Source organism: Manis javanica, chromosome 8 (assembly GCF_040802235.1).
Source record: "Manis javanica isolate MJ-LG chromosome 8, MJ_LKY, whole genome shotgun sequence".
NCBI classification, from domain to species: Eukaryota; Metazoa; Chordata; class Mammalia; order Pholidota; family Manidae; genus Manis; species Manis javanica.
This window is the reverse complement of record NC_133163.1, coordinates 28,473,378-29,575,795: the sequence shown is the minus strand read 5'-3', so window position 1 is coordinate 29,575,795 and position 1,102,418 is coordinate 28,473,378. Positions and strand designations below refer to the sequence as shown.

The 1,102,418-nt window shown below is 42.8% G+C and overlaps 4 protein-coding genes, 3 long non-coding RNA genes and 1 other non-coding gene across 32 annotated transcripts; 2 read left to right on the top strand and 6 right to left on the bottom strand.

Moving 5' to 3' along the window:
- The first annotated feature begins 171,744 nt into the window (after nucleotides 1-171,744).
- Nucleotides 171,745-701,920, top strand: RGS6 (regulator of G protein signaling 6). Of its 7 annotated transcripts, none has more exons than XM_036997960.2 (19): nucleotides 171,745-171,934; nucleotides 195,348-195,451; nucleotides 539,496-539,595; nucleotides 611,240-611,290; nucleotides 614,213-614,319; nucleotides 615,609-615,660; nucleotides 621,468-621,532; nucleotides 625,053-625,129; nucleotides 627,533-627,614; nucleotides 629,058-629,132; nucleotides 630,635-630,733; nucleotides 631,497-631,558; nucleotides 643,220-643,330; nucleotides 652,257-652,382; nucleotides 660,065-660,251; nucleotides 674,931-675,020; nucleotides 678,711-678,764; nucleotides 690,551-690,617; nucleotides 698,532-701,920. In XM_036997960.2, exons 2-19 carry the CDS (start codon nucleotides 195,368-195,370, stop codon nucleotides 698,702-698,704), a joined length of 1,662 nt encoding a protein of 553 aa, XP_036853855.2. In that variant the 5' UTR covers nucleotides 171,745-171,934; nucleotides 195,348-195,367; the 3' UTR covers nucleotides 698,705-701,920. The 7 variants fall into 7 exon arrangements, with proteins under 7 accessions (XP_036853855.2, XP_073098285.1, XP_036853820.2 ...); XM_036997925.2 differs by lacking the exon at nucleotides 171,745-171,934 and adding an exon at nucleotides 172,020-172,628; XM_073242184.1 differs by lacking the exons at nucleotides 171,745-171,934; nucleotides 643,220-643,330 and adding an exon at nucleotides 172,018-172,628.
- LOC140843252 (uncharacterized) lies at nucleotides 206,071-256,580 on the bottom strand. The gene is made up of 3 exons (XR_012120860.1): nucleotides 256,080-256,580; nucleotides 226,322-226,488; nucleotides 206,071-206,145 (listed from the first exon to the last, which is right to left on the bottom strand). It is a non-coding gene; the product is annotated as an uncharacterized lncRNA (long non-coding RNA).
- LOC118970414 (U6 spliceosomal RNA) lies at nucleotides 328,494-328,600 on the bottom strand. Its single transcript, XR_005058333.2, has one exon. It is a non-coding gene; the product is annotated as a U6 spliceosomal RNA (small nuclear RNA).
- Nucleotides 610,410-610,988, bottom strand: LOC118968313 (uncharacterized). The gene is made up of 3 exons (XR_005055945.2): nucleotides 610,837-610,988; nucleotides 610,642-610,751; nucleotides 610,410-610,533 (listed from the first exon to the last, which is right to left on the bottom strand). It is a non-coding gene; the product is annotated as an uncharacterized lncRNA (long non-coding RNA).
- A 7,646-nt stretch (nucleotides 701,921-709,566) lies between the features above and the next one.
- LOC118972157 (uncharacterized) lies at nucleotides 709,567-739,106 on the bottom strand. 2 transcript variants are annotated; one of them, XR_005061020.2, is made up of 5 exons: nucleotides 738,839-739,106; nucleotides 717,061-717,147; nucleotides 714,225-714,332; nucleotides 710,887-711,006; nucleotides 709,567-710,239 (listed from the first exon to the last, which is right to left on the bottom strand). It is a non-coding gene; the product is annotated as an uncharacterized lncRNA (long non-coding RNA). The 2 variants fall into 2 exon arrangements; XR_005061006.2 differs by having other exon boundaries at nucleotides 738,927-739,106.
- A 547-nt stretch (nucleotides 739,107-739,653) lies between these two features.
- DPF3 (double PHD fingers 3) lies at nucleotides 739,654-991,555 on the bottom strand. Of its 6 annotated transcripts, none has more exons than XM_036997693.2 (11): nucleotides 991,472-991,555; nucleotides 894,995-895,155; nucleotides 880,710-880,817; nucleotides 859,565-859,692; nucleotides 852,480-852,575; nucleotides 844,562-844,640; nucleotides 824,940-825,077; nucleotides 809,025-809,153; nucleotides 759,655-759,767; nucleotides 750,700-750,781; nucleotides 739,654-750,165 (listed from the first exon to the last, which is right to left on the bottom strand). In XM_036997693.2, the coding sequence occupies exons 1-11, from the start codon at nucleotides 991,501-991,503 to the stop codon at nucleotides 750,095-750,097; spliced, it is 1,137 nt and encodes a 378-aa protein (XP_036853588.1). In that variant the 5' UTR covers nucleotides 991,504-991,555; the 3' UTR covers nucleotides 739,654-750,094. The 6 variants fall into 6 exon arrangements, 5 of the variants coding, with proteins under 5 accessions (XP_036853588.1, XP_036853476.1, XP_036853523.1 ...); XM_036997581.2 differs by lacking the exon at nucleotides 991,472-991,555 and adding an exon at nucleotides 989,739-989,933; XM_036997628.2 differs by lacking the exon at nucleotides 991,472-991,555 and adding an exon at nucleotides 927,246-927,662.
- A 28,904-nt stretch (nucleotides 991,556-1,020,459) lies between these two features.
- On the top strand, nucleotides 1,020,460-1,049,676 carry DCAF4 (DDB1 and CUL4 associated factor 4). 9 transcript variants are annotated; one of them, XM_017676566.3, is made up of 14 exons: nucleotides 1,020,460-1,020,571; nucleotides 1,027,543-1,027,636; nucleotides 1,029,758-1,029,858; nucleotides 1,030,275-1,030,429; nucleotides 1,031,169-1,031,251; nucleotides 1,032,392-1,032,494; nucleotides 1,034,382-1,034,525; nucleotides 1,035,439-1,035,488; nucleotides 1,044,445-1,044,524; nucleotides 1,045,836-1,045,934; nucleotides 1,046,061-1,046,158; nucleotides 1,046,952-1,047,125; nucleotides 1,047,465-1,047,579; nucleotides 1,049,124-1,049,676. In XM_017676566.3, the coding sequence occupies exons 2-14, from the start codon at nucleotides 1,027,551-1,027,553 to the stop codon at nucleotides 1,049,315-1,049,317; spliced, it is 1,482 nt and encodes a 493-aa protein (XP_017532055.3). In that variant the 5' UTR covers nucleotides 1,020,460-1,020,571; nucleotides 1,027,543-1,027,550; the 3' UTR covers nucleotides 1,049,318-1,049,676. The 9 variants fall into 9 exon arrangements, with proteins under 9 accessions (XP_017532055.3, XP_017532056.3, XP_073098275.1 ...); XM_017676567.3 differs by having other exon boundaries at nucleotides 1,029,755-1,029,858; nucleotides 1,045,839-1,045,934; XM_073242174.1 differs by having other exon boundaries at nucleotides 1,029,755-1,029,858; nucleotides 1,047,021-1,047,125.
- A 6,074-nt stretch (nucleotides 1,049,677-1,055,750) lies between these two features.
- ZFYVE1 (zinc finger FYVE-type containing 1) lies at nucleotides 1,055,751-1,101,699 on the bottom strand. 5 transcript variants are annotated; one of them, XM_036996850.2, is made up of 13 exons: nucleotides 1,101,494-1,101,697; nucleotides 1,099,218-1,100,161; nucleotides 1,082,168-1,082,672; nucleotides 1,078,235-1,078,449; nucleotides 1,077,510-1,077,644; nucleotides 1,065,910-1,066,016; nucleotides 1,063,495-1,063,603; nucleotides 1,062,780-1,062,877; nucleotides 1,062,573-1,062,690; nucleotides 1,060,646-1,060,816; nucleotides 1,059,752-1,059,932; nucleotides 1,059,085-1,059,230; nucleotides 1,055,751-1,057,468 (listed from the first exon to the last, which is right to left on the bottom strand). In XM_036996850.2, the coding sequence occupies exons 2-13, from the start codon at nucleotides 1,099,728-1,099,730 to the stop codon at nucleotides 1,057,199-1,057,201; spliced, it is 2,568 nt and encodes an 855-aa protein (XP_036852745.2). In that variant the 5' UTR covers nucleotides 1,099,731-1,100,161; nucleotides 1,101,494-1,101,697; the 3' UTR covers nucleotides 1,055,751-1,057,198. The 5 variants fall into 5 exon arrangements, 4 of the variants coding, with proteins under 4 accessions (XP_036852745.2, XP_036852806.2, XP_017532052.3 ...); XM_036996911.2 differs by having other exon boundaries at nucleotides 1,059,117-1,059,230; nucleotides 1,101,494-1,101,695; XM_017676563.3 differs by lacking the exon at nucleotides 1,077,510-1,077,644 and having other exon boundaries at nucleotides 1,101,494-1,101,699.
- Between the last annotated feature and the right edge of the window lie 719 nt (nucleotides 1,101,700-1,102,418).

Here is a 1,102,418-nt window from a genome sequence, read left to right as displayed (position 1 = left end):
GAGAAATATCGCTAACATCCAAGCATTCTGAAGTCTTGCTTATCCTTCTGAGTTTAGTTTTTATTTTGTCTTACATTTTGTTTGGGGACTTGGGGCAAGCTATTTATTAGAGTTTTGCAACAGAGTTCTTGTTTGAAGCCTTTAAAGACTACTTGTAAAATTCAAACAATAAAATTCATTTTAAACACTCTTTTAAAATGCTTTGGTATTATTGCTTGAGGTTTTCTCATTTGAAAGACCACTTAGTAACTCCCTGTCCTTCTTTCCATCCTAATTTTTTCATCGGGCTCCGTTAACAGTACAGATGATTCTTGGAAGTTTCTGTCCCTTTTAGAATTTTAATAAGCTTTTTTTTATTGTCTGTTCACATGTCCATAGAGAATTCCTAATTGGCCTTCTCTGCTTATGATTTAATATTTGCTGAGCACTTTATAATCAGTTCCCTCTTCACTATCCATGTGTGGATTTTCCATAACACTATCATCATTCCTGAGACCAGCACATCTTTGGGCTGCCTCGACTCTTATCTCCCAACTCTGCATGTTAGCTCTTGTGTGCCCAGGGGATACAGATGCCTGTTCATATTAGGCTGTGCAAAATATAATTAGAAAAGTTAATCTACTGAAAAATACCATAATGCATTCCACAGCCAAATTGAACCAAATTTTAAAATCTACCGCATCACTGTTCCTTTCCAGTGGCGCAGCTAATTGAGAGCTGGTAGTAGATCCCTTTGATTTGTTTCAACAATCCCACAAATTCCAGAATTACATACAATCCAGGGTAAGACAGGATGCCACAAGGTACTCTGATTAGCAAGCTAAAAAGGTCTGTTTAGAACATGATTCTTACCTGTTTGGGGAATTTACACATTATTTCTGAAGGGCTTGAACATGGGTTGGGAGTTCCGGGAGAAGGTAACACTGGCCTACATTGATGGAGGATCTTCATCCATGAACTGACTGGAGGGGCCAGTCAGCTGCACTTCAAATCTGTAGCAGGTGATAAATGGACTGGGTTGGTTTGGACTACTAACCTGTTAGATGGGGATAAAAACATAGTACAAGGGCAAAGGAAATAGGCCCAGCAAGCTTAAACCATTTGCCTCTTAGTTAAATATCCTGAATGGATTCCAGTCTCAGTAAATGTATCAATTCCAGCAATTATCTGGGGCTACTTCCCCAGAATGAACAAAAGTGCAATTAAGGTGCAAGATGGCACACCTTGGTCAGAAACATAATCCTTAAAGACCTGGGCATTGTCAAATATGAGCTGTTACTTTTTTTTAATGATGCCAGAGTAAAGTTAGGTACCTTTTTCCTATTGTCCGTAAGAAATCATTATACTCTGATAAACAAGACTTTTCACTTAGGACTCAAATCTCCATTATGTAGCAGCTGTGTCTTTAGATAAGTTACCTTACCTGTTTGAGCACAGTTTCCTCATCTGGTAAAATATTAACTTCACATACTGTTTTAAGGATTAAATGGGATCATATGTGTAACGTTGGTCACTGGCAAACTGAAGACACAATAAACCTGTCTTCTCTTGTCCTCCGTTACGTTAAGGCCTTCATGTTTCTCTAGGAGAAGCCTGACTCGCTCACAGCAGAGTGGGCTAGGAGAGCCAGGACGACTCCTCTGCTCTGCTTAATATCAGTCAGGTGCTTTTAACCCTTAGCTGCACATTTTAGAGCAGTGATTTCCAAATGAGTTCACATGAGGATCACCTGGAGGTTTGTTAAAACAGGCAGCTGGGCTGCGTTCTGAGGATCTGCAATTTAGCAGGTCTGGGGTGGGAACTTTGTATTTTCTACAAGATCCCAGGTGATGGTTTAGGAGAAGGGCTTCTGAAGAAGGTAGCTAGCAGAGGACAGCCATACCTGCCCTATAGTGGGAGGCACTTAACCATGTTCAGATACTGTAGTGTTATTTTCACAGGTTTGCCGACCACAGAACATGTTGCCGGGGGAGGAAGGCTTAAAGCCTTTAGGTGCTAACAAGCATTTAGGTGCATAAAAGAAAGAACTTTTTTGTTTTTTTACTAAAAAGGTAATTTAGAGCTCCCTTTGCATAGACTTTCTGCAACTTGACTTTTTTAAATTGCTGGGTTACCTGGATGGGACTGGAGTGTCCTCACCACCACTAATGGTATGCAACCAGTTACCAGCTTAGCAAGGAATGACCTTGGTCGCCTTGGGGTCTGACAGTTTGGATGGTGGTACTGCTGAGGAAAGCAGGGTCTGGGGTGGCAGAAGAACCCTTAGCGTAGCCACATGGGTACATAAAGACTGGGAGGCTGGTTGCAGGCCAGGGGGGCGCTGACCACTCATCAACTTCCAACTCCAGCCCAGCCTGCTTACCCGAACCTCCAAGAACCTATCAAACCTCAAGTCACTAGAGAAGAACATTTCTCAACCCCTCATACCCACCCCAAACTGTTAAGAAATCTTTCCCTAAATCCCATGCTGCAGAGCAGCCCATCCCCTCTGCTGCTGTGTGGAGAGAAGAAAGGGTTGCTATCCTCTTTGTCTCTTAGCTAAGCCGCAAACATGTGCAGGCACTGCAGACTTTTCCCAAATCAGTATAACCTCGGTTTTATTCCCACTGCTCTGGCCTCTCCTTTCCACAGATCTGCCTCTCCCAGGCCTGCCAGCATTGCACAACCTTGATTCTTTGTCAGATTAGCCCTTCAGCCTCCACCCTTGCAAATTCAACATCTCCTCCTGTCTTGCCTTTGCACATCTGAGTCATCACAGCTGAGCCCCAGGAGAGCTTTCCTCTTCCCCTTCTTTCATTATGCCTCTCATTTCACCCTCTCAGCACCCCTCCCTTCAGTCCTGTGCACGTGCACATCTCAAATTTCCTTCCATTTCTTAGTCTAAGTGAGCACATCTCATCATGCCTCTTAAACAGCTCTTCTGCCAGGCACAGTCCTGCCTTTAAACATGCAGCTGCTTTTAGCCTTCAACTTGTACCTCTCATGATCCATTTTCAACCTGAATGATCTTACAGACCTAATACCCTAAGCTTTGGGTACCTTATTCTGTATCTTTAAATAAATGCTTTCCCTTAAGTGATCTCATCACGTGTTCTGGGGATGCATCTATCATTCCTTTTCCTTAATCAAAGGGCCTCGTTCTTTTAAAAGGACTGATCACCCTACACATTTTTTAGATCTTGTTAGTACACCTGACTCTAACAAGTCCACCAAGGCACACTTCTATGCATTTCTGTAATTCAACACATAAGAAAAGCATCACAAAATGGCTAACCAATAAAATCCAGCTCCCTTTGCAAAAGTATCATCGGTTTGGGAGGGTATGGGTTTCTAGTTCAGACCTGATAGCTCTACTTCCAGTTGTCTTACAAAGTCCCAGCTCATTGCACGTGCATCTAAGTGGCCTGGTAGGTAAACATTTGAGTTGGTGTACTCTGGATCCCACTGCCAAGTCCAAGGGAGCTATTTCTTTTGCTAACCCCAGCCCCCCAGTCGCCCTTAACACACACTCATTCATATACATGCACACACACACACACATGTACACTGTGTTCCTGGGAGTGAAAATACATTTAATAAAGAGGAGTTTTATTCTATCTCAAATAGCAAACTAGAAGTGACTAATAAGGTGGCTTAGAGGTGGTCCTTTAGTGACATCTTGGTGAAGAGGTAGGATGGATTTGTAACTGACCTAATAATTTTTCTGAAGAGCTTAGGCGTATTTGAACACAGTTACTTCTCTTAAGCAGCTTAAACATTGCTCTGCAATCTTAAGACAATGAATGTGCTTAGCAAACTCTTGCGTTTTCATTGGTACAAAGGTAAACTCAGCCTGATGTAGGCACATCTCAAATTAGTGAGGCTGTGCCGATTAAAACATGCACCGTTAACTGCAGTCTAGCTTAGTATTGAAGATTCCAGCTAGAGTAAGAGCAAGGACTTCATTTACAGGCACTGGGAGCAAGCCATTCTACCCCAAGAAAGAAAAGACATGGTGTGGGGTAGGAGATTTAGTAAGGGGTACAGACTTACTGATCATCATGTCTAAGTATTTGACACACGGTGGTGTGAAGGAGAAACCAGCCTTGATCTCTATGGTTCTTGAGGCAAACTGGGACCAGTAATTATGAGTTGCAGAAAACATTTTCAAGGCAGTTGATCAATGGTGATTGGATGGTTTCCTAGCTTGAAACCAAGAACTAGGAGTTAGAACAGGAACCACTTAGTGAAGATGCTGCCCTTTGCCTTTTCTAGTGGATTCTAGTTTTCTTTAAATAAACTTGGGGTCATAAGTCACAGACTCAAGATGGAAAGGGACCTTTAAAGTTATATGATTCTACCTCCCAGCCCAGAATTTAATCTCTTCTTCATTGTTTAACCACTAGTTTGGCCACCTGGGTTTGAGTACACCTGGTAATGAGAACACACAACTTTTTGTTTTGACAGCACGTTTTATCTTTCTACTTCTCAAATCATTTATTTTCTTTAGGGAAAATCCATTTCCCTTTAATTGTTATAACTTCTTCCATTCCTTTAAATTATACAAATATAAATTTCTCTTTGCAAGTGATAACCATCAGTATGTTGGAAAATAGTTGGAGAGTATCAGTCAAGTCTTCCCGGTATTAATTCTTCCCCAGGACAAAAACTCCCCTTTCTCTCAACTTTACCTCATTTGCCATGCATTCCAACCCCTTCCCCACAATAATATAATCATACATAATGTGACTAGTGATACAGTTGTTTTACACGTGTTAGGCGACTATAAGTCCTCACAATAGTTCTGTGGGTGCTATTACTATCCCCATTTTACAAAACAAAAACTGAGGCCTACAGAAGACAAATAATTTGAAGTAAAATACCTGGTGAATGGTAGAGCTAGGATTCAAACCCAGGCCTTCAATTCCAGAGCCAATATTTAATCTGTACTCTGAATGATACGGGTCCTATTCTATAAATCTCTTTCATGGCTTAGTCGCATGGATCCTTGTTGACAGGACCGAGACAGTGAGCATCATGGACACTAGGTTGAAATGGAGTGGGGTTGAGAGCCAGGGAAAATAACTAATAGCACATCTGAAGGCCAGAGGACTAGGAGGGAACCACATTTTGGGGGACCCTTAATAAGAGGGGGCCTTGAAGTGCTTCAGTTTCTCCCTCATACAATATAGCTGTTCTTCCTGTAAATTTCAATTCAAGAAAATATCTTCCCTGTTCAATCCCAGGCCAAATCTGGAGATCAAAGAGGCATTGAGGAGCCCAAGCATTACAATGGTTCCTAGACATCAGGGCCACCTGGAGAGTGGTTTAATTTCCTATGATTTTTCTCTAGGCTCAGAGGTTTGGCATTAGTAAGTATTAAGAGGTCTAGGGTGGGAACATGGAATCTTCACTGAACTCAGCACCCCAAGTGTTCATGATGTGGATGGATCCTGAGCCAGTGTCTTTGAGAAACCCCACCCTAAGCTTTCAAAAGTTCTTGGACATCAATTCTGAACCAGGGAGCAGACAGTTAAGGCAAGGTGTTACAGGTAAAGATGTTGACTGGCTTGCGATACCTGGATACTACCCTGCTTTTCAATAGATGGAGAATGACTGGCTGAGCCCGGCTGGCTGGGATGGGTTCTCTATGAGAGAAGGGTAGAGTTACCTTTGATCAATCTTTACCCAGTGGCTGATGATTCTTACCCTACACTCAAGTTTTCCTTTTTTGAACCAAGAAACATTTGCTTAGGGGAAGCCAGGTAAAATCTTTGATTCAAAATCAATTTCTAAATATTGTACATAATACACTTTGCCCCTAAGGATAAACTGCAACAATATTTATTTTCCATTCTGGTCTCATCAGACCTCATTACTGCTGTTGCTGTAATATCCCACAACCAGGTCTGTGTCCTTACCAGTAAGCAGGTAGGAGTCACGGATTTCAAATTTGGTCCCTGTTTTCAGCAAATGAAAGGCAAAGAGGAGATTCCCAGTTTATACTACGAAGCCCGTCTATCAGAAACTGTGCCCAAGGTCTTTGCAGTCTGCTTGCTGAAGGACAGAGAGGATCAAAACAGGCCCAGCTCCAAAGGGTAAGGTCCAGAAAAGCCCAGACGCCTCCTGAGGGGACAGCAGAAGACTGGGCTCACTGGGGTCTCTTCCCCTCTCTCCAGTCTCAGAGCCTCTCCATGTGCTCTTTCCATCAGAGTTGTTGGGCTTCTAACATGGTACTCAAGTCTCCAAGAGATCAAGGTAGAAGCTTCCAGTTTTCTTAAAATCTAGGTTCAGAAATGGCATAGTGTCATTTCCTCATGTTTTGTTAAGTCCAGAGTCAGAGGGGAAACAGACACCCCAACTTTCACAGAGAGGCTTGTCAAAGAATTTACACCCTCTTAATCTATAGCCAGCCTCTCCTCTTTGGGTCCCCAGCCGATCACGGTCGTTCTCTTCCCACAGACTCCCAGATCCTTCATCAAGACTAGAATACCAGGTTCCAGTTCAAGATAGCAATGTAGGAGGATCCTGAACCCCCAGTTCTCCCTGGACACAGTGAATCTACAGCTACACACAGAACAATTCCATCTGAAAACAAACTAGCTGAGCAACTACTGCACATGGAGCAAATGAGAGAAAGCCCTCACTGATGTGGGAAGGAAAGGCTGAAACACAGCCTCTCCATAAACCCCATCCCCAGCATGGGGGCCCACAATGAGGAGGGAATTCACAAACTTGATCTTCTCCCTGAGAAGTAAAAAGTTTGAACCTCACATCTGGTATCCCCTTTAAGATCTACACCTGAGATGAGCCCTAAAACATCTAGCTTTGAAAGCCAGTGGGGCTTTTATCCATAAGACCCACAAAGCTGTAGCTGAGAAAGTTTCTGAAGCGCTCATGCTCCCCACTGCAAGGCCCAGCACAGAGATAGCTGACTGAAAAATGACCAGACTTTGTGTGAAAGAGGCTTATTTTCTTACCTTAAAGTGTTGACCTAAAGAGCAGGCATCTAACACACATCTAGGGGCCTACTGAAAGACTCCCCAAACACAGGCCAGTGGGCACCACCATCTTTGCCTTCTCCCTCTAGCTCACTGCTGTCTCCCAAAAAGTAGTTTGTACCTTCATCTGGAACCCCAATTTTTTTGCTGCTGCCCAAGGGATACCTCCAGATGACCTGGTTCTGGTGGCCAGTGGGGCTTGTGTGCACAGGTCCACAGGACTGTAACAAATGGAATAAAAGTTCTTAACCAGCCACCACCAGTAGGACACAGAAGAGAGGCAAAAAACAGAGTATCCAATCTTTCTCTGAAAGATGCCCTATTAGCTTGTATTCATAGCTGTGGCCTGAGGGACAGGATTCTAAAAGAAACCCACATATCTAGGTGTTGACTGTAATCTCCACAGAGACCTCAGAATATGGGCACTATCTTCACTTTCTTCCACTGCCACACTCCAGAGCACTGGTATCTCTCAAAGGGAAGCCTGTATACATGTCTGGTGCCCAGTTTTTATGTTTGGTGCCCTCCTTTTGTGTCTGCTGCTGAAGGGACACCTTTTGATCACCTGGCTGGCTCTGGTGGTGAGCAGGACTTGTGTTCATGAGTGCAGCAAGATGTTAACAAAGACACAGTTCTCAACTGGCTGCCACCCCAGGGATCAGTGCAGAGGGAACAGAGAGAAATGCCTATCTTCCAGTCTTCCCCCGAGAAAGGTCCCACAAGACTGTATGTATTTGAATATTTTAAAAGTTGCTGCCTGAGGGTCTGGCTTCCAACCATTGTGAATCTAAATGATGACTGATATCCTCTCCTTTGGGACACTGACAGGTCTTGGCTCACCCTCAGCTACTGGGAGCCATGAAAAATATGGTAGGCTGCTTGGACAATCACAAAGATTTGAAAGAAAACTAAGAGCCAAGGCAGGGTGAACATTAAGCTTCATCTCCTAGATGAGGCCACTCCTGCAGACTGAGAGAGTGGCTCTTTTATCTAATTCATAGAAACTAACACAGAGGCCAACAAAATGAAGAAGCAAAGGAATTACATTCCAAAAGAAAGGGCAAGATAAAACCTCAGAAAAAGACTTTAATCAAATGGAGATAAGTGATTTATATGATAAAGAATTTAAAAAATGGTCATAGAACTTGGGAGAAGAATGGATGAACAAAATGAGAATTTCAACAAAGAGATAGATAACAAGAAAGTACCAAATGGAAGTCACAGAGCTGAAGAATACAATAACAGCTGAAAAATACAACAGAAGGATTCAGCATCAGACTAGATGAAGCAGAAGAAAGCATCAGTGAACCTGAAGACACTGCAGTGGAAACTCACCCAGTCAGAGTAGCAAAAAGATAAAAGAATGGGACAGTGAGAATAGCTAAAGGGACTATGGGACAACAGCAAGCAGACTAACATTCCCATTACAGGGATCCCAGAAAAAGAGATAAAAGGGCAGAAAACTTATTTGAAGACATAATGGCTGAAAACTTCCTTAACCTGGGAAGGAAATACACATACAGAGGCAGGATATCCAGAGAGTTCCAAATAAGATGAACCCAAGGAGATCCATATCAAAACACATTATAATTAAAATGTCAGAACTTAAAGAAAAGGAGAGAAATTCAAAAGCAGCAAGAATAAAACAACTTGCTATGCACAAGGGAATCCCCATAAGACTATGAGCAGATTTTTCTGCAGAATTTCACAAGTCAGAAGAGAGTGGCATGATATTTTGAAAGTGTTGAAAGGAAAAAGACCCTGCCCACCAAGAATACTCTACCTGCCAAAACTGTCCTTTAGAACTGAAGGAGGGATAAACATTTCCAGACAAGCAAAAGCTAAAGAGGTCATCATCACTACACTGCCCTTTTAAGAAATGTAAAAGGTCCTTTAAGCTAAAACAAAGAGTACTAATTCATAACAGGAAAACATGAAAGTATAATCTCAGGGGTACAGGTAAATACACAGTAAATTCAGAATAATCTAGTCTTGTAAAGGTAGTGGATTAATCACTTGTAAAGCTAGTATGAAGGTTAAAAGATAAAAGCAGTGTAAAAATAGCTACAGTTATTAAGGGATATACAAGATAGAAAGATGAAAAATGTGACATCGAAAACATAAAATGTTGGTATTGGGAAGTAAAAATGTAAAGTTTTGGAATGTGTTCAAACTTTGCTATCAGCTTAAAATAGGCTGTTGTAAATATAAGCTGCCATATAAAAGCCTCATGGTAACCACAAAGCAACAAGCATATAATAGATACACAAAAGATATTTTTTAAAAAAGGAATCTAAGCATACCACTACAGAAAATCATCAAATCATAAAGGAAGAGAAGAAGAGAATAAGAAAGGAACAGAGGAATTATGAAACAGTCAGAAAACAATGAATAAAATGGCAATAAGTACATACCTACCAATAATTATTTCAAATGTAAATGGACTATTTTCTCCCATCAAAACATATAGAGTGGCTGAATGGATTTAAAAAAAAAGACCCATCTATATGCTGTCTACAAGAGACTCAGTTAGATATGAGATTGAAAGTAAAGGGATGGAAAAGGTACTCTAGGCAAATGGAAACCAACAGAAAGCTGGGGTAACTTATATCAGAGAATAGACTTTATTAGTGACAAAGACTAATAAAAGAAAGAAGGACATTACATTATGATAAAGCAGTATATAACATTTGTATATATTTATGCACATAACATAGGAGCACCTAAATATATAGAGCAAATATTTACAGATGTAAAGGAAGAAATAGACAGCAATACAATAAGAGTAGGGGACTTTAATACCCTACTTACATCAATGGATAAATCATCTAGACAGAAAATCAATAAAGAAAAACTGGACTGAAATAGCACATTAGACCAGATGGAGCTAACAGTACATATAGACAATTCCATCCAAAAGCTAGAGAATACACATTCTTCTCATATGCACCTGGAACATTCTCCAGGACAGATCTTATGTTAGGCCACAAAACAAGCCTTAAGAAATTTAAGAGAATTGAAATCATATCAAGAATCTTTTCAACCAAAATTATAAGAGAGTAGAAATTTCAAGAAGAAAACAGGAAAAAAATCAAATATATGGTGATTAAACAATCAATGGGCAATGAATGGGTCAAAGAAGAAAATCAAGAGAAAAATCAAAAAAATAATTTGAGACAAGTGAAAATGGGAATACAACATACCAAAATTTTGGGATGTTGAAAAAGCAGTTCATAGCAAGCAAATGCCTACCCAAAGAAACAGAAAAATCTCAAACAACCTGTGTTTACACCTGAAGCAACTAGGAAAAGAATAATGAATGAAGGCTAAAGTTAGTAGGAGGAAGGAAATATCAAGTATCAGAGTAGAAATAAGTGCAGTAGAGACTAAAACACAATAGACCTGTCTCTTTGAAAATGTAAACAAAATTGACAAATTTTCCACTAGACTTCACCAAGAAAAAGTAAAGGGGGCTCAAAAATCGAAAGAGATGTTACAACTGATACCACAGAAATATAAAGGTTAAGAGGTTACTGTGATCAATTACATATGCCAACAAATTGGACAACTTAGAAGAAATGGATAAATTCCTAGAATCATACAATCTACAAAGACTGAGTCATGAAGAAATGAACAGACTGATTCTTATTGATTCCAGTAAGGAGATTACCAGTAAGGAGATCAATAATCACAAACCTCCAAACAAACAAAAGTCCAGAACCAGAGGGCATCATAACTGGTAAATTCTACCAAACAAAGAATACCAATCCTTTTCAAACACTCCCTAAAAATAGAAAAGGGGATGCTTTCAAATTCATTTTACAAGGCCAACATTACCCTTATACCAAAACCAGACAAGAATGCCATAAGAAAAGAAAATCACAGGTTAATACCCCTGATGAACATAAGTACAAATTCCTCAACAAAATATTAGCAAATCAAATTCAACAACACATTGAAAGGATCAACAACCACAATCAGGTGAAATTTATTCTAGGGATGCAAGGATAGTTCAACACCCACAAATCAATATAATATACCACATTTAAAAAATCAAGAATAAAAATCATATGATCATTTCAATAGATGCTGAAACAGCATTTGACAAAATTCAACATCCATTTATGATAGACACTCTCAACATGGTGGGCATAGGGGAACATACCTCAATATAAAAAGGCCATATTGATAAGCCAACAGCTAACTCATACTCAATGGTGAGAAGCTGGAAGAGGACAAAAATGCCTGATCTCATTATAGTATTGGAGATCATAGTTAGAGGAGCAATTAGGCAAGAAAAATAAATAAAAAGCATCCAAATCAGAAAGGAAAAGTAAAACTGTCACTATTTGCAGATGACATATTATGTATAGAAAATGCTTAAGACTCCACCAAACAACTGTTAAAACTAATACATGAATTCTGCAATGTGGAAACCTCCTGCCAAAAACACATAAAAGAATAAAATACAGCAAATACAACTAAACTTGAACATTACCTGAAGACTGCAGAACAGACCACCTACACCTGAGGAGGAAGAGAAAACCACACAGAAAAGGGTAAAGTGGCAGAATCAAGACTGAGCAGGATTCAAGCCCTCCCTCCAACCCAGCCTTCAGGAGGCAGGAGGAGGAATGGAGTGGGGAGGGAGTAGGAGCCCAGGAGCACTGCACACCTGGCCCTGGCGATCTGCTCCAGCAGCACAAGCCCATATTACATTGGGTTCTGGTGATTAGTGGGGTTGGACACCAAGGACAGGTAGAACAATCTGGGAGGCTGAGACTCCAGCCATTGTGGAGGACAGCCATGCTCTGCCAGTCCTGAGACCCAAATCAGAGGTGGCAGACTTGCCAGTAGTGGGAGGGTACCAGAGGGGCAAGGTTGGATGGAACTCTCTCCTCAGAAGAAAGGGCACAAGGAGGATACCTCCCTAACCCTTCATTGGCTCAAGAAATCAGGAGGTCTCAGGAGACCCAGATGCTCCATCCCCCTTGATGGCAATGTAGCCCCAAGGGTCCTCCATGCACCTGCTGCCAGGAACCAACCCATTCAGCAGCAATGTCAGACTTTGCTGCCTGGCAGGCAGAGGAAGGCTCTCTCAGCTTCCTTGGCTCCATTTCAGACCAACCAAGGAGGTGTCTACAGCAACCAACCCCAAGAGCCCCTCCTTCCCTGTGGGTGTCCAAACCTGGGGCTGCACATTCTGCTCAGGCAGAGCCACACAGCAACCTGCCCACCCCATTATCCCTGCAGCCCCACCATTGCTTCAGGCCAGGCAGAGGGTGGCACCACCCACAGCCAGCTCAACAGAGACTCCTGAGATGATCACAAAGGCAGGGGCTGAAGCAAAAAGCCAGAACAGGCAGAAAGACATGTCTCTCACTGCATGCCAACAGCTGGGGCCCCCACAAAATAGAATCAGGCACTAGAGAGTAAAGAATCTTGAGCTTCTGGGTACCATAGCATGCCTTCTTCATAAAGCAATTACTCTATAGACTGGGAAGCAGAGCAGAACCATCTAATACAAAGGAAGAAACACAGAAACCCTGACAAAAAATATGGAGGAGGAAGAAGTAGGAAGAAAAGTACCTTGAGATTGTGTTTGAAATAGAGTAATCAGCAATTTAAGGTAGACTATTATATAGTAAAAAACCTATCCTTGAACCTTTGGTAACCACAGAACTAAAGCCTACAATAAATATACACAGAACACTCCACTCAAGAGCAGCAGCATACACATTTTTCTCAAGTGTACATGGAACATTCTCCCAAAAAGATTACATACTAGGCCACAAGAAGAGCCTCAGTAAATTTTATTGGCCCACTTCTGCTGCACCACTCTGCTACATGAGCCTCAATAAATTTTAAAAGATTAAAATTCTATCAAGCAGGTTCTCAGATCACAATGGTACACCACTAGAAATAAATTACACAAAGAAAACAAAAAAAGTCTACAAACACATGGATGCTAAACAACATGCTTCTAAATAATCAATGGATCAATTAACAAATTAAAACAGAAATCAAGCAATACATGGAGACCAATGAAAACAAAAACACAACAGCCCAAAATCTGTGGGAGGCGGCAAAGGCAGTTGAGGAAAGTACAAGGCAATACAGGCCTACCTCAAAAAACAAGATCAATCCAAAATAGATAGTTAAAATCATAATTAAAGAAACTAGAAAAAGAAGAAATGTAGCCCAATGTTAGTAGAGGGAGAGACATCATAAAGATCAGAGCAGAAATAAATAAAGTAGAGTAAATAAAATAGAAAAAAAAAATCAATGAAGTCAGGGGCTGGTTCTTTGATAAAATAAACAAAATAGATAAACCCCTAACCAGACTTATCAACAAAAAAGAGAACATACACACATAAACAGAATCAGAAACAAAGAAGGAATAATCGCAATGGATACCACAGAAATACAAAGATTAGAGAATACTAGGCAAAATTATATTCCCATACCATACATTGGACAACATAGAAGAAATGGACAACTTCCTAGAAAAATACAACCAGGAAGAAACAAAATCTGAACAAACTACCAGCAATGAAATAAAATGTGTAATAAAAAAACTCCCCTAAAACAAAAAGCCAGGTCCAGAGTGTTTCACATCAGAATTCTACCAAACATTTAGTAAAGGCCTAACACCAATCCTTCTTAAAATTTTCCAAAAAGAAGAAGAGGAGGCAATATTTCCAAACTCATTCTGAGGCCGGCATCACTCTAATACCAAAACCAGGCAAAGACCACAAAAAAGGAAATCACAGACCAATATACCTGATGAACACAGATACAAAAATACTGGACAAAATATTAGCAAACTGAATCCAATAATACATCAAAAATATCATCAATCATGACCAAGTGGGATTTATTCCATGGATACAAGGATGGTCCAATATTTATCAATCAATCAATGTCATGTACCACATTAACAAAAAGAAGGATCAAACTACATGAGCACCTCAATAGATGTTGAAAAAGCATTTGACAAAATTCAACATCCATTTATAATAAAAACTCTCAACAAAATGGGTACAGAGGGTATGTGCCTCAACATAATAAAGGCCATATAAGACAAACCAACCCATAACCAACATTGTACTATAGTGAAAGATGAAAAATTTTCATCTAAAATCAGGAACAAGACAAAGAAACCCATTCTCACCACTTTTATTCAGCATAGCACTGGAAGTCCTAGCCACAGCAATCAGAAAAGACAAAAAAATAAAAGGCATCCAGAATGGTAAGGAAGAAGTTAAACTCACTATTTGCAGATGACATGATATTATACATAGAAAACCCTAAAGAATCCACCAAAAAACTACTAAACTAATAATTGAATTCAGACAAGTTGCAGGATACAAAATTAATACACAGAAATCTGTTGCATTCCTGTATGCTAACAACGAACTAGCAGAAAGAGAAAACAGTATGAAGTTTCCTCAAAAACTTAACAACAAAATTACCATCTATTTACCAGCAGTTCTATTTCTGGGTATTTATCTGAGGGCAATGAAAACACTAACAATGGGAAGTTATCTGTACCCCCATGTTCTCTGCAGCATTATTTAAAATAGCAAAGACATGGATGTAACCTAAGTGTCCACTTATTGATAAATGGATAAAGAAATTCTGGTGTGTGTACATATATATATATATATATATATATATATATATATATATATATATATGTGTACACACACACATACATACAATGGAATATTATTCAGCCATAAAAAAGAAGGAAATATTGCCATTTATAACGACATCAGTGGACATTGAGGGCATTCTGCTGAGTGAAATAAGAGAGGGAAACAAATTCTTTATGATCTCATTTATATGTGGAATCTTTAAAAAAAATTGAGTTCACAGATACAGAGAACAGATTGCTAGTTGCTGGGGGTGGGGGCATGTGAAATGGGTGCAGTTGGCCAAAAAGGTACAAACTTCCAGTTACCAGATAAATAAGTCCTGGAGATGTAATGTACAGCATGGTGACTAACAATAAAAATAAAAAGCTGTTTAAACCTTGGGGAAAGTTGACAAAACTAAAATCTACAAGACTAAAGGAGAAAGCATCCTCCTTATTACATTCTAAAACTCAGAAAGGCAGAATTTTCAACACTGGGGGTAAGAGATGAAGTCGATTACAAGCTGGAGGGCCTTTCACTGGAGGATTGCACACTTCCTTCACAGGTGCTGGGCTCACACTAGTCAAGCCCTGCTGAGTTCTCCAATTTAGGCTGATACTAATGCCGGTTGACTCTTAGTAGGATGAATTTTGTTACTGAAGGTTGAGATAGCAGGATGTGGTCTCAAATCATTCGACAGCTCTTCCACTTGTCAAAACTAATGGCCCTGATTGAAGAAAGTATGGGCTTTAGTTAATAATGCATCCATATTGTTTCCTTAGCTACAATAAATGTACCGCAATAATTGAAGATGGCAACAACAGGGGAAGCTGGGTGAGGGGTATATGGGACCTCTCTGGACTATCTTTGCAATTTTTCTGCAAATCAAAACTATTCTAAAGTAAAAGTTTATTATAAAAAACTAAGCAAAAAACAAAGCAAACAACCCCCCCCTCTGCCCCCACCACAGATAAAAGCCCACATCCTGATGGTTCTGAGACAATATATGGAGATAAAAACGATTCTTGAATCCCCATTTACCTAAAAATTCAATTCCAGCTGGATTGTGTATTTAAATGAAGCTCTAAAGATTCTGGACTGTCACATGGAAGAACACCTTTACAATAGAGGCAGATGTTTCTTTAATAGAATTGTAAAGGACTGAACCCCATTAAAATTAAGAACCTCTATTCATCAAAAGACAGAGTAAGAGAATATATGTAAAACATATCTCCAACAATGGGATCCTGTCCAGAACATACAACTAACTACAAATATACATTCTACAGATCAACAAGCCGGACAACCCAATAGAAAAATGGCCAAAGATCTGAAAAGGAATTTCACTAAGGAAGATATCTACAAGACCAATGAATACTGGCACTCAACATCACCAGTAATGAGGAAAATGTATTTTTATTACTACCTTGGTCTGAGTGCCATGGTATACCATCAGAAGAGATGGGCAGAGAACAAAGACATTGACTCTCACCCCAGCTCCTCTCCCACTAATACCAAAAGTGTCTGCCCCTAACAAAGGTTGGCAATTGTTTTGGGACCTGAGAGGGCCCCCAGTCCTAAAGGATGGAGGAAGAGCTGGCTCCCTAGGCCCTCACCTCATTCCTGAGAGCACAGGTTTTATTGTATATTTTGGGCAGCCCTTACAACCTCTGAAAGAGCACGTATGGGCTACCAGAAGGACAGTCAGGAAATAGCTGGTGGAAAGTGTTCAGGAAGCCCCAGCCACCAGGATGCATGTGGGCCCCAAGGCAGGGAGCCAGTGGCCAGAGCTCTAGGGAAAGTCCCTTAGCTGCCTTCTGTGACAGCTGCTCTTCTGTTGCCAGGGAAGTAATGTGCCAGAATTCCAGTGTGTGGGCCCATGACACCCTCTGCCTGCTGTCTAGGGGTATGGGAGGCAGCCTGGCTGCCCGGCCTTCTGTGCCTTGAGCCCAAGTGAGTTAATGTGGGAGATCTGTCAGCTTAATCTCCTAAACATCTCCCTCCTGTGAGCCTTGTGCTCCACAGCACGCCTGCCAGCTGGGCCCAAATCCTTAATTTGCCAGGAAATGGCCACAAGGAACAGCGGCAAATAGAATCAAGGAAAACCCTCAGCTAGGGCTCAGTGATCATCTCCTGGCGTCACTGTGACCCTTTAAGATGCTCTTGGAGGAGGAAGAGACATCTACATCCTCGATACGTAAATGCTTCTCAGCTTTCCAGTTGCATCCAGTCAGTTCACAGCTTCTAAGCTTCCTTAATGGGGGAGTGGGGGTGCCAGGAACTACTGCCCCAAGTTAGGGACAGCATCCATAGGTCCAGCTGTGGGGACTTCCACAACCCTCCCCTTTGATTGGCTGCTCTGTAACATAGTAGGGAAAAGGGGGTCCAAATGGGGTAATCAGATACGGGCTAAACATAGTTCCCCTTTTCTCAGAGGCAAGAAGAGAATAATCACTAAGTTCTCCCTTGAGGCAAAAGGAAATAGTTGCAATCCATCTAGCTGAGGCAGCTAAGTACACAAAAGCGGTGGGTCTTCAGTATTATAACCAGTGGAATGTTTGTAACCTGCCAAAATTGCCCTCTGTGGAGGGGAAACTCCAGTACTAGAAGATCCTTTTATACTTAAACCAAAAATTGCCTCCTTCCAACTGCTGCCTAAGAGTAACAAGAGGTACAGGTTCTCAAGCACGTATAGTGTTTCTTGCACTCTGCTAAGCGCCTCACTGCTGCTGCCCTGCCCTGGGGTGAGGGCTCTGGAGCTCAGTTGCACCGGCATCCCCGCTTACAACGGAGGCGGCTGAGGCTCCGTGGACTCCCTCAGCTGGGTTCGGACACAGGCTTGTGGGATTCCGGGGCCCTGGACAGTGTACCTCTCAGCCTTCTGGGCTGGTTCTAGCCTCTGAAACCCCAAAGTGTCACTGCCCTTTCCCCCAGGCCTCTCCACATCCCTGTCTTTTCTCTAGATCCAAACATCCTTGGCCTTCTCATTGACACTTAGGAGCCCTGGCCTCAGTCCCACCCCGTGCTGGTCACGCGTGTGCCTGGGTTCCCTTCAAAGGGCCTTAGGCAGAAGGGGACACAATATCCCAGCCCTGGTGGCAGCCTCTCCAATTCTTTCTTCAATAGCCCTCACCATGCGGCCCAAGATTCCCCTGGAGTCTTTGCCTTTCTGTCTCACAGGAGCTCACAGCAGCTCCCCCACCTGAAACTTCTTCACACCTATTTTCAAGTATTCCTTCTGCATTCAAAACTTTACCTCAATTAAGCTTCACCCTGTGAGATCTGACTTTTTCAGTCTGTTGAACATTCTTAACAATGCTGATTATGTCACTTGCACAAAGTGTGTCCTACCTGAAGGTGATTGGCACGCCTCCTGGAGGACGGCAGGACGGGATGACAATGCTGACGGCTGAGGACAGGGCCTGTGGCCACTACACTCCACCCCCCAGACTGGGATCCGTCATTTTTAAACAAGGCTCCTTGGGAAGCCTCCTTCCGCCGGTTGTGGGGCCACCACTGAATCCAACGCCGTACTCACCCTTCCAGGTGCCCTGATCGCCACCGCCTTCTCCTGGCCCTTCAGGCTCCAGGCTCTCGTACCTGCGCAAGCACCTAAGACGGACTTGAATCCGGTCGGCAAACACTGTCAGTGTCCACCCCGCAGCATTAGGCTGTCCACGTTTTCTGTGGCATCCGGTAAGAGCTGGGAGTTGTAGGGCTAAGCCCCCACGGAGAAGGGCAGGGGGCTGCCCAGGGCTCAGGGTAAGGGGTTCTCCAGGAGGGTGAACGCGGACGCGCCTCCCAAGGCCTGGTGCAGAGCCAGGAGCGCTCATCTCGGGGGTTTCCAGCCCCTTCCCGGCAGATCCGTGGAGGCCCTGCGCGGGAGTTGCAGAGAAGTCCCACTTTTCAGCCCAAGGGGGGGAGCCGCGGGCTTCGGCGTGGAATGGGAGTGAGCAGAGGCTGCCTCTGCTCCTTTCCTCTATACATTTTGGTAAGAGGCATTTCGCCCCGAGGTTTTGCTCTAATTGGGTTCAGCCCTCTTTGGAAATGATATTAGCATGGCACAAGGGCAGGGTGCCTGACTTTAAGAATAATCTTAAAAATCAGACAGCAGATAGTTGCCTAAGGAGTTGATTAGCTTCATTACCATAAGGTGCTTCTTATAGACCATTCACGCAGGCCCTTGGAAACGGGGGTTTCCTCTAGCGCTTTTCCACGTGTCCACCGGTGAGCAATTCAGAGGCCAAAGGAAAGGGGCAAACATTTACCTTCCTGGAGAGGGAAAGGATAGTCTACTGAAAAAGAACAGGAAACGATGGTAAATTCCCTCTGAAAGTATCTGAGTAAAAAGATCTTTAAAAGACAAAAGCTGTATTTCCACCAGCTTATTAGGAACACAGCTACTGTGGAAAGATGGGTTGACAAGCAAGACATAGGTAATGAATTTGGAAGGAAAGTCGCTTAAGTAACTATTTTCTGGGCTCCCAGCTCCATCGGGGAAGAGCCTGCAAGCCCTGGGAAGGGTTACCACGCTTCTGAGTACCAGCCTCAGTGCCAACAGCAGGCTGCTGGCTCCCTCTGCTGGCGGCTTCTGAGTTTTGCCTTCAAGCGAAGGATTGCTGAGCCAGAGGAAAATCTGAAGGCAAAAAAGTTTGGCTCAGTACCTGGGGCTCCCCCAGGGCGAAAATAGCTCCTGTTTTAAGTCTGAGCATGACCCACAGCGCTGAGCTAACGGGTGGGGTGAAGAAGAGGCCTAAAAGCAACGGGCTGCTCAGAGTACTGAACAAATGGTGAAGACATTGCCTCAACCTGGAAGACGTTTAGAGGGAAGGGAACCTATGTTGAAGGCTCCGCGTTGTTTTCTGCCCGGAATCTCCATTTCCTTCTCCTCAGACTGATGGCGAAAATTCCCACTACCTATAACTTCCCTCCACCAATACCTGAGAGTTCCTTGGGAGCCCGAGCCAGTCTGGCAAGATCTAGGATTGGGGATGGAGATGAAATGCTTGAACTCAGGGACGAACTGCAGGGCACTGGTTTCTTCCACAAAGGGATCTGCAAAGTACCCAGATGTTTTCCCCTAATGGAGATTCCAGAAGGTTCAAGGTTGTTTGTGGGGAAGGCCCCAGTGTCCACCCGTTCTCAGACCGTGAGCTCCCCTCACTTCAAGATTGGGAAGACAGAAGAGAATAGTGTTAGGATTCACCAAACTTACTTATTTAGTGGATTATGATCTTACTGAACAAAACAGTGTGTATGAAATGTCATATTGATTTGCTTTCTTCTTGCTCCACATCTGGCTAATCTGATCTAATCTGGCTAGATTAAAAGGGAATTCTACCTTGGTAGTTATCAAGGCCTTTGCCTGCTCCCCCAGGGTCCTGTAAATGTCTTGCAGGTCCTTCCGGTCACCACATCCTGGTTTGATGTGCTCCTTGTTCTCAGCTGCAGAGCCAGGGCATGGAGGTCTCTGCCCAAGCTGAGGCCCCTGCCACCCCAGCTGTGTTCAAGCAAGTGTTCCCTTCTGAGGTCCTGTGCCATCTCTGGGACACTGTGCTCAGAACTCGGGAACCCCTGTCCCATTCCTGGATTGGAGGAAGCTCCCAGAATCTCATTCTAGTCTTCCTGCTTTTCCACGCAGGAAAATCTCATTTTAGCCTTTCCTGCTTTGGCCCAGCACAGCCTGAGCCAGGTGTACCCTGAAGAAGAAAGGCCCTCACTCACAGCACCATTCTTAAGCCTGAACAAGAGGGGGGCCATACTCTATACTGTATATGTATATGTTACATAGGGCTCACAAATCCTGTGCACATATACAATGTGTGAGAGGACACCTAGGTCACTCAGGATGCGTCCGCTAGTGCTGGCAACAATGCCACTTGTAACCGTAAACACTCTTCACTAAAACCCATCAGGCCTCAGAGAAATGCCTTTGTCATTTGTTCTCTGGCTTCAAAACAAAAGGTGGTTGTGACAGGCTGGCTTGAAGTTTGATGGCAGTTGGATACCACTGTGAAATGTGGACAGGATTTGAGCATTGGGAGTGCCTAGGGTGGAAAGAAGGCAAATTAACTTGTCAAATACTTCCTCTTAGCATCAAACGAATAGCTCTGTGCACAACAAAAGGTTGTTTCTCAAAAGGGCAACGTCTCCATTTTCTTGCTTTTCTTTGTGTTCCAGTTCATGGGTCCAATACTGTGATATTAACAACAGGTGTATATGGTGGCTGAGGAACATTTTGTAATATTAAACAACTCACATTGCTCTTAAATGTGTGTAAGGGTCTAGAAGTACCATGTCTGAAGTGAGATGCCAATTCATTATTATTTTTACATTTATGGTGGTTTACATTTTTGATAAGTAGGCATTAAAACTGTGTGTCCTTGGGATACAGTTCCCTTTTTTCCAGATCCTTGAAATGATCCAGGATGATGATAAAAAATAGAAAATATGCATGTTGCTCAGAAAAAGAAAAAAAGCTGAAAAGAGAAAAGAATAGAAAACCTTCAGAAAAATGGACTGCTTAAAGTTTTAAAAGCTTGGAACAATGAAAGTGAGCAGGTCTGCATGGCAAAATACACTCATGGCATCATCAAAACTGACAGGAGACTGGACAGCCAGCCAATGGCCAAGGTATTCAATAAAAACAAGGAAACAGGTGTCAATATTATATGCCAATATTCAGCCAAATATAAGGACACATTTAATGGCACCAACAGTGCAATATTTACAGAAAATAATGGATAATTTTTAAGCTTAATAGAAATGATTTTGAAATTTGATGCTAGAATGGCTGAATTATGCAGTTTGGATAAAAAATGAAGGAATCCCCCTCTCTAGGATGGAGAATCCAAAATGAGATTATTTATGAGTAATCAAGTGAGAAAAGAAATCACATATATATAATATATCCAATCTAACTAGACTGTGCTAGGGAGGGATAACAGTCATGCTGAATAACTAACACTTACTACACATACCATTCAATGAAGAAAACAAAGAAATTGAAGTTAATCAATGTTTTAAATTGACTTACAAATATTCTAAAAGATAATATTCTTGTTCTAAGTGAAGAACTAAAAAGAGTTTTAATTCTAAGCATTGATTTATAGCAGAGGTCCACAAAGGTTTTATATAAAAGGCTAGATAGTAAATATTTTAGTCTTTGCAAGCTGGACTCTGCCTTCCACCCTTCTAGCTCTTTCAGGCATAAAGCACACGTTCTGGGATAACACTGTGGTCAGCCTCGCTCAGATGGAAAATTAGGAAATGCTGAAAGAGGTCACAGGATCCCCAGCCCAGGATGCCTGGCAGGGTTCCTGTTTACATTGTGCTATGTTAAGGGGTTCAATCATAATTTCCGAACATCCTGTTTACCATCTGCCACTGGCAGAACAATAGTGGACATGATTATGGTGCATTATATTTAATAATGTCTTTTTAATGCTGCATATTTTCTTTATGAATATTTTACGATCTTTATCATTTTACTGGGGTCCAACGTCTTCTAAGGGATCCCAGCTACCTGACCAACCAAATGGAGTCTTTACGTTGTACATTCGGTGTGGAAGAATTTCCTAGTTCTTTTACATTTTCATTTTCTTTCTGTGGTCCAACCCATCACCTTTCTATTTCTAGAGAAAGAAACATGAATAGAAGAAGAAGAAAGCTCTTACAACTTCAGAGGGGTTTCCACCCCAGCACAGCATGCCTACATCCTAAAAGGCAGACAGCAGCGTTACAAGTAAAACTAAATGGTCGAGACTCTATTTTACTGTATGTTCATAAACGGTTTTGTTATTTCTCAAATAACACACACAAAGTCTCCTCTGAAGCTACGGAAGGGAGAATGTGTGTGTGTGTGTGTGTGTGTGTGTGTGTGTGTGTGTGTGTGTGTGTTTTCCATTTTTATTTTTCTAAATGTACCAGTGGCTGGCGTGGGCTAGGATTGGATAAGGAACTTTAGAGAAAAAAAAGTGGAAACCACTCATCTCTTGAAGTTTGCCTGCTGGTCTCCTAGCAACTGGTTTCTTGTTTGAGGCATAATTGAGATGTGTGGGGACTCAGAACACTGTGAAGGGACACATATTCACTTTCCCTCTGGATAATGAAGTTGCTTGTAATTAATATGAATGCTCCATGTAAGCAGCAGTGAAGGAAAGGGGGAGAGTTTTCAGAACAAGCTCTTTTGACTTGGTGGGTCTGCTGCTGTGGCCAGAGAAGCAGGGGTGTGGGAGGGGTGGTGGTGGCCTGAGCTGCTCATTCAGCCTCCCCAGTGCTCACAGGCCACGCAGGCTCGCAGCACGAGGTGGCTGGGTGAGGAGAGTGAGGCTGCGGGTGAACGTGCACGGAGGCATTCACTGTCAGGTGGTGCAAGCGTGGATTCTGCCCCTGCAGGAGCCTGAGATCGAATCCCTCTTTACATCAGCATCCCACTTACCTCACCCGTGTCACCTGCTGGAGGGGACATGTCCCACATCAGGACAGCATTTACTACTGAGACTGCCCAGTAACCAGATCACTTGGGTATTAAAGAAACAACGGGAATAGAGGGGTGTGTGTGTGTGTGTGTGTGTGTGTGTGTGTCTGGAATAGGGGGTGGGGATGAAATCTCTCAATCGGAAATATTTCACTCAAACATTTTTCATTTACTTGAAGGCCATGTGAAAGCCAAAACTGAACCATAATGCTTTGCTTAAATTTTTCTCAGCAGTCTTTGCTTAAAGTAAAATCTTTTCATACCCCATTTCTAAAGCCACGCACCCCCCCTTCAAGCAGGGGGATGACCCAGGACTGTGAGAAGCAGCAGGGGCTGTCCAGCCCTACTGCTCAGTATGTGTGCCCTGTCCCAGCAGACACACGGGAGTTCAGCTGTCTGACACTTGTCGCCCACTGGGTGCAGATCCTCAGTAGAGGGCCATGTGAGTGGCCAAGATGTAGTAACGAGGGCTTGCTGTCAATATTTATAGAACTGAAGGGTCCACTGAGGAAAAATACAGCAGAGTTAGGGAAGAGAGAGTGTGAGCACATTTGGCGGGGGGTTAGCAAAAGGCATAGGCAAACCCGTGAAGCTGAGTTCTGCTTCTGGGGAGGATGTAGTAGGTCATGGCAGACCAGCTTGCCACTAACAAAACGCAGAAAAAACTGGATAAATTATAAAAGTCATGTTTTTAATGGCATCAGAGAGTTGAGCAAACTGCAAGGACAAATGCACTAAAATTTCAGAGCAGGGAGAACTCTCCAGAGGTGAGAGGACAGTTGGTTGCCCTGCATCTCTGCTGCATCATTTTCTGATTCTAGGCTGGGCTGAGGACCAGAGGTTGGGTCCCTCTGAGGCCACCTGCCAGGGAGGGAGTGGAGAACTCAGTAGAACTCTTAGTGGTCCTATGGGGTTAGACTGCTCAAAGCAGGGATTTTAGGAGTTTCAAACACATGCCTAGCTCCCTCACAAAAAAAAATTTGCTGACACTGAGGTTGTGTGGGTGGCTAAAGAGTAAGGTGGCACATTTTAAAAAGGCAAAATGAAAAATCCTATGGTCTGGAGGTGCTGAAGAAACTAAAATGGTTGGGTAGAAGTGGACTGAAAACAAGAAGGCATGAGAGAAAAGCTGGAGGGATAGTGATTGATTGACACTGAGGTTCCACAGGACCTTTTTACCTGGGGTCACTTATTCATTCTCGAAGCTACTAAAGCCTAGGAATCCAGGCTTGCTAAGAATCTAAGCCTGCTGCTGAGAGCTTAGTTGCAATAAACGAGGGGGACACATTTGAAGACTAGATGGACCTCAAACAGATGGCTGGGCTCCCTCCCAGGATATGCACCACATTGTGAATCTGTGTGAGGTGGGGTGCTAAAAGCCTAAGAGGAAGAGCTCTAGAGGGGCAGAGCTGAACCTCCTGCAATCTTTCAGGGTGAGGGAGACAAAGATCTGCCAGGCCCTAATTGAAAACTCTGCAGAGTCAAACCCTAGGAACAGGAATAAGCTGGAGGTAGACCAAGTCTTACCAAAAGTCACTAAGATTGTATCCAAGCCATGATTCAGCTCAATCTCTGATGACAAGTTTCCTGCCTGGTGCTTAGCAAAGAGGAAAAATAACGTATCTGGAGTCTTTACAGTTCTTCTAACAAAATGCTTGACATACAATAAAAAGTTATTAAATATGTGAAGAGCAAGATTTCTTTTACTTAGACAACTAAGTAAAAAAATTAGAAAATGAAACAAACCCCAAATAGACAAAAGAGATGACAGAGTAGAGAATTTCACCTGACATTTGGAATAGAATCTATAAAAAGAATAATAAAATGGCCATTATAGAACTGAAAAATACAATATTTAAAAATGAGAATGCAACAAATGGGTCTAATGGCAGATTGTGAATATAATTTAACTAAGTAGTTGGAGCAAGGTCATTAGAGAATATTTAAAACAAATTTTACAGAGAAATATATGGGAAAAATGGTAACTGTGTGACATGTGGGGTAATCGGCATCTCAGAAGAGCAGAGGGAGGGAATGGACAGAAGCAATAAAGACATTATGACTGAAAATTTTGCCAAACTGATGAAAGACATCATCCCCCAGATCAGAAAGCTCAGCGAACTCCAAGTAAGATAAATACAAATTTTTGGAGCCCTTCTGTACTGTTTTTAGATCCTCAACTGACTGTGATAAGAAATAAGGGCTTAGACTTAGAGGAATAGAAATATTTATTCAGGGGAATCAACCACCTTTGGTTAGAAAGCTTTGACATCTTCCACAAACTCTCTCTGATGACTGCCCTCTTCCCAAGGCAGCTGTGTACCAAAATCTTGCATTGGGACCTCCCTGCTTTGTTCTTGCTGTTCTCACTGCTTGGAATGCTCCCTGGTATCTCCCCATTGAATCTCTGCTTATCCTTCAAGGCCTGTTGGCAGGGGCTGCTCCTCATGCCTGGGCAGAGGGGAGGCACTTCTCTTACATTCAATGCACCAGGAGGGCATAGTATTGCAGAAACATCTCTGGTCCCTCTCCCCTCTTCCTGGTCATATCTCCTTATGGAAGGAGGCATGATTTATTTGACCAGAGAGTTAGGGAGATCAGATGCTCCTCCCCTACAGACCTCTCTGCTTGGTGAGGCTGACATGGTGAGCTGCCTCCCACAGGTGGCCTTCCCTTCTCTTCTGCAGTCAGCCTGTGCGAGGCAGTCCATGATCTCGCCTGCCACTGACCGAGTCTGCCCTACTCACCCGGTTTTCTTATGAATTCCTTATGTGTTCCTGAGGTCTAGACTATAAGAGAAATGTGAGGAAGATTTTTTTTTGCCTGGAGGCCTAAGACTCATTCTTTAATCCAGTTTTACAGGCAGTACTTCACTCCCTATTCTATTTATTAATTGGTTCAAACTCCAAAGGGTTAAGAATGAGGTTTATTATCACCCTTAAAACCCCACTAAGATACATCTCAAAAGTTACATCTTCCTGTAAGCCTTACTCATCTCTTTCAAGCCAAATAAACTTCTCCCTTTATTGCTCTGAAGCAGTTTATTATAGCACCATATTGTGTGTTAATTATTTCTTAATCTACAAGCCTTTCTCACTAGACTCAGTTCTTTGAGGCAGATACCATTTCAGGTTTGTAATCTGGCTTCAGATTTGTTTTATTTCCTCATATCAGCTGACACAGGATCCCCCATATCCCAGGTATTCAATATTTGTACAAGAAAGGGACTTTGGAATTTCACTATAAGAGAGTCACTCATGTGAGCAACTAATCCTTTGCTGTGCAGCCATTGTCAATGTCAGGTTCACCACTAGTAATTCAGAGTAACCGGGAATGGGCTGTTTTAATTAACTCTTACATGACAAAATGTTCATTTCTAAATGTCCATGTTTTAAAAAATTGTACTTTTCTGAATGAAACTTTTCCACACATATATAAACATATAATATTTATTATATGTACTTCCCTGCTCTTTGAAAGAGAATATCTTGAGCACAGTCTAATCGTTCAGGGTCTCAGGAGCATGACGCAGGACAGAAATCTTTTTCTATAGAACAATAAGCCCCCAAGTGGCTGTTGGGATATGTTTCTTTGTGTCTGCATTGAATAATTGCTGCGATTTTCAGGCTTAGGGGTTTCTGTCTTCTCCCTTTCCATTATCTAACACTCATCCCCTCTGGCAGGGGCTGATCTCCATTGGTGAGCTACTTCTAGCCTTACAGTGGTTAGGACGTCGTATAGCCAGCACTATCATAACGATGAGTTTAAAAAGAGTGAAAATATTTTAAGCAAGAAACTCTTCTAAAGAGGCAGGAGCCTGGCTTAGTGCAGAGACATCGTGACAGTCACATGGTCTACTCTGCTGGCTGGTTTCTGTGCCTGTCACCCTCATGCCTGCATCTGGTGCTGGGAGCTGGGAGGTGTGGCAAGGAGCACAAGACAGTGAACACCCTAGCTCTGAGGAGGTCTGATTTCCTAAAGAAATAACAAGCATGGGGGAGGAAAAGCAGGGAGGGTGAAAAGACAGCTGTTGAAACCACTTTCAGGAGAAAAATTGGATTTGTTGTGCTTTATTTATTGATGAGCTCACACTCAGCAGTGACTCTGAATTAATTTACTTTAAACATCTGAAGTACCGCAGTACTGCACAACAATATAGTCTGGTGCCATGAACTGAGCAATCAGCCTTCCCAGACTGAGCCAGTTTAGGAATGAAAATAGAGCCTCTAGGGAATTTGACACAGAAGGAATTTGGTGTGTTTTATAAAGCAACACAGTTTCTAACGGCACTTCTTACTAACTACTAGGGAAACGAAATATCAGATTTGGAATCACTTAGGAAGTTTTAGCCAACATCAAATATATCCAGATGTTGACTACACTCCCAAATTGGATTACATGTATTTCAGGAGAGATCTGGGGAGGCAGTTCTTATCAACTGTGTTGCACACAAAGCAGGAAAAGTAAGGGAAGAATGGGTAAGAATTTATTCCATATTCCATCCTTACATTTATATTAAAAAGGTTTTCTGTTGCATATAAAACTGTTATTATAGTTTTCTTTGGAGTTTTTTCATGATTTATTGGCAGGTCAGCTTGGTGTGGTTATATTTATTTGAGAGAAATTGCTCTTGGTGTCCTATAAAGGACCTCTTTTGAGTTTCTTTCAATTATGTAAATATAAAAAACATAGGCCTCATTAGTCTAGAATTAAGGATAATAAGATTCTAGACTTTTTCAAAGGTCCTAGATAAAGCTACCTATCTTATGGTGTGTGCAGAAATTGTACACATCTCTAGTTACAAATTCAAACCAAGCATCTGAATTGTCTTTTTTCAACTACCATTAAAAAAGGTAAATTTTGAAAATCTGTATCACAATGCTCATAGGCCTGTGTCCCCAGAAACACAATATTGCTAGTGCTCAGCATCCCCTCTTGTGGACAAACAAGATTATCCGCTGGATGATTCTAGGCAGCCTCTGCAGGTTGCCTGGCAACTGGCCATCAGGACCAGTGGCACTCCCTCCCCCAGGGCAAGGGACTGCACGCAGTCCGACTTTCCACTTGGTCTCCAGGCACTACCAACACTCGTCTGCAAACTCCCCAGACAGCGGAAGTTTATGCAGACTATTTTCTCCTGTTTGTGAGGCTGCTCCCTGGTCACCAGAGAAAAATGCAGAGAAGCAGACAGAAGTTTCCACATGGAGCACAGGGCAAAGTGTATCCTCTGGTGCCTTGACTCCTGACCTTAACCTTGGGACAATGACAGCTTGGGGTGGGGGTGTTCCCTGTCTCTGGCTAAATTTCTGCTTGTAAGTGTACCCAAAAAGTCTACTTTGTAGCTACACCACATCACATATAGGTTGTTCCTTCATCCGCATTCCTTAAGCTACTCATACAGCTCTTCTGCTTACAGCCCTTCTGAAAGAGTTGAAGGGGTCAGGAGGTTGTACTGAGTCTGGGAGAGATGGCTCCTGGGGTCACTGGCAGGCCACCTGGCTGAGCTGGAATTGTCAGTGACCGTGTGGTCAGAGACTTATGCCCTTGGACTGCAGGAGCCATAGAATAGTGACTCAAAGCTAAAAGAAAGGTAATGGAAGACAAGGCTGCCCATAATTTGATTCTACTGCTTTTCTGGAAGTTCTTTTGAGCTCTAAGGATAAGAAGAGACAAAAGAGGCCTTTCCTAGGCCACCGTCAGAGTGGCTGAGTCATCCTAACCACTTAGATCTGAAATCTATTAATATGCAATGTAGCAACAGGGTCATTTTGTGGAAAATCAACCATCGACGTGTGAGTGGGGCTCCCTCCTCATTGCTCCCATTAGCCAGAGGAGCCTTGAGAAGTATGTGCATTTGCAGGACATGCAGGCACTGCCCAGGGGAGTGAAGAGGGACCAGGGAGCAGGCAATGGAGCAGGGGGGTCAGTGCGAGATCCCCTGCCGCTGAGTGAATTGTCTAGAACCCATCCAGCTCTTGAGTTGGATGCTGGGGAAATTAGGTCTACACATCTGCACAAAGGAGACTTCCCTGAGGCCTGAATATAATGTGGAATTCTTCTGACATCGTTGTGGCCATTTGAGATCATTTTGTAATTTTGTAATTATTATGTGATAATCCTGGGCATCGTGAGGAACTCTCAGAAAAACACTCTGGACTCAGAGTCGGCCGGATGAGGTCATTAACATAGAGACTTCCAAGTAGAAAACATCCCTAATTTTATTCCATGAGTGATGGGTGGGGGAGTATCTTGAGAGGTGGGATAATGATTTTAGCTGATGTATACCTGGCTTCAAGGGCAAAGATGGATATAAGGGGCCAGTAGGAGCCTATGTATCTGGCAACAATGGAAAGAAAGGGGGTGAGAGCAGGGGGAGAGCAAAGAGAGGGAAGATCTAAGCCTGAGTCCCGTAAGACAACATGGCTGTTGCTGCAGAAGCAGACTGACTGGCTACCCAATCCTTATCTGTGGAAAGGAGAGACAAGCAGATTTCTGAAGTCTGGGCTGCTGTGGGCTCTTGGATCCCCTTTCCTTCCTGGGCCAGGGGCCTAAGAGGTAGGTTCCTGAGGGGCTGTATCCGTCTCTGTGCTGACCCTGGAACAAGCGGCTCCCTCGCCTGGCGACCTCTCTTGGCCAATCTTCGGGCCAAGAACAGAGAAGACAGAGGCCACGGGAGCTGTTGTGGGTGTGGGGGAGGTGGCTGGTGAGAATCGTGCCATAGGCACATTGCAAGTGGGGTTTCTGGGCTGGATAACCTTGCGTCTGGCCATCATCTAGGGACTTTTGGTTTCTTAAGCTCATGTCTTGCTTCTTATTCTTGCTCCCAGAATGTGTGTCATAGCTGGAGTGATCTTCATGATGGACAAGGGCTGGCTTACACTGGGAAAAGTGTGATGACAAGATGGGCTTTGCTACCCTGGGAAATGACAACAACCGTGACAAGGACAGCAGTAATCTCCAACGCAGAACCAGTGCTCTGGATGTGAGCCCTGTTCTAAGAACTGTGCACATATTAACACGTTTATCTTCACATTTGCTCCATGGAGTAGATTACCTCTACTACACAGATGAGGAAACTTAGGCACAAAGCAGTAAATTAACCAGCCCCGGTCAGTGCAGCCAGTGAGAGGACTTAGGTGTCCAGTAGAAGCCTCTGGGTTACATGAATGGACAGACGTGGAAGGACACACAGACTGTCACACAGACTAGAGATTATAATCACATGCTGCTTCCCTAGCTTACCTCTGCTGGTCATCAGAAAGGCTGGGGCAATGAGCAGTGTGGTGTGGTATTAAAGTAAACTATGGAGTTACATGGCCTGAGTTCAAATCTTGGCTCTACCACTTACTAGTTTGTCCACAGCAAGATACTTAGGCCAAGCCTCAGCTTCCTCATCCTTAAAAAGCAGATGGTTATACTAGTACCCATGTCATAGGTTGTTATCAGTATTAAATGAGATACTGTGTCAATTTTAAATGCAGGGCTGGGTATTTGGAAGCCCTTAGCAAATGGTGGCCATCACTCATGCAGCTGGAGCTCTAACCCATACATTGTATCACTATATTATATCCATACATCCACACATATCCAGGAAGGAGGAAGACAGAAAGGACAAAAAAGTGCTCTTCCTGTTTAAATGAGCCCTTCACAAAGTCCAACATAGCTTTCCTGCTTGCATCTCATAGGCCAGAACTTGGTCAGATGGCCACTCTAGCCACAAAGGAAGCTGGAAAATACCTGGTATTCCTGAACTGAGTTTCTGGCTCCAAGGAGGAGGGGATAATGGAAGATGAGATAGACAACAAGCAATGTCTGCCACACTTCTCAGGCACATGGACAACTTGAGAAGAAAATTAATCATGGAGGTGGCTGGCACATTTGATACTAAGTTTGTGGCAGAATCTTCTAGTTTCTTACTCAATCAATGCCTGTTCTCCCCAGCTCCCTTTCTACAGGATTCCCATTTGCGGGGAGGGGAATGTAGTTTTGAAAAAAGGGTATTTTCTTCACTTCCCTGGCATAAAATGGCGCCAAGTGACCTACTTCTGATCTATGAGCCATTGACCAATGTCTTGCTCAATATTTGGGAAACCCTTTGCTTCCTAAAGGCCCTTTCCTTTCCTCTTTTTACTGCCTAAAATGTAGACTTGATGGCTGAGCCTGAAGCACCACCTTGAGCCCAAAGGGAAGAGCCATACATAGAGGACACTTCAGTCCTGATATCCTAGAGCTTCTCTGCCAATGTTGGCCTCCATGCACCTGGACTTCTTGTGTGAGAAAAAAATCCCCAAACCTTAAGTGTTTAAACCACCACTGGTTGGCTTTCCATTCTAGGCAGATCATAATACTCTGAAACATATTGTCTGGAAAGAACCAGTCATTGTCAATGCTGTCCTTGGGACCAGAACCACCACCTGTGGACACCAAGGCACAAATCCATGCCGTCTGCTGCTGTTCTGCCATTACTGGGTGCAGGGAAAATACAAGCCTGCGATGCAAAAATTTGCAAGCTACAGAGGGATTGATGGGATTAAATGGATTCTTTTCATAGGGAGGGCTTGATTCCTGGGAGATAAAAGAAAGGGGTGAGGGATGAGGGCAACACAGGGGACAAGGGCTGTAGGGAGAAAGATCATGTGCTGTCTCTCTCACTCCTCTGCCTTTCACCGGGTTCTTTTGCAGTCTCTGTCATTCACACCCCAACCCTCTCTAGCTGCCATTCTCCCAGTACAAAATTCCTGTCACTTTCTTAAGCACAGTTTAGCAATCCTTCATCCCTCATCCCATTTTTATAAACTGATTAAGTTGCTGTAATACACAAAGTGCCAAATATACCAGGTCTCCACTCATATTTACACAATAAACTAGGAGTGATACCAGTTCACTTTTCATTGTTTCTAAACAAAAACAATGAAAAGACACTAAAATGTCAACGATGTAAATACCAGGCCATTAGAGAACTTACTGGAAGAAAAGATCTCAATTGTAAGAGAACCAAAGAGATAAAGTGTGTTACAGACTGAATGTTTGTGTCTTCCCTGCCCCCATGAATTCATATGTTGAAGCCCTACCCTCCAATATGATGGTAACAGGAGGTGAGGCCTTCAGAAGGTGCTTTGATATAGCTGAGATCCTGGGTGTAGAGTTCCTTTATTGGGATTAGTGCCCTTGTAAGAAGAGCTCAGGGAGTTTGCTGGGCTCCATGTACGGACACACGCAAGCAGGACACATCTGCAAGCTAGGAAGCAGGCCTCACCAGAGCTCAACCCTGCTGGCACCTTGGTCTTGATGTCCAGCCTCTAGAACTGGAAGAAATAAATGTCTGTTGTTTAATCCACCCAGTTATGGTATTTTGTTATATCCCCAAGCTGACTAGGACAAATGAATTGGAATAAACTTCAGAAACTTTAAAGTTCCCCTACCTGAACATATACAAGACTGGAACAAATGGAAAGATAAAATGTTTCTGATAAGAAAAGTCAAATATTAAAGATGTCAGTTTTAGCTAAGATAGTTTATGCCATGGTCCTGGTTAAAAAAGAAATATGAACTGGATATTACTGAGACATGGGAAAGCTGGTGATGAAGTTCATATGGAAAAATAGATGGATAATAGAATAAGCTATCTCTGTCCAGTCCCCAAGAGAAAATGGAAGAGGGCAGAAACACAAACAAAAGGATCCTGATAAGGCTTGGCCTGCAAGTGACTCACATCCTCTGTTCTTCATTCAACTGGCAAGAATGATGTCACCTGGCCAGACCTAGTTACTGGAGACTGGGAACATAGCCGCCTCCCAGTAGCGATGAGACAGGGAAGTGACAGGGGGCAGCCCCTGTCCAGTTAGAGTAGGATACAGCCACATGGACAAGGACAAAACCTTGCTGAGGCTTCAGGAATGTAGAGGAAAATAGGGTGCTTGTGGTTGAAACAATGCATAGGGAAATTCTACCCAAAACTCAATGATATGGCACAGTTTGCTGACCACAGTCATGTAGGCATATGAGTTTAAAATAAAAGTGACTTTTAATGTGATTAGTGAAAACAGAGCTAGCATTCTGGAGCAAACCTATGGACAACAGATAGCTGATCTTCTTCACCGATGAAACAGGCATTGAAACCCCTAGACCCGAGCCCATAAGCGGCAGCCTTGCCTGTCCTGGTGTGTGCTGGGAGTTCTGTACTTTCTCTGAGTAAAAATCTTTTCTCCTGCTTGCCTACCTTGAGCATTTGCAAAGTTCATTCTTCAACTCCGCAAACAAGAAGACTGGCATCATCTTGTGACACTATACTCTGGTAGGGGAATACACTGACTGATTTATTTCTTACAATTAGACTGGAGGCTTATTATCATGCCTACTTTGGAGATCTCTCTGAGCCTTAGAGAGGCTAGGGAACTTCCCAAATTTGCAATAACTGTCAGAGCTTGGACTCAAACCAGGTCTGTTGCAGCAGTGAATCCAAAGCCTAAGCTCTTTTCTCCACAGCAGGTTAAATTGTAGAGCTGGAAGGGGATTAGAGGTTACTGAGTTGTACCCTAGACTGTAAAATGCATGTAGGCTTCTCCTGGAGTATCCACTCAATTACACATGTTTCTTGCCCGACCAATGGCTGATTCTCCTCTGGATGGCAAACTGAGGTCCCAGCCTTTGAGTGATGTGCCTGAGGTCCCCTCCTAGTCGATGACAGAACTGGGATGTGCCTCTGTCATCTTACCCACTCTGTCTTCTGGGCCATACTGTCATGATTCCCTTCTCTGCCACATATGAACTTATTCCATTCTATCACACCGTCCTGTTGGAAGGTATGTTCTTTATTCTTCACTATGAAGTCAGCCCTGACTCAGGCAGGCACCGTGCAGTTTTACAGGCAGCAATAACTTCACAAAGAAGTCTGGCTCCTCATCTGAGGTCCTTCACTCACTTCTGAAGTTTGACCAGCTACACTTCCTTCTTGATGGCCCCAGTTCAAGACATGAACAAAATTCTTTCTGGCTTTCCTCCCTCCCTGAATTCAGTTTGGAAATTGTGCTTGCACCCCAAACACACCTGGATACAGTTTCTTCTCAGCTGGTTCTCTCCAAATGTGGGCTCTATTAAATTGTCTTCCCTTGCACTCCTAATCTGAGGCCAGACCCACCCTTGGATTGATTCCAAATACCTCTGTCTAATAATAACCCTTGCTGAATCTGGCACTGATCCAGCTCTGTCCCCAGACATCTGCCTTGGGTCACATCTGCTCCAGCCCACCAGGATCCCAATTGTATTTCCGTGCACTGTTTGGTCTCCTACCAGTAAACTTCTTACCTATTGCTAATTTGCAGTGGCAAAGCATGCACACACACATGCACACACACGCTTACCATTTATATGGGTTTGTACTGACTTGCACCTATAGATAGATACATTTATTACACCTGCAGAACCCAAGGGTTATTCATCACAGCAGCCTGGAAAACCCAGCTTTACTTTTCTTGTGGCTGACTTCATTTTGCCTCTTGGGAGTGATTCTCCTAGGTGACAGGAGGGACTAGGATTGATATCAGTCATTTAGATGCAAGAACCAAACCAAAACAACTCATAACCTGAGGCTCTGGGCAACTCTAATTAAAACCTCTTTAATGAGAATTTTCAGAAGCAGTGATTAGCTGGCGAACAAACCCCTATTTAAGGTGTCCTCCTGAGCAGGAAAATTTTTGTCTGAATAAGCCAACATCCTTTAAGTTTTGTGTGGATGAAAAAATGTCATAACATAAAAGACAAGTGAATAACAATAGTTAGCAGCTCATATATTCATTTGCCATAGAAGATAATAGTTTTATTACAAGTAATATTACATGATGTCCTGAGTCTATGGAGTTGGACATGGGCTATATAATTGTCACTGTTTATCTGCATTCACCTTTGTGTCTTCAAGTCTTACTTTACAGAAAAAGAATGGAAAGCCAAATAATGACAATGTAATTGGGCCAGAAAGGACTCTTGATAAACCAGCAATGAACATTAAGTCCTGTTTTCCAGGCTCACATCCTTGAGCTAAATCCAGAAAACAGATGGTGGGGCTGAAAGGACTCATCCCTGCTAAAGACTTGAGCTCTCTTTCCACCTAAGGAAACTGGGTGCCAAACAGGAACCTTGAGGCCAAATTCAAATCTTTTAGTTTCTCTCTGTTCATGTCCTAAGTCTCCTGATTATCCCAGGAAGGAAAGCAAAGTCAGGTGTTGTTGCTGAAAGGTGCTGAAAGGAAGTTGGAGTGTGAAATTCATCCAAAGTGAGCTGACAGGGCAGACCTTCTGTGGTGAGTAGAGAAGATGGAAGAGGGTGAAATCAAAGGCAGGTACTGGGCAGTGACTGGGACAAGGTGGCCGTGCCAACGAACCGCCATTTCTCTGGAGGCCGCCTCAGGGCTACCGCTCAGGATGCAAAGGAAGGAGAAGAGGAGGAGGAGCAGGATGCCTGAGGGTTCTTGCATGTGTCTTCGGACCAGAAGCTGAAGAGGGAAAGCCCATGTGTGTGGGGCCAGCTTGGAAAGCAGCAGCCCGGGTCCGGAGAGCGCAATGAAGATGTGCTCTATTGGGTGTCCTGGAGACAGATGCAGGCAAGAGGCAGAGGGAATTGCGACAGTAAGAAGAGACACCCTGGTTGCAATAACATAGTGGGTGGGCAGGTCTTTAATAAGGACCATGTGGTTGTATTTCCAGAAGCTCCCTGGACCATCAAGTGCAGTGGGGTGATGTTTTTCATTTCTATCACTGCCCTTGGTCCCTACCTTCCTGCTAGCATCTGTCAGACTTTGTTCTCAGGCGGGAGCTGTCAGAGTGAAGGGCAAAGGGCCAAGTAAAAATCTACACATTTCTTGGGCTTTGAATTTCCAAAGGCACTTTTACATTTCTAATTGGGAGAAAAGCCAACTTTTGAGGGCCAAAGCCAAAGTTTGTGCTGTTTGCAATAGGCCTGGGAAGGACACTTAACGCTGTAAAGGCTGATTCTCCTGCTCGGAGCTTGACGGAGGGTCTACTGGCTGCGGAGAGTTGGGGAGGAAGATGGCAGCCCAGGTGGTCTTGTGCTCTTTCTCTATCCCTCTTCTCTGGGGGCTGAGTGTGGCTGGTGGACTCCTTCACCTTTAGGACTCTAGGAGAGAGGACGTGTGTCCTGCTATCCACCCAACTCCCTGAGGGCCTTGCACATAGGCTGGGCTAGTGGCAGCGCAGGGTGGGACTTGATGCTGGCCAGCCCTGACGGCGCTTCAGCACACAGACGAGGGCAGGCAGCTCACAAGTCAGGTTTGTTAGGTAGGAGAGAAAGCAGTGGACTCACAGCTAGCAACAGAAATGGGAATGATAAGGTGCCTAAATATGTTCGTCTCTGTAGGAGTCTGAGTGTAGAGCATAAAAGATGGAAACATTTTGGGGATGTACAGTTTCCAGCTCACCTCTCCTCCTGAATCAGGAATTCCATTAAGTTTATCGTTCATTTGTTTGTTAGTTTGCTTGGTTATTATTTCAATCATCCACTTGTTTTTAGCACCTACTATAATTCTAGAGTTTAAATCTTGTGTTAGCCACCAAACCAGCTCTAACCCACTCTAAGGAATGTCCCCTTGTTCCATCCTGGGAAGTAGTGATCCGATCGGAGTTGCCCTGTCTAGGCCTTTCATTGTTCAGGCACTCTGATCATACTTTCAGCTAGAAAGGTAACATTTTTAGAAATTTTAAACCATGGAACAAGGAGCTTTGTATGATCATTTCGCAGAGAAGGGAAAGACATTTTATCTCTCTTTAGTGTTGTCTACATCTATGCAGTTATTTTACTTAAGAAATGTTGTACAGCACCTAATTTTCCGAAGTCAAAGTCACTTAAACTCTTACCTTTCTAGATGGTGATTATTTAAACTTCTTCATGGACCTCAATGTCACAAGGGCTCAGAGAAAAGTTCCAATTTCCTTTTAACTTCAGGCCCCTTGACCTAATATTATTATTCTTGGTCCCAAGCCTTTGAGAAAATAAGATGATGGCTATATTCCAAGTATTTCTGAAGGATAAAGACTCCATAAATGCTGGAAACTCAGTAAGTGAGCCATAGAAATTTAAGTGATCCAGGAACAAAAGTGTAACTGTTCCCGGAGGCTGTCAGAAACTGCTTTCTTCAAGCTCTTTATTCTTAGGGTTCTCTAGGGGAAGGACGGGTGGTAAGCAGATTTATGGGCCATACCTTGGATGGATAATCAACCTAAACATTTCCATTGGATGGATAATCAACCTAAACATTTCCATTAACATAGCAGTAGACACAGCAGACGTCCTGCCTCCTGTGTTTAGAATACAATGCAAGGATATTTTCTGCCCATTCCCAAAGAGGACTTTGTATTTTCAAATACCTATCTCCTTACAGTAAAGAGAAAGAGAAGTAACTCAGGTACTTTCCCTGTGATGGTACATAGATGTTTGGTTACCGTTGTGACTGAAGCAACAGTAATGAAACCAAGCGTTTAGTCCATACTTACTCTTATGTTAGTTAGCTTCAGTGTCTGACCAGCTATCCTCCTAATGCAACTTGCAAATGCCTAACAGTGGTCATGACTACTGAATGAGAAGTACAGATGGCTCAGTGCACATCCATCACCCCAGTGGGGAAGTAATGCCAAGTGCATGCTGGCAGCTTATTCTAAGCAGCGACAAATGGCTTCCTTTCTGGTTGTGTTGAAAGCCGAAGGTTTTACTTAGTATAAAAAGATGCTATTTAAATTATTGTTTGCTTTTGCTCTGATGTGAGAAGAGAAAAAAAAGTGTGGATTGCAAAGACCCTTTTCCTGCTGAGATGAAAGTGAGAAGGATAGGCTGCAAACTGAGAGGGCATCTGTGGTCTCTGTTAGCCACAGATCCTGGGGTAGCCAAGAGACACCTTCATTCCATTACAGGGACGATGCTGATTCAAAGAGGAAGCGCAAGAGCCTCCAAGGTCATGGGCTTTCTCTGAGAGGAAAGAAGAGCCAACGAAGGAAGCCACAAAGAGATGGCAGGGGAACCCAGAAAGAATGAGTCTGTCAATAGCAATTTTCCATTGGCTTTTGTTATGCACAAGACAATTAGGTGACATCTAAGGCTGAGTCCTTCAAGGGCAGTCAAAAACAACACAGCTTTTTCCAGGATCTGCAGAAGGTTCACAGATTAACTGGGTCAGTGTCTCATTTGCAACTCAGCTGGAGAAGGAGGCCTTTGCCCTTCAGATATCACTTGGCAGGTTGTTCTCTGGGCTTTGAGGAATTCACAAAGACAATGGATAAGTTTAAGAGTGATGTTCAGAGGATAGTTTGTCAGCTGAGGTAGAACCTCTCTGGGGAAACTGAGCCTCATCCTGAGCAGGTCCATGCACTTGATTTTGGTTTGTGTGTTCAGAGCACGTGCCCAAGGAACTAACTCACATTAAGAAACCCCTAAGAGGCAGATGCTAAAGTCTAAGCGACAGTTCATTATTTTACAGCACGAAATGTAACAGTGGCATACTGTGTCAACTGGTAGGCATGTTGGCTCCGTGGAGGAATGGCAAACTCAAATGCCTATGAGACCAGGCAAGTACAGGGGAGGCATGGGGATTATGCTGAACCTATTTCCCTTCTAAAATACACAGCCAGTATGATCCCCAACCAATTGTAGCTGTGTTGCTTGCTGTTCAGGGTTTGGTGAGTTCAGAGCTTCTGATTTTTCAGAAGTTGGGATCCAGATTTATAGGAGAAATTTCTTGACTTGTAAATATTAGCAACTAATTTTAAAATGTTTAAAAATCACTGCACAAGTCAACAATGCCTACACACTCATCATTTGAAACCACTAATTAACTTAGTGGTTTGTAAGTCAACTCAAACTACGGCTTTGAGAGCCAGTTTCAGGACAAAGGACTTAGTTGGCTGACCTCAATGATTAGTTTTATCAAACTGTAAAAGCCTGCTGCAGCTCTTTCCATCCTGCATGCACACATCTGCCAGGAAGGGCTGAATTCTCCTCTGGTCCAGATACACATCACATTTGCCCCAGTTTTACAGGTTTCATTAAAACCACCAATCCTCTGCCAGCAATACTCTCTTCATTTACATTGTAGCATTTGCCAGTCAAGGCTCTAATTTTCTATACATCTTCCACAACTGCCTTCTCAGGACTAGTTAGAGTTCACCAATCCCTTGCTTTTCCCTGAGGACTCAGAAGCATTTTGTCTGTGTGGATATAAAATCTTATCCATTAGGAATTGATTTTTCTTGTTTAATTCTTCCAAGGACAATTACAATATTAATAATACTCATTCATTCAGCATGATTCAACAAGTGTTTATTGAGCTGGACATTAGGGACACACCAAACAAGACAGAAGGCAAGGAGCTTACGTTCTAATCATTGCCAACACTCATCAAGCTCCTTCTGAGCATCAGACTCTGTGGGAGGCATTTTTTGTAATTATCTCATTTGCTATTCAGGCCAACTCTACAAAGCCAGTGTCATCATTATTTCTGTTTTATGGTTAAGAAAACTGCAGCTAATCAAGATCAAATGACCCCACCTTCACTTTCCGCAGAGACACCAGGGGTCCCCAGCTGTCAACCTCAGCGTCTAACTGGGTGATGATGACTCAGCTCCCACCCATGCAATGGTGTTTTGGGAATGGATTTGATGGATGGTAAGTGGCTGGTTTTTTGGAAATTCCACATATGTGTTAAAGATCTTTCCAATTCAAGAGTTATTAATGATTACTAAAAGAGATGCCATTTACTGAGTGCTTACTCTGTGCTAGGCTCCATGCTAAGTATTTTACATGTACAATCTAATTAAATCCTCAAAGCTATTATATGAAGTAGGGATTACTGCCCCCTTTCACTGATGAAGAAACCAGAACCCGGAGAAGTCAGTAACCTCTCTGGAGTTACACAGAAGGTCACTGCACATCCTAGGGGCCACTGACACTGCAGGACACGGAGTCAGGTGGCACATGATCTGGTCAGTTGTTCACAGTTAATGTGTGGTAGTGTGGAGAACCGACTCAAAGCAAGGAGACTGGGTCATAGGTGAAGGAACTGGTGGAGGGGAAAGAAAGTGCCGAGGAAGGATTGGAAAGAAAGCCCCAAAGGAAGGTGGGATTCCACCATCAACCTCTGCAACATTATAATGCTGTCTGTGGTCAATCCTACCCACTGGAAGAGCCTGGCTCAGTGAATAACTGGTCTCAAAGACAAGCAGCTGGTAGCTCACCTATACGATCGTCAGTCTCTTGCTCAACTGTTGGATTTGCTCAGCTTCCTTAATCTGACCGATCTGGAAACAGAATTGACTTCCTTGACCAGGTATTTTGACGTTGTGTGGACAAGGCAGAATAAATGATCAGCTCTAAGATCCAGAAGTCTAAGTAGAGATATGATTAAGAAGAGACAGAATGTTTTGTAGATCATGAGGCTTTCCCTGTTTATGGTTTATCCTAGTGTCCTAGCTGAGTTTGAGAAAGGAAACATCTTCCTAAGGTTTAAAAATAAACAAATAAGTAGGATACATCAAAAGCCATAAAGGAAGAGTCACTGGAGAATAGCCAAATGGGATTGTTATCAAGGTATGGCAGCCTTCCTGAGCAACCTGCCAAATCCACAGCACGTCAAAATGGGTTACAAATGGAACAAGGAGTCTTGGAATTCTAGAATATTAGATCTAGAAGGGGCCTTAGGGACCAGGCCATCTCCCTTATTTTACAAATGAGAAAAAGACTTAAGAGCTAGAGAGACAGAATGGCTTATCAAAGGTCACATAGCCAAGGATGGAGGAATATTAGGATGAAAGCTTCCTGAAGATTTAGTGCTAGGCCAGAGTAACATTTCTTCTGTCCTTACAGGCTATTTGGGCATGTGTGGGGGCTTTAAAATAGTTGATTTATTCATGCTACAAATTCAAAAACCTAGTTTCTCTTTAAACATTAACATCCAATTTATGTCTTAGATTTTTATTTATCAAACAGCCCTATTTAACTCTGTAAATAAAGTTTTTAAAAATCCAATCAACATTATTTATAAAGGTTACACATTTTATTTTCATTTTTAAAGGCTTTTAAATGTCTGAACTAATAAACAACTTTCTCAAGTACTTAAATATCACTAACACATGTCATAAACCTGGTAGAATTATCTATGACTCCATCCCCTGGGTGAAGTTACCATCGCAAGAACTGAGGCTGCTGACGGAGGGCCATGAAGGGTTTGGCTGTGACCAGCAATCTAGAGCTGCAGGCATTCAGGGGGGTTGTCCTAGGATACACACTACATCTTCAACCCTTTAAAAACTGTTGCTCTGGTAGGATGATCTCCCAGCTCAGTTTCTGTGGTTTGAGATGATACCTGCTTTCTTTTGACTGCATCTTCCTTCCCTCCCTCTGTGCTAAGTGTGCTTTGCCACTTGCTTGGGTTCTGCTAGTCTATTTATTGCCTTATTGTGTTCTGAAGCTTTTCCCCTTATTCTTGTTGCCCAGGCCACAACTCTTATAGATACTAACACGGCATCTGTTTGGATTCTATACGGCTCTCTCAGAGCTTTGTCTGGTTCTGTGGTCCTTAGTGTGATGATACCAGAGGTCTTTCCATTGCATAGCTTGCTCCTTCAGCATGGCCGTCAGCCTCTGGGCAGGACCTGGAAGTGGCTGGTGACTACAACCCTCTCTTTCAGAAAAAGAAAATGAACAAACCCAAGTGCTAACTGCTGTGCAGACATCTGAGGCTGGGCTCAGTTCTCCCCTGGGAACTAATCTCCCAATTGCATACAGACAATATTATTGTGGCAGTGTTCTCATGTGGAAGAGATTTCAATAAAAAGTTTTTTAAGATAATGAAAGTGAATAAAAAGCTTTTTAAGATTTTGGTGTCTCTTAATACCATATGTGAATATAAAACTGGAGGGTATGTTTGGGTGGTCAAAGAATTAAGAAAATAAAAATAAAATAGTTATGTGGCATGCTCAAATTTTACTTTGGAAGATTCTAGGACCTCCAAGTGATCGCGAATCACACTTCAGAGAAGCAAAAGCTCAGATAAATAGGAAGCCCTAATGGCTGTGGTCAGAAATAACCTACTCTATGTATTAAGATGTAGTAAACAGAAAAAAACAAGCAACAGTTTCAAAAATGAGTCCCAAATCAAAACTTAATTTGAAATACAGGTGTCAGTTTGCATTTGAGCTGCTTCTTTACGAGCCTACCCCCCTGGCCATGGGGCAACTGGAGATGGGTGATTAAGCAAGGCTTAGTGGTTCTCTTGCACAATACTATGTTAACCTGAACTTATTTTATGCGCATTTGATGTGTGTACACATGTGTGTACATATATGTGTTACATCTTTCAGCTTAAAAAAGAATTAAACAGAAGTTTTTTTAGCTACTTTGCTTATGTACAAAACTGTTTGGCTGAGCTTGACAAAATTTCTGAGCATGTGCAGCAGATGTAAATTTCTGCTACTGTGGTAAAACCCAGCCTGTAGATGGGGTTGGTTTAGCCATCAGTATTTGGCCCACATGGAGCTTTAAAAAAGAGAACCAACATGTAGCTAGTAGGAAGGTAGCATATAAATATCTGGATTCCTTAGCATTAGGAATACAGAGCTGCACAACCAGTATTCCCATGTGGTGACAATGCTCTCCCCACTAGATGGGGCTTGTACTCTCCAGTCCTTCCCAGTCCCCTTATTCCCTATCTCTACTTGACACTGAGTGTTGCTGTTGATCACCATATTCACCCTGTTATTTTTCTTACAGGAGCATTCAGAAGAAGTAGCATACTTCTATCAAAAATGGAAAAGTAAAAGACCAAGGGAGTTGTGTGTTTCAAGAAATAAAAGGGAGAGCATATTTCTTGGTGAAAATAAATGCTATTTCTATATTTCTAACATGTGGAGGTTTCTTAAACACAGACAGCTTTGTGCATTGACTTGGCCCCTGCGTTGCCTCTTGGCACGTGACCATGCAACCCCTGGGCAAACCGTGCTTGGGAATGGATCCTTATGGTTTGCCTTCCTGACATAATGAGTGTCAATGTGCTATTACCTACTGAAACACTCATGGCATGGAGGTGGGGGAGCCTTTGCCCCCCTTTGGAGCTCCTATTTCTTATACTCTCCAAGTATACTCCCTGTACTCTTAGGGTGAGCCTTTCTTTCTTGCAAAACTTTCAAGCCAGTCACACTAGCCCCACTTCACACAAACATAATTGCCTTCACTGGTACCTTTTCCTTTTCAATCTCCTTTGAAATAATTGGGTTATTGCAGTAGAAGTGTTCCTGGCGATGAGAGACTTAAAAGCTAATAATAGAGATATGTAACACAGACGACTCAGCACTCCCTTAGGAAATTACCATGGAAAGTAGTTTAAAGGGGAAGATATTAAAACCAAGATAATGTTGAATGAGATTGAAAAGGAAACACTGTAATTGGGGAGGGGAAGAAAAGTAGTTAGAGGGATTCCTTGGTTTTAAAATTCATTCTATTAGAGGATATTGTCAGTTTAGAGTAGGCCCTACTCAGCCTTTGATTAAAAGGTTGGAGGAAGAAATGAATATAGTGTTAGGGATCACTCATTTCAAAGGGAAAGAGGGGTAAATGTTTTCTTGCAGTGATAGAAATTGTGCTGAAAAAGAGGCACATCTTTCAGACAATTAATCTGCTCTACCTCAATTAAAGGTCTGGAGAAGCATGAAAACATAAAAGTGCCAGGGAGTCACTATGCTCACATCCTCTCTTTCAAATACGAGACTTTTTTATGTAGTAGCCGCCTTCCAAAACCAGTGCAATGGACAGAGAGGAGTAACTTTGAGACGCAGCCCAAAACAGTCTTATTGGCTCCCCACCCCAGGTCCTGGCCAGATCTGCTCTGTGCAGCTCCTTTTTCTGACTCTTAGGTGAGATGTAGGGCCGTCCCCAGGTTGTCTTGGTCACTCTAAGATAAGGAAAAGTCTTCTGGTAACCTCGAGTCACAAAGTCAGTCCATCTCAGCCATCAGGGCATTTGGCTCCGTAGATCATCAAAACTCCAACTACATTTAGCTTTAGAGGTTCTTGCCTTCTTTAACTCAGGCCTGCTCCAGGACAAGGCTGTCTGTGGATTCTTCAAGATTTCCCAGTCCAGCACTAACACTACTCCTGCCCACCCTCCTCCCTCAGTTTGCTAACCACAGTGGCTGATCATTCCAGGGTAAAGCAGGAAGGAAGGGAGGACAGTTAAGACGCCAGAAGACGTCTTACCTGACATGGCTGGCATCAGGGCTGGGATTAAAATAAACTTAAGTCACCCCCCAAATTAGTAATCAAGATAAATAATATCTTATTGCAAATTTTTAAAGAACCAAAAAGAATGTAAAAATCCCTGATGAACACAATGCCAAGATTTTAAGTAAATATGGGATAAGCTGAAATTCATTAAAAAGTTTTTTCAAACAGTCACTTAGACAAGAGACATTGTCAAACACAGCAATTCTCTCAACTGAAAATGAAACAAGCAAAGAAGCTGATTTTGAAAATATTATTGAAGAGTTTATGGCCATTAAAACCAGAAAATTAAAATGATAGTAAATCTGTTTGGGGTATAAACATTTAAATTTAAAATAAGGTGTTTTCAGTGCACTGGACAGTTTTTCGACTACACTAATATGCTCAGTGTTAAAATAAAAATTAACTATTAAAAAGACACAGTAAAAATGTATATAGAGGACAGACATCTTTCCTTTCACCTCAGGCTCTGATAGGACTTGGCATAGCACTGTTAACAATCACAACTTTATTTAAAATTTTAATACTTTGTTCATTATGGTTGTTTTAATCTTAATTTTGATTTTTAAAAATATTGTATCAAAATATTACTGATCTTGATTATTGAATTTTTTGGCGTCCCCTTAAATTTTGTGCGCACCTAAAGTGCCTCACTACCCTGGCCCTGATCCCAGCCCTGGCCGACACTGAAGGTGGGCTAGGCAGGTATTTAAAGGTGACTGTCACCTACATGGATTCCTTGCTGTAGGGGCACATACCCTGTGTCTGCATTCTTATGACTCCTCCCTCAGCGTTTGGACACCCCACAGGACACTTCTACCCCACTATGCACTCCTGGGCAGGGTCTAAGCCACAGCTGAGTGACTGTCAGGTGAACACAAGCTTTGCCTCGGACACCCCTTAGTGGCGTGCAGTTTCACCCCAGCCGTGCCCTGTCCTTGCTGCCACCACTTCATACTTTTCAGATTTTTCAGGTGTATGTCACTGTATGCTCCAGGGATTCACACAAAGCTTCTAAAGTGGCACCTTGAAGCCCCTCTCACTAATCCTGAAGTGAAGGAAAGGTAGCTGCCCCTTACGGCCATGGGGCAAATTCCTCTGATCCTGTTTTCAGTCTGCAACAACTTCCTCCATCCTCCAAATTCTTTAGTCTGAAAAGTGGCTGTCAGTTGAGGGTTCCAAAATGTTTTGTCTTTTAATAACAGCTTTACTGAGATTTAATGATATAGTTTGCATATATATGCTTCACCCATTTAAAGTGTACAATTCAATGACTTTTAGTGTATTCATAGAGTTGTGTAACCATCACCACACTCAATTTTAGAATATTTTTATCAGCTCCCAAGGATATCTCATACCCATTAGCATTCATTCTCCATATCTTCCAGTAGCACCCCCAGCACTAGAAAAGCACTAATCTATTTTCTGTGTCTATGGGTTTGCCTATTTGGGACATTTCATATAAATGGAATCACACAATAGGAGGTCTTTTGTGGTTGGCTTCATATACTTACCATGATGTATCATTGTTTCTGAACAATATTAAATCTACTGGTACATGAAAATGGAAAGTCTAACCATTTATTCAGGTCTTCTTTTAATTTCTTTAAACAATATTTTATAGTTTTAAGAGTATAAGCTTTACATTCCTTTTGTGAACTTTATTCCCAAGTATTTTATTCTTCTTAATGTTATTATAAATGAAATGAAAATTATAGTCTTTATTTTATTTTTGAATCATTCAAGGCAAATGTATAGAAATGTAATTGACTTTTATAATTGCTCTTGTAGCCTGCAAACTTGCTGAGCACATTTACTAATTCAAATGGTTTTTTAGTGGATTGCTTCAAGTTTTCTATACACAAGATCATGTCATCTGCAAATAGAGATCGTTTTACTTCTTCCTTTCCAGTCTGGATTCCTTTTATTTATTTTCTTGCCTAATTGCTCTGGTTACAACCTCTGGTTCAATGCTGAACAGAAGTGACCAGACAGGACATCTTTGTTTTGTTCCTCCCCTCAGGTGAAAAATACTCAGTTTTTCACCCTGAAGTGAGATGGTAGCAGTTGGTTTTTCACAGATGCCATTTTTCAGGTTAAGGAAGTTCCCTTCTAGTCCCAGTTTGTTAATTAAGTTTATTATGGAATGTTTTAAAATAGAGTCAAATTTTTATTCTACATCTATTGAGATGATCGGTGGTTTTTTCCATTTCTGATATGTTGCACAACATCAACTGATTTTTGTATATCAGTTGAGTGATTGATTTTGGGGTATTAAACTGACCTTGCTTTCCTGGGATAAATCACACTTGGTCATGTTGTAATATCCCTTGTCTGTGCTGCTAGATTGGTTTGGTAGTATTTCCTTGAGGATTTTTGTGTTCATATTTATAAGACATATTGGTGCAGTCTTCTTTTCTTGTGAGGTGTTTGACTGGTTTTGTTTTTAGGTTATTCTGGACTTGCAGCATGGATGGGGAAGGAGTTTCTCCTTTTCTATCTGTTTGGAAGAGCTTGAGAAGACTGATATTAATTCTTCCTTAATGTTTGGTAGAATTTTCTTTATGGGTAGTTTTTTGATAACTAATTCAATCTCTTTACTTGTTATTTGTCTATTCAGATTTTCTGTTTCTTCTTGAGTGAATTTTGTGTCTTTCTAAAATTTTTTCTGTTTTTATCTATGCTATCTAATTTGTTGGTATATTATTATTAATAATATTCTCTTATAATTCTTTTTGCCTTTATTTGGTTGGTAAGTAATATTCCCTCTTCATTCCCAAGTTTAGTAATTTGAGCCTCCTTTTTTTTTGCTCTGATGCTAGTCTTAGTTAACGGTTTGCAACTTCGTTGATCACTTTTAAAAAATCAAATTTTGGGTTTGTTGATTTTACTTACTGATTTTCTATTCTCTATGTCATTCATTTCCACTCTAATCTTTATCATCTCCTTCCTTCTGTTTACTCTGCATTTAGTTGCTCTTCTTTTTCCATTGTCTTCAGGAGGTTGAGTGATTGACTTGAGGTCTTTCTTTTTAAAAAGTTTATCTCTATTCCTCAAGGGAGGAACAACCTAAGACAGGCACAGTCACAGTGGGGCCATCAGGTGAGAAATTGGGGAACAACAGTGGTGAAGCTTAGAACCTCACCACCCCCTGTGTTGAGAGAAATCTTCTGCATCCGTGGATGTTTTATTGCCCTTGTCTAGCTCGGATTAGCACATAGTCTACAGGCACACACCTGATCATCTACAATTGCTCTCTTACAACACTAAACTATGTTTTCTACCTTTATCTTGCATCTACCTACCACTTCAGCAGTTTATTAAAAATAAAAATAATAATAATAATAAAGGGAGAAATGTGGGATCCACATATAAATCAAGTATAAAAATCAAATGAATATTCATATTTGACCTGATTGTTTATAGCTCATAATGCGTGATCAAAACCAAAAGTTTCTGTGATGACTGCCCTTGTACTGTTCACCATGTAAGAATGTATTCACTATGTAAGAATTCGTTCACCATGTAAGAACTTGTTCGTTATGCTTCAGAAGATTGGAGACTGATGAGAACTAGGCTTGAGATGGATTAATGATTGTGCATTGAGCATTGACCCCCCTATACAGAATTTTATTGTTGTTAACAACCATTTGATCAATAAATATGAGATGCCCTCTCAAAAAAAAAAAAGTTTATCTCTAGAACTGTTTGAGATGTACATAAAAATTGAGCAGTACAGACAGGTCTCAAATTCTCCCACCCCAGTTTTCCTTATTATTAACATTTTACATTAGTATGGCTCCTTTGTTACAATTGATGACCCAATATTGATACATTATTATTAACTAGGGTCCTTGACTTATTTAGATCTTTCATTTTTTTTACCTAATGTCTTTATTAATTTTAATTTTTATTAAAAGATTTGTAAAGAAGACTATCTTTTTAAGCAGTTTTAGGTTCACAACAGAATTAAGAGGAAGATAAAAAATTTCCCATATTCCACTTCCTCCCACACATGCCTAGCCTTCCCCATAATCAACATCCCTCACAAGAGCAGTGCATTTCTTGGAACTGAGGAACCTACACTGACACGTTGTAATTACCAAAGTCATAGTATACCTTAGGGTTCACTCTTGGTGCTGTACATTCTATGGGTTTGGACAAATGTATAATGACATGTGCCTATCATTATAGTCTCAAACAGAATAATTTCATTGTCCCCCAAATCCTATTCATCCCTCTCCCTGACGCCCAGTCCTTAGCAATCACTGATCCTTTTACTGTTTCCATAGTTTTGCCTCTTCCAGAATGTCATAAAGTTGGAATCATAGAGTATGTAGCCTTTCAGCTTGGCTTGTTTCTCTTAGAAATATGCACTTAAGTTCCTTCCATGCCTTTTCATGGCTTGATGGCCCATTTCTTTCTAATGTTGAGTAATACTCCAAAGCCTGGATGTACCATAGTTTTTATCCTTTCACCTGAAGGATGTCTTGGTTGCTTCCAAGTTTTGGCAATTATGAATAATATTGCTATATGTATCTGTAAGGTTTTTGTGTGAACATAAATTTTTATCTTCTTTGGGTAAATACCAGGGAGTGCAATTGCTGGATCACATGGTAAGAATATGTTTAGTTTTGTAAGAAATGGCCAAACTATATTATTTTGCATTTTTATCAGCAATGAATAAGAGTCCCTGTTGCTGCACAGCCTCACTAACATTTGGTAGTGTTGGTGTTCCGGATTTTGGCCATTCTAATAAGTATGTAGTGGTATCTTATTATTCTTTTAATTTGCATTTCCCTGATGATATATTATGTGGACCACCTTTTCATATGCTTTTTTGCCATCTGTGTATCTTCTTTGGTGAGGTGTCTGTTAAGGTCTTTGACCCACTTTTTTTTATTTAAAGAATCATTGATATACAATCTTATGAAAGTTTCACATGAGGAACATTGGGGTTTCAACACTGATTCATATTATCAAGTAACCCCCATCACAGTCACTGTCCACCAGTGTAATAGATGCTATAGTCAATACTTGCCTTCTCCGTGCTGTACTGCCTTCACCATGACCTACCCATATTGTGTGTGATAATTAAAATGCCCCTTAATCCCCTTCTCCCTCCCTCTGAACCCACCCTCCCCAAATCATTTCCTGTGGTAACCGTTAGTCCCTTCTTGGAGTCTCTGAGTCTGCAGCTGTTTTGTTCCTTCAGTTTTGCTTTGTTCTTATACTCCACAGATGAGTGAAATCATTTGGTACTTGTCTTTCTCTGCCTGGCTTATTTCACTGAGCATAATACCCTCTAGCTCCATCCATTGTTGCAAATAGGCAAATGGTAGCATTTATTTCCTTCTTATGGCTGAGTAATATTCCATTGTGTATATGTACCACATCTTTATCCATTTATCTAATGATAGACTCTTAGGTTGCTTCCATATCTTGGTTATTGTAAATAGTGCTGTGGTAAACGTAAGGGTGCATATGTCTTTTTGAATCATGGATCTTGTTTTCTTCAGGTAAATTCCTAGAGGGGAATTCCTGGGTCAAATGGTATTTCTATTTTTGGCTTTTTGAGGAACTTCCATATTGCTTTCCACAATGGTTGAACTAATTTACATTCCCACCAATAGTGGAAGGGTTCCCCTTTGCCGGCATCCTCACCAGCATTTGTTGTTTCTTGTCTTTTGGATGTTGGCCATCCTAACTGGTGTTAGATGATATCTCATTGTGGTTTAATTTGCATTTCCCTGATAATTAGCTATGTGGAGCATTTTTTCATGTGCCTGTTTGCCATCTGAATTTCTTCTTTGGAAAAGTGTCTGTTCAGCTCCTCTGCCCATTTTTCAAGTGGGTTATTTGTTTTTTGGGTGTTGAGGTGCATGAATTCTTTATATATTTTGGATGTTAATCCATTATTGGGTAAGCTGTTTATGGATATAATATCCCATACTGTAGGATGCCTTTTTGTCCTACTAACGGTGTCCTTTGCTGTAGAGAAGCTTTTTAGTTTGATGTAGTTTCATTTGTTCATTTTTGCTTTTGTTTCCCTTGCCTAAGGAGATGTGTTCAGGAAAAAGCTGCTCATGTTTATATTCAGGAGGTTTTTGCCTGTGTTTTCTTCTAAGAGTTTTATGGTTTCATGACTTACATTCAGGTCTTTGATCCATTTCAAGTTTATTTTTGTGTATGGGGTTAGACAGTAATCCAGTTTCATTCTTTTACATGTAGCTGTCCATTTTTTCCAACACCAGTTGTTGAAGAGGCTGTCATTTCCCCATTCTGTATCTATGGCTCCTTTATTGTATATTAATTGGCCATTTATATGTGGGTTTATATCTGGGCTCTCTATTCTGTTCTGTTGATCTATGCCAATACCAAACTGTTTTAATTACTGTGGCTTTGTAGTAGAGCTTGAAGTCAGGCAGCATAATCCCCCAGCTTTGTTATTCCTTCTCAGGATTGCTTTGGCTAGTCAGGGTCTTTTGTAGTCCCATATGAATTCTAAACTATTTTTCTACTTCCTTGAAGAATGCTGTTTATATTTTGATGGGATTGCATTGAATCTGTAAGTTGCTTTGGGCAGAATGGCCGTTTTAACAATATTAATTCTTCCTAAACATGAGCACAGGATGTATTTGCATTTATTGGTGTCTTCTTTAATTTCTCTCATGAATGTCTTGTAGTTTTCAGGGTACAGATATTTCACCTTCTTGATTAGGTTTATTCCTAGTTATTTTATTCTTTTTGATGCAAGAGTAAATGGAATTGTTTTCCTGATTTCTCTTTCTGCTATTCATTGTTAGTATATAGGAATGCAACAGATTTCTGTGTATTAATTTTGTGTCCTACAACTTTGTTGAATTCAGTTATTAGTTCTAGTAGTTTTTGGGTGAATTCTGTAGGGTTTTTTTAAAATGTATAATACCACATCATCTGCAAACAGGGACAGTTTGACTTCTTCCTTGCCAATCTGGATGCCTTTTATTTCTTTGTGTTGTCTGATTGCCATGGTGAGGACCTCCAGTATTATGTTGAATAAAAGTGGGGAGAGTTGCCATCCTTGTCTTGTTCCCAATCTTAGAGGAAAAGCTTTCAGCTTTTCGCTGTTAAGTATGATGTTGGCTGGTGGGTTTGTCATATATGGCCTTTATTATGTCGAGGTACTTGCCCTGTATACCCATTTTGTTGAGAGTTTTTATCATGAATGGTTGTTGAATTTTGTCAAATGCTTGTTCAGCATCTATTGAGATGATCATGTGACTTTTTTCCTTCTTTTTGTTGATGTGGCGGATGATGTTGATGGATTTTCAAATATTGTACCATCCTTATATCCCTGGAATAAATCTCACTTGGTCATGATGGATGATCTTTTTGATGTATTTTTGGATTCAGTTTGCTAATATTTTGTTGAGTATTTTTGCATCTATGTTCATCAGGGACACTGGTCTGTGATTTTCTTTTTTCTGGTGTCTTTGTCTGTTTTTGGTATTAGAGGGATGCTGACCTCATAGAATGAGTTTGGAAGTATTCTCTCCACTTCTCCCTTTTGCAAAACTCTAAGGAGGATGGGTATTGTTCTTTTCTCCATGTTTGATAAAATTCAGCAGTGAAGCCATCTGCTACAGGGGTTTTGTTCTTAGGTAGTTTTTTGATTACCAATTCAACTTCATTGCTGGCAATTGGTCTGTTCTGATTTTCTGTTTCTTCTTGGGTCAGTTTTGGAAGGCTGTATTTTTCTAAAAAGTTGTGCATTTCTTCTAGGTCATCCAATTTGTTAGCATATAATTTTTCATAGTATTCTCTAATTATTCTTTGTATTTCTGTGGTACCTGTAGTGACTTTTCCTTTATTTAGGATTCTATTTATGAGTGTACACTCTTTTTTTCTTGGTAAATCTCAGTAGTGTTTATCTATTTTGTGCATTTTCTCAAAAAAACAGCTCCTGGTTTCATTATTCTTTCTATTGTTATGTTCTTCTTAATTTTATTTATTTATGCTCTGATATTTATTATGTCCCTCCTTCTACTGACTTTGGGCCTCTTTTGTTCTTCTTATTCTAGTTTCATTAATTGTGAGTTCATTTAGGATTATTTTTCTTTCTTGAGGTAATCCTGTATTGATATATACTTTCCTCTTAGAACTGCCTTTACTGTGTCCCACAGAAGTTGGGGTGTTGAGCTGCTGTTTTCATTTGTCTCCATATATTGCTTGATCTCTGTTTTTATTTGGTCATTGAGCCATCGATTATTTAGGAGCATGTTGTTAAGCCTCCATGTGTTTGTGAGCCTTTTTATTTTCTTTGCACAATTTATTTCTTGTTTCATACTTTTGTGGTCTGAAAAGCTGGTTGGTACAATTTCAATCTTTCTGAATTTACTGAGGCTCTTTTTGTGTCCTATTCTGGAAAATGTTCCATGTGCACTTGAGAAGAATGTGTCTCTTGCTGCTTTTGGGTGGAGTGGTCTGTAGATGTCTGTTAGGTCCATCTGTTTTAATGTGTTGTTCTGTGCCTCTGTTTCCTTACTTATTTTCTGTCTGGTTGAGTGAGTGGTGTGTTGAAGTCTCCTATAATGAATGCATTGCATTCTATTTCCCTGTTTAATTCTGTTAGCATTTGTTTCACATATTTCAGTACTCCTATGTTGGGTGCATAGATATTTATAATGGTTATATCTTCTTGTTGGACTGACCCTTTATCATTATGTAATTTCCTTCTTTTTCTCCTGTTACTTTCTTTGTTTTAAAGTCTATTTTGTCTGATACAAGTACTAAAACTCCTGCTTTTTCTCCCTGTTATTTGCATGAAATATTTTTTTCCATCCCTTCATTTTTAGTCTGTTTATGTTCTTGGGTTTGAAGTGAGTCTCTTGTAGGCAGCGTATAGATGGGTCTTGCTTTTTTTATCTATTCTGTAACTCTATGTCTTTTGATTGGTATATTCAATCTCTTTACAGTTAGGGTGATTATCAATAGATATGTACTTATTGCCATTGCAGGCTTTAGATTCGTGGTTACCAAGGGTTCAAGGCTAGCTTCTTTATTATCTAACAGTCTAACTTAATTCACTCACTGTGCTATTTCAAACACAATCTAAAGGTTCTTTTTTATCTCCTTTCCTTTTCTTCCTCCTACACTCTTTATATGTTAGGTGTCATATTCTGTACTCTTTGTTTATCCCTTGAGCGACTTTGTGGGTAGTTGATTTACTTTTGCATTTGCTTAGTAATTAATTGATCTACTTCCTTTACTGTGGTTTTATTTTCTCTGGTGACAGCTATTTAGCCTTAGGAGCACTTCCATCTAGAGCAGTCCCTTTAAAATATAGTGTAGAAATGGTTTGTGAGAGGTAAATTCCCTCAACTTTTGCCTATCTGGAAACTGTTTAATCCCTTCTTCAAATTTAAATGATAATCTTGCTGGGTAGACTATTCTTGGTTGGAGGCCCTTCTGTTTCATTGCACTGAATATATCATGCCTTCCCTTCTGGCCTGTAAGGTTTCTGCTGAGAAGTCTGCTGATAGCCTGATGGGCTTTCCTTTATAAGTGATCCTTTTTCTCTCTCTGGCTGCTTTTAATACTCTCTCCTTGCTCTTCATCTTTGCCATTTTAATTATTATATGTCTTGGTGTTGTCTTTCTAGGGTCCTTTTTGTTGGGAGATCTGTGCACTTTCATGACCTGAAAGACTATTTCCTTCTCCATTTTGGGGGACTTTTCAGCAATTATTCCTCAAAGAGACTTTCTATCCCTTTTCCTCTCTTCTTCTTCTGATACCCCTATAATGTAAATATTGTTCCTTTTGGATTGGTTGCACAGTTCTTTTATTATTCTTTCATTCCTAGAGATCCTTTTTTCTCTCTGTTCCTTAGCTTCTTTGTTTTCCTGTTCTCTAATTTCTATTTCATTTACCCTCTCCTCTCCCTCATCTAATCTACTTTTAAATCCCTCCATTGTATGTTTCATTTCAGATACTATATTTTTCAAAGCTTCTTTCTCTTTCTTGAAGCCCTCCCTGAAATATTGGTATTTTTCTGTAGCTCTGTGAGCATGTTTATTGTGTTTATTTTGAAATCTTTATCAAGAAGATTGATGATTTCAGTTTCACTTAGCCCTCTTTCTGATGTCTGTTGAATTCTTGTTTGTACAAATTTTTTTGCCATTTCATTTTTCTATTGATTCTTATGGAATAAAACCTTTGTGTAGGCAGCACCCTCTAGTGCCCAAAAGCTCTATTCTCTGGAGCTGCTGAGCTCCTGGAGCAATAGAGAGGGTCACAGGTGAGTGGTACCTGCACCTGCCAGGAGGAAAGAGCTCCTTCCTTCTTTCTGGCTGCAGTGTCTGCCACCACTGCCAGGTCCAGTGGGCTGAGAGCACAGGGAGTACCCTCTGCATTACATCCCTGTAGCTGCCATAGGCAGTGCCAACCTCCAGCTGGCCTGGAGTGATGGCAGGGGCAGCACGTGTGTGGACCGGTGCCTGCAGGAGGAAGGAGTGGCAGTGGGGGACTTTGGAGCTGTGTTGCCAGACAGGGGTATGGAGCATCTGAATCTCCTGAGAATTCCTAATATGCTGGGCCGAGTGTGCCAGAACAATTTTGTCCACCTGTCCGTTCTCCTGAGCAGCAGGCTCTGTGTAATCTTTGACCCTTCAGTGCCCCTCTCACTGTTGGGCAGTCTTTCAACATGCCTGCCTTTCTTTTGCCCAGGGGGGCCAGTTGTGGTTACCTGTTCTCCACAGGTGGCTGGAATCTCAGTCTCTCTGAGTATTCTGCCTGTCTTAGCTTTCCAACCCCACTAATCTCCAGAGCACCACGTAATATGGGTTTGTGCTCCTGGAGCAGATCTCTAGGGGTGGGTGTTTATCAGTCCTGGGCTTATACTCTCTCCCCACTCCATTTCTCTTTCTCCTGCCTATGAGCTAGGGTTGGGGGAGGGCATGGGTCCCACCAGATCGCAATTTTGCTACTTTATCCTTTTCTGTGAGGTCTTCTCTTTTCTCCACATGTAGGCAGTCTGTTGTGCAGTCTTCAGGTCGCTCTTTCAGGATTAGTTATATTTTCTGTATTTTCATGTTATATGTGGTTTTGGGACGAGGTTTCTGTCTCACTTCTCATGCCGCCCTCTTTTTCCCCCTCCTTTGGCCCACTTTTTAATTGGGTACTTTGTTTTCCTATTGTTGAGTTTTAAAAGTTCTTTATATATTTTGGATAATATTCCTTTATCAGATGTATCTTTTGCAGGTATTTTCTCCCACTCTGTGGCTTGTCTTCTCATTCTCTTGGCCTTATGTTCTTTCTATATACTAGAATCCCATCTAGGACACCATCTTATATTTGTCATGTCTCCTTGGCCTCCCTTGGCTATGACAGTTTCTCAGGCATTCCTTGTTTTCAATGAAATTGACAGTTTTGAGGAGTACTGATCAGATATATTGTTGGATGCTTCTTTATTGGAACTTGTTTGATATTTTTCTCAAAATTACACTGGGGCTGAGCTTTTAGGAGGAAAATCACAGTGGTAAAGTGTCATTTTTATTATGTCATATTTATAGTATATACTATCAACATGATTATGACTGTTGATGTTGACCACCTGGCTGAACCAATGTTTGTCAGGTTTCTCCATTGTAAAATTACTTCTGTTCATCTCCTTTCCACCACACTTGGAAAAGTGGTTATTATGTGCAGCCCACCTTATGAAATGTGAAGTTGTGCACCTCCTCCTTTGGAGTGGAATATCTACATGATTTATTTGTAATTTTTAATATAGATTTGTCATTAATAATTTATTCAATAATGTTCTTGTATAAGAAGGACTCATATATTCTTTTTTGTTTAATTTTATTTATTTATGAATTATTAATTATTTTTTTCTTATTCTTTCCTCTTTCTTATTGTAGGTGTTTCAAACTATGGAATTCCCTTTCAGCACTACTTAACTCCACTCTGTAAGTACAAAACTGTGTTTTAACCAACTCCTGAGTGAGTCTTTTAGAGTGACTATTTGCTAGCTTTATGTCTTGGGGCTGAGCCTAAACTGAAACTCAGTGCCATTTTAATATCCCGGTACACTTAATTACAAGGTTCTTTGGCACTGTACCAACAAACTTCTCTTTTATGAGATCCACAATAGATTTGCATTTATTTCATATTTCTCTGATATTAAGCGAGGTCCTAGGGTGAGAAGCATCATGAGGTTGGGGATTGCCACAGCAGGAAGTTAGATTTCTAATATTCACAATGATTACTTTTAGTTTAATTTAGGTATACCCTTGGGCTAGTAGCACAGCTGCAATGATAAATTAAGAAGAGTAAACAGACATAGCTCCCCTAGATTATCTGGTTAATTTAGACAAACATGTGAGTTTATATGTGGAGGAAGTTTGGAGAGAGGGGAAGAGGAATGAAGAGATGGAGATGGTAAATATTTGCAATAGTGGAGGTCTGGCACATTCCAGAAAGGAGCCCAGACAACAACCAAAGAGCAAAACTCTCAGGAATTCACAGGGACTTCAGGAATATGATAGTTTAAAAAGGTCTTATTGGCAAAAAAACAGAAAAGGAGCTTCTTTAAAATAGGATTATCCTGGTCCACTTCCTTGTTTCCTGGTTCTGAAATTAACTGAAGTTGGCCTTTGGCTCTTTAAAAAGGATTCCCACCTGGGGAAGTTGGTCTCCTCCAGGGGAAGATACTGACTTTGTGGCTTCTCAGGGTTGTGATACTGTCATAATAGCCCTGGTTGCTCTATAATTTGCTGTGTAACCTTGGACAAGCCCCTTAATCTCTCTGAGCCTTATGTTCCTTATCTAGAAAATGATTGGAATGGACTGTATAAAATGGTATCTAGGGTCTCTTACAGTTCTAACCTTCTATGTTAGATTTCCAGGCTGGTTTTAAACCATCTTCCATTATGGGCTAAAATAGCTGAGCCCAAAAAATAAGTCTTCCAAGAGCCAAAGACTATCTTTAGTTAATTTCAGAGCTAAGAAACAAGGAAGTAGACTGGGATAATCCTGTTTCAAATAAACTACTTCTTGGTTTTGTGCCAATAACAAAATTTAAGCTATCATATATACCCCAAGAGAAACAAAGTATTAATCTGGTATTTTTCTCATTCAATTTTTTTTCTCTCCTGATCCATGCACTTCTTCCCTTTGGTTATCCAAATACCAAAATCTCCCTGAAACTATAAACTGGGATGGAATCGAAAAAGACATGATGCTTCCCATACATATATGTTTAATTAGATAGCATGACTGTTTTAATTAGAGAGGGAAGACCCGTGCAAGCCCAGCACAAGAAACAGTTCTTGAGGGCATGCCCAGTTATATGTTCATCCAGGCCATTTCCAGTCAAGGAAATATAGTTAACAACGAAATAGGAGCAAAGCAAATCCATTTGTGCCCATTTGCATTCTCTTTACAGGGCAATGCCTAATTCTGCAAGCAATGATAAAAAATTGCAACAAAAAGATGTTGTGGTTCAGTTGGTAAATAGCACACTCCAGTTGTTTTCAATATGCAAAGGCTGGGGTAGGGAATCAAATATTATTAGGTTGCAAGAGCCTCATTTGGCAAAAGCTCAGTGTAGTTTTCATCTGTGCTGTACCTGGGTCTCTTGAAACCCACTGAAATACATTATCTGCCTAAAACAAATTAGAGAATGTTACCAGGGCACAAAGCTGGGGGTAAAAAGAAAAGAGAAATAATATCAGAGATAAGGCCAGCAATCTAGTTTGTGCCAGAGAAGACCTACAGTTAGGAGTTTCTCAAGGGTGACAGTACAGTGAGAAGAGCACTGGGTTTGGAGTCAAAGGCCTGGGCTCCCAGCCTGACTCCATCCTCAGAACCTGAGTCTCCTCAACTGCAGCAAAGAGCTACAGCCAATACTGACCTCACGTGATTGTTGTGAAAGCCCAAACAAGATTTGTTAACGTGCTTTGAAAACAGCAGCAACTCATGTTGGCCTTTGTTGTGTAGAGGCCATTGCTCCTTGGAAACAGAAATGCATTTCAAATAAGCAGGGATTGTTGTGAAGGGGGGCTGTGTGTGAAGATGGTGAGGGCTTTGGGGATGTTTACCCCATCCTTTCCCCAGCTGTCTCTCCCTGCAGAGGAAGACTTGTAAGCAGTGAGGCAGGGTCCCTTGGGGAATTGCTACAGGGAGGTCAGGGGAACCAGCCTTGGGGAACTCAGGTCGGGGTTGGTTGAGGGGAGGTGCTAGCATACCACAGTGGCTCAAGGAATGGCTGTAGCCCACCTGCTGAGGACCAGCTCACCCCTTCTTTCTAGGCAGAACATGTGCTTAACTTAAGTGGACTATTAAGTCTTCCCTCTCTGAAGAGTTTAAGTAAACATCCCAAAGAACTGTAGAGTCAGAAGTCTAGAAGTTGTTATTTCTTCGAGTTAACTCATTTCTTTCTGCGATCTGATGGTCTTGCTCTTCAGGCTTCCAGAGGGCTTAACTCCTCTCTGCCTCATTGCCCTTCATCTTCCTCCTGCTTCAGGGCTGTCCTTTGGCTTTGCACATAGACACACACACACACACACACACACACACACACACACACACACACTCTCCACCACACACACACACACACACACACACACACTCTCCACTGCCGCTCCCGTCTTCCCTCTCTGGCAGTCTTCCAACCCTCCTAGAGCTCTTCATTCTTTCTCACATAATAAGAAGTTCTGACCCCATATTCTGTGTCTTGCACACTTTGGCCACTTGGTTCCATAAGATGCTAATGGAGGTTTTCCTTGGCTGACTCCAAATGGTATGTGGTAGGTGGGAGCAGCAGAGGGGTAAACTGGTTAGGGAAAGAAAATGTAGATGTAGAATATAATGTGGTTTTCTACTCTGGTTTAGGTTAGGTGCCCCACCAGCCAAAGATGGCTTGAGTTTTCTCCTAAATAAAACTACAAGGAAATACACCTGGTGTGTTTCCAAACAAAAGTATGGAAAATTTTGTCTCCTGTGTGTGTGTGTGTGTGGGTATAAGAAAGGGAAGGAGAGAGCGAAGATCAATCTTAAACTTATTTTATTTTTAAGTAGGATAATTTTAAAATTTAACTTTTAAATTTTCAACTGGGAGTGTGGATAGATGGTTAAACAAAACATTTAAAGTATTAGCTTTAATGTCCACATGACAATGAGGGACATTTGGAACAAATGGAAGTAGTGAAAATGACAGCAGACTTGGAGGGCCTTGAGGCTGTGTAATGAATCTCCATAATGAAGGGCAAAGACAGCACCACCAGATCTGTAACAGGTGGATCACGTGCCTCACTGGAAAGTTCTTGACCTTGCCCAAACAGAGTTGGCAAATCACCACATTGTCACCCACACATCATTTAAAATGGAGCAAACCAAGCACAATAAAATGTCAAATTCATTAATGACTTTAGTCCAATCAAAAGAAAATGTGTTGACTTTAGTCTCTCAGTCAGAGTTCAGGTATGTCTTTGAACATGTTAAAGTGCAACATTTCAGACTGGCTATCTCCTCTTGAGCCTTAACACGTTCAGTCAGATCCATGACACAGGTCTCCACAAAGTTTTCTCCTATCAGGTGATTCTGAAACTTTGAATTTTTATTTGCTTTCCATTGTATTATTTCTAACCCAGACACCTTTCTTATTAGCCACAAGAATTTCTGGCACTCATTCAAAAATGTGTCACTGATTTTAAATGTCACTGTAATAGCAGTTCCTTATTGATCATTTTATTGCACATGAATTTTATCATATAAAAGTTTATGCTCATTTGCATCTCTACAGTTATAAAGCCCAGGTTTAAAATAAGCATCTAATCTACATTCTAACTTTTAAAATTGCCCATAGCTCATCTGTTATGGTTTTGGAAGTACTATCTTCTTTTTATTGTACTTGTATGCTCTCACAGCTAGGAGAAGGTGCTCATTAAAATTTTCAGGCAAAGAATTAAACTGTTGTTTGTCTTTGTGGGGAAAACTTAAGACCTTGTGGCAAACGTGAAAACATAAATGGGTGAATGGTTTTTATTGTGGACCTTGATAGAAAGTGACTCACAAGGTTGCCTTTTACCGCACATATTCCTTTCAGGACAGTACATTCTCATTCAACACAAAGGCAAAAGTAAATATTTTTAATTGCATCTGATTTGATCACAAATAAGAATGAAGTTTGAAAGTTTGATAAAGGCCATGGATTGTGAGGACCATGAATCATTTAAGACTGTTTACCTGCATCCAAAATCATGTTAATGTTGGTAAAATAAAGAACAACACTGATAGTCATCTTTTATTATGGGAAAAGCCACTTACTGAATATTTCCTGAGCTAGTTAAAGAACTGGATAGAGACTCCTTCTGAACACCATGTGACGTGAGGAACTTGACCTTTTAAGAAAGACACATTTGTTGACTTTGTATCCACTGAGTTTCAGGACCCTGAAAACATTGTGCTGTATGCCTCTTAGGAATAATTCTGACATCTCTCAGTAGTTACTGTGATGTGCAGTTAAGCTGTAAAGAAAAAAAAAAGCTGCAGCCCTCGTAGTTATGTAAATCTGTATTTATAAATATTATGACACAAAGACAGAGAAGAGAAATTGCATGCTCCCTCTGTCTTTTCCATACTTAGGTGAGCAGGTCACATGATGCTCACTTCCTCCTGGTGATGCAGTGGGAGGAGTTCTCATTGACCCAGGAGTTCTTTGCAAAGTGCTCTGTATAGTCTTTTTGGCTCAGTTCCCAGTTTATATGGTGGGTATGTAATAAACGTTTGCTGTTGAATGTTGTTCAGCTGCTGTGTTCTGTGGGCTTTCCCATTCCGGGTGCTGGGCCCTCATTCCAGCTTCTGAAAAGTGTTCTTTTCTTCGTAGCCCTCACTTTGACTTTGCTGGTTTTGAGCACCTGGTATTTTTAGTCTTTGGCACACCTCTTTTTCCTGGGTTTCCAATATATGGCCTTTTAAACAGTCTCTAGGCTTCCTGCGGGATTGTTTGCTTGTTTTTTTAAAATCTTGTCTTATAATGCTTCCTTTGCATTTTTTCCCCTAACTAGTGTCCACATAGTGTCAAATTTCCCTTCTCTAACATTGGATACCTATGCAGTAGGTAGCCCTGGTTTTCTCTCTCCCTGTGGGTAGTGGGTGAGGGAAGGGTTGGGGTTAAAAAGAGAGAACTAACATTTGTTATATATACAGTAAAGACTTTATATGTGATTTTATGCAATCCTTACAAATGCTTACACACAAGATTATTTATAATAACAGGCAATATTTATTGAGCATTTACCACCTTACTAAAGACCCACTTTTTGCTAAGTGATTTGTGTGTGCTATATTATTTGATTCTCATGACAATTCTGTGGGGTAAATTATATTATTCCCACCATTTTAAATGTAAGAAAGCTGAGATTCAGAGAGGCAAGTGACCTGTCCAAGGTCACAAAGCTAGGATTGGTGGAAGTGGGCTTCATACTCAGGCCCAAGCCTTGATACTCAAACATCTGGTTAATAGGTGCCACAGCTGGAGTTCATAACCAGGTCAACCTGGCTATGATGGCCATGTTCCTTCCACTACAGCACCCCTGTCCTCCTTGCCATCACTCGCTATTAAATTCAACTCCAGAGTCTGTAATTTAATAGTCTCACGATTGCTGGCCTGTGATGAAAAGGTAATATCCTTGTATTGCCTCTAGAGCTATTTAAATCCATGATATGGCTTAATAACTGCAGGCATAAATGGGTATCAAAAGAGATAGTAAAATGATTTGGTTTATATTGAATTTTGAATGATTTGCAATAGGCTAAATGATATTGAGAGGCTATTTTTGTACAGGGTACAGAAGTTCACCAGCCCTGTTTTAGCCTGACCACATTCCATTGGCTAATGTTAGCCACATTTGTGAAAGAGAGAAATTGAGCTTATAGAGGATTCCAATTCATTCATTCATGTATTTTCTCATTCATTCATTCAACAGATATATTTATTGAGTTCCTACAGTGTTGCCGGCATGGTTGTAGGTAACGTGGTTATGAACTGAGTAGATGGAGGAAGCTCTTGTCTTCTTGGATTGTACTCTAAGGGTAAGGAGAGGCATTGGAAGGCAAGCCAGAGCTTACCTTCTGATGCGTGTTTTCAAAGGATCACTCTGGCTGCTGGAGGGCAAGACTGGAAGGAGGCAGAAAAAAATGGAAGGATTTTGTAGTGGTCTGAGTGAGAAATTATGGATGATCAAGCATGACGGAAGTGGAAGGATGAGAGGAAGCTGAGGTCAGGATACATTTTGAAGGCACAGCCAATGGGATTTTGCCTACAGATGACTTGTGGGAAATAAGAGACAGAGAGGAAGATGGTTCCTAGTTTTAGGCTGGGCAATTGGATGAATGGAAATGCTATTTACCATGTAGGGGAGCTCTGTGAGGCTGCAGATTTGTTTTGAATATTTTGCTTGACATAACCTAACAAGTGCATTTCCTGGCAGCCTGGCAGGGACGGGTGTGAGGCCCAGGGGTAAAGGCCCAGCAGCTGACTTCCTCACCCCACCCCTGGCCATTCAAGAGGCAGAGAAACTGGGAACAGAGCTAAGGTTTCCTGCCTCTTGCGCTTGGCAGGGGTTGACCCCATGTCACACAGACCTGAAGGAAACACATGTGGTTTCCCTGACGTGCCTTCCTGAGAGGTACCTGACCCCCCAGAGCTCCTCACACTTCCACAGAAGGAATTTTCAAGATAGAGCGTGTGGCTCCCAGGGCTCCAGAAAGGGGCTCAGTGGTCAGCTGGAAGAGGGCTTAATCAACTGATAACATGCTACATTATTCAATTTCTCTCTCTCCATCCCCTTTCCTAAATCTGTGGTATAATACTGATAGTAAATACTTTTTATAACGTACTGTTTCTACGTCTTATGCCTTAGCACAACCTTCCATTTCCAACCCTGCTGTACAACTTTATTTTTCAGTGGGTATTGTGTATACTACATGGAGGTAGATTTTGCTTGGTGAAGCAATCTGATAATCTTTTTATTGTAATAGATAAATTAAGCTGTTTACATTAGTTGATGTGACAGACATGTTCATTTTCAGTTCTATCATTTTAATTTATATAGTTTCCTGAATTTAGAGAAGGCTTTTTAGTTAACCCTATGGTCTTTTTTCTCAGTGTTGGTTCTCTGTGCAGTACTTCTGATTTTTAGAAAGGTTTCTATTACTGTTTTGTTAATAAATAATAATTCATAATGTAATTTCCTTTAATTATTAGTCCTTTGTTTCTTTAGAAAATACCTGTTAATTCCTTAGTAAGAGAAGTGATTAAGTTAATATGCTTATTTTTATTTCCCCTCCCCTTCTTTTCCTCCTTCACTTGATTTTTGGCAATGTTATCTTTCTGAGCATTTCTTTTGAACGATTATGTATGATATTTATACTTGGCTTGTTAATTTACATTTTAAGTAATATCTCTGGCTCCCATTTTTACAGATGAGATCGTTTATGAACTTATTCAACCCCTTAACATCTTTCTCCCCTTTTCTCCGACTTTGTATTATACAGTTTTTACATTGCCAAGAATAACATTTTCCCTGACACAGGGTGTGACAGTTCAATATGCAAATGTAAGATTGAGGGAAGCTCTTGAACTTTACCTTTAAATGTTCTTTTTCATTGTCTTGGTTTTCTCTTCTTTCAATGAAAGGCGTATCAGGTTTCTTTCATGTGTTCTCTCTCTCACTCTCTTCTCTAATTCTCTTTACGTATTCCTTTGTGGCCATTTCGTTTTAGTCTTTGTTTTTATTTCTATCTTCTGTATCCTTTGTGTTTTTCTGAAACGCCTGTGTTCCCTGTGCTCCTTCCAGATTTTGTCTTTTTCCCCCCTTTGATATTTTCTGAGTTTTTACTAGCTCAAGTTTTGTCTCCTCCTGTTTGCTGTCTCTTCCTTTATTTCCTACAATTCCTTTGTAGAAGCAATTACTTCATCAGGTCATTTTAATTCTTAGCAAAATTGCTGCTCTTGATTTCCATCCATTTTGTTGTAATATTTTTCTTAGAGCAATTACATCTGTTGGTAAGTTTTACTGCTCCTTTCTACTTTTTTTTCTTATGGCATCTTTGTATCAATATTGAGCAGTTTTTTTATGATTACTCACTTCTGAGTGAAAGGTATTTTTGCAGAAGCTATTTGCAGGAGTTCCTTTAGGACAGGGCAGCAAGCAACTTTTAAGGCTTCATAATTCAAAGGTTTTCCACTCTCTGCTGCCTCAGAGACGGCACTCTGTAAATACGGCTCATCTGGCGATGCTGTGTGAAGTCCATCCCCACTGCTTCTCAGATGCAAGCCAACCCCAGGAGGTTACCTGTCGCCATCTCTGCTCACTTTAATTTTCATACTTGTGTTGTAAATAAGAGACACAGTGTTGCACTTTGGGTGAGCCCAACACTTTCAGGAAGAGTATTTTATGTCATTTTTAAAGATATGACACCACTGAACCCTCTTATAATCCTCTATATTTCTGGTCTTCGCTTTCTACCCTATTTTCTACCCTGCTTTGGGGCATCTTTCAGCATATTTTGAAGGCTACAAATAATATCTATCGCAATTGTGGGTTTAAAAAATTTTTTTCTTTATTGTTTCTGTATAATTTCCTGAAGAAGGGAAAAGAGACTGATTTGCATACCTTGCTTATATCAGAAGTTCTGAAGAATGACCTTTCTAAAATAAAAACCAGACCCTGTCATTCCCAGCTTAAAGTTCCTTGGTGGCTTCCTACTTGATAAAATGCAATAAGTCTTGTGCAATGGTCTGGCCTCTGTTTGGCTCTCTGACCTCATCTTAAATCTCTCTCGTGCACACCATGCTCCAGCCACACTGTCTTCCCTGGGGCGCTTAGAACAAGCCAGCTTCTTGCTTGCCAGAGAGCCTTGTCCATTAAACACTCCCTTTGCCTGCCCCCTCTGGCCTCAGCTTTTATTAGATTATCAGCTCCTTCTCATTTCATAGGTCTGGGCTTAAATAACACATTTCGAGAGATGCCTTCCCTAGCCATCCAATTCTAGCCCCTTGTTTGAAGGGTAGTAGAACATGCCCACAAATATCCCACTTTGGCATACTGATTATTGTGAGTATAGGTACTTGAAAACCAGAAAATACAGGGAGAGGCTTTCTCTGAACTACCCTGTCTGCCTAAAGAGAGAATCTCAAAAGGAACTTACTGGTCATAAATCCCTTCCAGGGAGTTTCGCAGACCAGAGAAGACGGACTCATCCATTAAGAGGAGACAGACATCGACACCACACCCAGACAAGCTTTGTCACAGACAGTTGTTCCTCATCTGTTCTAAGGGCCCATACATCTTCCCTAAAAGCCATCTAATTTCCCCTATGAAGTCCACATCCCTCTCCTTTTTCCCTATTAAGATGGTATTTAATCTTTGTTAAAAATACTCTTGTTTTACCAGGTATCTCCCACATATACATGAGCTGCACCTGATAATAAACTTGTTTGTTTTTCTCTTGTTAATCTGTCTTTTATTACAGGGGTCTCAGTCAAGATCTCAGATGGGTAAAGGGAAAACTATTTTTGCTCCCCTGCACTTGCTTCTTCCGCAGTACTTCACACATATTGAAATTGTCTCTTTCCCTTCTCCCTTTCTGTCTCCCCTTCCTTTCCTCCTCTTCCCTCCCTTCTTTTCCTTCTCTTCCCCTCTTCCCTCTCTTTCTCTCTTTCTTTTTCTTTCTATAGGCTTTAGGAGCACAGTGAAGAAACTGTTAACTATCTTGTTTTCTCTTTACCTTGTGCTCCTCACACAGTGCCTGTTGTCAACATGTGCTTAATAGGCATTTCTTAAGAGAATGAACACATTAATAAATGAAGACTTTTCCCTGTTATTCACTAGATTATCTTAAAGTGCAAAGGCCTCAGCAATTAACATGTAGAATCATCTCACATTTGCAAATAAAAATTATGAGGAAATGCACTGTGGAGCAGAGGTATCAGGGCTGTGAGAAGAGGGGCTGGGCTGCAGCTGTACATCTGTGGTTAGTGATTCCGCAGGCAGCCCTGGAGGGGAGGAAGGCATGGGGCCACTCTGACTTCCAGGTGGTGAAAAGTCAGAAGCAGAAGGTCTGGTTTGTTTCTGTATCAATGTGGAGGCTGCTATGGAAACAGAAGCTGGTTCTAGAAACTCAGAAAGGCAAGGGTATCCTCATCACTTCTTCTTAATATTTACTTAATCACTCATATAGTACATGTTACTTGTTTCTCATAGAAATCTTGAATGATAGATTTAATCATCCCCATTTTACCATGAAGGAACCAAGGCCCTGAGATTGAACAGTTATTGCTCAAAGTAACATCACTATTTTTGAGGAACCTCCATACTGCTTTCCAAACAGAATGGAGGTTCCTCAAAATGCTCAAAATAGACTTACCATTTGACCCAGGAATTCCACTCCTAGGAGTTTACCCTAAGAATGCAGCACTCAAGTTTGAAAAAGACAGATGCAGCCCTATGTTTATCGCAGCACTATTTACAATAGCCAATAATTGGAAGCAACCTAAGTGTCCATCAGCAGATGAATGGATAAAGAAGATGTGGTACATATACACAATGGAATATTACTCAGCCATGAGAAGAAAACAAATCCTACCATTTGCAACAACATGGATGGAGCTAGAGGGTATTATGCTCAGTGAAATAAGCCAAGCAGAGAAAGGGAAATACCAAATGATTTCACTCATCTGTGGAGTATAAGAACAAAGGAAAAACTGAAGGAACAAAACAGCAGCAGAATCACAGAACCCAAGAATGGACTAACAGGTACCAAAGGGAAAGGGACTGGGGAGGATGGGTGGGTAGGGAGGGATAAGGGGGTGGAGAAGAAAAGGGGTATTATGATTAGCATGCATAATGGGAGGGTGGGAGAAAGGGGAGGGCTGTACAAGACAGAGAAGACAAGTAGTGATTCTACAACATTTTGCTATGCTGATGGACAATGACTGTAAAGGGGTTTATAGGGGGGACCTGGTATAGGGGAGAGCCTAGTAAACATAATATTCTTCATGTAAGTGTAGATTAATGATAACAAAAAGAAAAACTCCCTGATAGGATAAAACTAACTGTAAATCAACAATTAATGAATGCATTAAATATCCTTAATTTTGATCATTTAAAGGGTGTCAGATGATCAGCTATGGAAGTATGTTTTTCTGATAATATTCCTTTCTCTTAAAAAAAAAAGCAGTTCCTGTGTGGTGATCTCCAATAAGTTCTTCACAATGGTATAAAGGGCATATCAAAGTGTGGACAAAGGGTTTGTTTGTGTTTATACAGAGGATCAAAGCCTAATTTGGCTACTCAGAAAATGAATTAAGATATGATATGAAGAAGAACTTCCAACATCAACATTCTCTGGAAGAGTCATTCCAGAAGATGATCATCAAAAAACTTCAACAAAGATCCTGGCACTGTTGCAGTTGTAGCTGCATTCATCCCACCGGTTCCTGGACTTGCCATTGGAATGAAGCAGGAGATATCTAAGCTGGCCTATGCATACAGTAAAACAACAAATTAGACTGGATCTATACTGTCGGAACTCAACCAAGAATTAGGAGAAGCGCAAGTTGCAGTGCTCCAAAATCTTGCGACTATAGACTATCTACTGTTAAAAGAACATATGGGATGTGAGCAGTTCCCAGGAATGTGTTGTTTTAATTTGTCTGATTTTTCTCAAACTATTCAATTTCAGTTAGACAATATCCATCATATCACTGATAAGTTTTCACAAATGCCTAAGGTGCCTAACTGGTTTTCTTGGTTTCACTGGATATGGCTGGTAATTGTAGGTCTGCTTTGGTTGTGTAGCTGTATTCCTATTATGTTAATGTGTGTACACAATTTAATTAGTAGTTTAAAACCTATACATGCTTATGTTACTCTACAAGAAGATATGTCAAAGAAATAATCAATCTTCCCATGTTTTCTTCCGTCTGCTACTTCTATAGCTTCTCTTCTTCCTTCCTAATTACAACCCTTTAGTAGAATTCGTGCCTCATATCGAAATTACCAAGTATCATAATTCTTGCAAGTGGTAAAGATACCTCAAGACAAATGCTGGGCATAGAAGCCACAGGGCATAAATCTGCAAAGAAGTAAAAAGCTAACCTTTTCAAACAATATTGCTTCTCTCTCACTTACCAACTTTACCTCTCCCTGTATGGCCCTGGAAGATGACTGGTTAGCCAGAGACGGGTAAGATTCCTCAAGGGAGGAACAACCTAAGACAGGCACAGTCACAGGGGGGCCATCAGGTGAGAAATTGGGGATCAACAGAGGGGAGGCTTAGAACCTCACCCCCCCTGTTTTGAGAGAAATTTCCTGCATCCGTGGATGTTTTATTGCCCTTGTCTAGCTTGGATTAACACATAGTCTACAGGCACACACCTGATCATCTACATTTGCTCTCTTACAACACTAAACTATGTTTTCTACCTTTATCTTGCATCTACCTACCACTTTAGGATTTTATTTAAAAAAATAATAATAATAAGGGAGAAATGTGGGATTCACATATAAATCAAGTATAAAAATCAAATGAATATTCATATTTGACCTGATTGTTTATAGTTCATAATGCGTGATCAAAACCGAAAGTTTCTGTGATGACTGCCCTTGCACTGTTCACCATGTAAGAACTTATTCACTATGTAAGAATTTGTTCACCATGTAAGAACTTCATCATCGCTTCAGATGATTGGAGACTGTTGAGAATTAGGCTTGGGGTTGATTAATGATTGTGCATTGAGACCCTTATACAGAATTTTATTGTTGTTAACAACCATTTGATCAATAAATATGAGAGATGTCCTCTCAAAAAAAAAAAAGTAACACGACTATTTCCTTAACAAAAGCCTACTGAATATTTTCTAGGGACTAGAAAGTGAAGGCTATTTCAAATATGAACTATCTAATGACAAAGCCCATGCTTTTTTCCCTCTTGAAAAAAGTGCCAATTTTAACAATAAATAGAGTGCTGCTACAAACCTGCAGGAAGAATCCCAGTAACCCCCCCAAAATTGGCAAAGGGCATGAACAGGCTAGTTCCCAAAAAATTAATACAGGTGAATTTAAAGGACATGAATGGGTGTAAAATTTTAAGGACATCACAATACAAGGATGACAAAGAACAAGCAATGTCATAGTTACTGGGGATCTGGAGACTAGTGCATCCTCTGCAGAGAGCAACTTGGCAGGACCTGTGAGGACCAGAGGCGCATATTCCCTTTGGCCCAGAAATTCCACTCTAGGATTTTATCATATATATGAGATAATATTCATGTGTATATATGATTATCTACATACACTATATATAAAAATATATTACATATAAATAGATGTATTTATACACACATACATACACACAAAGATGTATTTAAAGACACTCACTTTCATCTTGTTGGTAAAAGCAAATGACCAGATACAACCCAAATGGGCTTCAGTTGGGGACTTATTAAATAAATAAAATCAAAATAAAATCAAAAGAAATTTACAAAGCCCACACTGAACTACTGGATGATTTTACCCTTCAATAATGATGAGGACACCCAGTGAAGACTGATAGCACCTTATAGAGAGATGTTGAGGTTTTTAATTTATGTATGTATGTATGTATGTATGCATTTATTTTTTATTTTGGTATCATTAATATACAATTATTACATGAGCAATATTGTGGTTACTAGATTCCCCCATTATCAAGTCCCCACCACATACCCCACCCATTACAGTCACTGTCTATCAGCATAGTAAGATGCTGTAGAGTCACTACTTGTCTTCTCAGTGCTGTACTGCCTTCCCCGTGCCCCCCTACATTATGTGTGCTAATTGTAATGCCCCTTATTCCTCTTCTCCCTCCCTCCCCACCCACACTCCCCACTCCCTTTCCCTTTGGCAACTGTTAGTCCATTCTTTGGTTCTGTGGAGTTTTGTACTACTTAGAGATCACTTGCAAATAGACTTTATTTTGAGCTTTTAAGCAACCCTGAGAAGCAGACAGAGCACTTGTTATTCCTTCCTGTAGATGGACAAGGAAACAGAGGCTCTGGAGTGGTAAGTTGTCCTGTAAGTAGTGAGAAATAACAGACCTGGAATGCAGCTTTTTGAACTCTTTGGGCTTCATGATGCCTGGTATTTAGAAAAGGCATGTGTGCAGGGGATGACCACTTTCTCTCGGAGAAGGGACAAGACCAAGAAATTATTTTTCTAGTTGATGTAAAGAGAGCCCTTGTGGGGTAGAGTCGTGGCTTCAGCTAGTTGAATGGTGCCTGTCCTGGTGAAGCCTGTCCTCCTCCCCCTACCTGGGGAGCAGACAGATCTGACCACTGCACTGCATGTCCAAACTAAAGGCAATGCTTTTTGACACACACCCTCTAATGTGAAACTCACCCCTTTGGATATCCACAGAGGCTCACATCTGACTTTTCTAGCTCAAGACCAAACAGAAGGAGAAAAGGGAAACAAAGCTGAACCAACCCGACAGGTGAGGAAGCCATGTGTTTTCAGGCCTCAGAGCACCAGAATCATGCCCCATTTTCCTCTGGGGGAGGGTTTCTGATCCTGGGTGCCTGGTGGATCCAACTAGGAGAAATGATACTTTGGAGCTGGTGAATGCTGGCACATGAAAACCAGTTCTGAACTTCTCAGGAATTTCATGAATCAGAGGTTGAATACACCTCCTATTAAAAATTAATTATACAAAAGTATAATTAACTAAATTATGTGAAAACCAAAACTCATCATGCCCTAATGCTTTTACTCCTATCTATATTCTTAGGTTATTCACATCTATTGTATATGTGTGGTGGAAATACTATATAATGGTATGTAACTTCTCATCTCTTCCCAACTCTATGCTTAGTGATGGTGCATTGCTAGTTTAAAGCTTACCACGATGGAAGTATTTACATCATGGAAATTGGCAAATAGTACAATTAGGGCTTGATCTATTGTCATTTTGATAGTCTAGACTTAAGAAAACGATAGAAAAAATGTCAGCAATGGAGATTAAACCTAAAAGTATCTCTTGTTTTTAACCATTACTTTGTGAATAACACAAAATGTTGAGGAAATATTCCTCCAGCATTCAAATTTTTTATCTGATTAAACAAAGAAGTTACTCATGTTATTGACAATCAAGTAAAATTCTGGCATACTTCTTTTTTTTTTGTATCATTAATGTACAAGTACTTGAACAACATTATGGTTACTAGACTCCCCCTATTATCAAATCCCCACCCCCACATCCTCTGGCATATTTTTATATGTTTCCTTTTCATTTGCCTTATTAACATAAATAAAAATACCAACCAACATTCATGTCCAAACAACACTCATTTGTCAATTCCAACCATATGTTAACTATGAACACAAGAGTTCACTAAAAATCTAAGAAAGCATTCCATGAGAATCAATTGGCAATAAAGAGTATGTTTTATTTTGATATACAAATTATGTGCTTTCTATTTAAACAAATTAAATTTATTTCACTAAAATTTATAATAAGCTTATGTAGACATATGTATACACATTGTTTTCTTCTGGAGAACTGGTTGTCAAATGTTACCACTATACCACTTCTGTCAGGCAGCTTTAAAAATCACTACTGCTTAGAAAAGAATCATCAGCAAGATGGTGGGGCAGGAGATACCAGCTTTCCATTCCTCCCCCATCCCCCATGTAAAACAAGTAGACAGCCTTCGTGAATAAAAATAGCCCTGGGAGGGCTCAAGTACAATTAAGAACCTACAGCAACTTAGCAGGACATCAACCACAACCAAGACAAGGGAGAACAACTGTGCAGGAAGGATTGCTGGGGAGATCTGCATAGCTAAGACAGCTGCTCAGGGCTCGGTACAAAGAAGGGTGGGGGCTGCCAGTACCTGTGGGGGCCACCGTGTTTCCGAGGGGCCTGCTCTGGTGTGGGCCCCAGCAGCCTTTACCACTGAAGATCTCAACAGCCCTGAAACAGCCACAGGCTCCCTGCACCTCTCTCCTCAGATGGGCCCATAATGTTGGTTGGCATGGACCCAGAGGGCTACTCCACAGAGGACACCTATACCTGACTATGTAATCAACAGTCATCACTGCTGTAGACACCCTGGAGAGGGAGATAATGCTCTGCCCATGCACCAAGAATGAGCTGCTGTTGTGCCATTCCAGGATTGGGGCTGACATACCCCCACCCAACCCTGCATGCACTGGACCCAAGAGCCATGGCTGCCCTGTGTGCACCTGAGCTTCAGTCACCAGAACCACTGTTTCAGACCCTGGCTCTGTGGCCCCTCTGTGAGCACCTGCACTGAGGAATCTAGTGCCACCACTGTAGCAGGTGTATCTGCATCCTGGATCCTGGAGCCACAGTCACTCTGCTTGCACCCATGCTGCCACACCAGCTCTGTAGCCACTCTGTGAGTACTTGTGCCTATGACTCTGGGCCACCAACTCAATGGACACATCTGCATCCTGGCCTGCATTATGTCCAAATACATCCACACCTATAGAGCTCAGGACACTGGCTCTACAAAGAAGATGTATAAATAGCCAACAGGCACGTGTAAAGAAGCTCAGTATCACATATCACAGGAAAATGCAAATCAAAGCCAAACTGAGGTGTCACCTCACACTGTTAGAATGGCTACTATCAAAAAGTCAAAAGATAACAAGTGTTAGTAAGGACGTGGAGAAAAGAGAACCCTGTACACTGTTGGTGGGAACATAAATTGGTACAGCCACTATGGAAAACAGTATGGAGGTTCTTCAAAAAATTAAAAATAGAACTACCATTTGATCCAACAATCCCATATCTGGGTATATTTCCAAAGGAAATGAAATCACTGTCTGCACTCCCATGTCTGCTACAGAATTCTTCACAGTAGCCAAGATAACATGGAAACAATCTAAGTGTTCATTAACAGATGAATTGATAAGGAAAAACGTGTTAACTGTCTGTCTGTCTGTCTGTCTGTCTATCTATCTATCTATCTATCTATCTATCTATCTATCTATCTATCTATCTATCTATCTATCTATCTATCTATCTACCTACCTACCTACCTACCTACCTACCTACCTACCTACCTATCTATCTATCTATCTATCTATCTATCTATCTATCTATCTATCTACCTACCTACCTACCTACCTACCTACCTACCTACCCACCTATAGTAGAATGTTATTTATCCCTACAGGAGAGGGAAATCCTGCCATGTATGACAACATGGATGAACCTGAAGGACATTATGCTAAGTGAAATAAACCAGGCAGAGAAAGACAAATGCTGCATGATCTCACTTTGTGTTAAATCCAAAAAGTAAACTGAATTCATAGTAGCAGAATAGAATGGTCTTACCAGGGGCTGGGAGTTGGGGGAAAAGAGGAGATGTTTATCAAAGGGTAAAATTTTCACTTACAAGATGACTAAGCTCTGGATAGGTGTCCTAATGTATGGCATAAACACTATAGTTAAAAATAAATTATATACTTGAGAGTAGATCTCAAATGTCCTCACGAAGGAAAAAAGGTAATTATGTAAGGGGATGGATATGCAATTTAAGTTTTGTGGTAAGCATGTCACAATGTATATGTATATTAAAACATATTGCACACCTTAAATATGTGCAGTTTTTCATTTGTCAAACCTCACTAAAGCTAAGAAAAAAAATCACTAATACCTAGATCCTGTCCCCAAAGTTTCAAAATTTCAAAAAACTGTTTTGACACCATAATTACATCAGCCTCAGGTGAGTTTAATGTGCAGCTAAGGCTGAGAACTATTGCTCCAGGTATTTTCAAAATTGAATTCCAGCAAGTCTAGGTTGGGCCATTGGACCAGGACTGGCTTCAGAGGAGATGTGAATCTTCTTCCCAGACCCAGAGGACTACAGGGAAGCTTTATCCCTTGAGCTGCAGCTGGCCCAACTTTAAGCAATGCAAGTCCCTTGCCCTCAAAAAGATTCCAGCTAAGGCAGGGAGTGAAGCTTAGTATAAATGAAGTGTGATGAATAACACAGAGCTTACAGAACTAAACTCCAGATTATGGAAAGAGGAAGAAAGTATGAAGATACATTTGTCACAGGTGACTAGTTATGTATGTACTGGCAATAACATACTATACAAGATCTTATTGAAGGAGGCCAGAACTAGCCCAGGGCCAAACTTAGAGAGGTTACACTTCTAAATTAATAAAACATGTTAAGCTACACACACACACACACACACACACACACACACACACGATAGCTGAGTGTCAGAGGCAGAAATACAGATATTAGATATTTTAAGGAGAATGTCTGCTCAAATTAGTAGTTTCATCTTTCTCATGAAGAGTCTCTTATTTTTTCCCCTTTGGTTTTAAATCATTCTTCTTTTCTACTCTGTTTTTTCCTATCAATTTCTTTCTTTGATCTTATATGACATCTTACTCATTCTTATTGAAAAGAATCAGAGTAAATGCCATGTTCTTCCCAAGTCTCCATAGGGCTGGCACAGAGGCTGGCCTATTACTCCAGGTTGAGGTTCTTGGAAAGGTAGGAAACTAGAGCTAGAGATTGCAGGGAAATGAAAGGAAAAGAAAGTGGTTAAAATGTTGGAGAATGCCAACCTCTTTTAATCAAACTCAGGTGAAATCTAGAGAGATCAGCACCAAAGATAGGTGGAGGGGTGGCAAAAATAGTCTCCTTTTCTGACTCACAAGTCTCAGCTGCGTTGATATAGGGAGACAAGCAGAAAATGTAGAGCAGTCTGGGTTGTTCTATAATAATCCTCCATCTTCTGTAATACACTTAGACTGACTTGTGTACATTAGATATTTTTTAAGAGATGAGGACTAGAACAAGAAATTGGAAAGAGCGAAAACTTGACGCTTGGGCCTGAAGCTACTTATTCCCCATGTTAATCTCTTCTTCCTTATTAATGTGCCCACCATTTCTTAACTAGGCCAATCATTGCCTAGAGGAAAACGCTCTCTGTGGTTTGTGGAGGCTTCACGGTCGAGTTCTGAAAACAAGAAGTAAGTGACAAGGTTCTGTGAGGTTTAGGAAGTGTCCTTTAAGAGAGGTATACATTCTTTGCCTCTTCCTCCGTCTTGTTGGATGGAATGAAGACAAAAACTAGAAAGTCTGCAACAATCTTGGACCATTGAGGACAATGAAGAGCAAGAGGGAAGAAGCCAGGGTTTCAATTCCTGGTAAGATGGAGCAGACACTACACCTTGTCTCTCCAATTGAATGCAGCTGTAAAACCTGTACAGAATACTTGGAACTGATATTTGAGGACTGTGGGGAAGTCGGCCAGGATCCTCACTGAACTTAAACCACCTGATGATGTAACTGGCCTGCTGCTGGGCTGCCGCTTCCACACCTGTAGGCAATAAGCTATTATTGTGCTATGTAGAGAGCTCGGCCCAGTGCTCTGGGTGGAGGCAGAGATGCTAGTGCTCGACTTACCGCCGGAGAACAAGCTGGGTAATAAACCCTGTCACCCCAAGAACGTTTTGCTGTCAGTTCTTTTGGTAACACTGAATCCATAGTGAACTTGCCCTGCGCTGAAACCCATTGGCAAGACAAGGATTCTAAAAAGTAAATGATAGCAGGAAGATTGGGGAAGAACACCAGAATTCAAAGAATCATCAAATCAGTGATCTATTTCCCCCGTTTTTAACTGCACTAGCCCCAGCCTGAACTCAGGGCCATCTGGAATGGGGAAGTAGGCACCAAGGCATGGACACAGGGGCTTCAGAAAACCCTCTAGCTCTGGCTTGAAGAGTGGGAAAGGGGATTCCTAACATTGAGAAATTCCCCATTTTTTAAATTTTCTCCATTCTCTTGCACCCTAGCCTCAAGGCAATCCTGTGATGGTGGTCCCAACAGCAGGGAGACTGGCAGCAGTGGGACCTGCAGATAAATAAAACTGAATGAGGGAAACTTTCCTCTTCATCAAAGGGGCTGAGGTACCAAGAGTGCAAGGTAAACCTCTCTTTTGTTTTGTCTCTGTCTTTCCACCACTTGGTCTCTGTTACAGGTGCAGTTGTAGGAAATGGGCAGCAGTGAAGAATAACAAAGTCCCATTTTTATGGCCAGAGGACTATAAAGAGGAATTCCAAGCAATCAGAAAGTACCAGAAATATCACAGAGAGGGGAGAGATTGGGTAAGAAACATCAGAAAACTCCTGGGTTCATCCTCAAGTTGTGCATATGTGGACATGACCCTACATAGTATACAATAGACTTGAGAAATGAACTACTAAACAGGCCACCACCTAAGTCCCAGACTGGCCGCTGGGTGGCACACATGACTAAGAGATATGAATAACACAGAAAAGCTTTGAAAACAGAACTGTCACTGGCATTACATTCTACAGAAGGCTAGTCAGAACTTGATGCCTGAATCCAAACAGGTCTATATCTTGTCAAAACAAAAACATTAGTGTTCTGTATGGGATTTAAACAAGTCTTGGAGTCTCATAATATTCAAAATGTCCAGTATACCATACAAAATTATTTACCTATTCACCAGAAAACCTTCAGTTTGCATAAAAAACAATCAACAGACCCCAAAGCCAAAATGACATAAATGTTGAGATGACCTGCTAAAGGCTTAAAGTAGCTGTTACAAATTGCATCAGGAAGTAAGAGTAAACATTCTTTTAATAAATGGAAAGATAGAAAGGCTCAGCAAATAAACAGATGATATAAGGAAAAACATGGAACTTTTAGAACTAAAACCCACAAGTGAAAAAATTTTGCTGGATGGATTCAACAGCAGAATGGAGATGAGAAAAGTAAGAGTTAATGAACTTGCAGAGAGAGCAATAAAAATTATCCAATATAAATTACAGAGGGAAAAAGATTGGGTGAAAATTAACAGAGCCTCAAGGACCTACCTAGGGGACCACAAGCTTCCACAGTGTCCCAGAACATTAGGAGAAAGTGTGGTGCAGAAAAAAATACTGGAAGAAATAATGGCTGAAAACTTCCCAAATTTCTCTGAAGACATAAATCTACAGACTCAAGAAGCCCAGAAAACCTAAAACAAGATAAACCAAAGAAATTTATGTCCAAATACATCTTAATCAAACTGCTGAGAACTAAAGACAAAGGAAAAATATCTTAAATGCAGTTGGAGAAAAACAACACATTTCTTTAGTGGGAAACAAATCAAGTGACTATGTTTTTTCATCAGAAACCACAGGAAGAAGTGGAAGACATTTTAAAGTGCTGAAAGAAAATAACTCAGAATTGTATTCCTGGGGTAAACTAAACTTGTCTATGAGGTTGTCTCATTTTTATACTTTGGGTTTGGTTTGTTAATATTTTGCTTAATATTCCCCCCATCTTTGTTCATGAGAAAGATTGGCTTATAATTTTCCTTTCTCATATTTTCCTTGTTGTATTTTGGTTTCAATTTTATATTAGCCTTAAAACATAAATAGGGGAGTGTTCTCTCTCTTCCCATACTTGGTAGCAGCCCACACAACATTATTATTTTATTTGTATTTAAATTTTTTTGGTAGAACTAGCTAGGAAGCTATCTGGGACTCAAGTTTTCTTTGGGAGATTTTTAAAAAGTTGATTAAATTTCTTTAATGGTTTTAGGACACATTTACTATTCATTCTTGAGTCTGTTTAGTAAGTTAAATTTTTCTAATTATTTGCTCATCTCATCTAAACTTATAAATGTATTGGTACAAAGCTGTAATATCTCATTATCTTATTAATGACTACATCATTTGGAGTATGTTCCCCTTTTCATTCCTAATATTGTTTATTTTGCCTCTTAGTTCTTTTCTTAAGATTCTTTCCAGAGATTTATTTTTAATTTTATGAGTTTTCCAGAAATCAGCTTTGGGTTTTGAGTGTCTATGTTTGCTACTTCATCAACATTTGCCTTCATCTTTATTATTTTCTACCCAACTCTGAATGACTATGAACAAATGAAGATGAGGTAAACTTAGATTCCGATTCTGATATACACACCTGATCGTGACACTTGACTGCTCATATCCTTCTAATGGCTTGTCATGGTTCTCAGATTAAAGACCAGATTTTTTACCTGTCCCTGTAAGAGTTAGCTCCTGCTTACCTTCCCAGCCTCATTTTGAATTAGTGTCTCCCTTGGTCTGCCTCATTCACACTGCTCATCTCCAAGATTTTCTAATACATATAGTTTCTCCTTTGAGAATATAACATATACTAGACCCTAGGCCTGAAACTCTTTCCCCTGCCTTTGCCTCATTATCTTTTAAGTCTCAAACATTACCTCCTCCAGGAAGCCTTCTCTGATGTTCCTTGGTTAGATTCTCCAGCCTTACATGATCATCATAATCTCCAACACTTACCATGTTGGAACTGCTTGCTGGAAGTATGTCTTCTATTGCAGACTTCAAACTCAATTATTAGCCAGGAATGGGACACTGTCTTATTCAGAATGGGGTCCCTATTGCTTAACAAAGGGCTTGACACACACCAGCCCTACAGTAAATATGTTTCAACTGTTGGCTTAAGTCCCAGAAGTAAAACTGGCATCTCTGTGACATAGTTCCCTCTCTAGGCCCCTGGCCTCTGAGAATGTGGAATGTCTTAAGGACACTTTATGCATTTTATTGGGCTCAGATCCAGGACTTAATTCACCATCTGAAAATTAGGTTAGCATTCTCCTGGGACCAACTCTCAGGAGATGAAATTTCTGGGACTTTTTGCTTTATAAAAGTTAGAGAGGCATTTTTTTCTGGTGTTTTGACCTCATAGATTCCAGCCCCATCTGGAAGCTACAAATGCAAAGTCATGTCTATTTATGAGGAACAAAATGGCCAAAGCTGTGAAATAATCTTTTTCAGATTCCAAATAAATTTGTTTTAATCAATGAGAAGAGGGCATAAGCAACATTATTTATACAGAGATTGGTTTAAAGTATGAAATGGATACCAACAAATCCCCAAGACCTCAAAGTATTTCATTGATGCTGCCTTAAATTTTCCCTGTAATATGTGTTTATTTTGGATAAGAGCAATTGCCTTTTTTAAAATGCAAATATCACCAGAGGTTGAAGGGACAGAGCTAAAGGCAATAGCATGGGGAGCAGCTTGTAGTGTTCATTTTTTAATTTCTCTTACAATTTTGTGTGAATTAGTAAATCGTATCCTTCCCAAACTGACAGACAGGTTGAGAACAGGTTCCATGAAGAGGAAAAGAGAGAGAAGAGACAAGAGAAGGAGCCACTGCCAGGGTGATTCTTCTTGGGAATGGGACGGCAAGCCTTGAGACCCAGGTAAGGAGGAGATACCATAGAACCCCAGGGAAGGAGGAAGGTCCTGCGCAGGCAGGCAGGAAGGCTTCATAAAGAAATTGCATCTTGTTCATGTTTCCAGGGATTTAATATTTTTTCATTCAGCTTTGCTTAATGTACATACCTCTCTCCTATCTCTATTAATTTGAAATAAGGGTTTTTTGAAAAGATAGTTTTGGAATATAATGGCCATAGTATATCACATATTTAAAGTGTACAACTAAATACATTTGATATACAAATAAACCTGTGAGACTATCACCACAATCAAGATAAATGAACACATCCACCACTGCCAAAAGTTTCTTTATGCCTTGTTGTAAATCCTTCTTCCCACCCCTTCCCACTCTAGACAACTTCTGATCTGCTTTTTATTACTACAGATTAGTTTACATTTTCTTGAATTTTTAATAAATGGTATTGTGCTGTATGTATTCCTTTCACTTGGCATGATTATTTTGAGATTCATCTATGTATTAATAGTTCATTAGTTTTTTACTCCACTGTATAGACATGCCACAATTTGTTTATTCATTTACCTGCTGATGTACATGTGGATTATTTCCAGTTTTTGGCTATTACAGATAAGGCTGCTAGGAACATTCATGTATGAACCTATCAACCTCTGTGTAGACATATTTGTAGGTTTTTTTGGGTAAATATCAAAGACTAGAATGGTTGGGTCATATGGTAAGTGTATTTTGACTTTTGAAGAAACTGCCAAACTGTTTTCCAAAAAGTGGCTATACCATTTTACATTCCCACCAGCAGCATATGAGGGTTCTGGTTTCTCTGCATCCTTGCCAACACTGGGTGTGGTCAGACTTTTCAATAACTGTGTAGTGGTATTTCCTTGTGGTTTCAATCTAGATTTCCCTAATAACTGAAGAAGCCGAGCATCTTTTCATGTGTTTGCCATCTGCTTACCTTTTTTGGTGATGTGTCTATTCAAATCCTTGCCCATTTCAAAAAGAATTGGGTGGTTTCCTTATTTTTTTTGTGTTTTGAGAGTTCTTTATATATCTTGGACATAAGCTCATTATCAAATATATGCTTAGCAAATATTTTTCCTTAGTCATTCAGTAATTTTTTTTAAGTATTATATCTAAGAGATCTTTGTCTAACTTAATGTCACAAAGATTTTTCTATTTTTATTCTAGAAATTTTATGGGTTTAGTTTTTGTATTTGGGTCTGTGATCCACTGAGTACTTTTTTTTAAATTTTGGTATCATTAATATACAATCACATGAGCAACATTGTGGTTACCAGATTCCCCCAATTATCAAGTCCCCACTACATACCCCATTACAGTCACTGTCCATCAGTGTAGTAAGATGCTATAGAGTCACTACTTGTCTTCTCTATGATATACTGCTTTCCATGTGCACCTCCCCACTACATTATGTGTGCTAATCATAATGCCCCTTATTCCCCTTCTCCCTCCTTTCCCACCCCAGTCCCTTTCCCTTTAGCAACTGTTAGTCCATTCTTGGGTTCTGTGAGTCTGCTGCTATTTTGTTCCTCTAGTTTTTGCTTTGTTCTTATGCTCCACAGATGAGTGAAATCATTTGGTACTTGTCTTTTTCTGCCTAATTTCAGTGAGCATAGTACGCACTAGCTCCATCCATGTTGTTGCAAATGGTAGGATTTGTTTTCTTATGGCTGAATAATGCTCCATTGTGTATATGTACTACATCTTCTTTATCCATTCATCTACTGATGGACACTAAGGTTGCTTCCATTTCTTGGCTATTGTAAATAGTGCTGCAATAAACATAGGGGTGCATATGTCTTTTTGAAACTGGGAAACTGCATTCTTAGGGTAAATTTCAAGTAGTGGAATTCCTGGGTCAAATGGTATTTCTGTTTTTAGTTCTTTGAGGAACCTCCATACTGCTTTCCACAGCGGTTGAACGAATTTACATTCCCACAAGCAATGTAGGAGGGTTCCCCTTTCTCTGCATCCTTGTCAGCATTTGTTGTTCCTATTCTTTTCTATGTTGGCCATCCTAACTGGCATGAGATGATATCTCATCATGGTTTTAATTTGCATTTTCCTTATAATTAGCGGTGTGGAGCATCTTCCCATGTGCCTGTTGGCCATCTGAATTTCATCTTTGGAGAATTGTCTGTTCATATCCTCCGCCCATTTTTTAATAGGGTTATTTGCTTTTTGGGTGTTAAGGTATGTGAGTTCTTTATACACTGAGTTAATTTTTATATTTTTATTAGATAGGAGGTCTATATTTTGGTTTATGAATATCCAGTAGTTTCAGCACCATTTGTTGGAAAGACTATCATTCTCCTCTGAATTGTCTTGGCAATGGCCAAAACACAGTTGCACATATGTGTGGACCTATTTCTGGACTCTATTCTGTTCCATTATTTTTTTTTTTAATTTTCATGCCGAAAAAGTATTATCTTGATCATTATAGCTTTACAATAAGTCTCAAAATCAGTAGTGTTAGCTTTTCAAATTTGTCCTTTTCAAAGTTATTTTTGGCTAGTCAAGGTCATTTGCATTTCCATGTAAAGTTTAAAATCCTCTTATGAATTTCTACAAAAACCCATTGGAATTTGAATAGGGATTGCATTACCTCTATCCAACAATTTGGGGAACTAATTTGGATTCCTTTCATTTCTTATTCTTCCCTTGCTGCTATGATTAGGACCTCCAGTACAATGTTGAATAGAACTGGTAAGAGCAGACATCCCGGTCTGGTTCTGGATTTCAGGGAAAAAAACCTTCAGTCTTTCACCATTAGGTATGATGTTAGCAGTAAGTTTTTCTAGAATCACTAATACAAAGTTGAGAAAGTTCACTTCTATTTCCAGTTTGCTGAAGGTTTTTTTAAAAACAGGAATGGATGTTAGGCTTTGTCAATGCTTTTACTACATTTATTAAAATGATCATGTGGTTTTTCTTTTTAAATAACTTCTGAAAATGTTAACAGGGTGAATCACATTGGTTGATTTTCCAATGTTAAACCAATCTTGTATTCATGGGATGAATTCTATATGGTTGTAATATATTTCACTTTTTATATATTGTTGGATTCAGTTTGATAAAATTTTGTTCAGAATATTTATATGTATGTTCATGAGGGATTTTGATCTGTAATTTTATTGATCTGTCTGGGTTTTGGTTTAGAGTAATACAGACCTCATAGAGTAAGTGGTGATATATACTTTCCTCTTCAAATTTATGGAAGAGTTTATATAGAATCCATAGTATTTCTTCCTTAAATATTTGGAGCTCATTAGTGAAGTCACTTGAACCTGGAGTTACTTTGACTTTTTGCTTAAAAACCTTCCCAAAAATTCTTTTTTAGATATAAAGCTATGCAGTTCGTCTTTCTTTCTGAGTAAATTTGGTATCAAAGTTATCACATTTATTATCATAAAGTTATTCATCATGCTTCCTTATTATTTGTTTAGTATCTGTAGAACGTATAATGAAGTAGCCACTCTCATTTTGATATTGGTAATTTATGTTTCCTTTTCCTGATCAGTCTGCCTACTGATTTATCAACTTCATTGACCATCTCTTTGGATTAGCTTTTTGTTTTACTGATTTTCTCTATGGGGTTTCTGTTATCTATTGTACAGATTTTTTGCTTTAGCCTTTATTGTTTCACCTTTGCTTTTTTCCCCTAGTTTAAGGTAGAAACTGAGGTCATGGGTGTGATACCTTTATTCTTTTGTAATTTAGACACTTAAAGTTATAAATTTCCCCCACAGAAATGCTTTTGTGGCAATCCCCAAATTTGGATATGTTATATTTTCATTTTTGTTCAGTTCAAAATACTTTTTAGTTTCCATTTTGATTTCTTTCTCTAGTTCATAAGTTGTTTAATTTTCAAATAGTTGGAGTTTTTCCAGAGATCTTGGTAATTTAATTCTACTGCTGTCAGAGAACATTCTTTACATGATTTGAATCCTTTAAAATTTATTGAGGTTTTATGACCCAGAATTTGGTCTATAATGGTAAATTTTCCTTGTGCACTTGAAAGGGATGTGAATTCTGCTATTGTTAGGTGGAGGGTCAACTAAGTGAGGTTGGTTGATTCTGTTGTTCAAGACTTTTCTGTATTTGTTGATTTTTTATCTATATCCTATCAGTTATTGAGAAAGAGGCATTAAAATCTCTGACTATAGTTGTGGAATTGTCTATTTCTCCTTGAAGCTGTACCAATTTTTATTTCATGTATTTTGAGAGTCTGCTACTTGAAGCATAAATCCTTACATATGGAAGTTCAGTTTTGGTCATTTTATTTCCTTCATGTGTCTACCTAATGTTTTGAACATACAGCATAGAATGTAGTTGTAGTAACTGTTTTTAATGTTCTTGTTGGCTAATTCTTACATCTGTGTCAGTTTTGATTAATTATTCTTATTATGGATCATACATCTGTTTTTTTCAGATACCTGGTAATTTATGATTGGATGTTAGACATTGTGAATATCATATTTGGTGTGGGATATTTTTGTCTTCCTAAAAATATTTCTGAACTTAGTTTTAAAATACAACTAAATTACTTGGGAACAGTTTGATTCTTTAAGGTTTTACCTTTAATAATTTTTTAGGTGGTTTCAATGACCCCAAAACCCTTCTGGGTAGTCAATCCATTTTCTTGTGAATTATGAGGTTTTCCACTCTTCTAATTCTTCAGGTGGGTTCTTTCCTTGGTCTTCATCTGAGGTGATTTTCTCACATAAATGTGATGACCGGTACAGTGTTAAGTTCTCAAGGCAGATACTCTGCAGATCCCCAGGGTTCTCTGGGCAGCTGTCTGTCTCCTTTTTGGTGCTCTGTCCTGGCAGGTCTTGTGCTTTAGTTTCCACCAGGCTCTCATCTCCATCCTCTCCAATCAGGAGTCTGCTAGGCTTGGCTTAGGTTTCCCATTCCTGCACCACAGCATCAAAACTCTTTCAGGAGAGTAAGCTGGGGTAAATAAATGTAAGGCTCACTGGCTCTTGGGATGACTATCCTTCATTTTCTGATGTACAGTGCTTCGCATATCATTATTTCTTATATTTTTGTCCACTTTCAGTTGTTTTGGACTGCAGGATTATTCCAGTCCCTATTACTCTATCTGGTCTGGAAATGAAAGTCCAAAGTATTCTTTTTTGTTTTTTACCTATAGAATTAGTTCATCATACTTACCTCCTCACTGGGTTTCCAGAGAACAGACTGGTCACAATCAAGTTTAATCATAAGGAGGTTCCTACACATAATTACCTCAAGACCTCAACTTCTTCATTGTCAAACCTTGGATTTTTGATTGAGGTTAACTTTTAGAGCCACAAAATGGATTTCCCCACAGGGCAGGGAAATTTTTTATTTAAAGGGGATTTTGAAGTTGTCAGGGTTATTCTGCAGATTTGAAGTAGGAGCAATTCTCTTTTTTTCCTTTAAATCTCTTAAATCATGATAATCAACATGACTCAAGAGTTTCTTAAATGCACACTCCATTTTCTTTTTTTCCTATAAGATGCAAATCTCTTAACAAATATAGCAATCAATATGCAAACTAGGATCACAGTCAAAGCCCTCTGCCCCCACCATGCCCCATAATTCTCAGCACTGCTTCTGGGCCTGCTTTGTTTCTCTGGCAGACTAATCTGTCTTGTACATGTTTTTCCTCTTTCCCCCTATTATCTGTGTTCATCTCTCTCTCCTCATTCTTTCTGTTCCTCTTTCAATTTCTCTTTTTCACTCTATTGGAACACAAGACATGTGCCTTTTATTCCTAGAATTATTGCTATGTTCATAAAACACTAAGTCACTTTAACATCCATCAACTTTTAACAAAACAGTAATAAGGGTTAAACTAGTTGTCACCTCTCTAACTGATGGGAATGCTGGTGATAGATAGTGGAGCATGCAGGCAGACTTCTCAAGATTAACAGATTTCACTTGTTTCATCCTGTCACGTAGGCTGTCTCTTATTAAGTGCCTACTGGGGTAGAGGCATGTGTAAGGTGCTACACTGGGAGAAATTTGGAGTGGGCTGGGGAGAGGAAAGAGCTACCAAGGGCAAGGAACCCCCAGGCAGTTTACAATCTTATACTGTCACTCTTTTAAATGCAGATCCTGCTTTGGGCTCTTGGAAGAGTAGCTGGGGTCCATTATAATTGGACTGTATTCATTACAAAGAAGGTGCTTTTGTGTGTTTGTGTATATGTTCAATGACCTGGCATATTTAGATTTAAGCACTAAGAATGTTTTGAATTTTTAGCCCAGTCCTATTGGTACCCATTTTCACAGAGACAATGACTCAGACTGCCCCAGATGGGCACAGGATAAACAGCTTTGCCTGGCTTTCACAATATTGCCATTTTTATCAGTCTTTTCTTTAAACTGTAATGGAGTCAGAATACATGGGTTAGTATTTTAAACCTGGGCAAGATAGGAACCTCTAAGCCTCTGTTTCTTCATCTGTTACATGAAAATACTCTACCTCCACATAGGGTTAGTGTGGGAATTAAACATGATGTTGCATGTAAAGCATTTGGTTCAGTGCCTGGCATATGGTAAGTTCTCAATTGTTGTCAGCTACTATCATTATTCATTATCTAGTAACTACTAATTGAGCACCTGCTATGTACAAAGCACTTAATTTGGTTCTGAGATAATCTAGTGAAAAAGCTGTCATCTCTGCACTACAATCTAGAGCAAGGAAAGCAAATTGTTTCCATGAATGTCTAGAGGTAGATATTTTAGGCTTTGTGGGACATAGAGTATCTCTCACAACTACCCAACCTTGCTGTTATAGCTTGAAAGTAGCCATGTACAGAACAAACAAGAGGATATGGCTGTGTTCCAAAAGTTTAGTAGTTTGCCAGCCCATCTGGAAGACAGATTCTCATAGGCCATTACAATACAGTGTGAAAAGTGCTATGAAAGAGGATGTGGGGGATTATCCAGACCCCTGCTATTCAAAATACATCCTCATACCAGCAGCATTGACATAACCATAGAATTTGTTAGAAATCTAGAATTTCATATCTTACCCCAGAACTGCTGAATCAGTCTGCATTTAATAAGAGAAGCTCTGGAAGGGGGTCACTTCATAGAAGGAACATCCAGTTTGAAAGCTGAAGGACAAGTAGGGGATTTGAGATGTATGGCCCGGAGGACATCTTTCAGGCAGAAAGAAGAGTAAGTACAAAGACCTGGAGGCAAGAGAAAGCATATTTGAGGAACTGAAGAAGTTGGGGCCTCATCTGCATTATTAAGATGTTTACAGCACTCTAGGTTAGAAGAGATTTAAGCAACATAACAGTCATATGCAGTGACTTGATTTTGTTCAGATCCTGTTTTGAAGAAACCAATAATAAAAAGACATTTCTGAGACAATTGAACATTTGAATATAGAGAGGGGGCCAATACCATTGGTTGTGGAAATGTTCTTGTGTTTTTATAGGAAAATGTCTCTATTTAGTAGAGATGACACTTGGAAAGATGGAGAGGTGAAGAGACCTGATGACAGGAATTGGTTTGCAAAAAAGAAAGAGATAAAAAGGGATGGATGAAGCAAATGGAGCAAAAAGTGAATAATTGTTGAATCAGGGGGATGGGCACATGGGGTTTATTACATTATTCTCTTTTGTGTACTTTTGAAAACTTTCATAATAAAAAGTTAAAAAAGAATTTTGGACTTCGTCAAATCTCTTATCTTTGCTTTTATGTGAAGTTCAGTTCATGATTAAACTATCCCAAGAGCTAAGCACAAAGCAATATTTTCCTTCTTTGAAGACAATCCAGAAGCCCTTGACAGAAGGTCACTTGAGCCCAGAGGATCTACATGCATTTTCTTTTATTGGAAAGAGCAGAGAAACAATGCTTTGTGGAAATATTATTCCATTTCTTGAAGCAGATGCATCTGAGTCTGGGGACATGAGCCTCTCCCAGAGGCAACACAGACCCCCACCCAGAGGGCCTCCTGTGGTTCAGGCATAGCCAAGCCTATGCTTGATAGGAACAAATTGCAATGGACACAAGAATGTGCACATTGTGCTCCTGGGCTTAAAATCATGCATACACAATAGTAGCTTTGCTTGGTGAGGATTATAGATTTTTCAATGAGGGATATTTACTGCATATCTGAGAGGATAAATAATAAGGATGTGAGGATGACTAAAAGGGGAGGATTTAGGAGCCACCATTTATCAGCCTTGGGAAAGTTACTAGGTCTTTTCAGGTCTTATTTCATCATTTGTAAAATTATTTCACTTACTCAACTGGGTTGCTGAGGAGATGTTATGAAATAATTTGTATAAGGACTTGGTCTCACTGGGAGTTGTAAGGAGTGATTGATAAATGTTAGTTACATTTTTTTCTGGGTTGGACTTCTTATTTTCTTCTATTTCTTATGTGGTTTATAAATTTTATTTTTGACCGTCAAATTTTACTGCACCTCCTGGTACTGTCTTCATCTCTAATCCAAAAAATAGTCCTTTAGCATGTGCCTTTTAACCCGAATCTTCTTCTTGCATGGAATGGTGATGTGATTCCCACAGGTACAGCAGCCATCTTGCCATCATGAGGATTATCCTACAACCTAAGGGTGTCAGGGCAGAAAGATAGAAGGAACCTGGGTCCTTGATGGCAATGTGGGACTATACAAGGGTTGGACTATCCACAGGATCTCACCTTTGAAGAACACACATTCTAGAATTTAAAACACCAATTGTCTCTAAAAATACGAAAGAAATAAAGTAAGTGTAGGTAAAGAAGTATGGCAGAATACTGATAAATGATGGATCTGGAGAATGGACATATAGATTCACTTTTTCTCTATACTTTGTGTGTGTGTGTACATGTATGTAAATTTTCATAATAAAAAGTTAAAAGAAATTTGAACTTCAAAAAAATCCCCAACTGGATTATCATGTGATACTCCATGTCATAATTAAGCTCTTTCAAGAGCAAAACACAGCAACTTCCTGTTGGCACTTTTCACTGGCCTCATCCCTATACTCCAGGCCTGTCTTCATATTTCTGCCGTGCTGCTGCCCCCTGCTGGCCCCTGCCATGCGTGTGCCCAAGCTTAGCATTCTACCACCATGTCAGAGGGGCTTGGATTGAAGGTTCTCAGGGAGAGGTCTGTCCTTTGGTTTCAGATGATGTTTAATAAGTGAATGTCTCTTCTAGTCCAAAATCTTTACTGCCTGCTTTTTAAAAAGCACCATGGACTCTCAAAAATGGTATGTGGGGAGATATAAGAGACATGACACCCAGCCTTTGAGATTCATGTTGTGAGGATGAGGATACATAAATATCTTCCTGCAGCTGATGCCTTCCCTTTTATTTTCACCCTTCCAATGTCTTCAGTTCTCTACTCATGGACATGTTCTGGGATATGTTTCTTAAATCCCATCCTTCCTGTTTTAATTTAATCTTAGGTTTCCTGGGTGTGATGCTGATAAAATATTTGAAAACAGAATGAACTTAAGATGGACTAGGGAGAGGTAAAGGGCTGGATGCCGGCTGCTTCACCAAGGAAAGATGGAATCACTTCTGTGGTCCCAGATCAGAACAGAAATCATACTACTAGGCTCTTTGATTGGCAAGAGGCTGAAGAAGCTGCAATATCTTTTCAAGTTCAGAAAAAAATGAACAGATTCACATCCTCCTTTCTTAATGTTATTGAGGTTGTGGAAACTGCCTTGTAGGAAAGAACTTTTTTCTATATGCAACTCCTTAGATTCCCCATGGCTTCTGGGTAACTAAAGCAGGGCTTTGCAAAGGTTGTAGCTTCCATGTCCATTCATTCAGGAATAGAAAGAATTGTTTTGTTATTGATGGCAGATGGACAGGCAGTAAATTGTCTCATTCCTGTACTCATGGAAGTGGGGGATGTATATAAAAGACAGAGGGAAGTTTTAGAGATGATCTAATTCATTATTCTCATTTTATGGACATGGAAACTGTGGGCCATGTGACATGGGGTGTTTTACCATACATCCTATTGCTAAGTCAGTGATAGGCAGGCACTGGAGCTCAGATATCCTTTCAAGTGCACTTGAAACATTTACCAGGTTAGATCATACCCTGGATCATAAAAGAAATCTCATATTTAAAAGAATTTAATTCACACAAGTATGTTCTTTAATCATAATAGAATTAAAATATAAATCAATAACAAAAAGATAATAAGAGAATCCCTAAACACTTGAAAAATCAAACAACACACTTCTAAATAATCCATGCCTGAAAGAATAAGTCTCAAAGTAGAAAATATTTTGGCCTGAATGAAAATTAGAATGTAACATATTATAATCCGTGAAATGCCACTAATGCGGTGCTTAGAGGGAAATTTATAGCATTAAATGCTTAGGTTGGAAAATAGATGTTTCAGATTAATTATGTCAAGTTCCACCTTAAGGAACTAGAAAAAAAAGAGCAAAACAAACCCAAGGCAAGCAAAAGGAAGGAAATAAAGACAAAAGTAGAATTTAATGGAATTAAAAACAGAAAAAAAAAAGAGAAAAACTTAAGTTTGTTTTTGGAAAAGACTAATAATATTGACAAACTTCTATTAAGTCTGCCAAAGGGAAAAAAAAAGAGAGAGAGGAACCAAGTCATCCTTGTTTGCCCAGGACTTTCCAGTTTTAGCACTGAGAATCCTGCATCTCAGGAATCCTCCTGTCTTGAGCAAGCTGGGATAGTTGGTTGCCCTACCACAAATTACCCAGGGATGAAAAAGGAGGTTTCACAATAGACCCTCCAAAGATAAGAAGAAAATACTAAAAACAATTCTACACATATAAACTCAACCAACTCAGTTGAAATGGACTAGTTCCTTGAAACCCAAATTACCAAGACACACCCGAGATGAAATGGACAACCTGAATAGACTCACAAATACTAAAGAAATTGAATTCACAGTTCACAACCTTCTGTAAAAGAAATCTCCAGGCATAGATGATTTCACCAGCAAATTCTACCAATCATTTAAAGAAAATATGACACCAATTATACACATTTCCCAAAAAAAGATTAGGAAGGGACAGTTTCCAGTTTGTATGATTACTTAATTACTCTCAAACCAAAACCAGAAAAGAGATAAGAAAACCACAGACCAATATATATAGGTCTAAAAATTCCCAATAATAGCAAACTGAATCCGGTATCCAGTCACCCATCCCCCCATCTACCTACCTATCTATCTCACCATGACCAAGTGGATTATTCTGGCAATGCAAAAGACTGGCTCTACTTTCAAGTAACAATCAATGTAATCCACCATATCAACAATCTAAAGAATAAAAACTACATGATACTACTAATTGTTACAGAAAAAACTTTTGGACAAAAAGCAACATTCAATCATGACAAAAATTTTTGTTGAACTATAAATGGAACCTGATAAAAAGCATTATCAATCTGATAAAAAGCATCTACAAATATACAGCCGACACCATATTTAATGGTGAAAGAATGAATATATTTTATCTAAGATCAGGAACAAGACTGGTTTGTCCACTCTCCTCACTTCTATTCAACACTGTACTGAAGTCCTAACTAGTGCAATAAGGTAAAGGGGAAAAAAAGCACATATATTGCAAAGGAAGAAATAAAACTGTCCCTATTCACAGATAACATAATTAGGAAAATTCCAAGTAATCTACAAAATCAAAACTAAAAACCCTCCTAGTGAGCTCAGTGACACAGCAGGACACAAGGTTAATTCACAGTATCAGCTACATTTTACATACAAGCAATGAACAAATGTAAATGAAAATTTAATACAAATATGGTAGCCCCTGTCCCCTAAAAAAGAAAGAAGTAATGTATAAATCTAGCACAAATATAACAAAACATTTAAGAGTTCTGTATGCTGAAAACTACAAAATTCTTGAAAGAAATCAAATTTAACCTAAAAAAGTTCAGATACCTACTTTGTTCATGGGTGGAATTCTCAACATAGTAAGAATGTCAGTTCTCCCCAAACTAATATACAAATATAACTCCAATACAAAATCTAGAGGAACTTTTTGTAGATGTGAACACACTTATTCTGAAACTTACATGGAATTGTTAAGCAGAAAAATAGGTATGAGTGAGATGAAAAGCAAGTAAGGTCCACCAAGAACTCAAGGAGTTAATCAGATAAACTCAGAGAGCCAGAGATAACTCAAAGGATTAATTAAATAAAGCCACAGGGACCAAGAGTGACTAGAAAGGCAGAGACACTCACTCTCCAAATAAGAAACCTCAGAGTACAAGTACTTCCCAGATGACAAAAATTCCCCAGATAAAAAATATCAGAGCACAGCCCATGTGTTCAATCTTCCAATCAGATAAGCACCCAAGGCCAAAGAATGTCAATCAAAGACTTCTCTGCCTTGCCAGAAAATCCATAAAAGAAGCTTCACAGTAACCAGTTTGCCTGTCTAACCTTAAACAGCCTTGTCTGTCTGTCACAGAGTATAATAAAATTTTGCTTTCTTGTCTTTGCTTTCACTCTGACATCCCTGCATCTCTGAATTGATTTTCTCCCCAGCAGAATGGCAGAGGAGCTAGAATAGCCAAGACAATTTTGAAAAAAAAAATTTGAGGAATCACAATATACAATTTTAAGATTTACTATGCAACTTCAGAGCTACAGAAATCAAGACAATGCGGTATTGGTGAGGGACAAACTATAGATAAATGAGCCAGATGATAGATCAAAAATAGACCAAAAATAGACAAATATGACCAATTGATTTTTGACAGAGATTCAAAAGCAACTCAATAAAGAATTATTTTTTCAACAAGTACTAGTGGAACAACTAGCTATCTTTGTAAAAAAAGCAACCTAAACTTCACACCTACAAAATTTAACTCAGATCATAGATATAACTGTAAAACATAAAACTGTATAAATTTGACAGGAAAACAGGAGAAAATCTTCATGATCTGGGTTAGGCAAAGAGTTCTTAGATATGACACCAAAAGCATGATTCATAATAGAAAATAGGTAAGTTAGACTATAGCAAAATTAAAAATTTTGCTCTAATAAAGATATTGTTAGAAGAATGAACATACATATTATACACTTGGAGAGAATATTTTTAAATCATATATCAAAGGTCTTGTGTGCAGCATGTATGAGAAACTCTTAATACTTAACAGGAAGAACAGGATTGATTCAACAATCCCACTACTTGGTACATACCCTAGGGAAATAAAAACTTTTGTTCATGCAGCTCAACTGCGAATCTACCCACTGGAAACAACCCAAATGTACATGTAAAGATGAATAAATAAAAAACTGTGATCCATCCATATAACAGAATTTTACTCAGCACTGGAAAGGACTGATCTATTGATACATGCAACAACCTGGATATTCTTACAGGATTAGGCTAAATTAAAGGTGCCACTCTAAAAAAGTCCTACACTGCACTATTGCATTTATTTGACATTCTTGAAAAAACTAAAGTATAGTGACAGAGAACAGATTAAGAATGGTGTGAAGGTGTGATTACAAAGATAACAGGAGGCACTCTTTTGGATGACAGAACTGTTCTGTATCCTGATGGTGATGGTAGTTACAGAAATCAATACACGTGTTAAAATCTATAGTACTTTAACTTAAAAATAACATTGGAATCTTTAATAAAAGCAGACATTTACTTTTCTGAAATAATTTCTGAAAAACCCTAAGAATCAGTGATTGGACTGAATGACCCCTTAAGATTCTTCTAACTCTGATTTTTATCAAGCAGTTCTTTTGGAAAAGACTAAGGTCAGATTCCACTATAATTAATTGGTTCCAATATGTAATTTTGGATCAAAATCCAAGCTCAAATACTGGGAAGATTATAGGATAGTAGAAAAGAAAGTGTTTTTTTTTTTTTTAGATCATTGAAACAGTCACTTTCTTTAATGTGTGAGGCAAGAAGATAAGTGGAAAAAGGGTAAGGGGTCATTTTAACCTTATTAGAATGTATTTGCATTTCCGTCAGGTACTGTTTTGACCACAGTGGCTTAAACACAACAGGGACCCAACCTTCTATTTTTCTGCTCCTTCATCCTTAGCATATAACCTACATTCTTAAGGTCACCTCATGAACAATAGCAATGCATCTCCACGATGTTTACTTTCCAAGAGAAGAAAGATAAAGGGGAGGATTTGCAAAAGGGTACACTTCCCAGCTGAGTCAAAAACCCTTTTAAGGAGTTTTCTTTGGAGTTCCATGTATACTTCTTCTCATTGGCCAGACCTTAGGAACATGGCTATTCCAATCTGCAAAGGAGGTCAGGAACTGTTTCTTTTAGCTGGCCCATATCCAGAATACAATCAGGGATTTTTTACTAAGAAAGGAGGGAGAACATGTTGGGTATTCAACTAGCTGTCTCTACTCCAGTGTGGCAATAGTTTCACCTGTGGGAGAGAGTTAATTTGATTTCATGAAGAATGATGGGCAAAAGGGCAGCTTGCAATAGCCCAGAGAAGAATTTGTTTTTCAGGGGGATTATCTGGTTGAATAAGATGTGAAGAACAAATCAGCCTCAGTTAAAATCTCTTTGCCAGGAGGATTGTCAGTCTGACCAAGAGAAAATCCTCTTCCATTGATCAGGATTTTAGAATAAATAGTATCTTCTGTTCCTTTCAGGAATAATAACAAGTTATAATTCTATGTTGAACTACTTGTTGCTTGACTTGGGGACCAATGTGGTGGACTTCAGCCTAACAGATGAGAAGGGAATGTCCAGGGGTTGGTGCTAAAGGCTGGGTTGTTCAGGGTTCACACACACTGGGATGAGCAGAAGATTCCAGCAGCCCTTCCACTGACCCATTTCCCTGGAACCTGGAAATTCTCTGTTATTTCCTCCCAATTGTGGACATTTGGCTGGCCTTAGACAGGGAGGGACACATACAAAGTTTGTTTTCAAATTTCTCATTTTCAGCACTGCTCTTTGCTACCTTCAAGGATACCCTCCTAGGGTGTATGTTAATGCTATCCCTGGAAAAAAATGTTTCTTACTGTCTTGCTCTTTTCTCCTCCCCAGCTATGCCTCTTCTTTCCAGCTGTGCCCTTAGTTCCAGTCTTTCCCTCCTACTACATTGCTGTGAGGGCCCTTATGTGGTTGGGAGTTCTGAAAATACGTATGTGTGTTAGTGTTCTCCAAAGAAACGGAACCAATAGGATACAGCTCTCTCTCTCTCTCTCACACTCACATAACAGGAATTGACTCATGTAATTATGGAGGCCAAGAAATCCCATGATCTGCCACCTGGAAGCTGGAGAACAAGAAAAGTCAGCAGTATAATTCAGTCCAAGTCTGAAGAACTGAGAACCAGGAACCCTGATGTCCGAGGGCAGGAGATGAAATCCCAGCTTAGGCGGAGAGCAAACTCGCCCCTCCTCCCCCACTTTTCATTCTGCTCAGTAGACTTGATGATGCCCACCTGCACCAGTGAGAATGCTGTTCTTTATTCAACCTACCAATTCAAATGCTAATCTCTTCCAGAAGTATCCTCTTAGACACACCTAGAAATAATGTTTTACCAGATATCTGGGCATCCCTTAGCTCTATCAAATTGAATTAAAATTCACCATCATGACCTTCATCCATTTGGCTTTTGAGCATAGCCATAGGAGGCACTGAGAGCCAGAACTCTGAATGAATTTGAGGGTCTCTAAAGTGATAAAACAACAACAATAATAAGGAAATATGCAGATTTTCAGCCAATTCTAAACATAACCACCTAGATCCTGTAGCAGTCACTGTGAATTTCTGGCCCACATCCCCTCACTCTTGCCACTAAACCATGTGCCACCAGATTTCTCTTTGGCAGCACTTAACATTTCTTTGCCTGAGAACCCTCTCTTGCTGCTGAAGCCTACTTTGTTGCTTACATGGCTGGCCAGAAGCCAGGGAATTAATGGTCCCTGGGAGTAGCCCTCAGCCAACGATTTATAGGAAGTGGCGAATAAATGCCCCTTGTGTGGGGCAACTCTGAGGCATGGTGGAAAAATTGAAGTTCCTATGGCCAGGATCCTCACCTGACTGTAAACTACTTGATGATGTAACTGGTCTACTGCTAGGCTTCTGCTTCCACACCCTTTGGCAATGAGCCATTACTGACTGAGCCACTATATAAAGAGCTCTGCCCAGGGCTCTGGGTGGAGGCAGAAATGGGGGTGGGTTACAGGCCTGTAGGCTGCTGGATGCAGATCGGATTCTAGAGCTTGACCTACCACTGGGAGAATAAAACCAGGTATAAATCCTTTTACTCCAAGAACATTCTGTTATTATTTCTCCATTCTCACCAAATCCATAGTGAACTTGCCCAGGGCTGAAATCTTCAGGCAAGACAGACATGCACTGTACATGAGATGCCAGAGTCTAAACCCAATGAGGAGAAGCTTCAAGCATGCACAGTTGTAGTTGTCTTGATTACAAACTCTTACCTGCTATACTGGTGGTCTTTTCAGCTCCCAAAGAAATTACTTATCTTGGAGTTCTTGTTTTAGGGTCTGCATCTGAGGGAAGCCAAACTAAAACAGGTCCCAACTGAGAGTACTATGAGAAACAGCACAGAAGAGATATCACTCATTTCATGCATGTGTTTTTGGAGTGTTGTGTCTCCCATTAATAATTTAGCTATTATTGCTTCATATCAATTCTAACAAATTTAGATTATTTTCTAAACTCAGAATAGATTAGCAGTAAAACAAAATTAGGAGGGACTGGTTTTATGCTAAAGGAAGGCATAGAAAAACTAAAAAGTGAATGAATGAAAGGGAAGAGCAAAACTGATTAAAAAAATAAGCAAACATAATTATTGGTATCCATAGTCAATGGGGGCCATTTAACTTAGGACAGACATCTCTGCACTTCAGGTGGCCCCAGGGGATCAGTGTTTATGGACTTACAGATGAAATGGTTCTAATTTCTCAATCCTTTCTCTTGCCCTGATGCAATAATCCATTGCCCACTGCTGTTGGCCAGGTACAGACTCTTCCTACTTCTTGCTTGGATTATTGCAGCAGCCACTCACCTGGTCTCTTTGGCCTCAGGCTCACCTCTCCTTAATTTGTCCCTGCTGTTGTTGCCAGAGAGATCATTTAAAAATGTAAACCAAATTATGCTTAAAATCCTTCAGTAGCAGTATTTCCCAACCACAGAATGTCCCAGATATTTTTTATACCCTAAAAAATGTATGCCTTCAAAGTTTTTGCCCTTAGAGTAGTTTTCAATTTCCTATTTCAGTTTCTATTTTTCCAAATTTGAAATATGAATTTTAGAATTACTTAAGTATTCCTACCTGTTAAAGCTGAAGTCTTTGCTTCCCTCTGAGTGGGCGTGCACAGCGGTTAAGAGAAGGGGAGAAGGAAAGCTCACTTGAAGCAATTACTCAGCTGGGACACCTGGGGACCATTGATCTGCACAATGGTTGGGGTTTTAGCTGTTAGACTATTTTAAGTTGTTTGTATTTTTGGTCACATATTTTAAATTTTGTACCAATAGGGGACTAATGGCTAAAGATGGGACTCATTTAGGTACTTATGTTGAAATGCAACAAACAAGTGAAAAACATAAAAAGAATGTTCTCTAAATTTCTTCAAGATGATTTCATCAGGTCTGGAAGCTACAGTTGTATAACAACACTTCTTATATAGTATGTCAAGTTATCTCTGATACTTTTGACTGTTGTATTCATTTGGGTGTCGGGTTTGCTGGGTATAAAGACCATTAATACCTATGAAGTGTTATTTGCTTAGAAGGAACTGGGAACAAGTAGCCTGAAGTCCTTTTCTAATTTCATCATTTAGAAACAAACACAAATGTTTCAAAAATAAACCAGTTGCTTTTTTTTTTTCCCTAGCAAAGGCAAGCATTCCAGCATTAGGTCATGAAAAGAGTTTTAATCTATTTTTACTACTGTCACATGTAGTCAGAATTATTCTATATTAGGTGTGTTCAATCTCAAAACACACCCACAATACAAGATGTTAATGTTAAAAGTAGTGGTCAAAAAAAAAAACCATGCCTTTTCTTACATAATCAATAAAGTAAATTAAGGAGGCATGTATTGCTCATACATGGAACAGAGGAAATTTGTCTTTGAAAGTATCATTAAAGATTTGTTAAAAGGTGAAACTTGTAATATACTCTATAATATACTAATCTAAAAATATTTTTAACTCAAATATATTTATCATATACCACATATAATTGACATTAGATTCTTTAAATCCTTTAAGAATGTCACAAGCTTATATATTATATCTCTTTGAGAGGCATTCAAAAGTCATATTTTGAACCTTAAGCATGACTCACTGGCCTCTCTGAGTCTTGATCCACGTTACTGCCATTCACCAACACACACCACCTTTGGGCTATCCCCAACTACAGGACGTTCCCCTAAACATGTTCTCAGACTGAGTTTTTGCATGTGTTTCTTTCTGCCTGGAATATTTCCCATCATAGTCACTATTTCTGAACCAAAGCATTTCTTAATCCTTGATATCAATTTCTCCCTAAACTTTTTCTTTTCTGAAAGTTAAGGAGAGTTAGATGTTACTTTCTGTGTTCCCAAACCTATTTTATAATCTACTAAATTATAAGGAGGTTAGTTAACTAGTTCCTTAGCTCTCTGTCTCTCCCACTAGACTGAATTCTTTGCAGGGAGAGGGGAAGTTTCTGTCTTATGTTTGTATTCCTTTGGCGTAGTGCTCGCAACAAAAATGGGCTTCCGATAAATGTTTAAAATGATGTTCCGTAAGTGGCCTCCATCAAAAAAATACTTAATTATATTCTCTATATTTTGTTTAAAAAGATGGAAAGTATAAAATGTATTTTGAAAAGGTTACCATCTCAAGTGACTAAAACACATGAAAATGTGGATGCTTAAAAGGGTACCCTCTTCAATCTTCACGGTGCCTCACTTCCTGCAAAACTGAGTCCCTAAGGGATTTGTGCTTGGCTCAGAATTGCCCACTTGTTTTCTCCTGAGTTCCACCTACCTGTGAGTGTGACCCAGGGTGGCCCTTGCATCCCGTCAGTGATGGGGATCATCACTGACTTTTGGTTACCTTTGAGAAGGCCCCATTGCTGGAGTTAATAAAGTAAAGGGAGAAAAGGACAGAAGAGCCTGGCTATTACTGCCATAAGATGTTATTTTAGTGCCTCGTAAGGAAAGAGCCCCTTGGAGAAATGAGTCTGTGTCTGTGAGCTACAGGTTACATTTAATTTTGCTTTGGAGAAATCCTGAGAAAAGCTGAAGGGAAGCAGTGGTTTGTTCTTTTTCTGGCACAGGAATCAAGAGGAGTGAATGCTTTGTGTTCCTAATAAATCAGAACTGGTGGGTCTGCTGGGTCTCTTCTAATCTGAGGAATGTCGGAAAATCTCTAAGTATTCTGAAGAGGTGCCCTAAACTTTTTGGAATCTCATTTGAGCAAAACTCAAGTGATGGGGAAATAAAAAGTCTGGTCTTAAAAGTCTACCTTCTCTTTTCCATGTGAAAGGGCACTAATGCTTTCTAGCAATTTCACCCCAACACTTCCCTAGAGAAAAGGATGAGGGTTAAGTGGGTCATTTTTAATGCCTTCCAAGAGAATATAATTATTTAACTCATCTCCAGGTGATGTGGCTGAAAGGGGCACAAACAAAGCAATTTGGTAGAGCGTAAATGGGCCAATAAAATAATTTTAGTCAAAAATGAGTGCTTCTTGGTCATTGATTTTTCCTGTATTTAATCATTTTGGCAGACTGGGGGGGAGGTTTTGCAATCATTAATGCATTTTTTTTTGGCATTTTTATCTCTCCACCTTGATTTTTTTAAGTGAGGTAAGTTTTAGTCCCCTTATTTTTTTGGTACTTTAAATTTGGAATTCATTTTTGGATAATTACAGCAGCTCTGCACTGTGATAATGAAAAATTGGGAACATCCTAAGGCTTAGCAAAAGAAAATTAGTTCAAATAACCTCCATGACCAACAATAGGTGGATTGTTTAAATAAACGACAGTATGTTTCAAAGGAGTACGAAAATCCCCTGTTCTCCCTCCAAATCAGCTATTTATCAAGACTCAGACCTAAGGGTTTATAGATACATAACCCACACTTGTAGAAAGACATGCAGACACACACAGGAAAAATCTGGAAGATGTCTAGCTTGGTGATTACTTCTGACTGGCAGACTCACGTGGGGATTTTTTATACTTGCCCTTGGTTTATTTATATTTTTTTCTTTTTAATGAACATCCATGGCTTTTTTAGTAAGAAAAAGAATTTGAGAAATTTTCCTAATAAACTTAGAATGATCTGGAATTTTCATGCTCTGGGGATGTGGTGGAGGCTTGCAGTCGCTGACGTCATCATCATCATGTTATTTGAGGCCGTAGTGCCCTTGGCTGGAGGGCTGCCTCTCTCAGCGTCCCCTGTAGCTCGAGGGGCCTTGAGACTGGGTTCTGACCTTAGCAAAAGGGCTGTGTGATCCTTCCAGAACACCTGCCTAAAAGAGGTGGAGTGTTCCCTTGCCCTTCCCATCTTCTGTCCTGATGCTTAAACTTGGCTATGATGCCTGACTTTGGATATGAAGGCTGACCCTCCAACAGTTCAGGCCTGGGACAAAGTGACTGAAAATGAAACAATAGGGGAAGAAGCAGCAAAGCTCTTTCATCAAAACAAGAAAATATTTAGAAAAACAGACAAGAATTTGTAGAAGCTGCAAAATCACTCCAGAGGCACTAGAACTTAAAAAAAAAAAGTCAGCGACTGGGGATATTTATGTAACAGGATGAAGATAGGTGCCAAGTGGGAGTTTATTCTTGTATTGGTTGGAACTGATACACTAGCTTTACAGCTGAAAACAAAACCTCAAGTTTTCCCACTTGTGAGTGCAGAGAATGGCCAGTTTTGGGGGATGGTTACTGTTTTGCCAATGGATTTCAGCCCTTGACAAGTTCACTATGGATTCAATGAGACTGAAAATGACGATGGAACATTACTGGAGTGAAAGGGTTTATATCCAACCTTATTCCCACAGTGGCAGGTCAATCACTAGAATCCTTTTCACACAGTGCGCGTCTGCATGCAGTAAGCTGCTCTCTGCCTCTGGGCCTCTCTGCCCCCACAGCCATCTCAGTCTCTGTCCTGGGTGCTGCCACCACTCTGGTCTCTGCTTTCCCACAGCTATGCAGCCTTGCAGCCATGCCCCCGTGACCCCTGGAGCACTGGGCAGCTCTTCATAAAGAGTCAATAGCAACATATTACACACACTTGTGTAGTGAGTGAGTCAACCAGGGCCAGGTGAGGATCCTGGCCACAGGAACCTTTCCTTTATCCACAGTCACATTCCAAAATGACTTGCTCAGTGGCAACCCTTTTAGCAGGGCTCACACCACCACCACCTCCAGCCTCCCAGTACCCCTCCCAAGCCATTCAAAACCCCCATGCCAGCTCCCAGGATGGGACTTTGAGGGAATGAAATGGTTTCTTAAGTAGGAGAACATTATGAAGAGCAGCTATGTCTCCTCTTTCTTTGGCCCCTCATGGGGATGGGGAGTAAGCTCCAAGACAAGTAGAAGGAACTGGGCCTGGAGAGATTCATTTGTACAACTTGGGAGTGGCTTCAAGAAGGGGAGGCTGCCATCTTGTCTTCTTGTTGGGACTGGAGCAAAAGCCCTGGGAGACGTGCTGAGGAGGGATGACCAGACAAGGTGGGAACACAGACCATCGCTTTTAGTTTTGCATCCCTAGAAGGACAGCGAAAAGATTCCACTTGTGCCTGTGTGTCCCAGGATTATGGACCTTCACAAATGAAGGAGGTGGGGATGAGGTTCACAGCAAGGAGCAAAGAGCCTGGGCTGCCCCAGGAATGGCTTGGACTGCCTCTGAGGGTCATCCTGAGATGGGGGCACTCCTCTTGAGGGACGCCAGACACTTTGAGAAACAGTGTGTGACATCTGTGAAGGCTGTTGAGACCATCACCCACCCATATCCAGACCACAGAAAATGGCTGGAAAACTGATGCTAATAAACCATGGAAAGGCCAGAGGGAAGAACAGAGGAAAGAAGGAGGGGGTGTGTCAGGGTGCGCTGCCCACGCTCCCATCACACTCCATCTGTCCTGGGCTTGGTGGGCGTGGGGGATGGGGAGCTTTGAATCGAATTTGAAATGGGAAGTTTCAAATAAACAGTACTGAAATTTAGGGACTAAAATGAGATGACTGATAGCTGAAAGTAATTGATGAGCTATGGACTTAAACTGAAAGGTCATTCAGGAAGCTTGCTCCTCCGTGGAGCAAGGGTGTCCCACAGAGTGGGGCAGGGAGCAGGTGTGGGAAAAGTAGACCCAGTTAGTGTTTACACTCCAATGTGGGATTCCCCTTGGTAAACTAATTATATTCCTTTTAAAAAAATTGTCCGGTTGGCCACACTGTTTCAAACCAAATGGTGTGCCAGCCTGAAGGCTTAATGGCATGGGAAGTAGTCTCAGGGTATAAGTATGGAAGAAAGTTCTATCAAGCCATTTTGTGGTATGCTGTGTTAGATACGTTTCATGACCCACTTCTGATCCTCTTGGTCTTACCTGTCCCAGGGACCTTTGACCTCTGCTCTAGCAAACATTTTGTTGAGAACTCAGCCACCTTTAGGAAGGCACAGTTCCATAACCCCTTGGCCTTTTGCTCTTCTACACTGCTGCCCTGGGCATCACTGTTGGTGGGGAGCCACGATTCTGCTTTGAGATCTGCTGGGGTGCCAAGGCATGACCCAAAAGTGTGGGGGTTCATGACCTGTTGGGGGGACCTCCCACCAGAGAGAGATGGAACCTGCAGATATGTTCTCTTTCATCCAGGGACAGGTAGCCTTGAGCTGCAGTTCCCAGCTCCCCTCTGGAGGTGAGCATTTGAAATTGAGCAGCCAGTCATTCCTGACCAAAGGAGCCGGTCCTTTCCTGCCTCACCCCTCTCTCCTCACTCCTACTTCCCGGGGATTGTACTCTTTAATAAGGAGGAGCACATAAGCCTTTGCCTCGGGCTCTGCTTCTGGGGAACTCAGCTGGGACATATGTGCAAACCCGTCTTGATTTTCAAAGTACTGCTTCTTTGGTTTCTGTGCCAGATTTGACTTGAAAATTGGCTTCAATGTCATGTTCGCAGGCTGAAGATGCACCAGCTAGAGGCAAGCAAGCAAGTTCCCTCTGCCTTACCCCCAGTGCCTGCTTGTCTGCCAGCAGACAGCAGCATTGGGAATACTGTCAGACCCAACCCCAGTGTCACTACCAGCACTGGACCATGAGTCCAGGGATCCTTTCCCAAGGGAAGGAAGGAACACCATTCTTCACTTTGTAAATGGAGTTAGGTTGAAATAACAGACATTGGAGAAACAAGACTACTTTGTAGACACTGTTGCTATAGTCACTGCTGAGACAAAAGCTGAACCTGACAAGCTTTCCCAACAAAGGAAAATGACTTATCCTTCAATGTGTTAAGTTAAAAGGAAAATATCCATTTTGAAAGAGAGAAAACCTGTTCCAGCTGCAGAATGTTTGCTAATGAAATGAGGAAAAACCTTTGGCCAAAATCCCCCAAACCACTTGATGAGTACATCAAGACTCAACACAATGTAGTTTACCAAAGGAATAAGCTGCTAAACTCTAGGCTGAGATCTTTGGAGTTACCCAGCCAATTCCTTTTGCAAGCATGCAAGGACCAATCCTATATGACATAAGATCTACTGATCTTCAGCTTTATTTTTTTCATTCAACTATTTTTCCCTTTGCAGTTAGGCTAAAGAAAGCTGAGGAGAGTCAGGATAACAATGACATAAGGCTGATTCACGTCCAGTGTGGGAGGAAAATAGAATGGAAGAGTGAGTAAGGTAAGCTGACAGACACCCTTGCCTCCCTAGAAGATGTCCAAGGCTGTTCAGGAGCAGGGAGAGGGGCTGTTTGCAGATGGCCCTGGAGCACTCTCTGGGAAATCTAAGATGTAGTTAAGTAGTTGTTGCTAAAGTATTTGGGAGCCTGAGAATCCACCCAGAGTGAGGGGGCTTCAGTGGGCTTGTGCCGTGTGTGATAATGCCTTGGTGTCCAGGAAGCTCAGCAATGTCACAAGTCCCTAGAAGGAATGATTCCAAAGGCTTGGGGCTTAGTTGCTGTCAGTGCCCAGTTCCTGCAGCCCCTAGAGGCCCTGGCACAGAACACCCAGAGGGAGGACACTTGTAGGCAGTGATGCCAACCCGTGCCCCAGGAAGCAGCTGCCAGGGTCCTCCCCCAGTGTGTGCGCAGGGTGCCAGGACTGTCCACACCACCACCCAGCCAAGCACAGCACTTGAGAAGTGAGTCTTATTAGGCAGCCTGGGGCCTCGCACCCTGGGCCACTCTGTCAGGAGGATGCAGTTTATGCTTGTTCCTCTGTGGGGTGCTGGAGGTCGTATGCCGGTCCCCCTGGGAGGAGGGGAAATGGCAGTAGTGAGGTGGGTACGCTGAAGAAGTCAAGTCAGCCGCTGACCGATTCTGCCTAGGCCTTCCCCAGCCTGGGCTGCCAGAACGGAGCCTCTGCTGAGATCTATCCCCACAGACCGCGTCTCTTACGGGATGAGGAGCTATTTGGTGAGTTCAGGGTAGTTTGAATGGTTGAAGCAGACCCCACACTCCCAAAACAGTAACTAGCGTAAGAAAAGAGGGGAAAATCCCTAAACAGAGCATTTCCCCCCAGAATCTTCCACATTCCAAAATGGAGGCCAACAGAGGCTACAGATGTGTGGTTGACAGAAGTCAAACTGCCTCCGAAAGACACCCGGTCCCTTTTTGGCCGGTCCCTGAACGACGTCCCCGTTCTTTCCTCCCGTCTTCATCCTTGGTGACTCTGCTGCCTCCTTCAGACCATACTTTGCCTTCCGGGGTCTGGTCTTCAGCTCTTTGCCGTGGTTTTTTCCTCTTTTGAGAGCTGTCCCAAGAAGCTCACTCCCCAGATGGCGCCTCTGGGTCTCCTCGGCACCACCTCTACCCCCGCCCCTCTGCGGCCCCTCCCACGGGGCCCCGCCTGCGGCCCGGGCGGCACCGGCTTCTCAGGACCCGGGCGTGCCCCCTGGTCGCCCCTCCCGCACCTGTCGCGGCGCCGTCAGGCTCGCTGGGTTCCTTCTCCCCTTCCCTCCTGCTGTCCCACGTCTGCCGCCCTGACCCAGGTCTCCCTCTGCCCACACCTGGGCGCTGCGTCGGGGGACCTGGCCGGCAGCACCCTTTCCTCTCCAGCCCATTCCACGTCTCGCTGCTGGGTGACGATTGCGGGAGCATCTTTCACTGCGTCCCGTCGCCCACCGGCAGCCAAACCTCCGGCTCTTTCCGGGCCCACGGGGGGTGGAGGGGGTGGCGCAAAGCAGCGGGGAGGGGCGGGAGCCGCGCGGCAGGCAGGACCCCCGACAGCTCGCGGGGAGGGGGCGGGGCGCGGCCGTGGGCAGCCGCCCAGCAGGGCTCCGGCTCCGGCTCCAGCGGAGGTTTATTCGGTTCTAATTACAAGTGAACACAATACCACCCCCACTCCTTAGCCACTAACTCATGTTACTCTCACTAAGAGGAGCTTAAAAATGAGCAGTTTTCCACACTTCCGCCCACGAGATCGGATAAAAGAAGAATCGATTCTGTGACTCAAGGCTTCCTTCTCCCACTGACAATCCCACCCTCTCGTTGGTGGTGCACAAAAGTTCCCAGGAAGTTTGCTTGATCTGTGTGGCGTGGCTGGATTCTCTGATCAGGAAGGAGAGGGAAATGATTCCTTTTCTCTCCTAGCTCAATACAGCTGACCCTTGCACAATGTGGGGGTTAGGGGTGACAACCCTCAAGCAATTGAAAATCTGCCTGTAACTTTTGACTTCTCCATAACTTAATTACTGCTAGCCTACTGTTGACTGGAAGCCTTACTGGTAACAGAAATAGTTGATTAACACGTATTTTGTATATGAATTATATACTGTATTCTTACAATAAAGTAAGATAAAGAAAAAAATGTATTTTTGCAAATTGCCACAAATCTTAAAAACGTTTTCAATATATTTACTGAAAAAAATCTGTGTGTAAGTGGACTTAGGCAGTTCAAACCCATTTTGTTCAATGGTCAACTGTGCAATGCTTTCTTTTCCCCCTCAGGGACCTAACCTTGCCTTAAGGGGTGCTTACAGGCTGCTATGTCTACCTGGGGTCTCTGACCTTTTCTGCTATGTGGACGTCCCAGGGCTTTTTTGGTGTTAAAGGGAGTTTTTAATTTAATGCTGCAATTGGCCAAAACCTAGCAAATTGACAAGATATTATGTGTAAATACAGGAAGCAGATCCCCAAACCTAATATAAATGAATTTTTTAAAAATTCAGTGGTTTGTTTTATCCTGGCCATAGCTCTCTTTAGGGGTATTGATTTGGAATTCTGTTTCTCAGAGTCCCACCAACCCTTTGCTTCTGTGTCTGTCCTCTGCCATTTAGTCAGATGTATTTAGCATATTTGTTTTTCTAGTTATTTTCCACTACATGGTCCACTGTCTTTGCTGCCCTACACAGAAACCTTGTCTGGGTTCTCAATCCCGCAGTATGCTGAGCCAGAGCCTTATAAAAAGGGAGAAGGAACTCACAGAGACTGGAGCTCCTAAGCTGGAAGACCTCACAGGGGTAAAGCTCAACTGTGGATTTATGGGAGAAAATTATTTTCATTCCCCCTGTTTGAAGGCACAAAATGAAAGTACATGGAGATATAACAGGTAATTCTGAAATTTGCTTTATTCTAAAGTGAAAGATTTGACTGGAAACAAGAAGAAGCCATAAAGACGAATTCAGAGCATAGGCATTGAACAAAGACAGAACTGGCTCTGTTGTGTGACTTAAGGGGACTGACTTGACCTTTCTGAATTTTGTAGTCTCATCTATATGGTAGGCGAGGTAACTCCTTATAGTGCTGTAAAAATTGAGTGATAGGTGCTTAGCATGGAGCTTGACATACAGTAGCAGACAAACTCATGAACCCCTGCACCTAAAAGGGAGGCCAACAACTGGACAGCACTATTTTTTTCTTCTTTCCTGCCTCCTTCACTTCTTTCCTTCTTTCTGCCTTCCTTTTAATTTAAAGTATGTGTGTTAGGCAGAAAGAAAGACATGAGCAAGGTGGAGACAGAATAAAGTCAGTGAAGTCCACTAAAAGGGACTCCCACTGTCAGTGACACAAAGTGTTAACCAGTTAAAACCAGAGAGCCAGAAAGGACTCACAGAGTTAATTAATTAGTTGAAGTTTCAAAGGCCAGGGTGACTAGGAATGTCCAGCTATTCCCCCAGATGAGAAACAATTCCCCAGATAAAGAAAAGTAGCAGAGCACAAACACTCCTCAGATAAAGAAAAACATCAGGGCACAGCCCATGTCTTCATTGTACCAATCAGATCAGGCCTTCAAGGCCAAAGATTGTCTATCAGGGATGTCTCAGCCCTGCCCAAAACCCCATAGCCCCACAGAAAGCAGTCAGGGCCTGCCCGTCTACCCTCAGGCAGGCCTACTCTGTGATGCCAGAGTGAGAAGTGAGTCTGGCTGTGATCAAACTTACTTTGCTTTCTTGACTTTGTTTTCACTCTGACTTCCCTGCACCTCCAAATTGAATTCCTTCCCAACATGTATAACATAAAATACACCATTTTATCCATTTTTAAGTGTACCATTTAATGGCATTAAGTACATTCACATCACTATCTATCTCCAGAATGTTTTCATCATCTCAAACAAACTCTGTGCCCGTTAAACAGTAACTCCCTATTCCTTTCTCTGGCAACCGCTATTCTACTTTCTGTCTCTATGAATTTGACTATTCTAGGTACCTCAAATTAGTGGAATCATACAGTGTTTGTCCTTTTGTGTCTGGCTTATTTCACTGAGCATAATGGCATCAAGGGTCATCCATGTTTTAGCATGTGACAGAATTTCCTTCCTTTTTATGGCTAGTATTCTGTTGTATGGATATATCACATTCTATGTATCCATTTGTCTACTGACGGACATTTGGGTTGTTTACCGCTTTTGGCTATTGTGAATAAGGCTACCGTGATGTATGAATACTGGTTTGAGCTCCTGCTTTCTGAATAGCACTTGTAAATAATGTGGTTTGTTATACAAAATTATTCAAAACTTGGAAATAGGTGAAAGGGACTACTGGGTGTCCTTTCAGTGCAGTGCTGGGTGCTGTTTAACATACATCCTGCATCGGGATGATCTGATTTTCCAGGGATGTTTCCCTTTGTTTGACTTCCTATTTATGATTTTTATCTTAAAACTCTGTTCTGGTGTAACACAGGAAAACTGAATTAAATCACTGGGTTTAAAATTCAGCACTAACATTGACTTGAAAATGAACTCAAATAGCCCCCAAAACCTTGTAACCATTAGTTACATTAGGTTGTACCTAATGTACATAATGTACAAAACCATTAGGTGGCAGGTTTTTTTGGTTCTGTTTTCTGAGTGTCAGGATCAGAGAAAACACAGAAAGTTGACTTTACAGAACCCAAGACATCCTGTCCCAGGGTGCTGAGGAGGAACCGGTAAGAAAAACAAAACACCATTGAATTGTCATAAGAATGTCCCCTTGGACCCTGCTTGGACCCCCTGCTTGAACACCCCAGCCTTTTACCCCACGATTTCCCCTTCAAAAGTCCTAACTGCTTGTGCTACAGGGGCACAGTGGTCCTCTAAGGCAGAAGGCTGCCACTTCTTCATTTGCTGCAAATTAATAAACTATTCCTTTCCTTTCCTCAAAACCTTGTCATTAAGTTTTGTGATTTGACTGTGGTGACAAGAGCCAGTTTTTGGTATCAAGGGTAGAGGTTAGTGTGTAGAAAACCAGTAGCCTTACAAATGATTCTTGTGAAATTGCAATGCATGTGATTTCTGCCCAGGATGGAAGAAAGTTAATCTAAAGGTTACTGTTAATGCCTTGTAGGGTATTTTAAGTGTAACAGAAGCAGTGAGAGAAGTAGAAAATTCGTATAGTTTTAACAAGGATGTTTTGGCTTCTTGGTCTGTCTTGTTCTACTTCCCAGAGTCTGCCACAGTGTTTGTTTTGTGGGCTTGCTTATCACTTCATCCACCAGATGTTTCCCCTAAATTGCCCTCTTTTAGGTCATGGTTGGTCCGAGGTAAAGCAGCCAGGAAACCCTTGTTTGTGTGCTTCTTCTAGTACCAGGCTCTTACCAGAGCCTTTTACCTCCTAGAGAGGCTGAATTTGAGGCAGTCTTCCTCCTTCAGGGGCATTGACACTTTAAGCTTCCTGTCACCTGAGTAAGCTTAGAATGAGGAAAAAATTTCAGGTTTTATAAATCAATACAGAACTTCAATTCTGTGTTGAATTGAATTGAACTCAGTTCAATTCAAGAATACAGCAAATATTTACTAAGCACCTATAGTACAGTTTTTATTTTATGTTATTTTTGAAATGCTGTCTTCACCTAGCACTGAGACTCTGGTTAAAGGCTGTCAGTTCCCCTTTTTGAGCAGCTAAGTCCACATGCCAACCACTTCCCTAAGGGGTTCTCAGACTCCAGTGCTCTGTGTATGCCACCCTAATGACCCTAAGGCCAGGTACTGGACAACCAGGGACAGCCCCTATGCCCTGGAGTCTGTAAAGTTACTCAAGTTGGCCAGTCCACAGGAAGTCTGGGAAACCTAACTAAGCCTACCCCACTTGCCAGACAAAGGCTGCCCCCTCCAGCTCCAGCTCGCTGCCACCTTGTCCCCTGTGTGACCTCTAACAAAGAGTTCTGCCTTTCCTCTCTCCCAGTGTCACTGTGTTGTGCCTCACCATGGAAGGAACCTTTCAGCCTTATAAAACCACACTGACTATGAATCAGGGACTCCACTGTGTTGTGATGGAATGTGAATGAAGGCGAGATGGTCTCTACTCTCGAGGAGTTTACAGTCCAGCAGGAGGAACAAGTCCCTATGCTAAGAGGCAAGAAGAAAGCACAACATCTTAAAGCTCAAGAGCAGGGGTTGGGGTTCTGAGGGTACAAATGCCCCACCTGGGGGAGGGTGTTTCCAGGCTAGAGGCTGTTCCAGTCTCCCACATGGCTTTGGGGGCCAATAACCCTTATCCCTAGTTGAGGTCTTCATTTCTCATGGAGAGTCCTGCACTTTCTCTGGACAGTTTAGACGTATTTCCCTATCTAGTTGATTTTATGACTTAAGTTTGTATATTATTTTAGTTTGGCAATATGCAAGATGTGGGGGAGAAGATCATGAGCAGGGAGGAAGGGTCAAGTTGATTTGATAGGCTGGGTTTTTATACCCAGCCCTTCCTTGCTTCAGGAAAGCAACCTCATCTCTTTGGAGCCAAGACATGCTTTGTTCCTCTCAACCAGACAATAAGGTCTATCCTTCTTCAGTAGTACATCTGTCAACTTCTCATCAAGCCTGTTTTCCACCTTTGCATGCCCATTTGTCACAGCTAAGAACCTATGTCTGGATTCACTCCCTTTTGCATAGTCCTAACAGAATTCAATTCCCCAGGGCCAGAACTGGGGACTGGATGTGGTGGGTTGGTGCCTAGGCACAGAGGTAAGGGGGCCCTGCTCTCAGCATGGTTCAAGTGCAGGCCAGCACCCGAGAGCCAGGTCTCCTTACATTCAGTTGCTTGGATGCCTCCCTTCCTCCCCCTGGTCCTGGCCCCCATTCCAATCCTGTGGAAGGTGATGGCACCTGCTACCTGAGAAACTTTCTCTCTGACACAATTTTCCCCTCAATACAACCTTCCCCTGGGCTCACACAGCTTCCACCCATCCCTCCTTAGCTCCTGTTGGCCATTCTTCCAACTCACCTTGGAGAGAGATAATTCTGCTTATATTGCAAACAAATTGTTGTAAAACAACACTCAATGAAACAAAACATTTCCACTCCACTCACATAACTAAGTTATTTTTTATTTCATAAAGTTGCCAAACTAACTCAGTATATGCTAAAGACATGTGACACTAATTTCTAGAATGCATCAACAAGGAGATATTACAACCTCCTCTGGATTTTAGAAATCAGAAGGATTCTTCACTTTACTTCTTACAAAGGCAAGTTCCAAAGGAGGTGGTTCGCCCTGTGTTCAGAGCACAAGTGGCAGGAAGAGGGCAAAGCATGTGGGAACTCAGGGTGGTTCTCCTTGGACTTCACGAGGGCTCCCTGAGGGGTCAGTGATTGTACCTGGGAACCTGGAGGGGGTGTGAAAAGGAAAAAAGATTGAGGCTGTGGGAGGGTTTTAAACATAAACAAGGGCTGCAAAATTAATAATACTGCACATTCATTTGAACGTGGGAGAGTTCAAAGGCTGTTCTTATGGGGTATTAGCAGTTCTTACCAGGGCCATCTAGTTTCATAGAAGACCTTTCCTTTTGGCTTTGGTTTTTACACAACTAGCATCTCTCTTTGGCCATGGAAGAGAAAGCATGTTTAATAGTGCATAAAATTCCTTCATTCTTCCCTCCCTCCCTTTCTTTCTCCCTTTGTCCCTCCTTCCCACCCCTCCTTCCTTCCTATTTCTTTCCTTCCTTCCCTCCTTTCTTCTCTCTTTCTCATTCTCTGCCTTTTATTTTCTTCAGAAATGCATGGAATCATACATTCAAGGGAAATTGACCACCTTTTTCCTTGCTAGTCATTAGAAAACAATTAGCTCTCAAATTTGGACTGTTTAGATTGAAGTGAATATGGTTTAAGCTATGTTGACATGATGCTAGTGAATTATGCTTAAATATGGCCTTCCTTGAATATCCAAGGTAAAGTAGCTCCACTGTCAATCATACTTCTCACTATCTGAGACTTCTTTTTCTGTGTAACAGTTGATTGTTTGTCTCTCCCACTAGATTAAGCTCACTGAGGGCAGTGGCTTTGCCATGCATAAGGATCCTCAGTTAATATCATTGTGCACATCACATAGTGGGCAATTAATTGTTTAAATGAATCAAAGAACAACTGTGTACATGAGTTCTAATAATGAGTAATCTAAATAAGTAGGTAATAGTTTGAATTCTTTCATTTAGTAATCATTCTATCCAAGATATGTTTGGAGACATGCCAGGCAGTGTAGTAGGCACTGAGGATAAGGCAGTGAGCAAATCCAACATGACCCCCACCTTCGTGGAGCTTAGAGTCAAGTAGAAAATACAAGCAATTAACAAGTAACTTCAGTGTACTGCACTTTTTTTAAGGTAGAACTACAGTTTTGTTTGTTTATTTGCTTTGTAGGAAAACAACTGAGGTATGACATGAAGGCTGCTGTGTACAGCTTGACAAATTCTTGAAAGAAACCCAGGGCTTCTGGTGAAGCATATCCATTAGAGGTTGTTTTTTCCTGCATTTAACAGAATCTTGACAATGGAAGCTTAACCGAATTGGGATTCATTTTTCCTTATATAAAAACAGGCTGGCCAGGCAGTCTAAGGCTGCTGCAGTGACTCCCTGATCCATCCAGTATTTCAGGATCTTTCTATTATCCTGCTCTGCCATCCCAAGCATCAGACTTCACTCCTCAAGGTTATGGAAGGCCTGTTCCATCTCAGGACTCATATTTGCTTCCCATTCACTAAGAAGGAAAGGGAAGTGACAAGGTGGCAAGGGAAGCACCTATATTGGGAAATTAAAATCTTCATTGAAGCACCATGAAACTTCCCAATCTGTGTCATCTGGTCATCCTCAGATGCAAGGAGGTGGGGAACTATAGCTTTTTAAATCTGGGATAAAGGCTATCCCAGGGTGGGTGAGGTTAGCAAATGCTACTCCATTATAAAATCAGATTTCCATTAGTAAGGAAAATGGGGAGAATAAATACTGTGTAAATAACTAGCTACTACTGAGGACTTGTTTCCCCCCAGACTCGTTTAGCTGAACTGTGCCAGCCTGGCTGTGGGTTAGTGACTGGACTCAAGAATGTGGTGAGTCACATGGAAGAGCACATGTTCAGGATGCTGAGGTTTCAGCTGGCAAGAGCAATAGACTTGAGCACCAGGAACAAAAGTGGTGACAATAGGGGCAACAGACTTGAGCACCAGCCCGAGGATGCATCTATCAGTTTGGTGATAGCAGCAACCGGGATTCCTAAGCAATCAAGATCTCGTATATGTTATAGTAAACAGAGAACAGGTTAGGCTGCTCTTTTAAGTGAGATCCCACAACACTGAGTCTTGCACATGATGTGAATTTATTTCCCTCATAGGTAACATTCCTGAGGGGAGCTGCACAAGGCTATTTGAGCAGTTCTGTCATTCTCAATCTGTGGCTTCCGTCTCAGGACAAGGAAGCTGCTCCAGTTTTCTTTATCTCTCAGCCCAAAGGAAGGAGAAAAGGGTGAGAGATGTAGATATCAATTCTTTGAAAATCAAGGGCTGGAGATGGCATACACATCACTTCTGCTCATATCCCACTGGCCAAAATGTAGTTTAATGTGAATACCTGGATGCAAGAGATGCTGGGAAATGCAGTCTTTAACCAGTCAGTGTGTACCCCACTAAAACTGTATCACTATGTAAGAAGAGGAGAATGGATCATAGAAGACAGCAACAATCTCTCATACTTGGGAATTCTTCTAACCCCAAGGGGTTATCCCAATTCCACTAGCATTTCAAGAATGTCCAGATCCAGCCTTCTGTACATTAGTAAGATTTGGAGTCTATATGAGGATGAAGATTCCAGAAAGAAAAGCAGACTTTCTATAAAATAGGAGGATGAGAGCTCAAGTATTGAACTACTGGATCAGATTGAACTACTGGAAACTACAGAAAAGCTGTTCTTGGTACTCCATTCTGTGAAGTGCAGCTCCAAGTTGCAACAGTAAAATGTGATGATTAATAAAAGGAACTATCTTACCTGGATACTCCAGAAAACAGAACCTGAAGTAAGGATTAAGATGTTAACTCTCTTTTAGCGAAGCAGGAAGAATAAAGGAAAAAGAAAAAACCAGCAAGGTGGATGGGAAGTGATGTAACACAATGTATTACCACACTAGTCACCACTTCACAACAAGCTACGAGGAGACAGGGACACGGCAGGCTCTTTGGTAGATGTATACATTCAACGTGAACTTCTCCTGAAACAGCTGCAAGGAGAAACTACAGCCTGGAGTAGCTAACAGGTGACAAACAGGAGGGGGAATTTATCTGTCTTGCTTCCCCCCATTTCCTAATTCTCATTGATCTGGGTTCAAACCGCAGGAAGCAAGGTCTCCCTGCCTTCCTGCTGGCCCCTCAGTAGCTGCTCAGATTGGCCAGATTCCATGCTCTGCAATTGGATCACACCACCCCATAAATGGAGGGGTAACTTGTCACAGGCGGGACACCAATCAAGAGATTAAAAAGGAAGTTGTCAAAGGAATCTGAGAAAATGCACAAGTTTCTGTCCTAAAGACACATACTCTATGATGTGACCATAAATGTTCAAAAAAGACCTACTCTGGTCTAAAGGGTCAGCTAACCTGCCTCAATATATCTGCTCTATTTGGCTGCCAAAGAACTAAAAAATGTACAGCCTTAGACTTATTCCTAAGAGTTCCTGCATTACTGAAAACAATGACAACACTTTAATGTAACACCTCCCAGATAAAAGTACCAACTTAGAGTTTTTGATGTACATTGTCTCTTGGCTACAGCATTGTTTTCTTCTTATGCAAGTTGAGTGTCGAGCATGGTGCATGAGATACCAAAGATGCATTATGTTGTCACTGCCCCACATTAAGAAATAAAAATACAAACAAATGAACATTGTAACACAGCCTGTGCCAAGGGCCGAGTGAGTGATACAGAATTCAGTATAGGTATGATCACCAGGGTTTGGGGAAAAATGGTCAGACTTGATCTGGGCCTTAAGAGAAAGGTGGATTCAGTATGTTTGGAGTGGGAGGGCATTCTGGGTTGGTGGCAAGGCACAGACAGAGATCTGGTTGTGGAAAAGCTTATGGTAAACAGCAACAGAAGAAGAGAACGATGAATATCTATCTTTGTCTAGAGAAGGAAGGAGTAAAAAATATAGCTGTAAAGATAGGTTGGCTCTTAAATTGTGGACAATCTTAAAAACTAAGATACGGAGTTTGGATTTTTTCCTAAAGCAAGGTAGAGTCAGCAGAGGGATTTTAGTGCTCAGAGAATGGGAAGCTGGAGGGACAGTATTGGATGAATGGGGGAAGGGGAGTTGGAAAAAGTCCCATTGTGGAAACTGTCCCTTAAAAAGGACATTTAATGGAATAGGCCACACTTACGTAGTCAGCAAGGGGACTGGTAAGTGGGGCAGCATGTCAAAGGGGAAAGGTGCTGAAAGGAGGGCAATGAAAACAGTTTTTATATGTTGTCATTTTGTCAGGTTTCTGCTCTGAGCTGACTAAAGATTTGCTCAGCCTGATTCATGTTGAGTCCTTTTTGTGCTCTGGAGGAGGCAAAATCAGCCTAGGAGAGGTCTGCCATGAAGAACTACAATAAGCACTGCAAGTCTGGTTTTATGCCTCTAAGATAATTCTCTCTCTCTCTCTCTCTCTCTCTCTCTCTCTCTCTCTCTCTCTCTCTCACTCACTCATATACAGAGAGAGAGAGAGAGAGAGAGAGAGAGAGAAAGAAAGAAAGAGAACTTGTCTAGAGTCTGCCTGCACTTCAGGCTTCCTTTTAACCCTTCATAATTCTATGGAACCTGATTCCTATTAGATCAACTGTCAGATATTCTTTGGTGAGCATAAGGCCTTTAAAAGGTGATTTTCCAGTTTATTCCATTTCTAACCATGTACCTGCTGCTAATCCTTAGCCATTAATTCCAGGGCTATCTGCGGATTTTCCTCTGGATGTTTTATACATGTTACAACTTCTTTTTCAAAATCATTTGTGATGTTTCCCCTGTAGTAACTTACCCTTCTAGAAAGTCTTTAGCTGCTGCCTACACACCATATGAGTCACAACAGAAATTGATTTGGAGCTAGTAAACCCTTTAGGAATAAAACTGTAGTTAAGTGAAAAAGGTTTAGTTCAGGAGCAACTAAGGAGGATTTGATTCAGACTGGGATTAAAAACAACAAAGATATTTTATAAATAAAAATTTCCTGACTGATTCAAGGTGGTGGCATGAGAGGTGAGACAGAGAACTCATCCCAAAACTATATATAACACGAAAATATAGTTAATACAATTAATCCTAAAACAGCAACAGAAAAGAAGGATGTACCACACCACATACAACTGGAGAACACAGCAGACCTCATGAAACAGGATAATGTACCAAAGCCTTGATCTAGCAGGACCCAAGCCCTACCCAAGTTGAGTGTCGAGCATGGTGCATCAGAGATACCAAAGATGCATTATGTTGCACACAGCTCACCAGTGGATGGAAGAGAAACAAAGTGGGGAGGGGCTGGAAGCCTAGGACTGCAGAACACCCAGCCCTGGAGATCTGCTTTGGGAGCACAGACATACATTGCATGGTGCTCTGGAGATTAGAGGAGTTGAAAAACTAAGACAGGCAAAATACTTGGAGAGACTCAGATTCCAGCCATTTGTGGAGGACAGGGATCCACATCCAACTGCTCTGGGACAAAGGAAAGGCAGGTAGTCTGAGAGGCTTCCTAGCAGCAAGAGGGCTGCTGAAGGGGGTGGGGTTTGCACAGAGCTTGCTGTGTGGGAGAAGGGATAGGTAGACAAGGTTGACTGGGTGGTTCTACCCAGCAGGTTGGGAACTTTCAGGAGCTTCAGGTGCTCCATTCCCCTGGCTGGCTACTCAGCTCCGACACCCCCTCTGTGATATGCGGGCTGCTGTGTCTTCCTCCTCGCCTGCCAGCACCAGTTCACAAACTGGCAGTCCCTGCCCTGGTGTCAGGCCAGCCAGAAGGAGGCCCCACCTATGGCAGCTACAGATACAAAGCACAGAGGCTTATCCCTGTGTGCTTGGCCCACTGGTTCTGACACCGGAGACAGGCACTGAAGCCAGGAAGCAAGAAACAGCTCTTTCTTCCCCCCAGACACCAGTGCTGCTCCTCTGTGACCCCCAACATCACTCCAGGGGCTGAGCAGCTCCAGAGACTAGAGTTTCTGGACACTAGAGGGTACCACATACAAATATGAAAAGTCAAAGGAACCTGGTTGAGACCAGAATCTCACAAGCCCCAGAAAAAGGACCAAGTGAAACTGAACCCACCAATCTTCCTGAAAGAGAGTTCAAAATAAAAATCATAAACATGTTCATGGAGGTACAGAAAAATATTCAAGAACTCAGGGATGAATTTAGGATGGAGATTCAATCATTAAGAAATTCTATATCTGAAATAAAACATACAATGGAGGGATTTAAAAGCAGATTAGATGTAGTAGAAGAGATGGTAAATGGAATAAAAATTAGAAAAGAGGAATACAAAAAAGCTGAGGCACGGAGAGAAAAAGGGTCTATAGTAATGAAAGAATATTGAGAGAACTGTGTGACCAATCCAAATGGAACAGTATTTGCATTATAGGGGTACCAGAAGAAGAAGAAAAGAGAAAAAGGGATAGAAAGTGTCTTTGAGGGGATAATTGCTGAAAACTTCCCAAGTCTGGGGAAGGAGATATTCTCTCAGGCCATGGAGGTGCAAAGATCTCCCAACACAAGGGACCCAAAGAAAACAACACAAATACATATGATAATTAAAACGGGAAAGATCAAGGATAAGGAAAGACTTTGAAAAGCACCTAGAGAGAGAAAAAAGATCACATATGAAGAAAAAACCCATCAGGCTATCACCAGACTTCTCAACAGAAACCTTACAGGCCAGAAGGGAGTGAGCAAAAGCTGAGAGAATTTACCTCCCACAAACCACCTCTACAGGGCATTTTGGAGGGGCTGCTATAGATGGAAGTATTCCTAAGACTAATTAGCTGTCACCAGGGGAAATAAAACCACAGTAAAGAAAGTAGAAACGATTACTTACTAAACAGATGCAAAATCAAATCAACTACTCCCAAAGTCAATCAAAGGATAGACAAAGAGTACAGAATATGATATATAAAGAAGATAGCAATAAATGAAAACACATCCTGTGCTCATGGATAGGAAGAATTAATATTGTCAAAATGGCCATCCTTCTAAGGATGACCCAGGAAGAAACAGAAAATCTGAATAGACCAATTATCAGCAAGGAAATTGAATTAGTAATAAGAAAATTACCTTAATATGCAATCTACAGATTCAATGCAATCCCTATCAACATACCAACAGCATTCTTCAACAAACTAGAGCAAATCATTTTAAAACTCATATGGAATCAGAAAAGATCCTGAATAGCCAAAGAAATCCTGAGAAGGAAGAATAAAGCAGGGGGGATTACTCTCCCTGCCTTCAAACTCTACTACAAAGCCACAGTAATCAAGACAATTTGGTACTGGCACAAGAACAGACCCATAGACCAATGGAACAGACTAGAGAGCCCAGATATAAACCCAAGCATATATGGTCAATTAATATACAATAAAGGAGCCATGGATATACAATGGGGAAATGACAGCTTCTTCAACAACTGGTGTTGGCAAAACTGGACAGCTACATGCAAGAGAATGAAACTGGATTATTGTCTAACCCCATACACAAAAGTAAACTCAAAATGGATCAAAGAGCTGAATGTAAGTCATGAAACCATAAAAGTCTTAGAAGAAAACATAGGCAAAAATCTCTTGAGTACAAACATGAGCAACTTTTTCCTGAATGCATCTCCTTGGGCAAGGGAAAGAAAATTAAAAATGAACAAATGACTAACTACATCAAGCTAAAAAGCTTCTGTACAGCAAAGGACACCGTCAGCAGAACAAAGAGGCATCCTACAGTATGGAAGAATATATTTGTAGATGATGTATCTGACAAGGGGTTAACAACCAAAATATAAAAAGAACTCACACACCTCAACACCCAAAAAGCAAATAACCCTATTAAAAAATAGGTAGAGTATATGAACAGACAATTCTCCAAAGAAGAAATTCAGATGGCCAACAGGCACATAAAAAGATGCTCCACATCACTAATTATCAGAGAAATGCAAATTAAAACCACAATGAGATATCACCTCACACCAGTTAGGATGGCCAACATAGAAAAGACTAGGAATAACAAATGCTGGTGAGGATGTGGAGAAAGGGGAACGCTCCTACATTGCTGGTGGAAATATAAACTAGTTCAACCATGGTGGAAAGCAATATGGAGGTTCCTCAACAAACTAAAAATAGAAATACCACTTGACCCAGGAATTCCACTCCTAGGAATTTACCCAAAGAATTCAAGTTCTCAGATTCAAAAAGACATATGCACCCCTGTGTTTATCACAGCACTGTTTACAATAGCCAAGATATGGAAGCAACCTAAGTGTTCATCAATAGATGAATGGATAAAGAAGAGGTGGTACATATACACAATGTAATACTATTCAGCCATAAGAAAGAAACAAATCCTACCATTTGTAACAACAGGGATGGAGCTAGGGGGTATTATGCTCAGTGAAATAAGTCAAGCAGAGAAGGACAAATACCAAATGATTTCCCTCATTTGTGGAGTATAACAATAAAGCACAACTGAAGGAACAAAACAGCAGCAGACTCACAGATTCCCAGAAGGGACTAGTGGTTATGGAAGGGTAGGGGTGGGTGTGCGCAGGTGGGGATGGAGGGAGAAGGGGATTGTGGGGTATCATGATTGGAGCACATGGTGTTTGAGAGGTCACGGGGAAGACAGTGTAGCTCAGAGGAGACAAATAGGGACTCTGGCATCTTATTACACTGATGGACAGTGACTGCAATGGGGTATGGGGAGGGACTCAATAATAAAGGTGAATGTTATAAGCACATTGTTTTTCTTGTGAAACCTTCATAAGAGTGTATATCAATGATACCTTAATAAAAAAATTAATAAAATAAAAATATGAAAAATATTTCCTTTACATATTAAATCTATATGTTTTGAGAAAATCCTTTGTAATCAGTAGGACTTCTGGAAAAATAAAGTGTTAGAAAACTGTTTCAGACTTAAGGGGTCATTTCCTTCAGTTTTATTTGATGTCTGGAGGAGAGGGGCAATCTGGATCTGGAAAGAAAAGAAAACTCCAAGGTTGTTAGGACAATTTGCCAGAACCAGAGAAGTTCACTTACTTTTTCACATTTGCCTAATGCAGTTCACAGAATGCCCTCATTTGTAAGATTTGTACCCAGATCTCCTGTAGGTCAATGAATCAGTCCTTGATCTGGTTACAAATATTACCATATAAGTTATCCCAGGGACAGGAATTCAAGGGCTCAACTGGGTGGTTCTCATCTGGTACTTCTCATATAATTGATATCCACTGGGTCTGCAATCGTCCGAAGGTTCAACTGGGCTGGATGTCCAAGATGGCTCATCACATGGCTGGCAGCTGATGCTACATTGTTGGCTGACAAGTGTGGCTACACATGGCCTCAACAGCAGGGTGGTCTTCGAGTGGTCAGACTTCTTACACAGCAGCTGGTTTCCCCCTCAGAGCAAATGTCCCAGCAAAACCAGGTAGAAGCTGTATGGCCATTTCCAACGAAGCCTCATAAGTCACATGATGACTGTACTTGTTGAAGCAGTGATAGGCTCACCTACACTCAAGGGGAGGAGGCAGAGACCCCATTCTTGATGAGAGGAGTATCAGATAATTCACAGCCTTTGAAAAACAAAACAAACTGCTACAGTCTTATGCAGCCAGCTTTAAGGTTGTTCTGAGCACCTTTCTAGGGACTCTTATTAAGTTCATGTCTGACTCCATCAGCATCCTCATATCCTCTTACTAGACTGTCTTCTCCAGCTTCCTGCAACACCTTCTTGTCATATTTTCTTCCCTTTCTTTCTCTCTACTTGGACAAATCACCTTAGGTATCTCATCCTACTTTTTAAACACTTTCTAGCTGATTTGATTCTAATCAGTTAATGGATTCCTAACTTGCATGTAGAATGTCTGTCATAAGATTTTGTTTTTATATTTATTACAAAGCAGAGATTTTAATACAATAGCTTATTCTTTGACTATCTTTGCTATGACTACAGTACACCAGTATCTAATTATAATATACTGACATAATCATTTCAGTGAAGAGTCTGTTTTTCATCTTAACTGCATCTAAATCCTCTCTATTTCAAACAATACAATGAAATTCCTTCACAGCAAACAACTATGGACCATCCTTTGGAAACAATTGTACAGGGTTGGGCCCACATTAGAAACAGAAAGCTACTGGGAGCGGACTGAATGCCTGAAATTGTGTGTTCTCGAACATCTTCAAGCAATTAGCCAGCAATAAGTCTAATAAAAATAGATTCTTCCCAGCTTTAAAAATAAATTGACAATAATCTTCAGCCAGATGGGTACAGCTTCCTACAATCACCTTAAATTTTCCTTCCTTGGTCAGTCTGAGAGGTATGCTCATACTAGCTGCTTAATAATGAATGAACTAAGGTTGGCAGGATGGACCCCTACTTGACTAAGGATCCAAGAGTGGTTTCTTCTCCTGTAGAAAGGGATTCTGAAAATGGATGTTGTCAGTGAAGAGCAAATGTCAAAGTATAACCCAAGCATTTCACACTGAGTGCTTCCAAGGGCATGGACTTTGATTTGCAAACTATTTAAACTGTTACCCAGAACAAAAATAAGTGCTAAATTTAGAAGAACCAGTGTGTAACAAACATGGCAGTAGGGTTAGTCAATAAACTATGAATGCTTTCTTAGGAATTAAATGTACTTTATATTAGACAATGGATTATTAGGGACTTACAAATATAATATGGCTTCTAGAATACAATGGTATTTTATGGCTTTTCATGATGAGTTTGTATGAATGTTTTGCATGCTGTTTTGTTATATAAGACAATAATAAAGTGCTCTACATACAGATGAACAAGCAACTGAAGCCAGCCTCATGGGATAGCAGTGTTCTTCCCAAGGGTGTTTGTTATATTGTTCATAATTTACTTTAAAACACTTCTTCATAGACACTGTAAAATCTGTATTAGTTGATTTTTATCTATACTTCCAAAGAAGTTAGTTAGTATTTGGAATACTCTAATCAGAAATTATACACCAAAGGGATAGTTAATTAACATTTGAAAGTTGTAAATAAAGTCTATACTCCAGAGACCTTGGTAGTAGAGAGACTTCAGCAATCATTATCTTTGATCTACACTTGAGGCTCTGATGAATAGAGGGGACATTAGATAGAATACTGTGACTGATGCAATGAGTGGTCTTCAAATGTGTGGACTTGCTAGAAATACTGTTTGGCCACTCCCACCTTTATATAACAGAATATAAGGATCTGGCAGTGCCAATACCTTGTCTCTAGGATTTTTTTTTTTTTCTTTTTTTTTTTTTTTGTTTGTTTTTTTTGAGAGGGCATCTCTCATATTTATTGATCAAATGGTTGTTAACAACAATAAAATTCAGTATAGGGGGGTCAATGCTCAATGTACAATCATTAATCCATCTCAAGCCTAATTCTCGTCAGTCTCCAATCTTCTGAAGCATAACGAACAAGTTCTTACATGGTGAACGAATTCTTACAGAGTGAATAAATTCTTACATGGTGAACAGTACAAGGGCAGTCATCACAGAAACTTTCGGTTTTGATCATGCAATATGACCTATAAACCATCAGGTCAAATATGAATATTCATTTGATTTTTGTACTTGATTTATATGTTGATCCCACATTTCTCCTATTATTATTATTATTTTTATTTTTAATAAAATGCTGAAGTGGTAGGTAGATGCAAGATAAAGGTAGAAAACATAGTTTAGTGCTGTAAGAAGGCAAATGTAGATGATCAGATGATCAGGTGTGTGCCTATGGACTAAGTATTAATCCAGGCTAGACAAGGGCAGCAAGACATCCACGGATGCAGAAGATTTCTCTCAAAGCAGGGGGGGTGAGGTTCTGAGCCTCACCTCTGTTGATCCCCAAATTCTCACCTGATGGCCCCCCTGCGACTGTGCCTGTCTTAGGTTGTTCCTCCCTTGAGGAATCTTACCCGTCTCTGGCTAACCAGTCATCTTCCGGGGCCATACAGGGAAATGTAAAGTTGGTAAGTGAGAGAGAAGCCATATTGTTTGCAAAGGTTAGCTTTTTACTTCTTTGCAGATTTATGCCCTGTGGCTTCTATGCCCAGCACTTGTCTCGAGGTATCTTTACCACCTGGAGGAATTATGATACTCGGTAAATTCGATATGAGGCACGAATTCTATTTAAAGTTTGTAATTAGGAAGGAAGAAGAAAAGCTATAGATGTAGCATATGAAGGAAACTTGGGAGGATTGATTATTTCTTTGACATATCTTCTTGTATAGTACCTTAAGTATGTATAGGTTTTAAACTACTAACTAATTTGCACACACATATTGACATAATAGGAATACGGTGACATAAACAAAGCAAATCTATAATTACCAGCCATCTCCAGTGAAGCCAAGAAAACCATTTAGGCACCCTAGGCATTTGTGAAAATTTATCTATGATATGATGGATATTTTCCAACTGTACTTGAACCATCAGACAAATTAAAGCAGCCCATTTCTGGGATCTGTTCACATCCCATATGTTCTTTTAACCATAGATAGTCTATAGTCATGAGATTTTGGGGTGCTACAACTTGCACCCCTCCCAACTCCTGGTTGAGTTCCAACAGTACAGATCCAGTCAAATTCGTTGTCTCACTGTATGCACATGCCAGCCTAGACATCTCCCTCCTCCTTCTTATGGCAAGTCCAGGAGATGGTGGGCTGGATGCAGCCACAACCGCAGCATCGTCCGGATCCCTGTGGAGGCTTTTTGATGATCATCCCCCGGCACGAGTCCTCCAGAGAGTGCTGATGCCGGAAGCTCCTCCTCATATCGTATCTTAGTTCATTTTCTGGGTATCCAAGCTAGGCCTTGATCTTCTGCGTAGAAACAAACAGACCCTTTGCCCACACTTTGACATGCCCTCTATACCACTGTGCAGAACTCATTGGAGGTCAGCACACAGTAACTGCTTTTTTTTTTTTTTTTTTTTTTAATTAAGAGAAAGGAATATTATCAGAAAAGAGTACCTCCATAGCTGATCATCTGACACCCTTTAAGTGATCAACATTAAGGATATTTAAAGCATGCGTTGATCTTTGATTTACCAATAGTTTTATCCTGTTAAGGAGTAATCCCCCTTTTCTTTCTTTCTTTCTTTTTTTTTTTTTTTAAATTTTTAATCTACACTTACCTGAAGAATACTATGTTTACTATGCTCTCCCCTATATCAGGCCCCCCCTAACAACCACATTACGGTTACTGTCCATCAGCTTAGCAAAATGTTGTAGAGTCACTACTTGTCCTCTCTGTGTTGTGCAGCCCACCCTCCCCTTTCTCCCTCCCCCCCATGCATGCTAATCTTAATACCCCCCTTCTTCTTCCCCCCCCTTATCCCTCCCTGCCCACCCATCCTCCCCAGTTCCTTTCCCTTTGGTACCTGTTAGTCCATTTTTGGGTTCTGTAATTCTGCTGCTGTTTTGTTCCTTCAGTTTTTCCTTTGTTCCTATACTCCTCAGATGAGTGAAATCATTTGGTATTTCTCTTTCTCCGCTTGGCTTATTTCACTGAGCATAATACTCTCCAGCTCCATCCATGTTGCTGCAAATGGTTGGATTTTTCCACTTCTTATGGCTGAGTAGTATTCCATTGTGTATATGTACCACATCTTCTTTATCCATTCATCTACAGATGGACATTTAGGTTGCTTCCAATTCTTGGCTATTGTAAATAGTGCTGCGATAAACATAGGAGTGCATCTGTCTTTCTCAAACTTGATTGCTGCGTTCTTAGGGTAAATTCCTAGGAGTGGAATTCCTGGGTCAAATGGTAGGTCTGTTTTGAGCATTTTGATGCACCTCCATACTGCTTTCCACAATGGTTGAACTAATTTACATTCCCACCAGCAGTGTAGGAGGGTTCCCCTTTCTCCACAGCCTCGCCAACATTTGTTGTTGTTTGTCTTTTGGATGGCAGCTATCCTTACTGGTGTGAGGTGATACCTCATTGTAGTTTTAATTTGCATTTCTCTGATAATTAGCGATGTGGAGCATCTTTTCATGTGTCTCTTGGCCATCTGTATTTCTTTTTTGGAGAACTTTCTGTTCAGTTCCTCTGCCCATTTTTTAATTGGGTTATTTGTTTTTTGTTTGTTGAGGCGTGTGAGCTCTTTATATATTCTGGACGTCAAGCCTTTATGAGATCTGTCATTTTCAAATATATTCTCCCATACTGTAGGGTTCCTTTTTGTTCTATTGATGGTGTCTTTCGCTGTACAGAAGCTTTTCAGCTTAATGTAGTCCCACTTGCTCATTTTTGCTGTTGTTTTCCTTGCCCGGGGAGATATGTTCAAGAAGAGATCACTCATGTTTATGTCTAAGAGGTTTTTGCCTATGTTTTTTTCCAAGAGTTTAATGGTTTCATGCCTTACATTCAGGTCTTTGATCCATTTTGAGTTTACCTTTGTATATGGGGTTAGACAATGGTCCAGTTTCATTCTCCTACATGTAGCTGTCCAGTTTTGCCAGCACCATCTGTTGAAGAGACTGTCATTTTGCCATTGTATGTCCATGGCTCCTTTATCAAATATTAATTGACCATATATGTTTGGGTTAATTTCTGGGGTCTCTAATCTGTTCCACTGGTCTGTGGCTCTGTTCTTGTGCCAGTACCAAATTGTCTTGATTACTATGGCTTTGTAGTAGAGCTTGAAGTTGGGGAGTGAGATCCCCCCTACTTTATTCTTCTTTTTCAGGATTGCTTTGGCTATTCGGGGTCTTTGGTGTTTCCATATGAATTTTTGAATTATTTGTTCCAATTCATTGAAGAATGTTGCTGGTAATTTGAGAGGGATTGCATCAAATTTGTATATTGCTTTCGGCAGGATGGCCATTTTGACGATATTAATTCTTCCTAGCCATGAGCATGGGATGAGTTTCCATTTATTAGTGTCCCCTTTAATTTCTCTTAAGAGTGACTTGTAGTTTTCAGAGTATAAGTCTTTCACTTCCTTGGTTAGGTTTATTCCTAGGTATTTTATTCTTTTTGATGCAATGGTGAATGGAATTGTTTTCCTGATTTCTCTTTCTATTGATTCGTTGTTAGTGTATAGGAAAGCTACAGATTTCTGTGTGTTGATTTTGTATCCTGCAACTTTGCTGTATTCCGATATCAGTTCTAGTAGTTTTGGAGTGGAGTCTTTAGGGTTTTTTATGTACAGTATCATATCATCTGCAAATAGTGACAGTTTAACTTCTTCTTTACCAATCTGGATTCCTTGTATTTCTTTCTTTTGTCTGATTGCCGTGGCTAGGACCTCCAGTACTATGTTAAATAACAGTGGGGAGAGTGGGCATCCCTGTCTGGTTCCCGATCTCAGTGGAAATGCTTTCAGCTTCTCGCTGTTCAGTATAATGCTGGCTGTGGGTTTATCATATATGGCCTTTATTATGTTGAGGTACTTGCCCTCTATTCCCATTTTGCTGAGAGTTTTTATCATGAATGGATGTTGAATTTTGTCAAATGCTTTTTCAGCATCTATGGAGATGATCATGTGGTTTTTGTCTTTCTTTTTGTTGATGTGGTGGATGATGTTGATGGATTTTCGAATGTTGTACCATCCTTGCATCCCTGGGATGAACCCCACTTGGTCATGGTGTATGATCCTTTTGATATACTGTTGAATTCTGTTTGCTAATATTTTATTGAGTATTTTTGCATCTACGTTCATCAGGGATATTGGTCTGTAATTTTCTTTTTTGGTGGGGTCTTTGCCTGGTTTTGGTATTAGGGTGATGTTGGCTTCATAGAATGAGTTTGGGAGTATTCCCTCTTCTTCTATTTTGTGGAACACTTTAAGGAGAATGGGTATTATGTCTTCTCTGTGTGTCTGATAAAATTCCGAGGTAAATCCGTCCGGCCCCGGGGTTTTGTTCTTGGGTAGTTTTTTGATTACTGTTTCAATTTCTTTGCTTGTAATTGGTTTGTTTAACTTTTGTGTTTCTTCCTTGGTCAGTCTTGGGAGGTTGTATTTTTCTAGGAAGTTGTCCATTTCTTCTAGGTTTTCCAGCTTGTTGGCATATAGGTTTTCATAGTAGTCTTTAATAATTCTTTGTATTTCTGTGGAGTCTGTCGTGATTTTTCCATTCTCATTTCTGATTATGTTGATTTGTGTTGACTCTCTTTTTCTCTTAATAAGTTGGGCTAGAGGCTTAGCTATTTTGTTTATTTTCTCAAAGAACCAGCTCTTGGTTTCGTTGATTTTTGCTATTGTTTTATTCTTCTCAATTTTGTTTATTTCTTCTCTGATCTTTATTATGTCCCTCCTTCTGCTGACTTTAGGCCTCATTTGTTCTTCTTTTTCCAGTTTTAATAATTGTGATGTTAGACTATTCATTTGGGATTGTTCTTCCTTCTTCAAGTGTGCCTGGATTGCTATATACTTTCCTCTTAAGACTGCTTTCGCTGCATCCCACAGAAGTTGGGGCTTAGTGTTGTTGTTGTCATTTGTTTCTATATATTCCTTGATCTCTATTTTGATTTGTTCATTGATCCATTGATTATTTAGTAGCATGTTGTTAAGCCTCCATGTGTTTGTGAGCCTTTTTGTTTTCTTTGTAGAATTTATTTCTACTTTCATACCTTTGTGGTCTGAAAAATTGGTTGGTAGAATTTCAATACTGTGGAATTTACTGAGGCTCTTTTTGTGAGCTAGTATGTGGTCTATTCTGGAGAATGTTCCATGTGCACTTGAGAAGAATGTATATCCTGTTGCTTTTGGATGTAAAGTTCTATAGATGTCTATTAGGTCCATCTGTTCTAGTGTGTTGTTCAGTGCCTGTGTGTCTTTACTTATTTTCTGCCCGGTGGATCTATCCTTTGGGGTGAGTGGTGTGTTGAAGTCTCCTACAATGAATGCATTGCAGTCTATTTCCCTCTTTAGTTCTGTTAGTATTTGCTTCACATATGCTGGTGCTCCTGTATTGGGTGCATATATATTTAGAATGGTTATATCCTCTTGTTGGACTAAGCCCTTTATCATTATGTAGTGGCCTTCTTTATCTCTTGTTACTTTCTTTGTTTTGAAGTCTATTTTGTCTGATATTAGTACTGCAACCCCTGCTTTCTTCTCACTGTTGTTTGCCTGAAATATGTTTTTCCATCCCTTGACTTTTAGTCTATGCTTATCTTTGGGTTTAAGGTGAGTTTCTTGTAAGCAGCATATAGATGGGTCTTGCTTTTTTATCCATTCTATTACTCTATGTCTTTTGATTGGTGCATTAAGTCCATTTACATTTAGGGTGACTATTGAAAGATATGTACTTATTGCCATTGCAGGCTTTAGATTCGTGGTTACCAAAGGTTCAAGGTTAGCTTCTTTAATATCTTACTGCCTAACTTAGCTCGCTTATTGAGCTGTTATATACACTGTCTGGAGAGTCTTTTCTTCTCTCCCTTCTTATTCCTCCTCCTCCCTTCTTCATATGTTGTGTGTTTTGTTCTGTGCTCTTTTTAGGGGTGCTCCCATCTAGAGCAGTCCCTGTAGGATGCCCTGTAGAGGTGGTTTGTGGGAAGCAAATTCCCTCAGCTTTTGCTTATCTGGGAATTGTTTGATCCCACCATCATATTTAAATGATAGTCGTGCTGGATACAGTATCCTTGGTTCAAGGCCCTTCTGTTTCATTGCATTAAGTATATCATGCCATTCTCTTCTGGCCTGTAGGGTTTCTGTTGAGAAGTCTGATGTTAGCCTGATTGGTTTTCCTTTATAGGTGACCTTTTTCTCTCTAGCTGCCTTTAAAACTCTTTCCTTGTCCTTGATCCTTGCCATTTTAATTATTATGTGTCTTGGTGTTGTCCTCCTTGGATCCTTTCTGTTGGGGGTTCTGTATAATTCCATGGTCTGTTCGATTATTTCCTCCCCCAGTTTGGGGAAGTTTTCAGCAATTATTTCTTCAAAGACACTTTCTATCCCTTTTCCTCTTTCTTCCTCTTCTGGTATCCCTATAATACGAATGTTTTTCCTTTTGTATTGGTCACATATTTCTCTTAGTGTTGTTTCATTCCTGGAGATCCTTTTATCTCTCTCTATGTCAGCTTCTATACGTTCCTGTTCTCTGGCTTCTATTCCTTCAATGGCCTCTTGCATCTTATCCATTCTGCTTATAAATCCTTCCAGGGATTGTTTCACTTCTGTGATCTCTTTCCTGACATCTGTGATCTCCTTCCGGACTTCATCCCACTGCTCTTGCATTTTTCTCTGCATCTCATCCCACTGCTCTTGCATTTTTCTCTGCATCTCATCCCATTGCTCTTGCATTTTTTTCTGCATCTCTGTCAGCATGTTCATGATTTTTATTTGGAATTCTTTTTCAGGAGGACTAGTTAGGTCTGTCTCCTTCTCAGGTGTTGTCTCTGTGATCTTTGTCTGCCTGTAGTTTTGCCTTTTCATGGTGATAGAGATAGTCTGCAGAGCTGGTACAAGTGACCGCTGGAAGAGCTTCCCTTCTTGTTGGTTTGTAGCCTTTTCCTGGGAGAATAGCGACCTCTAGTGGCTTGTGCTGGGCAGCTGTGCGCAGACAGGGCTTCTGCTTCCTGCCCAGTTGCTTTGGGGTTTATCTCCACTGTTGCTGTGGGCTTGGCCTGGCTGGGGCTGTTCCTCCAAAATGGTGGAGCCCCGTTAGAGGGGGAGCAGCCAGGAGACTATTTATCTCCGTAAGGGGCCTCTGTGCTCCCTGCTGCCCAGGGGGTTAGAGTGCCCAGAGATCCCCAGATTCCCTGCTTCTGGTCTAAGTGACCTGTCCTGCCCCTTTAAGATTTCCAAAAAGCACTCTCCAAACCAAAACAACAACAGCAACAATGAGAGAGGGAACAGAAAGGAAAAAAAAAGAAAAAACACGCGATTTTTTTTTTTTTTTCCTCAGGTGCCGGTCCCAGGCACCCGCGCACTGGTCCTGCTGCCCTGTCTCCCTAGCACCAGGGTCCCTGTCCTTTCAAGGCTTCCAAAAAGCACCCACCCACCGGTCCCGCAGGGAAGGAATGCTCAATATTCTTGGTCCTCAGGCACTGGTCCCACGCACCCGCTCACCAGTCCCGCCGCCCTGCCTCCCTAGCACCGGGGTCCCTGTCCCTTCAAGGCTTCCAAAAAGCACTTGGCAAAAAGAGAGAAAAAAAAAGGGGAAAAACGCGCGATTTCTTCCGTCCTCAGGTGCTGGTCTCAGGCACCCACCCACCGGTCCCACAGGGAAAAATGCGGGATATTCTTTGTCCTCAGGTGCCGGTCCCAGGCACCCGCTCACCAGTCCCGCCGCCCTGCCTCCCTAGCTCCGGGGTCCCTGTCCCTTTTAGGCTTCCAAAAAGCACTCGCAGAAAAGAGAAAAAAAAAAGGGGAAAAACGCGCGATTTCCTCTGTCCTCAAGTGCCGGTCTCAGGCACCCGCCCACCGGTCCCGCAGGGAAAAACGGGGGATATTCTTTGTCCTCAGGCGCCGGTCCCAGCCACCCGCTCGTCTGGATGTTGTCCTGTGTCCTGTGGTCTCTATTTTAGGAAGATTTTTCTTTGTTATATTTTCATAGCTCTATGTGTTTTTGGGAGGAGATTTCCACTGCTCTACTCACGCCGCCATCTTGGCTCCCCGTCTCTAGGATTTTGATTCCAGACTTACCTTATGCTCAGATGATGACTGGAGAATTTTTGCAACTCTGTTTTGACTTGGCAGGTGAACAGGTGAACCTGATGCTAGAATATTCTCTTTAAGTTAAGTTTCCATGAACGATACTATCCCAGTACCCAGGAGGACAGAAAGCTGGGACTTCCTCAAGTTCATGGAATAGTGTGTATGGCTCTTTTTGTGTTTATATTGTTAAAGTAACTTCTCAAGCAAATTAATTGCAAACATATATCAAAGGTATTTTTCAAAGTTACTCCAGTGGAGAGGCTTATGAATGCACTGATTTAAATATTTCTTACTTGATACATTTTGTAGTAAAAACAGTTGTTTTGATAATCACTATTAGACTGGTGTTTAATATTTGCTGTTCCTTGCATAATTAAAAATAATTAAAAAATACATGTGAATGTTTAGACATTCTGAGAGACTGGTCATGGGGTTACTAAACAACTCCTAAGGTTGACAGTAGATGTGTTAGTCAAGGTCTTGGTAGAAAGCAAATGGCTCACTCAAAATGGGTAATGTGAAGACATTTAGGTAGGGACTGTTTGTGGTATGTGCAGAGTCTGGGGACAGTAACAATGGGAAGTACAGTGCCCAGGGCTGGCAACAGTGGGGAGCCATTGCTACTTCTATGCTTGAAGGTGCAAGGGAAGGAAGCCGGTGCTAGTCCCAAAGAAAGGGGCTACCCAGGAGGTGGTATCTGCAAGGAGCAGAGGCCTTTGGTGAATGGGTAGAGCTAACCCGTGGCACAGGAAGAAAACCAGGGCGGGTACACATTCAGCCTCACTCTCCTCTTGCCCTTTGCCCTCCAGTCTCCTGCTGGTGCTTCTCAATGGCCAAACTCACCCCAAACTGGAAGGTCAGGGAGCCCAGGACTGCTGTCCACACAGGCTAGCTGCCAGGGCTCAGGAGGGTGGGGGAAGGTGTGGAGCGGAGCTGGAGGGGCAAACAGAAGATCCAGCAAGACAAATTTTCTAGAAAGGACTCTTGAGCTTATTGAAGTCTATTCATCAGAAAATAGCTTATGTTATTTATCTGGAACGGTAATTACCTCTCCAAAGGAGCAGGATCACATCAGACCTCAAAGTTCAGGGACAATTTTCTTTTTCAGCACACATAGAAAAATTGATCTGACCTGGCTTTTATTATAAATCACCACCAGCTAGGAGGCCCACTGCTTCATCTACCTATAAGTAGTGGCAGCTATTAGGAAGAGATTATTTTCTTGATACCTCATACACAAGAAGGGTTAGATTGAATTAGGTAAATTCTCTACATCTCTGTACTCCACATCCTGTTCTTTTCCCTCATATACTTACTGCCATTCATTATTATATATTTATTAGTCTGTTGATTTGTTTATTGTCTCTATGCCACTGCATTCAATGACTACAGTGCATGAAGACCAAGTGCTGTGTCTTTTTACACTACCTACTAAGGTGCCAGGCACACAGTAGGTGCTTAGTAATGATTTACTGTGTGATGGAATGTATGAATACTCTGGTTATCTGCCAGCATGAATGGCAGCATTAGTAAAGTAGAAAGAGTATTTGCTTTGGAATAAGGAAGAATTAGGCTTGAATCTTGGCACTACTTACATTTGAGAGGCTTTAGCAAATTGTTTAATCTCTCAAAGCTGCAATTTCCTCCTCTGTTGTATGGTGATTATAACATTTACTTACCTTGTTGTTAAAGTTTGAATCAGATGCACTGCTAAGTGCCTAGCAGGGCTGGTGATGGGAAGGAAGACAGTTGAGAGGACTGCTGGTCTCATCCACCTATTGTTAGGTTTTGTAAAAGAATGTTTACAAGGGAGGACTCCTTTCAATGAGTAAAGCTCATTTAAAAAATCTTTTTCCTTGAAGGAATAACCAGGGGCTTAGCATAAAATATAAAGGGTTTATCCTTTTTGAAGGTTATTGACATTTCTCTTTTAAGTGATCATTGGTCACTTGCATTTAGTACAATCTGGTCGAAATGTACAGCTGAATCTGAAGGCTTTAGGATCTGAGACAGGGTGTCCTGTGGAATTGGCATGGCAATAGAGATGCTCCTAAACATATGTAGGCACAGTTTTATTAATTGCAACATATTTTAAATGCATTAGGAAAATTTGTCCTATGATGAATTCTCTTCTAAAGCTAAGAATGACTCCAATATTATTTTTAAAAATCCAGTTTCCTTGAAGTAATGCTGGTGTGGGAAAACCTACATGCTGGTGATATCCTCTGGTCTGGCTTTCTGAGCACTTATCAGTAAAGCACCACTTCCCCCAACCATTTTTTAAAATGGCCTTTAAAGAAAATTTAAAACCACATACTTGATTATAGAAAAAATAATATAGATAAGCAAAACCAATTTAAAAAATTTAAAACCCACCCAGAATCCAAATTTTCAAGAACTAATTTGTACTTACCCTTTCTTTTACAGGCTTCACTAAGAAAATTGCTCATCAGAGCCTTTTTTCTCCCTGGAGTATTGCTGGGGTCTGGAGGCTGCCATTGAGGTTTTGAGGTGATGCGAAGAGCAAAGAAGGAGGTGGGAGTCATCATGGATGGTGCTCAAAAGAAGCCACTTTATTCTGCATAAAGCTGTACTTTTTATACTGCTATACTGCTAGTTCATGGTTACGTAAGTATTGAAGACACGCATGCATGTGGCCTTCATGGCCAGGTCTCTGGCCTTCAAGGCCTTTATCTAGCTCCTTGCTCATGGGTTCAACACGCTGTGCTTTCAAGGTTTCTCAAGGCCAGACATCCAGGGTGAAGCACTGGACACCTGTCCTTATAAAACAATAGGGAAAGTAGCCTGGGGGGCCTTCCCTGCATCCCACCCCTTTCTATAGGACAGCAGTCATCTGCTTCTTCCTTGCACACAAAGCAGAGCCATGTGCTCAGAGCCCACAGAAACAATATAAAGGACAACAACAGACAAGGAGGTCACATGATCCAGCAGCCACAATTGTTAGGAACCACCGCCAAGTGGGACCAAGCTGTGACCAGAACGTAGACAGGGGATCTTAGGAAAGTCTTGTGTCTGAGACACTTCATCATTTATTTTCTGAAGCATGGCTTGTATTTGCTGCTGGTGGTCTGGGATATAAACACAGCAGTCAACGTGCAGTAAAGCAGTCCCTTGTGCAGCTGTGAGTATATCCAGAGCCATTCTGTTTTGTAAAATCACCTTTTGCATTTGGGTAACTTCATCTAGCAATAGGGCTAGTGAGAACCTTGTTATATTCAAGGCATGAGCAACATGCTGTGCCAGGGCTTCTATTTGTAATTCTACATCTAAAGTGCCAGCTTCTGTAAGGAAAATATCCAGGGTGTAAAACCACCATGCTGTCCATTTGGGATGATGCCAATGGGCATATACAGCATCCCAATTATGCGTCGGCCACGACAGGGTTTGTAGTATCTGTCCTGCTATGTATGGGTGGCCCCAAGAACAATGGCCTTTCCAATTTGCAGGGAGATAGGACCAGCCATATTCCCCACATATCCAAATGTTTTCTCCCAGCAGGGGGTTGGTTGGCACAGTGCCCACATGGGTGCAGCCATCTCACCAGTGCTTAGGGATACAATTAACACTGACATAGGCACACAGTTCTCCCAGTAACCAGCCAACCATACGATTGGGTATGGAAACCTGCTGTTTAATGCACAGCTGAGCTATGGTTGCAAGGTTACAGGTATACTAGACATCCATCCCTGCCCATTTTACACTGTACCCTCCCAGGCGGAAGTGTGTGTTAGTTGTCGGATCAATTGCTCAGTGGCATGCCGTTTTGCTTCACCTTCAGCATCACTGTGATTCCATGCTCAAAGGCGTTCCCACGCAAACAGGTTGGCAGGAGCAATTTTCCATGGCAGTCTGGCAGTGATTTCTGTAGGCAGTTCCATACACACCCAGCAATGGGAGACCTTATCTACCTGGGCAAAAGTATGGGCCCATGACACCATACTATTGCTCTCTATCAACCTGGGTGGAAAGACAGAGTAGACAAAGCCACCCTCAATGGCATGTCCCAGTTCTCTGGGAAGATACAGGCAACCTTGCCATCTTGTGACAAAACAGGCTGCCAGGGTGATTTTCCTGGTCTGTGATACCAGCACCTGAGACCACAGCACCTGAAGACACTGGCAGAGTATCAGGTTCAGCCTTCAACAGAAAGTGTGGTATTAGCCACACCTGCACGATCAAAGTCCCCACCAATATGTTGCCCTCTCTGGCAAGGAAGCAGTCAATTTAAAAGGCCTCTGTCCTATCCATGGTGTAATGTGCAGCTCATGGGTCAGCCCCTCCCCCCATACCTCATACAATGCGACCCATGGATGTCCTTTGAATACTAAGGTCCATGGCCACGTCCACTCCTCTGTGTGGCCAGGAGACAGTGTACATGGGGCAGGAAGGAGCAATGTTTCTTCCAGCAACTGTGGCTGCAACTCACTGGGACCTTGTTTTAAATATTTCAAGATGTATGGGTGAGCCACCAGCATCCTTTCTATGGGACTTTCCCCAGTTTTCCTTGGTTGCTCATTCAGCAAGCGTACTGCTACAGGTAAATGCTCCACCCACTGTGTCCATCCTAAATGTTGCGACCTGTCCTTTAACAGCCCGGTATACCTTTCTATCATTCCAGCTGCCTGGGGTTGTTACGGCACATGTAATTGCCATACAGTGTCCTGCTGTTGAGCCCACTCTTGTATCTCCTGCCCTGTAAAATGGCTCCCTCAGTCACTGTTGACCATTAGTGGATGCCCATAACTGGCACATAAGTGCTCCAAGGCCTGTTTAGTAGTGTGTTGGGTAGCCTGGGCCATGGGATGGGCAAAACCCAATCCTGTAGCCATGTCCACTGCTGTGAGCGCATATTTACATCCCTGATTACTGGGCAAGGGCCCTGTGTAATCTACTTGCCACACCTGTAAGGGTTCTGTTGGGCGGAGGAGCTGTCCCTCTTGCATGGGTACCCAAGGAAGATGCGGGTAAAAGCAAGTACTTTGAGCACATACTTGCACTGCTTGTTTTGCTTCAGCAAATGTTAGCAGAATGTGCCATCTCTGGCCAACTTTCCACATGGTTCTAGGGCCTACATGCCCTAGCGTCTTATGCAACCATGGTCCCATGTCCATAGGGGGAGCTCCAAAGCTTAAGAGCCCTGGCCAGGGAGTCGGCCACAACATTCCCAGGGCTTAATGCTGGGCAATGTCCTGAGATGTGATATATCTTTCCACATCGTTTGTCCCCACGGTGGACAATGGCCCATTTCCCAGTCCTGTGCTGCCCACAAGGCAACTAGATAGTAAGGCCACAAGACACAGCCCACTGTCAGTACAGACGGTTATCTGACCTGATTCCCTAGTCAAAACAAGCCACACCACCCATAATTCAGCCAATTGACTGCATTGCCCCACCCCAGACTCATACCAGAACTCCTCCTGCAAGGGCTGAATGGCAATGGCCACCATGTCGGTGGATGGCCCTCTGCGGATTCATGTGTATACCAGGCCTCTGCTGGTGGCATCTCTGTCTCCTTCTCATAGGGGCTTACTGTTGACACTTCCACACTAAGTAAGGTGCATGTGGGTTTGACCACAAAAGTTAATGGTCCCAGGACTTGCTGCAAGAATCTTTTGGAGAATCTAGCCCGTTGTTCTAAATAGGCTCCCTACTTGGTCAGGGTGAGTGTTGGGGCAACCTCAGTTCAGGGAGCTGTAGCCCAGGCTCACACCCACCCCTCAATCGGGAGGGCAGTAATAACCTGTACTGCTGTATTCCCATGATCCCTTCAGTAGCCAGTAAGGCAGCATACACTGCTGCCAGCGGTTTTTCCAACAGTGAATAGTGAATCTCTGCTCCCTTCCACAACTGAGACCAAAACCCTACTGGAACTTTGCAGGCACTGTGCTTCTGCCCTAATCCCCACCCATATCCATCTGTGCTGGCAGACACCGTCAGCAGGAACGGTGTGGAGGGGTCAGTGACTTGCAGTGTCTGGGCCTGAGCCACTGCTCTTTTTGTCTCAGCAAAAGCCCTTTCCACCTCTGGTGTCCAGTCTCACATGCTTCCCCTCACATTATAAGGTGATGCAGCGGTTTCAACAGTGTGGCTAAGTGAGGGATAAACGTTCTGCAATACCCCAACAAACCCACATATGTTTGTATCTGCTTAACAGTTTCTGGGCAGGGGTACTGTTGTATTTTATCAATCACTGCTTCAGGTCACACTTTTGTCTTACTCGACCAGACAACACCCAAGAACTTGACAGGATAACCAGGTCCCCGCACCTTGTCTTTGTTGATGGCCCATCCCCACCACTGAAGGGCCCTGGTGCAAACTGCAAGCCACAGCTTCCAGATCTGGAAGAGAATCAGAAGTCCACATTATACCATCTATATAATGGAACACTTGAATCGAGTGCCGATCAGACCAGGTGGTCAGGTCACTAGCCACCAAGCCATGACACAAAAGTAGGACTGTGCAAGTATTCTTGTGAGAGGACCACAAATGTCCGTTGGTGGCCCTCCCATGTGAAGGTGAACTGATCCTGGCTTTCCTGTGCAATGTCAATGGAAAAGAAGGCATTAGCCAAGTCCAACACAAAGTAGTAAGTCCCCAAAGTCATAGTCAGTTTATCCATCAGGTCAGTAGTGTTCGGTACTGCAGCATGCAGCAGGGGAGTCACTTTGTTTAGTTCCCAATAGTCCACTGTCATTCTCCAAGTGCCATTCAGCTTCTTCACAGGCCACACAGGTGGATTAAAAGGGCTGTATGCTGGGTGGATTATGTGCACTTCCTCCAGCCATAGGATGGTTTGGCTGATTTCCTCCTGTCCACCGGGCAGCTGGTATTGTTTAATGTTCAATATATGGGTGGCTTGTGGCAACACCAAAGGTGTGTGATGGGGATGACCTTACCACACTGTTTTCACAACATGCATTTGCAACCGAAACTCCCCCAGAGCCATTTGCAACATTAGACCCTGCAGTACATCCACCCCTAGAATGTATTCCACTATCAGAGATACATAAACTGCATATTGATACGGGGGCAAGCATCCAATTCCCAAAGTCAGAGTTACTCGTCGCACCTGCACTGTTTGCCCACCATACCCCTCTATGACTGCAGAGGGGCCCCAGAACCTATTCGAGTTGCCGTAAAGGAGAATTGAGTCAGCACCTGTATCCACCAGTGCAGCAGATAACCTTCAGGAATATCCACACCACTCACCCAGCCGATTCCCAGTGGGCCAGAGGAACTAGGGACTCTAGCGTCTCCAATGCCATCCATATAGCCTCTGGGGTTGGCTGCACGGACTCCCAATTATCCATTGCCACCCAAGTGGTCAAGTACATTACCACCAGGTACCAAACAGAGGATGAGGGCCACATCTCCTCCACCCACCCCTCCACCTCCAGGGAAGCTGAAGGACCATTGCTCTCATGACCACCTACCTCATCCTGCTCACAGCACCAAGTGTTGGGGTCTGAGGGTTGCCATTGAGGTTTTGGGGTGACATGAGCAAAGAAGGAGGCAAGAGTCATCATGGAGGGTACTCAAAACAAGCCACTTTATTTTGCATAAAGCTGTACTTTTTATACTGCTATAGTACTAGTTCGTGGTTACGTAAGTATTGAAGACGCGCATGCATGTGGCCTTCATGGCCAGGTGTCTGGCCTTCAAGGCCCTTATCTAGCTCCTTACTTATGGGTACAACATGCTGTGTTTTCAAGGTTTCTCAAGGCCAGGCATATGTGGGATGAAGCAGCGGACAGCTGTCCTTATAGAACAGTAGGGAAAGTTGGAGGGGTGGGGGCCTTTCCTACAAGTATCAGTAGGGTGTCACCAGTTTCAAGGAGTATTCTTATAAGCTGGATCCCTTTTATAAATTTCCCCCACTTTCTACTCTAAGAAAATACTGTTCAGAACCTATGATTGTCTCTCTAACATTGATTTTACCTCCTCCACAATAAGTAATAACTATGTTCTTTAGGTGGAATTGACCCACTCCTCAATTTTAGCGATGGACACTAGGTTGTATGAGCCAATCCTGGTAATCCCATTTCCTCTTGCTGAAGTGATTGGCTCAAGCAACACAGGCCTAAAGCAATTGATATGTGCTGTTCCTTTAGGCACAGTGATTGACTCATAGGTGATACAATCAACTTGAGACTTTTGCTGGCAATTTGTGATACAAAACTTTCTCTCCTGGATGTGGACGATAGATATGAAATCTGGAACTTCCATAGCCATTTAGCCTCCATTAAGAAAGCCAGCTACAATCCAACCTTTAGCTCTTGGATTTACTGATTGCCTTACAATAGTGTCCATTCTACTAATCAGTCTATCTGCTGAGGTTTTTAAAACCTCAACAGTTATGGTGATATCCCAGATATGTAATTCATTCCTTTCCAGTTCTTGTTTTACAACTATCTGTTTCTGTTTCAGAAATAAATAAAATCTATTTCTTTGGATATACGTTTTCTTTGGTGGAGTTTATTATCTTTCTTTTGAGATGTTGGCATTCTCCAGATGTTGGTGGCCTTTTATTCTTAGTATATCTTTGCAGTTGATATTCCCTGCTATATTGCTTACTGCATCTGCTTACACATTACATCTGGAAAGAGGAGAGAAGCAGCTTTGGGACTTCTATATTGCTCTGCTTCCGGGGAGCATGAGAGATGGGCAGAATGTATTCAGTGGAGTACCTCAATGATTGGTCTTCTGTGCTTGAATGTTCCCCTGTCCTCTGGGTACCTCCAGGTACTCCCAACTCCCCTCTCAACTCACCCTGGGTCCCTGGCTTCTGCCACTTCTAGGTGTGGAGCATATTGATTTCACTTCTGCTTTTTTATCAATCATCTTGGCTATGAGCTACTGCACATGTCCCGGGATGCCATTTTCCAATTCTATTTCCTCTGCTAGATGGAAGTCTCTCAGAGATTTTTTATAGGTTCAAAACAGGGAATGACTCTGCTATCTTGAAACTAGAATTATGATTATTCTCGGTGTGCTTATCTATGTTCTCTTTGGGTGATTACAAATTTAATGAGGGCAAAGACTATATCTTAGTTATATTTGGTTCCCTCCTTTCCCGATCATGGAGAATACTGACAACTGTGTCTATCAGCTGCACAGTACATATTTCTCAGAGTGAGTAGAACTGATAAAGATGATTTGAGCTAGTCTAGTGGTCCATACATTTCTAAACTCATGGCTTCCCCCAATCAATTCAGGGATTAACTACCTATATCAAGAGCATGGCCTTTAAAGTCAGATTGCCTTGATTTCAAGTTCTGATTGCTCCAAACCATTTGTGTGACTATCAGGAGCTACTTGGCTTCTCTTGGCCTCAGTTTTCATCTCTGAAATCTATAAATCATATAAAGTATTCATATAATGCCAGTACATGGTAAAAATGTGATAATGTTTAACACAATTATTAACATTGTTGTTTCCAATTTGACTTACAGTTAATTGAATCAATAAATTCTTGCCTGCATGCCAATGGACATGGGTTACATATTGTCTTTCTTTGTCCCAATCATATATGTGCATTTTAACAAAGAGCTTTTAGAGACAATATGCTCTGTTCAGATGCCAAAGGAATGGCTCCAGTGGTTGAAAGCCCAGGCCAACTGTAAGGTGAGAGTTGTATGACTTCTTCAAGGTTGCTTGGGTCCATCTCCATTTCCACCTCCACCTCCTTGGTTCTCTGGTTGGTCTTGGTCACAGAAGCTGTTGATTGCCCACACAACAGCTATTCCTCCTTGCAATGGAAATCTAATTTTGTCCAGTTATTGGTTATGTGATTGCTTTAGGGGATTGAATAATACCAGTTTCCATGCCAGTGATTGGTTGAGAAATGGCTGTGTAATACAATTCTAGCCAATGAAGTGCAAGGAAAGCTTTTTTGCAAGGCTTTTGGAGAAGAAAACTTTCTCTTAAAAGGCAAACAGCTATGAAATCTTCTGTCTTCCAGCTTTGGGTGTTGGTATGTGAAGTGATGCTTGAGGTCGCTGCAGTCATCTTTCTATCCTAATGTGTCAGGCTTGAGATGAGAGTCAATATTGTGAGGAGACAAGAATGACATTGCCGAGCAACTGAAAACAACCTGCTTCAGGACATTTTGCTGCATGGTAGATCAGATCCCTTTACTGTTTGAACCATTTAGAGTTCAGTTTCTTTTACTTTCATCAAAAACATCTAAATTATTCAACTATGGGACATGAATAGCCTATTTCCTCCTCTAAGATATTCTTTCTTACTCAGAGAGAAGCAGGGTGTTGAAAAACATGAACTGATCTACTTATTTTGCAGAAAACAATTACCAAAGGCTTTGGCAACTCACTATTATTTTCATAGTCACTTGAGTGACATCAGATCTTATTAGGCTTAAAGAAAAAGCAAAACCCTTTGTTCCTCTCAGATGTGGAATCTTGGGTTCCTCGAAGAGAGACTTGGTTATGTCTCAGGCATTTATTTCATCAGGAAGTTTTAAAAAGTCTAAGTTCTCACATACAGTAGTTTTCTTTTGAGGTGTGTTCCCCGGATAGGTGTAAGACTGTTTGGAAATATAAGATTCAGATAGAGAAAAATTCTTTTCTTAGGGATAGAGAGGTGAACTCTTGTAACTGCAGCTTCCGGCCAAGTCAATATAGTTAGCGAAATAGAACAGATGTGGTTTCTGGACCATATTAAGACAAAGGAAATAAATCAAATATATAAACTTATTTGCCTTTTGAAAGTAACAGATTGCGTGGTATTTATTTAAAGGCAGATCAATCCCTCTCCCAGACTAAATGAGGAAGAGATTAATTGAAATCTTAATGAAACATAAAATTGGGCATTGGCAATCTTGCCTGCAACCATTGTAGATTGACAAATAATGCAGCCAGTTTGTTTACCTTATTGTAATGAGCCCTGGGGAGGCGATGTGTCTGATTCCTAATCTGGGAATCAAATCGTTACTCCTTAGTTTCTGTTGATAGACTGATTTCCTGACTCACTGGATAAACCAGGTACATCTTCAGTCTCCTGTGTTTCTACCTACGGAAGATACAATGACATTGGTCTAGACATGGCAGGGTTAATTAAGTCCCACACTATGTTGAAAAGAACTCCAGGGACCTGGAATGCAGGAAGACCTGTCCCTGCTATAGCAGTGCTCCCTTTAAAACTGTAGAAGAGGAATGATGCCTTTTTTTGAAGAAAGCACATGTTACCACCATCCTCCCCTCTTTACACATTCAGCCATCTTTAAAGTTATATGACTCATTTTCCTAACTGGTTGAGCTCCTTAAAGTCACCCTTCCCTTATGAATCCCCTTATCTCCCTTTTCCTGACATAGTGCTGTGGACATAGTTGGTGTTCTATAAATCCTAGTTGGCTTACTATTGAGGTCAGCCTGTCCTCTAATCCACTTTGAAAGGTTGGGTTCATTATGAGTGAGGCTCTAGATAAAGATCACTGGGGATTAACAGATGGTCCTACTTGTGTCTAACACCCAGTTTGCTGGGGCTAGAAAGAAGGTGGGTCTCCCACTTGATGAGAGCAATTCCTGAGAGATCCTGGAGTTAGTCAGACATGTCAAAACATCAGACAGTGAGTCTGAATGGTGCTGATTGTGAGGAAGAGACCAAGTGGAGGGTGAGAGCCCAGAGCCAGAGGAGCAAATTAGCAAGTGGAGTTTGCACTCTTTTCTTGGGACCCTTTGTTACCCTTAGAATGGTGGTCTGACTTCTGAACATAGAGAGGGTATTATTGCCAATCCATTTATACATACACGAAATGTTAAGAAATCTTCCTTCTACCCTAAAAAATTAGGTAAGAAAAAAAAGTTCTCTTTCTACAAACTTGGAATCAAGTATGAAAGGCTGAAACTTCACACACATATCTTCTCCACAGGAGGAGAGCCTGTAACAAGAGAATTGAGGCAGAGGAACCATAACATTCAGGAGGCAAAGGCAGAGAGACTGAGTTTCAGTGATGTTTGAACCCCTGAGTCCCTTGGAAACCAGCTCTACCAATTTACCTTCCATTTACAGGGACCAATAGATTTTGATTTTTTGTGTAAGCCAGTTTGAGTCAGATTTCCTCTCTTTAGCAACCAACATTTGATACCTAGTTTACTAATTTTTAGCTACTTCCAATTCCAGCTAAACTAACCTTAGTCTTGTCCAGTGTTTGGATGGAACTCAACTTTCCAATATCATGAATTTTTCTTGGATTTATACTTTGCCTAATACTTGTCTTTTATCCTTGGGCTTTTAACAATGACAGTGTGTTCTGGATATCATTATCCTTCTTCCTACCATCCCTTCATATTGTAATTTCAGCTATTCCAGCACAGTTTTTCCTCAGGCTGCTTTGGTATCACATGAGATGCTCATTGAAAATATAGATGCCTGAACCATGAAGGTCTGACCATCTGCATTTTTAAAATGCTCCCAGGTGGAGCATTAAGTTTTGCACTAAAGTTTGAAAACCAGAGTCCTACATACCCTCATCTTTGTTTGCTTTCTGCTCTCCTCCCCAAACCCTTGATCAGTTTCTTTCCCCTTCCATGGATAGAAGGTGAATGAGAAGCAGTAGAGCTCATGGACTTCCCATTGGCCAGTGTGACCCTGAGCTTTTCATCATTCACTTAGCTGGGGAAATTCTCCCACATGAAAGATCTCAAAACCCAGCTTTTTGCCCTTTGGAAATCTGAACTTATATTTTCTGACAAAGTACATTGTCATGTAGTCTTGTGTATTTTTTGCAGTTGTGGTTTTTGAAAGGGACATAAAATTCTTGCAACTCAACCTAAATCAGAAATTGAAAAATATGTATTTAAATGAAACATAACAAGATATTTAAATATCTTCCTTTTTCATCCCCCCTCTATGAGAGGCAAGAGAGGGCTGAGGCTGCCTGCCCTCTCTTCTGGAAGGCAAGCCCATTTATTGTGGTTTGTATGACAAAGTCATACCAGGGTCTTTAAGCAAAGATATCCAATCATTTCTTAAGTTTGATGGGACTGTTGATGATTGTGATGCATGAGGGGTCAAGGAAAAGTTATGGAACTGGCACAGAAGCCAACTTTGAAGTGCAAGCCTTTCCCATGACCTGTGCCCCCAAAATAGTAGCTCCCTGCCTGTGACCATCTGCAGCCTTGATCTTACCCTGCCTCAAATATGTGGCATGTGGAAGCTGGCCCAGCTGTCACAGAGCAAGCAGATTAATTTCCTAGTGTTTACAGACTTCTCTTGAACTTCTGCATATCCTCACAGTAATCACTGTTTAAAAACACCCAATAAAATTCAAGAATGTGCCAATAATAGCTCCCTCATCACAGGCTGGGCTGGATTTCCAAAGTACCAGATGCTGAATGCTGCTCCTCCAGAAAAGGCGGCAAGCAGGGTACCAGTGGGGACCTGCTAGGGACCCTGCTTTCACCCTGCCTCCAAGGCCCACCTCACTCCAAACCCCAGGACTGGGCTGCTGCAGGTCAGGGAGAGAAGACTGTGGGCAGAGTGAATGAGGAAGGAAATCGCACCACTTATACCAACTTAAATAAACTTCTTTTGCCTTGAAGTTCTTGCCACCTGTCTCCCCATTCCTGTCTCCCATCTCTCCCTCCAACTCCAGCCCCTCATGGAGACAGATTCCTTAGAGTTTCAGGTAGAAACCTTTGAGTTGCCTCCCTTGACACCATTAATTCTCCCTCTCTGCCCTTTCTTCCCTGAATCTCCTCCACAATGCAAGTGAGCATTGAGATATTTGTGTGCATTGGGATGCTAAAAAGATACACTTTTAACTTCCTGAGGAAAATGACACATGAGCTCTTCCATTTAAATGAAGAAATTGAGAAGGGCACCATGGGACCCTTCCTTTGGAAGATTTAGGGACCCTTCCTTCAGAAGATCTAGGCAGAAGTCAGACCAGTTTATGATGAAAAGCTTAATACTAATGTAATCCCAGTACTTCAGGGGAATTCAGGAAAAGAGAAAACGGTCTATTGCATACAGAACATTCCACATCCAAAGGACTAAAGGGAGGACAGTGAGGGATGAGAAACCAGGACATCTTCAGAGCCAGGTTGAGACAGAGGAAGTGCTGTAGTCAGATGTGGTAACAGTTTCCTATTTCTTGGGAAGGATTTCTGCAAGAAAAGGAGGCCTGGGTCCTCCAGGGGATTCATGTTCATATCCTTCAACAACTACTGAGTGTCTCGTCTGTGCCAGGCACGATACCGGATGTGGGGGGTACAAGGCAGACAGACGTGGCTCCTGCCTTCTTGGAGCTACTGTCTGGGCAGTAATTCTTAAATAAATGTGCAAAGGAGGTAGAGGTAAGTGCTGCTAAGGGGAGGTCTGTTGGGCTATGAGAAGCAATTTGAGAGAGGATTTGACCTGGCATGAGGGGTCAGGAGAAGCTTTCCTAAAAAAAGTGGTGACTGGACTGAGATCTAATGATGAGTATGAATTAGGTAGATAAAGAAGGAAATGTTTTGGCTGGGACCCTGGGGAGAGCTGATGGGCAGAAGGCACTGGAGTAAGGACGGTGGATTGGAGTAGGGAGAGTGAAGGGAGAGGGTGAGGCTGGAGTGTACTAGAGTCCAGATCAAGGAGTATCTTGCCTGTAGACCATGTTGAGGATTCTAGTCCTTATCATACAAGCAATGGGAAGCCACTGAATCATTTTAATTGGTGGTGGTGGTGGTCATGGTAGTCGTGGGGGATATGTTCAGATTTGTGCTGGAAAAGATTATTCTGGCTACAGTGTGGTTGGGGGAAGGAGGGAGTAGTTTCAAGGTAGAAAGAGCAGGCAGGAGGCCTTGTAGTCACCCAGGCAAGAAGAAATTATGGTAGCTTGGGCTAAGTTGGTGGCAGTGATGGGAGAGAGATTTAAGAGGTGCAATCCACAGGGCTTTGGTGTGTGCCTCCTTATCACCTTCCAGCTTCCTGAAGTATAAATCCGACAGGAGCCTGAGGGTAGCATGCCCACCGGTGCAGGAGAGAGAGCAGGTCAGAGTTAAATGACATTTATCTGAGCAAACGGCACTGGTATTGGATCCCAAGGAGCATTTTCCAGCCCTCCCGCATTCAGGATGAGCAGACACTGAAAATGAAGTGCGAGGGAAGGAAGCAGGCGCACAGGTTATTTTTAGCAAGCTATTGGAAATAGCCAACATTCTAATTTGAATCCTTCTCATTAAAACCCAGAGCCTAACCCCACACAGTTCTTGTTTCTAATGTCTGCAAACTTCTCTTTTCCCAGATAATTAACAATAGGCCCCACAAAAGTCTTCTGGCATTTCTGCAAAAACTTAGGAAACATTAGGTTTGACATCATCCTCACATTTGCCAAGACAGCGAAAAACCCTAGCCAGCAAAACTGCAAGTGTGATGAAGCAGAGCAATGAGGGCAGCACAGAAGGACCAATCTTTTCAGGATGGCTTCTGGTGAGAGTTTCCAAGCTTGGAGTTTTCCATCGTCTTTGAAGCCGGAGTAGCAGCGAGTGGACACTGACTGAGGGCCTGCCGTGGTGATGTAGGTAGGGTTTACTTCTCTTTCTTTTCTACCTTTCCTCCCTGCCCTCAAGTGGTTCCTGGAGTTAAAATCATGTTTTAAATATTTCCATTTAACAACAGCAAAAACATTATGGATTCAGTAAGTTAAAATTGTACAGAACAGTCAGTGTCTAAATTACTGTTGAGCTGACCGTATGTCAGCGTTCCAGGCCCTTCACAGGCCTGACTGGGGCATGTTATTTAGCTATGGGTCTTGATTGCCTTGCCTGAGACATGAGGGGGTATGGTTCTAGCTCAGCATTTCTCTCCAGCTCCCGTCATGTGGGTTAGCACTTTTGTAACGTTTGCCATGTTGACTTTTTACTGATATTATCACTTTCTTATTTCCTCTAAATTGACTCATTTGCTTACTTAACTACTTTTTAGAAAATATTCTTGGCCACAATATATATGAAACCATGGGACTGATATGATAATGAGTTTTTTTCCAACATATACAAATAAGCACAGAATTAAAATTAAAAAATATATAAAATTAAATTAAAAATATACATATGTGTACATATATATAAAATCAAAGTACATTCTGCCATGGTGACATGTAGACCCCACTGTGGGACACTGTACAAACTGATTTCTAAGCTCTCTTGCAGTGTTAACATATTATTGCTCACATGTGGCCTTACTTCCTATGGCTTCCTAAAATAAGGGCTCAAGTTTGGCCGAATCAATGTCCTTGTTGCTGTTCCATTCATCTAAAATCAATAATTTACGAAGGAAAGAGAAACCCTGATCTAAGTAAGAAAGAACAAATTGAGAAAGCACATGATTGGGTAGACAAGCTACCCTTGACCAGTAGGCCAAGAAAATCCCTAGGTTGGCAGTTGCTGGGTGAAGATCAAGTGTAAGGAGTCGAGGTGTTGATTGGTCATTCATGGGCTATTTTTTTTTTCTTGAAAAATAGGGTTACCCATTACCTGGGCAAATGGTTTTGAACAAATTTCTGAGTGACCCTTGGGGTTCTTCATCCTCATCTAACAGAGAAGACAAGATCTGGTTTGAACATTATTGGTGAGAAATCATTATTTGCTGTAGAAATGCATTTGTTCACTTATTTGCAATGCATGATGTGTTAACCATACTTTGCTCTGGATTTATAAAGACCATTAAGACACTCCTGCCTTCTAGGAGCTCAAGTTTTGCAGGAGACACAGTAAATAGGCAAACATGATAGGGCATGATAGGTTCCAATGCAGAAGTAATGTACAGGGGAGGGAGTGTCAGATTTACTGGATCAGACAAAGCTTCTCAGGGGATGTAACTTGATTATAAGCTAGGTGTTAATTTATATGCCAGTGTTGAATGGGTGGTGTAAGACAGAATGCACTCCCAGAGAGAATAAAAAGAGCTATAAGATTATCTGTATATTCAGAAAACTGAATGCAATTTATTAGGGGTAGAACATGTAGTTATTTATCTGTGTGTGTGAGAGAGAGAGACAGAGAGAGAGAGGTTGGACTTCTCTATTCAAGAAGGAGCTGTTGAAGACTTTTAAGCAAGGGCCTGATACCTTCAGAACTGTGTCCTAGAAAGTGCACTCAGGCAGCTTGGTGGTGGATAATCGGGTAGGGAGGAGGGGTTGCAAAACTACAGGCAATGCCGTGAGTTAAAACATTCTTACAAGGGTCCAGGTTGAAGGGCCCCCACCAGTAAGATGGCAAACTTCCGGCTTCTCTTCGGGGGTCCTCCTTTCCCGCCGGCGCCTCCTGAAGCCCAATCACCTCTCGCCCCTCTCCCAATCCCAGCACCTAGCCAACAGCCACCAGCCCCATAGAAGTAACACCACAATCACCCCATGCCCCTTCCTATATAACCCAGCACCTTTCCCTAATAAAGCGGAATTCTCCGGTGAATTGCTGCTGTGTGTCGCTCCTTTCCTTTCACAGGTGAAAGACGATGAGAGCAGCAGTGGGTAAAGTACCAGGGGACAGATTTAGAGGTATGAAAAAGGATGTGATTATGGAGAGTGCCAGATGTCTAGGCAGATGCTAAGATTCCAGAGGGGGTGATTGGGTAGTAGTGCCATTTTCAGAGTGGGAATCCAAGAGGAGAGATGCAATTTGGTAAGAAACATGAATTTGTTTTGGAACTGTATTCCTTGAGGCATGCATCGCAAAGTGACCACATATGAAGCAATGGCACCTGAGATCTTCTCTCAGCTCTGTTGGTGTGACCTTGTTTGACTTTCCAACTTCTCTGAGTCTCATCTCTTTGTCCTGAAAATGTATTGCCTGCCCTGGCTTTATTTGAGCTCTCAAAGAGAAGAAATATGTAAAAGCGCTCTGTAAATGTCTTCACAAATGTAAATATTTATGGCTCCAGGGATGGGCAAGGTGTAAAAAGCAGAGTCATCAGCACATTTAGCTTATAAATAGGCAGAGTGTGTGGCTGCTTTGCATTGTGACAGAGCATCCAGCAGAGATTTCTCTGAGAAATTGCCCATATCACTGCCCATCCTCTGACCAAGATGGCTTCATTCCTATGAGACTGAAAGGTACTACTTTGCTCTGCAACACTCCAACTCATAATACCTCACACCTCTTTATTTTTTCTAAATCTTATTAAATTGCTTCTCCACTCTCACTTGCCAGGGTGGGCAAAACATCCATCTTCAGTCAAAACTGGGATTCCCATTGGATCATATGAATGTCCTATTTTCCATTGGAGAAATAAGTGGGGTTCAGGATGCGTAGGTAGGCTAGAAATCTTACACAGGTAGCCCACCTGTGCATGGACAGGGTGTACTAACTGTTCTACACTTAGGAAACATAACACCTGTTAATTCAGACCCAGGTCTTTGAGATCTGATGCCCAAAGAGCAGAGAAGTGAGCCTGGGGTACGGGTCAGTCTGCACCATGGTCAGCCTACCCAAGACAGTGCAGCACCATTTTCTCCCAATCAAAACACTGAGGATCTGCTTTTGGCTGCTGGTGTTCACAGCCTGCTGTAGAAAAATCATGTCCTTCTAACTGAGGGGAGTTGGGATGTCAGCAGTGTGGGGAGGGCCAAGATGGAAGGAAACCCCCAAACCGAACAACCGAGAGTGGAGGCTGGTGAGGAGGGCTGAGTTGAGTGTACATGATAGAGCCTCAGTTTTTCTGTAGACAGAGAGGTATGAAATAAAGATTTTTTTCAGAGAAAGAGGTCAGAATGGAGAGAAATGGGAATAAGAAAGCATTCTGAGTTAATTGAAAAGAGCTCAAAATCTGTCTTATAATTTTTTCTTGCAAACTGAGAAAAGATCAGCTTGGGGTAACCAATCTTAGAACAAATATTTCTGCTTAGGGTATTTTAAATGCTAACTCACCTCCTAGAGCAGAGTCTCTGGAATGGAGTGCATGTACTGCTGGTGGTCTGTGAGATGGTGGTTGGAGCTAAGCTGTGAATATTCTTCTAGTTTAGTAGTTGCATACTTAATTTATGGCCATCATTATTTTTGGCAAGTCATTGTAGTTTTCTACTTAAGGCAGTGGCATGACATTTTCTTTTAAAACAAATTTGTTTAAGAAACAATGTGAGCTGACTTAAAGCTCATTGCATGGGCTTCCCTCTCATGAAGATTATGCTCTAAAAATGCAAATAATCTACAGAGAGGGTCCTATCTTAACATATTAGAAGCAGATTTCTTAATGATCCACTTCCATGCTGACTAGGACATGTCTGGGGGAGGTGGGAGCACATACCTAGAGCAGTGGCTGGCAAGTGACTGAATTCAAATGACCTGAAGGTTTAATTTTTATGTGGCGATGAGCACTCCTTGAGGGTAAGTTGAGGCATTGTGACATTTTTTTGTATGTAGACCCTATAATCCCGAGGACGGTGCTCTGCACATACGCAGGAGCTCATTAAACAGTTTTAAATGAAAGAACACATGCTGTGAAAGTTGGACAATATTTTACATTTATACTTGCAAATGAATAAGAAAGCACAGGTTTGGAAACAGAAAGAACTGAGATCACTTCCCATTTCTGCCCTTTACTGGCTGTGTCCCTTTGGATAAGATACTGAACTTCTCTGATCTCATCCAGCAAACGGAGTTAATCACTGGTGTGCTGGTAAATGTTTTACAACTGGCTTTCCAGGAAGGAGAAAATCTCTACTTTGTAGCACTTGCTAATTTCTGTGGTAAAATATTCCCATCAAGCTAACAACCATGTAACAGCTAGCTTGCAAAATTCCCGCAAATCTAAAAATCAGCTCTCTTAAGCACCAGATTCAGCTCGCTGCTGGAGGTAATGATACCAATCTCCTAGGGGTGTCAACCATTCTGGGAGCACTTACTACCTACTAAGCACTGTGCTTGGACAAATCTCATTTAGTTCTCTTAACAATGCTTTGAGGTTGATACTATTATTATCCCTATTTTAGGAAGAATGGTTGTAGAGATTAAGGAATTTGTGTATGTGTAGAGAAAATGAAAGTTCCTATCAGTTTCTCACCTGATCTGGTCGGCTTGCTCACTAACATGTCTGGGCAATTGTTACTACTGACTCTATGAAGAGCTCTGCCCAGTGCTCTGTGCTGCTTGGCTGCAGGAGAGCAGAGGCTGGAGTGGTGGCAGCGCTGAGGACAGAGACTGAGACAGATGCAGAGGCAGAGAAGCCCAGAGGCAGAGACCTGCTTGCTGCATGCAGACTTGCTCTGAGGCGTTTGGGATTCTAGCACTTGAACTGCTGCCATAGGAATAAAGTTGGGTATAAACTTTTTCACCCCAAGAACATTCCATTGTCATTATTTGGACTCACCGAATCAAGAGTGAACTTGCCAGGGGCTGAAACCTGCTGGCAAGACACCTATCCAGCAGTCGTTCCCCTCTCTATGAGATGCTGGGAAGTCCAGGGACTTGTGAAGGGAGGATGGCCATGTAACCCACCCGTTCTGACCAGTCAGACTTAAGGGGAAGTGTGCTAAAGGGCTTCCAGGAGCAATTTTGTTGCTGAGACATGCAAGCACAGACAGAGACATACAAGAATAAGTTCCATATTTTCCTGCCTACTTTCTGACATTGTCATTTGAAGAAGACAGATTTGGAGTCTAACTAGGTGGAGAACCAAGATGTACCTACCTACCTATTTCTTGTTAAGCAAAATAAAGAAATACTCGATTGTTTAAAGCTCATTAGTCAGGTATCCTGCAATTTGCAGCTCAAATCACCTTATACCAATCATTAAAATGGATTATCAAAATTTACCTGCTAGAATTTAACTGTTGGTACTCATGGTTACCAAAAACCAACTGTGTCGGTAAGAAAGCTTTCTGCCTGATTCCTACTGGCTTAATATAGTGAAGTTAATTACCTCTTGTAACAGGAAGCACAGGGTCAGGGCAGGCTTCAGGTGGCATGCACACCCTGGCTTTGCTTCTAAGACATGCTCCTACTCAGCTCTTCCCTGTGGGTGGCTTCGGACCTCAGGCCCGCTGACAGCCAAGTTCTAGGCACCATGTCCCAACAAGACAATGCCCAGTGGAAGAGGAACTGTCCATTCCTGTGTCTCTCCGGGGAAGTGAGACAAGCTTCTTTGTTGGCTGTGGTTCATTTCCCATCCTTTCCTAAGTCAGTCCCTGGTGATAGGGACAAGCTTGCTATAATCCTCTTGGGCTACATTTGGGATGGAATGGATTTAGAGGAACCTACAGCAAGGAACAATTCCAAGGGTCACTTTTCTTATCTTTCCCTTTGGGGATCTTTCATGGATCCTGGTGACCTTGTTTTCTAGTTAGAATCTCTGGGAGCCCTAATTAACCATGATTTTTTCCCTTCTAGTTTGGCTTTGAACCTTAACTCACTGAGGTCTCTCCTGGCTGACAAGTGTTTCTTTCATTTTACCAATTGGTTTTTCTTAAAAGAATTGGATCCTTTTGGTTCTGGGTTCTTAATCCATCCCCACCCCAACCACCCCACCTAATTATAAAAAAGGTACTCTTTTTTTAAAAACAGCATGATAACAATTTCTTCCCAGAAAGAAAAATCTATACACATTACTGTTTTCATGGTTAAAATGTTTTACTTCTATTTGTTCTTCTGCTTAAGCACATTTCTACACTCACAAAGATAACAGGCACCACCCCTTTAAAAGGAGATATCGGTCAGATTTTTAAATTGATACAAAGCTACTTAGGAATAAGAGCAATTAAATGTAAAATGACTTTTATCTGGGGGAAAACTTTAAGACCCAACTTGGAGGAGAAAACTAGTAGAGGAGAGAAACTTGGGTGCCAGGTAAACCATTTCTTCATTTGATGGAATCCTGCCCTTCCATTACCCTGCTTGGCTCCTTTGCCTGTATTCATGTGTAGCAGATTAACCACCAAAGACTTGTTTTATGCCTGTTTTTCTGTGCTGTTAATTAGAGATATGCCTGTGAAAGCTCTGGGTGAATTTTGAGGCAGCAGTATCTGTTTCCACAATTTTTGTAAGACTTCCCAGGGTCCTATTTCCTCCCTTCCACCATCCTAATAGGACCCCGGGTCCACCCCACCCCATACAGCCTGTGTTACTGGGGGACTCTGATGCCACACCCAGCCTCAGGAGTGTGGCAGGAGCAGGCTAACCAGGGTGAATGTCAGGTTTTGGGTAGCATGCAACGGCAGTCTCATTCTCTGTCTCCCTGGTATGTGCATGTGCAGTAGGGTGCTGCTTACTCTACGAAGGCCAAGCAGAGATGCTGAAAAGAGGACAAAGAGCAGATGGAAAGAAATAGAATCAAGCCATGCCTCTGGGCCTTCCAGCAACATGAGCCAAGACACCTCTTTATGTTTGAGTTTTCCATTAGCAGCAAACTGAAAGGCCTCACAGACAGTATGGCTTATGCCATTTGTGTTTATAGGCTGAAGAGGAGGGTGCCCTCAAGAATTTTAGTAAATAGGACTTTTGTGTTTTATAAGCCTAGGTTCCTCAAGGCAAATAAGTTTTAATGCCCAAGAAAGTAAGGGGGAGAGGGGAGGGAAGAAATACTTTGTGTTTCAAGGGCTGGACAGAAAATTAGCTTGATTTCAAGTGAATTGTTGCGGGCCTGGGAGACAATGATGCTTTAGGAATTCTCCAGGGGCTGAGCCTGTACCCATCTGGATGCAGCACCCCTGAGGTGTGAGGTCTCTGAGGGGATTGGTTGAGCCAGCGCCCGAAATAATTGGGCAGTTAGGGCTTAGAAGCCTTGAGTCAGGAGGCCTGCCTGTATCTTAGTGCAGGACAAAGGGTGAAGACTGGTGATCCCAGTCACCCTGTTTGTTAAAATGTAGCTTCCCAGGGCACACACCAAAGTCACTGAATCAGAGCTCCTGCGTGCACAGCCTGCGTAAGGCATTTAGAGAAGCAGCCCAGCTAATTTTTAGGCAAGTGCCATTTGAGAACCCTTGCCCTGGAGCATGCAGAGGGTCATGCCGAGGAAGCACGGTTCAGCCGTTCCCAGCCAAGCAGGAGAATGGTGGACACAGGTGGCGAGAAAGCCCAGGGTCAGGTACTGGCAGATCCAGAAATAGGATGTCAGAGGTTATCACTCTGGGCCATACACCCATGGGTCAGGCTGCCTTAAGATCCTAGGACAGGATGGATCTTAAAATAGTTTAGAGTTAATTACCAGTGCTTCTGGTGTTAGGATCACCTTAGTGTGGCCAATGACCTTAGACACTTCTCCTAAATCATTGCATTGTTGTGGATAAAATGAGAGTTCCTGTGGCCAGGATTCTCACCTGGCCCTGGTTGACTAGCTCACTGCACACCTGTGGGCAATACATGGCTGTTAACTCTATATAAAGAGCTCTGCCCAGTGCTCTGGGCATGACATGGTGGCAGGGCTGCAAGGCTGCAGGAGAGCAGAGGCCTGAGTAGTGGCAGTGCGGAGGATAGAGGCCCACAGGATGGCTATGCAGGCAGAGGGGCCCAGAGGCAGAGACCAGCTTGCTGCATGCAGACTCGCTCTGAGTGAATGGGATTCTAGTGACTGACCTGCCACCTGGAAATAAAGTTGGGTATAACCCTTTCACCCCAAAGAGCGTTTTGCTGTCAATTTTTTTTGGTCACATTGAATCCATAACGAACTTGCCTGGGGCTGAAACCCATTCGCAAGACAATTGTCCTGCCAGCTTTGATGGTGTGGGGATGTGGGGTGATGGGCAAACAGGCCCTGATACCATCAGAGCTCCCTGGGGTCACATGGCCCTTGCCATGGAGGTCATCACAGAGAGGGTGCTGGGTTGATACACACACTGTCTCCTCCTGCTTCAGCTTTTTAAAGTATATACATACAGCAGTCTTGTAGGGAAAAGACTTTTACCACCACTGTTCACAACTGAAGACAGAAGTACTGAAATACTAGCCTTGTCCAAGGGCCTAGCGGCAGGGAGCCTGGGGAGATGGGAGCCGCAGTAGCTTCTGCCTGGGACCCTGGGAGCCCTCAGGGTTAGTAGAAGTCATGGCCTGGTTGGCAGACTCCCATGTGGCCCAGCTGCTCTCTCATCATTATTTTAGTCCCGAGTGTTCTCCAGCTAAAAAAACAGCACATACCAAACAATAGCAAAAACTTTGAAAAGTGCCTTTAGGAAGAACACAAGGCTGGAACTGGGAGAACCAAGTTCTGTTGCAGCTGTAATCCTTGGGGACTCCATGATTCTATCTGGGCCTCTCTCCTCATCTGCAGAATGAGTAGCAGAAACTCACTGGAAACATGATCATCTAGGACTCCTCACATCAGCATTGGTGCTTTCTTATCAATTTAAGCCTCTCTAACATAAGGCCAACTTGGAGAAATGCTTTAATTTGTACCTTTTATGGTGGTTCTTAGATTTTTCAGCTTGAGTTGATTAATTTAGAAAACATTTCTCATGTTTAGCAACACGGTGAAATTAAAGGATGAAGCTGCTCTCACCTTTTACAGGCTTGTTTCCACTTGCTACATTTTCAGTTGCTAAACCTGATCTTTTGAAAGGAGTAGCTAATTGAGGTCTTCTCTTAATTTTGTCTCATTTTAGAGGCCTCCCAACAGAAAGAAAATGTGTAGTTTATTGGGATGAGATCTAATTGCTGAAATTCTTTACTTTTTAATTGTGAAGAAAGAAATACAGAGATCTAGTTTACTCCAAAATAATTTTGTGTTTCCATTTGACTTGACACAGTTGTTTAAAAAGTTTCCAACTTAAAAATACTCCTACAGTATAAATATTTATGTGTGTATATTTTTTTAAACCTCGATCTTTTTCCATTACATAAAATAGTTTTCATTCCTGGTATGCAGAAATTCTTTTAAACAACCTATTGTCCTCAAAACTAAGCGCTCCAATAATTTCATTGGGGGTTAGTTTTTAATCATCGTTTTAGTCAATTCTTCTTCTTTTTAGGGGTAAGATGATTTTACTTCAGTCTAAGATACATACTTAAATGAAAAGCAAATATATTATAAGCAGGAATTGAGTTAGTATGATACAGGTTTGTTTGAAACCCACCTGAGGTAAAGAACAGCTATGGTTTCTAAGCAGTTGCATTTAAGGTTTTTAAATTCTTCTCTTCTTGATTAGAAAATAATTTTTCTTTTCCCCAGAAAGTGATGCTCCCAGCGAAATCACACATGACCCATCCTAGCACTGGGGTAGGTAGGAGAGAGACAAAGGCCCGTTTCCTTTGGGGTTATGCACCTGGCAAGGCTTGGGAGACTCCAGATGAGCAGTAGATTCTGTCTTCTGTGGCTTCAGTCCTCCTGAGTTGCTCCCAACTTCTCCACGATGTATATAATCTCAGCCTTGGAAGAGGATAAGGAAGAGGGTTTGTTTTTCCCTTGGCTTGTTCAGACTTTTGCAGGGTAAGTGCATGTGAGCACCAGGGCAGGCCCTCTCTGCTTCCTCTCTACAGCAGGAGTCCCTCAAAGTCTAGGGTATATCACCCCACCTGAATTACTGAGAGAGCTGGGTACGTTGCTGAGTTTCAGCACCCACTGCCAGACTTTCTAATTCAACAGACCTTTGAGGAACCTGCATTTTAACCTGCATGTGTATGTGCTAGTTAAGTTTAATGGGCAGATAAACAGTAGTTCGTTAATATTTGAAATACCTAGTGAGGAATGCCTATTCCAGTAGATAGGGAATTCATAGTGGCTCTCACCTAAAGCCCGTGTATGTGTGTGTGTGTTGGTGGGGGCGAGGGTGCTTACTAGAAGCATCTTTAATTGTTTTTATCTTCCATCAACACCAGAGGATTTGTTAATTAGCATAACACGTATTAGAAATGCCTTTTTCATTAGTGAAATGAGTGAGGTTCAAGATATGTAGATTGGTTAGAAATACCACACTGGTAGTCTACCCTTGCATAAATTGGGTGTACTAATCATTCTAGACTCAGGCAATCTGATGACACCTGTTAATTTGGGCCCAGGTCTTTGAGATCCAATGCCCAAAGGGCAGAGGAGAAGTGAGCCTGGGGTACCAGACAATCTGCACCGTGGCCAGCCTACCCAAGACAGTGCAGCAATGTTGTTTCCAGACGAAAACACAGAGGATATGCTTTTGGCTGCTGGTGTTCACGGTCTGCTGTAGAATAATCATGTCCCTTCTAACTGAGGAGAGTTGTGATGTCAGCAGTATGGGGAGGGCCAAGATGGAAGGAAACCCCAAAACTAAACAACTGAGGGTGAGGGCTGGTAAGGAGGGCTGAGTCAGGTGTACATGATAGAGCTGGGGTTCCTCTGCAGAGAGAGGATTAAGAAATAAAGACTTTATCAGAAAAAGAGGTCAGAATGGAGAGAAATGGCAATAAGAAAGCATTTTGAGTTAACTGGAAAGAGCTCAAAATCTGTCTTATAATTCTTTCTTGCAAATGGAGAAAAGATCAACTTGGGGCAACAACCTTGAAAGTGGCATTCCTGGTTAGGGTATTTTAAATGCTAATTACCTGCTCATGTGTATATTAAATCTAATGGACACACTTACATTTCGCTGAAATGCAGGTTAAAATCCATAAGTTCCTGATGCTCCCGCTGGCTGCCCCATAAGGGGGACTAGAACAGTGATTATCAATGGAAAGGGAAGGCCTATGGGCCTGTATCTTGCTATCTGTGTGTGCATGTGTATGTGTGTGAGTATGTGTGATTACCACAAGTTACATGCTTGGAAGATTCTCCCAAACTTTTTGAACCTGTTTTGCACTTCATAAACACTGTCTCTACTGCAGAAAAATCTCTAAGTTTAAATTAATTCTTTAAATCCCACCTGTGTCTCCAGCCCTGATCTCTCCCCTACTGTACTGAAATGAACATCCTGGGAGACATGTCAAACCAGCACGGCTCCAGCCCCGGTCTCCAGCATGCCTGCTCTTTGCCATTGTTCTTCACCGTGGTAAATGACATTATTGTTTTTGCAGGTTTTTAAGGTTGGAGTCATCCTTGACCCCTGTCTTTCTCTCACAATCCCCATTCAATCTGTCAGGTTATCAGTTAAATTATATACTGAACTCAAACATTTCTCACTACTCCAGTCACTCTAACCCAAGAAGCAGCAGCACTGTCTCTTGCCTGGCTGGATTGCTACAGTAGCCTTAATCCGTGTACCTCCTCCCTCATAGTCTGGTCTAGACACAGCATCTAGAACTTCGATAATAAGTATGATTGTGTTATCTTCCTACTCAAGATGCTCAGTAGCTTTCCACTGTACTTAAAATGACCGCTGACATTGTTTATGGACAACAAGCTCTGGCATGACCTGAACCCCAGGTATTTCTCTGAATTTATCTCCTTCTACTTTTTCCCCATGTATATTCTGCTGTTTTTTGAACATGTCAGGTTCGTTCTCACCTCAGAACCTTTGAAGAAGCTGTTGCTTCTGTCTTGGACAGGTTCACCTTAGATATCTGTGGGGTTTGCTCATCCTCTTCAAGTCTCTGCTCAGATATCACCTTATCAGAAAGGCCTGTAAACCTCTGCTCTAAAATCATATTATCCATCTTCATCTTTCTTTTATGACATTTATTATTTTCTGATGATATATTTATTTGACTTTCTTTTTTTCTCACTACAATATAAACTATATGAAGATATGCTCTTTTGCTTTTGTTTTGTTCATGATATAGTCCTAGCATCTAAACAGTGCCTGATATATAGTAAGAACTCAATTAATAAACTCTGCAAGCCATCCTAACCAGATGAGCTAAAGCCCTTTGAGGAATAAATCACAAAAGCCTTGGTACTTTCAAAATATTCCCTGAACTTAAAATTTCAAAAATCTTTTTGGAATAATTTTAGACATACAGAAAAGTTGCAATGATAATACAGAGTTTTCCCATATGCCCTTCATCCTGCTTCCCCTAACGTTAACATTTTACATAATCATTGCACTTTTGTCAAAGCTAAGAAATTAACACAGTTGCAGTACCATTAAATGAAGTACAGACTTCATTTGGATATCATCAGTTTTTCCACTAATGTCCCTTTTGTGTTCTGGATCCAATCCAGAATACTCCATTGCATTTATTCACCGTATCTCATTAGTCCCCTCCAATCTGTGTCAGTTTCTCAGTCTCCCTTTGTCTGACAAAGAGGCCTTGACAGTTTTGAACAGTACTGGTCAGGTATTTTGTAGAATGTACCATGCTCTTTTTATTTGCTTGCTTCACAATCAATATGATAGGAAGCGAGTTCCTGACCCCACTGTCAGTGGATGTGAGGACTAAGGAGATCAGGAGAGTAGGAATTAAGAGCTAAGGATCCCTTTTCCAGAAGCCCTCAGAAGATTTTCCATCACATCTCAATGATCATAACTCTACAACATGGCCACAGAAATGGAACTACCATGAGAAGCCTAGTCTGGTGGAAGTGGAACTGAGTTCTCTTCTCTGAGCCATGGCTGCCAGAAGAGGGAGATGCCAGCAAAGAAGGAGGAGGAAGTAGAGAGGAGTCAGAGATGAGGACAGAGTATGAGATGGGTTTGGAAGGCAACAAAGAGTATCTGTTACAGAGCTTTACAGATGTTCTGGGTATCAGTAGGGTTCAAATGGGTCATGGCCTCCTAGACTAGCATATCAGAAGCACGATACTTATCAAAGATGACTGGTATGAATAAGCAAATTGTGTTATATCTGTACAATGCAACATTACTTGGCAATAAAAATTAATAGACTGCTGATTCTCACAAGTGAATCTCAAAGGCATTATGCCAAATAAGCCTGGCACAAATGACTGTGTACTATATGATTTCACTTATGTATATGATATTCTGGAAAAGGAAAAACCGTACAGACAGAAAACTGCCCAGTGGGGTGGAGGGAGGGAAAGATGAATAAAGGAAGTTTTGGGGGTGATGAAAATGTTCTAAAGATTAAAAAGAAAACTACTGTTAAGTCGTGGGTGATGGTGTGAAAAGGAAAAAAAAGAACCTTGAAGAAAAGTTCATTTTGAGCATAGGGTGCAATTCTGGTGTCTTGAGAAACAATATCATCTGCCTAGGCTTTGGTTTGGGCAAATGGCACACATTTCATTTCTCGGTTCTTTAGCATATCAATGAGGACTTGGTAACCACAAGACTCCGAAGAGGGCTGAGAATACCCTGTGAGCTGAGCACTGGTTCTTAAATTCCTGCAAAAGGCTTTAAGTGGATTTTAAGTGGCTTAAAATATGGTTCTACCTGAAAAGAAAACTCCATGTTTTACAGAGGGTATAATGTGTTCACCTTCAGTGTTTTTGTCTTTTGGGGGCTACCTGTGGTCTTCTGTGACTGGGAGGGACGTTTGAAAGGGTTTGTGACTGACAGCTTTTACCTCAGTAAAGGATCTTTCATGTTGAAGTACAACCCTGACTACTTGCCATGCTCCTAATAACCAAACATACCTACAACTGATTATGATAAACTGGGGGAATGCCAGAAGTGGAGGTTGTAAAGAATAGATATTTTTGGTTGGGGAGATCTATCCAATGTTTCAAGTTGTCCCACGTGAGCAGTTGCTGTGACAATTCTGACCGTAAGATCCTGGAGAGTGGTGCCTGAAGTAGTGTCTAAAAGGTGATCTGAAGGGCAAGCTTGGTCCAAACAATTGGTGTGAATAAAATCCTCTGGTTATTTGGGGGCTGGTGTAGGTTTTTTAAAACCTGTTATTGTAAATTTTCTCCTGTGTCTATTGGTTGTACATATACATATCCTTGCGTCCTGATTATTAAGCACTGGGACTTTGTAAACATGCATTCCACTCTGACATAACCTTACTTCCAAGTTTCAAAACATTACTATTCCAGCACCTTGCTATAAACACATCCATTCCCAGACATGATTTTCAAAACCACAGATTAAGTGCTGTCATCATACTAGAAAGAGGAAAAACCCACTTGTGATCAGTTTGCCTGCCATAAACCCCCCTGAGAAGGGGATTATTCAGTTAGTAGTAACAGAAATGTTGGGTATTCTATAAAGGAAGCATCCCACAGGTTGTGGGCCCATCACAAATTGTCAGAGGAGGTCATCTAGAGGATGTGACTGTCATTTGACCCAAGAGCTGGACCCAGGCAGTCAGAAGCTCCTCATCTCCCCTCCCTCCACTTGTCCTTGGAATGTTCTGCCCACTGCTCCCACACTAGGAGCCATTTCAAGGAGGCAGCCTTGAGGAGTACTGTGTTGTTGAGACAGCCTTGTTTGGATATAGGACTGAACACCATTAAGGCCTCTGTATAAACTTTAAAGATTCTGGCAAATACAGATCTACTCATCTTGTGGCTGCCCCAAACAAGCCTTGTGTGCAAGTAAGTATCTTGCTTATTAAAATTGCAGGCTACCCATCTATCCGCCTCTTTCTTTGGTCTCTCTCCTTGCCTTCTTTGTATGAGGGCCAGTTTGTGAACCAACACAAATTTTTGCTTAAAAGCAAATTTCCAGATCCCATCACTACAAATTTCAACTCAACAGGTCTGAGGTTGGCCCAAATATCTTTATTGCTAAGTTTCAGTAAGTACCTCAGGTGATACAGATGCTGTGGCCTTTGTGCCACCCTATGAGAAAGACCTTTTTCTAAACTATCTAATCAGAAAATTAATTTTCTTTTGGAATTTAATAGGAGGAAAAAGTCACCCAGAATCTTTTTCCTTTCACTGCCAAAGGGCAAAGAAAACAACACTTAACTCGCAAAAAAGAAAAAGTCTGCACTGAAGAGTGAGGAAAAGAAAATGACAGTGTTTGAGGGAAAGCAGCATCAGCTGTCAAGTGTCACAAATTCACAGCCCTGGGAAGTAGGCCACATGGTACCCAACTGAATACCCTCCAAATCCATGGCCCAAAACACATGTACCAAATGTGTTGACACTATGTTTTCCCACCTTCACCAGCCAAGCAGTTATTGGAACTAAACTGCCAACTCATTTTCATTCTTCTGTTTAATTTGTCAGCCAGTTACTCCACAATTAATTCTATTACATACTTTCCTGAAACTTCTCATTTGATAATCAAAAGATGTGGGATATTACCTATAAATGTATTTCATTATATGCTTTACATGAATTTTGGAAAAGATCCTTGTATGCAGCATGCCCTTAATAAATAATTGCTGAGTGAATGACTGAAATGTTGGGATGAATCACATTTTTTTTTGAGAGGGCATCTCTCATATTTATTGATCAAATGGTTGTTAACAACAGTAAAATTCAGTATAGGGGGTCAATGCTCAATGTACAATCATTAATCCATCTCAAGCCTAACTCTCGTCAGTCTCCAATCTTCTGAAGCATAACGAACAAGTTCTTACATGGTGAACGAATTCTTACATAGTGAATAAATTCTTACATGGTGAACAGTACAAGGGCATTCATCACAGAAAATTTCGGTTTTGATCACGCATTATGAACTATAAACAATCAGGTCAAATATGAATATTCATTTGATTTTTATACTTGATTTATATGTTGATCCCACATTTCTCCCTTTATTATTATTATTATTTTTATTTTTAATAAAATGCTGAAGTGGTAGGTAGATGCAAGATAAAGGTAGAAAACATAGTTTAGTGTTGTAGGAGAGCAATTGTAGATGATCAGGTGTGTGCCTGTAGACTATGTGTTAATCCAAGCTAGACAAGGGCAATAAACCATCCACGGATGCAAAAGATTTCTCTCAAAGCAGGGGGGGTGAGGTTCTGAGCCTCACCTCTGTTGATCCCCAATTTCTCACCTGATGGCCTCCCTGCGACTGTGCCTGTCTTAGGTTGTTCCTCCCCTGAGGAATCTTACCCGTCTCTGGCTAACCAGTCATCTTCCGGGGGCCATACAGGGAAATGTAAAGTTGGTAAGTGAGAGAGAAGCCATACTGTTTGAAAAGGTTAGCTTTTTACTTCTTTGCAGATTTATGCCCTGTGGCTTCTATGCCCAGCACTTGTCTCGAGGTATCTTTACCACCTGGAGGAATTATGATACTCGATAACTTCGATATGAGGCATGAATTCTATTTAAGGGTTGTAATTAGGAAGGAAGAAGAAAAGCTATAGAGGTAGCATATGGAAGAAAACATGGGAGGATTGATTATTTCTTTGACATATCTTCTTGTAGACTACCTTAAGTATGTATAGGTTTTAAACTACTAACTAACTTGTACACACATATTAACATAAAAGGAATACGGTGACATAAACAAAGCAAATCTATAATTACCATGCATCTCCAGTGAAGCCAAGAAAACCATTTAGGCACCCTAGGCATTTGTGAAAATTTGTCTGTGATATGATGGATATTGTCCACTGTACTTGAACAGTCTGAGAAAAATCAGACAAATTAAAGCAGCCCATTTCTGGGATCTGTTCACCTCCCATATGTCCTTTTAACCGTAGATAGTCTATAATCATAAGATTTTGGAGTGCTACACCTTGCACCACTCCCAACTCCTGGTTGAGTTCCAACAGTACAGATCCGGTCAAATTCGTTGCTCACTGTATGCACATGCCAGCCTAGACATCTCCCTCCTCATTCCAATGGCAAGTCCAGGAAACAGTGGGGTGGACGCAGCCACGACTGCAGCATCGCCCGGATTCCTGTGGAAGCTTTTTGATGATCATCCCCTGGCACGAGTCCTCCAGAGAGTGCTGATGCTGGAAGCTCCTCCTCATATCGTATCTTAGTTCATTTTCTGGGTATCCAAGCTAGGCCTTGATCTTCTGCATACAAACAAACAGACCCTTTGCCCACACTTTGACATGCCCTCTATACCACTGTGCAGAACTCATTGGAGGTCAGCACAAAGGGACTGCTTTTTTTTTTTATTAAGAGAAAGGAATATTATCAGAAAAGAGTACCTCCATAGCTGATCATCTGACACCCTTTAAGTGATCAACATTAAGGATATTTAAAGCATGCATTGATCTTTGATTTACCAATAGTTTTATCCTATCAAGGAGTAATCCCCCTTTTCTTTCTTTCTTTCTTTCTTTCTTTTTTTTTTAATCTTTAATCTACACTTACATGAAGAGTACTATGTTTACTATGCTCTCCCCTATATCAGGTCCCCCCTAACAACCACATTACGGTTACTGTCCATCAGCTTAGCAAAATGTTGTAGAATCCCTACTTGTCCTCTCTGTGTTCTGCAGCCCACCCTCCCCTTTCTCCCTCCCCCCATGCATGCTAATCTGAATACCCCCCTTCTTCTTCCCCCCCCTTATCCCTCCCTGCCCACCCATCCTTCCCAGTTCCTTTCCCTTTGGTACCTGTTAGTCCATTTTTGGGTTCTGTAATTCCGCTGCTGTTTTGTTCCTTCAGTTTTTCCTTTGTTCTATACTCCTCAGATGAGTGAAATCATTTGGTATTTCTCTTTCTCCGCTTGGCTTATTTCACTGAGCATAATACTCTCCAGCTCCATCCATGTTGCTGCAAATGGTTGGATTTTTCCACTTCTTATGGCTGAGTAGTATTCCATTGTGTGTATGTACCACATCTTCTTTATCCATTCATCTACCGATGGACATTTAGGTTGCTTCCAATTCTTGGCTATTGTAAATAGTGCTGCGATAAACATAGGGGTGCATCTGTCTTTCTCAAACTTGATTGCTTATCTATTTTGTTTATTCTCTCAAAGAACCAGCTCTTGGTTTCGTTGATTTTTGCTATTGTTTTATTCTTCTCAATTTTGTTTGTTTCTTCTCTGATCTTTATTATGTCCCTCCTTCTGCTGACTTTAGGCCTCATTTGTTCTTCTTTTTCCAGTTTCGATAATTGTGATGTTAGACTATTCATTTGGGATTGTTCTTCCTTCTTCAAGTGTGCCTGGATTGCTATATACTTTCCTCTTAAGACTGCTTTCGCTGCGCCCCACAGAAGTTGGGGCTTAGTGTTGTTGTTGTCATTTGTTTCTATATATTCCTTGATCTCTATTTTGATTTGTTCATTGATCCATTGATTATTTAGTAGCATGTCGTTAAGCCTCCATGTGTTTGTGAACCTTTTTGTTTTCTTTGTAGAATTTATTTCTAGTTTTATACCTTTGTGGTCTGAAAAATTGGTTGGTAGAATTTCAATATTTTGGAATTTACTGAGGCTCTTTTTGTGAGCTAGTATGTGGTCTATTCTGGAGAATGTTCCATGTGCACTTGAGAAGAATGTATATCCTGTTGCTTTTGGATGTAGAGTTCTATAGATGTCTATTAGGTCCATCTGTTCTAGTGTGTTGTTCAGTGCCTGTGTGTCCTTACTTATTTTCTGCCCTGTAGATCTATCCTTTGGGGTGAGTGGTGTGTTGAAGTCTCCTACAATGAATGCATTGCAGTCTATTTCCCTCTTTAGTTCTGTTAGTATTTGCTTCACATATGCTGGTGCTCCTGTATTGGGTGCATATATATTTAGAATGGTTATATCCTCTTGTTGGACTGAGCCTTTTATCATTATATAGTATCCTTCTTTATCTCTTGTTACTTTCTTTGTTTTGAAGTTTATTTTGTCTGATATGAGTACTGCAACCCCTGCTTTCTTCTCACTGTTGTTTGCCTGAAATATGTTTTTCCATTCCTTGACTTTTAGTCTATGCTTGTCTTTGGGTTTAAGGTGAGTTTCTTGTAAGCAGCATATAGATGGGTCTTGCTTTTTTATCCATTCTATTACTCTGTGTCTTTTGATTGGTGCATTAAGTCCATTTACATTTAGGGTGACTATTGAGAGATATGTACTTATTGCCATTGCAGGCTTTAGATTCGTGGTTACCAAAGGTTCAAGGTTAGCTTCTTTAGTATCTTACTGCCTAACTTAGCTCGCTTATTGAGCTGTTATATACACTGTGTGGAGATTCTTTTCTTCTCTCTGTTCTTATTCCTCCTCCTCCATTCTTCATATGTTGTGTGTTTTGTTCTGTGCTCTTTTTAGGAGTGCTCCCATCTAGAGCAGTCCCTGTAGGATGCCCTGTAGGGGTGTTGTGTGGGAAGCAAAATCCCTCAGCTTTTGCTTGTCTGGGAATTGTTTAATCCCGCCATCATATTTAAATGAAAGTCATGCTGGATACAGTATCCTTGGTTCAAGGCCCTTCTGTTTCATTGCATTAAGTATATCATGCCATTCTCTTCTGGCCTGTAGGGTTTCTGTCAAGAAGTCTGATGTTAGCCTGATGGGTTTTCCTTTATAGGTGACCTTTTTCTCTCTAGCTGCCTTTAAAACTCTTTCCTTGTCCTTGATCCTTGCCATTTTAATTACTATGTGTCTTGGTGTTGTCCTCCTTGGATCCTTTCTGTTGGGGGTTCTGTGTAATTCCATGGTCTGTTCGATTATTTCCTCCCCCAGTTTGGGGAAGTTTTCAGCAATTATTTCTTCAAAGAGACTTTCTATCCCTTTTCCTCTTTCTTCTTCTTCTGGTACCCCTATAATACGAATATTATTCCTTTTGGTTTGGTCACATAGTTCTCTTAGTGTTGTTTCATTCCTGGAGATCCTTTTATCTCTCTCTATGTCAGCTTCTATACGTTCCTGCTCTCTGGCTTCTATTCCTTCAATGGCCTCTTGCATCTTATCCATTCTGCTTATAAATCCTTCCAGGGATTGTTTCACTTCTGTGATCTCCTTCCTGACATCTGTGATCTCCCTCCGGACTTCATCCCATTGCTCTTGCATTTTTCTCTGCATCTCATCCCATTGCTCGTGCATTTTTCTCTGCATCTCTGTCAGCATGTTCATGATTTTTATTTTGAATTCTTTTTCAGGAGGACTGTTTAGGTCTGTCTCCTTCTCAGGTGTTGTCTCTGTGATCTTTGTCTGCCTGTAGTTTTGCCTTTTCATGGTGATAGAGATAGTTTGCAGACCTGGTCGAGTGACTGCTGCAAGAGCTTCCCTTCTTGTTGGTTTGTGGCCTTCCTCTCCTGGGAGAATATCGACCTCTAGTGGCTTATGCTTGTCAGCTGTGTGCAGACAGGGCTTCTGCTACCTGCCCGTTTGCTATGGAGTTTATCTCCGCTGTTGCTGTGGGCGTGGCCTGGCTGGGGCTGCTCCTCCAAAGTGGTGGAGCCCCTTTGGAGGGGGAGTGGCCGGGAGGCTATTTTTCTCTGTAAGGGGCCTCTGTGCTCCCTGTTGCCCAGGGGGTTAGAGTGCCCAGAGATCCCCAGATTCCCTGCCTCTGGTCTAAGTGTCCTGTCCTGCCCCTTTAAGACTTCCAAAAAGCACTCACCAAACCAAAACAACAACAGCAACAATGAGAGAGGGAACAGAAAAAAAAAAAAAAAAAAGGAAAAAACACTCGATTTTTTTTTTTTCCCTCAGGCGCCAGTCCCAGGCACCCTTTCACTGGTCCTGCTGCCCTGCCTCCCTAGCACTGGGGTCCCTGTCCCTTCAAGGCTTCCAAAAAGCACCCGTCCACCGGTCCCACAGGGAAAAATGCACGATATTCTTTGTCTTCAGGCGCTGGTCCCAGGCATCCGCTCACCGGTCCTGCTGCTCTGCCTCCCTAGCACCGGGGTCCCTGTCCCTTCAAGGCTTCCAAAAAGCACCCGTCCACCAGTCCCACAGGGAAAAACGCACGATATTCTTTGTCTTCAGGCGCCGGTCCCAGGCATCTGCTCACCGGTCCTGCTGCTCTGCCTCCCTAGCACCGGGGTCCCTGTCCCTTTAAGGCTTCCAAAAAGCACTCGCCAAAAAGAGAAAAGAAAAGGGGAAAAACGCGCGATTTCCTCCGTCCTCAGGCGCCAGTCTCAGGCACCCGCCCACCGGTCCCATAGGGAAAAACGCACAATCTTTGTCCTCAGGCGCCAGTCCCAGGCACTGCTCACCAGTCCCGCCACCCTGCCTCCCTAGCAACGGGGTCCCTGTCCCTTTAAGGCTTCCAAAAAGCACTCGCCAAAAAGAGAAAAAAAAAGGGGAAAAGCGCGCGATTTCCTCCATCCTCAGGCGCCGGTCTCAGGCACCCACCCTCTGGTCCCATAGGGAAAAACACGCAGTAATCTTTGTCCTCAGGCGCCGGTCCCAGGCACCCTGTCACCGGTCCCACTGCCCTGCCTCCCTAGCAACGGGGTCCCTGTCCCTTTAAGTCTTCCAAAAAGCACTTGCCAAAACAAGAAAAAAAAAAAAACAGGGAGAAACGCGCGATTTCCTCCGTCCTCAGGCGCCGGTCTCAGACACCCGCCCACCGGTCCATAGGGAAAAACGCAGGATCTTTGTCCTCAGGCGCCAGTCCCAGGCACCGCTCACCAGTCCCGCCACCCTGCCTCCCTAGCAACGGGGTCCCTGTCCCTTTAAGGCTTCCAAAAAGCACTAGCCAAAAAACAAAAACAAAAAAAAACCGCTCCGGTTTCTTTCCACCCGCGGGGGCCGGGGGGAGGGGTGCTCGGGTCCTGCTGGGCTGGGGCTTGTATCTTACCCCCTTTGCAAGGTGCTGGGTTCTTGCATGTGTGGATGTGGTCCGGATGTTGTCCTGTGTCCTCTGGTCTCTCTTTCAGGAAGAGTTTTGTTTGTTATATTTTCATAGCTCTATGTGTTTTTGGGAGGAGATTTCCACTGCTCTACTCATGCCGCCATCTTGGCTCCACCTCCCTGAATCATATTTTTATATACATTCACAAAATAGTAGATCAGAAAATTGTATCTTCAGTACCACTAGCAGTGAGCTGATTCTTAAAGGAAACCCATGGTAAACACTTTTGAAAACTGAAGATTTTTTTGGGGTGGGAATAAGGGAATAAGGAGATCAATTATACCTTAATGCATCTTTCTTTAACCTTTTACTTTGAAATCATTTTAAATTACAAAAAAGTTGCAAAAATAGTTCAAAGAGCTCCCTTAGACCTTTGCGTTGTCAAGATTTCTGAACCACCTGAGAGTAAGTTGCAGATGTGACATCCCTTTATCCCTTCATCAGTCAGTGTGAATTTCTAAAGACAAGGAAATTCTCCTAAATAACCATGGTACAATCTCAACATCAGGAAAATAATATTGATCCAATTTAATCCACAGAATCCATCGAAATTGCACCGATTATTGCCATTAATGCCAATTATAGGTGTTGGGTCTCATTCAAGATCATTTGTTTTATTCAATTATCTCATCTCTTCTGTGTCTTTCAATCTGGAACAGTCTTTACTTTCATAGCCTTGACATTTTGAAGAGTACAGGCTAGTTACTTGAATTGCCCTCAGTTTGCACATGTCTAACATTTCCTCATTTATGCATAAGAAGGACTGCTGCATTCTTCTCAGTACATTATATCAGGAGGCCATACAGGTTGATTTTTCCCATAACTAGTTTTTATTTACACAAACTTTTGCCAGTTGATTATGATGGTACCTTCCAAGTTCTGCAGCTGTAATGTTAATTAAAAGTATGCTTTGCTTGTTAATCAATAACTAATGATATGTTTATGAGAATTAATGAGTATTTTTGGGGGCATACTTTGAGACTATATATATATATATATATCCTGGTCCTCATCAAACTTTTAGCCACGAATTTTAGCATCCACTGATGATTCTGTCCTGAATCAATTATTAATGATGATAGTTACAAAATGGTGATTTTCTAATTCTATCTTTGTTTCTTTATCTATTAGTTTCATTCTACTAGAAGAACTTTTCCTTTCTCCTTTTTCTTTCTATCAGCATGAACTCATTGATTCCTGTTTTACTCAAAGGTTGCAATGTGTTGCTGTCATTATTTTAGTGTTTAAATTGTCCTAGATTTGGCCAGTGGGAACTGCTTCAAGCTAGCTCCTATATTCTTTTGACATATCTCCATAATTCTTTAAGTACTCTCTTATTTTCTTGCAAAAGAAATTGTTCCAGTTTCACCCACTATACCTTGGAGCCATAGGTCCTTTTGGTAGAGAATGGTACTTGAAAACAAAAGTCTGAGTGGTAGGTGTATTTACTGCTACTGAGGTGCTATTGCTTTTAAGCTTCCTCAGTGGACAGAGTTAGCAAATATATCAATGTATATACAAACATACACATGTACCTATATTTTCCTGTATGTATTAAAAATCTTTTCATGCCATCAGCTCTAATTTCAAGCCATATCACTCAGTTTATTCTAATAGTTCCCCCTCCTGTACCTGTAATTCCCTTTCCAACATTAAAAAAACTGTCTCTCAATATCCTTAATGTATTCACTTATTTGCTCAATTCCTCAGAATGTAAACTAATTTCTTGGCCATGCCAGCAAAAAATGTGGCCAATTTCTATTAAGTTAGTTATTTTTATCATTATGTGTATATATATATATATATATATATATATATATATATATATATATATATATATATATATATATATGTATGTATATACAAATTTCAACTCAACAGGTTATATTTTTGTTTCAACTCAACATTATATATTTATCTTTATAAATATATAATTATACTAAAATTATATTCATAAAAATTATGTACATGTAATTATTAAAATACATGTAGCTGTGTTGTGTATGATATATATACACAAATGTGTGCATGTGTAATCAAATATATTATGTGAACATATTATGAAATAAAATATTTTCTCTCTATATAAGAAATATATATAACAGAACTTCCATATAAAACATAAAATATATTAATATATGTAAATACATTAAAAAATGGATGTCATAAACATGTTTTCCAGGTTTATGGAGATATTACTGACATAGAACAAAAAGTTTAAAGTGTATTATGTGATGGTTTGGTATATTGTATATACTGCAAAATGATTACTATAATAAAGTTAATTAACACTTCCATCCCCTCACATAATTTCCTTTTTTTGTGGATAACATTTAAGATTTACCCTGTTAATGGCTTTCAAGCATATAATACAGCGTCATTAAATATGGTCACCATGCTGTGCATTAGATTCCCAGAACTTATGTATCTTATAAGTAGATTTGCACCCTTTGACCAACATCTCATTTATCCCTTCTCCTGGCAACTACCATTCTCCTTTCTATTTCTGTGAATTTGGCTTTTTTAGATCCCACATATAAGTGAAAACATACACTATTTGTCTTTGACATTTCACTTAGCACAATGCCATCAAGGTCCATCTACATTGTCACAAGTGGCAAGATTTCCTTTTTATTGGCTGAATAATATTCCACTGCATATATATACACCAGAATTTCTTTATCCATTCATCAGTTGATAGACATTTCAGCTGCATCCATGTCTTGGCTATTGTAAATAATGCTGCAACAAACATGGGGGTACAGATATCTTGTTAAGTTTGTGTTTTCATTTCCCTTGGATAAATACCCAGAAGTGGAATTGCTGGGTCATGTAGTTCTATTTTTAATTTTTTGAGGAATCTCCATACTATTTTCCATAGTGGACGCACTAATTTACATTCCTACCAACAGTGCACAATGGTTCCCTTTCTCCACATCCTCACAAACACTTGTTATTTCTTCTCTTTTTGAAAATAGCCATTCTAGCAATAGTAAGGTGTCATCTCATTGTGGCTTTCATTTGTATTTCCCTGATGATTACTGGTATTAAGCATGTAACTTTTCATGATCTTGTTGGCCATCTGCATAACTTCTTTGGAAAAAGGTCTATTCAGATCCTCTGCCTATTTAAAATCAGCTTTTTATTTGTTATTACATTGTAGGTTGTAGGTTTTCTTCCAAGTTTTGGTGGCACGTCTTCTGTGTGTGGATTCAGCCCACCGTAATACATGTATCTGCTTGTATACTGTCCCCATTGGGCCAGAAGGCCTGAGGGCAGGGATTGGTCTTTCATCCATTTCTAGTGTTTAGCAGAAGGTCTAACAGAAGGCAGGTGCTAATTTTGGTTGGAAGAATGAATCCATTCATTATCCAAGACAGAATGGTGAAAAAAGAGAATAGGGAAAGAGACCTTAAATGTCAATTTTTGGACCTACCTGGATGAAGAGAGACCAGGGCATCAATCCTCAGAAGACTTCAGGTATTTTATTTCAAGTTTGTTTGTTTGTTTCTGGTGACACAATAAAATTCGAGAATAACTTTTGAATTTTTTCTTGATATCAGTAACATTGATCCTGCACACCAATCCCATGGTTACCACCAGCACCAACAATCTTTTTGTATTCCTACGAGCAGCTTCCTGAATCATTCGTTAACCAAACATCAAATTTCAAAGCTCCCACATTTAAAGAATGCTGTGTGTTTCAAGTGACTCTTTCACACTTTCTTACTTTTTTTCTTCCTTCCCCAAGAAAATAGTGGTTAATTTTTCTTTAAAGTTCTTTTGTGATGTTCCAGATAAGATTAATCATAAAATACTCCAGAACACAGCAGGTGGTGTAAATGTTGAATCAATAAAAATGAGGAGGTTAGAAACAGTATCCCTGACGAACGTGGTGGCTTGTTTTAATTTAGAGGGCGCCAGCTACACGTCAGCGAGAGATTAAAAAGCTACCGGGCAAATCACTCCAGACCAGGAATCCCTAAGACAACCCTGACTCCTCTAAAGTTTCCAGAAGCAGTCAGCTCTCAGTCCTGACGGCAGGAGGCAACGCACCGCCGGGCCAGTCTGCCAATTTTCTCGGCGGCAGCTGAAGTGCCAGGAATTCTTGGTGTTCCGTTCCTCGGGCACAACGCCGTCTGCACTTCTCGCCGCGTTGGGAGCAGGTGAGCCTGCGGCAGCGCCCTGGGGACGCGCGCAGGTGCCTCGGCCCCGCCCCGCCCTCGCCCCGCCCTCGCCGCGCCGCCCGGCCTGCCGGGGCCCAGGTGCCGGAGCCCAGGTGCGCGCGGCGCGGGGCTGCAGCGGCGCTCCACACCCGACAGCGGGCGCCGCTGCGGCGGTTCGCGTGCGCCGGAGCTGAGCGGCTTCGCGAGTTGGGGCAGCTCCTGCGCTCAGCCCTTCTCTGCGGCGGGAGCTCCCACCGGGCGCCGCGTTCCCACGGCCGCAGGAGCGGGGGGCGTCGAGGGAGCGGACTGACCTCCGCGGAACCCCCGGCCTGGGGCGCTCAGGGAAGGGCGAGAGCCAGGGAGCGCGGAGACCGGGGCCCGCCCCGAGCGCGCTGGAGGCACCCGAGCGCCCCGCGCCCTGGCACCATGCGACCCGCCGCGCCTCCCCGCCAGCCCCGAGCTTCGCCCTGCGCTCCCTGAGCCCCCGCGCCCGCCACCACGGAAACTCGTAAAGAGGAGGCGAGACGTTGGAGAGCAGCGGGAGACGGACCCAGACGTCCCCTCCGCCCCTAAGAGGCTGCGGGTCCCTCGTTCCCTGGGCTTCTCAAGCTTTATCATGAACCTGGCGCAAGCTCGGCTTTAGGAGAAATTCAGAAGCCGGAGGGGGAGTCCATGCAGTTCTTTGGTTGCTAAGGTAATTATAGTTGTAACAAAAATGGGCAAGAAACAAAGGGGGAAAAGATATTTTAAAACGGTGTTTCCCACCCCCACCCCCCACGTCACCCCATTCATTCATACATGTTGATTTCATTTCATCTTTTGGGTGCGGATGCTTGTCCACTTCAGATGCGTGACAGGTGTCGGTGTGCGTGTGCAGGTTGGGACTGTAGAGGCACGAGCTTACATAAGTGCTTAGGCAAGCTGGCGTGTGGACTTGTGTGGGATGGGTACAGGTCTGCATGTAAATCGTGTTCCCGGGTTTCTGGTGTGAAGCGCTCACCGACTGCACTAGCGAGCACAGGGTACGTACGTACCTTTAGTACTTCCCGTCTTCCGATTCTGTGATCGCAGGTAGGGCAGCTTTCCCTCAAAAGCAGACGTTCATTAACTTTTTCTCTCAGTAAGCTCACCCGTTTGTGGTTTGGAAAAGAAGAAAGTGCCTGGTGAGATGTGGAGGGCAGGGCAAGGTGTGGGTGGGGGTCTGTTTGGGAACTGCAGCAGGAAACGGGAACGGTAGGTGCTCCCTCTGAGGGAGTGACAGCTAAGCTGGTTGAGTGAGGAGACGGTGTTTACAGTCACTGTCAGGCTACGTAAAAAGTAGCCAGTGAGACAAGGAAAGTGACCCAGAAAATTTAATTTTGCTCAGAATGAAAGATACTGTAATTTTTTTAAATTAATGGAGTAGAACGTTATTTCTTTCTCGTTGAGAGGAGTTGCATTTCTATGCTATTAATTGAAGATATTTTGACTCTTGTTGGCTTGGAATTGTTTCCTCAGCATTTACCAATGCATAGAAGCTGTATCTGCAGGTAGTTACTAATCAATACCTTTTAGTAGCCCCAAAGCAAAACTGCAAAAATAAGCAGTATTAAGTGAAAACCTAACATTGGACCCTTTGCTACAGCAGAGGGGAATGAGAAGTGAAAGAATGAACATGGAGCTTCCAGGTATGCGGATGGAGTTGAGGCTGAGCTGTTAAGTTTGTGTGTGTTCTGTCAGAAAGTGTTAGGCTGAAAGGAAACTTAGTTTTAGCTTAATATGTTAACAGGAAGGCTTTTGTACATCATTTTTCATAGGCAGATGTGTAGTTATAAGGGGTGGGAACTGGGGGTTGGTGAGAAACTTGCCTGAGTTGCACATCCTTTTATGTTATTTATTCTTCTTACTAATTTACTACCTTTACAGTGGGTGGGATTGCCCTGTGAAAGAAAGTAAAGAACTCAGGGCAATTTGGAGATACACCTTTGTAAGATATATAAGTATAAATAATAAATACTTATTTATCCCCTCCCATAATTTGTCCTTTCTTGAAAGTGTGTGTAAATTCTACAAATGTCAGCTATTGTGAAGTATTTTGATAAAGTAGGTTGTCATTGATGTTTCCTTCTCCGTAATCATTAATTGCTTCTTTACTTCCCTGTCTTCTTTAAGAGACTTCAATTACCATTCACTGAATTTATATTGCTGAGAGTTTCAGTAAAACAATGCTAATTTTTCTTCAAGTGACAAATTTGTCTTATCAAGTGAAACACTACAACAGCAGTTTTGTGGCAGAAATATCTTTCAATGAGACAGTCCTTTTATTTATCTATTTTCAATTTGTGGAATAACATAACCAACATGATATTTTTTTAAATGAGCAAACTCTTCTTGAGAAAGAAAACAAATTTTAATGATATTTAGGACAATGAAATTTGCCAGCAGTTTTGGATTTCTTATTTTCCACAGGAATGAAATTTTATGGGAAAGTCAAATCATTCTGTTTATTTCTCTGGTATTCTCCCATATATTTTATCCCCTGAACTCCTGAGATTCTCCAGGAATTGCTTAACATTCTGTTTTCTGCCAGGGGTTAAACATCAGGAATATAAGAGTACAGAGCTATGTGTCACAGTAATGTTTTTCAAAAGAGATGTTCTCATATCTCAGTACTGGGATACATTTTTCCTTTAGCTTCACAGTCAGCTTGTTTTAATTTGTAGTGCTTTGAACCTAGGAAAGCATTTAACCTCTTCATTTTTAGTGCCAGCTGGAAGGAATATATTTACTGAGTTTCATCTTCATTGTAACATATGGCATGATATAAATAATTACTACACACAGACACTATCTTGCTGTAGAGAGAGAAATAGAATAACAAACCTTCCTGTTGACTGATATGGATGCAACACTTCATAAACAAGCTTCACTTTTTTCTTGATTACAAAAGTAATATATAACAATTGGGAAAAATTCAGGAAAATACAAAGAAAAAATCATTTGTAATTCTCCCATGGCAATGGCAAGTGAACCACAACTGACATTTCTGCATACTGTATATTCTTCCAGATTTTATTCTGATCACATTATTCATTTTTATCCTTCTCCCCTCCCCTTCAAATTCTCAAGTCTTGTAAATGAAACTTGGAGATGGATTAAAGATTTGGGAAATTACTGTTAGTTTACTGGGTGGTTTCGACAGATCAGATTTAAACTTACGTTGTGGTCCTTATTTTCAAAGAGAGTAGTTTCTCCATTTTTCTGCTGTATTTGAAAACCAAGAGTTGCACTAGGGGTTGGTAATAAATACTTGGGGCTCCCCATTAATTTAGAGATTAAAGCATCAGAGGAGAAATAGGACACTGGCCATAGGGGGCAGCAGTAGATGGGTGAGGAGGCCTGAATTCTGGTTTTAATTCCTCCACCAACAATTCATGGGCCTTTGGCCTACGAGCTTCTATTTCCTGGAAGGACAAATGACACTTTTTAGATTTACCTCAAAAAGTTAACATGTTTCTTATTTGGACATTTGATGAGGATGATCTTTGAAGCTGGCTTTTTCAAACACAGGCAGCTGGGGGTAAAGCCCGGTTTCTGACTCAGTATGTTTGGGGAGGGGCCTGAGCGTTTACATTTCTAAGTCCCTGGATGATGCTGACTCTGCTAGTCTGGGGACCACACTGGGAACTAGATGGTGAACTGCTGGAGGCAGAGGCCCTGTTTCACTTTACTTTGCAGTCATCCGCCCAGTGCTCAGCAACATACCTACCAGGATGTGCTCAGTGAGCATTGGTTGAATTCATTGGTGTCCTCCATGGGGGCAAAACTTTCTCAAGTAGTTAAGATAAAAGAGATAATCATCTAGAATTTGAAACCATTAAGTCTGTAATAAGAATAATAATCAGTCATGACACCCAGTTCTTCAGACTGCAAGGAGAGAAAAAATGCTTTAAAAGTAGGAAGTAAAATGAACATTAAACTTAATGAGTTACGGTAAATAACTCAGAGTACCTGCTTGAGCTGTTAGAACCACAAAGCCTGTCAAATGCTTCCCTATTGCCTTCCTGAGACCTGTTAAGAGACCTCTTCCCAGAAAAGGGGAGGGAGAGCCACTATTAATTACCCCAACTACCAAAGCAGCAGGTAAAGCAAGCAATGGCCTAACCCCCTGACTCCCCACAAAAGGTAGGATAGTACTCATTGGAGCGTCTTGCCCCCATATTATGACTGAGGAAACAAAGACGTAAAGGAAGAAATTAAGCTGTGTAAGTCCATGAAACTGATCAGTGGCAGCACCCGGTATCAGATCTGCCTGACACCAAAGGGTGTTCTTTACCACCTCCCTCTTCTGATACAGAGTGAGGGCATTTGGTAGCCAGGAGCTTCCAGGCGGATGGAATACCACAGTTAGAAGATTCAGTCATCCTTGTGTGACTCTTTTGTGACTAGAAAATTAATCCTTTCCTCTACTTAGGTGTTAAAACATAGGGTACAGATGACACCCATTTGTATGTATGGAAACTTAAGAAAATGTGTAAATTTTTGAATAGGAACAAAATAGATGCTCACACAACTGAGGCCATTCAACTGAGCTGTGGCAGAGACTAGCCATCATGACTTTCCTAAATACTACAGTAAATCTGTAAAAGGAAAAAGCCACCTCTGAGTTTTTGCATGGAGTTCTCCTATTCATGAGTACCTGTCCTACCCAAGAGGCTAGTTCCTTGCCTGAGGGACGCACACCTTAAAGCCTCCTGAGATGATGGTGGCCTGCACGTGTGTGAACTTGGTGGCACCTGTGTTAGACTCCCTGAGATCTGGACAGCCCTGAGCCCAGACAGAGGGCTGAAATGGGTGGTTCTTCAAGTAGCACAACAGCATGTATAAACCCTATTAATTGTGTTTCTGAACCTCAATTTCCTCATCTGTTAAACAGGAATAAAAAATATGCCCCTGGGGTATGTGTGGCTGTGAGGATAAAACCGGGTCCTGAATGGTCTGCTGAGCAGAGAGACAGAGTAGTTCAGAAAGGTGGACCCCATCACAGCACGCTATTTTCTATTAATTTTGATGATGAGTTGTTTGCAACCCTGGGAGTTTCCTGGGTGTAATCTGACACCAGCCTCCATCCTCTGAGGGCAAGGAGAGGCGGAAGAAAGAGGTAGGCTGCTCCTGATTGGTAGGTGGCAGGTTTAATAAGCAGGGGAACTGACCTACGAGGTTTGTTTTGGGTGACTGCAAGAAGATTTCTAGCCTGCCTGCCAGCCAAATCTTAAAGTTATATAGAGGCCTTATTGGAGTTAGGCACATGTCCAGTCCCAATAGTCTCACAACACTTTATTCTTTCAAGACAACTTTCTTGAAAATGGCTCTCACTGTGAGAAGGGTGGACAGAGTCCATTCCAAGAACAGGGGAGGGGCTGAGGAGCCTCTGACTGCCCAGGGCCAGCTGGAGGTCATGTCAGCTGAAGGTCACATCCTCTTGATGACCTCCTCCAATATGAGTGTGTTGGGAAATAGTATTTTAGGGTAATGGCTCCGCCTTTTCTTCTGTTCCTGATGACTTGCTATATCTGCATAGCACTTGAGTGACTCCTAAATGGAGTTCCTATGGAGAATCCTGCTCCATACTTCTAACATTGGGTTTGGGGAGACTTATAGAAAGCAAGTGGCCCAGACACTAAGTGGACAGGGGAGAGTAGGAAAGATCTTCCTTTATGGTAGCCAAAGATGTATCTGTTTCCTGAAGGCCATTAATCACCAGCAGGAAGAGAAGTGAAAATGGGCTGTGGCTGCACCGAGAGATCAGCATTTGTAGACCAAAGGCTCTTTGTATCAGATTGTGACCCACACCAGAAGCAAGGCCATGTGTTATTTTTTTCTCAATACCCCTGGTATCTCTTACGGAGCCTAGCACAGCATAGGTGTTTAGTAAATGTTTGTTGAGTTATTGACTTGCAGAGTGACAGCTCTGGGTGGATGGAAATGGAAGGAAGGATGGACTAGTATTGGTGCAGGTACATGGGCTGTTCCAAGTGTGGGTATGTGGACTGGGGCCACACAGGCATTTGGACTGGTGCAAATCATTATAACCCCTATTCTTTTCATTTGCTTGATTTTGGCTGTCTAAACCAGATATCGATTTCTTAAACAAAAAGTTTCCCAGCCTACAAAGCTATGAATCTATCATATAGCAGTAGACTGACCTCTCAAAATTACCATCAGCACTGTAGATCAGCATTTGTAGATCAAAGCCCTTTAACAGGAATTAGGTGGTGGTACTCCCGTTGTACAGATGAGGAAGCCGAAGCTGCCCTAGGTCAGATAGCTGCTGAGTGGAGAAACCAAGATTTAAACTCAGATCTTATCTGACCCCAAAGTACCAAGTCTCTTTGATATATCACAAAATGGATGATAAATAGGGGCCCTACCCTTGACATCACTTCAGTTGTCTTGGGGAGATGTTAGAGATAAATAGAAATGTAACAATAAAGGATAAGTGGCAGTTTAGGAAAAGAATGCATGGAATTTTAAAAATTAGTTTAGTAGTAAATAAATGACAAAGACAATGTATTTCAGTTCAGAGAGAGAATATTGTATAATCAAATCTGGAAGAGACAGGCTTTGGGAAATAGGTAGAAATTTCACAGTTGAAGAGAGGGATACAACAAGCTTTTCAGATGAGAGTTGTTGATAAATAGTTAAACCAATTATTGTTTGCTTTCAGAATAAGAACCAATTTTTCTTGGAACATGGGCCCTCTGATCCATTTTTTTTATCACGCCCTTATTCCTCCCTTCCCACCCATCCTCCCCAGTCCCTTTCCCTTTGGTAACTGTTAGTCCATTCTTGGGTTCTGTGATTCTGCTGCTGCTGTTTTGTTCCTTTAGTTTTTCTTTGTTCTTATACTCCACATATGAGTGAAATCATTTTTTGACATGGTCAGAGAGAGACATGGGTGTTAAATAACAACTTCCTTTTTTCTAAAATCAAAATAGCTGCCCATGTGTGATGATAAATGGCATCTAGCTCTGGAGCCCAGGGCTGGGAAGGCATTAGGGACAGGTAAGGACTGTGTTAAAGAAAAGGGTATGTGCTGCTCAGAAACCCCTGTTGCCACCATTTTTAATTAGGAAATATTATATAAATCTATGCTGCCCAATCCAAACCAAACAGTTGTTTGAGCTGGCTGTGTTTCTTTCTTTTTTTTTTTTTTTCTGTTTGTGACCTCTCTAGAAGAAAAACAACTTAAAGATGTCCAGTGTATTTTTCCCTTAAGCTGTGATGTAAGTGCTACTATGTTCAGATTCTAAACCAGGCAGGAAGATGCCATTATATTATTTTGCTGACCATACATCCTCAAACAGAGACTGATTCAGCAGCTGGTCAAAATAGAAAGAATGCATTCATAGAAAATAAATTTATTGATTATATTTTACATTTTCTTTTTTAGGGGAAGGCACTTTAACTTTCAGAGTGGCAGGTTGTTTAGGGGCTTGACTGCTGGTTTCTGCCTGTAGCCATGGGTATGTGACATAAGACAAAGTATCTTAACACTATTGATCTGCATTCTCCCTGGGTGAAGAATAGGGCTGAGAAACTGTGATTGCTTTGAGGGCATTACTGAAAGAGAGAGTGTTACTGGAAATTTCTAGTTTATCAACTCTTAGTGGGGGTGGTGGGTGTGGGAGGGGAGGGAAGGGGGTTCCTACACCAGGTCACAGTGGGTCTAAAGTTGCCACTGTTATTCCCTGCTTCTTGCCTTGCTCGTCTATATTAGCAGTAAGTACACTACTGAAGGCCCTTTTCTAGATGATGATTAATCAGATATGGCTCCAGTTTTTAAGTTTAAAATTCTGTGTGTGGGGGTGGGGAAGATAGAGAAATAGAATGTGGTAAGACAGGCACAAATAAGTGGAAAAGGGGAGAGATTATTTCCCACTGAGAGATTTCACTGAAGAGGTTGAGTGAATGAATTGGACATGGGAGGACCAATGGGGTTTGGGGCCTACAGTGATGGGGGCAGGGGACAGAGAGGGCAAGGGCATGCCTGAGACATTTCAGTGTGAGTAAAAAGATAGACGTGACAAAGAGTACAAAGGATTTTAATTCTGAGAGTTAGGTTCTTGGAAACGTTTTAGGCATGAGAAATCTGTGTTGATGAACTTAAAACTTAAGGGGAAAAAGGAAAAGGGGAAATCTAGGTTGTAAACAAAACTGTTTAATAAATATTTAGGTTTACTGAAAGTAAAGTGAGAAAGCAAAGTAGATTTTGAGTGACATTTTCCTCACCTTGTGTTGGTAACAGAGTGTGTGCCACAGTGAATTTCTAGTTACTTCTTACTATCTTCCAGGAGATATTTCCCTGCAGTGAAATGCTTGGAAGTAGTTTTGCTTTTCTGCTGGTAATGTACAATTCCCATGCAAATGGCCATTTCCCCCCACTGTGTCAGGCTCTGTCTAAATATTCGATGACTTTTAGACTTCCAGACTCAGAGGTTGACCACTGTCTCCTGGATATTCCTGTGGCTCAAGGGAAAAGAGGATAAATCTTGGATAAACTTTATTTAACTTGCTTGGCACGACTGATTGGAAAGTTCTCAGATATCTCACCCCAATGCATAGGGTATTTAGCTTCATGCCAAAGCATATGCTGTCAATTCCAGGTTTTTGTTTCTTTGGCTTCCTTTAGCTTTCAGAAGCTTCTTGGCAAAAACCACTTCCCCTGCCTGCTGTCTGCCTTACAGCCCTCTTCCCCTACTTAAAAAAAATCTATTTCTACTAATCTTATATTTTCTACTAATCTTATATTTTCTAGGTATCCTTAACAGAAATAACCAGTTGGCTATCAGAAGCATATCTGGAAGTAGATTAGTCTAAGCTAAACTTTGCTTAATGGAAATTCTTTGTTGGAGAAGATTTCTTGTGGTTGAGATTGGACATGTTGTTAGTTATATAAAGATAAACAGTGATTGATGGGTCTAGAAATGAAAATTGGGACCAGTCTGTTGAGGGATTGAATGCCACGTATATATGATGATGGTAAGGATGATAATGGAGATTCAGGGCTTTCTTGGATTTAGACAAAAAACAGAACAACTAATCTAAGGCAAAATTCAAACAACTCAGGCATTTATCTCACTCATATATCTGGGAATTCAGGAATGGCTGGATCCAGGGACTTAAATGATACTGTCAGTACTCTGACTTGATACCTCATCATTTTGACTTCCTCTTTCTGTGACACTAGAGAAAAAGAAGATGGTCACTAATATCCCTACCCTTATATTCTTCTGATGCAGTCCCTTACAGGAAAGGGTACTTCTTTTTTTCCAGTGTTCTTATCCCAGACTCTGGGAAGTACCCTGCCTGGTGCTGATTAGAGTCACATGTCTACCTTCATCCAATCAGTGTGTCCAATGATACAACGTACTCTAGCCAGAATAGTTCACAGGCTCATCTCCCCTAGCAGAATAAACACATTTGATAGCAAAAAAATATATAGGACAACCAAAAACAGTACCTCAATTTTCTAAACTGGCTGAAGGACTTTGCATTATGTTTGCTGGCTAGTGGAAAGTTACGAAGAGTGAATGCAGACTACTTCAACTGCTCTTTGAGAGTTCTGAGATACTGTATAAAACTTGGGAAACTTATGTTGTCCAAAAGAAACCTTTTGGATAACATGAAACATTCTTTCACTTCTATGTTTCTAATTTGATTCACTTCTACAAGGTGAGTGTATATAGTGGGGACAGATACAGCCTCTGGCCTTTCCACCATCCCCATAAACATATCCCTGCAATTATATTACTTTTGCATCACTGTACCTGAGGTGGTTCAAGTGCCACCTTGGGAACCAGAGGTACTATATCCATGCCCCAGGATATTTTCCCAATTCATTTTTAAGCATACAGTTCTATTATATAATATACTTACAGAAAAGTACACAAATCATTGCTCAGTGAACTTTCAAATAGTAAATACATCCATGGTATCACTCCCTCATCAAGAAATAGAATATTACCATTCCCCCAGAAACTATGTCATGCATCCTCTCAGTGACTACACATCCCTCTTTCCCCTGTGGTATATACTTCCTGATTTCTAACACCATCCATTCTCATTTTTGAAACACCAGAAATATATATGGAATGATACATATATGTATATGCCCCTTTCTTTGTGGCTTCTTAGGCAAAACATTAAGAGAGTCATCAATGTTCTAATGTATAGCAGTGGTCTGTTGATTTTTATTGCTGTATAGTAATCCACTTGTAAGCAATCCACTTCACAGATTCTTTACTCATCTTTTGTTGGTGGGCATTTGGGACATTTCTAGTTTAGAGCTGCTGTAAGCTTTTTTGTATGTAGTTTTTTGCTGTTCATGTGCATGCATTTTGGTTTGGCATACCCAAGACTGGATTATTGAGACATGGGGTATAAATGTTTGACTTTAATAGGTCCTTACGGAGAGTTTTCTTAAGTGGTTATACCAGTTTATACTCCTGTCATCCATTTGTAAGTGTTTCAGTTTCTCTACATACTTGCAACCACTTGGGATTATTAAATTTTTGAGTGTTAGCCATTAGAGGAGTGTATGGTGATGTCTCAGTGTGGTTTCATTTGCTCTAGTGACTAATAATGTTGGGCCTTTTTAATGTTTCTTTGTCACTTTCACTTAATTTTCTGTAGTCCCTATTAAAGTTTATTGCCGGTTTTTCAGTTGGATTGCCTTTTTTTTTATTGATTTATAGTTTTTCTTTTTTTAAAACAAATAATGAATACAAATATTTTTGCCAATCATATGAATTTAAAATATCTTCCTATTGTGTAGCTTGCCATTTGACTCTCTTTGAAAGTAAGATATCTTACTTGTAATGTAATCCAATTTATCCATCTCTTCCTTTGTGTTAATTAATTTCTCTGCCTGCATAAGAAATGTTTGCCTACCCTAACTAAGGTCATGAAGCTGTGCTCCCATATTAATATATAGAAGCCCTTTTTTTTTGCTTTTTATCTTTAGTTAAAAATCCACCTCAGGTTGATTTTTGTCTATGGTATAAGAAAGAGGTCCAGGGTTATTTTATTGTCCATTTGTATATCCAGTTAACTCCACATTACTTTTTTGGTAAGTGTCTTTCTGCTGCTCTGTAATGTCACCTTCACTATAAATCAGGTGATAATTTATATGTGGGTCTTGCTCTGCTTTCTAGCCCCTTCCATGGTTCTATTTGCTTATTCTTATACTGATACCACCCTATTGTAATGAATATAGCTTAATAAAAAGTCTTGATATCAGCAGTGTATGTCCTCCAGCTTTGTTCTTTTTTAAGAATAATTTGGTTATTCTTAACTACTTGCATTATTGTATAAATTTTAAAATATCTTTTGATGGGATTTTGATTGGGACTGCTTTAAATCTGTTGCCCAATCTGGGAGTACATTAATGTCTTTAGAATGTTGACCATTTCAGTTCATTGATGTGGTATATCCCTTCATTTATTTTGATCTTTCATTTGTTAGTGTTTTGTATCTCTCTGTGTTGTAAAGGTTTTACACATCTTCCTTTAGATATATTCCTAGTATTTGAAGTTATTTGATGCTATTATAAATGACATCTTTTAAAAGCAGCATTTTCTATGTTATTTGTTATGGGCATGTGGAAATACAATTGACTTTTATATATTGACCTTGTATCCAGTTACTTTAATAGCACTATTAATTTTAATAGTTCTGTGTAGATTATTATGAATTTTCCATGTACAAAGTCAAATGACCTGCAAAACAGTTTTTTCTTTTCTCCTTCCAACTATTATTTTTTATTTCTTTTTCTTGTCTGTTGCACAGGCTAAAACCTCTAATACAACGGTGAGTGGAAATGATCATAGCAGGCATCCTTATTTTTTTAAGTGTCATTGATATACAATCTTATATTTCTTTCAAATATACAACAGAGTGGTTCAACAGTTACCCATATTTTTAAATCCTCACCCCCGCTAGTGGGGTTGCTATCTGTCCATAGGAAGATGTTGCAGAATCATTGGCTATATTCTCCATGCTCTATGACTATCCCCGTGGCCAACTTATATTATGATTGAGAATTTTTGTCAGGCATTCTTGTCTTATTCTTCTCTTGTTTGGAAAGTTTTCAAAGTGTGACTATGAAATATTATGGTGGTTGTGTTTTGTAAATATCCTTTATCAGATTAAGTTCCCTTATACTCAAAATTGCTGAATATTTTCATGACTGGATGTTGAATTTGACTAAATGCTTAAGCAATGGTTGTATGGAAAATCAGGCTCATCTTAGCAATTCCCTTTTTTTGAGCATCTTGGTCCTTTATGTCCTCATTGCCTTAGGAGTTCTCTTTTTTGAATTCTATCCAGCTTTTCTAGTTGTTTTTGAGTGTTCTGTTATAGGTTTGACCCTCATTGTAGGAAGTGGTACATTCTAATTGTACTATTTTTGTCCCCCATGTACATAATATTAGAAAACTGAAACAAACAAACCTTCAGAAACCTATTCAGTTGTTATTTCTTTGATCTGTATTGCTTCCGCCTGATGGGCTTAATGAATAGATCTTTCCTTTGTGACGTCTTGCTATCTTCAGAAGAGAAAAACCTACTATTGCTGCTCCAACTGTATACATTATGGAGTCATAGAGGAGATGCCCAGTGTAAGGGCAGAAAGATAGTGATTTTACCTGCTCTTAAAAAAAAAAGAAGTATATTGGGATTTTATTTTCTAACCCAAGGAATAAAACTGACATTCTTTAAAAAAGCCAATAGGAGTGCTTTTCTGCTTGGGTCCCCTGGGAAAATGTCATCTTCTTTATCTCTTAGTCATCCCTTTCTTGTGTAAAAAATTGGGAAAGCTTCTCTGTCATTCCAACTTCTCCTCTAGCAGTTGTACAGTCCTTATCATGTGAAATAAGAGAACAATGAAATGTTGCTTCTGCAGTCTCTCCAGTCAGTAGTATCAGATACTCTAATGTTAGAACCCATACTTACAGAATGTAAGTCCTCTCATGTGGGAGGAAAGGCCTTTGGGACCTGAAGACCTAAGTTTAGTGCTGGGTTTATTAGTAGCCAGCAAGATGACATTAGAATATAACTTGATCTCCCAAGCCTGTGTTTCATCCTCTGTAAAATTAAGTGGTTGGGCTTGTTCTGGGAACAGAAATTTTGTTATGGAAGGGATCAAATAGGAAATATTTTGAGTTTTGTAGGCCATGTGGTCTCTGTTGTAAATACTCAGCTCTGCTGTCATAGCACAAAAATAGCCATAGACAATGGCAAATAAAATGGTATACATTTATAAAACTGTATTTGTGGACACAGAAACTTTATTTTTATACAATTTCCTTATGTCATAAAGTGTTCTTCTTTTAACTCTTTCAACTATCTAAAAATGTTATAATTATTCTTAGCTCACAGATCATGCAAAAGCAGGCAGCAGGCTAGATTTGTGTCATGGGTGCTAGTTTGCCAACCTTTGAACCAGTTGATTGACAAGGGCTATTCGAGATCTGTATGTTAGACATTGATATGCTAATCTTTTCAAAAATATTTTTTTCTGTCCCATGAACATTTTTCAAAAGTCTTTTGTTCTTTCTCTTAGATCAATGAAGGATAATAAAATAAAATATTTAATTTTCCCTTTATTTCTTTTCTGATGCTTGCTCTTTCTTTTTGTAGATACAAGTTTCTGACTTATATAATTTTCTTTCTGCTTGAAGACCTTTGAGCATTTCTTGCAGGGCAAGTCCCCTAGTGATGAACGTACTCAATATTTTTTGTCTGAGTAAGCTTATTTTTCCTTCACTTTTGAAAGATAATTTCACTAGATGTAGAATTCTTCATTCGTGTTTTTTTCTACAACATTTTAAGTATTTTAATTCCATTCTCTTGCTTGCATGATTTCTGATGAGCAGCCCTCTGTAATTCTTATCTTTGGTCTATAGGTAAGGTGTTTTGTTCCTATGGTTTGTCTCAAGATTTTCTCCTTGTCTTTGATTTTCTTAAGTTCGAATATGACATGTGTAGGTATAGTGGTTTTTTAAAAAAGTTGTTTATCCCAATTGGTGTTTTCTGATCTTTCTGGATCTGTGGTTGGTGCATGTTAGTACCTTTGAAAAGTTCTATGCCATTATTCTTTCAGATATTTCTTCTGCTGCTCTTTATTCTCCTCCTGATATTCCAATTACACATGTATGTTATACCTTCCAATATTGTATCATAGTTCTTGGATGTTCCAATTTTTTAAAACATTCACTTTCTCTTTTTTTTCAGTTGGGGAAACTTTCTATTGACCTCCAAGCTCACTGATTCTTTCCTTGGCCATTTTGAGTCTACCAGTGAAACCATCAAAGGCATTTTTCATTTGTTATGGTATTTTTGACTTTATAGCATTTCTTTTGGAAACTTTTTTCCTTTAAAGGAATTTCTCCCTGCTTTCACTGCCATCTGCTTTTTCTAGCAGAACCTTTAACATATCTGATTACAGTTATTTTAAATTTCCTGATAATTTCAACATCTGTGTCATATCTGAGTCTGGTTCTGATGATTGTTTGTCTCTTCAGTTTTTTCTTGCCTTTCAACATGCATTGTAATTTTTTGTTGGAAGCCGACATGATGTATCAAGTAGTAGGAACTTGAAGTAACTACAGCTTCAGGTGGGGTTTCATGTAATCTGACTAGGAGCCGAGCTGTATTTAATGTTTGCTGTAGCTATAGATGCCAGAAGCTTCAAATTCCCCCCATGTTCTTATTTTTGTCTCCTCTCTTGACTTGAAGTTTCCCTAAGTACTCCTCAGAGAGTTTGTTTCTTAGAGGTGTTTGAGTTGTAATTCACTGTTATTATACTGGAGCCCCAGTGGTATGGTGGGTTAGGGTGTGAGGAAGAATACTGTATCACCTTCCAACTAAGAGCAAAAGTGGAGCGACTTTTCTTTAGTAAATGCAATGACACTTCCCTCGTTGCATTAGGAGGAAAGGCACAGAACATGGTTGTTTGCAAGAGGAGGTGTGTCTTGCTTGAAGGTTTCAGCCCCAGGCAAATCCAGTATGGATTCAGTGAGACTAAGAAATGACAGTAGAACGTTCTTGGGGTAAAAGTGTTTATACCTGGCTTTATTTTCTCTGTGGTAGGTTGAGCACTAGAATCACATCTGCATCCAGCAGTCTGCAAGTCCATAAACACCTCTGTTTCTGCCTCCACCCAAAGCACTAGGTGGAGCTTTTTATATAGTGACTCAGCCAAAAATAGCTCATTGCCAGCAGGTGTGGAAGCAGTAGCCTAGCAGTAGGCCAATTACATCATCAAGTAGTTTAGGGTCAGGTGAGATCCTGGCCTTAGGCACTTCCATTTCCCCACAGTGTCTCAAGATGAGGGACTTGCCTTCTGCTGGCTTCCATTTCTTCCATGAATTTTGAAATGAGTCCATCAACTGAGATATTGTATGAAGTTTGAACAAAGAGAAGACATGAGAAAGTTAATTCACAAAGGGAGAGAGCATACTTGGTAGGGAAACAATTTAGATTTGGTGGGCATTGTTGACTGAATAAAGTTTGTGCTTGTGAACTGAAAATGCAGGTAGTCTGCCGATTATGTGATTTCTTCCCCATCCCCACACCAACTTGGATGTGAGCTTGTATATTTGGATGTTGTATGGATATTGTGTGGTGGCTATTCTGGTTCCATTAATGTTGGATTATGCTAGGAAATGTGACACAGAAAGGGGGAGGTGAGGGAGTTGAGGATATCTGCAAGGGAGTGATTATGGGTCATTAAAATGATGGAGCCAGTGAGAGAAGAAAGTGAAGGCAGAGTGAGGAGTAGTAATGAGTAGTAAAAACCTTGTGGGTTCAAATGGATTGAATATCTAAGTAAGTTTGAGGAATATCTGCAGTGAAAGTAGAATAAATGAGCTGGAAAGAGGGAGGGAAAACAGAGGGGGGGTGCCTGCACTGGGACTTGAGGTGGGTTAGTCACCAGTTATGATGGGATTCAGCATGTGGCTACCTGAGACATGGCTGAAGAGGAGGGATGGAGGGAAAAGGTTCAGGTGAAGCAGTAAAAGAATGGAGAAACCAGCTTTTTAAATAGATCTTTGACTCTCATGTTCAAGTCACTGAGATTGCTGAAGGAGTAAGGATGGAGGAGAAAACCTCTGAGAACTAGAAGCCAGAGTGTTTAGGAAATGAAAAGTCTTTACAGGAGGATAGGAAACAGTAGTGAGGATGGGTGGAAAGTGGCATAGCCAGATAGTCTGAGTGCCTGGAGAGCAGAGATTTGTGTAGGAAGACAGGAGGGAAATTGTTCAAAGCAGCAATGAAAAACCCAGAGGAAGCTCACCTTCCTTCCTGGTCTTCAGATATATGACAACTGGGCTCCAAGGGAGGGGATGTCCTTGGGGGAAACCAGGTTTCCACTAAGGTTACAGAAGGTCAAAGTTCAGAGATAAGGTAGAAGGGCATAATGCCTGTACTGTTTACAGAATAAATCTCCCAAAGGCAGGAAGAGTTGCTGGTGCATTGGTAGGATCTGGGAGTGTCCAGAGCAAGGTGGAGTTCACATCCCTGGTAAGAGGAATGCCTGGGTGAACCTGAACTTGCAACAGTCAGTTGCCATAGTTGGACTGTGAGGCATACATATCACTTGGCCAAACACATCCTGTTATGTGAGGAGCTTTCTACTTCTACCTCCTAAATTAATTACTTAGGACTTTTGCTTATTATAGGGAATGCAAAAATATTTTTCCTTATAAGAAACTTTGGTAGATTAGTTTAAATGCCAGGATTGTAATTATTTATATGTCTTAAGGTAGAATTGGTATGGGGAAGTCAAATTCACTGATAATTGGGACAGGAACCCAAATTAGTTGAGGATATACCATGTACCAGTTGTACTATGTACCATAATTACCTACTACTAAGTATGGCATATATAGTATATAGGTGCTAAATATTTTATATGTAAGTATATACTTAAATTTTGTATATTTATAAAATTTTGTTTGAAATATTTTAAGTGATTCCACTGGAGACCAAGATTGACATGTTGGAAAGTTAGTGGGCAGTCCTGGCTTTGAATTTTAATTTCTTGGCTGATAATCTTTTTTAATTTGGACAAGTTACCTATGTTCTGGAGCCTTGATTTTTCTCATCTGTAGAGTGGGATAATAACATCCCCCTGTTAGAGTTGCTGCGAAGCCTTGCCCGGGTAATTCTAATGAGCAGGCAAGGCTGAGAACCACTGATTTTGTTCCACTTTATAGATGAGGAAACCAAGGCTTGGAGAGTCTAAGCATAGCGATAGGTTGCTCAGGGTCACACAGCACTAAGTGGTATAGCCAGGAGTGAGAGCCAGTTATTTGATTCCCGGACCCTGGCTTTATGCACTACAGCGAATTTCTGCCTAAATTCAAGGGTAATTAAAGAAGCCCCACCTCAGCCAGGCTGCCCAGGCAGTAGGCAGCGTGGGACAGGATGAAGGGATTGGTGAAGAGCAGGCAGGCACCAGGGAATCAGGCCAGTGGGCCCCAAACCTGACTGTGCTTCCAAACCACCTGGGGAATGCTTCAGTGATAAATCTCCAGGGACCACCCTAGGCCTACTGGATCAGAACTTCTGGAGTGTGGGAACCAAGAATATGTCTCTTTAGAATCACCCACAGGTGATTCTGAGGCTGCTAGTCTGGGTCAGATCCTTAGACCAGCTTTTGGGAGGCCCCAAAATGATCAAGTGATTACATCCCAGTAAAATACTGGGTGCCTGGCATTGCCACCAGACTTGGCCTAGTGGTTGAACTCTGTCACTTTTCTTTAAGATCTTTGGTGCATTGCCTGAAACAGGCTCTTGATCTGTCACTGAGCACCTGAACTTTAGGATCCTCTGTGCAGGACATGTCAAATCGGCAGATTCTGCTCTAACAGTTTTTTGTTCTTTAGAGCTGTTGTTCTTCATTCTCCCCCCTTGAGGTTCCTGCCCACTCAGTCAGATTAGAGCTATATAAACAAGCTTGTACTACTGAGCTAGTACACATCTTGTAAATTTTTTTTTTCCTGAGATGCTTGACATCGCTGATGTCAGAAAAGAATCCATTGCGTATTAATGGACTGAGGCAAACAATATGAATTTGATAAAATACGGAGGAGAGGAAATAACAGCAACAGAAATTTCTATTTGGCAGCATAAATATTCTGACTATATTATAGTCGGGGTTTGATTACATCTCCTGCAAGATATTTCCCTGAACAGGGTTCTGAGGGCTAGGCACTAAGAGTGGCTGGCGTGACATCTGAGGCTTTTGGCTGCACGTGACGATGAGTTTAGGGGCACTGTAGTGTAACTGTAGTGGTCTGTCTCTTCGTCATGCATCAGGATCACCTGAGAGGGTTGTTAAACTGCTGATGGTGGTATCTCAGAAGCTGTGAGTCAGAACACCTGGGGAGGACGAAGGGTTTCTTCAGTGATCTGTTGCTGATGGCCTAGGAATTTCATGGAGCCAAACACTGGACAAAAACAAGACTGCTGGTCAGTTGCTACATTCATTCTGTGCAAGGGAATGTGCATGCCTTATTTTATTCCTTCTTTAAAAGCAACCCTGCAAGGTAAAGGGTTCTCATCTTCCAGGTGAAGAGCTGGAAGTTTAGGGAGGGAGAGCCAATTGCTGAAGGCCTCACAAAGGCCTTGGTGTGGCCATTGCTGAGATGTGATTCTTGGAGCCCCTTCCGTATCCACGTCATTGAGGTCTTTCCTACCTGCTCAGCTTAGCACTGTTGTCTGCTGGACCCTAGACTTTGCTTGCTCCAGAGAGGCTGGCATTACAAGGAAAGCAGCTGGCATTTGTTGTAACTGCAAGTTACAAATGCAATGTAAGTCTGGAGTAAATTGCAGTCCCAACTTTAAAAAAGATATACTAATCAGAGTTTGAGTCACAGATGCTCAATTGTTCTGCTATTCACTATACTTTCCACCTCCCACATATTCCTTCTTACCCAAATTGCTCATGGATTCCAAATTGGATTCCTGAGTTCGGGGCTGGCCCCTATCAATAAATCCTGGGGAAAATCTTCATGTGTGATTCAATACATATAAACAAAGTCTTTTTTGGTGTTAAGAGTCTTCTTTGTTGGGGAGTTTTACTATCTTGTTATTGTAAGAATGTTCCAGAGGGAATACGCTACATCTTGGTGAAATCTTATCAGTTCTATCATACATTCAGAAATGTTTGAGTATCTGCTATGTGTCAGACCCTGTTCCAGGTACCAGGAGTAGAGGGGTGAACCCCATTGACAAAGACTACACCCAGGCAGAATAGGCTTTCCAATGGAAGAGATTCCTGATAAACAAGTAAACAAAATCATATGAATTGAGATTCACGCAAGTCTCCATTCTTTCACTCTTCACACTTGGCTGTCTCCCACTTAATCTCTTTGAGATGACATCATCTTCACGGTTTTTTCTATTGGGCATCTACCACTCCTGGGCCTTCAGGTGTCCATGCCTGTGTTGTCACCAAGGCTGGAATGGCCTCTTTTACCTCTACCAGACTCCTTTTCATCCTTCTGCCTTGATCTCAGTTTCTGCTTCCTCTGCTCTGTGCTCATAACTGAACACCCACACATTACAGTGTCCCACTTTCATGGACATGTCTGTCACCCCTCCTACACTCAAACTTCTGTGTGAGTATCTGTGTCGGACATAACCTTTGTTATCTCCAAGCCCTAGCATGGAGCCTTCTGAGTGGAGGCTCCTGGTTTGTACCCAGAACAGATGTTAAATCCCACTGCACCTGGTGGTGGGTGCTGGTATTGCAGGAATTGCTCCAAGGGATGCTGAGTCTGGGAACAGATGCAGTTCTGTAGTTCTTTGGGTTCAGCATGAGCACTATCATGCATAGACGAGATGGGCTAGGATATAGGCAGAGATGACAGAAGAAAAGTGGTGGGGAACATTCCAGTGAGTCTTTGAAGGGAAGTTAGAAATTTGAAATTCTGAGGTTCTAGGTCAGACCTGGAAGAAATCATTTTATAGCTATTGTCCATTTGGGGTCCAGAGAAGCTGTGGCTTAACCTGATTCCAACAGCTAGTTAGTTTCAGAACCAGACCTCCCAGTTCAGGAAGATTTCCACTATGCTGGGACTGTGATTTGTGACAGATAAGGAAAGAGGTTCAGAGAGATGAAGCAACTTGTGCCAGATCACACTGCTAGTAAGTGGTGGAGCCTGGATTCAGACATAGATCTATCTGATGAGAGAAGCCAGGCTTGTATCTACTAAGATACCTTTCCTCTTCTTGGAGACTGTGAAATGCATGATCTTAACACATTTTCTGTTTCCCTCTTTTGTTCATTTTATGCCATGTAGGAAAGAATATTATGAACGTGTTTTCTTTCTATTGCAATGTAGTTGTATGTTTTCAGAAAAACATTCACATTCTTCAAATATTAGAATAAGTATATATAAATAACATAAAGAAGGTTTTGTTTTTCTCTGCCACTAAATTAAAAATACTCCTATTTCATCTTATTGTACTTTATTTAAAGATAAACATTTTATAATATATTGTCAAGAGTGAAAATCTAGTCCTTTAATTTCATGAACCCCAGCTTAATAGTCAATGAATTTAATTAGAACATCCTTACCTAGGCAGATTTCACATCCAGTTCTCTCTAACATCTATTGACATACAGACTAGAAAGTTGTATCACTATTTTAGAAATGATTCTTTCTAGACAGAAGAGAGAAATAACTTGTCTGAGTTTCAAAATGAGTTGCTAGAGGAACCAAAAATAGAAGCTCTTCTACTACATACTAGACTCACAAAAATTCCTAACAGAGATTATCTGCATGCACTTAGCAGACTGAAGTCCAGATCCTGGAACATCAGTCCATTTTAACACACAGAAGTGTTTCTGTTGGGGGTGACCAGGGAAAGGTGAGGGGAGGGCTGACACGACTGTTTCTAGGTCATTTTCAACCTTGCTGTGATAACACACTTTTCTAGGTGGAAGATAATATGCTCATTAAAGTGAAAGTGTTCATTTTAAAATAAAGCAATAGAAACTCCAAATGTCTCTGTTACATAGATAATGAGCATACATAAATGGACTCAATTTTGGTTTTTCATGCTCTGTCATATTCTATATCAAGGCAAAGGAGTAGGCAAGTAAATAGCCGTTTAAAAATTAAACAGTGTGTTGTTCATTTAAATTTAAGAACTACTGATTAGAATAATAATCAGTGTTTCCATGTAGTACTGTATTCATAGGAATACTCATATTACAGTGGGTAGAGATAATAGAGTGATACTCTTTCTCTCTCCACATAATCTAACTTTTAAGATGCATCTTTATTCATAAAAGATGACAAAAGCAAGTGACATTATTCAGATGGGATATTTTAGACATTTAAATTCTTTCCATAAATTTCTGTTTCTTCTTCATTTTCTGCCCAAATTTGTTTTTATGAAATGACCTTTGATACCAACTTATTTTATAATAAAATGTTTCCTGAGTTTTTATTTTAAATTGAAATGGCCTTTTCTGTCAAATATGGTATTTATAAAAGTTTCTTTGATGAAAAGTCTTTGAATTTTCTGCAAATAACCCAGGCAGGCTCTTAGATTAGGGATAACATTTGTATAGGACTTTTATGGCTTTATATGATACTTTTGCACTCACTTTACTTGACCCTTACCTGTGAGTACTTGGTAGAATTCACATTTCCTGATAAGAGCAATGTAGAGGAAGGGGCCTTGCCCTGATTCTGGGTACATAGGCAGGCTTTCAATGTGTTCAGTTTAAAAGGAAATTAACAAAGGGAACCCAACAGGTTATTTAACTGGCTTGAGGTCACCTAGCAAAACAGTGTCACCCCAAGAATTGAACTTCTTTACTCAAACATTCCATATGTTATCATTGTCCAACTGTTATCTTTTCAGGCTTTTTAAAATGCCGAATTAAAAATATTCTTTTTTTCTTAATTGAGGTAAAATTCACATAACAAAAGTAACCATTTTAAAGCCTACATTTCATTGGCATTTAGTACATTCACAGTGTTGTGAAGCCGTCACCTCTACCTAGTTCAGAAATGTTTTCATCACCCCCAAATGAGACCACATGTCTATTCAGCAGTCACCCCGTTCCCTCCTCCCCCTGGTCACTGGTAACTGCCGATCTGTTTTCTGTCTCTGTAGATTTACCTACTCTTGATGTTTCATATAAATGGAATCATACAACATATGACTGTCTTTGCCTGTTTGACCTTCTATAACAGAATACCTTAGACTGGGGAGCTTGTAATGAAGGAAATTTATTTCTCCCAGTTCTGGAGGCTGGGAAGTCCAAGATCAAGGCTTGGGCAGATTTGGTGTCTGGGAAGAGCCTGTTTCCTGATTCTTCACAGTGATGGTTTCCTTCCCACCTGCGTCCTTATGTGGCCGAAGGGAGCTCTCTGGGATCTCTTTCATAAGGGTGCTAATCACCTTCCAAAGGCTCTACTTCCTAATACCATCACAGTGGGGGCTAGAATTTTTGAAGGCCATTAACACTCAGTCCATTACCGTGACCTTTGTGTCCGACTTTTTTCACTTAGTATAATGTTTTTGAAGTCAGTCTGTATTGTAGCAGGTATCAGGACTTATACTTTTTATGGCTGAATTTCACTTCATTATAGGGATAGGCCATATTTGGTTTATCTGTTCACCAGTTGATGGATATTGTGCTGCTTCTATTGTTTGGCTGTTGTGAATAGTGCTGCTGTGAACATTTGTGTTCAAGTTTTTTTTTTTCACTTCTTTTGGGTATATACTTAGGAATGGAAATTTCAGGTTGTATGGTAATTCTATTTTTAACTTTTTGAGGAACCACCACACTGCTTTCTATAGTGATCGAACTATTTGACATTCCTACCAACAATGAGCAGGATTCCGATTTTCCCTTATCCTTACCAATGCTTGTTATTTGAGTTTTAAGAAAATTAAAAAATATTATAACCATCCTAGTGGATATAAAATGGGATCTCCTTGTGGTTTTGATTTGCATTTCCCTGAAAAAAAAAAAAAGCAGATTTTAATACATAGAATTGATCAGAAAGTGAGTTTTGGTAAATAAGGCAAAATCAACTTCAAAATGATGGGCTTTATCTGTCTTCAGAAGATTATTTAAGATCAACATATGCTCACCCCTAGGGTGATTCTGGGCTGACAATAAAGAACATGCTGCTTTGGGAATAGAAGAATGTAGTATACAACAAGACCTCAATCATCCTTTAAATTAAAAAAATACTTTAAATTAATGAGGAAAAATAAGAAGTTATATCTTGTTTTCATGCCACTTGCCTCAAGATATGTAGTTCTTTACATTACAAAGCTTTCTTTTTATCATTTTCTCATGTCTTAATGGTCTATTCATTTATTTTTACAGCGTAAGTGAAGACATCCAGGATGGCTCAGGGATCTGGGGACCAAAGAGCAGTGGGAATTGCTGATGCAGAGGAGAGTTCTCCAAACATGATCGTCTACCGCAAAGTAAGGCTTCTGGTTAAACGCTAAGGATCCTGGTGGTGTGTGTGTGTGTGTGTGTATGTGTGCGTGCGCTGTGTAGGGGTGACTGAATAGTTGACAGCTTGACAAATGTTTTCTGCCTAAACTGCCTTGACTGATAAATGAATATTGTTTTCTTCTCATATCTTCTGATTCTCCAATTCTAAAATTCAAGGAAGTTAAGTTTTGTCATACATGGTATTGAACACTTGAAAAATATTATGCGATTTAGTTTTCTTTAAACCTAAAGATTGCTTAAGCAATGCAGGTGGAGATGCATTCCTTTGATGTAGAGGCCTTAGTGTCACATTTATCAGTCAAATGTGTTTTGACCACAGGATGTACAAGACCGGGTCTAGATGCTCTAGGGGATTCAGAGGTATGTGTGTATTAGATACAGACATATGATGTAAAGGAACATAAGATGTAAACAAATAACTGTAATAGAGTTTGTTAATTTCCAAAAGAGAAGTAAAAGTAGAGTGTCATATAATCTTAGGCGAGGGGACAATTACTTCAGCCTCAGAGGACATGGGCAGCAGTCGTCTTTGAGCTCAGTTTTAAAGGATGGGTAGGATTGGTTTCTGTGGAAAGCCGGAAGGAAGAGCAGCATTCCAGGTGGTGAGATGCTTTCAGCAAAGGCAAAGAGTTGGAGAAAGTGAGCAGCAACCAGGACGAGCTATCTTGGACATAGGATGAATTACAAGAAATAAATGGAGGTAAGCTTTTGGGAAAAGAGTCTGGTTGGAGCCAGATTTTAGAATGCTGAATCATCGGCAATTTAATCATGAAAAACTTTTGTGCCAGGAGTTGTAAAATCAACACCTCCTTGGGAGAATAAGTCTTGCCTCAGTGTGCCAAATGCATTGTTAGGACATTGCATAGGGAGAGTGGAGGCCGTAGGGGGTACATTTCTGTATCTGTGAGAAAGGTAAGGAGGACATTAATCTAGCAGGGGAGGTAGACCTCAGAATTGAATGGGACTGAGCAGAGGAATTAAAGAATCTGAATTTAAAATGACTTGGAAACTAAATGAATATAGGATTAGGTGGTGAGTAGAGAATCAAAGGTGACCAGGTTTTTGACCTTGGGTTATTAAAGGACATTGGTGCTAGTCATTCAAATAGGCACATTTAGAATAATACATTTTAAAGGAAAGAAATACGACACATAAATTTTGTTCATGCACATGTTGCATTTGAGGAAATAACTGCTTCCCAATATATACCTTTTAAAAGTTTGCATGTTTGTGAAAATTTAACCTATACTGCCTATTAATAAGGAAAGTCAGTTAATATTCATTTATTTCACTAAATATTTGAATTGTCTGCTGGGTGCTATGTATTCTAAAAGACTGTGTTTGATCTCTGTTCATCATATGGGCAATATTGAACTAGATATTCATGGGTGCCCAGTATGGTGAATTTTCTCAAATAGAACTCAAGCTCATCTTGTTTTAGTATCAAATTCCTTAATCCTTTGCTTTGCAAGAGACTACTTAGATAACCCATCTCTAACAGAGATGCTTATTAAGTTATAGTAAAGGAAAAGTAGGTTAATGGGGCTAACCAATTAGTGAGTCATACGGAATACTAGAAAGATATTTATTCATCATTACCTTCTTAAACCCCCCAAACTGGGAGACCCTATGCCAGGTTTGTAGGAACATGGACTTCAGAGTCAGACTTGGGTTAAAGCTGCAACACTACCCAGTGGTATTACTTTGAGTCCGTTATTTAACTTTTGTGAGCTTTGGTTTCTCCATTTATAAAAGGAAAAAAAAAAGGTAGGGGGTAGGCTATACCTTGTGGGGTTATTGTGAAGATTCATTTAGGTAAAGTACATAAAGTGTCTTGCATCCTGCTTGGCATGGAGGTGGTCCATAATGAATGCTGCTTTTGCTTTTATGTTTAGGTCTTATAAAGGCATGACACTGAGAGAGGAAATAAATTATAAAATATGTAAATGTTAGTGCCATTAATAAATGAGCTAGTGTACATTCTTACAGTGAGTTGCCTTTTTAAGACCCAGGAAAACAGTTCAAATATTTTTGTATTACTTAGGAGACTGGAAATCAATGGATTATTGAAGGTTGATAGGAAATGTAAAAGTCATGCAAGTCAAACACCTTTCAATGAGAATGCTTGGTATTATGTTGAAAGGAAAAATTTAACAATTTTGTGGGAACTTGATTTTTACTTTTTAGGTGGTAAAAGGGAACTTATTTTTTTTTTTGGTTTAATTTATAAACAAAGTTATAGATTGCTGTAGTTCTTTAGAAAGATAACCACTAATCATTGGTGTTTGTGCTATAAATATATCTTGCTTCCTGATGACAGATTTGTGTGTTGGGTATAGGTGTGTTCATGTCATTTGCAATATTAGTTAAATACTGTAAAAGGGACATGACATCTGTTCAATCTGTTAGAGAGAAAGAAGGGACACTTATTACTCAGCATAGGTCCAAGACCTGGAATCATTTAAACCTAGTTAATTTGACTAACTTAAGCCATGTTTGTGTTTAAACAATAGGTCTCTACTCCTAGTGCTATAGATTGACTGTTGGCTTTGACCAAGACTTACCTACCTACTGCAGTACACTATCCTCAAGGTGTCCGTAAAGATCGAATCTTGTCACCAAGGACAATTCAAAACATTTTCAATGGAAGTCCTCTGGTATAATGATTTTTTTCAAGGTTATAGCTATAAAACCAAACCTTTTCTTAGAGATCTACAACAAAAATTTATATTAAAAAGTGTGTGATTAGTGCTTTCATTTTTATTTTCTTTCTCTTGTTTGTTGTTCCTTGTGTCAGAACTTTTCATTGTGAAATTTTTGCTTGGACTGCGTTGTGTTGATTCAGATGCTGATATTTAAAAAGTCAAATGGAGTTTTTGAGTGAGCTTCCCAGTAATAAGTGGGATGATTTTGTCTGTAATGGTGTTATGACTTTTATGTGCCATTTGGGATGGTAACCTTCCAGCGTATGAGTAACGATGGGTGGGTTTCTTAAGCCCACACTTTTCAGTATACTCTTCGTTTTCTTTTCATGTTTTCCATGTCATTAACTGTGAGAAGCTGTACTTTCCCAAGGTATGATTTATTTATTGAACTTGAACCGACTTTCTAATTTAGTTTTTCATCCCTCATATTCACATTTTGGATTGGAGGTGTGTATGAAAAATGTATTGGTCACATTAAGAATCTATTTAAAAGAGAACTTTAATTATTCATTAAGTCGCCAAGACCTGATAACTTTTTTTATACTCCTGGATTCAAAACATCCTGGGTCATTGAATTACCCAACATAGTGATGATATTTGAACCTAGCTGTACTTCAGATGATTTAGGAGTGCTTTATAAAAATGCTGATGCTCAAAGAATCCCTTCCAACCTGCAAGATGTTTTTATTTAAGAAGTCTGAACAGGGGTCCTAATAATCTGAGTTTTGGAATGTTCTCAGGAGAATCTGATGCCCAGCTAAATTTGAAATGCAGGTTTTTAGCATCTTTTACAATGGCCAGGTACATAATGTGTGGCAAAACAGTGGGGAAGTTGATGTTTTGAAGTGAGTTTTGACTTCCTAATTGTTTACACATCTCTCAAGATGTAGAAGAACCAGTTTCCTGTCATAGAATTAGAATTAAGGGATTTTAGTTCCTTCATCTCAGAAATTATCTAGTCAATATCCTCCTTATAGATAAGAAAACTAAGGTATGGAGAAGATACATAACTTGCATAAAGCAAGTCACAATTTCCCAGTGAAACTGTGACTGTTTCCAGACAACCTGGCTGCCCAGCAGTGTCCCCTCTGCTGCCATGTTATCAGTCACAAACGGCCATTACCATATTGCTGGGGCTTACCAGACATTCGTTACATTATATCAGTGAATATACTGTGTAGGAGACCATTGGTTTTCATGCTTATTCTTGGAGCTTTGAATAATGGTGACTTTGAACATTTGTAATGCCAAGCTTCATTCTGTTTGCTGGAGCATTGGTTGCAAAGAGCTACAAATTTCCAGCTGTACTGGTTATTTGATTTGATAGAACTCAGGACAATTAGATGGTAGGTGGACAGATAAAACTGTAGCTTATGTTGGCCCAGACTTGGGTCAGAGGCAATACAGTGTGGTAGAAATTGCCAAACGGGGACCAGAGAGCTCTGCATATCTGGCCCCGGCTCTCACACTTGCTGTTTTTGTTCTCTGGATAGGCAATTTCATTATCCTGGCTCTATTTCTTATTTCATCTTCTTCCTTTCCTCTTTCTTTTCCTCCTTCCTTCCCAATGATGAAATACTTCTGATACAAAAATAATAAATTTACAATGAAAAAGAATATATTCGTGTCCATGCAAATTAGCAAGATGCATGATACAATGAACCCCATGTACTCACCATCAGCTTCACGAGTACAGTATTACTTTGGCTTCATTTCCTCTTTTGTAAAGTGAGGGGAACGGGCTAGATAATGTACACATACCTTTCTGCAATGATTTCAAAGTTTCATTCTGTAACTTTTTGATCTCTCAGAGGTCATACACTTTCCTGATGTCAAAACAATGTTGTGAGACTATAGGCATGTTTAAGGATCTTCTGAACTTTTCTTGAAATATTTTAAACCAGTCCTACGTAACCTAATTGGACTGAGATAAAACCTAATGTAGTCAGGCATCAGACAAATAATTTTAATTGTAAATGATTTAACATTTACAAGTTAACTTGGTGGTGACCCGTTTCTTTGGCTCACTAATAACGTTTAAGACATTTGTACAGTTATCATTGTGTAGTCCTGATTGTGTGTCACACAGATAGCAAAAACAGTGTTTAAACAGCAGCACTGGAAATTATCGGTAATATGTAATGAGGATGAATTCTGTGTTTCAGAGAAAGGAGAAAGAGCCACTGTTATTGCATATCAAAGGAGTTGCTAAGTAGCCTTATGATTGTTGGCTTTCTTAACCCATTAGTTTCTAGTTATTCACTCCTTCACTACAGGAATGTAGGTTTTGCCTTTGTGTGGCTCTGACACCCCAACATCTCTTTCCCTAGTGATTTGGGTCCTTTGAAGTCCTGGGCAGAAGTTTGTTTAGGCATACTTCCAGAAAGTAAATGCAGCACTATTTTAGTTACACAGGCAGTGGTATGCAGCAAGAAGGGGAAAATCCTAGCCTGGAAGAGGCAAGTCTGGTGAGAAAGCTGGGAATATGGCATTGTTTTGGAAATCATAGATGACAGTTGCAGAGTCCAGCACAGCTAAGAGTCAGGGAACCTCCAGATCCTGTTGGCCAAGGTGTATGAGGATTAGAAACTATTTAATAAGCAAATATGTATGCAGTATCATTTGGTCCGTGGGGCAGAGATGGGTACCTCAACAATGGCAATATATAACTGGTGAGACAAGCTGAGGGCTCTGGGACAAGGTACAAGGGTCGTGAGGTCCATAGCAGGAGAGAGGATGGTGGTTTTATGGAAAGCATCCAGAGGATTGGGCACCTGCATTAATTCCTGAAGCATGATTGGAACTGATGTGGCAGAGAAGGGGAGAAAAAGTGGAGGAGGCAGAGGAACTTCCATTTGCAAAGGGACAGAATTGTGGTGTCATAAATTAAGTGGAAACTTTAAGTGGCTATTTTCGTGGAGCTAGGTTTCTATGCTGAAGGGATGAAGCTGGATAGGGAGATTGAAGCCAAGTCTTATACATGAAGATCTTATACATCATGCCAAACATTGGACAGTATATCTTCCTTTTGCATCTCCATGCCCCTGCCCCATGCCTCTCCGTGCTGCTCTCCATCCCAGAGGGAAGGTAGACTACATCTACAGGGCTCCTGTGATCTCTGCATTTCAATTGAATTTGGTCAATAGAAGCCTGGGAAGAGATGAGAGGGAAAAAGAGAAGTAAAGTCAGGTTATTTCTTTCCCTGGATCCTATTTTGTAAAGTCTTGCACTGGCTGTGTCCCTTGACTGAATGGAGGTCATTGCTCCTCTCAAGGCAGCCTGCTCTGCATCTCTGGGCCCTGATACCCTTTTCCTCTATCCATCTTTTCATCGTCTGGGTGGTTCCAGCTTCTATTAGTCATCTATTGCTGCATAAAAAATTACCCCACAACTCAATAGCTTAAACTCAACATTTATTATGTCACAGTTTCTGTGGGCCAGTAATCCAAGTGCAGATTTGGTGGGTCCCCAGTTCGCGTTCTCTTATGAGGCCATAGTCAACATATTGGCTGGGATTGCAGTTTCATCTGAAGGTCCAAATGGGGAAAGGACCACTTCTAAGCTCACTCATGTGGTTATTGGCTGGATTTTGTTCTTCAAGTGCTATTGAAATTATGGTCTTGCCTCCTCATTGGCTGTTGGCTAGAAACACTCTCTGTTCCTTGCCACATGCGTCCCTCCATGGAGCAGCTCACAGCATGGCAGCTTGTTTCATCAGAGCAAGCAAGGAAGAAGAGGCAGAGAAGGGGACTAGCAGTAGGAGTCTCACTGTTTCATAGCCTAATGTTGGACATAACATCCCATCCCTTTTGTTAGAAGCAAATCACAAGTTCCACCACCAGGTGATGGTGTTTATGCAAGGGCAGAAGTACCTGGAAGTAGAGATTCTTGTGAGTCACTTTAGAAGCCATGTATCCCAAGTTCTGCATCCACAGGTTGGAGGTTCTTGGGTGTTCTCTTACCATTCCCCTATACTCTGCCACCTCTTTATATTTGGCACCTTGTGAGATAAACCTTGAATTGTGCTATGTGTGCCATTTATTTACTGATAAGGTTCTGACTCATTCAGGTATTATCCCCAAAGCAAAGGGAAGTCATTGAGACCCTGTTTTACTTCATAAGGAAACTGTCCACCAAAGGACCTGAAATGGGGAAGTCCCATGTTCAATGTGGAGGATGTAAGAGAAATGGTAGCATTACCAGCAGAAGAATAGTTTGGCAGTTTTACTGGAATTCAGATGAAGAAAATGTGATGTGAAAATCAGCAGCAGTGGTATGTGGATGAATGGATGTGTTGGAGAGATGTTTAGGAGTAGGATTTGGTGACTGATGAGATGGAATGGATTTAAAAGTAATGAGGAGGAATGGGGAGGGATCTTTCTACTTGGTTACACCTGGCAATTGTCAGAAAGTTTCCTGGGACCAACAAAGTTTTGAACCAAATAACTGTAGAACTGGATTTCCTGCCCCTCTCCTGCTTGTAGGTAGATAAATCAAGAGTGTCATGGAAAAAGGTGCCTAACTGGACCAGGATGTCTGGGTATTGTGGCTGTTCCACCAGTTCACTTGTGGCCACACACAACTGTTTCCTGCATTTTGTTGTGTCCAGTTCTGCCAGTTGTGTCCAGTGAGGCTGGGTGTCTCCAAAGTACTTCCTATGCTAACATTCTAGGGCTTTCACAATCTAAAATAAGGACATCTATATTTTATTATCTGTCTATTCTTCCATAGCCTTGTTTGCTTTTCCATTTTCTTTAAAAAGTTAGCCCAAGTGAAACTTTAAAATCAGGTAAGTCAGTATGTTTGAAAAGAAATGCTTTTTGGTTTTGAACATTCAGGGCTTTCATTCTTTTCATTCTTTCATTTTTTTAAACATTAAGTAAAATTCCCAAGTACTAACTTCAGCAAGTGTTCTGGGTAACGAATTTAATTGTTCCATCTGCATTTGAAGATTCTGTTCATTAAATATTTTGAAGGTATTTTATTGCCTTAGGAAAAAACTGTTCTGTTTTCCTTTTCCCTTAGGATTAGACCTGCCAGAGGAAAAGCTCCCCATCACATTATCTTGGCTGGCAGGAGACAGGAGTGTGGGCACGTCCCAGGCCAGTGGTATCAGTGTCCACAGATGAAAGGGATGGTATTTTTAGTGTGGAGAAAAGCTCAGTGTGGTTTAGTATGATGTGTTTCCATGAGTGTAACTTTCTAATTTGAAAAGCCTGTGCTGTGTTTAAGTCATCATTGCACTTTTCTAAGTTTTTTTCCCCCATTTCATTTCAAAGAGTCTAACATTTTACATTCTGGCAGATAGTTTATTACTCTAACTATTGACCATCCCTCGTAGTATCCTTATGCTATGGAGAATTTGAATGACCATAGAGTAAATACCCCATTCTCAGGATTTTGAACAAGAAAAACTAAAAGCTAAGAGATCTCTATGAAAGGAAAATACAAAGTGTTAAGAATCATGGGGGGATAGGAGAATCATTTTTTTTTTTAAAAAAAAAAAACTCTATGAGCTTCCCAGTAAAAATCAAAACTGAAAATGGACACATCTTTTGGTTAACATTCCACTTCTAAAAATTTACTGCAATAAGGGAATGGAAAATATGCAAAGATACAGATATAACTATAGACATATATCCACTCCAAAAGAATATTCATATCTCTGTGGTGAATAGTATCCAAAGATGTAAATAAGTCAAATATTTGTAGAAGAAGAATCAGTTAAATAATTTTATTGGGATAGGATTCATATTTGGGATGGTCCCATAGTCAGATTACTGGCTTTTGTTCTGGCAGATCAAATAACTGCCTTGAAAGCAAGATGGTCGCTGACATCCTGGGATATGGTCAGAATGTTTATTCTTCATTTTTAACATCTTACAAGGCTTTAATCATTTTTGTCTTGTAAAAATTTTTGTTTTATTTGATAAATATAATGGCAATGCAGATTGACTAAAAATTATTATTTCCATTGCTCTTTATTATTTTCTACATCTCTGTGCTTACCTCTGGGATCCTTTTCTTTTGTCCAAAGAACTACCTTTAGTACTTTTTTCAGTGCAGGGCGGCTGGTGCAAGATTAAGGAAGAAAATAATCATTTATTGGCTACCCACTGTATACCAGATACTGCCCTGGATTTTGTTCATATGCCGAATCACTGAAGCTCAGAGTAGCTTGTTAGGTAGGAGGTGGGCACCCTGCATTACACTTAAGGACCAGGAGGAGTCAGTAACTGGTATTGGGGTTTGAATCTAGATTTACTTTAGTCCAAAGTCTGTGATTTTTTTAAGAACAGAGAATTTGAAGTATGTGTAAAAAGAACAACAAAAGAGCTCTCAGGGCTGTTTGTTATTAATTATGGGAAAGTTGGTGTGGACAGCATGGGCTTGCCAAGGAGGAAGAAATCTGAAGAGAAAATGACTTGAATTGCATCTTTATGAAAGGGTATGATTTGGTCCAGTAGAAAGAGAGCCAAGAAATGATTTTAGGTGATAGGAGTTGTATGAGGAGAGGTGTGGTGATCAGAAAACAAAACATGTATTTAGGAGGTAGCATATTTTATAATACTAAATTTAGGACATATACGTGATATAATAATAGCCGTATTCTTCATATGGAGATCCTGAAACAAGAAAATTAGAATAGTTTTAGTACTGAAAGTTGCATGGTAAAACATTGTAAAGCTGAACTTTCTGCCAACTGATTTTCTTTCTTCCCTTCCTTTTAAAAAAATCATTGTTTTTCCATTTTAAAAGAAAATTCAACTTCAAAAAAATCAAGGCGTGAACTATAGAAAAAAAAATCTCAAATATTCCTACCATACAACTATGACTACAGGTAACATTTTGTCTGTTTTTTTGATTTGTATCAACAGTATACACATATACATATATATATATGTATAATATTAATCTAGTGGGTAATCATAGTGTATGCACTAATTTGTGTTGCCCTCCCATATCCTAAACATCAGTCTGTGCCAGAATCATAATCATAGTTTTAAACATGACATTATATTCTCAGTAAATAACATACCATAGTTTAATTATTCTCTTACTTATCATTAATAGCAAAATTTAGAATTCCTAAGTCAAAAACACAACCTGTATTATAACTCCTGAAATATATTGTTTTCTAGAAGGTCAGTATTGGTTTCTGCATATGTAGACTGAGCTTCCTTGAGTTTTTCTCAAAGCTTATTGAACTACAGAAACAGATTGCGGGGGTTTCTAATAATTAGGGGATTTCTAATAATTAGGGTTTTCTTTCCTCTCTTTTCTACACCAGACCCCCCTTTTAATGGCTGACTGGGTTTGCAATACCACCTTCATCTTGACAGCCTCAATGCTGGGGCATTCAGAAATTTTCAACTTGGAACTTTTCCAAGTCATTTGCTATTTTATTCTCTATTTGTTTTTCTTAAGCAACTAACTCAATAAGAATAACTTTTCAACCTCTTTCCACTCCCCACAGCATTTTTCCTGACTGCACCACCTCTGCCTACAGTTTAACCATGGGGTTGCTTCTTAAGTTTTCAAGCTAAATACAAAAGCACAGTTCTGAGAAGCAGCCAAGTTCTGCAGCCAAGTTTGAAGAATAAAACTTTAAAACAGCTCTTCTGTCACACACTTGAGAGGGGAGGCAGGCTTTGCTATAAATAAGTCACATTCCATTTCTATCTGCTGCTTTGCAGTCCTCCTGGCTAATGCTTTTTGTATATGACTACACTGTTCTTTACCTGCCCACTCACCTCTCTCAACCTTCCATATTGTGTCTCATTTTATTTATATGTCAGTACTTCTGAAGTGGTGGGACCCAGCTTGAGAGAGGAGTAGAACTTCCTTTTCGTTCTTCAGGGTTAGATGCAATAATATGAAGTGGCTGTCTTCTTAGATACTACACTTCTCTCTTAAACACTTTTAGAAGCTGTTGTATTGGTTTCACATTGCTGCTGTAACAAATTACCATAACATTAGCAGCTTAAAACAAAACCAGTCCATTCTCTTACCATTCTAGAGGTCAGAAGTCTAAAATGATTTGACAGGGTTATATTCCTAATGGAGCCTCAAGGGGACAATCCACTTCCTTCCTTTTCTTAGAAGCTGCCCACATTCCTTTACTCATGACCCTGCATCACTGACTTCTGCTGCTGTCATCATACCTCTTTCTCTGGCCCTACTTTCTTGCCTCCCTCTTGTAGGAACCTGTGATTCCAAAGAGCCCACCCCGATGACCCAGGATGAGCTCCCCATCTCAAAATCCTTAACTTAATCACACTTGCAAAGTCTCTTTTGCTAAGCAAGGCAGCATATGCACGCTTTTGGGGATTAGGATGTGGATATATTTGAGGGAGAAGGCATTGTTCTGCCTATACACTGTCTATCTTAGAAAAGGGAAGGAAAGATAATTGGGAATTACATCTGTTTTTCATAGCTTGGGAGGGGATGTGCTGAAGGGTTGGTTTACCTTTCAGTGTTTGGAATGGTGGATGTATGGCAATCTAAATTTAGTCTGGGTTGCCTGTTTACATTGGCTAAAATCCATTTGAGGGTAGAAAAGGGGAGCCTTTGGTGACTGGCAGTGAAGATCGGTAAGTGTTTTAGTTAAAGACCTTCCTTCCCTCCTTACTGAGTGCCCATATTAGGTCCTGCTTGGGATACAAACAAGCCATTGCCACTGGGGGGAAATGACCAAGCAGATGCATTCAAAATAAATAAAGGAAAACCCCCTTTATTATAGCCCCATATACTGTGCATTCCTTATAGAACTGTTTGCCTTGTTTTATTTTAGAATATATAAAAAGTATGGTTCTGAACAATACAATTAATAAACACTTTGCTCATGAGTATAATAGATGACCATGACCTTACACTTTCCTTAAGCAATAAGAGAGTACTGGCAAAATGCACTCCCCTTATCCTGTGAGGAAAGTGCCAATCTATTGTTGACCCTCCTGTGGCCTCTTTCTACCACTTTTCATGTTCTGGTGAGGAGTTGTGGCACCTAATTGCCATCAAAAAGTGCACAAGTGATAGTGTTGGCAGTAAAACTGCCAAGAAAGAACTTGACCTGGATGTTGAAATGACTTTGGGCAGATGAACCCCTCTAAGGAGCTAGTCAAGGAAAAAGATGATAAAACCTAACTGTCAGTGAGGGATTGAAGTGAGTTTTTTTCTTCCTGAAAGGAATTATTAATATCATGAACTTCACTGCCTTCTTGGAAAGGAGAGGCAGTAGTTGAAAAAAGTCTCCTGTGGCTGATGATATGTCACAACTTTAGGACAGTAGTCAGTAAACTACTTGCCCTTGGACCTAAACCGTGCCCATGCCAGTTTTTCTGTAGCACACATTTTGAAATGGTTAGAAAAGTTTTTTTAAAAAAACATTATTCCATGACATGTGAAATTATGTGAAATTCAAATTTCAGTGTTCATAAATCAAGCGTTTATGAAAACACAGCCATGCTCTTCATTTCTGAGTTGTCTATGGCTACCATGGAGGAGTTGAGTGGCTGTGACAGAGATGGACCACATGACCAGCAAAGCCTAAAATATTTACTGACTGATCCTTTGCAGAGAAGTTTGCAGCCTTTGCTTTTAGGGGTTTGGAAGACTGAAAAATCATCTGCAGACATCCTCGTTTGGAAAATATTTCCATAGGAACCAAGACCCAGTGGTTCTGCATAGTGCTGACTCATTTCTAGGAACCCACAGAGAGGCCAACAGGAGAATGGGTATACAAGATAACTCAGAAACCAGTGTACATTCATATGCTATAAATAACACACAAGTCCTGTCATTCACTCCTTGAATAGTATGTTTCCTTTATGGAGGGCTCACAGAGTGTATTCCAGTACATTACTGGAGAGCTTTTGTTTGTTTGGTGGCTTGTTTCTTAAATGACAAAGAGCATATGATCTTTGGAAATGTTGGGCTGCATGTTCTGAAATACCAGGTGGGATAAGTGCCAACTACTTCCATTCCAGATGCAATGTCCAAATGGCTCTCATTTTTCCAGGACCCGCATTTTTCAGGCCATGGGCCAGTGTTTGCTCAGGCTGACAGCACCTCTGAAAGATCATGGTTGCTATTGCCTGTGAGGAAAGGGGATTACAGTGGGAGAAATGGGAAGATGCTGTTCAAGGGTACAAACTTTCTGTTTTAAGATATTGGGCTCTGAGGATCTAATGTACAGCATGGTGACTTTAGTTAATAATACTATATTACATACTTGAAATTTGCTAAGAGAATAGACCTTAAGCTTTCTCACCACCTACACACACACACACAAAGGTAACTATGTGAGATGATGGATGTGTTAATTAACTTTATTGTGGCAATGATTTCACAATGTATGCATATCTCAAATCCTATTGGACACTTTAAATATATACAGTTGTATTTGTCAGTTATACCTCAACAACTCTGGAAAAAAATATGCACTTCTATTTTATAGTTCCTTTCAGCACTCCATATCCTTCATACCATGTCTGTGAAACACTGTGAAATAAATATGTTTGTGAGATACTATTTATCTCTATTTTGTGATTGAGGAAACTGCGGTTCAGAGAGGTTAACAGTCTTGTTTAGTGTCATTCAGCCTTTAGTGGCAAAACCGGACCTTCTGACCTGGGGTCTGATGTCCTGCACAGTACTTTCCATGACTTCTCTATGAGGCAGGGTTGGACCTTCCACCGTAAGCCATGCCATTCAAACCGATCCTGGCAGAGGACTGTGCTATAGTCTAAGCACTTGGTATTTAGATTCACCCTAATGGTAGTCATCAACCCCCTCCAAAGACCAATTCCACATTCTAGGTATTTTCTGGTATTACTTTAAAATTGTGACTGTGATTGAGTACAATGTACTGCTGTACTTCTTTCTTTTCCTTATTAACACATCTGTTGTTTGTATTTTAGCCTGAAACAAAGCAAAACCAAAAATGGATTCCCATTTATGTTCCTCTTAGCACATGGCTCTAAATGAGGAAGGGTATAATGCATGTGTCCTGCTCAGAAAAAGGCTGAAAATTTGTAGAAAAATGCATTTTCAAAGAAGGTTTGTGTATTTTGGGACAGTCATTAATCACAATTGCTGCTTACAGATGCATAAATTATTAAAACAGCTCAGATTAAGCAAAATTTAAATACTGGAGAAGATTGTTCTTGAGCACATTTAACCAGCCCAGTCTCTGCCCATTCTTTCTCAGCCTTCATCACTGGAGTAGCCCTCTCTGCCCACCCTATGAATCCTTGATCCCCTTCTCTTCTGCATGGTCTCTGGGGGCAAAGTCCAGTGCTCTGTACACTGATTTGGGGATTCCCCAAATTGCTATCCCCTCTCCAAACTTGAAATGTCCATGTCCAGCTGCCAAAAGGACATCTCTGTTTGAATCCTCCTCAGGCTTAGCAAAAAGAAATCACTCCTGTTTGCCCTTCTGCAACAGTTCTCCCTCTGGAATTCAGTGGTTGGTATAGCATCATTCACCCCGTTAACATCTGAGTAAAATCCCCAAACTGATTCTCCTTGATAAGAATCCTCACTCACCTCTCTGTCATGTGTGAGATAAATTGCAGAATTTCCAGAATCTCCCACCTAGTCTTAGCTCATTTCCATGTCAGTAGGTGTTTACCACTGCAAAACCTCAATCTGGGGAAAGGGGTGGAGAGGAAAATGGCCATTCTCTCCTCCCCTCTGTTGCTAGTACATAATTGGTCTGGTGTCTGCCAGTCACCAAGGAACACCAATGGAGTTCCGCCCAGAAGGCGAGGGTGGGAAGTAGGGGTTAAAGCATGAGCTGGAGCTGGAGGAGATGGTCAGGGTTTAGCCACAAATTTGAGCAAGCTCTGAGCAATAAAAAATGGTTTCTCCCAGCCTGTCTTTTCCCTTGACTTATTTCAGTTTCACTGGTTTTATAGTAGATTCACCCTGGCTGGGAAGACCCTTCCCTCTGGAGCTACACCACATAAATATTTTTATTTTTTTATCTGTTACAGTTTGTGTTCATCTCCTTATGATATTATAAATGCTTGGCACTAAGTAGTCAGTAAATAAACATTTGGTGGACAGACCTGTTGATGAAGCATCCCTGAAATATATCCTGTTATCTTTCCCAGGTGAGGTTTGGTGCCACATGACTTCTGCTTACACTGAGTAGATGCTGTAACTGAATCTTTGGTGTGAAGATTTCTAATGTCTCTCTAAGCTTTACAAACTTATCTTAGGAAGTATTGAGCTTGGCTGCTGTCCACATCATGTAACAATTCTGCTATCACATTTCCCTCCTTGCTTGCTTGCTTCCCTCTCCCCCTGTTTTTCACATTCTTATCTGTGAGAGAAAATGAGAAGAAATGAAGGCAAGGATACACACCCATGTCTCTTACCAATTAAAAACATTTTTCCATCTTGTTTTACTATTAGAGTACTTGTCTTCTTTCTATGTTGCAATTAAAACAGCTTTTTTCCTTTTTAGTTTCTTTCTTAAGTTTTTTTTCTTAATGTATAAATGGCTCATGCTTGCTATTAAAAATCAGAAATTATAAATAAACACAAAGAAGAAAGTAAATGTGGAATACCTTCATTCAGAGAGTTATAATAAACATTTAAAGTACCTACTTCCATGCTTTTTTTTCTATGTACATATTTTAACAAAAATGGAGACCTACCCAACTTACTATTGGGAAACTTCTTTTCACTTAATAGATTCAGAACTTTTCCCATGATAGTAAATATTCTTCTAAACCAAGGGTTGGCAAACTTCTTCAATAAAGGGTCAGATAGTAAATCTTTCAGACTTTATGGGGCATTCTGTTTCTGTTTCAACTACTTAACTGCTGTGGTAGTGCAAAAGCAGTCCTAGACAATGTGTAAGTGAATGAACGTGGCTATGTTCCAATAAAACTTTATTTACAAAAACAAGCAGTGGACCAAGTTTGGCCTGTAGGCTGAGCATTAATTTGCTTGAGCTTGCTCCATTTTTAATGCCTTTACAGTATTCTATTTTATCAATATATCATGATTTACTTAACCATTAAGAATAATATAGCTAATGTTTGAAGCCCTACATTTTTTCTATTTATGTTCTCACTTTTTGGCTCATACCCTGTGATGTATAGGTATCATTCTTTCTATTTAACAGATGGGGAAACTCAGATAAAGAACAGGTAGGTAATTTGCCAAAGGCTAGATGGTAAGTAGAAAAGACAAAACTTAAATTTGTTTGATTTTTAGAGGCCATGCTCTTAACCACTCATTATATTTTTATGCACATTGGTGGTTATTTCCTTAGGATAAATTCCTAGAATAACAAATGCATTTTAAGCTTTTGATCTGTGTTGCCAGGTTGACATGTGTGGCCAAGTCATATTTCTTGGGTGGTATGTAACAGGGCTGTGTTGCTAACACTCTTGTGATAAACCTATGTGATAACACCTATGTGATAAAACTTCATTGTTTTAGATCACATTAAAAATGGTAAATGCAGATGAACATTTATCTTATATATATTTCTCAACCATATTTCTTCTTGGGTGAATTTCTCATTCATGTCCTTTCCTCATTATTTTATGATAGCATTTGTCTTTTCTGTTGATTCGTTGGAGCATTTCACATAAGGAACTGCTTTTGTGTTTAAGTTGATGTTGCATTACTTGTTATGAAAATGGCCCATTTACTTTAAAGAGCTGTTGTCTTTACAATTGAACAGAAGTAAACAGAAAAGTATTTGGTTTTAACATAATAGCACTAGTCAGACTTCTGGAATTAAAAAAACAAAAATCCTGTATGGTAAGAGAGAACTTATTTCTTGTGGGGAACTTCTCCCTTCAGTTTCCATCTCTTAAGTTGCTAGGATTTGTGTTCTTTAATTGGAACAACTGCTTTGCAGTGGCCATGGTAACACATCTTAGCTGCCGTGAATAGCACACACCTTGACAAAATATATATTTTTTGAGAATAGCTTTTAGATGGAATTTATTACCTACTGTGTTCATGGAGAATCTAGATGAATTAATTGGTGCTAGACTCATAGTTGTATAATAAGAACAGTAATAAAAATAGTGAAATTAACAGTTACTATCTACTAATTGCTTACTCTATTCCAGTTATAATGCAAAATGCTTTATATTATTTCATTTGATTTTCACAATAATCTGAGGTCTTAGATACTGTTATCCCTATTTTATACATGAAGAAACTGAGTCCCCAAAAAGTTAAGTGGCTTCCCCTGGGCCGTACAAATGGTAAGCTTGGCTTGACTCTGATGCTCTACGGTTTGAGTCTTACAGGCTGGTTACAGAAATACATTAGGATACATGCTTACTTAAACAGTGTTAGCATGTGTGGCAAATATGATCGATACTTGAACAACACACGAATCTGAACTACATGGGTCAACTTATAAGCAGATTTTTTTCAATTAATTTGTTGGAAAAGTTTTTTGAGATATGCAACAATTTGAAAAAGCATTTTCTTTAGTTGGCTTTATTGTAAGAAAATGTTATATACGACATATAACATACAGAATATGTGTTGTTTATATTATTATTAAGACTTCCAGTCTATGGTAGGCTAGTAGTAGTTAAGTTTTTGGAAGTCAAAAGTTACATGTGGATTTTTGACTGTGCAAAGGGTTGGTGCCCCTAACCTCCATGTTGTTCAAGGGTCAACTGTATCTTGATTGTCAAAGCTGGAGTCAGCATTACTGGACCCCCAAGACAGCACTAGGATCAGTGGGCTACAGCAAGTCTGACCCAGAATTCAGAATCTATATTCTCATAAAGATCAGAGTTATGATGCTTTATTAGATTCAAAAAGCCCAAAAAATAGCTGCCCCAGTATATTCTATCTTGGGCTTCTCTTGAGAACCATCAAATCTGAAGAGGGTCTCTGATGGGGAAAAGGTGGAGTTGTAAGGCATCCTAGGCACTAGGATAGGAGAACCACTTTTTTCTTCCAACTTTATTAAAGTGTAATTGACAAATAAATTTGTATGTATGTGTGTGTGTGTATACATGGACATTGTGAATATATGCTACAGTAAAGCTAATAAACACATTTATCACCTCACATAGTTACTTTTTTTGTGATGAGAATGCTTAAGATCTACTCTCTTAGGAAATTTCACATGTATAATACAGTATTATTAATTATAGTCGCCATGCTGTACATTAGGTCTCCAGAACTTATTCATCTTATAACAGAAAGTTTGTACTCTTTGATGAGTATCTCCTCATTTTCCCCACCCTCCCAACTCCTGGCAACCACCATTCTACAATTTGGTTCTATGAATTCAACATTTTTGTTTTTTGAATTCCACATAAGTGATACTGTACAGTATTTGTCTTTTTCTGTCTGGTTTATTTCACTTAGCATAATGTCCTCCATGTTCATACATGTCATGGAAATGACAATATTTCCTTCTTTTTTTAAGGTGAATAAGATCTGTTATGTATCCATTATCTATGTCTGTGTGTACACACACCACATTTTCTTTATCCATTCATCCAGTGATGGGTACTTAGTTGTTTCCATGTCTTGTCTTTTGTAAATAATGTTACAGTGAACATGGAGATATCCTGTTGAGATACTGATTTCATTGCTTTGGATATGTACCCAGCAGTGGAATGGTGTTTCTATTTGTAATTTTTTGAGGAACCTCCATATTGTTTCCTTATTGGCTGCACCAGTTTACATTCTTACAGTGAGTGCACAAGGGCTCCCTTCTTGCACATTTTCACCAGTAGTTGTTATTTCTTATCATTTTGATAGTATCCAATTTCATGGTTATGAGGGGATACGTCATTGTGGTTTTGATGTATTTCCTTGATGATCACTGATGTTGAATACCTTTTCCTGTGCCTGTTGGCCATTTTCATGTCTTGCTTGGAAAAATTTCTATTTAGGTCTTCTGCCCATTTTTAAATGGGCTTATTATTATTTTTGCTATTGAGTTATAAATTCCTTATATATTTTAGATATTAGGCCCATATAAGATATAGTTTTTGAATGATTGCTCCTATTCTGTAAGTTGCCTTTTCAATTTGTTGATTATTTCCTTTTCTGGGCAGAATGTTTTCAGTTTATTATAGTCGCACTTGTGTATTTTTGTTTTTGTTGACTGTGCTTTTGGTGTCATATACAAAAAGCCATTGTCCAGTATCAAAAAGCATTTTTACCTGTTTTACAGTTTCTAGGAGTTTTATAGTTTCAGTTCTTACATTTAAGTCTTTAATCCATTTCCAGTCAATGTTTTGTGAATGGTGTGAGATAGGGATCCAGTTTCATTATTTGGATATAGATTCCAGTTTCCCAAACACCATTTATTGTAGAGATTATCCTTTCCCTATTTTGTGTTCTGTTACATCCTTCAGTTTTGTTAGTATTTACTTAATATGGTCATGTGCTCAATGTTGGGTGCATGTGTATTTACAATTGCTATATCCTCTTGATGTATCGGTTGTAATATCCCCTCTTTCATTTCTCATTCTACTTATTTGAGTCCTCTTTTTTTTTCTTAGCCTAGCTAAAGCTTTGTCAAGAACTTTTTGAAAACTCAGGTTTTATTTATCTTTTCTATTGTTTCCTAGTCTCTATTATTAATTAAATTAATTAATTTCTACTCTGATCTTTATCATTTCCTTTCTTATGCTAATTTTGGGGCTAGGTCTTCTTTATCTATTTCCTTTAGGCATAAAATTAAGTTGTTTATTTGAAATCATTCCTGTTTCTTAGTGTCAGCATTTATGGCTATAATCTTACCTCTTAGAATTGCTTTTGCTGCAGCCCATAGATTTTGGCATGTTGTATTTCTATTTTTGGTTGTTTCAAGATATTTTTTAAATTTCCTTTTTGGTTTCTTTTGTGACCCGCCGGTCATTCAGAAGTGTGTTGTTTAATTTCCACATGTTTGTGAATTTTCCAGCTTTCTTCCTGTTATTGGTTTCTATTTTCATACTATTATGATTGGAATATTCTCTTGATATGATTTTAATCTTTTTAAGTGTTCTAAAACCTGTTTGTAACCTAACATATGATCAATCATGGATAATGTTTTGTGTGCACATGAGAAGAATGTATATTCTGGTGTTGTTGGGTGGAATGTTTTCTATATATTTTTAGGTCTCTTTGTTCTACTTTGTAGTTTAGGTTCAATGTTTCCTTATTGGTTTTCTGTCTGGATTATCTATCCAGACATTGTTGAGTACTGAAGTCAGTCTTCTACTATTTTCATATTGTTGTCTATTACACCCTTCAGTTTTGTTAGTATTTACTTAATATAATCATGTGCTCAATGTTGGGTGCATGTGTATTTACAATTGTTATATCCTCTTGATGTATTAACCCCTTTATCATTGTAACAATTACTGTCCTTATCTCTTGTTAGTTTTTGACTTAAAGTCTGTTTTGTCTGATGTAAGTACAGCCATTCCCACTCCCTTTTGGTTTCCGTTTTCATGGAATATCTTTTTTCATCCTTTCATTTTCAGGCTATGTGTGTCTCTAAAGCTGAAGTGACTCTCTGGTAGGCAGGATATAGCTGGATCATTTGTTTTGTTTTTAAAATTCATCAAGCATTCTGTCTTTTGACTGGAGAATTTAATCCACTTATATTTAAAGTAGTAATTGATAGTACAGACTGCTGTTGCCATCTTGTAATTGTTTTCTGTCTGTTTCATTGTTCCCTGTTCTTTTCTTCCTCTTTTGCTGTTTTCCTTTGTGATATGATGATTTTCTATGAAGGTATATTTAAGTTTCTTTCTTTTTATATTTTGTGTATCTATTATTTTTGCCTTGAGATTACCAAAACACTTATGTAAAATATAGTTATAACAGTATTTTAAGGTGATAACTTGGATTGTATATAAAAACTCTACCCTTTTGCTCCCGTGCCTCCACACCTACCCCCATTTTTTGTTTTTGGTATCACAGTTTACATCTTTTTGTATCAGGTATCTAGTAACAAATTATTGTGTCTATACTTATTTTAAATATTTATTTATTTTAATCTTTACATTAGAGTTAAGTGATTTACATACCATTTTCACAGTATTATTCTGAATTTGACTATATACCTCCCTTTACCAGTGAATTATATACTTTCACATGTTTTATGTTATTAATTAACATCCTTTCATTTTTCAGAATTGTCTTCAGCATTTCTTGTCAGGTATATCTAGTGGTGATAAACTCTCTCAGCTTTTGTTTGTCTGGGAAAGTCTTTATCTTTCATTTCTGAAGGACAGCTTTCCTGGGTAAAGTATTCTTGTTGATAGATTTTTTTTCCAGAACTTTGAAATATTATCTTATTCTCTTGCCCTGCAATGTTTCTGCTGAGTCCAGTTGTAGCCTTATGAGGGTTCCCTTGTATGTGATGAATTTATTTCTATTGCTAACTTTCAAAATTCTCTCTTTGTCTCTGCTCTTGATAGTTTTATTATAATGTGTTTCAGTGAAATTATCTTGGGTTGAATCTGATTAGGGACCTAAGATCTTCATGTACCTGGATGTCCATATCTCTCCATGGATTTTGGAAGTGTCCAGCCATTATTAGAGGAACTAGTTTATTGGCCACCTAAATTGCTCCTAGGTGCTTACCAATTTACATTCAAAACTCCTTTTCCTGCCAATTAAGGGCTCTACTAACAGATCCCAAACTATAATTATTTTAGTCTTCTATTACATGACTCGACATTATATTGCCAATTTTCTGGGAAAATCGACCTGATCCAAACACAGCTTGTGAATTCTCTCTCCTGTGTTCAACCTGTTCCACCTACTTAGAATGTCTTCAGTTTCTTTGCCCCAACCCCATGTCTCCATCTGTTAGAATCTGGCCCTCTCACAATACTGTGGTCAAATTCTACATAAGAATCAATTCCTGATTTTTACAGAAAAAAGGGACTTCTCTCCCTCTGTTTGATTTTTATGACATTTATATTCCTTTCAAATCAATTATAACCTACTTATTTGTAGGATAGCTTTTGTGTATGTCTTCTCCCTCCAGCTCCATTGGAAAGCCCTTGATAATTGGGATCTAAATCATTTTTATATTCCCTTTAGGACTTGCATGTCCCTTGAACATAGTAATTTTCCATAGACAAAAGATGACATGCCTTAGTCCTCTACATAGGGATCCTGACTCTGGAAGAAAGGAAACTTTCATTTAGAGCTTTGTTATGGGATGAACCATGTTCCTCCGAAAGCCATATGTTGAAGTTGAAGTCCTCACTCCCTTTACCTCATATTGTGACCTTATTTGGAAATAGCCATTGAAGATAAAATTAGCTAAGATGAGGTCATACTCGAATAAGTTGGGCACCGAATCCAATATGACTAGTATCCTTATAAAAAGGGAAATGTGTTCCCTGTATGGCCCCAGAAGATGACTGGTTAGCCAGAGACGGGTAAGATTCCTCAAGGGAGGAACAACCTAAGACAGGCACAGTCGCAGGGGGGCCATCAGGTGAGAAATTGGGGATCAACAGAGGTGAGGCTTAGAACCCCCCCCCCTGTTCTGAGAGAAATCTGCTATATCCATGGGTGTTTTATTGCCCTTGTCTAGCTTGGATTAACACATAGTCTATAGGCAAATACCTGACCATCTACATTTGCTCTCTTACAACACTAAACTATGTTTTCTACCTTTATCTTGCATCTACCTACCACTTTAGCATTTTATTAAAAATAATAATAATAAAGAGAGAAATGTGGTATCCACATATAAATCAAGTATAAAAATAAAATGAATATTCATATTTGACCTGATTGTTTATAGTTCATAATGCATGATCAAAACTGAAAGTTTCTGTGGTGACTGCCCTTGTACTATTCACCATGTAACTTATTCACTATGGAAGAATTTGTTCTCCATGTAAGAACTTGTTCGTTATGCTTCAGAAGATTGGAGACTGACGAAAATTAGGCCTGGGGTGGATTAATGATTATACATTGAGCACTGAGTCCCCTATACAGAATTTTATTGTTGTTAACAACCATTTGATCAATAAATAGGAGAGATGCCCTCACAAAAAAAAAAAAAAAAAAGTACACACTTCCAATTGTAAAATAAATAAGTAACCGGGATGTAATGTATAGCATAAGGAATATAGTCAAAATATTGTAACAACTTGGTATGGTGATAGCTGGTAGCTAGAATTATCATGTATATAAATGTTCAATCACCGTGTTGTACACCTGAAACTAATGTAATACTGTGTGTCAACTACCCTTCAATAAAAAATAATTATCTAAAAAAAAAATGGCTGAGAGTTTAATATAAATAATTTGTCAGTGGAAAAAAAAAAGGGGAAATGTGGGCACAGACACACACAGGAAGAACACTGTGTGATTGGAGTTATGCTGCCACAAGCCAAAGAACTCCCAGAAGCCAGGAAAATAGCCTAGAAGCAGAGCCTTCCCTAGAGCATCTGGGGGAAACGTGACCCTGCAGACATCTTGCTCTCAGACTTCTGGCCTCCAGAACTGTGAGACAGTACAGTTTTGTTGTTTAAGCCACTCAGTTGGTGATACTTTGTTACGGCAACCCCAGGAAACTAATATCAGCCTGGTGTTTTCACTATCCTCAGAACAAATAAGATGGTGTGTTTTAGACAATCCTTTTCTAGGTGAAACTGAGGGCTTAAGTGGGGTGGGCTGATAACAAAGTAACCAGAGCCTTCTCTGTTATCTATACCCCTGGTTCTTGGCTTTAGCCCCAGAGTTCTTACAGCCTTCTGGACATCTTTAACCCCAGAAACTCAGGCTTTCACCTCTAAACCTCTTCCTTCCTCAAAAGCCCATCACAGTTATTGTTACCATATTCCTCTCAGTCCCTCTGGCTAAAGCCTTCTGTGATCCCTCTCTTTCCTCATTCCCAATTCTTACAAAATCTAGCTTTCTGCCTTCTTTTGAAAAACAGGAAGATCTGGCAACATCAGACCCTCATTACTGCATGGCAACAACTGGCCAGACAAAGGGGCTGCCCCTTAACACAGACACATTCTCAGTCCTGCCCTGATAGCCCATGCCTGGGCCTTGTCCACACTGGAGACTGGAACACTGGCAGGGTGAGATGAGAACGGGGCCCCTCCCTCACAGGGATGTGAGTGCAGAGCTTCGGATCCTGGGCTCCAAGTCAAACCTGCGGTGGTTTGCATCCTGCTTTGTCACCTGCTGGCTGGGGGGCAGCTGAAGAAGGTTCCTTAGTCTCACTGGGACTCTGTTCACCCATCTGTAAATGAGATGATAATGGCACTCACCTCATCAAGGCATGGAGAGAATTAAATGATGTAATGCACATCAAGAGATTAGAACCTGGCATATAGCAGGTGCTTCATAAATGTTTACTTGTATTGTTATATATTCAAGAAAATCTCATCAGCATTTATCCAAACTGCCTTATTCTTTCATAAAGGGCCTAGTTACTCTGTTTTCCTTTTTCCCCCCATCCCCCACCATTCACACACATTAGGAAAATGGCAGTTTATACACACAGACTCAGGTCTGGCCTGGCAGGGAATTTGGAGCAAAGCTCCTGGGATCTAACTTGGCTGAGCTCCTGGGCCTCTCCTGGCTGTCGAGTCCACTGTGCATACCTGCCTTCTATGTTGTTTAGGTTCCAGTGACCAAGGGCGCAGCTTGGTGACTGGCCCCAAGGGCCTCCAGAGTCGCTGTGGAGCGCCTCTGATTAGGTACACTGTTGGGCACCTAGGTATTTATCCTGGAGGCAAGAAAGGCTGCTGGGAATCGCTGCTTAATGTGAAGTGCAGGCGGCAAGTCTGGGGATAGTTGAAAGCATGTTCCCTATGATTTGAGGCATTGGCAAAGTCCAGACACAGGGAGGGGCCCCTCCCCAGCCCAGTGTTTCCACTGTGTTCCCCTCACAGGGCCACTCCTAATTAGGCATAGCTGACTCATTCAGCTGATATTAGTTGACTGAGTTCTCATAATCAATAGGGATTTATTAAGCAATTTGTAAGTGTTTGATGCAGTACTAGGCATTGATAATTAATTAGATGGTGGGTAAGTCATAGTCCTGCCTGTAAGGAGTTTATAGTGTGATTGCTGGGAGAGAATGGTGAGTCCACAGTAGTGATGGAGCTGGGGGGCCACAGACGTGGGGGGCCACAGATGTAGGCATCTTGTCCTGACTCAGCCTGAGGTTGGGACTGGGGGCAACCAGGGGTTCATCACAACTCTTCTATGGATCTGATGTCCTTCTAGGATTGTGCTTGTCAGGACAAGGATCATGACAGTCTTCTTCCTGCTCTGTGTCCAGTGCTAGCCCAGTGGTTGGTATATGGTAGAAGTTCAATAAACATTTGATGAGTAAGTGAATTAAATGATATCTCAGCTGAGAATTAAATCATGAAGCGTTAGCCAGAAGGAAAGTGTATGTGTGTGTGGTGGCGGGGGAGGTGGGGAGAGGAAGGTGGCAGCAGGAAGTAAAATGGTGAGAAAGGACATGGGGAGGAAGTGAATTATGGGAGGGGCACTTGGGGGTGACAAACACTGTCCTGGGAACTGCTGGCTCATAAGGTGGGGGCATGGAGCCGTTTGGGGAGGCTTGGGGGAGGCTGATGGTGAGAATAACATGGAATTATTAAAGGTTTTAAACAGAGAAAAGACTGATTAGATTTGATATGCATGTTATAAGGTTCAGGAAATGGTTTGTGAAAACAGAGTGGAAGCAGGGAGGCCAATTTGTTGGCCTCTGCAGCAGTTCTTGATTAAAGATGTGGGTGGTTAGACAAATGACTGACAACCGAGGTGCAATGTGGATAGATTCAAAAGCAGCCAGGGATGTAGAGTTTTCGGGACTAGTCTGTCGTTTATGGAGAAGGAAGGAAAGATGTCTGAATGATCCCACGCCTCTGGCGATTGCTAGTGTCACTCACTTAATGCAGTAAGTAACAAGAAGAAGAGCAGGGGGGGAGATAACACCACACGCGGACATGTTGAGTTTGAGTTGCCTGTGGGACGGCTGGTGGGCAGTTGCTTACATTAGTCTTAACCTCATGAGAATGAACTGGCTTGAGATATAGACCCTCGTTAGTATATAAGGTGAGAGTTTTAAAACCTAGAGTCCATAGATAAAATTCAGAAGGCCCATGAACCTCAGAAGTTATATTGACGTTTAAATGTATGTGCCTTGTTCTGGAGAGTTAGCTTTGTATCAACTTTTTCAAATGTCTTTGTCCCCAAATAAGTCAACCCTTGATCTATATGGTTATTGAAGCTTGAAGGAGAGGTGAGGTTTCTCAGAGTGAGAAGAGAGAAGAGCTGATGAATGTGCTCTGGAACCATCAACATTTCAGGGACGGGGGGTTCTGTGCTGTCAGGGGTGATGGTGGGAATGTGGGAGATGCCTGAACACCTTAGCTTTCCTGTTTATAAAGCACTGTCACAGACATTGTCATTTCACATCTCAGTGATTCACGTGGGTACTTACCACTTGGCTCTGCGTCGAGAGGTCAGTACGAGACACAGTAACTTGGCCATAAATTTTAAACAAGAAGGGATTTAATACAGAGAATTAGGTGCTTACACAGCTACTGGAAGCATGAGCCTCAGGGAAAGATTTCCAGAGCAAAATATAGAAGCCAGGTCAGAGTGCACCCCTGCAGTTGCCACGCTGGCACTGGGAAGCTGGGATCAGAAAGCCACTCTGGCTGTGGCCACTGCCACAACTGCTTCTCCACCCTCAGAAAGCTGGAGAAGGGCGCTGGCATACTGCTGTAGTCAAAACCTCATGTTTCCATGACCTTTCTGGAGAGCAGTGAATAGTCAAGAAGGAGCCAGAAGATAGCCCCTATGTTACTTCCACCTTCTTGAACTCCTTGCATGAATGCATCTGATTAGTGGAATCTGCTTAACCCCTGCACGCCTAGATTCAGGGAAGTCTGGAAAATATTGTTAGCTATTCCACCTCCACACCTGAAAGGAAAGTGAAATGGATGTAAGAGAAGGGGTCTTTTTTTCCTAAGGGGCCAGAGAGTAAATGTTTTATCTTCATGGGTGAGGTGGTCTCTATCTATTAATACTGCTCAGTTTTACTGTTGTAGCACAAGAGCAGCCCTACAAAGGATGTAAATGAATGAGCATGGTTGTGTTCCAGTAAATCTTTATTTATAAAAATGGCTGGAGGGCTGGGTTTGGCCTGTGGCTATAGTTTGCCCACGCACAAGGCAAGCAAGTCAGTTTGAATACTTGCCATTGCTTCTTTTTATTGATGAGGAAACTAAAACCAGGGAGATTCAGGGCCATTTAATCAGTGCAAGTGAGAACACTCCCTGGTTACTTTGGTTTCAGAGTTCATGCTGTTTTCAGCAAACCAGATACTGAGCCCCTCCTCCCTCTGGGAGACTTATGGTCTCAAGGAGGAGATAAAATGTGTGTGCCTCATTGTTACAGACCATGGGAAATGCCCCAAGAATGGTGCAAAATGCTTCTGCATACAAGGCATTTTTGACAGGAGAAATCGGGATAAGCTTCATTGTGGAAATAGTTGGAGGTAGGTATTGAAGAAAGGTATAAATTTAATAGGTGGGGATGGTTGGTGAAGGAGGTAGGGTTCAAGAGAGCATTTCAAGTGGGCAGGCAACTTCAAGGCAAGTTTAGCAAAACAGCTAAGAATCCAAACTCATCAGAACACTGTGACCTTCTGGTGCTTTAGCAGAGAAAGGAACGATTATGGAGAACCTGAGATATTGGGATTAGGAATCTGAGCTTTGAAAAGTGGAGGCCCTGGCATTCTTTGAACAGGGCTGTGATACACATATTACTTCAGGAAGAATTATTTGATATTGTGATGCAGAATTTTTTGAATCAGAAGATATGGCTGATAAGAATCCACGTGGGAAGTTATTGCAATATCTTTGTATGAGGATGTCTAGGAAATGGCAGAGATAAAGGACATCTTGATACACTCAGAGGTCTTGGGAACTGGTAAATGTAGGTGGAGGCTTTGATAGTGAGAAATGAGAATAACAAAACATGGAAAGTTAGGAGTAGAAGCTAGTTTTTGTAGGGAAGGTGGTAGGTTCCATCCTGAATATAAGGTACTAAGGGGAAGAAACTAATACAGAGCAGGTGATTGGAAATGTCGGCTCGATCTTCAAGAGGGAGGTGGTGGGGAGTTGTTGCTTGCAGCTGGATGGAGAGCCACTGAAGAGCTCAGACCTCTGAGGGCATGTGGGTGGTGAAGGGTGCCCAGTGCAGAAACCAAGGGGCTGAGGTGGGGATAGGAAAATGGAGCAGGAGGGGTGGGTGGATGCCAGAATGGTGTTGTCAGGGGAGTCAGGAAAGGAGCTGTGCCCAGAAAAAGAGTGGGCAGTAGTGTTGCATGCCACAGGGAAGTCAAGGATCATTGATGAAAGGCCACTGGGTGTGGTGATCCCACAGTGGTGATGGGAGATCACTGAGAGAGCTGTCCAGCATATGGTGAGTACGTGGGGGCACAGGCTGTGGGCTGTTCTCTTGAGGAGTTTGATATTGAAAGAGTGAGAAGATGGTAGATGGACATTTCTGTTTGTTTTAAGGTGGGTTAATTCCTCAGGGCCTAAATACCACAAATGACTTAACTTGTCAGAATATACAGTATCCTGATGTCTCCCCCTCCCCCACCAGCCCTTCCTAAAGAAAAAGTGGCTGAAAGAGGAACATCATCTACTTCTCTCTTCATTTCAGGATTCCTTTTGCAGTCAGTTTTTTTGTGCCTGACACGATTATGGTTTTGGCTCTGCCAGTGGCCTCTCCTGGCAACCAGTGAGGTGATACCAAATGTGTGCAGTTGTTAAGCAACTGCTTCCAGCCGTTGTGGCTTCTGCTAAATTGGGAACACATATTAGTCCCCATCTAAGTCTTCATTCAGTGGGGAAAAAATACATCTCTGACTTGGAATTTCAGATGGTATACAAATGTGGAACATAAAATGAGTGTGTTGATGATTTTTGTCTTACCTCACAGGATTCCTTCAAAATCCTCTAGAGAATTGCTGTGAAAATGTAGTTCTCTCTCTAGGGTCCTTTCTAGAAAAAAGGAGGCATGTCCAAGCCCCACAAGGAACTGGGTATTTTACATCAGTGCTTTCCATGAGAATAAACAAAGATGGAACACAAACTGCAGCAACAAAACAAACTCCAGCGTTTCAGATGGGAATGATTTTCAGTCTAAATTAAAGTCACGTAACTTTTAGGTCCTTGAACACCTTGGTCTGCAGCTTCTGCTACATCATCGGCTTAGTCTCAAATGGGTTATGAAATGAATGCAGGAAGAGGGATCTTCGATTCATGTTTTTCCCTCTGTGGAATTTGGTTCCTCGCTCTCATATATAGTTGTTGAACTATGTTATGTTAAATGGCTCTATGCTGTGTTTCTCTTTATTCTCTTTTAAAAAAATAAATATTTATTTCTCTTTGTATGTATCCATTATGTTTTATTTATTGAAGCTCTTTATAGTATTCTTCCACATTTGTATAGAACTTCAGTATTGAGAGTGTTTAGATATCCATTCATCTCACCTGAGCTTACAACAATCTGTGAGGTAGGCAGTGTATCACCACTGAACTCATATTGCAGATAAAGGGACTGAGATTCATAATGGTTAATTAATTAGACTAGGGTCACACAGTTTGCAGGCAGCAGGTTCAAGGCTGAAGCTCAAGTTTCCCAGTGCCAAATTCATTATTTTTTCCATTATGTGCTGGGTGGCATTTTTGACGCTAGTGTTTTCTTCCATGGAATGTATAAAAGCACTTCAGTGTATAAGCTTTGTATAATCGTAAGTTGGTCTCTGGAGAGTACATTGATTGTGGAGGGCCAGAGCAGAAACCACAGATTTTAAAAGACAGTTCCTCTTATTGGAGGTTTGGCCTTTATTGAATGGAGGGCTCTTGTTAAGAGAAGATACACATTGAGATAAGAGGCTTGCCAATCTTTCATAAAATGGAAATGTCTAGGCTCCTTGGGGAGAACTAATGATGGTGACTATGGAGAAGTTTGCAGATGTGAAGTACTTGATAAACTCTGGAGGGGTGGGCAGCAACTGTGTGTTTCTTGCCTCTGTTACCTTCCGGACACCACTGCCTTTGTACAGTCTTGTTTTTATAAATAAGCCTGTTTGGCCTCTCTTTTAGAAACAGCTTCATTTTCTGGCTTCGTGGTGGTTTTCTGCGCGCGTATGCTTGCACTTCAGGTAAATTGAACACTTGTAATGCTGCAAAGCTGAATTTAGTGATGTTGCCCATATCTTAGCCCTCAAGTAGTCTTTAAATATTCTTAACCCTGGGAGCTGGCCCAAGAAATTGCTTATTTTCTCTGTACCCCTCAGCATATAAATCCTGAATTACTGCTGACCAAAGATGCATAAAGTACAAATCAATAAGTGTTTTGTTTCTGTATTTTAGGGAATGAGATAATGAGTGAAAGAAAACCTCTCGATGAGGGCTTAAAAACATTGTCATTGTTCTATGGATTGATAGAGCTGTGGCTACTATTTTACTCATGTATGGACCACCAGGTCATCACACTGCACTAAAAGGATATTTTTATATAGCTTTATTGGGATATAACTCACACACCAACAATTCACCCATTTAAGGTATAAATTCAATTGTTTTTGATATGTTACATTATTTCTTTTTTAAAACCATGGTAAAACATATTTAACATACAATTTGTCCTTTTAAACATTTTGAACATACAATTCACTGGCATTAGTTACATTCACAATTTTGTTCAACCATCACCACTATTTCCCAAATGTCTTCATCGCCTCAAGTGGAAACTGTGGATCTGTTAAACAATGACTCCAACTGAAAGGATTTTTTAATATGCTTTGCTTGCTACCTCCAGGTGAATGCAAGGCCTTTGAGGAAGATTTTGGTTATTTTATTCTTTTAGGGGAAGTTCCGTATGGTGTGTGGCATAGGTAAGGTTCCCTCAAGGAGCAGCAGCCTCTGAGATTAGCATGCAGGACATACCTGGGGTGTCTTTCAGGCTCAACATTCGAGGGGCAGGGAAGAAGGCAGGATTGGGCAGAAGCATGTTTCCATCATAAGGCCTCATCCTGCCTGGAGGGAACTAGGAGCTGGGGACTCAAGTCAGGGCAAAAAGGAAGGGTCTTTATACCTTATTCTCCAGTCATAGGCTGCAGCAGTCCCAGGAAGGTACGTGAGCTTGAACTTTCTTCACCGAAGGACAATTGGGAGAGAGTTGACACATGAAGGGTATGAACCTGAAGCATCCTCAGCAGCTGGGGGGTGAAATCTTCATCAGTGGTTCCCAGATGTTGCAGCCTATGAAATCACCAGAGCATCCTCAGAAATGTCATTCCTGGTTTAACTGATACGGAGTGAGAAATGGGCATCAGGAGTTATAAAAGCTCCCCAGGTGGTTCTAGTGACAACAGTTTGCAGACACCTACTTTCACTCCTGAGGTGGCATCAGCACAGTGGGCAGCCCTGTGGGAAGTGCCTGAATTTGGGAGTCAAGAGAATTTGCACATGGCTCAGCTGTCTGCTAGCTCTGTGGGTTCTTTTTTATGTTCTGCTGATAGGACTTTGCTACTAGACTTTTACAAATAGGAATGGACATGCACTTGGGTGAGTGGAGGGCACTTATACATCAATACAAAAACAGTGAACACTTCCAAGAAAATTTGGCAAAAAGCAGGAATGCATAATTCACAAGGAAGTTCAAAGGATTTAAGGCTTTGAAAATCTGTTATTTTAATATATTGTCTTAATTGTCTTTCACATCTGAAGAAATGAAAATTAAGACTATTTGTTTGTAGTACTCAGTAATGTTGAAGGTGGTAGCTGTGGAGACATTTTTATACTCTTGGCATGGGTCTACATTGGTATAACATGGTGGAACATGCAGCAATACGCATAAAAATTCTTAGAAGGTGAATGTCTTTTGACATAGAAAATTCTTGAAGTTTATCTTGAGGAAATTACAGAGAGCTGTATGAATATGTGTGCATAAAAAATAATGGCTAAGACTTGTTGACAATGGTGGAAATTGGGAGCAGCATAAATGCTCATTAATAGGGTATAGTTAAATAAGTTATGGTACATACATAGTCTGGGACTATATAGTCATTAAGAATAATAATGGAGCTGCACATATGTTAACAGTGAAAGATAGCCCCCATGTACTTTTAAATGAGAGGAGCAGTTAACAAAACAGCACAAGCCTATTTTTGCATTAAAATCATATTTGCATTGAAAAATGCCTGTAAGAAAAATAACAGATGTTAGCAGTACTTTTTCCCTGAGTAAAGGAATTTCAGGTGAATTTTACTTTCCATCCCACATCTGTCTGTAATATTTAGACCTGGAAAAACATTACCCATACACTAGTTTTTATGTATTAATTTTATATTCAAGAAAAATATAAAGCTATTTCCAAAATATGATAGTTCCTAGATTACATATATACATACATAAATATGCATATATTACATAGGTGTGAGTATGCATGTCTCCGCCTTCCTCTTCAGCAGCCTGAAAGGGGAGCAGTCTATGATCCAGTAGCAGTTATCCCTAGAGTTTGGGGCTGTGGGTGATTTTTATTTTCTTTCTTATGTTTATTTATATTTACAGATTTTCATAATGGCATTATATCACTTTCATAATGAGTGATAAAATAGCAGCTTTTAATATTTCAGTATGCTTACCTGACCTAGTTTTCTATCCACTCTTTAAACAGCGCTTGCATCTATTTCATGTGAAGGGTCCTTTGGTTAGCATTTCTTCCTCCATCTTTCTTCCTGCCTTATTTAAATAATCACTCTTAAGTGTTGAATAGTTGCATGCCTTACAAAATTAGGGGCATTTGTGATGACTCATATTGTTATCAAGCTGTGCATTTTGACTTTATTCATCATTTTTTTCCCCTAAAGTAAAGTTTGACCTTTAGATGAGACATTTGCAAGCATAGTATCCATTGTCTTTCATTATGCTTTTGCTTCATCTATTAAATGGTAATGTGTCCCACAAAAGTATTGATATTAAATTAAGTCATTCCATACTTGCTCTTAGGAAGAGCTTTGAGGTTATCAAATTTACTAGGCCGGTAGGATATGTAAAAAGAGAAATGCATGGAAAGCTTCTGACAGGCCAAGGCTCTTCCAGGTATCTGACAAATTTCAGTCATCCTTTTAGGCCCTAAATTAAACATTACCTCCTCTGTCACACCACCTCGACTCCCGAATGTAAGCTGATGCTGACATCTCAGCCTATTTATTATAGCCCCTATGCAGTGTTCTGGTAGTTGTTGATGGCTATTGTTCTGTTAGACCTCCAGTTAGGAAATGGTGTAAATATCCACCAAGGTGGCCCTGATGGTCCTTACCTCCTGGTATGCATGCCCTTGACAAAAAGATTATAAGAGAAAAGGGGAAGTGGTGATGTGTTATTAAAGATTAAGTTATAGAAGTCCATCTGGGTCTCTTTTCTTTTAAATCACTCACTCTGTGAAAACCAGTAGACATATTGTAGAGACAATCAAGCAATGTACGGAGAGAGGCTCATGTGGCAACAGCTAAAAAAAAAAGCAGAGGCTGCTGCAGCCAGAAGAATGAGCTTAGAAGCAGGTCCTCCCCTTGCTGAGCCTTCTGAAGTCAGAGGCCCTACCATCAGCTTGACTGCAACCTGGTGAGAGACCCTGAGCCAAAACCAGCCATCTAAACACCTCTTGATTTCCGATGCTCAGAAATGTGAGGCTAAGTAAGTGTTTGCTGTTTTAGGTGAGAATTTTTGGGGTGACTTATTATGCAGCAGTAGGTAACTAATTAGATTTGATATTAGAAGGGGGTACTGATGTAACAAAGAACTAAAATGTGGGAGTGACTTTGAAACGAGGCAGTGCACAGTGGAAAAGCTGTAAGGATTTTGAGCAAAATCTTTAGCAAAAGCTTAAAGTGCCTTAACTATGTTGTTTACAAAAGTTTGGACTTTGTGGAGGCTGCCAGTGAAGGCTTAAAGGGAAATGAGGAAAATTGTATTGAAAACTGGAAAAGACAGCATCTTTCTTTGTAATGTACTACATGTGGCAAAATATTTAGCAATACTGTCACCTGCAGTAATGGGGAAAGTAGAGCAGGGTGATACAGTCATGGAAATTTCTAAACAATGTTGAAAGCACCTTCTATTTTTTTCCTTATTTTTGTTTATAGTAAAATTGCAAGGAGAGATATATTGAGAGTAGAACTGGTAAACAAAAAGAGTCAGGACTTGCTGTGTCTGAAGATTCCCAGCCTCTCCAGATGACACGAGATGCTGAAATTAAGAAATGGCTTCTGAGCAAAGATCAAATCCAGGGTACTTAAAAGAAAACAAGTTCTAACCATGAAGCCAAGAGTTTTGGTAAAATCTTTCCCTAAGATCTCAAAAGTCAAAGATGATGTCACAAGCTACTGTGCAGTCAGCCAAAAGGCCCTCTAAAGAGGTCAACTTTTGCCTCATAGAGCCTCTCAATCAAATGAGAGGGCTCCTTGGAAACTCACGGACATTGTGCCTCAGCAAAAGCCTGGGTGAGGAAAGGCCCATTGTAAAGAGACTTGTGGGCATGGCTTTTGTCTAATGGAATGAAGCCTTAAATGATTCATAGGAGACCCTCAGTTTTTAAGAATGTTGTACTTGAAGATACACCATCAGCTTGAAATGAAAGGGACAGAGTACAAAATGAAATGAGGCCTTTGGACCCACATGTATCAGCAAGTAGGAAGTCTGAGGAAACTACTCAGCTTTGCAAGCACTTGTTACCATTCATAAAAATGGAAGGATGACCAAGAGACCAAAACTAAGGGTCCAGAGAGTGGTGTTAAGAGCCATAGAGAAGTATTCCCAACTTGAGACCTAATCAAGGAACTTGAACATTGACTTGGTAGTATTTCAGAATTGCCAACCCTACATGCTTCCAATTTCCCTCTTTGTGAGCAGGGGTATTTATGGGAGTTCTCCCCTGCATGTCCCACCACTGTGTGTTGAGTGTATGGGGACAGAAAGTTGTCAGTTTAGTTGCACATGTCTACAGATTGAGAGGAAACATACTTAGGGAATGCTATGGCAGGGACTACCCCCAAGGAGCCTTATTTGTACCTAGCCCTGATTTGGATGGTGAGAGTCTGGGCTTGGAGCTGATGCTGTGATTGGATGAGACTTTTAGGTACGGTGGGAAGGGTTAGTGTACAGTACATTAGGAGAGAGGTGAACCATTGGTTGCTAGAGAGTGGACTGTGGTAGGCAGCCCCCAACACAGCTCCCAGTGATCCCCAACTCTTGGCATTGAGTTGTTTATCCCATCCCCTTCTCACATTGTATAGGGTTGGTCTTTGTGAGCAATAGCAGACGTGATGGTGTGTTACTTTGACATTAGTTTATTAAAGACTAGCTGCTATTTGGGGCATACTCTGGCTCTGTTGGATCACTCACTATGGGGGAGGCCAGCTGCCATATGTTGAGGATGTTCAGGCACCTTGTGGAGAGGCCCACATGGTGAGGAAATTCTAGCCTGTAAGCTGTGTGAGTGAGCTTTTAAATAAGTGTGCCCTCCAGCTCCAGTTAAGGCTTCAGATTGTTGGAGCTCCAGCTGACAACAGGGCTGGAACTTGTAGAGACTGCTAACCTTAGAAAGACTTGCTTGCAAGATTGGTTCTTGACTGGCTCTGGGCACATGGATTTAGGGAGGATTTTTACCATTCTTTAATTAATGATGAGTAATTTACTATGCCTGATCTATGCAAACAATATTATTTATGGTGAATACTGGCTTCTCTCTAAAAGTCTGGAATTTTAATATGTGCTAGGCAGAAGGTACATGTATGATCAGCCCCAGTAAAAAACGTGGACACCAAGTCTCTGATGAGCTTCACAAACTGATTTCACAAATTGTTGTCACAATATGTTGCTGGAATGAAACCTGTCCTGTGATTCCCCAGGGAGAAGACTCTTGGAAGCTTGTGCCTGGTCTCCTACGGACTTCACTCCATGCACCTTTTCCCCTCACTCATTTTTTGCTTGATATTCTTTTGCTATACATCAAAGCCACAAGTAATACCGTATGTGAGTCCTGTGGCTCCTCTTAGTGATCACTGAACCTGGGGGTGTTCTTAGGGACACCCCCCCAACACAGAGACTCAGAGCAAGAACCACCTACTCAGAAACTCAGATAACAATTATCTGTTATTTTCAGCCACTGAGTTAGGTGAATTTGTGTTTTTCCACAGCAATAGACAACTAATACAGGAAGCCAGTCATTTCTCTCTAGCACTTAGGTTAGCATCTGAAACATAGGTGTTAAAGAAATATTTGTTGAGTGAATTTATACTTCTGCCTTTGAGGAATTTTAGAGTCCATCTGGTTTCTTTGCAGGAGAAATCTAAATATCAGCTTCATATTCTGAAGCAGGCTTACCTTCCCTTTCTTTTGTCTGGAAGAAAGTCCCAGTGGCAGCAGCCTGCATTATAGTTGTCGGATTCCCCCATCGCCCCTTTTGGGTGAGAGTTGTATGTACAGGAAGTAAAGTGTGACCACTGCTGCTTCTCTGTTACTCATTTCTTTTTAGGTCCCTTGATTTTTTTCTCTTCTTCTCTCTTCTATGCCTTAGGGTTGATGGTTATTCTTACCATTGGAATAAAACCTTCTTCCTGATGAAAAATTAATTATTGAGTGTTTCAGGGCCTTATAAGATATTAATATTTCTCTATTGAGTCTTGCCTCTTATTCTAGCAAATGAGCCTTGACAGAAGTTTGGACAAATTAACTTTTTTATTTTACATTGTCTCCTCCTCTGCACCCTAGCTTGAAATAGACTTCTATACAAAGAGAACAACCATGCAGGCTAAGATGACTTTCATGTGGGAGAAAATCCCAAAATATATAGTAGAAGTAGACTTCTTTGGATTATTTACAGTTTCTTAAGTATTTTCATCAAAGGGTGTGTGTGAGTACTCATGATTCTTATGGAATATCTTTTGCTAGTTTTCAGAAAATTTTCCCTCACTTCAACTCTCCTTTGGTATTTGCAGATAACTGTGATTTCTGATAATCTTTTCCTGATAATTTCCAAGAGATCTAATAAGAGCTCTCTCATTTGACCTTCTTTCCATTTTATTCAAAAAATTTCCTTCTTTTATCAAAAAATCAACTAGCCATTTTTCAAAGGGTCAGCTCTCTAGCCTCTCCTGCTTTAATAACATTTCTTCTATTATTTGGCTTTTTATTCTTGTATTTTGTATTTTCTTGGATGCCCAGGCTTCTCTGTCACTAAATAGAACAACACCCTTTTCCTTAAGCTTGCTTTCTTATGGAGCTATACTTGTATGTATTTCTTTTATTTTCCCACCAAGCCTCTTAAAATTAGTGCCCTCTGCTGGTTGCCTCAACTTCCTCATCACCCACCCACTGCTTAACACTTAAAATCCACTGCATTACCCTTTTCCAATGTGCAATTCCCTTTCAAGGTCTTTTAATAACCAAGCCTATCAACCTTTCACTTCCCACCCACAAACAGATTGTTTACCTTACCGAGATCGTTCTTATTGTTGTTACTTTCTTCGAAACTTTTTCTTCTTTATTTGATTTTGAACACATTTGTCTTGTTTCTCCTCCTGTCTTTTTTTTTTTTTGCTGTATTTCTGATTATTGACTAATGAGCCAATCAAATAAGACTTCCCCAAGCTGGGAGAAATCTGTTTCTGGAATGAATGGTCCATTGACAAAAGGTCCATTCCCTTCTCAGAATTTTTCATTCCCAGGAACTCAGTTGTTCACCCAGAGTATGAGACCGTTACATCTGAATGTGCTGTCAATTGGCAGTCTAGTTTATTCCATTTGGATATGACTATGGAATTCTACATGCCAAGCCCCAGATTTCTAACTGAAACCAAAGTTTTCATTTTTCCTTCCCTTAAACAGCTCCTTCTCAGGACCTATTTTTGTCTGATTTTAAGATTGGGATCACCTTTAGTCCTCCTCTTCTACTCTCTAATCCAAACAATCCTCAATCCTATCAGAACTACTTATGTAATATTTCTTCTATTTGATATCTTTCTATTTCCAATACCACTATTACTGTCTTTGTCTCCAGTCCTACATTCAATCTTATATGCTTGGGCTTCATGATTCTTTCAAAAGTGAAATTGTCACTTCATCGTGACATCATTTGAAAATCATCAGTGACTGTTTCCTGACAAATACAGGGAAAATGTCTCCCTCCCTGTCCTCCACTGTGTACACTGTACGCTCTTAGCTGCCCTGACTTTCCTGCCTCAAATTAGGCTGTGTGAGTGGCATCCAGCTTTGCAGCCAATTTGGGAGATCAAACAAAAAACCAGGAGTTTGGAGGAAATTAATATTTGCTAAGAAACATACATGCGTGTCATTTCTGCCTGTTGAAGTCATCCCTGCTTTTGAGCCTCATCTCAACTTTGCAGTTTTTTTCCCTAAAGGCTTTCATGTTTTCCCAGTAACAGCACCTAGTTTATGTAATACAGCACCTGGATTATGTAGTACATTTCCAGTACTCTGATGACACACTAAGTTTATGGTATATTGGTAATCAAGGTCTGTATATGATGATCCATTAGGATATGAAAATAAGATAATTAGAATTGCTCTTTATTTTTTAATTTTTTAAATACTGATTTTTTTCTGGTGGTAAAATATGTAACATTAAACATACCATTTTAACCATTTTTAAGTGTACAGTTATGTGACATTCATATTCATATTGTTGTACAACCATAATAACCATCCTCCATCTCCAGAACTTTTTATCATCCCTGACTGAAATTCTTACCCATTAAACACAAACTTTTCAAACTTCTCTTTTTATGAAAATTTTAAATGTATATAAGGTTAGAGAGTATATGTATTTTCAAAATAACTAGTCATGTATTGGAAACACATGCTTAAATATATATATTTATTTATTTTATTAAGGTGTCATTGATACACAATCTTATGAAGGTTTCACAAGAGCAACAATGTGGTTACTATATTCACTCATATTATCAAGTCTCCCTTCCCCACCCTATTGCTGTCACTGTCCATCAGCACAGTAAGATGCTACAGTCACTACTTGTCTTCTCTGTGCTATACTGCCTTCCCTACGCCCCCACTACATTATGTGTGGTAATCATAATACCCCTCAATCCCCTTCTCCTTCCCTTCCCACCTGTTCTCCCCACCCTCTTTCCCTTTAGTAACTGCTACTCCCTTCTTGGAGTCTGTTAGTCTGCTGCTGTTTTGGTCCTTCAGTTTTTTCTTTGTTGTTACACTCCACCAATGAGTGAAATCATTTGATACTTGTCTTTTCTGCCTGGCTTATTTCACTGAGCATAATACCCTCTAGCTCCATTTATGTTGTTTCAAATGGTAGGATTTGTTTTCTTCTTATGGCTGAATAATATTCCACTGTGTATATATACCACATCTCTACCCATTCATCTACTGATGAACACTCAGGTTGCTTTCATACCTTGGCTATTGTGAATAGTGCTGTGATAAACATAGGGGTATATATGGCTTTTTGAATCAGGGATTTGTTTTCTTTGGGTAAATTTCTAGGAGTGGAATTCCTGGGACAAATGGTATTTCTATTTTTAGTTTTTTGAGGAACTTCCATATTGCTTTCCACAATGGTTGAACTAATTTACATTCCCATCAACAGTGTAGGTTCCCCTTTCTTGGCATCCTCGCCAGCATTTGTTGTTCTTAGTCTTTTCAATGCTGGCCATCCCAACTGGTGTGAGGTGGTATCTCTTTGTGGTTTTAATTTGCATTTCTCTGATTATTAGTGATGTGGAGCATCTTTTCATGTGTCTGTTGGCCATCTGAATTTCTTCTTTGGAGAAGTGTTTGTTCAGGTCCTCTGCCCATTTTTTAATTGGGTTATTTGCTCTTTGGGTGTTGAGGTGTGTGAGTTCTTTATATGTTTTGGATGTTAACTCTTTTGTCAGATATGTCATTTATGAATATATTCTCCCATACTGTAGGATGCCTTTTTGTCCTTTGCTGTACAGAAACTTTTTAGTTTGATGTAGTCCCATTTGTTCATTTTTGCTTTTGTTTCTCTTGCCTGAGGAGATGTGTTCAGGAAAAAGTTGCTCATGTTTATATTCAAGAGATTTTTGCCTATGTTTTCTTCTAAGAGTTTTATGGTTTCATGACTTACATTCAGGTCTTTAATTCATTTTGAGTTTACTTTTATGTATGGAATTAGACAATAATCCAGTTTCATTCTCTTGCTTGTAGCTGTCCAGTTTTGCCAACACCAGCTGTTGAAGAGGTTGTCATTTCTCCATTGTGTATCCATGGCTGCTTTATTGTATATTAATTTGCCATATATGTCTGGGTTTGTATCTGGGCTTTCTATTCTGTTCCATTGATCTATGGGTCTGTTCTTATGCTAAATTGTCTTGATTACTGTGGTTTTGTAGTAGAACTTGAAGTTGGGGAGCATAATCCCTCCAGCTTTATTCTTCCTTATCTGGATTGTTTTTTGCTTTGGTTATTGAGGGTCTTCTTTGGTTTCATATGAATTTTAGGACTATTTGTTCTAACTTGTTGAAGAATGCTGTTGGTATTTTGAAATCAATTGACTCTGTAGATCGCTTTAGGCAGGATGGCCATTTTGACAATATTAATTCTTCCTACCCATGAGCACAGGATGTATTTCTATTTATTGGTGTCTTTTTTAATCTCTCTCATGAGTTTCTTATACTTTTTAGGGTATAGGTTTTTCACCTCCTTGGTTACGTTTATTCCTAGGTGTTTTATTCTTTTTGATGCAATTGTAAATAGAATTGTTTTCTTGATTTCTCTTTCTGCTAGTTCATCATTAGTATATATGAACATGCTTAAATTTTTAAGTGACTGGGAAACATAATAAAAAAATTTGAAGTCCACTAACAGTTACGTATCTCTAGGCATTTTGTAAATAGCATTTGATATTGATTTTGGATACAAGTGATTTAGCTGACACCTGTTTTTTAATTGATTACTAGATAAAAAAATTAATTTAGACAAGCAAAAGCTAATAAATTCAAATCACCTGTAATATCACAATTTCCAGGTAACTATTATTAAATTTTCATTGTATATTCCTTTCTACCAGTTTTCTGTAATACAGACAAGATTTACTTTTTTTTTTTTGAGAGGGCATTTCTCATATTTATTGATCAAATGGTTGTTAACAACAATAAAATTCTGTATAGGGGAGTCAATGCACAATCATTAATCCATCTCAAGCCTAATTCTCGTCAGTCTCCAATCTTCTGAAGCATAACGAACAAGTTCTTACATGGTGAACGAATTCTTACATAGTGAATAAGTTCTTACATGGTGAACAGTACAAGGGCAGTCATCACAGAAACTTTCGGTTTTGATCACGCATTATGAACTATAAACAATCAGGTCAAATATGAATATTCATTTGATTTTTATACTTGATTTATATGTGGATCCCACATTTCTCCCTTTATTATTATTATTACTTTTATTTTTAATAAAATGTTGAAGTGGTAGGTAGATGCAAGATAAAGGTAGAAAACATGGTTTAGTGTTGTAAGAGCACAATTGTAGATGATCAGGTGTGTGCCTGTAGACTATGTGTTAATCCAAGCTAGACAAGGGCAATAAAACATCCACAGATGCAGAAGATTTCTCTCAAAACAGGGGGGGTGAGGTTCTAAGCTTCACCACTGTTGATCCCCAATTTCTCACCTGATGGCCCCCCTGCAACTGTGCCTGTCTTAGGTTGTTCCTCCCTTGAGGAATCTTACCTGTCTCTAGCTAACCAGTCATCTTCTGGGGCCATACAGGGAGATGTAAAGTTGGTAAGTGAGAGAGAAGCCATATTGTTTGAAAAGGTTAGCTTTTTACTTCTTTGTAGATTTATGCCCTGTGGCTTCTATGCCCAGCATTTGTCTCAAGGTATCTTTACCACTTGGAGGAATTATGATACTCGGTAAATTCAATATGAGGCATGAATTCTATTTAAGGGTTGTAATTAGGAAGGAAGAAGAAAAGCTATAGAGGTAGCATATGGAAGAAAACATGGGAGGATTGATTATTTCTTTGACATATCTTCTTGTAGAGTAACTTAAGCATGTATAGGTTTTAAACTACTAACTAAATTACGCACACATATTAACATAATAGGAATACAGTTACATAAACAAAGCAGATCTATAATTACCAGCCATCTCCAGTGAAGCCAAGAAAACCAGTTAGGCACCCTAGGCATTTGTGAAAATTTGTCTATGATATGATGGATATTGTCCAACTGTACTTGAACAGTCTGAGAGAAATCAGACAAATTAAAGCAACCCATTTCTGGGAACTGTTCACATCCCATATGCTCTTTTAACCGTAGATAGTCTGTAGTTGTAAGATTTTGGAGTGCTACAACTTGCACTTCTCCTAATTCTTGGTTGAGTTCCAACAGTATAGATCCAGTCAAATTTGTTGTTTTACTGTATGCACAGGCCAGCTTAGATATCTCCTTCTTCATTCCAATGGCAAGTCCAGGAAATGGTGGGATGGATGCAGCTACAACTGCAGCATTGTCTGGATCTTCGTGGAGGTTTTTTGATGATCATCTTCTGATATGAGTCTTCCAGAGAGTGCTGATGTTGGAAGTTCTTCTTCATATAGTATCTTATTTCATTTTCTGGGTTGCCAAATTAGGCTTTGATCTTCTGTATAAAAACAAACAGACCCTTTGCCCACACTTTGATATGCCCTTCATACCATTGTGTAGAACTCATTGGAGGTCACCATACAGGAACTGCTTTTTTTTTTTTATTAAGAGAAAGGAATATTATCAGAAAAGTGTACCTCCATAGCCAATCATCTGACACCCTTTAAGTGATCAAAATTAAGGATATTTAAAGCATGCATTAATCTTTGATTTACCATTAGTTTTATCCTATCAAGGAGTAATCCCCCTTTTCTTTCTTTCTTTTTTTTTTTTAATCTTTAATCTACACTTACATGAAGAATACTATGTTTACTAGGCTCTCCCCTATACCAGGTCCCCCCTATAAAACACATTACAGTCACTGTCCATCAGCATAGCAAAATGTTGTAGAATCACTACTTGTCCTCTCTGTGTTGTACAGCCCTCCCCTTGCTCCCTCCCCCCATGCATGCTAATCTTAATGCCCCCTTTCTTCTTCCCCCCCCTTATCCCTCCCTGCCCACCCATCCTCCCCAGTCCCTTTCCGTTTGGTACCTGTTAGTCCATTTTTGGGTTCTGTAATTCTGCTGCTGTTTTGTTCCTTCAGTTTTTCCTTTGTTCTTATACTTCTCAGATGAGTGAAATCATTTGGTATTTCTCTTTCTCCGCTTGACTTATTTCACTGAGCATAATACCCTCCAGCTCCATCCATGTTGCTGCAAATGGTAGGATTTCCCTCTTCTTATGGCTGAGTAGTATTCCATTGTGTATATGTACCACATCTTCTTTATCCATTCATCTACTGATGGACATTTAGGTTGCTTCCAATTCTTGGCTATTGTAAATAGTGCTGCAGTAAACATAGGGGTGCATCTGTCTTTCTCAAACTTGATTGCTGCATTCTTAGGGTAAATTCCTAGGAGTGGAATTCCTGGGTCAAATGGTAGGTCTGTTTTGAGCATTTTGATGAACCTCCATACTGCTTTCCACAATGGTTGAACTAATTTACATTCCCACCAGCAGTGTAGGAGGGTTCCCCTTTCTCCACAGCCTCGCCAACATTTGTTATTGTTTGCCTTTTGGATGGCAGCCATCCTTACTGGTGTGAGGTGATACCTCATGGTAGTTTTAATTTGCATTTCTCTGATAATTAGCGATGTGGAGCATCTTTTCATGGGTCTGTTGGCCATCTGTATTTCTTTTTTGGAGAACTGTCTGTTCAGTTCCTCTGCCCATTTTTTCATTGGATTATTTGATTTTTGTTTGTTGGGGCATGTGAGCTCTTTATATATTTTGGATGTCAAGCCTTTATCAGATCTGTCATTTACAAATATATTCTCCCATACTGTAGGGTTCCTTTTTGTTCTATTGATGGTGTCTTTCACTGTACAGAAGCTTTTCAGCTTAATATAGTCCCACTTGTTAATTTTTGCTGTTGTTTTCCTTGCCCGGGGAGATATGTTCAAGAAGAGGTCACTCATGTTTATGTCTAAGAGGTTTTTGTCTATGTTTTTTTCCAAGAGTTTAATGGTTTCATGACTTACATTCAGGTCTTTGATCCATTTTGAATTTACTTTTGTATATGGGGTTAGACAATGGTCCAGTTTCATTCTCCTACATGTAGCTGTCCAGTTTTGCCAGCACCGTCTGTTGAAGAGACTGTCATTTTGCCATTGTATGTCTATGGCTCCTTTATCAAATATTAATTGACCATATATGTTTGGATTAATGTCTGGAGTCTCTAGTCTGTTCCACTGGTCTGTGGCTGTGTTCTTGTGCCAGTACCAAATTGTCTTGATTACTATGGCTATATAGTAGAGCTTGAAGTTGGGGAGTGAGATGCCCCCTACTTTATTCTTCTTTCTCAGGATTGCTTTGGCTATTCAGGGTCTTTGGTGTTTCCATATGAATTTTTGAATTATTTGTTCCAGTTCATTGAAGAATGTTGCTGGTAGTTTCATAGGGATTGCATCAAATCTGTATATTGCTTTGGGCAGGATGGCCATTTTGACGATATTGGTTCTTCCTAGCCACGAGCATGGGATGAGTTTCCATCTGTTAGTGTCCCCTTTAATTTCTCTTAAGAGTGACTTGTAGTTTTCAGGGTATAGGTCTTTCACTTCTTTGGTTAGGTTTATTCCTAGGTATTTTATTCTTTTTGATGCAATTGTGAATGGAATTGTTTTCCTGATTTCTCTTTCTATTGCTTCATTGTTAGTGTATAGGAAGGCTACAGATTTCTGTGTGTTAATTTTGTATCCTGCAACTTTGCTGTATTCCGATATCAGTTCTAGTAGTTTTGGAGTGGAGTCTTTAGGGTTTTTTATGTACAATATCATATCATCTGCAAATAGTAACAGTTTAACTTCTTCTTTACCAAACTGCATTCCTTGTATTTCTTTGTTTTGTCTGATTGCCGTGGCTAGGCCCTCCAGTACTATGTTAAATAACAGTGGGGAGAGTGGGCATCCCTGTCTAGTTCCCAATCTCAGAGAAAAAGCTTTCAGCTTCTCACTGTTCAGTATAATGTTGGCTGTGGGTTTATCATATATGGCCTTTATTATGTTGAGGTACTTGCCCTCTATTCCCATTTTGCTGAGAGTTTTTATCATGAATGGATGTTGAATTTTGTCAAATGCTTTTTCAGCATCTATGGAGATGATCATGTGGTTTTTGTCTTTCTTTTTGTTGATGTGGTGGATGATGTTGATGGATTTTCGAATGTTGTACCATCCTTGCATCCCTGGGATGAACCCCACTTGGTCATGGTGTATGATCCTTTTCATATACTGTTGAATTCTGTTTGCTAATATTTTATTGAGTATTTTTGCATCTACATTCATCAGGGATATTGGTCTGTAATTTTCTTTTTTGGTGGGGTCTTTGCCTGGTTTTGGTATTAGGGTGATGTTGGCTTCATAGAATGAGTTTGGAATATTCCCTCCTCTTCTATTTTTTGAAAAACTTTAAGGAGAATGGGTATTATGTCTTCTCTGTGTGTCTGATAAAATTCCGAGGTAAATCCGTCCGGCCCGGTTGCTTTGTTCTTGTGTAGTTTTTTGATTACCGTTTCAGTTTCTTTGCTCGTAATTGGTTTGTTTAACTTTTGTGTTTCTTCCTTGGTCAGTCTTGGGAGGTTGTATTTTTCTAGGAAGTTGTCCATTTCTTCTAGGTTTTCCAGCTTGTTGGCATATATGTTTTCATTGTAGTCTTTAATAATTCTTTGTATTTCTGTGGAGTCTGTCATGATTTTTCCATTCTCATTTCTGATTCTGTTGATTTGTGTTGATTCTCTTTTTCTCTTAATAAGTTTGGCTAGTGGCTTATCTGTTTGGCTATTTTCTCAAAGAACCAGCTCTTGGTTTTGTTGATTTTTGCTATTGTTTTATTCTTCTCAATTTTGTTTATTTCTTCTCTGATCTTTATTATGTCCTTCCTTCTGCTGACTTTAAGCCTCATTTGTTCTTCTTTTTCCAGTTTCGATAATTGTGATGTTAGACTATTCATTTGGGATTGTTCTTCCTTCTTCAAGTGTGCCTGGATCGCTATATACTTTCCTCTTAGGACTGCTTTCGCTGCATCCCACAGAAGTTGGGGCTTTGTGTTACTGTTGTCATTTGTTTCTATATATTCCTTGATCTCTATTTTAATTTGTTCGTTGATCCATTGATTATTTAGGTGTATGTCGTTAAGTCTCCATGTGTTTGTGAGCCTTTTTGTTTTCTTTGTAGAATTTATTTCTAGTTTTATACCTTTGTGGTCTGAAAAATTGATTGGTAGTATTTCAATATTTTGGATTTTGCTGAGGCTCTTTTTGTGGGCTAGTATGTGGTCTATTCTGGAGAATGTTCCATGTGCACTTGAGAAGAATGTATATCCTGTTGCTTTTGGATGTAGAGTTCTATAGATGTCTATTAGGTCCATCTGTTCTAGTGTGTTGTTCAGTGCCTCTGTGTCCTTACTTATTTTCTGCCCAGTGGATCTATCCTTTGGGGTGAGTGGTGTGTTGAAGTCTCCTAAAATGAATGCATTGCAGTCTATTTCCCTCTTTAGTTCTGTTATATTTGTTTCACATATGCTGGTGCTCCTGTGTTGGGTGCATATATATTTAGAATGGTTATATCCTCTTGTTGGACTGAGCCCTTTATCATTATGTAGTGTCCTTCTTTATCTCTTGTTACTTTCTTTGTTTTGAAGTCTATTTTGTCTGATATTAGTACTGCAACCCCTGCTTTCTTCTCACTGTTGTTTGCCTGAAATATGTTTTTCCATCCCTTGACTTTTAGTCTGTGCATGTCTTTGGGTTTGAGGTGTTTCTTGTAAGCAGCATATAGATGGGTCTTGCTTTTTATCCATTCTATTACTCTGTGTCTTTCGATTGGCGCATTAAGTCCATTTACATTTCGGGTGACATTTGAGAGATATGTACTTATTGCCATTGCAGGCTTTAGATTCGTGGTTACCAAAGGTTCAAGGTTAGCTTCTTTAGCATCTTACTGCCTAACTTAGCTCACTTATTGAGCTGTTATATACACTGTCTGGAGATTCTTTTCTTCTCTCCCTTCTTATTCCTCCTCCTCCATTCTTCATGTGTTGTGTGTTTTGTTCTGTGCTCTTTTTAGGAGTGCTCCCATCTAGAGCAGTCCCTGTAAGATGCCCTGTAGAGGTGGTTTGTGGGAAGCAAATTCCCTCAGCTTTTGCTTGTCTGGGAATTGTTTAATCCCGCCATCATATTTAAATGATAGTCGTGCTGGATACAGTATCCTTGGTTCAAGGCCCTTCTTTTTCTTTGCATTAAATATATCTTGCCATTCTCTTCTGGCCTGTAGGGTTTCTGTCAAGAAGTCTGATGTTAGCCTGATGGGTTTTCCTTTATAGGTGACCTTTTTCTCTCTAGCTGCCTTTAAAACTCTTTCCTTGTCCTTGATCTTTGCCATTTTAATTATTATGTGTCTTGGTGTTGTCCTCCTTGGATCCTTTCTGTTGGGGTTCTGTGTATTTCTGTGGTCTGTTCGATTATTTCCTCTCCCAGTTTGGGGAAGTTTTCAGCAATTATTTCTTCCAAGATACTTTCCGTCCCTTTTCTCTCTCTTCTTCCTTTGGTACCCCTATAATACAGATATTATTCCTTTTGGATTGGTCACATAGTTCTCTTAGTGTTGTTTTGTTCCTGGAGATCCTTTTATCTCTATGTCAGCTTCTATATGTTCCTGTTCTCTGGTTTCTATTCCTTCAATGGCCTCTTGCATCTTATCCATTCTGCTTATAAATCCTTCCAGGGATTGTTTCACTTCTGTGATCTCCTTCCTGACATCTGTGATCTCCCTCCGGACTTCATCCCATTGCTCTTGCATTTTTCTCTGCATCTCCGTCAGCATGTTCATGATTTTTATTTTGAATTCTTTTTCAGGAAGATTGGTTAGGTCTGTCTCCTTCTCAGGTGTTGTCTCTGTGATCTTTGTCTGCCTGTAGTTTTGCTTTTTCATGGTCATAGAGATATTTTGCAGAGCTGGTAGGAGTGACAGCTGAAAGAGCTTTCCTTATTGTTGGTTTGTGGTCTTCCTCTCCTGAGAGAATAGTGACCTTTAGTGGCTTGTGCTTGGCAGCTGTGCGCAGACAGGGCTTCTGCTTCCTGCCTGGTTGCTATGGAGTTTATCTGCTGTCGCTGTGGGCGTGACCTGGCTCGGGCTGCTCCTCCAAAATGGTGGAGCCCCGTTGGAGGGGGAGCGGCCGGGAGGCTGTTTATCTCTGTAAGGGACCTCTGTGCTCCCTGCTGCCCAGGGGGTTAGAGTGCCCAGAGATCCCCAGATTCCCTGCCTCTGGGCTGAGTGTCCTGTCCTGCCCCTTTAAGACTTCCAAAAAGCACTCTCCAAACCAAAGCAACACCAGCAACAACAAAAGAAAAAAAAAAAAAGGAAAAATGCGCGATTTTCTTTGTCCTCAGGCACTGGTCTCAGGCATCCGCTCACCGGTCCTGCTGCCCTGTTTCCCTAGTATCCAGGGCCCCACACATGTACTGTGTCTGTGCTTTGGTCTGGATGGCTGGGGCTGGGTGTTCAGCAGTCCTGGGCTCCCTCTCCCTCCCTGCTGACTCCTCTCCACCCGCCGGGAGCTGGGGGGAGGGGTGCTTGAGTCCCGCCGGGCCAGGGCTTGTATCTTACCCCCTTCGTGAGGCGCTGAGTTCTCACAGGTGTGGATGTGGTCTGGATGTTGTCCTGTGTCCTCTGGTCTCTATTTTAGGAAGAGTTGTCTTTGTTATATTTTCATAGATAAATGTGGTTTTGGGAGGAGATTTCTGCTGCTCTACTCATGCCGCCATCTTGGCTCCCCCTCCAAGATTTACTTTTAAAAAAGGAAGATCATATTATATTCATCAGTTTCGCAAATTTTGTATCTTGCTCTTTGCACTTTGAAAAATGTCATTAACAGTCCTTTAGATACTGAACATTCTTTCCCCTTGTATTTTAATCTTTATTTTATGAAGACACAAAATTCATGTATTTGGATACCTTGTTTTTCTGTGCTGTTGGAATTACAGGTTTTTCCAGTTTTTTTTAACCTCTTTTTTGTCTCTTTCTGAGGCAACTTTGTGTGAAGAGCTTCAACCAGAATTTGAATTGTACCTCAACCACTTACTAGTGATGTGACTTTCGGCAAGTTGTGAACCTCTGTATGCTTCATTTTCCTTCACCTGTAAATTGGGGATAAAAAAATCCACACTGCTGGGTTGCTGTGAGGATTAAATGAGTTAATATGTGGAAAATACCTCAGAGTCCTGGACATAGAGTGAGCAAACAATAAACTTTAGCAATGATTTCTAGTGTACACCCCTTGTCAAGTCAGCCAAGTTAATCATCAAATAGCTCCTGAAAGATAAAGTATGGTTATATTCTTTAATAAGATGAATTAATACTAATGACTCAATTTTATCAGTTCTACAATCTAGGAACCATGAACACAGCAATCTCAACTTGTGGCAGCCTATGGAGACAGCATCTAACTTACAGATTTGAAAGCTTAATTGGAGTCCTTTTGAAGGCAGATTCATACAGTGACAAATGAGGGAGAAATTAGGTCTTGTTAGAAGGCATTTGTCCTTTGTTTTGTGAACAATGTAGTTAGTTTACCACACACCTGACGAGGGCAGGGATGTGTCTGTTTTATTTTGCCATTTGTGTTCCAGGCCACCACTTGGCCATAGCAGACAATAAATATTCATGAACAAACAGGTCTATGCTTTGTTGAATGTACTGTAATGTATGTTGTAAATATAATGAAGCCTTTGTATGATGAACTGACAATTGACAATGGAATTCTTGTCTGCAGAGTGGGATGGGGTCTATCAGGCTCAGCTCCTGATTATTATTGGATTTGAGTGTTAGTAGATTGAGAAATAATGGAGGCAGCTATTGCTCCTAGCGAGTGCCTCCCTCTATGTTGATCAGGTTCTCTGATTCCTCTGCCATTCCCTCCTGTGTGCTCTGTCCTTATTGCAGCTGCTAGATCTGATCTCACTGTGAAAATAGTGTTTCCTTTCTGCCGACTCATGGGGTTCAGTGTTTGATTAACAAGTTTCCTATTTTCTGAGCAAAATACCTAGGTAAAGCCCCCTTGGATGATACAAGGACCTGTAATAATATATGGCCACCCTGTGAGCCTTGTGTTGAATGACACACCTTTTGTAAGGGCATGTTGTCATTTATAATGCTGGCACCAGCATCCACTCCTTGGGCATCCTCAGTGAACTGTTGATTCCCGTACTGGATAATATTGACAGTCATGAGAGGAATGACTTTAGTTGCTGCTGCTGAATTTAAAAAAAAAACACCAGACTAACAATATAAATGAATTTTACTCTCTTCAAAGTAATGACCTTGGGATAGATGTAATCCTTTGATGCTTCCATTCATGTTGCTATTGCCCCAAACATTTCTGGAATTCTTTTTAAGTTGCCTTCAGAGCCTATGGCACATTCTTTTGAATATTTTCAAGTTTGACAAATATTCAATCTTTTTGGAGGCTTTGATTTTTTGGAAACAGGGAAGAGTCATTGGCATCAAGTCCAGCAGCTGAGGTTGAGTACCATTCTGTTCAATGGAGGATTTTAGACTTCTTGTATTTATGTCATGAGACATATATGTTTGTCTCAAACATTCCTTTTTAAAATGAGGTTTCAAATTATAAAATATTTCAATCCTATAGACCAGTATGGAGCACTAAATGACAGGTATATTTCCAGTACTGATGTCAACAGATGCTAACATTTTTCTGTATTTGCTGGCAGCTTTCTCTCCTCTCCCATTCCTTCTTCAAAAAAAAAAGTGTTATAGGTATTCCTAAATCCTCCCCTGTCCCCATACCATTTCCATCCCTGCCTCTATAGTCACACCTCTAAGAAGTTTGCTAACCTTTATTCCCAGGTGTGTTTATGCCTTTTGGAGGAAATGTTTTAAAATTTATACCAATTGTATTCTACTGTACATACCCTTCTGATGTTTTTGATGTTTACCTATGTTGATTTGTTTGAATTGCTCTATAGTATTCCAGTATATGAATAAATCAGTTTATTCATCCCTCACCTAAGAAAAGGTTAAGATACTTCCACATTTTTGCTGTTACAAACAGTGCTTCAGGTAAACATCTGTGTGCATATCTGCTTAGGAATATGTGCTTGAGCTTATCTAAAGCAAGTATCTAGAGGAGAAATTGCTAGGTTCTAGAATATGCACATCTTTCATGTAGAGGATGTTTGCAAGAGGCTTTCCAAAGCAGTTGTCATTCCCCTTAGCAGTCCCTGTTTACCCATATCCTTTTGATTGATCAGATTTTTAATTTTTGCCTATCCAACTGTCATGGAATTGTATCTCATCATTTTAATTTACATTTCTCTGCTTACTGTGATTGAGTATCTCTTCATCTGGTTAGTGGTCATATGACTTTCTTTTGTAAATTGCCCATTCATGTCCTTTGCCAATTTTTCTGCTGCCATTGGCCTTTTTATTAATGATTTATAAAAATCCCTTATATTCTCAATATTCTTTGTCAGTTTGATGGACTACAAATATCTTCTCCTAGTCTATGGCTTATGTTGTCACTTTTTTATGATGTTATTATTCAGCGGAAGTGCTAAATCTTAATACAGTCATATTTATCAATTTCTCCTTTATGGTATATGCTTTTCTGTGTCTTGTTTTAGAAATCCTGCTCTATCTCAAGGTCATAAAAATAATTTCCCATGCATTCTTTTAAAAATTTCGAAATACATTGTTTTACAGTGCCCTAGAATTGATCTTAGTAGAATTACGTATATACTATGACACTGGAATCTTCTTAATTCTTTTCCATGTGGATGTCCAGTTGTCTCAGCTCCATATACTGAATCTTTTCACCACCGTCATACCCCCCATTCCGTATTTATGTGGCTGTATTCTGTGGTCTTCTGTTCTTTGACAGTGTTGGGCATGTCTGCTGTGCTTCAGCCCCTATTCCTTATGCTTACTCTCGGTTTAGAAGTCTGGGTTGTTAAGTTCAGGATTGTTTTGGTTACACCAGGCTCTTTACACTTTCAAATATATTTCAGGAATGTGGAAGCCTTTCTTTGTTTTTGCAGGAATTACTCACAAGTTTTATAGATATATTCTGAAAATTTGCCTTCTTATTATCATAAGTCTTTTCATTCACACAGATGGTATAGTCATGTTTATCTTTTTACATCTTTCAATAGAATTTCATAAATTCTGCTATATTTTTCTTACAGATCTTGGTTAAATACTTGGTATTCCAAAGTATCCTATAATCTGTATTGTTGTTGTTAATGGCATATTTCAGTTACCTTTTCCTATCGTAGCTGGTATATAGGAACATAATTTGTTTTTGTCTATCTTGCTCAATTCTCATTCATTTTCATGGTTTATCTATTAATTCTCTTGCATGTACTTTGCTGGCAGTTATATAATATTTTGATAATGATAGATATTTTTTTCCAAGTTGTGTGAGTAAAGGAAAATGGTTTCTCTACTCATAACACTTCTGATACCAACTGTGTGGGTTTCCCCCACATTTCGGTCCTCCAGTTTTCTGTGGACACAAACTAGGTGTCCTACAATTTAGTTCAATTCTGGTATTAATTACCTGGAGTTAGCACAGACCCCTTCAGTTAAAGGCCTCAGTCCCATAAGACCACCCCTACTTCAGACTCCAGTCACAAGTCCAGGTCTCCCATACTCCTATTGATGAGCTATAAATCAGGGGTTCTTATGAACCCTTCCTCAGGTTTAATACTTTGCTACAAGGGCTCACAGAACTCAGAAAAGTGCTTTACGTACCATTACTGGTTATTATAAAGAATACAACTAAGTAACAGCCACATGGAAGAGATGCGCAGGGCAAGGTAAGGGGGAGAAGATACACGGAGCTTCCATGCCCTACGCAGGCACACCACCCCCCTGGCACCACCTGTGTTCACCAACCCAGACGTTCTCTGAACCCAGAGAACTTCTTCATAGAGTATTTTATAGCAGTTCCACCACATAGGCATGATTGAGTAAATCATTGACCTTTGGTGATTGCACTCAATCTCCAGCCCTGTCTCCTTCCTTGTAGGAACCAAACTCATCTCTCTAGAGTCACCTCATTAGCATCAACTCAGCTTTAGTTGAAAGAGGTTTATGATGAATAACAAAAGGTACTCCTCTCATCTCTATTGCTCAGGGAGTAACAGGGTTTTAGGAGATCTGTTCTAGGAACCAGACAAAAACCAAATATGTATTTTTTTTCTATGATATCATAATATCCTGATGACTTTCACTGATTTTTCTTACAATAACTTCCACCATACCAGCTATTTTTATAAATAAAGTTTTATTGAAGCACAACTATGCCCATATTGTCTCTGGCTCATTTTGCCTTACTTACAGTGGCACAGTTGACTAGTTTGGACAGGGACCTGTCCAAACCCTGAAGTATTTGCTATCAGGCCCTTTGCAAAATGTTTCTCAACCCTCTCAACACAGTGCTGAACAGAGGAAGTGATAGGAACTGTTTCATTCCTGTCTTTAAAAGGAGAGCTTGTAATGTTGTGCCATTAAGATTAATGCTGCCTGTAGGTTCATGTACCCTTTCCTGGATTAAGAAAATGTCCTGTTTTTAGACTTTAAGCAGTGTTTCTTGTTTATTTAAAAATTTCATGAATGAATGTTGAATTTATCAAATGTGTTTTAGCATATGAGAAGGTTCATTTTTCTCTCAAACATAATTATATACTCTTTTCCATTACTCTATTATTTCTAGTTCTTGGGGCTAGAATCCTCCTGTTTAATATGTCTTTACAACCTGTGAGCTTGGTGGGCCTGATTTTTTTATAGGAATTGTCTGTAGCATTGGTTGTAGGAGTTGTGCTCTTTTTTCCAATGGCCATCATTGACCCAGAATCAATTTTTGTTAATTTCTCAGGTTGGGCATTTCTGGACCATACAGGTAGCCTAAATTTGCATTGCCGGTGTTCAGGAGGCTGAGGTTTGGGGTTTAAATTTCTCAGGGAGTTTTTTGTTCTCTCCCGAAATCTCTCCCTGTGGTCGCAGCTCCTTGAGGGTCCTCGCTGGGGGCAGCAGCTTCCTAGCTTGGGAAGGCCCCCCAGACATTGCCTCTTGTCCCTCTGTGCTAACTGGAATCTTAACTACTTCCCCTGGATCAGTACTTGCTTTATTCCTTCCTCCTCCCCATGACCTCTCTCACCCCCAGGGGCAGCTGGCCAGGCAATTCATCTGCTTCCTTTTGGTTTTTGGTTGCTGCTTTGTTTCTGGCACCTGGTCATTTTCCCTTCTTTATTCCAGGTTCAGCTTATGCATTTAAAAAATATCATATCTGCTATTTCCAGGTACTTATATCAGGAGTCGTGATGAATGTGTTGTCTTGGCTCATGACCTTGCTGGAATGAGAGGCTGCCCCCAAAAAACAATTTCAGTATTCAAAATACAAAAACAAAATAAAACCCAGTAAAACAAAAAGCAAAACTTGAAATTTAGGTCTCAATTAAAAGAACTAACCAGGAGTCAGGCAACACACAAAGTCCTCTGATATTAGCTCATGTAATTCTTACAAAGACCCCCTAACTCTTTTTAAATGGAGAAGTTAAGTAACGGGCCTGGCAGTTTGTCAGGGGAGAGTCAGGCAAGGGACTCAGCTTTATTGGGCATTCCCCACTCTTAAATGGCCTCAACAGTGGTAATACCTGGTATTAAGTGTGCCCCTTCTCAAGGCGACTACTGTAAAGGTCAACACTATTTTCTGTCTAGCATTCCTGATATATTTACACAATTGTCTCAACTGGTAAGTCTAGAATAAAATCGTGATTGTGTCTGTCTGAAAATTTGCAATTTTGGGTGGATTCTAATGAATGAAATATCTGAAAACCAGTTGTCCAGGGGTTTTCAACAGTTGAAAAACAAGCATGGGTATACTTCTGAACACAATAGAGCCCCGGGGAATTAATAGGGATTCATTGTTTTCCATGTTGGCAAGCTTTCAGAGAAATGTGTCTTCCCAGGTTTACTAAGACATGTTTTAAAAACATACTGTCATGAATGTGGTTTCTGGAAGGCCACAGAGAAGTGGGTTTTTATATCCCCTCTTGGTTGTTTATTCATACTCTGAAATCAAGACTTTTATAAATACAGAGTAGTGGTCATTATGTTTTGTTACTGGGGGCTTGCAGATGGCTAACATTTTAATCTCCGTTAATGGCTTGGGGTTGGACTCCAGGGTGCTTCACCGTGGCTTACCCTTGTTCATGATCTAATTTAGCAGTGTCTTACTTTGAGTTGAAGACAGCCTTGGGAATTTTTGCCCAGCACTTGTAAGAGCATTCCTGAACACTGCACATTTACCTGGTGCTGCCTGAGAGGAGGTGCTTGCACAGTCATGGCTTCTCTGAGCCCTAACCTATTATCTGGGAGTAGTTGAGACGTGGTAGAACTTCTATTCTACCAGCAGCATAGAGCTGTATCCATTTGTTGTGTTAATGACTTTGCCAGGAATTTTCTCAGTGCACAGTAGGCATACTTTCTGGAGGAGCTGATCTTGCAATCTGTTTATCTAGAGCAGCCAATTAGGAATCTGCTAATTAGCTTGATGTTTGGTCTCCCCACTAAGTGAGTTCTTATGAATTCTGCCAGAATGTGGGTTTCCAGATGATCTGACAGGGGAAAGGGAAGGACTGGGCCAAGGGGCCATTGTAGGTCAGTTTCTTATAGTCAAGAATTCACTCAGCTCAGTCACCTTCCTTTTCAGTTGCCATTCTTTCCCTTTTCTTCCCTCTTTCATAGCTGTTAACTTGTCCCAGGATGAATTAGTTTTGCCTTCCTTTTCTGTTTTCAGTATTGGCACTTGGAAATGCCTATGACTTACACGGTCTGCTGTGTGGCCTCCCCAAGGGCAGATCTCACCTCTATTCCTCGCCTTAAAGGAGGCATAAAATTAACCAATCTCTAGAACGCTGGCTGTTTGGTTAATTATTCTTCCTCTTCCTAGTGACTAAGTATGACTTCTCCAAGGTTCAGCACCTCCCAACCTTTCACAGTTTTTCGAGATATTCACCAATAAATGCTAATATTTGTTGAATGTGTTTTATATGCCAGTCACTTTTGAAAACAGCTAGTATTTATTGAGCATCTACTGTGTGCCAAGCACTGTTTTAGCCAGTTCAGATGTGGAGCAAAACAAAAGAAGGCTGTCCTTCTAAGAGCACATGTCCTATTGGGCAGGCAGCCAGACAATAAAACCCATAGTAAAGAAACCTAGACTGTGTCTGGTAGTTACATGTGCTCTGAAGAAGAAATAGAATGGGGAGAGACAGTGCACAGAGTGGCTGGCCAGGGGTGATGTGGGGACGTTTGGGAAGAACAGAGTCTCCAAGGAAATGAAGGAAGGAGCCCAGCTTGCTTCTTCTGGGTCTTGCCAGCTCAGAGCCTGTGATATGACCCCCCCTCTTCCCCCTCCTGGTCTCTCTAATGGCACCTCTTTCTCCTAGAGCCCAGGACTGAACCCTGACTGGTCTGTTCTCTTTCCTTATCCAATCATCAAACCTCTTCAGCTTTCCTTTGACGTATGTGTGGCAGTAAAACCTTCATTTCCACTGTCTTTGTGGAAAGGAAACAACTGCCTGGCCGAGGGCTCTGCTATTCCATTTCAGATGTACTGTAACAGCCTCCAAATGGTCTCTCTCAGCTGCTCGCCTGTCCTTTCTCACTGAGCCATCACCACCGTAATGCCAGAACTTGTAAGCCATCGTTTGAGTGTTTCCTTTGTGCCTGGCATGGGATCCCCACAAGAACTTCATAACCTGTTTTGCAGATGAAGAAACTACTTTCTAAAAGTTGCTCACTTATTCAGGAGGTGGTTATACCAGGATTTGAACTCAGGTCTGGCTGAATCCACAGGTCTCTCTCCTAGCCAGGAGCCCAAGTGGCCTTTACTCTGCTGCTATATATGATCAAGACCCTGCTTTGATCTCTAAAACCTTTAACTCAGAATTCTTTTGTGCTTCCCATCAGCTGTGGGGTAAAGTCCAAAGGTTTTGGAAGAGCTTTCAAAGCTTTTCAGAACTGAGCCATGCTCCACCTGTCACTGGTTTTCTATCTCAGTACACTCCATGTGACACACACAAATGTGTACACAAATATAAATGTGTCAAACACAGCTGTACCTATGCTCACAAGGCGGGCGCTTTTTCATTCTCTCTTCTTAAACTCACTCTGTCTTCATGCCCCAGCTCAGACCCCACCTCATCTTTTACTTGCATCTGTGTCCATCTTTCCCTCCAGCCTCCAGTTAGAAGGGGTGTCCTGCCTGTTTTAGGCCAGTTTAGACTTCAGTGGATGCACTGGGCCATTCTCTGAACACCTGCAGATCTCTTACTCTTGTTCACCAACTTGCCATTCCCATGATTTCTGTAATACTTTTTCACATGTGATCCTAAGATACTGAGAAAACTTATACATCTGAAATAACATAACTTTTCTAAGCAAGGGTCTTTGGAGGTATATACTCTTTTCACCTAAGCTTCTCAGAACTCAAAATACATTTGGAGGAGCTCCCTTTTCTAAATTGCCTTCCAGCTACCCAAGAAAGCCAATTTCCTTCTTTAATAGCTGCGACTCACTTTTGAATTCATGATGACATGAACCTAGTTTAGTCACCCGTCTGAGTCATCGGTAGGAACTCCATTTAAAATTTGACTATTTCCCTAAATCAAATCCATCCTCAAGGGATTAAAACTAGATACTCACTAGAATGTGCCATAGGAAATTCTGAAATAAGAGTTCTGAAAATGTTTATTTAAAATGTCAGGGAATGAACCTGGAAGAAAGGCAGGACTGGAATGTTCCTTGTATTTCTTATTCCAATGTCCCTCACTGATCTGTTTCTTCGTGGAGGGAAAGGGGGAAAAGGGAAGTGTGGAGAGGAAAGGGGACACTTCAGGGCAGTGTGAGTCATGGGAAGCAGTTAAAACTTACAAAAAAAAAAAAAGAAAAAAAAGAAAATGCACAGCATTCCCTCCCAAGTCCAAGCCTTCCTCTGGGGAGGACTGGGCAGGAAATTTTGTTTTGGAAATGGAGTGAGACCTGGTCTGGTGCCATTGGAAAGATGGGTGATAGAAGCAGGAGGAATAAGGTGGGGAGGCCTAGGTACCCTCACACAAAGGAATGCCGTTTATTTGCAGATAATTCTCCTGAGATAATGAGTGGAATTTTATAGACAGGAGGTTGGAAAGCAGAGCATCTGGTCCAAGTTAGATCAGGATCTTGGTTTTTACTCTTCTAGCTCCGTGCAGCTGCACTACTCAACAGCTGTCTCGACAATGAGCTCACTGAGAGCTGCTGCTGAATTTTGTTCTGATTTGTATATCCAGCACTTAGCACTTGACTAGACCTAGTAAGGACCCAGTCAATATTTGCTGAGTAAATAAATAAAATTGGTTGTTGGAACAGGTCGAGAGGCTAATTCCGCACTGTTGTTTCTGGTAGCGGCCACTAGGTGGTGCCTTCATAAGAGCAGGAGTAAATGAGATCTTGACTCTTCAGAGGAAAACTTAAGAGAAGCCTGAAGTCTTACCCAGAACCCTCACTGGAGCGCATGCCCTCCAGCAATTCAGCACACTTTCTTATTCCTAATGTTGAATGTGCATTCAACAGAATTCAGGTATGTGGCTAGCACTGACTTTCATTAGTTGGGTCAGTTTCATGGGTGGCCGACAAGAATCCTCCAGTTTTTCATTTATGGCTACAGTTTGAGATGTGAAGCCAGTTCTACCCAAGGCATGCACGCTGTGCACGCTGTGAAGCAGGTCCCTGTTGTTCCTGATTATCCCGTTCTCCAAGAGATCATGTACTCCTATTGGTTCTGTATTTTCTCTGAAATTCTTCCTCCAAATCATTTATGGCTTCATAGCCGGCTCTGGCAGCCTATGGGTTGAAGTGTTGGGTACCCCTGCATATTTTAAGGGCTTTGCTTCTTGATGAGAACCTGCTCTGTGCTTGTGGTTTATATGTTGAAATTCTCAAAACAGCCCCATGAGATGGGCATGCGCGAGACAACCACTCAGCAGGTAACTTAGGCAGCTTTCCCAGAGTGACACAGCTTGTCAGTACAAGAGAAGATTCAAACCCAGGGCCGTCTGCCCACAAGATCTGCCGTGATCTCCATTACATTTTACATAGAGGACAGTTTAATGTATCTACATTAATGAGATCCAGAGACAATAACGATATAACAAAATTCGGCAGCATCTTGCAGAGGGAGTATAGCCCACCCTCATTGTGAACAGATACGCTCAGCTCTTGTCAGCTTTCAGACAGTTCCAAAGGAATACTCAGCCTGAGGCTCCTTTGTGCCCAAAAACCTAGTAAAAGGTTCTGGAGATTCAATTGGCAAGAGCTGGGGAGAGAGGTGCTGAGTGAGACTGTGCGTGTCTGTGTGTGGGGTGTGTGTGGGTGTGTGTGAGAGAGAGAGAGAGAAAGTTATTAAATCCTATGAACACCTAGAAAGCTATCACTTTTGCCAGGACTGGACTTGGGCAAAGCAACAAGGTGGATGGACTTTACCTTGATCCTCTGCCCCAACAGGGCCAATTCCGTGTCTGAGCCCCTCCTTCAAAACTCACCTGTCCTGTGTCTCGCTGTCTCATGTTTCTGCTCTGTGATGAGTTGCAGTGAATCAAGCAGAACTAGTCAAATAAATAGACCAACACAATGCACTTGCTAAATAGCATTTCTTTGGGAGAAAATGTTTTAACTCAGTTCTAACATACCTACAGACATGGGAGATGTTAATGTTGAGACTACTGGGAATGGCCTGCAGGGGAGGATGAAGGAACTGAAAAGCCGCCTGGTGATGGGGCTGTGGGAGGGAGGATTGCGGAAAAGGGATGGGAGGGTCTGGGGTCTGGAGTGTCTCTTGGAGCTTCTTATTTCAGACCTTACTCTCTGCCTTTCCATAGGGGCAGTCCTGATCAGCCTGCACTTTATGGTCTGAAACGTCTTTTGAGCTTTTCAGAAACTTTTCAAGTGATAACATTGATGATTCATATTTTTGAATAGTTAATGTGCTAGGAACTGGGCATTATTTCCATAATCCTCAGAGGACCTCATGGGGTAGAGACTGGTGTTCTTTCTTCCCACCCTCCTTTCAAAAAATGAAATGGAGGTTCAGGAGGGCCATCAGCCAGTTAATGGCAAAGCCAAAGTTCAAAGCCAGGACTGTATGGTTATAAAGCTATGCTCTTAACTGCTATAGTATGCTGTGAGAATAAAGGGGCAAACCTTAACATAAAAGCAAAATTATCAGTAATCTAGAAAAAAAATCATTCATTCATTCAACAGTGACTGTCCTAGACGCTGTGTAGTAGGTATTGGGGATACAGAATGACCGACAAACCAGACTGCAGGGAGTTTACCTGCAGAGAATAAGAGAACAGAAGTTCCCACAAGGTAAAAACCTGATTGTTCTGTAGTCACAGTAAGAAGCAGCTACCAGAACCAATTTTAAATCTGGTCACTTGGTCAATAATAACTGGCCGTTGTGAAAGCTGGTTTTAAAACCCACCAGTGTCAGCCCCTCACCTCTGAAAGCCACCCAGTCAGGGACGAAATCTCTCCAGAAAGCCTGCCTCTGAGTGCCAGCCAGTCAACACCAGCCTTACCTGAGCACCCACCTGATGTCAGCCCACATTTGCCTCTGGACGTCCACCAGTCACAGAACTCCACGCTTTCCAGAGCCCTCCAGAAGATCAGCCATCTGTTCTGTTTGGAGAGACCTTCTAGCCAGCATAGCTTTTCCTTATGGCAGTGAGCAATAAATTAGCCCTGTGGTTCGATTTCAGATACTGAGTGATGTCCTCACTGTCCTTTGACAAAACAAGCAAGTATACTCCTGTCAGGTAGTATCTGGCTACAGAGAAAATAGCACAAGAAAGAGGCTGGAGAAGGACAGGCAGGGGCCTGTTTTAGGCAGGAGGCCCAGCCTATTTGGTGGATGTTTGTGAAGAGACTGGAATGACTTGAGAACTAGAGCTTCCAGAAAGAGGAAAGAGGCATCAGGTAGGAGAGGAGGCTTGTGTATATGGGGAAAGAGTAGATGAGGCTGGAGAGGAAATAGGTGGAGGCTGGCTCTCCAGGGCCTTGCGGGTTTGGGTTTTGCTCCAAATGTGGTGGAAAGGCATAAAACTACCCAGGAATGGACCATGTTCCCTGCTTTAAAAACGATGTGCCCATGCTTGCAAGTACTCACATACACATATGCACACATTTTGAAGTGAGGTTCAAAGGTCCTTCAGGACTGTAACAGTGTTTATGCCTTTGAGCATGGGAGTCAGCATGCCCTCCATGGCACGGTGCTGCGCTAGCCCACCCTCTCCCACTGGGAGTCCCGTGAATGAGGTGGCTTCACGACCACAGCTATAGCCCAGGGGGAGGTGATCAGCGAGTTAAAAGCATGGGTCTGAGAGTTTGTTCACTTCATTATAAAGCTGCTCTATTGTCTCAGGTCCATCATTTGGGAAGCTAGGGTTAGATAGGACCCCAAACTATTGTGATACCTGCCAAGTTTGTGATGGTCAACTCCTAAATATCTCAGCCAGTTGTTTTTCTCACTCTTTACATGTAAAGCTCAATTTCTGTTTCTCAGTCACGATTTATCCTGATCACCATTCTTATAAATGGGGATAGATACCAGTCAAAAAACTGAAATACATTCCATTTTTATTCTTCTTATACAGTTCCTTCAGTGAGATCACCTGACCATCTTCTGTTGAGAGTGTTTTTTTTCACACAGGATTGAAATTGCTTTAGGATATGAATGCCGTAAATGCTCAGTTTGAGTTTGGGGACCACTGTCATACTGGATGACTGCGTGTTTGTGCTGCTGGCTCTTGCTGACATTGACATGGGATTTACAGTGTAATGACAAGGCCAGCCTAGCAGTTTTGTGTGGGTGGGTAAGCTGCTTTGTAATTCCTGGCTGCTTTATTCTTCCAGAAACATAAACTCAAATTTGGCTGGAAGTCATTCTCCTTTTCATCAGTCCCAACTACTAAACCCATCAGCTCCACCTCCAGTCTTGGACACTTGGGGATGTGTTTTGCTTATTCACATATGAGTTGTAGCCTGGTTCGGTGACAGTCCCTCCCTAAACTGGCAGTTGTTTGCAAAATTCCTTAGTGTCGTTACATTGAGCAGCAAGAAATAAAACAACAAGCAAGGAACTAGTGGAGCTCAGAGGTTAGCCCTTTTTCATTCTTCTCTCTTAGCTAATATACCATATAGTTATCTCTGGAAGGTGAATGTATTTAAACATACTGAATTCTGTGGAGAGTGACTTTTATGTTTGTCATAATTATAGTACTACTAATGCTATACTTAAAAGTGCAGTTAGTAATTCTTTAGAGAAACATCCTCATAATATGGTTTCAAAGGATGCACATCCTTCTGAAACATGTTGCTAACACAGTGTTGTCGTCTTAGTTTTTAAATTAGCTTAGAGAGACCACATGCTGAGCTGAGTCTGAACACCATTGTACTGTGTCTGTGGCGGGTAGTGATGCAGTGTGGGAGCTAAAGGATCTGGAGAACCCTCAGTCCTTGTTTGGCTTTGTGACTCTGGGGAATTTCTCAGGACATATAGTTGAAGAAATCAACATGAGTTGACTTTGTTGCTTTTCGTTGTCTAGTGAATCAAACAACTGAAATCTTTTTGAAGCCCTTCAGATAGATCTTCATATTGGATCAAGTTATAATTGAAATATGGCATAAATGGCTGAATCACATTGGCTATTTTCTAGCATAGTACTGACTCTTATTGTTTGGGTTCCATTGATAAATTAGGCAGGATTGTATTTTGTTAAGAACTTCCTATCAAGAGTAGTAAATAGGACCTGGGTAACATGTGTTGAATATGAACTCTGCTTGTAAGTCACAGTGCACTTATAAATGCCATCAAGTGTCACCTCTAGCAGGCACCACTTTTTCATGATCCCTTTTGCAGTGGCCAATATCTGGGTCCCTATCATGGAGGCCTACGGAATAGTTTCAAATGTAGCAGCAACTGTATAATCTGTGACATCCAAGGACTAAGGACTATAGGGGTCACACTAAAGACAGCATATAACTGTGGCCTTGCTGATTACTGACACACACTCATCTTGTCACTTGGCCATGTAAGAAAATTGTAGCCATTACTGAATTTTGATGTATCAGGCTGTGTTCTCTGAATGTGATTCAGCATCTGAGTTTCTTGGTCATGGAGCTGTCAAGACCACCTGATGCTCCGTAATAGGAACTACTGTGAAATTCCCTGAGGCTTCTTCTGCTGGATTTCTAAAGTTATGTCCTTCAGAAACAGAGAAGCCTTTGCACAGCCTACATCTAGCACCCATGAGTGGTCTTCTTTGCTGCAGGAGCAGAAACTGAATCACACTGCGGATGTGGTGGGAGATGTGTTTCCTGGTTCCTTCTAACTAGCAGTATCATATGATAAGCTTCAGGGCAATGCTCCATGGAAGTGACCCCCACCTTCATGTGACAAAAAGCATGCCTCTCCATTTGGATAGAGGGAGGGAATTAGATAAGAAAAGAATGATGTTTTTGGGCCTCAAGATGGGTAGAAGAAGGTCAAGTGTTTTATTCTGTCTGTGATGAGCACCAACTCATTATAGAACTGAAAGTGAGTGATGGCTATCATATATAAACTAGGGTCTTATGTTGAAGTCTAAGTGGTGATGGAATTTGGGCTTTTTCTTTGAGGAGAACAGCAGTCTGCTCTCTAAGACAGAGCAGGAATCTGAATTCCAGGCAAAATATTCAGCTTTTTCTATTCCTTTAATTCTTCATCCTGTCTGTTGCTCCCTATCATTCTAGAGGGGGTTAAGAGATAAGGATTTCTAAGGTCTTTGCATTGTCTGGGAAGAAGTAGAAATATCAATCAATATTAGTCTTTGGTAAGTTAAGGACACAAGTTGTAATTGCTAGAATAACTCCCCTAAAATAATAGTTAAAGAGCATATAACTTCCATGCAAACAGATTAGAAGAAAGTGATTAAAAATAAACCAGTGGCAAAGAAAGAAGAAGAAAATTAGAGCATTGGAACAAAAGCACTGCATATGGTGGTAGATATAACCCCAAATATTTCAGTAATTCTATTACAAAATGGACTAATTGTTTTTCAATTAAAAGACAAAGACTGTCAGATGGATTTTCACAAACTTTCATGAGACATATTTAAAAGACAAGGAAATAAAAGTTTGAAAAATAAAAAAATGGAAAAATATATCATGCAAATACTAGCCAAAGAAAAGCTGACGTAGCTTGATTGACATCCATCATATCATCAACATAGTTGATTATGGTGTGGGTTTATGCTTTATGTTGTGTTTTCATAATCAGAGTTTCTAATAGTTGGAAAACAATGATCAAATTTTATAATTACTAGGAAACATTTCATAATTGCAGCTTACTTCTTTTTCTTTTTGGTAAAGATGTAGATTTTTTACTGCATCTGAAGAGGACTTTCAACCATTATATAAACTGTACCAGTGTGTAAGATAAGTGGGACATAAATACTTTGTTTAAGCCATTGTAATTTAATTGGAAACATCTTGTGTTAACAATATCATTATCTGGGTGGTAGAAAGGGTGGGAAGATGGCAGTAGAAATCAAGTTCCCTGGGGAACAGGCTCTACAGCCAAAAGTGGAGTCATTTTTTCCTGACCAGTGACTGAGCTTATTTCTGAGTAAAACAGGTCAATGATGTTCTCTAAATAAAGCAAGATTTAATTGGATTATTTGTAGCTGATATGGATTCTGGGGTCTCAGTAGCACTAGGTATTGAACTGGGAATCTAGAAAAGAGAAGAAATAAGACCTTTTGCAACAGAAAATTTCTAGGGCTTGAGATTAATTACACAGGATACAAGATGCACAGCGTTAGGTTTTATATTTGTGGATAAGCATAAATTTATAATCAAAAGATTAAAACATTGGCCAAATAGCTCCCATTTTTCAGGGAGCAAGTTCATGTGAAGTGATAATCTCTTCTTTCTGGAAAACTTTTAGTATGCAAGTACTAAACAATAGAGTTCATTTCTGAACTTTTAAATTGCAACCTCCACACTCTTTAATGAATGTTATTTTATTCATTAGAGACAATCTATGAATGCATGTTGTTTAAAAAACAAACATGTATGAAAATTCCCCACATACCCATCAAAATATAATCATTAGCATTTCAGTGTGTGTACTTTTAGGCTTATTTCTAGGAATAAGATGTTTATAGAGTAGAGGTATATTCATAGAATATGTACTTTTTATTGTATGCTTTTATACTATTTGATGTAATTATCATTTTCCCCATAAAGTGGAAACACTATATCAGTCTAGATACTATGGTAACATAAGTCCTCAAATTTTAGTGACTTAACACAGCAAAGATTTATTTTTTACTTACATAATACATCTCATTTGAATTCAGGGTCCCTGCTGACACTGATGGAGGCTCTCTTTAGACATAAGCCCTCACAATCACCAAAGCAGAAGAGAACTTGGTCACTCTTACACCAATTTTTAAAGTCTTCTTCCAAGAAGAGAAGATCACTTGCTTACATTTCACTGGGCAAGGCAGGTCACACGGCCCTGCTAACTTTAAAGAAGGTGGGCAAGTGTAATCCTACTATGTGTCTAAGAGGAACAGAACTGGAATATTTGGAAACAGCTCTAGTGACTACCCTAGATGGCCATTGAAAACACTTTTTAAAACGGTTGGGATAATTTTTCAGTGAACACCTGTGCCATAGTTCACAGAGTTAGCTTTCCACTTAGGTTTCCAATTCCAGTACTTTATTGATAATGCTGAAATGAACATTTTGGTATAGTCACCATGGTATTCTGCCCCCATTTTTTGGTACTTACACTAATATTTACATATTACAGACTAGATTAAGTTCCCTCTTATATAGTGTAATGGCTTGCTGTATGTCTACTTTGTAGCTATGTCTATTTTAATTTCTGCCACCACACATTAAGTTCATATAGGGACCATACCTCTTTTTTCAGTGCTTTGTCCTCTAAATGGAACATTATAAGTACTAAATATACATTGATGAAAGAATGAATAAATTGTGAGGGGGAAGATCTTTATCAGAGGATAAAAGGGTAAAGCTATTAGTAAGGATTTTCTGTAGTATATTGCCAAATTGCTTTCCAGAAGATCAATTCACTACCTTCTGCTATCATTAGTTATTTTTCTTTGCTAAATGGAAAGGCAGAATAAATAGTTTCTCAGTATCTCTTCAGCATTTTAGTTGGCATGTCTTTGATTACCAATAAGATTATTTTTCATGATTTTTAAAATTATGATAAAAAACACATAACACAAAATTTACATCTTAATGATTTTCAAGTGTTCAATACAATAAATAGTGTTAACTCTATGTACATTGTTGTGCAGTGATCTCTAGAAATTTCTTCTCTTTGAGATCAAAACTCTATACCCATTGAGTCCTTTATATCCTTCCCCAAGCCCCTGGGAACCACCATTCCACTTTCTTTTTCTAAGAGTTTAACTATTTTGGATACCCCATATAATAGAATCATTCATTATTTGTCTTTTTATGCCTGGCCTTTTCAGTTATGTGATGTCCTCAAGGGTCATCATATTATAGCATATGCCAGTACTTCTTTCTTCAGGCTGAATAATATTCCATTGTATGTATATTTCACATTTTCTTTATCCATTCTCCCATTGATAGACACTGAATTTGTACTCTTGGCTAATGCGAATAATCCTGTAATGAATAAGGGAGTACAGATTCTCTTCAAGATCATATTTTCTATTTCTTTGGAAATATATTCAAAATATATGGAAGTGTGATTGCTGGATCATATGCTAATTCTATTTTTAATTTTTTGAGGAGTTTCTGTACTGTTTTCCATAGCAACTGCAATGTTTTTACATTCCTACCAACAGTGAACAAGGCTTCTGATTTCTTCACATTTTTGCCAACACTTGTTATTTTCATTTTCTTGGATAGTACTATCCTAATGGGTGTGGGGTGATATCTCATTGTGATTTTGATTTGCATTTCCATGATGATCAGTGATGCTGAGCATCTTTTCATATTTGTTGGCTATTTGTATATCTTTTTGGAAAAATGTCTGTTCAAGTCCTTTGCCCATTTTGTAATCATGTTATTTGTTTCTCTTGTTGTTGAGTTTAAGGAATTCTTTATATATTCTGGATATTAACCTCTTATCAGATACATGGTTTGCAAATGTTTTCTCCCATTTTGTAGGTTGCCTTTTTGACTCTGTTGATTATTTCCTTGGCTGCACAGAACTTTTTAAACTTGATGTAGTCCTATTTATCTACTTTATCTTTTATGGTCTGTCATATCCAAAAAATTACTGTCAAATCTAATGTCATGGAGCTTTCCCTATTTTTCTTCTAGGGGTTTTATAATTTCAGGTCTTACATTTAGGCATTTAATCCACTTTGAGTTAATTATTGTATATTGTGTAAGGTAAGGGTCCAACTTTACTCTTTTGCATGTGGGTATCCAGTTTTCCCAGCACTGCTAGTTGAAGAGGCTGTTCTTTTCTCATCATGGAACCCTTGCTGAAAATCATTTGACCATTTACCTGAAGGTTTATTTCTAGCCTCTCTATTGTGTTATATTGGTCTATATGTCTGACTTATGATAGTACCATATTATTTTGATTATTCTAGCTTTGTTTTAAAACCAGGATGTATGAGGCCTCCAGCTTTGTTTTTCTTTCTTAAGAGTATTTCGGCTATTTCAGGTCTTTTGATAGTCCACATGAATTTTAGAATTGTTTTTTTCTGTATTTGCAAAAATTGCCATTGGGCTTTTGGTAGGGATTGCTTTGAATCAATAGATAACTTTGGATAAACATTTAAACAATATTAAGTCTTCCAATTCATGTACACAGGATGTCTTCTCATTACTTGTATCATCTTTAATTTTGTCAGCAATGTTTCATAGATTTCAGTGTGTAAGTTTTTGTTTTTGATGCTATTGTAAGTTGGGTCATCCTAATTTCCTTTTCAGATAGTTCATTGTTAGTGTTTAGAAGCACAAGTGATTTTTACATGTTGATTTTGTATCCTGCAAATTTGCTTAATTTATTTGAATGGTTTTTTTATGTGTGTATGGAAGTTTTAGTTTTCTATATCATGTCATCTCTGAAGAGAGATAATTTTACCTTTTTCCTTTCCAATTTGAGACTCATGCATTTTTTTTCTTGCCTAATTGCTCTGGCTAGGATTTCCAGTACTGTGTTGAATAGAAGTTTTGAAATTGGGTATCCTTGGCTTGTTCCTGTACTTAGAGGAAAAGCTTTCAGTTTTTCATTGTTGAGTATGTTATTTCTGAGCTTGTCATATATGACCTTCATTATGTTGAGGTAATTTTCTCCTATTACTAGTTTCTTGTGCATTTTACCATGAAAGAATGTTGAATACAAAAACCTTTTCTGTATTAATTAAAATGATCATGGGGTTTTGTTTTTATCTTTCATTCTGTTAATGTGGTATGCCACACTGACTGATTTTCATATGTTGAACCATCCTTGCATTCCAGAAACAATCCCACTTGGTCATGGTGTATAATCCTCTTAATGTGCTGTTGAATTCTGTTTGCTAGTATTTTGTTGAGGATTTTTCATTACTATTTAATACAGGCATCAGTCTGTTGTTCTTTTTTCTTGTAGTATCTTTATCTGGTTTTGATATAAGAGTAATACTGGCCTAATAAATGAATTTGGAAGTGTGCTGCTCTCTTTAATTATTTGGAAGAATTTGGGAATGATTGTATAAATTTTTCTTTTAAATGGTTGGTAGAATTCTCAAGTGAAACCATCTGGACCTGAAATTTTCTTCCCTGGGAGGTATTTGATTACTGATTCAACCTCCTTACTAGTTAAATGTCAGTTCATATTTTTTATTCCTTCATGATTCAGTTTTGGCAGGTCATATGTGCCTAGGAATTTATCCATTTCTTTGAGGTTATCCAACTTGTTGGTGTAAAATTGTTCATAGTAGTCCCTTCTGATCCTTTTTACTTTTGTAGCATCTGAAATAATGTCTTCTAGTCCATTTCTAATTTTTATTATTTCAGCCTTCACTCTTTTTTCTTATTTTCTTTAAGGTTTGTCTAATTTGTTGGGCTTTCAAATAACCAACTCTTACTTTTGTCAATTTATTCTATTTATTTCTCTACTCTTTGTTTCATTTATTTCTACTGTAGTCTTTATTTCCTTCAGTTGCTAACTTGGGATTTAGTTTGTTGTTTTCTAGCTCCTTGAAGTGTAAAGTTAGGTTGTTGACTTGAGATCTTCCCTTTTTTAATGTAGGCATTATCTGTCATTAACTTGCCTCTTATTACTTCTTCTGCTGCATCCTGTAAGTTTTGGTATGTTGTGTTTTCCTTTTCATTTGTCTTAAGATATTTTCTAATTTTATTTTGACCACTTGCTGTTCAAGAGTGTGTTGTTTAATTTCCACATATTTGTTAATTTTCTTATATTCCTTTGGTTATTGATTTCTAGTTTCCTACTATTGTGATCAGAAAAGATACTTGATATGATTTCAACCTTCTTAAATATGTTAATACTTGATTGTGACCTAACATGATCTATCTTGGAGTATGTTTCATGTGTGCTTATTCCACTGTTGTTGGGTGGCTTGTTCTGTATATATCCAATTATGTCCTATTGATCTACAGTATTGTTCAAGTCTTCTATTTCCTTATCTATCTTTTGTTTGGTTTTATCCATTACTGAAAGTGTAATACTGAAATCTATTGTTGTGTTACTGTCTATTTCTCCTTTATAAATCCACCAATATTTGCTTTTGTATTGGGTGTTTTTATGTTAGGCTCATAAATCTTTATAATTATTATATCTTCTGGTGAATGAAAGCTTTTATCATTATACAATGTCCTTTTTTGTTTCTTGTGACAGTTTTTGACATTATGTATATTTTGTCTGATATGAGTATGACCACTGCTGCTCTCATACCATTTGCACAGAATATCTTTTTTTATCATTTCACTTTCAGCCTATATGCTTCTTTACATCTAAGGTGAGTCTCTTATAGACAGAATATAGTTGGATCTTGTTTTCTTTATCAATTCAGGCATTTTATGTCTTTTGATTAGGGTGTTTAATCCAATTATATTTAAAGTAATTATTAATAAGGGAAAGACTTACTTTTGCCATTTGTTCATTATTTTCTGCATGTCTTATAGCTGTTTTGTCCCTGTTTTCCTGTCTTTCTCTCTCTCTCTTTTTTTTTTTTTGTACTGACATGCTTTGTTTGCTTACTTTCTTTTGTGTATCTTTTATAGATATTTCCTTTGTGGTGACCATAGGAACTATATAAAATGCCTTATAATTATAGCAAGCTTTTCTTAACTGATAATAATTTAACTTCTAGTGCATAAAAAAACCTCTACTCCTTTACTTCCCCACTCAGTTCATGTTATCCATGTCAAAAGTTACACCTTTTTTGTTGTGTATCCATTAACTCAGTTTGATAGTTCTTTTTTATGCTTCCACCTTTTAAATTCTATTTAAATTATTTTGAATTCCATTCTGTTTTTAATTCTTATAAATGACTTACACACCACCATTACAGAATTATAAGATTCTGTATTTGTTCATATATTTACCTTCTTCAGAGAGCTTTATATTTTTGCATGTTTCAAGTTGCTGTCTAGCATGTTTTCATTTCAACTTGGAGGACATTCTTTAGCATTTATTGTAAAACAGGCCTACTGGGGATGAACTACCTCAGTTTTTATCTGGGAAAATCTTTATTTCTCCTTTATTTTGAACAACAGTTTTGCCAGCTATGGTATTCTTGGTTGGTAATATATTTCTTTCAACACTTTGAATATATCATCCCACTCTCTTCTGGCTTATAATGTTTCTGCTGAGAAATCTGCTTATAATCTTATTCCTTGTACATGATGAGTCACTCCTCTCTTGCTGTTTTCAAGATTCTCTCTTTGCCTTTGACTTTTGACAGTTTGATATAATATGTCTTGCTGTGGGCTCTTTAGGCACATTCTGGTAGTAGTCTGTTGAGTTTCTTGAATTTTGATGTCTTATTTCCTTCCTAGTTTGGAAAGTTTTTGGCCATTATTTCTTCATATAAGCTCTCTGCCCCCTCTTTTCCTCTGGAACTCCTGTAATGTGTATATTGGTTCACTGACATGCTTTGTTTTATAAGTCCCTTAAGCTCCCTTCACTTTTCTTTATTTTTTTTTTCTTTTTGCTCCTCTGACTGGATAATTACAAATGACCTGTCTTCCAGTATATTTATCCTTTTTTGTGTTAGAAAGTCTGTTGTTGAACTCCTGTAATGAAATTTTCAATTTAGTTACTGTATTCTTTAGCTCCCGAATTTGTTTGCTTCTTTTTTAATATGTTCTATGTCTTTGTTGATATTCTCATCTGTTCATTCATCATTTTTCTGATTTTCTCTGGTTGTCTGTTGGTGTTCTCTTTTAGCTTGTTGAGCCTCATTAATATGGTAATTTGGAATTCTTTTTCTGGTCACTAATAGATCTCCATTTCTTTAGGGTCAGTTTTAGAAATTTACTTTGCTGTATTAGTCGAGCCATGTTCCTTGTTTCTTCCTATCTCTTGTTATTTTTGCTGATATTTGATCATTAAAAAAGAAAAAAAAAAACCAGTCACTTCTCCTAGTCTTAATAGACTGGCTTCATAGGAGGGGAAGACAATCACCAGTCAGCCTGCCTAGAGAATCTGGAGACTTCTCCAACCTTTTCTGAGGGTGCACATTTTCTGGGCTTGTTTGTATTTCCCAATTGAGAGGTTTGCTGATTTCTTTTTGCCCAGCTCATTATCTCTTCCTCCCTCTGGTGTTCCTCTGCAGTACTGCAGCTTTTTTGGTGCAACAGCAAGCCAACAAGCTCTTCTTTGTTCTCAGTGGCCTCCAGGCATCCTAATTAAGCCAGTTCCTCATCCGGCTCGGAGTCAGGCCCTCAGGCAGCCCCCAGAATGTTGAATGTATATTTTACTCCTCACTTTCCCTCCTGAGGGAGAAACTACAAGTTGGGCATTTTTTCCTGATGACACTAAGCTGTGCTAGGTAAAGCCTGTCAAGAGAGAAATGCAATGGCTTTTCTTACACCCATTTGAATGAAGCTGTTCTTGGCTTTGTGTTTGCCTGGGCTACTGTGACTTTTTAACTAGTTTCTGGAGTTTGTGATCATAAAGGCCTTTTGGATCTTTGATAAGTGTGTGTCTCTGTGGGAGAACAGTATCTGAGGCTTCTTATTATGTCATCTTGCTGATGTCACCTCCCAAGAAGATCAGATTTTATACTTATCCGTTTAGGGCATTGGAAAGGCCATTATATTGGGAGTCAGGAGATAAGGGTCCATCTGTTTCCGTAACTAACATTAGAACTACTGCTATCCTGTAAAAAATTAAAATGGTGCCAGAATAGAGATTATAACAGCATATTGTTGAAACTATAAAATCTGAAGGACTTTATTATCTTCTGCATACTGTCAGTGTTTTAATAGTAAATAAAATTCCTTTAGTGATTTAGTATTTTCCTAATTCTAAACCTAATGAATGCATGTAGTTACAAATATGTACATTCATTGCAGTAATATATATTATGCATATATTACTATAAGCATTCATTAGGCTCATTAGGAAATTACTCTGTAAAAATCATCTCTAACCCATTCAACCTGCATTATAAAGGTAGTTACTATTTTGAGTATTTTTTTTCATTTTGTATATATCTGTATAATGCATTCAAAATTATATGTCTTAATGTTTTTATACAGTTATGTTCACTCTCTGATCACCAGACTTTACATAAAGAACTATTTTTTCATGTTAAGCATTTAGCAATTTTTCAGTAGCTATGTTTTGTTCTAAAATATGGCTGTACCATTACCTTTGTTAATCATATAACCATATCTCATATTTTTGTTTTGGGAACTTATTATACATATGGGACCATAGACATCTTTGTAGAAATATATTTTTTATGCTTTTAAAATATGTTATTTCCTTTAAATAGATTACTGGAAATGAAACTCTTAGGTCAAAGAAGGATGTGACATGGATGATTTTAGACTTTTCCCTGCCATTTGCCAATTGCTTTTGAACAAAGTATGGCAGTATGTGTTACATTGCTCTTTTTTCTCATGAGTATTTAAATTTTTTTGGCTAAATTGTTAGTAAAAATTAGATTGCATTTTATTTATATTTTTTTGATGATTACCAAGACTGAGCTAGTTTTCCCTTTATATATTAATTGTTCTGCTTTTGAGGCTTGTTTATTCTTATCCCCCTTGCCTTTTTTTCTATTTTTTCTACTTTTGTCTGTTGGGATATATGAAACATTTTCCTTTTGGTTAGTTTTAGTGTGTTAAAGGCATTATTATTTTCTTAGCTTTGTGGTAAATATTTTCTTCTAATTTATGGAATATATAGCTTTTAATTTTATCTAATGTTCTGGTACATTGAACCTTTTATTTAATCAAATTTATGCAACTTTCTTTTGGGGATTTTTTTTTTCTTTGCAATTGTGCCCATAGTCATGTCCCAACCAAATATTATATAAATCTCCATAAGGTTTTCTTTTAATTTTTTTATATATGTACAAGTTTCTGACCAATACCCTTTTCCTCAAAGAACTTCTTTTGACATTTTTTGCAGTACAGGTCTGCTGGCAATGAATTCCCTCAATTTCTACTTGTTTCTAATGTTTTGGTGTCTGCTTTTACTTTTGGAAAATTCTTAATCAATATTACTTCAAATATTTCTTTGCTTCATTTGCTCTTTCTTCCCCTCCTTATATTCCAGTTAAACTTATATTATACCTTTGAAATTTCTCCATAGATCTTCTTTCTTCTCTCTGTTCTTCTTTCCCTTCTTTCCTCCTCTGTTCTTCTCTCCATCTTTCTCTTAGCATTTTCATTTGGGAAGTGACTGTTGACCTATTTTCATGCTTACTGATTCTTTCCAGCCAGCTCTGTTGTTTACACTTTGTATTTTGGACTCAAGCCATACCATCTTAATTTTTTATTCTTCATTTTGCATCTTATTATGAAGCAGGGCAAATATCCCTTGTTAACTCTTCCTTTAAATCTTCTATTCTCAACAACATATTAGTCCAGATGAATACAGTCAGTAGTATGGTCTCATAAATCCATTCTTCCCTCAAGCAATCCCAGTGGGCTTTTGGCAAGAGTTGTATTAAGCCTACAAATTAATATGGGAATAATTTTCATGGCATTAATAAGTCAGTCTATAAAAATGAATTTCTAAAAAAACTTTATTTTAGAACACTTTCAGATTTATAGAAAAGTTGTGAAGATAGTACAAGGAATTTCTACTCCACACCCAGTTTCTCTTTTACTGATATATTAGTATATACATCTGTCCCAACTAATGAACCAAAATCAAAACATTATTACTAACTAAAGCCCATACCTTATTCTGATTTCCTCAGTTATACCTCAGTGTCCTTTTTAAGTTCCAGTATTCTGTCCAGGATAGCACATTACATTTAGCAAGTCATGTCTTCTTAGGCCCCTTGTGGCAGTGACAGTTTCTGAGACATTCTTTGTTTTTGATGATCTTGACAATTTTGAAGTACTGCTCAGATATTTTGCAGAATGTCCCTCAACTGGGCTTTGTCTGATGTTTTTCTCATGAAAAGACTATGGTTATGAGTTTTGGTGAGGGAAGACCACAGAGGCAAAGTACCATTTTCATCACATTGTATCAAGTGTGCATACAATTAGCATGATTTATCACTGTTCGTGTTAAACTTGATGCCCTGGCTATGATGGTGCTTGTCTGGTTTCTCCACTGTAAGGATAGTCTTTTACCCCCCTTTTTATACTGACTTCTTTGGAAAGAAGTCACTATGTGCAGCCTACACTTAAAGGAGTGGGGAGTTATATTTCCTCTCTGTGAGCAACTAGAATTCTGCACCAGAGATTTGTCTCTTCTCCCTCATTTGTTTATTTATTTAATCATTTATTAATGTCACAGTGGACTCATGAATATTTATTTTAGACTTTGGGTTATAATCAAATACCATTTTATTTGTTGCTCCAGTTGTTCCAACTTTGGCCATTGGAGTTCCTTCAGTTGACCTCTGTGTCCCTTTGACAAATCCTTATCATTGTGTGTTTGCTGAGCACTCCTTTATTTTCCCACATTACAAGATGTTCATGCTCTTCTCATATGTTTTCTGCCCAGCCCTGGAATCGACCATTTCTCCAAGGAATTTTGGCTCCTTTTATTGGAGAATGGTTTTAGAAACTAAGATCTGGGTGCTGGGTGTTCTTTTACCTTTTGAAATTAAATTTAAGAGAAACTTGAAACTTTGGAGAAATTTTCTTTGCCAGATGAGTTTATTGCAAGTTCAACATATTTATCCAATTTCCCAGGGGCATAACAGGCCAGTAGTTACTGTGCCAGACATTATGTAGTGCAGAGAGTAGGAAGTGAGATATTTTAGTGGGTTTCTGGAAGTGCATGTTCTAGTTTGTGTATTGTCGGGAAGGGAGCATGGGTGGGTGGGAGAAATAAACAGATGATTTTTATGAAAGATAAGCAGTAGGTAAAAGTGTAAAATGGTAGACAATGAGTTGGGATTGGTGCTCCTGAGGCAGTAGTCACTGGGAAAGGTCATCCAAAAGGGCCGTTCTGAGTCACTTGGATAATGCAAAAGTGGTAGTTCTTAAGATCAGGGGGATGATTCTTCCCAGTAGAAGGAACAATGAAGGCAAAGGAAAGAATTTGACATGTTGGAGGAACAGAAAGAAGACCACTGGAGAATCAGCTGGAGTATAGTGATTGAACAGGAGGATGGAGGGAGAGGAAATCAGAGATATAGATGGGGCCAGGGTGGTGGTGCTGGTCACCACCAGGGTAGAAGCAGGTAGAAAACAATGTTATGGAATACCATCCCTGGGGTTCTGTCCACCTTAACTGTCCCTTCAGACTTTGCCCCCCTCTCCCAAATCCTGATAGTCTTTACTTTCAGTTCCTTGGGAGTATTTTGGCCCTTGTCCACTACTTCAGTCCTGGACCAGGAGGCTTGCTTTGGGAAGTAGCTCTGTATTAAAAAAGGATCATGGTTCTGGGTTCAGAAAATTCTGGATTTGAATTGTATGGGATCTTGGGGGAATTTGCTTAACTTCTCAGAATCCCTTTTTTCTTAGAACCTTGCAGGAAACTTAGGTGGTTTACAGGTGGTATAGGTAGAGTTCTTTGGAGTTACACAATGTGTGTGCCATATTGTAGTCAAAGTTTAATTGTATACCATGAGAAGTTTCTGGGACAAAGTGTGAACAGTTGAATCATAACTAATTATGTGTAACTGAGGGTTATATACTCTCACATATTATCACAAACTGTTAAACAGACACAGTGATTCCGTTTAAATTTAGGAATTTCCCTTGTAGGAGCTGCTACTCAGTGCTGACTTTCCACCGAACCTCCTGCCAGCTTCCACTGCTTCTCTCTGGTCTTCTATTTAGTGTCTAGACCTGCTTCTGGGTTGTCTCACCTGCCTGCCTTCTATAATCTGCTACGGAGCTGCCTGTGCAGAATGTCAGCTAGGGTCAGTCTGACTCTTGGGCTCCCCACGAGCGTGTGTGCTGTTTGTGATTCTCCATGTGCCCACCGAGCATTTAATGAGGTCAGAGTCTTCACTGGAAGCTGGGGGCAGGCGTCACATAGAGGGGCATAGTCCTTATGGCTGGGCCTCCCTTCTTTCCCTTTCCCACTGTGTATCAGGAGCAAAATCAGCTCCTCTCCATCTTTCTGAGTCAGTCCTTTCAAGGCCCTATCTGATCATCAGACTGGCTAGCAAGACATTTCTTCCAAACAAATAGATTAAATCTCTCTAAGAGGAAATACTGTGATTAACATTTTTGTCCATATTTTTTTTTCCTGAACTTGTCTTCCATGTTTCTGGAGTGACTGCTCAAGTGTCATCTCCAAGGGGAGGCCTTTTCTGACCCTCCTACCCAAACCGTCCTTCTCTCCACCAATCACTCCAATCTTCTTACCTGGCTTTGTTTTCCTTCATGGTGTTGATCATTACCTGATGTTAGTTTACGGGTGTGTTCATTGCCCTGTGAAGCAAGGACTTTGTCTCATTCACACTGTCTCCCCAGGGTCTGTGGCAGGGCCACGCACTGTAGGTCTCTATAAATAAATAGCCAAATGCCTATTATTTGACAGTCCATTGTACTAGGCCTGTGGAACATAGAGATGAGTTCAACCATCAGATAGTTCATGATTTAGTATAGAAAATGAGACAGACACATGTGTGCAATAGATGCTATGGTAGGAGTGTGTACCACAGGCATCCCAAGAATGGCTAATTTGGTATGCCTGAATGTAATGGAAGTCTTTCTCTAGGGAAAAACTTACGGACTGAGTTGAAGGAAGTCCAGGATGTCAGTGGAGGAATGTATTGTGGATGCAGAGTGCCACCTGACAGAGCCATGGAAGTGAGGCATGAAATTTATCTCCCTGCACCTAAGGCAGAGTCATCTGCAGCCATCCTGAGCAACTCATGGTCCTCCAACATTAACAAATAAGAAAAGTTGACTACGTAATAACACCTGTGTTTGCTGAGTCTATGGTCCTCTGATATTGTTAGATGAACTGATGGCTGAAAAATGTACAAGGACTAATACTCAAATAGTTACCTCTTCTTTTCAGTGATGCTTTCTACACATAATACCAGCTCTAGGAGTAACTCGAGGAGGCAGCTGTTTGCATGACATTATCGTGTTTACTAAGAGCTGCCACTGCCCCAGGGTAATATTCTATTTTGGCAGAGTCTGGCATCTGGAATTCCTTCCTATGCTTTGGATTGCTAATCCACAGAAGTCCATGATTAAACTGTGTTGTTTCTGGAAAGAGTAATGGAATAACAGGAATGGCTATTTAGTGAGTACTGACTATGCCAGGTCCTCCACTAAGCCTTCATGTGCCTTCTTTTGTTTGATTCTCACAACAAACTTGAGAGACATCATCCCCCTTTTGCACATGAAGTCACTGAAGGTCAGACAACTAATAAGTGGAGCTGCTGATGAATCCTATCTATTCCAGCTACTAACACCTGTTAACTGTATCACACAGACACACTTTACAGGTTAGTTAGCCAGCCGAGTGGCTGCTGTGGGAATGGGGCAAGAGAGAGGTAACTAATAACTGAGGACACACAGCAGAGAAAGGTTCATTTCTTATAGCAGTGTGTCTGGAGTTCCTTGAGGTAATGAATGCCCAACAGATGTGGCAGCTATAATGATTAGTAGGCTTCCAAATGTGACATTTGACCTTTGCCTTTCCATCATGGTGTGAGTTTGCAGTCTTTGGATGGGGACATTGCCTCATGTGTATAAATTTACCCAACCACTTAGTTAAGCCAACACAATGGTACCTGGATGAGGATCTCACGTTCTCCTGAATCAGGAATTAGGCAAAGTGAGTCAAACGCAAGAAAATGTTGATTCAGCTTTTTCCATGTAGTTATACTTTGATTATCATAGCTTGGCCTAGGGTAAATGATTAGCTAAATGATCACCCATCTTTAAATATTTTCACCTGAACAGAGTTGCCAAATGCATTTTAAACCTGATTTTCTGTCAAACTACATTTTTTTTCTCAGTTTATTCGGGGATTATCTGAATTACTGAGGCCCTTACCCCACTTTCTAGGTATCCCGAATCCTGTAGTCTTTTCTTTGCCGACGGTGAGCCGGTACTACCTCTTTCTCATACTCTTCTAGTGAAAAGCACCTTTTTCCCTGGGCATTTTCTGTCTCTCCCTGCAGTGCAACAGAAGAGAGAGAAATCATGCGGCACTATGAAATAGAGGACTTTTCTGGGCTGATTTTGCTTTTCAGTCAGAATGGAGATTTATGGTCACACTGTTTTTCCATTGATATTTTCAAGTTTTCAGGCAATCAGAGAACTTATCAGTGGGTCTCAGAGGTAAGATGGGGTTAGCCTGCCCTCAATACAGGCTGCCCTTTGTTATAGGGACACTTGGCCTTTTTTATTTATCCCCCCTCAAGCAGAGGAAATAGAGATATAAAATTGTTTCCTCAGTCTCTAAAATAACAGGCCAAACCCTCATCATTCCTATTTTACTTGCTAAACTTTTCAATTTCATCAACAATACATGGCAGTTGTAGAATTTTTTTAAAAAATAAAGAAGAGCTAAAAGATAAATGAATAAAAACCTCCAATCCCACCACCTAGGGATATGGTCCAACTCCATCTTTTGAATTCTATGCTGCTACTGCATTCATTGTTGCCTTTTAATTAAGTATTGAAAGATTAATATTGCTTTTATTGTTATGGTGATCTGTAAATAGTTGCCCTGAATTAATTCACAGACAGTTGAAATTATGGCCATCATAGAAACCCAGGGTTTTATTTTCTCAATTGGAAAGCAGAAAGGAAAAAAGAGATGTAACAGTGAAAAATTTTTTCTAAGTATCTGTTTGTGTTGGGTAGTTCTAATTTCAAGACAGAGAAAAGATTTCAACTCCTGTCTTCCTGATCCATTCTTAGAAATAAGTAGAATTGTTTTCCCAGGAAAACTTTGGAAAACCCCAAGTACAGAGGTTCTGTGATAGCATGGGGAACATGGACATGGGAAATGGCAAGTTGAAGGATTTTAATTTGGAAACTGCCACCTTGTGGAACACAGAATAGCTGACTGAGGCATTGGCCCCAGGCTTTACTTGTCCTTAATAAAGGCATTAGGTTCGAAATGAAGGAGGGACTTCAGACCGTAGGTCAGGAGATTGGGAAAATTCACCAAATGGTGTTAAGGCTCTTATGATGCCAAACTTTATGTGTACAGCTTCCCTATGGCAGAAACCGAGCTCATCATTTGAAAATGCCCTAAGATCCCACGAGTAGAAAGTGAAGAAGTGAGAGAGTCGGGAGCAGTCAGGTGGAAACAAGCCAATGAGTTTAGCTATGTCACCCCCACATACCACACAGAGTGGCTGGCTGTGACATTTGCAGCTAGGACCCTGTTAGTGACCTTAGTTAAATGCAGTTGGAGTTTTGTCTCTGAGATTTGTCCTTTGGCAGTCATCTGCCTCATTTGAGTAATGAGTTTCTGTTGTTAAAACTCTGAAGGGGAAATCTGTTAACCCATCCCTACCCTTCTGACAGGAAATAACTAGCAATTTTACCTACCATGCATAGTTTCTAAGGAAGTTTTTTTTGAAGATTTTCTGTATTAAATAAAACATTTTTAAAGAAGTGGAAAATGTAGCAAGCAAGAACACACACAAAAATGACACTAAAAAAATGTGTATAGTTGAACTGTAGGCCTGTCCAAAATTGATCAGCTAGATGATCTTAATGGTAAAGACATGTTTATTCTGTCAACCAGAAAAAACAAAGGCAATTAGGAATTCCTGGAAAAAGAAAAGTTTGCAAAAGAAACCCCAATTTAACTATTTACTTTATGAAGAAAGCTGAAATGTGACAAAATTCTGTGTAATTGATATATAAGAAAAAAGAATATATTTGAACTTGATGTTTAGAATTGGTACAGTAACAAAGGGTTATATCTGCTTTAACTGATCTACTCTCACTATCTGGCTGTGCACTAAATAAAAAATATTTACCTAATTGTCATATTATACACATTTTATTAGCTTCAATTTTCAGAATTAACCTATATGGTAGGCAAGAAAGATAAATTATATATACTGAACAAAATGGAAATGCTGTAAAGTTTAACATTGTGAAATAATGATGTAATGATAAAATGTAAGACATAGAAGGGGCTAGAAAGAGGAGTGAAGCACAAGGGCCTATATTTTCTCCCCCCTCATAATGGACGTTTGAACAGAAGACTTTAATCTTGAAAAATAGTGAAATAGAGACTTAGGTATATAATCATGTGATAAAGCAACCAATTAAGATTATATATTAGAAGGAAACAAAAGGGAAAGGAAATATAGCCTAAAATCTTTCTCCGTCATAATAGGGAATCAATATAAATTGCTTAAAGTTACTGAGGTTTATAGGAGCAAGGCGAGCTCATACTTTTCACTCTATGTCCTTGTTTAATTTCTGTTTTGTAATATCCATGTGCATCTTTTGAAATTAAACAACCAGAGGTGAATGCATGATCTATAAGAAACTGTGATAAGCAATTACAGTAGCAAAACTTCATTAAATTTCCCCATTAGAAGACACAGCATCCCAAATGCAATAAAAAAAAGCCCAATCTGCCTCTGTGTTGTTGACAAGAAAACCACCTGAATAAAATGGCACCAAGTTTGACCAGAAGTAGGCAGGCACAGTTTCTAGGCAGGTGCAAGCAAAATGCAGGCAGAGCTGGTAATATTAGCCCGGGACAATTTCAAGGCAAAAAGCATGCAGTGCGCAAGAAGGGGATATTTTGTAACGGTAAAAGTTACAGTCCACCCAGAAATGACTATGTCATGGATCTTCACACATGCGAGACTGGCAGGGCAATTAGTAAAACAAAAACCATTAGGAGATGAATTAAAGAATAAGGTAAGAGACTGTTAGCAGACAGAAAATTAGAATAACAATTAAATGGCTTAATTTAACCTACAAAAATAGAATATACCTTTAAAAAGTCTACATTTCCAAAGGAATCTCGAAAGGCAGGGTATTGGGGTGGGAAGTGTGGAAGGGTGCAGGCAGTTTGTCCTTTCAGTCACTTTCTAATGTAAGGAGTGAAAAGTTTTATTTTGGTGACATTTTCTCCTCGGCAAATTCTATAAAATTGAAACCTTTGAGATAAAGGTATTATCAGGAGATACTGTCATGATTTTTAGTCTCAGAGCTGTAAATTCTTCTTTTATCACTAAGTCACTGAGAAGTAAGACTGCTGATTTTCCCACCTCAGCAGAACAGAGTGACCCAACCAAAAGAAAACAATTCTATTGACCTTCATTCTTCTGCATCCAATCCTTATGCCCTTCCTGCTTCTACAGATTCTAGTCAAGGTAGACATTTTAGTGGCATGGCTGGTTTCCCGTAATGGAAGCTATGGTTGAGAGCAAAAGGAGATCCTCTGGGCACACGTGCCAATGTCAGGAGGAGGCAGGCAGGAGACTGAGGCAGATGGGCTCTGAGCACCAGGAAAGGCTTTTCTAGCACTAGAGACTTAGAAATTTCTATCTAGGCCAGAAGAGCACTTTTTTTTTCTAGTCTTCCTGGTCTATACCTTTTAAACAAATAGCATGTAACCTTATTACAATCCTTGGACAATTTTTAGATATTCTTAGTACATTCAGTACTTACTGTGGAACTTTTAATATTCTGTATTATCAAAAACCTTTAAAGGAATTTATTAATGGACTATCAGAATGAACATATATGGTAGCAGTTCCTTACCTTCAACCCCACCCTCCCAACTGTTCTTAACATTCCTGCAATCAGTACAGGTGAATGCAGTCAGTGAGCAACCGCTGCCCATGTCTGGCTGCAGTGAAGGGAAGGCTCATTCTGGATGGACTTGATACCAGATAGTATGCAAGGCTTATTCTAATGCATGGACTGAAAGCAGGGCAGATCAGTGATCAGAACCACACCTGTGCTGGTGTCTTAGGGTAGTTGGGTGAGGGGGATAAAGAGGCACAAAATCTCAATCATAATGTAAGTTGGTCACAGGAATGGAAGTACAGCATCAAGACTACAGTCAATGGTTCTCTAACATCTTTCTGTATTGACAGATAGTAACTGCATTACTTGGGGTGAGGATTTAATAATGTAACTGTTGGATTACTGTGTTGTATACTTGAAACCAACCTGATATTGTATATCAACTATACCTCAACAAAAAAAATTATTTTAAAGAATTGTAAGATTTAATGTTCCAAGAAACCGAAAGAAAGCAAACAAAACAATCATCTCTTGTTTATAAAGTAATAAATATACAGTTTTTCCATTTTTTAGAAAAAGAAAAAAGATCTCAAGGAACTACATTCCCCAGTGTGAAGAGTGTTCCTTACAGGATTTTTTTATGCCATTATTTGAATGCAATAATTTGAATTCAAACATCAGGAGAGCTAAGGAGAGGAGTACTTTTAAGTGATTAAAACTATATTGTTGCTTTTGTTTAAAAATCGCTATCAGGTTTTATAGCTAAGAAAGCTGAGACATTTTTGCAGTACATTAACTCTTAAAAGACCACAAGTCTATCTTTTCAAACTTACTGATAAAGTCAAGTGGATACAATTTCACACCCCCAGAGCTTCTTTCAGTGTGTCTGATGTCCAGGACAAAGCATATGTTTATTCAGATTTTTATCCCAATTACAAAACAGCATTTCTGCCAAGTGTGGTTCAGGCATTTCTGGACTCAGAATGGCCCAGAGAGCTTGTTAACAACACAGCTTCCTGGCCCTCCACACCCCCCAGTTTCTGATTCAGTAGGTGTGGGGTGATACTTTGGAATTTTAGCATGGTCTCCAGGAAGTTTGTAGGCATCTTGAAAGTCTGCGTACCACTGCTAGGGCCATTCTGTTTCTGCAGGCAAACCTAGTTTTCTGTTTTCATTTTGTGTCATACGAAGTAGGAGTTCAAGAATGTATTTTTTTGTAAAACTGAAACACTGTCTTCAAATTAATAAGAGCCTTGTTGTATAGGAGAAATACTTCAAAATTCCTCTATGAAATTGATCTTTAAAAGACCTGCTGACTCAAATGCTAAACAAATCTGTCCTCTGTCTGACTACTGCCTGTCAGAATTGCTGACCTACACTGATGTATTCCAGTGCGTCCTGAAAGTCAAAACATATTTATTTCCCAAAGTTTCTAATGGAAAAGAACCAAGCCTGTCACTTGGTCTTAAAAGGAAGAAATTGAGATACAACAAAATGGTTCAGATACATTTTACATTGCAAGAGTAGAGGGAAGAAGAGAATAAAAATTTCCATAACTGCTGTCAGTTATCTTTTGGGTGAGAGTATTGTAAGATAAATAATCCTTCCCTCCCCCAGCAACAATAAATGTTAGATATAGCCATCATGCCTTATGATTCCGGTTCTGTGAGTGATTAACTTGCAACAATTTTTATAGAATTATGAAGAATATAACCCTTAAAAAACTGGGAATTATTATATTAGAAATTGGATTTTTTGTTGTTGTTGTTATTGTTATTATTTGGGAGATTCTTTCCCCTTCCTTCCTAACAATTCTCAGCTAGCTACATCAGAGCCATCGTTGGCTGGCCAGGTGAAGGGCCGCTGTGCTCCAAGATGACAGTTCTGAACCTCAGCCTAACAACTTTGAGATTCTTGCTTCTAAGATGAGGTGGAACATAGAAGATGGAATGATTCTAGCTTATTAGTATTTCACTTTAATTAGAATCATTGAAAGTCCTGTGAATTTCCTTCTCACTGGTATTGGGTTCTGTTGTCTTTACTGGTAGAGTTTTCTTTTTCCTTCCATTCTTTGGAACTATAATGCACAGAATTAGAATAATTATACTTCTTGGTTCATGACATACCACCAACTGTCCATGCATGGCCATCTTTTATTTTCCTTTTTAAAAAAATAAACACGTTGTCTAATCCAAGAATCAGAACATTATTTATTTGTTACATCCATCTCTATAATTCTCCTATATCTTATTCCTTTACCTCCCTAATCCTCTGCCGTCAGAGGTAGCCGCTATTCTGAACCTTGTTCTTTTGGCTTTCCCCCTCTTCATCTACATGAACACTTACGTGATGCATCGTTTCATTTTGCCTGGCTTTGAGCTTTACGAAGAGGTATCATCCCTGGTTTATGGTCTCCTGAGACTTGCCTTGTTGCTTACCATTGTGTTACTGAGGTTCATCCATGATGTAACTGTCGTGTAACATTTTGTTTTGTGATTATAATGCAATTCATCTGTAAATTATAGTGTGATTTATACTACGATTTATCCATCCTGTCATTGAGTATATAGAGCATTTCTAGTTTTTGCTTCTGTGATAGGGATGCTATTGGTACATATGTGCTGAGGTTTCCCTTGTGTGTTTATGTAAAGATAGAGCAGCAATCCTGGTGATGACTCTCCCTCTCCACTGAAAAAAAGAACTTTTAATGTCCTACCCAGATCCACCTCATTCCTGTACACCTTCCAGTAGGCTTCATTGTGAACATGCTCCTGGGTGTGATTCGTTCCATAGGTTTGTAATCAAGAGCAAATGTTTTCTTCTAAACTTGAGTGTGAAAGTTTAATTTACTGCTGGGTTTTGATTATTTGGGACACTCTGAGTTGCACGGGAGAGAATACCAGACCAAGTGAGCAAATGGAGGGAATGTATCCCGGATAAGGGCCTCAGGGACTACTGGGCAGTCAAAGCAGTCCATGTCTAGTCATGTCTAGTTGAGTGTGTCTGTGGCCAATTTGGGAGGCATGTAGTAACTTTATGTATCTGGATTTTTGTATAGTAAAAGTGTTGAGCTTTATCTATGTATAAATAACTTTCTCTGGTATGCCTATCCCCAGAGATAACCAAAGATAAGGCTAAAAAGATTTACTTGCCTGCCGTGGGCTCAGAACTCTTTATTTTGATTTTGATTTTGAGATAGATTGATTTTCTGAGAAAGCCATTCATACAGAATTTTTAAATTAAAAACTGAACTTGCAAAAAATATCATATGTATTATATTCTTGTTATTTGGCCCTAAAAACAATGGCTTTAGTTGATATTGACTCCTGTGCAGCTTTAAAATAATTATTTCTCAACTCTTGTACAAATGGGTGGAAGTATTTCTGTGTATGTTTTAAAAACTTACATTCAGTGTGTGTTCTTCCCCTCCAAATTAGGACTTTACCATGAAATCTGGACCTTTGGCCTATGTATTTTAAATTATGTTCATATTATATTTATACTATGTGTGCCACCATCTGTAATACAGCTGTGTGTGATTTTAAATTTCTATTCCATTTGTGAGAAGATGGTAGCTTGTCAAGAACACAGCATGATGAGGTTTGTATCCATATTTTGCCATGAAAACCTTATAATTACTCTCAATAATTACATATTCTTTTCATGTTATAACTGCAATGCCATTTATATGTGTTGGCATTGTCATATATGTTCTTTGTATGCAAAGAAAGTCCTCTTAAGAATGTTTCCTGCTGTAGGCAGATCTCTGTCTGTGCTGTGTGACATGCCAAGGTGTATTCCAGTTTGTAGCTGCTTCAAGAAGTGTCATAGGCTCTGTGCTTACCCTCTTGCTTGGTTCCCGTCTGGGTATTTCCCAGTGCATTTACTCCAGGAGAGCCACTGGTTCTGGTGGCTGCATGTGAAGTGTATCAATCTGTTCATGCTGTTTCCTATTAGAATACTCACTGCTGAGCTGCTCCACAGAAGTTTTGCTTCACTCTCACCTCTCTCCACCTTGAGTGTTCTCATTTAACTCATCATCGAACTAGCAGACCTGAATTGCAGGGACTTCTTGAATGACTTCAGAAGGGCTCATTTCAAGGACCTTTGGAGGCTCATTTTGTGCTTCTACTAAATGCTCATGGGTGTTACAAAGTTCACTGCTCATGAAAATCCCTGTCACCTCTGCTCTCTCCAGTTCTCAGTGTGTTTAGAAGGCTAGAATCCCACCTGGCTGGGCAGTTAATGCTGACCTAGCTTCACATACTCTCTCCAAGTCTCTTGAAGGGTATGCTGTCCTCTTCACTGGGTTCTGCTTCAAGATCAGACCATCTCTGAATGCCCAGAGGCAAGAATGATATCTATGAGTGGCTGTCATTAAATCTGTCTGATGACAATGTGTGCTTCTCTTGGTATATGATGCTGGTTTATCAAGCTGTCATTTCATGACTTTTTTTGTCTGTCATCTTCCATGTGAGTATTTGCAGAGCACAGTCGTTGACTTGTAAAAGGTGTGGCTGTAATCAGTCCAGTTTCCTGAGGTGTGCTGAGGCTTCAAACAAGGATCGTAAACACTTGGAATACCCATCTTCAGAAAATTGTCTTTGAAGTTGATGCCGTGAAACAGCTGCCAACTGAGCATACATTTTGGTGTTGTTTTTTTTTTACTGGGAGTATATGCTCATCCTCACTCTCTTTCCAGTGTTCCCTGGTGCTAAATATTTTGAGAGCTGGTTAGAGGTGTGAGGTCCTTCTTTGGTTGTGCAATGATGATGACAAAACTCTAAAAATCACATGGTTATTCATCATGAAAAGCATCTTTTTTTGCATCTATTAACTCATTTATTCTTTATGACAGCCTGTATGAGGTAGATATAAAACATGGGCTTTGTTTTGTTTTCAGCGGTGTTATTTAAAAGTAATCATAACACTTGAGAATGGAAAACTGAATGAGTGAGCACCCGGTCTATTTCTCTCACTTTGCAGATGAAGAAACTGAATTCCAGAGAGATTAAGTAGCTTGTTTATGCTCTGCTAGCTAGTTCCTGGCCCTAATATTGTTTCCCAGACTAACGATGGTTTTATGGATTAAAAGCACATTGTTTGAGACCTTATTCTCATATTTTTGACTGTATCTTAGTTTAATTATCTAACATTTCTGGGCCTCATTGTCTTTGTCTGCAAAATGGATTATTATGATCTGTAGAATGAATTGTTGCATTAAACTTCACCTGAGAAAGCAACCCAATGCCGAACATCAAATAAGTGGTTAATTTATGTTAACAGTTCACAACTGAATTTGTTTTCAAAACTCCTTTCTCAGGGGCTTTCAGAACAGAGCAGGATGGCAATTTTTCAGCTTTTATAATACCTCTGCTTAGAAGCCTTGTATGTATGCATCTGTTCATCATTTGAAATTCTAATGAAATTTAGAAGAATTTACCTGAGAAGAGCACAGACATTGTTTGGGAGAGGCTGATGAAAACTTGTGATGTGTTGGTTCGTTCCGAAGCTGAATGAAGTCTTTTTTTCTTATGTGTCACTCTCATTTAACTGTGATGTACCCTAGCACTTAAAATGAGTTGCCATATTGTTTTAAACCTGGTACTGTATTTTGAACCCATGCTTCAGAGAACAGTTCATGTTTCCTTACCACCCAGTCAAGGCATGTGTTACCTCTTGTTATGGACTGAATGTTGGTGTCCCTCCCTTTAGCCCGCTAGCTGCCAAATTGATATGTGGAAACTCTAACCCCCGATGTGATGGTCTTTGGCAGGGAGGATGAGAGGGAAATAGAGAATACAGCTGAGCACAGAGGAAGGGCTGTGTAAGGGCTCAACAAGAAGGTGGCCATCTGCAAGCCAGGAGGATAGCTCTCATCAGAAACCAAATGCTGCCAGACCTTGACCTGGACTTTCCAGCCTCCAGAAATATAAGAAAATGACTTTCTGTTGTTTAAGTCACCCAGTGTATAATATGGCTGCTCAAGACACCTCTGCTGAAATGTTGTTCAGTCATTTACTTCCTTGTTTGCCTAAATTACACACTCTAAGTAGGTCTCCCTGGTGGAGGAAGCATGACTGTTCAGATGCATCGAGAATTTTCTATCATTTACTTGTCTATCCACTGATGTCCTGTGCAGAAATGAGACACTTCACCAGGCCTCAAGGGGTATCAGCCATTCAACCCACTTCCATTAGGTCTTTGATGATTTATAATCTCCTCTTACATGAGTCAGGAGGTTGGGCACTTGTTGGTGTGAATTATAGGTCTGTGTGTATTATAAAGCTTTGATAGCTTTGTAATAAAGTTATTTTGTCTGGTATATATATATAAGCATTTATTCTTTTATTCTTCATTCCTAGAATTGCTTATGATCTTTTCTTTATATTTAGCATTCCTGCCCCCCAACCTTTTTTTTTTTTTGAAACCATGTTCCGTTTGCTTTCATGTAACCTGAGCTAGAACAGACTGGAATATTGCAGCTATTCCCCCACTTTCATCCTATCAGTCATGTCTGTCCTTGTGAAAAGTACTTAGTCTGTCATATACAAATCTCTGCACAGACACCAACACTTTTTTAGCTATTCATTAATCTTATCTTGTTCCTTTGGCTTCTGGATCATCTTTAGCTTAATTTGAAATCATCAGAGTTCAGAGCTTGTTTTTAATCCAAATAGACAGGGTACAGCTACACCTGGATTGTAGCCAAGAAAGATCTTACATCAAGTATCTATAAAATTAGAAGCATCATCAAGCAAGCATCAGCAGAATTTTGTTTACTGGTGTTTTATTTTCAAATACATTTTATGTATTGGTGATGGAAGCTTTTGGTTGCTATTGTGAAACTCCTAGGAAATACAACATTGTTTTAGTTTGCTTTTTATTTTTGAAACATGAATTCTCTCATTCTTTTTTCCAGGGATTTTGCCACCAGGAGTTGGGGCTATCCACTGAAGGCCGTTTGTCTGTTTAAACATGTGACAGGGTAGAATGCATGTGGAAAACAGAAAGGTCCTTACCTGCTATTATGTAAAGTTCTTATTCAAGGCTGTGTGGGGGAATGTAGCACTCATAACAGCTGCAAATATTCTGGCACGATGGTAGGGTTTCACCTCCCCTCCTCCTTTGAAGTAGGGAGGAGCCATGTGACTGCTTTGGCCAATGAACAAAGTACTGGGGGCTTAAAGAACTGGTACACGATCTGCCACATTCTGTCCCATTGCCATAGTGATTGTGAAGGTGAGTGTTAAGATGGAGAGTCTGTTTCTCTGGGTCCTTAATAGACTATGATAAACTGAATTGTAACCAATCTGTATTAGAGATGTATCTAAAGCAATATTCTTTTGTTGGCATTTTGTTGTGATTAGGAACTGTGATTTGGCATACCTGGTATAACCTAACCTATTCTGACTATCACAAGGGGTTGAAGAAGCAACCTCATACTAGGGAGCTTGCGGTCCAGTTGGGTAGAGAACATGCACTTGCATATGAAGAAAGAACCAGGCACTTCACTGTTCCCCTTATTTAGTCACATTTATTTCTGATAAAAAGAGGAGCTGATCCATAAGACTGAGCTTCTGGGCATATTCCTAAGACCCTAATTTCAACTGGGAAAAATAGCTTTTCTTTCATGAGACTTTCAGGTCACTACTGATCAGAACATCTATGCAGATTATTAAGATTTGCTGTTAATTAGCCAGGGATGTGTGGTATCTTTAATCAGAAACTGGGGGTAAGACTACCAATTATGAATTAACTCTCTGATGTTCTATCTTATTATCTACTTCTGAAACAGAATGAAAGTCTTTAAAACAATACAGATTTGCTTTGATGGTATTTATTAGTCAAAATTTTACTTTATCTTTTTGGTATGGGGGGGACAGCCTGCCTATTTTAAAAGTCTATTTCAAATCATAGCTAATATTAGTTAAATTGTTAATTCATTCATTGCTCGTGTTGGTAATTCATTCAGCCAGCATTTATTAGGCATCTGGTGTGAACCAGGCCCAGCTCTAGATGCTGTGGGCACAGCGAGCAAAGAGACAGAGTCTCTAACTTGAAGACTCTTACATTTTGGTGAAAGAGTTGGGTAGTAAACAAGTAAACAAATAAAGATACAAAATGACATCAATGAAGGAGTGCTAAGAAGAGAGATAAGAAAGAAAATGGCAAGTGGCCTGATTTTAGATAGGGTGGTCAGGAAAGGCCTCTCTGAGCAGGTGATAATTGAATAAGAAGTTAAAGGAAGTGAGAGGAAAAAGCCATGTGAATACCCCACTGGAGAAGAACATTTCAAGCCACAGAAATAGCAACTATGAAGACCCCCAAGGCAAGAGCACCCCAGGATGTTTGGAGAACAGCAAGGAAGCTAGTGAGGTGGGAGAGGGGTAAGCAAGGGAGAAACTGTGAACAGATAAAGCCAAAAAGGTGGTCAGCAGCCAGATAATGAGGGCCTTCAGGACTTTTCCTGTATCAGATGGGAAGCCAGCAGGGTTTTGAATGCAGAAGAGCCATGATCTGCTTTATGTCTTAAATGGATGACCCCAAAGTAGTCTGTAGAGGGTAAGAGAACAAATGGGAAGACAGGTTAGGAGGCTGATACACGAGTCCAGGTGGGAGATAACGGGGCTTGGATGCAGTTGGTAAGTGGTGGTTGTAAGAAGTGGTTGCATTCAGGATATATTTTGAAATTTTTGTTGTTAAGATTTGCTAACTGAATGTGGACTTTGGTCTGAGCATCTTGCTGAATACTGATGCCATTTTCTTAGATGAAGAAAGTGTTTCAGATGATGTTACCTATTCAAGAGAAGGTGACCCCTGCATATATGAGCCTGGAGTTCGGGGGAGAGGTTAGTGCTGGAGGAATAAGGTTGGGTGTTCAATTGGTAAGTGGATTTAAATGCATGAGATTGGGTGAGATTCCTGATGGAGGGAGTGTAGTGGGCCAAGGGGCAATGCCTGAGGGCCAAGTCCTGCGGTGCTCCTAACATACCCAGGTTGATTTGCTGAAGAGGAACTGGTAAAGGGGATTCAATGGGAATAGCCATGGAGGACAGGAGGTCAGGCAAGTGAGGAGTCTCCAAGCTACAAGAAGAGAGTGCCGAGAATGAGGGGGGAGTGAGGAACCATGGGGATGCCACCAAGAGGTTGAAGACCTCAACCTCAGTCTTGAACACTGAATGTAGCAGCTCGAGATCGTGGTGATGTTGAAAACCAGTGTCAGCAGTCGGGTCAGGGCAAAAGCCTGGTTGGGATTAGTTCAAGTGAGAATGAGAGATGAGGAAACAGAGACAGGATACTTAGTTCTTGACGGACTGTGTTATTATGGTGGCATGGGGAGAATAGCTATATAGGATATGAGGTCAGAAATAGCTTATTTTTTTTAAGAGTTATTATAACATGTTTGAAAACTGATGGGACTTATCAGAGATAAAGGATTTGATAGAAAGATCTCCTAAAGTAGGCCAGAGGGGATGCAATCCAGTGTATTCAGTGGTGGATTGACCATGTTAGCTGGAGCTAAGGCATGGCATGTTCGAGATTTATACAGACACATGTAGGTGAGTATACAGTTATGGGAAGATGCTGTGTTATCTTTTGTTTGCTCCTGTTTTCCAAGAAAAATAAGAATCAAGATCATTAGATGAGTGTGAGGAGGGGGTAGAATTATCAAATGGTTTTCCAGCAATAGAAGTATAAGCTGGCCAGGAAAATGGAGTGGGAGTGTTGAGCAGGGCTGAAAGCTGTTTGAGATTAGTGCCTTGTCTTGAAAGCAAAACCAGCCAGTATAGCTGCTTATTTTCTCTAGATTGGGCCAGTTTCTCAGCTGTATGGAGAGAATCCAAGAATAATTGTATTTAATCAGGGTTGTAGTTTTGCCAACTGAATAATATGGAAGCAGAGAGGGGCAGAAATGGATCAGGGACAAATGCAAGGGAGTGATTATTGTGTAGCACGGTGGGCCAGGATGGATAATAAGGAAGGTGAAGCCATGAGGTGGGTGATTGACCTCGAAGAGGTGGTCTAGTCATGGATTCCCTGACATCAAATGGTCAAAGTTGGGGCACCAGAGGGAATGAGTTGGAAATAAAAAGTTGGCAGCTTTCCTCAAGCTTAAATCTCAGGAAGAGACCTTTTAAAAATTATTTCCTTTTTGCTAGGGGAAAAATGTGTTTTTCAAATATGACTTCAACTCATGTCATACCAGGATATTCACCCTGATATTCTTGAGCAAGTCATCAGAATTAGACACTGTTTCTGTGTCTTCATCCATAAAAGGAGATGAGAGAGAAAGCAGAACTGAATACTTAGTGGTTGTTAGATTCAGCTAAATTTCACTGCTTTAAGCAGTTTAACTGACAAGCTAGAGTTGGAAGGATATCATTTGAGTTGGGCCTCCAACCCTCACATAAGAAGATAAAATTGGAAGATAAGATCTTAGTTGGCACAACAAAAGAAGCTTTGGTGTGTCACAAATGAGAGATCATTGGATAGATGTCATCTATTTGGTTGTGAAATAACAGCACACAAAAAAATCTCCCTCCCATAGACTTGTCATGTGTATTTATCTTGTGAAGGAAGCATCAGTGAATGAAAAAATTTGCTTTGGAAATATAAAAATGTCCTCATCAAAGACAGTAAAATTGTAAAATGTGTTATGTATGTAAATATATTTAATATCACAGGTGAATCTTGTCCTTATTTTTAGGGCATTACTAATATCTAGGGCATTATTGGCTAGAACTATTACAATAGATTCATTTCATATTTATTGAAAATCTACTGTAAGCATTCTCACATACTCTGTGTTCTTAGGGGAAATTTTTCCAATGATTAACATATGTTGTGTAGAAGGAGAGCCTTCTGGATTGAAACTGAAATAAGATAATTGCCACTTTTATTAAATATCCAGCTGGCACACTTTGAAAATATTATCTCAGCATCTAGCACTGGTTTTATTTCGGCTTCCAACTTGCCTATTCTATTTTTTGAGGGGAGATCAGGTTATAAATTTCACTTTTCTCTACATTACTGGTTTTTATAAAATAGTTTACATGTCAAGATTTGCCCATCTGTTGGGGTCTTTATCCCAAAACTATTGGCAACAAGTATTTATTGAAATAATTTTAGATTGATTCCTACAGTGATATATGTTCTGGGTGTGAACCAATGTTGTACAAGATCTTAAGTCTTAATACAGCCTTGGTTTAATTTGGTAGAGTTAGGATGAGGTTCACTCATGACCTATCCTTGACTTACCAATAAAATTTCTCTCTTTCAAAATGATCTTTCTATTGCCACACTCTTCTTGTCCTTAAAACAACAAACTCTCAAAGGGCACTGAGATCATCAGGATGTTTATTTTCAAACTTTTGATGGAGCCTTCCCTCAACACTGAGGGTTTTCAAATGACCATTTTAAAAGAGCAGGGAGAGAGAACCAAGATGGCGGTGTGAGTAGAGCAGTGGAAATTTCCTCCCAAAACCATATATATTTTTGAAACTACAACAAATACAACTAATCCTAAAAGAGACCAGAAGACACAGGACAGCAGCCAAACTACATCCACACCCATGAGAACCCAGCACCTTGCGAAGGGGGTAAGATACAAGCCGCAGCCCAGTGGGACCTGAGCACCCCTCACCCCAGCTCCCAGCGGGAGGAGATGAGTCGGAGCTGGGAGGGAGAGGGAGCCCAGGACTGCTGAACACCAAGCCCCAGCCATCCGCACTGGAGCGCAGACACACAGTGTGTGTGTGGGGTGCTGGAAACTAGGAAACAGGACAGTAAGACCTGTGAGCAAGTCCCCGCAGCCGGCGCCCCTGGGACAAAGAAAAACGAGTGCTTTTTGAAAGTCTTAAAGGGACAGGGACCCCACAGCTGGATGGAAGTACCCCAGGACACCTAGCCCAGCAGCTGGGAATCCCAGGGAACTCTGGGCACCTGAACCCCTGCAGTGCAGCTCGGAAGCCCCCCACTGCAATAAACAGCCTCCCACCTGTTCCGCCTCCGATGCGGCTCCGCCATATTGGAGAATCAGCCTGAGGCAGGCCACACCCAAAGCAACTGCAGAGCTAAATAAACTCCATAGTGGCTGGGCAAGATCAGAAGCCCAGTCTGCACACAGCTGCCCAACACAAGCCACTAGAAGCCACTGTTCTCCCAGGAGAGGAAGGCCACAAACTGGCAAGAAGGGACTTTCTCTTACCCAACACATGCACCAGCTCCCCACAAATATATCTATCACCATGAAAAGGCAGAAGAAATTGATACAGACCAAGATCACAGAGGCAAACCCTGAGAAGGAGATAGACCTAACCAGTCTTCCTGAAAAAGAATTAAAAATAAAGCCCATAACCATGCTGATGGAGCTGCAGAGAAATATGCAAGAGCTAAGGGATGATGTCTGGAAGGACATTACAGAAATGAAACAATCTCTGGAAGGATTTATAAACAGAATGGATAAGATGCAAGAGGCCATTGATGGAATAGAAATCAGAGAACAGGAATGCATAGAAGCTGATGCAGAGAGAGATAAAAGGATCTCCAGGAATGAAACAATATTAAGAGAACTGTGTGACCAATCCAAAAGGAACAATATCCTCATTATAGGGGTACCAGAAGAAGAAGAGAGAGAAAAAGGGATAGGAAGTGTATTTGAAGAAATAATTGCTGAAAACTTCCCCAAACTGGGGGAGGAAATAATCGATCAGACCATGGAAGTGTACAGAACTCCCAAAAGAAAGGACCCAAGGAGGACAACACCAAGACACATAATAATTAAAATGGCAAAGATCAAGGACAAGGACAGAGTTTTAAAGGCAGCTAGAGAGAGGAAAAAGGTCACCTACAAAGGAAAACCCATCAGGCTATTATCAGACTTCTCAACAGAAACCTTACAGGCCAGAAGAGAATGGCATGATATATTTAATGCAATGAAAGAGAAGGGCCTTGAACCAAGAATACTGTATCCAGCATGACTATCATTTAAATATGAAAGAGGGATTAAACAATCCCAGACAAGCAAAAGTTGAGGGAATTTGCCTCCCACAAACCACCTCTACAGGGTATTTTAGATTGACTGCTCTAGATGGAAGCACTCCTAAGACTAAATAGATGTCACCAGAGAAAATAAAATCACAGCAAAGAAAGCAGACCAACCAAATACTAACTAAAGGCAAAAAATAAAATCAACTACCCACAAAAGCAGTTAAAGGAAGCACAAAAGAGCATAGAACAAGACAACCAACATATAAAGAACGGAGGTGGAGGAATAAGAAGGGAGAAAAATAAAAAATGACCAGACAGTGTTTAAAATAGCTCAGCAAGTGAGTTAAGTTAGAAAGTAAGATACTAAAGAAGCTAACCTTGAACCTTTGGCAACCACGAATCTAAAGCCTGCAATGGCAATAAGTACATATCTTTCAATAATCACCCTAAATGTAAATGGATGGAATGCACCAATCAAAAGACACAGAATAATAGAATGGATAAAAAAGCAAGACCCATTTCTATGCTGCTTACAAGAGACTCGCCTCAAACCCAAAGACTATAGGAACAAAGAAAGACTGAAGGAACAAAACAGCAGCAGAATCATAGAACCTAAGACTGGACTAACAGTTACCAAAGGGAAAGGGACTGGGGAGAAAGGGAGGGAAGGGAGGGATAAGGGTGGGGAAAAAGAAAGGGGGCATTATGATTAGCATATATAATGTGGTGGGGGGTGCATAGGGAGGGCTGTGCAACACAGAGAAGACAAGTAGTGATTCTACAGCATCTTACTATGCTGATGGACAGTACTGTTAATGGGGTTTGTGGGGGGGATTTGGTGAAGGGGGGACCCTAGTAAACATAATATTCTTCATATAATTGTAGATTAATGACAACAAAATAAATTAATTAATTAAAAAATAAAAATAAAAATAAAATAAAATAAAAGAGCAGGGAGTGGAAGGCACTTGTGCATCACATTGCTTTTGAGAGTGGTCCTCGTGCTTTAATCTGTCCCTACCTGTTGACTGATATGTTAACTGTCTGTTTATTTTATGGACCGAGGTCAGAGAGTACACTGTAAATTTTTAGGAGCATGTCTTCTTTCTGTGCATGTGAGGTTTGAAAGTCCTCCATACCCTGCACAGGCATCTCAGAAAGAGCAAAGGTGGTACTGCCTGATGTGACCCCTTGATTGCTACCTTTGAAGTACTTTAAATCTCTGGAGGTGTGTCATGTGACTGTGGGCAGGGAACAGGTCGCTGTTTTACCATTGCTGTCTCTCCAGATGCTTTGATAATCAAAGACAGATAACAGTTTAGCAAAACCCTGAATGGGATCAAAATTTTTCTAAAGGTCTTGAGCATTTTAATAAATGGCTCTGTATGTTACTACTTCAAGCTCAGCAACTGGCAATTTGGGTTTCACTGGGATTGTGTTTTCTTTAAACACACAAGATAATGGCACTCTCATAAGAATTACAGTTTATTTATATATATTTTATTTTCATCTTGTCAAAAAAATTTTTTTAGCTGGTTTCAAGCTAACTTGGCATTCACCTCTTTTCAAGGAGTGGCAGGAAATAGCTCTGCCCAGAGGATGCCTGGTGGCTGTCCTCTCACAAGCCAAATTAGGTCAGTGTTACTTTGTCCTCAGGTAACAAAAATAAAACACCAACTGAGTAATGACTTGGGACTTTACTTAGGTACTTAATTTCCTGAAAAAAAAAACAGTCTTTGAACAATTCTACTACTGAATGATTCTATTTTCTCCTCTGCTCTCAGGGCTCTTAGACTTTTGTATTACAAAAGACCACACTCACGGGTTAGTCAAGAATGAAAGAAATTTGGATCCGCAGTCCCTTGCTCAAAACCTTTGAGACAGATGTGTTTTGGAATTTAAGATTTTGGGGGGGGCTTAGTGGGGTTTGCTGTGGCACTTGCTAATCAAACATACTAGGATATCTGTGGTGAAACATGAATAGATTCACATGAAGTGGGATAAAGAATACAATCATACCAGTTCAGGTAAGGCTTTGCCTCCTCTTGAGTTTTGGCATCAAATGTGAAAAGCCAGATGACCAACCGACCAAATAATAAAACTTTGTTTTGAAGCTTTTGAAATTTGAACCTGCAGCTAGATGCAGGCCTGTCCTTGCTTTTCTCTGGATTATATCTGCTGTATGTCGTAGTGTATTTGTAAAGAAATTAAGTCTTATTATATACTCTAATACTTTGCTGTTCCAAGTGTGGTCCAGAGCCAGCAGCACCAGCATTGCCTGGGAGCTTCCTAGAAATGCAGAATCACGGGCTCCACCCCAGAAGTGCTGAATCATAATGTGAGTTTTGATAAATGCCCAGCTGATTTGTGTTTACTTTAAAGATCAAGAACTGCTGGTCTGGTATTGGATTGGATTTAATTTAGAGTTCAAGTCTGGCAGGGCAAGGCTCATGTGAGAATATTTTAGCTTTTGAAACTCTTGGAGAATGAAGTTTTCTGTGTCTCCCCTTCTCTGCAGCACCGGCCCAGATGACCCTAACAGGGACATTTACATTCCATATTTCCTTCCTCCCTCCCTCCCTTCCTTCCTCTTTGTGTCTTTCTCTCTCTCCCTGTCTTTCTTTCTCTTCCTTAAAAAAAAAAAATCAATGTGAAAACATTTGACTTTTAACTGGATCATTTAGCCCATTTATTATATTTGTTGTAATTCTTGGTGCATTTGGACTTCTTTTATTTTGTACTTTCTATTCGGCCTTTTTCTCCTCTCTTTTTTGTTTTTTTCTGGATTAATAATTTTGTTTTCATTCTATTCTTTCCTCTGCTAGTTTGTTACATATTCTATTTCTATCGTTTAGCAGTAATCCTAGAAATTTTAGTATATATACTTTACTTACAAAAGTCTAAGTTTAGTCAATCTCTTTTCTTCCTCCCAAATAATATCTTAGAACATTGTAACTCCCATTACTCTCTCATGTGCCATATGTTGTTGTTAGTGTGTATTTAATCTATTAAAAATATTAATTGGATAAGATATTATTTTAAAGAGGGTGTTTATATTTATCCATACATTTGCCACATTCTTTGCTTACTGACTTTTGTATTTCAGGCCTATCTAGGATCACAATTCTGTAGACTTCCCTTAAATGAGGGTCTCTTGGTGACAAACTCTTTCAGTTTTTGTCTGAAAATGTCTATATTTTACTCTTATTCTAACCTATTGTTAAATTTATCCGTTTTGTTATTTCAATGTTTTTTATTTCTAGAAACTAATTTTTTAATGCTTAATATTTGCTCAGTTGTCTTTTTTTTGTGAAGCAACATTGTTTATTCAATAAGAGGGAAATGGCACTTACACAATTCATTTCTCAAAGGGCACACAATGCTATTGGCAGTATGTATTGGCAGCTTAATTAAGAAGTTGATGTTTAAAAAAAGCTGGCACATTTTCAATTCAGATGGACACTACTCAAGACAAAGGCATGTCTGTTGCTAGCTCATACATAGTGAAATGTGTCACAGACACTACATAAAATGTCTAGTGTCTACTGTCATACTAGTGTCTTAACACTGGAAAAATCCAGAGTTACACTTATTCCCAGATCAGAAATAGTTTTTTGGAAAAATTGTATAGGTCATTCAATGTATGGAACATAGAGGACAGCATAATAAATACTGAAATAGCCAAATTTTCATAAAGCTGCAGTCTCTTCTGCTCCTTCCTTGCCCTTTCTTGGGTCCATGAACAATACCCTCAAATTTAATCCAAACCTGCCACTTCTCCATGCTAATAACTCACGCAGAATGGCAGGCCCCCAGAGCATGGAGGGTAGAGGCCTATAGAGACAACTGAAATAAGTCACCTCCCAGTCCCCAAGGAATGTACAAACACAATATATTTTTCCAACAGACAAGCTCCACCTAAGGGGGAAAAAAAAGAATTTAATTTAATTAACTCCAACTATAGTGTGTTAATACCTCTCCAGTCTACTTAATATTTATGGAGTCAATAAAATAGATCTTACCTATCAGAAGTCCAAAAGAAAATGGAGTTAAGAAGTCCTGAGTTGCCCACATTAGATTTTTTTTTTTGCTTTATTTTGTATTAAAGGGACTTAAAATACTTACAGAATATACTTTCCCATTCATTTCCTGTCGTAGGGACACAATTAAGAGCAGCAGCAAAAAAAAAAAAAAGGTACCCTGAAACTAGCTGTAAATCCATTGAAGGTAGGGACCACATCTTCCCTTTTGTCTCCCTCATTTTCCCTTCCCTATTTGAGCAGTGATTCACACATAGTAGGTACTTAATTAAGTTGAAAAGTCAAGGCATGGTTCAATTCACATTAATTTGGAGGAACTGCATTGATTTAAGGAGTAGCAGAGACAAAAGGATTGGTTCAGTCTTCTCTGAGTCCTGGCTAGTGAGGCACACTGTTCTTCGCTGAAGCTTGCATAACATTGGCATGATTAACTGCTGGCCACTGCAGCATTCTTTATGTCTTGATTTGTTTTCATTTTTGCTGATGGTAACAAGTTGATTCTCCAATGGTTGTCTTTCCAACAGGAAAATGAAAGATGATTTGAAGCACGTATTCAGTCTACCCATATCCTACAGACTTTATTTACATTTTCCATAATTTTCAATCAGAAGGGTCCATTCCAACTTTAGATTGATTATAACACCAGAGCACATGTGGATCTCCTCCAAAGGGGTGAAGTTCAAGTTGTTTTCCCACAGCAAAGGAGGACTTGCTTATCTAGACAACTCACTTGCTAAAGTTCCTAGTGAACACCTTATATCAGACATGGAAGCCACCACAGGCTGAGGCTCTGGGGCTCCTCTTGCATGTGGAGACAAGGAAGTTTCAATATAAATGTTGTGAATCTGTGATGTAGGTCCACTGCTGCCTGCTCACACTTGCAGTGCCTCTAGTGCAACATCTGGAGCACCAGTACCCCTGTAATCAGTCCTCACAAGTTTGGGTGGAGGGTGGTATATTCCCATTTCTCAATCCCTGCAAAGTTGGGCAGAGTCCGGCTCACATTCCCTCTGAGTCTATTCCAAAAAGATGTGCAGCGCTGACCTGGGATTACACACTGCCAGCGTGGACCAAGGGCCTGGGCCCGGGGTTTGGGGAGCATGCACCACCTCTCAGGTCGAGCCTAGCTTCCTTCTTGAACCTTCCCACGCCCAGGCCTGGAACTTTGTCACTCTGGCCCACACATGGGGTGGGGACCTTCAGCGCCAGCAAGAGCACGGCTCTTACAGAGGATGAGGTCCAGGCACTTCTAGCAGCAGGAGCCCATCACGGTGCCAGGTGCCACGCTTGCATCAAGTGCCTCGGTTGTCATATTTTTTTTTATTCTTATCTGGGTATCATTAATATATAATCACGTGAGCAACATTGTGGTTACTAGATTCCCCCCATTATCAAGTCCCCACCACATACCCTATTAAAGTCACTGTCCATCAGTGTAGTAAGATGCTATAGAGTCACTACTTGCCTTCTCTGTGCTATACTGCCTTCCCCATGTGCCCCCCCACCCCCTTACATTATGTGTGCTAATCATAATGCCCCTTATTCCCCTTCTCACCCCCCCAGTTCCTTTCCCTTTGGTAACTGGTAGTCCATTCTTGGCTTCTCTGAGTCTTCTGCTGTTTGGTTCCTTCAGTTTTTCTTTGTTCTTATGCTCCAAAGATGAGTGAAATCATTTGATACTTGTCTTTCTCTGCCTGGCTTATTTCACTGAGCATAATACCCTCTAGCTCCATCCATGTTGTTGCAAATAGTAGGATTTGTTTTCTTCTTATGGCTGAATAATATTCCATTGTGTATATGTACCACATCTTCTTTATCCATTCATCTACTGATGGACACTTAGGTTGCTTCCATTTCTTGGCTATTGTAAATAGTGCTGTGATAAACATACAGGTGCATATGTCTTTTTCAAACTGGGCTCCTGCATTCTTAGGGTAAATCCTGGGTCAAATGGTATTTCTATTTTCAGTTTTTTGAGGAACCTCTGTACTGAATTCAGCAAAGTTGCGGGATACAAAATTAATACACAGAAATCTGTTGCAGTCCTATACACTAATGATGAACTAGCAGAAAGAGAAATCAGGAAAACGATTCCATTCACAATTGCATCAAAAAGAATAAAATACCTAGGAATAAACCTAACCAAGGAAGTGAAAGACCTATACCCTGAAAACTAAGAGACACTCTTAAGAGAAATTAAAGAAGACACTAATAAATGGAAATTCATCCCATGCTCTTGGCTAGGAAGAATTAATATTGTCAAAATGGCCATCCTGCCTAAAGCCATCTACAGATTCAATGCAATCCCTATCAAAATACCTACAGCATTCTTCAATAAACTAGAGCAAATAGTTCTAAAACTCCTATGGAATGACAGAAGACCTTGAATAGCCAAAGCAATCCTGAGAAGGAAGAATAAAACAGGGGGAATTACACTCCCTGACATCAACTTCTACTACAAAGCCACAGTTATCAAGACAATTTGGTAATGGCACAAGAACAGACCCATAGACCAGTGGAACAGAATAGAGAGCCCAATATAAACCCAAGCATATATGGTCAATTAATATATGATAAAGGAGCCATGGATATACAATGGGGAAACAGCAGCCTCTTGAACAGCTGGTGTTGGCAAAACTCAACAGCTACATGTACGAGAATGAAACTGGATTATTGCATCCAAATTATATGAAGAGCTCACGCACATCCACAAACAAAAAGCAAATAACCCAATTAAAAAATGGGCAGAGGAGCTGAAAAGACACTTCTCCGAAGAAGAAATTGAGATGGCCAACAGGCACATGAAAAGATGCTCCACATTGCTAATCGTCAGAGAAATGCAAATTAAAACCACAATGAGATATCACCTCACACCAGTTAGGATGGCCAACATCCAAAAAACAAACAACAACAAATGTTGGCGAGGATGTGGAGAAAGGGGAACCCTCCTACACTCCTACACTACACCAGCAGTGTAGGAGGGTTCCCCTTTCTATGCGTCCTTGCCAACATTTGTTGTTTGTCTGGATGTTGGCCATCCTAATTGGCATGAGGTGATATCTCATTGTGGTTTTAATTTGCATTTCCCTGAAAATTAATGATGTGGAGCATCTTTCCATGTTTCTGTTGGCATTCTTAATTTCTTTTTTGGAGAAGTGTCTGTTTTGGAGAAGCAAATAGGGTTATTTGCTTTTTGGGTGTTGAGGCATGGAAATTCTTTATATATTTTGGATGTTAACCCTTTGTTGGATATGTGATTTACAGATATATTCTCCCATACTGTAGGATGCCTTTTTGTTCTGCTGATAGTGTCCTTTGCTCTATAGAAGCTTTTTAGCATGATGTAGTCCCATTTGTTTCCCTTGCCCAAGGGGATGCATTCAGGAAAAACTTGCTCATGTTTCTATTCAAGAGATTTTTGCCTATGTTTTCTTATAAGAGTTTTATGGTTTCATGACTTACATTCAGGTCTTTGATCCATTTTGAGTTTACTTGTGTGTATGGTGTTAGACCATAATCCAGTTTCATTCTCTTGCACATAGCTGTCCAGTTTTGCCAACACCAGTTATTGAAGAGGCTGTCATTTTCCCATTGTATATACATGGCTCCTTTATCATATATTAATTGACCATATATGCTTGGGTTTATATCAGGGCTCTCTAGTCTGTTCCATTGGTCTACTGTGCTGTTCTTGTGCCAGTACCAAATTGTCTTGATTACTGTGGCTTTGTAGTAGAGCTTGAAGTCGGGGAGCATAACCCCTCCAGCTTTATTCTTCCTTCTCAGGATTGCTTTGGCTATTCAAGGTCTTCTCTGGTTTCATATGAATTTTAGAACTATTTGCTCTAATTCATTGAAGAATGCTGCTGATATTTTGATAGGGATTGAATTAAATCTGTGGATGGCTTTAGGCAGGATAGCCATTTTGACAATATTAATTATTCCTATCCATGAGCATGGAATGTGTTTCCATTTACTGGTATCTTCTTTAATTTCTCTCATGAGGGTCTTGTAGTTATTAGAGTATAGGTCTTTCACTTCCTTGGTTAGGTTTATTCCTAGGTATTTTATTCTTTTTGATGCAATTGTGAATAGAATTGTTTTCCTGATTTCTCTTTCTGCTAGTTCATCTTTAGTGTATAGGAATGCAACAGATTTCTGTGTATTATTTTTGTATCCTGCAACTTTGCTAAATTCAGATATTAGATCTAGTAGTTTTGAAGTGGATTCTTTAGGGATTTTTATGTACAATATCATATCATCTGCAATCAGGGACCATTTGACTTCTTCCTTGCTAATCTGGATGCCTTTCATTTCTTTGTGTTGTCTGATTGCCATGGCTAGGACCTCCAGGAACTTGGTTGAATAAAAATGGGGAGAGTGGGCATCCTTGTCTTGTTCCCAATCTTAAAAGAAAAGCTTTCAGCTTCTCGCTATTAAGTATGATGTTGGCTGTGGGTTTGTCATATATGGCCTTTATTATGTTGAGGTACTTGCCCTCTATACCCATCTTGTTGAGAGTTTTTATCATGAATGGATGTTGAATTTTGCCGAATGCTTTTCCAGCATCCATGGAGATGATCATGTGGTTTTTGTCCTTCTCTTTGTTGATGTGGTAGATGTTGTTGATGGATTTTCTAATGTTGTATCATCCTTGCATCCCTGGAATAAATCCTACTTGATCATGATAGGTGATCTTTTTATCTATTTCTGAATTTGGTTTGCTAACATTTTGTTGAGTATTTTTTCATCTATGTTCATCAGGGATATTGGCCTGTAATTTTCTTTTTCTGTGGTGTCTTTGCCTAGTTTTGGTATTAGAGTGATGCTGGCCTCATAGAATGCATTTGAAAGTATTCCCTCCTTTCCTACTTTTTGGAAAACTTTAAGGAGGATGAGTATTAGATCTTCACTAAATGTTTGATAAAATTCAGCAGTGAAATCATCTGGTCCACGCATTTTGTTCTTAGGTAGTTTTTTGATTACCAGCTCAATTGCGTTGCTGGTAATTGGTCTGTTCAGATTTTCTGTTTCTTTGTGGGTCAGCCATGGAAGGTTATATTTTTCTTTGAAGTTGTCCATTTCTTCTAGGTTATTCAGTTTGTTAGCATATAATTTTTTGTAGTATTCTCTCAGAATTCTTTATATTTCTGTGGTGTTGGTAATGATTTTTCCTTTCTCATTTCTGATTCTGTTTATGTGTGTAGACTCTCTTTTTTTCTTGATAAGTCTGGCTAGGGGTTTATCTATTTTATTTATTTTCTCAAAGAACCAGCTCCTGCTCTCAGTTGTCTTTTATAATAGCATTTTTCCAGACTATATTGTCAAATTTCTTACTGCTTAAACATATGAAATACACTATTTTAATTTCTGAATTTAACAATTCCAGTATCTGAAATCTTTGTGAGTCTGATTCTGCTGGTTTTTTCTCATTGTTTCTGATTTCCTAGCTTTGTGTGTGTGAATTAATCAATTTGCCGATTCATTGTAAGCTGTGAGATACTCGTTTTTCTTATAACTTTGTGATATACTTTCAGATCTAGGTTACAGATGAATTCCTCCAGAAAAGATTTAAGGTTATTTCTGCTGTGTGCCTGAAGTATTACCGATAATGACCCTTCACATTAAGTGTTCTGCTTCAGGATTTTTGGGGACCCTGCTTGTTGTATGAATTATGTTGAAAACTTGGATGAGTTTTGGTTTGCTTTAATGAACTCTTAGGGTTGGTTTTTGTTTTTTTTTTTCATTCCTTTCACAGCCAAAGTTTGAAATGGGCAAGTTTCCTTGCATTCAGCTAAAACATAGCTGAATGTGTTATTCATGGTGGTACTGAGGAGGCTCTCTTCTACATGTCAGCACACCCCTTTGTAAAGGGAGCCCAAGCTGGATTTCAGCAACTTCCCTGTTTGCTGTGGTCTTGCCTGCTGTGCTTTAAACCAAAGCTCTCATGGCTCTGGAGTTAGGTGACCTCAAGGTAAGCCAGCTTCAGTGCTTAGCTTCCTTCCCAGGAATCACACTCTGATGTGTGTGTGTGTGTGTGTGTGTGTGTGTGTGTGTGTGTGTGTGTGTGTGTGTGTGAATATAGGTATATATATGGAACTATATGTGTATGTAGATATGTATATATGAATACATGTCTATATGTGTGTGTATATGCATATATATGTATATATATATATAAAGAGCAGGTAAATGTAAAAAGCATTTTAAAGAGAAAATGGTTTCAAAGTGATTGATGGGCAGTATAATTATTTTCTGGTAGTGCTATTGTAACCCATCAGCCCATATTTGCACATCTACTCCTTTAATCCAAGCCCCCTCCCCTTTCTGTGGGGAAGTAAACATAGGTCTGGGAAGCTTGATGTGTTTTAAATTGGAGGCAGAAACTCTTTTCTGAGAAAGCAGTGGTTTACAATCCTTTCAGGTAATCACCAGTCCTCAATTAGCAACTTAATGTATCTTTTACAGATTAAGTTAATTTCAAGTAGATGTTAATTTTCATGTCAAAATATATTAAGCAGCATCACAGTAAAGTTTAGCTTTATAATCATTACAGCAATACGGCATTGTGCTGTGGTTCTCAGATCCGGCTGCACATTGGACCTACCTGGGGAGCTTTACAAATCCTGCTGCCTGGGAATCATCCCCCAAAACTCTGGTGCCTCTGATCTGGGTGCAGCCTGGGACATCAGGAATTCTAAAAGCTCCCCAAGTACTTCTAATGTACAGACAAGGTGGAGTACTCGATAGTAGTTAATAAGATGGGTGCTGCATTCAGACTAACTGGGTTCACATCCTGGCTCTGTCGCTCACTAGATGTGTGACCTTAGGCAAGCTTCATAAAGTCAACATGGCATTTTCTTCATGTTGCTCAATTTCTTCATCTGTAAAATGGGGATGATAATGATAATGGTATCTACATCTCAAAGCATTGTTGTGAGGATATAATCAGTAAACATATGTAAAGTGCTTACAGTAGTGGCTGGCACAAAATGAACATTTGTTGTTGCTATTTTAAATAAACTACTGCTAAAAATTATTACTGCTATTGGATCTTTTCTATCTCAAAAGCATTTGGGGGCTAAGAATGTAAATCAAATCAAATTTTGCATCATACCAATCTAACTTTGGTGACTGGTTGGTTTTGTTTAATTTTTTATTCCATAGTTTTATTTAAACAGTCCTAATCACCCTCTAAACTTAGGCAGTATGTGCTGGAATTATTTAAGATTTCTGTTCCCAAGAGACTGCAGAAATTAAATCAAGATATTTGCAGAGAAAAGACTGACAGCTTATAGGTAGACTAGAGAAAGGGCTCCCCTCCATAACCAAGAGGAAAACATGCAATGGAGGGTATTTCCTTAAGCTGGAAATTAGCACTTTCCCCACAGTACAACATAAGTCATTATTGATGAAAATACTTAAAATTTATGAGGAAATCTTCATTGACATAGATTGCTTGTTTTTTCGGAAGCTGTACCAGTATAGAGCCTATTTTTCTCAGGCTCTAATTGCTTGATTCTTTATTCCCAATATCTTCTCAATTGCTTCTATCCTATATCATGTACAGGAGGGTCTAAATGTTTTGGGTGCTTGGTTTTATGCTTTTATTTCTCTCTCAAGTGGAGAGTAAAACAGTCATCAACAGAGGTTGCATTTGTAAATCATATTGTGTTCTTGTTGAATTATTTGATAATTTCAGAGAAACCTTATTCCTATTTTTGATTCATCTTCAACTGGCAATGCCCCTTATTTCAGGCCCTGTATTTACCTTCTGTTCTTACTGATGTAGAAAAAAACTCTTAAGTGAACTATCTTTTTGGAGAAATATTTTAGTAAAGTGAAGGATCGTTGGTAATGTAAATAATCTTTTGTTCAGGTTTTTCTGGAGAATTCAGCCATGTTCCTTTAAGCTTTTACCTCCTGACTGTGTCGTCACTTATTTTTTTGTTTTACTTTATTTTATGGGTAAAGCCATGTGCAAATCTAATATCTGATTATCTATCTCAGTCTGACCTCTCTAATTAGATATCATTGTCATTAAGAGAATTAGCTACTTTTTCCACAGAATTTAAAAGTAAACCAGGATTTTTGAGACCATTCTACTGAGAGCATTCATGAAATACTATTTAATTTCTTTATGAAAAGTCAGTTTCATTAAATCATAAATTTATTTATTTATTCATTATCTGTGTGCTTAACATGATAATATGATAAAGCCTTGCTCTTAAGGATTTTATAGTCTAGGCAAAAAATATGTGTGTACACACAAACACACCCCATGTCTGAAGATACGAATAGACTTAAGATGAAGGTGGAATACAAATGGACCTCCTTTACATTTTGTCTTTCCCATAATCTAGTCCATCTTTTCTTTCCCACAAAGTTAACGGATTACTTTTTCTTATAAACATAGTAGATGTTCACTGTAAAAGAGAGATTAAGAAAGATTTATAAAGGAAAGAGAAAATTACCTGTGATCCCCTCACCTAGCAGTAATAACTATTGTTAACTTTTGTTACTTACTCACATAAATTTTTCTGTGAATTCACAGGCTGACATTATTTTCTGCAGATGTTTGCTCTGTGCAGTGTAGGCTGCTATGGTCGTTCCAATCCCGTGCCAGCACATAAGGATGAGCTCCTACCATTTCTAAGTCCTGGGTACCTTGGGTTGTTCCAGGCAGCTGTGCACATGGGCTGACTGGACTATGCTGCGACTGTTATCAATTGTCTTTATTCCTTTAACAGAAGTTAGTGGGAAGAACAAGAAGTCAGTGATACCCAGTAGTTCTCCCCAACACATGGCTCAAGTTAACTTTGATGCATTTCCTAAATTCTTACTCAAATTCTAAGACCTTTTGCTTTTTGGAGGAAAACATTCTCCCAAACTCCTACCTAGACCTTTCCTCCAAGAGGTCCTGGCTAGGTCATGTGTGAATTTATCTCTGTCTTTCCAGAATTTGCCTTTTGTGTCTTTGTTTTATAATGCCATTCCTGGAAGGAGAACAGACCCCTGTCAGAGCAATGTGGGGTGATGGTTCACCCAACAACCTCCACAGGCATCTCAGCCCTGCATGGTTAGATTCCCATTCTGTCCTTCTCTCCACATGGAAAGAAGAATATTCTGTGGGCACACCTTTTTCTGTTCTTGTTTTATCTTCCTCACTCTAACATTATTACTAAGCTTATTAGTTTTATTTTCCCATTTGTTAATCTAAGTTCTTTTCATCTCCCTTATTCAGTAGAGTTTCAGTCTGAATTTCTCCTCTGGTCGGTACTGACCATTCCACAGCAGTGGGTCATGTTATACTTGATGCTTTGGTCTGTTCACCTTTTGTCTTTTTATGGACATTTTTCTATGTTGTTTGTAACCATATCAAAATAGTTTTTAACAGTTACCTAACATTTCACCGTATGATGTCCCATTATATATATCATCAACTTGTTTGTGTAACATATTAGTTATTTTTCAGTTTTTCAATATTCTAACACTATGATGAATGTCCTTTTACTTGAGACTTATTCTAGATGGATGCTTGCTGGATTAAAAGATATGTACATGTAACATATGTATATATTATATATATGGACAGATAGATGTCCACAGAAGCATTGTACCAGTTCACATTCCTCTAAACAGGGCTTTACAATTTCCTTTTCCCAGAGCCTTGCCAGCACTGGTTATTTACAGTCCTTTCAAGTTTGTAATTAAGATAAATAAAAATATACTTATATTGATTTCTAATTGTTTACTGGTGAAGATGAAAATCTTTCAGTATCTTTCTTAGACTTTTGCGTATGGATTTCCTTTTCATATTTTTGCTCATTGTTCCATTGCATTTTTTATTGATTCATAATGACCCTGTACATAGTAAGAATATTAATATTTGTCTATTTTACACAGTTCAAATATTCTCCACAGTTTTCCATTCATTGTTTAACTTTATTTTAGTTTTTTCTTCCATCTGAAATGCTAAATTTCACATAATCCTATCTTTCAGTCTTTTTCTTTATTGTTTTGATATTTTGATGGTGTGTATAGAAAGCCCCTTCCTACCCCAAAGTTATGAAACTACTTGAAAATGATGTTAAAATGGCATTTTAAATATTTACTAAATGCTCTTGCATAATTTGGTCTGTGCTGAAGCAGCCAAGTCTCCCTTTAATCTGCCTGTCTTTACCTACGTCTGTTTCTTACTGTTGTGACCACAGCAGGGTACATAGTTATATCTACATGTAAAGCCACAGACATACAACAAACATACTTGTTACTCTTCTTTAAAATTTCTTTCAGCCTTTTCTTGAATGCTTATTCTTTTAAATGAGTGTTAAACATTTTGTTTTTCAAGAAAGATCCCATTGGTATTTGTATTTTAGCTAACTCATGGGAGAATCAGCACCTTTATAGTATTAGTCTTCCAATCTAAACTAGCATGTTGGCATTGTTTGACTTTATGCTGTGAAGCTTTTTCAAATTCTTAGTGGTAGGATCAAAATTCCCACATATCCCTGCACTAGGCGTCCTCTCTCCTAGAGCCCTCTGATGGCTCCTCCAGCTCCCAGTGTCCCAACTTGGCTTCACACCCAGACTTCCCTTCATTATTCTGGATCCATGTCTCCAACTTCACCTACCCATAGTGGTTGTGGCTTATGTCTTTGATTTTATCTCATTTTACCTTTTATTATAGCCATTCTTTTAAGTTTTGTTTTCTATTTTTTCCTTCTAAACTTTCACTGGATTTATCAGAATTTGTAAGTCTCCTTTTCCCCTAGTGATTTGTTAATTCAATGAAATACTTCTGTTTTGTCAATCCTCGTCTTCCTGTTTTTAATAACTATATCAAACTATATTTTGCCACTGATAAATCAAAATTAAGAACATCTTAGATAGCCTTCCCCAACTAACATGTTTACTACAATGCTCCAAATTCACACCATTCCCAGAATGAGGGAGGGCATGTAGAAGGCTTTTGTGTCCTTATTTTATTCCCTTGAAAATTCTGGGGCTATTTGACTTAATTTAGAATTTTAGTGTTTAAGATGCTATTTTTAAAAGTATTTTAAATATTTTTGCAGCATACCTCTATTATTTGAAGAATCAAAGCTTTTTAAACATATCACTAGTCCCATTTATATTTTCCACTTTGACTTAACTACATTATCATATATTTAACCTATTTTCATAAAAAGGACTGCTCAGCACTAATACTTACATTATCTTCCATTTAACACCTTTGCTTTTGTTTAATTTTTATTTGATTGGGGTGCTTTCTTGGAACCCAATGTTAGTATACTTTCTCGAATTTAATTGCAAAAATACCTTTTTTCCTTCAAATCTGTCCTTCAGCTGTGTGGTCTTGGATTGCAGTTCTTTTCCTTCACAGGTGTGTAAACACTGTTTCCTTGTCATCTGTCATCCAGTGTTGTAGATGAGAAGTCTGATGTTGGATGAATTATTTTTCCTTTTTAAGTTATTTGCTCTGTCTCTATGGAAGGCTGCAGAATTTTCCCCTTTATCCTTGAAGAAATTTCTCCAGACTATGTCCAGATGTCTTTTTTACTAAGCCTTCCCCAGATATATGAGCCTTTGTATTCTGAAAATGCAAGTCTGTCTGCAACTCAGTAAAGCTTTTCAGTCTGAAAGCCGAAGTTATAAAATCAGTGAGCTTTCTGCTACTTAAATCACTGCCCCACCTACTTACCTTATATTTGTTCATCACATTGTTCTCCCCCCCCCCAGAAAAAACAACAACAGGAAGTATGAAAACACTGTATTAAGTTTTCATTTAGCCCAGGCAAGAGTTAACTGTAAACCATTGGTCATGTTTGTTTCTACTCTTTTTTTTAAAGTGTATTATATTTTGAAATATTGGAGTTATAGCCATTCAATCATTTCTTATTAATACTTAGACAGTTGTTTGCAAATAGGAGGATAATGAAATACAAGGGATGCCAGAAGCAGCAGAAAGAAATCTTAGGGGGAAATAAGCATATTTTACAGTGTCATAGGACTTGAATCCTGGATGTCAGTGTTGTTTTATAAATGCCTGTGATGCACAGAGCTGCAGGAGAGTTGTATCAGGAGGTGTTGGCTGCAAGTTACAGAAGGCCCCACTCAAACTCGCTCAAGAGGAAAGAAATGGATTCTTTGCAATAACAAGGGCTACTCAGCTTTGCCTCAGTCCAGGACCCATGTGGTCACACTGTGGGTACAGCAATCCCAGGGGAACTCACACCTGGGTACACAGTCTAGACATAACAATGTCCTCAAGAATGAGAAACACCATTTGCCTTTCATGTTCTTATTTAAGAGTGAAGAAATCTTTCCCAGAGTCCTAGAAAACTTGCCTGTTGGGTCTCGATAGCCAGAATTCACTGACATGTTGAAACCGATCCATGGTAAGAAAGAATAGAATGATGCCCGTGACTGGCACAGACCCCTGGTTCCCAGCAGAGATGATTTGACCCCTGGGGGACATTTGGTCATGTCTGGAGATACCTGGTTATCACAGTTGGGGCACATTATTGGAACCTAGAGATGGAATCCAGAGATGCTTTCAAACACCTTACGGTGCCCAGACAGCTCCCACAATAATTATCCAACCCAAAATGTCAGTGGTGCTGAGATTGAGAAACCCTGACGGACAAATGTGAATTTCATCCTTCAGAGCTGAGCATAGGGATCACGAGGGGATGCGTGATGCGTGGATGTTGTAGAGACCACTAAGAGAGCTACAACCAGCTCATTCTCAAGAAGCTAGTCTCCTGAGCTGCTCAGAAAGGGCAGCACAGAGTTGTGGGTTTTAGACTATTACTAAAAATTAGCTGACCATGTTGAATTTCATGCTAGTCTCTGATTCATTCCCAGTCTTCTTTGCCAAACTTTCTGCTAATGCTATTTCTAGTGAATTTAAGCATGGACTTTTATCAAAAGAAATCTGAGAGCCTGTGTGTTGCTTGACTAAGAACCAGAAGTGCCTCATAGGGAGCAGGGACTGAATTAGACAAGAGTGCCTATAGGTCTTGTACTCTTGGACCAGCACAGACAGTAAAGCAGGGAGCTCATTCCAGATAGTGAACAGACAAGTTCACTGGTTGATTCTAAGCCTCAGGGTTGAGAATTGCCAGAAATTCTCATTCCCCAAAATGGCAAGAGTCATGTGATGAAATTCCACCTTGCCTAGGCCTTGTCATTTTTTCCTCCTAAAAACAAAGCAGTTCTGGAATTGGCAATATACTAGAACATTCTGGATTAAGCAGTTAAGGGCTTCTGCAAGTCCTAGCTTGACCATTCAACTTTGAGAAGTTGTTCGACTGTTTTCTGCTTTGGTTATGTCATCTGTAAAATAAAGAAACTGAATTAGAGGATGGCACAGGTCCTGTGATTCCCCTTGCCTCATATTAAAACATAGGTCCTCTTCTCAATTCAAGAGAATGCATGGTTTTGATGGTAGCTGCAGTGAGCATTTGTGCATGCTTTGATTGTTTTTCACAATCAATGGAAAGTGCACCAGGTGAAATCTCTCAAGCCTGCATATATCTGGTCAAAGCTCATTTATTGATTTTTCTGCTGAGACTTGCACATATATAAAAACAAAGAGACCAAAGTTAATTTCCACCAGCTCAGTGGATAGTGTTGTGGCTGCCTGTCTCCCTGATGCTGAAGTTCTTCTCAAATAATAAACTAAACAGTAAAATCTTTACAATATTTGACTAGGTGGAAAGCCTTTGTGGAAGGACCATATGTTTATATACATGATGTTTTCTCAAATCCCTCGGCCACCCCTCTGATTTGTTTTCAGGGGAAATCTGCTATATAAGGAGGCCACCATCCTGAGCAATATTATCTTCACTGTCAGTGTGGATGTATGCTGATTAGCTATAATGTGCTTTATTTGGAATAACTTTCTTCTCACCGAACACAGTGCAGATGCCATGTATGTAGAATGACAGAGAGTAATTATCTTTGCAACAGTAAGGCATGAGGGTAAAGGATCAGGAACACAAAAGTAAAAGGGATAAACATTTTTCTAGTGCCTTCTGCACACAGCCATTTAGATATTTTATTTTCATCATATTAGGTCATTATTCTTACCTTAATTTATGTGTAAGGCAACTGTTGCCTAGAGGGGTGAAGTAATTTGCCCAGCATCTCTTGGCATTACTTGGTTAAACCAATAAACAGCCCAACCCAGGGCTGTCTGGCTCACACAGTTTGGCCTCAGTCTCGAAGCACTGTGCATCTGGGCCCACATATGTGATGGGGTCCCTATCCAGAAGCTCTCCTGATCCGTCATTTTCTTCAGCAAACACAGATTGTTTTTAAGGGTGCAGAAGTTGGGACTGTACTTCATAGGAAGAGAACAAGCATCAGAAAGGCTAATGTGACCGACTCTAGCATGTTCTCTTTGCTGCAGCTCACAATAAATGAGAAAAGTCTGCCTTCCTTGGGCTAGCTCATATTGGTCTTGTTTACCTTCTCTTCTTGCTTTTCATGATGCCAAGACTGTGGTGTTTATTTCTGACTTTTCCCTTGCAGACATTCCGAAATCATTCTTTCTTTTTCAGTCTCAGGAATACAATACACTGAATGATTCCTGTCTTAGGAGAAACTCAAGCTGTGTGAGCAGCCAGAAGAGCAACAGGGCTACCCAGTCTGCCTCCCACTCTGGGCTGCTAAGATGCTGTGGGAGATGGAGCAGTTTTCCCAGTGTCCTGGCTCTCAGAGACCTTTGCTGGAGGACACCTGTGCCCTCCCTTGATCTAAGGGCATTAGACTTTTCCTCCTTAATGTCTGGCTTTGTTATTTTTAATTTATGACAACCTAGTTGTTGGGTTCTTCTCTTTGCATTCATGTCTGACCCCAGCCCTCCAAAAGAAGAGGTAGAGACATTTTATTTTAGGCTGGACTTTTCTATTTTGTAACCTTGACAGTGCTCCCAGCAGTGCTGTGCTTGCTGCTAAGGCCTTCTACCTTTCTTCTTTGCTCCTACACCTTCTCTTTTCACCTTGCCACACTTCATCAGAGCATATTGATTTCTCCCCTCAAAACATCCACACCCAAAACACTGACCAGGAGATTTATGGGGTTTGTTTCAAGTTATGCTCTGACATTATCTGAAGTTAACCAGTTCTTGGCAATTATACGGCAAAAAAAAATCTTGTGAACTGGTTCTCAAAAGCATGGAATAATAAATATAAGATTCCTAACTGGAGGTTAAAAATAAGTTTCCCTTTTGATTCAGTTTCTGATCACTCAGCTGAATAGTGTCTGAATAATTGTAGCTAATGAACAAGTCTCCCAAACAGTTAATTGTCCTGACCACGAAATATCTAAGCCCATTTTCCCTCAAGTGCGTATTGCCTTGTGTTTGTAGGCTCACACTTATACAACAGTGAACTAGGAAGACTTGGGATAATTTTTGCTCTGAGCACTTTTGCCTCTTTTATCCCATAAGATGAAATACACTTTAAAAATATGGAGTACAATGGAATTTAACAAAGTAGTGAAACTTGAATAAACATGGATAAATCTTAGTAATGACTGAGTGAAAAAGAAAGTTCCAGAAAAGCACGAGTATGATCATCTTTTTTATAAAATTTAGAAACATACAAATTTCAACAATACCTCCCCCCCACTTTTTTTTTTTAAAGGAAATGGGGCAAAACTTAGGATAGTGTTTATGGCATTGGGTAGGGTGAGCACATCAGTAAATACTGCTAATATAATTTCTGGCTTAGGTCACAAGTTCATGGCTCTTCATTAATGTTATTAAAATTAATTTTTTCAAAGGCCTACAGTTGGACCAATGACTACAGTTTCTTCTGATTATGAACAATCAGTTCTGGTCATCCAAGATCTTTTGAAATACGTCACATGGATGAGCTCAGCCATTCCAAACCAGGGAATTGTTAAGTTTCTGCTGTTGTCTCTGTATTTATATCTATGATCTTTAGGGAGCTGTTAAAAATCGTTCAGGCGCTTTAAGATGGTAAGGAGGACTTTATTCAAGGGGGGTTACTCTAATGGAGATTTGTAATAGGGAGAGATATTGGGTTCAACTGAATCCAGCAAGAGCAAGTAGGATTTATAGCTGAGGAGCAGAGTCAGGGTTGAGGGTCAGGGGATGGAAAATCAGGGGGAAACCTTAGGACTAAGAAGGATTCTTGTTAAGCCAGTTCAACAGGATTCTTGCTGAAGACAGGACAGGGCAGTAAGACTATCAAAGCTGGGAAATGAGTTTGATCAGGTATCAAGTTAGATCAGACACCAAGGGTGAGGTATTTTTGCTAAATTGTCTCAGCAGGGTTCTTGCTCAAAATTGGAATAAGCAGGTCAAGGACTGAACCCAAGGTTGAGGCTTCCTCAAAAAGAGGACTTAGAGGAGGCCAATTCAGGTTTGGTCAAAGAGGGAACTTTATCAGAGCAAACAGGCCTTTAGCTGGTAATGGCAGAAATAAAGGTCATGGGGCCAGGTGGGAATGGACAATCCAGCAGATAGGGGCCTGGGAGGAAGGGTTTGTGCTTTGGGCTGGGCAAAAAAACAAGACCAGTGTCTTTTTGAATCACCCCTTTTCTCTGCATGTATGATCAGACTTAGTTTCTAAAAATAAAGGCCAATTTCCCTGCCCCTCTGTGTTGCCAGCAGCCTGAGCTGCCTTTGGTGGCAGAGTCTTGACTGCATGGCATGCTTTGCTCATCATGATCTTTGGGGCACATGTTTTGTTCATAAGAAATAAATGTGGATGCCAATCATTTGAATCAAGGATGAAGCTGCCAGCTGTGTTGCATTCCTGTTTTCCATTATCACATGAATGTGTTTTTGAGTGACCAGCTCCTTGATTCTGCAGGCTCTCTCGCCTGCTCCAATTGCCAGCTGAGAGGTTGTCTCAGGTCAACATTCACCACATATCACTGCATTTCTATTAAGGCTCCTGCTCTCTTTGGTGAAACAGAAATGGGACTTCATCTGAAATGATTCACTGAAATGCTACGAAGGGGAAGGGAACCATCTCACCTACAGTTTTGTCTGGTCCACAGAGTTTCTCTGCTCCCTCCATGCTCCCACCTCACGCCTTCCCAGCCCATTTCTGTGCTCAGCCAGAATGATCTTTAGAAAGCTTAAATTAGACCAGATCATTCTCTTGCTTAGAAACTCCCCAGTGGTTTCCCATTGCCCTTAGAATAACGTCCACATTTTTATCACATGTGTGTGAGCCCACCAAGATCTGGCCCCTGCCACTTGTTCTCTCTGCCTAGTTTAATCCTGCTCCAGATCTCTGCAAAACTGTCCTACCCCCACCATTCCCAGAGGGCTTTCTCTGGCCCCACCGCAAAGGACCGTATCTCACTGCACCTTTATGTTATCTTCATTGCATTTACTGCTCTCTGAAATTATTCTAGTCATGTGTGTGTTTATGACTGTACCAATTAGGATTCATTTTCACAAGGAAAATAGGAATCCTGATTGGTTCACCACTGAATTCCTGGTACATAGAAAGCATTCAAGTAGTGAAACAATTGAAGATTGAAACTCACTCACTCACTGTCTTGCCAATGGGTTTCAGCCCCAGGCAAGTTTGCTATGGATTCAAAGTAACCAAAGAAATGACAGTGGAATGTTCTTGGGGTGAAAGGGTTATACCCAACTTTATTTCTAGGTGGCAGGTCAGTCACTAGAATCCCATTCACTCAGAGCGAGTCTGCAGGCAGCAAGCTGGTCTCTGCCTCTGGGCCCCTCTGCCTGCACAGCCATCCCACACAGCCAGCCTCTGCACAGCCGTCCTGCACAGCTGTCCTCGGGCGTCTGTCCTCTGCTCTGCTCTCCTGCAGCCTTGCAGCTGTGCCACCGTGTCACGCCCAGAGCACTGGGTGGAGCTCTTTATATAGAGTCACCAGCAATGTATTGCCTACAGGTGTGCAGTGACCTAGTCAAACAGGGCCAGGTGAGAATTCTGGCCACAGGAACTCTCATTTTATCCACACTCACTCATTCACTGCTATGTATGTTTATCATATACATGACCAAATTAGATCACTTTCACTGAGAAAAAAAATTGCTGTTTTTCTGGAATAATATTACAAAGGATGGAAAAAAAGTGCACACAGCCAGAATGAGAGTAATGCTGGGACCTGCTAGTGTACCTCTAAATAACTATTGTTAAAAGAATTAGGCCAACATCAGGTGATCTGAGTTAATATTCCTACACATTGTATATTAGTTTCCTGATGATCAAAACTAGGTTAATTAGCCTTCACTGTTGTAGATGTGAAAATTATCTGCTTTTTACAATTTGTTTTTTGTTAGCTAAGAAGTCACTTTTGAATTTAGAAAGTTTCCTGATCTTTTGATGGAAATGGTTTAGTAGGAAAAAAATATTAACTAGAATCAGATAATTCAATCATTTTATGTATTTTTTGTATGCTAATACGTTCTCCATTCCTTTGAGGGACAACTCGATGGCAGAAAGCAGTGAGGAGTACGAGTGGCCTCCTTTCTCCCAGCCTCCTGCCCTGGCCAGGTCATTTCTTGTTTGTCACCAGCTCACAGCTCAGCTTGGACGGTCTTCAGGTTTCCACCAGGACAGTCCTTCCTTCCCACTTCCCCAGTTGCCATCCACAGTAGGGCACTAATTCCAAGTGGGCTGATGGGAGGGAGATTGGAAATAGCTTTATAGTTAACTGAAACTTTTATGAGGCATGTTTAAGATGTTAGGAAAATACAACATATCCAATTTTATTAACAATTAAAGTTCTTTAAAGAACTTAGTTTCTAAAACTAACTCTCTGGGACCCTCATTAAATCAAAGCTTACACAGATTTAGGAACAAATGAATGAGTAAATGACCGTGGTAGTCATTTAGTTTATAGCAATCAACCTGGGGTCAGATAACATGAATGAGTTCCAGGTGGAGAAAAGAAGAGACGAGAGGTGATCCATGTTGGTTGTCTGTACTTGGCTCTATCCTGGGTGTTTGTACATCTCATCTCATTTCATCCTCAGGTCTCTATAAGGCAAATATTACGTGTTCCATTTAACAGTTATACAAAGAGAGGCTCAGTGGCTTGATGCAACTTGTTCTTAGTGGCCCGGCTAAGGTAGGCACCTGAATTTGCTGGCAATATCCATCCCTGATCTATTGCAGCATACATTCTCTGGCTCCATTAAAACTGAACTTTGTTTATTATTAGTTTTCTCGCGTGTGGGAGGGGAATGAGAATGCTGCATTACCCATCTCCCAAGGTGTTTTAAAAATCAAAGGAACTGTGAAACAACTTTGAAAATTATGTGGAGCTCTACAAACATTATTAGAGAATTAACAGCTCGGTTTTATTAGTAATAAAAGCCAGAACCCATGTTTCTGCTATAGTTCCTTCTCCTTTTCCTCTCTTCCCATTTGTTCCTTGAGCTCCTCACCTCTGATTCATCTCTTCCCTCCATAGTGAAAACCTTGCCTTCTGTCAGTTTAAGGCTGCCCAGCAGGAGGGCTGAGATTCGACAGTGCGCCTGCCCGCTCTCCTCCTGTTCGGCCTTCCACCCACTGTCCTAGGGCTTGGACTCTCCCCTCTCTCGAGACCATTACTTCTTTACACGCACACTCGGAGCCTTTGCCCAAGTCAGGAGAAACGCATCCCTCCCTCTGAGGGGTGATTTCATGAGCACAGGGCAGGCCCATGTCCTTGCTCAGTCAAGTGTGGGTTCAGCACCCCTCGGCCACGGACGCTGCTCTGTGAGGTCATGACAGACCTCCCACTGGCAAAAGCCAATAGATGCTTTTCAAATGTCATATCACTCAGGTTCTTTTTGGCATGTGGCCTTGTCCCCTCATCGACCCCACCCGCCCTCAGCAGTGCTGACACCGAGTCCCCCGACTCTCCCCCCGAAGACCTGCGGTTCCGTATGACCACCTTCATAAGCTCTTCCTCCTCTGGTGTCTCTTAGTTCCATCTGTCCTGAGCCCTCTTTCTTTTTACTCACACCGGAAAAGAAAAAAAATTCTTTTAAAAGTTTTCAGTAATGGCTAGACATAAAATCTGAATTCCTTTGAATTTCTTATGGCTTCTTTATAGTTCCTTTATACTGTGGTTCCTTGTTGGTAAAGTTAATTGTTTTTTATACGCAGCTCCCCTTTAAATGAGCCAATCCATGCAAGGGCCAGTGAAAAGGCAGGTCTTCCTAGAGAAGGTCGAAGGGAACGTAGGGCAGTTCCCACAGGGTTCCCTTTTTGGAGACCTCGAGCCTAATGTAGTTGGTGGCATGGAGCATGAGGCAGGCCAGCTTGGCCTTGTGGATGTCTTTCATCAGTGCCCCTGAAGCCTATGTAGGATTGGCTCATGCTTCCAGTGTCACGCTCTGTGGAAGTCCTCCATCCTCCCCAAGAGTCCTCATTTCCAGGGGCCTTACTTCGTCCCAGTCATCTGGGCACAGGAGTCCTGCTCCAGTGATTGGCATTAATTACACAGACCCCCCCCAGTGGAGCATTTGTGCGTGTGGTGGGCTGCACTAAAGACGGGAGAGGGAGTGACACAAGGGTTTGTCATGCAGCAGGGCAGGAACATCAGCATGAGTTTTAACAGAACCCCCAGCCACCCTGCCGCAAGGAGGGACGTTCCCCTGGCTGCTTCCCCAGAGGCTGCTCTGCCCTCATCGTCTCCTCTCATTCAGAGCCCGGGGGCCAGTCCCCCTTGTGTATCGGCCCTGCCCCTAGCTTACGCCTCTGCTGTAGGCGGAGAGGCTTGGGCGAATCTCTCCCTAAGAAGAGCCCTGGTCACTGCTGAAGGCACACTTTCCCCAGTTCACATGAGGAGGGCGGTAGGTGCCCTTAGCTTTTGAAGGGGTGCTGTGGAGTGAGGGCACCTTGACTTCGCCTCCCTGGTCCCTGCTTAAATAAGGAGCCACAGGAGCTGAGCTCCAGGCTTCTTTCTGGTTCTACATTTCTATGACGTTCACCTCATCTGAGGTTGGCATTAATGCCTTTCACTGAAGGGAGGGAAGAGATGAATCAGAGGAGAGGAGCTCAAAGAACAAATGGAAAGAGAGGAAAAGAAGTCCCTTTTCAATATCCTGGAATCCACATAGTCCACCCATATCAGCAGTGGAATCTTTTTTTACTTTAAAAAGAACAAATAGTTTGGCTGCACTTGCATATGAAAACGGCCTAAGCAAACAGGACAGAGAAGCTGCAAGGAAGCCGCTGGAGAGGGGAAAGAGGCCACAGCCGCCACTGGGCAGTGTGCCCCAGGCCCCTGTTCTCAGGTGCGCTCACTTCATGGGGACAAGGTCATGTCTGACTGCTGTCCAGCTTCTACAAAGGCGCACCTGAGCCATCTGATATTTGAGGGAAATGCAGCAATCTAGGGAAAGTATTAACTTACTATTCCCTACATTTCTTCTATAGGTCAGATGATGGAAAACCAGCGCACTTGGACCATAGTATCTTAGCTTCTTATAGGAAGGCCTTTACTAAGCAGAGTAGTTTGTTATAGCTTATGCCTTTCTGAAGAAGGATTGCTGTAAGAAAGGCTTTGTTTTTGTGTTGTTTACATTACATTTTATGTTTTTAAAATAGTCTTTTTATTTTATAACAGTTTTATATTTACAGAAAACTGTGAAGATAGTTCAGAGTTCTCATGTACCTTGCATCCAGTTTCCCCTATAATTAATATCTTTCTTAGAAAAATACATTTGGTATAATTAATTAACCAATATTGACATATTATTATCAACTGAAGTCCATATTCTTTTCACTGTCCCTCATTTTTTTCTCTCACGTCCTTTTTCTAATCCAGGATCCCATCCAGATAACCGTATCATGCTGAGCTCTCATGTCTCCGTGTCTGCTTAGGTTCCTTTTGTCTGTGACAGTTTCTCAGACTTCCCTTGTCTTTTTATTATGAAATACTCTAGGCATTCAGAAAATGTGTGCGTGTGTGTGTATGTGTGTGTGTGTGTGTGTGTATGTGTAGGGAAGAGAACCACCGTTCAGCCTTAGAAGCAGAACATTACAGATATAGTTGAAGCCCCATGCATACCCTTTTTGATCCCATTCTCTTTCCCTTTCTAAAGAGAACCAACATCTTAAATTTGGTGTTGTTGCCTATGTGTGCTTTGAAACAACTATATGTAGTGTTGATTTGCATATTTTAAAATGATATGTATGTTATCCTGTAAGCTGACTTCTGTAGTTTTCTTTTCTCCACATAACATGTTTTGATCTACATTGTTGCAATTTATTTGTTTTAACTTTCTAAATCAGATTCTGTTGTATGAATCCACTCTCCTGTTGGTGGACACTTAGGTTTTCTCCTTTGATTGTTTCCATGATCATGGGAAAACAGTGCTGAGCACACATGCTCTCCACATCACTTTATGCACATGTACATAAACACCAATTGAGCACCTAAAATGGGTCAGAAACAGGGCCAGCCTTTAGAAATAAACAGAACAGAAATAATCCCTCCCTTCTCATGGGGTTTACAATCTATTTGAGATGAAAGACATTTACAAAGTGATTACAGATACAGTATGTATTATATGGATGTATTATACAAATAGAGAGCAATACATTGTGTTGTGTGCCATGAAAAAAAGATAAAGGCTATTGAGAGACAGTGAACCATAAACATTTCTTGTATCACAAATTACTAAAAGAATTCCCTGTCTGGTGAAAGCTACTCTCCTATTGAATTTACATGCTTCCTTTCACCTAACAGTGGAAGCAGTGTAAAGCAAAAGGTTTCTCTTTTTGCCTTAGCTACCAGGAGTCTCACTCTCACATCTAAATATAGTACCCTGCTGCAAGTGTCCAGCTCATCCCAGTTGCCTTTATATATATTTATATTTTGGCTTTATAAATATATATTTATATTTATATATATGTATTTATATTTTGGCTGTATAAATGAACTGTTTTCTTTTGTTTTTATATGCCTTGTTCTGCCTACCAAATTATTTTAGGAGTAACTAAGGTATAAATCTTAGAGGGAAGACATGATATTGATAAACTGTTGGTCACCCTCATTTTAGATTTTCAGAGATGGACAAACAGCCTTCCTTTTCCTGGGGCTTCGGCTGTTTGTATAGGGGTCTTGCTGCACTGGCATGCTTGCTTGATTTCAATATGAAGTCTCCAAATTAATTTGTTATCCATCAAGAGGTAATTTATTCCCTAAATACTTCACTTAGATGATGGTTCTTTTTAATCACCACCAACACACACACAAACAATTCCATTGGGCTCAGCTGCTATCTTTAGAAACATTTATCTTGCCTTAACTACCCTCCTTTTAAACACATCTAGTTTTCTGTGACACTGTTTACTTTTATTATGCCTTAATTATGGGAGTCTGATAACTATGGAGGAATAGAGAGACAATAAATAGGGTTTTGTGGGTGATTAAATGCTAAAGCCAAAGCTGAGATGTTTGATAACCACAACAGTTGTTTCTACGAGTATATTCCAAAGGCAGGAATATTACTGCTATTTTACAACAAGCAACCACCAAAAAAAAGCCTCCCACAAATCACTCTGATACTTCTTTTAACTGCTTTTGGAAGTCTAATGCTCTTTCATCTGATGTTTTTTTGATTGTCAGTCTGAGTAGTTCACTCTTTATGGCAGAATGCTATTTAAAGGACAAGTTCTTAGTATGAATATGTCACTTATCTAAGTGAATGGTTAAAGTGGGTAAAATGTACCTCATCATCAACTATGTGGACCATAGCATAGTCTGAAGAAAAATTAAATTTGGGCAGCCAAAATTGAACTCAGTTGTACAAAAGCTTCTTAGGTGTTAATGAATAATTTAGCACTATCAAACAGAAATGCATTTGGCTGCAGGTAATAAAAAACTGAATCAATGGTGATTTTAACAAGTTGGGTTTATTTTTTTAACATGACAAATCTAGAGGTAAATTGTTTCTAGGCTTTATTTAGCTGTTTGGTAGTGCTGTCAGAGATCTAGATTCTTTTGTGCTTTCTGCTCTGCTCTTCTTTATGTGTTAGGGTTCATCCTTATGCTTATTGCCTCATGGCTGCAAAATTGCTGCTGCTGTGGCTGCAGGCATCATGTCCATATTCTAGGAGAGAGATGGGAAATGGTAGTGCTGGCCATAGCTTTCTCTCTTTATCAAGATGGCAAAAGTTTCATCAGGACTCCCCAACAGACTTACTCTTAATTCTAAATAGCTATAAATAGTGTCATATGGCTGAACCAGTTTAAAGGAAAGTTCAGAAAATTGGAAACTTAGCTAAGACATTAAACTTTTGAAGAACAGAGGACATGAAGAAACACAGAGAATGGATGTTTACAGGGCAACTGATTGCCAATCATCAGCCTACCAAAGATGGGACACAAGAGTTTTTCTACTAAGCATTAAATATAAAAATGGATGCCACCAAAATGAAAATAAAAAACCATGGCATTTCTAATGTCACACCAGTTCCATAATAAAATGGGAAGATGAGGAATGCTGGCCTACTTCCTGTGTCAATGTATTTGATTGTGGACTTTCCTTCATAAAGGATGTTGGTGGAGACAAGCTAATCTTGCTTTGTTTCTGAAGATTTCCTTTTTTTTCCAGCTAAAAAGTGAACCTTGAAGAAAATTAAGAAATAGACATAGACATGTGAAATGAAGCTTGTCAACTCTGTATATAGTCTCAGAAAATGTGTACTTTTATATTATCATATTCAGGTGATCACTAGGGAAATGGGGTGGGAGCTAATTAATAACTACATTCAATTAAAAAAACCTAAATTGGGCCATAAATTTCAGTCTCAAGACTCTTTTTTCATTTCAGGTTTTCCTTCTGTTGGGATCTGTCTTCTGGTCACATCTTTCTGTGTAATTAGTTGCCATTTGGCGGGTTGATTGGACCCAGCTGGGTGGTCTTCACTGAGGCCTCTCATGTTCTCACTTTCAAAAGGCAGCTGGGACTAGAGTCTTCTGAAAAGTTGGCTGAGCTGGATGTTCAAGATGGCTCATCCTGTGGCTGCAGCTGATCTCAGCTTGGGCTCCTGCATGGGGCCTCTCCATGTGGTCTCAGCCTCCCAAGGCTGCTGGCTGGGTTCTGAAGCTGAAGATTCTAACACATCAAGGCAGATGTTCCAAAGTCTCTTTCTGCACAGCCTTGGAAGTCATGCAGCATCCACCTTCTGTTGCTTATGCAGGCCAGCCCGGAGGTGGGCAGGAGGCATGGGCCAGTGGACCACCTTTGGAAATAAACTGTCACAATCTCCTTCCTCTCCTTTCTGTGGGGATTCAAGGGCCTCAGAAGCCAGTCAGAAAGAGAAGAAAAGGGTGAAGATGCTGCTTCATGTAGCAAGTAATGGGCCCAGGATGACCAGTGTTACCACCCTAGTACCCGAGCGTGTCCTCCTGTTGACATTTTGAAGCATGACAATGGTAGCTGTGAGTTGACATCTTTAATCTTACACCTTTAAAATTTTCCCTTTCAGAGCAAAAGAAGTAAATATCAACTTAAGAATTCCTTTTGATATTAACAGTTGTAAACAAAACACAAAATAAGAGACAACCCTAAGCTCATATCTACACCAACCCTGAACTTTCTGTGCAATTTCTATTCTTCATATGCAGATATCTCCTCTTGTGTTAGAGGCCAAGCAGAGAACACTCTGTTTCAAGATGAGACCAGAGTTGATTTTACTAACAGCATTGTGTTTCTTTGTGCCAAGACTATAGGGACACAGTTAAATACATCTGCATGTATCACAGGCACTTTAAATCATTCTCATTACATTATTTTTTGGTGGCTTTTTGTAGGACTGAATGGCACCAACAGAGCAAGGTTTAGGAATCTTAAGGAATCCTCAGAGGTTCCTGTCTCGCTGAGACACAGGAAGGCCGTAATTAGCAAACAAACCAAGAATGAAGAGGTGGAAAAGAGGGTGGGTATCTTTGCAGCTATGAACTATCAGCTTTCACCACTCCACGCCGTGGCCAGGGTTGCTGCCTGGAACATCCTTCCTCCCCCTTCTCGGGCTGGCAGACTCCTACTCACCTCCAGATGCAGCCCAGCTGGTGGCTTCTGCAGGAAGGCACCTCAGCTCCCCAGACAGGGGGCTCCATAGCCATGGCCCCTGTTTCTGTCATCTTGTCTATGGGTAGCCAACTTCCTCACTGGATTGTGGCTCCTTTGGGCAGGGGCCACCTCTTAGCCTGGTGCCATCAGCAAGCAGAACATAGTGTTCAGAGGTTCAGGAGTGTTTGAAAGCAGAATCCATAGTCACATACACCAGTGCAGCTGTTCGTGGCCATTGACTGCACACACTCAGACACAGGCGTCTGGTTCTGGGGAGTGTTCCCGTTGTTCCTTATCCGAAGTGCTAGCTCATGACATGAATAGGAGGACACATAGATGGCTTTGCCGAAGTCCCATCTGTAGGGGTGGTGGTGTTCAGCAGTCCACTCTGAAGAAAGTTAAATTTGGGGCAGGGGATCTTGATTTTTTAAGTTTTCAATGTAATTGACCCTGAGAAGCCACAACCGTTTTGGGTGTGAATATAAGAGGATAATTAGTAGTAAAATACTTGTGGCGTCAGGGATTTAATATCTTTAATCCTAATCATGTCTTTGATTCTTTTTCTCTGAAGCACACTGCTTGCAGTACAAAGCTTCTAAATGCTTTTAACTGGTTCTGGGTCATTTTCCCTTCCCTCTCCTCCAGCTTCTTCTCTTCCTTCTCTGTCTCTTCCCCATCTTTTTTCTCTTTCCTCTCTTTTTTCTTTATCTCTATGAAAATATTGAGTGCTAATGCTGTAGAGAAAAATATAATAGCTTCTGCTCACAGAAGACTAAGTTTAATGGAGGCAGGTAAACATGAGAAAAAAATCGCTTTTTAAAAACTTCACACTGTAGTGTATCATTTTTCATCAGTTATATGCTCAAGAATACAAACAGGAAATAGGATTCCTAATGTTAGCAAAACTATAATGAAATGGGTCCTCCAATATTATTGGTTTTTGAAAATATTTTAAAATTAGAGAATATATAGTTTTCATATTTTTCAGAGCACAAATCAAACTGATGAACTTCAAATGTGTTTTCACTTAAAATATGTAAGTCCACCAAGTTATAGGCATATTTTAATATTGCCTCTGTGAGAAAGTTCCTGAAGAGAAAACAGAGCACCTAAGGGACAACTTTTGCAGGAATCCTGGACCAAGGTAATATGCTCTGAATGTCCAGGGACAATTGTGTTCCTCCAGATTTTCTACAGGTGATGCTGTAGACAGCAAGGAAACAACACGGGGTGGATGAGGTGCAAAGCTAAGAGTAGACAGAGCGAGTTGCTTGGAAAATGAGATGCAAATGGATACTTATACATAAGAAACATCTATATTTTTGTTAAAAATTATCTGACAACATGTAACCAAAGCCATCACAGTGCCCATTCCCTTTGATCTAGTAATGCAGCTTCTGGTGATCTAATTTTAGGAAATATGGAAAAATCCATATGCATGGAAATTATTCATTTTAGTGCTATTTATAATAGCCAAAAATAGGGAATGCTCTGCATGTCCCTCAGTAGAGGCATGCTAAAGTAAATTAAAAACATTTCCTTGGTGGAGTGTTACATAGCAATTAAATGATGATCTTGAATACTGTGCAGTAATTGGAAAAATGCTCAAATAATTGAAAAGTATGATAACAATTGTACACTGTGACCACAACTATGTAAACATGCATAGGAGAAAAAGAAAGATGGGCAGGAAATACAGCTATATGTTTATAATGGTTGTAAGATGATTATTTAATTATTATATTAAGCCTGATTGTATGATGAATTTGCCATTTCTTTATGAGAATGACATGAACTTAAACATTTAATAATAACATTGTGATAAGCCTAGGATAAAGGCACTTGCAGTGGCCTCAGCATGATATGCACACAGAATCAGCAGATGCCTCACCTGGGAGATTGTGCACAGTTGAGTCAGGTGAAGGGTATGGCATGAACCAGGGGTCCAGGAGATGGATGCAAAAGGGGTGCAGAGGTGGGCTAAGGTCAGACATTGGTGGCCCTACTGATTTGAGCTTTGATATGGCATTTGTGTTCTGCACTTCTGAATCCCATCCTGTCATAGCTAGCTTGGCAAGGGAAATAGAGATCTGTTTTCTCTTTCTTTGATGACCCATTCTTCCACTTGAGTGGTTATGTGGGTCTGGGGTTTCTATCCATACAGCTGTTGATGTGGTAGTAAAGAGTCAAGCCACATGTGTGATCATAGCTCTGCCACTGGGTTTATGAGGAGCTCTCCTTCACTCTCTTCTATCGTTTTGGCCCAGATTATTTTTCTTTGGACTCATCCCTTTTTTTCTAATGATAGTAGTGGTAATCATTGTAGCAGTCATGGCTAACTTTGCTGAACACTCATAGTATCAAATGTTATAGTAAACACTTTCAAACTTAGGGAGAAAATATTTATTAGTCTTCCTATTTTATAGATGGATGCATGGAGGCTGAGACAGGTTAAATAATTTACTCTAGATTATACAACTAGTTAGTGGCAGAAATCAATTAACTTTTAAGAGTATATTCATTATTTTTAAAGTACCTTTATTGGCTAATAGTTGGCAATCTAACATCAGTCGTTCAATCATTTTTTTTCCCCTAGAAGTCTACATGTTTATGAAATCCCAAGGCCTGAGAAATCTTGGATTCTTTTCTGAACCCAAACCTGAGGGCCCATGATTTGATAGTGGAACAGAATAATTAAAAGTGAATGTTCCAAAAGATTTAGATGACGAGATTTTCGTAATTTCAGAAGAAGAACCAAAGATTGGCTTGCTGCTCAGAGTTGAACACTGTGTACAAAATATCCTAGGAAGAATTTGAATGCTGCATTAGTTAAGATTTAGGAAATAGTCCTTTCATAGCTCTCCTACAATCTTACCTGGCTGTCAGTAAGCTAGGCCCCTTCACAACTGCATTAAGTCATCCCAGTGCCATCCTTTCCCACTAGGAATCATCTCTAACAATACATCCAAACTGCTATATGTGGATAGCTGAGTGTCAAATGTGGCATGCACTGTACTGAAGTAAGGAAAAGTAAAAACCTTAGCACTTTGAAATGAATTAATTTGAAATGATTTTAAAGTTTTTTTGGAAAATTCATTTCTCATTTATACACCTTAATACATTCTTTTGCACTTTTAGCTGAGTTCTTGCAAACACAGGAGGAAAACAACTTTCATTGTGTCTCCTCTCCCAGTCATGGCAATTACCAGGCTAACTTCTAACCCCTTCTTATTCTCTTGAATTTATATATATTCGTACATATAACAACTTAGGGAAAAACAAAATAGTCGAGGAAAACTTTTCCCTTAAGTCAAAAAATTACAGAAAATCGTAAGTATATTGTACCCATTGAGGAAAGAACATCAAATTGTGAAAAAAAGTAATTTCCTTTTCAGATTGAAGTGTACAGGCCTGGGCTTGCTCCCATGGAAGAGACAGGGATCCCATGAGTGTGCTGGAAACATGCAAGGCCACTTGAAGCCTCACCCAGATACGGCACATCATCGCTTTCACCATAGTCCACTGGTCAAAGCAAGTCATTAAGACCAGCCAAATTCAAGGATGGAGAAGCATTTTCCCTAGGAGTGGAAGAGCGGGGCCATTTTTACAATCTATCAAAGGAGTGACTTTGTCATAAGTTATTAATACAGTTCAGTGAATCAATATAAGCCAAGTGCTTAGAAGAATGCCTAGCACATAGTAATTGCTAGTTATTTATTTGTTTATAGTTATTATAATTAATAATAATCATATACTTTTAGTTAATAAATAATTTAAATAATTAAAATTATATAATCTAATAAGAATTAGTATTATTTCTGATCATTTCCCCAGGAGTGTATTGAGTATTCTTTAATCTTACTTCTGTTTTATGTTTTAAAATGATGCAGGAGAAACAGCGATGTTTCAGGCCCTAAAAATGGTGTTGATGGGCTGATGTTCTCTGCCACCAGAGGCAAAGACATGAATGAGGTGGGGGGATGTTTCTGTTGCCCCCCACAGGCCTCTCCAGGTGGTGCTGTGGGGGATTTCCAGCTATCCTGTGTGTTTGTGCTTTTTCCTTTCATCTCTGCCAAAACCAATGCCCGTCCTTCATCCTTACCATTGTAGCGTTTACCAAATATGCGTTCTATTTCCCTTTTAAAGGAAAGTAGCCTTGTGAACATAGGTGTGCATGGAGTTATATTTTTTTTATAATGATACTTAAATATGTACAAACATAAAGCTCTATGTAAGTAATTATACTTGCTGATAGCTCTTATACATCTATAAAATTTTTTTAAACCCTTAAAGTGAAATTTTAACAGAACACATTTTTTAAAGGGCAAGAAAAACAGAATTTCAAAATAACAGCTTTAACCTAACACAACAGATGTTATTTTTACTAAAATGACATCCTGACTCAAAACTACCATGGCCTTTGATGCCTCGGTTTTCACAGCTTTCTCTGTTAAAGATGACTGCAAACCCTTCCATTTTGCAGTGCGCAGTGACATTATTTGACCTTTGTTTGGCAAGAAAGCATCAGTTAGATATAAATTCCATCTCTGTCCACTTTATGTTATCCTATAATAATTAGCATGGCGCTACAGGTTGTCTACTTGATTTTAAACATAAATATGAACCCCGAAGTCACCTGGCAGTGCTTGATTATAAGGTGGTGATATAATTTAGAGCCTTTCAAATTTTAATGTGCAGATGAATCACCTGAGAATCTGGCAAAATGTAGACTGTTAAGTGGGACTGTGTTGGGGCCCAGGTTCTGCATTTCAAACAAGTTCTCAAGTTCATGCTCATGCTGTTGGCCCAGGGACCACTTTGAGTACAAAGGTTTGATTATACCTCAGTGAATATTTTTTTAGGTTATTATTTAAACAAAATGACAAGCATTTGTCATTAGAAAACTCACATGTCTATGGGATATGCCCATGGTCCTCACTCTAAGAATAACTGCACTCAAACATAAAAGGCAGCTAGGTTATTAGAATATTATACCGGCCCTGCAGGAATCAAATCTGGACACTAAGTAAGAAGCTGCTGCATTAAATGTCAGGCATCAGCCAGTAATACAGGAGGAAATGAAGACTGTATGAGGCCTTTTCTGGACATTCCAGATATAACTCATAGATGACCCCTCTACAGCTGAAACGGTCCAACTGCATTTCTGCCTCTAATAAATGAAGTCTCTCTCTTTTTACCCAAGCAAAAATTTCTTTGTGCCTGTCTTATATCACTACTCACATTTTGCCTGGTCTTAGAGTTAAAAATGTGATGGAGCATTCTTTTTCAATGTTAATGTCCTGAGGGCAAGGATTATGTTATGTTCTATTCATTTTTGTACTTTCACAGCAGGCATATAAACGGTTGTGGAATTGAATTTATTACCTCGATAAATCTTGTGAGTATCCTTGCTATTTGCATAACCAAGATCTGATTTTCTTAAAATTCTAGGATTTTGCTCTCTTGTTTATATTTCAGGACACTTGCTATTTTATTTCTTACTTCTGTTTTCTTTTTCCTTCCAGGAAATAGTCCTAAAACGTAAATGACTCAAGCTCAGTGTCTGATATTTGAACTTACACCGTATTTTTACTCTTGACTCTTAAGTGCACTTTGCTTTTTATTTTGGTCTGAGGATAAATTTTGAGAGGATAAATGCTTATAAATATTTCGTTGATAATTTGTGGGACCAGGATTTATCTTTAAATAGTCCCCTACCAGTCTTTTGGAGAAAAGTTCGGGCAGAAGAGGCACTAGAATGACTTTGTCTTTAGTGAGAAAGTGGAAGAGTATAGAGAGACACGCAGGTGTAGGCTTCGTGCATGAAATATCATTCCTTTGAGGAGAAACAAAACTGTGCCCAACCTTATGAATAAACTATTATATGTTGTCTTCAACATGGGCTTCAAGTACATTCCAACTCTCCTTTTGATTGGGAAACTCTCTGATGATGATAGGGAGAAAAAACTCCAGAGGTCACAATGGGATACCTATTATAAGTTGTGTGTCATATCACAAAGACCAGGTATGTACTGTATGATTTATTTGTAAAGTAATCTTCTCATGGTATTGGCAAGATTTTTTTCCCTAGTTCTATCTGCCAGTCTGTCTATTTCCACTGACCTACTCCACCTGTCTGTCTGTCTATCTGTCTGTCTATCTATCTATCTATCTATCTATCTATCTATCTATCTATCTAATCATTCATTTAACCTTTTTAATGAAAAATAAAACAGACTCACAACACACATGCACACACACACACAAAACAAGTATAGCTTAATGCAAAGATTCTTGACGTGTGTTCTCTAGATCAGCAGTGCCAGCATTGTCTTAGAACTTGCTAGAAATACAAATGTTTAAGCTTCCCTGGAGACATTAAATTATAAACTGTGGAGGGAGGGCATTTGTCTTAACAGACCCCACCACCACCACCACCACCGCCCAAGGATTCCCATGCATGAGTCAAAGATCTATTGGCTTAGTGAATTATTATAAAATGTGTATTTTGTAACTGCCTCTTACATGAAGAAATAGAACTTCACCAGTCACTTCAGAAGCCCCTCCATGTGCTCCCTCCCAGCCACAACTTCTTCCTCATGAAAAATGCACAATAATTGCTTCCTTTTCTTTATAGTTTTATTACCAAATTACACATCCCTAGATAATATAGTTTAGTCTTTTCAATTGATATTAGCTTATTGTCTTTCAATCTAATTTACCCCCACTGTTGCTCTGTTTGTCATACAATGTATATGTTGAAGAACCTAGATTGTTTGGCCTGTTGCAGTTTCCCAGAGCATAGATTCTGCTGACTGCGTACTCATGGAGCAGTACGTGTATCCCTCTGCTTTTCCTGCATGTTGACTGCTGGATAGAGAGGCCTCATCAGATCCAAGCTTGATCCTTTTGCCAAGCCTATAGGTGGTACTGAGTTCTTTCATGAGGAGCCATAGGATGCCTAGTTTTATTGTTCTTTGATTTAGCAACCATAGGTGTTCAATGCCTGAATCTATAGGAGTTCTATATTGGCAATATTCTGTCATTTCATTTTCATTCAGTAGCTGGAATAGTTTATATAGAATAAATTTATATCACTATATGGCTATCCAGTGATATATTCCTACATGAAAAGCAGATTAAATGCTCATTTTTACTTTTATTTACCTAGTTTTGAAGATGGCAGATTGCTTCCCCATTATGTTCAGAAGGTGACCAATTATTATTTTTTTAAATAATAATGAACTACTAGGTTTAAGTATACTGGGAGAGTATCAAAAAATGGCCAACCATAAAGCTCGAATTTTCCCATTCTTTGGCCAGTGGGAGGCTTTTCAACTTGATTCCTGATTCCTTTTGATACAACCTCATACTCAGTCTTTCCTTTTTTTGTTTCAGTCTCATCTTGCATATTTTTTGCCCCAGATTGAGAATCAACCATTTCTCCAAGAGACGTCTCTCTCTTTTAATGGGAAAATAATAAATGAAACCACAGGCTAGACACACAGGGTGCTGGCTTTGTCCTTTTTTTTTTTTTTTTTTTTTAAAATACGGAACACTTCACGAATTTGCGTATCATCCTTGCGCAGGGGCCATGCTAATCTTCTCTGTATCGTTCCAATTTTAGTATATGTGCTGCCGAAGCGAGCACTGGCTTTGTCCTTTTTTTCCCACATCTTTTCCATGACAGAGCTGGGAAATACTTCTATCTGCAAATCTTCTTCTAGAACTATATATAGATACAATGAAATTTTACATATTATAATTAAGTATGTGTATAAATATATGTAAAGTTAACATACTTCATAAATTTCTCCTGATATTTACAGCTCAGGACTACAGATAGGGTTTTTGTTTAACCTCTTCTATATGGCATCTGTATCTCCTTTCTTCCACACTAAGAATCTTGTTTCTCAAGGATTTAGGAGATGCTAGATTAGAATATTCCATAATTATTCATTTGCTCTATTTGCTATTACACATGCAATATTATTACTACCACCAACAATTATGATTACTAAAAAGAGTTCAACGTTTTCTGTGCATATGCTATTTCCATTTTCCCTTAATACTTACGGTTATACCTAATCTGTTTTATCAGACAATAGTTATTACATGCTATACTCTCTTCCATTTAATAGTCCTTTAAATGTTAATGCTTAATTTTATAGACTTAATGTTTACCACCATCTCATTTGTTTGTCTGAAACTCCTTCCCTAATAGATTCCTTAGGAAGGGTTAGGTTTGGTTTTGCTGGATATAAAATCCTTGGCTTGTATTTTTTTTCCTGGTACCTTAAATATGTTACTCAGTTTTCTTCTGGCATAAAACATGGTCTATATTGGCCTATGTTATAAAATTCTGATGATAATTTAATTTTTAAGTCATATTCTCTTTGTGTTTAGGAGCTCAAAGAGATTTTTATTTTTCTTTAAAGTCTTGAAATTTTACTATCATTTTACTAACCAACTCAGAACTCCCTAGTTGTTAAAATGATTATAGAACTTTGGACTCTAGAACTTGAGAGATATAGTATTTTTGGAGCTGGGACAAGAAATCATAAATGTAATTATGATAAATAAGGAAAAGAACTGTCTTTAAAATAGATAATGGAGTGTAATTCAGAGATCAATAAATGTCTGCTATTTGTCTTGCCCAATTACAGAGCAAAATAAGGATGATGATAATACAAAGAAGTAAATGTGATCTGAAACAGGAGTAGGCTAATCAACACAGTTTCATCTCCTTTTCAGGACATATAGTTTATTTATTTCTTCATAAAGTGAAGTAATTTATATAGTTCCCTACAATGAACAGACACTCTCTTAGGTGCTTTACGAATAGGTTGACCCTTGCCTGTCTGGCACACCTCACAATGCTATCATATATCAAAATCACACACAGAGGGTCTGAGATAATATGGTGAAGGAAAGTGAGAGAGAAGTTACTTCGAGACTTAGACCTCAAGCCTGTGCTTCCTTGACTCCTAGTCCAAGATTCCTTCTACCACAACATTCTAGCTGATCACTAAAGTATTAGCAAGAAGCATTTTTTTAGGCAGAAAGAAAACTCCTGATGTGCAATGGATGCTATTTTTTTCAAGAATATTGTGAATTCTCCTTTCTTAAAAATGAGTGTTGCAGCTGTCACTGTTGAGTTGATTTGTTCAGACTCACATATACTATTCACTGAGAGACTTTCTGCATTCTAGAGCTCATCGGCTGCTTTTGCATCCATGTTCTTATTTAAACCTCACCACCTGGCAAAGTATTATCATCATCCCTAGTCTACACACTAGAAGACTTAACACAACTTAAAGTTTGCTGCCCCAAATTACCCTGCTAATAAACTAGATAGATGGAAACAGATTATCTCTTATTTTTAAAGTGTTCTGGGCAACAGATAATAGCCTCTAGTCTTCAATGTGGACACACAGTCTGTGTGCTCCGTTACCCTTCCCTTGGCCCCACTGCACACATGTGCATGCGTGTGCACACACGTAAAGGAGAGGAGGGAAGTACCCTGGTTGATTATCTTGGAAGGAAGCCTGTTCCATTTAATCGGTCTTGTAGAGGGAGGCAGCCACTTGTATTTTCTTGCCTTTTCCCTTTCTGTATTCCTCCCTATTTAACAATTCATTGAGAATCAGTGTACTTCCAGTGTGTCTTCCTTACTCATGCCAATATGCATATCCTGGTACCATATTCTAGGTACAATTTCTATGTGAACTCTTTAGAACCTGTTGCTTTAATGTCCAGAGCTATAGAATAGGCAATAACTAAAACCAGAAATGTTTAGGGCACAGAAACTTTTTGTCTGATCCTTTATAGCCACTGGCCCAGAAAATCATCACAAGGACCCTGTGAGGCTGTAAGGCAGGACCGCCTGCACTTGGCCAGGCCTTCGTCTTTTCAAGTGCTAGTTGTGTCCACCAGCTTCCTCACTTGTCTCCTTGTTTTGATCTTTACCTTTCTGAAATCCACTGAGCATGCTAAGTAACTCAAGCCCTAAACTTCTTTTGCTAGGTCCTGTCTAGCTCACATTGATGAGTTCTCACTGCTCCCCAGATCCAATCGGAATGCCTGCCTAGCTTTCAAGACTCTAATCTTGTCCTCCCTGAGCTCTGGGCGGAGCGCCTACATTTATAATGGTCTGTAATCCTTCTCGTCCTTCCACTTGCCTCTCTCTGCCCCCCTTTTGCTTATACTGAGTAACATTTTCTTTTCCAGAGTTACTGTAAAAAGAAATCGATTCTTTTAGCTAAAGTAAATTACATCCAATTCTCCTTACATGGAAAAAAGGCACTAACATGCTGACAGATACCATCTCGGGATTGGATGGATGTTCTTGCTGTTTTCCTTCCAGCATGATTAGAAACAAGTTTAACTGGTGAATGTCCAATCCATATGGAGGGCAAGTGGGAACTAATGCTAAATTCATATACCTCCAAGTAGAACTCACAGTGTTTCTATATAATTTGCCACTTATAAATTATAAATCTCAGACTCACCTACAAAGATAGGAAGGGTCATATACTCTGTCCACATTTCTCTTTAAAGTACAGTTTGACAGAGCCATATAAACATGTGAAAAGGCCTATGAAAATTTCTAGAATATAGTAGGACCTTAAAAATTCCAATTGCCATTATATATTATTCATGACACCGTCAGTGATGTTTTGACAAAATGCCTTCTCCTGACAGAGCTTACAACCTCCAGATCAAGAGACCTGGGGAGGAACACATTTGTGTGTGTGTGGCCAGCAGCATTGATTGGGTGTGTGTAGCTCAAGGGAGCTCCAAATAGCCATTTAGCATGGACCCAAACAGGGAGACTCAGAGGAGCATTCAGACCATTTGCAAATAATGGCACGCCCATAAAAGCTGACTGACCTGGCACCTTCAAGTAGTGATCTCGTAGTCAGTCCACATCCAGAATGTTTCTTAATTCAAAATATTAAAGAAGCTGAATGGGTCATTCTCTACTGCCAATTTCTCGGTTTTGCCTTCCTCCTTGGCCACTGTGCTGTTTGTCTCTTTGTTATAATCCTTCTGAGAGACCAGAATCCACAAGCAGTGCTCTGGGTCTTAGGGAAATATGGCTGTAAAATGTACGAGGTTTGTTCCAATGGTACTTGTCTCACTGGGCAGATGGTGGCATTTACCATGTTGATCGGCAAGGAGCGTTTGCATTCCCAGGCACAGATGGGTTGGGAGGCCCTTCCAGCAGCAAAACATCCACCCCTGCAACACACCACGGCAGCCAGCTAGCCGCTCCTGTTTCCTTCCGGTAGCACTTGTGCTTGTGTTTCCTTCTGGTTGCCCATGGTGATGGTCATGAGAATCTGTCCTGATGCATGCCCCCTGTGAGGCTGTCAAGGCTTCAAGGGCAGGAACCTGGCTTCTGCTCCAGGGATAAAGAGGTTCTGCACTATGTTCAAGGTCACCAAGCAGCTGAGTGGCAGTGACACAGGATTTTAAGCCTCATTCATGAATCTCTAGAGACCAGGCTCTTAATTAGAAGACCTGCCATGTCATAGAAATCATAATGGTCCTCTGAGGGCAGAATAATGGGTGTGAAATAGTCCATCATCCCATGATAATTGCAGTTGTAATTGTTTATTGGGTTCTTACAAACTGCATTAATCATTTTATAGACATTATTTCAGTTAATCCTTCCAACAGTCCTATGCATAGATAATACGTGATGAAGAAACTGAGGTTCACAGAAGTTAAGAGACCAGCCAGATCACACAACTAGTGAGTAACTCCAACTTTAACCCAGATTGGTCTGATTCCAAAGCCCTGGTCTTGTCTACTGTGCTTGAGTACTACTGGCATAAACAGGTCTTGGACATCCAGAAACTGCAGACTGGGAGTCGTTTATCTGTGTGTCTCTGGCACTTTACTGAAGCCCAAGCCCTGTAGATCATTTGTGTTACCTTGAACATAAGAAAACACACAAAGATATGAGCATATTTTTAAACATACATATGACTTGTCATTCACCTGAATCAAATTGTAAGAAATAATGCTATGTGTTGTCCCACTTGTCATTTGCAGTCAGGGGGGGCACTCGGGAAGGACTGTTAAAAACAATGAGCTATAGCCTCTCTCAAGCCCCTGAAACCAGCCACTTCTCATGAGGATCCTGGGAAGGGCGTGACTCTGCCAAGTCCACCCCACCAAGAGGCTCATTATGGCGGTGGGGAGGGGGGCAATGGGTGAAATGTTGCCTTCTTTCAGTGTACCCTGGGTTTTTATACATATCCTTACTTGATCAACCTCAGAGGCTGATTAACCAAGCATTTGGCATTATTATTCCCTTTTTCTTCACATAGGAAGGAACTGAATCTCAAGGGTGGTTAGATTGACAAAGAGAGGATCTGAACTAGGCACTTCTGTTTTCTGATCTAATGTACTTCCTGTTAGAATAATTGCTTTCCAGCTGTGGAGGTGCCTCAGAAGCTATGACAAGTGGGACAGGGGCCTCAAAAATGATATCGGGCCTCAGATGGGACAGATCCACTTGCTTCTGATTGATTCATAGGGATGTGCATGCAGTTTTGTTTCATAAAGGGTTCTGACATTCTAACAGGTTTCTGTTGCTGTGCAACAAACCACTACCCAAACCTAGTTGGTCATTGTGCATGCCTGTGTGGGTTGGTGGGGTCTGGCCAGGCTGCTGTTCTTCAGACCACAGCAGTGGGCTAGCTCTCTTATTGCAGGTGTGGGTCAGCTGGAATGGTTCTGCTCCATAGTCCTCTGATCCTCTTTGGACCAGTGGTATGGCTAGGGCATGGTTTTTACCTCTTCTTCCAGACTGAGGCTTGGAACTGGGACACCATCAATTCCAAAGCAAGCCACATGGCCAAGCCCTAGGTCAAGGAGTGGGGCAGTACACTGCTCATTATGAGGCTGTGTCAAGGGCATGGCTGCAGAGGGGGGGAAGAGTTAGGCCAATAATGCAGCCTACCACAACTAATTTAAAAAATTTTAATATCACTACATTGTTTACATTTGAAAGCAATTAAAGGCCTTTAAGCTGCATGTATCTGTAGGGTTTACCAGAAATAGCTGTATAAGTAAAGGACAGGAGATTTGCACCAGGAGAGAATCAGGCCGGAGGAATGTTGCTTGTGAGTGGCTGCCAGCTTGGGTTGTGGTCAATACTCTCATCTTTTAATTGCTTGCTCAGGTTTAGTATGTGTAAGAGAGACAGAGACGAGATACAAACATCCCTCTGCCTACCAACTTATCAGCTTCCAGCCTTGTTTTTACCTGAATGCTTTCCCTTCCCCCCATCCCTGCTATTCCCCAGCATACATATCAGGTTGGTCTATAGATCCGGGTTCTCTCTGCCACCACCTCCTTGGTCGTCGGTGTCAGCCTCACTGCTGAGCTCTAAACCTTCATCTGCTGAAAGTCATTCTTAGGTGGTTTGTACCTTCTGACCCTAGGCTGACTAATTTGCCTTCATAAACTGTCAGATTCTGCTAAGGTCATTTAATTGTGTCTTCTTTGTAATGCGGTTCAAGAAAAATGGATAAGAGGCCAAACAATGAGAAATCTGCCCTGGAACACAACATGCCAGCTGTGTTCCATTTCATCATTGAAAAAGTGGTGCAGGAGTTACCAAGTAGAATATTTATTAAAATGGACCTCCAGGAGGAATTTGTAAAGATAAATGCAAACTATTTAAATGCATGGAATTATAGTAACACAATAAAGATTAATTCTGGAGGACTGAGGCAGATGGACTCTCCCCATCTTAGTTACTGCTGATTTTTCTAAAAAGTTTAATTACTTGAGTGACAGTCACTGAACGTCTGCGTGGGAGGGTGATTACCTTATGGGACATGTGGTCATGACAAAGGGCAACATGCAAATCATCAGGTGATACAGAAAGCCATGCATCCAGTTTGTTTAGTCAGAATCAGTTTCAGTGATGTTTAAAAAGGTGGGAAGAATCAAAACCATAGGCACTATATAAGTATGACCACTTTATCTGATTTAGCAAGTCATTTTCTAATTATTTGCAGTAAAAGCTGTGTTTCTGTATGACAAACTCCATCTCCTTCTAGTAAGATTCTGTCCACCTGGGTCTCAGTTATGTAGCAATCTCATCATTGTGGACCCTGTCTCAGAATACAGAAGGATGTGGAAAGGCCATCAAATCATCAACCCTTGTGTCTCTGTCAGGGTTTGATCAGAGAAGCAGAGCTGGTAGGACTTACCTGGATTTCACTTATGCAGTTGTGGGATCTGGTTGAACAGTCAATGGAAGGTCGTAGCATCTGTGACTGCTGCTGGGGCCCTAAGGTCAGCAGGTGGTCATGAGGAGGAAAGATGGACTGGAAGTCTTGAGAGTAAGTGAGAGTCATAAGGATGGACTGGAACCCACACTGGTCTCCTGCTGCCTTCAAGCAACTTTCACAACAGGGACAACCTCCAGGAGAAGCTGGCTGACCTTCTTCATGGAATGAAGCATGCACCTGGCCAGGAGTCAGAGAAGGTGAAGGAGGAGTTTTGGGAAGGGATGGACAGGTCCATTTGCTGCCTCTCAACAACTAGGTGACCAGAAGATAAATGATAACCACAGAGTTGCAAGAGCACCAGACACCCTGCGCTGATTCTCCAATGCAGAAAGAAAGACTATAGCTGCTGTTTTGCCTCCTTCTTTCAAATGCCTCCTGTGGTCCATGCTAACCCAGAACTGTGCAGGAGAGGGAAGTCTGGGAAACAGTTTCAGTAATGCGATAGGAATCTACCATATTTAGTTGCACTAAACCCATTTGTCGCATGCGGCCCACCAGACTGGAATAATCCCTGTTGGTTCACCATTTTGTAAGGGCCACTCTTTACCTGGTTTGCCCAATTAGGGTACTGGGTTCTTACATGAAAACATCATTTCTGCATTGCCTGCTGAGGATCTGCTTACCTGATGGGAATCTTTTAACTCCTGAATTTGTAATGACATCAAAAGGATTATTGGAGAATAACCAGTAATACAGAGTAGCACACTCCTCTGATAGTCATATCTGAGTTGGCAATACATAAATATAAACAGGTATGAATATTATACACACATTTGTGCTACAAATAACATATAGATAGTGTTGTAAACATGGTCTGCCCATGACACCAGACAGTCCTCATCGGTGAAACTCAGGAGCAAGAGTAGCTTAATGGGTTAACAAATGTTGATGGAGCACCTACTGTGTTCAGGTTGGTGCTAAAGGCACAGGGGATACACCAGTTAGAAGACAGTGTCAGCCCTCTGGGGCTTCCATTCCATTCCTGGGGTCTCAGCCAAGGCACTGTGGGCCTTTGGAGCTTTGTAGTGGAGGATTGTTCGGCGCACCACAGAATGTTCAACACCTTGCAGGTGTCTTCCTCTAGATGCCAGTAGTCCTCCTTTATTCCTATCCTAGTTGAAATAACCAAAAATATCTATAGACATTGCCAAGTGTACTCTGGGGGATAAAATTGCCTCTAGTTGAGAACCCCTATTTCAGGGGGAAAGATGGATAATAAATACCACTGAGAAACTTTTAGGCATGATTAAGAGCATAAAAGACAACATGGTTACCTGACCACGTTCAGCGTAGTTGAGATCCTGTGGAACACTGGCACTGGATTTGAGATGCAAGCTGCCCTTCAGAGATCTGAGGCAAAACACTTCAAGCAGAAGGAAGAGCCAGCACCCAGGCCCTGGGTGGGGACAAGTTGGGGACATTGCAGCGTTGAAATGCCAGGGTGATTAGAGCACCCATAAATAAGGGGTGAGAATGGGGTGGGCCTTGACTTGGGGGCTTTGTTACAGAGGTCATGGTACAGTCTTCATTTAGCCCTGGCTACTCTGGGATATCATGGGAGAGATTTGATCAGGGGAGTGATGTAATCTGGTTTATTCTTTAAAAGGACTATGCTGGCCACTGTGTAGTGGATGGACAAATACCTCATTGTCCTGCAGTGTCAGACACTCTGCTCCTGCAGGGATCCCTGATAACAACCTGAAGCCCTGCTGTTTCCATCTGATAAGACTGATCAGCTAATAGTGGAGAGTTCTGAGTATCTGTGTCTGCCAACGATTGAAATTGGACTTGAAGATATGACACTTTCATCACTGATGTTTCTTAAATGCTGGCTACTTCTGTCTCTGGTCTTTCTATGTACACATTAAATATCCTTGCTACAAGTCCTGGGCCCCTACCTCACCCCCAACCCCAACCCTTTTAAAAACAGGCCTTCTGCAGCCTTTGGTGAACAACCACTTCTCCCTAAGGCTGTAATCCATTGATATTGAGTTTGAGTGAAATATGAAAGCCTCCCACCTGATTACTGCCCATAATATTCTTTTCCTTTTGATCAAAAGCCTTTACTCTGTTTTTTTTTTCTCTCCATCTATGCCCCTCCCTCACTCTCACACACACCCCATACCTTTACAAGGTTTTGCTCTTTACTGGTTTTATGCCCATTTACACTTGAATTACACAAGCATGAGCTTCATGCTCTTTGTTCATAGAGGAGGCACACTGTTTTCCCTGCAAAATTGTTTGCTTTCATTTTGGACATCATTTGCATTCACCTGGTTGTCTGTGTAGAAGGAGAAAAGGAGATGGCAAGAAGAGCCCTACTATAGGCAGTGGCAAGATCTGGCACCAGATGGCCTGTGAGCAGGACCGTACACCCACCCAGGATTGAAAAACATCTTCCTGAGGTCACAACAAGGTCAGTCACCCCAGACACCATCCCTAAGTCATCTGGAGGCATTTTTTTGTGTGACAGGCCAGCATGGCAGTGGATTTCCTAATACTCATAAGACATGGAGAAAGAATTAACTTCTTCTTAGCACAGTCTATTTAGCAATGCAGAAAAATGTTACAGTTTTTAGTTACTCTTTAATTAGAAATGATAAAAAAAAATTAGGGGTGGTTTTGGTGCCTTAAGAGTTATTTGGAGGAAAAAATTTAATCATGCAGAATGCTTTTCTAAAGGTTACTCCTCCAAATTTTATTATTTGGCATAGGTTCCAGTAGAAACTTCCAAAAGATGTTAATCCATTCCTTTGCTTTGATGCATGTTTTCTTGATGGATAATATCTATTTTTATGTTATGTTGTAAGGTTTCCAGGACACATAAAAATTGGAGGATATATGGTCAATGCAAACTAATTCTAAAGAGTAATGAGATTGATTCTGAGAGGTGGCGGAAAGAATACAGATTTCTTTGCTCAGTTTTCCTCAGTGAATGTAAAAAGGATGGGGAGCTCATGAAGGAGACATCTGAGTGGAGGAATAACTAAATAAGGTCAGACTGAGCTTTAGAACACAATGCTGGCTAGCAGTTGCTTTAGATCCCAGGCCAAATCTAGCACTGCCAGCACTTAGGAAGCATTTTTTGTTAGGTATTACTGGGCTTTGACAGGAAATCATACCACAGTTGTCCTAAAAGAAATTCAGCAATCATTTTATCCCACGAGCCCTTTGTGCTTGAGGTAGTTTGTGGGAGGCAAGATTTACAAAATTGACCGTGTATTTGAAAGGGCATTGAGGCAGGTAAGCTTGTGAATGAATGTTCCGTCGTTGTCCTTTACATTCTGCTCTTGCTGGAAACAACCTGAATTTTCACTTGGTTTAAAAATTCAGGAAAATAACAGTCATACATACTCTCAAATCAAATTCAGCCAGTATTGATTTTAGCCTCGCATGAGCAAGGGCTATTCTTGGCGCTATACATGAATCAAAGGAGGGAGAGAAGAAAAGGGTCTCTGGCTTTTGAGATTTAGGAGTGAGGATTTAGATACATGGACAAGTACAGGGGTTGCTGCTCACATGGGTAGCATATGTGTGCTAATGGATATGCAAACACATCCAGTGGGTTTAGGAAAGCTTCCAGATGTGTGCAGATTTCAATTTGGTTTAAAAACAAAGGATGGGACTTTAGCAGATGAGGTCAACAAGAATATTCTGGGAGCAGAAAGAGCTTGGGCAAGGTTGCAGAGCTGGACATTGCCTGTTTTGCTGTGTGAGAACAATGGATTCCTTTGATTGGAGCAGTGATTAGAGTGGAAATATTGGAGGTGGTGGTCTTTGAGAAACATCCAAACTGACTTGAAGATCAGTTGTATAGGTCTTGTTGATGGATCTATATTGTATTTTCTATGCAATGCAGGATCCATTAGAATGATTTGAATAGGAGAATGGAAAATTTAGAGGACATTAATAGATATAAACCATGAAATGTTTTCCTTGAAACCATTAAGGAATCAGATTCTTAGAGCTAAAGGGGACATTAGAGATTATCTATTGAGGTGGTTTTCAAATATTGTGTAGAAACCTTCCTTCAAATGACATCTTACACAAATGCTTCATCCATAAAACAGATGGCAGAGCAGTTCCAGTGGAAACATGATGGGCAGAGTCTTGCATTTGCTGTTTTCTCCTCTCTTTTCTCCTGTAGCAATCCCCAGGGTACCTGCATAGAAAGCTTATAGCACGGGACAACCGGCCATTTTAAAAACCAAGTCACTCAAAAGAAATGAAAACACATGTCTACAAAAAGACATGCATGATAATGGTACTTGCTGATTTATAATAGCTGACATCTGGACCCAGCCCAAATGTCTGTCAGCAGGGGGATAAACAAACTGCGGTGTCCTTACGTGATGGAGTACCACTCAGCAGTGAAAGGCATGCCCTCCAGATACACGTAACAACGTTGATGAATCCCAGAAACATTAAGTGAAAGAAGCATAACACAAGAGTACATCTTCTCTGATTCCATTTATATGAATCCAGGAACTTGTCAAAACAACCTATTGGGAAAGAAATCAGAAAGTGGGGGGCAGGGTGGAGGATGGACTCAGAGGGGGACAAGAGAACTCTCTGGAGTGTTGAAATCTTCTGCATCTTGTTTTGCATGATGGTTTCATTTGTGTTTTCAATTGTCACAACTCATCAAACAGAACACCAAAATGTATGCATTTTACTGTATGTTCATCATGCCTTAATTCATACAAGCAGATTGTCAAAGGTCCCTGGAAAGCTGTGCAGTTCCCGTAGCCAGTTATGAGAAAGACTAGCGGCTGGCACTTAGGTTTTCTAGATTTCTGGTCCAGTGTTTTTCACTGTATCTCCCTCCCTTAGAGTCATGCAACTGCTTCACCAACATAACATCAAGGCTGACTCACCACCACCCCCAGCTACCCCCAACTAGCTCAAAAATTTCACTGTTGCTGAGAAATATTAACTTGACAGCACTGTAGAGTTTCTGACTCAGTTTTTTTTTTTAATTTTTCTGTGATGAAACCAGAACTGGTGAACATAGCCACACTTTCCTTATACCATGCTTCATCTTTATTGCCAGCCTATTGATAAACAGCAGTCTATTCCATAGCCATGGTGGGCTTGTGTGACTTAGGATGAGAATGGAGCAGGGGAGAAGGCATTGGTGGCTTCCATTGTAAACCTGTCTACACTGGTGGAGTGTCAACTGTCAAGGCACACCTGCCATTGGACAGTCTAGAGGCCCCCCCACACAGGGGTGCCATTCAGCCCCATCAGTGGTTACCCCCAGAGTACCACATGCTGCTATGCTATTTGGCCTGTATGCTGAGAGCATCGTTTTAGAAGAAGGTGGGAGGTGTGGGAGTTGGTTACTACCTTCTTGCTCACTGAAGCAATGGATGCAGGGCAGCACCCATGAATTGCTGACTGCTCTCCAAGAGGGTCTATCTTTCTTACCCTCCTGAGCCTTTGGCTGGCGTGTGCTGGGTTCCAATGCCCATTCAGAGTGTCACACATGTTCATGTCAGGCTCTCTCACTCTGCTGAGAACTTCTCAAGGACTGTACTTCATCATCTTTACGTTCTCAGTACCCACAGTAGTGCCTTAGTCTGGAAAGATGGATCTTAGCAGGGAGCTATTTTTGCCCCCATCATCCCAGGAGACATTTGTCTGGACATTTTTTTGGTTGCCAAAAACCTGGGGCAAAATGTTAGGGCAGAGCAAGCCTTCAGCTGACAAAGCAGAGCACCCAGCGCGGTCGCCCGCAGCCTGCCAACTGAGGACTTATGTGCCTGCCACTCTTGCAGGGACAGAAACCCTCCAGAAGGAGTATCGTTTCTCATAATACACTGAATGTGGGCAGCATCCATGCAGCGCCTTGCACTAAAGCTCTTTGGCACCGGTGGAGTTGGACCCCGCTAGGTCTGTATGTGGCGCAGAGTCAGTCCCCAGTGCACGATCCAGCAGACCTAGCTCAAGATAACTGTCACCGACACTGACGAATAGCGCTTCTGCACTCTCTCCACTGCTCCCCTCTAGGTGTCACTTCTGCCAAAGTTTCCGGTGAAAGCAAAACAGCGCCAATAGGTAGCAGTCAATGGCTTTGCTAATCATAATTCTCCACGGCACAGAATAAATAGGTCTCCACAACAAGAAAATTATGCAGCCTCCAATGTCAATAGTGCCAAGGTTGAGAAGCCCTAATCTAGAATATAGTCTATCGGACAGAAGAAGATAGGCCAGCCACCATCACGGAATCACTGCTCACCCCGGGCCCGGGCCTGACTCCCATATGACTGGCCTCTCAGCTTCTGTTATTGTTTCTGATTCCCTGGGCATCAGAGTAAGACTGTTCAAGATTTGGGGATGGGAGTGTGTCTGACCCCTTAGCTGCCACTAGCCACATGGCAATAACCTTTTGCCAGAGTTTGAACTAGTCCATCTCTTAAGCCAATGTTGCCTTGATGTAGTTTTAGATCCCTATAACCAGAATAATAGGGGCCCTTGGCAAAAATCATGCAGATCTGCCTGCTCTGCTCTTAAGGGGTCTGTCGGGGTGGAACATGAACTCAGATTAAATTTACTTGCCCAAAGCCTCACAGCTGGTGTGACTTGGAGCCACAGTGAAATCCAGTTTGTCAGAAGACCTCCAAAGCTACCATTTGTCTGTACACATGGTTTCCTTTTGGGCTTTCTTGAATTTCATTAACATTAAATGTCTCCACCTCTCCCTAGTAAAACGGATTTCCTTTTGTCACAGATTCTCTAGGAACCTTGGTTCAGTACTTATTTAGCCTCTTGAATAAGCGCAGGACCTCACCTTTCTTGTTAAGCTCCATTGTCTGTGTCTGCGTCTGGATCAGGCTGACACTCAGGGCTCTAGTTTATCTTCCTGTTCATTCTGTGCCCTTGATAAGAATCTTGCTTTTGTTTAAGTCAGAAACTGAAATTTAGAAAAAAATGGAGAATGAAAAGAAAAACCAAATATTTTCTAGTTAGGATATTAATTATGTGAGTGCAAGGCACTTATAATTCTCTTATCTTTAAAATGATAAACAAGATTGCCTTCTATATCTTAAAATGTATGATCATAGGGTTAGTTTTTTAAATTCTAACCTATCCATCTTTCTTCATTTAAATCTTCAGTGTGGGAATTAAGAAAGAAAAATTGTTCTAAGAAAAGGCAAATTATGAAATACAGTTTTAAACTCTGAGTGTGGATTGGGAAGCTATTTCTTACTTCTCTAAAAGTACTAGCTTCCCAGACAGTTTCTGCCTCAGTTTCCACATGTTTTAATGAGAGGACCAAAAACAGAACATAATCATACATGACATGATCATGTTAAGAGTATGATTGGTGCTTTGGAAACCTGGTGTGATAACAATCAAACTTAAAATCAGGTAAATTAGAAGTCATCTTTTGTTTTTGGGATGAAAAGTATTTTTAATGCTGAAAGATTTACTAAGAGGTTTCCTTAAAATTACAGACCCAATTTTGAATTTGAAGCAATGCGGTTTTCAAAAATCCAACCTGCACAAAACCTTTCACAAGCACCTTATGTAAAGCAAAGGTGGTGTGTCTTTACTGAGAAATAAATCTTTCTCAAAGCTCAAAGACTTGGTTGGAAGTGCCCTCTTCTCGACTCCGCAGCAGATGACCCCAGTCCCTCAACTGCTTTCAAGGACTGACTGTATCCCAAACTGGCCAGAGCTTGATTTCTTTGGATAATGACTGAAATGACCCCAAAATATCAATAAGTAACAAAACATAAAGAGTCACAGTATCCGGCATAGGCAGCAGCCACTTAAAACTTCCCCTTCAACAGCTGGCTGAAGCACTAATTAAGATCTGAAATGGGAGCTGTGGGACACATGCTTTGCCGTCTCGTACAGTATGAGCATGGAACTGAGTTCTTTCACTTACTGTAAAATAATAATAGCAGGCGTTTAATCTCTTTGCTGATACAGTCTTCTTTGCTCTATTACGTTTTTTATTCCATGTGAGGCTTCAATATTAGTTACAAAAACGTCATTGTGTTTGCAGCTTTTTTTTTCATAAGTTTCCTCTTATAAACTCCCAGGGATCTCATCAATTTAACCTGCTCTGTACAGTTCTCAGCAAACCACTACAGGCAAAGGTAGGCTTAATCAGAGTTTCTCTTAATAATGAACACAATACACAGGAAGGCATAGCAACGAAGGAGCCTGTGATTCTAGGCAGACTTATTATATGAAAATCTATATTTAAACTAAGGGCTTTGCAGTAGGATTCTTAACTATATGAGAAAAATCACCATAGGATGCCTCTAAATAGCAAGTGTGTCCTAGGCATTTGAAATGAACCTTAATCTGTAAACTGTTTATCCTAGGTTTTAAGCTATTCATTGGTGGTGGAAAAAAATCTGGATTCTTTGAGACAGAAATAGAAAAAACACATTTGCAGTAACTGGCCATTACTGTAGCTTACAGAAAGACACAAAGGTAATTGTCTTTGATACAATTTTTTGCATTGTAAATTCTTTATCTTTCCTTAATAACTTTAACTATGGAAAAAGCCCTTTTTCTTGCTCAGTTTGTGTAAAAGTGGAAGAGTTCTGTGACAGATGGTGGGAATTAAGGACTGAATTCAGATGGAAGCTTTGTACCCCATGCTCCCACCCACAAGCCCTTATCCAATACTAAGTAGTGGAAAGGCCAAAAGTAAGACAAAATAATGTGGCAAGAGAAAGGGACAGCTCCAGGGACAAGAATAAGGCTGTCCTGTATAATGTACAGACACCAGTTGACATTTTCCAAAGATTTTCATTTTCAGAGGTTCTCTTTTACTAGTCAACAAAAATAAAATATGTAAACTCCCTCCAGACAGTAAGGGCTTGTAATAAAATTGGAAAGCATGGCAACCTTTCCTTCCCCATCTCCTGAGAGGGAAGAGCTTGTTGACACCTCGAGGCTGAGTCATTCATAACACCTGAGGAAAGCTAATGTTGCTGCGCTTCAAAGGGAGGTATCAAGGAGGATTGCACTGCCAATCAGGTGCTGGATAGAACTTTTCCAGTCTGCAGTAACTGGGTGGGTGGTTGTCTTGCCAATGGGTTTCAGCCCTGGGCAAGTTCGCTATGGATTCAATCAGACCGAAAAATAACAATGGAATGTTCTTGAGGTGAAAGGGTTTATATCCAACTTTATTCCCACGGTGGCAGGTCAATCACTAGAATCCCAGTCTCTGCCTTTGGGCCTCTCTGCCCCCACAGCCATCTTAATTTCTGTCCTTGGTGCTGCCACCACTCCAGTCTCTGCTCTACTGCAGCCGTGTAGCCCTGTCGCTGAGAACACTGGGTGGAGCTCTTTATATAGAGTCAATAATAACGTATAGCCCACACATGTAGGAAGGTAGCCGACCAGGGCCAAGTGAGAATCCTGGCCATAGAAATCTTTACTTTATCCACAGTGCTGTCTGCCCACCTTATGTTGCCTCAATAGTGCTATAAAAATGCTGAATCACCAGTTTTACATATCAGTCTTGGGGTCTCAGATTTGCTAGGGTTACCTCCTTACCTTTCCCCACACCCCCAGGGCTAACCCCACCCCCTTTAAAGTATAATAGGTAACCCTCTGCCCAACAAATACAATGAACAAATAGGACCCAGCTACTTATATACTACTCTGAGAAGTTTGGGCTGAGAATCTTTCTTTCTTTCTTAGTTTCCCCTTCAGAAACCTAAGTCCTCATTTTCCTCACATGTTCATGTGTCTGCTATTAGTGGAGATTTGAGGCAGATGTTCCAGAGAAGGGCTACCTGTTGGAGCCGGCTGACCTAGCAGGGCCCACAGGGCAGAGAAGTGGCCATGCCCTCTGGCAGCTCCATCCAGTGAGGGGCGTGGGGCTGCAGCTGCACGGGGACTTCCTGCCTGCAGCCACCTGCTTCAGAACATGGGAACGTGTGCGATGAGATTTGCTGTGTCCTCCCATAGTTGCTTTGTGTCTCCCTAGGGTTCACCTGCTCACACAGTGCCTTTGGTAAAGGTGTGGCACTCCTTTTCTGCAAAGGAGACCTGATGATGACTTTAAGTCCTGCTGGTTAGTCCTTAGGCATCCTGGGCATGTGTCTCCTGTAACTGGTCACCTGATACCTTTGAATTCCTTCAAGCTTTTGGGTGGGGGCTATTTAGGTAGTTCTTACTAAGAAAATAGAAGGCACATGAGTTCTCTGTTTTGCACGTAGTGATCTTTAAATCAGGGCCTTAGAAATGGCTGCTGTTTGGAGCCGATTCCATGAGGCTGATTTGATTAGGGGAACCTTCATCCTGGCTGGTCGGATGCAGCTTAATTCATAAGGAAAGTGAGGTTTTTATTTGCTTGTCTTTCAAATGACCAATGTATAAAATACCCCCACTACTCCATTTAAACCTTAATTCCTGACTACACCCCATCACCTCCCATCTTGTCTCAGCTACAGCTCAACTCACAGTGGCTTACAGGGGGAGGCTTGAGTCTGGGGATGCATGTGGATTTTGTATTACTTGGGAGAGAAAAAGATGAATGCTTAAATTGTTTTTAGGTTTTATTAAAAAGTTCCCAATTCAAAAAAGCAGTGTTAAAATGGTCTTATCAAAATATCCTATGTCTTTGCATATTGTTTTATTTTTTTATGCTTAAAATTTTTTATTAAGGTATCATTGATATACACTCCTATGAAGGTTTCACAAGAAAAATAAAGTGGTTACTACATTCACCCATATTTTTGTGTCCTCCCCACATACTCCATTGCAGTCAATGTCCATCAGTGTAGTAACATGCCATAGAGTTACTACTTGTCTTCTCTGTGCTTCACTGTCTTCCCTGTGACCTCCCCCACACTGTGTGTACTAATCATAATACCCTTCAATCCCCTTCTCCCTCCCACCCCACCTGCCCTCCCCCATACCTCCCCTTTGGTAGCCACTAGTCCCCTCTTGGATTCTATGAGTCTGCTGCTGTTTTGTTTCTTTAGTTTTGCTTCATTGTTATACTCCACAAATGAGGGAAATCATTGGTATTTGTCTTTCTCTGCCTGAGTTATTTCACTGTCCGTAATACCCTCTAGCTCATCCATGTTGTTGCAAATGGTAGGATTTGTTTCTTTCTTATGGCTGAATAGTATTCCATTGTGTATATATACCACCTCTTCTTTATTAATTCATCTACTGATGGACACTTAGGTTGCTTCCGTATTTTGGCTTTTGTAAATAGTGCTGCAATAAACATAGGGGTGCATATGTCTTCTTGAAACTGGGAACTTGTTTTTTTTGGGTAAATTCCTAGGAGTGGAATTCTTAGGTCAAATGGTATTTCTGTTTTTAGTTTTTTGAGTAACCTCCATATTGCTTTCCACAGTGGTTGAACTCGTTTTACATTCCTACTATCAGTGTAGGAGGGTTCCCCTTTCTCCACATCCTCGCCAGCATTTATTGTTCCTAGTCTTTTCAGTGTTGGCCCTCCTAACTGGTGTGAGGTGGTATCTCATTGTGGTTTTAATTTGCATTTCTCTGATAATGAGTGATGTGAAGCATTTTTTCATGTGCCTATTGGACATCTGAATTTCTTCTTTGGGAATTGTCTGTTCATATCTTCCACCTATTTTTTAATCAGATTATTTGATTTTTGGGTGTTGAGGTGAGTAAGTTCTTTATATATTTTGGATGTTAATGCCTTGTCAGATATGTCATTTACAAATATATTCTCCCTTATTGTAGGGTGTCTTTTTATTCTGCTGATAGTGTCCTTTGCTGTACAGAAGCATTTTAGCTTGATGTAGTTCCATTTGTTCATTTTTGCTTTTGTTTACCTTGCTAGAGGAGATGTGTTCAGGAAAAAGTTACTCAAGTTTACATTCAAGAGATTTTGCCTGTGTTTTCTTCTAAGAGTTTTATGGTTTCATGACTTACATTCAGGTCTTTGATCCATTTCAAGTTTACTTTTGTGTATGGGGTTAGACAGTAATCCAGTTTCATTCTTCTGCATGTTGCTGGCCAGTTTTGTCAACACCAGTTGTTGAAGAGGCTGTCATTTCCCCAGTGTATATCCATGGCTCCCTTATCATATATTAATTGACCATATATACTTGGGTTTATATTTGGGCTATCTAGTCTGTTCCACTGGTCTATGGGTCGGTTTCTGTGCCAGTACCAAATTGTGTTGATTACTGTGGCTTTGTAGTAGAGCTTGAAGTCGGGGAGCATAATACCCCCTGCTTTATTCTTCCTTCTCAGGATTGCTTTGGTTATTCAGGGTATTTATGGTTCCATATGAACTCTAGAATGATTTGCTTTAGTTCATTGAAGAATGTTGTTGGTATTTTGATAGGAATTGCATTGAAACTGTAGATTGCTTTAGGCATGATGGCCATTTTGACAATATTAATTCTTCCTATCCATGAGCAAGGGATGTGTTTCCATTTATTGGTGTCTTCCTTAATTTCTCTCATGAGTGTCTTGTAGTTTTCAGGGTATAGGTTTTTCACTTCCTTGGTTAGGTTTATTCCTAGGTATTTTATTCTTTTTGATGCAATTGTGAATGGAATTGTTTTCCTGATTTCTCTTTCTGCTAGTTCATCATTATTGTATAGGAATGCAACAGATTTCTGTGTATTAATTTTGTATCCCACAACTTTACTGAATTCAGATACTAGATGTTTTAGAGTGGATTCTTTAGGGTTTTTTGTGTATAATATCATGTCATCTGCAAACAGGGACAGTTTAAATTCTTCCTAGCCAATCTGGATACCTTTTATTTCTTTGTGTCGTCTGATTGCTCTGGCTAGGACCTCCAGAACTGTGTTGAATAAAAGTGGTGAGAGTGGGAATCTTTGTCTTGTTCCTGATCTTAAAGGAAAAGCTTTCAGCTTCTCGCTGTTAAGTATGATGTTGGCTGTGGGTTTGTCATATATGACCTTTATTATGTTGAGTTACTTGCCCCCTGTACCTATCTTGTTGAGAGGTTTTATCGTGAATAGATGTTGAATTTTGTCAAATGCTTTTCCAGAATCTATGGAGATGATCATGTGGTATTTGCCCTTCTTTTTGTTCATGTGGTGGATAATGTTGATTTACTTTATATTATTGTACCATCCTTGCATCCCTGGAATAAATCCTACTTGATCATAATGGATGATCTTTTGGATGTATTTTAGAATTTTGTTTGCTAATATTTTGTTGAGTATTTTTTCATCTATGTTCATCAGGGATATTGGTCTGTAATTTTCTTTTTTTGTGGTGTCTTTGCCTGGTTTTTGGTATTAGAGTGATGCTGGCCTTATAGAATAAGTTTGGAAGTATTCCCTCCTCTTATACTTTTTGGAAAACTTTAAGGTGGATGGGTATTAGGTCTTCACTAAGTGTTTGATAAAATTCTGCGTTGAAGCCATCTGGTCCAGGAGTTTTGTTCTTAGGTAGTTCTTTGATTACCAATTCAATTTCACTGCTAGTAATGTGTCTGTTCAGATTTTCTGTTTCTTCTTAGGTCAGCCTTGGAAGATTGTATTTTTCTAGAAAGTTGTTGTCCATTTCTTCTAGGTTATCCAGTTTATTAGCATGTAATTTTTCATAATATTCTCTAATAATTCTTTGTATTTCTATGGTGTCCATAGTGATTTTTCTTTTCTTATTTCTGATTCTGTTTATGTATGGAGACTGTTTTTTTCTGGCTAGGGGTTTATCTATTTTGTTTATTTTCTCCAAGAACCAGCTCCTGCTTTCATTGATTCTTTCTATTGTTTTATTCTTCTCAATTGTATTGATTTCTGGTCTTATCTTTGTTATGTCCCTCCTTCTACTGACTTTGGGTCTCATTTGTTCTTCTCTCTCTAGTTTCATTAATTGTGAGTTTAGGCTGTTCATATGGGATTGTTCTTCTTTCCTGAGGTAGGCCTGTATTGCAATGTACTTTCCTCTTAGCACGGCCTTTGCTGCATCTCACAGATTTTGCAGTGTTGAGTCATTGTTGTCATTTGTCTCCGTATATTGCTTGATTTCTGTTTTTATTTGGTCATTGATGCACTGATTATTTAGGAGCATGTTGTTAAGCCTCCATGTGTTTGTGAGCTTTTTCATTTTCTTTGCATGATTTATTTCTAGTTTCATACCTTTGTGGTCTGAGAAGCTGCTTGGTACAATTTCAATCTTTTCGAATTTACTGAGACTCTTTTTGTGGCCTAGTATATATCTATTCTTGAAAATGTTCCATGTGCTCTTGAGAGGATTGTGCATCCTGCTGATTTTGGGTGCAGTGTTCTGTAGATGTCTGTTAGATCCAACTGTTCTAATGTGTTGTTCAGTGCTGTGTCTCCTTACTTATTTTCTGTCTGGTTGATCTGTCCTTTGGAGTGAGTGGTATGTTGACGTTTCCTAAAATGAATGCATTGCATTCTATGCCCCTTTTAATTCTGTTAGTATTGTTAGTGTTTGTCTCACATATGTAGGTGCTCCTGTGTTGGATGCATACGTATTTATAATGGTTATGCCTTCTTGTTGGACTGACCCCTTTATCATTATGTAATGTCCTTCTTTGTCTCTTGTGACTTTCTTTGCTTTGATGTCTATTTTGTCTGATACAAGTACTGCAATGCCTCCTTTTTTCTCCCTATTAGTTGCATGAAATATCTTTTTCCATCCCTTCACTTTTAGTCTTTGTATGTCTTTGAGTTTGAAGTGAGTCTCTTGTAGGCAGCATATAGACGGGTCTGGTTTTTTTTATCCATTCAGTGACTCTATGTATTTTGATTGGTACATTCAGACCATTTACATTTAGGGTAATTATCAATAGGTATTTACTTATTGCCATTGCAGGCTTTAGATTCATTGTTACCAAAGGTTCAAGGGTAACTTCCTTACTATCTAACAGTCTAATTTAACTCAGGATGCTATTACAAACACAATCTAAAGGTTCTTTTTTTTCCATCCTTTCTCTTCCTCCTCCATTCTTCATATATTATGTATCATGTTCTGTATTCTTTGTCTATCCCTTGACTGACTTTGTCAGTAGTTGATTTGATTTTGCATCTGCATAGTAATTAATTGTTTTTCTTTCTTTACTGTAGTTTTATTTCCTCTGGTGACAGCTATTTAGCCTTAGGAACACTTCCCTCTATAGCAGTACCTCCAAAATATACTATAGAGATGATTTGTGGGAGGTAAATTTTCTCAACTTTTGCTTATCTGGATATTGTTTAATTCCTCCTTCAAATTTAATGATAATCTTGCCAGATATTCTTGGTTCAAGGCCCTTCTACTTCATTGCATTAAATACATCATGACATTCCCTTCTGGCCTGTAAGGTTTCTGCTGAGAAGTCTGACGATAGCCTGATGTGTTTTCCTTTGTATGTGATCTTTTTTCTCTCTCTGGCTGCTTTTAGTATTCTGTCTTTATCCTTGATCTTTGCCTTTTTGATTATTATATGTCTTTGTGTTGTCTTCCTTGGGTCCCTTGTGTTGGGAGATCTGTGCACCTCCATGGCCTGAGAGACTATCTCCTTCCCCAGACTGGGGAAGTTTCCAGCAATTACCTCCTCAAAGACACTTTCTATCCCTTTTTCTCTCTCTTCTTCTGGTTCCCCTATAATGCAAAATTGTTCTGTTTGGATTAGTCACACAGTTCTCCCAATATTCTTTCATTCCTAGAGATCCTTTTTTCTCTCTGTGCCTCAGCTTCTTTGTATTACTCTTCTCTAATCTCTGTTCCATTTATTGTCTCCTTTACTACATCTAATCTGCTTTTAAATCCCTCCATTATATGTTTCATTTCTGATATTATATTTCTTAATGGTTGAATCTCACTCCTGAATTATTCCCTGAGTTCTTGAATATTTTATGTACCTCCATGAACATGTTTATGATTTTTATTTTGAAATCTCTTTCAGGAAGATTGTTAAATTCAGTTTCACTTCACCCTCCCTCTAGTGTTTGTAGGATTTGGGTTTGAACCAGGTTCCTTTTACATTTCATACGTGTATGTGGTGCCCTCTTGTGCCCAGAAGCTCTACACTCTGAACCTGCTCAGCCCCTGGAGTGATGTCGGGGTTTGCAGGGAAGTGGTGCTGGTGCATTGGGGGAGCAAAGAGCTGTTTCCTGCTACCCAGCTGCTGTACCTTTCCCCACTGCCAGAACCAGTGAGCCAAGCACACAGGTTTAAGCCTCTATGCTTTGCATTTGTCACTGCTATAGGCCCGGCCTCTATCTGCCTGGCCTGATGTGAGGGCAGGGGCTGCTGGTTTACAAGCTTGTCCCAGCCGGGAGGAAGGTGCAGCAGGCTGCATATCATGGTGGGGGGCCTCAGAGCTGCCTAGTCAGTCAGGGGGATGGAGCACCTGAAGCTCCTGAAAGTTCCCAACCTGCTTGGCAAAGTGTGCCCAGACAATTTTGTCCTCCTGTCCTTTCTCCTGGGCAGCAAGCTTTGTGCAATCCTTGCCCCTTTAGCAGCCCTCTTGCTGTTAAGAAGTCTCTCAGACTGCCCACCTTTCTTTTGTCCCAGAACAGCCAGATGTGGATCCCTGTTTTCCACAAGCATCTGAAATCTCAGTCTCTCTAAGTATTCCACCTGTCTTAGCTTTCCAACTCCACTTATCTCCAGAGCACTATACAATGTAGGTTTGTGCTCCCAGAGTAGACCTCCAGGGCTCGGGGTTCAGCAGTCCTAGGCTTCCACCCAATCCCCACTCTGTTTCTCTTCCTCCCCACAGTGAGCTGGGGTGGGGGCATGGCTTGTGTCCCACTGGATCACAGCTTTGGTATGTTACCCTGTTCCATGAGGTCTGTTATTTTTTCCAGGTGTATGTAGTCTGGCACAGCCTTCTTTCCTTCTGCTCTTTCAGGATTAGTTGTATTAACTATATATTTGTATTATATGTGGTCTTGGGCAGAGGCTTCTGTCTCACCTCTCACACCACCAATTTTTTTAATTTTTTAATTTTGACATTAATGTACAGTTACTTGAACAATATTATGGTTACTAGACTCCCCCCATTATCAAGTCCCCCCCCCACATACCCCATTACAGTCACTGTCCATCAGTCACACTAACATTTTTAATCTCTTTTGCATATTCTTATTTTAAGAGACTGTCATGAACTTTAGGGACTTCCCAGGTAAGGGTCTTGAAAATATGATTTAAAAGTGAAGTGATTGGGAAAGTGATAAAAATAGAAAAAAATACTTTGGACATAATGTCACCAACCTATTAAGCCATTGTGAGGTTGGTGGGCAAAAATAGAAAAATTATATTAAAAAATGTAGGAATTGTTCCCTTTACTTTGAAAGTAGTATCTAAAGGAGCATTTTGTTTACCACACTAAATATTTATCATTATTTTTTCAATTATGAGTTCTATATCACCTAAATACAGCCTGTATACATTTTAGTATTTAATTGTTTGATTGTTTCTTGAACTGATTTAAAACCAAGTAATGGATTCTTAAGCTGGGTTTCATTACTTTGGGAAATAATAATGTTTTCTAGTAGAACATATTTTCTAGGTTTAAAAATGTAAGGTAATGAAAAAAATAACATTCACTTAAAATTTCAGCATAGTTCTAGTACAGGACACAATTAATCAGAACTTTAAGAAAAGAAAATGAAGCTTTTAATTTTGAGGAATTATAGACTTCCATATATTTTTAAGTAATAATACAAAGAGACCCTGTATCTCTTTTTACCCTGTTCTCCTCCCCACCCTATGGTAACATATTAGAAAACTATAGCACATACATACAGTCATACTAACCAGGTTATTGGCATGATGCAGTCAAGATATGGAAGAGTTCCATTAATACAAGTCTCCTTTGAGCTGCCCTTTTATAGCCACACTCCTTCCTCCTGACCTCTGGTGACTACTAATTTATTCTGTGTCTATTAGTTGTCATTTCAAGAATGGACTCATACTGTACATAACCTTTTTGGAGATTCTTTTTTTCCCCTCAGCATGTTGCCTCATGATTCATCCACATTGTTGCATAGATCAATAGTTCGTTCCTTTGTATTGTTGAATAGTATTCCATGGTGTGGATGTACCACAGTTTATTTAACCATTCACCTATTGAAGGATGTATGGGTTGTTTCCATTTTTTCTGCCTATTACACAAAAGCAGAACTTTTTAAAAACACAGTTATAGAGATGCTTGTGACTGTGTCTTATCCCAGAGTATTCATTGGGCTGAGGAGAGTAAGATGAAAAGCTTAGAGTCATTTAGGACCAAAAGAAATGTGAACTATGATAGTCTAGCTTAAAGTAATTTGATTTCACAAACATAGTTTATGATGTTTAATCAGACTTAACATTATTATTGTCAAATGTTCATCATTAGAATTTGCAAATGTTCTTTTGTGCCAAAGTTTTCATTTTCTGTTCTCAACCTAAATGATTACTTAATGCATGGTATAAATATTTGCTTTTATTAAGAATTTCTCTCATATCTCACTGTGTTTCTGGCAATGTAATAGCACATGATTGTGTTGATTTTTTTGCTGCCAAGCTCAATTGTTGGATGTTTTAAAAACACTAAATACCCTTATGCACTTGGAGTCTCTGATGAAGTGGTTTTATTAAATAAACATTCTATTATGAACAGAAGTGCCAGCCCAGGCACAATCCATGAAGTGTACAGCTTATTGATGAATGGCAGATAATCAGTTGAGGGATGCTCAGAAACATGTGTTTATGTTGGTAGGAAGTAGAAGAGCCTGCTTCCCTTCAGATCCCACAAAGTATGTGTGTACATCTGCTTATGCTCCATATTAACTCTGGCAGGGACAGCAAAGCAGAATAACTGACAGCTTATTTGTCCAGCAGATGCTCCTAGAAATGGCCATTTATGAGTGTTGCTTTTAATATGATTCACAGTATTTCTCTAGGCAAACACATCTTATAATTGACAGTAAAATGTCCCCTTCTTAGTAATGTTTTACTAAAAGGTATAAACTTAAAAAAAATTTTCTGCTTTAAACTCATAATAATCTTTTGGAAATATTGTTAGCCCCCTTTGGGCTGTATCTTACAGCTCGGGAAATTGAAATACAGAGACCAGGTTGGTCTGGAAAACTTCATGGAGGAAGAGAAAGGAATCTTGCTTGCCCTAGAATGTAGGGAACCTAAAGAAAAAAATAGTCTGGAGGGTAAAACTTGACAGCTTTGTTAAAGAAAGAAAAAAGCAAATGAGATGATTAGGCTGGAAACTCCGTGGAGATAAGAATTCTTTCATCTGAGTTCTCAGTTCCTAGTGCAAGTCTAGTCCAGTGGAAGGGTGCAATAAATATTTGTTTAATGCATAAACATATGGATGAACAAGCAAACTGAAATGATTTTTGATGTTGTTGTTACTAAGCTTTCTCAAACTGTTCCCACACAGCTTACCCTAATTGTGTTGTTTGTATTAAGCAGCTATGGCTGTATAACAAACTGTTCCAAAACTTAGTGTCTTACGACAAGTTCTGAGTGGGGGGGGTCACTGGTTCCTCTGGACATCTCTTCTCCTGGTTAGTCTTGACATCTCTCTTGTAGTTAGATAGCTGCTGGGCCTGGAGTTTCTGGAAATTTCACTTGGATAGAGGGATCGCAGACCCTTTTCCTCCATGTGGTCTAAGGGCCTTTATGTGGCCTTTCCAGCAAAGTAACTGAACTTCTAACACAGCGGCTTAGGGCTCTCAAAAAGTACAAAAGTGAAAGCCTCGAGGCTTTTCAAAGCGTAAGCCTGGAACCGTCACTGTGCTACTTCCTCCATTTTCTGTTAGTTAGGCAGTCATGGGGGCCAGCCCAGGTTTAAACGGAGAAGAAATAAACTCCACCTCTTGATGGTGTTCCACTGTGGATTCCAACAATTCTCCAACACCAGCTGGGTGTCCTACAATTCAGTTCAGTTTGTTTCTGACACTGACAACCTGCAGTTAGCACACATCCCACAGGTTAAGGCTCAGTCCCATAAGACTGCCCCCAACTTCAGATGTCAGCCACAAGTAGGGTATTTCCAAGTGATCCACACTTCTGCCCAGCTGACCGCAAATTTAAGGGCTCCCCCAACCCCATCTCGGTTATCACCATTCACTAGAATGATTCACAGGACTCAGGAAAGTGCTATATTTATGATTATAGTTTATTATAAAGGATACAAATGAACAACCAGAGAAAGAGGCACATGGGGTGAGGGCAGAAGGATGCTGAGTGCAGGAACCTCTGTGCCCTTGAAGTGGGGGAGTACCACCCTCCTGGTACACCAGTGTGTTCACAGGAAGCTCTCCAACCTTCACTGTTCAAGAGTGTTTATGGAGGCTCCTTGCATAGGCATGATTGAGTGATTCATTGACCACTGGCTGTTGAGCTCAATCTCCAGCCCGCCTCCCTTCATCAGGGGTAAGGGGGTGGGGACTAAGGGTCTAACCCTGTAATCATATGTCTGGCCAGCCCCTCTCTTGAAATTCTCTAAGGATCCACTTTAACTCTCAGCAACAGCATAAGCTCAGATATAGTCCAAAGGGCTTCATTATAAATAACAAAACACTCCTATCATTCAAATTCCAAGAGTTTTTGAAACTCTATGCCAGGAACTGAAATTGGGGACAGAGACAAAATATATTTTTTATTGTACTACAGGGGTGATGATAAAGAATTTGTGGCTACCTTTAATCCACCACACCAGTCCTCCAGAAACTCAGGATAACCTGTGACCTTATGCATAGTGGATGGAATTTTAAAACTGACTGTTTACCTAACCTTTTCTTGGAAAATGACTCTCCATGTGTATTCCCATTGCCATTAGAGCAAACTCCTAGCAAGCTGATGCTATATCTAATGGGCACATACCAGACTCATAAATGGATTTATCAGAGAAAACTTTGGAATTAATGTAATGTATGTGGGGGGTCAAAAACAGTGACAGGCAAGTCCCCTTGACAGGCCTCCGTGCTGAAGCCTGGTCCCCAGTCACGGCTCCTTCAGCAGCTCCTTCCTTGATGCCTACATCCCTCCTGCCTGCAGGGTTCTTCCTTGAGGAGCTCAAACTATTCTAGTTCCACTAAACTTAATTATTTCCACCATGGCCCTCCTCACCCTTGTATTCCTTCATCCAAGCCTGACTCAGACCTAGTGTTTGCCCATTTATTTTCTTTGGCCCATAGGCTCGTGTACTGGGCCAGATTCCTAGCCCCTCCCCATCTTATTCTGGCTTCCCATGTTTTTCTTTTTTTTTTTGGTCCATTTTTGCTGAAAAGCTATTTTAGGGTTTAACTGTGGCTTTTTGGCATCACTGTCTCACTGGGCCCAGCTGGGAGGTTCCTCTGGGATCTCTTGCTGGAGTCTTCTCTTTTTAGGATTTCCTAGCCTACATTAGCAACATAAAGAAATTCATCACTTTGTCCTGGGAACAACTGCATTATCTCCATTCAGATATTTAAAATCCTTAATGCTATGCACCTAGAATTTTATTTCGTAAAGGATAGTTTCTGATAAGCCGGTAGCAACTCATACCGTGAAATTCCATGTGCCCCATTGGGTTCAACAGTAATCTTTATGAGATAATTTTATCTCCTCTCTGGCTGTGTAACTAAAATCCACAGGTGAAAAAAAACTTGTATCCCTCCTACATCCCAGAGATACCTTGGAGTTTGGCCTCAGGCAGCAGTCAACTAACAGTGCCTTGAAGATAATTCTCTAGGGAGTTAATTAGGATGGACTGAATAATTTAATGGGCAATTTGGTTAAGTTAAATAGAGAAGAGAATTTCTGGTGTCCGGGTTGAAGCATCTCCTCCATTATTTCAGCTCTTGCCTCTACTTTCTTAATAAACATTAAAGAAAAGTAGACCTGTTTTATAGATTTGATACTACTAATTAATTTTGGTGCTTACTATATAGGCTCACCATTGGTCTGAGCTCCATGGAAATTTGAGGTGTGATTTATAAAGTAAGTTTGTAAAATGTACAGTAAAATCCTAGGCAGTCTTTGTAGGGGATGGCCTTTGTCTTCCCCCATGTCTGAATGCAGAATAGGGAAGCACCCTCTTGAGAACAACTGGTGCTGTCCTTGGAAGTTATCTGCCCACAAAAACATATCTTGTCCTCGAAAACAAGCCAAGACGCTTCATGCTGAAAACAGGGAGACCTTGGGGACGTGTGAAAACACCGTCCTTGCTTACTGGGCAGATCCTAAGAAATCAACAAGATGTTCTGGCCTGTTCCCCCTGAGTAGAGAAAGATACATATAGCATTTGGCTGAGGTCTGAGAAAGGCAGTATAAAAATAAAGGAGCTGTGCCACATCTGGGCTGCTGCAGCCATTGTCTGTCTGTCTGTGTTGTCTGTGTTTTTTGTTCACTCCCATTTCACCCGAGCAAGCAGCTTGCTACAGTCTTCAAGATCTATCTCAGAAGTCACCATCTCCTAGAAGTCTGACCAGGACTATTCTTCAGGATTGGTCATTCTCTCATCTATACCCCACATAACTTTTTACATAGCTATATTACAACTCTTCAGACATCATTTTTTAGTTATTTGTTTATCAACCCATCATACCTATTGGACCTGAGCAACTTGATGGGAACTGTTGGCTTTGTTCATTTATCCAGTGGCCTAAACAACTGATATGTGTCAGGCACTGTATTTGGTCCTAGTATTTCAAAGAATGAAGGCAGTCCTCATTTTGTGCATATTCTCTATGTTTGTTGCATGTGTCAATCATTTTTGCAACTGCATTTCCACTTCACACTCTCTTTGTCCTATGGACAGTTAAGAAATTCAACCATTTTGAAAAATTATTTGACTATGATTATGGTTAAATGTTCTCTAAGCTTTGCTAACACATCTCCAGCCAAAGGTTTAAAAGCTAGATGTGTTTTGTTTGTAATATTTTTCTATCAGACATGACCTGCACTGTCAGCTTCTGACAGACTCTTTTAGGCCAACCACTTAGTTTCATTGATCTTAGTATCTTTGGCAATGTTTTAGTCATCGAGAATATTCAGTCAAAAGGTGTTTGACATTGGACTAAAGGAAATGTGCTCCACTCACCATTATTTCCCTGTGGCTTATTTTCAAAGTCATATTTCTGTGGTGTTTATTTAAAATGTGATTGACTTTAAATGCACTGGGGTGGCTTCCCCTTAGAAGGAACCTGGAAGACCAAAGAGATGTGGCAGAAGCCAATATAACATGTTCACTTCTTACTTAGTAGTGATAGTACTACTTACCTATTCCTGCATCACCCTGAATATTCTTTTTCAACCCTTTGAGTGGTTGCATTTCTTTCATCTGAGTTTCAAGATTTCTGGTGGTATTTCTCCATCATACCCTTTACCTACCCTATCTTGCTCTTCGGTATGTCCAACATTTTCATTGCTTTCCTCTCTAATCTGCTGTTTTATGTTTTATAGATTTTGAGATGTACTCTAGTTACTCAGCTTCTATCTTGAGTTTCGATCTAGGTACCCTTTGTATACATGAGAAGGGGACCCCAGAAAGAGTACATTGAGGCTTCAGCAGGAAAATCAGTAAATCAGCTGACCATGCTGAACAGTGAATTCTCATAATTCTCCCTTCTTCTCTCCTTGAGAGCATTTATTAGGTTTTCCATCTCCCAGGCTTGCAATAATCCCCTTCTGCTTAAAAGTCCATGCCTTACACCTATGTCTTTTCACATTCAGAGCATGGCAAAATACTGTGCATTAGGCTACCCCAGAGTTTGATTGGATGGACATTACTGATACTGCCCATTCCTCCACTATCAGATAGGTCCACCAATTTATGTGGCTCTTCTACCTTCTCTATCTTCTGCCATGAGATAAGCTTTTCTATGTATGGTTAACAGTCCACTCATCTCTTGAAGTGGGGATACACACTTACATGATTGGTGGCTAAATCATATTGCTGCTTTCTGGAGAACATCATTCATATTCAGTCTGTCTTTCTGTACTTACCAGTAATGTTATGGTCTAGACTTCAGGGAAATGAGTTTCTCCATGGCAGATCATAATGCTCTTTCCCAGCATCAACTTAGCATCTTTTTCAATACAGAACTCTAGGCAACCACTTTTAATTGATTGAAGTTGTCATTCAAAATGAAGTCTATTTGGCCTCCCTAGCAGCTAGACTTCTCTTAGTAGATTATTTCCCTACACTGGTTTCCTAAGCACCTCTATCAACCCCCTTGAGCTTAACATTTATCCTGCTGCCATGATTTTTCTTCCATTGTCAGCTTGGACTGGATTAGCTATTTATTGAACCTGGTTGATGATTTCCTCCTGCACCCAGTTACTTCTGAATGCATTGGCCATCTCTAAGAGGATAGGTATCCTACCTGCCTTGCTCCTTCTGTGCCCTGCTTCCTCTAAGGCTTTTGTCTCTGGCTGACCCATAATTTTCTTCTCATATGTGGTGGCCACTGACCCATCCATTAGACATGGTACTAACACCTCCTTTTACTAAAGACCACATAATTGCTTGGAATTGATAGTCTAATACTTAACAACGTAAGGCTTCAGAGCTAATCCAACAGAGGCATTTCAATTTCCCCTGGTTCTGTGTGCACAAACATAGTCATTAATCAGATCTCTGAGCACAGAAATTGAAGCAGGAATGTGCTTCACACATTCCTGCTTCACACATTAAATGTGCATTTAATATGCTTCCCACATGTGTTTAAAATACTTTAATTTTTTGCCTATGTTTCTTATACACAGGCAATGGTTGAGTTCCTATCTTATCCCTTGAATTTGCCAACCACCAGGGTAGGATCAACATCTTATAGTTCTATTTATGGCATTTAACACAATGGCACAAAAACCTTGCTCTTAAGTATTTCTTTTTATGATAAGCTTCTTGTTATTTTGGTGTCTTGAGGACCTCCTGGCCTGTGGAGCAGGACATTCACTTGGTTCTAGACCTTCCACAGGCTCTAAATAGATGCTACATGCACCTCAATTTTCTCAGCTGTGAAATGTAAGGATGGATTTGAGTAATTGTCAAGCTTCCTTCCAACTCCAAACTTCTGTGAGTTCCCCTTTCCCCTGCCCTGTGTCCTCCACTTTTGGACATGTCTTTTCTATTTAGTATTACAAATTTGTGCCCACTCTAAAAGCTGTTTATAGCATGAGAAAGGAGTGAGAAATAGTTAACAAAAATGTATTCTGAGCAGCCTAATACTTTTTTTCCTGCCAAACTTCTCTTTTCCTCCTCTTCCCCCGAGATTTTTTTGGGGGGTGGGTGGATGGGTGGGTGGCTGAAGCGATACTGATATTCCAGAGGAGTGGAGAATGCAGGATTGCAAGGGTTCATAGCAGATGGTTATATGGTGCCATTTTAGGAGGGTTATTAAAATAACAAGTCTATTTTCCTGAATAGTAGGATGTCTTAAGTATTTAGGCTTCAACTTACTGTTGAAATAGAAATGGAGGAGGAGAAGGAATCAAGGAAACACCTTGTTAGAACATTTTTGCATAATTTCAATTTTCTGATCGTTCCTAAGTGTCTTAATTTGGACAGTGGTGTATACTTGAGATTGAATGCAAGGAAATTTGTTGCACTATTTTTCCAGCAGTTATCATGTCCCTTTTCTAAATCATGCTTTGCTGGTGCTGCCTCTTACCTTGCCTGAGTGACTGGGTCTGCCCATGTCGTAGATGCAGTGGACTGACACAACCTTTCTCCCAAGGAATTATATCTTACTCTAGATGGATGGAATTCATGCTCTCCCTATCCCTCAAATGAGAGGCACTCTCTATATTGATAACTAGGAAGAAGGAACTGACCTTGTATCTCCAATACATAGTTTATAGTAGGTGTTCAATGAAATATTTTTTTAAGCCTAGGAGAACTGAGGTATGAGGAAGTAAATTTATTAAGCTTCTTTAGCAAAGCAGTCTTTGAACTTTTTTTGCTCTTTTCATTGGAATATGCTGTCCATCAAATTGTCCCTTCAGTAGGTTATCATCAAATGTTCAGTTACACTAATGTAACTGTTTTCCTTGAATGCCAGCTTGAGAAACTACTCCCCAGAAAGATACTATCTCGTGTAATTTCTAAGCTAAATAGAAAGAGGGTACCGTAGACTGTCACTTCTCTCATCTTGACATTCCAGCCTTGCTTCAGTACCCTTTTGTCTATCCAGCCCACCCTGCATACTTTTCAACAAAGGAAAGTCACTTTGTTGTAGCTCATGGACATTGGTGGCGAGGAGCATGCTGGAACTTTAGAAGATCCTCACATTCTCAAACACTGCACACTGAGGTACAAACACTGGATGTTTGTTAGATTTCCTCACTGGTTTCATTCACATTTGTGCTAGGGCCTTACATAAATTATTTTGTAAAATCCTTTCTATAGCCCTATATGGTAGGTATTAACACTATTAGGAAGCACTACATGTAAAGGTTACACGCTAGAGGTAGAAGACACAAATGTGGAATCTTCCAATGCCAAGAACCTACTAGATACTCTGAATGAGAAGAAAACTTATGATACTGACAACCAGAATGCAAGTGTAAAATTGACCAAGACCTCTGCAGAGATGGAGAAGTTCGATGCCTTTCCAGCAGCATCACAAAAATACACATCACGAGGACATGGAGGGGGGTAGGAATAATGTCCCCATCACCCTTCCTATGGTAGAAGTATATTTGCATCCTCCCTGGAAACATACTTCACTGCAGTGGGCTTTCAGTTGTGTTTTTCTTTCTTGGAGGGAAATTCTCTCTATCTCAGAATCTGAAATGTCTGGATTCTCCATCTCACTGCCCCCTGGCAGCTAGAACAAGGGTATGTTACTTAGTCTCAGCCAACTGGTGCTCTTACTCAGGACTTCAGACCTGGTAAGTGTCGTGGAGACCTAGGGGCACTTGAGACAAGTTTAAGGCGGCTGTGTTGATGGGCAGGGAGAGAAGCAGGCTGGAGTCCAGTGGGCTGATGCTGCTGTGGGTGACGCGCCTCACTCAGCTATTCTCGGGGCAGCCACCCTCTGTTTCTGCCTGGCTTACTAACGCTTCTGTCAATTCTCTGTTCTTCAGTATTCTTCCAACACATTCCCTTTCTTTTTAAGATAGGCAGACAGAACTTCTGTTGCTTCCAACTAACGACCCTATATGATTCAGTCACTTAATATTGTGTGGCTGTGCTTAGTCACCTGGCATTTACCTTCTTCTCAGACAATTTGGAGACATCTATGGCCCTATGACTCACTATTCATTTAACTTTCATGGTGAAGACTTGGTCCATGTGAGAAAGTATGATTATTTTGACTTGAGTTTAATAAGAAGTAAACAAAGAAAAAGAAATACTGTTGGCGCTGAGCATTAAAATATAAAGAAACAAAGCTGTTGATAGTCAGAGTTCCAGCTAAGCTCTAAAGGTTGGTTGGTTTATGTTTTCTGCCTATTCATTCAACACTGAGAACAAGGGAAACCAATGGCAAGGAGAAAATACAACATGAAAGAGGATAAAAATGTTGAATTAAGTATTGGAACCCAGAGCACTTGAGTCTTTAACATTCATTATGAGAGTATTTCACATTTCTCAGGTGAATTTTTTTCTATCACTTGGTATTCTGTGCCTGTACTTGCACACTTAAATAATAATTTAAAAATCACATGAAAAGTGGTCAGACTTTTTTGACCATTTGACTCTCGGTTATTTCAATTCAATGAGACTTGTTAAGGAAATCATTTAGAGTTGCAAATGCCACCAAGTCATTCAAAGTAAATTTAGAAATTCTCTCACCAATTGCAAGTTAAAAAGGTCCTGACATTTCTTGATGGAATCGGCCTTTATGATCATTTACCAGTGACCATCCACCTCCATACTAAGCTGCACCCTCTGGAGTCGGCCTAGTCTTTGTACAAGGTGGAGAGATGCCTCAGTGGTACCAGAAGTCATAACCAGATTCCCTAGAAGCAAATATGACTTACACTTAGCTGGGGTGCTGGCCAAGATCTTTTGTAGGTACAAAAAGAACTCTACCCCTATTACTATTTCAGTTTTTATACATCAAGTCTTTCTACTTGAAAAAAGCCTTATAGTTATTTTAATCAGTGGTTTCTCACCAAAACCCTGGGTGTTACATGACTGGCACCTTTCTCTAAGAAAATTGAGGTTAGTGAGATGGAATTGACACAGGATATAATTGGTGGTGAGCTGGGGACAGCATCAGAGTGAGGGTGGAGAACTTATTGCATAGCCCAGCAAGCCATGCTGTTTCCTCCATTTTTAGAGACCTAGGTGGGGTGGAGAGAAGGAGCTAGTGACTGTGACTACTATAGGTGAAAAGGGCAGAGATGATTTCCCAAAGCATCACTGGAAACGTTAACAGAAGACTGTTACAAAGTTAAAGCAAGATTTCTCAAAACCCACACCTGCAGAAAAGCGCTGTAGATACATTAGCCAGCATGTAGCCAGTGTCTGAGAAGGTCACATCTGGATTTGCCCCTTTCCATAATGGCTGTTTATGCTGTCTTCTTGTCTCAACCTGAGAGTTTTCACCTGGGCTTCTGAGCAGGCTGGACCTTGACTCTGGGGAGAGGAGTTATCCAGGCACAGAATGTTGAGGCTCTTTGCAGTGGCCTGCTGGCAGACCTGACTCCATCTTTCATTCACAGACATAGACTTGGTCCCCAGCTGCTGTCCTTTGCCTTGAGAGATTATTTGACCATTCTAACTCTTTCTGTGTAAACTGTGCAGTGGTCCTTGTCAAGACCTAACAAACTCTATTTGAACATCACTTTGCCATTTACTATTGTGTGCAGATAGTAAGTTCTGTGAGGGCAAAGACCGTCGTCTATTTACATCTTCAGCAGGCATCCAGAGACTTGGGTATATTCTGAGTCTGTATACTGATTAAAACCTTCACCTGGAACCTCTAGGGACATTATCTTACTCAGTAGATGATATCATTGGCACAGAGAGGGAACAACACCCAACTAAAGATGCTGACACACATTTTTAGTGCCCTAGCCTCATTTTGCTGACTCATCTGTGACTCAGGAACTTCTTATAGATTCATCACCCTGAGGATTGACTTTAGAAATACGGCTCTCTAACTCCCCCAGGGTTCTCTCTGTCCTCTGCATCCTGCATTGGAGCCGCTGCATGTGTCAGGCTGTCCTGTTGCCGATGTTTCTCAATCCTCTCTCTGGTCAGTGGCCTCAGTGTCCCTAGAGGGGCAACTGAGCCCTGTAGGGGCAACTAGGAATTTCCACCCCTCTTTTTAAGAGTTGATTCTTTAGGCAGTATCTTGAGCTCTCTAAAGCTGCAGAGAGACAGGAATCTTAGGAAAATCTCTCAGAGGTCATCCTGCTGGTTGTCCTTGAGCTTGTCCTCCACTAGACAGTGTGGCAGAAGACAAGGCCATTCAAAGTTCGTGATTTCTCATCTTCTTCGGAGGTATTCTTCCTTGGTGTACATTCAAGAGCCCATCACTTTTTGTTGACTGTGTCCCCAGCTGGGTTCCTCCACCAGGTGGCATCAGTCCTGAATACATCTTTTTATAGTCCTGCACAGAACCTTGGGACTCATGGCAAACTGTGGCACCAGAAATAGCTTCAGGTACCCATATTCCATATGGTTCCTTATCAAATGATCTTCCTAGAGTATGCATTTTACTATTTTTTTTAAAAATCCCCCAAAGGGTCTAGGACCATGCTGGATCCTTAAAAAGTACTTCTTAACAATGGGGCCTCCATTGAGTATATATTGAAGTAACTCTTTCTCCTCCAGTGTCCCTCTCTTGATCCTACTATTAACTTCCCCACTTTGGGGAGACACTCAGTCAGGACTCTGAGAGAGAAGAATTGGTATATTTAGTAGTCATCAGAAAGTTACTGTTATAGTGCTGAGTTTTTAAAAACCTGTTAATTGTACTAGCTTAAGGCTAAATTACATGTTCCTCTCTTCATATGGTGATGATGATGATTTTATAAATGCTGGTTGGATAGCACTGTAATTAGTGGGCATCAGCTTCTATTTTGGTAACAATTTATTCTTATACCACATTTAAGATGTTTTTCTTTCCTGTGGTCATAAAGAGGTAAAAAAAAAAAAGACATCCTTTTTAATAAGGCATCCCAAGCAGTCTAAGTACCTATGAATAATAAATGAAAAACTTTTCAGTGATTAAAATAAATACACTGATGCAGTCCCCATCTGCGTCACTGTTTCGTTAGCCTGTATGAAAATCACTCAGAGGAAGTCCCAGGGGTCTCTGAGATCACTTCCATCTGTTTTACGCATTTCTTTGATGTAAATCAGAGGGAATCAAGGGCAAGAGCCTTCCTGCTGGTTTGAGAAGAGGGGCTCTTTCTTCCAGCGGAGGCATCAGCCAACTGCTGATGGTCAGGTCTGGCCCTAGGGTCCAGCTCTTCATATACTAGTCTTTGTGGTAGTGGTCACATGATATAACCCCGTCCACATTGGGTTCTCTCAAGAATCAGTTTACATGTAATGTTCAAGAATGGCTCAGTTGTTTTTTTTTTTACATGGGTGAGGCTGATTTAGTAACAGTGGAGAGCAGGTACTAGGCAAATGGTTTGAGGGGTCCTTTGTGTTGCAAGGGAGGATCATAAACTGAGGAACCTTGAAGGTGGTCTCTCCAAAATAAAAGCCAAACAGAATCTCAGATGGATGCTAAACAATATTAATGGATATCTCTTATAGGAATCCTCCTTTCCCATTTCTCAGGCATACAGCAAACCTCTTACTCTCATGAGTGGCCATGCTGTAATAAATAGGTTGGTAGTAAGAAAATAGTTCTCATAGGTATGTGGGGATATGGAGGATAGGTTGGTAGTAAGAAAATAGCTCTCATAGGTATGTGGGGATAAGGAGAGGGAAGCCCGGATAAAGAAGAAAATTTTCTTCTAGCTCTACTTCCTCTTTCCTACCCTACATTTGCCTTTTATTTGATTGGTTGTTGATTAAATAACATTAATTTCTGTTGCAGAATTGTACGTAAGAGACCACTGGCCTTTTGTTTCGAGTTGGGAATGAAAACTTATGAGCATTGCCGGTCATCAGTTCTAAAATTACACATTTACCAACATGATTAATAGCATTGGGGGTGCAATTAATGTCAAGGTGAAAGCAATGAACCAGCCCTTCAGCAAACTGGAAAGTGGTTTCTGGGCTAAGACAGTGTTCATTTAACCTTTCATAGTCCATTCTCCTGTCAGAAGATGGCTTTAAGGTCCAATGTCTAATATCTTCAGCTTTTTGTTCTAAATTTCTAACTTATTTAGAACTCTTTTAATTGGTCATATTATTCATTTTCTGTCAGCACTGTCTATGCAGGAAAGATAGTGCTTAATAAAAATATCTGTTTAATGTCAATAGTTACTACCATCAGATTTGCCCTGAGTTAACATTAGATTAATAAGTGGCATCTCAGTCATAGGACTTTCAGGGATGTGAGGTAAAGAAGACTGAAGAAACTGAAGGAACAACTGGATTCATCTTTGGAGAATTTCAGAATCATCAATGAGACATTGGAAAAACTGGGAAAATTATTTCTGAATCTTGAGCCAGTGGTGCCCCATGGTCAGACCATTTGGCCGTTATGTGTTTAGAGAGCCAATCATGCTTCTTGATGTGAAAATTTTACCCTCAAAAATTAGAGAAAAATTACAACCATAGTACCTTGGTCTCAAATGCGTGAATTCCTGAGACCACTGTCTTGCCATTTGTCTCTATTTGGTGTTGTTTTCAACTAGGGCCCACCTCATAAAGGTTGGGCTCACAAAGGTTGGGAGTCATAACTGACAAATAAGTTAAACCATTAGGCCCTTGCAGAGTTACATCTTCTGCTTTAAAGCCCATTTCTCCCAACAGACTCTGCTACACCCAAAGAGAACATTCTCTTTCAAGAACTCATGGATTAACAGTTGGAAGATGGTCATGATTTTGAGTCTCAAGGTTCTACTTTTTCTCTTCTAAACCTTTTATGATGTGAGAAACCTTTGGAATGACTTGAAATAGCATTCTTCATTCTTTCATAATTTATTGAAAATCTATTTGGGACAAGCTGTTGTGCTAGATTCAAAGATAGAGGAGAAATGGTTCATTCACTCAGCAAATATTTGTTGTGCACCCACTATGTGGCTAAGGACTAGGAACAGAGTGGAGAGCCAAAGAAGACCCCATTCCTGCCCTCTTGGGGTTGAGTCTGGTAGAAGAGATACGTATAAATCAGAAATCACACATATAAGTGTAAAATTGCAACTGTAGTGTGTGATATGAGATGTAAAATAGAGGAATTGCACCATCTGGGAGAAAAGAGCATCCGTGAAGAAGTGATATTTAAGGGAAGACTGAAGGACAAGGAGAAATTAACTCAGGTGGAGTTATGTTATATTGCAGGTAGAGGCCGCAGCTGTGCCGATGTTCTGTGGTGAGGGAGAGAACAACACAATTCAAAGCATAGGGTTGGAGTCCAGAGAGCAAGGGGGGTTCCAGGGTAAGATGATCTCAAGTGGCAGGTGGACTGGACCCTGCAGGACCTTGTAAATATAACCACCTTTAAGGTCTGGGACTTTTAATCTAAGAAGGGTGGGGAATCAGTGAAGGGTTTTCTGCAGGAAAAGTGAAGGGAACACATGTGGTTTTCAAAGATCACTCTAGTGCCATTGGAGTGGAGTGGCAGCAAGTTCAGTCAGAGCACTACTCCATCCGTGTGAAAGGTGACAGTAACCCAGGTGGACATCATGGAGAAGGGAGCCGTGAATAGATTCCAGACATGTGGAAGAGGCAAAATCACCAGAACCTTGTATTGAATATGGTTTGGGGGAAGGGTGTTAGCATGTCTCCTAGGTTTCTACCTTGTTTAGTAGGATGAATAGCAGTACCATTTGCTGAGGTAGAAAGCTGGGATAAAAAAAGATTTGGGGGGAAAGCTGACTTTTACTTAGGACATGTTGAATTTGAACTGTTGGGTTGTGTCATAAAGTAAGCTTCTGTTACATAGTCTTAAAAAAATGAATGGATTTTAGAAAGGTCAAGATGGCTGGGGGTGGAGTGTTCCAGTTATCTAATCATAACAAACATCCAACAGCTGTGGATTAAAAACATTACTTTTGCACATGAGTTTGTAACTTTGGTAATGGTCAGTGTGGGTAGCTGGTCTCTGCTCTACTCAGTGTCAGCTGGGGGCTGGAATCATCAGAAAACTTGCTCACGCCCTGTATGGCAGTTGATGCTGGCTGCTGCCTGGAACCTTAGCTGGGGCTGTGGCCAAAACACCTACACATGGCCTTTCCACATCGCTGCTGGGCTTCTTCAGAGCTTGGTTGGCTGGGTTCCAAGGTGCATATCACAAGCATAGCGTGGGAGCCAGGCCAGGGTTCTGTCACCTTCTATGGCAAGCCTCTGAAGTCATCAGCGCCACTTCTGCTTGTAAGCGAGTGCCTAGGCCAGGCCATCGTCAAGACGAGAGGAATGAGAGTCCGCCTTCTGATGGGAGGAGTATTGAGAAGTTTGCGAGCATGCTTTAAAACCACCACATGAGGTAAGAGGCTAGGAGAAGAAAGCAAAGAACACTCTAGATGGAAGGGACAGGTGGAAGCTGGAAAGTAGAAATCATATTCAATAGATATGCCATTGACTGAATTAGAGAATACATGGATGGTCATGAATAGTGGGAAATATAGGTTAAAAGAAAGTTGTTTTACAAAACAAAATGAACAAAGTAACAGTAGACTCATAGACACTGAGAAATGACTGGTGGTTACCATGGGGGAGGGTTGGGGTGGTGGGTGGGTGGGTGGAGAGGGTGAGGGGAATAAAGGGGCAGAAAAATTCTCAATCATAATATAATTGGTCATGGGGCTAGTAGTACAGCATGGCAAATATAGCCAATGATTCTGTAACATCTTCCTATGTGGACAGACAGTAACTTCACTGGTGCAGGTGAGGATTTAGTAATATGGGTAACTGTTGAACCACTGTGTTGTATACTTGAAACCAATCTAAGATTATATATTAATGATACTTCAATAAGAAAAAAAAGACATGAAAATAAAGTTGTTTTTTGAACCATGAAACAAGTTGTCAAGAAGAATGCATGTTTTTAGCTTTATTAAATAAAAATCAAAAGTAGAGGTAACCATTCTGTGATTGACATGGTTCAGGAATAATTCTACTTGATGACTCATGCCAGTTTTCTAGTTCTGGTGTACAAATTTTGGATCATTTGTCTCCAAATTTAAATTGCACCCATGCTCAACTCTCTTTGCGTGGGCTTTGGGCTTTGTCTTATGTCAGTTGGAAATCTGAGTCAAAAAAGCATGCTGGGAGCTTCCATCAGGAGACATTCCTTATCCCTGAGTGGATTAACTTCAGCAATCTTGGTCTTTCTGTTCCTGATTGTGGCTTCAAGTTCCTCCCCTCTCATCCTTGGACTAACTCAAAAGGACTATATCAGGATATGTATAGTGGGTTGAATAATTGTCCTCCCAAACTCATTTCTACCTGGAACCTGAGAATGTTACATTATTTGGAAACACGATCTTTTCAGATTTAATTAGTTAAGGATCTCAAGATGAAATCATCCTGGGTTTAAGGTGGGCCCTAAACCCAGTAACTGCATCCCCATGTGAAAAGGAGAGCTCACAGAGACAGAGGGAGAGGGCCAGGTGAAGATGCAAAGGCAGAGATGGGAATCATGCATCTTATACCAAGGATTGCCAGGGGCCGCCGGCAACGAGAAGAGGTGAGGAAGGATTCTGCGCCCCCTACCCCCCGACCAGAGCCTGAGTATGACCTTGTCAGCACCTTGATTTCAGACTTCTGGCCTCCAGAACTGAGAGAATAAAATTTTTTCTATACCACCCAGTTTATGGCGAATTGTAATGGCAGTGCTGGGAAACTAGTATAAGGAGTTAGAGCCAGGTGTAGAAAAAACGGGTGTCGGTTTGCCAAATGCCAAACAATTTTTAGTCTATTGATTAACTGTATATCATCTATATCACTTCTACCTTCAGGAAACCAGAGAGTCCAGAATATTTCTTTTCCTATTGTAGTGGCTCAGTATATTAGACTGGGCAAGAAGAAAGAGGACTAAACGGTGGCTCCACAGAGTGTTCTCCTATAACTCTGGGCTGGTCCTTTCAACTACCCTGATGGATGCTCACACAAAGGGAAATGGTCAAATGAAGACTCACACGTGTAACCTGCCTAACAGGGTTCATTCGGTGCAGGAGGTGTTGCTGCCATGCACCAAAGGAGGGAACCTCGCACTTTATAAATACAGAAGAAAGCCAGGCTTCCTATGGCAGTGGGAGATTTTTAATGAAGTAAAGGAGACAGAAGAAATCTCCCAATGGAGAATGAAGTGTACCAAAGACAGATTTTGCACGTAATTACTTTCTCAGACCTTCTTGACATTATCAGCAGGACTGGTGTTTTGATGAAAAAAGTTTAATTAAAACTTAATTTTTTTAAGTGGAAAATATTCAGCATGGTGACAGGAGGATTGAAATCAGGGCACTGTGTAATTTTAACTGCCTTCAGGAGATGCACTCCACAAAGACCAGTATAGGGAAGAAGTTGCCTTGGGGACAAAATCACTGGTGAGTGGCCACACTGAATCCCCAACATCCACAGGAGAGTCGGCAGCTGTGTACTTGGGTGGGGTTTTTCCCAATCTTGTGGGTGATGGATGTGAACTGAGGTTCCAGTGTTGGGCATTGCTGCCCAAATTGAGGTGGTGGATCTGTTCTGGAGTATACAGTCAGGGCACACATGGGTTACACATTGTAGGAAGAATGTTGATTTTTTTAAAAATAAAGTTCATTCCCCAAAAAAGGGAAACCGCAAAGTTTTTAAGTGCTCTGTGGATTTGTTCTATCAGAATCATCTGGCTCTTATTCATTAAATTTTTTAGAACCTGTTTATTTCTAGTAAACGTTCCCAGGGGATTCTGGGAGGCAGGAGTGGGAACTGCAGGTTTGTAGTGAAAGGAGCACAGAACTAGAAAACAAGTCAATACGGGCCATGCCCTTTACTTCTTCTGTAGATTTGAGCTGATTGCTCAGCTTCCTCCATCAAAATATGCTTACCTGATGAGGTTTTGTGATACTCAAAGGTACCGTTGGTAAAGTGGCTGAGCATAGTAAGGGATCTAAAAATGATAAAACTATATAAGAAGAGTTAAATCAGGCTTCTTGCTAAATTGAGAGAGATAAGGCAGCTTTCTTCAAATATTTAAAGGGCAGTGTGTGGACGAGATCACCAAAATTTGTTATGACCTCTGGAGATCAGACTCAGGCCCGCCAGGTAAAAGTCACAGGGAGACAAATTCAATGCAATTAAAAGTGGGACTTTGTAACGAATGGTCTAGGAGTGACATTGGCTTACTTCAGAGGACAGTACCTTCCAAATCACTGGAGCAATTATAGCAGCTGCCACATTGGAGTAGCTGCTGGGTGACAACCTGGAATCAGCTCTGTGACAGGGTTTCTGGCATCCTATGAAGTGGTGGTCAGCATATTGTTGTTTTGTAAACTATCAACCCTTGTTTGAAGGAAGCTTTAGCAGAGAGTGTATACAAACAAGGCATATGAGCAGGGATGCCCTCTCAGAGGAACATTATTGCCACTCTCACCCCAAGCCTTTCAGAAAGGAATGGGGGCATATTTCAGTTTCTCTAATGACTGGGAACTATGAGCGTTTTAGGGGTGGGACCTAGAGCTGTAAAATGTGCTGCAATGAATGGGCCAGTCCCAGACAGTGAGAAATTATCCCACCCCGAAAGCCAATAGAGTTCTGCTGAGAAATCCTGCACCTTGTTGAAGCTCAGATGGCCCCTGAATCAGCCCCTACAGGTTCTTTTAGGAGCATAGTTTGAAAACCTCTGATGTAGGATGGGCTGTTTACTGGTCTGCTCAGCCTTCCACCCCTGCACTCCTGGTGACCAGTAAGCAGAGCATTGGGAAGAAGGTGGACTGGGCCATTCATGCAGAGCAGAGTGAAAAGACAACGGTGCGAAGTGAAGGTGTTTACCTCCTTTTCACTGGGCACCGTATTTGGATGAATGCTGACCCATCTTTGAGAAGCACGGTTAACTTGTTTTTCCAGTCTGTCCCTCTTGTTATCAGTGAGACACTGGGGGACCGTTTAATGGAAATAAGGGTAGTAGTTTGTGTTCACACAGTTCCTGCATGGTGCTAAACAGGCTGGATGGGGACCAGATGTCTGACTTTGGCCTTGGCTTCAGGTGCCAGCCAACTGGCATGAGAACAATTTGTAATTAATTTACTGTTAGTCCTGGCTAGTTCAAGTTTCCAAACCTTCCTTTCTAACTGGGTAAATGATACTAGGTGTTCCTTCTGCACACTGTGTTTTATTTTATTTCTTGCAGATGCCTGTTTCTAACCATTAGGTAGTTTTCTCTGATTGCTGTTTTCCCAATAAGTGGGAAGACCCCACATTCTGTCCCCGCTGGCATCCCTGGTGAGGCTGGCTGTCACAAGGGGACCTTGATGAGTCATAGGGCATGACTGTGGTACCAACCAGCAGGCTAAGAAAGGCACTTTCCAGGGTGCTCTCCGCACCTAGGAGAGGCAGTACACTGTTGGTAGTGGGCAGGAACAGAAGCCCTGAAAGGATTTGGCCCTGTACAGAAAGGTGATCCAAAATGCAGTAACTATTTCTACCATTACGTGGTTCTCTCTGCAGGCGTCATTGTTGGCTTTCTGGAAAGCCAGTAAACAAAGCAGAGAAACAAATGATTCCCTCCAGAGTGCAGGGGCTCCCTCACCCACACAGTCCTCCTGGCTGTCACTTTGAATCACACCTCCAGTTTTCTGGAACTGGAATGATTGTCTCCCGTTAGCTCAGGTCTTGCAGTGATGCCAGATCCAACCTATGACATTGCCTGAACAGCAGGGCACTCTGTGCCTCCTGGCTGAGTTTAGCTCTGGGGAGTGGAACAGTGGTCCAGGCAAACAGGCCATTTCCTTCCTAGCATTCTTTAGACCCCTCAGGGCTTGTCAGCTGGAATCAAAGACTTGCCAGCACTAAAGAGGATCTTAGAGGTCAGCTAATTCACCCTTCCACCCAGGATATGCCTTCCAGAACTAACCACCCACATTGCAGATTAGTAATATTGTATGTGGTTACTCAGTGCATTTGTGTCATTTCAAGACCTATTCCCAGGGTGTCATGAAATCCACAGTAGTGAGCTGAGCTATGATGAAGATTTACTCTGGTTTCTAATGTTGATTATTGGTGGTTTGGATGCCTTAAGTTTATCATGGGTCTTTGATTACCAGTTATGATTCACTACAAGCCATTTTTTGAATGTAACATGAAGCTCTGACTCACAATAGTGCAGTGCCAAATTCCCAACAATGGCAATTTCCCCTTCTAATATCAAGCTGTTTGAATCATCACGTCTACTGAGGCGGTAGGGAACCACTTTATCGTCTTTCTTTCATTTAAGTATTATTTTCCAGTGTCATTACCTATCTAGGTGCAGCCCTGTGTCACGCTGGGACCTCAGCTCCATGCCAGCGAGGAAACGAGTTTCAGCTGGGAAAGGGCCAAGCGTTGTTCTCAGACTGAACTGGAACAGGTCTCACCTGGGGACCTGTAAAAAATGCTGCTGCTTGGGTCGCACTTCTGGTACTTCTGATAGAATTGGTGTAGTGGGGGCTTCAGCCATGTTATAGCCTCCATGAGTAATTCCGTTATGCAGGCAGGGTTGCAAACCAGTGGCTAGAGGGACTGGACTTGGAGAAAGGCAATCCAAACAGTGGTGGCCAAGGGGGTAAAAAAAGGAGCTGTGACATGTGATTGCATTTTCACCCTCAAGGTGAAATTGGGCTGTAGCCAAGGTTTCAGGGGGTGTGTTTATCATTAGGTTGATGAGTGTACTGGGACAGGGTGGGGCTACCAAGGGTTAGATTGATGGCAAGGACTGGCAGACTGACAGTACTCCAGAAAGCAGGATGGGATCTACAGTTCCAGAAGGAAAAGCTCAAATAAGGAATTAGACAAAGGGTCAGTTTTCTGAGCTGTGTCCACAAGCTGTGGTTAAGAGGCTGCTGCCCAATTGCCATGCCCACATTGGGCTTGTCACTCTCAGGGACCCCACGGTGACTCCTGCACCTACCTTCTGGCTGGGTGATGGGGCTCCTCCTTTATTTCCAAGCTGAAGGCTGAGCCTGCGGGGAAATGAAGACTGGAGTCCTCATGTCACTCAAGACTGAGACGTCAGAGATGACAGGCTTGAATCAGGGGAGGTCTTAGAATGTCACAGTGATCAGAGCAACCATTAGGACCAGATAGAAAGGTCAAAGATACTCTTTGTGGTTTCTTGTGAAAGTAATTCATCTCCCAAACCAGGCTGATAACACCTTTCAGCTCTCATAGAGGAACTGTTGAACTAGATAATGTCTCTAAAGGTCTCTCTGGATTCGTTAGGAAAAAGGTTCAAAAGGTATTTGACCACTATGCACAGTAAGGAAAGAAGATGCCATTTAACTACATCCTGCACCGTGGCAATCAGCATTCACCCCAGAGTGGACTCCTCGCAACTGGAGGGTGAGTGATCAGTGTGAGAAGCCTGGGTACCTGCCCAGTGGAAACGGGTGCGGCTCAGGATCTGCGGCACTGGAAGTCCCAGCATCCTTTGGTCCCCAGCTGTCTAATCTGTCACTCACTGGAAACTGGGGAAAGCTTTCATGTAGAAAATCCTGCTTCTTGTCCCTTACAGCACAGGGGTGTGTAGGTATGGAACTTCCTTCTTGTCTCGGAGATGAGCTCCACAATGCTCTTCATGTGCGCTGCTTTGACAGGATGTTTCTTGTTCTGTGGCTTATAAATGACAAGATAGTTTCAGGACCACTTGGGAGAAATTTGAGCTTTTTCCTCGAGACAGTGGGGAGCTCCTGGAGGTGTTTGGATAGGCGGGCAACATGCTGAAAAATATTTTAAGAACATGCCCTTGGCCGACATGTGTAGGTGAGGGATAATAATATGTAACCCCTGGCTTGTTCTGAAGAGTAAATGAAATGATATAAGTGAACATGAAGATGTGGGACCACCGATTCCTTTAGCCACTCCTTTGCTTCCTCTGAGGCCTGGTGCCCCAAAGGACATAATTTTGCTTGGCCAGTGTATGAGTTTGTTAGGGCTGCCATACCAAAGTACCCAAGACTCTGGTTCAAACAGCAGACATTTATTTCCTCACCGTTCTGGAGGCTGGAAGTCCAAGATCAAGGTGTTGGCAGGGTTGGGTCTTCTGAGGGCCCTGAGGGGAAGATCTGCTTCAGGCCCCTCCCCTTGGCTTGTGGAGGACGGACTTCTCATTGTCTTGTGTGTGTGTGTGTGTGTGTGTGTGTGTGTGTGTGTGTGTGTGTGTGTGTGTGTGTGTGTCCAAATTCCCTCTTTTTATGAGGACATCAGTCCTATTGGATTAGGGCCCACCCCAATGACCTCATTTTAATTGAATTACCTCTATAAGGACCCTATCCCCAAATGTGGTCACATTCAGAGGCACTGGGGAGTTAGGGATTCAATGTACGAATTTTAGGGGGACACATTTCAGTTCATAACAACCAGTCTTTTTAGAGACTTTCTCTTTTAGGGCCTTATACTTAAGCAATTACTTGCTATTTTAAGGAGTATTTCAAGACACAACAACCCCCTCCTCCACTCACCATCTGCCCAAAATTAAGTTAATCATTTCTTGGTACCTGTTATCTCATCACTAGAGTGACTTGGTTGAATAAAGCAGTATTTTAAGATAATTTCTGTAAACATGCATTCCTTTTACTTGAGAGAAGTGATAATAGCAGCCAATGAACTACTGGATGAATTTGTTTACCAAATTAGGAACATGTACTAATGTATGATAGCTTGTTAGGGAACTTCCCTAAGATGTGTGACACAGTACAGAATATTTAGAATATCCCATATAGCTTTGTGGAAATAGCAGGGGCTCCAGAACCAGTCTGCCTGGGCTCAGCTCTGCCCCTTTCTCTCCATGTGACCTTAGGCAAGTTATTTAATCTCTGATTTTTTTTTCAACTGAATAATGAGCATAATAGTAATGCTTGCCTCATGTGGCTGCTGTTCAGAAGATATATGAGCTAGTACATATAAGTGTCTTGTTTATAGTCAGCTTTCAAAAAATGTTAGTTGTTATTATTACATCACTGTTGATGTTACAATGTATTATGAATTAAAAAGCACATCCCTATTGGTTTTTTTCTTTGCCCTTAAAACAATCCATGGAGTAAGTGTGATCAGTCTGCTTTACAAATGAAGAGGCTGAGACTTTATGACATTAGGTTAACCATCCCAGGGAGTAAGGCAGTGTGTGCCTCAATTCTATGTCACCATTGAAAATGCCTGTTAGGAAAGAAATGGAGCTCCAAAATAAAGGGCTTTTCCTCAGGATGGTGAGCCCAGAGTGTGAACTACCGTAGCATGGCCTCAGGGCAGAACAAGGGTGTGCGCACCTAGGAGTGAGCATGCTGAGAAGAGAAGCTGTGGGAGCGGCAAAAGCTGGGTGAGGAGAGCTGCCATGAACTCTGCCTCTTCGCCAATGTATCCGTGTTGTGATACAGGCCAGGCGGCTGCACTTTGAACCCCTTGTGGCTATCTGATGCTCAAGGCAATCTGGATGTGATGCCCTCCTGTACCAGATTCGGGGAATGCTGTTGCCTTGGCTTTCCCAGTCCTAGGCTGGCTCTGCCGGGTTGTCCTAGGTTTTACAATGTTGCCAGTGCTCAACATAGAGCCTGTGATTTTTTTCTAGGACTTCCAATGACACACTCGGCACACTGAGCTGAAAAAGTTCCTCCCTGTTCTCCAAAGTGTGATCCTCCCCAGGGTCCTCATTGCATCCTCAAGCATGGGCACCAAAGATAAAGGGGGGAAAGCACTATGCTCTTGGGGAGAAGGCAGGGCTGGAGGGAGACACCATGAACACGACCCTGTATTGCCAACTTGGAACTTTGCAAATGTCTGTGAAGTTGAGCAGTTTTGCAAATTCCAAAATTTTAAATGTAAAGTGCTTTATGAAATTATTTTTATCATATTGAAGTATAGTTCTTTATGCATGTGTCTTTTGTCCATTAGATTATGAGCCAATCCATGGGTGAGCATTAAAACCTACTTAGCTTTGTACCAGAATTCAATAATCCTTGGGAAATAGTAGCTGTTCAGTAAATGGTAAATGTTGTTCAATTGAATCAACAGCTTAGATAGAATCAAAACCACCTCCCTGAGCAACTGGAAATGTCTATATCATGCCTTGAAGCACGTTGAGTTCAGGTTTAAGAGTAGAAGTTTTAACAAACCCAGTGTGCTTTGATAAAGGCAGAATTATAGATATTTATTTTTCCCCTCATCATCAAAGCACCCTGTGAAATTGGAAGCTAATAAATATATTAAAAAGTCATTAAATACCTGGGAGAGAACTACTGTTTGGTTTACAAGTAATTCCTGTTGTTTGATTGCCTCTGACAAGAATGGATGAAGGTGGTGTCAGGAGGAGAAAGACTCAGTACTATTGAATTATGTACCTTGACCACTACTATAGACTGATTTGTGTTTCCCAAAATTCATCTGCTGAAGCCCTGACGGCCAACACCTCAGAATGTGACTGTGTGTAGTGATAAGGCCTTTAAAGAGGTGTTTAGGTTAGGCTGGGCCCCAATTCAATCTGACTGGGAGGAAATTTGGGCACAGAGAGTGACACCAGGGGTGTGTGAGCACCAAGGTAAGGCCTTGTGGGGATGCAGCGGGCAGGCAGCTGTCTGCGAGCCAAGGAAAGAGGCCCGAAGAGAGACCAAACCTGCCAACATTTTGACCTTGGGCTTCTAGCCTCTAGAACTCTGAGAAAATTAAGGTCTGCTATTTAGACCCCCCAGTGTATGGGATTTTGTTATGGCAGGCCCAGCAAACTCACACAACCACCTACTTTTCAGCATTTACAGGATCCAAGGATTAGAGAACCGAACCGCAAATGAGGAGGGGATCATAATGGATGCGGACTTTTCTTGTTTCACATAAATATTTCAAGGACTGTAAAACAATCTGTATGAATTTTGCTCACATCTCTCAATTCTGATCCCAGAGCTAGTCTTGGAGGAGGCCAATGGTATCTTCTGCATGGGTGTCATGGACAATGGAGCTCAAAACAGACACCATGGTGAAGTCATTATTGAAATATTCTGTTCCCCTGAGGTTTCTACTCACTGTTCTGGGCCCTCCTCTGCCAACCTTGGCAGTTAGCAAACCTACAGGAGTTCTGAGTAACGAGGCCTTGACATAGAATTTTGTTTATGTCCAGCCTTGCTTGAATTAAACTGTTTGGCCAAATTTACCACCTAGAGTGCTGGATAATGGATGAGAAAAACTAAATGTGAATTCTTTCTTCTACTACACAATAGTACTTCTGTTTTCGTTGTTTCCCTCTTGTTTTTAAGCTGTATGGGCAACCCACGGGAAGTGAGAGCTTCTATCCAGGGTATTTGATTTCACATCATTTCATCTCTTTTGTTCTTCCTTTCATCTAGAGCTGTGTTTTTATCTGACACTCAAGGGCAAGATTAATAGCAGAACAGAATGCTGCTATGAAATTTGAGTGACATGAATTCTTTATCAGAATTTCAAGAATCAAAACTTTGTCTATGATATAGCCCATAATTGGCACTTGTATGCACTTGACATTGCTCATTTATTTTAACTAGCATGAAATGCCTAATTAGTGTAGCAGAAGGGGAAAAAAACTTCTATATGGGAAAAAAGAAGTGATTGCTCTTCTGTTAGCCATCCAAGGAAAGGATTGGATTTATTTCCATTCTTTATTTAGGAAGATACATTTAATGGGCTTTTGGGAATGTAAAGGGAGTGGACCCTGGCCCACCTTTGCTTCCCTCTGAATCATCTGGAGGGAAATATCATCATAGAGACCATGCTGAATTACTCAGCACAGTGAGGTCAGACGAATTTTGTGAGTTCTGGGAAGTGGAGAGAAGAGGAGTGAGAGGTGACATGAATGAAGGGTCTGGAAGACATGGCATCTGGAGCAGAGGACTGAGGGGCTCAGCCAGGAGATGGTCCCTAAGGCAGGGGATCGGGCTGCAGGAATCTATAGGACAGTGATGCCTGGTATCATGGAGCTTGGCCCTTTTGTAACCTCTCCCCAATATACTCCCCAAAACCTTCATAGAAGACTACATTCTAGCAACCTGTTTGTGGAAAATTAAAATTCTAAAGGTTTCCGCATTAGAGTTAGTATGACGTGGCAAGAGAGAATTACTACAGGAGATGAAATGCAAATGAGATTCAGTGTGACCAACAAATCAAAGTCAATAGTTGACAGAGTGTACACCCAGCAGAAATCCACCGAAATTCTGAGGAGGGCATTGCATTCCCCCAACTATGTGAGATTAGTAAGGGTTTGTTTTGAGCCATTAAAAATATATGCATTAATAGTAACACCTAGAAAGCTGGAGATCTTGGGGGAAACCTTGGCCAGAGACATTTGGGTTTAAACAAAACTGCAGTTTGTAGAAGCTTTGAAATCACTAGTGTGAGGATAAGGAAAAAGAATGTTTCTGTTCAAGTATCATTTCAGACATGAACTATTAATCTCTCCTGGGGGAATGAAAGGACGAAGGCATGCAAAATGAGAAGTAATAAGATGAAAACATGCCATGTGTTGGTGGTTAGTCACCTAAGAAGGTTTTAGGAGAGAGAAAGAAAGAAAAAAAAAAAGGACCTGTACTAGCCAGCAGGCTGATTGTTAAGCCTGCACTCTCCCAGAGTCTGCAGCCTGCCTTCTAGTTTATAGCACTTTGTATTCTTTTATGCAAGGAGATTTTCTTATGAGAGCAAAGGAGAGCCCAGGAGAGGGTAGGTGTTCTCTGCTTCAAGGCACCAGGTTTAGAACTGTACTGCTCTGCGGTGGTAAAAAGAAAATGAAGTCTTTGATTTGCAGGGTGTTTGTTTTGCTGTATCAGGTACAACTCAGATGGACTATTTCATCTCTGAATGCTCACGGTGGTGCCCGCCTGACCAGGCAAAGGCAAGGATGCAGAGAGGAAGTGGGAGGGGACAGCAGGGAGAGAGCAGCCCTGGCTCATGGTGGGAGACCTTCTCTGCGCCAGACATCTTAAGCGAATCATCACAGAATCCGCAACACAATCCTTTGAGAGAGCGGTGATTTTCCATTCTACAGATGAGGGGCCTGAACTTCAGGATGACTGAGCAAGTAGCCTGTAGCTGTGAAGTGGCAGTTATGTGACTCAAAAGCACATGTGTTCTTTTGTCAGAATTAGGAAATCTCCTGACTTCTCCCTCCCTCCCTGCCCTATCTATCTTGAGGTGAATGGTGATAACACTGAAGGAGTAGAGGTACATTTTGAATAATGGCTTACTTAAATTTGTAGCCATATTTTATTCTAAAATTTTAAGAAAGGTAACGTGTTTCAGTTGTTGTTGTTTTTTAACAGGCCTGAGAAAGTGGTGTACAACTGACTGTTGTCATTTGTTTTCTCTTTGTACATTCTGGGTAAATTTTTAAGTCTCTAAATAGGACATGGTGTCAAGCAACTAACTAGATCTGGGGGGGACCAGGAAGGTGGGAGCTTTTTATAGGTCCTACTCCTCTGTCTAAGTTCACTTACTTCATTGGTAGCTCGACTTCAATCCTTCCTCAGTACATTCTAACAAGGGGCTGGGAATAGAAAAGCCAAGAAGCCAGGGCTCTCACTTTGGATTGCTCACCCAATCTAGAAATGAGTCAGACCCCGGCAAGGAAAAAAATCATATACCAAGCATGTGCTACAGCCTGGAAATGCAAGGAAGGCCTTCAACCTGACATCAGAGAAGGACATTGACCCAACAGGTAGATTCACTTATGGGGACTGAAGTGTGAGAAGGAGGAATAAAGAAAGCAGTCCAGCAACTGTGTCATTATGGGGACAGACGATGTGCAGTAGTTTTTTAAATATAGCTTCACTCATAATGAGCAGGGTGGTCTCCCACCACCTCGGCAGCAAGTAGCTACACCTTACAGCCAGTTGCTTTCTGTGAGTTCACAATTTAAAAGAATGTGGCTGGGTTACTTTGGGTCCCTGCTTTCATTGGCTATGGCCTGGTGGTTGGTTCTGGCAAAATGTACCACATGGATTTTTATAGCTTGCTTTGTGCACGGGCATCTTTCCACCCAAACAACATGTTTACAAATGCCAGCTCTTCGTTTTCTGAAAAGACGGCTGAAAAGAGCAGCTGCACCGGGACGCACCGTGTGCGGGAGGGCCGGGCAGCTGCCCCCAGTCCTGGCTCTCCTCGGTGATGCTCTTGTGTAGCATCCTTCCTCATTGTGCCTGGCTCTCCAGCACTCCGTGATCCAAGCCGGACTGAGATGCTGCTATTTGGGTAATTAAAACCCTTTCAGGAAATTCCTGCTATGCTTCATGTAATAATGCCCTGATATAAATTCGTCACACTTTCTAGAAAACCCCTTTTTACAAGCTCCCTGTTTTACTGAGTTTATCAACACTCCTTAGGGAACATCCTAAGAGGTCCTATAAGTAATCAGCAATAACTGATCTGAATGTTTTAAAATGTGCCTTTCCAGTGTAAGTCCCTTCAAACCACCCCTCCTTCTATCCCCTTCTATCTTTTGAGAGACAGACAGACAGCAAGACAGATCCCTCTCCCACATACCTTACTAGATTTTAACTACTGGTTTGATAAGTCCCTCTTCTCTGCTACTTCCATGATCTTCAAATTATCTGCCTCCAAAATCCCCACTTCTGTTGTAGATCTGTTTCTTTTACTGCATGCTTAACCTTAAAAAACACAAAGGTAAGTAGAAAGTAAAGGGCTTCCAATTATTTATTGTATCTGTGAGCTCCTTTCTCTATGTATTTATTTTCCTGGTATTAATCCAGAATACAGACCAGCAAATTTATGTGGAAGAGAGAATAGTCTATTAGGCTGTTTCACACACAGATTCTCAATTCAGGAATTTTCTGGATGGGGAAGATCTCATTATATGGTGACAAGATCCAACCAAGTATCTTACTGAAGCCTGTCTGTGATGACTTCAGAAATGATCAGAGATAGAGGGAAGTTTGAGAAATCTAAGAAAGGAAGCATAGGAGTCCTTCATAAGGTTTGAGGTAAAAAAAAGTGATTGGTAGGAGTGGTTCCATCTCACAAGTTGAAAAGCCGTAAGGAGAAAAATGCCCTTTTCTATAGGTCTGTTGAATTCAACAGATGTAACACAGCTGGTGGAGGGCAGTGACCGTCCTCCAGACGCCCACTGTTCTGTTTTCTTCCTCTTTGCATGTTCTCAGTTTATTGTGAATGTTCTCTTTACCTAATTTTTGGTGGTGATTTTTGAGTATTGGAAGCTGGATGAATTTAATCCTTGTTAATTCATTTGTTCATCAAATGATTTTGTGTGTGTTTACCAGGTACTCTTCTAAATGTTGGGCACTGCTTTAGATTCAGTAGCTTAATTTATTTCATTCCTTACCAGCCCACTTGCACATTTCAAAAGAGTAAGTCATTTTTAAAGGGAGAATTTTTTAAGTGGTATTTTTAAGGGAGCTTTTTTTTTTTTAAGGGAAAATACCCATTTATTTATTAGGTGTAGTGGCCCAAAGGAAAAGATAATAATGTACCCCATGGCCCCCTCGCTGCATTCCCAGCTGGGTGGGGCTGGGAGCAGATGCTGCATGAGTGTTACCTGCTGGTAAGACTTGGCTCTGTGGACCCTTAGTTTCTGCTGCTTGTTCTTAGAGGGGAAGTTCAGAGTTGTCAGGTCAATGTTGAAGCATCACTGAAAAAGAAAGGGGTGAACCACAATACTTCCTCCTCCCCACCACAGTTCGAGTTCCTTGGGAAGGCACACCCCTGCCCCCATACCTAAGGTCTCCCTCACCGGTGAGGTCAGAAAGGCTAGCTCCCTGAAAGGTCCCGTTCTTGCAAAGCCAGTGCCCCAGAACTAGGGGGACGCCTGTTTTATTGGCTTAGTAATCTTATCTTAGTTAGAAATACAAGGTGAGGTTCTAAAAATCAAAATATTTTCTTGGACACATTATATTATTTGACACAGACTGGTCTCAAATCAAAATCTATTGAACATTGAAGCTAGTTTTCTTAATTAATAAAAATAAAGCATGGACACAGCAACCAAACTAAAATAATTCAAGAGATTATACAAGCAAAATGGAATTGTCCTTCTCTCTCCCAAATCTGTGTGTCGTCTAACAGGTAACACCTGTTAAGAGTTTCTTATTAGTCAAAGTGATTTTTGTACATGCACAATTTTATATGTGTATATATACATGTTTATGTGCCTATTTGTACTTGTCAACCAAACAGATTTGCTAAGTGTGTTAACTATTTCTGCACAACAAATTATCACAAACACAGAAGCTTAAAACAGCCCATCTTTATTATCTGACAGTATCTGTAGGACAGGAATCTGGGCCTGGCTTAACTCAGCCATCTGCTTCAGGGGTTCTCACAAACTATTGTCGAGGACTGGGGTTCAGTCTGAAAGTTCAAGTAGGAAAGGGGCCATGTGTAAGCTTATTTGTACGGTTGTTCTCAGTATTCAGCTCCTTTAGAGCTACTGGACCTCAGGTCCCAGGTGGCTGCAGGCCACAGCCCCTCAGTTCCTTGCTAAACGGGCCTCCTCAGTCTGACAATTTCCCTCATCAAAGCCAGCGAAGAAGAGAGTCTGCCAGCAAGACAGGAGTTACGTGTCTATGTTATGTCATCACAGAGCGACAGTCCCATCACCTCTGTCATATTTGATTGGTTGGAAGCAAGTCTCAGGCCCTGCCTACACTCAAGGGGATGGAGTGACACAGGCACATAAATACTAAGAGGTGGGGATCACTGGGTGCCCCCCTAGACTCTGTTTTCTGCACTGTCAGAACATTGTATATTAATATGGTCTGTACTTTACCTAACAGAACTCTGCAGAGGGAAATTTGCTGTATACCAGATACTACCTTTGATCTCCTTGTTTACCTTTCTTTATCCTATCCATGATTATAACTAGCTAAACTTTAGGGCATTTCAGTGATAAAACACTGAAATTAATTATTCTAGAAATTTAATTAATAGCCAACATGAAATAGAACCATTTGTGTATCATGGGTAAATGAAAACATTATCACCAGGAGAAATGGATCAGAATATACAAAACACAGTAGCTAATATTAACTAGCTGGGGGTGATAGAATAATGAACAGCCGGTACCGCGGGGGTGTTACTCTATTATTCAATTACTCTGGCCCTGTTGGAGCTTCTGCCTGGAAGGCCCTGGCTGTACGTGGTGTTAAGGCAGTAGTGGGGAGATTTCTGGTGGGGATCCTGGGGAAGAGGTCTAAGTAGTGGTGATAGAGGACTCAGGAAGCCCAGGGTAGTTACTATTTAATAACCATTAAAAACATATTTTAATAACAATAGTCAGATTAGCTATACCAGCACATACTGTATGAATATCAGCTCTCTTATTTACAGCTAATAATAATAGCTAATATATAATATTTGTAATGTACAGAAAGAAGTAGCCAATATTTCCTGTGCTGTGTCTGAGCTCTAGTAGAGGGGCTAGCACTCCATGTGATTTATAGCTTTTTATATAAAGAGCCAGAAGTTGATGAGACAATTTATTCAAAAATATTTATTGAGTACCTGCTATGTGCCAGGTCCTGTTCTCATTGCTGGGGATATGCGAGTGAACCAAACAAAGAAGAAACAAAGGCATGGTTTGAACTACAGTGCTTAATTTCCATAATATAAATATGTCCAGCAATCACTTTCACCCTAAGCTTCCGAAGACATTAACTCGTTGGAAGCATCATGGCATTTACCTGTTGGTCCCTATTCTAAGCAGTGAAGTCCAGATGCCCAATCCTGACTACGGGATATGCAAGATGTTAGGGAGTTGTCCATCATTGCACAGAGAGCTCCCTGGAGCTTTGCAAATTGTCTCAGGTTTTCCACTACCTTGTTTGGAAATTAGAGTATGAGGTTCTCCCCTCAATGATTGAAGATACCGTTACTGGTCTAAGCTGCTACTGTTATGGTTTTATCAGATTTTTAAAGTAATTTGCCTCCCCTCTTAATATTATGGGGCTGGATCAAAATAGAAACAGAAGACCAAATACCACATGGCCAAATAGTTCAAAGATATAAATCAAGCCAACAAAATATACAAATGTATTCTATCCTTCACCCTTGAAAAATGTGCCTTTAGAAGGACCTGCAGGCCAGATTTGAATTGAGAATTCTCAGATGCTTTCAAGGCCCATGACAGTGCAGGGTAGGCTGCAGGCATGAGCTCCTGGCCTGCCACCCACTTTCCTTCATTTTCTACCCCTGCCCCATCCTTCATTGAAATGCCAGGCTCACATTCATGGGACCCAGCCTGGACTCCAAGGCGCCACCCGCAGGCCCTCAGACAGCTGCTCTTTGGTCCCCCCTGACCTGGGAGCATGGACTCTGGAGAAGCTCCGTCAGGCCCGGGAATGAACACGGGATCCTGCTGGCAGGGTCTGTGGCCCAGGAACTGTGTTGTGAGATACAGTAGCCACATTCAGCCCTGGAGCACTGGTTGAGATGTGCTGTCATTGTAAAGCACACACTGGATTTTGAAAATATGAAAAGTAAAGAACATAAAATATCTCACTAACATTTTTATATTGATTATATGTTGAAATGATAATATCTTGCATATATTGGTTAAATAAAATATTAAAATTAATTTTACCTGTTTCTTTTTTACTTTCTAATGTAGCTATTAACAATTTTAAAATTTCATATGTAACTCACATTTGTGGCTTCCCTAGCATTTCTGTTGGCCAGTGCTGGTCGGAAGGAGGAAACGGGTCTGTTAGGGCACATTCCCTTGGTACCTCCAGCTCCTTGCCCTGTGAAGAGTAAGAGCCAGAGCAGAGCTCCCTAAAGCAGGGAGTCCCAGGGAGGCGCCCCTCTTGCCCCAGAATGGTTTTACTTTAAGGAGGTGTTAGTAATTAATTTGCTCTTCGGTGACCTCCAAAAATCTCTCTCCCCTTTGCTCACTGGTAGTTTTACCTGAGGCAAGAAGATAGCCTCCCACCCCATCCCACCCCACCCCACCACTGCACATCACAACCACTTTGGGAATCAGTATATACCAGTCACAGGAAGTGAAACTATTATATAATTAATGATTACCTTTTGAGAAGCTGTTATTCTTTGAATAAGACAGAATTGAATCACTAAGTAATTTTTTTGCAGGTACTGAGCCTCTGCCCTTCCTCTACCATTAGTTTGGAGAACACATTTATCTTTCTAAACTGGTTCTCCTAATACAATGACAACGCAAGGATCAGGCATACCTTTTTAGATTTAAGGAGTGAACATTTTGCTGTATATGCTAGGGATTAACATAAACTCTGTGGATTATTACACAGATACTTCCTAAGAGGAAAATTTACTTATTCAATCTCTAGAGAAGGTAAACTTTGGACAGTCCCTTATGATTTGTTTAAGAAATTCATGTTTATGGTATATTGCTCTAGGACAGCTGTAAGGATTTACAGTGACTGCTTTAGACCCTGGCTTTAGAGTTTCAACAGAAACAATGGCTTATTTAGTGGGGTGTGCCTCTTGCTCCTGAATAAATTTGATTTAAGCTTACAAGGAAGAAGAGTTAATGATTTAAACATTTGAAATCTTTTTAGTTATTGTGTCCTTTCTTATTGTGGTAGAGAGTACCTAACTATTATTAAAACCGTATTCCTCAACACATAGCTAGACTGCATCACTCAGCCTCTCTTGCCGTTGGTGTGGCCATGTGACTGAGACTGGCCGATGGGATGTTGGTGGAACTGATGTATTCCTGCCCACACAGTCACTGGTGCTTTCTGCTCTTCTCTCTCTGACTATGAATGTAGTGTATCCAGAAGAGAGACTTAGAATTCGCATTTTAATAAGATCGCCAGTTCTACCTATGCACATTAACATTTGAGAAACACTGCCCGGGGAGATGACAGAGCCATTAGATGGAAGGAGCGTGGGTCCCTGCCTTGTGGCTTAGAGGAGGGCTGCCCCCACGAGCAATAATCTTATATTGGTAGATGTGTAGAAATCAAATTTTGTTAGTTTTAAGCCACTAAGATTTGGGGGTGGTTTATTATAGCTGTTAGCCCTCCCTGGCTAACATACTCACAAGTATTTAGAGAACTTTGTAATGTACCTGTAATGTATCCCCTTCTTACTAACAGGCTTTGCCCACCAAAATGTTCTTATTGTACCTCCATTATCCAAATCATTGAATAAAACCCAAGGTAGACCTTATAAATGATACTACTGAAATCTTTTGGATACTTTTTAGAAATCACCAAACTTACAAAACATTGGCAAATTTGCATTAGCTCTACCTATATTTTGTAAATTTTCTTCCTCTCCCATCTTTCCATCCTTTTTTTTCCCAACTACCTCCTTTACTTCTTAGTAAAGTTTAAGGTTTAAAGTTTAAAGTTTAAGGTTTGAAGTTTAAAGTTTAAAATTAAGTTTAAGTGTAAATTGTTCTTGCTTCCATGGATGGGTGAGGAGGTCACTCATTCACAAAATCTCCAGGGAGCTGAAATATAAGGAGACGCAGAGGCAAGCATATACATTTTCATTTTTCTTAACTTTATTGTCTTACTTGCATTTAACTATCTTTTTATATCTTTATGCCAATATTGATTTCTATAGGTTAATTATATGAGTTAAAATGATAAAATATATCTTTTTGTTATCACAGGGTTACAAATATTTATATATTCACCTGTTCATTTATCATTCATTTCTGGTATAGAGAATAATCCCAAGAATAATCTGTTACACCTGTGACAGGTACAGAAAAGTCCTCAAAGATCAGCCTCTGTGGTATTAAGAGATTTACTGATTTTTTTCCCCTGTATATCTGGAGATGCAAGGTATTCACAAAATGGATGAGTACTGGATGTGTGTATATGTATCTGAGTGTATTTGTGTAGCTGTCTGTATTAGATTGAGCAGAGCCAATATTTAAAACCTTCATCAGAATTTCATTTATACATTTTTAATTAAGAAATCTAGGTAATTTTTGCTTTCTGGCTTACATTATACATAGAACTAAATTGTTAAAGTACCAGCATGTCTAAGCCTCATGGTTTTCCTTATTAGACACATGTACATGCACACATATGTATGCACAAATATATGTGCATGGGTGTATGTACATACACCCATGCACACACATATATGCTAAAAAGAAAAAAGACAAAAGGCTTTGTCTGCGTACACATGCATGAACACACAATCCCTTCAATTTCTCTTATTTTTCTTTTAGCCAGTCATGTAGAGAAGAATGACAGTTTGCATTTGTTGCAAAAATTCAAGCAGAAGAATGTAATATACAAGAACCATCAGCCTATGGTAGTCAAAAGAAGATTCTTTGAAGCTTTTTGCAGTTGGTCTACACAAGCAGTAGACCAGTGTTTCCCCACGTGGGGGTCCATCAAGATGTTGAAGAGATTAGGTGCCACTTGATAGCGGTTTCATCAAATTTTAGCTTTCTCTCATTTCTCACCTAAAATACCTTGGGGATGAAATGTGCTAACATTTTTTTTTTGAGAGGTGATGATTCTCTAAAGCAGGAGGAAAAGGAAACCTGTGTTCTTCTGGTTTCTATTGTAAGGCTTCATAGCCTCACAGCACATCTTGCCTTGACTGTTTTTATCATCAGTGGCAGAGGAGAGGAAATCCTAAGTAACAACCACAAAATGTGGGTTCAGTTGGCCCGACCTTTCATTTTGAAATCTGAGTCATTAACAAGTGCTTTATGTACATTTTCTTACATAATCCTCATGACAACCCTATGAGATGGATACTATTTTTATGCCATTTTGCAGAGGACAACACAGGCATAGAGAGGGTAAGTGATCCGTCCAGCCTCTCTTAGGATTCTACCCCCAGGTTGTCTGGCTCTTAATCCCATTTTTCTCCTGTGGAGTTCATCGGCTTGCCTTTGACTCATGGTTGTTGCCTGAGGCTTTGCATTTTGTGATTCAGGATCTGGCTAACTCATTTGAACTGGGATGTTTCTCAAAGATTCAGACTGCTCAGGGATATGAAAATGGCTGACAGGCAGGGTGGTGCTTCCAAGGAAATCAATTTCATTCCCTTCCTAATGGGCTGTGCTATGCAAAAATCAAGAACTGTGATGATTTAAAATGCATTTGAACTCTTTTAGATTTCCATAGAACCTCACTCAGCACTCCTTTCAAGATGATGTCATAGTTCTGTGTAAGCTAGCAATGACTTCCAGGGGAGGGAGCCAAGGTATTTTACAAATGTTATCTTATTCTTACAGCACCCTTGAGGCTCAGTAAGTGAATTAGTTAGTTAGGGGGACTATAAAAATTAGGTTGTGGTTTTGAAAGTTTGTTTTTATACCACTGAGAGCTCACACACTTAAATGCACATACTGTCTATATAACACACATACATATATGCAACAGTTTCATGAGACACTGGCAGTTATATGCTATACCTCAGTGTATTGCAGTCTGTCCTTTCTTTTCCACTAAGAAGAATGCTCTTTGTGACCTGCAAAGCTGACTTCATGACCTTTAAATGGAATATAACCTGCAGTTTGAAAAACACCAAAGGGACTCCCCAGCATTATGGATATAACTCAGCTGGTGCCCTGCTGACTCTCCTCTGATATTTTGTAACTAATACTATTTGTGACTTTAAAACTTCATCTTTTTAGGTACACAAAAAGTTAGCAGTTTGGCATTAGATCTAGCCCTGGGTCCTAGAATCCCTTTCACATGCTTGGTGGATATATTGAGTACCGGCTGTGTGCCAGGCACTGGCATTCTAGTGGTGACTCAAGCGAAGTCACCCCACTTTAAGACCTCACTCTCTAGTTGGGGGAGCCAGGGGAAATATCTGTCAGGTGGTGGTAAGTGCTTCTGAAGAAAAATAAAGCAAGCTGCACTCTGGTGCCATCTCGGCAGAGAGCTCTTTCCCAGCCCTTCCCAGCTCTTCTCTTAGGGCAATTTATCTTCTGCCTCAATGTGGGGCAGTTTGGGCCTCCTAGGGGACATTTGGCAATATTTATTGGCACAACTGGAAGAGGGGGGTGCCACTGTTACCTACCAGTGGGTAGGGACTGGCATGCCGCTAACATCCTACAATGTGCAGGACAGTACCTCACAGCAAAAGAATGTTGGTCCCCAAATGCCCCTAGTGCCCAAGCAGAGAGACCTTGCTCTAAAGCCACAGTCGGGGTCCAGTGAGAAGGCAAATTCCTTTCCTCTTGGGTCCCTTGTTCTGGCCCAGGAGAGCCTATGCCAGAGCCTGTCTCAGTGACAGAATTATTACCTGTAGAGCTCCAGGGTTATCGGCACCAGGGTGCTGCCTTCATGCTGCCACTTGCCAGATCCTCACCAGTGACACACACGTTCAGGGAGACAGCCATCATGACATTATACATTTTTCCATTCTTCTCCATTAACCTTGTGCCTTGTGTGGGTGGCAGACATTTCAAGAGGAGCGAACCATCTGGCTTTGAGCCTGTCTAGTGAATTTTATTTAAAAATACTCCATGACACAGAGGTTCTTAGGATCCAAATAACCAAATGGCACCTTCCTGCCCACTCTCCTCCACGTAACAGTCAAATAAAAGCATCCTATTTATATGGCTGTGGCTGCAAAAGATGAAAGACTCACTTCTTGGTCAAAAGCACTCCATACTCCTCCCTTTGTATCCTGTTAATAATTGGACCTCCGCTGCTAGAATTTCCCACCCACAAAGTGAATGGAGAGGATTTCAGGCCACCTGTAAGAGGAAATACCATTTTAGATTTCTAGGGCCACAGCCTCTAATGCTCTGTGAGGAACACACTAGCAGGCCCCTTTCCTGTGCTGAGAGTGCAGGGGACAAGGGCCAGCACTGTGGCTTTTCCCTTGATGCACTTCAGCCCCATGTGCTCCTGATTGAGGCAAGTCCACCCAGGATTTAACCAGTGTGGCGCAGAACCAAATGTCCTCCTGGTCTCCCGCAATTCTTGGAAATAGTCTCTGAGCCTCCCAGCTCTAAGTTTCAGAAGCTCCAGGATGTTTTCAGAAGTAAACTTAAGAAGGTTCTCAGAATGAACTCCCTAAAATATCCCCTGCAATTCAACTTTTAGGGGTCCTCAGAAATACCATTTCCATCTCAGTATGTAGCCAAGCCTGTAGTGGACCTGGACAGGGTATATGGACATTTCCTAAGGCTCATATCCTGGTCCTCACCTCTCCTGCAGGCAGGAGCCTCAGCAGCTACCCCAAAATCAGGAGGGACTTCGTACCTGGATACATCTTTAGCTAACACACTGACCCGTCAGAACTAGGCAACCATGCAGAGGTAGGGCTGTGATTTGGAGAATCATGGTGATGTCAGGAGGTGGCAGTTTTGGTGGCTGGTAGCCCACACTGAGGTCCTCCTGCAAATGAGTCTACCAACCACTTTTCTCACTGGGCAGGAAATGGAAAGTGATGCAGGACATTCAATTGTTGTATAGAAAGGAAAGGGGTCAGGAGTGTTCCCTGGGTCTTTAGATCCCTGGCAGGTCTGTTTTCTGGGAGACACAGAAAACAGTGCCCGGGAGCTGGCCCACACGCCGTTGGAGGGACTGGACTGTGTGTGTGTCACAGAATGGCTGTGCACAAAGCAGAACTTTTTGTTAGTGCAATTATTACATGTTTTCCTGGCAACATCTCTGCTTTGACCAGAGTCTCTCCCCTGCCCCAAATCATCCTTGCCATTCCCTGGAGACTTCTCGCATTCTGTTTGCCATTTTCATACCACACATCTGGAACTCTTATTTTATTTAAAAACACAGTTAAATAGAAGCATCCTATTTATACAGCTGTGGCTCCAAACCAAGATGAAAGACTCACTTCTTTTTCAAAAGCACAGGAAAGAGGAGCAGAAGAAGGCAAGAGAGGGTATGTGTCGACAGACGGTTACCTTTAGAATTTTCAGTTAGTTATACTTAGGCTTCATGGCCTCTCTGCCAATAACCAACTTTTATTTTTCACCAGAGGCAAAGTAGCATGGTTGTAACCTATTGTATCTGTAATGACTTGCTTTATTCATTTATTCAACAAAACTTTATTGAGTGGCCACTGTGGTCTAGGCATGGGGCTGGGCTGGCCCTGTGGGGAATGCAAAGATGAAATAAGACCCATTCCTTCTCTCAAGCAAGTTTGAGTGGAATGGACAGAACAAGCTATCGGCTAAGCAAACGGTAAACGATGCTGGAAGATGGAACAAGGCTCTGCAGTGTCAGATGAGTGCTCCAGGTGGTGACTAGGGTTCCTCGAGGGTGGGAACTGTGCTGAGGGGTCCCTGGGGTGCCAGTGCAGCATCTGGCAGCTGGTTTGTGCTTCCTAAGTGTCAACCAAACTGCTGGAGTAGTGCTGCAGAGGGTTGGCGGGGCTTTCTAGAATGATCCAAGGAGGGTAAGGGAGTTGAGGAGACTGGTGTAAAAAGATGGGCAGTGCTGGTCCCCACTTTTCTTTCATCTGATAATGAATGAGCTCAGCCATGGGATTGGATGACTGTGTCTGTATCTTGATGCCGTAAAGTATCTCTAAGAGACACTGTTCCTTGTTCCCCAGGTTACTGCAAGGTTCCTCCTCCTCCCCATCTCAGAACTAATTAGAAGTCACATGGATCCTGTGGTGGGAGCTCTCAGTTGAAAACAGAGGCCATAAATTCCAAAGGGCATATCTCATGTGGAGCCCCAAGTCTCTGTGCAGATTCTTCCAGTCCACACCTTGGCTAGAGTTTGTTTGGTGTCCCATAACAGCAAGGTGAATCATTTGTTTTCAGGCAATTGGTTGGGTAGTGGGGAAGTATGCATTTTGGAGCCATATTTGAAGAGCTCAGTAATGTGAAGTATTGTGCCTTCTCCCACCCGCCATGGAGAGATGACTCAGGGTGCACTTCCTCGTGCACTTTGGGGGACTCTGCAAGGAGGGGAGAATGGCATTCTACTCCTTAACTTAGGTTTGCTGAGGGTAGGGCCTGCAGACCTGCTCTGTGCCTTCAGAGCAAGGGATAAAGGCTACAGAAACAGGTCCCACCAAAGGGGAGAGGATCCCAGTCAGCACACAGCCAGTCTCTAAACATTTATATACCTCATTTTGTCATGTAGGATCCTGCACATAGTTCTGACCTAATAAAAGCTAAGAGCTCCCAGTCATAAAAATAATCAGAAAGTTATAAAACAGAGATCTGACCCATGCCCATTTCTTGGAAAAATAAGATGCTACTTTGAGACATGAAAATAGACAGGTGAACCCTAGTATTGGAACAAATTATTCCAAATATTGCAAACAAAGACCTTTTTTTTCCTGTTATGCAAATTTATCTCCTTTGCTTCTCTTCTACAGCTGAAATATATGCATAATCCGCATCTGAGCACTCACCCCAGGTGAGGTGGGCCTGCTGGGATCCCTCAACTCCAGCTGCCATGGTTAAGGCAGGCTATCAGGCTGGATCTCATGTTTCAACGATTTCTACCCAGCCATCCTGGGGCTCAGTTTGTAATAGTTCCTGGCACAGGGGGGGCCTAGTGTTGATTGAGCTAGTAGATATTCCCAGCAGTTATAGGATGCAGTACTGGTGGTTAGCAGTAACGCATCACACAGCCCCTTGCACAGACGGGATAGGCAAGCGTTCTCTAAGCACCTACTATATATAGCACATGTCTCTGGTCACAAAGGGAGCAGAGCATACTCAGGCAAATATTTGCACTGACCTCGGCCAGCACCAGTTTTGTGTGACTGGCTTGCCAATGGGTTTCAGCCCCACGCAAGTTCACTAAGGATTCAATGAGACTGAGGAATGACAATGGAATGTTCTTGGGGTGAAAGGGTTATACCCAACTTTATTCCCATGGTGGCAGCTCTGTCACTAGAATTCCGTCTACTCAGAGCAAGTCTGCATGCAGCAAGCCGGTCTCTGCCTCTGGGCCTCTCTGCCCCCGCAGCCGTCAGAGTCTCTCTCTGTGCTCGGTGCTGCCATCATTCCAGGCTCTGCTCTCCTGCAGCCGTGCAGCTATACCACCATGAGGCCCAGAGCCCTGGGTGGAGCTCCTTATATAGACTCACTAGCAACATATTGCCCACACATGTGTAGTGACCTAGCCTACCAGCGACAGGTGAAAATCCTGGTCACAGGAACCTTCACTTTATTCACAATGACCTAGATGTTTTCCTCCCTCACTGTGCTGTTAACTCCATATTTAAAGAGATTATACTTTTAGGTTGTTTTTGAATTGAATCCTCTAGTATAATTTGTGAATTGAATCCTCTAGTATTTTCAAAGTTTGGTGTCTGAACCAGCGGGATGGACATCAACTGTAATTTGTTAGAAATGTGCATTATCAACCCCACCTCAGACCTACTGAATCAAACATTCTGGGGGCAGGGCCAGCAATCAGTGTTTAATAAGCCCACCAAATGATTGTAGTATACATTTAAGTTTGGGAACCGTCACTCTATGAGGATCAATAGCACTTCAACATCACTGTCAGAAGAACACAGTTTTAATCTGTTTGTTCTGATGGGTCAGGCTTCTCTGCATTGGTTCTCCTGTAGATCGTCTCTGTTGAAATTATTTGCATCTTCAGAATTAGAGATGCAAAACAAATGGGAGATTAAGGAGGAGATTTGGGTTTTTACTGGTGAGAGAATTATAAGTCAACTTAATTTCTTCTTCATTATTCATGTGGTGACTAAAACTGCCAAGAGCTGCTGCACAATCTGTTGAGACTTCAGTGTATTTATTACACCTCTGCTTACATTTGAGCCACCATGTGGAGTATAGACCTTAAGTAACAGATGTGTCCCCAAGTAAATGAAATCTTGGCACCAAAACTCTTGAGTTGGACTAGACAAAGACTCCTCTGCATTTAGCAATGGATGTTGGAATTGAGTGTAAGAGATGATCCATCAATGTTTAATTGAATAGAATGGATATGGTTGTTGAGTGGCTTACTCCAAACTTTATAAAAGGCAGATTGACAGCAACTTTGATCTTAGCCTTTATGATGCATAGCCTTTTTTACTTCTTTTAAGAAAATCTCAGCCTTAGGTCATTATGGACTCAACTAGCTATCATGGGAGATTCTATCTCAGAAATGCCCCAAAGTCTATTTTTCTGAGGTATATTTAGGTTCATCATCAATTTTTAAATTGCAAACTCACTCCATCTTTTTAATAGCCAAGATAGCCAGACTGTTAAAAAGTCCCTGTCTTATAATTCTCTACCTCTCTTTGTATTCAGGTGCTACTTCTGGAAGGACTGGCTAGAGGATGGAAACCTGACATTGTAACGAATCTCTTCAGTGTCTCTACAGTGTTGATTTAATTAAAAATACTCTGTCCCCACTTAATAATAATTCACATCTTAGAAAGCCTTTGGGACTTCTTGTTTAGTTCATTGTGGGAAATGGGATTTCCCATCCTTGACCTTCATGACTAGGTGTGTAGTAGATGAAATAACTTGTAAATTATTTAATAAAATAACAGGGTAAGTAACGCTCTGTTACCTGATGTTCTGATCCAGGCCCTTCTAATTGCTGTGCAGACAGTATTCAAAGCCAAATCCTCCCTGATCATAAGGTGCTGATAGGATACTCATTTTTGCCATCATTCAGAGCTCTGCAAGAGAGAAAATTGCTTTTTACTTAAATGTGTCTGCCTTTGAAGAATAAAAAGCTGAATTGGCACTGCTGGGATTTGAGCCTCCAGGTGTAGGGATTTGGGAAGCCTATGGATGCCATACAATGTGGCTGATTTCCTCACTATAATATACGATATACTGATCTGCCATTGTATGGAGTGAAGACCTCTTCAACCAGATTTGGAAGATGGGTATTTCTTGAAAATATCTCAATGATGTGATAAAATGGTACTTTCTAACCTTGAACACAAGCAAGCAGCTTGTTTGGTAGTCCTACTAACAATACCAGGCTGTTTGGGTTTTTTTTCTGGACAGCATCTGAGTGTCTTTTATGGGCCTAACACAGGGTGTAAGGGTAGCTTACATTACAGTTAATTTGAGTTACCAACAATTTGTCTTTATTACACAAAAATACGGTGGTGGCAATAGGATGATTGTCAGTGATGAATGTATGTATACTCACACATTACTAAGTGACCACTTTACTACAAAAAAAGGAAAGAAAATTACTGAGATTTGCTACTTTCTGCTCTTTATTACAGATTATGGTCCAGTTGGATTTTTGCAACAATTCAGAAATGCAGATTGCTCTTTCCATAAGTACCACATTTAAGTTTTTTCCTTATGTTTTTCTGTAGAAAATGTACAGCTTTTATTTTTCTATTAAGTCCAAAAAAAAACAGGGTTACAAATGCTACGTCAGTACTGGAGGTTCAACCCAGCAGCGCCATGGCTTTTTAATTCACTGAGAGCGAGAAGGTGGGTGGGGTGTTTTGAGAAACTGCCAATGAGAATATCCATCCACATGAAAAGTCCAGTGGAAACTTGGTCCTGATGAGAGGAACTTAAAATATGACCATGTTTCTCAAAGAATTGAGGAATAAATCAAGGAAGTACACATACTATTTTAGATAAGGTCAGCAATTTTCTAGGGTGTAAGAGGGAAAAATTCATCCTGGGGAAATCTGCCAATGATTAGTTTCAGTTAAAGGTTAGAATGGGAAAGATGTAGCAGGACCTCACAAAACATATTTTGAAGCACTTTAGTAAAACATCTAGTGGTGTTTTCACTGATGAGTTTTTTATACTGTTTCTTGTTCAGGATATTTATTAAGTGATAGAATAATGTACAGTGTCCATACACTTCCCATGGCCCACCCTAAGTTCTTCAACCACGTGGTAAGTTCTCCAAAACATTTGATGGAGACCATGCAGGTCAAATGTAGATGTTTCTGTGGCTGTGGATTTGGAAATACATTCTTCCTGGCCTTCAGATATGCTATCAATTACAGGTTCAAAAAATCCTCTTCTATTTGATCTAATAGGATAGTCTTACTTTATGTCACCCTAAAATGAGGTCAAGCTAAGTTCTGCAAGTTATCAAGTATTCAATAACAGTTCTCCATTTCTGCAGAGACAAAGAAAACCTGGCTTAGGTAATTGCATTGTGGTGCTCAAACCTGGCTGAATTGCTTCTGTCCCTGCAAACCTCTCTTCTATCTTTTATATTTACAACCCCAAATCTCTCCTGAATGTAGATCCAAAACCCAGTATAGCCTCTTGTATAATTTGTATGATTAATGGGCTCTGGGTTTAACCAGTTCCTTGTACTGTAGGCCTATAAATTATCATAATAATATAGGCATAATTGCAGGTACATTTTTATATCTGTCTGGTTCTGCAATAGTTTTATCATTCATTCACTAAGAACAGTTATTAATCTTCAACCCCAAGGCAGGACATACAGTTCCAATTTAGTATATAAATAGTACATCAATTTACAATAGGATGGGGAGACAGTGTGGCTTAGAAGACATACGTAATACACTAAACCTAGAAACAGGGAGAGGGCGTGCAGCAAGTGGGTAAAATAATTGTAGAGAAGTTACAAAACAAAAGAAATACCAAATGGGATCACATCTGAAATGAAACGTGAGAAAGGAATTCTCTTTCCTTCTGTGAATCAGCTGCTTCTCCCTGCCTGTGTGCGCCTTGGGGATCAAGTGTGTATGGTAAGCATTGGAAATGAAAGCTGTTCATCTTGGAAGATACGTTTGCTTGTGTTGACTCAACTCTGAGTAACAGAGTAACTCTACATGATCAATGTACAAAAACCTGATGATATGCCATTTAGGAGATTTTTTTTAAATTAGCAATCTACACATTTGAAGAATTTCCTGCCAGTCGGCACCCCCTGAAGTCCTGTAGCACATTAGAATCAGAGGTTTGCTTTTGATAGGAATTTTCTAACTAAAAGCAAATTTATTGTCTGTACACCTGGTCTCTACATAGCCCAGTCTTACACAGTCTCTCAGGCATTTGTCAAATATTTCTCTTTCAAGAAACTTCTTATGGGCAGGAGCTAGACCACATTCACCTTTATATTTTATAGCATTCTTTGCAAATATTTGTGAATAAGTGAATGGCACAGTTTACAGAGAGTCTGTCAGGCCTACCAATACCTTCTTTAAGATATTTAGTAAAGCAATAAAATTACTGGCATTTAGTGATGATCTGATCATATAACAGAAGTATTTTACATATACACAATCATATACAAAACAACCCAATCCAATAAACCACTTACAGGAAACCATTAAAATGATACCGTTGTTGCTAGTTCCTGAGTTTACAGTTAATTTATGCTGGCCCCTGAACACACGTGCACTCATTATGTAATGGCTACAAGTAAACTGTGACCATTTCTATTCCTATACAGATATTCCAGGCCAAGAACTGCTTTTTTTGAAATAGAGGCAAGAGAGGAGGACTTGGACATAGTCCTTTATGTGGTTAGTCTTGGGTTTCTCATAGAATAGATACAAAAATGTCAAATGTGCTTTTCTGTCATTTGGCAAAGTTTATTATTTGCCCAAGAACAAGAAGATAACATATTTTTCTCTTACTGGCGCAAAGTACTACTTACACAAATGTATAATCTGTTCGACATATTTATATGTATATTCCTATCAGAGTGTTTCTGTAAATGACATGCTTCATTTTGTGACAGGTCTAATCCCATTTAAATACCTCATAGAAAACTCTTGATAACCACAATGATTATATCCATGTGCTCTCAACAGCACGCTTATTTCAGTCAGCATGTAATACCGCAAAATAACAATACTGCAAATGAAGGCTGGGATGTGGTTCAGTAGTGTATAGTGGGAATTATTTGGACTGGACTGTGTAGTAGGTTCCTATTAAAAGCAAACCTCTGATTCTAATGTTACAGTAACTATGGAGTGTGCAAACTGGCAGGAAATACATTGAATGTATAGACTGCTAATAAAAAAAATCCCTAAATGGTATAGTATTAGGTCTTTGTACAGTGATCTTCTAGAATATTTACCCAGAGTTGAGCCAACAAAAGCAAACATATCTTTCTTGAAAGAAATCGCACTAATTATAGATACTAAAAATTAGCATTTGTACACAATTTTCTGATGTATTTATCACTTTTCAAACATTATATCACTGATCCTCAGAACAATCCTTTGATTGTTCCTCAGATTGATCCTCAGATACACAATAGTGAGTATCATTATTGTCTCTTATATAAATGAAGGAATGGGTCTCCAAGAGGTGGCTGCTCATTAGTCCAGTCCAAATAATTCCCACTATACACTACTGAACAACATCCCAGCCTTCATTTGCAGTATTGTTATTTTGCGGTATTACACACTAACTGAAATAAGTGTGCTCTTGAGAGCACATGGATGTAATCATTGTGGTTATCAAGAGCTTTCTGTGAGGCATTTAGATGGGATTAGACCTGTCACAAAATGAAGCATGTCATTTACAGAAACACTCAGATAGGAATATACATATAAATATGTCGAACAGATTATACATTTGTGTAAGTAGTACTTTGCACCAGTAAGAGAAAAATATGTATCTTCTTGTTCTTGGGCAAATAATAAACTTTAAGGGGGGTTGTCAGTGATTTGAGTTCTGTTCTTTTGACTCCAAAGCCATGCCTAGAGATGTTTGTCAACTCACTACCCTTGCTTTTTCACAGACCAAAGCAGATGTCACCATCTGAACCCATTTCTCTTTCAGTGAACCAGATGGAGCCCCAGACTTCTTCTCAGTGTAGACAAAATCTGTCTGCTCCCCTGACTTCCTGAGGGTATTTTGCTGGGCATTAGTGCAGAAGAAATGGAGCTGGAGTTTGCATAAGAAATCTATAGTATGTCACCAAGTGAATGTGAGCCCATAGGTTGCCCTTAGTTGAAGGAGGTAGATTTCATGTAAAAGATGTGTTTTTAGCTTCTTCAGGAATTCTGGTCTGCCTCTTGGGGAAGGAAGAGGTCTTCTGCTACACATCTACTGACTTTATTTCTTACTTCACAAGACCTTTACTCTAAATGGCCAACTTGGAGTGTGCTGAGGTGACCTATTATTGTCTGGGAAATAAAAACATTCCGGATGATTGACACCTTTTATTGGGGATAGTTTGACCTGATTCTAACTCTCCCTCTCTGCCTGCCAAGGAAGATGATTACCAATGGGTCTTACTGCAAACCTCTTTTTATTTCATCTACCTTGTTTTCCTACTTTCTTGCAAAAATAGCAGACGTTTCCAAGTGCCTAGCTACAACAGCAAAAAGTGCTGTTTAAGTAGATGCTGAATACGTGTGTCCCAGCTTCAATGAGTCAGTGAAAGCAGTTGTGAGATCTGATTGCATGAATGCACGGGAATAATGTTTGTCTCTGGGGCAACAGAACCCCTTCTGAGCCCTTGAGAGGGCTGTGTTCAGATGTAGAAAGGCTGATGTAATAATCACACACGTTCAGGTGGAAGGGTCAGTTTCTCCCTGGAAGGAAAGTGTCAGAAAATGGCCATTTGGATTTTCTGCTTTGCAGTCGCAGTAAATGCCTCCAGAAACAGAGAATGAACAGGAAAGCCCTCAAAAGCTCTAAAAGACTTGGAACTTGTAAAGCCATTATTGTTGGTTTATGGTCTTTATTTGTCTAGCAAAGGTCCTGGCTTATTCAAATATATGTATTGATTTTGAAAAATACACAATTGACATTAAGAAACTCGATCCTAAACAAATGAAAATTGCCTTACAGAATACTGCTGAATATGTCCTGAATACATTGGGAAACCGCACTGCTGCACACAATTATAACGCAAAACTTGGTTGACAAGAAGTGACATTTTTTCAGAAACGTCTGTATTGTGGCTACAAATGTTTTGTGCTGACTCTACAACCCCTAAGAGCTCAGGGAACATGGGTGGTATATTATTAGTTCTGCCATAAAAACATGGCTTGTTTCCTTAGATTAGATTCCTTCAAAGTTGGCAGTGGACTTGAGGGCCTACATATGCGCAGATCAGCAGCCTCTTCCTGCTTGGTAATAGGCAAAGAAGCAACCAACTGGCTAGAAATTTCTGTCTGAGGTAAATTCAGCATCAGAAAGGACTTCCTGGTTTTAAACAACCACTAATGATATCTTAAAACAAAAAGTAGAGACTTTTCAAAGCTTCTCCCTCTTCCCTCCCTTCTATCCCCTCCAGTTATCCTTTCTTTAGAGGTTCCCACTCTATAAAATGGGGAAAATAACAACATGTTTGATCCTCATTTTTAACAGATTCCATATTCATGAATTCACTCCTCACTAAAGTCTGTATGTAGCCCCCAAGTCAATAATCGTGGGGCTCTGGTGGTCATTTGCAGACATGCCACATGCGTGTTCCTTGTTGAAGTTGAACCAGACCCTCAGTCTGCTTGTTTAGCTCTCATATTGTAAACAAGTATCCTCTTTTTCCTACTATTTGGCACCACTTTGTTTGCATTTCTGTGCTTTTCCTTGGTGCTTTTGCTGTTAAAATAGCCCCCAAGCATGGTGCTTAAGTGCTGTCTAGTGTTTCTAAGTGCAAGAAGGCTGTGATGTGCCTTACAGAGAAAATACATATGTTAGACAAGGTCGTAGGCATAAGCTATGGTGCTGTTGGCTCTGAGGTCAATGTTAGTGAACCAGCAGTGTATATTAAATAATGTCTTTAAACAAAAACACATGTAAAATAAACTCTGTGCTGATGGGTTGATGAAAATATTGCAACCAGAGATTTGCAGGAACTTAACCTTGTATTTCTTCTAGGAACAATAGTTCAGTATTAGCTGATTTACTCTTCATGGCAACTTTATAGAACATAACTAGTACAAGTAACAAGGCTTGTCTGTACATACCTCTTGTGGTTGTCGCAAGGACACAGGAGATAATCCCTGTAAGATGCGTAGTGCCAGCACGGTGCACCGTGACTGCTAGCATCTGTCATGATTGCCGTCGTCATTGTAAGTTAGAACTTGGGAAAAGAAAAAATTACCCAAAAGTCCACTATTTTATCTCAGTACCTGACTTCATTTTGAGTATTCCTTTTGGTCTTTGTTTCTCCATATTCACATTTTCATAAAACTGTATTAAAATGCATATAATTTCAAATAATGCTTTCTACTTACCGTTCTGTCATGTGCTTCATTCTCTCAAGGCACAGCCTTCATTTTCCTGGTCTCATTGAGTGAAAGTGTTGATAACTTTCTTTCCTGAGATGATGTTATAAGAGCAGTTCTTTTCCAGTATGAGGCTGATGAATCTCCCATGATCCTGACAAGCTTTAAAGTTCTGTGATTAATTGTAAAAAAAAAAAAAAAAAGATCTCAGCAATAGAGAGTAGACTCTTACAAAGCAGAGACATTTATTATGCGGTCTTTTTATTTCCCGTGGAAAACTGTATGTTTGAAGCCAGGAGGTCTGGCGGAACAAGGTGCTGAGAGGGTGCAAAGAAGAGTAACTCTAATCTTACTGAGTCATGGTCTAATAGAGTGGTTGGCAAACTTTTTCTGTAAATGACCAGAGAGCAAATACATTAGACTTCATGGGCCATGTAGTTTCTGTTTCAACTATGGCTAGAAAGTAGCCACAGGTAATACTTAAACAAATTAATGTGGCTGTGCCCCAATACAACTTTATTTACAATTAAGGTACGATTCAGACAGAATGAAGATGCCAGAATGGGCAGGGCCTTCATTACTGTGCTCCTTCCACAAAACTTCTAGGATATGTCAGGCCTTGTGCTGGTCACTAGTTAACACCAGCAGGAATCACAAAACAAGATCTTCCATGTCTTAGGAAGTTGACAGTTTGTAGGGGAAGAGAGAGGTCTTGATGCATCAGCATATAAATTAATGTATAATTACTCATGTTGATAAATTCCATAAAGAAAGAGACTAGTATGTAATAAGACTGTATATAAGAGATTCAGACAGTTTAGAGAAGGAACTATACCTTGAGGCTGCCACTAGGGCCTCAATCAATGTGAAATAAGTGATTTTCATTACCATGTACTTAATGATGTGCACACCTTGAAGTAAGTAAATGCTAGCTCTTAACAGATTTTCAGTGGTCAATTGGTCATTTTCAATGGTCAAGGCAAAAGAGAGGCTTTCAACTTTGAACTCATAATCCCACAGATGACCCCTCAACTTAGACCTGTGGTAATAATAATCATGCCATCTGGATTTGTATTATAGAACTCAGATTTTTGGGGAGGGGGATCCTTTTTTACATAACATCCTTTCTTATTATGATTTTGCTTGCCAGCTCCTCATTGGCTGACTTGGAGCTGAATTTATTAGTGTTGATCACTCCCTTAGTATTTTATTTTTTTGTATTATTAGTCTTTGTAGGGAGAAATGAATAGTGTGTGTTTGAGAAATGCATGAGATTCAGGGCCATCCTTAGCCTTGGGCATCTTTTTGTTAATTCAGACATAAGCCAGGGTCCACATATGCAATTACTACAGGAGTTGTAGTATCTCATGCATGAAAATGCATACTCACATGTCTTAACAGTCTGGACCCCTTTAGTTCTATCCCTAAAAATGTTCTCTTCCTTTCCAAACTCTCACTTTCTTTCCCAACCAATCCTTAAGGGCTTTCTTGATCTCCTTTACTCAGTCAACCTGTGTATCCTTTCTGTTGCAGAGAGGCATCCATGGGTGCGCCCCTCACCACCCTTGCTGGCTCATCACCCCAGGTGTGTCTAGGCTTCCTGGGCCTCTTTCCATAGGGATAGAAGTCCACAGAATTCTCTGAAATGGGCAGTTGTTCTGTCTCTCTGGTAAATAAAATGCTCTCCTTCATTACACGTGACTGACAGTTTCAGTGTTCAATCACTCTTATTTCTACAGGGGAGAGAACTGTTTTCCCATGGTTTGGTTCTGCAGATCAAGTGGGGAAGGAGAGAGACAGCGTCTTGGAACTGTGTGCATGGCAGACGGTGGGAGACAGCTCTTGCTTGAGGGCTGGCATTATGTCCATTCCTGAGATTACCTGAGCTGATGGCTGAGGAAGAGGCCCCTGAGCAACTACCCAACAGCAGCTGCTCAGCAACTCTAACACTTCAAGGGCAGCAGAGGGTCATGGGGCTAATACCCCAGATCTTAACTCTCCACAGCTACACTGGGACAGGACCTGGGCACCTGGATGGGTCTTCCTGGCATGAGAGCCCAGAGAGTTCTAGAAGCATGTGGAAGAAAATCTAGGTGCAGTGTGGGGGCTGAGAACTTAAGATACATGGTGCATTACTGTTAATGTGACCCCAGCTTTCTAACAGGTTGTGCAACCCATCAAATAATGGATCATATTGTTAACATGCAGAAATTACTGATTATATATGTTTTATAGCTGTTCAATCCTTACACTCATCCTTTTGAAATCTCCATAAATCCTTACGGTTTTTAATGTAGGTTGTCCCATATAGTAATTTGTCAAACCATTACTGGGTATCAGGTAGAAGTAGATTTCTTTCTCCTTACTAGCAAAATGTTTATTTTCACAATGGGTTTGTTATCCTTTGCTCATTTTCCATGGAAAGTCTTCCTTACTACTGTATTTTAAAAGTTATCTCATCAGTATTACTCCAAGTGAATTTCATCGTATCTTTTAAAGTAGGGGAGGGAGGACTAATCATGTGACTCCCTTGCTCAAAACCTTCCGTGGCTCCCAAAGGTGTTAGGATTAACGGGACTGGGGTTAGGGTGAGAAATGTAAGAAAATGCCAAAGTCAGTAATCAAGGTAAAAAATACTTAATGCACATTTTCTAAAAATCTAATAGGCAAAGTATGGCTCACATGTGTATTAGTAATGAGGTCCTGACTCACATTCTCCACATCTCTTAGAGGCAAGGCCATCATGGGGCTCATTGCACCTCCCTGCCTCCCAAGTTAAACTGTACTCACACTGACCTTTGTGGCCACTTTCCTTCCTGGAATCCATGATGCTTCCTCCCTGCCCTTACCTGGGTTATCTCTTTCTGAAATTCTCTGTGGGTTGGCCCCTGTGCATCCTTCAGAACTTAACCCAGTGTCCCCTCTCAGGGTCAGGTTCCTCTGCTATTTGTCCTCATGGAACATGAGTGCTGTGGGGAAAATAGAAGTTCCTGTGGCCAGGATCCTCACCTGACCCTAAACTATTTGATGATGTTATTGTCCTGCTGCAAGGCTAATGCTTCCAAACCCATTGGCAATGAACTATTATTAACTGATTCAGTATATAAAGAGCTCTGCGCAGTGCTCTGAGTGGAGGCAGAGACGTAGGTGGATCCAGACCTGCAGACTTCTGGGTGCAGATGTGATTCTAGTGTTCAACCTACTGTCAAGTGAGAATAAAGTCACATATAAACATTTTTGCCCCAAGAACGTTCCATTGTCATTTCTTGGTCTCACCTAATCCATAGTGAACTTGCCCAGAGCTGAAACCCTCAGGCAAGACAAGTGCCCATCCTTGAGGGCATTTGGTAAGTAGATGTGCATTGAGTTGTTTTATTAACATCTAACTCTCCAGTTTATTTAAAGTTCCATGAGAGTCCCACTGACTTTGTTCATAACTCTCATAAGACAGTGGCTCACAAATCAATGATTAAAGAATAATTAATAGATGTTTATCTAATGGACTTCTGGTGTAACTACATGATACTGGATCTGGAGAGTTGAAATCTGGAGGCTTATTTTCCTGGTGGTGGTGCATGTCACAATACCACCCAGTTCACATTTCTGGAGTTCTTTCCCATCTAAAAGTAACTCTAGCAGATAGATTAGGTTGTGTCATTGTCTCTGTTTATCACTGTCTCAGAGAAATCCATTAGAGGAGGGAATAAGATGGTAAAAAGAAAAATGAAACCATCACTCTACAGATGAGAAAAATGAATCTGAGAGGTTAACTGACTTGTCCAGGAGTCTGTAAAATAGCAAGAACTCATTGCTTGGGGTTACGATTCCAAGCTTCATACTCCTTCTGCTCCCCTGAACTCACTTATCAGGAGAAGGGGCTTGAGGAGATTCACCTTTGTCTTTCCAGCAAAGGACAAAGGACATTAGAAACTTTTTCTCAGCACTAATGTCTTGCCAGTTTCTATAACTTCCTTCCTGTTAATCCCTTAAAACATCCAATTTACACATCTCTGCTCTTAGAGACTGTTTGGCATAAGCTTCACAGTGAATAAAAGGCAATAAAATAAATAAATAAAAGGTGTCTCCTGATAGAACATAATTTGCATTCTCTTGTCTACTCTCTCAGGTTTACTTTATCCCCTTTACCATGAGACACTTAATTGGAACTGGCTTTCTTATTAGTCTTCAAGTTAAACTGGCTTCCACTGAGATGCTATCCCCTCTTAGACTTGTTCACTTGACTGACCTTCACAGAAGTTAAGCACAAATTGAAGTATTTTTCAGTGTAAGGACTCAACACCAGTGCTGAATCACTCCATGTGGCCACAATGAAGCCCTTAGCTGCCACTTGTATTTCTGCCTGAATTCTTCTGTAGTGAAATGTCATATTCGGAAAATATCCCAATAGTAGTGATCACTCCTTCTATTGGGAGGCCACATCCTTTCCCTGAGAGATAATGTGGGCCTCAAAAAGGGTTGGGTGCTACCTCAGTGGTTCTCTATTCATTCATTCATTCAGCAAATATTTACTGAGCATCTGCTATGTACTAGACATTTTTAGACTCTAGGGATACATGGTGAACAGCTCAAAGATCCCTGTCCTCTTGGAGTTTATGTTCTCCTAAGGGAAACAGTTCATGAATAAGTAACCAAATAATTTTTATTTCCAGTACAAGTGCTATGGAGAAAAATTAATTGGGAAGAATATAGATCATGTTTGGTGATAGAAGGTAACAGGCAGGGTGGTGGCCACATGAAGGTCTGGGGAAAAGGACGTTAAAGTGCCTGTAGAGTTCTAAGTACAGAGTAAGGTGGATTGTCCAACAATGAGCAAGAGGGCACTGTGGCTGGAAGGCATGGGAGGAGGGGTAGAAGGTCAGGAAGTGAGACCAGAGAGGTGAGCAGTGGCCAAAGAAGGAGGGTTGTTATGAAGATTGTGATCTATTATGGAAGGCCACTGGGGGGACTTGAGCACGGGAGGGACATGAGCTGATACAGGTTTTAAAGAGACCATTCTGGCTACTGTGTATAATGAAGAATGGGTTCTAGTGGGACAAGGCAGGAGTGGGGCAGGGCAATCCAGTGAGAAGCTACTGGAATAATTCAAGTAGAAGATGAAGGTGACTTGGAATGGAGTGTTAGCAGTGGAGGTGATGAGAGGAGGTCAGATCCTTGTGTGTTTTGAAGGTAGCATTCATTCACAACTGCTGTTGGGCCAGATGTGGGCTATGAAAGAAAGAGATACGTCAAGCATCACTCAGTATTTCATGTACAGATATTTACTGAACACCTATTATGGGCCAGCCATTGTTCTATGTGTTTGGATATACCAGTAAGCAAAATAATCAAACATTTCCACCCTTGTTGAGATTACATTCTAGCAGGGGAAAGGCAGAAACAGAGAAAAAAATCTAAAAACCAAGAAATTATGTTGCATATTTAGAAGATGATATATGTGGTGGTAGGAAGAAAAAAATAGAGCAGAGGAGGGATACTAGTTACATTTTTAACTAGGGTGGTCAGAGCAGATCTGCTTAAGAAGTCACCCAGGTTATTGGTCTGAGTAATTCAATAGATGATGGTGCTATCTAAAGAGATGACTAAAATGAGTAAAGAAATGAAACTAGAGGAAGGACCAGGTTGGAGGTTAGGGTGGTATAAACAAGTGGTCATTGTCTTTAATTGTTGAGCCTGAGTTGACTTCTGTGCAGATATCAAATAGGGAATTAGATATTCAAATCTGGGCCCCAGGGAGAGGTCAGAGCTACAGATAGAAAATTCAGTCATCAGAGTCTGGATGCTTTTTAAAAAAGCCTGGGACGAGATAAAATCTCCAGGAGCACGAGTGCAGGGATAGAAAAGAGGACCAAGGACGACTGGGTCTGCCAAGGCCAGGAAGGAAGAGGGGAATCAGCAATGAAGACCCAAGAGGAGCCGCTGGGAAGGCAGAAGAAAGATGAGAAGGATGCAAAAAGATGGGGGGAAGTTGAGCTGAAGAGGGAGCGAGCAATCAACCGTGTCCAAGGCATCAAGTAAGATGGTACACGGGTCAGGGAACATGAACATGATCTTTCTTGCCGGCTGCTTCCTGGGCAGCAAATCAAAGCATCCCCTTTTAACTGCAGTGGGCTGAGTCACAAAAAGTTGCACTCTCACTGGGGGCCCCTGAAACACCAGGGCTGAGCCCTTTGTGTTGGCCGGTGTGGATGTGGTTAATTTAAGAATAAATGTTAATTCTCCAAGGCAGGGCAGCTGGTACAGATCATGGGGGACTCTGAATGCCATGCACAAGTGTGGACTTAAATGTATAGGCAGTGAGACTTAGGTAGGGTTTTTAAGCTGGGGAGTGACACATCATAGCCTGTTTCATTTCATGTAGGTATTTTGGGGGGCAGAAAGGAGGATGGGTTGGAGAGAGGAGAAGGAGGCGTGGTAGGAGGACTATTTCAGTAGCTGAAGCCTGAGATGGGGAGGCCCTGCACGAGAAGAGAAACAGAGAGAATGTAAAGGGGAGGGTAGAGAAGAGACACGGAGAATGTAGATGTGACGGCATTTGGTAAGTGACTGGCAGTGGATATTGAGAGAGGAAAGGTTGACGACAGCTCTTGGGTTTCTCTCTTGTGTGACTTGAGAGATAGAGCCTACTGTGGATTTTTGTTGGGAGATCAAGAGGAGGGGCTCCCAGATTAACTAGCGTATGGATTAATTATTAAGACACAGCAGGGACCCGGGAGCTCCCCTCCTCACTAACTAGTTAGCTGGTAATTAGGCGGTGGCTGATTAATGTTACTGCCTGCCCCTGGGGGGTGGGAGGGGAGGTGCTGAGCCATCCCCAATGCTGCTGTGGCTGTGAAGGAACAGGGACACAGAGTCTCTGCCATTATATGACATCCTCTCTGTTCCTTCCAGAAGCCCCACTCTGCAGGGGTAGCCTTGACATCAGATTTTCTCCCCACGACTCTTCAGATGCTCTTTGCCTAACAGAGAAAAAGCAGGGAAAGGAAAAAATATGTATACCACTAAGTTATTATTCTCAGTAGTGATGTTTTGCAAAAATGTCACGGCAACATTCCTCTTCAAGTACTTGGGATTTGATTTTCATGCATTTTTCAAGTGCACATCAAAATGTATTTTTCTACATTGGAACCATGACTTGAGTCATACTTCCCCCATCCTGGGCCTCTGTCCTCCTGGGAACTGCCTGTCCTAATATGAAATGAAAGTTTCCCAAAATTGATGTGGCAGCTTAAGGCTAAGTGTTGGGGAGAAACCTGAAGCTGAATTTGGTAAATGCTTCTGAAATCTATAAATACCCCAGACCACCTAAGTCACTTTAATTCACGAAGTACATTCTGACCTCCTGTGGGAGCATTGGGAGAGTTAAAGCAAGTGTTGTTTAATTCAAAGAAATGTTCTAAATGCCCCTTTCTCACCCCCGAAATTCCAAACATTCTGATTGTTTAGTTCAAATACCCATGTTGGAGTGCTTGTCTCAGACTTCATTAAAAAAGCTGTCTTGGGCGGGAGTCTTGCATCTACAAGGTTCCACGTCCTGTGATGGACACTCAGGCAGAACATTTCGTAAACACAAGAGGAAGGGCCTGGCGGATCAGTGAGTAAAGAGCAGAAAGTGCAAGGGGGCCACATATGCATACATGCTGGTCATCTACTGCTGAATTTCAGGGTGTTCCTTTGTTTCTCTGAGAGAATGTGACACTATCCTGGCCAATGACAGGGAGAAAGGAGGGAAATTCATTTGTAAATGGCATGTATACCTTAAGGGAAGGCCCAGCGGTGGAATGGTGATATTTTTGGGGTTGTAGCCGTTAATGACATTTTTGCTTTGCAAGCAGTGATTCCAGCACAGCTGAACACATTGTCCATTGCAGTTTCCTAATGCAGTTGACTATTACTGGGTTTGTATTTAATTTTTACATTTATTTTGGTTTCAGAATTGCATGCAAACTATCAGCAAAAGCACTTGGTATTGAGCCGTGTTAGTTTTACACATAAACTTATTTAATGTTGCAATAAAAGTAACCGAAAACAATGTTGAAGTTACAGGAGATTTCCTCTAGCCTTTAAAAGGAGTCTGTCTATACATTATTCAGGGGTGTTGTACACACTGACTTCCTGTCACATTTGCATTTGAGTTAGGAGAGACTTGGCATAAGAGAATTCCAGTGGCATGAGCTCTTTGGCTGCCAGAGTGGATGACTCAGAAGGAACCTGATGAGGAAGATGTGATATGCTCTTCCTTTGGAATCCTATAGACTCCCACAGGTGATTCTAGAATCTCAGCAGTAATTCCAACTATTTTGCAAACTTGAGAATCTAATCCTTTCTAAGATGTTATGATATGTGTTAAGGTCCAAGTAGTGTAAAGGTGTATCTTTTGTTCAATCTGATGTAACATGTTTAATATGAAATCAACAAACTATGTAGCCTATGGACCAAATGTGGCCCATAGACTGTTTTGTTAATCAAGTTTTATCAAAACTTAGCCACAGCCATTTGTTTACAGACTGGCTATGGCTGCCTTCGCACTCTGACATCACAGTCCAATAGCTGTGGTAGAGACCGGATGGCCCACATAGCTTAAAATCTTTACTATCTGGCAGAGCCCTGGTGTATGTCTTCTAAATACAATCATTTTCACACCAGGCTTTCAGCTTGTGTACATTATCTGATTCTCTAAAGTGACTTAATAAGTCTCTTCTAATTTCACAGTTAGGAAATTCTAGATGGTTGTTGCTTTCTGTAAGATTCTTTGATTTCTCTGTGAGGGAATCTAGTCTATTCTCAACATCAATTGCCACTTGCTTAAAATAGTTAGGAACTTGGAGGCTGACGAGATGCTGCTTTAATCACTGGCCCCCATCGGTGGAGCTGGCCTGAGGCTGAGCTTGGGATCAGAAGACTCTGTTTTCCTCCGCCAGCCCTCCCTCTCTGAGTCTCCTGCCTTCACCAAGTCTTTCTCTCATCCTCTTTTGGACATAGTGCTTTTTGACTCTTTGTCTCTCAGCCACCTCAAAAGAGGCTCTGATTCCTCACTTTTATCTCCATTTAAATTCTTTAGTCTGTCCACTCCTAATTTCCTCCAAGGGTGTTTGTACTTGAAGTTTTTCTCTCCAGTTTGGAAATAAGAAGCTTTGACTTCCCTTAAAGATTTGACTGACTTAGAAATGCTGGGAAGAATGGAGAGGATGGAGGTAGTACAAGAAAGAGTGGAGCACAGGGACCTCCCTGAAAACGGCACAAGTCCTCCTTGGTGACTGTGTGGCTCAGTGCATCTACTCCTGAGCTCACTGTGAAGATCAGAGTCTATGCCTCCCTCACCACAAAAGCCCAAAATCTTCAGGGCAATACCAGACTTGTAAAAAAAGAATTTCTTAGTGTGGTGGACTTATTTAGAAACTACCTAAGACTGACACAAAAAGCAAAAGACTCAGATGCTATTTGGGACCCTTGACTAGAGAAGACTTCCTTCTTAGGCACAGCTAGGGAAATCTTCAGAGGACTAGGGAAGTGTGGTAGATTTTAGGGACAGTTTCTAAAAAGAAATGTTTACTGCTGAATGTACATTGCTGAAAAAAATTGTTGGAAGTAACCAACGTAATGTTAGTAAGACGGTAGAACTGTCTTAGGCAATGTGGGTCATTTCTGATCACACCCAGCATTGCCCACCCCCTGAGGATCAGGTCAGCCACAGTGAGCACCACTGGCTTGTAGAACAACTTAAGAGCTGGCACATTGGTACAATTTAACAATAGCTAAAAATATAGGCAGATTTGGGTTTAAATTGAAATCAGATATCCACCTCTTCTATAACAGGTATAGCTGAGATGTGTTTAGCGCCCACACACTTCTAGTCTCTCTTGTTTTGAAGTGTGTCTATTTATATGAATTAGGGACTACTAACTACATTTATGAAGCAAGGCATCATCACCAACAGGAGAGTAATAACGTGCAACTCACTGACGATGAGGTGAGAAGGAGAGGAAGGGGGTCTCACCCCCACTGCACTATTAGAGCAGGGGCTGACTAAGTTAGCTGGAATACAAAACCTCTTTGCAAGACGGGTGTCCAAGCAGAGGAAGAGCACATGGAGTGTATTTCAATGAAGTTCCCCTTGCCTCCCAGATTCTCCAGTCTGCCTGCACACAGTACGTCTGCAAGAGGGCCTCTCTCTGGATCTGAGAAGCTCAACTCTTATCCATTCTATAGGACTTTATTTCAGAGACTTTGGGAGGAACTTATACAACCAGTCTGTGCCCTGTGTGTCACTGAGCATTTTAAAACAACTGACTCTCCCAGTTCTGTAGCCAAACTCAGAATCAATGAGGCCATTGCCTCCCCCTGGAGAGGCAGCAGGACCAGTGTCCAGGTGTCCCTGCATAGAGTCCTGCCTTCAGCTTTGCTGCAGGCTGGAAATGTCATTGCTCCATAGGCACTGGGGATGCAGACCCCTGGGAGGAAGGAAAGGGGGAGAGCAGGCATGTATGTTAGCAGGGGTAGCAGATGGAAGCAGGTATGGCTGCGATTGCCTACTTCTGCTTAAATGGCAAGTCCGCCCCATGATATGGAGTCAGAGAACATATAGAATCGATCCTGTTTGTTTAGAAAAAGTGGACTCTTGGGACATATCTCTATGTATTGGCTCTAGTGTAATATATACTAGGTACAAAGGCACAAATACACATTTGAATGAATGAATAAATTAATGGATTAAGACCTCAGACTCTGAGGACAGGCACAACTGGGTTTAAATCCCAGCTTTGCTGGTTAAACGCTCCTCTATACTGCTGCATAACAAACTAGCCTTAAATTTAGCAGTTCAAGTTATTATCTCTCACTTTCTGTGAGCAAGGGCAAGCAATCTGGGCATGGCTACTCTGGGTACCTCTGGTGCTGCGTTTCTCCCAAGGATGCAGTTAATCTCAAAGCTGGGCTGGCAGAAGACCTGTTCCCAGCCTTACTCCTGCGGCTGCTGGCCGGCCTCAGAGCCTCAGAGGCTGTTGCCCAGGTATGTCAGCTCCTTCCCCCTGGGCTTCAGTGGTGGGCTGTTCACTCCGTAGCCACTGGCTGCCCCCAGAAAGCATCTCAAGACAGAAGCTACAGTGTTTCTTTTCTTTTTTTTTTTTTTTTTTGTGGAGATACATATGACATAAGATTGGCTATTTAACCATTTTTAAGTATACAATTCAGTGGCATTAAATACATCACAATACTGTGCAGCTACCACCACTGTCTCTTTCCCAAGCTTTTCCTTCACCCCCCACCCCCCAAACAGAAACTCCACACTACAGTGTTTTTACAACCTATACCATCACTTCTGTTCTAGTCCTTGGAAACAGGCCACTAAGTCCAGCCCACATTCACGGGGAGACACTCACACAGGGTGAGAATACCAGGACGGTAGGCATCCCTGGGGGCCATCCTAGAGGCTGTCTGCCATGGAAGCTGTGTAATGTTAGATGGGCTGCTTACCCGCCTTGAGCCTCAGTTCCATGCTTTGTAAAACAGGGATGATATCTACCTCGTAGAACTATGCTCATTTCCAAGGGGAACACCAACAGACTTCCTATGTGAGATAAAGTGCATGCCCTGAGCCACAATGTCTGATTACTCTGGATCCCAGACGGTGCCTTCCTACACAGCTTGTTGATTCTCCGTGATGGATCAGTGACTGTCACAACTTTGGACCCCTGACAGTATAAGCAGGTAGAGAACAGAAGCAGAGATAGGACCACGGAGATTCAGAATACAATCCCTAAATATTCATAGAATAATCTTTATGCAAAGCAGACCTTCCTCTAAAGAGGCAGCCTGCACTGAAAAATGCTTAGTTCATAGGTTCTCATGTACAACCCCTGGGAATTGGTTCATCCCCTCCCTGGGTCACTCATATTCACCACCAGATACTATCCTTGTTTCCATTATGATTTATTCTCTTTCTTCCATGCAAATTCCCAAACATCTTTCTAATGCATCTCCTCTCTTTTCTGGGTCCTGTGCAGTGAATATGAAACAGTCGGTTTCCCTGGAGCTCTTTGCATGGGATTATGCACTGAGCAAGCAGGCTGTTTTTAAAACTATTCTTTAAAAATTTCCAAAGTGCCAATATATATTTCTGTTCTTGTCCTCTCTCACAGGTCAGTCCTAAGCAGGTCAAGGTTTCATTCTCCTTCTGTAGTCTTATAGAAAACCATGAATTTAGATCCATACCTGATCAGCTGAAAATTAATTCAGATGATGGTACTTTGCAGTCAAAGAAGTGAATTAGTAATCTGTACAAAGGTTTCCAGTGATAATATTTTGTAAAGACTATTAAAAACATTTGAAATAAAAATATTTTACTAGCTAATGCTCAAAATCCAAAAATAATTTTTGAACAGCATTTTCCAAGGTATATTAGATGGAATGAAATGTGATTGGTTTCTTACTGACCAAACTTGATCATTTCTGGGGTTGATGACAATCTGGCAAAATAGTCATAGACTGTTTGCTGCTGGGAGTGTAAATTGGACTTATCTCGAGGGAGGCAATTTAATAGTTTCTATCAGAATTTAAAGTGTATGTACCCTTTGATCCAGAAATTCTACTTTTAGAATTAAACTTGCGCATCTACATACAAATCATCCATGAACATGTACAAAAGGATATATATATACATACACACACACACACAAGGAGTTTTATTGTAGTACTGTTTGCAATAAGGAAAAATTAGAAACAACTCAAATATATTCTTCAGAAGCAGACCAGGTAAATGAATTACAGTGTTGTCTCTGTTTTGGAGTACTATACAGCAGGTAAAATAGTGAAGCTGATATGTATGCCTGCACATGAAAGGATGGACATAGTGTTTTGTTACCTGGGTGAAGGAATTCATAGAGCAGTACTTCAATATGATCCTTTCTATAGGAATTATATATATATATATATATATATATATATATATATATATATATATGTATCATGACATATGATACATATTATTTGAATATGTATGTGAAGTCATATATGTGGTATGTCATATTATCTATACCCCCAAAGATTTGCTTGGGAAGATACCAAACTGTTAATAGTGGTTATTTTTTCTCTCGAGAAAGGAATATAATTTTCTAAGGGATGGAGGGTTGCTTCCTACTTTATGTACTTGCATATTATTTGAATCTTTTATAATCAGCATACATTGCTTTTATAACTTTCATGAAACAATTTAAAAATTACCTTTTAAACTTATTACATAAGTCACATATATTTGTTTTTAAGCAAAGAACAAAAATAATCCCTGCACCTAGATACAATTACCATTAATCTTCCATATCTTTTTCATACATGTGTTTTTTAAATGTAATTATGTCATATAGACTCTTTTGTAAGCTACTTATTTTATTTCAAAATATATGATAAATGTGATTATTCCCTAAGGAGTTATATAATAAACACATTTATATGCCACTAGATAATTAATTATAATATAACTAGTAGTAATAATATTATGGTTTTTAGGTACATGAGAGTGCTGGAAGCTAGGAATTAGAAATGGGCCAAGGTAAACTTTTAATGCAAGAGCCTGTCACCTGGTTCCTTGCCTTCAGTCTTGTCTATCCCTACATCTACACTGTCCACAGTCTATTCCTATGCTCTATCAGTGTCTTGAATAAAATCTTCCATGGTCACCCATTGTCCTCAAGACAAAATTTTACCTTCCTTATATGGGTTTCAAGGTCTCCTTTTGCGGCTCAAGGTCATCCTCCCGCACATCTTTGGTCAACACCTTTACCTCCAGTTCTGCCCTTCTCCACCTCACCTGCCTTACTCCTGGCCCTCCTTCTGGTTTCAGCTTCCATTTAACCACTCCTCTGATTCCCATGGCATCCTATGCTTACCCTCAGTCCTGGGCATCTGTTTTTGCCACCCAATAGGCACTTTCTCTTCTCTTGACAAGATAGTTCATGTGGAGCAAGGTTATTAAGCAATCTCTTCTTCAGACTCCTCACCAGGTAACAGGATAATAATAGCGTCCACCTCCTGGGATGGTTCACTGGAGGAAGTGAATGAGGACTCCTCAGTGCTTGGACATGCCTGTGCGTCTGTGGCTGCAGCTGCTCTTAGTGAAACCACTCCTCTTTTACTCAGTCCATTTGGTTTGGTTCAGATTAGTTCCCTTCTGCTTTACAAATAGATTCTGATTAACTGAGCTGATCAGTTAATCTCCTCCTCCTAGATTGTGGGACTGGTTCCAGAAGAAGCATATAACCCAACTGGAGCCAATGAGAGTCACTGTGAAAACTTCACATTTTGCGGGAGAGAAACTCTCCCTTTTTTCTCTCAGCTTGAACATAATGTATGCCAGGCTTATTGCTGCTGTAGCCGAGAGGTTACAAGTGGGGGCCCCTCTGAGCGTGGGGCCAACACAGAAGCAAGCAGAGCAACGAGGCATAAATAATGTCCTGGTGACACAGCCCCCGTTCGTGAAGCTTTGCTTGGCCTGCTCTTCCCTCAACTCTTCAGTCATTTGAGCCAAAATATTCCCTTTTTTGTGTGAGTCCCTTGGTTTGGATTTTCTGTTACTTGTGACCTAAAGTTCCAAGATATGTATCCCATATCTAACCAACATCATGTCTCAGGGTCACACTCTCCTCATTGGATTTTAAGCCGTGAAGAAAAGACTCAGGTCATATTCACCTTTGTATCGCCAGCTCCCAATGCAGTGCTTGAGAATATTGGATGCTAATTATTCATTCACTAAATAAAATACTCCAGAAGCTACCTTAAGGGTTTCAATATTACCTGTTCAATGCTGCTAGCTGATCCAGGCCTGAAATTCTGCTGATTCTATCAGGAAGACATAAAAGGATAGGGAGGAGAAATTAACATTATTGAATCCCTATTAGAAGGTAAATAATGTATACAAAGCATTATATTATATCATTTAATCAAGACATCTATTTGCTCTTCCACCTGCTTTCGCATGATAGAGGAGTGATTGTATCTTTCAATGAAATAAGATGAAATAATGAAATAATGACCTGTGAGTGGTTTTTATCTATCAGTGAAAAAGTTTTATCTATCAGTGAGATAAGAACAAAATATGAGCTATCTTTGGACATTTAATAAGAAAAATGAAAAGCAGATAGAAATCACACAAGTCCCATTTTAAAAGGAGCAAGCAATCATTAGCGTCTTTTGAGTTCAAGATGATAGATTTTGTAGATTATTACTATTGTTTTTTGAAAGGAGTGGTTTTCATTGAAATATGCCATTTCGATTGTGGAACATTTCAATTCAGAATCCCCTAAGATTCAGAAAGTGAGGTGCTTGTACCCAGCCCCTTAATTAGCTGAGGGAAGTGGTAGGGTTGTCTATGTACAGGCCAACTTGAAGGTCACAGGAAGCCCCCTCCCCTCTTCAGGTGGCCAGTTCATTGTCCCCTAGTTGTTGGCATCCAGTTTGGGGACAGGTGGCCAGGAGAGAGACACTGAACATCCTTCACTCCAGAAAGTTCCTGTGTTGACTCTCCCTGACTTCTCTTGCTCAGGGAACATGCAGGAGTGAGAACACCTAAGTTACAACGCTTGTCCTCCATCTATGGGCAGTTTATACTTTTTGGTTAGTTTTTCAGAGCATAAGAATGAAGATGATAGTGTGGCCCAGCTCTTCCTTGTGTAATTACTCTTCGTAAAGCAATCTATTGGAGTATATTGACCAAGTAAATCAAGTTATTAATCATTGAGTTATCTGTATAATAATTCTTACAAATTACTGAAGTTGACTATTGCTGTATTTATTCAGTAAATATTTAAAGAGCATCTCTCTGTGGACCAAAATCCATGGAATACAAAGATACCACGGATACGGTAGATATCTTGTCTGCAACATGCTAATATTCAAGTTGAGTTGTTCTTGAATCACTTTTTTTCCTTAACAGTGGGAATTTTGATGGATGGAGAAACTCATCTAGACACGTGTTGAAGAATGTGGTTGGCCTGCATGTGGGCCAAGGATTAACAGTTAGTGAGAACCACAGGAAAAGTGAGCTCGCTGTTCTTAGGCCCGAAGAAGCGAGTTTTTCAGAAAAGGATGGGAAATGGCACAGTACCTGCAGTGCCTTTTTGCTCACTGTCAGAAGGGTGAGTTCCCGGAGTCTTCTAAATCAGATTGCTTGTAACTTTCTCACACAGGTTTGGGTTCCACAAACCTTAATTTCATCCTCAAATTTGCCCTAAGTTTAACAGCTGCTTGTGTCTAATCAGTGAAGGACATGATACCATATTGCAACTACTTTTAGGTGGAAAATCTTTGAGGGAAATCATTTTTATGTCATGTAAAAAAAAGAGGAGTTTTTAATTTTGAGTGACTTCAACTCTGGCAAATCAAAGTGACTTTGCCACTTCAGGTCTTTGTCCTGATAACAGATTCAATCTGATTTTCACTCTGTCTCGGTGAGAATGATCTTAGGGGAGAAGGCACTTTCAGTCAATGCCTCCTGTGATCTAGAAAACAAGACTAACTTTAGCAGTAGAATGTCCCCTCAGGATTGATCCACCTGGTCTTCTGGAAGGAGGGTCTTTTCCTTTCTCCATCCTGTTTTGTCATGATTCTCCAGGTACTCCCTATTAGAATTCTTCTTAAACTATTGATTAGCCCTCCCTGCCAGTTTGATTTTAACTTTCTACCATCTTATAAAGGGTAGCTTCTAAACACATGTTCTTTGGTTGATAAAGGATAATAAACCTTTATAAGTATGTAATCATATTGCCCATTAATATACTTAATGACAAAATATCATTTGAAGAGGGCCCTGTGTCACATTCTCCATCCCCTGTCAAAATCAGAACCCTTTCTTCTACCTTTTGCTTTTAAATAGGGGGAAGCCAAAATTCCTAAGAAAATGTTTACCATTTATATCCAAGAAATTGAGACAAATGTATGTGAATGGTGGAGTATACTGACTCTAATCTTGGCTACCGCCTGGACTTATTCAGCAGCGACATCAAGAGACAAATATTGGGGGGTTTTCCAAGGGCAAGAAAGATAAGAGGAAAACCTGGATATTGAGGCAGAAGCCAAGGGTAGTGTTTCAAGTTGAAGGATGTGGCCAAAAGTGTCATGTACTTCTAAAACATCACAAATAAAGAGAACTGAACCATAGAGCTTTGATTTAGAAACTTCAAAGTTATTAGTGACCTTTATAAGCATTGTTTTAGGGAGTTATGGGTATTGAAGTCAAAGTGATTAGTTTAGAGGTGAGTGGAAGATAAAGAAAAGGAAATTGAGATGTAGATACAGATGCTTCCTTCAGACCAGTCATTAAGAGAACAGTAAGACAGTAGCTGAAGGAAAACAGTGAAAGGAGGACTAGGAGAGACTTAATTTTAAATGGCATATATTTGAACAGGTTTAAAAGCTGATGGGAAGGTTTCAATTAGCAGGGAGAGGAGGCCAATTGAGATGACACAATCCAATAGGTGCGGTTAAATTCCTGAGATCCACAATGACCCCAAACCCAAGAATCATCTTAGAATAGACCTGAGATACAGTCACCTGGAAAAGAGCCTTTTTGCAGATGGCCTCTGAACTTAGCAAGTCCGAGGTTCACCAACCTGGCATGAAGTTTGAAAAGAAGAGGAGGGTGAGTTACCATATGCTCCTTCCTTGACTCTAAGTCAGAGTAAAGCTAGATGTGCATCTAGCCTTTGAAAATTAGGAAAGGAGCAGATAGCAAGGATGTATAAAATTAAAGAAAAAAACCTCAAAAATTAAAAAAAAAAACATGGCGACTAAGTTAATTACAGGAGAATCTTGCTTTGCCATTACCTGAGAGGAGAGGATGGTCAGGCATCTAGGTTTTATCTCAAGATGGACTTGCAAATATTGAAAGCTGTCACCAAAGAAACTAATGTGAAACCAGCACATTGGCTGAGGAAGACTGCCTGCAGCCATAGATGTAGGTGTGCCTGGGAAAGGCCGGAATTTTAAAGATACAGTAGAAACAGCACTGACCAATGAACAGTGCCCTTCTGACACCTCAATTATCTACCATTCTCTTTGTGTCCATTTTGAGGGCTCGTCACCAGCCCTCTAAGGTGTGAGTCAGTGGGCCATGTTCTGGGGGCGTGGCAATGCTATTTATGCTAAATACCCATGGTTAGCTGTCTAATCTTATAGGTATATTGATAGCTTAACCGAATCAAAGACTCACTTCAGCCAAGTTGACCTTGCTAATTGCCTGTGTTGGCAGGTCAACAATTTCATCAGAGAGCAGGGTTCCTGGGGGAGTGGAGGCAGACCGCGTTATGATTTGTGTGGGGCCACGAAGGTAGTGTTTTTGTTGGTGGGATCTGTGAATAGATGCTGTGGGTAGCTGACTATGGTTGAGATTTTTCACAAATTGGCAGGCATGTTACATTTGGAAATTCTTCAGGGAAACATCAGAGATTTAATAAATCATGACAGTTGTGTGTTCTTGCTTTCTATGACATCTCTCCCCTTTTATGCTTATCAGTGTTTCCCAGTGTGTGTTTGTCACTGTTCTTAATTTTGGAAGATACAAGAAAAGCCCCAAATTAACACATCTAGGAGTGATTCTCTAGTCCTTTTGTTGGACACAAACTCATAATATAACTGCTTTTGTAGACTTAGGCGATAGTAAAAGAATTCAACTTTCCTGACAGTGGGGTAGGCCACGTTCAGATGGGTGTCAGTGTCCTGACACCAAGAGGGGAACAGAAGCATCTTCCCGACTCATTTACATCCTTTTCTGAGTGGAGAGAGAACACCCAAAATCAGGACCACACTCAGGCACTCAACCATTTATCCTTTTGAAAGCCCCACCTATCAGGCCTGTAGACTGATTGTATTTCATTACACAGGAAAGGAGTAAAGTGGGAAGGGGTGGAGAGGAGATCAAAACTGGTGAGCCCAGCATTCCCCTGGTTTATTTTATAGTTTCTTGTGTTAATCATAGAGGCTTGTTTGTTAGGCCTGTGGCTAACTACGTCACTTCTCCGGGGGAGGCCGTTTTGCCAGTGTCTCTGGGCTGATTTCCTAGTTCTAACAACATTCCTCCTGTGCATCCCCACCTTGGAAGCAATGAAGTGGGAGAAAGGCTACTCAAGACTTTGTATAAGCACCCCTTTGATATTTGCCTCTTTGATGAGCTTCTGAGATGGGTCAGTAGAGATGCCCTGAAGCCACCCTGGATGAGGTTAAGTCCCATACTCTCCTCTTTCCCACGTCAGACTGCTCTCTGGTTTGCTGGCCACCCAGGCTGGCCGGAGCATCCTCCCCGACAACCATCACCACCTAATGGGAAGCAGGCCCTTCTTCCCAAAGACATTTGCATCATCAAACTCTCATCAGCAACATCTCGAGATGCAATATGTAAGGGCTGACATATTTGTATCAAAACTGTGGTACATTGACAGCTGCAGTTGCCTAAAGTCTAGATGGCAAACAGTTCCAAGTAGGTGACAGTTTATTTCTAAACATCAGGGGGTTTTGGTTTAAATGGAAATTTTTCTTAACAACTGACAATATCAAACTTCACCCAAGCCCTGTGCTTCTGGAAACCAGTGGCAATTAAGAAATGTCCTGTCCTTTGTGTTCTGGGAAACAACTTACTACAGAGTCACCTTCCCTGTATAACCCAAATAAGACTCACAGATGACCTCCTTGTTTACCTATAACAAGGCCAGACACAGACCCTCCAAAATCCCATTCTTTGTCTCAGAAATGATTAGGTAGCTGTGCCCCATTGACCAATTTGGACAAAATGCCTGCAAATCTGTCTTGACCAAATTTTAAGCCCAGAGGCCTCTGCTCACCCTGCAATTAAGCAAGCATTGGAACACAGCACAATCCCTCCTCAATGGCCCTTCCTGGGACCTACTGGCTGCAGAGAAAACCTTTCCTGCTTAACTGTCAGATCATGCCACCAGCTCACTCCCCACACCTGGCTTCCCATAGCTTTGGTTATTCCTCTCTATTAAAAAAGAAGCCCTTTTTGCCTGACCTATGATCAGAGAGAGGTTTATAGATCTTACGATCAGAGCACTGTCCCTATTGCACTAATTCCCCTCCCCTTTTGAAATAGTCTTTTTTAATAAAGTCTCACTTTATCCAAGGCCAGACTTGTTTTTATTTAACGTTGCTCTCTTCTTTTATTACTTAATACTGAGTGTATTGAACATGACTTTTTCTTGGGGACTTGGCCTCCTCCTTGAGACTCAGCCATGGCATTGTGCTGAAGAGGTAGTTGTCAAAGGTAGGGCTGATTCTGGGTGGGATGTTGGCTCACCTGGCACTAACACCGGGGCTGATTTATTTCTGGCATAGAGCAGCTACTTTCCTTTCATGTATTTTTGAGTTTCATTGAGCTTATTTGGGTAGGGCATAACAGGGGCCTTTCTCTAGGCCAGAAAATAAACAAACTTTAAAAAACACTCATAGAGTTTACACTTTCCATCACCCACACACACCCACACACACATACACATTTAACTCTTGTCACTAATTTCAAAATATAAGTTTGTATTTTAGATGTGTATACATGTTTGTATGTATATGTATATATGTGTATATATATATATGTATATATGACCATATATATATTAAGACTCATATTTAGAACTTTGCTGCAAGAATCAGATGTGAGCCAACTTTCAGAAAGGCTATTGAAATACAATACAGGCTTCTGGCTGCCATCTTATTTTTACTTTTGACACATGCAAGTGTTAGAAAAAAAAATTAGCAATTAATCGTGTAATCATTTAATTGTATCTATAATATCTGGAAGAACATGTAGGTATAGTCCTTTATCAGAAAAGGGGCTAAGAAATAAGGGTAAGGGTAGAAGAAAACCATCCTGCCATGAGCCTTTGAGGGCAATGTGTTACTGAAATTATTCCCATTTTACAGGTGAGAAAAGATGGTGTTTGAGAAACTGTGATTTGTATGAAGTCACCTGACTCACAAGAGGCAGAGCCAGGAGGGGACTAAGTTTTGCTGTTTCCTAGTCTAGGCTCTCACCAGTACACCACTCTCTAGTGAGTTCCAGGTAACAAAGACCTAAGAAGAATTCCAGTTTTGCTGTTATTCACTTCCTTGTCAGACTGCAACATATTGCCTCCTCTGCTGTTTTCCACACCATGGCCGCATCCACTCTTCTCATCTTCCTTTTCCAGTCTGCCTTGTTTTTCAAGTGGGTATGAGCTCATTCCTGACTTCCAGTCAGCCAGAGGCATGATCTCCATTCTGTCCGTTATCTCTCTGTGGCTGTGTCTCTCTCTGCTGCTTGGGGGCGGAGGGGTGGGGGGGACTGCTGTTTTGCTGCCAGCGGTGGGGACAGAAAAAGAAAGAAAACTTGTGTTTCTCTCTTGACTTCCCAGATCTTCTGAAGATCTTCCTGAGGTTCTGGAAGACAGAAAGTATCCTAGATAACTGAAATAGTTTTGTATTCCACTCAATACCCATTCTGTCATCAAAAGATCTCATGACAAACAGTGGACATAAGCATACATATGCTTTACCTTATGCAGTGGAACCAAATTCTCTTTTGAGAATTACATGGAGTACAAATTCAGTTTGTTCCACAGAGGTAGCATTTTCATTTCAGAGACTCAAAACCTCCCTTGGTATAGCACATGCCTTACCAAGAGCAGGGTACAGACTTTAGGCTTGCCAACCTCTTTGGACGCTGTCCAATGTTTTAGCTGTCAGATCCTCCTCTCTCTTAATTCAAAGATGTCATGTATATTATGAAGCGAAAACAGATGTATTCAAAGTATGCAGGCTTTGCCATTTGTCCATATTCCTCCCAATAGTTACTGTGGGGACAACAAAACAAATGTGAAACATAGTGCCAATACAAGGAGTTATCAATCTTGTTATTGAGGAGAGAAAAGAATCTGCCATATAGGGTACGTTTCTTTGCAGACTTTTAAGTGTGAAATGTACTAAGATATTTAAAGACCATTTCATTAACACATAAAGGAAAATATGAACACGTGCACATTAAATTGCAGGTCTCACAATTTTGGTGCTAAGGAAACAGTAATTAAAGTAAGTTCAAATGATACTTGCTGACTGGGAACAGATAAATTGCAATAAATTGAACCTTTAGAAATAATATGGAAGAGGATAATCAGGCTCAAACCCTCCCCTGCCACACACGCCCCACACACCTTTTCTCTCTGGTTGTTGATTATCTCTTGCTATTTCTTATACTTTCCTCTTTATATGCCTTTCTTGACACATAATTTTTACATTGGGCAATGTGGTCACAATTCTTTTTGGTAATTATGTAGACAGAGAATATATTTGTTTTGGGAGGGAAGAAACATTTATTTTTCATATGCAGGAAAGAAAGAACTTCGTAGTCAAGATAACCACGACCTTCCTTCAGCAATGAAAAAATAGGCATAGTGAGGGTGTGAGTGTGAGTCTCATTTTACAGTCATGCTTCTTCTACTAATGACCTTGAAGGAAAATGATAAAGCTGTTGGTTTAGGGCTGGCAGTAGCCCCTGTCCTCTAACAGCTTAAAGATGTAGAAAATCAAGGTACCCGCTGAAGGCTAAATGAGGTAAACCCACACACAATGGATGCCATTAGCCATCTCTGGTGGGGAAGTAACAAATTTTCAATCAGGGCATGGTTGAAGAGTTTGATAACACCCAGAACTCCAATCAAGGTGATATGGAACCCATCCTGAGAAAGCAGAACTGCCTGCGGGTTGCATTTAAGTGTAAAAACCTCATCAGTTGTATTCCCATAGGAGGCTGTGTAGATAGAAGGTGATGTCAGCTTGCAGCTGGATAACACTCAGTGCGCTGAGATTACCGGCCTAAGAATCTCCTGAGGTACCTGCGAAGTTGCAGATTCTGGGGCTTCATCGCACAAACATTGAAAATTGGGGGTATGCTTAAAGAATCTGCATGTTCTTTGTATTCAATTGAATTTAAAAAAATTTTTTTCTTTAATTAAAAAAAATGGATTCGTCTGTAAGAATATAAATATGATTAAAAGAAAAGTAAGTCTTACCTGACCCTTTGTTTCTTCTGTTCTGAGGTAGCCAGGTGAGCACCCTTACACCCCCATTCTCCACACTGTTCAATCAAATATACATATGGTTATTACAGGGTGGTGGGGTTTTTTTTTTATTTTTGCCTTTGTTTTTATAAACTGGGTCATATTATACATATTGTTTTAAAGTTTATATTTATCAAGTCATAGTGGAAAACTCTCCAGGTTTTAAAAAATGTATGTATATATATGTGTGTATACATACACACACACACACACACACACATACACACACATATAGATTGTGTCAGTTTACTTGGAAATGCAGCTCAGAATGAATGGTAAACTCCATGTAAGGCTAAATACTGTTACAATAATTAATAGATACCATAAGAGAAAGTTGAAAGAAACTTTGAAGTTATATGTATACATATATATATATATATTTAACACACACACACATATATATACACACACACACATATATATATATATATATATTATTTTGAATTGTTGTATAATTTTCCATCATATAGATATATTAAGATATATTCAAGCACTTCCCCATCAGTGAACATTCAGGTATTTTCCTAATATTGTGTGTTTTATTTTGTTGTCATTACAAGCAGTGCTTTTATTTGGGGGGAATAGGTTTTCAGAAATGCTATTTCTGTGGCAAAATCTATATTGATTCTTACTTTTATAAATACTGCAATATTACTTTCCTAAAAGCTTGAGGCAAATTGTCATTCTGCTAATTATGTTCTATAAAGTCATCATGAATCCTGAAGTAGTGAATAGTAAGTCATTAGAGGAAATACAGGGTTAGGTTAGGTTCCTATGTGCTTCTGGTCCCAACATTTTGTCAACCAGTCAATAACATACCCTTCTTTTCTGTGTGTTTCTCTTTAAAGACAGCTTATTTATTATATATTGTTTATTTATTAATACTGAACTCACAGCTAACAACACTATACCTCAGTCCTAGATAAAGTTTATCTAAGACATATTTTCTCTGAAAGCACAGACTTCTTGTGCTTAGAACCATTTGGCAACACCTCAGCATTATGCTTGGTGGCTATTCAAAACAGCAAAATCACTAAAAAATGCACAAAACATGCACTAAATATATGGCAAAAAGGATACTTCATTGCAGTATAACAGCTGAAAAAGGAAGCAGAAGATCACCGTGTTTGACCTCAGGGGAAATGTGCACACTGAATGAATCAAACTTTCCCCCATTCTGCACATGTCCACAAATGACTGTGAAAGCACTGCACATATTGATTTGGGGGTTACAAATAAATTTCGATGAGTATATGAATTTGTAGGTACAGAATCCGCAAATAATAAGGATTGACTATTCCTACCAGCAATGTGTTTGTGATGCTCATTATCCTTCATCTGCACCCACTGTTATAATTTTTTAAATATTTATGAAGTTTCTGTGGGAAAAAAAATTCTCGTTGCTAACACCTGCTGAGGTTGAGTGTATTTTCTTGCATTTTTTGTACATTTGAGTGCAGTCTGTGACCACTTACCTATTCATATACTTTGCCCTTTTTCCTATTAAGTGGCTTATTTTTCTCATCAATTTGCAGTGCCTCATATATTAGAGATGCCAATAACACATGACAACATTTATCATCTGTCAGGCAGATTTCTACTCTATTGCTTGGTCTTATTTTTAATTTGAATATCTTTACCATATTATTAAATAATGAAATACATCTCTCTTTATTTTGTGACTTAAAGTTTGTCTTGCAATATCTCCAAGATTACCTAAACTTCAAATTTTTTATTCTGATATTTGTATGATATAATTTACATTTAAATCTTGAATTAACATTGCATCATTGAGATCAAACAGACCATGGAACAGGAAATAGAAACCTGGTAAGCCATACGTGGGAAGTACTCAAGCAAGCACTGTGCAGGAAAAGGAATACCTTACCTCAAAGACATGATCTCTATGTCTGCATGGTAGGTGGTCTCTTTAATCAGCTCAAACCCCAGGTTGCAAACATTACAGACAAATTCAAATGGCATAATTAATAACAAATATATTCACTCACCTCACTGGAAAATCCAAGGTAGAGTGAGTTTTCAGGTCTGTTTGATCTGGTAGTTCAATGATATTTCAAAGACCCAGTTTCTTTCTATTTGTGCTCAGCCGTTTTCAGTGTCTGCTTTAACCTAAAGTTGGTTTTCCTCACATTCATAATGTTGGTATTTACCAACAGCAAAAATGAGGCCTATGTTCTTTCTCGTTCATGCACAGTGGCTGTGGTGGACATTTCTCTATTTTGGTGGTTGTGGCAGAGTTTCTAGGATATAGAAACAAGTAGCATTGGCGTCAGTGGGCATCAATACCAGTGTGTGATGTAGTTAAGTGTTGTTTCCTACTGAGTTGTTTCTGAATCAGCAGCATCCAAGGCTGGGCCCCAGACCTTCCCAGACATTCTATGAGCTACCTAAAATCCTTTATTAATCTCTTTCTACTTAGCCTGGTTAAAGTAGATTCTGTTTTTGCAACTAAGAATAGTAATTGGTGCTAGAAGTGTTTTCACATAACAGACTGTCAAGGAAATGGGAATCTGGGATTAGTTATTTAATCTAGGTGGGTTTGAAAACACGTGGAGTGAAGCATTTTCTTAAACATTGGCTGTGGTGTATTGGAGTAAAGTGCCTCTTAAATGAGGAGGTTTGGTCGACTCAAGTGGCTGCTTCCACATAATATTTTAAAGAAATGTGGTAGCATTTCTATATATAATTGTGCTACAGAGCTTAAAGAAAGAAGAGGAAAACAGGCTCAAGGTTTTCAGTTCTTGCTTCAAGGTAGGCTCATAAAATAAGGGAATTTCTATGCCTTCCTAAAAGAGTTATCATCTCCTATAGCCATGGGGTCGAGAAGCTGAGCATCAGACATATGCTCTGATCCTATAGCTTGTTGAATTACAATATAGGTTGAAATTACAGACTTGCTAGGTTCCTTAAGTGAAAGTTAAAGCATGGAAAGAAAAGACTGGGAACCTGAGAACTGAAATGGAGACATTTAGGAGGATTCAAATGGCTCATAGCTCACTCATATCTGAAGACCCTGTGAGAAGATGCTGATTCCTCATTTCCTACTCCTATGACCCCCTCATTGCTTCCATTTGTCTATCTGAAATCATATCCCAGTATGTCACAAAGAGCTAGTCATAAAGCCATACCTTGGAAGAAAAATATTTCTTCTACTATTACTGCTACTTTTGCAATTTTTTGCATGCCAAAAAAATTACAAGATTTTGAAATTTATATCTATAAAAATCTGCATATTGTTCTCCATTACACACCTTAATTTTCTTCCTAACTAACAGGAACATCGGTTTTTGTAATGACTCAACTAAAATGCCAGGTTTCCCAAAGTTCCTAGCATCTAGGGATGGCCATGTGATATAGCCAGTAAGACATAAGTGTGTAAGTCTGCTGATTTTTTCCAAAATGGTGCTCTTCCTTCTTGTAATTTTCTCCTTTTTGCTATCTGGACATGGTAATAATTTATGGAACTATAGAAGTCGTCGTCTTGCATCCATGAGGAAAAGGCCAGTAGAATTTCTAAGATCTGACCATTTTAAGCCCCTGAACAAGGCAGTGGTTACCTACTACCTTTCTTCTTATTACTTAATGGGGAATAGGGTTGGGAAAGGAGAAATCTAATCAACTTAAATCATTGTTTAGTTGTATTTGTTTTTATATTCAGCAAAACAAAATTATGAACAGGTAATGTGGCAGATGGATAGCACCTATTTCTCCCTCAGAAAAGTAAAAATCCCTGAGCTTCACTGATTGGGCCAGTTTTGATCCCATAACAACCCTGTATCCAATGACTTTGGCAAGAAAAATGTTGTGTTCATTGGTTTAGGCCAGTAAGGACCCTCCCTTGTAGCTGGGGTCAATCCTGTCAAGCCTACTTGTTTGCCTTTCTCTGACTGACTTAGGTCACTTAGCATAATCCCTCTAGGTTCATCCATTGTTGCAAATGGAGAGATTTCATTCTTTTTCATAGCCGAGTAATATGTAAAGTAATTATTGATAGGTTATGTACTTCCTGCCATTTTGTTCATTGTTTTCTGGTTGGTTTTGTAGTTCTCTATTCCTTTCTTCTCTTAGTCTCTTTCCCTGTAGATTAATGGTTTTCTTTATAGTGTTATGTTTGGGTTCCTTTCTGTTTATTTTTTGTGTATTTGTTGCAGGTTTTTGGGTGTACATCTAAAACTCATAGGATATTGTGTGTTGATTATACTTCAATTTAGAAAAAAAAGTTTGTTTGCAGTTCCTTGGGGGAGAAGTGCTAACAGGAAAAAGAAAGGGAGGTTTGGATATGAAGTAGGCAGTTAACACGCCATTAAATTGTATTACTAATCACTCTTATTCAGCTTTCATGAACAGTGAATAAGCTGCTAGTTAGATTTGACTCCCATGTAATTAAGTGATAGGCACTACTGATGTAAGCCTTGTGGTCTGATTGCCAGTTTAGTTAATACATTTACATTCGAGATCTCATGAATCAGCATCTCTGAGCTTGTTGCTGTGAATCCTCCATCCCTACCTCCAAGGTATGGATCTGGTCTGCTTGTAACAAATTAGGTCCTGAGTCTGGGAGGCTGAGGACCAGATCCCAGGGAATTCTCCCAGACCCGGGAATTCTCCAGGTGAATGGCAGCTTTTGAGCCATGCTCACATCTAGTCCACTCGCCCTCTGGGGATCTCCCTCTGCTACCCTCCTTAGCATCTACTTGAACCCTTGAAACTGTCGTGGGTGCCACTAGTGTTACATTTTCTTTATGAAAGACTTCAGCAGTAACATTTGCCTCATCTTAAGGAGGACCAGATACTGTGTAGGGTGGGATAAATCCAATTCATATCCTCATAGAATCAACATGATCCAGAACCTTCACCACATAAAATACAATCACTGTAATCAGTTACAATTCAGTTTAAGAGTTCTGTGACAGATAAAACCAGGACTACACCAATCACAGAAATGTAGGGTGAAGTTGCAAAAAAAATAGAAGATTGATTGATTCTGTAACCTTCATGCCACCAAGTGCCCAGGCAAAAAATCTGGGCTATAGGTAACTGGCTAATACTTACTGAGTATAATAAAATATATATCTGACTAATAGAGATCTTATCAATAATCAATAGGATGAAGAATATTCTGGACTGGAAGAGAGCGGCCCTAATTGCAAACTTCGTTTACTATGGGTAAATAGTAACAAGTAACTGTGCATAAATCACCACAGTGGAATGATCTTCATGCTTCCCATCAGTTCCAAAGCTGCTGAGTACTCATTAAAGTTAAATATTTCCTGAGCTGTTTTATTTACCTCATTAATTTACTTAAAAAGGCTTTTCTTCATATTACAAAGTCCAACTTGATTGTGGTTTTTTGAACAAATTATAACAAATTCTGTTTTTGTGGAATCCAAATTAATGAGGTTTAACTGCATCCTCATTAAAACTCCTTAAAATTCTATAAAGGCTTTCCTTCAAGAGTTCAGATTTATTGATGAAATTTTCTCATTAGTCTTTACGATGAGCTTGAGAAACAAATGATCAGCCTATCAATCCTAAAAAGGAAAACTCTGAGTTATCTTCCTAGTTTTTACTATAGAAGGCAACAACAGAGAAGCATAGAAACCTAGCCTTCTGGTTTTAATGTCTTGCAGATAACTCACTCTCTTAAAGAGATTCTTGTAATGATTTAAAACCAAACTGTAACGTAGCAGCAATGCTCAATTAGCAGATTCATTAGCTAGGTCTTGATCACACCTCTGATTGTCACCTCTAATAGACTGAAGTAAAGCGTTCCTTCATTACAGTCATTAGTCCTCATCAGTGATAAGAAGGAATCTGTTTGTGTTCAGTTTCTAATGAGTGTTTTAAGTGGTGTCTCTGCTTAGCACACGTATTGGTTGTGGTTCAGGGTGGTGTGACCCATTTAAAAGTCATTCAAGCAGATATAACCGGGGAAGTTTGACTAGAACAACTGAGACAAGGTGACGCCACCCCATCTAGTAATAGGAAAGGACAGTTTAGAAGGCAAGATCTTTCAGAGTCATGAAGGAAGGTGGTTTACACCAGAGAGAAAGGGTAATTGCTACAGCCCATCTAGAAGGGGGAGTTTGCAATGGAAGGAAGGATTTTATTAGGCCGCTTTTATGCTACATGTGGTAGGAAGACTGCCTGCTTCAGAACCATTTGGGAAGCTTGTAAAAAAAAATCATCTCTTGTAAAAAAAAAGCTTGTAAAAAATGTTACTATTAGGATATTGTACCCTGGGGATGGGGGCCACCAGGAATCCATGCAATCAGTAAGCACTGCAAATTACTCCTGGGCTCATTAAAGTTTGAGAACCACCCCGGAAGATGCCCATGAGAAGAGACAGAAGCAAATTAGATGCACCAAAGGCATCAGAGCATTTTGTAATACAGTTTTGGGGAAACATTCAAATTGTATTTATTATTGATATTTTTGCCCTAAACAACTGAGCTTAATTGTTAAGGGGGACAGGGGTTCAATTTGCAAGAGATAATAAGAGAATGGATTGTTTTTTTGTCCTTTAGAGGTTTGGGGTTTTCTTTTCCTGCTCTGTGTTTAGTTATGTATATTTGAATTGGCTGCATAAAATAATTTTGTTGTTTTAATTATACATTTAGAAACATGGATGTGCTTCTATGATTAACAATCACAATATAGGTAGGTCACAGGGAAGGCTGTACAGCATGGAGAAGACAAGTAATCACTCTATAGCATCTTACTACGCTGATAGACAGTGGTTGCAGTGGGAGGGTGAGGACTTGATAATATGGGTGAATGTTGAAACCACAATGTTGTTTATGTGAAACCTTCATAAGATGGTATATCGATACTTTCATAAAAAGAAAAGAAACATGGATACGCTTATATTTTTTCTAGTTTACCCTTTGGGAATAGATGAAAGGCATGGATTCTGATTTTCATAAATCGTAAATTATAAAGTTTTGTATATAATTTCTGGAGTAATTCATAGATCTCCCCCAACATGATCCATAGATCCCAGATTAAGAGCCCCGGACCTAAGCCTAAATCATCCATCAGCTGCTCTCATAAACTCAGGCGGCTATACACACAGCTATAGCAGGGAGGAAAAGGGCATGGTTTGCATGGAACAAATGAATGACAGAAAGCCTGAGGAAGTCAACATCCCTCAAGGCCTTCAACTCTGTCAGAATTGCCACAGAAACATTTGCTTTCCCACATGAATATTACAGGTTTACCTATCTTGGATGGCAAGTCCCAGATTTCCCCCTCTTTGCATATTAAGGAATGGTGGGAAGCATAATTAAAGGCAAATTCAATGCATTTAGTACTCCACTAATAGCATTAGGCCCCTGGTTAGGTTTAGCTTCATTATTTATATTTTGCTACAATAAATGAAGATGCTGTTTTCTAGCATTTAGATTTTGCTATCTCAAGAGTTTAGTCTAGGGATATGTGAATCAGATTCTTAAACAACTGTTTACTTTGGAAAAAAGAATAATCAAATCTCCAAACACCTAATTACTACCCAAAACACCTACTATTAGTAATTCAGAGTGTTTAGTATAAATTCTATACTTTTTCCGAAAACAGAATCATACTATACTTAGTATAATTAAATCTGATTTCTTCACTTAATATATCTTAAATATTCATATTAATAAATACATCAATTTTATCATGTTTACTGGCAGCTGGTATTTTATAGTATTATAAAGATATACTTTATTAACTAAGTGCCCATTAATGGATGATTAGTCTCAGCCCATAAATACGCTTTTTAAATATTTTTCTGTGTTTATCGTCACTAACATTTGGGATTTTTGCTGCTGTTGTGGCTAGTTTTGAAGTCTCTGAAGAAATAAGTGCTTTGTAGAACCCAATTTTCTTGCTTAAAAGAAAATTCAGAGTAAAGGGTGTTTGGATGTTATTTTCACTTTATTCTGAAAAAAAGCAAACAACTAAGAATAAATAAAAATCCAAATCTATAACCAGTGCCCAACCCAATCATGAAAGTAATCAGCCTCAGTCTCTGAAATTTTAAAGGAAAAAAACTGAAAATGCCACCAAAGTCATTTATAATTAGGCATTTAGTAGTTCCTAAAGCAAGTTATAAATTGGTCTTCAAAAACAGTTTTAAAGGAAAGGCTGTTTTAATTGGTTATGTCCTTGTTTAGTAAATTAATTCAGATAGTAAAGTTTTAGAATTTAGATGTCATATCAATGTGTACCAGACCAGAATATGATTTCTTCTGTCTTCTAATTAGCTAAATCATGGCATATAACTGAATGGGTCTGTGTGGATCTCTGGGAGAAAAGGGAAACTTTTCTATTAGCTATGGCTTGATATCATGTTTGGGGGCCACAGAGCTGCCACTTATATCATATAAGCCCTGCAGAGTCTTGCTACTCAAAGTGTGGTCCACAGACCAATGGTGTTGGCATCACCTGGGAAAACTTGTGAGGTGGTTGAACTGAGTCCAACCTCATGTCTCCTGAACTAGCATAAACATCTTAGCAATATCCTCAAGTGATTTCTATATAATTTAAAGTTGAGGAGCACTGCTGGAGAAGACACTAAATAAATGGGATCAACCAAATATATATATATATATTTACAGCCTCCATCTACTGCTCCCCACTAGATGTATAGCATTTCTTTCAAAGGAATTGATACATACAGTGGTGTTTGTAAAGTGACTTAAAATATGACAATGTTGTGTGTGCCTTAATATTAGAATGCATATGTTGAATCAAATTGACATAATTTCCATATAGTGAATCTTATCTCTCATTTTACTTTCATAATGAAATTACATGTTTCCAGATTAAGAAATATATCCCTGTATAATATTAGAATGAAGAAAAGAGCCAGTTAAGGTGCCCATCATGCCCTTGGTATTTTGGATGATGGTGTCTTAAAGGCTTTAGAGCCTCTTCCCAGTACCAGCAAACTACGATTCAACAAACAATTCATAAGCACCTATGGTGAGGCAGGCACTTCACTGGGGAGGAGGGAAAAACAATTCATGCACCAATAATCATAAAAACCTAAGTATCCTGGGATTAGAGGGGCACCTAATTTTGTACGAGGTTGCCAGGAAAGCTTAACAGTGGAAAGAACATTTGAACTGAATCTTGCCGGATAAGTAGGATTCTCCCAGGAGGAAAGAACACACCGAGGAACTGTAAGAATGCATATAAACATACAAAGGTAGGTTGCCATGTTCATGTTTTTATCCTCTTGTTAGTAGGGAGCCCCTGGAGGATTTTAATCAGAAGTGTGACATGTTAAGATTTGTATTTGAGAAAGACAATTGTGGTATTCAGCAGAAATAGAGCGAGGCGAAGTCAGAGTAGGGAGACAGACGAGGAAGTTGTGGCAACAATGTGCAGATAGAAGATGAGCTTGAATGAGGCAGTGAAGGTGGCAGTAATAGAGGCAGGACTGAGTTCAGAGAGATGCTAGAACAATTGACAGGATTAGGGATGGAGCAAAGAGATGGGATAGGCAGAGTTAAAAGACAAGAAGGACTAAAGATTCTAGCTATGCTAATTTAGTGGCTATTGGTGCCATTAAATTAAGAAGGAAATAAAAGATGTTTTCCTACCTTTTCCACTTTTCTTTTCTAATTGCTCCTTGTTTGCATTTCTCCTTCCACATGAGATCATTGTAGATACATTTGTAGGAAGTAACAGAGAGATCCATGTACCCTTAACCCCATATCGCCCAATGGTAACATCTTGCAAAATGGTAGTAAAAAGAAGCCCTTCTAAAGTTTATATGAGCAGTTTTGATTTAAAACATCCATACTTTATTGCTGATTTTTAAATAGCCACTTCCCTGATCTCTCCCACCCCCTCCCCATCCAATGGCTGTAAGTACCACCCCCTATCCTCATTCTCCCCTGTTCAAGCAGATTTTGACCCTGAAATAGAATCATGTTCCTGGTGGTCATTAGATGCCTAGTATGCATCTGGTTTCCCCAAGGCGAGGGTTCTCCATGGTGGGCTGGTGCCCCCACAGACTCACCCTCTGGTGTCTGCTTGTAGAGACCGCAGCCTCAGTGTGCTCTTTGCCATACTGTCAATCATGTGACGTGTTAGGGCTTTGATTCTGGCCCCAGCTCTCCCCAGATTACTGGCGGACTCTCTTAGGGTCCTTGTGCCATATTTCTGGAAAATCTATTCCTATGGTATTCAGGACTTTACTATATAAGTAACAGGTGCACAAACCAAATTAACTTAAGAAACAACTGTCTTGGCTCACTGAACTGGGAAGGCCAGGCATAGAGCTCCCTCAGAGAGTCCTAGGACTCCCACAATATGATCAAGGCGCTCCTTCCTTTATGCCCATGTGTTGACCTTATGCTCTTGATGGTGTAGTTTCTATGGCCATTGGTGGATCTGCACTCATGTCTTTTCAGCTCAAAGTGATGCCTGAGGAATAAGATTTGTCCCTCCACTATCAATGCACAACTCTCCATTTGCTCAATTTACATCCACATTTACATGCCAATCCCATGGACCAATCGATCACGTTAGGGGCATGTAGTATATTATATGGAGGACTCAACCTACAAGGTTTATTGTCTGATGGTCCTAGGTTTGGGGTATCATGTTGGCAGTCATGAGAGATCCAAACGAAAAAGAAGTAATGATTCTTCCAAAGGAGGGATAAGGCTGGACTGGGCAAACAACTGATGTCCAGTTTAGTTCCACTTGGATCTGGCATCTTCTCTTGTGGTAAGGAGAGAGGGAATGTCATGTGGCACTTATGGCTATCCCTTCTGAGGATTATGGTCAGTGTTGAGAGAAAAAGACAAGGAGGACTGCAAGCAGACAGACATTTACATGTGTGAGGGTGGAACCTGAAGAATGCAGATCTCATAGCTTTATTGTGTTTGTGAAATAGATAACGAAGTCGCTCGCTGAAATGAAGTAGCTTGAAGAGCTAGTTGAGGGTTTGAGGAATGAGAGATGTACTTGACCAGGGACAATAAAATGAAATGCTAAGAAATCCTGGAGACCCAACTAAAATTGGAAACTCCGTCAGTCAGGGTTCTCCAGAGAAACAGAACCAGTAGGATGGGTGTATATGTAAATGTGTATGTGTGTGTGTATATATATATGTGTGTGTATTCACATACATACCCCCCACACACACACACAGATTGATTTCAAAGAATTCAAAGAATTGGCTTACACAATTGTGGATGCTGGCAAGTCCAAAATCTGTAGGTTAGACCTATAAAATGGAAATTCTGAGACAGAAACAGATGCTATACTATAGGCTTGAGGCAGAATTTCATCTTCCTCAGGGAAACCTCATTTTTTGCTTTCAAGGCCTTCCCGCTGATTGTTTGAGGCTCACTGACATTAGTTAGAATAACCTTTACTTAAGTCAACTGATTATAGATGTTAACCACATCTACAAAATAACTTCACAGCAACACCCAGGTTAGTGTTTGATTAAATAATTGGATACTGTAACCTAGCCAAGTTGACACATAAAACTATGTGTCACAGAAACTACAAACTGTATGGACCAATTTGCATGATATCTGATTTTTCTTTCCTCTTCAGTTCAGCCAAGCTAAGTACCTAGCATAAAAGAGCAGAGAACTTGAACTGTTAAGCTGATACAAGATTGAGGGAAATTTCAGGGTGTGGACACTGGAGCAGATGACAGGGAACTGCTGTTGAAGAATGAGTGAGTGGCATCCCTTCGGGTTGAGGCTGGCCTGAGAAGTTAGTTCCCCAGCTGTAAAGTGGCAATAATAAAAATATCAACCACATTGGTTAAAATATATAATACATGAAAAGTACTTATGTTGAACATGAAACTAAGTACCACATTAATTTTGGATCATTAACATTCTTGTGGTTTCATTTAGCTGTCAAAGGATCAACAGTTTCCATAGAGTCAAAGGGTAGATTTAGTGGCAGCAAGAGGATGAGGTAAGTGTGGTATGTTGGAGCTTATTTATTCGTTCATCTACCAATTATATAATAAACACCATTTATGAGCCAGGCACTACTTTACGTGCTATTGATACAGTGGTCTGAACAGAAGTCTCTGCCCTCATATGGCTTATTCTTTTGTGGGGAAGAGGCATCAGCTAATAAGCAAATAGCTTCAACAAGCAAAGCAGTGACCAATCCAATGGCAAAAGTGCTGTGAAGAAAAAGTAGAATTAGGCAGCAGGGCTGAGGTGGGATGATAGAGTCATAAGCAAAATCTGATAAAGTGATTTTTAAATTGGAACCTGAAGGAAAGAAGGGAGAGAGTGCTCCAGGGAAAGAAGGTGGTGTGTGCGAAGGTCCTGAGGCAGGAGCCTGTTCCACCCTGTAAGGAAGAGAGTGGTAGGAGATGAACTCAGGTAAATGGTGAAGGGCCAGATCAAGTTGGGGGTGCTAAGTCATTATGAATTCTCTGGAGTTCACTCTGAGTGAGACAGGAAACTAATGGAGAATTTTGAGCAGAGAAGTGACATGATCTGAATTGCCTTCTATAAGGGTCATTTCAGAGGCTCTGTGAAGAGTGGACAGTAGGAGGACAAGGGTAGAAGGAGTCCAGTTAAAAAGATCTTAATCTAAGCAAGAAGAATTTGTGATTTGAAGCATTACTTGGTCTTAACCAAGCCAGGATATGGCCATTGGGTTGCATTACTAAGGTGGCCTGTTAGCAAAGATAAAGGTTGTCCAGGACCTTTGAATGTCAGTTCTGGAGGGATCTTCTATGGTGACATGGTATTTGTTCAAGATGGGGGCAAGATGAGCTGGGGTGGGGAAAGGACAGTGGTCTAGGTTCTGAAGTCCTTCATGAATGAGGGGGTATGACTAAGAAGGTGGTAGAGAGTAGCTATAGAAGGGTAAAGAGGGTAGGTCTAGCTGGATGTCAGTTAGGCTCTTGAGGCTCCTGCCTCAGGGCCTTTGCACTCACTACTTTCATTCCCTGGAATATTCTCTGCCTTTTCCCTTCAGCTTTCCATTTAAATAGATGGGAAAACTGTTGGTCAGGAGATAGGATATATAATAACTAAGAGAACTGCCTTGATTCTGACTCTCTGTCACCTGGAATATGGGAGAATGAGCTCCTTCCACTTGAGAGGTCTGACATGGAAGCAGTGTCCTCAGGGAAGAAGCAGGTCTGGGTTGAGGCCAGAAGGTCAAGGGACTATCCTGGAAAAGGCGTAAGAATGCTGGTGGCTTTACTGACCATGGAGCAAGAGTTTCAGCAGGCACAGTGGGGATAATTTTGTCTGAGGGAAGTCAGTAGAGGAATAAACCAAAAAGGGAGGAAGTAATGAGAGGACTAGAAGGCACAGTGCTGGAACAGAAGCTGAGGATACCAGATAGTGGGATAGCCTGGCAAGACTGAGACTGGTACAGCCTAGACACTTCCTGGGGCACCAAACACAGCACGGGTGTCCATGTGGGCTTAAGTGATCTTGAAGGGGGTGGTGCGAAGAGTGATTAAGTAGCCATTAGGACACTTAACCCTCGAATGAGCTGTGGCCTGGAAGGGTGTGAAGGTCTAAATCCAAACCAGGTAGCTAGTAGAGACCAGCCAAAGGGACCTTTATCCACGGCAGTCAAATTCTTTATCCAGGGCCCCAATCTCTCCATTTTCATCGCCAGCATCTTTGCCCTTACGTTTGCAGAGAAGTGGGGTTCCTCTCAGAAGGTGTCTATGCAATAAAGTGGACAACTATTTGGAAGAAATATAGGGAACTGAGGCTCAAGCATTTTGGGGGGCTGACCTACATAAGGTTTACTTTCCTCTTGACCTTGGGCGTATAGGATTCTCTGGCTATCAAATTCTGCCTCGGTACTTACTCCCCTCAGGATAGCCTGCAGGCATTTCGCTAATGGGTACGTCATTTATGGAATGCAAGGCTTGTAGACTTTAAAAACTGTAAGTGTGGAAACTGCATTAAAAATGAATTGATATCAGCACCTTCTACAACTTTGGCATGCAAAATGCCACTTACATTTAAATCCTCTTCGAAGGATCTGGGTTGAATCTTGTGTAATTGTGTTGGTGGGGCCGTAGAAGGGAGTTTATTTTCCTCCGTTCTTGTCCCCACCACAACAAAGAATTGAAAGACAGACACAGTAGTGAAGCAGAGAAAAAGTTTCATTTGAATACACTCCAAGGGAGTGGGCCAGAGTCAATGTAGATAAAGGCACATTTACTTGAATAAAGCAGAAAAGTAGGAAAAACAGGGAGGAAAGGGAAGCTCATTGAACTGCCCCTCAGCCTAAGGGTATAATCCCTTCCTGACTCCTGAAGCCAGTGTCATCGGCATCCAGGGTCTGCTTGAATGGTGTGGGAACTAAGTCCCTACCACCCCAGGATTTGGGGGAACCGCAGAGCATGGATGGAGTGAGATTATGTTCTGAGAACTTTCCAAAGGCAAAGAAAAGAGATTTTCAGGCAGACTGCTAAGGAGCATGATCATACGGCTGCAGTCTTGTCTGGGTCACCCAGGTGCCAGGAACTCACAAGCCCAAATCAGAGCTCTCAGCAGCCCCTCCTTATTTATCTGAATAGGACAGAGACAGTGACACGCTCAAAGAAAGGTGAGTGTGGGCAACCTCAGAGAGGAGGCACGCTTAAGGATGTAGGGTCAGGGGTTTTATAGGGCTCTTTTGGGTAAGGGTCAGCATAAGGCATGATGTATGCAGGTGATTCATAATTCCTTTGAAATTTTATCTTAAGAATAGGGTTATTTGGGTGACTGTGTTGATTTGGGACTTCAGCATTCTTTGTCCACATAGGTTTATTTATACTTTGGATAGCTGTCTCCTGCCCTGGTTACAAAGTTACTTGATTAAGGGCTGGAGGAAGAGGAAAAAACAGCATATAGGTTAAGTTAAAGAATAAACTGGGCCTTTTAACAGGCTAAAGTAAATTTTTACAATGGCAAGAACTAATTGATACACTGAAGACACAGGCTGTGCTCAGATACTTTTCTTTATCGGGTATACACAGACATTCTGTTACTCCTGGCCTTTGGAGCTTCAACTGATTAACTCATTAACTCAAGTGAGTCTTTTCTGGCTCCCTAATTGTACCTGGTTAACTCTTTTGAGTCCCTTTTAGTGGGCTCCACTGGCCTTATTCTCCCTTTACCTGCTCATATCTGTTTTTCTACGTAACATTTTCAATTTGCACAATGCTTATAATTCCATTTTCTGTAACTGTTCTTCAGTGTGTGTTTGGCAGGACTGGTTATATATTAACCTTCAGAGTGAGTGGAAGAACAGCATGATGCCTGCCTCTGTGGTTCACAGTTAGCTGGAAGGGAGAAGGTCAAAGGCTTGCATGAGACAGACAGATCCAGGTGATTGGGGGGTGCCATGGTGCTTTCTGCCAATGACATGAGCATCAGCTGAACAGAGTTCTGTTAAGGGCAAGCCCTGTGTCCAAGCCCATGGTTTTTCATGGCGATGGTAAAGCTCACAGTGGCTAAGAAGTCTTTCCTGAGTTTCATGGTACAGGGGTACAACCACAACGCTCAGGGGCGGCAACTATACCTAGGGTTGGTTAAAAGGATGCAGAGGCATGGTTGTAGCATGCTTGACAGCAAAGTTCACTGTCCAGAGGGGCTGTGACCTTAATACTCATAGTGTTATGTAGTTTATGTCTTTTACTGAGCACCTACTATGCTCCATGTTCTGATAAGCACTTAGCACGCATTACTTTTAATTTTCCCAATCACTCCATTTTGCACTTTGAGGAAGGCAATAAGTTAAGACAGACTGAACCCCTGACAGGACCCCACACAATGACTGCATGTCAGAGGGATAACCATTTTCTGAAATCTGGATCTCAACTGTGTAGGTTCAAAATTCTTATTAGTATAACCAGAAGTGATTGGGTGTGTAGTGATTGACACATACACTATCCTGACTCATAAGGGACTGATGTATAGCAACAAGAATTCCAGCCAGTTATTCTACAGTGAGAAAGAAAACAATCCTGTGAAACAGATACATGTCTGATCAGGGCATTCTTTGAAGGCAAGTTTATATGAGAACACCATTTAGGACAGTCAGGTTACTTATGAGCATGAAGCAGTGCAGGCTGGATGGGGAAGGAGATCTTATGGACTGGGTCCCAGACCGTGAGAGTCAAGGTTCCAACATCGCCTTGCCTGCTGTGAGGCTGGATGCCACAGTGTGGGAGACACCACCAGTCCCAGCCTCTCAGTCTCTGCTTGCAGTACTCTGACACTGACAGTCACCCAACTGGACTGATTTATCCCTTCTTTAGATATCTTAATGCTAGACTTTCAAGTTGTCTTACTTTGAAACTTAAGTTTTCTCTGTGATGTCTTTGCATATCAGTTTCAGTCCATTCTTTTTGTCTTTTGGCTGTAAGCTCTTCAGGGAAATCTTACTGTTTCATTTCATATTTGGGGGTAAGGGTGAAAGGAAGGGAGAGACACTGTATTGTCAACCCCACCTCCTCCCCAAGGGAGGATACTGTTCTCCCTGTTTTATAGTTGAGGGAACTAGGTTACACCACTTGGGTTTTTGTCTGAGCTCCCATTGCCATCTGATATAATATTCATTTACTTGTGTGTTTTTTGTTGATTTCTCCTGTTAGAATGTCAGCTTTGCAAGAGCAGGATCTTTATTTTATTCACCACTGTATTCCCAGCACCTGGAATAGTATGTGGCATGATGTAGGTGCAGGCAGGCAGAATAAGGACATGTTAGATGGATGAGTGGTCAGACACTCATCCCAGGTCTGTCTGGCTCTAAAGATGCTGAACCACACGGCAACCTCTGTTTGATGAGGTGATGGAGGGCAGGGAAATCTGAGCCAAAATGAAAGTCAAGTAAAAACTCAGCGCATGTTCTGAGGAGACCTATATTCCTGCCTCTTCTTAAAGGTCCAGCCTGGCCTGATGGAGACTAGAGCTGGTGACACACAGTGACAGGGGAATGTTGAAGGCCTCTCTCCAGTATGATTGAAATCAACTTTAATGCCAAAGAAGGAAATAATTGTCTTGCTTTTAATATTTTTATAGATGATATCTGGAACCAGAGGAGTCATTTATAATTTCTACTGCCTTTATCATTTTTATTTCAAGTATTTACATCTACAGTACCACATCCAAAAGTAACAACATTTACCTGAAACTTGGACATTAATATTTAAGAGAAAATAAATTAGCTCATTGTAGCTTTTTTGCAACCAACCCCAAACCCAGAATGTGATTACATGGTTCCAGTATAGTCTGCTAATTTACTAGTTGTTAATAAATGGTTGAGGGAAATATGTATTATTCTGAATATTTTATTCTGTCAATAACCTACAAGCTTTTAACTTATGTGTCCAGTATTACATATCAGATGTGTCTTTGATACAGAAATACATTATGTTGAAGAAATTGTCCTATATTTTTTGTATTATCAAGTAGAATTATTTTCTCTAAATCTTAAGGCCATTAAAATAATATCTTGTTCCAAGTCAAATGGAGTTACTTACTGCCACAGAGTTTTGTAACTTCTTCAATAATTAAAGAAAGCAAGCAAGATTTATAGACAATGCAATTTTCATGATGCATTGAAAAAATACGTTTCAGCATTACAGCAGCTATGTTTATCATCACTTTCATTGTCTTAGTATCTTAAAATTGTCTGGCAAAATGATAGAGAAAGGTCAGGACCTACCCAACATTTTATTACAGTAATTTTCAGACAGGAAATCTGAAGGAATCACACAGTGAGTACCTGTGTACCTGCCACTTATATTTTATAACTAACATTTTGCTATATTTACTTTATCACTGTGTTTACATCTATCCATTGCTCTATCTTATTTTTGATACATTTTAAAACAAGTTGCAGAAATTAGTACACTTTATCACTAACTACATATTGTTAACAAGAGTTCAATATTTGTAGTTTTTTTAAGATAAAATTTACATTCAGTGGCATACATGAATTAAAAATTTTCCATTCAGTGGGTTTTGACAAATGCATACTAAAGCTAATTGCATACAGGCAACCAATGTTCTGATTTTTCTCATGGCTTAGAGTAGCCTCTTCCAGAACTTTATACAGTCCTAGAATCTTGTGGTATATACTATTTGGGTTAAGCACATATAGTATGAGCTATTTTGCATAAGCCTTTCACTCAACATATTTCTGAGATTCATTATTTTTTTACATATATCAACAATCAGTACCTTTTTTAGTACTGAGTAGTATTCCTTTGCATGGGCATATCACTATTTGTTTATTCCCTTGTTGATGGCAACAAAGGCTGTCTCAGTTTGGGGCTATTATGAATAAAGCTGCTATGAATATTCTTGTACAAGTCTTTTTATAGGTATATGGTTTGTGCATAGTTTTGAAACCCCTAGAATATGTAGCCTAGCACAAGGTCTCTACATAGTAGATAATTAACTAATGTTTTTTGGCCTGGCACAAAACTCAGATGATATGTTGGGTTTTACAGTGTACCGGACACTTTTCTTCTGTTTCATATGAGCTTCATTACTATCTGGTAAAGAGACAAAGGCAGTCCACAAAATGCAAACTGAGACATTAAGGTGCTTGCTGATTAACTGTCAGAATAAGCTAGAACCTAGGTTTCCAGACTCCTAGTCCAGTGCTCTTTTTTGTGTGTGTGTAATTATAATACTTTGCCTTTATTTCAACTCTCCCCCATCCCACCAACACACACACACACACAGAACTGTTGTTAACTGTTACAAACTCATTATTTTCTTTCCCTTTCTTAATTCATGGAAGGGCAGAGAGGCAAGGGTAACTAGAGGAAAACTCTGCCAGACATTCACACTATGAAGAGCTTACTATGTGCCAGGTACTGGGGCTACAAAAACTGATGCCTTATTTACTCTCAAGAATTTCACAACTGTTTTCACTTAGGAGGTGATAAGTCACACAAAACTGTATCCCCAATGATGGGCATTCAACAGTGGTAGAAAATGGCATAAAACAATGCACAGAAGTGATTTCTCCAATGCTATTTTCAGGCTTCAGTGATTCCCAAGTAGGCACTTGAGAAACACAACCACTGAAGTGAACTAGTCCAGTGGTCTTTTGACTGCTATCAGATTACCAAACTGAAGGTGTTTCTGCTTCACATTTTACTCATCTTACCCAAGCCTTTGCTCTGCCCTGTGGTTATGACCTTTAATGGTTTATAATTTGTACTTGGTTAAAAAAAAAAAGGCCTGATGGCTATTATAAATTAAGCTCCTAGTCACCAGAACTTATGGACTTTTTTCTTTTCTGCATTCCCTGCTTACCCACTGCTAGGCCTTACTGTGAGGGTAGGGGGTGTTGAGAAGTGGCCTAAGCCAATCTGGTGGTTCTTGCCAGGGGCTGTCAGTTACCTCCAATGAGAAGGTCAGCCATGATGACCCAAAGCCTCTCTTTCTCTGCCGTCTCTCCACTAGCAGGTCTGTGACAATGAAACCTCAGACCTAATACTACAAAACACAGAAACATTTATTAGCAAGCAAATTCAAAAGCACTCATATTACCTGTTCTGTAAACTTGAGGAGTCCTCTCTCTGACATTTTAGGCACTCTAATGAGCACCTCTTTGGAACAGTGGTCTGACAGCAGGATCAGATAGCTTCCTATTCAGGACAGAGGATGGGTGAAGTTCTAGATCTCAGCCCTTCTCTGAAAATGTTAGGTTATTAGGCTAGCCAAGCCCAACACCCCATCCCACAAACCTTGAGGCTTCTAGCCAATTCGTGCATTCCTCATATCCTTCCTTTCACCACTGGGAAATGGCTTCTAATATTCCTTTATGCTAATCAATGAACTTGCAGTGCAGATTCAGATGGAGTGTTTGAAGCTTTTGTGAAAACCACCTCTTGAAGTGTGAACCCCGATTGGGATCTTTCAAACGCTTGCTTGCTGACACCACTGTCTATAGATTCCTGCTTATTATACTTCCTATGTTACTAATAACTACCAGAGTGGCTTAACATGAGTCCACACACACATAAAGCTCAATACTGATGCTAAAGAATTTCCTTGTAAGACACAGATCATGTTGGGGAGGTACAAGAGTCCACGCATCCTCCTCCCACTCCCAACCTGACCCCCATCCCTGCCAGAATGTCCCTGTAATGCTGGCATCTCTGCAGGAATCTTGAGTTTCTGGTTTGAGGTGTTAAAATATAAAACTCAACTTTTGTAATAATGTAAGTTTTAAATACATTATTGGCTTTATTCAAGTGATCCATGAGTTGGGGGGTATCCTATCTAGCAGATAGAAAGGAGCTTGTGAAGCTAAACAAATGGGAGAGTTTTATAGGCAGAAAGGAGCAGGACAAGGAAGTTACTAGCCAACCATGGATTGTTTCAGGCAAGGTCACCTTCCTTTTGGGGAAAGAAGGAGTCTATCAGGACGATAACCTTGCTGGTGTTGACCAGGTAATTCCAGACTGACTGATTAAGATTACATTTCTGGGACAGACTGAATCTGCAATCAGGTTAGGTATTAAGTCTCAGTTTGATGATGTGGGCTTAGCACAAGTGACTCCATATGGGGCCTGTTTTCTCTTTTTAACAAAGGGCACCTTTTATATTAGTATGATTTTCTGCCTCTACATTTAGTATAGTTGGAGCTGGAGCTGATACTAATCTATCTCATTTCCTTCCCCCCTCACTGACAGCACACCAGTGAGTAGTCAAGTCAACTGTGAGTTAACCAGTGGCAGGATTTGTAGAAATTCACTCCTGGGGGATTTTTAAATGCCAGTCTAATGTTTAAATGAAGCTCTGATTATGCTTCTCAGCTATCAGAAGTGACTTTCATTTGGATAGAGAGCAGAAACTGAGCTGTAGTGTAATGCTTTCAAGTGACTCTTTAGGCAATTAAAGTGCCACTTGTTTTGTAACTATTGCTGTTAATTAAGTTTACAACCTCATTGTTAGCTCCTAGTTCTGCTATTGTTATTAATTGTGTCAATATAAATGTATACTGGTAGGTAGTTCCTCAAGGAATAATTTAAGTTGTATATTAAAATTAGAAACAATAAATATTTAAGTTTCCTTGTCAATATAGTAAGAGTTCAGCAATTTTATTTCCAACACTTTCTGCATTTGAGAGGTTGCATGATGGTTTGAGAGTTGGTCTTATAAATGCATTTCCTTTCCTTAATAAAGTGTTATCTTTGTGGGTTGCAGCATAAGTGTCTATAACATTTAACTATGTGGTTTCATAGTTCTATGTTTAACCCATTCAATAATAACTTGCAGCTAATTCCAACAATTAAAATTATGCCTTTATGAGGAAAGGAAAAGTAAATACCTGGCATAGGATTCTGTGTTCAATGGGACATATATCAAACATAACTTAAATCACACAGTTTGATGATTTTATTTTAACCCTTAACATTTTATTTAACTATCCTTCATTATTGGACATTTAAGTTTATAATATTTGTCCTTGTAAAAATAAATTGTGGTGAGCAGCTCTTTATATAAACATTTGATAGTATCCCTAATTATCTTCTTACATGCCTACAAATGCAATTATTTTCCTAACAGTATGTACCTTTTAAGGCTTTTGATAACATATTTAAAAATTGCTTTCCAAGGAATAGTACCAATTTCCAGTCCACTAGAAGAATTTCACAGTGCCTGAGCCACAACAGCTGTACCAATTAATATATCTTATAAGCTAATAATAATATTCATCTGTTAACTTAATAATTTTTGAGTTCAGAAACTTGATGAGTGAAATAATGCTGGAATATCAATAATGACCCATTTTCAAAAATTTATTTGCCCTGTTTTCCGGGAAAAGTTTCCTCTTCCAACTTGGGTACAATGATTGCATCCTGCAAATTAACTAACAATAAATGGATTAGCAGCAGAAAAGACAAATCTTATTTACACATGCATCTAGGAGATGTGCAGTAATGAGTAAGTCACTGAATAGCCGGAGATAAAAGCTTATATACCAACTTAACACAGGGCAGGAATGTGGGGGTGGCAGATGTTAGGCCTTCAGTGGGAAAATATAGAAGGGTCTGTTGGGCATTTTGATGCTAATGTCAGTGAGCAATCTGTCTTCTGGGAGCTGAATCTGCTGGAAACTCCCTTGGAGGGAGGTTAATGGCAGCTGTATTTTCAGGAAGCTCTGCTTTAGTTAGATAAAGGAACTTCAGAATAAATTTCTTTCTATATCTTCTCTAGCACAAATGTTTTTCACTTTAAAATCATCTTTCTACCAACACTGTGGGTCTGAATCGGTCCCACACCTTCCATCTTTTTTAAAATATCACAAATAATTGAGCTCAATGACAAATGTATTTTCTATCATGAATGATGCTGAGAATTAGTAATAATGGTGTTTTCTGCCATTTTTAACAAGGAAAAATTACCAGTGAGGGATGATACGGAAGAATAAAAGGGGAAAAAAAAGAAAGTTCCTCAGAATAATTTTTATCACAGTATGAATATATTTGCTTGGGGCTGACAACCACTTTTAGAGAAAAATTAGGCATAAATGAACTCTCATGAGTTGGGGGTCAGGAAGGGATAGTAGTTGTGACTTTCAAAGCATTTTTAATATGCCCCTCTGAAGTAGGGTAGAGACAGGGGACAAGCATCATGATTAACTTTTCTTGCCTCTGATGAACAATGCTAAGACATAAACAGTTCTTAAATGTAAGAACAGGAGGCTAAGATTCTATTTTTAAAACCAGGGAGTTAGGAGATTAAGATTTCTAAGATATTTTTTAGTAATTAGACAATAACTTACCCTATCTTAAGGCAGGACAAGCAGTCTTAACTGATATGTTCCCAGTACTTGAGGGAAACCACTATCTTGGAGAGGAACCAGATCTATAAATTCCTTGTGTTAAGTTTATCTTACAGAATTATCTAGAGGACTGACTGTGGATCGTGACATAATGTCTCCCACTAGAGAGAGGCATCATGAGACCACAAGTGAAGCTTATGCCCAACAACCCGCACCCCAACCCCTTTGCCCCATTCTTGAAAGCCTTAAAAGACAGAACCCTAAGCCCTTAAGTGCACCTCCTCTCTGAGGTTGCCCTCACTCCCCTTTCTTTGAGTGTGTACTTTTTAAATGAAGCCTTCTCACAGCTCAACTTCCTGCATTTTGTCTCTGTGCTCTTCCAGTGATAAGTGTCTTTGTTACTTTACTATTTCATTCTATTTTCCAGGCTTAAGTATAAGTCTTCACTCTATCTGTTCTACTTTAGAGAAGTAGGAAAGGGCTACTTTCCTACTGAGATCTCTGATTTATGCATGCTTGCAAGTTCCCATCACCTGGGCGTGACCTGGACAGGACTGCAGCTGTACAATCATGCTCTTTAGTAGCCTGCCCCAAAATATCCTTTCTTTGCCTTTAGGAAGTTCTCAGAACATAATCTCACTCCATCCAGTGCTCCACAGCTACCCAAATCCTAGGGTGGTAGGGGCTTAATTCTTATGCCGTGCAGATTCAAGCAGACACTAGATGTCAGGTGACCTTGGCTTTAGGAGTTGGCAAGGGACCTACCTGCCCTATGCTGAGCAGGGAGTTCAATAAGCTTCCCTCTCCTCCCTCTGTTCTCTCTTGCTCTCTACAGCCTGTACTGCTGCAGCCATTCTCTGCACTCATCCAAACTGCTTGAGAATTATTTCTTGTTCAGAGCCAAGAACCCTCCCCTGTTCAGGTTGAAGTTTCACCTAGTGCACAGGGAGAGACCTCCCCAGACACAGCTGCCTGGCGGCTACACCTTGACACAGTATTACTTGGAGTTCATTTATTTCAAGTTGCAGTCATGGATATATTTAAAACTTCTGAGTTACACTGCTTGGAATAAGTAGTCATAAATATCAAAGATGAAAAATTAGATTGATTTCTCCTTATTTAATATTCACCTAGGAAACAGCTGTTCTACAGATATTATTCAAGCAAATCTCAGTTCCTTGAATCTTAACTTTTGCAGCCACCCTTGATTTGAACATCTCCTAACAGCTTTGTGGATAATGCAGTGTGAGAGACATAATTGAAAGGCATGACAAAGTGAGAAAATGGGTTACATACCTCAAAACAAGGGTTCATTATACATGAAAATGTGATTCATTTTGGGTTCCCCATTGCATACTTGTCACATATATTCATTGCCTGTCAACTCTTTCCTGATCTTTTTGCAAGTCCTAAAGGTATAAATCACTTGAGTTGGAGAATATTTCCAATTCAACCAAACTCTTTTCCTTCTTTTTGATTTGCTATGAAAGCTATTATCATTGTTTGCAGTCATCACCTTGTTTCCTTTTATTTGGTGAAGGGGGCATTTAAACAGTTCCTCTAGGAAACATACCTGGTATCTGGTGTCACTGATTCGGCTCTTCTGTCTGGGACAAAGCAACTTTTAAGTTCTAGAGCTATGGGGAAGTTCTAAAGGGACTGTAATTCACTCCATTAGAGAACTGCAGCCTGGGAGCTCAGGGTCCAGAAATGCTGCTCCCCAAAGGCTTGTCAGAGCTTCAGTTTGAATTTTAGTCCTCAATATTTTTGTTGGCCTGAATCAGTGATTCTAATTATATGTAGAAGATAGAAAGAGCAGGTATAGTTAGTGAGTTGGAAAAATCACTGTCTGCCCTAGGAACAGCTCAACATTTAGAACCAACCTAAGACTCTGAAGGCCCCAGTTATTCCCTAGGAAATACTGACAACTCAATAGCCATAGCTCAGGGAGCAAAACAGAGCTAGAATGCCAGACAAGAAAGGTCATTAATAAAATCACCAGATTTCCCAGCCACCATGTGTGCTTTTGTTTATTACTTGTCTAATTTTTATTTTTAAATTTTGGAGATAATGCAGTTTCAGACTTTCATTACTTTCACATGACAATCCTACCTATCTCCCTCTAAGCACATAACCCACACTTATTACTTCACTGAGAAATGCTACAAGAGGATAACCACTCCCACTGATTTATGATCCTCTCTATTCCTTAACCTGTGCTTCCACCTTTCCCTGTCTCAAGGAGAAAGGAACTGGCTGCCCTTGATTTCTTAGTGCCATCCCTTGGACCTCCACTCAGAAGTTGTTCCAAAAACAGTCACTACTCCACAGCCCCCGATCACTACAGCCACTTGCTCCTTCCCTCACACCTGCAAGCCCATCAGTCACCAAGTAACTGAAGGGAAATAGATGGAGGGAGAGCTGGCTGGGGCCTAGAGCAAACTCTCCATCCCTTACACTCCCCCCTCCCATGCCCAAGCCTTTGGTAGTGAACTAAGATGAGCCCATGAGCACTATCAGCCCCAGGGGGAGGCAATAATGGGGTGCACAGTGTGTGGAAACTTGTAAAGAACTGATAAAACTGACTGAAAGTTGATTTGCTTTTTATTATCACCATGTCCCAGCAATTATGAATGATGTCAATGATATAATATTCCTTTCCAGAAATGCATCTGTTGGTCTAAATTCCAAGCCATTGCTGCAGTGGTTGCTGAGTCTTAATAATAATAATATTAAAGGAGCCCTTTATGACTGATTCTTTAAGAACTATAGTATTCTATTTGAAAGTTAATTTGGAGAACTCCCAGTTATGCATTTTGACTTGCTACACAGGTGGACTCAGTTACACACAATCAAATGTATGATGGCTAATTTTATATATTAATTTGAGTGGCCACGGAGGGCCCAGATGGAACATTATTTCTGGGTGTGTCTCTCGGAGTGTTTCCAGATGAGATTAGCATTTGAATGAGTGGGTCAGGAAAGCAGGTTGGTCTTTCCCAACAAGGGCAGGTATCATCCAAGCTGTTGAGGGCCTAAATAGAACAAAAAGCAGAGGAAGATGGAATTCACCCCCTTTTTTCTGCCTTACAGCCTGAGCTGCAGCATCTCATCTCATCTTCTCCTGCCCTCAGACTAGGATTTACACCATGGGCTGCCCTGTTTCCCAGCCCCCAAAATTCTTCATAATAAGTCTATCTTTCTATCTATCTCTGTTCTGTTTCTCTGGAGAACCCTAACTAATACAACATGTAAGTTCATAAGGATTAGGATCATGTGAGGTTGCTTCCAGCAGTCTTGTGTGTCCTAGTTTGTGACACTACATATTCCTGTGTTTAAAAGTAGACTCAAAATAAGCCATGCTAACACAAAAATTATAAGGATAAAGAAGCAAGGCTTATCTCACTGCCATTCTTTAGGCAAATCTTTCTCTGAACCTTGTGGAGTTTATTGCTTTGGACGTGTCTTGTTTAAGTGCCTTTAAAAGAATACATTATCGGGATTAAAAATTATTAATCCATTACTTTTGCCCTCTTTTTTGTATTGTAATAACTACTGGCCTAATTATTGTTATAAAATTTAAGTATTTTTTATGTTTTCATTTTTTCTGGCCTTTATAATTTCTTGTTTTATTTTAAGACCATTTCTGAAGATAATTTTTTGTATAGAAGAGGGAAGTCTTCAATGACCCCCTCTGGGTGCAGCCCTGCCCCCTCCATGCTCTCCCCACTCCTTTCTTCCCATTCCTGTGCTTCTATAGATGCCTAGAAAAACTTTGCTTCTTCTGTGGAGACTTACCTTGATTACTCTGTCTCCTTTCTTCCTTCTCTGAATTCCTCTAACAGGTTATAGTACCCACAAGAGACAGCATGTATCTGCCTATGCCAGCTTTCTTTCTAATTTTTTTTCTGAAATAGAATGTAAGCTCCCTGAGAGTCTGAGTTATGCCTCATATTTACTCCTTCGTGTCCCTAAGCACACTTGGTGGAAGTATCTTGAATTGAATCACGAGGTACATGCCCAGTAGTACCAGATCAAATCCTTTCAGAGCAACTCCTCTACCCTTAAGAACTTCATTGCTCTCTCTCTCACAACTTTATATGGTTATTTCCTATCAGATTTTTCTGAAACTGATCTCAGTGACCAAATGCAAATGCTTGTCATCAAGGAAACAGAACTTGCTTCTGACATTCATTTCAAAAGCACGTAGGGAGAAGGGATGGATATCAATAGCCGCAGTTAGTTTCTGACTTTACCCCCCAAAAGAGGTACCTTCACAACATTGAAGGGATGCCAGCAGACTCTCAGCTATGTCAGTGAAAGCCTTCTTTGTGTCCCCCTCTCTTAGACTAGCAGTTCCTGGAGTACGATCCAGGGACCTCCAGGAGTCCCAGAGACCTTTCAGGGGTTCCATGAGGTCAAATGACTTTCATGACGTTGGCCGGACATTATTTGCCTTTTTCATTCCCCTCTCACAGTGTGTGCTGGAGTTTTCCAGATGCCACATGATACATGACAGCATAATAGATTAAGTATGGAAGCCGAATAGATAGCCCAGTTATGGTCCATTAAGGCAACTAGTGAAGAGATTCACAAAGAACAGTAAAACAGCACCAGTCTTCGCACTATATGTTTTGTTTGGGTAAGCATACTTATCATTCATAAGAGTATTATATTTGTTAACATGGAACAGGTTTATTGTTAACTTTTAACAAATAAATAAATATACATTTAATTCCTCAGTTTTAATCTTAAATAGAGCAAATAGCACTGGATACGACCTACACAAACAATGCTTCTTGGGGCCCTCCATAGGAATGTAAAGACCAAAATGTTTGAGAACTACTGTCTTAGGTTTTGTATTTTAAGAAATCTATTTTTTTAAATTTTGTCCTTGGTTGCTTACCTTCAAATCAATTTATTGTAACTGAATCAAGCAGAAAGCTTAATTAGCTCTTATGTTAATTCTTTGGACTTGCTACTCAAAGCCTGGCCTTTGGACCATTGGCATCTATGAGAAGTTTAGAATCTCTGGGTCCAGACCTAGATCTACTGAGTCAAAATCTGCATTTTAGCAGAATCGCTGGTGTCTTGCCAATGGGTTTCAGCCCTGGGCAAGTTCGCTATGGATTCAATGTGACCAAAGAAATTGACTACAAAACGTTCTTTGGGGTGAAAGAGTTTATTACCCGGCTTGTTCTCCGGGTGGTAGGTTGAGCACTAACATCTCTGCCTCCACCCAGAGCACTGGGCCGAGCTCTCTGTATAGCAGAATAATAGCTTATTGCCTAAAGGTGTGGAAGCGGTAGCCTAGCAACAGGCCAGTGACAGCATCAGGTGGTTTAAGTTCAATGAGGATTCTGGCCATAGGAACCCCAACTTCCTCCCAGCAGGGTGATTTTAAAGCACAACTCAAGTGTTAGGATCACTGCTCAACTTTGCCTTCCTGAACATGCTGGGATCTTTTCCCAGCTTCTCCCTGTCATGTTGATGAACTCTCTTTTCCTTTGATTTTCTTTTGGTCAGATTTTAAGTTGTGACTGAGCAATTGTATCCTGGTAAAACCTAGCTCCTAATGAAACTTGATGAAGGACTGGCTGGTCTGATATTTATATTCATTCTGCAATGTAAATGGAATGATCCGTTTGTAATTGCATTTTTTATGCCCTTTCTGGAATAGAGGGGTGGGTGTAGCTGACACATGAAGTCAAGTGAGGAGAAAGGGATAAACAGTTGTCAAAAAGTCCCCGTGTTTCCATCTGTTTCATGAACCTCACAACCTCTTCCATAAATTCTCCTTATAGATATTCTCCTAGAATCCCTCCACCTTGAATTTATAAAAAAAAAAGACTTTGCTTTTACATGTCAATCCAGAAATCAAAAAATCACAAGTAATATGAAAACACTGACAAGATTTTTCCAAAGAAAAACAGTCCAGTGTATCTGGTGTGGTATGACTATGATAATAAAAGAAATTCCCAGGACCTGAGAAGGCAGGGAAAACATTCAGGCCTTCAAAATTAAACTGTCTCATTTATTTGATCTCTGCGAAGTAATAGTTACTGATAAAGGCCCAGTAGGTTTGACCTGGGATGCACATTAGAATTACCTACTGGCTTATAAAATAAAATACACATGTCTGGGCAATTGAATCAGAATCTGATGGGAGCCAGGCACCATTCCTATATTTGGTGAGGTGATTTTGATGCATAATGAGGATTAAGAACTGATGACAATCAAAAGTGAGTAGATACCAAACAAAGATCATAGTTTTCAGGTGTATGGATCCTTTCATTTATTCATTTAGCCTTCATCCAGGGCTAGGGTCTGCCCAGAAATTTAAATTGAAGTCCTGTTTAATAAGTAAGTATTTTATGACCTTACAAGTTGATTGTTAGCCCAGTGGGAACCTGTTGGAGGTGGGGAGAACAATGCTCACTCCTCAGTTATACTTTACTCCCTGGATGAGCAATATCACGGGAATGAACACTCCACATTGAACTGGAAGGAATGTGCTGGGTTAGTTTTTAAACTACAAGATGGATTTACCTGTGTTTCTTTGGTCCAGTGATACCAACTCATGGGCCAGAGATCTCTGCAGGGCTAAGGAGGTGATGCAAGTAATGTAAATCTCTACAAACACCAGGCATTATCTGTAAAAACTAAACAAGTATAATATGGTTCACTCACACATGTCAGACACTCAAATGTATGTGTGGACTTGACAGGAAAAGATAAAAATTATTTAAAAGCATTATGGAACACATGATTCCTTTTGCTAAATTAGTTGAGAATTATTTCATAAATATCAACTATGTACTAAGTCCCTGGAATATAGTATTGAACAAGACAGCCCCAAGCCACAGAGGCACAATGATTAACAGAAGATTGCCATCTTATGAATTTAGTGCCGATCCTATTACATCTATCTGTGGTGTAAATTTAGGTGTCTGTAATTCTAGAAAGAAAATGCCTTTAAAGCCAGCATGTCTGCTTCCAACTCCCTGTTAGTCTGTACAAATGTGCTCAAATGTTAATTAGCAGTCGCAGGAGAGAAGTGCTGTCATTCATAACTGTCTCAAAATTACCTTTACATATAATAAACAATGGCTTCCAACTGTTGAATGTGAGGGTTTTAGCCAAATTCATTTTCTCAGTGTCTAGTTATTCACAGTCGAGCAACAGTCATGCGGGGAGAGAGGGGGGCAATCCTCAAAATGCACTGAGATGAAAAGATGGAAAACACTGGTGCAGTCTGATCACCGCGTTTTGTAGAGGACTGAGGCTCAGAGAGAGACGACGGCTTGCCTACATCCACAGTCTGTTAACTGTTGGTCCTGGGTTTTTTCACAGTACAGGGCTGTCTCTAAGTCACCAGCGTGGCTTCTTAATGTCCTCTGAAAGCCGTTGTGCTGCCCCCCCGAACCTGCGCACACGGTAGGGACGGTCAGCCATGTTACTGTTCCTTCTCTCTTAAGAGCATTACACGTCCCTGCACATAGTCAGGTGACTCACAGCGCCTCCTTCTGGTGGGGAGCTCACATCTCTATTCAACCGTGTGAGGCAGACCCTGTGGCTTTCTTTGGCCAATAAAATGTGAGCCAAAACGATAGACCTATGCACAGCGGTGTTTAAGCTTTAAGAGCCATGTGGGAGTCAGCCGTGCTGCTTTCTCTCCGCCGTGAGAGTGGCATATTGTAACGGGATATTCCGTCAGCCTGTGAAGAAGATCCAAATCAGAGCCACAGACGGCCCACAGCTGACATGTAATGTGAATGAGAAATAAATCTTTGTTTTAGTAAGACCCTGTGATTAGGAGGGTGTTTGTTCTGCGGTATAACCTGATAAAAGCTAATATGGTAGGCCAGAGATCTGCAAACATTTTCTTACATGTTATTGAATGTTTTAGGCTTGTGGATCACATCCAGTCTGTCACAACAATTCAAATTTAAGCAGCCATAGACAATACATAAACAAATGGGTATAGCTACGTTCTCATACAACTCCATTTACAAATACAAGTATCTGGCCCTGGGGGCTGTAGTTTGCCCACTCCTGCAGTAGGATTTTACTTCTCTGCCTTCTTGAAATTGGATGTGGCCAGGGAAGTTGGGTGTGACCCTTGCTTTTGCTAGTGGCATATAAGCCACATTAAGGACGAGGGCAAGGTGGTGGTCACTTTGTCAGCCTGAGACTTGAGAGAGAATGTGAGAAAGCTGAACACCAGCCAACCCATGATGGATATGTAGCATAACTAAGAAATGAACCACATTGTTTTAAAGCACTGAGATTTGTGGGGTGTCTGTTACCATAGCATAACCTAGCCTATCTTTATGCATAGAGGTCTACCTGACAGTGTGTTTTAGGGAAGCCTGCTCACTGCCATCCTAGTGGACCCCACGTGGCATTCTGTGTTATGGACTTCTTTATAGTGTTTCGGTTTGTTGGTCATAATGATAAAATTTATTGGGATGATGTTTCGGTTGTGGTAGCCGTGTGGGGGGTGGGGGGTGGTTGTTCTATTGAACCAACACAACTGCAGATATTTTACAAAGAGATCAATTAATGAATTCTTAAATATTTCGAAAGTATGAAATCATCTGAAATGATTTTTACAGTCAATTTGCTGTGGATAAAATCTATTAGCAGCTAGAGTCACAAGGCTGTTCTTTGAAAAAGTGCACATCGGATTGCCATGCTACCCAGATTTTCCCTGGTACATAAAGGCTAATTACCAAACTCTTGCCTAGTGATGAAAGCATGAGTTCAGTGAAGTCATCACATTATATAACCAGAAGCAGCCTTTCTTCAACACTGTTGGGTCCAGGCCTATTGTGTTACCGTCTGCTTGAACCTGCGGTTTATTTCCTCCTTCCCTTTCCTGTGTGGAGCCCTTCCTGCTTCTGGCCTTGCATGTGTGAAAGCTGTTCTTTCCACAGTCCCTGTCCCTCTCCTAGGTCTGGATAATTGCTTCTCTGTGTGATGTTGACCAGCAGGCTTAAATTATTGTCCTATTTGAGCTTGCCAGACATCCCTCTGCACCTGCTCTCTGATCTGCACTGTTATTTGTGGAAAATTCCTAATTTTCAAGGGGGTTTCTGCTTCCCTGCTTTATGCCCAAGGGAGAACAAATCAGAAGTAGCAATTCCTCTGTGTCTCAAACAACAACTAGATGAAACTCCAAACAAAAAGTAACATCCCTTTACCGCCCAGAGAGCATCCAGGCCCTGTGTCGCTCGCACTGCCAGTGGGTCTGGGCTTATGGGCACCATGATGGCAGCTCATGCTTCCTGGACAATCCCGTAGCATCACCTACATTAGTCTTGTATTTTTGTTTATAGTGAAGGGTAACAGACCAGCATTTTAATCATATTACCTTAGCTGAGGTACAGTGAGGCCAGATGCAGATCAAGAGAGACAATGGACAGAGGTTTACACTTGGTTACATTGCCTGGAGAAAACACTGCAGGGCATATGGGGCACTCCTGGGAATCACCAGGCCATCACCATGCAGAGCAGGCAAGCCCGTTTATGGCACTTTCCACAGGAAGGAAAGGGGGAGGTAGGGCAAGCAGGTTTGGGGGTGGCTGGTTTAAAGAATCTCAGCAGACTCTGGGACAAAGGGGTCATCCTTGGTTGTCTGACCTGCCCCAGGGCAATTAGTTTGCTTGCTCAGTGGGAGAGAGGCCCAAAGTGTGAGACCCCCACGGGGGAGGCAGACGAGGGGTGTGGGCTCAACTGAAGGGCTCAAGAGGGAGAACCAACTAGTCTTTAGCCAGGGCCTCAAAACTGGGTCAATACAACACAGAAAAACTGTAGTTTAAGGAAGACACCAAGATGCTGGGACCTTTTACCTTTCACAGTTTTCCCATAAACTGAAGTCTTGTTACATCTAGTAAGAGTGAAGTTAGTGGGGTATTACACTGAAGTCTGTGTTTAGACAGAGGTTCTGAATTTGTGTCCTCACTGGGTCCGAGATGGACTGAGTCGCATGGATACCTCCAGCAGGCTAAGAATGGAGCACTAACTTTCTTTATTCAGTTGATATTTTTCTGTGGAGACTTTGAAAAAGCTAATTTTCTATTACTAACAATTGCTTTACTTTTTTTCTTTATGTTCAAAAACACTGTCATATACACTATATGTGAAAGACCATTTTTGCTTATTTGGAAAACTTTTATTTCCTTTTCACATTTTTCTACCCTTCTTTATGAAATAGAATCATTTGCACACATTCACTAGGGATAGAACTAAGTAATAACTTACAAGGGAAGGCTTACTCAAATATGTATATCTTTTCCCTGACTTTCATGTCAGTAAAATATTTCCCCTTTTTGGTAGATTGCCTTGAAATTTTCTTTTGTGATTTTAGAAATATACATCCTTTCACATATTGAATGCTTTAAAATGGAAATAGTAAACTACTAGTTTCTGGTAAGCAGTATTATGCTTTGTTTTATGCAGTCTTAGAATTTCATTTGAACATTAATAACTACAGGCAGCCATCACCTTACTGGGCTTGGGACTGGGGCACGGCCTGTAGCAATACTCTGTAACATGCACATGTGCACACCCCTAAAACATGTCACAGAGATGGGATAGCAAAACAAAACGAGGGCTTTTTAAAACTTTTCAGATGAAGACACTTCCTACTTCAGTGGGAGTTTTGTCCGTGATGTTAGACGTTGCTGTGGAAACCAGAATTGGAGGGCACTATATTACTTATTTGTTCTAGTCATGTTGTAATGTCCCTCAGATTATCACTCAGGCGATTACTAGATTGACAGTATGTCTTGAAAAGGAGTAGTTTTGGGACCATGTTCTATGGAACTCTAAGATTCTTCAAAACTGCTTTAGAATTTTCTCTAAACATTTATATCACATTAAAACAGGCTCAATAACAAGACAATGGCTGGGGACCCCTGAGACTCAGCCTCCCTGGAGGAGAGAGTGGAGGGGGTCAGGCTGTCTTTACAACAACTCTGCTGCAGGAAGGGCAGCCCACCCAGGGCCACCCACAAGGCTCCCTCCCAATGATCTCCCAGCCACAGAGCGCTGGAGTTTTTAGAATAAAGAGTTCTACTGCTTGAAAGGTTTAGAAACCACTGCTCTAGTGTTGTTTATGAGTAAAGAAACTAAGAATAAGAACAATACTGAATTTGAACAACTAATTCCTTAAGACCTGGGAACATCCTGTGCTCTTATGCAGTTTTAATTTAATCCAAATACATTGGAACCACACTGTAATTCAATTGTAGGTGAAGAACAGAGTTTTGTACTCCACCTGTTCATTTTGGAGCACTCTAAGGATTTGGTGGCAGAAAAATCCAAAGGACTTCTTTGTGCTCTTTCATCCATACAGCTGCCCCCTAGCCCCAGATTTTAGAGACAGCATCGCACTGACAGCCTGACCAGACATGGTACAGGAAACACAACTTCATCGTCATAAGGCTCATTTGAACTGTGTTCATGTAGCATGTCCACATGTTATATTTGACCAGATTCTATAGCCTGATTTTTACACTGGAGTTCCAGGTCAGCCCATTAATTTCTTGTTGCTGTTGACACAATAGATTTTAATGCCTTCAGAAGGGACGTGCTGCATACAGTGCGCACCGCAGGGGCCCTCATTTGTATTGTGATCACGTTGTGTTCTGGGAGCTGTTTCCCTTCACAATGTAGTAGCTTTTGCCAAGGCCCTCTGCAGCTCCTACAGTATCCAAGTCTGGATTGCATTGGAGTTTGAGACCCCTGCTATGTGACTGCATTGTTCTGAATAGCCACTAGAGCTTTCGACTTGGAAGAGATAGGTTGCGTCTTCACACTTTCTGATTCAAGGGTTGATATCAAGTGAGTTAACCTTGTGGAGACTCAGTTTACTTGTCAAATGGTACCAGTAATGTCTGTTTTCCAAGGTTGTGAAGATCATTTATACCCTGCTTTGTTCTACAGAGGATTTAACATGGACCTATAGATTTGTGTAAAATATAGCAAGATGTCATAAATTAAAACTAGATGAGAAAGGAAAAGGGTGGGGGAAGTATAAAATGGGGCCAAGAGATTGTATCTTCTGTCCAGATCTGTATGTTCACTAGGAGTGAGCCACAAATTTGCTTCTGTGCTCTCTGAGCCAAGGAGAAAATGGAAGCATGATCATTTTCCTTCATCGCAGTATCCATGAGATCAAGAACAAACTAGAACTGAGAAAAAATATTCCTCTTCCAAAATCCTTAACTGAAGAAGACCACTGTCAAGGGTCTGCTTAAAGAAGATACTCCCTAATGCAACCAGCAATATCTGCTACAGGAGAAACCACACTTTGGCAGCCCACTGATGTCAGCATTTGTAGGGGTTTTGCTTTGTTTGGCTTGATGTTTTAAAATTTTCAGCCAACATTTTTAAAAAGCAGTAGATTTCACAATAAACTAATTTAAAATTTTTCTTTAAAAAATTGGATAATCAGATAACATCAGAAATCTGTGTCCAGTTGGTCAGCACTGAGTAGCAGCTGTGCTTTTTTTAAATGTAGCATGTGATTTCAGATTTGCCACAGTCCCCACCATTCTTTACTGCCTTGCTTCTTACACTACCTGCTTGGTAACTTAAGTATTTGATTTAGTGACTTATTCTGTAATATCCTTTTTGTAGACTCAGCAATATATTCTATCTTTGAAAGGATTGAGAATATATGGGAAAAGGCTGGAACACTATACAACACTGTACTACAACAGAAGTGTAGAATATTGTTGTTGGTTTCTGAAATCAGGTCATTGAAGGTTAAAAAAAAATGCTCGATGAACAAGGGTTTGAACAGCTAATTAAAACAGCCCCAACAAAGTCATAAGTCTCCCAAGATACTCTGCTCCTAGCAAGTAGCTTACCCAGAGTATATGTTCAACTGCTCTTTAATCAAATAAAGATTTAAGAATATTCCTCTTAAGTATTCACATAGCTATGTATTTTAATCAGAAAACAGTATTATAGCAAAGCCATGTTTTATGTATCCCTTTACATGTATAAAGTATGATTGTTATGCTCTTTTGCATGGTAATAATAGTTACTATATTAGAGTGGAATCTCTGTAAGTTTGGTGTTTTAGTCAGGGTCTACTTCTGGCTTCTAGACTCATAGTGTTAGAGTAAGATGTTTTCAGCACTGAGTTGGTAATTTTCCGGAAACATAATTTGAAGTGAGGATGTAGAATGGAATTCTTTTTTAATTATAAGAAGAAATTAGTACTACAAAGTTGAAAATAAGTGATAATTACAGAATGATCTAAAATGCAGTGTGATTCATGGGTATGGAGTATTTAATAAAAGATGTCAAAATCAATCTAGTGACTATCAGTCCCATCACAGCTCTAGCCTCCATTAGAGACAACCAGTGACTCATCAGGGGATTGCCAACAGTCATCTCAGTAAAGAGTTGTGGGCTTTGAAAAGAGTACTGGAACATTGCCATAGAGAGAGGGGAGAAGTACCAAGAGAGGGGCTCTACTCTAGAGGTTGGGGTCATGGCAACAATGGAAGATAGGTATCTCACTCCCCAGGTGGATGTCTGCTGAGCTGCCTCCAGCCCTCTAGAGTAAAGCCCAGTGAAGAAAGAGGGGCATGTGAATATAGGGATAGGGCCCTGCTTCCCACATAAAGAATTTGGTAGGTGGGAAGTTGCTAAAGCAGCCTGTGAAAAGGAAGGAGGCTAGGAGAGAAGCAGTGACGAGCTCAACTTCCAGCCTGTGGCAGAGGATGCATATGTCCTCCTTGATTCAAACAACACTGGAAAGGTAGAGAGTGTGAGCAGTTATTGCTAGTTCCTTGCCCGGTAGGTGGCCTTTTGGGGAGGTGACCTAGACAGTAGTGAAGTGCGGGGTGGGGGGGATTACAAAAGGCCAGTCAAATGGTTGTTTCATCATGGAGGGCGTGGAGAGTTCCAGGCAGAGCCTGCAAACACACCCCATGAAGCTTCTACTATGTGACTGCTTGCTTCACACAGACGACTTTGAGAGCCAAGAGGGAACCACAAACAGCACATGCCCATGTAAGAGGCCATTCAGCCCCCTCCACTGATCCACTGCTCCTTGTGTTGACCCCAGAGGAGGGAACAAGCAGCAGGGTGATGGCAGGGAGCAGTGAGCAAAAGAGAAGGCCATGGGCCCCTCCCCATTACAGGTCACACAAGATGGGACAGGAAGCCTCTCTATAGAAGTTTTGATATGAGATTACTAGAACTTTAATAAATGAATAAATCTTAGTTTCCACAAACAAGACCATTCTCCTTAGTGGAAGTGATTGAAAAACTGTGGGGTCTTCCTGAAATGCTATCCAGCCACAGGGAAGGGAGATCCAATGAAACATGCCAAAGACAATGAAGAGAGAAAAATGAAACCATATCCTTAAACTTCCACCATTGAAGAAACCAGTTATCAACCCTATGGAACACTGATGACATTCTAATTATTTGATGAGAGTCTAATATGAATACTTTCATATAGGGAGGCCTCTTCTCTTATCATCTTAGTATCTTGTAACCAGTTTTCCTTGTAACCAGTTTTTTGGAGCTGTTTCTTGTTCAGAATTGAAGTCTTACAGCAAAAAAGTCAATATCATATTCTCCTAAGCTTTACTTGAAAATAGTTTCTCTTAAAGTTGAATTAGAACAAATTGTCTGTTAATTCAGTGCCAAAGGTAAACCAATTCTAGAGAAGATTTTTGAATTGTGATACATAATCATTAAAAATCATATTTTGGTTTTGATCTTCAGTCATGGTGATTTCAAATGAGGTTATTAGATCACTGTAGCTTTTTAAGAAAATATAAAAAAATCAACCTAAACGACCTTGGATTGGTTCCTTTTTTGTGTTAGAGTCACTGGTGCCTTGTAGCATTTCCAGTTTTTGGAAGACAGGCTTTAGTTTACTGTTTATCCTCAGCATGGTTTTTCCCTGTGAGGGGTTGTAGCTCTGGGAGGAAGGGGCTTCCTCAACTGGGGCAAGTTCTTCATGAATTTGATCAGACAGAAGGAAAACAAGGCCAAGAGATTGGAAGGAAAGGGTTTAGTCTCACGGCTCAGTCTCTCCCTCACTCTGAACCCTGGCTGCTCAGCTCTCTCACCCCCACAGTGCTTTGGTCCAAACCCTGGCTGCCCAGATTTTGCCACCAGCTCCACCAGGGCACCCCCTCTCACTCACCTCCCAAGCTCTGTCTCCCTAGCCACAATATGCTTTACTTCCCCCCACCCCTTGCCCTGGGAGCAACTCTGTGAGAGGGTCCCTGGTGACTGGTGGGTGCCCTCCAAGTTACATACAGGAACTCAGGAGAGGACAGCCACTCCACCCCTCCCCAGGGCCAGTGCTACTGTGACTGACTAGCAGCTTTGCCACTAGTAAACATCCCGTTGATGTGCAAACAGGCTCTTATATGTATATACAATAGGTACTATCAAGGCCAGGTGGGAATCCTGGTTGAAAACTTCCATTGTCCTCACAGGCGTGTTGGTGTTAGAGAATGCAGGATTGAGGGTGATCCTCAGAATGGGACAAATGTCAAGTTGGCTCCTTGAGAAACTTCACAGAGAGTGTATTAGGGAAATTACTAAGGCTGCCATACAAAATGCCACAGACTGGGTGTCTTAAATGGCAGAAATCTATTTTCTCACAGTTTGAGAGATTGAAAGTCTACAGTCGAGGTGCTGTTAAGATTGGATTCTGGTGAGATATCCCTTCCTGGCTTGTATGTGGCCACCCTTTCTCTGTGTCTTCCTATGGCCCCTTCTCTGTGCAAGGAAAGGGAGAAAGGTAGGGAGAGAGTGAGAGAGAAGGACATAGAAAGAGCACACAAGGCAGCTCTGATGTCTCCTCCTCTCCTGAGAAGGACACCATTCCTGTTGGATTAGGGCTTTGCCCTATGACCTTGTTTAACCTTAATTACTTCCCTAAAGGCCCTATCTCCAAATACAGCCCTAACTCCAAATATAATCACATTGAGGCTTCAACATATGCTTATCCTTGCATGGGGTGGGGATATTTGCTGACAGCCTGGACTCCTGTGGTTATGGGTTGGCAACCCCAGCAGGTAGGAGACAACCAGCTCTCAAAAAGAGATGATTCTGGGCAAATTAAACTAAGACATTCCACAGTCTTCCCCTTCTAAGTTTCTAAGATAAGACAGTTTTTTGTATGTTGTAACTTCCATAATTTTAAAATTGATGTTCAGAACAGGTTCAGATTAGTTCATCTTATCATATTCTAAGAGATTCTATTTTAAGGCCATTAGAATCTTTTGGAAAGCCAGTTGTTATCATGTTGACCTTTGCAAGTGTCTCTCTGCAGAGCTTTCAGATTACATCGCCTTGTTGCTGTTGGCAGATTTGGCTCCAGCCTCTTTGCTACCTGCTGGCTGCCTGCAGGACGGCCTTCATCTCTGCCCTGCACCTCCAAGCTCTCCCTTCTCTGCTGCCTTATGCATACCTGATGCAGCCCCTCTCATGTGGGGCTTTGACCCCTCCTCTGAAATTCTTGGGGTTGCATGTTTCTGCCTTCAGAAAGGCCACACTGTACATATACTGTGTAGAGACACTTCTAGCAGGGGCTGGGACAGCACCCAGAAATCTAGCTCATTAACATTTCTGCAGTTCATGCTAGGTGGCAATAAAGAAGATCTAATAGCCTTACATCAGTTCAGGTCAGATTTGGCCAACAAATAAATTATAGTAGATTTGTTTTCAGGGCTCTTTGTATTTCATATTTGTAAACAAGGGATCCTGGAGCTATACTTGATGGAATGTGGTAGGTGCTCATGAATACTTCTCTTGAAATCTCAGTAGTTCTGACTACTGAGTCTCTATAAAATTTAAAATTTTAAAAACATTGTAACTAAAGCACTTAAAGCAGCCCTTTCCAGTGTCAAAGTATAGCAGTGTATCTGTGTGGGTAGTAACAATAAAGAATAGACTTTGTGCCAATGTCTTCACTTTGAGAGTTTCCTGGTGGGCACAGAGTTAGAAATTTAAAGTTTTTATTTATTTGTTTCTTCAAAGTACAACTTACTCTTCAGGAGAAAAGAAAGCACATTCTCCAAAAACGGCCATTGCCAAGTAAAATGGGGTCAACATGAAACCTGCTCATAAATCTCCATTTCAACCCTTGTGACATTTTCACAGAAGGATTCTCCATATCTTTTGTCTTTGAGCACAGAAATTAGACAGCACTCTTACCAAGAGTGAAAAAAATTCAAGCATCCAAAAATAAATTCATTTACTACTTGGGACCATGAAGTGCAAGAGAGTTTTCAGGTTTACTTGGTCTCTCGCCGGGAGATGCATGAGGCAGAACCAATTCTGGGTTCAATAATGTTCCAGCCACAGCTGTGTCACCCATTTACCATCATCATGTCTCAGTTATTCCATCTGTCAGCTTGAAGAGTCTTTGATGTTTTTCAACATATCATGTTTTCTAGAACTTTTCAATGCTATATTCTGGTGCTTGGCAACTGTCATGAATTGACGTACCTCTCCCTTATGCCTGCTGGGAGGGGGCTGGGAGAAGAGCTTAGAGAATGTGGAAAACCAGATGATCACATACATGTTGCCATCAGTATAGAATGGAATTAGGGGCGACTGTCTTACTGGATTTCTGAAATTTACTTTTCAGATACTCTCTATGAGGACTTTAGGGTTAGCCAAGTGCATGTGAAATGTCCTACTCTAAAAGCACTGTGGGATTGGTTAAATTAGTAGTATTTAAAAAAAGTAGTTGATTAAGATGGTGGCATAGAACTCAGCATCCTGGCATAAGGGAGGCATCAGAAAACTGACCAGCCAAGGAGCTCTGATAGCAGAGCAGCATTTCAGGTCCAAGAGCATTAACCCCATGTCCCCCCGCTTCATGGGAATCTGCCGCCCGGTCCAGTCATAGGCCAGGTGGTTTCAAATGGAGCATTTCCAGGCAGGTGCTGGCCAGGGAACTGCAGGGCAGGGAGACAAGACCTCTCGGAACTGCCTGCCTACTCAAAGCCTCCCTTTCCTGTTTGATCCAGCCCTGGTTTTTTCCTTCCTATCACTTTCCCAACTACTTCAGCCCATATTGGCCTTTTCCTTCTCAGAATTTCAGTCACATCACTTTGGGAAAGGGTGAAAAGAGGGGAGTGCATTTCTTCATACTTGCTGTTCTGCTTGTCTATGCTATATAACAAACTACCCCAAATTGGAGTGGCTTAAAGCAGTAAATAGTTTATTGTGTATCCCCTGATTTTATGGGCCGGGAATTCTGGCAAACCTCAGCTGGAAGATTCTTTTGCTCCTTTTGGCATCAATCAAGGCCACTCAGGGGTTTGGGCTGGCAGATGGGTGATGTGTCAGACCCTAGGCAGTCTCACTCACATTCCAGCCTTGGGAGGGATGGCTGGAGGACACGCCCAGCCAGAATGGATGCTGGAGCACCTACACCTACATGTGGTGGTCTCAGACTTTGTGCGTGGCTCCTGGCTTCCCCAAGAGTGAGCATTTCAAGGGAAAGGAAGTAGAAGCGACAGGTCTCCTAAAGAGTCACTTCTGCCATATTCTCATGGCCAAGCAGTTGTAAATCCTTCCAGTTTTCAGGGAAGAGACCTAGACCTCACCTCTTAACGCATTGAGTGGCAGAGCTGGCCACCATCTTTGACCGACCACCCTTGCCTTCTCTGTGTCCCAACCTTCTTCAGTAGTGTGCCACTTTCCTCAAATTAGATGGTCTCATAGAGTTTTTATTTATGACAGAATTCAAGAAATATTCACTGAAATGAAAATAGTTGCAAGACACAGGTCCCCCCTGACCACTTTTTCAGAGATGTCAGGGCTTTTTTAGAACAATGTGGGTTACCTCTTCTAATCTCACAGCTTGGGGCTCAAACTAAGCTGGCCAGTCATTTCTGGATTTCCTCCCAAGTATGGCAGGTTGGGGATTGTAAGGCACTGCTCCTTCTATCCAGAGCTCACCCAGGGTAAGACTGAGCCAGGCAGCAGTTCCCACGTCTGGTGGAGTGAAGGCTTGTTTATCCCCCAGGTCATAACGCCTTAGGCCAGGGGCCAGCAAGCTGGCCAAATCTGGTCTGCCTCCTGTTTTTATTTAACCCATGATCTGATCGGGTGCTGATGTGACAAGGGAGAAAGATGCAAACTAATAAGAGCATTAGCAACAAATACATCTTTTTGTCTTTCTGACTTCATGGAGCAAATAAAGTCAGAGAAGAAATTACTTGAACAGGTAGAATGAAAGGCTTCTGTTGTTCCCTGAATATCCCTCACACTCAGACCTCTCAGCCTTGGATCATTGTATGTTAGTGATTCTTAATATAAGCAAAATGAAGTACTTTTGTCCCTATACCCAATGAATTTCTGTCCTGAAGTAAAGAATATGATTATTTTTGTCATTATCTTAGTTTTCAGAGCCACCAATGATTCAGTGATGTACATATTCAAACACTCATATAACACACATGCGAACATTTAACAGAAGGATCTGACTTAACTTTCAGGAGTGGTAGTTTCTTCAATTCTACATATGTTTTTTAAATACATTTTCTACATTGAAATTTGATGACATTAAGGCTTATCTTGTAAACAGATATTCTCATGTCCAGGACACTTTAGGAGATGCTTTTTTGAAATAGCCTACTCCAGTTCCCCAGGAGCACACCTTTCCAGAACACCACAGGTCCCTTGGTAACTATAGCATAAGAATGACGAGCTCATACCTGAATGGAGTTTTTTCCTCAGGTGTGGTGTTAGAAGTTTTCTGTTCTCCTCTTCCCCTCTTATATCCTGTTTTTTTTTTCTTTTAAGTTCCATAGCAATTTTTAAAAACCTCCCCGCACAGTTTGATAGACAATGAACTTTTTCTCATGGGTGGTTTCCACCTGAGGAAAATGAAACAGCACACCCGTGATATTTTCCTTATTTCCTCCCACTCTCCATTACAAATCAGTGAAAAGGAGACTGCATCCATGTGCTTAGCACCAGCTCTGGGGCGTATGACTGCTCAGCCACTCCCACCCAAAATAGGATTTCATTCACCAGTTACTGTAAGTGACTTGTGACTTCTAATAGACTTTGCAGCAGTGATTCACTTACCCGTGGCTCCGGGAAAGAGGGACTGTAGGTGATGAAGGATGGTTGGGAGAAGGGAGATACGTAGGTAGAACAGCTGTGGCAGAATCCATCCCTGCCTCCCCACATGCTCACACAAAGCCATAGCAACCCGTAATGTTCTGTGCTTTATGCCAGGAAAGATGCCACCTTGCATGTTATCCTGGTTGAATCTCACAACAATTCTGTAAAGTAAATCAACATTATGGGATTCAGAGGGGGAACATGAAGCACAGAGAAGTCAAGTGACTTGCCCAGTGATACAGATCTGGTCATTAGACCTGATCTTCCCACCAAAACATGCTCCTTCAGCCTTTTTCATTTCAGGAAGTGGCAGTGCCATCTTTCCAGATGCTCATGTTTAACACTTTCATATGATTCTAGTTCTCCTGTATCCTTCTTTTAGTCTAGCACTGAATCCCTGCTGGCCTCACTTTTAAAATAGACCCAGAATCTATCACCTCTGCCCCTCCCACCCTATTCCAAGCGCCCACCATCTCTCTCCTGAACCACTGTGATATTCTTGGCCTCCCTGCTTCTGCCCTTGCTCCCCAAAGTCAATTCCCAACACAGGCAGATAAATCAGGCCAGGCTCTTGACTGGAGTCTAATTCCAAATGAAAGTAGAAATTTACACGGGGGCTCCCATCTGCCACCTCACGCTCATTATCACCCTGACTTGATCTGCCATTGTTGCCCATGCTCGTTCACTCTGCTTCAGTCGCACTGGCTTCCTTGCTGTCTTCTTGCTACTCCCTCTGCCTGGAATACTCTCATCCCAGAGAACTGCGTGATTTACTCTCTAACCTTCATATCTTTACTGAAATGATACCTTTTTAATGATTTTCCTGTGTAAAAACCTTTCTCACTCGCTCCTGCCACACCCAGAACTCCGTATTTCCTATCCTTGCTTTATATTTTTCCATAGCACTATTCATAATCTGACATGTTATGTATTTTACTCATTTGTTTATTAATTGTCTCTTACTAGAAGAAGGTAAGCCCCATTAGGGTGTGACATCTGCCTATGATGTTCAGTGCTGGATCCCTAGTGCCTTTCACACTGCCTGGCTCATAGTAGGTCCTCAATAAATTTAATGAGTGAGTGAATGAATTTTTCAACCTGAAGACTTAAAATACAAGTATCTCCGCACTTACCATTCCCACCATGCTGCTGTTTAATTTTTATATGACTACATTGATGGAAAACAACTCATTTCAGAAAATACAGGCCTATCTTGTTTTATTACACTTTGCTTTATTGAGCATCACAAATATCATATTTTTACGAATTGAAGATTTGTGGCAACCCCGCATTAAGCAAGCCCATTGGTGCCATTTTTCCAAGAGCATTTACCCACCTTGTATCTCTGTGCCATATTTTCGGTAATTCTCATTGTCTTGCCAATGGGTTTCAGCCCCAGGTGAGTTCGCTATGGATTCAGTATGACCAAAGAAAATGACAGCAAAACATTCTTGGGGTGAAAGGGTTATACCTAACTTTATTTCCAGGTGGCAGGTCAGTCACTAAAATCCCATTCACTCAGAGCAAGTCTGCATGTAGCAAGCCGGTCTCTGCCTTTGGGCCCCTCTGTCCACGCAACCATCCTCTGGGCCTCTCTGCACAGTCATCCTGCACAGCTGTCCTCTGGGCCTCTGTCCTCGGCACTGCCACCGCTCCAGCCTCTGCTCTGCTCTCCTGCAGCCTTGCAGCCCTGCCACTGTGTTGTGCCCAGAGCACTGGGAAGAGCTCTTTTTATACAGTCAACAGCCATGTATTTCCCACAGGTGTGCAGTGAGTCAACCACAGCCAGATGAGAATCCTGACCACAGGAACTCTCATTTTATCCACACCCCACCCCTCCAGGATTCTCCCCTCTCAATCTCTGTGCGCTCAGTCCTCTGCAATGGTCCCTGTGCAAGGAAATGTGAACATTATTCTCCAGCCTCTCCAGCAAAAAGTCTTGCAGACACGTGGGCCGGTCTCATGGCTCTGTCTGACCTCCGCCTCTTTGATCTTAATGGCTGGAACTGCTGCTCTGGCTTCAGCTGTTGCCATAGCTCCAGTAAGATCCTATTTGGCTTCCTGTCTAATTTCCTTCCATCTACTCCTGCCCACATCAAATCAACCCACATCTGGGTCCTCGTAACCCTCACGAGGCCCCTCAAATTCCTCCTGTGAGTAACAGGTCTTACTTCTTTCTGGGTTCTCATTTCTTCAGCTACTGTACATGTCACCTTGCATTTTGTAATTCCTGCCTCAAGGCGGGCTGCACTATCAGAGAAGACAGCTTTCCCATCTCTGATCCTGACAGAACAATTCTATCCACCCCTAAGTCCCACAGGCACCGGCTCAGCCTGAGTGTAGGGGTGGACCATAGAGTGCTCCAGGACCTGGGGAGGGGGCTGTTCCTCTCCTTAGGGAACTTTCAGTTGCTGGGCCTTTATTTTCTTTATAACCACTGGGCATGCTTTCAGTAGAGGAGGGGCCAGTGCCTCCAGTACCAGCCCTTCATCCTTCCCCAGCTCCTCCATTTCTGGGGCTGATGGCACCTTTCTCTCCACTGCCCCAAGTGTCTCCTATGCTACAGTGCCTCGCACCAATGCCAGCTCAGTCTTCAGAAGGTCTCTTACCTTCAGCTCAATGCTGCACAGCTGACCTTCTCGTGCCACCTCCGCCTGCGCTTCCCTCAGGAGTTTGTCTTTTTCCTTGATGGCCTCTTCCTCCTTCAGAACACCTGGCAGCACTGCCGTCTCATCTCCAATGGCACCTCACTGCCGGTGCTCTCGTGCTGCCTCCTCCCACATCAAGGCCATCTCCTTCCTCAGGGAACCCACAGAAGTTTGCAGTTCATGTTCTAGTGCTGCCATTTCTTGGGTCTCCTCTGTAGACTTTTAATACTGTGAGAAGCAGCCAACCCACAGTCCCTGCTGCCTTACGGGCACTCTGCTTCTCAAAGGATCTGCTTACTATACCAAGGGCCACCCCTACTGCCTCAGGCATCACCTCCACTTGCCTCCAGTCCTGGGGTGGGGACCAGTCCTCTGGGAGGTAAGCCACCTCAGACCACATACCCACTGGGGGACAATCCACTGTCTCCCCATTCACAGGGGCAGCCCGCTGAAGCACCTCTCCAATAAGGGCAGCCTGTCTTTTTCCTTGGTCAACAGTGAACCCTGCCAACTACGCCAGTTGTCTTGCCAATGGGTTTCAGCCCCAGGTAAGTTCACTATGGATTCAGTGTGACCAAAGAACATGACAGCAAAACGTTCTTGGGGTGCAAGGGTTATACCCAACTTTATTTCCAGGTGGCAGGTCAGTCACTAAAATCCCATTCACTCAGAGCAAGTCTGCACGCAGCAAGCCGGTCTTTGCCTCTGGGCCCCTCTGTCCACACAGCCATCCCACACAGCCATCTTCCAGGTCTCTCTGCACTATCGTCCCACACAGCCTTAAATCTGGGCCTCTGTCCTCTGCACTGCCACCACTCCAGCCTCTGCTCTGCTCACCTGCAGCCTTGTAGCCCTGCCACCGTGTTGTGCCCAGAGCACTGGGCGGAGCTCTTCTTATACAGTCAACAGCCATGTATTGCCCACAGGTGTGCAGTGAGCTAGTCAACCAGGGCCAGGTGAGAATCCTGGCCACAGGAACTCTCATTTTTTCCACACTCATAATACTTCCAACTTTTTCACTATTATTATATTTGTTACAGTGATCTATGATCAGTGATCCCTGATGTTACTATTGTACATACATTGTTTTGGGTGCCATGAACCATGCATATTAAGATGGCAAACTTAATTAGTAAATGTTGTGTGTATTCTTACTGCTCCACCAGCCAGGCATTCCCCCATCTCTCTTCCTTTCCTCGAGCCCCTCTTATCCCTGAGACACAGCAATACTGAAATCAGGCCAATTAATAACCCTACAACAGCATCTAATTGTTCAAGTGGAAGGAGAATTGCATGTCTCTCACTTTAAATCAGAAGCTAGAAGTGATTAAGCTTAGTGAGGAAGGCATGGCAAAAGCTGAGATGAGCCAAAATCCAGGCCTCTGGCACCAAACAGTTAGCGAGTTGTGAATGCAAAGGAAAAGTTATTGAAGGAAATTAAAAGTGCTACTCCAGGGAATACATGAATGATAAGAAAGCAAAACACCTTACTGCTGATACAGAGAGGGTTGTCTGGACAGAAGATCAAACCAGCCACAGCATCCTCTTAAATCAAAGCCTGATCCAGAGCAAAGTCCTAACTCTCTTCAGTTCTATGAAGGCTGAGAGGTAAAGAAGCTGTGGAAGAGAAGTCTGAAGCTAGCAGAGGTTGGCTTATGAGGTTGAAGGAAAGAAACCATCTCCATAACAGAAAAGTGCAGGTGAAGCAGCAAGAGCTAATGTAGAAGCTGCAGCAAGTTATCCAAGAGACAAAGGTAAGATCATTAATGCAGGTGGCTACACTAAACAACAGGTTTTTAATGTAATCAAAACACCCTTCTATTGGAAGAAGAAGCCATCCAGGACTTCCATAGCTAGAGAGAAGTCAATGCTGGGCTTCAAAGCTTCAAAAGACAGGCTGACTCTCTTGTTAGGGGCTAATGCAGCTGGTGACTTCAAGTTGAAGCCAATAGTCACTGATCATTCTGAAAATCCTAAAATCCTTAAGAATTAAGCTAACTCTACTCTGCCTGTGCTCTATAAATGGAACAACAAAGCCTGGATGACTGCACATCTGTTTATAACATGGTTTACTGAATATTTTAAGCCCATTGCTGATATCTACCACTCAGAAAGAAGATTCCTTTCAAACTATTACTGCTCATTGACAATGCACCTGGTCACCCATGAGCTCTGATGGAGATGTACAACAAAATTAATGTTGTTTTCATATCTGCTAACACAATATCCATTCTCTAGCCCTTGGCTCAAGGAGTAATTTTGACTTTCAAGTCTTAGTATTTAAGAAATACATTTCATAAGGCTATAGCTGTCATAGGGAATGATTCCTCTGATGGATCTGGGCAGAGCAGATTAAAAACCTTCTGGAAAGGATTCACCATTCTAGATGCCATCAAGAATGTTTGTGATTCATGGGAAGAGGTCAAAATATCAACATTCACAGGAGTCTCAAAAAGCTGATTCCAACCCTCCTGGATGACTTTGAGGGGCTCAAGAGTTCAATGGAGGAAGTCACTCCAGATGTGGTAGAAATAGGAAGAGAACTAGAATTCGAAGGGGAGCCTAAAGACCTAGATGAAATGCTGCATCTCATGATAAAACGTTAACACATGAGAAGTTGCTTCTTATGGATGAGCAAAGAAAGTGGTTTCTTGAGATGGAATCTCTCCTGGTCAAGGTGTTGTGAAGATTGTTGAAATGATAACAGGATTTAAAATATTACATAAGCTTAGGTGATAAAGTAGTGGCAGGGTTTGAGAGGATGGACTCCAATTTTGAAAGAAGTTCTCCTGTGGGTAAAATGCTATCAAACAGCATCACATGCTACAGAGAAATTTTTCGGGAAAGGAAGAATCAATCAATGTGGCAAGCTTCATTGTTGTCTTATTTTAAGAAATTACCAGTCACCCCAGCCTTCAGCAAGCCTGATCAATCAGTGCCATCAACATCAAGGCAAGACCCTCCACCAGCAATATGATAACAACTTGTTAAAAGCTCAGATGGTGACTATCATTTCCTAGTAATAAAGTATTTTTAATTAAAGGAATATACATTGTTTTTTAGATACAATGCTATTGCACACTTAATAGTGTGATATGTAATCAGTAACACAATATTACAGTATTGAGTAAACATAACTTTTTTTATTGAAGTATCATTGATATACAACTTTATGAAGGTTTCACATGAGCAACATAGTGGTTACAACAGTCACCCTTATTATCAAGACCCCCTCACCCCATTGCAGTCACTGTCCATCAGCATAGTAAGATGCTATAGAGTCACTACTTGTCTTCTCTGTGCTATACTGCCTTCCCCATGAACCTCCTACATTATATGTGCTCATCATAATGCCCCTTAATCCACCTTCTCCCTCCCTCCCCACCCACCCTCCCCAAACCTTTCCCTTTGGTAACCGCTAGGCCCTCTTGGAGTCTGTGAGTCTGCTGCTGTTTTGTTCCTTCAGTTTTGCTTTGCTGTTATACTCCACAAATGAGTGAAATCATTTGGTATTTGTCTTTCTCCACCTGGCTTATTTCACTGAGCATAATACCCTCTAGCTCCATCTATGTTGATGCAAATGGTAGGATTTCTTTTCTTTTTATGGCTGAATAATATTCCATTGTGTATATGTAACCACATCTTATTTATCCATTCATCTACAGATGAACACTTAGGTTGCTTCCATATCTTGGCTCTTGTAAATAGTGCCACAGTAAACATAGGGGTGCATATGTCTTTTTGAATCAGGGATCTTGTTTTCTTCAGGTAAATTATTAGGACTAGAATTACTGGGTCAAATGGTATTTCTATTTTTAGTTTTTGAGGAACCTCCATATTGCTTTCCACAATGGTTGAACTAATTTACATTCCCACCAGCAGTGTAGGAGGGTTCCCCTTTCCCAGCATCCTCGCCAGCATTTGTTTTTCCTTGTCATTTGAATGTTCATCCTAACTGGTGTGAGGTGATATCTCATTGTGGTTTTAATTTGCATTTCCCTGATGATTAGCGATGTGGAGCATCTTTTCATGTGCCTATTGGCCATCTGGATTTCTTCTTTGGAGAAGTGTCTATTCAGATCCTCCACCCATTTTTTAATTGGGTTATTTGCTTTTTGGGTATTGAGGTGTGTGAGTTCTTTATATATTTTGTATGTTAACCCCTTATCAGATGTGTTACTAGAGTAAACATAACTTTTATATGCACTGGGAAACTAAAAAATTCCTTGGGCTTTCTTGTGAAATTCACTTTATGTTGGTGGTCTAGGGCCAAACCCACAACACATCCAAGGTGTGCCTATAGCTGGAGAACATGTGTGCAGGAGAAGAAATTGGCCCCTGACTTCTGAGATCCGCTTAGACTTGGATATGCTATAAGTACAGAGGCTGATTTCATGATATAAAATTGTCTGTGTGTCTCAGAGGATGGGTATCTGAGATATGGGTGACCTTGGCTATGGATGTCATCTCTTTAGTCTGCAGCTTTCCTGTCTATAAAATATGGAAGTTGATAGACAATCATTATACCCTTCTTTCCACATCAAAAATGATATCATTTGGTCCATTGAGTTAAATAAAACAGCAACCTGCTTAGTTTGGGTTGCCTCCTAGATATGCATCAAAGGCTTAAACTCTCTGAAAACCAGAACTAAGTTTTCTTTGTCTTGATTCTTTTTTCTCACAGTCAATGTGCGCTACTGGCTCAACTAAAGACAAAATTGCATTGAGTGCTGAGCTCCCATCAGTTTGAAGTCTGTTGTTTGATATACTAGTTCTAAGAAAATAGTCCGTGTTGCCAGTATCAGAGGCCACTACCTCTCTGTGCCATGTTGTTGCATTATCCAGTCACCACAGTCCACAGACACTTCTGTTTGGTAAAATTAACTTCACACAGAGATCAACATTATATAGGATATCAAGGAATATTAGAAATCTTCATGCTGGAGATCTTAGGATGCTGTGGATTGGTGTGTGGTTCCAAGTTCAAAAGCATCTTGAATGAAGGGATGAGTGTTAAGATATCAGCTTGGCTTGATCAACATCGATAGGCTATTTCTTATGTGTAAGATTAGAGGAAAGTGTATATAGGAGAAGAAACACATTTCAGTGTCCTAAATCCACAGCCTCAAAAAGTTAAGATATTTGAGATGATGAAAAATGTTTTAAATCTTGAAGGACCTCTAATGACTGTGTTCCTGCTCCCTAAGATTTTTAATGAAAAGAAATTCAGGACAGATGTGTTTTAATATCACAGTCACCACATTTTCATGAGAAGTGGTTGATTTTGCTTCAAGTATGAGATTTTGAATAATGTATGTTATTTTTATAGATGATATTATTTAATAGGACAGAATATTTTCTTTCTCCAGAGGAGGACTTCCCTCATTTTCTTTTTCCAGAGGAGGATGTCCTTCATTTTATAGAGAAAATATACATTAAAAAGAGCTCAAGCTTGATCACTTTCTCTCTTTCTCTGTCCCTTACTTTTTCCCTTCCTCTTCCACCCCCAACACATTTTATCTTGATGAAGTGCCCTATGCTTTTGGTTTAATACATCAAATACAGACTTAGTCCCTAGTATGTAAACCATTCTGTAAGGATATTTAAGGGTAATAAGATAGAAGTGTATATATGTCCTGCCTTCAGGAAGTTTACATTTTGAAGGGAGGAAGAAGAAAAAGCAAAAATTCATACCAGTGTAACACACATGTCAAAAATGACCTAAGTGAGATGCTGTGCAAGGAGAACCATTTGGCAGGATCCCCTAAAGATTTCCTGGAGGAGGCGTTAGAAGAGGAGACCTCAGCAAACAGGGTCTATTCAGATCAGTTTCTTTTATGATGCATGCTTCTCTTTGCATTCAAAATGTTCTCATTTGTAAGATACCAGCTCATGTGCAACTTTCTGGCCCTTTGCCATCATCTAAAATGGGGTTCATGCCCACAGTGTCAGTCTGTGGACAAGAATGAGACTGGGTAACAGCCAGAACAAATGGAGTCTTCCAGGACAGGGAGAAAAACAGAGAGGAAATGAAATGGCATAATCCCAGGAACTGCCAAAGGGAAGGGGTAGGAGAGAGGGCACCTGGCAAAGACTACATGATGTGTTGTTTGTTGTCAACTGTCCAGCCTTTCAGATGTCACTGGAGGACAGTGCCACAATTAACATGCAGCCAGACACACACAATGACTGCACATCTTGGCTTGGTGTTGGCGGCAATAGTTGAGTCTTAAACAAAAGCAGTTTCAGTTGCAGATCTTGTGCCAGGCTTTCAGAGAAAGAGAATAAATTAGGCAGCTGTGACAAGCTGTTTGGCTGTAGCAATAGTTTGGACTTCCAATACTGCCTGTCAACCAGACCTTAAAATATATCTTCATTTGTAGCTGGGCAGTTGGAGAAGATGAATTAAAGGCTGTGATTTTTCCCTTTTGTGCACACCTAACCCCAACACTTGTTCTGCCACATAAACTCTTCAATACACCAAAAATTAGGTAGAATCCCTTTCTTTTATTTATGTGCTGTATACATATTTGAGAACTGCAAAAAGACATAGGGCATTCTCTTTAGGCATGCATTTCAATTCTACAAACATTTATTGACACCTACTGTATGCCAAGCATTATGCCTATTGATGGATACAAAAGCTGTTGGCTGGAAAACCCACACCTTTTATTCATGTTGTTAACAGTGCAAGAGAAATAGCATCAACAATGTGTTTAGGAGGTCAGGGGAAGGAGAGGTTGTGCTTTTGTATCCATCACCCTTGTTGCCATTATAGCTATGACCAGGTTCACATGTAGTCAATAGTCAAAAGTGCTGGCTGGAGATTGGTGCCACTCCTTCCACATAAAAGCACAGCATTTTAATGTGTGATATATTTGTAGAGTCTGTCCAACTTTGTGTTACTTTTCTATGGCTGCTATAACAAATTACCACAAACGTAGTGGCTCAAAACAACACAAGTTTATTATCTTACAGTTCTGGAAGTCAAAAGTCTGACATGGGTCTCACTGCATTAAGATCAAGGTATTGCCAGAGTTTGTTCCTTCTGGAGGCTTAGGGAGAACCTGTTTTCTTGCCTTTTCCAGCTTCTAGAGGCTGCCCACATTCCTTGGCTCATGGTCCCCTTCCCTGTTCAAAGCCAGCAATGGACAGTGAGTCTTCCTGTGGCATCACTCTGATCTTTTTTTTGCCTCCTTCCACTTTTAAGGGCTTTTGTGGATTCCCCTGGGCTTTCTGGATAACCCAGGATGCTCTTGCCCTTTTAAGCACAGCTGATTAGCATCATAATTCCAGCTACAACTTTAAATCCCCTTTGCCATGTGACCTAACATATTCACAGGTTCCAGGGATTAGGATGTGGACACAGTCTGGGGAGAGGAGTAATAGTCTCCCTACCAAACTCTCATCCAGCCTCCAAAACCGCTGACTCTGGTCAATTGGATCAGATTAGGGGTGTGCACTCTGGGCTCAGGAGAGAGGAGGGTTACCTCATCCTTGCCAAGAGTGACCTCCTTTCACCAGACGCAGTGCATCAAGGTCACTCATTCAAGGGGAAAAGGATGGCAGCATGTTATATGGAAACAGCAGTTGCCTGGTGAACAAGAGCCTCGGGTTTTAGTTTCTCTTCTATAAGCAAACCACCAAAGGACGAGGTAAGTTGTTGGACCTCTTGGCTTCCATCTCATCCTCTATAAAACGAAGGTGGTGGATTAGATATTCTCAAGTTCCCTGACAATTTCTAGCTTTCCATGGTTCTTTAGTAGTAAAAATGTACTGAAGGCAGAGAACAGCTGATGTAATGAAAATGTACTGCCATCATTACATCAAAATGCTGGAGTAGTGTTCAAAATGTTATCTATGTACCACTCAGCGTCTGTACCCCTTTCACTCCCTCCTGATCCAGCCCCATCATCCTGACTCTGGTGACTGTAATGCACAGTGTCCACTCCCAGTCCTTTCAACTCTAAACTGGAAAATCATGCCGAAGAGTAACGGCAGTGAAGTAAGTGAATTAGAGATAAAATCGTCACTTTACATTTGAGAGATGGCTTTAAGAAGGTTGACTTGGAGATGTGTGAGGTCATATATAATTGAAAGCGAGCTTTCTACAGTGACTTGAGAAGGTTGACTCAGCCTTTCAAAGCTTGCATTATGGCTAAGAAACCCGAGTCTTAAAAGAAATTATACATATGTGGGTCATTAGACAACCTCCTCCCTCACTACCTTTTTTCCTTTAATCAAAGAGCTATACATATGCAAGTAACTGGATCACCTCTTCATCTCTCCTTTTTTCCCTTTAATCATTACTGAGAGGAAAGTTTCCTGCTAGGCATTAAATTGGGTCAACAGCTAACACAGCATGAGCATAGACAGCAGAGACAGCAAGTGGTATAGACACAGGAGATAAACGACACTGTGCAGCCGCTATTGATAAGCTGTTGAAGAGTGCAAGGGCCCTATTAAGATTTAAAGTAATAAAAGATGAGAGGAGATATGGTTACTAGCAGCTGATAAACATTCCTGCCTTATGAAGGTGTTAGCTTCACTTACTGGTGTGGATAAGCTCTCACGGTACCCTTCATCCTCAGAGCAGGCCTAAAGAACACCTAGGAAACGTCCCCTTGGTAGTTGCTCAGAGAATAGCTTTGGGTGGCTGTAGGTAGGCCTGAAAACATTAACTGTAGCAGGCACATGGAGTTGCACCCATTTGCCAAAGCTGTCATTGATTCAGCTTAAGAAGAAGGTGTCAAAAAGACATCCTTGACCCTGCTATGTACAGAGAGAAATGGAATTTCATCAGGAGTATATATGGAAATGTGCCAAGCTGCAAAAGGACAGGTATTCTCTGCTCAAGTGTGTAGACAGTTTGGAACCACTTATTGTTCCTGAACAGCGATGTTTCCCCACCATGCAACAGTATTAATATTGGACCAGGGCAGTCCACACAGTTGGTGGGAGTGTCCATGTTGTTCCTGGACACCTGAGGGAAGGGGAACATTCCTTCCCATGCTGTACGCAGTTAGAGTGTATTAGACAAACCTGCAGTGGCCAAGAGAATGGGTTAGGAGTGGCATTGGCACCCATCCACACTGGGTCCAAAACTAGGAAGAAGGATCATGCTCTACTTGAATCTATTAGGTCAGTCCTGATTCATCTCAGCACCCACCAGTGTGACTGGCACCTGTCGATTGGCTCTCAAACCAAGGCCCCATCAGTGCTGCATACAAGTCTTGGAGATTCTGTTTCCCACTATCGGTGGGAAAACATGACCACATGATTAGGGCAGCTCAACCCCCCACCACTGGCATTACTCCAGACTTTCCACTGCCTCCAAGAGTAAACCCAAAGGCCACAGGAATTTGTTCTCTTCAGGTCCAAGGCTTACATGGTCGACAAAATAGTGGCCCTCAATGATGTCCATGTCCAAATGCAGAGAAACCTGTGTATGTATGTGTGTGTGTGTGTGTGTGTGTGTATACACACACACGTATTAACATATATTTATGTATATTACCTTACATGGCAAAAGGGACTTGCATATGTCAGTAAGTTAAGGATCTTGAGAGGGAGATGACTCCAGATTATCTGCGTGGGCCTGAGATAACCAATAAGATGGCAGGAGGGTCAGAGTCAGAGGAGTTGCAATAACAGAAATAGGCCAGAGTGATGCCACTGCTGGCTTTGAAGAAGGAACAGGCCACAAACCAAAGAATGCAGGCATCCTCTAAAAGCTGGAAAAAGCAAGGAAAGGAATTTTTGCCTAGAACCTCCAGAATGGACACGCTAGCCTTGCCACCCATTTTTTGACTTCTGACCTCCAAAACTGTTAAGAGAATAAATCTGTTACTTGAAGCCACTAAATTTGTGCTGATTTGTTACAGCAGCAGTAGGAAATAATGCAGCTTGCTTTGTTCTCTGCCTCCGAATAACCAGTTTATGGGTTAATTAACAGGAACACATTCATTTCCCTCAACAGACTGCTTACCCTCGCCCACAGCTGAAGCTTACCACCAGGTTCCAACAAATGCCACAAAGTACGGTAGCATCAATGTGGGCAGGTCAGCTAAGCTGCTGCAGTATTTTGCTTTCATTTATAATTAACAAAGTGTTTGTCCTGTGTGATGGTTCTGTTTAGAAGGTCAGATTCCTGCTTCCTCTATTCTGATTTTCTAAACCTGTCTTTGATGAGCACGTATTAATTTAGACAATATAAAAGTTTATAATTAAATTTGTAATTTAAATTACTAAATTCATAATTAGAATTAGAATTAAATATTTTGATAATATAAATACAAAAATGACAATATAATTTAAAAATTTAAAGGAAAGAAGAGATCTTGTCATTTCTCTAGTGCCCTAATCTGTGTTACCTAATCATTAATGAGAATGTCCTGTAAATGAAAGCAGTTAATTGCCTGATATACCAGGAACAATGGCCAAGAATGTCTCTTGCCTGTAGATCTTCAGATCATCATGAGTTTAATAAGTGCAGTATAGTAGGCAGAATTCTAAGCCTACAACAGTGTACTTGCCCTGCATAATCTCTGGGTCTGTGAATACGATGGGTTTTACTGCTATGAATAGGTGCATTATATAGCACAGACTTTATGACAGGGATATTATTTGGGTGGGTTTGCCTAATCACCTGAACCCTTTAAAATCAGAGAGTTTTCTCTGGCTTGTAGCAAAAGAGGAAATCAGTTTTGAAACAGGAGTGGATTTTTTGGGCCATTGATAGATGTATAAGATATATTGGTGAAGCTACTGCTCCACTTCTGCCATCAAAATTCCACACATGAAGGTCTCTTGTGGCCCATTCTAGTAAAAAAAACCCATAGGCAGGGAATTCTGGGAAATATAGTTGAGCCTACCAAGTTGACATATTACAAAGTCACTAGAGTCTCTAAAGAGAAATTATGTCTTGAGTTAGGGGAGACGGGAGCCAGCAGCAATCTTAATTGATGGCCCCAGAAGCAGACCTCTAAAGGGCTAAAGGACCTTTGATGATGAGAGAGTAGGTTCTTGGACAGCAGTGCAAGTAAAGGTGCTATAGTGACAGTGTGTTGATTCAGATCTGTCTATCTATCTAGGGAGATTTGTTATAAGGAAGTGGCTCATCAAGTTATGGAGTCTGAAAGTCCCAAGATCTGCAGTGTGAGTCAGCGAGCAATCCCAGGCAAGCCAGTGGGGGTAGTTCCAGATTGGTGGCTGGCAGGCTCAAGACCCAGGAGCAGCCAGTGTTTCAGCTCAAGTCAGAAGGCAGGAAAACAACCAGCATCCTACCTCATAGGCCATCAGGCAGGAGGAATTTCTTCTTATTCAGGGTATGGTTAGTCATTTTGTTCTATATGGGCCTCCAGCTGATTGGATGAAGCCCACCACAGTAGAGAGAACAATCTACTTTATTCAGTCTATCAATTTAAATGTTAAACCCCTCCAAAAACACCCTCACAGGAATACTCAGAGTATTTTTTGACCAAATATCTGAGTACACCATGGCCCAACCAAGTTGAAATTAATCTCACATCATATATGAAGAATATGTGCATTTCAGTCAAGGCTCAGCTTTGCCATACTGGCCAGCCTTTGAGAATCTCAGGCTTTTCACATGTGATGTGGGATGATACACTTACTTCCCAAAATAACTGTGAAAAAAAACTGCTAATGTGTGCTCCCCAAACATAGTGAACAGCAACTGTATGCCAGGCACTGTTCCTCCCACTGCAGACACAGTAATAGAGAGACCATGTCCTTGCTCTCATGGTGCTTACAGTGTAGTAAGAAGAAACAGAGAAAAGCAAATGAGTTATTTATTTAATTGCTCAATGACCCAGATCATAGAAGTTATGTATTCACTTGCATCTTGAGAAGTAGTTATTTCCCTTTTACAAATGCTGAAACAGAAGTTGCTTGCCCAAGACCTCTCTTCTACCAAGTGTCAAAGGTGAGACTCGCCCAGGTCTTCTGACTCCATGCCCCACACTATTTACGTAGTCAAGCTCTCTTCTGACAGAAAATATAATGAGCCTACATTTCTCATATGCTTATAAAACCTAATAGAGTCACATCAGCTGATGCAGACAGATGGTTATGACTTAAAATACTAAGAAAACCTATTTAGACAGATGTTTACTTGATGACAGGAAGTATAAACATGACCCTAATTAATGGACTTGCTGAAAGTTATTGTTCACTGTTAATACAGCGATAGTTATTAGTGTACGAATGCAGATAGTAAGGCATATGTAGCCAGCCAAAAAAGTGAAATGTTAAACATAATTCTTAGGCAAGAGAAACAACTGGGAACTAGCCATATTTGTTTCATGAATTTAAGTGCTATTGAGTTTCTACTACTGTAGTGATAAATGCAATAAAGAAAATAAAGGGGGTGGTAGGACCAACTGACTAGGTAGGAGGCCTCTTTATTCAAGTTGGTCAGGCGAGACTCCTGTGAGGAGGTGACTTTTGAGACAAGCCCAGGGAGGCAGATATGCAAAATCTGGAGGAAGTCCATTGTAGGAGAGGGAATGTAAGTTCCAAGGCCTGAGGTAAAAGAATGAGTTTGGTGTGCATGAGGAACAGAATGAAGAGAGGCTAGAGATCTGTGAGCAAGGGGGTTATGGTAGCCCATGCGTCTGGAAAGGTAGAGAAGAGCCAGACCCTGCAAGGCCTAGTAGATTCAAATGCTATGCAAAGTGCAGGGGGAGCCACTGGAAGATTTTAAGCAGAACTGAAATGATCCCATCTGTATTTTAAAAAGTCAGTGTGGCAGCTATAAAGGTATCATCACTTAGAGGGAGCTTGTAGACATCTAGCTCTTCATGGATCTAGCTCTTGCCATGGGCAGGATGAGGACAAGCGGGGAACTTGTGGAATACCAGTAAGAGTGAAGAACTGCTAGGATCCTGGCTGTGGTGTAGATCTTTGAGTTGTGTACAAGAGATGTAAATGGTGGCAGTACAGTCCCCTGTTTGTCACTTCTCTCCATCACATACTGACCTTCGTATGACCTCTTCCGCAATTTGGTAACTGGATACCAACAGACTAGCATCAGTTAGTTTTCAGGGTACTGTGACAGATAGTCAATGGGTTACCCTTTCAGGTGCTAGTGTTCATTAAACCATTTGAAATGCCAGAACTGTCCAAAAGCCCTTAATGTGTGATGCTAACAGAGTCAGGATTTCCCAGTCTGTAGCATGCCACCTGAAGAGGGGTTTGAAGACAGGATGGGACATGTAGGCAGTGATGTCCTCCTGCTCTGCCCATGCCTATGCTACCCCTGACTTAAGACATGAGGCAAATTTCTCTTTAGCTGGTATATCTTTAGCAGAAATATTATATATGTATAATTTTTTTAAGTCAAAAATTGTCCTTGAAAAGGTACCAGAAAATCAACTCTTACTTTTAAGACTCTTCTATTATTCTGGTGTCTTGGCTTCTTAAGTAACACCACAATACTGAGAATCATTCCATAATACTATTGAGTGAAAGGAACCCACTGTAGAAAATAGACTTTCTAGTTGACCAGCTGTAGCCTCTACTACTAGGGTAGGTTGGCTAGAGGGCTGCCCCAAGGATAATGAGCAGGGAAGAAGGTCATATTAGTTTAGCTGGGGTGGAAGAGGAGCAACTCCAGTGGTTGGGCCAGAGTCTGACAAGTCTAAGTGGAAAGATGAAATGGCAGGCTGGTGGGAAGTCAGAGTTACAATCTGGAGAGATGGCACCGTGTGTGCAGTTGAAGGGGCAAGTCTAACATATGATGGTAGATGGCAGTAAGGGTTGCAGGCCAAAGAGATTTAGGGAAGGAAGTGAGGAGTGGGGCAAGGCTGGGCATTTTAAGTAGCATAGGCAAGAGGGTCTGGCAGAAGGATGGCTCCTTGGAGGTGGAGCGCCAGTGTGCTTTCGTCACAGTTTCTCATCCTGCCAGGAATGTCTTAAGAGAGTTTTTAAAGGGAGATGTTTTCCCTGGTTTTCCTCACTCTGCATATCTAAATCTTGACTCAAAGAAGTAGGTAAGGTGCCTTAGCCCAGGTATTTATAAATGCCAATATCTAGGGACAGTCCTTGAAGTGGTAATGCTATGAAGATAGCATAGGGCTTGGATGAAATGAGGGTTATAGCCAGTGGATATACAATAAACTAGAGGGTTATACAGTGGTTTCTGATATCAGTCTTTAAACTCCCCTGTCAAGACTTGGTCTTAACCCTTAATCAACAGCTCTGGGAATCATTTTTAGTCTGGGGTGTATCTTCATTTCTTTACCTCCTTTACTGTCTCGTGATTGCTTTCTGCCACTTGCCGGGAAAGTAATGGCTGATTCTAGATCTCTTAACCTGCATCTCTGTTTTCACTGGCTCCCATGTTCTCTCTATTTTGTTACTGTGGTGTTGAAAGCTTGTTGTCAGGATGAGCCCTTTATTGTTTCGCACCCAATCTGTTGATGAATTGCTCATTTCACAGAAGCATGAATGCCATTTTGCTTCCTGGGTGACACAGCTAAATAGTTCCCCCCAACCCTACTCAGCAGAAACTCCCCAGGATATTATTGTTTAATTTCTCAGTGCCCAATATCATCTCATTGCTCATATTATACTTTGACTTGCATCCAGGTAAATAGTTATTTCTTCCTTTTTACAAAAGCTGGAACAGAAGTCATTTGCCCACAACTTCCCTGCTACCGAATGTCAAAAGCAAGACTCGGCCCAGGTCTTCTGACTCCACATCTGGCATCTTTGTGCAGCCAAAGCCTTCTACCAACAGAAAGTATGAGCCTGCAGTTTTCACATGCTTACAAAACTTAAGTGGAGTACGTTAATGTCATGTGGACGGATGGCTATGACTTTATATACTAAGAAAACCTACTTAGGCAGATGTTTAGTTGACGACAAGTGTAAACATGACCCTAATTGCAAGTTATTTGTTGCTCCTTGTCAGAACCATTGTTTTTCCTGTCACTCCTCAGACTGTATTAAAAAAAAATTAACCATGAAGAAAATTGGCATTTAATAACACATTTATTCTTTGCCATCAAACCAAACAGAACTGTTCATTCAAAAAAGAATTAGCTTTTCATTTTGGTGTGGGAAATCACAAATAAGAAAAAGAGAACTGAGAAATTGGAGGAAGATCAATCTCTCATAAAACAAAATGAGAAAGTAGGAGAAATGACTCCTTGCAAAGAATTCTGCAGCCCCATAAAGGCTAAGACTGGGCTGATCTCAGAGTCTAAGAGCCACACCAACATGCCACAGAAACCCTATTTATTGCTTGGGCTGATTCTCAAGACAACAGCATTCCCGCATCCCCTCCCTGGTCCAGCCCTCTATGAAATAAGCCCCAACTTCTCAGACAGTTCTCACTCTGCCCTCCCCATTCCCAAGTGACTCCAGAAGGCCTTTAGCTTCGAACCTAGCAAGTGGTGAGTTTCCTTTGGGGCTCCCACGGGCCCTCTGACTCCCCAGCCCTGTTGCTTCTTACAGCTTCAGTTCCAGGTACTTTGGAAGCTCCTTTAAATGGATGCTTGCTGAGCAAACCTCTTTATTGAGCCTCCGACTTTAAAAGTCCCAGGACTCCCAGGATCCCCTCCCCTGGCTGCCACCTTTGAGGGCTGACCTGCTGATGCACCCGTGTGGCTTCTGTTGCTGCAAAAGCAAAGGGGAAAACTGGCATATGGCAGGAGGAAATGTGCTGAGTTAGAAATTGGTCCTCTTAGAGGTTCAAAAAGGAAATGTGCAATTTGCACCCATCTTAGCAGACCCTTGTACTAGTTAATTACAAGCAACTACTCCCACCAGTGAAACCTTCAAGGTGGGGTTGAACTGTTTGCATCTGGGGAGCAAAGGGGAGAAAGGTTTGAATCTGAGTTCTTCAAATACGGAAGGTTCTTTCATTCTGCAGACTGGGGAGCTAGCATTCAAGGCAGAAGATATGGAAGAGCAGTTGGGGAGAATTGCCCTCCTATTTCTGTCTCTCCCTGGGTGTCCACCACAGCTGCCAGCTCTCCCCCTCTTCTTTCCTGCATGTGCTCGAGCCACACTCTCGCCATCCCGCCTGCCCTGGCCAGATCCTTCCAATTTGTCTCCCAGGCTCCAATTTTCAACTCCTCAATCCCCTCATTATTAAGTTCCAGCTCTTCAGCTGGCATCCCTCTGTGACTTCCCTGGGCCAGTCTCCACCCCTGTGTCCTTCCCTGAGTGTGGCAGGCAAGTCACAGGGACCATGCTTATCTCCCACATACCTGGTTCCCAGACCGCCTTTTCAGACAGACTGCCCTTCCTGTCCTCCTCACCTAAGGACCTTCTGCTAATTCTTCATGGCCATGTTCAATTCACTTCCTTCACTCCCTGGTACAAGTTAATTGTTCTTTATCTAATGCCACTGAAGGACTGAAGTACTCCTCTTATTCCAGCACTGTAACACGCTTTTGTTCTGCTTTATATTACAGTAGCTTGTATGGCTTTTCTCCCCAGCGCCTTTAAGGTTTTCAAGAATTTGGTCTGTGTCTTACTCATCTCTCTAACCTGACAGTACCTAATAGAGTTCTTTGTTTAAACCCAGTGTTGACAAGTGTTTGCTGAACTGAGGACAGCAGGCCAGGCTTCCTGAGGAGCTGGAAAGACATAGCTAGAAAGATGGTGTGGACAAGCTTTCTTAAAGATGCCCAGGCAAGGCTGACTAAAATCTTGTCCTGAGAAAGATTTGCTCTAGGGCCTCTTCACCTCACCATAGCAGATTTGGAAAAAAGGTCAGTGCTGAGGTCATCAGCAATACTTACTGAGTAACATGGGTACAGGGCCAAATATCAAGCACAAGAGAAAGTTGTCAACAGCAAGAGTAGAGGCCTTTTTTCTCTTTAGGAGCTGATCGTTTTCCAATGATTTTTACCTAAGGCCCCAACATGCATTCTATTGTTAACTCTGAAATAGTTGTACATGAATGTCCAGCCATATATGTGTATACTTACACACACACACACACACACACACACACACACTGGTATGTATATATACACATGAGTGTGTATATATAATATATATGTTCCAATTATATATAATATATATTGTATATACACATTATATATGCATATATTTATTCCAGTGTGTTTTTCAAAATCCGTGTTCCATAGCACATTCTAGAGGAAGCTAAGTCTGAGGCATGAGCATGGTAACCTGACTGAACCCCCTGCTACAGAGCAGCGTGGTTCAGACCATCCCGAACAAAAGGGGCTCTGGGTGGAGATCCTCAGACCATGACATGTGCAGCCTGCTGTCCCCAGGTTATTGGATTTCTCTGACAGTATGAATAAATTTCATCCCTACTAAGACTTACAGCATTGTATTCAGTTTAGTAAATTTTCATTTGAGTCACAAACACAGATTTGGCATCCCTGTATAGTCACCTCCGACTGTCGTCTGGTCTGCTCGTCTCTCTTCTGGCACAGGGACTGGAACCTGTGTCTCAGATGTCACAACACTTCACTTCCCCTGAGCACATGCACAGAAGAGGCGTGACAGCCACATCTCCCGCTGCCGGGGTAGTGGAGAAGTGGAGAGGCTGGGCCAAGAGAATGAACGCTGAGCCAAGGCAAGTGGGACTAAAACCGGCAGAGGAATCCCATATACATAGAATTATCCCTGTCTGTATATTAGAGGGAAAGGAGTTGGTCCTGGTAATGAAACAAACCTTTCTTTTCGCAGCTATGTTAAGTTTACTTACGTTTTCCCCATCAGACTGTTTTAACACTGCCCTCTACAGGCTATTTCCAAAACTACAGGATTGAGGCGGACCTTCTTGCCTCTCACTGCTTGTTTAGGAATTCCTTCTAACCAAAAGCTTTGTTTATGTAAGCAATATGTTACTGACTTGTAGCTTCTTAAGAACATAAAAGTGAAGTCTCCTATCCCACTGGAAGGAGGGACTCACTCTTGTAAGAGATCTCTTTGTAAAGTCCACTAGGATGTGAAAGTCTCCCCATCTCCTGAACTGGGCAGAGAGGCCCCAAACTGTCCTTGAAGACGTGGTACAGGAACCTAGACATGGGCTGATGGGTTAAGAATATTGTAGCATTTTCTGAACACATCACTTTGCTGATAGTTCTTAGCCTCATATGAAATGCTCCTCTCATCCTTGGATCATACTGGTTTTTCTCTGGTGAAACTTTAATTGTAGTTATTCTGCATCTGTCAGAACTTCATCTCTTTTAATTCATCCTTTGCAAAAACAAAATCACTCTGAGCTTTTTGGTTTCTTTTACCTCCCTTAAAAGGAACTCCAAACAAAAACCTCCATGTTATTACAGGTGTTTTCATACTAGATATTCTCATCAGAATGCCCTGTCCATGTATTTTGGTTCATTCTAATCCACTATCATGTAACAAGCTCACAAAAATTGTTCTCATCCCCACTTATTATTCACTATCCCACTGCATGTTGAAGATTACTGAGGCAGTGCAAAAAAACAGGAGAGCAACAGATGAGGTCTATGTATAAATGGAGTTAGCACACAGCATTCCTCAATTTTGAGTGGGGCAGGGCTTTGAAAGTTGCTTCTCATGGGCTAGAGCTTTGCTTTTGTTCTCTCTCCCCACCCCTTGAATAGAAACAGAATTACCAATATTCTTATAACCAGTAACTCGGATTTATCCTGCCAGAGAACACACTGCTCAGTCTATTGGGAGAAAATGAACCCCTGTAAGATTCTAGCATTGCATGTGTTTATAAGCAAATGTTGACCAAGTGGCCCAAGTACCTTTTCAGTTCCAACACTTGAGTTGTATATTGTGCACCCAGTGATAGTTTCATTTCCTTATAGGAGTACAGGACAAAGAAAATGAATATCAGGCCTGGACTAAGGCAAGGGGAAGCGAAATTTTTCTGTAAAGGCCTGGATAATAAATATTTTCAGCTTGTAGGCCATATGGTCTCTGTTGTACCTACCCAACTCTACTGTTATAGTGCAAAAGCAGCCACAGACAGTAGGAAACACATGGGCGTGGCTATGTTCCAATAAGTTTACTTACAGAAATAGGTGGCAGCCTGGATTTGGCCCACAAGCCCTTGTTTGCCAACCCCTGGGCTCAGCTATTGCAGGGCCTCTATTGATAGATGTGCAAGCTGGGCCCAGCCAAGGGGGCCAAGTGAACCTGAAATCCAACCCATGCTCTGCTTCTCTCCACCTCCTTCCACAAGGGACTCTGTGGTTTGTACAAAGGTACTGTCTGCTCCTAGGCTGTGTCAAGCCAGAAGGAGCACCTTTCCTAATGTATTAGTTAGGGTTCTACAGAGAAACAGAACCAACAGAATGTGTATAAACAGAAAGAGATTTATTATAAGGAATTGGTTCACATAGTTATAGAGGCTGGCAAGTCCCAAGATCTGCAGTATTAGGCAGCAATCGGAGACCCAAAAGAGCTAGTGTATAGTTCCCATCCATGTCCAAAAGCCTAACAACCAGGGGAGCTGATGTTTCAGTCCCACTCTGAAGGCTGGCAGGCCTGAAACCTAGAAGGAACCAACGTTTTGGTTTGAGTCTTAAGGTAGGAAAAATTCCCTCTTACAGGGCTGTCAGCCTTTTTGGTCTAGCAAGCCTTCAACTGATTGGATGAGGCCCACCCACATGAGGAAGAGCAATCTGCTTTACTCAGTCTACTGACTCAAATGTTAATCTCATCCAGAAAAACCCTCCCAGTCCCTTCAAGAATAATGCTTGACCAGATATCTGAGCACTTCAGAGCCCAGTCAAGCTGACACATAAAATTAACCATTATAATTAATTTACAAAAGGGTGCCAAATGGGGTAACAGTAGTGCTGAGTACTGTGCATTCTTTGGTGGGCTTTATTTCAAAAGTAGGATCTCACTATGTCTGTTTTAGCATTCACCTCACTCTTTATAGACACAAACACCTTTCAGACAGTAAATGGGTGGGTGCCATCATCATCTTCATCAGTCTTTCTATTCTATAACTTAATATAAATGGAATCATATCCCATCCAGTCTTCTGTGTCTGGCTTTTTTCACTTACCATGATATCTTCGGGATCCATCCATGTCCTAGCATATGTCAATAGTTCGTTCCTTTTCATGAGTAGTTGTAGCTCGGGAGAAAGGGGATTCCCCTCCCAGAACAACTTCCCCTATGAATCCGGTGAAACCAAAGTAAGGCAAGGGGAAAGGCAGGTTAAGAGAAGCTGCTTTTATTGCTCACAGCTTGCTCGAATTCCTTAGCCAGGCCCGGCTCCATTCCCTCTGGCCACAGGGCACGCCCTCCTTCCCCCATCTGCCCCTTCTGGAAGGAACTCCATGGGCGGAAGCGTAGTGACTGACTGATACCAGACCAATTAGGCACCCAAAATGGAGGCGGGGAGAGAATGGCTGTTTCTCTCCACCCCTTGCCCTAGATCTACCATTACCATGTAAATGGACTAAGGTTAGGCAGGAGCATCTGGAAATTCTGCCATTTACCCTACAGTAGTGTTCTATTGTTATGAATGAATGTGCTACAGTTTATCCATCCCCCTGGTGATAGACATCTAGAATAGTTCTAATATTTGGCCAGTATGAAAGGCTGCTATCAAAATTCTTGTGTGAGGCTTTTTGTGGACATATGTTTTCAATTTTCATGGATAGATACCAAAGAATAGAATTAGTAGAAGAGGGAATAATAGGGAAGATGAGTCCCTAGGAGAGTCATAGGGGAGATGTATACTGATCTGTAAAAGAGTTTTCCAAGATGACTGTCCATTTTACACTGTCACTGGCAATATAGGAGCCTTCTAGCCAATGCTTGATACTACCAGCCTCTCAAATCTTAGCCATTTTAGTGGGTGTATAATAGTATCTCATTGTAGTTTTGTATTTGTATTTTCCTGTAACTAATGTTTTTGATAGCCTTTCAAGTGTTTATTGACCATTCATCTATCTTCCATGAAATGTCTGTTCTATTTCTCAGTCTTTAAAAAAATTGTGTTGTTTTTTTTTTATTACTATATTGCTGGAGTTCTGGATACAAGTTCTTTGTTAGATAGAGATCTGGCAAATATTTTCTCCCAATCTGTGGTTTGCTTATTTTATTGAAGGTGTCTTTTGATGAGCAGTTCTACATTTCTGAAGTTCAATTTAGGGATATGTTTCTTTTATGGTTATTGCTTTCTGTGTTTTAAGAAATATTGCCTTCCTTAAAGGCACAAGGTATTCTTATATTTTCTTCTAGAAGATTTATATTTTCAACTTACACATTTATGTCTATAATCCACCTTGAATTAATTTTTATGGATGATATGAGGTAGAATTCAGAGTTCTTTTCTTTTTCCACATGGGTATCTAGTCATTCCAGCACCATTTATTGAAAAGACCTTTTTCCATTGAATTGCTTTGATGCCCTTGTTGAAATGGATTTGACCACATATGTTTGGGTATACTTTTGGCTTTTCAATTTTATACCATTGTTCAATATTTCATTATCCTTATATCAATACCACACACTTAATTTCTGTAACCTTACTTAATTTATAACATTAGTAAATTTTTGAAATAAGGTAGACTAAATCCTCCAACTTTGCTCTTCTATTTCAGAAATGTTTTGTCTAATATGGGCCCTTTCTCTTCCATATACATTTTAGATCAAGTTTATCAAGCCAGTCACATCCTCCAATAGGAACCAGGGTATACCTCATCCTTTTAATACTACAAAGTGTGTTTTCTACAGCTCTAGCTGATTCACTCTACTCTGGAATGCAGCCCTCTGTGGGCCTGTATACCATGAGGATATATGATGAATAAATTGCTTTCTATCTCATTTGTCTGGTGTCAGGCATTGTGTATTCAGCTATCTCCTATAATTTGGGGCAGGGGATCCCTCCCTTACTCACTGGGTGAATAGGAGGTGATTAAAACAATTCCACATTAGTACATACAGCTATACCCTATTCTTTTTAACAGCTCCAAAGAATTCCATAGTATTAATACAAACTAATTTATTTATGTTGCTCTCTATTGGTGGACATTTCATTTCTACTCTTTGATCTCACAGCAATGTTCTAGTGAATTTCCTTGAATGAAAGGCATCTCACATCTAAAGGGAGTAAATTCCTGGAAGTTGAAGTATGGATCAAAGACTGTACACATTTCAAATTGTGATAAACTTGCCAAATTATTCTCTATAGAATATATACTGATTTAGACTCCCATAGGCCATGTCTGAGAACCTATTCTCTATATCCTTGTCAACCAGAATGCTATCAACTTTCTGATCTTGGTCAAGATGCTAGGTGAGAAATGTCAAGTCACTGTACTTTTAGTTTGCATTCTTCTTATTAAAAGTGGAGGTGTCTTTTCATATACTTAAGGTCTTTTTCTTATTGATTTGAGAAAGCTCTTCCTGCATTAAGTAAATTAGCCCTTTTTCTATAATATGGAATTGAAAACTTGTCCTTTATCATTTGACTTAGCTGATAGTAGGTTTTACTGTCCAGATTTTTATTTCATCTTACATTGTCAAATTCATCCTCTTAAATGGATTTTGGTTTTTGGTTACACACAGAGAAGCCTTCCCAATACTGTGGTTCTACAAATTCTGAAACTTTAGTCCAGATTATAATGGTGTAGTGATTACATTTAAATCTTTGATTCATTTGGAAGCTATACAAGATAAAGATCAAGACAAGATGTAGGACAAGATAAAGATCCAAAAGTTTTCTTTTTCGGTTGACTGCTTGAGAATAATCCATCTTTCTCTGCTAACATGCAGTGTCACCTTTATCAAATAGCAAAAGAGTGTTTCTGATCTGTGGTCTGTTCCATGGATCTGTCTTTTCACGTACTAATACAAAAGTGTTTTGATTGTTATATATTTAAAATATGTTTTAATATCTATTGTGACCTACATTTGTCTTCTTTTTCTTATTCTTATTTTGTTTTCCATGTGAACTTTAGAATCATCTTGACTACAACTCCATGAAAATATTATATTGCTATTTTTGTTGAGATTGTTCTAAATTTATGCACTAAGGAAAATCAAATCTTTAAGATGCTGAGTTTTCCAGTTAAAGGATCCTATATGCATTTCAATTCTTTACAGGTTTTTATACCTCTGAACAGTGTTTTAAAGTTTAGTTTATACAGATCTTGAGCATTTACCATTTATTCCTAGGTGTTTATATAGTAGTGCTTCCTTCCTTTGAGATTTTTCAACTAGTTATAATTTACAAATATTAAGGCTGTTGATTTCTGGATATGAGCTTCCCCAGCCATCTAATTGAATTTGTTATTATTTATAATAGTTTTCCTGGTATATAGCAAGATCTCTAAATAATAATGATTTTATATCCTTGTTCCCAATTTTTATAGTCCCTACTTCTTTCCCTATCTGTTTTGGGCTGGCCTTCAAGATAATGGTGAAGGATATTTTTACCTTATTCTTGACTTTAACTTCCATGGTTTTCCCACACCAAATATTAACCAAGTATACATGTGCTCCAGGTACCAGGATGTAGCAAATCTAGCCATCACTCAAGACTCAAGTCAAATCTACCTTCTGCCAGAACCCCTTTTGATCGTCTCAAGTGGAAGTTGTCTTTGTCTCCTCTGAACTTCATATATTCCTCCCCTGTGACCCTTTCTCCCTTTTATCCTGTTTTACAGTCATTTGTGTCCTTGTCTTATATGTTCCCCTAAAATTCTGTAAGCTCAGGGAAGGCAGTTTTCAGCTAACCATCCAGTCATGCTCAGAATTCTGCCTTGCATACAGCAAGGGCTCAACATTGTGCTGCTCAATTAATTGTTAATTAATATGAAAATCTGCTTGAATGAACTTTAAGTAAACATCTGCTCAAATAAAATCAGGATTCTCATACAGAGCACTTAGCCATGAGAAATAAATATAAACCCAGCTGACAGAAACACACATACACATACTAATACTCAGCACTAGCCAAAAAGGGATGGGGGGTGGGGTGCAACATCTACTTTTAAGTTATTATAGAGGGAATGAAATAGAAAGGAAAAAAGCTGCTGGCAGCTGGAGAGTATGGAATTTTTGAACCTTGAGCAGTTCTCTAAATCTAGATGAGATGATATAAATCATCAAGTCATTTCATGCCTTTTGAGTTGAACCTCAGAATCCTTTTCTCTACAAAGCATCCCTCACTAGAGGTAATGAAGTGAGTGACCCTTAGCATCAGTGTTTGGCTTCTTTGTCATGTGCAGTTGGTTTTATCTGGTGTGAAATGTCTTCTGGACTTTAAGTTCCTATTTTTAGCTTCTCTGTGTATCGTGTGGCATCCACTTTCACCCCCAACCCCCTCACACCCGTGATTTACCCACACACTCTTTGCACATCCACATAAAAACATGGAATGCTGAACCAAGGATGTTTCAGGAGGACTGTTGTCAGCCTGCTGGCACCTCCCTGCCAACATCCTTGGGGGCCTGAGTGAGGGTGGGCAAAGGGAGGTGGGTATGAGAGCTTGAATTTCCTGATTCCTCAGGTTATAAGTCATAGTAGGAGGAAAGTGTATGGAGGCCATGATCTGGGCCCTAAAACCTGCCACACTGGCTGGCACATATTTGGCCCTGGATAAATGGCTGTCCAATGAATGAATGACTAAGTGGGTCAGTGAATATCAAGTGAATACTCTTGAGTGTCAACCACAGATGGATCATGAACTGACTTTCACTATAGGCTTTACTAATTTTTCAATATAATGGAAGTTGGCAGCGTATATGTTTGCACTTGGTTTAGAAAAGTTCCTTAAAGTGGTATTCGTGCAATATTGTGAACTTTGGGTTGTTTACTCAATAAATATGATTATTAATTCATGCATTTGAAAGAACACATGCATTGAAAGCAACAGCAAATCCTTTTAAGCTTTGTGCTCTGTTGAAGAGGCCATTTCTTTCATGTTCAGGTAAAATCACTGGTGCTGATGGCAATAGACCTGGTCTGTCAAATCTCCAGTCATAGCCTATGGAGGAGACAGCCCACAACAAGCCACCTGTATTGTCGTTTCTGTGATTGGCCAACTGATACCATCAGTATTTAACTCAAAGAATGGCTTTATGTTTGGAGTCATTGTCTGGGTGTCATGACCGTTAGTTTGTCCCAGTCTTTATCTTTCAGCACTGTCATCATTCCTTCCTCTGTTCCTTTGCCCCCAGCACTGGTATAAACTGAGTTTTGTGGGTGCGCACTGCCTGTGGCAGTTCTATGTGAGGACAGCTCCATCCCTCCTGGCTCCTGGTCCTCTCCTCTCAGCCAGCTCTTCACGGCACGCTGGCCATCCATTATTGAAGACCCAGTGGCCCCTTCTCCACCCTAGTTCCCGCAGCCCTTGTGCACCGCTGAGCAGAGACAGGTGCAGGACCTAGTGGGGGGCCATCGCTGCTGCTCCAAGGCTGCCAGGGCGCCCTTCTCTCCCTGGCTGCCAGAGAGGACGCTGGGCACCACAGACCCACAGCAGCTGAGCAGCCAGGATTAGGGAGGGTCCGATCCTCTCCTCTGTCCTCTAGGAAGTAAAAGGTTAGACTGTTCATTTTCAGAGACCCACATGGGTATAAAGTACTGAACTTTGTCTTTCTGGAATGGGCTGAATCTAGGCTCTTGACCTTTACTCCAACACATCGGCTGCCCATTCGTTAGACTGGTTTTCTTTGCATTCTGTCTGGTCAGGATGAAGGAGACTAATGTGTGTTGTTAGCTTAGTTACTGGGGACAAGCAGGAGAGGAAAAGAAACTGACTTTTTCCGCTGTTGCCATCTTATACAAACAAGTTTTGACAAGATACAATTGGGTAGAATAATTTCCATGGAGCGCCCTTTCTGAAGCAGATTCTCTGCTTGAGGATTCTGCAGAGCAGGCTAGAACCACCCCCTGGGACCTTCTACCTTCACATTTGTATGCATAATTTACACACACGATGGCCTTCCACACATCCACAGCCAGCTGTCCCCTGAGGCTTCGTATGACACAGGCCGCTGCTTTAGGGAATGTCAGCAACCCAGACCCTTCCAGGCATGCGTTTGACTCTGATTCCTCCTGAGATGGTAGATTTCATGTTTGGGAATTCACGTGGACCAGGGTAATGTTGGCAAAAGACAATCAGATGCGTACTTCCCAGTTCCCAAAAGTTAACACAGGTATTCTTCTGGACAGGATAAGGAAACAGGGCCCTACTGTGTCCCAGGAACCCAGAAACCTTGTTTTAGGATTATTCTCGAAAGTGAGGCAGTGGTTTGTATGGTCACTCTAGCTAAGAGAAGGGAAGACTGTCTTTTTAGTCCTAATCTCCTGCGAAGGACAATGCACCTAAAGCTTTTCACGCCTTGATCACAATCATATCACAAAAGAAACAGCCCTTTGCTTGACAAAATATTTTAATGAAAGCAAAACAGAGACCAAGAGCCTCATGTACTACTGGTCCTGCCTATTTCACATCTTCAAAGGCCTTTAATAATCTCCATTATGTGACGATGTGATTTTTATCACACAACCTCAGACTCTTACATTTTTAAAATAATTCACCAGCAAGAGCCAATGTCAGAACTAAATGCTAATAAGATTTGGTCTGGGAGACTAACATGGTAAGATTATTAATGTTTAATGCACTCACATCAAAGTGGGATAATCCTGCTACTGAAGGTCAAGAAAGCCTTTTTAAAAAAAAAACAGAGGAAAACATTATCATAGCTGTTCTATTTTTCTTACTCAAATGAATTGAGCATAAACTTATTATAGCCAATCCCAGGGTAGCCATTTCCTGGTGATCTGGCAAATTCCCCATGTATTATTCACATGGTTTGTGCCTTTTCTCTTCCTCTTTGTTTTCTAATGATAATGATGAAAAGCATCTCTGGGATACACTGCATCTTCTCAGCACTCCTGTCCTTGTCATTCCAAAAGACTACTGTTGGGTTTTATCACAATGGTTGATAAACACAGCTAATTTGCATAAAAAATTGTGGTTTGGTTTTAGAGCTGTGGTCGTGGACGGGATCACCTCCGATGGGAAAAGGAAGAATGACCTTCAGGGACACTGTTGGAAACTGCAAAGAATTCTGCTCCCAGTTCCCTTGCTAAACCAAAAGATTACAAGGGTCAAGATCAATTTCATTTACTTTGGGTGGCGTTTAGAAGAGGCCCCAGCAGAAAACTCCAGTGCTAGGGTTTCCAGTCATTGAAAAAAGAAGCACTGTGTTTGGGTGCTGTGTGATGCTCACCAAAGGGCACCAGCTCCTGGCGGCAACCTGGAGTCACGTTTGCTCATGTTTGAAAGGACCCCCCCACCCCTGCAAGTGTTTCTGGTGGGGGTGCATTCTGGTTTCAGTATTAAGCTTCTCCATAATCTGGCTGGTAAATTTTTTTGTGGTACCCAGCTTTAATTTTCCCTGGAAAGTATTGTTCCATCTCTTTGAGATAAGTGCAGCCATGGAAAACTCTGGAATAAATTCTTGTGCCTTTCTATTATCACTCATTATTTTGCCAGGAAACATTAGTGAAGAAAGCTATAAAGTGGCCAATTAAGTGCTCATGTTTTTTTGTTTTGTTTTTACCTTTCCATTTTTCTGTGTTTTAGTGAGAGAAGAATCTGTCTAAGCTGAGAGGGCCAAATCCTGATTTTAGCTCTGCCCACTAACTTAATGTATTTCTGTAAAGATCTGACTCTTTCTAGGAATTAACTTCTTCATTTGTCAAATGGAGCTAATAATATCTGCCCACTGATCTGCTGGCTAATGTGGATAGCTGGTAGATAATGGATCAAGTAAAATCACAGGTTTGGAAGTGTTTGCAAAATTCTAAAATGTTTAGATAGTGTTTCCTCATGTGAATTACACCCCTACTGCAGAAAGTCAGTTATGAAGATTGAATGTCAAAAGGCTTAGAAGAGACCCTGACACATAAATAGCACCTATAGATGGCAGCTGGGAGACCAAGCAGTGGGGTTTACCACCAATCCCTTCCATAACCCTCTTCTCATATGGAGCAAAGGAACCCAACCAGCCTTAAAGGTCACTTCAGTGCTAATATTCTTCGGCTTTGGGGACTTTGCTTTTCTGGAACCTCACATTCCTGCTTTCCAAACATTTGCAGAGTTAGCTGTACTACTGAAGTACATCAGGCATCAACACGGAATGACCTTGGAGCTGGAATGACCTTGGAGCTCTAGCAACTTGAGTTTGAATTCTAGGTCCGCCTCTTGCTTGCTGGGTGTGGTCCTGGGCAGCCTTCCGGAGTTTCTTCATCTAGGAATGGTTAGACCTTCTCCCTCGCAGGGCAGTTAAGGTTTGAAATGACACAAATGTCACAGTCAGGAGAGGCTGCATAAATGAAAATGCAGGGTTTGTTGTTCAAACCCTACTAAGAATGTCCGGATGACAACAGCACAGCGTTAAACCAAACACAGGCCTTCTGTGCACAGGATCATGGGCAGTTGTGCGGGACACGCCCTTGAGGATGGCCCTGGCCAGTTCCTGGACCTTGGCAGCCTGCCTGTCTGCTAGGTACTCCGTGAAGACGGCTTGCTTTTCTATCTTTTCCTCTTTTCTTTTCTCTCTTCTCTCCTTTCTAGCTATATATCCCTAGGAAGAGTTGGTTTTACTTTTTTTTTTTTTTTGAGAGGGCATCTCTCATATTTATTGATCAAATAGTTGTTAACAACAATAAAATTCTGCATAGGGGACTCAATGCACAATCATTAATCAGCCCCAAGCCTAACTCTAAACAGTCTCCAATCTTCTGAAGCATAACAAACAAGTTCTTACATGGTCAACAAGTTCTTACATGGTGAATAAGTTCTTACATGGTAAACAGTGCAAGGGCAGTCATCACAGAAACTTTTGGTTTTGATCACGCATTATGAACTATAAACAATCAAGTCAGATATGATTATTCATTTGATTTTTATACTTGATTTATATGTGAATCCCACATTTTTCCCTTATTTTTTTTTTAAATAAAATGCTGAAGTGGTAGGTAGATGCAAGATAAAGATAGAAAGCATAATTTAGTGCTGTAAGAGGGCAAATGTAGATGATCAGGTCTGTGCGTATAGACTAAGTATTAATCCAGGCTAGACAAGGGCAGCAAAACATCCACGGATGCAGAAGATTTCTCTCAAAACAGGGGGGGTGAGGTTCTGAGCCTCACCTCTGTTGATCCCCAATTTCTCACCTGATGGCCCCCTGCGACTGTGCCTGTCTTAGGTTGTTCCTCCCTTGAGGAATCTTAGAGTTGGTTTTACTCTTAAACCTCCTTCTGTAATTTCTCTCACAAGCCTTTTAGGATGACTCCCTCTGGTGATTAAACTGCTTCTTCCCTTTTGTCTCGAAATCAGGGCGTGGCGGGCAGGGTGGGTTGAAACGATGGAGAAGGTAACTTGAGGCAAAGAAACAAGAACAAAGAAAAATGAAGACATTAGGACAAAATAAAATTCTGCACTTACTAAGGATATCATTTTGCTTCTGTGTGTCTAAGTATAGTTGAGGCACATCAGTTATAAAGTCGCCTCATACATTTCCTTCCCCAATGGCCAGCCATTTCGATGAAATGAAATCACCAAACATTTTCTGAGGGCTTGGCTCTCTTGTCTCTGAACTTTATAATTAACAAAGTATTTTGTTATGTATTATTTTATTCAGAATTCGCAGTATGCTACTCATATCTTCCTTTTTAGAGGAGACAAAGTGATCTTCCATAGTTTCTCTGTCAGTTGGGAATGTTTCTCCAAATAGCAGAAAATCAGAATTACTTTGTATTTGAGGAGAAGTCCTCCTAACAAAAGGTTTGGAAGCAAACTGCTGCCCCAGGGGTGGGGCACCTCATCGGTGTCCTGGTTCCTTTATACTGTTCTCCTGGCCCTTCCTTCAAGGCCACAGGGTCGTTGCTTTGGCTCAAGGCTTCATAACCATGGTCAAGAGAAGAAGACAGGTGATCTGTCAGTATCATCCATATTGTTTTCTTTGCTCATGAAAGTTATACCTTCTCAGGCATCTTCTGGCTTGCAGACTTTTGCTTATGTTTCATTGGTCAGAACTATATCCCCTGGAAGTGCTTAGTTATATAAAAACGCTGAGAAAGAGGATGTTTAGCTTTTCCAGCCTTTATATTGGTAGTGAGAGGGAAGGGTGTTGAGACACTTCTGAGTGAATCATACAACAGTTGTAGGCCATTGTGACAGCAAGTGATAGGGACAGAGACTGAACATGAGTCGTCCCATCCTTAGTTTAGTGATTTTGCCACTCTATCATACTGCTCTTCCTTTAAAATATGTTCAGCACTATCCAACTTGGCCACTTACTGCTGGCAGAAGACAGAAGTCACTCCACATTATGGAAATTTAAAAACAGGAATACATTTGCTGTGCCTTGCCTTGAGGCTCCTTAGAGAACCTTCTCCAAGTTATGTAAAACTGAGAGATAGATGGCCTATAGAATTTATTGCTCACATGAGAATGCTGTGTATTTGAAGTTTCACAGAACTAGTAAAATATTTGGAACCAATAACAGAAATCGTGTGAAATATGACTTTAGGTTCAAAGCCCTCCCAGGTTTAGGTTGCTTCTCCCCCGACCCTACTTCAAGGCAGAATTGATTTGTTTTCTCATAGGAACTATTTACATATGAAGATCATATTTGGATGCTCTTGGTAATTTATTACACACACTTCCCTAAAGCAAGACTGGAGTCATAAATACACACAAATATCAGCTTGAGAAATTAGAAACAAAAGTCAAGATGGAATATCTCCACTGTAATCACAACATGCAGTTACCACAGCAGAAAAGCGGAGCTGGTAAGTCAGTCCAAGGTAGAGAAATAACAGAAGCTGGAAATGTAAATATGCTTCTGTTGGAGATACATGAAATAACATTATCATCAGCTTCTTCCTTTTTAGCTAGGAAATGTGTGTGAGGAATTTGTGTTGTGTTTTCTTTAAATGCTCCCAGCAGTAAATTGGAAGTATAGCACCTGGTAAATGTTTAGTCAGTAGTTGAAATATTGAATAAATCATGAAATCTGTGTAAGGTGAACTGAATAATAGCTGCCCTGGAGAGAATTGTAATTCAGTGTTGATAAAATAAATCTCCTTGCATTTTTTTGGAGAATATTTTATTTTCAGCAAGAGGGGGGGAATTGATACACCTAAGTTAATTAAGATTTTTGATGTATTGGAATGCTACTGAACCTAGCAGAAATGTTTAAGAACTAGCATTTATGAGCTAGGCACCAGGTTAGGCAATTTATAAGCTTTAGGTTATTAAATTCTCACCCAGTTCTGCACAGCTCTTAGCTCTGTTTTTATAAATGCATAACCAATACCCTGAGGGGCGTGTAAATAATCCAAGGCCACAGCTAGGAAGGAGTAAAATTCTTTCACCATTTACTCATAAACCTAATTTCTTCACAGGCAGTGTGGCAGACCCATCAGTTTGGCTCACTTAGACCTTGTCACAGCTCCTTCGATCTTGTCTAGCTCCACCACAGAGGCCAGAAACCTCCAATTACCAGCCTTCCTGTGGCATGGCTTGGGGTAGTGCTGCCCAGTGATGTATAGAACTCCCTGAGGAGAGCTTCCCTCCTCCCAGACACATAAAGCCTCTTTGCCTTGTGCCCTGTGTTGTTCCTCATTTTCCTTCCTGAAAAGACGGTTCACTCACTAGGCATCCAGCCACCACTCCTGACCGTGAGACGGGAAGTTACACCGTCAGGAAGCTCAGTTCCTTGATGACATTCTTGACAGCTGCACTAGCCCTAGACTACCTGATGTTAGATTCCTTGTTATACAAGGAAAATAATAACCTTTTATTGTATTCAGGAGGCCATTGTTTGGTGCTCTGTTTTCCTGCCCACCTCCCCATCCCCCATAGCCACGGAGATAGCCAAATCAGTAAACCTGCATTTCTAAAACTAGCCATCTGGTGGACAGTGACTGTAATGGGGTTTGTTGGGGGAACTTGGTGAAGGGGGGAGCCTAGGAAATATAATGTTCTTCATGTAATTGTAGATTAATGAAAAAAAAAAACTAGCCATCTGGTAGCTCCCAGGGTATACATTGTTGCTTAGGTATAGATAACTGAGAAATGTTTTTTATACACACACACACACACACACACACACACACACACACATATATATACATATACATATACACATACATATCAATATATATTCAATGTTTCTTTTAGAACTAGAATATATATTCAATGTTGCTCAAAGAATTTAGAATGGGTTCTCATGCTGGCTATAGCTCTTATTGATTATATGATCTTGAGCTAGTTAGCTAAACTTGTGAAATAAGTCTCAGGTTCCTCATGCACTGTTGTGGATAATAATAGTCTCACCTCCTCATAGGGATTGTTGGGGGAGGTGGCATTTGGCACTGGATTGGGCACATAATAAGCACTTGGTGGTATTATTGTTGCTAATTTTAACAATAATAGAATTATTGAGGACTTACAGATTGAGGGAACATTTATAAAATATATAATAATCAAGGTAAAAAAAGTGCTCTAATTTTCTCTCTCTGGATTCATCTATCATGGTTGCATTCTAATTTAATCTAACAGTAGTATCCTTCCAGAATTAAATCAATTTTTCTTAAAGGTCCATGATTTTTCATCCTAGAGAAGCTTCTTTGGGGCTTTTAGAATTGTGAAAATATGTCTGTTTGCCCTTTCTCTTTCTATTGTCAAAAGCCTTAGCTACTTTACCTAATAATTCTAGCCCACTGCTTCCTGACACTCTTAGGGACTCTAAGTTCAATACTTGATTTGATTTCTTTTCACTCCATTCCCCTGTATCATGTTGACTTACAAACAAGCTATTCTAAATGCTAAACTAGTAAAAAGACCTACATGAGTCTGCTATAAACTTTAGTGCACTTTAAATTTTAAGGTGTCATTAGGAAGAAAGCTCTTATTTTCATCTTGTAAATCATAAAACAGAAAAAGAAGAGTGAAAGCGTAAATTCCATTTTCAATAAAACTTGGAGATTCTATATTCATGAACCACAATATATGATGTAGGGTCAGCTAAATGTAATAGAGCAGTTTAGAAAGAACCAAGAGATAACAACTGTAACCAGGCTGTAGATTTTGACAAAGTAAGCAGAAAATACCTTCAAAGTTGGCACTCCAGAGAAGACATACCCTAAAGGATAAAACCAACAACTCTTAGAAAAATATCAAGTGTTACAAAGCCAGAAGCAGAAGCATCCTTGGACCATACCTGACACCACAAAGAAGCAGATGAAGCTGAAAACAGAAAAGCACAATTATGCTATGTCTGCAGGAAGCAGTCAGTTAATAAGGCTTTGCTAAAGCCTGTTGACTGAGAAAAGCAATAGCTAAAGTGACTCATAAACACAGCAAGCTTTTGTAGTTAGACTTAGTACAATTGGGGCAAATTTTTACCAACTCCCTACAACATCCTGCCTCCTACCACACATAAACTTCTTCCAAGTATCTGGATCAAGAAGAATTCTCCACATTCACTGAAGAGTAACAACAAAAAAGCCAACCAGCACAAGATATCATGACATACAGCATGATACCACAGAGATACTGCAGTAGAAAAGGGGTAAAAGAACTGGAAAATACATGATAAATGCAGAACACTCACTACTGATGGTTCTAACAGACAAATAAAAAATTATTGACCGTGAGCTCAAATAAATTAAAGAAATCACCAAAGAGCTCAAATCAGAGGTCACAGTTGATAGGAAATTACAGGAAAAGAAATACAAATGATACAGCTCACCAAAGAAGTGAAAGGAGGAAAATCAAACATATAAAGATGGTTTTGAGGCAGCACAAAGTAAAGTAAACACTGCTGAAAATAGAATAGGAGATCTGAAGGATAGGATTATCAGAGCAAATAAGGTAAAATACAAATAACAGTTTAAAAGAATTAGAGATGAAATGATAGATTTGGGTGATTAAGAAGATCTCACAGATACATAGTAAAATATCTCTGAAGAAGAGAACTAAACAAATGGAACACAAAGAAACAAAGATATAATGACATATAACTTTCAAAAATTAAAGATTATTTGATTTCATAGATTAAAGGGGTCCACCATGTTCCAGGAAAATTTTCTAAAAAGTCATCAGAGCCATCCTATATTTTAGGAGTATTAATAAACTTTCGAAATAAGAAATTATCATTTGGTCAACCAGCAGGAGTGTCAAGTAGCCTATATGGACAAAAATTTTCTAAAGTCAGGCAGCCTAAGGCTTCCTTACAAAACACTCAAAGATGGCAGAGTTAACTTCTATGAAGCCCTCAATGAGAGAAGAAAAGTGTGTGGCCTAAGAATTTTATGCACAGCCAAACTGTCACTAAAAGTAAAGGCAACAGATAGAATTTGTCCAATATTTAAGAGCCCAGAGAAGATAGTTCCCATGAATCATTTTTCTAAAAAATATTAAAGGAACTAGCTAACTAAGAGATGAAGGAGAAACCCTGGTAAAAGAACTTCCAGTGAACACTGAACCCATTTAGCTTTTAGATTAAATCTAAAATAAATATGGACACCTTGGCTACCTAAAAAAGTATGTTATAAGCTTTAAATGTATATAAATATTGTAACTAATGTAATATTAAGGATAGAGAAAGTAGAGGGTGGTTTGTATTGATTTTTTATCATTTATAGCTGAAAATCAAAGGACCTTATTTTAAAATGATAAAACAAGTAAGTGATATATAAGTGTATTTAAATATACAAAGGTAAAGGTAAAAATTGTAATGTTATATATATATGTATTAGTTTTACATATATACTATACAATCATATATTACATGTTTTTAATGACATTCAGGTGATATAAGGAAGAGGAAATGGAGAAGAACAAATTTTATTGTTCATAGTGAGATGTTAAATGTCAGTGTTTCAAGAAACAAAAAATTTAAAGTTTAGTTATAAAGGTGATCATTGGAAGAATTAATCATAGTAAAAACTTGCCCAAATTGTATTAGAAGCACACACAAAAACAAAACAAAGAAAATATAGACTGAAGAATATAAGATGTGGAAAAAGTAAAGCAATAGAACATAAAACATGACAAAATATTGTGAATTAAAAACAAGTTAAAATTAATAGATACAAGTGGGCTAAACTCACATATGAAAAGAAAAAGCTTCTAAAACCTTAACTTTATGCTATATACCAGACATATACCTAAAGCAAAATGACTCAGAAACTTGAAAATAAAAAAGGATTAACAAAGGAAAATCATCAAACTCCAAGAAAAAGGAAAGCAGAGGCCATGATCTTAAGTATAAAACAAGGTTGCATTTAAAGCAAAAAACACTAAGCAAAAAAAATTAAGTACTTTGTATAATAAGGTGTGTCTTCCACAATGACCTAGTAGTCATAAATATTTCTGCACCAACCAGTGCACATGAAAAGTCAGTAAGCAAAAGCTACAGCAACTATGAGGGAAAAATAGAAACATTTTTGTTAAGGACACTTAACAGATGAAATGGACCAGAAAAAGCAATGATATACCTGACTGAAATAACATAATCAGCAAAGTTATATGCATCAAACTCTATCCCTAAAAGCTGAGAATAAGTGTTTTTAGATATCCATAGAACATTTCCAAAACTAGCTTTAAGACTGACCTGGAAAACCTAAATAAACTTCCAAATCAGACATGTTACAGACACTGTCCTCTAATCACTCTGGGTAAAAAAGAATCAATCCGAAATTACAGAATATTTAAAATATTAAAGTACAGGAAATTTAGTTTAAAATACTGAAATTTGAAATGACCGATAGTGGTTATAACCACACCACACATCCTATAGGATCAGCTAACATAGTTGCTCAACAGAAATTCATTCTGAAGTACTTACATTGATGAGCAGAAAGGAAAGGGATCAATGCATTGTCTTCCATTCATGAAGCTAAAAACAGGAAAAGTGAAATTAACCTAAGGAAGACATTAATGATAATAAAAGCAGCAAACAATAAATCAGTAAAAGAAACACTAATATACTTTTCAGTTGGTTCTTTGGGGAAAAAACAAATACATATCAGTAAATAAACCAAGATAGATACAAATAAATGATTTCTTAGGAAAATATAAATTACCAAGCATGACCTCCAATAGAAAAAAATGATTAAGCTAATTAACAAAGAAGAAATGCAGTACATGGATAAAAAGCAAACCTCTCTAAAGAAAGTGCCAGGCCAGAATGTTTCACAGATTTCTAAGGCTAAATCTCTAAAGGAAAGATAGGTCCAATATTATTTCAGTTCTTTCTGAGCATATAAAAGATAAGGCTTCTAAATTCTTCTTACTGAAGCTAGCATACATCAACCATATCCCCATAAAGAGAGCAGAAAAAAGCAATGACTAATATTGGTCATGAATAATAATGCAAAAATTCCTAATTAAAATACTAGGTTTCTAAAAATAATAAAAATAAACAGCTTACAAAGACAGAATTCACTATGACCAAATTGGATTTATTCTTAAAAGTGTAAGAATGTTTAAAAATTCAGAACTTCTTAATTTGATTAATATTGTCAAAATTAAGAATCATTTTTATCATCTCTATAGATAACTAAAGTGGCCCTTAATAAAAAATAATCTCCATTCCTGATGGAAAACTCAATGAAATGATACTTCATTACACACACACACACACACACACACTCACACATACTTGGTGACATGTATCCCCACAGCTACTAATACACTTACTGGAGAAAAAGTAACAACAGTACCATTAATGTCAGCTATAAGAAAATACACTTTAACGTATTAGCTAATATTACTCTGGAGATCCTAGCCAGCCCAAGTAAGAGAGAGAGAAAGAAGCATAGCAATTAGAACCATAGTAAAAATTACCATTACATGCAGATGATATGATTATATGCTGTACAACACAAAGAATCAAATGAAAAAATTATAAACAAAAAAAGGCATTCATTGAGGTGATGAGTACAAAATACTACTAATAACCTTCCATATGCAACCAGAAATTGTTTAGAAAATGTAACCGAGAAGATCCCATTAACAATAGAAATAAATTTAACAAGAAATGTGCCAAAGTTATACAAATAAAACTTTTTAATGCTACTGAGGAACATAAAAGATGATTTAAACAAATGGAAAGGAACATATTGTTTAACATAAAGTCATCTTATCTAAACTATAAATGTAATGCAATGTAATCAAACACCAGTAGGTATTCTTAGAAGTAGACAGGATGATTGTAAACTCAAATAAGCACAAATAAGCAAGCATAGCCTGAAAAATTCTGACAAAGAAAATTAAGAAAGAGGACTGGCCCCATCAGATATTAAAATATATTGTAAAGTTATGGAAGTTAGGTAGGTAAATGATAGATAGATAGATGATAGGGAAAGAGATAGAGGTATATACAGATACACTACCATATCTGAATAGCCAGAAGACTCAATGGAAGAGTATTTAGAAATAGACCAGACTACATATGATAAATTTAGTGTTATGTATGAGTGGAAAGAAAGATAGTCTGTTCAAAATTGCTATAAAAATATTTGGATACCTCTTTGGGAAAAAAATTATTCCATTCTCAAAAAAAACAAACTAAACAAAACCTGGATTCCATCCTCAAAACTTACATCAAAATAAATACAAGAGATTTAAATATAAAAAACAAACATGAAGACACTAGAAAAAAATTGAAAATATTTATGAGCTGAGATGAAGACCTTTCTACTTTTGACATGCAAAAGCCATAAGCTGAGGAGGGCGGAGCCAAGATGGCGGCGTGAGTAGAGCAGCGGAAATCTCCTCCCAAAACCACATATGTCTATGAAAATATAACAAAGACAACTCTTCCTAGAATAAAGACCAGAGGACACAGGACAACATCCAGACCACATCCACACCTGCGAGAAACCAGCGCCTCGCAAAGGGGGAGAGGAAGGCCACAAACCAACAAGAAGGGAAGTTCTTCCAGCCGTCACTCGTCCTAGCTCTGCAAACTATTCCTATCACCATGAAAAGACAAAATTACAGGCAAACCAAGATCACAGAGACACCAGAGAAGGAGACAGACCTAACCAGTCTTCCTGACAAAGAATTCAAACTAAAAATCATAAACATGCTGACAGAGATGCAGAGAAATATGCAAGAGAAATGGGATGAAGTCTGGAGGGAGATCACAGATGCCAGAAAGGAGATTACAGAAATGAAACAAACTCTGGAAGGATTTATAAGCAGAATGGATACGATGCAAGAGGCCATTGATGGAATTGAAACCAGAGAACAGGAACGCATAGAAGCTGACATAAAGAGAGATAAAAGGATCTCCAGGAAGAGAACAACACTAAGAGAACTGTGTGACCAATCCAAAAGGAACAATATTTGTATTATAGGGGTACCAGAAGAAGAAGAGAGAGGAAAAGGGATGGAAAGTATCTTGGAAGAAATAATTGCTGAAAACATCCCCAAACTGGGGGAGGAAATAATCGAATAGACCACAGAAATACACAGAACCCCCAACAGAAAGGATCCAAGGGGGACAACACCAAGACACATAATAATTAAAATGGCAAAGATCAAGGACAAAGAAAGAGTTTTAAAGGCAGCTAGAGAGAAAACAGTCACCTATAAAGGAAAACCCATCAGGCTAACATCAGACTTCTCGACAGAAACCCTACAGGCCAGAAGAGAATGGCATGATATATTTAATGCAATGAAACAGAAAGGCCTTGAACCAAGGATACTGTATCCAGCATGATTATCATTAAAATATGATGGCAGGATTAACCAATTCCCAGACAAGCAAAAGCTGAGGGAATTTGCTTCCCACAAACCACCTCTACAGGGCATCCTACAGGGACTGCTCTAGATGGGAGCACTCCTAGAAAGAGCACAGAACAAAACACCCAACATATGAAGAATGGAGGAGGAGGAATAAGAAGGGAGAGAAGAAAAGAATCTCCAGACAGTGTATATAACAGCTCAATAAGTGAGCTAAGTTAGGCAGTAAGATACTAAAGAGGCTAACCTTGAACCTTTGGTAACCACGAATTTAAAGCCTGCAATGGCAATAAGTACATGTCTCTCAATAGTCACCCTAAATGTAAATGAACTTTATGCACAAATCAAAAGACACAGAGTAATAGAATGGATAAAAAAGCAAGACCCATCTATATGCTGCTTACAAGAAACTCACCTCAAACCCAAAGACATGTACAGACTAAAAGTCAAGGGATGGAAAAACATATTTCAGGCAAACAACAGTGAGAAGAAAGCAGGGGTTGCAGTACTAATATCAGACAAAATAGACTTCAAAACAAAGAAAGTAACAAGAGACAAAGAAGGACACTACATAATGATAAAGGACTCAGTCCAACAAGAGGATATAACCATTCTAAATATATATGCACCCAACACAGGAGCACTAGCATATGTGAAACAAATACTAACAGAACTAAAGAGGGAAATAGACTGCAATGCATTCATTTTAGGAGACTTCAACACACCGCTCACCCCAAAGGATAGATCCACTGGGCAGAAAATAAATAAGGACATGGAAGCACTGAACAACACAGTAGAGCACATGGACCTAATAGATATCTATAGAACTCTACATCCAAAAGCAACAGGATATACATTCTTCTCAAGTGCACATGGAACATTCTCCAGAATAGACCACATACTAGCCCACAAAAAGAGCCTCAGCAAAATCCAAAATATTGAAATTCTACCAACCAATTTTTCAGACCACAAAGGTATAAAAGTAGAAATAAATTCTACAAAGAAAACAAAAAGGCTCACAAACCCATGAAAGCTTGACAACATGCACCTAAATAATCAATGGATCAATGAACAAATTAAAATAGAGATCAAGGAATATATAGAAACAAATGACAACAGTAACATAAAGCCCCAACTTCTGTGGGATGCAGCGAAAGCAGTCTTAAGAGGAAAGTATATAGCGATCCAGGCACACTTGAAGGAAGAACAATACCAAATGAATAGTCTAACATCACAATTATCGAAATTGGAAAAAGAAGAACAAATGAGGCCTAAAGTCAGCAGAAGGAGGGACATAATAAAGATCAGAGAAGAAATAAACAAAATTGAGAAGAATAAAACAATAGCAAAAATCAATGACACCAAGAGCTGGTTCTTTGAGAAAATAACCAAACAGATAAGCCTCTAGCCAAACTTATTAAGAGAAAAAGAGAATCAACACAAATCAACAGAATCAGAAATGAGAATGGAAAAATCACGACAGACTCCACAGAAATACAAAGAATTATTAAAGACTACTATGAAAACCTATATGCCAACAAGCTGGAAAACCTAGAAGAAATGGACAACTTCCTAGAAAAATACAACCTTCCAAGACTGACCAAGGAAGAAACACAAAATCTAAACAAACCAATTACGAGCAAAGAAATTGAACAGTAATCAAAAAACTACCCAAGAACAAAGCACCCGGGCCGGATGGATTTACCTCGGAATTTTATCAGACACACAGAGAAGACATAATACCTATTCTCCTTAAAGTTTTCCAAAAAATAGAAGAGGAGGGAATACTCCCAAACTCATTCTATGAAGCCAACATCACCCTAATACCAAAACCAGGCAAAGACCCCACCAAAAAAGAAAATTACAGACCAATATCCCTGATGAATGTAGATGCAAAAATACTCAATAAAAAATTAGCAAACCGAATTCAAAAGTATATCAAAAAGGATCATACACTATGACCAAGAGGGATTCATCCCAGGGATGCAAGGATGGTACAACATTCGAAAATCCACCAACACCATCCACCACATCAACAAAAAGAAAGACAAAAACCACATGATCATCTCCATAGATGCTGAAAAAGCATTTGACAAAATTCAACATCATTCATGATAAAAACTCTCAGCAAAATGGGAATAGAGGGCAAGTACCTCAACATAATAAAGGCCATATATGATAAACCCACAGCCAACATTATACTGAACAGCGAGAAGCTGAAAGCTTTTCCTCTGAGATCGGGAACTAGACAGGGATGCCCACTCTCCCCACTGCTATTTAACATAGTACTGGAGGTCCTAGCCATGGCAATCAGACAAAACAAAGAAATACAAGGAATCCAGATTGGTAAAGAAGAAGTTAAACTGTCACTATTTGCAGATGACATGATATTGTACACAAAAAGCCCTAAAGACTCCACCCCAAAACTACTAGAACTGATATCGGAATACAGCAAAGTTGCAGGATACAAAATTAATACACAGAAATCTGTAGCTTTCCTATACACTAACAATGAACCAATAGAAAGAGAAATCAGGAAAACAATTCCATTCACAATTGCATCAAAAAGAATAAAATACCTAGGAATAAATCTAACCAAAGAAGTGAAACACCTATACTCTGAAAACTACAAGTCACTCTTAAGAGAAATTAAAGGGGACACTAACAGATGGAAATTCATCCCATGCTCATGGCTAGGAAGAATCAACATCGTCAAAATGGCCATCCTGCCTAAAGCAATATATAGATTTGATGCAATCCCTATCAAATTACCAGCAACATTCTTCAATGAACTGGAACAAATAATTCAAAAATTCATATGGAAACACCAAATACCCCGAATAGCCAAAGCAATCCTGAGAAAGAAGAACAAAGTAGGGGGGATCTCACTCCCCAACTTTAAGCTCTACTACAAAGCCATAGTAATCAAGACAATTTGGTACTGGCACAAGAATAGAGCCACAGACCAGTGGAACAGACTAGAAACTCCAGACATTAACCCAAAAATATGTGGTCAATTAATATTTGATAAAGGAGCCATGGATATACAATGGAGAAATGAAAGTCTCTTCAACAGATGATGCTGGCAAAACTAGACAGCTACATGTAGGAGAATGAAACTGGGCCATTATCTAACCCCATATACAAAAGTAAATTCAAAATGGATCAAAGACCTGAATGTAAGTCATGAAACCATTAAACTCATGGAAAAAAACATAGGCAAAAGCCTCTTAGACATAAACATGAGTGACCTCTTCTTGAACATATCTCCCAGGCAAGGAAAACAACAGCAAAAATGAACAAGTGGGACTATATTAAGCTGAAAAGCTTCTGTACAGCAAAAGACACCATCAATAGAACAAAAAGGAACCCTACAGTATGGGAGGATATATTTGTAAATGACAGATCCGATAAGGCTTGACGTCCAAAATATATAAAGAGCTCACACGCCTCAACAAACAAAAATCAAATAATCCAATTAAAAAATGGGCAGAGGAACTAAACAGACAGTTCTCCAAAAAAGAAATACAGATGACCAACAGACACATGAAAAGATGCTCCACATCACTAATTATCAGAGAAATGCAAATTAAAACTACAATGAGGTATCACCTCACACCAGTAAGGATGGCTGCCATCCAAAAGACAAACAACAACAAAGGTTGGCTAGGCTGTGGAGAAAGGGGAACCCTCCTACACTGCTGGTGGGAATGTAAATTAGTTCAACCATTGTGGAAAGCAGTATGGAGGTTCATCAAAATGCTCAAACAGACTTACCGTTTGACCCAGGAATTCCACTCCTAGGAATTTACCCTAAGAACGCAGCCATCAAGTTTGAGAAAGACAGATGCACCCCTATGTTTATCGCAGCACTATTTACAATAGCCAAGAATTGGAAGCAAGCTAAATGTCCATCAGTAGATGGAATGCTACTCAACCATAAGAAGAGGGCAAATCCTACCATTTGCAGCAACATGGATGGAGCTGGAGAGTATTATGCTCAGTGAAATAAGCCAAGCGGAGAAAGAGAAATATCAAATGATTTCACTCATCTGTGGAGTGTAAGAACAAAGGAAAAACTGAAGGAACAAAACAGCAGCGGAATCACAGAACCCAAGAATGGACTAACAGGTACCAAAGGGAAAGGGACTGGGGAGGATGGGTGGGTAGGGAGGGATAAGGTGGGGGGAAGAAGAAGAGGGGTATTAAGATTAGCATGCATGGGGGGGTGGGAAAAAGGGAAGGGCTGTACAACACAGAGAAGACAAGTAGTGATTCTACAACATTTTGCTATGCTGATGGACAGTGACAGTAAAGGGGTTTAGAGGGGGGGACCTGGTATAGGGGAGAGCCTAGTAAACATAACATTCTTCATGTAAGTGTAGATTAAAGATAACAAAAAAAAAAAGAAAGAAAGAAAGAAAAGGGGGATTACTCCCTGATAGGATAAAACTAACTGTAAATCAATGATTAATGCATGCTTTAAATATCCTTAATTTTGATCACTTAAAGGGTGTCAGATGATTGGCTATGGAGGTACACTTTTCTGATAATATTCCTTTCTCTTAAAAAAAAGCAGTTCCTGGGTGGTGACCTCCAATGAGTTCTACACAATGGTATAAAGGGCATATCAAAGTGTGGGCAAAGGGTCGGGTCTGTTTGTGTTTATACAGAGGATCAAAGCCTAATTTGGCTACCCAGAAAATGAGCTAAGATACGATATGAAGAAGAACTTCCAACATCAGCACTCTCTGGAAGAGTCATATCAGAAGATGATCATCAAAAAACCTCAACAAAGATCCAGGCAATGCTGCAGTTGCAGCTGCATTCATCCCACCGGTTCCTGGACTTACCATTGGAATGAAAAAGGAAATATCTAAGCTGGCCTGTGCATACAGTAAAACAACAAATTTGAATCTATACTGTTGAAACTCAACCAAGAATTAGGAGAAGTGCAAGTTGTAGCGCTCCAAAATCTTACAACTACAGACTATCTACTGTTAAAAGAACATATGGGATGTGAACAGTTCCCAGGAATGGGTTGTTTTAATTTGTCTGATTTCTCTCAGACTGTTGAAGTACAGTTGGACAATATCCATCATATCATAGACAAATTTTCACAAATGCCTAGGGTGCCTAACTGGTTTTCTTGGCTTCACTGGAGATGGCTGGTAATTATAGATCTGCTTTGGTTATGTAACTGTATTCATATTATGTCAATGTGTGTACAATTTAATTAGTAGTTTAAAACCTGTACATGCTTAAGTTACTCTACAAGAAGATATGTCAAAGAAATATTCAATCTTCCCATGTTTTCTTCCATCTGCTACCTCTATAGTTTTTCTCTTCCTTCCTAATTACAACCCTTAAATAGAATTCGTGCCTCATATCAAATTCACCGACTATCATAATTCTTCCAAGTGGTAAAGATACCTCAAGACAAATGCTGGGCATAGAAGCCACAGGGCATAAATCTACAAAGAAGTAAAAAGCTAACCTTTTCAAACAATATGGCTTCTCTCTCACTTACCAACTTTACATCTGCCTGTATGGCCCTGGAAGATGACAGGTTAGCCAGAGACAGGTAAGATTCCTCAAGGGAGGAACAACCTAAGACAGGCACAGTCACAGGGGGGCCATCAGGTGAGAAATTGGGGATCAACAGAGGTGAGGCTTAGAACCTCACCCCCCCACCCTGTTTTGAGGGAAATCTCCTGCATCCGTGGATGTTTTATTGCCCTTGTCTAGCTTGGATTAACACATAGTCTACAGGCACACACCTGATCATCTACATTAGCTCTCTTACAACACTAAACTATGTTTTCTACCTTTATCTTGCATCTACCTACCACTTCAGCATTTTAGTAAAAATAATAATAATAATAATAATAATAAAGGGAGAAATGTGGGATTCACATATAAATCAAGTATAAAAATCAAACGAATATTCATATTTGACCTGATTGTTTATAGTTCATAATGCGTGATCAAAACCGAAAGTTTTTGTGATGACTGCCCTTGCACTGTTCACCATGTAAGAACTTATTCACTGTGTAAGAATTCGTTCACCATGTAAGAACTTGTTTGTTATGCTTCAGAAGATTGGAGACTGACGAGAATTAGGGTTGGAGTGGATTAATGATTGTGCATTGAGCATTGACTCCCCTATACAGAATTTTATTGTTGTTAACAACCATTTGATCAATAAATATGAGAGATGCCCTCTCAAAAAATAAATAAAATTAAATAAAAATAAAATTTAAAAAAGCCATAAGCTGAAATATTAATAAATTCTATCTACTATAAAAAAGTCAGCATTGCATAAAGTACATAACATAGAAAAATAATTTGCAAAGGACTTTTCTTACTATATTAAAAATGGTAGTTAACAATTCAGTACTGTATACTTAAAAACTTGAGATCTCATGTTAAAGTGTTCTTACTACACATACCCACACAAACACACACTAAAAAGGAGCAGGAGGAAACTTTTGGATATGTTTATTACCTTGATTATGATGACGGTGATGATTTCATAAGTGTACACCTATCTCCAAACTCACCAAATTGTACATGTTAAATATGTCTAATTTTTGGTATATCAAATATACCTCAATAAAACTGGCTTTTAAAAACAATAAAATTAAAAAGGGCAATGAATATAAGTAGGGACTTCCCAAAAAGAAATACTCAGGATGCAAATAGTTGAAACATGCCTAATCTCACTCAAAATGAGTGAGTTGTACAGTTAGTTTACTGAGAGATACTGATTTTCATAAAGCCTAAAAGATTTCATATTGACAAGGACCAAAAAGTTTAAGTACACATTGTTGGTGACACTTCAGGGAAATATGGTATCCTTGTAGATTTTTGGAGGGACTATGGCTTATCACAGTGTTTATTATCACATGTAATGTGCATGTATCTTCTGATTCAAAAGTTCCACTTATAGGAATTTAATCTACATTGCAGTTGTATGTACTTGCACTTGTATGAAATGATGTATGTTTAAGAATATTCACTGCCACATTGTACAAGCAAAAGATTATAAACTGAATGGCAATCAATACAGACTCATTACTAAGATCTGGTCAACCTATCTGAAGGAATCCTATGGCCTTTAAGGATATGATCTCTTTGTGAACGAAGTGCTAACAGTACAGTATGGGAAGGCTACCATTACCGTGAAATAATGATGATGGTAATAATGATTATTATGTATAAATTATATGCTTGTATATGAATAGAAGAAAACTGACATTATTCACATGAACCTGATAACAGTGGATGGTGCCTCTCGATGGGAATTTCAGAGCCTGGGTAGACTTACTTTTTAATGTGCCCCTTTTTTATCTGTTAAATTTTTTATCATGTATATGTGTTACCTATTCAAAAAGTTAATCCATTTTGAATTAATATAGATCCCAATTCAGATCTTGTGCCTGCTATTGCCAGTGTTGTGACCTTGAGCAAACTGCCCCCCAGTTTCCATCTCTGTGGAGCCTACGGGCTGTGCCCAGAGCTACATGAGATAATCATGGAGAAGCAGCCAGCACAGTGCCCGGCAATCCCAGGGAACTGCCTAGCAAATGTCGTCCACCTCTTTCCCCCAAGAACTAAAGTAAGTTTCATATAATTATTGCCATTTGATAAGGTGCGTAATTATGCTTTGCTGTGTTTTTAATTTTCTTTGTAATATGTGAATGACTTAAGCACCCGGCTTCCTTAGGCTTCCTTAGGCTCTCCTAAGAGGGAGTGCAGTAAACATCATCAGTCAGGCATACTTCTTTCTCTGTTGCAAAAGTAACACTTTTTATTTTAAGAACCAAGTCTAGGTGTTAACCAGTCCTTGGCACAGCTAGGATGAGATTAAAAGGACTAAAGCTGCCAAAGCACAATTACGTCCTGGCCTTGGATTTCCCACACCTGGGTTCAAACCTGTCTCCGTCAGTCCTGAGTACCGCCAAGCCTCCGTTTATCACTGGGTATTTTTATTACTACTCCGCCCTTCCAAAGCATCACTTTGACATGGGAATAACTATACCCCACAGAGGAGCTGTCTGGATTAAATCCAGTCAATCTAGAAAAGCACTCAATATATACTAGGTACTCAAAACAAATATTTTGGGGAGGGTATTAAGCACCTACTATGTACAAGGAACAAGAAATGATCGTTACCTTCAAAGTCCTTACAAATTAGTAGAAAGATGAAACAGTGAATCAAATAATGAGACCACCAGCCACTTAGTGGTATAAAGTGAGGAGGGAGAGCGCGTCTAAGAGTGATCCCAGGTGAACCAGCAGCCACGCTCAGTGTAGACAGAACACCAAGTTGGAGAAAAAGCAGCATTGTGAGGGCCAGTCCTACACACGTCACACAAGCAAGTGCTCTAAGGGCTGTTGGGAACAAGAGGAAAATGGGTGAGACTTAAGAAGTAACAGAAAGCAGAGACATGTTCAACTTTTCTACTCTCACACAATACATTAAAATCTTACCTGACTGAGAAAAATGTGAGCTCTACACTACACTCACACACATACATTTACTTATTCTTTTAGGTGTTGGAGTTCTTTAATGGAAGTTCTCTTGCTTGCTCACTCTTTCCCTTATAGGCACACTCACATGCACACCCCCACACCACACACAAACATGCACACACCTACAGGCGTAAGCATGCACGCATGCACACATACACACACTCTATGTTGCTCCCTACCATTCATGGTAGGTGAGATCTTGGTGAGGAACAATGAACCAAGTAAAACCTCCCACCATCCCCCGCGCCAGGACTCTAGGGCCCTGGCACTCCAGGCAGCCCAGGCGGCGTGCCAGCAGATGGTGCCTGTTCAGAAGGAATGTTTGTGGAAAACACAGGGGTAACTCCCAAGTGGATGCTTTTCTAAGTAGGCTTAAACTGGCATTAGATATTCAGAAGGTCCTTGTCAGAATTCTTTACATGGAAGGCAAATATCAACTAATAAGCCGCACACATTTTTTTTTCATTTTAGGAAAAGAAGAGGGTCCTGGGGTTATGGGACTCAGGAGAGGTTCATTAAATGTCACTAGCAAGTTGGCAAAAGTTATGGTTTGGAAGCACTTTTTGGAAAGAGCAGACCAAGTGGGGCATCTAAGTGAGCAATCTTGGAAGGCAGGTGGGGACCACCAAGAGGGGAGTGGGCACCTGCAGCACAAAGGAGGGACTGCCAAGCTGAGAAGGAAGGGACATACAGGACTGACCCCAAATGGGGTTTTAAGAACTGCTCTGGGAGGATGTCCCGGGCAGTCTATCTTCTCACCGCTTTCACTGCACAACTCATGGCCCTTCTCTACACAGTGAACTCTGAGGTCCAAGGCCCCTGCATCAGACTTCCCCAGGGATTAAAGACTCCTGCTCAGTGAACTGTCTGTACACCTTGACAGCATCACACACATATTTGTGTTCTCCACAGCACCAGACACAGCAGACGTGCAGCAAATGCTAGTAAAGGACTGATGTAGGCGCACATGTTTCTCTAGCATCAGGACCCTGGATGGAAGTTGCCACTGGGATTCCAATCCAGGACGAGAGTTTTAAACCTTCCTTTCCACTTCTCCCTGCAGTTCTCAGTCAATGAATACACTAAATGCATGTATTAAATGTCCACCATGTGTAACACACAGCTGGTGGGTGTGAGGGTGGCCTGCAGAAGGAGGGACATGTCTGCAAAAAGCAAGCCCTTCTCATCTTCCCTCAGCGAGTCTGTGATGTGGGTGCTCCCCGTTGCACCTCTCCACTGTAAAGAGTAGGCTGCAAATATGAGACAAGTACCTGAGAGCCTGTGTGAGCGCTCACGAGCTGGGGAAAACAGGGCGCCCCAGAAGGAAGAATACCTTCTTAGCATATTTTTCTCTCCTGTATACCAGGGAAGTTGTTGGCAAGTTGAAGAACCAAGGCTTTTGCCACATTCATCTGAGTTTGACTCATCTGCACGGCATTAACTTTTCATATATCTCAGCTAAGTGGGATTTTGAAGTCTGTGTTACTGACAGGATATTTAATTTCAGATCCAGAGAGCTCATAGCTAAAATTAATATTGCACGCTTGTCAGAACGAATTCCAAACCTCTCACAGCAGCCGTGCATGGGACCTAGAGTCTCCTGGCCAGATGGAGGGGACGGGGGTTCCATCTCAGCTTTCAACTGAACACCCGCAGGGATTTTTTTTTTTTTTTCTGAGATGACCTCCTTAAAGTTTTTGCTGTGTCCCTTGGTCCCAGACAAAAGGAGAGTTTCTGTCAGTCTGTACTTTCTCCAAAGCCTGGGGGTCTGCAGGGTGCCTTGAAGCAGGGTTTGCTCTGCCACCAATTAATGAATTTCTCATAGACAAATCAGACAGGGCTGCTGGTCCAGGCAAGCAAGAGCTTTGAGCTGAGACAATCTGGAGGGTCAGTCTGCAGAGAGACATGATCAAGGCAGTCAAGAGGGTCAGGATTCTGCTAGACACAAAGAGAAGGGCTGCCTGGCTGAAAGCAGAGGTCAGGAAGACTCAAGAAAGGGGGTAGGGGTCCACCTGTGTAACTCGGGAGGGGAAATGTGTTCCCAGCCTGGGCCAAATACACCTTTGAAGCCAAAATCAAAGAGAGAAATGAAGTGGGAAAAACCTGTTTATTGCTTACAGCAGTTGTCTACTTCTGCTCGCCCATGTCCCTCACCACCCTGCTGTGAAGACCCCACCAAATCTCTCTGATACAAGTGCATGCTTGCTCCCCATCTCCCTGTAATCACCGATTGATATGGAGATGCACTAAGGCCAGGTGAGAGATTCTGGAAATACTGTGATTTTGCCCACAACCTGTTACATTTTCCATAGTACCTGCCCTGGCTTACTGTGCCAAAGCGCCACCAGGCTTAAAAACATCCTGTTGTTTAAAAAGATTGAGCTGTTTGCCCATCGAGTTAGAAGACTTTCCTTACCAATGGTAGCAGTTTGTCAGAAAAAGTGACCTGGCATTCAGATTTCAAAGCATTCTGGGAAAAAAACAGGAGGCCAACAGGCTGTATTAAGGGGTCTGCTTACAACCTCTGCTTTGCAAGGTGGGGCTACCCACAAAGCTGTTGTTATAGAAGGTTGAATAGAATGAACCTTGTAGAAGATTGTCCAGCAAGGACACCCTACAAGCTGCATGTCTACTTGGTGCTGGGAAGAGGCTGCCCAACCTGGGGCTTCAACGTTCCTTTCAGAACAAGACTCCAAGGTCAAGTGTGTACTGCCCTCTTTGTGGTTCTCATTTTCTCTCTCTCCTTTCTTCCCACTCTTGCTTCCTGCTCTTCTTTCCCTGCTCCTGGGCACTTTCTTGGGAGCAGAGCGCAAGTGCTATCTACCTCGCGCTGGCCTTGAAGACCTCTAAGGCTGTTCACCCCAGGCAGAGGAGAGAAAGGGAAGGTGTGTCCAATTTATTATTGTAACGTATGCACAATTTTGTTTTTCTCCATGGCCTATCCAGATGAATGCTGCTTTCATAGTTCGTGTTTGCAATGTTTTATTCCTTAGGAAAAAAAAAATCCGTTTACAGATATGAAATATTCCCATTAGCTCATCTCTGTAGCATTCCTCGACAATGCAAAGAGTTAAATGATGCATGAAATCACCTGTCAGCCCACGTTAGACAGGACTGTGTTTACATACCCAGAGGTGGCCTGTGAATTACTTGACCAAAGGGACTCAGCTCCCAGTCTGGATAGACATGGTTCAGCCCAAGTTACTTTGGAGGCGCCATTTGCAGCCCCGAGATTCCACTTGGCTGAGGAAACTGACAGACTCTGTGGGCCGATACCAGCACCAGGTCTCCTTGAGAACAACTTGAACTACCCTACCAGCTCCAGATGGCTCGCAAACCACAGTGGGGTTTTGCAGAGTCCTCAAGGCTCTGCCAAAGAAGAGAGAGTTGGTGGTATTTCAGTCCAGGCGGCAGGTTTGTCCTCATGCTGTGAACTCAAGGGTTATTGCTGGGGTTGTAGAGAGTCCATTTAATAGCACCCCAGGTCCCAGCTGAACTTGGAACCAATGAGAGAAGAAGAATGAGGCAGATGAGAATTAAAATATCACCTTTATTTCTGGTCGACCTGCAGGGGAACATAGGGGATGGTGCCACCGGACCTCCTGATTTGGACCCAGGATGGAGGTGCACATCCTCACCCATAAGCCTCACCGTGTGGGGCAGGATCCGGGTCCCGTTCACCCTGCAGCAGGGAGCAGAGATGAGCCATGCTTTCTACAGGCACCAGGCTCCTGAGAAGCAGCAGCCAGGAGCCAGTTCCATGACCCATACTCACCTTGCAGCTGAGACTCTCCCCTCTCCTGGCAAGGTGAAGGTGGGAGCTGCGGGAGAGACAGGGGCACCTCAGCAGGGGCTGGGGGGCAGTGGAGGCCTTCCTCAGGGAAAACAGCATTCCATGTATGTCCTAAGGAGACAAGACAAGCTGTATGTTTGGAGGATAGTCTGTAAGAGATGGACAGGATTTTAGAAGCCTTAGAAATCCTTTCACTGCAGAAGGAAACTGAAGCATGGAGGTGCTAGGGCTCTCCTGGGGTGCCACAGTTGATTAGGGGCAAGGCTGAGTTCTGTGTGGCACTTTGTAGCTTAGCCCCCCACCCCCACCCCATGGTATGAGGAACACCTGGCCCATGGCACAGCAGAGGGCTTTTCACACCAGGCCTCACCAGGGGGGCCACTCCACCTCTTGGTCCATGGGGCACTCCACCCCATCTCATGGCTCACGCCCAGTCCCACCCCCACCTCATCGATCCCCCTTGGGAATAGGACATGCTTAAAAGGTGCCCCATAACTTGACCAATATTTGTAGCAACCGATAATTTAGAAAAATATTTTAATATCATGAAATTGAGTCAAATAAAGGTCTTTGCTGAAGCTTTGTCCCTGAGCTTTTCTGACTCTAAGCAGAGAGTTGGGAACACAGCCGAGCCCTGCCTGAGTCACAGAGCAGGACGGCCTGCTCGGAGAGAGGCCCAGACGGGAGGAGGCCTCACTGGTGTGTCATTGGCAGAATGTATTGCCTCCCAGCCAGATGGGGTTCATTGTCAGGCCTGCTTCTGCAAATGCCCAGGACTCTAGGACTCTAGGTAGTTCTTTGGCTTCTGGATGTCCTCTGGATACTGTCCCCACTGCTGTATTTACCTCATTGACAATTTCTAGTGCTGAAACTGTGTATCTCCCACACACTCACTGCATCCCAGATTTGTGCACTGTCTTTTCTTCAGCTGGTGTTGGGCTTAAGCTCCGAAGTGCTTCGATGTAGGCGCAGCAGAGCACCTACACCACATGCTAGAGACAGCGGGTCAGGGCCATTCCCAATGTGTTCCTTGAAAGCCAGAGCCTTTGCCATCCTCAAGGGCTCTCGTTCCCTCCCTGACACAGGAGCAACTGCTATCTAAATGCCTCCTGGCTGAGGCTTATTTCCAGCTCTGCAAGGTAACAAGTGCACACACACTTCAGACTGCGGAGCCCATCACAGCTCTGCGTCCCAGAATGACCTATATATCGGCCAAGGCTGTTTACCTGTCAGGAGCTATGATCAGATGGAAGTTTTCTCTCTCTCTGCTACACATGCATGATCACCAGGGCAGGCTGTGCAGTTTCTCTCCATCTTGCCAATCCCCTCCCTAAAAGCCTCCATCTCCTGATTTCCCAGGCTCTTCAATATCGTAGGAGAATGTCTGGAGACAGCATGAAATTGGGGTCCAAAAGGAGACCCCTTGGCACAAAAAGGACCTTTTAGAGGGAGCACACCCATATTTTCGATGATTCTGTCCTTCCCCATAGAGTTCAGTGCTGGAAAGCCCCCAAGCCATGCCAGAACCCCACCTCCCTGAGGGCTCATGCGGAACCCCACCTCCCTCCTGGAGGGAATTGGGCTCGGAGGCTGGACAGGTACAGCCCCTCCCAGCTCTTCAAAGAGCTTGAATCTGCCTCATTTGAACCCTGCACTAACCTGCGGAGGAGGCAGGACATGTGGCCCAGAGGTTAGGGGGCCACCCTTCCTCCCTGCTCCTTCCTTACTGCTCCACCCCTTCCCCGTGGAAGCATCACCCACCTTGAAGGCGGGAAGGAAGTGGAGTGCTGATGTGGATTGGCCTGAAATGCCTAGAAACCCAAAGACCGCCCCCTGAGGCACTTGGATTTCAGAGAAATGAGGGACGTCTCCTTAAATGTTTTTTGCAAAAATATGTTCCATGATGGAGCCCATCCGATTCATTCATGAGGAGACAGACCCTCAGAGAGGCGGGGATTCCTTGTGACAAAAGCAAAGTAAGAACCACATGCAGAGAGCCACTCTGAGGGTTTTTGGAAATGCGCTTCACCCCACCCCATCCAGCATCCCCCTCCCTCCTGACCAGTCCACTCCTCTAGGGTCTGGCCATCTCAGGCTTGCCCTGGCTCTGGAGGGGCCTTTTCATCCCTCTTCCACCCACACCCCTTCCCTCCTGCAGCCCCTCACCCGAGCTTTCCCACCTTAGAATTCAAGCCTCAGGTCCACACCTCCTCCCACCCCCACCTCCTGTTGTTCCCAGTCCTCTAGGTGGTCCTGTTCTCTGGGCACCCTGGTGAGAGTCAGCTCATCTGATGGACTAAAGCAGTCTAGGGAGGATTAGGCTGATGGGTTAACAAGGGTCTCTTCCAAGATGGATTGCTTTAGGTTTTAAGATGCAAAAATGACTTCTAGGGACTGGGCCTTAGCTTCTAAGAAGTGCTGCTGGAGCTGGGCAGTCGCAGATCCCGAATCTCTATATAGAAAGGGCCAAGGGCTGCCGTCCTTTCTTGGAAGCTGAATTTGCAGAGCAAGTACACTTCTTACTTGAACTGTGGTTTTATTTACATTGATAGATATTCAGAAGAAGGGACTGATCACTGCCTTGCCAGCCTCTACCCCTGACTCCGAAAGCTTCCACAAGGTCTCTGTTACTTGCATTTCCGCTCACTACAGTCTGTGGATGCCCTCTTAAGTCTGGTGCTAGAAGAGAACTTGATATTCCTAAGTGTGGCCTCATCAGTACAGATAAGGGCCCTATCACCTCCCTCATTAAAGGCACTGTGTTTCTGTTGATGCATTCTAAGTCCAAATTAACTTCTTTTGCTCCCATATTATATTGTAGGTTTCCACTTGACTCACATGCAAATATCTTATATTTGAGCCTCTAAATCGTTTATCTCTCAAACTGTTTGTGTGGTGTTCTACCTATGTATCTATGCCCTAAGTATAGGAGTTTATATATAACCCTTATTACAGATAGTTTTAGGACAAACTGAGGAACACCTCTAACTGTGCATGGCACTCCTCACACCTGACTCTGGAAAATCATGTCTTTCCGATGCTCCTGGTTTTGCATCTGGTTTATGGATCTGGTATTCATGCCCCGCCCTAATGTTGGACATAGTCTTGGCTTTCAGAAAGGCAAAGCTTTGCATATAGTATGTTGTGTGGCTCTCTGGAAATCAGGCAGTATACAAGATGTCAAATTAGTCAGTTTGGCACATGGAACACTGTTTAATCTGGAAATAGTCCTCATCTCCTGAGAGAGAGAGAGAGAAAGAGGGAGTGTGTGTGTGTGTGTGTTTAAGGAGAGGGAGTGGAGGTGGGGAAGAGCATGGGAGGGAGGGGTCATGAGAAGAAGTCCTCTTCATCACCTGTTGAACAGAAAGAGTTGGAAAAATTAATTTCCTTTATCTGTAAAGTCATGAGGAGTGTACTAGTTTTCTAGAGCTGCTCTAACACAGTATTACAGACTTGGTGGCCTAAACAACATAAATTTATTGTCTCAAAAGTTCTGGAGCCTGGAAGTCCAGGATCAAGGTGTCAACAGGGTCAGTTCTTTCTGAGACCATGAGGGAAGGACCTGTTCCAGGCCTCTCTCCTTGGCTTGGTGCTGACTGTTTCCTCCCTGTCTCTTCACGTCATCTTCCCTTTACATGCCTCGGTCCAAATATCCCCTTTATGTAAGAATACAGATTGGATTAGGGCCAACTACTGACCTCATTTTAATATGATTACCTCTGCAAAGACTCTGTGTCCAAATCAGGTCACATTCTGGGCACTGGGGGTGAGGACAGCAATGTGTATGGGCAGACACAATTCAGCCCATACAAAGGGGCTCATGCATTGGAATAAGAATATCACCAATCCAGTAGGGAACTCCTGGGAAGTGGGTAGAACCAGGTTATAGAAGTCAGACCTGAAACATGTGAACTTGCTAATGTTAAGTCAACCCTGGAAACAGTCCCCACCCCACCCCAGTGGTTTACCTCGTAAACACCCCTCTTAAGCCCTGCGGAAAGCCTTTCTGCCTAGGAGGAGGGCAAAAGCACATTTCCTCCCAAATTGTTGTGATTAGTGTTTCAAATCCAGAACTTCTGGAATTGGCATCCCTCCTCTCTACCTCCTGGTTCCTTACAGCCCCTTGACCCACAGGGAGAGAAAGGAGAAGGTCCTTTTAGTTAGAGAAGGGGTACCAGGTGTTCTACTGATGAGGAAATACTCAGAAAGTTCTCAAATCCCTCCCCCTAGGGGCAGGTGCTGTGGGAAGCCAAGGAAACAGGGTTTCTGTTGAGGCTTCAGGAATGTAGGCAAATCACAGGTGCTTGGGTGCTTGGGATTGCAACAATGTAACAATATATCCCCCCTCCCTACTACACCAGGACTCAGTGGTATGGAACAGCTTGTTGATCATAGTCATGGAAGTCCATTAGTTTACAATATGGTATCTGGGTTACCTTTACAGAAATGGATTAAAATATAACTAGCATCCTGAATACACCTATAGTGACCTAATAGTTCCCACTGCAACAGTTCCTGGGTGCTGACTGCCCCCTAGCATTGTAGTAAATATATAAAAGGCATGGCCCTGCTGTACTAGGGCTCAGACCTTTGGAGATCACTCTCCTCTAAGACGACCAGTGTGAAATGAACCTCCACCCTCCAAGAATTCCAAGTGCCATTTGGTTCTTATGTCAGCAATCCAGTCCGGGTTTTCCCATTTTCCGTAACACTACATAAAACCTTTGTCTTGTTCCTCACAGTCACTGTGTGAGTAGACAGTGACATCTCCACTTAAACTTGAAAAGTTATAACTGGCAAGCTGCAGGTGTCCTCCCCACCCCTCCTGTCTCCCCTATTGAGTGGGGGTGCTGAGCCCCTAGTGGTTCATAGGTCCAGCCTCACTGACTGTAGGCTTTACCTGACATTTATTTGGCCTCCTGTTGCAAAAAAGCTGCAGGGAGACTGCAAAAATAAGTGGCTATAAAAGTTGCTTAATCTGGGTGATTAATAGAAGTCATTGGCAGATGACCCTGCCAGTCTCCCAAGGAGCTTGCCATGTTTATTTTCAGATACTGTATTTATCCCACAGGTTTTCAGTATGCAGTTGGCAGTCCATCAAATGCTTCCCAGAGTTGCTCAGTAGCCTTCTTAGTCAGATTAAAATCAGAATGAAATTAGAATTATACATTCTGTATTTAATCTCATTTTTGGGGAAATTTTAAAAAAATTTTTCTTTTACTCTGTGATTTCAGAAACAGGAGGCACAAGACTTGGAAAGAAAAAACACGTTTTCCTAGGTTTGCAAAGCTTGTCCTGCCTCCAGGCAGGTGTGGGCCTCCCCTGGCAAGGTGCTACCTGTGGGCAGAAAAGTCCTGCTGTTTTTCCCACCATCTGGTGGGAATTGGGATATAAGGCAGTAAAAATAAGGCTGCTCTGGGGAACTCAGGGTTAATGCAGATCTTGGTTAATGAAATAATCATTTTTTGCACAGTTGAAAACCTATGCAACATGGGGCCCATTCAGCGGGAAGTGGCTTGAGTGACACCTGTTTGGGAAGCGTGGCTCTCCCATTGCAGCTGCCATTCTCTGAGGTTTCATCAGGGAACTACACAGAAGGGCCGATCACCTTCACCTGAAGGAAGTGGTAGGGGCTTCTGTGGTTACTCATGTGCTTCAGATAGGGGAAAAAATTTAAATCTATTTTGGAGGGGATATTACCATTTACTGAGAGTGACTACCTTTGTGCTGGGCACTGTGTATGCTAAGAGCTTTTGCCTACATTCTCATTTAAATTTTAGAAATAAGCTGCTATTCTTTAAAATTAATAAATGTAGTTCATGGATAGCTATTTAATCCTTCAGTGGCTGAATTAAAGGGAGCAAACAGCCAATTCAGAAAGACCAGTGGGACCTCATGCCTCCTTCCTGGTAAGGAGAGATGCAGGGGGCATTTTGGGGGGCAGGGATGCAATGAGGGGAAGGGCCACACTCTGCAGGTGAAACAGCAGCCTCGGCAATCAGCTACAGACCAGGAAGGGTACTCGGGCACCACTTAGAAATGTGTTCTGGAAACCAGCTGACCCCAGGCTGGCATGTTCAAAAGCAGCATTAGTTATCAGCAGAAAAGGTCAGAGACATGAATCCAAAACAGAATGCTGGCTGCATCCCTCTGGCATCACAAGGTGGGGTTGTCCTGGGCGAGGAGACAGGGGTCACCTGAAGTCAGTGGTGTCACATCACCTTCCTCTTACAGCCTCCTTGGGGACTGTTCCTTTCTTCTGAAGCTCATCTAAAATCCTTACGGGGTCTCCCCACCAAGGGTGAGTGCTGAGGAGGGGACCTTCCTGGCCGGCTTCCCAGCACCCAACATACAGTTTCAGTTATGCTTGGGATAAGTGATGACTTGGCCTTCAGGGCTGTTCAGCCTGATTTTGCCTGTATGCAGCTGGGAGAGGCGGGAAGGACCCACACTGTGATTTGTCTCAGTGGCCCTGCCCCCAGGGGTGACCTGCGCTCACTGGAGCAGTGTGGGACATCAGCATGAACAGCAGTGTAACCAAAGAAGCTGACACCCTGGGAAGAGAAAATGACAGGAGCTGGGGTGGTGGGGCTGCCATCTGAGGGAGCTGGACAGGTCGGAGGGCCGAGGGGCACTGTGCCACAGCCAGCGGGGAGAGGTGGGCAGGCTGGCCCTCAGGATGCAGGGGGGCACCATCGCCAACTCCAGAGAGATGCTTACCACCAAGAAATGGTGCCAGCTTGGCTTCTTCTGAACTTGGGCTGTAGGTGGTTCTGAGCAAAGCAGACAAGGGCGCCAGGGGTGCCCAGTGAGCTGGGAAGACACCCCAAAGCTGAGCGGGCCATCTGCAGGCACCTCTGTGGGAAGAGGTGTGCATAGTGAAAGGGGAGGGGTGTGGGGATGTCCGGACCTCAGATGCAGACCCACTTTTTCTTGTTGACCCTTTAAGGCTCCTTGAGGCTTTCTGGCTTTTCCAATTGCTGAGGAAATTCATTTTCACCCTCTGTGTTCCATCATTCTGCTCCCAGAAACTCCAGGAGACTGTGAAGGGATCTGTCACTGCCCTGAAATACCTTGTCAGGGATGGCTATCTCCTCTCTTCTCTATTGCCATCAATGCCACCGGACTACAGGGGGCCAGGGATGCTGCAGAGATGAGAACTGTCTCTCCCCTCCAGAAAGTGACCTTTCAGAGGAAAAGAAGCAGAACTTCAGTAATAGAATGGAATGAGCCCCCAGTGGGGGCATATGGGGCTCATAGTTGGGACAGAGGGAGAAACACTTTACTCTGGTTCTTGCTTCACATCCTTGGAATGGTAAAAGGGAGTGAAAAAAAGATAAATATTCATAATACATATGTGTGCACACACCGGAAATGTCAAGGGGTATCTCCTAAAGGGGAAGCTTTAGGGCAGGGCCCGGAAGTGTAGTGAGGATATGGGCGGGTTTGCAGTGGGTGGATGAAATGCAAGACAGAAAGCAGGGATTGGGACCAGAAACAGAAAAGGTTTGGGGACTTGATGCTGGAAAGGTGATATGATGCCAATAACAGAGGACTGTGAATTCCATAATAGGAAACTTGGCATTTACTTTGTATCACTAGGGAGCCACAGCAAGTTTCAGAGGAGGCAATAATTTATATAAATTATTCCCAGCCCTAAAATTCTCTCCAGTTGCCCATTTAGCTGTTCAGTTTGGAGTAGGGGGAGGTGTTGAGGAAGAGTCAGAAAGGGAGTGAGCTGGAAAGGGTGAGTGATTCCAGAATCCAGGATACCCCAGGGGGAGCAGAGAGTGGGCTAGGTCTCCTGTTCCTTGCTCCTTCCCAGGAGGAAAATTTTGTAGCAATGTTCCAGGACATTGGATGGGCCAGTTTTTCTTTGTAAACAAAGGTATTGAGCTCTCTCTAGCAGTAAGAGGGAGGTGATATACATGTTAAAACTAGAATATTTCTGTAGAAACTTAATATAAAAGACCTCACATTCAAACTCAGGCAGTCTGCTCCAGATCTGGCTCTGACCTAATAATTTGGGCTCTGCTGCCATGTGGTATTCCCTGTACCTTTCTCCCAGGTGGGCTAGGTTGAAGAATGTGGCAAGGTAAAATTTGACATGGGAAATAAAAAAGGCTATTTGTCTTTCCCTGAGTAGACTGTGGTGTTGGAGTTAATTCATGGGCTATGGTGACCCATTTGGGGAACTCTGAACCCCCCATCTAATTGGTCCCAGGTAGACCAAAATCTGAAGCAATTACTTTGGGTTATAGATGGACATCTTCCCTGTCATCATCCCTGCCATCTCTCCCTAGCAGACTGCCCCAGTTCCTGGTTGACCATTGGTTTGGCTGTTAAGCTATTCAGATGGAACAGAGAGCAGTGGAATGTAGGGAAATCCACCCGCTTCCTCCTCCGGAGGAGAAAGTACTGCTGTGTTTTGCAAACAATGCAGAATACTGATTTTCCAAACATGTCCACATGAGTAGGGGGTCACTATATGTACTAGTTTTCTATTGCTGATGTAATACACTACCACAAGTTTGATGGCCTCACACAATATAAACTTATTATCTCACATGAATCTGAAGGCTCTAGGGGACAGTGTGTTCCCTTGCCTTTTCCAGCTTTTAGAGGTCACCCACATTCCTTGGCTTGTGGCTCCTCCCTCTATCCTCAAAACCAGCAAGTTCCCATCTCTATGACACTTTTTCTGTGGTCACTCTAACTGACCGCAGCTGGGAGAAGTCCTCATCTTCCAAGGAGTCTTGTGATTAGATTGAGCCCATCTAGATAACCCAGGATAATCGCCACCCTTCTCAAAGTCCTTAACCTTAATCGTTAATCCTTGACATGAGCATGTGGACATCTTTTGGCCGGGGGGACGTTTTCTTGCCTTCCATACTGTGTGTTATGCTTATAAGCATAGGATGTGGCCGCATCTTCTGCGTCTTTCTCACCCAGCTAGAGCCTTGGTGACCCAAGGCCTGCCCGGGAGCCACCCTGGCAGCTGGTGCAGTGATCCAGGGAGCCAGATCTGGAGCAGACTGCCTGAGTTTGATGCCACCAATCTCATTATTCAATAGTCTCATTTGGCCTTGAACAATTGACACGTGTTTATCTGTAAAAGGAGGGATGGGATGAGAAACAGATGACACTCAAATGAGGGTAATTTGAAGAGATTATAAAATAAAGGGATTTTAGGTCCTCTGACGTTGAGAGAATGTTTCATTGCTAAGTGTCCATTTTTCTCATTTGCATTGTAGCTGCTGGCCTTCTGTAGGCAGAGATTCCTTATTCCAGAGCTTGCCCAAAGGACCTGCTCTGGTCATATTTCCAAGTAAACAATAGATTCTTATACAAGAGGGATGCTGCCCTCTAAGATCTAGCTATTCCAGCCAAGCTCAGGAAAGTCGTTTCCCCTGAAGTATTATCAACAAACCACTGTGTTTGTTCATTGACCTAGAACATCATTCTTGCCTGCTTTTCTCTCAAATTAAATGGGGAAAAATGTTTTATGTAAAAGTAATTTATAAAGCACTGCATATGGTAATATTAAAACCATAAAAATGAGCATCCAGGAGACAAAACAAATGACACTGCTTCATCCTTCTGCCCTGGCACTGCTCCTAGGTAATGTCAGGCATGATACATTGGGGAATAGGCTCCCAGCTCAGCTGGTACTTGGGGGCCTGTGGAGCACCTGCTTCAACATTGTTGCTAAGGCTCATGGAATCTTGAGGTTTCCATTTAACCCATTTCTAAAGCAGAATAATCTTAAAAATGTAAAGACTATGTTTACTTTAAATTGTAGGTATCATCATCCCTAAGATCCAAATATATTGAAATAGCATCCCAGTCAGGCTGGAACCCAATATAAAATTCTTTCAGAATATAGCACTCAAGGTATGGAAGCAAACTAAGTGTGCATTGAATGAATGGTTAAAGATGTGGTGTATGTATATGTACACAGGAATACTAGTCAGTCATAAAAAGAATGAAATGTTGCCATTTGTAACGACTTGGATGGACATAGAAGGTATTACACTAAGTGAAATAAGTCAGAGAAAGAGAATCACTTACATGTAGAATGTAAAAAACAAAACAAACAAATAAACACAACAAAGCAGAAATAGACTCATAGATATAGAGAACAAACTGATAGTCACCAGAGGGGGAGGTAAGGGGGCTGGACAAAATAGGTGAAGGGATTAAAAGGCACAATCTTCCAGTTATAAAATAAACAAGACATAGGGATATAATGTACAGCATAAGGAATATATTGTGCCAATAACATTGTGACAACTTTGTATGGTGACAGATGTAACTAGACATGTGTAACCATTTCATTATGTATATAAATATCCCATCACTATATTGTATGTTTGAAACACATTGTATCACAATTGTTCTTCAATAAAAAAGGAGATTATAGCACTCATGTCATTCATTCACTCATTTACTGATGCATTCATTCAGTAATTATGTATTGAGCACCTACTGTTTAATCCTACTCCTAGGATTAAATGGTGAGCAAAACAGTATGGGAGATGCAAGTACAAATTAGCAATAATTGACTGAAAATTCAGAAAAGACTGAAGGTCCTATAAGAGCTTATAGCAGAATAAGAACTGAGAAACCATAGACCAATTTTAAGCAGGGTTGTTAAATGATCAAATTGTTCCTTTAAGAGTATCACACAGACTGCAGTGTGGAGAACAAATCGGCGAGGACCTGGCCCTCCAACATCCTTTATGAATGTTCTGTTATACAGGGTCTTTGTGGCAGTGTCATTTGGTTAACCCGACCCCGTTTCCATTCTCTACTTCCCATGCTTTCATGCAGTGTAGAAGCTGGAAAAGCTAAACACTGTCTTCGCAGCTTCCTTTGCAATTTACATGTAACCTGTGACCCTGTTCCAGCCATGAGACTAAAGCGGAGATCTCTTAGGATCTTCTGGGAAGGAACATGCTTTTCCAGATAAAAGGAACAAATACAGCTCTACTTTCCCTGCCACTTTTCTTTAATGAAGAAGTGACCCTGATAGATGGGGCAACTATTGGGCCACCATAAGGGGAAGGCCGACATGGTGATGCCTAGAGCTGAGAACCTGCAATAATGCCAGAGCCACCCACTAACAGATTGCTTGTTAGGTTAAAAAAATAATCCCCCACATTTGGAGGCTGGATTTTTTATTTTACTTTCTATCAAAAGCATTTTAGACTGATACACTGATTCAAAAGTAAGTTTAACTGGAAACAAATTAGCAGGCATTTCAACCATTGTGACCACTAGCCCAAAAAAATCTCCGAATTCCTCTCCTGCTATTGAAATCACAGTCTTTTGAATGAGATGGTGGGAAAGGGAGGGAGGCTTGATGGCTCCCCTTCCAAGGACCCCTGAAAGGTGTTACTTAGTGCTTCCCCGTCCTGCTTCTTTGGACCCCATACTTGGCTCCACTGTCCCCAACAGATCCTTAACTGTGAGCCTACTCCCTGAATCTTTCTGAAAGTGATTATGAAATTTATATATGAAGTGAGACAGATTCTTTTACCTACTTTTGTAATGGAAAAAATTAAAACAGTGCCTAGCAGGTGCTCAGTACATGTCTCTAAACCAATAAGTGAAGCTGAGTCTGTTTTAAAGTTGAGAATAACATTGTGCTGTGTTTTTAAAAATAAAAATGAAAAACCGCCTGATCTTATGGAACACATATGGGACAGAGCATGCTCAGTGAAGCTGGCACATTCTGGGTTCAGAAATATGATTATCATTTGTCAGCTCTGATTCTTGCCTCTGGGCTAAGATGGTTCCAAGGAGTCATTTTCAGTCATTCACGGAAACCAAAACAGAAGGGGTCTTTAATGAAAGATAGGAGCTCAAGTGACGGTCATTAGTAAGTAGCTAGAAATAGGCAATTGATGGCAAAGTTAAGCTGAAACGCTTCAATAAAGATCCTCATTGCCTGAGGCATACTCTGCCTTTGCTGAAGTTGTATTATTTTTTTTTTAATAATGGCAACAAAGTTTGCCTATTCTTCAAGTTTTTTAATCTTCCCCTGAGGAAAAATTAAAGGAGTTAAACAAATAGTTAATTGGATAATTAAGTTTCACAAAAAACGAATGTTGGCTTTGTCCTTTCTGGTAGGAATGCTGTCTGTATAAGCAGAGAAGGGCAGGCATGGGCTCTGGTCCGCAAGGAGCAGTGTCAGGGGCTTCTTTAGATTATGTTTCTGTCTGGCTTCTGATGCCATTTGTCCATAATTACTTCCCAAAACATCAAAACTCCCTGGTCCTGCTCAGCACCCTTCCCTCATCTTGCACCTCTTAGCACAGGGAAGCGTTCTGCATGGATCCACCTGGCAGACGGACAACACGGAGAATGAGAACCCAGAGGCCTGATTGCCTGTCCTGTCCTCTCCTTGCAGATACAGCTTTGGATTTGTCAAATCAGAAAAGTCTGTCATGTGTTATAATTAGAAATCTTTCTTTAGCAACCAGGCCAATCACTGTAGAGAGGAGGAAAGTGAAGTCCAGAGACGATAGGAAGTTGTCCAAGGTCAACACAGCAAGTCAGTGAAGCTGAGGGTGGCATCTCTCTTGGGCCTCTGACAGTGTCCTTCCTACTGTCCTGCTGCAGCTTCAGTTTATAAAAAGAGGACCACTTCTTACACCCCATGGCTATTGCCATGAATTATACCTACTGTGTCATAATATTCCTCATTTTAAAGAAAACCTTCCTGTTATATAATGGTTTCCCATTTTCCTGCTACTTGGAAGAATGTTTTACCTGTATGTCAACACTGAGCTTTGAGGTCCTTGGAGAAGGATATTTTGGTCGTTGGGACCCATCCAGGCAGAACCAGCCAAGTGGTTTCCCTGCATCGTTTGGCTGTCAGATAAGGGCCACCTGCTTGTTGATTGGCACGGGAAACAGATCCAGCGTGCTCCCTGCATGCTCCCTGATGGCACAGGCCTTCATATTAAAGGATGTCGGGGAATTGGTGTTGCTCCTCTTTAGGAACAAGAGGTGTCTAAAGTTAAATGGGACTGAACAATCAAGAAAATGTAAGTGTATCCCTTCCTATTTCCCCATTCCCAACCAAGAGCTGTGATGTACCAGCAGAAGATAAATCCAACGAAGCCATGGGACAAAGAGAGAGAATGCTAAGCAGTGAGATGGCAGCAGGCATTGGGCCAAACAAATCCTGAGATGGGTGATAATTTATAACAGATAACAAATCTGTTTATCTGATTTATTTATTCTGTTTCCTTGTGTACCTCCTTAGGACTGAGCTAAACCTACCCTTCATTGCAAACAGTACTAAGTGCCATGCATTTAAAAAGCATGTCAGCAGGTTCTATTTGAGGATAAATAGAGGAATCTTAGATCTGATAGCAGAGCTTGGGCACTGGAGTCAGTGAGAATGAGTAAGAATCCTGGCTTTGCCATTTACTAGTCCTGTGTCTTCGGATAAATCACTTAACTTTCTTTTCTGAGCCTCAATTTCAACATCTCTATTAGGTAATTTTTTAAACTGATAAATAAATAATTAAAATATTGAGAATGGTATTGATCATAATGTGGATTTTCTGAAAATGTTTGTCATTATAATTTATATAAGCTCCTGGGAGCCCACTTTTGATTGTTTGGTAGCTCTGTACTCAGCATTTCTCCAGAAACCATAACAAAAACCTTCAGAGACAGCATTACTGGCTGATGTTGTTCTGGACAGTGCTCCAGAATCAAACTCAGCTATCACAAATTTGCCTAGAACAACAATAGAATGGATCATGGAGGAATATAGACCTTAAGAATTTTTAAGTATATAGTGGATGTTGCAGGTGGAATTTCTGCGTTCTTCAAAAGAGTTGCATTCTAGGATACTCCACCTCTAAGATCCATTGATTCTTATTACCAAGCATTTATTGTGGCTTCAGCAGTTTTTGATAAATGTAATTCTTTTTCAGAGCCCTGTTATAGCAGTCAGCACAATTTTGCTGCATAGAAAACTACTCCAAACTCAGTGGCATTCAATAATAAGTGTTTGATTCTCATTAATGAGTCTGCAGGTCAGCTGGAGTTTGACTGATCTAGCTATGGGTTGGGTCTCTCTTGCTCCAGTTGTCTCATCCCTTCCTTGGAACCACAACTACCCAAGGTGAGAGGGCAAGAGAAGAGGGTAGCCATCATTGAGAGTCTGTGCTCACATCAAGTTCAGTATCATCCCTTTAGCCAGGCAAGTCACATGGCCACACTCAGAGGTCAAAGGGCAGACTCTCTGTCCACCATGAGGCCAGATCACGGACTTGGGTGTATATTACCTTTCAGAGGAGACAAGCACCAGGAATGATGAAATGTCCTTCTACACCAATGATGTAACTTGTTATTGGAATGTAATGCCCTCTCTGGTCTGTTAAGGGGATTGTCATTTTGTTTCCTATAACCTCTGATGAGTGGTATACCTCTTGGTACACTGTGAGTCAACATAAGAATATAGGTCTTCCTCTTTAATAAATAAGCCCTTTAGGATTCAATAGTTGGATGAAGTTACTAAGCAGAGCAGAGGAGAAAGGAATCATGGGGATTTCCTCTGCACGGTGCCTCTTTAAATCAAGCTCATATCAGCAGAGACTGGAAGTTATTACCAGCTAATGACAAGTCAAGGATCTCACTTAATTGAAATATTGGCTTTCCTCCAATTCCCAATGATTTCCAGGAATCCCATAGAAAACAGCAATGTAACTGATACTTCTGGTTTCAGATAGCACACTAGATCAGAAGCATAGATTACTCCAAAAATATGATTTTTATTTCGAGGAATAACTGTCTTTGACTATTGTGGGGAAGTTGGGGTTCCTATGGCCAGGATCCTCACTGAATTTAATTCACCTGATGATGTAACTAGCCTGTTGCTACCTTTAGGCAATAAGCTATTATTGCACTATATAGAGAGCTTGGCCCAGTGCTCTGGGCGGAGGCAGAGATGATAGTGCTCGACCTACTGCCAGAGAACAAGCCGGGTAATAAACCCTTTCACCCCAAAGAATGTTTTGCTGTCAATTTCTTTGGTCACACTGAATCCATAGTGAACTTGCCCAGGGCTGAAACCCATTGGCAAGACAACTATCAATAAGTAATACTAAAATTAAATTCTTAGGTTTAGTTTAGAGAACAGAAGGGGGACAGTAGCTAAGATTATTAACATGAATGTGATGAAAATCCTTCTCACACTGTCATTTAACAGAATGCAGATCTTCACAAATGGCCCTTTTACCGAGCATGATATATTCATCCACTGCTTGAGGCACCGGGAGCTTAGGATTCTTTCTCACTATCAGCACTTCTCAGAGAAGCCCAGAAATTTCCAGGAAAGAATGTCTTCTCTGCTTGGCCATTTTTCTGAGAATCTTACTGGGAGGCAGAGCAGCCCAGGAGGGGTTAGAAGTCTGAGCTCTGGAGTCTGCAGCTGGGTTCAAACTTGGATCCATGACTGGGCAGCTGTGTGACCTTGGGGAGGTTATGTAACCTCTGTGGTGGTCATCGATGCTGCTCACAGATGGTCAGTTACCCTCTCCGCCTGGCATCCAGAAGACTGAACCCCCTGACTCCTTTGCGGTTGGATAGTTGCATGTGACAAGTTCTGGCCAAAGAATTGTGAGCAAATGTGTTACATGAACTTATGGAATATAACACTGAGTAGTCAGTGTGAGATTTTCCAGAAATCTCTCTTGTCACTCTGGCAAGTGACCATCAACATACAAGACAGTGGCTGCTCCATAAGCCTGGGTCCCAGAATAGCTACAGTGACCAGAGTGGCCCTGTTGACCTGCAATAAACTTGAACTTGTAAAATGAGAGAGAAATAAACTTGGTTGTACTAAGCGACTGAGATTTCGAGGGTTATTTGTTACCACAACTTAACCTAGTCTACCCTGATTGATATACCTCACTAAATCTTAGTTTCTGTATCTGAAAAATGAGGATAATAGTGGATAATAGCTTATGAAGTCACCATGAAGATTAAATGGGATAATATTTGTACAATACTTAGAATGATACTCAGCATATAAAAATTCTTAACATGTTTTGGCTCTTGTATAGTATTATTATTGAGTTATGCCATATCAAAACTTTGTCTCTTAACAAGTTATCTGTTTCTCTCAAACAAGTTGTTAATCATGTGACTTTGAGAAACCAACCTTAAATTGCAATACTAGTATGTTGAACCAAATGAGTTGCAGCTTTAAATTTCTAGGCTTTAAAAAATTATGTGAAAAAAAATTATGTGAATCTATTACAGAAGCACTCAGAGAATCCATCTGGTGTTTCATAGATACTCAATTGCTTAGGGGAACAAAATGTGTGATAAAATTAAACATTATTTCCTGCCTTTTTCCATTACTGCTCCATGCAACTCCCCAAACAAAAAAATCTATGGCCTTGTTAAAGATTGTTCTGTATCCTATTCTGAAGATTTCTGCCCAGGAAATTACATGTGGCTTGCAAATTTTTAGCTACAGATTGGTTTCCCAGTTTAGGCACCTGCATTGTCAATCTTCCGTCTCCTTCTCTGTTCTGTTTTCAATATATGTACATAGTATCCTGTTCCATCAGTAAGATTTCACCTGGCTCCAGGCCACATCCCACCATGTTCTTTCTCCCAATAATGTGGTCTTCCTTCATTCAAAGAGAGAGGATCCTGTCCTTGGTTCACTTCAGTCCTGGTTCAGGGTGACTCCCCTCACACCACTGGTCCCACCACAGAGACCCATCCTCCAACTTCTTTAGAGCAGAACTTTCCATGTCTTCATATACAGTCTTATCTTAATCCCACATGACTCAGGCTGGGTCCTCTGATCCCAAAGGCAGCCCTCCCTGTACTTCCTAACAGCAGTATGGTACCATATTAGGCCGAACTATAGGAAATTGCCATTTGGGGGGATGGAATATGGCAGTTTCCTCTGGGTCAACCTATATATAAACCCAGATTTGGAAAGAGGAGGAATTTCATCACGTACAGAAAGAATTACGTGTTGGATTTCTTCAGGAATCCTAAGTATTTTCCCCTCCTTACCTTGTTGAACTAGGTGTTTGTTCTTATAGACCATGCTTTGTGCTCTTGTGTATAATCAATCCTCTGACCTCCACACCCCCAGCACCTAGTCTATTGCAGACTATGTTTATTGGCTGACTAAGGAGGTGGGGGCTTTTCCTGATAGGTACTGTTGGCAATTTGTACAAGTGCCATTTACTATCACTTTGCAGAAGAAGATGACATTTCTTCCCTTTATCCTCTTTCAGATTGAGGACATCATTACAAAGATGCAAGATGACAAGACAGGAGGTGTGCCCATCAGAACAGTCAAGAGCTTCCTCTCCAAAATCCCCAGTGTTGTCACAGGTAAAGGTTCTCCTTATAAGGTATTGGTGGCAACGGAAAAAGGCTTCTGAAGAGTTGTATAGCCTCAGTTGTGCCCAGGGAGGTGTCTAGGAATTTGTGAATAGTAAAGATGATGTTCAGTGTGCTTCCTAATTAAAGCAGAGTTCTAGTCCTGGTTTCCAGGAAGAAAGTACTCTTTACCAATCATTAAGAATGGCCTTACACTGACCAGCCCTTAAGTATCGGTTGAGACTTCTGGAAGGGAGCAATCTCATTAATAAGCTGGCTAGCCCATCAGCAGCTTGGCCTATGGGATGTACACAAGCACAGAAATACTAAAATTACTTCTGTTTTAAACAAGATTTTTGTAAGATGTATGTCTTAGATTCAATTTCTGCAAATGCTTTTATTTTAAGTATTTTAACTCACTATACTTGAACTCCTGAAAGAGGTGCTTTTAAAATATTTTTGTGCATTTCTACTTTGGGGTTTTGTGTGTTTTATGTGCTCAAACATTTCTTTAAAAATTAATCATGAAATTACCAAACACATGGATATCGTTTCAAAAATAATAAAATAGGTCGCATGTACCTACCAACCTTGCTTCACAATAACTTCGCATCGGTGTCCTAGAGCCGCTTATGGGCCCACTGGTTGGCATCTTCCTCCACGTCTCCCAGAGGTAACCACCATCTACTTCTATAACAATCAATTTGTTGCTTTTCTGCATAGTTTTTCCACATAGACATGTATCCCTTACTATCTAAACAAAAAAACAAGTACATTAAGATAAAAATTTAGGTGATCCTCTCATTATCAAAATCTGCCTATTTGCTGCCCAAATCTTGAGAACCAAAAGGACTCATTTTCTATCATATATCAATAGAATAGCTAATATTAAAAAAAAAAACAATGATAATACCAAGTGCTGGTGAAGCTATGGAGCAACTGGAACTCTCACACATTGTTGGTAGGAAAGAAAAATGATGTATCTTCTCTAGAAATTCCTTATAAAGTTAAGCATATGCTTAACCTATGACTCAGCAATCCCACCCCTAGCTATGTATCCAAGGGAAACAAAAACTTGCATTCAGACAAAAACATATAAGTATTTTAACAATTTTATTTGTAATCTCCAAAGACTGGAACCAACACAAATATCCTTTAGAGGGTGAATGAATAAACAAACTACTGTAGACCCTTATTCAGCAAGAAAAGGGAGTGAACTCTCAATACATGTACCAAAGTCATTTTTCTGAATGAAAGAAGCCAGTCTCAAAAGGTTGCATACTATATGATTCCATTTATATGAGATTCAAAAAAAACTAAAGTGATGGAGAAACAGATTGGTGGTTGTCAGGGACTGGGAGTTGGGGGAGAGTATGACTGTAAAGGAATTGTATGAGGGAATTTTATAAGGTTATGACAGGATTATTCTGTGTCCTGATTGTGGTAGTGGTGGTGACATGAATTTATACACAGGTCAAAATTCGTAGAGCAGCACACCAAAAAAAAGAAAAAGGGTTAATATGACTGTGTGTTACCATAAAATATAAATACACTCATTTGAGGTTCCCCTAAGTGTCCCAAATCATTATTCAGTCTGTCACTATTTGAACTCAGGTACCAAACAGATCTGGATAACAAAGGATGCTTGTGTCATTAATGTGCTCTGATTTTGAAATTTATGTAAGTGGAATTATACTACAATATTGGCTTTGATGTGTTATATTTTTTAAATACATTTCTGAATTTTTGCTTCTTAAAGTGTGGTTTAAGATTTTTCACATCCATTTTCATGGGCAAGATTGATCTGTTGTTTTTCTTACTTACCCTTCTCACTGGTTTGGGTTTCAGATTTATGCTAGACTCAGAAGATGAACCTTGAGTGTCTCTTTTTTGGGTAGCAGTGTGTTGTTCTGTGAAAATATTTTTCTCTTTAATCTAGCTTACAGGTGTTTAATATCAATTATGTGATTTTTTTATTTCTAGAAGTTCCATCTGGTTCTCTTTCCAATGTTTGGTCATTCATTCATCAAATTTTGGGGGGACATTTACTATTTTCTAAGTGTTGTTGGGCACTGGGGATTCAGAAGTAAATAAATACATCAAACTTTCTCCTGTCATGGAATTCAGATTTTAGTGGAGGAGGCAACAAAATCAATAAGAAAAATATGCAGAATATTAGAGAGTAATAAAGCCCAAAGAGAAAAAGTATGAAATGGGGATAGGAGTTTTGCAATTTTGGAATGGGTAGCCAAGGAAGAGTTTTCTGCACAGGTGACATTTGAGTAAAGATGGGAAGATGATTGAATCATGTGGCTATTGAGGGAAAGAGCATCTCAGAGAGCAAGTGTGAAGTGTCCAAGGTAGGCATGTTCTGGCAAGTTGAGGAACTCAGAAGAGGAAGCCAGTGTAAAATGAAAAAAAGAAAGGATAACACAGAAGAAAACTAATGGAGAACTAGATAATCTAGCCTCTTGGCTATTATAGGGCCACTGGAGGACTTTGAGCATCAGGTAACATGCTCTGACTTATGTTTCAACAAGATCACTGCATTGCATTCTGGATTCTCCAGGGAGTGGGGAGGTTAAGTGCCAGATATGAGGCTGTTGCGAAAACGGTGACTAATACTAGGCTATCAGCATTGGAGAAGTGTGAAGTGGTCAGCTTCCAATTCAAGTTTGAATAGGCAGTATTTGGAGATAGATCAGAAGTAGAATATGACTGAAAGAAATCTATGATGACTCCATGCTTTTGGGCTTGAACAACTGAAAGAATGGAACTGCCGCTGATTTCAGTGAGGAGACTGTCAACGGAGCAGTGTGGTGGGGTGGCGGTGGGGGCGTGTTTGCTTAGCTGAAGTTTAAGAAATCAAAACATCCCATTTAGACATGTTAAGTTTTAGGGACCTGTTAGACATTCACTTGGAGATAACAAGTGGACACTTGGGTATGTGGGTCTATATTTTAAGAGGAGCCTGAACTGGAGACATAAATTATTGGCATAGAAAGGATATTTAAAGCCATGGGATTAAGAAGTTCACCGAGGGAATAAATATAAATAGAAAATAGAATCAAAGCCCTGAAACTTGGAATACTCAATATACTCTCTCTATATCTATGCTAATATACAGAAGTTATGGAGGTTGTGGAGACAAGAAGAAATCAGAAAAAAAAAACTGAGGAGTAGCAGCTAGAGATGAGGAAGAAAATCAGAAGAATGTGGTTTCTTGGAAGCCAGATTTTCTAGAAAGTGTTTCAAGGAAGAGTGGAGTGATTTACTATGTCAAATGCTGCTTATAATTAAGTAAGATAAGGACAGAGAATCAACCATTGAATTTAGCAACATCAAATTCATTACTGACCTTGATAAATACACATTTCATGGAGCATTGAAGGCAAAAAGCCTTTTTGGAGTGGATTCAAGTCAAAAAGGGAGGAAGTGATTTGAAGTAGTGAGTATAATGTTTGAAGGAGTTTCCTCAGAAGGAAGAGATGCAGTAGTATCTAGAGGGGTAAATGGGGTCTGTGAATATAGGTTTTTAAATAATATGAAAGTGACAGTATATGATGATGGGAATGATTCAATAAAGAGGGGAAAATGGTACAGGAGATAGAGTGAACATTCAAGAAGTAATATCAATGAGAAGGTAAGAGATAGAATTTAATGCATCTCTTAAATTCTAGCTCCAGCTATGAACGTATACAGTTCATTCATATGAATAAATAGGAAAAATTCATAGGAAGAGGAAGGGAGGCACAGAGGTACAAATAAGCATGTAGACATGGTGGGAGCTTATAAATTCTATTTCTTGGTAATGTGGGAAGGAAAGAGTGTAGAGATATTAAAGTTTTGAGGAGAGATTAGAAGCTATGAAATAGTCATATAGTAGAGTAAAGAGGTTGACTGGACTAGGGAAATAGAGTTTTGACTGCTAGATGTCATTAAGGATCCTCTTGAGATTATTAATATATCTGAATTTAAAGAGAGGCAATTCTTTCTGCAGCCATATTTAGCTCTCTGGATTTGGGCATGTATCAAGTAGAAAGTTGGACTTAATGAAGGCTCTAGCAAGTGAAAGTATGATAGATCAAGAGAGGCAAGAGAGCAACTGAAGTGATTGACCATTAAATTTTAGCTGAGTAAGGAGGAAAGTGAGAACATGAGATAGGTGAGAAACAGCAAAGAGTAGTGATGACAGTAAATTGTAGGTCCAGTGGTGAAGGAATCTTGGAATTGGAGGTGAGAGTAAGAGAGCTGGAAACATAGAAGGTGGCAATTGGATAGTGGAATGTTTGAAATTGAGATTATAGCAGAGTTGCAATATATTGGTGGTGACAAGATGACAGAGAGAATAAGTGACTGAGATAGGATTGTAGGTCAAGATGATTGGAAAAGAGGAAGTCAGTGAATGAAAGGCCATGATTTTTGAAGACTGTTCTACCTGTATATTGAAATCACTACTGGGGAGTATTGGAGAGGTGGTTATGAGTCTGTGGTTAAAATCTTTATGGACTGAGAAGCAGAGACCCAGGGATCAGTAAATGACTTTCACAACAAGGAGTAAAGGAGCTTTAATCTGATGTCATGGGAGTCAAAGCTGTTCTTTAGATAAGAGGGATGGTACAAAGACAGTCTGAAAGAAACTGTAAGAAACTGTGTGCTATCATAGAATGAACAAAAAAGGAATCATGAGTTTTTCTTGATTATTTTTAGAGCAGTTCTCTGAGGATGTGTATCAATTATCTATTGCTGCATAACCAGCCTCCACAAACCATAATGATATTTTATGTCTCACAGTCATGATTCCATGAATTGGTATTTCAGGCAGTGCTGCTGGTCTCCCCCATGAGGCTCTAGTCATCTGATGGTTAGTTCAGGCTAACAGGTCTACAATGGCCTCGTTCACTTATTTGGCAATGGTGCTCACTGGGGCTTCAGCTCTCCTCATGCCACCCTGTGTTCTCCTTCATCCCCCTAGAGGGTTCTACTGGGCTTCTTCAAAGCCTGATGATCTCAGAGTCCAGACGGAGAGAAGATGGAAAGGGCATGGCTTCCTAAGGCCAAAGCCTCAGAACTCACACAATGTCAAGTTCATCACAGTCTGTTCTTCAGAGCAAATCACAAGACCAGCCTAGACTGAAGAGGCTGGAGAAACCAGCTGCACCCCCTGGTATAGGAGTGATAACATCACATCAACATGGGAATACGTGATTCATTGGAAGCCATTATTATAATGACCTACCACATGAAATAATTTAGAACAAGGCCTTACATATGAGCTGAAAATGGAAGAAGGTCATTCCAGATGGAGAAAATTGAATTTCATAGGCTCAAATGCACGAAAAGTACACCAGAGTGGTTGGAGTTTAAAATCCATTTATGTGTCTATGTGTTTGAGAAAGGAGAACATTGGCACAACAGCCATGGGAATTATGAGGATATGAGACTTAACCTTAGTAATAGATTATAAAGGAACTTTGACTTGTATGTAGACTTTCTCCCAAAGGCAATGGGCTATTATCAGAGGTTTTAAATAGGTAGAAAACCACATCAATGTGTTGGAAGTGGATGAAAGATGGAGCAGGAAGAGATAGGGATTGTGGAGACTAGTTAGGGAATCTTCAGATGAGGGAGTCTAAGTGGCTAAGGAGGGGGGAAAAATTAATAACAAGGGCAGCATCAACTTACACCACAGCTATAGAACCATACCCACTTGATCTTCACAGAAATCCTATAAAATAGGAACTGTTATTGTCTCCATTTTATAATTGAGGAAACTGCAAATTCAAGAGCCTAAGTGGCTTTTCTAAGCTAGTCCGTGGCAGGACCTCTGTCTTCTGGGTGCGCTGTGGAAGGATGGAAACAGCTGGACTCAAGATGTCAGAGGGAAGTGTAGGTAGGCTACAGGATTGATGGGACTTGGTGACTAGGTGTGGGGCATAGGATCCATCAAAACTGGATCCAAGCTAACATGATGGGTTGATACATTTATCTTTTCTTTTCTGAAACCCCACAAAATTCATAATATGGAAATTTTTGAAAGATGTAATTCCCAAGTTGGAGGCCATTATTATAATGATCTACCCTGGAAAGTAAACATCCTTGGATTAAATGTCCTTGAGAAGACAATCTAACACAAAAGGCAATCAATGCCTCACTCTCAAGATGTGCTGATAGGTGAGAGACCCATGGAAAATTGTTCCCCAACAGAAGAGACAATAACAACCAAATTAGGGATCTGAAAAGCAAATGGGTGAGTGGTAACTGACAATATCCCTGAGACAGCCTAACCAACACTAGTCAGTGGGGAAAGCTAAGCAACAACTCTATATGACAGAGTCCACAAAAGGGTCAGACACTAGTCAAATCAGCAGACTATTCTCTCTAGTTTGACATTGTGCCAAAATACTCACCTTCTGCTTAACCACTAACCAATCCTAAACTAATCACTGTGTCTACTGCCCAGTGGCATAAGGACCCACACTGCCAGCACAGCTCAGGCTGGAGTTGAAGTGGCTCCTAACACCAGTCAAACTCCAGGACAGAAGATAAATCTCATGCTCAACCTATTCAAGTTATCAGGCATAGCATTCAGCCTGTACCTGCTGTGCCACAAGGAACAGTTAATATTGGAACACTGAAATTCATTTGGCAATGCCAGCCAACACACCACTTCAGTCTGCCCCAGTGGGTACTCAGCAGCCAAAGTCTGAACAGAATTCAGCTATCATGTTGTCAGATGCAGCCACAACCATAGCCAATCCCATGAGCAGTATGTTCAGCCCCACAACCAGAGTGCTAGCACCAACATAGCATCCCCAAGCTCTTCACCCCACCACCTTCTTTAGAGGTGATATTGCAGGAAATCGTTGTTTCACCCTTCTAAAATTGCTGGTACTAGAGTGAAGAGCTACATACAGAGCAAATCTAGATTGCTGAGACCTTTGGGTACCAAACCGAGATGGATATCCACGAATATATGGCTGCTCTGTTTCTGTGCCAGTGGAGACATGTCTACAGAATAATAATCAGCTTTCTCCTGCCTGGCAGCCTCCGTTAGTCTTTCATGTCCCATCACAACACCCTTTAAAACATTTCAAGAGTTGTATCACCAACATTGGAGCTTTCCCTCCACAAGCAACAGCTGAGAATAGCTTTTCTCTTCTGTATCAGGACCCCATTTCCTAAGATTAAAAGGTAAAGATTACAAATGATGGGCATAATGAGATTGGTTTAACCAACATACCTTTCTGTCTCTTGCACTACTGCACAGTGACAATTCATACCTACATATGACCTATCACCTGAGCAAGCAGTGATTTCAGTAGGAGAAGGCAAGAAGATAGAGACAAATTGCATGATAATGAGAGTTCCCTGGTAAAAGCTGACAAGTGTAAGATTCCTCCCAAAGGCTATATGGAGAAGACCATGACAGGTATGTCCCAGTGCATCTAAGACTCCATCATTAACAGAAGCTCTAGAATGCTACTGACCACCACTTTCAGCAGCACATTGAAAATCAAAGATAAGAATAACATTAATCTGCAGGAAGTAGCCCTGCTGGAAGGCCCATCTTTGTGCTGTGTCCAGCTACTACACTCAGTTGAAAATCTCACCAATTTATCCAAATCATCCCAAAGGTACAAAAGAGAAGCAACTGTAGGTGACCTACACCAAATAAATAAGATAATACACATAAATATGCAGATGTATATGTTTATAATAGATCAGATGAGTGAGAAACTCTAAACTGAAGGCTTCAGAGTATAACACTGAATTAGAGAAAAATATAGAGCTGGGGAACATGGATATGAGAAAAAGGATTTGTAAGGTAAGAGAGTAGAGTAAGGGGAAAATATAAGAAGAGCAGACCATTGAAATAAGGAAAGTCTCTAAAACTCAGAGGTGACCTCAAAGAGATCCCTGAAACCCAGAGTTGAGTGGATGTTACTTCTTCCAAATAAGTCCCTTTGAAGCAGGCTTTGTGGTGCATTTGTTTACAACCTTCATATGTTGGTGCCTGTTCATTGGAATCAGTGACCCAAGAGGCAGTAGGAATTTCTTGATGTTCTATCTTACAAATTAAAACAATCTGGTGAATTCGTGTAGGACCCACACAGAGCCTAGACAGAAAGTACCTATTTGGATAGTGCATGCTGAAAATGAAACCTTTTCTCTCTTTGTTTTCTAGCCTTTAAATATCAAATCTAACCTTTTTGGTTAGATCTTTATTAATAAATATTTAATAAAAATAAATGTAATAAATAAATACATTTAATAATGAATAAATAAATCTTTATTGATCTAAACCCATATTGGATAAAGACAGTGATTTTACCGAAAATAAAGACTTGAGGAAAAGTTTTAGTTTTAGGAGAGAAGACAAGGGTCAGTCTCGTTCATGTTGGCTGGAGGTTTTGAAAAGATATTTAGATGGTACTGTCCAGGAGACAGTTGGAGGTAAGGGACTGAAGTTCTGCAGAACATCTTCTATGAGATATAGATTTGAAAGTCATCATATCCCAAGTGAGAAGGGATTCCAGGGACATGACTGGGTTCATCTGTAAGCTGCATACTCGTCTGTCCCCTTACTAGCCAGAGATAACCTACCCCCATATTCTATGATTTTGAGTTTGAAATTTCCTTGCTGATATCAGGAAATTATCTTCACCTGTCAGATAGGAACTCATAGGTGAATTCATAGATGTTGGTAGGATAAAGAGAGTGAAGTGACATGGTCATTGGTTCACCTGTGGGTTAGACATGCTGGGTTTGGGAAGGCCAGCCCAGGAAGGGAACATACCAAGATAGGGAATGGACATATTTAGGAGATAAGACACAAAAGATAACCATTAGAACACAATCCGTCCCTCAGAAGTGAAACATGCGTCTTAGCAAATCAATGACCCTGGGGAACATAGATGGAGAATTGAAGAGAGAGGAAGAAGTACGGAAGAAAGGATAACCCAACATTAGATCAAAAGCCAGGTCTCATTGGCTTTTGCAGGGGAAGGCTCATTCATAAGAAATGAAAATCCATGCCAACCCATCTCACCTTCCAGAGGCTTGGGATTTCTGAGCAAGGGGCCCACAGAAAGGGCATCTTACCACTCCCTCTTCAAGACAGCATATAAGCCTCCTTTGGTCCTCCTCTTTGAATAGTAAGTCTGTAACAAAGATGGTAAGGTTTTGAGTTTCTAACTTCTAGCCTGCCAGCCCTATCAACTCCCCACTTACCCTGCGTGAGATAGACATGTCCTGGGCCGATGCCTGCCAAGTCCAGGAAACCAGCCAGATTGCACAGCCTTGCCTAGCTGTCATAGACAGTTATTCCAGAATAATTCCCCAGCACCTAATAATTCTCACTTATTCTAGCAAACAAGACAACTGACTCCTAAGACAGGATGCAATGAGCTCAAAAATCACACAGCTTGTTAGAGACTAAACCAAGATAGAATCTGGATTCCTTGCTATCTTTGCAATGCTGTTTCCATTACTTTGAGGAAAAAATTATAGACTCTTGAATTGGAACAGTTCGGATGTCTGATGCATGCTCCCTGAATGTGAGAATCACTTGGGTAGCTTTTTAAAGTGCAGATCCCAGGGCATCCCCATGGGCCTGGGCTCTATTTTCAGCATCTGCCCATGTTATGTAATACAGTCTGTCTGAATCTGGGAATCAGCGCCGCCACCACATTCCTGCCAAGTGCTCTCCAGCCTATGCTTCAGTCACCCTCCATAGCAAGTGTCCTCATCTCTCAGTCCACCTTCAGAAGCTTCTTCCTTATAATGAATTGATACTTACCCGCCTCCCCATAGCCTCAGTCCATTAGTCTCAATTCTACGTCTTTCTCACAAAGAATAGAGAAATGCATTTGATTAAAAGTACGCCCACCTAACTATTCCTTATGAATTTCTATTATACAAATGATTTTCAGATTATATGTTAGGCATATACATGCATTTTTATTCTGCTTATCTCAACACATGTTTTCATGTGTATGTTCCTGTCTCTTTTCATAGTCCACAAATCTGTTTTTCATGGGTTTATGTTGACACAAACATTTAAGAGTATTTGCCTTTTGGCTCCTTGACTGTACAGTTTGGGTGAAAGTCTAGGGCTATAAAATGCTTCAGTGACTTGATCTTGTAAATATGTGACCCTCTTTAGGCCGCAGTTTCCTCATCTGAGTTAAACAGTATCTGTGGTCCATTCTAGCGCTGACCTTCTGTGGTTCTTCACAGTATGTGTATAAAAGGCCTGTCTGATGGTACTGCTTTCCACTTAGTCCTTGAGAGGTTCTGACTGAATCTACCCCTGGATCACTCCAGGCCATCAATAGTCTCTTAAACTGTGATGCTTCCAGATGAGAAAAATAGACAATCCAGTTAGGAAACCCGAGAGTTTTCCAAAATAAGTCAATGTTCATGATCTCTCTTACTCGCCTTCTGTTTCTGTACAAGTGAGAGAAAAAGAAACTTAACAAAATTATTCAAGATAGAGATCATTTTTTGGGTGCCTGTATAGGCTGAATAGTGGCCCCCCCAAAATATCAGGCCCTAATTCTTGAAACCTGTAAATGTTATCATATAATGGTAAAGGGTCTTTGCAAATGTGGTTAAGTTAAACATCTTGAGATAAGGAGATTACCCCCAGATTACATGGGTGGGCCCCACATGCGATAACATGTATCCTTATAAAAGAGAGTCAGAGAAAGATTTGACAGAGACTGAAGAGGAAAAGACCATGCAACTACAGAGGCAGAGAGCAGCGTGATCTGACCACAATCCGAGGACTGGCAGTAGCCATCAGAAGCCTCCTGAGAGCCCCCGAAGGGAGTGCGGCCCTGCTGACACCTTGATTTCCACCAGTGAGACTAGTTTCATATTTCTGGCCTCCAGAACTGTGATGGGATAAACCTGTGCTGTTTTAAGTTTGTGGTGATTTGTTATAACAGCTACTGAGAACTGAGACAGTGCCAAAACCACACTAAACACATTTTAGCATGAAGAAAATGACAGAGTAAGTGATATCTTAGAAAATTGATATGTTATTTGTTGACAAAGAAATAGGTACCAGATTATAAATAGTTGTCTCTCAAAGTTTTAGTAGAAAATTATAAATTGTAATATTAATTCTGGAAGCAATTGCAGTGACATGTACCTATAAGGTACAATTACTCAATGACTAGTCAGCTTGAATTGCTTAATAATGCTATGACACAAAGTTTATTTGTCCAGGTCTCAGTGTAGTTTAATATAACTTTTTTATATTACTCCTATATTTGTGATGAATTAAATTAAATCAATTACTAATATATAAATATGATTTACTTTTAATTAGCATGCTAGAATTTATGCATATATATGTGTTACTGCTTTTAAACAGTCACCTTGAGAAGTGGCATATTTATTTCATGAATGTTACCATTGCTTTATTTTCAGAATTTCTATCTGATAAGAACTTTTGAAGCTTCTAGAATTTATTTAAATATCCTCAACAGAATCAAAGCAAAGCCATAAATCCATATATGTACACATGTGCACACACATACATGTATATATTGTCAAAATTGATTTTGAGTTTTCTTCTTTGGGGAACAGAGGACTAGCCTACTCAGACCAATTATCTGACTGAGGATAACCGTAAGACCTCAGGCAGGGAAGACAGGGGCACTAATCAACTTGATGTCATTAGAGAATTAAGAAGAGAATGAAGAATTACTGGGCCAAGATTTATGACAATATGAAAATCCGTAGGTAGAATTCTGACTTTGGGGTATTTCTGCCTTAGGGACATTTAACATCCAAAGAGGCAACTGCAAAGCTGAGCATTGTTTTTCATAATATAATTGGATGAGGATAAATAAAATTGTAGTGTGAAGACCCTTGAAGATGGGGAACCTGATAAGCTCACCATTCATTGGATTGAGACTCTGAAATGCTAAAAGTGAGATGAAAATATTCAACCCTCATGCAGACTGAAGGCTAGATTCCAATAATTGAGATAATCCAGAAAAATCTAAGTTCCTGACTTTGGTAAAAAGTGATCCCAGATTGTTAGTGCCCCTGGGCACTTGAAGGAAGCACGTAACTTTATTTTAGTCCTCAAACTATTTCTACCAATGACTTCCCCCGTATAAAGTCAGTGCACAGTCAAAGATAACCAGGCCCGTAAGGAGACAAGTTAACATGATTGAGAACTAGTAGAAACAACAGATGAAGGAGACAAACTCAAAGGAGCTCCAGATATTAAAATTACCAGACACTAACTTTAAAATAACTGTCATGACTATGTTCAAAGAGATAGAGGACAAAAAGGAAAATTTTAGCTAAAAAAAATCTTTGAAAAGAAATTCAGAACATTTATTTAATGGAAATTCTAGAAGGAGATAAACTTAATCACCAAGATTAAGAACACAGTGCCTGGATTTAATTGCCTATTAAATGTGGCTGAAAAGAGAATTATTGTAGTGGAAGATTTTAAAAGTCCAGAATAAAAACAGAGTAAACAGAATGAAAATTTGAGAAAAAATGTTAAAATATTGAGAATATATGAGGAGGTTAAATAAGTGTTTACTGAAGGCTTATAGGAAGATGAGAGAGGGTATGCGGCAGAAGCAATATTGGAAGAAAAATTAATTGAACCTGAGGTAGGGCAGGGACATGGGACAAGCATCATGATTAACTTTTCCTGCTTATAATTAAAAATGCTGCAATATAACTAGTATAATAAGAAAAGGAAGAACTCTATCTAAAGGCTAAGATTCCATTTTAAAAACCAGATAGTTAGGAGATAAAATTCCTAACATACTCTTTGGTAATCAGCCAACAACCTATCTTAAGGCAGGGCAAGCAGTCCTAACTGGTATGTTCCCAGTGCTTATGGGTAACCGCTCTCTTGGAGAATAGGGTCAGTAAGTTTGTTTCTCTTACAGATCAGTAAATTTATCTTACAGAGTTATCTAGAGGCCTGACTGTGGATGGTGATACAATGTGTCTCACTGGAGACAGACATCATGATACCACATGACAAGCCTACATGCCCCTGGCCCTTTGCCCCATTCTTGAAAGCCTTGAAACACAGAATCCTAAGCCTTTGAGTGAACCTCATCTCTGAGGTGGCCCACTCTCCCCTTTCTTTGAGTGTTTACTTTTTGCCTTAATAAAGACTTCTTACTGCTCAACTTACTGCTTTTTGTCTCTGTGCTCTTCCAGTGGTAAGCCTCTTTGTTACTTAGATATTTCAATCTATTTTCCAGACTTAGCACAAGTCTTCACTCCATCTCTGCTCTACTCCAGACAAGTAGGGAAAGGCAACTGAAAGCTCTGATTTGGGCTTGCAAGTTCCCATTGCCTGGGTGACCCGGACAGGAGTGCAGCTGTATGATCATGTTCTCTCGTAGCCTACCTGAAAATCTCCTTTCTTTACCTTTGGGAAGTTCTCAGAATATAATCTCACCCCATCCGGTGCTCTGCAACTCCCCCAAATCCTGGGATGGTAGGGGTTTAATTCCCATGCTGTGCAGATTCAAGTGGACACTGAATGCCAGGTGAGCCTGGCTTTAGGAGTTGGCAAGGGATTTGTCCCACACCAAGCAGGAGTTCAATGAGCTTCCCTTTCCTTCCTCTGCTCTTGCTTGCGCTGTACTCCCTGCATGGCTGCTGCCATTCCATTCTACTCTTGGGTAATGGATTCCTTCCTTTCTACACTCATCCAACCTGCTGGAGAATTCTTTCTTCTTCTGAGTCAAGAATGCTCCCCCAGGCAGGTTGAGGTCTCACCTAGTGCACAGGGAGAGACCTCCCCAGGCACAGCTGCCCAACAATAAAACTCTTTCCAAAACTAATAAAAGACACCAGCCCACAATGTCAGGAAGCCAAACAGTCCACAAGCAGAAAAATCTACACCTAGATACAGCAGGGGAAAATTACAGAAAACTAAAAATGAAGATAAAACTTGTAAAACCAGCAAGATAAAAAAAAAAGACAGATCTAACTTCAAAAAAGCAACAATTAGACCAACAGCTAGTTTTTTTTTTTGAGTGAGTAACAGTGAAAGCTGCAAGATAGCTGAAAGCAAATAATTGTCATCCTAAACTTTGGTACATAGCAAAATATCCTTCTGGAAACAGATTTAATAGCTTAGATGAAACGCAAACATTCTTTAAAACACAAATTACCAAAGATGACATATGAAGAATTTTTCAAATTGAATAGAACTATACCTGTTTGGAAGAATTTAATCCATAGTTAAAAATTTCCCCACAAACAAAACTGTAGTCCTAATTGGCTTCCTAGGTAAATTCTATAAAGATTTAAAGGAAGAAACAATATCAGTTCTACACTAAGAAGGTAAGAATGCTTCCCAGCTCATTTTATGAGGCTAAGATTATCCTGATACCAGAAGCAGACCAAAATGTTACAATAAAGCTATAGTACAAGAAAATAATTGTAAAGTTTTAAAACAAAGCATTAGAAAAATGAATTAAGTAATACATCTACATCAGACATCTGTAAACTTTCTATAAAGGCCAGATGGCAAATACTTTAGGCTTTATGAGCCATACAGTTTCAGTTGCAGGTTTTCAACTCTGCCATTGTAATGCAAAAGCAGCCATAGATAGTGTAGGTAAATGAGCCAGTTTGGCTGTGTTCTTACTCACGGAATTTACAAAAATAGGTGGCAGGCCAGAGTTTGCCTACCCTTGCCTTAGATTTATGTCAGAAACAATATATTAAGCAAAAGAAGGCAAATGCAGAAGGTATGTATTATATGATTCCATTTACATAAAATTCAAGAAATGAACTATGGAATGCTAGTGTTGAAAGGTATATAATAGGTGATAAAAGGGCAAGAAAATTATGGAAGTGACTACTATTTACCTCCCAGGGGCTAAGAATGGTATTGTGATTGGGACAACACATTCAAGAAACTCCTGGAGCCTTAGAAGAAAATTTTAAACCTTTTATGGTAACATAAATGTTTTTCTTAAATTATTCAAACTGTGTGTGTGTGTGTGTGTGTGTGTGTGTGTGTGTGTGTGTGTGATCTTACACAGTCAAAATAATAGTTTTCTTTTCTTATTATAAAAAGTAATTTGAAGTTACTTTGGTGAATAAGGTCTGAGAAATGCTCATTGCTAATGCAAGGTGCCAATTTTTAAATAAGGTATGACTCTGAATAAGGGAAGCTGGTTTTCTTGGTGTCCTTATAAACTGGCTCATATGTTCATTTCCAAAGAGGATTTCAAAAAAAGCATTTGTAGCACATCCAATACTGATTAAAATGAGAGTAGCCTCTGAGGGGCCACCTCTGAAAAAGACAGTGCTTAATTAAATATTGACTGTGCATGTTTGCCTTAACAAACATAACCCAACTATAACACATTTCCTTTAAAAGTATGCATTCTTACTTTCTTCTTCTGAAGCTCATTTTAATAATAACATCCTGAAACCCTGTCAAGTTAGAATTGTAAAAGCAGAAGGCATAACTCTGATATTCTTGGCCTTTAGGCCATTAAAAGCTTACTCTAAATGTGACATTAATTCATCTTTTTCACATTTTTCCTTGTTTGATTTTCTTCCTTTATGCTAAGTGGAATGAAAGAAAGAAAAGACAGCTCATTACTCACAGTGAAACTATGCCACACAACCCTCTATTTGGTCCTCTAAAATTTCTTTTTGAACATATCTATAAAAGAGTGAGACCAAAGAAGAGAGTGAAGTCCACATTTATTGTAACTGACCCAGGGTAACTGAGTCTTGTTGAAGGAAAGAATCAGGAATGTACCGTGGGCAACATGCCCTGTAACAAGAGGTGGTGACTTAGCAACAAGGCCTATTGATTTCATTGCATCAACCTGGTAGTACAGAATTCTACACACTAAAATGGCTCGATGTGTTGCTGGTAGGAAGACTCTAGCAAAATCTAGGAAAAGACTCTAGCAAAATGTCCTGTTCTGCTGAAGACAATGGTACCAGATAAAGATTGAATTAATAGAAACACAAACCATATTTACTGAAATATTAAACTTATGGCATGTGTTATATATAAAAAAATTTTTAAGCCAAATTTAGAAGTTGTCATTGTGTCTTTTTTTCCCTCTTAAAAATATTCACTTTAATAAGGCATGTTTTGCAAAAATAAAGCCTCATTCTAGATCCAAGAACAATTTCACTGGCTCAGGATTTTCTACAGAGTTCTACCCTGTGTACATCTCAGGTAATATGCCAGAGAGCATTATATACCATGACAACTAATGATGACAGCAACATTTGTGGAGCTTATTGTAGCTAACATCCGTGGCTATCAATATTGTCTAAAGCATTCCCCCCTTTATGCTGATATATACATATGTAAGTAGACCATTGTGGTAGAAGGTACATTGGAGAATCCAAAGGGGGTGCTCTCCAGAGTCTTTGTTTATAGGTTTTCCTAAACAACGCTTCCTAAATCCAGTGTTTCTTCCCTCTAAACCAGCTGGTGATTATTGGGGTATCACAGGAAAAGGCACGTTCAAACCTCTCCCTAAGTTTTTGCCAAGCTGTTGAACCCATAGTTCAGTCCTGCTTCTGCCACCAGAAAGGAAAATATGGAAACATACATGGCAAGGACTTCTCTGTGTTTGTGGATATTGTGTACTAAAAATGATGTTCTGCTTCTTGAAGCTGAGATGCTGGCTGGGGCAGCCCATACCAACAGGCAGATAAGGACCGTAGTGTGGTGCGATGCTCAAGGAGAAAGCTATGGAACACTGAGCCTCCAGGACCCCTGTGGGCCTGTAAGGCTCTCTGTGGAGACTGAAGAAGAGGTAGAGAAAAAAGAAATAAAGGAGAAGAACTCACGCTGTTCCACTGCAAGACCTTCTGGACAGGGCTGATAGAAGGAGAAGAAATAAGAGTTAAATTGGGATTTCAGTTTTAAACGAACTAATTGCAAGTAACCAGAAAGCTGAAGGTCTCCCCAAGACGTCATTAAACAAGGGCAAAAGAGGTTTGACTTCAGGTTTGACAGTAGCGGGAAGGGCAAAGTAACATCCTTTCACATTTGTGCCCCATTCTGTTCATGTTGTTCAATAAACTGGATGTAATATTTAGTAACAAAAGGAATCTGGGACTTCTGTTTCTGGCCAAATGGCCAAGTAGATGTCAGAACACTGAATTGATGAGAAAGTAAAGGAAAAGTTCAGAGGATATAAACTGGAAAGTGAGAATCCAGAGAAGTTCATTAGCATCAGATCAGCCATTTCTCAGAAGACATCTGTCAGTCCTAGGAAGCCCAGAGCCTGGAACTCAAGAGCTCATGCAAGTAGTTGTCAAGAAACAAAGTTGACTGAGGAGATAGTTACTTCATAGACTCCTGAGAAGCAATGCCATCACTGGGTGAACAAGGGGGAAAACAGCCTCAGAAAGGGAGAATGAGGAAATGATCATTTTAGCTTGCTTATTACTGGAGTAAAAAGAGGGAGGAAAAGAAATCTCCCTAGATTATTCCTAATTTCAAATTCTAAGTCTCCTCTTACTGGTATGTCTCATCAAATTCCATATGGACCAAAACAGCCAAACAAAAAATATAAAATTTCTCCATGTCAGTACTGCCCCCAAGTACATGGCACATCTCTTCTTTGGAGGAACACGCTTTAAATATGGCCCTCAAAAATTCTCAGAAAAATCACTAGAAATGTAAGAAAACAAGCCAACCTAAGTGAAAGTTACTAGAAAGCACAAATGGCAGAATCCAAGCCATAAAACCTGGTTGTTGGAATCATATACACATATAGGATAATTATTAGGTCAGAACACATGAAATTGCCATTTTTGTATGTCAAAACTGGTCAATATATGTAATTTCATGTAGTTAATCCAGTATTTTTAAAGAAATGAGATTATATTGGAAGTATCTTGAAGGACTGAACTGAGGATCATGTACTCTCAAAAAGGGTGAGAAACTTCAATAAAAAGCCAAATGGAATCTCTACAAATAAAAAATATAATAATTGAAATTAGAAACCCTTATAGAAATGTTAAACAGCAGATTTGGCACAGCTAAAAAGAGAAAGGGCAAATTAGAATACAGAGCAGATACAAGTTTCCAGAATGTGGTATAGGAAGGCAAAAATAAACCACATGAATGAGAGGTTAAAAGACTTGTTGAAAAGAGTGAGAAATTCTAATGCCTACTTTTGAGCAGGAGATAATTGAATGGGAAGAATAACTCATATACCCATTTTTTCTGTTATTTCCTTCTTGATTTAAAGATGTATTAGTTGACAATTTCCCTGAATGAATTAGAATCAACAATCCTCAGATTCCAAAAGTCAAATTCCAAGCAGAATAAATGGAAAAAAACATCTGTATCTAGTTATAGTGAAATCGAATTGCAGAAACACACAAAAAGGACAAAAAGAAAGAGTTTCCAAACAACTAAAGAGAAAAGGCAGATTGCTTATCTAAAAAATGACTTGCAGGAGACTTCTTGTATTTGAAAAAGAAAACTACAGGGTAATGTAATAAAATCTTCAAAGTGTTTAAAGAAAATAACAACCAATTTAAAGTTCTACATGTAATTAAATTATCTTTCAACAAGGGTAGAATTACCATATTAAAAATGAAGCAAACGTATTATTAATATACATTTACCAAAGGAATTTCTATAGGATATATTTCAGGAAGAAGGAAAATTATCCCAAGAAAATCTGAGATGCAAAAGAGAATGGTAAGTAAGGAATATAGTAAAGATGTGTTAATATAAACAAACATGGAGTATCGAAAGCAAAACCTATAATCTCTATTATGAGAAAGTAATGAAAAAATTACTTCTAAATAATGGAAAATAAAAGCATGCACGCTGATAGCGGTTTGATCAGTTAACATGTATAAAGGCCCTGTATTGTGTAAAACAGAAACAAAGTTACTTAGTAGTTCTAGATGGCCCTGTCCAATATGGTAGTCTCTCCTCACATACAGCTTTTTACATCAAAATTAAAGTTAAATAAAATACAAAAAATGCATTTCCTTGGTTGTACTAGTTTCATTCCAAGCACCTGTGTACTGGTTAGGATAGAAATAGAATGTTCCTATAAGTGCAGAATGTCTATTAGATGGCACTGCTATAGACATTGATACTCATGTGTATATTAGTTCCCTTTTGCTGCTGTAATGAATTACCACAAAGAGTGGCTAAATTAACACAAATGTATTCTTACAGTTCCAAGGGTCAGAAGTCTGAAATGGGTTATATGGGGCTAAAATTAAGGTATTAGCAGGGCTGTGTTCCTTCTGGAGGTCCTAAGGAAGAATGTGTTTCTTGCCTTTTCCAGCTTCTAGAGGCTGCCCATATTCCTTGGCTCATGATTTTCTTCTCTCTTCAAATCCAGCAACACCCAGCTGAGCTTTCTTAGACTGCATGACTCTAACACTGAGCCTCCTGCATCCTGCTTCCACATTAAGGAACCTTTTTAAGTACGTTGGGCCCACCCAGTTTATCCAGTAGAGTCTCCCTCATCTCAAGGTACTTAGAATTCACACAGAACATCTGTTATTTGTTAAGCAAGTAATAGACCATAAAACAAATCTCAATAAATTTCAAAGATTTGGTTTGCAGACCATATTCTCTTACAGAAATGCAATTAACCTGGCAATACTAATAAGTAATAAATAAGATTGGAAATTTAAAGCATATTTATAAGTAACTCAGAAGAGAAGAAATTATAATAGAAATTAATAAATACTTAAAACTGAAATATAATAAAAGCACTACATATCAAAACTTGTAGGATCTGGATAAAGAGGTACATAGAGGGAAATGAGTAACTGAAAACAAATGAGCTATGATTCCAATTTGAGAAGTATAAAAAAATGGATAAATCCACAGAAAGTAGACAGATAATTAAAGATAAGAGGATAAATTAATAAACCAGAAAAAGCAGATCAAAATGACCTAAATCATCTTTGAAAATAATAACAAAAAAAATTGACAAACCTTAGGCAAGATCAATTGAGAGAGACAGAGAGCTGTATATCAGAACAAATAATTATCAGAATGAAAATAAGATACAACCACAGATGCAGAAGAGATTAAAAGATTATCAGAGTATATATTAAACAACTTTATGCCAAAAACAGCATTTCTGTGAAATGAGCACATTTCTAGAAAAATCTAAAATTACTAAAAATTACTCCAGGAAAATTTTTATATATATTCCTATTCTTTTAATGAATAGCTTAAAATATCCCCACAAATACAATCCCTACCCCAGCTGTTACATGCAAGTTCTACGAACATTCAAGAAATAAGTTCAATGATACACAAACTCTTAGAAACAATAGAAAATAGATCATTCCTCACCTCATTATATGAGATTAATTCAAACTTGATATCCAACTAGACAGTGCCAGTATGACAAAGGGAAATGATAGCCCAATTTCTTTCATGAATATAGATGAAAAAAATCCCAAACAAAATAATAGAAAACTCAATCTAGAAACATTGGGAAAAAAGAAAAAGATCATGGCTCTTATCAGGCAAATAAAATAGAAACTCAGAGAGGGACTACCTCTTGTAGAGAGCAAGAAGTGCTGAGGGGTGGAGGCACATGGGATTGCAAAGGCACTGGTATTACTTTCTTGTTTTACCAGGTAGTGGGTACATGAGTGGTCATTTGATTGTCAGTACATATTTAGCACCAGCATTGTTTAGAATTGCATGATGATATCTACACTTTAATACATCTATATTTTATACTATACGTGTGTGTGTATGCATGTGTGTGTGTATAGACATGTATTAGTATTAGTTTCAGGTATACACCATACTATTTGTATATATTATGAAATGATCACCACAATTTAAGTCTAGTTAACATCCATCACCACACATAGTTATAAACTTTTTTGCTTTTGATGAAAACTTTTAAGATCTACTTTCTTGACAACTTTCAAATATGCAATATGGTATTATTAACCATAGTCCCCATGCTATACATTACATCCCATGACTTATGCATTTGTAACTGGAAGTTTGTACCTTTGATCCCCTTTACCCATTTCAGTAACCTGCTACCTACATCCTCTGACTACAACCATCCATCTGTTCTCTGTGTCTATGAATTGGGATCTTTGGTGCTTTTCTTCCTTTTTTTTTCATATTCCACATATAAGAGAGATCATACATTTGCCTTTCTCTCTCTGACTTATTTCACTTAGCATAATGCCTTCAAAGTCCATACATGTTGTTAGAAATGGCACAATTTTCTTCCTTTTTATGGCTGAATAATATTCCATTGTGTATGCATGCCACACTGTCTTTATCCATTCATGCATCGATGGACACTCCTTTTATGTATATGTTGATGCTGTATTTCACAATGAAGTTTTTTTCAGTTTACAGCTGCATATATGTATACACTGTAATTATACCATATAAAAATTAAGTGTACATGTGGATGAACAGGTGTAGATATGTGTGGTTAGATGAGAGACAGTGACCGGGATGGAGGTTTTAAAGAAATATGACAGTTAATCATGAGATGACCATTTACTTTCAGAAGATGAATTTGACTCTGCTGTGCTTTTGGCTTATACCCTGGCTCACAAATCTAACTTTAGGCTTTCAGGAGGCAGGAGACCACTGAAAACACTTCAAGCTTTTGTACTTTCAAACAGGCTGACTTTGGATGTTGTGTGTTTCCCCCACACTGTCAAGATTCTGTAAACAAACCTGAAACATGATCCATCTGACTGCTCCCTAAGTTATTATCCAATTATCACCTATTCTGCTTATTAACAGCAACAGACGGTATTCCTGCCATGGAGGTGACACCTTCCCTTGATGGGTCACATGTCCTGCTCTAAGCAAAATGGTGAAGGATAAAAGTAGAGAACTTGATCTTCAGTACGCATTCTCTCCCATAATTCTTCTGTTTTACCTTTCCCAAAGAAGGTCATTTATCCTTCGGTGGGGAAGCAGGGGTAGGGCTGTGGGAGCCGTCCACCCCAAATGTAGTATGAAGGATGGGGCAGCTGGGATGAGAATTTTAAAATAATAATAAAACTGAATATGAATAAAAGACATTGTGCTTTATGTTCTCCCCATGCAGTTCTAAATAATGTTAATGGTAAACTACTCCGTCTCCTCCCAAAATTATTTGTTGGTCTGAGTTCTTAATTGCTACATGTAAGCTTCAAATTAACGGGTTTTAATTACCCACCCTTAATAACCTCGTATTGTATGTGGAAGTTAACTCAGAGGACTGGAAGTTATGGGGACTCCCCAACACACTTAGCAGCATTTACCCCTTTTGAGAGTTAAGTGCATACAGTTGCAATTAGGCACAGTTCATGTCTCAAACCTCTATGGCACTATTTAAATCATAGGCTAAAATAAACACCAATAGCAGGGTGATGGTAAAGATAAAGAAACAGAACTAAGTTATTTCAATTCTGTCATCTGGTATGACCACTTGAAGTATGTATTGGTATTTTAATTTTGTATTTAAAATTGAAAAAGTGAAAACCAAAAGGTGTAATGTTTTGTTTGGTAAGTTTCAGTTCATGCATGAAATACTTATTGAGTTTTAGAAATAGCTTTAAAAATGAAATGTATTCTTTTTGAGACCATGTTTTGCTTTTCAAAGTCAAAATAAATCAAGAAAATAACACATTATGTTACTGAGTGGGACAATTTAGTGGTTACCTGAATTGTGCCTTTTGCAGGTGTTTCCATTTTATTTATGTTCACTTATCAGTAAGGAGAGGGTGTTAAAATGATCTGTCTCAGGGGTCAGATACATAAAAATAGCCTGGAATTCTCTTTTCCTGTCAGCTCCCCATGATATCAGTAGGAAATCTAGAGCTAAAGGCAAGAGGAAGAGGAGCCTTATAACTGGAGGGGACATGGTTTGGATATTTTTAAGAGGATCTTCAGCCTCCACATACTTCCTTAAACTTGGGGTCTGCCTGAGAACAAACCTTGCTTACCTTTTAGTTATATGGCCATCCTTTTCCATAAACCAAACGATTCAAGTCTCCAAGGTTTTGTCAAAAATATTTTTAAAGCTTGGGTATTGTACACATTACACCCAAAATTATATTCTTGCAGCCATTTCAATATCTTTTTAAATATTTAGATGTTTTATTTAAAATACACAAGAGAGGGTGGCTACTTTTGCAATGTTCTTTTGGGACAACACGAGGAAGAAAAGTTTCTGAAGACTGTGCTGTAAAACAGTGTTAGCAGACAGGGTGCACATTTTGGGGAGGCTTCAGTGGTTGGTAGCCAAGTTTCCTCAGTGTTTCTTGTGAAAGAATTCTTGAGAAGAAACTTCAGGCAATTGGGATGTATTCCTTAAATCACACAGTAAGGAGTGGTGTTCTTGGGAGTTTGCGCCTGGTTAACCAACACTTCATATATGTTTTCTTATTTAATACTCCAAACAATGAAGTGAAGCATAGTTACGTGGGCCCTTTTGATGAAGGTGAAGCTGGGGATCAGGAAGCATGGACTGAAAATGGTGCTGAGATTTTCACCCAGTGGGCCACAGGCTTCCCCTCACCTCCTCCCTCCTGTGCTTCGGGCTTTGATCTTCAACATAAAGCAGAACAAAGAATTCCAGTGGGACAAGTGGGGAAGATAGAACATTTCCTGAATTGCCCTTTAATTTGTAAACATGGCTTAAATCTATTTGCAGTCTATTTTAGTCATGAATGAGGGTGGGAAAAAGCTGTCATAAGCTGACCTTTCACTTTGCTGCTGAGAAGCTCCTCTAGAAGGTTCTGAAAGAGAACTCATTCTTGTCCGGGACCTTGCCAAACCTTAGGAACTTTCTACTCTTGGATAAGTGTTTCCACTCCTAAGAGAGTTGTCCCTGGGGTTTTCTCACTCAGAGTCCCAGGTGTGTGCGGGGAGTAGGTGGGAGGAAGATGGGCATCCTGGGCAGCAGGAGCTGCCTGCCTTCTGTTTTTAGTCCTGGAGCTTAAGGCATCCTCATTTTTTTGGTCTCACTTCCTCTATCTGAAAGTATTTGCAGAAGCTTATCTGATGGCAGCCTATTTTTAAAGTAAGTAATATTTGGGGTGTTTCGCTGAGCATTGGGTACATTTGTACATGAGCAAAGTCAGTGAGCTAAGAGCCAGTGCAATACAGAGCAGGTCTGTGCCCAGATGCCCGGGTCTGCCTCCTATTGGGTATCTGACTGTGTGGCCCTGCTTCTTCTCTAAAGGGGCACAAAGGGAACTGCCTGAATGCAGTTTTTAAGTAGAGTATGTGAGAAAATGTCCCCCGAGCCCAGTACAAAGTGCTTACTAAGAGCTGCTTCCTCAGTCACTGTCAGAAGCTCCATCCTTGCAGGAGGGCAGCGGGGCCGCCCATATCTCCTCATAGGGAAGCCTCCCTCACAGCCCAGGAGCTTGGCATCTAGGGTGCTCCTGACCCAGGTTAAATATGTCTCCAGCTCCACATGTTCTCCACCCACTGCCCCCTCCTCTGCACATATTTTTAATGAGAAAAGAACTGAAATTTTGTCTCAAAATTACCTACTATAAAATCCTACACTCCAGAGTGACTCTTCATTTCTGACATAGTTTTTGAATCTCACTACATCCTGGCCCGCTTGAGGCAATGTCTTTGCAAACAGCAGATACCAGGGAACTTAGCCCACTTCTGACCACTGACAAACCAGAGGAAGGGAACTGGTTTTAAGTCCTCAAACAGGCCTACCATCTACCGTGCCAACTACAGGTTGCCATCAAGACCACTATCTCCCAATCCAGCCTCTGGCTGGGTGGTGGCAGTGGCATCTCATGGGTGAGGAATCCTATGCCCAGCAGGTCACAGGGCACAGCCAGGGTTCGAGCCCAGGTCTGTCTGATCCCTAGCTCATGCTTTCTTCACCACACCATCCTATTTTATGTTTTATTTTTTACATCCCTATAAATAAAGCATATGATTAAATAATTTAAAGTAAGTGTGGCATTGCCTTTCTACTTATGAAGATAGGAAAAATAGCAAACTTTCCATTTATCTGAAACTCTTAAATTAATAAAAACAACTATGGTGACAGAAAACAAACCAGTGGTTGCCTGAGGCTGAGGGTGGTGGTGGGAAGAAAATAAGCTGCCAAGGGGCACCCGGGAACTTGTTCAGTTTTGAGAACTGTTTATCTTAATTGTCATGGTTATATGATTGTATATAGTTACCAACATTCATCAAATTAAACTGAAAATAGTAACTACACAATATCTTTATGCATATATGTGTCTATACACTTTTATAATTTTTGTCATTTTTAATTTTTAATATTCTACCTCATTTTTAATTGAAGTATAGTTGACATTGTATTAGCTTCCGGTGTACAACATAGTGACTCAATGTTTATAAACATTACAAAATGATCACAATAAATGTAGTCACCATACAGAATTATTACATAGTATGGACTATATTCCCCATGCTATACTTCCATCCCTGTGACTTACTCATTTTATAACTGGAAGCCTATATCTACCAATCCCCTTCACCCATTTCACCCATCCCACCCCCTCCTCCCTTCTGGCAACCACGAGTTTGTTCTCTCTTTTATGAGTCTGTTTCTGGGTTTGTGTTTGTTCATTTGTTTTGTTTTATCCATTCTTCTATCAATGGACACTTAGGTTGCTTCCATATCTTGACTATTGTAATAATGTTGCAATGAACATAAGGGTGCATATGTCTTTCTAAATTAGTGTTTTTGTTTTCTTTGGGTAAATTCCCAGAAGCAGAATTACTGGGTTATATGGTATTTCTATTTTTAAATTTTTTAAGAACCTACATACTGTCTTCCATAGTGGCTGCACCATTTTGCATTCTCACCAACAATGCACAGACTTCCTTTTTTCTCCATAGCCTCATCAACACTTGTTATTTCTTATTTTTTGATATTAGCCCTTTGACAGGTGGGAGGTGGTATCTCATTGGGGTTTTGATTTGCATTTCCCTGATGATGAGTGATGTTAGCACCTTTTAATGTGTCTGTTGACCTTCTCTCTGTCTTTTTTGGATACTTTTATAATTTTTTTAAACAAAAAGAAAATACATATATAACACTCCTTTCTACCCTCTCTCCCCCAAATGAGGGAGGGAATAAAGAAACAGGTCTGGTCAATGGAACCTGTAAGGAAAAGGAACAGTTAAAGATGGCATGTTAGTTTTCTAGGAGCTGCCGTTAACAAAATGCCACAGACTGGGTGGCTCAAATAGCGGGAATTTATTTTCTCACACTTCTGGAGGCTGTAAGTCTGAGCTAGAATTGGTTTCTTCTGAAGTCTCTGTCCTGGACATACAGATGGCCATACTCTCCCTGTGTCTTCACATGGTCTCCTTCTGTGTATTTGTTTCCAAATTTCCTCTTCTTATAAAAACACTAGTTATAGTGGATTGGGGCCCACCCCGATGACCTCATTCTAACTGAATCACCTCTTCAAAGACCGTATCTCGAAACACAGTTACATTCTGAGGTACTGGGTTTGGGACTTCAACACATGAATTTGGCAGAAAGAAGACACAGTTCAGACCATAATAGATGGGGAGTGGTGTCTGAGGGCCTTTATTTACTAATTTACATAGGTTGGTGATATTTGAGTTTTTACCAGGAGCATACATTTATAACCTAAAGAATATAACTGGGGGAAACATACATACATATTTTTTCTTTCCAGACAAAGCAGAGATGATCTGCAGACCCAAATATGTGCTGATGAGATCATCAGTGCTCCTCATGGTTTCCATGATTTACCATTTGTAACCTGTGTCTGTTACCTTTCACGTTGATGCATAGAGTACAGCCTCACACACAGCTGTGCAAGAATTACAGCTTATTCTTCTGGAACTGAACTGTCTTTCTGTAAAGAGTCCCCCTTTTCTCAGAGTTGCATCTGAGTCTGTGGGGGAATGGTGTATATGTCTTAGGCAGGGGAAGTGGGCAGTTGTTCTGGACCTTGGTCAGAGCATGTCATCATTTCTTCATGATGGCAGCCCTGAGACGGCCTTCTGGCCTTCTGTCTACATGTGTCATTGCTGCATCCTCCTTGTCCTGACCCAAAGGCCTCTTCAGTTTTGACTCTGGTGCTGGACTCCCTGGGTTTAAATCCCAACTCTACTCATTACTGGCTGTATGTTTCCTGGCCATTTTACCTAACCTGTGTGTGCCTCAGTTTCCTCATCTATAAGTTAGAGCAAGCAATAGTAATAGTGCCGACTTCACAGGATTATAAATTAACTCATTTAATGAGTTGATATATAAAAATATTTAAAATAGTATCTACCCTCTGGTAAGAGGTATATTCTGTAAACGGTTCCTATTATCAGTATGAGTGGTAGCCTTGTTTTGGTTATTTTGTGTGCTCCATTGGTGCTTTTTTGGAAGCACATAAAATACTCTATTTGCCCCTCTCAGCTGTGAGAAATGCTGCTGGGAGTCTCAGGTCCATCTGCCAGACACATTATTTCTGCTCCTAACCGTGCTGGGAATGCTGATTGTGGGGCCGGGTGCAAAGATGTGGGATCTTCCAGACTCCCTGTGTTTCCCTTGAAGGTGGAGGGGTGCAACTGTCTGCGTCCCGGATGTTCTATCAACTGTGCTGCCTGTCTCCGGGCCCCTCGGGCTGCCTGGCCCCACAGCTTTCTTTCTTCCTCTCCTTTGCCACTGTTCTTTGCATGGACCGCTTTGCCTGGGCGGCCCTCAGAGCATGCGTGGGCTTTCAAGGCTCAGATGCACAGGATGACTCCTGGTCAGCTGGGTCCCTCACCCCAGAAGCAGTGAGATCTCCCTAGCTGCTCTCTGGGTAACCAAACTGTGGTACAGTACCATCACTTGAATTAACTTACCAGGACATTCAGAGAATGTTATAAAAATAAATAAATAAAAACCCCTCCAATGTCTGGGAGTGAGACTATCACTTGTGCCCCGTCACCAGATCCTCAGGGTCTGACACATAGTTCAGGGAATATTTGGAAATTGTCAGGAGCAGTGACATCCTCAGTGGTATAACTGTTTACTTCCAAGCTCTGCCAATAATTATGGCTGGTTAGTTTGTTTTTTCACTCATTGAGACACAACCTGGTTTTTAAGACTCAGGGAGGAAAAAAAAAACCCTGCAATAAAACTGTTTGGATAGCTTATATTCAACGTTGAATGCTGTGTGTAAATTAATGAAATTGAAGTCTACCCATGTGAGTAAAAATCTTGGAGCCACATTAATTAAATGAGTCTATTGAGTTAATTTTCATAGGTTCTTCTGATTCAATCACACATCCCCAAATTAACAATAAAAGTCAAATTAGAATTTAAAGTTCAGATCCAAGGAGAGTACATGCCAAACAAACACACTTGTGGAGTTAAGACTCAACAACAGATGGTAGGAACAGCAAAGTGTAGGAAAACTGCAAAAACAAAATCTTCAAAAAAATAAATGGGTCCTTAAAAGAGATGAATACCAAATAAAACAGAATGTGAAGAGCCATAGTTCTTAGCAGAAAGTGAAGCCTTTTGCATCAGCTTTAGTCTGAAATACAAACAGTCCCAAGTATGGACGTGATGCAAATAGTTAATGGAGAGAAGAAGGAACACATTGGGACAGTTATGCAAAGTTCTCATTATAAACCATAATTTTCATGTGAAATGAAATTTATGGGATGCTTTCACACATAAAAAATATGTTACACTCATATTTAAAATGTTTGAGTGGGTAATGTTCAGAGGTAAAGTGTTTTGAGGGAGAAAATGTTTGAGGTAAGTTGAAGATAAGTAGTAATTTCATAAATTTAGCTGTTATGTTAGTCTTCCCAAAGGTCATAGTATTTGTCTAGTCAAAACCATTTCCATTGCTGTCAGAAAGGGTAAACCTTAGAATCATAATAAATCAGAGTTTAAAGAGTTTGTGATCTTCTGGTCCCACTGACTCATTTTATAAGCAGGGAAGTAGAGACTCAGAGAAGTTGGTTCAATGAGGTCTCCAAGTCTCATGGAATCAAAAACTAAAAACCAGGTATCCTGGCTCTTACTCCAGAGCTGAGAGGTAGAGACTGACTCTTGGGGGTAGCTGGTTACTTCCTTTTGGGGCCATGTATAAACATTGATCTTCTAGAACCTTCCAGACTTCATGTGCCAGGGTTGTGTCCAGAGCTTAGGAGGGTGTTGTCCTGGGTTGGAAGCAGAGGTGGTGAAATTCAAACATGCCTTGGCAAATGCAAACACATGGATAAATCAACTAAAATCAGGGCAGAAAACTTTTCTTACATAAATTGTCATTGGAAAGGATAGTGAAAACCTCACCATAATTCATGAATGTGTTCATTGTTTTTTCTCTTTCACAGACACTCACTAATTTATTCTGAAGGTGCTGATACATTTCCAGATTCTACTTTTACTTTAAAGAAATTTAGACTTCAAGAGAAAAAAAGTTGAACACTGCATTGTGATTGCTTTAATACTTAAGAATATTAGCTGTCATGACTTTGAAAATTCATTAGCAAAAGTTGGCTATGGAAAGGGAAATCTGTCTAGTTCACAACAGCATCCATCTTACATGAGTTAGTAATTCCCGATGTCTTGTTAGAGAAAAACGCAGCACCTCACTCTGCTGTCAGGATTGACTTCCCCTACAGCGGCTGATCCCGACGGAGCTCCAGGCCTGGCTGGGCGCCAAGCCTTGGCTTCCTTCGCATCTCATCCCCTCAGTCATTTCCTGCTGCTCCTCTCCTGTCTTCTTCATCTGTCCAGCATCTTTTATTTATTCATTTATTCCACTGATATTTCTTGTGCCAAGAAGAAAAGTTAATTGTGTGCCAAGCAAGGTACTGGATGGGGGATTGGGAGGGGGTGCAATGGAAAGTAAAAATAGACAGCCCTCTCTGCCCTCCCAGGGCTTAGAATCCAATGAAGGAAAGAAACATTAGACAAGAAATCCCATAAATAAATGAACGGTCATGTGTGCAGTGGTGCCCAGAGGAGAGGTACACAGTGATATAAGAAATCACCATAGGGGAATTTATCTAGGCTGATATCTGAGCTGAGCTATGAAAGACGAGTTGGTGCTAGCCAGGTAAAGATGGCTGAAAAGAGAGAGACATGCAGAGGTGACAGCATATGCAAAAATCCCTGTTGTGGGCAAGAACGTGGCAGATTCATGTGACTGAAAGATGATCATGGGGGCAGGGGCAGAGAGAAGGCAGAGGAACATGGTATAGTGTGAAGCTCAAGGGCTGATAGGAGCAGTCAGAAACCTTTGAAGGTTTAACAGGAGGATTGTGCGATCAGATATGAATTTGGAAAGGTCATGCAGGGTTCAATCAGAGAAGCAGAACCACTAGGATATCACATTGTGTACATGTGTATGAATATCATTATAAGTATAGATGTGAATACATGTACTTAGTACAGGGACCAGATGTTATGCAATTGTGGGTGCTAGCTACGCAGTCTCTGTGAGGCTGCTGTCTTCACATCTGATCTCTGATCAAGTGTACACTTTCTGGGGATACAGCCTCTCCATTTGGCATGCCAGTTGTACTAGAGAGAAAAACTGGAATTCCCAGATGAGCTGCCAGCAGGCAGAAGTTGGGAAGCAGCAGCTAATAACATTACAAGTCCATTTGGCAGCTTTGCATGCTTCCACCATCACAATTAAAGCAACTGGAGGGAAAAGAAACCCTCTTAATGGCCAGATCAAATAAAGAGCTTCAGACTTCTGAAAACAATAACAAACCCTAAAGATTCATCAGTGGAACAAAGTGTCTGATGTCATCTCATCTTTAATTTGTCTGCTTGGATAGATGGAGTGACTGCCTGTCTTCTATGTGAAGATCTCCAAGCCACACACAAGAAGTTCTGGCAAACGTTGGCCACCACTTTTCTCAGAGTGTTGGGGAACCAGTACCAAGCCTGTGGCAAGATGCTCTGTGATATGAGATGGGATTTGAGAGAAAGGATATTTTGGTGATTGGGTAGCTCAGTGGTCCTTCATCCTGACTGTGCTTTAGGAGCACCTACAGAGCCTGACATACTCCCCAGGTCCATGCTCCCCAGGGCTTGAGGAGGGGCCAGGCATCACTAGCTGGCAAAGCTCCCCAGGTGATTCTAATGTGCAGCCGAGGCCAAGGGTCTAGTCTAATCCTCCTGCTTCCCGATGATGCAACTAAGTCATGGAGAAGTTAGGTGTGTTGACCTTGTCAGTGCACACAAGGAATAGAACTCAAGTCTCCTAACTCAAACTCATTACTTTCCACTGGCTATTCTGCCATATATATCCCCTGTAGAAAATAAGAACAAACAAATTAAAACGGCTTTCTCTGTTATATCCTGAGAATGTGATGCTTTTGAAAATATATGTTATTTCTTGAAGACAGGTAGTAAAACTGACAATCAGTCATTCACTAAAGTCATGCATCTAAAGCATGAGAACACGTCTGACCCCACAGTCTTAACTCTTCCTGGCAATCTCAGTCTATTAGTTTACCGCATCCATAGCATGGGAAAAGGAAGGAAAAGAGACAAGTCTTAGGAATACATTGTTCAGTGGAATGCATTTTGGAATGATTCTAGGAATTACAGGAGAACCCTAATAGCCAAAAATTAGGTCTCCTAAAAAATGGATTTGTCTTAACTAGCATACAGTCACCTACATGCTCAGTCTAAAATCAAGCCAGGAGCCTCTGAGACAGTCTGCCTTAAAAAGAAAGACAATAATGAGAAAAAAAATGATGAACAGGATTAAGAAAACTTTTGCAAATAAGTGAAGCAACATTCAACGTACCATCTGTCCTTTTAATTATTGTTAATTATTTATTTTTAAAGAAACAAAATCAAATTATTGGACATTTTCAATAACATAATATGCAGATATCTATTTTTACTATCTCCTTACTTTGTTTTTTTTTAATTTAAAGAAAAATTGCCACATTGTTTCTATAAAAACCATACTTGCTCACTTTTAAGAATTTAAGAGTTGCATAAAAATACAAAGGAAAAAGTATAATAATCTTACAAATCTCATCATCCAAATATAACAATGTTAAGCATTAAGTAGACATCAAATTAGACTCTTTAAAAGAATATGTTTGTGTATGTGAGTGTGTGTGTGTGTGTGTGTATATATATATATATATATGTACATACACACATATATATATACACACTCTTATACTGAGAGAGGGAGAGAAGCTGGCTTACTGGTGTTGGGTCCGTGCAATCGACCTCCAAATAACTGGGAGATGCGTGGATGCAAAAGTAAGCGTGTTTATTGGGTAGCCAGCATGCTGGGGTCTCACACTCGCAGATGGAGACCCCAAAGTAAAAGTTCATTCTTCTTTTATACATAGTAATGGGGTCGTGTGCAGAGCGGGCCATGCGCAGACCAGGCCATGCACAGACCGGCCCCAGATATGACCTGACACTCACCACAACCAACCCGCTCACCAACCACTTGGACCGGTTTCCTCCAGGTGGAGTGACACTTCAGACTGCCGGGTGGGCGAGCCGTCCACCTTCCACTGGCCGGGAGCATCCAGCCAGCCCTGGCAACTGTGTTGGCCAAACCTTTGCAACTCTTGCAGCTTCTTCCCGATGTGACCCGTCTTCCACAAAATGAAGTCACTTATAAAATGGAGCAGCTTCTGTCAAGACTCTTTAGTCAGGACTCCTCACTGGCTAGAGAGACAAATGATAAAATTAGAATCATACTCTACTGCTCTTTTTTACAAAAATATGTGTTCAGATCAAATAGCTCAATTTTACTTATATATAGAAGTAAAAGAACCTGAAGTAATACTGAAAGACTTCTGAACTTCATATAAGTGTGTCTTTACTACCTAATATAGTGTTTCCTTAAAGATGCCTTAACATAAGAGATTATAAAACTCACTGGTGGCATAATATTTTTATTAATTACCTGGTTCAGTTTTAAATCACATCAATTGACTCCCTGCTAAGAGAAAAGATTACTAACACTTCTTCCCATTTCTCCATGGACCTCCTCCCAATTTTTATAGTCCATTTCCTTTCATTCAATGTGTTTATTGAGGGGCTACTTCATACAAGGCATTTCTGAAGTGCTGGTCCTATAACAGTAAAGCTGTAGACAGAGCAAAATTCTCATTCATCATGATTCTTGCATTTTAATAGAAAAATTAATTACAATGTTGCTATTGTGCTGCTTCTGTTCACTAACCAAGAGCCTCACAATTACTCAGTACTGTTTCTACATTTGAATTCATTCCATGCATATATATACAGAAGTAGAGAAGTCTGGCGGACTATAGAGATAACCAGACACACTTGATGAAAATGAGATGAGACTATAAATTCACTTCCATCATTTAAAGTCAGCCCCATCCTTTACTTAGCTTCTTACTTTCATTTCTCCCCACATCCCTCTTCTCTTCAGCCTCTTTAGAAGAAAGAAAAGATTCCCTTCCAGATTCACAGGGAGAGTTTTCCCATGTTTGCTTTCGAGGAACAAGGATGGCCTGGGGGCAGTTACAGACTGAGACTTTTTCCACTGCTTCTCTGCATAATTCTGTTGACTGCCAGTTTTGCAAGTCCGTGGCATTAGTTTGTTAGGATTCTTTCCCTTTTTAGTTGCTGCTAATAAAATTTTTCCTCGTTCTCAATATTTTGTAATAATTCTTCATTTTATTAAGTATCATTAAGTTAGAGAAATGTTATGATGAGTCTTTGCTAACTTCCCTTAAAATCTAATTCTTTACTTTACTATTATGAACCATCAGATGTTTCCTGGCGTAGGGGTAAAAAGATATGTTAACTAAATTTCTTTGTCTGCTTCTTGTCAGATCAGTTCCTAAAGAACAACTTCTATTCTGTCTCTTTTAAGCTTTCCTGGCCCTGTCCTGCTCTCAGGAAGGGCTTCAAAGCAGATGGGAGAATCTTTGGTAACTGGCTTCATTCACAAGACTCAGTGTTGCAACACACTCCATCATTTGTGAGAGTAACACAACTACCTTGTTACTAGGAATAAAGAACAAACTTGACAGATGATTTTATATATGTGAGATGTTACCTAATGAGAGGCTGCGGAATGAGGAGAGTTGGAGTAGGTGACCTCCTGGGTCCCTTACATCCTTGAGATTCTATGGAAATTTGGGATTTCCAAATGATTCTAATGAGAAAGAAAAGGAAAAGTATCTAAATAAACCAGAGAGCTACTTAGGAAGCTTCCTGAAGAGCTCAAACATTAGAGGGGTGCATGTAACAATGGAAGGAAGGTAAAGAGAAATAAAGTATCCAAAGCTGAAAGAGTATAGTATTCAGATAGGCTGGTGACCAAGAAGGTCGGAGATTCGTGACACCCCCTGAGGTCAACAACCACCACAACAAAAGACAGGCCTGGGGTGACAAGAAAGGTGAGTGAAGGTCTCAGAGGAAACCGATTGCTCACTCATGATATTTGGGGATATTTTAGTAAAGAGACTTTTAAAAAGTATGTGGAGGGTATAGAGAAAGTAGAGATAGATGGACCAAGTCAGAAGCTGGTGAGAGAATTGTTTGGGCAAGGACACAAGACAAGCAGCGGCTTTTAGAGGTGGACCCAGCCAACCCATGGAATCCATGGAGAGCGAGCTGACCCCACTGTCTCTGTCTCTCACCTCCCTCTGTGTGCTTCCTTCCACTGGCCGAAGCCAACCAGAAACCAGAGGGCAGAGGGAGCCGCTGATCCGGTCCATCCGGGGTAGCTTCTCCGGGCTTAGCTCAGGGTGGAGAAAGGCGGTGTTTCTAGAGGGACAAATAGAAAATACCCATCCAGAAGGACAAAGAGGGGATAGAAGTACTTACTACTTTGAGGGTGAGTCGGTACAGTACTTGACAATCGGAAAGCAGAGGAATTCAGTATCTACTTCTCGTTTACCCTTCCTAGCAAAGACCATGGTTTAACTGGAAAGTAACAAACAAACAGGGCTAAAGGCAAAACAAAGCCCCAAATGGTCAAGAGAGTAACCCAGTTCTTAACTACTCTAAACCAGCTCGGTCTGCAAACCTATATGAATTTTATCTAAGAGTGCTGAAAAAATATAGATTTATTTCCAGAGAGGGTCAAAATAGTATATTACTGAACATATGATAAAATTACTGAAATTAAAAGACCTGAGATGTTAAAGATCTCAGGAATCTTAACTTTAGCAAGACACTCGGTGGCACTTCTCACAGTGCAGTTGGGAATGCTGCTGGAGAAGTGCTGGGGTACAGTGAGGTGGACCTGCCCCGGGCAAGCAGTCATGCTCAGGAGCGTTCATCAGCAGTGATGCTTAAGGCATAGGGGAGGGGACACAGGGTCCTCTCGGACTCACTCCAGTTCACGTTTCTGTGAAGGACTTGGATGAAGCTAGGAGGTGTAGTCATGTCCGAGTTATGACCAATTCAAAACTGGATATGCAAAGCAAATCTGAGAAACTCCCTTAAGAAACCTCCTGAGGGGACATCCAGGCTGGATGGCAAAGTATTGCCCCAAACTTGAGGGAAAATGTTTGATAAAGTTGGTCTAATGTCCTCTGGATGGACTCAGAGTGAGAGTGTGCCTTCTGCGTCGGACTAGCCCTGCCTCTGAGCTCCGGAGTCTGGCTCCTGCAAACGGCCCTTCACCGCACAGGGAAGCCCCTGTTGGCAGGCGCTCTGCTGCCACCCAGAATTCTGTGCGAGTTTCTCCAGGAACACGGAGTGCCTCCAGCCGCCCTCCGAGCCACGGCACTCTCTGTGGCCCCAGGGGGCGAGGTTGACAAATAGGCCACGTGACAGAATGTGAAATATCTCAACTGCGGACCAAATTAAATGAAATGTTTTATGATGGAGTTAAATGGTCCAAAGAGCTAGTTTTTGTCTATCCAACTGAATGAAATGCTACGTGATGGAGCAGTATGGTGTTTAGAGCCAGTTTGTCCATTATATGTCTAAAGATGGGCCAGAAGGAAGGCCGAAAGAGTGACAGGGCTTCCCTGCGGTTCCTGCCACAGGTGCAACTATAGTGTCTAAATTAAGAGATGCGGCAATCCTCTTACATCCTGACCTAGCGAGAGAACATCAGAAGTGCTGTCCAAAGGGCAAGGCATCCGTTGTAAGAGCACAGGGACAAATCTCACCAGGAGAGTGAGTGACCAGGAGGGCGAAGAGACCCGAAAATCCACCCACATAAAGAGCAGTGGAAGGAACTAAGGACCCACCGAGGGGAAACCTGGAAAGGATTTGCAGGATGTCCAAGAGGATAGAACTAGTGAGATGAGGTCACAGGGAAGCTGGCTTTAAGATCAGTGTAAGGAAAAACATCCTGGACAATCAGACATTCCAACACAGAATGGGGTCACTATGGTGTGACACACTGGTGTGAGGAGAGCTAGATGACACCTGTCAGAGAGGCAGGAGGTTATGCCTGCAAGGACTTTCCCTACTTCCCACTCTCTTCCTTCCTCAGCCTGTAAACCATGAGGGACCATGGAGGTAGCACGGAAAAGAGGGAAGAAGACCTTTTCACAATATTTTCACCCCTCCTTTGCCCCAGAAAGTGACTGGCCCATGTGCTCTTAGCAGCATAGCAAACTGACCCCAAATGACCACTAAATAGTAATTCTAATCCCTTACATTTGTTTAGCTATTGAAACCTCAGAAAGGATATTAACAAGGAAAGGAGTGAAGAACTCACATCCAGAACAACCGGGCCCAGAGTCAGGCTCCACTAGTGGCTAACTGGGTCCCCTGGGGTGGTCACCAAAGCCTTAGCCTCCTTCCTGGTGAAGAATGCTGCCCACCTCAGTTGGTTGTTGAGAGCTTAGGCACAGTGACACAGACAATATTTGCTTAGGTGTATGTGTTTGAACGGTGGCCACCCCTAATCCATGCAGCCTCAAATCATCACACATCAGCTCATTTAAGCTCCTGGTGATCACGGTTTCAGGGAAGCAGAAACCTTACCATTTACTTTGGGTCTCCTTGCCTGCCCCCTTCCATGAAGGATTCACTGCCAGGGACTTCCTTCGGTGATAGGATTTAACTGTCGGCGTTGTGAAATATAATCAGCTGTCACGTTCAACTGGCCACGGCTTTGTACCTCCCTTCAAGAGTCAGAATGCCGCCTCAGTGTCTCAGGACTGCTGTTTTCTTGACACAAATGGCCCCTCTTCTCTTCAAGGAGTCCTCGGGTTGCTGAAATGTCCAGATCCAAATTTTAATCTGACTGTACACAGTAAATGGGAAGGTGGGGAAATCAAAGGGACTGTTTAAATGTTATCCAGGGGCCCAGGGGTAAGGCCTTTGACTGTAAAAGAAAATGCTGCTTAAGAAACATCAGCTAAGCACTTTCTGGGCCTGTCTGCATGTTCATTCTGTGAAAACAAGGCAGAGGCAGTCGTGTGTGGCTGTAGTGATGGGGCCTGGAAATGCCCAGAGGCTGGCAATTGTTTATGGGGGAGAGTATAGGCTTGGATGCAGGGGGAGGGGTGCTAATTTGCTTCACTGTCTCTCAGATTTATCCTAAAGATGGAAAAAGCCCCAACTACAGTGACAGGTTCCAATCCTGTGCTTTCTGTGAGTTTGACAATGACTGCTATTTCCTCGTAGCTGATGTTCAACTTTATAGGTGTGCTCATCTGAGTACTTTGGGGCCAAGACTCACAAACCACCCAGCCCAGGAGGGCTCAGTTGGTTGCAGTTAACAGGCTCAGGGACACCAGCCTCCTTAGGACTTTATTCAATCAGAACACAAAATAAGTGATTTTTTTTCTCTCTCTCTGGCTGCTTTTAATACTCTGTCCTTGTCCTTGATCTTTTCCATTTTAATTATTATATTGTATATATTGTATTATATAATCTTGGTGTTGTCTTCATTGAGTCCCTTGTGTTGGGAGATCTGTGCACTTCCATGGTCTGAGAGACTATCTCCCTCCCCAGATTGGAGAAGTTTTCAGCAATTTCTTCAAAGACACTTTCTATCCCTTTTTCTCTGTTCTTCTTCTGGTACCCCTATAATGAAAATATTGTTCCATTTAGATTAGTCACACAGTTCTATTAATATTCTTTCATTCCTAGAGATCCTTTTTTCTCTCTCTCTGCCTCAGATTCTTTGTATTCCTGTTATCTAATTTCTATTCCATTTACTGTCTCTCCCACCTCATCTAATCTGCTTTTAAATTCCTCCATTGTTCATTTCATTTCAGTCACTGTATTTTTACGGTGTCTATCTCCCTGCTGAATTCATCCCTTCACTTTTGACTATTTTTCTGTAGCTCCGTTAGCATGCTGATGACTTTTATTTTGAATTCTTTTTCAGGAAGACTGGTGAATTCAGTCTCATTGAGCCCTCTTTCTGGTGTTTGGGATTTGGGATTAAACAAGGTGAGGGATTTGGGATTAAACAAGGGTCTTTTGCCTTTTCATAGTCCTAGAGCGATGGGAGTGGTCGCAGGTGAGTGGCATGGGTGTCTGCCAAGAGGACAAAGCCCTTTCCTGCTTTCCTGTCACAGTGCCTGTCTCCACTGATAGGGCCAGTTAGCCATGCACAAGGAGCGACCTCTGGGTTAATCCCCTAAACTGCCGTGGGTGGGGCAGCCCTCAGGATGGCCCAGGGTGATGGCAGGGGTCACAGGTGAGTGGCACCAGTGTCTGCCAGTAGGACAAAGTTCTTTCCTACTTTCCGACTTCAGTGCCTGTCTCCACTCTCAGGGCCAGTTAGCTGCACAGGGATAATCCTCTGTGCTAAACTGTTTAGCTGCTGTAGGTGGGCTGCCCTCTGGCTGGTCTGCAGCAATAGCACAGACAGCAGGTTTGCACGCAGATACTGGTGGGGAGGAAGAAGTGGCAGGCTGCTTATTACCATGAGAGGCCTTGGGGTTGTGTTGCCAACCAGGAGGATGGAGCTCCTGAAGCTCCTGAAAGTTCCCAACTGGCTGGGCTGAGTGTGCCGAGACGATTTTGTCCACCTCTTCCTTCTCCTAAACCCTTGCCCCTTTAACAACTCTCCCACTGTTGAGAAGCCTTTCAAAGCGCCTGCCTTTCTTTTGTCCCAGGGCAGCCAGTGTGGGAACCTGTTTGCAGTCTTAGTCTCTGACCTCAGTTTTTAGCCCCTCTAATCTCCAGAGCATCATGCAATGTGGGTCTGTGCTCCTGGAGTAGATTTCTAGGGCTGGGTATTCAGCAGTCCTGGGCTTCCACTCCCTCCCTACCCTGATTCTCTTCTTCCTGCCCGTGAGCTGGAGTCGGGGAAGTGCTCGGGTCCTGCCAGGTGTGGCCTTTTTACTTTACCCTTTACTGTGAGATGTTCACTTCTCCCAGATGTAGACTGACTGGTGCATGCTTACTTCTGGTCACTCTTGTAGGAATATTTGTATTTGCTGTATTTTCATAATATATGTGGTTTTGGGAGGAGATTTCTGCCTCACTTCTCATGCCACCATCTTTTTTTCCTGTCTCTTGAATGACATTTTTATAGAACTAGGAATTTAGTTTCTTGGAGTAGCTAATAAATTGATTTGACATCATGGAAATGACATACTACCTCAGAATCACATACAGTGTCACAGTCTAATGATAAAGGACAGAAAAGGGAATATTAGGTAATTGATACTTTTCTGCTAAATGAAGTCATGGCAGGCTGAACAAACAGAGTGATTTGGAATGGATAAGAATGAGCCATTCCAGGCTTCCTACCCCAGAGCATCAAACCTGGTTTACCTTGCTAACAGATGTCTCCTTTGGGTTCCATCTTGGTGCACACCAACTTAGCAGAAAATGCAAAGTGACTCTTATTTTAATGGAAAAAAAGTTTGTTTTTAAGTTTTTAAGTCATGGATCTCAGGGTACACTTGGATTGATTCAGTAAAAAGTAGTACATTACTTTAAAACAGAAGTGAAGAAAGACTCTAGGAAGGAGGTCCATCTTGTTCAGAGTCCAAAGAATGAAGTCAAAAATGAAATGTGTAAATTAGTCTTTTTGCCTCTGTTATTTATGACCTCAAAAATGGCAACTGCATATGGTTTGACATAAGAAACACAATAGTGGCAATTTAGTTTCAGCACAAGATTGGTCACAAGAATCAAAGCTTCTTAATTTGAATTTCACTCATCTGTATCTTCATATTCATTGGTGCATTCAATTGTTGTATAAGAATTAGGAGCATATTCCCAGTTTTATGTTTGTAACATTGCACTTAAAACTAATGTGAAGCATTAGTGGAACACCAGGAGAATGTGTTCTTTAACAGAGCTCTATACGCAGTACTCGATTTTGAGAAACTCTGGTCTGATATTCCTAACCCGTGCAGACCCCAAGCCCTGGCAGCAAACTTTAAGGCTGGTGTCCTTTTCTTCCTGTCACCTGATCACAGTCCAAATGGGAAAAGTTTTGCAAATAAGCCAGTGGCTGAGTATAAAGCCTAAAACTCATGAAGTATCAGATTTGTAAGTGAAATTGATTCTCTTAACTTTAATTCCTCAAAATGTTTCCAGTTCATTATATGAGGCCCCCTTCTTCCCCCAAAAAAGTTAAGTTTAAGTCATTCTGTTCAGAATCTGAGGACTTTGGGTGGAACTCCACAATTACTGTAGGAAGGAGCAGTGGCGTCCGTGTAACCCAGGTCAGCAGGCAGCTGAGCCTGCACGAGGAGGGAGGCACAGCTCTCTGAGTGCCCTGAGCCAGCTAGAGAGTATGGTGGAGCGTATGGGCTTTGACAGCAGGCACCATCGGTTCAGACGCCTCCTGTGACATCAGCTCTGCAGCTTTCTTAACTTCTCAGTGCCTCAACCACAAAATGGGTCTAACAATCACGTGAGCACCTCCATAGTGGGGTGCAGATTATAAAACGTTTAAAGCAGCGTCTAGCACATGGTAAGCGTACAGTGCACGTTAGCTGCTTCTACCATTACTTCCACTATGACTATTTATACTACAACTATCGCCGCTGCTGCATGGGAGGGCACCAGAACTTAACCCTCCAGGCACCCGTCAGCCTTGCTCCCTGAGTGTCACATCTGCATTGAAGGGAAGAATGGATTTTGCTCAGCTAGTGTTCTCATTTCGGGAATGCTCCTTGCCAGCTGAACTGTGTGATAAGCACCAGGCTTTGAAAAAGAAAGAAATATCTATTGAGACATTGGGAATGTCGTCGTCATTGTCCAGCCTTCCTGTCTGTGGAGAGAGCTGCCAGCCAGTTAGCCTGGGAGTGTTCTGTCCTTCATTTCCTTCATTTATTTACTCACTGCATTCCTTCACTCGACAGCGGGTTAGTGCATCTGAGAGAAGGCAGAGCTGAGTCTGCAAAGGTGGCTTGGCATTAGGCTGGGAAGGGACAGAAAGCCAGGCTGAGGATCTTGGATTTATTTATTTTTCCCCAGACAAGAGGGAGCCTGGATTTGGAGACAAGAAATGCTTATAGACCCTCTGGCATTCCATATTAACAGTGCAACTACAGATAACTTACTTGTGGAGAAGCAGGATAACTGGGTGTAGAGCATGGACTCTAGAGCTGGCTCTGGGTTCAAATCCAGGTTCTGCCCCTCATTGGCCAGATGATCTTGGGCGAATTACTTAGCAAATCTGTACCTCAGCTTCTTCACCAACAAAATACACATGAAATACACATAGAAGGGTACCTCACAGAGTTATTACGAGGCTTACCTAAGTTCATCTGTGTAAAGCATTTGGAATGGTGCCTGGCACATCATCAGAGCTATGTAGGTGTTAATTATTATTATTTTTCATCTCTCTGGAGCTCAGTTTCCACATCTGGAACAAGAAACAATTGGGCTGCATAGTTTCACACCCTTTTGTACTCAGGTTTGTTGGCAGGTCTGAGGCTGTGCTCTCGGCTTATCACTGCAGTGGTTTATGGGGTAGCTTAGGGGAAGTATGAAATCTTGGTGGCAGAAAACAGGTTAGGCCATTCTGTCCCTTTCCCCTCCATGCAGAAATTAAAGCAGGGTCAGAAAAATAGGAAAATGTGGTTTTGTGTTTGTTTTTTATTTTTCTGGAATAACGGTGCTGCAGGACACTGACTGAGTGGGCCCAAGAGTAGGGAGGCACAGCCAGACCTCCCTGTGTGGAAGGTGACTTGGAGCACATTTTTTCTGCCGGGTTGTTCTTTCTCACCTCTCTTCATCTCTTCTCCTGTCTCCTTCTGTCCTTGAATCCCAGCAGATAAAAGCACAAATCTGCTGAGAGGGTGCACGTCACAAGTGGTCAGGTGAATTACAGCCGTCACACCATATAGATAAGAAGCAAGGCTGGCGCCCGGGCTGGCCTGAGAGGGGATGGGAGGACGCTCACCATTATCAAAGTGTGCAATTTAGCAAATGGCCGGTGGCAGGCTGCAATGATAGCAAGGTAATCTGTTTTCATGCACTCAAGGCTTTTGCCAAACAAAGGTTCACCCTGAAGATGGAAAGCTGGAGCCCGCTCCAGGAACAGCCGGTGTTGGACTGCACTTCCCAGCCTGCTGCAGAGGATGCCAATACAACTAACCAGAGACGTGAGCAGCCACAGGGATAAACACAAGGGGATTTTTCTTTTCTTACCATGAAAGAAAGATACTGCTGATTGGCAAGCAGTCCAGATGTGTTTGTACTGTAATTAGTAGCAATAAGAATACCGTTCAAAGCTAGCATTTATTGAGAGTTTGCTTTGCATTGGGTACTTTTCCATACACATTACTTTTTTTTTCTTGGTGTCCAGGCAGGTGAGGCAGGTGGAGCCAAAGGGATCAGCCAGTTTAGGGGTTGCTAAGTGAGGGATTGGCAGAAGGCCCAAGGGGACACTAAAATGATGCCTTTCACAGGGCAGCCCATAGAAAGTTACTAGAGGTTCCATTATCTAATGACTTTGGGAAGCTAGAAACCGAGGCTCCAGCAGGTAAGTGCCCTCTCACCTTAGACACCCAACAAAGAAGTGGGGCCATGGATATTCCCACCCTGGCCTGAATTCAAGTCTCTCTGACTCCCAGAGAGGCATTTTATCCTCAAAGCATCCATAGAAAGTGGCTGCTGACATTAGAATCACCATGTAGGTGAGGCAACAGATGCACAGAGAAGCTCCATAACTTCCTCAGGTTCACACAGCTTGGCAGAGCCAAGGTATGAACTTGGGCAGTCTGACTCTAGATTCCAAGCCCTAACCATTCTGCAGACCTGCCTGTGCTACAGGAGAGAGACAGTGTGGGGACAGCAGAAACCAAGCCCTGTCAGCTGAACATCAGAGTATTTGAGTCAAGTCCAGATCTTTTACGCAAAATATATGTATGTGTACATGTGATTGTTAATTCAATTAGCTATCTTCTGGGTTCCTGCCATAAGCTGACCACTGGTCTGGACCTGGTGGGATGGATGAATCTGATAAAAATCATGGCCCTGGAGATGCAACTGGTACAAAAATCTCCAGGTACCATAGCAGAAGAGTGAAAGTGGTAGATGCTAGAAGAGAAATATAATGTGAGACAGATTCCTAAAGGACAGGTAGATGTTTGTACCTGTTATCAGAGGATCAGGGAAGGTTTCTCTGAGGGTGTGGCCCTTTTCCATGGGGACTTGAAATAGGAGTAAAATGTGGAAATGGAGGGGAGCAGAGGTAGAATCTTGCAGGCAAGGGGAAGTTGAGCAAAAAAAGAACAAATACCAAAAAAGGTTTGGTTCACGGTGCAATAAATGGTCCAATTTGGCCACCCTGTCGTATGAGACACAGAGATGGCCTGGAATCCCAGGAAAGTTGTCACTGGTGGGCAGAGTTGTGCGGTGAGGGGGTTGGGGGGGAAGGAGGGTGTTTAGCAGAATCAGAATAGATTCAGAAGGCAACTTAGCTAAACCTCTCAATTTACCAAAGACAAATCCAAGACTTTAGGATAAGTGACTTGCACAATGCAACAATGAGTAACAGAACTAAGTCTCACAGTAGGACTTGCCCCAAATTTTCTTTGTACTCCTCCCTTAGTGCAGACATGGGTGAGAAGGATCTCACAGTGCCAGAAAAGCTTTACTTTTTTATAACCTGTTCTCTATGAGGGTCTCCAAATACTTAGCCTTTGTTTGCAATTAAGTTTTTGGAGTTAGTTTTAACCAAATACTAGCTCTGTCTGCAGGCAAGGATAAGCTACCACTATACAGTGGGAGAAGCTGAGGATTAGGGGATAGAAGGTTTGCTACAGACACTTTGAAGAGAAGCTGGAACTCTGATCTCCAACCTCCTAAATTCTGGAACTGCTGGCTTAACTACATTTCTCTAATAACCAGCCATCATTGCTGAATAATTTACAAGGCCTGGTATAATACAGTTCCTGCTTGCTTCAGCCAATTTTGCTTCCTTGCCTACTATCCTTTAATAAACCTAAAACTTTGCTTTCCTGCCCACTCATTTTTTTCCCTTTTTATCTTTAAAACTGCTACAATTAACATGTTAACTTAATCCTTGTAAACTGAAAGTCTGAAACACTTTTAAACTCATGAAAAACCTTCACAAGTGAGTTTAGCTGTAACCAGAGGTTTGCCTTGACCTTCCTTATTTGCCTCTGGAAAATGCAATAAAATGACATCAAACAGACTTCAGATCTCTCTACCTCTATAATTAAGAAATTAAGCAGTTACTCAGAACACCAGCGATTATCAGTTGAAAAGAAATAAGAAATTAATATCACAATCCTGGATCCTGGAATTTTTTTTCTAACTGGAGACACTTCCTGTGGAAGCTTTGTGGCTTTCCGGAGCAACAGCACCCCTCTGTGGTGATCTTGTGCATTGCAGCCCAGGAGTGATTGAAAACTCGGGAGGAAGGCATGCTGACTCGGAGCCTCTAATTCACCCCTACATAACTTCTGCTTAAACCATCAGGCTGTTACTGCCAAAAAGATGAGTGCAGTTAAGTTTTATTGTACTTACATTCTGTCTTAAAACTTAGGATCTCTTTTTCCCTGAAAAACCAGAAAAAGGACCATAAGCAGCATGGGTAGGTCGAAATAATTTCCAGAGTTTGAAAGTGTGGAGTGAGTGTAGGGGATGGAATTGGAGAGAGGGGTGAGCTGGCAGGCTGGAGGGAAGATCAGTACAGACAGGAGTAGAAGGATGGGCTGAGAGATGGAGTAGAGGGAGGACAGGTGAGATTTACCTGGTAATAAAAATTATAGGAAATGCAATCATTTGTGTTTTAAAGTAAATCAAATGCTGCCTAGAAATGTCTTGCACCCAGAACAGAGAAGAAAGTCAGAATCATCAAAATCCAGAGCTCCCAGCTAGAGCCCCATGCCTTTGGCCACTCCCTCCCTGCCTCAAACCAACACACCATACTCGCTTGAGAAACAGGGTAGTTTCTCCCATGAGCTGAATGTGTGGGGTGCTCCTCCAGAGGCCTCTCGGACTACCTTGTCCTGGCCTCTGAGCAGCCATGATAGAGACGGACAAGCACTGAACTTGAAGCCCCAAGACTGGGCTGTATTCCCAATGTCATGGGCTACCAAGGGGAGAAGGTATTCAGATTCATCTAGTATTTAGATTCATCCTAAATCTCTGTGAACAGCACACCCCCAATTGCCTGCACCCTGCCTACAGCCCCCTCCACCTCCCCCCTTGGAGGCCTCTCCACCACTTAACTTGTCACATGCCACAGAGAAGAGGGGCTCCAGTTTCCTTATCTGAAAAGTGGGAATAATACCCCTGCTGACCTCAAGGAGTTGTTCCCAGGGTCAAATAGAATATAAAGATGGAATCCCTTTATCATTGTAACTGCAATATGCAGCTTTATATCTGATATGTAATATAAATATATAATAATATAAAGATGCATAATATCTTTGTTATATATTATAATAAAGGGGAGAGATAATCTAGTAATTTCCTGTCTACACCCAAATCTAGAGAAATGAGAAGTCTGAAATGGACCTATGGAAAGGTGGCCCTGGGCCTGGCGTTGAGTGGGAAAGAGAAGGCAGTCTCCCTTTTTTCAGCAGAGCTCGGGTCCAGCTCAGTATACCTGCCCAGGAGACGGGGAGTGCCCTGTGTACTCAAGAGCGAGTGCCCCTCTGAGGGTGGGGTGGGGTCACACTCGAGGAGTATCAAAGGGACAAGTGAACTGGCATCATACACGGGGGAATTTGCCATTCAGTGGGTGTGGGAGGTCAAATCTAAGTGGACTCACTTACTAAGAATATGAAGAGGCCCGAGAAGGCCGTGTGAAGACTGCGGCAGATATTGGAATGATGCATCGGCAAGCCAAGGAAGGCCAGGGCTGGCCAGGGCCCCACCAGAAGCCAGGAGAGAGGCATGGAATGGACCCTGCTCTGCCAACACTTTGATTTAGAGCTTCTGGCTTCCAGAGGTGGTCCTTCAATGGTGTTTTAAATGAGGAATACAGGTTTGGAAAGAATTTTTTAGGAAATTTTACCATCAAGACAAGATCACGAAATAGGCAGAAATTTGTCCTGTTTATAGGGCTTTTTTTTTCCATCCATATTTCCTCCATGTAGAAATAAGAAATTAATATCACAATCCTGGATCCCTTTAACGTTGTAACTGCACATGCTTGATGGCCTCAGGCTGGCTTTCTCCTCTCAAAAGTGAATCGCTGGCCCTAATTCTAAGATATGAGATGAGAGGAATAACTGTTAGCAGTTTATGCATTCCAAAATCACTTATCACACAAGTTATAAAAGTCATAAGTCAGGGTCCCTGCCCGCCCTCCCCAGCAATTCGTAGACTAGTTGAAAGCTTCATTCCACCCATTCATTCATTCAGTGCTATACCAGGGTATGTCGAGCAGACCCTCTCCCTGTGCTCATGTGGCTTCCAGTCTCCTAGGGACATTTACTCAGACAATGAAGCCATACAGGTGACATTTCAGGCGTGAGTTGGTTCCAGTATATGGAAATGGGAAGGTCCTCTTGTGTTGACACCTACTTGGGGGTTTACTGGCACTCTGCCTGTACCTAGACAAACTCATGTCTCCTCTCCCAGGGTAATGAGGGCAGGCCAAGCATCCAGTTCTGTTCCAGTCTTTGCTAGAATGTTCCAAGTGTTGTGGGATGAGTGAGTCCTTTGTGCTTCTTGCAGGGCACCTAATTTGGGGGTGAGTTTTCTGGGGATTTATTGTTTCACTTCAAAAGCAAGATCTGGAATAGAAAGAAGTAAAGTGTAGCAAGTAAATAATCAGAGGCTTGTTCACTTAAGGTTGGCAAACTGAGAACATTGTGACTTTTCTTGAGTTGATGAGGCCCAGTCACAGGGCCGTAACCCTGAGATGCTCTTACCTTGTTTATGGGCCTTTCTCAATAAAAACCCTCAAGGGAAGGGTAATTCTTCCCTTGCTGGGATTCTTTAATTCAGAAAGATCCAAAAAAGAGTCCTAGGGGATGCATAATATCTGCATTTAATTTACTAATGGGACGAAAAGTTATATCATTGATGATTGTCCCTTTTGACTTGATGTGGAACCAATGCTGATAATATGTTTTTTATTGTCATTTCAAGCCTGCTCATTCACAGACACTCACATGGCTGTTTCCTCAGCCTCGTCGTGTATATACACAGTTCACTCATTTGAAATGCTCTGAGATCCAGCTATTAAACCTTAGGAACACTTTCATCTATAGCAGTCCCTCCAAGATACACTGTAGAGATGGTTTGTGGGAGGTAAATTCTCTCAGCTTTTGCTTATCTGGAAATTGTTTAATCCCTCCTTCAAATTTAAATGATAATCTTTCCAAATAAAGTAATTTTGGTTCCAGGCCCTTCTGCTTCATGGCATTAAATACATCATGCCACTCCCTTCTGGCCTGTAAGGTTTCTGCTGAGAAGTCTGATGATAGCCTGATGGGCTTTCCTTTGTATGTGATTTTATTTCTCTCTCTGGCTGCTTTTAATAGTCTGTCCTTATCCTTGATCTTTGCCATTTTAATTACTATATGTCTTAGTGTTGTCTCCTTGGGTCCCTTGTGTTGGGAGATCTGTGGATCTCCATGGCCTGAGAGACTATCTCCTTCCCCAGATTGGGAAAGTTTTCAGCAATTACCTCCTCAAAGACACTTTCTATCCCTTTTTCTCTCTCTTCTTTTCTGGTACCCCTATAATGCGAATATTGTTCCGTTTGGATAGATCACACATTTCTCTCAATATTCTTTCATTCTTGGAGATCCTTTTTTCTCTCTGTGCCTCAGCTTCTTTGTATTCCTCTTCTCTAATTTCTGTTTCATTTATCGTCTCCTCCACCATGTCTAATCTGCTTTTAAAACCTTCCTTTGTATGTTTCATTTCTGATACTGTGTTCCATAATGATTGGATCTCCGAACGGAATTCATTCCCGAGTTCTTGAATATTTTTCTGTAACTCCATGAGCATGTTAATGATTTTTATTTTGAAATCTCTTTCAGGAAGATTCATGAGGTCGATTTCATTTGAATCTTTCTCCGGTGTTGTGTCCATAATTTTGCTTTGAACGAGGTTCCTTTGATGTCTCATATTTGTATGTGTCGCCCTCTAGTGCCCAGAAGCTCTATTCTCTGGAGCTGCTCAGCCCCTGGAGCAATGTTGGGGGTCACAGGGGAGCAGTGTTGGTACCCTGTTGTGTGAGGTTTATTCTTTTCTCCAGGTATATGCAGTCTGGTGCAGCCATCTTTCCTATTGCTCTTCAGGATTAATTGTATTAATTATATTTTTATATTATATGAGATTTTAGGAGGAAGCCTCTGTCTCACCTCTCACGCCACCATCTTTAATCCAATTGACAATGCTTTTGAAATTTTAAAAAGTGAAATAGGGAAAGGGAATCCGGAGAGCAGGGTTGGTGCAAGCTTGCTGTATTAATAGTGTGGTCAGAGGAGCCTCACTCAGAAGCTTTGAGCAAAGATCTGAAGGCAGTTGGGAGTTAGCACCATGTGGGTACTTGGGGGAGAAGCTGAGTGAGCTGGGGGGCTGGGGATGCCAGTTGATGTGGAGTCGAGTGAGCCACTGTAAGGACTTTGAGCAGATTTGACTTAACCGGCATTTGTAAAGGCTCTATCTGCCACGTGGAGAACCCACCATAGAAAGGCAAGAATGTAAGCAGGGAGACCAGTTAGGCGTCAGGGAGGAAGTTGGTGGCCCAGCCCTGGGCAGGAGCAGTGGAGGTGGTGAGAAGCACTGGGTCTGGGACATATTCCATGTTTGGAAGGTAGAGTTGAACAGATTTCCTGACAGATTGAATGTGAAGTGTGAGAGGAAGAGAGGATTCGAGTGTCACTCTGAAGTTGGGGGCTGAGCAGCTATAAGGATACAGTTGCCTTTAGCTGAGATGGCAAGGACCACGAATCTGGTATGGAAATGGGGCAGGAGTCCATCTTTGTGCTGTCAGGCAGCTGGTCTTTATGGGTTGTAAAGGTCCATTTATTGCACTCATATTTAGTGAGTAGTTACTGTGTGGTGGACACTTAGCTCGGTGAGGGGAACTTAGAGATGGGAAAGATGCAATGCATTTTTACAGGTGGCTTACGTATTGTGAGAGGAACAGATACCTGGACAGGCAACAGCAGTTCAGCATGACAAGCAGTTTGATAGAGATGCATATGTGTGGGCTGTGGGACTCTACTCTCTGGAGCTGCTCAGCCCCTGGAGCAATGTTGGGGGTCACAGGGGAGTGGTGTTGGTACCCTGTTCTGTGAGGTTTATTCTTTTCTCCAGGTGTATGCAGTCTGGCGCAGCCATCTTTCCTTATGGGGGAGTGGGTGTGGGCAGTAACATCTGAGCAGGGCCCTAAAGGAGGAGTTGGAGATAGGCAGGCCATGAGTGGTGAGCAAAGGAGCAGCATGTGCAGAGGTCCAGGGAGAGGCTGGGGGCATCAACTTGACCTTTCATATGCCTTGTTAAGAGTCCCGGAATTCATTAAAATGATGTCCCCTTCTCCCACTTGGCTGGAGCGTTGGAATTTATTTGGAGGAGGTGCCATTTCCTAAGAGAATCTAAATGTTTATGTTTTTGTACTACCTTTAAACATCATTCTATTGTAATTTCAAAATTCTGGTGCCCTATTGCAAAACTCCAGATACCCTACTCAGTTCTGACTCCTCCTGGAATCTCCAGGCAATTTACTGATAGGAAAAGTAAGATGTTTGAGTTTGAAGGTTATGAAGTAGAGGTCAGGGAACTGAGAAGCCAATATATTCAGTGCATCCTCCACATGGATAATGATGGCACCAGGATAAGGGCAGGATTTGGGCTGCAGAAGATTGTGATCCAGGCGCCAAGTCTTCATGAATGAGGAGGCGTTAACAAAAACAGAAATGACAGGCCAGAAGAGGAGTAGAGAGGAACCTCATAGAACATACACACCTCCAATAATGAGAAATTTTTACAAGAGGAAAAGAAGAAACATCATGAAAGGCAGCCGAGAGCAAGGCCAACATCTGCTTTCCCTCTTCACCTAAAATCAGATGGTAGAATGCGGGCAGTGGCACAAGGGCAAAGGGCAGTGAGTAAAGACCAAGAGGTAAAGGGATCCTCCTGAGCTTAGGTAAAGGCTACCTAGGGACTTTTTTCACCAATGGAGCCAAAGAACTGATGTTCCAAATGTGTGCATGGGGGATGCTAAGGGAAGGGGAAGCTCAAGGCAGCATGGAGAGAGACAGAAATAATGGGGCTTGGATTTACCCCCTGACTAAAGATGCAGGGGAATTAGCTGGACTTGACATTCTAAAAGCTCAAGCTACAGGTACTCTCTCATATTCATATTTGTGGGATGGATGGATAAATGGAAAAATGGGAGGATTGTTTCTCTCTGGAGGATTCAACCTCACCTGGAGTTGCAGTGTTTCCAAGAGAACTCTAGCAGTATTTGTTAGCTCCCAGGCCCTCACCACATGTTGGGTAGTAGAGGTCTGGCCGCTTGAACATCCTCAGCTCTGGCTGGATCAATCCATTACTGGGGTGTGCAGACATTCCCTGCAGAGTTCCCTCTCCATGGTCAAGTATTTCCTGTTGTCCTGTTATGATGGCTCCTGGAGCTGCCAATTAAAGTCCATGTAGCCTTTGAAGTGCATGCTTACTGCAGCAAGTAGGAAACAGATCTTATCTCTGATTTGAAAGTGGAAAACCTGATGGGAAAAGCGTGTGCCACTTTCAGCCCCTTAGAAATAAGGATGGTATTGGTATTGGTAAAAAGGAGTCCACTCTTTCCAAACTTTGTCCTAGATCACTGGTGGCCAACTTGACTAGGGTTTTTTCAAATGCAGGTGGCTGGGCCCCACTTCTGGAGTTTGATTCCACAAGACTCGGGTGGGCCTGAGAATGTGCATTTCTAACAAGTTCCCAGGTGATACAGAAGCTGCTGGGACCACACTTTGAGAAACACCACCCTGCGTGGTTTAAATTAGGCTCTCTTAACTTCATGAGTGGCATTGAAGGCCCCAGGTACATCCTTGAGAAATGAAAGGGAGTCAGTGATTGGTTAAAACCTTCTGTTGGGGTTACTGGCTGGTTTTTGAAAATCAGCCTGTTCCTGCTGAGGAGTTTGGAGAAGTGTGTAAAGGAGAATACAGGAATGGCTCAGGATGAGAGGGAGGTGGAAGCTGGCCCTGAGAGAGAGACTGGAGATGAGGGTGGTGGGGCATTAGAGGACAGTTATCGGGACTCGGATGTGTGTTTTTAGAGATGGTGTTACCATGTGCTCATCTTGCTTCTTGGTGTACACAGAGGCATGGGGCACAGGTAGCCCACAGAGGCCTTGTCCATATGGGTTACACAACCCATAATAAGAATTAAGAAAGATTAGAGCAGTGTTAAAAGGCAAATGTCCATGCAACCTAAAGAAAATCCAAAATACATATAATTCTAAAACTTCATGAAGGGGATCCAAGGACCTAGACAACATTTCTTTAAAGTAGCCTTTTCCCTTCTCCCATATTCTCCTCTCACATGCGCTGGCTCTTCTGTACCATCTCTTCTCCACCATTTCCACCCTAAACAAAACCTAAAACCCTTCCAGTCGTTCCTTAAGCTTGTGTCTGTTTTTTCCCTTCTGCTGTCTTCCCGGTTCATATTCTGACGGGGTCAGACCGGAATCCTCATCAGCAGGCAGGGGTGGGAAAGACAGCAAAGGCACGGGCTCACTTGAGTTTTCTGCACAGACCTTGGTGTGTGCACCCCAAGCACAGCCTCCGGCTGGGACACCCTACCCCTTACTCAGCAAAACTACACCCCCCCCCTCTGAGGTACACAGCCCTTCCCTCTCAGCCCCAGCATGGGTCTGGCACCTGCAAAACTGCCATCATCACTTTCTCAAATCACTCTGAAGGCTAGGAGTTTTTTATTTTGAGGGGGGTGCTTTGTTTGTTTTTTGTTTTTTTGCTGGCCAGAGTGTGAGTGTGTGATTAAGCATCTTTGTGAGGTAGAGTCACTTACTCTGTGATCTTCTACCTCATTTGTTTCATCTTGTCTCCCCATATGCTGCTTACTCATGGGTATTCTTTCTAGGACAAGAACCACAGCTTTAAACCCTTACAGGAGCTAGTGTCTACAGTCTGCAGGTCCCAGAAAATAGTATCCAATCAAAAGACCCCGGTTCTTTGTTCTGCCCTGCTTAATTCTCACTCTGCTAGTCATTCTCTTCTACCTGATTATCAGGGAGAAGCCCTAGTGACAGCTTGAATGCTGTGTATACAAGTGTTGCGTCGTGCATGCCACAAACATGTATTCAGCACTTAGCCTACATATTGCTACTGGGTACTGTAGAAAGGAATTAGGGGAGAAAGCCCATGTGTGTTAGGGTCTTGCAGTCCAGTTGGAAAGAATGGAAACAACAAAGCCAGGTGTTAGGATTTTCATGAAGAGAAAGTGCCTGCTCTTTGCAGGAGCTAAAATCTTCAGAAGGGACTGTGAACCATCTGCTCCAGAGTCACCCCAGGGATTGTGAGAAAAATGCAGGTTTCAGGGCTTATCACATGCCTTCTGAGGATGGGGCCCCCAAACCTGCAGTATTAACCATCACCAAGTTGTTTTTGCCCTTTATGTTCAATACCATTGCTTCTCCACTGTGTGAGAGAAGGTACAAGAAGGCGCTGGGCTGGAGAGACTGTTGTTACCATGATTCTGAATTTTTAATTTATATCACCTCCTCCCTCCATCGGGATTTAAGCAGCTCTACTCCCCTGAATTCTTGCTAGGCTTGATTATTGTATCTGTCCCTCCCATTTCTATTTGATCCTTGACTCCTGAATGCTGGTTTGTCTATGACCTTCTGCTCTGGTTTTTATCACTGTTTTCTGTATTTCTCCATTTTCTGTAGTTTTGCATTATCTGTTCTGACTCTGGTTTGCTCTTGAATGTGGCCTTAGCAATCCTGGAGCTCTCTTCTCGCTTTGCATCCTGGGTGAGCAGCCTGCTCTGTGTAATCATTACAAGACAACAAAAAAGTAACATTCATGTGCCCTTGCTAGGACAACCCAGAATCTGGAGAGGGGTTCTGTGGGATAGGGTCTTTCATGGAAATGGTAGTCATTGAAGAAATCCCCCTTGATGTCCTCTATGGGATGTGGGCGCTGGGCATTCCAAGTGGAGGGAGCCACGAGAACAAAGGCTTGAGGGCAAGAAATCCCAGATCCACTGAAGAACTAGCAGTGTCTAGTCAGGGGCTGACGTGGTGTATGAAGCTGCAGAGGTGGAGTGAGGTCATGTCATGGGGCAGCATGAATGACTTGCTAAGCAATTGGCATCTGTATTCTTTGTAATTAATTCGGCTCTTAATATAGTCAAGATACTTGGGTTAAGAAATGTGGCACAAGTTACTATACCTCCCCGAAAAGACTACAAACTCCTTGAGAGCAGAAGCTTCACTTTGCTTCAGTCCGAATTAATCTCTCTGTAGTCTAGCATTCCCAATGTGACATTTCTTACGTACTGTATAGTATTATAAAGAGCTTTGTTTTAGCTCTTTGAATTCCATAGTATCACCTTCCAAAGTTCCTGTCACTCACTGCCAGGCCACCAAGTCATAGGTGTAAGGACGGCTGTGTAGGCAAACGTCTGCCTGCTTCTCCAAATGGCAGTCCGAGAAATCTTTCTGCTTTCCTTCCCTGAAAACCTAACCCTGACCTTGGCCTGGGGATTTTCTTGTTCTGAGCTTTGGGAAAGAGAAAGCACAGAGGACATTTGTCATTTGTTTTGTCTCATCGGCATCTGATTGCTTTACTTTAATTATAAAATTCCCAGCTATTAGTGTCGCTGGGGACAGAGACCACTCCCAGCTATGGAAGATGGAAATGCTACATATTCTCTTGCCCAACTCCAGGGACAGCCAGGACAAAGAATGTAATCAGATGTGCCCCGGCCAGACTTTGATTCAGAAGCCAGAGTTTTCAAGGACAGAAGCCCTTTCTCCTCTCACCAGAGTAATGTCTTCATACCTTCCTGGGGCGAAGACATGTCCCAAGCAATGGGCAGCTCTGAGCTACTTTCGTGGCTACAGTGCATAAGGAAAAAAAACAGTGGAGAAGATAAGACATCCAGGAGTAAAGCTAGTGAAAAGGAGACCTGGCATCATTTGCCTTAACCAGATGGCTGTCAGAAGCCCGATCTGTATTAGTCTGTGTCCGAAAACACTATTCCTTCCTTAGTACAGTGACTTTACAGTGCATCCCTGATAATCCCCCTGGGTCCTTGTTCCTGTCCACCCCACCTTCCCAGGTGGACAGAACAGAACAAGAGTCATCTCACCCTGGTGAAAGCACCTCTGCTTCCATGGAGGGCCGATGAGTGAGAGCTGTGACCCTGGGAAATAAGCTAGGTGCGACCTCTGCTGGGGTTCTGGTCACTGTTTGCTTAAACTTTCTGTGACCCCAGGACCATACTTCCAGGAATAGCCACTTGATGCAAAGGAAATATTTAGCCACATCCTAGAATTGCAACCTAACATACCGGCAGCCAGTATGTCACTCTAGAAAGGGAGGGTCTTTCACCATTCTGAGCAGGACGATGAATAATCAGTCCCCGGTGATCACCATCTGATATAATGGAAGTTTTAGGTTATAAGTGATTGTCTCATTCTTTTATTTCACTGTGCACTTGCCGCTTGACCACACATAGCTTGACTGCCAAAGGAGCTGTTTTATAAGGTTGAGACTGAGTCAGATATGGTAGGTGGTTTCTGTGATGCAAAGAACTTACCACACTCTGCCTGTTTTCCGATGACCCATCCCCAGTAATGCTTATGAACAGATCCTAGGTTAAAACTAGAAATAACTTCCCTTTCCTAGGCAGCTGCCATGTTTCTTGGTTTGGTAAGGCTAGTCCAGGAAGCCAAGGAAAGCCTGCCTATACAAGTCTTGTAGGCAAGAGAACATCTTAAGTGGGATTTAGAGGAAGCTTGTATAAAATGATCGCCTCTAGCTTCCAAGTTCTGGCTTTGTTTGCCTCCTGATTGCACCCGCACTGCTCATCAACCCTTCCCTGGAATCACACAAAGTGATTGACTCTAAGCAATGACTCGGGAACCTCTCTCTGCCTCACTTTCTTCATCTGCAAAATGGGGATAATGACAGCCCCTGCTTCCTCAGGTTTGTATGCGTATAAATGAGTTAATACATGTAAAGTGCTTGGAATAGTGCCTGGCATCTAGTAAGCACAATATAAATGTTTGCTGATATGGTGTCCCATGATTCTGTGGCTTTTAATATGCTTCTCTCTCATCCTGAAATGCCATCCCCTTTCCTAGCTAATTCCAAGGTGTTCTTTCAGGTTCAGTTCAAGCACTGCTCCTCCAGCAAAGTGTTCCTGGTGGGTGTGATGTGGGTGCCCTTTTCCATACTCCCATTTTCCTGGAAATCTACCAGAGCACTCACTTCTCTGAAGGACAGTTGTTTGCTTACCTGTCCATCTTCCCCTGAGGTTGGGAGCCCCTTGAGCATAAGAACAAAATTGTATTGTGTTTTGTACCCCGCAGTTAACTTAATCCTAGGACATAGAAGGCTCTCATGTTGAATGAGTGGATGAAACAATCCTCAAGCCCATTAAGTTCACATGTTCACTAACTTGCTCAATCACTCCTTCATTCATTCAAAAAACAGATCTATTGAGCACCTAGGATGTACCAAGTATTTTTTACAAGTGCTTTTTGATGCTTCTGCAATTTCTGCAGCAGCCCTTGCATCCAGCTAGCACAAAGAGAGAGAGTAGATTTTGAGCTATATTACTCATAGCCTGTCTTTACCAGGAGAAATTTTGGAGACCAAAAGTCTTACTGATAACTGAGTGAGTTATTTCTCTCCAGTTCAAAGCCCCATTTTAGACTACAGACTTCACAGCTGGGCTCAGACAGTCCTACATGCCACAGCCTATCTGATTAGTAACTTTCAGCTAAAATAGGCATTAAAGAAAATGTTCTGCCAAAAGAATTGCTTGAATCCTTTTTGAATCTGTTGCCACAATGCTTCTGAAGCTTTTTACGGTACCTTCTCAGGTTTATTTCCTCAATATGGATTCTAAGTGTTGCCAGTTCTGCTTTGAAAACACTTCCCTGCTATCCTAGATGTAGGGACCTTTCCATTGCAGTAGCCATTAGCCCTCCCTGGCAGTCTGCTGTCACTGACCCAAGCATGCATTTTTTTCTTCCCTCCTTTTCTTCCCCATTTTTGGCTGAAGCACACTGTTGCCCAGAATTATAGACTATTTCCTAACTTCTCTTATAGCTAAGTGTGGCCATTGACTGAGTTCTGGCCAAATATATGTGTATTACTTTCCTATTGTAGCTACAACAAATTACCACAAATTTAGTGGCTTACAACAATGCAATACAAATTAATTATAATCCTGGAAATCAGAAGTCTGAAATGGGTGTTACAGGGCTAAAATCAAGGTCATGGCAGAACTACATTCCCCTGGAGACTCTAAGGCAGAATTGGTTTCCTTGCTTTTTCCAGCTTCTAGAAGTTGCCTGCATTCCTTGGTTCATGGTCCTTTCCTCTATCTTCAAAGCCAGCAGCTAGCTAGCGCTGCTCCCCACCCCACTTCCCTCCCCACATCTCCCTTCCTCCCCCCTCCCCACGTCCCTCTCTCTCACACACATACCCCTACTCTGCTTGTCATCACATCTTCTCTCTCTGACACTTCTAATTCTCTCTTATAAAGACCCTTGTGACTGCATTTGTCCTACCTGATAATCCAAAATAATCTCTCCATCTTGAGGGCCTTAATTTAATTGCATCTGCAAAGTCCCTTTTGCCGTATAAAATAGATATTTACAGTCCTGGGGATTTTAGGACATAGACATCTTTAGGAGGCCATTATTCCATGCGTCACAATGTGTGAGTATGCGACTTCAGACAAAGTGCCTTAGGGAGATGTCTCAACTGGGAAAGACAATCTTTAGCTCTTCTGTTTGTCCTTCCTCCTCATGCCTGGAACTGGGGTTTTGTCTCTGCTGCATCAGACATTTTGAACCATAAAGTGACCTTGGGGGTGGAAGCCAAGCCCTAAGAGGGGAAGAGAAACATTACAGCATGGATTTCTGAGGACCCCATGGAGCCACCTCCAGACTTCATTTACCAAATATACTGGGTGTATTGTATCTTGTTTAAGCTACTGTTAATGGGTTTTTTCATTTTTCTGGAATGTGCAGCTAAACCTAATCGCAATCCTTCAAAACTATATGCAACTCTTTTTTTTTTTTTTTTTTAGTATTCTGGACATTTTTTTTGGTATTGTTAATGTACAATTACTTGAACAACATTATGGTTACTAGACTCTCCCTATTATCAAGTCTCCCCCACATACCCCATTACAGTCACTGTCCATCAGCATAGTAAGATGCTATAGAATCATTATTTGTCTTCTCTGTATATACTGCCTTTCCCATGTCCCCCCTGCCCACATTATGTGTGCTAATCCTAATGCCCCAATTTCCCCCTTATCCCTCCCTTCCCACCCATCCTCCCCAGTCCCTTTCACACAACTCTTTTCTTAATAAACTCCAAGTCTGGGTTACTCAATCTACACCCCCCTCCACACCCCCGTCAGCATGGATATGGCCATTGCTAAGAAAGTGTTTTAGGAAAATGGACAGTGTTTTTATCATGTATTGATCAGACACCAGCTTTTAGGTCTGCTTGTCAGCTAAACCATACAACTTCATTATTAATCTGGGCTTTTAACATTCTTTTAGAGCCCTGACCATACTGGACTACAATTTCACCAGGATAATCAGAGTGTGCAGGAATGAGCTACTGACAGATCAAGTTCTAGTCCTGAATAACTGGAAATAAGTCCATGTGTTGACCCCTTCTTCTTTAACAAACATAGATAATCTGCAGTAGCAAAAAGCAAGAAAACTTTCCACAGTGAGGATCTGGCCTGTTTTACTATCAAGATTCAGAAGTAACCCTAAGAAGTATCAACTTCATCAAAATGAACATCTAGAAGAAAAAACAGCATAGTTATAAGCTACACTCAAATGCAAATCATTGATTTTAGCCAACATTCCTTAAAATATTCATCAGATGTTTATTGAAAATCTGTAATATGCCCTCTGCAGTGAGTCAGGGAGGCTGAGCTGGGGGTGGAGGCGGGGTGGGGGTGGGAGGGGACTCTGTCCTTAAGGACCCCTATATGCACAGGTGGAGAAATAGGCCAAGAAATGAGTGCAACAGACCTTCTTGTTTTGTTTTATTGTTTCCAGGACTCATAAGCTAAAATCTGTGATCACTTAGGGGAACTATGCTCTACTAGGGCTTCCATATACAGCTCTCTCCCCATTCATTATTTGGCTCCAGTTGTATTCTCTCTATTAATTGTAGCATTATCTTTAATATTAACTGCCCCAAATCGAATCCACTGTGGAAGTAGCCAGCGCTTGGGGCATGGGCGATGATGAGGAAATGGGACTGGAAAGAACACACTCAGATGGGTTTTGTATTTACTCTGTCCTGTTCCTAGTTACAGGGTTTCTCCTTTGGGAATATTCTCAGCATCATCTGAACAAAAGCCAGTTTCTCTCTATCTGGAGATGATCGGTAGGAAATGAGGACCGTCCGTCAGAAGGATGTCTGGCTCCTGATGACCTTCCACCCTTCCACTCCAGAGTCTTCTAACATGGGTGGATCTGGAGCTTGACGCTGCCTCACAGGCTGAGTGGCTGTGTCTGCTCCAAAGCCGAGTTCCCACAGCAGGGCACTGCTTGGCGCAAGCCATCTCCAGAGTCGCACAAGATGTTTTCAGGGAGTCTGCTGTAATTTAATGATAGAAAAGGCAGAGAACAAGTTTAAACTTGCCATAAATCAGAAGAGGACACAAATTCCTTAGATGTCCCGTTGGCTTGGTCACTGGGCAGAGCCGTCAGGGGCTATAAATTGTGGTAAGTTGATTTTTTCCCTGAACGGAGACATGAGCAGGAAAAGGGAGATGGTACGAACAGCAGGTTCCAGGAGGGCCTGGCAGAGGGTCCAATGTTTGAGCTCATTTTTCTTGCCGTCTCCTGAGGGAGGCAATGGAGAGCCGTGCTCGCAGGATAAGTCACAGAAATGAGAAGTCCAGGCATTCAGGGTGGTGGAAGGCGCTCCAGATCGAGGACTGACTTGGGTCTCCCGCCAGCTGTGCCACATCCAAGGCCAGGGCTTGGTTCCAGCGCCTCTCCTTTCATCTACATTTTCTCCTTGTGTGACTTGTCCAGCCTCACTGTTCGAGATGTGTTCCTACACACAGTGGTTCTCAGATAGTAGCCCCAGCCTGCTCTCCCTCAAGAATGCAGATTATGTCCAGTGGCCCATTTGACACCTACATTTGGATGGCTGCTCTCTGTCTCTCTCTCTTTTTCTCTGTCTCTCTCTCCCCCTCAGATCATTGAGATTTGGCCTATGCTCAGTATTACTTAGGTTTCTGACAGATAAAAGCAGTTCTTTCCTCAAAATTTGTCCTGGGCCTAAGCTTCTCTTTGTCATTTTTCAGGATTTTAGAGTAAGGGACATATTACAGAAACAATTAGATGTCTATGAAATATGAGTGAGTGTGTGTGTGAGGGTATTGTGAGTGTGTGAGAGTGTGTGTGTGAGCGTTGTGTGTGTATGCGAGGTTGTATGTTGCAGGTGTGTATGGAGTGGGTGTGAATGTGAGTGTATGTGAGCTTGAGGGTGTGGCTCTGCCTCGGCATGGGTGTGGAGGGCCATGGACGGCTGTGCATGCAGAATCTGTGCTGACGGGACAGGCAGTCTCTGGGCCCATGGTGAGCAGTGGGGGTGGGGAGGGCAGCCTGTCTATCAGGAGGTGAGGGAGAGCTGGACTGAGAGACTCAGCAGGTGGAGAAGAGGAAGCAGCCCTGCAGGCCTCAGGGATTCTCCCCCCTCCCCTCAGGGCCCCCCTACATGTGGCCATATTATTCATCTGAGAACCTGGCCTGCAAAAAAGGCAGGTGTGATGATCTGAATTGTAGACTCAAAGCCCCCCTCGGTCTCAAGTGGCTGGCTCCATTTTTCTCTCGAGCTCTGCAGAGCCAGGCCCTGATCCCTTATCTAAGTACAGAAGAAGGAAAGGAGTCAGGGACTTGAGGAGGAAGAGGGGGGCAGTGTGGTAGGTGCCCCCGAGCAATGAGCAGCATCCTGCTGCCTCCTGGCTACCAGGAGCCCTCGCCCGCCCTCAGTAGGTCAGGACACATGGGTCTCTGACCAGCTCCTGTCACTCCTGCCACTGCTTCTGGCTGGTCATTGTCAATTTCCACCCGCAGACAGCCCAGCTCTCTGCCCTTGGCATTCAGGGCTGTCAATCCAGATGGGATCAAGGGGCAGGGGTACTAGGGAAGCAAGAAGGCAGTGGACCCAGAGAAGCCCAAAGGGGAAGGCCCTACCCTGAAAGATGGGGAGTTGGGGAATCAATGGGGGTGCCCCCATCCTGCAGAGAGCCTTCTGGCTTTAATGGGGCCTCAGTGAAGGCAGCTGGGTTTCAGGGCTGCAGCCTGACCCACCAGTTCATCACCTGCCTGAGGCTCACTGCAGGCAGGGTTCACAGCCATGCTGGCAGCGGCCATGAGGCCCAGGCTGAGAAGAGGGATGGAGGGGAAGGCCGGCTACCTAATGCTGGGAAAACGTGCGGTCGTTCCTCAGCAACTCTGCCATCATTTCTCTTTAGCTCTTAAGCCTGGTTCTCTTCCTGAGTCCTGCCTGAATCTCAGCCCCTGGTGTCTGGCTCAGTGCCTTGCACACAGTGCTCTGCTGGAGAGTCCTGGTGACTTCTGCCCTTCTGGGACTCTCTCCCCTCTCACAGGGACCTGCTGTTCTGCCCCCCTTGACCTCAGTGTAAACGTCAGATGTCACATGATGCCTTTAGTGTGGTTGCTCCAGATCATTTGCTATGCACTGGAGGACACAGGGCTGAACGTTTTACAAGTTATTGTCCTCATGTCTACCCACTCATACTTGATGTTATCATATCTTGTAGGAACTAAAGCTTAGAAAGGGCAAAACACATTCCTAAGGTCGCAGAGCTGGTGGGAGGAGGAACGCGGATTCACATCTTGGAGTCGTGGACGCCGCATCCTCTGTTTCCCTCTGATCCTCCTCAGCACCTCCTTCTCTGTGAACCTTTTCCTGATGCTCAGTCAGCTGGAATTACACACTCCCATCTGTGGCCCCAATGCACCCCACACGTTCTCCAGTCAGAGCCCTTACAGCACACTTTTTGTTTAAAGACAGAGCCATCTTATTCATCACTGCAGGTAAATGAGTGAAATGTTGCAGTCATGATAACAGCAGTAATAATAATGATAAAGTCAGTCCTACCTGATCATTTGCTATATGCTGGAGGACACAGGGCTGAACCTTTTACAAGCTATTGTCCTCATGTCTACCCACTCAGACTTGATTTTATCATATTTTGTAGGAACTAAAGCTGAGAAAGGGCAAAACACATCCCTAAGGTCACAGAGCTGGTGGGAGGAGGAACGCAGATTCACACCCAGGCCGCGCCTCCTGCCTGTTCCTGCGGGAGATGCCTTGTGCTGCCGCTGGGTAGAGAGGGAGAGACCTCAGAGTACCTTGTGAGTCTCCTGATGTTTTGCCTTAAAAACTGGACATTGATCTAAAAGTAAATCTTCTACTGATAGACCCCAGACGGTGGGCTCCTCTCTCCAAATGAGGTGGGGAACTTGAAAGAGCCATGCCAGAACAAGCAACCTAGGCCTGGGAAGGATGGGGGAAAGGGCATGATTCCAAGTTAGGGAATCTTTGCCCAGGAGATCAGCTCCCGATTCCAGTGTGGGCAGATGGAGGGTGTGTGTACTGGCTGCAGGAGAAAAGTGATGGATGGTGTGCCACTCAGTGTCTTTCTCCATTTCCCCATTTCAATACTCAGAATCTGAGGTAGGTGCTCTGATGGCCCCATCTTGCAGGTGGGTAAACTGGGCCTCCAAGTGATTGCATAAATTATCCAAGGTGATGTGCTACACCACAGAGCCAGGACTTGAACCCAGGTGTGCCCTGGTGACAGAGGCTTAATTCGTTCCACCTAGCTAGAGCTTCTTCTCTGACAAAGGCTCCGGGGGTCTGAGCTCAAATAACTGAAACGCCAGTAAAATCTTTGCCCAAGCCCCCGTGTGTCCCGGACTCTGCCTGAAACCTGGCTGTGCACGCCTCGCCCATTCCAGGATGATGGCGCATGCTCAGCATACTTGCAGACCTTAAGCCTTACAGCATGCTGTGGAAGCGTGGCAGCTCTTGACTCTCTCCTGCTTCCCTCAAGAAAGCCTTGGCCCACATGTTAATTTAAATATAAAGTGTTCATGAACCAAGTTTCAGATTCAAATTTGCACAAAGGAGATGACCATTAGACGCACTGGAAGCCAATAAAGCCCCTGATGCCTTCCAGCTACTGAGTCCCCTCCAGCCCTCCCGGGACATTCAGCAGCCCTCAGAACATTTATAATGCTATCTGATGGGTGCCACTGGACGCCTGGCATTAACTCACTTCTCCCCCAAAGCCACACATCTGCTTGTTTTTCATATCTGTCTTTGTATTGAGGGGAAGGCAGTCATCAATGGCAGCCACCCTCGGGGTACAGAGGCCACACCCACAGGGCCACAATCATCCATTCCCCTGCCCGGAGGCCCAATCAAGGTAGCTACAATCAGCCTTCCCTCTTAATAAACTGATTGTTGAGCTAAATCCAAGCACTCTCCACCTCGCCCTGGACGCTTTTGATTGACAAAACTAATCTCTCCTCCACCCCCATGTCTGCCGTTGTCCACATCCTCTTGCAAATCATGTACTCGGCTGCTGACGATTAGATATAAGACTTGGGATTCGGACGCAGGAGGGTTATGAGGTTGTGAATCAATCGTGGGGCTTGGGTGAGATAAACGGGGGTGGGGGGGGCGCATCTCAGACACCTCGCCACAACCCTCAGTGTCTCCAGATTGATTTATGAGTTGGTAATAACCTCTCTTGGTTTCCTGCCCCCTATGACATTTCATAACGCACAGGGAAGCTTTAAATTTCAGAGAAAGAGGAAGCGCAGGGTGTGAGCAGGCCAGGCTGGGACTGGAGGGGAGAAGGCTCACCAGGAGTCTCCCTGAGCTGGTCTTTCCTGTATCTTTCCTGCTGTGTGGGCCTTGGGTCCCTGAGGGGTGTGGTTGCCACAGGCCCATGGAAGCCAACAAACTGATGTGCCTGGCGTAGTGGAAAACCCCAGGGAGGTGGCCCTGGCAGACCCTGGTTTAGAACTAGGTAGGCCATGGTGCTCGGGTATCACTGGTTTCAAAATTATATTTGATGTGTCTGGATTAATTCCTCCAGCTTGCTCAAAACTAAGTCAGACTGTGCAGAAGCCTACCAATTAAGAAGGGAGAATCATACACTGAATCAAAGTGCATCAGAAGTTGTTTTGAACTGCAGTCCGGAAGCTAGTGGAGCAAGCAGCAGGGACAGGTGGAGGTGAGAAGCAGGTGGAGTCTGTGAGCCCCAAAGAGAGCTGAGCTTTCCCTTTCCTTCTCCTGACTGTCCATCAGGTGACAGCCAGCTTGCACAAGAAAAGGAGATGGCTTTGAACTGCTGACAAATAATTTTTAAAGCATTCATTTGTTGAGATTTCTTTTTACAAAAAAAGATGTGACTCTTGAAAGATAACAATGTTGATAATCAAAAAACCCAAACTTTTCATCTAAAGCAGTGGTTGCAAAATGCACATGCAAGGGTGGAGCTGACTTGTGACGATGTTTTCATGGGCCACAAAAAATTGAAACTTTTAAAATGTAGTGAATATGTACATATGAATTGTATGTATTATATGATGTATATTTGAATGTAACTACTGATCCATAAGCATTTATTAAACTGCAATTCCATGCCAGGTCCTTGGTTGGTTAGAACTGTGTAACAGAGCCCAGCTTTCTCAGAGCTACAATTTAGCGAGTGTTATATGTTGAACTGTGCTTTCCCAAAAATTCATATGTTGAAGTTCCAACCTTCAATACCTCAGAATGTGGCCTTATTGAGACATAGGGTCATTGCAGATGTAATTAGTCAAGATGAACTAGTGAGGGTGGTCCTTAATACAATGTGACTGTATCCTTATAAAAAGGGGAAATTGGGCACAGAGGCGTGCACATGGGGAGAATGCCAGGTGAAGTGGAAGCAGAGATCTGGGTGATGTTTCTACAAGCCAAGGAACACCAAAGACTGCCAGCAACCGCCCTAAGCAAGGGGAAAGGCATGAATGGAGTCTCCCTCACTGCGCTTAGCTGAACCAACCTCATGACACCTTGATCTCAGACTTCTGGCCTGTAGAGCTATGAGACAATAAATTTCTGTGGTGTAAGGCACTCAGTTTGTGTGAAAACTAATAGTAACCCCCAGAAACTAATAGAGAGGGGAAGCCAGATGCTAATCAAACAATCACATTGTGGATGTCTAATTGCAAAAAGAGATAAGTGCTCCAAAGAGGAGGGACCCCATTATCTGCAAGTGAAAAGCCAAAGGACCCTGACCTGGTTTGGGGAGCAGTGAACACTTTCCCGAGGCAGTTAGGCCCAGAGGACATGCAGGAGTCAGCTAGAGGCGGAGTGGACACAGGGGAGAGGTTACAGCCCAGGGAACAGCATATGCAAAGGTCCTGCAATGGGATGGAGCGTGGTGCATTCTGGGAGGTGAGGTCATCCACGTGGCAGAAGAGGAGAGAAGGGAGGGAGAAGAGAAGGTAGAGATGATCAGGGATCAGAGCACACAGAACCAGAATGATGCTCACTTTGTTATGTACACCTGCATTATGGGGTGGGGGTCGGGGGAGAGTTGGGGGTGGGGGACCACCAGTTTTGCTTTCCATCCTCCCTTCCAAGAAATCTACATCCGGAGGAGCAGGGCCAGAAAAGCTGCCAGGCAGGGGTCACACTCCCTCAATGAAGCCCTGGCAGGCTCCTAAAGTTTGCCTACTGCAACTCCTTCATTTTCCTCTTCTCTCCACCAAGCTATCCATCAGCCGATTCCCTCCTAGAAGCATCAGAAGACAGTTTGAAATTCTCTAAGGCCTAAAATGAAAAAGCACCAAATAACTCAAGAATTCCAAGCTGTTTCCCCCAGCCATGCAGATGACTTGATTAGGTGTTTGGCTCCAACACAAGGCCCCTGAAACACATATTCCAGCAGTAGCTGCTGTGCATTAATGCTTATTCTGTAGCAGGCAGCGTGCCAGCACTGCACATACAGCATTTCCTTTGTCCCTCAGCGCCTATATGTCAGGTCCTATAATTGTCCTCATTTTCATATGAGGAGATGAAGGCACAGGCACAGGTAGAGGCCCTGATAAAAAAACTGCCCATTTCAGCAAATCCATGGGCCAGGGTTTGTATATGTGATCTTATTTTATCTTCTAGGTAGGCAGTATTTCCCCCAGTTGACCCACGAAGAAGTGGAGTTTGAGGTAGGTGCTAGTTAAGGGACCTGCCCAGGGTCACAGTCTGTGAGTGCCAGAGCATGAGTTGAACTCAGGTGTGTCTGACTTCATAAACACTACGCTTTATTGCTTCATATGCTTGGTAAGTAAGCACATACCTGTTATATTTGTCATACTTTTCCTTGGAAAAACTCAAGCCCATGGACCAAACAATAGTCCTCAAAAATGCCATGAGACTTTTCATCACACCCGTTCTTCCACCTGTATTTCCTTCTGTCTTACTGCCAGCCATCCATTGTGCACACCTTCTTAGCCCAGTTTAACATTTCTCATGAGGTAAGCTTTTTCTGCTAGCTAACTGTTGCATTTTTTTAATTGTATTTTTTTTAAACTAAGGCATAAAAGATCTAAAACTGCAAAGACTGCCCTATTTGGAGAGTCCTTCAGTCCACCTGCAAAATGGAGATACTAGGAATCTATTTACATCATAGGATTATTATATAGGATCATTCCCAAATGTGCAGTATAGAAAGTGCTTATTAAATTTTTAGCTCAACAGCTAATAATAGTAGTAATTATTATTATCATTAAATTAATATCTCTGCTTCAGGAAAAGAAATGAGTACAGAATATCACTTCTCCAATCATTCTTCTATATACTATTTGGAAAGTTATTCAGAGATTAAGAGGGGTAGAATGGTATAGTGGAAATAATATTTGGCATGAGATTGCCTCTATTCCAAACTTGGTTCTAATAGGTACTACTATTAAGCCTCTCTGGGCCTAATCTTTGAAATGGGTATAATAGTTATTATATTTTACCTAATTATTGTCAAGATGTTTTGTGAAAACACGGTCAAGTGTCTTCTGTGGCCTGATATGCAATGGGCATTCGGGAATACCAATCTCCCTTCATGAACATTGGCTTGCATGTGACATCTACGTGACAAGGTGGCATCAGCTGCCCTCCCCATGCATAGGCGCAGAAGAGACCTGGCAGGTGTGAGAGAATCCAGTGGGGTCTGAGCCACACTTTGACTGAGGGGTACCATGAGCTCACTCACTGCAGACACCACCTCATCTTGTGCTGGGTTCCAGTCACAGTTTCCTCAAATGAAAGTGTTTTTCACTGTGAGGACTGATAAGTCAGATATATAAGATTCCAAGTTTCAGGTAACTTGAAATTTGCAAGTGACTGGAACCAGGCTTTTAGCAAGTTTGCATAATCTAATATGGGCTCAGATTATTACAATACTTTGGGAAGAACAGGAGAAGGGTTTCATAGTAGAATCTCCTGGCATTCTGACTTATTTGGGAGGAAGCTCCAGATGTCCCTAAAACTTTGGAGGAGCTTGACACACCTGAAGATAAAGCTCAGAATAGAGCCCTTTCATCATAAGGGTCTCCCCTAAACCAGAAAGAGATCTCGCTAGAATACTGAAGGATCTTACTCAAATCCAGTTTATACTCATCTACAGTTAGAACAACTGGGAAGTCACCAGGTCTCACTCTGTGTGAGTAAGTAAGTTAGCAACCATGGGGGAGGTGTGCAGGTGGTCCTCCTTAGTCCAGGACCGTGGTGAGTGGCCCCATTAGAGTCCACAAAAGGCCACACCGAGGCTCTGGGGCCGGCCAGGTGGCAGAGAGAGGGACCAGCTTAAGGCCCATGAGTGAACCTCCCACTCTACCCTCCACAGGAAGAAGATAGCTGTGGAGGCCTGCCTTCACTCCTCTGCCCTTTCCCTGGGAAGCAGAAAGTGCCCAGGCCTGGGGCAGGAGGAGGCTGTTCGAAGTTCCCGTGCCCTCTCCAGGTTGTGTCTGCAACCTGATTCTCCATACTCTCTCCACTTTCATCTCACGGGCCAATTCTCCCCTCTCTCTTTGAAATGAAAAGTACTTTTCTCAGTGCATAAGCAGTATATTAATGTTCTATGAACTCCAAATAATAACAAAACATAAAGAATAGAAATCTGCCATGATTTGATCCTCCTTTCTCCCCAAGAGAACCTAAAGTTAACAATTTAAAGGTATTTCCAGAACCTTTCTTCTCCATACTTGTATGTACTATACATATGTCATTAATTGAACACAAAAATAAATACACATATTCTATTATAAAAATGTCATTTTATGATATACACCATTCTCGATATGCTTTGTTTAATATAGCAGGTGTTCAATGAGATTTATTGTATAGATGAGCCATAATTAATTTATTCAATCCCTACTGCAGAACTTTCACATTTGTGTCCAAACACCCTTCCAATAAGCATAATTATACATAAAAGATATAATTGAAATACAAACATGTAACAAAGATAAGAACAAGCATACTGCATATAGAAACATACTAACAAGCCACTCCTGCTGTGGAGAAGTGTTTCCGGTGCCCTCTTTCATATTTCATGGATATCCCTGCAATATAGTTGATAAAATAACCTCAGAAAGAAAACTTTCAGCCAAGCATTTCAGGACCTTTGGAAATAAAGGATGGATATCCTGCATTTGTTCCTAATGTTCTTATGTTGGCTTTAAGTCCTTGGCAGGGCAGCTTGACTAAGAAAAGAACCAGAACCAGAATCCAATAGTGGTAACAAAAGGCAACAATTGTGGATAGAAAAATAATCTGCATCAAATTCATCTTAGAACAGGAAGGACTAAGTGAACAGAGGAAGAAAGGAAAGACAAGAGAGAAGAAAACTGCTTCCTCCTGACGGTGATTTGGACTATTGTTGCCTGATTCTATAGTGCAGTAATTGTCAGTCTCTTAAAGGACATACTATTAGGACAGATTTCCCTTCCTTGTTCCTGGAGCTAAGCATGTAACCGTTTCCTTCCTGCCACATTCCTGGAAGAGTGTGAGGAGGCGGGGAACACCCCAGGCCGGGGAGAATGGGACTGTGCCCGCCCCGTGGCACTGCCGTGCCTGCTGCCCCAAGCCGTGCCCGCAGCGTGGGGAGGCCGCGGTGGCTGGAGCCGCTGCAGACAGAGCGCGGGGCCCACGACAGCCCACGGCGCAGCTCGGCCTCCCCGGGGCTTGAAGACAGTCACGCCAGTCCCCAGACGAAGACACTAACCGTCATGCGGGCTCCACCGGGGAAAAGAAACCCAGGTCTGTGGTCCCCGCGGTGCTAGCGGAAATGGAAAGGGCATTTGTGGCTTTCCCTCCTTTCCCAAAAAAGTGCTCAAATGCAGTCCTACTGCTCTGTGAACACTAACTGGGGCCTGAGGGCCTGGGGAGAACAATTAAGCCAGACACTGAGCGCACAAAGCCAAAAAGGGGTAAAAACCCAGACAATGGGGCTGAAGGCCGGCTGGGTGGAGGGGGGAGCGGATGTAATGATAGCAAGGAAGGAGTTTCAATGTGAACGAATACTAATTAGTGACATGGATATTAATGATGACAGTAATTAACAGGGGAAAGGAAGGGCTGTCATTGTCCCAGGGTGAGTAATCAATCTTGGCAGGTGATAAATAATGGTTCAGCAAGCTCAGCAGAAAGATAATCCGCCTGCCCCGGGGAGAGCTGTTGCTGATGCGGGAAACCTCTCCGTTTCCAGGCAACCCACAAAAGAGAACTATTTTTCTTTTGAGGGGAAAACAGGTTAGAGTCTCTCCCCCACCCCCAGCTTGGGATTACAGTCCTTATTTGATTTCTGCTTTGTTCTTCCTTTCCTAGGACAAATGTTGAACTTGTATAATTTGGAGGAAATGGACACACACACACACCAGCACACACAGACATACAGTCCTTTCTCTCAAAGAATGTGAATGAATAGGAGGGTTTTGATCCAAAGTTTAGTTCAGAGATGCCATCCAGGAGCAAGAGTGGGGAGAAGCTTAGAAGTCTTTCTTTTGAGGTTGAAATGTTGGGAACACGTGGGGCCCTGTCAGCAGAGCACAGAAAGAGTAGGATGCGGCCCTGACAGTTTGCCGTGCGGGGTTCACACGCCTTCCAGAAAGCCGGAGAGGAACAAAATGTCCGGGCACTCGGAACTGTCCTGGTCTCACTTCTGGTGACCAGTCACATTTCTGAGAAACTTAGTTCCTGGAACAAGGCAATACCCATTAAACCCCTCTGCTGGCTCTCCTGGCTTTCGGGGGGAATCCATCCTGGGAGGGCTCTTAGCAGACCCTCTCCACACACCAAGCCTCAGACCCATGGCAGGACTCAGACATCTGGAAATGATGCCCTTTTCAGGCTATTTTCCATCAAACATTCCATCCTGAGCTGACAGAGCCCCCTTCAAAGAACACTGGTTTTAAGAGAGATCTCTGAGTAACAAAGGTGAATTAACCAGAAGTTCAGAACCTTCCAGAAAATTGGACTGCTCTGCTCCCGTGTCAACTGTGCTGCCCTAAGAACTCTGGTTCTAGGTGCCACATTTTCAAAGGGAGGCAAACAGAAAGAACATATTCAAAGAATTATGACCAAAACAGTGAGGGACGCAGGCATGTTTCACCTGGAGAGGAAATCTCAGGGACACTGATAGTGCGTTGATGGACTGCTTCTAGAGTAAGAGGTCTGGGTTTGTTTTTCTGTCTTCAGAGGGCAAAACTAAGGCCAAAGAGAGGCATATAGAGGGGGATGAAGTTCTGTTCAGAGAAATCAAAGATGAGTTAACTGGAACAGGCTGACTGGGGGAATTTGTGAATTCCTAAGTACTAAAGTTTTTCTAAATGGAGATCAGAGTACCTCTTGGGTATAGTGGATAGGGCTCCTGTGTTGGCTAAGATAGAAGTAGATAAGCTGTAAAAGTTCCTTCTGATTCTATAGCATCTTACTATGCTGATGGACAGTGACTGTAATGGGGTATGTGGTGGGGACTTGATAATGGGGTGAATCTAGCAACCACAATGTTGCTCATGGACTTGTATATGAATGATACCAAAATGAAAATAATAAATTAATTAGTTAATTTAAAAAAAAGTCCCTTCTGACTCCTAAGATTTTATCTCAGTTAAGGTCATACTAAATGCCGAAACAGATAAATCCCAAATGTCTGAAGCTGTAACACAATAAACTTTATTTTTCAGTCAGGTCAGAACCAAAATGGGCATCAACTTTCATGGTTGTTCAGGATCCCAGGCTCCTTCCAAGTTGGGCTCCTCCTCCCCTGGGTTCTTAGAGTCCTGTCATTTCAAGCAGCAAATGGGGAACGAAAGGGTATAGAGGTGTGGAGGGTCACAAGGGAGTTTTATGGTCTGGGTTTGGGAGTGACATATGTCATTTCCACTCACATTCCATTGTCAGAACTCAGTCCACACCCAACTGCAGAAGAGCCTGGAAATGTTATCTCACTCTAGCCCAGGGCATAGGGAAAGCCATTTTGGTGAGCCCATGGAAGTTTCTGCCAAAGAAACGGACATTTTTATTTAAGATGCATCCATGTCAGAAACAAGTAGAAAATTTTTCTCAGGCACCTGTGAGCTCACCTGTATTGCTCAGACCTTGTCAGTTAGGGTGGGGAGCTGGAGAGGCATCTTCCCTCAGGTGTCCTGCGGACAGGTATGCCAGAACTTCACCGAGCCCTGCCTTGAGGAAGTAAGTCATCGAAATCTGCACACTCAGGAAGTCCCCTACAGATGCTCCCTAAAAATGTGGACCGGAAATCAACGTGAGTCACCAGAAGTGAACACTTTGGAAAAGAATGGGATTGTAGCTATAGAAGCATACTGCTGGATGAAAAGGTTTGGCTAGGATAGAAAATCGGCAGTATTAGCCAACTCTCCCAGTGTGTGCTAATTGGAATTAAGAGATTCTTAAATAAAACATGTTTCTTCTGCTACAGGGTTGAACTCCATGAAGTTTTCAGTTCCAATTGTTTTATCATTTCAGGTACTGACATTGTGCAGTGGCTTATGAAGAACCTTTCCATCGAGGACCCAGGTATGTGATCCTTAGCCCTGACTTTATCCCCCATGGTATCGTAAACATCCCATAACCAAGTCCCAAACTAGATCCTCCTACCCACCTGAGAACTGAGCTTGTAAATGTGAATTCCAAGATGTGGAATCACTTTATTTATAAATAAAATTAATTTATTTTCTCTGTGGAATATCTACCTAAAATTTAAATCTCCCTTTGAGGAAACGAGCAACTATTTAGAATGCCAAAGAGCCCAATACAATAACGTGTGAAATGAGATGAATTCTCGTTAGCCGCAGCAATTAAAGATAAGTTGTAGTGCTGTCACTGAACAGCCTTCTAGAGCCAGCTCTTAAAATTAGATTGCCTGATCCACAATTAAGATGTTTAATTATTTGCTAAGACTCCTTCTGTTTTCTGCTTCTGCAAGAAGTGAAGGAATGAGTTTTTTCAACTTTAATTCTGCATTTCAATTAGGAAAACCTTATCCAAAAACAACAACAAAACTCTGGCCAATAAAACAGTTTCCAAATCTGTCCTCCTACCAAAAAATAAGTAGTAAAATTTATTTCCACACTATAATTAGAAAATGAGGAGTTTCAGAGAAATGAAAATTCTAGATAAGTATTATCTTTGTTGTTAGTTGATACTTTTCTAAATTTATTATGCACTCCCTGTCTTAACTGACTATTCATGAAGCTTGAAGGTCATATTTATAAATATCCACTAATGTATTCTAATTTTCTGGGGATTCAACCTATTTGCCCCAGATTAAATGGCCTCCAATTGCTATGCTTTCTAAACATTTTTTTCCAGTGCCCTTTCTAGGTGTCTAACCTTCAGCTGTGATTTCTTGCTGGGATCACTATATAAACTTGGGATCCTGTATTTTAATCTGATGCTCCTGATATACCATTGACTATGATCAATACAATTTACATAGAGTTCAATTAAATATAGTTGCCAGAGATGTGAGTGCCAGAAAAGCAGGTCATTAATGGAAGTGACACTAGCCTTTTTCACCATCATGATTAATGGCTGCTCTCAAGACTAGTGAAAATTCTTAATTCTAGTAAGGTTCTTAATCCACAGGGGAAAACTATGAATGCCAAGCCTTTTATGGAAAGAACTGAAATCCACCACCCTACTGTTTCCCTTATGCAGCCTAGACTTCTGATGGTCCACTTGTAAAAACTGGATTGAGCAAGTCTCTACCAATTTAGTTACACGTACTTAGAGTCAACTTTTCTTGTGATTATGCTGCTGAACTAAGGAACACCTTTCTTCATGGTGGTCTTTTCCCTTCCAAGAGCACTGTTCCCTTCACCCTTCTAAAATAATCATTGTATCTCTGACATGTATTTTATTATTGTTGTCACTAGGAGTAAGTTGTTGTATTCTGAGAACACTGAGCCAGCTGGTGGTAGGAGAATAGGCTTCAGGAATCCTCTGACCCTGATATGAGAAGCTTCTTTGAAAGGTCTCAAATGAGAAAGGTCATATCTATGAAGGTCTATTCCATGGTGCCCTTGGGAGGACAGCAAGGTACTGGGGCCTGTTTGGGCTTCGGAGAAGTGGTTTTGCAAGGAAATAAGAACAATTCACCAGCTGGGACTAGAAGAGCAGAAATGAGGCAGAGGCCCTGGGAAGCTGGGTGTATCCAGCATTTGCTCCTCCCTCCCTTCTGCCCTCCCATCTGCCACATTTCTAAGCAAAACCTCAAAGAATGTTGTAAGAATTCTAGCTCCTGTATATATTGACAAAATGAAAGCACCTTCTTATTGGGTTTTGTTCTTCCTTCCCTGGGAAAGGAATAGCTGCAGGTGATGAAACCTCTTTTTTGCTGGACCCATGACTCTTGAAGCATACAGACTTTAAAAAGCAAACTGGTCATCACTAAGCAAATAAAATACAAATCCATTCATTCCGATTCTACCAGTGGCAAATATATGTTTCTTCCAAAAACAGATAGGTAGTTCTAAACAAGCAACATGAATTACATACAGCATCTTGAAAAGTTTGCAAATAAAGCCAAAACAAGTCACTTTAAAAAATTCAGAGCTTATTAAGTTAATTATTCCTAGAGACTCCTTATGCAATAATTTCCACATCCAAAAATTAGTTTTTACCAGTTAGCATCCTTTTCTATTTGTGACAGATTGTCATACATGATAGAACCATTTAGATTTCTTATTATTTCTTAGCTCTACTCCAAATAAATGTAAACTCTTAACTGCTTTACATGAATCTATCTATAGCCGATGCCAAGTAACAAAAACAACAGGTTGGTAGTGGTAAAAGTATCAATGTTTCCATCAGGTTGGCCTCCCTTGGCCACGGATCACGGCACTGCCCTTCCTCCAGTTGTCTAAGAAAGGGCTGTTTTTACTCTGTCCACAAGAGAACGGTGATGCCCTCCTTATCACTGGTGGTACTGTCAGATCAGGGAATGCAATATGAGTCCAAGATCTTTATGGGCAGTGAAGCTGCCTGCTCATTGCTGGAGATGATTAAAATGATGAAACTAAAAATATCAATCAGCGCTGCCAACACTTACTGAGCACTCACCTGCCCCAGACCCTGCAAAGCCTTTTTACATGAAACGTCCCAGTTAAGTGCAGATTTATCTGTGCCAACACCCATGCTCTTAACTGTGAAGCTAGACTTCCTTCTAGAAGTTGTGGAGAGTGTGAAGCAACGTCAGACTCTCAGAACTTAGATCCAAAGGCGTCCCAGATGCGTGGCGGCCCTTCTCAACCTCTGGTGTCTCCCAACAGCCCAATACAGTCATATCATTAAGTTATCAATCAAGCAGTCATGCAGTTATCTGGGAGTGATGGCAGCTGACTTCCGGTTGCCTGTGGCTCTCCCTGTTCACATTTCAGCCACATAGCCCTGCATTAGCTCCCTAATCACTTCTCTCTCTATGCCGTGTCCTTGCAGTTGAAGCAATACACTTGGGAAGCCTTATAGCTGCCCAGGGCTACATCTTTCCAATCTCAGACCACGTTCTTACCATGAAGGATGATGGCACCTTTTATCGTTTCCAGGTAGGCCTGCCAGATCTTCCTCCTGAAGAATGTTTCCTTTTCTTCATCATATGATCTCAGATTAGGACTACCTAAAAAACTGAGGGTATTTAAGGGAGCAACCCTTATCTCCCACCAGCACCGGGAAAATGAAGCCAACTTATCCGGGCCACTTGTTGCTCCACTTGAATAATTGTAAAATGCCCTCATGGAGAACCTACTACTGTGGGGGCATTTTACACACACATCTGATGTCTCCCCATTTATTCTGAAGAACAAATTTTGGGGTCATTAATATCTCCCATTTTACAGATGAGAAACCTAAGGTGCTCAGAGATTTAATGCGGCATTTAGTAAATCTAGGAGGCAGACTTGATCTGACTCTAGGTCAGCCTTGATTTCCATCAAAGTTCTTGATCTTTCTATTATATCAGGCTGCCTTCCTGGTGTGAAGTTCCTATTGGTTCCTACTAACCTTTCCCACCCATTTTCCATTCCTTTCCTCAGACCCTGTCCTAGAAGGAATTGGAGCAGAGGATAAGTGGTGGTGTCAAGGGCAAAACCAAAGGGTTTGGGATTGGAGCTTTTCAGACAAAGAGGACAAAGGATGTCTCAGTCTGCTTGGGCTTCTGTAACAAAATCCCATAGACTGAGTGTTTAAACAACAGAATTTATCTCTCACAGTTCTGTAGGCTGGAAGTCCAAGATCAAGGGGCCAGCAGGGCTTGGTTGTGGGGAGAGCTGTCTTCCTGGCTTTCAGACAGCCCTTTACTTCTCACTGTGGACTCACATGGTAGAGAGAGAAAGAGACTGAGCTCTCTGCTGTTGCCTCTCATAAAGATGCTAATCCTATCAGATGTGGGCCCCACCCTTATGACCTCATTTACCCTTAGTTACTTCCTTACTCCAAGTACAGCCATTCTGGGGATTAGAGCTTCAATGTATTAATTTTACAGAGCCGTAGTTCAGCCCATAGAAAAAGATTAAAGGAACTTGGAGCTTATGTACCCAGAAAACCATGCCATTCTGACTTTTATATTAGATTTCTGTTGTCCTGGGATAAAAAATTTTTGCTCTATAAACCAGCATTTCTCATTTTCATATTTATTTTCCTTACCTTGGATTTCATTTTTTAATACCTAGGTTAAAATGTTGACTAGCCTCAGGTGTATTAAGAACAGGAGGTAGTTGAGGTGTGGTGTCAGCACAAAGGAGATGGGGGCGGAGACTGTCACAGGGAGAGGTCTTCACTGGGGGTGAGAGGGCAAGTGCCAGCATGCCTGAGACCTGATACATGTGCTCTTTTGCAGGCCCCATACTTCTGGCCTTCAAACTGCTGGGAGCCTGAAAACACTGACTATGGTGAGCCGTGGAGCCAGGCCCACAGTTAGCGTTAATCTTGGGAGTGTGGACAACAAATGCTTGGTGTCTGGGTGACCAGTGCATGGGGAGAAGGGGTCTTTACTCTGCCTAGTCCTTTTTCATATAGTTGATATGTAATAAACTGCCTGTTCCACATAATGAAGAAAAGCAGAGCACACTGCAAGATGCAGCCCTTGGGGGGGAACAGAGAAAGGGGAGAAAAGCTCTCTTAAGGGTGGCTGATATGTTCATTCCATGAGGCAGTGGGGAACTAGGATGGTGACTGCTGACCACACCTTCCTGGGGTGGATTTCAGGGAGGGCTGGATCGAGGGGCCACCTCCCCCAACTCTTTCTAACTTTACAGACTTATTTATAATTCATTGGTGGCTTTGATAATCAGCAGTTAGGTGAAGAGAGACAGACCAGGGAGGGGAGTACTGAAGTTAGCCTGGGCTAGGAAAATAAAGAGTGGGTAAAGTTGTGGGCTGGGCAAGCAAGGAGTTAACTTCTATCCAGACAGAGAGCTTAGACTCTTACCATATCCTCCCCATGGAGACTTTTTAATATTGCTATGTGACAACCCTCTAAAAAAGTGTTATTCTCTCTATACTCCACATAAAGACCCTGAGGCCCAGAAAAGCCACCTCCTTACTGACTTACTGTCACCCTGTATTCTGCTTGTCTGTAAACCCAGCTGATTGTAAGCTCCATGAGGGCAGGGACTGGTCCACTTTGTTCATTCTCATAGCCCCCAGTGCACAGTGCACACCTGAGGCATAGCTGGCACTCAGTAAATATCTGCTGGTGGTTCTGGTTCTTTATTAAAGGTAATTAACAGACACTTAGTAGAGGCAGCAGAATTTGAACTCAGATCTCCAAGGCCCATTCTCCTGCCTTGGTCTGCCCCTCTGCACAGAGTCCTCATCACTGACAGCTGCTGGGGCAGTCCACGGGGCCCTCCTTGGGAGTGGGACACTCCGTGAGCCTCTCCCTAGGCTTTGTGTAGGATTGCGTGCACAGGAAGGCAGAGGCAGCCGCAGGGCACAGGAGGGAGGTGTGCAGGTGGGCGGTGTTCAGGGAAACATGTCCAGGAGAACTTGTGATGAGCTACACCCTCTGGATTACCCGGTGGAAGGAGGGGAAACCAGCAGTTAGGAGCAGAGCTGAGGATGGAATGCCAACCAGTCATTGCCTAAAAAAGCTACCATCATTCTCTTTCCAAGTCTGGAGAACAGCCCTTATGCAGAGGGCAGGGCTCTCTGATGTCGCATCAGCTCTCTGCAGGCACCACTGCAGGTCCCTCTGGAGCTGCCCCGTGCCCTCAATGATGTGATAAGCGAATCCAGCAAGGCTTCTGGCTCAGGACCACAGCTGCATTTCACTGCTCATAAAACAAGTACTTCTGGGGCTGAAATACTGCACACAAAAGCCCGGCTTGGAATTTGAATAATCGTAGCTCAGTTCCATGCTGCAGCCATGTGCCCTTGTGAATGTGAAAGCAATATTCTTCCAGACAATGGAGAGGGAGGGAGGATGGCGGGGCCAGTTAACTAGGCCCAAGTAAGATTTAAATATTTACTCGACTATAAACCCATGAAGCTTAGGCCATCGTACACTGAGTACAGCAGGGCATTATTTCCCTTTCTCTTCAGGTTTTCTCCACTTCATAATTTTAGTTGTGCAGCATGAATAGTGATAAAATTAATAATTTATATCAGACACTCTTTAAAACAAAATTGTTTTGAATTCCTATGCCTCAATTTTGGCAAATCAGATGGAAAAGTCAAGGTGCAGGCTGCAAAAGTATTCATCAGCATTTCCAAAGCAGTTTAGTTAGTATTTGCCAAGAAAACTCAGCAAAGTGGCTCCAGGATCAACTGGCTGCATTAGCTGTGTGATCTTGTCAAGGGAGTTAACTTCTCACAGGTCCTCTCTGACCTTCCATCCTTCTCATTCTATTGTTTGCCTACCATTCGTCTATCGTCTCTTCTGGATAGCATGGCACATGTGTCTCAGAAACCATATTTTCAAACCAAAATAACAATAATAGTAATAGTACTTGTCTCTTAGTCAATGTTAACTCCTTACTGTATCATTACTACTAAGTGGTGGTTAATATTATTCCTACTAAGGTAAAATTTGATATTATTATTCCTTCGGTGGCCCTCTTGCTAGAAAAGATGTGAAACTGAAGCTTAAAGTTCAGAAATAGGTGGACTGAGGAAGAAGCAGAAACTTTTCATTCAACAAACTTTTACTGATTGCCTATCTGTGTCAACCTTTATGTCACAGATCTGAGTCAGTCAGTCTTGGCCTCCACAGAGCTCAGGCTGCCGGGGGGCAGCATGATGGGGGTGAGCAGAGACTGGTGAGGAGTCGGATCTGAGTATTCAAAGATTTCATGTTGATGAAGAATGATTAAAAGTTTGGGTAGCCTGCATAGTCAAGGAGAGACATTTAGAATTCAGCTGCCCTAAGAGCCACCGGCGGTCCCCAACAGTGGGGAAAGACCTGGAAAAGTTCCCTCATCTATAAAATGAGGATAATAACAGAACCCACCTCGGAGGGTTATTATGAGGATGAAGTACATGATCTCTCGGAAAGTGTCTATAATGATACATGACACTCAGGAAGCTCCATGTCAGTGGTAGCTGCTATTATAGTGATCCTCCTATACCTGCAACAGTGCCTGGCACATAAGAGGCACTAAATAAAAATTTTAATGGGTAACTGAATGAGTAAATGGGGCAGTGAATGTCGTGGTGGAAAGAGCTCTGAACTAGACCTCAATTGTCATTCCACCTCCACCACTAACTAGCGCCTGGGTAAATCACATCACCTCTCTGGGCCATTAATTTTCCCATATGTCAGTGAGCGGCTCTGAACTTGATGGTCACCAAAGTTAATTCCAGCATTAAAATATCACTCTTCTACCAAGTAATTAAGGGTATGAAGAAAATAGAGAAATTCATGTTTTACATGTTCTCTAGTTGAAGAAATTTAGGTAAACGGTGTCACTAGTAAAGATAGAAAATTTGTCAAAGGAGTCAGGTTTTTAAGTATATTGAAATAGGATAAGTTCAACATTTTTAAAAGGTCTAATTGCACATATAATATGTGAATCCATTCACTTAGTAAAACTTTTTAATGTTTTCTGTTTTTATTCTCTTTTATTTTATGGTAAGGTGTGGTGAGCTTGAGGTGGCAGTGGGTCATCCAAGCAGGTTGCCAGTGAGGTGGGCATGCCAGGTATGGGTATGAGAGCAAGGAGACAAAGATTTTTCAGTGAGAAATTATATACCCAAGAGAATCCAACATCTGAGTTAAAACAGGTCACCCAGATACCCCTGTAGGACTGACTGTTGTGGCCAGTAGGCATGTGGTTGGTTAGACATTAGAGCAAGTACTGTGAAGGCACCATGGCGGTGCGGACAAGCTGCAGGGAAGCTCTGTGCCCAGAAGAGGTCCATGCCACAGCTGTGTCCTCCCTCTCTAGTGTGATGAACAGACTCCCTAATAGGTGACATTGGCCACTGGGGAAGCAGGCTGAGAGGATGTGACCATGTGACTTGCGGTCCGTGGCAATGGTACCAGCTTTGCATTCCAAACAACCTGACTGGCCCATTTTGACCCAGGTGGGTTGGAAGTTTCTCAGGATGATTTGGCCTAAATGAAGCCCATAGTTCAAATCTGGGTTACACTTTCCTGGGCTTTGTGTTTGACCAATACGAAATACTGCCTGAGGCAGCAGCTGCCACCTTCACTGGCCTGTACTGCTCCAGGGTCATTGAGACCAGGCCTCCTGGAGCCGGCAACATGCCAAGGTTCCTCTTCAGGTTGCCCCCAATTCCACAGGCTGCCTAACAGTGGTCTAAGAGACTGAAGGAGGCACCTTGTGATAGGGCAGACACCCCTTTATCAGACATAAGGAAGAGTGCATCTGCCTGGTTCACTGGAAAAGTTAATAAGTGGAGAATCCTAAAAAAAAAGTGGTACATACTTTAATCACTTCATATTAATGAAAGAAACATTCATTTGACAGCTTTTTGAGATCAGGCCAAAGATTCTCTTTGCTTATGCATTCTAATAATTTGAGTTTCTTTCTTAAATAAGCCACACTCAAAATAAACCATCCAGTTTTGGCATCTTTAAAGTGCATCAAGAATTTAAAAACACTTTGAAGCAATCTGTATGTTGACCCCTTTCAGATTTTTATTATTTTTTCCCATTTTATCTTACCTGTACCAGACTCATTAGCAATTGTCTCAGCCAACTCTCTTTAAACAAGTTGTTCCAAATCATTCAACTGGGTCTTCATAGAAACAACTCTCTTTTCACATTAACTTCATCAGTGCATGTAATATTTAGTGAACTCACATTATTAAAATTACTGGTGTGCCCTAATGGATCTGTGGCATCTTGCTGCACTGATGGACAGTGACTGCATTGGGGTATGGGTGGGGACTTGATAATATGGGTAAATGTAGTAACCATATTGCTTTTTCATATGAATCCTTCATAAAAGTCTATATCATACCTTAATTTAAAAAAATTTTTAATAATAAAATAAATAAATAAATAAATAAAAATAGAATTACTGGTGTGCCTGGCATAAGCAGATTTGAGAACAAATACAACTGGCTCTAATACATATACACCTCAACTGGTGTGAGCAGAAGTGTGGGCATACCAGACAAGGCTGCTGGCCACAGGTTTCCAGCATATCATAGGCTGCCATCAACAAATTTTTCAGACCACGTGAAGGAGGTTGGTTAATCCAGCCAAGAGCTGACTTAATCTCCTAGTGTAATTAGGTTGTCAGACAACAGGTCAGCCCCAGGTCCTCTCTGACCTTCCCGCCTGCTCATTTTGTTGGTCACATACCATTCATCTGTTGTCTCTCCGGGATAGTTCCACACAGCACTGGGAAAAGAGGGAGATACTGAAGAGGCAGAGGTAGGCAGAAAAGGGATGAAGGCCACGTGTAAGAAAGAATGCCCTGGCGACTGAGGCTAAGAGCCCTTTCTTAGCACGTAACGAGGCCCAAACTGTCTTCCCTTTCCGCTGTCCACTCACTCCACCTGGCAGGCCAGGCCCGGGTGCAAGGTGCAGGGGTCCGAGTGTCCTCAAGTCTCTGGCCCTGAAGAGCCTCAGCCTAGAGCAGAGGGCAGCCTAGTAAACCCACAGTTACAGGGCACTGCAATTAAGTTCCATGGTTGAAGATGGTAGATGCTATCCGGAACACAGCTGAGTCTTCAGAAATTCATAGGAATCCAGATAAACAGAGGGAAAGAAGAAAGAAAAGGGAAAGGCTTTCCATGCAGGGGACACACCCAGAAAGGTGGGGAGCTGAAAGGGGTGGGTAGCCTCACATGCCTGAGGGAGGGAGGGAAAAGGCTGGCCAGATATACAGAGATTGGGTCTTAGGGAACCAAACATGCCACCCTATGAAGCCACCCTGTGACCTTTCTTCTGAGGTCACCAAGGAGTCGATGCAGGGAGTTTAGGCATGAGGGCAGGTCCTATTTGTGAAAGATCACCCTGATGGAGGAAGTCTGGGGTGAAACCAAGTGAGGAGGATGAAAGGGAGTTGTCAGAGCTGGAAGATGGGGTCCTTGTCTGATCCTAACCTGCAGAAAGAGTCCTAGAGGTCAGGTGCCATGACTTCCATATGTAAACAACGCAGTGCTGGGCACCTAGAAAGGACTGGCTGGCTGGATGAGTGGATGGACAAATGGATGGATGGATTTAGGATTGCACCACAGGGCTATTTTGTACATGTTGTAATTTCTCTTCTTCCCTCAGCCATCTACCTCTGTAAGAGGACAATGCAGAATAAAGCCAGGCTGGAATTGGCAGATTATGAAGCGGTAAGTCTGATTATTTTCCAGGATAGGTGTGGGAGGAGAGCAAAAACATACCTGCAGCTCTGTGTCAGCTTCTGTTTCTCCTTTTTTCTCTCCCTGACCCCTTTCAGACAGTGGAAAGGAGGAAATCTCTTCTGTTTCTCCTCCTTTTTCTCAGACCCTTAGCACTGCAATAAAAGTGCATGTTTATAAAGAACTCTCAAAACTCAGCAAGAAGAAAACAAACAACTCAATTTAAAAACGGGCCAAGGACTTGAACAGACACGTCACCAAACAGGACATAAGGATGACAAATAAGCACATGAAAAGATGTTCAATACCATTAGCTGTTAGGGAAAAACTGAGTAAATCCACCATGAGATACCTCTATACACCTATTTGAGTGGCTAAAATCTGAAAGTACTGATAGTGCCAAGTGGGAAGGCAGAATGGCACAACCACTGTGGAAAAGGGTTTGGCAATTTCTTATGGAATTAAACATATACTTACCTTATAACCAAGCAATCCCACACCCACATACATTCCTTAGAGAAATCATAACTTATGCCCCCACAAAACTTGTCCATAGCAGCTTTATTTGTGATAACAGAAAGCTCAGGATAACCCAAGTGCACTTTTAACAGGTAGACGGTTTAACAAAGTGTGGTACGTCCATACAATGGACTAGCATCTGCACTGAAAAGGAGCAAGCTACTGATACACACAACCATTAGATGAGCATCAAGGACATTATCTTGAGTGGAAGAAGCCAGACTCAAGATGACAAACTGCACGATTCCACTTAGGTGACATTCTTATAAATACAAAACCATTATGAGGGAAAAATAGATCAGTGGTTGCCAGAAGTTATGAGTGGAGGTAGGATGTGGCTATGAAGAGATAGCATAGGGATTTTTTGAGGATGATGGAATACTCTATATTCTCATTCTGATGGTGGTTCCACAAATCTGATCTGTACATGTGTCAAAATTCTTTGAGCTGCACATCAAAAGGGGGGTAGGCAAATGTACAAAATTTATTTAATTTACCATATGATAATTTTTAAATCTACTATATGATAATTTTTTAATTGCATTATTATGTCCAAGTCCCTTGTACTTGGCAGTAGATGCAGAATTTAAGGACCAAATTCAGTACAGAAGATATATGTCCTATGAAGTATATACTTTCCCAGCTTTCCTCTTCTTCCACCTTCTTTCACAAGATTTGAATCCTTGCAAAAATTAGAGGCCCTACCACACTCATATCCACTCCCACTGAACAGATCCAAAGCACAGAGAACTTGAAGACTCACAGATAATTTTTTTAAATATTATAAATTGTAGGTTGCAGACTCTTTCCACCAAACCAAACTTCAAGGGTCACAGAGAAACTGAGAGATTGATCATATTTTCACATACCCTCCAGAGGAGGCATTACTGAGCCATGAAATGACTGAAGGGGCAACTGCTCAGAGGAGGGACAACATTAAGGGAGTGAAGAATCCTTCCCCAGATACCCCAGCATTGACAGTACCTTCAAATGTCCCTCCCACATGGGCAGCCTCAATCTTCCAACACAAGCATGAGGCCCACTTCAGCAGGTCTTCTCATTCTTGAGTACCTGTGCTCAAGCCGACCAACCCAACGGAGACTCTGCTCCCCTCTCCACAGCCCAGGGACAATGTGCATGCCCCTGAAGAGCAGGACCAGTGCATGGCCCTCCACCCTGCTGACCCCACTGGCATCACAGGCTTGTGAATGGGGCAGAACAGTCCTGTAGGAGGTGGGGCAAGAGTGTTCCTGGCCTCGGTATCTGGCTAAAGACCAGTGGGAGCCCTTAAACATAAATATGTTGGAACATTATGAGCTTCCCAAACCAACCCTAGCATGGCCGTCCCATGGGGCTGAGATCCTGGGCACCCCGTCCTGCCCCATCTGCCCTCTTATGTGCCAGCAGTACCCCTCTTTCAGAAGACTGCTATCTTACTCCACGCACCCCATGCAAGGCACTTTAACTTCAACAGGACTACATCCCTCCCCCAACACACCCTCCAGAAAGGACCGACTGCAGAAGCATGTGGTCCCTCCATCCTGTTTCTCTTTTTCCCATATTTTCCATGTTTTAGAAAAGGTCCTAAACAGAAATAAGATGGCATCAGCTCTGATGTATTTTACTCAGTTTTCTTTGGTCTTGCCATATAATACTCTGCTTTGGTATTTGTAAAGGATATGGCATTAAGATGTTCTTTCAGGTAGAAGTTCCGTCTAAGAGTGGTTAGAAACTGAAAAAGCACTCTGTTTTCAAAATTCAGTAGTTGCATTCATTTTTCTGATGACTTATTCTCTTTGTAAAAACAAAAATCAGCAAAGACGGGAGAGAAAATAACCTGCAGTCCTTTTCCCCTAAGCTTTTTTCTGTGCATACGTTTTTTTCTTTACAAAAAAAACTTGAATTATACCACATTATTATGTAAGCTGCTTCTTTCCCCAATCATATACTCTAAATATGTTGGGAATCTCTACATGTCAGCAATACTAATCTACATTACCATTTTTAATGGCTGCCTAGTATTCCACAGTATAACTGGGTCATAATTTATATAACTACTCTCCAGTTGACTGGCATTTAGATATTACCAGTGGGAGAATAGAAGAGACCTTTTTTTGAGGTATTTATACACCAAGCCTTGGTAACAATTGAGTTTACATGTATTGATCTTCAACTGAAGCTCTTTTATATTAATAATCCAGCAATGAGGATAATCAATTCCTGTTGGCATGAGTTCTATGAAAATACATGGCATAATGTGGGCTCTTGCCTTTGCATTCTGTCAGAATTAGGCAGATCATTAAGGGATCTGTCAAATGCCCCTCCTCATTGTCCTAAGGTGCCACAAGGTAAGTCTACAAACCTAGAGAAAAGGCTTCTCCTTTCTTCTTCTAAGAGCAACTCTGAATAACTTTTCTCTTTTCCTGTTTTGGGGCTTTCTTTTCATGAATATCACAAACGTAGACACTCCCTTGTTTCCCACTTTTGAATCCAGACCTTCAAAGGGATTAATGCCAGGTCCTCTGCATCCTCCTTTCCAGCCACCTTGCCAGCCCCCTGCTTCCTGGAAAATGAGTCCTGAGAAATCCTTTCTTGGTTTTGCTCTCTGCAATGTCCAATAGGTTGCAAAGACCTCCTTCTCCCTTCCCCAGATCCTGCATGAATAGCCACAAACCATTCTCCCTGTCTTCAGTGGCCTTTATGACAAATGCTGTGCGAGTTGTGTTCCTGTAAAACACTCAAGAAAAGAGGAATCAGTGAGCCACAGAGACTTCAGGCTTAATGGGTGTGTAAATGAATATTAATAGTTCTGTTCTGTACAGCAGGGTCTGGTGCAAAGTCAAATTGCATTCATATTCAGTGGATTTAAAGTAGGGCCCTGCTATTTTGTTGGGAGTAACCAAAATAGATGGCTGCCTTGTAGAAAGCATAGGTGGTGGTGTGCAAACTTACAATGATTAATGCCTTCTTGTTGATTTCCATTTCTCATTAGGAAAACTTAGCAAGACTCCAGAGGGCCTTTGCAAGGAAGTGGGAATTCATCTTTATGCAAGCAGAGGCACAAGTCAAGTAGGTGAACTTAACAGACACCCTTGAAAAGAGAAAAAGGCTCTCTGGAATTTGGAGGTTGTGTAAGTGGAATTACCGAAGTGGGTTCCAGTCTACAGCCAGCCAGCTGTGGTTAGATACTGTCATCTCTCATGAAGGCAACTGAGTAGAAATCAAAGTCAGGATAGATAAGTTTTATCTTTGTAACCAAGGCACACTAAGGTAATTTCAAAAGCATGTGTTCCAGGGGGCAATGGGGTTCCTTCCAAATGTAGAACTCTACTTAAAGGAAGATCTGTCCATTTCCCTAAGAGATTTCCAATTATTCTGTGCTCAGAGGTTGAACAACATCAGACCCACTTTACCTGCAGGTCTGGAGATACTGTCTTCATAGGGAAACGTACTGGAGTTTCAGGAAGCCAATAAGTAGCCCCTCCCCACAATCTCCCAGAGGAGGGGTTCAGAACCAATCAAAAGTAAGGCACACAGAAGCCTGCCATTTGGAGTCCAAAATGTCAGATTATTACTGACAATAGCTAGATCATAGGGCATGACTGTGGACCTGGGACCACAGATCTTTACCCTGGAACTAAACTCACCCATCCTGAGCAGACCTGGATATCTGTCGGATCCCCCTGCTACACCCCTGTTGCCAGGGCAGAGTTGATCCCTGTAAGTTTACTGCATGCAGAGAACAGATGTCCTGAGAACAGGCTGGCCCAGACAGGACCCCAGAACGACTGACCCGAGCTTCCTCAATGTCTTCTTTCAAATCTGCCAATAAGTAAAATCACTCTTCCTCCCCTGGAGGACAAGATGAAAGGAGAAAAGTTGGAATGTTTTTCCCTTTTTTCCCCTCCCAGGGAATATAGTGGAAATTCCTTCTTCTCTTAAGAAACATGAGAAGTGGGCAGTAAATGTCCCCCAACCCACAAACAGTTGCCAACCAGACCCTTTTAATTCTGGTAAATGGAGCTGCTCAGGTAGAGTTCTCTTAGCCTTTCCAGCGATGGTCTCTGATGCAGAAGAAAGTCTTAACAGAAGAAATTGGACAGAGGAGAGGTGGGAAAGGGATGCTGAGCTGGGGGGAGGCAGGACCCCTCCTCTGGGCCCACCTGTACCTGAGCAGACCCTCACAGTCCATGGGCAGGGTTGCAGCCCACGGCCTAGGGCTGGGCCTCACACTGTGTGGGTGGACTCTGATCACAGGTATGGTCAGAGTCAGAAAATGACATGAGACCACCGGGTCCAGGGGTGTGCACGGCGCCACTGATCACACCCTCCTTCTGCAGCTTCAGCCCCCACCCCCCACTGCTCCTGGGATGCTACACACCTGCCCACCACACTGGTGCTCCAGGCAGCTGGAGGAGCCCTGGTCCCAGAGGAAGGAGAAAGCAGGCGGGCAGGAGAGTAGGTGAGAAGGTGGCAGAATTGAGGCTATGTACTCAGAAGCCGCTGGGAAGCCAAGAGGAGTGCTAATTTGTAATTTCAGGATCACACAGCATCACACGGTATAAAAGGACAGAAATTGTCACTTTGTACATATATGGTATTTCTCGATTAACTTTTTTGATTAACTCTGTGATTGCATTATAATTGTGGGCCATTTAAGTACACAGTAATTATCACAAAAATCACGGGGTGATTATAGTTTATTTCAGTCCAGTAAACTAAAATGCTCCCAAGAGAGCCAAGAACCAGAAGCTACACGGTAATTAATCTGAGTTCCTTTTTACATAGAGAATATGAAGTAATATGGGCTTCTTTTTAAAAAGCTTCTTCTTATCTATGTTCCTCATCAGAACATAAAGCATCTGTCTTTGTCACCTGTAATTTCCCCCTCGCAGTTTGTGCCTCCCCCAGCTGAGGCCAGTGATATTTGTGTTCTGGATCACGTCACACATGAGGGCTATTACTCTGCTTTTAGAAAGCATTTAAGTGACTTTTATAACATGTAATTGCAGCATTTTGAAAGCATTTCTACTGATTGTGAATCTAAAGCAAACTTTTAAGTTTGAGGATAAAACTTTACAAGCCTATGGTTATATTCCTTCCTATAATTTAATAGGTAGAATCCCCTTTGATGGGGGACTTGTCAGTGAGTAAGTCCATTCTTAATAATGTAAATCTTAATCATTCAAACCGACAGTGCATATTTGTTCCCTCAATGTTCATTCCACATGCACAGTCATGTGCGATCTAACCTAAAATAAGTTCTCTTATCATGCATGGACTTCTTGAGGTTTCCTTACGGGAATTGTCCCCCCAGACGTTAGAGCTCTGTAGAGAGCAGGGACCACATGGTGCCAATAGCCCTTGTGTGTTAACTAACACTCCTAGAAACAGGAGCAGAGAACTGGCACAAGGGCCAAGGAGGGAAAACAGAAGACAACAGCCTCTGATTTGCTTTCTTAACTCTTTCAGGATTGATCGGAAAAAGGACAAGACAGAAAGGAAAATTCTGGATAGTCAAGAACGGGCCTTTTGGGATGTCCACAGGCCAGTGGTAAGAAAACTCTGCTTGGTTCTCCAAGTTCTTTATTTTTAATTTTCCCTCTCTTCACTTGAAAGAAAAGACTGTCTTTAGCCACCAGGTGTCTCATTCTTAAGAAAATTGCTAAGCTTTGTGAAATTGGTTTGCCATTCAGTCAGTATAATCTCAGCAGATTTTCTGGATGTCAGTTTCACCTTTTAAAAATTACCCACCCATGAAAATACAGAACTGGAAAAGGGAAGTTGTGAGAATTCCACCTGGGGACCTTTGGGCCCCAGAAGTTTACAGCCCCACACTAAGTAATTTCCATTTCGAGTCTCATTCAACTTCAAGTCTTAGAATACTCTGTCTCCAGTGCAGCTGGTTCTCATTACACACGGTCGTTCTGTTCTGTTCTGCAAAGTGGTCCCCAACGCTGAATTAGCGAATGCTGAACCATTATCCTGGGAGACAAACAGGGTGAGCCCCTGCAGCCTCCAGTCACAGTATTTTCATCAACTGATCGACACATAACCTTGTTTAAAGCGTGTTTCTGTTTAAAGACACCTTTTTAAAATAACTGTTGATTCATTAACATTGAGTTCACAACCAACAGCACTGCAGCTCATGGGTGAGGGTAGCTTATCTACCACATCTCTCTGCTCCTCAAGGCAGATCACAACCTTCTTGCACTTAGGAACACAGCACAGCACTTCAGCACTACGCATGGGCTCCTTTTTAAACAGCAACATTACCAACAAAAAAGCATAGAAATGTGAAAAACCTGGTGCTGAGTAGACTGTGAAAAGGGCACTGGTTAATAGCAAGAGATGAAACAAGAAGACAGGGTACTGGTTGGTTCAGCCTTGCTGGGAACATGCACATCAGGCAACTCAAAATTTTTGCTGTTCTGTGCACATCCACAAAGGACCATGAATGTACTATAAGTATTGATTTGGGGGTTGCAGATAAATTCTAGCAAGAAGGCAAATAATGGGTTTGATTGTATTTCTAATTTCATATTATTAAAACAAACCTTGCATTTTCCTCAAGAAATGTAACTAAAATGGATAAATGGTCCGCCTTCCTTAAGGCTGATTAAAAACAAAACCAAAGTAACAATTCCCCAACCTGGCCCTGGAGTGTTTCTAGATGCTTAGGTATGTGAAATAAAAAAGCTTATAGCTAAAGTGATCTTGCCATTTTGAACAAGTTTATTCTTATAAACTGCACACTACACCCTCTACACATCATCCTTAGCTAGTATGAGGTAAGCCTTTATGCTTCGTTTGAGAACTCTGTCTGGAAGAACACATGTTAACAGGAAACATCTTTGTAGAAAGAATTGTAAATGGCAAAAGGGAGATCATCACGTAATGGGAAAGATAGAGACTGGTTCTGATGGTGTCACGTGAGTCAAACTGGAAGGTGTGATTTTCACTTAGTAATTTATACGATGCTTTTTTTTTTTCTCAGCCAGGCTGTGTGAACACAACAGAAATGGATATCAGAAAATGTCGTCGCTTGAAGAACCCGCAAAAGGTTAAAAAGGTCTGCTGGTGTGGCTGAATTAAAAATCTTTGATGCAAATAGCCTTTCCATTTCTGGAAGTATTCAAACAGTAATTTGCTGTTTGTTAATCCTACCCCATTTCATCCTTTGAAACTATTTCATTCATTCATTCTACAAATATTTGTGGAGTGGCTGATGTGCCCTTGGTGCTGTTCTTGCTGCTGAAATTCAGAGGCAAGTCCTCACGAAGCCCACAGCCTGGCTGCGTGAAACCAGACAACAGGCAACAGTCGGGGCGGCTGCGCTGGGCAAGTTCAGGCGGTTTCAAGAACGCCAGGAGGGAACGCAGGCTGTGGGCTTCCCAGGGGCTCCCAGAGCAGGCCCACTGTGCTGTGGCTGTAGGCAGGAGGCTGGCAGGAAAGGAAACTAAAAGAACAAAAAGTATCAAAACCCCACAGGTGAAGACAAGCTTGGAACTTTGAAAGTCTTTTCCAGTACAGCTCAATGGATATAGCCCAGCCTCCGATCACCATCTTGCCCACCCATGAATCGTGCTTCATTGTCCTGGAAGTGGCAGTGGCCATGGCAAACCCAAGGGCACCACTCAGTCTGCCCCACAGTGGGTATGTCCCACCCGCACATCGGTGCCCAGGACATAGCATAGGAGAACATGTCATATTCAGTAGTATTAGCTTCTCAGATCTACTTATATATTTTATTCTTCACTGAGATAATGATGCCCACGTGTTTTACTTTATCATGTTAGTCTTAAAAATATCTTCATTTAATATTTAAAGGCCCCCTAATTCATCCAGAATTTCATGAAGCCCATATCGACCCTATCTGAGCCCTTCTTGATTTTACAGACTTCACCTATTACATTGCATACCCTCCAGGGTTTTGTTTCTTTTTCAAAGCAATTATCTTTAATCTGTCTCTAACACAAGCAACAGCTTAAAAAGCAGCCATAGCTGTGGGCATGTGGAGAAACTGAGGCCAGGAAACTAGCTTACAAGGAAAAATTCTGAACCCCTGCCATCGCAGTATTGTACCAGATGGGCATGTCGTCTGCTGACCAACAGAAAATCTAAAGGGGATCCTTTGTACTTAATCTTCAGCCCTTGTTCACCCCAGAATCCCCTAGGGCATTTGATAGAAGTGCAGATTCCCAAACCCCACTCACAAAGATTCTGATTCAGTAGGTCTGGGGTGGCGCTCAGCAATGTGCCTCCTCTCCAAGTACGCCCGGCTGATCCCCTGCAGGTGGCCAATGGACTGTGTTTGGAGAGACACATACAAGGAGACTGTTTCAGCTCAGTAAAAGGGAGGATTTTCTAACAGTGGGAACCCAAAGATGGAAGGAGGTACCTCCAGAGGCAGAGTTCCGATCATTGGGGAAAATTCAAGCAGAGGCTGGTCGCTTAATGTAGGGATGTCACAGAGGGGATTGGGGGCAACGGATGGGCACTTGAACTACCTGGCCCCTAAGGCCCCCTTCAGCTCTGAGGGTGTGTGATTGTATGTTCTTGCTTCCTCTCTAGTCAGTGTATGGCGTGACTGAAGAGTCCCAGTCGCAAAGTCCTGTGCACGTACCCAGTCAGCCAATCAGGAAAACCATAAAAGAGGACATCCGGAAACAGGTGAATGAATTGACTGCTACACTCACAGGGATGTGGCCAGTGTGGAAACGCTTTGAATATTCACCTCTGAAGGTTGAGTGTGCTTTGAGGTCCTCCAAACCAGAGTGGAACCCAGCTGTGGATGACTGGAACTTTTGAGTCTGTGTGAATGGCCCATGGAAGCTTGAGAGGAAAAATTCTGGAGTTCCCCCAGCAGTTATTAGAGAGGGACATAAATGAGTTATCCCAGTGCCGGGGGGGAGCGAACGCTGCAGTGGGGTTTTCCTGGGAGCTACAGGAGGGGAGGGACTGACATCCTAGGGTCCTTAAAGTTGGAACGCACTTCCAGAGTAAGCCAGCTCAGGATCACCAACGTTGTTGCCGTGATTCAGAAGGAGAGTTTACAAATAAAGAAAGCCATTTCAGCATTGCTTAATGAATTACTAAATAAATTATTACATTTCAGCATTATTTAGTTAATGCCATTTCAGCCTTATTAGGTCCAAAATTATCTTCCTTCATGAAGAGGAGTTAATTGGTCAACTCAGGTCAGCAGACTGTGGCTAATTACATTCTCCTGTCTGGGGTTTACTGGTAATGAAGTAACTTTAGGGTCTACTCTTTACATTATGGTTTCCTGGTACCTGGGGGTGAGGGGCACTGAAAGGAGGTGTTTGGATCTTGGTGGGAATACAGGATTTGGATTGCTGGGTGAAGGGGAAATTTTTTTTTAGTTTTTGGAAATTATTTTAGGTCTTAACACTGCTGTTCTGTCTTTCCCCAGATAACATTCTTGAATGCACAGATTGACAGACACTGTTTAAAAATGTCCAAAGTGGCTGAAAGGTATGTTTCTCCTCAATAACAGTACTGCTTTCTTCTAATTTAACAAAGAGAAATGTTATGGGGTTATAGCTAACAAGTGGGGACCATGCCAAGAGGCAGACCATAGTCATTTCTTAAACGGATGGGTGGAAAAACCACAGGCCCCCTGTGAGTACAGCTAAGATAGCAGCCCTCCCTTGAGTGATGACAAGAAATGTTCTGTTGCTAAAGCTTTTCACAGGGTGGCCATGGGACCTTGTCAATCAAGGAAGAATGTCCTTAAAAGCTACAGAATGCACTTTTGCCTTCAGCCTCTTGATTAATTCAGATGGAATTGCTCCCTTTTCGGCTATAAAACGCCCAGATTCACTTTATGGGGAGAAAAGAAATTATGTGTGTCCTTTGAGGGGTGGCCCGTGCAAATAGGTGGGGACAGGGCCATTGGAGGCGTTCCACCTCCACACACCATCAACCACGGAACTACATCACATCAGCTGTAAAGGAACTATTTGGCACCTCCAGCCTGGCTTCTACTGGAGCGTGTGTGTACAATCTGCACCAGGGGCTGGCTCCACTCCAACTCCTTTAACTCGTGGGAGACTCAATTTTGTCACCTAAATGGTCTGTTTGGGGAACTCTCAGGGAAGAGGGGAGGCCGCCTAGGGAATCTGCATGGAATAAATCTGATCAGGCAGACCCCAAATGGAATGTTTATTCATCCATATGCCACTATTAAACAAATGACCAATATCTGAAGGATCGAGGGCTTATGCCGGGTCTTAGGGTTTATTGGAGATCAGAGTAAAGTGGGTCCTGTAAGCCCAGCTCACACAGGGGGTTGGCTGTGTGTTCAACCTGTGAGCCTTTCCCTGCTGGCCCCTGGATTGATCCACATTTTCCTTCTAAATAAATAACTACACATTGAGGCTAAGAAAATCTCACTCCCCATTCCAAAACCTGAATTAACCTCTGCCTGCAAGGGGCCAAGGACATTCCTGGATTTGGGCTTACGTCTCTGATAGCATCTGGTGTCTATTCCAGAACTTCTCAGTAGCACACTGCTGACATCCTGGCCCCAATACTTCCTTGTTCTGGGAGGCTGTGCTGTGCATGACAGGGTATTAGCAGCGCCCCAACCTCAACCTACTAGATGCCCCCATCTCACAGTTGTGAAGACCAAAAAATGTCTCCTGACATGGCCAAATGTCCCCTAGGATGGGGCAAAATCTACCCACTGTGAATCCCTGACATTCCTGTTTTGCCTAACACAAATGCTTCAGCAGGTGGCAGTATCTGGAGCTTTTACACGTAGGCACCAGTTGTTCTGAGTGGCAGTCTCAGATGACTCTGCAGGCTATCACAGGGTGGTGCTTCCGGAATACTAGCCTCCAAAATTGCCTACCAGGCCCCACTGTGGTTGCTTTCGCCCCAGAAGAGTGCCCATGCGTGAAGCAGCTGGGATGACCTCAGCTCCATCCGTGCCACAGGCTGTGGGCACCTCTGAGCATCTTCTTCTGTGAAAGGGGTGGGGAATGGCTGGCCTGGTTAACTGTGGGGTCAGTGTCTGGCCTTCAAAGGGCACCTGAGAGTTTGCAATCCTGGGAGAGCCTGTGTGGGGGAGCATCTCTCCTTGGGTCTAGTAGTTCAGCCGGGCGGTTTTGAGCATGGTAATACGGGTAGGGGTGGGGGGCCAAGAATGGAGATTCCCAAACTCCAGCTCTTGAGACTGGGACCTAGTGGTTCCAGGTGGATCCTCAGAGCCTGCATTTTAAATAACCTGCAAGTGAACTGAGCAGGTCTCAGGATTTGGGGAAGCCATTGTCCAGCACTCAGCCTGACCTGAGAGCTCACATCAGAAGGGACACCCAGCTTTGTTCTCCCTTTGGTAGGAGGGGAAAGAGCCTGAACTAGGCAGCCTGAGGGAAGCAGACACTGACACCGGGTGGGTGTGCTGAGCCAGGGAGGAGGAGGGGAGCCTAGTAGGGCCTATTGTTTGTTTGTCTACATGCTGTCAGGGAGGGGCCCACCTGGTCCCCTCTAATTATGCTGGAGAGGCTGCTCCTATAGAAGAGATTATTCCAACCAGCACTCCTCACTCCGCCCAGCAGACTGGATTTTATTCCCAGCAGCAATAACTGGCAACTTCTCAATATGACACAAGGGTTTTTCATTAGCCACCAGGAAACTCCCAGATAGAGAAGCCGAGGGAGAGGAGCGGGTGTTAGGGGGAGATAAAGCAGCCTGGAGCCTTGGTCTGTCAGCAGCTCTGCAAGGGAGGGGACAGGGAGGTGGCACTGGCAGCTGGCCCTGGGTGCAACTGCTCTGCTCACCAGAGGTGACAGCTGAGCTCCCAGGTGGGTGCACCCAGCCCCATGCCAGATCCGGTTTCCCTGGATGATGACTGTAATTCCCGGGTGATGGTGGTAATTAGCCAGAAGCCATCAGCAAAGGATCTCAGCCCCTGAGTGCATGTCCACATCACTTTCCTGATGTGGCACTGATGGGAAGACTCAAGAGGGCTGACAATTGTGAAAGTCCAGCTCTGAAAAGGCAAGAGTGAGATTTGGGTCAAAGGATGCAGCCAGACCCAGCTGGGATGAGTAAGGAAACCTTGTGAACTCAGTGGGCAGAACAGGACACTTCAGGGAGGGGTGTGGAGCCAGCCAGCAGTCAGGGTTTGGACCCTGCCTCTGCCATTTTCTAACTGTGAGCTGGGGGAAGTTGCGTCCTGTCTCTGTGCCTCTGTTCCACCTCTTTAAAAGGGGGAGAGCGGGAGAACTCGGTAGAATCAGTTACAGGTAAACAATTTCATCCACCGTATGGGCTTGGTTCAGTCCTTGGCACTTACTACACGCAGAGTGACTGGAAACAAGTATTACTTGCCAGGGTGTTGCTGCCTGGTGCTTGGGAAAGGAGCAGCATTCAAGTGCAAGGAACAAAAAGAACTGGTTGTTGGGTGTTCAGGGGAACAAAGGGCAAGCCAAGGAGTGATGTCAAACGCCCAAGTTCCTTAGCCTTGATCCTGCCATCCTGCAGAGGGTAGCCTGGGAGTAATGCAATTCTTCCCACCCTCTCTGCTGCAGTCTGCGGCCTGTGTGTCTCCTCTTGGCTGCCTCCTAGGGCACCCAGGTCTGGTGCCTTTGAGGAAAGAGGGGCTGTATGTGCAGAGGATGGCTCTTCTGCACACATTTTCTCAGGTCATCCTGGTTTCAATCATTCTGTTCCATTGTCCCCATGAGCAGTTAAATGTCCCTGAAATGCCAACATCATGGCAACCAAATTACATTTCCTAGGCTGCCTTTTGCACCTGAAAGCAGTACACAAGCTTGTCTGAGATGTTGCCCAATTTTTGCTTCAGAAAATGTGGTCCCTGCACACATAAATGAATTTTCCAGATAAATAACATTTAACACACCTTAAGCTTTTTATTTTAACTATTTTAAATGAGAATCTTTCTTAAATATGGTTCATGCACCTGCCTTCTTAGAGAAAGGACACTACATTCCAGCTGATACTTCTGGGTGACTTTCATACAGTATACACATATATATATTTTGCTTTAAACCTGTCAGTGATCAGGGTCTTCTGAAAGTGCCACAAACTGCTTTCCTTTATCTAAATGGCCCCAGACCCTTATGCTCTTTGAGTCTCTGTTTCTGCTTTTCAGTTGTTGGCTTGTTTTTTTTGTTTGTTTCCTGGTCAACATACTTGTCTCCAGCGGCCCCTTCTCCCCTCTAACCAACCCCCAGTTCCCATCTGTAGCAGACCAGGTCTGTCGGTTAGGTGTTGCTGAGCAGCTTAGTGGCTTCAAACATCGGGCATTTACTGCTGTTCACATGGCCCTGTGCGCACTGGCCCTGGTGGGCTCACCTCACATCTGTGTGCAGCTGTGGGCTGTGATCTCAGCTAGCTCTCTCACATTTGGCTTCAGCTGGTTTAGGATGACCTCCACTGGGACACTGGGTCTCTGTCACATGGCCTCTCAACCTTGCAGGCTGGTTTGACTGTTCACATGGGGAAAGTGGGATTCCAAGAGAGAGAACAGAAACCTGCAGAGCCTCTTGAGGTTTGGAACTAGCATTCTGTCATCACTTCTGCTGCATTTTATTGGCTAAAGCATGTCCCAAGCCCAGACCAGATTCCAGGGCTGTGAAATAGACTTCATTTTTTTGGAAATTAGTCATGCCACACCAGGGTATCAAATAACCAAGTTCCTTAGCCTTGATCCTAAAGCAAGAGTAAAGAGTCTTCTCCAAGAGGTGTACTCTCCCAATAACAGACAATGAACCTTAAAAAGGCAGGGGGTTTTTTCATTGTAGACTCTGCTCAGAGGACCCTTTGCCCCTTATCTCACGTATGTTCCCTCAATAACTGAAGTTGCCAAATCAATGAGGTCTTAACTCTTGTGAGAATCCCCAAGGGAGCCTCTTCTTTATTCACCCAAGCCTTACAGTACTTGACAAACCAACTCTCAGAATGCAAAACTCCACACATGTTACATCCACTGTCTGGGAAGTCCCTGTGTAGTGCTGGTTTCCCTGGAGACTTCTCCCGACCCATAGGCACTGAGCTGTGCCCAGTAGCTGCAGGAATCGCAGCACGCTGCCCTGCCATGAGAGAGTGAGTTGTATCATTTTGTGTCTGCTCATGTACGTGGCTTGTCCTTACCCTATCCCAGGGAGCTATTGTGCATCGCTGCTAACTGCTGCACTGATTTGTTGCCATCACCTTTCTTGCCCATCTCCAAATCACTCCTGCTTCTCCCTGAAATTGGATGTTGGTTCCTCTTCTGCCTCCTGACCCTCCATGATCATGAAATGTAATTAATGAAGTAAGACCATCAAGAACTCAATACCCTAAAGGTCTATTGAAAACCTGCTAGCGTGATGGAAGTCCATGAATTTGAAGTCTAATGATAGAACATTAGATCATTTCCTTTACTGGGAGAGGAAAAAAGGGGGTCAAAAAGGTCATTACAACTTTACTTTTATAAGATTCTGGTCACCGTGGGGTTCTTGCTTCTCCTTTCTTCCTGCCCACCTTATGACAGAAAAGAAAAGCTCAAGGTGATGTTATTACCAGGGTGATTGTATCCAGATGAAGATCTAGAAGGGCTGAGATACCTGGCCTGGTATATGCTCTTGCTTCTGAGAGCTTCACCTGCACATCCATTCACTCATCCTGAGCTTCTTTATCAAAGAGATTTTTTCTTGGTGACCTGCAATTACAGAGTTCTTTCTTTATATACCCTCTCTTTCCCACCTTCTCCAATGTGAAAAAAAAATAGGTTAATTCATCAGTAGATTAATGGGAACCAAACTTGCCTTTTCCCCCTCTGCAGTACTGCTCTGCTTCTCATTCCGGTTTCTGATCAGATCCTCATCCCGTCATTTCCCTTTAGCAGGTCATAGCTTAGAAACTGCACATACCATGGGGTGCAGACATACTCTCCTATTCATTCCTTTTCACATTCAGATTTCCTTCCTTTATGGAGCCCCTGATTTCCTAATGAGTGTTTTAGCACACTGTATTGTATTTCTAAAGTAGGGATGATGGTCACCGTCCCATAATGCCTTAAACCCAAGCCTTATTCTCCCGTAGCTAAGAGCCATCCCTCTCCATCCATTTTCCCTGAACCCAACCACATCTCTTCTCCCATTTGCTCTGGGGATCCAATCCCATATGTGTCCTCCACTCTGCAGATTACTTCCCAGGCAGCTCTCAACCCAGGGAGGACAGCATCTCTTCTTCCTCCAACTCACCTGTCATAATTCTTTTGGCTACTTTCTATACAATTTACAGCAAAATCATGGGGTTTTTTGGTAGTGGGAGAGAGGTGAAATCTAAAATTTATCTCAGGTTTCTCTCAAGTGGTTGGAGTAAAGGTTTTCTAAATTCTCTTTTCTTCCTCTCCGGGTTGATCAAAAGTAGAACCTAATTAGCAATCTAATTTGGGAAGGTTCTGTATTAATAACCCCCATTATATATATAATTAACTCCCCTTATATATTATATGACATATAATTACATATATATACATATTATATTATATATGTGTGTGTATAGGTAATAACCTGTAACAGGTTAATGTAGTTAGAGGCTGTAATTTTGCTATTAGCTCAGGGATAGCATCATCCTGGGATCTAGAGAGCTGATCACTACTTCACGACACTAGAAGGTACCGAGTAATGTGACTGAATGACTGACCCCAGACTTTAACCCCTGGCAGCCATATAGCAAAGGTTTGCCCCTTACTATAAGGGCATGGAAAGAAGAATGTAGGCAAACCATCCAGCTCCATACCTCCATGCAAGAACCAGTTCAAAACACCCAGTGATGGTGGGCAGCACATTTACTAATGGTTGGTACATCAGTATCATCTACTGATGGGAGAATTTGTCATTTGAATATAACAAAACTGTATACTAATCAGAGGGAGGCAGGGATAGAGAACAGTATGTTAAAACTGCTTGATGAGAAATAATGTTTCTGATGGACCTCCTCTGGGTTTCCCATATGTACCTTATTGTTCCCATCTCCTCCTGTACTAGCCAGCTCAGGTTGCCATAACCGAATACCACAGACCGGTGGTGTAAGCAACAGACATTTATTTTCTCATGGTTCTGGAAGCTGCAAGCCCATGATCCAGGTGCCAGCAGGGCTAGTTTCTGGGGAGACTTCTCTTGCAGATGGCCACCTTCCTGGCCTCTGTTGGAGATGTGTCCTCACCTGGCCTGCCCTCTGCACTCACAGAGGAGAGTTCCTATGTCTCTTCCTCTTCTTAGAAGGGCAGTTCTGTCCATTAGGTCTCTACCCTTATCACCTCAACCTTAATTGTCTCCTTAAAGGTCCCATTTCCAAAATGAGTCAATTGGGAGTTAGAACTTCAGCATATAAGATCAGGGGGCACACGTTCTATCTGTAGCACCTGCCAGTAATGCTTTTGTGCCACTCGCCCCCAACTACCGGTGGACCATTGTTGCTCATGTGCTAATATGTACCAGCTGCCTACAGCACTTTCCATGCCTCTCCTTTGTTCTCCCTCTGTGCTTTACCTGTCCTAACTCAAGGCTTTCTATAGTCTTTGATATTGAACTTGGACCCAAATCATACTTTGCATCAACCATTGGTACCTTCCTCCTTGCCAGCCTGGCCCTGTCATTGTCTTTGTGTATCCCGAGCAGACTGCTGTAGTCTGTGTATTGTTCCAGGGAAAAGGAAACCTCTCTGGCTAGTGCTGCAAAGGACTGCCTCGATGAACTTACCTACACATTCCCATCACCTTTGTTGTTTTTTCAACTGTATTGGTTTGGTTTCAGGCACTAGAACTCCAAACTTGAACCCAGTTCAGCTGAAAGGAGCATATACCGGCTCACAGAATACAAGGAGGGGCTGTGGGGTTAACTCTGGGAAGGGCAGCAATGCCACTAAGCTCAAGAAGAGCTGGAGCCAGGCCTCAAACGCATCCAAGACTCCTTCTCCATTTCTGGTCCTGCTGCATCCTCTTTCAGCACAGACATGTGTTAGGAAGCATGGCTGCCTCTGGCCCCTGAACTTTGTAGCTTTATACTTTCTATTGCTGAAACCAAAGAGGATATTAACCCATCTTGGGTCAGGTGTGCATTCCCAGACAAATCAACATGGCCAGGAGCAGGACCTGTTTAAGTACTTGGCAGCTCCTGAAGTAGCCCTGGGTATATATTGGAGAGCAATTCCCAGGAGGTGGGTAGAACCAAGCAGAAACCCAGAGACGTCCTTGTGCTAGTGCACCCATTTCAGGGGATTTCTCACCATCCAGGATCCCTGTCTGCTTCACTCAGACCCCAAGAGACACAGCACCTGGGTCAACACAACCAATAGTGGGCACTGTCTTCCTAGACGGTGCTTCTGTCGCCCTTTGTGCCTCCTTTCACACCTAAGAAGTGGCATTAGATAGCCTTGAAGCAGACCCAAAGGCCTTCACTCTCTGCACTATGCTCAAATCTGATCCCATGTAGCCAGCCCCTTGTTGTTTTGCTCTTTATTCCACCTTGGAAGCTCTAACTCCCAAGCTTAAGGCACCCCCAGGCCAGAAGAGAAAGACAGGGAGCAAGGAAAAGGCAAGCAGCCTTTGCTTTCACTCCACCCCTGGTGCAATCTCTTTCCAGTTTGATGATGTTGAGAAGCACAAGAGAAGAGGAGGCCATCCTCCATCTCTTCCTGGTGTGGGGTATTCTTCCCCTCCTCTCAGCCCTCTGCCATACCTTGTGGGGTGAACCCTCTCTGCCACTCTTTCTGGGAAGGATCAACACCCACAAGAAGCTAGGAGAACAGTTAAGGCAACAGACTGCTAAGAGCCCAAGTCACCCAGAGGAACTTCCAGGACAGGGCACTTTGCTGTCTGCTGTCTTTTCCAAGCAGTGATGATGGAGAACAGCACACACGAGGGAGCACAGGGTCGTGAGCAGAGTTTACTTGCATAGATTGTAACAATGGCTGTGACATAAAATATTCTAGTGTCATTCATAAGGATTCCATGCAGGCCTTCCGCCCACCTTTTATCTACTGCCACACTCTCCTCCCGGTGATGTTATTCTCTGCCTTCTGCACAAATTCCTCTTCAGTTACATCTGTGAAAGACAGGACGGTGGTCCCTCAAAGTTCTCTGTGTCCTAATCTCCAGCACCTGTGAATACAGATGGTTACATGACACATGGAGATTAAGGCTGCGGGTAGAATTAAGGTTACTAATCAGTTGACCTTTACACTGGGGGATTAGCCTGGGTCATCTGAGTAAGCCCAGCATAACCAGGAGAGTCCTTACATGTAGAAGAGGGCGGTGGAAGAGTCGGCGTCAGAGTGAGGTGAGGTGAGAACTGCTCAGCCAGGTGCTCCTGGGCCTGGAGCTGGGAGGGGGCCCGTGAGCGAAGCAATGCGGGCAGCCTCCAGAGGGTGGAAAAGGCAAGGAAATGGATTCTCCCTAGAGCCTCCAGAAGGAACGCCTCAATTTTAGCCCAATGGGACCCGTTTCAGACCTCTGACCCTACAAACTGGAAGATGATACATTTGTGTTGTCTTAAGCCACGAAGTATGTGGCCGTTTGCACAGTAGGCTTTAGAAACTAACACACCATCCAACCCCTTTCTCTTAGAATCTCAAAAAAGATCAAACTGTACATTCTCTTCCTTTTTAAAATACCTGCATTTCAAAGACTTTTGCTGATCCTGCTGTAGCCCCGAGACATGTTTGTCTAATTTGGATGGTTTAGTACGTCTTACGTCTACCAATGAAATAGCAACATTCAAAATACACAGTCCCATACAATTCCTGTCTCCTTTCCAAAGCCTCTAACCAACTGTATGTAACCAGACCTCAACAAAACCTTTCCTCTTCCAGTGCAATGATTGCCCTGCTGACCAGTACTGCCCATTACTGGCACTGGTGACTGGGCGGTGATCCCACTGACCTGCGCTCTGGTACCTTGGCGCAGACTGTCAGACATTTCTGCAGGAAGTTCTCAGCCCTCTCTTCGTGCGTTCCTCCGTGTATATCCCTGCCGCCTGCCTGGACCCTGCTCTGAGCAGGCACAGTGCGGGGTTAGGTCACAGGAGCACCTTCATTCACACTAATGCCTATTACATAGTCATATCTTGTGCAAATTTTCTGGTTACAAAATCTCTCCCTCGGCTCTCAACCACTTCTCTTGAACTAACATCACCATTAAATCTCACCACCTTTCCTCCACCCACTCCCCTGAAGATATCCCCAAATTTCTCCAGAAAAGATGTGGCTGTGAGCCTCTGTTTCATGACAGCTTAAGTTCTCACAGCTGCTCTCTGGCCTTTTGAGAGTCTGCTGCCTTAGGCAGCTCCCGGGCAGCTTCATTGCCTTTCCTGCAGTAATAGGCAGCTGACTGGATTCTCAGCCTCTCCTGAGTCTCCCCTGTTCTCCCCTCATCCCAGAAGCTCATTCCAGGGTCCATCTGGGGACTCGTGCATTCGACCTGGCCTGGCTGGTTGGACTGCCTTCCCGGGTTGGAGGTCTGGCCATGTGAAAGGTCTAATAAAACAGGCTGGAGAGGGAGCTGCTAAAACCACCAGCCTGTCTCACAGAAATCTGAGGAAGGGTAAGGAAGGGAGTGGAGGAAATTTTGTTTTTCCATTCCTATGTTTTATTTCCCAGAAACCATTTCTGGTTAAAAAACAAATTCCTTAGAGCCCGCTTGCTTGTTCATTCTCACCTAAGATGCTGCAAAGCTCTTAGTGGCGACATCTTACCCAGGCAAGATGTGTACCCTGTAGATTTGTAGGACAGTGTGCCTCCACTGCACAAGGTGGTGTCAGTCATACGTCTCACACTTGCTAGGATTTGGAAGTTTCTCTTGAAATGCTTTCCCAGTTTTTATCAAATGGTCCTAGTGCTCAACAAAGCTGTTATGTAACATATGGTGAACTTGACAAAGATTCGCTGAAAATGGCTCACCCAAGAACTAGAACCAAGGTTTTCCAACTTGGGCCAAAGCTACCTCTACCCCACTGGGTGCCAGTCCACACTGGGGACAGTGATGGGGCTTGAGGTGATAGGAAATCTGTATCTATGTTCAAAACCAAAAGTATCACAAGCTCTTCCATTTTGATTTGATTTAAAAATGGCATATATCGTGAGCCCCTCAGAAAACTGAGGTATGAGATGGGGTCTTTCTCACACTTTGTCGTGCTTATGAATCTCCTGGAGAATTTTATTAAAATCCAGGTCCTGACTCAGTAGGTCTGGGATGGGGCCTGAGATTCTGCATTGTGTCTAAAAGCGATAATCAAGAACAGCTATGAAAACATATAATTTAGAAATACACAGGTGAATGCTAAAAGGAGCAGAAAGGTGGAAAGTAGACACCTCTGTGAAGAGGGCTGGGAGGAAGAAGAATATTGCCATTGCTTTTTTTTAATCAACTTTTTTATTAGTTTCACATGTACAACACAGTGGTCCAACAGTTACACATATTATTAAATCCTCACCTTCTCTAGTGCAGTTACTATCTGTCAACACAGAAAGATGTTACACAATCATTGACTATATTCTCCATTTGCATGGGAAATCATTTAGTACTATTTCATTGTTTTAACTGTCTACATATATTTTGATAAACATGAAGATTTCATTTTAAAACATTATATGGCCACAGAAACAACAACTAGGAAAACTAAGTTACTCTGTGGAAAAATGCTTATAATGGGTTAACTTCTGTTGGTCGGCCGGGACTTTCAGTCTCTATAATAAGGAAGTCGTCCAGCTGGGAATGCTGGGCTGGCAGCCTGGAGCAACTGTCATGTCCTTGGTGTGCCCCAGCTTCTTGAGATCTGGGTCTATGTGAAAGAGCAACCGACAAGCAGCTTCCGAGCGATGGATCAGTAAGGCTAGCATGACCAGGGAGGGATGCACCAAGGTTCAGTGAAGAGTTATATGGGAAAAAGATATAAAATGCATATAGAAACTGTGCCTGCAGTCATGCAAAACTGGTAGGTTCATCATGAGAAGGGAACAAGGACAAATGAAAGTAACTCAATTTGTGAGAAGTGGAAGTGAAGGTAATTTTTTTCCCTTTAACTTGGAATTATATGAAGACTGATGTAATGCTTGTGTAAAACAGAATACAAGTTTTGAGAGGAAATCAGTGGCATTCTTTGCTCTGCTTCCCTCCTGCAGCTTAATTGCTTACACGGAACAGTATGTGGAATATGATCCTTTGATCACACCAGCTGAGCCATCCAATCCCTGGATCAGTGACGATATCGCTTTATGGGACATAGAAATGAGGTAAAAAAAAAAAAGAAAGAAAGAAAAGATCTAATGTTTGAGAGTGGGAGAGATGTGGTAAAAAAGTCATGAGATTGTGACATTATGTGATTCCTTCTTTTAATCTGACTCTTTTTATTGCTAGAAGAGATACCCCTCAAGTTACCACCCGATCGCATTCTGCTTACTCGTGGTTTCACCTCCTCCTAGCTTTGGTTTGTACCAAACTTTGTGGCTTCCTCCTGACCTCTCTGATAACAGAGATAGCCCCTCACATTTCCTTGTTCTGATTGCTGGAGGGCTGGAGGGAAAGAATCTGTTGGCCAATTTGGTTGTGGGTTTTTTTAACTATTATACAGCAGCAGCAGTAATTATAATAGCCGGCCCTTATTCAGTACTGGCCGCCTAGCAACTGTCTTACATGGAATCCCCATGACAAATAAGCACTGTTTTTCTCACCATTGAACAGATAAGGAAACTGAGGCACTGAGGAGTTAATGAACTTGCTCAAGGCCACACAGTGAGCAGGTGGCAGAATTAGAATGAAGGCTGTGGGCTCCAAAGCTGTGGTTTTCTCCACTGTGCACCTGTGGAAGGTCTGGCAGTGGTGATTCCATCCAGCAGCTCCTTCCCTGTGCAGGAAGCTAGTGTGTTTACCAAATAGCTGAGGAACTGGAGCCCAGAGGGACTTGGGCCACTTTCAGACTTAGAGACACACAGACACATCTGGTGTGCTGTACCTTTTGTACCTCTGCCCCTCAGCAGGAAGACTTATTTCTTTTTTCATTTCCCTATATCTCTCTCATTTGCTTTCACTCATGCTGTTTTTGTGGCTTCTTTTTTGAAATGGAAAATTGTATACAAGTAATAAGAGTCATAGATAGTTATTATAAAAGGTCCAAATTATTCAGACATGCATAATGAAGAAAATTCTCTCTTCCTCCAACCCAATCTCATTTTCCAGAAAGAACCTTTGTTTATAGTCTAATGCCGTGGTTCCCAAACTGCTCTAGGTCACTCTGGCCACTGCAGGGAATCATAGGGTTACCAAGGATATTCTGAATCTTTGAGGGAAACACAGTGATGTTTGACTTGTATCAGATAGTGCATAGTCTACTAACTTAAGGTGGTTCACTCTTTTCAACATTAGATCATATTAATGATATCATGTTCGCAAATCTTGGTTTTCAGGGCAGTTCCTACGATAAAAAGCAAATAGTATGCATGAAATGAAGGAGGTGGGGTCCAATCTGATTCCAAAGTTTGATAAGATGTGCAGTGCCCAAGTGGCACACATTGTGGTTGAAAGAAGTAAATATATTATTTCTTCTGTAAATTTATATGTATTTTATAGGTACTAAGTTTTTAGAATATAAATATGTATGAAGTCCTTTGGACCTGACTAATAAACAAAGCTGTTAGGTATTTTGGGGGGGTGTCTTGAACTCAGAAAGTTTGGGAACCTTTGATTTAGTGTCTATCTTTTTAGATTTTTATGTATATACATTGTCACATTCTTTTGCATAAATGGGTTCATTATATGTACATTGTCCCATAATTTTTTAAAGTAACAATGAATCACAGCATTCTTTAGATGTAAACATCTATAAATCCACTTTATCCTTTTTAATAACTACATCATGTCTTCTTGCATGAGTGTAACGTAATTTACTTAACCAATTCCCAAGTCATTAATATTTAAGTATATCCTTTTTTTTTTTTTTGCTCGTATGAACAATGATGCAAGGAACATCCTCATACATAAGCCCAGTTATTTCTTTAGGATAGATTTCCAGAGGGCAGCATACATATTTTAATTTTAGTTCATGTGGCCAGATTTCTCTTGAGCAAAATGACAACAGTTTTTTTTTAATGCCCACAATCTATTTTTTGCAAATTGATACATGAAAATAAAAATCTCATTTAAATTTTCATTTCTTTGTTAATTTATTTGCGAATCCCTTCTCACGATTATTAGATATTCATTTTTCTTTTTGACTTGACTATTCTTGTGTTCTTTGCTGATTTTTCTAGGGGTGTGTTTTCTTTGGACACTGGGTTCTAAAACAATCATATTTACTTGGATCATCTATTTTATCTTTTTCCTGATATTTCATGTTTCCTCAATCTCATTCTTCCTCCTTGTTTCTTTTTCTCTTCCCTGACTCTTGCTTTATTAGTAAAGTTTGTAGTAGCTTTTGTTACCCTTGTTCCTCTTCTAGCCATCTACTCTTAAATGTTTTAACTAAAAATCACATTAATTCATACCAATAATAATGCAGTCTATAAAGTAAAAAGTAGATTTCTCTTTACCTCCTCCAAATCCCATTCTTCCCCATAGGTGTGTTAACCTGATATATTTTAAACCAACATTTGGGACTTATATTTCTCTGTCAACATTTAAAGAAAAACAATTTGTAGATTAGTATCTTCTTTCAAATATTTCTGACATGCCCTAGGTTGTCCCTTCTAATTTGATCCATAAACTCAAATTTATCTGTAACTCAGTATCTTTTATTTTAAATTGCTGCTACTCTTTTTCTGTCCTATCCTCTCTTTCCAGGAAATCCTTTGTAGGAATTCCAGGCTTCTGGGAGAAAACAGCCATATCTCTTATCTTTTCTCTGTTATAATTTCCATCTCTTCATATTTCTATTCTATACCCAAGGATAGAATTCCTTGAATTACTTTTCAGAGTCACCACTTTAGTTTCCAGTGGTGTCCCTTCTGTGACTCTGTACTCTAATGAGTTTTTCTTTTCCAACTGAGTGTTGGGAGGGGTGGCTGACAGTCATGCTTTTCATTTCCAAGAATTCTTAATATTTCTTGGACTTCTTGTTATAGTAGCCTGCTCTGTTCTTTTGATACTTATCCTCTTGAATACCCCTGACAGTGTGCTACAGACTATTTTTTAATATTTCCCCTCTATTTCTGATGCTAAGTGTGTTTCATTGGGGGTCATTTATTAGAGAATCATTGTTTCATTACTACAATCTCTGTCCAGAACAGATGAGTCTTTTCATATACCCAACAATTTGGGTAACTGCTGTTTTTCATAAATGAAGGTCTTGGCTTTTGACCCTGGCCATACATTAGAACCACCTGGAATAATTTATTAAAAACAAAAACTCCCACTCCCCTCCCTAGGATGATTAAGTTACAATTTCTGGCAGTAGGGCACTGGTATATTTTTTAAATCTCTCCAAGTGATTCTAAAGTGCAGCCCTGATCCAGATGTGCTGAAGCATAGCTGGTGAGGACTCCCTCAGTGATTGTGTGGGTTAGTGGTTCTCAAAACTCGGGATACATGTGAATCACCTGGGATGCTCATTAAAGATGCAGATGCCCCCAGGGGGTTCTGGATATCTGGATTTCTAACAAGCACTCCAGGCAAGTGAGCCTTTGCACACGGACAGGAATCATCTCTAGGCTGAAGCAGGACGTTGGCACTGCCTGTGCTTCTCCTAAGGAAGCTTCCTAACCACTGCCAGCATTTGAGCGAGTAGGAAGGTCATCCTGGGAGAAGAAACAGGACCTCACAGCTTCTCTTCATTTTCACTTGTACCTAAATAACTCGACTCTGCTTCAAGGTGGACAGAACGCTGCAGGTGTCTTAGGTTAGGCATTGCGATTAGAGTACGAGCCTGGGCATTAAGAGCAGAACCAGAGCACTAGTTGTAGGAGCAGGTAGCGCCTGCTGGGGAACAAGTGCTGACAGGTTGTGATAAACCAGTGGCCAGGTGACCACCATTCTCTCAAATGATCACATGCTTCTTTGCTCACTTTCAAGAAAGGAGGAGGAAATCCCCATGTCCATGATGCATGAAATCCATGCACTTGTCTCTCCTCCTTTCCCAAATACCAATTAAACAACCAAAAAAATAGTCCTTTCTCCACCTACCCTCCTTCCAACCTATACTTTTGAGTGCTTGCTATGTGCCAGACATAGGTCTAGGTACTACATTTTAAGTCTTATTTAGAAAGGGAATCAGGGAAAGGATGTGGTATAGAACAGCTAGACAAGTGGGATGGCCACTACAGATTGAGTGGTCACAGAAGACCTTTCTGAGAAATATTCTCGGTAGAGCCATTAACCAGATAGTGGATGTAACAAAAGAATCATGGCATTGCCAGCAGAACTGTGGCTCAATTCACTTTCTCCACATGATTTAGGTTTAACTTTCTCTCTCTGTTGGACAACAGGTGCATAAGCAGAGCTACAAGGAACCTGGCTCAGCCTGGTTGCCATAAGCACCCGCTCCCAGCCAGCCTGACCTGCTAGAGGCAGAGACTGCCCCCGAGATGCCCTGCCCAGAAAATTTGATAGAACTATTAATCCAAGTTATTAGTCAAATGCCTTCCTTGTAGTAGTCAGTCTCCAAAATGGCGCCATCCTCCCTCTTTGTAGGCATGGACCACTTCTTACCTCAAGAGAGGACACCTCCCTCCCTTTTCATCTGTGCTGGGCTTGGTGCCTTGTTTGACCAGTAGAGTGTGATGGAAGTCACATTGTGAGAACACATCACAAAGCAGCCCTGTGGCTTCTACCTTGGTCATTTAAAACATTTGCCCCTGAGATATTCCTTCTTGAAGCCCGTTGGCCATGCTGTGAGAAGCCTGAGCCACTGGAGAAGCCATGAGGTCGACAGTCTCAGCTGAGCTCCTGGTTACAACAGCATCAACTGCCATATGATGAGCCTTCTAGGCTGTACAGCCCAGTTGAGCCTTCAGGTGACCCCACCCCCAGCCGCCATTTAACCACAACTACTTGAAAGACTCTTAGTGAAAAGAGTCCCAGCTGAGCCCAGTCAACCTTGGGATAGTGAGACAGAACAATAAATCACTGTTTTAAGCCACTGAGTTTGGGGATGGTTTGTTATACAGAAGTGCATACCTAGACTACTCCCCTTTGGAGTCTTTCAAGACCCTCAGATTGTTCTTGGGACATCAAAGAAAATTACAATTATTCCTTCAGCCTTGGCCCTAAAATGGCGTCCTTGGATATTTTCTCTTTAAGGAGCTCTCCCTTGTTTCATAGTTTTTCTAGTAACTCAAAAGCCTTTTGAAGATAGCTTTCATGTTTCCCCAGATCTTAGTTTAGACATCAAATGAAGACTATATAATGGACAGCAAGGTAGTGGGAAAAAGAGAAAAGGCTTCAGGGACAGGCAGACTTGCATTCCAGTTCCAGCCATTTATCAACTGTGTGACTTTAGACAATCTGACCTCTTCCGAGCTCTGGAAATTTAAAGACAAATATCTACTTCCCTGGCTTATATTGAAATTAAAAAGGACCACTGGAAAGAAAACTTCAGAAATGAATGTTTTTATAGACAGCTCCTTCCTCTGAATCTGCCTTTTTTGTTCTCAATTTGGGAGATTTCCTCCATGCTCTTTAGTTGGGAGATGAGCTGGCATGAAAGATGGACTCCCTTGGAGAGCTGCCTGTCTCTGCTCTCCGTTGGCTTGGACTCCCCAGTGGGAGGCGGGAATTTGGTGAGAATAGCTGGGCACAGAAGACAAATAAGAGTTAGAAAAAAGCATGCAGTTAGCAATTAGAAAATGCTGTCAGGATAAGGACACATCACCCACATCACTATACACATTTTCTTATTGATTTCCTCTTAGGGTTGAACCCTTGCTGAGTGAAAAGCACTATGGTGAATACAAAGTCACATTAGACATGGTCTCTGCCTGCAAAGAGCTCACAAGATAACTGGAGAGACAATATAAACACTTAAAAAGCTAAATGATGATCCAACCTATGATTAAATGTCACAAGGAAGCATTTCTATACAACGATGGAAATAAAGGGGCTGGAAAATGGAAATAATGGGGCTAGGAGTTCCATAGGCCAAGGGAAAGTTACTCTACCGATCACCTGGAAATGAATGTCTAGAGATATTTTAATTTTCAGGATTATTTTATAATCACAGAGACCATTCAGTGGCAGCAACATGTTCAGATCTGATCTGGAACCTTAAAGGGGATAATGCTGGGAAACACCCAGGTGATACAGGAAACACATAAAGAGAAGTTGTATCCAAGGAGCTTTTAATAGAATAGATCCCTATGGCCAAATGTACTAGAAAAATAGGAGCAGATGTAAAGTATCCAGGTGTAGAAACAGGGATTGTGAATAATGGATAGTTGAGGGAATCCAGATGTACTAGAAAGTCACCCAGAAATTCATATCCTCCCCAGAACCTCATAATGGGATTTGATTTGAAAATAGGGCTGCTGCAGATGCAGGCAGTTAAGATGAGGTCATCCTAGAGTAGGTGACTTCCTAATGCAATAGGATGGTACCTTTGTAAAAAGAGAACTCGGAGACAAGACCCATGCGGAGTGAACACCGTGTGAGGACAGCCCCAAGGAGGATGCCTGTGTCTGCAGAGGCAGACATCTGAGTGCTGCATCTGCATCTGTAAGCCATCCAATGCCAAGTGCTGCCAGCAATGCCAGGAGCTGAGGGACAGGCACACAGCAGATGCACCCCGAGAGCCTGCCGAGGGAGCATGGCCCTGCCAGCACCTTGATGTCGGACTCGTGGTCCGCAGAACTGTGAGATAATAAATACCTTCCATTTCAGCCACTCGGTTTATTCTTTCCTTGTTACGGCCACCCTAGGAAACTGCTGCACCAGGGTGTCCAGTTCCCCAGACCTCCTTCTTTCTGCTGCAGGCTGACCTTGCAGCCTTTTGGATGTCCCTGCCTTTGGCTAGGACTCTGTTTCTGCATCTAATGTGGCATCCCAAGCTTTGTGGCCCACCCCAAAAAGGCCCTCCTCCCCTGACACCACTGAGGACCCTAGCACAATGTCTGTGGGCTCACCACTTGAGTGCCAGAAAGTGGTGACACTGGCGGTGGTTAGGCATCCATGCAGCAGTCTCTGTCAAAGACTGAGCAACTTCCCACACCTGGCTGGCTGGGCACAGCCTTTGACTGGGGTGCAGCTCACCGCCCCTGCAGAGGCCTGCAACCTGTCCTGGCAGAGAGCCGATGGTTGAGCCCATTCCAGGTCACAGCATGGGACCTGGCAGAAAGAGACGATATCCCACAGCTCCATAGGGCTTATATTTGCTGCTGGCCCCAACCCCAGGAGGATTTCTCCATAAACAGTACTTTTTTTGTCTCCTGGAAAAGCTATTGAGTTTGATTTTTGTTCTGTGGCTTGAGTTTGAGAGAACCCAGGGTCTTCCTTCTTGTCCCATTGTAAAAAGCCCAGCCCAGAACTTTGAAAGAGATCAATTCCCCATGTCTGAGCTCGTGGGCTTTGTCTTCCACCATGGCCCTCTTGGGCTAAGCCTGGAGATGCACAGTTGTGTACAAGAACCTCCCAATCCCCAAGCACAGAGTCTCAGAATTAAAAGCTCCTGCTGCCGCTGATTATGTCTAGCAGTGCAGAAATAGAAGAGTTGTGTTTGAATCACTTGAGTCCAGATCTACGCTTTCCACTAGTCCCATGTGGCCACTTAAATTTAAACTATAGTTATTTAAAACTAAATCAATTAAAAATCCAGCTTCTCAGTCACACTAGCCACATTTCAAGTGCTCGGTAGCCATATATGGTCAGTGGCTGCTATATTGGGGGGCACAATATAGAACACTTCCATCATCACAGGAAGTTCTGCTGGGCAGCACTGGTCTAGAGCTCTTTGTTCTTCCAAACCTTTCAATACATGTGCCCTCTCCCCCTTAAGTAAGTGTAATTCTCTAAAATAAACATTGAGAACACATCAGCTCCATAAAGAGAGGAAACATGGTTGTATTCACTTAATGTCTTTTAGAAATAATAAAAAGGCGGGGAGGGAGGTGCGGGAGAAGCATTGTTAAGCCAGTGCATCTCAGAGTTTAGTGTGCACTTGAATCATCCAGGGATCTTGTTACACAGTGTGCTCTGATTCCACGCATCTGCAGTGGGGCCTGAGATGCACCACTGGGCCATAGACGGCTCCCTGAGTGCGAGATGACAGCATGTGGCTTGTGAACTAGGACCCTATTGCTGCCCAAAGGGCCAAAGGAATCAATACAGCAAGTGACCTGTAAGTGGAAGGACAGAAGCTGAAGGAAATACTTCTGTCTTCCAACACCAAGAGAATAAGGCCCACCCCCACTGTGGTCTGAGGAGGGCCATAAGACTGGGGAGTAGAGCTCAGAACTGCCCTCTGCAGCCATGCAGCCTGCACCTGCGTCTTGAGTCCCTCGCTTCCTAGTGTGTCCTTGGGCAGAGTATCAGCAGGCCTCAGTTTCTCTATCTGTGAAATGGGAACATGCCAGTGCATTTTTCACAAAGTAGTTGTGAGGACTCGGAGTTAACGGATATAAAATGCCTGGAACATTGGCTAGGAATTGAACACGCTCTGAAGGTGGTTGTTAAATCAGGAAATGAATGCAACACTGTGCTTCTAAACAGGAGCGATTTATCCTGGATGGGATGATGCATTTCGGACCACTTGTACCTCACTTGGGTCTAACCAGGATACTGTTTCTCCCCTGTGAATTGAGGAAGGGGTGAAAGATAGGGACAACGTCTTTGATGACAGGGTGAATCCACAAGGCATCCTCAGTTTTATTTCATTTTTTTTAAGTGAAGAAAAGGAGTCAGTAGTTGGGCCTCTAACCGAAGGAATGATTGAGGAAACCAAATAAATGGAGTTGTTGTATTTCCTTTGGACAGCAGCCACTTGGCAGGCATCCTGGTGACCCTCGCCTAAATGTTGCCCCTTTCAACTGCTCTCTTTCAAGAGACTTTTTGCTATTGGCTGGTAGAGTTGTGCAGAGGTCTGCATTTGGAGTTCATGCAGGTTGTACAGAATCTCTCACTTGAATTGGAGGCATTTCCCTTCGGCATGTGGCAGCAAAGTAGATCTGGGTTGCTGGAGAGACTGTGACACAGGGTTTTGCCTGGTATTGATTGTTTGTCAAACCTTTGTTCCCCCAAAAGCAAAGAGCCCAGCCAGCAGCGGGTAAAGAGATGGGGCTTCTCTTTCGACGAAATATTGAAGGACCAAGTGGGGCGGGACCAGTTCCTACGATTCCTGGAGTCCGAATTCAGTTCAGAAAACCTCAGGTAAATCTCTCAAAAGTTTGCAGTGTGTGAGGAATTTGCATAATCAGTCTTTCTCTCTCTGCCTCCCTTTCTCAATAAAATGTTATGGTTCAAACTCAAATTGCAGCTTATCTGGCTACAGTTGAAGTGGGGAAGAACAAACTTTATATGTAGCATATATGTATGGTTATTTGCTATAACCATATTAGAACCTGCCAAAACCAGCATTTTTTGTCTTTAAGTCCAAATGGCACTTGTTCAAGTGATTGGGAGTGTCTCTAATAAATAAGTCATTGGTCAAATGGATTGGATGACACCACCCATTCACTAAAACCATGGAATTGTGGAATTTCAGAGCAGAAAAGCAGCTCAGAGACCCTCTCCTTCAAAAATTCCCATCCTGGGGTCCTGAACACTTGGCAGACTAACCAGAAGAAAAAGGGCTGAGTGGGCTCATTGCAGAATTTCAAAAAGCCAAAGTGAAGGTCATTTGATAACTAGAGACATAACTGTAAATGCTAACTAAAACCTGTTCTTCCTTTTGGTGGGGGGTGGGGAGGAGAGGATTCTGTCAATTCCATGTCCAAGTTGATACTCTGGTCCCCTACTGCCAAGGGGGGATATCTGGTTCTTTCTATTGGTCTGTAACTCATCAAGGTGAGAGAAAATGTATTAAAATATTAATAATTACTGTTCAGGAGAAGAAAACAATAAAACTTTCAAAACATGAGGTCCACTGAGAGAAAGGAAAGGGAAGATATGAAAAGGGAAAATGTCTATGGTCATGAAATATTTGGGAACTTGTGGTTTATTCAGGCTTTCATTGTAACAGATGTAGAATCAGAGGCCTATGGAAAAAGTTACTAATCTAAGACCCCTGAGTGACCTTAGCAAACTGGTGACTTCTCAGTGAGTCAGATGGAAATCTCAGTTGTCTTTTAAATACTAAGTTATAACGTATATATATATATATATGAAACTTACAACTTGGCACAAGGTTCCCTTTTATATACTAATTCTTATCTTCCAATGGCATTTTTTCAGAAAGAGAAGTTTTATTAATTTTTTTAATGTTTTTTAACTTTAAAAAGTCAGAGCATATACTGTGGGCAAAGGACTGACCCCCACTGTTAATGTGCAAAGTCCATTTTATTTATTTGGAGTCAGAGACCATGTAAGTCCATATATCAATCAAGGGATATTTATTATACACCTATGTTGCATCAAGCCCCACAAGACTCTGCTGAGGGATGCAAGAAAGTCAAGATGTATCTTTCCCTGCAATGACCCTGTAGGTCCTTGAGGAAAAAACACAAACAACTATTAAATCATTACATGAATATAAATGAGTATATACTCCAAGAACCATTTTGGAAGTGTTTTAAAAGAGGAGAGATGAATGTAAGCTGGAGTAGACAAGTCATAACTGGACTGTGAAGAATATACAGGATACCAGTAAATGAAAAAGAGGGAGGACGGCAGGTCCTGAGGACTCAGAGCTGAACATGTGTTCCCCCTTGGCTAGGGCAGCCATGTGTGGCCACTAAGCTGGAAGATCCTTTGAGCAAAGGTGTGGCAGTGGGACTGTCCTACACCATAAAGCTCTGGGAGCGCAGGTAGATGCCAATTAGCTGTATGTATTGATGCCTTTCTAGGCAGCCATGTGGCTATTGTAAAACAGATAAGGCTGAATACCTGATTTCAGGTTATGACGCAAGAGTTCTTTCCTTATGCTGAGGCGTTATTCTAAACACAGTTCCCAGTCAAGGATCTGTAATAATAGAAGGCTTGACTTCTAAAACTCTTTACTGGGATGGTGTTCAGGCCAGCCGGCCAGACTGTGCTAAGGGTCCTGCTTGGGAAGCCGTGCCTACTGTAGCCAGCATGATGCACCCAGGCGGCCCCTCTGAGCAGCGTCTTCAGCCCTGGGTCCCACCCCAAGACTGATCCCTATGAACCACCCCTATGAGTCCTTCTCATCTCTGTCCCCTGTGGGTCCCCAGAGTGGAGTGGTATAGAGGCCTCCTTTAAAGGACTATTTCTCAGCCCATGAGTGGCCTTATGACCCTCTGCCACCTGCATTGTGACAGAGACTTTGAAGAATGACCACAGGGTCCCGGTCATCTTAAGAGGCCAAGGAGTGGGAGCATCTGCTGGCTCAGCACCACCTGACCCAGTCTGAATGTAGCCAGAGTCACATATCAGTGCAGAGTGGATTCACGAAATATGCATTACACTTAAGGCCAGAAGTGTGTCCCTGGCAGGTGTTCAGGACCTCATCCTGCCATTACCTCTTGTACCTGTGCCAGCTTCTTCCTCCTGTGTCAGGAGGGGTCCATGTTGGGGGAGAGTGTGTGTGAGGGTGCTGGGAACTAATCCACACCCCCAGCATGAACCCATAAATTCAGACTTGAGGAGGGTCCACTCTGATCTATGGCAGGAGAGAGGATAAAGAAAACAGAACAGCCAGAGATAAAAAGTATAGCCCAAGAGCTTTTAAAATCCTTTTTCTGGAGGCCCAAATTTCACTTTTATGATATTCAGCATAATTGGATATATGGGGGGAGGTTGGTTTTAAATCACAAGACTTAAGGACTCTTTGTTCACCCATGACCAGGAAGTCTCTTCACCTTCGTTTGTATTCATCCCTTGGGCCACAGATATTGGCTTAGCACCCACTGTGGCCTAGGTCCCGAGCACTCAGAACTGAGTATAGTTTACCCCGTGTCCGCAGCAGCCACGTGTGTCCTGCAGATGCACCTCCACTGTGGTCCCCGTGCACAATGCCCCTAGTGCTGTGCAATGTAGCACAGTTCAAGGGTCCTGTCAGTTTGCTGTGTTGGCCACACTGGGGTCGTCCCTTCTCCCCAGATCGGTGAAGAGCCCCGGCAACTGAGATTGGAGCATGGGAGGGCAAGGAAAAGGGAGAGTGACCGAAACAGTGCAGAGGGCCTCCCCACTTTGGTCTCTCTCTGCTCCTTTTTATCTCTCAAGCAAAAGGGGTACTTAGGTCAAAATGTTATGATCTTTTGCTCAGCACCTGGAGAGCCAGGGAAGTAGCCAAGTGGTTGGGTTTACATCAGAGCTTCAGAATGCAGAACAGAGGAGCCCCAAAGAAATAGATATATGGCTCTCACAACAGCAGAGCCTCACCCCGATCCTTTAAGGAAAGATGTCTGTGATACAATGTAAGTAGAAGTCCCCTTTGATCAACTTTTTTCTGGGTGAGCCTATGAGATGAGGGAGGGGAATTACCTCAAGGGTTTAGTAGGGGCAGGGCCAGCACATTCTGTGCAGACAGCACGGGGTGTGATTGCTCACTCTCTGTGGCACCCTGAGCCGAGCCCAGGGGCTCCATCCGGATGGGGTGGGCCTTTAGAATGCACGTGGCTTCCCATCCACGAGGTGGGGGGTCGCCCGGTTCTGAAGCAGAGAATTCCAGTGAGTCACCTGACTTCATCCTCGCTTCTCTGTACATTTTCCCAAAACGGTAACAGGAGCAGCCCCTTGCCACTCTGACCCCCTCTATTTCCCCCACACAAATCTTTGTCCTTCTGTCTCAACACCCTGCCGCATGGCAGGGCGTGAGTTAAAAATCAAAACCTACAGCAGAGCGTCCTCCCCCGTACATTTTTTATGAGCTGTAACGTCCCCTGAGAGAACGTGGTTGTTCTTCTAACCTGCAGATTGATTATCCTAGTTCCACACAGCGTCAGCTGAAGGGAGGCGCAATTAAAGGGCGCACAGGGGAGTAGCCAGGCTTGCCCGGAGAGCTCCCATCTCCGACGGCTGCCCGGAGTCCTAAGATGACCTCGGAAGGTGCACTTGGCCCCCAGCGGGATTTACCGCTAACCAAACACAGGAGTAATCGGAACAGAGGTGACACAGTGCAGTGACAAGCATTTCAGCCGCTGCCCGGTGAACATCACAGCCACGGCGGTACTAGTGCGGTTGCTCGTGCAGAAAGCGGAGGGTTTCAGCCCAACCAGAGACCAAGTCGGGTTGAATCCGCCGTTTCTGAGACTGTTGGCCAGCAGAGGGCACAGAAGCCCTTCCTTCTGCGTGGAGTTTGCTGTTTGTCTGGAAATGAACTAAAAGCTAGATTTTCCTAACCCTTGAAAATCCTAGTTTATGAAACGATAGGCAAGCTGGGAACTGAGGAGCTGCCCAGACCTCCTGGCAGGATGCAGAAGGACAGACTGCTGCATGGTTTCCCCTGTTCCACCCAGCCTTGAGAAAGCCCCACTCCCTGTCATCGCCCTGGTCCTGAGAGAGAGGAAGCCCCCGGGGCAGCCCCAGACGGCCTTAAGTCTGTCCACTGCTGCCCGGCCCAGGGGCATCTGAGTCCAGGCGCCCACCCGCCAGGGCTGGTTTCTGCCTGCGTTCCTCAGCCGCGGACATGGATCACATGCCGGCACACGGCAGCCTCCGCACGCTCTGACAACTCCAGCGAAGCGGGACAGATGGTCTCCCCCGATACCAGCGAGTCCTTGAGGCCTGCCAGTCATGACAGCCCTTCTGCTGCCGGCCATGGAGGCTTAGTGCAGGACGAGTGGGTTTGACGCTGCCCTGGCGTCTTCCTCCCTGCCGGCGTCCTCGAGGAGCGCTACCTGCAGGTTTCTGATAAGAGCGGAAGCTGCGCAAGCCTCAGTGGGCCCCCCCCCACCACCACCACCACCACCACCGTCCGCTGAAGATATGCAGAGGGGAGCGCCTGCGGCTCTTCCAAGGGGAGTGTGGCCGGACGGCTCAGGCCTGTGAGCTTGCAGATGGCAACACAAACCAGAGCCTGTTCTGAATTTAAAACTGACACAAAGGTTTTATGAAGCTGGTGATGGTAAACACATATGAGATGTCAGCATGTTGTTGTGACAGCATCTTCGCTGCCACCTCAGAGAGATAAGGCAGGTCATCTTCAAGGCAGGCGGAAGGCTGAGAGGGTTCCCGTGTGTGCCAGGAGAGAATGCTTCTGTCAAGGGAATGTCACACTGCCTCCACCTCCCCGCCCTCCTCTGCCTCCTGCCTGGTGTTTCTTCTCATGCTTTTTTTTTTTATTCTTGGTTCTATCTGACAAAGTGAAGCTTTTAATGCTCTATGTAAAAGTTTATTAAATTTGATTCTGAAGTTTCCATTTCCATCCGCTCCAGACCTTTTCTCTGCCCAGCCGAGTGATGTGCATTAATGTGGCTCCCAAATCATTCTGGCAAGGAGACCCAGAGGCTTCAGGAGCCACAGGGAACCTGCAGGGCTCAGAAGCCGCCAGCTCCTCAGGGACCCAGAGCTTCAGAGCTCCTCCTCAGCGCAGCCTGGAACAAGGGACAAAAATGACAGAGGGTGACACCCCACGTGACATTGATTGAGGGGGCAGGAATTCCCCTGGGAGTCGTCCTTTTGTGCGAGGAATTGCGGGTCTGGCAGGCTTGGGGAGGATGCTCCCCAGAGAAGCTGCTTGCAGCCCAGGGTCTCAGCCCAGAGGCGACTGCCTGAGAAGGGCTGTTTTCCCGGCTGCCCCTGCCTGCATGTGGCTGCAGAAGACCCTCCACCTTAGTCTTTGGTGAGTGGCCCATCAGCACTCCTGCCAGTCCTTTGAAAACCAGTACTAGTTTCTTTCTTAAGAGCTGGGTTTCCCAAATTTCACCTGCCCATCAAACACTGCCCTCCAGGCACAGACAGCCTCCAGGAACTGTCGTCTTCAGAGGACCAGCCTCACCTGTTACCGTTCCAGCCACCTCCTTCACCTCACGGCAGACCAACGGGGTGGGACAGAGAAGGAATCTAGGGAACAGGCCGGGGGAAACGGAGGAGACCCACTCCTTGGCTGAGTTTCGGGGGTTCCCGTGAACAGCTGAGCGCATGAACATGGCCTTTCCTACTCTCCCATGCCCTCCTGGCTCCAGGCAAAGAACCATTCACTCTCCTCCTTTCCCCACTAGCCGTTGGCGCTAGACCTGGGGCAGAAAGGAAGAGGGCTGGCGTTGAGGGGCAAGTGATGCCCGTGTGAAGAGTCCCTTGGAGCCTCTGCCCAGGCCACCCAGAGAGAAACCCAGTATTGAACCTGTGGCCACCACCCGGACCCCTCCATAGCTCCCACCCACAGGACCTGGAGGCATTTCAGAGGTACCCCTGGATGGGGTCTTCTTCACAGAGCCCTCCACCCACTTCGTACCCATTTTACAGATGAGCGAGGAGATGCCTAGAGAAGCACACCATGTCAAGACGGCCGCACAGCCAGGATGAGGACTGAACTGTGCTTCCTGATCTCCTGGTTAAGGAAGGTCATTATAGCTCCTTCCCTGCCTCTCGCTTTTCAAGACCAACGAGGAAACTGAGGGAACTGTGAGGGTTTTTTTGTTTCGTTTTTTTTAAGATCATTAGAATCCCAAATCCCACACACATCAGTCTTCCTCTCCTCAAGGAAATGGAGCCGCAATTACCTCAGTTGGCCACTTAGTGGCGCCTTTGGGCCATACACTCGGCTTCAAAGACTTGTCTAACCAGCAACAGAAAAACATGCTTAACCTTTTAAAAAACAAAAACAAGTACATCTCACTTTGGGTAAAATTTGGTGGCAGATTGAATGCACTTCCCACCATGTCATGGTTCAGCTTCTCTTGTCTCTTCTTTCATTGACTGGAGAACATGTGATCCCAGGGGCTAGGGGAACCACAGGTGTCGCTTCCCCGTATCTCCTGGATTTGTTCACAGGGCACAAACTGTGCCACCCAGACCTGGGTCCTGCTGAAGGCCCTCCTCGGGGCTGCCTTGGAAGCCATCCTCACGGCCTGGGGGGCTGTTGTCCAAGCTCCAGCCCCGGTTGCTGCGGCTCTCAGCAGAAAAGAGCTCACACCGCTCTCCCAGCGGCCGTGGACATGCTGACGCAGAGGCTTCCGTGAGAGGCGAATAAGCAAGTGAGCAGGAGATTTTTCTCTCCAGCGCTCCCTGGAGAATCTTCTGGCAGAGTGTCTCCCCATGAATACCCCTTCAGCTTTGTTCCAAATGAGCTCATCTTCAGTCCAACACCCGTTTATTGGGTGCCCACTGTATGCCACGCTCCACGCCCGGCACCGATGTTGCAAACCAACTGTCTCCTTCCCTATCTCTAACGTGAATAGCTGGTCCTTCCAGCTCAAATATCCTTTATGATCCCAAGATTCTATCTGCTTCTGGGATCTTCCTTCATTCTGATGCCTCCAACTGATCCCAACCAGATAAGACAAAGGAATTCACAGTGTCTGTGTCATGGCATCTATGTAGAGCAGTGGTTCTCAACTAGGGTTGATTTTTTACCTCCAACAGGACATTTGGTAATGTCCGGAAAGATTTTTTATTGCCACAGCTTGGGGAGGGGAGGCCACTGGTATCTTGTAGGTAAAGACCAAGGTTGCCCCTAGACATCCTACAATGTACAGGGCAGTCCTCCTGCCCCGCAAAGACTTAACAAGCCCCAAATAGAAATAGTGCTGAGGATAAAGGGAAATCAATCTCTTTTTGGCGACCTGAAGCACAGTGGCCTTCTAATGTGCACTTCTTTCCACCTTCTGCATTTTCAGCAGTCCCTAGGGTCTTTGTTACCTGGGTAGTGGCAACAGGGAGGTCTGGGGGCTGCAGTAGAATGAGTTTCATGTCATGTCACTTCTAGAACATCCAGCAGAGTCCAGATGCCGAGCCCCCTGGAGCTGACTATCTTTATGCTTCCACTTCAGGTTCTGGTTGGCTGTCCAGGATCTCAAGAAGCAACCCCTACAGGATGTGGCCAAGAGGGTGGAAGAAATCTGGCAAGAGTTTCTGGCTCCAGGGGCCCCGAGTGCAATCAACCTGGATTCTCACAGCTATGAGATAACCAGTCAAAACATCAAAGACGGAGGGAGATACACATTTGAAGATGCCCAGGTTTGTTTATTTATTTACTCAAAAAGTTCTGTTGAAAGCTATTCATTCATGCACTCCACCACCCTGCTCTAACACGAGTCCAAGGCCTTGTGTGTGGTTAGACTTTCAGGTTGTATTATTTATAAGGCCAAAACCATTCCAGGTAGGTGCATAATAAAATTCTAGGGAGATTGTTTTCCTAGATTACACAGAAATAGAAATTTACAGATCTATGGATCTTTCGCAGGAACATCTCAAAACTTTTTTACAAAATCTGAAGTCCTGGAAACCATGACACAACATCAGCAAAGTGAGTGGAGTGAGCTGGCAGGGTCATGAATCAAGCCCACATCTAACTGCAAAGCCCGTACAGCCACCACCCTACACTGCCTCCACAGAGATTCCCAACTACGTGGTTACTGTTTGGGGAGCACCTCATATTCCAGGCCCTGTGCTATGAGATGAGATGCCACAAAGAACAGCAAAAGCCCCTGCCCTCGAGGAGGTTACAGGCTAGTGGGGGAGAAAGACAGTAGGTGGGCAGTCTTGCCAATGGGAGAAGTGCCTCAAAGGGGTGAACTCAAGGGTTTGAGGAAGCCCACACAACCTGAAAGGCACAATTTGAGGCACAGATGCTGATGGGGCTGATGAAACAGAAGCCACATAAGCCACCCTACACGGCAAGCTTTTCCTTGAGGGCTGGGAGGTGCCATTTCTAAAGATAAACATCAGGTCAGTTTCTCACTTCCTGACCTCTAACTTTTATTCCTCCTACCATCCTACACCCAGCAACAGGGCTTAAGGCTTCACTCTTGTCTCCTCAGCCCTCTTCATTGCTCTCACCTGTGGGGTCCCCGATAGAGAATTTGGGCCATACGCCCGCCCACAGACGTTATCTAATTTCGGAAACTCAGAGGCACGAATGCAAATAACGTCATGAGAACAGAACCAGTGTTCCTTGCCATCCCGATCTGCCTCGTTATTTGCTCAGAACATCAGAATGGGAACCCAGCAGGCTCAGCACCATACCTGTATTTTCTCTCCCATCGTCATGAGCTCCACTGAATGCCTGTGCCGGACAGATTCGGTTCTATAGAGTGCCATGTCTTTGTTTTATAAAATTGCAAGTCCGTCACCCTTTGCAGCCTCAAAGTAAAATATTTGGGTCATGAGAAGTCTTTTTTTCTGATCGATTTTTGTATGTATGTGTGTGTATATATGCTCCCAAGAACATACTGACATCTAGTTTTTGAGGAGAGTGATGGAGGAGCTCCATGGTGCAGGAGAAGCTCCTGGGTTGAATCATCTGAAACACAATAATCCATTATCCATGAAATATAAGAAAAGGGACACTGGTCAGAAGCATGCTGTACCCAGCCCAGCACTATCGCATGAAGCATGACGTTAGGAAGGATTCTTTTCATCTTTTATTATGTGTAAAATTGGAAAGAGTCAAACAGCAAACCTTATGGACCCTCATCCAGCCTCAGCAATCATCAACACAAGACTGATCTCCTTTTATCTGTGTCCTACCACTTTAAACCTACCATTGGCTATTTTAAAGCAAATCCAAGACATTCTATCATTTCATCTATAACATTACCATAATACCATTATCACACCTTAACAAGCTAGCAATAATCCCTTAATATTATCCAATGTCAAGCAAGTGTTCAAACCTATGGTAATCCCATAAATGCCTTTTCTTAATCTTATTTAAAATCAGAGTATAAATAAGGCCCACACACTGCAGATTGACTTGTCTTTTGAGTTCCTTTTAATCTACACTTTCCCATGCCCCTCCCCATCCCCTTGCCATTTATTTGATGAAGAAATCGGATTCTTTGTCCACAGCCTGGATTTTTCTGATTGCAGCCCTGTAGTGCTATTTAACATGTTTTTCTACCACCTGTATTTCCTATAATCAGTAGTTTGATTTAGACACTTAATTGGATTTACTTTTGAATATTGTGGACAAAACTACCTCATCAAATGTGTTGTGCCCACTTTTCAGAGCCACGTAATATCTAGTTGTCTCTTTTTGTGATTTTTAGCAGCTGTTGATGTTCATTGCATAGATCCATTAGTTCATTAGGGATTACAAAATGGTGATGTTCTAATTCTACCATTCTTTCTTCATTATTAGCTGAAATACAAATGATTATATACATCTACTATTTGATTATCTAGTAATACAATTCACATAGGAAAGATAGGGTGAGTGAATCTTTCCCTTTATTGGCCAGTTTTCAAAATGAGTGGTTTACTATCATTTTCCAATGGTGATCAGTTAGGGTTTTTTGTTTTGTCTTTAGTATCTCTGCTTAAACATATTTGATGTGTTTTATTAAATTTTGTTTATTATTTTTATTGATCCTTTTGTCCTCTCTGGCCAGTTGGCTCCTTCTGACATGACCCTCATAGTCTTTGATGTCATCTAAATAGCAAAGAAGCCAAGATGTTCCAAACCCTTCTGCAGACCTGGAATCAGTTAATTCTCCAAGAATCCCTGATTCCTCTTAGTGGAAAATGGTTTTTAGAGAACAAAATGAGGGGCACTTAGAGGTGCTCATTGTTCCTGGGTTGATTATTGTTTCCAAGCATTTTCTATGGACAGAGCTAAGAAATGGGTGGTGGTTGTTTGTAATAAAAATACGTTATGAGTTCATACTGATATTTTCTACTCAAATTGAAAACTACAGGAGTTTTTGTTTAATCTCTTCTTTCTTATATCATACTTCCTATCTCTACATTGAGAATCTTGGTTCTCAAGCATGTCACAAATGAGACATTAGCGCTTCATATCATTACTCATTTATCCTGCATTACCACAGAGCAGTCTCAAAGCCACAGTGCCAACAACAGCAGCAATGGTGTGATTATCACCTGGCTTTTTAATTACTGTATAGTATTCCATTGTGTGGAAGCACCATAGTTACTGTGGTCCCTTAATAAGATAAGATAAATATTTACTATTTTATTTTCCTAATGTTGGTAATATTCTTTTTTATGCTTCTGTGTTTGACATGTCAACCAGTCCTCTTTTCTTGACATTTGTTGTTTCTAATTCAACAAAGATATGATGGGAAATCTTAGGAAGTCAGCAGGTCATTCCTTGACAAGTTTCTGAATAGACAGCCTGCATTAGTACAGTGCTCTGCCACTTTTCAGATGTGGAAAAGTGGAAAGAGTCAAACAACAAACAAAAGCTGTTAATCTTTGCTCCAATGGCGGAGGTGGTAGCATTGTGTGCCTGTATCACAACACTGCACCAAGTTTCCTGATATTAATCCTTGATTGGAGGGCATTTCCCGGTACTTTTCAGGTACTTGCAAATGCATTCTATCTCATTCTTGAGGTAAACTGGACATGAAGATACTCAGAACATCTCTAATCTCGTCATTATATGTTAGGATTGGTCTCCTACAAATTCAATAACACAGTCTTCCTAAACCAGTTTCCCTTTTCAGCCCATTCCCTTTTGTTTCTTAAGTGTGTTTTCCACCGTAAATATACATAGTGCTTCTAACTAGCAGTGTGACCTTGGACAGGTTACTGAGACTCCCTGAGTCTTCCTTTCATCATCTGCAGAACAGAGATACACTGGCATCTATGCATAGGGATGGAAAGGGGTCAAGGTTAAATGAAGCATGCCAATAGTAAAAGTGTCTGGCCCACAGTAAGATAGAAGAAATATGTACTATTTTATTTTCCTAATGTCATCAGTAGTCTTTTATTATCACCCAAATAGGGTGATTCTGTAGCCTGCCTTTTACACAATGGGTTGGTTAAAAAAACTAAACTTTTTCCAAAAAAAGCCAGATAATATAAATTTTAGGCTTTGTGGGTCATATGGTCTATGCCATTTGTACTCAATCCTGCCATATAAAAACAGCTATGCTGTAACAAGGTAACAATGTAAACAACGTAAGTGAGTGGGCGTGGCTGTGTTCCCAAAACCTTTATTTATGGACACTGAAAGTTCAGTTTCATATAATTTTCCAAGACATATGATTCTTTCAATTTTTTTTCAGCCATTTAAAAATGTAAAAAATCCATTCGTACCTTACAGGACATCAAGAAATAAACAGTGGGTCAGATTTGAGCCATGGGCTGTAGTTGAGACCCCTGTGCTGAACAATATATCATGAAAACCATTGAAAAGTTTCAAGAAAAACAGAAAGAAGAAAGAGGGTTGGGAGTGGTTACTCTTCTGTTTACATGAAAGAGTAGATCAGAGGAGACTCAGTCTTGGTGCAGTAATAGCAGCACCCCAGTGTGCAAAGGTTTCTGCATCAGGGTTGAATGTTGCAGAGTGAAGTGAGAAGTCAGCCAGTAGCATGATACAGTGATACTGACACTGCCTTACCCTTCCTGGCCAGCACCACTGCCTGCACCAGCTACACAGGTGTGACTCAGAAGTTTCCAGGTAAGGAAAGATGGTCAAAATCCCCAGCAGCTCATGAGCACCCAAAACTTGTGCTCAGATCTCCCTACTTGCTGGCCAAGAGTCTGTTGTTCAGATCACACTGCTCCTGGATTGTTAATGCTGAGGGCTCGGTTGTCATTCTGAAACTTGGAGAAACAGGTGGCTCCTGACCTGCATATACTTTGTCTAAGATTGTACATATACGTCCTTTAATCTGGCTCTGTGTGTGCCCAGCTGCAAAGTGGGAATGGTGGGCCCTAAGCCTTTTGGAAACCCCTCTCCCCACCATAATTGTGATCAGGAGCTCTGGACAGCTTCCTCAGCTGGTCACAATGGTTCTCACGAGCCCCCCACAGTGGTCAGAATGCCAACAGCAGGGTGAGTGTGTGCCCTACCATTTGGGGTCCGTAGCTGGAGTGAAGGCTCGGCCAGGTTTATGGATTCATTTGAAATGGGGACTGGGAATGGGGTGCAGATGCTCTGTGAGGATTTTGTTTTTTATTTGACATCATTGTTAGAGCAAAGGTAATTGCCTGTGTTTGCTTCCTGTGGAAATATTTCACCAAACACCCTGTCAGCATGGGCCCAGCATTTGCACTTGTGTTTTGCTGGTCCAGTTGGCTTTTTTGAAAATTTGGGCCAAGACCAAATCTTCCATAAAGGTCTGTGGGCTGTGACCGTAGCCCTCAGCTGTTTGCTGTGTTGTTCCAATTTCATAGATTCTGCCTCATGAGGACAGAAAAAAAAGAAAAATGGGCTTGATTTTTATTTTTTTAAAGATTCGGTTCTTCAGGCTAGTGATTGAATTCTCTGCCCTCAACCATGGGGCATCAGAGGACCTGCACCCACTTGCTATGTGGTCTCAGACAAGGATCTTGACCTTCTGGGTCTTGGTTTTCTTGGCTGTATAATGGGGGTAATGTCTTCTCTACAGCCCTTTAAGGATTGCTGAGAAACCAGACGAGCTAAAAATCCTGAAAATTCTTTGAATGAGTAAAACATGCTATATATTCATACTCGTGAATTTCCAAAAATTAATGGCTTCAGTGTTCTGGAGGTCTCAGGGGGCAGGGTGGAAATGCAGAAAAAGAGTACAGGGTCCAAGTTTGGGGGTCTTAAGGCCATCCTAAGGAATTTGAACTTTTCTCACCCTGAAGACAGAAGGGAAGCATGGAAGGCTTTGACTAGAAGAGCATGAATCAGAAGTTGGTGGTGGGCAGAGAGAGCTGGAGCCAAGAGAGGGCTGGATCTCAGGGGTATGCAGTCGAAAGCTTTGCTGGTGGGTTTTGGAAGAAAGAATGAAACCACAGGATTGGAAACCTAAGTCTTCCTCCTAGGGCATTCACCTCCTTCCAGAGTCTCCACAGGCTGTAGGAGGGAGATGGGGTGCAGTAGCTGCCTGGCTTCAATTTAAAAGTCTCAGAGTATCCAAAGATGTTCCAAGAACTATATCACTGGGTCTTTTCAATCACCTGTCCATCTCTCCATCCATCCATTTATGCACATTCATTTTCCTATTCCAGCTGGGAGACCTGAACCTGGGTTATGAAGTTCTATACTGAGGGAAATTGCAAAGGAAATAGGAGGCCTAGGTGGTATTTTGACATTAGGCAGAGCTTGTTTAAGAGCACATCATTCTTTACAAACAAAACAAAACAGGCCCAAGAAAACACTTTGTTGAAATTGGATTGACAGTTGAATTGGGCAGACCAACTTGTTGGCTTTGGTCCCTTTAGGTTCCCAAGTAGACTTCCCAGCTGGCCAGGCCCCACTGCTTTCCTGACCTGCAGTAGCTGCTGAGATGCCCCACCTTACCCAACGCCTGTAGTGTCAGCCTTCCAGAGCACTTCTGGATTCGGAAGTTCTTTGATGGGAGTGTGGGAATTTAGCCTTCTTTAACTTTTATAAGTCCCTTCGATACCAAAGTACTGCTCTGCATATGGTTGATTGAGGTTTAAAAAAATTTCCTTGACAACTCAGTACAGAATTGTGACACTCTCAGCTGTACCTATTACAAAAAATAAGGGCGATTTCTCCCTTGGCTTTCCACTTTGCAAAATCTTGCCAAACAACCTTGGGGAGTACATATAGTAAGTGATCAATAAATACCAGTTAAATTAAATTTCTACAATATGCCAAATTCAGCAAAACTTAATATCCACTAAGCCCAGATGTTCTAGGCTCTGGGAATATAGAGATACATAGGAGGGTCCCTTCCCTTAAGCAGACCTCAATCTCAGTTACTAAAACCCTAGTTGGCTATCGTCCATGCACAGAATGATGGAAGGGCAACCTCAAAGGCCAAATGAGGTCAGGGTGATGAAGTAAATGAGAAATATACCAGCAAGGCTACACCCACCTTGAGTAGACAAGAAGCCTCTAGTCAAAAGTTTCTATTACTACCTAAAAGATAATTAAGACAAGGCTTCCAACATGTTTTGTTTTAACAGCCAGCACCTCCTGTAGTACACATTTATGATTGTCCCAGATTACTCAGAGTAGAGGTCCTCCTCGCCTGGTGAAAGCTGTTAATCTTTGCTCCAGTGGTGGAGGTGGTAGCATTGTGTGCCTGTATCACAACACTGCACCAAGTTTCCTGATATTAATCCTTGATTGGAGGGCATTTCCTGGTAGACTTCCCATGCCAGACATATTTTACTAAAGAATGCCACAGCACTGCTTGCTCCAGGAATTACTCATTTTATTCTGTGGGTGGTTTTATTTTAGGGAGATGAATAGCAGAGGGGGGGATGCATTCTGAAAAGAACAAATCAGTTGTTTGTGATCTGGTTCTGTGTGTTACCACGCAGACTAGTAGTTCCTGGAGAGAAGGCGTCAGAGAACTACATTCCAACATGTCTTTGTTGATGCTTCAGAGCACAGATACTTGCACCAAACCCCGTGACTTTGAAGAGGAAAAGGGAACCACTTGTCTAAGTTAATACCCATGGTATTTGGGTAGGTAAAAGGCAATATGCAAAGCTATCTTTGAAGCTACTCTTATCTAAGAATAGAGGCTAAACAACATCAAATTACTGTGCCCTTTGGCCAGTTAAATTGAACGTATTTATACAGATGCTTTGTGGGGTAAAGGCAATTTACTCAAAGATAATTTACTCTGACACTCTCTTATGACTTGAATGCTGCATTACATGGAAAAAGGGGCCCCCATGTCCTACTTAGAAGGACAAAGGAATTCAAATGGGGCCTTCTCCTTTAAGATCCACATGATCCTAGGATGATCATCCAAAGCTATATCCATGAAGACACAAGCTACTATCTTTCCCTCAGGGGGCTGTCCACATTCCTCTTCTGTATTTGTTAAGCAGATGCTGAGCTGGGATCCACATCAATTCCTTAGCACCATGCTGTCCTACCTCTGTCCTCCTGCAGGGCCCACATTGAAACAAATGCTAACTTTCCCCGGATTTCAGCTAACCACGCCTAAGGTCTGAGGACCTTAGGGTTAAGATAGTCAAGAGTCTCTTGAAAGGTGAGACTTGGGTATCTTCTGGGTGACTTTCTTGACTTCCCGAGGACTCCAGTCAGCGCCCAGGGCTGTGCCAGTTCGGAGCCTTCCTGCTGGTATGGAAAGCACTTTTAAGGTGAGAAACCAGAGCCTATGTCCGCCTGGGGGACTCAGCCATTACCATCACTGACAACAGTGGTAGTGAATGTTTTCTGAAAGGAAATGGGGGGCAGCTCCACCTACTACCGTCATGACTCAGATTAGGACTTGAGAGGATGCACCTAACGTTTCTGCTGGCCACACTTTGAAGGCTTGACTTGTCTCAGTCATGCAGCACTGACTCCCCCAAAACCCCAACTTAAGGACAATGAAAAGCAGCATGTTGCAAGGAAAGAGCATGTGCTTTGGGGTCACACATTTCTAGGTTCAGATCCTGGCTCTGTACCTGAGCAAGTCCCTTAAACTTTTTGAGTTTCAGCATCCTCTTCTGTAAAATGGGGTTGTTTAAACTTAGACCCCAATTCAGAGCAAACAACAGCACCAACTAAAATAACACAGCTGGGCTCTGTCTCACCTTTCCTCCTATCCCAGGCAACTTTCAGTCTTTGGTCTCATCCCCGTGTCACCCCTGGCAAGCACGGTCACAACACGAACGCTGGTTATTATTACTCTACATGCACATCGTTTTGTAGTGCCTTCACTTATGCTTCCTCATTTTCTTGTGTAACAGGCAGAAATAGAGAGCTGAGCAAGGGCAGTCAGGACCCGAATCCCAGACTCTGGCTCCCAGCCCAGCTCCCCTGCCACCACCCCCACACAGCAACATCACATTCTGCCTCCCAGCCTCACCTTCCTCCAAGGGACCCATGGCTCCCAAGTCCGGATGTTGTTCCAGGAAGCATGGACATGGAGGGCGGAGATGAGGCACATACATCTGCAAAAAGGAAGATAGGACACTTGAAAATCTCAAGAAGGGCTCTTGGCAGATGTGCAATGCACCAAATGAGTGGTTTCCCGCTCCAGGTGGACGTCCTAAAGCTGGGAAATGAGATCTTAGCTGTTTCAGGAACCCACAGCAAAGAGAAGAACATATGGGTGTCCTTAAGCAGCTCAGCTGCTCCAGCTTGCTTAGGGCCCAAGGCCCCAGGCATTTGTCTGATTACCTTCCCCAATGCTTGTGAGGGTCACTGTGTTTTGTCTAAAAATAAAGGAGATTTCCAAATGAGGACTGTCACAGCAAAACATTGATTTTTAGCAGGTGTAGTTTGGAGACAGCTTGCACTGCTCGCCCCCTCCAGCTCCCACACCCACATGTGTCTCAGACTCTCCTGATTCCAGTTATTTCTGCTTCTACCTTAGCATCCCAGGAAAACCCAGTTCCCCATCCCAGGGCCAGGCCCAAGAAGGGAAATGAGGGTGGAGTGTTATCAGGGTGCCATCCTGTTCTGTAACTGTCAACCACTACAGGTGTGGATCACACCTCACTGAGAAGTGTGGCTGCAAAATTCAGTATGATTTGGGACGCTAGAGCACCAGTTTCTCGACCCATGGAGAAGCTTCCTCACCCTCATCTGTCAGGAAGGTAGCTGTGGACCCTGGTAGTTCTGCTTGTTCATCATCAACCCATTCATCTCTTTTCAGAAAGAGAGGGAAGTAGGGAAGGAAAAGGGGAGGGAGAGAGAGATAAGACTAGAAAAGACAAGGAAAAGCAAAGCCGGGAAGAGAAAAACAGACTTCTTTTTCTCTAGCCCCTTGGGAATCCTCCCAGTGGGGGCTCACTGGTTTTACCGGTGGCTCTCTTGCTCTTTGCAGATTCTGGATATACATTTCCCTTAAGACTGGTTGTCTGCAGCACAGGGGAAACAAACCAGAACCTCTCATAAATCAGTAGAGGTCACTGCCAAGAGCTTTGTACACTTGCTGTCCCTGGCAGTGATAAACTCATTGCATTTGGGAACTAGCCAAAGACCCTGAGTCCTATCTTAATTCTCATTCCCAGAAAAACCTCAGAGCTCTGTTCACCCACCCCCTGTTTACTGTCTTTGTGTTTCTTAGACAAAGCTGGCAAGGAGGAAGGAACAGAGTTCCATAACTGGGTACATCAAAGGCTCCAGTTCTTTGCTTGGGGGAGGAGAGGAGTCGTGGATCTGTGGACTGTGGGAAAGGAGGGCCCGGCCAGAGGGGCATGAAGTCCCGGGCCCTGCAGGGGGCATGTGCGATCCACAGAGGTTATTGGTCCCGTTTTCCTCACACTTGTGCCTCACATCTGCTGTTTCTGCTTTGGTGGTTGGTCCTCATAGGGGGATGTGAGACCGGCCAAGGGCCAGAATGGAGTTGGCGGAATAAGATATCCTCAGGCAGCCCACCTCCGCAGGTCGTATACTCACTCCCTACTTTCTCCCACATGCCCCACGCTGGTTCTGGCTCTGGAGTTGCCATATGATATGGAGAGGATGACGGTGGGGCCCAAACTGCTCCTCTGACCCACACCAACCTCCAGTGAGTGGCCCACCACTGCCTGCTGTTCCTTCCTCTGCTCCCACATTGGCCTTCTTGCTCTGGTTGACCAGATATCCAGTGGCAAGACCAGATGTTTCCTTACATTCTCTGTATGGATGTCTCACTTCCATGAAAGTGAGAAATGCATTTCCCTCTGCCCAGATCTTCCTACTTTGAGGATGAGGATCCTGCTGGTTGATGGACAACCATTCACCACCTCTGGCAGGGTAGCTCATCCATGTACACCTATTCACAGCCCTTAGCTCAAATATGCCCCCATATTTATAAAGCAGGGTGCAACCCTACCAATGGGAATGGGCCCACTGCAAGGAGCCAAGCAAAATTAAATAATTGCTTAAATCTGAGACTGCTTTGATAGTAGAAGTCTATCACCCTGGTGCATCAATCTTGGCCTTATTAGACAAGATCTTACTGAATCTAAGCATTATGACAGCAGGAACCTCTTCTGTCTTGTTCAGGCTATAATCTCAATGCCTGACACAGGGCCTGGCACCTAGTAGATGCTCAATAAATATTTTGCTGAATATTTTTGTGATTAAATATTTAGACATCTGTTTTATCCTGCTCTTCAACTGACAATTTCTTTATTTTAATGGACCATGTTTTTCTTGCCCACAATGTGGCCAGAGGAATTAGCTGGCTCAGGAGTGAAATTTGCTGCCAAGGCCAGCAGGGCTAGGCGAGGAGACATTTCCTTACTGCTCTTGGGGCAGCAGGAGGGTATTTTTTAAGAAACACCTAGGGATTCAGATTCTTCTGAGAAGTCAGAAGGAGCAGCAGGAACCTGTTGCCCTGCAGAGGGGTTTGGAGAGGTTGTAGGCATAAGGGACAGGCCTCTCTGGATGACTCAGGAGCCACCTGGCTCTGCTGGCCAGACAGAAGTGATGCCTGAGACAAGGAGGTAAAAGAGAGTCATTTTCCTTCTGGGCTAACATTTGTGCCTAAGGTTTAAGTGCAGAGCAACTTAAAGAGACAAAGATGAGTGTGAGAACCAACAATGTGCTTCAGCCTGGGGCCCGGGCCACTGGGGAGGAGCCAGGAGGCCCCCATCATCGTTCTTTTGAGCTGAATGTGATCCCCACGATTCTTCCATACAGAGAGCAGGAATTGATCTGATCATAAACCAAAACAAGTTTCAAGCCTGCACACTTGCTGAATGTTAAAACTCAGAGAAGCCCTTCTGTGAACCCAGAAACAATGTAATTTCCATGAACATTTGACCCAGTGCTGGACACTAAACAACACACACACATGCACACACATACACACACACACACATGAGATAAAAACATATTGTTCCCACCCTCAAAGGACTTAAATTAGAATGAACTGGATTTTGGTCTGAAATTTGAAGGAAAACACTTTGGCATGTTCTCACTGAGTTTATTAAATTAGAACACATATGGATTATCCAAGGAGATTTCAGATCCAAGCCATTCTTTAATCCTCTTGGCTCCTTGAGGAAGTCCATTCCCATTAGGTGGGTTATAAATATTAGTTGGCCATTCTCATTAGGGGGCATCACAGGAAGAATGAAGCTGGTGCCCAAATAGGTCTGCCTGTGGCCCAGCTAAAGATGGCATGGAGAGGGATCCGCATGTGGCCAAGGTGTTCTTACTTTCTGCCTTCATTTCCTTTATGTGGGAAGGGAGAGGATCTTGGCAAGCCCTTGTCATTACCCCATACTCCTCTGGGGTCCAGCAGCAGTCCAGCCAGGTATCTCTAAAAAGTGCTCCCCAGCTAAGGGAAGGTCTCTGCCTTCCCCTCTCATCCTCTCCCCTGGAAAGCATGCACTGGAGAAAGAGGTCCTTAAGGACCAGTCCTGCCTCTCAGCTGACCATTCTCTCCCGACTGACCAGCTCTCCATTCCCCTTAGAATCTGGGCCCTTGTCCAGCTTCATGCAATGAACAAAGAGTGTACATCAAGGAAGATACTTCCTCTACCAGGCCAGCCTCAACAATTGTGTCCTCCCTACCCTCCCTCCTAACAGGTCCTCTCTTGGGACAGCCAAACTTCCCTGTGCAACTGAGCTACATTCCATTTCAAATGATTAAGAACACTTTTTCAATCAACAAGCTCCCTCTCTTACTGAACCAAGCTTTCCCTGCTCTTAGTGAGGACAGATCTGTCAGAAAGAGCTCATGAGCCTGTAAGAATTAGCTGGAAGTCAAGGGTGGAAGTCATTGCCAAGGCCAAAATGTAAAGTTCTCTAGGACCCAGGAGGAGAGAGGGCACCACACCACAGCATCCACCTCTCCTGGAGGTAAGCCTCAGGTCTGGCATATTTGCCCACATGCCCCACGATCTGCTTGCCAAGGACACCCTTCTCGAATGAGATGGTGGCCCTGATGTGCTCAACTGGCCCAACTGCATTATTGCATGGGAAGGGTTTTTCTCCCTTTAAACTTTTTATTTTGAGATACTTCTAGATTCACATGCAATTGGAAGAAATAATACAGAGATGTACCATTTACCCAGTGTCCCTTAATGGTAACATCTGCAAAACTATAGTACAATATTCAGCCATGGTATTGACATTCTACATCCACTGAGTTTTTCAGATTTCCCAGTTTTACTTGTACCCATGTGTGTATTTAGTTCTATACCACTCTACCACATGTGTAAGATGCATCAAGATAGAGGGCTATGCCATCACCACAAGAATCCTTCCTAATGTCCTTTTTATTATTATACTGGTTTTAAGTGTACAACATGGTGATTCAACAATTATATACATTGCTAAAAGCTCACCATAATAAGTGTAGTTACCAACTGTCACCATACATGGATATCACAATATCATTGACGATGTTTCCTATGCTGTACTTTTCATCACTGTGACTTACTTACTTTATAATTGGAAGTTTGTACCTCTTTATCCCCTTCATCTATTTTTCCCATCCTCCCTCCCCCTCCCCTATGGCAACCACCAGTTTGGTCTATGTATTAGAGTCTATTTCTGGTTTGATTCATTTGTTTTGTTTTTTAGATTCTACATATAAGTGTAATTATATGGTATTTTTCTTTCTCTGACTTATTTCACTTAGCATAACACCCTCTAGGTCCAACCATGTTGTCACAAATGACAAGACTTCATTGTTTTTGGCTGAGTAATATTCCACTGTGTGTTTATCCATTCATCTGTCAATGGACACTTTGGTTGCTTCCATGTCTTGGCTATTGTAAATAATGCTGGAATAAACACAGAGGTGCATAAATCTTTCCAAATTAGTGGTTTTGTTTTCTTTGGGTAAACTCCCAGAAGTGTAATTACTGGGTCATAATAGTTCTATTTTTAATTTTTTGAGGAACCTCCATACTGTTTTCCATAGTGGCTGCACCAACTTACATTCCCACCAACAGTGCATGACAGTTCCCTTTTCTCCACATCCTCACCAACATTATTTCTTATCTTTTTGATACTAGGCATTCTGACTGATGTGAAGTGATATTTTATTGTGGTTTTGATCTGCATGTCCCTCATGATCAGTGACATTGAACACCTCACCATGTGTCTGCTGGCAATCTGTATGTCTTTGGAAAAATGTCTATTCAGGTCCTCTGCCCATTTTTTAATTGGATTATTTGTGGGGTGTTTTGGTGTTGAGTTGTATGAGTTCTTTATATATTTTGTACATTAGCCCCTTGTTGTATATACCATTTGCAAATATATTCTCCCTTTCGGTAGGTTGCCTTTCTGTTTTGTTGATGGTTTTCTTTGCTGTGAACAAGCTTTCTAGTTTGATGTAGTCCTTCCTGTTGTCTTTTATAACCTAACCTCCCTCCCTTTCTCTCTCCTATCCCTAACCCCTGGCAGCCACTAATAGGCTGTCTGTTTCTATAATTTGTCATTTCAAGAATGTTATATAAATGGAATCGCACAGTGGGTAACCTTCTGAAGGTTGTCTTTTTCACTCATAACAATCCCATTTCCCTTGAGGTTCTTCCAAATAAGCGGTTGCATGTATCAGTAGTTTGTTCTTCCTATTGCTGTGCCTGTGGTTTTAATTATTAAGCAATACTGCATCCCAACATGGCACCAAGGCCCAATTACAAAGCCTTTGGGGCATGATCCTCAGGATCTTTTACTCTGAGAGAGAAAATGTGCTTTGTTTGGTGTTTCTGAGTGGGAAACAGAACAAAACAAACATGTAGTATGATGCTAGATACATACAAGCATACCTTGGTTTGTTCCTCTCCTAAAACAGTAGCCATTTGGGTTGTAATCTTCTTTAGTTCTGTGTGACGGTTCTTATGTCTTCCTGCCTCTTTCCTTTCCAGGAACACATCTACAAGCTAATGAAGAGTGACAGCTATGCCCGCTTCCTCCGGTCAAATGCTTACCAGGACTTGCTGCTGGCCAAGAAGAAGGTATCCTTGGGAGGGGCAGGCTTGCCTTTCTTAGCACTATTGACCCTTGCCTGCTGCTTGCTGCTGGTGTGAGAAGAGAATATCATTCCTTGGGTTTTATTTATTTTCTCTTTTTTTCTTTCCCTTCTCTATCTGTTTCCACTCTAATGGAAAACAGGGTTGTCACCACCCCAGCCCACCCACAAGGTCCAGGGTGTGGCTTCCTACTCCATGTCCCCATTGCCTCCACAGGGGGGAGTGTGACCCAATACTAAGGCCACAGTGGCTCAGCACAAGAGATGGCAGTGACACCAGGGAATCCCGTAGGAAACCAGAGCAAGCCCCTCACTGCAAAGTCCAGGTCCCGCACCACTGATGCTCCCTCCCTGACCAGCTCAGAGATGAGTATGAGATTGGGGCAGCCCCCTTACCGGATAGTAACCCTTACAGGTTCCATGGGGGCAGTCTGGCACCTGAGATCTTCCTGGGATTGTTCCATCCTTGACATCCCCTACTGCCCCTCACCCAGCCCACAGTGTTTCCCTTTTCTTTTAACCAAGAAGTAACCGCATCCTAGCCCCTTCTCCTCCTCCACTTAGAATTATATCATGGTTCCTGCAGCCCTTAGTGTCTGGATCTGAGGGCCCAGAGACCCTCAGCATGCAGGCGATGAGGGGTGACTGAGACCAGAATGAACTCGGCTGGATTTCTGAGAAGAGGGAAGGAAGAGCCGAGAGGGGGGGTCTGGGAGGGGGGAGGCAGCTGAGATGGCTTGTGATTCTAGCATGCCTGCATGCCCTCTGCACTTTTCAGCTCTGAGCTGAGGCCCCTGTATGCTTAAGGGTGGCTCTCCTAACACCAGATCCCACAGCTCCCATGCCACACCACCTAGGAACATGTGCATCCCTTTCTTTGTTCCCCATCAGCCTCCCAACCCCAGTCCCTAAGCATGTTTGTCCATCAACACGCTCTGTCAGGCTTCTCTTCCAGCCACACAGCCCTTCTCTCTGTGTGCTGTCAACCTCATGAGCCCGGATTCTGTCTGCATATCTGGTTGGTACCGTGTAACTCCAGAGTCTAGAAGAGCTTTTATATCCCACTCTCCTGCCCTTGGGTAGCCCTAAGACCATCCCTGATGGTCTGAGAAAGAGAAAAGACTCCTGGACCACCCACATTGTCAGAACTCTAGCTTTCTTCTTGCCTGAACACCTGCCCTCAGGTGTCAATGCTACGATGGAAAATGTGAAGCCTGGCCTCTTGCCAGCTCCCCTGCAGACAGATGAAGATGGCAGGGCTCTGATGGAGAGGGCCGATACCCCTGCAAAGTCTTGGAGGCCCATTTTTTCAAGAAAAGTTATAGAGACTTTTGGTGTCTACAGCCTAGATCTCATGCGAGAAGGACAAAGGAAGTGTTCCTTTTTCACTGTGGCTCAGGCCGCTGAGCTGATCACAATTTGGGGAAAATTCTAAGGCTCTGGTAATCTAAGTAATCCGTCTCTGTCTACATACCCAGATGCCCTGCAGGTTTGAGCACCAAGGGAAGGCATCCCCCAGCTCAGGGAATGGGGCTGAGATATTGGTGCCTGCAAGGCCGCCCATAAGAGCAATACTTCTCAAAGGTCACTCGTGAGGGGGGAACCAATGGCCTTCCTGTGAAATGTGACAAATGAAATTCAGGAGAATTAGCCTTCCAGCCCCCAAAGTAAGCTCCTGCAGATGCCAGCACCCTTTCAATATCCAGCAGTTGTTTCCAAAAACAGTGACCAAAACTACTTTTTCTTCCATTTCTCCCTGAGAGTCTCCAGGTGTGGATTTGTAACTCAGCACTTTCAGGTAGGCCTAGAGAATATTCTGATTTCAGCGTTGGGCTTACCATGGGATATATATATGCAGCTCATAAAGGTATGTGAGAGTTACAAGCTCCAGCTAAGAGAGGAGATAGGAATCCACCTCACTTCTCTGCTGAGAAAGGCCCCTAATGGAATGGGGAGGCACAGCTTTCTGATCCTTCATCCCTAATTCATCCTCCTATCCTAATAATTTCAAAGCTAATGTTAGTCACTGACAAACCAGGTCCTCGAAGGGTAGGTATTGAGGCAAGCTGGGTATTGAGGGCTCCTCCGGGACCATTAAGTACCAGTGATGGTGATTTTCCAGGGCAGCTCAGAGGGCCCGTGCAAGGCAGAAGAACCCAAATGAGTTGGGCTGATGGCTACCCTCTGTGAACAGCAGCTCAGTAGCCAAAGGACAGGATGCCAGCTGCAGGGCCTACAACCAGCCTGACTAGAGCCAGCTGTGTGCTGCCCAAGCTGCCACTGGATGGAAGCTGAGCCCTTCCATCCCCAGAGTGGAGGCTGGGTATGGTGCCCAGGGCCAAGCGTGGAGCCTTCAGTTCCTTGTGTGAGGAGAAAGACCAGCCTGGCTCTGCTGTGGCATATTGACTGTATTATATTTTCCTTCTGCAATGTCCTGTCTTCTGGCAGCCAGCTGAGATGATGCGCATGACTGCCAGGGAAGGCCCCTGACCTTGTCCACACAGACAGTGGCCACCCTTTGCCTGCCCCCTCCGCTTTCAGCACATCCTGCAGGCTCACGGACATCTGGCTGCTTCCTCAGCTCCCTAGTGTCCTTTATCTGCTGGGGGGTGGGGGGTGTGTGCACGTGTGTGTCCATGTGAGGGTGTGTGCTCTCCGAATTTCCCAGTCTCTGGCGCAGGACCCTGGAACAGGACTGCAGGATAAACCAGCAGGTATTTGGGGTATAATCTTCTCCTGAAGGCCCTTGGGAAAGCAGGAAACCTGGGGAGAGGGTCAGGTGCGCACCACGTCCTCTCCTCTGGGAGTAGTGAGTGGCAAGGCCTTGGGGACAGTCAAGGGCTTTCTGCCTCTTGCCCCTGCCAGAGGACCCTCAGCTAAGGTTTCCCGGAGTAGTCCAGAGCCTCTGTAGCCTGCTGTGAGTAGACATTGGAAAGGGTCACTTGCCTCAGTACTCAGGGAGCATTTTCTGTTCCAGGCACTCCTTCTGAGGCCCAAGAACCTTTGTCATTGCAAAGGACTTGGCTAGGCCCTCCACAAGCACAGAATGAGGATCATTAGGGAGCCATTAGGAAGTCACACAAGTTAGCGAACTTCTGGCTACCTCTGGGACTCCTAGAGGAGTCGATGACCCACCTGGCCCATGACCACTTCCTGACATCTCATCATCATGTCCCCAACACACACACACACACACATACGCACACACACACACATACGCACACATGCACACACAGCCCTCAGAGCGAGTCTGTTCTACCCCCACTCGGGGCCACAGATGGCTGCCTGTGGCCTCCAAGACACAAGGGCCAGGGGCTCCGGCACATGGACATGGGCAGTCGAAAGCAGTGAGGAGGCAGCTCAGAAGAACTGCCGTGGGCTCTGGGCAAAGCCGCCATGGCCCCTACGCTTAGCTCTGAGGCATGAGCAGTGGCCCCTCACCAGCTCCCACCCCTCTCCTCAGCCCCGGCAGGCAGTGCGTGTCTTGGGCTTCTGTCCCCACCTCTCCCACTGACTCACACAGCACTGGCTGCTTCTCTTCGCCCTTTTTTCCCCCACTGTTTGCTTTCGTTCTTGTTCATTAGCTGCCGCTGCTGCTGTTTGAAAACCACATGTAAGCTGAAGATTTTTTTTTTCTGTATTTTTCTCCCTACCTTTTTTTTTTTTCCCCCTAAAGCCAGAAAGTGAGCAAGGTCGTAGAACTTCCTTAGAAAAGTTCACTCGCAGTGTGGTAAGTTCAGCTGGTTTTCTTCCCTCAACGTTTCTTTTGGTTTTTCGTTTTGTTTTGTTTTCTTCAGTTGTTCTTATTGTCTTTACCTCTGGGGTGGGAGGGAGTCCAGTGCTTTCCCCCTCAACACACCCTTTTTCTTTTGTGAGTGTCTGCGGCTTCTCTTCTAGGGACGGTTTTGCAAAAGACCAAGCGGCCCTCTGCAGAAGGTGCACACACAACCGCCCAGCCTTGGGCCTCATGTTTGACCTTCTGTTCAGGGCTGCCGGGAGGAAGGAACCTGGTGGCCTGGGAGCTGCGTGGTTGGTGCATCTTCTGCGGCAGCCCAGGGAGGAGGCCACCAAACTGTACCATAAAACAAATTGGCTCAGAACCATAGCTCCTCAAAAAATCAATCCAAATTTCCCTCCGTGAACTCTGACAATCACACGCAGGCATGGATCGCGAGCTGGTGCTGCTGTGTAGACGGCTTTTGCGTGTGCAGAAGGCGGCTGTGCTGTGTGAGCTCTGGTGACACGGGCTGGCTGGCGTGTGTTGGTGGCCTCTGCATGAGTTCCAATGTCCCTGACAGCCCCCATCAGCCCCATTTGCATAGCATGACCGGGAGAGGAGGCAGTAGCCAAGGGGTGGAGGGAGAAACAAGTCCCTGCACTGTCCCAGTATCCCCAGGCCTTGATTCTGATACAAGGAGTGAAGGCGGGCCACAGGTAGGGAAGTGTGGCCTTATGCCCACACACACGCAGCTGAGAGGGTAGTAGACACCACATAGTGGCGTCTAGGAGGGCCCACAGTAACAGGGGAGAATGCTGAATGAGCAGGTCTCCCCCGAGGAGACGGGGGAGATGCGGTGGTCTGTACAACAGTACAGACCACCGCATCTCCCCTTTTCAGGCCATCTCTCCAGAATCTGAGCCAGGGCTGGGTGCACAGGACATACTCAATCCCTCGCATTCACTTACTTGTCAAAAGCAAGTGCTGAGTTCATGGGGCTCAGCCTGCACTGTTAATATCAAACCAGAGGGAACCAAGACGGCAGCGGGCAGCAGGGATCCCGCTCAAGGAACTGGCCACGGGTCCCTTCCCAGTGGAAACCCACTGATGTGGACTTGCCTTCCCCTCCCTCTGTACAAGAGGAAAGTCCTTGTCAGCCTGACTACTGTGTGATTAGTATCTTTATTTCATCCTTTTACCATAAATTCTAAGGATTCTGGGTTGACAGCAACCTAGTCATTTACTTGTCATAGCTGGATGCATTTTAACAGAATTTAAACATTATTTTGAATTTGCTAGATGTAAACATCACAGTATCTCTGGTAGGCGGCAATTAGAATATGGGTGCTCTTCCCTTCCCTTCTTTGGTCTTCTCTCTTTCTGTGGTCTTTTCCCATGAGACTTCAGAGCATGCAGACTGCCAGGCCCACTCAGCCCCTGTCTGTCTGCACGGCTGGTTTGCGTGGCCATGTGGCTTCACCCACCAAGAAGGTGCCACAGGCTGTCACAGGCAAGGGAGTTCTTGCACCCCCAGTGGCCCTAGAGAGAGTGGTGAGAACCCATCCTGGGTGCTGTGGGGAGAGGATGTTTAGGAGAGAATATTTAGGGATTTTATTGACAAGCGCAGAGTGGGAGGCATGTTGGACTGTCAGGTTCAAACTTCAGGGAAGCTGAACTCCACAGCCCCATGGAGGCCTTCAGGATGACAGTGTGGGCTGAGGGTGTGAGGGAGGAACCCTCGTATCAGACAAAATTCCAAACATCTCCCGACTGCTTTACATGAGAGGTGGGTATGGGAGAAGGCAAGAATGATCTTAGTGAAGATCCGTGAAGAGCATCTATCGATGTGTCTTCAGCCCAGAAGTGGTGTTCATTCAGTGGTTCTCCACCATCTATTAACAAAACCTTTGGAACAAGAAAGCACCAAACACCTTCCAAGCATCTCGTGTGCATGTGGGAGAACTTAGAGATGTTTTGAGGGCCAGCTGAAAGTGAAAATCCTCCCAAGCTCCTGAGACTTTCAGGATTTATATGATAAAAGGCCCAAACTTAAAAAAAAAAATTCCCTGCTGTTTTTTATGAAGACTAATGGGTGGTGCATTCTGATTTTTTTGGTTCCAGTGGTGGAGATGGAGATGGATTTGCATTGATCTATCCATGCTCCTGTAGTCTTGCGGTAATACCACATCCCCCCAGGATGTGGCTGAGTCTGAGGAAATAGCCTGGGGCCATAGAATAGTGGCAACTCTCAGAGCAGTTGAGGCAGAAAGCCAAGAACTTGGGCTCAACAGCCCAGTATTCTAATCAAACAAAATTAACCAACCCACCTACGTGCCTTGCAAGTTAATAGCCATTTTCTGGATATGATATATGTAAAGGACCTGATTACTCTAAAAGAAGGTCTACATGAATATTTCACTTGCTACATACTACAAACTAGAAAAACTTAATGAAAGGTTAGCTCTGTAGCATTCTCAGGGTGCTGGAGAATATGTATACAAGGCCTCTCCCAGTCATGGAACTACACGGCAATGGACAAATGGAAAAATGGAGTGAAGCCGGGCAGCTCATGGACTAAAGACATGAGGCCAGCTTCCATTTAGGATTGAATTGGTGGCAGAAATGTCTGTCCAGGTGGCTGGTTAACTCAGTCAGCTAGCTTCTTATGAAGACAGAATCTGAATCCAAAATTTCCCTCATGCCAGTATCCTTTCTTTTCTTGATAAAGGATGACTATTTGCCAAGTTTCACGGTGTGTCATGACAAGGAGGGATTATCTGTTGAAAGCCACAGGTGCACCCTTGTACATAAGGTCCTAGGACACAGTTTAATGTGGCTCCTGGAAGCTGCTGGAGCCTTGCTGGTTAAGATGCAGAAGGGACTTTGCAATCCCCAATAGAGGATTTGTGTAGCTTCTCCTTCCAATGGAAGTTTCATTCTGAATCACCCAGAATTTAATATACAAACCAAATGTCTGGGGATATGCTGTGCCAAGCATTGTGTGGTTTGGCGGAATGGAGGCACAGAGCCTGCATAAAGCCCTGCTTATTTGACAGGGAAGGCCCAGATTCAGAAGTAAATATAACAAATTCCAGGGCATGGTGCAACCAGCCCATATTGCACCTTTATTTAAAACAGACAGCAGGACTTTCTTTGAAGGGCCCAGCCCCACAGGTGTCCAGCTGACCAAGCAAAGCACAGGTGAACCCCTACTTGACCCTCAACTGTATACATGGTGGCCCTGGTCCCAGGAGTACCAGCCTAAGAGCTTAACACATAAGAGCTTCTCAAGCTGAGGGGCCAGACATGGCCTCAAGTCAGATGAATAGACCAACCCCTCCCTAGTCCTGTCCGGGAGGGAGCATCCTTGCACAGTGGCTGTAAAGTTGGAAAGCCACAGTAGCAAACATCTGGCTTCTCACCGGGGGTTCCCTTTGCCTCGTCTTCCATCTCCTCTTCAGATTCTTTGGTGGGAAGCCCCAGGCATTACTGTCTACAGGGAGGAGGGGGCTCCTCCTCTCAGTGCCGACCAGCCTGCCGTCCTCCTGGTGCTGCGGTTGGCAGGTGACAGTGAGGACATGAGGGGGACACGAGCTGAAGGCCCCACTGTGCCGCTGCTCTCTCAGGAATGCTCACTGCTTCAGGCCTACCACAGGCGGCAGGACCTCGTGGGCTGACTGGCCGAGAGGGAGCATGGGAGGGGGCCGGGGGGCAGCCAGGGGGGCAACGGGCCTTTAGCTAGGGCTCACCAGCAGCAGTTTGGGTGTTTTTTTGGCTGGTGGCTGAAGCCGTCTCATGAGAACTCCAACCTGGAGAGGGGAAGCTAGAACACGTCCTCAACTCCTCGTGCACATTTCTATGGAAAGGCCATGGGGACAACACACTTGAGGCGGGAGGAATGGCAGCCCCGGGCACGCTGGCTTCAGCCTTCCTGGACACCTGTGACTGGGAGCTCAGTGGACGCCTTCGCTGCCCTCTTAAGAGCTTCATCATTTGTAGCCCTGAACCCCAAAAATGGGAAATGGGGCTGTTGGTGCCTAAGCAAGCACTAGAGGCCACAGAGGAGAGTGGAGATGCAGACCAGGCATCCATCCACTTCCTAAGAGGACCTGGCAGTTGAGCTTTGTCAAGGTGCTCCTTGGAATTGAAAATGCAAGGGCCGGAGCTGAGGGAGCCTTAGCACGCGCCGAGTGGCATCCGCATGACAGTCTGCCCAGCCTGCTGGGGAATGCCTCGGGAAAGCCAGGCAACCAGGATGCTCTGGGAGCAGCTGTCACCCACTCTCCCTGCCTTCTCCCTTCCCCTCACTTTCCTTCCTCTCTGGCCAAAAGCCAAGGAAGAGCCAGTGAGAGCTAGAAGCCCACAGCTCACTTCACATCCTCTCCAGGCAGCCCTGCAGCACAGAGCCCCCAGCTCCAGGCACAGGTGCTGCACCCAAGGTGGAAAGCTGCAGCTCCCGGTGAGCAAGGTGGAGGGCAGCCACCAGGGCACTCAGCCTGGGCAGCAGGAGCAGTTCCTGGCCCCAGGAGGTGGCTTCCTCCTCCCCCTCGGCGTGTCGGGGGCAACAGCCGTGCACTCTCCTGGAATGTTCTCAGTACCTAGACTCAGCAGAGGCCCCAGAGGGCCTGACCTCAGTCAAAAAAGTCCTTTCAGGCTTCCAGCGAGGGACTATTGGGCTAAAAATCCACACCGGGTCAGCTTTGATTGCAACAGTCCTTGAGCCCCTTTGGGACCACTGGATCCCAGACTGTAGTGCCAGCCTCTCCCATCTCAGAGCCCTGACATCCAGCAGGAGTGAAACCCTGGTCTGTCTAGAGATGGAGGTGGACTTCCTTGATAGTATTTGGGGAGGAAAGATGAAAGCCTGCCTCTCTTCTCCTAGGACTCTGTGAAACTCTCAGCAGCGCCTGGGCAGAGTGGCTCCGGCTTCCAGCCTCAGCTTACTGGCTATGGGAGCTCGGGCAGATCACCTGCCCTGTCTGCACCCTGGTTTTCTCCTAAGTACAATAGCTTCAACTAAATAATCTGTATGGATTTTTCCAGCTGGGAGTGGGTCCGTGCTTTTCTCTATCCAAAGGTTTCTGAATTGTGCTAATCATCTCTCAGTGATGAGAAGCTCCCTTCCTGATTGGGAAATGGCTGCCAGCCGTCGAGGCCAGGAACTAAACCAGGGATAGCATTGAAAGGGGTGTATATTTGAAAACCCTGGGCAAGGATGTGAGAATAAAGCACCTGCAGAACCAAGAGTGTGGCAGGCATGCTCTGTTGCTCAGGCTTCACTCAGACAATGTGACCTCTGGAGGGCAGGAAGGGATGGGTCACAAGGAACAGAGTCAGTCCTGCCCAGCTCTGCAGTCCCCACCCTTCTGGGAGAGAAGCCCGGCTGGCCATGCATTAGGAGGTGGGGGTGGGTCAGCTGGGCAGAAGATGGGGCTCCCGTGTGGGTGCTGGTACCTCACCTCATGCATTGTGGGGCATGGGAAGGAATGGATCGTGAGCATTTGGGGACCTCAGCACTGCTGCACTGCTCACCTGCTACCACACTGTCTGCTTCCCTGAGGAATTCTGGGCTGGCTTGCCCTGGTCCTCTCTTAGAGATGGGCAAACAAAGGCTGTGCAAGTCGGTTCTCCTGGTGACCGTCATGGTAGGCTGTCTTCTCTGGTCTCTCTCCATCTTGGCTCCAAGGGAAGTTTGAAAAAGCATATTTAATATTACAATTTTGTAGCTTCCTGGAAAATGAAAATGGAAAAGTCTGTTTCTATAAACAAACTATAAATTGTAGGACAACTGAATCAGCTTGGCTGGTAGGATACAGAGCAGACACAGTTGTAAAGTGATTCTCTATGGGAGGGGATGGGGGGTCGTTTGGAATGGGGTGGAAAGTGAGATCTTTACTTATCAAAAAGGGTCAGAGGTTGTCATTTTTGAGAAAACTTGGCCCTCAACCCTGCCACTTCTCTTGGAAGAAGGAAGCCCCAGCTGCTGCAGCTGATGGTTCAACCTGTCAGCCCACAGCAGCCAAAAACCCTCTCCCCACGGAGCTCCCCACAAGCCCAGCAGTGACTCAGCCTCCCCACACATGGGGTGAGCAAGGCTCTGCAAAGCTGCTCCGGCCCTCCCTCTCCCCCAAACAGGCCCTCTGTTGCCTTCCCCAGACCCTAGTGTGCCGAGCAGTCAAGTGAAAATCAAGCTCCTCTGAGGCAGAAAGGCACAGCTGTGTGTTTACAGCCGCTGATTCAGATCCAAATCTCATACCCTGCCAGTCTTCCACAAGGCAGGCTGGGGGCAAACTGCGTATGTATGTGCCAGGCAGGAATCTATTTTGGGAGGTGACCTGCAGCCCTTTGCCATAACAGAACCTTCCTCCCACCCCCTACTCAGAAAGGATGTCCTTCTAGAAGGAGCTCTCACTTTAGAAGTGGCTGATGGGGTTGTGGGCTTCTCAGTTGTACAGACTCCTGGTGCCTGGCTCCAGGCAGCCGCACAACAACAGTCATGGGCTTCCTTCTGTCCGGTGAGACCAGAAGGTGAGAGTGACTGCAGGGCCCTCAGCAGGATGAACAGTGGGAAGTGCAGACCTCTCAGGGGACAGGGAACCCACTTCTGCAAAGAACAGAATCTGCCTCAGTTCTGCCAGGGGGATGAAGGAGCAGGAGAGAGAAACCTCCTCTCTTTTTGTCAGGCTTTGGAATAGCAGGAGCATAGGATGGGAACAAAGCTGCATGTCAAGGTCAGGCAGAAGAGACCCAGCTCTGCCTGTGTCTGCACTGGAGACATAACAGTCAAAGCACTCAAGGTCTAAGGCCTCCAGGGCCTCAAAGTAAGACTGTCATGGAGTTCCCCCAAAATGAGCTACTGGTGAAAACAACTAGGAAGGCTTCCCTTTTATCAAGTAACACGTGAGTATCTTTGCTTGGAGCTGAGTTTGGGAAACTCAGCATTCTGGAAGGGGGACAGGATATAAATCCTTACAAAGGAACAGTCTGTAAAATGTTGCTGTAAGGCAGAATGCTAAATGGGACACTGCCACGGAGCTGAGAAGAGCTCAGAACAGTGGGGATTTCAGTCTGGTGATGTTACCTGAAGGCCAGTGAAAGGCCCTTCTGCAGCTCCCTAGCAGATGGGAAGGTGGGGCAAGGGTGGGAGTGTACAGCCACCCCGGCAGTGACAGGGCCCAACTGCCGGCGTTTCCTCCTCTCTCCCGCATCACAGTCAGATCACTGGGACCTGAGCAGTGGCGCCAGGGCCCCAAACAGGCATGGCCCTCCCTGGTGTGATGTTTAGCAGGAACTTTCCATACCCTCAGCCTAGCTCTTTGTAGAAGAAAGACCATCATAACTACACCCCCTGCTCCAAAGAATATTTATTTCTGGACTGTTATTAGTGCAATAAGTTGAAAATAATATCCATTTGTGTCCTCTCTCCTCCTCTCTACCTCTGCTTTCTCTGTGTTTGTCCAAAATTAGGTAAGAAATTCACAGGGTCTGAATGGCTGATAAGAGGACAAATGCACAGAGCTATGCCAACTGGAAAGGCAGTTTCTGGTCGTGGGCCACGGGTCTGGCCACGGCTCTGTCCTGCCAGCATCCTTTTTGATGAATTGGATGCTGATCGCATTAAAAAATCCAAACGTGGAAGGTATTGTTCTTTTGGTTGGTGATGGAATTACATTTGAAACATATCTCCTTCAGGTGAGATGATGGGTCAACAACAGCTAGATAAGTTAAAATTTTTTTTAAAAAATTCACCTCACCACTACAGGAGGGCATTTGTAGCCTTCACTGTAATTCAAGTAAACAAAATTTCTGGGATTTTAGTTGACTGTAAACTTAATATAAGCAACAGCAGGATGCAGTCCACTATATTCTGTGTTGCTCGAGACCATCTTGACTCTTGGTTCTGAGCCCTCACAATCTAAAGAAAATTCAGAGGAGAATAACTGGGGTCTGTGGAAGCTGTATCAATTGAGGCTGAAGTAGATAAAGATTTTGTGTAGCCCCTAAGGAGACTAGGTAACTCTCATGAGATGTATTCATATATGTCCTCCAAAGTGAGTGGACATTTCTGCAGAGCTCTGGACAAAGCTAGAAAAAATCAGTAGGCGATATGGGAAGAGTCACTCTACTGAAGATTACTCCAAGAGCAGCAACTTCCCAGCAATAGAATATGTTACTTCAAGGGCCAATGAGCTCCCTGGAAACGTTCAGGAGCTGAATGGCCAAGGATATTGTAGAGCAGTTTTCTGCATTGAATTCCATCATCTCTTCTAACTGGGATCCTCTAATGCCTTAAATATTTGTTAAATGGATCCTACTGCATTTTATTCTGTGGTTGAGAAGTAAACAGTGGAAAAGGAGAATGGATTATACGGAGGGAGTTTGCTGAGACTGGAGGAGAAGGACCAAGAGCCAGATTAGCCCACGACTTGAGGGAGGAAAAGCCAGGTGATGACACAAAGCAGGAGAAGTGACAAGGGCTGGAATTACTTGCCCGCCGCAGGCCAGCCTTGCTTTTGTTTCATTGGGGTTTTTTTAAGCCACTTGCCACTGCAGCTGAGCTCTGGGCAACAGGGCCCCTCCCTGAATGCCTGAAAGGAGGTCCATGAGCAGAGGACACAGGCGCCCGCTGACACAGGGAGGCTGAACACAGCCAGGGTGGGCATGTGTGGGAGCCACCCTGGCTCTGCACTGGAGAAAGCTTGGTCTTCATCATTCCCACCCAAAAAGGATGTTTTGTTGAGAGCAGACAAGATGATAATAATAATAATAATGCCGGTTGCCTTTTACCCAAACCCAGTTGCAGATTCCAGATAGGCAAGCTGGCCCCAAAATTGTCTCCACCTGGCCAGGCACAGAACATGCCCCCAGTGCCCACAGACTGAGGAGAACCACCCCTCCTGGGCACCTCTTTCAGGACCTGCCTGGAGGACTTACCTTCAGCCCAAATCGGGGGAACAGAAGGGCTCTCTTGTCACGTTCTTTCCAGCTGTCCTGGGGACCAACCCGATTGTAAATGACACTCCCCCCTCTCTCGGACTTCGCGTAGGATTGTATAATTATGATGATTACAGCTTCCTCTCCTCATCTTTTGCTTTCAAATTCTTTGAGGCATCTCATTAAACATGGCGATACCGGTAAAGTCAGCAAAGTTTTAATAAGACGGTTTTTAAAGCTAAAGAAAACCCAGTCAGAGTTGATTGTTACTATATTGCCTTAGACAGTCCTTAAAACTCTGTCATACATGATTGGTGCCTGGATATAAGAGGTAGGGGAGAGAGTGGCCTGGGGAGACAGAGGCACCCATACTTCTCCACAGAGTTGGAGAACTGTTTGACACCATGCCCGTGGCCTTTCTCATCTGCACCAAGAGTTCATTTCTTATCTGAACCCCCGCGCCTGATGGGAAAAGACAGACCGTCAAGCAGGAAAGAGGGCCTGGCCTTTACATCATAGCAGATAAAACTGAGAAATGGAGACAGAGCAGCCACCACAAAGCTCTATTCAACCCTGTAATCTGCAGCAAAAGGAGAAGGGAAATTCTGATGGATTCTCAATCATGGGTGATACTGGCAGGTTCCAGGGCATCCATAATTCTAAATATGAAGGAGTCGACTGTTACCACTTGTGAGTGATCATGATCCAGCGGTCGTATGCTTGATGGCGGTTTCCTTGGTAATGACACAGCTTCAGAGCCCATCACTTGCTAGCCCTCGAGCGTCGTTTTCCTGAATCATTTCTAGATCTGTAGCATGTTGTGGGAAGGCTTGCCCGGAAGGCATGTGGGTGGGGTGATGGCCATGGGAGCCCCCAGCCTGTCTCCTTCCTTCCCATGCTCCCCAGGGCTACGCCGATGGCTGCACAGCCAGGTCCATCTTGCCCCACCAGGCACGTGCTTTGCGAGGCTCCTTGTGGCTGACCACCCTGCTCAGGGCAGACTGCCCCTCACCCTGTAGTAGCCAGGTGCTCCCATCCACGGTGTGACTAAGAAGCACCAGCCACCCAGGGTTAAGTGCTGTTGAAAACCTGGGAGCAGTATTTCTTCCAACTGCGCTCCTCTCCCCCACTGACGATGATCTGCCCGCTTTGCCCCCGAGAATAACATCCCTTCAGTGGCCACCAGAATGTAGAGAAGTGGACTAAGTTAGGGATGGGCAGCCCCAGTTGAATCCTGTTTCTCCACCTGATATTGATAATAGACTCCAGGCAAGTCATTCACTTGCCACATGGGTATAGGAAGCCTCTGGCCCTGCACAGGGTGAGCATTCACACTAAATGAGGCCATAACAGCAGTGGCTGCCGTCTCCCAGGGACACACAGCATTATACTGTGGGTGTCCACGCCATGCTGAGCTTGGCCTGAGAAGGTCTTTAATCCTACTCCAGCTCTACCACTTTCCTAGGTGGCTTGGGCAGCTCTCCTAAGCCTCGGTTTTCTCATCTGTAAAAGGGAGATGAGAGTAAATGATTAAGTGGAAAAAATACATAAAGCACTTAGCATAGTATCGGTAGTATATGTGCTCAAGTCTAACTCTTCATATTATTATTTTCATTATTACAATACTTGCAGCCATGTTTAGCTCTTATTACCTTAATTAATTCCTGACAATATTGTGAGAGGTAGGTATCCTTGTATTTATTTTGTACTTCAGGATGAGTATGTGGGTATCTCATATATGACAATGTGTACAAAGTACATGTATTCATTACAGTGGCCAGCTCATAGAATTACTCAGTAAATGACAGCTATTATTATTGGCTTATTTTTACAATCCACTCAGAGAGCTAGTTTCTCTGCTTCCCCTGGGAATGGAGAGACTGTGTGGCCCAGCAGGCCAGCTTCTGCCCTGTGGCCAGCTTCTCAGGATCCCCAAGCACTGCCTAGGAAGCTGGGAGCTGTGCAGGGCTGGGAGGTGGGGAGAGCTGGTACGTGGGTAACATACGCTGCTGACCTGAACATCTTGCATGTTTGCCAAGATCTGGCATTTGCCGCCTTCCAGAGGTGCAGGTCCCTAAGGCAGCTCCTGCCTTCAGACCCAAATCAAGACTAGTTCTCCCCATAATAAGAGTATGGAATCCAATCCTCCACACGAAACCCTTCCTTCCCAGAAACTCTCCCCTCAGCTGGCTGCCTACCTGGGGCCACCCTGAGCACCCCAACCTCACCAAGTCCAGTTGCTCCATCTGCCAGATCACAAAGGCTTCCTTTTCTTTAACCATATACCACAGAGTGAGGTTCTTGAAGAAATCAGAAGCAAGTGGCAGGGGATGCTTTGAAATCCCTCTAAAACAGACCCCTGGGGTTCATGCCTCTACTGCCTGTAGTATTGGCAGAAACAGAAACAGGGAGACCATTTCCACTGACATGAATGGCTTTTTTCCTGAGGAGAATTCAGGTTCTATACATATATATCTTAAGGTAAATGCTCTCTGTTTTCAGTGTTTGTCAGATTGGCATCGTAGGAGCCAGATGTAAAGCTCTACAGCCAATCACATGACTGCTTATGCACCTTGCATGAGATGCTTATATAAATGCCTGGGGTGTAGCATGCTCATGAACGTGTGCACGGCTGTATACACAGGTGCATGTGCTGCCTGCCCAATAAATACCCCTGTGTTCAGTGTATGGTACGCTGGTAACATACGCTGCTGACCTGAGTGTACCTCTCTGTGCATGGATTGCATGCCTGCTGCAGCTGTGTGTGTGTGTCTGGGCAGGGGTGCCCCTAAAGCCACAGGTCTTCATGGTTTCAGCTGGATAAGTTATTCTTCACTTCCCTTCCTAAAAATACAATTGCCTAGTGCTGCTGGCGCAGAGTCAGAATGGCCGCTGCATTTCACCCCCGAGGTGGCTTCCTTCCAGCAGTGGGTGAGTGATCCCGGCGTCCGCACTCTCTAACCTTCTTTGGGATACTTCTGCAAGGAAGGTGCTCCAAAATCTGGAAGAGATGTTCTGTTTGTCCATGGCCTTGCCTCTGCCCGACACTCCTGTTCTCATACCCTTCTGTGGACAGTCAGCAGCACCCATTTTTTGATGTCCCTATTTTTTCTGCCCATTTTTTTGCACCCGTAGTTTTTCCTTCCTCAGAAACAAGGAGCCAAGGGGTCCAGAAACAATGCTGAGATGAGTCCCTTGTCCCAGAAGTAGTGTTCAAATACTGTCTTAAGGTACTGATCCTGTGACTCACTTCTCCTGGGCCCCTAGCAGAACAGGACAGAATACCCACCACCTTTGAAGATGGCCTTAAATCCAATGGTGGCATCACTAGGCTCTGTCTCCCAGTCACAGGAGATATAATAACCCTTCCTCTGTGGCCGAGGGCCAAGTCCAGCAGGAAACTTGAAACACTCACATTTCTAAATATCAGAACACCACGGGAGAAGAAGGCTAGGCAACCACCCATCCTCTATTCCACAGGGACCAAAAGCATGGCAGCAACATGTGAAAAGGGTCTCTAGGGAAGTAAGAAGACTCCATAGCTAGGCATTCCACCAACCCAAGTTTCTATCTAGAGAGCTCCTGAAAATGCTGCTTAGCCTGTCCCCTGCTACACTCTTTTGGGTTAGAAAGACATGTGTGCTCAATGGCTGCTGAGCTGCATTCCTGATGGTAGGGAGGAGAGAGAAATGAGCCGGCCATTTTTGCTATGTGTCCAAATGGACACAGACATTCATGGACATGGAAAGATTATTCTTTGCATGGTCAGCATACTGACTGCCTGTGCCCTCTAGGCTCTGCCCTGCCAGCTGGCTTAACCATGAACCCGAACCCACAGACATGTTTTTAGGTGGACATGTTTGCAAGACATGAGACGTCTCCTTAGGAGGATGGAGTTCGAGTCCTCTTGGCTACTCAGGAGAATCACAAATGATTCCTCCTGCCATCTCATCCACTAAAGTTCAGTGGCACTCTCCCCTGTAGCCATGGTCACTCAAACTCCCTAGTTGGAAAAAAGTAGCATCAAGTTGTTGCCAATAGCAAACCCAGCCATGTCCTTGTCTCCTTGAGTCTTCTGACCTTTGCCTCATTTGGAGTGAACTGGAGCTGATATCCCAAAGTATATTTGAGGAAGAGAAGGATGAAGTAGGCATTGCCCGGGCTGCAGGAAGGCATGCTACTGTGGGGCCACGCGAATGGAATGCCCACCTCCACCCCACTCTTGAGTCCACCAAGAACTTCCTGCAAGCTGAGTGTAGAAAGACACCAGAGCTGTTCAGTCCGACTTGGAGGAAGAAGAGATGAAAGATCTGGTAGTAAAAATGGGGCATTTCCCCTGCATAGAATAAACAGCCCAAGGAAAATGTAGTTGCACAACTTGGAAAGGAAGCTGGGGAGTCTGTCTGGGCATTGTGCCATCCGTGAAGGGCACAGCTGCTGTCCCCTTGTCACTCCAGGCATGCCTGCCTAGTTCCAAATTTGTCCATGGAACCGTGGAGGAAGGTCTCCACCACCCATGAAAATGAAAAGGTGAGACTAGCCTTTGCAAAGAGCCCCATAAGTGATGAGCACGATGAGGGGCAGGAGTCAGAGTGCCAGGAGCATCACTCACAGCGGCTCCCCGCCTGGCTGGGACAGCCCAAGTTCGGCACTTGGTTCTAATTGGAATGAGTTCCGCCTGCCTTTCCTTAGAAAGGTAAATAACGCACCTGCTTCTCTTCTTCCTGGGATGGTTGCTATGGTGATCCCAGAGGCATCAGCGCCAGGAACACAGGGCCAGAACAGAAGTGGTGGCTTCATCTGGCCTGTCAAGCAAGTGCACTTTAAACCAATGTGCATCAAGCAGGAGTCACCTGCACCCCAGCTCAGTGCTGTAGCCAAAATCCCACTTTGCCAGGCTTGCCACCTGAAAGGTGGCACCCTCTCTGAGTCCCAAATATGATGAGGGAGAGCAGAAATGCCTGAGATGGTCTCGAGCATACCCAAGGGCTGTAGCTTCTTTGTCAGTGAGGTTGAGAAAATCGCCCTGTGCTGCCCGTATAGGTCGCCCAGTGTGGGTGGGCCTGGAGGAGGCTTTAGTCTCAAGTGTTTCCATCTGCTTCCTTGAGAGTGATGGCCATGTACAGAGTAGGTGTAGGGGTCATGAAGACTGACCCACTCAGCTCTGCCACTGACTAGTGTATGCTCTCAGGCCTGTGAGATAGGACTTCCAGAAGATGTGACAACTGCGAGATTCCATAGACCCAGTTTTTACACAGCAAAACCTGGGTGTTTTAAACGACGTACATAAGATGGTGAGCTGTCTCAAAAGAATCCGTGATTTTTGTTATGATCATATTCCTTTTTTTAAAAGACAGGTTTAAATACATATAAATGTCTATTAATTCTTCAGCCAGTAAAGATTTTTTTATTAATTCAATTTTCACCTACTTCTTTGTTATTGTTTTTTTTTTAAATTGGGGTGTTGTTTTATGTTTGTGATATCTTATTTTTCTTAAGTTCAATAAAGAGAATATTTGAAAGCCAAATAAAATGCCCTTCAGCTCCTGAGGGAGATCAGAAAGCTTGGTAAGGACCCAGGAGTATCCAGACCCCAGGAGTAGATCGTGCCACAGGGCCCCTGCCCCCAACTCCTGAACAGTGAGAAAGCCAGAAACGTCCTCTCCTTGTCCCTGTGCTGCCGTGACTGAGCTCTGTTGTGTATTAGCAATATGTCATCTTGGCTAGTCCTGTCGTATGGTTTTCCCATTGCATCGCCCATGTTGCCTCACCAAGTTCAATAGAAGGTGAGCTGCTGTGACATGAGATAAGAGATGGAGAGTTGAAACATTTTTTGAGACTATTCTGTTAGGTATGGACTTCCTTACTGTACTCTTCCAGAGTTTCTCAGACTCTTAAACCATCCCAAGCAAATGGCACTCTCTCCATAATTTTAAACATCACTGAGAAAGGAAATGCCATGGAATTCCTTCTACTCCCTTTGTAAATCATTCCTTTTTTGCTTTGCTCAATGCAGAAGGGGCACCCGGGACACCAACTCCCAGGAAAGCCACCCGATGAAGTTAGGCAGCTCCTTGACTTCTCCCCCTCTTGCTAAACCTAAGCCAGGACACTTGCCCTTCCACCTGGCTCCCGGGCGTCCCCAGCCTGTGATTCCACACATACTCATCACAGACTTGAACATCATCGACTCATAGGTGACCTTCAGTCTCCTTGAGAAGACAGCTCATTTCTGGGGCCTCCCACTTCTTGCCTGCTGAAGTCACTTGGTGAGCCTTATTCAGCAAAACACCATTTTTCATTAGCAGGAATTTTAAAAAGCCTGTATGTCACAACAAGGGCATCAGTTTGGAGGCTACAATTACAAGTTCTAGATTGCCCAGCAGAGGAAGCTGGGTTCTCCTGTAAGAGTGGGAAGCACTGAATTTAATCCACAGGCAAAGATGTTGAGACAGCAACTGGAAAAGACTAAGGAGAGGGAAATTTCAACACAGAGATGTGATAGCCGGGATTTTTTTTCTAATCAATTTTTCTTTTGAAGTATAATATCATATAGCAAAATGAGCAGATCTGAAATGCATGATTCAGTGAATCTGACAGATGTATGCACCAGTGTAACCCATACCCCATCACCCTACAAAGTCCCCTTGTGCCCCTTTCCAGTCAGTTCCACCCCTTTCCCCCCAGAGGCAACCACAGTTGATTTCTAGCCCTATAGTCATGGGGATTTGACTTGGTGTACTTGAGATCTGTAACTTTGGTCTTAGATTATCCGGGCAGATCAGCAGGAGAATTTCATCGCCAGCTCAGATGTCTTTACTCACTTAGACTTGAAATGGGTCCTGCCTGAGCCCCTAATGCTTGGCTCTGCTGCCCTCAATGTCATCTGACCCCCAGGGCTGCTCTCTGAGCCACAGCCCTTCTCCCAGCCAGAGGTTAGCATCAGTCCTCAGGTAAGTAAATGACGAAAGCTCTTAGTAACCCGGATTGTGCATGCTTTGTTGACTAATATCTGGAAGTGCAGCACACAGAGCCACAGCATGTCAAACAGCATGTTGATTTTTCTTAAAGCACTTCACAAAAGGGAACTGTTCCTTTTGTGCATTTCCTTTTAGAAACAAAGGATTCCATGACCACCTTCTTCCAGGCTTCTAGTCATCGAGATGGCCACAGAGCTGAAATGATTAGTCGGGTGGAGGGTAGAGATTGAATGTGTGGATGTCTGTGAACCTGGCACTGAGCCCATGGTCCATGAAATTGAAGGATCCCAAATTCTATTGGACTAAACTTTTCCAAATGTCCCCAAGGTGAAAAGCGTTTTGTCTGTATGCAGAGCTTTGCTGTCTCTGGAATGTACCTTCTGCAGCTCAGTTTTTAACCACTGTATATTTTTTCACTTCGACAAAGGCTGCCTGCTAATAGCATTTTCAACCACCTTCAGCTGCTTTGCTCAGCTCTGCCAAGGCCTCAGGCCGAGCTGGCTGCAGTTTCCTGGCACCATGATCCGTTCCCAACTGACCAGCACTGAGGAGCATCACCCATTCGCACCCTGAAAAAATGGCTTCCCTGAAACTGTGCAAGATGTCAGGCAGAGGCAGAATTATCATTCCCCTTTCTAAGTGTTTCCTACAGAATCATCCATGCTGGAGGCAGGGAGGGGGGTGAAGAGAGGGAGGAAAGAGCCCTAGAGGATGCAGAGTGGGAGCTCTCCTCTCTCCGGGCAGATCAGGTAGCTCAGGAGCTCCCAGCAAGCCCCTAGCATCAGAGACCTTGGGGCAGCTCATCTCTCAACACAGGTAGCCTTTGCTGTCAGATTTCACTTTGATCCCTGAAAATTACAGGAGCCTCAGCTCTTCAGAAAGGAGGCAGCTGCTGAGCCAGTGTGATTGCAGGATTTCTTCCCAAAGCCTGAGGCCAGGCATCTAGCCATGCCTGCTTCCTGCATGAATAACCACCTTCCAGCCCCACTGGGGAGGTCACTGCATAGCAGACAGATTGTAGCTGGGCTGAGCTGCCCCGCAAGCTGACCCGAACCCTCACGACCTCCTTGAGCAGCAGTACTGGCATTTGGTAAATGCATGAGCAGCAGGAGTAGCAGGGAGAGGGAGAGAAAAATGGCAAAGAGCACCACCTGGATTTGAGAGGTTGGGAACAACCTCGGGTTGTGTTCTGTAGGCTGGTCAGCTGCACACACCCCCACCTTGTCGGTAAATCCTGGAATATGGAAGCAGTGTGGGAGGGAGAGGAAGGCGTTGATGGGCTGGCCACAGGTCCTCCCAGTCAGAGTTGTGAGGCTGAGAGCTCCAGGATTTAGGCAGGAAGAGATTAATTAGCGCCTCAAAGCCAAGCCCAGCCCCTTCTATAGAAAACAGGGAGGGATGGAGAATGGGGAGCCTCAGGGCCAAATTCACCTAAAACAAATAATCACACACCCCTCCAGAAATAGAATCCCCAACCTCCCTCAGACCACAGCCGCCTCTCCAGCTGAAATGACCTTACTAATGAGGAAGACGCTGTAATGAGGGTTGGACTGCCTGGTAAACCTCACCTTCTTTGTCTCTGGCCTTGTAACATATGCACTGGCAACTGACTGTTATTCAGAAGCTTTATTGATTGTTTTTCACATCTGCCAGCTAAATCAGAGACTCACATGCCCTGTATGGCAAACCCATGACATATATATTCGGTGACACAATGTGTAATTTGTGACCCTGGTGGAAGAGGGATGGAAGGGGGGACAGGACCAGTATTTAGCACAATGCGTCCATGCTTTTTGCAGAGCAAAGATGGACCTGGGAAAGGGGGGCGGGGAGGCTTTGTGCTCTCAAACCAGGAGGCCCCTAGACTCATCAGCTCCACATTTCCCCAGAGAGGACCTCACACATGCAACCCACGCTCCCTGCCTTCAGGCCTGCATGAAGAAGGCACCATCCCAGGTGAACCAACTGGATGACAAATGCCTAGAGCTCCATTTAAGAAAGGGCAGTCAAGGAGAGTACTGGCTGTGTGTGTGCTTTAGAATCCGGGGCTGGAGGGAATCTTTGAAGGTCACCCCGTGCCGTGCCGCTAGGAGCTGTTGTTGTACCTAACCCACTCTACCCAGAGGAGTAGCCAGCCTGCTTTTAGTGATTTGCAAAGACTGGCACTGTAACCCACTAGGATTAAAGAAAAAATCTGATTAAAAAATCCTTAGCCTAGTATAAATGTGTCCTGCTGCAGGCTAAGTTGAGTGTATTTGAAGATTCAGATAAGGTTGCTGATGGGGAGATTCTGCATGTGTGTGTGTGTGTGTGTGTGTGTGTAAGATAGGGGAGAAAAATGAAAAGGTTTGTCTCACTCGTGAAAATGAGGAGTGCAAGAAAGTGAACATGGCGAAAAATGAGAGAAAAAGAGCAAGGGGAGGTAACAGCAGCTCGCAAGGGCAATTTCATTTCTGGACAAGTTCCCATCCAGGCCATCGGAATTCTCAACATCAAGCTGGCCTGTTCCTCCCTGGAGAGCTAAGCCCGAGGACGTTGCATTCAGCAAACGCACAGCCATGTTGTTCAGTCATTAGATACCCCCATCATCCATCAATTCATCAATCAGCAGGCTTATATTGAGTTACCCTACCAGGCTTCACAAACCTGATCAATTGTTTTTAATTATATCCAGCTTACACACAGCCAAGCCCAGTAAACAAGATGAGGCCTCCCACCCCACTTGGAAATGAGCATGAGGAATTGGTCCCCCTTACAATCTCATGCTACCGAACACCACAGCCCATGCCGACAAGCGATCATGTGGCGCCCCTCGAATATGGTGATGGTCCCGCTGACCTGCCGTCAATAACAGGATGAGCTTTGAGTGTCTCCTCAGATGCAGTGATCAGTCCGCTTGGGTCCAGCCACACCCTCCTCTATACCCCTGTCCGGGGCTATGGATTTCTGAAGAGGGCGAGCAAGAAACAGGCGCAGTCAAGGGCACTAAGCAGAGCGACCAAGGCTCGCTCATCCCCATCCCTCCTCTTGGTGCCCAGTCCCACGCTGGAGGCTCCACAGCCACCTTCTCCTGAGCATGTGAACAGCTGGCCTCTCTCAGGACCTCTGTGCTTCATGCACCAGGCCTCACGCTCCAGTCTTTTTTTTTATTTTCAAGAATTGCTACATGGGTTATCAGTGAAGCACTTGTAGCCCTCCAGACGTGGAGTCATCAAACTAAGCCCCTGGGTACCACAGATGGGGAGCCAAGAACGCAGGAGGTGGCACGGCATGCTGCCCTGGCTCCACCAGTGGTCCCTGTCACCAGCCTGGTTTTGAGCATTTACTCCATGCTTTCAGAGACCCAGAGCTGGTCATCAGGAGGACCCAAAGCCCGTGCATCTCTCCCAGGGAGAACTTGCTCCTGCATTTCAAACAGGATTCCTAGGTCTTGTGCATTCTTAAGGCTAGTTAATTCATTAATTTCTGACCACCCAGATCCTTAGCTGTCATCTGACACCACCCTCCCTGTTCTTTGACTACACCCCAATCCGCCTTTACTTTCTTACCTCGATAAAATCGAGTTCAGGCACCAAGAGACACTCTACCTAAGAGCTGAAATGCCTGGTTTGGTTAGGGTAAGTAAAATTCCCACATCCCAAAAGAATACCAGCAGCACACCTCTCTCTAACATGCCCCGGAGTCCTGGTGGGTCCCACTGTCCACAGTTAAGGCTCCCAACCCCAAAGATCAATGGAATCAATTAGCTAAATCATTTGGCCTCCATGGCTCATGCAATTAATTCACCTGTCTGGTTCTCTGTCTTTGTCCCTACCTGTCGCGTGTGTGCACCTGTGTGTGCCAACTCTGTGGTCTGTCTCTGCAGGGAAAGTCACTGGCGGGCAAGCGCCTCACCGGCCTGATGCAGTCCTCCTGACCGTTCCCACTGCAGGGCCAGAGCCCGGGCCCAAGGACCACACGGGCAGGCGGCGGCGCTCCACATCCGCGGACAGAGTTTCCTTACGGGGAGATCTGGTCACTGTGAAAGAGAAAGAATGAGGGCATCAACGGGCCACAGTGGGGAGACTCGGTGGGTGAACGGGGAGACCAGAAAGGAGTCCACAGAGCCTGGGGTCAGCCAGGTAGAGGCCCCTGTTTACAACCCTCTGTTCCTGGTACAGTCATGCGCTGGCACCCCACTCTCTGAGAGGTCCCTGTTCCTAACTTGTTCAGGGGGAACACCTTATGGAGCTCCTGTTGTGACTGTCACTTGAGATCACATCCTGACCATCATCAGCCCTCCCACTGTCTGGGGAATCACGCCTTCCAGCCAACACAAGAGGGCCCAGCTTGCCCTGAGCACGTCCAGTATTGTGCCCACCTGCCCACCATCTCAGTGGCGGCCCCCCAGCACCCACCAGAGTTACAGCCACTGTGTCCCAGCCACCTCCTGCTTCCTCCCATCTCTGCGGCCCCCCAGGTGTGACAGGCCTGCACTGGGTGCTGACCTCACGCAGCATGTCCCAACCCTGGCAACAGCGCTGAGCACCTTGGGGATCACGTCACCTCGAGCTCATGAAGCCCCTTGGAGGCCAGCTTTCAGAGGGGTCTCCCCAGGCCCAGCAGCTGCCCTTGGGTCCTGTCAGATGTCTCAGAGGTCCAACACCAGAGGAAGCACTACGGTAGATGAAAGAGCTCATGATTTGGTGGCTAGGGAGGTTCCAACCATCTTTTTAAAATTTATTATCTTGTCATTTATTCTGTTTCTTCCCTTTCTCCTTGGTTTGTTCCCTCGTGCTTTGCTCAAAATAAACACGGCCATGAACTCAGGGGCCATTGGGATCCTCCCCTCAGGCGGCCCCAGGTGGCAGCTGGGAGAGTTACCAGCCCTGGGGGCAGCTGGCAGCCCCCACATGTGGCATCTGCAGGCATGGCCAGGGCCAGGGCTGGTCCGGGGCCCAGTTGCGTCTGAAGCTTGGGTGGAATGTGCTACAGAGGGACTAGACCAGGGCCATATGGTTCTCTGACAACCCAGCAAAAGGTACCCCGCTAAACAATGCCTGTCGTAAGGGGAAAAGCAGACACAGCAAAACCTGCCAGGACCTGCAAAAGCTCCACGTGTCCCTTCATGTGTGCATGTCCCTGTCATCTGCCGACTTGGCTGTGAGGCGATGTGTGTGGCGTGACGAGCCAGGTGCCCGAGGCACGCATGGTGCTCAGCAAATGGTAGCTATTACTCCCACTGTCGTCGTTGTGACTCCCGCAAGCCCTCGGACACAGTGGGATCAGGCAACATGTTCTTCGATTCAGACCCTCGTGCCCCCACCTGCTATGGCTGTCCTCCTTTCATCTATTTTTGACCATAGATGAAAAATCTCCCTTGGGAGTATATAAACAGAAAACTTAGAATAAAAAAGCGATCACTGGTTTTTCTTTACTCATGTAGGCAAAGTCACCAGCCAGTGACCAGAGGCCCATGAGCTGGTTTGCAGACCTTGCCTCCTGGGTGCTCCCCCATGACCACGTTTCTGCCCCCTGCCCCCGCGCCCTGCCGTGTGTCTGCCTCCCTGTCCCTCAGGGCACCGTCCTTCTGTCCCTGCCAGCAGGGCCACCGAGGGCATTGGAGTCTCGGCTGTGGTTGCACCTTCCTGGGTTCTTGACCACGCCTCGGTTTCTCCCGGTGGCAGTAGTTGCTTCTCTGCCAGGTACAGTGGAAATGAGTGCGATGACAGATGTTGAGAGTTCTCAGGTTACCTCCAAAGGTGGCAATACAGACCCATGTTCTCACTGGGCACTCTCATACCCCCATGCCACACAACCTTGGCAGAGCCTGGCACTTGGCAGGCACTCCATAATGACCTGATGAATAAATGAATGAAACAAAGCCCTGTCAATGTTATGGGGTCTGTTGACACCTCTCCTCGTTCCACCCTTAGTTAGCCCCTTGCATTTCACACAGACCTCCTGTTTAAGTACCAATTACAGTCCAAGTTCCTCTGCACCCAACTTTGCCCAAAGGAAGCTCCTCCCTGCCAGAGGCCCCCAGGCAGTGCTGACATCAGCACAGGGTATGTGGACAAAGGAAGTTCCAGGACGTCAGGTGCCTCTATGCCCTCAGTTGCCCAGGACAAGAGCCTGGCTGCCTCCTGTCCTTCCCCATGGGCTGTGGACAGGGCAGGGCTGTTCCCCTCACCCCCTGGCTGCTGCTCCTGAGACTTTGCCCCACCCTGGAGATCCCCAGGGGGCCTGCCAAAGGTCAGATGGACAGTAGCCCTTAGATGGAGCAGGCTACAGGCTTCCAAACACCTCTGGGGATATCCAGAGGGGAGGGCAGGCCAGCAAGCTCAATAGAGGTAAGGGCACTCCAGATGCATTCAGACCCAAGCAGTAAACCCCCTCCTCATGCCTCCCATCCAGGCATGCTCGGCCCTGTGATCAACACCACGTGCTTCCCAGTAGATGAAGCCAAGCAACAGATGTGGACCAGGATTGCTCCTCCCACGTTGGCCAGTCCAAGGTCAATCTACTGTGCAGACTTTAGAATGCAAGTACATTTGGAAAATCTGGTCTTGGTCGGTTCCTTACTGGCCTGGTCTACGCAGCCAAAACTTCTAGCCAGATTAGAGTTTTGAAGGCAATTCTATAGCAAAGCAGGTTCCTCTGCCTCCAGAAGCCTCCTTACCTCCCTTGACTAGACAGCCTCTGGACCTGGAACTCTTCCCACTGAGGGCTCATATCATGTGGGCAGCCCCATGACCAAAGCATTCAGGCAGCCTTAGAAGCGACCCCCACAACCTAATTAGCTCAGACACACAGGCACCAGACATTGGGCATCTGATTGAAATAACCTTTGCCTACGTGGGAAGAGTAAAACTTGTAGGTGGGCACATGTAAATGCTCAGCAGCAGCCAGAGAGCCTGGTCCAAGCAGCAGGAGCTCGCTGAGCTGGGGAGAGAGCTCCAAAAGGTGATGCTGTGTTCTGCTGGAAAGGTGTTGCTCTATGCTAGGAACACTGCAGGACCCAGCCTGCCAGTGCAGTCAGCTGGGTCACACTCCAGGCCCACTGCTACTGAAGGATCAGATACAGGCCAGGGTCCCAGAGGGACCTCTCACAATGCTGAGTTGTTGCACGGACCAGGGAACACATGGGGACACACTCCAGGAGCTTTTCCCCTGGCAAGATTGCTGGTGTGTTCAAACTACCTCACCAACAGGACACTAAACCAGGAGTCCGCCACTTGTCTGGCCCTTTTGTTGGTTGTATAAGTTGATGTTTTTCCTGAATTCACCCCACCCATTTGCTCCAAATGCATGGGCTTCAAAAGCCACCACTAAGAAGCCTTCTGGAAGCTGGAAAGGATTGAGGGCTATTGGCCTTGAGCCTTGCAGAATTTTTTGGAGGGAAGTGTCCCAGCAAGGGCCAGGAGCTGGAAAGAACTGGGATCAATAGGAAAAGGTAATGTGCCACCAGCCTCGATGGGGGCCAGCCAGGTATGCAGCAAGGACCATGTGTGGTACAGTCATATAGCGGCCAAATGAATCCCAGATAATCCACCATGGAACTCTCTGAGGAGAGTTCTATACTCATACAATAATTGCACTGGCAGAGGCCAGCAGTCTACTCATTAGGACCACCCAGTGAAAAGGCTTCCCCTCCGCATGACCCATGGGCCATAACGTAGCAAAGTAGCAAATGTAGCAATAAGGGGCTCAGGGCCATAAAGGGACATGGTTGAATGACCCAGCCTTGGCCCTCTCCTCAGCCCCAGTAAGGGCTCAGAGCCAGCTAACCTGGGAGGAGGCCCTGCTCCTGCCAAAACGCCTGGTCCACATTCTATGCTCACTCACTGCATGATCACGGACACATCGGAATGGCCTCTTCATAGTGCATGTGGTTCTCATTAGTTTATTTTTCTGGAATTTGGGGATTGGACCCCAGAACCAAACATGCTGGTACAGTCTAAAAATAAATGACTTGAACCCACTATTAACCAGCTAACTCTGTGTGGCTCCTTGATTGGGGGTTTCTTGGGCAGGATTTACTGCTAGGATAAAAGAAGGCACTTTCCCTTCCCACTCCCCATCCAGCCCCATTATAGCGCGCGCGCACACACACACACACACACACACACACACACACACACAGTCTCTGTTGCCCTCTCATGCCCAAGCACGGTGCTGAACAGCTTAGGGAAGCCAGCTCTCTGGACTGTGGTACTCATCCAGGTAGGAGGTTGAGACAGTGGTGTCACCAGAAGGCTGAAGCCCCTAACTCTACCAGCAACTCCTTGGCTGGGTGGTCTCTATGGTCCCTTATCATGCTCAGTCATAATATCCAGGGGTATTGAACATCAGCCTTGGCCAGACAACATTCTGAGATGCTCTTAAATTAAATCCCAGGATTGAAGTCTGCTGCATACAGATGGTGCTCCTATGGGGAGGCTTGGTTTCCTGACCGACAATCTCATCTCCCACTAACACCAAAGCAGCAGGACTCTGAGAGCCTGGAAGTCAGGCTAAAAAAAGGGAGGAAAGGATGAGGCGAAAAGGAGCCACGGTACCGTAACACCTCTAGTAATGACAAGATTGGCACCTAGAAGCTCGCTTCAGTGGCAGAAATTTTGCTCCTGAAAGTAGAAATGATCTGAGAGGCACGGGGATGGGTCTTTAGTCACAGCTGCATGGGCGCCAGCTTGTTCCCCAACCCCTGGGCCATCTCCCAGAGCAGGACTTCCTGCCCACAGGTTCATCCAGAGAGAGGTCACACCTGCCACCGCACCTCAGTTTTCAGGTCTCAGCATACCCTGCTGTCGAGTCCTAGCCCACCAGAAAAGAGTCGTGCATCCCTGTCCTCCGGGATCATGGCCATCTGGCTTATTTCCAGAATCTTCATTTAGGAAGCTGTCACTCGGTGGGCATACGGTCCTGTTGATCCCCAAGAGCCAGGATCTGCTCCAAGCCCAGGGAGGGCATGGGGATTTGGGGCTGCTGGTTATAACACTAAGAGTCATGACTCCCCAAAATGTCAGATCCACCCCAAATGCTTCTTCTCTTCCCACACCCTTTTGGGGACTTGCGGCACGAAGGGCATGGGGCTGCCCTTTCCTTTGGTGCTCATTAGTCCCATCCTCTGAGGGGCCATCAGGATCTCTGATAAGTGTCTTCTACCCTCAGGCTTTCACTGGGAAGTGGTGGCCTCCAAACTGTGGCTTGGAGAAGAATGCAGGAGGCTGTTTGAGGGTCATGTCCCCACGGGGCCAGAGCTCTGCCAGCGTGTTTTCCCTCAGGCTGCCTTCACGAGAAGAGGCGCTGCGTGAACTCCCGGCTCCCCTCCCTAGGGATGCGGCCGTGTCCCTTTCCCTGCACATGGCCAGTCAGCACCCACCCAGACCCTGTACATCTAGGGGCAGGTCTCCCTGGCCAAGGAGAGGCTGCAGGGACTGGCTTGCTTTAAAAGGGCTTGGGATGAGAGATGGAGCATCGGCAGAACTCTGTCTTGGGCTCCTGCCCCTGTAAAGCACAGGATTAGTCCCCACCGTGCCTCGGCACCAGGCTGGCCAGGTCTGGCTTATTTCATGGGCAAATAAGTATGAGCACTAGTTCCTCATTTGCAAGACAGGGATAAGAATTTTGAAATCTTATGGTTGCTGTGAATTAATACAGAGGGCTTAGCCTGTGCCTGGCACATAGTAAGTGCTCACACAACAGGTGCTGGAATTAGCTATTGCTGCACCTGAAAGAGGCACTAAGAGGTGAATGCATTTGCAAATCCCCAACAGGCAGCTTTCCCAGCAGCAGGCACCAGGGCACCAGCCCTTCTGCCAGCCCAAGGCTAAGGATTTTGTTTATCTATGCAGGCAGCAGTTCTCTGTCTGTGACAAGCCCCTTGCTCCCTCCTTACCAACTAGGGCCTGGTTCCCTCTCTGTGTGCGAGTTATCAGTAATCCTGTGTTAGGCCTCAGTACATAACAGAGCAGAAGGCTGGGGGACTCCTTCCTCAGACCCTGGATGAAAAACAGAAGAACTTTGAGCTCCTCCTAGATTCCCATCCATCTGGCAGGCCTCAGAGGCTGCTTCACTGGGACTTGGGTTCTGAGCCCTTGCTCAGAAACACTGCACTTCAGACCAGTGACTCAGACCTCAAACCTAGGGTAAGTGGCTGGGCAAAGCCTTCCTCCAAGAATGTTGGCCATGCCCACTGACGCACATGTACCTCCATGGTACACAAATGAAATCTATTTTTCTTCTTTCCCTTATTGCATCACAGAAAGACAGTTTTTGAGTTGGGGAGGATAAGAGAAATCAAGGAAAGAAAGCTTAAAAGTGAGAAGAGGCCTCGGAAATCTCTTCTTGCTGCCCCGCCCCACGACCACACCCTCAGTAGAGATTCAGTAAATATTACTACTAAATATGAGAGGGACTGTGGAGATTGTCTGGTCCAATAGTGAGTATGCATGTGCATGTGTGTGTGTGTGTGTGTGTGTGTTTTACATTTTTTGTTTGTTGAGGTGTAATTTACATACAGTAAAATCATCCTTTTTAGTTACTTAGGTAATTTATGTTATGAATTTTGACCAACTTATACAGCGATATAACCACCACCAAAACTCAGGATACAGAGTAACTCTATCACCCCAAAAAGTCCCTACATGCCCCTTTATGGCTAATCCCCTTTCCCCACCCACCTTTCCTGGAAGGTATTGATCTGTTTTCTGACCCTGTATTTCTGCCTTTCCCAGAAAGCCTCATAAAAGGAATCCCATAGCAGGTGGCCTTTGAGTCTGCTTCTCCCGGCACCATGTACATTGTTGTGTGCATCAGTCATACATTCCTCAATGTTTTGTTTTTATGCATAAAGAAACTGAGGCACAGAAGAGGAATGCAGAAAGGGGGCTAGGGAGTGGGGCCTGGAGTGCAGGAGCCCACTCCCACCCCTCCCTCAGGCCCATTGGCACAGCTTCTTCAGGAAAAAAGTCATCTTTTTAACCCTTCAAATCCATGAACCCCTGTTTGAGCAAGCACAGGCTCACAGAACTGCACACTGAAGAGAAGGCGTGATTCCTCATCTCCTAGAAACTGTGTGCTTGGAAACAAAGGAAAGCAATGTCAGAGTGAGTGAGGCACTGTTTGTTCAGTTAGCAAGGAGTGTTTTGCAGAACCCTCCCAGGAGCTCCAGGGTTCTCCACGCCCTCTCCAAGCAGATGAACACGGAATAACAAAATGATAGAAGCCACCTAGAAGCAAACTGCTGAGACAGACCCCAGGGACACAGGGATCTAGGGTAGCATGGTGCAACCTTGAAACCCAGGCCTGGTGGAGGAGACAACTTGGGGTTTCTCTAAGCTAGAGACCTCAAAATCAGAAGTTCCAAATAACTGGAGCATTTGAAGCATCATTATGAACTCATGAATTTAAATATATTTGGTATATTCCAATCCATCCCATTTATTATCCTTATTGACGTCCAAAGCATCCCCTTTTTGGCCAATGGGAGCCTCTTCAAGGTGGCTCTTGAGTCTTTTAGACATGACCTTGCTGTTCTTCAACAGCTTTGTCCCTATCTGGTGTGATAAAATAATCCAGAATCATTTTATACATTTCCTGTCTCTTACCTAAATCCCAAATGAGTGAAAAATCTAATGAATGCTTTGCTATAAAATCAGGGGGTCTTTTGATAGACATTGTCTGTGGAAACTGAGTCTCCCAGGCCTCCAGACTATCAGAATTGAAAATTCCTTTAACAATCACTTAACACAGAGCCTTCATTCTACAGAATAGGAAACAGAGGCCCGGATATATCAAATGACTTAAATGTGGTCACACAGGGGTATGGCAGGGCAAAGGTTAAAGACTGAATCTCCTGAGTCCTGACTCCTTGTGCTTCCCACCATCCTCCTTGCCTTACGCATCCTTGACCTCCTGTAGTCAGACCCTTCCAAATGTCCCAACGATTCCACTCTTAGGTATGTACCCAGGAGAAATGAAAACATGGTCATACAAAAATTTGGACACTAATGTTCATAGCAGCATAATTCATAATAAGCAAAACATGGAAATAATCCACTTGGTTTGTCAACTCATGAATACATGAATACATAAATAAAATATGAGATAGCCATACAGTAGCATATTATTTGGCTGTAAAGAGGAATGAAGTATTGATACATAGTACAATGTGGATGAGCCTTGAAAACATGGTAGGTGAAAGAAGCCAGTCACAAAAGACTATATATTATATGATTCCACTGAACTGGAATGTCCAGAAAAGGGGAATCCTACGGATAGGAAGTAGATCAGTGATTGCCTGGGGCTGGGGGTCGGAGGCAGTCACTGTGAATGGCATGGGGTTTCTGTTAGGACTGATGAAAATGTTCTAAAATTGATCGTGGTGATTTTTGTACAACTCTGTGAATTCACTAAAAACCATTGACTTGTGTACTTTAAGTGAGTGAATTGTTTGGTATATGAGTCATATTCCAGTAAAGCTACAGAGAGAAAGAAGGAAGGAAGAAGAGAGGGAGAGGAAGGAGGAGAAGGAGAGAAAGAAAAGGAGGCAGGGAGGGAGGGAGCGAGGGAGGGAGGGACTAGGGAAAAATCTGAGCCTGCTTTTCTAAGCCAAGAAGAGAAAAGGGCAGCCCCCTGGAGGCAGTGAGTGAAGGCAGCCACAGAGGACTTTGAAATCCTGCTTTGCATCACAGGCAGGGTAAGCGGGCACCAGGTCATCCCAGAGCCAGCAGTCCATTTTAGCCCAATCTGCCTGCTCTCAGAATTCAAGCCCTTGAGCCTCCCTTGTAAGGAATTAATTAAATTAGGTGGATTAGTGATCTTCAGGGTAAGGGATCCACTCACCACTCTCTCCTGCATGAGCCCTGTTTCCCAGATCTTCAAGCCCCAAGAACATTTGGGCTATGAGAGAAAATGCCCTGGGTGGAACCAGAAGACTCTGATTCTAGCCCTGGATCTGCCACCATTAGCAGTATGGCCTTAGGCAGCTCATGGTAGCCCAGCCCATATGGGGCAAATGTTTAAAGTAAAGAGTGCCAAGACCTACCTGAGGTTCCAAATCAGGAGGTTTGAGAAAGACTCCAGGAATTTCCATTTTTAAGAAGTAATTCTACCTACACAGCAAAGGAAACCATCAACAAAATGAAAAGACAACCTATAGAATGGCAGTAGATATTTGCAAATCATATATCTGATAAAGGGTTAATACCCAAAATATATAAAGAACTCATACAATTCAATAACAAAATAATAATAATCCAACAAAAAATGCACAAGGAAACTAAATGCAATTCTTTTTCCAAAACGTACGATTCCTATCCAACTCATTTCCAACCAAAGAAGCTCACCTCCATTCCTCCAGCATAAAAGTCTGTGTGCTTCAGTCTGGCTGCACCCAGAATTCTCCTAAACCAACCCCAACCCCTGCCACTGGCTCTCTGCTTGCCACCTTTACAAAGCAACCAATCCTGGGCTTCCCCTCCTAGGACGGTCCCTCACTTAGGGGTTAAGGACCCTCCGTGTACACGTGCACGTGCACACACACACACACACACACATGTGCACACACATACATATCCATCCACATGACGATGAGTGAATCTACTGAGCAGTTAAATGCATCTATTCATGCAAGACCTTGCCAGAGTGAACTCACAGAGCCAGTAGATGAATGCATCAAGTCAGAAACAAAGGAAAACACTGGGATGAAACCAAAAGATAAATTACAAATTGGATCAGTGGCTCTTCCTCTCACTGTGCTGTGAAGGCCTGTTATTAACTGTCTGGACTTGCCCAGTGGCTGGCAACACCCACACACACAAGCACGCATACCACATCCATAAGGGCCTTCTCTGGCCAGCAGCAAGCAAGGGTGACCTTGACACTTCTCACTCCTAAGCCTTTAGCGCTGATTCGTGACTGCACCCAGGAGTCTGGGCTTTGGGCAGGAAAAAAGATCTTTCTCTTTGGCTGTCCCACATGGTACCAGCTGGTGAGCCCACAGAATTCCTGCCAGCTCACTTACTCAGTGTTCTGTGCCGTTCCCCAGTCCCTGCTACCCCTCCGCCCGCTCTGCTACCCAGCATCTTGTTGTGGCAGTATAGGAATGACCAGCCAGCAACTGGCCCCACAGAGGAAGGAGGAACTGGCAGAAGGCAGGAGGGAATCTTCCCCAAAGAAGATGGGTGGGAATGAGGCAGGATCTGTGGCTGATCTCATAAATAACCCAGGAGGCAGTTCTTCCAGAAGGTGTGTCCTGGGGAATCTAAGTCTATACATATTCATTTGGATTGGCCATGAGACAGGGGTTGTGCTTGCTGTTCAGCTTATGGAGTTGGGTAAAAGTGGTCCTTGTCCTCGAGGACCATACCTTCTAGTAGAAGATGCAGACATATAACCAACCAATTGGGACACAAGGCAGAGGGGCACAGGAACAAATCAAATGCACAGAGCGAGGGGCAGCAAATTTTACCTAGGAGGAAATGAGGAAAGAAATGACATGAAAATCACGGACCTGCGGGAAGTGGGGCATGGACCCCATGACTGGAGCGTGCAGAGCATGGAGGCCTGGAATAGGTGTGAAGGACAAAGAAAGGTCAGAGCTAGAGACCAGAGAGAGATGTCATAATGGCTCAAACCAGGGAAGAGCCTGGCAGTGAGGATGGAGATTGAAGACAGACTCCTGAGATGCTGTGGCAGAAAATAAAGCCCTTGGTGTCTCGGTGAGTACGGGCATTGGAAAGGGAGAGGCAGTGTTGAATATTTCAGAGGATTCAGATCAAGCTAGAGTAATGGTGTGGGGTCCACAGACCTAACATATGATCCACAAGGGCATGCGGACAGAGCAGGTAAGCTAGGAGCAGTGCTCCTGGGAGTGACGGCGGTGAACGAGGTGGAATAACGGCAGTGGTGTTCAGAAAGGGCGTGTCCCAGTTTATTATTTCAGAGATGGAGCAATTTTGAGGCATCCAGGGTACGGCTGAACTGGAGAGGAGCAGGCAGGTCAGAGAGGAGGAGGTAAGCCCATCACAGTGGGGACCAAGGTCACTTGGAATGACAGCAGGAGGTGGAGTCCAGGAAGAGCCTAGCAGTTGGGACTAGAGTCCTTGTCCTAGGGGAATACGAAAACACAGAGGTCCCTACACGAGAGCCCTGAGGATGAGAAGAGGATGGAGTGACAAACTGATACTGCTTCAGGAGGAAAAAGCCTCCTGGACAGGGTTCACAGGTCAGTGGCCTGAAGGCAGCAGTGAGGGGGAAGGGCACGGCGCGCCTGCCTCCAGCGTCATGCAGCTTGCCCTCAGAAGTACAGCAGGGACCAGCCTTTCTCCACCACCTCCAACACTTCTGGAAATAAAAGCCAGTCCCATTTGGAAGCCAAGGCGATGTGGGATGCTCCGCATGGAGTGGCCCCCAGGCTGGGTGACTTCTGCTCTCAGGCCCCGTTCCCATCGCCCTGCTCCTCTCTGGCAACACATCCTGGGACAGCTCGAGGCTCCCCAGCCAGGTCCCCAAGAGCCAACTGCTGGGACTGCCTTGCAGGCAGACACTCCGGTGCAGACATCCCTTTGACTGTTCAGTCATTAGACCCTGCAACAGAATTCAGAGTGAGGTGCCTCCCATCACATTTCAGCCTCTGTGAACATGGTTGAGGAAAGATTCTCCTTCATTTGCAATTCTCCTGTCAGCGTTTGCTTTCCTTTCCACACAAACAACACAAATTTTATTCTCTTGGGTTTTCTATTTAGGGCATTTCCCCTAGGTCCTATAAAATCAGTTTAGCTATGTCTCTGCTTGGCATGTAAAGATGGGTACCTATACCCATGGGCTCAACACATATGGCTTCACAAAAACCAAGCGGGACTGTGCTATTCTTCTCCCCAAAAAGTGCACACACAGTCTTCACTGCATCACATCATCCTCTAATCTGTAATAGAAATAAAATAAAGATGATAAAAATTTATAGCAAAAGGAACCAGGTCTCCGACACCATAATGTCATTCCTTTAATGCATTATTAAAGCAGCAGACAGCTGAGGACACATCTGTAATTTCATGAAATACTTTCTGCACCTTGAAGCATAAGCCCTTTTGTTTGCCTGAGCCCTTTGGGACAGCACTGTTTGCAGGAATGTCATCAGAATGAGTATCTGTAACAATACGGTTCTGCGACACAGTGCTGCCCTTAGAGCCAGGCTGTGACCCCATGTGGACAGACTGGAAGGGCGAGAATCTGACCTCCTCTTGCTCACTGTCAATCCAGGCTTCTCAGCATGAAGGATCCAACCGCCTTTTTCCAGTGTGCCTAACCTGCTGTCCACTATTCCTTGGGAAGAATTAATGATTTTCAGAGGAGACCTGAAATTGAGCAAATTTCATTAGTAATATTAATTTATACCAAACTCTAAATCTAGGCCCTGGTTTGAGAGCCTAAGGCTCTGAGATACCTTATGCCTTTCAGGTGAAAGAAATGCATGGGCTATGGGACAGCACTGACCTCTGTTCAGAGAACTCCCTTTTATTTCTGGAACCACTGGTGTCATCTGAAGAGTGAGGCTGCTGGGAGAGGGTCCCCAGGCTCATGAGGCTGAACCCCCATTTTGTTCATTGAAGTCACCTTCATGAATATCTGCACTGAAGTTCCCCACAGGGGGATGTAACAGGCAAGGTTTATTTGATATGAACAGTGGAGCCCTAAACTGTCTTAAACTCAGAAGTGATACCATTACTAGCAATAATTCTCTCTTGCCCACAATTCTGTGTTCATGTCCATATGAACTCTGTATCTATATGAATATTTTCTGAGCAAGTACATCAAAAGTTTAAAATGTCATCTGCTAAGTGTAGTCTATGATGCCTAAATTCTGGACATCTAAGCAAAATCTCTAAAGCAGAAGAGAGTTCTCTGCATTTAAATGTGGCCGGGATTCTGCATTCCAACAGCATTCACCAGGTCTCAGTGCTTACCTCTTTGCTTTGTCTCTCCCACCTTTCCTGCCTTAATAGCTGACACCTTTTTACCCCACTCTGCAAAGCACCTGCATTTTACTGCTGCTCTGTTTCTTACATGACAGGGCAATGGCTGACATGTCACCGGGAAACATCAAGAGGAGTGTAATTTGAAGAAAGCTGGGTTAGGTTGCCTATATATGTAATTTATGTAATAAAAATACATCCACGGAGAAGTGTTTTCATGCCACACACCGGTCTGAACAATGACACAAGAGCTCCAGGTACATGTGCCATCTGAGTGCCACCTACCTCTGAAGGCTAAAAGGTGACTTATACTTCCTCGTGTCCTTGGAAGGAGCCCAGTGCAGCCACCATTGGTGAAAGCCATTTCCTCATGTCACTGAGCTGCTATTTCCAGATGTGAGGGACACAGGAATAGCTCAGAGTAGTGGCACTCTAACCCAGGCCATCAGCCCCAGTAACAGACAGACATTGCTTTCCAAACCCCACGTCTAGTTTTAAGTAGAGGAATAAGTTGGAGTGTGTCACTTTCAAGCGAAGCGCAGAGGCTGTATGAGTGGCCTGGGAATTCACACAAGATAAAAGCCTCTCTTCTGCCTACAGCACCTAGAATTCGTGACCCCTGGACTGCTTCGGTCATTACCACGAAGGGCTCATGTTTGCGACAGCTCATACCTGGATTCCACCTCAGGGCTTGTCGGCTTTTCTCTTCAACCCAGACACAAATAACTGATCTACCTGTTCTGACCATTAGAACTTAATTTCCCTCATTTGAGAGAGCCTCATTTTACTAATTTGGAAAAGGAAATTCTCTGCACTTTCTTTGGCTTCAAAAGACCGTCACTACCTTCTGGGACATGCCCACATCCTCCTCCTCCCATGACTTGCCTCCATGGATGATATTCCACAGACCCCCACCTCCTAAGGCCTTGGAGTCAACCCCTAGTGCTCCCCTTCCTTCATCCTCCAGCCTTGCCAGACACTGAATCCAGTCCATTCTGCTTCATGCCATTCTTACTGTAGCCTCTGCATTAGCTGAGGTCCAGAGCTTAACCTCGACTGCGTGCTATTGCCAGACAAAGCCTCCAGCACTATCAAGATATATCAACATCCTGTTCATAACATCTCAATGGCTCCCTATTGCTATCAGAATTCACTCAGTTCAATTCCACAAATGTGTGTTACGCCTTCATGATGTGCCAGGCTAGTGTTGAGGATACAAAAGCGAATGAGACAGAGTCTGCACCCTTAAAGTGTTTGCAGGCATCAGTCAGTGGGACAGACACATGAATATGGCTCCATGTGAAAAGTGCTAAAGTGAAAGGAATATAAACTATTTAAAAATTCTTGGGGCCAGAGGTTGGAAGAAACTACAGAAGACTGGTGACATTTGGGTAGAGGTTTACAGAGTAAGTGGGTGTTTGTCGAGTGGACACTGAGGAAAGGGACATGGAACAGGGATCTTCCAGGGAAAGGAGATGACTTGGGCAAAGGCCTGGAATTATGGAAGCCCCTGAGTGGTTCCAGGCCCCTGAATGGGTAATCATTGTCCCTGGTCATCACTGTCACATGCCACAGGTACCGTCTTTAGCAGAAGATCATCAAAATTAGTCAGAATGCAGTGTTCTGTCCTGGTTGCTACTGTAGGTGAGAAGCCAATTATTTGTATAACAAACCCAGTTCAAAATGTACCACCACCCTTCCTGCAGACCTACTAAGGGTTTATGGAAGGGCAGGAAGCAGGGGAAATGTCCAGCCCTGATACCAGCCACTAAAGGAAAGCCTCTGGGCCAGTCTTCAGTGGCATCTCTCTTGGGATGAGGCTTTCCCATGCCCTAGGATAGCAGTATCCAGGGACACTAACCAGCCCCACCAATATCCTGGAGACTCATCCCAAAGAACTCCTTAGAAAGAGCATTGTCCCCAACCACCAAGTACTTAAATCTCAGTGCATAAATGAGACCACTGCAGAGCGAGTGGGCTTGGCAGCATATAGCGAAGTGTCTACCTGCAGGTCACAGTAATAAGGGAGCTCAGACAGTAAAAGTCAGAGTAGTGTGGACTGGAGTCATTGGGGACGGGCTGCAGGAGTAGATCGATCGGTGGGGCATGAGCTGAACCATGGAGGCTGGGTGGGGTTTGGACAATAAGAAAGAGGGACAAAGAACAACCTGGGGGAATACTGTCAGCCAATGCATGAGTCAGGACATCTAGCCACTTAGAATTGGGAGATAACTGGATGCTCATCCATCCTAATTCTTAGCTGCCACAAGAACCCTCCTACAATGACCCCAATCCCCCAGGCTCTTAACTGGGTGCTGTTGGGCAAGATAAAATAATTGGATGGAGAGACTGCACGCAAACACAAATCCTCTCTCTGCTGCCTCTCCTGACTCTCCTGATAGGGACACCTTTCTCCAAGAAGCCAGTATCCTAAATCTTAACATGTCTTTCCTTGAGGCTCAAGGAACAACCCTTCCCCTGACCCTGTATCTCAGCAAAAATGTCATCCCGACCCAGGGTGAGAGCTTTGCCCTGCAGGAGAGAAGCAATCATCCTCTATCCCCGGCATCCATATTCATGGGAATTGTTCATGCTCTGACCTGTAGCCCGTGTGGAATGTCAGCCTGGGAACCAGGATGATGGTCCCCAGAAGTGCACTTCAGGAATTAGCCCACAGCCATCTGCCTCTCCTCCAAGTAACTCGGGCCCTGGGAGGAATAAACAGCTGTTGTCATTGCAGTCCTAGAGAAGCATGAAATAGAGCAAGGAGGAAGGTAGGAGGCACCTTTCAGAGCTAAGGCTGCTCCTGAGAGTGTTTGAAGGTTATTAGTGTGGCTATAATCAGGCCATTAGCCAAATGCAGGTGGAGAATAAAGTGGTTTCGAAATTGCTTTCCAGAGAAAGCAGAGCCTGTGTTGGTATAATCTATGTATATGATCTCTTTCAAGTAGCTCTTCAGCTTCCTAAATAACAAAAGAGCTAGGACTCAAGTCCCCAGCTAACCACACACAGTCAGAACTATCCACGTCCCTGCCCTCAAAGGGCATCAGTGGCTGCCAACCACAGCCCTGCCCTCTGCCTGTGCCACCGGCCTGCATGAGCAAAGGCAGGCCATGAAGCCGTTCTCATACTCCCAGTCAACGTTCAGAGACCCAGTCGGCTCAAAAATACTTCTTCGTAGTTCACAGGCAATGGCATTGGTCTGCAGCCCTGTGTGGGCAGCATCCAGTGCCCAGTGCCCAGTGTGGCCATCCCATCCCCTTCAGGCTTCCCAGAGGGACTCAACAGCAGTCTCATTTCTAGGGGTAATTGAATGAGAGATGAGAGAGGCTCTTGATGAGAGAGGGGTCCTCGGAGTGCCCTGTAGATGAAGCCTCCACCCCAGCCCCTTCCGAGCCACTTGGCAGATGCAGGCCTCCTTCTCATGAGGCTGCAGAAGGACAGAGAGGGGTCCCACCTGCTCCTCCTTGAAGTTCCTTGTCTTCGTTCATGACCCCCCCATCCATCCACCTCCCCAAGCCTAAGTTCTAGTCTTGCTCTTTCTCTCATCCCCTTTCATAACCAATCAGTTACAAATTCTGTATTTCTAGTTCTTCAGCCCAACCACTCTCTACTCCACTTCCACTGCTTTGTTTCTGGCTCCCACTGCAGCAGTCTAACTGGGCCCTCCAAGTGCTATTCTGTTCCTCTCCAACCCATTCATGCTGCAGCCAGAATTATTTCCCAGAAATCTCAGATCTGATCCTCTAATGTCTCAGATCAGCCCTTCCACAGCTCTCTCGGGATGGTGTCCAAATGCCTGCCTACCTGACCCCTTCCTGCGGCTGTGAGCCTGTGCTGCGGCCACACTGGAGCGGTGCACTGTGTCCCAGTGGGTCTGCTTTCTCCCACTTGCAGCCTCTGCACGTGCTGCTGCCTCTGCCTCCTTTCCCATCTCCTCCCTGCTCTACTAAACCCTATCCTGCTGCAGAGCTCGGCTTAGGTTGTCTCCTCTGCAGGAGCCTTCTCTGATGATGCTTTCCCCCAGGATTGCAATGAGGGCTTATTGCTGTGGGTTGCCTGTATGTCTGTCTCCCTGTCCTGTGGGAGGGAGAGTCTTTCAAGGCAAGAACGCTGTGTAGTCAAATTTTATCTTCCATGCCTATTTACAACCCATAAAATTTAAAAAACCTTTCCCAAGTATTAAATGGTTGAATTCATGAAAGAACAAACAAAATAATGGAGGAGGTTCCACAGCACCCAAGTGACCCAATGAGTCAATGGCTTGGGTTGAGTGTAATCGGGGATTAAAATGGCCGAATCACACATGCAAATCCCACATGCGGACCTAAGAAACTTTCGAATGGAATATCTTCAGTTTCACCTCAGAGTTTCCTCTACACTTTTGACTGGTGTACTCACTCCTCTTAGACCCATCCAATCAAAGACATTGACTCTTGGTTCTGTGCGTCTAACTACTGACCCAAAGAACATCTGGCATTCACCCCATAGCATAGCCTGACTAGGTGCTGGATGAATGACTTGGCTATAATGCAGAAGCAAGGAGCATAATCACAGCCTCCATCCCATGGGAACTTCGAAGTGCTGGATTGTGCTTTTCAACCCTGCATTGGGTAAAATAACCTTTGACAAATTCATCCACTTTCTTCAGAGTGGTTGGTGCAAGGACTCAGCCTTCTGAGCTGGTGTTTACTGGTTTCATGCACAAGTGCAGGGAGGCCAATTGAATTACAGCCTGACTCACAGAGTAGAAACTTCTCCATCTGTCTCAGCCTTCTTCTCGGGCCAGTTTGTCTGTCAGTCCTCCTTCGTGCCCCTGACCTCCCCAGGTTTCTTACACAAGTTGGCAGATGTGTTAGATGCAATGCTGGCAAAATGACATACAGATGGTCACCCATATGGTGCCAGTTTGGATCTGACTCCTGGAGAAAATTTTGGAAGCCCACACAGCTATGAAAGACACCCGCCAGCTTCCTTCACTGGGTCCAAAGCTGACTGCTCATGGGGACACAGGTGGGAAGCAGGTGTTCCACATAAACGGATCACCCTCTGCTAATCACCACCTATCAAGCTAGTGGTGCAGGAGAAAACAAAAGGAGAAAGACTCATCATCCAAGAAGTGAAATGAACTGGATGCCAAGGAGTCAAGGGATGGGTCTGTATTCCCATAGTATAAAGGTCATATTTCAGGCAGGCTTTGCTTCAGAGCATGCCAGAAACTTGGAGACAGAGGGTGTGGGGACTTCAGATTTAATTCCAGTTGATGTAATACCTGGAGATGTTCAATCTAATAAATTCAGTCTAATACTGGAGATGTTCAATCTAATAAATTCAGTCTAATAAGAATCCACAGCAGCCAAAGAACAGATTCATTCAGCCTATCATTCAATATTTATTGAACACCTACTATGTATCAGGCATTTATTGGACACCTACCATGCACCAGGCCTTGTTCTGGGTTCTGGAGACAGAATGGTGAACAATTTCCATAAGGACCGTCCTTTTTAGAGACTTATATTTCAGCTGTGGAAAGACAGGAAGACAAATAAGGAAATGTCAGATAGTAATAAATGCTATGTAAAAAGGTAAAATAGTGTGATCTGATCAAAAAGAACTGGGTAGCTACTTGAGATGGGTGACTAAGGGAGTCCTGTCTGAAAGCTGGCTTTTGAAGCTATAATCTGAATGACAAGGAGGAACCAGGTAACCACACAGTCATCAAGAGACTGGCTAGTGCAAAGGCCCACAGGGCGACAGACTGATGCTCAAAGGCGGTGGAATGGCAGTATCCTGACAATGGACAATCCGGCAGAGAAGGTGTTCCCCTGGGAGTTCTCAGAGCTACTTGGGGAAGACTTGTTTGTGAGTTGATGTACAGGGCTCTCCAGGGACTCTCATAAATGTTGCTGAGGGGGCTTGCATCTGTGAGTACATGTAGAACATGCCCTAGGGATTCCCAGAAAAACCTGGAAGGAACTATCATTCATGCTCACAGGAGACATTCCTGGGGACTCCCACTAGTTTGTTGTGAGTGTATGTGATGCAGTCCTGAGCTCAAAATATTCAGCAGGGGTGGGGGACCCAGTCTGCATAATCAGTTTGAGGCAAGATCCATGTGACTTTCTTTTTACCCACAGGCCTGGGGGCCATTTTATATTCATTTTGGTTACTGAGAACTGCATTCCTTCCCCTCTCCTGAAGGACAAACTCATTATTTAAGTCTGGCAATTCTTTTGTTGAGGTTACTATCAAACTTGATCACCCTGGAGCCATTTTGACCTGTCTAGAGACCTTGCATATCACTATTGTGCTCCATTAGGCAACAAAGTGACAATTTAACTCTCAGAAGGCAAGCTTTTGCCCCTTCTTTTTTGGGAACCCCTGAGTGTTGCTCCCTTGCTATTTACAGAAAGAAGTGGGAGCTTTCATGAACAGGTTGGCCTACATGAGGGCAAGGAGTATGTGCCGTCCCTGGGGTCCAGGGTGCCCCACCAAGCCAGTGCCCCAGTTTCTGCCAGCACGTTTCTCTTCTCCCCTGACTCCAATACTGAACACTTCCACCTACTGCAACTTCTTTGCAGAGTTGAGATATGAGTTTAGAAACCCATTTGAGAACAAAAGATATAAACAATTCACAGAGGATGAAAAATAAATGACTCCTAAACACTTGGAAAGATGTCCAGCCATACGAATAATTTAAAAAATGCAGCTTAAAACCAGTTACCATTTCCAGCCATTAAATTAGCAATTTTTTTTTTCATATAGGAATATTCAGCGCTGACAACAGTGGTAAAAAAAGGGGTTTTTATCTTCTACCAGTGGCACTTTAAATCAGTACAAACTTTTTGAGAAGCAATTTGGCAGTGTATATCAAAAGCCCTTTACATGTTTCATCCTTTGATCTTATTCTGCTTCTAGGAATATATCTTAAGGAACAAACCAGATTTCTATGAGAGGGAAGGCACTGGAATGTTATTAGAGCAATCACAAAATGAAAGTGGAAATATAAATGTCCTAAAACAGAACAACAAAAAAAAGACCTATTAAATAAATAATGATATTCATGTATGGCAGAATATTAACAAATTTTAAATAACATGATTTCAAATAAAGTAATTATATGAAGAATTGCTTACAAAATTAGATGGGGGAAGCATAGAATTCCAGAACACATAGGACAGAAGACCTGACTCAAGATGAAAAACAATTCTACAACTAAATATGATGATAACCCAATTAAAAAGTAGGCAAAAGATTTGGAGGCCCTTTACTAAAAGAAGATATGCAAGTGGCCAATAAGCACATGAAAAAGATGATCAACATCAATAGTTATCAAAGAAGTGCAGATTAAATCAATGAGCACTACACACACACTAGAATGTCTAAAATTAAGTATTACAAAGCTGTGGAGCAACTGGAACTCTCATTTTTTCCTGGTGGGAGCTTAAAATAGTCCAACAACTTTGGAGAACAGTTTGGCAAGTTCTCATGACATTGAACATACCCAGCATAGCCACATAACCCAGCAATCCCACTCCTAGGTATTTAACCAAGAGAAAAAGCAGTACCACATAAAATAATTGAGTCTAAGTATTCATAATCACTTCATCAAAACTGGTAACAGCCAAATGTTCACCAATAGGTGAGTAAATAAAAAATGTGACATCTAGAGATAATGGAAGAGTACTCATCAGTAAAAGGAACAAACTATTGATGTATACAATAATCTGTAAGAATGGCAAAAGCATTAAACCAAGAGAAAGAAGCTAAAGACAAAAGTGTTTATACTACATGTTCCATTTATATGAAATCCTAGAACAGGAGCTACTTGGGTCTAGGTGACAAAGGAGATGTAAGGATTACTGGGAAGGGGCACAAAGGAACTTTTTAAAGATGGAAATGTTCTATATCTTGACTGTGATGCATTTGTTAAAAATTCAATGAACTGTCCACTTAAAAGGGGTGCATTTTATTTTATCTCAATAAAGTCTTTTTTTAATGTTATACAAACTTCCAGTAAAAGATGGCACATTGACTACATGCTTCTCTCTCCAAGAGCCCAGTAAATGAAAGCAAAGAAAAAAGAGCAAGTAGGGAGCCCAATTTCAAAAGATATGGGCAAGTTGGAATCCAATGGAGGAGCGGGAACTGACCCAGAAATGTGATGGGCCCCTCTACCTAAATCACATTCACTGGTTGAACTGGCCAAAAGAAGAAGGCTGGGGACTCGGAAACACCACTGTGAATAAGGGCAGGAGTGAAGCAAAAGGGTTTCTGTTGAAGAATATTTTTAATATCTGCAGGTGGAATAGTCTGTTCTCATACCCCATCATGCTACACAAAAAGTAATCAAATGCCCCCTTAAAAACACCACCCCCAATAAACATCAGTGTGTTCTACTCTGAAACACACACACACAGAGATATAGACACAGCAATAAAAAAAACAAAAGAAAGTTATGGGAACCCTCCAAGATAGTGAATCAAAATTTTTAAAAAGGAAAAGATAAAGAAATCAAAGTTTAATCCAGAAACTCCATATCCAAATATTAGGATTCGAGGGAAAACAGAAAACATGGAGAAGAAATTATCAAAGAAATAATACAAGAAAATTTTCCAGAGTTGAAGGTCATGTGCCTACTGACCAAGAGGACCTCAAATGCCTACCACCATGTCTAAGAAACAATCTATACTTAGCATGTTATTGTGAAATTTCAAAATACTGTGGATGAAAATAAAATCCTGAAAGGTTCTAGGGAAGCTTATAAGTTATCTGCAAGAGAATCAGAATCAGGCTGGCCTCAGATATCTCAAACGTAACGCAGGTGATGATTTCAATGTTCTGAGAGTAAATTACCCTGAACCTATTATTCTACACCTCACAGAAGTAACAATTGAGCATTACGGTAAAATATTCAAGGGCTAAAAACATTTATCTTCTTCACACCAAATTACTTGATGTATGATAACCAAACAGAAACCTAGAGGAAGGAAAACCTGGAATCCATGAAAAAGAGGAACTAAGCCAGTAATAGTGTGAGAGAAGTATCAGCTGAGATGATGCAGCAGGCTCAGGGCAGTCAATCTAGATTGGAGCAGGACAGAGGCCCTGGAGGACAGTCTCTGGAAAACAATTTGCTGGATTACCTCACTGGATGGAAAAACTGGGGTGAAATAGAGAATATGATAAAGACAAAGAAAATAGACAACAAAAACCTAGGCAAAACAAAGCTTTTCAAGCAGTAAACATGCCCTTGGAGCACTGCTTGGCTCTGACATAGCCACAGCGGCATAAACACTGTTTATTGATTCCATACTTTCCAGATGAACCTATAGGAAAGATGGGAAAATGTAATTGTTGTGGAACACCATGTAAATGTTGGCAAAGTACTGTAGATAGAAGTGAATCTATGGAATATAGGGAGGAGACCTGAAAAGGGTCTCAGGGTAAGGGACAGTTGTTAATATCCTTCCTGTAGAAAGTGATCAAAATAACTGTGTAGAGTTGACAGAACAAGATTTAAAAAATACAGATTTGTTGCTTATAGTGAAAAGTAAACCAACAGAATATTAATCACTGTGGAGGAGACAGGGACAGAGAAGCCACATCATGAGAGCAGGAAGTCTAGCAGATAATGTCTAACATTGATAAGCAGGAAATAGTGGTAGACCTGTGTCAACTGGAGATACAGGCTGATATAACCCTAAGAAGAAAATACTAGAAGGGCTAAAGCAGCTGCCTCTGGGGATCAGGACTGGGGATGGGAGGAGGTAGACAACAAGACTGATTTTCATCCTAAACCCTTCAATACTTGCCATTTTCATTTAACCATGTGCACATATTATTTCACTAACATTTTTTTAAACATTTAAAAGAACTGTACATAGTACATAGTTGCCAATATCATAAAGCATAAACAAATAAATTCACAGAGATTGGCAGTTTTATGAGGCTATTTAACCTCTTCTATATACTCTTCCTTTTTTCCAAATTCCCTACAATAAACATCTTATTTTTATAAACAGAAAAAGCAAATGTTATATCAAGAATCAAAATGATGTTTAGGAACAAGTTTTAAATTACACTGAAATGAATTGAAGGAAACAAAGTTGAATATAAAGATGAATTCAATTATTTAAAACAGTATTCATGAAAGTAGATTTAAGAAAATACTAACAGTAATTATCTTGGTGGTAGAATTACAGGTGATTTTTTCATCTTATAATATACACTTTATTCCAATATTTTTTTTTCATAATAAGCATATTAAACCAAGTTTGGCCAGAGAACTAAATTTGATCTCTACATTGGCTCCAGACCAAAATAATTATATAGTGCCTCTGTGTGTTGCTGAAACCTAGAAGCCTTCCATGAATACCTGTGGCATTAAGGGAACTAAATGTAAATGAGGTTCTCTGGTGACTGCTTCTAACTGAGCACTGGGCTTCAGACACTCACTCAGCATTCACCTAGTGCCACTGTGTCCTGTGACCTTGCCAGTGCTGGAAGTGGAGGGTGCCAGCAGATTCACCTTGCTGTGTGGCAGACCAGTTCACAGAAGAAAATAAACACCCACATGTGAAAACAGACAGAAAATGTTCCCAGACCTACAGCAAATGGATTCACTAACCTGAAGGGATGCGTATCCTGTCTAGGCCAGCCCCACCTTGGAAATCCTTGGTGGAATCCTACGGCGGCCTATCCTCTCCCCTCCTGCTTCTCCTCCCATTTCCTCAATGCCCACTTTTCCCTTCTGCCACCTAAAACCAACAGAGGGTCTGGGAAGCAGTCTCACTCCTCCTTCCCAGCCCCAGGAGGTGGGAGTCCTCCAATTGTCCCAGACAAGGATGAACAGCAACGAACATCAGGACTCTTTACCATCCAACTGCATTTGACTCCAGGAGGGCTACTTAATCAGTCTCCCCTTACAGAAGCAGAGAAGCCAAAAAAAAGAAGAAAAATTGTACTCTGAGCTCTCTCTGCAAATGCTTTCCAAGGGAAGGCTGAGAAGTTTACCAGGATGTTCTCCAGCCAAGTGACTCCACAAGCCTTTCTGATGATCCCAGCCAAACGTATTGGTTCCCAAGAAACCGTCAACAAGAAGTGCATGGCATGGATGTGGATGCACAGTGGTCTGTATTTCAAGCATCAGAAGTTCCTTGGCTGTCCTTATCTCCACTTGCAATTGCATCAGGACCAAAGTAAATATATCAGATGTTAAATTCAAAGTTTCATCTGAGGCACCGTGATACAATAGATAGGACATTCCAACTTGATACCAGAAGATGCAAATTTTAAAGGTAAGACCCAAAAATTGTTACAGAACTCAAACTTCTCACCTACATCTACAATGAGGATATAAAATGGTCTGGATTTTAGAGATTAAGGGCAAAGAATTGTAAGGAAGATTTCTTTGGAAAAAAAATTATTGACATGCTTCAAGCCTCATCCCTCCCAAGAAGGAGAGTGAAACGTGCCTGTCCCTCTTCTCAAACCTAGTGAAAGGGGCTTCAGGGGGACCATTCAGAAGGCTTTGTATGTGTCCCCTGTGATAGTGTGTGTCTGGGCAGGGACATCTGAGCATTTCCACTGGACATATGTGAGCCAGTAATGCAAGAGAGAGTAGGTGTGGTCACATTAAGCCCTGCCCAAGAGGGGCCTCCTTGAGAGCTGTGAACAGCCCTTAGCAGGGAGAGGCTGAAATGATTTCCAGCTCCTATGAGCCGTGGGAGGAGTGCAAAGATGAGCAGGAGGAGATGGACCACTGTGGACAGGAGAGCACGGGGGAGGGCCCCAGAGATGGGGCACCTCCTCCAGACACAACCACACCTAAGAAAGACATCAGCCTTCCCCACTGCAGGTCAAGTAAGAGCCTCCCTGGCCATCTCTTCTCTCCCCTGCCTCCTCCAACTCAAAAGAAACCCTAACTCTGATCGAGGAGCTAGTGGAAGAGGAACTGAGAAAGAAAGAAGAAACCCACTGCCCCCACCCCCCACTGGCCACAGGCTTCCTGCTGGGCAGCCCAATTCCTGGGTGAACCAGTGTCTGCTGACTGTAGGACTTTTTATTATTTAAGAGGGAGCAGAAAAGTCATGAAACTACATGAGTGTTCACCCAGGGAGGAGAGAACTTTCCTCCATGAACACATTTGAAAAGGAGGATGGAAATGAAAATAGCATTGCTTTATACTTACATCTCAGGGGTCTTGGTTGTTCATAGTCCTTATTATTCCCTCTGCCATGGAACCCACTGCTTCTCCAAAACCAAAGAGTGCCCCTCCTGAGAGATGAACGCAGACCAATCCTTTATAAAGAGCTCTAGCCCAGCTAATGAAAATATTCAAAGGGACAGAAGAGGAGATCCCAGAGAAAGTGGGGAGCCTCATGAATGCAGGAAGCCCTGTAAAGGAAGGAGTAAGGCCAGCCATTTAAGCAGTCACTACTGTTCTCAGGATCTGGATATTCTTCAGTATCGAAACAGAAGGTCCAGAAAGTTCCACCAACTCTATCAGCCGCACCAGAAGGAAATAACCCTGGGAGAATTATGATTCATGGGGACAAAGAAAGAAATAATGAAACTAATGTCTTGGTGAGCACTTTACATGTGCCAGTAACTTTTACACATGTCATCTCATTTATTTTTGCCACTGTCATGCAAGATTATACTATTATCCCCATTTTGCAGAGGAGACACTGGGACTTGTAGAAGTTAAGTAATTTGATCTTGGTCATTGTTTGTAGAGCCCATCCCCTTTCCACCATACCAGGCTGCCTCTCTATACTGTTAAATATTTAGATAGTGACTCTAACAGGCAATGTCATATGAGGGGCTAAGGGATGCTTTGTTGATGACTCTAAGAGTGATGCCAGAAAACCAGCACAGGAAGACAGTGTGCTAGGTGGGCCAAGCTCCAATATCCAGGCCCTTCTAAGGGACTCCTTCCCATAGCCCTTTGCTGAAAGAAGCAAATCTTCAACCTCACGACCCTCATCCCCAACCCCTGTGTTGATTGATCTAAGGGTTCACAGCTTGTCTATGGCCCAGAGGCCTATGAAGGGATCTTTTATTAGTCAGGGTTCCCCTGAGAAACAGAACAATAGGACATTATATAACAGGAAGTGGAAGAGTGGGGAGGATTTATTATAAGAAACTGGCTATGTGATTATGGAGGCCAAGAAGTCCGGAGATCTGTGACAAGCTGGAGAGCCAGTGTGCTGTTCTAGTCTGAGTCCAAAGGCCTGAGACTCAGGAGAGCTGACGGCATAGTTTAGTCCAAAGGCAGGAAAAGACCATTGTCTTGGCTCAAAAAACCAGGCAAAGTTCCTTACTCAGCCTTTTTATTCTATTCAGGTCTTCAACTGACTGGATGGGGCCCACCCGCATCAGGGAGGACAATCTGCTTTACTCAGTCTACCAATTCAAATGCTAATCTCACCCAAAACACCCTTCCAGACACCTTCCTACTATTTGACCAGATGTCTGGGCACCTCACAGCTCTGTCAGGTCGACACGTAAGATTAGTCATCACATATCTGGGACAAAATCTCTACACAAACAAGGACTGGGGATTAACCAGACCAATTGGATTCCCTCCAGTACAGGGCAAGACTCAGGACACATCTGTGAGAGTAGAAGCCAAATGGGACACGGAGAAGCCATTGTGCAGATGCAAGAGAGCCAAAACTAGAGGAAGAAATCCTGAGATGGGGAAAGAGGTCTGCAGCAGAGGGGGGCTGGCGATTAGCTGTGGCAGGACCAGCAAGAGTGGAAATGGGAGTTCAGCTCCAAAACAGCAGAAGAGCAAGAATTCTTAATGCTGAGGAGGGACCAGGCTATCTGATCATAAAAGCCAAGAAAAGCCTTTCAGTTGCTGAGCTATATTCCAATATACAGGAGACCTGGTGTTTGAGATCTTCTTGCTTTCCCATGAGATACCCTTCTTACTTTAAAACAAGTGTTGGCATACTATGGCCCATGGGTCAGATCTGCCAGCCACCTGTTTTGTTTTGGGGTTTTTTTGTACATAAAGTTTTACTGCAATACAGCCACACCCACTGTATTACAGTACTGTCTGTGGCTGCTTTCACACCACAATGACAAAGTTGAGTCATTGTGACAGAGGCCAAATAACCCATAAAGCCTGAAATATTTATTATCTGGATCTTTACAGAATAAAGTTGCCTGCAGGTAACATTTATTATTGAACCCTTTCTGTATGCCAGACACTGTTTTCAATGATTTATTTGCAAAATCTCACTTTGCTCTCAACAAAGCCCCTGTGAGATTAATCCAGTCTTCTCATTCCCTGAACTTTACAGATGAGGAAACGAAGGCTTAGAAAGGTTAAGTAACAGTTTGCTCCAGGTCATCCTAAAGGACGATTGAAACCCAATAGCCTGATTGTAGAGTCTATTCTTTTAACTTCGGAAGCTATGCTGTTATCCTGACATTGTTTATTCTGTGTCTTCACAATAAACACCTTGTAAGAATACAAGCATTTTTATGCCAGAAACATATATTTTTTTAAAGATGATTCTAAAAGGATTTTTTTTTTTAACATTTTTACCCAGAGTAATATCCAAAAACCATTTGCCATGGTGTGGAGTGTGTATGTTGGGCTGACCCACCAGGCTGTGATTGTAGCAGGTGACTTGATGACACTCCAGCCCCCAGGATCTGGGCAGAGCCGTGCAGAGGGTAGTAGGTAATCATGGGGATGATGTCTCGGAGGATGTGATCACTGGTAGGAACATCATGGCCAGTAAATGATCTTCTACTGTATTGAGAAGAGCCCAGGGGCCACTCTTTGCAATCAGGAGTCTAACACAGACACGCTGGGAAGGTATTAGATTTTCTGTCATCACCACCACCAAAAAAAAGAGCCAGCTACTAAGACCAAATCAGAGCAGGAAAGAGTTAGGAAATTCATGAGTCATTCTTGCTTTCTGCTTCCCCTCACAAAGTATAACAGTCTAGGACTTGATTATTGCTTTAATGAGGGCAAGCACGGGTGACATCAAAATATTTTACAGCTGCTGTGGCACAGGCACCCATCAGTCAGGAGAGATGCTGGGCCATATCAATGTGACAGGGTCTTGGAGAGCCCCTGGGCAGCTGGGGTTAACCCTTTAGGGCCTGGGTAGTATGGAGGTAGGAAAGTGTCCTAGGAGAGGAACCAAGGAGGTTGGGCTGGGACATTAGGAAGAGGTGGGGACAGCAGCCATTTATCACCCAGATAGAAGTGTTTTCTATTTTGACACACAATACAGCCAGCCCTGTGCATCCTAGCTGAACATCAGCTCAGAGCAGAAATATTCATAGACCCTGACCCTTAAGATCACTTTGATTAGTGTTTGCCAAGCATACCACATGAATCACCTGAGATGCTACTTAAAATTGCAACTTTCTAGGCCTCATTCCTAGAAGAGCTGGAAGTCTGTGTTTTTACATCTACCCTGTAACATTATAATCTGACACATTCAGAAGGCAGTAAGTAATCTAATGCAGTGCTTCCCAAACACCTCTGGTGACAAGAAACAAATTACTGACCCACTCCACCTCTTCTGAATCAGAATTTCTGGGAGAGGGGCCCAGGAAGCTGAGTCACCCAGGGAGTGTGGGGGCACTCAGTGCACCCCCTCATTCTATAATAAAGGAATGGGTTGGTGATGGAGGTGGGACCAGAACCCAAATCTCCCAACTCCCTGGAATGTTAGTCTGTCTCCCCATACGCCCCCAAAAGATAGTGTGTGTTTATTAACCATCTCTTAATCCTTTAAACAGTGTAGGATTTTGTGAGGTACGTATTTTGACTCTTACTTTACAAAGGAGCTCAAAACTTGTAAAGTGACTTATCCAGCATCCAACATCTCAGATTTGGTAGAGCAAAGAATCAGAGCAGGGTTCCCCCACCCCAAGTGCAGGCCTCCATTTCCTCTGCCACCACCCCACCTCTCCAACAGGAAGTCTGCTGTGATTCAAACACACTGCAAGAAGCAAATCCATTTCCCCTTAGTTACCGACTACAGAAAGCCTAGGTCAAACTGTCCCCTTGGGCAAACTGCACAGTTCTTTAGTCAGCTGGTTGTTTCCCCCAGCCTTCTAGAATGATCTTAACAAGTTCTATTTATAGTTGACCCAGAGAGCACCAATTCTCTCCTTCGACTCCTGAGGCCCCTATCTTTAGGCTATCACAGCTCTGATATTCTGAGTGTGGGCAGAGTGGGGATTAGAAAACTTTTTGCTGGTTACCCAAAACCCTTGATAATATCACACCATCTTTCACCAGCTGCACTAAGAGGAAACCACTTCCTCCCTCTCCTGAACTGCTGCATATTTAAAAGTTAATTGCCCAAACCTCAGTTCTGTTGAATTAATTGCCTCTTCAGCTGACGTTTCCTGGTCTGGCCTATATTGGGAATAATAAGGGAAGTAAGGCAAGGGACTTCTCAACCAAAGGACCCCCTCACACTATGGGTCCCACCACAGTGTCTTCTGAAAACCTTTCCCTCGGGCTCAGCCTCTGCCTTAAATCCTTCCAGTGTGTCCACGCTCCTTTCTTGGTCAGTAGCCATGCATGAAAGCCATCCAGAAATAGTGACTGAGTTGCCCTTAAGAGCCAGATTTTCATAGTCTTTGCTAAGCATGGTATCTTCCATAAATGATTCATGGGGGGACTCTAAGTATATTTTATTTTCTAATAACCATCTCTCTCTGCCAGTCCATTATAGATGAACTAAGATACGGAAGAGTGGTGAACCCTTATGAAAGATTACTTCCTGCGTGCCCAAAATGACCATACTGACCTTAGCAATATTAATCCCTGGCCCAGCTTTGCTGGATATGTCATACACATCCTCAGGTCACTGGAACTATGGTTCAGTGTATTTTTCTATCTGTATTATGCAACCCGTGTATATGATTTAATCGTAAGTGTGAATGTGTAGATGCAAATCACAACCTTTGGATACTAGAATTAAAAGATGGCAAAAACTGTCCAAAGGTCATCTAATCCATGCCCCTATATCTCCACAGGCATGCCTAAATCATTACAAACAAACTCATATGCAACTTCATGTGTTAAAAAAATTTTAATCCCTGGAAGTAGATGGCAAACCTTTTTCTGTAATCTGTTTTGTTGTTTATCAGGTCTCATAAAGACCCTCACACCGTTCTGATGGATTTCCTCCTTTTTCTTTAGTACGGATGGAGAATAGCCCACTGAGTGAATAGGCTGATTTACCATCAGTAAATTATGAGATGGGGCCTGTGTTTACACTTCCATTCTCCATCAAGGCATCTGTTTATTTAATTGATGGCCTCTGCCTTCTTTAAAGGTTACTCTGATATTTAGCAGGGTGTTGGGAGAGGCTGAGAAGTGATAAATTACACCTGAATGTACTCTTTTCCATCATCACCACCATCACACAATTGCAAACCCTTACAGTCCCAACTCCATCCATCCCATGCTGCTTAGGTGTCTTACCTCCATGGAAAGTCTCCAATGAACCAATAATTACTAAACCTAATGATCTCTTCTTGGTTCATATATGGCTTGAACTTTTCAAAATATTCGTGTGAGGACCATTTGAAGGAGCCAGGGTTAGATAGCCTAGAGAAGAGACGCAGGGGACCAGCATACTGGGTTCAAGGATATGATTTGCTGGGATGCCCCTTTCTTCATTTTTCAATTGTGCTATAACAATTGTAGAGCCTTGAAACAACACTGATTTATTATCTTTAGCTCTTGGGGGCCTGAGGTTCTAACATCAAGATGTCAGCTGGGCTGTATTCTTTTTGGAAGGTGTAGGGGAAAATCCACTGTCTTGCCTTTTCCGCTTTCCAGAAGCTGCCCCCATTCCTTGACCCATGGCTCCTTCCTCCATCCTCAAAGACTCATCCTCAAAGTTTGGCTGGGCCTTTCTCACATCGCATCACCCTGAAGCTGACTCTTCTGCCTCCTTTTTCTAAATAAGGACCCTTGTGATTATGATGAACCCATCTATATAATCCAGATTAATCTGCCTATTTTAAGGACAGCTGATTAGCAACCTTGATTCCATCTGCAATCTTTATTCCCCTTTGTCATGTAACATAACATATTCTGAGGACAAGGACTTGGACATCTCTGGGGTGCCATGATTCTGCCTGCTGCAGCCCATAACTGGTAGGGTTAGGGACAATGGATTGAAGTTACTGAAAGTCTATTTTCAGTCCAATCCAAAAGTTCAAGAAATAAAGAGCTTTTTAATAGTCAGAACTGCCTAAAGGTGGAATTGCCTTCTTTCAAAGATACTGAATCCCCAGTTCCTACAGGGTTTCAAGCACAGGTCAAAAGGCCATTTCATCCTAAATAAGTGGTTACCACATGCCAAGCACTCTGCTAATACTTGTCATCCCTTATATCACTTAATCTTCTCAAGAGTCCTGCCAACTACAAGTTATTATTTCAGAGAAGATAAATCTGATGCTCAGAGAGACTTGGGTTAGAATTCCTGTTCTGCCTGGTATTAGTGGCATGACCTTAGTTACTTAGTCTCATCAATTCTAGGAACCCTGTCTGTAAAATGGGTAGAATAATAGAACCCACTTCAAGGGATAGTTGTGAGGATTCAATGTGACAATAATACCATCTAACTCATTAGTCTGTTGACTCTTGGATGAAATATGCTTAGCCCAGCATCTGTCTCACTGTAAAGATTCAGTAGTCACACTATAATTCAGCACCTTATATTTAGTAGGAGATAGTATACTCCTTGGGTATCTGCCCAGCACCTGAAAGCTTTTCCCAGTCAGGCTATGGGCCTCAGGCAGCCATATTTCTCCTCTGTGTCCCTGACCTCGTGGCCATGGCTGATTGGACCAGTGGCAATCACCTCACTCAAGCCAAGCCAATAGATGTTCTCTCCCAGGAATCAGAAATCAGATCCCTGACAGACACTTGACTCAGGCTCTGAAGGTCACTTTCCTGGCCTTGATGATGTTCACCATGCATACCAAGGAACTGAGAAAAATCAGTCTCAAGAGAGGATTAAAGCAGTTGCCCAGAAAGGAGCTGAAAAAAGAGATGGAGGAACCGAACAGCTGTTCACACCCTCCTTTCCCTCCCCTGCTGACTCTACCCCAGTGCCACCTATGTGTTCTCAAGACACCCCTGTGTCCCAACATGTCTCTTTGTCTCAATTTAGTGGCCTTGAGTTGCTATCTGTTGTTTACAACCAAAGAGCCTTAATGCACAGGTATTCACAAACATTTGCAGACTACTAGGCCGCTCTCTTTGTTCATCCATTGGGGGCATATTGGTGCAGAGGGGTTAGGTGGCTCACACACTGAGCCTGTGGCAGAGCCAGGAGCAGAACCTAGAACCTCCTGGTTGCGGGGGTTCAACTCTGCCCTCCACCATTTGGCTGTCTCCAAATCCATTTCTTCAGCTCCAGTTCCTAGGGTTTGAGAAACTAACATGACTGGAAGTGGGGAGGAGCTGGGGACTGGGAAGGGTCCCGGGATTTGGAAGGCATTCAAAGGAAATTTCACACTGGGAGACCAAAAACACATTCAAGAGGCTAATTTTGATGCAGGATCTGGGAATCTTCCAACAGCACCTGGGTCTGCCTGGATGATGTCGGGAAAGAGAGGAGCCAGGCATTCATTTGCATATATGCAAATGAGGCCTGCCACAGCTGTCCAGAAGCCACCTCTGCTAGGAGCAGCCAGCTCAGCCACTGGAGCTGCTTTCATCTGTCTACTCAGCCTCGGAAGAAAGAAAGACAGGCTTGCCAGAGCTTCCCACCAAGCCCACAAGGACACAGAGTCATCCCAACCCTCAGAAGCAGGAGGAGCAAAAAGCTAAAACCGCCAGAGTAGGAAACTGGGGCCTCCCTCCTGCCTTCCCCCCACCCCCACCTGCAGCCGGTCTCCCTGTTGGGCAAGAGCTAAAAGCCAAATCGGTGATTCAGGATTCTAGCAACAGGGCTGTGGGGTGGGCTTCCCCATGTGCCAACAGGAGAGCTGCACCCTTCCTGGGGCACCCACATCTCCCTTTCCCCGGTCCTCAAAAGCAACCAGGCCATTCCTTCTCTGCAAGGCCTTCTCTTCCTTGGCTGAGCCCAAGGAAAGAAGAGACCAGACAATTGGCCTGGGGGTTGGGAAGCCTGACCTGAATTCTCTACCTCCTTGGCCAAGTCTCAGCCTCCATTTCCCTTTCTGTAAATTTGAGGGAAAGGGGCAGGGAGCTTAGAATTCATGTTTTAGCCAAGAAACTCCTTCCCCAGCAGCATCTTAGATAGACCCGCAAACAGTAACAGCTGTACTGCCCTGGTGGCCGCAGAACCGCGGGGATAAGGGGACAGCCAGCCCCTCCCCCCACTTGTTCCTCTTGGGGAGCTCCTGAGCCGTATCAGAGCACACTTTGAAAACCATGGGTTTGCTGGTCCCTAAGGCCCCTTCCTGCTGCCAGAGACTGCTATTTCAAAGCGAGTAATGGCCATCTTACAAGAGGAAGAGGAAGAGATGGTGGTGCTGAGGGCGCTTACAAGGATTTTAAGTAACAGCAGACCTGAGACCAGCAGGCAAACCCTGTGGGTAAGCGCACACTCTGCCCTCCAGTGCATGTTCGTGGAACTGCCCTCAGGAACGTCCTGGTGGAGGCCCTCAGCTTCCCGCCACAGCTGCCCTGGCCCCACGGCCTTGGGAGGCGTCCTGAGCCCAGCCAGCTCCCCTAGGAGGACTCCCCCTTCTCTGTCTCTCCCTCTCTCTCTCAATTTGTCACTGCCTTCAATCTCTCCCCCTACTCTCCCCACCTCCCACTTGCCCAGCCCAGCCCAGTCCATCCCTGGGAAAGTTCTTGAACAATACCTGCAGAAGGGGATCAGGTATCCTGGGGGGAGCTGGCCCCCACGAAAACACAGATGGTTAATCCCTGGACAATTCTGGGCTTCCCTTCCTTCCTCCCTCCTCCCCTGGTCCTCTCTTTTCCCACTCCTGGGCCAGCCCCCCGCATCCCTGCTCTTCTGACAGACATCCTTTTCAGAAGAAAAGGTGATTTGCCCTGGATGGCAGTTAACTAGTTGTGGGACCCGGTGAGTCCTTCTCCCTCTCTAGGGCTCAGTTTCCTATCTGGAAAATGAAGGTGCATTGACAAGGGGTGCTTAAGCTTTGGGGGTGTGACAGATCCCTTTGGGAATCTAAGGAAAGCCAGACAGACACACACACACACACACACATGATTTTATAGACAAGTTGGAAGCCCATCCATGGACTAGAGAAAGGCTCTCCAGGGGTTCTGTCCACACTGGAGTTCTGAGGCTTGGACCCTGGGCCCAGCAACTCCACACCACGCTAGCTGCACCACCTCAGTGTCCGGGCTGGAGACCCCAAAGGGCGTCCCAGGGTTAAGCTAGACCAAGCACCCACCTGCACTGGCCATTCCAGCTTCCTAGCCTCTTCTAACTCCTCCCCACCCCTGGCAGGGGCTCTGCTCCCCACTATGCCCATCTTTAGCCCTCCCCAAGCCTGCTGCAGCTGCATGAGAGAAATGACACGGAAGACGGGAGAGGAGAGAAGGAGGACTGGGTTCCTCCGTATGCAGGGCAGAGCAAAGGGGCCGTGGCCTCTGGCCCCTCCCTCTCACCCCCAGACCCTCTAGGCGTGTGCAGCACACCTGCCCACACACCCCTGGCATCTGGCCTGACCCAGCGGGTCTGTGACCTGTCGCCATCGGCAGGTTTCACTTGGAGCAACAGGATGTTGGTCTGCAAGCCCAGGCCTCTCTCACCCCTCCTCAAACCCAGGCTGCCCAGAACAGTCCACAGCACCAGTTCACCATGCTGCTACTCAGCAAGCTGAGGCGCTCTCCTTTGCAAGTTCCCAGCTTTGCTCCCTCACAGGCGGCTTTCCAGGTTGGATCCCAGTCCCAGGCGGTCCTGCCTCAGCTCCTAAAACTCCTGTCCACACTGACCAGCCTGGACTACTAGCCACATTTTTCTGTATCCACACATGTGCCTGGAATAATCCCTCTCCTTCCTCCTCCCATCACCTATGTCCAAATTAGCTGAAATACTACCTCCTCTTGGAAGTCTTCCTAGCTTTCTATCCATTTGGAAGTCCTCTCCCCACCCCCTATCTCTCCTGGCACATAATCTGACAGCTCCTGAGGCCTTTGCCATGCTCCTCTCATTTCTGTGGATAAACCTGACCATGTAAAACCATACAACTATTTAGTGGGCACTAATCGTATGCCAGGTATAGGGCCAAAAGCTTTACCTCCATTGTCTTCCTACAAATAAATGCAAGATATGAGGTAGATGTAATTATCTCCATTTAGAGACAAAGAGGCAAAGCCACAGCTTTCTGACTCCCAAGCCATGTCCTTTCCCCGGCCCTACCACACTGCCTAAGTTTCTTAAGGGAACTTACATCTTGAGGGCAGGATCTTCTTCACCTTTCCTCCTAGTTGGAAGCTATTGCCACGTCTGTCATTAAAAGGTGGGAGAGAGGGTGGTAGGAGAGAGAGAGAGAGAGGAAGAGCCACAGGCACAGGCACCAGACACATGTGACTGATATTCACCGTCACAGCAACTCTACAAAGTGGGTGTCATGACCCTATTGTACAGATGCTGCAATTGAGGCTCGTGGAGGTCACGTAACATGCTCACTGACAGTCACTGCGAGGGCAGTGCTGGCCTTCCTTCCAAGCATTCTCAGGCCCCAAAGCCCCTTCCACCAACCCCTCCTGGTTGCACTGAGACAGGGATGCACTTTCCTGGTGCCCACCTCCAGCCAACAAATGGGTCCCCAAGTGTTAGAGACCTATGACTTGTATTTTCTTACCGACTTCCATTATATAATTGCAACTGTATTCCCAGGGTAATAATTTGGTCTTAAGCCATAATTAAAAGCATACAGAAGTACAGTGTATATTTTTTAAATGGCATAACTAGAGGAAAGTTAATTATTTTATGATACAACAAAAATACAGCAAAAAGATCACCCCAGAAGCTGCATTCCACCCCACTCCAGAGTTAGATCTAGTTGGAGGACAATGGCCTTGATTCTTGCCTAGTCCTTTAAAAGCAAAGGGCAGTTGTAAACCACCAGTTTTAACCATGTACTTGTAGGTGCTTTTTATCAATGACTTTAGCCTGTCGTTGTTTGTTTAGGGACTAATCTAATAATGTATTTTTTTCAGGGTCCTTCATGAACTCTTTAAGAAGAAAGCTGGTCTTTTTGCCCTAGAGAAGCATGGAGCTCATTTTCATAGTTTCTTTTTTCTCTAAGTGCAGAGTGGATTTCCTTTAAGAGGAACAGACAGTGGCCCATTTAATACAGACCCTGTTAATAATGCAGATGGACTTGAAAGAGTCGGGTTTTAAGAGGGCCATAGAGAGAGACGGGTAAGGCCCGGCCACCCAGTTCTCCCCATCCAATAGAGCTGCCTTCCCCCTACAGAGTCCAGGACCCAAGGCAGGAGATCTGAATTTACCAGGACCTTGCCCCTAAAAGACCTATGTATGTGAGGCAAACTGGGCTCCACACCCCACCCCACTGTATTTCCTCTGATTTGTTCATTCATTCATTCACTCATTCATTTGCATATCCATCCATCTAGCCACCCATTCACTCACTGAACATGAACTAGGGCAATTAGATTCAACAGTGAACAAGACATAATCTGTACCCTCCAAGAGCTCAGTCTGATGGGGGAGGCCAGCAAGAAAGCTGACAAATGGGGCAGAGAGTGCCAGGTGCTGTAAGAGAGATCTACACCAACAAAGGTGGGGGCTCTGCGGAGGGAGCAGCTGCTCCCTGGGCAAGTCAGAAAAGGCTCCACAAGGAGAGAAATCTGAGTGGAGCCTCAAAAGCGTTTGTAGATGGACAGACTACGAGTGTGAGAGGGTGGGAGCATGGAGGATGCTGTTATTCTAGATAGAACACAATTCAAACATAATGACAAAAGAGAATGGAAGGTTGGAGAAGCTCTGAGCAGATGTGGGAAATGAGGATTTTAAGAAACCATCTAAAAAAGGATTCAGACTAAGCTTTAAAGAGCTGAGACTAACTTAGGAGCTATCTATCCCTTGGGAGGATGCACGGAGGGTGGGAGAGGGAATAAAGGTGACAAGTATCCAAGTGCACACATCAAACTGGCAGGAATGTTTCTGGAAGACCCCAGGCTCATCTCTCCCACGGTAAGGACTCTGAGAGCTTCCTCAGGAGCCCTCAACTTCAGAAGGTCCTCTGTACAGTCATGATGGCAACTAGAGTTCCCTGGGAGAGTTTGCCCTAAATCTGGGAGGCAGTCTGTGTCCTAGCGCCCAAGACACAAGTTCCAAGCCCCCCAGAACAAAGGGGCCTTTGTTCACATTGCCTGCTCCACTTGGAAAGCCTACTCCCAAATTCCGAATTACCGCTATTGAACTCCTACACATCCCTCAAGTTTCTGCTCCAATACACCTAGCCTGTCTGAATATGTCCTCCCCCACTGCATACATTCAGGACATACATCTGTCATTCCATCCTGAATTAAAGTCACTTGTACATGTATTAGTCCTTTCAGCTGGCCCGCTGTTCTAATGTTGCTACTGAGCTCTGTGTATCTTCCAAGTTTTCAGCCCATAGTAGATGGTTAAGTTTCGATCATCAAAAATGGCTTAGATGACCTGTCTGAGCATCTCTGTGGACACAAAGGACCCAGAGGCATGAGAGGAGCATAAAGGAAAGACAACTGAGCATCTGGACCCCTGTTGGGCCCTCCTCAGTGCCCACAGCCCCCAGGGAGGCCCACTGGAATTGTGTTTTCCCTCTGTTTGGGGTTGTGCCTGTGTTTAGTCCCCAGAGGGCCTAGCATTATTTTCCTCAAGGTTTCAAGGGGGTTGAAGAGCGTTTCATATTTCTCTGTTTGGCAAATAGTCTGTCCCCTGCCTCCTCTTGCAGGAATCAGGAATCCCAGAAATTAAAGCTAGAGGGACTCAGGTTTCTTTCTGAGGAGGGGCTGTGCCAGCAGATGCCAGTTGAGCTGGGAAATCCAGTCAGGAGGTGTGGGGTGCAGGGCACCAGCCTCGGGTTTTCTCTGAGGGGGTGGAAGTGAAGGAAGGAATGGCCCTGGATAAAAAGCCTCAGGATTCAGAGGGCAGGCTGGGTTCCCTGCCCAGGGCAGACTCCTCTCTTTCCAAGCCAAGTCTGGCCAGCGGCAGCCATCCGCTCCCTCCTGTGGGCATATTTCCCCTTGGGTGGAAGGGAGAGAGTAGATGACAGAGCTTTCTGCTGGCGAGGGGGCAGGAGGAGCCAGTCCCAGCTGAGAGAGGTAGGCCGGGCCCAGATGCCAGCAGACGGGGAGCAGGAGTGGGTGGAGGCCTGGGAATGAGCTGGGCGCCGGAACAGAGGCTCGGAGATGGCAGGCGGGCGCTGTGTGAGGAGCAGAGCTGACACCTGAATCTCCGCTTCACCCCCTGGAGGATGCTTTAATGAGGCGCACAGCTGTAATCTCACAGAACGAGCATTAACAATGCTAATTACCTAAAGTTTAGCCTGAACATTCTCAACCCACCTGCCTTGGGAAGAGGCTGTTGTCCTGGCCCTGCTAAAGCACCGACAGGCTGAGGCTCATGACAGAGGAGGTGATAGCAGGCCCCACGGCAGGCCCAGGTTGGGGGTGGGGGCAGGAATGGGAAGGGAGGGTATAAGTGTGCAGGCTGCAGAGACACCCCCCACTTTCAAAAGAGGGGGAAGTGGAACATCCTGCTCATGCCACAGGTGTTCCTCTGCTCTGCTTAAGAGAAACCCAAGGGAGAAGCCCCGATGGAGGCCAGGCCCCTTTTGAGAAAGCTGGGCACAGGCCCTTGTCCATTTATACCTGGCAGAGAGTACTGGGCCCAGGATGGCCTCCCATCAGTACACTGCCTTCTGCAGCCTCAAGGGATACCCTTGTGTCCCTGCTACCAGGTATCCCAAAAGATGCTTTCAGATTGTTGTGGTTTTGGTATTTTTTAAGCAGTAGAACCTGCAATGTAGGAGACAATGGAATCAGAGATGTGCTGGGCAATGGGTCTTAGGCACCTTCTTTCCACCCCTGCCCACCCCACCCAGATCTCTGGGCATCCCCCAGGTCCTTTCCAGAAGTCTGGGCCCTGGAAAACCAGTGGTGTTACAGAATACCCCAGAGGGCCTCTGACTTAGATGAACTCCAAGGCTGCAGGACAGGATGGTGCTGGGGCACAGATCTGCCTGGCCGGGTGGGCTCTTACCCAAACCTGCCTGCATTAAGGGCAGGCTTTATAGAAACTGGAGACTGTCAAATCCACCCCAGTGGGGTAGCCCAAAATTTGGACCTTCTGGCTCCTCTCTAAGCATTCTTTCTGCTCCCCTAGAAGGGGAACCCACATTTTTCCTTAGACTCTCCCATTGGTCCCTTCTTAGCCCTCACCATTTATGCTTTTTCCTCTCCCTAAAGAAAGAACAAAGGAAATAGTTTCTGCTCTACGTTTGCCTGAACATAAACCTGGTCCCTCCAATTTTCCCCTCCTTCACTACCCCTGTGACTCCCAGGAACACCATCAGGTTCCCGTCTGTTTGAAAACTTCCCCAGGCCTGGCCCACCGTGTGCATCTATTGCCTCCTGCAAAGCCTTCTCTCTGCAACTGGTGGCGTGAGACTGGTCTACAAAGCTAGGTTCCCTGGAGTGAAGTGGAAGCATCACAGCCCTCCGTGCAGATGAAAGGCCTATTTGTGGGTATTTGTGCGATCTTCTGCCCGGACTTTGTCACAAGTCTAAGTCCCCCACTGCTGGAATGGGCAGTTCAAGGCAGCCAGTGGAGCCCCCACCAAGCCTACTCTGGGTGAAGGCCCTGCCTTCCTGCTCTGGCCCCCGGATGGGGCTATCACTCCCTCTTTAGAGACGGCTCAACAACCTGCCGGATGGCCCAGGTCTGCAGCAACAATCAGTGGTTTCTCTGCTAGAAATGCCCCCACATACTGTGCTTCAGAAAGGACAGGCTGAAGGCACACAGTGACTTACTGAAGAGTGCTGGAGCACTTACTCAGCAGAGGGACCCAAAGTGACCTAGTGTTTCCCCACCGCGCCACGTGCACCTACATCTTACCGAAAAGCACAAGTAGATTCCGGCTAAAGGCGCATCAATTGACGGAGACCAGAAGTTCCCGCTTGTGTTCTACCTCCCCAGATTTCCCCCTGGACACCATCCATATGTTGTGTTATTACCTGTCTGGTTTGTAAGCCCTCAAGGGGTGGGGCCTGTTCTTCTCTGCTGTTTCTCCAGTGCCTAATGCATAGAAGAGGCTTCACTTACTTATCTCATATTTGTTCTGGGAAGACGGACTCCTGGCTTGCAGCCCCAGGAAACCACTCCCTGCGTGTTCTGGGAGCCCTTCTGCTCCTTTAAGGTAGTTGCTAAGCAGGCTGGGACTCTCAGGGCAGCTGTGTCTCCTGTGAAGCCTCCTGCCCCTTGCCCAGAGCAGCCATCTCTCTGCCTTTTATGGAAGGCGGTTTCTGACCCTAGAGGGAAGGAGCAGTGACTCAGCGGGCTTCTAGATGGCTCTGAGCCTGAGGTGTCTCTTTCCCCAACCTCAGCTGTGAGTCATCTCTGAATTATCAACCTCCCTCCCCCAGAAGTTCCAGGGGGCTCTCTTCAGAATGGCATCCTCTCAGAGGGGTCTTCTCAGATGAAGCTCTTGGTGGCGCTGCCTGCTGTCCCCATGCAAGCTGCTGGGACCGAGGCTTCCCCAGAGCTGGTGTATGATAGGGTCAGAATTATGTCACCAGGAGCCACTGAGACCTGGAATGTGTTGCCCCTGGAGTCTCCTTGCAAACATGTGAGCCCTGGAGTTTCTCTGGAGCCCGACACACACGCATGTGTGTACACACACACACTCACACACCTGTGCTCCCACACATGTCCTACCACTGCACACCCCGGTGTGGAAGTGCTCTGCTCCCACAGGATCCATACATTTGCAACTCATTTTCTAAAGATTGGTGGGGGGAGGGCCGGAATAACCAAAAACTCCCAAGAGTTTTAAAACCTTTTATTTGTTTACACATTCTTTAAACTGCAGACAAAAAGGATTTGCTACACAGGTTATCAACACTGCTAACCAACCACAGAACAAGATACTAACCACAGCAAAGAGGGGACAGGGCCTGCCACTCAGTCTTTGTGAATGTGCAAGGGGGCTGGGATGTCCAGGGGCCCCCAAGATGGAGGCAGCTTTATGCCCAGAGGGCACTGGCTCCAGGTCCTGACCTCTCCATGGCCCCCCTCCCAGAACCTGGTCAGGACAAGAGCAGGAAATGGGAGGAGGCCTGGTGCCCTGGGCGGTCCTTCCAGCCAGCCCTCTAATGCAGCGGTTACCTCTGCCTCCAGGCAAGTCCTGGCCAGTGAGTCCAAATCAGGATATGGGCTCTTTCAATTCTGGAGATCCTCCTGGAGATGGTCACATTACGCCAGCTCCCTAGGAAGTCACAGAACCTGCTGTCCCCTTAGAATGGTGGGAGATGTGGTATGGCCTCACCTCCAATACTGAAACACGAGAGATTGGGATACAGCCCTTAGGGCAGAAAGAGCACAGCACTTTTCACAGAGCCACAGAAGAGTGGGAACTTGACACACAGGAGATAGAAGCATCCCCAGAAGACAGCAGGGTGGCACGCACACACCTGCAGACAGACTGCAATCACATCACACACCTGAAGGGTGGGGCGGGGGCTGGGGGCTTTTGTTGTCCGCTGCTGTGGTTGCTTCTAGATGAGCCAATGGCAATCTCTTCTTCAGACCATGACACGAAACTTTCTAAGTCTGTAGACTTTCTCTCTAACCTCATGAAAGCGGTATCACTCTCAGTCCTGTACACTGTCCAAAGTACCCAAGCAGCTCCAGGCCAAGACTCTAAGTTGTCCAGTCAGTGGGCAGCAATGTGGTATTGAAACCCAAGGGCCGATGGGGAGAGAGTCCAAGGAAGCGTGAACGAAAGACCCTCCCTAGCAGGCATTTCTACACTGAAAGTCAACTCTCATGGCCATTCGTTTATGACTAAGAGTTTCATAAAATATTGGGGTTAGGAGAGTAAAAGAGACAGGAAAGCATTTTGTAACAATAGGGATATGCTATTGAAATGGCTTTCCTCTCATGTGCCCACACCTGGCAGAAAGTAACCCCAGGTTTGCATCCTCTCTGCAGGTCTGGAGATAATAAATGGAGACACAGCAATAGGAGATCATTTCTAGGGTCCCTATTTCAACTGCAACCCAAAGCAATCTGGGGACAGTGAATTCCTGAAGCTGTGAGGCATGAAGGTCTATCTATCCGTCAGCTGGAACAGGACAGTGAAGCCTAAACTAACCCCTTCCCAGACCCCTTGCACTCTGACTGAACCAAAGGACTTCCATGCCCTTCAAAGAATCTTCACAGGCATGAGCTTCCTCATGCAGCACTGGGATAGGCATCTCCTTCTAGGGGACCTCTTCATCCTTTCCACCCCAAGGGCCAGAGCCCACCCCAAGGAACCCTCACCAAAGCCACCAGAACCAGCCTTCACCTGAGAAGCACAGTGGGCTTTGGGCAACTAGGTAAGAAAACCAATTTCTTTTGCCTTTCTGGTGGAGAAATTCTGTTTCTTGGATTGCAGAAGAGAATGTTCTCAAAACTGGAGTTTAAAATTGCCTTCAGCCTGAACATGTTTGGAAATTGGGGAGCAGACCTAGTTGAGGACTGGCTGTGTGCTGACCCTCTGTGTGATGTGGCCCGACGAGGCTCTCCTCTAGGTCTCCACTTCCTGATTGGTGCAGCAGGTCAGCACCAGGCTGGGAAGGAAGCTGAGCAGGCTGTTCTCAACCGAGGACATAGTCGAGTTGGGGTAGGAGGGGGGGCCCTCAGAGCTCAGCCCACTGCAGAGCCCTTTGGCCTTGAGTCCATCCCTCACGGAGACTGGGGGGCCTGTGAGCTCAGGGTCCAAGGCTGCCAGTCTGGCCTGGATGGGATCCAAGTCAGATGGCCTCTTCCCTCTCCCCTCCACCAGCACAGGAGACCAGTAACAATAGGGATATGCTATTGAAATGGCTTTCCTCTCATGTGCCCACACCTGGCAGAAAGTAACCCCAGGTTTGCATCCTCTCTGCAGGTCTGGAAATAGGTCACTCAAAGGAGGCTGGGTTCAAAAGGACCTCACCCACAGGCTTTCAAATGGATGGTGGATCAAACCCCAGAATGCATTTCGGGTTCTCAAGCACTTTAAAACCAGACTCACAAGCAAGCGTCATAAAAGCTTGTGTCCCTGAATCTCTCCAGAGGTCACCCAAATTCTGCTGTCCTGTGCTGTCCAGGGACCTTCAGAGCCTTCCCTGGGGCTTCCCCTACAGAAAAGGCAAGGGCTGCTTTAGGCAGCCCTGAGCCGACACCCACCCATGGGTAGACACATGACTTTCCCCAAGCCCAGGCATTTAGCTTGAAAGCAAACTTGGTGAGGTTTCTTCAGGGAGTAACTCAAAGCTGAAATCTGGCTGCGACAAGTGCAGAGAAAAAAGGGGATGGAACAAATGCTGTCAACACAGACAACAGGGAGACGACAAAGCGTGAAGCCAGAATCTGACAAGCACAGGGCAGAGGGTGGGCACAAGAGGCTTCCTGGTGTATTGACATTGGGCTTCTGGCCACACAACCCCGTGCCAGAAACACACACGAGGCCGAGTCAGGCTGGCTGGAGTCTCTGTGGTAGTCCACCCAGTCTGAGCATGAGGCCCCCATCCAACCATGCCCATTTTTCTAGTGGGGACTGAACAAGACCATTGTGTGGGTCACTTTCCACCTCTGATCAGGCCCTGCCAATTGCACCTCCCTGCTCACTACCCTGGAGTCCACAAGCAGCTTTTGGGGACAGCCTCAGTTCCCTTTGGCTGCTTGACCCGTTACAACCCAGGTGCCTTCATTGTCTCACTGACGTTCATGTTAAGGATGGTCAGCTTCCAAGGGCAGCCAGTACCTGCAAAAATGGATAAAACCAAGTAGGCTGAGGTCCACTGTGTTCTTCCCTCCAACTTCAGAGGGTGGAAATAACTGGATGATTTAGCTTGGTCATCTTCTGTCAGTGAAAATACATGACCATAAATAGACCTAAATACACATACACTTTCCTGATGGCATGCTACCTGATGTATGATCAAAATGTCTTGGGAGAGTGTAATTATAGGGCTGAATAGCAGCTTGAAGTCCGGGTCAGGATACGGTTTATTTTTTCAACTCCTACAGGACCTAGTGCATCGCCCTTCTGGTCAGTGCCCTGCCACATGTTTCAGCCAGCCTGCCCAGCAATCCTCTGTGGCTGGCAAGAAATGTGTTCATGTTCCTTCAGAGGAAAATTGCCCAGAGTGGGCAAACAGCACAGATGAGTGGGGGACAACTAGGATGGATCCTCTTCCCGGCCAGAGGCACAAAGACTGCCTAAGCATCTGACCATTTACTGCCACAGCGTGACTTCTCTGCTTTTCTCAATGCCATGTGGACCAAATGCATGGGTAAGCCAGGGCTACGCTATCTCCAGCCGCATGCTTCCCACCCACTCTGCTCTGAGATAACCGTTCCCTATTTTCATGCTCTCCCTTACATATTATCTAGCAGTGTTTCTTACCTTTTTATCTAGTGCCTAATTTAGGCCTCTTCAACTACATGTTGCAAATGTGCAGGGGGTATATTTTATTTTTCTTTTGGGCCACTGCTTCTACCCACCACCATGCCACCCTTCAGCATCCCGCATGGCAGGAGGGAGGCGAGGGGAAGGTGCGGGACAGAGCAGGCAGGCTAAGCAAGAGAACCATGGTCTCAGGTGGGGAATAAACAGGTGAGAGCAAAGTCAGTAAAAACCACAGCCCCGATTCTAGCTATAAAATCTTTGCATCCATTTGACAGAAAGCAGAGTCAAGACTTTCTTTTTTCCAGATCTCCAACTAGTGCCAAAAGTCTTTCCCAGAGAAACAGAAGTGAGTGAGGGGGAGAGAGGAAAGGGTCCTTCCAGCCAACGGTCCTCCAAGCACAAGGCTCCCTCCACAACTTGCTGTGGCTGGACAGGGCTGGAGGCTGGGGAATGGGCCTGGAGGACCTCAGGGAAAGGCCCCCTGGTGATGGGCAAGTTCTCCCTCCCGTCCTGGAGCAAAACATAAGGTTCACTTTAAGCAAGCGGTGTGTGTGTGTCCCTGTTTTCATCATTAATTTTAATAACAATGATAGAAATAATAGGGCTGCAGAGACACAAGCAAAGGGATGCAGTGAGTGAAAACAGAACCCAGAGAGGCTGCTGAGGGAAAGTACAGGTCCAGGATTCACGGGCCTCCCGCGTTCCTACAGGGACTGCTTACTCACCTTCCCTTCCCACCACAGTAGTATTATTCATTTGCCTGACTGGGTTAGTGCCACCCTGAATGGCCACTTTGCTCACTGCCTGGGCTAGAGGTCATTATTAGTATTTATACCTCTGTTCCAGAGGGTTCTGGCTGCCCGCCAGTCCTGGTTCCTGCCTTCCTCTGGCCTGCCTGGGAAATGTCACCATCAGCACAAATACTTTCTTCTCTTGGGGCCAAAGAGGGGAAACCCTGGAATGGCCCTCTTTCAAGGCACTGGAGCAAAGAGAGGGAGCTGAAAACAAAGGAACGGTGACCAAGGGGCATTGCTGTGCCCTCTGACCTATTTCACCTGCTCCCAGTGCCCCACAGCCCCATGGGGCCTGGGAGAGTGACCTCAGGTCTCAGCTGTCTGCAGGGACACAGCCAGGGCCCACGCAGACCCAGAGAGCCTTTCCTGGGAACCCGCCCACTTCCAGCCTTTCCCCCCACACCTGTTCCTTCTGGAAAACCGACTGGACAGGGAGGGGCCGAGGTCCGGACCCCTCTCCTCACAGGTTACTTGAGGTGCTTCCTCTGGGCCTCTCCCCGCAGCAGCTCATGCTGGAGGCACGGAGAGGGGGCTGTGCAGCCAAGCCTCCCTGGAAGCAGCTGCCGAGGTGCTCAAAAGCAGCGCCCACTCCCCTCTGGGGGCTCTGTTCAACCTCCCACACGCACCCAACAGCTGGCACTGACATCTTCCACTCCGCGCCCCCCCCACCACCGCCCCCTTGTCTCCCTCTCGGAACAATGACCTCACCTGTCCCCTCACACAGGGTCTCCAGCCTTCTTAGGAAGGGATCCGGCTTCCCAGAGTCAAAGACCTTCCTCTAGTCACCGCAAAGGCCAAACCAATCCCCCTTCTGATGCTTCTACACCCAGGATTGCTGGCCCCCCCAGAGAACCACACAGACCTCCAAGCCCTGGGGCTGTTCGGCCAGGAGCAGGGAACTCCAATCACAGACCACCGCAGGGCCCACCTCCAGCCGCCCATAAGTCAGAAACCAGTAGGGCCGGGGGCTTCGAGGGGGAGACTGGCAGGCCTGAGGCAAATTAAAGCATCTGTTGCTTCCTACCATCTTCCCCAACCCTCACCTGGAATCCAGGTGAACTTGGATGATCTAGGAACCAAAACCTATGCAGGTGGGAATAAGACTTCAAAAAGTGGAACACGCCAAGAGAGGAAGAGGAACCCCATCCACTTGCTGGGTGGTGGGGAGACAGGACCAGCCAGGGTCCCCCTTTCTTGACCCCCTCAGCAACTGACATCCTGAGCTTATGAAAGGGGAGGCCTCCTGATCTGTCCCCTAGGTAGCAGGGCCCAGAAACTATCCCCTCCTCAAGGCTGCAGGCCATGATCTAGCCCATCCTCTGCTGCCATCTCCCTCCCCGCCAACCTCTCCCACCCCGTCCAGGCCAGGAGGGACCTCAACATCCCTCTCGGTAAGTTAGGACCCTTCTCTCATGGGAGTAGGAAATCCACTGGGATCCAGCCTCACAGCTCCAGCTGGGTGAGGGACCCCTCGACCAACAGGGAGCTGGAGGCCAGCGGGCCTGGCTTGGTGTCCAGAACCGGGTAAAGGTTTGGCCTTCTTTTTTTTTTTTTTCAGGATCACAGGCCTGAGAAAATATGTGTTACAATAACTCTTCCTTTCCACCCCACGCTCCCTGGTATTTAGCTTCAGGACTTCTTCCCAAGTGAAAATCAGGGTCATGGCCCCCTCCTCAAGGACCTCCCCCCTCCTCTCTCTGACCCTCCCCACCCCTTTCTCCAAGCCTGCACCTCTCCAGCTGTGCCCTGCTCCCAAAAGGAGCCAGGTGCGGCATGTCTGGGCATCTTCCCTGGGAGGTGAGCATGGTTCTGGCCTGGGCAGCCACCATTTCCCTTGGGTTGTGGCACAGCCACGCCCTGAGGAAGGGCCTGTGCTGGCAGCCCAGGAGGGCCTGGGTGACAGGGATGCATGAAGGAGTGGGCTGCTGTCCCTGCTCTTGCAAAAACCCACTGAGAACCTGCTTAGGGGCAGGGAAGGGCACCCTCAGGGCTCCCCACCCCTGACACAGGATTCAAGGAGGAAACTAGGGGCCCCTTTTCTTTAAGTCCCAAAGCCTGAGGTTTCCAGTGATCTTTCTTCAAGAGCATAGGTCTGTCCCCTCAGCTTGCCCCAACAGGAAAAGTAGTAATAATCATCTCATTTTTTCCTCCTTAAAATATCTGAACTTTTTAAGGGTTGGGCCAAAAGGAATCTTGCAGTGTTCAAAGCACAGAGACGAAAATGCACCGTGTCACTCTTCAGGGTATCATGAAACCATCACTGTGAAACCCAAACCCTCTGCCTCTCTTAAAACCTGTTACCCCCCAGAAGGAATCTGGCCTCCCTCCCTCTCACCCACAGCTCTTCCAGCTACTCAGACATCTGAGCTGAGCCTGGGGCAGCAGCTGCCCTCTGGCCTGCCTCTGCTCCTCCCTGGCCTCGGGGGGCATGAACAGGAGCAGCGGCCCCTGGCTCCTGCCTTAGGGGCTATGAGTCAATGGAGGGTTGAGAAGGAAAGCCAGAATGTAAATCTAGTGGGGTCCTTGTTTCTATTTCCTCACAAGGTTGCCTGCACTGGATTTGCCGCAGGCTCAAAAAGCAGTGTTTCAAAAATAACTACAGGAAACAGAGGGTTTCAGCTTCCGGCTTGGATCCTGCTGCCTCACCTCCTCTCTGGTTGGCTGGAGCCACGACATCAACACAGGGTGGAGCTGCTAAAGGCACCCTGGCTGTCCAGGGATTTGCGCTGGGAGACAATAGCATCATCATTCCCTCAACTTGGTGGCCTCTGTACACAATGACATGATGTGGGAGCCTTCATCATGCTAGACCCTATGCCAGAATCTTCATCAGCATTACCCGCAATCCCTGAAACAGTCCTGCTGGATGAGCCCACCTGATACATGTGAAAAATGAGGCTCAGAGAGGTTAAATCATTTGTCTAAGATCAACCAGCTAGCCAGGAGTAGAGCTGGGCTTTAAACCAAAGCATTTAAGTGACTATTACACTGAACTGAATTGTAACTCTCTCCAGAAGGTAGCTCCTCATCCTAGGCTGCATTCATCTTGCAGAAGGGAGTATCTTTAGTATCTTTATTCGGAAGTTCCACAGCCCCAGATAAATCCCTCACCTCCCACCAATGGAGACCTATGCACAGTAATGGTTTCCTTGTCTCCTCTTTGGCCTGGAGGCCCTGACCACAGGCAGCCCGGCCCTTAAAACATAAACTCCCTTTGGCCAAAACAGAGGTTCTAAGAAGGTGTCTAACCAGCTAACTCACAAAAAAGGAGTCACAGAAATCACTCGGGTCCCTCCCTGACAAGCCCTGCTCTTCAGTAGTTATTTACGCAACATTTCACATCTTAGGACTACCAATGTCACTGTGGGACAGACAGGGCAAGTATTATTACTTCCATTTCACCAGTGGGCAAACTGAGGTTCAGAGATGGTAAAAGACTTGCCCAAGGTCACACAGCTACTCAATGGCAGAGGCAAAACTAAAACCCTGATCAACCATGTGTACTATGGTTTTAGCTCATTCTCTGGGGCTCCAATTTGAAGTTTGCCATCACCTTCCTTTCTCAATACAGAAGGCAATCAAATGGAGGCCTTTGCTTGCAGTACCCTGACCGTGCCAGCCCACAAGCCACCTTTGCTGTCCCTACTTTCTAGATGGGGAACACTGGGATCTCCAGAGAGGAAGGAGTTGGGCCTATCCTGTTGGGAATGAACTGGGAAGGGAACTCTGGGCCTTCCTACAATTCCTTCTAGTGCCCTGAGCACCCCACCAGGCAGCAGCTCACAGCACCCTTCTTGGTCTGCGACCCTCAATCCCTTCCTCACAGCTTCTGGGGGCAGCAGGCATGGCTGGAGATGGAACAGGGCCACCCCAACACCTATGTTGAGGTGGGCAACAGACTTGCACACCCTCTAAAGAGTGTGTCAAGTATAAGGGCCACAGGTTTTGGTTTCAGATTTGCTTTTATAACTTTTAAGCCACTGTGGCACTTGGGAACATATTGGTAACATTCTTTCTAAAATTAAGTCAAAATGATTTGCAAAACCAATAATTGGCCTTTGGAGACACCCCACTTGGGGTTTTGTGGGAGGAGAGAGAGTCAAAGCAATCGGGAGAGGAAACAGCCCCTCTGATGTGACCCTGCCAGGTAAACAGATAACGTTCTAACAAAGCAGCTTCCCAAACCTTCCCTGGACTCCAGAATTCAGAACAGGCTCACGAATCAGCAAAGGGAAGGAAATATCTTACAAGGAAGATGAAAATCCCATCTGGACAGGACCCTTTAAATGAGATCATCATGTATGCATGTAACTCATTTCAAGGCCACAGGCCCCTGCAGGAGAATGACCCCCATCTCCTGCCACGGGTCACCCTGCAAAGGACGCGGGAAGACCAGCACCGCTTGGCCCCACGCCAGGCTGCCCGGGGTCCACTGGCCAAGTGCAATTAGCTGGGGAGGAGGGCTCTTGCCAAGCCTTGGAGCGAACACAGCAGATGGGCAGTAGTGGCCCAACTAGCCCGAGTCTCTGTGTCTCCAGAGGCTTCTTCAGGAGCTGAAGGGCTAAAAATAACCTCAGCCTTTGTTGTAAGCAGCCGGACCACAGAGATGGAGCTGATTTCAGGGAAGCCGAGCATGCGCGAGGGTCCCACTCGCCGAGACCTGCCCTTTGGGCAAATGATTTTTCCAGAAGTGTCAGTTATTGTGCTGCTGTTAAACACTGCTGCTGAGATTCAAAGGTGCCCATCCACTCCAGCCCGCGGGGCTGACTTCCAACCCAGACTTCTCAGAATCTGAGCCTCCTTTTTCTTCTTCTCAAGACATTTTCTTTTTTGAAAATAAGAGTCCAGCACATACTGGGTTGCTTAGGAGACAAGAGCAGCCCTCCAGCCGAGGGCTCTGCGTTCTTGCCACCTTGATCATAAATAATCACATCACCCCAATTATATGTTCTGGGAACAATCATCTCTCCCCCATCCTAAAATTTCCAGAGTTGGGTCTCAGTAGACAATGGCAAATGTAGACTGTGCGGAAGGAAGACATCACATGGGAAAGGGAGTTCATTGTGCCTCACCAATACTGAAAAGGTTCTCAACTACAGTCCTTTGCACCAGCATTCGGATTCTTGACCAGGCAGCCTTCACTCCCCTTCCTGGCTATACAGTCCCACCAGGGAGAGCTCCAGACCTGAGCTGGTTGGGAGACGGTCTCAGCCTCTTCTGCCACCATAGGCTGTGGCTTGTCTCACCACAAGGAGGCCCGTCTGTAAGGTCAAGGAACCTCACCGCCTGCTCCCTTGTAAAGTCACTCCAAATGGATAGCAAATACTGACTGGCCACGGCAGGGCCTTAGAATTATCCTCACAATGTTCTTCCCACCCCTCAGTGCCTCTGCTTCCCTCCCTGGCCCCATCAAGAGACTACCCTGGCTGTGGATATCCCTGGGGCCACCTGCTGGGGGCCCAGAAAGCAGCTCTTCCTCTTCACAGAAACCAAAAAACAGGAAGGATTTTCATCATCAAGATGGTCTGCAGGCTCTGAGTCTAGAAGTTTCCAGAGAGGCTTGTGATAAATAACAACTTCTCCACAGCCCTGTTCCTCTGCTGAGTTCAGGATAAAGAGCCTAAGCTGGAGGCAGGAGGCTGTGTGAAGGTTTCTTAGAACACAATAGATAGAAAACACCAAGCTACACATAAATGATTCACAAGTGGTCACAAAATGGCTCCCCTTAAAATGGGAGTCGCTGAGGGGGCTGCAGGGAAAGGGTAAATATAAGAGGGGTGCCACAGGGCCAGGCCTGGGGTTGTTCTTCAAAAGTGCAAGATCCTCTGGTAGAGACAAGGAGGGTCTGGCTAAAGAACCGAGACCTGTGTGGAGGAGGCAGACACCTTGCCTTCTTTATTCCTCATGTCCCCACCCTCTGTGACCACCGGTTTTCCTTACAGTTGGTCTGTCGGATATGTGGGAGTGGGGGCTCAATCTGGTTTGAAGTGGGCTCTGCTTCAGCCTCTTCAGCAGCAAGTCACATTCTGTGACCTGAGCCCTTAGGCTTGGCAGCCAAAGGCTGAGGCTTTTTCTTTGAGTAGTTCCCAGCATAAATGGCAGCTCCAGCTTCCTGTAAGGAACAAGATGGTTTACTAGCAGGCCCCTCTCACCCCTCAAGCCCCACCCCTTGGCCCTAACTTCTTGGAAGCCCTATTTTCTTTTGACTTTCACAGTTCAGAGACACATCTCAGTCCTGAAAACGTGCTGCAGTCTCTGGCTCAGCAGAGAGTAAGTGCTGCTCAGAAAACACTACGTGCACAGAGCTGATCAGCTGAACTGCTATAAAGACCCTGACTCCTTGACTGCGCCTCTTAACCAGCACCACCAGGCCCAGGCCAGTCCTCCTGGAAGCTTACACCTCCCCACCAGCTCAGCCGTATGTCCTGGAGATGTTTCCTTGGCCCTCAAGCTGAAACTTCAGCTGTCTGAACTGTGCCTCAGTCTCCTCCTCCATAAAATGGTAGTGGTCATACCTACCTTGTAGGGTTGTGGTGATTAAACGAGATAAGACATGTAAAGTCCTTAGCACAAGGACTGCACCGTGGTGGTGGCTCAATAAAATGGGAGTAGTAGCTGCTGTTACTGTCAACCTCATCACCATTACCTTCTGGGGGCTCAGCCACCGGGGGATTTAAGCAGTACATGTGATAGCCACGGTCACAGTCATCACAGAAGAGCAGCTGGTCCTGGTGGGATACAGAGTAGGTAGAGAGGAGAAGAGAGAGATTGAGTTATTTAGGGCCAATATCTGCCCTCACCTACTCTTCCAGCCTTGTCTCCACAGACCAACATCCCTAGATGCCCCTGTTCAGGCCCCACTTAGAATCCTCACTGTCCCCTGACTGTGCCTTGTGCTTTGCCCACACCTGGAAATTCCACCTCTGCCTCTCCCACTATGAAAATCCTATCCCCACTTTAGGGTTCTACTCAAATCATACTTCCTCCAAGAAGCCTTCTTGACTACCACCTCACGTCTGAGCTTAGGGGGATTCCTTATTCTTCTGACCTCCTGTAGCCAATAACTCTGCTTCCATAAGGGCAGAAAACTAATTTTATGCATTTCTGTATTCCCCAGGATAATTGCCTGGTACATAGAAAGTACTTTAAATGTTTGAAAATTTTCACTGAATGCCTCTTAACTTCACTCTTTCCATCTGTGAAATGGGCAACAACTATAATAGAGGTAATACCCATGACACCTCACAACTTTTTTAGGGTTTCATTATGCAAATGTAGAGAAATGCAAGCGATGTTCATTCACTTCAGCTCCAGCTCCGAAAAGCCTCCTCAGGGACTAGAGGCTGGAGCCCAGGAGAGAGTAGGACCCTCCAGCGGTGTGGTTAACTTCAAAAAACACAGTGTGCACCTTTGGTCCTGCAGTTCCCTCTCCCTGGAGGCTCGCCCAGTCCCCACCCCTTCTCTTCTGGAACATTTCCTACCCACCCTTCAAGTCTTCAAAATCTCCTCTTCTAAAAGATTTCATGAATCTACCTCAAATGGAAGTTTTCTTTCCCCTTTTACATCCCTAAAGTATTTTCACATACTTGTGACATTTAACTGAATTTTCCTTTATGCTACAAAGCCTGCTATGTGGTAGACATCTACACACAATTGTATTCTTGAATAGTCCATTTGGAATGTGCCTCCTTTGTCTACTCCTTTATGAACTGTAAGGCTCATGGAGAAGAACCCTGTCTCATCTCCACACCTCCCTCAGAACTTCCTTACACATAGTGGCTACTCAGTGTTTGTGATCTGGTCCCCATTCTCCAGGTTCAACCCTCTTCCATTCAGTGATCATGACCTGCTTGGGTAGCTTATAAGATGTTTGCAAAATTAGGTTTTGTATCAGATTTTACCCTAGCTCCCACCACTGTGGAGATCCTGGGAAAGGTAAATAGAGAAGCTGGAAACCCCAGTGAGTGAACAGTAAGGCAGGAGAGGTCATGAAAGACCTTTTTTAAAAAAATCATGCTTACACCTTTCACTGAGGCAATGAGAAGCTTTTGAAGAGTTAGTAATGGAGGAGTTACATGATCAGATTTGCACTTTAGAAAGACTTCATGAGCTGCTGCATAAGAATAGATACCCTGGTGGAAAGAAGTTGGTTCTAGAGTCCAGAAGACCATTTAGGAGGCTACAATAGCCACCCAGGTAAGAAATGATGGTGGATTGAACTAGGGTTGTGGCATGGGAGAAAGAAAAGTGTCTTGTTCCCATTTAAGAGTTACTGATTTGATGTGGAGCATGACAAGGAAGAAATCAAGAATGTCTCCTAGGTTGTGGCTTGGTCAGAAAGCCAGATACTTGAGCTACCCATTGAGACAGGTGCAGATCCATGGAAGGCAGAAGGAACCTCAGCTATTAGACATGTACAGCCCACCCAGTGGGGATGCCCTGGAGCTGGATATCAGGAGAGAGGCCTGGGCATGAGATATGGGTTTGGGAGTCATTGGGGATTAGATAGGAATAAGAGAGGGAGCCCACAGTATATGAGAGCAAATAGTCTTGAACTTGTGCTCAGGGAGGTATGTCCATGAACTCCTTGAAATTATGTACACAACTCTGTGTATAGGTGCAAATGCACATTTTTTCCGAGTAAAGAGTAAACGCAAAACTCTCAGGGAATCTTCTGAAAAATCAAGGACTCAAAAAAGATTACTGAGAAGAGGGATAAGAATAGACCCTTGGGGAACACCAACTTTAAGGGACAGGCAGTGATAAAAGAGAATAAGAAGCAGCAACAAAGAGGTAGGATGAAAACCAGGACAGTATGGTTTGCCCCAAAAAAGTTACACCATTATTGTTTGAGCTGAAATAAACTATATGACAATATAATTTAAAAATAATATAGGGAGAAATTAGGATGGGGACAGAAGTAGGGAGACTTATCAGAAATAGTACTACTAATGTCTTAAAAACATCGATAATTCCTACTACAGTGCTGACACAAGAAATACAAGAAGGTAGAATACCCTGGATTGCACTTTTCCAAGGGAAACCAAGCATCTGTGGTTTATGTGCAGTTTTCAGAGGCTGGTCATTGTCTAGCACCATATTCCTCTTCTTTTCCATCTGCTTTTCAGGATAATTGCCTGTCACAACAACGAAGAACCCTCCAGCTCATGGTAGCCCCCATGAAAAGCACAATTTAAGGACCTCTTACTTCCAAGGATCCAAGACTCAGGATCCACCTACAGCTACATTTCCAGCAGAATGGTAATCTCATTCTGGGGAGTGGAGGGTAAATCCCTGACTATGGACGAGGAATGCTATTGCTCAAGCATCCTCACTCCTTGATCCCTTTTCTAAGGCTCTGCCAAGTCAACAGAAAACCTACTTGGCTATTAACCTATTAACACTGCTTGTAAAGACCAGAATCAACCCAAATGCCCATCACTAAGGGACTGGTTGAATAAACTAATGAAGAACTATACAGCTATAGAAAGGAATAATTATGTCTATATATTATTGTGGAATAATCTCCAGAATATTCAATGAAAAGACAAGGTGAAGAAAACATGTATATATTACTATTTTCTAAGAAAATGCATCCATTTTCCTGTAGATTCATGTATACACACATGTACTTATATTTAGACAAAATAGAAAGATAAACAATAATTTGTTTTTCAGATGGTAACCTATAAGTAGAGTGGGGGAATAGTGTTACAGGTAGGGATAGAAGCTAGATTTCTTTGAACATACAGTTTATTTTATGTATTTGATTCTGGAACCAGTATATATTTTTTATGGTAATAGTGGAATTGATATCCTGAGATATTCGTCTATATCAAATAAGTGATTATGTTGGTATTGAGAAGCAAGAATTTTTACGTGATTGAAAGAAAATACAGCTATACGATCAATGAGGTTAACTACAAACTATAATTAGCCCTTGGTATGAACTGGAAATATCAGTATAAATTCATTTGATCTTTAAAATGAGCAAAACATATTTTTTAGCTCTGCCCATTAAAAATGCCCCAAAATGATGACTCATACAGTAAAAATTAGCACCCTCAGCACCCATATTATGTTCTCTAAAGACAATTGCCCACTAAAAGGAACCAGCAGTCCTCAGAGAAATGGCTGACTCAAGGTCTGGAACATGAAATGTGTAAGTATCTTTACATATTGGAAAGCAGGGAAACTATCAGATATGACTGGGATCATGTCAAAAGGACTCTGGATCCAAACTGATTATGCTCTCACTGGCCAAAGATGGGATGATTTTAATTTAATTAATTAATAGATTGAAACAAATATATTTAAATAAAGACACTATTTTTTTTTAAACTTCGTCACCTTTGGAAGATGCTAGGGAAATATTCCATTATTTTTTTATTTATTATTTTGAAATAATTTTAGTTCTAGAGAAAGTTGCAAAAATGGCACAGAGAGTTTCTGAACACACTTTACTCAGCTGCCTTTAATGTTAACTTCTTACATTACCATAGTACAACCATGAAAAGCAGAAGATTACCATGAGCAAGATACTACTGACTCATAGGCAGAACTCATTTGGATTTTACCAGTTTTCTCATTTACAACATCCCTTCTCTTAGGATCCAATCCAGGATCCCACATTGCACTTAGTTGTCATGTTTTCTTAGTGTCGTGAATCTGTGACAGTTCCTCAGCTTCTTTGCCTTTCATGACCTTGACACTTGAAGAATCCAGGCCAGTGATTTTGTAGAATGTCACTCAATATGTGTTTGTCTGACTTTTTTTCATAAGAAGGTCAGGGGTATGCATTTTTGGCAAGAATACTAAATACAAAAGAGATGTTGTGCCCTCCTCAGTGCAAGATATCAGGGGGCACTGACATCAGTATGTCTTGTACACTGGTAATGTTACTGTGATCATATAGTTAAGGTAGTATCTGCCAGTTTTTCCACTGTAAAGTTATGATTTTTCCCTTTGTAATATATTAGTAAGTAATCTGGTAGGGGAGATACTTTGAAACTATGCAAATATTCTGTTTCTCACCATAATTTTGCTAATTTTAGAGCAGTTGATAGTTCTTGCTTATACCAACCATAACTGTTATATCTGCCTATTGATGATTTCCCTCTTCCCTCTTCATTTATTAATTAGAGTTTTGCTCTGCATGGATATTTATTTTGTTTTTTGGGTTATAATCCAATACAATCATTATTTACTTTGTTGCTCAAATTATCCCAGATTGGGCCATTAAGAGTTGCCTCGAGTTGGTTTCTGCATCCTTTTGACATGCCCTATCAACTTTTGAGCACTTCCTTACTTTCTAGTACCACAGGATGTGCCAGGCTTCTCTTATACTTTCCCAGCTCCAGCCCTGGCATCAGCCATTTCTCTAAGGATCCTTGGTTCCTTTTATTGGAGAATGGTACTTAGAAACCAATATCTAGGTGCTATGAGTCCTCATTATTTCAGAGTTGTCATTGTTTTTAGTCCTTAGCTGACAGTGTTAGGAAATAAATGTATATGTAGGTACACATGCACATGTCTGTACTTATTTCTGTACCTATCCATATGTGTGTATACATATAGCTATAGATATATAATATATAAGCATATATACATATACATACAATATATTATATTAAAAACTATAAATTCATACTGATATCCCCTATTCCAACCCACCACCACAAGGTTCAGTCTAACCTTTCCCTTTTATTTGATTATTTTTTTCTGACATTGAGAAACCTGGCTCTCATTATTCACAATATATTGTTATTAGCTCAGATCTGTATATACATAAAATCGATTCAAAATGACCAGCTCACATGCCTGTGAGAAAAAAATTACTATCTAGAGTACAATTTTTGTATAGCTAATTCTGTCTTTAGCCTTAAAATACAGTTAAATTCTGCTTTCCAAAGTTACTTAGGTTAGCTCTTTCCTTCCCCATCCATCAGTATGGTTATGTTAATGTTATCTTTTGATATTATAATGAGGTTCATTTGCTCCTGTTCATATCCCATTTTTTATCCCCCTCTCCCACATCCTGGTTGATTTCCAATATTTATCTGTAGTAGGGTATGTAAAATGACACATTGGTTCTCAGAGTCAGAGCTACACAAAAAGGCATTCTCAGAAGAGTCCCCCACTCCCTTATCTCTACTACCCCACACCCATTCTTTCTACCCTATTCCCACTCACTCCATGGGTAACTAATCTCTTTGGTTTATTATCCTTCCTGTATTTCTTTTACCAAAGTAAACATGTATATTTTCTGTGCCTTCCTTAAAAGAATGGCTGTATACTGTAAATATAAATATTGCTTTTACTTTGCTTCTTTCATTTAACAATATTCCCTAAAATTCACTTATATTAATCTGCCTCCTTTTTGTTTTTTATAGCTACATACTACTCCACTGTGTGGTTGTGTCATCATTTATTCAACCATTCTTATATGTATGAGCACTTAGGTCATTTCTAATATTTTACAGTTACAAGTACAGTGTGACCTACAAGGACATTGTGCAAATGTACTTTCATAGTGTTGTGGGTAGATTTCATCTTTAGGGTAGATTCTGATAGCTGAGATTGCTGAGTCAAAAGCTAATTGCTGAATTTCCCTCCAGAAGGATTGTAGCACTTTGTGTTCACAGTGACAGTGTATGAGGGTGCCAGTTTTCTCACAACTTCATCAACAGAATATATTGCCCAACTTTTTTTTCCTATTTTATAGGTAAGAAATGGTATCTCAGTTTTAATTTGAATTTCTTTAATTATGAATGTTTTGAATTTTTTTTAATGCTTAGAGGCCATTTTCTTATCTTTTGTGAACTGTCTTTCATGTATTTTCCCCATTTTCTATCAGGTTTCTGGTCCCTTGTCCCTCAAATTCTAAGAGGTCTTTATATATTAGGGGTATTCATCTTTTAATAGTTATATAGCTGTAAATATTTTCTCCCAGTTTGTCACTTGTGTTTTTACTTTATCATGTTTTTGAGTATCCAAGTTATGGGTCAAATTTGTTGATGTTTTCTTTTATTGCTTCTGGATTTTAAGTCACAGAAAATCTTTCCTTATATTTAGATTAAAGAGGAATTCACCCATCTTTTCTTCTAGTATTAATATGATTTCATTTCATATATTTAGATCTCCAGAAAATTTGGAGGCTGTTCTCATGCATTATGTGACATATAGACCTAATTCTATCTTTTCACAAATGGTTTACCCTATTATTCCAGGACTATTCATGAAAATGTCTATCTTTGAGCTAGTAATTTTAGATGCAACCTTTATCCTATTCTAAATGTCCATATGGAGTTGGGTTAATTTATAGGTTTCCTGTTCTACTCCTTAGGCCTATTTGTCTATACTGTTTTATTATAAAGGCTTTATAGTATATTTTAACCTCTGGCAAAGCTAGTCTCCTCTCAAAATTTTTGTTTTTCAGTGTTTTCTTCACTATTATTGCCTGTTTATTTTTCCATATGAACTTTAGTGTAACTTATCTAGTTCCATAAAAGAGCTTATTCATGTTTTTATTGGGCTTGAATTAAATTTATAAATTAACTTAGGAAAAACTGATATCTTTATAATATTGAGTCATTCTCTCCAATGTTACACAATGTCTCTCCACATTCTCAAATCAACTTCTGAGTCTTTTCAAAGTGTTTTTTAAATTTTCTTCATATAGGATTTATATATTTACTATACTTATTTCCAAGTATTTCTTCTTTGTTGCTTTATAGATAGGGTTTTTCTACTACTGTGTCCTCCAACTGGTTATTATTTGTGTATATGAAGGCTATTAGTTTTTATATGGTAACATTTTATCCTGCTACCTTCAATGTTTGAGTTAGCTTTATCAATGATTCTCCAGCTTCCAGATAGATTATAGTTTATGAAACAGAGAAAGTTTTACTACTTTATTACTATTCTTATCCCTCCAGTTGATTCCTCTTGTCTAGTTGCATTAGCTAATATCTCTAGAATAATATTGAATAGTAGTAGAGATAGTGTGCATCCTCCTGGTCTTACTAGAAATCCCAATAGTTTCCCTATTAAGTAAGATAATGGCTTTAGTTCTAAGGTATGAAGAGTTTATCATGTTAAGAAAGTATCCCACAATTCCTATTTTTTTGGGAGTTTTTATCATGAACAGCTGTTGAAACCACCATGTTATTTTGAAAACTGATAAATAAAGGGAAAGAATCAAGCACTTATCTCCCTTTTCTATATAATCTATACCCAAAGGTAATCAAACATGAGGTTGGAAAAGTTCCTGTTTGCAGAATTACTCCAGCTAATAAACAAAGAAGAAATTACAAAGTAAGAATATCACAATTTTGTAACCTCTAATGAAATAGTCAGTCTAGTCAGATCATTGATAAAAGATGATCAAGCATTCATTAGCAAATGAACATTTGCAGATCATCAAACATCTGCGAAGAGACACCAGGCAATACACTATTGATGAAAGTTTACATCATGATTTATGAAGTGGTCTGGCCAAATATATGAGTATATATGTACGTGTGTATGTGTGTGTGTATGTATGTATGTATGTGTGTGTGTGTGTGTGTGTGAATGTATATATGTTTTATATTAGAGGGAGACAAAAAGAGAGAAAGACTGAATCTGATCAAGGTTCTGGCTCTAAGCACCAACTTATAATAAAATATGAGAGAGAAAATGTCAACCACCACCACAGGGATGCAGTTAGTAAAAATGCAGTCCTAGGAAACTCTGTTGAACAAATTAACCCTGGTCTACTCAACAAAAATTCAAGGGGAAAAAAAGAGCAAAATGGAGGGAAAACCTATATTAAAAGAAACTTGAAAGACATAAATTAATTCCACTGTCTGGGCCTTCCCAGGATCCCAATTCAAATATATAAGCTGTAAAAAAAAGTGCACGTAAGACAATTAAGTCAACATTTATGACAATTGAGGCAATAGGAATGTAGACTGGATGTTTGATTATATTAAAGAATTACTTTTTTTAAGCTATGTTAATATTAATTTATTTTTGTTAAAAAGTAAGCCCTTATCTTTTTTAGATACTTGTGAAATATTTACAGATGAAATGATACCATGACAGGGACTATGTGGAAAGAGGTGGCAGTATTTATGAAACAAGATGATTGGACATGTAGTGATCATTGTTAAAGTGGTGTGGCCTATATCATTTCCATTATTTTCTCTACCTTTGTATATGTTTGAAATTATCTGTGCCAGAAAGTGTCATTTTTTAAATTCCTCATTTATTAAACTGAACAGTTAGACCAAATGAGATTGCACATTCCAAAGCGTGATGTGAACAGTTGCATGCATCCCAACCACCCACAGGCGGCACCACTATCTGTCACTGAGCCTTCAGGGGCAGATGGTCAACAAGGTGGCTTCTGGTCGTCCCCTCACGCACCTCTCTCCACTGACACAGGTCCCTGTTGGACAAAGGTCCCATGGATTCTGGGGGCAAAGGGCAAGCGGGAGGTCCTGACTGACACTGTCCCCAGTAGTCCAGTGACAAGAGTCCTGCCTTCCTTTCCACCCTTCAAAGGACTCCCAGCTCCTTGGATGTCTGCCTCCTATGAAGGAAGCCCCAAACTCACATCATTCTCTGAGGTCCCACAAAGGATGCAGGATTTGCACTCTATGCACTGCCACTTGTAGGTCTTGACGGCTTCAGTCATGTTCAGGGTGAACTGCAGGCAGGTTGGGTGACCTAGAGGAAGCAGGAATGGTAGCATTAGGGTCAGAGGGTCTGACATGTCCTCCCTCAACACCACTAACCAAAGACACATGTATGCCCACACTGGAGGGAGGGCAGAGTAGCACAGGCTGGAAAACAAATTAGGGACCTGTATGGGCTGCCGCCCCCTCCCCAACCCCCACTCTTCAACACCATCCATCAGATTGAGCTCCAAAGAGGAAAATGAACACTAGCTCTTTTCCTGGGGAGAGATGCCATCCAAGTCCCCTTGTCCAGAGCTGAAACCAACTGATGAGGAGAGAAAGCGGTGATCAGAGAGGAACAGAGAGGAAACGGCAGCCCGCACAGAGCAAGACGGCACCACGTGGGTTACCAGCATGGCCTCCCAAGCCCCAGCACTGACTGTGGCAGGAGTGACACCCAAGGACTGCTTGGAGCTGGGCCTTCTGAAGTGCAGAGTTGTTTACACTGCCTCAAAGCACAGGGGAGGAGGTCGGAGGGAGAGTGTGTGTGAGGTCCCCAGGGACAGAGCTCAGGGACAGTGTTAGGCACCACAGCGGTACTTAAGTGCCCATGCCCAGGCTTGGGGGACCGGCAGAGGTCCACGCCCTGCACAAGAACAGGAACTGTAAGGGGAAGTGGCCTGGCAGGGCAGGCCAGGAAGTGCAGCCTAGCAAAGGACCCACAATGGTCAGGTCTACCCTAAATGGACAGGGAGCTGGTCCTAACTCTTTCTTCCATCCCACGTACAACGTTAGCCAAGCTAGCAAGATCAGGGAAGGTGCATTAAGCTGTGGCCTTAGAGCACACCGCCCCAGGGGACCAACACCCAAGGCCTGGCCTGCACAGCCAGACTCTGTTCTCAGCCCCAGCTCACCCAAGAGAGAGAAGCCAGCAGTAAGAGGGCAGCTATGAGCCCCAGAACATGGAGACCCTTGACCTTCTATTTGGCAGGGAAGGGAAGCTTGGATGATGTTCCCAGGTTTCCCAGTGCTGTGAACCAGACAGGAATCTGCCCAGAGCACTCAGGGCAGAGCCCTTACTGACTCTCACAGAAGAACTGACAGCTTTGCCTACTGCTGGGGTCCACCCTTCCCCAGGGCTCCAACTCTGCCACCCCCGGCAGATGGTGCCTTGTGCTGCCTATGGCATGTGAGGGGTCATGTGCTGCTAAGGAAGGATACTATAAATGGTGGGGCAGTGGGGCAGGGGGTGATGGTGGGGGTGGGGGTGGGGGCTGTCAATCGAGGTTATTTCTACCAACCTAGGGCCCTCTACTGTTGGTCAGAACTCCACAGGTACCACCACCCCTTGGCCAAACCACATCCCAGTAGAAAGCCCTATTTGCTCCCTCCCAAATATTCAGAGTACTGGTTATACCACAGTCACTTGGGGAAATCCTGTCTATTCAGTCAACATAAGGATCCTTCAAATTTGAGGCTCCACAAATCTAAGTCACACTGAGCTATCCCTGAGAGAGTGAGGGGATGGAAATGACTTGGGGCTGGGGTGAGGGAGTGGGAGACACTTAGCAAATAGCAGGTGGAAGCATTAAGGAAAGAGCCAACCAAAAGCTTTTCAAGGACTTCTTAGGTGCCACCCAACTTACAGACTCCCACAGCTCTTAACTAATAACCCTCTCAAAGCAGTCACCACGACAGTGACCCCAAAGAGAAAGAAGTCTTCCATGAAAAGCCTGGATGGACACCCAGCTGGCATTCTTGAAAGCATCTGTGTAAGAAGAACACTGGTCAGCGTTGTTCCATATTCCAATCTCTCAGAGAGAATAAAGGGATGGGAGTAAAAGAGAAAGCACCAGTTTGAGATTCTGAGTGATACGGGCCATAGATACTCATATTATTAAGACAGGGTGTCCTTGGGAAGATCAAAGATGAGTTCATGGAGCAGATACCTATATAGGCAAGCTGACTTTGCCCAGTTCTGTGGCCTTAGGCCACAAGCAGCCAGCTTACAGTAATTGTTCATAAACTTAACAGGCATTTATTGAGAACAGCTAGGTTAGCCATTGTATTAAACAGAAAAGATACAGTGGGGAGCCAGACACCCTATACTCCTCCAGTCCAAGAGAACTCAAATCAATAAACTACATGCCTATTGATTTACTTATAATCGTGTGATAGGTGCCGTAAACAAAAATCATAATTGGCACAGGAGAACCAAATCAAACCACAGGAGCACCTAAGCCAGTCAGAGATATCAAGGAGACCCTCCCTGAGAACGATCTTGAAGCTGATACCCGGCAGATGAGGAGTGAGCTGGGTGGGTAAGGGAGACGGTTCCGAGGGGCGACAAGAGCACATGTGGAGGCTCCGCAGCAGAGGGAAAGGCCAGTGAGCAGAGGCTTCACAGACACCAGGAGAAGGGCAAGGAACAGCTGGGAGGTAGCTGGAGCCAGAGTACATGGGCACATGCAGCCCTCACTGAAGGATCTGGGGCTATAACACCATTAAAGGGTTTCAAACAAGGCAGTGACAGGATCATGTTGTGTTTTAAAGGAGCATTCTTGAGCATGAGGGGTCTCTGGGGTGATGAAGCAGTCTGTACCTTAATCATGGTGGTGGTCACATACATGATAAGACTACACCTAAGCACATGTGTGTGTATGCATATAAAACCAATAAAATATGTGTTAAAGTGGTGTGGCCTATATCATTTCCATTATTTTCTCTACCTTTGTATATGTTTGAAATTGTACCAGAAAGTGTCATTTTTTAAATTCCTCATTTATTAAACTTAAGAGTTAGACCAAATGAGTTTGCACATTCCAAAGCATGGTGTGAGCAGTTGCATGCATCCCATCAATTGCATTGATGTCAATTGCCTGGTTTTGATAGTGTATTCTAGTTAGGTAAGCAGTGACCAGTGGGGGAAACTGGGTGAAGAGTACAAGGGACCTCCCTGTAATATATTGTGTAATTTTCTATGAAGCTATAATTATTCAAAATGAAAAGTTACAATGAGCTTTTTAAATAAGGGCAACACAAATCAAAATTTAAATCATCAAAAAAGAAGTAGGAAGGAAGGAAGGAAGGAAGGAAGGAAGGAAGGAAGGAAGGAAGGAAGGAAGGAAGGAAGGAAGGAAGGAAGGAAGGAAGGAAGGAAGAAGGTGCTAAGCAAAGAATTTGTTGGTGGGTAGAGGAATGTAGAGATACAAAAATTGTTGCCAGGAAACTAGTTAGGAGACTAAGGCAACTACCAGGAAAAAGACAAGATAAGAGGTTTCAAAAATGTTAAAGATATAGTTTATAGGACTTGACTGTTGTTTGAGTGCTGGGAGTGTGGGAAAGAGAGATGACGAGACATATTCTCAAGTTTCTGACCTAGAAACTAGGTGGGTTGCAGTGGAACTTGCTCAGACTAGGAAGACTATACAAAGCATAGGGAGACCAAATGGAGGTGGAGGACCATCCACTCTGTTTTGAGCATGTCGAATTTGGGAGACTCCTTGTCGAAATGCCAAGTGGGTAATCAAATGTATGGGTTTAAAGCCAAAAACAGAAGTATAGACTAGACATATAAATATAGGAGTTTTTGCCTAAAAGGGGGATATTTAAACTATGAGAATTGATTAATTTGGAAAAAGGGGGAAAGATTAGAGAAGAGAGAGAAAGATCTAGGACTGCGCTTTGAAGAAAGATGAAAAGAAACAAGAGAAGAAACTGAGTAGACTGGCTGGACAGGTTAAGAGGCAAACCCGACAAGTAAGGAGTCACAGCAGCCAGAAGATTTCAAGGAGAGGTGGGCAGCTGTGCTGACTGCCATAGGTTCTTAAGTCTGTCATTGCTCAGTAAAGACCCCGAGTGAGGGAGTGTTGACAGATGAGAGCAAAAGCTGCTCTACTAATAATAACACCCTTCAAGAGTGTCATCTTCCCTAGGAAGCATGGTCAGCACATTCCAGAGTGTGGCATGGCACTCGGAAACCAAATGTGTGTCTGGAGCTGCCTCCGTGGGTGGGGATGGTGGCTGAGATGTGGGCACCCGGGAGCCAACAACACTCCACAAACATTTAGGGAGAGCCAGTTCTAAGTTCAAGTTCTCTTAGTCCTCTGTGCCGAGCTCAGAGGGCAAGCTGGGAGATGGCTTTCGACCAGGGAACAGTAACAAGTGGATTTGGGAAATTCCAGTTGGAAGTCTCTGAAAAAAAATCCCATGGGCTTTCTCTGTGTCCCTGTCTTGAGAAAGTCATCAGCCTCCCCCTGCAAAGACCTACAATCCCTAAGGAAGGGGGCACAGCTTCCTTCCCCCATGAAATGCAGGACTAAGATTAGCCTCAGCACTGGCTGCAGAGCTCCTTCGGCTCCACCTCAGACATCACTGAAGTGTAAGAGGAAAGAAGGCAATGTAACTTCTCATCTGGGGAAGGTGAGGCACAAAAAATGAGATCGCCCATGTGGCCATTAGCAGGTGCAAAAAATTGTGCCCAGAATGAACACTCCTGTCTGTGCCACCATAACAGGTCAGCTGTCTGTTGCCTACCTCCAAATACTGGAGTAGTCATTAGCCAGATAAAAACTGTTAAGAATAAGACTTCTCACCTACCACAGAAATGACTGCAATAATGCATACTGTTGAACAAAAGGAAAAGGGCCTCAGGAAATTGCTAGAAGCCCATTTCTAAGTTTTATGCCAGAACTCCTTATTTTTGCCCAAAACTAATTCCTAAAATCCTTGGAATTCCTAAATTAGAGATAGTCCTTCCAATTCAAGGGTGGTAGGAAAACAGAGGCAAATTTCTGTAAAGCAATTTCCTTATGGTAAAGCTTCCTGTCTTTATCTCTTTTGTAAAGTTGACCATCATTCTCTACTATACTTGCTGGAAATTTAGATTTTACATATCTCTAGTTTTCTTAGAGCAAAGAATACCTATATTGCTATTTAAATAACCCAGTGGAGTCAAAAGGAAACAACCCTTCCCAGGCCCTCCTGGGTGAGATGATTCAACAGGACATTTATAAGAGTCCAATTAACAAAGTGAATTTAGAAAGCGGTGTAGTGTGCATGATTCATCCCAGTCAGATCATTAAAAACCAAGTCCTTCCTGAGTGTTCCTACAAATTTGTTCTATTTGGAAGGTTCGGTAAGTCTTCTGCCCATTTATTTAACTGGTCCTGTTGTGACCTGGTGTGAAGAGGCATTCTTAACCTAGTTCCAACTCCTTCCAAAACTGACCTCAGTCCTCCCTAAAAACTGAAACAGGAAATGTAGCCATGGCCACCATGTATGGGAGACCTAGCTTCTGGACTGACAATAGGAATTTGGCTTCAGGGTGCTGTATCAGCAGAAGGGAAGAAAGGGGAGACCAGCAGAGCATGAGAAGCTTCTCAGAAAAGACTGTCCCTGAGGCTGGTGTGAATGACACTGCAGTCCACTGAGCTCAGTGACAAAGAGAAGGCAGGCATCTGAAAGCAGAGACTACTCGAAGGATACATCTCATGTCTCTTCAGAACCCGTGTGCATAGATGCTGAGAATGTTCCAGGGACAGCAAACAGGATTTTGTGGTATTTGAGTGATGAGGCACACATATAAGCATCCAGGCAAAACCAGCACTAGTTTCATATTCATAGCTGCTTGCTTCCACACATGCTCATACACAACTACCCCTACACATGGCTATTTCCAACCTTTCAGGGATAGAAACATCTGAATATACCTTGGTGATTAAGTTCATATTATAATTGTGACTTCAGTTAACGTGGAATTTATTAACCAATCAGTGTCACTCTATAGATATTCAGCACTGTTCGAGAAACACAATTCATTTTCAACAAACCCTGGGCAAAAAAAAATATGCAAACTGCTATGACATGTGTCTCTTACATTACGGTCCTTATTAAAAGAGTTTTTTATTTCATTATTGCCAATATTTAATTTGGACTAGGCTAAGTCACATCACTGATTACATTAAAGCTCCAGGGGGGAGGAAAAAATATTATCTTGCTAGGTACATGCTGAAAACATAAATAAAACAATTACAAATAACTACAGAACTAGCATAGTCTATTATTTATTCATTGTGAAATTACAAGCATCTAATTATATTTTATTACCTTATTTATCAATGAAAACTAATTTCTCATAAAAGAAGAGCCTAGACTCCCATGGTTCTTAGGCAAGTAAGTGCAAAACTCAGATGAGCTCCTTGGTCTGACACCTGGTTTACAGAAATTATATAAAATACATAGGATCAAACCCAATCTGAAATAGCACCAAAAATACTTCTCCATGGACATTCATTAGGAAATAATTTGGTTCAAATTTCTAACAGTTCTCTATAATCACACACACATAAAATTTCTAATATTTACATACTACAAAGACATATTAAGAAGCTTTAGCTAAAGAATTTATGCAAAGTGCAATTGAATCTGAATCACCCATGCTAAAGAGTAATTTGAGGAGAAAAATATTACTAGCTCGCTTTGGGAAGCCATCTCATTCAATCAGATCCATTCATTCTCATTTCTTCTCTCCCCTCCTCTGTCTCTGTCTGTCTTTGCCTCTTTCGCTCTCCCTCCCCCACTCCTTTCCTCTCTTTCTCTTCCTCTTTATACCCACCTCCACTTTGAGACCCAGCTTATCAGGTGGAAGGAATGAGGCTCTGAGTCACTATCTGTAAAAGGATGAATGAAGTCTGAGCAATCCAGAATTCAACCTCTCTACACATATATTATGACAAGTATGTTAGGCAGGCACTGCTTCTGCACACAGATTATTTTTCAAGCCCTGCTTTGTACACCTCCTGCCATGATCTGCAGGCTTACCGCTCATCTGTCCCAGGTGTTACTGCTGGAATGCTAAGATAGATATCTGCAAATCAGTAGCCACAGTGGCACTCCAGAGACACCTGCATGGCTCCCTTTTATTCCTCATCATTTTTAATGTACTTCAAAGAGGACAAAGAAGACAAATACAGCAGAAAGTATAAAGACCAAACAAACAAAACCACATGAAAATTAAATGACGGTGTGAACCATAGCTATGTTTTGCTTGAGCAAAACACTTTACTGCTCAGTAAGTGCAGCTTGTCTTAGAGGTCTGCTCATCCTCCCTAAAAGCTGTCAAACTGTAGGGCACCCAGTCACCAAGTGGAGGCAAACCATGAGATTATCATACTGATCATTATTATCAAGAACCATCTAAAGTATATTCATGCAAGACCATTAGGGTCACTTTTAATGTGCTAAACAGCTAAGGGCTCATGGTACCATCCCAAATGGCCCTAGAAATACTCAAAGTTTTCATGGTCAAGTAATGGTCCAAGATAAGAGTCTCATCTATAAACCTGAGAGCACTGTGGGTGATCCTTTTCAAGTGAAATCATGTCATGGGACAGCCTCGACCTGGATTTGTAGAACTGACTTGACTAGCCCAGGTTGGGGCAAAGGCACAGCACTAGGAAGATGTCAAGAACCACAGAAATGATTCCAGAACCCCTAATTAGTCACTGTAGCTGAGGACCAAGGATAATTTGTTCATTTACTTATTCTTTTCAATATTATTTGTTGAATAAATAAATGTGGCAGGTGCTCTCCTAGACAGAAAAACCAAAGTCTGCCCTCATGGAGCAAGTACCACAGTTTGAGATACACTGCCATATCTGAGTCTCTTGGACAAGTCACTTTGCTTCTCTGGGCATTAGTTTTCCTATATATTAAATGAAAGGATAGGAATCTGCTATCCATGAAATTATGGCTCTGGCCACGCCATCCACAGCAGTATTTTTAGAGATGCTATTGATTCCAAATTGCCCATGTGGTTGGTGAGATAAACAAGCTTTCTAAAGTTTGCCAGCTAAAACTCAAAGTAAAAAAAAAACTAAGAAGGAAACTGAAATAAGCAGTTAGCACTGCTAGAATTGGTGTCAACTTTTCCACTGGACTAGCCCAGTCCCAGTACAATCCCAAGACAAATGCAAAAGAAATCTAGAAACTTAAAGCACTTCTCATCAACCACGCCACCCACCCCATGCAGTGAGTTGGGCCTGTACAGATGGGTTGTCAGTGACAACAAGGCAGACGGAGACCACAGGTAAGGCTCCATCCACACGCATATTAGATCTGTATTGAGCTGGTTGTGTGACAACGGGCACATATTGCCAGGCAAGGGAGGAGAAGAGGGTCACCAACAAGAGCCATGCAGGTTGACCCACCTTTTAAATGTGTAGTTGGCATTACACATTGTAGGCTACCATCTGCCAAAGTGAGGGTTGGCCCAAAGCAGTGTGTGGAGGCCAGCCCGAATCACTGTCCAGAGCCCAACATCAATATCAGCCATGAATCCCTGACACTGGCTGTTCACTTCAGGCCTCTCAGGACATCCAAAACATCCAGCTAGGGTTCCTGAATACAGGCTTTTGAGTTTCCTTTAGAAAAGTGAGCCTAAAAAAGAAATGTTGCTCAGATTGGAGACCCTGTTATCCCTGTGCTTCCTTCTGTCATGAGGGGTTTTATGGTGTAACTGATGGGTAGCTGATAGAAAAAAGCATTGATTAGTCAACACTTGATTGCCTGGGATCCTCCAACTGCTGATCTTCCATGACTTAGATGATTCATCAGTGGCTAAGTTCTTGAGTTGTTTGAGGACCTTTGAGATGGTCCTATTTTTTTCTTTCAAAATATTTCAGAGTTATACCAAGTCAGAAGAAAATTTAGTTTATTGCTTTTCTTTCCTTTCCTATGTGAGATTCGGATGCAATCATAGAAGTGCCTAGAAGTAAAAGACAGACATTACACTTGGACACTTTGTTTCACATTTTATTTTTTAAATCCCTTTTAGTCTAATTTTGAGGGGATTTCTGACTTTGTGGTTTACTTGATTGTGATTAGGTTCTTAAGAAAAATAATTTACTTTGACCAAATCCACAGAGTACCTACTAACTGCCAGGACCTGTACTAAGTGTTGAAGTTTCAAAGATGAGTGAGATGTGGATACTGCCTTGAGGATCTCAGGTTTAGGAGATGGGACAGGCAGCCTCTAAGATGCCCACCAGTGATCCCCATCTTCTGGTGTTCATAAGCTTGTGTAATTCTCTCCCCTTGAGTGTAGGTTGGACTTACTGATTCACCTCTACCAAGCAGAATATGACAGAAGTGATGGGAATGTCACTCCTAATATTAAATTATAAAAAGACTGTAGCTTTCATCCTCAGTACTCTCCCTTATGTTTTCTTGTGTACTTGTACTAAGGGAAGCCAGTTGCTGTGCTATGAGATACCCTGAGGAGTGGCCCATATGGCAACAAATGAAGGAAGGCCTCAGTCTAACATCCTGGGAGGTAAGGAATCCTGCCAAAAGCCATCTAAATCAGCTTGGAAATGGATCCTATCCCACTCAAGCCTTCAGATGAGAACACAGCCCTGAATTACAACTTGATGGCAACTTCATGAGAGATCTTGATCCAGAGGCACTTAGCTAGACCACACCTGGATTCCCAACTCACAGAAACTATGAGATAATACATGTTTATTGTTTTACACTTTTACATTTTAGAGTAATTTGTTAAACAACAACAGAACTATTATAGGTTATATATTTTTAAATAACTATACTACAATGTAATAAGTGTTATAATAGAGGAATGAATAAAGTGCTTACAGATGAAGAAGCAATTAACAGTGAGGGGCCTCAGAAGGCCACTGAAAGGAAGCAGCATTTGAACTCGGCCTTGAAGGATGAACAGGAGTTTTCAAAGTGAAAAAAGAGGAAAGAGTATTAAAGGGAGAGGGAATAGCAGGAAATTTATTTGGTTGCATGGTCCACTCAGGCAAAGCAGAATAGCACAAAGAAAACAGGGAATAGGAAAATGACAGAAGAGGATGTTAGAAAGGTAAGGAGAAAGATTGTCAAGGGCCCCCTTTACAGTCATGAAGATCTGAATTTGACTCTGCAAACAGTGAAGAATCCTCAGGGTTTTTAAAGCAGAGAATTTGACTTGCTTGTACTCATGCTTTAGAGAGATGACTCTGGTGGTATGGCAGAGGGTGGATACAGTGATGTCTGGGGAAGAATGACCAGGTACAACATCCATCTATTTGATGACTGTATTGAGCACTTAAGTGAGGCACTAGGCAATGAGTAACACAGACAAATACCTTTGTGGAGTTTAAGTTCAAGTGGGGGCGCTATTCCAAGACCAACCTGGTAAGAGTGGGGATAAACATAGGAAACAATTGAGAGGTAGAACTGGTCAGCAAGACATGATGCCTGCCTGGACATGGGTGTGGACAAGAGGGAGGAGTTGAAAATAACACCAAGATTCCTAGGTTGGACCACAGAGTAAACGATAAAACTGTTGGCTGAGATGAAGGGGCTTGCAGAAAGTAATAACAGATTCAGTTTTGGCACATGGCATTTGTTGTACAGATGAAACATTCAGTGGAGATGTCAAGGAGTCAGTAAGAAAGTATGGATCTCTATCCAGGAGAGAGGACGCCCAGACCAAAGATACAGATTTAGAAATTACCAGGTGTGGGTGGTTGATGAAGCCTTGGCACTTGGTGAGATGCTCAGGGAGAGACCACAGAGTGAAAAATAAAAAAGGCCTTGCTGGAGGGAGGGAGAAGGATAACCTTTGGAACTGAAAGCATTAAAAGGCACCAAGAAAATAATTCAGTGAGAAAGGCAGAGGCAAAAGGTGGTCACAAAAGGAGAAGGAGAACTTGGAAAGAGCCCTTCATTGCATCCAGGGAAAAACGAAGGACGGCCACCACCATCAAGTAAGAACTGAAGATAATGTGTCACCCTGCAGGCCACTGGTGCTTACAGCTGAATAAAGGCGTCTCCGGGAAGAGCGAGCCCCCAGGACTCCCTGGATGACTGGATGCTTTCGGTGTTGTAAAAGGAAGACTTCACAAGCAGATTATCTCACAACATGCTTTTCCTTCCACAGGTTTTGCCCATCAAGCTCAAGCTTAGAAACATCACATAAAATAGTCTTAGGAATACTGTCTTTATCTGATTCCAATCATTGATAGAAGGGGTCACTTTTTGATGTAAGTTCCATGGCCAAAGCTAAGCCCTACCAGCATCAGTTTCCATCCTTGCCCCAGGAGATGCACCAAGTCTCTGGGAACCAGTTCTCTCCTTCTGACTTGAATTGGAGCTCTCCAGTCCCAGGTGTCAGAGCCCTGCCTGCAAGGCTGGAGCAGGTCCTGGTGGAGGCTCCTGCCACAGCTCCAGAGTCTAATCAGGTCGCCCTGCATACTCTCTAGGGGCACCCAGATCCAGGAGGGATGCACTGGGAAACTGACAGAACGGCAAGGCAGGAGGGGGACGACCGCCAGGCAGCAAAGCTGGTGGCTGTGGTGCTGTCTAGAAATGCCCACAGATTCTTTCATCCTCCTCTTTTCAAGAGGTGGAGGCTAATCCGCAATGGTTGAATGTGAGCTGGACTTAATGACTTGTTTTAACAAATACAGTAAAGGGGAAGTAATGACATGCAACTTTGGAGACAAAGTTGTTGTGGTCTCTGAGACCAAAAGGCACTCAGAGACCAAAATCACTTTTTTTTTTTTTTTACAGGTGTCTATGTTTATTATTATGTAGAAGGGTGACTGTTCACTGTCCACATTCAAACTCTCCCCAACTCCAAGGGAAAGCCCCCCAGTCACCACTGTCAACAGCTCGAGGCGTAGCAGGCCCGGTTTCCTCCTGCGGGGCTCTGCACGGCTGGCCGGATCAGCATGCCACAGGCCCAGGGATGCTGAGGCGCCAGGCCAAAATCACTTATGATTTCTCTTTCTCTCTCTCTTTTCACTTGTTCTGGAAGAAATCAACTGCTGTGTTATGAGCTGCCCTTTGGAAAGGCCCACATGGCAAGTAGCTGAGAGGGGCCTCTTGCCAGCAAAGAACTGAATCCCTCAGTCCAATGGCCCAAGATGAAGTAAGGCCTATCAACACATGTGAGTGAGACTGGAAGTGACTCTCTCAACCCAAGTCAGGCCTGGAGATGACTACAGCCCCACCCAACGTCTTGATGACCACCTCCTAAGAGAACATGCACCAAAACTACCCAGCTAAGCCATTCCCAGATTCCTGACCCTCAGAAACAATAAGGTAATAAATCTATGTTGTCCTTAACTGCTGAGTTTGGGGTTATCTTGTTGCACAGCAATAGATAACTAATACAGTGTTGAAGGAAGAACAGTAAGGGATCTGGTGGGAAGGCTCTAGAAAACATTTGACAGGACTCCTACTTAGGCAGATCCTGGCACTGGGCTGAACAATGAAGGAGAAAGTGGGGTTTAGGATTTTTGTCTCACCTCCATAGAGGGCTGTTACTTTCCAAATGAACCCTATTTCAAAGAGCTAATAGTGGGAACTAAGGTAATTTAAACAATAGTGTGGGGACAACTAAATAAGGAAATGACTAGGTGCGAAACCCCACAGAGCAACAAGAGTGCATCCGCGCTTCCTGGGCCCAACCTGTTTGCACAGGGTGAGGCAGAGGGGACCCTTCCCACCAGAGAAGCTGCCGGCTTTGGCCTCTGGCCTGCCTTCTACTCCCCATCTCACCCTTACCCTCTTCCACCCTCCTGCCACCTTCCTAAAACTAACTCTCACCTTCAACAAGCTTTCTACTTAGCTTTCCTGGAACAAGTCCTCTGTAATAGGAAGTCAGGGACTTCCTGGAAGTTGAACAAACCAATATGAGCAGAGCAACAACCTGCAGCCAATATTTTGGCCCAATGCTTGGCTATCTCAATGATAATTACTCAAAACGTTTTCAAGAGAGCACCTTTCCATTCATTGGTTTTTTTCATTCCCCATAATAATCCTGTGAGGTAGGTAGGGCAGATATGAGTATGCCTGATTTCCTGAGGCTCAGAATGGCTCAGGCAGTCAGCCAGTAGTGTAGCCAGGACCAGGATCCATGTCTTCTCACTCTAGTACTGTTCCCACTTCACTACCCTCAGATTCCTGACCCTCAGAAACAATAAGGTAATAAATCTATGTTGTCCTTAACTGCACTTCAGTCCGTTCTCCTGCCATCATGTTCCAAGATGGCCAACCCCAAGGTAGCGTACCAACTTCAGTGCAGCTCCCTACATTAAGCTGTTAAACATAACAATTTTCCCTCTTTTTCATAAGAATTTTGCTAAGGCACATTAATGGAGGTTACTGAATTTCTCTGTGCCTCAATTTACTCAATTTGTACCACACAAAGGTAGACCAGCTGTCCCCTAAGGCATTTTTGGACCTCAACCTCTTGTGAAATCTCTCAGGAAGCTGGACTTGCTCACATGAGGCAGGGCATCAAGTCCTCACCATCTGTCAGTGACCAATCCTAGAAAACCCTGGGGAGGAATAGCCCAAGAGTGAGCCAGTCCAGCCCATATAAAGGGGCCCAGGAGGCTGTTAGAAGTAGGTCAACAGCCTCTGGGGGCATTATTGGGCTTCAACTCCTGAGAATCTCAACAGCAGTTCCCTGACCTCATTGGTCACAGCTCCTCTCTGGACACTGGGGTAGGGAGGTGGCATTATTTCCCTTTCCCCCATCACCATTCCACTCAGTTTTGCTGGGCCAACTGTTCAGTATGGAACTGGTTATCTAGGTCCTCCCTAGAGCAAGCCTGAATGGACTGCGCATCACCAAAACTCCTGGTGGAGCCTCTGAGAGGGGTACAGAAGACATCTGGTATCCAAAGCTGATTTCACAGCAGTCCCAGACATTTGCATTACACTGTCATTCAAGATAGGACAGGAATGTTCCCTACTTACCTTATTTAGAAGAGGAACAAAAGAGCAGGCAGACAAGAACCCCTTTATTCACTCCCAGACTGTACCACAATCAAGACTCCCACAATCTATACCCCGACCACCCCGAGGCCCCAACCAAGGTTCACCCCTTCATTTAATCCTTGTCCCTCTTCACCCCCCAATTCTCTCAAGTCACTAATTCACTTTCCAAGTTGTAATGGCAGGAGGATGAAAAATGAGGATGATGATGATGGCAACAGCTTCCCCGGAAGCTTCTCACCTAGGCTCCTTGAGTCTCTGGGGTCCCTGATGTCCTTCAAAACCCTCAACAAGAAGGAAACAAAAATCACGCTGAAACACCACTGCTGAAAGGAGAAACACCCTTGGGCTCCACGAAGTATATCAAACCCCACCACCATCTGGCCTTGTATTAACTCAGCTTTTGCTTCCAAAGTGCAGCGAAAGGGCACCACCAGCTCTGTGCTTGTCCTGCATCTTTGGTTACTCAGTCAACTCACAGATCATTTTCCACCAGCCACATTCTCATCTTAGATTAATCTGACTTTTCCTGACAATCAATCAAATATTTATCCAACAAATTCATGAATGAGAATTGATCTCGTTGTGTACTTTGAAAGCTAGGAGAGTTGATTTTACATGGGCTCTATTTTTTCCCTCTGGATAAATTTGAAAGTTGAGATAGTACAAGAGAAAGCAAATCAATGGCTATTTCCAGTTACCAGCATCTGTCTTCAGATTTAATAGAAATGATGCCCTAAGACATTTTATTCAGTACAAAAACACCCGTCAATACAAAGTAATGCAGAAAGATAGCCTTTCTGGTAGATTGTAAATGTAAGACGGAGCGTCACAACTGTTGGAAGATGCACAAAGCCCTTCTGGATAAGTAGTGATCAACTCCATTCCATAATTTGGGAAATGAAGGCACCATGAATCTTTAAAATGGCTCTAGCTCACCTAGAATAGGAATGCATCATCAGAAATCTGACCTCCCCTCAGAGATAGCTGAACATGTGGCACATATCCACTGTTCCCTCCCATATTCATGGCAGACATCACCAATCAACTCAACATTTTCTTCCAGTTCTCACAGCTGAGACTGCTGGATCCTTCTCAACACAGCACTCCAAGCAGCCATTACCAGTGTGCAAACAAGTTTGCATACAAGAAGAAACTTAGTTGCTACCTCTGCACGGAAGCTATTAAGCTTCATAGGTCAAAGCCTCATGTGAGAATTAGGGATTCAAACCTTTCACATTTCAATCAGACACTGAACTCCTGTTTCCCTATTGTGAGTCAGAGGCCCTATCAAAACAACTAGGACAGCAGACAGAATGGTGGCCTTATTCTGTGGCTGGACTAACAGACTGTATCCCTACAGTCACATACTTCTGTTTTCACAGAAAATAATCTGAAGACCTTCTCTGAAAAGGGATTTTTTAAAATAGTGGTTACTACTTTTCCTACATCATCAGTTATGAAGTACCAGCCCACCCTTCAGTAATTCCTATGTCTCTCATCACCCACAGCAGGAAGTAAGCTCCTTAGTGTTCCAAGCCTCTTTGCTGTCTGGTCACAACTGCCTTTAGATGCATCTTCTTTGATGACCACCGGCCCAACCACCACCACGCTCCATGCCACAGTCACACAGAGAAGTACTCACCACATTCCTCCCTCCTCTTTGTGTACCAAAAGACCTGCTCTTCTCGTACTTCACACTGTTGCACACAAAGGGCTCTCTGTCCTCTCTCTCAACTCCCATTCACAGCCAAACCCGTCTACACTCCACTATATAAAGTGTGGTCCATAGACCAGCAGGATGAGCATCAGCTGGGATCTAGTGAGAAACACCCACCCTGAAAGCTGGGTGACTCATGTGCTCAGTGAGCACTGAGATACACTGCCTCCAATTCCCTCCCTCCTATTCTGGGATCCCACTCAGTCTTCATGTTCTCCAACACGATTTCCCACCCCCTCTCCACCAAATAGACTCATCGAATGAGTGAATCTGTCAATTCATACAAGAATAAGAGAATCAATAAAACACCACTTCTACATTTTGCCTGCCTTTGGAACTTCTATTCATCTTTCAACACCAGACTGAACAGCCCCACTTCTGGAAAGACCTTTCAGCTCTCTCCAGTGCAGACAAGGAAACCAGAGTGCTAAGAGGCTGGAGTAACTGCCTGACCACACCCAACGTGTGCTCCCAGTGTGCCACCTTTGAAAGGTCAGGAGCAGAACCCCATGGCTGGAAGGGGTATGGCCAGGCTTAGGTTGCTTGTGGACAACGCCCTGCATGGGCTGGTCTACATCAGGTTCTCTTGTTCAGGTCCTTAAGCATGGTGTGTACTTCACCTAGTCTCTCCATCCCCCCGTAGACTGTCTGCTCTCTTCCTTCACCACCCTGCCAGGCAACCCTATCTTTAACCTTCCTTGCTTTGAGGGGAGTTATTCCTTCTCCTTTGGAGAACAAGGACCTCAGAGAGGAAATACCAGTCGCAGGTCTTCCCAGTTCCACAGGCCAAAATGCCATTCTGATGACCCAGTGGCTTTCCAGCTTTGGAGTAAGTGAGAATCACAAGGTGAGATGTCTTAAACATGCACATCCTGAGACAGGGGGTCCTTGGGCCACACTTGGGGACCCTCTGCCTCCCAGGCCCTCTCTGAGGCTACGGCATATCGCAAGCTGTGCAGTGACGCAGGCATGTGAGACAGCAGACACATTCGCCAGCTACTCTGACCTCAAGTCCACCTTGGTCAGTGAGGGCTCAAAAACCTTTCCTGCACACCTCATCCTTTTATTGTGAGGATATGTGTGACTGCTTTATTAAACTGGAAAACAATTTTTTTAAAAAAAGCAAAGTTTTACCACTCTTCTGATTTGTTTTGGTACCAAGAAACAAACCTCTATTCTCATTCCCAGAAATTCTATATTTCTTTCAATCTCAAAGCCTCCTACCAACACACTCTTAAGTGGTTCAGACAGTCCTGTGACTGCTGGATGCAAAGGACATCAATTCATACTGGCCAGTGTCCAGGCATAAGCTGTCTTCCTGGTGCAGTTCTGTTTGCCAGTGACCAAGGGGACTCATGCATCAGCGGGACTTAGTTCCCTCAGCAGCTCGAGATGGGCAATGTACACTCCATCCCCAAGATGAGGACTTTAAGACGATGAAGCACTTAAAACATTTCCTTTGTATCAACAGAAACAAACACAAATGCCCATCGCAGTGTTCATGGGACTGATCGGAGAGGGGAAGGAAAGATCTAAGGTATTGTTTCCATTGTGTCAACATGCACCATTTAATATATCTGCAACCTAATTAAAGTACACTCACTAAACGATAAGTGAATAAAACAGCCCCAGAACAAGCATTGTTTTTTGACATTTTCTATTTTAGTGTCTAGAGGCATATACCTGAGCCAAAATCAGAAGGGGACAGCTAGTAATAGCCAGCTTGACCCTAACTTACTGAGGATACTATCAATTCTTTCATCTCACAGGAAGCGCCAACCCACTGACCTCTCCGCTACTCATCACATACCACCTTCCTGTCATTACCCCATTTCCACAGACCTCTGCATATACCTGCTTACCCCTTTCTCCCTCCTTCCCTACTCACCCCAACTCCAGTCCAACCTTCCACCTACTCTGTGCCTGTACCAAGCAGAGAAAAACACACCAGTGTGCTGGCCATCTCCACTGAAATGATTCCACAAATCTTGGTGGTACCCCCATATTTCCCTGGTTAACCATCCTCCCGTGCCTCTCCATCTACTCAAATCTCCCATAGCTCACATCCCTTACTTACAGTCTCCTTATTCAGTTGAAAAAAAAAAAGGTAACAAGTAATCAGAATAAAACCATCACATCTTTTCTGTGTACATCTACCCACCCCCGCACCTGTGCCCCTATACTTGTTGCTGTCCTAATGCCAGGCACAAACCCTCCTAGTCCCATCCAAAATGGTCCCCAGTGTACCTGGACCCCCGCCTCTCACACTGCGCGGAGAACCTTGTTCCTGTTATCATTCCCTTCAGCATCATGCGTTTCCCTCTCTCTAGTCAGCCATTCTGCCGGCATATGAATATGCTGTAAGAGCTCCCATCTTTCAAAGAGACCTTCCTGCCTGGACATCTCCCTCCACTGAAGGCCCAATTCATGCTCTTCTTTCAGCACAATGTCCTAAAAGAACTAGCACTCTCCATGTGCCTCTCCTCACTCTCTCCTCTGCACCCTCCCTGTCCTCTCCCACCTCCCTGGCTGCCCCCTCTCAGTCTCTTGAGCTCGATCCTCCTCTTCTCTTACTCCAGACTCTTCATTCCATCTGGTTAGACTCACTTCCTTTAAGTATCATCTGTACACCTGTATCTTCCAAACTGGTATCCCCAGCAGGGACTTCTCCCTGGGTTCCAGGCCATGGGTCCCGTTGCTACTGTGGCTCGAAACCCAAGGGAGAGAAAGGGAGAAAGATCCAAGATGGCAAAGGGTCACTGTGGGAAAGTTCCCATCTCAGGTGTGGGGCCCCAGGGCCAGGAGGGGAGCCTGCAGTGGGGGGGCGCTCATATCTTCCTGGGGGCAGGAGGTGGGACTCACAGCAAGCAGAAAACTAGCTGGTGGCACCGGCTTTCAGAGCTGCCAGCGTGCACTTGGGACCACGAATGGGTAAAGAGGTCATCACAGGTTCTGGAACTGTGAGAACAGAAGGAGAGACAAAGTGAGGAGAGGGAGAATTCACAGATCTGGGGGAAGGACAGTCCAGTAGGGGACAAAGGAGACAAAGAGATGGGAGACAAAGGTGAAAGAAGCTAGAAGGAATGAATATAAGGGCCAGAAAAGAGATGGTGGTCCTTGGTTACTCAGGAGACACTACCAGAATTCTGGGTGAATTCCTAAAAAGATGGAGAAACTCAATTCTCTGGGTCTTCCCTGGAAGAGTATTAGTATTATCACTACTCAGCTACAATATATCGAGGGGCTTCCCAGGTGCAGGCACTTTGAACGTACTTGTTCACTGTATTCCTAAAACAACCTGTAACCAGGTGTGACTGCCCCTGTTTTACAGAAGCAGAAGCTCAGAGCAGTAAAGTAATGTGGTCACAGTGACCTAACGACAGGGTGGCAGAGGCAGGATGCAGTCCTACATCTTAGCCCAACATCCATGCAGGTAATGGCCAGACCACTCAGCCTCAGGAAGCTGGCCCTGGGGTAAGACCCTTCCTCCTGCCACCAGGAGGCTGACGGCCCAGTGAGCAGCCCTCCTGGGAGCACTGGGCCTTGTGACCACTTGGTGGCTCCCCAGAGGGCTGCCTACCTGCATGAGGTCCTGCTTTCCTCTCCACCACCAGCCACCCTCTGTCCACAGTCCAGGCTGCCCTTGGGGGGAGCCTGAGGACTCCGCAGGAGCAGGAGAAGCTGGGAAAACTGCTCACCCCAGTCCTCAAGGCTAATCTAGGACCTGGGACTAAAGGCACTCCCAAATTATCCCAGGGCAGTCCAAGGCCACCTCCTAACCCTGCCCTCAGAGCTAAAGGTGAGGTATTGGGAGGGCTTAAGAGGCAAAGAAGTTCTTTGGGTCCCTGAAGCCAAAAGGGGAGAAACAGAGTTTGGCCGGAGGGGCGGTTGGAGGAGGAGGCCCAGCGAGGAAGAGAGCATTCAACTGGGAGTCCAGAGCCTCAGGCCTGAGCAGCCCACGGAGCTCTGAGACTGGGGTAGTGACTCCCTGTGTGTCTGTTCTTCCTCCTCCGATCAGCTTGAGGCCCCTTCTTGGCACCCAACAGCATAGCCCAGGGGCACTTGAGGCCAATGCAGCCTAATCTGGAAGGCCCAGCCCGTGGGACAATGGAGCTTGACCTCTGGAAGGCCAGAGCTGGGAGAGACTGTGATTCTCCATAGGCATGCGCCCCGCAGATGCCCCAGACCCACAGAGAAGATGCCTGGTCTAACCCAAACCCAGCCGGTTCTCCATCTGCCTCTTCAATCAAGAAACAGGTGGATTGAGCTGGGAGTTCTGGGAGTCACAGGTGTGGGTGGACAAGGTCAGAGGTGGCAACTGCCTCCAAGACATGATCAGCAATGGGTGCCAGGGAGGATATGAATGGCCATCTCCCCTCCACGGACCCCTGTAATAGTGCTGAAACTTCTGCCTCTGAAACAACCCAAGTGGCTCCAAAGCATGACTCCCAAAAAGTCAGTTAAAATGCAAACCAGTTTGTTGGGCAGGACAGCACTGCAATGGGTTCCTCACTCAGTCCATTAGGCAACTCGGACAGCACCAGTGACCCTGGACCTCTGATCCCAGTCCTCTAGATGCACAAGGACACTGAGCGCCCAGAAGGTGAAGTGACTTGCCAGAGCCACGGGCCAAGGTGGCAGCAGTGCTGGGACACTCGCCCAGCAACCCAGGTCCTCCCACACTGGGGCCTGGCTCCGCCGAGTACGGCCCAAATCATCTGGAACCTTGGAGTCCTGCTCCCAGGCCGGCTCCTCCTCCTCCTGATCAGCCAGCACCATGAACACGAGTCCCTGGGTGCTCACCGGCTGACTCAGAAGGGTGAATGCACATCACAACCCTGGGTCCAGAATGCCCCTGGGTCCACTCTGGCCCCAGCTCCCTTTTCCACAGCTGCCTGGGAGGGAAAAGATTCCAGAAGGGACAGCTCTAAGGGTTTTCACAGAATAGACATCCTTGTAAGAAACATTCTTCTGTTTGGACAATGGGGGTAAAGCAGGAAGACATGGGTATGGAAGAAAAGGGTAATTCTTTTAATGGCACATTCTCATCAAAATGGCAACCTGGACCTTTCAAGATAATATGAGTAATACCAGGTTGGATTCCTTATTTACAAGGTGGAGACTGGATTTCTTGAGAAGCAGGTCAACCAAGGATGCCTGAGACCTTAAAATGAGGTGATGAGAGGCAAAGAAGTCCCAGAAAGGAAAAGTGCCCTGCCCGCTCCCCTCCTGACAGGCTCCCAGCCTCCCGTGGTCCTAGGAGCTACCCAACACAGGAAAGCCAGCCAGAGCTGCTCCCCTGCTGGAAACCTGGATCCGTTAACATACTGGCTAAGCTCACAGTGCTGACCAGTCAGTGGGTAACAGGACACCCAGCCAGGACGGATATCCCAGGAGCCAGCAAGATTCTTGTTACCACAGCAAAAGTAAGGTTTCCAAAGGAGGTTGGAAGAGAACAAACAGAAGCCCAGAGCTCTTGGTTTAAGGAAGGAGAGGATATGAGAGGGTCCCCTTTCCCAGGCAAAGTTCAAAATGGGAAAAAAAGGCACAGCCTTTGAAGTCAAACAGAACTGTGTACTTCCCTGGTTTCAGGCAGGTCACTACTTAACCTTTCTCTACCTCAGTTCACTCGCTGTAAAATGAGTCCAACATCCCAGGACTGTTAAAGGAGGCGATGTGGTTAGAGAACCTATGATAATGTGCAGTTGGAGGTCAATGAGCCTGGTTTCTCTTCTCTCCAGTAGAATACAAAGCCAGCCACACCTGCTCCAAAGGAAAAGCCCAAGGGGAAACTCTCCAGGTGAGCCCAGGAATGAGGCACAGAGGCCTTCCAGGGAGGAGGGTGGCAGCCCCGGAGGCGACAAGCTCACTCACTTGGCCAACCGTCCTTAATTTCCCTCTTCACATTTTGGGAGCCCTAGAGTGCTCTTCCCCCAAATGAGGCATGCAGCAGAAATGAGCTGTGATTAGCCCAGCAGAGAGACCAGAAGTACGAGAGCAGGAGAGAATGAGCTGTAGACAGTTTCCTGGAGTTAATGGAGAGGAAGCCCGGAGGGCAAGTTGCTGCCTCTGAAGATCCCTCTCCCCGAACCAATCACCAGGCAGGGACCTCTTTCAAAGCTGACCTTCTCAACCTCTGCAGGGCAAAACCAACTCTCAGGGCTGCTTGTGGTAGACCTAAGGTGCCATTAGAGGAAGGCCCCAGGTGTTTTCTGTGGGGCTCACAGCGAAATTTCAAGCGTGAAATTTCTGTAGTTGATGCGTGAAACAGACACAGCACATTGCACAGGACACAGTGAACACTGGGCCCAGAATCCTGGCTGTAACAGATCTACAGCAACGTTACAGTCTGCAGGCAGATGAAGGAAAAAGGAATTTGGAAGGGTTTGGTGAGAAAGTGCTATACAAGACCCAGAAGCTGCGTAAATGTTTTGGGTTTGGGGGAAAGGAGTGGATCCAGAGGCTGGCATCCAATTGTTCTTCCTTGTTTCAGAGGGACTGTGGAGGTTATTATATCACGGGTTTCAATTCTGTGCTGTCAGATAACCTTTTCAGTCCATGTCTGCCATGTTGAGCCAGGCCAAAGCCAAGACAATTGTCCCTGAACATTACAGGCAAGTAACAAGCAACGGCAAAGGCACGATATAAATATCAAAAAGAAGATCTGGAGTCTGGCCTGGGTCCCGCCACTTCCGGGTAGCTTTGGCCAAGGTGCTCAGCCCACCGGCTCAGTGGGACGGTAACCCATTAGGACCCCGAGAGCGTGGTGGCTACTGTTAAGCATGTCAGGAAGTGCCGACCATTCACAACCCAAATTCCTCACACACACCTATGCCTCTCAGCCTTAGGGACCAGCGAGGACAGCAAGATGAAGTGAAGCGAGATGAGCGTGGGAGATGGAAATGGCAGTGAGGAGTCAGATTGCTATCTCAGGACTTCTGGATTCCTGCCCACCAATCCAGCTCAGGGTATCCAGGCAGTGGTGCTGAAAGGAGCTTCTGCAACCAAACAAAGGCAAAGGCCAGAATCTGAGACTACTTTCCTCCATTTTCCTTAACCACATGCAGGACTTACCAGTCTAAAGAATACTTTTTCAAATAAACCCTTTCTCCAATTTGACTAGGAGGACAAGCATAGATTTTGATCACAAATTTCAACTGGTCTCTCAGATACAAAGCTCTCTGGGGCCAACCAGCCTCTCAGGATATCCTATATTCCTCCCCAAATGCATCACAAACCAGGAGGTAGTATAATAGCAATTTCTCTGGCTTCAAGACAATCCTTGGGGGAAATGGCCACAGAATCATTTGATACTAAGCAAGATGAACATGCCATGAGTTGGACAAATGTCACATAGAAGATGGGATATACTGGAGTTCTGTTACAAGGCATTTAAAAGGAACCCCGATCACTTCTTTTCCCCACAAAGGCCAGGATCCCACAATTACAACAGGGTCAGAAGCTAACAGGAAGAGTATATGCACCCAAATCTGTGCGGTTCCACTGCCTTCACATAAAAAACCTAAACAGCACATTCGTCCTGCTCAAGAACCCAGGACACCCGCACCTTCCTACTGTTCTGTCCTTTCCCCTTTGCTGTGGGTCACAGCCACCACCATGGACGCCATCCACATTCGTATGCCTTCTCCCCACAACCCGGGATCTCCCCAACTCCAGTCAGGCTCACCTCTGCTCTGGCTTCCAATCTACCCTGCTGCTCACGCCTCTTGAGATTTGCTCAGGTATCTCCCACTGCTGCTTCCAGTGAACTGCTTCCCTTTTGCCCACCCCAACTCTGTTCGTCTTTCCACCGAGACCTCCCCCACTGCTCCAGTCTGCACTGATAACCCCTCTGCTAAGCCTGCCTGGCACTCTCATTTTACATCAACTTGGCATTTAATTATAAGTGGTCCTGGCTTGAATAATATGCTACCCACCCGTCTCTCCTCACAAACAGAAAATATGTTTATACAGTGGAATCTTAGAGCCAGAAAATCCTTGATTGGAAAAGCTAGGCTTTACCAGCTGGGACTACCACCTTTGTCAACTCAACCTCCCCGAGCCCCCATTTCCGTTTCTGTGAAATAGGAATAGTAATCATAGCTTGAAAGGCCGCTATTGGTCTTTAACAAGCTAACACCGTAAGACTATTGGTGACTAGCACACAGAAAGTATCCCCCAAAGTTTCACTTTCTCATTGTTTCTTGTTTATGACCTGCAAAATCTAGTGCAGTATTTCAACATGGAGGCACTCAATAAATGTTTCATTAATTGATCAGTAGGATAAAGCTAACCAATAACTGGAGAGTCACTATGCAAAGTCTATGGCCAAAACATACTGCTCTACTTTTCAATAATGGATGAAAGGTTGATACCTAAAGAGGGAAAATGACCTACTTTAATGAAAGAAGTTTTCAGGATTACAAACTGCCAGTATCTTTGAACCCATACCTCAGCCAGGCAGAAATTTTAGCCTAAAAGTACATTCTAACAATTCATCACCAATTCTTACACAAATTATCTCCATCCCAACCTCCTTTATATGTCTGGTCCACGGAAGGTTGACTTCTCACACTAAATACAGTACAATCCTTGTTACTTCCTTAAGGCAAACCAAGAACAAAAATATTCAGTAGTTCTTTTCTTAGTTATTGAGGAAGAATCATGATCACTGCTTTTCCCAAGCAGGTTTGTCTTATGTATATAAATATAAAATGAAAATTAACTTGGTCTTTTAGTAAAACCTTTCTTCTCCTACTAAGTTGGGGAGAAGGAAGTAGACGAGCATATTAGTGAGGCTGTGTCACCAAAATCAGGCTGAGAATAATATCCAGGTCCTATGAGCAATTACAAAATCCATGCACCACAGATGGTGCTAGACAAGGTGGAATCCACTGAGACAAGAACTGGCGTGGAACTTGGAGGTAGTTTTTGGCAGAACCATATTCCCTTTGTGGCCTTGTGGCCTTACTGTCCTCTTCAGTTGCTTCTCACTGTCCCTTTTCCACATAGTGTTTCTCTGCAGGAAAACGTCTCTGGTCACTGCATTCACTTTCCAGTCGGTGTGTCATACTACCAAAACAATTGAAGTCCCACATGGGCCTGAGACATTGCTTCGGGATGAGTAGGAACAAGCCTAGAAATGTAATTTTAGTTAATGACCATAACACACATTCATGAGACTAATGTTCCCCATGCCTCCCCACTCCCTGGTTGGGAGTTAGACATGAACTCCTTCAGTTAACCCAGCTACAATTCAAGGCACTACAGAGCGAGATGGACCCTAAGAGGTCATTTAGCCCACACCCCTAACTCCACGCAGGAGAAATGTTTGGCTGTCAGTGAGCTCCATACCAGCCTCAATAGTCAAAATTCCTTTATGTTGAAAGAACTGTCAGTTTGTTCTAAGCCCCAAGTGCTTCTCCTGTCCTCTCTGGACACCAAAAGCAACTAGTCAGTGTCTTTTCCCCACTGATGCACTAAATGACAAAAAGTGACCCCTAATTCTCTTCAAGTTAAACAACCCCAGACCCTTCACCCTCTTTTAAAAGGACTTACTGGTAATCCCTTAACTATTGATTATTTCTGTACTTTTTGCCTTTTCCAGTTATTTTCAGCTAATTTGAACATGGTGGTATCAGACGTTAAACAGGTAGAAAGTATATCCCAGCCCACGCACATTATTCCCAATATAACTCAGCCTGGAACCATACTTACTTAAAAATAAACAATATACTACTCTTTCAGCTAGTGTTCCACTAAGACTTCCAGAACCATCTCAGCTATGATTATGGCTTGCCAGGTGGTCACTAATAGCACAGTCACCCTATCAGTTAGGCCAGTGCTCAACCACTGATGACCACTGTTACCACCTCTCAACAAAGCATTTCCTATTCTCTGGTTAAATGCCTTAACCAGAAAACCAAGGGATTGTGCTGCGCACATCACATTTACATAAACTATAAAACCCAGGATTTGCTAACTCTTGATCTGAAGAATCTTTCTCCTTCTAGTCTACGCCTAAACACTGACATCTGGGTGACCTCAGGTGTGATCACAGCGTGGAGCTTAGAGCAAGTGGAGCAGACGTATATCAGTCCCAACCCCTGACCCTTTAAAGGAAACTTGGAAGTAACTTGAGAAATTTAGCAGTCAGCTCCACTGAAAGGTGCCCTGTGATTTAAAAAGCTGGTGATCCTCTGAAATAGAGTATCCTCTCCCAATGGCTGAAGAGCATCTCTTCAATAAATTTTGGTGTGCTTGCTGACACGTAGCATGACTAGCCCAGAGGCCTCCCTTCAGGATCATCCCATATGCAATTCATAGGAAGGTTTTAATTAAGTAGTAGCTCTAGTATCAGGAATCTTCACCACCACCCAAGGAGGTAAATTATTTACCAGTTGTTTCGGGATTTAAGGTAAAGAGTTGGCAGAAGTGTTCCAATTCTGAATATGACCCAAGCATCCAAGTTCTTAGGAAGAAATGCATCTCAGCAACATCCCCAGCACCTCCTAAGTAACAATTTCAGGAGCCATGGCCATTGAATAATCAGTGGTTATCAGAAAGAGACCACTGCTTTAACTGCAACCACTCTACACCTCCCAAGTTGGGCTCCACTAACTATTCCTTATCATTTATCTCATGCAAGTGGAACTTTGTCTGTCTTCACTTAGCCCATAGGAACTATTTGCATGAATTCAACTACTTTAAACTGCCATTTTTCATATTTAGGTTGCTAAAGATGAATGACATTGGTCATCATGCCTCAGAGTCACTACTACGTATGGCTAGCACATAGACAGGCGGGATTATTTATAGATACTTTTGGTTAAGCATTGTACTATTATATTTTGGACTCAGCACCAAAACTAAACATCTGTTAGATAGCTTTCTAAAATCTTGGTGGAATTTCTTGGCTCTGAAACATTTTTGCATACAGGCCTCAATATAGCTTATATACTGATTACAAAATGTACCTAGTGATGTGAACTTCTCTTTCCTTAGTCCTGAGGTTTAGAAAATGCCTTAATTACCTCTACCACCACCCTCAATTTAACAATATAATACTATTTCTAAATCAGGGAGCAGCAAACTATGGCCCAAGTACCAAATCTGGCCAGCCATTTATATTTGTAAATAAAGTTTTATTGGCTTATAGCCATGCCCATTCACTTATATATGGCTGCCCTCATGCTATAATCCCGAAGGTGCACAGTTGTAACAGACATCTGGCCTGCAAAGTCTGAAATATTTGCTAACTGGGGCTTTACAGGAAAAGTTTGCAGACCCTGTTATAAATCATAAGGGAAACAGACAGCTTATTCAGAGTAACCTTTTCCCAACCCAACAAAAGAAAATGAAACAAGAAAACAACCCTGACCAAGTGTGTAGTTTTTGCATACTATTTTGCATAAAATCTGGTGTCTCCTGGTGTCCTCTGAAATGAAGATGCCTATAAAATGTAAAAATACTTAAAAGACAAATTTAAATAACAAAACTTGTTGTGACATATATATAATATATATATAACACATTTTTATTTAAACTTGTTTATTAAGTATTTTACATGTTAAATGCATCTTTTTACATCTTATATGCATCTTATTTCAAAAGACATTTTGTAAGATAAAATTATTTTTAATCAAAAGAAGTTCTGAATTTACTGATTTGGTGATACAATACAATGAACTGTGTTCTAGTCACATGGAGTGATTTGGTGGAGTTCTTAGAAAAGTGAAGGATAAAAGGAGTGTGGTATTCAAACCACCTCTACAGGGCATCTTACAGGGACTGCTCTAGATGGGAGCACTCCTAAAAAGAGCACAGAACAAAACACCCAACATATGAAGAATGGAGGAGGAGGAATAAGAAGGGAGAGAAGAAAAGAATCTCCAGACAGGGTATATAACAGATCAATAAGCGAGCTAAGTTAGGCAGTAAGATAAAGAAGCTAACCTTGAACCTTTGGTAAACACGAATCTAAAGCCTGCAATGGCAATAAGTACATATCTCTCAATAGTCACCCTAAATGTAAATGGACTGAATGCACCAAAGACAGAGTAATAGAATGGATAAAAAAGCAAGACCCATCTATATGCTGCTTACAAGAAACTCACCTTAAACCCAAAGATAAGCATAGACTAAAAGTCAAGGGATGGAAAAACATATTTCAGGCAAACAACAGTGAGAAGAAAGCAGGGGTTGCAGTACTAATATCAGACAAAATAGACTTCAAAACAAAGAAAGTAACAAGAGATAAAGAAGGACACTACATAATGATAAAGGGCTCAATCCAACAAGAGGATATAACCATTCTAAATATATATGCACCCAACAGAGGAGCACCAGCATTTGTGAAACAAATACTAGCAGAACTAAAGAGGGAAATAGACTGCAATGCATTCATTTTAGGAGACTTCAACACACCACTCACCCCAAAGGATAGATCCACTGGGCAGAAAATAAGTAAGGACACACAGGCACTGAACAACACAATAGAACAGATGGATCTAATAGACATCTGTAGAACTCTACATCCAAAAGCAACAGGATATACATTCTTCTCAAGTGCACATGGAACATTCTCCAGAATAGACCACATACTAGCTCACAAAAAGAGCCTCAGTAAATTCCAAAATATTGAAATTCTACCAACCAATTTTTCAGACCACAAAGGTATAAAAGTAAAATAAATTCTACAAAGAAAACAAAAAGGCTCACAAACACATGGAGGCTTAACAACATGCTTCTAAATAATCAATGGATCAATGAACAAATCAAAATAGAGATCAAGGAATATATAGAAACAAATGACAACAACAACACAAAGCCCAACTTCTGTGGGATGCAGCGAAAGCAGTCTTAAGAGGAAAGTATATAGCGATCCAGGCACACCTGAAGAAGGAAGAACAATCCCAAATGAATAGTCTAACATCACAACTATTGAAATTGGAAAAAGAAGAACAAATGAGGCCTAAAGTCAGCAGAAGGAGGGACATAATAAAGATCAGAGAAGAAATAAACAAAATTGAGAAGAATAAAACAATAGCAAAAATCAACGAAACCAAGAGCTGGTTCTTTGAGAAAATAAACAAAATAGATAAGCCTCTAGCCAAACTTATTAAGAGAAAAAGAGAATCAACGCAAATCAACATAATCAGAAATGAGAATGGAAAAATCACAACAGACTCCACAGAAATACAAAGAATTATTAGAGAATACTATGAAAACCTATACACTAACAAGCTAGAAAACCTAGAAGAAATGGACAACTTCCTAGAAAAATACAACCTCCCAAGACTGACCAAGAGAGAAACACAAAAATAAAACAAACCAATTACGAGCAAAGAAATTGAAACAGTAATCAAAAAACTACCCAAGAACAAAACCCCTGGGCCGGACAGATTTCCCTCAGAATTTTATCAGACACACAGAGAAGACATAATACCCATTCTCCTTAAAGTGTTCCACAAAATAGAAGAGGAGGGAATACTCCCAAACTCATTCTATGAAGCCAACATCACCCTAATACCAAAACCAGGCAAAGACCCCACCAAAAAAGAAAATTACAGACCAATATCCCTGATGAATGTAGATGCAAAAATACTCAATAAAATATTAGCAAACAGAATTCAACAGTATATCAAAAGGATCATACACCATGACCAAGTGGGATTCATCCCAGGGATGCAAGGATGGTACAACATTCGAAAATCCATCAACATCATCCACCACATCAACAAAAAGAAAGACAAAAACCACATGATCATCTCCATAGATGCTGAAAAAGCATTTGACAAAATTCAACATCCATTCATGATAAAAACTCTCAGCAAAATGGGAATAGAGGGCAAGTACCTCAACATAATAAAGGCCATATATGATAAACCCACAGCCAACATTATACTGAACAGTGAGAAGCTGAAAGCATTTCCTCTGAGATCAGGAACCAGACAGGGATGCCCACTCTCCCCACTATTATTTAACATAGTACTGGAGGTCCTAGCCACGGCAATAAGACAAAACAAAGAAATACAAGGAATCCAGATTGGTAAAGAAGAAGTTAAACTGTCACTATTTGCAGATGATATGATACTGTACATAAAAAACCCTAAAGACTCCACTCCAAAACTACTAGAACTGATATCGGAATACAGCAAAGTTGCAGGATACAAAATTAACACAGAAATCTGTAGCTTTCCTATACACTAACAATGAATCAATAGAAAGAGAAATCAGGAAAACAATTCCATTCACAATTGCATCAAAAAGAATAAAATACTTAGGAATAAACCTAACCAAAGAAGTGAAAGACTTATACTCTGAAAACTACAAGTCACTCTTAAGAGAAATTAAAGGGGACACTAACAAATGGAAACTCATCCCATGCTCATGGCTAGGAAGAATTAATATCGTCAAAATGGCCATCCTGCCCAAAGCAATATACAGATTTGATGCAATCCCTCTCAAATTACCAGCAACATTCTTCAATGAATTGGAACAAATAATTCAAAAATTCATATGGAAACACCAAAGACCCCGAATAGCCAAAGCAATCCTGAAAAAGAAGAATAAAGTAGGGAGGATCTCACTCCCCAACTTCAAGCTCTACTACAAAGCCATAGTAATCAAGACAATTTGGTACTGGCACAAGAACAGAGCCACAGACCAGTGAAACAGATTAGAGACTCCAGAAATTAACCCAAACATATACGGTCAATTAATATTTGATAAAGGAGCCATGGAAATACAATGGCAAAATGACAGTCTCTTCAATAGATGGTGCTGGCAAAACTGGACAGCTACATGTAGGAGAATGAAACTGGACCATTGCCTAACCCCACATACAAAAGTAAACTCAAAATGGATCAAAGACCTGAATGTAAGTCATGAAACCATTAAACTCTTGGAAAAAAACATTGGCAAAAACCTCTTAGACATAAACATGAGTGACCTTTTCTTGAACATATCTCCCCGGGCAAGGAAAACAACAGCAAAAATGAGCAAGTGGGACTACATTAAGCTGAAAAGCTTCTGTACAGCGAAAGACACCATCAATAGAACAAAAAGGAACCCTACAGTATGGGAGAATATATTTGAAAATGACAGATCCAATAAAGGCTTAACGTCCAGAATATATAAAGAGCTCACACACCTCAACAAACAAAAAACAAATAACCCAATTAAAAAATGGGCAGAGGAACTGAACAGACAGTTCTCTAAAAAAGAAATACAGATGGCCAAGAGACACATGAAAAGATGCTCCACATCGCTAATTATCAGAGAAATGCAAATTAAAACTACAATGAGGTATCACCTCACACCAGTAAGGATAGCTGCCATCCAAAAGACAAACAACAAATGTTGGCGAGGCTGTGGAGAAAGGGGAACCCTCCTACACTGCTGCTGGTGGGAATGTAAATTAGTTTAACCATTGTGGAAAGCAGTATGGAGGTTCATCAAAATGCTCAAAATAGACCTACCATTTGACCCAGGAATTCCACTCCTAGGAATTTACCCTAAGAACACAGCAATCAAGTTTGAGAAAGACAGATGTACTCCTTTGTTTATCGCAGCACTATTTACAACAGCCAAGAATTGGAAGCAACCTAAATGTCCATCGGTAGATGAATGGATAAAGAAGATGTGGTACATATACACAATGGAATACTACTCAGCCATAAGAAGAGGGAAAATCCTACCATTTGCAGCAACATGGATGGAGCTGGAGAGTATTATGCTCAGTGAAATAAGCCAAGCGGAGAAAGAGAAATACCAAATGATTTCACTCATCTGAGGAGTATAGGAACAAAGGAAAAACTGAAGGAACAAAATAGCAGCGGAATTACAGAACCCAAAAATGGACTAACAGGTACCAAAGGGAAAGGAACTGGGGAGGATGGGTGGGCAGGGAGGGATAAGGGGGGGGAAGAAGAAAGGGGGTATTAAGATTAGCATGCATGGGGGGGAGGGAGAAAGGGGAGGGAGGGCTGTACAACACAGAGAGGACAAGTAGTGATTCTACAACATTTTGCTATGCTGATGGACAGTGACTGTAATGTGGTTTTTAGGGGAGAACCTGGTATAGGGGAGAGCATAGTAAACATAGTATTCTTCATGTAAGTGTAGATTAAAGATTAAAAAAATAAAAAGAAAGAAAGAAAAGGGGGATTACTCCTTGATAGGATAAAACTGTTGGTAAATCAAAGATTAACGCATGCTTTAAATATCCTTAATGTTGATCACTTAAAGGGTGTCAGATGATCAGCTATGGAGGTACTCTTTTCTGATATTCCTTTCTTTTAATAAAAATAAAAATAAATAAATAAAAATAATTAAAAGAATAAAAAATAAAAAAGCAGTTCCTGTGTGCTGACCTCCAATGAGTTCTGCACAGTGGTATAGAGGGCATGTCAAAGTGTGGGCAAAGGGTCTGTTTGTTTTTATGCAAAAGATCAAGGCCTAGCTTGGATACCCAGAAAATGAACTAAGATAAGATATGAGGAGGAGCCTCCGGCATTAGCACTCTCTGGAGGACTCGTGCCGGGGGATGACCACCAAAAAGCCTCCACAGGGATCCGGGCGATGCTGCGGTTGTGGCTGCGTCCACCTCACCGTTTCCTGGACTTGCCATTGGAATGAGGAGGGAGATGTCTAGGCTGGCATGTGCATACAGTGAGACAACGAATTTGACCGGATCTGTACTGTTGGAACTCAACCAGGAGTTGGGATGGGTGCACGTTGTAGCACTTCAAAATCTTACGACTATAGACTATCTGCGGTTAAAAGAACATATGGGATGTGAACAGATCCCAGAAATGGGTTGCTTTAATTTGTCTGATTTCTCTCAGACTGTTCAAGTACAGTTGGACAATATCCATCATATCATAGACAAATTTTCACAAATGCCTAGGGTGCCTAAATGGTTTTCTTGGTTTCACTGGAGATGGCTGGTAATTACAGATTTGCTTTGTTTATGTCACCGTATTCCTATTATGTTAATATGTGTGCACAAGTTAGTTAATAGTTTAAAACCTATGCATGCTTAAGGTACCCTACAAGATGATATGTCAAAGAAATAATCAATCCTCCCATGTTTTCTTCCATATGCTACCTCTATAGCTTTTCTTCTTCCTTCCTAATTACAACCCTTAAATAGAATTCGTGCCTCATATTGAATTTACCGAGTATCATAATTCCTCCAGGTGGTAAAGATACCTCGAGACAAGTGCTGGGCATAGAAGCCACAGGGCATAAATCTGCAAAGAAGTAAAAAGCTAACCTTTTCAAACAATATGGCTTCTCTCTCTCTTACCAACTTTACATTTCCCTGTATGGCCCCAGAAGATGACTGGTTAGCCAGAGACAGGTAAGATTCCTCAAGAGAGGAACAACCTAAGACAGGCACAGTTGCAGGGGGGCCATCAGGTGAGAAATTGGGGAACAACAGTGGTGAAGCTTAGAACCTCACCCCCCCGTTTTGAGAGAAAGCTTCTGCATCCATGGATGTTTTATTGCCCTTGTCTAGCTCGGATTAGCACATAGTCTACAGGCCCAGACATGATCATCTACAATTGCTCTCTTACAACACTAAACTATGTTTTCTACCTTTATCTTGCATCTACCTACCACTTCAGCATTTTATTAAAAATAAAAATAATATTAATAATAAAGGGAGAAATGTGGGATCCACATATAAATCAAGTATAAAAATCAAACGAATATTCATATTTGACCTGATTGTTTATAGTTCATAATGCGTGATCAAAACCGAATGTTTCTGTGATGAATGCCCTTGTACTATTCACCATGTAAGAACTTATTCACTATGTAAGAATTCGTTCACCATGTAAGAACTTGTTCGTTATGGTTCAGAAGTCATGGAGTCTGATGAGAATTAGGCTTGAGATGGATTAATGATTGTACATTGAGCATTGACCCCTCTATACTGAATTTTATTGTTGTTAACAACCATTTGATCAATAAATATGAGAGATGCACTCTCAAATATATATACATATATATATATATATATATATATATATATATATGTTGGATTTTGTCAAAGCTTTTTTTTTTGCTTCTATTGAGATAATCATATGGTTTTTCATTTTTATTTTGTTAATGTGATAACTTCTAATCTTCATAATGTTGACTGCTTTTTAAATGTTAAACCAACCTTGCATTCCTGGGATAAATCTGCCTTGGTCATTAAAAAAAAAAAAAAGGAGTATGGTATTAATAGATGACTGATCGGCAGTAAGAATAAAGTGAAATAAAAAAAACATATTCCTAAACTGTACAACTCAGAGTTTGAAAGGGAAGCTCTTTCATTTACATGCAGAGGGAAGGGACAGATAGGGGGATGTTTTCTACTAGAACCACATTCTAAATTACAACCTTGCTCAATAATGGCCTAGCTCCATTCAGAGACCAGCCCAGGGACCTATTCCCAGCATTTAACAATTCTAAGTCAGGATAAACTAGACACACCCACAGATTAAGTCAAGGATCCACAGTTACAAAGGAGTTTGATCAAAGCATTCCAACCTCAACTTCAATGCCACCCAGGTTGGGGAAAGCTATCCCAAAGCCATTAGACAGTGTCTGGTACATGCTCACGTTTGGTTTAGTCTACACGAAGTTGATCTTTGATGTTTGTTTTTAATTTACTACCAACATTTTTAAATGGGGAGACATTACCAGAATTTTTTAGTTTTTGGCCACTCTTGAAAAACCTGGGACCTGGGAATCCGAGGCCCACATTCTAGTAGGCAACAGCCCTTGAGTTAGGAGTGGCTGCCCCATTCACAGCACAGGTGTTCTCTGGCTCTAAACATTCCCTTCCACTCCCTGTGTCTCCCTGTGTCCTGAAGCTGAGCCTCAAGGGCTATGCCCCATCTCCCTGGCCCCATTAGTTTTCTTACCCCTGGCCTGCTTCCCCCACTGAGGATATCGGCTCTGCAAGCATCTGAATTTCAATCCCAAAGCTTATAACCCCTTTACATTAACTAGTATGTTTCTAAATAGGAAAGTGATTTCTTTTTCTTTCTCATTCTCTGGCTCATGTATACACTTTTCCCCCACCTTGTTCAGTGAACACCTACAGACCTAAAGCACACGTACGCTTTGCCATCAACTTTCCATCAGTCATTTGAAAAAGGCAGTCCCTGCCCTTGTGGCCTGTCATTAAACACATTTGATTCCACTGGCTTTCCTCTATCCTTAGCTATTTACACTGATACTACAGCTCCACACCAGACATCTTATCACTATAAGCAGACCAAAGAAAGCCTTAGTTGTGACATAAGGACACACTTCAGGTAGAGATGTCTGTCCATCAGAATCAAGGTACCCTCTTCTAGGATATAAATTAGAAAGAAGATTTCAGGTGCAACTTCTTCCCTCCTAAAAAGATATTTAGTCCCCTATGTGACCTCTGAAGTGTGTCTGGTGTATCAAATTTAAGCCATTGTGCGAAATGGGTGATGTGTAATAAATGGGCAAAATTTCCTTTTAATTCCAGGTGTCTATCAACAGATAAATGGATAAACGAAGTGTGGTGCATACATACAAGGAAATACTACTCAGCCTCAAAAAGGAAATTCTGACACATGCTACAATGTGGATGAACCTTGAGGACGTGCTAGTGAAATAAGCCAGACATAAAAGGATAAGTACTATATGATTCTACTTAAATGAGAGACTTCAAATAGTCAAATTCATAGACAGAAAGTAGAATAGTGGTTACTAGGGGCTGAGGGAAGAGAGAATGAGGACTTAGTGCTTAATGGCTACAGAGTTTCAACTGGAGAAGATGAAAAGGTTCTAATGTGATAGTTGTACAACCACCTTGTGAATGTACTTAATGCCACTGAACATTAAAATGGTAAATTTTATATAATGTATGTTTTACCACAATAAAAAGGGGGAAAAAGCCTAAGGAGGGCATATGGGGTGGGGGATGGGGGGAATATTTATAATATTTACTGCTAGAAAAACTTAAGAACTCCATAATGAATGGCACAATGTGACGTTCATTCTAAATGAAGATAGAGCACACTAGCGTCACTGGTACACATTCCATGTCCACCTGGCCCTAGAGTGGGCTGGCATTCTCAGCGGACAAGACCTGGCCTGAAAGGCTGGTCTGGTTCCATCTGACCTAGAGAAACCAGGAGAACAGCATCTACCTCCACACAATGGGAAGCTTATCATAGGGGTTCCAGTTTACAAGCTGTACCAACTGGCAGCTTGGGGAGGCCATACCAAGAGCACTCTTCAGACAATGGAAACATTAGCCTCTCAGCATTTTCAAGCATGCACTACATCTTGCATTCTCATGCAAAACTATTCTGGGCACCAGTGTGACACTAACACTGCATAGGTACCTTAAGTCTATACACACAACCAGGCTCTCCATAAATGTTTTGGCCATGGGGAGGGTGATGATGGCTGCGGTGATGGTGGGTGGGTGACAGCATCAATCCTGGGCAATGCTCATTCCCAAGCCACCACCCGTCAGCCAACTCAGGGTTCTCAACTGTACCTCCAAAGAAAACAACAGGGTTCAACAAATCTCGGGCATACTAATGGGCAGAATCCTTTCAGGAGTTCCTTTTACAGGACAGTATGAAAGTCAAACTTGTGTAGGATGAGGCTGACAAAGCAAATTTTACAGAAATGCTATAGGAGCATTGGAAACAGACTTTTATTTAACAGAAACTTACACAAACTTGATACAAACCCTACAGTAGGCAAAGCTTTATCACAATTCTACAAGTTACAACTTGTGGGAGCTGGCTGGAGAGTGAATTATTATTATAATTACTTGCATTTTGAAAAGTGGCATTTTCTATCAGAAAACGTCATAGAAAAGGTCTACAAAATGACACAGAGATGATGCTCCTGGTGATCTCCCCCCTGGAACTGCCCCTGAACGAGAAACCTGAAAGGGCTAGCAGGAAGTCTGCATTCATCCTATCTCCCCTTTCAAAGGCCACAGAGAGATTCTCAGGCTCAGACCATTTCAGTAACACTGTCACTCAAGGACTTATTACTGACACGAATATTCAGCATTAGACTATATATTTATTATGACTGCTTACAAGTGCCGGAAACTCAAGGGCATGGATATGTACAAGCCCTGGAATAGAACCTGGTGGCCAGCCAGTCAACCTGGCTCCTTCACTAAGCTACAGGCGCAAGTTAAATTCCATTTCATAGGCCATAACTTTCACATCCACCAACACGGCCACAGGACATATTAGGACACGTGTCATTCTCGTTTGCCCCCACCAGCAACTGAACCTGAGGTTTCTATTTATCAGGTTGGCCTTACTTGCCCTTGGGAACACTCAGGATCTCAGGCCCCCAAAGCCAGCTCAGCAGAAGCCTCCCTTTACAAGTCTCCTCTAGGAATTATTAGGTGACCAAATTAGTATCATCTCAGCTGAGCCTTATTTTCTGTTACCTATTTTCTCTTCCTTCACTGCATAATTTAAACAAAGTTGTGTTCAAATCTGTTGAAACTTGTGGAGATATATTTAATCAATAGATGGAATTCCTTTCTGAACTAGGCCTCATCAGACATGATAACCAGGAGGCAGGCCGCTTCTTGGCCATATGGGACTTGCCTGAAACGAGGAGGAGAGGCGTTTTTTGGGAAGAGATAGGGGTCGGTGCTCAGAGAGACGGCTGATAGCCTTTGGGGCTAATTTATTTCAGTCGAGTCTTAAAACATAGTCATTTAACATCACCAACATTTTCAATAGATGTTTGAAGAAGAGAAACAAAAAAGTGAACACTCCTCACCACATCCAACTTGTAGAAATAAAAATACCTAAAGCACATACATGAATGGCTTTTTAAAAAGCCTGAGAGCAGAGTTGATCTTTATTGTCTTATTAAAAATGTGGGATATTTTTCCTTAAGAGTTATTATGTGGTCTTTACATTAAGTACTCTTTTGATTTCACGTCTTCACAAAATTGCTTTTAACTTTTGAAGTAGAAGGTACTTTAAACAAAAATACTGTGCCATGTAAGCACTTTTTTCTTTCAAATATTGAAATAAATAAAATAGTTCACTCTTTTTTTTTTCTTTTGTCAGTTTGTTTGTGTTCAGTTATTTCTATTGTAGAGCAATTCCAGTCTGACCTGGGTACTTTCTCACAGACACGTAAAGAAAATGTAATGAAGAATTTTAAAAAGGAGAAAAATATCTTCTTATTGCACAAACTTAGACCATTCCCGAGACTTCTCTGAGCTGAGCTGAGTTGCACTGGAGGCTTTTCCACAATCCAGGCTCCTGTGTTGGCTGAAACACACACGCAGGAGGGGGCCGGGCAAGGGAAGAGGAAGAGGAGAAGGAGGAGGAGGAGGTGCAAATCGCCGAGATTTCTTTTCACCTTCTTCAGAAATGGCTTGCTTGAAGGATGCCGAGGTCCCCAGGTCATAGAGTTGACTGCAGAGGGAAAGGCAACAAAAGATAAAACAAAGAACAACAGCACAGGAAAACTACCTAAAAAGGAAAGACTAAAATTAAGGGGGCAGTGGAAATGAAATAAGTTGAAAATAAAAAAAAGAAAGAAAGAAAGAAAGAAAACAGCCAACTAAGGCCACTCTTAGGAGGCCGTGGCTATGTGCAGTGAGACCTGTGCCTTGAACATCAGCCGCAAGAAATCAGCCAGGAATAGGGCAGTCAATTGCTCCTGGACAACTGAATGACACAAGAAACAGGACACAGCGGGATTTTCAATTCCTAGGGGGTCCAGTAGGCAAAACTGGGTGTTGGCAAAACCTTGTTTTTGTCCTCCACTGGGAAACTATACAAGCTGAATCTTTTCATACCCCAGAAGGACCATTATGATGCAACGATGCAACCTATCTGCCTGTCGCTTAAGTAGAGATCACTAGTTCTATGGTGTAGGACCTACTGTAGTCACGGAAAATTCCAATGGATACCCCATTTGGCCTAAGGCCTAAAGGACACATCCTAACCCCCAACACTGCTCCAAGTGCTTCCAGGGTGTCAAAATTACTTGTAGAGCTATCAAGCCAAGGGATCCATTCCAGTCCTCAACTAGCCCGGTGACCCCAAGTGTCAGCCTTGGAACCTGGTGGCTTTTCAAGTCCAGTGGGTCCCTTAGCCTGGATGGATACCAGGCATGGACTCTGCTTCTGAAATGAAATCTGCTAACTTACTGTAATCTTTGGAATGGAGTAGTGGGCACAAGGGAGTAAGTAATAAAACCAAGTATTGTCAGTCCAGAAGCAGTTCCTGAGGGCAGAGATGGGTACCCAGCCCAGCTGAGTGACTAGAAAAGGAAAGGAAGGGGGAAGGGCCCAACTGGAAAATGACCAAGTCATAGAAAACAAAGCTCAAAATCAAATGAGAGGCTGAGGCTCTTCCAAGCTGAAACTCTCCTCTTCATTTCTCATCACCTCCTTGTAGTACCCATGGCGTTACTCTTTGGTCAAGGGTACAGGGCTAGTACAGTTACACTTCCAACACTGAGACTCTATTTTTCCATTTCTGTTTTCAAAGGGAGGCTGAGAAGGGCTTCATTTCCTCCCCCCATCCACCAGAAATCTTTCTGTCCTTCTCCCAGTGCCCCTGACCCCACTGTTCAGATGTCACCTGCTACTCTTTTAGTGAGTCTGTCTCTTAACCATACCCTTTTGCAATTTTTATTTCCTAAAATACCCATTTTGACACCCCTAACATGCACGCATGTGCACACATGCACACTTATCTCCTTTTGCCCCATTTAAGCCATCTGAAAATAGCTGGTTGGTTACCAACTTTGGGCCCCTAACATACATTTTCTCTTTCATTTCCTCTGGCTGGACCAACTTTAGGCCAATGGCTGTGCCCTCTGTCTTCTGCTCTCAGTCTCCTTCAAGGAGGCCACTGCCTCATCCCTCCGCAAATCTTCAGTCTGCCCTCATCCCTGGGCTGGCATCCTCATTCTCCATCCTTCACCCCTCAAACCACCTCACTGCCTCCTGGATCTCATCTGCCCCCTTGGACTTGACCAGTAGGTGCTATATCCAGGTATGACTTCTCCCACCTTTCTGTCAACAATATTTATAGAGCATCCACTTTATGGAACGAGACACTAAATTCTTCTACTAATTAGCTCAGAAATATTGCTCAGCTCTCAGTTTATTTCAACAAATAATTATGGCACAATGATGTGGGGCACTGTCCAAGGGACATGAATGATACCATCTTTGCCCTCAAGGAACACACCACCTGTTTCCTGAGAAAGACTGTAATCACAATACACTGTGATAGGCACTCTGTTAGTGACATGAACAAAATCCTACCTAATATTTTTAAGTATGTTTTCACACCATGATTTTGCCATTTTACATGGCTCAGGGTGTGGTTCCCAACCATGCCTTTTGTTCAGCTCTAGCTTTATTCTCTATGACAAAAGACATTCTGGCCTGCAGATTAAATCCCAAGCCAATGTAGATCTCTTGACTTGGATCTGGATGTCTCTGTTGATCTGGATGGGTTCCTCCAAGAAAATCTCCCTGACTTCTGCGATCCACAGCAAAAATAATTACATATCACCCCATAATGTTCTTACATGTTTTTAACTACTTGTTAGTATCTAGTCTGCTCAACTAGCTTGCAGATAAATCCATTGGACTATAAATCCATTGGCCCCAAGTTTAATTTCATCCAATCCTTCACAGGGCTGAGCAGTCATATGCATACTGTTGTCACTCTGTCCCTCATTGCCAACTAAACAAAGGCATATATGAATGAAAGTATTATCACACAGGTCTATAAACATACTAGCCTGAACCTAAGAAATGGGACAAATCAATCATGTACTCCCAATACAATGCACTGAGGTGGAGGAAACATCATTTTTGTGGTATTCTTACCAAAAATGCATAACCTGAGTTTAATCATTAGGAATTAACACACAAATCTAAAAGGAAGGACCTTCTATGACATGGCGAGCTGGTATTCTTCATAAGTATCAAGGTTATGAAAGACAAAGACAGACTGTAGAACTAACTGCTACAGATTATGGGACTTTAGACGACAACATGCAACACATGATCCTGGACTGTATACTGGACAAGAGGGACTTCAGTGAAACAACTGACAAAAGTTGAATAAGACCTGCAGATTGTAGTACTGCATCAACGTTAACATCCTAATTGTGATCATTGTACAGTGGTCATTGGAAGAATCTAGGTATACGAGAATTCTTTGTGTTATCTGTACGTTTTTTATCAGTCTGAAAGTATTTCAAAATTTAAAAAAAAAGTCTTAGTCATTGTTTGAGGGCCAGTATTGAGATACTCTGAAAACCAAATGGCCAATGCTTTTCAGCTAATAATTCAGTTCTGACAGGGATCTTCCATCATTCTCAGCTACTTTGTACATCAGCCAAGCAGAATGATTTTTCCTAGACTGTTATTTTGAGTAAAAGGTCAGAAGTCACTTTTATTAAGCATAACTGTATCTAATTCAACAGTTCATGTTAGAAGCACTTGAGCATGTGTGACGTGTTCACTGCCCACCACCTTCCCAGCGCCACCCGCTCCACCCCAAAGCACCAGTGTTTGGAAGCTCCTTGGGGAAGTTCACGAGGACTTCACTGACCAGGGCTCCAACCTGACCACAAGTTTGGTTTGGGTTCGTTTCTACAACATTGAATACATCCTCTCAATCCAATGAGGTCTTGAATGAAAGACCTCAAAGCCTTTTGTTGATTTTATGCCAGAAATCTTCAACAGGTGATCTATTATAAAGTCAGTGTGAACTGAGGAAAGAGTATTAAAAGAACCAGACATGATTTACTGACACTTCAGACTAGTCATCTAATCTCATCAAATCTGTTTCCTCATCAGCAAAATGGGGACAAATAATGTCTATTCTACTTCATAGAGCTGGTTTAACAATCACCAAGTGATAACACCAGTTTATATGTTATGAGAGCTAAGAAATGTCCCTAATTAAGGATAGATGAACTGAGGCAGAGATTCACACAGGAACTGAGTCCAGAACACAGAACTTCAAATTTTTTACTCTAGGTTTCTACTCACTAGATCAAAAATGCCTCACTCAGACAATATACAACACAATTAACTTCACTTCCAAAGGCTAAACAAAATTCCCTGTGGAAAAATCCCTAAATACATGAAACTGCTCAAACTTTAAGTACAAGTTCAAGATCATATTCATCAGATGTAACAGGAGGCATATTGGGATAACATTAATTAATTTTATTCCACCATGAAGTGAGAACCTCCAAACAGCCTTTAGTTCTCTCCCAGAGTAATGATCTTGTGTTCCCTAAAGAGCTATATAAAGGCAATACCAGGCCGCAGCCCATTAGGTGCACAGAGAGATGCAAAGTAAGCAGAAGACGCAAAGGGATACAACTGATGTGAACATCATATCTTTACTAAATACTTTTCTCTAAAATAGCAGTACCAAATTGCATTACTGACTTTAAAGTACCTTTAAAAAATCAAAGGCATATTTTTTATTCCCCATGTTACAGTAATTAGAGGATCGGATCTCTACATAGTCTCAGTAACAGAACTAAAGGATTAGATTATTCTGGATAGGAAAAAAACATCAGACAGAGACCCACAATAATCACCTTTACATCAGCACTTGCCCCCAGGGGATTTGAATGTTGTAAAAAATTTAGAAAGTTGTGTATCTTTGGTTCTCCTATCTTTGGGCTAGGACTCAGAAAATGCCACTTAGGTGACATTTCTGAAGCATTTTGGGTGGTGCTTTACTGAACTGAGGACAAAGGAAACTAATCTGCTCATTTTCATCTTGACTCTTACCTTCTTTGAAAATTTGAGTAGAGATGCTTATTTAGCAGAAACAACAAAAACTATAGATGTGTTGACTGCTCACATGGCTCTTGCAATTCCTAAGGTCCCAAAAAAGGAGACCTTTGCTCCTAACAGGCACCAGGAGGGAATACCTAGAAGCGATGTTTTAGAAGACAAGCTCCCTATCATATTCTGCACAGAATTTTAATTGGAATTCTCTCTTGAAGGATCTAATTGCTTATACTTCAGTTGAAATTGCTCTAAAGGTTACCTTTTAAAGCTATATTCACTACAAACATGCCTCTCTTCAACTAGACCTAAGATACAGGAAGAGAGATCTCAATACAGAGATAATGATATAGATAAAGAACTTCCACTCTTTGACTGAGTACTAGTTGAGAGGAGCACAGCCACAACTGTAGCCCAAGGAGGCATTATGCTTCCAGACAAGTTGAAAGTACTGTGAGCAACAGTAGCAGCTGTTGGATAGGGCTCTAAAGGAAAGGGTGGAGAGGTTCAACCAGTTAGCAAGAAAGTCGGAGATAAAGTTCTCCCAGAATATGGAGGCACCAAAGTATATATATATATATACTCCTTCCACATATAGGAACATTGAAGGGGCAGCATAGAACAGTGGTAAAGAGTACAGGTCCTTGAGTCTGGCTGGAGATCAAAACCTGGATCCTTATTACTATGAGGCCTTTGTACATTTCTTAACCTTATTAGTAAGTAAGTCTCATATTCCCTATCTGTAAACTGGGGATAAAAAGTATCTACCTCATGGGGTAGTCATGAGGATTGAAGAACTATTTCAGGGAAAAGTGCTCAGAACAATGCCTGGCACATAAATGTTGGCCACTGTTATGTCCAGAAAGGAGGATAAATATACACATCAAAGCATATGGAAACCCAGAAAGCCAGCTCCCTCCTCCTATGCCTCCGAGTGTCCTTCCTTCACCTGAAGATGTTTATCTCCAAAGCAATATCCATCCCACTCTCTCATCCTTAACTCACTTAACCTTCCTGGGTTGATCTTTCTCAATTGAAAAGGGAAAGATTTGAAGTCGATCATCTTCAAAGTCCCTTCCAGTTCTTTTTTTTCTTTGGTAAAGGATGTAAATCCTGAGCCTGTTGCAAAATACTTTATGCAAGGTGAGATGAGCTCTGGTAATGCTAAGATGTAAGGTGACTGTGCTCCTGTTGGCCACACCGACTGAGAAAGAGGAGGACATCTACTTCCCCCAACAGGAGAAACTGAAGATCAAGCTGTACTGTACTAGGAAAAATTATATAAGCAATAGTCATCCTCAGAGAAATCTTTCCATGGGAGTTTGCCTTGTTTAGACATTTCTTCCTTCTTGGTTCCCCTTCTGAACCCCAAGCTAGACTCTGAAATGAGACAGCTTTTTATAGTTCAATTACATGGACTTAAAAAATTCTTCAAGTTCAAAGGCAAAAGATGCCATTGAGATTTTCAGGAGTACAAACAACTACCCAGATTTCAAATGATAGTATAGTTTGGTTGGACATATTTTTATTAACATGGAAGCTCACATTTCATCAATGAGGTTAAGTCACAAAGCTATGAACCCAATAGTGGAGTCAAGGTAAGAGAACACATGAAGCAAAGAGATGGCGTGTGAGAGCGAAAGCAGGTCTTCTCCCCTTGGCAGAAACCAACTAGAACCAACAATACTGGCTTTTTCACACATGTGAACATGCAGGGAAATTACAGTATTGGAGGTTTACACTGTGTTTCCTAGGAACAGGGCCACATACAGTCAGGGCGGAACACCCCAAAGCGGACAAAGGAAAAGTGTCTTTCTCGCAGCTGAGGACAAATGCCCGGGCAAGCACCTACTCATTTCAAGCTGGGGAAGCAGAAGCCCTTTCTGTGTCAGGCTACCAGTGAAGCACAGAGACCATTTGTGGGTTTCCTTGCGTGGTCCTTGCTTTTGTTCAGTTAGTGTGCTATTTTAATGAGGTCTAATTCATAAGGATCTGCAAAGGCTGGATTGTCAAAATAGATCTTCCCAGATGCTTATAAGCAACTTGTTGCCTGGGCAGCCACTCAGATTTCCCAACCCAAACTACATGGCAGTGCCCATGTCTCTGGACCTGTGCTCTCATGGAGGCCAGAGACCCTAACCACAGTTAGTGGGAGTTCAGGACCTTCAGATCAGCCTGGTTAAGTGCCGTGCCTAATCAGAGATCTTCTGTAATTGGGACTTACCCCTTGGGACCTGGAGTAAGGTACACCACCCCAGACATACAGCACCCCCATGTGTAGGCACCCCCTCACTCCTACCCAATTACAGCGGCCAGCTCCAACCTCAGCTCCCTGGACTCCGCCTCCAGGTGCAGCCAAGGGAGACAGAGTTAGCCAAGCACCTCCCCAGCCATTTTCTCTCATAGTTGAAGCCAGAGCCAGAAGCTCATCACCCTCCCATGGTCCAAGCCAGCCTAGGTTCCCACACTAGGCCAGGCCCACACGGGTGCACATGCAACACACAGACAGCACAGCGCTGGGTGGAAAATGCTCCAGCAGCCGCTCCCGCTCTAATAAGGTTGTCTGAACCCAGAAAAGCAAAAGACAAGCTGAGGGGCAAAAGGAAAGAAAGAAAGAGAAAAAAAAAAAGCAAAACAAAACAACAAGTATGATGGTTTTGCCCTCATTGTAAGACAGGTCAGCCAAGACATACCTTTGGACTAGGACTGCACGCTGCTCGTCCTTGGGGCTGCTGACAAGGTGGGTGGTCTTCTCCGGCACCCCAGGGGCCTTGAGCAAATATGGCTTTGGTTTATTTCAGGAGGTGCTATTGGAAACATAAAACAAAGTGCCTGGAGGGCACTATAAAAAATATAGAAGAAAAAACACAGGAGACTTGATCATCCAAATGGGAATTTATGTTTGTAAACAGGGGCGAGGGGGAGGGAAATATACTGTGAGGCATCATTGTTTCTTCCACGAGCGTGGCCTCAGGTGGCTTTGTCACTGCTGAGTCCATGACTTTCCGCTTGTATTCCACTCCTGCCTTTGGAAATTGCTCTTTGCCGGGAGGAAAGTGAGGGTAAACCAGCAACAACAGAAAGGAGGCTGTGCTGACGGAGGAGGAGCCCAGGAGGCACGGCTGGCGGGCCCCAGGTGCTGCAGGGAGGCCACACGCCCGCGGCCCTACTGCTCAGGAACTGCTGACATTTTCTTGCAAGCAAGGAAGATGGAAAGGTCAGGGAGAAGTGGGGAGGGGGCCTGCCATGCGGAGCCATGACTCCACGGGGTACAGAAAGTGCAATCATCTCCCATTGAGGAAATCCTCCCGACGGGGTCTTGAATCAATCCTCCCCCCAGCTTTCTTCCAAACAGATTATTACTTCAATTTCTTTGATTTCCCTTCTCTCGCTCTCAGAATAACAGATCCATTCCTAATAATAGCTAGAATATATAAATAATAATTTTTTAATGTTGTTGGTTCACTGTTTCCAAACCCAAAGTTCCACCTCTCTTCATTTTGCCCATAAATAGGAAAACTGAGGAAGTCAACTCTGCTCATGTCAAAAAGATGCCCTCCCCCAAAAAAAGAGCTACTCTGCCTAACTTGCCATCTCTATGGAAAATAAATAGTGCATCACGATGCCATCTCTCTGAAGGGCTGCAATTCTGCTCTCTTGTCCTGCTTTGTTTCAGCAGCTTGTGCTTCTGTTGTACGTACCCAAAAGAGAGGGGAAGGGGGGAGGGATGCTTGGATGGTGGAAGGAAAAAGCAAGGACGAAGGGAAAACCTAAGGTGGTCTTTCATTAAAAAAAAAATACATCAGAACCAGAATAATAACCAAAGTCAGAGGGTGATGGCTAATTGCCCAGAGAGTCTGTTCCGTGGGTTTAGCAAGTGCCCTTTTTATCTGTTGTGGGTGAACCCCGGCCACTGCGGCGTCCTCGGCAGGAGCGAGGCTCTTCCAAATCGTCCTCATCAAAGCCATGGAAAGTTGAGGTGTCACTTTCCGACGTGGAACCGAATAAGTCCTCCGTGGTGCGTGCTGCGGCCGCTGCCTCCTTCTCCTTCCTGCCTTCTCCTCCCAAATGAGCTGACATGTATGATGAATATATCAGCACATGGGTTAAGCAACAGACAGCATTATTAATATTCTTATTACATTATTACAGTGTTATTAATAATAGTAACATCATGAACCATTTCACACCACAAGGGATTGATTGAGTACATCACCTGCCGAGAGGGATTTGGTGTAACAGGACAATGCCAGCATTTCCAGGGAAAAGGATTCCTCCCTCTCTGAAAAGGCATCATCTCTACCATAATGGACACGTCCACAGCTCTGACAGTGCAAGATTCAACCTCGATCTTTCCTTCTTCTCTTCCGAATGCACACATACACATGCACGCTCACTCAACCCCGCCCCAGAGAGTGAGTTTCCTCGGTGGTTTTTAAGCCTGGTTGATATTGCTTTGGTGTTTTCAGTTGGTGTTTCTTTTAACAATGTTTGTCCTTCACTTTGACAGTCAGTTTTACAACGGTATTACTGTCAGATACCCCGTTCAAAGTGGTTAAGCCTCCATCCATTTTATTTTTATTTTTACCCATTTCTAATCCCATTCTTTCAGGACCCTTTCAATTCTGCGATTACACCATGGAGTTCACCTGCACTGAAAGTGAGAAGAAGTTGGAAAGTCTGAGAAGTGGCAGGGTAATAAAAGAGTCTTTTGTGTTCTTTAACCACTGGAGGAAGTTTCTGTGATCTGCACCCATGAACATGCACATGCACATATCCACATGTGTGCACATGCATCCAGCTGCTAAACATGCCCAGGTCTCAGTTACTCAAGAAAGTCCAGAGTTGTCAAATCTAACTCAAAGCACTAGAAAGTGGGAAATAGGGTTTTAAAAAACCTAATAAAATGCAGTATTCTGAAATCTATAAAACTCACATTTAAATTTTTTACCTTCTAAATGGGCCCCAGGACTGCCCCCAAAGGAGGTCACAATATACCACTTCTGGTGCCAATTTCAGGGATTTCACTCTCTCCCCAGGATACAGAGGCAGTGGGGAAGGGAAAAACAACTCTTCCAAGCACCACACTCTTCCTTGGAAAGACACCAGGGAGGCCTTAGAGAAGAATTCGCCCACCTGCCTTAACAAGCATGTCCCATGGGCTACTGCCACCTGTTTATTCCCAAGGTATCAACTATTTCGGGAACATCAGAGTCAGACCTTGACTAAATAACCACCAAAATTAATCCTTGGCAAAGGCAATGGGAACAGCTAGGTTGGTCACATAGCAGACAGATCCTGGGAAGAAAAAGCTGAGTAAAGACCGTGAAGAGAGAGGCTTTGGCAAGAAAATACCAACTGCCCACTTCTGGTCCCCCATGGATCAGATTCAAGTACCCCATCTTTTGTAGGAAAGGAAGGAGGGAAATTACAGCAGTTTGCAATGCGAATTCCAAAGCTGCCCTCCTTAGCGCACCCCAAACCCACAAACCCACAGCCATCAATACATTCTGCCTAGAATATCACACCACCAGGTGATTTCGCTTCTGGCAGTAGAAATTTTGTCTGATCGCTCACTTTTAAAAAACATTGAATTGAATTCCATTTGTTTTCACTTACTTTAAGTACTTCTGAAATAATTTGTTTTCTCTTAAATATCTAAAACTCAAGAGTCTACTATCACACGGACCCTCTCTTCTAAGCTAGCACCAGCAGAGTAAAAAGTTCAATAATAAGTATCATATTTGGAAAATAAATGAGCTGACAGTATTGCACAGACAGGCCACCCCATCAGGTCCTTAAGAGTTAAACGTTGAGGGTTATGTGCAATGAAAACCACAGTCCTTTTCCAAGTACTTATTTGCTATTCAAGTCAGTCTTGAACCCTAAGCAACCCCAAAACCAAATACAAAATGATGGAAGTTAAGGTTTGTAGACAAAGCAAGGGGAGAACTGAGTTGCTACAGCAAACCCAGGTGTGGCCACCTCAGTCCTTCTCTTGGGACTGGGAGTAGAAGAGACACTGGGTAGAAATGTGGAGAACAGCACCTCCCCTCAGTGCTGCAACCGACACCCAACGGAACCATATTTCACCACCTAGTCAGCTCATGAATCTGGAATCTTCCCTCTTCTCTGCCTTGCCCTTTGACCTAGCTATCACATAAAACAATATGAAAAATAGGTAACACTGACCAACCACAACCAGCCAAAAATAAATGGTTTGGTTAAAACTGAAAAAGCAAAGCAGTGTGAGCACAACTTGAAGATCTGAACTCATTTTAAGAATGAAAGAACAAGACCAAAACAAGACCTTTTTTCTGTCATTTCAGTCTTTAGAGAGGTTAAAGATGAAAATGTACAACATGCCAAGTCAATTCCAGATGGGCTCTAAGAACACCTGCCCTTTTGCCTCCTTGATCTCTCAAGTCTCTTCCATCTGTTCCATATGAGAAAATGGGATGAGTGGCCATGGAGGTGGTATTTATGCAGCTACCCGGGCGCCCAAGGGTCTCTGACTCTCACCGTTCAAGCTGGGGCTGCTCTCCCTGTATTCATGTTTCCGTACTCTTCCATGTCGCCCCAAGCACTTCCATAGAACAAATGTACCTTTGTGTTACATGCGCATCACTGGATATAAGGAAGCACGCTGCCTGTGTGTCCAGGTGCTGCCACCCTATCTCACTGGCGTCCATAACAACAGACACAAAGAAATATCCACCTCATGGAGAGGCTAGAAATAAGCCAAAAATTTCTCCTTTTCTTTTTCCCTGGATCCCAGAGCATAAATTTTAGTTCTTCACACTCAGAGAAGTAAAAGATCAAAGGATCTGAAAACTCTTCTCAACTCAAAATCATCACCACCTGACCCTTAACCCCAACACAAGATGGCAGAGAAATGCAAGTGGAGTAACTCCTGGTCTACAAGCGCAGATGCAAAAAGGGGCCACACTCACCAGAACGTCCGCAGTCTGCACAGGACACCAGCTCTTCGGGCCGCCCGCTCTTCTTGTTCATGTTAGAGCCTCCCAAGCAGAAGTCACAGTAGTTATTGGGGATAACTGTCCCATCCGGTCCTTTCTGGGCTGTAGGAACATTTTTTAAAAACCCAATTTTAGGCTGAGATGAGTTTTCACAGTGTGGCAGAATCTGCTCCAGAAAGAATATGAGGTCTAGAATCTGTGGTTTTGTTACAACCAAGTGTCTTAATTAGGCCAAATATTCTTTTTGATCCTTTTCTGTTCAGTAGCATTAATGCCTCGTAAGCCACCCAGAGCTTAGTTTAGTTTTTGCAGTATTCCCCACCTCTGTGTTTCTATAGAAACCACCATGCTTCTCTGGTAGCCTCCCCAGATGAGCAAGGCATCCAGAAGGTCTACTAGTCCGGGGAACTTCCCTCATGCCTGCCCAACCAGCCCAGCCCTTGGGACCAAGGCTCCAAACAGCAGGTGGCAACTACAAACAGTGGTGTGACTAGAGAGAAAGAAGTGGTCAATGCCTAGGCCTTGCCCTGGGAAAGATGCTCTTGTCTACCTGTCCCTGAAAAGGAAAACACAGAAGCACTGATGGGTGGCCAGTCTCAGAAGGACACTGCAGATGCCCCTGGGGACTCTGAGCACACAGGTGTCCACTCTTATTCAGCCTCATCTCCCTGAAGTCCAGACTTGCTGGTGATGAAGGCAGCCAGGACTAGGTAATCAGCAGACGCCAAGTGCCTAATCAGAACTGGACACTTTAGTACTGCCAGAGACACCAGAGGTGGTTTAATGGTTGAGTTAGTGAGCATGTCTTGAGGCTTAAGGCCTTCATAAGCCACCCATAAAGTCTCTATACTTTATACTATACACCCATGGAAGTCTTTAAACACAGGCAAAGGAAAATCTTGGGACATGATCTAAAAACAAATCCTTGTGAGAACAGCCTATGTCCTCAAGCACGAAAATCACCCTCAGTTCCTAGGGACTGGCTGAAAGCCTTGGACAGGTTCTTTGTATGGGGAGAAATGTCTCAATTTTCTGTCTTTCAATCCTTACTGTGGACATTTCTTCGTCACATTAACACTCCCTACTGTGACTAAGAAGAAAAGTTTGTTTATGGGATCAGCCAGAACCACCCAGGTATCTTTCTTCTCATTTTACCCAATATCTGTGGCTATCTTTCATTATTCACTGGCTAACACTAATCACGGTCCCATAGGGTACAAATCTGTAAAAGGAAGCAGATGTGTGAGCAGAAATACCATCCAGACAGTAATTGATAAATGGATTCACCCATTTTAATATAATTCCCTCTGGCCTTCACTTCCTCCATGCCTCTGCTTTGCCTCCAGGAATAGAAAACGTTACCTGGAGAAGGCAGAAGATAAAAGCTTGCAGAATTACATTAGAGAGGGTTAAGGCATTTATAAGTTACTATTTGGATTGTTTAATCAGTTTCTAAGGCATTGATTTTCATCTTCAGAGAGGCAGACATCTCTCTGCAAAAAAAGTGTAGTCTGTTAGGGCACACAGAGGAGCTGGCCACACCCTGTGGTCTGTTGAGGGTGGGTTTTTCTTCATCAGTCACTGCATCTCAAAGACATCTATCTGCATGTCAAACAATGGTTTTGCAACTGACCTCCAAAAGCCAATACATCTGCAAAAATTTCACTCTGCCTATAAAATTTTCATTGCCCAAATCCAGAAGGCAGTCTCCTTCCTCCTTCTTTCTCAATTGCCATGTTCACCATTTTTGGAAAGCTCTTAAGAAAATCCAGGCATGTCTATGAAGCAGATAAACTCAGGGTTTCCTCATTAAGCAACTATCACGGAAAACAATCAAAAGATAAACAGAAAGAAGTAGTGTATATTAAATTCAGGGGCTGAGTGTAAGCCAAAACTAAGTTTCATGACTGACTGAACAAGACATAAAATGTGGAGATGCCAATCACAGCTTAGGTAGCTTTCTGCATGGAAAGCTGTTCACTTAGGGACTTCCTATTAGGTCAGATTTTCTCCCCTTTCACAAATCCTTATGCAACCAAAGAATCTGGTGTCCTCCAACACACACTGCATCCCTTGTGATTTATGAGTATGAAGTAGATCTAGAGCATAAGAACTTCCAGGTAACCCTTTACAGTTTTTACCACCAACAGACCATTGGTAGTGTGCCAATCATGGAATCAGGGATTCCAATACTGCAAAACAGAAAATTTAGAAATGATCTAGTAGAGCAAAGCAGACAGTGATGAAGAAATTGATCCCACGTAAAAAAAACCAAAGAAGCAGAATGTTCATCTAATGAAGAGACAGTTCTGAGGAGACTGAATCAAAGCAGGCTCCCCACATACATTAATGTTCATTGTTGCCCGTAATAAGCACTCAGCCAAGGGGGTGAAGAAGGTGCTAACATCCCAGTTATAGGCCCTGGTGTGTGCGGCTGTGACATGGTGTGGGGGTGGGAAGTACCTTTATAGTCTAGCAATGACCCAGTGCAAAAAGTGACAGTAAACAGTTATGCTTTTTTGGCAGCAAAATCCTTTTTCCTTTAGTTCCTACTCTTTCCTCACAATGCGAGCTCAAAGCTTCCTTCCATTTGGTAAAAAGGAGTGAGACAGTCTAATCAATAGCTTTTGTGTCTGGTTCTCTTATATTTTTTGGTAGTTAGGATTGGTTTCAGGGCGAGGGTGAGAGTCAATTCCCCAGCCAGAAATGACCAGGCCTTGGGGAGAACAGTCTGTTGACATCACGCTTATGACCCATCTCTTGTCTATACATGTATATACCCGCCTCCACTCCCCATATGAGGCGGTCTATTCCTTCAGGCTGGGGACCATGTGTAACTCATCACTGAAACACCTTCATGCCCTGCACACAGGAAATGGTTAACAGCAGCATGTGGGAAGAATGGCACAGAAAAGCATGGCAGAGATGTGAGTAGACAGCCCAGTGACTCCGCTGGGACCTCCCCCTGGGGGAACAGAGCACTGTATTTGCTTCCCCTGTGACAGAGTCGTCCATTGCTCCAACTATTGTGCACTGCCTGTTTTGTTTCCCCAGCTCTCAGAGAGAAGAGCTGGTCCATGTCCAAACGGGTCGGCCAGTCATCTGGCCTGGTACCACGTCTGGCTGCCACAGTGCACAAGAGTGGGTGGCTGAGGGCCCTGGACTGCTGGAATAACACTGCCCCCCACCGTGGTAGGTGAGGCACCGTCCTGTACGCAAACATGCATGGAAAGCATAAGACTATGATTCCTCGTATCTTGAGTGGGACACCAGTTTGCTCCTACCAGCTTCCCTCTTACTCAACTACTTTTTGAAAAGAAAAAGACACAGACATTTATTTCACTACAAAACTGAAATGGATCTAACACTGGATGCTTTACATATGTTATTTCATTGATTCTCACAAAGTAGGGATTATCTGACGCATGAAGTAACTGAAACCCAAAGAAATGAAGAGGCTGGTTCCGGGCCCCAGTTACAAAGAAGAGCGGGATTCACCCCAGGGTTGCCTGCGTCTCAGAGACTCGCAGCCGATAATCACATCTCTCCGCCCACTGGAAAGTCCAGAGCAAACACTTTCTGGACATACCTTGCATACAAAATATTTCATAAATCTCCTTGGAGTCAACTTGATTCACCCAACACATTATTTGAAAGCCCAAAGAGATAAAATTATTGAGATTGACCTGATAAAAGCAGAAATTCCCTTTGAACTTAAATTTAATGTCCCAAACACAGTAATCCATCCCGGGTAATCCCGTTTATTGTCATATACTCTGTGAAAACACTCCACCAGAGAATTCCAGAGGCTCATGAAGGAATTTTTTTTAAGTAAAGCTTATATATGGCTATCCTGGCCTATGGCCTGACCTAGCCATGAGCAATTTCCTGGTACCGTGTATGAGATCATTACAAAAAGGATTTTACTATAAATAGGAAGCTTGCCCAGACCTTGCAAGTAGGATTTAAATAGAGGTTCTGCTTCTGCTTATGGGAAATTGAGTCCCACTTTACAGAACCAGATGACGGGAGGGCAAAGACCCAAGCAGCATCTCGATGGCAGTGTCCATGATGATGGATTTTGTTTTCTGTTGATTAATGCTCATGGGCTGAGATCATGTAAGAGATATAAGGAAGCTGCCGAGAAAATGAAATGGGCCTTAAGAGTTTAGGAACTTACCTGGGGGAGATAACTAAAAAGTTCAAAGGAAAAAAAAAATGGAAATCAGGAACAAAGTTTACGAAGAAAAGCAAAAATGAATAAATGAGTAACAGAATGTGGAAGGGAGCATTCAAATAAACCAAGAGGAAAAGCCAAGATCCAATTGTCTCACTCAGGAAAGGGTGAGCAGTCATTCTCAAAAGGTATTAGTTTACTATATGAGATTTTTTTTCCTTCCGTCAAGCCCAGTTGTATGCAAACAAGTCCCCAAACCTTCCATAAGCTACCACCCACACAGGGCCATCTTTCTCCCTTTCAGCCTGATCTCCGCTGCAGTATGTCTGCCACTCATGTAAAGAATAAGTGGCAGGAACAGCCTGACCATGAGCAACAGTCCCTCATCTGGTTCTGCCAAGACCAGAGCTGTCACCCAGTGTCCCAGGGAAACAGGAAGCCAGCCAGAAGCTTAGGCTCCTCCATGGCACATCCACAGAAGTGTAACTTCACATCCTGAGCAGATGCTGAGACCGCCTGCCAGGGCCTGGTGTGCACAAGCACGCGGCCATCTCCACGCCCACCCCCGGCCCCAGCCCCACAGCTGGGTTTCCAGGGCCTGCTCGTCAGGGTGGGCAGCCCTCAGGGAGCTTGCGAGCAATGAGAAGAGCCCTCAGGAGGAGCAGGGCCTCTCCTGGCCCCTCTCCCTCACTCCCCCACCACCCTCCACGGCTGACAGTTCTTGTCCCTCCACAGGTCTGACCTGTTTCTATGGCAACGAGAATCCTGGCTCCGGCAGCCTCTGGTCTTGCCACCTGTTATTACTTCATCTCTCAAGTGTAAAGCATCCTAGCCTGGTGCCACTTGGCTGTGCAGAGCGCATCTTCAGAGGATGGAGTAAGGAAAAGGCAAGAGGAAAAGAGGGAAAGCAGGAAGGCGGCCCAGGCTGGCCACACAGGGCACACTGGACAGGCCAGGGGAGAGAGTCTGGGACGGAGGGTGAGGTGGGAGGCTGTGAGCCAATGTGCCTTCCCTGCAGAATCAGCACGCAGGCCTCAGCTGGAGGCCACCGCCACATCCTGCTACCTTCTACGGGGCCTTTAATGAGGGATGTGGGCGGGGGAGGGGAGGCAGGCAGGAGGCTGGGGAGAGAAGGCAGCTGTGCAGAGAGCTGTGCAGGGCCAGGAGGAAGGGAGCAAGGAGAGGGTTAAAGTGGCCAGAGAAAGACTGTGGGGAAGACTGGACCAGAGGGCAAACAGAGCCTCAAAGCCTGGATAAATGGCCTTAATTCTCATGCTCTTGCTCACCCGACTCTTTACGTGTTTACCCATATAAATTATCCCCAAGGCCTGACACCTTTTTTCATTGCCTCCCTAGAACTGATGTAAAAATAAATCTGCAGATCCAAGGAATAAAAATGTTGGGATTCCTTTCAGGCTGGTTCTTCTTGGCCACTGAATAGCAACTCAGGCCCCACCCCAGGGCTCCAGAAGAAAGACAAATTATGGCTTTCTCCCTGAATGTGGAAAGGCAGGGGGGTGGGGAGCCCAGTGGGAAACACATTGCAGGACACTTAGGCCATCAGAGTCCGTAGAGAACTCACTCCTCCTCAGGGGCCATTTTGCCACTAGCACTGAGGACAATATGAACGCATGATAAGGATTAAGGATTAAGTGCAGGAGCTGCTAAAGTACTGATATTAGTCCTCCTGGAGAAGGGCAGACTGAGGACTGATTTAGTAAGTCCTCAAGCTTATGGATGGGCCTAAATCACCACACTCCATATGGTTAACAACAGCATGAGACAGAATGAGCTGAAACGGCGGGACAGGCTACCAGGAAGCTGGACATGAAGGCCGTTAAGCAGTCAAAGGCACAGCAGGAGGAGCAGGAAGCTTTTCCAGGACCCGGGGTTGTGTGGGCACACACCCATCTAGAGGCAAGAGAATATGCTAGATGACATCTTGAGGTCCCTTTTAGGCCTATTATTCAAGGATTATAATAAGGTGAAAGAAAAGAGACAAGCGAGGTTTTCCAAACCCCAAGGAATGCAGTCTTTCTTCACTGTTTTATATTTGTGTACATGTCTCTTTCCCCAGTAGCCGTGAGCTCCCTGAGGGCAGGAGCAGTGTCTTTAATCTCTGACTCCCCTGCAAGAGGCACTGTGATTGACACAGAGCTGACAATAAATACTTAATGAAAGGATCTTCACAGGGGATTTTTGGAGAAAAAATTAATCAGGCAAAGGAAGTCACAGACTAGGAACTGAGTGGATGTCTAGTGTCCCCCGAGTCCTGAGTGACCACTCTAAGGCATTGCCAGCATCCGAAGAAGCTATGGGGAGCCCACTGGAGAGAATAAGCCTTGGGGAAGCCAGTGGACCCCCCTCCCTTGGGAATCCTTTCCCTTGGGCATTTCCTAGAAAACCAGGATGGAAGGAGAGAAAACCACCCCCAGACTCAGTTGGCCAAGAGCTGCCATGTTCAGCTTCTCGCCAGAGGCCCTGCAAGCAGCCAGTGAGAAAACAGGCCCTGTTATACTATGTGTCTAGGTGGCCGTAGAATCTTCATAAAAATTTAAAGTGTGGGGTCAGTCACCCCTCTCTTCCTTAAGTCTACCTTGTTTTCTTCTACGTTTATGGACTAAAAAACTCAGACCGTTAGTCACATAACTTAGGAATCTTCACCCCTAAACACTGTGATGTAAAGACAGAAAACACATGTCTGCTCACACTGATGTCTCCACCTTGATGGACATATTTGGTTACTGTTACCATCTGCCAGGAATTTGGACACCACATCACGAGTTCTGGGGCACAACAGTGATATGACCTGTCAGTAATGTCCTTTGTGCTCCAGACTTAGGCTGGCAACAGCGGGCCTGGTGTTGACACTTCAGGAAAAACAAGGAAAAGATCAAGCAAAGCTATTCCTTTTCTCAGTGCTGACTTGGGAAAGTACAAAGAGATATTTCACTTTTCCAGTAGAAGGTCATGTGGGTCAGTTCATGCCCTGGCATAGCAACTTGTTATTGCCACCAAATGAGTCAGTTGAGAGGGAAAACATTTAATTTGAGAGTAACTATGTCAACAGGGCTCTGAATGAAGTGGTGTCGTTCCCCTTAGAGAATTGCAAGACATCTCAATGCTTTAGAACAGGATAAGCCTCGTCTGTTCAAGTTGTCAGGATATTATTATTGTGATATTGGAATGCAGCAAGCCCCCTTACTGTCTTGCTCAGCCTTGCCCTTCTCTACCTCTCCTCACCACCACTCCACAGGACTCAGATATATCAACCCCATCAATCCATGGTGGACCAGCATTTTCTATGTCCTTCAGACTGAAAAACTACCTAGGAAAAGGTAAAGGATGAGCCTCAAGCATCAGGCCCAAGGATAAGGAGAAAGTCAAGAGAACACAGAGCTGAGGAGCAGCCCAGCCAGGGATGAGAGCCCAGGTGGGGGAAATACCCAGAAACCAAGCCAGGAAGCAGGTGCTTAGAGCCATGGAGATGTTTGCTGTCGGTAGAACAGAGCCAAAGAAAAGAATTAAAACCAAATTTGTCCCCTAGATTTAATAGTGCAAAACCTGATTCCTGCCCAGTTACCTGACTCGGTGAATTCAAAGGCAAAAAGAATTAAAAGGAAATAGATTGAACATTGGTCTTCAAAAGCTGGATTTCTCTAAGGCAGTGGTTCTCTTGGAAGCTTGTTAAAAATGTGAATTTTAGGCCTCCACCCCAGACCTACTGAATCCAAAATTCTGGGGTCAGATCTGCCAGTCTACATTTTAAGAAACAGGTGATTCTGATGTGCTCAAGCTTGAGAACCACAGCTCCACATGACAGTCATATCACATTGGGTCACACACATTTTCCGTTAATACTGTGTCTCATATGAGTTGACTTAATCTTCTCCTAACTCTCTGAGAGAGATGCATTAATGTTATGATTTTACACAGGTGATATCTGAGGCATGAGGAAGCTAAAAGTAGCTTGTCTAAGGTCACGTGTTAGTAAGTGGCTATGTTGGCTCTGCACCCAGGCAGTATGGCCCTTAGCTGGCCCACCTGATAGCCCCTTACCATGGGCACATACAAACCCACACCTGAGAGAAGTCAAGTCAGAGTGGTCAGCTTGCCCTGGAGGCCAGGGCTTCAAATTTGAGTGCTGTACCAACAAATCACTTAGGGAGCTCATTACAGTTCAGATTAGGATTCATAGGTCCAGGTAGAGCCTGAGATTCCATATTTCTTACAGGTTCCCCTGCAGGCTAGCCAACTGTCCAGGTTTGCCTGGCACTGAGGGGTTTCCAGGGCACAGGACTTTCAGTCTAAAGCTGAGAATGTCCTGGATACATCTGGATGAGTGGGTCACCTGACTTCCAGGTGCTATTGACGTGCTGACCACACTTTGAGAATCAAAAATACTGGCCCTCAAGGTGAAGAGCTCGGATTGTACTCAAATGTGATAGAAGGTTGAGAGTGAGGCATGGTATAATCTATTTTTTACTTTACAAAGACCACTTGGGCCGCTCCATGGAGAACAAACTGTAGGAGGTAAAAATAGAGGCTGAGAGACCAATGAAGAAACTGCAGTGATTCAAGCAAGAGCCAGTGGAGAGAAGCCTCACCAGATAATGACCCTATCAACACTTTTATCTTGGGCTTCCAGTCTCCACAGCTGTAAGAAACAAATTTCTACTGTTTAAGCCACCCCGTTGATGGTATTTTGTTATGGCAGCTCAAGCTAAGAGAATGCCCATCAAAACATTTATTTCTTTAGAAAAGCTGCTATGCAACATGATGCATTTGACATTGGCCTGTAGGTGAAAATTAAGGGACATCAGTAGGACCATGACAAAGATCCCAGGCTTAGATTGGGACCCATCAATTGAGGCTCCAATGTTCTGACATAATTGAATGGTACCCAACTTAAGGACATTCAAATCTCAGTTTCCCACCTTACTAACTGTGTGACTTTGGACAAGTTACTCAACCTTTCTGAGCCTCAAATTTCCTCATCTGTAAAATGAGAGTAATAGCAGGTGCCCATGAACTTGTGAACATTACATGAGATGATGCGTGTAAAGTGCCTGGCACCTAGTAGGTGTTTTGTCATATCTATTCCCCTTCTTCTCCTATGTAAAATAATTTTATGTCTGATAAGGCAGGAAAAGAATCAAAGGCCTAAATAAGTAAGCTTTCCCAAGAAGTGACCCATGACTGGAGAATTCAGATTTCTGCTCCATGAATAGGGGCACATCACTTGGTGTCCTGGTGTCCTCTAAGGAACAGAGCCCCTTCCTTACAGGGCTCTGGTGAGGAATGAATGAGGTACAGGTGGCTCACCAAGCACAGGGTCTGGCATTCAAGGAATATCAGCCAGTGTTAGTGTCATCATCACTGCTCAAGATATGGAATCTTCAATACTGAACAATCTAGGTAATTAGGTCAAAAATGTGAGAGAAATAAAAGAGGCTCACAGAGAGGCAGGTGGCCCATGAATATCCTGGAGAAATGCATCGGTAGATTCAAGGACGCCACACTTGGCTAGATCCGGCTCCACAGCCTCTTCCCACTGGGTTTCATGCACCCATTTCATTTCCCCCATTAAATTGGAAGTTCTCCTCAGGCTGAGACCATCGTATGTCTTTTGGAGGCCCAATTACACTCAGCCCCACAAGTGGGCACATGCACTGTAAGTGCTCCAAATACTCATGTTTAGCCTGCCTAGAGGATCTGGTGTTCTGTATCTGAGATTTAGCAAAGGATGTGCCAAGGCCAGGTCAGGCTCTGACAGTTACGCCTGATGCCAAGGAGACCCCTGTAGACAGTCAGCTTCCCAGGATCACTCAGCCACAGACAGGCTCTGACTCAGATTAGCCATCTGTGGTCACAGACATGCTCTGTCGGTCCGGATGGCACAGAGATGGGGCATCAGCACTCACAATGTGCAGGCCTGGTGCCGTGTCATCTCACTGAAGAGCCACACAACCCCATGAGGTCAGTACAATCACTCTCTCCCTTTCAGTGATGAGCAACAAAGGAACAAAGGAGCTGACCCACGTTTACACAGATAGAAGGCAGCAGAGCGGCCGCGTCACAGCTCAGCCCCTGGCCTGGCCAATCCCAGTGCCATTCTCTCAGCCACTCAGTCCAAAGCGTGGCTGACCCCCGGGTCCAGAAAACTAACTCCAAGCATACCTTCAAGGCCAGAGCGACCCTTCAGCTTCTTCTTTGCCTTAGTATCTGTAAACCGTTTAGTTAAATAATAATTTATCTAAATACCACCTGTTGTTAGTTTCCAAATTTGCTCGACAGGAAGTGAGCAGCAGCTCACTTTTCCAGACAGAGCCCTGTATCTGAATGTTCCTCTCTCTCCTCTTTCACCAAGCCTGAATTTCCCTTCTCGAGGCTGGGTTAAGCGGTGAGTTGTATGGGCTTTGTGGCTTTTCAGGCACCTCTCAGAGTAATTCAAAATTCCTAAGCTTGTAGCAAAAGGAATTTTCACTCTCTCTTTAAAAGTTGTATTCGTTGTCCCTGAGCCGTATGTTAGAGGACAGAGATGTCAGAGGACTAACATCTGTTAGATCTTTCCCATCAGTGTGGCAATGACATAATATGCTTCTTTTAGATAATTTGCACATTATCAGACTAATTTTCAGATTATCTAATCAGCCCACATCACCCTTAATCAACTCGGCTCTCCTCTTCCAGTTCTGTGGAGTACAACATGCCCTCCAAAGGGGCCCTAGGGTGAGGCCCTTCCCTCTCTGGACAGATACTGAAAGCCTAGCTGCGTTCCAGGCACACTGCCACCATACAGAAGACCGAGACCTCCCAGGACCCAACTTCCATTCCATTGGCCTGAGAAACTGGCTTGAAATAAATTCTACAGATCCATATTTTAAAAACCATTTCCCTCTTAGGAGTTCCAAGTATGTTAGAGCATTTTATATTCATTTATGCTATTAAATAAAAGAGATGTACCATATAGCAATTAATAACATTCCAAACAGGTTTCTTTAGACATCATTTGTTCTTGCCTGCTAGTAATTGCTACTGTGGCTCTCCTTCTCCACAGGCTGACCACCACATCGCCTGGCATAGGAGATGCTTCCATCTGTGGCTCCTGTACACATCTCCACCATTCTAGCACTACCCAGCTACTACCAACTGTCTGAACGCACCATGCTATTTCATACCTCCTTGCCTCTGTAAACACAGTTCCCTCCCCCTGGGGGGGCCTCTCCCTCCTGGGAAATTCCTCCTCAGTCTTGAAGGGCTACCTTGAATGTCACATCCTCAGTGAAGCCTTTGCAAATCTCCTAATGCAGGGGTTTGCAAGCTTTTATGTGCATCATGATGCCCTGGGGGGGTTTTGAAAACACAGATTGCTAGCCCCCACCCTCAAAATCTCTGTTTCAGGTAGTCCAGTGGAGCTGAGAATCTGCATTTCCAGCAAGATCCCAGCTGACGCTGAAGGCACACCTGGAGCACCACAGCCCTAACGGTGGAAAGGGCGCTGTGCCCACAAGTTCCTTGCTCCTTCACTGTCCTATACACACTCCCACTCAAGACTGTGAGCTCCTCAAGGGCAGGGGCTGAGACACTATTCAATACATGGTTACTAAACCAATAATGGATGGATGGATGGATGTAAGGGCACATGGACAGATGAATGTTTTACACAGACTGTATTCACTAGCTTTTCTACCTGGGGCCAGGACCTCATAAATGGCCACACCCACCCCATCCCTAAGAATCTACCTTGAAAACATCACCTATAATAGAGTCCCACTGTACAGAGAAGGTAAAAAGAAATTCAAGAGTTTTGGTATTGTGAACCTGTGTCAAAGGAGTTCTGAGTTCTAATCCAAGGCTTTTTCTGCTACCTTGGTCCGATGGACTGTTTTCCAAGGTGGCATTAAGGAGTCCTTCTGAGTGACACCTCTCAGCATCCTAACCTGCCCAAGCCCTGTTATTCATATACGTGTAGCCTCTCTGTATATGCATCTGTACACACGCACAGGCGGGCACACACACGTGGTGATTTCACGTGCAGAAAGTAGATGAAGGCGGTAAGAGAAGTGAGTCCAGCCTCACCCATGGAGGGAAGGGCAGAAGGGAGGACCCCATCAGAAAAGTATCATCTCCCAAGCGGGAGTGGTTGGGCTCCAAGCATCCCAGGGGCTGCCTGCTGTTGAGGCAGAGAGGCAAGGGCACGAACCTACAGAAGAGACAGGAAGCAGACACTGGGAGGAAAGGAGACCAGGAGAGGAACAAAGGCGAGAGAGCAGCTGGGCAGGGCAGGGCAGGAGGACGGAGGAGTGGCAGTCAGTCGCTGAGCTGGCAGCGCGGGTGGCCCGGGGCTAGGGGAAGGTCACTGCTGGCTCCGGCACTCCACTCAGCCCTTTCAGCAGCAGCAGGCACAGGGATGAGCAATGGGCTTCGCCCGGAGATACAGCTGGGGGGGATGCAGCAAGAGACAGCAGGAGGGCCAAAGTCAAAAGGTCCCTGCTGCTGCAGGTGGTGCAAGCGCAGATGCCCGTGACACTGATGCCCGTGACACTGAAAACCACAGAGTGCGTAGGACTATTCTTCCAACAGGCCTGTCTGTGCTCACAAGCAGCTTGGGTCACCTTGCAGCACTGCTGACCGATAGGTCAGCATTCCCACTTCACTGGCATCCACAACTTTTCCTAGGGGAACGGCAGAGTAGCCTCTTGGATGAAACCGTCCTGCCTCCCTCCCCCACTCCCAAAGCCTTGCCAAGGGAGGGTCGCAAAGCCGGGACCTTAGGAGGCTGCAGAGCTGTCACATTCAATTCACCACACAGCCCCAGCGGCTTCGAGGGGCAGGACGGACAGGGGCCCACCCCCACCGCAAATGGTGCGAGCAGCTAATGACCTGGTATTAATGATGCTGGCAATTAGCGCTCAGGAGAAAATGGTCAGAGGGCCCTTACCAGGGGAACATGGGAAGGAACACACATCCAGAGCAGCTGACAGATTGGTGGCATGTGTGTGCAAAGAACTAGGCAGAGCTGCTGTCTCTTGGATTTGTCCAGAGAAATTAGGGAAGGAAGGAAGGAAGGGATGGCTTCTATGGACTCCAACTGCCTTTCTGCTGCACCCTCCCCACGAGCAAAACTGGAGTTAATCAGAGTCCTCAGAGGCATTGTGAGGAGCTGTCACAGAAAAGGTGTTTGTGAGTATTCCAGAACTTTCCTCATTGTAAGGAGGCCTCCCATGAACCCGGGTACAGATATTCTTTTCTGTGCAGTTTAAACCCCTTGGATAGTCAGATGATCTCTTTTGAAGAATCCAATTTCTCATCAGCAGGATGAGAGGAAAAGAGGGGTGTTAAGTGAGCATGCTCACTGGCAAACCCAGAGAGAACAAGCAGCCAGAGACTTCTTAGGGACGTGTCTCCATCTAAGAGGAGGAAAGACTGCTTACTTCCTTAGCAACATGCCCTGGCCACATGTGAGAATGTGAGAAGGCAGAGACAACCACCTATGAGAGCGTGTGAGGAGAACCCGGAGGATGGAGAAAACTATGCCAATGCCCATCTCAGAAATCAACCGCCAGCGGGGGAGAGGCCCACAGGAGTAGCTAAGGAGGAGAGCACCTGGATCCACTTGGGGCCTGCAGTACACCTGGGCCCACAAGGACCCTTCCTCTGCTGTTGGCATCACAATGCACACACACTGAGGAGCTACACACATGATAGAAGCACCCCAAGCCCTATAGCCCCTCCACGCAGGAACACAAGGGCCTGGCATTTGAGAAGAGATATAAAGGAGATAAGTCAGCACTGGGGGAGTAAGAAATAATACCAAGCTCATAAATAGTTTAGAGAGAGCAACCACTGCAAATAAATACTTTCCAGATAGCAACCCGAATCAAAGGAGATCTCTCTCAGCCTCCTCGAGGCAGGAGATGATAGCTATACACTGGCTAACTTAGATCAGAGATGGGACAGGAGGAAAGACAGAAACGCGAACACTGGCTGCCTTGGGCGCAGGTCAATCTATTTTCCTTTCTGAAAGACAAGGGTGATGGGACGAAGGGAACCTCTCCTCAGAGAGAAGACGGAGACTTTAGTGTTATAGCTCCTCAAAAGCTGGCCAGGGTTCATGAGCAAAGCTCTGTCAGACACCTCCTTGCCCTGCTCTCAGATTCTGTCCACAGGACAATAGTGGGTAAGAAAATAAGGGTCTGTCCCATGAAAGGCTGGAACTCTAAAAGTGAGTAAGAACCCAAATTCTTATAGGTTGATTCGTATCCCCACCAAAATTGATATGTTAAACCCTAACCCCCAGTACCTCAGAATGTGACTCTATTTAGATGCAGGGCCTTTAAAGAGATGATTAAAGAGGGAAACTTAAAGTGACGCTGTTAGGGTGGGTCCTAATCTAACGAGACTGGTGTCCTAAGAGGAGGAAATGTGGACATCCAAAAAGACAGCAGAGGTACACACGCCCAGCGGGATGGCCGTATGAACACGAAGCAGGTTCAGGAGAGAGAGCTCTGAGGAACCCGCCCCTGATGGCACATTCATCATGGACTTCCAGCCTCTAGAACTGTGAGAACACTAACTTCTTCTCTTTAAACCACCCAGACTTTGGTGTTTTGTTATGGCAGCCCAAGCAAACAATACAGGAGGTGACGTTACTAAGGGAAGCGGGGTGGAAGTGAGGTGAAAACATACGTTGATCCAAAGAAAGGTCTTAGCCAACGTGTGTGATTATTTCAAATATTTGGTGAAGGCAGCCAGCCAACGTCAGCTGACTGAGCTGACTGACTGGAATGCACGGTAGTCACCCTCAAATCCTATAGTGTGAATAGTTATAAAGGTCTGAGCCCCTTCATTACAATGGATTGTTCGATTTAAGAAACCTACCACAAAATCTTGCACACAAAACTAAAAATTCGTGGCGTGTCCACAATTATTCTTCACCTAATAATCTTAGAATGACCCACCTCATGAAGCAAGCTCTAGGGATTGCACCACCCCACCCCATGGTGAACTGCTGGCAGGCCCAGCAACCACAGTGAGCGTCACAGAGGGAAGTCGAGTGGTAAGTGCTGGGCCCTTGTGGCTCCCCAGTTCATAACTGGAAGAACAGAAACGGAGGCGCACACCGTCAGAATCAGCTTGAGTCCTCAGAGTGCAGCATCCCAGAGGACAGAGCGCCCAGACCGCATGTGCCTGCTGCGTGCTCAAGCGCAGAGCAGGCAGGATCCAGGGCAGTGTTTCCAAGGCAGGAGAGCCCTGGACTAAGACTGCAACCCCGTTACAGTCAAGACAATAGATCAAGAGTATTGTACACCTCTTGGTCGCTGAGGCGATATTCTGCATTTGTGCCAGAATCGACACACCCAGGTCCCCACCCAGCTCCGGTCAGCAGCTGCAAAAGGAACTTCTGGAGCTGAGGGGGCGGAGCAGCAGGTCCGTCCTATGACAAGGCCAGGTAGGGATGTTTCCCCTCTGCGCCAACACTCACTTCCCTTCCTCTGGGTGCAGAGCTAGGTGTGCCCCTGGCCTGGCTCATACTGCACTTGGGGCTTGGCCAACACACAGGGGCAGCTGGGGCTGGCTTGAAAGAACCGAGTCACCACAGGCCCTTGAGGCCAGCCAGCCAGAGCCCCCGGCAGACCTAAGAGGTGTGGTGCCGCCAGCCAGGCCCACCCTCTTCATCACTGCCCCCACCCAACAGCTGAACTCACGTCTGTGGTTCTCGTTTCTGTGGTTCGGCGGGGATCGGGTCTCCTGGTCCTGGGCCTCATCCCCCTCCTCGCTGGCCAGGTGCGTGTGAGCGTAGTGGTAACTGAGTCCCGGCCGGTTCTTGTAGCGCTTGCCACAGACTGAAGAAGAAAAGAAGGAAGGAAGGTAAAACATATGTCAACAACCTCTGCAGCCAGGCAGCAAACCCGTCTGTCCACCCCAGAGCTGGGTTTCTCTTAAAAAGCCTCTCCCATCCCAACACTCCGTCTCCCACTGACAGAACACCCCTGTAACCACGTGGGCTAAGGTAAAGAAAAGCCATAAAGGTACAGGATAGAAGTTGAGCCATTTCCTAGCTGTGAGGCCCTGAGCAAGTCACTCACCTCTCTGTGCCTCAACTTCTTCAGAGGGAAAACGAGAATAATTGTATGTACTTAGCTCATAAGGTTATTTTGATGAGTTAACCTCTGTGCAAAGAAAGTGCTGGGCACATGATGATCACTGTAACTGGGAAGTCAAAGGGCACTGAAAGTTTATTCAGTCCAACACCCCACGGCAGAGACAGGTAAGCAGGGCTGAGTGATCTGCCTGGGAATACACGGCTATCGTGGCAGAGCCGCCAGAACCACATCTCCTGGGTCCCATGCAATACTCCTGCCACTACCCCGTGGTTGACTGTATGAAGTACAAAACTTTATCTGGATGAAATTTTTGATGTAACAACTAGTGACTTTGTGCCAGAAAAACAATTTCCAATTCCACTATGAAAACCGTGAAGCTGAGGCATCCTTGGTACATGTGGCTACTCAGAGCTTGTGCCTTGATGTCCCAGGAAGCCTCTGATACCCAAGATGGCCAAAAATATGTCCTCACAAGCACTACCTCTCAAATGGACAGTATTAGACTAAGGTGACAAGCAACATAAATATGGCTTCTTAGACCCAAGAGGAAGAAAGGGACAGGTCCGTTCATTGGCTGCTCAGTACCTGAGAAGCAGTCTAGCTACATGGTTAAGACTAGATCACCATCCTTCACCTTCCCCCCACACAAAGCCCAACATCTCAGCCCCTAGAGGGATGGCACTGCTGGTAGCAGAAGCCTCGAGGGTCTTCCAGTAAAAACCCTGTGCCAACTCTCTCGTCTCATCGGCACTGCTCCCCCGCACAGCGAACCCCGCCTGATCTGTGGAGCACAGGAGGTTACAAGCTTTAAGAGGTCCTTCTTCATATGACTGGGTAAAAGCAATGAGCACAAATGCTTTGGAAAGAGCACAGACTTCATCATCAGATGTGGGTTCAAATCCCCATTCCTGGTGCCAAAGGTGGCCAGCTGTGCAACCTTGCTAGCATGAAGAAGACCTGTCACTCAGCCACCTTACCCAATTCCCTTATTATTTCTGGTAGGGTTTCTCTTCTTACTAGATTTTCTTAGGCTTTTTTAGGTATTACAACTACTGGCAAAAAACAGATAATGTGATCTCCTTTCTCATATTTATACAAACTCTTTTATCTTCTGAGCTTACTTCCATCTATAAAAATTGTCACGATAACATTTAAAAATAGCAAAGGCAAGCTTTTCCTATGTCAATGAAGTTGGATTTAGTGTTTCACTGATTAAAATGATACATATGGCTAATTTTTTATTTTTATCAAATTTAAGTAGTTATACTCTTATGTCTGTTTTATGGTTTTATTGTAAGAGAACTTTATCAATTGCCCTTTCAGCATCCACTAATACATGACTCTACTTTGTTGATACAGTGAATTATGTTGATTTCCTAATGTTTCCTATTATTGAACCATTCTTGCCTTCCTAGAATGCACTCCATTTGGTCAGTGTATTGTCCATTTGATATACTGCCACTTTTTATTTTCTAATCTTGCATTTTGTGTCTATCTATACTCATACTTGAGATAGATCTATAATTTTTGGCCCATCTTCTATCACATTTCAATTTTATGGTTATGTTGATTTTTAAAAATGAATTGAGTTTTGCTATGTGAACTTGGACAAGACACGTAATGTCTCTGTGCCTTTTTTCTTATCTGAAAATGATGATAGAATTGCTTACCTTGAAAGTTTATAAATAATATTTGTAAAGTATCTCACTCAGCACCCAGTACATAATAGATTCCTAATAAATGGTAGTGAGAGGTGAAGGTTTCAGCTTGGTCTGCCACATCTTAAGAGCTGAACCCTCCTGCAAAGGGTACTGTAACCCTTACATCATAAACGGAATCTGGAAACTGGTTGGAATTTCTTAGTAAGGTGAGAGTCTGACATTCAAGTTGGTGACCTAGTGACTATAAATTCAAGTCCTACAATTAGCTACTTACATCCTCCTCAATCCCCGTGCCCCAAATCCCTCTTTGTTGTATAAATCACAAAAACATAAAAAGGCACCGCACATCTCAACTGCATTTAACCCAGGAAGTGGGACCTAAGAGGCCCTTGATTCACACTCCAGGCCTACTCGTGGCTTTTCTCCTTAACCCTTTCAGTGATATGAGGTCAATAAACAGCAAATTATGGGGGCATTGGACACAGAGCCATTTAGTCACCAGGCATCCTGTTGGTGAGGAACAAATGTTTATCAAAAATCAGGATAATAGTATAATGTAAGGATAATAATTAGGCACATGAGGCCTCAGTGCCTCAGCAGGTCTACAAACTCCATAGCATTTCATTTGAGCCATTTTATTCCCATCAGTCACTGTCTTCCTTATTCACAGAATTTCAGGATCTTAATAGTCAAGTGGTCTAACTATCAAACTGTTTTATTCCCAGGAACATTCTAGATGCCTGCCCTGGGACAGCTCCAGGGATGGAGAACTCGCCACCCCTTTGAGAAGGCATTTCTTCTTTGTTCTCCCTCAATGACAGTTAATGTCTGCACGGGAGGATCTCTCCTAAAGACAGTTTGCTATTGATTTTGTCTTGGCATCAACAACTGCACCTCCTATGTTGCTAGGCACATATTACACCTTCACATATATTCATTGAATAGCTGATGAATGAAAACAGAAACTTTTTGTGGGAAAGCCAGGAGATGGAGGAGGGGTAAGTATATATAATCTGATCCATCTATCCACATCAATCTCATATTGATGGTTCTTAAAACCTACAAAAGCAAGCCCAAGCAAAAAGCTTCCCATATCTCCTTCCCCAACACCATAGAGAGTATTTATTTTTAGAGCAAATTCTTTTGCTAGAAAAGAGTCTCAAATAGGCCCCAGACCAGCACCACCAGCACTACATGGGAAACTGGTAAAGAAGCAAATTTTTGGCCTCCCCCCACCCAGACCTACTGAATCAGAAGCTCAGCGGGTGGGACCTGGCGATCTGTGTTTTAACAAGCCCTGCACATAATTCTGAGGCACACTACAGTTTAAGAACCACTCTGCTAGAAGACTGAATGTATTTAGGCTTGACTCTGCCCACCCGTAATCACCTACCCTTTTGGAAGGATGCAGGTGGCGGCAGGAGCAGTGGGGGGCAGCCCTGAGACCTGTGTTCAGTTATGAGAAGAAACAGAACCAGACAGCACATGGGGGTTCTAGAAGCCAGACCCCTCGGGCATGGTCCCTCTATGCAGAGCTCTCTGGATGGAGCTTCGTTTTTCACCACCTGCTTATACCATGTTACTCCTTTATCACCAGGTCTTCAAGAAAACATTAAATACCTAATGTGTGCCCAGCCCATGGCACCAGAAGGACAGAGATAAATGAGCCCCAGTCCCCTCCCCTCCAGGAGTTCACCATCTAGCAGAGGAGTCGCACGATAAGCGAGGAGGGTAGTGGGGAAAAGGCACTGGGTGAGCATGTGCTCTGCAAAGAGGGGGGCCCGCTCACGGGCTTGAGTGGGGGGATGGCGCCCCAGAGGAGGGGGATGAGCTTTAGCTCGTGAGATAGCAGGACGTCATCAGGAGACAAAGGCAGCAAGGACACTGAGGTATCAAAGCACATTCCGCCCAGTACCTTCAGGAAAGTGCAGGAAATTCAGTAGAGCCAGTGTGGGGTGGGGGGTGGCCTTGAGGAGACTAACAAGAGAGGAAGCTGGCAGGATGTGACAGTGGGGAGCCAGGGGAGGACTGTAGCCTCAGGACCAACTTAATCAGATTTACATTTTTAAAATACCACTAAGACTAAAGCACAGAAGATGGATTTGAAGATGGCAAGAGGCTACTTTAATTTTCTATGTGTGAACAATGAGGACTTCAATATGGGAAAGGGGTTAAAGAGAGAGAAACTGGTGGAAAGGGGTGGGCATAAGCAGCAAAGAGGAGCCTAGAGAATCTAACACTAACCTGGCCTTCCTGTCCATGCACTGTCCAGCCGCCCACCTCCCCAAACTCACTCAACACCATATTCTGCCACCTTCTTGGCCCTCCTGCCTCCTGCCTTTTTAAATGTGTTTCTTTCCACCACAGAGCCTTTGCACAAGCTTCTCCTTTGCCTACAATGTACCCCAACCCCAGTTTGCCTGATTTAATGCTTCATCATCCTTTAGATCTTGGTTCAAATGCCCTTCCCCAGGGAAATCTTTCCAATCAATATTAGGACCTTGGCTTGTTACTGGAGCTAATCATGTACAGTATGTGCCTCTCCCATGACAGCAGGTGTGGCAGGCTCTGTGCATCTACACACTGTTGCACCCCCAGGATCCACCTTGGGGTCTGACTTGTGGTTGGCGCTCGATGTAGCAAAGGGACACAACAGAACACCCAGGCTTCTGACCTGGGTGACTGGGTAGAAGGTTATGGGAGGAAAATAAGATTTAAGGAGAAAAGAGGATGAATTCAGTGTGTGGTTGGCTTACACACCTAGAGCTTGGGAAAGAGAGATGGATTTTGGAGTCAGCAGGGTGGCAATGGGAGTTAAGGGTATGGAGAGAAGGAGAGATTGTGGAGAGAGAGAAGAAAGGTGTGGGCACAGAGTGTATCTTAGGAGTCTGCTGAGAAAAGAGACACTGTTTTTTTTAAAGGTGGTCAAGAAAGACTCACAGAGGAGTGACCAATATAATCCAGAGGAACAGGTTTCCAGATGACAGTAACAATGATCCCACCAGGCACAACCACCGCTACCAGCTACTGAGTGTGCACCACACGCCAGGCCTATTCAAGTGCCTCTAGTAAATCTACTCACAGCAACCCACGTCCCCATTTTACAGATGAGTAGACTTGGGAACAGAGGCAGAGCCAGGATCATGTCAGATGCCTAAGAGTCAAGAAGGGTGGGGACTGAAAGGAGACCACTGGCTTTGGCAACTAGGAATTCACCTTAGTGAGAAGGGAATTTGTGACCTCCTGGAGGATGAGACAAGACTACAGAGGCCAGGATGCTCCTGGAAACGAGGAAATGGTACAGGGCCAGTGGACCACTCCTTCCAGCACGGCACCACCAGGGAGGCTGCTCGGCAGGCACTGCACAGACAAGGAGGGTGAGTAGAGCTTGTTCTCTGCAGAGTAGATCCTTGACAAGCAGGCGCATAGGCTAAAGGGAAGGAGGCAGGAGGGAGGGGAGTTGGAAAGGCAGGGTTAGGAGGGACTGGAGATAATGGAGCAAAATGACCCCAAAACAAAGCTTCTGACCCAAGCACCAGTCCTTCGAGTGACTTCGAATCCAGGGGACAAGAGATTTCTAAGATTCATTTTGGTTGAATTGCATCTGGATCAGACTATTTTTAGATGGAAAGAGATGCCTTGGAAATCCTGCTTTGACAGGCTTGGAAGAAAAGGAAAATCCAATACTACTGAATCATATCTCCCTGCCACTCTGAACATTTATGGGCCAGCTTCATGGGCATGCAGACGGGGTGCCTTGCCTACAAGGGCCCCACACTTGATCTAATGCTTTGCTATCACCATCTTGAAATTCTTACTACTTATTGAACAAAGGGGCCCTCATTTTAATTTTGTAGCAGACCCCATAAATTATACATCCAGTCCTAGAAACCTACTGGAGCTAAGGATGGAGATCTGGGCCCAAGTTCCTCTAAACAACCAATCTAATAGCCCTGATAGCTTCAGAGCTGCCAGAGTGAACACAAACACAGGACCCCACTAGCCCTTGTCAGGAGAAAAATTCCCTTCTGAGGTACCCTGCAAGCCTGGCAGTTAATCCAGCAGTAGTGGTCTTTATAGTGCCACGTACTGCTCTGGCCCTAGTTCTAGGTTGGCCCTGCCTTGAGAGAGGCAGAATCAGTAGTGGGTAAGCACGTGGCTGGATCTGAACTGTCTAGATTCAAATCTGGGCCCAGTCTGCTACTGACTGTGTGATTTTGAGTGAGTTGCTAAACCTCTCTGTGCCTCAGCATCCTCTCTGGAAAGCATGGGTGATCATGACAGCCCATCTACCTCACAGCTGAGAGGTCACATGAGAGAATACATTTAAAACAGGGCCTGGCTCAATGTAAGTCTCAGCCACTGTCAGCTGTTATTAGCCTCACTACTATCAAAGTGGATCAGCAAAGGGAATAAACCCAAAAGGGTTGCAGGGGGAGGAACCTCTGAAGTTCTGGGGTGGTGGAGCTATAAGAAAAAGAGGGTGGGGAAAGATACATTCTGAAAATAAAAGTATCAGAACCATCTGCTATCCTTTTATCACGTCAGCACTCTCACTCTGGAATTATCTGTCGTGCAGAATCAGACTGAGCCCCAAGACTGCTGAAGCACTCAGCGAGGGCTGTGCCCCCATCCTCCCACTCCAATCTCCTTCCCCAGGGCAAGCTCCTCTGCATCATGCAGCTCTAAAACCATCACCCCTGGGACCAGCCAACCCCGCCTGTGCACAACCTACGGTTCTTCTGTTCACCTTGGCAAGCATGCACCTGGATTTTGTGTTCCTGGCACAGCACAAGTGGAGAGGAAGGGCTGTGACAGTAAGGAGGGTCCAGCTTGCCTTCCTCTCTCTCCTTCCCCCCGGGGAGGACCCATCTGTCAAGCTGCAGGAATAGTGCTTTCCCACTTCCCAATCCAGAGCTGGACTCTCCAGGCAGGACCTCCCGTCTGGAGTCAGGAATAGCTTCAGCGTGGCCCCCAAATATTTAGAGTATGCCCCCAACTCCAACTCTACCCCACTCACTCCCTCTGTGAGGATCAGGGGGAAGAGGGAAAGGAGGAAGGACGGAGGGAGAAAGAGGGGGAGGAGGGAGAATCAGGGGCAGTTTGTGTGAACAAAGCCGGCTGCAGCAGACAGCAGAATCCTTCCTGCCGGGGAGAGGCGGCCGCCTTCCCCACTGATAACTTAATGACTCTGGCACATTTTCATCAGCCCAACTTGGAGTACGCAGTGGGTATCTGAGCCAGTGGTTTCCAAGAGACTGAAAGCAGCAACTGAAAGCAATTACGGGATGAGCGTCCAGGAGACAAAGCCTGGGCCTTGGGAGTCACCAGGCACATCTCATTCCCAGCTCTGCCCCATGGCACTTCCACACAACCCTGAGGAGGCTACTTACCTCTCTCTGCAGCTCCACTTCCTCATCTGTAAAATCAACCCAGCAGCGCCTGTCACCTGTCAATGCCCCCAACTCATCATACTTACAGACTATCAGGCAGGCATGCATTCCTACATTGAACTGCACAGCTCACAAAATAAAGATTATCACCCCCATTTTACAGATGAGGAAACTGAGCCTGAGAGCAATGAAGCATCTCCCTAAAAAGCAGAGCCAGAATTTGAACTCAGGTCTGTCCAACTTCAAAGCTCACAACCAAAAGGTGCCCTGGTTATTCTCATTTGCCACCCACTCTTGCCCTCTGTGTCTGGTAGAATTTGGCCAGCAGGGAGCAAAGGCAGAACAGAGGGGAGAAGAGGGAAGATGGGACCTGTGCCCTGCTCGCCTCTGCCTGGGCGGCCTGCTGGAGCAGGGACTACGCCCTCCGCAGCTCCAGCCCTCCTGGAACCACGTCTCCCTGCAACTCGGGACTCGGGGTGGGGAGGCTACCCCTCTCCTTTGTTGGCACCTTTATCCCACCCACACCTCCATAATCACGCCATCATCAAATTCTCTTCCATTCAGCCCTTCTGCGTCGAATTGTGTGTACTGCTGGGCCCGGGACAAACACAAAAGGAGGCCATTTTGACAGGAGATCATGCCCTACCAGGCTGGTTCGGAGATGTTTGGGGCTCCCCACACCTTCCTGACTACTGCCCATCTTCTCACTGCAGAACCCTGTGAGTGAGGGAGGAACACCTACAACCAATCCCCTGGCTGAGGAGAGACCCTAGGCAAGAAACCCCTTGCCCTGACTCAGCATGGGATAAATGCAGGGATAATTCAACCGGTCGCTGGCTCAGATTTGTGTACTCAGGGTGGAGTGTTAGTCCCTACGCCTATTTTAAACCCCCAAGCTGTTCTCAAGAACCAGTGATAGTTCCACCAAGCTCAAATGATGAGTGGTTACTTCAAAATTAATCCAACCCTGAAACGTTTAGGCACCAGGAAGCTCCTCTTGAGCCAGTCCAGATGGGCTTCCCCTCCCTCACCCTGGGGGCCAGCAGTATGGGTGGCCCTTTGCAGGCTGAGGGTCTGGCCATGGCTCTCAGACTAAGCAGCTAGACACCCATGGACAAATCCCACCCCTTTCTGGGCCTTGGTTTCCCCATGTGTAAAACATGGTGGCTGGCATAAGAAAAAAAAGATCCTACCATTTGCAACAACATGGATGGAGCTAGAGGGTATTATGCTCAGTGAAATAAGCCAGGCGGAGAAAGACAAGTACCAAATGATTTCACTCATATGTGGAGTATAAGAACAAAGGAAAACTGAAGGAGCAAAATAGCAGCAGAATCACAGAACCCAAGAATGGACTAATAGTTACCAAAGGGAAAGGGACTGGGAAGGATGGGAGGGAAGGGAGGGACAAGGGCCGGGAAAAAGAAAGGGGGCATTACGATTAGCATGTAGAGTGTGTGGGGGGCACGGGGAGGGCTGTGCAACACAGAGAAGACAAGTAGTGATTCTACAGCAGCTTACTACGCTGATAGACAGTGACTGTGAAGGGGTATGTGGGGGTTGACTTGGTGAAGGGGAGAGCCTAGTAAACATAATGTTCTTCATGTAATTGTAGATTAATGATACCAAAATAAAAATTAAAAAAAAAAATATATATATATATATATATAAAAAAAAACACATGGTGGCTGGATCAGATGATCTCTAAGTCCATCTATTCTAGGACTTCACAAATCTCTGTTTTCTCTAGATCCCCTGAGTCCTGTGTGCCTCCTAAAGCAATTATCCCCTCAACTGGGATAGAAAAATGAGGTAGGCTCCCAGCCACGGATCCACCCAGGGGCTGCCCACACCCCTCCCCCGGCTCTACCGAGCCAGGTCTGCAGCTGCCTTCTCGTGGTTTCATTTCTTCTTCCAGGCTACCCTTGATGCTTTTTTTAAACCGAATTCTTCTGGATAGATGCACAGAGGGCTGGAAAAGATGTGGGACGTAACATCCTGATTTTTCAAAGCCACATTGCTCAGGGCCTGGCACTGACCCACGTATTAGGAACGAGCCCAGAGCCAGGATCTATCAAATGTCATGATCCATGAGTCCTGGGTTTTCATCAAGGGAGTGCATTCTGCTTATTTTAGGAATTGCTATATGTGAGTGTGACTCTGGTTTTGAAAAAATAGGAAGAACAGAGATAAACAACAAGTCTTTCACTTCAAAATACTATATAACCTGAATCTAGATACCAGGAGGGAAATGCAGAAACTCCACAAACCACAGCATTAAATGTGTTAGTGGGGCTCCTACCTTCCCTACTGAGAAGCAGGTTAACACAGTTCGAGTGAACTCCGGAGGCCACCTTCCTCAGTCATTAAATGGGCAAATTATATGACCTTAGTCAAATTAATTAATCTCTTCAAGCCTCAGTTTCCTTGTCTGTTAAATGGGAATAATAATAGCTCATACCTCACAGGGGTTTTTTCATGAGAATTGCAAGTTCATCCTTATAAAGTACTGAGCACCGTGCCCAGCACACAACAAATGTTGAACAAACACTAACTCTTTCTGATAATTCATTTACTTTTATCAGATGACTTCCCTGGTCCCTGACAATTCCAGCAGCCCATCCACAGAACACAACCAAAGACCCAATTTAGGTGTAAAATAAGTACTCTTTCCTGACTGGGTATAAAAACAAGAGCATTTACTGAGCACATCAGGCAGTGAGCTAACCATTTCTCCACACAGTCTCATTTAACCCACTTGCAAAACTCTCAGGTTAATCTTACTGTTGTCACGTGACAGAAAAAGAAACCAAGGCTCAGAGAGGTTTTGTGATTTGCCCAAGGTCATGGCTAGGAAGTGACACAGAGAAGATTCAAACCCTGGGCTTCCGACTCAAGAACCATCTTCTTCTAACCATCTTATTAGAGATGGCCACTTTAACGACTTATTCTAGTGAATCTGATATCAGCATGTCCTTAATTAAAGAGTAAAATTTTTCTTTGTTTAATCCTACTTTAAAAGTAATTTAAACAATAAATATAATTGTCAACATTTCTGGGGAAGTTAAACCAAAAAGGTGAAAAACCAGGCATATTGCTGTGAAGTGTAGCAACCGCCAAACATGTGGTAATGTGACCAATTGCTCTCTCTCTCAGGATCTGAGTGAACGTCTGACATAGCGCCACCTCAGATGCAGAGCAGGCTTCACCTGTGAGTCCCAACCTGTCCAACCTGTTTCGTGTGTCCCACGGACCCTTCCCTGAGGTAGGCCCCCATCTGCCTACAATACCGCTCTAAGTTCCTCACACCCTTCGGGGGAAAAAATGTCTCCGTTTGCCTCTGTTAGACATTTCTGCCCGGGTGTCCTTTTATTTCCACCTATGAATGTACCCAAATGTCATCACTCCCTACAATTACTTCCTTCTCTAGAATACTGCAGTTAGGCCCCCTCACACCTCCATGGCCCAGGCTCAGGACTTCGAGGGTCATCGCTGCCACCTCCCTCTCACTTGTACCGCCTGTCCCCTGCCAGGGTTCTGTGGGTTTTCCCTTCATAAGGTCTTTCTTGCTGGCCCCATCCACTCTGTTCCTGCTGTCACATCCATCCAGATTTCCTGTCTTCTAGTGGCCTGGTAAAGGTTCCTCTCAGCCATCAAGCTTCAGATGCTCTCCCCTGAACACCTAATCTTACACATTATCTCTCCCAAGATGTCTCCAGGATATAATGGCCCACCACTGACTAGGTGAGGCAATCTCCAAGCAACTCAGCCGGGCATTCCCAGCGTCCTTCTCCTTGTCCGACTCTGTGCCCCAAGTCTTCCTACCCCAACACTGCTTTAGCCAAGCTTCCATTCGGCATGTGCATCCCAATGCACCAACATTCTGGGAGCAAGCACTGTGCTCGCTCTGAGATGCAAGATGGATTTAACATGGTCCCTGCCTTCAGAAGGCTCACAGTCCAGCCTGACAGATGGACTGACAGACACTGTTATCATCCAATAGGAGAGGTAGCCTATGCAAAGGTCTGTGTAAGGTAAAGCAGATTCCAGGAAGAGGTGAGTGACTGAGGTGGGAGGGGAGAGACGACAGGGAGATCACAGGGGAAGGACGGAGAGACTGCTGACTGGGATGAAATCCAGGCTCTGCCACTTATTCACTGTGTGGCCTCAGGAAAGTTAATTAACCTCTCTTCTCCCCAGTTTCCTTAACTATAGAATGGAGAGGATGAGACCATCTAACTCAGGGCACTTTTGTGAGTGTTAAAGAACTAATATAGGTGAAAACCATAGAATGTTCCAGGCCCATAATGTAAGTCAACAAACTTTGGCCATTACTATCACTACCTGCCCCCCAACTCCACACATACCCCTTTATCCCTGGAGACAGAAATGAATTCAATACACACTCCCTGAGGACCTGCTCAGCATCCTAGGGAAGCACCCTCTGAAACACCAGCCCCACCCCCTGGCCGCTCTCTCCCCTGAATACCTGTAGGGCTCACTGCCCACACACTGAAACACCCTTGGATGCTGTGCGCTCTCCTCACATGAGGTCAGCCTTACCTTTCCAACTCTACTGGAGACAGAGGAAATAAGGAGAAGGCACAGGTGGAGGGAAACATTAAGCACATACCGTGTGCAAACATTTTTAAATACATGATCACCTATCGCTTCCCCAACCACATTCCATCCCCACCGCACACTGAGGACACGGAGATGCCCAGCGGCAAAATGATTCTCTCAGCAAGTCCCAGATAGCAAGCTAACAAGCAGCAGAGCCACAGTTCTACCTCAGCCTTCTCACTGCTGAGTCAGAGCACACTCTTCCTCACCCGGCATTCTCCCCCTGGGCAGCAGTCACCTTTCTGCCTACTTCCCTTAGCCCCACCATGCCTTGAAGTAAGAGAAATCAAAGGCTGTGCACCAGGCCCTTTGACCTCTCAATTCTGCTTCCAGGAAATAACACAAGCATCATGCAAAGACAGAGCTATAATACTGTTTTGAATAGTGAACAAATTTTAAACCATCCTAAACATCCAAAAAGTACAACACTGATTGAGCAAACTGGGCATGTCCATATAATGGAACACCGCAGAGCCCAAAATGTCAGCATAAAAATGTCTTTATTGACATGAAACGATGTTCCTCATGTATTGTTGAATGTGGGGATGTGCTAAAATTGTATGTTTCATTTAAGGAGTGTGTGTGTAGGTGTGGAGAGAGACAAAGACAGAGGACCCTAAAATAGTATAGAAGACAAAATGTACACTATCTCTAAGGAGTAAGATTATAGGTGATATTTATTTTCCCCTTTATGCTTATCTGTGATTTCTGATTTTTCTGCAGTGAACATATACTATTTCCATAGAAAAAAATTATTTTAAAAAGTAAAAAGAGCCTCCACAAATGTTAATATCTACCCTGTTATTGTTGTCATCCACATCATAATAGGAATTACTTGACACCAAGTTTGCACTAAGTAATAGCTAGCTGAGAACAATGTTCTCAGTGGATGACAAAATAATTCAGGCGAAGGTTTGGGTGGTCAGTCGGCAAGATTCTAGAGAGCGCTAGATGGTCAGGGCCGGAAGCAGGGTGGGCAGCGGGAGCAAAGGAGGAAGGGGAAGTCGGTGCGAATATCAAAGAGTACTGTGGCCTCTCTCCAGCTTCCCTCTGGCCAGCCCTAATGGGCCCTCTGCAACCTGTGTCCACAGCAGGATGGCATTCAAATATTTAAACAGACCCAGCTTTGCCATAACAAATGCACTCAGTCTCCAGGGATCAATCCCATGCCACAGGCCCTGCTCCATATATCAAGTTTCTGGGGCACGGAGCCTTTCCCACCCTCCCCCACCGCACCCCATGCAAGGACCTGCAAGATAACAGCACAGACAACTGAGTGATGAGCCCAGCTTCCCTTCAGCAACAAGGGCAGCCAGTCTGAAGGCCGCGTTATTGGCTTTTCCACTGCAGCTCAAAGCTAAAAGTATATGAACCTTAGAGAATGCAGGGCCTTAATGCCCTCAAAACAAATTCTTTTTAATAAGACTGCAAGAGCCATCTGGTTCTCCCTGTGCTCTCAGGTATTGGGGAATCCGGAGTAACTTTAAGGAGGTTCAAGTCCAAGCAGATCTTCTGGGACTGCCTTGGGTGCAAGTTGTGTCTGCCCCATATGCCAATCCACCCGCCCCACAGCCATGCACAGTGGGGTTCCTCTGATACCCCACAGTCCGACCTCTTACCGCTGGGGTGCAGAGCCTCACTGTTAAGCCACTGTCTGGGAAGAAAGGAGCCCATGGTGTGGGGAAAGGGTGCTAATCAGGAGGCCTAGAGATTCAAGGAGCCACCTTACTGACAAGTGAGTAGAGTAGTGCCACAGCCACGGCAGGACAGAAACAGGACTAGACCCCCAGACTGCCTGCTTTCAGCCCTGTACCCTTCTCCCTCCAATATGCCACCACCAAGAAAAGCAGGAAGCCCCTCCACCGCATTCAGACACTGCCCCAACCGGACATAGTTGTACCCCCGCTCCCCCTGCTGGGCTTCTAGAAGAGATGCCACACTTTGGAATGACGTTTTCAATCACAGGCCACACAATTGAAAATGCATGTCTGTGGGGTGAAGGTGGTGGAGAACAAAGTCCTTACCAATGGGGATTGAGTTGGGAGGACCGACTCCTGATGTGGGAATACAGGAGATGACTCAGAGGTGAGCCATGCTCCTAAGAGGGCTTCAATCACATCTGTTTGCCTTTTGTCACTAAGCCACCCTAATCACCCAGTTTGGAGTGGGCGTGGGGGTGATTTTAATAGACTTACATTCAAATGGCTCAAAATTACAAAAGCTATTCCATTCTATTTCAATTACAATTATTACCTGACTCCACCTTGCCTGACCCTAGAAGCCATCTGGTGACAGTGGACATGGCTTCACCTCACAAAGAAGATATGGGTGGTCATTAATTCACTTTTAAAACATGTTTTTCCCTCAACTCTCAGGAGAAACAAACTCCAGGATAGGAGGGCATATTTAAATAGCAGCTTAGGTAGAGATGTCCTGGAGTGTTATCAGCTCCAGCGTTAGAGAAACCAGAATTCATATCCCAGCTTTAGCATGAATCAGCTGTGTGACCTTGAACAAGTCCCTTCACCTCTCTGAGCCTGTTTGTTCACAGATCATTGAGGTCAACTGCCCCTGCCTCTCAACGTTATTGTGAGGATTCAGATGATTATGAAAATGCTTAACATAGCACTCAGCACGTGTAAGCACGGTTAGCAGGAGCTACCACATTATCAGGAAAAACTGGAAATAAAAGACAAGTGCTGGTGAGGATGTGGAGAAATCGGACCCCTGTGTGCTGTTGGGAGGAATGCAAAATGGTGCAGCTGCAGTGTAAAACAGTACAAAGGGTCCTCAAAATATTAAAACTGGCACTACCGTATGATCCAGCAATCCAACTTCTGGGTAGTTTATCCAAAAGAACTGAAATCAGGATTCAAAGAAATATTAGAAATACTAGCACTCCCATGTTCACTGCAGAACAAGTCACAACAGCCAAAATGTGGAAACAACCTAAGTGTCCAATAGCAGATGAATCAATAAAGAAAATGTGGTGTACACATATAATGGAATACTATTCATCCTTTAAAAAGAAAGGATTCTCCAATATGCAATAACATGGATAAACCTTGAGGACATTATGCTACGTGAAATGAGTCAGTCACAGAAAGACAAATACTGCATGATTCCACTTATATGAGGTCATCTAAAATAGTCAAATTCATGGCACCAAAGAGTAGAATGGTGGTTGCCAGTGGGGGAGAAAGGTAATTGCTTACCAATGGCATAAAGTTTCAGTCAAGCAAGATGAATAAGCTTTAGAGATCTGCTGTACCACACTGCATACACCTATATTCAAAAATATATTTTGTATACTTAAAAATTTGCTAAGAGGGAAATCTCACATTAAATGCTCTCCCCACAGTAAAATAAACTTAAAATGAAAGTTAATTTTTTTTTTTTCAATTTTAAGAAAACTGGAATGAAATTTAACTACTGGGCCAAAAAAAAATAAAACAACCACTTCACCAGTCCCTTCCCTGGTGCCCAGCTGCAGGGCAAATGGGTGTTTTGCTCCTCCCTAAATGGCTAAGGCTTCGAGACAATGTGTTCATCTCTGAACATCACCCCATCACCACCATCTTCCTTCCTGCCACTCCTTGAACAAAGGAAATGGAAAAGTGGGTGTGTCTCATCAGGAGTCTGCTTCAATGATGCTCACAGAAAATGCAGGACTGGGGGCAGTTAGGAGAAGAAGTAAACTCTTGAAATGATTTTAAACATCCCAGTAGCCCAAACCCAGCAATTCTTTTCATGTGTCTATCTTTAATTATCCTAACACCTATAAAAGGGGGCTAATGATACTGTAAGGATTTAAAGCTATTAAGTAAATTAAAGTCAAGTGCCGGATTGCTGAGTTTTATAAGGGATTGTTGAGCCTGTATCAATGCCGAAAGCACTGGAAAGGAAAGATTCTGAGAAAACCAACTAAAACGGTGAATCAAGCCAATGGCCCTGGGCCTGGAGAATTCCTGGAGACTCTTGAACTTCCAGATGCAGAAAGCTGGGGATAATAAAAGGGCGGAGCACCAGAAGCCTCTGAATTTGAATGAAGTTAAAAAATGTCATTCTCAAAAGTCAATATTGATGAGGCATCCTCTGAGGAGCTCTCAGAAAATGTAGGCTCCTGGGCCTGCTCCCAGGGGTTCTGAAGCAGGAAGTCTGGTGTGAAGCCCAGGAATCTGCATTTTTATAAGCACCTGGCTTGTCTCCACACAGGTGGCCCAAGTCCACATGTTGGCAAACATGGGTGGCCTTTCCCACAGTTACATTCAGTCGCTTTTGTTTGTGGGTTATGAATACTTCTCCTTCAGTGAGAGATCAGAAAAGAAGCAACAGAACTTTAAGCCTGGAAAACTTTCAGGATAATTAATAGAGATTGGTTACTTGCTGGAAAATGAAGTATTCATCTACACATGCCATGGACTGGTAAAAATAAATTATGTTCAGTTGATTTAATATTTCTCTGAGATGGAATAAATTCAATGGCTGAGTGAAAGGCAACAGGCTGACTATCTATCACCTGAGGTTAGCAGTTAAGATAATATTTCAACCACCCATCTTGACAGGGAATCTTAGACCAAGAACATAATAGGACAACTAAATCTAGGAATATATACCAGGAAGGGTTAAATATAATCCCATCTGCAAGATGCTACTACTGCTCTCCATAAACCCAGGAAGAGGTGGTGGGGTCCAAGGTAGCCTAATATATCCAGAAATAACTTGAAAGATAGAGTGGAGATGATGCAAATCAAACCTTAGACACAAAAATGGCAGGGACTGTGAATCTGTAGAGAATGCAATGTAACTATTGGGCAATGTCTTTAAAATTTGCCTTTATTGAATCTTGTATATTGAAGTCACATATTATTGTATCTCTTTATTGAGACTCAATAGGGCCAAATGCAGAGTGATTTATGGAAGAAGGAATAATCAAATGCATAAGCAGAAAGAGCACACACCTGGAGAGGAATTAGCACAGGGTCAGGACAGGCACTGCGTGGGAAGCAGCTGAGACGGGGCACAGTGCACTGAGATGGCCAAATACTTCTATTCTCTACTGACGCAAGCTGTGTTAGCAGCCAAGGTATGAAAGAAACAAGGAAATATGTCTATTATTCTTTGAGCCACTTGGCCTTGGTGCTACTTCCAGTGGGACTCCTGAACTTAAATGTAAACTGGGAGGGAAGGCCTCCAGAATAGACAAAATGCTCATGTGCCTATTTTGGGGGGAAACGATGCACAAAAGGTAAAGGGCTTGTAGGAGAGAAAAATTTCAGCTCCTATTAAGAAGAAACAATCATTCAAAGCATATTTGGAATCATGGAAGAAAGGGCAGCTTCCGGTAATGCCATCATCCCTGGGGACATTCAAGGAAGTGACCAGACACTTCTCTACTTAGGAAGCATTAGAGATTATTAAAAGCATTACTCGCTCAGTTCGGGGGTGGGGAGTGGGCCTCATGACCTCTCCAAAGGTCATTCCTATCCCAAAGGATCACATGTCTGAAGGGCACCAGCCAAAAATAAAGTCTATTAATCTCTGAGCTGCCCACACAATTTCCTAAGAGAGCAAGAAGAGAGAGGGCAATTTACGGTGGACTTTGCTCTGCTGAGGAAGGAAAGGGAGGCAGCACCCTTGGGGGCAGGGCCAAGGAATAGGCTGCTGAGACGTCCAGGAAGTCAACATCAGGCCCATAACTAGGCCTCCCAAGCACCATAGAGTAAACAAGAGGGAAACAGACCTGTGCAGAGGGGCCAGGAAACAGAAACAGCACTGACGGCTCCTAAGCACAGCCACAGGATTTGGGGGAGAGGATGTGATGCGAGCACCCTGCACAGAAAGCAGGAAGCCGCGCCAGAGAGGGAGCCCCCTGAAGGCCCTCCATGGAGGTGCCATGGAAGGAGGCGGACGTGAGACAAAAGAGCAAAGAGAGGTGCTTCAAGGTGGGTGGAGAAGGGCACACAGGGTGTGTCTGATAATATATGGGATTATTAGTGGCTGAGAATTAAATGAAAACTGGAGAGAAAGAGCACAAAGTCCCACTATCTGTGGTAGCAGAACATCCCATAAGGAAAATAAAGCTTGTAAAAGAGGAATTGAATGTCAATACCCCAGTTCCCATGCAGCTATTGGCATTCCTGAGAGCTGGGCTGCTACAGCCAGGCACAACTGGAAAGCCTGCCCCATGGGGGTCTGAAGAACCCTTCACAACCCAGAACCAGTCTCCAGAGAGCTAGCATACCCAGGCTTTTATGCATTAAAACAAAACTGAACCCATCCAGGAAGCCAGACCCAGGCCGAAGCAGGTACCTCCTGATATTGCCAAGAGACAGCAGACCCCATGCCCTGCTTGGGATGGAGATGTTACCTGCAGGAGTTGTCTCAGGAATGTCATCTGCATGGTGTATTAAGCAGCCAAATGGGGGTCATGGAGTTTGAGTTCTTCTAGCAAAATGTTCTCCAACCAGCTGTCACCCCACCGGGCATAGAACAACTTTTTGAAATCAAAAGAGGCCAGTGAAGAAGGAGGAAAACAGCACCATCCCTGATGTACTTCCTGTGCCCCATCTTCCCTGTTCTCTCCTGCTCTCACGGAGGCTGCAGACACTGGCGAGATGGGCAGGGCACCAGGAGGGACCACCATGCAGGGCCCTGCCCTGCCCACTGCAGCAGCCCCTTTCTGCCCACGGTAGAGCTCTGCATCCTCAGAGAGAAGACTGGAAGGGAATATGGTCAGGGAGTACGGCTTGGAGCGCTGCTCTTGTCATGGGATGAGCAGACGGTGCCTGAGATACAGTGAGAAGACACTGCAGGGAGGACTTTAAACCTACCACCCAACGCCCTGGTAGGAACGACAAAAGCCCTCTTGAGCTGACAGCCACGCCTCAGCAAGCTGCAGGTTTCTGGAGGTTCTTTCACCGCCACTGCTCCCTGCTGCTCTCTCCCTCAGCCCCTCCCCAGTTCTGTCTGCAGACCCTAAACCCAGGGGCCAGGCAGACACTTTTCCAAAAGATACTTCTGAAGTGAGCAAGAAAGGCTGGAGATGGATCAGGGGCCATTTATTAAACTAAGTCATTGTCAGAGAAAGATTCATAACTTGCCCTACCTAGGACAGGGGAGAAGAGAGAGAGAAGGAAATCGGAGAGAAACAAACGAAAAGCCATAGAGCCAAGTGCCTTTGTGGGAGGATTTTGAGTTATGCTTTTGTTTGTGACTCTGAAATAAAGAAAGAAATAGAGGATGAATCTTAAGAAGACAGAGTGAAAGAAAAAGAGCCAGAGGAAAGGCATGAAGGAGGGCACTGCCTGAGGGAGGAGCACGGCCTCAAAGGTAGGGAGGCCTTCCTGGCTGGCTTCTCCCTCGTGCAGAAGCCCCCGGGGCCAGAGCAGCGGAGGAACTGGTAACAGGTGAGGGGCGGGCATGCCAGCTGGGGGTGCAAGGCCTGAGAAGAGGAGCCAGTGAGCCTGCGGGGTGCTGGCGGCCAGGGCAGCACAGGGAAGGGGGACAGGTACAGGGCAGGAAGGCGGCGTCTGCCCATACTTACTGTCACAGACGTAAGGTTTGTCGTGGTCTTCCTGCGAGGCGGCGTCATGCCTCCTCCGGCCACCTGCAGAGCCTCGTGCCTGGGGAGACATGGGGGTATGGGATGCTTGTTACTATGACAATCACTACAGCCCTCAGCACCTCGCCACACCTCCTCATTCAACCTTCATCACGACATGTAGACCAATAGCAACCCCATTTTACAGGCCAGCAAACTGAGGCCCAGAGAGGTTAGGTAACTGGCCCTAAATCACTCAGGTACTCACCTGTATGATCTTATTAAATCTGTCTGCACAGCTTGAAGAGAGAAGCACTACTATTAAGTCCATTTTACAGAATAGGAGGGTAAGGCAACTGAGGGGATAAGTAGCTTGCCCTGCATCACTCAGACTACGGGCAGAGCCAGAACGTTAACTCAGGACAGTGTGGCTGCAAAGTCTGTAGCTACCAAATTCTCATACTCCACTGGAGCCACTTTTCCAACTCCTTGTTCTTCTGGCTTCACTGACACCACAGGTAGATGCCCACCCCACCCTCCTCAGCCGGCCACAGGATGGGTATGTTGGGAGCAAGCAGTGAGCTGCAGGCATCACCCCGCACCTGCATTTGTGTCGTCCCACTCAGGCCTCTCACGATCCAGCCAGGCCTGGCACCCGGGCCCAGGGCATGAGCCCTGGGATGTAGGGAGCTGCCTCTCCCCTGCCTGGCATCCTCCACATGGGTGAGCTCCCACTAAGCCCTCCCAGTATGGTCTGTCTGCCTCTTGATACCCACCTAAGGTCACCACCAGAGGAGCCTCTCCACAAAGGGTCGGCATAACCTGGGGTGGGGCTGCAATGGGCTCGACCTCCAAGGGGAGAAGAGACGAGGAGGGAGCTGCTGCTCTGCAGCCTTGGACAGTGGCTCCAAGAACACGGCAAGGCTTATTCTTAAACCTCTGAGAGGCCCACACTGGTCGTGTGGGTATGCCCTAGCCGCCTCCGGGTTGCTCGCCGGGCAGGAGCAGCTGTGAACGCCCCTCCAGGGAAAGGGCCTTCTGGGCTGTGTGGGGGCAGACAGGGCGGTGCAGCAGAGAAGGAAAACACTGCAGCAACCTGGAGTGTGGGGGAAATGGGGCAGTCCTAGGGGCCTGGCCTGGAAAAGTGGCCCTGGAGTCCAAGGATCGAAGGCCTACGATGCCCACACACACATGCACACGGTCACTGGAGCTGCACAGGGGAAAGGCCTCTACCCCAGCCCTGGGAGGCTCACACACACACTCACAATCAACACCACCTGCCAGGCTACTACCTCCACCACCTCCTCAGCTTGTCTCTCCCAAACGAATTAGAGAATTCCTCCTCCTCCACCTTCCCTCCCTGGCACCACTCTGCCTCTCTGCCGCCCCGCCCCCACCCCTGCACACGCGACAGCCAGCAGCCCCCTCCCCTGGCCCTCATTACTCAGAGGTGACCCAGAGAGGGAGCTGTGAGGTGCTGGCAGTCACCCTGAGGCACCGGCAAGCCTCCCGCCTGCCCAGAGCGGAGTGTGGTCACCCCCAGCTGCCCTCGGCCCCCAGGGTAAAGCCAAGGACAGCCTGAAGCGTGCAGCCCGCATCCCTGTGACAGCCACCTCAGAGCAGGGAAGCAAGTCGGGGAGGGGCTCTGAGAGACTACAACACTGAGCGGAGGAGACAGTAAGGCTTCCATTTCCCTCTGCAGGCTGACCAGCAGGGCCACAGCACTCCCACACTCTCCCTGTACCTCGGTTTCCTCAACTGCAAAATCAGGGTCCTGGCCTGTGGGCAGGTAGGGACATGCACGGATTCTTCTGCGGCAGCAGTGCTGAGTCCCCTGTCATATCTCAAGCTTGGAAACTCAGATTCCTACTTGCTTGCTCAAATGTCACCTCCTCAGAGAAGCCTTCCCTGACCACCTTATGTCCATTCAGACCCTCCCTCTCGTTCTCTTCCCCTGCCCTGCTTTACGTATCATCCCGGCACTTAGCCTTGTCTGACTTTGTATTACATGTACATTGTTACACTGGTTGGTTTTCTGTCTGCCCCACACGAGGGTGTACAACATGTCTATTTGGGCCACCGCTGGTCTCAGGACCTGGCCCATTAAGAAACACTTAATAAACATTTGCTGAATCAACACATCAGTCAGTCAGTGAGGGAGCTTATCACCTCTGGTGGTTCTCCTTCCTTCTCTGCACCCAAGTGCTATCATTCCTTCCTGCAAAGGCCATCTTAGGCTTTGCATTTCCCTTCTACTGCACACTGCCATCCAGGAGTTCATCAAATGACCCCTGAACTGCTCAAAGCCAGCAGCTGGGGCTCCACCTCTGCAGTTCCCTACCCGATCCATCCTGCATGACTCCCAGACCAACCAGACTAGAGGAGAAGGACAGAACCCTCGGTCATTCATTCACCCACAGCCATCTAAAACCCACCGACACCGCCAGTGGCCACCTACTGTCAGCATTAGGTTCACCTCATGTTCTTGTTTTGTCCAATGAAAATATCTTTTTTTCACTGAACCCTGTCATAGGCCAGCCTCGCCTCTGTCCATCCCCATCAGATCCATGGTTCAGCCCCACTAACATCCCACCCTCTCACAAATCTTCCTCTTGACACACTGAAGAGTTAGAAGAGCACCAGCTTTAAAACCAGACAGACAGGTTTAAACACCAGCTATGTGTCTTTGGCCAAGTGATTTCTCTGAGCTTAAGTTTTCTCAGCTCTAAAATGGGCACAGCAACACCTTTACTGCATTTGTGGAGAGAGTTAGAGCAAAGGGTGTGCAAAACCACAGGGGACAGTGATAGGTCTACAGGAAGTGCTCAATAAAGTATTTCACCTCCTTGCCCAAGTTGATCTCTCTCTTCTCTGAACTCTTACTGCATTTGTCTAGTGCACAGGCACAGTCAGAAGCCTGCGGCTTTCTAATTGTATTGTGGCTATTGGCATTTTCTCCTCAGTTTAATTGCAAGGTCCCTGAGAGCAAGGATGACATTTCATACTTTCTTATGAACCCTTCAATACTTAGCACTATACTGGGCTCATAGTACCCAAGCTCTTTTGCATATATTAGTTCAGTTAATACCTACAATACACTACACATTAGAGCCAATAACATTATTCCATTTGGGCCTTGATGAGACAGGTTCTGAGAGAGTTCATGACCTATTCAGTCCCAGAGTCAGTAAGGAGGAGCGAGAACTAGGATTCCAGACTGCTAAAGAAAACTTTAGAGCTGACTATCCATAAGAAACGGCTCCCTCTCTGAAAACAACTGCCCACCGCACTCCACTACTTCCTACTCCACTGCCCATTCAGAAACTGGAGGGCCATGACTGCCGTGATTGTACCACATGGCCCTGCCCTACTGGCCACAGCTGATTGGCTGGCTCAGGAGTAGACACCTGATCTAAGCTGGGCCAATCAGAGTCTACCTCCAAGGGACTTGGAAGTGACCCTAGTTAGTACAGGCCCCTTGAACCTGGGACCCATAAATTCAGGAACTAGACCCCATGTGCACAGAAAAACAGGAAAGGCAGTCTTTCAGGAGAAAATAGAGGGGGAAGTAGAGGCCAGAAAGCTGCCTAGGTTCCTTACTCTTTCCTAAATCTAACTCTCTGCCATTTTCTTACCCTTCCTGAGGTTTGAAACTTCAGATTGCTCAAATTTGGGAAAATGGACCAGCAACTTTTCAAATTCTTCCCGTTTTCACTTAAGCTGTTGAGTTTCTTGCAATTAAAAGACCCTCAACTAGGACAGGCTCAGAGAGCTAGTTCCTCTAAACCAGTTTTTCTCATATAGCAGTTCAGGGATCCTTGAGGGTCCCTAAGACCTTTTCAGGGAGTCTGCAATGTCAAAACTCTTTTTATAATAGTACTAAAATGTCATTTGAATTTTACATGCTTATTCTCTCACAAGTGCACAGTGGAGGTTTCCAGAGGCTACCTGATGTGATGATGTCATCACTCCATGTGCTCACACATTTATAAGTTTAACATTTTTGGGCTTTAATTTCTTATGGAACAAGTATCACTAGTTATAACCCACCAGAGCAGTAGCTCTTGGGGGCTCTCAGCAATACTTAAGCAAAGAATTTCTGAGATCGAAAAAACCTGAGAACCACTACTCTACACCTGTACAATTTTAAGTGTGGTCCTCGGAACAGCAGCCCTGGCATTACCTGGAAGCTTATTAACCAGGTAAAGTCTCAGTCCCCATCCTCTACTTACTGCATCAGGATTTGTCCTTTAACCAGACCACCAGGTACTTCATATGCATATTAAAGGTTGAGAAGCACCACACTATACCACAGTGCATCAATAAATACCTACTGATTGATTGACTGATCAAATATACTCACATGGATGACTTACAGGAATTTTACGTATTTTAAAGAGCTTGAATTTCTTGGGCTAAAGGTACCATAAACACAATTAATAATTGTTGGGTCTGAATTTCCCTCACTCCACAGGGAGTCTCCATTGTCAACACTCTGAGAGTTGTTCCCTTTGCTTGCATCCTCTTAATAATATCTAGCCTTTATTAAGCACTCAAATTGGCTGTGTATTATTACTCCCATTTTAATAATGAAGAAACTGAGGCCTACTTATATATTTTGGTTTGGGTCACAGAGGTTATATAATTCACCCAAAATCTAGTAAGTGGTGGAGCTGGGATTTGAACTCATAGTTCAAAAAAGGCAGAGGCTATTCTTATAATCACTACCTTAGCCCTAGCTTCCTCGGTAGGCACACACAAAGCACCTGGGGGTCTTGTTAAAGTGCAGTTTCTAATTCAGTCCATCTAGGGACCTGTCTGGTCGGGGGTCCTGCATGTCCAACAAGTTCCTGGGCGATACTAATGCTATAGACCAAGGACCACATGAGGTGAGACAGCCTCTCAGTCCTGACAGTAGAAATGGGAGCATTGCTCTCTAGAAACCAGCAGCAGCTTGAATAGGCCACTTCAAAGGGCATCTTAACTGGCAGTGTGGGTGAAGCAGCCTCACACACTCAAGCTCATCACACCCTCCCAGGCCACCCCTGGCTCCCACCATGGGGGACACACCCACAGTGTCACTGCACAACTTGGAACCATTCAACTGCACCATGGCCAGCATCAAGGAGGCCCAGAGCTAGCCTAGGTCCCATCCAACTCCCTAACTATGTTCAGGCCTTCTTTCACCTCCCACAAAGTTGAAATGTAACTTTCCTTTTTTTCCATCATTCAATCATTCATTCAACAAACTGGTCATTGACCACATGAAGGGCACTGGGCCAGGTATGACTTCGTAGAAAAGGCAGAAACCTGGCTTCAAAGCATAGACCTGATGTTCAAATCCTGGCTTCTCTTTTACTAGGTTGGATCAACTTGGGCGAGTTATTTAATACCAGCTTACAGGAATAGGAATGGAAGAAGTAGGGCTGGCCAACAGGTCACTTTAAATTTTCAAGTAGCCACATTTTTAAAAAGGAGTAAAAACAGGTACAATTAATTTTAGTAATATATTTAACCCAATATATTCAAACTATTATCATTTCAATATACAATCAATATAAAAATACTAATGAGATGCTCACTCTTTTCACACTGTCTTCAAAATCTGGTGTGTCTCTTACATTTACAGCACATTTCATTTGAACTAGCAACATTCAACTGCTGAACAGCCACATGCAGACAAGGGCTGCCATAAAGGAGAGTGCAGAAATAGAGACCCCAGTATAAACTACATAGTCGTCACTGTCTACATGGTGGCTCTTACTGTAAGGAGCCTCATCACACTGTCAAGTGTAGACATTACTGGGGTGCCCAGCAAGTATAAATGGCTGCTACCTCTGTTGTTGGTGTTCTTAGAGAAAAAACACCAATTCACATCCACCGACTGGGGGTTCAGTTGTCTATATGTAGGTTGGGAGTGGAGAAGATATGAAGAGGACCATTCTCCACAATCTACTTGAGTAAATTTGGTTTAGGCTAAGGGAGCCCCGTAGGCACACAACCCTTTGAGTTAACACAAGGCCCAGAAATTCCACGTCCTGAAGCATCCTTTAATAATGGAACTGGATATTCATTATGTTGGAGCTCCCAGTGAAGTCATGAGTCTAGGCAAGTTCGTCAGTGGCTGCTACAACAACTGGATAAAAGCTTGATGGGGTACTTCATAAGGAGACATCAGGCTGACAGCCCCAAATCCTGTGATCAGCTTTCACCAGTGAAAGCAGAAAAACTGGACAACAGAGGTCCCCTGACATGGCACAATAAGCACACATCACCACCTAGGAAGATTCTTCTTCTACCAAATAAAAGGTTTCCATACAGACATAAATACCCTGAGTCAAACCAAATCTCTCTCATCAAACCACAAGTTTTCAGGAAATAAAGAGGATACAGGGACACATTAAATGCTACCAGCCCACCCAATCTAGAATGTGAGAAATCCTCTAAGATGAACTGCCCAAGTGCTTCAACAAATAAATGGCATCGAGAAAAAAAAATACATTGTGTGGTAGGATATAGCACAGAGAAGGTATGCTTTAGAATACAAGAGGCTTAAGTTTCAAATAAACCACCTGTAAAAAGGCATTTTTGAGAAAATCTGGGGGAAATGATCAGAGACTGGATATAGATATTAGACTAGTTGTTATTTTTATTGGTAGGATGATGATATCTGTTAGAGATATACATTGGGGTATGTGCAGGTTAAATAATAAAATGTCCAGGACTTGTATTCACATATTCCCCAAAATTTAAATATACAAACCAACAAAAAGCGGGAGTAAAGAAGAGAGAAAACAAGATAATGAAAACACTGACCCTTGCTGAAGCTGGGTGGCCACTATATGAGGTGCGCAGCCTCAGAGGGCTGCCCTGCCCTGCCTGAGGCCCCCGCCCGTCAGCAGGTCGGAGCATCTTAGGTCAGCGTGGGCAGAACCAGTCACGTAGGCACTGCTTATGACATAGCTTCCCAGGTCCCACCCCCGTCCTCCTAAGCCAGACCTCCTGGGAATGGGTCCTGGGAACCTGCATTTTGATAGGCTCTCCTGCTGATTCTGACATACACAAGGCCCAAGAAACAGGGGAATAGAGAGGCGCACTACAGCCACCACTGGATCCAAACCCACAGAGCACCCAGGACTGGCTTCTTATCTGGGGGAGAGGTGAAGGCCCTGCCTAGAGCCTGCCGGAGCCAGATGGAAAGCAGCATTGGCCTGCGGAGGCCCCTCTTCACCACTTGCTGTCAGACGCCCTGGCAGACCCGTGAAGATGACCACCCAAAGCCCACTTGGGCTTGAACATGAGGACCCTGGGCAGCAACCTGAATGCCTGGGAGCAAGCCCCCAGACTTGGCTCCCTCCCCTCAAGGACCACTCTTCTACCATGGATTTCCCCTCTAACATTCCCCAGGCTTCTGGCCTTTTCTGCCACATTCCAGGACCACAAGCCTCCGGAGCCCCTGCTTTGCCCACTCAGGGACCTCTGGCTGTGGCCCCATGCTTTCCCAGCATGACCCTGCTCTCTGCCTAGAGACATGCACCCCAAAGCAGGTGTCCGGACCTTGTCATTCTGGGGCTGCCCCAGGGACAGGAAACTTTCAGCCTTCTTTTACAACCAAGTAATGGGGACAACATTCATATTCTCCTCATTCCCCACCCTCACCTGAACCCCACCCCAACCTTCCCCAGACCCTCAGTGTCCCCTCCAGGCACTGTCTGCTGCCTCTTCCTCTTGCCAGCCCTAAACTTGCAGGCTATCACCTGGGACCAGGGCTCTTCTGGAGTTTTCCTTTGTGGGTATTCTGGAAGGAAGACCATGGATATGATCTCTACTGGTTGCAGTGGGACTTAGAACCTGAGGGCCAGATTTTTTTCCCAGCCTCGGCCTCCCTGGTCTCTTCCCCCCTCACGCAGCCCCAGCTTACCCGCCCTCTGGTCCTGTTCTTTCGCTTGGGAACATCCTCTTCTAAATCCTCTTCTTCATTTCCTTCTTCTACATTTTCATCATTTTCCAGAACCCTCTGAAATGACAATAAATAGAAGGGTTGAGAGATAAAATTCAAAGGAAAAAATCATCAGGGGGTAATTTGGGGGGTGTTTGTTTTGTTGTTGTGTTTTAGCAAAGTGAAGATGCTCCCCCCTCCTTGGGAAGGAGCATCCCCGAGAAGCTGCCCGGAGTCTGAGCTCTCGGTGATACCAGCTCCTCTTAAATCCTGGGTTCCTTCCAACCAGGTCCAACCAGAACACTGAACATTTCCTTTTTTTTTTTCTTTGTTGTGCCCAAGAAGAATTTTCTAAACAGATAGTGCTCTGGTAGGGGCACTCTTCTATGTGGACCCAAGATGGTCTGCCAAAATTTACTTTCCTTAATGTAATTTTTCCTGTTATTCTGAAACCCTGCCCTTTTGATGAAAACAAGTTAACTTCTTGTTCATCTGACCAGAATTTGACATTAATGTGTTGTTCATAATCATTCTTTTCCCAAGGAAGATGAATTTTCATGATAGCACATTACTTGTAATGGAGCTTAAAGATCATAAATTTAATTATCTCTCTCCAATAGCCCCATGAGTCACACTGCAGCAGAGAATCCAATTTCCATTTTACAGGTGAATAAACTGAGGCTGAAAACTCTCTTGGCTACCCAAGGTCACACAGCAAACCCATGGCCAACGCGGTCAGGTTAAGCAGCTCAGTTTCCCATTCATTTCTCAGCCCTGTGTCTCAAGATTCTAAGGTGTATTATGGCAGACCCTTCCTGTAGGGACCTGAGCACTTCACTCCCTGTAGGGGAGGGGAGGAAGGGTAAGGTGTGTAGCTCACTGTTGAAGGGAGAGAGAGAAGATTATGGCAGAGGACAGAGCCCCAGGAGTGGGAGTGGGCATGGGGTCCTGGGGGCTTCTTCATGTGCTCAGTGTGCGACACTGGGTGAGTCATCGTCTCTTCATGCCTCAGTATCCCCAGTTATAAAATAAGAATTCACTCATTTATTCAAACAACAAACACTGGTCTAGGGCTGACTACACAGCAGGTGCTGTGCTAGATAAGCCACAAAATGGCTGCAGTTCTGGCCCCAAATGGTCTGTATAGTGAAGGGAGGACAGGTTTACACAGCAAACACAGCCATAGAATTACAACTGCTGTAAAAACAGCGACAGGCAAGTCTGAGCTGCTCAGAGAGGCCATTAGAGGGAATTATACTAATCTTACCTGAGGAAGTGACCTAAGGGGGTTCACATATAAAGGATAAGCAAAGACTTAACTTTGGGAATGGGGACTGAAGGGGGCAGGAAGGGCAAGTATTCTAGGCAGAGGGAACAGCATAAGCAAACTCCCTGAGGCGGGGAGAAGAACACGGCTTGTCCAGGGAGCAGAAAGAGGCCATCACAAGCAGAGCCAGAGGCCCAGTGGGGAGACTGACATAGCTGAGGCTAGCAGGGTGGGCAAGCACCATGTTGTCTATACAGGACAACAGCATCCACACATCCTTGTGTGATCACACAGCCGACAAAAAGGCACAGAAAGCAGCGCACATGGCACTGACACGGGGTATCGCCAGCACTGTTCCTGCGGCCTCCGGCCTGTCCGAGGACCAAGTTTCCAGGACCTTCTCCCACTGTTCCTGTCTTCTCTGTTCTAACCACAGGGGTTGGGATGCTGCTGCTTACCAAACCCCACAAAGAAGTCAAGCTAGCCAAATTCTTCCCTGGCTTCTCTACTGGCTTATTTGGAAGCCATCCGCTGACAGCACCTGTGGGTGTCTGGGCCAGCCACAGCCATCTACCAGAGACGTAGCATTGTCTGCTGGACGGCCCTCTGGCCTGCAGCAGGAAACACCAGCCCAGGTCCACAGCAAGCCTCCTGGCCTCCCTGCACCTTGGCTCCCTGAACCGCAGGCGCAAGCATGAATAAGAGTCAGTCAGGACGATGACAAGTCCCCTGCGCTCAGCCTTTGCTGAATAGACAGAGGGCAGTATGAAGTGCTGTAACTATAGCTGTTGTTTGCTGCTGTTTGTACAGCCATCTTGCAAACCGTCTGGGTCTTGAAGTCATTTAATGATAATAAGTTCCAAGTGCCTTGAATTAAAGGTCATTGCCTCCGGCATCTCAGTACAACTCTGGCTCCACTCTCGCGTTTTCATTACCTGCAGTACGGACTCCTGGCTGAGGGCGAAGGGCTGGTGAGACCTCGTGGCCTCAAGGTCCAGGGATAGACTCAAAACTCCCTTCCTCCTCCCATCAGCTTCCCTGTGCTCTAGAACCTCTGGTCTGTGCTCCAGGCTGCAGATGTGACAGCGGCCACCCGGGTGTGTTTGCATTTCCTGTGACATGGCCCTGACACTAAAAGCCTCTCTACAAAACTTGGCAGGAGCCAAGAGTCCTAACAAACAAAGCTTGTATGCAGGGCTCGGGGAGCAGAGGGGGCATCCTCGATTAGGGATGGAGGGCAGGGGTGTCTAGCTAGAGATGCAGCTGGTCCCTCAGTAACATACTTGCACTCCCTGTCCAAGGACATTATCTGGAAAATAAACACATTTTAAAATAACTTTTCTCCCTGTAACTCTAAACAGCCTTTATGGTGATGATAACAGTGGTTTGTGGCTGCATTTGAAAAAAAAAAAAAAAAAAGGAATTCTTTTTTAAAGACTCCATTATCTCTGTCCTGGAACATTGCAAAAATCTCCACACTCTTCTCCCTCCTCCCACTGCTGGCCCTGCATCCAGCCTCCTCTCCCTGAAGCAGCCAGAGAGATCTTCATGAAACACAAAATCTTCCAAACAGTGTCCTTCTTCATTTCCCATGAAATAAGGTGCCACTTCCATGTACTCAGAGGCCGGTGGTCTGGCCCTGCCCAGCCCGACAACTCCATCCTGGGCCCTTCTCTCCCTGACACCATGTCCTAGCCTTCTGTCCTTTTTTTTTTTTTTTCTATTGAGGTATAACTGACATACAATATCTTATTAGTTTCAGGTACACAACATGGTGATTGCATATTCATACACACTGTAAGATGGTTACCACAATAAATCATGTCACCATCTGTCACCTTACAAAATTAATACAATGGCATTGACTATATTCCCCATGCTATACATTCCATCCCCCTAACTTATGTTCATACTTCTTAATCCCCTTCATCCATTTTGCCCCCCTCAATCCTCTTTCCCTCTGGAAATCAACAATCTGTTCTCTGTATCTTTGAGTGTGGGTTTTGTTTTATTTTGTTTTTGAGATTACACATTTAAGTGAAATCATACAGTATTTGTCTTTCGCTGTCTGACTTATTTCACTTAGCATAATACCCTCAAGGTCCATCCATGTTGTTGCAAATGATAAGATTTTGTTCTTTTGTAGGGCTGAGTAATATTCCATTGTGTATGTTACCACACCTTCTTTATCCATCCATCAATGGACACTTAGATAGTTTCCACATTTGGGCTACTGTAAATGATGCTACAATGAACACAGTGGTACATATATCTTTTCAAATCAATGCTTTTGTTTTCTTTTGGTAGGTACATAGTAATGGAATTGCTGGATCATACAGTAGCTCTATTTTTAATTTTTTGAGGAGCTGCCATACTGCTTTCCACAGTGGCTACACCAACTTAACATTCCCACCACCATCATAGAAGGGTTTCCTTTTTTCCATATCCTCACCAACACTTGTTATTTCTTGTCTTTTGGACAGTGGCCATTCTTAGAGATGTGAGGTGATATCTCTGTGGTTTTGATTTGCGTTTCTCTGATGACTAGCGATGTGGAGCATCTTTTCATGTGTCTGTTGGCCACTTGTATGTCTTCTTTGGAAATATGTCTATTCAAGTCCTCTGCCTATTTTATCTGACTGATGTTATTATTGAGTTGTATGAGTTCTTGATCTATGTCTTTCAACACTCTGAGCTCAGGCCTAGCTCGAGGCCTGAAAGCACACTGTTTCTTTGCCTAGAAAGCTCTCCCTGGGATCCTTACTTGGCTGGCCCCTTCTCATCCCACAGGACTGAGGTTAAAAACCTTGTCTCCTTTAAGATACTACCTAGAATCTGTCTGTCCTTTTATACTGAATCTTCATGCCCTGTTCTTTTCATGACATTTATCCTGAAATGCAATTATTTTCTTCTTTGTTTACTTACTTTCTGTGCATCACACTAGAATATAAGTATGAGCAGACACAACAGCTCTCTCTTGGCTTGTCTTCCCAGAACTGAGCACAGTGCCCGCCCAGAGGAGGCACTCAATAAGCTTTGGTCAAATGAATGGATGAAAAAATTAACAGAAATAGTCCATTTACTACACATGTACTTTATTTTAATAAAGCAAACAAAAACATGCCAACTCATATGGCTTATGGTCCTGGTTTTGGCTTCTAGCACAGCGGATGGCAGAGCCCTGTTCTTCACAGAGCAGACATTCAGTTTACACTGGGGATGATGGTGATGATGACGATTCAACAGTGACAACCCACATACTGGCCCAGTGCTACCAGAGAAGAGCATGAACCTACCACCAGCTTCAAAGGCAAAGCGCTACGGGTCTCTAGGGCAAGGCTTCTGGGCCATGGTTCTGTCCCACTCACTGATTCACTGAAACCACAATAATGAGCAACACAGAGTGACAGACTTGACTTCAAATATCTGAAAATCCAAAAACTAGGAGAAAGGGAGTAATACATACATAGAAGAAAAAACCTTAAAGAAGAAAGTGCCAGGTGCCTGAGGTGTCAGCAACAAGAAGAGATCCCTCTACCGAGCTTGGTGGGGGGCAAGCAGATCGAGAAAGGCTTCACGGGTCAGGTGGTACTAGGGCAGAGCCTAATAGGAGAGTGGAATTTGTACTCATGGAGATGGAAGAAGAGGTGCACCAGAGAAGGGGCACAGGGCGAGCAAAGGCAGGGAGGGAAGAAGCTGAAGAAGAGAGGGAGAAACAGAGTAGTGGGAAATGAGCCTGAAAACTAGATTCAGAGCAGAGAGGGGAGGCCCAGGGTCACATCATTTTGGATTTATTTAGTAGGAAACAAGTGTTTTAGCTAAGTTTTGAAACAAGATAGTGACACAAGCAGAATTTTATTTCAGGATGAAAGGTCAGTCCGCAGGGTAGGACACACTCAGGAGGGAAAGGACTGGCGACAGGGCAACGCACAGCAACTGTTTACTCATGCATCCATTCAGCAGATATGGACTGTGCATCTACTATGTACCAGGCACTGTTTGGGTGCTTGAGATATCAGTGAACAAGACAAAGACTCCTGCCTTTGAGGAGTTTCTATTCCACTAGAGGAAAACAGAAAATAAACAATAATGTGGTATATCAGTAAATCACAAAGCATGATAGATGGTGATAAAAGCTATGGGAAAAAGAGAAAGGAAAGGAAAGCAGAGTGAGAGAATCTGGGGGGCAGAGAGCACAGGCTGCAGCATCACATACGGTGGTCAGGGTCGGCTTCCTAAGGAAGAGACAGGCACAGAAAGCTGAAGAAGGTGAGGGTGGGAGCCAAGGAGATGCCTGGGGAGAGGACTCTGCAGGCGGAGGAGGCAGCCAGCACAAAGCCCAGAGCACGAGTGCGCCTGATGGGTCTGAGAAGCTGAGGAAGGTTGTAGGCCTGGAGCAGAGGGAGCACGGAAAAGAGGAAGCCGCTGAGTCAGGGAAGGCAGAGGGCCTTGACTCTTACTCTGGAGAGCAGGAGCCACTGCAGGGTTTTGAGCAGAAGAAAACAGGATCTGACTTAATATTTTAAAGGCTTATGTTCAGCCATTAGCAGGGAACCATTTAGCAAGCCATTGCCAACAATTCATACGAGAGATGAGGACGGCCTGGATCAGGGCGGTAGCGGCAGACATGGTAAACAAAAAGGGCTATGCTCTGGATTTATGTTGTGGGCAATCAACAGGAGTCCTGGCGAATTGGATGTTGGGTGCAAGACAAAGACAGGAGTGCAAGCTGGCTCCAAGGTGTGTCAGACATACAAAGGTTACAGTTAGTAAGAACTAGTAGTAGGGCTGTAGCTCTGAGAAGCGGAGGCAGGGACAACTAGAAGCCATGTTGTTCCATGGAAAAGATGTGACCAAATGTCTGAACACAGGAAGAACAGAGAAGGAGGCCAGATGCACTGATTCATTCAATGTCTTTACTGAGACGTGACTCTGCTGGGTGCACGCAAGGCTCCAAGGGTACTCTGGTGAACAGCATGGTCCCCGACTCAATGGACCTCACAGACTGGAGGTACTTATGAAGCAAATCAAAAATTTAACTGCTATAATTTAATTATGTTAGCAAATTAATATGAAAATATTAAATTGGATATGAAATTAATAAATATGTAATGTTATATAATATGTATTAACAAAATATAAATCTTAACTGTAATTATTCAATTACATTTAGTTATTCATACTATTGTTCAATATTTTTATTAATTAATATTATTACAATACTCTGTCCCAACCATTGTATTTAACAATGGGGATTCAAGACAAGTCAATCAGGAATGGTCTTGAATTTGCACCATTATAGTCCTGCATGGTGACAGCCTTATTGATGCTATGAACAGAGGATGGTGAACCAACAGGGACAGGAGCCACAAACCCTGCCTGAGGGTGACTTCTAAAGTAGCCTCGGGGGAAAGGATGGTTGGGGTGAGGAAGCGGGTGAGGCGAAGCAGACAACCCCACGCCTTCCAGCCTGAACTGGGGACTGCCTGCTTTGGGCGAGTGAGGATTCCATCTGCTTTGCTCACCATCATGTCCCCAGGACCTAGCACAGTACCTGGCACACAGCATGCTCAAAAAATACGCCTTGATGATGATGATGGATGAACAGAGAGATCAAAGAAAAGGAGCACAGCCTTTTGGGGGCAGGATAAATCAGAAAAGAATTTGCAAGTTTCCCGCAACAGTGCTACGGGGCAGTTTGAGACCCCGCCCTGGCCCTTAGGAGGGCCCAAGCGGTGCGAGAGTCCTGGAGACACCATGACCATATCCGGTGGCATCCCCCACGGCAGGCACAAAATACCTGTATTTCCTGGATGCTTTCCTCTTCTCTGGCATCCACCTTCTTCTCTACACCCTCACCGCGGAGCAAGGCTTCCAGGGTGGTGCTTTCAGAGGTGAACCCGTCCTTCTTCAGGGGCAGCTCCACTTCTAAAAAACAAGGACGGAAAAGCAAGGTCAGGCCCTAGACCCAGGAGGGCAGGAAGGGCATAAAAACGCAGACGGCCTGCGCTCGCTCCTCCATCTGCAGCGAGAACACTGGGGTTGGGTCCAGCTTATCCATTTCCAGTTCTCAACCCCAGAGATCAGCTCCAGCCCTGCCTGCATCCCAGAGACGGCAGAGGCAGGGCAGAAAGGGCGCCAGACGGACATGGGGGCAGAAGGCCTGGGTCTCAGGCCTACACTGCCATTCTCTGGCCCTGTGGCTTTGAGCAAGACACTCCAGGACCCCAGAGCCCTTTTCTGCACCTACAAAGTGAGGGTCACAATGCCCAGTGCCCCACAGGGCCGTTTTGTGAGCACAAACATGTCCCTTTACATTAAAGGGCTTTGCAAGCTCTGAGCAGTATACCAATGTTGGCCTCAAGTCTTCCTGCCCTCTCCTTCTACCCCAGCCCTTGTCTGGCAACTCCACGACCTCTCCTTGGCCATACTGGCTGCCCAGCCCCAGTTCACTCCATGAAAAGCTATTTCAACCTTGGAGAGGCTATACCCACCCACTCACCAGGGAGGCAAAGGCCTCTGAAGCCAAGGGAAGGGAAAAAGGGAACAGACTGCGAGCTCTCCCAGGAGTAGGCAGAGGGGTCTTTACCACTGCTGGTCCTGGAGGGACAGAGGCTGCTGTTTGCAAGAACCCCAACGGAGGGCCACAGCAGAGCCCCGAGGAAACCTGTGGCCTGGGCCAGGGGAGTCCTGCCTCTGTGAACTCCTGGGTGAGAGAAAGACCCAAGGCAAGGAACACAGAGCCCAGCCCCGCTCTCCTTCCTCCCTCATCTTCCTGCTCTGCCCTCCCACTGGCCAAGGCAAGGGAGCCTCATGGTGAGCACACTGCGGTCAGCTTCCTGGGCACAGGGCAGTGTAAAGGACAAAAAGTGGATCTAGGAGAGCAAATGGAACATAACCAGTGCAATCAAGCCCTGATTCACTGGGATTTACTCCAACTCAAATGGACCTCTATGTACCCCTTCCATCACCACCCTAACCAGATGTGGGGTAAGCAGTCCACAAGGAAGGGCAGTCCAGTGTCCCATTAAAACTAAAGAAGCGCACACCCATGCATGACCAGCCTCCAGGAGATAGCGGGAAGGAAAAACAGTATCTAAAATCCCTGGAGACACAGGTCTTTAGGATTTTTCTTATCAAAACAAGCAAAGCAGAGGACCCACCTCCACAAAGAAGCACTACCAACAAACCAAGCCTCTCTGAACTCTTCCAGCCATCTATTCATTCACAAATTTACTGAGCACCTACATGACATCCTCTGTGCTGCCACTAGACACACAGGAGATGAACCAGAGACAGTCCAGGCCTTCAGGTGGTTTGCAATCTAGAATCAAAGAATAAACGCTAAATACAAAATCAATAAGCAATTACAAAGCATCCTAAATGCAGAGGAGAAACCAACAGAGTGAAATGTAAAGGAAGAATATAGTGGGGTTCTACTTTAGGTCAGGGGCTTAGAGGAGGCCTATGTGATGAAACTACACTTAAGCTTAGCATCAACAAAATAGTCAACTGTCCGCTTCAATGAGGTCAGAGCAGGTACCTCCAGAGTCAGCTCCCATGACACCTCACTCTTTCTCCTGATCACAGAAGGCTTCCAAACATCTAATCTAAAACAATTAAAGCAGGTTGTCTCATGTCCTGCCCTCCATCAAGAGAGAACAGCTGGTCACCATCCCTCAAACTTATAATAATCATATATATATATCTGAAGCTCCTGTTTCAGTATTGCACTTAGCCTTCTCAACACTAAGTAAACCCTTTACCCTTTCTCTAGAACTGCACGGCACTTTAAAGCTGAAAAAGGCCTTACAGATCATCTGCTTTAATATTTCCTCTTACAAGTGGGTCACCTAAGGCTCAGAGATGTTAAGTAACTTCACCGAAAGCCACACAGCAGAACAAGAATGCAGCCAAATGATCTTTTCCAGACACTGCTAAGATCATGACAAGAGCCCCACTTGTTGCATTCTTATTAGGAATTTGCAGGCCCAGGCTGAACCCCCATAAGCGCTGATATGTTTGTGTACAGGCTTGGCACAGAGTAACACTCAAAATGTGACGACTGTTACTGCAGTGTATCGCTTAATCCCCACTGCCACCCAAAAGGCAAGTTCAGTTACTAGCTCATTACACAGATAAAGATGCTACAACTTAGGGAGGTCTAGACCTTGCTTAATATCATACAGCTGGGGAGGGATAAGTCCAGCCTTGACCCCAATCTGCCTCCAGAACCCTTTCACCTAATCTCAGGGTTGTACAGACTTCACCTTGCCTCTCTTTGGTTCCCTTGAAAAGTCCTTTTCCAAACCTTTGCACATTGTCACTGCAGTTCTAGACTGTCTCCAGAGTTTTCATATTTCAAGATGAAAGGCTGATCTTTGCTGAAGCTGAGGCAGGTCCGTGTCACAGCTCTAGACTCCGCTGTATGTGAACAGCCGTAAGCAGCGAGCACCCTTCTGCAAAGGACTGACCCCACACAGAACTTCCCATCAGCTGTGCACTTCCCCTCCTGCTCTTATTCCTTCCTCCTGCTAAATATAGTCCTTCATCCTCCTTTCCCATAATTCAATCTACTCTTCTGGTCCTCTGCTCCCTTGCCAGATGGGCACCGTAGAAGAATCAAGAAGGAAATGAAAATGACATGGGGACAGTGTAATGGCCCCCTACATGCGAAGAGCTCCAAGGGACCTCCAACAGAGTTCAGACCCCAACCCCTTAACAAGGAAAGCGGAGCGCACAAGGGTAAGGAGACTTTCCCAGGGTCACAGAGAAAGGGAGTGGCATCATTCTTACCTAATTACCAAAACATTTCGTTGGCTCATAGAAGTTCTGCCTCCAGACAGTCCTGGAGTCAAGCCCTAGGCTTGCCATGTTCAGGCACCACAAGTTTGTTTCTTAAACGTAAGTCTCTGTTTCCTTATGTGTTAAATGGGGACAATCACAGTTTTATTTCATAGGGTTAGTGTGAGAACTAAACACAGTAATACACTGCATAAAGAAACTCTGAAAAGATCCACCAGAAAATGAGTGTGTGAAACAGTGGGAAATGAGCTTCTAAACTTTAATTTTATTTTATTTTTCTATTCCAAACCTCTGTATGATCAAAAGTGGATCATATATACAAAAGAACCTGGGATGTTCTAGGTGCCCTATAAATGCTACATGCTGTTACTATCAAAGTTTGAATAATTTTTATTTTAATGGTACAGTAGAGCTATCCAATAGAAATATAATGCAAGCCACCTACATAATTTTAAGCTTTCCAGTGGCCACATTTTTAAAATAAAAAGCAACAGGTGCAATTAGTTTTATTAGCATATTTTCTCTAACCTAATACATCCAAGACATTATCATTTCAACATATATAAAATCAATTGAACCAATATAAAAACATAAATCAGTATTTTACATTTGTTATTAGCATCAAGTCTTCAAAATCTGGTGGGTATTTTACACTTAGAGCACATCTCAATTCAGATTAGCAGCATTTCAAGTGTTCCATAGCCACATGTGACTAGTGGTTACTGTCTTAGCACAGGTTTTTAGCATCATTTACTATCAGTTCGCTTCACAAAAAATGGAAGGACTTCAATACGGTTTTTAATGTTGCCTACTGAACACCCAGTTGAATGCCATTCCAGGACAGCATTCTAGCTGACCCCTGGCAAACCCTGGCTCCAAAGCATTATGGGTAAGTCTGGCAAGGTCAGAGTGACAGGCTAACCAGTGCCCTCCCAACAAACCAGCAGACAGTACATTCTCTGGCTTCTGACACAGGAGGCCCCAGAATGAAGGGAAAAATAGGCTAACAGGTCCAAGTTCTTACACAATGTATGTCCTAGACACACTCCCTATTGAGTCCTTAGGGATGTCATCGATTGTTTTATTCTAATACATCTCATCTGGACATAGGATTTAGTAATTCTTTATAAGCATATGCATTTTGACCCTCCCACAAATTTGGGGACCACATAAAATGACAGGAGCCATCAAACATTTAACATTAAAAGAAAATGGCCCAAAACACACACATAATTCATCTTTAAATTAGCCTGATTTTATACACAGGGATATAAACCCACGGATCGTTACTCTCTCCAGAGCGGCAGCAGCTGTCACCCAAGCCAGCCGCCTCCCTAGGCCCCTGTAAGCAGCTCTGCCTCCACTTCTAATTGGGAACAGAGATACTCCTTGGGTGACTTCCAGCACGATCCATCACACCAGAGACAGCTTCTGTGCAAACCGAAGCAAATCGGTTTCCAAATAAGAAAAAACCTCTTAGACAAACAAGGATTGAAGCATACAGAGTCTTTAAAAAAAAGAAAAGAAGAGAGAAAAAGCACAAATACAGAAGAAAAAAAATGCCAGTGAAGAGCAATGGCTTCTCTCCAGAGCTGTGAACAGGGCAGCCATCCTCTGCAGTGAAGATCAAAGCCACAGGCTTTTGACACAGGTGCCCCAAGACTGCCACCCAACACACCGAAGGCAAGGTTTCCACTGGGCTGCTAGAACCACTGAGCTCATTAACAGGATGCAGGAGAGATGAGCCTGAAAGTGCAACAGGGGAGCACACTGAGTAATTAAATCCCAGGTCATTTAAAAATGCAAACGCCTGGATGTCACAGACTCATGGAGGCTCTTACTCCCTGTGCTTTTTGGCTCAGGGTAGAGGACTGGGACCCTGCAAGTCATATATGGATTATAATAAAATATGCCACATACAAAACAGATTAAGACAGTTCTTCTTTGGGGAAATACACAAAGAGAGGAGCTGTCTGTTAGCTGTCGAGTTTGCAACAGATACTATCTTTCCGGAGGCTGTGCTCTGCCAACAGAGAGACTGCCCCAAGGGAAATCGTGGTGAAACACCCCGACAACGCACATCCATCCGTCCATCCATCACGGGCCCTCTCCGACGCAGGGGGCTGGAGACGGAGTTACGGCACGACCGACGGGGAGGGAGAAATCCCACAGACAATGGCAAACAATCCTCCTGCCACATCATGAGTGCTCAGAGCTCTGGTTTCTTACCTGCCTCTACATTTTCCTTACAAATACAAATGTGCAATCCCCTCTTCTGGGCACTTATTATTTCGAGGAGCTAAGCTCATGGTATTTCCTTGGATTTATACACCAACTTACGCCAAGGAGCAAGGAGCTTAAGAATCATTATTTCATTTATCCCATCACTCGCTCAGACTTATGGGAGGGAGAAAGAGGGATATTGTTCTCTCTCACCCCACAGGGGAAGAGACTGGGGGGACCAAAGCCCTGATTTCCTGAGATGGTGACAGGCCCAGGAATCCATCTGCTCATTCCTCAGGGGTGCCATTTTCCTGGCTGCACTTGACTCTCTGTTTTGTGATTCATAATGCTCAAAATAGATGAGGTTCACATTGAGGAACCCTCACCCAGGCTGTGCCCTGCCGGCCCTTGTTACTGCTTGTGTCAGAATGCCAGGATATCCACACAAGAGGACTCATCATTCCCCCATATGCTCTCTCACCACTCTCCTGCTCTCTGCTGTGCCCACTACCCACCCCTAAGTGGACACACCTGGTGGACCCCCAGAAGCAGCACCCAGAGGTCAGCATCACAGATAAACATCTTCTACCCAAAACATTAACACCCACACTGTCAAAGGAAGCTCGCCCCTGGGCTGACCAGCAGCCCAAGTCAGTATAGCTTAGCAGGATGGTGAGGGAGGAGGGAAGGATGGCAGGAATGGTGGTGAAAGAATTCAGGGTAATACAGATAATCAGAGTGAGAGAGGGTGAAATCTCAGTACCGGTACCCTGACCCACACTGGACCTCGATCTCCTCATTTGTAAGACCAGGGAAGCAAAGATCACTTCCTGGTGTTGCTGTGGGGCCCAAAGACAGCAGACAGAGATGCTTAGACAAGGGGTGCTCAGCCTTACAGTGGAAGCCCCCTTCTCTTCACCCCCTAATGTCTCCTTCTCCTCACCCGGCTCAGTGAACTCCTCACCTCCTGATTCTCTTAGACCAGCACAAGCAGTGAGGCCCAGCTTCCCCAGCCTGGGCCAGGGCCCAGGAAGCACAGAAGTGAAGAGGTTGAGTCTGGAGCAGCGAAGAGGAGAGAGCAGGCCGAGAATGAAACACCACCCAGGGTCAAGGGGGGTGGGGTGCGCTGACACCTAGGGAAGGACACTTCAGGCAAAGGAGCCAGCAGTGCAAAAGTCCTGAACCCAGGGCTCGCCTGCCTGGAGCTCGGTGAGCAGGGAAAAGTAGGAGACCAGTTCAGAGAGTTACAGGGGCCTTGGAGGGCAGCACAAGAAGGCTGGCTCCTATTCTGAGTGTGATCAGAGGCCACTGGAGGTTTTGAGCAAAGAGTGACATGATGATGCCTATGTTTTAACAGGATTATTCTGAAAGTACCTGAAAGGGGATGAGGACAGAAGTGGGGAGACCAGTTAGGAGCTACTACAATATGTTTCGAGCCCCACCAATAAGCCTGGTGCTCAGGAGAAGACCGTGCATGACAGACAAGCCCCGTCTCCATGGCACTTACATCCACAGGGGGCAGTACTCCCTGGGGTGTGGTCCCCGGCACTGAGCATCCCCACACGGTAAACTGGTGTAGAGGCCAGGTACAGAAGTCAGGTGCCCAGTCCTAAGGACACACAGGTACAAAAGCAAGTCCACAGAAGCGGGTAGACCAGCCAAGGACAAGGGCAGGAGAAAAGATCCAGCCAGATGGGCCTGGCCTGGCACACCACGGATAACAGGTGTTTGTAAAAGCAGGGAAGAAGCCTTCCAAGTTGATCTCTGTGTCCTGGGCAATGGATGCAGAGGCCTGAGTTCTGAGAAACAAGAGGGTGAGCTTATACAAGATGTGGTTCTGGTAAAGGCAGACCCCACAGCCAGGAGCCAGGGCTTCTCTCCTCAGTATTGACTTGGGCCTTTTAAAAGACTCAAAGGCAATGTGTTCCCATTCCAGGCCAGACAGCACCCACTCTTCTGACTGGACAGTGGGCTGCCTGCAAGGAGTGCACGGCGGGCACTGGAACAGAAAAGCGTTAGCCAGGCTCCCTCAGCCGGCCCAGCAGGGCAGCTCAGAGGTGGCCTCATGGCACCTCCTCACACTTGCCAAGTCCTGCACTCCATCTGCCCACATGACTCTCACAACAACCCTGGGAGGACAGCAGAGAAGCTGCCATGATCTGTATTTTACAGGCAAACAATGGAGGCCAGAGTGGTTAGGTAATTGCCCCAAATCACACAGCCAGTGGGTAGAGGCATCTGAACTTGAACCCAGGCCTTGTGATCTGATTGGTGCCTTTTCTCCTACAGAGCACAGCTGTGCGGCACAGTGAAGGCCCCTACAACATAAAAACAAAGAAAGGCAAGACGGCAAAACTGGGACAGACCCCAAGGCCAAGCTAGGAGCTGGATGGGAAAGCTTCTCCCCTCTGCTCAGTCTCCATCTGTGACTCCAGGCTGATGAAAGACAAGCCTTGTTCTCCAAGCTTGAGATAAAACACCAGGCATCTTTCTTTCCTTCACCCCTTTAATAAAGCTTTACTGTCTACCTACTATGTGTTAAGCCTCCTGCTGAGCACTGGGGATACAGACGAAGAAACAGGCAGGCCCCAGCCCTCGAAGTGGGCACCTTCCAGTGGGAGGAGAGGCAAGTGAACAGGTAATGGTGCAATGGGGAGATTCCTCTGTCTCTAGATGTGGCTCTGCAAGCTCTGCCTGCAAAACACGGCCAAGGAGGCTCTGCAGCAGCTGTGCATGCCGCCTGCCCACTCCCAGCTGAGCCCACTTCCTCTGCCCACCCGAGCTCCCAGAGCCCTGCGACTGCCAGCCGTGCCCAGGAGTCTCAAGCTGAGGGCCCCAGATGGGCTCCTTCCCCCAGGCTGCAGGGACAGCCAAAGGAGCACATAGACAAGCCGGCCTGGAGGGCCTGCCCACCTCTCAGTGTACCTCCTCATGGGCCAAGAAGAACTAAGAAGCTACCGCTGCAGGCCTTCAGGATGGATGGCTGCAGGCTCTGACACTGCAGGAAAGAGATAAATGACTGGTCATTTCCCCCTGATGCACTTGAAGGCATCCATTCTCCCAGCTGTACCAAGCTCAGGCATCCCCCGCACCGAGAGAGATAAGCACTGACAGATGCAGGGGGGAGTGGTGGAGCGGCCTCCCCCTCGAAGGACACAGCCAGACTCCTCTGCGGGCCGGGAGAAGGTCACGATGTCCACTGGCTCACACCTGGCGGGGGCTCCTCGGGTCCCTCCCTTCACCTCCCCCACCCCCACTGTGCATCCCTGTGAGGAGCACCCCGAGGGAGGGCGGGGGCAGAGGGAGCAGCTGACAGGCTCATCAATCCCAGGTTACATGCTTGGCACATCGGTGTCCCTTAAGTTGTTCCCGGACTGGGAGGGTGCTGGAGGAGTCAGGCGGGGGCAGGGACTGTTTTGAGGAGAAGAGAAATCATACCAAACATCAGAGAGCAAATGGTGGGAGAAGCCTGGAGACTATTAAAATGTGGGCCATGTACAAAAGCAGTAGGGAACTAATTAAGATGCAGGATTTTCAAAAGCTGGGGAAGTTGGCCGCAGCCTGCTCCCATCTGTACAGTTCTGGCAGTTCTGCACAGCAGGGACAGCACCCAAGCCCTGCTCTGTGAGGGTCCCTGTGGTTTGCCCTTGGCCGTCTGCAGCACCCTCAGCTTGAGGGCACCTAGGCTACCACCCCTGCAGGGTTCCTGCCCTACTCTTCATGTTCTCCCAACAATGTGTGATGGGGCGGTGATTACCCTGGTCATTCACCCCTGGTCATTCAGAAGCTGCCAAAAGAAAAAGAGAGAGAGAGAGAACCAGAACCTTATTTCTAGCTACCCTCCCTCCCATTTCCCTTGGAATCTGGCAAGGGTACTAAAGTGCTGTGTTGCTCCCCAAGCATCCGGAGCAGAAGGGATTTACAAGGGCTCAGGTATATTCCAGGAGTAAAGTCAGTGTCCGCTGTAAAAGGCCTGTTGGTCTGGGAACACCAGGATGAATGCATGTGCTGGTCCTGGAGCAACATGGTGCCACATAGGGCTCTTTCCTAGCCTTCCTCACTGACATCCTCTGGGAAATTAACTTCCTAATTTGGTGCTGCAGCTTCTTCACCTCTAAAATAAAGATAAAATCTGCTCTAGACCTCAATAGCCAAAAGGTCTGGGGTTAGAAGATGCTACATTGACCTAAGCAGACTGTGTGCACATTTAATCCAAAGGGACACAAGGAAAAGTTTGTTCCAATTGTCTTTCTTTTCTTCATTCAATAAAAAGTGAAGTTAAAGGCCTTTTTTTTACTCATTTGGCTTTTGCCCAGCATCTGCCCTGCATCAGGGTCTTCCGGTGGATATTTACTATCCACCTTTCCTTCCCACCAGCATGGCTCCCCTTTGCAAGGACAGAGCTCCATTCTCGGCGAAAAGGTCCAGGAGAGGCCCCTCTCTGGCACCGGGCCCCTGCCCAAGTCTTCATGTTGCATGAGCTGTGATGGCTGCGCCGTGAAACACCTTGCGTTTGCCTCTGCAGCCGAGAGCAAGCTGCAGAGAACACTGAGCCCCACTGTCAGCAGAGAGAAATAATGTGTGTGTGTTGTCCTTCAGATGCCCAGGCAAGTAGGAGGTTGCAAGATGTTTATTCAAGACTGATTGGAGGGGTGATGTTAGGCGTGAGAAACACATAGGTCCAGGGACACTGAGAATGCTTTCAAATGCCAAGAGCTCTCCCCCAGGGCTCAGCCCCATCCCACCCCCACACAGATGCATTTTTATTTTCAACAAGTAGTAGGAAACATGGCATACGCACAGTGAGGGAGATGGGATGAGGGCAGCAGGACTGGGGAGTACTCCATCAGTGCGTCATTTAGTCCAGAACAAATGAGTTAACAGCGGTCACCAGCCGGCACCCCGCTCACTCCCCATGCCATAATGCTGGCTCAGCCCAGGTGATCTCTGCACTCTGGGGGACTGAACCAGAAGTGCGTGGCTGTGCAGCCCTGTCCTCAGACCCTCTTCAAGGTCCTTCAACATTCCTGAATCACCCCTACACATGGCACTCTGGCTCTGACCTGGTCTCTTGACAGAGCTCTCATCTCTGCAGACCCGGAGTTAAGGGTAATGTAATCCACATTACGCGCTGGCCTGCTGCTGGACTGACCATTGGCTGGACTCAGGCAGAGACACAAAGGAAGATGGAAGGGATAAACTGGGTGTCAGCTTGATAAACTGCTTGTCTATCTCCTCTCCTCATTACCCATGGAAGGGTCTGACATGGAAGGAAACTCTTGCCTTGAGACAATTCTGCTCCAGGCCAGTGCCCACCCGCCAACCCCACCATCTCTCACAAATCAGTGGAGCCCAAGGGAGGCTCCAAGTGTCACAGACACAACTACATTCATGGAGCCTGTCAAGAGGAGTTCCCTGCAGCAGGAGGCTGGGAGGGAACAGAGGACAGAATGGCATCACAAGGGCCGAGTGGTGGAGAGGTGCCAAGGGTTGGTTGGCTGATTCATTGGTTTCCTTTCGACATAAACTCAGTCTTCTAGTGTCCATAAATTTAAAGGGATTCTGCCCATGATGGACAAATTGATTACTGATTTTCAGCAAGGTTTGCCCAAAGAGGGTTATACATAATGTTTACACAAAACTTACAATTTGCTTTTTTTTTCCATTTAACAATGTATCTTGGACATCTTTCCATTTTTTTCTATTCATTCCTTTAAAAAACAAAATGGTACCCCAATTTAGGGATGTACTATGTATATAGCTAGTTCCCTATCAGTGGGCCTCCTGGCTGTTTTCCATACTTTGTTGTTTGTAGAAGCAATGCCACAATGGTCAACCTTATACATTGTGGGAATTTATTTACTTACAGGATAAACTCCTAGCAGCAGAATTTCCAGGTCAGGTGGCATGTACTTTTCAAATACTGATAGATACTATGCATTGACCTTCAAAAAGGTTATCCCCAATTCCACTGCAGTTGGGAAGAGAGAAGAGATGCCTAGCCTCTCCCACCGTATCTTTTTCCTTCAACTACTTCTCTATCCCTGAGAAGGTGGACCTCCATCCACCCAGCTCACTGCCCTGACCTGCTAGATATTGGCAGCAAGTTCCTCAGGGACTCTGACCAATGACCCTCCATGACTCACAGTCAAAATTATCAATGAACAAACCGAGTTCCCTATGAACCCAAATCACATGGGAGGGAAAAAAAAAGACAATCATTTAAAAATATTGTCCATGTCAACTCTGTGCTGTAGGAGGACATAGCCCAGGAAAGGGAAAAGGTCCTCCCAGCTGGAAATGGTACATTTCATAAATGACAAGGGCAGAGCCATGGAAAGGTGGGCAGGCTGTGCCTGCATGGAGACAGCTGCCAAAGGGACACAAAGAGGCTGAGACACAGTGTGTGCTCTGCTAACCCACCAGAAGGGACATCATTTTGTAAATGCCCACTCAGAGGGGGCCTCTTCTACTTTTGCACAAAGGGGCCAGATGGGCTAGCTGAGGCCCTGGATGAAGATCCTTTTCTGAAATTTTGGCTTGTGTAAAAAATTCAAATGCAAATGTGGGTTGCCTCCAGGAAGAGCAGCGCTGCTGCTTTGTGTTCTCTAGGTGGACCCTGACGCTTTGAGGTCTGAGGCTGTGGCTCCTTATCACCAATTCTCAGGCACTCCGCAGGCATCTCTATTCAGAATCTGCGGTCACAGGCTGATGTGACGGCACAGCCTGAGCGCCAGGCCTGGCCCGGTGGTGCAGACTCAGAACAGGATCTGGAAACGACACTCAGCTCAAGGCTTTCCATTTTTTGTTTTTGTTTTTAGTAGGCACGGTAGTAGGCCTGATTACCCAAAGAGAAGGGACAAGTTCATCTGAGAAGGAGCTCTTTCATTTGAAAAGTTATTTATTCCAGGCCCAGCTATCTATTGTTTCTCAGCACCTGGATGCCAGCCCAGAGCAATGAGCCTGCATCAGGGGAGCCCAATTTAGTTGGGATCTTTTGCCAATTTGAGATTACGGCTACACCTCTCAGGGCCCATTCTCACCAAGGCTGGGGCCAGTCTTTCCAAAAAGGGTGCCTCCACAGGACCCTGGCTGTCTCAGGGGACGGGCCTTTACGAACCTGAGACCTGGAACAGGCACTGTGGCCTTGGCCCCCAACATAAGGGCAGAGGCCAGGGCAATCTTTCAAATAATCTCATATAGGGGCTACCACAAACCAGCAGCCCCAGGGCTCTTCCTTTTCCCTCCCCCACATGTCATGGCAGGCCTAAGGATGGGGCATGTCCAAAGCCAGCTGTCACCCAGGCTGCTCCACCATTAGCCTCTGGGAGACAAGTAAGGCCAGTAAGTGTCTGCCTAGAGGACCAAACAGTCTTAAGTAGCTTCTTCTCAGTCCCACCAGCAGTGAGACTATCAGTTCTCAGATTAAAAGCAGTATAGTAAACCTTCCTTGGCTCTGTCATGGCCTCATTTCCCTGACCTATAAAATAGAACTACTCCACCTCTACCCACCTCCCTTCCTTCCGTCTCTGTCTCCCAGGGCTATAGCAAGGACCAAAGGAAGTGATACAAATGAAAATGCTTTGTAAACTGCAGTGTACTGTTCAGGCACTGGTTATGGTGATGATGATTCAATAAGAGTGCCCCATCCCCTGCGTGGCAGTGACTGGTGGGGTGGACATAAACCAAGCCAGCTAATCAGTCCTTCCTAGGCCTTTTCTGCTAACGAAGGGGACTACCTTTCTGCCGGGTGTGGTGAGTGCTGAGTCTGGGTGAGTGCTAAGTCTGGTGGCCACCCTGCCTGCCCCATGAGGAGAAGAGTGCTAGAGGTGGAAAGAGAGACACAGAACCCTCACTACAGCATTTGAGCCCCTGGATGTAGCTATGCCTAAAGCTAGTATACTCTGGGATTTACTGTTACACAAACCAACTTCCCTTTTTTTGCTTAGGCTGGTTTGATTCGAACATCGACATTTCTGACTGAAGGAATTCCAACTATTGCTTGGTGCACTTTAATAATTAATATGTATTAGTAATAATGCAAAGTTTTTAAGGAAAAAAGCCTTATTAAAGTTTCTAAAAATATTGAACAGAGAAATCAAGCAACCTGGATTCTCTGCAGTTTTCCACAGGAACTGCTATGTGACTTTGGGAAACCTATCTAACCTCTCTGGACCTCAATAAAATGAGGAATTGGAGTTCATGATGTCAGAGGTATACTGCAGAGTTAAATGTCTTTGATTCTATGAAAGATAACCCAATTAGTCTGATATGAAGTTTTCTTAATAAAGACTTTTCATATAAATGAAGAATTAAGATTTAAAAAAAAAAGACTAACAATTTTAAATTAGCATATTTACAATAAACTAGTATAGTGAATTTATAATAAAAACTTTTAAAATAAAAAATTACACAAGAGGTGTCCACAAACACATGTGAAATATTTGCTGCACCACTGGTTAAATTGGAAAAAATTGAAATAAAAATTGGGAACAGCCTGGCTAAATAAGTTGTGGTACATTTGTACAATGGAATATTGTGTAATTGTAATCAAGGAATGAGGAAACTCTATATTGATATGAGCAATGCCTGAGGCACATTTTTAAATGGGAAGGTAGCTGTGCTGTGTAAAAAGAGGTAGCGAAGGTCATATAGATGTAATTCCTGATGTGTGCACAGACTACCTCGATGAAACTCAAAAAACTGGTATCATTCATTGCCTCGTTGGAGACTTGACCTTATTTTTCACTATACAATGTATCCTTTTTATCTTTGGAATATCAAAACATGTGGCATATTACCTATTCAAATTTTCTTAAGATATTTAATTGAAAGAGTAAGAAAAGGCAAATACAAACATACCTCATTTTATTGCATTTTGCTTTATTTCACTTCCCACATATCTCATTTTTTATAAATTGAAGGTTTGTGGCAACCCTGCAGCGAGCAAGTCTATCAGCACAATTCTTCCAATAGCATCACTCACTCATGTCTCTGTGTCACATTTTTGTAATTCTCACAATATTTCAAACTTTTCATTATTATTACATTTCTTATGGTGATCCATGATCAGTGATCTCTGATGTTACTATTATAATTGCTTTGGGGCACCACCAACTGCACCCATTATAAGATGGCAAACTTAATAAATGTTGTGTGTGTTATGACTGTTCCACTGACAGGCATTCCCCTCTCTCTCCTAGGGCCTCCATGTTCCCTGAGACACAATATGGAAATCAGGCCACTTAATAAACCCACAATGGCCTGTAAGTGTTCAAATGAAAGGAAGACTCTCACATCTTTCCCTTTAAGTCAAAAGCTACAAATGAGATTAAGCTTTGAAAGGAAGGCATGTCAAAAAGCCAAGATAGGGGAGAAGCCAAGATGGCAGCATGAGTAGTTCAGCAGAAATCTCCTCCCAAAAACATACATATTTTTGAAAATACAACAAATGCACTATTCCTAAAAGAAAGGTCAGTGGATACAGTACAACAGCCAGGCTGCATCTACCTCTGCGAGAACTCAGCATCACACGAAGGGGGTAAAAGGAAAGTATATAGGAATCCAGGCATATTTAAAGAAGGAAGAACAATCCCAAATGAAGAATCTAATGTCACAATTATCGAAATTGGAAAAAGAAGAACAAATGAGGCCTAAGGTCAGCAGACGGGGGGACATAGTAAAGACCAGAAAAGAAATAAATAAAATTGAGAAGAATAAAACAATAGAAAAAAAATCAATGAGACCAAGAGCTGGTTCTTTGAGAAAATTAACAAAATAGATAAGCCTCTAGCCAGACTTTTTAAGAGAAAAAGAGACTCAACACACATCAACAGAATCAGAAATGAGAAAGGAAAAATCATGACGGACCACACAGAAATACAAAGAATTATTAGGGAATACTATGAAAACCTATATGCTAACAAGCTGGAAAACCTAGGAGAAATGGACAACTTCCTAGAAAAATACAACCTTCTAAGACTGATCCAGAAAGAAACAGAAAATCTAAATAGACCAATTACCAGCAATGAAATTGAAGCAGTAATCAAAAAACTACCCAAGAACAAAATCCCCGGGCCAGATGAATTTACCTCAGAATTTTATCAGACATACAGAGAAGACATAATACCCATTCTCCTTAAAGTTTTCCAAAAAATAGAAGAGGAGGGAATACTCCCAAACTCATTCTATGAAGCCAACATCGCCCTAATACCAAAACCAGGCAAAGACCCCACCAAAAAAGAAAACTACAGACCAATATCCCTGATGAACATAGATGCAAAAATACTCAACAAAATATTAACAAACTGAATTCAAAAATACGTCAAAAGGATCATACACCATGACCAACTGGGATTCATCCCAGGAATGCAAGGATGATACAACATCCGAAAATCCATCAACATCATCCACCATATCAACAAAAGGACAAAAACCACATGATCATCTTCATAGATGCTGAAAAAGCATTCGACAAAATTCAACATCCATTCATGATAAAATCTCTCAACAAAATGGGCATAGAGGGCAAGTACCTCAACATAATAAAGGCCATATATGACAAACCTACAGCCAACATCATATTTAACAGCGAGAAGCGGAAAGCTTTTCCTTTAAGACTGGGAACAAGACAGGGATGCTCACTCCCCCACTGTTATTCAATATAGTACTGGAGGTCCTAGCCATGGCAATTAGACAAAACAAAGAAATACAAGAAATCCAGATTGGTAAAGAGGAAGTCAAACTGTCACTATTTGCAGATGACATGATATTGTACATAAAAAAACCCTAAAGACACCATTCCAAAACTACTAGAACTAATACCTGAATTCAGCAAAGTTGCAGGATACAAAATTAATACACAGAAATCTGTTGCTTTCCTATACACTAACAATGAACTAACAGAAAGAGAAATCAGGAAACCAATTCCATTCACAATTGCATCAAAAAGAATAAAATACCTAGGAAAAAACCTAACCTAGGAAGTAAAGGACCTATACCCTGAAAACTACAAGACACTCTTAAGAGAAATTAAAGAGGACAATAACAAATGGAAACTCATCCCATACTCTTGGCTAGGAAGAATTAATATTGTCAAAATGGCCATCCTACCTAAAGCAATCTACAGATTCAATGCAATGCCTATCAAAATACCAACAACATTCTTCAACGAACTGGAACAAATAGTTTTAAAATTCATATGGAACTTCAAAAGACCCCGAATAGCCAAAGCAATCCTGAGAAAGAAGAATAAAGCAGGGGGCATCTCACTCCCCAACTTAAAGCTCTACTACAAAGCCACAGTAATCAAGATAATTTGGTACTAGCACAAGAACAGAGCCATAGACCAGTAGAACAGTATAGAGAGTCCAGATATTAACCCAAACATATATGGTCAATTAATATATGATAAAGGAGCCATGGACATACAATGGGGAAATGACAACATCTTCAACAGCTGGTGTTGGCAAAACTGGACAGCTACATGTACGAGAATGAAACTGGATCACTGTCTAACCCCATACACAAAAGTAAATTCAAAATGGGTCAAAGACCTGAATGTAAGTCGTGAAGCCATAAAACTCTTGGAAAAAAACATAGGCAAAAATCTCATGGACATAAACATGAGTGACTTCTTCATGAACATATCTCCCTGGGCAAGGAAAACAAAAGCAAAAATAAATAAGTGGGACTATATCAAGCTGAAAAGCTTCTGTACAGCAAAGGACACCATCAATAGAACAAAAAGATAACCTACAGTATGGGAGAATATATTCGTAAATGACAGATCTGATAAAGGCTTGACATCCAAAATATATAAAGAGCTCACACACCTCAACAAACAAAAAACAAATAATCCAATTAAAAAATGGGCAGAGAAGATGAGCAAACAGTTCTCCAAAGAAGAAATTCAGATGGCCAATAGACACATGAAAAGATGCTCCACACCACTAGTCATCAGAGAAATGCAAATGCAAATTAAAACCACAATGAGATATCACCTCACACCAGTAAGGATGGCTACCATCCAAAAGACAAGCAATAACAAATGTTGGCGAGGTTGCGGAGAAAGGGGAACCCCCCTACACTGCTGGTGGGAATGTAAATTAGTTCAACCATTGTGGAAAGCAGTATGGAGGTTCCTCAAAAAACTCAAAATAGACATACCATTTTACCCAGGAATACCACTCCTAGGAATTCACCCCAAGAATGCAGCAGCCCAGTTTGAAAAAGACAGATGCACCCCTATGTTTATCGCAGCACTATTTACAATAGCCAAGAAATGGAAGCAACCTAAGTGTCCATCAGTAGATGAATGGTTAAAGAAGATGTGGTACATATACACAATGGAATATTATTCAGCCATAAGAAGAAAACAAATCCTACCATTTGCAACAACATGGATGGAGCTAGAGGTTATTATGCTCCGTGAAATAAGCCAAGCAGAGAAAGACAAGTACCAAATGATTTCACTCATATGTGGAGTATAAGAACAAAGCAAAACTGAAGGAATAAAACAGCAGCAGAATCACAGAACCCAATAATGGACTAACAGTTACCAAAGGGAAAGGGACTGGGGAGGATGGTAGGGAAGGGAGGGATAAGGGCAGGAAGAAGAAAGGGGGTATTACGATTAGCATGTATAATGTGGGGGGTAGGAATGGGGAGGGCTGTGCAACATAGAGAAGACAAGTAGTGATTCTACAACATCTTACTACGCTGATGGATGGGGGGACCCTAGTAAACATATTGTTCCTCATGTAACTGTAGATTAATGATAACAAAATAAAAATAAGTAAGTAAATATATAAATAAATAATATTACTGCTCGCTGACAATACACCTTGTCACCAAGAGCTCTGATGGGGATGTACAATGAGATTAATATTGTTTTTATGCCTGCCAATACAGTGGCTCGTGGGTCAAGAAGTAATTTCAGCTTTCAAGCATTATTATTTAAGAAACACTTTTTGTAAGGCTATAGCAGCCATAGATAGTGATTCATCTGCTGGATCTGGCAAAGCAAATTGAAAACCTTCTGGAAAGGAGTCACCATTCCAGATGTCATTAAGAACATTTGTGATTCATGGGAAGAGGTCAAAATATCAACATTAACAGGAGTTTGGAAGAAGTCAATTCCAACCCTCACAGAGTTCAAATCTTCAGTGGAGGAAGTAACTGCAGATTGGTAGGAAATAGCAAGAGAACTAGAATTCGAAGGGGAGCCTGAAGTCGTGACTACATTGCTACAATCTCTTGATAAAACTTTACAGATGAGAAGTTGCTTCTTATGGATAAGCAAAGAAAGTGGTTTCTTGAGATGGAATCTACTCCTGGTGAAGATGCTGTGCAGATTGTTGAAATGACAACAAAGGATTTAGAATATTACATAACCTTAGGTGATAAAGCAGTAGCAGAGTTTGAGAGAACTAACTCCAACTTTGAAAGTTCTACTGTGGGTAAAATGCTATCAAATGCCCTCACATGCTACAGAGAAATCACCCATCAAAGAAAGAGTCCATCAATGACACAAACTTCATTATTGTCTTATTTTAAGAAACTGCCGCAGCTACCCTCAACCTTCAGCAACCACCACCCTTATCAGTCAGCAGGCATCAACACGGAGGCAAAACCCTCCACCAGCAAAAAGATAATGACTTGCTGAAGGATCAGATAATGGTCAGCATTTTTTGCAATAACATATTTTTAAATTAAGACAGGTACATTGTTTTTTCAGACAGAATGCTACTCCACACTTAAGAGATGACAATATAGGCTAAACATAACATTTATATGCACTGGGAAACTGAAAAATTCACTTGACTTGCTTTATTGCAGTATCACCTTTGGTGCGGTGGTCTGGAACTGAACCCACAGCATCTCTGAGGTCTGCCTGTACTAGACATGTGACTTGTCTGATCAGCACAATGAACCTCCAAGTATCGCTGTGCCCATTTACAGATGGGGAAATAAACCCAGAGGGCTCATGAACTCCAACAGGTAGACACATCCAGCTAGAGACAGACACTGGAATAACGCCTTTCCTCAGAGTCCACACAGTCAACCTGACATACGCTCACGCTTTCACTATAGCACCCGTGGAAAAACTCTGAATGGGCTAAAATTAAACCGATCCAGGTAAGGATCAGACCAGGGATTACCTCCTCACTCATCCATGCCACTTGTAAGAGACCAGGACTAGTAGATCTAGAACAAGGAAGGAGGGAGCTCCCACCTCCAAAATAAAGTATTCATATTGACAGTTGTTCATGTTTAATAAAGAATGTAGATGATACAGAGTCGTGCCATGCCAACTTGTGGTTCAGCCACCTGGGAATCTTCAAATCAAGTGTTCCTCAATTTCACTGTGCATTCTATGGAGGCAGTCCTGAGAATTTGATAAAATGCATATTCTGACTCAGCAGATTTGGAGTGAGGCCCAAGATTCTACATCTCTACCGAGCTCCCAGGTGATGTCTATGCTGCTGGTCAAGATCACACACTATGTGTGTGGTTCTAGAACCACACTAACCAATATGGGCACCGCTAACCGCATGTGGCAACAGAGCACTTGAAATGTGGCTAGTCCACGGTGATACGTGCTGAACTTGTAAAATGCACACTGGAATTTTAAAAAATACAAAAAAAAAGGAACATAAATACCTCATTTATAATTTTTATATTGATTATATGCTGAAGTTATGTTATTGATGTGAGGTTAAATAGAATCCATTACTACAATTAATTTTACGTCTTTTTCCTATTTGCAATTTAGGAATATAAAGTGACACATGGCTTGCATTCTATTTCTATTGAATTATACTGCTCTGGGAGACTAGGCCCTCTTACAACCTGCATCTCAGGGACGTTGGAAAAACCTCAGCCATTACCCTGTAGTGTTTACGAGGGTCTGCAAATTGTTCAAGGCCATTTGCGAACTTGGATGGAGCACACTGAAAAATCTAGCCCTACATACCCCTAACAAATAAAACTTCTACACAAGGGAAATCTGTTTCTTAAAGAGAACAATCAAAGCAGGCTTTACCATAGAACTGTGAGAGAAAGCATCCCAAACAGCTGTAAGTAGAGATTTTGCAGAGAAAAAGCAGCCTAAGGAGTCAGCATGGAAAGGCAGGAGTGAGGTAACGTTGCCAGGCAGCCAGCCTCGGCCGGGTCTGTATGTCTGGAGGCAACAAGAGGGACATGCCAGCTCTGCCTTTGCTCCACTTAACAGCACTGCTCGCACCACCCTGAATCATGTCCAGCCCTGGCACCCCTAAAACCAGATATTTCTAAGAAGCTGAGGATGCAGGGCAATTACCTGGCCTTGCTGCAGCCCAGTCACAGGTCTGAAGATGGCTATCTGATTGGAAGTGTACTAACAGGTCAGGAGTCAAGAACACTAACCAATCCTCCTGCACAGCCACAAAGCAATCGGCATCACTTAAAGGCTAAATCTGAATTCAAACTCTTCCATTTCAATGCCCATAATGGGTCCTATTTTAGGGACTGGACCTCTTCGTGTAAGATTCCCCAGAAGTTCAAGTCTGGAAGGAAGGGGAGAGGGTACACACTGCACTCTCCTTAGAAACACACAACCCAGAACAGGAAGGTGTCACATGACCCAGAACTTCTGCAGCTCCTTCAGCTCTGTTGGGAAACTGATTCACCTTGGCCTCTTCCCACCCTATGCTCCTGCTTTACTCCCATGGGGGTGGCAAGAGGGAGACAAAACAGGGAGAGACACAAGACACCAAGGAGAGACGCTTGTGCTTAAACATGAGGGTGGGCACAGAGGCTCACCCTCCTGGAAAACTCAGCCCTATGGACAAAGAAGCAAAGCAACCTCGCCCAGGCCAGCCCAGCCTGCCCCACCTCTCCCAGCATGAGCTCAGCCACGCTCCAGGGTCACTGACCAGGTTTGATTTCCAGCAGCCGCAGCTTTGGCTCCTCAGGTGGGTGCAATCGTCTCTTCTTGCGCCAGCAGCGGGCAGGGTATGTGTACAGCTGGCCCGGGGCAAGGCCTGTAGACAGAGACAGTGTAAAGGTTAAAGGACCAGGCTGGAAGCAGCCTTGGAAAGCACCGTTTAACCCTCTCATTCACACTATGAGAGAACTGGGTCAAGGTCACACAACTGGTTGATGATGGAGCTGAGGCAGAATCTAGGTCATCTGACCCCAGGACCCTTGCTGTGTCTGCTCCACCATGCTGTCTCAGTAAGCACATGCCATCACCACTACCCAGACCAGTTCTGCTCTCCAGGTCTTGGGAGATCACAGGGACCTTTCCAGACTCAACCTCACTACAGTGTTCCCAAGGCAGTGGATCTCCAGTTACTGCCCACTGACTGCCCCTCTGTCCAGGTCTAGGTTAAGCAGGTTCCCTTGAGGTGGAGCAGAAGTCAGTCTGCCTACCTATGGACAGCCTGGATTAGGAAGCCTTTCAAGGAAACAGGATCAGAGAACCAAATCTCCTACCTATTGGCTTCTTGCAACCACTTTAGCTTCTGGCAGCTCACTGAAGTTTATGGAAGTCCTGTGTAACCTCCATCAGAATATAAGCCTGTTCTGGTGGTCATTCTCCATGGCCTGCAGAGCTAGCATACCTAATACAGCCCTGCCCACCTGCCTGGGCCTTGCAGAAATAAATGGGCAGGAGTCCAAAGGCTGGGCCGATATACCAACCCCACTGGCTCCCAACCAGAACCTCCATTTAGATTTGGCCCTTGGTACCTATGTTTCCCACCAGCATCACCTGTCATGCCCAACACCCTGGTGAGCCTTTGCTCATCAGCTAACACTCCTGTGGTTCCTGTGGCACACAGTGTGGCAGCCCGAGGCCTTGGAGGAACATGGACACCCCACACCAGACCCTGGTCTATTCCCAGAGAAAAGGGCACAGGGTGAGGGCTAAGGGGAGGGGGAGAAGGGCTTAAGACTGGTTAGGTGATTTGCAGATGAAATAGACTGCTTGATACATCCCAGAATAAGCCAGAAAGCCAACCAACCCACCCAAATTCCCCCCGAGAGCTGCGCCTTTAGAAGAATCAGACTAAACATCTGCTGAATAAATGAGTGAATGAATGAACAAATGATTATGTTCCAACTTCACTTTAATCAAAGTAACAACTCAGTCTTCTGTAGTTAAGTGGCATGTGACAGCTGTCAGAGGCAGACATCCTCTCCTGAGGTCACTTCCTAGACCTAGAACCACAGGGTTCAGAACATCAGGACCCTATTCCCATCTGCTGTCTGCCATTTGGGGGGGTGCCTCTAAAAAATTAAGAAGAAAGTTGACTTCATATTTTGCCTTTTGCAGAGAAACCTACAAAAATTTCATTGCTATATATCCATTCACCCATTTTTCATTTTTACTAGTCATCTCGACCCATTAATTGAATTGAGTCCAAAGCAGAGGCAACTATTCTAGCACTAAAGAAACAAAAAATTTTTGAATTCTCTTTATGTGCTAAGTTTCATTTTTTAATCACACAACTGCTTCCAAGGCTGCCATGTTGTGAACAAGTTGGAGGACCCTATCCCTCCCTTTGATTCTTAGAAATCATTAAGGGTGATGGAGCCTAGAGGCCCCAGAGAAATCTCTGCTGTTATGAGCAAAGGACTTATTATGTCCAAGATTCAAACTAATACTTGATTTTGTTGGTAACTTCATGGACTTCTGCGCAGTAGGAGGATCCTGCAGCTGAGCTCCCTCAGCTCTGAGGACCAGACTTGTGGCTGATTTGTAGAAGACCAAATAAATCAGATAAAATAAGATTGCTCCTCCTCCCATGGGAAGTCCAGTTTTGACCTCTCTTTGAGAGAAGGAGACTTCTGGTGTGGTTCACTCCAGGACCATGTCATCTCTGACCCCAAAAATTCCTAAATGGATGTACTGATTCTGAGTCCCTTCCCAAAGTTTGGGCTGGTATTCCCCAGAATCCCAGAGACGGCCAGGGACAAGGGCTCACCCACTACTCCACATCCCACAACCTGGTCCCACCAATTCCCATTCATCTTGGGTCAGTGATTCTTCATCCAGGCTGACAACCAAACATCACCTGGAGAACTTCTTAATAACACCAATACCTAAAACTCATGCCAAACCTACCTAATCTGAAGGAAGGTGGGTGGGAGAATTGGACAACCATTTTTTAAGACCTTTATAAATTGTTTCAATGTCTGAGAACCTCTGGATGTCTAAGCATCATCTGGTTAGAGTTCTACTTCATCTGCCTGAATGTTCTCTCTGATGGGCCAAGACTGGTTTAAGGCCTTACCTGTAGGATCCCAGGTCCCCTGTGTTTCCTCAAAGATGTTGCCATTAACTGCCTGCTTATTAGTCTCCCCTACTGGTTTTATAAGATCCAAGATAGCAGGAACCACATCCACCTCTAGTATCTCCAAGGCTTAGCACAGTGCCCAGCAGGCACATACAAAAATAAGTATCAAGGCTTCAACCAGAATTGAATCAGACTCAGAAATGAGGTGAATGACCACTGGCCCTACTTCTCCTGGCTCCACATCCAAACCATCCAAACCTATCTCTATCCCCCAGGTGGGCTCAGAAGTGATCCCAGAGCCCACCCACCCACCCCAAGATGGCAGTCTCCATGCCTTAGGCTCCATCTTGCCCTGCAGGCTGCTCCACGGTATTCCCAACCCGACCAAAAGCCAGTAGGTGAGAAGGACAGGCCTACCCCAGCACTCTCAAAAGGTTTAAGTGACAAGACTTCCAAACCATCAACATTCGTCCGGGTCCTACACCCTCCCTGTGACTGTGGTCACTGCACTTGCTGGTCAGCAGCCCTGAGGCAGCCTCAGGCCATGCAGCCTATAGCTGTAGGCCCACTGTCTCTCCTGGGAGAATCAACTTTAGTAAGTAGTTTAAGTGTCCAGAAGAGGAGACTGTTGTTATTTCATTCTCTAACTTTCTCTGATGGACTGAAGAAGCCCCACAGCACAGAGGAAGAGCACACGAGTCCTCACAGCACCACGCCCTGTCACCTCGGAAGTATCGCCACACCTTTCTGAGCCTGTCTCCTTACCCGTAAGAGTGTCAATAATATCTACTTAAAGGGACTGTTGGAGGGATTAGCTTATATTCAACAAGAAGCTCTTTAAAACCATGAAGCCTTGTATATATGTTAGTTATTAATTATCATGAGTTAGCTGTTTAGATGAGTCTGGACTCGATGGCCACGTGGCATGACAAGGCCCCCCCCCAACCCCACATGCCCCTGCTGTTCATTGCTGCTTTCACCACGAGGATGGACACAGGCCTCCCTTTGATGCCTGCTTTGACTCTACCTCATCTCAAAAAGCAAGCGGCCCCAAGAACTCTGCCAGGGGTGCGCCCCCCCCTTCCTTGCCCTCCTTCTAGGCTGACAGGCACCAGCGTGCCTCTAAAAGGCCGATGCATTCGGCCCTGGAGCTCCACTTACAGAAGGACGAGCAGAGCCCCGCGAGAGTTATGTTGTTTATCTCATTAGAGCAGGAGGCACATAACTCAAAGCCCATGTGTGTGGTAGAGGGAGGACAGAGTCATCGCGGCAGCCAAGGAAATTAACCTGAAGGTGCCAGCCTGGGGCAGGGGGAATATGGAGGAGAGGAGAAAGGAGGGGGGAGGCGAGAGGGGTGTCTAGTCCCTCCCTGGTAACAAAGACCACAGCTACTACTCTGCTCACATATGCCACTAAGCAAACTGCCTTTCTGTTACTCTGAGCTGGGACTCTAGTTACAGTACTCACACTCATGTGCAAGCACAGGCGTGACAGACACACCCACACCCACACAGGACTTCGCACACTTGCTGGAGGGAGACCCGGCTCCTCAGAAAAATCCAGCAGACAGGCTTGATGCCTGTACAGTCAGCAGGCTCCAGACAACTCACTCATTACTAGCACTGACCGAGTACGGCACGAGGATCCTGACCGCCTCTTACAGACCTGGCGTGAGTTATTGAGAATTCAGATGAGATGGCATAGAAAGGAGAAGGATGGTATGGGATATGAACAGGGTTTGAAAAGAAGAGAAGAACTGGAGTAATCTCTTCTTCCCCCAACCAGAGCTGAGTGGTGACAGTTCAAGCCCACCCCAAGAGGGACACTCCCTGCAGCATTTCAGAGGGATGGACCCGCAGCTGCCATTGAACCCTCCCTACAAAGGAAATCTCACTACTTCACAAGACAGACTTCCTGCTGTTGGCCAACTCTTACTATGACAAACAGTTTCACCTCATCCTTATTTTGAATCAAAATCTACCTTCCTGTAGCTCATGCCAATGTGCCCACCCTCTGTCCCGAGACAGCACAGTAGTCATCTGAATCCCATCCACTCACTTGGGCTTGAAGGCCAGCCAACTGAGAGGCTGAGGAAACTAGAGGGGAATGGGAGTTGGAGGAAAAAGGCAGTGACCACACCTGCTCAGAACTGGGGTACCAGAATTGAAGGCTCCAAATTCAGAATCCAAATGCTGCTTCTCTTTCATCATCTGTGCGCATGCCCACACTATTCTGGACAGGAAAGAAAGGCAACAGCAGGCTCCTCTTCAGATCACCACTGCCATTTAAAGATATCCTCTGTATCTTGGTCCACTACATGTCACTATGATACGTCATTAACAGCCTCCACGTTTACAACAGATAATGACATAAGCCAGGAGTTCTTCACCAAGACTGGGCATCAGAACTGCATCGGTAGTTATTGAAAAGGGCAGATGTGGGGACACCTACTGAACCAGAATATCAGAGATACACCAAGGCAGTTACAGTTTGAGAAACTCCCTAAAAGGAGCTTTGCATTATATCAAACCTACTCATATTTGTATTCTGAGGGCCCAGCACATAACGGCTTCTCCATTAAGGTTTGTGGTTGAAAACACCAGTTTGAACCATCTCTACAGAGCTGGAGGTATGAGTAATAAGACCCTACACCAGCCTTGAGGAGTGGGCAAGATGTTTTTCACAAACATTTTTACCCATGATATTTCCTGGTGCTCTGCCCTTCCATCCTCTTTTGGCTTATTTAAGAGCTTCCCTGACTTCATGGACCACCTCTTCAGTGAGGCTTTCCTGACCATCCCAGGACAACCACCTTCCCTGAGAGCCGGAGTCCTAGGCACTTGACATGAAACCCAGCACTCAGCCTGGCTCTCTCTCTGGGTCACCAGCCATCTGCTCCCATCTCCTATTCTTTTCCATGAGCTTCTCTCTCTCTCATATTCAATTCTGCTGTCCCATGTGCCAGGACTGCCCTGGCAAGGGAGACCTCAAATACAGAATGCTGCCTACCCCTTCTTGCTCCAGGCTTTCCAAGCCCTCACTGGTCCCATCACACTGAAAGGCTGACATGGTAACAATAGCTAACATTTACTGAGCTCTTACTATGTCCCAGGCTAGCACCTCACACTCACTGTTATATCACCATGACAATTCTGAGCATTTAAAGGGGGAGGACAGAAAGGCTAATTGTGATTAAGTAACTGGCACAGGATCATACAGCTCATAAGGGTAGTCTAGTCCACAGCCTATGCTCAAAGCCTCTCCACTATCCTACCTAACTCCCCCATTGCTAGTCCACACACAGCCAGCTTGAAACCCAGAGTCCTGTCCTTAGGAAAACAGCTCCCCCCACTAAAGCAATCAGGAAAAGAACCCTTAGCCTGCCCATTCACTCCATCAAGCCACTTTTTGTGGAATTTATTTTTCCTTTCCTACTGCATCATCAACTAAAATTGCTCATGGAGAAATGCATCCTGGTAGTATAAATGCATTATAGTAAGACATAAGAAATGTGTGGAGAATCAAATAAACAACCAGGACATACTTCCTAAGTCATCAGAAGAATTTTTTTAAGAATAAAAGGATTATAATGTGAGGAGGGAGCTTAGAAGTTATTGAGTCTGATTCTTACTAGTCAAAAATTGCCTATCTAATATCCCTGACAACAGCCTCTACCACATCCCATTTCAATAATTCTAGTCCTCACCCTTCCACAAAGCATTCTACTGTGCTGTCAAACAGTGTGTTGTTAGAAATATACCTATCAATCTCATTCACCACTGGTAAGAAAGCAAATGACACAACCCTGTGAAGGGGAATTTGGCATACATAGCAAAACTATATATGTATTTTCCCTTTGACCTATCAATTCCACTTCTAGGGATCTATATCACAAACTAACACATAAAAATACAAAAATATATATTCACTGTAGCATTTTTAATACTATAAAAAGACTAGAAAAAATCCAATGTCCATCTATAGGCACCTAGTTGAATAAATAATAGTATATCTATTTAGTGGACTATTGAAAGCTGTTGAGATAGATGAAAGAAAGTATACACTGCAATGAGATATACTGTCAAATGAAAAAAGCAAGGTGAAGAATAGTGTGTAAAATATACTATCATTTATCTAACAAGTGGGAATACTACACACATATATATATACATATATAAATATATTATTATTTGCATAGGGTTTCTTACTGGAATAATTAAATAAAAAGCTAAAAAGAAAAAAAGTTACTTACAGAGAGAGCAAAACCAACATAATGGTCTGAAGAAGGAGAAGTTGCCTACAGAAAGAGGAAAGGAAGAGAGTAAAAGGACAGGGATAGAACTGAACTTTCTCTGAATGTGCTATGTTTTATAGATTTGACCTTAGAACCATGTAAATATTTTATACAATTATAAAGTAAAATTAAAATAAAAAGCAAACATCTGCTCTGGCTAGATGGACTATCTGGGACCAAATTTACCCTCCTATGTGAAACCAAAAGAGAAAGACAAAAAAAGAAACAAAAGTTTTCAAGACACTGGACATCACACAATGAAGGACAATGATCCCTGGGGTCTGGAAACAAACAAGAAGAGCCCTGTGATTCCCCTGCCTTTGGAGATTTTACAGACTGTAGCACAGGGAAGAGGAATACGGGTAGAATCCAGCAGACTCTGAGTCCAAGTTGAAGGAAAAGATCTGAAGACTCAGGGAAGACCAAGGTGAATTCAAGGAACAGAACAGTAAACAGAACAAAGGTGCAAAGAGAAAGAACTGCGGAGATCCATAGAGAGTCCCCTTCAAGTATTCAGCTTACTACTGATCATCTCATGCTCTTAAGGAAACTACTCAATGCTAAGGAAAGACCCACCAGTAAGAACAGAGGTAACAGTGCCTGGAGTGCACAAGGAGCTAGGAATAGTCTGTTCCCACCAGCATGTTGGGAAAACCTAATGATTCATAGAGTACTAGGTAGAGTATATAGAAAGGTCTTGCCTCACTAATGGGGAATAATTAGCCCTAGTATATAAGCACACTGTAGTTCCCCCTAAATAATTTTTATGATAATATAAGAAAGGATGAAACTGGTAATCTGACTGTTCCAAAACAAAGCTTCAGAATATTTATAGGAATAAAAAATATATACAGCACCAGCAAGGTAAAATTCACAATGTTTGTCATCAGTACAAAATTACAAAGCACATAAAGAATCTGGAAAATGAAGCCTATAATCAGGGTGGGGCAGGGGAGGGGAGAATCAGTCAATTAAAACCAACCCAGAACTGACTGGTCTTAGAGTTGCAGGAAGAACATTACAAGTTATTATTTGTATTCCACATGTTCAAAAGTTAAGTAAAAATAGGGTTTTTCTTAAAGATTCTAATTTAACTTATAGAAATGAAAATTATTTATGAGATAAAAAACATATTGGATGGGATTAATGTCAGATCAGACATTGCAGAAGAAAAGATTAGCACACTTGAAAGCACAGCAATAGAAACTATCCAAAATTAAACCCAAGGGAAAATGAGAATTTTTAAGATAAAAGAACAGCATTATGAGCTGTGGGACAACATCAAACAGCCAAATATTTGTAATTGGAAGAAAAAATATTTGTAGAAATAATGGCTAGCAATTTTCAAAATTTGATTAAAACTATAAACAATGCAAGATCAACAAAACCAAGCATAAGAAATGAAGAAAACTATTATACAGTACATGATAATCAAAACTGCTCAAAAACAGTGATATTCTATATAAATATTTTATGTACACATGTGAATACTTAAATGCCACTATCTTAAATTTTTGATAAAATCTTTGTAGCCACTCAGCCACCAAAAAGACAGAGAGAAAAAATACTATTAAAAGCAGCAAGAGAAACGACCATACTAAATATAGAGGAACAAAGATAAGGGTGATTTCTCTTCTGAAACAATGCAAGCAAGAAAACAGTGGCTTAACATCATTACAGTACTAAAAATAAACAAGCAAGCAAGCAAACAAAAAACTTGCCAACCTGGATTCCATACTCAGTAAAAATACTTCAAAATCTAAAGCAAACTACAAGATATTTTTAGACATTCAAGAGTTTAAAGAATTAATCAGCAGATTCACATTATAAAAAATGTTGAAGGAAGTCCTTTAGGCAGAAGAAAAGTGATACTAGACCTATAATGGATGTACAAAGGAATTAAAAGCATCAGAAATGGCTTTGTACAAGAGTAATTATGTTTTTTCTTATTATTTAAAACTTTTTAAAAGATAATTAACTAAACAAAAATTATGACAACGTACTATGAGGTTTATACCATATGTAAAAATAAAACATACAACAACAATTGCACAAAGGTCAATAGCGGAAAAATAAAAGAACACTTGTATTAGTTTTCTATTGCTACTGTAACAAATTGCCATAAACTGAGAGGCTTAAAAAAATATGAAGCTGTTATCTTATAGTTCTAGAGGTCAGAAGTCAAAAATAAGTCTCTCTGAGCTAAAAATCAAGGTGTTGGCAGGACTGCATTCCTTCTGGATAACCTGGGGAGGAATCTATTTCCTTGCCTTCTCTGGCTTCTAGAAGCCACCTACGTTCTTTGGCTTATGGGTCCTTCCTCCATTGCATCACTTCAACCTCTGCATTTGTTGTTATATCTCCTGCTCTGACTGACTCTGCTTCCTCCCTCTTACAAAGACTTTTATGATTGCACATGATTACATTGGGCCCATCTGGATAATAATAATAATCTCCCTATTTCAACTGAATCACACCAGTAAAGTTCCTTTTGCCACAGAAGATAACATATTCACAAATTGTAGGGATTAAGATATGGACATCTTTAAGGTGGAAGGGGCACTATTTCTGTTACTGGAATATTATTTTAGAGCTCTTGTACTATTCATGAAATAGTATATTACCTGAAGGTAAACAGTACATAAATTAAAGATGTAAACTATAAACGTTAAGCAGTTATAATTAATAAGTCAAAAAAGGAAATAAAATGGAATCATGTAGAATTTAATTAATTCCAAAATAGGAAGAAAGTGAGGGAAAAGGTAACAAACAGATGAATAGGAAAAAAATAGCAAAATAATGGATGTAAGCATACCTATAACAATAATATTAAGCCCAAATGATCTAAATACCCCAATTTTAAGAACACAGATTGTCAGATTATATTTAAAAAGCAGGACACAACTATATGTTGCCTACAAACAAGAAAAAAGTCTACTTTTAACAAAAAGGTTCAAATAGTTTAAAAGTAAAAGAATGGGAAAGATATACCATGTTAACACTAATCAAAAAAAAAGTTGGAGTGGCTATACTAATATCAGAGAGAGTAGATTTCAAAGTAATGAATATAAGTAGATAAAGAAAGTCATTACACAATGATAAAGGATTGATTTATCAAGAGGACATATCAATCCTAAATATTTATACACAATAACAGAACTTCAAAATATATAATAGATTTATAAGGAGAAATAAATTCACAATTATAGTCAGAAATTTCAAGTCAGAAAACTCACTTGATAACCCATAGAACCAATCAACAGAAAAGGTAAGGATGTAGAAGATTTCAGCAACACTACCAACCAACTTGATTTAATTGATATTTATAGAATATTCCAACCAACTACAGGAAATACCATTCTTTTCCAGACCAAAGAGAACATTTATCTAAGAGACACCAAACTCTGGGCCATAAAGCAAATCTCAGTAAATTTTAAAGGATTTAAGTCATACAAAGTATTCTCTGACCATACGGATTATATTAGAAATAAGCAATATACATCTCCTTGCAAAATCCCCCAAATGTTTGGAAACTAAACAACACACTTCTGAATAATCCATGGGTACAAGAAGAAATCAAAACTTAACTATTCCAACAACTAAAAAAAGATTATATAATGTGACAGAGGTGCTAATTATCACTATGATGGCAATCATATACAATATATAAATGTATAAAATTAACATGTATACTTTAAGTTTACATAATGCTATATGTCAAATAAAATTCAACCTCTTAATCCAATTATAAGATGGACAAAATATTTTAATGCCTTACCAAAGAACATGTAGAATCTCATAACATTATGGCCAAAATGTCTAAGATTCGATCAAAATCACTCATGCAAAGAACCAAAAAAATCTCAATTTGAATGAGAAAAAAATACATACCAATACCAAAATAACACAAATCTCAGAATAATCTGGAAAAATAACCATCATAAACATGTTTCAACAAGAACATTTGAAACAAGTGAAAAATATAGTCTCAGCAAAAAAAAAAAAAAAAAAATGTAACATATAGAGAACCAAATGGTAAATGTGGAACTGAAAAACACCAAATAACAATAAACAAAGGAAAAAAAAAACTCAACAGTAAATGCAGGGGATAGAAAAAAGAAGTAGCAGACTTGAGAAGAGAACAGTAAAATACACCAAGTCTGAGCAACAAAGAGAAAGAGACTAAAAAAATAATAATAATGAACAGAGCCTGGGAGACTTTTGGAACTGTTAAAAGGTCTAACATTTGTGTCAGAGAAGGGAAAAAAAGTGGGGATGAAAATGTATTCAAATAATGGCTGAAATTTCCCTAAATTCAGCAAAAGACATAAACCTACAGAAACCAGAAGCTAAGTGAATTCCAAAAAAGAAATAAGCACCAAGATATATCAAAATCAAATTTCTGAAAAATAAACAAAAAAAATATTGACAGCAATGAGTAAGGACACCTGTCTTATAAGAGAAAATAACTTAAATGAGAGCAGATTTCTCACCATTAACCAGGGAGGCCAAAAAATGCAAAACACTTTTTTAAGTGCTAAAATAAAAGGCCTATCAACCTAAAATTTTACATCCAGCAAAATATCCTTCAAGAATGAAGGAAAATGTCAAGACATTCTCCCAAGAAAGAAAAGTTGTTGCCAGCAGACCGACTTTAAAAGAATGGCTAAAGAAAGAACTTAATCAGAAAGGAATCATAAAAGAAGGTATCTTGGGATAGCAGGAAGATAATGAAAGACTAAAAATATGAGTAAACAAAACAGATACTTCTCCTAAGTTTTCTAAATTGTTTGATAATTTAAGTAAAATAATAATTCTATCTGATGTGGTTTTAAATGTAGATAGAGGAAATATTTAAGATACTTTATTATAACTGGGGGTGGGTAAAAAGATTTAAATGGCGAGAGGAAGAGGAGAGAGTGATTATAAAGGGAGAGTGTACGGGAGATTTTCGTAGTGATGAAATAGTTTTGTAACTTCTTGTGGTAGTGGCTCCACAAATCTATACATGTGATAAAATGACAGAATTAATCATACATTTTAGCAATGTCAGTTTTCTGGTTTTGATATTGTACTATAGTTACATAAGATGTTTCCATTGGCAGAAATTGGGTAAAGAGTATAGGGCATCTCTCTGCTATGTTTGTGATTTCCTGTAGGTCTATAATTATATAAAAATGAAAAATAATTTTAAAAAGACAAAGAAATTATATGAAATTCAAAAAAAAGAAATACCTAATAAGTGAAAGCAAAATGAAACAAATAAGTATAACTACATATTGAGCTAGTAACACAACCACACAGACAAACTATATCAAATGACCTTAAAACACAGTAATTTGACTCTACATCTTTAATGGGAGATACTCTAAGGACAAAAAAAATTGCAAAAAAAGGGAAAAAAACATTTTCAGTAATCTTGTTATAATCTCATCTTATTCTAATACTGTTGTGTGCATATTGTGGGATAAAGCAAGTAGGTAATTATGTAAGCATCATTAAGAGTGATTTTTTTGTATGTGGAAGGAAGCAGATAGAAAACTAAGATGTTAAGTAAAAAAGGTGTAAAACTGAATTGAATGGGAAATAGCAGAACTTCATAATGCGACTTCAAATATAACTTCAAATTTCTCTTTAAAAAATTTATTTTCTAATTTGGCTCCACGAAAAGTCCTAGAAACAATGACCAGCACAGGGGCCATGAGAACCACCAGATTGTGGTCTCTAAAATAACATTTCCTACAAAAAGGAAGTGGTTTCTTAGAGAAATAGTGGATTCCATATATGGAGCAGGAAGCATCCAAGATGAGCCTAAACCATCTGTCCTAATATTAGGATAGCAAGGAAACTATCAGAAACTACCAGGGTTGTTTCAAAACACCAGCACTGACCAAAAACCCTTCTGGCCAAAGAGGGGACAATTGAAGCATCAGTAAGAATATAGCTGCAATGGATCAAAAGGTATCCAACATGCTAAAATCTGTGAAATCATGATGGTACTCAAAAATAATAAATTATTTTATTGGTCACCTACGGAGAATACTAGGGAACCAATTCATTATTATGAAAACTGGTAAATTAAGGGGGAAAATCACATATCCTGCTTTCATGTGTGAACTATGCCTTAACAATCACCAAACTTTTAATGAGATGTTTCTCTATACAAGCTGTAGAACTAATAAATGAAGAAATAATGAAAGCCTCGAAGTGAATGTCACCTTTTTGCAACCCTTAATAGGATAAAGGGTCTAGGTAATTATCATCAAGGGCTACTATCATCAAGCAAAAGAGAGACAGCCAGACCACATGAGCCTCCTGATAAAGCACACACCACCACTTAGGAATTGTTCTTGCCAAAAAAAAAAAAAATTGAACCTGAATCTGCTCAGGTCCCTAGCCCTAACTACCAATTCACAGGAATAACACCACGGGGATGCAATCAGAACATCCAGACTCTGGGAAACCCTAATGTGTAAACAACCTGGTTTCTTCCACAAACAACATGCAAGGGGGAGAGAGAATGGGACAGGAAGGGAGGAGAAGGGAAGGAGAGACGGAGACCTACAGACTTAAAGAGACTTAAAAGACACATCAGCCAATTGCAATATAGGGATCTTATTTGGATCCTGATTTCAACTACAGAGGGAAATAAACATTGAACAAATACTTGATGTTATTAAAGTCTTATTGCTACCTTTAAGTTTTGATAGTTATTATGGGTTTGTTTTATGTTCTCACCATTTAGAGATACATACTGAAAATTTTACAGGTGACATAATAATAATAATAAAAAGGATGAAATGAAATCCAACAGCTATCTTGGATTTGCTTCAAAATAACCTGAGGCCAAGGAGGAAAATGGGAGGTGAGTATAAATGAAGCAAAATTGGCCATGAGTTGATCACTGTTGAGGCTGTGTGATAAATACTATGAAGATTCATTTTACTATTCTCTCTACTTTTGTATGGGCTTAAAATTCTTCATAATAAAAAGTTTTTTAAATATACCCATATAGAGCTGGAAAACTACATCCCTAGAGTTGCCTGCTTAATCTCCACCCATCTGTCTGTGTTCTCTAGAACCTAGAAAACTAGAGTCATAGTAACGGTAATAATGGTATTAACAATAATAGTAGCAATTCTGGAGCAGATACTTATTTGCTATGTGCTAAACTCATTTTAGCAGCTTTTTATGAACATTTGCATCTAACCCTGACAAAATCCTGCTGTAGTTACTATTATTATCCCCATTTTACAGATGAGGAACCTGAGGGAAAGCTAAGCCTGAAACCAAGGTCTGACTGTGGGTTCCCAGCTTATAACCACTAAGTTAGCCCAACACACAAGGGTAAAAGATGAAGATGGCTGTCATGTCCTCAGTCTGGGCCAAACACCTTGAGTTCTTTCATTCTACCCCTCCCCCACCAATGTGGCTTCAAGGCCCCACACCACCCTCCAAACCCCTGCTAAGATCTGTGAAAGTAGTTTGAGTTCCTTGAAAGTATCCTGGGCCCTGGTAGGGCTTGCAGCAGCTGCCCGTGCACTGCAGGGATTCCAATCCCTGGGCCTCCAACCTCAGGACTGGGAGCCGGAACACGCACATGACCAGGGGTGGCACAGCTCACCTGGGCCTCGGTGCCTCTTCTCCATCCAGATGTAGCAATTGTTCTGGGCTACCCCGGTCTGTGAGTCCAGGAAGGGGAGCCGCACACTGCGCTCTGCACACAGCCGCGAATTGTAACTCCGGCAGTGTTCAATGGCTTCCTTGTAGAACTGATCCCCGAGCCTGTGGGGAGACAGAGAGAGGAGGAATAAGGCCAGGGAAAATCGAAGCACACCCAGAGGGTCACCCACCCGGCTCCCAGGGAAGATTTTGCCATTAAGTTTGGTACTTGACAATGAGAAGTGACTGGTGGTTACCACGGGGCTGGGTGAGGGGGATAAAGGGGCACAAAAATTCTCAATCATAATAGAAGTTGGTCACAGGGATGGTAGTACAGCATGGCGAACACAGCCAATGATTCTATTAACACAGCCCTATGTTGATAGATAGTAACTGCACTAGCAGGAACGAGGATTTAATCATGTAGGTAACTGTTGAGCCACTGTTGTGCTGTATATTTGAAAACAATAAAAGATTATGTATAACAATACTTCAATTTTTAAAATAGTAGAGCTATTACATAGAGGGAAGGAGGCAAAGGTGGGGGGGCATGCACCAATCTTTCAAAACCATACACTTAAAGAAAAATAACTTCCTGGTGGAAAAGAAATAAAAGAAGCATTTAAAATAATAATGGTTGGATTTGGAACTCAAAATAATTTAATTCCTGGGGTTTAAATGACAAAGAGAAAGACCTTTCTGATTTGCTGGAATGGTGATATGATTAAGCACGGTAAATTTTATGTTCCTGAATCTTGGTATCCTTGGACTTACGGTGATGCTATTAATTTTAAGATAGTATCCTTTTCAAAGACTAAAGAGCTAACACTGATAAAACTGATCAAATGTAAAGCAAAAACATAGTGAGATCAAATACCTAACAAATGAAAGATAGGCGTTAGAGGTTAACAAATGGCTCGAGGAAATACAAATGTAATAAGATAACCTCTGCCAGGTAAACTTGAGCTTCTTAGTGGGGAGGCAGAGGAAAGGCAGCAACGGGAGGGGTGCAGGGATTGCAGAGCCAAAGGGAGAATCGAGTAGCTCATTTTAAAGTGTCATTATAAATGTCCCTTTGTTTTGATTCTCTATAGATTTGAAGAAGCCAAAACCTTTGGGGTTGCAGAGGTATCAAAGTAAAAAATAGTATTATTACTTAACCAAATATTTAGAGGAATAAAGAAAGCAAAGTTTTAAGTGGATTTTTCTACACTCAAAAAAAAGGCAATGGGTGAGAAGCTACCAAAGAATTTAAAGCAGATTTCTCATTCTGGAAGGCGGCAGCCATGAGGCTTCTGTCTGAGGCATCTTGTGGAAGTTACTGTTCACACGCCTCCTGAAAAAAGCCCTTTGCTCCTTTCTCCCCTCTGAACATCTTCACTCTCACAAGGAAGGTATAATGTGCTCAGAAAGTGCCCTAGCAGTCGCAAAACCAAAAACTGTAATCATATTATAATGGTCACACAGCTGGAAATGAATTGGGGAGGGGATGAAGGCCCATTAAAATGCCATAAAATGGAACAGCACAAAAGCTGATGTAATCAAAGTTGGTAACGAGAATCATGAGATTGATCAAAAGTAAAGAACCATTTCCTACAAAGTGTTCACATCTGTGTCCTACCGGTTTAAATGCCTCCTCCTACCAAGGCCATGTAGCTCACTGCTAACAGAACTTTTCTGGCGGGTTCAGCCCAGGCAGGATGACATAGAGCCTGTCCTGGATGCGCCAGCTCCAGATTCCCTCCACAAAATAGCAACCAGCCAAGCCGCATTGATGAGAACTGACAAAGACACACTGACAGAGAGGTGTCTGATGTGAGAAACAGTAACCTGGTTTCCCACGATCTGTTGACAGACTGCCAAAACACATGTTAACTCTCCCAACTCCAGAAATTCTGCCGAAAGAGAACCCATTAAAAAAAGAACAAGGGAAGAAAATGATACGGTACAACTCATCGGCTAGAGAGAAGACTTCCATTTTCAAAACACTCCTCCTAAAAAAAGTCATTTTCTGGAAGCCAATACAAAAGAAATCGACTGTAGGACCTCAAATTCGACTTTTCCTGAGATGCTCACAACTCGCTTCCAACAGCTCCAATCTCAAAGAGAGGAACAAGAAAGTGAACTTGCTGAAAATTGAAAAGTGAGTTTGGCCAAGTTCATGCCCCACTCCGAATGGAACGAATGTCAAACAAAGTGGCACGCAGAGTGAAAATTAATTTCATCTTAAATACTTTCCACTTTCATAACATGCAATGTTATTAGTAACAGGCATGCTGGGGGGCAGAATGTGTATTTCCAAATGTAATCTTTGTGTGAATGGTGCCTCTCTTACGTAAACAGAGAAGACTTTCCCTAGACTGGAACAACGGCATCAAAGGTTGGAGCTGCAAAAATGTGACACCCAACACCCTCTCCGCCATCGTCTCCAGGGACGTCACTCTTAAACAGACCAGGCATTGGCAGGGATTCGGAAACAAGTTTGAAGCCTTTTTCAGGACACAGGAAGAGAAAAGAGACTTCAGCCTCTTTGATAAATTCAAACAGCACTTCTCAAAATCTGTGAAGATTTTAATTAGCCAAGATCTTCACAGGCCTTGGTTTGCTCTCCAGAAGAAAATTGATAGCCAGGTCTCCCTAACCCGTGGAAAGCAATTTAAACAGGAGACAGGGCAAATGTCCTTTGCAATATGGGATTTTTTTAAAAACAAAATCCCTCCATGCTAAGATTCAAGCGGTGATGTGCATTCAAGTTGTAAGGGGCAGGGGGACCAAGGAAAGCTGTCAGTGAATGACTCATCTGGTGGCGCATGACCAGTGTGCCGAAGGCCGGGTCAGGCACCACCCAGCCTCAGCCCTCACCTGTCAGCCCCAAACCAGAGGGCTGCATCACCACGGGATGACCAATGTCTTGGGCAGGGGGAAGCTGGCACAAGGCAGAGTAGAATGATGTTCTCATCAACAACTGACTGCAGGCTACCCAAGGCTGCAATCAGAAGTGGGGAAGACAAGAACGACAAATGGCTGGGCTCTCCGCCAGCGGGAGGCCCCCCCAGCCTGCTGTTGCAGCAGCACCGGCTGCCCGCTCTGGGGGCACGGTGAGGGGTGAGATCTCTTAGGCATCCCATATGGGGTGAAGAGCATCTGAGCTCTGAGGGCTTTCCGGGGACCCTCCTTGAGCATCTTCCATGGAGAAATGGAGTCCAAGGAGCCAAAGAGGATTCCAAGTGGAAAAAAAATGAGACTTCTCCAAAATGATTGGCAATGAGGCGCCACATGTGATATTTCAAAGGCTCTCCACCACCACCCCGCCCCAGACCCTCTGCTCCTCTTCTTCCTTACATTTCTGCCTCCCTCTCTCAATATCTCACTTGTTCTGAGGTTCCACATCCACTGTCCCCAGTTGGCTCCCAGGTTCCACCCTCCACCCAGGTGCCTGGAGTCTCCCGGCTCCTGGGTTCTTGCCCCAAGGCAGGTGTCCTGCCATACATCACCCCGTCTGGCACTGGACTCTCATTTCTCAGGGAGTTTTCCCTTCTCTTCATTCCCACCGCACAGCCACCAGTCCCCTTTGGCTATAAAACCAGAACCTTGGCCTATCACTGCTGTCTGTGCACATAAACTGAGACAAGTAAATTCCTTGTCTCCTGCTGGAAGCCTGTGCCCTCCCCAGAAACTCCATCCTTCTGGAGTTCGGGGTGAGGGGACCTGAGAGAGCACTGCTCTTTAATCTCCCCAGCAAGCTACCCTTGACCCTTCCCTTTCCCTCACCCCATCTGGCACTGGACCCTCATTTCTCAGGGAGTTTTCCCTTCTCTCCATTTCCACTGCACAGCCACCAGTCCCCTTTGGCTATAAAACCAGGACCTTGGCCTACCACAGCTGTCTGTGCACATAAACCGAGACAAGCTGAGATAGGAGAACCCCAGGCCTGGGGCAGGGTCGTCGGGCCCCCCCTCCCCATTGCCCCTCTTTTCTGTGGGCACCTGGATTTCTTGCTGTGTCACTCAGCTGCCCACACTTCCACAACTGCCCATGAACACACATTAAAACTCATCTACATCGATATGCTCTCTCCTGTTCACATTTAAACATGTTTAAGCTCTAGCTGTGGTATGGAAAGCCATTCCCCATTGATGTGGTGTTTTATAAATAATTAGCAAGCAGGGGGCAATATTTGGTAAAGTGGGGGAAGCTTTTCATTTTCCTCACAGTTACACTGTTCCTAAAACTGTGCTTTGAAAGAAAGCCAAGTTTAGTGTTTGCTATGGACCCAGTTGTTTCCCCCACGTGACCATGACATTCTTATGTTGCAGCAGTACCCGGCAATGTGAAGGCATTTGAAGACGGGACCTTCGGGAGGGCACTGGGTCAGGAGGATAGAGCCCTCGCAATGGGATCGGTGCCCTTATCAGAGACAGGAGGACATTCATGCTCCTGCTTGCTCTCCTCTCCCTCCTTTCTCTGCTCTCTCCCCTCTCTCCCCCTCTCTCCCTGCCCTCTGAGAACACAATGAGAAGGCAGCCATCCGCAAGCAGTGAAGGAGGTATTCATAAGAACACATCCCTGCTGACATCCTGATCTCAGATTTCCAGACTCAAGAGCCATAAGAAATAAATGTCCACTGTTGAAGCCACCCAGGCTCTGGTATTCTGTTAGAGCCCCCAGGCTAAGACAATGCTTCTCATATTTGAAATAGGAAGGGCTGTAGAGGATGGGTGAGAGAGAGTCCAGTCCCCTTCCTCCCTCACTCTGTCCTCTTCCAGCAAAGGTAATAATAATACTACCAATAATGTCAGTTTCAACTCAATTCAATATTTACCATTTGTCTTCCATACTAGACCATGAACTCCATGAGGGCAGGCGCCACAACTGCCAGGACACTGCCCACAGCCGCCCAGACTGCACTGAATATCTCCAGGGGCACCCTTCATGTAATCTTCAAAGTGAATGCCCTCTGGAGCCATATAACCCGGCAACTCTGCAAACCTGACTTACCCCAGCATCTGGTGCAGAGCCCAGCATATAGCAGGTGCCCAGCGTGTCTTTGGTGAATTGCTTTCAACAACTCACGTAACACTCACCTATGGTAGGTGTTTAAATTAGAAGAGGAAAGCATATGCTGCATGGGTGGCCACAGTCTTCAGAGTTGGTTAAGTGTATAGGCTGATGGCTTAGAACGCAGGTCTATCTCCTTCCTACTTCAGGAAAAAACTGAGAGGATGTCTGCAATCCCTCACTCGGTCATCACCCGGCTCCTGGGCTGGTGTAGCCGTCTCCTGACTGCAGCCATGAGGGCTTTTCTCCTGTTCATCCCGACAAAACGAAACTTTCCTGGAACCCAGCGTTTAGTCTTTCACTCCTCAGTATAGGAGCCAAGATGGCTCCCAGTGGTGCCCAAGTCCTCCTGTGCCAATAGGCCCTTAGGGAGCTGAGGGACTGAGCTACAGCTAAAAGAACAGAGATGTGGAATGAGGCAGCTCTGAGTCCAGCTCCACCACTTCCTGGCTACACAACCCTGGGGCGTCCCTGAGCCTAAATTCTACTTCCCACAAATGGGTACCAGAACCTCTCCTTCAGGCCTGTGAGAGAACTAAATGAGACAGAATCTCTGGCACACAGACATAAATGCCTATAACCCCTGGTGGTTTCTCTCTCCTTCCCCCAAAGAGCAGTATTTTGTCACTTTGTGACACAACCCTCTGCCTGGGCGGACAGAGACACACGTACACAGCACGTGACACACATACACACCTCACTCACTCCTGCAGTGTCTCTGAGGCTGCAAATACCCTCCCAAACCTGTGCTCTAAGACACTGGGCAGCAGGGTGGCCAAGACCAACCTCAGGCATCTAGGAGAGCAGGGGAGCTGTTGGGTGGTGAGCCAGCCATCCAAAGCCTGCCACAAGATCAGAGACAACATCTGTGAAGCAGGCAGGTCCTTCCTCCCAGCTGGAATGCTTGCCTCCAGCCCCTGGCCAGGCTAATCTTACTAGCTGAAGTCCTGCCTCTTCCAAGAAGCCCTCCCAGGTATCCCTTCCGTCAGTGCTTGCTCTCTGCCTCTCTGAGCTCCCTAACTGTCTCACTCATGTTGGGCCTGTCTCTCCCACCCACCTGATCTCTTCCCACCCAACTAGACTACAAGCATCTTGACGACAGGGATGAAGGGTTATGTATTCTGTGCTACCCAACTAAGCACAGAGCTGGAACGTAGAAGCACGTGATAAGTATGGATCGCTTGACTGATACGTCACACTGTCCTTAGCAAACTAATGGAGGCTTCACGGTTGAGAGATGCTTAGGATGCTCATGTGTTTTCCATGTGAAGATGAGGTAAACCTGAAGTTATCTGGCTTCTCCAGATCACAGGATTAAGCATCTGGAAACAGATAGGCTACAAGTTCAAATCTGACTGAAGGGTCCCCAGCATCTTAAAAAATGTCCACTTCAGCTCTTGAGGTTTTCATTTCTCCATATACAATATTCACGCCACTCTGAAAAATACAGAGCTAGTATTTCCCTTCTCTGAACTTAACAAGAAGCTCACGGAAGAGTCTCCTGTACTGTCCTCACACCACACCCCCTTGAGGACTAGCTCCTCCTCTGCTGAGGCAAGAACACCTCTACTGCGCTTATCAAGAATGCCATCCCCCCACTCACCAGAAGAATGGTCTTGGGCAGTGGCTCTCAAACTTCGGTTTGTGTCAGAATTAGTGTATGTCATTAGGTCGGGGGTCGGGGGTGGGGGTGGGGGGGTCAGGGGGATGGCACAGGAAGCTCTAACATTCTGATTCTGGAGCTTTGGCATGTAATCCAGACATCTGTATTTTTGACAGGTCCCCCAGTAATTGTGATAAGACTTGCTCACCTAAGGATAGCTCTCCAACCTTCAAAGCAAGGGCGTAAACAATAGGGCCTTGGGCTGCTCCTTGGCCATGTCTTCATGGCAAAGCAGGAAAGCCAGTTAAATGACTGATTCAACTGGTTTACTCCTGGTGAGAAATTTTTCAGGCAACTGGCACGAATTAGCCTGGCAGCACTAACCTGTAGCAGACTAGTCAGTCCCACAGAATTCCTCATCCCTCACAAAACTCTCAGAGGCCTGCTCAAGGTAAATGCATGGAGAAGATTCCAGCATTCTCAGAGTGGCCACTGTGGGTATGACTCTGACCTTGGTAACTTCACAGGGAAGGCACCTTGAGGACAAGGATATTGCCTTGCAGAAGCCAAGTTAGATGAAGAATTTGAACCCTAAAACACCCATCATGACTTAAATGCCACTCAGTCTGATGTTCAGGCCCACTGGCCCTGATAAATCCCTTTTCCAGCAGCTACTCTGGTGACGACTTCTCAGGGACTTATTATATGCAAAGCTGCCTAAGCAAGACGGAATTTATATTGAACCTGGCCATGATTTCTGAGCTGCCACTGGGTGTTCTGATGACATACGCAACTCCAGGTTTAAGTCAAGGGGCTGCCAAGGACAAGAGGCTGGAGACGGGAGAAAAGCAGTGTGACTCTGTCCAGTAAATAATGGGGGCACAGAGGTCAGGCAAGGGGGATGCTCTAGGGAGAAGAAAGACAGCAGCTCTTCTTGTATCCAAGGTTTGCCTTTCAAATGGCATCCAGACGTGACAAAATAAATTTCTCCTCTGGAGGTTAAAGAATGTGTAGAATGCAACCAACTTTCGTAAGTGGGAAAAAAAAAAGACTGCATTATCTAGGGTGAAGCATACCTAGAAAGAAAACACACACCCATCACAGAAACTTCATTGATTGAGAAAGAATTTTTAGTTTCTCTGGTTCATAGAGTGAGTCCTTTCCATAACCCACAATACGCCAGGCACCAGTATGCTGTCCCCTGGGTGTGACTGCTAGGAGAAGCAGCCATCAATTAGAGACAACTCTTGGACTAACACATCCTCAGATCCAATCTTTGCTGCCTTTCCCAATAAACGGAATATTAGTCTGGCATTTAAAACACAACCCCAAAGAACATGTCCTCTGTGGTCAATTCTCAACACAGCAGTTCAAGTGATCTTTTTAAAATGGAAATCAAACTGTGACATTCTCTTCCTTAAACCCCTCCAATGGTTTTCACTAGACTCAAAATAAAATCTCAACTCCTTCACAAGGGGTTACAGGCCCCCCAGACTGTCTGACCATGCGTGACTCTCCTGCTTCTTTGTCAGCTGGACTCCAGCCTCCGTGATCTTCTCGCTGTCCCTCTAATATATCAAAATCACCTTACCTCAGGACGTTTGCATACTTGTCTACTCTTTTTGGGATACATTTCTCCCAGATCTTCTCATGGCTGGCTCCTCCCTACTCCCTATCTACAGTGGCCCTCCCCACTCCACTCCCTTGCCAGCTCATATTCTATCTTATATATTTTTTCATCATATTTACTACTATCAAAAAATTTTTGTTTTCTCTTTGTTGTCTCTACACAACAAAATCATTAGCAGAGTCTGTATTTTTGTTACCTGCACCTAACACATAGGAAGTGTTGGGCACATGGCACTGAACAAACAAATGAAAGATCTTGACCCACCTGCCATGGACCGTTTGGATGGATGAGAGCCTGGCCATCTGCAAGGCAAGGAGGTCACTACTATGGGGACCCTCCCAGCTCAGGGAGGCAGAAGCACACCACCGTTCTGCTGTCCATACTCAAATCTTGCTCATGACTTCACATAACCCAAAAACCTAGAGAGAAGTGAGGCCAACTGAGGGCCACTCCTTTCTATGCCCAAAAAGGATGCCACAGACCCGATACTGGCACTGTAAACTGCAGCAACCAAAGACAGTCCCCAACGTACCCACTCCCGTTCCCAGGAAGAGGCTCTTTCTGAATTAACCTCTTCTGCAAGTTCTCGCTCAGAGAGCTGATCCATGTCCTCTTTCCTGGGCCCCAGGCCTGCGGGGAACAGCAGGGGCAGGCGTGGGATGGGTGCAGGGAAGCACTGTTTGACGGGAAATCAATGGGAACTTAAAGGTCATCCCGAGGGCGCTGTCTCCCCATCACGCACCTGCTGGGATGGGATTTGCGGTCCTGACCTCGCTTGGGGGCCTGTGCCCTCTTGTCAGAGTCGGTTAATATCAGCCTGCAGAAGCAACCACCCAGCAGACCGAACGATCTCCAGGCTGCCCTAAAGGGACATCGAACCCTGAATCTCAGTCAACCTGCCACCAGGGTGAGTCACCCCAGTTTCTCTTGACAGCCCTGAACAAAACTGTCTCAGGCTTGCTGGGTTTTGAGGCACACTCTTGTACACCTTTTAATAAAGACAGACAAAAACCAGGTTGACCAAGAGGCTAGTCCTGTCCCCAGATTTAAGGTCTCTGTTGGAAAAGGTAGAAACACCCTGAGAAACTAAGAAACCAATGCCAAAAGGTGAGTACACATGAGAAACATCTCCATCTGCCTTCAGGACCTCTACATCTCAGGGGATGGACAAAGGACACCCAGACCTGCATCCTGCTTGAGAGGCATCTTCTTTTCTTCCCGTCCCATCAACTAAAAGAGGACGTGACTGCTTTTAGAATCTGATCTTCTTTGCATCGTGGACCTATTTTCCCAAGTTCCCTTCCTTCCTGCCTTCCCTCCTTCTCTCCCTCCTTCCTTCCCTCCTGTCCATCTTCTTCTTCCTATCTTCCCACCTCATCAAGAGTCACTTAACATACAGGAGTAAAGCATTCAGCCCATGTCTCCAGCCCAAAAGCTGGAGGTGAGTCTGGTAATGAGAATCAGGAAGGGACATCCTTGACATATTTATAGAAGGATGACAAAATGATGATGATAAAAATAATAGTGACCTGGCTACCATTTGTCGAGCACTCACTGTGTGTGCCAGGCACTGTTCTAAGCACTTTACGTGGACTATCTCATTTTATCTTCACACAACCCCATCCTATTATTTTGCCCTATTTCACAGATTAGGAAGCTGAGGCATGAAGAGCTTTAAGAGATTTGCCTAGGGTTTTACATGGCACTGTGAGGACAGAAGCCCAGGCAGTTTCAGTCCAGAACCGTGCACCCAGCCCCTACACACTCAGCCTCTCACAGGGCTCTATCACCCCTTCCCAGCGAGCTGGGCCTCCAGAACTAGAATAAACTTGAGAAACACTTCTTTGTTTGGAGCACTGGCTTTCTCTAAGAGCATCACTGATTTGCTGGAAACTCTTAGCTACTTCTCTTTTTTGTGCCTCAGTTTCCCAAACTGCCAAACAGTCCAGAGGAAAACTTTCCTGTTACAGAGCCACCTCTCAGTAACTCAAGGAGTGGGCTGATTATGGGGCAGCCTACAAAGGCACCATCAGAGAAATGAAAGGTGAGAGAAATTAAGGTGAGCGAGGATGATGAGCCCTGGGAGACCCTCCATCTCTCAACATCTACTGAAGGGAGGACAGAAAAATGCCAGATTATCATAAGAATCCCACAGCGTTAGATGTCTAGCCTCATGCCTTTGTTGTAGTACAAGGAAATCAGTAACCAGAGAGGTGAAGTGATTTCCTCTAATCGCACAGGAGCAGGGGAGGTTAGATCCTCTGTGTCCAGGCTTCTAGCTCAGAGGTTTCTCTACTGTTTATACCTGGCATCTGCAAATGACAGCCCCTGGGCCAAATCTGGACCCCCACAAATTTCTATAAATGAGGTTTAATTGGAAGACAGCCATGCCCACAGTTTAAGCATTGTCTGAGCCACTTACACCCTACAGTGGTAAAACTGAAGAGTTCCAACAGAGACTGCATGGCCCGCAAAGCCTAAAATATTTATATTTTGGACCTTTACAGAAAAAGTTTGCTGACTCCTGGTTTATAGTACAAGTCTTGAATAATGAAAAGACTCTAGCCTTAGAATGAAAGAAAATAGAATGAGAGGCCCAAGAGTCACAGAGCTTAGGCAGAGAGTTTCACAATCATCCCAGCTTGGCACAACTTAATAAAAACCCATAAATACAGTTAGTAATAAGGAAAACAAGCACTAGCACAGCCTATCTATTTAATAATTATTGTTAACTACAGCAAGCAAAAGTCATCACTGAAAATTACCTTTTACCTAGCCTCCCTCAAAAGCCCTTTGTCATTAGAAAAATGCTCTTGGCCAATGGGTAAAACGATGCTGCACGGGTCTCCTGTCCTCCTGCTGAATTACAAGATGTTGCTGGAGTTGGGGGTGGGGTGGGGGAACTGAGATATTGCCCCTGCCTGAGGTGCCGTCCTAAGGCTCAGAAGCACCCAGCCCTCTGCTGCTTTGGTGAAAACACTCTGTTCTGTTCTATCATCCCATGGAGTGGAGGGATGGGGCTGGGCCCATGACAGGCTCATGTGGGAACCAAGTCTGGACCTGGGCTCCAGGTCAGAGCTGCAACTTGGTCACTGTGGGTCTTCAGCAATTCTCTCTACACCCTAGGCCCTGAGCTCCCCTTTGTCAAATGGAATTATCGTCACATATTCCACGAACAATGAAATATGTGCAGAGCCAAATTAAGGGGCAAGGCAGGCCAACCAGGCAGCACCCAGGGTCTAATCTCTAGACTATACCAAGATATCACTAGAGGCACAGAAACTTGGAGGGGCTTATATTTACCAGTGTTACCTCAAAGCAGAGAACTTTGATAAACAGGAACCAGTTTCTACGGAAGAAGCCCAGTTCACATTGAGGTGCAGCTATAATTATTAATAACTCCTGCTTTCCCTTCAAACATGCCTTTGCCTGACTGATAAATGATAGGGTCACCCTATTGATAAGCTATTTGGGACAGAGAGAGATTAGGCCCCCGCCCCCAGAACATGGTCAGTGAGGGCAGTATGGGCTTCTAAGGAAGTCAGATACAGTGTCGTCAGGAGTTGGGGTGCAGGTCTGGGGCCAAAACCAAGTAACTTAGGACAAGAGAGGAGGAGGCTGCCTCCAGGATCCCATTTCTTCCATTGCCCATCATCGGGAACCTCTGTTTTAATGTTGCTAAACAGTTAGATTATTGGCCATAGCGTGAGCTCCCTGGGATGCCCACAGGCTTGGAGAGAAGAGCAAGCTTCAGAAAGTACTATAAGGGGAAAGAGATGTGCCTCCTACCTGCCCACCCATGCTAATAAGCACCTGATCTACCTTCCAGCCATCCCAGGGACCAAATATAGTCCCAGCCCTTCACAGAGCCTGATGCTGACCTAAAGAGGTCCTTTCTAGGGATGTGGGTCTAGGGTAAGCTCAGGGCCTCCTTCTGTTCTCAGAACCCCTCCTCCCACGAGGGCTGCACCCTTTCTACCAATGCTATTGAACCACAGGGATGCACATGCCCGGCTATGTTCTGGGACCTTCATCATTAAGAAAGTTGAGATGCAAACAAAAAGAAAGGTCCAGAAGAGCCACCTTGAGCTGGAGGCTGAGGTCTGTGGGGGGAGGAAGGATGGGGAGGCAGCTGATAAGAGGAAAGGCAACAAAGAAGGAAGAGGAGGGGGAAGGAGGCAGCCGGGGACAGGAGTCAATATTGGCGGAAGGAGAGCAGCCTCCAGCATATGCCCCTTAGCCATCAATATCTCTTCCGAGGACAGGTTATCTGGGGAATTTATGCTCTCTAATAATTACCTTGCAGAGGATTCCACTTATCTTACCAGAAGAATCTGCCAGTTGCCAGACTCACACAGCTCTGGTTAATTCCATCAACACTGCACCCACCTCCACCCATCCTTCCAGCTTCCAGCTCCTATCCTCTGACCGCTTGCCTTTCCTTGCCTCTCTGGCCTGGGTACGTTAAGGGTAGAAATGTGAACAGCTTCCAGCAGACTTAAGGGCTCAACAGGGACTGGCAGAGGGGCCAGAGGCTGTCCCTTATTGGTAGGTAATTTGAGGTAGGTTGAGGCCAGATCTGCAGAAGTGCAGACTGCAGTGCAAGGCCAGGCAGGGAGGGGCGGAAACGCTGCTTTGACAGTGCCAGGTTGATATGGCCTCTGCCACCAGATCAAGATAGTATCAGTTTTATTTTCTTCACATCTCTCCTCAAAGCCATCCAGTCCCCACTCCAGTCCTCCAATGATGCCTCCTTCCAGTGAGGGTCTGGCCACTTACTCACTAGCCATCATATGCTGCCTTGGGTGGCTGGGATTTGTTTAAACTCATGTCCCAGACCTGACTGCATGCTCCTGGAAGCAGAGTCCTTGATTCACATCTCCAGCCCTGCATCCACTCCTGAGCCCTGGCCAGCCCTCACTGTGGGCCAGGTGTGTTTCTATCCCCATGATATGGATGAGGACACTGGGGCTCAGACAGCTTCAGACCTAGGCTCAGTATCACTAGGTGTTCTTGTCTGAGTCTGGGCTCTTCTACACTCCACCCCTACTGCCTAACAGCAAATGGTTGCTGATCCACTGGAGCATCACATGTTATATCCACCCACTTATTTACAGCATCATTTTCTAAAATATTAATTTTTATTAAAATAATAATAACAACAACCAACAGGTAGTGGTCATTGAGCATGCACAGATGCCAGTCATGGACTAAGAGATTTTCACCTAGTCCTCACACTCACCCTAGATGGAGATGCTATTATCAGCTTGATGCTCCATTCCCCAAGCCATCAATGCGCCAGAAACACCAAGCTCCCTTCCTCAGGGCCTTTGCACCTACAAGTCCCTCTACAGGCACTCTTATCTTTACAGGGCTGACTGCTTTTGCTTTGCACACTTTCACTTCCTCGAGGCCTTCCCTGAGCTCCTTTGCAGCACTCAATACCATCACTTTGACTAATGGTCTTCTTAGCACTTTGCCAGCTATATAAAATTATTCTATTTAAATATATTTATCACCCATCTTTCTACACTATACATTAGCTCCTGGGAAGAAAGACTGGCCCAGTCTGATGACCACTGTATTCCTAAAACAGGCCACCTGGCATACAGCAGGCACTTGACAAATATTAGTTGGATAAATGATGTCCCCACTGGGCCCTATACAATACATGCTGGCTGTTCAGTTACATACTTCCTTTCATGTAAACCCCTCTATCTGTTCTATCTTAATTTATTGCACCTTTCCAGTTTACCAAGCATCTTGCTGAGTACTTAATATTTCACTCCCCTATTATAAGATAGAGAATGTTATCTTCATCATTCCCATTTTACAGATGAGAAAACTGAGACCTAAGGAGGCTTCACAATTCACCCAAGACCACAGAGAAGCAAGGTAAGATTTAGCCCCTGTTCTCTCTGCCTCCCTGAGTCCCTGATATTAGGATATTCTGCCACAGAGCCTCGGCTGGGTCCCCTCAGTAACTGAAGTCTCCTCCCCAGGTACCCCTAAATGTCCCAGTCCTGCTTCTTCCCTTCCCCCTGCTTCTCCATGCTGACTCTCTTCTACTGGCCCCTGCAGGTTCTCTCTCCACCATTCTTCCAGAGGCTTGGTACCCCCACTTGCTCAGTTCCCTCTGCTTCTAGCAGCCTGGGTCACAAGAAATGCCAGCGGCAGATCACAGAGGGAAGAGAGCAAGGTGGGGTACTTACCCCCAGCTCTCCTTGCTGGGTCACTAAGGTGGGGGGCAGGGGGTGCTCATCCATCTTCTGAAGGTCACAGCTTCAATCAACAGCCCTCTCCATACAGCTACCCTCCGCTATCCCAGTAACCTTCCCCTTTCCCCTTGACCTTCAGGGTGTTGTGCCATCCCCCTGTATGTTTCCCTACCCACACTTTTATAAATAGCCATCCTATTAAACACACCTTGGTTTATTCTGAATCTGCTTTCTGTTGGAAGCCCGACTTTCCAACACACAAATGCTACTGGCCTCTCTGCCTCTTCCAGTTCTCCCCCCAAGTGTCCCTGCCTCCTCTCCTGCACCCCACCCCCACCCCCACCCCCACCACTGCAGCTGCCTCCACCAGGCCCTTCTTCACTGCCTGGGGTGCCATCTCCCTCCAGGACCTATAAATAAATGTTGAGTTGCTGGCTTGAAGGTTTGTCCTGGCAGCCTCTGCATTTTGCCTGGGCTCCGCCAGCCACTTTGCTAACCAGTGAGTCAATCCCAGGGACAAGGCGATGCTCCAGGGCTGCCCTGCGAGGACCAGGACTAGCCGTCTGCCCCGATTAGGACCAGAGCAGAGGTTAGCGGGTCCAGCACAAGGCTCCACTTGCTGGACTCAGGCTTGTCCTGCGCATGGTGTGGGAGGACCCTGGCAGTGGTGTACCGTCAGCTCAAGCAAAGCCATAACATCAGTACCATGTCTATCAGGCAACTGTTATGTGGCAGGCACCACACCCAGCAGCCATCTACATATTTACTCTAATATTAACAGATGAGGAAACTAAAGCTCAAAAGGCCTGGGAATCTAACCAAAGCCACAAAACTACTAAGTGGCAGAACTGGGGTTAGAATACAAGCCCAAGGCCACAGACTAATTTCCCACCAGTACATGCTGCCTTACAGCCAATCCCCTCATTCTGCAGGAGCGCTCAAACCAGTTCAGGCACGCAGCTCAGAATTTCTGGACACCCGTGACCAGGAGAGGGTCAGGTGGAGTGGGGTATGGTGAGGGAAGGGTGTGAAGGGCTCCACGCTGCCCACAGTCACTTGGACCAAAGGGCATGCCCCTCCCCCATCCTTCCAGCAGAGCTGGCACAGAGCCCTGTGCCCGGCCTTGGGCACACCAGCCTGTCAACAAAACATGCCCGCATGAGGGATCCTCCTCACCTTACCAGGACAGCCACAGGGAAACTCCAGAGAGGGTGGAGGGGCCACGTGGCATCAAAAAGAAAGGAAGGCTTCCTGCTGAGGGACCTGAAGCCAAACTGTGCTTCCTCAAGTCCTTCTGCCACAATTCACAATCCCTGTTAACATAATTAAAGGACTAAAGGTCTTTTGTTGTTTGTTTATTTGGTTTTTTTGTGTTTTGGTAATGCAATGGGGGGACATTTCTATTCTTGGAGACAAACACCCTCACTCCTGAGGACACTCAGTCTCAGCTCTCCTGGGCTCCTGGCAGAACCCAGCTCCTCACAGCTGCCTGACCTTGGTCCACAGGACTGCTGGCCCACTCTTGTTCCCCAGTCCATGGAGCTCGGGTATCACCAGGGCAAGGTTTCATGTGCCTGACAGGGCAAGGTCCAATTAGCACAGGCCATTTCCAGTGACCCACCAGGAGATGGGGCCCAAATCTCCAGAGCTGTCCTGACCCTCCTCACCCCAGTCCCTCCAATTCTTAAATCATTGATATGACATCTCTAGATGAATGGCTCCCATGGCAATTTATAGACTGTTTGGAAAACATCCAAAACAGAGAATGTTCGTTAAAATAAAAAACAAAACACTGCTGAAACACAAAACTGGGCTTCCTCTTAAAACCTGTGCACCACTAGAACTTGAATACTCCTTCTCCAACCCAAAACACTCTATCCCTCCCTTTATGTACCAAAACTTTAACCTCCCCAAATAGAGAATGGCAAACATGATTAGACCCAATTAATATATGGAGAAACTGAGAACAAAAGAAGGGCAATCAATAGAATTGCCTTGCTCTGACCGCCACTACACTACACGTGAAGTAATAACTTGAGAGGCATTTGGAGGGGAAGGAAACCAGAAGCTATAGACAGCGTCCCTGCGGCAATTTAGCAAAGCAGAAGCATCCCATAGAAACTGGCCAAACTGGCCAGGCAAAGACGACCAACCACTAAGGCTGACAAGACATTCCTGGGGATGACGGGACGCAGACAGACAGCTGGGGCCACGTGCCTTCTATTCTTTACATGGCATGAGGCTCATCAGTGGTAAATTCTCATCTCTCACAAATAATACACACAGAAGCAAGCAAAAGGAAGACAGCATCTGTGCCAGCTGCCAGCATATTAGGCACACTGGTAATTTCTAAGCAGGCAAAGGCCATATGGACTCCCACTGCAGCTTCCCACTAAGTTTATCTCTATCATCACTCTCTCCCTGCATCTCTCTTCCATGTTCAGGGGAAGAAAGGAAATTAACAGGCCTGCAGCCAGCCTCCACCCTGGCTCACCTGCTAGGCCATTTGGAGGGCCCAAAGGTGGGGTGAGGGAAACCTCCAGAGAAGGAAGGCCTTGAGAGGTCATCATCCCCACCTCTAGCTCAGCGCCTGGAGCTCTGCTGGATAGAAGACACCAGTGAATTCAACAGGAATTTAGTTGGGCCTGCTCAGGAGTCCAGAGGTGAGATGCTAAGTAAGATAGCCACTTCCCTGTTATCTGTGCACCTGCAGAAGTAAATTCCTTGCTAGCCAGCCAGGTCTCCTGGCAGCCCCTCAGTCTACCCTGCCACCTCTGAATAGAGGTTCATAAAGCTACTCCTGGCCATCTGAATGACAGTCATTCATTTATTTAGCCAGTAAACATTTAAGGAGTGACTACTGTGTGCTGTAACACACCACATGAGAAGCAGCAAAGCATATCGGTGAAGGGCTGGGTGCTGGTAGGGTAGGATGCCAGGTTGGAGTCCTGGCGCCTCATTTATTGGCTGGCTGGCCTGTTGACCACTCTGAGCTTCAATTTCCTTATCTGTAAAATGGGGATGAAAATAGGACCCTCCTCATAGGATCACTGAGAACAGATGAGATAACCTCACCATGAGCAATTGGGAAATATTAGCTGATGTTACTACGGTGTGGGGTCCCACCTTCCACTTGCTGCCATCACCAATGGTGGAAAAAGAAAGCTCATGAGTTAACTCCCAGACGGTATTGTCTGTTCCACTAGTTTATCTGTCCACACAGATGAGCAATAGCATAACATGTCAAAATAATAAAACTGACTCAATGCCATGGGCTTGGATGGCCCCACCACCCCACCAGTCATCTGTCTGGCCAACAGGGCCAGTGGTCAGAAGCACAATCATGAGTGTGCAAAAGCTTCAGTGCAAAATCATCCCCACCAGCAGAAACCTAAGTTAGAGCCTAGATCCTCCCACTGAGATCAAGGGTATATATCCCCCCTGCTTACAGGGTGTTGGGTCACAAAGGAGGAAGAGCCGCCTTAGCAGGCTGGAACTTAGGAATATTCAACAGGACATGTGGAAAGGTGGTGTATTGGTTTTATAGGACTGCTGTAACAAATTACCACAAACTTAGTGGCTTAAAGCAACACAAACTTATTCTCTTAACAGTTCTGGAGGTCAGAAGTCCAAAATGAGGCACAGAAGGCCAAAATCAAGGTGTCGGCAGGACTACGTTCCTTCTGGGGGCACTGCAGGAACCTCTTGCCTGTCTTGGCTAGTGCTAGAAGCCGCCTGCTTTCCTCGGCTCACAGCACCCCTCTCCACTGCATCACTTCTACTTCTGCTTCCCTGTCACACTGCCATCTCAGAGCCGGGCCCTCCTGCCTCCCTCCCGTAAGAGCCCCGCCACTGCATGTGGCCCACCTACATATCCAGGGTAATCTCCCCATCGCGATGTCCTTAATTTAATCACAGCTGAAAAGTCTCTTGGATCATATATGTTAATACATTCTTAGATTCCAGGAATTAGGACATGGCCACCTTGGAGGGACCCGTATTCCATGTACCAAAGGTGGGCTCTGCAGCTAAGCGCACTTGAGGACCTTTACAGCACTGGTGAGGGATTGTGGGAAATACAGTTCCACCCTAAGCTCAAGAATATTGAAGACATCCTACCTTGTGGCAAAAATCTAACTAAAGTGTAAAGTGTACAGTGCCTAAGAGCACAGGCTTTAGAGACACACAGCTCTGGCTCCATGGTGTAGTGTCTGGGTGAGCTTCTATTTCCCCAACTAGAAGTATTAACTTGTAGGGTTCCTGTATCACAAGGAATAAAAAATAAAAATGCACCCTGAAACCTTCACTCCATGCCTGACACAGAGTAAATGCTTAGTAAATGGAAACTAACAAGCTGCCCACTAGTCTTGTTAGTCTGTAGCTTTCCTCTGTCAGGCCCAGTCACTAAATAAACCAGCTTGCCATGAACTACTTAACACCCAGCAAATACCAGCAGTCCCTGTCAAGCCCCAGGAATTACAGGGGCTACTCAGCCCAATGCAGACTGGCCTGAGGGGCCCCAGCAGAGACACCCACAGATGTGGATTTTTAATCAAAATTGCCTAGCCAGGGCATTGTCTATGAGAAACAGGGATCTCAGTTTGCTTTCTGCAGAAAGAACACAAGAAGTGCATGACCCACGTACTCTTCCACAAACTCATCCTTCATTCCCCTTCCTGTCTTTCCCTTATAAGCAACTGTGTCCTGTTTTAAGTTGTATTGTGATCATTTTGGGGTACAGGTGACAATCAACAATTCCCATCATGAATCTTTCTACCTTCCCATTTTGTAGAAGGGCAAATTGAGGCAGGCACCAAAGAACAAGGATTTTATCTTACATCAAATCATGAGTCATTTGATTCCTTCACTGAAGTGTTTCAAGTGAGATTAAAAAAAGGGTTTCAGAATTTGAATCTCAGATCCTCTACTAATTAGCTGTGTGACTTTAGGAAAACTGTGTGACCTACCTGAGCACTTCTTTCTGCATCAGGTGAAAGATGACAGGAAAATCTGCCTCTCGTGACTGTTGCATGGGTTAAATGTCACATGTCTCTTGATGTGTTAAAGTAATGGAGCACTTACTATGTCCCAGACACTAGGCTAAGCATTGTATGCATGTCAGTTCATTTAATCATAACAACTCCATGAACTAGGCTTTGTTTCTTATTTCCATTTTCCTAGAATGTAGGCCTCTTGAGGGCAGGGCTTTTTTTTTTTTGTTTCCATCTTCAACCCCTAATTCAAATATCCTGTGAGTGGTTATTGCTGATAAAAAGAATTGAGAGGTCAGTTGAGTCTGGAATCACTCCAGAAGGTTTACAAAGGTGGAATCTGAAAGGTAGGAAGACCTACAGAAAAGGAGGAAGGCAGGAGGGAGGGGCTTCCAACAGGTCAGGTAAGGCAGAGGAGTGGTAATAAGAAAAGCATGGGCACAGAAGATAGGAAGCAGGGCACGTGGATAGGAGATGGGGTAACTCCGCCCTCCTGCAGCTGAAGAGTGTGCGGGGATGTACTCACTGACTTGCTTTGCCAATAGAATACAGCAGAAGGGAGTAATTGGTTCCTGTTAGTTTTGGTACTTACCACAGAAGGGAGGCTGTGCCAGTTCCAAGCCCAGGCCTCAAGAGGCCTTGCAAGCCTCCCCCCTGCTCTCCCAGAACCCTGCCTGGTTGTTTGGCATGTGAACCAGCTCAGACTAGTCTGCTGGAGAAGGAGCAGAGACATGCAGCAATTATAAGCTGTCTCAGGCTATTCTAGACCAGGCAGCCCTCAACCTACCCAGCAGCTGACAAGAGACACATAAGCCCAGCCAAGATCAGAAGAACCACCCAGCTGAGCCCAGATCAAACTGCTGATCCAAATTGCTAAGCAAGATAAATGCTTGCTGTTTGATGCCACTAGGCTTTGGGATATTGTGGTAAGTACCAAAACTAATAGGAACCAATAACTCATTCATCTTTAGATCCTCAACAGCCACAACAAGGCCTGCAATATAATAGTTACACAGTACATGCTTCATGAATAAAGTATTGAATCAAAAAATCAATAAACTGTGAATTGATCAATGACATGCTAGAAAGCTGAAACTAGACAAAACTGTATAATTCTATTGAGATACTTTGGTTGAAGAAATATTTCCAGATTGGGTTACCAGATACCTAATAAAAAAGGCCCATTTTCCTTACTCTCAGTCAATCCTTTTTCACCAACTTTAGTCAAGTAAAAAAAAGTTTCACAAGAACTTATATAATATAGAGGTGACTGGTTTCAAGATCTGGGTTCTCGTCTCAACTCTCCCAATAGTAAGAGCTCGCTAACTCCCTTGGGTTACCACTTCCAGATCTACATAGTAGATATTAAAATAAAATGGCCCCTCCCCATAACCTCAGTGGCTGGTTGTAGCAAGTGAGAGGGTGCACAAACTCTTGGTGCATCAATAATTCTACTTCCCCTACAAGGAGAGTTTTACTTATTGACAGTTTCAAGTGTTCTTGCGGATATATCCTTTTATGAGCTCCATTTACCCTTTTTCCATCTTCCTTTTAATACTCAAATAGATATTTTCAACTATCATCCCAAAAAGACAAGGTAGGAAACAGTTAAAATCCGCCTTGACGAAGGAGAGAAAATTGTTGCTCAATCTGAAGAGAGCTGGTATTTCCAGCACTTAGTATTACACGTGACTAAGGTCAGACCTGACACCTGCCTGACTTATTCTCTGGAACCAAAGATCCACTGGAGAACTCTGGCTCCCCACTAGGCTGCCAGCTGCTGAGCATGTTGCCTGGTCCCTCTCTGCTTCCAGCAGCTTCTGCCCAGGGTGGGAAGTCAGAAGCTCCAAATTCTGAGTACGGCTCTTCCACGGCCTCAGTTCCTACTAGGATTCAAGTGGGCTCCATGCAGCCAGGTTCTGGGCCCAGGACAGGCACTGCTGAAGGGAAATCAATCACCTTGGCAACAATTCCTTCAATGGCAGGACCATGTTAGAAGTTCAGATGGCTCCAAGCACTTTTGGACCCTCTTGAGTTACTGCCATCTCCCAAAACTCCAAAAACTTTGAAAGTCTCTGTTCTGGAATAAGCATCAGGTTTCCTTACACCCAAGCATCTCAGGAGTGTGTAGGAGGCAGTGCAAGACAGTCTGTACTCACTAAGCACACTGTTCTCATCCCAATGGAGGCTGGACAGAGGTTGGGTGGCCGCTATTCAAACTGGGGCTGGGGCTGAAAGGGTGGGCAGCTCTGGTCCTGCTTGTGTCCCGGGTCTTGCTTCACAGCGTGATTGTAAGAGTCCAGTCCTTGCATCAACTCTCCCTGTGGTGGGCCTGGGTTGTCTTCCTGCCCAGTTGCTGTTCCGCTTCCTTCCAGTAACACTTCATTTTCCGGAAGGAACCACCTCTCCCCCACCAGTTAGAGTAAAATCAACCCATTCCACCCCTAACTTTAGAGACAGGCTTGTGACCCAGCCCTGGCCAAGGAGAAAACCACCTCCCCAGGCTTTAGTGATTGGTTCAAGGATGAACATGGTATGAGGAAGGCAAATTAGGGTCAGTCCTAGAATTTCTTTGGGAAAGAGGTTCTTTCTTTCTCTTGGTATGCAAAAGCTGATAAAACTGTTTACCTGAAGCTTCTGGGAGACACCCTATGAAGCAGGCCTGTCTGCAAAGGATGCCAATGTGAAAGGAAAGCAGAAATGAGAGAGGAAGGGAAGACAGGAGTCCAGGTGACCTTGTTGAGCCCCTAGACTCCATCCCAAGTGAAGCAGATGCACTCCTGAGCTTTAAGTTAATGACAGCATACATTCCTCTTGGTGCTTAAGCAGTTTGAGTTTCTTGCCATCTGCAGCCTTAAAAAACCCTGACTGATGCACATTCCAGAGTTTGGTTTTACACAAAGCTGAAGAAGAGCCTGGGGCCCTATCCAAACACATATAGACTGCTCAAATGCTACCCAAATGCTTTTGAGATAAAGATGGATCACAGACGCCACACATCAAACCTGAGTGCAGCTCAGCGAACTGCTCTCTCTGGCTCACCACAGTCCCCACCATTCCCTAATATCTTTACCAAGCCTGTTTTCCTCATTTACTTTGCCTATCTGGTCCCTTTAAGTATATAAGTTTATCATTCCTAATTGGGTGGATGGATGGATCGATCAATTGATCAATCAACAGATGAATTAATGGATGGACAGTGGATAAGCCAACAGGCAAGTAAGTATATATTTGCAAATTGAGCCTACATAATAAATAGGCATGATACAATAAAAAATAAAACCTCAGACTGATGCAGTCAGGGGACCATTTGGTAATATGGGAAAGGAAATAACCACAGGCTTACTTCCATGTGGCTTTGGTCTTGGAATAATGGAGAATTCCCTGGGTAGCCCTCACCATGCAGCTGGTCTCCATCCTGAGGCAAGGTGGTTAACACAATCCCACCAATAGTGCAGCACAAGGAGAAACCACACATGAGGTGAAAAACTGGGCCTACAAAGTAGCTTCTCTTCAGTCACCAGCATCTACTCAGACCTGGGAAGCAGCCACAGAAACAAAGAGCTACAGATGATGCAAGCATAGCGTTTTGGTGCCTAGACATGGAGTAATTGCATGTGGATGTCCACAAATGTATCCATGTGCCTCTGGCCTTCAAACAGGAGAACAGATGGCCAGGGAGGGGCACTAGGAACGCAAAGAATGGGGGAAAAGAAACAACATGATAGCAGCAATATAGACTAGGCTCAGAGCCAAGTCAAGGCCTGTCCCCCAGCCACCTGGCTGAAGCCATCGGCCTGACCTCAGGGAGGTAACTGGGGATTCACACAGAACCACACTGTGACTATTCACTGAGGTTGTGTATGCCTGTGGCTCAGGCAGTCGCTTTTGAAACTACATATTGTTCACCCCACTGTAAATCACATTCCCCCTTTCACTGTCTTTGCTTCATTATCACTAAGTTCTGAGCAAAAGAATCCTTTTCCTGGGACAGACCAGAAAGCAGCACCCACGCAGAATGGCACCTGGACAAGGCCCATTTGTGTCAAGTTTGCCACCCCAAACAGAAGGCACAAAACAAAATGGGAAGGCTTTTCCTGTCTATCCTTACCACCAAAGAGTAGACAGAAACGGAGGAAGAAAATGAAGCTGCATGCATAAATACACCAAGGATATGCTGGGTAAGAGGGGCTAGCTTCCTTCAGCAGAATCCTTCAATCTACCCCCCCTTCCAGGTATCCACTCTCCAGGTGACTCAGGCCCAGAGCCGATCAAACACAAGCACAGTACAAGCCTTGAAAAACAAATTCCCACTGAAGAACAGAAAGAGTGAAACCAAGACATGGCACAGCACGTGGGTCCCAGCAAGCCATGCTCTGGCCCCTGTGCCTTACAGGGACAGCTGGGTGTACAGGACTGTCATTGGCCCCTGGGACACCACAGACAGACAGTACACATGGTCTCTGCCCTCAGTATGAGAGGCAACAAGTCCTGTGAGTGTATAGTCACAGTCGACGGTCTATGAGCTGGCAGGGGGAAGACCTGGGTTCTCGTCCTGCTCTGTTGCTTTGGGCTTGAAGCCCATCACCAAGCTTTGTGGGGTTCAGTTTCCTCATCTGTAAAGTGAGACCCCTTGCAGCTCTAAACCTCTGTGAGTTCCTGGTTCTCAGATCAGCTGATCTCCAAGGCCTACCCAGTGTTCACATGCAATGCTTTGTAGTGTCATGTAGATATCAATGTTCAGAATTGGCTCCTGGGCATGGGAGCAAAGACCTGAGCCCCCAACCCCTCATGCCAGCACACAGCTGAAGCCCCAAGACGGAGACACACTTGTGACTGTTGCTGAGGACATGGATTTTCAGCCCTAGGTGTTTGTTTTAATTTACCAGGAGGAAAGAATTTGGATTCTCCTTGAAATATACACAAAGGGAATACATTTGTTTACCTTACAGAATGTATTTTCAGATACAACTGGTGAGGAGCAAGGCTAAAAACCATTCTTTTCTCTTGGCTTATGTGAGTGCTAATTCCTCCGTGGTGATTTCTTCTAAGACCACAAATGGCAGAGATCTTCTCTCATCTTCTGACCTGTCTCAGCCTGACACCCTAGTTATGGGGAACTGTCACATCATCCTTCAGGACCTCAGAGCTCCAATAACCACATTCTGCCATCATCATCCCCATGGGAATGGCAGGGTCCCTGGCCAACTGCTCCCCTTTCTACCTACTCTGCCCTGTAAGGTCACCAGATAAAATAAGGATTCCCAGTTAAATCTGAGGGTTAAATAACAGAAATTTTTAGTGTATCATTCCTCCTTCTAGGCAGTGAAACCTTCTAGGCAAGTTCCTTCTAAAAATAGAAAAGTTCTCTCCTTCCAAGCTTGTGTTCTCAGAACCTCAGCCTGCTGGCCTTCAAATCCCCAAGGCTTGTAGCAAACACTCCACAGCTTACACTGAATGAGTGAATGAATGTCTACAGTATCCAATATGTCCCAGAAAGTATCAGGAATTTTGTAGTACAAAGGGTTCTGAACAATTCAAATGAGAAACACAAACATGTCCAGTGAAAACATCTGGCCTGGATGACCTCTGAGGTCACCTGCAATACCTTGAGCCCATGAGCCTGCTATACTCAGGCAAGTTACTTCAGTGAAAGAATTTTAAACACTTCTTTCAACACCCCAGCTCAACACCTATGGTTGACGTCCCGAGCCTGTGCCCAACACTCGGCAGTAACCCTAGGAGGAAAGGGTGCAGAGAAGCCAAAAACAGGAACTTGGTGAGGCCCATGAGAGGCCAACAGCTGGCAGATCAGAGCACAGGTGGGTTGGAAACCAAAGAAGGAATAATTGAAAGAATTCAAGATGCGGCCTTGCTGTCCAGGACACGCACACTCAGCCGAACACAAAGATCCTCCCTCCAGATCCACGCTGCACCCTCCCTCCAGCCCCATCCTATCTTTCTATGACAGTGGTTCTTTGTGGAATAGAACAATAGGTGCATTATGCCAACCTATAATTATCCTAGGAGAAGCGATAGCAAAGTCGAGGCATTACAGGAACATTGGAAGACTGGATACCATCCCACAGGACCAACAACAAAACAACAACAATCCACAAAATCCCCAGTTTAGATAAAAACTGAAAGCTGCTCAAGCCCCCAACCCCTTCACATTTATATGGGTGAGACTTCTTCCTTTTCTCATGATTATTTAGGCATAAGGCCTTCTTTCTTTGGAATTGATGAGTAGTGGGGAAAGGGGGTGGAGGTTTGTTTGTTTTTTTTTCAATAAGGAGACAAAGTAGAGGAAGTAGCAGGAGACCTGGAAAAATAAGTGCCAGGCTAAGGTGTGACACATCAGAAACCCTCAAAAGTAGCTGAATCTGATTCTACACAGTGAATTCACTCTGTTAGTAGAGATTTTCACTACTCCAGCAAAAATAATTTTCCAGGGACTTTGAAATAAAACACACAGAGCCCTGGGTGGTGTGATGGAAAAGACAGGGACGAAAAAAGTCAGACTATCTAAATTCTCCCCTCCCTGCCAAAACTAGCTGCTGTCTTGGTTCATTCGAGAAACACAGGGGCATCGAGCTGGCAACTGAAGGGAGTAACAGAGATCTACTCACTTTCCTCTCTGAGCCTCAGTTTCCATATGAAAAATGAGAGTCCCTACCAGCCCTGGGGACACACCGCTTCTAAATGCAGGGTGCAGCCCCCACATCGCGTGAGACCTGCCTCCGAAGCCCAGCACTCAGGAAGGAGGGCTCCTGCGGCTTCTAAAACCGAGATGAAGCTGGAATTCACAGAGCGCAGGAGCAGACACTGCAGGCCAGAGGCACACGGGTCATCTCTGGGCGACCTGGTAATGGCAAGGGTGTGAAAAACAGAATTTTTTTTTCAAACACGTCTCTAGTTTCTAAGGAAAAGATCTCTCTTCTCTCTCTAAAGGACCCTCTCCTCTCAAACCAGGGCCTCATGTGGCCACCTCTTCTGGACTCCAGTCACAGATGCCTCCCCTCCGAGACACCTGGGGCCTCCACACCTCTCCGCCTCCTCTCCTTTCATCTTCTCCACCCTCTAACATAGGGAATACACAGTAATTCTTTTAAACCATCAAAGCCCCTTTCCAGTGTAGGGAGCAAGGCCAGGCCACCCCAAGATGTGTCACTGTGACATGCAGATTATTTTGAGTTGAAAACCATCAAGGCCCAAAAGACTCAGGAAGATACTTTGACGGCCCCCTACCCACCCTCCAACAAATGCCTAAAAAGAGTTCAGATGGAGGAACTGCTCCAGGAGAGCTATCACCAGAGATAGCTATATTATAATGCAAACTAGGGGTGGTAGACAGGCGGGATGAGAGACAAAGTCTGCTAACATTTCTCTCTGTGCCCCACCACTTCTGTGGGGCCCATCAGGGATTTTGTTTATCAAACGTTTACTCTTTTCATATTCCTGTGAATTAGTTCCTTTTTCCTCTCAAGTCTCAGCTCCCTACCCCCTTCTCCTTGGTTCAGGATGACAAACACACCTCATTCTCCCTGTCTTTGGAACCCATGTTACGGCTTACTTGTACGTATGTAAATAAACTTGGTTTTTCCTTCTGTTAGTTTCATGTCAATTTGATTCTTAGACCAGCTAAAAGAACCTCAAGGGGTAGAGGAAATTCTTCCCATCACTAGCTGTAATCCTACCTCACTCCTTATATTTCCTGAAAAGCTCCTCAAATATGATACTCTGTCCATTCCCCTCAGCTCTCAATCCTCCTTCCTCAGAAGCTGCTGTTTCCCAGTTACTAACATCCTCCTTACCACTTTTTGGTCATTATGCTACTTAATCAACACTTGACAGTATCAACCATATATTGATTCTCTCAAAACCTTGATGCTACTCGATCATTAAGTTCCCTCAACAGAATCTCCTGCACCCTGTGCTAGGGTGGGGCCAGGGCAATAATCAGGGCCAGACCTCACCCCTCTACTCATCCCTCCATATCTGCGACTGAAGCTCACCTTCCATCAGCCAAGGTCTTAAAAGGACTCAAGATGCCTCCACATTCAATACCTCTTGCAATAACAAAGTTCAGTCCTGCAAACTTTGGAAGAACATTTTACACTGCAAATATTTTCACTAAAAAAGAGGAGAGCCTATTCTTGTAACCAACAACTACTCTGGTGGTGTGAAAAACCCCTGATGGAAGCATAACCAAATGCCTCCTGCGAGGACATGATTTTGTGTGTCATTCCCTCTTCAAACTCTTCCCCTCACTGCTCCACTCCCTTTAACCACTTTGCTGTGTACCTTATAACAGAGTTAGCTGTGTCAGTCTCCACTGAGGTGTGGAATAGACTGGTCCTGTTATTCCCCATACTGCTCCGTCATTAAATATTCAAAATACAGCAAGATCAGGGAGAAATTCAGCACCAAATTTCATCTCTACACCATTCCTCAGGATAGTCTGTGCTTTGGAAAACTGTCCCCAAGTGTACTTCCAGCATGGCCCAAGGGAGGGCTTGCCTCCCCATGGGGTCAAGGAAGTGCGTTTTCTCTGACCTTGGGCATTTCAGAGGCCACCGTCACAGCACACTAAAATCTCCAGGCAGGCCTACAGGTTAGACTTCCAGGGATCTCAAAGCAAACTCTTTACCTCACCTATTCAGGACAGTTTGTATCACTCTGTAATTCTGTAATTGCTTTTCTTATTTACTGTATTCCCTCAGGCAGACTCCATAACATATTTGCTCCTGTTTTGCCATCAATAAAATAAGGATTAAAATACCTCTCTCCTAGGATTGTTGTGAGGATTTGACAAATAAGCACTAGGGAACAGAGCAGAGTGCTGTGCTTAATATGCAGAGGAGGCTTAATAAAGACTTCATTTTCATTGTCAATATCCTTATTACTGACAGGTTAGAAAGGGTGCATGATACCATGATACTGACTCCAACATCACTTTGCTACCGCCCTTTTGAATTGGCTGGTTATGGCAGGAGGGCCTTTGACAATGCCTTAAAAACAAATCACTCAACTTGCAACTTTTAAGAAATAACAGGTAATATGAGAAAGAAATATCCCTCCCCAAGGTAGTCTACTTTGACCACAGGGATGGAAAAGAGAAGCTTAGAGATGGGGTATAAGGGGCACAGTGGTAGTTAGGAATGGGGGCAAAAGGCCTGGGATCGACTAAGAACGAAGAAAAGAGGAGGAGCAAAGAGGGATGGAAGGTCTGGAAGGGGGAGAGCAGAAATGGGGTAAAGGTGCATGTTGGAGGGCAGCAGAAATGAGGCGGCATTTAGGACTACCAGACTGATGCTCACATTACTCGATTCAATTCTTCACCACCAACCCCCCAGGACAGTGTGGATATGCCCTGCTTGGTGAAGGAGTTGGGGAAGGGAGGACAGACAGGAAGAACCCTGAACTGAGCGAACATTTTTAAACAAACAAGACATTTGGAACTCTGTGAAGGTCACTATGCTGAGCAATCTCACCAGCCTTTTTACACAAGTGGGGCTCACAGGAGGGACCGGCAAGCAGGTGCCAGGAACTCCCTCAGCCCACAGAATACAAACTGCCTGGTCAATTTTGCATTACACAGACAGGAGTTTTCCCAATTAAAATTGTTGACAGTGTGTGAAAAGAGTTCATCATTTACTTTTAGGATGAGGTGGTGTGTGGATGTCAGCCTAGAAATCCAAGCTGGCATTTTCAGGGATGCTGTCTATTCTGCGAAGTGGAGAAACCAGCTAGCTGCTTCTGCCCAGATCCCTGAGATCTTGGACCCAGACAGAGAGGACTAGACAGCTTCTCCCACCAGAGAACCAGCCAGAGGTCTCTGGGCTTATAGGATATATGTTTTGGAAGCCATGACTTAGATTTTGGCACTTTGGAGTTCAGAAATAATCCTGTTAATTTGGGCTCTAGCTCCAACTACACCACCTACTTGCTGTGCAAACTCAGACAAGTGGTTGCACCTCTCTGATCTTGTTTCCTCCTTTGGTCCTTCTGGACAAGTTTAACACGGTAGCGCCTTTCAGCTCTAAGATTCACCAAAAAGGAAATGTTCACTGAGCACCTACTACACACCTGACCCCCCTTTTAGACCCTAGGCATACAGCAGGGTTCCTGCCTTCAGGAGGCTTATATTCTAGCTCCAATGTCTCCTGGCTCCTAAGAGCTTGTGAAGACTACACCCTGCATGATGGGCTTGTAAATCTCCAGAAAAGAGATGCAGCAGGGGCTCCACAGGATAGAGCGGAAAGCTCATGGGTGAGCAAGTAGTTGCTGCCCAGGCGGTAAAGACTTCCTTCATATTTCTTTTAAGTTGCTGGAATGCACTGGGCTTCTGGAGGTACATGGGTGTTTTTTGTGGCTGCTTTTTTTGTCTGAGGACGGGGTACAAAATGGAACTATGGGGACAGGAGAAAATGAAGAGTAAAAGGATAGAATGAGTGCAGAGGGACAGAGCAAGAAAAGAAGTGTATGCTTCTAAACGGATGCCCTCAGGGGGAACCCGATACTCTGCAAGGGGAACCCCATACTGCACAAGGGCCATGCTAAGATTTCCCTTTGGAATATTCACACCCTTTTAGTCATGGGGAAATGCCGACATTACCAGAGCTCAGGCCTGCCCAGCCCTGCCCTGGCTACTGCCAGGTGACACCAGGCCTGGTCCTCAATCGAGGGCCTGGGGGCAGAGGGGCAGAGTGCAGCCGGCAAAGGACTGGGGGCTCCAGTAGGCAAGGGATCATGCAGGCTACCCTCTCCCAACCCATATGTGAGCCAGATTGCCTGGCCTCCACTGGAACTTCCAGGGCAACACTACACCAGGGAGCAAGGGAGGACACAGGTGGCTTTGTGGGTGGGAGGTAAAACACCTGCACCCTGCATTTGAGAACCCCCCTGTAATGGCTGGCATCCTGGGTGGAACAGTAAAGGGAGAAGGCCCTGGAAGGAAGCAGTCCCCTGGGAGGTGAGTCTTAGCCTTCCTGCTTAGAGAGTCCCTGGGGAGCGCCTTGAGAATGCAGATTCCGGGCCCCGCCTCACTTTCTTCTGCTTCCATAGCTGAGGGTGGACACCAGGAGCCTGTGGTTCCACTCAGCAGCCCAGGTGTTTATGATGCAAGCCGGCCCCTGCCCTCCCTCTGAGGCACCCTGTGGATAAGGGACTAGAACCTATGGTTCAGAACCAAGTGTGCGTGGCCCTTACTAACTGAATGACTTTGGGCACTTTACACTTCCTTTATTTCCTCTCAAAACCTCAATTGGCCATCACTAAAATGAGGAAAATGAGAGTGTCTGTTCCTTAGGACCATTGAGAAGAATAAATAAATGAGAAAAGGGTTGAAGAGCACTTAGCCTAGTGCCTGTACGTGGTAAGAATTCAGTAGATTCCTTCTGATTATTCAGGGTGTGACTTAAAGAAATGCCTTCTTCCATGTCAGCTGCTTCCTAAGTTGGAGCATGTCGTGGGGAAGAGGGGGACAACATGAATAGACGACAGTGAAGCCTGAAATGCAGACAGCAGGGGTGCCAAGGTGTCCCTCTGCCCTGTGACCAGCACCAACACTGTGGCCAGTAACACACGCATGCACCGAATCCCGCCAACTCAGAACGTGCTTGCTGACAGGCAGGCTCCCAGAGTAAAGTTGGGTACACATGAAACAAGGGGCTCCCAGAGACATGCCCTGGAAGGATGTTGCAGTGTAGGACAAAGTGGACAGCAAAAGGGGGAAGGGATAAGAATGTGAACCATAGTCACCCCAGAAGTCTTGTGTTGGCAACTGTGTACCCAAGCTGCAGAGCTGCAAAGAAGGGTGGGTTGCTAGTGTTATGGGGTTAGTAGTGGCTTGAAGGGAAATAGGGGCATGAAAAGAAGGGGGCGTGAAGAGTAAGGACAGGTACTGCATTTGGATCTACAACACAGAGGTTGTGATTCTCAGAAGGGAAAAAAAAAACTAACCCCCCAAAATCCAGGAATGGTAATAGAAAATAGCTGGTAATAGAAAATAGAAAATACCCTCACCCTACAGCTACCACCTATATCTGCATCAGAAGAATTCTTTTCCCAACCAGGCCTGGCATGCTGCCCTGGCCTTCCTTATTTTGGAGTTGGCCCTGGGCTCAGAAGACCCCTGCCCACCATTTTTGGAAATAAGGTCATTGAAGATGTAATTAGTAACAATGAGGTAATTAGGGTGGGCCCCCAACCCAATGTGACTGTGTCCACATAAAGACAGGAAGTTTGGACAGAGGCATGCACATAGGGAGAATGCCATGTCAAGATGAAGTCAGAGATCAGGGTGATGTTTCTACAAGCCAAGGAACACCAAAGACTGCCAGCCACCACCTGAAGCTCAGAGGCCTGGAACAAATTATCTCTCGAAGCTCTCAAAAGAAACCAACCCCTCTGACACCTTGACATCAGACTTCCAGCCTCCAGAACTGTGAGCCAATACATTTCTGTTGTTTAAACCACCCAGTTTGTGGTACTTTGTTACCAGCTCTAACAATCTAACACAACCATAGCCTTACTTTTCTTTACCACACTGATCACCAATGAGGGAAATCAGAAACTTTCCAGAAAGTCACTGTATTTACCTCTTTATCCAACAAACCAGACATCATGGAGGAATTCAAAGATTAACACAGCCCTCCAGAAGCACCTAAGTATGCAAATGTTTTTCACTTAACAGTTTACAAAACACTCACATACATCGTCTCTTGTTGATCCCCCGACTTATATTCAGGTGCAGGGGTGGGTCGTGGGATCCCATTCTGCAGATGAGAACACTGAGTCCTGGAGAGTTGGCAATTTGCTCCAAAGCATTCAGCTGAGAGGCAGAGAAGCAACTGCAAGCAGGGTCCTCTGACTCCAAAATGTTTGGTGGGCTTGCTTTCTTTTACTATCTTGCTGTCTCTCCGGTAGTCTTGGAGACTCCTGCTTCTCCTAGACTTCAAGCAGAAGTCCCTACACTGAGGCAACTGGAAGTTGCTAGTATCCAAGATCTGTTCCAAGAAGATTCCAGAACAAGTAGGGGGGCCAACCAGGGAGAACAGAGACTGGTGCCCTCCACACACCTCTCATGGTCCCTTGCTGCCTCTGCTCTGCCCACTCCCCTTCCCTGCCTTCTCCCTACTCCCCTCCCTCCCAATCCCACCTTCAGGCCCCCAGCCATTTCTATCTCACAGGCGGGGTGGGTTCCTGGTGACCATGCCACCCAGCATTGTCAAATAGAGAGCAGCTGGAAAGAATTCCAGAAGGCAATCTAAGTGCCACTGCAGCCTTCCGGATGACTGCAGCTGTGGCAGCTCTTCCTGCTGATGGGCTCAGCATTTTCTGGCACGACTAGGAGGCAGGCTGTACTTTGTAGCTGGGAGGGGCTTGGAGGCGTCAGCCTTGGCAAGTAAGTCCCGGAAGAAGGTGGAGGCAATGAGAACCAACCCAGAACACTTCCCATGGAGTCACCAAGAGCCATCCGAGCAGCTCCTCAGTATTCCTGGAGTTCTGCTGGCAGGCAGAGAGGGCGCTCGGCCCAGTGGGCAGGGCTGGCTGGGCACAGAAGCCTTGCAGAATGGGGAAGGGAACTCCTGAGTGGTGGGAGAGAGGACCTTCTAGAATCCAAGTTATGGAGGACACTTTTCCTGCCAACACAGAGCAGTATGTAATGCTGTCCGCAAGGCTGGGCAGCCAGCGCCTGGCCTGATCTCTGTTTGCCTTTGAGTTGGCAAGAGGCAGGGCCCGCAGTGACCAAACAAAAGACAAAAAGCCAAATACCCAGAGGGAGGCAGGGAGCACTCCCTGGGACATGTGAGGGCACGAGCATTCCGAGCAGTCAGGGGGACTGGAGGGCTGGGGACATCAGGGACTGTCACAGAGCGGGCCCTTGGGTCTCCCACACACGCTCCATCTCCTCACAGTAGCTTCTCCACAGTGCCCTCCCTTGTTTATCAGGTGTGCCTCTGAAAACATTTCAACATATGAGACCAGGAGGGGTAACAAACCCCAAACCTGGGATCAGAACAAGGTCCTGGCATTCCTTTGTCCCTGACATTCTACATTTCTTGGAGAAACCGGAGGATTTGAAGTGAAGAGCAGAGAGGTCAGGAGCCAAAAGATAGGACTGGTGAAGAGTTCTTTCTGGGGAATCACTCGGTGACAGGAAGCAGTGTGAGTGGCAAAGCAGTGCTGCTCAGGCGAGGGAAACATGGGGTCATTCTGGGAACACATAAGCCAGAAAAAACCAGATTCAATCTGGAGGGGGAAAAAAAATCCCAACTGATAGAAACTGCTGAGAGGTTGCAGCTTTTAAAGCCCTTCTAGCAAAAGGATCTTTGGAAGCTTTGCAAACCCTGACCATGCAGCCAGTCAGCCACAGAGCAGCCCACAACACTGAGAGTGTTTTTGCTAAATCAGAACAAACCCACTCACAAATCTCTAGTCCTGACCTCCCCCTGGCACCCGTTCCTTTCTATCTATGTGCCTGCTTTCCTCAGAAATTAAGTTTTCTCAGAGCAGTGGGGAAGAACACTGCAGAGGCCAAAGGCAGCCAGCCAGCAGCCGGGACTGCCATCTCAGTCCCACTACTCACCAGCAGCTGACCCAGGGCAAGGCATTTAACCTTTACGACTCTTATTTTTTAATCTGCAAAAATGGAAATAATGAAGCTGCAACTATAGAGCTGGTGGGAGGACTGATGAGATCATGGATTCAGGGTGCTGAGCACAGAGCTAGGGTGGGTCCACAAAGGCTAGTCCCCCTCCTCCTCCCACCTTCCTCTTCAGGGCCTTCTAGGGCCACATTCAATGAGGGGAGGATGCAGATCAATGGGAGTTGAATATAAAAATTGGGGAAACAAAGGCATACTTACATAAAGCAAGCAGTCGTGAGTTTACTAGAATCCCCTCAAACCCAGAACATTTTTCCCGGTCCACCCCACCTACCTGCCCCCGCCTCCACCAACTGATAGTCTCTCTGCTGGTAGACTTATTTTAGCAAGGCCACATGCTTTACAACATCAGGTGGGCACCAACCATGTTCTATTCTATATGCTCTAAAGGGAGCACCATTCAATACACTAGCATTTGAATGGTGCCCCCAGAACTGCGCAATGTTGCAGCCCTACTAAAACCCTTCTTTAGTGTCACCACCTCAGGAAGCCTTTTCTGAGGTTTTCCTTTGTCTTCCTTCTTTGAAAACCAACAGCAATTGATCTGTACTTCTCTTATGGAGTTCTTCAAACTTTGCCTTTATCATACTTGGCATGTGTACATGTGTGTGATTCCAGCAGGGGCTGACTCTTAACTTTGTATTTCCTGCAAGACCCGAGCACAATGCTAATTCATTTTGTGAGACCAGCATTACCTGATACCAAAACCAGTCAGATATTACCAAAAAAATTTTTTAATTTTAAAAATCTTAACCCTCACCTCACACCCAGTATAAAAATTAACTCAGAATGGATCACACAACTAAAATTAAAACTACAAAACTTCTAGAAGAAAACTTGGAAGAAAATCTTTGTGACCATGGGTTAAGCAACGATTCCTTAGAAAGGACCATAAAAGAAAAAAAATTGATATATTGAGCTTGATCAAAATTTAAAATATCTGAGCTTTGAAAGGCACTAATGAAAATAAAAGCACAAGCTACAGACTGGGAGCAAATGTTTACAAAACATATCTGATAAAGAACATGTAATCAGAATATATAAAGAACTCTTAAAACTCACTAAGAAATAAGAAGAAATGACCCAATTTTTTTAAATGGCCAAAAGAACTGAACAGGCATTTCACAAGAGAAATAGATCAGATAGCCAAAATGCCTGTGAAAAAGTGCTCAACATCATCAGCTATCAGGAAAATGCAATTAAAATCACAATGAGATACCACTAATCTTCCATTATGATGGCTCAAATCGAAAAGACTGACAATGCTATGCACTGGAAGGATCTAGAATAACTGGAACTCTAGTGCACTGCTGGTGGGAATGCTACATGGCACACCCACTTTGGCAGGCAGCTGGCAGTTCCTTACAAAATTAAGACCCAGAAATCCCAAATCCCATCAAGGCATTTGCCCAAGAGAAATGGAAACATATGGAAACATATGTCCACACAAAGACCCCTATATATATATATATGAATGTTCATAGCAATGCCCAAAACTTGGAGTGTTCAACAATTGGTAAATGTACACAAGTTGAGATACATCCATACAAGGGAATGCATTCATACATGCAAAAACATGGGTGAATCTTAAGTGTGCTGTATTAGTTTCCTAATGCTGCTATTACAAATTATCACAAACTCCTTAGTGGCTTGAGACACCACAATTTATCATCTTCAAGTTCTGGAGATCCGACGTCCAAAATCGGGGTCACTAGGCTAATGTCACAGTGTCAGCAGGACTGACACTGCTTCTGGAGGCTCTGAGACACCTTATCTTTTTCGCTTCCAGAAGCCACCTGCTTTCCTTAACTGGTGTCCCTTCCTCAGACCCAGAGGTTTAGCATCTTCCAAATCTCCTGCTCTCTAACCTCTGCTTGAAGGAACAGGAATTTGACCAAAAGGCATACAGCTATGGCCTTTTGCATGCCTTTTGGTCAAATAGAGTTTGGGGAGCTTACAAGTAGGTTCCAAATACCCAAGGTGTATAATGTGACATTTCAGAGATAAGGAAGCTGAAATTCAAAGACATCAAGTATATCATGCCAGGTCTAGGACATGTTGAAAATTGTGTTCAAACCCAAGCCCTCGGAATCCAAATCCAGAGTTCCTCCCAGTACATGTGAGTCCCTGGACTTCCCCACCTTGACCTCAAAGGCCTCCAGCCTTGGAGGCTGGATGGACATCTTTACCATGTCTCAGAGCCCTGCACCTCCTTCCCACTCCACCAGAGAGGGCCCTGCCTCTGTGTACCTCACCAGCAGCTCAACCTGTGACCCTGGTCTCCCATCCTACCTCCCTGAGATCAGCCAATCCCCAGCCCTGGTGGTGTGATGAAAGTGTAACCTATAGAGATTGGTATTTGCATCCTGCCTTACTTTTATCAGCACTCTTTTGCTTAGATTATTTTATTTGGCCTTCCCCATTGTGTGAGGCTAAGGGTGCAGGTATTATCAACCCTGTTTAACAGTTAAGAAAGTTGAGGTGCTGAGGGTAGGAGCAAGCCAGTCACACTCACACAGCACATGGCTAGAAGCCACGATCAAAATCGACTTGGGGATTCCCCCTCCTCACACCACAAGTGCCTGTCTGCTCAGAGAACACCACTGCAGAGAGCCTCCTAACCTAGCTGCCCTCCCTTCCTTACCTGCAGGACAGAAACGGGGGTAATATCTGTCCTGCCCATCACACCAGGCATAAATCTAAAAACAAAGGAAGATAAAGAAGTATGTAAACACACTTCAGAAACTTTAAAATGAACAAAATATAAGGAACTGTTGTGATTATACTCTCAAGGAATGTCATGATTTTTCTCTAAGAGTTTCTTTTTAAAGTTTCTTTTAATCCCCCTAAAAGCCAGTTCTCCTCCTTTCTTTAGTTCTGGTTAAGGCAGAGTTCTAACTCAACACCACAACGTGAATCTCAAGATCGATTTTCAATTCCTCCTTCCGGCTTCACCCTTCCCAAAACCAAGAACTGGTAGTTCCCTACTGCCCACCCCCACCAGATCCTGTCTGTTGTAATCAGTCTTTAAAGCTAGAAATTGCCGGTCCTCTTCCCTCCGGTCTCTCCCCAGTCAGACCACTGGATACAGTGCTGAAGTATCACCCACTCACAGCTCTCAGTGGTTCATGACCAATAAATATACTGATATGTGTAAGGTTGAAGGCACTGGGCGGAGGGGTGAGCATGTCCGCCCAGTGCCTTCAACCTTACAATATGGAATAATCTCTGAATTATATTGTTAAATTTAAAAAGTAAGGTGCAGAACAGGGCTTATGGAATATAACTACTTGAAGGGAGAAAAATATCAAAGGGTAGACAGAAATTTATGCTCAGAGACCACCACCAGAAAGATAAAGGGAAGAAACAAAACCTTAACAGTGGTTGGCCCTGTGTTGGAGAACTAGGGTCTGAGGCTGGGGAACAGGGGTGGGAGGAAGACAGATTTACTGGTCAAGAATAGTGACCCCCACATGGACAGCACCCAGGGGGCTCTCCATAGACTGCCCCAGCCAGCCTCTCCAGCTTGTCTCCCATGAGTACGCCTCCCCAGGCAAGCCCGAGTGGCCCCCATTTCTCAAAAGCTTTACCCTTTTTCCCATCTTGCCCTAGAAAGGAACTCCCCATTTCACTATTCCATTAGCTATGGGAGCAGTGGAGCAGGGGAATTAGTCCCTCACCTCTTAACATAAACCCAAACATATTCCAAGTTAATCAAATAACTGAGATTAAAAAAAAAAAAAAGAATCCAGCAGGTTATATAGGTGACCTGACCACTAAATGGGAGGCTGAAATTTCTAAGCTAAATAAGCAGTGGAATAAATCAGAGGGTAACTAAAAGGAATGATAGTTAACATCTACCTATTTTTATTTATTTTAATTGGATATCGGTATCAAAAGTAAATAAAAAACCTCAAACTTGACCTCACATAATACACACAAAAAACACTATTGGAGCTAGAGTTAAAGTAAGTGCTGACATAAAACTTCTAAAGAAAATATAAGGGAAAATCTACATGACCTTGGTGTAGGCAAAGATTCTTAGGATATAAAAAGAACCACAAAAGGAAAAAAATAATTTGGACTTCATCAAAATTAATAATTTCAGCTCTTCAAAAGGCACTGTTAAAGATAGAAGTCATGGTCACACAACAGTGAGTGTAATTAATGCTGCTGAATTGTACACAACATGATTAAAATGGCATCTTTATGTTATGTATATTTTACCACAGTTAAAAAGAAAAAACACTGTTAAGAAGATGTATATGCAAAACACAGAAAGTGTTTATAGTACATATATATTACAAAGAACCTATAACCAGAATATATAAAGATCCCCAGCAACCCAGTAATAAGACGGTCAAAATTTCTTTTAATGGGTCAAGATTTGAACAGACCCCTCACAAAAGAACACAAAGAGACATCCAATAAGCACACTGAGATATGCTCAGTATCATTAGTCATCAGGCAAATGCAAATTAAAACTACAATGAGATATTACTCCACCCACTGCAATAGCTAAAATTAAAAAGATTGATGATGTTAAGTGCTGGTGAAAATGTGCAACAACCAAAATGCTCATACTTTACTGATGGAAATGTAAAACAGTGCAACCCACCTTGGGAAAGAGTATGGCAGTTGCTTCTAAAGAAACATGTGCTTGCCATATGACTGAGCAGTTTCATTTCTAAGCATTTACCTAAGAGAGATGAGGAAAATATTATATCCACAAAAAGACATACACACAGATGCTCATAGTAGTTTCAGTCACAATAGCCAAAAACAAGAAACAACTCAAATGTCCATCAACTGATGGATAAAAAAATTGTGGTATATTCATATAATGGAATACTCAGCAATAAAAAGGAACAAACTACTACTAAACACAATTCATGAATAAATCTTTCTTTAAAAAAAAGACTGAGTAAAATAAGCTAGATTCAAGAGAATACACACTATGTATTCTATTTATATGAAATTTTAGAACTAGCAAAACTAATCTATAAGTGACAGAAAGCAGATCTATGCGTGAAGTGCAGAAAGACACAGGGGGACTTTCAGGGATAAAAGAAAGACTGGTGGTTGTGATTACATGGCTATACTTAAAATGAGTGCATTTTGTTTTATGTAAATTATACCTTAATAAGGTTGTTTTAAAAATGACTTTCTACACGACAAACCACAAATTGGTGGAGATATATGGCACATATGACAAATCAATATCCTTAATTTGTAAAGTGCACATAAAATTGATATTAAATGCATTAAGACCTTACTAGATAAAAGGCCAAAGGACACAGACAAGTCACAAAAGAGGAAATTAAGAGTTAGCTAGTAAGTATTAAACCAACGAATTGCCATTATCTCACATACCAAATACAGCAAAGGTTCCTTTAGTTTGTTTTAATAATAATGCTAGTTTGGTAGGGCAAGAGGAGGACTCCACTGGTAAAAATACAAATTGGTACATTTCCGGAATACAATTTGTCAATAAGAGTCCAGACCCTCAACAATTTCCAAATTATTTGACCCACTTCTAGGAACCTATGGTAAAGAATAATCAAAGATGAGCCGTCAAATTAAAGATCTACGACCACAAATTTTCATTACTGACTTAGAACAAGCCATTGGGCTTAGTAAACATGGATACATCAATAACATTTGCCCATGGTAGGAACTTAAAGAATATTTCTTAAAGGTACTCAACTTACATAAAAACTTTAGGGAGGAATATGAGGTACAGATGACTTGCACTCACAGGTAGAGAAATGTGTATATAATTTTTTTCATCACAGCAAAGATTGTAAATCACCTAACTGTCCATCAAGAGAGGTGATGTTAAATAAATAATGGTATATCCACACAATGAAATATTATGTGACTGTTAAAAATAGGAGAGACATACAGCTATTGATATGGAATAATCTCTGAATTATGTTGTTAAATTTAAAAAAGCAAGGTGCAGAACAGGGCATATGGAATGTAACTATTTGAAGGGAGAAAAAAATCAAAGGGTAGATAGAAATTATGCTCAGAGAACATCCCCAGAAAGATACAGGGAAGAAACAAAACCTTCTTTGGTTTTAGTTGGTCCTCTGTTGGAGAACTAGGGTCTGAGGCTGGGGTAACAGGGGTGGGAGGGAGACAGATTTACTTTCCTCTCCTGGTTTACTCTGCCACAGTGACTTTTTTACCACATAGAGGTCTTTTTCAAAAAATAAAACCAAAAAAAAAAAAAAAACCTGCACTCATATACACATCTTTTTTTAGAAGAAGGGAAGTGTTATGAGTTGAACTGTGTCCCCCCAAAAATGTGCATGTTCAAGACCTAACCCCAAGGATCTCAAAATGTGATGTCATTTGGAAATAGGGTCACAGTAGAGCTAGTTTGGTTAACCATGAGGTAGTTAGGCTAGGCCCTAATCCAATACGGCTGGTGTTCTCATAAAAAGAGGAAATTTGGACACAGAGGCATGCACACAGGAAGAACGCCAACGCCATGTAAGGATAAAGGCAGAGGTCGGGTGATGCTCCCCTAAGCCGACAAACACCACAGGCTGCCAGCAAACTGCTGGGAGACAAGGGGAATGAGCAACTCTCCCTCGCAGCTCTCAGGCCAAGCCAACCCTACCAGCTACCTTCATCTTGGACTTCTGGCCGTCAGGGCTGTGAGGCAAGAAATTTATGTCAAGCCACTCAGTTTGTGGTACTTGATTACGGCAGCCTGTGCAGACTAATACAGAGAGGAATGTTAACTTGAAATAAAAAAATGCTAAGGTTCACAAAGTTCAAACTAATCATCCTAGAAACAAACACCACCAGCATCTTGTCCTATAACCACCCCATCACCTAATCCCACTCTCTGCCTGCAGCCATAGTGTAAATGCTTCACACACACATACTTAATTTTTTTTAATGTAGAATGACAAACAAAGGTATCAGACTTTCTTATAATCCCATCTACCAGGACGGCCTCACCCACCTAAGGGACACTGAGCCGTTGTCCAGAATCCCGTGGTGCTGAGTTACAGGTACTGGGAAAAAAGAACTTACTCTGGAAAAACACCCAGAAAACCTCTGGTTACGCGAGTTTGTCTACGGAACAGTAACTACCCGTTCTGTCAGTACCCAAGACATCTCCGAAAAGGAACCTACAGTTTTCACAATTGTACTATAGTTCTGTCAACAATCAGGGACTTGAAGGGGCCCCAGATGGGCACCAGAACAGAAACACTCCAAGAGCACCACCAGCAGGATCCCAAACCATGTCCCTCCCCGCAACCTCCAGTGCAGGCTGCAGACCCCCACCAAGACCTCGCCAAGGTTCCCAGCGGCCCTTGCTCCCATTAGGCTCCAGTCCTTTCCAAAGGCCTTTTCTGTCCTCATCCTTATTTCTGCCAGGACGGAAAGCAAAACAGGACAAAATCTTGGTCATAAAAACAAAGTGAGCCTGGGAGGGAAATGGATACAGGAAAGGTTTTAAACTAGCAAGACCTCTTTATCTGAGGTTTCAAAATGGCACCTAGTGGAAAGCAATATGGAGGTTCCTCAAAAAACTAAAAATAGAAATACCATTTGACCCAGGAATTCCACTCCTAGGAATTTACCCAAAGAAGAAAACTTCTCAGATTCAAAAAGACATATGCACCCCTATGTTTATCGCAGCACTATTTACAATAGCCAACATATGGAAACAACCTAAGTGTCCATCAGTAGATAAGAAGATGTGGTAGTAGCAGTCACCAAAGGGGAGGGGTGGGGAGGGAGGGAGAAGGGGATTGTGGGGTATCATGATTAGTGCACATGGTGTGTGGGGAGAGTCACGGGGAAGACAGTGTATGTAGCACAGAGAAGACAAGTAGGGACTCTGTGGCATCTTACTACACTGATAGGCAGTGACTACAAAGCAGTATGAGGGGGGCTCAATAATAAGGGTGAATATAATAGCCACATTGTTTTTCTTGTTAAACCTTCATAACAGTGTGTATCAATGATACCTTAATAAAAAAAAAATGGCACCTAGCTGACCGCTACTTAGGCCAAATCTGCTCACCCAAACTTGCTCCCCGTTCTCCAAGGGAGGTCTGTAATTACTGGCACAGCCACCTGCAAATGCAGAGGATCTCCCTTCTTTCAAAGATTAAAAAGGTGGGACCACAAAGACTAGCAACCAATGACAGAGAAAAGGCTAGAAGCGGGGAAGAAGGGGAGAAGGGAGACCTTCACGGTGGCATGCAAGGACATGGCGGGCTCACCCCATCCCCTATCTCAGCTATTATGCATTCCCAACTGGCTTGGCCAACATCCAGAGACTCCAGGCTGGTGAGTCTGCGAATGTGAAGCAGAGATAAGCGACGCGGGGAGGGGCAGCTCGCCCACAGTTATATATGGGCCGCGGCACTGCTATAGCAAGAGCCAAGGGACTGTGCCATTTCCGTGGCACGTCTGCACTCCAACCTTCTCCCCAAAATTAAGAATTCTCTTTCTCGGCCTCTTCCCCCTCCCAGGAACGGAACTAACAGCTACCATGAGAACATGCAAAATCGATGGTTTTGGGTTGATTTTTTTAATATGTTAAAACCAGGGTGACCTTGAATACTAGTTTGTAAAGACACTAGGAGATGAGGAGGTTCCGTTCTTCCCTTTGTCCCTGGGAACGCACCCTCCGGCGTGCACCTGAGCGGCGGGGCGGGGCCAACCTCCAGCCCTGCCCTCAGCGGGGGATCCCCTTCCGCAGCTCGGGAAGGTTCGCTTCCTTCCGGGAGGGGGTTGGGCCTTGGGGGAAGGGTGCATGCAGTTGGGCAATTAGGGAGGAAGGCCTTCAAGGAGAGGGAAAGCTTGAGCAAAAGCTTCAGGAGAGTGTAGCTCTTGTCCTGGCCTCGACCACACTGGGGTGGGGGCAAAGAAATGTCTTAGGGACACGGAGAGCTCTGGCGCTGGGGACTTACCCCTTCAGCAACTCCAGGACGTCCAAGTTTTCCCTGCACACCCTCCAAAGAGCAAAATCCAGCAACACGGGCCCTAGCAAAGTCTGGAGGAAAGGAATGTCTGCCCCCAACCTAGTCCCAGGGTCAGACGCCTGGAAAAAATTCCTGGGATTATTTGGTGTTGTCTGCGAAGGATTTGGAGCCACCCTGGCTGAAGAGAGAGGTGGCTTTGGATCAGGGCTGCCAGGACTGGCCTGTGGCAAACTGAGGGCACTTTCATCTCTCAAAACCTTTAGCCTAGCGTGTCACCAGTCTGGATCTGCTGTCCTTTCTCCTCCCTGTTCACTGAAATCCTTAAAAATCATCTCCCTGAAGCTCTTCTGATCCCCTCATTTAGAACTAATTCACCACCCTTCGTGCTCCCTCAGAAGGTTCCTGTATCTCTATTTCCATGTACACTCAACCTGCCTTGTGTTACAGTCTGCATTGCATCCCTCTAGATGCAAACTCTTAAATGTCAAGAACCCGGTGTTGCACATCTTTTTGACCCATAGTGCCAACTATTCCAGAATAGGCAATAAATAAATGCTCACTGACTAGCACACACAGACCCATAAGGAGTGACCTGGTACTGGCTGACATTCCTCATTCCTACGTCCATTCATTCATTTGTCCAAGAAACACGTAAGTGCCCAGTATCTAACACGTTCATTCACACTGGAACCTTGTACTCAATCAGCTAAAACTTAAGCTTTAAGTTTCCAGATACAGGACAAAGAAAATTCTCAGATCCAGGACAAAAAAATTCCACAGGATCCCTGGGCAAAAACCTGACAGTGCACGGTGGGTGCAGCCTACATCCTGGTGCCTGTATCTGTCCAGATGGAAGGCCACACCCTCAAGAAGGTTCCTGGGGGTCACAGATTGTCTGGGATGTGGGTGAGGGCCCTTGGGGCTCTGCCCAGCCCACCCAGGGGAAGCCTAGATATGCCTATCACAGAAGATGACAGAATTAAGATGACCCTTCATCTCTGTGCACAGTACTCTGGGGATGAAAAGTAAGGGGCAGGTATTTGTGGTGGGGAAGCGGGGGTGCGTGGAAAGCAGAGCAGATGTGGTCCTAGAGGTGGGAGGATTCTCTGAAGGTCATGAGAAAAGTCTGCCCTGTTCAGAGGTCAGTAAATACAAATTACTTGAGAAGCTGGTGTGTCCAGCACCTGCTCTGCAAGGGGGGAAATACAGGGAAGTGGTGTGAGGGTAGGGACCATCATTTATCTCAGGTCCCTTCCAACTCCAAAATTATAGGATTCTAATCTGAACCTCCCCTACCAACAACTTGAAACAAGTTTTCTGACACCAGGGACATTTGAGAGAAAGTAGAACAGTGCATCAAATAATAAACCAAGAAGAAATTCTGAAGTCACAACAAGGGATAAATTTTCCTTATCTCTCTAAGACATGCATCAAAGCAGCTAGCTGCTGTCTGCCCAGCCTGGGAAGATGATAATGATTTTTAATGGCATGTAAACAATAGGATCAGCCTTTATAATAAAGTTTCACTAATTAATCCGTTAGGCTTCCTCCCAGCACCTTGCCTACTCCCCAGCTCCCCCTGCTCTGTGACAGGGCAACCTTCAGGGGCCTGAGAAGTGGGGAGGGGTCCAGCCCCAAGACTCAAAGCCTCTGAGACCTCAGATGGTATTTAGAAGAGAATCAAACCTGTAGCATGACAGTGAGGGTAACCCAGAGGGAGTGTCAGAGAAAACTGCCTGTATCCTGAGGTAGGATAAAAGGGAGTAAGTAAAGGAAGACTTTCTCCTTTCAGAAAATATGAAAAGCCAGAGAGAGCCATGATGTATGGTGCAAGAGATGAACTTTGCTCTTACTCGGTGAGTTCATTCATTCATTCGGCAAACCTTCACATGTACCTACCGTGGTACTAGGCCCCTGCGGAGAGTGCAGAGTATACAGAGAAAACCTGCCCTCAATGGAATTACAGTCTGGGGTGGCACTGGGAATAAGTATTCCCACAGATGTAGGTAATAAAACCAGTACAATCATTTTTTGCAAAGAGCTGCACAGGTACAGACCTCTCTTCCCATTTCTCTGCTGCTTCTTCCTTTGATGTACCATGTTCAGTTTGGGTGACTGGGGCAAACAATGTTGAGAAAACAGGAGAATCAGAAAGAGGAGAAAGAAAATGGGACACAAAAGAAAAAGGAAACAGAGCCCCTCCCTCCTGTGCTGCTTTCTCTCTCCACTCGGCCCTAGTTCTGGGAAAGAAAAGGAGCCGTTGTCACTACAGGCCTCTGGGTAAGTCCACACCAGTGAGTCACAATTCATGCTGCATTTGCTCCTGCACCAGTAAGGCATATTTTTGCTGAATTGTGCAAAAATTTCAGCCATCTGGATTTTTCTGTTTGGTAGACCAACTCCCAGTACCCAACAACGGTTCCCTTTACTCAGAAATACTCTGTGTGTGTGTGCATGAGCCCATGTTAATAGGGATATAATGGAGGAAATTCTAGTTTTTACCCATGGTTCAAAGGTTAACAGTCTCTCCTTTCAAAAACAATGAGGATATGTTGTTTTACATTTGTGTGACCTTTCATTTTTCAGTTCTTCAATAAAGAGTACCTTGTGTTCATGGCACGAGCAACCTTGGGTGGTAACAAAGGACAAACACTACTATCTCCACTTTAAATTTTTCCTCCTTTAACCATTTGTTTTCTACCTGGCAATGGTTGAGTGCCTATCATGTGCTATGAACCATGCTGGGTATGAAGTTTACAAGACAGAGCAAAATGTAGGCCTGCCTTCAACAGGGTCACCTTCCAGTTGAGGGGAGAGGCCGGGAAGTGCACTCTCTCTGGGATCTGGGGCAACTTCGAGATGATTTAGACAACCCTTAAAAGATCAGTATGATTTTGCCAAGAGGAAAAGAGAAGAAAGGAGAGTCCAGGGAGGTAGCTTGGCAATTTGTGCTCAGATGAGAGTGAGCCCTCTGGGGCGTGCAGACCATGCTGAGTGGCGGTGAAGGGCAAAAGATGAGAGGTGAGACTGAAGAGGTAGGCTGGGCCCAGAGCGCAGAGCCAAGAGGGCCTGGCCAAAGAGTTTGGACTTTACCCTGTGGGCAATGAGGAAATCACTGGGGGTTTTAAGCAGAGGCAGGTGATGTGATCAGATTTATATTTTCGCCAGATGATTCCAGCTGCTGGGTGGAGAATGCACTGGAAAGGGAAGCAGCCGGACGGCCTCTAGATACATTGCCAAAATCGAAGTGACAGGACTGGGTGCCCATCAAGGGTAGGAGGGAAATGAGGTATCAGAGACAGCTTGCTCACTCGGGCTTGACGGGCCCTCATCCTAGATAAGAAACCAGTAAGAATGCAAGAGGCAGAGAAATTAAAGGCCTTTCCAGGGTCACATAAATTACTTGACGGCAGACCCAAACCAGAAACCTAAAATTCTTTCCATTAGAAACCTCGTGGTGTGCCATGTTAGCATCAACCAGCAGCTAAACTTAGCCATCTTCCCTACCTGCTTCATGCATGTGGCTTTTTGTCCTGTGGAGATTGTAAACTCCACAGGGCAAAATCCCTTTTGACCTCCCATAGGGCCTGGCACGGTACTAGACACTAAGTGGTCCATGAATGTTTGTTGTTATTTCAAACCCCAGGAACTCCAAGGGTAGCTTGCAACATAAGGCTCTTTCTTTCTTTAATCCTTAACAGTTTTTTTTTTTTTTAACTCTCTCCTAGATTGAGTAATTCCTAGATGTTTGGATTTTGCAGTCCAGGAAATTTTTAACAACAAAAAAAATATTAGAGAGAGCAACATAGTCTTGCCAATTTTTTCCAACTGCTACTAACTGCCATTTATTACACTGTTCCTTAAAAGAAAGGACATTTAATACAAATCTCAAAGGTCAAAATCAGGTAATTTTAAGATTAAGGATAATCCTTCAAATTAAAGCAGTTCCTCAACCTTAGCACTACTGACACTTTAGGCCGATAAGTGTTTTCTATGGGGAGGGAACATGGGGTGGAGGGGCTGTCCTGTGCTCTGTAGATGTTTAACAGCATCCCTGCCACTACTCGTGACATGCCAGCAGCCTTCCCAAATTGTGACGATCAAAAAATGTCCCAGGCATTGCCAAACATCCCTTGGGGGCCAAATCGTCTCTGTTGAGAACCACTGAATTATATACTTATTAGAAATCTAGTTATATTATCCTTGTGTTTTAGACCAGTAAGAACTTTATCACAGGTGGCATCAGTTCATAAACCAGCTTTTAGCAACAAGAGGCCCAGAGGTTAAAACGCTGGAATTTGATATCACACTTGAACTCAAATCCCAATTCTGCTTCCTATCCATTGCCTGACCATGAGCAAGTAAAGACTCCAAGCTTCCCTTTCCTCTCCTGAAGAATGAGGACAGCGCCCACCTCATCAGAGTGGTTGGGAGGATTCAATGGAATAGAAGTAACCCATTTCACAACATGCTTGGCAATGATTGCTGGAAGAGGAGGTATTGATATTATTTAGCAGTGTCTGGCACATTATCCAGATTTAAGAGTTTCTGGGTAAAAGGACCTTGCACGTAATATAGTAGGTCTTGGACAAATATTTATTGAATGAATAAATGAAACTCCCATCACCCTGCTCTCACCAGGTTCTCTCCTCAACACCACCACATCTAAGTCCTTTCCTCCTGTACCAGTACCTGGTTAGTCCAGGACCCGTGCCCCCAGGCTCTGTGGGTGGAACACTGTGGAACCCCCAATGCAAACGGTATCAAATGCCACCCATTAACTGGACTTTAATGAACACTCCCCCCACTTACAGGGGTGCAGCTTTGCTTAGTTAGGTCCACCACTAAAGTCACCCATTTCATCAATATCTTCAGGTAGCTGCTGTCCTTAGATATTTAACCTGGAGGTGGGCCAGGGACAGAAAAAGGGGAGGCAATATCCTTCAACAAAAGTAGCTATAAAAGGGTTTGGGAAGCAAGGTGAATGACAAATTAAACAGACAACCTCAAAGGACGGGGAAGTGGGGAGGCTCTGACATAGAGGTCATAGTTCCTACTGCTTCCTCCATCCCCACCAAGCCCACCACCTGCCTCAGAAGGCACACAGAGCACTAGGAGCTCTTACGGGAGGAAAAACACTCCTCGTTATAAACCAGACACAGTCCTGGCCAAAGCCCAGCTAGCAATAAATTTCTGGGGTTCATCTCACAAGCGTATTAAATATACTGACAATTTCCCGAAGAACTGAGCTTTTCTGGCCATCACAGGGTCACAGGATATGCACACAGGGAGTGGACTTAAAGAGTAGGCAGTCCAAGCTCTCATTCTATGGAAGGGGAAACTGAAGCTCGCATAGAGAAAAGAACTTGTTCAGGATCATCCAAGAGTGGTCCTGCCAGTGGCAATGCTGAGCCAAGAACTCAAGTCTGCAGTTTTGGCACTAAGCTTTGCCAATACCTCAAAAACATACCCAGGAAGGTATATTATGAACTAAATCTCACTCTCCTTGAAAATATAGACAACCACATTTGCAGCCCCAAGATGAGGAGGGGATTAACAAGTTCTCGGAAGGGGCCATTGATCTAGTCCCCTGGCTCCATTTGGAAACCAGGAGAGAAAAAATTACCTTTTGCAGGAGAATCCAGCAACTTCTCTGCCCCGTCAAGTGTCATCTGTCTTGTCTAGAAGATACTATTTGATACTATCACCAAAATACAAATGGAGGTTTAAAGACCATCTAGGGGAAATGTCTGTGGGTGTGGGTGTAGGTGTGCACATGTGCATAAAAGGGACACAGATGTGGCCAAATGCTAGCAAATGGTGAGTCTAAGCAAAGGATACAGGGATGTTCATTGCACTATTCTTGCAGATTTTCAGAAGGCTTGACATTTTTCTAAGTAAAAATTTGAGGGCAAGAGAGAACACTAAATAATAATCTAAATTTAAATTTAAACTTAAAATAATTATCTGGGAAGGGCCAGAAATCACTCCTTCAGTTGCACTCAGTTTCCCTGGCTGAGGGCTAACATCCTCAGAAAAAGCTGTAAGACATCCCAGAGGGTAGAGGTGAAGGGCTCCAAACCAGTATGTGGTTATAAAAGAAATCTGGTTAGTCCAGGACCCCTGCCCCCAGGCTCTGTGAGTATGATACTGGTATTCACTGTAGCCAGTAGCTATGGCAACCTTGGGATCTAAATCTGGTTTCAAATATTGTGTCCCATTAACTCCCAAAATACATACATGCTTGTCACATCATGTATCCTGGTGTTTGAGGTTCAGAAAGTAAGTAAAGTAACAACAGGCTATGGATGGGGCATATGTCAGAATTTTTCCAAGAGTTCATCACCTTTGCAATACAAGTGGTTCATAAATGAAATAAAATGCAGTTTAATTTCTATTCAGTGTGGAAATTCTCTCACATACATTGCTGAAGCAAAAGCCACATCTAAGTCACAGTCACCATATTCTCTATCCATTGTAGTATTTAACTTGGACCATAACGGATCCATAATTCAGCCCTAAAAATCTATCCTTGACCACATATATAAAATTCAAGCCAATAGCATGGCATTCAAGGCTTGGAAGTTGGAGGGAATGCAAACCATCCAAGAAACCCAAAGAAATTCCTTAGGCTAAAGGCCTGACGGGGAGATGTGGGGAAAATGAACTTGGAAAGATGGCGGCAGTCAGATCCAAAAGGGCCTATGTGCTCTACAAAGGAGGAGGAACTTTAACCTTCAGGCAACAAGGAGCCACTGACGGGTTCTAAGAGGGGAGGGATATAGCTGAGCCATTCTGGCAGAGGATGGATGAAGTAAGTCAAAACTAGGGAGTCTAGATGGAATGACAAAGACCTGAACCTAAGGCAGTCAAGTCAGGGTGGGGTGAAGACTAGAGGACAAATTAGAGCAGGTTATTGAAGAGGGAAAATGGCCAGGGCTTGACAGGAAGAAGGCAGATGTGCTTGGAGAGAGAAAGGACTCTACGATGACTACCGCCTTTACTGACTTGGTAGGTGGTGCTGCCAGTCATCCAGATGGGGAATCCAGGAGAAGGCTTGGCAGGGAAATATGCTATGTTTTGACATGTTGAGATCCCACCTGAGTATGTAACTATGGAGCTCCAGAGAGAAGTCTGGGTTGAATATATGGATTTGGGAGTAATCAGCATATATATGGTGATGGACACCATGGCTTTAGGTGAGGTTGACTGGGGAGGAACTGAGAGCAAAACAAGACTCAGGTCAAGAACAGAAACTCAGTCAGAAACAGGCCAAGGAGTGACCTAAGGACTATTAATATATTAAAATAAACTCACTTCTTAACAACAAAGAGACAAACAACTCAATTAAGAGATGGGCAAAAGATCTCAATAAAGATTTCTTCAAAGAAAACATACAAATGACCAACAAGCACACAAAAAGAGAAATGCATCATTGATCATTAGAGAAATACAAATCAAAACCATCGTGAGATACCACTAGAATGGCTATAATCAAAAAGACAGGTAACTACATGTGTTGCCAAGGGTGTGGAGAAATTGGACCCTCATATATTGCTGGTGGAAATGTAAAATGGTACAGTCACTGTGGAAAATACCTGGCAGTTCCTTGAAAAAATCAAACATAGAGCTATCATATGACATAGCAATTCCACTCCTAGATATATACCCAAGAGAACTGAAAACATGTCCACAAAAAGATTTGTATTTGAATGTTCACATTAGCATTACTCCTAATAGCCAAAAAAGTGGAAATAACCCATATGTCCCTCAACTGATGAATGGATAATAAAATGTAGTATATCCATATAATGGAATATTATTCTGCCATAAAAAGGAATCAAGTACTACCTCTGGTTGGACAGTAAAAACATGCTAAGTGAAAGAATCCAGACACAAAGGTGACATCTATTGTTTGATTCCATTTACACTAAATACCCAGAATAGGGAAATTCATAGAGACAGAAAGCAGATTAGCATTTGCCAGGGGCTGCGAGGAAGGGTCAGTGAGAAATAACTGCCTAATGGGTATAAGATTTCCTTTTGGGGTGATGAAAATATCCTGGAATTAGTGGTGATAGATGCACAAGATTGTAAATTTACTAAAAACTACTGAATTGCACACCTTAAAATACTAAAAACCAATGAATTATACATAGTTAAAATAGTGAACTTCATGTCGCATGAATTTTATCTCACTAAAAAAATGTTTAAATCATAAACTCACTTTACAAAGCTACCCATAGCCAAGAGAATCCGGGTAAGCAATCTCTCCAGCTGGCCCATACGCTCTGACTAAAGAAGTTGAAACTCCTGATATTCTAACTAAAAAAGCCAAACAGCATGCTTCCCAAGAGACTCATGCCTTTGTCAGGCTGCCTCACTCACTCCCAAGACCCCAAAATACCATGAGCAACCATGACTGACCTCCAGTGACAGCAACCAGGCATGACTTGGGCATAGTTACCCCCAAATGACAGGAAAGGAGAAATGATTTCCAGACACAGAACACCCAAAAGCCCCAGAATACCAACCTCCCAGTTTATGCCCATAGTCCACTCTCCATCACTCAAAACCCTTGTATTGTGTTCCAGGTGACTTCCTGAGACAACATTCCAAGCTGTCCCAGAGACTCAGCTCACCATGTATAGAGCTGCTTTATCCCCACAGCGCCTCAGGGAGTTGCTCTGAAGGTCTTCAGGCTTTGGATACAAGTGACTTTAAAATTAGCACAACTTACATGGTTTACACCCAGATTAACACCGTCTGCTGCAGAAGTCAAGGCCTGAAGAAGCTGAGAGAAAGGTAGGAGACAGACTGTACAAGCATTTATCAGAGCTTCTCAGTGTCTCTGCGGAGAACCTGAGGATGGACCTCCAGGGCTCCACAGACCTTCCTGAGGAGAAGTTCATCTCTCTACTTCCCTTTCCAGTGACATGCTGTCCTCTCTTGCTCCCCTTCTCCTGCCAAACTTCCAGGTGCCTGGATACTAAAGCCACAGGATGCAAATGCTTGGAGGGAGCACACCAACACTGCAGAAAGGCTGTCAGAGCAGGGAGGCAGGTCCGGAGTGAAAAGCAAAACCTCTAACCCACTCCAGCCTTCAGGTAAGCAGCCCCTCCTCCATGCCTCCCTGCTCCTGCCTGCCCCTGCGGGAAAAGAGGCACAATGAAAGTAGGCCTTCCCTTGGGGTTCTGGCCATCTCATGGGGAGATTGTGATCACCCCGCAGTTGCCATGCCTACTGTAATGTCATTCGTTTATCATTCCAACTGGGTAGATTTATTTCCCCCTTTTCTCTAAAGGACACCCTGCTATCCAGGGCTTGGGAGCCCACTGTTTGGGAGCTCCAGCCCTTTGTCCCATGTAGATCTGGGTAAACCACCTTGGCCAGGGACCTCAGAAGACTCTATAATCCTAATGGAAGCAGAGAAGAGTCAGGAGCAGCTCCCACAATGCAGAAAAGCTCTCCTCCCAAGGTCGTCGATCTATCCCTATATTTAAGCAGAACCAAGCAGAGCTGAGACTTCACTTTCTCCTCTCAGAAATGCCAATAGGAGAGGGATGTGTGGTAAGGTCCTTCCTATCAGCTTTACTTAATTGGTTAGAAGAAAATCACTTTTTAAGTAAACTAATTGCAAAGAAGAATAAGGATGGAGGTGTACAAATCCTACACTTAATCTTGCACAGAGAATGCAAAAGAAGAAAAAAAAAGTATTTCCCAACTGGTTACTTATCACACTGTCTAGCCACAGATCTCTAGGGCTTCCATGTCAATCAAAGGCATTTCTGGGGGATTCCTGTTATGCACCAGGCACTGGGCCAAGTACTGGAAACCCAGTCCCAGTCTAATAACAAGACCACTGTTTACAATCATGACATCTACGGAGGCTCATTCGAAAGATTTTGCTCCACTAGAAAGATAGAGAAACTGAGGCTTTGAAAGACCAGGCCATTTGTCCTTGGCCATGAGGCTCAGTCTACAGTCTGTGGGCAGAGAGCAACAGTACAGGAATGGGCAGGCCTTGTCCCAAATCCTCAAGTGGAGACAGCAACGCGCTGCATGCTTTCTCCTCACTCTATCCTCCCCTCTGAGACTGCATGCTTCCGCCGGGAAGTGAAGGAAGAGGGCCAGGCAATAGCTCCAGCTTCAGCTGCTGCAGCCCCACCAGGGAAATGGCAGCCATCTGCCTCGGAGAGACAGCAGGAGGACCCAGGGAAGGCTGTCCCTGCAGCCAGCTCACCCTCTGCTGTCAGGTTAACCTTTACGTAACATGCCTGCTCCTGGAAGTCATCATGCCATTGTTAAGACATGGCACCCTGTAGGAAACAGTGGTCCCGCGTGGGAAACGTCCAGACTTATTAAATAAAAACAGCAATTACTGGTGGTGGCAGCAGCACTGTTTTCAGCCAAAACCTTATACACAGAGCTGGTCTTACCTTTCTAAATATATAACATGTCTCTTATTGTTTAAAAAAAACACATTGTACATCATATATTCTTTTAATCTTAAGCAAGAGAAAAATCCTATCCCCACATATAAATGAGGAAACCAAGGCAAAGAAAGAGATGGGGTCACAAGTGACTATTGCTTTGCAGAATTGAGATTTTTATCTGAAGTACTCACTTTGGTTCACCCTTGGCAACAGCACAAGCGCTCTGCAATTTGGGTGGAAGTCACATTACCAGGCCACCAAACAAGCCACTACTGTTAGTTCTTTTGTATTCCATGGGGCTCAGGGTGGGGGTGGTGGAAAGGAGAGGTAGGAGAGAGAGTCTTGTGAAAGCCCAATCATTTGCTCCCCCAGTGGCTGCTGATACGGCTCAGGAGCCAGATGTCAGCCTTGGTGAAACTGCCCTCCTTTTAACAAGCCAGTCTGCCTTTCACCTGTCCTGAGGAAGTGTCCAGATGCCCTACTTTTCCATGCAGCCCTCCTCCCTTGGGGACAGAGGCCCGATCAGGCTTGCTGTCCCCTCGCCCGAGTAAGCAGCTCTGCCATCCAAAACCAGGCCAGCAAGTACACACAGGCAACAGCCACTAGATAGTGGCTTGGTTGGCTCTGGGAACAAACCCTGGACTCCTGGACCCGCGGGTATGAGATGGCCCTGCAGAAATCTGTTTGGATTAAAGCAGGCTGGCCCTAACTAACCCACCGAGAGTGGCAGGCTGTGAACTCTGCACTGCCAAAAAAGTGGAAGTTTGGGAACCATACAGACCTGGGCTTGATTCTCAGCATCCCTCATTCTCTATGTGGCCTTGAGCTGCTTGCCCTCGGTTTTCCTCATTCATTAAATGCTGATGAAATTACCTAACTTTGGGAAATTATGAAAATGCCAGCACTTCCTAGGCACTTCAAGACAGCAGTTCTGATCACTGGTTTGCTTAATTCAGCAGTGTGTCTGTGCTCAGTCACCCACGCATTTTCACTGATCCACCTCTGTTCCATGTCCTTTACTTGGAACATAACTGGCTAAGGGTAAATAAAGCCTTCAGCCACAGAACCCACCCCTTACTCTTGCAAGCTAACTGACCCATAGAGGGTTCACAGCCTGTTCTTATTAGAACAACCTTTGTTTGACTTTAAAATTTATGCATGTACTTTTTAATGCATTTCTTTATTCATATGTATACACATGCATGCAAGTATATAATTTATGCGAATGGCATTTTATCCCCTACACTATTTTTCTGTACCCCATTCTGCCACATCAGCACCCCCATCCCTGGCCCTGCTTTCCCAAGCCAGCTCATGTTCACACTGCAGTCTGTGTCCTTCTGCACTTTCTCCCTACTCATATAATGTTACACAAATAGTGGAGTTTTGGGGGTGGTTATTGTTCAACAAAAATAAAATCATATTATTATACATATTCTTTTCCCTCTTGTTTATTCTGCCATACTTTGTGAAATATATTCTATGGTGTGAAGGTACCATAACTCTTAGGCCATTTTCCTACTGGTGAGTACGCACTGAGTTTCAATTCTTGGCCACTGCAAACAAAACAGCATTACCTGGCTTGTACATATGTCCTCACCAAAGACCATTTTCTAGGCAGGCAAAGCACCAAGCTCCAGGATGTGAAAGTCACCCATCGAAAGGACCACATTAGTAGCTCCCAACAGAGTCACATCATCCTTCAAATTCCTCTTAGAAAAGGTCCCCTCTGCTCCTAGAAGTGCAAATCCAGGGCATGGGTCAGGCTTCCAACCTCAATTTCTTCCAGAATCTTACTATCTCATGTCCGTCTGTCCCTCAGGTCTTTATCTTCCCATCTGTAAAATAAATCAACTGCATGTGCTGCAGGATTTGAGGGTGCTTTTGTGAGTGATTTTTATGGGGGAGCAGTGTGTGAGTTGATATTTTTGCGTTATTCTAGGGGATGTTGTTTCTGGCTTGTTGTCTGGGAGTCAGGGAAGGGAGGACAAGCCAAACCTAACCGGTTCAATTAAATTCCCTCCAAGGCTCAGAGGTCTCTATTTATAAGGTTTCTGGGGCTGATGGGGCAGCCTCTTGTCTCTGCATTTCTGAAACACCTTGCACGCTGGTTGTTTACAACCAAAAGTCAGGACTAGGTGGAAGTTCTGACTCTTCATTTCCCTGGCTTTGTAAAATTCCAAAAAGGGCCAACTATAATTGAAGTTATGAGAGGAATGATCCAGTGAGCAAATTTTGGAAAATAGGTAATCTCACTGATGTTTGATTTTCACTCGAAAATTCCCTCAGCAATAAATTTCATTCAATAAAAGATGTAAGGCATGTTGCTGGGTGGGAGGTAACTTCTTTTGCAGGAGATGTGGTGATTATTATTTTCTGTTCTTGAAAATAAAGCAGACAGCTTAGGGGGGGTGAAATCCTACACCTTCCGTTTCAGGCAGCAGTTCTAAGTCTTTCAAGAGCCTCCCAAAAAGAAGCAGTTACAGGCACTCAAGTGAATTTGCCTAGTTACCATATGCTCATATACATGAGAGGGAGTAATAGGAACAGTAAAAATCAATGGAATTAGTGTAATGTTATTCCACTTGAAAATTCAAATCAAATCTGAATATGGAATAATTTTCTTTATCAAAATCAAGCGGGTAATTGGCATCCTTACTCTGGAAAAGCATTGGGCAGCATTTACTGATCCTGCACGTACCCTGTGTCCTAGCTGTCCCTTCTTGCAGGTATGGGTACTTCGGTCCCCACAAGACGTGCCAGCATGTTCTTCGCAGCAAGACTCAGAGAATCCCAAACCGGAAACTGCCACGTGCCCATCAAGAGTTCAATGGGCCGGGAAAGGAGGGGAAAAAACTGTTCAATGGGCAAAGTAATCATGGTCTGTTCACATGAGAGTAGTATACAGCACTAACTAACTACAGCCAACACTACAGATGACTCTCCTAAGGTTAAAGGGGGAATTCAGACACTCAAGTGGACATAAGAGAGATTCCTCTCCATGGGGTTAGAATCAGGATAGTGACCCTTGGTGGAGGGCTGGGGAGAGGGGGTAGTGACTGGAAGGGGCACAGCTGGACTTCTTTCCTACTGTTTCTTAATCTGGGTGTTTATGATACAAGTTCAACTTGCCAAAATTTATTGAGCTGAGCATATGTGCACTTTTCTGTATGTATGTTATGCTTCTATTTTTAAAACTTTACAAAATAAGCCAATGAACAAAACTAAAGGTGATTAAGAGTAAAGTAATCAGGAAGACAAGACTCTTGGAGCCAGATTTTATCTGGTGTGTATGGTTTCCGGAGCTCTCCTGTTGATGCAAAGACCTACTGGCTGAGCACGGAGGAACAGCATCCTGTGTGAAGAGATGAAAGCGGAGCAGCTTTGGAAAAAGAGCAGCTTCACAAAATCTAGGTGTGCAGCCTCTGCCTGGGGAATTAATCCAAGGCACTATTCATTACAGATGGCCCCAGGTTTGGTGAAAAACATTTGGCGTTTTTGTTTTCTGCTTTTTTTTCCCCTTAAAAAAAAAAGAAGTTTGGAATGAGAAAAAAAGGCATAATTATTTTACATGGACATCCAGTATGTTTTCACAGAGACTGGAGAGAAAATCTCACCAATGGTAACAAAGGGGAAGCCAGGGATGGAAAGAGATTCTCTGTAACGCTCTAGCACCACAGGCAAACTTGAGTTTCTAATCAGTTCAATAACAGTATTGATAGTGTAACAGCTGACACTTATGCAGGGTTTACCCATTGCTCCAGAGGCCCACATACATTAGTCAGTCCCCATCTATGAGGTAGGGACTGACTGAGGTCCCATGTGAAAGACTGAGACTGAGGCCCAGATAGGTTAAGTAACCTGCCTAAAGTCACACAGCTAATAAATGACAGGCCTAGACAGTCTAACTAGAATCTGTGTTCTTAACCATGACACTATATTGCTTCCCAATAAGTATTTATTGAGCCCCTACTACTCTGTGCTGGGCAAGGTACTGAGATACAGAAAACACTGGTCTGTAGGGGTTAGTCCACATAGGCACCCAGAGGCCTCATTTCAGAATGAAAGGTCAGAAAACTGAATCCAAATGCTTGGATATTAAGTTTTCACTGACCAAAAGGAAGTGCCCCTTTCCTTACTGATCCTATTTTATCCTGTAGGGTAAATTGTAAGAATAAACATTCCTTGATGCCCCACCCACCCCTGAATCGGGAGACTCAATAAAGCTCTCTTCATTTTGATTGGGGGGTGGTGGGGACCACCTGTAAATACATTTGTTTATTTTTCCCAGATTGCCCTTTTGTGTAAAAGGGGTTGCTCACCACTGATTTGGCAGGCTTGATTTGAACACAGGGCCTCTCCAAGGGTGAATAAGAAATGCAAAGTGGGATTTAAATAAAGAAATGCAAAGCACAATTACAACAAAAGGCACATTTTAAATGCTCAGATTTTTCACACACACACACACAAACTCAAATACAACGTAAAATAATTATGATCTCAAGACAATTACAAGATCTATTTTTTTAATACTAATTCAGAGTGCCCCGTGGACAGTGTGTTCTGCAGACTACACAGTTGATGCTTTATGATGATCACCTTGGTGACCACACATTCAATCTCATACAGAGGTAGCATCAGAGTTTCATTTGAGGGCTCCATGAATAGGAGACCCAAGTTTAATCAGCTCCCAATACCACCCTCACCCACTTGATGAGCCTTCCTTAAGGGAAGGCGAGTAAGATTGGTCCCAGTAGTAAGGAACAGCAAAGGCCCAGTTGGGAACCAGTAACAGAAAAGACATGAGGTTCACAAAGCTGGAGAAAATTTGGGTGAAAACCCCAGGACATGGTCACCTATAGACCCAAGGTAGCCAGGTCTTCATGACACCTAGAGGTCAAGTCCAGGAGATCAGCTAAAGTCAGGAGAGGCAGGAGGGAAGAACACAGCCACGTGCCTACTTGCCCATGAGCTAGGTCCTACCCAGGCCCTCAGACACTCCACTCACAGCCCTGGCCCACCTCCACCAGCCTCACCACATGCACAGGTGCAGTCCTAAACACATGAGAATTCCAACTTGTACTCCCTTCACTGTGTCTATCCCATTTCCCAGGAGTCAATTAGATGCTTTTTGAGAATCAAAAATGGAGCCTACTGTGACACAGTCTCCACACTACTATTGCCCAGAGTAGTGTGAGGTCTGATTCCAAGAGCTGGGTGGGGGGAAAGTATGAAAGCTCACTGGGCCCAAAAAGATGAGACAGTGCAGAATGCTGGTCAGAAACCACTTTCCAAGGTCTGTTTATTTTTCTGCTAAAATCTATCCACTGTGTGAGTTGCCAGGCAAGTTTAAGGCTCTTGTTCTGAAGCAAGGAAGGTTCTTCCCATATGACACCTGCAGAAGATGGAAAACATGATACCCTCTGCATATCATTGGACACCAGCTCCTGGAGAGGAGACGCCCCCACTCCTGCCAGTGTAGCACCCAGCAGGGGCTGCTTTTTCATTTTCCTCTTCTTGCTAAAGGGGCCCTTGAAAGGCCACCAGGGACTTCCCCAAGGGTCAAGGTCTCTCCAGCCCCCTTCAAGGCCTTACTGCTCACTATCCCTTTTATTCAGCTAAGTAGCAGAGTTTTAAAATAATGCCTAGAGAAATAGTGACTTTATAGCATCTTACTATGCTGATGGCCAGTGACTGTAATGGGGTACATGGTGGGGACTTGATAATAGGGGGAATGTAGTAACCACAATGTTGCTCGTGTGAAATCTGAGCATAAGACTATATATCAATGATACCTTAACAAAAAAAAAAAAAGATAAGTGGACAAAAATAAATAAAATAATGTCTAGAGCTCTTTACCTAGGGACAGAGCCAACGAGAGGGACTTGTAACTCTTCCCAGAGGCCTGCAAACCATGTACTAAATTCACTGGCTCCTATGCAAGCTATAGAGAGCTGAGCTTGACCTTGAAACACCCTCCCCAAATTCCTCCTCTAGATTCAGTCCAGGCAAACACACACTGATTCTGTTTTTTCCAAACACCAGCCCCTCAGATGGCCTTTTTATCCTCTTTAACATTTCTCAACAGTGAGATGGGCTAAGGGTTCAATGCCCAACATCACATCCAGAGACAAGGCCTGTGGGAAACTATACTCTGAGAGGTGGTGGATCCATGAGCAACTCCCCAACTATCCCTGAGTCTCCTGACTTTCCTGAACCATCTCATCCTCCCTCCCCAACAGCAACAGCTTACACTTCCTGAGCACTGACTCTGAGTCAGAGTGTGTGTTCTGAGAGCTTCAGGTGCATTAACTCAGTTAAGCCTCACACCAACCCCATGGGGTAGGTGCCAAGGGGTAAGTGATAGAGCTGGGATGTGAACCCAGAAGTTTGATTCCAAAGCCCAAACTCACATGAGGGCCACAACACATTTCTCTACACAAGGATTACAGCTAGTACACTTGAGAGGAGCACTTACCTGTGTTATGAGCATTCATTTACTTGTCTATCTCCCTGAATCAGAAACTGCTAACTGCCCCTCAGTATTCATCCTCCCTTATTCCTTTTTAGAATAACATCCATTCCCAAGGTTTACTTAAGTAAAAGCCATGTGCTCCAGACTACAATTCCCAGCATCCCTTGCAGAAGCTAGACATGGCCATGTGACTGCTCACACGGATGTGGACACAGGAAGTGAGTGGAAGCTCCTTAATGACAGACCCTTGCCTTGGATTTCCTCACCTACTTCCCACATCCTGAAAAATCTACTTAAAGATGCAAAATAGTAAAAAACTCAGGTCCATGAATGACTTCACTGACCTACCTTGCCAGGCCTTGCACTTTCCTTGCTGAAGCCCACAGGATCCATATCTGCCTGGCAATGTGGCCAAAGTTTCATATCCCACCTTCACCCCGACTTTGTCCTCACAGTCATTCTTCATCTACAACAGTTCTGTCCTCCTCATGCCTTAGGTTCTGTGGAGTAGAGTCCATATCCAGGCAGGGAGGAACCACACAGGCTTTTATCCCAGAGATTGCAAACCTAGGCCAAATGAGCCTGGGGTGCTCATCCTAGGACTTACATAAGCGAAAAATAAACCTCTTATTTCTTATGTCTTACTTGAATGTCTTATTTAACTATTCTATTTGGGGACCTCTGTTTTAGCAGCTTACCCTGTATGTTAGATTCAGCACCATAAGACCCAAATTTGTCTTACTCTATTCAGCATCCCAAAACCCTTTTTTAGTGCTTGGAACACAGTAGTCACTCAGCAAATATTTGTTAAATGAATGAAAACACCATCGTGTAAACCAGGTTGTACTGGGGCCAAAGATACTTACCCAAGCTCTGTAGATGACCCTCATCCAACTGGGTACAATGTCTCCTGCTTTTCTGGCAAACAGGAGTTCAGGCCAGAGAGTCTGTGCTTAGGGAAGCATTTGCAATAAGGGAAGAGTAAACTTTCATTGCATCTGTTGTCAACTCTCTGTTGAGACGATGGATTTTTTGCTTAACCGCAAGTCACCTGTCTCACAATAATAATGAGCTCAATTTGAGCACTAATTTTGTGCCCGGCTCTATACTAAGCACTTCACACACATTACAACATCCATTTTCATTTAATCCTCACGACAACCCTGCAAGGTAGGAACTCTTATTATTCCCAAATGAGCAAACCAGGCTCACAAAAAGTTTAGTAACTTGCCCTGGCCCCATGGCTAGTGTCAAAGATCAAATTAAAATCCAAGCTGTTTGAGCCCTAAAGTTACTTACTATCTTCTTACCCATAGATATTCTGCCTCTCTTCAAGTATGATAGGTTTATATTCCCAGCTACGATTACAAATTTCGAGAGGCAGATCGAGTTTGTGCTTCTCCGAATAGAGGCCTAACACACAGAGCTTCTAGTGTGGCCATGACTTTTCCCCATGTGCCTGGTCAGTGAGGGGCTGCACACAGCCCCAAGGCTACTGCAAGACGGAAGGCAAACAGCCTCAGCCCCAGTGTCCACCTCACTTCTTTCCTGCTCTTTCCTGGGCTGCCCTTGCTGCCCCCTGGCCTCTACACCCTGCTGCCCACACCATGTCCCCCACAGCCTGTGTCCTTTCCCCTCAGCTGCCTGTCCTGGATTTGCCCTCCCTCCTGCCTCCATGCACAATTCTTGCCAGGCCTTGCAACCTTCCTCCCTGAAGCCCATCCAGATCTGCCTGGCAATGTGGCCAAAGTTTCATATCCCACCTTCACCCCAACTTTGTCCTCACAGCCAATTCTTCATCTACAACAGTTCTGTCCTCCTCATGCCCTAGGTTCCGTGGAGTAGAGTCCATATCCAGGCAGGGAGGAACCACACAGGCTTTTATCCCAGAGGTTGCAAACCTAGGGCCTACAGGCCAAATACAGCCCCTGAGTATTTTATTTGGTTGCACCATGCTTTTTGAAAGTTGAATTAGTTACATCCAAAATTGTTAGAGTTTATATACACATTCACATCTTAGCATCTCTTGAAAATCAGGAGTCCAGGCAAGACTGGACTCACTTTCCCACATGTTATATGGCTGCAGTTCAATTTTGGATGTCCCGCTGGATGGGCATGAACTTCCGGTTTACCACCATCCACTCCACCCTTAGCCTACTTTTCCCATCCAGACCCCCCTTCATTCATTTATTGGCCTGCCTGACCCCCACAGGCATTTGAGTTTGCAGTGCCTGCTGTAGTGCCTCCTTCTGCTGATAAGCAAACTGAGAAAGGGAGAAATGCTTTGTCCAGGTCTCAGAGTTGAGTTTTATCAGCAAATCCATGGCTGGTTATCATTAGATAATATTTATCAAGCTCTTGGATGTCCTGGTACTGTCCAGAGATCACAGAAGTTTAATTACAGGTCTCTTGACCCTGCCTCTCTCCAGTCACTACACTCATCCACATTGTTGCTCCAAATGCATGGGCATGCCAGGGAAAGGCACTTTATTTTTTCAACACACAGGTGAAGAACATCTCTTTTACTGTGTGCCATGATAAACTGATTCTCCTCATCTCACCCCAAAATTAACTCTTCTCAATCTGTCATTCAGATTATATACCCTGAATCTGCATAGCTGTGACCTATCAGGTAATCCCTTCTGAGCCTAAATCCTGGTGTGTATGTGCATATGTGTGTACACATGTGGGTGTAGATGTACATATGTGTGCTCACTATGAGCTTCTGGATTAACATTCTATCTTTTCATTAGCTTCCCAGACAGGTAAGTCAACATTTGCCCCCACTGGTGGAGCAGTGTCTGTCCCACGGCTCCAACAAAAGGGAGAGCAGTGCTGATGGATGCCTTGATGGAATGAAGGTGCAGTGTTGCCAGACCTTTGGTTTTTAAAGAAGCCAAGATATAATTTAGAAAAGTGAGAGAATGGTTTCTATTAATAAGACCTGTGCTGAGAAACAAGCCTCCAAAGTGCTTGGGAGACTTTACAGGATCAGATGCTAGAGGGCCACTAGGAACTCCAAGAAATGCAGTCTCCGCTGAAACGCCCACTGGAACAGTCAGCCACAGGTCCTCAATCCCTCTTCACATCCTGCCTCCCATCCTGGGACTAGGAAGGGGACCCCAGCACACTTGGCTGGCTTTGCCCTCCAGCCTTGCCCTCCCGGATGACCAGACAACTAAGATGTCTTTGACTAATGTTTTTTTTTTAATTCCCCATTTGGTCTGTCCTTCAAACAAACTTTGTTTTTCTTATACATCTTCTCCTTAGAATCCTCAGGTTCTTAACTCACTGCATTATCTGGATCTTTCCAATAAGTAGGTTGCAGCTTCATTTCTTTGATTAAACAACTCTAACAAAGAATTCACTGAGATGAAAATGCTTATCAAGAATCAGGTAACATCCTTTCCCTCCCCAAACCATGGACAATTAACATATAAATGGCCTGGCAAAGGGACTTCTTTGAGAGATGGCAGATTACAACTACTTTCTCATACACTTATAAAGCTTTAAAAAAAGAAAAAGAATAATTTCCAAACGAATAAATGTCACAGATGACCACAAACTACCTTCCCAAAAGATGATCACTGTGATGCAAATACTCTTTCTCCAAGTGGAAAGCCTACAATGTACAAAATGTCCACTTGGGGATCTGTGCCTCCTATTTGGGAATCCCCCTTCTACTGTGGGTAGTGAGCAGGCAAAAGATATGCCCAGAAAGGCAGCCAGTGAGAACCTGCCCTCCTGGCATCCCGATTGGCCAGGCCTGGCACCAGCTGAAGGAGGGCCAGCTTTGAGGACAGCAGCGCGATGTGATAGGATCCTCTCTTCAAAGCACAGAGCAAACATCAATTAATCCTCAAAAGGTGCTTTCAGGAGAACATTGTCCCTTTTGAGGATGTGGGAGCTAAGAGATGCCGCAGGTAGTTGAAGGGGGCGCAGAGGAGAAAACAGCCCTGGGTCCAAGCCCCAGATCCCATTCTCCCTAGAGAATCAAGTTGCAGGCGAAGAATGAGCCTCTGGTATCTTGGGCAAAGGAGGAGGCGGCAGAGATGCCTCTGCTTTTGAGGGTGCCCCTCAAAGCTCCTATTGCTCCACCCCAGAGGAGGCTGTAGAGTGGAAGATGGTCGAAGTCCTGAGCACAGCTCTGTGTGCACCGGCCTGGAGCCACAGAAAGAGTTCAAATCACTGGAACTGACCTCCAAACCCTGTCTTTAGCCCAATGACCACTAGGTCTATGAGAGGAGGGAAAACTGAAATCTGGATCCAATTTGCCACACTGAGGCCCTATTGGTAACTTCCACCCGCTTTCTTGAAATGAGGAGGGAGGTTTGTGTGTGTAAACAGAGGCAATGCCCTGCCTGGCTGGTCTTTCCCTCCTAAGAGAACCATCCAGAACTTCCTGCAGTTCGCACCCATAAGGATCATAGCCTGTCACTGTGTTTGGCAATAAATGTCACACAGTCTCTCACCTTACCCATTTATTAGACCTTTAATACTCTGCTCTGAGATACCTGGAAAAATTCTATTCCACTGGTGTTAAAAAAATACTCCCCAATCTCTTCTCCAAACCCAGGCAGTGTTACACTACCTTACACACTGGTTTTGATACTGAATGTTTTGATAGCCTACATTTTATTTAAAAACTTAGGCTGATTTTCTTTGTCACACATTATGCACTTTTTGCATCACTAAAGAGAACCCAGTTTGACATCTTGATCTGGGCAATGGTTATATAAGTGCATACACATGTCAAAATTCATCAAGCTGCACACCAAGATTTGTGCATTTATTGCATGCACCTCAGTATTAAAAAATTTAAATAAATACATAAAGAGAACCCATACTATGTGTATATTTTACGCTTATTGGAGGTATGTAGGTTTTTATAGAAAGGATTTTCCTAAAGGGTCTGAGTTAGTTTTTCCTCAATTTATCATACAGTCAAAGAAATAGGAAAATTACCCTACAATTGACTTTTTAAAAAATTCAACTACCAACAGCTTCTTCTGACATAGTCCTGCATATACACATATCTGCTTTCAGAGGCATAGGAAATACCTGGAAGGATGTACAAAACTGTCCTTAACTGTGGGGAACAGAACAGGCAATTGGGAAAGAAGTCTTTTTTATTTTTCTCTTCTTTTTTTGCCTTGTTTTATATGTCCTTCTGTGCTATGCATTTTTTTTTTTTTTTTTACAATCAGCCTGTTTCTTTTACACCAAAAAATTACAAACTTCTACTGTTGCCCTCTCCTTCCCAAGACTGATATAGAAATGAAGGGAAGCAGGCCAAGAATACCCTCACCTTTAATATTAATAAGAATTGTGCAGTCCCTGGAAGATCAGAGCCTAGGCTGCAGAGGACTTGAAAGAACGATTGAGACTTTGATATGGAATATGAAAAAGGAACAGGCAGGAGAGGAGAGGAACCCAAACTGAGAAGCCCAGGGCCCAGCTTCTGCCAGCTCCAGTACTGACTTGCCAGTGACAATCCCTCTGATTTTTTAAGCAAGAATGATGTACCCTTAACTCACTACCTTTTTATTGGTGAGATGAATGAAATGAAATCTCAAATGGTTTGTTTGCCATGACCAAAAAAGAGAAAATAACAAATGAGGAACTAGGAATTAAGTCTATATTACAGAAAAAAGAACTGAGGCACAGAGTAGGGGGCTGAGCAAGGCAACATGGTTTGCATAAGCACCACTAGTCTGTTCAGTACATTGAAACAAATTCCAGTGATGCTGGTCTAGGAAGACGCTCTGCTCTGGGCTGGGTCCAGAAGACTTCCCCACCCAGGAAACACAAAACTCAGGCCTCTCTGTATCAGCCTGGAGCTCTCTCCTTGGGCCCACCCTGCTCTCCAAAGCTTAGTTTTACAGGGAATCCCTTAACGAAGACAGTCTCAGAGTCCCACTGGCCAAAGGGTTGATAGGGAAAACAAAGGACTTTACTGAGCCAGTATATAACCCATGCGTAAATTTGGTCCAAAGCAAATATCCAACTCTGGGTCACCAAGCCAGAAGAGAAGATGGCATTAGAAGTGAAGAGCTGGGTGCTGTTAGCTGGGAGCTCATATCTCGGGGGTTTTTGATGGCTGAAGGCATGAATGATCAGCAGGACCCCCATGTCATGATACCGGCACTCAGGTATAATTTCTATTCTTAGGCAAGGAACGTCAGGAAACTTATGTTGTACAATCTAAATCAACCACTGCTATCAAACAGCTGGGTGAATGGAAAGGAGAGACAGAAACAAGTGTTTAATAAGTGTCTCCTGGCCTAGTCCTGGGCCTTCACCTAGCTTATCTCATGCGATGGCTCCAGGCAAGGCACAGCTCCTCTGAACTCTCTCTACCTACAGCACATGGGGAGAGGTCTAAGATTCCTTCCACCCCATGACACGTTGTCAGTCACCACCCCACCCCACCCCACCCCCTTCCATTACTCAGATTCTCTTCTGACACGGAAGGCTGCCCATGGTTCTCTGGCCCCACAAAATCCTTCCCCGTGGTCCCCTCTCTCTGAGGCTAAGAACATCTTTCCCTCTTATCACTCTTATTGCAGCCAGCAGAACACCTCACCACACCACCGCCAGAATACCTCAATGTCCCCAGGAATCCATGAGGCAACTTTGAGAGGGGTGAGGAGCAAGAGGAAGACAAGGTCACAGGGCAGCCTGCACTTCTGGAAGCACGTTTCTGAGCCTACTTTGTGAAGGCTCCCCATACTGCACGGGCCAAGGGAGACTGTGTTCCACAAAGGCCAGGGAACAGGAGAGACCCATGCGGAGCACGGATCCCTCCCTGCAGGAGACAGTATTTTGAAAAGAGCACACATTTGACCAGGGAAGAAGAGACCATGGGTAGGCTTAAGAGCATAGCTATTTCCTCCTCAACCTGCCCCCCTGTCCCAGCCTTGACTTGGAACAAATGGCTAAGCCATCTCAAGCCCAGAAGTGTGAATAATGCATGGAGCCAGCTCTCAGGCCTCCCACACAGGCAGGCATGTCAGGCAGCACAGATGGCCTTCTCACGTGCACAGGCCATAGCTCTGCCAGAGGGGGTGCTGAGAGTCCAGGGCAGTCCCTGAGGTCCTTAGTAACCATGTGAAAGAATGGGGGGCTCCCCAGGAGAGGTGGGAGATGTGGAGTGAGGACTTCTCAGTGGATGGGACAGTGCCAGCCATCCTGGGCCAGATACCAACAGCTGGCATGATTTGTTAGCCCTTTTTTCATGAGTTAATCAGCTTTCAGCAGATTCCATTAGTGACCTGACAGACCCAGGGCCTGGAGGAGGGCCCTGGAGGAGCTGCTGAGTCAGCAGAACTGAAGGCCAGCCGTCTTGCACCCAGCCCTCTGCCCACGGTTTCTGTTTGAAGAGCTTAGAATAATTATTTGTGAAATGCCTGTGAAGGCAGCACCATGAAACTGCATGTAGATGGATGACACATGGAAGCTTGACCACCAAGCGTGAATGGCCAACCCAAAGCTCACGCAGTACAGGGTAAGGATTCCCACATGAAGTAATCTATCCTTCCAAGTGGCAGGGAGAAAGTGAAGTCAAAGTTACAAGCTAAGTTCCATCTGTGACTAGGAAACTGACCAGAGAGGGTGAAGGTTGGACTTTCTGAGTTCCAGGTGACAATTCCAGCAGAGTAAGAAAATAATGATAGTCTTCCTACTGCTGCTGCAGTTACTGTTGATCATAGTAACAACTACAGTTGACAAGTATTTGGCATCTGGACCGTGCTAGGAACTGTGCTGCAGGCTTGTTAGGCATTACCTCATTGGCTCTCCACACAGCCCTCTGAGGTACGTAACTGTGTGGGTGAGTCGCCACACAGCTCCTAAGTCATGGGAAGGCTCAGGGCAGTATCAAGCCCAGGTGTGTGTGGCTCCACACTGAACTGCTTTGCTAGAGGGTTCAGTTCTGCAGGCTGGAGAAGTAGGGAAACACCACTCAGGAGCTCTGGCTCCTGCCGCACGTGTGCCCCAGCTGGCTGTGGGATCTCAGCTTGTGATTTCAATTGGCAGGTGATTTCAGCCTGGGGGCCATTCTGTTCCACAAGATGCTGAATGATTTCTTAAAGGCCCCTTCAATTCAGACCAGTTATTGACCACCTGAGCACTGGGCACGAGGGGGGACTAGGCATAAACGTAACTGAGGCATGGCCCTACCCGCCATGCAAAATGTACACCTGATATACAAACCTTTCAGCTCCAAAATACTATTCAGCAATTCCTTTTTATTATAAAGAACATTTTCTGATTTATACCCATCTTCCATTTGTTCTTCTATGTGAACATATACAGGGAGAGGTGTCTGAAATGATGTTCATATAATGGATTTTGGGTGATTTTTTTTGCTTTTTCTTTTTATGTTGCTTGAAAATTTAGTAATAAATATACACCATTTCTATAAAACCAATAAGGCCATTTTAAAAATACTGCTACAACAGCAATACATATGTATATATGCATATATATATATACATATATATATAAATATACACATATATTTCAACACTAACTGGATATTTTATCAAGACTGTTGACTCAGATGTGATTGTGACTATGCTTTTTAAATGAATCCCTATTTTTTGCAAATACATACTGAAATATTTGCTACTAAAATGATTAATGGGATTTATTTAAAATTTAAAATGTCTTGGATTTCTTTCAGAACAAACCCTGGTGTGGGAGGGTAGGGGTAGGCTGTAGATGAAACAAGACTGGCCCTGAGTTGCTAAGTGTTGAAGCTGGGTGATGTGTATATGAGGGTTCATCATGCTAAGCATCTTTGAAATCTTCCATTAAATAACAGCAAAAGAAGAACCTCTTTCAAGGCCAGCAAGGAAGCAATATTTCCCAAAAGTTAAACTAAACTCCCAGCGGGCAGCTCTTCTGCCTTAGATTTTCACTACCCTGGCTAACTCTTCCCCCCTTTAACTATCACAGTTTAATTTCATTTGTTCTCTGTGACTGCCTCCTAATCCCACACCATTCCTCCCAAACCTTCTAGAATTATCCACCAGATCTGTTGGTATATTGTGGTGCCCAGGCCACTCTATCTGACCTTACCCTTGCCCAGGGGACAGAAGGTATGGTCCTGAGCAGTTCTTCCACACACATCTGCTCAAAGGCAGCTACTGTCAGGTTCTGTTTGCTCTAGAGGCAGAACAGCTTGGCTGGTGGAGGCTGGTGGGCATGTTTCACTCGTTCATTCAACACATACTTGTCAATCACCTACTCTGTGCCAGGTGCTGAGTCAGGTGCTGGGGATCCATGGTAAACAAGACAAAAATTGCCGTCTTCCCAGAGTTTTCATGCTAGAGGAAGAGCTACTATAGATGTAACCTCCGCAGCCCTCTAAGTTTTAAGGTCAGAGGTATATTTTCTAACACATCCATGAATCATCTGGGATCTTGTCCAAAATAAGTGAAGATGTGATCCAATGTCAAGAGAGTACCACCCAACTACCTACCCCAATCCAGTTCCCCATTTCATGGGACACAAAGACAAAACAGTGCCAGACGACCAGATTAAGTAAACGGTGACAGAGGAAAGGGCAGCCAGGCCACAGCACTCCAGGCCCACAGGTGCCACATTCAGATCAGAGTTCTCATAACCTCTGCTGCCACTTTGACTAAAGTTTCTCATCCACTTTTGAGGTTGAACAAGGTAAAGCTTTACCAGCGTGCATGATTGCAGCAATTTTAAAAAAAGCTTCCCCACCAGGGATGACTCATATTAGTCTCAATAACCAGGGACATCCTATGTGAAAGCCTGGTCATAGGAAAATGTTTAGCATTATTTGGTGCATCACATATGGCTGCACTCAGTGCTCAAGGACTTGCCTATCAACTTTTTTTGCAAAAAAAGAAAAAAAAATTCAATTTGGAAAAGCTACAAACATTTTCAGATTTTCTTGCTTTACCACAATCATGAAAATAGAATGTCACGAGTAACGGTTTTAATTCACCCATCAAGATACAGGGTTTATTCTCATGTTAGTTGTGGATCTACCATTCCTCTAATAAAAATGCATGCTTTGCACACTTCCCCCATTGACTATAAGCTCTAACAGACAAGAATCATTTCAGTCCTACTCTGGTATTATATCCTCAGCACCTAGCACAATGCCGGGCATATAGTTGGTACTAGCAAATATTTCTTGAATTGAATCCAAATATGCTTTAGATTTTAGTTTTTTTATTAAAGCTCAATGGCCCATGCCCAGAGATAGTTCCCTATCCTGTAGATCAAACCAGTTTACATCCAGGTCCCAACAAGGCCAACTGGACAGTGTCCTAATCTCCTCCCTGGGCGGAAGTCCAACAAGGGCAGGCCCAGCAATGCCCCTGCCTGCGGGACATATCTACCGGGATGTCGAGTCAGCAGCTCAGGCTTACCAAGGACAAAGCTGAGCCCACACACACCTGCTACCCACCATCCCAGCCACACCATTCTTCCACTTGCTGGGGCCAAAAACCTTACAGTTTCACTCATTCATTCAACACATACTTGTCAATCACCTACTCTGTGCCAGGTGCTGAGTCAGGTGCTGGGGATCGGTGGTAAACAGGACAAAAATCTGCCATCTTCCCAGAGATTTCCTGCTAGAGGAAAATGCTTGCTGTTCTTCAAATCATCAGAGATGCTTCCACCTCAGGACCTTGGCACTTGCTATTCCTTCTGCTTTGCATCCTCTTCCCTCAGATGACTCTCAGCTGTCACTTTTCAGTGAGGTCCTCCCTCAACCCTCCCTGTCCTACCTCCGTGCTTTGGTTACCCTCACAGACTTGTCACCATCTCACTTATTTACTTAGATTACCACCTGTCTGCCCACACTAGAATATAAGCTCCAGGAAGGCAAGATTTCACCCATTTGGTTCACTGCTTTAAGTCCAACACCCAGAATAGTGCTAGGCACTCAATATTTGCTGAATTAACAAACTAATCCCAAGACACCTGGGAATATTCTTCTCTCTCCATCATGAAGGAAAAGTCATAGAATCCCCTTTAAGACATATGACTCTGTTCATAGCAAAGTTTATGTACCTCAGGCCTTTCTCAAAGCAAATAGTTTCTGATGAATTTCAAGAGGGAAGGAAATCTCATTGCAATTTTACTCCCTTTCGCCCTTCCCAGGTCAGGGCCCACCTTCCCTCTTCTCAGGCCCAAAGCTGGAAAGCATCTGTTCAGAGGCTGCAGGAGGAGATGCAGGTGCCAGAGGACTTGAAGGCAATCACCACCCTCAAGTCTGAGGGGAACAGAAGATGACTGAGAAGGGAAAGAGAAATTAGCACACCAATGAGAAACACATGTTTTAAAACCCCTTCCCAGGCCATGAGTTAGCTAAGTAAAGCCGGCACCAGAGTGACATATTAATTTCATAACCCCATTGCTTTCATTAGGAACTGCAGGACTTTAAAAGAAAAAAAAAAAAAAACAACTGATATGTACAAAAAGGACAAGTCTGCCCATGTGTCTATATAGAGTGTTCTGATAACAAAACGAGTTGTTTCCCAACAAACTTTGCTTTGAATGTGCATTAAGCCACCTACTGTAGGCCAAACATAGTGCAAGGTGCTGGAGACCAAGAAATGTCTGAGATACAGTTCCTTCACCCGAGGAGCTCTGGCAGGTGGAAGTGATGACACTGACATCACCGGAAGTCACCATGCTAAAGTGCTTCAAAGGCACGAACAAAGTGCTATGGGGTCCAAAGAAAGGGCAGCTGGTTCTGCCTGCAGAAGGCTCAGTCCTTGAAGAGTGAGTGGAAACTGGAAGGGTTCCTGATGGCAGAGGTGTGGGGGTCAGAGGAAAAAGTCCTGGCAGACAACATCAGAGAAACAAAGGCCTGGAGATGGGAAGTTCATGGTCTGGTATGATTCAAGCTCAGAGTCCATGGACAGGTGGTGGAATGGGAGGCTTAACTGCGAATATCAGGCTTGGAAGTTTGGCGTCCTCCTCTGAGGCCCCCTGGTCCCTCAAGGTAGAATGGATTCTTTCCCTCCACTGTATCTCACCACGCCCTGCACACATTCCCCAAAGCACACTCCCAACCCAGGGCCTTGGCCCAGGCTTTGGCCATTCCCTCTGCTTGGAATGCTTTGCCCCAGATATCTGCAAGTGCCACTCACTCCCACCCTGCAAGTCTGGGCTCAGTCATCACCTTCTCTGTGAAGCTATCTCTGGACACCACTTCAAGGGTACAAAGCCACACACACACGACCCTTACCTCTCTTTATTTTCTCTGTAGCATTTATACCTGTGTATTTGTCCACTGTTGGTCTCCTCCACTAGAATGTGAGTTCTGTGAAGGCAGGAATTTTGTTTTATTGACTGCTGTATCCCTATAGTACATAGGAACCCAGTAAGTATTTGGTGAATGAAAAAAAACACCTGTAACACTTGAATGATATGGGTTGTTTCTATTTTTCCCACCTACAAGATTGAAAATTGGTATGAAAGCAAAGATGGTGTTCTCAGTTCTCTATACCAGCACCTTACACAGGGCTGCTTGGTTGACAACAATAAACAGGGGATGGATGAATGGATGGATGAATGGATGGATGGATGGATGGATGGATGGATGGATGGATGGATGGATGGATGGATGGATGGGTGGGTAGATGGATGGACAGGCTGGTGGATGGATGGGCAGAAAGACATATGGACAAATAGATGTATGTATGTACGGATGGATGGATGGGTGAGTGAATGGATGGTTGGATGGGTGGATAGTTAGATGATGAATGAATGGGAGAATGGATGGATGGATGGATGGATGGATGGATGGATAGATGGATAAATGGTTGGATGGGTGGGTGGGTGGGTGGATGGATAGATGGGGGTGGGGGAGAATGAGTAGGGGATGGCTGGGGGGATGGATAGGTAGGTGGGGGGATGTATGGATGAATGGATGGGGGATGGATGGATGGATGGGGGATGGTAGGGGGATGGGGCATAGATGGATTCTACAATCAGGTGGAGCCACTGAAGGCATAAAGAAACTGAACTATGCAAAGCTCTCCCTGTGGGTATGGATAACTTGATGTGGGAAGAGACTGCAGGCTGGGAAGTCAATTAGGAAGCTCCTACCAGTGTTCCCACAGCACTAACGTTGCCAAGGTGAACAGAGGAGGGAACAGAGTCCAGAAACATTGCCATGGTTCAATCAACAGGACTCAGGGATGAAGTGTACATGGGAGGAGAGAGGAGCCAAAGATGACCCTGAGGTTTTTGCTTGAATAATAGTAACAGTGGAATCAGTGGCATAAGCAGCTTTAGGGGAGGACACATTTATTCAGGATATAAGTCTGAAGGGGGCTTCCAGATGGAGGGAGGTAGATAAAAGGATAGTCAGGAGGAGAGAAGATCTAATCATGGGAGCTGGCTGAAGCCACGGGAATTCACTCACTCATGTCTATTAAGCACCTTCCATGCCCCAGGCACTATGTGCTGGGTGCCATGGGTACTGCCATGCCAAGAGAGACAATGTCTGTGCTCTGAGGGAACTTACACTCCAAGGGGAAAGGCAGACTGAAGATGAACACAAGCAAGCAAGCAAATACACACAGATAATTTTTGGTGGTTGTATGCACTGTGAAAAAAATCACAAGGGTAATGGCAGAGGGGTACAGGGACGGTATTGGAGGCAGAGACCAGGGGAGGCCCCTCCACAGAGTGGCTTTGCCCACAAGGACGCAGAGGGCAGGGATGACAAGGAAGTTCCTTGCTTCATGGCTTTGATTTTCTTGAACAAGTCTTGGGTGAAATAGTTTGCCGAGGAGGAGAGGTTGGAGAGGGTTATCAGTTAAATGGCCCAATACTGGAACAAGTACTGTAGGGAAGAAAAGGAAAGGGCTGAGGAAAGAGATTACAATGGGGCACCAAGGGCCAAGCTGAGAGCTGAAACCATGAATGTGTAAGGGAGCCTGTCAACACAGGGCATGTGCATATTCCACAAATATTAAATATAGACGAAGCTTTCTGTCCCTGCAACTATACTGAAATCAGCACTAATGCCCTGGTGGTGCTCTGGAATCTCCACCCCTACTTGGTATGAGATTGGTTTGCTAGTGAGTTATTTGATTTTAATTAAGTTTGATGGGCTGTGAGGATTTTCATTACTTGGTTTGACCAGGCACATTCCCCCTGCCACCCCCTCCTGCAGACCCCAGTTGCTTCCATCTGTGTTTCTGCCACAGCCTCCCCACTCAAACCACCCTGCAAATTAATCACCTTCAACATCCAACCTGTCATACCTTAAATAACTCCCCAGCACCTACAGGATCAGTGCCAAACTTTTCACACCAGGGCTTATAACCAGGTTCTTCATTATTCCCTGCCCAGCCTCATCTGCCCAACCACTCATTCTGGCTGGTATTCACACTGCTCCATTTTGACCCAAGCTCATTCAGGTGGACAGACCCAGGTCCCATGCCTCAGGGTCTTAGGCAAGTTGTTTAAACTCTTTGGAGTTTTCTCATCTATAAAATAGTTAATACTACCTGCTCCCTAGGAGGGTTAAAGGAGTTAATGCTCATGAAACACACAACACAGGACTGCTGAGCAGAGTATAGGTGTTAGAGAGATGGTAGCTGGACCTAGAAAAAGGCTGTGGTGTAACGCTGCAGTTATGTAGCATCCAACACACAGAAGACACTGAGTACATGGCCATTAATATTGTTACTATGTCCCTCTTTGTGGCTAATGTCTCAGTTTCCACTGCACTCTTCCTTAGGCTTATCTTAAAAGTCAGCCTATATTTTAGAGACTTAGTCTTCCAACTTACATGAATGAGTATGTCTTGTCCCTTAACTTAGACAGAAAGTTCCTATAGCTGGTAATACTGGATGGGTTTGAAAGGTGGTAAGAGATGAGATTTTAAGTTATCACCAAAAGAAAAAAAATTGAAACTGTGTGGTGATGGATGTTAACTAGACTTATTTTGGTGATCATTTTGCAGTATATACACCTATAAAATCATTACACTGTATACATAAACTAATATAATGTTATACATTAATTACAGCTCAATTTTAAAAATTGAAAGTAAAGGAAAAATAAAAGTGCCAGTTCCAGACCTGGATTGCAGGCCAGCTGTGTTTCTCTCTAGCTGTGTCAGGCCTGAGGACTATCCCAGACCTTGCCAGACCTCTACTGTCATGTCTGGGCAGTGAGGGAGAATGCCAGTGGTCTCTAAGGTGTTTCTCCGCTCTACAGTTCCAAGCACTAGCTCTGCCTATGACCTGTGCTATTGAGGGACAAAATGAGTCCAAAGACCTTCCTGCTCCAGTCATTAGCTGGTAGGGGTACTTTAAAAACTTCTCTGCTCCTTCTGCTCATTCTCCTGTCAGATGTTTCATTCAATGGACATAAAAATGAAAGCATCAGAGGACAGAGGACAAAGTATGAACAACTGAAAAATGCCAGCCCCACCTTTGAGTGTTGAAGTTGAGTAATGGACACATGAAGGTCCTTTATACTATTCTGTCTACCTTTGTTTAGGTTTGTATCTTCTATACTAAAAAGATATGAGAATAATAAGCCCACCTGACTCTGCCCTTTCATATATTAACTGCATACCCACTTTCTAGATGGAGCTCATGAACCTCCCAAAGGTACTAAATCTTTTTTCTTAAGGAGCTACATTTGTAAATTGTAAAAAGTCAATAATTTTACCTTGCACACTAGAGAATACAGTGTGAGAGAAGGCAAGGTGGACTGCCTGGCACCAGACATCTGGCTTTGAGCCCCTCCTCCAACAAACTCCGTCACTTTGTAACTGTGTCAACTGGGATACCAAAAGTTACCAGCCCCTTGTCTCCTCACCTGTGTTACTGGGAGGCCTAAAGGAACGTTACATTTGTAATTGCATGATCAAAGCTGGCAAAACAGTGGTTCTCAAGCTTTGGAGGGCATAAAAAGCAGATTGCATGCAAATGAGTATTGAGGGCAAGTACCTTAACATAACAATCCCACATATGACAAACCCACGGCCAACATCATACTTAGCAGCAAGAAGCTGAAAGCTTTTCTTTTAAGATCAGGAAGACAAGATGCCCACTCTCCCCACTTTAATTCAACATAGTTCTGGAGGTCCTAGCCACAGCATTTTAGACAACACAAAGAAGTAAAAGGCATCCAGACTGGCAAGGAGGAAATTAAACTGTCCCTGTTTGCAGATGACATGATATTGTACATAAAAAACCCTAAAGAATCCACTCCAAAACTACTAGATCTAATATCTGAATTCAGCAAAGTTGCAAGATACAAAATTAATACACAGAAATCTGATGCATTCCTATACACTAACGATTAACTAGCAGAAAGAGAAATCAGGAAAACAATTTCATTCACAATTGCATCAAAAAGAATAAAATACCTAGGAATAAACCTAACAAAGGAAATGAAAGACCTATACCCTGAAAACTATAAGACATTCATGAGAGAAATTAAAGGAGACACCAAAAAATGGAAACACATCCCATGCTCAAGGATAGGAAGAATAATATTGTTAAAATGGCCATCCTGCCTAAAGCAATATACAGATTTAATGCAATCCCTATCAAAATACCAACAGCATTCTTCAACAAATAGAGCAAATAGTTCTAAAATTCATATGGAACCACAAAAGACCCCAGATAGCCAAAGCAATCCTAAGAGGGAAGAATAAAGCAGGGGGAATTATGCTCCCTGACTTCAAGCTCTACTACAAAGCCACAGTAATCAAGACAATTTGGTACTAGCACAAGAACAGAATAGAGGGCCCAGATATAAACCCAAGCATATATGGTCTATTAATATACGATAAAGGAGCCATGGATATACAATGGGGAAATGACAGCCTCTTCAACAGCTGGTGTTGGCAAAATTGGACAGCTACATGTAAGAGAATGAAACTGAATTATTGTCTAACCCCATACACAAAAGTAAAGTCAAAATGGATCAAAGACCTGAATGTAAGTCATGAAACCATAAAACTCTCAGAAGAAAACATAGGCAAAAATTTCTTGAATATAAACGTGAGCAACTCTTTCCTGAACGCATCTCCTTGGGCAAGGGAAACAAAAGCAGAAATGAACAAATGGGACTGTACAGCATCTGTACAGCAAAAGACACCATCAGCAGAACAAAAAGACATCCTACAGTATGGGAGAATATATTTGTAAATGACATATCTGACAAGGGGTTAACATCTAAAATATATAAAGAATCCACACACCTCAACACCCAAAAGGCAAATAACCCTATCAAAATATGGGTGGAGGGTATGAATAGACACTTCCCCAAAGAAGAAATTCAGATGGCCAACAGGCACATGAAAAGATGCTCCACATTGCTAATTATCAGGGAAATGCAAATTAAAACCACAATGAGATATCACCTCACACCAGTAAGGATGGCCAACATCGAAAAGACTAAGAACAACAAATGCTGGTGAGGATGCAGAGAAAGGGGAATGCCCCTACACTGCTGATGGGAATGTAAACTAGTTCAGCCATTGTGGAAAGCAGTATGGAGGTTCCTCAAAAAACTGAAAATAGAAATCCCATTTGACCCAGGAATTCCACTCCTAGGAATTTACCCAAAAAAAACCAACTTCTCAGATTCAAAAAGACATATGCACCCCTATGTTTACTGTAGCACTATTTACAATAGCCAAGTTATGGAAGCAACCTATGTGTCCATCAGTAGATGAATGGATAAAGAAGATGTGGTACATATAAGCAATGGAATACTATTCAGCCATAAGAAAGAAACAAACTCTACCATTTGCAACAACATGGATGGATCTAGAGGGTATTATGCTCAGTGAAATAAGTCAGGCAGAGAAAGACAAATACCAAATGATTTCCCTCATTTGTGGTATATAACAATGAAGCAAAAACTGAAGGAACAAAATAGCAGCAGACTCACAGACTCCAAGAAGGGACTAGTGGTTACCAAAGGGGAGGGATGGGGAGGGAGGGAGAAGGGGATTGTGGGGTATCATGATAAGTGCACATGGTATGTGTGGGGTCACAGGGAAGACAGTGTAGCACAGCAAAGACAAGTAGGAACTCTGTGGCATCATACGACACTGATGGACAGTGACTGCAATGGAGTACGGGGTGGGAATCGATAATAAGGGTGAATGTAGTAACCATATTGTTTTTCTTGTGAAACCTTCATAAGAGTGTGTATCAATACCTTAATAAAATAAAAAATAAAAAATAAACCACATATAAAACTTTTTCATCTTAACTAGTCTTTATACAAAAACAATTCCAAAGATGTTATTTATAGTCTGACATATAACTGTAATGTTTTTATTTAGCTATACTAAAAGTACAGTTACTTTAGAAACTCTACAGTAAAATCAGTTTGAAGTGTAAAAAAAAAAAAAGCAGATTGCATGGCCTCACCCCCAAGATTCTGATTGAGTGGGTTTAGGGGAAGCCCAGGAATCTATCTACCTTTTCATCATTCACACAGGTGCCCCTCGCATAGGTCGTCCTCGGGCCACCCCTTGAAAAGCCCAAACGAACAGCTGGAGCCAGTAGCAGAGACAGCAGAAGGGAGCACACTACACCAGACTCTACTTGGGAGGAAGACCAAACTAAACACAGCATCAAAACCTTCGAAGGACAGGGCGGGGGTCGGTTTCTTCAAACTATCAGGACTGGGAATGACAGGACGCAGCAAAGCAGTTAAAGGGAAAGCTCTACCGTCATGGACTGCATGTATGTGCTCCTATCTCATTTTTATTTTCTAAATTTTACCCAGAAAAGTCTCCTCAGAACTCATTCGTCCCATTCTTCCCAGGTCCAATCACTGAATCTCCCTAAAGCCAGGGGGAAATTTTTAGAATGTGAATTGGATCAGCTCACTTCCTGATTTAAACCCTTCTAGGACTACTCACTGCTCTTAAGAGAAAGTACATATCCTGTGTGTTTGGGCCCCTCGTGGCCTCTCGGACCGTATCACATGCCACACTTTCCCTCCCTCTCTGGTGCCTCGGTCGCAAGACCTTCCTTGGTTCCTCCAACATGCCACAGGACCCAGATGCTGGGCCTTCTGTCTCGGATGAAATGTTGCCTCTTCAAGGAAACTTACCCTCTGTACACTAGACCAGAACAGCATCCCTGGCTACACTCTTCTATGTCTTCCTGAACTTTCCAACATAACAAGATCCAGCTATAAATTTATGTGATTAATATCTGTCTCCCCAACTGGACTATAAGCTCCACAAAGACAGGGTCCATATCGGTTTTGCTCACCCTTATATACCCAGGGCCATAACAGCTGGTAACTGTACATGTTCTACTAATATAAGATAAAGGCCAAATGCACCATGGTCTGGAGAGACATGTGAATGAAAAAGAGAAACAAGACACAAGCTGGAGAAATTGATAATACAAATGACAGACCAGCATGAGAAGGAGCACTTTCTCCTGGACTTGGGAACCGAGAACCTCCTCCATTATCACAAGGACAGTGGGCTCTGGACACCATAAGCTCCCAGACTCTCTTAAATAAGAGCATCTGTCCGGGACTGTTCCCAGAGGACAATGAGAATGTGACTTACCCTGGGATAATGTGGGGGCTGAAAATGAGGGCCAGAAGAAATTGGTGCCAACCTCCCCAATGCCCTTCCTGCTATCTCTCTGGAGACAGAGCTGGTCCCTCACTATCGGCACTCAGAGAGAATGAGGCAGAGAAGGTCGCAGACAGAAATGATCTTCCTCCCTCCTATCTGGAGCCACAGAAACAGGCGAGCTCAGGTTATCTTTGTGCTTGTTTCTTTTCTCCAGCGATGAGTTGGGGGAAGGACGGGCAGCACAATTTAGAACAGTCAATTCAGAAAACAGGGTGTTTTTCTGCTTGGTCATCAGACACACGCCCACTCAAGGGACACAATACAAGCTGAAGTTCAGGTTCTCTGATTAGGCTATGGAGTCCCATCAATTACACCACGTGGAAAAAACTCTGGACAGTTAAAAATAACATAGGGGTCTGGTGTTTGGAAGATCTGGAGTTTGGAATGCCAGCCCGTCAAGCACAGATCGCTGCCTACCAAAAGCATGTGCTGGGAACACAGACACACACACCCCAGGACAGGAGGGTCACGGAGGAGTAAGGTGTCCACCCTGACTACAGCGTTACACCACCTTGGGAGACAAATGCACACAACTCTCAACCCCCACCACCCTGGTCTAAAGGACTTTTAAGCCCTTTTCTAGCCGTGGAAAGGGCAGCACTCATCCAGGCAGGAAGCCCCCTCATCCCCCTGGAAGCAGGCAGCAGTGAGTGGAAGCATGAGCTGCGAGCTCAGACGCGCCCCAGAATCATTTCACCTCTGTGTATTGTATCTGCATCTATGAAACCTTGTTCTTTCCAAGAAGGACCCAATATCACCACTGATTAAGTTGCATAAAATAATCTGAAGGCTGGGACAAAGAATCCCATAGATAAACCCTTCTCAAAGTCTCTTTTAGCACATTTGTTCCAAGAGTAAAAAATAATAATAATAATAGTAACATTAATGCTGTTGAATTCTGGAACTTCTTTCTTTCTTCAAGAAAATCAGAGTTTCTGTTACTTATTCTCTCATTTTTCTTAACATGCCAATGTGCAGGAAAAAAACAGCTAGTATGTCTTTCCATTTTACAGATGGAAAAACAGTGCCTGCAAACATCTATTAAGAGGATAATATATGCCAACCTTTCTAAGCACTTACCATACATTAACTTACCTCTTCCAACAACCCTCTAAAGGCAGAAACTATCATCCTCACTGTATAGATGAGGACATTGAGGCACAGGGTGGTTAGGAGTCCCCTCCACAGTCACAGGACATGGATTTGAACCCAGGTTCCCCAGCTCCAGAGTTGGCACCCAGGCCAAAGGCCACAGAGCCACTGCTTGCCACACTCCCGCTCCCAGGGACAGAGCTTTCAAAGAGTACAAGGCTCCAGAGAACCCTGAAGCCTGGTGGGCCACCCAGCCTCCAAGAGCTGGCTCCCTGAGCCCCAGGCCGTCCTGAGGGAGGGAGTGGGCAGCACGCGGGTGCACAGCTTGAATGGGAAACGGGGATACCTGTGTGCCTGGCAGGAGTGGAAAACACGACCTTCAGGAGCAAACACTGTGTTAGTGACCGGCAGCCTCGCTCCCGACTTGAACCATGAAACAAATCCTCTGAGCACCAGGCTTTGATTGAGCTGCGAGGGTCAACATTTATGTTTTCCTCCCTGGACTGGATTTGTACATTTTATTCATACAATTTATGGGTTGTTGTTCTTTTTAAGTAAGGGGGTGGTGATTAAAGCACAGAAAGGGAAAGACTTTTAGGCCCCCCACTTGGATGGGCTTCATCTCACAACTCAGCCCCACTCAGCAACCCTGCCCATGAGACGCGCCTGCACCTGAGCCTGGGAGGACCTTACAGGCGGGATGGCTCACACCACAGGCCCCTGAGGTGGTTCCCCAACCCGCCCTCTCCGGGAGGTGCCCTGGAAAGGACTCACAACACATAACCCAGGAAACCAAGGACCAGGACTCAAACCAACCTTAATGAGAAGGAGCTTCCAGAGGTGGACAGTCCTCCCTCCTGGGGGACACAGGGTGACAACCCAAACCTCCCCCCAACCCCAGCCTCACTTTTGGCCTCCAAGGTGTTCAAGTACTTCCCAGGAATTGGCTGCCAAAGTGGGGCTCCACACAGACCAACCTGGCTCCAGGCTATTTCCAATTCTTACCTTCTGTTCATGGACCCCCTACTCCCATCTGGAGATCAGATCCATTTGCTCTTCCACACATACCTTCCCACCTGGCCTTTCTTCCCCCAGGAAGGAAGGGGACTCTAAAGAATCACTCAAATGCACCCCCAAATCTTTGTTCACTCCCCTTCCAAGCCTAACCTTCCCCATCCTCAGGCTCCACCACTCCTCTGAGCCTGACCAGATTCCACCAGCCTTCCAAAGAGAGCTCAAAGCCATCTCCGCCCTGACACCCCCTGATATCCCACCCACACTTCCTCTCTTCCCTCTGGTGGCAGCTCATTAGCACAGTTATTCCCACCTTGGAACCTCAGGCACCCAGTTTCTTGTCTCACAGCTCCTTCGCACCTGTTAGCTGTGTGCAAGCTTTGTCCTTTCCCTCCTTCCCTCTTCCAGCTCCCACATGCATGAGATTGAGCGTGCCCTCCTAGGGACAAAGCAGAATGCGCTTCCCTTCCTCCGTGCCCCTTCTGTGCTTTTTGATCGAGGTGTGATGTGGAGGAGAAGGAGAAAGATGCCAATGGGGTTTGGATGAAGGGGACAAGAGGTCAGGAGAAAAGCCAGGCTGGAGGAGCAAACCTTGATATTAAGCATTAAGTGGATTAATTCCCTATCTAGGGCTCAGGGAATGTTGAGAGGCTTAAGTCGGAGTCAAGATAAGAAAGAACCACCAGAAAGCAAAAAAACAGAAATAAAAGGGTAACCTGTAGGCTTTTTCCTTCCTGGGGATTTGAAAAGCTACAACGGAGCCAGGAGGAGAAATGCCAGGAAGTTGGACTGCCCCAGGCTGCCAGCTCTAAGCCGTGCAGAAAGGTGGGGCTTTTACGTAGTCCAGACCAGTTCAACTGGGCGGCAAAGGAGGCAGGAACTCCAGCCCACACTGGGCGATAATAAGGATTGTTCCGTCAGTTAGAGTTTCTTCTGTTCTGTATTTCTCAGGAACCTGAACACATCACAGGCAGGTCATGGGTAAGAATGAACGATCTCCAGAAGAGGGGCCTGTATTGTTGTATTGTTGGGTCCTCTCACTTTGACAGATCATCATATAATAAAACTCAAGAACCCTATTGCTCCAAAGATAACAAGAGCTAGCCCAGTCTCAGAAAAGTTCCTACATTCAGACTCACAAACCAGTCAGGCTTCATCCCTCCTCTGATGCTGACATGGCAAACAATGCCCCCTGCTGTGCTTAGGCCCAGGGAACTATGGGAACTTTCCAAACCTGATAGAACTCCATGGATCCGTGCTCATCTCAGCTACACTGTGCAGAACTGACCTACAACTGAATGATCCAAACCTGTTTCCCATCCCCCAGAGATGTGTGTAATTATATAAAATGAGGGCAGAATATGTATAAGTATCTGTTATACTGGGATGGCTGCCCAGAAAGGAAATGAGCACCAGGAACTGGATGGCCCCCGTGTGCACCCTCTGTACCAAAGGGCTACACACCAGGACTCAGGGAGTTATTTTCCAGGGTAGGTGTGTGCAGTGCAACCTTTCTGAGTTGACAAACACTTTTGTACAATTCTGCTCATACAGCCTATATTTTGTGCACATCAGCATTTTCTCCAACTTTCCACACTGAAGGATGTCTTGTGGAGCAGAATGTGAATTAAAACTTGACTTGGGTAGCCCATCTCCACCTTTCTCCTGATATAGAACCAGGCCTCTCCAGGGTGGTACTGTCTTCCAAACAGCCCCTACACTGAGTGATGTGGACGGTGGGGAAGCAGAAAGACATACAAGTTACAATGACAGCTATTCTCTCTCTCTCGATATGAAAAATAAAGGCCCTCACACACTCCCCAGGACATCGTTTTTTGTTTCATTGTCAAGTGAATTTATCTGCATTGAATACAGCTAGGACACTGAGTCACAGAGAAAGTTACACCTATCTGGCATTGGTACTATGAAAGTATGCAAAAGGCATTCTCTCAAACAATGTGTATCAGAAAATAGTGATGGGGATACAGTGACCTCCAAAGCTCAACAGACAGGCAGGAGTCTGACCAGATCCCAGCCTTGGGTTAAACCGTTACAGTATTCTCACCTTTGGGTCTCCCCTATCTCAAAAACCCATCAAAGTCCTCAAAAATAAATAAGGCTAAAGAAAATCCCATACACAGCTGAGCACATAGTTGGCACTCAACAAAAATGTGGCCATTCACAAGCCCTACGATCCTTAGCCCCTGAGAGAAAGCAAAGCAAAAAAACTTTTCTTTACTTCCCAAGACCAAAGGGAGAGAGCCAAGTGTTTTAGACCTATGGGGATGAAGTGGTAAAGGAACAAGGGGTTAGAATCCACGATGCGGACATTGATCACAGCTGCACATGCTCAATGGAAGCAAGGCTAAACTTGTGCCTACTTTCCAACTCCTGAAACTGAAAAATTTAGGCTAAGGAATTCTGCTGCCTTTTCCAAACTCCTGTAGTCAACGGAGAGAATGAGAAGTATGTCAACTCTAAAGGGCTAGAAGCAAATTAGGTGGGAAGAGCAGTGTGTCTGCCTGCGGGCTTCACGAGCTGTTGTTCCACACATATTTATTAAATGCCTGTTACACTAGATCCCAGGGAGAGAAAATCACAGGCAACCACCAAGCCAGCCTGCCAGGGCCTCACAACCTAACTAACCAGATGTAAGTATGTCCATCATCCAGAGAATATGCTTGGGACCATGGGGCCAAGGGCAGGTGTGGCCAGTTCTATGGGAGGGTCAACAAGGGCTTCGCTGGGAAAGAGGGACTTTGAAGTGTGTGAAAGATGAGCAGGTAAATGATCCTCGAGTTCATCGGGAGTGGGGGTAGGGCTGGAGGAACCCACACGCTGTTGGTGAAGCTGCCAGGGGCATGTGCGGGTGCCAGCTCGCTGAGCAGGGATGCAGAAGCATCCTTTCCAGGTAACAAGTTCACCCACTTCTCTCACTCTCAGGTGCTTAAACTGGTGCCATGGACCACTAGGGCCTCCATTGATGGACTCCTCAAGGTCCATGAACCCAAAAAAACCACATGCAGATGTTCACACCTATATGCACTTTTTTCTGAGGAGATAATGACAGCTTTGATTAGGACTGTCAAAAGGTCTGCGATGGCCAAGGAAAGGTGAGGAAGAAACACTCAATAGGACGTTGAGTTGAGCCTGAACACCAGACTGTGGTGTAGAAGCCATGGTTTTCCATCTATGTATTATTCCACATAAAGCTTTCAGAACTAGCAAAGCTGCAGGGATGAATGCAAGGAAATGGGAAGAAACCATCCTTCCCATCACCAAAACAAACATTTGTGTCTACTGAATGTATGCCAGACATTGGGCTAGACTTCAAACTCCAATACTTCTTTCCATAAAGACACATGGAAGAATGTCTTCTCAAGCTCCTGCTACCAGAGCCAGGCCCGCAAAGCCAAGTCCCTAAATGTGGACACAAGTCACCCAAGGCAATTCACTGCAATCCCCAGATCAGGCTCAAACTTTAGCTGGCAGTTACCTAGCAACAGGTAACCCTGAAGACACATCAAAATGCCAAAAGGGCACTCTGTGGACACACTGGTTCTGAACACTAGCCCCCATGCAAGTCTGTCTGCCAGGCCCTCTCTGGGGCTGTTGGAGAATGGAGCAGATTTTGCCGCCAAAACAGGGCTGTAAGGCAGAACAGGGACAGTGTGTGGATGGTGGTGTTTTCCCACCCTGGGGAGTGGGCACAGGAATGTGGACTGAGGGTTAAGGGAGAGGCAGCTTTGTACAGAGTGCAGAGGCTGCCTCTGACAGCCTGCTGTACCTACACATCTGCTCTTCCAAGCAGCTGCTGAGATCTCAGCCGTATCTAAAGACGCAGAAAGTGGCACAAAGAGTTGACTGCACCTACATCTGGCCCTGCCCTAAAATCACTGGACCACAAATTACAGCTAATAGGAGAACCCAGGAATCAATTTTCATCCAGTTCACCAGGGCAGCTCAGTCTCTTACAGAGACAACAAGCACAAAAGAGGCAGAGACACCTCACTTTTCAAAATACAGATTTTTCTTAAGAAAAGCTCAGAAACTCCTTCAGCTGAGTTAAGTGAGACTAAAATTCCTAAAACAAAGGTTCTAATCCAAACCATGGCACAGCCGACACTGGGCACCTCTCACGGTACAGGCGGTAGCAAGCTTGGGAAGACCGGGCCTTCCTTGGGACCCATCACCACTTCTCCAGAAAGGTCTAGGGGGCTGGGGGACAGAGCAAATAAATACATCCATCTGGAAGAGCTTCAGGAGAACAAATGCGGAAGTCAAACAACAACAAACAAGGCGGATATAAATCCAGATAAAATATTAAAATCATTAAAGGGCTGCTGCTCCCTGAAGATTGGGAAAAATGAAGAGAGTTAATTAAAAGCAATCTCCATGCACTGCTGAGCCAGCCGGCCCTGATAAATCAACAGCTGGGGCTGCTGTGGAGGGTAGTCAAGGGGCTTTGGGAAGGGGCGCTGCCCAGAGAGGACGGGATGTCGAATTAAACAGTGACTTAAGTTTCGTGTTTTATTCAGTATTTTATGACTGAATAAAGTTGATCTTCCAAGGAGGAGAGAGGAACAGGGGAGGAGGAAGATAGGCATGAAGAGGTATTGTTCATTTGATGCAAAACAGACTTGGGGCTGTGATGTCAACATCTTTGAGCTTGGCCCCCAATTACAGAGGCTTTTGTTTTTTTGCTCTTCCTGATCTGTACAGGTAAATGCATCTCCCCAAATCTCTCTACAAAACCCTGGGTTATACGTTTAGAGGGTAGGGGAAGTTGGACAAAGTCAGGGAAAGGAGTGGAGCAGAACAGACAGAAAAGACCTTCAAAATTCTCATTGCTGATCCAAGCCAGACACTTTGAGCACAAAACTAAAAGGTCAGCAGAAATGGTGGGAACTTTCTTTGTTCTTTCTTGCTTTCTCTCCCCACCTCCCCACGACCCCTTTTCTTTCTCTCTACTTACTTCCTTCCCTCTTTTTTCTGCAGTCCGATAAAGTTTATGTTTTTCATTTTAAACAAAAAAAAAAGCTCGGAATTTTCATTTTAAACAAAAAGCAGCGATGTGAGAAGTGTTACAAGAACAGTCCTCCTCTGTTCTTAGGGAATCCTCCAGTTCTTCCTTGATGGAAATATAATCAGGAGAAATGATTGGGGGAAAGTGTTTTTTCTCCTCCATAGAACTGGGATTGGAAGGGGAGTGTGTGCATGGGGAAACATAAGGAATTATGCATTTGGATATGCATTTTAATTAGGTGGACAGAAGCAGCCGCCTGTTAATTTTTCTTGCTTGTTTCCACTTAGCATTCATCACAGGCAGAACCACCATAGAGTGCTCCCACGATAATAGATGGTTCTGCATTGGCTAAATCCTCAGGGAAAATAATTAGCAGGAGAGAATATATTCTCTCCACTCCCACTACCCCATCCACCCTGCCCTCCCCCACCCCCACCACCAGACTGCCTCCCCTCCCCCATCCTGCCCCCCAACTGACAGTGGTTTCCCTAGGAGAAGCCTAGGGGAGCAGGCAGCCTCCTGGTTTACAAGCACTACTTTGCCCTGCCAAAGAACAGGGGTCTGGAAGGAGAAACAGAGTGGACACTCCCAAACACAGGGAGGGAGGCACTATGCTGCTCAGTTCTGAGAGGTAGCCTAGCCTTCAGGGTTGGCCAAGACAAAAGGAAGAAAGCTCCAAAGAGGTGAGACAGTTTTCTCTGGGCTCAACTGGCTGCAAAGATGTGTGAAGAGTAGTTAAAGAGTCATTAGTTGAGGAAAATGGCAGTCAGGACAATGTTTTCACTTAATCTGCCTTTATAAAGTAAAGGAATGTTGTAGTTTCGCAGCAAGCTTGACTGAAGTATTTCCAAGGCTAGCCACCAAGACGTAACTCTGTGATTCTGAGATTTGACCCCACCACGATGCTCTCCATAGTTTACTTTGGTATAAAGAATCGATTCATGCCACCGATGTCCTGTGTCAACAGCACACCCTCTCTGTCCACCAGCACATTTAAGCCCCTCCTCATCTTCACCCTCCTCTCCCTGGAGCCGCCTTCATGGAAGGAGTCAGAGAATCAGGCGATCAGGTCCAGGCTTCAGGAAAGAGCTCCCCCTGCCCTCCGAGCGTCCATTTCCACTGATTTGAAGGGTAGACTCAGTTCGGTGCTGACAATGGAAAATGAAATGACCGCCTCCCCTGAGCTCACATTCTCACCTATTTCAAACCCAGACAATGGGAAAATCCCATTGAGATCCCGGGGCTATTTACACACAGCTGGATGAGTAAGGTTTTACATTTCCTGAGAAACAATAATTAGACACGATGTGTAATGCCAGAATCATTTCATTTATTTCAGTTTTAACATATTAAAATAATGTTTAGTATATGAGGCTTGTTGACTCCCCAGAAGGCCTCAGTCAGCTACAGAAAACTAGGTATTCTCCTAGTAACACCTCACATTTGTACCTTACACCTTCTGAACAGTTTTCACATCCATTATTTCCTGTGGGCACCTTGGGGGGTAAGCAGGGCTGGGTGCTGGGGAAGGGAGGAGAGAGGGAGGAGACACAAGATTTTCTCACTGTGTGAAAAGACAGGCCTTATATACTAATTCTTGTCTTTTAAGCTGTCCTGTCATCCCAGGTGCTTCCTCGACCCCCTGCGGCCAGGGAAACCCCCTGCGGGCAGGGAAACCTCTACTCTGCCTAGGAAACCTTCACTCCAAGATTCACCAGGTTAACTACTATTGCTACAGCACCCCAAAACCCAACCCCTGACCCCCACATGACCTCAAGGGAAGGGAGGACAAGGGAGAAGCAATCCCTGTAGTTGGAGATGAAAGAAGTGAGTCTCTGGGTTCCCAGTATATTCCTCACCCCCACCCCAAAATAATGGTATTCCTATAGGGGAGGGGGATAGAAGGGTTGAAGTCTACACTATTAGTATTTTCTAATTTTATAAGGTAGGGGTTGCCTGTACTATCCAGAAATGTAGTCCCTGAATTTTAAAGATTCTAAACATGAAGGGGACCTAGATATTTACCAAGAAGGATTGATAGCAGGGACTCAAAAGAACTACTTACACACCCATGTTCAGAGCAGCATTATTCACAATAGCCAAAATGTGGAAACAACCCGTGTCCCTCATTGGAGGAATGAACAAAGTGCGGTCTATACATACAATAGAATATTACTGAGCCATAAAAAGGTAGGAAATTCTACACATGCTGTAACATAGATGAACCTGGGGGACATTATGCTAAGTGAAATAAATAAGTTACAAAAGGACAAATACTATATGATTCCAGATGTGCTTAGAATAGGCAAATTCATAGGACAGAAAGTAAAATGGTAGTGACAAGGAACTGGGGCCCAGAGGGATGGGGAGTTACGGTTTAAAGAATAAGGAGTTTCTGTTTTGGATGATTTAAAAATTCTGGAGATGGATAGTATCAATGTTGCACATGATAAATGGACTTAATGCCACTGAACTACACACTTGGAAATGATTAAAATGGTACATTTACATGTTATAAATGTTAAATATACATGTTATGTATACTTTATCACAATTAGAAAAAAATTTAAGGGGCTGACTCTGTTTGCTGGAAGTCAGGTGGCTATTTTGTTTTTTTCTTTCATTTTGCCTAAGCCCCACAATTTAGGCCTCTGTGAATTCTCTGACGGGTTTTGCAGCCCCCTCTTGCTCCTTCAGGCTTATACAAAATTGCCAAGGGAGCTTTCAACCAAAGGAAAGCCTGATATTACTGGCCCCAGAGGAATCTGGGATGTTCTAGCAGCATGTCACTGAAGGAGAAACAGTGAATTCCAACTTAGCCAAAGCTAATACCACCCAGGTATAGCCAGCCTCTATGGGTCTGCTAGGCACCTCCATTTCCTCAGCAGTATTGGGGTATACCAGAGGAAGCTCAGTGAGACATCAGTACAGGTGCACCTACTTCATCTCACTGAACAGCCAGGTATCTGCAGCTGCCCAAATGGAAGTGAAATAAGCACTTTATCTCCATTGTTAATTGGGATGGTGGAAACACAGCAGGTCCAGGGGGATTGTGGATACATGGAATCCAAAGGAGAAAAATCTTTTGCTTGGTTCCACTTAAAGAAAAGAGAAAGAAATAAAGGGACTGCTCTAGATGGAAATGCTCCTAAGAAAAGAGGAAAAGACAGATGTCCTCAGTAATTCTAGTTTTTTCCATAACCCAAAACTTTATGTAAATGCTTATAAACAGCAAAATAGGCCAATTAACCTTCCCACTTCTCTTTCCTCTCTCCATCCCATGATTGGGATACTAAGAAGAAGAAAAGTATCAAAAGGCAGAATCAAAAGAAAAGCCCACATTCTAAATGGCCCACCACCTGGCTCCCTGCCTTAGCCCCTGAGAAGGCAGAAGCTCCATCCTGGCTAGAACCCCACGTGGTAGATAGCACAGTGTGGCAAGGCTGCACCTGAGAAGATGAAACCACCGAAGAGTCTCCCAGTCTTAACTCCCCTTTGGAGCCACACTTTAAAAACATGGAAGAATTTGAACTCTGGCCCCTAACTGTCTTCCCTGTCCTAATCAACCATAATAGGAGTCAAAATGTTTTTGACTTGAAAATTGGCTACCAAGATGCATTACCCTCATCTTAAAAACAAGGAACATGCAGCTCAGAGAAGAGCTGTGTCCAAGATCACACAGCTAGATAGCGGTGCGGCTGAGAACAGTGCCTAAGGCTCTGGTTCCTCTCCTAGGGTTGTTTCTCCTCCATTACTCTGAAGTCATCATAGCTACAGAAGACTAGCCGCTGGTGAGAAATCAACGTGGAAGACAGAGCTTGAGATGGGGCCACACTGATGGCAGGTCAAAGTTTGGGGACTGGGAAACTTGTTCTGGTAGAACTTCCAATTGCAGTTAATGCAAACAGATTTTCAAAGTGAAGAACAACAAAAAAACTCACTCATTTCACAGCAACCTGAGATGACCACAGGCTCCAAATCCAGGGAGGGAGGAGAGGCTGCAAAAGGGGGATTAGACATGTGCCATCATTGTTCCCCAGGCCCAGAACCGCGGACTGGGTAGTGAAGGATTCAATGTGGGCTATTTGAACCCCACTATTAGGAGCTCTGAGCCTAATCCCCTCACCCCTCCCTGCTGCCAACCAGAGCCCCTAAATCTTCCTCGAGGCCTCTCTCTTCCCTTGCCACGGCCCCACTACTATTCACAAACACATCACCTAGAATTCACAACACAGTCCGCTCCTATTTTCCCACTCTTATTTTCCCACTCCCTCCTCTCCAACACCACCTAACCAGTGCTTTTAAAACTCTGATGCAAATCACAGGCTTCAAAAACCTTCCTTCAGTGACAGTTTTATGATGCTAGAGCTCCATTCATCCATATGGTTTGACTGACTGTGAAACACTAGTAACCGGACCAATAAGAAAAACAAATTACAAAAACACCGTAACACCTCATCTTCCCCCAGTCACCCACACAACTAAGGACAACTGTGGAGTTCGCTATAGGTCACAGTATCAGCCTCTCTTGCTGTTAAAAAATTATCTTTCTGGACTTTCAGACCACACAGTGCTTTTATCCACTCACCTAGCCCTTCCCCATCCCCCCACCCCAAGCCATTCTTTATCTTTCCTCCTTAAATACCTACATATTTAAAGACTATTTAAAGCTAGAGTCATGCTTACACAGGCCCCTGCTGGAAAACTGGCTGGCAAAAACTATTCCAGAGCTTGTAGCATTTCTCTGGCCAGGAACTTGCCACATTTGGCTACATTTCTGTCTTCTGGTGACTTTCAGAACACTCACACACCACACAAATTAACTTTACAGAGGTTGGGATAATAAACAGACCTGGATTCTGTTGACTTTTTATGAGCCAACCCGCATTGCAGCTACCATCAGTATGGCTACACTTTGAAAACATCAGCCTCAGTTTCCTTTCTGTTTCTGGTACATGCACAAAACAAAGGATGCTGACTGTGGCATTTTATTTTTTGCATTGATCTGAGCAGATGGCTCTGAAACAGCTGTAGACACTATGGTCTTTTCTCAGATGTACTCAAATTCCAGCTACCTGCATGATTCCAAAAGAGGAAGAGAGTCTCCAACTATGCTGGCTCTGAACTGCAGCCACCGCGTCGATCTCAGCAGCTCCCATTCCACTGGCAATCTCTGGGTGTCCCCCAGGTGGTCTGCAAGGCTGTGCTCTTTTCAGAGGCTTACCCTGTGACAGTGCCTTCATTTGGGTTCTGGCAGAAATTAATATCCTTCATAGGTACCTTATCAAAACCAGACAGTTTTCCCACTGAAAAGTAATGTGTGCTAATGAAGTTCGGAGAACTTAGGAGCTTTTTTTTTTTCAGTGGCACCCAGAAGCAGATGGAGAAGGTGGTTCTCAGGCATCTGTTGGCTTAAAATGTCTGAGGGTCCTTTTTCACAAGGGGCTAAAATAATGTCCATAAAAGGCTACAAATTCACAAAGTCCCAGCCCCGGTGTTCACCACTTAGTACCTACCCACGTTCCTGCCTTCCAACAGAAAGAGCTAAGAGAAGATTAGAACCAAGAATGTGCCCTCCCACCCCTCCTGATTTCTAAACTGAGTGTCACAGCAAGAGTGAAGTCTGGCTTCTAAGAGGTGACAATTACACAACTTTCACAGGAATGAAACCACTTTAGATTAGAATACACTGTATCCAGATCATAGAATGTATAAAGAGATGAAGATTTGAAGTCCATCTATACACATGACCTGCTGTTAAACCTTGGCTAAGTTAAGTGTAATTACTATTCCCAAAGTTGTATCCTTAATAACAAAAGAGATGTAAGTACATACCTCCAAGCAAGAAAAACTCCTTTCAAAAATTTCAATTACATATCTGTATGTTCACATTTATAAGCATGACAAAATAGCTTATTGGTCTTATTCTTTTTAAACAAATAGTTACTTGAGGTAAAACCCTGTTGGTTTATATAGAATAAATAGTAAGTTACTTTTTCTAAGCAGGCAGTTATAATAATATATATGTGCATATCAAGCCTGGCAGAACGTGGCAGACATTCCCACTTAAGTGCATACAAACCAGGGTTTTGATAACTTAATAAAAGACTAAGTTGTTTAAAGTGTTGATAGCGGACTTGAGGAAGAGTGGTTTTCCTAACTAGAATAGCAAGTAAGATCTGAATTTATATTCAAAGCATTAAGTTACCTAGGTATGCAGAGGTCAAACAGAATACAGTATGTTATGTGGCTGACTGACATACACACAGACCTTTATCAAATCCACATTCGTTACCTACATGTGTTTACTTCACCACTTGGCCCTTATCTTGCTTGCACATGTAAGAAATGAGGGTGATTCCCCCATCTATGCTCAATGTAGCTGCTAAATTAAATAATGCATAATACCCATTTACACATCATATATGTTCATTGATGCTTTTAAATTCTATTTGTCCAGATGTGACTGCTTGGTTGTGGGGCCACCTGCTGCGTCCCCTTTGTGATCTGATCAGGCCAGGCAGCTCCTGTTTCTGCCTCTAACACCCTGTTGGGCAGTAATAAGATGTTTAAGGAGACAACAGAGAGCGATCCAGGCTGTCAGCTTCAGAGAGGAAGGGAGGGTGAGGGTACAAGGAGGAGGGATAAGAAAGGGAGTTGAGGGAAGATCAAAGTCAGACAAGAAGAAAGCCAAACTGCTAAGTGAGAAGACGAGACTCCATGACTTTGGGGCTCTAAGGAAAACCCCAAAGCAGTGAGATTCAAATTGTGCCATCCAGTTACCTGAGCTATTGAATTACTGAATGTCCCACATGGAAAAACCAAGTATAATGAAAAATGGTCCATACTCATCCTAGGGAGAGCCCTACAGAGGTGTTGCAAGCTTGTTTCTTCCCAGCACATTAGCTACCACTTTATCCCCCAGTCCTAGAGGGAAACCTTTGTGTGACCAGTTTCTGTAGGGGGCGTCCGTGGTGTTGGCTATTTTTTTTAGGGGAAGAAGAGATGAGGAACATACACAAAAAAAATGCTAATGACGTTTCATTGTCAGAAGGGACACACGAGGATAAAAACCTAGCTCTCCAAACCATTCTCCCTGTTCCCCTCCTCCCAGCCACCGTCCAGCCCTTCCTCTCTGCGCTTTGTTCTAATTTATCCCATGCATAATTTATTCACGTGTATCGTTTCCTGATCAGCAACTTTTAAAAACAAACGAAATGTGTAAGGTGTTTTATTAAGCCAGTTGTTTTAAAAAATAAAGGCAGATGGTGTAGGTCTCCTAATAACGTGTGTGCTCCTGCCTTAGGAGTTTAAAAACCGTCCAGGGCTCAGGAGGCTCGGCTGCTCGGGGGTATTGTTTCCACCCCCATGCCCCCAGGGAAAGAGGTTGGGATGCAAAAGGAACGGCTAATTAGAAATGACCACTCAACTCCCACCTAGAAAAAGCAGGTTGAGGCGTTGTGTGTATGCCAGCGTGTATAGTGACACAGAATTACAGATACGTCACATTCCAACTGTCTCTAATTATACAAAGTACAGGTATAATAATTCAAAACCAGTCCTCTACTCTGTCCCTTCCGCCACCTCTAACCCCACCAACACACTGACACCCTCCCAGCAAGTACCCTTCTGCGGCCCAAAGAAACAAACTGGGGCGAGCAGGGGCGCCCTGGAGCGTGGAGATACTGCTCCCGCCCGCGCTTTGGCGGGCTCCAGGGTAACCACGGCACCGCTTTTCCAGTAGGAAACAAACCTGGCGCACAAGTGAAATAAATTTCTCTAACTTGAGTTTACCAGGTGACATCAACACGGGTATGTGATTTCAGCTGGAAATGGGAAAACTGCAAATCAGCTGTGGGTTGGGTAGAAACTCACAGCATCAGCGGTGTGGCAGCGCGAGCGACCCGGATCGAGGATGCGGCGAAGTTACGCCCATTTATTCTGCCATAAAACATTTTCTTTCTTGGGAGAAACGCTGTGGCGTTCAATCGCAGTGTATCCGAGCTTCCCAGCGAGAACTGGAGCCGGGAACTGCACTCTGATCAGCCTCAGCTTCCAGTGTCCTCTTTACGGTAGCTTTAAAATAACATACTTAAAACTGCGAGACCTGGGACATTCCTACCCGTTTTTCCGATTACTGATGGTACAAACACGTCCTATTCTCCTCGCGCGTTCCTGCGCGTTAGGAGGCCCCCTGCGGTCCCCTGGTACGGACCTGGTTTTCAACTCCAGGAGGAGCCCAGGGTGCGGACGCGGATGCGCTGAGTTGAAAGAACCTAGGTGGGCATCCACCGCCTACCCGGGAGAATTCGGCATAAAACGCCCCTCAACCGCACCTGCCCCTCCCCTCACTCGTGGCTTCTAGCCCAGCAGGAAGTCCTGGTTCCGGAGACGCGGACCCTGACCCCCGTCGCTCCGCGATCCAGAGGGAGCACCCCTCTGCCAACATCACCGCCAATAGCACCCCTCGTAGAGCGACGCTAGTTTTCCGAAGCCACCCCCGGCACCGCGATCGCGACCGGACTTGGCGGCTTAACAGTTCCACCGACTGGAAGGAAGGAAGGAAGCCAGGATGAAAAGGAGGGGGAAAGCAGACAGGCAGGAATTGGCTGTCGGACCCGGGGACTGGCCCCCGCGTATCCTCCCCCAACCCGCCCCCCCTCCGTCCCGGATCTGGGCGTCCGCTCAAAGTCTCCCGGCAGCGGCCCGAGGCACCTGCCCTCGCTCTGGCCGCAAGCAGACGCTGCCGCTCAGGCTGGGAGCACCGAGCCGCCTCTCCGCCCGCCGCAGCTTTTCACCCAGAGGAGGCGAGAACACCATTCATGAGACCTGCAGCTTCCCGGCCTCCAAATCAACCCTAAGTTAACCCGAGTCGTTAATTTACTACAGCCACCTCGCCCACAAACACACACCCAGACACACCGGCTACCGCCCGGAGCGCCGTCACGCCTCGGGGGCTGCCCCGGCAGGAAAGCCCCGGGCAACCACCTGGGCCCCAGGGCTCCCTGGACCCTCTGCTCCCCCTGCGGTCCTCCCAACTCCGGAAGGTTTGCACAAACTCCTCGCAAGCGATCAGAAGGCGAAGAGCGCCCTGCAAACTCCGGAGCTGCTGCGGTCCGCTCGCCCCCGCGGACCAAGCAGCCGGGCGGGGGCCGCGGGCTCCGGAGGCGCGGAGCTCAGCCAAGTGCACCCAAACGGCCCCTGCCGGGCGTTCGCCCCCAACCCGGCGGCCCCCAGCGCCGCGCTCGCCGCCCCGCGACTCCGGGCACTCGGGGGACCGTGCTCTCCCCTAGCTGCCCACGGCCCCCCTAAGCTGTAGAGCGCTCGAGCGCCTGCTCCCCTGCCGGTAACCCCTCAGTCTCCTCCACCAATTAAGCCAGAACATAAATGTAACAATTTTCTTCTTGTTAATTGCATCTCCTGACATTTCTGCGCGTTGGGGGGAAAAAAAGATGAAGAAGTAAGAGCTGAAAGAAAAGAGAGAAGCCCCGCCGCGGCTGCAGGCGCCTGCAAGCGCAGTGCATTGACACTGCTCCGCACGCGGAAGGCGCCTTTTTTTTTCATATTGAAACCAGGCGGAATATGTACATTTTTTCAGTCTTACTTACGCTTTCAGGGGGTTGTGAATGACAGTCGCCATTTTGCTACAATGTAACAGAATATTGTCTGTCTCAGAGTTCTAAAGGTTCGCTTAGGGGAAGCGGTGAGCCAATCAGAGCACGGGATACCGGCCCTCTGGCCAATCGGCGCGGCTGGCCGCCAGGTGGGCGGGGCCTGCACGATGGTAGTTATTAGGGGAGCTGTCAAAGCCCAGAGGTCACTCCCTTTTGTAGAGCCCGAGAGCAAGCAGGTCTTAAAGGGGCAGTACCGCGCGAGCAGCTCCTTTTCGGATTAGGGAAAGTGGAGATGCACGGGAGAGTATTCTAGTTTGGTTTGAGTCCCTACTTTCTAAATAACTGCAGAGAGTTTGCGCTCCCGAACAGAAACATTTAAGTACGGTCAGCAAGCCAGTGAAGCCCATTCATTAGCTTTTGGATTTCCTATTACGCTTTAACCCCCCAAAGGGCAAATCCCCTTGTTCCTGTGCAAAAGTTTGAAGGCTGCCGTTTCGCCTAACAAATTACTACACGTGCTCAACCGTTGGCTAATGCTCTGAGTCCTGCGGCTTTTTAATATACTCATTCCCGAAGTGTTTTCTTTATCTCGGCCACCTCGGTTTCTTCGAACTGCTGTCGCCGTTCCTGGTGACTCCAAGACAGCAACTCCCCTCCCTCTGGAATGTCTCAATGTCAGGCTCGCTCCCTCCTGCAGCCAGGGCTTTCGTTACGTAACGCGCGGTGGTCACTCAGCGCGGTCCCTCTCTGCCACCTCCTCTGCTCAACACACACACAGAAACTTCTGAAACGGCCAGGTTCCGACCGGCTGGGGAGCCAAAAGGTACCTGGCGCTCTGACCTTTAGGTTTAGGGGTAGGGGAGGTTTAGGGAAACTTTTGGAAACGCTTTCTGCCAGTAGGAAAGCCAGTAACTAGACAGAAGGTGCAGAACCCAGACTGGGTGTTGCCAGAGTCTCTTTCGGGCAGTAGCACAAGGATTCTGGCGTTGCCTTTCACTACTTGGCCAGAAGGTGAAAAGAATTCGCTAATGAATAATCCGGTGTGACCCGAGGCGTTCAGACTCTTGTGTCTGCTACAAGTCAGTGTGAACTCCTCACTGGCGGACCCCTGACAAAATTGGGAGACCTCTGCGAAGCCAGGCTTCTGCTGGGCAGCCGGGGAAACTCGGGGTGGATGAAATCACACTGAATCATGAATAGGGGCCTCCTTAGCATACAGAAATGTGCCTACCATCCCAAAGTTGTTTAATCGGGTCAAATAGCTAAAATGGTGGGGGAGGGGTGAAAAGTGGAGTGGAGATGCCAAATAGCCAGTTATTCAAAGCTGTGCCCTCTCACTTCCTTTCCCTGTGCTCCTCTTCAGGCAATGAATAAAATTTAAAAAAATAATAATAAAGTCCCAGAACTTTCAGAGTTCAAATCCATACACCATTACAGTTACACATAAACAAAACAAGGCTGAATCAGTATGTTTGTAGGACTTGAAATTTTTAACCCCTTCTTTCTGCCTAATTCATAGCAGAGTCAAGTTCTGGAGATTGCTTGGTAACTTCTTTGCACGGCATCTGAAAAAAGTTATCCCCTTTTCTAAAATTAAAGTTTGAAAAAAAATCCCTTCCTTATTAACATGTCAAGGATATGATTAAGAAGCTAGTACTTTGCCCTGGATGAGCTTGACAACATTAAAAAGCAAGTGCTGTACTGACACACAAGAAGTCTGATGAGTTTGCAGTGTCAGTCAGAACTGATCAGTCTATTCCACCAACCTCTGAGATATCAAAACCACAGCAATCCAGATTGGAAGACAACAGCATATTTTAATTTGTGCATCTTGATAAAGGAAGCAGAAAATGTAGAGCCTGCCCTGAACAAGGCTTACAATTTAATAGGAGAGGGAATATAAATTTATAATACATATTAAAGAAAAAAAATATGTACTCTAAACATGTATATTCATTCATTGTGTTAAGAACCAGATGCAGAAACCAGCATAAATCTTAACTACCTGGCTTATTTGAAAACTGGCAGACTGGGTATGTCTTAATTTTGAGAAACTTTAATCTAGAATTTAAACATTAAGTCACATTTTATAATGACTGAGTTGAAAAAAAAAGAATTAAAAACAAGATTTTTTTCTTAAGTAGAGTAGGCTTGTTTTTTATAATCTAATGGACTGTTTTTTAAACTGTCAATGCATGTACAACTTTCATTTTAAAGAATTGTTGTGAATTCACCTTTATAAATTCTAAGACATATAAGACTTATTACTGTTTTAACTTTGGTTTTTATATCACAGATCAAGATTCTTTGTACAGTAAGGCCAATTTGCAGATGCCCTGATCCATCTGCAAGGAGGCCAGATTTTTCCAATAGGTCTTAAAATGTACTGATCTCACCCCACAAAAAGGCACATATTTTTTGCCAGAATGCTCAAAAGCAACAAGTGAACATGCTTAAAGGAGACAGGAACCTTGAACAGTTTCAGAGAATATTAAATTTTACATTGATTTTGCAAAGTGCTGTATATGGTTAGAAGTCCCTGGGCTCTGGAATCCACCTGCCTGAGTTCATTTCTTACCTGCTTGGGTTATCGTGGGCAAGTTTAATTAGCAACTTGAATGTCTAAGCTTCCTTATCTGAAAAATTGCAATAATAATTGAACCTACTTCATGTGGCTTTTTCCAAGATTGAATGAGGTAACACATGTCTAGTGTCAAAACATAACAAGCTCTCAATACAAATTGACTATTATTTTTATGTAGATATGTAATTCTTTCCTAATGGCAAAAGGAATGTAGGAGATCTGAATAAAAGGACACAACAAAAAGTGAAATTATCCATCAAGCTCAGTTTTCTTTAACTCAATCCAAGACAAATGAGCAAAGAACAACTTTGATGAGAACAAAATAATAAATAGAACTGTCTCAGTTAGGGATCATATAGCCACTTAAACCCCCAAAATGTCCTCTTGCTGATAGTGATACCAAGATGCTTTTAAAATCCCATCTTTAAAGCTCTATACATATTTATGTATTTGAATATACTCCATCCCTTCCCATTTCTATCATCTTAATTTAGCTGGTTAGGTAGCTTAATTTGTAGGGCAGATTGATCCCAGAATAACCACTTCCCCACCCCACGTGGAGAATCTAGGGCTGTGATGTTCGACATAGGAACCACGAGTCACATGTGGCTGTCAAGCACTTAAATGTGGCTAGTCCAAATCAAGATGTGCTGGCTGTGTTAAGTACATGCCAGATTGCATAGAGTTAGTACAAAAAAAAAGAACAAAAAATATTTCATTAATGATTTTCATATCGATTGCATGTCAAAATAACAATATTTTGAATTTGCTGGTTTAAATAAAAAATGCTATTAAAGCTAATTTCATTTGTTTATTTTTACTTTTTTTAATGTGGCTACCAAGAAATTTAAAACTACTCATGTGGCTGGTGTTGGATTTCTATTGTATAGTATTGCTCTAGACAGTGTGTGTGACCAGGAAAAGAAGGGTATAAAGCCTTTCTCAATCATGTTAATTCATCCTGTGTAGTCTTCTCAAATGCAGCCTTGATATCTGTTAGCCAAACTCCCTAGCCCAGTCCAAGTATGTGTTCAATGCCACACATCTGAAGGAATATTTGGGGTACAACCAAGGACCCAAGGACTTGAACCATATGAGGCACCCAAATCTCTTTCCTCTTTAAAAGCTTGAAGACTATTTCAGCAGACAATGAGTCAAAGCTGTGAGGAGATGTCCATCCAGAAGCAGCAAAGAATGGGATTTCTATAGCAGGTGTTAACCTTTCCAGCTGCCTGTTTAAAGGCACATCAAAATAGGAGAAATAAGGAAGGAGATGCAGGACTCACAAATAGCCAAAGAACTCGTTTTGAAAGAGGAAGTGTGACACAAAAGCCATTCAAAATAAATGCAGTTGCTAGAGGGCTTGGGGAGCTGAAAGAGTTTTAGGTCCTGCGGGTATTTAAAATACAAGAACAAGCTTACCCCTTAATCCCTCTCTTCATCCATAGAATACTCAGTTACAGCCTTGGCAGCTGGTTGGCCATGCTGGTTCCATGAGATCCAGAACCAGCTCTGGAATGTTCTAGGCACTGAGTTGAAGAGGGGCCATTAAAACTGCAATCTGGTTTTCTTTCTTCTTGGATCTGTGGGTGGAGGGGTTCTTACTCCGTCCCCTTCACAATGTCTCAAAGCACAGAAGAAAAAAATCAAGTTCCAGGTATGTGAGATGCTCTAGGGCCAGCACTCTGATACCTCTTATTTTAGGGTAAAGCCAAATGGAAACCAATGCTTGCTGCTTCCCACTAACTAGTTCATTCATTCATTCATTCATTCATTCATTAGAGACTTTCCATGAAGGAGGCATTGTGCTAGGCACAGGTGGCAAAATAAAAATAAACCAGACGTTGGAACAACCCTCAAAACACAATTCCCATCCATCTGGAGAGAGAATAAAGATAGCAGGCCCAACCCTACAAGTATCATAATCATTTGATGTGACCTAAAAGGGAAAAATGGCCTGCCCGGCCAGTTTCTTCTCTTCCCAGTATGGTGCCCATAATCCCAATAGATGCATCCTTAGGTATTTATTGAGTGCATTCACTTTTTTGAGTTTTCAAGAATTATGGTATTAAGAGTTTCACAAATTAGTATAAAACAAGGGAGAAGTAATATACGTCAAAGGATCTTAGGGGAGGAAGCGAATACCTCTACCATTGGAGGAGGGAAAGGCTTCATAAAGAAGGTCACACTTAATTGGGATCCCAGTTGGGTAGGTTTCTGAAATGAGCCAAGGGGTGAAAGGCCTTCGAGACTCAAAATATAACCTAAGAACAGCTAACTCATAGGACAAATATTTGTAGATTCCCCACTGTGTACCACCATACCTCCTCTCCACTGGGCCTTGAGGTACAGAGAGACCTAAGGCTGTCCCCACCTTTCCAGGACTCCCATGTGAAAGGTGAGGGAGGGGGAAGTAGGCAGTGGCCATGGGGGGAGGACCAGGTGGTACTGGGGGACTGGATGAGGTGCACCAACCAGACAGGAAGGTCAGGCTTGTCTTCTTAAAGGAGGCAACCAGGGTGAGTCACATTACGTGGAGGAGGAAAGATTCCCTGCAGAGGTGGCAGCATACACAAAAGCCTTTGGGGAAGTGAGAGGGGGCATCAAGACTTCAGAGAATTCCTTTGGTAGGAAGGTAGCTACAGGATGAGTGAGACAGAAAGGACTGGAGGGGCGAGGAGGAGGTGCCACGGCTGAGGTGTGGGGTCTAACCTGGAAGGCAATCAGGCAACCTGGGAAGAGTTCAAGCTAGGGGTGAAAATGAAGAGGCTGCTCTTTTAGATAGCTCATTTCACCATTTTGGAGGCCTGGGAACCTCCTGGGAGGCTGTGGCATGGTGTGAAGATAAGGGGCAGAATCAGCAATTTTTAAGGAAATAGGACCTGCTGGACTGGCAGACTTGCAGTGGGCTTGAGGGAGGTGGGGAGGCCCAGGATGATACCTGGTTTCTGGCTTCTGGGAATGCACATCAGTCAGCTCCACCTGACTGGAGAAACATGAAGTCAAGGCCAAGCCTGAAAGCTGGAGGCCAGTGAAGCAGGGGTATGTTCTGTCCTGGGGGAGGGGCTTGCCTTACTAGAATGCCCAACTCCCACCCTGATGTTGGTATAAACTCCTTCCCCTTGGGGAATAGTGACCTAGGCTGAGATTCTCCTAAGCCCGCCTTCTCTGGCTTTGCTTTCTCTATGGGCTCCACCTTATGTCAAGGACCTCTTCCAAATCCTTTCCCCACTAATCCCCACCCTTTCTCTCAGGGCATTGTCTGGATCGGCTTAAAGGAGTCTCCCTCCTAGGTAGGTGCATCTTAAGAGGGGATTCTAGGTCATCACAAAACCTTCACAAGGAAGGAATCGAGATTTCATGAGACACATGGACACATGGTACACACACACACACACACACACACAGAACCATGCATGCAGAAGCAGTGGCTTGATTAGAATCTCAGGCCCCAAGGAAAGGCAGCCAATCAGTATTTTTATACAGGAGCTTTCTCCACTCAGATCACACGGAATAATCACAGCCTGCTCTGAGGACTGGCCTAGGCACTCTTTTTCCCTCACTAATGCCTGACAGTCACAGGTGGGCTTCAGCAATTCTTTCTGAGACAGCCACTGGTTCTAGAGCTTTTGCCGCGTCTATTACTCTAAGCTCACTAACTCCTCTCTCTTACATCCTCCTCTAACTGTCAAGTTGGCATTTTCCAGTCCTCCATCAGCCCACCCACATGGACCCCATATCTGAAGTCCTGGCAGCTCTTGCATCCTAAATCAAAGCGAACGGCAAGGTCCTCCTGCAGAGAGGGACAGAACGGAGGAAGCAGGAGAAACACTTCTGCCCTGACCACCATGGGGAGTGATTAGATCCATGCTGGACCAAGACATGCATTGGCCAGTTTCCCTCAAGACTGTGTCTATGCATGAAGAAAGAAATTCACCGCCTCAGCCACTTCCTGGGTAAAGAAACTTCTCTTCATCAGCAAAGGAAGCACCCAAAGAGGGCTTTCTGTGGGGTATTGCTTTAAGTATGGTGACGCTCTGAGGCACTTGTTTCCCTCACTCACATCGTTTATATGACCTCAGGCTTCTACTGTGTCATTAGGCAGGACTCATCCAGGAAAAGTCTGAAAGCCAAACACAGGAGAGCATATTAAGTCTGGTTGTTCTGCAGATACTTACACCACTATGTAAAAATAGGTGTCCACAAGCAAGAGAAATGGACAGAAGCCACAGGACCTAAAATGTCCCACAGTCTGGCAAAGACGGGGACAGAGGCCTGCTGAGTTGTAGCACATGGTTTCTATTCCCTGACAGCTCTAGGTGATGAACTCCAGCGTGCAGAAGTGCAAAAGGACCTCATCTCCAGGTTTACTCCACTCAAGAGGAAAAAGTAAGGAGGTGAGGAAATGTAATGTTCCCCAAGTCCACCAAGGGCCTAGTGCATTTTAAATGCCCCTGAGCCAATAGGGCGAGCCAGTCTGAGGGCAACTTCTCCAGTGCAACCTTGGCTTCTGGGACAGAGGCACCACCCGGGGGAGGCAAGAATCCCAAAGAAAATAATGATAGAGGAATTGGGCAAGATAATAAAAGTGGAAATACCAGGAGAAGAGACAAAATGGAAGCAACTGGTAAAGAGGAAAAGCAAAAATACAGTGAAATGGGATTATTAAAGTCTAGGCAAGCAATGAAATTTATTTTGGTACCTGGATTCCGAAAGTCACAATATGTTCTCTGTTCTCACTAATCAATTTATTTTATCAATGCACAACAGAAAAAAAATTGAATAGTTGCCATATTATAATAGTTAGGACTTAATGATGATTCTGAAAACTAGTCTATTTTCTAGATATGAGTGGTCTCTTTAACAACCACTCTACAAGCCATCATGTTTCTAGAAAGGCTTTTCATAAAGCTGATATTAAATATTGTAATCTTAACCATTTTGTAGCTTGAATGTAAACCTCTGTGGATTAAGTGGTTCTTAAATTAGTCACTTGCTACCTTTGGCTTTCACAGTTTTATCCACAGCTATTTGAAAATACTTATATCTTAGTGTGTCTGATTTTCTGTCTCTCTACCTCACAAATGTGGGAGGTAAGAGTGACACCTTTAAACCTCCAGAGTCTGGCCCAAGGCCTAGCAGATGGCTACTAATTGGTAGTTGAATGAATAAAAGCATAAATATATCTAGTGATATAAATCCCACCCAATTAAAAAAAAATCTGTACTTAACATCCACTAGGATGGCTAGAACCAAAAAGTCAGATGATGAGGAAGTGGAGAAATCAAAACCCTCATACACTGTTGGTGGAATTGTTAAATTGTCTAGCTACTTTGGAAACAGTCCAACAGTTCCACAAACAATTACATGTAATTACCATATGACTGAGCAATTCTGCTCCTGGGTATATATCTAAGAGAAAAACATATGGCAACACAGACACTTGTACATTAATGTTCATAGCCACATTATTCATAATAGCCAAAAAGTGGATTCACTCAAATGTCCATGAACAGATGAATGGACAAACAAAAGGTGGTAATGCCACATAATAGAATATTATGCAGCCATGAAAAAGAATGAAATACTGATATGTACCATAACATAAATGAACCTTGAGAACATTATGCTAAGTGAAAGAAGCCAGGCACAAAAGACCTTATACTCTATGATTCTATTCAAATGACAATCCAAAATAGGGAAATTTATAGAGCAGAAAAAAATATAGTGATTACCCAAGGCTGTGGGACAGGTGTCGGGGGAAAGGAGGGTGATAGCTAAAAGTACAGGATTTCTTCCTGAGATAGTGAAAATGTTCTAAAATTGATTGTGGTGATGGTTGCACATATTTATGAATATATGAAAACCCATTCAACTGTATACTTTAAATGGGTGAATTGTACAGTGTGTGAATTATATCTCAATAAAACTTTTAAAAAGATCTCTACTCATAATAAATAACAAACCCCCCTAACCCAGACATTTCTATGGCTATTTTCTCCCTTCAAACTGCATTAGACATGTAGAAAATGTAGACAATTGGAGGGAATTCAATTTCGAAGTTGGTAATTCTGTATTCATGTTAGCCTCTTGCTTCATACCAAGTAACACAGAGAGATTCCTTGCCCTGAAAAGCTTAAAATACAGAAGCTATAACTATGACCAAATAAATGAGCTCATTAAGAGAGAGATTATAAAAGCCTTTAGGTTTCTAGGAAATCTTTCTATAAAGTCAAATATAAGTATTTTAATCTTGCATATTAGCCATCCTGGCTGACAGCTTAAGTGCAAACACAGAATGCGAGGGCAGAACCAAGAAACAGTTTTAATTAATGACCAAAGCTATTCCTATCTCAAGGGTAGCTTCTTTTTCATTGTGAACTATAATGGGGCTAGAAGAGGCAATTTTATCAGAATCGAGGTCCATTTTCTTTTTTATATTGTCTTTAGCTGGTTTTTAATCATGGGTTGTGAATTTTGGTTAAACTTTCACATGGTAAAACCAAGGAACATGGCAAAGAATGATACAATTGATGAAAATACTGAGGAGTAGGAAAGTCTGAGTAAGGACAATACAAAAGAAAGCTTAAGCAGAAAATCTTAGAACTAAATCCTGGCTAGACTATTTACAAGGTACACAACTCCTGGCGGGTGACTTAATCCTGAGCCACAGTTTCTTCATCTGTGATATGGGAAGTTGGTACCAGCTTCTAAGTGTTGTTCGATGAAATACCTGTGATAGAGTTAAGTGACATAAAGGAAAAGCTACTGACACATGCAAAGCACTTGAGAAATACTCCTCCCTTCTCCTTAGAAGATGAAAGACCGTGTGCTCGTCAGTGCTTATGAGGTAAAAAACAGGAAAAATACAGAAGGTGAGGAATGGGGTTGTCCACGGTCAATAGAATGTGGTCTACCAAATAAGCTGAAGACCAATAAAATGGAAGGCAAGACAACCTATGTTGGAGGAAAAAGGGCATTCAAGGAAACAGCAAAATGAAAGCCGAATTGGCCTGTTGGTAAATGCGCTGAGTTTATAAAGGAGTCCATCCTTTGAAGATTTTCCTTTTGAGATGTCATGGAATTAGATGTGGGTGCGGTGGATGACAGTAGGATATCATTAAATGTAATATCCAAGATGCACGGTTGCTAGCAAGTTACTCTGTTAACAGGGGTATTTCAAAAACCTGGATTTTAAGGGGAAGAGCCTTAATTGAAACCAACATCTAGTTATGTTACAATGTCTCCTCTTTTATTACCCCATTATGAGGAGGAAGGAGTTATGCGATTGATCTTCATTAAAAGAGTAAAAAACCAAAGTCTTGAAACTGCTCAAATTGCTAGTGCCCAAATTTGTTACTGGCAATTGAGCACCCTCTAGTGTTGGTTAGTGGGGAAGACACCCTTCTAAAAGTTGGGAAACCCAGCAGGGCTCCTAGAAGAAACCGCAAAATACATTTGTTTACACGGACATCTCCAAGGCAAAAAGATTGAAAGAGCATCAATATAATACAAACGTGTCCTTTTTTCCAGAAGTTCTGGAACATAGTAGATATTCACAAGATACCTAATGAGTGAATAGCATTAGGGCCCTGAGAACAGTTACTGAATTCATGCCACATCAGGGGCATTGAAATGCAATGAATATGTCACCTGTTAAATCGGTGCAGCAATAGAAAACTTGACTGTTGGAATTTTAGGATACTTTCTGAGTGAAACAGTTGAATAAGAGCCATGGCTGGGTCACCTGGTTGAAATTAAGGAAACTGCTCCCCTTGTCAACCAAAATATGCATGTCATAAAAGCAAGTCATCCTTTCCTTTCTGAGCTGTGGTGAGTCCATCTGCAAAGGTGGGGGTGAGTACAGAACATGGCTTGCCTCTGAGAAAAGTTTATGTGTGATTCCACACACTGTTTTATTTGTCACCCGTGCTAGATCAGGTGGGAAAAAAACATACCAGTCCATAACCAAAGCTGTTTCGGCACAAGATCTGTTATTCATTGAGAGGGGAAGAAAAAATTAACCACAAAGACTTACCTTAAATTGCTTGCCAGTCCAGTTTATTTATTTCATTGCCAGAAACTCAAATTCAGTGGACTCAACATAATATGGAACAAGCATCCCCTGGCTAGTCCATTTTGCCCAGAAGGTTTGCAAGTCCTAAGAAGAAGAAAAAGAAAAAATAACACCAGCCCTGGCATGGAATGATCCACTTTGATTAAAGTGCCTGGATTGCTGTGAAAGCCAGCAGTGCGTTTGGAACCTGCATCCTCCCCACTTTGAGACTTGGAAAGACATACCCTGTACAACTTCAGAGCAAATGTATAATGTGTACCATGCTACTTTCTTCACTTACAGAATCTATAACCATCTGCTTCTTCCCATGTAAATGTCCTGTTGTATCTGTGGCCTTTATTTATGCCCCCTGAATGGCCATTTACCTGAAATTAAACTTCCAAGTAAAATGGCCTGAGATGCTATTTTACACAGTTCTGCCCTGTCTTTTGGAAAAGCCTCAAAAGCCATACCTACTGATGGTTGATGCTTCCGATGAATATTCATTTGGCCTAGAAGTCACAGATTTATTCCTCAGACACTCTGGAGAGAGGTGCACAAAGCACAAACTGAAAACTCAAATGATTGTTCCCAGTCTTCTTTCCAGGATCAACAGAATAAAGGGAGACCAGATGTCTTGAATGGATCAAAGGCACATGGTGTTGCTAGGAAAGGATTACAAATTCATTACCCAGACAAAGTCCCTGAAGGTGAGGTTGCCAAAACAGGCTGGAACTTATTCGACATTTCCATTAAGTGAGGCAGTTCAGGTGAACATTGGGAGTAAAAATCAGGCTACCACTGGCCACCACATTTAACTGGATTCTATTTTAAGTAAGGACTATAAAGAATGAGGTCAGAGAGGGCCAGGGTCCTCCTGCATTTGCTCTGCATTCACACAATGCATTATGTGTCAAAGACCTGGTGTCATTTTGCACCAGGGTGCTTTTAAAATCTGGGAGCCCTGCAGGGGATTTCTTTTGCTGGCTCACAGCTAACCAGAGGAATGAGGCCCTCTCCTCTCCTGCCTTCTGTTCAGGGCTCCTGACCTTCCAACTCCCAGCAAGTGGGTCAAGAAGCTTATCCAGACCTCAAGGGAGGGTGAGGAGGTTCAGAGGTAGTAATGGCATTCAAAGACTGCTCTCAGAACTACAGAGGTCATATAGGTGGTCGGACATTATAATAGAGTGAAACAAAACCAAAAGCAAAAACTCGTGAATTCATACTCATCGCATGATATTTTAAAAAGTCCTTTTTCTTAATTATTCTCTGTGTCCTATCCCAAACTCAGCATCGGTAACACCTGATTTTATGGAAAACCACATTTATTTAAAGAAATCAGAAGTATTTTTAATATCTTATTAAATCCCTAAGTCTCATTATGAGATGACTCTAAGTCACCATTTATTTAATTTTGCCATCAATAGAATTTAGTGCCCTCAAGTTCACCATGTTGGGTGAAGTATTTTACACAAAGTAATTCAGACAGTATCTTAGAATCTTAAAACTACATCAGCACCTTTTAGTATAAGCCATTTTTTAAAAAAGTGCTTCCTGTGCAAGCAGTCAAGCCCAACCTATGAGAAGAGATTAATAACAATACTACTAATACTACTACTCTTTCTAATAGCAACACTTACATAGTGCTTCCCTGTTACAGGCACTGTCCTAAAGGGTTTTATCCATATGAGCCCATTTAAACCTCTCAATGACTCCTTAGACATACAGGATCCCCATTTTACAGGCAGGAAAGATTTTCCTTGTTTCCTCAGTTTGTAAGCGATAATTAAGGAAAGGGAAACCCATTCTAACTAACAGCCTCAACATCAAAATGGTTCAATAAGCTTCCCAATCTCTGAGCCCCAGTCCAAGTAATTCTTCACTCAAGTCTAAAATACATAAGTGAATTTTACTCTCACATCTAAAATTTGCAGGGCTGGGTTTGCAATATCACATAAGGCTGTTTTCATCAGCCGCCTGAAGAGCAGGAAGGGAAACTCTTTCTCAAAGGGATAAAACTGTACACCTCCAAAGCAGCGGGCAGCGCTGAGCCAGTGCCCCCATCTCTGGGAGAGGCCTCCCCACCTTTTATTCACCTGTTCTTTCCCCTCTTGCGGTCTTCCCACCCCCTCTAGAGGCTCCCGTAAAGAAAAAACAAATACCAAACCATCAAACTTCTAGTAAAAGTTTTTAAAGTTCACAAAAGGCAGCAGGTAAGTGAAAGCATTGAAAAGATGTGCTGTCACAGATACATGTGCGACTTAAAATATTTTCCCAACTGCCCCATAATGTGCGATGAAGGTGATATTTCAGAGCAATAGACGTTCACTTTGTTCATTCTTTCCCACCCCTTTCCAAGTGGAGTCCCCTTGAGCCAATTATGAATAAGAATGTGTGCCTAACTGAATCATATTAGTATTTGGAGTTTGGGGGTTATTTGTTTTTTGTTATTTTATTTTCAAAATGAAAATAACTTCATTTTCTTCCTGTATATAAAAATCATACATGTCCATTATGAAGAATTGGAACAATGTGTAAAGAAACAATCATGAAAATAGAAGTCTCAGGAATCTCAGCATCCTAACCAGGAACCCCGAGGGGAGCACCCTTCAATGCACTCATGTATACACATATGTACATTCACACACACCTATACATAAATGGGATTATGTCATACTGGCCAGTTTTATTGTGGGCAACTTTTCCCCTTTTCCTTTCTTCCCTCAGCATTAATGTCCTAGAGTGTGTCCATATAGATTTCCCTTTGTTGTCATACACACACATGCGTGTACATCTTATATACACTCACATACGTAGGGGGGTATTTTTGTTCTGTTTTTTACAATAATGGAATCATATTATACTCATTTTGCATCTTGCCTTTCTCACTCACTGGTATCTCATGAAAATCTCTCTCAGACACCTGGTAAGGCTATAATTCATTCCATTTAATGGCCATATAATATTCGATGGAGTAACATTTTAATTTTTCAATCATTCCCTGATTGAAAAATCACCACGTTTCCAGTTCTTGGTAGCTACAAACAAAGCTGTAATAAACATTTCCCCACACATGTCCTTACAAATTAGCACTTTTATTTTTATGGAATAGATTCCTAGGAGGGGATTCTAGGGTCAAGCCGAATACCTATTTTTTATTTTAATAGAGATTGCCAGATTGCCTTTCAACAAGGCTGGAATGCTTTACACCTCCAGTGTATAAGAGCACACTTCCCCCACATCCTTGCTGGCAACAGATATTATAGCTCTTTTTAAGTTTTTGCCAGTTTAATGGACATAAAACAATAGTTCATTATTACTTTGCATTTCTCCAAACCAGGACCACTGCATGCATTATGGGACTTATGCATAGTTTGTTGGGGTTGATATTCAGCCCACAAATGGCTTGCAAAATCAAGCATTCTGGCTGTGTTCAGTGCAGGGGAAGGGCCCCCAAACTCTTCTAGTTTATAGGAAGGTGGTGCCAATGACCCTGCCATGACCACAAGAAATTTGACCATCTTGTTATATGGCAGTAGGGTATTTGGACTTGCTCTTCTGTGAATTTTCTCTTCACATGTGTTGCCCATTTTTCTATTCGTTATTTAGCATTTTCCTTGTCAATTTATGAAGGCTGAAATTTGTAAGGTTAACTTTTTAGAAGTTCACTCTTTGTCATCTGTATTACAGATATGTATCATTTGCCTATTAACTTTGTTTATGGTACCATTTATGATATACTTTTTTCATTTTCTAATCAGATACGTTTATCCTTTCTTTTATAACTTCTGAGCTTCCAGTCTAAATTAGAAAGATCCTTTTGAGCCTTAGAAAATACATGTAAAATATTTATGTTGTTTTTGACATTCATCTATTTTCCATCTGGAACTTACTTGTGTATATAAAGTAAGCTAGGAGTCCAAATTTACTTCCTTCTGGCAGGATAACCAGTTGAACCATCATTTAAAAAGTAGTTCATCTTTTATCTACTAAATTCAAATGACTCCTTCAATATTATATATCAATCTTTCATGTATACTAATGATGGATTCTCAGTTTTGTTCCACTGCTGTATCTGATTCCTATACAAATAACAATTCCTATACCATAAGTTCATCTATTTGATATTCTTTTTTCCATGGTATCTCAGTTATCCTTTGTGTAATGTGGAAGATTATTGTATTTAATTAAGGAAAACCCTATGAACCATAAGTGGAACTGCATTAAAACATATGTATTGTCCTGTGGATAATTGATATTTGAAATATTGTCTCTATATTTCCAAGAACATGGTGTGCCTTTGTATTTATTCAGATCTTTGTGTTTTTATAATATTTTTGTAGTTTTCTTTATATATAGGTTCTATGTCTTGTTAGATTTGTATCTAAGTATCTCATTACTTTGGTTGCTATTTTAAATGCAATATTTATTCCCACTTCCACATTTAATAAAGCTTTCGATCATTATGCTTATGTATAATCCATCCCCATTACCAGATTACATTATTACTATTGTATCTTTCTTTTGACACTAAGTCTCTCAGTTTTCCTAGGTGTGTAATCATATTACCAGGGGAAAAAAGGATAGCTTTTCTTTTGTTTTCTAATTTACCAGTCAAATTGGTAATTTTAACAGAAATTATTTTCATGTACCATGTAGGTAGGACAATATTTGCTGTTAGTTTTTGGTAAATAGCTTTCACATAAATGATTTTAATCTATTACTAAATTCTCAGTTTTTATTAGAAGTAAGATAAAGTTTATCAAATGCATTTTTAGCATCTATTGACATGATCATATGGTTATTCTCCATTATTTAAATCATGGATTTTATTGCACATTTTCCTGATATTGGACCACCTCAATAAAGGCATCGTGGTCCTGGTGTGTCAGAAGGGTTTTATTGTTGTTGTTGTTGTTGTTGTTTGTTTGTTTGTTTGTGTTTTGTGTGTGTGTGTGTGTGTGTTTGATATACTTTTAGGCTCTTTTTCCTAGACTCTATTTGCTAATATTTTACTTAGAACTTCTGTAAATATATATTCATTAGTGGGATTAGTCTTTAATTCTATTTTGGACTTCCTTTAACAGATTCTGGTTGTAAAATGACAGCTTTGTAAACCAAACTGGAGGATTTTCATTTTTTCCTGTAACTTAGAAAATTTTAAATAATTTTGGAATAATCCATTCTTTTATTTATTTATTTATTTATTTTTACTATGGTATCATTGATACACACTCTTATGAAGGTTTCATGTGTAAAACAATGTGGTTATTACATTCACCCATATTATCAAGCCCCCCATGCCCCATTGAAGTCACTGTCCATCAGCGTAGTAAGATGCCACAGAATCACTACTTGTCTTCTTTGTGCTACACTGTCTTCCCCATGACCCCCCCAACACCATGTGTGCTAATCATAATACCCCTCAATCTCCTTCTCCTTCTCTCCCCACCCACACTCACCCACCCCTCCCCTTTGGTAACCACTAGTCCCTTCTTAGAGTCTGTGAGTCTGCTATTTTGTTCCTTCAGTTTTGCTTCCTTGTTATAAACCACAGATGAGTGAAATGATTTGGTACTTGTCTTTCCAGCCTGGCTTATTTCACGGAGCATAATACCCTCTAGCTCTATCCATGTTGTTGCAAATGGTAGGATTTGTTTTCTTCTCATGGCTGAATAGTATTCCATTGCATATATGTACCACATCTTCTTTGTCTATTCATCTGCTGATGGACCCTTATGTTGCTTCCATATTCCACTATTGTAAATAGTACTGCAATAAACATAGTGTGCATATGTCTTTTTGAATCTGAGATCTTTCTTTCTTTGGGTAAATTCCTAGGAGTGGAATGCCTGGGTCAAATGGGATTTCTACTTTTAGTTTTTTGAGGAATCTCCATACTGCTTTCCACAAAGGTTGAACTAATTTACAGTCCCACCAGCAGTGTAGGAGGGTTCCCTTTTCTCTGCATCCTTCCCAGCATTTGTTGTTCTTAGTCTTTTCGATGTTGGCCATCCTAACTGGTGTGAGGTGATATCTCATTGTGGTTTTGATTTGCATTTCCCTGATAACTAGCGATGTGGAGCATCTTTTCATGTGCCTGTTGGCCATCTGAATTTCTTCTTTGGAGAATTGTCTGTTCATATCCTCCACCCATTTTTTAATAGGGTTATTTGCTTTTTGAGTGTTGAGGCATGTGAGTTCTTTATATATTTTGGATGTTAACCCCTTGTTGGATATGTCATTTACAAATATATTCTCCCATACTGTAGGATGCCTTTTTGTTCTGCTGATGGTGTCCTTTGCTGTATAGAAGCTTTTTAGTTTGATGTAGTCGCATTTGTTCATTTCTGCTTTTCTTTCCCTTGCCCAAGGAGATGTGTTCAGGAAAAAGTTGCTAATGTTTATATTCAAGAGCTTTTTGCCTATGTTTTCTTCGAAGAGTTTTATGGTTTCATGACTTACATTCAGGTCTTTGATCCATTTTGAGTTTACTTTTGTGTATGGAGTTAGACAGTGATTCAGTTTCATTCTCTTACATGTAGCTGTCCAGTTTTGCCAACACCAGTTGTTGAAGAGGCTGTCATTTTCCCATTGTATATCCATGGCTCCTTTATCTTCTATTAATTAACCATGTATGCTTGGGTTTATATCTGGGCTCTCTATTCTGTTCCATTGGTCTATGGGTCTGTTCTTGTGCCAGTACCAAATTGTCTTGATTATTGTGGCTTTGTAGTAGAGCTTGAAGTTGGGAGCATAATCCCCCCAGCTTTATTCTCCCTTCTCAGGATTACTTTGGCTATTTGGGGTCTTTTGTGGTTCCATATGAATTTTAGAACTATTTTCTCTAATTTGTTGAAGAATGCTGTTAATATTTAGATAGGGATTGCATTGAATGTGTAGATTGCTTTAGGCAGGATGGCCGTTTTAACAATATTAATTCTTCCTATGCATGAGCATGGGATGTATTTCCATTTATTGGTGTCTTCTTTAACTTCTCTCATGAGTGTCTTGTAGTTTTCAGGGTATAGGTCTTTCACTTCCTTGGTTAGGTTTATTCCTAGGTATTTTATTCTTTTTGATGCAGTTGTGAATGGAATTGTTTTCTTGATTTCTTTCTTCTAGTTCATCGTTAGTATACAGGAATGCAACAGACTACTGTGCATTAATTTTGTATCCTGCAGCTTTGCTGAATCCAGTTATTAGTTCTAGTAGTGTTGGAATGGATTCTTTAGGGCTTTCTATGTACAATACCATGTCATCTGCAAACAGTAACAGTTTAACTTCTTCCTTACCAATATAGATGCCTTTTATTTCTTTATGTTGTCTGATTTCCATGGCTAGAACCTCCAGAACAATGTTGAATAAAAGTGGGGAGAGTGGGCATCCTTGCCTTGTTTCCGATCTTAAAGAAAAAGCTTTCAGCTTCTCGCTGTTAAGTATGATGTTGGCTGTGGTTTTGTCATATATGGCCTTTATTAGGTTGAGGTACTTGCCCTCTATCATCATTTTATTGAGAGTTTTTATCATGAATGGATGTTGAATTTTGTCAAATGCTTTTTCTATGCATCTATGAGGTGATCATGTGGTTTTTCTCCTTTTTATTGATGTGGTGGATGATGTTGATGGATTTTTGAATATTGTACCATTCTTGCATCCCTGGAATAAATCCTACTTGATCATGACAGATGATCTTTTTGATGTGTTTTTTAATTTGGTTTGCTAATATTTTGTTGAGTATTTTTGCATCTATGTTCATTGGGGATATTGGTCTGTAATTTTCTTTTTTTGTGGTGTCTTTGCCTGGTTTTGGTATTAGAGTGATGCTGGCCTCACAGAATGAGTTTGGAAGTATTTCTCTTCTACTTTCTGGAAAATTTTAAGGGGGATGGGTATCAGGTCTTCACTAAATGTTTGATAAAATTCAGCAGTGAAGCCATCTGATCCAAGGATGTGTTATTAGGTAGGCTTTTTGATTACCAGTTTAATTTCATTGATGGTAATTGGTCTGGTCTATTCATATTTTCTGTTTCTTCCTGGGTCAACCTTGACCCAGAAGGTTGTATTTTTCTAAAAAGTTTTCCATTTCTTCTAGGTTATCCAGTTTGTTAGCATATAATTTTTCATAGTTTTCTTTAATAATTCTTTGTATTTCTGTGGTGTCCATAGTGATTTTTCCTTTCTCATTTCCAATTCTGTTTATGTGTGTAGACTCTCTTTTTTTTCCTTGATAAGTCTGGCTAGGGGTTTATCTATTTTGTTTATTTTCTTGAAGAACCAGCTCCTGCTTTTATTGGTTCTTTCTATTATTTTATTCTTCTTGATTTTATTTCTCTCTTTCAAATCTTTATTATGTCCCTCCTTCTGTTGCTTTTGGGCCTCAATTGTTCTTCTTTTTCTAGTTTCATAAATTGTGAATTTAGACTGTTATATGGGATAGTTCTTCTATCCTGAGGTAAGCCTTATTGCAATATACTTCCCCCTTAGCATGGCCTTCACTGTGTCCTGCAGATTTTATGGTGTTGAATTATTGTTGTCATTTTTCTCCATATATTGCTTGATCTCTGTTTTTATATTTGGTCATTGATCCATTGATTATTTAGGAGCATGTTGTTAAGCCTCCATGTGTTCATGGGCTCTTTCAGTTTCTTTGCATAATTTATTTCTAGTTTCATACCTCTGTGGTCTGAGAAGGTGGTTGGTCCAATTTCAATCTTTTTGAATTTACTAAGGCTCTTTTTGTGGCCTAGTATCTGATCTATTCTTAAAAATGTTCCATGTGCACTTGAGAAGAATGTGTATCCTGCTGCTTTTGGGTGGAGTGTTCTGTAGATGTCTGTTAGGTCCATCTGTTCTAATGTGTTGTTCAGTGCCTCTGTCTCCTTACTTATTTTCTGTCTGGTGGATCTGTCCTTTGGAGTGAGTGGTGTGTTGAAGTCTCCTAAAATGAATGCATTGCATTCTATTTCCCCCTTTAATTCTGTTAGTATTTATTTCACATATGTAGGTGCTCCTGTGTTGGGTGCACAGATATTTATAATGATTATGTCCTCTTGTTCGACTGACCCCTTCATCATTATGTAATGTCTTTGTCTCTTTTTACTCTCTTTGTTTTGAAGTCTATTTTGTCTGATACAAGTACTGCAACTTCTGCTTTTTTCTCCCTACTAGTTGCATGAAATATCTTTTCCCATCTCTTCACTTTTAGTCTGTGTATTTCTTTGGGTTTGAAGTGAGTCTCTTATAGGCAGCATATGGACAGGTCCTGTTTTTTTACCCATTCAGTGACTCTATGTCTTTTCATTGGTGCATTCATACCACTTACATTTAGGGTGATTATCAGTAAGTATGTACTTACTGCCTTTGCAGGCTTTAGAGAATCATCCATTCTTTAAAGGTTAGATTAAATTCAGCTTCAAATTTACCTGGCCCTCTTTTTTAATGGCAGATTTTGATTCATCTTTCTGGTTGCTTCTACAGCTAATCTATTCTGGTTTTTCATTTCTTCTTGGGTCAAATTTGATAGTTTATATTTTGATGGGAAATATTCATTTTCTCTAGAACTTCAAATATGCTGCCATAGACTTGTATGTTGCAGGCACTCAAAATTCTTTTACTCTTTTTCTGTTCTGACTAGGTTTATGTCTCCTCGTTTCTAAACTAGTCCTCATTCCTAAATTTGCTTTCTCTTTTTCTTTTCAAGTCCCTCAAGCCAAATGTACACAAGAAATGGATGTATTAATAGCCATATTCAATACTGTGTTTTCCCAAAAATAAATGAGTACATATGACATGACACTTACAGGGCAAAAAGGAGATACAGTGAAAAATGATTCCTTCTATTCTTGTCCTCCAGCCACTCTATACCCTCCTAAGACACAATCACTATAGTGCCCTGTTTTTCTTGCTTCTTGAGATGAATGCTTACCTCATTAATTTTTGGATTTTCTTCATTTTTAACATATGGATTTAAACATAAATTTTTCCTCTAAAAACTTCTTTTGCTGCATTCTAGTGTTTTAGTATGTTGGGGTTTTAAACTATTAACTCAATTTTTTTTTGGTATCATTAACCTACAGTTACATGAAGAACATTATGTTTACTAGGCTCCCCCCTTCACCAAGTCCCCCCCACATACCCCTTCACAGTCACTGTCCATCAGCGTAGTAAGATGCTGTAAAATCACTACTTGTCCTCTCTGTATTGTAGAGCCCACCCTGTACGCACCCCCCACATTATAGATGCTAATTGTAATGCCCCCTTTCTTTTTCCCACCCTTATCCCCCCCTTCCCACCCATCCTCCCCAGTTCCTTTCCCTTTGGTAACTGTTAGTCCATTCATGGGTTCTGTGATTCTGCTGCTGTTTTGTTCCTTCAGTTTTTCTTTGCTCTTATACTCCACATATGAGTGAAATCATGTGGTACTAGTCTTTCTCCACCTGGCTTATTTCACTGAGCATAATACCCTCTAGCTCCATCCATGTTGTTGTAAATGGTAGGATTTGTTTTCTTCTTATGGCTGAATATTCTATTGTGTATATGTACCACATCTTCTTTATCCATTTCACTACTGATGGACATTTAGGTTGCTTCCATTTTTTGGCTATTGTAAATAGTGCTGTGATAAACGTAGTGGTGCATCTGTCTTTTTCAAACTGGGCTGCTGCATTCTTAGGGTAAATTCCTAGAAGTGGAATTCCTGGGTCAAATGGTATTTCTATTTTAAGCATTTTGAGGAACTTCCATACTGCTTTCTACAATGGTTGAACTGATTTACATTCCCACCAACAGTGTAGGAGGGTTCCCCTTTCTCCACAATCTCGCCAACATTTGTTGTTGTTTTTAACTCAATTTTTTAAAAAATCTAAAGTCCACTGCAATCTTTTTCCTTGACATCAGTTATTTATAAATGTATTTCTTCATTTAAGTCATAGATATATTATTTTTGTCAATTGTTTACTCCCTCCTCCCTGTAATAAGTTATTACATGCACATAGACTTTAGATTTGACCATGTGGCTTCCTTGGGCCAATTGACTATGGAGTAGATGTACAGATAGTTCCTGACTTAGAATGGTTCAACTCACATTTTTTTGACTTTATGATGGTGTAAAAGTGATGTACATTCAGTAGAAACCACACTTGGAATTTTGAATTTGGTTCTTTTTCTGGACTAACAATATGCCACATGACACTCTTGGTGACACTGCTCCAAGACGGTGAGCCACAGCTTCCAGTCAGACAACAAATACATTTACATACATATATACATACAACAAATACATACATGAGAATCAACAATAAATACATTTACAACCATTCTGTACCCCTACAACCATCTGCTTTTCACTTCCAGTAGTGTTCAATATATTACATGAGATATTAATCACTTTATTATAAAATGGGCTTTGTGTTAGATGATCTTGCCTAACTGTAGTCCAGTGTAAGTGTACTGAGCACATTTAAGGTAGGCTGTGATGTTCAGGAGCTTAGATGTATTAAATGTATTTTCAACTTACATTATTTTCAATTTACAATAGACTTATCAGGACCTAACCCCACTGCAAGTCAAGGAGGACAGGCATGCTATATTGGAGCAGAGCTTTAAATCTGATTGTGCAATTTGCCTAGGCCTTTTGCATGTCAGGGCCTTTTGCACTGTTGCAAGAAAGGCATGCCCAGAAGCCTCTTTTCCTTAGATTTTTTAAAGTTACATCTAATCATTTCTAAAACAGTTTTAGGCCTTTTATATTTTATTCTACTGCTCATCAGAGTGAGCATGAAGTCACAGAGATTTGTGTCAAGAAGAACAATCATATGTGCAGAGAGTAGCAGAGATCCCTTAGCTTTCAAGAGCAGAGGGAAAATCACTGGGATTTTTTACTGGATTCCAATTTCTAATTCCAGTGCCTCTTCTTCATAGATACCATGACTTATCCCAGAACACTTCCACAAAATTCTACTTTGGCTTGTGCTAACCTGACTCGGTTTTCTGGGGCTTTGCACAAAAAGGTGTGTCTAGGACATTCATGTATCTGCAAATCTCAGTCCATCTAGCCAAATGCGTCCTCATCTGAAACCAGCACCTAAAAATGGATGATCCAGCCTGCCTTAAACAAATTCTGACAAAACCCTATTTCTGTAGGAATCTTGTGTTCTTATAAATTCAGTATATTTTCTGCCAATCAACTGGCTGTGCACACAATCATAGTGTGCTTGTAGCTGGTTTAAAGAACCAATGGATTTTGTCACAACATATATTCTGTACATATGTTGCACCACAGTGGACCCTACTCATTCTGAAAATGTCCTCAATGGCTCAGCCAATCCAAAGCCCATACCATGCATACTTACTGAGTGCACTGGAGTACAGGCTTCCCCCAGGGAATGCCTTCCCTGGCAAGGAAACCAATTTAATAGGGTATTGCTCAAATTGCTACCCCCTTAGGAAGTATGCATTAAATTACATTACCGTGTTACCCTAACTTACTCAAAATTTTGGAAACCTGAAAAGTGACTCTAAATCATAGACCCCAAATTCTCTTCCTTACTCATTTTTACTCCTCTTGTAATTTATGTCCTGACTTCACAAGTCTAAGAATGACTGCTCAGGCTGCCTGCACTGCACAATCTGCCAAGGTCTGGAAGCCCCAGCTGTGCTTACTCTGCCCCTAACACCTCCCCTGGCAATAAACAGAACTCTATCAGGGCTTCCCTAATGGTTCCTGAAACAGTGGGCCACGCTATAGCTCATTAATAGTGGCACTATTTCACCATGGGAGTAGTAGGAACAAATGTTTATTTGGTTCCAGAAAATGAGTCAACCCCACCATTAGACACTGTCCACACAGGTGCTGTGAAAAAAAGCCATTTATAGAAAGAGAAGCTTATTTTGTTGAAACCCCCATTGGAAGATGAAATAATTAAAGCTTTGTCAGCAGAAGCCTGCTATGGCTGACACTTGGCCTCTTTTGAAGGAGCTGCCTCTTCAGAAGAGAGGTAGAAAATCACATCCATGCCTTGGAATGGGAAGACACATGCCTGGAAAATCTCCGTCCGCAGCTCTCCTTTACCTTCCCAGCTCTTCCTCAAGGGGGTGCAGCTAAGCTGCTAGGATTCCCACCACATGGAAGAAGAAGAATGCAACATTTTGGGTTCAGGTTCACTGAGTTCTCAAGTGCTCACTGTGAATCATCCACTATTCGAAGTACCTTACATGATCCAAGTGCATTTAACCTTCACACTGAGGTGGATACCCCTAGTATTCTCATTTTTTAGTTGGAGAAACTGAGGCTCAGAGAGGCCAAGTAACATGCCCAAGGTCTCACAGCTAAAGTGTGAAGGAACAGGAATTTGAACATAAGCCAACTGGCTCCATAGCACACAGTCTGAACCTCTAGTCTGTATTTCAAGTGTTGGCTAACAATAGTTGCAACATTTATAAAATAACTTCCTTTTAATATATGAAACACCCTAAAATATGTTGTCTTATTTATCCATAGTGTAATACTTTCCTAATCTAAAAAGGTGGGGTCACCACAATTGCTCAAACTACCCTTTCTAATGCTTAACAGAGGACTAGGTAGTCAAATCTAGGACAACACAAGATAGAAATTAATTTTGTGAAAATAGGTAGCTTTTAGTGTGGATTCCTCTGAGAGATGGAAGGTTTTGGTGGGGGAACACAATTAGGGGCTGAGATGGTTCCTCCCTTTAGCCTTCTTGGGTTATCTGATTGTCTACATACATGATCTCAGAAATAACAGGAAGCTTAGTCTAGTCCGTTATGTCCTCTCCTGGTGTCAGGAACAACATGCCCACCAGGTTTTCAAAAAGCCTCCCCAGGCATAAGCACACATAGGTGTCTTGATGAAGTCAGTTCTGCTTCAAGTCCTGTAGCTTCCTAAGGCTAAAATGAAACCGAATTCTTCCCTACTCCCTTCCTCGTGTCCCCAAAGGCAATCTTCCTATCAGTGTTAAACAGAAATTCATATGCAGAAGAAACCAGGGATGCAGTAAGATTTGGAACAATTACATGCCTCAGTTTTTTTCCCCTGCTCTTATTCTGCAAGACTTCTTTTCCTTCTTTCAATCTATAGTTTCCTATGTCTATAAAGATGTTGACACTGATAAAGTCAGTCACGGAAAACACTGGACATCCTTTTAATGTTTTTCCATGTTGCTGAGGAAATAAATGGTGCTCATGGGAACTGTAACAAACTGCTCTTCATGCAAGCCCCTTCTCATTCTTCAATCTAGACCATCCTTGGAAGACCCCAGGCTTGCAAATGCTCAGCAGTAGGCAGGGAGAGTTTTAAACAATTATTTGAAAATACCTCCAAATGGAAACACAATTCTTGGAACCTAGTAGGCAAAGTTATAAAAGAATGTGGAAAAGTAGGCTCCTGCAATGGCCTGTTTGTTCAAAAAGGGCTCCATTGACTCCAGTGGTTCCTAGGGGGAGGGGTTGTGGAGAAATGCATGGCTGAGGACAAAGCCTGATGAAGGAAATTTGATCTGTATCTTAAAGAAACCAAAACTGGCATTACCTGGATAAGCTGGATGCCTTAGGGGATAGAGTCACAACAGCATGCAAACCACCCCCTTTACTGCACAACTCAAACTACTTAGCCCTCAGGCCAGGGCCAGGACAAGAAGGGCATCCATTCTGCACTCAGTTCCAGAAAGACAAACCTGGCTAATGTTTTCTTTTTTTTCAACCAGTCATACTGACTTTTTGAAAACGTATTGTATAAGTATTGACATGAAAAAAAATTGTTCCCAATAGTTGTTGAAACAGAGTTATTTCCTCAAAGAGCCTTAAAATATAATCCAACTCAGATGGTTCAAGAGAGTCTAATGAAGGAATTGTTAACAAAGGTGTAAGCAAGGTAAAGGGAAACAAGACCACTGGGGCATCCATATGCTAGCAACAGCAGGAAGCTATTGCCACCAGGGGACTTGAGGAAATGAAATTTCTGGAGCCCAGCAAGAGCTGGAACCCAAGGAAGGGCCAGTACCAGAAAGTACATCCCAAAGCAGGCAGGGATTTCTCTCTCCTCTCACCCACCTATCTCCTACTGGTAGAACTCAATTGGAAAGCAGGCAGCAGAGGAGCCAATATAATGCATTTTGTAGACATGCACAGAGTGGCCAAAGGAGGAGGAGGGCAGGGCATAAAGAGAATAATGCACACATCACCAACCCACAAGAACAGCCCAGTTGCTTCTGATTACATTGCCCTATTTTACTTTTTCATTGCACTTATCATTACCTGATGTTTTTTATCTTTGTTGCCCCTCCCTACCATTAGAGAATTAGCTCCTTGAAAGCAAGGATTTTGTCTGTCTAATACTATATCCCCATCTGGAGTGTTAGAGCCCAAGAGGAGCGAGGAAGGCATCATCTTTGGTGAGGGGGTGGAGAATATGGCCCAGCACAGGTTCTCAGAACCAGTAAGGGATTAGGAGGGTATCTGCATCTTAGAAGGGGTGGTAACAGAGATTCCTATAAGCATGGATACACAAAGAGATTGACCAAAAAGTAAATAAAGATAATGGGGACTTCTTTGTTGGAGAAGAGAGACACAAATATGGAAAGGGAGAAAACCTGAATGAGCCCTGTGGTGACGGACTGCAATTAGATATATTGGTGTGAACTCATGATTTTCAAGGTAGATAGATAGATAAATGTACAAATATTGAGGTAATTGTCTCTTTTTGTTTCTGTGTTGTGTATGGGAGTGTGTAGGTGTACTGTTCTTGCTTTTTTCAACCTAGAATCTATCTTAGACCTAATTTTGTATCAGTACAAAGAGCCTCCTTTTTTTTTTTTCAGCGCACAGTATTCCATTGAATGACTATACCATCATTTTTTTTAAACTAGTCTACTAATGGTCATTAAGACAGCTTCCAAACTTTCAGTTACACAGTGCTCCCTGTATCTAATTCTTTTGTACATAAACAAATATATTTTTAGGATTAATTCCTAGCCGTGTAATTGCTATGTCAAAGATATGTGCATTTTTAATTTTGATAAATATTGCTATATTGCCAAATTGTCTCCCTTACAGATTGTATGAGAGCCTCACTTCTGGATTTGGCCTATCTGGTTATGAAAAAGGACATGTCAAAGGAATTTTAAATTAAATATTCCTTATATTGAGTGAGATTGAATTTCCTTTCATTGTTTATATCCTTTTCTGCATGGTTGGTATAGCTACTGCTGATTTTTCTATTGAGTTTCTTTGTAGGAATACTTTATATATTGGAACAATAAGCCTTTCTCTGTGATATGAGTTGTAGATACTTTGTACCAAATTAAAGTATGTTTTTCATCTTTCATTATGACAGTTTTTGCCATGAGAGCACAAACTCTGGATTGTAATTGCCTGGATTTGAATCCTGCATCTGCCACTCAGCAGCTGTGTAACCTTTAGCAAGTTACTTAACCTCTCTGTGACTCAATTCATCAGTAAAGTGATAATACCTACCTCACAGGGTTGTTGTAATTAAAAGAATGAAAATATGAAACCGGCTTAGAAAATATGTGGCACATGGCAAGGGCTACAAAAAATATTGTTTATTTTTGATGTGGTCAAATTAAATGCTGATGCCATTTCAAAGAAAACTCTCATTTGCCTTGGCTTTAAATTCTGGAAATGAAATGAAAAATGAATTACATTTTTGGTGGTAAGACAAACTGAGACAGGGACCATGGGTGTAGTCAGAGTAGGGTGAGGGCCTCCGGGAAAAACAGGGAGGAATATTTACAGTTAGAGCAACATAACAATGGGGAAAGAAGTTCCCATTGAAACTCTTAAGCATTATGCAGAGTCAAAGTCACACTAATTCTCTAGGGAAAGATACCTAAGAATATAGGCATCTTCAGTGAGATCAGTTAAAGGTCAAAAGGCCAGGAGCAACTTGGACTGGAATGTTTGAGTGTTTTGCAAGGGTATCAGCATAACCCGTGACCCCGCTGTCAGCCCTGGCAATCAGACTATGACCCAGCCCACCTTGAGGACAGGGCAGGTAATGCAAGTCCACATCCCTAAATTTCTTTCATGTTCTCGAAAAATCCTCCTCAACTGCCTATAAAACCCCCGAGACAACGCACCACTACGGACTCTCTTATCCCCTCCTGGTGTGAGCTGGGAGCTCTGTCCTTTCACTTTATCTCTAAATAAAAGCCTGTACTTTGCTCTCCTACCTTGACTGTTTGTGAAGCTCATTCTTCGGCTTCGTGAACAAGAACCCCGGCATCAGAACCACCTAGATATTAGCAAATATTCCTTAATCTTTTCTCTCTGTGCCTGTTGCAGGCCCCCACGGTGTATCCTGTGCCTACCCCACTGTTCCCTCAGTGGATATTCAGTGGAGCTCACTGGCTGTTCGCCATTCATTCAGCAAGCCTCAAGCCAACTCCTTCCAACTTGCTACAGTGCCTTGTCTCTTCAGCCCTGTCTCCTTCACACACGAGGACAACCAATAAACCCACAACCTATTTTCTAATGGGTCCAGCCACTCTCAGTGGCCTGGGTTAGCAGGGCACACGGTGTGCCAGGACTGCTAGAGGCAACAACCAAGCGTCCTGATCTGAACCCACCTCTCCTCACAAAGCCATCACTTCTGGCCACTTGCACAGGTTTCCATTTTCCTAAGATCTGATAGTTGTCGGCTGATAGCAGGAACAGGCACAGCAGCCAAAAAAAACTATATAAATATTGATTGTATGAACAAAATTTGTCCTGGAGAACATCAGCACATTATATCAATCTTCCTTGTTCCAACATAAGTAAAAAGGCAGAGAAAAGATACAAACTCGCCCTAGGTCACACAGCCAACAACTAGACCTAGAACCAAGCGCTCCTGACTGCAGTTCAGCGCCCGCTCCTCTGCACCTTGGAGCCACGGGTCCTTAGCCTCAGCTACCCAAGGTCACAGCCAGAGACATCACCGCCTGTTCCCTTCTTTCGCTCATCTCAGTGCCTCCCTTTACCAAACTTTCCTCCTCTCCAAGTCCGTTTTGTAGACAGTGGCCCCGAGCGGCGAAAGGACGTCTCCGGGCTGGGTCAGTACAGCAGGTACCCGGGTGCTGTGGGGTACCTAGGCTTCGGAAGGAGTCGCCTGGGAGATGCCGGGGACCCAAGGTAGGCACTTCCCGGGCCCGGCCAGCCGCGACACTCTGCAGGAACCCAGCCTCTCCACTGGGACTCCGCCAACTCCCCAATTCCGCCCTCTCCCTAAGAGCCACCCTATTGGCTTAATCAATCCGAAGCTGCGTCCAATGAGAAGGGAGGGGCGGCCGCCGTGCCCTATCCGCTGCGTCAACACAGGAAGGACGCAATTAAGTGACGGACGCCGCGCCTCGGTGTTTCCGGGTGTTTCCACGCTTCACTCCCTGTACTGCGGAACCTGGGCCCAACGGAGCGCCGGAGAGGACTCTTTAATCTAGTAAGGCTGTGCGAACTGGGGTGACCGTTGGCGTGGGGCCCGAGGCCGCTGCTGCTCCCACAGGGCTCGAGCTGGGGTCGGGGCTTGGGAAGGCCTGAGAAAGGGGCGGGGAAGAGCCGAGCACATGGAGCCCCGGCAGGCTGGTGGCCTGGGGGCTGGGCCGGCGAGCCCCGGGTGTGCCGGATTCGTAGGCGCGCGAGGCCCGGCTTATCCTGCCGGCCACGTTCTGCAGCCGTAAATGCGGGAATGGGCGCCCCACCCCCCGCAAGTGTCGCCGGTCAGTGTCTGACCCGGAGGAGCGTTTTTCTAAACCCTGATGCTGAAGGTGCCACGCAACACCTGCCAGTGGCTGGACTGCGGGCCTTTGGCGGCGTTTTTCCGAAAGTAAAGATTGCAGTTTATTTTTTTCAAATAGGTCAGCATAACAGCCAACGCGTATTGAGTGCTTATTGACTTCCAGGCAGTATGCTAACTTCTCTACAACCATTAACTAATTTTTTCCATGCCAGCCCTATGAGCTAGGTAGACCCAAAAAGGCCTAGTGCGCTTGCCACTTGACCAAGGTAACATCTGATGTAATAAGGAACCCTGGGATGAGCCCAAGCTTACTGAGCTGTGTTAGCGGGAAAGCCACCGTTCCCACACTAGTGCTTTGCAGGGTCCTGGAAAACTCGTCGTCTGCCCCATCCCCCAATCACCTCAAACTGTGATATGCGCTTCCCCTTAGTAGGCAGTCTGCAGACATCGTCTTGTGAATCAAACATCAAGAAGGAAAGAAAACCAAAGCCACAACTTTGTGGAGGAAACAAAAATTTCAAAGCCTCAAACTTACAGTTTTAAGCAGCAATGTTGACGTGGTGTCCTGTGGGTAACCACACCTGGGGCCAGACCAGCAGGGGTGGAATTCCTTTTCACCAGTCTTGTGTCTTTCTGGAAAAGATATTTATCCCTCTAAGTCTCAGTTTCCTCATTTTAAAATAGAGTTAAAAAATACCAGCTCAGGGTGAGCCCACAAGTTCCTTGTAGAAGCCGTCTTGTATTTGGCTATACAAACCGTTGGCATTTTTAGCATTTTCCGTATTAGAGCCCCATAGGCTCTATAATTTTTGATTCCCTTGTTGGAGAGTCAGACTGTTTCTCACTTGCAAGTGTATCGTTTTAAGGAGTACAGTTCAGTGGCTTTTGTAGTGTGTTCCAAAGGTTATGCGACCATCACCACTTACTCCAGAATATTATCACCCCAAAAAGAAACTGTGACCCCAGTGCATCCAAACGCCTAATACAGCGGCATTGTTGGGCTCCAGCCCAGGACCCCAGAATATGTGCTTAGGCAGGATGTTGAGTCCCACTTGCCCGGGCATCCCAAACTGAGGGCTGGGGACTTGCGAAGTGGAACCTGTGTCCCCAGCACGGACCCGCGGACTCTTGAGCCTGCCTCCCTAGGCTGGAGAAAGGAGAGCCCCGAGGTATGCAGGGTGGAGGTGTGCAGGCTCCCACCCCTCCATCCCGCTACCCACCCCGGCAGCACTACCCAGTGAGCAGGAGCCAGGAGGGAGGCTGCCCCCACCCTACCAGCCTCCAAGCCCCGAGCCAGGTCTTTACCCTACCTACACCAGTGGGATTTTGCAACCAGGCCCGGAATGGCATCTTGGGGAGGGGAAGAGCCAGTTTTCCGGAAACTGCAGAATGCTCAAACCACGAAATGCATTCTGGAGAGCTGTGCCCCTTCTGTGCGGAAAACCACCAGACTGGGAGGTGACCCAGGAGTAGGCCTCTACTGAGAACCCAGATTTGAAAGCAAGCCTGAAAAACTGCTCAGGAGTTTGCCCACCTTCAGGATTATCAACAAGTGAAGTTGAAAGACTTGGAGCTGAAGGAGTTGAACCTTTGAAAATTCGTGGAACCATTGTAAAAATGAAATGGCATGGCCTCACAGAAACATTAACAGCAAGGAGTGGAGAAGCTGAGCCCGTTACCCGAATTAGAGAAGACAAGTCAGCAAACCCTCGTTGGACATGTTGAACCCAGAGCTACAGAGGACACTACTGAGACAGCTCTCATCTGGAGGAACTCTTGGCAGTTTTGAATATAAAGACTGTATATGTTGGCATAAAGAATATAAAGCCTGTATATTTAGAAGTTTATCCCTATTGAAATGCTGTTTCACAGCAAAGCCTTACAGATATATCAAAATATACAAAAGATTGATGAGAAAGGAGATTTAAAGGTTTTCAGAAGTTCCAGGTGTCCACCAGCTTATTCATCTCATTGAGGTATTGTAAGAGCAAATTCACAGTTGCCTTTTTAGAGATTGTTGCCAATGAAATGTGTATCTGGAACAAGACAGATGTGCACTTGTCTGGCCAAGAAAGGATCAACAAACAGATGATATAGATGTTAGAGAAGAAAACTAATTTTCCTAAATACCCTTCCCATTTCCATTTTCATCTTAAAATGGCTCAGAATCCAGGATCACCGAATTGTAAAACTTTATATTGGCTTGCTGTGTTAAACCTCAAAGAGAAATGCTACTACTGCAAATGGGTAGGGGAGGAATTAGAGGAAATTTATGCTGATCCAAAATGAAGGTTTTAAAATACATTACATATCCACTCATTTCAGCCTCCTTCCTAGTGATATGTGATTTTCTATATGATTATCCCCCCGCTTTTTTTTTAATGATTATGGATTTCAAAGTATCACAAATTATTGCACCATACCTGGTTGGAAGTGCTGTAGTAAGTAGATAACAAAAACCAAAAGATCTACCAGTTCCACTTAGCTTCAGAAAAGGATTCTATCTAGTGTTTTTGACTAAATACAAATTCTTTTCCGTTGAACTTTAAGAAGTCGTTTTTTTTAACTTCTACTGAATCGAATCATTTGATCTGTAAATTTACCTTTCAACAAGCATGTAATCAAACAGACTAAAGGAAATATGACAACAATATATCAGTGTTTTACAAATGCACAAAGCATAAACTTTAAGTAAAAGTCACATTCAACTTGATTCTGGTTTTAAAACAAACTGCCGTCATACTAAGGTAGTATATATGGTACTGCAGCTGTTGGAAAGCTAGTAATTTGGTGGAGTGTTCCCTAGAAATGCATAGACAGGTATGCATGGAACATCATAAATCATTTAAAAATTCTATGAAAAACCAGGCTACCAGCTAGATAATGAAAGGCTGTAACAGTCACTCATTTCTGAAAATATGAAGCAGTTTAATCAGAGCCTTTATCAACTCATTTGGGGTAATTGGAAAAAGCAGTTACTCATAACTGAAAAACATACTTTAAAGAAGCTTTTATTTTAAAAACAAAAAGGACTTTTGTACCATTAGTCACTCCCTATTTTCTACTTACTCCTCCCCTATCCCCAGCCTTCTCCCCCCACCTCCCACCATTTGCCTGTTCTGGAGATTTCATATACTTTATGTGGCCATTGTGTCTGGCTTCTTTCACTTAGCATAATGTTTTCAAGGTTCATCTGCTATGTGGCATGTATCACTACTTTTTGTTTTAATGGCTGAATAACATTCTGTTGTATAGATGTGCCACATTTGTCTATCCATTCATCAGTTGGTGGAAATTTGGGCTGGTTCCACTTTTGGGAAATTAGGAATAATGCTGTGAACATTACTGTCTAATTTTTTGTATGGCCATGTTTTGATTTCTGCTGGGTTTTGCTAGGTCATGGTGACTCTATGTTGAACCTTTTGAGGTGCTGCCAAACTCTTTTCCAAAGTGGCTATAGCATTTTATGTTCCTACCAGCAGTGTATGAGAGTTCCAGTTTCTCCACATCTTCACCAATATGTACTCTGTTTTTTTGTTTGTCTGTTTTTTTATATAGCTATCCCAGAAGGTATGAAGTGGTAACTTACTGTGCTTTTGTTTTGCATCTGCTTAAGATGACTAATGATGTTGAGCATCTTTTCATGTTCTAAGTGGCCATTTGTACATCTTTGAAGATAAGTCTTCAAGTTTCCCGCTTATTTTTTTACTGAGTTGTTTTTCTTGTTGAGTTGTTTATATATCCTGGATATTAAATCCTTATCAAATACATGATTTAAAAATATTTTCTCCCAAGAAGATGTGGCACATATACACAATGGAATATTATTCAGCCATTAAAAAAAATGAAGCCTTGCAATCTGCAACAACATGGATGGACTTAGCAGGTGTTAAGCTCAGTGAAATAAGCTAGGTGGAGAAAGACAGATACTATATGATTTCACTTATTCATGGAATAGAAAAACAAAGCAAAATGAACAAAATATTAGTGGACTCACAGACACTGAGAAGTGGCTGGTGGTTACCATGGGGGAGGGGTTGGAGGTGCATGGGTGGGGAGGGTGAGGGGGATAAAGGAGCAAAAATATTCTCAATCATAATAGAAGTTCGTCATGGGGATAGTAGCACAGCATGGAGAATACAGCCAATGATTCTGTAACATCTTCCTATGTTGACAGATAGTAACTGCACTAGTGGGGGTGAGGAATTAATAGTATGGGTAACTGTTGAACCACTGTTGTATACTTGAAACCAATGTAAGATTGTATATCAACGATACTTCAATAAGAAAATTTCTTCCATTCTGTGTTGTCTTTTCACTTTCTTAATTGTGTCCTTTGATACACAAAAGTTTTTAATTTTGATGAAGTCCAGTTTATTTTTTCTTGTGCTTTGGGTGCTATAACTAAGAAACAAGATCGTGATGATTTACACCTTTGTTCTAAGAGTTTTATAGTTTCAAGTCTTGGATCCATTTGAGTTAACTTTTATATATGATGTGAAATAGGAATCCAAATTCATTCTTTTTACAAGTGAATATCCAGTTGTCCCAGAAGTTGAAAAGACTATTCTTTCCCCCATTGAATGGTCTTGGCACCTTTGTCAAAAATCAGTTGGCCATAGATATACGGGTTTATTTCTGGACTCTCAATTCCACTTCACTGATGTATATTTCTGTCCTTGTGTCAGTACCACAGTGTCTTGAACACTGGGTCTTTGCAGTAAGTTTTGAAATTGGGACATGTGAGTGAGTCCTCCATCTTTGCTCTTTTCAAGGTTGTTTTGACTATTCCGGGTCACTTGGATACCCATATGAATTTAGGACCACCTTGTCCATCTCCAAAAATATTTGGAATTTTGATGGGGACTGTATTAAATCTTAAATCTCTGGATCAATTTGGACACCATCCTAAAGTTTTCCAGTCCATGATATGGGTGTGTTTGCATTTATTTATGTCCTCTAATTTCTTTCAGCAGTGTTTTATAGTTTCAGTGTATAAGTCACACAAGTATTTTAATTTATTCCTACATATTTTTTTGATGCTACTGTAAACAGAATTGTTTGATTTCATTCTCAGATTGTTCATTGCTAGTGTATAGAAAAACAACAGATTTTTATATGTTAATCTTGTGTCTTACAACCTTGCTTACCTCATTTATTAGTTCTAGTAGTTTTTTTGTGGATTCTTAAGGATTTTCTATAGATAGGAACATGCCTTTAGGATTTTCTATATATAGTATTTACCCTAGAAATATAAGGTTGTTTGAAAATAAGCTATAATTCCTTTACTGTTTGAATTCCTTTTATTTCTTTTTCTTGCCTAATTGCCCTTGGCTAGAATTCGAATAGAAGTGAGAACAGACATCCTTGTTTTGTTTTTTTCCTGATCTTTGGGGAAAAAAACTGACAGTCTTTCACCATTAAGTGTGATGTTAGCTGTGGATTTTTAGTAGATGCCCTTTATCAAGTTCAGGAAGTTACCTTTTATTTTTTTTATCATCAAAGGGTATTGGATTTTCTCCAATGCTTTTTCTGAATCTACTGAACAGATAACCATGTGTAGTTTTTCCTCCCATTTATTCAATTAATATGTGTATTACACTGATTTTTTATATGTTGAACCAGCCTTACATTTCTGGGGTAAATCCTAGTTGGTCATGTTGTATAAGCCCTTTTTATGCTTCTGGATTTGGTTTTCTAGCATTTTGCTGAGGCTTTGTGTCTATGTTCCTAAGGTATATTGACCTATGGTTTTTTTATGATTGCCTGGTTTTGATAACGGTAATACTAGCCTCATGAAATGAGTTATACAGTTGTAAATATCTTGCATATAATTTTTACAATCTTCTGGATTATTTTTTTAGGCCCATGTACATTTGTAAGTTACTTGATAAGTATTGCCCATTTTCCAAAAAGTCATCAAAATTCAGTCTTTTTGAGAACTCCTAATGTGATTCCATGTTAAAACTAGTATTGTTTTGATGATTAAGTGATAGAGTCAGGTTATTCAAGATAAGACTTTTTCAAGTCACTCAAAATATTATGGCAATATCAGTGTCACTAAGAAGTGCTTTTATGTCCTTATTTCAAAAATTGCATATGCACATCCATCCCTTTAAAACTAGTGTTTTCAGGAAACAGACACTTTATAAAGTACATTGAGAAGTCATACATACTGCCTGCCATTTAATTATGTCCACAATTTCCCTTACACAGTACTGACTTTGTAGGAAAAAGTGCTCACTGTCAACTATTCTCCATGAATAGGGATGTGTGTGGATTGAAAGAAAAATTACTACATGCTCTGGTATTATCTGGTAAGGAAAAAAAAGAAACTAGAAGAATTCTCATGCAAGATGAAAACTGTCATCTTAAAGTAACTGAGAATGTCATCCTCTCGCGTGGTGACCCAGGGAATAGGGCTTGTCAGGCCAGGCATCAGCTGTGAGGTAAGAAGTCACTGTACCCCCGGAGAGGTAGCCACAGAAGCATTGCATTTTATCGCTGTCTCTACCTCAGGGCAGCCCCGTACAGGTGAGGCTTGGCGAGGTGGCTTGATGACAGCCCAGGCTGACCCATCCCTTTCTAGTTCTGAGCATAAAGGAACTATGAAGAAGCAAGCAAGAGAAGAACACGTGCACACAAGTTTGCCTGTCATTTTTTTTCTCTTCTAGGAGCAGAAATGAATAAAAACAGCTGGCAGAATAGGAGACGCAGGAGAAGGAGCCACCAGCAGAACCCTTGGATCAGACAACACAGTTCTGAGAGGCAAGCGCTACTGCCCAAAGCCATCCTAGCATTTTTCCAGCACCCTCACGTGCGGATGAATCACTGGGAATCTCGTCAAAATGCAGGGTCTGAGGTGGGGCCTGAGGAGAGTCTGCAGACCTAACAGGTTCCCAGGAGATGTCGCTGTTGCAGGTCAGCCTGCCTGCCACGCTTTGACTAGTGAGGAGATAGGGCCACACTGTTCTTTCTTTTTAGAGTAGCAGTGACTTCTGGCCAGAACATTAACTGTAAGCCCAGAAGTAGACATTACCTGATATAACTGCAGAGCTGTTTCTCCATTTTGTAGGCTTGTTCTGTCTTTTTTTTTGTTTTTCAGTGAATGGAAATAGATTTCTGGGAATCTAATTGAAAGGCTAAATATGTAATGCAGTATTTAATAAACACAGGAAAAGCATAAAGACAAATAAAGTGAACACTGTATACCCACCACCCAACTTAAAAAATAAAACTTAGTCAATACTTAGTTGAGGTCCCCAGAATAAACATTTTCCACACTCCACTATTTTTCTGCATGAAGAAAATACAAACAATGTAGTCTCAGAACAACACCCTCTGGCACCCCAGGCCAGGAGAGGACACCTTTTCACAGTTCAGGGCTGACGGGACTTCTGGCCATAAGAAGTCTTTGCACAGCACTCTCCTCAGCAAAGGAGATCCATACACCAGTTTTGCAACTCTCCCACACTTGAGACTTCCTTTTTAAATGAACAAATTTCAGTTATATAGTCAGAAGATGTCAAATACCAAGGTGCTTCCCTAGAACAGCTTAAGCCAAACAGTAACAAAAATCATCAAAATGCGAAAAGAACAAGGGCTTTGGAATTAGGAGTTGAGGTTTCACACTGCATTTTCCTATGTGAAATTGAGCAAGTCACTTAATCATCCTGAGTCCCTCTTCTTGTACAAAGCAGAGCCATTGCTTCTCTTGTGAGGTTGGCAATAGCGTATGTAAAGCCCCTAATGGTTGCCTAGCTCTGAGTACACCCCTCATAAGTGGTGGGCCTCATTAGGTGCTGAATAAAATCTCTTACTCTCAGCCAGTCCCAGTTGTGACCCATATTGTGGAAAGATCAGGACAGTGCCCAATGTTTGTCTGTTCTATAAGGAAAACCATGGATGCTTTTTGGGGCCTAGGACTTACCACAAGAGCACAATGTGTAGCAAAATGTGATCTGTGCAAGAGAGCCTCCACTCAGCTTTGGCAGAGTTGTGTGGAAACATGCTGGACAGCCACCTTCTGGGCTGTATGGAAAGAATGGGCAGCAGTCCTTGGGCTAGAAATGTAGTCATTTGTCATGACACTGAATCCTTCTTCCTCTTGCTGCTAATGATCACAGATGACCTGCCTCAGGAAGCTGTAGACCTTAAAAAGGGAGAATAAATCATTTTTTCTGAAACCATGCATAAGTTAGTATTTACAGACAAAAGAAAGTTCTTTGATTCCTTCAACCTAGTTTTGCAATTTGTATTCTCTGGTTAGGGGCAGTTACGGTTTTTAGAGCCGATTATATCAGGACTCTAAAATAAAGTCTTTTGCTCTGTTACTATATCCTTCAGCCTGTGACTGCTACAGAAGCTGTGTAAAGCTTTGCACATCAAGCATTTAAACCATGGCTCTACCCCCATATTACTGATCATGTCCCTCCTCTCAGTATTACTGGACCCCAGTTTCTCCAGGTGTAAGGGTAGGTAGCCAAGTAAAATTTAAACTCTTTGTCCTGCTGAATCCAATAAAGAATGAAATTCACCTGGCCTTGAAACTGCTGTTGAGCTGACAAGTGAGTCCAGCTGGTAAAATTGTTATTGGCAAAGATTTGTGTTCTCCTTTTCATCTGGAAAATTCCAAAACACCTTACAAAATGCTTAAGTGAGCAAGTAAGAAAAGGAAATTATTGTGATATATAATCCTGTTCAGGATGAGAAACCAAAACCTTGCCCTAGTGGTGTGTTCGAAGTAGGTAAATTGCTTTCAAAAGAAGGGTCAGTGGGTCAGGGTGAAGGCTGCAGAACTGCCTGAACTGCCCCCTGCAGGACCCCACAGTCAGAGAATGACTGGGACTCAAGCCCTTCACTGCACGTACCATGACTGTGTGTCAGCAGGTGTAACGCAGGGATATGGCAAAGCCTCCAGGATTCTGGCCCTGGCGGTGATGAGGCCCCATCGACCTCATCCAGTACAGATGGGAGTTCTTCTGCACCAGGTAAGGCAGTCTGCTGGGTACTAGGACTCCTCTGGCCCAACCCGCAGGGAAGATGAAACCTTGTCCTGCCTGGTCACCTGGTCATGTCTGTTCTGGCTGCCCTTCCTTCTCGGCCCTGTGTGCCATCACTTGCATGTGGGTCCACTCCATATGTGTCACCATGCCTGACTTGGAGGAAAGTCTGGGAGATTGGAACATTGAAGGGAGGTGCCGGGTGTGTCAGGAGCAGCAGTGCTGAGACAAACAGCTCCCCTGGCACCGAACTGGGCTCAGGGTGGAGACCGGCAATGCTGGCCCATCTGCCCCTCAGAAATGAAGAATCTGCAAGGGGTTGGGGGACAGGCTGTTGGGTTCCTGTAGGTGCATCAGTTCACAGTGTTGTAAGTTGAAGTGAATTTTGTTTCTTTTGACTCCAGATCTCCCAGGATATTACTTTGATCCTGAAAAGCAGCGCTACTTCCGCTTGCTCCCTGGACATAACAACTGCAACCCCCTCACAAAGGAGAGTATCCGGCACAAGGAGATGGAGAGCAAAAGGCTACAGCTGCTGGAGGAAGACAGGCAGAAAAAGGTGGGCTCCACCCTCCTGGGGGCCACCATGTCCCCTCCACTCCTACCAGCATCCGTCCCCTACCCATGAGATGCCTCCATAACACAGGGCTTAGTGTCTTTGAGGGAGCGTGGTGCCCGATTTCCGAACAGGGACTGATGAAGAGAATAAGAATGGGCAAGAAATCTCCCACCCACCTACCCCTTTTTTTATTGGCTAAGTTTCATTAGTAGTTCACATATTTTGTCCTTCCTCAGGGCAGTCTTGGGAAGCAGCACGATACATTTTCAGTCTCCACGTATTTAAGTAGAAAACCAGAGTGTTTGGTTTGGATATAAGGTTTTCTTGTATGGGGATTAGATGCCAGGATATTTTGATGGTACTGGGGGCAGTGGAGTGAAACCCGGGTCACCAATGGAAAGTGTGAGGCAGACCTGAGGTTCAGTGCCATTCCTGCACGCACTGGTGCTGGGGATCCATCTCCCCGCTTACAGACTGATGTAGGGCTTAGACAGAGGTGTTGAACAAACTTTCCAGCTCATGCTCTCCTGTGATGGGCTTTTCCTCTTGCCAGGGAGAGGAGACTAGCACAGGAGACCATCAGATTGTTGTGTGCTAATCTCTCCCAACTTGGCTCCTGTTTCTGTATTGTATCGCATGCAACTAAAAACATTCTCTGTTGTATTATAACATGAACTTCACTGACTCTCTTTCTCTCTCATATATTTTTATTTATTTACTTACTTGTTTATTTTTGTAGAAAACAGCCAGAGTGGGATTTAATACATCTTTCTTGCTACAAAAAAGCAAGCTGGGTTTTCTCAATGTCACCAGTTATTGCCGGTAAGACTGCCTCGTTGTAAGGCTTTCTTTGTAAGTGTTCTTCTCCTATTTTTTATTTCCTTGGTCCAAGAATCCAATTAAGATTATCCTATGTAGCTACTCTGTGAGGAATCTTCATAGTAGGGGGCCCCAGCTCACAGCCTGCCTTTTGCTGCTAAAACCAGCCCTGAGAGAATCACTGTCCCTCTAGAGCAAGAGGAGCTATTCCTGCAGGAGGCCAAGGAGAAAGGAGAGGAGATCTAGGCAGAGAAATAGAACAGAAATTTCTCAAGATGGTTCCTCTGTGTTACTCAAATCATTTTTCGTTTAATAGAAAGTCCTGTAATGTCATTCCCATGAGATACCTGTATGGATGTATATGTACTAAACTTCATCTAAATACTTGTCATGTCTGATACATACTAACTAAAACCCTGTGAGATACGTTGATAATTCCCCCAGTATCTAGAAGAAGAGACTGAGGGTCATGGTGGAGTGATTGGTTTGAGGTAAAGAGGGTGGAGATCTGACTTCAGCACCTGAGCCCTTAACCCTGCATTCTGCTGCCTCCTGCTGTGTGTGGAGAGGCAAAGAAACATGATTTTGATGAGGGGCACAACTCTCTCATCTTGGAGCAGGGCTCCCCCTTCAGGGAAGGCCCAGCCATGCAAGAGGTAGGTAGGGCATGCCTCTCCCGTATTTCCCTTCTTCTGAAAGGGAAAAGAGTTAAAGGTCTAGTTAGACAGATGTGTTCTTTACCCTAAACATGCTTTGTCCTTAGTGGGGAGGTAGCTGCGACAGGGAGAGGGAAAGGGCAGGAAGCTGGGTGGCTCCGTACTTGGCTTACTCACTGTGCAATCTTTGGCATGTTGTTTTATTCTTCAGTATCTTCATCTCAAGAGAAAGAGTTGTACGAGATGATCCAAAAAGAAATTCCTGTAGTTCTTACTTGCTTTGACCTTGTGAATGGGCCACCCATTTTTCTGCTTTAGTTTTCTTAAGAGTTCTAAGAAAACTTAATTATTTGGGATCTTGCTCAACTCCATTGATGAGAATTAACATGGAGAAGAGAGGACTTGGGGCAGAACCCCTGAATCTTCCTCATGGATATCTAGGTATTGTCGTCCATGTCCTCCCTGCCCTCATCTTTCCCCTCTGCAGTTTAGCCCATGAGCTGCGAGTGAGCTGCATGCAAAGGAAAAAGGTCCAAATTCAGAGCTCGGATCCCTCTTCTTTGGCAAGCGACCGATATAACCTTATACTGGTGAGTGGGAGGGAGCTGTCCAGGCGTCTGGCTGCCGTCCCCTGACATGTCATGGCTTAGCATTGGCTTCTGTCCAGCCCGGCTGCAGAGAAGCTGGCTGCCATGAAAGTAGATGGCATCCTCTTGGTTTTACAGCCCTAACAAGCACCTGCTGGCTACCATTGGCAGGCACTGAGCTGGCAAGGCAGGCCTTGGTGACTATTGTCACCCACTACAGCTCTGTCATTTGACATGAGAGCCTAGGCCTACCACACATTGACTGAGAACCATCACAAAGTGACTTTCTCTGGGGTGTACTGTGTACAGCTTCCTATATTGGAGCAGGATCTGGTGCCGGAAGCTCCAAGGTCCTTCATCAGCATCAGTGTATTACTCCCCTTTTTGTTGTCCCTGACCTGAGTGGCAGAGCCCTTCAGACCTGTGTCCCCAGGCCTGCACATCCAGCGCCCTGTCTTCCTGTCATGTGCAGGGAGTGCAGAGTCTCAGCTTTGGGTTAGACCTGGGTTGGAAGCGAACACCAGAAGCCAGTGCCAACTGCTTGAGCCCAGGGCCCAGGGAAATGTTGGCAGGGGATCAGGGAATCCCCTGCAAACAGAAGGAGCCAGACCACCCAGCTAGACTGAGAACTGGAGGCCACAGGAGGACATGGCCTGCCCACAAGCCCTGTCCTTCCTGGAGGCTGAGGGAAGCCAAGGAGAGAGCAAAGGTGCTCTGGCCCATGATCTGCTGACAGCCTGGAGGCTGAGCTACAGAACTGGCCTCAGGAGACCTCCACAGGGGAGCCCTTCCATGTAAGGGGCATTGGGGGGCCAGGACCCATTCTCTCCTGTGGCTTCCCTGCTTATTTGGCTGTGTGTTCAGGGGTACAGTCGACCTGAACCAGAAAGATTACTTCTTGTTGTGGGTTCCCCTCTGGAGCCCCTTACCTGGGGTTCTTAGTAAACAGGGAGCAATACATGCACTGCTCACTATGCCTGAGGCCCCCAGTCCTTGGACTTTGTCTCACATGACCCGTCTGCTGGCCCCTGGGAGGTCTTCCCCACCCCCTATAGCTAGAGATGACTGGCTGGCTGCTATGACCGGAGGGTTGGGGAGGGCAGTTTGCCTCCCTGGGATCAGTTTTTTGGATCTGATGCTAGTCACTGCTAATGCCTTTCAGGAACATAACTGTGCTTCCTGAGAAGTTTGCAAAGTGAGTGCAGTTTCACCACCATCCAAACGTCTGTGTATTAGTATTATAAATATATATAAAACACAGAGTTTTTGGCTTTGAAATACTTATTAACCACAATTTTTTAATGACAAAGAACTTCAAAAAATATCTCACATCCCAGTGCAGTCTTTTCTATTAAAATTTTTTTTAATGCAATGGTTTATTTTTACTTGGTGGTAAAAGAAAAAAAATAATGCCTGTCTAACAAGAATCCAGTTTGTATCCTCTTTTCACTCCTTGACAGATAAAACTAGCATTTTCCACATCACTGCTTGGCCTTCATGCCGGCCACATGCTCTTTCACCATGTTGCTCATCTGAACAGTTAGTTCCTTTGGGTGGGCACTGGGGGTCATCCAGATGCAGTTCTGAGTGGGTCAGTGTGCAGACCTCAGACTTCTGGCCATGCCCTCTCACTGCCCTCCTTCTGCTCCTGATCTCTGAGACCAGACACCTGCTGGCCTTGCTCAGTGATGGCTAAGCTGAGCGGGGACAAGTAAGGTCATCCCCACCCTCCCTCAGGGATGGGATGTGTCTCCCAGTGCGTCAGGATAAGGCATCATCTCTCCAGATGAAAATGCATAGAGCATGAGGCGGGGAGAGAGGGCAGATGGTCTGAGCCCACAGACTCGGCCTGGAAGGTCATCTGCAGTCAGCTTCCCCCTCCCCCCTCAGGCAGATACCAACAGCGACCGGCTCTTCACAGTGAACGATGTCAAAGGTGGAGGCTCCAAGTACGGCATCATCAACTTGTGTGATCTGAAGATGCCCTCGCTCAAAGTGTATATGCATGAAAACTTCTACTTTACCAACCAGAAGGTACCTTGCGCTTCCCTTCAGACTTGCCAACCCCTCTTACCCTCTGCCTCCAGGGCCCTGCAGTAGTTAGCCCAGTTCAGAGGAGAGGAGAGAAGTCTGTGAAGAAGGCAGGGCTTGGGTACCTCATCTTCCCAAGAGGAAATGGAATTTGAGATCCTGAGAACCCATAGGGGAGGAGAAGGGCCTCGCTAGTTTGTCTTAGAAGAGAAATGAAATTGGGCAGTTGGGGAAAGGCTCAAAGTGCAGTGCCTCTCTGGCTGGTTGTGAAGACCTTCCCTTCCAGGAGGACTGAGTGGGTCTGAAGGAGCCCCCACCAAGGCTCCGAGTGCCCGGAGGTGGACTGCAGTAGCCTGAGGGGATCCCCCAGTGCGTCAGGGTAAGGCATCGGTCACTCAGCCAGTCTGTGGCTGACATTGAGGACTACATAAGCATTAGGAGCTTGCTATCTAAGGAGCAACCTTTAAATTATAGTGGGGTATTGGCTGCATCTGTAAGAAGCTGTGACTTCTCAGCTGGGACATGAGCCACAGGATGGATGCAGGTTGAAAATGGTATCTGGGTGAAGTGAGATACAGTTTGCTTTCAAAGTCAGGCTTGTCCCGGAATTGTAGACAGTTCGTCCCTGTCCCAGAGGGCATACCAGGTGGTCACTGTGAGGTCCATACTGATGATGAGGGATCAAGGCCTGAGGGTTTCTTCCTCCCCTTCCTGTCCTCTCAAGGCTCTACATGATAGGGCAGGGAGCTTCCTGTTCTCAGGATGCTTGGGCTAGCCCCCTTGAAAGGAATGAGGCTTGAAAAAAGAAACCACATGTCAGTATCCCCTCAGTTTATTCCACAAGAAAGTATCTATTTCTGTCCATGACTTGGCAGTCGAACCGATTTTTCTGTCTTGCTGTGTGCTTCCTCACCAGGTGAACTCTGTGTGCTGGGCCTCAGTGAATCACCTGGATTCCCACATTCTGTATCTTTTGGCAGGTGAAGAGGTGGTGGGCTGGCTGCACCCTGATGTGGACCTTGGTGTCTGCAGGGTTCATGAGATGGCATGTTAGTGGCCAGAGTCTGGGCTGTTTTGGCTGCACCTCTCACCGTTTAGGGAAGGGCAGGATGTGCGGAGGAAACGAGGATCCCCAGGGAGCACGGAGAAGTAGTCAGGGTCTTGGGATGCCATTGATAACTCCATGAGCTGGACACTCTTCTGGAACTTGCTTTAGCAGAGGAACAAAGCAGAAAGGAACAGTAAAGCCTTGGGAGGGAACCCCAAGCCCTCCTGAAGTAGAGGAGGAGCTCAGAGCTGCAGGGGCCCCGGGGTACAGTAGGCCTTGTGGGGAGAGTGAGGGCAGCTACCAGAGAACGGGACTCCTTTGGCACCCTGGACATGGGTGTGGGGACTGCGGGCCTAGTGTCCCTGCCAGTGACTACCCTCTCTAGCATACTCTTCATTCTATTCTCTGCCTCCTCAGCAGTCGGGCTTTTCGCTAGGAGCACAGTAATACAGTATCACAGTGCTGGGATCACTGGGGACTCTTGATGCACGGGACACCTGCCCATCACACACTTCAGGGAATAATACTGTCTGGCCCAAAGCCACATGTTAATGAGTCATTTCTATAACGAGTTCTTGAATCTATGTGACCAAATAAATGGACGGGGAGAGAAGCTTTCCTTTTGACAGGAGGCAAACATGGAACCGGATTTTTTTTTAAATTTTATTTTGGTATCATTAATCTACAATTACATGAAGGACATTATGTTTACTAGGCTCCCCCCTTCACCAAGTCCCCCCCATGTCCCCGTTCACAGTCACTGTCCATAAACATAGTAAGATGCTGTAAAATCACTACTTGTCTTCTCTGTGTTGCACAGCCCTCCCCGTGTCCCCCCACCCCACTATACATGCTAATCGTAATACCCCCTTTCTTTTTTTCCCACCCATGTCCCTCCCTTCCCTTCCAGCCTCCCCAGTCCCTTTCCCGTTGGTAACTATTAGTCCATTCTTGGGTTCTGTGATTCTGCTGCTGTTTTGTTCCTTCAGTTTTCTTTTGTTCTTATACTCCACATATGAGTGAAATCACTTGGTACTTGTCTTTCTCCGCCTGGCTTATTTCACTGAGCATAATACCCTCTATCTGCATCCATGTTGTTGCGAATGGTAGGATTTCTTTTTTTTATAGGGCTACGTAATACTCCATTCTGTATATGTACCACATCTTCTTTATCCATTCATCTACTGATGGACACTTAGGTTGCTTCCAATTCTTGGCTATTGTAAATAGTGCAGCGATAAACATAGGGGTGCATCTGTCTTTCTCAACTTGATTGCTGCGTTCTTAGGGTAAATTCCTAGGAGTGGAATTCCTGGGTCAAATGGTAAGTCTGTTTTGAGCATTTTGATGAACCTCCATACTGCTTTCCACAATGGTTGAACTAATTTACATTCCCACCAGCAGTGTTAGGAGGGTTCCCCTTTCTCCACGGCCTCGCCAACATTTGTTGTTTTTTGTCTTTTGGATGGCAGCTATCCTTACTGGTGTGAGGTGATACCTCATTGTAGTTTTAATTTGCATTTCTCTGATAATTAGTGATGTGGAGCATCTTTTCATGTGTCTGTTGGCCATCTGTATTTCGTTTTTAGAGAACTGTCTGTTCAGTTCCTCTGCCCATTTTTTAATTGGGTTATTTGTTTTTTGTTTGTTGAGGCGTGTGAGCTCTTTATATATTCTGGATGTCAAGCCTTTGTCGTATCTGTCATTTTCAAATATATTCTCCCATACTGTAGGGTTCCTTTTTGTTCTATTGATGGTGTCTTTCACTGTACAGAAGCTTTTCAGCTTAATGTAGTCCCACTTGCTCATTTTTGCTGTTGTTTTCCTTGCCCGGGGAGATATGTTCAAGAAGAGGTCACTCATGTTTATGTCTAAGAGTTTTTTGCCTATGTTTTTTTCCAAGAGTTTAATGGTTTCATGACTTACATTCAGGTCTTTGATCCATTTTGAGTTTACCTTTGTATATGGGGTTAGACAAAGGTCCAGTTTCATTGTCCTACATGTAGCTATCCAGTTTTGCCAGCACCATCTGTTGAAGAGACTGTCATTTTGCCATTGTATGTCATGGCTCCTTTATCAAATATTAATTGACCATATATGTTTGGGTTAATGTCTGGAGTCTCTAATCTGTTCCACTGGTCTGTGGCTCTGTTCTTGTGCCAGTACCAAATTGTCTTGATTACTATGGCTTTGTAATAGAGCTTGAAGTTGGGGAGTGAGATCCCCCCTACTTTATTCTTCTTTCTCAGGATTGCTTTGCCTATTCGGGGTCTTTGGTGTTTCCATATGAATTTTTGAATTATTTGTTCCAATTCATTGAAAAATGCTGTTGGTAGTTTGATAGGGATTGCATCGAATCTGTATATTGCTTTGGGTAGGATGGCCATTTTGACGATATTAATTCTTCTTAGCCAGGAGCATGGGATGATTTTCCATTTGTTAGTGACCTCTTTAATTTCTCTTAAGAGTGTCTTATAGTTTTCAGGGTATAGGTCTTTCACTTCCTTGGTTAGGTGTATTCCTAGGTATTTTAATCTTTTCGATGCTATTGTGAATGGAATTGTCTTCCTGATTTCTCTTTCTATTAGTTTATTGTTAGTGTATAGGAAAGCCTATGTGACCACTCTTTATACACCTACTTCATGAGTTGTCATGGGACTAATGTTAGTTAACACCTGTGATGTTAGTTTAGCACAGTGCATGGCACATCATGGGTCTTCAGCAAGGATGACTGAATCCAAATCTGTTGTTTTAAATTTGTCCCACAGCACTCTTTCCAAGGGTTTTCAAACCTCAAGTGCATTAGAGATCTGATTATACATTGCATGTAAGACAAACACGGAACTGTGTGTGTTCTATGAACTGAAAATTTTATGTGGCTTTTGTTTGGGTGGGTTTTGTTGGGTGGTGGGACCATCTATCACTGTGATGATCTTAGCCTAGGACAGAAGAAATGAAGGAAAGAGAATGGAACCTTGTGCTCATTCCTGACCTTAAAATATTGCATTTTCTTGTGTTTCTCTCTGTCGGCTACAGAGAGGATAAAAATCATATAATTGAGTTTAAAGAGTATGGTCTAGCATAGCTTCATCAACCACTTGTCCTCTGGTGGTCATCGGTGGTCTTCAGGCATTCATGCACCTGGTACTTATGCTGAAGGTCATTGAATTTTCTCTTTACGGAAATGGCACCTCGTTCAGACCTGCCCTCTGCCTTTTCCCCCAAAGAATGATACGAGGTTAGACCAAATTCTTTGTATACTTACTGGGCTCTTAGTTAATCTCTGTCCTGTTAAAGGATTAAATCTATGATACTAGTCCTGTAAGTACCCCAGAAGATTGAATGTAAACTGGATTCCAGCCATAGTCACTAAAACTGCACATGGGTAAAGACTCTCCCCACATCCTTACCCTCTAAAGTCAGAAGCAAAAAAGGTTTCTTTAGAAACTAATTGAACTGCCCAGCTATGGTGTTCATTTATAGTTTCAGTAGCCCCTATGCTAGAGATTTTTAATATGGAGCTTACCACCCAAGGCAACATGATGTGCGCACATTACTTCCAGGTGGCCAAAAATGTTGCCTAATCAATTTGCACATATTAATATTTTCTGATGATGTGTGTATGTGTGCATTCCACCAGCATCTACTGAGCATACACAATCCATGGGCAGCTCAGTGGGCACTCAGTCCATGCAGTAGTGTCCCTGGGGCAGTTGGGTGCAAGACAGATGCAGGCACTGGGGTGCCTTCCCCGGCTGGGTCCTGCATGAGCTTCCACCGTAGGGAAAGGTTGAGTATCTATGGTGTCCCCAGCTAGACAAGACTAGCCTTGCAAGACTGAATCGTTGGGGCTCTGGGCTTCTTCTGAAGGATGGTGGCCATGGCGTCTTTCCTTGTATAGCAGTGAGGATGCTAGGTTGGCAAGGATGAGGCATCAGACAGAAGGCCCTGGCAAGACTGAGAGGGCAGTGGAGAGCATGTGGCCTGATGAGCGCGAGTGGAGGAGAGGCACAAGTCTAAGAGGCTTGGCATCTAGGTCAGGGAATCTGGGTGACAGGAGAAGGGCCAAGGGTGGAACTCCAGGAGAGGGATTGCAGAGGCCAAGGAGTTGTAGTGAGAAATTGTGCTGTGTGGCCACGGGGCAGGATAGGAAAGTGTTCCTCACACCCAGAAATGGGGAGCTCACTGGAGACCTTGGGGAGAACATTTCACTGGGAAGGTGAGTGTCAGACCTGGATTTCAGTGCATTGAAGAATGAAGGAAAAGTGAAGAAGTGCGAATAAACATAGCCTCTTAAGAAAAGTTTGTCTGTGAAGGGGAAGGGAGAGGGACCAAATCAGTCAAGACTCAGTCCAACAGAAAAGTAAAGTGAGGTGTATCAAGAACAGTTCAAAGACAAGGAGACCTGAATGGCTATAGTCAGATGAATCACTACACCCAGTTATAATCTGGGAAAAGCAAATTAATACTGAGATGTCATTTTATACCTATTCAGACAAGCACAAATTTCTAAAGTCTGGTAGTGCCAAGTTTCGCAAATGGGGAAAACTGCTGGTATGAGTAGGTTGATAACCACTTTCAGTTGAAGATACATGTACCTTACAACCCCCCAATTGCAGTCTAAGCAGTGCTTTCAAACTGCAAGTCATGATCTACTTCAGTGGATCATTAAACCAATTTGTGAGCATTTTAAAATAAACTATATGGTACCAGAATTTCATATTTAGTGAGGGTGTTTTATGAAAATTTTGTTTCAAATATTTGTGTGTATGTAATGCATTGTAATAGAAAAAGGAACTCTTACCATGGGTTTAAGAAACACTGCCTAAAGCCTCCCACACAAGAAGAGATGCTTATTCTGGTGGCAGTGCACAGAAAACGTGAGAATAGCCTAGGTGCCCATCAGCAGGAGGCTGTATAAATAAATGGTGTATTCATACAAAGGCGTGCTCCACGGTGAAAGGACTGGGGCTGCTAGCATCAACAGGTGAAACAAGAGACAGGGAAGATGGAAAATTTGTAGAAGATACTCTGTGTGGTGGGTGATGCCACTTGCATATGTTTTTTTTTAAATATATATATTTTTATTTTCGTATCATTAATCTACAATTACATGAGGAACATTATGTTTACTAGACTCCCCCTTCACCAAGTCCCCCCCACATACCCTATTACAGTCACTGTCTATCAGCATAGTAAGACGCTGTAAAATCACTACTTGTCTTCTCTGTGTTGTACAGCCCTCCCCGTGCCCCCCCACACTATACATGCTGATTGTAAGGACCCCTTTCTTCTTCCTCCACTTCTCCCTCCCTTCCCACCCATCCTCCCCAGTCCCTTTCCCTTTGGTAACTGTTAGTCCTTTCATGGATTCTGTGTTTCTGCTGCTGTTTTGTTCCTTCACTTTTTTCTTTGTTCTTAGACTCCACAGATGAGTGAAATCATTTGGTACTTGTCTTTCTCCGCCTGGCTTATTTCACTGATCGTAATACCCTCTAGCTCCATCCATGTTGTTGCAAATGGTAGGATTTGTTTTCTTCTTATGGGTGAATAATATTCCACTGTGTATATGTACCACATCTTCTTTATCCATTCATCTACTGATGGACACTTAGGTTGCTACCATTTCTTGGCTATTGTAAATAGTGCTGTGATAAACATAGGGGTGCATCTGTCTTTTTCAAACTGGAGTGCTGCGTCCTTAGGGTAAATTCTTAGAAGTGGAATTACTGGGTCAAATGGTATTTCTATTTTGAGCATTTTGAGGAACCTCCATACTGCTTTCCACAATGGTTGAACTAATTTATATTTCTACCAGCAGTGTAGGAGGGTTCCCCTTTCTCCGCAACCTCGCCAACATTTGTTGTTGTCTTTTGGATGGTGGCGATCCTTACTGCTGTGAGGTGATATCTTACTGTGGTTTTAATTTGCATTTCTCTTATGACTAGCGATGTGGAGCATCTTTTCATATGTCTATTGGCCATCTGAATTTCTTCTTTGGAGAACTGTCTGTTCAGCTCCTCTGCCCATTTTTTAATTGGATTATTTGCTTTTTGTTTGTTGAGGAGTGTGAGCTCTTCATATATTTTGGATGTCAACCCTTTATCAGATCTGTCATTTACGAAAATATTCTCCCATACTCTAGGGTACCTTTTTGTTCTATTGATGGTGTCCTTTGCTGTACAGAAGCTTTTCAGCTTAGTTCTGTTTGTATTTGTTTCACATATGGTCGTGCTCCTGTGTTGGGTGCATATATATTTATAATGGTTATATCCTCTTGTTGGACTGGGCCCTTTATCATTATGTAATGTCCTTCTTTATCTCTTTTTACTTTCTTTGTTTTGAAGTCTATTTTCTCTGATAGTAGTACTGCAACACCTGCTTTTTTCTCCCTTTTGTTTGCATGGAATATCTTTTTCCATCCCTTGACTTTTAGTCTGTGCATGTCTTTGGATTTGAGGTGGGTCTCTTGTAAGCAGCATATAGATGGGTCTTGCTTTTTTATCCATTCTGTTACTCTGTCTTTTGATTGGTGGATTCAGTCCATTTATATTTAGGGTCATTATTGAAAGATATCAACTTACTGCCATTGCAGTCTTTATATTCGTGGTTACCAAAGGTTCAAGTTAGCTTCTTTAGTATCTTACTGCCTAACTTAAGTCGCTTATTGAGCTATTATAGACACTGTCTGATGATTCTTTATTTCTCTCCCTTATTCCTCCTCCTCCATTCTTTATTTGTTGGGTGTTTTATTCTGTGCTCTTTTGTGTTTCCTTTAATTGCTTTTGTGGGTAGTTGATTTTATTTTTTGCATTTAGTTAGTATTTGGTTGGTCTGCTTTCTTTGCTATGATTTTATTTTCTCCGTTGACATCTGTTTAGCCTTAGGAGTGCTCCCATCTAGAGCAGTCCCTCTAAATACCCTGTAGAGGTGGTTTGTGGGAGGCAAATTACCTCATCTTTTGCTTGTCTGGGAATTGTTTAATCCCTCCTTCATGTTTAAATGATAATCGTGCTGAATACAGTATTCTTGGTTCAAGGCCCTTCTGTTTCATTGCATTAAATATATCATGCCATTCTCTTCTGGCCTGTAAGGTTTCTGTTGAGACATCTGATGATAACCAGATGGGTTTTCCTTTGTAGGTGACCTTTTTCCTCTCTCTAGTTGCCTTTAAAACTGTCTGTGTCCTTGATCTTTGCCATTTTAATTATTATGTGTATTGGTGTTGTCTTTCGGTTCCTTCTGTTGGGAGGTCTGTGTACTTCCATGGTCTGAATGATTATTTCCTCCCCCAGTTTGGGAAGTTTTCAGCAATTATTTCTTCAAAGACACTTTCTATCCCTTTTTCTCTCTCTTCTTCTTCTGCTACCCCTATAATGTGGATATTGTTCCTTTTTGATTGGTCACACAGTTCTCTTAATATTGTTTCATTCCTGGAGATCCTTTTATCTCTCTCTGTGTCAGCTTCTCTGCATTCCTGCTCTCTGATTTTTGTTCCATTAATGGCCTCTTGCATCTTATCCATTCTGCTTTTAAGTCCTTCCAGAGATTGTTTTATTCCTGTATTCTCCCTCCTTAGCTCTTGCATAGTTCTCTACAAGTCCATCAGCATGGTTATGACCTTTATTTTGAGTTCTTTTTCAGGAAGATTGGTTAGGTCTATCTCCAGGTTCTGTCTCAGGCATGGATGTGTGTGTGATTCTGGTCTGGATCAGATTCTTCTGCCTTTTCATGGTGATGGGCAGATGGTGCGTGTGTCAGCTAGCAGAAATCCCTTTCTGGTTGGTCCTCGCATTCCTCTCCTGGGAGTACAGCTTCCCCTAGTGGCTTATGTTAGGCCGTTGTGCACAGATGGGGTCTCTGATTCTTGCCCGGCTGCTGCGGGGCTCCGTGCAGTTGCTGTGGGCGTGGCTGGCCTTAGGCTGCTGCTCCACTATGGCAGGGCCATCCTGGAGGAGGAACGGGCGGGAGACTGTTTACTGCCGTGAGGGGCCTCTGAGCTGCACCTCCGCCCAGGGGGTTAGGGTGCCCGGAGTTCCCTGGGATTCCCAGCTGCTGGGCTGAGTGTGCTGGGACACTTCTGTCCAGTTGTGAGGCCCCTGTCCCTTTATGTCTTTCAAAAAGCACTTGCTTTTCTTTTTCCCAGGGGCACCAGCTGTGGGGACCTGCTCACAGATTTTACTGTCCTGTTTCCCTAGTATTCAGCACCCTACGCACTGTGTGTGTGCTCTCCTGGTGCGGATGTCTAGGGCTGGGTATTTAGCAGTCATGAGCTCCCTCTCCCTCCCTGCTCTGATTCCTCTACTGCCAGGAGCTGCAGTAGGGGTGGTGCTCGGGTCCCGCCGGGCCGCGGCTTGTATCTTACCTCCTTTGCAAGGCACTGGGTTCTCGCAGGTGTAGATGTAGTGTGGCTGTTGTCCTGTATCTTCTGGTCTCTCTTTTAGGAATAGTTGTATTTGTTGTATTTTCAAAAATATACGTTTTTGGGAGGAGATTTCTGCTGTCCTACTCACACTGCCATCTTGGCTCCTCTCCACTTGCATATGTTTTTAAAACAGTTCTTAAATTGCTAGGGGACAAATACTGTGTTGTGTAAATACACTATGGCTTAGATGACAGACCAGTTTTAGAATAGAGAGTCTCTCTGGGTTGGGGAGAAGGGAGCATTGGAGTGGGGAGGGGTCAAAGAGGGCTTTTAACTATATCTGTGAGAATTTTTTTCCTTTAAAAAGAATTTGAAACTAAATGTGGAAAAATGTAAACATGCTCAATTGACTTATGGCTGTTGTTAGTATAATTTTTTGAAGAGTGCTAATGCCCATTTTCCTCCCTGAGGAGAACCGTGTACTTGACTGTCCTTAACAGCTTTTCCAGGCTGTGCCTCATGGGAATTGCAGAAACTCTAGGCTGTGCCACCCTGCTCCCAGCATCGCTGTTCATCAGTAGCCACCCAGGTATCAAGCCTGTTTCCTCTGGATAAGGTGGTGCTCTGAGGGGTTCTCTGTACTGTGTGTCCCAGGATCTGTAGCCCACGTGTGTGTAAGCTCCGTGGCGAAGAGCTGGACAGGAGGGATAGGAATCACAGGCTCGGGGAGCCCGAGTCAGAGCTCACAGTGTAGGAACAGTCTGCAGAAGCACTTGTGGGAGGGTTCCTTAAGCCTGACCCAGGATTTGTACTAGAAGCATGTTCATCTTTACATACCCCTCCCCTTCCTTTGGGTCACTTCAACAGCCAGAACGGCTAAAGGTGTGTGTATCCAGTGCAAGGGATCAAAATAGTTGGGCTGCCTGTATAGATCATTCATGAAAGAATGATAGGTGCTGTCAGAGGCCCTTACAGTGGCTAAAGGCAGTTGGACTTCTTAGCAGAATCTGGGTATTAAGTTTTCAGTCTTTGGAGAATTAGGATCCCTTAGACTGGGATCGGGGCTCTTAAGTAAGAGTGCGGGCTTTAGGCAATGTGGCATGAATCCCAGGTCTGTGCCTTACCACCTTGAACAGGTTGCTTAGTCTCTGTAAAGTGAACATTAATAGCAAAAAAAAAAAGTGACGATAATAGCTACTCCATCAGGTAACATGGAGGATTAAATGAGGTAATGCACACCTAGCCTAGTGCCTGGCATTTCATCATACAGCAAGCTTCTGACATGGAGTATTTGCTCTATTTTACAGATGAGGAAACTGAGGCAAAGAGGTTGAGAATTTGCCTTATAAAATGAATCTATGGTTCCCTTTGGGGAGGAGTAAGGAGGCAGTAATTGGTGGGGCATATGCAGGATTTTGGGGTATTGGAATGTCCTATATCTTAACCTGGGTGGTGGTTACTTGGCTACATTTACTTTGTGATAACTCATTAAACTGTACTTAGAATTTGTGCCTTTTATGTATGTTTTATCAATAAAAAAATTTATTTAAACAAATGTTTTGCTTGAGAGCATACGTCTAATAGTGTGATCTGGGGTTGAAGCACCCTTATCTGTAACATCATACTGCGTCTCAGCTTATTAGTATTTTTAACACTACTACTGGACAGTCAGGAAAGATTGATTTATTCACTGTCAGAATAACCACTTTCAAGCCAAGAACCACAACTGAGTGTCTCTATTTTGCTACCACAAAACCCAGCGTGGGGCCAAGGTCTAGATAACCTCATAGCCACTCTTCCTAGGGGCTTCCCAGATCGGGGGGTCAGCAGCCTGGCGGCATGGAGGGGAGAGCACTGCCCCTGGAGTGCAGTCATGCCTTACCTTCACTGTTCCTCTCAGCAGGAGACCAGCCTGGCATGCTGTGCAGTTTCCGGATCCCTGGGGCCTGGTCCTGTGCTTGGTCTCTGAACATCCACGCGAGTAATTGTTTTAGTACAGGTGAGCCATGGCTGCCTCCCAGGCCCCCTGAGTAAAGAATTTAACAGACCTTAAACCCCTCCCCATAAGTCCCTCTCCCGACACTGGAAGTGGCACTTGTCTCTCCACCCCATCTCTCTCTGTCAGGCTTGTCTCGGCGGGTTCTGGTGACCAACATGGTGACGGGACACCAGCAGTCATTTGGGACCAGCAGTGATGTCCTGGCCCAGAAGTTTGCTGTCCTGGTTGGTTGGACTGGGAAGGGTGTAGTTTGCTAAATGTGGGAATTTTGCTGGGCTGAAATTGGATTTCCCATGTGGCATCTAGTCCTCTTCTCTTTTGGGTGGGAAAGGGCATCAGAAAAGATTAATGGATTACTTGGGGAATATGTCCGCACTGAATGAAAGTTAGCTGATCCTGGCTAAGCTGGCTTTAAAGGACCTCCTATTTAATTGAACTGTTAGCAGTACTTATGTCCCAATTCATAGATAGCACTGAATAGTTTCATACACAGCTTCCAAATCACACATTTTATAAATTTAAAAATCAAAATTCTGGTCATTACTACACTTCAAAAACTTGCCCCATAGAAAATGCCATCATTCTTTTAAAGTATGGAGGAGGGAGTCTGTCGATTGGCTTTCCACAGTGAGCAGACTTGATTATTCAGATTTTTTCAGCCATCTCCGCACTTTCTGGGACCCCAGGTCTTACCTGCACCTCCTCTCTTCCACTGCATACTCAGCACCCCAGCTTTCCTGAAAACCTTGGTGGAGATGGTGCTGTTCCCTGGGCTTCAGAGTGAGGCTTTAGGGGTCAGTGCCGCCAGTGGGGAGCACACTGGACAAATGTGGTCCAGTGCTTTTACCTTCTACCCATGAAGCACCCCTCTAACTTCACTGAGGCCCAAACCCCGACCAGCCCATCTCTCCGCACACCTTTAGGCCAGGGTCTGGCGTAGGGGAGGTGAGGCACACGCTGTGTTCCGCCGCCCCTCCCCACCTTGCAGGGGGGTACCAAGCTGTCCCCTTTCCACAGTCTCCTTTGCTGTTTAACGGCTGTCGTTCCGGGGAGATCTTTGCCATTGATCTGCGCTGTCGAAATCAGGGCAAGGGCTGGAAGACCACCCACCTGTTCCATGACTCAGCAGTGACCTCTGTGCAGATCCTCCAAGAAGAGCAGAACCTGATGGCGTCTGACATGGCGGGGACGGTAGGAGTAGCACGGACTTCCTCAGGTTGCTGGAGCTGCTGGCCCAGGGCCCTGCGGGGGAAAGGGCTCTGTGCGAGCCAGTAGCAGGGGCAACGCAGCTGGGGCCCAGGCGAGGTGCATGCAGTGTGGCACAGCTGTTGTGTTGCTCACCGGAAGCCCAGTCTGCTCTGGACAGACAGAACTGCTCTTGTACTTCTACTGGACTCCAGAGCTCAGGACTTAGATTCAGATTTTCCTAACCTGAAGAGATCTTTGGAGAGCACCTCACCCCTCCCTGGCCAGGATTCACCAGCGTACCTGCTGAACCCTCCCTGACGGCACTTGTGTTTCCTCCCACAGATCAAGCTGTGGGACCTGCGGACCAGTAAGTGTATAAGGCAGTATGAAGGCCACGTGAACGAGTATGCCCACCTGCCCCTACACGTGCACGAGGAAGAAGGAATCATGGTGGCAGGTACCGGAGGAAGGAGAGGGAAATTCCATCCCAATACTATTGGTTAGAGCTCCCAGCAATTTGAGCAGCAGAGAGAGAAATCACTCTAAAACAAAACTGAATAAAGGATTGTTGGGGTCAGGAAGGCTGGATGGGATGCAGAGTTGGACATTAATAAGCAACAGTTGAAGCATCCACCAGTCAGACAGCCCTTTGTCCCCACATTAGTGGGAAAACATCTTTCAGTAACAGGCAAGTTAGGTGCAGGAAACAGCAGCCTGGAACACCTGCATATGGGGTCTAAGTCCTCATTCAGTGATACCCTTATTCCATCATCCAGCTGTCCTGTTGACAAGCTTGGGCTCCCTGTTCTTTGTGCTCACACTTCCACCAGAGGATGCTAAGAAAATAAATTAAGTTCATGGTAAAGGAACTGATTCCTGGTCCCTTTAACACCATCCCTGTGGGTCCACAGTCCGTAGAATAGGAGCAGAGCTGTCCACACAGCCCCTTTGTAAAGGGTTACAAGTTGATCACAGATTATGCTGTTCCTGGGCTGTAAAATAGTCTGAAATAATGAAACTCGAGTGGTTTGACAAATGAAATAGTGAGCCCTTGACATTAAGGAATATGTTCTCAACTTCACAAGTCCCCAAATTTGCTAATACTCCTATGGAAAGTACTTATTCCCCATGAAACTTTTCTGTGCCTAAGAAGCACTTTGTTAGAACTTTGTTTGCCTTATGTATTATACCAGCAATTAACTCCCTAAATTTTAAGTCCATTTTCCACAAGTTTTCATCTCAGAAGAGTTTCTATTATGTTCTGGATAATAGAAAGATAAGCCTTGTGGAGAGACAGATGTCAGCGGGCTAGCTGCAGTAATTTGTGAACTGCCCGACCTGAATTCATCCAGAGTCAAGGTAGCACCTGTGGTCAAGAGTCCCTCCAGTGGCCAAAAGCACAAATGTGAAATCCATCAATATCTAGGGTCCACCCCAGTCTATCCTCTGAAGATCTCCAGGAGCATACATCATGCGTCCAGGCTACCCCAGCCAGCGGCTATAGGTGTCACATTCCTCACAACAGTATGCCCCAAAGACTATCTGGTCTTATGACCTAAACCTTGAAACTAGAAAGCTCCAGGGAGAGTTGTCAGCTGGTTGTCCCCAGGATGTAATGAAGTCAAGAGATCTTCCTGGTTACCCTTTCATAAAAAAATAATTCAGTCGCATGTCCTTTAGACCAGGTGGGCTGGGCTGCCTCTTTAACAGCCCTTGACACCAAGAGAAGCAGAATGCCCACCCATCCAGGATGCCCGATGAGCCATCCACGGTGTCACACAGCCAGCCAGTGTGTCCTGTCACTTGTGTACCTGCAACTAGTTACGGTTCTAGAGGACCAGGGTGACCCATAATTTGATTTGCAAAAAGTACTTATTATCAGCAGAAATAACTTCTGTTTATGAGTTTGTGTTTTGACTCACATGGAATCATGAGAAGCCATGTCTACATATAAACAAGTTCTCTGCATTCTCTAACTGGCCACTTGTCTCTTGCTCCTAGTGGGCCAGGACTGCTACACGAGAATCTGGAGCCTCCGTGATGCCCAGCTGCTGAGAACCATCCCCTCCCCGCACCCCACCTCCAAGGCCGACATTCCCAGCGTGGCCTTCTCTTCTCAGCTCGGAGGCTTCCGGGGAGCACCAGGGTTGCTCATGGCTGTTCAGCAGGACCTTTATTGTTTCTCATACAGTTAATTCTGCAGGGTGCAGCCTGGATGGATGTGGATTTGACTTAAGAGAGTGAAGAGTAGCCATACTTCTACCACAATGGCTGTTGCCAGTGAGGGCATTTTAAATGGATGCTTGGTGTATATGGGGTCTCTTTTAGCCAGGTACTGGGGAGATAGTGCTATGTTTTATGTGGAGACACTTCAGTAAAGTTATTTTGGTTAAGTAGTGGACTCAGCTTAAAAGTCCTTTTCATAAAAGGTACCTATTTCCTTTTCTTGTTGAATTCCTTCGAATAATCCCTTCCCCCTAACCTTTCTTTTTTAAACAAAAAACTTTGTATAAGGGCTGAAGTTTGGCAATAAGTAAAGTGGCTTTCAGCAAAAGCCCTTTTGAGAAGCCTAATGATTTGACTGGATGAGCATGTTGATAGCCAGTGCCTGGGTCCCAGAAAGACAGGTGTTTATTCTTGAGGAAGCCAGCGGGAGAAGAGCAAAGGGGCAGTTCTTTCTGAGTCTAGAGAGAAAGACTTAAGGCTGGAGTTTGGAATCATTAAATCAGCCTTCTCAAACTATCAGAAACAGATCTCTAGGGTTCTCCTTTTATTATCATTCATAGGCATTGGAAGACGTACCTTTGTAAATGCTAGAGGTTTTAAACAGGACCTCGCATGCCTCTGTTGAGACACCTCCTGAATGTTAGGTACAGCAGCTCCTGTTTCTATCATGGTGACTTAAACGTCAGATTCAAGGGCCCCATCGCAAAGAAAACTGGCTTTGAGTTTTTGTAATCTAGGAGAAGCAATCTGTGAGATGTTCATACAAAGTGTTAAAGAGCCTGTCTTCCTACTAAACAATAAGCCAGAAGGAAGCATGGCATGGTGTGTTGCTTTTCAGTGATTTAGAAGGTCATGCTGCTTGGCTACTGAAGCAACCAGCTGCAGTAATGTCTATTCAGAGCTGCGTCTGCCCCTCCAGGTCTGCTCTGGGCCCTCCTCTACCTGTCGTGCAGGACCCGATATGCTGACCTCCAGACGGTGTCAGTGGGCTCAGCCAATAGGAAGTACCAGCAGAAAGCAGATGGCAGGGCATTAACATGGGACTGTTGGTTCTCTGGCTCCTTTCCTGCTGGGTGTTGGGGGGTTTTGGCTGTGTCTTTCCCCCACCCAAGGCCACAGCTTCTTTTGGGTTCCAGTAACTTCTCTCCCTTTGTTCCTTCAGACCTACAGTTGGGAAATGCCACCTCACCATTGCTAACCCAGGATGCTTCACCAGTTAAACTCTCTTCAGTTACCACCTTGCACATCACATGTTTCTTGCCAGAACCCTAACACAACTTAATGTGTAGAGAACCAAATCCAAAAAGAGAGTATCAGAATAACAAATACTCTATTTAAGTTTCTAACAAATATTCTATTTAAGTTTCATATTTTATGAAGAACTTCCCCCATCTTATCTGATTTTATAACAACCACAAAGGATAGTAGTAATAATATAAAAGTTATTAGCATGATTTTACAGGTAGAGAAGCCTTGGCACAAAGTCATTGACTGACTTGCCTCAGATCACAGACCTTAACCTAAGTGGAGAGCTGGGACTTGGAACCAGAAGACTTGAGATCACATTCTCTACTTGTTCATGCCCCTCCAAGCCACTGACAATACTTAACATGTATCACACCCAGGAAGGACTACGGAGAAATCAGGAAGTGGCTCCATGCAAGTGTAAATATGCAGTACTAACATTTCATATTTAATCACCAGGTAAATGGATTTCTCTGGCATTCACTGGTGGGTAGGGAGCTTGCTTATTACCAAAATTCTTGTGTTTAATCATTTGGATTTTGTCCCTGTCTCTGCCACCACAGCATACTGATTGCACATAGGTCCCAGAAAGTATCTATATTATTGAAGGGTCCAAGTAGCCACTGTCACTACAAGGTCATTAGGATTAACTTTGAGGACGTGCTCCTGCCCAGGAGCACACAGGCATGCCTGCTGAGCCATGTGACCTAACATCTACCCATACTTCCATCTCTTTGGGTTCTGAGTCACCACCATACACAAGTTCATTCCTTATAGGAGCTGCAATTTAGAATCACTGGTATTGCACACTGAATGCAGAGCTTTCCCACAGTTCTGTACTGACCATTTCAGTGGAGCTGAGCACCCATGGGTGACTATTCAGTCCAACTCTCTAGTCTCCCCAAACAGTGGAGACAGTCTGACTACTTAAGAGAATACCAGGTGAGTGCTGACATGGTGTGGGCCCTATCCCCACATACCTTCTTAACTTCTCATTTGAAGTGTGCCATACCACAAGTTCCTTGTTACGCAAATAATACTTACCAAAAAAATCATTTAAATCTTAGGCTTTTAAGGGGGGAGGAGGGGAGTCTTCAAACACTAAATTAAACTTAGCAATTTGTTCTTGGTCTGTGGTTAGCAGTCACGGTACCTACATTTGGTCTAGTTTGTATGAAAAATGGTTAAACTTCGCTGAGAAGTTGATTAAGCATTTTGGTCTGTTTGCTTATTAACACAGTATCCCAAACATCAGTGCATCACACAGTCTCAAAGAAAGCCTTTTTCACTTACAGGCCTCAGCACTTGACCCTGCACCCCAGGTGACAGTAGAAGGTATAGAATGAGCAGGCAATGTTGGCAGCAGCCCTGAGCCGTGATAAATACTTTGCGAAGTGGCCCCGTGTTTGCTTATTGCCTTCTAAACAGAGAGGAAAGAATAGCACACACTGGTTACCAAAAATGCCCACAGATAAACGCCTGCCTCACATTCCATCTTGCTGTGCAGCCACCCTAGAATTCAGCTGACCCAGTGTACTCTGGAGGGCACTGACAGCCTCTAATGCTCCAGGAGGTGTCCTTTGAGACCAGATTAGCCCCCACTTGCTGTCAGCCCTAGATCTGTCCCAGTCTAAATCTTTCCCGTAACCATCTCCGAAAACAGCTGCAGGCTAAACTCAGACTCTTCTTCCATTGCTCTGTGTATGTTGCTGAAAACCTGTGGGCCTACTGGCAGAGTGGTCTGCCACTTCAGACCACCCACTAGGTGGCCACAGCCACAGAATGATCTTCCTAGAAGATTCTTGCACTCACTGGCTTTTTGTGCCTCAAAATAAAATGTGGCCTTTTGATATTTGATCACATGTGTCCCATCTCCACCCCCACCTGGTGCTCTCAGGACAAATGTTTCAAGTTCCTCCCCATCTGGGCCGCCTCTGCTCAAGCCATCCTCTACTCCTTTTCATCTATAAAAATATAAGTGTTAAGTCTCAGCTTCAGAGAAACCTCCAGGAAGCCTCAACACTCACCAACAGTAGACACTGTTAAATGAACAATTTTTGCCTGCATTATTCCCTTCCAATTCTTAGAACCCTCTGAAGTAGTTGATGGTCACTCCAATATACTGAAAAAACTGAAAAGAAAATGATTTGCCCGAGGTCGTCTGCTAAGTGGTTGGGCCAGCAGGGTCTCTTGCTCCAAGAATATTTTAGGCCCCTTGTGTCTGAAGGAATGGAATTTAATTTTCCTCTGTCAGTCTAAGATCTCGTCGTCTTGACAGTTTTCCCTCTTTCCTCGGGACCAGCTGCCTGTCTCCTACAGATGCCTTGTGGGCTGGTTGTCCTATCTTTGCTAGAATGTCCCTACTTGCTCCTACCACCCACCCTCTTCTACTCAAGCTTCACTTGAATAAAAGCTGTTAGGAGAGGAAAAAGGACTTTCTCTGCAGAGGCCAGAATCAGCAAAAGCACATAAATAGAAATGCTGCCAATAGCTCAGAGCAGCAAGAACAGGTAACATGGCAACCCATTTAGGCTGTTGGAGTTGCACTATCTTCCAGACAGTAATGGTAACTGTCTAGGGATAGAGCCAGAGCCTTAGAGAAATTCAGGCTAGAGTTAAGGATTTCAGTTTCATCAGTGTAAAGAGGCAGTTGAAATCATGGCAGCAGATGAAATAACACAGTATTAGGATCATATATGGGTGGATTCCACTGAAGTCCACCAGACACAGAAGAACAGGCTGTGGTCTACAAATGGCCTTTTCAAAGATGGCTCTGTTCATGTGAGCATATCCCTGAATTACAGATCCTCCAGCCCCTAAACTCCCATATGGATGTTAGTGCTGAGAGTTTTCTAGTTACAAAGGAAGAAAAAATTACACTGGTGTAATTTAAACAGAAGGTAGGACACAGATTTTATACGGTAACATGAACTCCATTAGTGCTAAGAGTTAATGGGCTACCATTGTAGGTTCAATTGTCTCTTCCTGATGGATGGAAGTTATGAAATTGAAAATGCAATCATGGTTGCAAAATTACCATTTTTTCAACAACTGGAGGCTTAGTTCCAATGTTACAGGCTACACCAATCCACAGTCTCTAAACCAGTTCATGTTTTTAGTGAAAGAAGCATTACTGTCCTTTACCATGAGAGCCTCTGAGGACAGTGGAAATGATCAATATATAGCTAAACCCTCCTGATATAACAGTAGCAGGTATCTTGATTTTTTTTTTTAAGTTTCCTCTTAAGGAAAAGATACCTTATCCGACCGCAAAAGAACCCTCAATGTAAGAAGGGGAAAGTAAATTTAAGGGAAGCTCTACACAGCAATGTGAATGGCAGGTGGTACACAGCAGAATGCAGACTGATCACTGGCATCATCAGGCCTGCCTGACTCAAACCCTAGCTTTGAGTCTTGTTTACCAGGCAACCTGGGCTTCTGAGCCTCTCCAAGCCAGTGTCTTCAGCTATAAAACATGAACATACTATCTACTTTCCAGTGCAGTTGTGAGACTTAATTGTCAACCATATAAAGCTCCTAGCACAATGCCTGGTATATATCAGGTGCCTAAATATCAATTTTTTTCTAATTCCCAAATAAGTCAAACCAGCAGAGTAAAACCCAAGGGATGTGTAAGGATCCCACTGGGCCCCATTGCCTAGGAGACTGCTAAATTCTCAGCCACAGGCTGCAATCTTTAGTCATAGCTCTCAGAGCAATGATTGACAACCATCTCCTCCACCTATAAGCAAGTCTTTCAAGCAGAAAGTTATTAAGCCTTTATGTAGCACCCCTCTGAAGGGAGTCGGGAGGACTGACCTATGCTATTAGATGTTGGGACAATGGGAACTCATGGCAAAAGAGACCAGGAGATCCTGGGGTAGTTTATGTTCTGTTTCCTCAGCTGGGGGGCAGGTGATTATGTGTTCAGTTTGAGAAAATTAATCAAGCTGAATTGTGTACATATGATAGCTCAATAAGTTTTTTTAAGCCTTTGTTTTTACCCTGTATTTACCTGGTTGTCACTGTCAGTCCATATTTAGTTGGGGCTGGGATTGGTATAGAACTCCTCGTCTGTTACTTTGACACAGGTTCCATTCCTCTACCGTGTTGGTCTGATTAGTGTAAGGAGGGAAATTGAGCAGCATTTTCTCCATCACTCCCCTGTGGTCTGGCGGACGCACATGCTCGGGTGCCCTCACACAGCTGAGCCAAACATCCAGGTCTAGCGGGAGCCACCACCACACACATCCCTCCCCCAAAGGCCCTCCCCACTCACCCAAAAGGTAGAGAAGGTAAGGATGAAAGGAACAGGAGCAGGGAAGAGAAAGTCGAGAAAAGCAGATGGGGCAAGGAAGGTGGTAAGGGACAGACCAGAGTGTCAGTGGCCAGGAGAGTGAGGAGACAGCGGAGGATGGCCACGGGAGCTGAACAGACAGGGCAGGGCAGGGAAGGAAGAGGGGAATGATGGATGAAAAGATAGAAAACAACTTCTCAGGGTTGCCACGGGTCACTGGTAACACCTAATCTCATCTGTGAGGAAGGACTCCCTGTGGACTGTGATCCCACAGCTACCAGAGTGAAACCCTGAGAACACAAGTTGGGAAGCAATCATTCCCCCTGTGCCACACACCACCCCGTGTGGCTACCTGCTGTGGAGCCAGGCTACCCAAGCACAGCCCATACTGGGGCTCACCCGCTCTGACCAACGCCCCATCTGCAAGTCTGGTCTTGCCTCCACTGTGGAAATTTCTGAGGAGCTGAAGCAGGACAACGCGTGGGCGATGAGCTCATGTGGAGCTCCCCCACCAGTAGTAAGAGCTCTGTGACCATCAGTCGTCACACCCTGAAGGATGTGGTCCACGGGTGCTAGTCCCAGGTAGCCAACAGAGCTGGGGCATGCCATCGAACACCTGGGGCAAACAGCCAGGCATCAGGAGGTTAAAACCTATGTGATAGAGGTTTTATGGTATTTGGCTATGCTTTTTCAAATTCACGTTAGAGTAATAAAATGAGGCACTTAAAGGAACAGTATTATCACCCTAGAAATAATCCCTTTCACTTGGCTGCTCCTCTAAAAATCACTGCTGCTTTCCCATCACCAGAAAGAGGGAGCAGGGGTACTGATGGAGTTAAAGGAAAGAGCGCAGTCCACACTCAGCAGGAAGATTCTTTTATAATGGCGAATTTGATCATATGCAGTACTAGGGTGGGGCCTCAGTCCCTGGGCCGCAGGAGACAGTGAGGGAGCAGTTCTGAGGAGGACCGATGCATTCCAGGGCTCACGTCACACTGACCAGCCAGGAATGACTGCCACGTACCTCCCTGAAGCTCAGCCCACCGAACAGTTCAGTCAAGAACTATGTCACTTCTAATTCTTCATTTTTGGCCATCAAAGATAAAATCCACCAGGATGACAAGATTTCAGCACAACAGTCTCTCTCCAGTCACGACAGATACGGGCGTTCCCAGCTCTTGATGAGAAACAGTACTTCATTTGACTTCTCTTCCAAGAACCAGAGCGATAGAATTTTTTCTTATCTATTGAAATATTTATATATGCTTAAAAAAGAAAAGCTAACAGTCCATTCTGTGCTGCTTCCCTGGAAGATTTCTCATGATCACCCCTCCAATAGCTAGAGGGGCCATGTGTCAGGGAACAAAGAATTAAGACACTTCAAAATAAGCAGTAAGAATCCTAGTGCAACACTCTGAAACAGATAATGGGCTCGAGGGGGCTGGAGAGAGAAGGAAGCAGGTGCTCTGTTTAGGAGCGGGACATGGCCTTTGGGCAAGCATAGTGGGTACACAGAAGCGTCAACAAGCAGGGAACACTGCTGGGGAAGGCCCATTTCCTTCCGCACACCCCCTAGGTAGGAGCCAGGGACTTCTTGTCACCTGCACTTTGACTTAGAGTAATAGTGCAGACTTGTCAGGGCCGAGGACCCCACCCCTCAGTCCCATCCACTCTGGTGACCTGCATGCTCAGTTGAGTGGTCTCTGACTGAAACAGGTGTAGGCCCAGAGTTGGCGTCCAACTTCAGAGAGCCCAAGCAGATTCCCTTCAAACTGTCCCGAGCAGGAAGTGACTGGGAAGCTCACTCCCCCAGGCAGCTGGGAGGCATGGGAAAAGGCAAGGAAAGGAGATGCTCTGAAAGCTCAAGAGAGAAGCAGCAAAAGGTAATTAGCAACACAGTGGCTTTGGACCTGGCTTGGTTTTGTGGGGAAGACCTGCTGCCACTGCCACCATATCCCTGTACCAGGGACAGACTGTGTTAAGTCTTCACAGCCAGCAGCAGCCTGAATAGACTGCACATTCCTTTCATATATATATACGTATGTGTGTGTGCATATATATGTATGTATTATTTTTAACTGAAATAAATGTAATGGATTCAGGTTTATTCCCCTTTGCTATAATAACTGCTCAGTCCCCTGCCCTGAGGGGTTCACACCTTCAGGCCTGCAGCCAGGCTCACGCCAGCTGCCAGCTGCCCCACCCGCACCACGGGAAAGTGGCCCAGGATGAGTAGAGAGGACATACACCACAATAGGTGACTGGGAGGAGGGCCTACCTCGAGACTTCTATTTCTAACCCTGAGAACCTAAGGAACTGTGAAGGACTCGGAGAGGGAGCTGGGGTTAAAGGTCACCAGGCTTTTTATTGCAGTTAAAGCAGACTCTGACAGGATGGTCCCAGCCTCGAGAGGGGACAGCCCGGCGGTCATGGGAGCACTCGTCACAGAAGCCCTGTCCGCAGGCCCGGCAGTGGTGCTTGGAAAGCTTGATGCTGAACTCCTTCCGGCAGTTGTGGCAGTGTAGTATCTCGTGGTCGGGCACCCAGTACGCCGGCCTGGCTGCATCCTTAACCAGACCTACAGCAGGGAAGGAAGCACAGTGGGTGGGGCACATGGAACTCAATACCCAAGTCCCACGGGGCAAGAAGGCATTCACTGGTTTGCAACCCAAAATTTGTTGATGCCCAGCCTCCACCTCATACCACCCAAGTTGGAATCTCTGGGGCTGGGGCCTAGGCATTGATATTTGTGTTTCTACTATTAAGCTCTCCAGGTGATCCTAAATTGCAGGGCAGCTGCATTAAGAAGCTGTTTTAGACTCTTAATTATTTTCATTTCTTCTTGCATAAATATTAGAAACACAGCTTTAATAATTGATCTATAATTATATGGCCTTAGGAAATAAAACTTCATCTCTGGGGCTGACCATAAAGAGTCTGACCATAAAGAAGTCAGACTCTGGAGTCAGGACATACCCTCATTCAAACCCCAGTCCAACTGAGCGCAAGTTAATTAGTTATCGGATTAAGAGAGGTTACTTAACTTTTCAGGGCCTTGGTTTACTTATCTTTACAAACCCACCTTCAAGAGCAGCCATGGGGATTACAAGAATAACGTATCTAACACACTGGACTGGGCCCCAACAGCCAGGGAGAGCTCAGCAGGCGAGCAGAGTCAGCAGGCTCTCTCTGCCAAGCAAGGGCAGCCCCTGCCTCTCCCAGTTACCCCCGAGGCACATGCAACTTGAGCTTCAAGTCTGGGCAAATCCATCTCTTCCTGCATCCTTGAGTCAAAAGCTCATCATCTGCTGGTTTTGTGACCCACAATGGTTAAATCTGCTCTAATTCTCATCACTGCCTACCCAGTAGTCCTTGGTCTCTTCCCTACAATGGGCTGAAATACCCCACTCTCAGCCGGCCCTGCTAAGCCCTCCACACACTGGTGGGTTTCCCTTCCTCTCCCTCTTCCCATCCTGGCTATAAGTACCTCTCACATCTAGAGAGGAGTGGCTATCTTAAATCCTAAATGAGTAATAGCTTGGCTGGCATGAAAAATTAAAGACAGCCACAAAGTCTGTGACACTCTGTCCCCTCCTCTTTCATCTAGGCAGGCTCTGTGACTACAGGAGACTACAGTATGAGTGCCAGCTTCCAGCCCAGGCCTTAAGAGACTGGCAGCTTTTACTTCCTATCTTTTGGAACATTCACTCTTAGAGCCCTGAGCCACCATATAAAGAGTCCAACTGCTACTGCAGGAACCACATGGAAAGGCCTGGAAAATACATAGAGAGAGAGGGGTTTACTGAGCCCAGCCTTCCAGGTATCCCTACCAAGGCACCCAGCGTGTAGCTGAGGTTGGCGTGGCCCCTGGGGATGAGTCCAGCTGCCACAGTAGAGTATCAGGTAGTAACTCCAGGCAGTGTCACTTAGAGCAGACTAATTACCCTTCTTGACTCAAAGTTGTCAGACATGACAAAATGGTGGTGGGTTAAGCCTTTACATTTTCAGATAGTTGGTTATGCAGCAAAAGATGGTATAAGAGGATGGCCACCAGGAATTAACCCCAAACCACTAAGGTATTCTGTAGAAGCAAGCAAATATACATTTTTAGTCAACTTGCTGCCCAACTTTAGGTCAGCAAGCCTTTGACAAAATGACAGCCCAGGGTACTCCAAACCCTCTCATCCCACATACCCTACACCCAAGAGAAGCACTGCCAGGCCCACCTAGTGGTATGTCAATGGCTGTCACCACAGCTCCCAAAGTGTTCTGCACGGCCTCGCCCACCTTCCGAGCAATCAGCGTCCCAGCTTCGTCGTCTGCCTGCACCTCAGTAACATCTACAGACAATGATAACGGAAAAGCCATCACCTCTTAGTCATTTCCCAAATAGAAAACTCAGAGCAATGGCACAGCACTTCCAGATTCTTCTCCCAGGGTGCCACTCTGCTGACTTGCAATGATCTCATCCAGACTGTGGGTCAGGTCAACCCAGACTCTGAAACTGCACCAGTGACATCTGTTAGTCCTTTACCTCAGCTCTCTGGTGCTTTTTATAACCCTCCTTTAATGTAAGCCAGAAGGGTTCTTGTAGCATGACCGAGAACCTTGTCCAGGGAGAAGACTCAGTATAGGCTAATATCTGGTAAGCACAGAACAGATTTAACTGCTCCGCCAAGGAACTGCACCCCCACCACTCTGATAAGGAAGAGCTCAGAGGATGGCTGAATGAGACCAAGGGAGCAATTGGTCTCAGGGTAGTCATGCGATTAGGGTCAGGCTTGGAGCAACGGGTGTCTGGTCCCAGTGCCAAAGAGAAAGGTTCCCCCTCCTCCCTTGCAGCTCATGGGCCCTGTGTTACCTAAGTGGACATTCCTGGCTTCATAGCAGTTGTCACACACCCGCACGGGTGCAGGGCCCCAGCCCCGCTCGGGCACGGGCCGGGTCTTAGATGAGCAGCCGTCACAGAAGCCCTCCCCGCAGGCCCGGCAGTGATGCTTGGTGTCGTTATCTTTAAAGGACGTAGCACATTTGCTGCAGCTCTGTTCCAGGCCCAAAACAGAGAGGCAGGTATAGTTAGTATCTGCTCAGCTAAGAGTGCCAGCTAGACCCAAGGGAAAGGCCACAGAACCATCTTGGAATGACAGGACCCTGACAGCCCTAACAGACCTCCAACCACTGATGCTCAGCTGTGATTATCATTTTCTCCCAAGAGGGGCCTAGAAAGGCACCTCAAATCTATGTGGCTGATTTACAGGGACTATGCTAATGCTAACCAGAAAAGCAATGAGAACTCTTTTTTTTTTCCATGGCTTCTCAGAAGAGCCTCTGGGAAGTTGGTGAGGATGGAGTCCCCTGTCACAAAGTGCTGGGGCCACAGCTGGGTGTTCCCTTGCTGTGGGTGCTGTAGATTTATATATAAAGCCAAGGATGACCCTAGATGACTTCCAAAGTTCCTTTCCTCCAGATTCTGTATCTATGACCTCAGGCACCTGTTTAATAATAATTGGCCCTTGCAGGTAAGGAAACTAAAATCCACCATGAAGAAAATACTGGCAAAATAACACAAAGGAAAACCAGAGGGCAAGGAGGACACTGGTGCCTCAATGTAGCCCACCCTCTCCAAATACTCTAAGGGCTAACCTGACTGGGAGAGAAACTCCACATCTCCCTCACCGAGCAAGCTGGGACGGGGCGAAGCAGCACAGGCAGAGTGGGCTATGCCAGGGAGGCAGGGGGTCCGGCCGCAGCATACCAGGATCTGTGAGTTGGGCCTCCAGTAGGCAGGGGCGATCTGATCTGTCAGCCAGGACGTGACCGCCTTGGTGGGCCCAAGGCTGAGCTCTGACACCGACTGAGCCATGAAGTTCATCCCATCCAGGAGGCGCTGGGCAGCATTGTTGTTGTCCTTCAGAAATCCATCGGCCTGAAATGAAAATGCAGGCGCCCATGACACTCTGAGTGAAGGAGGTCAAACGGGAGGAGAGAGAGGGTCTCAGGTAGGCTGTTCCACTCAATCACAAACCCCCAGCAGAGAAGAATGAGGACACACCAAGCATCCCTCTGGCATCTGGGCAGCCGCACACCCAGCCTAGCCATTGCTGATGTGCTCTATTCAGAGTGGCCTTAAGACCCGATGCACCACTAACTGCACAATCCAGTACGTACTCTGCCCCTAAGCGAGGTATCCATGATATCATTTTAAGATGACGCCTCCTCCAGGAAGCCCCCCACCCAGGCTGCATTCGGAGCCCTTCCCCTCAGTCCTTTTAATGCCTGTACACCTCTAGGAATCCTACTTCCATGTATAAGTGCAATACCTGCTTGTGTTTTGACTTCTTATTAGCCTGAACTCATGAAAATCAATAACCTATCTTTTTTATCTAAGTATCTAGTTCAATTCTGGGCATATAGTATTCAACAACATGTGTTGACATTAATAATGAGTAAGTGAACAACAGATGAAGAGGAGGCTGTGTATTCCATAATCCCAAGGACTATGAGGAATGCAGCCAAAAAATTAACTATAATATTACTCTTATCTTAGAATATAAACTATACTACCATAGAAATAGCAGCTTTTATAAGAATTTTTTTTAGCAGATCTAAAACAAAAGACATTAGTTATAAAGGCCTAGTGAGAAAAGTTACACTAGTTCAAGGCTACATTAACTGCTTGGGACAGGACAGTCTGAACCATCATGCCAGGGGGATGGGCTCCGGAATTGAGACCCTACCACGGTAACAAATTTCAGTGGGGCTGGAAACTGGGAAGAAGACCAGAACAGGGAAACCTTTATCCTTATGGCATCAGTAGGCTCCAGGAAGGCTCAAAGGTGGAGCTGTAGGCGGGCCTGTTAGGCTGACTGGTGCCTTTAGGGATCATCAGCCCAGGGACCACCACCAAGTACAAGTCCCTTAGAGAAAAATCACTTAACCATTTTCCCATAAAAGGAAAAGGTTTTGGAAATGTTGTGATTTATGGGTAATCCCAAGTATAAATTGTGGTTTAATGCAGAATGAAAAAACCAAAAACCACATCACTGACTCATAAACATTTTTTCCCTAATGTACTGAATTTAAAAGTCAAATTAAAAAGCAGTAAGGGTCAATAGTAATCTCACTTCTTAGAATATACTTCAACTAAGTTTCCCAAAACAAAAAAAGTCCTTTCTTACATAAAGATAGTCACTATAGCATTTTCTTTGATAATAAAAAAAGTCATAAACAGCATGAATTTTCTAAAAGGGAATGGGGAAATCAAGCTGTAACATGAGAGAATATTGCATAGTGACCACAAATGAGAATTACAAAAACTGGAAGCAATGTGGAAATAAAAAACAAAATTGTGGGATGAGGTAAAAGGTAAATGGCACATCATTTATAATTACATTTATACAAACATACATGTATATGGAAAATGAGACTATGAAAAATGAAGTTTTATTTCCTAAGGCCATATAATTATAGATCAATTATTAAAGCTGTGTTTCTAATATTTATGCAAGAAGAAATGAAAATAATTAAGAGTCTAAAACAGGAAAGGCATTCCAGATGAGACCTCCTGAAACCACCAGTATATTGAAATTCACGGCTAACCATAACTCTAAACAAGTTCCACTTTTCCACACACATGAATAACTGAACGATACAAAAAGAAAAATAAATACAACAGCTCTTACTCCAGGCCACACATGTACAATCTCTGTCCGCACCACCGTATCCACAGGATCTTGGTTTCCAAACCAGTACTGCCGGCTCCGATAGACCACGCCACAGTTCGGACATTCAATCACATACCTACAGGGAGACAAATAGGTACTGTTACCCAGCCAGGTGCCTGGGGAGACAAACACCAAATAACCCTCAGCTACATCATTTAAACTCACCCAGACCAGGCATATTTTGCAAGACCCATCCAGGGGGAGTCAGTAGAAGCAGATGTCTTGGGCACTACGCTGACCTCCTTGCCTCTCTCGTAGCAGGCCTGCAACATGGAACACTGCCAACTCCTCTGTACACCAGACCCCATGGTCTCTTCACATCCCTGTCCAGCCCCACTCCTCTGCAAACCCTACCAGCTGAGGGTTTACAGACCCTAGAGTTAGCACATCGTAAGTTCTTCCTCTAAAGAAGCCAGTGTGTTGAATGATGGTGGACTGAATATGTACCCATCCCAGGCCCGAAAACAGAGCTGTAAATTACACCCGTCACAAGACGGGAAATCAATAAAAACTGGACTGCTGAAGAGCACTTCTGCTCCCAAAAAGAATGAAAGCCAAAGTACATGACTTTTGCATAAAGCTCAGCACAGGGGGAAATGGAAGGCAGCACAATAAGGGGTGAGGGAGGGATAGTGAGGGGAAAAAAAGAGAAAGGAAAAGAAGAAAGAAAAAAAAAGGAGAAAGAAAGATACAAACAAACCAAGGCATCCCAGCAACACAGACTCATGAGTTCTTCTGGTCAGAACCAGGGAGAAGGTCCAGAGACAGTCTGTCTGAGTATCTCTGGGATGCAGTGAAGGATAGCCATAGCCAGTCTTTCTAAAAGAAGCGTGGGGCCAGCAGCCAGCTGCTGGAACAGGGAGAAGCTCAGAGGACTCACCTTGCAGGTATAAACTCGGTTGTCATACTGGTGGGAGTATCTGCAGCGGCTCTTGGCTTCATGAGGGACTCCTTCTTTCCCGTGATTCATGCTGTTCTTACACCCAGCCCTGAGGGAAGCCCAAAGCTGACAGTGAGGCAGCTAAAGAGCCAATGCCACGTACACGGAGAATTCTGACCCTGAGCCAGACACGGGGTCAAAACCAGACCTTGGTTATTTACTGGGTGGGACCTAAATACTGGGCACAGAGAGGGCCATTTGTCTCAGAAACTCACATGCCTCTCATACAGCAACCAACAGCACTGCAAAGGCACAGCAACGATCACCCTTGTATGAGGAGAAAGGGGGAAGGGGAAATCTTTTTGGAGAAACCACCTGGCCCCTCACTAGGGCTGGAGGAGCCAAAAGGCACCACCCTGACAAGACATGAAAGCTGAATGGCTCTGGGGAAGCTCAAAAACCCAAACAGCATGAAATGGGAAGTTTAACCAGTACAGGTTGCCAAGATGAAAAACAAAAATCAACCCCAAAATTTGGCAATGCATTAAGAGGGGGTTGTACTTCAACAAGAAAACCTTTCAAATGAACAGCGAGCTTTGCCACCCCAACAATGCAAGAACAGAGATCAGGACTTCAGAATGATAGAGGGAAAGTTCTGGAAACCCTGGTGAGGCTCAGGATGCAAAAGCAATTGTCCAACAGAGCCTAAACCCCATGAGTTGGGCTCATGGGGCAAGCAAAAAGGAAGGTTAAGTCACACTGGCAACTAACATCTGTCTTTCCTCTCCAAAATAATCCTTAGTTCTCCCCAGCCCAGACTGTATCATCCAAGAGCCAATTATTTTTTACAAACTCAGAGCCAAGGTGTTCAGTGCCCAGCAAATGGCCTACAGGGTTTAATGCAAAAAGGACATTTGTAACAGAAAAGGGTCAGGTGTCCTCTATGTGGGCAAATGTGGAGGACACAGGCAGTGGTCCTGATGTGAGCAAAGACAATTCAGTGGTGAAGGGGGGAGGGGTGTTTATGGGACATGGAGACTGCAATCTGACCCTGGCCTCTACCAGACAAGGCACCAGACTGATTTGATAGCCATCAACTCAAATTAATCCAGTGATCCTCAAAGTGTGGTCCCCAACCAGCAACATCACCATCATCTGAGCACTTACCAGAAATACAAATTCTCAGGCCCTACATCAGACCTACTAAATCAGAGATAAGGCCCAACGATCTGTTCTAATGTGTCCTTCAGGTTTTTCTGATGCGTGCTAAAACCTGAGAATCACTGCTCTGATCCCCCTTGTCTTCTCTGAGGGTTTCAGCCCCAGATAAGTTCACTGTGGATTGGATCAGACTGAGAAATGACAACAGAACATTCTTGGGGTAAAAAGGGTTTATACCCAGCTTTATTCTCATGGCAGTAGGTTGAGCGCTAGAACCATGTCTGCATCCAGCAGTGTGCGGGTCTGTAATCCACGTCCAGCTCTGCCTACAGCCAGAGAACCGGGCAGAGCTCTTTATATAGTGACTCAGTCAATAATAGCTCATTGCCAACGGGTGTGGGAACATTAGCCTAGCAGTAGGCCACTCATCATCAAATAGTTTAGGGTCAGGTGAGGATGCTGGCCATAGGAACTTTCATTTTCCCCACACCCCTGTAATGAAGTGTGCACTTCATGGGCCAGCAGCACCCAGGAGCTTGTTAGAAATACAGCATCTCACCAAGACCTGTTGATTCAGAATCTACATTTTAACAAAACCCCAAGGTACTGCATAGACAGATAAAAGTTGAGCAGCACTGCCCTACCTCAGCTCAAGCTACGCATTCAGATCATCTGAGGAGCTTTGAAATACACCAATGCCGAGGCCCCACCCCAGATCTGGTAAGTGAGAATCCTTGGACAGAGGTGAGGCCCAGGCCTCCATAATTGTGAAAGCTCCCTCAGTAATTCTAATGTGCTCTAAGCATTTGCCCTCTGAGTGAAAGGAATCATCTAGGACTGACACTCACCACTGTGCTCTGCACACACTGGGCTGCCAAATATTGATTGAATAAGTGGGGTGACTACTATTGAAAGCTCTGGTAGAGGAATATAGGAAAAATAGGCAATGGAAAGATTTCTGCAGTAAAAACTGCCCAAACCAGAAGCCAAATTCACATTTAAACAATATTGGAACCTTCAGGAGATTTCTTCAAAACCATGTGTCTTGGAGTCCCCTGCAATCTCAAAGTGTGGTCCCCCAATCACCAGGATTACCTGGGAACTTGTCAGAAATACCATCTCGGGCCCCACCCCATCCTTAAATCAGAATCTGTAATTTAGCCAGACCCCAGGTGATTTTCATGCATGCTGAAGTCTGAGAAGCACCATGCAAGTCTCTTTACCCAAGCTGGGGAGATGGCTGGCCTCACTTACCCACAGCTGAGGCACAAGGAGGAGCAGGTGAAGTACTCATCTGGAAAAAAGGAGCTCTGTGCCATCTGGTCATCGGGGATCTCTCCACTGAAGCGGTCGCTCAGTGCCTGAGAAAGGAAGGCGGCACGTGAAGGCACTTGGCAGCTGCTTTACAAGCTCCACAGCTGGAAGAGGGAACCCAATGACTTCTGCTCCCACCCTTGACCTTCTTGGCCCCACCTGCACCAGTCCTCACCACAGGAAACCTCAGAAAGAACCAGCCCTTTTCCCAAAAGGTCAGAAATAAGCCAAGCTACTGTTCTCTCCTAATTACCTTGGAGGTTATAAACTCCTCACACATTCAGTCATTCATTCAAAACCACCACACATATTGACTAGTGCCCACTTCATCTTTGTGAAGCTGGGAACAAGAAGCTAAGAATCAAGAAGGTGGCTCGTCTTTAAGGCAAAAGGAGGCAGAGTTGAGAAGTGTGCTGGGAGCTTCCTGGGCTTCTTTGCTCATTTGGAGTTTAAGAAGCCACAGAACTACCTCAATGTAAAAGAAAAGACATCAGCCAAAAAACAAAGTGTTTGGCAGCCTTTCATCAACTACAGTAACCTAAAAGATGGCAAATGGCCAAAATAAATGTCAAGAGAAAAGATAAAGTATTTGCAGAAATAAACAAAATTTCATGTTGAAAGACAGCTTCCATTTCTAATCCTCTGTTTTCACTCACTATTTTATATTGAAAGTATTCTTCAGGCCGATTTTTTCCCTGCCAGGCCCTTAGCCATATGCAGTGGAAAAAGTTATATACAAAATGGGCTCTCCAGTCTTTAAAAACCAAATGCATGCAGTTCCAAGCTTTTAATTTTCATCTCCCATTCTGAGGCAGCCAGGCACTATTCAGGGGAAAAGAGGGAAAAGTAGACTCAGCAAAAGACAAGATGTTAGTTCCTTCAGTAAAAAGACAAAAGGAATTTTAAGATGACTTTGGAAAAAAGGGCAGATTAGGTTCTAGGGTTGGCAAGCTCTGAAGGGAATTTCACTCAATGAGAACATATTTGTTAAAGTTCCTTTTCCTTTTCCAATAAAGCATTAATTCCATAAGCTGCAAACTCAAGTGTTTATCAAGGCACCTGAAAGCAATGTGGAGTCAGGTCAGGTTGTAAGATAAGAGCAGTGGTAAGGAACATGTAAACAGAGGGTGCGTGACTCCAGAGGCACGTTCAGACTCAGCATGTGCAAGGATAACGCATGCAGGTCCAATAAAACACCATCTGCCAGCGGTGGCCAACCTCATGGCAACCTTTGTCTTAGACCAAAAAGAAAAGGTCTGACAAATAATGAGAAGTTTGGTCCTCTTTTCATATTTTGTAAAGAGTAACTTAGGGGAAACACTGATTTTGAGAAAGAATATAAATGAATATACCTATAAATACTAACGAGAATAGGTGAGGAGAATCACTCACTAGCCTACAACATCCTGGTGAGAGGATATAAGACCCTCTCACCTCTCCAACTTCTAAATGAGACTGACCCTTCAGAGACTTTTTTGATTTCACTTTTTCCACAAAACCCTCCCACCATACTCTGCCTTCTCTTAATACCTATTGTACTCAACCCCTGAACGATGATGCAAAGCTGTGAGCTCGTTGTATGTACCTTACCTCCCAGACTTTATAAATCATAAAACACTGTGAAAGAAGCTTCCTACCTTTGTGTGCTTCTCTAATTCACAGCAAAGGTCCTAACAAGTACTCAGCTAGGGCCTCTGGAACGGAGCGCCCCAACACCAGCTCCCCGGCACAGACCAACCCCTGCCCTCCCCTCCTCACCTTGGCCCTGCCTCTGCACCAGGCTTCATTCCAGGCCCACAGGCCCTCTCAAATTTAAGACCAACTGCTCCCTGATGGGCCAAGCTACTGACAACTCTTTAAGACTCTATTTCTCCAAAAAATATATGCATAACCCTCTGGGGCTAGCTGGTGAGAAAAGAGAGCATTATCTTCCTAATGCATCAATTTACTGAAGGATTAGAGGAGGAAGTTATTTCTACATAAAAAAACAAACATGGACATAGTATGAAACCAAATGGAAAATTTGCATACATAAAGCAAGAGACACTCCCCACCCCCGCAAAGCTATTTCAGCTTGTGGTTGGCAACTTTGCACTGTGCCTCCATTTCCTAGTCTATAAAATGGGGGTGCTAGCAGTATCTTCCTCAGTAGAGGTTTTCATGGATTACACTGTGAAAAGCAAGTTACCCATAGAGAGCACTTGGCATAGGCAGAAGGTATAGAAAACATAAGCTTCCATTATTGATATCATTTCCATTGTTTTTTTATACTGACAATTCTTTTTTCTTCCTTAGATACCCTTACTACCTAATCCAGGAAATGCAAGGGATATAAGAACCTCTCACCCTGCCATGATAGCTCACTGGTCTCCATGCTGCTTGCATTTGTTGGTGAATATTTAGCTGCAAAAAGATGCTTTTGTAGCTAATGAGGTAAAAGAGATATTAAAAAAAAGAGGAGATAACGGGGAGAACAGTATAGCACAGAGAAGGGACATAGTGGATCTCTGGCAACTTGCTGCACTGATGGACAGTGACTGCACTGGGGTATGGGTGGGGACTTGATAATATGGGTAAATGTAGTAACCACATTGTTTTTTCATGTGAAACCTTCATAAGAGTGTATATTAATCATACCTTAATAAAAAATTTTTTTAAAAAAGAGGAGATAACTAAGGAATGTAGAAGACACTAAAGAGGTAAATGCAAAATCAAAGAAGAGCATTTTTAGGCCCAGAGCTTTTCTTTTGAACAGGTAATTGAAAGGATAACCTAAGTTCTACTTTTCTATAGGAAAAATAGTATCAAATTTAATGAAAGTTCGACATCCAGGGCCTGCCTCCTACCTCCCTACCTTTGCGAGCTCCCTGCCAGCACCATGCTCAGGAAGGCCCTCCTCCTCTCCACCTGGGTGCACCCTAGCTGTGACTTTCCACACGCTACACCAGGAATTCACTGCTTACTCAGAGTCAACCACCAATTCAGATTTCATCATTGTCCTAGAATCAACCAACAACCAGGAGTCAGCTACTGACCTAGAGTCAGCCCATAACCTAGTCAACCACTGCCCTACATTTGGCCACTGAGGTAGTGCTGGCAGAGAACCTAGAGTCAACCACTGCTCTAGAGCCAGCCACTGACCTAGACTTAGCCAGTAACCTAGAGTCAATCACTGCTCTAGCCTTGGCCACTAGCCTAGAGTCAGCCCTGGCCAAGAGCTGTCCAATAACCTACAGTCACCCAGTGCTCTAGAGTCAGCCATTGACCTAGAGCTGGCCAATGATGTCGAGTTGGCCATTGCCCTAGAACTCATTCGTGATGTAGAATCGACCACTGACATGTATTTGGAGGACACACAGCCTTTTAAGTTGTCTACTCATGTGGAATCAAACACTGGCAGCTTTGAGAAACAAGCTACACAAGCAATATCACTGTTGCTTATACCAAAGAGCTCATGACTGGAACACCAGATAAGCCCACCTCCACCCCCCCACCACCAATGGGAAGCAATGAGTTTGTCCCAGTGTTTGTTTAAAGTGAAGCAGATTTTCCATTAGCTGTGACCATCACTGTGCTATCTACAACTTTCTAAGAAGATTCTGTGCTCCTGAACAAGGTTGCCATTCCATTTTAGAAGACTGAATAGTTGTAAAAGACTACTGAACATGGACATATGATGTCTCCAGCTGATTAGAGTGGCAGGAATGTACCCAGACAGAGGAGGGGACTTTCTTAACCATGACCCATTTAATATGAATTCAATAAATGTTCACTTGAAAAAAAAATTAGAATTGAAAAAAAAATTAGACTTCAACAACTGGGTTGAATATCGAATGCCTCTCCCCAGTAAATATAAAAAATGGAGCCCAGTAATAATGACAGTATAAGGTTCTTTATGTTCCAAACCCAAGGGCTCTCATTCACTTCTCCAAAAATTCTTCAGAAAAATGGGGGTCATTCTAAGATCTTGAGCCTTGTCATTATAAACACTCTGTAGCCTGATTCCCATAATACATATGCCCACAGAACCTCCATTGTTGCTGTGCTAGACAAATTAACTGTTGGCATATGTTGGACAAGGCAACAGTAAGGTCTTATGACATCAGAAAGACAACTCATAGACAGCCTAGCCTCATCATTTCAGACTGGCCCCCATCCTGTCAAATGCTATTAACACAAGCAGCAGCTCACTGCTCTCACAAGTCACTGAAGAGCTGGCACTTAGTAATGAATCAGACCTTGACAAGCTTCAGAAAGATTTATATGATTCAGGAATATGGGAATATAACAGCAACTGTTAAAAAAAATTGACATTAGTGTGTTTTAGATACAAGGGTAAGGAAAATCTGTCCTCCTTCCTCTATAGCCTGATTGTTCCTTTCCAGTGTAGACACTACCACCTACTCTATATACTTTATCTTTCAAAAATTCCAAACGTCACATTATTCCAGAGTTTCTTGGGCTCTCCTCCTCACTGAGCTCACAAAGCTGTGAGAGACAGGCAGGAAGGAACCACTCCTGAGAAAGCCTGGGAAAGCATTTGAGGCAAGTCTGGAAGGTTGCCTGGAGACCAGATGATCTTGAACTTTAGTTGCCTTGGCAACAGTATGGCTTTTTTCTATTGAACCTGTATGGTTAGCCCCAGTCATCAAGCACCAGGGGTGAATATTCTGATTCAAAAGGAGATGCTTATGTAATCACTGATGCCACCCCCAAGAAAATATAATAACTTTGTAAACATTTAAGAGATGCTTCTTGTTGGGATAGAATTGCAAAGTCAAAGTTCTATATTTAGAGCTCAGAGGCTAAAAAAGGTTTTATATGAACTCAACTCTAAAACAGTTCTCTCCATTATTCAGAACAGACAATAATTAATTTAATTAATCATTACTGTAAATACAGACAATAATTAATTCAATATTCAAATCCCTTACTTGGTAGTGACGCACATGACGTAGGTAGGTGAGTATCTCTTTAAACAGATTTACCTGTTCAATAAAGGTATGCTCTGCTGGTATCTGAGCTGTTGCTATCATGGAACCTGAACAGGGAAGCACTGGTCAAGAAGTGGGAAATAATGAAGCTGGAAAAAAGGAACTAGGGCCTGGACCATGAAGAATGGCAGGCAGAGTGCTCAGGTCACAGGATAAACAGGGAACATATGGGCAAGCCCCTAGACACAGAGTGACTGCAAATCTCTTACACAAACACATACATATTCTACAGACTCTTCCACATTTTTCATTATTCATATTTCCTGTTCAATAATGAACACAAAAAGCAGCACTTGGCTCCCTTTGAGTCCAACAGTGCTACATCAATAAAAAGAAACTCATAAATAAGATGCAGCAAATAACTTTTAAAAAGTATGTAATGGCATTTTAAAAATAAGGTATGTATTATGTACTAATATAGAAAGATAACCAAGATGCATAATTACATGAAAAAAGCCAAGCTGTAAAGTATTGTGAATGCTATGATCCCATTTATGATAGAAAAAAGATTTGTGTGTGTGTGTGTGTGTGTGTGTGTGTGTGTGTGTGTACATACGCTTATACAGCATTGAAAATAAATTTCTAGACACATACACAAGAAACTTACTAAAAATGTTTATCTGAAGAATATGAAGAAAATATGGTAAAGGAGAAAAGGATTTCATTCTCTATGCTCCTGTTTATTTAGGAGAAAAAATATATACATTATACACATATACTTACATATGCACTTACGTAGCACTGAAAGTTTCTAGAAGCACATACAGAAAGTATTAACGATTATCATGGACTGAGGGGGAGAGGAAAAAAGGGGACTTGACTCATACCTTACAAGGTTCTGTACTATTTGGCTTACCAAGAACACACTGCTTTTATAATGATTTTTTTCTAACTAAAATAACCAAACACTCAAATTCAGCTTAAGGGAATGCCTGTTCACAAGGCAACTGGCAATATGTATCAGGAACCTTTAAAGATGGGCATAACCTCTGACCTTCCTAGAAGTGGAGTAACTGTTGAGAAGGAATATAGTATAGGGTTAAAAGTACAGATTATCTGGTTCAATTTCTCCATCACTTACGAGATGTGTTATCTCAGGCAAATTAATTAATCTCTCTGTGCCTCTGTATTGAGTTGGTATCACCTTTAAATAAAATACTTCATGTGCAATGCAGAGCAAAGTACATGGCATATATACAGTAAGCACTCCATAAAGGCTGGCCAGTAGTAGGAGTGGAAGTTATAATGCTATAATGCATCCAAAGGAAATAGGCAAAATGTGGACAACAGTTTTAAATACACAGAAAACATAATAAGGAAAAATGGAAACCACTATTAAAATAAGAGCAGAATTCCTAAATGTAAAAAATGACCCATCCACATAAATGAAAAGCATGCAGCTATTTAAAAAACATGCTTTCACAGAGTATGTCATAGAGTATTTCATGGCATGGAAAAATTGCGAGGCTTCAGTGTTCCATGAAAAGAGGAAAATATATATAACTGCATGTGCATACATCATGACCCAATTCTCTTTAAAACAAGTAGCAAAGAATCATATAATACTACAGTTTATTTATCTGTTTTTTTGCTCTTACAAAAAATGTTGCTATTAACATCCTCACATGGGTCTCTTGTGTTCCTGTGGAAGTTTCTTTTAAGGCAAATTCCTAGAAATATTATGGCTAAAATATGTATTATGCATATCTTCACCTATACTAGGTATTTCCAAACTGCCTTTCAAAGTGGTTATACTAATTTTGACTTTAACTGGCAGTTTCTAAGAGTTTACATTGCTTCATATCCTTTTGACATTTCATTGCCAGGCTTTTCAATGTTTGTCCTTGAGTGGTTGCGGTTTTCATTTTCATTTCTTAAATTACTAGCGAGTTGAGGTTTCTTTATTTGTGCATCCCAGTTTTGATGGCCTCTTACGTGATTTGTTTCCACTTTCTCAAAAGGTTTATGTATTTTTTTCTCACAATATTATTCCTGTATAGTTTATCTAAAATAAAGAGGAAATCAAGTAGAAAAAAAAAGTCAGATAAATCATATTAGAATATATCCCTAGCCTTCTCAAAGTGTTAGCTTAGTGAGGCATTAAGAGACTGGACAAGGTAAAGAATACCAGAAAGAGAAACACTGGAAACCAGGAGGGCACGTGAGGTATTTTGGTACTGATAACTTAATCTGTTTATCTGTTTATGCCCATCCTCACTCTTTTGTTCCCAAAAAGATTCAAGACTACTTGTACAAATAAAGAACATAAAACAAAATAAAGAGAAGAATAGACAGCCATTATATTATACACTGCTATGAATTATAAAGACTTCCCTCTATTGGGTCAATTTGCCTAATTCAGACCTTAAAGGTGGCTTTCTAGAATTACAATGAAAATCAGAGAATTAACTTTAAAGAAATGAGGTAAAGACAAAACAACTCAAAAAGACAAAAACTCTTCTTTCAAAGATCTGAGTAAGTTACAAGAACACAAGTGTCTTGGTAGAGCCCCAAACACATCCTATCAGTTAACTCCTTGCCTGGGACAGAAGCAGCAGGTCCCACAGCTCAGCACAGCACAACCCAACTTCAGAGTAGAAAATACAGGGTGGGTCCAGGCAAAACTCTGAGGACTCCAGTTAGCAAGAATCATCAGAACTCCAGCAGACCACGCTCATCTGAATCACAGAAACCTCAAGAATCATATCACCTCAGAAGAATACAGTGTGACTATTTTTCTCAAAAGTGCCTAATAAACTGGCTTCAAGTAGGACACCCAAGACTCCTGGGGGCAAAGTCCCTGAGCACTGATTACTGCTTGCAGCACTCAGTGTCCATGATGGCTTATTTAATAGTAAGCTGGGTTAGCTTTGAGGAAAACCTAGGGAACTCTATAACCCAGCCGATGGTCTAGTTGTCAAAATTCATGTCAATCAGATTTACAGCTCTTTGTGTAACACTGTATGAACCCAGCCTCTTTGGAGAACGCTTGCTTACTTGGGTGTAAACTTCCACGGTGACTACCCTTGAACCATTACAAAGACATTAGCCAGCACATCTAAGCACACTTTAGCCTCATATTCTAATTAGAAGTAATGTATTTCATGAACTATTCAAACATAATCATTTTTCTTCTTGCTATTATCCACAATGTTTAACACTTGCTGAACATTTACTATATACTTTGTCTCTTAAAATGTGTTGTTCTCATTTAATCCACTTCAATTTCTTTTTTTATTTTTTATTTTTGCTATCATTAATCTACAATTACATGAAGAACATTATGTTTACCAGGCTCCCCCTCCTCACCAAGTCCGCCCCCCACACCCCACTACAGTCACCGTCCATCAGCGTAGCAAGATGCTGTATAATCACCACCTGTCTGTCTTCTCTGTATTGTACAGCCCTCCCTGTACACCCCCACAACACTATACATGCTAATCGTGCCCCGTTTCTTTTTCCCCGCCCTTATCCCTCCCTTCCCACCCATCATCCCCAGTTCCTTTCCCTTCGGTAACTGTTAGTCCATTCTTGGGTTCTGTGAATCTGCTGCTGTTTTGTTCTTTTTTTTAATTCAGTTTTTCTTTTGTTCTTATACTCCACAGATGAGTGAAATCATTTGGTATTTGTTTTTCTCCGCTTGCCTTATTTCACTGAGCATAATACCCTCTAGCTCCATCCATGTTGTTGCAAATGGTAGGATTTGTTTTCTTCTTATGGCTGAATAATATTCCATTATATATATGTACCACATCTTTATCCATTCATCTACTGATGGACACTTAGGTTGCTTCCATTTCTTGGCTACTGTAAATAGTGCTGCGATAAACATAGGGGTGCATCTATCTTTTTCAAACTGGGCTGCTGCATTCTTAGGGTAAATTCCTAGAAGTGGAATTCCTGGGACAAATGGTATTTCTATTTTGAGCATTTTGAGGAACCTCCATACTGCTTTCCACAATGGTTGAACTAATTTACATTCCCACCAGCACTGTAGGAGGGTTCCCCTTTCTCCACAACCTCGCCAACATTTGTTGTTGTTTGTCTTTTGGATGGTAGCCATCCTTACTGGTGTGAGGTGATATCTCATTGTGGTTTTAATTTGCTTTTCTCTGATGACAAGTGATGTTTTCAAGGAGCATCTTTTCATGTGTCTGTTGGCCATCTGAATTTCTTCTTTAGAGAACTGTCTATTCAGCTCCTCTGCCCATTTTTTAATTGAATTATTTGCTTTTTGTTTGTTGAGGTGTGTGAGCTCTTTATATATTTTGGATGTCAACCCTTTATCGGATCTGTCATTTATGAATATATTCTCCCATACTGTGGGATACCTTTTTGTTCTATTGATGGTGTCCTTTGCTGTACAGAAGCTTTTCAGCTTGATATAGTCCCACTTGTTCATTTTTGCTTTTGTTTCCCTTGCCCGGGGAGATATGTTCAAGAAGAGGTCACTCATGTTTATGTCTAAGAGATTTTTGCCTATGTTTTTTTCTAAGAGTTTTATGGTTTCATGACTTACGTTCAAGTCTTTGATCCATTTTGAATTTACTTTTGTGTATGGAGTTAGACAGTGACCCAGTTTCCTTCTCTTACATCCACTTCAATTTCATTAGGAACATTCTACTTTTACCCTTATTTTACAGATGAGGAAAAGTTTGAAGAGGTACTCTAAGGGCAAAGAGTGTTGTCTGTCCTGTTCTCCACTGTATTTCCAGCCCCTCAAACTCTACCCAGCACACAGATGTGCTCATTTATTTGTTGACTGAACAAATAAACTAATTTCCCAAGACCAAGCAGCTGGTGAGCGGCAGAACTGGGATTCCAACATAATTCTGTCTGACTTGAGTGGGCCGAGGAAGTGCTTTCTTTGCCCAGTGCATGACAGGACATCAAAATTTCACTGAGACTATCTTACCAATTATAAAATATCAAGTTTCAATCATCAGTAATACTTTAAGTCAATTTTCAAATACCCCATTCTGTTCCCTCCACTGCACTTTCCAGTGATTTCTTGCCTGTTCATGGCTATAATAACTAGGAATGGGAAAGCAGTGTAGGAGTGAGGTGCTATTATTTAAAAGAGTGATGTCTCCACCAACCCAGATACTTAAGAGGCATAAGATGGTAATAATACAGAAGGGACAACAGACTAATCCTCAAGGTCCCCAGCACCTGTCACGGCTAAAGGACCACCAAGGGGGTGGATCTGTTCCAAGGAAGTAAGCTTCATCCATGAGGACAGGGAAAACAATATGGAGAAGAGAAAGGTGCTTTATAACAGGATTATTATTATTACTGTATCATTGGAACAATACATTGATACTGCTGCTGGGAGACATAAGAAAAACAATTCACCTGATTTTAAGGGATAAAGATACAATGCTCAGAGATGTTTCCCAAAGTTTGGCCTTACTCCACTGGTTATACAAGATGAACTTCAGGGGGCACAGGACATGACTACAGGAAATACACTGAGTAACACAGAATTCCACAGTAGGAATTACTCCAGTTTCAACTCTTTTTCAAAATTTCTATTTCAATGGGAGAATATATTCATAAACACCTCATCTGATAAGGGGTTAACATCCAAAATATATAAAAACTCATATGCCTCAACACCCAAAAAAAAAAAGAACCTGATCAAAAAATGGGCAGAGGAGCTGAACAGACACTTCTCCAAAGAAGAAATAGCACATGGCCAACAGGCACATGAAAAGATGTTCATTGCTAATCATCAGGGAAATGCAAATTAAAGCCACAATGAGATACCACCACGTGCCACTTAGAATGGACACTACCCAAAAGACAAGAAATAACAAATGCTGGCAGCGGTGCAGAGAAATAGGAACCCTCCTACACTGTTGGTGGGACTGCAAATTGATGCAACTGCCATGGAAAGCAGTATGGAGGTTCCTCAAAAAACTAAAAATAGAAATCCCATTTGACCCAGTAATACTGAAGAAAATAAAATCCCTGAGTCGAAAAGATATATGCACTGTTTGCAACAGCCAAGATATGGAAGCAACCTAGGTGTCCATGAATAGATGAATGAATAATGATGTAGTACATATACACAATGGAATATTATTCAGCCATAAAAAGAAATCCTGCCATTTGCAACAACATGGATGGATCTAGGGGGTATTACGCTCAGTGAACTAAGCCAGGTGGAGAACAACAAATATCATATGATTTCACTTATTTGTGGAATACAAAAACAAAGCAAAACAGAAGGAACAAAATAGCATTAGACTCATAGACACTGAGAAGTGACTAGTGGTTACCAAGGGGGAGGGGAGTGGGTGGCGGTAGGGGAAGGGGAAGGGGACTGTTGAGCCACTGTGATGTACATTTGATAAAATAAAAAAAGAAAAGAAAAAAAATTTCTATCTCAAAACAGACTCTATTAAGGCAAAAGTCTCACTTAGGAAATAGTTTATCATCTCCTGAACCTCTTCAGAACAATAATAAAAATAATAGAGAAAAATTAAGGCCCCATCTCAGAACCTTCTGTGAGTAACAGTCTCTAGCAAGGAAATATGTTACTTGTTGAGTGGCAGGACAGTCTTCCTGGTCATGAGAAGGAGCTCTAGAGTAAACCAGCCAGGGTTTATGCCTGCTGCCACTTGGTAAACTGTGTGTAACCAATTGCTTCATCTTTCTGTGCCTCAGTTTCTTCATCTGCAAAACGAGGATGGTAGTACTTAAGAAGGTGACACAAGGATTAAATGAACAACTCCATATATAGTCCTCTGAACTTGAGTACATAATAAACAGCAATTATTGTTACCATGTGCCTGTTTTTGTTTGTCTTAGCAAATGCCTACCTGTGATTATAGTTTTCCATTTACAGTGATAAAAAGTTGCCTTCTTGAATAAGTTAATTTGGTTTAAAAAAAAAATAGGTGAGTCTTTCTAAAGGAAAGCACAAAGGCTGTCCAGATAAATGAGCCTCAACATAGGGTTAACTCACCCAGGCTGGGCCATACCACCCAGAAATGACTGCTTTCCTATTCCCTAAAAGCCTAGTTTTTCTCCAAGATGAGAGAACCTGTCACTTTTTAACTATCATCCAAGAGTCCTCTGTACTCGTGCTCTTAGCAAGATGCAGTCACTAGACAGGTGCAAACTCCACAAGTGTACTTCCTTCTCTTAGACCCTCTCTTTGCAGCCCAGGTTTCCAATCACAGGCACCAATAAAAGCTGGAGAACTGAGTGTTCTCGCCACCTGCTGGTACCCCATTGAGGACTCAGGGCAGGAGCCAACTGACCTTCAGGGCTTTGAAGATGACGCCCGGGTGCCGGGGAGAACGGGTAGTGTTGTTCTCTAGCTGCTGCTCCAAAGCACGCCGGAGCCCAGAGAAGTCTGTGGGGGGATTGTAAGTCCTCGTTCCCTTGTAGTGAATGGAACTGAAGGCTTCAGGGAAGCGGCCCAGTTTCCGGAACCGGTCCTGGATGAGCTTCTCTGGTACCTCTGAGGGATGATCTGGACAAGCAGAAACAGGTACATGAACCTTGCTTTTAAAAGTAACACATAACCTGACTCCATATATATATAAATTACATAGACAGGCAGAACTAACCTATGCTGTTGGAATTCAGGTTACCCTGGCCCAAAAGGGAGCATGAGCCAGGCTTCCAGGAAGTGGGTGCTGGTGTCTCACGACCTGGTCCTGAGTGCACAGGTACATCCAGGCTACAAACACCCATCACGTTACTATGCTTTTGATATGAGGTGTGCTTTTCTGTAGGTATATTATACTTCAAGGAAGTCTTTTCTTAAAAATCTGCTTGTAAAAAAATCTAAACATGTCAAAGTATAAAAGGACAGAAATGTATGTCCTCTATTTCCTCCTACTCCCCAAAGGTAACTGCAGTTCAGTGTTTATCCTTTCAGACTTTGTCTACACACTTAGCAACAGATACATGCAAACTGCTTTTATCACTTAATAACATACTCTAAGTATCTGTCCCTGTCATAATACACTCAGAGAAGTTCCTTATTCTTTTTAACAGCCACACAGTCTTCCATCCTATGGGCAGAATTAACCATTTAAATAAATAGCTACTTTGAAAATGCTGGACTTACGCTGGTGAAGCTATAGACAAATGAGGGTATTTACCTCCCCATGGTTTCACCAACATTTATCCAAAAATCTGGGGAGTGGTAGTACAAATCAACCCAATAAATATTTCAGAGCTAAGAATTGGAAGGACTTTAAAAATTTTTCTTTAATACTTAACAACAATAAAATCACTCCAATTAACAATGGAGATACAGCTTATATAAGCTCAACTTTAAAGGTATAGTCATCAAAGAGAAGAAGCCAGAATTCTACAGTTAGTCCCTAAACCATCTCCTCCTGAACTTTTCCTGTGCAGTCACTTCTGAAGGAAGGATCCAGGAGCAGGGGAGGCCCATCAGTGAGTGATTCTCGCAGAGCCACATGGAGCCAGGCGCACCACCTTCACTTCCTCCCAACATCATCTCATGGCTTGTCCCGGATGATTATGGGAGCTTGGTCCTGCTCAGCTCATTTGTAAAACAGAGACAAGTCTTTGGCCAAGTAACTCCCACCTAGAAATCCTCTATCCAGAAAAGGAACAGGATTTGAGACAGAGAAAACTCTAATTGTCAATTTGTCCACAATGCAGGGACTTCTCCTTCTACCCTGCACAAACTCTGGCTCCCTTGGTTCCATCTCAGGACTTCAAGAAGCAGCAATGGTATTCCAGAAATAGCTCTGGGTTTAGGAGCTAGAAGATCTTGTTCTGAACCTCAATTGTGCAACTGACTAGCTGGGACCTTATCAGTGGCACAACTTAAGCTCTCCGAGTTCAGTTTCTTTATCTGTAAAATGGGGCTGCTATTGACTGGGCTAAATAGCAACGATAGAGTAATTAGCATTTATTTTTTAAAAAATCAAGACAGAAAAGACCACCTAGTATAGTACATGGCACAAGGCAAAAAAGTTATTTTTGAAAGGCTGGTTACTTCAAAATCCTGAACTGAAAATTAAACCTTTACCCACCAAAGTTGTAAAGATCTAGAGTGGCATTAAAAAGTTGATCACAGGAGGCACCCTCAAGTTAGCATTCTGCAGTTAAGAGTCACTTGCTAATGAATTTCTTCTTCCATTCTGGAACAGTTAGATTTCTCATTTTCCCACTAGACCCGGGCCCTTCAGATTCTAACTCCTTAATATGGACCCAGTCTGTCCTTCTCTCCTACTGCCACTACTCTGTTTCAGGCCCTATCACTTGTATGGTGATAACCTCCTGGCTGGTCTCCCTGACTCCAGCATGCTTCTCTAGTTCACCCTGCAACAGGCACCTTTTTGCAAACATAAATCTGAAGATGTAACTCCCTGCTTAAAAGCCTTCAGGGGCTCCTGTCATATCTGAGAACTGATCAAGGCCTTCCATCATCTGATTCCCTAAGTATCTCAACCATACAATCTATGCTTCAGACATTTTACTCATTTATGCATTCAGCAAACATCTGATGAGAGCCTACATTGTTTCAAGCACTTATCCAGGCTCTTTGGACACAATGAGTAAGATAAGCAAGGCTCCTGCATTCATGGAGTTCCCATTTGAGTGAGAAAAGACCAAAAAAAGTAAACATACAGGGTGATTTCCAAGAGCTGCAGGTGCTCCAATGCAAACGAACTGATTAATGTAACAAGAGTGTGACCACTTGTGTATAAGAGAGGCCCCTTTAGGGGGACAGTCAGAAAAGGCTCCAAGGGAGTTGAATCTAAAAAAAATATGGCTAGTTGGGGAAGAGTGTTCTAGCCAGGCAGAGTAGCATATGCAAAGGTGGGAACCGAGAAAAGGCTGGCATGGCTAGTGGAGGGAGTGTACACTTGTCATGTGAGCACACACATGGAACGGGGAAGGGAGGAGGGGGTAACTGGAGAAGGAGTTCAGAGACATGGGCAGGAGTGAACACCACAATTAGGAGTTCAGGTTTTATTCCGACATACTGGAAAGCCATTGACAGGTTGTAAGCAGAAGTATGACATCATCTAAGTTATAAATTAAGCTTGTAAAAAGATCACTCTGGATGCTCTGTGAGGATGCATTGAAGGGGGCTAGAACGGAAATCAGGAAATTGTTGCAGGATCACCTGTAGTTCCTGGTCACAAATTGCTCCTTCAAACCACCAGAGGTCTGCTCTTCCTAAAGTATCCTTGCTCCCCCTGCCACCCATTACCAAGTCTTCGGAGTTCAAATTTCGGCCTCCTCAGGTGGTACAAAGTGTCCCTCTTCTGCACTCCTATATCCACTACAGAACAGAACACACGTGGTCTCCCTAAATAGTCTGTGAGCTATTCGAGGGTGGGAAGTGTTTTTCTCCAGCTCGGTGCCCCAGTGCTCAGTACATGACACTGTGCACGTAATTAATGTGGTTGCTGAATGAACAGGTAAATGGTGAAACTGTTTTAGGGCCAACACTACTCTACCCACTTGCATCCAGTTACTGTTGCGGCAGCAGCTCCCTCCTCCTTCCACTTAGGTGTTGACCCCGCTTCCTATTTCTCTAGGAAAACAGAAACAGTAAGACAATTTCTACACACACCCATCACATCTACCTCCTTCCCTCGCCCATGCACCTACTCTAGCTTCTCGCCTGTGTTATGGATGACTGTCCATGCTCCTAAATAGGCCAGCCCTTCCATTTGTGTATCATCCCAACTGTTCCTGCTCCATCTCTTATATCTGCATCATTTCTCTTCTTATGAATCATTCCCATCAGTACACAGACATTTGCAATACCTCATCTGACATTTTGAAAAGGGAAAATTCCTTAAATTCTTAAATTCGCACATTAGACTCTACCTTTCATTCCATTTGTCTGCTTCCCTTTATTGAACTCTTTGAAGGAGTTGAATATACTCACTGCTTTAACTCTTCTCCCCCTATTCTCTCTTGATCCCACTCTGATCAGGCTTTCATGCCCACTATCCCTGGGAAACAGGTCTTATCCAGATCACCAAGGACCTCTAGACTGTCAAAGCCACTCAGCTGACTTTGACATGGCTGACCCCTCCACCCTTCCTGCACCACTTCCTTAGGTCTTGCCCAGGCAGAAATTTTTCTGGGCAATCCACCACCACCAGGTTGCCACTGCAGCCTAGTGGCTGCCTCCCTGAAGGTACCCAAGAAGGTCCATCTGACACAGCACCCTGTCTACTCACCAGAGCCCAGCAGCTGAGTGTGCACAGTCTCATGGAAAATGATAACAGCAGGGCCCAGGGTGGACAAGGGGACATCCAGGCCACAGCGGGCAGTGGTAGCCTTGAGCTCCTTGGTGAAGTGCTTGAGATAAGCTTCTGAGGCATCCCCAAGGAACTTGAAGAGGTCATTGTGCAGCCGGTCTGCATGAGTTCGATAGATGACGAGGTCTGAGATGGCCAGAACCTTAAGCAGCAGCCGTGTTCTCTGGCTTAGATTCACCGTAGCCCCCAGTAGCCCTTCTGTGTCTATCACTGCTACTTTGTGGACTGGGTCGTAGGCGGCCCACACTCCCACAGTGCAGGACTCCTGGGCAGGGGAGGTTTTGAAGACTTCACGGCCATAAAAGAAAGTATGATTGAGAGTATGAGACTTTCCATCACCAGTATTTCCGAAAATGGAAACCACCTTCAGATGCTGATCAGGTTTGCAGTCCAAATTCTTAATAAAGTCCTCTTCATTTTTTACCTTCAAAAAAAGAGATAATGAAATATAGAAACTGCAAAACAGCTAAACCACCTCCAAGAAGAGCATGTGCTTCCCAGGGTCAAGGTGCTTAACTGATTTATCAAGGTGGCAAGGAAAAGAAGTTCCAGGGTAACAGCCTCCCACCCAGCCCCTACCACCAGAGCAAACATCTAACAGGAACTTTTAAAGCCTCAGTCAATGTAAGAACTTTGTGGTCATGGAAAAGCTAAAACGACAAAACTCTTAGAAAAAGAGATGAGCAAACCTTTGTGACCTTGGACTAGGCAATGGTTTCTTAGATATGACACCAAAAGCAATATAACAAAAGAAAAAGTAGATAAACCAGACTTCATCAAAATTAAAAACTTTTATTCTGCAAAGGATGCATTGAAGACAGTGAAAAGACATCCTAAAGAATAGGAGAAAGTATTTACAAATAATATATGATAAGGGACTAGTGGTCCAGAATACATAAAACCTCTTATAACTCAAAAAGGAAAAAAAACCACTAATATTAACCCCCAAATTTCAACAGACATTTCTCCAAAGAAAATATGCAAATAACCAATAAGCACATAAAAAAATGCTCAACAACACAGTCATCACGGAAATGCAAATCAAAACCACAATGAGGTATCACTTCACACCCACAGGGATGACTACGATCAAAAAGATAGTAAATGCTGGTGACGATATGGAAAGGCTGGAACACTCACTCACTGCTGGTAAGAGTGTAAAATGGCACAACCACTCTGGAAAACAGAATGGCAACTTCTCAACAAGTTAAACGTACAGTTACCATGTGTCTCATTATCCCATTCTTAGGTATATACCCAAGAGAACTGAAAACATATGTCCATACAAAACCTGAACATATTCATAGCAGCATTATCTATTAATAGCCAAAAGCTGAGGACAACCCACATGGTCTATCGACTAATGAATAAACAAAACATGGTATATCCAAACAATAGAATATTATTCAACCATAAAAAGGAATAAAATACTGATGCATGCTACAACATGGATGAACCTTGAAACCATTAAGCTAAAAGACGCCAGACACAAAATGCTAAGTATTCTATGATTCCATTTATATAAAATGTCTACAACAGGCAAATTCACAGAGACAGAAAGTATATCAGTGGTTCAAGAGGCTGGTGGAATAGGGAATGACTGTTAAAGAGACAGGGTTCCTGTTTGGGGTGATGAAAATATTTTGAATTAGTTGTTAAGTGTTGCCCAACTTTGTGAATACACTTAAAATACAGAATTGTACACTTTAAGAGAATGAAACATATAGTATGTGAATTACATCACAATAAAGCTGTTGTGGAAAAAAAACACAAAAACTTATTGATCAACTTCACTCATCCATAATTCCTCTCTTTGCAATTTATAGAACAATATAAGGAACAATTTAAAGTCCTTATAAAATGTCAGTCCAGGAAGGAAGAGACCTGGTACCAGTGAGATCCCAGACTGGAGCTCCAGAAAGATGCTCGGGGCTCTTATTCCCAGAATACAGAACCCTATGGTCAAAGCTCCTAATCCACACAGGCAATGCTCTACTCCAGCTAAGAGTGATGAACCACTACACTAGAATCTTCCAGCCGTAACAGAAAACACACCATCCTGATTCTTAAGTCTGCTGGTCTGATAAGGAGCAGTTAAAAGACATGTAGACAGACCACTGGATGTGATAATACGACAAGCCCTCATTTCCCATAACCTCATCAAGATAGTAAATCACTCATTACTAATAACTTCATTAGTATTATATTAATAGCCTTAATGTTAATGATAATGCTAATAATTTACTGAATGCCTACTGCAGCGACAGGGTCCTTCACTAGACCAATGAGGGCAGAACCACGCCTATCTTATCTTTACATTCCTAGCACTTGGAACACAACTTGGCATGTAGGAGCTCAATATCTAGTTATCAAATGAGTGAATGAATGAATGAATGCCAGGCACCTTGTTAGGTACTTTAATCACTTTTCTCCACCCTGGACATCTTCCTAGGGTCTAACATATGCAACATTTGATAAACTTAGTAAGGGCTCACTGATCTTCCAGACAACAGAGAGGAACAAGAAGTTATACAAAACAGCCCATTTTTGGACCAGTGTCACTCAGCCAGCCTGGTTCCAAGCTGTTAAGTTGGCTGCAAGATAAACAAAACAAAAGCTCCATAAACCCCAACCAGCAAGGAGTCAGCTAAGGTCAGGGTGCTAGCTGCAAGAGCCATCTACCTTTTCAAATGATCTCTGGGAAGACCACCAGGCCTAGGGACTTTCCCATGGAAATTTACTTTGTCATCAATCTGCTAGCCCACAAAATGGCCACTGATTTCCAGGATATGCAAGAGAGGGCACCAGAAAAGGGACACAGGGGAACCAGAGGATCAAATGTCTCAAGATTCACATTACGTACCCACCAAATGCTGCACATATTATATATAAATAAACCTGTTTGGGATGAGAATAAAACACTCCCTGTCAGCATTTGGGGATCTTATTTTGGCACATGGTGTCCTGGGGTATGTCATATATGTTCGTGTGTTGGGCATATCCATCTGAGTGCAGTTCAAAGAATTCTGGGCAGGGGAGTTCAAAGTCTTAGGCTGGTTTCCCTACTGACAAGCCCTGGATAATCATTTAACATGCAACAACTGCATTTTTTTCACATGTAAAATGAAGATATAACTATCTTTGTCTCCCTTGACTGGGTAGTGGTTGCCAATCAAATAAACAGATAAATGAGAAAATGCCTGGCAACTGACACCGTGCTTTGTGTTTCCTTCTGCCTTTCACACTATTTTACTCCCTGTTGAACAACTCAATTCATCCTTAACCTGTACGCATTTTCCCCTGAACCAGAGAGGAGAGAACAGCCTAGGCCTAGGTGGCAGCAAGACTGGTTTTCAGTCAGGAGAAGAAAAAGTAAAGAAAAAGATAGGAAGAGCTGCTCTGATGAGTGAAGGCAGGCGCCAGAAGGGAACAAGGCTCCTGTTCTACTTGTTCTGCCTGTTTGCAATCAAAGATCCCACTTTTCTCCATTCCTGGAATGAAAGAAGCTATATGACTCTGAGCCCTGCCAGTTGGCCACCCAACCCAGCTCTACATGTCTGAAGTGATCCCTGGCCCTTACGCAATAGCAAAAGCAGGGCAACACCAAAGCTACCATTCCCCAACTTGTGCCTTCGATCCTCCCCCAGCTTGCCAGACCATTTCTTGGACCTCACACAAATCAGAAACACCCAAATTCCACTCCACACTTTGCCACTGGGTGGCCCTGGAAAAGTTACTCAACTGTTGAAGCTGCAGGGAAATGAGGTAATAACAGATGCTACAACTCGTAGGGATACTGAGGGCTAAATGAGAGAAAGCACATAAAGAGCTTAGCACACAGCCTGGCACACAGTAAGCATGTGATAAATATTACCCATTATCATTTAAAGAGCAGCCCACTGGGAGAAGGTCCAGGTGCAGAGAAGCAGCAGATGGGCTTGCCCTGCTTGTTGCCCAGAAGCTGCTCATTCAGGGACTAAGTCAGCGATGTGATGAAATCTAAACTGACTCTGCCTAAAAATGAGAGCTCTCACTGCCTGTTTTTGATAACTCCTTTCCTCTCTAATCAAAACAACATATAATTATTAATACTAACTTTAGAGCCAATTCTTAGTTAAGTGGCCATCTAATGTCCTATCAATCTTTAAAAAACCAAACAGTACACCTCTCTCTACCTCTATCTCATCCATAAAGTTTTTCACTTTGAATAGAGTTCTGAATGGAGTTGCTAAAATGAAGTAACAGTACTCAGTGAATTCTAGGTGCTCCAATTTAGAATTCAGAGCAGTTTAGGACAGGGAAACATGTCCAGCAGTCAACCTCTGACCTAGCAGGCAATGGGAATGATGACAGTCTCCCTTAAGAAATTCCTTCTTATACAGTCGCAGGGGGGCCATCAGGTGAGAAATTGGGGATCAACAGAGGTGAGGCTTAGAACCTCACCCCCTGTTTTGAGAGAAATCTGCATCCGTGGATGTTTTGTTGCCCTTGTCTAGCTTGGATTAATACTTAGTCTATAGGCACACACCTGATCATCTACATTTGCCCTCTTACAGCACTAAATTATGTTTTCTACCTTTATCTTGCATCTACCTACCACTTCTGCATTTTATTTAAAAAAATAATAATAAGAGAGAAATGTGGGATTCACAAATAAATCAAGTATAAAAATCAAACGAATAATCATATCTGACTTGATTGTTTATAGTTCATGATGTGTGATCAAAACCGAAAGTTTCTGTGATATGACTGCCCTTGCACTGTTCACCATGTAAGAACTTATTCACTATGTAAGAACTTGTTCACCATGTAAGAACTTGTTTGTTATGCTTCAGAAGATTGGAGACTGTTGAGAATTAGGCTTGAGGTTGATTAATGATTGTGCATTGAGTCCACTGAGTCCCCTATACAGAATTTTATTGTTGTTAACAACCATTTGATCAATAAATATGAGAGATGACCTCTCAAAAAAAAAAAAATTCCTTCTTAGCTTTCAGAAAACCATTCCAGGAAAACTGACCACAGGGGCTTTGTTCTGAGGAGGCCTGGGATGGGAAAAGCAAGAGATGGGGAAGGAACTGCAGTGAACAGCCTTGGAAGGAGAAACCAACACACACAAACTCCTGATGTGAAACCCCAAAGACACTCAGAAAACATTCCAAAGGAAAGTGGCTCAGCACTGAGGTTCTTTCAGTTCTGTCCTCCCCGGATGAAAAGGATCTAATTTGTCCAACTGTAATCAAACAGTCCTCTAAAATTTTATGAAGGTATTCCCTGTGGTGGAGAGCAAAAATCAGCTTCTTCCCCAAGGCAGTGGCAAGAGCTAAGGGGAAAAGCTTGGATGCTCGGAATCACAGTCTAACGCTTATGATAAACCTCACCTCACCCCCAGGACAAAAAAGATTATTTTCTACCTGTCCACTGAGATGCCAAAACTAGCCTAAGTCAATAGCTATTCCCCAAATAAAGTTTCTACTAATTACTTTTACATGTTGATTTCTGGTTTATTTTGCTTTCACTCGTTTTTGGTTGCGGTCAGAGAAAAAGAGAGAGACCAAAGAAACCAAACCAGATTCTCACTCTTAACAGAACTGGGACCACTATCCCAAAAGGAAATTAGAGTTTGGTTGCTTCCTTTAGTCAATAGACATGTATTGAGCTTCATGTAGTGTCTGGCACTGACCTGATAACATTACACCAGCACAGGTATAAAACTGAGGTAACATATTCTTTCTGCCCAGGGAGGGAAAGAAGTGGAAGGTGAGGAAACTCTTCCTTGAAAAACCTAGTGCCACTTCTATCATGTTGAAAAGAACTCCAAGCAATGATTTGAGTCTGTGGCCTGATATTCAGACAGGATTTTACTGAAACAATGTCAAATAGATCAGTAGCCAGTCTATTTTTAAAGTCCAAATGATAAGGGGGTTCCATTCCAATTGCAAGCTCCTACTGCCAGATAGTTCTAGTAAGCCTGTTTCCCCAACCCAGCAAGTTCAGAAAATTTCCTTTCATTCTATCCTACAAAGGAGTGTGTACCTTTGTGTTTATCCATGTATGCGCCAATATAGTTTCATGTAAAAACACAATTGTTTCTCAATCAAATGTTTTCTTAAGACCACTGAAGTCATGAGATTGGCCTCACAAACACACTGAGCACATTTGGTAAGGGCAAAGATCACTTTCCTCCAGCCCAGTGTCCCCGAAGTGTTCCATTACAGGAGAGGTCAGGAATTCTCCTCCCATGTATTATAACTACCCATGGTGCTTCTGACACACGGCCTCACAGGCTCCCCTCCTACTCTGCCAGGAAAGAGAACGTTTCTATGTACAGATAATCCACAAAATGAATTATTTTAAAAGAGTCATTTTTAGCTCCACATTCAGTTTCTTTGACCTCATCCAACTCATCCAGTTCAACTCTGCATTTTAATCTGAGTAAAAAGTCTTCCAAACCAAAGCTAAATTTTAAGGACAGACCAAAAATACTACCTCACCCTCAAGACCACATCATATTCAACGGACTCTTCCAAGGAGCTTCCAGATGGGAGACGCAGCCCTACTTTTAAGTGGCAGTGCATACCTGTATTTGGCGAGCTATAAAAACAGACATAAGCTCTGGTAAAGACTATGGGACTTAGCAGTAAAAGCACAAGGCTAAGAAGAAGATGAGAGAACTAGGTTCAGGTACACCTCTACCCAGAACACACCATGGACAATTTATACTCAACCCTTCTCTTGCTGAAAGCCTCATTCTCCACCCACCATCTCTGTTAACGTTTTCCCATTCTTCCTGGTTCTGAGCTTATATCCTCCATACTGGCAAGGATCTGGTCTATATTGTTCACCTGTAGCCCTAGCACAGGGCCTGACACATAGTAAGAAATCAATACATAGCTGTTAAATAAATGAATGAACACAGCACAGAATGTCTAGATGCTATATTCTCTCTGGAGAAGAACACAGTGTAGTATTACCTTTAAGATTAAACCAGCCTGCCTCTACCATCCACTAACTTTAGAATAACCTTAAGCTATTTAACATCTCCAGGTCTCAGTTTCTCACCTGTAAAATGAGGCTAACAACACAATCTACTTTATAGGGTTGCTCTGAAGATTAAATGAGATAATGCACATCAAGTACTTTGCACAGCATATCTAGTAAGTGCTACAGAAGTGCTGACTGCCATTACTGCTCTAGTTACCCTGGTTTGCCTCAAGGCCAGAGTCACCACTACCAACACAGAATTTCATCCCATTATCCTAAGCAAAATGTGTCCTGAGGGAAGCTTTCCAATAAACACCTCATTAAAGAATTAGGGATAATGGAATCAAGATACTCACTCAATAGTTACCACTCCCTCTTTCAAAATAATCTATCTTTTCAATTAAAAAAAAGGTATTGTAAGATTGCATAATTCATATATTATGCAAAAGAAGCACTCAGTCTTCAAAAGAATGATGTGACATGATTCCAAGAATTATGATTACACCAGAGATTCACCCAAATGCTTTTCTCACACTTTATGCCAAAGATCCCTGGTGTCTGAGGTGGAGACCGAAAGGGCCCTGTTTCTGTTCTACATGGAATAAGAGAGTGGAGCCCCGGGAGGCAGCAATATAGCAGAGAATTATTTAAGTCAATAAAAAAGTAACCCCCTCTGGCAATATAACCCTCCTCCAAATTTCTATAATATCCTCTCTATACTGCTCTGACATAATTCACTTTATTTCTACTTATTTGTCTTCTACTGCCACTAGACTGTCCTCTCCCCAAGGGCAAATTCAGTATAGTGCCACTTCTACCTCCCTCAGCTGTCAGCACACAATAGGTACTCATTAAATGTTTGTTGAATAACTAAATTGATTTATTCTCATTAGCGCATTTCATTCATTCAACAAATATTATCTGAGTACTTACTATGTGCCAAACATTGTTCTAGATGCTGGCGAACAGAAAAGGCAAAAATCAGTGCCCAATGAAAATGTTCTAAAAGTGACTGTGTGATGGTTGCACTTATCTTCAAATATACTAAAAGTCACTGAATTGTATACTTGAAATGGGTAAATTGCATGGTATGTGCATCATATCTCAATAAAATGTTTAAAAAGTAAATGCAACATTTAAAAGGGTTGAGATACTTCCTTTTATTGTAAAATTAATATCAAATTTTATACTTCTCTATAGTTCCATTTACTATATTTTAGCATTCTGAATCTGTGTTATTTTTATAATTGGGAAATAAAAGTTGTGCAAAAAAAGACAAAAAAATCACTGTGCTCTGGGGTGAACTGCTTAATAGTAGGAAACACGATGAAAATGTTTCAAAACTAGGTAGAGACAGTGGTTGCACATCGTGAATGTACTGCCACTCAATTGTTCACTTTAAAATGGTTAACTTTGTGATGTGAATTACACCTCAAATTAAGAAAATCACTACCCTCATGGAGCTTACATTCTAAGGAGAAGGCAGACAATATCCAAACAATTAAAATATATGGTATATGGTATACAAAATGTCCATCAGCAGTGAATGGATGAACAAACTGTGGTATATCCACACAATGGAATACTTCTCAGCAATAAAAAGAAATGAACTGAAACATGCAACCACATGGATGACCATCAAAAACATATGGGGAGTAAAAGAAACCAGATACGAAGAACACTACATGATTCTACTTACATGGAAGTCTAGGGAAGTCAAATCTATAGCGACAGAGAACAGATCAGTGTTGCTGGGAACCAACTTCCTAGAGGCCCAAGAGAACCTTAGTAGGGGACAGAAATGTTCTCTATCTAGATTGTGATGGTGGAACTGTACACTTTTACAAATGTGCATGTTACGTGTAAATCCTACCACATTGAGATAATTTTTTAAAGTACATGTTATATCAAATGGTAGTAAGTGACATGAAGGAAAGAAAATCAGAAGAGGGTTAGTTTAGGGCCACTGGTGGAGGCAGGGGCTGCTCTTTTAAATATGGTGATCAAGGAAGGCTGCTCTTGGAAGCCAAAAACCTTTTTAATAAGTCAATCCTTTAAAAAAAAAGATGTAGCAAACTCAGTTTTCTGTGGTAATGAAAGGGAGAGGAATGTCATGAACAATCCAAAAGAGTGCATAAGCCTAAAAAAAATTTTACATTTAGTTCTAGCAACATTTTTTCTCCTGGCAGTGGCAAATTTAGCTGGTTAATTTCAGGAAAGGGGAGCAGGGAGAGGGAAGAAGAAAAAAGGAAAAAATGAAAGAGGGAGGGAGAAGTGAAGGAAAGGAGAGAACAGAAGAGGATGAGAGAGAGGCAGAGGAAGGGGAGAGAAAAAAGGAAGGAAGAGAAAGTGGGAAGGGAGGCAAAGAGAGAAGAGACAGAAAGCTAAGCAGGCTGCCTGCCTGCCTGCCTGTCAGATGATCCAACTCTAAACAACAGAGCTGACTGAGACGTAGGGCATAAACAATAGTGTATCCCAGTGATCTACTAACCACAAATTAAACTGGTTCGTGGTTAGGACCAGAAGGGATGCAAAAACAGTCATGTGATCTTCAGACTCAGAGCCTCTACTCAGAGAAAAGCAGAAAAGAGAGCTGGGCTTTCCTGGGAATGAAGGCCTCTGCCATCCCTCCCCAGTCTCACTTAACCTCTTAATTTTCATTTTAAAACATTTTTCATAGAGATTACTCAAACTAGTAAGGCACATAATTGACACTAAATGTTTATGACTGTTGTTGAATAATATATGTAAACTGAACTGACCTCTTAGAAAGAAAAGGTTATGAGACATGATGGATAACAGTTTAGCCATGCAGACGACATATTCACCAGGCAGAAGGGACTGGGCTGGAAAGTTGAGGAATTTCTAGATACTCTATGGCTGCTGAATGGCCTGGGATTTGTGTGTCTCTTAACTTAAACCTGGGGTTCCATGACTACAGACTACAACCAGGCTCTGTCAGTTCTTTTCAAGAATTCTAACATCTAGAGTCAAACTCCCTGGGGAAGACAGCACTTATCCAATTTCTAGAAGGAAATGACAAAGGAGGTAAAAATTCCAGAAGCTACCAGAAAGTAGAATCCTCCTCCAGCAAAGTCAAGCCAGAGGTCAGGTGCTTATGTATGGCTGGTATTCATACTTTTCTGCCTAAAAGAACTCCAGCCCCATAAAGCTTACCACACAAACTGGTCAGAGGGCCTCTTAACTGGGGGCCAAAAGCCACTGGAAAAGGGGACAATTGAACAGAACATTCTCCAAGGAAGCATCCACCCTTTCCTGTCTCCAAAAGGACCTTTGCATCCCTTTCCATATGTCTTTCTAATTTTTCATACCTGGAACTTTCTATATCCTTCCTTTCTTTCCCTTCTTCAGGTCTTACCCCTTAGACTTCCTTTCTTTCCCTTCTTCAGGACTTACCCCTTAGGCTTCCCATCACCAATCAAATGTGCTCAATGCATACATACAGCAGTTCTAACCTCAGAAATGATCTCATGGGAGCTCCTCCCAAAGCAGGCAAGACTCTCCAGAAAAGCTCAGCCAGCCAACAGAAGCGCTTCTGGGCTACACAATATCCAGGATAGACTCAAGGGTGGCAGAGCCAGCAGATGCACCCACAGGAGGAATTAAAAGGTCAACTTAATAAGAAATCTGCCTCTTACATTAACTCTAGTGAAAAAAAACAAATGTTTGCTCAATTCCAGAAACACTGATCACTTCCAGTGACAGACCAGAAAAAATACAATTATACAAACTGAAAGTAACTTGAAATAGTTAAAGGTAGGCTGCCTGAAAAGCTGACTCACAGTGGTTTTGATTTATACGGGTCAAATTTTAAACAGCTCTGAACTAAACTAAATAGCCTCCCAGATTAAATGCCAGGAGCCTGTTATAACTGAATGAGTCCAGGTTGAGAAAGCTCACAAGATGCTGAGCAGAAACCAAAGGCACGTAACAGAGGCTCTTTCCTGTTCCCGCTTGTCTGAGTCATGCTCAACCCTGCATTTCCCAGTAATGCCCTACAGTACCTTGCCCTCTACTATTACGAAGCAAAAGGGGCTTTTACATGGTTTTCTTCGAGTGAAAGGCAGTGGTGGGGAGGGAGCCTCTGCTACTCATCCAATTATTGCTTGTTATCTTGACAGACACCTCCTAAACAGATCTCTGTTTCTTTGCTACATTTTCTTATATGATACCTAAGAACCAAAATATATTCAGGTTAGCCCTTGCCAAAGTCCCCAAATCAGTCCTTACATTATAATAGTTTGGCCATTTGAAGAGAGAAGTGAGGAGGTTCCACAATTTGGGAGATTACGATACCCCCCACTCAAGACCTGTTGACCAGAACCAAGTCCAGTGGCATTTCTGCAGCCTGTTGAAACAGAGGGCCTGGGAAGACCAAGCCCCGGCAAGGTACCTGGACCAAGAAGCAGAAGGCAGGGCCCAGGAGTCACCAGCAGATGAGTCTAAGACAGAAGGGGCACAGAAATGGGGCAGATCAACACAGCCAATCCATGGTCAAGATTCCTATACAGTAGGAAAACATCCTCTGCTATTTTCCATTCCTGAATCCCAGTAGAGTGATGTCTCTTTTAGCCATTTAAAAAAAAAAAAAGAAAAGCCAAGTCCCAGTGTTCTGAGCCACACTATTCTGGGACTGTAAACAAGTGAAGCAGCCAAACAACGTGATGGGTCTTCTTAAAGGAACGGCCTCAGTGCAATGAAGTCCTCATTGACTTGGCTGGAGGAAGGGCAGAGAAGACTCACCATGGCCTCCCATTTCAGAGAGGGCCACAGCTGTCTATTTTGGAGTCCAGGAGGGCCCGCCCCAGTGGACACTGTCTTAGCTTCTCACTGCCCACTCCTGGGTCCCTGGGCTTCCCTATCACCTTGCAGGTTCAGTATGAGGGGACTAACCTTCAGGAATCTTTTGGCATGTAAAGCTCCATGGTTCTCCTAATGTCCCAGTCAGGGCTCAGTCAGTGTAAAGGTGAAACATGAAATTTTTTTTGTCAGTTTGCTGCTCTACCTTCTTGGGAAGAGGACATCACAGAAGTTTATAGGAAAAGGACAAAGACAAGGGGTGGCTATGAAAAAAACAAAAACTTGTATGGGATTTAAATACATATATATCTATGTGAATGAAGACAAAAATGACTTAGTATTTCACTTTTTTCTCTCTTAACTAGTCAACATTCTGATAAGACAAGATGTCTGAATCCCTCACAAGATTCAACAGCTAGGAAAATAGTATCCTCTTCCTTCACTAAGAACTCTGTTAGAACTTTGTTCTTCTAACCTTTGGGTTATTTGCTAAGGGTGTTGGCACTAACTTTGAGAGACTGTAGATGACTTGTCAGTGTGGATCACTACCTTAGCATAGGACTCTAAATAATGGGTCTGCAAGTCCTCTAGTTTTCCTAGTACAGTTCCACTGAGGTCTAGAAAAATCAGTGTACACAATGCAGAAATCTAACCATTTTACTACAGAGGGTACAAAACAGGCCAAAAGAGAATCTGATTTCAGCTAGATTATTTCTGACGAGCTAACAGAACCAAGAGGAGGAGGGAAAACTGGTGTTAGATTTTTTTAGCCATGATATATTTTCCACTTCACTGGAATCCAGATCCCCTGTTAGACCAAACCTTCATCTGTTAGATGAGTTTCTCAATATCAGCACTACTGGCATTTTGTACCAGATAATTCTTTCTGCAGGGGCTGCTCTATGCATTATGAGATATTTAGCAGCACCCTGGCCTCTACCCTAGCACATTCCCTCCATCCCCAAGCTGTGAAACCAAATGACCCCTGAGGAGCAAAACCACTCCTGGTGAAATCACTGTGTTAGATATTACCAAAAGAGACTAATTTAACTCTATTATATGAATCGAGTTCTTAAAGACTTGCAGGGTTTTTTTATCCGTTTCAGTCAATAAAGTCAGAAGCATTAGGCAGACGTGATCTGCACAAACCAAATGCCAAGGCATCACCACTGAGTTCTCTTGTTCCTCACCTCTCTAGCCTGGAACAGCATTCCTGTTTTACATCCAAACTTTACCTCAAATTCACCAACGTCGTCCTATCTCTCCATACCAATGGTAACACCAAATCTAAGCCACCTCTCACCTCATTTTCTGCAACTCTGTTTTGCCTCTTGCCCCCTACAATCTAGTCTTCACACTAAAGACAGGAGCCGTTTCTTAAACACTTCTATCAGACCATGAGACTTCCCAGCATAAAGCAGCCCAGTGCTTCCCATTACACTTAAAAGCCATGCTTATTTCTATGGCCTGCAAGGCCCCACATGATCTGGCACATATTTATTTCTGCACCTCTTTCCTTACCACTCTCTGCCAGCTTACTCCTGCCAAAATGACATTTTCTATACCTCCAACTCGCCATCCACTTTCTTTTTGTTCCCATCCCCCTCTGTCTGGAGGTCAGGTCTTTGCTTAAGTCATTATATATATATATTATATATATACATAATAAAATCTTTCCTAACCACCCTGCAAGTGGCTTCCAAGTCCCTCTTCCTTAATAATACTACAGCTGAAACATCTTCTGTGTTTCACATGTGTGTACTCTGCTTTCCCTCCTTGAATGGTGAGCTCTATGATGGCCTAGACCAAGTCTTTGTAACCATGTACCTCTGGAATCTAGAAAGTGCCTTGCACATAATATAGGCTCAATAAACGTGATGGATTAATGAAGGCTAGCAGGCCAAATGTGTCCATCGAGGAGCCACAAATTGTGTTCTTGCTTCTGAGACCAAAAGCCAATCTCTCCTGAAATTCACCTCTACAGCACACATTGAATTACAAGGTAATGATAAAATTTTCACTTCTAAAAGGAAGCTTTTGTCCTTCTAGGTTTTCCAAAGGAAAACTGAATAATACTCAAATAACAACCAACAAATCCTAGGGGATTCTAGGCCACAGAATCTGAGGAAACCACAGCCTAGAGGCTGCTAAAATAATTCCTATGAACAAAACAGCAGTAACTTATAGACACTGAGAAGTGGTTACCATGGAGGAGGGGCTGGGGAAGGTGGTAAATAATGATGAAGACATCAATGTACTGATAAGGAGAGCTGTACAAGATGTATCTTTCAGTGAAAAAAGCCAAGGACAAAGCAGCAAGTACGCTTTTTCATTTTCAATTAAAAAGGTACTTACATATATTCTTAAGTATACACAAAAATCCTAAAATGGCATGCAGTTAACAGCTAATGGTAACTGTTCTAAGAAAAGAGATTATGTGTGTGGAGGGGGTGGGAAACTTGTCACTGTATGCCCTTTTATATCATTTCAGTTTTTTACTAGGTATGTGCATGATACCTGTTTTTTAAAAATTGAAGTTGAGATGTAACATTGCCCATCTATCAGCAAGTATTTATGCACTGACAACATGCCTACTGTTGTACATGATACAGGGCATAGGACCTGGTCATGCCACCCAAGAGTTTACATTCTGGCTGAGTTTACATTCTGGCATTCAACAAGCACCTCTCAAATTGTTTTGGACAGTCACCTTAGAAAACTGAACTGGATGTTTTCTTATTTTTCTACTATGACTCGGAAAACAAATCACCACCTAAAGGAATGAATTATATATGCCCAATCCATTACTCCCAACCAATGTTGCCTAGATTAATAAAGTGCTATTTCTTGGGAAGTAGCCAATGTTGATGAAGGGAGGAATCTTTACAACGACCCAAACTGTACACATACTAGATACTATAAGAAAAAGATGGACAAGTGACATATCTGGGTAGTTGGAGGTGCCTTCCTCATTAAGCTTCCTTTTATTTTCCTAACTCTATTAAGGAACGTGAGACACTGTTACAGAAAGAGAAAAAATACGCATCCTACTTCCCTTAAAAAAATATTCTTTGTGGTGCCAACACAATACCCATGCAAGTTAAATACTGGTTCTTCCCAAATTGTATGTCCTCTTATTTTACAAAGTGACAGCAATCCAAAGTGTGCTTTTCCAAAGGCTGACATGAAAGAGAATGGGTGGCAAAACCAAGAACAATCATCCAAGTCCGAGTGTTGCACTTATAAAATTCTGAGTCCACACCATCTCCCAATTAGAGCATAATCCATAATGAAGACATTATTGCTAACAAGAGAGGCAGAATAGAATCTGGGTCATTCTTCTGTAACTCTTATGTTCCTTTCGACCCATAAAGAATGTGCTAGAAAAGTATTTAGCTGACAATAGCAATACATAGGAAATCACGATGTAATTCACTACCATTATCTTATCCAAGGAGGAAAAAGACAGAGATGGAAGATATTTGGTGGGTAATTAGGGCATTTTCAAATGGTAACTTAACACAGGTACTCCTCCAATCCAGAACCTTGAGGAGTCATCACTGCTGAAAGGACTGAGTCAATGCACCACACACACTCCAAGATCCTGACAAAAAACAACAAACTGGTACTGGACACTACGTGATAGGGCCTTTCATTTCCATCCCCAATCTCGGAATCTTCTCATCTACTACAATGAAGTAGAAGTGAAACGGAGGCCTGGAGCTTAAATAACTCACCCATGGTTATATAGTATACAGCCAAGAGTGCCAAAGCCAGGATGTGAATTCAAGCAGTCTTCACTCATAAGCAGACATTACACTAACTTCCATGGAAAGAATAAACATTACACACCTTTTTCCCAATCATCCCTGTCATACATTACCATCTCCCCAACTCAGATTCAAATTAAACACCCTTGTGGCTCTTACTGATCAGAAGGCTATATATGAAAATAAGAACAGGCCATCTGGAGAGAACACTATCCCTATCAAAAGCCACTAAAATTTGCCTCTCTACACCAAGATAGCAGACTTATGACTTATTACCTAGCACTCCCAGGGGACCCACTGTTAGTGTTTCTTTCCCTGCACATGCACAGTCCCTCACCATTCACAATGATTCACAATTTGTCACAGTGCTCTCATTCAGAAAACTGTTCTCTATCAGTTCTTCCTAATAGCAGCAGCTACCATATAGTGAACATTTGGTAAGCAACAGGCTATATGGTGTCATTTTACCTCACAGCAATGCAATGAAGCAGGCACTATACCTAATTTAAAGATGAGAAAAATAAGGTTCAGAGAGGGAAAGTAATTCAGTCCAAAATCACACAGCCAGTAAGTAACTAGATCTGACTCCATGCAGTTTAAGCTTTCAGGGGTCTTGCCTTTTTTTTTTTTTTTTGAGAGGGCATCTCTCATATTTATTGATCAAATGGTTGTTAACAACAATAAAATTCAGTATAGGGGGGTCAACGCTCAATGTACAATCATTAATCCATCTCAAGCCTAATTCTCGTCAGTCTCCAATCTTCTGAAGCATAACAAACAAGTTCTTACATGGTGAACGAATTCTTACATAGTGAATAAATTCTTACATGGTGAACAGTACAAGGGCATTCATCACAGAAACTTTCAGTTTTGATCATGCATTATGACCTATAAACAATCAGGTCAAATATGAATATTCGTTTGATTTTTGTACTTGATTTATATGTTGATCCCACATTTCTCCTATTATTATTATTATTTTTATTTTTAATAAAATGCTGAAGTGGTAGGTAGATGCAAGATAAAGGTAGAAAACATAGTTTAGTGCTGTAAGAAGGCAAATGTAGATGATCAGATGATCAGGTGTGTGCCTATGGACTAAGTATTAATCCAAGCTAGACAAGGGCAGCAAGACATCCACGGATGCAGAAGATTTCTCTCAAAGCAGGGGGGGTGAGGTTCTGAGCCTCACCTCTGTTGATCCCCAAATTCTCACCTGATGGCCCCCCTGCGACTGTGCCTGTCTTAGGTTGTTCCTCCCTTGAGGAATCTTTAGGGGTCTTGCCTTTTATGATTAAAATGTGAGCTCCTCCTGGACTTTCCTTTTGAGAGCCACCATGCCACAGCAGATCTGCTCCACTACCCTGTGAATGCCATTGTGCCCACGTACTTACCTGAATCTCTTCATTTTCATCTACTAGGAGGAAACTGACAACCTTCTCAGTCATCTTCCTCCTCTTAGTCTCCTCATCCATCTCGCCTTCCTCCAGCCACTCCCGGACCTTAGTAACATGGTACATAGTAACGGGGTGTCTCCTTTTGTTCCCCCCAGAATGAGTCCTCTTCTGGCAGTCCAGGCACAAGTTGATTTTACAGGCCTGGCACCTCACAGCTGCTCTCTGCCTCACACCTGGGGAATGCCCATTGGGGCCCTTGCAGGGGTCACAGTAAGGGACGTGGCCGGGTTTGAGTCTGATCCGCTCATGGTTCCTCAGGCGCTCTTGCCGGTGCAGCTCCTCCTCGCAGCGGAGACACTGCAGGCTGCAGCACTCGTCACACTCAAAGACTGCCTCGTCAGTCCCGCCGCAAGCGTAACTTTCCTGACACATCAGCCCTGGATTCAGCCCCTTCTCTGATGAGGGAATCTGTGTACTCATACTCAGATTGGTAAAGAAATCACCCACCATATAACAGTCACTAAGTGTTTCCCAGGAGTGAAGACAAAGCCTTGGAGTCTGAAGAGACTTCCACAGGTTCTGAAGACCTCAAACAAAACAAAACAAAACAAAACAAAACAAAAACAACAAAAACCCCTTCAGTGTCCTATTAGAATTCTTTGCACACTCACAAGTGCTTGAATTTTTAAATTTTCTGCCTGTGAGACTCCTGTATCAGCAGCAACATTGATTTGATTTGATGGTTTCGCCCCCCATAAAGTGCAGGCAAACGATTGGTCAAAATTAACTTGAAAGGGTCTTTTATGGCTATCTGAGAGAAAGCTGATGGGTTCACTGAGGTGGGTGCATCAGTTGGGCCTCAACCAGGTTTTCGTAATGAAAGAGAGTGGTCAGGAGCTTTTCAATTTAATCCAACTTCAAGTCTGGATTTCAGAGGATACCTGGAATAAAAGACGGAAAAGGATTCCACTCATTAAAAAGCAGAAGTGCACCTTTTAAAAAACATTGTGGTTAAATACAAGGCCAAAACTCCTGAGAAAAATTCTTGCTTGTAAAACACTAGCTCATTCTGATCCTAGAAATGTCTTCTCAAAATCATGGTCTAGGCTTCTCCTTGTGAAAACAACCACTACCTCTAGGCCCAAGGTATTTAAGAGACTTCACTGTTTTATTTCCCAGACTAAAATTCTCTGTTCATTCAGATTAAATTCTGAATCTATATTACTATGTAGCTAGTCTTTGGAGGGACAACTCACTGCACCCCCACGTGCACCCCACAACTGAGAGAGGTAAAGAAAAAGGCCTTGTAAAAAGTTAAAGAAATGATAACAATAATACACTTTAGCTCCATGGAAATACTGGGCAGGTTCAGTTACCCTTGTAACTGGATCATTTCAACTCTAAACAGATGTCTATTAAGACTTTAAACCTGGAAACAGGAGTCACCATTTCAAGTTTGAAAACACTAAAACAACTATTGTACTTTATTTTGTCCCTTCTAACTGCAAAAAAAGGGGGCAACAGGAGAGAGATTTCCTCCACTATGGCCCACCGCAAAGGCAGGCCAACAGTGAGTTAAAAAAAATAATTTTTCTCCTTGTCACTCAAAGACTAACTTAAACATAACTTAAGAAGAAAGATTACTGGGGCAGGAAAGGGGCTTTTGTCACTTCTACGTTATATTCCTGACTGCTCCTAGCCTTGACCCCTATTCTAACGCCCCAACGAAATGTAAAGCCCTCCTTTAAGATACTCGCTCCTCCCCTACAGTAATCAATCTATCAATCTTATTTTTAGATAAACAAGGCCAAGGGAGTGACTAGAAACCTTATTTACACCCTAACTTCAGCCTTGCCTAACCAGGTCCCACAACAGAAACAAAAATCGAAATTTGTCACAATTGAGAAAAATATAAATTCAACCTTCAAAAGAACACCTCACCGCCCCACCAGGCCAAGCAAACATCTGCCCACTGGGGCCCCCCCCTCGACGCCTCTCTCCAGCCGGGGATTCCTCACCCTTCCTTCCTCCCGGGCAACTACAATCACAACCAGAGGGGCAGAAGCAGAGTCTAAGAACAAAGAAGGTCCCCCCAAAGCCCCCCGACGCCGGCAGAGGCCACAGCCGAATCCATTGTTTATGCCACCCCACCCCCAGCCCAGCCGCACCCGCTCCCCCTTCCTCCTGGGGACAGCCGGAGCTCCAGGACTGTCGCTCGCCCGGCGCAGGGCCGTGCCCTTCCCTCCCAGCCCCCGGCGGTCCGGGATTCCCACCACGGAGCAGCTCGGCCGCAGCTAGGCAGAGTCGGGGGACCACGGGGCGCCGGTGGAGACGGAAACTGTTCCTCAAGGTACCGGCGGATCCATCCTCATCTCCATCTCCGACCCCCTCCTCCTTCGCTGCCTCCCGTGCTTCCTCCTCTCCTGTTGTCAGTGGGGATCAGCTGATCCGAGTGAACTTCTCCCAGCTCAGACTAACAGGAAGGCATGAGCTTTGCAGCCCCGGGAGGGAGGAGCTGGAAGGGGTGGAGCACGACGCAGCGGAGGGTGGGGGGAACGCTCACAGCCTCCTGGGAGATGTAGTTCCCCGGAGGTGCGACATCCCCACATCCCGGAAATGAAGTCTCTTTAGGACTACAACTCCCAGAAGATGCACATGGAGGGAGGTGACTGGGACCGGCCCCCGAGCATTTCGGAACTTGTAGTTGTTGACCTGTGGTTTCCGCAGGTTTCAGCGCGTTGTTTTGGGTTGTGGCCGGAGAACGAATGGAACGCGAAGCATAGGCTACGCAAATAATTCGATTTCATTAACCTTTTTTGCACACCATGCCTTCAGCAATGTATAACAGGCCAGTCCCCACTTCCCAAGTTTCACCTTGAACTAAGACCAGAAAGAACTGATAAAGAGAACGTAAGTACTGGGGGGAATTTTGTTGTCCCTTTACAGGTGTTCTCTCCAAGACAACCATTAATTTTTTCTCCCTACTTTTTCTTTTTCTGATGTTTACTTACACGATTTAAGAATTGATTAATTTTAAATAATCTTTCAGTTAGGATACATTTTCATATAACCTTGTAGGTTATGAAACAGACTAAAGGTTAACACTATTATCTGGCATTTTGTAAAAGGCCATATATTTCTTTAGTACTTTCACTTTTTGTTTTGTTCATTTGTTTCTTGGAACAACACTGAAAGAAA

Excerpts from the sequence above, each read along its gene's own strand:
- RGS6 (XM_036998060.2), top strand. The coding sequence starts at position 608,293 with ATGGGACTGTGCCCGCCCCGTGGCACTGCCGTGCCTGCTGCCCCAAGC. Across the intron at positions 611,291-614,212 it reads CCTTTCCATCGAGGACCCAG|TTGAAGCAATACACTTGGGA; the intron begins GTATGTGATCCT and ends GTGTCCTTGCAG. Across the intron at positions 621,533-625,052 it reads AATTGGCAGATTATGAAGCG|GAAAACTTAGCAAGACTCCA; the intron begins GTAAGTCTGATT and ends ATTTCTCATTAG.
- DPF3 (XM_036997581.2), bottom strand. The coding sequence starts at position 989,818 with ATGTTTTATGGCAGAATAAATGGGCGTAACTTCGCCGCATCCTCGATC. Across the intron at positions 880,818-894,994 it reads GAAGAGGCACCGAGGCCCAG|GCCTTGCCCCGGGCCAGCTG; the intron begins GTGAGCTGTGCC and ends CTCTGTCTACAG. Across the intron at positions 859,693-880,709 it reads GCTGCTGGAAATCAAACCTG|AAGTGGAGCTGCCCCTGAAG; the intron begins GTCAGTGACCCT and ends CTTGTTTTTTAG.
- DCAF4 (XM_017676565.3), top strand. The coding sequence starts at position 1,027,551 with ATGAATAAAAACAGCTGGCAGAATAGGAGACGCAGGAGAAGGAGCCAC. Across the intron at positions 1,034,526-1,035,438 it reads TCTACTTTACCAACCAGAAG|GTGAACTCTGTGTGCTGGGC; the intron begins GTACCTTGCGCT and ends CTTCCTCACCAG. Across the intron at positions 1,047,126-1,047,464 it reads CGTCTGACATGGCGGGGACG|ATCAAGCTGTGGGACCTGCG; the intron begins GTAGGAGTAGCA and ends TTCCTCCCACAG.
- ZFYVE1 (XM_036996850.2), bottom strand. The coding sequence starts at position 1,099,730 with ATGGTGGGTGATTTCTTTACCAATCTGAGTATGAGTACACAGATTCCC. Across the intron at positions 1,078,450-1,082,167 it reads CACTCAGCTGCTGGGCTCTG|ATCATCCCTCAGAGGTACCA; the intron begins GTGAGTAGACAG and ends CTGCTTGTCCAG. Across the intron at positions 1,062,878-1,063,494 it reads ACCGAGTTTATACCTGCAAG|GCCTGCTACGAGAGAGGCAA; the intron begins GTGAGTCCTCTG and ends TCCATGTTGCAG.